Source organism: Pithys albifrons, chromosome 5 (assembly GCF_047495875.1).
Source record: "Pithys albifrons albifrons isolate INPA30051 chromosome 5, PitAlb_v1, whole genome shotgun sequence".
Taxonomy (NCBI): domain Eukaryota; kingdom Metazoa; phylum Chordata; class Aves; order Passeriformes; family Thamnophilidae; genus Pithys; species Pithys albifrons.
In genome coordinates this window covers 1,677,682-2,806,259 of record NC_092462.1, presented here as the reverse complement: position 1 = coordinate 2,806,259, position 1,128,578 = coordinate 1,677,682, and the positions used below count along the sequence as shown (strand labels likewise).

Here is a 1,128,578-nt window from a genome sequence, read left to right as displayed (position 1 = left end):
TTCTCACTCAATGTGAGTTCCTGGCCAGTCTGGTCCCCATGGCTAGAAATTACCCAGAATTTGGGATCCATGAGACTCCCAGTTTGCCTTGTTATCCTCTAACTCTGCTTTCCTCTTGTCCTCAGACCTGCTGTGAGACTGATTCACTTCCCCACCAGTTCATCCCTCTGTGCCAGAGCATTTGCAGGCACACAAATGAAGGTTCTGACAGGGCTGCCTTATGAGTAGTTCTGTGGTTTCCCACTTGATCATCTCAACAGTCTGTCATTAAGGTATTTCAGTTGTTTAGGAACCATTTATCACTGAAATGCTTATAATAACAATGCTCTTGGGGGGTTATTTGCACCAGCTCTGACAGATGATTTTCAAAAGCTACAGAGAGGGGTGATTTTGGTGGTGCACCAAAACCTCCACCCAAGGCTTGTTGTGCTCCTTCAGAACTCCACGTGGGATGTTCACTGTAAAACCTACTGCGACTCCTTTAATGGTCTCAAACCCAGTCTTGTATCAGCTCTCCTGTTGCTTCCTGGTGTTGTAATCAAGACTTGGGGATGTTCTTCCTTAGGCTTCTGTCCTTGTGATAAAACAACTTGTCTTTGAGGGTCAGTTTGTCTCTGCATGTTTTATAACCATGTCTGTGGCTCAGCTAAATAGACTTGCTCTCTTATCCACTCTCTTTAAGGCTTCAAATCAAACAATTATCTGAACACATTTGATTTGTAACAGTGTTCTGGGTGGCAAAAATGAAAGGTTGCCTTGTAGGATTATTTCCACCTAAATAACTGCTTTGTTCTTGTTGTTCTGTTACACTCTAGACAAGCTGTCAGGTGTCTCAGTAGAAATAAGCCCTTTTAAAGGACAGCCACAAATTCCACAGATCAGCTTGGAGAGTCCCCCCCTGCACATTTCTGGGATCTGCAAATCCTCTCTCAGGGAACACAAATGACTTTCCCCTGCTGTGTTTGCTTGAGTTTTTATGTCCTTTGTTCACCTGCCCAGCTCTGCAGGGACACACCTTAAAATAATCACACCCAAATGCACCAGCTGGTGTCCCACATCATCTTTGGTTCCTTGCCCAGCAAGAATCACACACTGGGTGTTCTGTTCCTGGCACTGACAGGGTTTGGGGGATTGTTTTGTGTCCTGTGGTGAGGCTGTTTGTGGAGCACTTGTTCACCAAGACCTTCTGGCTTAACCATCTAATCTTCTCTCTATGGTACAACAACCTTCCTCTCCTCCCCCTGGAGTGTTCTAATTCCATTGGGTGACCTTACAAGTCAACTCACACTATCTATTATTCTTATTGACTTGAAAAACTGTTCTTTCTTCATTAGCTGGGTAGGTTTAATTCATACCTTTATTCTGCCACCTCATTTATTGTCCTCCACCATCTGAACATCACACCCTGTTCCCCAGCAGCACCACAGCCATCCAGGCCCCACAGTGGTGTCTCAGGTGGCATCATTAATAGTTCTTAGCTATATATACACCTTTGGGAAAGTTGCCACTCTGTGTATGAGCAAACTTCAAAACTAAAGAGTTAAATTCTTCATACTGGGTCTCACCTGATGTGCTGTTATTGGAAGTGTGGAGTGTGAGCAGGAAATGGAAGGTCAGAAGAGGTAATTTAGATACTCTAAACTGATCTTGCTTAACTCAGCACAGATTTCTGCCCAGTGATTCCTGCTGTATGTGATCCTTCCTCCTGGGTGAGGAAACCACAGCAGTCCCCAACTGGCTTTAAGATGCCTATGCTATCATTTTTATATTCAGCATTGCCATTTTCTCTTTTTCTTCTTTCTTTTCTGTATATAAGAGCAAGAAGTGTTTTTTATCAGGTGCAGATCTTCTAAGAGCAGAAGAGCTTTGGATGTGGCTTCATGCACTTCAGCTGCACAACAGCAGGGAGTTGTGCAGGATCATGGGGATCCTGCAAACTAAAGGATGCTCTGCAGGAAAACCATGGGAATGTTTGTCTTCCTGAAGGAAATTAAATCAAGCTTTAGTTTCTGTCTTGCAAGGTGGTGTTTCACTGCTTTGTTGTTTGGTTGCTGGCAGGGAAAAATGAATTGATTAAATGATCAAAGAGCTTTTATGCAGGGCCTTGTATATAAATATTAATAGAATGAACTAAGTTCAGGAGGAGCTATTGAAGTTGCAGCAAATTTTCCTGTGCTTCCATCTAAGTGACCAGAGTGAGCTTTAGGTAGGGATGTGTGTGTGGCTGAATCCCAGCCTGGAGTGTTCCTTAGTGTCCTTCCCACAGAGTGGGCCTTATGGTGTTAATTAGGCTTGATTGGTGCCCTCAGCCCCCTGTGCCAGCCCTGGGTGTGCACACACAGGGATTGGTGCCCTCGGCCCCCTGTGCCAGCCCTGGGTGTGCCCAGGGATTGGTGCCCTCAGCTCCCTGTGCCAGCCCTGGGTGTGCACACCCACAGGGATTGGTGCCCTCAGCTCCCTGTGCCAGCCCTGGGTGTGCACACACGGGGATTGGTGCCCTCAGCTCCCTGGACCAGCCCTGGGTGGGCACACACGGGGATGGGTGCCCTCAGCCCCCTGTGCCAGCCCTGGGTGTGCACACAGTGGGATTGGTGCCCTCAGCCCCCTGTGCCAGCCCTGGGTGTGCACACCCAGGGATTGGTGCCCTCAGCCCCCTGTGCCAGCCCTGGGTGTGCACACCGTGGGATTGGTGCCCTCAGCTCCCTGTGCCAGCCCTGGGTGTGCACACCCAGGGATTGGTGCCCTCGGCTCCCTGTGCCAGCCCTGGGTGTGCACACCCAGGGATTGGTGCCCTCGGCTCCCTGTGCCAGCCCTGGGTGTGCACACAGTGGGATTGGTGCCCTCAGCCCCCTGTGCCAGCCCTGGGTGTGCACACCGTGGGATTGGTGCCCTCAGCCCCCTGTGCCAGCCCTGGGTGTGCACACCGTGGGATTGGTGCCCTCAGCCCCCTGTGCCAGCCCTGGGTGTGCACACACACAGGGATTGGTGCCCTCAGCTCCCTGTGCCAGCCCTGGGTGTGCACACACACAGGGATTGGTGCCCTCAGCTCCCTGTGCCAGCCCTGGGTGTGCACACACACAGGGATTGGTGCCCTCAGCTCCCTGTGCCAGCCCTGGGTGTGCACACACACAGGGATTGGTGCCCTCAGCTCCCTGTGCCAGCCCTGGGTGTGCACACACACAGGGATTGGTGCCCTCAGCTCCCTGTGCCAGCCCTGGGTGTGCACACACAGGGATTGGTGCCCTCAGCCCCCCGTGCCAGCCCTGGGTGTGCACACACAGGGATTGGTGCCCTCAGCCCCCCGTGCCAGCCCTGGGTGTGCACACACACAGGGATTGGTGCCCTCAGCTCCCTGTGCCAGCCCTGGGTGTGCACACACGGGGATTGGTGCCCTCAGCTCCCTGTGCCAGCCCTGGGTGTGCACACACACAGGGATTGGTGCCCTCAGCTCCCTGTGCCAGCCCTGGGTGTGCACACACAGGGATTGGTGCCCTCGGCCCCCTGTGCCAGCCCTGGGTGGGCACACACAGGGATTGGTGCCCTCAGCTCCCTGTGCCAGCCCTGGGTGGGCACACCCAGGGATTGGTGCCCTCAGCTCCCTGTGCCAGCCCTGGGTGGGCACACAGTGGGATTGGTGCCCTCAGCCCCCTGTGCCAGCCCTGGGTGGGCACACACAGGGATTGGTGCCCTCAGCTCCCTGTGCCAGCCCTGGGTGGGCACACACAGGGATTGGTGCCCTCAGCTCCCTGTGCCAGCCCTGGGTGTGCCCAGGGATTGGTGCCCTCAGCTCCCTGTGCCAGCCCTGGGTGGGCACACACAGGGATTGGTGCCCTCAGCTCCCTGTGCCAGCCCTGGGTGGGCACACACAGGGATTGGTGCCCTCAGCTCCCTGTGCCAGCCCTGGGTGGGCACACAGTGGGATTGGTGCCCTCAGCCCCCTGTGCCAGCCCTGGGTGGGCACACACAGGGATTGGTGCCCTCAGCTCCCTGTGCCAGCCCTGGGTGTGCCCAGGGATTGGTGCCCTCAGCTCCCTGTGCCAGCCCTGGGTGTGCACACACAGGGATTGGTGCCCTCAGCCCCCTGTGCCAGCCCTGGGTGTGCCCAGGGATTCCAGTTCTGCTGTTCACACCAATCTCAACCCTCCTCAAGGCCAATATGCAAAGCAGGGCTTTGAAATGTAGATATTTAGGAACAGTTTAGGTAAAAATTGCTTGTGGGACCAATTGAGTAGTTTGGAAAATTTGTCAATTAATGGTAAAAACCTGAGAACTCTCATGACTTTTCTTTAAACTGTGACAGATCTGATAATTGTTCTAGCAAAACATTAGGTTGAATCTCCCTACAAATGAGCAGAAATAATTCTGTATAAAATGCTCAGCTGGCAGTGCAGGCACAAGGGCAGTTCCTGGGGTGGCTGAGCAGTGACCCTGCACAGGACATTAAGGGGCTTATTCCCAGGTATGGAGCTACTGAAGCCAAGTGTTTAAAAGGTCTGATCTGATATGTTTAAATGAAGGAGGAGCTGCAGCATTGTGAATAAATCAGCATGGGGAGCAAAGGGGAAAGGAAAACTGAGTGTACAGAGCTCCTGTATCAGCTGCTGGAAATCCTTGATCTCACACAGACCCTTATTCTTGGTTAGGGCCAAATAATTCTGAGGTTTAATAGACTGTTTTTGCTAATGCAGGACATTGAAAGGTGTAGTTTAGTGGAGTCAAAGCTGTGCTGCTTGTCTGGGCATCCTCAGTATTGCAGGAGTTGTGTGTAAAAAACTGAGGGATTGAGCTGATGTTGAATTGTCACAAAGTAGCAAAGTTATTAAAAATAAAAGACTGGGCCAAGGACTAAGGTGTGAGGCTTCCTTACAGTCTGTCTTGTTTCCATTCCGTTGTAGTTGCAGGACAGAGACCATAGAACACTTCAGGGACTGCAAACCTGAATTTTGGAGCTGTGCAAGAACAGAGTGGCTTTCAGGGGATGTTTTAGAAATTTGAAGTCTGGTTTCACTGGAGAGTCGAGCCAACTGTTGGCATTTCAAAACTCTTCATGAGGAAGAAATGTTTGGTCTTCAAAACAGAAATAGTTTTGGTTTTAGTGATGTACATTTGAAGTTTTTTTCTGCTGCCTCCTGAAACAAAAGATAAAATCCATGTGTGTTCACTTCTGACTTGAACAGAGTTGCACATTCAGATGAAATAAGCTCCCAGTGCTGTTCCAACCAGCTGTATGAGCTGAGCTTTCCTTTTCAGATGGCTCAACCCCACCCAGTGAGATGGATATTCAAAGAGGAATGAACTCCCATATATTGCACATGTTCCTATTGCAGACTTAGGGCCCAGGTTTTCCAGGAGGAGGTTGGAGTCAGTTTTCCCTCATGGCAAGCTTGAATAGCTGGGCCTTCCACAGGGAGGTCCAAACCTCACCCCAGAGGGAGGTGGGTCATCCATCAGGGTGTGAGATGGGAAACTCTGCAGTGGTCTTGGAATTGTGACATCTGTGGCTGCATTTCCCTGTGGAATTGTGTGTGTGGGTCCCACCCCAAGGCACCAGAGGGGCTGCTTTGGCTCTCAGCCCTTTCTCTCTCTGGTTCTGTGCATCTTTGGCCTTGGTCTCCGTTCCCCTTGGAGCAGGCCCTGGCCAGCTGGAAGCACAGGGAGGAACTGGAATGGAGCTCAGCCAGCAGGGGTTGGGGTTGGGATTGAACAGCTCTCCAAATCCCACGTCAGAGTTACTGGGAAGAATCTTTCTCTCAGGTTATAGTGCAGGTTTCTCAAGCAGGAGCCCAGTCTAACATCTTCATTTAAGACCAGATTTATTGCTTTATACTTGAGAAGGACTTGCGTGGCTGGAAATGGGAGGTGAATTTGGGCCATTATGTGGCATGTGGTGTTTTATTTGGTAAATATTGGCACTCAGGTTCCAAGTCCTGTGAAAAGAATCCTTCATACCCCTGTAAGACATTAATCCTTTACAAGGATGTGACCATTTTTTCCTTCATTTTTAAAGAATTTGTATAATTCCATATTTGTAATGGTGTGTTATAAATGAGACAAGTTTGATTTTGTATTTAATCCAATTACTGATTAACAATTCCCTATCTGCTACCCCTCTTGGAAGACCCAAAAGAACAGTAGGTCAGACTAATCACAGCCTGTGTGTATGAAGCATAGCATGTCTACCTTCTAAGGGTCTTAAAAATGCTAAAAAATAGGGAGTTAAACCAAAGTCAGAGACGAAAATCCCTCTCAGGGCAGATCTATCTATACCAATATATTTAAGCATCAGAGCTGGAGTTCTTTTCCCAGCATTGCCAGAGAGTTTTCACCTTGGAGCTGCTTGGGCAGCAACCAAATCCCCACCCCCAAGAGGAATGGGCAGAGTGGCCCCAATGTTGGTGTTGTGACACGTGGGAGCCCCGGGATTGGCTGCACAGCTTGGGGACAGGAGGCTGCTGGGGCAAAGTGGGTTTCAATTTAAAGCATGACAGGTATTTTTAGCAGGGAGAGAAGCACTTTTTGCAAGGTCTCCTCTTCCCCACTTTGCTGCTCTGTGTGGTTCTGTCGAGTTTTTATGCTTTGGTGCTTGCCAGGAGTAGGAATATGAACTAGAGACTCTGTTAATATAAATAATTGAGTTGTATGAACTGCTGCCTTTTACACCCACGGAGAATCTGGTCCATTTTTTGAAGATACATATGGGCATATTAAAGTGACTAATCTGTAAAAAATGTTCAGCACCACCATTGCCCACTCCTTCACTGCTTGGCTGCACTTTTGCACTTCTAAGCCTTGTTTGCAGTTTATTTGGGGATAATAAATAAACTGAATGTGCAAATCCATTCTGTCTTCCTACCCTATCCCAGCTGCAAAGATGGTGTTCATTCCTTCCCCCTTTCTGAGCTCTGATTTAATTGTTGGGATGTTGGTTTTTGTAATTCACATCCTTTTTGCTATCCGGTTCCCAGCTGCAAATTCCCAACATCCATCCAGCCTTTTCACCATGTGTTTAGAATAAAGGGCCCTCCTTTCCCAGCCCTTTGGGGAACTGATCCCTCCAACTCAGCCAATCAGGCTGTGCTAAATACCGACAGGAGGAGGGGAAAGGCAGCATTAAATTCACAAAGACCCTCCTGTTCTTTCTCTCCAGCAGCACCTCCTCGCTGCAGCTGAGCAGGGGAGGGAGTTCTTCCTTCCCCCAGGGCTGTGCTTTCAGCACACTCCAAATGTACGTTCTGCTGGCCCGTTCCTTGCCACATGTGCACACACAGGGGTGGGTTTATCTCCTCCATCTCCATACAGACATTAACAGCTTGTCTGAGCAAGTACAGAGAGGACAGTTCTTGGCAGGCAGCGCTTTTCTGTGTAGAACAAGTGAAAAATCACTGCATTTCCTCAGAGCTGCTCTCCCTCTCAGCATATGGACACTACTCCACACAGGCCACACCTTGAGTGTTGTGTTCAGTTCTGGGCCCCTCAGTTCAGGAAAGAGATTGAGGGGCTGGAGCGGGGCCAGAGAAGAGCAACAAGGCTGGAGAAGGGACTGGAGCACAAGTGCTGTGGGGAGAGGCTGAGGGAGCTGGGGGTGTTTAGCCTGGAGAAGAGGAGGCTCAGGGGAGACCTTGTCACTCTCTACAACTCGCTGAAAGGAGGTTGTAGCCAGGTGGAGGTTGGTCTCTTCTCCCAGGCACTCAGCAATAGGACAAGGGGGCACGATGGGCTCAAGCTCTGCCAGGGGAAATTGAAGTTGGAGAGCAGAAAATAATTCTTTGCAGAGAGAGTGCTCAGGGATTGGAATGGGCTGCCCAGAGAGGGGGTGGATTCACCATCCCTGGAGGTTTTTCAACTGAGCTTGGCTGTGGCACTGAGTGCCATGATCTGGTAAAGGGACTGGAGTTGGACCAAAGGTTGGACTGGATGATCTCAGAGGTCTTTTCCAACCCAGTTCATTCTGTTATTCTGTGAACTGGAACCAAACATCCCATTTCCAAGGGGCTGGGAAGCCTCAGGGATGGTGATGTCACTGGGAGATGTGGTTCTTGGCTGCTTGTTGAGACTCCCATGTTTAAGATAGCTCAGCTGCTGGCTCTGCTCCCACCCTCATCTATCAGAGCTCTTTCAGCTTTGTATTCTGCTCCAGAGAACCATCAGGCAGAAGGAATTCGGGACTCATGAATGAGAGCAGCCCCAGGAGCAGAATGGTGCACCTTGTCCAGGATGGTCAGCCAGACACGACCTATCCAAGGAACTCCAGCAGTCCCTTGGCTTGGCTTCCTGCTGTTCCTGGGAATTCAGATTATCCAGCCAGCTCCATGCCTTGCTTGGAACTCCTCCCTTCAGAAGGAAACCCCCACACTGGCTATGGGCATGTGCAGCAAACCCAGGATGTGTTTCAGAGGGCTGGTTTTCCCCACCAAAATCCCAAGGTCTTTTCAGCCCATGAGCATTGCAGCAGACACCTCAGGCTTTTAGCACTCTGTGCCTTCATGCCTTTGGAGCCCTTGAGTGAAATAAATCCCATAACTGTCCTTCAAAAAGATACATCCCACTCTTCTTTCAGGTTTATTATTTGCTGCCCGACTTCAGATGCAGCTGCTCTGGTCCTGAATCAGAGATGGCCCTGCTGACTTGCTGGCAAGAACCACTTATCTGGACACTTCTTGGACTCTTGCCAAGCTTCCTTTCCCTGATGGAAGAGAATTCCTTGTGTCCAAGCCTGAGTCCATAAATGCAGCACAACTCCTGCTGCTCAGGGATACAGAGCAGTGACACAGCACCAACTGCTGGCCTGGCTGCAATCCACAGAGATGTTTGATTCCAAGTTGGATTGTTGGGAAAGGCTCTCTTGGAAAGGGCCATGCCCCTCTGGAACTCTCTGCCCTTTGTTCAGTTTGTGAGGCTTCCCATTGAGTTTTGCTTCCTCCTCTGCAGGCTGGGCAGAGCAGAGCTCAGCTGAGGGAGGGGCTGGGAGTGCTTTACAAGTCCAGCTGTTCCAAACCCACTTGGGGCAATGCTCTGACTCAGGCAGTGTCTGGGCAAGGCATATTTTCAAGAGCTTGTCAAAGGCATCTGGAGGGGGGAACAGGCTTTATTTGCAGCTCTAAAAAAGTAATGGCCTTATCAGCAGGGCACCAGGATATTTACTTCAGAGCAAGCAATCTCTGGGAAAAGCCAATCTTCACATGCTGTAGCTCTTTGCTGCTTTACAGCTTGTTTATAACAAGCTGCTGCTCTTGTGCAGAGCTGAAAGATGTGTTATTGAAATAGAAATTCCTTGGGTTTGGAAAATGAGGGCTTGAAAATGATGTTGGTAATTAAGAATGCTTAAGGCAGTGCTACAGCAGGGACCATTCATCCAAGCCCTCGTGCTTATGGCAGTGTCATTTGGGCCAAAAATAACCAATTCATCTCTCATGGAGTAGTAATTAACAAGAAAAATATGGCAGATAGGGATTGTTGTGAGCAGAAATATGTGCTATACCTCTCTAGTCCCTCTGGGGTTTTAATCCAAGAAAGAGCAAAGTCAACCTTGTAAAATCCATGGTTTCCATGAGGCTGAAGTGGGATTTGAAGTGAGGGGAGTGGAAGTGATCCATTAGTGTTTCTCAGCTAAAAGGAACTGATAAGGGATGTTGGTATCCAAAACACAGCAATATTTTTCTGGGTTTAAAATGTATTTACTTGGCAAGTGTAATTCCTAAAACTCTTCCTCCAAAATGCTGAGAATTAACCCTTTGGGGTGACTCGGTAGGTAAAAGAAAGTCTGTTCCTGAGTGTTTTAATTTGGGCCTCTTGTGGAAGAGTTACCCACCCACATGTGGCTCTGGAACCTCTAATCTATCTGGGGGGTGTTTTCCTGGAGGTAATGCAGCAGCCAAGTGTGGTACAAGTAGTGTAATGGTGCCTTCTGCTCTTCCCCAACTCCTTCAAACGTGTATCATCAGCTCTTGAAGGTTGTCTGCAGGGTGACACCTTGCCTTGGTTTCAGGGCTCTGTAAAAGAAATGCAGGAACAAGTTCACAGTTTGGTCACTGCTGTGCCAAAATTCTGGGCAGCAGTTCTGACCCTTGCCAAAAATAACATGAAATAAAGGGCTGGCTGCTGGATACAAGATTTGCTTTCCTTTCATACAGCCTTTTTTGAGTTTTATGACCCCACATCTCTTCTTGAGTGAGGTGCTCTGACTTCTTCATAGACCTGTTGCCTTCACCTAAGGAATAAAAGGATTATTTTGTATTTCAGTGGAAACAGAATTTAGATCAAGAGATGTGCAGAAAACCCCCAAGTCACCAGAGGGTGGTTTGGTGACTGAGGGTACACACTGACCTCATGCAATCCTTAGTGTGCCAGCCTCGCACTCCACTAATGTCCCCGAGCTTTCTGCCAGGGCCATTTAGTTATTTTTTATTGAAACAGTGGCAGAATCAACCACTCCTGTGGTTTCCCCACAGCCCAGCTCAGCAATCCCCATTCCAGCAGGCACAGGGAGCAAATAGGGTTGGGTTATTGGAGAGCAGGCCCAGGCAGTTGGGAAGCCAAGGAGCATTCCCAAGGGAAGAGCAGCCTTTGGCCTCCTGCCAGGGACTCCATCCATCAGCAGGGTCAGAATGGGTAAAACCAGTGCATTTTTGCATTAAAGATCTGCACGAGGGAGGTGCAGCCGAACAGGAGCCGGGTCGGGGCTGAGGCAGCTCTGGCCACTGGAGGGCTCCGGGATTTTTGGGCTGTGCACAAGGATGGGCTGCCGAGCTGCCTCCTGTCCTGGAGAAAACAGAGCGTTCAGCTCCAAAGTGTTAACCCTTGCTCTGCCTGCGCTCCTAACTCTGCCTTTCCATCCTCAGGATCCACTGGGATCCTGTGCCCTGCCCTGGAGGCTGAAGGAGCAGCAGCCCCTCTGCTCCCACCGTGGTGGGGCTGGGATTGCCTGAAATGGCCTTTCATGCCACATCTTCTAAGGAGAAGGGTGAGGAACTGACTTGTGGCCTCTGAGTATTGGTGTTAATGAGGCAACCAGGTGTAATTACGAAGAAAAGCACCCACAGGATTATTATGGGAGTCTCTGAAGAGCTTTGGTGACAGACAACACTGAATATGGAAATAATATGCATTTTCTAAATCTGATTGAGACTGTTTCCTATGATCATGAATTTGCATTTCTTGCCCTCAGGAGCTGCATCTCAGGGTCAGTGATGTCACCCAGTGCAGAGACTGACAAGAGAAATACCTTTACAGAGCATTCTGCTGTCCAGTTAGGAGATAATTAAATGTGAGGTTCAAAATGAAGAACTAGCAAGGCATTGCTGACATGGATACATTAGAAACTCCTTCACACAGGCTCTCAAAATACAACTGCACAGCTTTTCTCTTGCTCCTCAGAGAGTCTGGTAATTCTGAGGCCTCAGCACTGACTGGATGCTCAAGTGTAAGTGGGGATTTGATTTGAACTCTTCATCTTATCGTGGCTCTTCTGCTCACATTTTGCCAAGGGCTTGTCATGTGGAATTTGTCAGCACTTCCCCAAAAGGCTGAGGGAAGAATGTGTTGTGTTCTGCAGTATGTCCTTTCTTGAGATGATTTTAGCAGCCTCTTGCTCTGCTGGAGCTGTGCTGGGTCCAGGATGACTGTACATGCTCTCTGTAATCTCTTCTCCCTCAGGAGGTTCTTATTCTTAATGTTATAAATATCAGGGTAATGACTCAATGGCCTATTAGGTTTTCTTAAATGTTCTACAGCACAGCATGGTTGGAAGTGTCTTTCAACTTAGCAGTTCACTGATTTTTATTCTTTTTAAATGTACCAAAGCTGCCCTTCACTCTGAAATGCATCAGAGAAGCACCAGAGAGGCAGCTGAGGAAAATCACAAGGTCTAAACTCACATGGAGTCTGTCTTTGCCCCTGTGGGTGGTACAAGGACAGGCTCAGAGAGCATCTCCTGGCAGAGCAAACAGGCAACATCCTCAGTGCTCCTCTGCCTGAGTCCATTCTCCAGAACAGACACTGATTTCTCATGGCTCAGGTGTTTATTCCATCTTGGTTTGCAGCATCTTTGTGCAGAGCCACAAAAGAACTTGCTCCTGGGAGGAGAGGATTTTAGGGCAAATGTATAGAAATGTGCACCTCGGATCTACCCATTCCCATTCAGACACCAAGGCCTAAAATCCACTAAAATACTTCTGCTTTTCTGCCACAGTGCTGTGAAACCCCTGAGCCTTCAACTGACATTTTGGACATAAACATTCACTTTTAGAACAGGTCTGTAAAAGGCTCCATTTTGACAGCAAAACTGCTTGTGCTTCTGTGAGTCCCTGGGCCAGCTGAGATGGGTGATAAAGGGCTTATTCTAAAATTCAGGGGTGACAAAGGGTTCATTATGGAATTCAAGTCATCTTCCCAGTGTTTGGGTTAAACCTCAGACAACTTAAAAGCATCAAATCAGTCACTTCTCTTCCTACCTTTAAAAGAAAGGTCAAAATCCTTTCCTGGTTTTAAGCTCTGAGCTCTCTTAGGGCAGAGGAAGAGAATGAACAAGTCTGCAAATGTTGGCATCATTATAAGTGGTATTTTATCTGTGTTTTTTTCCAAAGAAACAGGGAATCCATTTGGGTTTAGAGGGGAAGAAATGTTCAGAAAGACAGTGGAGAACAGGGACTTTCAGCTCCTTATTGAGATGCCCTGCAGTGGGGACTGGTCAGGGTTTCTCCTTGAAAACTCCAAGGAAAAAGGAACAGCTGAGATGAAGCAGCCCAGTCAAATAAGAGTATGTGGTATTTCAGTGTAAAGGGTAAATGTAACAGGATTTCCATGTCTATAACCAGGAGAATTCCTCTGTTAATGATCCCCACCCCAGCTCTGCTTCTGCTGAGCCTCATTTATTGTGGCTGTGATGCTTTATTGAAGGGGGTGTTTCACAGAGGGAAGAGTTTAATGAAATAAAAACTCAAGGAGGAGAGGAGAGGGTGGTGTTACAATATTTATACTGAATGTGGACTGAAAGGGCTATAATAAGGGTAAATAATAAAAGAAAATTATATAATTCCTGAGAGAAATGCTCCAAATGGTCAAATGTTAAACATGTAGCTCTGTATAAAGGAATGGACTATGAAATTAGTGAATCACAAGGCTGGCAGCAGCTTCAAGAGATGGTTTAGTCCGTTGCCTTCCCCCCAACAAATGTATTTGTCACTCCTGACACAGCTGTAGAGCTCTTGCTTAATCTTCCAGTGGAGGGATCCCCAAACCTCCTGAACCAATCTTGCCATTGCAGGGCTTTTTACACTGTGAAGATTTTCATAAATCTTCCTTGATCCAATTCAATCCTTTTTTTCCTTGTGTTATTCAACGTGCACATGAAGAAAGAGAATCACTCTCTTCCATTTCACAGCCCTCAGTTGAATCAGGAGTGCAGGAAGGCACCAACATTTGCATAATCCTAATCCAGCATTTATTTTCTTTCTGCCAGATCTGGGCCAATTTCTTCTGATTTCCTTTGAGCTTCATCCCATGTTCCAAGTTTTTATTGAAGCACAGAATCCAAGCTGCCCACACTGTTCTAGTGAAGGTCTAATCAGGGTTCACTTCCAAGATTTATTTTTATTTATCTCATGAATACTGTGGGAAATTCAAGGCTAACTTGTCTCCTCTTCATGGTCCCAGGGCCTCTTTGCTCTACAAGTGAATTGAATTGGCTTGGCATGATTTCTCCTTCAACTCCTGCTGGCTTTTATCACTCCTTTCTCTTGGCCAGTGCCCCTGGTTATCCATCCTGAGGTCTGGGGTTCTTTCTCCTCACAAAGTACCCCATTCATTTGTCATTTGAAAGTTCTGCTTGTTTGGCTTGTTCTGTAGTCCTGCAATAAACAGCAGTGCTGTTTGTTTGCATCAGTGTAGGGGCAAAGGGAGACTTGGACCTCTGTGTGCCCTGACAAAAGGCCTGGGTGGCCTTGCAGGGCTGTTCCATGGAAAGGAAAGAGGGAGAGAATTAACAGTCAGGTCTGATGCGATGTAGAGGCTTTTTAAAGAAGAAAAGAATCTTGTCCTGTGGGACATTAGAATTAAAAAAGAAGCCTGGAATGTCATGTGCAGTTTAGTTGTGCACAGACCAAAAAGAGCCAAGGCTGTCAAAATTCATCCTTTGGGAGACTTCCCACACTTAGGCCAAAGCAGAAATTAGGAACTGAAGCCACCCATCAAAGAGATGACAATAATAATAATAGTAATAATAGTAATAGTAGAATAGTAGGAATAGGAATAGTGGCAATAATAGGGAATGGGAGGAGTGGCAATAATAGGGAATGGGAGGAGTGGCAATAATAGGGAATGGGAGGAGTGGCAATAATAGGGAATGGGAGGAGTGGCAATAATAGGGAATGGGAGGAGTGGCAATAATAGGGAATGGGAGGAGTGGCAATAATAGGGAATGGGAGGAGTGGCAATAATAGGGAATGGGAGGAGTGGCAATAATAGGGAATGGGGGGAGTGGGAATAATAGGGAATGGGGGGAATGGGAATAATAGGGAATGGGGGGAATGGGAATAATAGGGAATGGGGGGAATGGGAATAATAGGGAATGGGGGGAATGGGAATAATAGGGAATGGGGGGAATGGGAATAATAGGGAATGGGGGGAATGGGAATAATAGGGAATGGGGGGAATGGGAATAATAGGGAATGGGGGGAATGGGAATAATAGGGAATGGGGGGAATGGGAATAATAGGGAATGGGGGGAATGGGAATAATAGGGAATGGGGGGAATGGGAATAATAGGGAATGGGGGGAATGGGAATAATAGGGAATGGGGGGAATGAGAATAATAGGGAATGGGGGGAATGAGAATAATAGGGAATGGGGGGAATGGGAATAATAGGGAATGGGGGGAATGGGAATAATAGGGAATGGGGGGAATGGGAATAATAGGGAATGGGGGGAATGGGAATAATAGGGAATGGGGGGAATGGGAATAATAGGGAATGGGGGGAATGGGAATAATAGGGAATGGGGGGAATGGGAATAATAGGGAATGGGGGGAATGGGAATAATAGGGAATGGGGGGAATGGGAATAATAGGGAATGGGGGGAATGGGAATAATAGGGAATGGGGGGAATGGGAATAATAGGGAATGGGGGGAATGGGAATAATAGGGAATGGGGGGAATGGGAATAATAGGGAATGGGGGGAATGGGAATAATAGGGAATGGGGGGAATGGGAATAATAGGGAATGGGGGGAATGGGAATAATAGGGAATGGGGGGAATGGGAATAATAGGGAATGGGGGGAATGGGAATAATAGGGAATGGGGGGAATGGGAATAATAGGGAATGGGGGGAATGGGAATAAATCAGAACTTGCTGAAGTATTTAACTTTTGAGGACCCAGAAAGAAGACACTTAAGTTGATGTATTATCAGTAATGGCACTTTTGTTCTTATTATTAAGTTTGGAGATGAGTTTTGAACAGTCAATTCAAATGAACAAAGGCAACAGATAAACATTCAGTTTTAGTTTTATTCATGGCAGTGGTGGTTCCAAAGCAGGTTTTTCACTTGGAAGCCTTTTCTTTTCCTTTCAACATTTTAATGAACTCCCTTCCAGACAAACTGCAGCCTTTATTCAGTCCAGAGGTTGTCTGAGGATGAGTTGGGTGATCTCTTCATATAACCTGTACATTATTTGGCCTTGTTCTGCCAAACCCCACTGGCAGAAGGTTGGGCTTTTCCATCCCCATATTTTCTGACCCTCTGAGGATATTTTGGTGCAACAGAAATATTTACAACACTGTCAAGACTGTGCCTTTCCCCCCTCATTTCTCTCACCCTGCAAACAGAGTTCCACAGCGTGACTGGCCAGTTGTACATCCTGGTCACTCCTCTCACTCCAGCTCTGCCTTTTAATGAGAAAGGTGCTCCTGGGAGGCATCTTGGTTGTAACTACTGATCACAAATCCTGCCTGAAACCCCTGAGCTTCAAAGAAAACCTTCCTTTCATTATTATTTAGTGAGGCTGTTTTTCTCCCTAGCACACACCCCAATATTTTTCACAGTTGGATAATGTAAGAATTGGGAGTAATTTGACCCAACATCTCTCAAATTAAACACTTTTCTGATGTCCCCAGTGGCCCTGAGCTCTCCTCTCCTTGTGGGGGGTCCTGTTATCTCCCAGATAATGAGCTCTCACCCAGGGGTGCCAGAATTGCCCCAGGAGTGGCTTTATAAGCAGAGTTCTATCAAAGAACCCAGCTGGGTAACAGAACTTGGTACCTTTATAGACCCTCAACCATTTTCTCCTTTAGGGCTTGTTTTCCTGACTGGATTCCCTGGGCTTTGGCAGCTTTGGAATCTGTTCCTGCTGGGTTTTGTCTTGGAGAGATGCAAAGGGAACCTGGGCCCAACAGACAGGTGCAATGACAAGAAAGAGCTGCTGGCAGTGCCTGTCTGGCAGTTCTGACACACCTCAGGACAACACACTCACCAGGGTTATGCCCACTCCTTGTCTTGCTGGAGACCCTGACTCTGGAACTTTGAGTCTTTGCAGTGGATTGGTCTGGAAGGAAAATCTCCTTTCTGCAGGTTTTGTGTTTAGAAAAACAGCATGCAAATTGTTTGTGCATGTTGTTATAAAGTAAATAAATTACAGCTTCATTAAGAGCTGCTGTTGAGTGATTTATAGCACTTTAACTAAAGGGTTTTTATGACTTACTGTTGTATGTCAGCCTGTAATCAGTGGGTGGCAGAGGACACAGTCCTAATTAATTAGCAGGTAAAGCCATGAATATGTGCTTAGGGGTTACCACAGTAAAAAGGATTTGGTGGTTTAGGGTTTAGTAATGAGATGGTAAATTTGAAATTATTTTTCTGTAATTGATGATCTGAACCAGATGAAGTCACTCCAGGACACAAATATTTCCAGTAGTTGTCAGAAATGAGCTAAAAAGCCTGTAATAGGAAATGTTTGGTTCTGTGTGTGACTAAATACAAGAGTTTGCTGGAGCAGGTGCCTTATTTTAGTGGTATGGCCATGAAAAAAGGAGGAAGATCAGGATTGGCTTCCTGGGAGTTCTCTGGGTCACCTGGGCCCAACCTGTGCCTTGGGCTCTCTGTCTCTCAAACTGGAACAACTCTCTGTTTTTCAGATTGCCCATAAAAGCTGAGTGGGAACCAGTGGTGGGTGAGTATTTGTGACCAATTTCTGGCCCTGAAGGTTTCCCCTGATGTCACATACTCTGTCATCTAAAACTGAGGCAACATTTCCATGTGAGACCATTCTCTTTTAATGGCACTGACCTTACAAGGTCTCACCAAACTTTATAATCTCTCTGAAGACTTTTTTTTTTCTCCTGCACTGTTAGTCTTGTTAATTCTTCATTTTTCCCTCCCTGCCACTATCACAAGTTGTAGTTTTTCTTCCTTTTGCCTCTCAGTGCATTCTGATCTGTTGAAGATGCTGCTGGTAATGAAGAAGCAGCAGGTTAATATAGGAATGTTTCTGACCTGAATGCTGGACACTGAAATGTCCCTTCTGCAGAGATTCCCAAACTAGATTATGTCTCAAATGTCTGCCTTTTAATAACAATTCAATGCTTGAGTGATGAACTGGAAAATAGTTAGGGCTGAAAGGGGCATCATTTCATCCCAGTTCTGTGATGGGAACAACAACAACTCAGCAAAACCATGTTTAAAAATACAAGCAAGGGTTTGCTGTGAAGAGCACAGAAAATCCAATAAGGAATGTTTCCTAAATAGTCATTGCAATAAGGGCAGAAATTTGTCTTGCATTGTTCATTGCTTCTAGAAATGCTTTTCTGAAAATGATTAACTTGGAGTTGAATAAATGTCTGCCTGTCAGACACTGGTGGGTGTGAACAGCTTAGTTTGGTTTGATGCAACATTAAAGAATGACTGTACAACAGGCATGATTGGGCAGAAAAAAGATACTCCTTAAAAATTCTGTCAAGATTTCTGGGTTTCCAAATCTTTAATAAAGTTGCAGAAGTAACAAAACCAGGGACAATATTATTTGGCACTGGTGATCTGAGCAAAGAGCACTTTTTGCTCATCTTCTGAGGTATTTTTCCCCAGGACTACCCTGTGCTCATGAATATAGAGTTGGTAAAACAAACCAGGTCCTGTGGCTCTGACAATTTGGTGCTTGAGAAGGAGAAACCTCAAGTGTGTCATATTTTATAATTCAAATTATAAGACTGGAGCAAAATGTTTCTGCCTCCTGAATTCACTCGTTGAGCCAAAATCCCTTCCCAGTGCTCCTCCTGTTTTGTTATTTACTCACCCAGAGGTTTGGCCCAATTGCTCCAAATCCAAACAAGCCCAATTTGCTACAACCAAGTAAAAAACTTCAGACCTAATGCAAAGTGTGGTTTGTTTTTCCTTGACCATCCCTGCCATTAAGGTCTGGCTCTCTCCAGGCACAGCCCCTGCAGGAATCCAAGTGCCTGTGGGTTCACTGTGTGCTGGGCATGCCCTCTGGTAGTTCAGTGCTAAGTGTGTCTTTGCAAAGATTAAACCAACTCCACTTTTTGCCCTTCTGTCACTGTGGGAATCAGCCACCAGCTTGGATTTTCTCCTTGAGTCTTGCTGCCTATTTTGCCCTTCAGACCTGACAATGGATCTTGTGCTCAAATTATCTGTTTTGTGTGCTGGGGAGCAATCCCTGGGCCTGGATTCTGGGGGCAAGGAGAACTCCAAAGCCATTGTCCAGTTAGGAGCTAAACCTACCTGTGATGTCTCCACTGAGGGAAAGGGCTTTGCTTTTCACTGCTGGTCTTTGGTACATTGATTGGGTCTAACACTGGTTTCTGTCCTGCTACTGGAACAGGACAAAATTCCTTTCTTTGTTTAGGTCCAGCTGCTCTGACCCTCCTCCAGCAGAGCAGGGTGGCAGCTCAGAGGTGTAACAGCACTTAATTGTCTCTCTCTTGTTTCAAAATTGGACACTGGAGCTGGAGATGTTTTATTCAACTGGTCTGTAAGTCACCTCACTCCTCTGTGTGGTTTCCATGGCTGTGTGTGAGCCAGTCTGGTGTTTGAGGCACATTTTCTTCTGATTTCAGCTGTGCTTAACACTTTTGGTGGCTCTTTGGGGAACAGGAGAGGCCCAAAGCTCCTGCTCTGGGTTCTTGAGGCACACAGGCATTTCTGAGTTATTTTGGCTTAGGCAGGAGTTCTGTGGGTGGGTGGGGAGCTGAAAGGGAAATCCTTTTTCCTCACTGCTGTGCCCCCTTCCTCTTTCCCTGGCACCTGATCTAGGGGAGGTGGCACTGGGACAGCCCCCTCTGTGCTGGCCCCCTTGGAGGGCCCTTCCCTCAATCTCTTGAAGTACCACATCTAAACTCTTCCATTTGGCTCCCCATAAGCAGCAGAATCTCCTCTTTCCTTTCTTCTTTTCCGCTCCTTCAAGCAGGAGCAGCTTGGCTGAGCTTTATTTGCTTCACAACTGTCCAGGCTTTGCCCTCAGCTCTTTACCACCCAGGCAAACCCAAATCCTAAACAAGTTCCACCCAGTTGTTTTCCTGCCCTCTTTGTGTTTCCCAACAAAACCTCAGCTGGGTGCCCATTGGCAGAGTCTGAATGGGCAGAGCCCCCACCCAGCTGGTGCCACGGGGCAAGGGGGGCTCTGGGTTTACTTGCAGGTTCACTTCTAAAGATCTCACTGGGCTCAACTCACAGCAGTTATTTTCATTAGCTCATTAAACTACTCATTTCATTACCAGGGCACTTCTGGAATTTTCCAAGACAATTAAAAGCCAATTTTCAAGACAGTGGGTTTTGACTTGTTTTAAGGGATGTGCTTCCTGTTAGGGTAGGAAATAAACAGTTGTTATCAGTGTGCCCAAGCCCAGCAATCTGTGTTCTTTAGGCAGCTGGAGACTAAAAAGCCATCAATCAGTGTAATAACCAAATTAGGGCCACCAGTGTGGCCCTTCCCTATTTACTCTCTGTACTCCAGTCCTGATTCACAGGGAGAACCCAACACTGATCCCAGTTTCATTCCTTGTGCTTTCATTCCTTCTGTGCTTTGAGTGACAAAACACTTACACTTTGTTGTGCTCCTCCAGGAGTTATTTACCTCTATCAAATGGTTTACACACAAGAGCTGCTGAAATAGTGTCACAGGCAACAGCCATAACTGGGTGCCACCCAAATAACCACCTAGATGATATAAACTGGATTAAATCCTCTTGTGCTTCACCTCTTCCCTTAATAATGTACTCAAGAACTGCCTTTTGAGTTAAGGAGTCAGCAAAGTGTGAACCCTAAAAACCAGAAAATGTGACTAAAATCCAGCTTCTTAAGAACTGAAAACAAGGACAACAAGGTGAAGTCATTTATTTTTCAGCAGAAGGTCATGTCAACAAATTGAATCTGGAAAAAATTTGCTTGTTAACTGTTGAGATAGTTTAGATTGGTTTATAATTCACCTTGTCCTAGTCTGAGGATTTTTAGATTTGTATTAAAGTCGGGAAGTCTCTTACAACTCACTCATGTTGTCCTTCCCAAGCAGTTTATTCCTCCACTCTTGGCTCCAAACAAGCAGAAAGGGGATGATATAAAATGGACCTTGACTCTGGTATTGGGAAAGGAAGGAGAGGCTTTGGCAGAGACCATTGAAATGCAGGGTAGGAATGTGCAGAATAGGAATGTGCAGAATTGCAAACAGTTGCTGGACATTCAAGGTTTGGGGAGGAATGAGGGAGTTTCCTCAGCAGAAAAGCTGGAAGAGCATCACTCATAGTGGGAAAAGGAGTTCTGCTGTTGGAAGCCAAGGGATGCCAAGGTGGATATTTAGGGAATTTTGGTTTCTCTGTGTGACTGACACACTTAGGGAACAAGCTCTGCTTGGCTTGTGTCATGCAATGTCCTGATCGTTACACGACTGTGGTTTATGGTGGTCCTTTGAAGATCTGACCGAGATAAGTGACCCCCTGCTTGGGGTAACTCTGTTGTTTTTGTTTGAGCAGTGAAAACATTTGTGAGTGCTCTGCACAGGCAGCCCCAGAGCCTGAGTCACTCCAGCATCTGTCTGCGTTTGTTTTGGCACCAGTTGAGATGTTCTGCTCTGCAGCATTTGTTTATTTGCTTTGCTCTTGTCCTGAACTTCCAGAACAAACCACCGATTTCCATTCAGTCACTCACTTGGTTTGCTGCAAACCAGCACCTCTGGGGATTTGGGGAACATGGGAGCAGGGAAAATCTGTTTGCATGGATTTCTTTCAGTCCTTGTCACCATCCCGAGGCATCTCCCAGGGGCTGGGACTGGGTATCCCGAGGGATCTCCCAGGGGCTGGGACTGGGTATCCCGCGGCATCTCCCAGGGGCTGGGACTGGGACTGGGACTGGGACTGGGTGTCCCGAGGCGTCTCCCAGGGGCTGGGACTGGGACTGGGACTGGGTGTCCCGAGGCCTCTCCCAGGGGCTGGGACTGGGACTGGGTGTCCCGAGGCCTCTCCCAGGGGCTGGGACTGGGACTGGGTGTCCCGAGGCCTCTCCCAGGGGCTGGGACTGGGTGTCCCAAGTCAGCCAGAAGTTTGCACTGTAACAACCCCTACTCTGCTGTACTGAATTCCCTAAAAGAGACAAAGATGGGTTTAGAGTCCAAAATCAAAAAGGCTTATTAAAAATAAAAACAGCAATGATTTTAATTAGCCATTTGAGATGAGCTCAGTTGGTAATAATGCCAAGGTCATGGGTTCAATCCCCGGTGTGGGCCATTGACTGAAGAGTTGGACTCGATGGTCCTCATGGGTCCCTTCCAACCCAGAATAGTTTGGGATTCTGTGGTTCTATAAACTGAAAAGGAACAAGGGTAGTTTCTCCACAGGTTTGTCTCCCTTGCACAGCCCCAGACTGGAAGCTCAGAGGCAATGCCAGCTCTGCCACTGCCCTGCAGCTGCTCAGGGGCTGTAATGTCCCTGTTAAGGAACCAGAGAGGTGTTTGCTGGAATCCTGAGAGTGCTGACTGTGTCCCAGAACTCCCAGGGAACTGACTGCTTGTTGATCTCACACACCATCCTGCCCCAAAGAGGCTTCAAAGTGGCATTTCCAGCACCTGTTTCTGCTTCACTTCGGGGCAGCTTTAGTGGGTTTGAGTTCAATTTCCTTCAGGGATAAAGAAGATTCCTCCCTGCTTTTTCCCAGACATCTGTTTTATGTGCTGTTCCATAACCTGCTTTATAATCTCATCTGATTTGCCCTTCTCAACTGCCTTTTTTTTTTTCCAAGAGCTCTACTGATCATTTTTATCTCTTCTCTACCACAATTTTACTTGCAGCCATTTGTAATTTCTCCTGCAGGAGAGGAAAACCTGATGTTGTGCTTCTCCTCCCTGAAGTCAGGCTGGTGTCACCCTTTCCATTATATAAACACTTATTTTCAAGAGTTTCAAATTCAGCCATAAAAATTCAGCCTGCACTGGAAACTGGCAAATTAAATCTTTGCATGGAATGGTTCTTTCAATAAAAAGCTGTAAAAAAAAATTACATTCAGGTGCTTTTATGCTGCTCAAGTCCTTGAAAGGCCTGTCAGGCAACACTTAGAATGTTCTTTTTGTGCTTCCAAGATCAATTTTCAGAGATGCTGAGTGCTTTTATCTCTGAGTTTGCTGCAATTGCTCAACTTGAGATTTTCAATGTTTTTTCTAAAATATTTTCTTCTTCAGGTTTTTGTCTTTACTGAGTTGATCCTCTTAGAATGATTTAGAAAATGTGTTTTTTCCTCTTGGTAGCATATTTATATTAATAATGCACATTCACTTTTCATTCAATTTTCTATTTTTTAATTAAAATCTTGAATTTTCTTTGTGCTTGCTGTTCTAACTCTGCCCCTTAATTCCTACAGGGAAGTGGGACAGGAATGACTGAAGTGGCTCATTTTTGGATGAAGAGCTCTTAGTGTAGCCTTGTCTGCTGCCCCATTTTACCCAGGAATTCCTTCCCACCAAAATGTGAAGGCCCTTGTTGTGCTGGAAGATCTAAAATCACCACGGGTTGGATGTTGAGGGAGTTTTATTCTGTTATCAGGCAGCAAAATCCCTGGGGATTCATGTGGAAGAAAAGGGATTGATTAAAAAAAATATTTTTTTCTTCTGTATTGGATTTGTCAAAGTTACAAAAAGTTCTTAAAACATGACCTTTATTTTACCTTTTTTTCCCTCTACCTGAGGTCGGTATTTGCATGTCAAGAGGAGGAGATATTGGCCACAGAAAGCCACGGAATCACCTGCAGACAAAGGAAACAAACCGTGAAATTGCCGCTGCAAACGGGCCAACCCCAGCGCAGGGTAAGATTTTAATGACAAAATCTGACATTGATGTTCCCTCCATTGCAGGTCCTTCCCCCTCTGCTTTGCTGTTTCCAAGCTTGGTTTGTTTAAAGAAAAACACAGAATTGCAAGATGGTTTTGATAATGCTCCAGTTTTTATGGGAGAACTCGCTGGGCTCTGAACTTTGGGGACTGAACTCCAGAACTTTTGACCTCACAAAATACCCAAATAATTGGATTTAGATTCTTCACAGGGGACAATGAACATAAACCCCTCTCTGTGGCAGTGTAGCCATGGAGCTTTCATGTTGTTATAAATATCAGTGATAAAACTTCAATTCTTAATTGAAATCCAGTCTTTTTTTTTTCAGTGCAATGCTGGTTTTATCCTTGAAGTTTTATATTTCTTCCTCCTGCTGATCTGCATCTTCTCCCTGGCACCATCCCTACCTTCTACTGTACTTGAAACAATCTGGCAGCTACTGGAGTGTTTGAGGCTGATTTAATTCCATTAGCAGAGATGCCAATTGGGTATTTGTGGAAGGATTTTTTGTTGGATGCTGGTTCTGGACCAGCTCCTGCCAGACTGACAGAACTGCAAACTGAGCCCCTTCACATGAAGGATAAACAGGGATGTGCTTTAACTCCAGTGGCCTCTCATTGCAGTCAGTACCAAAGATAAACTCCCCAGAAATGCCCTCATTTGTTTGTGGTTTGCCTTTGTTTGTACAGAGTGACCACAGTTGGAGATGCAAATGGGATAACTTGGAGCCAAGGCCACTTTGCTTCAATTCTCTTCCAGCTCTTCACTCAGCACCGATTTATCAAAAACTGTTTATTCAAGTTAGACAGAGATAATGAGCAAGGACAGGAAGGCCAAGAGGATTGATTTCCTGCTTTATTTCTAGTTTTTATGCAAAGAGTTTCAAGAGTGAGATTGAAAGTTTGGTGTAACATCCATTCAGGCTGTCAGGTGATAATGCTGAGACCCCAATAATGGCTTTTCTCCTGGTAATTCCCACCAAATCCCACTCTGCAGCCCCAAGGGCTAAAGAACATTCAACACTTTCAGGAAACTCAACTTTTAGGAGGCAGGTTGAGTTCCTCAGACTGTCTGTGGAGATCTTTGTACCTCAGGCAATCCTGATGCTGTTATTGGAGGAACTCAGGGCAGCCTCTCTGTGGCTTCAGTTTTAAATATTGATGCAGCTCATGAGGTGCTTGGAGTCATATCAGAATTAATCAGTGAGCCTTCTGGAAACCTGGGGAAGGGGGAGACCTTCCTGTGCTGCTGCTGCTCCTTGGTCATGGTAAGTCAGTCTTTGGATTTTGCACTGCAGGAACCAAGTAATAACAACAATAAAGTTAAATGTGGGGTTTTCTCTGCATTGACTGTTTCTGTTTACAGAGCTGTGAAAACAGAGTGAGTCTTCTGATGAGAGAAGAGAAATCCTTTAAGGTATGTTGTTATTGGATTGTTACTGTGCTTTTCTCACTTGGAATCACTTCATGAGTGTTGATAATTCTCCTTTTGCTTGCCAGTTCTAGTTCTAATCCCATGTGTGTAATTAGTGCTTGCACAACCCCTGTTTGCTGCAGTTTCCATTCCCTGGGTGCAGTGCCTGGTGCTTTTGGCACAGCCAGGAGGCACCACAACCCCTCTGGCAACCCAAAATTCCCTCTGGTGTGCCATTCCACCCCCCTTGCTGTGGATCAGAGACCAACCTCTGACTTGGGAGCAGCTTCTCCAAAGCCAGGCTCACATGGTATAGAATCATAGAATTGATTGGATTGGAAATGACCTCCAGAGATCATCCAGTCCAACCCTTGGCTGTGGCTGAGAAACCTGTGCTGGTGTCACTTTGGGTTGGTGAATTTTTACCGTGAATTCCTGCCATGCTCCTGTAATTCCTCTTTCCAAAAAGAGCTGCTGGAATTTTCTCAAAACCAGGAATAACTGCCCTGTAGAGGTCACTTTGTGCTGTCATAGAGATGATTCCTGAAAACACCCCCAGAACTCCAACTAAGTTGGCAGCTGAGGGGATGAAATGAATCCAAACCATAGCAGGAACCACTTCCAAAGCAGCATCTTGGCTGGAGCCCAAGGGATCTGTCAGCAATTCTGTCCTCCCAGCACTGACTGCACACAGAAAACTGAGAGGACACTGAGGACTGGGAAGGTGAGAATTTTATCTGGGATGCCATGGCCAAATTCTGAGGACAGCAGGTAAGTGTCTGTAGAGGGAGGAAAAAGCTGCCTTCAGGATGACCTCATCCAGCAGAAATCCAAATGTTCCTTGGGTTTGGGACATGCCAGGAGAAGGGGGGGCTCCTCTGCTGGAGAGGAGGAAGCACATCATGAAGCAGCTGTAAATCTGCACCTTGATTTGTTCATGCCACTTTTAATCTGCTCCAGAAGTTTGCTGAGATGTAAAACATCCTTTTAGCTGGAAAAATGGGCATATCCCACAGCAACAGCCCCAGGCCATCCCATGGATAGCAAGGCAGGTTTGCCCTTCTGTGAGCCTGGAAAACAGTGGCCAAACCAACTAAGGATCCCACAACATTTGGGAGATTTGGGTCAAGTTGTTTCCACTGATTTTCCATCACCCTTAATGAGTTGCAGGAATATAATTTGTGCTGTCTTTTTTTTTCCCCTCGAGTTTAAATCCAATTACTATGAAAAAAATGATAAGTGGAATGCAAGATATTCCTCTAAAATGGGCAAGGCCTCTGTTCCCACTCCCTCTTGAAAATGCAATGGAACCTCGAGTTAAAACCAAGTGTACTGAGCTGTCATTGGTCCCTTCACAAGAACCAGCCCACAACACAAAGGCTGTTTTCTGTCTTGGGATGTACCAAGGCTTGTCCTGGTGTCACAGAATGTTGTCTTTGAGTTTCCTGCTTCATTTTCTTTGCTCCTGACCATTTCTTTTTTTCCTTCCCCCTCCCTGTTAAAGTCTGTGCTCTCATTTTGAGGGGTGGTTCACCTTAATTTTTTTAAAAAATTGTTTTGGTATTTCATTGACAAAATACAAATTGATAACACATGGAGTTTTCTTTTTCTTGTTTTAAAAATTGCTTTGGGCATAGGAAAGGTGCAATGAAAACCTGGTTCATACATTTAAAATATAATTGCATGTCTGGTTATATTTCATAGTTTTGAACACATGGCACTGCCAACCACTGGTGTTTTTTCTCTAGAGGCCCAGAGAACTCTACAGTTCCATATATTCATTTACTAACTCATCTGGCAAACTGAAAAGCTCTTGTTGTTTTCAGAAATTGAATCTGGATCGACTCAAAACTTCCTTTCCATCATAATTGATCCTTATGTAGTTCTTAAACCTCTTTTTTTCATCTTTAATAGCATCATAGCACCTGAGCATGTTTATGGCTCTTTTCTCTCATTAGCCATGAATTTTCCATAAATTTTTTCTGCTTGCCAAGTCATTCTTTTAGCCCACAAATAACTAGAAAAGCTCTGCCTTTTCCCCTTTCCTTTTGCTCTCCTGTTTGCCTCGTGTCACATCACAAATTTGTCACGTGTGATGATCACACATCAGAAATTTGTTCTTCTCCTGTGATGCCACTAATCGTTCCCAATCCTTATTTCATTCCTAAAATAATTTAAAACTAGGAAATAACTGAGATCTCTTCCACATGTTTGGGGGTTGTTTTTATCAGCATGTGTGTGAACAAAATGATTCCTGTGGTGCCACAGTTGTAGTGTCTAATGGCTCTCTGTGATGCAAGATCTGAGCACAGAGCTCAGAGATGAACCCCCAAACTCCAGCCCAGGTTTCTCAGCCTCTCCTTCAGTAGCCTGGAATACAGAAACTGGGAAAGAGTTAAAAAAAAAAAAGAGAAACATGCCTGCTTTATAAACTAACTCCCTCCCTTTGCACTTATTTTTGTTTTTACATTCCTTGCCTTCCTACCTTTGCCAAAGAGGGTCTCCAAGCCTATGGCTGTGTTTGGAAAAGCAGAGAGGGATCATGCTGGGGGTCTTTGGGTCTGCCAGGAAAGGGGATTACAGGGCTAAGGCTGATGATATTCCAGTATTTACCTCGGGCTGTGTTGTACAACTCTTGAATCCTTGAGGACACAGAGCAAGGTGTGACCTGACCTGTTCTAATTAGCACTGTTGGGTCTTTCCTGGTTGGACCTTTGCTCCTATTCCTTCCTTTCCTTTTTATTAAGCTGTTTCTTGAGAGGTCTTTATTGCTTAGCAAGGACAGCATGGCTGGCATTGATTTGGATGATTCCAAGCCAGATTCTGCAGTTTGTTGGTACCTCCTGTTGCTCTGTGTTGGGAAGTGGCAGCTGGGTTCAGTTCCTGCCTCACTGACAGGTCCGTGGGGATGCTCAAGGGGCACCATTTCCACTCATGACAAAAAGAACAATGTTTGTGTCTTCCTTGGCTCCCTGTTTGTGGTGGGAATTTTGAGTGGGAATGTTCATGTGTGCAGGATCAGGGCACAGTCAGTACAGGGTGAAGCAGATGGTGCAGAGCACAGCTCTGGTTTGTTTGTGCTCCCAGGGAGAAGGTGTTCCCAATGCCTGGAGGCAGCATTCCCATGCTGGAAAATCCTGATTCCACCAACAGACTCACCCCGAGGTGACATCTGGGCTGAATTACACGGAATTGCTGCATTTCTGCACATCAGAAATGTGGGGTCTGACTGCAGCCCTGTTCCTGCTTCCCTGCCTGTGGATGGGACACCAAAGGGGGGGCACGGGGGGATTATATTCCATAAAAACTGCAATGGGTTTCTGTAAGAATTCCTACAGAATTGCTTGTACAGCAGTTACAGCCTGTGTTAACGATGGCCATGAAGTTGTTTGTCTTGGTGTAATTAGATGGATCCATAAGGCATTTTCCAGCTCAGCTGTGCTGAGGCAATAAAGCAAATTCTGCTGGTGTTACTCAGGGCAGTAATTCCCAGATAATTAGTTCATAGTAGGTAATAGATGTGTGATGTGCCCAGAGTATGGACATAAAACACGGCGGAAATGCAACACCAGAAACTCAATAGCTTGAGTTCAGCGAGGAGCCACCTTTGCTTTTGTCTGTTCTCAGATCCCCTTGGGGAGCTTTTCTCCCCCTTCTAGTGCAAGGAAAAATCCAGTTTGCTTCTTTAGGCCTGCCTTAAGTGGGTTTCCCAAGTTTTTCCCTTGAATTTGTTTCTTTGTTGCCAAGGAGCAGTAATTTTGATGCAACTTGTTTTGTTTTCCTGCTCTTTACAGAGAGGAGTGTCAGTGGTTAAAAGCAGGGATTTGGGTGGGGGTTCTCCCCCAGTTTTACCTTCCCTCGTGGCATTGCCAACTTCCCAGGGTGTCGTTCAGCCTGGGGAATGTTACACATGGGGAATGTTACATAGGAAATTTACTGGGGGGGAATAAACCACCCTGAACCCCTTCCAAAAGCGTTCAGCCAATGTGAGTGTGTTTGTGCTGGGTTTGCCTGTGTGGATTTGGGGTTTGTAGCCATCGAGTCCTGCTCCATTGCCATGGCAACAGCAATACTCACACATCCCCTAAATGGGTTCAGTACACGGTATTACAGCCATTTCCATCAGGGCTCTGTTACATTTGCTTCCTGCAGAGCTTCTCAAACATATAAATAAGCCCTTAAGGAAATCTCTACCATCAGTGCAACAACAAAGGAGGGAGACAGATTGTTTGAAGCACAGCAATTTCCAGGGGGCTGATCATATTAACAGAGAAAATGCTGCTGCCAGTTTTACTTGAACCAGTAAAGTTTTATTGAGTGCTACTGTCCCTCACTGCTGCCCTCAACTTCATGTGATTGCTAAACCATCCCCAGTTTGGAACTGGTTTGTAGCTCATCCTTCTTAGAGGGGAACAGCTGGCAGAAAGAACAATCATTAAATGCCAACACTTAAAGTACAAAAAGTGGAAAAAAAGATCATAAATATAAAACCAAAATATTGGTTTTCTTAAATCTGTGCTAATGACCTCACTGAGTTCTCCAAAATGCAAAATAATCTGGATCTCTGAGGTTCCCCTGAGTGCTATGAAAGTCAGTGGAATAACCTCGGTCTCTGAAATTCCCACTGGGAAAATCATCCTTCCAGCTGATGCTGTTCTAGAGCCAGGGATAAATTGGGTTGGAGGGAGGTCCTTCCCAAACAGGCATCCTGAGGGCAGAGCTGTTCCCAAGGTGTGATTGGCTGGGATTCAGATAAACAAGGTGGGAGACAACATTTGGGGATCTCAGTTTTGTGTTGCTGCCAGACAAACCCCTGCAGGTCCCTTCCTACCCAAGGCCAGGCACTCCATGTCTCTGCCACTCTGCTTTCTGTGTCCCAGAGCCTTTCTGGGCTGAATCTCAGTGGTATTGGGCACATTACAGAGTTCCAGGAGCCTCACTGATGTCTCTCTGCAGGGTGTAGAGGGGACTCAAAGAGGACCCAAGACACACAATATTTGGGGTCCTGTCAATTGTAGTCATAAAGTGGCCTCGTGGGGAGTTTAATCCATGTAACATTCAGAGCTGCAGCTCCCTCAGAGGGCATTTTCCTGTGCATCCCTAAGCAGGCAGCTCTCTGGGTGGGATATTTTGGAATTCTGTGCAGAGCAAGTCCTGTAGTCTGGAAATCCTTGGAGTCACACCTGCCAACCCTCAGCCATGTGTGTTCAGGGATGGAGGAGTCTCCACTGACTGTGGATTACTTGGTCCTGGGAGGCAGATCCAACCTCACACACTTCAATCTTTCTGCTCCCAGATTCCACCCACAGGACTCTTTTCCATATACTCTGGAAACAGGAGAGCAGGATCAAGGTCACAGATCAAAGCCTGACCAGCATAATCCCTTCCCCTTGCATTAGTCATGAAACATGGACAGCAACCAAGTTTCCTGTTCCATCTCTCCAAGCATATCCAGGGGTCTGTATCCCTGGAATGAGGACCTTGGGATGGCTGGTTGGTGTATTTGAAATGAGCCATCTCAGAACAGAACCGAGGCATTTATTGTTGATAATTTTGAGAATTGTGCTCTACTCAAAGATTTTTCAGGGTTGCTGTCCACCAAAAAATGGAAATTAATGCCTTCCTCAGCCCAGCTGAACCCAGACAAGAGAGAAATAGAACTTGTTCTTCCTGGTTTTCTTAAAAAATTGAAAATACAACGCATTAAAACCTCAAAATTCAGAAGAGATATAAGACCCAAATGTGTTAAACAAAAGTATTCTTTAAAATCCCCTGAAAATTAGTGCCTGACTCATGATCTCCAGGCACAGAGCTTTGGTAATATTATTAAACATCCATAAATACATTTATAATTGTTTACTTTAGAGACAATATTAGAAGGAATTTTCCATGATGATAGAAAGAGAGCTTGTATTATTAGATCTCTGTTCCAGAAACTGAAAGATGGATGCAAAAAATAGAAAAAAAGGGTAACATTCATTCTCACTTGTTCTATTTCACACAGTTCTAATGCTCAAAATAAGAGTTATGTTGTGAATTTAAGGCAATTCTAGTAGAGGAAGTTTAGACCTTATGGGCTGTCACTGTGTCCAGAATCCTGAGGGTTTGTGGTAGCAATTCTTGCTCATGTAGTTGTGGGTGAAAGAACCTGTGCAATAAGTCATCAAAAATTAACAGACATAACTATAGTTTTATCCATCTTATATATAATGTATAAAAAGTGTGTATATATCTTTTATATATATACACATTGACATACCAGCAGCTGCAAATTGTTTCAGCTTTAAGAGTTAAAGTCCCATTCCCAGGGAAGAAACTGAACTTAGAGATCAAATAACCCAAGATTTGTAGGCTGATACCAAACCTTCTGACACCCAGTTGAGGCAATGAGTTTCTCAGGCCTTTTTCTTCCTCTCTTTTTTTGCATGTGGTGATAGTTTCTATTTCACAGCAGTTTTAAGGCCTATCTTTGGGGAACAGAGAGCACTGAAGAAGTAAAATCCCTTCTGAGTTCTGGCAATTATTTCAGCAACTCACAATCACAATGCTTGTCATTCCAAGGGCTTCATCCACAGCTCACTTTGAGCTTCTTCTGGACTGGTTGAACCATTCCTTGGTCAAACTGTGTTCCTTCTGTTTGTAGGCACTGTGTGAGTGTAGTTGCCCACTCCAAGAAGGTGTTTCCCCTGGGCTGGGGTTGGGAAGGTGCCTGGAGCTGTTGGCACACCTACACACAGTCACAGATCACCTTGATCTCAAGGAAAGAATCCCAGACCATTCTGAGTTGGAAGGGACCCACAAGGACCATCGAGTCCAACTCTTCAGTCAATGGCCCACACAGGGGATTGAACCCATGACCTTGACATTATTACAACCAAGTTTAACCAACACGGGGCATCCTCGCAGTGTTTCCCCTCTCCTGCAGCCTGTGCCACCAACCTGGGCATTTACTGTGAACTCAGAGCAAACAGCAGAGCAACAGGAGCAGCCTGTTCCCTCCTGAGCACTTCCAGAGGAAAAGGAAACGCTGCTCTGTAGAAACACACACACCCCTCTCACAACGTGTTCTTTGAATGCTCTGCTCGTGCCTGGGGTGGGTATTGGCTTCCCTCCGCCCTGTGCAGTGCCACAGAACTCATCAGGCAGCACAAAAATATCGCTGTTCAGTGGCTGAAGAGGTTTGTCCATGGTGGGGCTGAGCTTAATGACACTGTCAGTGGGCCAGGGCTGGCAGGGGGGATCCATCCCCAACGGGAAGGGCAGGAGACAGGACGTTTGGGAAACGTGACCCCACCCGGGAGAGCAGCTTGGCTTTATTGCAGGGCTGTGTCTGCCTGAAGGGCTGGATCCTTCAGGAGCTGTCCTGGGCACTGCTGCCTGCTTGGGAAGGGCTGGATCCTGCAGGAGCTGAGTCCTGGGCACTGCTGCCTGCTTGGGAAGGGCTGGATCCTGCAGGAGCTGAGTCCTGGGCACTGCTGCCTGCCTGGGAAGGGCTGGATCCTGCAGGAGCTGAGTCCTGGGCACTGCTGCCTGCTTGGGAAGGGCTGGATCCTGCAGGAGCTGAGTCCTGGGCACTGCTGCCTGCTTGGGAAGGGCTGGATCCTGCAGGAGCTGAGTCCTGGGCACTGCTGCCTGCCTGGGAAGGGCTGGATCCTGCAGGAGCTGAGTCCTGGGCACTGCTGCCTGCCTGGGAAGGGCTGGATCCTGCAGGAGCTGAGTCCTGGGCACTGCTGCCTGCCTGGGAAGGGCTGGATCCTGCAGGAGCTGAGTCCTGGGCACTGCTGCCTGCCTGGGAAGGGCTGGATCCTGCAGGAGCTGAGTCCTGGGCACTGCTGCCTGCCTGGGAAGGGCTGGATCCTGCAGGAGCTGAGTCCTGGGCACTGCTGCCTGCCTGGGAAGGGCTGGATCCTGCAGGAGCTGAGTCCTGGGCACTGCTGCCTGCCTGGGAAGGGCTGGATCCTGCAGGAGCTGAGTCCTGGGCACTGCTGCCTGCCTGGGAAGGGCTGGATCCTGCAGGAGCTGAGTCCTGGGCACTGCTGCCTGCCTGGGAAGGGCTGGATCCTGCAGGAGCTGAGTCCTGGGCACTGCTGCCTGCCTGGGAAGGGCTGGATCCTGCAGGAGCTGAGTCCTGGGCACTGCTGCCTGCCTGGGAAGGGCTGGAACCAGGAATTAAGAGGACCAAGTTGGGAGGGAGTGTCAACCTGCTGGAAGGCAAGAGGGCTCTGCAGAGGGATCTGGACAGACTGGAGAGATGGGCTGATTCCAATGGGATGAAGTTCAACAAGGCCAAGTGCCGGGTCCTGCCCTTTGGCCACCCCAACCCCCTGCAGTGCTCCAGGCTGGGCACAGAGTGGCTGGAGAGCAGCCAGGCAGAGGGACCTGGGGGGACTGAGGGACAGGAAGCTCAACAGGAGCCACCAGTGTGCCCAGGGGGCCAAGAAGGCCAATGGGATCCTGGCCTGGATCCAAACTAGCGTGGCCAGCAGGCCCAGGGCAGTGACCCTTCCCCTGGACTCTGCCTTGGGGAGGCCACACCTTGAGTGTTGTGTTCAGTTCTGGGCCCCTCAGTTGAGGCAAGAGATTGAGGGGCTGGAGCGGGGCCAGAGAAGAGCAACGAGGCTGGAGAAGGGACTGGAGCACAAGTGCTGTGGGGAGAGGCTGAGGGAGCTGGGGGTGTTTAGGCTGGAGAAGAGGAGGCTCAGAGGTGACCTCAGCACTGTCTGGAACTGCCTGAAGGGAAGTTCTGGCCAGGTGGGGGTTGGTCTCTTCTCCCAGGCACTCAGCAATAGGACAAGGGGGCACGATGGGCTCAAGCTCTGCCAGGGGAGGTTTAGGTTGGATATCAGGAAGAAATTCTTTGCAGAGAGAGGGGTCAGGCATTGGAATGGGCTTCCCAGAGAGGGGGTGGATTCCACATCCCTGGAGGTTTTTAAGGTGAGACTGGACATGGCACTGAGTGCCATGATCTGGCAATCAAAGTGGGGTTGGGTCAAGGGTTGGACTCGATGACCACGGAGGTCTCTTCCAACCCAACTGATTCTGTGATTCTATGGTGGGTGCTGAGATGAGAGAAGGACAACAGGGTGTGCTGAGGAGTCTCAGTGAGTTGTTGTGGTGAAGCCAAACTTTACTTTGCTGATCATCCAGCAAAAGGACTCGAGTTGCCCATTTCTCCATGGGATTTGGTTCCCAGTGGAGATGTTCCAGGAGGTTGGGGTGTAACTGAAAACAGGAATTGGGAAGGGGACTGAGCCCGGGATGGTGCCGGCGCTGCTCCTCCAGCCGCGGTTTGGTTTGTGTGAGATCACCGGAGCAGAACGTCGGGGAGGCTGCTCACAAAATTCCTCACTCATGACGTTTTCGGTTTGGGCTGGTGTTTGCACACATCCTGGCAGTCCTCCAGGCCCAGCTGAACCCCTGCATGAGTGTGGAGCTGGCGTTGGGAATGCTCTCACATTCCCAGAGGAACAAGAAACCCTCTACCTGCGGGGGGTTCACCTCGCTGTTATTGCTCACACTGTAACTCTGCCCCCAGGCTCTGATTTGTGTGACATTCCTCCTGCAGAGTGTCTGGGCTGGGACTTCTTGGCCTCTGTACAAGCCCAGAGGCTGCTTTTTAATTACCAATTGAACTTAATCAGCAGTTTTTGATTGCAGCCCTTGCATTTCTGTGCAGCTCAGTGTTCCTGTGGATTCCATTCTGGCCACCTTTTGCAGGATAATTGGATAAATGCATTCCTTCTCTTCCTTACCTTATGGTTCCTGAGTAACACTGATTTTTTGCCAAATTAGTTATCCCTTTGCCTGGCACACAAAGTACATACTGACTGCTGTGTATTTGAACACATATTTTATCTCTTAATATGCATTTTGGTTGTGTGTCAGCAGAGAGTTCAGAAATGGGTGAGCAATACCAGGAGTTGCCTCATGGACAGGACAGTATCAGAGTCAGGCTAGAAATAAAATAGACATTTCAGTGATAGTGATTAACTGGAATAGTGAATCAAGCTCTGTAACCATAACTTTTAAATGAAGTCTGTGTCCATTTCTAAAACAGTTGCTCAAATCTTCACAAGAGCTTTAATTCTGGGAACTTTTGTACTCCCCAGGGCTTGAGCTGCTACTTGATGATCATGGTGGGCTCTTCCAGCTTTGAAATCTGTAAGTAATTCCAACTCTTATTGTATTCACTAAGTGTTGTTGTCACTGCTTTGAAAATCCCCCTGTTAAACTCATTCACAGTAAAAAAAAAAGCCAAGGAAGGTTCTTGCAGCATGTGCTGGCAAAAATGGAACCTACTGGTCCTCTTGTGCTATCAAATAAAGAGTATTACAATATCTGTAGATATTAGCAGTGTAACAAGGGAATTTGTGTCCTGAAAGAAATGGGTTGAATTTTTCTATTAATACATTTTTAACAACTTAATTAGAATATGAAACTATTTCTGGGTGAGGAGAGACTAAATGTACTTGAACTTTTCAATATTCTTTAAGGCTGGGAGAGCATCCTGGGTATTCCTGCCTTGCTGCTCCTGGGTAGGAAGGTGTGTGCTGAACTGTCATGCCCAGGGAAACAGGGATGCAGAGCAATCCAGCAGGTTTCCAACAGAAAGAAGGTGATGTTCCCACAGTGCATCAGCCAAGTTGGTGCAAGATCAAAAACAAGAACAGGTTTTGTAGCAAACCATGTAATTTCCCTCTCAGTTATTGGTTGTGACACACTAAACTCAGGAAATCCCCAACCTGCTGGCTCTGGCAGGGCCCCTTTCTCAGACAGGAGGCATTTGTTAGGGCTCCAGGCAGATAAGGAATATGCTGGATCAAGCTTTATTCCTTTGCCAGAGGAATGCAGTCACTGTTTGGCTGGTGGTGTGTGCTCAGCTCCCATTGCTGAGCCACAGGGGACATTTATGAGCCATTGCCTCACACTTTGCTGCAGCAAAGGCATTCCAGCAGCTCAGAACTCTGAGCAGAAAGGAGCTCAAGGAAATGGCCCAGGCAAAGGGGAGGTGTTGGGGTGGCTTTGGGGGTGTTTTTATGGAGGGACAGACTTGATGTTTGGGGTTTCTTAGTGTGATTGTTATAAGGTATAATTAAAACTTATTACCAAAGTAATCTCTGACATTACAATCTGCAAGGTTCTATTGGCATGACCCAAAGCTTGTATGTGGTGTGGCAGTGAGTCATGTCAATGCCATTTCTAGTATTTTAGTAACTATTTGAAACACCCTGAGCCTTCCAAGCACTTCATTAGCATGGCCAAGCACCATTCCCAGTTGAAAGCATCCCTGCCCTTGAAGCTGCTCTGGAAAGGGACAGCCTTGTGTCAGCTGTGCACCCCTAACCTTGACATCAAATGCTCCACGAGGCCAAAAGAAATACTCAGAATTATTTCACCCTTTTGGCCAATGTGTATTTGCAGCTTTACTGTTGGGGAGTTCCATGCTGTTGTAGGGGAACAAGAATGTCCAGGCAGTTGGTAAAACACTTGCAGCAGGCCATGCTCCATCCCTCATCACCCAGGGAAGTTTTGTTCATAGAATCATAGAATGGATTGGGTTGGAAAAGACCTCCAAGATCATCGAGTCCAACCCTCGGTCCAACTCTAGTCCATTTACCAGATCATGGCACCCAGCACCACGTCCAATCTGTGTTTAAAAATCTCTAGGGATGGGGAATCCACCCCCTCTCTGGGCAGCCCATTCCAATCCCTGAGCACTCTCTCTGCAAAGAATTATTTTCTGATATCCAACTTCAATTTCCCCTGGCAGAGCTTGAGCCCATCGTGCCCCCTTGTCCTATTGCTGAGTGGCTGGGAGAAGAGACCAACCCCCACCTGGCCAGAACTTCCCTTCAGGCAGTTCCAGACAGTGCTGAGGTCACCTCTGAGCCTCCTCTTCTCCAGGCTGAACACCCCCAGCTCCGTCAGCCTCTCCCCACAGCACTTGTGCTCCAGTCCCTTCTCCAGCCTCGTTGCTCTTCTCTGGCCCCGCTCCAGCCCCTCAATGTCCTTCCTGAGCTGAGGGGCCCAGAACTGAACACAACACTCAAGGTGTGGCCTCCCCAAGGCAGAGTCCAGGGGAAGGGTCACTGCCCTGGTCCTGCTGGCCACGCTATTTTTCATACAGGACAGGATCCCATTGGCCTTCGTGGCCACCTGGGCACACTGTTGGCTCCTGTTGAGCTTCCTGTCAATTAGTACTCCAAGGTCCCTTTCTGCCTGGCTGCTCTCCAGCCACTCTGTGCCCAGCCTGGAGCGCTGCAGGGGGTTGTTGTGGCCAAAGTGCAGGACCCGGCACTTGGCCTTGTTGAACTTCATCCCAGTTCTGGGCAAAGAGAAAGATTTCTCTTCCAGTGTACAACCTCAGTGATAAACTTCCATCCTGTTTAAACTTTCTAGATTTATGTTGCATCATAAGCTCGTGCCTTGCCTCAGTTCTCCTGCTCTGGCCTTCCTGACTGCACTAATATAAAGACAAGTGGTAAACAAGGTGGCTTTCTTTGCAAAAACCTTTGGTTTAGGAACTAATCAAACTGTTCCTTCTGTGCAATTTGTGGCAGTGCTGGAATTGTAGCTGAGAAAGATTTAAACAGTAACATGCAAAGCTTCAAGGCTCTGTTCTGTTTGAGTTGGGGCCATAAACCTCATGGAAGTGGGAAACAGGAGCCTCCTCCAGAGGGGAACCACCAGCCCTAAAGCTGGGTTGTTCCAGTCTCTGCAGGGGCTGACATGAGAGGGATATCTGAGGTCATGTCCCACATTTCCAGAGAGATTTTCTGGCCATCAGTTGAGCGAGTGCCCATTTGCATCAGTGCAGGCAGCTGAGCTCAGAATGTGGCCCTTGGCCCGTGCAGGGCGGGAGGGAGCTGGGGAGAGTCAGTTAAATATAGAAGAAATGAACAGCAAAGCTCTGTTTATGTCATCACAAAGCAGGGAGTAAGCCAGGGTGGAATGGGAGCATTCCCAAGCAGCACAGCTGTGAGTTAATTCCCAGTGTCCACCAAGGCAGGCACAGGGAGTGATGTCAGTCCGTGACTCACCAGGCTTTAGTCGTGGGTTGGGATGCTGCTGTTCCCAGGGATGAGTGCCTGACCAGAGAGCAGCAGCCACCTGGGAAGAGAATGCAGGCATGTTCTGCCTTTCCTTTTCCCTGAGAGGGAGGTACACTGAGGACAGGGAGTGAGCCAGGGCAAAGGAAAGGTGTGGTTACAGTTCTTGGAAAAATGTGGGATATTGACTCTGTGCCTAGGCCAGAGCCTGCCTTGTTCTCACTGGGGCTGCAGCTGGGGAGCTAAAAATAGGAGTTCTCTAAGCTGTTCTTTAGGCAGGCTCAGGAATACCTGGGAAGAGCACTGAGTTGGACATCCCATCCCAGACTGAGGGCTCTGAGTCACAGGTGAGCACAGACATGCTCTCCAACCAGGAAGAAAATGACTTTTTAACACTTGCTGACCTAAGTGTAAGAAGAACAGGTTTCATGTTATCATAGAAGTGTTAGCACTTCCATCTGCCATTTCTTTCAGACTCCTCCCAAGGCCTCATTTGCTGTTATTCCTGCTTCTCTGGGACTCTGGAAGCAGGATTCCCTCTGGGATGAGCACTGGCACAAGGACTGGGTTGGCATCTTCCATCCTTGGCACACCCTCACAGGAGCTGTGTCTGGTCTCCCCCTGCCCCACAGGGCTGTTGTCCTTCTGCACCAAGGGCCACTCAGGACAGGGAAAGAAAATAGAACACGTGTTGCCATCCTTTGGAAAACATTTTCCTCTGCATTTCCAAAGTTGCTGTTCTCTTGGGATGTATTTCCAACATGGATGGCTCAGGAAAAGTGAAGTTGTGTGGCAGCCTGACCCCAAACAACCCAAAAAGGGCTCCTCTGACAGCCCCCACCTCTCCTTCAGGCCACTGCAGAGGAGCCTCCACCTGCAGCCCCCCTCCCTGCACACATTTAATTCAATTAATTTTATGGTCTCCACATGCAGAAGCTGCATAACAAGTGCTAAAAATACTCCTTTCCTAATGGTGTGCTAAATTCAATTTCAGCTGGTGTATGTTTGAATTAATGTATTCACTGCACTCAAGTTTAAATCCCTACGGATGTTCTGGATTTCTTTTTCCCTAAGGGAAAAAAAATACTTCCTGCAGCTTTCACAACTCTTCTGTTCCATTCCCTGAGCATCCTGAAGGAGCTGTCGAAACCTTGGCTGCAATTCCTGAGCATCTACAAATATTTTCTTAAGTGGAATATGAATAGCAGGTCATCTTCCAAAGCCTCTCTACTTGAAGGTCAGCAGAGCATTTTGCTGACATAAACCTACTTTTGTTCTTGCAAAAGTGGAAAGGGGAAAAAAAAAAAGGGAAGCTTTGTCAAGCCCCTCAAGAGAGAAGGTCAAGTTTATAGATGTCTGGCAGAGATTGCCCTTGGATGTTTTCATTTGCAGCTGGGTGGTGACTAACAGGGTGCTGGGAAGCTGCAGGCTCTGCTCTCTCCTGGATCCAGATAACACCACTCTGCTGCATCTGATTCATAATAGAGATTTTTTATTCTTACTTAGCAAACAAACTGAATTCCATGCTCAGTTCTAAATGATTCTGTTGTTTTGCTCACTGAGTACTTTGGGTGTGCTGGAACCATTTGGATTCTATAAGCTGAAGATCACTGTATGTGGATTCCATAATTCATGGACTTTATAATAACTATACCATGATAGTTGGCATTTGATGTTTTAAAAACAAACAGAAGAATTAGTGAAAAATGTCTTTATCTGCTACAGAATATATATATACATGTGATCAGATATTTAGCAAGATACTCTGATGCTTGACTGGGCCCAGGGTTCTTCTGGAGGTTGTATTAAAAGGGCATCATAATTTGTGTTGTTAAAAGAAAAATAGCATCACTAATCTGATTTGCACTTCACCTTTTATAGGTTGAGGTTTCTACACATAATTCTTTTGGTCGTGGGAATGTGGGGAACAGCAAGAGTAAAAAATGGAATAGAGAATTCTTTTCAAGTGAATGTAATTTCGAGGAATAATAGAATGGTTTGGGTGGGAATGGACCTCTAATTCCAATGGACCTACCATGGGCAGGGATAGTATTTGAAAAGGTTTCTTCAGTTTAAGATTCCAGTTTGTTGGGGTTTTTTTAAGAGTTTGTGCTGTCAAGTTCCTCTGATTTCAGAACATGTTCTGCCTCAGGAGTTAAACTCTGTAGGTTGTCCAGTGCAGGTGTAATTTTGTTGTATTACTTTTCAGTGTGGACAAGCCCTTACATAGCAGACTAAAATCCACTTTTTACTTCCACATTTCCCTGCATTTCACTGCAAACTTCAGCACAACGCTGAGATATTTCTGAATAGCTCTTTCTTAGTGGAAATACTAGAGGGGGGACACTTTTGTACCACCTGATATGAACAGAAACAGTTAAATTCGACCCAAATTAAAGTTTTCTCTAGACAGCACTGATTTTTAATCCAGGAGGGATCCCAGAGGGATGCAGGGACCAGCCCAAGCTTAGCACAGAGGTGCAGGAATTATAGAGGATTTGGTCCAAGTGGCTGTTTAAGAGTTAATGCTTTAGAAAACCCAGTTTGAGTAGAAGTTGTTCCTGTCATGCTGACTCATGTTAGACAAGTCAGACCTGCAGATTTACTTCGGTTCAGCCTAATTGTGTGTGATTAAGTTTCTGTTTGACTCGGTGTCTTCCAGGACGGGGTAAAGTCGTATTTTGCAACTGCAGCACATTCGTTCTTTAACCCAAATTCTTACAAGTTATTGTACTCCGTAAAGGCGCATTCCTGGCGTTTGCCACAGCCTGGCCAGAATTGGAGGGTTTGGGATTTGGGGCTGTTTCGCGGCTGGAAACAAATCCGGTCCGTTCATACCTTCCAGATGTTTGTGGCCATGTCAGAAACACTTGGAACAATGGAAGTCTGGGGGGTGTGAGACCACCTCGCTCCGGGGCGGGGGGTTCTCCCGCGGGATGCGGAGGGGCGGGCGGGGAGGAGGAGGAGGAGGAGGGCAGAGGGAGCGGCTCGGCCCGGCAGTGCCGGCGGGGGCGGGCGGGGGGCGGCACGTCCCGTCCCATCCCATCGCGTCCCGTCCCATCCCGCTGCCGTCCCGGGCCGTGCCGGGCGCCCCGGCTCGCCCCGCCATGGGCACCACCGGCCCCGGGACGGGCTGGCAACGGGGCCGGGGGCGGGCCGAGGGTGCTGTGACCCCCGGCGGGGCCCTGCCCACCCGCCCGGCTCCGGCCCCAGCGCCGGCTCCGGCGGCCGAACTTGCCCCGGTTGGGGTGCCCGCGATGTCCCCCCCCTGACGGGCGCCGCCCGCCCCCGGGGCCGCCCGGCTTTGTTGGGATTCGGGCGGTGTTCGCTCTCCGTGTGCTTCGCTCCCGTCCCGCCGCCGTGGATGGCCCGCGGGCCGCGCCGCCCCTGCCCGGGCGGGATCGGGATGGTGGCGGCGGGGCTGGCCGGGCTGGCCCTACTCAGCCTCCTCACCTGCGGGTACCTGGCGTGGGGAGGCGGCCCCGGGGACACCCCGCGGGCACAGCAGCCCCGGCCCGGCGCCCGCCGCTCGCAGCCGCACATCATCTTCATCCTGGCGGACGATCAGGGCTTCAGGGACGTGGGGTACCACGGCTCCGAGATCCGGACGCCCACGCTGGACAGGTTGGCTGCCGAGGGGGTCAAACTGGAGAACTACTACGTGCAGCCCATGTGCACACCATCCAGGAGCCAGCTGATCACCGGCAAGTAAGTTTGTTGCTGCTCCATCCTTCACTTCTCCAGCCTGAACGCTGTGCCTGGCGGAAGGAGGATGGATGGGTGACCATGGGCCGTTCACCTCGGGGTACCCTGTGGGCAGAGAGGCGCCGCTCTGGTTCATTTTGAAACCCCGAATGAAACGGACTTGTAATACGTTGGAAACAGCGAAATGAAGCTGTGTGAGCGAGGCAGAAGGGGAGGGTTCAGCACTGCGAGTGCTGGGCACGGCCATGGGTGCAGCAGGGCTAACATACGTGCTGCTTGGCGAGTGATGTTGCTATTGCTGGGGAGCGATCAGGGACTTGGCAGTGCCATTCCCGAGGCTCTTAGAGGAGGAGTCGTCTCGGAGAACTGCCAGCCCTACGTTTTCTCCTCTGTGTTCACTGCAGCTGCATCACTGACTCAGGGACAGTGACTTAATGTGAGTTCTCTCCAATGGTTATCCTGAATTTATGAGGTGGTTCCCCAGTTTGTCACACGTGGATGAGCGCAGGGAACCCAGATTCTCTCTCAGCATCCTCGTAGCAGCAGCATCGCTCTGGTCACTTCACAAACAATTAGCAACTTCTCTCTTAGAAACTTCTCTCTCAAGCCACTGAAAGAGGTGCCTCACCCAAATGGGGAAAGCTGTGGATTGGTATCGGTAAAATTGTGTTGATTGTGGTCTGTTAACTAAATAATCAATTACCCAGCCTCGGGGCCTTCTTGCACTGAAGGTTAATGAGGATTAAGGGAGGGACTTTATGCATTTGAACTGTAGGAACAGTTTCCAGATGGCTCCAAGTGTGGACCCATTTACTGTGCAACAAAACTGCCTTGTTTCTGTTTAGCTTAACTCCTTTTGACAGGAACAGCGAACTCTTAAAAGAGCAGAACATAATGAGAGGGGAAAAGTTTCTTTTCTCCTTTCCTGGAGCATAAACAGGAACAAGGCGATGTCAATATTGCTGGTAAAAGAAACACATGTTAAATAAAACCAGCAACTGGCCTGGTGTCTCCCATCTCCGTATGGGAGAGCTGGAGGCAATTCCCAGTCTCGGTCTAGTTCCCAGACTCTCTGGACCAGAGAGATTTGTGTGAAGTTATCTAGAGCAAGAATTCCACACAGGGTTTTGTGTTGCTTTGGGGTTTTTCTTCCCTTTCTGCGGGCCGTGGCTCGGAAGTTGCTTTGAGGCACCTCGTGGCTTATTCACAAGAACACCTTGCCCGGGGCTGCTCCAGCAGGAGCTTCCAAGGGAACGTGTCTCAGGGCAGCGGTTGGCGTGTCCCGGGTGCCTTTAGGGCGTGCAGCCGTCGGGAGGCAGGAGCCCCGCCAGCAGCTCGGATCCAGCCAGCTTGGGAGCAGCGCGGTTTGGGAGCCCGAGCTTTCCAAAGGGAATGTCAGGCTGCTCTGCAGTGACTCATCCCGCAGCTGGAGCGAGGGGTGAGCGGCAGCCAGGGCGCTGCTCCGGCCCTGGGAGCTGCACAGGGGTCTGAGCTTGGAAAAGGATGAAAGTCAAGAGTAACAACAAGTCACTTCAACTGTTTTGATCCTTCTTTAAATACAGTGAAAGGTCGGCAAGGCCTGAGGAACCCTGTGCCTTTCTTTGGAAGTGCTGCAGCTCTGCCTGCTTTGGGTTTGGAACCTTTATAGGAAAAAAGAAATTTGCTTATACTTCATTCTGATTTTCTTAGTCTGCTGGTCTAAAGCCTTTTTTATGTTGTTGTTCTACTTTAGGGGAAAAAGGATCTGCAGAGAGAAAGAAGTGCCTCATCTGACTGAGAAATCAGGGATTGGTGAGGGGTTAAAGGCTAGGGAGAGTATTCACAGGGCAGACTCAGAGAATACAGTTTCCATTCTGTCTGGAGATCAATGCTTGTGATAACTGCTTTTAATGCCTTCTTAGCACAGGCACCTTAATTAACATTCCAGGACTTAGAAACTTCAAACCAGGACAAGTGCTGTCATTTCTGGAGTTCCCAAATGTGTCAGTTCAAGGCTAGAATCCCATGCTTAGTGTGGAATCATAGAATAGGTTCGGCAGGAAGGGACCTTTAAAGGTCATCTCCAAACCCCTGCCGTGGGTAGGGACACCTTAAACTAGAGCATCTTCCAGACTTTTCCTGATGGATGGGTCGAACCAGAGGGACTTGTGTAAAACGGAGTCATTAAGGAGCCCTGGCTGACACTGCCAAGTGCAAGTTAAACTTTGAACAGCCCAATTTCTTCCCAGGCCTCCAGGCAGTTCCTCTGGGGCTTGTGTAGGTGAAGAGACTCTTCTGTTGGTGACTGTCCTGTGTGTGAAGGAGGCCGTGGGTGGGATTTGGAGGCTCCTCCCTAGTGCTGGTCTGAGCAGGGCAGTGCCCTCTGTGTGTAAACTCAGGAGGTTGTTGCCCTCTGAGAAATTCCAGGCAGGCTCTAGGCATGTTTGGCTCTTTTATTTTTATTTCTTTATCTCTGAGTGTGTGATTGAGCATAAATTGTCATCCAGAGGAATTGTTTGTGGTTACAGTATTTGTTGTGGTTGTTTTCTCCGTGAAAGTAACAGGTGTGCCTGAAAAGCAGAGCCATTTAAGCAGAGCACAACTAAACTCTGACTGCCTTTAGCTCATCCATGAAAGAAATGAAAAAAATAAACACATCTGTGTTGTTTATGTTACTGTAATTTACAGAGAACAGCATAAAAAGCAGTGCCTGAGACTTCAAATCTCAGCTTCTCCCTGCTGGGGAAAGGGAGGGGGGACACCCAACCTGCCCAGAGAGCCATCTCCTTTTTGACTGAACAATTACTGAAGTGGAGTCAGGGAGTTTTAAGGAATTTTGTAGGTTTGTGACCAACAGAACAAGGATTGCTTTGGGACACAGGCTGTAAGCTCAGAGGAAGGTGTTGGGGTGGCTGCTCCAATTCCATGGGAGCATTTTGAAACATGGAGCAACACTTAATTTAGCAGAGGAATTTGAGAACTAATCCTGGCTGATAAGGAGGAATCGAGATGGAATATGCCAGAAATATTCTTGGCATTTTGTAGGCAGCACAATGCCAAAAATCTCCTTCCTCCTCCAGGCTCCCAGTTTTCTGCTGACCATCAGACTGGTGGCCTTGGGGCCATTCCATGCACTGGAATCCTTTGGGCCACGGGAATGTTCCTCACCTCTTCAGGAGCAGGATCTGTCCTTGTGGAGCCCAGCACAGGTCACTGAGGAGCCTGATCTCCCTTTTCCGAGTCCTGGAAACCCACACTGGTCTGAGGAGTGAGCTTTGCACAGTGCATGGAATGTGGAGATGGAAGGTGTGGAGAAATACTGGAAGTCTGGGGAAATAAAGCCTTTTTTTCCCTGGAATAAAAGGGAATTTGGAGAATTTGCTCCTCCAAAGCAGACAAATAGATTGTATGATCAGTAAGCATAATCTGAGCATTGTTTTAATGTAATTAATGATGTAAATAGTCATAGAAATGTGACACATTTATAGATGTGTGTGGGTATGTGTGTTAGGCATGTGGCTGTAGGGACTGCAGTGACACTGAAATTCCTCTTGGCAAATTAGAGAAAGGATCTGGACAAAAAAAAAGCAGAGTTCAGGCCAGCAGTGATAAACAGAAGATCCTCTGCTGAGGCAGGAATAGCTTTACAAGCAGAGTGTGGTGAGCACCTCCTTACACAGCACTTTGTTAGAAAAGTGGCTGGAATTCCAGTGACTCATGACTGAATATGAGGCCAAACATGTCATGGAGTTACAAAAAAGGCCAACAGGATAGGAGATTGTGGGAACTGGGGAGCCTGGAACACTCATGCCCAAACTTGGGCATCATTCCCCAAGAGCATCATTGGAGAGCATCCAGAGATGGGGGATCTGATATCTCAGAGAGATGACTGGGCAGAGATCAGAAGGAAGGGAGTTGTTTAGTCTAAAGAAGAGAAAAATGAGAGGGGATGTGGTAAATCTGCAGTGTGCAAAGAGAAAGGGCATCCTGTGTGTTCAGTGCCACGATGGGTGGCACAGGGAAGGAGTGAAGGGCTTTGTGGAGAAGGAAAAACTGCAGGTCAGATTACAAGGAAAACTTTCAAGTCTAAAGGCTGGGAAACAGTGCAATAACTGGCTTGGGAAATTGCTGAGTTTCTCCATCAGCAGTCATTAGGAACAGGCCAGAGAAATATGTCAGGAATGACAGAATGTAGTTGGATCAGTCTCAGGGAAGGGGAGGAACTGGATGGCGGCGCTTCCAGCTCGGATCCGGATCCATCTGTGGCTCGTTTGAAGTCCACATGAACTCCTCTGTGCATGGAGCAGCATTCCATGCTGGAAGGGATTGCAGCATCCACTCTCAGGAAACACTGTGTGAGTGTTGCTGTTCAGCTTTCTCCCTGAAATTCCTGTTTTCCGGATCCTCCTCTCTGGAATTTTCAAGATTTTCCCCCCCAGGCCCCACAACTCTTGCAGTGTCTCATGGTTTGATTCTGCTGACAAGGCAAGAACTTCCTTTCCTTGTGCTGTTCTCCCTCTGCTCTCCACTGGTCCTTCAGCAGAAAATCAGCTCCAGGTGTAAGGAGAATATCCCTGCATTTGTGTCCATATCTCTGGAATTATTAATGCACAAAGAGGAGAGTGGAAAGGAAACTGTTGGCAAACAAACCCAGCATGGAGGGAGCTGCAAAGTGTAGGACAGGTTGGAGTAACTTTTTCTACATCTCTTTCTGAATTTCAGCATTTAAGGATCTTGTTTGATAGTTGAGGGCCACTGCAGAGGAGAACATTCATAACTACATGGTGGGAATGGGCTCTTGGCTTTCACTGGCCTCTTTATACTCAGTGCAGTAAGTTAAAGAAACAGTTGGGAATCAATTTAGAAAATCTGATGGTGAATTAACCCTGAGGAGTTGAACTGACAGACTTGTATGGTTTGGTTTTGTTGAGGTTTCTTGTTAACTGTAAAATAAATTATATTCCATGGAAAAGTTGGGCTTAAATATTGGAGGAATTCAGCTCACCCAGCTTCGTTCCTCAGGGGTTTGTGTTGTCATTGATGGTGCATTTGCTGCCTGTAAGAATAATTTGAATATTTTATTTGAATGAGAGGTACCCTTGGACTCCTGTTCCACTCTCACTTTTCATTCTTCCTTCCTGAGACCCTTAAGTGAACCAGGATGGGAAACTGAGATGGGTGTCTGAAAATAAAACAGGAAATAAAAAAATGGGCTTGGCTTTCACATCAAAAGATTTAGACCAAATTAAATTCATGTTTTCACAACACTTTACATTTCACAGGAAGACTTTCCAGATTTATGAACTAAGAAGGGGAAAATCTCTCTCCTGTCTTTGTCTCTGGGACACTTGTGTGGGTGATCCCAAACCCAGGGGGTTGTTTTCATCATTTTCTGTATCTTAGCTCTGGGTTTGAGCATTTCTGCCCTTTGGGTTTAAAATCAGTCCGTGGGATTTCCTCTTTGCCTTGTTTTGTGTTGATTCCCAGTCAGATTGTTCTGTCCTGAGACCAAGGAGGTAATTTCTTTTATTCATATAAATAGCACAAGGCAAAGCAGGAGTGCTCCTGTGTGGGATGTGTTTGCTCTCCCTCTGTCTCTGATCTTTTTAGCAAAGCTGCCCAATTTCTTGGTTTTCTCCCCTAAAAGGCTGAGAGGAAATATGGAGAGTTCAGACACAAACCCAGACAACCCTAATGGGGAACAAATTGAAAGGATTAATCTAAGGGATGTTTTAACCATTGAGGTTTGACTAAAATAGCTTTGTGGTCTGTGATGAGAGAAATTTGAAGCAGGGAAGTTTCTTGTACCTGCTGGCCCTTAATGAGAGAGGAATTCAATCAGTCTCAGCATTCCAGTTCACCTGCATTGTGATGTGTTAATTAGTGGTGTCAGCTCTCACCTGCTTATTAATTCAGGCTCTTATCAAGGTGTTATCAAGCTCTGGGCTGGAGGGACAGGATGTTGCTGGGGCTGGAAAACAAATCTGGGATAATTACACGTGTTTTAATAGGCCTCAAATAGCAAATTGCCTTCCTAAGTGCAGGGACTGTGTTAGGTGAGCCTTAAAATAGACATTATTAATATTAGAGCCATATTGTGGCCCCAGAATGATTTTATTATTATTTTTTTCAACCTTGGGGCAGAAAATCCGTGTATGGAAAGCAAACTTAGCCCTTCTTTCACTTCACCACCTGATTGATGTGAGGACATTTGTGCCATTAATGTTGTGTGAGTGCAGGAGTTTATCTGCACTGCTCTGGCTTTTATTTTACTTCTATTTTTAAAAACTGAAATGTTAGTTCAGCTTCTCAGAGTACATTTTCAGTCCCATACTTGCATTTATCAGAATATTTGCTGTTTTCTAGATCAGTCCCCTGTGTCCATTCTCTGGCTCACGCTGCTTTTATCTTCATTTATGCATTTTGGAGCATTTTTCCTCCCTGAAAGGGAGTTTTGTGCCCTTCTGAGGTAACATGATGTGATTTTTCTTAGCATTTACAGAACCCAAGTGGGTCCCAAGGTGCTGCTGCAGAGACAATCTCTGCTAATCAGCTCTCGGGAGAAATGAGTTCCCTTCTGTTTTGAAGAGGGAGAAAATTAGAGATGAAGCAACGCTGTAATTTGGGGAAAACGTGGAGAAAATGAGTCTCAGGGTAGGGGGGAGCAGTGAGGGATCTGCAGACTAAATATCCTCTAATAGACATCCTGGTGCCTCACAAATTGTGCCTCTCCAACTTCAATCAACTTTGTCAAAACAGCATTTACCGTCACATTCATCTCCCTAATTCTGGTTGTCCTATCACAGTGGATAAGGCACAGAGAAGTGGCTTGGAGGGGCCCTCTGGAGCTTCCCAAATTCCCTTTAATTGTTTCCTCCTGGAAATGAAAAAAAAAAAAAACATTGCCAAGTGTCCAAGAAATTCAGGGAATTCCCAAACCTTCCCAGAGTGTCCATTTTACTCAAGGAAACTGTTCCATCAGCTTTTTAAATAGAATATTTAAATGTTCTTCCTTTTCCAGGGCCAGCTGATGTAATTAGTGACTTTGTTAATGACCACAGTGTTATGGCAGCTCCTCCCTTAAGTGTTACATGGGATTTCTTTTTCTTTTCAAGTCCCTGAAGTGCTTTTGAGCTTGAAAAGCTGTAATGTGGAGATGATTCTTATTATTCAACCTGTGTAACTTCAGAGCTGAGTCACCCCCTCTCCCTTCAGGACCAAAATCGTGTATTTTGCTGCCATACCCAGGGTGAGTCAGCTCAGGGAAGGCAGAGTTGAGCTTGTGCTTTGTTTTTCTCAATAAACAAGGTGCAGCCTGAGACATCTTAGAGGGAAAAAGCAGAGGGATGAGTTTCTGGATGGAGTTATTTCATGTCATGGGGGATTTGGGGGGAATTGCTGCTCTTCACCAAATTGCTGAGCTTCATAATAAATATATTTAGGATCAGAGGCAGCAGGAAAAACTTAATTTCTGCCCTTGGGCTGGCTGTGGACCCCCTCCCTGTGCCACAAGGGGAGAGGGGTGGGCAATACTCTCCTCCCCAGGTGCCAGAGCTGTGGCCTGGCTCGTGTTTCCCCTCATTGAGCAAACGAGGCCATTTCAGCAGTTCCTTCCCCAGCTTCCTTCCAGGGGAAAACCACAGGAAGTTGTTCTGGCCATAGGAATAGTGGCTCTCTGTGCAGCACTTCCCTCCCAGCCCTCAGGATGCCTTTCTGACCTTTCTCCCGCTATCCCAGAAAACATTCCAGCCTTTCAGGTCATTCCAGAGTGAGTTTGCAGCCTCCCAAAGCTCTTCCAGGCCTTCCTGGATCCCAGCCCACCAGGATGGCCTTTTGGAGTCCCCTCTCTGCTTCCAGTCACTTGGGCTGCCCAGACTTCAATCTCTTCATTTTCCTTCTTATCTCTGGCACCAGCAGAGGAAGAGCCAAACCAAGTCTTGTCCTTGTCTTCCCCTGTCCTTTAGTTCTCTAATTGCTCAGGTAGTTTCTGGCTCAGCAGCCTCGATGTCTCTTCCAGGTGCTACAAGAATTTATGTTCTGTTAATCACTTACTGATGTGCATGAGAAAAGAATGTTTATACTGATCTTATCAGTATTTAAACCTGGATTAATTCTAGTTGATCACAGTAGTAAATACACTTGGGAGGGTTTCGTGGATACCACTCTGGTTGCAGTTCTGACAGTGTTTTAAAGCAGTTTCCAAGCCTGTTGTCCAAAGACATTTTCTAACCAATACTTGATTTGTACCCTGTAGCTTCCCATCAGTGTTAAAACTGGAAGCAGAAGAGTGATACCAACAGGGAGAAGAAGGAACTCAAAGTTGGTGCTGCTCCCAAGAGCGTTTGGAAAAGAAAACAAGCCTGAACTTTGTAATGCTCCAAGTTCCATCTTTATTAGTTTGAGCCTCTGTTCTCTTGGCAGTTTTCAAGGGAAGAACCAACTTTGCTCCCAAAAGGGGATAAATCTCCTGTCCATGTGAGTCTGTTGTCTCTGCTCTTCCCTCCTCCAGCCTGAGGGAAATCAGTTCTGTCCATCTTTCCACACAGCTCTTGGTTCAGCCACCTCTGGCAGGAGACCCAGATCTTTCTGCTGGGAGAAAATAACTTTGTGCTGTTGGTTATTCCTCCCCCAAAGAATTGCTTTGTGGGGTTTGTACCTGGATTGCCTCCTGTTTGGGTCAGGATATTCCTCTAATTCAATTTGCTTTGGGATTTTTTTGGAATTTCTCCTCTCCAAATGCAGTTCAAGGAGTGCAAGTTCAGTCTGAGCAGGTTCGAATCTGCATAAACTTCACCTCAAAATTACATTCATAACCCCTATGAAAATAACCACTAAAAATGCCAATTAGCCCAATTGCTTTTACTAATTGCTCCCAGATGTGTTTTAAGAATGAGAGAGCCTGGAGCTTAAATACATTTATTCCAAATTCATCATCTTACAACTTGAATTTGCCAAAAATCTTTTCAGGATTAGTTGGAGAAATTATATGGGCATATCATAGAAGAGCAGCTGATAAACTGTGTCCAAACATCCTTCCCTCTTGGAATTGACTCATGTTGGAAGGAAACGCTGCAAATATTCCCACAGAGGTGTCTGCAGCAGGAATGGCAGGAAAATATTCCCCCTGCACCGTCTGCTGGTGCCACAGACACTCTGCCTGCTCCAAACTGGGCAGCTTGTCCTGCTTTGCAACAGTTTTCAGGGCAACCTTTCAGCACTTTGGGCTGTGACAACGAGGCTTTAATTGCAGGCACTTTGTTTTGCCCCACCCCCTCCAGTGCATCAGCCCTGCTGCCCTTCCTAATTAATTAATTAACAGCATCCCGTCAGTGGCCTTGGCTTGAATTGCTCCAGGTTTGCAGTGGTGGTGGCTTTGTCTTGGAAAATCTTCATCTTCTGGGTGTAAATGCAGGAGGCACAGAAAATAAATTTAACTGGGCATCCTTTCAAAGTATTTATAAACCACTTTTTAATGCAAATCTCGTGGCATAAATCTCACTGATTTGTTTTAGGGAACCTTGGCAGAGGAAAGGGATGGCTTGGAAATGAACTGGAGAGAAGTTGACTGTAAATATAACTCAGCATAAACAAAGAGTTATTTCAGTGGTTCTTGCAGTTCAAAAGCACAATTTTAGAAATTTATTTTATGGGGGTTTTTTATTTTGTTCTTTTATGGGTTTTTTATTGAATTGTTTTTTTATTCCCCCAAAGTCATCTCGCAGAGTCAACCCATAAAAACCATAAAAGCCCAGTGGTTTTTCCTCTGCCTTCCCATCCTGTGCAGCAAGGGGTGCTCAGCCAGCAGCAGGAATTTACTTAAAACAAGTTGCTTAGTTCAGTAAGTCCAAATAAACCCAAACAACCCCCTTAGGTGGCAGGCATAGTATATTTTTTTTAATTTCTCTTCAAGAAATTAAGTTACCTGCAGGTGGTGAAAGGCCATCAGATGGTTTTCAAACCAGCAGCTGAAAACTTGGTGAGTTCTGGAGTAGGAATTATCAGGGTGGGATTTTCTAAGCACATTCCTGAGTGGGAGAAACCCTCCTGTCTGGTGAGGTCATGGCATGGTGTGTCTGCATTTTGGGGGTTGTGGCAGCTCCAGAGGAATCAGGCACTTGAAACCTTAAACCCTGTCAGGTTGTGTTGTTTTATTTTCCTCTCTCAGCAACAAACTGGAAGTTGCACATTCAGAAAGAGAATGAGAATTTTCCTTTTTTTCCCACCCTGAGACAAGACAGCAAAAAAAGCAAAGGAAAACAGATGGATGAGCAAAAGAGAGAGATTTTCTTTTGTTTGCTGCAGTATTTTGTGTTTCTTGCCAGCAGAATATCTGCAGCTGGATTAGGGCTCTGTAAATAAGGCTGATAATTGGGATTGGATGGGCTTGGAGCAGCCTGGGAAGTTCCTCAAGGGATTGGAACTGGAGGAGCTTTCAAGTCTCTTCCAACCCAAACCATTCCATGGTTTCAGTGAGGAGCTGCAGTGACCCAGAGAGGGTTTTATTCCAGCACATGAATCCTTCAGTGCAGCTGCTGCAAAGGGTTTATATGCTCAGGAGGAACACTGAGGAGAGATTTTTCCGGAGCAAATGAAATATAAAGGAGGTTTGTTGATGCTCTAAATCAATGTCTTAATTTTGGGAAGGGGTTGGAGCAGCTCCTTCAGATCCTGCACAGGGAATGCAGGTGATCTCAACAGAAAAGTGGGAATTTCCTTGTCCACCCCAACCCTTCCAGTTCAGATCCCAGAAGTGCAGTTGGCTCTTTTCAGGCATGGGGTTTTTTTCCTTCATCCCACAGGAATGGGAATGAAGACAGATGGGAAGAAGTGAAGGGGGGAAGAAGCAAACCAAGACTGTTCTCCTGAACTGGAAGAGTTTGGAGGATTCCAGAAATCATATTTAGTGCTGAGCTGTTCAGTTATGTTGCCCTGGGACACTCCATGGGCTCTGTTAAATGCCTTACATGGGATAATTTATTTTAATACTAGAAAATTGTGTAATTTATGAAGCACCAACTGCCAGCCTGGGTTTGCCTTGGAGCAGCCTGGGCATCACTGGCAGCTCAAATCCCAGATACACCACAAGATCCATAGACATGCACAGCCAGAATTTGGGTTTTCTGGTAGAAATCAGGATTTTCATTGTCTCTGGGCAACCTCAGAATTAACATTAAATGGGAATTTATTGTCCTTTGAGTTTACTCATAGCACTGGCAACTCTTGTAAAAACCAAGTGGAAAGAGAGCTTATGGAACACACCAAATAATGAAGAGCCAGCAGAAAACTTCCTGCATGGTTTGAGCTGGAATGGTGTTCCAAAAGGAACCAACCCCTGAACTTCCAGGCTTTGGGAATCTGAGAGGAAATTACATTGTCTGGCTCGTGGTGTCCTTTCCACTCTTGTTGCAAACTGGCATCTGGATTAGGTGGGTTTCAAATGTGTTTGTTTTTAAATATTCTCCTTACATAACAATACCTACTATTGACTCTCTGTCCAAAATATTGTGTAGTGGAGTTTCTAAAGGAAAATGTACCAAAAATAATGAAAGGCTTTGGGTAATGTTAATAACTGGATCAAGCCCTAAGGAGACCATGAATTTCCACTCTGATTCTATTGAGGGTTTGTGGATTTTTCATCCTCACTCTTCTTTTCTCATCTCCTTTATCCTTAATAGAGGGCAACAAATGTGTGGGAGCTGCTTTTCTGTGATGATTTGGGTTTGGTTTGGCACCTGTGAGAAAACACAACATGCCCTTTTCATCTCAAAGGATGGGATTTCTTTTAGAGGAAGTTTCATGTTGCAGGTTGGGAATCTGTTTTTGGTTAGTTGCTGTAGCTTGTACTGATTTCATGGAGATTTTGGGACATGTTTTTGGGAATCCCTATTGGTGTAAAAACACAGACTGGTTTCTAAAATTGTTGTGGAAATGCACTTGAGCATCAGTTGTTTAAATCCATCCCTTTCAGGAAAGCTCTTCAGTCTCCAAGCAATTTATGCAAGTGTGGAATGTCTGTCCATACAAAGGGATCTCCTCAAGGAAGAGCTCTGTAGTTGTTTAATGAAAACAACACTTTGAATGATAAATACATTTCCATTTTTCCTCAACAACTAATGTTTGTTAAAGCATCACTACCTCTACCTTTTATTTTTAATCTTTCAGTGGGTACCTGTCCTTCCATCACTTATCACAGAGTATTTGATGCCAGTATCACTCTTAAATCAGTTTCCAGACAGGGGTCAGACAGGCATTTAGTGCTGGTGTCACTGGACAGAGGTTCTGTGCATGGAATTGCTGGGAATGTTGGATGGACACTGCCAGAAGTTCCTGCCTGTCCCATTTACACCTCACTTACCCTTCCCCAGCTCACTCCATTAATGAGTCACTGCTGGTGTTGTGTCTGGGATCAACATCACCTGCTGACACCTGAAATCAGGCACAGCTTCATTAATGCATTAACATTTCAGAGCACATATTTCATGTGTGCTTTGTTTGGTTTAGGCAGCAGTAAGAGATGTGGTTTCTGGATGTTTGTTGGCCCCACAAGGCCAAGGCAGCACCCGCTGCCACCCCCCTGTGCTGTGCTCCATTTCATTCCCAGGGATATTGCACCGTGGCTGCAGTTCCTGTGAGGCTCTTGGGCACTCCTGCACAGCCAGAAGTGAGTGAGGAGCAGCAGAAATGAGACATCACTGGTGGTTAGCAGGGATTAGGGAGTGCAGCAGCATCCAAGAGAGCACTCCTTGTTTTGCTGAGCCGGCCTTAGGGGGAAATCAAGAAGCATTTCCCCAAATCCCGTTGTTCCTGGTGGCCTAGGAGCAGCTGTGCTGTTCCCCTCTGTCCTGGGTCAGCTCCAGGCTGTGCTCTGTGGGGCAGGAGGCTCAGGGCAGGGAGGGTGTGCCAGGATGGTGCCCATGCCAAGGCACCCAGTGCCACAGAGCCTCACCCAGTGCCATCAGTGACAGGACAAGAGGGAGCGGCCTCAGGTGGCACCAGGGCAGGGTTGGGGTGGATATCAGGGAAAATCTCTGCACCAAAAGGGTGGTTAAACCCTGGAATAGCTGCAGCTCAAGTCACCACCCCTGAGGGATCTAAAAGACTTGTGGAGGTGGCACTTCAGGGACACAGCTCAGTGCTGGAACTGGCATTGTTAGGCCAGTGGTTGGACTGGATCTTGAAGGTCTTTTCCAGCCACGATGAGCTCAAGTTGCTTTGAAGCTCCAAACCACACAAACAGACTGACAAGCTCAGCATTTAAGGATAGATGGGGAAAGAGTTGACTTAGTCTTCATGGGGCAAGAATTCCCTCTGTCTTCATGGGGCAAGAATTCCCTCTGTCTTCATGTTCCTGCTGCTTTACAGAAATCCCTAAAGCAAGGAGAACGTGGTGCTGTGAGTACAGACATTTTCCTTCCCTTTTCAAGCTGCAGTCTGAGATAAGTCTGATGTGGTGGTTAGAAGTTGTCACAGGAGTGAGTGACAGCCCTGGAACGCTGCTCCCCACTCCTCCTGCCTGTGCCACAACAGCACACCCACCTCCCCTCCCACAGTGGCACTGGAAGCAGTTCCTTTCCGTGTGGGATCTGCCGTGTGAATAAACAAAGCTGTTCCATTTCCCCGAGTTGTCAATCAGGAACCCGAGTTAATGCAACACTTCTCACCTTCACTCATCATTTCTCTGGGAGTTGCTCACAGTGCCTTTGCCTGGATCCAAAATGCACTTCCCTGTTGTGGTCAGTGCTGAAAGAGGGATTTTAATGCAATATTTCTCAGGAATTGGGACTGGGGTAGTTTTTCCATCAGTCCAGATAAAGCTGTTCCTGATCTTACCAGGGCTGCGGGTTTGCCTGGAAAGGCTCTGCCCCATTTCCCTGTCCCTGCTCTCTTGGATTGCTGTGTGACCACAGGGGGGAAGGGAGAGAGAATAAAATTGCCTTTGGATCCCCATGTCCATGTTTTACAGTGATATGATGGGATAGGCTGCAATAAGGGGAACAAACAGAATAGCCAAGTTGAGATGAACAGAAATAATAATAATGATGACGTGTGATAGGCTGGAATAGTGAGAACAAATAGAATAGCAATGTTGAGATGAACAGAAATAATAATTAATATTTCTTAATTAATCAGCATTCCCAATGAGCCTCCACACCAGAAAAGGAGTTTGATGCATTAATTCATAGAAGTGTTTGAGCAAAAATTTATCTAGAAGAGTATTCAAGTGAAATTAATGGAATTATCCTTTTATTTAAATAGTTGCATGTTGATTATGGGGCCCAGAGTCTGTTCTGTGATAGATCCTTGGAGACAGCTGAGCTTGAGACACCTCACAGAGCAGGATAACAGGAATATTATAAACACTCCAGAGAGATTGTGGCCATTGCCACTTGATTCCCTGCTCTCACAATAATAATTTATCTCTAATTTCAAGTTGGTGTCTTTAGGACTAATCCAAGGTTTCCAAAGAGCCTTAAAGGCCTGTGGTGCACTCGAGCTCAATGAAGCCACGGAACTGGGACATTCTGCAGTGTCATCCCAGGACTGGGTGTTTATGGAGCTGTTCAGTGGTTGATAAGAAATTCCAGCTGCCCCAAAGTCTGGCTGTGCTGTGACAGTGTCTGAAACACCTGAGGTGTCTCTGAAGGGCCTCACAACCCTCATTTTTCCCAGTGTCATAATGTCCTTTAATTAGGAAGCAGTTACCTCTCTGCAGTGACACCACGTAAACCCCCGGGGTGGTGGTTGTTGACCCGTGTTTTACATCTCATTTTGCCCTCAGCCATCCTTGCTGTCAGTTCAAGGACAGGAACTGTTTGGCTGCTGCCTGAAGGTGTCATTTTGATGAGAGGTGTGTTCTTAGTCAAGGCAATCATGTAACAGATGCCCTTCATGTCCCTCGGGGGCAGTCACTGAATAAAGGCTTCCTAAAGAAAAGTGAGTTGATTTTCCTAAACTGCTGCAGGGTTGGGAGTTTCAGCCTTGAGGTTTTTTAGCTGAAAAATATTCCACACATGTGCATGACAGGTTGGGTTTTTTGGTCATGTAAAAATGCCCATTATCACCAATTAATGTATTTATTTTAGGCAGAATGAGACACGTTGAAGTTTGCCCTGTCTGGGTTGGTAGCAGAGGAGCTGCCAGTTGAATAATGTTTTATGAAAACCCAGAATTAGTGTATCACAGCACTAATTGCAGCTTAATTTGAGGGGTTATTCAAAGCTGAAATTCAAAGCTGACACTTTGGAGTTTCATTGGGGGATTTTTCACTTTCCCTGCACTGAACACCCCTTGGGACCAGGGAGGGTGACCTGGAGGAGACACAGATGCAGGTTCCTGTTCCCTCCCAGCTTGGTCCCATGGTCACATATTTTCCTTTAAAGTTCACCCACAGCTCTGGACACAACAGATTCTTTCCTGCTCTGCCTCTCTCCTGGGGTTCCAGTTGTGTCCACAGGAGCTGGGAAGGGAAAAGAGAGGAGATGGTTGGAATATAGAGCCATGAAGAGCAACATTTTGTGTCTTGCTTTCCTGGTTTTCAAGCATTTCCTTGGACAAGGATCCCTCCTTGGTGGAACAGGGTAATTCCTGCAGGTCCTTGGGAAAAGGGCATTGGAACAAAACTGCTAATTATTAGTCCATGAGGAAATTGCTACTTTATTTTTCTTCTGGAAAATTGGATGGAAGAGCCTTAACTGATCAAAAACCTGAGACAGCAAATAGCCTGAGTGAGGGTTTTCTGTCCACACTGGGCTTAGAAGTGGATATAAAAGCACATATAAATTCAGGGAGTACAGCTGAGGATGGACTGAATGTGTGTGTGTGATTTCTGTGGGATGGCACAGACTGTGAAGGTGTTTGGGGGTTGCATTTAGGCTTTAATGTTGCATTTCCTTCTGTGCTCATAACCCACTTCCCCCCCAAATCTTACAGATAAAAATGGCTGCATGATGGGTTAAATAAAGCCAGTTCTGTTTCTCTGGCTTACATTTAGCAGTGACAGAAGACTTGAGCACAGAAAACCTTCCAAGGGACGTGTTTGGATTCACGAGGGAGATTTTCCTGTTTAAGTCACCCCCCCACCATCTCCCAGGTGCAGGACCCTTTGCACACACCAGTAAAAGTATTTCTTGTCTAATTCAAACAACTGGGACAATGGTTGTTGTATTTGATTCTTTTTCACAAGGAAATGCCCAATTATCATTAATGATGCCTTTAATTCATGCAGCCCTCAGTGCAGTTGCTCTGTTTGCAACTCCTGGTGTTTGTTTTTTGGTTTGTTTTTTTAATCTAAAATATTCTGACTCCTCGGCTCGAGTTTATTACTTCAAACCTTGTCATTTTTTTCCCAGCATATCCTGAGCTCTGCAAGCACAATAAAAACACATTTTCCATATGCACTAGTGGCTAGAGCTCTGCTAGCACAAGTTACTGAAATCAGAAACTTCCAGCTGAGCTTCTCTGTTAATCCTCAGTGAGCCTTAGAAGAAGCTCCGTTTGAAGACAATTAATGCAGCGTTTGAACATTGGGGAGCCTGAAATCAATAGTGTTGTACATGCTCATTATTCCAGAATGAGGAACATCCCAGCTTCTCCCTCAGGGCTGGAGTGAAACCTCCCATTGGAAAGGGCAATCATGAGCTCACGCTCAGGATGGAGGTTCATTTGCTTGTTTATTGATTTGGAGAAGCCTCTGAAACATTTCTCATGGCACCCACCAGGCATCAGGATACTCCCTGTGGGATCTCCACTCCAACCAAGCCAAGCAGCTGCCCTGGCAGGGCTGAGACTCCAGATATCTCCAGGAGAATGAAAAGGAGAGTGGGACATGCACAGAGACAGCCCGTGGAGTGAGGATAAATTAATTTTTAATCATTGAAATGTGTCTTGTTAGTGGAACATTTTGCAGGAGTTTGACTCAGTTCCTTAGTTTTGGATTTCAGGTGTGTAATGGATCCAGAAACTTGGAGGGGTGGGGAAAAGGAGAGCACAGCACAGGCATAGGAAGCATTCCTGAGTCTATTATCCCTTTATTACCTTTATGGAAATAATGTCCCAAAAGGTCAAAGTCTATAAAACAATGCAAATAGATCTGTGGCCCATCAGCATTTCCTTGTGTTTCACTGGTTGCTACTGCAATGGGAATAATGAACTCCAGGCTGCTCCTCGTCCCAACTTCCTTTTAGGGATTAAATTCAACCCATCTATTCGAAAGAATTTGCTAAACTTGTGGTAGAAGGTGATGAAATCCACAGGATGTATCTCACAGATGTTCTATGGCACTTGTGAGATGGTGATTTTATCTTCCAGCCAACTCCCCAAATCAGCATCTGCCTCTTGTTCCCTTTATGCTTTCTCTTGTTCAGATTTTTTTCTCTTGTTCAGATTTTTTCTCTTGTTCAGATTTTTTCTCTTGTTCAGATTTTTTTCTCTTGTTCAGATTTTTTCCCTTGTTCACATTTTTTTTCCCTTGTTCACATTTTTTTTCCCTTGTTCACATTTTTTTCCCTTGTTCACATTTTTTTCCCTTGTTCACATTTTTTTCCCCTGTTCACATTTTTTTCCCCTGTTCACATTTTTTCCCTTGTTCACATTTTCTTCTTGTTCAGATTTTCTTCTCTTGTTCAGATTTTTTCCCCTGTTCAGATTTTTTTCTCCCTGTTCAGATTTTCTCCCTGTTCAGATTTTTTCCCTTGTTCAGATTTTTTCCCTTGTTCAGATTTTTTTCCCTTGTTCAGATTTTTTTCCCTTGTTCAGATTTTTTTCCCTTGTTCAGATTTTTTTCCCTTGTTCAGATTTTTTTTCCCCTGTTCAGATTTTTTTTCCCTTGTTCAGATTTTTTTTCCCCCTGTTCAGATTTTTTTCCCCCTGTTCAGATTTTTTTCCCCCTGTTCAGATTTTTTTCCCCCTGTTCAGATTTTTTTCCCCTTGTTCAGATTTTTTTCCCCTTGTTCAGATTTTTTTCCCCTGTTCAGATTTTTTTCCCTTGCAGAGTCTAAACACAGTTTCAAAATAGTCGTGTTGAGACACCTTCCCTGTTGCTCTTGATGCCATTTGCTTCCATGTCATCGCTGTCTCTTGCTCAGATTCCTTTGCTTTCCCGAGAGTGCTCTGCAAGTCCTTTGGAAGTGAAATCCTTTCCCTGAGCAGCACTATTGGCACATCCTGGATCAATTAGGAAGGCACGTGGCACAGAGGAGTGAGCAAATCTCAGCCGGTTCTGTAGCAGTGACAAATATTCTCATCATCAGGTTGATGTTTCTTTGAAGCCTTTCTGCACTTGAAATATTTTGACTTAGAATTGATTGTTTGAATTGATTATTTTGTGGATCCCTTTATATAATATATATATATGATATAAAGATGCATATCTCTTGTCTGTGTGCCTATAGGTATGTCCAGCTGTGCCAAAACCAGCACACACATATGGCAAACATACCAAAGTCTGATGCAAACAGGCAGCAGCAGAGAATATATCTGCATATATATTGATTTATATTTATATTTGTGCATCATTGCCAGCGTTTTGGATAACTGGGGGCACCACCCACCCAAGATGCAGAGCTGTGTCTGACTGAGGCTGATTCCTGCTGGGTTTGGGGTCAGTGTTTGCCCGATCAGCAGTGTAGGAATGCCATGCTTGGCTCTGTCAGTTGGGGAATCTCTGTGGTGTTCCAGGAATTCCATGTGGGAATGAGCTCTGTGTGACTCTCATCTCGCTGTGCAGGCATTGGCAGGAGGCAAAGTGGCTGCCAATGTGGCACAAATTCTGTTGGCTCAGCTCATGTGCTGGGAAGGGTGGAAGGGTCTGTAACTACATCCCCCCCAGAGGGGATCCAGCAGAATTAGCCTGGGGGAGAAACTGCCCCTCTGGAATCAGGGGCTGATCTGGAGGTGGAGGAGGCTGTCAGTGCTGTGAAAGCAGGGTGGGGTAAGGGCTTTTCCAGCTGGATCAGAAAATGGGAATTTACTGAAAGGATTTAACAAGGCAGAGCAAAGAAAAGGGGAAGGAAATGAAGTGCCCTGGGGACAAAGTTCCCTGAGGACTCTCAAAGGCAGAATGAACTGGAGTGTGAAGCACTGTGTGTTTCCTGGTGGTTCTCTGCCTGTTTTAGGAGAACTTTGCAGAGGAATCATGGGATGGACGTGGGGATTTGGTATTTCTTTTTAAAAAGTGTAGATGCCAGAAACCCATCATTTTGCAACGTGCTTTAACTGCTGCAGTGTCTCCTGTGTCAGCACCAGCCATGAGTTTGGGGACATTTGTCTGGGGACTGTTGGGTGGCCGGGCTCCAGGTCCCCAGGGTGGCCACAGACAATGCTGGGAGCAGGGCCAGGGAGGCAGAGCAAAGCAGCAGCACTTTGAGTCCAGCACAACACCCAAGCTTCTGCAAGGAATTAGTCAGACCAGAGTTCCTGCTTCCATGGAAATTGGTTCAGGAATCAAGTGGGAGTCACAGAATTCTGAATACTGAAGACAGCTATGGAGCCTTCTGAGGCCTTGGCCAGGAAGCCACCACACAAAAGCAGGCTCTGAGTTATTTATGGGCAGGCAGAGCCCGATGTTTCTGATTTTCTGGGTAGTCAGATTGGCAGCACCAGCAGAATGTGTCAGGAAGGCCCAACTCCTGCTACCAGAAATGAATCAAAAGTGGGTTTGGGGAAGATCCACAGCATTGGTGGACCTGGCTGGGAATTGAATTTATTTTCAAACTCAGGGAGGAGTTGTCTTTGGTTTACAATCTGCTCTTACATTCTCTTCTTTTGGTGTTGAACTGATATATTTGTCCTGGGTTTTTGGTACTTGCTGCTGCCCATGCTGGGTTCATTTTCTAATCATATGGAGGCCATATGTATTCTTTACACATAGACTGTGCTGCACTGCAGAATTTATTGTCCCATCCTTTAAACTGCTCTTACATGCTCAGAGTGCAGCATTTTTATATGCTGTAGATGCATTTACTGCTGGCAAGTTATGAGGCATTGTAAAAACTGTGTTTATCCTCATAGTTTTCTGTCATCATTGTTAAAGGGAGACATGAAAGCTTTCTGAGGAGGAAACAGCACCTGTAAACACCTGTGCTCCTGGATGTGTAGCTGTTCTGACTGGCTCAGTGCGTGGAAGGAGCTGTTTTGTGCAGCAGGTGACTGATGAGGAGATCAGTGCTGAAATTATCCCTTCCTTTGGAGTGACCACTCAGAAACCTCTTTGCTTGAGGCTTGGCCAGGATCTTACTCAGGAAAATAAATGCAGAGTCACAGCCCATGTGCACAGTGTGTGATGGATGGGCAGAAATCAGAGCCTTGGACTCTCAGTATGGTGGTGGCAGCTGGTGCTGAGTGCTGTGGTGCTTGGGCTGGTTCCCAGGGCTGGGTGTCAGGGTTGCCATGGGGGCCTGGGAGTCTGAGTGCTGGCTTGAAAATAGTAGTGACCAAATCATTGGTCAGAGCCAGCATGTTGCCACTGAGCTCCTTCAGCTTTGCCCACAGCTACAAGGGAATTAAAGCATTAAAAATGAGGCTGGCAGGGAGAGTCACGTTTCTGTTAGTGGTGGTGCCCACGGGCTGAAGGAGATGGGGGGACCACTCGTTGTAAACAGACTGTTCTGAGTTGGAAGGGTCTCACAAGGATCATCGAGTCCAGCTCTTCAGTCAATGGCCCACACAGGGAATTGAACCCATGACCTTGGCATTATTACAACCAGGTTTTAACCAACTGAGCTAATCTCAGGGTATTGAAGCAAAGCAGATGCCATTGTCCTGTTAGATGTGACAGCATGACCAAGCTGGTTTTTGCTGTACCCACACCGAAATGCTTCCTGAGGAGGTTGCTGCATGCGTGGGGATATCTCCTGTTAGGGTTGTGCACACAGCTGAGCGTTTCCTGACCCTGTCCCGTCCTGCCTCCAGGTACCAGATCCACACGGGCCTCCAGCACTCCATCATCCGGCCGACGCAGCCCAACTGCCTCCCTCTGGATAACGTCACGCTACCTCAGAAGCTGAAGGAGGTCGGGTACTCGACGCACATGGTGGGCAAGTGGCACCTGGGCTTTTACCGCAGGGAGTGCATGCCCACGCAGAGGGGCTTCGACTCCTTCTTCGGCTCCCTGCTGGGCAGCGGCGACTACTACACGCACTTCAAGTGCGACAGCCCCGGCATCTGCGGCTACGACCTGTACGAGAACGACAACGCCGCCTGGGACCACGACACCGGCATCTACTCCACGCAGATGTACACGCAGAAGGTGCAGCACATCTTGGCCTCTCACGACCCCGGGAAACCCATCTTCTTGTACATCGCTTACCAGGCTGTGCATTCGCCTCTGCAGGCGCCGGGCAGGTACTTTGAGCACTATCGGTCCATCAATAACATCAACAGGCGGCGCTACGCGGCCATGCTGGCCTGCCTGGATGAAGCCATAAACAACGTGACCCTCGCCCTAAAGAGGTATGGCTACTATGAGAACAGCATTATCATATACTCCTCGGATAACGGGGGGCAGCCCATGGCCGGAGGGAGCAACTGGCCCCTCCGAGGAAGCAAAGGCACCTACTGGGAAGGAGGGATCCGCGCTGTTGGGTTCGTTCACAGCCCCCTTCTGAAGAACAAGGGCTCTGTGTGCAAGGAGCTGGTGCACATCACGGACTGGTTCCCCACCCTGATCACGCTGGCGGAAGGGCAGATCGACGAGGACATCCAGCTGGACGGGTACGACATCTGGGAGACCATCAGCGAGGGCAGGCGCTCCCCGCGGGTGGACATCCTGCACAACATCGACCCCATCTACACCAAAGCCAAGAACGGGTCCTGGGCCGCCGGCTACGGCATCTGGAACACCGCCATCCAGTCGGCCATCCGGGTGAACCACTGGAAGCTGCTGACGGGGAACCCGGGCTACAGCGACTGGGTGCCCCCCCAGGCCTTCAGCAACGCGGGGCCCAACCGCTGGCACAACGAGCGCGTGTCCTGGTCTGCCGGGAAAACCGTGTGGCTCTTCAACATCTCTGCCGACCCCTACGAGCGCGTGGACCTCTCGGCCAGGTACCCCGAGGTGGTGAAGCAGCTCCTGCGCAGGCTCTCGCAGTTCAACAGGACGGCGGTGCCGGTGCGGTACCCGCCCAAGGACCCTCGCAGCAATCCCAAGCTCAACGGAGGGGTCTGGGGACCCTGGTTTAAGGAGGATGACAAGAAAAAGAAGTCAGATAAAAGTAAAGGTGTGAATAAGCAGAAGAAGAAGAAGAACAAGAAAAAAGCCAGTCGGAAAAAGGGGCATTTGTTCCCTTGCCGGTCGCGTCTTGCCGGTGGGTAGACTCCGAGCACCTGCCTTGGCCAAGGCTGAGTCAGCCTGGGCCAACTGTGTTGAACTTCTGACAAGAATAGACTGGAAATGCCAGTTCTGCACTATGGATGAACCTTGTCATCTTGGAATTTTTTTCTCTGATTTCACCAGCACAAGGTATCGCAGCACTCTGAGTGTGCACGGGACAGACTTTCTCCTCCACGGGATGAATGGTCCTCACCCACCACTGCCACATTCCAGACAACTGTAACACCTCATTTCAGGAAACTCAGCTGTGATGGACAAATGGTGCTTCCTTGCCTTAATTAGTTGGAGTCATTGGAGAGGAGAGAGATGTTAGTGGTGGATGTTCTCAGACTGAGAGATGATTCAGAGAGAGGAAAAGCAAAGCCCGAGAACCTCAGTGGGTCAGTGTTAGTCACCAACCCATGATACACCAGAGCAGAGATGTGAAACCATCAGTGTAACTTCTTAGAGGTGCTGGGAAGGGGGGCATGACAGGAGGAAAGCTGCTTTGAATTAGATTTTGTCTGTCCCAAACAAATCTGAAATAGTTTGAACATTTCCTAGATGTGCTAAGCCCCCCCTTTGCAGTAAAACACATGACCAGCCAGCACACACCATGTATAATTTATTACAGGCACAGACAAAAACACCCTGCCAAGGTGAATGTAATATTTAAACACTTTAACATAACTATACAGCCATATGTAAAAGACATAATTTATTTTGCAGCACAGCCCTTATTTCTCTCCCATTAAAACTTCCTGGCTGATGCAAGGTACCCTTTTGGATGCCAGGGTTGTTTGGGGGAGGGTTTAACTTTGCTGTTTTAATTTTATTTCCACCCTGTCATTCAGAGTTTTATTTAACAGATCCGTGTCCTCAGAGTACTGTAAAACAAGGCAGTGCTGTACACACTGCTGGGATGAGAAGGAGAAGGATTTGGGTGGGTCTCTGCATTGTGCATTTGCCTCCAGTGGTTTTGAATGTAACACAGGGTTTATTTAATTTAGGAGTCATGTGAATGCTGTTCAGTTTCTGTACAGAAGCTCAGCCATCTTGATGTTTGGGGGGGGAAAAGTCTACTTTAAACCTTTTATTTATGTACCTGTTAAAATAGTTTATTTTTATGGCATTCATAAAAGTAGTTGTGCTGGTTTAAAGGTAAACCAGAAGAGAAATGAACCCAGCTCAAGAGAGATTATAAGTCAGAGTTACAATTTAATAAAAATATTACAATAAATGCAATGACACAGAGAGAAATTGATTTTTGACCCCCAAGCCCCAGCAGTGTAACCCACCCCCTGGGGCACAAACACAGGGGGGTTTGGTGGCCCCTGTGCTGAGCCCCACGTGGTTCCTCCTAGTCCAAAGGAAAAGGAAGGAACAAACCTGTTGGTGCAGATGATGGCACAGTCTGGTCTAGAGTGGTGGTTTCCTCTTGTTGAGGTTCTGCTCCTCCTCTGGACCTGACAAGTGATTCCCTGAGTTCTCCAAACTCCAAGATTCCATCCCCTCAGGTCCAGGTGGGAGCCCCCAGTGCCTCCCCCAGGGCAGGGAGTTCCACACTGGGAGATCTGACTCTGGTAGTCAGGGGGGATTTTGGAATCGTTGCTGGCCCCTGAGCAGAGCTGAGCCCTCAGGTGGGTGTGGAGGTGCCAAGGACTCCCTGGAGGGAAGTTCTCCCAGCTCCTCTGCCAGGCTTCTTTCCCAGCCTGAGGGCTCAGGTGTGCCCTGGGCAGCTGCTGCAAATGGACCACTGGGAACAGTTCCTGGGAAATGAACAGAGGGTGGAGAATCCACAGCTTTGGTCACACCCACCCAGGGATAAACTGGGACAGCAGTCTGACTCTTTTTTGCATCCAAGGTGGCAATCCTGGCCTAACCTACTTGAAACAGAAGTAAGACTTGTTTTATTACTATTATTTTTGGTGCAGGAATGTTTTATGACTTTTTGCTTCTGAAACAGAATTTCTTCCTCCAGTGTGTGGATCATTTGAGACAAGCTTCAAAGTTTGCCCTTTCCCAAGGGGTCTGCATGGATGATGGATGCACCTTCTTGGTGATCTGTGGTAACTGAGATGATAAATACACACATAGAAGCTTCAAGATGAATTATGTTAAGTGAAATTGATGGTTCATTTGTTGCATTTTTTGGTAGAATTTCAAACAAGCCTGCTTTTCAATGACTCAGAAATCACATTTTGTAGATGGATTGCAGCTGAAACATTCCTAAAAATCAGTGCACATGGAAATCTGAAGGATGTCCAAGCCCCCAACACCCCCTGCCCTCTGGAGAAGGAAACTGAGTGCAGGTATGTACTACCAACCCCCAGCAAATTGCTTATTTCCAGCCATAAAGCAGCAGAAAGTGTCACCAACCACACACAGAGACAAGTCAGGCAGATTTGGAGTCACTCCTGCAATGAGCAGACTGGGGGGGACGACTCAGAAACCACTTCTTGAATAGCTGCATATAAATAATAATCATAAAAGGGTGATGTCATCTGTGTAAGTGTTTACCATTGTCACTAATTTTTCGTACTCTGTGGCCCTAATTAATTTCTTAGAAATGTGTTTAGCTTTGCTGTTCACTGAGCAATCAGGAACTCGGATCTTCTCTAATTTCTCACCTTTTTCTTTTTTAATTGTGCCATTTGATGTCCTTAAGAGAAATGAGAGTAACGTCTTGAGATGTTATACTGGAAAATGTCATAGAAGTCATGCCTGTGAGAAAATGCACTTCATTCTCCAAGGTCATTAAAAAGCCCCCAGAATTAGGTGTGTGAACTAAGCTATGTTAGAGGTAGACCAAGTTATTTTAATTTATTTTGGCATAATAGCAACAAGGCAGTGTGATAAAGTGTTACCCTCACAGACTCAGTTATTGCCCTGTGCCATCAAAGTTTGATGGTGGCTTTGGCTTTTCTGGGACTGAAGCGAGCAGAGAGAATTAGTCCATAATTATTGAGATTTGTTCTCTCTCAGGCAAAAGGGAGCCCCTGGAAGTGCCTGGTACAAGTGCAAATGAAAGAGGGAAGGGAAGGGAAGGGAAGGGAAGGGAAGGGAAGGGAAGGGAAGGGAAGGGAAGGGAAGGGAAGGGAAGGGAAGGGAAGGGAAGGGAAGGGAAGGGAAGGGAAGGGAAGGGAAGGGAAGGGAAGGGAAGGGAAGGGAAGGGAAGGGAAGGGAAGGGAAGGGAAGGGAAGGGAAGGGAAGGGAAGGGAAGGGAAGGGAAGGGAAGGGAAGGGAAGGGAAGGGAAGGGAAGGGAAGGGAAGGGAAGGGAGGAGGGGAAGGGAAGGGAAGGGAGGAGGGGAAGGGAAGGGAAGGGAGGAGGGGAAGGGAAGGGAAGGGAGGAGGGGAAGGGAAGGGAAGGGAGGAGGGGAAGGGAAGGGAAGGGAGGAGGGGAAGGGAAGGGAAGGGAGGAGGGGAAGGGAAGGGAAGGGAGGAGGGGAAGGGAAGGGAAGGGAGGAGGGGAAGGGAAGGGAAGGGAGGAGGGGAAGGGAAGGGAAGGGAGGAGGGGAAGGGAAGGGAAGGGAGGAGGGGAAGGGAAGGGAAGGGAGGAGGGGAAGGGAAGGGAAGGGAGGAGGGGAAGGGAAGGGAAGGGAGGAGGGGAAGGGAAGGGAAGGGAGGAGGGGAAGGGAAGGGAAGGGAGGAGGGGAAGGGAAGGGAAGGGAGGAGGGGAAGGGAAGGGAAGGGAGGAGGGGAAGGGAAGGGAAGGGAGGAGGGGAAGGGAAGGGAAGGGAGGAGGGGAAGGGAAGGGAAAGGAGGAGGGGAAGGGAAGGGAAAGGAGGAGGGGAAGGAAGGAAAGGAAGAGGGGAAGGAAGGAGGGGAAGGAAGGAAAGGGAGAGGGGAAGGAAGGAAAGGGAGAGGGGAAGGAAGGAAAGGGAGAGGGGAAGGAAGGAGGGGAAGGAAGGAAAGGGAGAGGGGAAGGAAAGGAAGAGGGGAAGGAAGGAGGGAAAGGAAGGAAAGGAAGAGGGGAAGGAAGGAGGGGAAGGAAGGAGGGGAAGGAAGGAGGGGAAGGAAGGAGGGGAAGGAAGGAAAGGAAGAGGGGAAGGAAGGAGGGAAAGGAAGGAAAGGAAGGAGGGGAAGGAAGGAGGGGAAGGAAGGAGGGGAAGGAAGGAAAGGAAGGAGGGGAAGGAAGGAGGGGAAGGAAGGAAAGGAAGAGGGGAAGGAAGGAGGGGAAGGAAGGAAAGGAAGAGGGGAAGGAAGGAGGGAAAGGAAGGAAAGGAAGAGGGGAAGGAAGGAGGGAAAGGAAGGAAAGGAAGAGGGGAAGGAAGGAGGGAAAGGAAGGAAAGGAAGAGGGGAAGGAAGGAGGGAAAGGAAGGAAAGGAAGAGGGGAAGGAAGGAGGGAAAGGAAGGAAAGGAGGAGGGGAAGGAAGGAGGGAAAGGAAGGAAAGGAGGAGGGGAAGGAAGGAGGGAAAGGAAGGAAAGGAGGAGGGGAAGGAAGGAAAGGAAGAGGGGAGGGAAGGAGGGAAAGGAAGGAAAGGAAGAGGGGAGGGAAGGAGGGAAAGGAATCTGTCTCAACTCCCCGCCATGGCCGAGGAGGCCCCACACGGGCCCTGCTCCTGCCGTGGGGACACCAGGCCTGGGGGGACCTTGTGTTTTATTTTAAAGCCTCCTGAGTTCATTTCTAATAGTGAGATCATTTTCCCTGGGGGTGAGGGGGTAATTGTACCTGGAGGAGGGTCGGCTGCTGCGCTGGGGGTGGGAGGAACAGCAGAGCCCTCGGGAGGGTCCGTGACAAACTGTGAGGGTGGAATAAGGCAAATTAAAGCAATGGCCAAACAAAGTGAGGGCTCCTCACAAAGGTTGGCTTAGAGAACATCGTCCTGTGCAGGCACAGCAAGGCCCTTACCCAGGCACAGACTGCAATCTTTTACTCTGCTTGGCAATGTACTTATGGGGCCGCCATTTTGCGTGAGGCCCTGAGGGCCAGGCCGACATTTTGTGTGAGGCCGTGAGGGCCAGGCCGCCATTTTGTGTGAGGCCGTGAGGGCCAGGCCGCCATTTTGTGTGAGGCCGTGAGGGCCAGGCCGACATTTTGTGTGAGGCCGTGAGGGCCAGGCCGACATTTTGTGTGAGGCCTTGAGGGCCAGGCCACCATTTTGTGTGAGGCTATGAGGGCCAGGCTGCCATTTTGTGATGCCCTGTGAGGGCCAGGCCACCATTTTGTGATGCCCTGTGAGGGCCAGGCCACCATTTTGTGATGCCCTGTGAGGGCCAGGCCACCATTTTGTGTGAGGCCATGAAGGCCAGGCTGCCATTTTGTGTCAAGCAAGGGAGTCACGCTGCCATTTTGTGACAGGCCATGGATCACACCACCAGTTTGGGTAAGAACATGGGGTCAGCCCACCATTGTGGGTCATTCATGGGGTCACTCTGCCACTGTGGCATTTTGTGACATTTTGTGACAGCCTGTAGAGGCCAGGCCGCCATTTTGTGATTGCCTTGAGGGTCAGGCTGCCATTTTGTGACAATCTGTGAGGGCCAGGCCGACATTTTGTGTGAGGCCCTGAGGGCCAGGCTGCCATTTTGTGTGAGTCCATGAGGGCCAGGCTGCCATTTTGTGTGAGGCTGTGGTGACCAAACCACCATTTTGTGTCAGGCAAGGAAGTCACTTTGCCATTTTGTGACAGGCCATGGATCACTCCACTGTTTTGGGTAAGGACATGGGGTCACTCTGTCATTGTGGGTCACTCTGCTGTTGTGTGGCATCCATGGGGTCACTGCCATTGTGGGGCATTCCTGGGTCACTCTGCCCTTTGGGGCATCCATGGGGTCACTGCCATTGTGGGGTCATTCAGCTCCTACTTCAAAGCTGGTTCAGGAAATCTCTGAAGAAAGGAAGGAAGAAAATATCTTTTAGTATATTCTATAGAATTTTTTTTTTTTCAGATAAGGAGATGCATGAACAAAGGACTGTTCCTTCTCTGATTATTGGTGTGCATTTTACACAAGCCCTGGAAAAAATACATGTTGATTTTTAATATGGATTATTCCCAGACTATCAACAGGTTCGTTTTATCATCTCAGTTTAAACCCAGTGAATATTCAGCAATGGTCCAAGTGAGTAAAATCCAGTTTACTTCATAGTACAGATATTATAAAATAAACTCTGTGTTAGATCTGCTTGTCCAAAGGATAATGCTGGCCCAGAGAAAGGCACTGGAACATACACTGTGCCTGCTGACTTAATAACTTGTACTCTCAGGGCAGCAGTAACTTTTCTCTGGCTGCTCTCAGCCTTTCATTTTCTCCTTTCCTGGAATGTGTATTCCAAAGAATGTGTGTTCCCAAGGGGGAAAAAAGAGCACAAGATTTAATGTAGCAGTTAAATTACACAAGCTGCACTTCAGCATCCCGTTCCTGTTCAGAGGAGCACTCAATAATACACTTGATTTCCTTTCTGTGGAGCATCAATCAGGTCTTGATGAAGTGGAGGATTTGTGTCAAAGACAGTGTGAAAATACAAAATACAAAAATATTCTCTTTCCCTGAGTTGTGCTTGTTTTCACCTCCCCCAAACAAGTTAATAAGAATAAATGCAAATATAGATAACAGCAAGAAGATACAATTGAGTGCCTGGACTTGCATTAATGTTGCAAGAAAGGTATAATATATGGTATGATTAAGAGTTATTTGATGAATTCCACTGGTTGCAGGTGGAGTCAGGGCAGCTTTGCCCAAGTTTCACCTGTGACTGAAGCAACAGATCCAATTAATGGCTGTGATTGTGAATTTCCATAACGAGGGGAGAACAGGCCTGAAATGTCATCCCAGCACAGCCTGAGGAGGCATTTTTGGAATTCCTTATAGACATCAGTCTCAGGAAAAGTCAAGTATTTAATCACCTGAAATTAGTGCAGGCTGTGAGGTTTGTTTTGTTCTCTAGATTTGCTTTAAAAGATCATTTTTGAGCACTGCTTGGCAAGGGCATTAGACTAATTAATCCCTTTGGGGTAACCAAGATGTGTTTGTGTTTTTGGGGAAGGAGGGGAATTGTGGCTCTGTGGGGAGATGAGCTGTGCCCAGTGTCATACTTGGAGTGAGGAAATTGCTTAAAAGGAACATTTGGGGAGAGTGAACTGCATGTCACTAAAGAAATATTTCATCTCTCATCATCTGGTTTTTTTTCCTATAAAACCCAACCTTCAAGGCTCTGAATATTGGCAAAACTTGAAGGTCAAGGGTGGGACTAGTAATTTTTACCTCTGGGCAACACTTCTGAAAGTCTTTTCTCTGACAAAATACCTTATTGATAGTAATTGGTTCCAGTTTTATTTGGGTTTTCATTAGCAAATTCCAGTACATTTTGCCACTCTGGATGGAGGGAATACAGTCAGTGCTGATAAAGAGCAGACTGGAGCTTTTGGGCCAGTGGAATTTCTCTCTACCAAATCATTTGGACTCTCAAGTGATCCCTAAACAACCTCTTAGCAAGACCTTTTCTAATAGCCTTAAATAATTCATCTCTAATGACTGTGGAGGGTTTGAAAGAAACCCACAGAAGGGTTTGAAGAAGTGCAGAGGGAACACCCAGCCCTGGTGACTTGAGCCACTCAACCTTTTGCCTCTAAACGTGATTCCTGTGTGATTTTTAGTGCTACCAGATAATTTTCCCCCTCTTTCCTTTGCAATTAAAAAGGCTGCATGATTAATTCTGCTTTCAGCATGGGATGTGACAGTGTGCTCAGCACCCCCTGTGTGGAGTGGCTGCCAAGAAGAAGAGCCTGGTTTGTGTCAGGAGGAACAGGCTGTGCTGCTTCCAGCGCTCTCCTTGGCCTCCCCCAGCCCTCATTAACCTTCCTGAGGTGTCAGCATGCCAAGATCCAACGGGAATCCCAGAGAAGGAGGAGTTTGGGTGCCCTTTGTGCTTCCCATCCTGCTCTCCCGCCGCCTCCTGACTCCCACACAGGCTGAACTGGGGGGTGCTTGTACTGACACCAGTGGGAGATGCTGGAAGACAACTGTTTCTTGAACTGACACCAATGAAAACAGCCAGTCCTGAGTTAAATCAGAAAAAATAGAAAAATGTGTTACTTCCCACTGAAAACCTCTTGGAGTGGTAAATATCTGAGTTAATACTGAGTTAATATTCTTTTGAATTACCCTTTTTGTCTGGCTTTTGTTATTTTTATCCCCAGGAAAAAGAGTCTTTTGGCACCTGCAGTTTTCCTCTTGTGATTGTACATCTGTATTCCCACATTCATTTTTTCAGGAGATGAACAGGTTGGCTCCACAGTGTCTGATCATTGTGTGGCACTTTCTCCAGCCCCCAGGTCAAAACTGAGGCTTTTTTGCACAAATTCTCAGTAGGCTGAGAAAAATGTGGCCTTCAGGAGGGACTCAAACACCCAATGAGTGTCCCTGGAACTGTGCAGGGATGTCCATGTCCCTGTCCCTGTCCCTGTCCCTGTGCCCCGTGGCTGCTCTGAGCCTGCAGCATCCCCTGCTGCCCCGGGCTCGGGATGGCACCCCCGGCACGGACCTGCCTCTGGTAATGGTTCTTACACAGAAAGAAAACAAACCCTCCAGTTTGTCCCAGGAGAAGGGTCTGATGTTTTCTCTCCAGTCTGTCCCAGAAGAAGGATCTGATGTTTTCTCACCAGTCTGTCCCAGGAGAAGGATCTGATGTTTTCTCACCAGTCTGTCCCAGGAGAAGGATCTGATGTTTTCTCACCAGTCTGTCCCAGGAGAAGGATCTGATGTTTTCTCACCAGTCTGTCCCACGAGAAGGATCTGATGTTTTCTCACCAGTCTGTCCCAGGAGAAGGGTCTGATGTTTTCTCACCAGTCTGTCCCAGGAGAAGGATCTGATGTTTTCTCACCAGTTTGTCCCAGAAGAAGGATCTGATGTTTTCTCTCCAGTCTGTCCCAGGAGAAGGATCTGATGTTTTCTCACCAGTTTGTCCCAGAAGAAGGATCTGATGTTTTCTCACCAGTCTGTCCCAGAAGAAGGATCTGATGTTTTCTCACCAGCTTGTCCCAGAAGAAGGATCTGATGTTTTCTCTCCAGTCTGTCCCAGAAGAAGGATCTGATGTTTTCTCACCAGTCTGTCCCAGGAGAAGGATCTGATGTTTTCTCACCAGTCTGTCCCAGAAGAAGGATCTGATGTTTTCTCACCAGTCTGTCCCAGGAGAAGGATCTGATGTTTTCTCACCAGTCTGTCCCAGGAGAAGGGTCTGATGTTTTCTCACCAGTCTGTCCCAGGAGAAGGGTCTGATGTTTTCTCTCCAGTCTGTCCCAGGAGAAGGATCTGATGTTTTCTCACCAGTTTGTCCCAGAAGAAGGATCTGATGTTTTCTCTCCAGTCTGTCCCAGAAGAAGGATCTGATGTTTTCTCTCCAGTCTGTCCCAGAAGAAGGATCTGATGTTTTCTCTCCAGTCTGTCCCAGAAGAAGGATCTGATGTTTTCTGACCAGTCTGTCCCAGAAGAGGGATCTGATGTTTTCTCTCCAGTCTGTCCCAGAAGAAGGATCTGATGTTTTCTGACCAGTCTGTCCCAGAAGAGGGATCTGATGTTTTCTCTCCAGTCTGTCCCAGAAGAAGGATCTGATGTTTTCTGACCAGTCTGTCCCAGAAGAGGGATCTGATGTTTTCTCACCAGTCTGTCCCAGAACAGGGATCTGATGTTTTCTCACCAGTCTGTCCCAGGAGAAGGATCTGATGTTTTCTCACCAGTCTGTCCCAGGAGAAGGATCTGATGTTTTCTCACCAGTCTGTCCCAGGAGAAGGATCTGATGTTTTCTCACCAGTCTGTCCCAGGAGAAGGATCTGATGTTTTCTCACCAGTTTGTCCCAGAAGAAGGATCTGATGTTTTCTCACCAGTCTGTCCCAGAAGAAGGATCTGATGTTTTCTCACCAGCTTGTCCCAGAAGAAGGATCTGATGTTTTCTCACCAGTCTGTCCCAGAACAGGGATCTGATGTTTTCTCACCAGTCTGTCCCAGAACAGGGATCTGATGTTTTCTCACCAGTCTGTCCCAGGAGAAGGATCTGATGTTTTCTCACCAGTCTGTCCCAGGAGAAGGATCTGATGTTTTCTCACCAGTTTGTCCCAGAAGAAGGATCTGATGTTTTCTCACCAGTCTGTCCCAGAAGAAGGATCTGATGTTTTCTCACCAGCTTGTCCCAGAAGAAGGATCTGATGTTTTCTCACCAGTCTGTCCCAGAAGAAGGATCTGATGTTTTCTCACCAGCTTGTCCCAGAAGAAGGATCTGATGTTTTCTCACCAGTCTGTCCCAGAAGAAGGATCTGATGTTTTCTCACCAGTCTGTCCCAGAAGAAGGATCTGATGTTTTCTCACCAGCTTGTCCCAGAAGAAGGATCTGATGTTTTCTCACCAGTCTGTCCCAGAAGAAGGATCTGATGTTTTCTCACCAGTCTGTCCCAGAAGAAGGATCTGATGTTTTCTCACCAGTCTGTCCCACGAGAAGGATCTGATGTTTTCTCACCAGTCTGTCCCACGAGAAGGATCTGATGTTTTCTCACCAGTCTGTCCCACGAGAAGGATCTGATGTTTTCTCACCAGTCTGTCCCAGGAGAAGGATCTGATGTTTTCTCACCAGTCTGTCCCAGGAGAAGGATCTGATGTTTTCTCACCAGTCTGTCCCAGGAGAAGGATCTGATGTTTTCTCACCAGTCTGTCCCAGGAGAAGGATCTGATGTTTTCTCACCAGCTTGTCCCAGGAGAAGGATCTGATGTTTTCTCACCAGTCTGTCCCAGAAGAAGGATCTGATGTTTTCTCACCAGTCTGTCCCAGAAGAAGGATCTGATGTTTTCTCACCAGTCTGTCCCAGAAGAAGGATCTGATGTTTTCTCACCAGTCTGTCCCAGAAGAAGGATCTGATGTTTTCTCACCAGTCTGTCCCAGAAGAAGGATCTGATGTTTTCTCACCAGTCTGTCCCAGAAGAAGGATCTGATGTTTTCTCACCAGTCTGTCCCAGAAGAGGGATCTGATGTTTTCTCCCCAGTCTGTCCCAGAAGAAGGATCTGATGTTTTCTCGCAGCATTTTTTTGTCTCATCTCCTACAGCCATTTTTTAAAAGCCCCAGTGCTAAACACAAGGTGAAAATGCAGACAAGAAAAAGGATGCAGAATAAACTCTCTTACTCTATTTTATATTCCAGAATATCCCAACAGCAGCCATGCCTGTAATGGCCAATCCAGGCCATCCATGCCTGTAATGTCCAATCCAGGACATCCATGCCTTTAATGTCCAATCCTATAATGTCCATCCAGATGTCCTTCTCTAAGGAGTCAATTTCCAAAGTCACTTCTTCCTGATTCCTCTGTTAACTCTCACTTATTTAAATCACAGTTATCATATTTATTCTGATACAGCCCCCAGGGTCTGGTGCATGGCTCAAGTGTTTCAGTGGTTGCATTTCCCAGCAAACACAGTGAAGATCTTGTAGGGGAGTATCAGCTCCATTAACAGCTGCTCCATTTCCAAGGCTGTGGACAAACCCTCACTCCATTTTTTTTTCTGGTTCTGAATGTAATAAGTGGTTTATTGCTGTTGAATGAGGAAATTCACTCCATCTGCCTTCTGATTCCAGAATTATTCAGTCTCTAATTGCCTAGTGATACTATTTCCCCAAAGAGCATCTATTTTATCCTTTTTTTTTCAGCAAGAATTTGAGAAAATACGAACAGGAGTGGAGTTGTCCTGCAAGGGTGTTGGTACTGCTGGAAACATGAACTGCTCTAGCAAGGAGAAGGGGGCAGGTTGGAGGGGAGATGCCTCAGGTGCAGGGAGATACACTCTGGATTGAAGGGGCATTTGGGCATTTCTGAGGTGGGTGTGACAGCAGTGAGCCAAAATGGTTCATTCCAAGGAGAGGAGGTGAAAGGAAACCAGTGCAGATGTGAAATTCCCAACCCTTGTGCTTCATTCCCAGGGGAGAAGACACCTCAGTGACTCTCCTGTGTTGTCTCCTGGGACAGAAGACTTCCTGAGGTATGGAATTGTTTCTGGTGCTGTCACTGGATCTGTCCCTGCAGTGCTGCACCTGCTGCCTTAGCTCACCTTAAGGACACAAATTAAACCCACCTTTTTATTGTCCCTCTGCATTTCCCACCCCCCCAGCTCAGTGATCCCTTGGGGGTGCCCCCATCACCACCCACCCCTCACCTCTCCTGCTCCCCTGGAGTCTGTTCTTCCCTTCACTTGCACTTTAATTCATGGAGAGCAGAAGGGCTGGGTTTTCACTGGGGTGGGGCTCTCCTGACCCTCAGTGGACAGTAAACAGGTTGCCACTGGGTGGGGGATTAAATCCATGCTTTTGTTAGCAACTTGGAGCTCAGGCTTTAGCTAAATTATCCCGAGTGCCTGTGCCTGACCATCTGTTTCCAACGGAAATGAAGCTCTGCCTTTAATTATAAATCTCTTATGAATATTATTTTTCTTTTCTAACCCAATCTGCCCTTTAGGAGATGGGTTGAACTCTCCCTGTGTTGTCTGAAAGGTGGGTGGGATCACCAGCATGGCTGAAACTGTGATTCATTTTTTTTAATTAGCCCTCCTGTTAATGATTTTCAATCTATTTATGCACTTGCTGCAAGTTGAAGCAAAAATCTGTGTTAGCAAACTGTGTTTATAAATTTGCTACAGATACTGTTCTATGAGAGGCACTCCAAGTACAAACATGTTGAGCCATATGGAAAATCCACCCCAATCTTGCTAAATTTTCCCAATGTTTAATTACCCAGATCATTAGAAATGTGTGCCCTCATTCTAATTGTTTCTTCAATTCTAACTTTCTGCTCTAACCCTCAGATCATATTGTAATTTTTTATGGTTGAGCCCAAACACAAAACACATTCTACTCCAGGTGCTTTTCTCCAACAAGGAATTACTCATCCCTGTGAGGATTTGTCATGAAAATGCTTTGTAGTTCATTAATGTTTTCCAAAGAAAAGGTGAAGTAATTCTTTCTATTTTAAATTAAACGGGGATGGGGGTGTCAGGGGAATCCTCACAGTTCCAGAGCTCTTCCCTTGTACCTGGTTAAGGGCTGGGAAGGGAGGTGCTCACATCTGCTGGGCAGGGCAGCAGCTCCTTCTATGACCAAGGAAGAAAAGAGACACCAGGTTATGCTTCTGGCACCTTTTGCAGCCCCACTGGAGAGCTTGGCCCCTGCCAGTCAGCAAGAAGACCCTGAGCAAGAGAGGAGAGGAGTCCTTTCCTGCCAAGCTTTGCTCCTGAGCAGAGGCCAACTGGTAGTGAGGCCGTGTGGGGATGAGTCAGTGCAGAATGGCTGGGCAAACACTGCTCCCCTCTGTCTCCAGCTGCAGTTATTGCTCCATCCCAGAGCCCTGAGGGCACAGGCACTGAGCTCTCCTCGCTGAAATCCTGCCCTTGTGCTGCTCTTCTCCTCCTGACTTTACCCCTGCAAATTTCAGTTCCCATCCCTCTCCTCAGCTCTTCAGCAGCTCCTCATCAACTGAGCTCGTTCTCTTCAAAGCAGTTCCAGTTCAGAAGGTGCCAGATTGCTTTGGATCTTCTTGAAGGTGTTTTCTCTCCAGAATGACCACAGTGACTTGGATCAAAGTACCTTGTCTTGGAATGTTTTCATCATCACAGCTTCATTTGAGTCACTGCAGGGATTTAAAGGACATGTGGATGTGGCACTCTGGGGACATGGGTGAGTGGTGGCCTTGGCAGTGCTGGGGGGACAGTTGGACTCACTAATCCTAGAGAGCTATTCCATAGTTCTATGAAGTTCCTCAATCCCAGATTCTGCCATCCCAGCACTCCCTGCCACTGTCAAATCAGCCTGTGGGTTTTCTTGCTCTGTCATTTCACTCTCCAAAGTGCTTGTCCAAAACTGTGTCTGCACCAAATGTTCACACAGCCTTCAAAGGGGTCCTGAGATGGTTGGGCTGTTCCTCTATAGAATGAGAGAGGGAATGTCTTCACACTCACCCCTTCCCCCATCTCTGTACCAAGTTCAGTGAGTGAAAATGATTCCCTGGGATTCATTCTCATCCCTCCCAAACTCTGTTCTGCCCTGAAAAGCACAATATCTCTGTTCATGTTCTCTCTGAGTGCTGTGGCTGTGACTTTTCTCCATGTTTCTCATGTTTAGCAGCAGCATTTCCTGGGAAGAACAGGCCCCTGAGGAGCAGGAGAGAAAAGCTGGGATTGTATCTGGAACCAGCTCTTGGAGTAAGGGACGATGCTCAGCTGGACCTACAAGTTACCAGGCTGTGAAATGTCAAATTAGAGGAAATGTAGGATTAGAGAAGCAGGGATGGAAGGAATCTACAGAGTTCCCTGCAAATGGAGGCTCTGGCTTTACACACTCAGCCTCTGGGAAAAGATACAGATGGAACTGGCTTGTAAAGCAGAGATCATGTTGATTCTTCATCCAGTTTTGAAACAATAAAACCCCAAACAGCAGAAGCATTCATCTGGATTTTCACACCAGCAGATGCCTGTGTAAAACTTGTATCCTCAGTCACTGTGTATGTTTAGTACACACACAGATATTTATGCAGCAAAAGATAAGCCAAGAGACTTGGAAGTGTTATCATGATAACAGTGATATGATAGCTGTGCCCGTGGTGCCACCACAGAGAAGGTTCTGTGTGAGATTCCCAAGCCCTGGAACTCCCTGGCATCAGGCACAGCACGTGGGAGAGCTCAGGAGCAGCTCCAGAGCCAACTCCAACACATCTCCTTGTTTTCCAGCTGCTGACAAAGAGGTGGGTTTTACACAGAAAGTCAGAAATGAAGCAGATGTCCTTGGGGAAGCTGAGATGGAACCATTTCTTGTGTGAGCCATGGCACTCACACGGACTGGAGGCTCCTTTGGGAGGGTTCTCCACAGACCACAGACCTTTCCTGCAGGTCAGAGGGGGCAGAGCTTTTCCCCAAGTTTTGTGGGTTAAACATAATTCAGTGCTTAATGTGCAATCCTCCAGCACACAGAGGGTGAGGTCCCACAGGTCTGTATTCCCCAGGCTGAGAGAGGACAGTGTTTTTTAAAAACATGGCTAAGCCAGCCATGCTCCTGTGTCACTTCAGTTGTTTCCAGCCACAGGCAGAGATCCAGAGACATCCTGCATCCAAAAGATCCATTCTGCATTCCAACAGAAGGAATCTTTCCCCTTAAGCCTGCTCCTTTCTTCACTTTCACACAGCTAACCTGAAATCCTCTGTTTCTCTTAAACTCTGTTTGCTTTTGAAGTGCTTTCATCCAGAGTGTGAGATTCCAAGGTGCTGTGGAAAGGCTGCCTTAGGAATATTCTTGGCAATGCTGCCAGCAGAGAGGAGAGAGGACCTCACCACAGAGTTTGTTCCTTGTGATACAGGTCATGCAGCCAAGGGCACACACTCACATCTGGGCTGGAATAATTGCTCTTCTGTTGGGGTTTAATCCCTGCTTTCCTCCAGGTTTGCAATGCAACAGTTTTTCACCCTGTTACTGTCAGAATTATTTTGCTTTTAGGCAGTAGAGGTGTCCTGTCTCCTTCTTTCCTTCCTTTCTCTCTTTCCCCTTCTTTCTTTCCTTCCCCTTCTTTCTTTCTTTCCTTCCCCTTCTTTCTTTCTTTCCTTCCCCTTCTTTCTTTCTTTCCTTCCCCTTCTTTCTTTCTTTCCTTCCCCTTCTTTCTTTCTTTCCTTCCCCTTCTTTCTTTCTTTCCTTCCCCTTCTTTCTTTCTTTCCTTCCCCTTCTTTCTTTCTTTCCTTCCCCTTCTTTCTTTCTTTCCTTCCCTTTCTTTCTTTCTTTCTTTCTTTCTTTCTTTCTTTCTTTCTTTCTTTCTTTCTTTCTTTCTTTCTTTCTTTCTTTCTTTCTTTCTTTCTTTCTTTCTTTCTTTCTTTCCTTCTTTCCTTCTTTCCTTCTTTCCTTCTTTCCTTCTTTCCTTCTTTCCTTCTTTCCTTCTTTCCTTTCCTTCTTTCCTTCTTTCCTTCTTTCCTTCTTTCCTTCTTTCCTTCTTTCCTTCTTTCCTTCTTTCCTTCTTTCCTTCCTTCTTTCCTTCTTTCCTTCTTTCTTTCCTTCTTTCCTTCTTTCTTTCTTTCCCTCCCTCCCTTCCTTCCTTCACTGAATTTTCTCATTTCTGTATTGGAAGTGGCAAATATTTTTTCCTAATCCTGGCAACTGTAATAGTCACATGACCTTAAACTTGCCATTTAATCCACTGTGGTTTATTTAGGAAAAGCCATCAGAGAAGTCTCATACAGTTTAAAAAACACCTGTGATTGTGGATATGTGTGAACAGTGGGCTATGTCAGCAAACCAGCAGTAATTGTGTAGAAGTCTGACTTAATATTTTCTAAAATATAAGATATAATATTGGAATAATGTGGATTTCGCAAGGCAAATTAAGTGGTAAAACTCCTGTGAAAATGCAGAGATTTGGCTCAGTAGCTTAGAATGGTTTATACCAGCCCAAACCCTGCAGTAACTGGGCAAAGGCACCAGGTGGTGGATTTACTGCAGGTCAGGTGTAATCTCTGGGTGAGAGTGAGTGGTGAAGTGAGTGGTGAGATGTGAGGTCTGACTGGCACAGGGCTCAGGAATTAAGAGCTGGCCTCAGCTGTGAGAATAAATCACATGCAGAAATAGAATTTTGATACAGTTCTGTTCCAGTTTGTGAGGATTGTTCCAGTTTTTGACTCCCAAAAGGCATCCTGGAGCCTGCCTTTATTTTGGGATGCCTCAGCTCCAGCTGCATTCAGACAGAAGTTAATTAATAGCCTTTAATTACAGCCATGCCAAAGGCTTGTGTCAAACAGTGCAGGTAAGCCAAAAAGTAAAAATCAACTAATGAGCTTCTGAGACAGTTTCCCCAAACATATTAAACCTGAGGAAATATCTAAATGCATTCTTAAGGTATTTCAGGAATAAGAGATAACATTTTCTTGCAACCAATGCTTTCAAACCAGAAAATAATAATCATGTGGAAGGGCAAAGTATTAACAAATACTTGATTGCACTAAATAGTCCTCTCTAAACATTTTCCTGATTGTCCTGACCTTTTCTCTTTCTCACTTGGCTGATCTGCATGTTCTGAGTTACTGGTTGAATTGGGTGTAAAAACAATTAAAGAACAACTCCCAAGTTTTCCAGGATGAGTCAAGTAACACCAGGTGCAGTTAGAAGATAATATAATATAATATAATATAATATAATATAATATAATATAATAAATATAATATAATAAATACAATATAATAAATATAATATAATAAATATAATATAATAAATATAATATAATAAATATAATATAATAAATATAATATAATATAATATAATATAATATAATATAATAAATATAATATAACATAATGTAATGGATAAAATATAATATAATATAATAAATATAATATAATATAATATAATATAATGTAATGGATAAAATATAATATAATATAATAAATATAATATAATATAATATAATGTAATGGATAAAATATAATAAAATATAATAAATATAATATAATATAATGTAATGGATAAAATATAATATAATATAATAAATATAATATAATATAATGTAATGGATAAAATATAATAAAATATAATAAATATAATATAATATAATGTAATGGATAAAATATAATAAAATATAATAAATATAATATAATATAATGTAATGGATAAAATATAATAAAATATAATAAATATAATATAATATAATATAATGGATAAAATATAATAAAATATAATAAATATAATATAATGTAATGGATAAAATATAATAAAATATAATAAATATAATATAATATAATGTAATGGATAAAATATAATAAAATATAATAAATATAATATAATATAATATAATGTAATGGATAAAATATAATAAAATATAATAAATATAATATAATATAATATATAGAGCCTATAGGGGAAAACACTGGGAAGAGGCAGAACAGTTTTTTCCTAGTTATTCTATTATCTTCCTTGGGGAGTATCAGTGGAGTATGAAAATCACTTAACTGATCAGACAGAGATACAATTTACTAAATATATTCAATATAGGAGAGACTTGATAACTTCTTTTCCTCCCCGAGTGGGTGTAACATCACAAAGAGGCAACGTATGTTTTAAAAGCTTGGCTGGAATGGCTGTCATGACTCTCAGCATGCAATAATATTTTCCCCTTGGAGTCTGGAGAGTAAGAGTGAGGAGAGCTCAAATCCTGTGTTATTCTGGGCAGCTGCAAAGGAAAGTATTTTGTGTTTGCTCAAGAGGAATTGCTGGAGTGTGTGTTTCAAATTGAAAGTGTTCACCAAACTGCAGTGGTCTAAATTGAAACTATCATAGTTGTTCACAAGCTTTAGTATTTCGTTTACTTTGATCAAGGAGAGGGGAAATTAGTGCTAAAAAGGAAAAGAACAACACACACAGAGTGTACTGTCTTTGCACTGCTTTAGGAAAGTGATTATTGTAGGTTTTATCTGGAGGAATTGAGTCAAGACTTGTTCAATCCCTGTAGTGATGTGAATATTGCAACAGTTTCTATCAAATTTCAGTGGAACTGCTCTTGGGTTTATGTGGCCTGTCAGGGGTTCTTTGGCTTTCTCCTTCTCACTGTATTGGGGACTAACTCATTGAAGCCCAAAGGGAATTTCTGCTTGTAGGGGTAGAGACAACACTGAAAAATACTTAGAGTCAAGAATAAAAAGGTATTGTATAATATCGAGAGTGTAAGAAACTTGCTGCCTTTATAGAAAGGGAAAGAGAGAATGAATATACAAGTAGTGCCTTAAATGCTCTTTTATTGCTTTGACTTCTCAGTTTCAGCAGCTGGTATGGCTGTTAGAATCCTTCTATTGTTTACATTAGAAGGAGAGGAGAGAAGGAAGAGGAGGATATCTGGGCGAAAATAACACAAGAGAAACCCACACTGAAGTTGTGGGGGAAGTGACTTTGCCTTCTGAGTCCAGCCCTTCAAATGGATCACAAATGGGGTCAGATAAATGTGGAGACCCCCACCCAGTGCAGTGTGTGCTTGTTGTGCTGTGAGTTCCTGCTTTAATCCCTCTGTCTGTGCCTGGGAAGTGCCCTCCATGCCCTGGTTATTGCTGGTCACAGCTGCCACTTGGTGGTGGTGGCTCCAGGCCATCCCATAGCCAAGCCTGCTCTCCTGCCATTCCCAGCTCTTCCCTGGGGCAGAACTTCCCTCTGTGTCAGGCAGGGAACAGCCACAGCCCTCCTTATCCACCCACTCTGCAGAGGGAAAGTGGTAATGCTTCATCTTCTGTTTCATTACCCATCATAAATCTGTCACTTTGAGAAATAAGGAGAAAGAGTTAAATTAATTACTCTCATATTGATTCCCCTTGGCCACATTCATTAGAGGATCCTGGCCCGGCATAAACCCCCCAAACACCACTCTGGGTGAGACCTGGCACAGAAATGCATCGCCTCCACCACAGGACTCATTCATATTTCATTGTTTTAAGTGGTTTCCTCTGTAAATATTTCATAGGTGATGTACATGGAGGGATATCAAAGCAGAAACCTTAAAGAAACCCTGACTGCAAAATTTCAGGGGTCCTGATGAACATTTTTGGGTCAGCAAAGTACTAACATCTCCCTCCTAGCACAGGCTGATTGGGTTTGTACAAAGGGTGAGTAGTTGCCTAAATACCAACATCTGTCCAAATCCTTGCCATTAACGAGCTGCATTAATTAGCAAATGCTTGCACACAGGACTGGAGCAGTGGCTCACCTGCACACAGCTCTTACTGTTCACATCAACATCTCCTACTTGAATCAAAACTGCACCTGGATCTCAGGTGTGGAGCAGAGGAGGTGCCCATTGATACCCTTCTAATACCTGACAGCACAGCCCTTGAGTGGCTCTTTATTTATTTGTTTGTTTGTTTGTTTATTATTATTGCTGTTCTTTACACTCCAGCTGGTTCAGACAGACCCGTGTGCTCCCAGGTGATTATTTACTGGGAGGATGGAGTGGCTACACAGAGTAGTGACCCAGGAAGATTCAGTTGTGGTAATTGAGAGCAAACCTCCCCATCAGGCTTGTAATGGTGCAGGGGCCACCCAAACTCATTGTACTTGAGCACAAAGTGTTGAAAAGCTGAATCTCCTCAGGGAGGGATTTGTGGAAGTGCAGCATTCCTGGGGGAACTGTGCAAATCCACGTTGCCTGTTTCCTGAGCTTTCCTCAGGGATCACAGGGAATTGATAGGAAGGCTGGAGGTTTCTGTAGTCCCACTGCCTTCACCAGCTGCACTAAATTCCTCCTTGAGTAACTACATTCCACAAAAGCAATTCCAGAAAGAGCTGGGGTGCACGGTTTCCTTTCTTTTAGTGTTGCTACAGGCACAGCTTCTCCCCAGGAAGCACCAGGAGCACCCACATGCCATGGTGGGGGAGAGCCTGCACCTTACAGTCATAGAATGGATTGGGTTGGAAAAGCCCTCTGAGATCATCAAGTCCAACCCTTGGTCCAACTCCAGTCCCTTTACCAGATCATGGCACTCAGTGCCACGGCCAAGCTCAGCTGAAAAACCTCCAGGGATGGGGAATCCACCCCTCTCTGGGCAGGCCTTAATCCTTTGCTCTGAGGAGACTGGGAAAATGATACAATATTCTCAGGATGTCTGGAAAATGCTGTCTTGTTTGCATGCACTTTGTATGCAGCTGAACTGGAACAATGGTTTTATAAGAAGTGTTACAAAGAGCCTGGACTTGTGCCTGAGTTTGGACTGGACACCCAAGGCCACACAGATTTAATTCCTGCTCTTATCTTTTCCAGTGTTGCTGCCTGGGAATTCACTCCCCATCAATACAGACAAAAAAAAAGCTCTTTTCTTTTAAAGCAACAGCACCTAAAGAAAGCAAGCCCTGACCTCGTTTGCTGGTGGCAGTGCTGAGATGAACTGCAGCTCTGACCTATTTCTCCAGAGTTCCAATTATCTGCTGTAATGGTACCATTTTGCTTCTTAAATCCTGGATTATCATCATTGGAGATTTACACAAGTTTCTCTCTCTCTGCTTACAGGCCTTGGTCCTTCAGAGACAAGCCAGTGGGAAGGGAGGAGGAACAAGGCATGGGATCAAGCCATAAGGAATTGGTAATTTTTATGTTAATATTTTTATAAATATTTAATAAGTTATCAGTGTAATCTCTGTAGTTTTGCTTATTTTCATGTCTATATAAAATATATTTTTATTTATATTTTTATATGTATATTACAAAAGTACTTCTATATCCCTCCATGGAATGATCTAAGCCAAGGTCACAGGTGAGGGATCTGGGTTTTGTTCAGTCTCTGGCAGACTCACATGGGAATGATAAATATAAAGACTTAAAGAAATCAAGTTCTTACATATTCAGAACCAAACCCCTCAGAGACAGAGCTGCCTTTAAATCAATTTAATACTTGTTTAAATCTGGAAGGAAAGGGAATTACACTGTGTGAGGATCTGGCATTTATAATCTGATTTCATTTTTTATTTATTAGCAGTGCATCCAACCTCACAGAGCAAACTGGTTTTCTCCCCTGAGCTTTATATTCATCTGTATCACCAAAATGAACAGAAAATGTGTTCTTATGTTTTCCTCAACTCAAATTTCCTTGGTAAACTTTCAGTCTTCAGAAGATTCAGTGGCCGTGGTTGGGTTTTGTCCGAGGTTGGACTTGGTGATCCTGGAGGACTTTTCCAACCTTGGTGATTCCATGATCCTGGGATTTTTGGTACCAAACACTGAGTCCTGCCAGCCCAGTCACTCAGAAATTGTGAGTTGGGTTCTCACCAAGCACAGGATCAGCTCCAAAACTTGAGTTTGCAGGGAGGAAAACCCCAATAAACCAGACAAACAGAACCAACTCATATCTTTTTATTTACCCTCCAGCACATCCTGAGCTCTGCCCAGCCCAGAAACACTGACAAAACATTTCTTTGGAATTTTCTTCTTCTTTTTGTCTACACACAGGTGTGGGGGTTTTGTGGGTTTTTCTTTTTTTTTTTTTTTTGTTTGGTTTGAGTTGGTTTTTTTGTTTTTTTTTTTTTTGTTTTCAGTGTTTGGTTTTGTTTGGTTGGGGTTTTTTTGTGATAGCAAATTATGTACCTCAAGATGTCATCTGGTATAAAATCAATCACTGGTTATGCTTATTATCATAATCAATTACTTTGCTTCCCTATAAAAGACATAGTATTTTATAATTCAAGGTCAAGAAAATGTGTAGATGTCCAATATTTAACCATTACTTGTTATGCATTCAATTAAAATTGAATTTCAGCAGAGGTCTTGATAAAGACTGAAAGTTGAGGACTGGATATAAGGATTCCACAGTGGATGGGAATCACCAGCCATGGAATGACCTAATGCAGCCAGACACAAATATTATGTGTCCCTCTGTGCAGTTGTAAGTACTGATTGTCTCTTACAATGGTCATATTAGTTAATAATTTAAATTTTACACCAAATTCTGGGCTGTGAAGTCCATCCCCCAGGCATTTTTTCAGCTGTTGATCTCCACGTTGCTCCAGTTGTAGCAACAGTAATTCCTTGCTAAGAAAAATCTAAACCCATTTGTTGCAATGTGGCTTAATCTTTGTTTGCAGTTGTTTTGTTATTAGAACTTCGAGCAACTGACTAATTGTGTGGTGACATCACTGCATCTGACAAAAACAAAACCATGGATGAACTTTAAAGTGGTAAACAGTTTGTCAGGTTTGAGTCACATTTCAAAGCACAAAGTTCTGACCAAAATAGGAAAGAAATTGTGATCAACTATAGAACTGGTCGGGTTTTAAATGCTGATGAAAAGCAAATATGTTTAAAATCTGTGTCCAGCTCTCCCCTCTCCTCACTTTTTCCCTGCTAGCTCAAGTGGAAGTCTGGGAAGAAGAGGAGAGAAAATGTCTCTTCACCATCTGCAATCTGACATTTAAGAAAAGTCCTTGTTTGACCAGTAATGAGAGAATTAGCAGCATTTGGGCTATAAATCATTGCCCTGAGAGTTACAAAGCTGGTACATGTTTCAAGGCAAAGCAGAGAATGTCCCATGTGGAAATGGCCACATCTCCCAGGAAGCAGAGCCTCATCCCAGTGTTAAAATGCCAAACAGATGGAGGGACCTTCCAAGGGGAAAAATGGCTGAGAAATAGAAGGTAAGAAACCCTGCCAAGCCCAGCAGGGCCACAGAAAGTGTTAAGGACTCAAGGATTATCTTTTCCAAAACTACATGAAAAACACAGCTATGAAGAAAGATATTCCCTGAATATTCCTCACATCCAGTGAGGAAATAGCATATCCCAGCATGGGATTAGCCCCCAGAAGATGGGATTGGGAAGGATTTCCCATCCTAATTACATCGACCTTCTAAGGATCAACCTTAGACAAAACATGCGAGACAACTTCACAGAATAAGGGAGAAATAAAGAGCAGACCCAGATGTTCTGTGTTACAGACTTCATATTAATGAATGATTTGTATTTTAGAAGCAAAAGACAGGGGAAAAGGACCCTGGGAAGGTCACCCAAGGGCTGCTGCTGTGCTGGGCACTGGGAAAATGTGGAGTGTGGAATGGCTCCTGCCTCCAGGAGTTCAGCTCTGAGCAGAAGTTGGGTGAGGAACCACCCCCTGGTGTTGTTGTTGTGCTAATCCAGTGCTGGTTGTGGGGATTTGTGGTGCTGTGACACACCTGAACACCATGGATGGATGGGTGGGTGGATGGGTGGATGGATGGATGGATGGATGGGCAGACCAAGAAATATATACTCTCTTTTTTTGGCAGAAAGAGAGAAGGTACATCTTGCTGAGTGCAGCAGATTGTGCTCTCAACAAGTGTAAACAGCAGTTGGGTAAGAAAGCTGTGAACAGTTTTTGTGCCTGTTTCTGCATCCTGTGTCATTTGCTCATGAAGATGATTAAATGCCTCAACACTGTCACATCTGAAGGTGACATGTGAAGGTCCCCTCTACATTCCCACTTCCCACACACCTAAGGCATGGATGGATGGATGGATGGATGGATGGATGGATGGATGGATGGATGGATGGATGGATGGATGGATGGATGCATCCTGGTGTTCCTGCCTGCTCTGCCCTGGGGGTGCAAACACACCTTCTGGCATTGCCAGATTTGCAGGTCACTGATTGTCAGCACCTCATGAAGAGACTTCCACAGGGAAGGAACACTTGCTTTACACACACCATGGGAATTTCTGTGTGTGGGAGTGGAATGGGCACCTTGGCCATAAGAACTGACTGTGTCTTCCTGTTACTGAACATGAGGTACACTCTGTGCCCCTCTGGAGTGAAAATGGAAGGGGTTTCTGCTCCAGACATCCAAAGGGAACATTCCCCATCCCTGGAGGTTTTTAACCTGAGATTGGCTGTGGCACTGAGTGCCATGATCTGGTAAAGGGACTGGAGTTGGACCAAGGGTTGGACTGGATGATCTCGGAGGTCCTTTCCAACCCAGTCAATTCTGTGATTCTGCCCTGGCTCTCCTCTTTCCATCCTTCCTCTGGATTTTATTTTCTTGCTCATAGGGGGAAAAGCCATAGGTAAGAAAAGCCTAATTGAGGCAAGATTAATGCAGTTCCTCTGAGAGTAAGGGAGAGATTTATTCTCTCCCTCCCTTCCACAGATGTCTTGTTAGGAACTCAGCCTGGCCTCACATGTGTACCTTTATTCATTGACTTCCTCCTGGTCCTCTGGGAGGAGCTTTTCTCCTGGAATTTACTGCTTTGGCTGCCTTGTTTCTGTCCATGTTAGTAGTAAGACGTACTGAAGGGCCATGTATTCGTGCTGTTCTCAGATGTGAGGGGAAGGGATTTATCTCTGCTGAAAAATATGTGCCCTTGGCTTGGTGCAGCCTGGAGTTACCGTAAGGAAAAGGCTGAAATTGGAGCCTCTGAGCTGGCCAGGAATGTGAGCCTTGGACAGAGTGGGACCCAGCAGAGCTGCTCCAAAGGAATGGGCAGCCTTGGGATGCTGCTCCCTCATTTGCTCTCACCTTGGGCTGACAACAAGCGAGGGAGGAAGGAAACACTTATTGTCAAGAGCTGTTTGGGGAAAGGCTGTGAGAGGAGAAGAGGAGAGCAGAGAGGCCTCGTTGGATTTGTGTCTGATTGACTCGGGCAAGAGGGAGGAGCTCAGGCCAAGCCCTGGGTGTGCTGTGCTCTTGCTAACCTTGTCCTTGGGGCTGGTGTATCCCAGTGTCCTTCCCAGCTCTTTGTGGAGAGAAGAGCTTTGAAGGGCACTCTGTGGCATCACTGCAACATTTTACCCAGAAAAGGAGTGTCTTTACCCCGTGCCAGACTCCAAAACCTGCCACTGGCATTAATAAGCTCAAAACAGGCCCTGGGCCCTTTTCCCAGACAGCTGCATTTACTGAAATTGCCCATACTTTTCTGTATTCAAAATGTCATTTTCATTTTTCCTTTCCAGCTGCTGTCCTTTGCTTTCCCATGTACAACCTGCCCTTGGCATTTCACGACTTCTCATCTTTCTGAAGAGACAACCCCTGAAACCAAGAGCTTGTGGGGAGCTGTGTGTGATGCTCCTGCTTCCCAGACTGGTCCCAGACTGCCATGGACAGCCCAGGAGGCCAAGGTACATTTCCCAAGCTCTCAGTGTATCAGCTCTGCTTCCATGGTCACCTTTTCATGCTCTTTGCTTCCCTTTCTTTCAAGTGCAAGTTTTCCCTTGGATTCAGTGCTAGCACCTTTTCCTCCTCCTGTTCCATGGCTTAGCCCTGCCTGGGAATGAAGGGAATGCTGTTGAACAGAGCAAGGAAATGAAAACAGCAATATTTATCTTGCTTTATTGGGACTTTCATTTCCTCCAAAGCCAGGCTGCTTTTTAACCTGCAGTTTTCTTTTTTTAGCCCAGCCTTGTGGGTTTGGGGGCATCCACTCAGAGCACTTTTATTAAGTCCTCAGTTGTCACTTCCTGCAGTTTAATTCTTTTTTCTCTCACACCTCATGTTGCTTAAAATTGCTTTTGGCTTGTGGAACTGTCTCTTAAACACCAACTAAAAATACAGTTATTCAGGGCTGGAAATGGCTCCCTGAGTGTGGGGACTCTTCTGTAGTTTGTAGAAATCAAACTACAGGCAGGTACTTCCTCCTGCTCTTGGGGCTCAGGGATGTTCTTGCTGAAGAAACTACAGGTGTATTCCTCTTTGTTCTTCACTCTGTTCAAGACACTGAGTGTCCAGTTTGTTTTCATCATCATTACCTGCATTTTTTTATATTTACTGATATTATTTCTCTCTTACCCACTTGATTCTGGCTCCAAGCAGTGATGTAACAGTTAATTTATAAAGAAAAAACCCCAAACAAACCAACCCCCAAACTCCACCAGGTGCAAGTGCTGGTAGCTGCAATGGATTCATGCTAACTAATAAAAGATTCCAATTGTTTTTTATTCATCCCCTGCTATAGATTTAAATTACATCTTCCCTTTTGCCAAGCAACTCCCTGATATTTTGCCTGTCATCCTGACTGCTGAGTGATTTTTTTTCTCTCTGTTTCTTGTTTCAGCTCTTCCATTCTGTGCTGGTTTCAGGGTCTCTCTCCCAGTGTCCCCTTGGCTCGACATGAGAACTGCCCAACATGCCTTGAATTACCCAGCCAAGGGGGCACTTATGGCTTTTCTCTTCTCCTGTGGGGCAGGGAGGAAAATGAGATGGTAATTCGGGAGTTAGGGTTGTTTTCAGCTCAGGAATAATCAGCAGTATTTGCAAATCATTTCCAAATGAAAAAGGGACATTTCTCCTCTCAGCCTGAGAACAAAGCAGAGAATTTATCTTAATCTTCCTAAAGCTTCCGCCCTCCCAACCTCACAGTCAGGGAGCTGGCAGGTCACACACAGCAGCCCTGGTGGGGCTGGGACTGTGAGTAAGCAATTTTACAGCGATTTTACATCAACACAGGTCACCCAGAGGCATTTTAACTTCAGCAATTATTTTTCCCGATGTCAATGACATCATGAGAGGAGCGAAAAATGTATTTTTTGGACAATTATAAGCAGAGATTGCTCTTGCCCTTGATATTTATGGGGTCCCAACCATCCTGCAGCAAGAGGTTATATGAGTCTCCAGAGCAAAGCTGCCAAAAGTTGGGAAAAATTCCAAAATAGCAATAATCCATGATTTCATTGTGCATGGCTAATTGTTTTTCCTGAAAGCAAAGCCCAGGTTTGGCAGGTTCCTTTGTAACAACGAGATAGCAAAGTTGTGAATCCCTGGACAGCAATTCCTGCACCATCAGACTTGGTAACTCATAATATCTCCCCTGGAAATACAGCAATGCAGTGCTGAAGTCAGAAAAAAGGGGGATTTGGGGCCTTGGGAGTTCATTATGAGCTGTACAGAGAGAGCTGGGGCTGGTTTTAGGGAATGGTTAGTGAGGAAATGCATCAGTATGAGATGTGTCCGTGTGTGTATATGTACACATGGAGTGCTCCACCAGCCCTCTGATGGGAAAACATCTTGTTTAACATCTTGTTTAATGTTTTGTTAAACGTTTTTTTTAAACAAGGTGGGGCCAGAAACACAACTGTGTCCCACAGAATCAATTTATTTCTCTCACTCCTTGTGAATGAACAGAGAACACACACTGATGAATCAAAAATCTGGCCTGCTCTGTTCATGCCCCAGTCCAAACTTTCTCTTCTCTGGTGGAGAGGGAGGGGAGTCTCCTCCCTTGGACTAAATCCCTGGGGAGTCTTGGCTGGCTCTGGCTGGGGGTCTGAGCATCCAATTCCCTTCATCACTTGGGAACAGCTATTTGGAGACAGGCTTGGCTTTGTCTCACTCAGAGGAGGCTTCTGTGGGATTTGTGGTGCCAGAATTTATCAGAGTGGATATAAATATGGTTTCATATTTTAGGCAGAAGTAGAGAATGGCTAGAGAGATATCCCCTCTCAAACTGGAACTCTGATGAGACTTAGACATGTAATTATAAATAATACGTAGAATTTGGCTTTCCCATATCTGAGAAAGAGAAAATCCAATCTGAACAGCTGCCAGGGGAGGGAACAGCCTGCTCTGAGCAGCTCTGAACAGCCATCCCAGGATGACAGGGACAAGGGAAACCTGTCTCCTGATCAGAGCCTGAAACCCAGGGCTGAGAGAGGCTGCAAGTGCTCCCTGAACACAGGAATGGCATTAACAGCATGTGGGGACAGCTAATGGCAGTGAGAGGACAGCACTGGAGCAGAACAAATGGCTCCAGGCTGGAAATGGATGTGTGGGGGCTGGTTGTTCAGCAGAGTTTTCTAACTGATAATGCTGGGCTGGCTTGGAGCTGGATTTGAGTCTGATTAGTGGAGGAAGAAGAGAGGTGAGTCCTGTCCCTTCTGTAAGAGTCTGGTGTGGCCCACAAGTGTTCCTCAGGTGCTGTGTGGTCAATGCCTGCAGCCTGGAGCAAGGACAAGGCCTGCAGGCAGAATGGCTGTGGGGGAATCAGGGGAGAAAAACTGGACAGAAAACCAGGGAGCTCAGAAATTCCCTGCTGAGATTTCCCATGGCCTCCAATGTTGCCATCCATGCTGCAATTTCCTGCATTCAACCCATTCTGTTCTTATGGATCTGGTTAAAAAGAACTGGACTAGCAAATAGTTCTAAATTAATTCAAGATGGGATGGTGAGCAAAGCCAATTTCTGTGAGCCAGGACCAAGTCCAGGAGTCCTTCCATTCCCTGCTGCCATCTTGCCACATGCCCTCCTCAGTTTAATGCTCACCAGGCAGTTTCCAGGCTGATACCTGGAGGGAAAGGTGGATGTTAATTCCAGCAGGACTGAGCCCAGGCTGCCCCAGCACCACCTGCTGAGTGATGAACTCCCCCCCTGCTGGCAGCACCTCAGTCCCTGTCAGAGACATCAGCACATCCCTGTGCCTGTCACTGGGCAAACTGGGAGCCACTTCCACCTGCCATCTCCCTGCTTCCTTGTTATTCCATTCACTTTGCATAACCTGAATTTTCAAGTTGATAAAGATTTCAGCTGACAGGCATTATTCATAATGCCCAGAACTTCAACTGTGGCTTATAAATAATTCCAATAAAAGCATATGCTTTCCTTTTATAGAGACACAGGAGATAATTCCATTACCGTTATTAAACATTTATTAAACTCTTATTACCATTACAGTTATTAAACTTATTCATCCACCTTCAAAAAAAACCAGTCTGGAAGGCAAAGCAGTTGTGATGGTTGGGAAAAGTCCTAAGGATTGATGCTCAACCCTGCCTGTTAACAAGAACACACTGTGGCAAAGTGGCTCAGCCAAAGGCCTCTTGTTATTATCATGTTTCTTTTTCACACCAGAAACTTGAAATGTTTCCATGAGCTTCCCAAAATGGCCTAATTGGTGCAGCCAGTGCATTGCTGGGACTTGATGGTTTGAATGGCTTTGAAAAGAAATAAGTAAACCTTGATAATCACTGCAGGGAAGGCAGAGAACTGCATAGAACTGCTTTGCTTTAATCATCTGGGAAATACCTTTTCCTCAAATCAGAAGTCTCAAGGTCAAATAGCTGTTATTTTTCAGGTAGTGAAAGAAATGCTGCAGTCCTGTCTCCACATCCTGAAGTGAAGAGGAAATCTGACATCCTGGATATACAATCCTCCTTCTGCAGGTGATGGGTGGGTTTATGCACATATATTTATTCTTCTAGAGATGTGAAATACAAGTGCTGATGGGGGCTGTATTTTAGCACTGGGGAAGCAGCTTCCTGAACCCTTGGGCAGGCTGTTGAACTCAACACAAAGCTTTTGTCTCTCTGAGTCTCCCAGGGCAGATTAATCCTTCACTTGTAGGTTTGTCAGATGAAAAGCAGCTCGAATGGTTTGATATTTTTTAATTGTGGCTAAAATACCATTGCACCTGTTTACAAATCACACAAAGCCAAGAGTAAGGACTTCTAAAAAAGCAGGGACACCTCCCACTATCCCAGGCTGCTCCAAGCCCCATCCAGCCTGCCCTTGGACACCCAGGGATGGGTCAGCCTGTGCCAGGGCCTGCCCACCCTCCCAGGGAGGAATTCCATCCTGCCTGGCATTTCCTGTGCTGCTCCAGAGACACAGCCAGGGCTGGAGAGCTTTGTCGCAGCCCAGTTGTGTTTCTTATGCTCGTCAGCTCCTGCAAATCCTTCCTCACAGAGCAATCTCCTCTCTTGTAAGTAGCTTTGAGCACTCAGGCAATGGATGATTCTTTATCTGAGCCGCATTTTCGTGACACAAAATGGGTCACAGCCATTTTTCTGGAAGTCTTTCACCCCACAGAGCTACCCCAAAGATGAGCTGGTTGGCTGGGTTTGAGGGGGAAGCCTCTTCCTCCCTGCCAAGTTACTTTGCCAGCCATTCCTAAAGCTGCTCTTACCCAGTTGTTCTACACAGAAATGACACTCATTTTCTGAGCAAAGTGGGAGAATAGCAGCCTAATTTAATGCAATCCCTGCAATGTCTCTTTTGAAGCTCAGACAGGATTCAGAGTTGTTCAGCCTGTTCCAGTTCTGAAAAACTATTTTTCAAATCTTTCTTAGCTTTTAACTTAGTTTTTCCCCCCCTTTTTTACATGAATCACAGAATCCCAGACTATTCTGGGTTGGAAGGGACCCACAAGGACCATCGAGTCCAACTCTTCAGTCAGTGGCCCACACAGGGGATTGAACCCATGACCTTGGCATTGTTACAACCAGGTCTTAACCAACTGAGCTAATGAAATTTATCCAAATCAAGGTGATACCTTTTAAAGTATTTTCAGAAAGAAAACTTGATTGCTGTTTTCTACCTGGCCAGGTACATTTCACATTCTTGCATTCCAATTTTACATTTTATGTTGATTATTAACTGTAAATAGTTTATGGTAAGAAAGAGATAAGTGAGAACATGGGTAAGAGGAAGAAATGAAATGAAATTAAATGACAAACCAAAGAGAAAACATTGCTTGGGTTTTATACTGCATGGGTTCATTAAGCCTGTGGAAGAATATGCCTGTTCTTTGTGTTTTAACTAACCCATGTAGGTGGCTCTGGAATTCTCTCTCCTTTTGTTTCCCTTATTCTTTCCCCAGGGAGGACACACATCTGTAGGTCAAGCACAGAGGTCTGAGGAACAGCTACACCAACAAGGAAGTGACACACAAACAGAAACCTGAATCAACATCCCCTCAAGCCCTTTAATTATGCAGCTCATTTCATTCTGATGTAAGTAGATCCTTAATTCTATATCTGTGTATCTATATCTGGACTTGACCCATCTTTGTGTCAAATGAAAGGCCTGGTATAAAAGGAAGATTCTGTGATGAAGAGTGGAAGGTTGTCATCAGGGCACAAGAAATCTCTTCACAAATGCTTTATTTCCACATTGGAATTCAGGAACAGAGGGATGTAAGATCAAACTAGCTCACAGGCTGCAACCTTAAAAGTAGCTTATTTTAAAAACAGAAATCGGATCTGATCTCTCCTTTAGGAATAAAAGAAGTGTTGTACAGAGTTACAGCAGGTTCAGGATCAGATGCTGTGGTGAGCAGCTCAGAGTGATCAAAACTGCGGTGGAGTTCTCTGAAAGGACAGAGCAGATTCCTCTGGGGGTGTGTCTGTGCTGAGTGGTCACAGCAGGACAAACATCCACCCAAAATTCGCTGTCCCTGGAGGTCTTTAAGGTGAGACTGGACTTGGCACTGAGTGCCATGATCTGGCAATCACAGTGGGGTTGGATTAAGGGTTGGACTTGGTGATCTCAGAGGTCTCTTCCAGCCCAACTGATTCTGTGGTTCTAAAACAGCTGGAATGGAGGACTGTAACCACCAGCTTTGGGGTGGAACTCCAGCGAGACCACAGGAAAACATCTCTGTCACTGCAGAATTCCTTCCACCATGCCAGGCAATGTGAGAACATGAGAGGTAACCCCGAATTAGAGATCCTGTGCCAAAGAAACACTTCGGGGAGTTCCTGGCTTGAGACCCCCTTGGTCCGAGCTGTGTCTCTGTGTGAGGTGCACAGATCTATGTACACACAGGGTTTGGGGAGCATCCACGGGGCTGAGGGTTTCCTGGGAGTCGGGAAAAGCGAGGAGCACTGGGAGAGGCAGCAGCCTGGCAGCTCACACACAGCTCACGCTGAGCATCTCATCAATCTCCATGAAGTTCGTCTATTCTCCTCCGAGGAGGAATAACGCGAGGCCTCTCCTCGCCAGTTGTTGTAGCGCTACTCGGAGCGGGCAGGATGCAGAGGCTGCTATTAATAGCAGCGAACGAGCTGCTAATTGGACAGTTATGTAATGGCTTTGTTATGAAACCTAGTTTGGGTTTGACACCTTCTGTTTGCTCAAAACAGCAGCAGCAACCCCAGACAAATCCAGGGATAGCAGGATGGGACTTGAAATAAAGGCTGAAAAATCACCAGCGTTTCGGAACTCAAATAGAATTAAGAAGAAGGGGGGAAAGATCAATTCACTTCTCTGAATTCCAACAGAAGCGAGCTGGAGGTGAATCAATCCACTGATCTGCTGTTCAAAGGGATAGTTTAAAGGAACTTTCTTTAATACCTGCCCTGAAAATACTGGCCAAAAAAAAAATTCCAAGCAGCCTCTTTCTGTGACTTGTCTCAGAAAGTGCTTTTTTCATTTAAAAAAATGGAGAAAGGAAGGAAGGGAAGGAGGGGAAGGGAAGGAGGGGAAGGGAAGGAGGGGAAGGGAAGGAGGGGAAGGGAAGGAGGGGAAGGGAAGGAGGGGAAGGGAAGGAGGGGAAGGGAAGGAGGGGAAGGGAAGGAGGGGAAGGGAAGGAGGGGAAGGGAAGGAGGGGAAGGGAAGGAGGGGAAGGGAAGGAGGGGAAGGGAAGGAGGGGAAGGGAAGGAGGGGAAGGGAAGGAGGGGAAGGGAAGGAGGGGAAGGGAAGGAGGGGAAGGGAAGGAGGGGAAGGGAAGGAGGGGAAGGGAAGGAGGGGAAGGGAAGGGAAGGGAGGAAGGGAGGAAGGAAGGGAGGAAGGAAGGGAGGAAGGAAGGGAGGAAGGAAGGGAGGAAGGAAGGGAGGAAGGAAGGGAGGAAGGAAGGGAGGAAGGAAGGGAGGAAGGAAGGGAGGAAGGAAGGGAGGAAGGAAGGGAGGAAGGAAGGGAGGAAGGAAGGAAGGAAGGAAGGAAGGAAGGAAGGAAGGAAGGAAGGAAGGAAGGAAGGAAGGAAGGAAGGAAGGAAGGAAGGAAGGAAGGAAGGAAGGAAGGAAGGAAGGAAGGAAGGAAGGAAGGAAGGAAGGAAGGAAGGAAGGAAGGAAGGAAGGAAGGAAGGAAGGAAGGAAGGAAGGAAGGAAGGAAGGAAGGAAGGAAGGAAGGAAGGAAGGAAGGAAGGAAGGAAGGAAGGAAGGAAGGAAGGAAGGAAGGAAGGAAGGAAGGAAGGAAGGAAGGAAGGAGAAAAACAAATGTCTGTGTGAGACACACTGATCCAAATCCCGCAGAAGGATGAGGCCCTGCTCTCTACCCCTGTAAAGGGTAACAGACAGCCCAGGCAGTTTGACATTTTTTAAGTAACTTAAAGAAAAAAACCCCAAACACCAAAAAGAGAGAAACAGATGGGGATGACATTCTGTTCCATGCCACACAGAAGGAGAGAAAATGGCACTCCATTAGGAGAGAAGCTTTTATCCGGGGTGGCCCCTTGCAGTGACTGTTCCTGGGCATCCAGAAGGCATCACTGGTGCCATGTGCAGCACTGGGAGCTTCTCCTCCTGCTGCAACCCAACTGCTGCCCTCCAGTTGTGAGCTGCTGTTCCTTTGGAGGCATCAAACAGCAGCACACAGAGCTTGGAAGAAGAAGAAGAATCCCTGTGGAGGTTTGTAGTTGTATGCATATGATAATATATAAATATTGTAAATATAAATTTCAGAAAACTGGTCACAGGTTCTACACTCAGCCCTGTTGAGTGTGTCTTTTTTTCCACTTCTTGTCATCTGACATTGTCCAGGTGATGATAAACCCCTGATTTATCCAGCACTGTATGTTAGGAAGGGTTTATTCTAATAAAGGACAACTTGACTTAATTTCTTTATTATTAAACCCCCCAGAGGAGGCAGCCAAAGGCCTCACAGAGATTGGATGCACAGTGTCCCAGCACCACACTAATTACAGCCAACATGCCTAAAAAGCTGTGATAATTCAGGGTTCAGCAAGTGTTGAAAGGAGTAAGACACCAGAGAATCCAAGCAGGAAGTTGGGTGGTCCAGATGGTTTCCACATGGATTCAGTTAATTATCAGGAGCTGGGATCTCTCACCCATTATGTGTGTGCACATATATATCAGTAAGCAGAATAATATATATATTTATAGCCTATTCACTTCATTAGGCTATTCTGGAATAACCATGTGGCAAATAATAGAATAACTGGCTCCTAAAATAAAACACAGACAAGCTTTGCTACTCCTACACATCAGCTGAAAGGAGTTTTCCCTTTGATGCACATTTTCACTATGAGCAGAGCCTGTGCTGTTCCTGCTCCTCTGTGACCTCACTGGTGTGAGGAGGGAGGGGATGGAGTAATAATTCCATATCTAATATGTAGTACCTATTTCCTAGTTCTTTTGTTGTGTTTCAATAAGATACAAGATCTGTCACCCATTTACTGTAGGAGAGAGCTCAGAATTCATTCAATCCTATAATTCCTTAATTCTCAATTACTCCAATTTTATACTGGGATAAATTTATATTTTTACATGACTTCAAAAACTTCTAAAACACTTTTGCACCTTTAACTGCTGTTTAAATTTTAAATACCTGAAGGTTGCCTTGAAATGATGTTTAAATGTGGGAATTTATTTCCTGTATCTGTTGCAATTTTTTTTCCCTCTGCAATAGTGGTTTTCCACCCTTTGCATGGCCTGCCTGCAGTGTTAGTGCATCTGCTCATCCTTGCTTTTCCCAGGATAAGGCAACCCAACCTTTCTCTCTGGTGAGTGTGTCTATTGTCTACTAATATCTGTTAATTACCATTTTCTGCTGGATTTATATATATTTAATTTCATGTGTCCATCATCTTTTAATTGATTTCTGGCAAATGGTTTGCTGATGGAGAAACTGAGAAGCTACTCAGGAAATCATCCAGGAAATTCCATTTCTTGTTTTCCTTTGGGTTTTACCAGGTCTTTTTTATTTTTCTTTTGAGTAAATGGAAAGACCTCCCTGTAATTCTGACTCAGAAGGATTTCTAGTTGGAAGTCAGGATGGGGAAGGAGCTTCTGGAGGTGGTGGGGTTGAATGTTCACATAAAATGTTCACATAAAATGTTCACATAAAATGTTCACCATAAAATCAGGGAGAACCAAAGACAGGAGAAGAGGAAACAACCTCAAGTTGCACCAGAGGAGGTTTAGGTTGTTTTAGGAAGTGCCTGGAAATATTTCCCAAACAATCCCCCTCTCAGAAGATTCAGCTCAGTTAAACTGGTTGCTGTGCCAGTGCCTCACCACCCTCACAGGGAAGAATTCATTCACAGCTTCCAGTTTCTCCTTTTTAATAATATCCATCCCTCCAGTGGCAAAAGGTCTTATTCTTGGAGTGTTACTGACTCTCATAATTGCTTGTGAGAAGAGCTGTGTAAATAATGGAATATTTTGTTTGCTGGGAAACCATTAAAATTACTCAGCTCAAAATAACCAGGACAAGTGCATTAAAAAGAAATCACTCTCTTCAGAAGCATTATTTTAAAGGAGCCTTCTTAATTAAAAATACTTCAATTAAAAAAAAAAAAAAGAAGAAAAATGTGTTCTTTAAAATTCTGAGATGAAACCTGGATCCCGTTGGAGCATTCCTGTGGCCTTTCCAATGCTAACAAATGAAAACATCTCCATCTTTCCCAGCCTGTATTTTTCTCCTTGCCCCATGCAGAAAGATGAAAAAAAGGCATTTATTTTTCACCTATTTCTCCCTGTGGTACTTCCAGAAGCAGGAGTTAAGTGGCCAGCAGTGCCTGCCAGCCTGTCAGGAGTGATGCATTTTCAGGCCAGAGAGAACCTTTGGTGTTCTGCATACCAGGAGTGTGACAGAACCACTGAGCTGTCAAATCAGCTCCTCTGCCAACGTCTCTGTGGTTCTCTGAGGAGCAAATGAGTCCTCCCTGGGAGTGCTGAGGCAGCACACACTGCCCTGGCTGGGCAGGAGTGGGAGTAATGCAGAAATAATTCATTTTCCTCAGGGAACCTTCATGGATCTGCTTTGCCATCCCCCAGAGACCTGGGGTGTCTGGGGCTGGGGCCAGTTTGTGGAGCTGGGACTGCAGGAGGTGTGGGTGGGGGAGCTGCTCCAGCAGGAGTCACAGACAGGCCTTGGGCCACCAGCACCTCCAGGAGAGGGTACAGTGATCTCTGGCACTTTATTTTGCCAAGTCCAACAGCTCCAGTGAGAAAATAGGAGAGATACAACACGTGGTACAACAGAGAATTCCATCCTGGCCTGACATCTGGTGCCTCCAGTTCAAACTGAAACAGTGCCCTGCAATCCCATGTATTTTCTGTGTGATTTCTCCTTTTTTTTTTACCCTGTTCTTACACCTTTCTGGTTCCCACACACCTGTTTGATGTCTTCATTGCTTTACTGAGGTGATGTTCCTGTAACTGCTCTGGTGTTTTCCATCACTTGCCCTCAGGCAGTAAGTGCTTTGCCACAGGAACCTGCACAGCCTTGGGAAGGAGCAGAGATTCCTGTTCAAGGCCATCTGGTCATAAAGCAGAATTTATCTAAACCCCAGATCACTCAGGTTTTCAGGGCAATTCTGTCTAGATCTCTGCTGTAAAGGGCTGTTGCATTTGTTCAGGAACTAAACATACAATGCTCCTGGCAGCCCTCATAATGAGCAATCTACACAAATGACCTTTGGAGGGCTCTCTGACTCCTTCAACACGTAAGCAAATTGAAAATCTGTGTTTGCAAGGTCAGAAATAAAATGAAAACCTCACTTGGGCTGTCTAAAAACAAAGCCACGCAAAGCAAAGGCCTGGCTGAATAACAAACCCTTGAAATAAATACAATTTCCTTTGCCACAGTAAATGTTTTGGTATAAAGGCGAATGTATAATTATTAGAACTCTGAAGTTCTACCCAGTTTTTAGAACTTCACTCTGTGGGCCAGATCCTTGGCTTCCATCCTGCCTGCTTTGGGCAGCTCAGGAGGAATTTGGGAATGTATGGAGTGCTTAAACACCTACAAATTATGGTTTTCTTTCAGCTCAAGGGTGAACTTAAGAGAAAAAACCCTCTGAACTCAAGTGTTTTCAAGCTACTCATCACTTCCTTAGTATCTCTCCTAAAGGAAATCAAATGCTGTGATACTGATCCTGTAAACAATTATTTTCTTTCCTTAGCTCCTGTGGTGAAACTCTCACTTGGTATTTCTGTAGGAACATCTTGTCCTATTCTTGGATCTGTTTTTTCCAGATTGGGAAACAGGAAAAAAAGGGCATTTTCTTCTTCAGTTGTTTTAAATCTCAGGTTTGATCACTTTTCCTTTTAATGTCTTTTAAAAAGCCATGAAAATATCAACAAGAAAAGAAAGTGAATGGAAATGGGCTTTAATGTCTTTGGACTTTTTTATTAAGTAATAACTGTATGGCACAGTAATAGCAGATACTTTGGGCAAATGTTTGTTGTCAGAATACACTATTAAGGGAAAAATCACATAGGCCAGGGGAATATGCTTAATTTTTTCATGTCTCTTGTATGGATAAGGTATCTGGCAGGTAAGTGCCCAAAGATAGAGTCATACCTTGGGGTTTATGCAGATTGTATACAAAATTATGCACAACTTGCATGTTCTGCTTCTCTTAGAGGGGACTCAGGAACGTGCTGCTGTTCTGAGCACTTTGTAAATCACATTCCCTGCACGGGTGTGGGAATAGAGCCGTTCTCACTGCTCTAAATTGAAACATCCTGCACTCTCTCTGTCCTGACACTGCTGCGCAGAGCGTTTCCCTGGAGAGGGACTGATGGAGGAAATGCTTTGTACTTGCTCACGAATTCCAAAGGCTCCCTTTGGTGCCTCCTTTGTGCCGTGAATTCAGTGTATTGTACGAGGCAGAGCTGCCTCACCCAGAGGAAAGGTACCCTCAGCATTCCTGTTGAACATTCACGTTCCTTTCCTGACGAGCTTACAGGTTTTAACTCTTCCTACAGGATCACAGCTCTGGATCCGCATTCTGGAAGCTCCAGAGTGTCAGTGTAAGGGAAACATTTGTTGGGTTTATTTTGTCTTCATCTTCTCACGCATCCAAACAAGGATGGAGACACTTGAGGCTGCCTTTTGTTGTGGATCTCCAGTTGTACCCAAGTTCTAAATGATCAAAGCACGGTGCAGGTGTTAATTTAACTCGTTAAGTGTCTCACCACCGCTGAGTTCATCAGAAAGGAGCAAAAGTAATTCAAGTTTATCAGAAAGGAACGAAAGTAATTCAAGTTCATCAGAAAGGAACAAAAGTAATTCAAGTTTATCAGAAAGGAACAAAAATAATTCAAGTTCATCAGAAAGGAACAAAAATAATTCAAGTTTATCAGAAAGGACTAAAAGCACTTCAGGTGCCCTGATAACGTCCCGTTCTGTGTTGAAGCATCACGGCCCCGAGGCTGCCCGAGCTCCAGGAGCGTTCGGACAACGCCGTCAGGCACTAGGTGGGATTTGGGGGACCCTCCTTTGCAGGATCGGGATCTGGGCTCGGTGGTGCTTGTGGGTGCCCCCCAGCTCAGGCTATTCAGTGATGCACGGGGGCCTTTGATGGTGCGGTGTGCCCTGTTTGTGTGTTTGTCACAGCGGAGCCCGAGCCGAGCGGGACAGCGGCTCGCTGTGCCATCCCGTGTTCCCCGCCCGTCCCGGCTGGGTCCGGACAGGGCTGCATTCCCAAGGCTGTGCCGTGTCCCGCCGGTGCCCGGGCAGTGATTGCACGGGCAGGGATGCATTCCCAAGGCTGTGCCGTGTCCCGTCAGTGCCCGGGCAGGGATCCACTGGCAGGGATGCACTGGCAGGGCTGCATTCCCAAGGCTGTGCCGTGTCCCGGCGGTGCCCGGGCAGGGATGCATTCCCAAGGCTGCATTCCCAAGGCTGTGCCGTGTCCTGTCAGTGCCCGGGCAGGGATCCACTGGCAGGGATGCACTGGCAGGGATGCATTCCCAAGGCTGTGCCGTGTCCCGGCGGTGCCCGGGCAGGGATGCACTGGCAGGGATGCATTCCCAAGGCTGTGCCGTGTCCCGGCGGTGCCCGGGCAGGGATGCACTGGCAGGGCTGCATTCCCAAGGCTGTGCCGTGTCCCGGCGGTGCCCGGGCAGGGATGCATTCACAGGGATGCATTCCCAAGGCTGTGCCGTGTCCCGCCGGTGCCCGGGCAGGGATGCATTCACAGGGATGCATTCTCAGCGCTGTGCGGGGTTCGGTGACAGCCGCGACCCAGCGCACGCGCCGTGTATGTGCCCCCCCCAACCCCCCCCGCCTTCCCGTGGCCGCTGTGACGTCATGATGCTCCTGCTGTGTGTGTGTGTCCCCCGCTGCCCCCTCCCCGCGCCCCGGCGGGGTGTGACGTCACGAGGTGCCCGGTGTGTGTCCCCCCCCCCCCTCTCCCTCCCCGCGCGAGCAGGGGCCGCCGTGACGTCACGGCCCGCTTGCCCGCGAGCGCGCCCGCACGCGCTTCCCGCCGCCGCCGCGTGCCCTCCCCGCGCCCCCTCCGTCCCTTCAGCCGCAGGTGCCGCCGCTCCCCTCGGGGCCAGGAGCGCCCGGGCGGCCCCTTCCCCCCCCTTCTCCCTCCTTCTCCCCCTTTCTCCCCTTCTCCCCTTCTCCTCAGTCCGCCCCTTCTCCGCGGTTCGCCCCGCTCCGACGGCAGCGGGCCGGGGTCGCTAGGGGGAGGCACGGCACCGGCGGACGGGCTGCCTCGCTGAGGGGAGGGGAGGTGACGGAACGCCGCGCCCCCCGCCCCGGTTTTGCTTTCCGTTTCGCCGCCGCCTCTCTCTGCGCGGCGGGCGCGGCGGAGCGCGGAGGACGCGTGTTTGTGTAGTTATTTAGTTATTTGTTTGTTTGCTTCCCTAAAGGGCGAGGGGAGGGGAGAGGGAAGACCGGAGGAGGGCGCGGAGGCAGCGCCGTCACCACAGGAGGAGGAGGCGGCGGGGAGGAGGAGGAGAAGCCGGAGCCTCGCCTCGCCTCGCAGCCCCTCCGCCGTCACCGACTCGCCGTCCCCGGCCGCCGGAGCCACCGGCGGCCGCCCGTCCTCATGATGGCCTCGACCACCTGCACCCGCTTCACCGACGAGTACCAGCTCTTCGAGGAGCTTGGGAAGTAAGGAGCGGCCCAGGGAGGGAGGGCACCGTGGGCTGCGGGGTCGGTGCGTGAGCCGCGCCCGGGGCTCCGTCACCGCTGCCGACAGCCCCGCGGGAGCGCCGGGGCTCCAGCCATACGGCCCCGGGGCGGCGAGAGGCTGCGGGCGGGCGGTGGGCAGCTCGTGACTCTGTTTGTTATTTTTATTTATCCTTATTATTATTTATGCCTATAAACTGTTCGGTTGGGGGGTGCCGGTCCGTGAGGGGGCGCGGCCCGAGAGGGGCGCCCCCTAGCGGCGGGGCGGGAGGCGCAGCCCCGAGCGCCATGTTGGGTGTCACCCCCCGTGTCACCGCCCGGGGGGACACGAACCATGGCCACGACCGAGGGGGACACGGGCTCTGACCACCGCCGGGGGGGTCACGAACCATGGCCACGGCCAAGGGGGACACGGGCTGTGACCATCGCCGGGGGGGGATAGTCACGAACCATGGCCACGACCGAGGGGGACACGGGCTGTGACCACCGCCGAGGGGGACACGAGCCATGCCATGACCGAGGGGGACACGGGCTGTGACCACCGCCGAGGGGGACACGAGCCATGCCATGACCGAGGGGGACGCGGGCTGTGGCCACAGCCGGGGGTGTCACGACCCATGGCCACGACCGAGGGGAACCCGAGCCATGGCCACCGCCGAGGGGGACACGGGCCGTGGCCACCGCCGAGAGGGACCCGAGCCATGGTCACCACTGAGGGGGACATGGGCCGTGGCCACCGCCGAGGAGGACACGAACCATGGCCATTGCCGAGGGGGACACGGGCCGTGGCTGCCGCCGCCCTGTGTCTCCCCGGGCTGTGCACACCCGCCTGCCCTCGCCCAGCAGGATCGGTCACACGGCTTCTGCTCCAGACTTCCCTGTTCTGCTGGACAGAATCAATGCTGGCCGTCACTGCCAGAAATTCAGAAAATCCCTTTTATTTCCTCTGATTCTGCCCACATCACGCCCCTCCGTGCAGCCCCTTAGCCGGTAAATGGCAGTGGATGGTTCGGTGCGACTGACACTTTGCCCGGTTCTTGGTTTGCAGAGGGGCGTTCTCCGTCGTGAGGAGGTGTATGAAAATCACCACAGGACAAGAGTATGCTGCCAAAATCATCAACACCAAAAAGCTTTCGGCGAGGGGTGGGTATATTTTAACCTGGTGTTCATGGTGCCCCCTTCCCATTTCTTGCATTCATGTGCTAAGTGTTGAAAATATCATAAATATGGCTGAATTACTTAATAGGTTTTTAATACATTTTTAATTATTTCCTTGATTTTTTTTTTATTCTTTTGCTTGATGCTTTTTTTTTTGGTTAAATGTTTCGTGGATTGACTTCATGGAGGTCTGAGGTTCAAGGAGAGATGTATAAAACCAATTTAACATAATGCAGTCTCTTCATTTTTCTATCTAAATAATTTGACTGTCAGCATTTTGAGTGTCACCAAGCATTTTGAAAGCTGCTGTTTTTGGGGAAAGGTTGGTAAATGATAAGTTTCCATTACAGATTTATTTTAAATATTACAGTTTTACTGAGTTCTCTGTTTCTGTTGCATCTAAACATGAACATCAAGGCCTATCTGATTATGAATGCAGGAGGAAAAGTGTACTTTTATCTCATAGTAAACTTTTTACTAAGGTGAAAATTATGCTAAGGAAGAAAAGGATAATTTTTGAACTAACATTGTGAGGAAGGTAATTCTGGCAAAGTGCTGAACAGTGTTACTGTTCCAACCCTGCTTGTTGCTGCCTTCCCTGGGCTGCGTGTGTTTCCAGGAGCTCGTGAGTATCAATGGCCGGGTTGTTGTGATACATTGTGGGTAAATACACACGCGGTGTGGGTTGTTGTTGTGGAAAGGGAGCCCTAATGGTGCTGTGGGAATCGCTTGTTAATTCCCAGTCCCAGAGTTGGGACCCACCCCAGTGTTGGGATATCTGGGATTAGGGAGCGTCGGCCCTCGAGGTTATCTGTGTTTTGATGCCAATCTGTGGCGTGGCCAAGACCATGGGAGTGAATGAGCCAAGAGTGTCAGTGTGAGCCTGTTCAGGGCCTGCTTTGCTCCTGACCCCAGGGAATCACTGCAGGTAAACACCAGCTTGAAGGCATTAAATTTAAACATAAAAGGGAATTATGGCATGTTCTGATAATGTGCTCCTCTCTGATAAAGATCTTTTAACGTTGTGTCAATACTGTTATTTGCAGTTGATGAAAGCTGTGTGAAAATTTACTTCTTGCTGAATTTTAGTCTTCACTCTCCCACTATGAGTTTTGTTTTCCTTTATTTTTTAAAGGGTACTTAAATTTAAAATACTGCTTTGTAGAGTTAAGGGCTTAAAGGAAGAGAGACTAAGAAAATTACAATTCCTGAGGTAAAATTCTGTCACAATTTTTTAAAAAAAATTTTTAGAACAATAAGATGATCTGCTGAATTTTAATTGTTAAAATAAAGCACCACATCCTGTGTGATTTCATGTATCAGTAAATTTGAGTGTGAGAAGCTGTAGCAAGATCAGCACCAGGTGACCCAGTGCTATGGGTATATGTATGATGGGATAAATCCTGCAGTGCTAGGCTTAATTAATAAAATCTCAGCCTTTCTAATTATTGTACTGTATTGTACTTTGTCCATGCAGGGCCAGGTTGGTCCTTGGTGTGGTCCAGTAATAGATGGAAACATATTTGGGAGAAATTGGCTCCTAAAATGGACTGAGGCAAATTGCACACAGAGTTTTCTGTAGGGTTAGCACATAAAGCCCACCAAGGAAGGGGCTACACTTCAAATTGGGCTGGGAAACATCCTTTCTTATCAGAACACCTGTGATGCCATGTCTGTGAATGCAGGGAGTGCCTTTCCATCTCTGCCTTCAGACATCCCAGAAATGCTGGTGGGTTTTTACTTCCTTGGTTGTTTTTCTGTGCAGGTTGTTTTGGTTTTTAGTGTTTTGACTTCTACTGAACAGCTTCTGAAGAGCAAAAAAATCTTCAGATTCTTGTTAGGCAGTTCCTTAATTGCAGAAAGATGTGCTTGAATGGTACTTACGGTGCAAAGAACTGAACCTTAAAAAGCCTCAAACTGTGACACTTTCTCCTGGCTGATAATAGAGAGGTGCAGTTCATAAGTAAGGTGCTGGTTTTTAAATCTGAGTTGTGTTTCACTGCATCTGAACTGCTCCATGAGGAGGTACCAGTTCAGTTCTGTGTTTCATTCTTACTTGAAATACCAATTCCAGGGTAAGTCATTGGGTCCCCACCATCTGTGAGGGAGTTAAGAGGCTGTTCTTGGCTCTCCCTTGCAGAGTGCTTGGCCCTTTTAAACAAAATGTCAGATTTGGGCCTTCTTGTTTGTCAGGTTGAAGAAGAGCAGTGTCAGTGTATGATACAGCAGAGTCAAGGCTACCTCCTAAAGTAGCTCTGAAATGAAAAGTTATTTACTGCATTCAGCCCAGTCATAACAACACTTGTCTCCCCATCCCTCCTTCACCTCAGCCATAAATGTTCTTAGAGATTTATCCAGACCCTACTTTAGTAGTCCTAAACTGAGGAACTGATGCACTCCCAGGCTAATGCCAGTGAAATGTGTTCCCATCTGTTGCCTTGTATAGTTCCAGGGAGGTTTCAGGCTAATGGGGTGTGTGCAGAGGCATCAGCTTGGGCTGCAATTTGGAGGGGAAAGGAAGCTGGGTCCCCTTTTCCAACAGGAGTAACCTTTGTACTTCCAAGTTGGTGGTCAGTTATTTATATTGATATCATTCTGATTCCATCCTTTTCTGATTTCTGTCATAGAAATAAGGCATATTTGCAATTTAAACCTATTCCAGTGTAGCAAAACTGCTCTTGCTTCTTACAACATATATTCTCTTCTCGAGGTACCCTTAGGCTGCACTTCCAAGTTCTGAGCTTTGACTTGGCATTTTCTGAGTCAGCTGGAGCATTAATTTGATACTAGACTGTTAACAGCTAGTTCTGTATCAGTGGAGTTTGTTGTAGACAGGCTTGCACGGGGTGATTATGCTGCTGATTTTAAAAAAGGGAAGGAAAGAAAAGCTGTATTACCACTCTAATATTAAGTGCAACAGTGAACAAGGACAGAGAAAGCAAAGAATAAAGTGAAGAAGGTGTTTGCTGGTTCTGGGTTCTGTGTTGTTTGATATGGTGAAGTTGGTGGTATTTCCTTACTACTCATTGTGCTTTTTGGGCTTCTCTGTGTGGTTTTAATTGTCTTGAGAACCAGGCAGATAAAAGTGAACTTCTCTGGGGTGACTTTCCCCCAGTCTGTTCCAAATACCAGATAATGAGCAAATAGTCTGTTTCCTTTTGTCATTATCTGTACATCTTTTATCTTCTCTTTTGAGAGTCTTCTGGCTTTAATCCAAATTGATTTCATATAAACAGATCCATTTTCTTAAAAGGCTTGGCTCTCATTTTCTGTCTTAAAAAAAAAGAATTAGACAAGTGTTTGCCTCTCTGATTGTACTTGAAATACTGATGTGTTGTCACTGGGTGTAATTCTTGCCAGTAGCTCGTTTAGAGAGTTTCTCTGGTAGCCAAAAGCCTCAGGTGGTGGTTTGATGGCATCTCTGTGAGGAGGATCGTGTTCTAGTCCTCCTCCTTTTCTAGGGAGCCTTTGTAAAAGGGCTGGACACACCTCTGCCTGCCTTGGATTTCTGCAGCAGAACTCGGAGCACTTTGTTTATGGCTGTGGTTGTTTTCAGGAGTAATGAAACAATCAGCCGGAGGTTATCAGGGCTTGGGAGCGTTCAGGGACCAGCCATTCCATCAGCTTTGAGCTTTGAGCCTTGCAAGTGTCACTGGGTATTTATTTTCCTTCTTAGCAGCAGATTTCCCAAGTCTTTGTCAGCAGCTTTGCGATTCTTCCAAGAAGAGAGTATTTCCTGTGAGAGCAGCTGTGCGGCACAGCCAGAGGAGACAGAGCATCGCACTCACCTGCACCCGGCTCGATGGGTGCGGGGCTGCAAACCCGCAAACCCGCAAACCCCACCCTTCGGGAACAGCGTTCTGTGGCAGCGCTGAGCGATCAGGCTGTGGGAAGAGCACGCGGGGTCTGAAGCTGGCCAAGTAGGGCACCTCATGATCCCTAAAGTGATTTAAAATACATTAGGGAGATGAATGAAACGTGGAGCACACAGGGTAGGATTTTTCAGCGCAGCTTTTCATGACACAGAGATCAACGTTTTTGATGTGTCACTAGACTAACATTTCCTTTAGTCAGGTAGCCTGTGCCAACCAGTGCCAGATGTTCTGCAGGAAGGCAAGCTATTAGCAGGCTTCCTGTGCTCCACAGGAGGAGAAAATAATTCTTTCTAATCTAGCTAAAGATGTTAATCCCTGAAGTGCACATTTACCTGTGCTAGTTTATTACAACACATGTGTTTGGAATGCTCCTTTCTGTTCCGGCGTACACGTGACGTTGTTCCCGCACAGAGAGCACCGTCCTTAAGGGCATTTAGCTGTCAGTGAGGCAGAGTCTGGCTTTGTGAAGACAAGAATTAAGCTGGGGATTTTAGCTGTTTTCTTCCCTGTCTTGCTGTAGTCTGTTTCTCTGTTAATTACCTGTCATTAAGAATGTTTTAAAACTGTTTCTCCCTGGAATGTAGGAAGGCTCACCTGCCAACACGTGGTTGCCCTTTTTTGACGTTTGTGCTCGATGTTTGTGTTTGGCTTAGTCACAGCATTCTTTTCACTTTGACATAGTTGTGACACAACACGCTGGTTTGCACATTTATCTGCAAGTATTTCTCAGCTGCAAATTACTGTAATTTAGCAGGCTATTGGTTCTGTTAAATCAGCTGCATGTGCAAAGCTCAGGATAGTAGAGAGGAAAGAGTGCTGGAAAAAAAAGGTGTTTTGGTTGGGTGGTGGGTCAGGTGTTCTGTTTTGTGAAGTTTTGGAGCTTTTGTTGCTTTTAGTGAAAATCTGAAGAGCTTTCAAATACCAGTGAGAATGAAAACTGAATCTCTGTGATGGGTGTTGTTTGGTAGTAATTTATTTTAAATAGATTTGAAATGGAATGTCCTGGCAGTTCATAGTTAAATTATTCATAGCAAATATTATGTGATTTTCATAATGTCACTTCTGGGGTTTTTGCAAAGGGGTTATTTCCTCTCTCCATTGTGACTGGTGTTTCTCTTAGAAAGGGAGATTATAACTCGTACACTGATGGCCTTGGATTGTATCAGAATTTGAACATACATGTATTGCTCTTGCTACTATTAAGGCTTGTTGCTGGTGGTGTTACTGGGAGGAATGTTCTAGAAAGAGTTAAAGTTGTAACATATCCATTATGTTTGCACATGGAGGGCAGGGGAAAGGAGTTCTGGTACACTCTGCTGCTGTGCTTGTCACATGATTCAGCAAAATGTCCTTGATGTGTAGCTACAAAGTTTGGAGAGACACTCTTAAAACAGGCCTTATAAATTGTCCTTAAAGTGGAATTTGTGGAAGTGTAGCCGTGGGGTGCAATGGACACATGACCAAAATGTGGTGTGTAAAGTAACCTGGGGAGGCTTGGAGAGTTCCAGAGGTGTTTGCATCATCTCAGTCTGAGCGAGCTCCCTGGGGAAGGGAAATGCACCTAAGAGAGGATTCTTGGGGACTTCTTTGTCTAATCCTTTCCAAGTTGAAAATTTTGGCACTGATAAGCTCTGTTTTGTGTGTTAACTTACTGCCAGCTGAAGATTTAGCTGCACATCTGAACAGCTCCACTGCCAGGATTGCCTTTGGTGGGAGAGAAGGGAGAACTAGACAGGGGAAAGGACAAACTGAACACTTTCACTGAGCTCCCACATCCTGGTGCTGAAATGTGGATGTGTTCTGTTCCTGCTGCTCTGGGAGAAGTTGTGTTCCCTGCTCATGTTTTAATAAGCCCAGGATATTGTACTTCCAAATGAAATGTTTGGGCAAATATGAAAACAAGGAAATGAGCAACACTTTGCCTTTGCTGTGGATCTGTTCTGTTTGTTTGTGCATAGAAAGCATTGGTGGAACCACAGGCTGGCTGGTTTGTTTGGGACTTGCATCTGACCTCACTGACAGCAGGGCACAAATGCACTTGTTCCTGGAAGGACCAGAGCTGGATTCCTGGGGGCTTGTTTTGCACTTCTTTCCAAACCTCTCACAGGCTTCAAACCAAACTAAAATAACAGTGGTATTAAAATGTGCAAGTCCTGCCATATGCAGGAGTGTATTGATCCATATTCTACATGTTATTTATGCACTTCTCTGGTTATTATTGGGGTATGTGAAGTCATCTCTGCTGCAGTTATTCACACTTCTGCTCTGGTTGGGGTTTGAAGTTTTTTTTTTTAATTTTAAAATTTATTTATTTAATTGGAAAATGTCTGATCTGAGAGACTGAGATAGAAGTCAGTGAAATATTATGCTTTACAAGTGCATGTACTGCCAAAATGGTGCTTTTCATGTATCTGTCCTTCATTTGACCTCCTGAGAAATGTAGGCCAGGGTGTTTCATATGTCAGGGTCCAACTTCCTCCTTCACACACATTTATTGCACGTTTGTCAGATGCTTGGTAAGGATATTGTGGGGACTTTTAGAAGGTTATGTGAGAAACACAACTTCCTTTCTGCACTAAACAGAGAACAAACCCCTCACTTAACAGTGGTAGCTCCTCCTGTTTAATTTCTTATTAAAAATAATGATGCCCTGAATTTGCAGAAACATCTGCTGTGTTTTGAAGAGGCACAGGAATCCAATCTGTCTGTTTATTCCTTGGATGTATTGAGCTCTGTGTATATCTTTGAGCACATGTTTGTGCAAACTCCCCTTTTTAATCCTTGTGTTATGAGACATGTCTTGGCATCAGAGAGGGGGGGAGAATTTGTGTGACATGAGGTTGGTATTTTCTTCCAGAGGAGACAGTTGTGCTGTTCCCAACATCATTTTCTGGACTGTTGTCAGCTTGGTCTGAAATTCATTGAATTTCAGTTGTTTGAATGAGAGAACTCGTTAATTTCTGTTAATTTCTGAGGCATCTGACTGAAAGCTGCTGGATCTATTCAGCTGAACTGAGTTTTCACTGAATTTCCCTTCAGTCTGTTGCTTCTGGGTGCCACTGGATAGAGTCAGTAGCGATAGATGAGAGTCAGAAAAGACGGGGAGGGGCAACTTGTGCAAATTTGCAAACGTGTCTTATCCCTGATTGAGCTTTTCTTTCAATCCAGGGCCCCTTTAGTGGAAACTAAGAAGTGCAAATTGTGCTACAGCATATATTTGTTTTTACTAATTAGCTCTTTAAGTCTAGAGGGTGATAGTTAATGTGCTGAGCCAGCTATTACAGATAAGTCTGTGCAACTGTTGGTTTGAGTTGGTTGTATTTGGTAGAAAGGACCTTTGCCTACCTGGTGGTTTGAGGAAACTTCTGTTACCTGAATTTCTGACCTCTCATAAGCAGCAAGTGCGTTGGAAGTTTGGAGAGTAAAACATGCAGGTTTAATTTAAAAAACCAACGCCCTGAGCCCCTCAAATGTAACAAAGTAGATTTAAAAATGGAAATGTGGTGCTGTGGATATTTGCTGGTTGAAAATGAAACGTTTCATCTTGTGGTGGGAGGTTTTATTTTTTTAATTTTTACCAATAACCCAGAAGGTATCACTGCTAAAGGTATCGAGTTAATATCCTGGTGATGCTTTCCAGGAGAGCTCTCTGGCATCCAGAAAACCAGAATTAATTTAGCTTTTGGCAGTTGCTTTCCCCTTGAATACAGAGTGTGCTTGTTTAAAAGTTCACAGCTGTGTGTGGGGCTTTTTTTGCTCACCTACAGCCGAATCCATCATTTTGGGTGGTTGATTGGACACTCTCTCCCACGTGCTGGGTAGGGAGATGGTTCTTTTTATTGTGCCAACACAGAGCTGTCAGTGCCACGGGAAGCACTGGCTGCAGTGGCTGCAGTCACCTTCCCCTGGATGGAGAGTTGGCCCTAAACCCCCCTTCAACCAGAGGGTGTGATGTGCAGAGTTACAAACTGCAGAATAGAACCCAAGGAAAAGGAATGAACGGAGTTTTCTGGCTGCAGGAATTCTGGCAGCTCCCTCTGGAGGGAGGGGGGAGTCTCAGGCTCTGGCAGTCACACACAGCGGGGTGTGTGGTGTGCAGGCAGGTTCACAGCCCTGCAGAGCAGCTCACCAGCCTCGTGGCCTCCAGCTGGCAGCTCTCTCCAATTAATGGTAGCTAATTAGTCCGGCGGGGGGCACCTTCCCTGCGCTCCAGCCAGCGCTGCCCCTCGCCCAGCAGGGAGGGCAGCACATCTCTGCTGGAAATTACCTCATCCCAGCACGTGAGAGGAAGAGAAACATGAACCTGGAGCATCCCAGCTCCTATCCGTGGGCAGCAACCTCCTGCGTGTGCCTCCAGAACTGTGTTCCTCAGGTAATTGTGGGCAGGAACTGCTTCCTTGTCAATTTTCCACAGTGGGAATGCAAGTGTTGCAGCAACAGTCACGTTGCATGTTCATGTTGCTGCAGGAACAGATGGGGTTCCTAAATAATATCCATATTTGACAATCTGATGGGATTTGCCAAGCCTAAGCTTTCATTTAAATTTGAACCTCTTGGAGAGATAGGTTTGTGATTTAATCAGTCAAGGGAGGCCTTGAAGTTATTTGTGCTGCATAGCAGGTTTCAGGCTGGTGCTTAGGTGTGATTTTGGTTTGGGAGACTTCCTGTAGGAATGGTTTTAATAGGATATCACTCAGAGTAAGTGCTTGCCCAGGTCAAAGATTTCTCTTGGAACCTTATTCCTTTGGTTGATTTTACTCATACCCTGCAGAAAGTGAAGATGTATATTCAGTTATGACATGGACAGAGTGCTGTGGGGCTGCCCTGCAGGGAGGGGTTTGTTCTGTAGGGCAGATGACCTTCCGTTTCCCTCAGGGCAGCTCCAGGTGCTGCTGAACTTTGGTTATTAAACCTCCTTTCAAGACCTATTTACGTCCTTCTTTATAGAAAGATGTCATATTGTTAAGTGTCTCCAAGATGCAAATAAATACCAGTACAGAAACCTTCAAAAACTACATTTTCCCATTATTTATGAAACTCTACAGCTATGAAAATAGAAAGCTCATCTTGGTGCTTTTTATACTGCATGTACTGCTTTTAAAATAACCCCCCTTGGGTGTGAGGTGGATTGTTCACTCTTGGCTTTATGCAGCGTGGACAGCCAGGAAATGGTGCTGGGCTTGCACTGGTAGGAGCTCCTGGGACTAAATGTCTTGCTGATCATGCCATGTTCTTTTTGAAGGACTTTTTAGCATCACCATTCCAAAAGGGAGAGGTTAAAATAAGGGCCTCTGTCATATTTTTATATCTTTTTGTGCTCCTCTTGCTGACATTCATCATTAATACTCAGTAAATTTTAGTGTGTTAAAAACCTTCTGAGTTCCTTTCAATTGAAGTCTTTCATAGCTGTTGCATTTTTGGGGCTGAGAAGAGGAAGAAAAGGCCACTGGTTCAGTGTTCTGTGTGTGTTTGGACATATTAGATGCAGGAAAAGGTCTGGCCTGGTCTGTGTGTGCCCAGCCAGCCTGTGTGCTGGGGCAGAGTAATTCATGCTAAAAGAGCTGTTAACTAAAGTGGTTTTACTTGTAATGAGGGCAGGAATTGGTGTCTTTATATTTTTGTTTATTTGTGTTAAACATGATTTATCTTTCAAAATTAAGCAGTAAATTGCTTTCAAAGCCTTGCAAATCACAACATGTAATGAGATTAATTTTCCCAGAGCAGAAGTTGCTTACGTGTGGTCCATCCCTTCCCTTAGGAGCTGTGTGTTAATACTACAGAAATTTGTTCCATCTTGACAAAGTTCACACTCCCTAAAGTAAAAAACATTTGAAAAAATATTTAAATAGAATTAATTCCCTTCCATTCCATTGACAGGGGATTGATTTCTGGGATATCTTGCCTAAGTAGTTGTGAGTGGTAAGACTTGGTCATTTACAAATACTGGAAGTCAAATTTAGTGATCTGTTTTAGTCAGCTCTTGGTTTTGCTGTTTGGTATAACACAGTCTGGCTGAAAGTGATCCCTTCCACTTGCAGATCCCATTTATCCACTGCCAAACTCCTGTAGGATAAGAGAATATTTGAGCCTGTGTTACTGGGGCTGGCCTTAGGTGAAAAATAGGAAATGGAATTAAAGTGTGGCCAAGGTGAAGCCGAGTCCTTCAACACAACAAATAATCTGATTCAGTGATCAAGATCCATCTTAAAGTTAACTGGGGAGGTGAGAGGGTTGGTTATTTTGGGTGTAATGAAGACAGAATGCAGTAGTGCCCTCTCTCCCATCAAAGACTTCCCTGATTTGCAGCCCACATTTGGTGATGGGCAGTGTTTGTTGTGTGTGCCTGGGGTGTCCTTCAGAGAATGTTTCATCTTTGATCAGTGTATTTGTGAAGGACAGTCTTGTGCACGTTGTTTTCTTTCACATCCATCTGCTTGAGCTTCCCCTTGAGTGACAGACTTGCCATTGTTATGTCCATTCTTCCTTATGCATGCTCTAAACTAATTTATATACTTAAATATGGGGATGTTTGGGATGGGGCATTGGAATTCACCACAAAAAATAGGTGAGGTTGTCAGAGTGTCTTCAGTAATCACTGTTGTCTGCAGGGGAGGATCTTGTGTGGTGAATTCCAGTGTTTATTTACAGGGTCATTTGGCTGATTTTGAGACTGATACTGAAGCAACTTGTTTAGTGATTTCACTTTGGGTTTCCCATTCACCACGAAGTTTCCTGTCACCTCTTACCAGTGGCCCACCACTTTCAAACCCAGTTTGGTAATCCCCATTTTCACTAATCCCAAAATGCCTCATTTTCTTTGTTTCTGCATCGTAACAGCAGAGCCTGGCAGGAGGTTTTGATCCCTGTCTGGAAAATTCCCCAGAGTCCTGTTTTAGAGGCCTTGCTGTACCCAACCAGCAGCAGATCTGCAGAGGTGTAGCTTCAGCTGCAGGTTTTTTGTACAGTTTCTCGAGATCATGTAGATTAAGACCAAAGTCCAAACCCATTTCTTTCCATCAAGGCGCGTTGTGCAGCTCCCCATACGTGTCTCTCTGTCGCCTGCTGTTACTGTTGCCTCTGTGCAAGGTGGAGTGGGAACTGCTGGGAAAACAGCTCCACGAAACCAAGCTAAATTGGGAATAGTTTCTGTTCAGTGTTGACTTGTTTCTACAACCACAGATGCTCCTCCAGACAACAAAAGGGCTCAAGAAAAAGCAACCTGTGCAAATGCACTGGGAGCAGCACAGGTCGTTGTTTGTCCAAAGTTGTATTGAGCTGAAACACTTTCAAAACGTTGCTAATTGTTGGTGAGGGGTTTGGTCAATAAGATACAGTGTGTGGAAATGCCTGACTAGCTCAGCAGGGATTTAGAGGGTTTTTCCTGAATTACATTTAATTTTTTTTTCCCCTCCTTAGAGGTCCCTTCCCTTCCTGTTCCTTGAGCTGTAGTTTATAGACAGCTGATGTTTTATCAAATTCTGACAGTGGACAGCAGAAACTTCCTCAACAGGGAAAATGCACATTCTGGTGAAGCAAATCGTGCTTTTTTCTCTCACTGGTTTGTATTTTTGGGGTTTTGAGAGCAAATTGTGGCAGTTACTGGGGAATAGGTTGGTCTGAGGGGTTGGGCAAGAGGCCAAAGTTGTATTGACTCACGGGCTACAAGAGCTGAAACACCTTCAAAACGTTGCTAATTGTTGGTGAGGGGTTTGGTCAGTAAGATACAGTGTGTGGAAATGCCTGACTAGCTCATCAGGGATTTAGAGGGTTTTTCCTGAATTACATTTCCTTTTTTTTTTTCCCTCCTTAGAGGTCCCTTCCCTTCCTGTCCCTCGAGCTGTAATTTATAGACAGCTGATGTTTTATCAAATTCTGACAGTGGACAGCAGAAACTTCCTCAACAGGGAAAATGCACATTCTGGTGAAGCAAATCGTGCTTTTTTCTCTCACTGGTTTGTGTTATGGGGGGTTTTGAGAGCAAATTGTGGCAGTTACTGGGGAATAGGTTGGTCTGAGGGGTTGGGCAAGAGGCCTTGGGTGCTGCCTGTCCCAGGTGACAGTGCTGGTGCTCCCTGGCACTGCCTGTTGGAGTTTTCCCTGGGAGAGGGAACACCTCCCTTCCCTGAGCTTCCCAGGGGAGCTGGGCACTGGGTGCCACACCAGTTCCATGGCCAAGTGCATCTGGAACTCCTGGAAATAAGGGATAAGAAGGCAGGGTTAAAGTCTTGGATGCTGGGAATGTGTCTTCTGGGAACAGAAAAGTTCATTGTGACAGTATCAAATCTCTTCAATCTGATCTTGAAAACGAGGGGATTGATGTTGGGTTTTTTACTTAGTCTTAATAATGAACAATGAGAAACTGATGCTACACAGATTATAAACCAAAACAACAAACAAAATTCCTATTATTTTTACTCAAATGTCTTGGGTGAGATTTTCCATGTGCTCTCCCTGCCCTGGATCCTCCTCATTTAGGAGGAAGAAGAGAAGGAAATCTCTGCCAGGAGAGGAATCCTCCCCTGAAGGACATTTTCCCAACTGGAAGAGTTATTTTTACAGAAAGGGGGAAAAAAGATAACAGTTTATTTCTGGTGTTGAAATACAAACTGGAGGTATGAAACAAACCTCTGGTAATTCAGAATCAGCACTGCCTCCATCAGTAAATAAGAGAATTCTGCAATCATGCCTCATTAATAGTGATATTATCACTTAAACAGCAAGAGTCAGTGGAACCAGAAGCATATTCTTGGCATCTCTCTGATATTCAGCAGACCATGCAAGTTCTGGATAGAAAATGTGATTATGGGAATGAGCACAGAGCTATATACCTAAAGCTACCATGGCATTCCACTCAGATCTTAGCATGTCAAAGCTCAGTACCCAAAGCTGACCCACCTGAATCTGTTTCATAGCACAGAGTTAATGGGATTGGGGAAAAAAATTAAAATGGCTCTAATTTTAATACAAAAATGCATTTTAGTGTGAGAATGACATAGACAACACCAAGCTGAATTAGTCAGAGTGGCTCCAAAATAAGAGGTGGAAACCCTGATAATTGTCTTGTTTAATGGAGATTTCAGCTGCTTTGAGGGTTTTATGACATCATCATGTGTGGCTACATGAAGTGATCACTGTGAATTCTGAGTATTGGCAGACATACCTGTCCTTGGATTTCCGTGCTGGGATGCCCAGAAAGCAGCTATTTGCATTTGATGGTTTATGTTTTTGAAGGATTTCTAACACATGGATTATTTCTTTGCCAAGAGAAGAGTCTGTGAAGGAGCCACCAAACCCCTGAGCACGTAGGTTGGGTCTCAGAACCTCTGCATGGGGTGTTTGAGCTTGGGCTTTGTTTTGCAGCTGTGGTGGCCTTAACTGTGCCCTCAGGAAATGCCACTCTTGGGCAGTCATTTTCCTCCACTGCTCTAACTTGATCATGTTTAACCTGGTACCTGAATCCTCAGCAACTTCTGGTGGATAACAGAAGGATAAGGGTGGTGGCTGAGTCTGGGCTCTTCCTGTGTGTTTTCATCCACACTTATCCCACTAATTTTGTTAAGATATTAATTAAATGGCTCCTGCTTTGAGAACTGTCATTCTCAGCCTGATGCTTGAGAAGGTTGATAAAATAGACAGCTGAGTCTGTAGGTCTGGTGGTGTGTTTTTGGCTTTGTTTTGGTGGGCTTTGTGTTTGTTTTTCTTTGGGAATTGTTACATCCCGTGTCTGAGATGGGGCCCTTGTAACCTCATTGCAAGGTAGTCTCTTTAAATGCTGTGTCTTTCATGTTGTTTGTTTTGCTTGAAACCTGCTTGGTTTTCTTTGCTGTGTTTTGTGAATATTCAATGTAAAAAGGTGCTATAGTTAAAATGGTAACTCTTATATAAAAATGCCTGTCTAGCTCAGCAGAGATTCTGAGGGTTTTGCAGTGTGTTCCATGACTTCTTTTGCCTTTTTTTTTTCTCTTTTTCCTTAGAAGTCACTTCCTCTGTTTCTCAAACTGTATTTATAGACACCTGGTGTTTCCTAAAGCTCTGACAGCAGAAACTTCCTGAGGAGGGAGAATGCAGGAGCCTCTGGTGATGGGAATTGTGCTTTTTTCTCTCAGCTGGTTGGTATTTGGGGTGTTTTGTGAGGAAGTTGTGGCAGTTACTGGTGGATAAGAAGGAAAAAAGCTGGTTATCTTATGGGGAAATTGTGATGTTTTTTAACTTGTTTTTTTTTTGTAATTTTGCCTTATCAAGAAGGGAAAATACTCTCCTGGCATCCCATTGCTCTGTCCTTGTAGCATAAGTGCTAAAGAAAGTGCATGAAGAAAATCACTGTTCAGCAATAAACTATAAAGGTGTAGCTTGATCTTGCATCAGAATATAAATCAGAATAAGAATTTCCAGCCTAGTTCATTTTTAATTGGATGTGTTTACCTCACTAGTGTGGGAAGATTCTTCACATTTCCACGGGACTTTCTGTGGCACAATTGAATAAAATGCTCAGCCTCTCCTTCAGCCTGATCTCATGGAATATGCTGGTTTTCCGGGGTGGATTGTTGAGTGACAAGCACTGCAAATGTGCTTGAAGCTTCCCTTAGTGACTAAGCTTTCTTGCCTAATATAAAAGCCAACGGCTGTGCAGGAGGGAGCAATGTTGTCAAACCTGTCAGCGAGTTCTCAGGGTTGCTTTGAGCACTTGTAATGTTCCTCCTTTAATTGACTTGGAAGTTGGCAAGGGTTGAGTGTAAAAGGGGAAAAGCAACTTTTAAAGGTGGTGGGAAAATTCAGCTTGAGAGTGAACTGTGCAAAGGCCTAAATAATTAGCTGCAGTTAAATTGCCTGCTTTCCTCATCTTGGGGGGAGGTTATCTTTTTTTTTTGAGTAGGATGAAAAATTATGGAAGAATCTACAGTCCTTTGAGAGCATTTGGAGGTTGAACTACAAAAATATGTGAAAAATCATCTTTTCATTTGTTGGGTGTGAGTCTGTTGTCATCACCTGAATGTCACTGAAAAAAACTCTCCCTTACTTCTCAGGAGGTCTAAAATGGACACTTAGTGTTTTGAGAAATGACAGACAGTAGTCATGGTACCAGCTGGGTGAAAACAGGTTAAAATTTTTTTAAAATTCAGTTTATTTCTGCTCTGCTGCAGAGGTGGTGGATAGAAAGCTGGAGCGTGCACAGCTTCTCAAGAAATCCTTTTCATGTCCCAGCAATCACCCACAGCAAAAGCCTGTAAGCTTTGGGAGCACGGCAAGGTGGGGATCTGGGAAGAATCCACGATGAACTCTCCTTTATCTGATCTTTGCTCTAAGCTGCAGCCTAATCCCCTGTGTCTGTGGGAGCCACAGGTAGGGCAGTGGAGTTGAGGTGAGTGAGAGGTGAGAGGTCTTGGCTGCCTTTGGCCCAGTGCCAGGGCCCACACCCGGCACTGCTGGGTTCTTAATGTGATCCTGGTCACAATTCCTCCTCTGAACTGAGTTTTCTGAGTCGTCATCTCAACAGGATGAAATAGGAACTTGTGAAACTGTGGGATTTGTACAATTCCACAGTGCCAAGGACAGATGGGAGGCAACGATATTAAAATGGCAGATGGCTCTCTGGTACCCTCTGCCAGAGAAATTGCAATAAAAGACCAAGACTTTCCTTAAACTTTTAGTTTCTGATGTTTCTTTTAGGAAATAGCATATTATATTTTTCACTCGTGCTTGGCTGATGATTTGCCTTGAACATCAGGAACCACAAAATTGCCCTTGGGAAGATGGTACAAATTCATAGTATGGAGGGCAATTTCAGAGTTGTCTTTTGTCTGTGAAAAATGAGCAAAAGATTGGGGTGGTGTCAGGAATTCTGTCCACTGTGCCCTGTGTCAGTCCAAGCACAGGATCCTTCCCCAGCTCTGCTCAATCCAAGGAGAGTTTAAACTGATCAGAACGTGTGGGTGAAATCTGTACTGTAATTCTGACAGGTGACAGTGTGCAAAATTGCAATTTCCATTACTCCTGTCTGGAGCCACGCAGGTAACTTTGCCAGTCCCATGTGCATTCCCTGTGGAGTGAGGCTGCACAGGCAGTGCCCCTGGAAGGGATCTGGCCGGGGTTATCCCACGGGCACCGGAGCCGACAGGAAAATTGCAGGGCGTGTCATCCCCATCCGATGTGTGCGCGGCTCTGCTGCCACTCAGCCCGGCAGGGCCGAGCTAATGAGGGGAGCGGGAACTGCCCTGCTTAGCAGAGCGTGTGCTGCTCCCAGGAAAGGGGCTGTGCAGGGAATGATCAAACAGTCTGTCCCAGACTCCTGTTTCCTTCTCCAGATGCTCCCTGCTTGTCTCACGGGCTGCTGTGGGTGTGTCTGACGTGGGCTAGGACAGAATTGTACACGTGGTCCTGTCAGAAAATTGATTGCTACATAACCCAGAGACAGATTTCACACAGCACCTGGAGCTGCAGTGAAGGTTTTGCTGCTTACATCTTGTTTACACTTCAGTACAGATATTTATTTATTTTTAAGTCAGTTGACTTTTCCTTGGGGAGAAGTTTTTGCCAGTGTAAGCTCTCTTTTTATGAGGGCTACTCTTTGATTAAATCTGAGATGTTGCTTTCTAAGTGGAAATCATGCTGCTCTGTTAGGTGGAAGTATTTTGGGTTTTTTAATTGCTGAGATCATGTTGATAGGTTTGAAATGAAATGTCTGATTTATTTTAGGTATTAATGAAATTTAAAATAATTGTCCTGAGTGACAATTCTCCACCAAAATCTGGTCTATATCCAGCCACTTGTTCTTAGACCACAGAATTACTATACACTTGCTCTTCTTGAGCTGTGCTGGGGTTTAGATTTTTGAAATGTATTCTGCCAGGTTATTTGATTAATGATTTGCATGGAGGATTTCAATGAAGAGTTTTAATCTTGAAGTGAAGAACCAGAGCTAATATATTCCCATCTCTAGAATACTCATAAGAGACATCTTCAGTATTATCTGGGGCAGTTGGTAGTAGCTTGGAAGGAAGGGTTGCTGCAACACAAAGGTACACAGTGACAGTCATTTTACCCTCTCTTTGGTGGTAGTACTTTTAGTATCAGTGAAATTTGATTGGCATAAAGTTAAAAATCAAATTGTCAGGTGGTGAAACTGTGTCACTTAGGAAGCTTTAGATCCTGGTTCAGCATGACAGATAATTAATTAATTACGTTGTAGCCTGTGAACAAGCCTAGGACTAAACACACCTGAAGTGTGCTGGTGTTTACATGCATTGCAAACCCGGGATAGGGATCACCTTGCTTTGCTCAGGGATGGCCTGGCTCCAGCAGAACCCCCTGTGTGAGCAGCACAGCTGATCAGTGCATGTGAGAGATCTGGCAGCTAAAGCCAGCTGGGAGTTTGGCTAATTTGAAACGTGACATTTTATGTATTTATGTCTCTGTAGCACATGGAACCATTACCAGGGCCATTCAGACACAGTGGGTATTATTGATGTTTGCTGGAGGAATCCAGAGGCAGGGAAGGCAGTGTGGGATTGGAGGGTGGAAGGGGCACCCTGTGTGTGCCTGGGCAGCCCCGGCAGCTGCTGCAGCCCCAGGTGTGGTGGCTCTGAGTGATGAGGCCTCTCTGCAGTGAGCGGGGGCTGCTCCCGCTGCTGAGGCAGCACCAACACGACAGGCCCTGTCAGCTTCACTTCTAAACTCTGTTATGTAAAAGCCATCAAAAATTTGGAAGGGCTGAGGTCAGAACGGCTTGGTTTGGATTAGCATCTCGGAGTTTTAACGAGGGAGGGAAGTGGAGGCTTCTGTTTTGCTCCTCTAAGATGTTTCACAACACAGTGATAAGCATTTTTATCTTCAGAAATAAACTGCTGCTGGTGTCCAGTACTGTTTAACTTGTGTCACTTATTGGTCTTTATTGTCATGCCACAATAAAACAGTATTTAAATGGAAGAATTTTTATGCTGTTAGTTGACTGAAATAGCCTAGAGCAATATTTGACATCTTAAGACTCAGAGGGTGAACTGCTTTGATGAATATTAAACACTGTAGAAAAACTAGGAGAATTGATGTTGAAAATACTAAGTATTCTTTTCTTTTTTCCTGGGGGGGAAGGGTAGTGGTGATGAAAGGTGTAAGGCTGTGTAGCTTTTTGTCCTAATTTGGTTCAGCTTTGGCACAATGTATTCAAAATGACTGTTGGATCATACGAGCGTGTTCTTGAAACAATGTAATTTCTGACAGAATTTTTCATGAGAGCCAGCGAATAATGTGCTGCTTAATTGCTGCAAAATACTTGTAGGAGAAACAAGAGGTGCTGGTGCCTGGGAGGGTGAGTTGCCACGTGCAGTGAGGTTGGGATGTGGCACAGTCGCTCCTGGAGCAGGAGGTGCCAAGCTGAGATTACCCCATGGATGGAATTGTTACCCCCTTCATGGAAGTCTGACCCAGGATGCCTGCAGTGGTTCCTGGTGCTCAGATCTGCAGAGATGCCACATGTTGTCCATGAAATACAGATCTTGTAATGCCTGTTCACCTTCCTCAATGCCTGTGCGTGTTCCTGGAGGGGATTATCTCTGTCTGATAAGCTCCTTAGCAGCTCTGCACAGGCCTCTTCCTTCACAACTCTTCCCTCGAGATATTTATAGGTAAAGCATTAACAACAGACATGGGTTTTATATGGGCTTCTATGGGCTAAGGAGATTCAGCCTTTGGCTCTTTAAATTTTGCAAGGTGTAGAATTCCATTCATAAGGAATATTTGTGAGCCATGGCCCTACTAGTGTTTTTCACCCTCCTTCCCACATCTCAGTGGTCTCCATGAGACAGAGGTGGCTTGTGAACATGCAGGAGGAGAAAAGAGCAAAGAGAGGAGGCGAGGATGGAAAGAGAGGGTGGTTTTTTCACTTAAATGTTGGAAAGCTGTGAAAGCAGAATGGCTGTTTCTCTTTGCTTGTGATGCTTTGCCATGACACTATGGAATCTACCTTCAAGGGATAGAAAATGTCCTTGTGCTGCACAGAAGTACTCACAAGAACCCATTCATTCCAGGAGGCAGATTGTAATGTGGGAAGGATGTTTTTCTGCTGTAATTACTTGGTATATGTTTATACATACCAGCTCTTCACAAGAAACTCTTTGGAGAGATGACTGTTTGCCTTCAAATCAAATTATGCTTTTTGAATGGTCAGTAAAAAGCACATGGAAAAGATAACAACAATCTCTGAAAAGGCCACTTAGCTGCAAAGCAGAAATTATCACTTTGCATTGAGAAGTCTCTCATTTCCACATCAAATATTCAGGCTACTTTTCTTTCCACACTTAAGTGTGCCTGAAAGCCATCATTAGTTACTGCATGGTGGTACAAATCCGTGGGGGATGTTCCTCAGCTGGTATTTCTGTGCATAAACTCTTCTTCAAGGAATTGCTAAGCCATTAACACCAGGCTGCTTCAAAGGAATGGATCCAAACTGCTCTCACCTGGCTGGCAAAACTAGGAAAAAACACATCTTGTCTTTTTGCCCCAAGCAAAAACATCATTGCTGTTAAATTGGTTTAAAAGCAGGAATGTAAGAAAGGCTTGAGTGGTGCTACCTGCTAAATGATTTCAGACTTTACAGTTTGCAGAATGTTTCTGACTGTTCCAGAAGCAGCCTTGGCTCTCAGTTATTTCTTTTGGAATGACAGAACAGCACTGAGTAGCAGCACAATTTCAAGGAATGAGTAGTGAGCCTGGATGAAATCATGCTGTGGGTTTTATACTTGGAGATGAAGGTGGGTATCTCTGGATGGGATGTGTTATCCTGATAGATTTTGACGTGGTTCTGACAGAAAAGCTTATTTGAGGATAATTAGGTGATGTAGAATGTCTTTCTGAGCAAGGCAAGTGGTCAAGAGGTTGGAAAAGTTGTGAAAATTCCAGAAGTGCAATGAAACATGCTGAGCAAGCTCTTCTGGTACAAAGGGGAAGAAACGGGTTCCCCTTTGTAGGCAGGAAAAACACCAAAACCAAAAATGCAACCAAAAATCCGAGCTCATCTAGAGAAAAATGGGCAATTGAGGAACTTTCTCAAGACCCTCAGATTGCTTTTGCCCACATGGTGAAACCAGAGCTTTGTGAGCTGCTCATGGGGGAAGAGTGAATTGGATTAACATTCTGGGGAATATTCCAGAAGAAATTTTCCTTAGCCTGAGGGAACTGGATGGTATTCCTTCCTGGGCTGTGCTTGGCTCCAAGCTAGGGATTGTCTTCTGCTGCTTCCCTTTGGACAGGTGATGTTTATAGGTCATAAAGCAGCACCAGCCAAATATAAAACAAACTTGTAAAGCAGAGCAGAAGAGAAAAAAATATTGAAAAGAATATAAATACTTCTAAATTGTCAGTGTAAATATTGAACTGTGTGATTCTCATATCCAGTGACAGAAAATTGTCACTATATTCTGTATAGCTGACGAGGTAGAAGTTTTTAAATAGGTGGATTTCAAGTGTGTTTAATTGCCATCAGAATACAGATTTGATTTTTTAATGAAAAAATCAGATTTTTATTTTGTGTGTTTAGAATCATTAAAAAGAGATAAAGGAGCAAAATTTCGTTGTTACTGATGAATGGACAATTATGTTCAGTCTGGAATCACTTTTGCATGGCCATTAAACCTTTTGAACTGCCTAATTTGATCTCTAAGCAGAAATATTGACACTTGACCCTTAACTGCAGATATGTTAAACTGAGATAAGAGTGGGCAATTAAAAATGTATCTTTAAATAGAAGTGCAATCTACACAGGATCCAGCCCATTAAGCAAACTGTCAGACTGTAGCCTCTCCTTGCTGAGAGAAATTGGAAATTAAAGGTCTTGAGGTAGTGAAGAAAAGAAAAATGGAGTGTGAGAAAGGTGAAATGTTTGTTACACGTGGTTTTCTTTGAGATAATGTACAAGTGAAGGGCTGAACTTGGAATCTGCTGTGAGAGACGGTGGATATCTCACTTTATCACACTCTGAACAAACAATTGAGGGTGGGGAACAATAATTTTCAACTTTGCACGAGCTGAACCATGGACAGTGAACTCACATCACTGAGATGCTGCACCTGATTTGCAGCTTCAGCGTCCCCTGCGTTCTCAGCTCTGTAACTCACTCAGGATATTTCTTGGTTTTGGGTAACTCCGTGATCCTCGTGGGTCCCTTCCAGCTCAGGATTTTCTGTGATCCTTTGAATTCGTTGTAGCACTGTGTGAAAGTCATGAGAAAAGGTGGCGATGAGCTCTGTGGGCTGCCACGTGTTTGCTGATAAGTCGGTACAATGGGTTCCTGTTAAAGCAAACAAACCCTGGTTCCTGCTCTGCTTCCCTGAGCTGTCCAGCCATGGCTCTTGCCACTCTGTGTGTAACCAAGAGAAAGCAAAGCTCCCTGAGCTGTCCCTCGGGGCTGTCCCGCACTCACAGGGACACACAGCGCTCCTGCCTGTGCCGGGACTGGCTCGGGGGTTCCTGGGGGTGTGCTCTACCCTGGCATGGGGGCACCACAGCTGACCCACTCCACACGGGCTCCCGCTCTCCCTGAGGATCTGCTGAGGGATTCCTGCACTGCAGGAGCTCAGATGGTCCTGCTGGCCCATGTTTCTTCACTGAAAAGCTGAAGTACAAATGCAGAGGGGTTTTCTTGTCTGTTTTGTTTTCCCCGTGGGAGTTACCAGGGCTCTCCTCGGGAGCAGCAAGCAAAGCTTTATGTGCAGAGCTTAAAGCTCTTGGAGGGTTCGACCCACTGATCTTGCTTTCTGAGTTAGAATGAACAATTAATTGGTGGTAGAAACCTGATAAACCCGCAGTTGCTTAACAACGGCAAAGCAAACAATACTGCCATGTGTTTTCTCTGAGCTTGTTTGTATTTAAAATAGCCGTGAACGTGTCAAGTGGGGACATGAATAAAATGCTGTCCACATAAACGACCTGTATAATTAAATTAAATTGAGTTTTAAGTACCTGCTCGTTTCATTCGATGATGTTGCATTGTGTGCCCCTATTACTTAGGGGTTTTTAGAGCTGTTCTGCTTACTCTGGGCCCTAAAGGTCAGCTCGTGTTTCTTTGTGACAGGCTCCTGTTTCTGTGCAGCAAACAGCAGGTGGATGTTAAACAGTGGTGCAGTGCCAAAGGTGCCCAAAATTCTGTGCTTTTGGGGGTCTCCAGATAGACTGAAAACAAAAATGAGTGTTTAACAATGCCTGGTTACATACATACTTTGGAGTTAACTGACAGTGTGTGATCAAACCACAGAGCATTTGGCTTCATGAATTACTATTTGCCTTAGTAAATAAGGCAAATTCATTAGCAAATAAGGCAAATAGGGATGGGTGCAGTGGGATTAGTGGGTTGTGGACATTTTTGCATGAAGGTTGCCAAATTTACTGGGAAACCTTGACTTTGCTACTTCAATAAATGAAAATACTCTTAAAAACAGATACAGAGCCTGCGTGGCTGAAAACTTATACAAGAATTGAAATTCCTGTAAGGTAGTTGATTCCCTCCCTTGTCTCTGAACTGCTGCATGCAAAAGTAATGCAATTTCTGCCCTTCAGGGCAGGAACTGTGCACCAGAATGAGCCCCAGGAAGGTTTTGGCAGGTGGGCAGCTCCAGACTGGCCAGTTGTTGTTTTCACTTCCACAAGTCTTGGGTGGCCTGGTGGACAAAAGTTATGAACCTCCAAAGTGATAGCCCTTCAAATTCCTGAAGTTTGTTGCACCATGAATAGTTAAGCAAAATAAATTTTGTGGCCTTGGAAGGTGTAAGCTTTTAAACTCTGCTGTTTAGATGGGATGAATGAGCCCAGAGAATCAAATATTGACAAGGAGTGGTTAAGATCTTCCTTGCAGTGGTGTGTGCACACAGGAGTGTTTGAGTTAATGAGCAAAGACTCGTTAGTTGTGTGAACTTGGAGAAGCTGCAGGTGGGAGTTCAGAACTGCACAGGATTGTTCAGGGGAGCTGAGCAGCCTTTACAGCCCCAGCTTGGGACTGAGTTATCCCTGGGGACAGCAGTCTGGAGGGAGGAAAAATGGGAAATCACTGAATTCACCGAGTTGTGTGGTATTTCTTTGCTTTCACTGAAAGCAGATCAGAATGTTATTCATTCTGCTTGTAGCCAAAGTAGAGTTAAAAAAATTAAATAGATGAAGAAAACAAAGTTGGATGAGAGTCAAAGCCAGAGCACTTTACCTGCTGTTGAGGTGTGTAATTTGTGAACAGTTGTGAAGAGGTTTGTATTTCACACAGGGTTTTTTTTTAATTTTTGTTTCTTTTTTTTTTTTTAAGTTGCTTTTCTGCTGTGGGTCACCAGCTGGAATTCTGGATCTTACACTTGCACCCTTTGTAAATTTCTGTAAAGTCTATAAAGCAATAGAATTATATTTATGGCATTTATCCAAATCTATTCTAAAATTAGAAGCTTTGAACAAATTAATTATCAAGGGTCCTTTGTAGGAGACTTGATAATTGAAACCTGTACAAACTGCTGCATTTTAGTCCAAACAAATCAATTTCTTTAATTCTCCCTTTAGTTTTTGTTAGTGATTGTAATGATTAATTTATCAAATAGCCTGAAAGTATGCTCAGATAATGAGAAGAGGATCAACAGTGTTATCTTTCTGTGTGAGTTTAAGAGGGCTTCCCACAGGAAAGGCAGATCTCGGGCCCTTTGCAGTTAACACAGGCAGCAACTGCACACTTGTCTTCTTTTCAGCCCCTCTTACTGAGGTGCTGCTGCCAGATGTCAAACAGAGCCTGCTGGACATCCTCCTGAGGAAGAAAATCCATGCAGCTCAGTCAGCCAGGGATGGAGCTATGCAGTGAGGGAAGAGGGCTTTTTATGGCTGTATGGCCTTTGTCTGGAAGGTGTCAGTGGTGAAGGTTTGTTGGCGTGCCTGGCCAGCTGTGCCTGTGTCCATGTGCTGCTTCCATGGCTCTTGTCCCTGCCTGTGTCCGTGTGCTGCTTCCATGGCTCTTGTCCCTGCCTGTGTCCGTGTGCTGCTTCCATGGCTCTTGTCCCTGCCTGTGTCCGTGTGCTGCTTCCATGGCTCTTGTCCCTGCCTGTGTCCGTGTGCTGCTTCCATGGCTCTTGTCCCTGCCTGTGTCCGTGTGCTGCTTCCATGGCTCTTGTCCCTGCCTGTGTCCGTGTGCTGCTTCCATGGCTCTTGTCCCTGCCTGTGTCCGTGTGCTGCTTCCATGGCTCTTGTCCCTGCCTGTGTCCGTGTGCTGCTTCCATGGCTCTTGTCCCTGCCTGTGTCCGTGTGCTGCTTCCATGGCTCTTGTCCCTGCCTGTGTCCGTGTGCTGCTTCCATGGCTCTTGTCCCTGCCTGTGTCCGTGTGCTGCTTCCATGGCTCTTGTCCCTGCCTGTGTCCGTGTGCTGCTTCCATGGCTCTTGTCCCTGCCTGTGTCCGTGTGCTGCTTCCATGGCTCTTGTCCCTGCCTGTGTCCATGTGTGACTTCCATGGCTCTTGTCCCTGCCTGTGTCCATGTGCTGCTTCCATGGCTCTTGTCCCTGCCTGTGTCCATGTGCTGCTTCCATGGCTCTTGTCTCTGCCTGTGTCCATGTGCTGCTTCCATGGCTCTTGTCCCTGCCTGTGTCCATGTGCTGCTTCCATGGCTCTTGTCTCTGCCTGTGTCCATGTGCTGCTTCCATGGCTCTTGTCTCTGCCTGTGTCCATGTGCTGCTTCCATGGCTCTTGTCTCTGCCTGTGTCCGTGTGCTGCTTCCATGGCTCTTGTCCCTGCCTGTGTCCGTGTGTGCTGCTTCCATGGCTCTTGTCCCTGCCTGTGTCCGTGTGCTGCTTCCATGGCTCTTGTCTCTGCCTGTGTCCGTGTGTGACTTCCATGGCTCTTGTCTCTGCCTGTGTCCGTGTGTGACTTCCATGGCTCTTGCCTCTGCCTGTGTCCGTGTGTGACTTCCATGGCTCTTGTCTCTGCCTGTGTCCGTGTGTGCCTTCCATGGCTCTTGTCTCTGCCTGTGTCCGTGTGTGACTTCCATGGCTCTTGTCTCTGCCTGTGTCCGTGTGTGCTGCTTCCATGGCTCTTGTCCCTGCCTGTGTCCGTGTGTGCCTTCCATGGCTCTTGTCCCTGCCTGTGTCCGTGTGCTGCTTCCATGGCTCTTGTCTCTGCCTGTGTCCGTGTGTGACTTCCATGGCTCTTGTCTCTGCCTGTGTCCGTGTGCTGCTTCCATGGCTCTTGTCCCTGCCTGTGTCCGTGTGTGACTTCCATGGCTCTTGTCTCTGCCTGTGTCCGTGTGCTGCTTCCATGGCTCTTGTCCCTGCCTGTGTCCGTGTGTGACTTCCATGGCTCTTGTCCCTGCCTGTGTCCGTGTGTGACTTCCATGGCTCTTGTCCCTGCCTGTGTCCGTGTGCTGCTTCCATGGCTCTTGTCCCTGCCTGTGTCCGTGTGCTGCTTCCATGGCTCTTGTCCCTGCCTGTGTCCGTGTGCTGCTTCCATGGCTCTTGTCCCTGCCTGTGTCCGTGTGCTGCTTCCATGGCTCTTGTCCCTGCCTGTGTCCGTGTGCTGCTTCCATGGCTCTTGTCCCTGCCTGTGTCCGTGTGCTGCTTCCATGGCTCTTGTCCCTGCCTGTGTCCGTGTGCTGCTTCCATGGCTCTTGTCCCTGCCTGTGTCCGTGTGCTGCTTCCATGGCTCTTGTCCCTGCCTGTGTCCGTGTGCTGCTTCCATGGCTCTTGTCCCTGCCTGTGTCCGTGTGCTGCTTCCATGGCTCTTGTCCCTGCCTGTGTCCGTGTGCTGCTTCCATGGCTCTTGTCCCTGCCTGTGTCCGTGTGCTGCTTCCATGGCTCTTGTCCCTGCCTGTGTCCGTGTGCTGCTTCCATGGCTCTTGTCCCTGCCTGTGTCCGTGTGCTGCTTCCATGGCTCTTGTCCCTGCCTGTGTCCGTGTGCTGCTTCCATGGCTCTTGTCCCTGCCTGTGTCCGTGTGCTGCTTCCATGGCTCTTGTCCCTGCCTGTGTCCGTGTGCTGCTTCCATGGCTCTTGTCCCTGCCTGTGTCCGTGTGCTGCTTCCATGGCTCTTGTCCCTGCCTGTGTCCGTGTGCTGCTTCCATGGCTCTTGTCCCTGCCTGTGTCCGTGTGCTGCTTCCATGGCTCTTGTCCCTGCCTGTGTCCGTGTGCTGCTTCCATGGCTCTTGTCCCTGCCTGTGTCCGTGTGCTGCTTCCATGGCTCTTGTCCCTGCCTGTGTCCGTGTGCTGCTTCCATGGCTCTTGTCCCTGCCTGTGTCCGTGTGCTGCTTCCATGGCTCTTGTCCCTGCCTGTGTCCGTGTGCTGCTTCCATGGCTCTTGTCCCTGCCTGTGTCCGTGTGCTGCTTCCATGGCTCTTGTCCCTGCCTGTGTCCGTGTGCTGCTTCCATGGCTCTTGTCCCTGCCTGTGTCCGTGTGCTGCTTCCATGGCTCTTGTCCCTGCCTGTGTCCGTGTGCTGCTTCCATGGCTCTTGTCCCTGCCTGTGTCCGTGTGCTGCTTCCATGGCTCTTGTCCCTGCCTGTGTCCGTGTGCTGCTTCCATGGCTCTTGTCTCTGTCTGTGTCCGTGTGCTGCTTCCATGGCTCTTGTCTCTGCCTGTGTCCGTGTGCTGCTTCCATGGCTCTTGTCCCTGCCTGTGTCCGTGTGCTGCTTCCATGGCTCTTGTCCCTGCCTGTGTCCGTGTGCTGCTTCCATGGCTCTTGTCTCACAGGGTTTGCTGCCAACACCACACAGCACTCGGCTCTATCGCTCCTTTGTTAGCAGGGGAGGTTCATTTGGGAGCTGTAGTTTATCTTCTCAGCCCTGGTAGTGGTTCTTTCTCATCCCTCTTCAGGAGCTCATTTTCATCTTCTGCCAGAGTCAAGTGGCTTGAATAATATGTTTGATTGCATAGAAATATAAAATAAATCTGTAACTAAATTGGCCACATCAGCAGATTGTACCTCCCTGGTGGGGTTTGCCTCTCACTTTGGTGCTGATACCTCCAGTGACAGCCTTTCTGGGAGCTGTAATTGCCTGGCCTTGTGGCTTTGCTATTAGCAGTACCTCATTTTCCCAGAAACAAATTAATAAAAATATGTTTTGTTTCAGCTCTGTGTTGGTCTTGTTGCTTTATAAATGAAAATGGACCTCACTGTGTGAGTTACTTTATGCCTTTACATGAGGAGTTACTGAGGTGGCTGGATTTGGATTCAGATACTCAGCACAGGTCAGCTGTACATGATTTTTTCAGCATAATGGTTTAAAATTAGTTTGTGGCAGTTAAAATTTGTTTTCTAGTGATAATATTATTGTATGGTGTCAAAATAAACATCTCATCTTCTATACCAGTCTTCCAGGTCTGAATAGCAGAGTTGCTGTTCATAGTTTAGAGCTGATGGCTGTGCCAGTTTCCTGTCAATCCTCTCTCTCACACCCCTGAAATCTGGATATCAGTTCAAATATGCAGAATTTGGTTAGGAAGGTCATCACAATAAATAACTTGCGTCAATCTGCATCTTTTAAGGGGGCTTCTTAAGAGCAGCTACAAACTTGCAATATTTAGTAGTTGAATTACTGAAGTTTCAGGGTTTATTATCCCCAAGACAGTCCAGAAGGGCTGTTTCAGTTCTCTCTGAAGCCAAGTGTAATGATGACTGAGATGGTGTTACTGTGGTGCAGTGACAGCATGCAAGGTGTGCTCAGCCATTTACACACTAAATAAGCTTGTTTTGTATCTCAACTTGAGACCTTCAGGGCACACCTGGTCATAAATTTGCTGGTGGTGTTAATTTTCTTCTGAGAAAGTGCTTGTCAGTTGGAAAATACAACCCAGGAAGTTTCTGGTTGATGAAAATGTTTTCCTTTGCAAGGCAGCTGAGGTGCTCTGTGCATCTGAGGGATGGTGGTCTCTGTCCTGGCACCTGGTGTGGTGCTCTCAGGGGTCAGTCCTGGTGGGTTTGAAGGTTGGTGGGGCAAGGCAGCTGAGGAGAAAGAATCCCTTCCTCTTCCTTCTGACAAAAAGCCCAAGTTCCTCTTGGTTGTGAAACAAAGCACTTGGAAGTGCTGCAAACTACCTGCTCTTCCTGAAGATGAGAGATGGGAACAGGGATGGAAAGAGAGGAGCAGGAGCTGCACAAAGGCAGTGACACCTTGGAGTTTGTACCAGGAATAAAAATCCTTGAGAAACCCTGTTTTAGACAGTACATGACAACACAGAGGTGTGACAGCCCCCTTGGAGAGGGGGATGTTTGAGGAATGAACGTACTTGAGAGTTTCATTGGCTTTGATACCACAGCATTGCAAACTTTATTTATTGCACATTTACTGAAGGAAGCCAGACACGTGATACTGAAGTAATTCAACATCCTGGTGCAGGACTGCTGTTAGGCATTGGGTTAGTCTATAAATAATTGTTGGATTTGATTGCTTAGAGCTGATCATTAATCCCCAAGAAGCACTGTAATTTTTTTTTTGTCAACTGTCTTCTGAGCTTACCAGTCATACCAAACTAGGAATGTATTTAGTCAATAGTGGGGCTGGGCAGAGGGCAGTGTCGGGCACGGGCACTGCAGGAAGTTCCCCCTGCACGTGTGGGCAGCGGGAATTCTGGGCAGGAGGAGCAGCTGCCCCGGGCACAGACACCTGCTTGGTTTCCTGGGAATATTTGCTCGGCACTCGTGACCAGCCTTGGTGCAGTGAGTCAGGCAGGGCTCTGTCAGGAAGTCTGCGGGTCACACCTGGGTCATTAACGTGGTCAGCTGATGAGAGGAGCGTTATTTGCTAATTGCAGACAGCTCTGAGTGGTTCTTTTTCAACTGGAGTGCCCTAAGTGAAGGAGGTTGCTTTTAAAATGACATCTTTGTGGAGCTGATGTCACCTTCCAGTATTTAAAAAATAAAGAGAGTAACTGTTCTTAGTGGTTCACCAGTTACATCACTCCACGGGGGGTTTGGGGTTCATAACCCACTCTGAGCACGTCTGAAGTTGGTGAATTTGATTAATATTACTCACATTTGAATGTGGCATATTCATCAGGAACGCTATTTCAAGGGCCAGTAATGCCTCTCTGCTGCTTTTTGCTCCTGCTTTTACTGCAGGGAATTACATTCACCATTTCTTAGTGCATCAGCAGTGGCCTGATTTCTGCACTGTAAGGAGGCAGTTGCACAGAGAATGTTCTTTGCAGACAGCAACAGAAACGAAGACACATTTTTGTTTGCCCAAGTTTGGTTGTCGGTGATAACACAACTTGATTTTTGAGTTCTAGGTCCTGATTTCTTTCCAGAAAAATGTTAATTCTGCTACAGGCTCTGTGTGGATTTAAGAGCCAAGGGAATGCAAGTTTTTTTCTTCCATTATTTTTATAAAGCTCTTCCAGATGTAGGATCAAAACAATAAAATAAAATGTGCAATAATATCCGTGTTGTTCTGCTACCAAGTGCCACCGGGTCCTGCCCGGGCTCTCCTTTGTGGCTCAGCAGGGTTTGCCCACCCACCTCCCCGGGCTCTTCTTTGCTTCCATTTGCTCGACACTTCAAGCTGTGAGCCCTCACAAGTCCTGCTTAAGTATTTCAGCGTTTCTGTCTCAGGCTTCAGTGTTTCCAAATGCCCCTCTGGGTATGTACTGAAAACACCAGCCTCGTTAACACACTTTTGTTTTGCTTTCTGACACAGCCATCGCACATTTAAGGAATTTGCTACTCACACCAAGCTGGTAATTTTCATAATCTATCCAAGGCACCGAGTTGATAAAAATAAACACGTCTTAGTCTTCAAAGATGGGTTGCCAAAACTGCTCGAGGTGGGTGGCAGCTCCTTAAAACACTTTTTGCTTCCACCTGAAGCTGTCAAACAGCTCTTTTCAGGAGCACCGTTTGTGAATCCAGGTTTATAAATCTCTGGAGTTGGGAAATTTTGTATTTTGCTGCAGAATTGACATTCCTGAGTGCTGCAATCAGATGCTTTTAGTGTGGAAACTCCAGTGTTAAGAGTGGTGCAGCTTTATTTAAAATATATACCAAAAGTTACTGCTTAGGGACATTTATTTTATTGTAAAACAATGAAAAAAAGGAGGAAAGAAATGACAGTACTACCAAAATCCCATTTCTGCCAGCGTTGCTGAAAATGCCTGTGAATTCATGTATTTTTAAAAAACATTTAGTGCTGCCATAGTAATTTGTGTCAGTGTCACTGTAATAATTTAGCTTTGCAATTTTCTTTCTATTTTAAGTTTTTACCTGAGTTTTTGTGCATTAATTTTCGTAAGAGAAAAATCTTAGTTAAATTCATGATGGCCAGACCTGTGAAAAGAGGGATGTGAGGGTGGGGAGAATGTTTGTGTGTTAGTCTGTGTGTCCCTCCTTTTTGTTTTTTATATACCTACATAATCCCAGGATTTTCCCCTCACATTTTTTATGATTTATATGCACTTTTTACACTTGTTAGTGAGTTAAAAACTGTTGCAGATCTTTGCAAAAGTAGCAAATGTTGGGGTATTTCCCTGGATACTGTGCATGAAGGACAGTGATCATTGCCTGTGTTTGTAAATTCCTGCAGTTCCTTTTAATGCCTCTCAAAAGCTGCTTGTCTAAAGCGATTTTAAAGTTTAAAGAAATAGTCTGGAGTTTATTATCAATAATTAATTCTGGGCAAATCTGCAACATCTGCAGAGGAAACTCCTTCCTTGCTGGTACTTGCATGTTAGCACTGACTCCAAGAGGTTGTTCAGCACTATTGGCTGGGACAACAAGAAGCCCCATTTTACTAAAGCTGCAAAACTTGCAGTACCAGATGGTCAGAACAGACTTAGGTTGTTCTTTAGCCCAGCTAAGTGGATTTGTGGAATTTGCTATCAGTGAACTCTTAAGTTGTGGGATGGGCTTAGCAGAGAGTTGTCAGCGGTGCTGGCCGAGTGGGGACTGTCCCTGCAGGCACTGGGGGACACACAGTGACAAGAAATCCTCCAGGTGCCCAGGTGAAGTGGGAGCCACTCAGTGCTTGCTGCTTCAGCACTGCAGTCGAGTGCTTTGCTGGTTTGTTCACAGTCCCCGTGCTCTGAGCACGGCTGTGCTTTGCTTTTCCCTTCTTTGCTTCTGACCTGCGAGTTGGCACCTCAGCCCTGCTCAGTCAGTTCACATTTGCCAATTCCACCTCTGGAGCTGCTGTGCACCTGTGTCAGTGGGATGTGCTAAGCACACTTCAGCAGCAGAGCACCTTCAAGGCTGACTTCTTTGTGTATGTTTCTTAAACCTGTGTGTAGGATTGTTTATGAACGTCTGTCAGGCATTTCTAAATACCCCAAAGTGAATCTGGAGGCCCAAAGCCTGTAGCTGGGAAAGGGCTGCTCCAGTAATGAGATAAGAGGGAATGCAAATCTTGCATCTGTAATCTGTCTAGCTGTAATTCTTTCTATTAGCTCACTGTTGATAATGAAATCTTTTCACATTTTGTCTTCAGAAATTGGGATCCACATAAGAAATCCCTTTGTCCTTTTGAGAGAGATGTTTTCCCCAGCTTTGTTTTGTAGAGAAGGTATAAAGTCAGTTGATTGTGACTCCTTCCTCACACAGGACATCAGGCTGTTCACACAGGTACAGAGAGCAAGGAGATTTGGGTGCAAGGAGCTTGTACAGCCAAGTGTTCTGAGGTGGATCTACAGGGGAGCTTGCAGGGCTCACACTGGGACCCAGGGCAGTGGAGCTGCACCTCTGGGTGCTTAAACCTCCTTTGCTGTGAAACTGCACAGTGAATTTTGGTGGTCTTTTCACCAGACTTTATGCTCCTGTCCTTTATGGACTGTGTTTTTCTTGGCCTGTCACGATTAATGAGCAGCGATAGAAAAGGAAACAGGATCTCTGAAAGGCTGGCAAAAGTATTTCTGCTGTTGTGGGTGCCCTGCAAAGGTGCAGCCTTAATGTTTGTATTAGTGGTGTCAAAACCTAAATACTTTTGCCTGCTGACCGAGCTCACACTGGGACCATTTCAGTGCCAGCCTGACGGGGCACAGCCTGGGGTCAGGAGAGAGGGCAACTGTGCCCACAACCTTGAAGGAAATACACCAATCTCTAATAACTTAGAATTCAATTAGTAGCATAATTTGGACATCACAAATGATGAGAAACGTTTATATCCCAGAGTGAGATCCTTGCTAGTAATAGAAGAGTCAAGTTCCTGCCTCTGATTTTAAAAGGTCTCAAGAACAGCATGTAGAGTTGAGTAAAAGTGGGGATTAAAGGTGGGGATTTTGCTCCTTGTAAGTCTTTTGTACTTTGACTATAATATAGACAAAAGGATTGGGTTAGTTTTTTATTCTTAATAGGAATGTAATTTTTACTTTTTATGTATTTCTGATGATTGGATTCTGTTTCCTTCAAAGCCCAAGACAGTACTAATAAGTATTCTCACTCATTTTTCAGTGGTCAGTTTGTGCTTAAGAAACTTCTAAGTGCAGGTTCCTTTTTCCAGCCACCTGAGAATGTTCTGTGACACTGACACAGTCTTTGGTTGTAGCTTGATCCACAAGAGACAAAATCGTGAGATTTTTTTAGAAGAGAAAATTCTTAATGTAGCATTTGCCTTATTCCTGTATGTCTGATAGTTGCAGAGCTCACCAAATCTTGGCTGGTATCTTTGGACTACATTTTAAGAAGAGAAGTAGCAATTGAGGAAATTCTCCAGAGAGTTCCAGCAGGAATAAAACCAATAAAGATAAATGAGCTTAAACGTTGCTTCAAAACATCCAATTAAAAATAAAAGGCAACAGAAGGGTTTGTGCAAACCCGGTGGGAGGATCAAGTGAAGCAAGACACATTCAATAAATCTTTTAGGCTTGGCTAAAATATATGGAAACAGTTCACTTTGTGCATGTGTGTTTCTTTTACACTGCACCACTGCTGCTTCAATGGGAGCTTAAAAGAAAAGCCCCAGCCAGGCAGCAGCTTAAGATTTGTGAGTGCCTGTAACAGCCCTTGAGGAGAGAGGCAACAGGCCAGATCCTTTCCGTGTCCCTCAGTGTGAGGTGTCTGTGCTGCCTCTGGAGCCAGAGTGTGGTGCTGAGCAGGCTTTGGCTGCAGACACTGATATTGATATTGTTATGGTAAAAGCAGCATTGTAGGATGTTTGAGTGAATTTTAATTAGATGAGAAGCAGCTACAGGAGCCAAGTTTTTGTAGCATGAGTCACGATTTGCGTGCTGTGGAGCACTTCCCTCAGTGAGAGTTCTCCCAGAGTAATGACTGCAGGGACTGGCCCGGGGCCAAGGAAGGGTGCTAGTTTCTGCCTTTGCTTACTGAAGTGCTTAGTAGTTCTTCCATGAGTAACAGCTCCTCCATACTCTTAATTTAAAAAAACCCCGACCTTTTCAAAAGTGTTAAGTCTGGGAATGTGCAGAGGTAATTGCGCCAGTGGTATCTGCAGTGGTAATCAAGGTTTTGGTGCTCTGTTGTCCCTCCAGACCGAGGTTGTGTTCACCTGGCAGAGCAGAGGGTTTACCTGCAGTGTTCAGGTGTGGGAGCTGGATGGGCGAAGGCTGGAGGTGACAGTGTCCATACAAGATGCATAATACCCTTGTACACAGTTCAGCAGCAGTGCAGGTTGTGAATCAGACTGTAAGAATGTGAAAGTTGGGCAATTCAGAGTAATGTTTTCCATGGCACCCCCGCTCAGTCCTGCTGCGCAGCGTCAGGGAGTTTGTCACGCTCATTATGCACAAGTTGAAGTTGCCTGAGGAGCAAAGAGGGGGCAGATTCCAAGGGCAAATCTGACCAGCTGGATTTGTGGTGTTATTGCACGTTCTGTTCAGTAGGTGCAACAATGAGTGCCAGAAACCAAGCCCTGTCCACCCCTAGTGTGGGGAATTAAAGGAATTTCTGCTGGTTGCCTTGCCAGCGAGGTTCTGTCGTGATGGATGTTCTGCTCAGCTCACAGATAGCTCTGCTCTGTGGGTGGTCACCTGAGCAATCAGGAAATGGTACCATGTGCACAGGTGTGGAGTGGCTACAGTTATTTTGGGTATCTGGGAGCAGGAAGTTCACGGCAGATTAGTCATGGTGTTGCTAATAAAATAACACTTACCTAAGGAGCAAACCTCTTTGCATTCCTGACATGGGAAATGTCTGCTGGGTTGCACAAGTGGAATCTTGATGGACCAGGAGGTGAGAGGGCTTGAGGAATGCTGTGCTCTTACTGGTTCCTGTGGTGGCATGAAACAGGTAATTCTCTTATGAAATGGCTATTGAGGAGCTTGGTTTAACATCAGTCTGGAGTTTGGAGCCCTCTCTGGGGAGCGCCTACAAGTGTTCTCTGGGGAGCGCCTACAAGTGTTCCCTGGGGAGCGCCTCCAACTGTTCTCTGGGGAGCGCCTCCAACTGTTCTCTGGGGAGCACCTACAGGCGTTCTCTGGGGAGCGCCTCCAACTGTTCTCTGGGGAGCGCCTCCAACTGTTCTCTGGGGAGCGCCTCCAACTGTTCTCTGGGGAGCACCTACAGGCGTTCTCTGGGGAGCGCCTACAAGTGTTCTCTGGGGAGCGCCTACAAGTGTTCTCTGGGGAGCGCCTACAAGTGTTCTCTGGGGAGTGCCTACAAGTGTTCTCTGGGGAGCGCCTACAGCTGTTCTCTGGGGAGCGCCTACAGCTGTTCTCTGGGGAGTGCCTACAACCATTCCCTGGGGAGCGCCTACAAGTGTTCTCTGGGGAGTGCCTACAACTGTTCTCTGGGGAGCGCCTACAAGTGTTCCCTGGGGAGCGCCTACAACTGTTCTCTGGGGAGCGCCTACAACTGTTCCCTGGGGAGCGCCTACAGGCGTTCCCTGGGGAGCGCCTACAAGTGTTCTCTGGGGAGCGCCTACAAGTGTTCTCTGGGGAGCGCCTACAAGTGTTCTCTGGGGAGCGCCTACAAGTGTTCTCTGGGGAGCGCCTACAAGTGTTCTCTGGGGAGCGCCTACAGTGTTCTCTGGGGAGCGCCTACAGTGTTCTCTGGGGAGCGCCTACAAGTGTTCTCTGGGGAGCGCCTACAGTGTTCTCTGGGGAGCGCCTACAGTGTTCTCTGGGGAGCGCCTACAGTGTTCTCTGGGGAGCGCCTACAAGTGTTCTCTGGGGAGCGCCTACAGCGTTCTCTGGGGAGCGCCTACAGCGTTCTCTGGGGAGTGCCTACAAGTGTTCTCTGGGGAGCGCCTACAACCGTTCTCTGGGGAGCTCCTACAAGTGTTCTCTGGGGAGCTCCTACAAGTGTTCTCTGGGGAGCTCCTACAAGTGTTCTCTGGGGAGCACCTACAGGTGTTCCCTGGGGAGCGCCTACAACCGTTCTCTCAAGGAATGAGGATTGTGATCTCCATTTGAAACACTTGAGTGTGAAGGCACTGAAGCCAAATGCCGTGACACGGAGCTGGTGTGGGATATCCATGTGGGATTCCTCCACACCCAGGGCTCATGGAATCACTGAGTGGCTGGGGTTGGAAGGGACCTCTGGAGTTGTGTGGTCCAGCCTCCTGCTCAAGCAGGTCATCCCAGCAGGCTGCACAGGACCTTGTCCAGGTGGCTTTCAGCTCCAAGGTTGGAGACCTGGTAACCTGCCTCCCTGGGATAGAAACCCGGGCCTGTCTCAGTCACCCTTCCCAAAAACTGGTGAGCTGCTCTGGGAAGGAGCTGAGGTTTGCTTTGTGCATTATCAGACCTTTCTGTGCCAGCTCTCTGGGGTGTTTTAGGAGAGAAAGTGCTGTGCTCCTTTTCTGTGCCGAACTGACAAGTCCTTTCATCTTTCCAATACACATACTGGCTGTGAGCTCTTGGAACCAGCTGAAAGGGCTGTGGGCAAATACAGTATATGAGCAGTGAATTTCTGATTTAGAAATCTGGTGTAACAGTGGTACTATTTCCCCAGTGCTTTGCCAGCAAATTAATTAACAGTGGCAGTTTTAATTAAATAACACAACTGGAGGCTGGGTTATTTCTCTCCTTCAGTTCCCTCTCAGTTTCAGGAGAGGGTTTTTCAGCAGTAGTTTCAGTTAGTGCAAAAGTGTGTGTGGTAAGTGGAATATTCAGCTGTACCATGGAAACCTCATGATATGTGGCTGTTTAATAATAGTGGTGCATAACATTCATAATTTAAAGCATTTCCACTAAATAACTTTTTCAGTTATTCAGCAGGTTCTAGAAAAGCAATGACAATACCAGAGGCTAAGAGGGAACAGGAACTGAATAAAACACTTTGTTTTTGTGTTGGAAATAACCTCTACCTAGTTGAGAGGTCTTCTGCTGAGTGAATTGAAATTCTGCCCTTTAGCTCTGAATTACATTTCATTCTTGTGGTTTGGTTGTGGTTTGGGCTGGTTTTTGGGGGGATGTGTTGTCAGGAGTGTTTGCTGGGGTTTGCTGTGATGTTTCAAAGCCTCACTCACCTCAGGGGTCGGGGTTTGGCAGTAACACCTCTACCATCTCCAGCTGCAGGAGTAAAATTCCTGACTTCAAGTGACAGCAAGGATATTTAGAACAAATCATGTTGATGTACATGTGTTCTTACACACTCATCTCCCTAAATCATCAGGCTAACTAAATTCAATAATTTCCCAATTAATATTGATTACTGTCTTGTTTTCTTTTCTAACATCAGTAAAATGCTGTGCAATGATTACCATTGAAAATGTTCCAATTTTACCCTCTAAGACAGGTAATCTCAATGATGCTCCAGTTTTTTGCCTTTTAGATTGCTAATATTAACCACAGTGCCAGATTTTGGAGTCTCTGGAATATTAGAATGTCTTCCCTGGGTCTTTATTTAGAAAAACAGGGGATAAACATTGATTATCTGTATGGGCTGTTGACTGGGTTTGTTGTATCCCTGAAAGTGTGTGGGTTTAGAAGGTTGGGCATATCCTTAGTGCTGTGTAAGAGGCAGCAGGAATGAACCTGACACCGTGAGAAACTGGAATGCATCGAGTGTTCTTTTACATGAGTGGGATTGTCGGGTGGTTCTTTTATTTTCCTGTTTGTTTTGGCAACAGAGAGATAACCCAGTTTTGTGGCGTTTCCCAAGAAGTTCAGGAGCTTGGGAACTGACTCTACACGTGCAAATACACAGTGGTGATTCCCTTGAGTGAGGAAAACGCTGAAATCCCCTCAGGCAGGTTTTGTGCAGCCACTGTCCATTCAGGAGGGCAGCTCAGCTCCCGGGCCTTGGCAGCACCTTTATTCCCTGTCTGTAGCACAAGGGAGATGGTGCAGCTGTGGAACCAGACAAGCTGTTGAGGCATGTCTGACTGAAATAAGACCAACTGGGGATTACCAGGCAAAACACATCCTAGAATGACTTGGGTTGGAAGGGCCCTTGAAGACCATCTAGTTCCAAGCCCCTGCCAAGGTCAGGGACACCTCCCACTATCCCAGGTTGCTCCAAGCCCTGTCCAACCTGGCCTTGGACACTTCCAGAGCTGGGGCAACCACAGCTTCTCAGGGCAGCCCCTGCCAGGGCCTGCCCACCCTCATAGGGAAGAATTTAGTCCTTATATGTGGTCTAAGTCTCCTATTTCTAAGCCCTTCCCTTTGTTCTGTCACTCCTTGCCCTTGTCACAAGTCCCTCTCTGGCTTTCTCATACTGGAAGGTGCTCTCAGGTCTCCTCAGAGCCTTCTCTTCCCCAGGCTGAACAGCCCCAGCTCTCTCAGCCTGGCCTCCTAGCAGAGATTCTCCAGCCCTCTGAGCACCTTCATGGCCTCCTCTGGACTCACCCCAACAGGTTGTTCTTATTTTGGGAGCCCCAGACCTGATGCAGGACTGCAGAGGGGTGTCCTGAGAGTGGAGCAGAAAAGCCACCTTCCTTGACCTGCTTCCCAGGGTGCTTGGGCTGCAGCCCAGGACAGGGTTGGCTTTCTGGGCTGCAGGTGCACCTGGCCAGGTCATGCTGAGCTTGCATTGGGCCTTGTTGGACCTTCATGGGGTTCCCATGGGCCCTCTCCAGCCTGTCATGGTCCCTCTGGATGCCATCCCTTCCTTCCAGCGTGGCAGCCACACCACACAGCTCGGGGGTGTTGGCAGACCTGCTGAGTGAGGGGCACTCAGTGCCACTGCCCACATCTCCCACAAAGTGCCAGTTCCAATGCCAGCCCCCAGGGAATGCCACTCATCACTGCTGTCCACTTGGACATCAGCTCTCCTTTTTGGCATTTATTTTTTAATGAAAACACTCCTTTTGGGTACTCTCTCTCAGTAGTGTCTTTGCAAGATGAGTAATTTTTCTTTTTTTTTTTTTCAAAAATTGCTTTTACAAACCAAGTGAATTTCGAGTTACATAAAAGTGATTTTAAAAATGATGTCAAGACAATCCTCTTTCAGAATAAGATCATACCCATGTAGCTTAGAGGTCATGGCATCAGCACCCTGGTAGCAAAGAGTGCTGTGATATAAAGCCTCAGATGGTTAAAAGCTATTCATGCACGTGGTGTTTGAGGAGGAGATTTGTTGTTATTATGAGCAAAGACTTAGCAACTTGGCAGAGCAGAAAAAAAATAATGCAGTGGGTTAGTCATAATCCACTTCTTTGTTTTAAAACAAGGTAATGGACAGAAGACAATCAAATTACAACTTAATGGGGAGCTCCTTTTTGAGTTTATTATTTTTACCTGTTTAGCTTTTTATGGGCCATGTAGAAATAAATACTGGCTTTACTTATGACCCACTATTTTGTAAAGACTGAGGTTTAGCCATTGGGATATTTTTATTAATGTAATAGTATCCTTAGTCCTATAATACTAGTCCAGTTTCCTGTTATTTTTGAAGAAATATTCCTGTAGGCCTGTGCTTATGTATTCTTAGCCTTTCTTTTTGTTATGAAAAGCTTTGGCTTTGATGTGCTGCTTAAATTTCCTCTGAGTCATAATGGTAGTTGCCAGACCATTGTTTTTGTTCTGTTTGGACTTGGTTCTCCTTCTACAGTCGTTTCCTCCTCGGGAGTTGAAGTCTCTGAGCTTTATTAAGATAAATGTCAGTGATTTCAAGTGGATTTGCATAGAAGAAGCCCTTACTCTCTGGTGGGACAAGTCATGTGTAATGTTTAGTTTTAAAGTAACAGTGGTTACAGGAAATATTGGAAATACAAGTCGTTGACCTTTTCTGCACAATGGAATTTCCCTTTCTATTACCTCTGGAATACTCATTTATCCGTAGCTGTCAGCGGACTGAGCATCCTCACTGGTCATCTGCTTAAAAACAGGAGAGTTTCTGCCCCCAAACAATTAATGCAGCATCTCGTTCTAGACATGACATCAAGGCAAAAGATGGTGATCATTGATATCCATTCTAAAAATAAGCATTGCCAAAGTGAAAAACTTGCAGTCAGAGTTCAGAATTTGCTCTTTGCAGCAGCTCCAAAATCAGCAACTTTACTCATGTCTGTCCCAGCCAAGTGGCTGTCCTGGGTCAGGACTTTGCTACCAGCCTTACATGTAGTAATTACTCGTTTTTATCAAAATTAGCTGGTGTCAGTCAGCAGGTCATGATTTATTTCAACTTAAAAAAATCCCTTACTACTGTAGTTTGCTGTAGCTCACAGAGATTTTTGGCTTTATAGCCATTTGTGGGGCTTTTTTCTTTAACTGTTAGACAAGGCTGTTTTAACAAGGTTTGCAAGGGGAGTGTTTCTTTTGTGTGTCTCACAGCATTATTTCAGAACTCAAGGTACCTGAAGATGCCCTCAAAATTTTAGTTGCCAAACAAAAACCTGTTGAGAGTTGATAATGCTCTTCATGGATTTAGCAGAGTTAGGGTGGGGTCTGTAGCACTGGAGTTCTGCAGGGCAGTCAGGGATGTCCTGCAGCCCATCCTTCCCCAGGGAGGGACTTGAGATGCTTTAGTGGTCCCCAGTGCTGAGTCAATGCCTCAGATCAGGCATCTCACAGATGATGTGCTATTCTGAACTGGAAAAAGGATCTTAGGAATTGAATGTAAGAAGAATTGGTATTGACTCTGCACTAACACTAAGGCAAAGTCACTTCGACATTCAGTAGTTAAGAAACAAAAATATTTCCCTAATAAAGATTTAGAGCTCTTTGTGTCATGAACAGGTCCCTGAAAACAGGTAGTTGCAAGGCTGCAGGGGTTTAGTGCTTGGCTGACTGACTCCAGTGCACCAGGGGAGAGGTGGGAAGGCTTTTAAGACAGATGGAACTCAAGTGTTGATTCAGCAGCATTTGGGGATGGCAGATATTTCAGTCCCAGTTTCAGAAGGTCGTTTATGATGCATTTAGGGGGTTTCTTCCAACAGCTGTCAAAACGTATGATGCCAAAAGGTGGTGAGCACCCTGCAAGCCCAGTTGTTGCATAATCCTCTCAAATCTGGGCAGAGGGAGCTGGGAAGAGTGTGCTGTGCTAGAGCAGTCCCTGGGGCGGAAGGGGAGCGGCTGAAGAAGATCTGGCTGATCATCAGCTGTAAGAAATGGCACGTGTGAGGCACGAAGGACAATGTAGGGACTGGTGTAGGGACAGGAAGGGGAAGATACAGGGGGAAAGTGCATCAAGCTCTGCTGCTAAGGTAAATATAACAGCTGCACAAAGATCTCTGAGGGAGGTGGTTCAAGGTGCAGCACTGGACAGATGAGATTCTGAGAGGTGACAGAAGATGGGACTCGGTACCCAGAGTTAAATGGCAGGAGCAGGTGTAGGTGACCAGGTGATCAAACTGGCACTTGTGCCTCTCAGGGCCTCTCTGTTTACTTTGGCACTGAGGAGTTTCACAGCACATCACTCAGTTTCAGTGGATGTGCTGTTTAAATGATATCTGAAATCTGTAATAGATATAAAACTACCACACAGTTTATATAGAAAACATCAATTTATATTTATGTATAACTTGAAAAAGTGATTTCTCTCCTCTAACCTGATGAGGGTATTTAGCTCAGAAATAGGCAAATGCATATAAACCATAACTGCTCTCTGTTCTCTGGGGATTGTTGTTTAAAGTTGTTGTTTTCACCTGTACTGGTGTGGTTTGCTGGACAGTGCAGCAGTTCCAGACTTTGACCAGTACTTTTCTTAGTTTTCTAAGTCGGGAGGGTGAAGGGAGTGAACTGCCCGCTGGCTGTTTCAGCCCACAGCAAATTAAAATATAAAAAGGTCAAAAATAGGATTTATTGGCTCAAACTCAGCACCATATGCTTTTAGGAACTGTTTAAGGGTTCCCAACATTGGAGTAAAATCCAGTTTCCATTCTTACCATTCTGTTGGTCTCTCTTCTCTGTTCATTATGGACATCATTAAACACAAATCAGAGACAAAAGTCAAATCGTGGGCTCGGTGCTTTCCTGTGAGCATCACACATTGTCTTTACTCCTTCTGTCACCTCCTTTGGAGTCACGTGCTCCTCCATGTCTTCAGGAACAGACGAAACTCAGAGTGCCCTGCCCCTTTGGGTCACAGGTGTCACAGAAATCAGGGCTAAAGTGTCTGGATAGAGTGGCCTGAAGGCACTTGCACCATCCCTGCCTCTCTAATCTGTGCTTTTTAGGTAGGAATGAGGGCTCTGTGTCCATTTATCAATTTGTCACCCGCTGTGAAGGGTGAAATATTAACCCAGAAAGCCGCGGGAAGGGGCAGAAAGCCCTGCAGGAGCATCGGCCAGCTGAGAACTGCTATTGTTGGAGGCCTCTGCCGCTGAGCACAAATGTGCCTTTTGTTTTCTCTGGGCCCTGGGGCAGAATTTGAAGCTCTACAGGTGTGGCTTTTATTCATTATTTTACAAAGCATCCTCAATTAATATATTTTGCTTTTCCTTGATATTCCGAGGCCTGATTGAAGAGAAGTGTGTGCCTCAGAAATAACTGGAGGCATCCTCAGTGCCCTGATTTCTGCTCTGTGAGGCTTCTGAGCAGTGGCCTGATGAAAGGATTGGCTCTGCTATTGTTGTTGCAAGCCCCTGCCCATCCCAGAGCCGGCTGTCCATGGAAGAGATGTCTTTATAACAGCGAGCACCTGGCGTGTGATGCCGCTCGGGGAACATCGCGGGGGGGTCAGACGAGTCCTCGCACTGTCTGCAACTGTTTATTGTAAGAATGCCCCACTTTGCGAGCTATAAATACCTGCAAGAGAACAGTAAGTGAGGGCTGTTTGCAGCTGTGTCCCCAGGAGCAGGTAGTGAATGCTGGAACATTAATTTTCAAAATGTGCTTTTGGGAATTGAAGGCACTGAAGGTTCCTTAGCATTTACCTTTAGGAATAGTGGAGGGGGTAGGAGGGGTTTGTCTGTGAGCATTGCTGCAGCATGAGCTCAGGGATGGAAAATTCAAAGGGCTGTGTGAGGTTGTTACATGAATCAATGTGGGTCTTGTTTTATCCTACAGGCTGAAAATGAATGGCTTGCAAATTGCTGAGGGTCCATAACTTGTCTCGCATAAGAACCAGCTCAAGCAGGGGCTTGGTAATACTGTTGGTCCCCACTGAACCCTCACAACCATTCACTCACTCCTCCCACACCCTGCAGGAGGATGGGGGAGAGAACAGGAAAAAATAAAATAATTCGTGGGTTGTGTTTAAGATTCTTGAATAGGACAGAAAAGGAAGGGAAAATAATAATAAGTTTGATGATGAGCTGGAGAGCTTGGGGGTGTTTAGCCTGGAGAAGAGGAGGCTCAGAGGTGACCTCAGCACTGTCTGGAACTGCCTGAAGGGAAGTTCTGGCCAGGTGGGGGTTGGTCTCTTCTCCCAGGCACTCAGCAATAGGACAAGGGGGCACGATGGGCTCAAGCTCTGCCAGGGGAAATTGAAGTTGGAGATCAGAAAAAAATTCTTTGCAGAGAGAGTGCTCAGGGATTGGAATGGGCTGCCCAGAGAGGGGGTGGATTCCCCATCCCTGGAGGTTTTTCAGCTGAGCTTGGCCGTGGCACTGAGTGCCATGATCTGGTAAAGGGACTGGAGTTGGACCAAGGGTTGGACTTGATGATCTCAGAGGTCTTTTCCAACCCAATCCATTCTATGATTCTGTGATTCTATGAAAAGAGTTAAAATATGCAAAACAAGTGATGCATGATGCAACTGCTCACTGAGCAGTGCCCACCCAGTTCCTGAGCAGCAGCCCCCAGCCAGCTTTCCCCCAAGTTTATCACAGAGTGTTTGGGGCTGGAAGGGACCTCTGGAGATGATCTGGTCCAACCCCCTGCTAAAGCAGGTTCCCCTGGAGCAGTTTGCTCAGGATGTGGCCAGGCAGGTGTTGAGTATCTCCAGAGAAGGAAACTCCAGAGTCCCTCTGGCAGCCTGTTCTGGTGCTCAGTCACCCTCACAGTAAAGAAATGTTTCCTCCTAGTCAAGCAATATATATTTTACTTTACATATTTATGCTGAGCATGACACCCTGTGGAGTGGAATATTGCTCTCCTTGGGCTGTCCCAGGTCAGCTGTCCTGGCTGTGTCCCTCTCCCAGCCTCATGTGCCTCCCACCATTCTCACTGGTGGGGTGCTGGGAGAGGCTGATCAGTGTAAAATCAGTGTGGTATCACCATTCTTCTCATCCTGAATCCAAAGTGCAGCACTGTGCCAGCAACTGGGAAGGAAAAATTGTCCCAGCTGAAACCAGGACACCAAATAACGACTTCAACCTACAGAAATGGTCAGGTCTGAGAACTGGACTGTTTCCAGAGCCTTAATGCCTCCTCAGAGAGAGCTTAGAAAGTGCGTTTGATGCAGTCAGCTTGTGTACAAACCACATTCCTGGGCTTACAGCAAGTCCCTGCTGCAGCCCTGTTCCTATACACAGAATACCCTTAAAGCCCAAATATTTACATTCCGTGAGACCCGGGACACCACAGGGCTCCCTGCAGTTGTCAGGGGTGATGGGGGTGGGTTTGTGCTCTGTTAACCTGTTTGTCTCCCTCTCTGACTTCCAAAGATGGGTTTGCCAGGGAAAAATGCATGGAAAGAACATGGCTGCAGTTTCAGTCACTGAAGCTTCACGTTTGACGTTTTGATACTACTGAAATTTAAATTTTGATGCCTTTTGGTTTCCTCCCTTGCAGCAGATTTTGCAGCTCTGTGGGTTTTTTTGGACACATGGAAGGGCTTAGCGTTGTCTTCACGTTTCAGTTTTATATATTTTTCCTATAAGCAGCATGTTTATTTCTCGAGGGAGAGTTCCATTAACTTTGTGCCACTGCATTGTGGCAACATCATCCCCAGGCTGGTTCCAACCAGCCTTTTTGTTCCTCAGAAGTGAGAGGGCAAAGTTTGTTTGGACAGCCTGTTCCCATCAGGAAGTGTGTCTGCCTGCTGTTCCTGCACAGAATCGGTGCACACCTGCCCTGTTTGGTGCCTCAGTGGTGTCAGTGCAGCCTGGGGACTGGCCCCACAGCTCCTCTTGCAGGGTTTAATAAAAAATAAGAATCCAGGGAATCAGGAGCTGCCTGCCCAAATATTCCCAGGAGTTCCACATCTCCTTGCACACCCCAAACTCCTCCAAGCTCACATGGTGAGATTCTCCCTGGCCCCTGAGCTGCCTGGAAATTATGTGGAACAGGGCTTAAGTTTTTCGGGAAGGGCTTCATCTCCTTAGCAGGCTCAAAGCTCTAAGACCTTAAACACCTTTTGTCTCAGGGAACAGTCTCTTGATCTCTGGTGTTAACATAGAAGAGCTTATTCTGGTGAGATTTTAGGTGCCCAGAGGTTACATCCTGCAACAATAGAGGTTTAAATTCTAATAGAAACAAAAAGGCGTAAAGAGAGATTTTAATGCTCCACAGGGTTTCCTTTTAAAGGAAGCTTTAGGGTTTTTTTTGTGAAGAGTGAGCAAAAGAAAATCTTTTTAGTCAGTCTAAAGTAAGAAAAGAGTACAGCTGTGCCCTAGTACATCCTGTTGGCAGAACTGGTGCATTTTGGTCCCTGTGTTGGTAGGTGGTGAGCAGTGGGGATGGGCTCATGTGGGTGCTCATGCAGGATCAGCACTTTGGGAAAGAATAGTGACATCTTAGTGGAAGAGATTTGTGCTGAAAACATCAATTATATACTTTTTAAATGATGAAATACGATGTAATCCAAGAAATGGGTATAGTCTATGTTTGTGAGTTTTGGTAAGAAAGTAAATACACAAACAGTTTGTTGCTTTCTTTGCCTACCCAACAGCAACTTCATGCAGGCAGTCTGATTTTTGGTGCAGATGTCATAAACTGTAGTGTTAGATTTTGGTCTGTCAGAAGAGTGTCATTTGCATCAGGATTAGTTCAAGTCTTTGCTTTCCCACAGTCTGTCAGTACCCCAAGTTTTACACATCTATATTCTCTTCCAGGTTTCACATCATTTCATTAGCTATTGCCAAGGCTGAGTTTTTTGTGGTTCAGTGCATTAAATCTTTTTGTCCCCCTTTTTCTTGGCTCCATGTCAGAATCAAGTTATTTGCAGGTGGCTGCAAGGATTTTTCCATTAATAAACCCGTGTTATTCTCATTGCTGCCTTCTTTCCAATTGTATCAGTGATGTTTTTCCAGCCCTGATAACTGGCTGTTGCTGTTGCTTTGTTCACAAATGGAGACTGGCTTTCATAAAAGAACCTGGAATTTATAAAGCCTTCCTTCCTCTGTGTTTGCTTTGCTGCTTCTTGAGCTTCTTACTTGTATTTTTCGTTTAATTACAGTTTCTGATGTAGGCCATGTAGGAGGCCTGTTTGTAATTTAGTCCAGGTAATTAAAAGAGCAAAGGAAGCAAGTGTATTATATAAATGTACTTGTGTGTTCCCTTTTTATTATCTGTGTGGCTTTAAAGCTTGGCTTCCTCTTCCTCATAATAATTTTTCCCATTTCTGGGTAAATTGGCAGGTAAAGACAATTTTAGCTATGAATTCTGTGCTGTCAGAATTGAGAGGAATTAACTTTTTGATTTTAATAAGTGACCTGTTACTGGATTTCTTTTTTCTAGAGCTTTTCCCCTGATACTGTTATAACATAAACATATTATGCCAGAAGCCACCATGGGCTTCCTCAAGACTCGAGGGGCTTTGCTGCCTGCTGGGCAGTTGCTCTGGCTGTTCTTTCCCCAGGAACTCGGTCCATGGCACCCCTTTCACTTGGGATGTTTGGGAGCTGAGCACTCCAAGTATTTCAGCTTGCCCTGCCCTTTGACATTCCCCTTGAGCTCCCCAGTAACTGAGCCCTGGCAGAAACCAGGGGCACAGAAATAGATATTTATGTACAGCAGTTGCAGGGAGTTGTAAATAAGCTGAGAGCAGAGAGGAAGGAACACACTATTTCCTGAAGCTCGTAGGAGAAACGTGCAGATTTTAGAGCAGAGTTGTCTTCTCGGGTACCCCACAAAGGTAAACTCACAGTTGGTTCCTCTCCACAAGAACCTACATATTGCAGACTTACTCAGAGGGTTTCTGACACTCCTCCAGTAACCCTAAGGGATACTTTAATTCTTTGGAAGTGCAGCTGTCACCTTCTGGACCTCCATGTCCACTTAAATCCTTGACTCAGAGATATCAGTGCTCCTTGTGCTGCCTGATGGCACGGTGGGCATGGGTGAGGTGCCTCCAGTCAGGGCATTTCAGTCAGTAGCACAAGCTCCTGATTGAGTTAAATGCAGAGAGCTCATTATTCTGATTCCCGTGGCACCAGAGACCACCTCGTTGGCTCCTGTCCATATCCCAGTGCAGTTTGGAGGGAAAATCTGGGAATATCATAGTGATGCTGATGATGATGGTGCAACCTTTATACATTGCAGCACACGCAGCAGCGTTTCTGAGCAAGATGTTTTTGTGGTGACTTGCAAAATATCAGGTGTGCTTTTTTAATCCATACAGTTATTATTCTTATATCACACAACAGCAGTTTGGCTTCTCCCCATACCTGAGAGTGCTCAGCTGCAGTGTCTGTTATCTGAGCCACTGCCATGTCTGCAAGGGAGAGCTGAGTGTTAATCCCAGCATGGTGTGCTGTTGGCCTTTGACTAGAACATGATCATCACTTGTCCTGTGGTTTTATGGCACAGCCTGGAGCACCTCCACAGGCACAGCCTCCTCGGGCTGGATATTGTGGCCACATGACACTGGGGCATGTCCTTGCTTTGACATGTGAGTAATGATTGTATGTGCTGGATGCCTTTAATTGGGAGGTCCTACAGCATAGAGCTTTGTCTCTAAGAAAAGATATTCATTTATGAGCAAAATGTATTTTTTTCAGAGAAATTAAATGCCAGTAACATCAGTTAGCATGATGAACTTCCATAGGCAAGAATAATTTCTGTAATTGCATAGATGATGTTGTTCAGTCAGTTACAGTGGGTGTCATTTCAGTGCTCAGTACTTCAGTCAGTATTTTAGTACATGAACATGTGCAGATACTCTTTAGTTTTTGTGCAGTTGATGCCAAAATGTGATGTCACAGTGATGTCAGAGAGAGCCAGGGGCTGCCAGAATCTTGCAGGTTTAGACTTGTTTTCAGTTAAATGAAAGAGCTCCATCTGGTTTGTGCTCCCTCAGTTGACAGTTGATTCCACCTAGTCAATTGTGAAGTCACATTTACTTGTCTGTTTGTTTCACCTTGTTTAATTTACTGTCTGTCCCCAGCAGCAGCTGTACCATGTTTGCCATGGTTTGTGTGTGTTCACCCTCACCCAGCTCGTACCTTCCTGCTCAGAGGGCTGTGATGATCTTTAGAGTCCCTTTGAACCCAAACCCTTCTGGGATTCCATAAAAACTGTTAAATGACCAATGAAACTGTTCAGTGTATGTGAGGAATTCATCACATGCAGAGTCAGTTCAGAAGCTGTGGTACAGCAGTTAATAGCACAGAAATCTCAAATGTTTAGACTTTATACTCAGAGTTGGAGATGAAGTTCTTTATCATATCCGTGTTATTCCTGAAGAGTCAACACAGGGTGTTTTTAGCACTTCATAGAAAACCCTCAGACACCTTCCAGGTTTTTGGCTGTGCTGATGCTGCAAATACAGATGGAGGTGGTGCAGAACTGCCTTCCCAAGCAGAGATACAGCTCTGATGCCAAACAACCAACAGTCCCTGGATTGTCTTTTCTCCTGAGACACTGATCACACATTCCTGCCTCTCCCAGCCCAGCCTGGTTCCCTTGGCCTGCAGCTCCTCTCCCTGGGGAAGGGCCCGACCCACGGTTCGGTTACAGGCAGGGCCGAGTGACACCGAGGGGCTGTAACTCAATATGGCTGTGCTTGTGTTTCTCAGTTCCTCAGCCCGAAACCCCAGAGCAAGAGCTGAAGCTCCTGAAAGAACTTCAGGCTTAGTCTTGAAGGGTTAGGTTTCCTTCTTTGATATTTTTACTGTCTGAAATTGAATTTGTTTTTTATTAGCACAAAAGTAAACCTGAAAAAGAGTTAAGCTGACCAGTTTCCTCATGCAAGTGGGGTAGGCTCTGAGGCCTCACAGAATGTGGTGGTTCAGTTGGCTCAAGAACTATCCCAGCTCTTAAAACAGTATAAAAATAATCTGAGCTGTTAATTGATTCCATTTGTTCTTATTGTTAAGAGTTGTCTGCAAATATTGGGAAGTACAAATTACAGAAAAATGAAGTTTTTCCTTCTTGTTTTTTCCTCCAGATTTAAAGTTTCATTTTACACACTTGAAGTACTAACTGTTTTAAGGATGGTGTTTGCTTTCTCCATTTTATTTTAAATCTGGTTTTAAAGATGGTGTTTGCTTTCTCCATTTTATTTTAAATCTGTTTTTCTAGTTCTTTTAATCCTACATATCTGAACCCTCTAACTGAGCACTTTGCAGTAAGGGTTGAGCTTTTTTACTTTCTTTTAACATCTGATGGTAAATCATTGACTCTTCAGAGCTGTCACCCCCAGCAACTTTTTCTGAACTTGTTTGTTTCACATCACAAACAAACATGTTTGTATTTTTGTTGCTTCTCTAAAGCAAATACCCTGAGCAATGTTAATCTCCATACTAAAAGCAGTTGTTTTGCTTCCCTTTGTTGCAGATCACCAGAAACTGGAAAGAGAAGCCAGAATCTGTCGTCTCCTGAAGCACCCCAATATTGGTAGGAACATTTCCTTGTTTCATACAGGTTGTATCAGTTTATTAAATGGAGGGGGATGCAAAATAATGAATACAAATCACAGCTCAGAGGAGCCACCTGCACAGACCTGCAGGCAGGGCTGTTTCCTCATGGGCTGAGCTGTGGGGTGCCAGGTCCTGACAGGTCACTGTTCCCATCCTGCACCTCCTGCTCTGTGTGCCAGGTCCTGACAGGTCACTGTTCCCATCCTGCACCTACTGCTGTCTGTGCCAGGTCCTGACAGGTCACTGTTCCCATCCTGCACCTACTGCTGTGTGTGCCAGGTCCTGACAGGTCACTGTTCCCATCCTGCACCTACTGCTGTCTGTGCCAGGTCCTGCCAGGTCACTGTTCCCATCCTGCACCTGCTGCTCTCTGCAGAAGAACTGCAGGTACCAGTGTGTGCTGCAGGCTGAGGCAGAGCAGTGAGGACAGTGAGTGCTGGTTCACTGAGGTGCTTATTTTCTGTGGCATTCTGATAGGTGGATGCAGCAAGCTCTGCTCCTTTTGTTTCCACAACCTGGTTTTCTACTCATGCAAAGCAAAAAGGTTATTTGGGAGGGTGGGGTGTGTCTGTGTCCTTGCTTCAGAAAAGGTATTACCAGGTAAGTACCTTGATCTTGAAGCATCTGTATCTGGGTTTTTCAGTTTTTCACACACCAAATTGTATGCCAAGAATGTTGCTCACAAGAACATTTGCTGTACCCAAGACTTGTGCACGAGAGTGGGAGCTTCTGTCCATCTTGTTCCTCTGTCCCCACGTGTGTTCTTGAAAGCTGTCCTCTGAAAAACCAGTAATCTCAGTGAATGTTTAATCAAACATGTGTGCTTGGAACTCCAAAAGCCCTTGCCAGTGTGCTTGATCTTTCTTCTGGTCAGTTCAAAGACTGAGATCAGCTCAGTTGGTTAAACTTGGTTCTAGTAATGCCAAGGTCAAGGGTTCAATCCCCGGTGTGGGCCATTGGCTGAAGAGTTGGACTCGATGATCCTTGTGGGTCCTTCCAGCTCAGAATAGTCTGGGATTCTTCTCCTTTTCATTTTCAACTAACAGGTATTGGTCTTTGGGACATTTTTAGACATTTTGTGCCTGAGATAAAATCAGCTCCTTCCTTTTAGTAATAGACATGACCTGGAATTGATATCCCAGAGTTTGGCAGCAGACATTGTGTTCTGTCATGGTCCAGCTTCTGCTGTCACTGTTCTGCCAGTCCTGCCCGTGTATGGAAAAGGAACTTGTCAACGATAAGTATAATTTAAGAAAACAAAATAAAAAACTTATAAAGAATACTTTTTTAACGTGATGTCTGGAGGAGAGCAGACATCTGGTTTAATTGGTTGGGCAGTTTCTCAAAGATGATGTCCCTGGTTTTCTGCACTTTCCTCCATGCAGCTTTCTCTTGGTTCCTTGTCCTTTTGAATTACACATTCATTGCAGGGCAGCAGAGTTCTGAAATTAGAATTCACTAATCCTTCCTCTTCTCTTTCAGGCTCATTCTTCTTTCTTCTCCCTGGTTAGCTTGATTCAGTCTCCCTTCCAGAAGTGACTTAGTGTGAAGGTGTCACTTCCAGGTTACCTTTAATTCTGAAATAATACACCCATGACAATAGAACTGTTTTGTGCAGTGTTTCATGGTCTCTTCTGCTCATTACCCTCCAGGTCTCAGGCTGTCCCAGAGCTGCAGGGAGCAAACCCCTTGTTCTCCCCCTGTGCCTCCAGTCAGGGAGGCAGCACAGCTGTGCTGAGTCACTTTTGTCCTTTTAGCCTGTGAGTAAACACATTGTGCTTTTCATATGAGCCAGAGTTTCTGCTCCAGAGAAACAGAGCTTCAAAAAATTCTAAACACTGGAGGTACTTTCCAATTACCTTTCCAGAGAAAACAGAGAATTACCAAAAGCTTTTACACATCACTGGTTTCAGATTTCCAAGTGAGGCCCTAACTAGAAAAAACATCTAGTTTTTAGTCATTTCATCAGCATAAGGAAGATTTCAGGCCTAAACTTCCTAGCAATTGAAATATCTCTTTTTAGCCTCCCCAAAATGCCATTTTTATATCCACTTCATATCTGATGGGGTGATGGTTTCATTTCCTGAGTGCTGTGATACAGTTGGGAAATCTCAGGATGCCTTTTAAAAAAGACTGTCCACAACATCTGTAGTTACAGGCTCGAAGTTTTCCAAGTTCCTCTGGTGTTGGCAGAGGAGTTTTAAAGTTGGACATGAGTGTTTGCATTCCTTTTAAATACAGAATTTCAGCAAATGCTTTGAAAAAGCATGTTGGGAAAATAGAAGACTGAATCAGAATTCTTTCTTTCCAAGGGATAAAACTGAAATTTAGAAAATAAGGAGATAGACATGGTAGTGTTTTGGCTTCAGCTCCTGATTGGAATCTTCCCAAGTAGTAAACAAAACAACTGTGAGGAAACAAACATTTTTTTTGGAATTATTCATGACATCAGATTACTATTTCAGGAATCAACATGTCTGCCAAATGTTCACAAATAGGGTATTTAATTATGTGTGCAGGGAGATTAATTGTTATTACACATTTCTGCTGAGGGAGTGATTCTGAACTAGGGTAAGATCCCTTGAAGTGGTTGGTCCCACTTCATGTGCAAGCAGAGCTGCAGCATCTCCCTGGAGGATGAACTTCTCTGCCCAGACACTTGCTTTGCACATAACTCATTCAGTTAATTTTTCAGCCTCTCTTTATTTTATTCCTTCTTTCAATGAATCCATGATTTCTGCTCTATCCAGCTCTGTAGTCACAATGCCTAATGAACAATCTCAGAAAAACAAGGAGAGTGGATTGAGAACAGTATTTCCTCTTGTCCTTTTTTCAAATCTCTATTTCCCACTCCAGTAATGTGCATCAGAAATTTGTTTCAACTGCACAGAATTTCCTCCTCCTTTCCACCTACGTTTATTCCTTCCCAATACTCATTGCTTGTGTTGTGATCTCTGCCTTTTCTCACCTCACCATAGCGAGTCCTGCCGAATTTTGGGTGGGGATTAAAATGAGGCAAAAGCCATTAGCTGAACTTCCAGGCCTTGGGGAAGAAGCTGTGGGGGCTCAGAGTCCTCTCTTTCCAGTCAGTCCTTGGCAATACTGGTGTTCTCTGCTCTTCCAGCATTTCCTGAGTAATCTGGCTGGTGTTACACCGTGGTAGGAAACTTCTGGGCAGGCACAGCTCGTGTTCCTGCAGCCACAGAGCTGCTGGGCTGCAGTGCCTTGTGCTTGAGCACTGAGGGGACTGAGCACTCAGCACTGCACTGAAACATCAGTGTGTGCAACAGAGTTGAAAATGAATGATGCAAATGTAGGTGAAGCCTTTCTCTTTGGAGAACTTGGTGCTTGTTCTTTGTAAGATGCACATCAAGTCACATTAAAAGCTTATTTCCTTTGCTGAACAAGTACCCAGAAAGGATTTGTCATCTTGTGTAACTATTACTTTTCCAGCAGTTATGTGTACTAATGCTTCCAATTTTTAATTTTTTTTAATTTAAAAAATTGGAAAGAAAATTGCTGAGGGAGGTAATTTCACCAAGATAACATCTTGTCTCTTCACCCGTAAATCCAGTGTCATGGGCCATTGACTTGAGTTGCACTCGATGATCCTTGTGGGTCCCTCCCAACTCAGAATAGTCAGGGATTCACACCACACAGGTGAAATTTTCCTGTTTGCTGTTCTTTATCTTCCTTTGGTAAACCTTGACTTCTTCTTCATCTTTTAACTGTGTGATTTCTAGTCCTTCAATCCACGGATTTTCAGTGGTGTAACAGTATTGCTTTTGGTGTTGATTTACAGGACACTTTGCTGATTTTGCTTTATGAGATCCCAAATGAGGAGAAAACCCAAACTGGCCCGATGATACAAGCTCTGACCCAGTCTGGAAAACTGCTGGGTTTGAGTGGGGTGCTTTTCCCAAGCTGAATTAGCACATCCCTCCCTGCCTGCTGCCCCCTCCTCCCTGTGCCTCACACGTCAGTCAAGGCTGACTGGGATGAGTATTCATCCCTTCCCCAAGGGCAAGAGCAGATTTTACTGACATGTGGCAGCCCTTCAGGTGATAAATGAAGCCCTTTTGGCACCAGGACAGGCTGTCCCTGGATGGCTCTGTAAGTCAGGGTACTTAGGGTAAGTAGGGCTGCCAAGCAGGGACTCCACTGGGCCTGAGCCTGTCCCTGCAGCTCTGCCTGCCCAGCCTGGGGTGTTCCATCAGTTCCTCCTGGGGGGGAAAAGCACAAATTGAATATTGCCTTGTGCTTCTGGACAGAAGCATTTGTGTCTTTGTGCACCACCACAATGTGTCCTTTATGTTCTGTGTTCACCAAGTATGTGCTTGGGACTCCATAAAGGCACAGGAATGTGGGGAGAAACGCCAGCAACACACAGAAAATGTGGCTGCAGTAAATCCCTCCTGAATTTCCTTTGACTTACAGTTGTGAGTAGCTCAGCTGGTACCAGTTAAGGTACTCCATAAACCAAGCACAGAGTGAAAGTCAGGCCTGTTCAGGTTTGGTGGGTGCAGTTCTTTAGCACAGTATGTTTTTTCTGAGCTTATTTTCAGGTTTTGCATCAAAAATACCCAGTTTTTTCCTGATGCAGTGAAGATCATACAAATCCCCAACTATAGAAATTGATGCCTGATAAACATGGTCCTCAGGGGTATTCAAATAAATAAACAAATATAGCTCTTCATGTCAGTGTGAAGCTTTTGTTTTGTGGGACTGATGTGGTAGAGGCTCTCACTTCCTTTAATCATTTTTATTGCTCAGATGAGCTGATCATTTCAACAATTTTAAATCTCATCCATTCTGTTGAATTAATGACATTTGCAATTTCCACCATGATTAAGGTGAACCACAGTCCTTGAGTGAATTAAAATAAAATATCCAGAAGCCAAATAAAGCAGGGGTATAACCTGATTTCATATTAATGTAAAAGCCAACTTAATGAGTGTTACAAAACAGCAGAGTCAGTGTTGGGGCTCAGCTGTGGCTGCAGCAATAGCTGACCAGTCAAGTGCAACAACAGAATACAGAAGGTGGTTTTGCAGTTGCTATTTGTGAAATTAAATGTACTGTAACGAGGCTGAACCAGGCAAGAACACACAGGGAGGGCATCGTGGGGGGTTTCTGCAGCTCTCTCACTCTCAGCCCTTTTTGTTACTACTGTGCATTTCAACCCTTTTAGCTGGTGAAGTTGTGAATACTTGGTTGATATTTAAGGGGAAGAGGCTGGAAGTTTTAATTTGTAGGAATTTGTGGGGAACAGCTTTCTGTAGAGTTGTTGACAGCCCTAAAAGTGAGTGGAATATCAAAAAAACCCCCAGCAGTTCCAAGACTGTAAGTTATTTAGTGCTAATCAATGTGTCAGTAATTTTCAACGTGGAACTCATGGAGCAGTTAATGTGGTCTGAGAGTGCCAGCAAAGAAGGGTGGAGGCAGCTTTACTGGCTGTTGCAGCTTTTGTCTCTGTTTCCCTTGCAGCACAATCCTTTTACTCTGGTAAAAGTGGCATTGCATCTTTAGGTTTTACTCTTCTGGAGCATAAAAATGCCTTTGAGTGTAGACAGTGACGCTGCTCTTTGCCGTGCTGTGTTAATTCCCTTCCCTTTTAATGGGGCACGAGGTTATTGCAGCTCAGGTGAGGCTCTGCTGGTTCTAATAGCCCTGAAAGCTGGAGCAGCATCCATAATACACTGAGGAAATGAGGTCTGGCTAAGATGTGCCACAAATTCTGTCATTTTCTTTCCTCAGAAAGTGTATGCCTAATTTGCACCAAAATAGGTAATGATAAATCAAGTGTGAACCAGACCTTGAAGCATTTTCCATGCTGGCTTATTGCTGGTTTGTGCATTCTCTTAAATGCATGAACAAATTGTCACAGTGTGTCCAGATCCTTTTAAACATTTATTCTTTCATAAAGTCCGTTCTGCTTTTGCAGCCACTCATCTGAAATGTAAAACAGAGTAATCCCCAGGAGCAGGGAAGTGGGATTTAAACACCTCTCTTGAGGAACCTGCCCTGGTGGCTGCCACACTTCCCATTTGTATTTTGATCTCTTGTTCTGTTTTCCTTTCTGAATGTGCTTTCTGGAAGGCAGAGTTTCATAATTGCATTGCTGACTTCAAGTAAATGAGCTGGCTTGAAATGAATTGCTCTCTCTGTGCACACACAAGATGGATCTTTGAGAACTTGCTCTCTTTTTTTTTTTGTTTGAAAGCTTTGTTTGTTATGAATCTGCAACCACGTGTTGTGCATACGGAGAGACACCACGACTCCCAGCTAAACCACAAATATGTAATTTTCCTCTGGACCCTTTCCTCCAAAAACACAGATCTCTACTACCTCAGCTAAACTGAGCTTTTTCTTTCAGTAAAGCCAGCACAGACAATTTAGAGCATTTTTAGGGGATATTGTAAGGTCTGTTCCCTTTGCTTTACAGACAGTGGTGCCGATGGTCTAATTGGTGAATTGATATGCAAATATTGTGAACCTTTACTTGAGTTTGGGGCAAAAATAACCCCAAAGCCAAAGTGGGAAATGGTTGCAGTATGTTCAGTGGCAGGGATGGCCTTAGTGCAGCCCCTGCATGGCTGGTAAAGCTGCTGTGGGTGCTTTCCACGGCAGCCCAGCTCCAGCCCTGGCATCCTTGGCTCTGGGCTGAGCTGTGGGACAATCCTGTCTCAGCCTGCTCCCTTTCCCAAGAGAAAATAGGGAGTTGTCACTGGCACAGCATTTGCTTCTCCTGCAGCCTAAATGTGCCCCTGTGGAGTGTCCTGCCTCCTGGTGTGTCCCTCCTTCTGGAGAAACCTGCTCCAAGGGGGAAGTATTGGGCTGTGTGTGCCACCCCAGAGCTGCATCCCAGCCTTGCCCTCCTCATCTCTGCGTGAAAAGGGTAAATTCAGGCATGGGCAGAGAGAGGGGAAGGAGGAAGGAGAGCACAGCTGGTGAGGAGGAGGAGGAGGTGAGGGGCAGTGCTGGGGATGTGAGCTGGGAGCAGCATGAGGCAGAAGGAAGATGTCCTGACTTTGGACCATGGATCATGTTTTGACATAGGTGGTCATAAATCAGGAATATTGCTCTGGGAGCTCAGCTCAGGAGTGTCTTTGCTCCTTTTCCAAAGCCAGGAAGCTCATTAGGAGAGGGAGTTTGTGGGGCTGCTCCCCTCTGCCCAGACATCTTCCCTTACTTACATATCCTGTCCCCTGAAAAAAATCATGGAATCACCTGGATTGGAAGGGAGCTCTGCAATTTATCCAGGCCCAACCTGCTGCTCAGGCCACATCCAGGAAAATTAGGTTACTCAGGGCTCATCCTGCTGAGTTTGGAGTCTCTCCAGGGAAGGAGATTGCACAGCCTCTCCAAGTGCCACTTCAGTGTTTGACCACCTTCCTGTCTACAGAAATAAATCAATAACTACAAGTGTCTGTCTGCCTGGCTGGGATTTTCCATACTCCACCATGTGTCTGTGGCCTCTAGTCTCGGAATCTGCCCCCCAGAGAAGACTCTTTCATTCTCCAAAGTCTTTCCTGCTGATCAGCAAATGGTGCTGGAAGGAAAAGTGGGTGTTCCCAGAGACAGCTCCATCCCTGTTAGGATGGTTTGGTTTTTTTTCTTAAAATCTGCTTTCATGTTTAACTACTGTGACATAAAACAGGGCCAGACTCTTTGGGATACAGTTGTTCTTTGGTTGCAAGCTGTGCCTTTGGAAGTGCATTTCATGGGCTGACCTTGTCCTTGTTGTGCCACTTGCAGAAATCCCTTTCCCTCTTGCCTTTTGCACTTCATCCCCATCTTCTGCGTTCTTCTAGCAAGTGTTTCAGGTGGCCTTTAGGATTTCCCTCACTCCCGTGAACCTTAAAACGTCCCAGATTCACTGTTCTCCTGGTTGTGTTGCTGGGAGCATCTGTGGCATTCCAAGGGATGCGATCTGGAATTGGCTTCCCACGTGCTGCACCCTGGCACACGGTGACTGCTCTGACCCTGCAAATGCAGTGGATAAATAGCTCCTAATTGCCCCATTCAGGCTGGGTTTGTTCTGATCTCCAAAGACTTTCCTACTCCTCCAAAACTGCTGATCCGGCTTTTTTTCTTTCAGTTGAGAGGGGTTTAATGATACCTCTCTCCTCCCAGTCACCTTCCAAATTTGAAAGTTCTTTTTTTAGTGGCTTCACCAGAGTGTTCGTATTCTCATGGACTGCCCATGGGAATGTGCTTCTAATTTTAGTTTGTCCTCTGCGTGTCTGTCTCCTTTAAATACATCCAGCTTCTCATTCCAGCCACACTGGGCCAGGCATGACACTCTGCTCCTGATACTCGTGTTTTGGAGGTGTCCTGGGATTGGATTGTAATCAAATCCACAGCTCCTCCTTCTGCTGCACAGCAGCGAGCAGCACTCGTGTGTCAGCAATTCAGCCATCCAAGTGGTGCTTTTTAATTACTTTATTTGCCAGGTGACCTTGAGAGTATCCCATCAATTTATCCTTGGTGTTATTGCTGGGATTATGTTGAATTTGACTGGGCAGCCTTGCCGGGAAGGATTTGGTTGATGAGCTCAAACCATAATTGCAGCTGAGTGGCTTGCAGCTATCTGCTGTAGGAGATATATTTTGGGAGTTCCTGGATGTGCTAAATGAGAGGAATATTTAGAAAGAGATTTCAACAGCAGCCAGTGGTCTGGTTTGGTGAATGCAGCCTGGCTTCAGCTGTCCCTTGCAGCTCTTCCACCCGAGCTTATGTGGGTTGTCACTGAGTTAATTACGATCTTACAATCGGTCCCACGGGGACGGGGCAAACTCTCTAATTCCCATTATTGTGAGGCTGTGATTAAAAGATTAAAAGACAATGGCGGTTTCTCATCGTAAGCCTCAAGTTTGTCATCTCTAAAGTCAATGTGCATTCCCTGCTTTTGGTAAAACAAACCCCTTGAATCATTTGGGATCATCAGTCACTTGTAAACTTGCTCGTTAGGAAAATGACAGTAATTTAGAGCTGCCTTCAGCTGAGGGAGCGTGACTTGCTGTGATGGGTAATTGATAGAGGGGGCAGGCACATTCCCTCAGAAAATAATCCAGATGGTTTTGGGCCCAGCCCAGCCGGGCTGTGATGGGAACACTCTGTGTGGGCACAGAACTTGGCATTGCTCAGCCCCAGGCTCTGCTAAAGGAGCTGAGAGCTCCTGGGAATGGAGCTGCTCTCTGGGATCGTCCTGGTGCTCCCACTCAGGGTGTTCAGGATTGGTGTTGATGAAAGAGGGCACGAGGGACAGAGGGGTCACTGTAATCGTGCTGGGGGTCTGTGCCAGGCATTTTAGGTAACATAAAATTTGGGACCCCGTCCTGAGGAAGTGGCTCAGCCTCGTTCTCGTGCACAGACGCAAAGAGCTGGTCAGATAAAGGAAATTACAGCTAAATTACAGTGGTAACATCAGAAAGTAAGAGGTTAATTCTGCAAAATACAGAGTTTTCTATCAAGTTGACTTTATTCTTCTAGAACTAACTTGGCTGTGGGGCAGGTCCAGGGCCTGCCAAGCTGCCATCACTTCAGGGTAAAGCCTTTCCTGGTGTCTGAGGTCTCCTCTGTGTTGGAATAATTCACACATAACCATGAAGTGCTGCAGAGACTGTGGCACGTCACTCAGAGGTGTGACTGCATTTATCCTGTCACTTGTGGGTTTAAACTCCTGTCTGACAGAGAAGATGATACAGAGCCTGATCTCTGCAGATCTGGGTGTTGGAAGCTCACACCGACTGCTGTGCCCCACAAAGATAATGATTAAATGAGGGGCTGGCAGTAGGGGGTACATTTGATGGAGCTCTTCCAGCACAGTGGGAATTAATGTTCGACTTATCACGTAGGAAGCACAATTTTAGGTCTGGCTGCATTTAATCAACAGCTGATTTATTTTTAAACTGATGTAGTTGCTTTTTTGTGGCCATCTACTGCTCTCCAAACTGGAAAATTGGTTCAGTTTAAATTAGCTGATGGTTTGTTTTAAGCTGAATTAAGGGAGCATAAACTTTGTTTTTATGGCAGGGTAATAACATCAACCAGAGCATTTTTCTCTTCTATGCAAAGGTCTTAACAAGTGGTATTTTTAATGCTCACTCCACAGTCTGCAGTAAAAAATAAGGGCAAATAAAGTTCCTTTGTGTGTTCTGTTGTTGTCTTCCCACAGGGGAAGGATGGCAAGAATTCCCTGAGAGAACTTCGCTTGAAAATAAATTCAAATTTCCATTTTAAAGGTTATTTATTGCAGATTGAGGTAGAATGAACTCTATGGCTTTATAGTTACTTAGTGTTGACAAGGAGTTAAGTGTCATTTTGGGGAAAAAACCAAAGCCCAGGAGCAGCTTTTTCTGACTTTCTGTTTCTGCAGGAGTTGAGCAGGACAATAGTGATAATTTTGACACGTGTCCATTGAAAGGCCACGTTCAGCCTATTTTATGCAGAGTCTGACATGTATTTAAGGGCAGAGCCTCCAAGAGAGGGTTTTTATCCTCTGCTCCCCACTCCCCATTGGCAGTGGGACCATCCTGGGAGCTGAATGAGGCAATTCCAGTGTACTTGTGTTTTCTGTCTCCCAGCACAGGAACAGTGGAAGTTGTTGCTTTGGATTTCTCTCCAAATGCATGTTCTTGTTTGGAAAGGATTGTAGGAAATGCAAAGTTCAGCCTCGTGGAAACCCAGTTTTGGTTCTTTTGTAGCTGGAAATGCAGACAGTGGGTCGGCCTGGGGTGGTGGGAATGCTCTGCCCAACAGATGGGGCCCATATGGAGGGGCCTTGCAAATGTTTGCACGTGTTTGGGAGCAGGAGCACGTTTGGTACTGACTCTTGCTGGGCTCCTGGAGTGGTTCAGGGCCTTGGAACAGCCAGGTGGAATTCTCTCCGTGGCCATTTGTGTCACAGCTGGGGGAAATGAAATCCTTAATAATTAAGGATCTCAGTCCATTAAATAGCAGACAAGCAGCTTGTTCTGTGACATTACATGATCATTTATTAAATTCCTCATTAACAGAGGTCATTTACAAACATCTTCTTCACCATCATTTAATGATCATGTGCCACCAAAGTGACTGGGACACTCTTCTAAATGGGTTCCAGAAGCAGCTTCAGTTTTGTTTTCTCTCTAATGTATTTTCTTCACAACAGAAAATGCCTATTTAGTCACCAATTTGAAAGTACTTCCTTTGACAAATCAATATTTGTGTTTTAAATCAGTGTTGGATGTGGGTTTGGATTTCTTCATTTTTGTAGGCTGAAAATTATTTTTTAGTGTCATTATTAAAATTAAAAATTCTGTGTATCTTGAGGGGAAGAAATGGGCAGAAATGTCAGGTGTTCAGTCAGGCATCAGAGAGAGGGAGGAGAACATGATTATTGGAGGGTCACTGATGGAATGAGGGTCAGGGTATCATCTCTCTGACCACAGAGCTGGTTCTTCAGCCCTGCTGCTTTAATACCTTGTTCTGAAGGATAATTCTGGGGAGGAGGGTTTGGTGCTTTGGTTGTCTCCAGCTGCCAAAGAGACCTGTTGTCAAACTTTAAGGTCCTTGTTGTCCTAAAGCAAGAGACCAAACCCCAGAGACTGTGCATTAAATACTGTGCTTTCAGTATTACCCTTGGTTAAATCAGTATTTCAGGTTAATTACAGATGTGCTTTGTTAGGATAGTTAGGAGTGGTCACTGAAGTCAAACTGTATACAAGAATTGGAGTATCACTCAGTTATTAAAATTCTTTGAATATCCAACATAAACATCAGTAAAGACAATCTTTTATCTTTTCTTTTTTTCTTGAAATTACCACAGTTCTAATCCACTTTCAAATGAAAAACTTTAAGTTCTCTTGAACACCACGATCCTTCTCTTTTGGTTTTACTTGATGGTCTTTAATAAACTAATGAATCAGCTTTTAAAATTGGAAAAAATGAAATGTTTTAGGAACTTTAATTAATGAATGTCTGTCTGTCTATCTGTCTGTCTATCTATCTATCTATCTGTCTATCTATCTATCTATCTATCTATCTATCTATCTATCTATCTATCTATTTTATATATATCTTATCTATCTATTCCTGGGGTTGGCCAGCCCAGTATTAAAAGGGACAAAATCTAATTTTGCCACTTACATTCCCACCATTAAAGCACAATGTGTAGCTTTCTAAGCCTGTTAATTTTAATTGATGTAACACCTCTATGTTACAGCTTGCCCTTTTGTTAGTTAACACTCATCAAATTCTTGTGCCTTTATAATTCTTGTACCTTTATAATTCTTGTGTCTTTATAATTCTTGTGCCTTTATAATTCTTGTGCCTTTATAATTCTTGTGCCTTTATAATTCTTGTGTCTTTATAATTCTTGTACCTTTATAATTCTTATGCCTTTATAATTCTTATGCCTTTATAATTCTTATGCCTTTATAATTCTTGTGTCTTTATTCTCCTTCTTACACGTTCTGATGAATGTGAAAATGGTTAAAAAATGTTAGTGCTTAAAGCATCCACACTGGCAGCTGAGACATCAGTTTGCTCTTAGCAAGAATTTGTGCTTTTAATCCATGCAGTTATCCTCATAAGGCTTAATCTGATGGCATTTGTAAGGCTTTTTGTTGCATTGTAAAAAATCTTGTTAAACTGACAAAATCAGGGCTTTGGCTGCAAAGAGGGATTGGCTCAACCTGAGGTACAGGATTCCCAGGAAATGACATGAACTGTGTGTTACATGGAGACACAAAGATACAGGTGTGCATTTTAGTCCCCTGCTCTTCTTTTCAGCAGCTCTCTGCAATTTTGCTGATTTCAGACATGAATAACCAAAGGGGTGCAAGTCCAGCTGTTCCTTTTAACTCCAGGGGTGTGGGATGTGATTCCCCAGGGCTGTTCTGGGGTGTGTGCACACCCTGTTCTGGCCACTGGAAACCAACAAAGACCTGTTGGTTAAAGAAATAAGTGCCAGCTATTACAACTGCTGTCTCAGCACAGATGTGTGGGTTGCAGTGCCTGGTGGGTTTGTGTTCTTTCTTCAATTAGTTCATTTTATTTGGGGTGTTTTGTTTTTAAAGACTGTCAGTCCTCACCCAGCAGGAATGGAACCAGGGTCTCATCATCAGGAGCTGGGGATTTGGGGCCACCTGCTTTGCCAGCAGCACCTGCAGTTGCTCAGCCTCACTGCAGAGTTTGGGCTTTATCCACTTCAACAAAAACCTCAAATTTTCTGTGGAGCAAGAATCTTTCACCAGCTTGAACAGTTTGGCAAAGCAACTTCTGCATGTGCAGGAGAGTCAAGGGCTTTTGGGGAAGGCAGTGAATGTAAATATTGCTGGCATTTAATCACAATACAGACCAATTAGTGAGCAAACCCCTTGCTCACTAATGAGTATTTTTGCAATATATGGCATTTTGCTCAAAGTGGTCAACACTTGCTCTTACAGTGCCTTGGGAACAGTCTTTCCAAATATTAAATTCCCTAATTACTTTCCCTATCATTTTTTATTACACCAATTCAGATGCAGATGAACAGGAATTTTTTCTCAAGTTGTTGGCCCAAAATAACTGAGAATTTGCACTGTAATAGAAAAGTTGTGTGTCTTTTGAATGAACTTGGAATCTCTGTAGTGTTGATTCCCAGTTCATGGCACACACAGCCCTGCATTTAATGTCAGCCTTGCAGGATGCCTCTGGTGTATTTAACAGCATGGAGAGGGTTGTTGTCTCAGACATGCAAAGTACCACTCCATGTGTAATGTTGTTCCCAAACAACTGGTGCCAAGTCCCTGAGTACTTACCCAGCTTTCTCTCTGGCTGGGACTGATACAATTCATAGAATCATAGAATCATAGAATGGATTGGGTTGGAAAAGACCTCCAAGATCATCGAGTCCAACCCTTGGTCCAACTCTAGTTCATTTACTAGATCATGGCACCCAGCGCCACGTCCAATCTGCATTTAAAGATCTCCAGGGATGGTGAATCCACCACCTCTCCGGGCAGCCCATTCCAATGCCTGATTACTCTCTCTGTAAAAAATTTTTTTCTGATATCCAACTTCAATTTCCCCTGGCAGAGCTTGAGCCCATTGTGCCCCCTTGTCCTATTGCTGAGTGCCTGGGAGAAGAGACCAACCCCCACCTGGCTATAACTTCCCTTCAGGGAGTTATAGACAGTGCTGAGGTCACCTCTGAGCCTCCTCTTCTCCAGGCTAAACACCCCCAGCTCCCTCAGCCTCTCCCCACAGCACTTGTGCTCCAGTCCCTTCTCCAGCCTCGTTGCTCTTCTCTGGACCCGCTCCAGCATCTCAATATCCTTTCTGAACTGAGGGGCCCAGAACTGAACACAGTACTCAAGGTGTGCCCTCACCAATGCAGAGTACAGGGGAAGGGTCACTGCCCTGGGCCTGCTGGTCACGCTATTTTTGATACAGGACAGGATCCCATTGGCCTTCTTGGCCACCTGGGCACACTGTTGGCTCCTGCTGAGCTTCCTGTCAATTAGTACTCCAAGGTCCCTCTGCCTGGCTGCTCTCCAGCCACTCTGTGCCCAGCCTGGAGCGCTGCAGGGGGTTGGGGTGGCCAAAGGGCAGGACCTGCACTTGGCCATGTTGAACTCCATCCCATTGCAATCAGCCCATCTCTCGAGTCTCTCCAGATCCCTCTGCAGAGCCCTCCTGCCTTCCAGCAGGTCGACACTCCCTCCCAGCTTGGTGTCATCAGCAAATTTACTGCTGATGGACTCAATCCCCTCATCTAAATCATCAATAAAGATGTTAAACAGGACTGGACCCAACACAGACCCCTGGGGAACACCACTGGTGACCAGCTGGATGCAGCTCCATTCACCAGCACCCTCTGGGCCTGACCCTCCAGCCAGCTCTTAATCCGCTGTGTTCAGAGAAGGATCTCAGTGCACAGAACTGGGGCTTACAGAGGAGTGTCTGAAAGAGAAAATGGAGTGGCTCAAATATTAGTAAAAAAAAATCTGGTTATTGTTTGACATATCTGGTTATTGTTTTATCAGGTTTTGTTCTACCTTTTCATTTTCAAATGTAGCAGTTTATCCCATGCTGGCAGGCAGGCAGCAATTCATAGAAAACACAAAGTTAAATTAAGTCATTCCATTCAGCTCCTTCCATTGACTGATTAAGTTAATTTTGGAAAGTTTTGGGTTTTTCTCCTAAGTGATCTGTGTAAGATCTGCATAAATACTGTAATACACATTTGGAGTGTGCCCCTTCCTCACTCTCCTTGCAGGTAGGCAGGAACTTAAAGAAATAATTTGTGTATTTCAGCAAATGTAACAAACACTTTTGTGGCTTTCCAACCCATTTTAAGCCTCTCCTGCTGACGACTGACCCCTGTAACTTCCCAAGACATGAGACTTCCCAGAGTTACAGGGTTGGTGCACAGAGCTCAGTCTTTATACCCAAGGGCAAAGGAGTCCCTTTGCCATCACCTGCTGTTAACCATTATCCTGGCAGAGTCTGCCCCTGGAACGGGGTCTGGCACAGTGATCACTGCAGCAGTTTCACACAAATAAATAGTTTACACAACAGTTGGATATGGTTAAATACCTTATCCTGGAGGATTTCTCTCTGACTTTACATACAGTTTGACCTGACTCCTTACCTGGAGGATTTTGATTTTCATTGAAAGTATGTGGAATACTATTATTTAGTTGTTTTGGTTTTTTTTTTAATTGGCAGAAATTCAGAAAGGAGATAACAAGGTTGCTTGGCCATTATATCAAGAGACACAAGATATTACAATTCAGCACAAAAAGTCAAATAATGGAGATCATTTTACTTTGGTTCAGTCAGATTAGAGCTTGCCCACACTAATGGCTGAATGCAAAGCTAATAAGGTTAATGGGAGTTCTCCCTAAAATTATTATAATGACTTTTGCAGAGTGATTGGAAAGTGTTTGAGAGGAAAATCAGTGCTGAAGCCACAGGGATATTCCTGATGTTCCCTGAGCTTACAGTATTTCTCCAGCAGAAAGAGCTGTGTGCTCCCTGGATTCCTGTCAGGCATTTCAGGTGGTTTGCTGAAGAACAACTTTGTTGTTGTCTGAGGTGGTTAAACACCTTCTCTGGGAGGGGAGTGACCACAGGGCTACAGCAGGGGAAGGAATTACCCCGATGTCCTTCCTGCCCTGCCTGTGTTTGTTCATAGCAGCTCTGGTGGAACCACTGCAGTGAATAATGATCAGGTCTAACTTTTCAGAAAAGATAAATAGAACTGTTCTACTGATGGATGCCTTGTGACTGTGATGTTGCTGATGGGAGTTCTTGTATTGGATGAATAATCTCTGTAATTGCTGCAGCCTTTTGGTTTGTCCCTGGGTGCTGCCTGGTGGGTGTGTGAGGAACAGGGTCTGCCTGCAGGGACTGCACCACTGCCCGTGCCCTGCAGCTTTGGGATGGCTCCTCAGCATCCTCCTCATCATCATCCCCAGGGCTGCAGGCACAGTGCAGTGCCAGGCTGGGCTGGGCTGGTGGCCCCTGTGCTGCTGTGCCCCCTCTCTGGGTTCTCTGCCTCTTCTGCCCCAGGGATTCTTCTCCTCTGCCCTCCATCATTCGGGATTCTCACCTCTCAGACTCACTGGCATAACCCTGTGTCTGAACCCACCCAAGAGCCAACACAGGCACTTGCCAAAAGGCAGTTCTGCTCTTCCCTGGCTGCCTCAGCCTGTTTGCCTTTCCAGAAACAATCAGGGGCATGTGATCTTGATTCAGAGATGGATTTGTTCCATCTCACTTGTGTGATTCAGGCATTTGGGAGGAAAAGAAAAGGCAGAATGTGATCCTTGAAGGAGATATCCCCATGGAGATACCAGACTGGAGTTTGGCTGGTGAGGAGTTAGCCCCACTGGCTGAGAAAAACATCGCCCATCATCTCAAAGCACAGCCCTTTTCCAATCAGAGGGGCAGATCCACAGTTCTGTGGGGACACTGAACCAAGAGCCCTCTAGAAAAGGATGTGACAAAGCAAGTTGTGCTCCAGAAAACCCCTTCCCATGGTGCCATCCCGGTCTGCTTAGTAACAGGGATATGACAGATGCCCCTGTCCAAGACAAAATTTGTCCTCTTGGCCCTAGTTTTGTTATGCAAGCTCAGGCTAAGACTGTCTGGTTTAATACCAAAGTTTAAAGTGGATTTTGTTTCCAAATTTTAAGATGTAATAGTTTGATTCAGTTTGCCAAAGCCATTTCAAAACTCTGGGTTGTTTTGCACACTCTTTAGGTCTCTGAAAGCCGTGGGCAGCAAGTGCTGTGAGCCAGCAGGGCTATTTGGGAGTTCTCAATATCCATCCCTGGAATGGGAAGTTAAAGATCATATTGGATTCTACCTGTGTGAATGGAATGTGTTAGTGAGCAATGAGGAGCAGAGCTCTGCTGTCTCAGTGTTCACAGAGAGCCATGAGTTGAGTCCTTATGAATCTGTTTCAGGAACAGGAATTGCCTGTCAAAAGGTATCATTTGCTGTGTATTAAAGTTTTAAACTCTCTTGGAGAGGTGTATGTAGACAAATGTGTGTCAGGTGAATGTGAGGAGCTGCTCTCCACATTTTCCTGCTCTAGGGTTGTGTTGCACCTGTGAAATACCCCGGGGTCTGCACTGCACCCATTTCATGGGCAGGGTCTTTGCTGCTGCTCTCACAGGCAGAGGGTTGAGGGGTCTCAGCTCTGAGTTCTGATGGGCCCTGCTGGCTCAGCTCACGTTTGGTTTGCTGCAAACACCAGACATTTGTGGGTATTGAAATCTCAACTCTTAGGGTGCAACCAGAAAGAAAATGGATTTGGGGATGGGATTTTTTAAATGTTTTTTAGGGGGTGAGAAGGGGGAAAGAGTTGGCTTGCACTTCCTACAAACACAGACTAATCTAGACTAGTGAACCAGCCAAAACCACAAATTGTGATTTAGACCTACTTGGCTCTTCTGAATCATCACGAGCTCTGGGCACTGAGTCAGGCAAGAGCTGCTTTTCTCTTCAGTGTTGTGTAAACACAAGATGTTTCCCTGGGCTAAATATTATTAAGTTTAAAAGTCATGTTTATTTCATCATATTTTTTAAAAATGTCATGTATTGTATAAAAAATTATTAATACACAGAGTTGCCATCTGGGGAATCTGAAAGTCCTTTTCTTTTACACTTTGTTCATCAGGTAAGTTTTGAACACATATCAGTTTTACATTAACCTGACTTTTTGATTTGGTTCTATAAGTGATAATTATTTGGATCAAACTGCTGACAAAGTTTCCTGTATTTGCTCTGGAAATTGCAATTTCATTTCAAGTAATTAAGGAAAGCTGCAGGACTTAATTCATAGTTGTACCACAATGTCATGTGGATTCTTAAAAAAACAAATCTGCATTTCAGGTGTATGGAAACATGACACGGAGCTTGAGTAGAGTTCTAATCCTCCTTTCTCTCCCCAAACCAACCACACACATCCAAGACAAGCAAAAGGTGACGGGTGTTTCTCTTTTTCCCCCTTTCCGCAGTGCGGCTTCACGACAGCATATCAGAAGAAGGATTCCATTACTTAGTCTTTGACTTGTAAGTATGTGCTTTGCATGTCTGTAGCATGTCTTTAGCATGTGGCATCATCTAAACTTGGAGAGGCAAATACCAGGTCACAGGAGAATTCATGGTTCTGTGCAAGGAGTTGGACACACAGCTGGGAGGACAGTAACATTTGGTCATTGCATGTGCAAGAACTCACTTGTGAGTGTCACTGTGAGGATTCTGTATAAAAAGCTATTAAAAATACACTGCTGAAGTGGGTTTTAGTGTAAAATCTAGGGATATATGTAAAAGTTGCATGATACCTGCCCAAACTAAGCAGACACTCAGAAAATAGGCTTTGCTGTGAACTGGTTGTCTGTAAAGGAAACATTAAAAACCCCCATGTGGAACAACAGTTTCTCTACAGAAAATCTGCTGCTGGACTGACAGGTAAGCCTGAGTTTAGAGAGGGAAAGGTTCTTTCAGTGTTTTATTCCTGATTCGTGTCTCACTGCTCTGTGGAATGTTTCTGTTAGAACCTGCATCTTCCATTCAGGTTACATTCTGGTTTATTTCCTGACTTAATTTTTTTAGAAGAATTCTGTAAAGGCTTCCTCAAGACTAGATTTCAGAGTAGAAATACAGAAATAATAAATAGTCTGTCTGAAGGCATTCAGGAGTCAGGACTCCAGCCCTCACTGTGCTCACCAGGAGCTTACACCTGACCTGTGTGTGTCCCAGGTAAGTGCTGAGGTTCCTGGCTTGGAAATGGCTCCAGGGCACAACTCAAGTGCTTGTTCTCTGACATGCACTGGGCTTTGTTGTGGTGGGGTGTTTTGTCCTTAAGGGCTACAAAGGGCATCTTTCCGTGTGCACTTGGAAAAATCTTCTTAGTAAAAAAATCTTCTTAGTCCTGAACATTTCCAAGAAGTTCATGGAGAATTCTTAGTTCTGGGGACAGTATCCCTCAGTTCAGAAAGGATATTGAGGGGCTGGAGGGAGTCCAGAGAAGAGCAACGAGGCTGGAGAAGGGACTGGAGCACAAGTGCTGTGGGGAGAGGCTGAGGGAGCTGGGGGTGTTCAGCCTGGAGAAGAGGAGGCTCAGAGGTGACCTCAGCACTGTCTGGAACTGCCTGAAGGGAAGTTCTGGCCAGGTGGGGGTTGGTCTCTTCTCCCAGGCACTCAGCAATAGGACAAGGGGGCATGATGGGCTCAAGCTCTGCCAGGGGAAATTGAAGTTGGAGATCAGGAAAAAGTTCTTTGCAGAGAGAGTGCTCAGGCATTGGAATGGGCTGCCCAGAGAGGGGGTGGATTCCCCATCCCTGGAGGTTTTTCAGCTGAGCTTGGCCGTGGCACTGAGTGCCATGATCTGGTAAAGGGACTGGAGTTGGCCCAAGGGTTGGACTTGATGATCTGGGAGGTCTTTTCCAACCCAATCCATTCTATGATTCTATTCTATATCCCTTTTATAAACTGGTGGATTTGTAGCTTTTCTGTTGCACTGCTGTGCTGGTGGGAACTGTGGCCTCTGCAACTGCAGTTAGTCCATGTCTGCCTTAAATTGGCCATACAATGGCACACTCAGGAGATTATGATTGCCATGTGGACTGGAACATGTCAACAACCTCAGGGCTGCAGACAGCAGTATCTGTATCTTGATAGCAACAGGACAAATAGGAGCCCTTATTCTGCAATAAAAAATTAATGCCTAACCCAAAGATACTGTCTTGGCAGATTCCTGGATTCCTGCAGGAAGCATTTTGCACTGCCTGGAACTTCCTTTGCTTCCCTGTCAGGACAAACACAGGGACAGACCCAAACATTCAGACACAGCCTTTGTGTCTTGATCATGTGTTTTGGTTGTAAAAATTATTTCTTTTTCAACTAAAGGGTAAAGGCAGTGGCTTTGCTGACTCATTTTTGTCTTTGGAGAAGCAACAGGTGGCATTCCTGAAGGACCTTTGCTAAATGGTAAAGAATGCCTGTTCACAGTGAATTTTTCACATTCAGACTAAGACATTGTTGCTTTAATGCTCATTGATACTGTTGATTAATGAAACTTCATCTTCTGCTGCTGTTACAAATATGTGGGTTGGAAAGGTGCCGTTTGCACTCCTTGAACATGAAGGCCAAGTTGCTGCTTTGCTTTTCTCAATTTTCACTCAACAGGAGCCTGACTGTGGTGCAACACTGTCACTCCACCCACACACGCCATCATGTCATTTTCTTAATGATTTCCTTCAGACTGTGTGGGATTCAGTGCCACTGTGCCTTGAGAAATTTCTGTGAGACTGCAGCCCACGGAAGAAAGTGGAGGAGGAGGAGACTGCCTTTTCTGTGGATGGAAAAACCAGTTATTGTCACATTCTGTTTTGAATTTCTAATCATCTCCCTGGCATAAATGCCACGGACCTGTCTGCAGCCTGGAGGAGAAGCCTCTTGCCTCACTTGTGTTCCTTAGCTGTGCTTGTGTCTGGATAAAAACAGTGTTTCAGGTGTCCTGTCACAGGCCTGCAGTTGTGTGAACAGTTGTGGTGTCCAGTGGAAAGGTGGAAGTCTGAAAATCCAGGAGGCAAATGGACGTTGAACAATGAACCTCCTGAATTTAATAATGGACTGGATGAGGTTTGTGCTCCTCTTCCCTTATTGGTTAAGGCCATTGCAGTCAGGATTTACATCTGTCAGACCACTCCAGTTGCTAAGCACGAGTGAGACTGTCTTCAGCCTTAATGATGTTAGATGAGTTCAAATCCAATCAATTCTGTCAGTATTAATTGCTCTATCTGAATGGAAACAGCTGTAGCACTTGAAGACTCTCTTGTGCAAGTCAATGAGATTCTCTATTTTCAGTGTCTCCCATTTTAATGCACTTGATGAGATGAAACAATTGGCACATTAAGAATCCTGGCATGGCTTTTGGATTGCAAGTGGAGGGACTGTACAGTGTAGAATAAACAAAAAATCCAAAAAAATAGCCTAATTGCAACGTAGTGCTTGCCTGAACCTCTCTTTGTCAGAGGTAGGAGGGCCCCAGATAAATGTAGTTTTGTAGGACCTGCCTCCTTGCACCTGCATTTTGGAAGCAGTTTAAGAAATAAGGAGGAAACCACACCAGTGTGATCATCAGCAGAGCCTGTTTTAGCTGTCTTTGTTAATTTTTGTGTTACTTTTCAGTCATCTCTTCCATTTGTCACTGTAAAACTCTGCAGTTTTTCTGAAGACACGCCTGGTGCTGAGGGCCTTGGTGTTTCTACAGCTGCTTGTACCTCTTCTCTTAAAACAAACCCACGTGCTTTGTTTGTTGCTCTTCAGAAAATCACAGGACAACCACAGCAATTTGTGAGAACCAGTGGATCACCCTGAAAGTTCCTAGAGCTCTTCTCAGGGATGTCCTGTCATGAAATGCACCCTCACTGGAGTCAGTGATATATATTTGGAAATTCTGCAGCCTCTTAGAGCAACAAGTGCTTAGTAAATAGTTATGGTAAGAGTAGAGGAAGAAAACCCCTTGTATCTAATCAGTGTGCTCCAGCTCTACCCATCTTGGTGGCCCTGCATTGGTCTCTGTGCATTATTCCCTCCTTCCTTCTGCCCCTCTTGCTGGGAGTTATTCCTCAGGTGTCCTCCAGAGTGCCAGAGCACGAGAATTGTTGGCTGCCTCTTTGGTTGTCACTGGGATTCGCCCGCTCTGTTCTTGCCTTCATCTTTTCATCGTTTAACAATGGTTATGAATACCAAGCAAATGTTTAGTGTCAGCAAGTGAGATTTCATGTCCCCTTCTTTCTTCTGTGCTGGAGAAAAACAAGCATCAGTTTGGGATTCTCTCCCACTGAAAGCACTTTGATGACTGAAGCTTTTTGTTTTCGTATTCGGCTTGGATCAAAAATGAGTGTTTGAGGAAAGAGTAAGATCAAAGGATGCTTTGTTTTTTCATTCATCACAAAGTGAGAGTTATTCCTCCTTACCAGAACTGGCACACAAATACATATGCAAAAAGGAGATATGAGAGACTGTCAAAACATGCATCAATCAAACATTCTGTGTTACAGCAACCAAAGCCTGTTTCTGGAAGGCAAAAGACAAAAAGAAAGAGAACACAAATTAGGCAACAAGGTATTTTACCTCCTCCAGATTTCACTGCAGACTTTTGTACAAAATAGCATTCTGGTACCTGAAAGTCTCTACCTTCAAAGTCAGTAGGGTGTAAACTCAGAGAAGGAGTGGTGTAACCCAGATGTGACTGGAAATATGAAAATAAAACTCTTGAACTGGCCTTCTCAAAGCAAGGGGTGATGCTGCTGGTTGAGCAGGTCATTCTGTCATCATCTGGTGGGACTGAACACTGGGATCCTCCCCAAAGTGTTTGCAAGGGAATGTCACAGTTCTGCACACTCCAAACATGCTCATTTTTAACTCTTAATACTATTCAACTTCTCTGTATTCAGTAGTGATTGTGCTCATTGCAGTGTAGATTTTTAAACATCTTGAAGTTTCTTGTAGCCCACTCGAGCTTTTATGTTTGGGACTGTGTTGAGAATATAATGTGCTGGTATCTGCATTCCCAGCCAGTAATGAAATACAAACATGGCCTCAGGTTTGCCAAGCCACACTGGCTTTGCCTCTCTGAGAACTGATGCAGAGTAAGTGACTGCAGGGCATAGCAGTGATTTTTCTGCTCCTCCTGCTGTTCCAGTTTCCTTTTCCAAGCAAGAGTGACCAGAAGTGATGGGATCTTAGGAGGGATTTTACTGCTTTCTGTGAGGACAGTTTCAGATGCATCCCAAGCCTGTGGCAGCATCCTGCTTGGGACTTATTCTGGACTTCTGCTTGGGACTTATTCTGGACTTCTGCTTGGGACTTATTCTGGACTCCTGCTTGGGACTTATTCTGGACTCCTGCTTGGGACTTAGTCTGGACTTCTGCTTGGGACTTATTCTGGACTTCTGCTTGGGACTTAATCTGGACTCCTGCTTGGGACTTAATCTGGACTCCTGCTTGGGACTTAGTCTGGACTCCTGCTTGGGACTTAATCTGGACTCCTGCTTGGGACTTAGTCTGGACTCCTGCTTGGGACTTATTCTGGACTCCTGCTTGGGACTTATTCTGGACTCCTGCTTGGGACTTAATCTGGACTTCTGCTTGGGACTTAGTCTGGACTCCTGCTTGGGACTTAGTCTGGACTTCTGCTCATCTTCAGGCCATAACAACACACTTATATTCCTTCTTAATCACTTCCTGCCATTAATCCACTGGTTGTGCAGTGAAATCCCGTGCAATGCACAGTTGCTTCTGTTCCTGGTCCTCTGGATCATACAGTTGTTCCCTGTTACTATGAGAGAGTTGCACTTGGACTAAAGTTTCTGACTTTCTAGACAAAGAGAAGTGAAAATTTTGCAGGAAAGAATCTGCCATTAAACTGATTAAGGAACTCTGCTTGTACTGATACTTTCCTTCCAACTCAGTAATCCTCTTTCCAGGCATGGCACAAAAGGCAGCCCCTCTGGCACCAGAGGACTCCTCTGTGAGCTCCGAGCTCCACTCAGTTCCTGCACTGTGCTGCAAGGTCTCTGGCACTGCTGTGCCAAGATTTTGGTCATTCCTCTCTGATTTCTCCCTGTCAAGTTCAGTTTCATTTCTGAAATCTCTGTTTTCCCATCTTGCTTTTTGTAACAGAGTCACTGGAGGTGAATTGTTTGAAGATATAGTTGCAAGAGAATATTATAGTGAAGCAGATGCCAGGTAAGTAATTTGTTTTTCTAATGTCCCCTTGGATAGTTCTGGATAGTTCCTTGAATATCTCCTGGTGTTTGGCATCAGTTTCCCTGGCACAGTCTGGGAGACTCTGGGATTTCTCCTGGAGTTCTCCTAGACCTGGCGGGGCCCAGTTTGGCATTTTGAGCTCACGACTGTAGGATGGAGAACTCTTGTGAAGCCAAAATTGCACCTCAGTTTGTTAAAATCTTAGTATAGTTGTGAAGTAGTTAAAATATTACCCATTTTTCTCTTCTGCAAACTGGATGTGACAGTTCAACTCTCTCATCCATGGATTTGTACATTGGCAGTTCCCAGTTTGAAATACAGGAATTTTACATTAAATATCATTTTTGTTCGCAGTCCAGAAGTGCCAATTTCCTTTTGCTGCTTGAACATTTTTGTTGTGTTTCATCAATAACCAATTGCTGTGCATCTCATAGTCTGAGCTCAAATATGAAATCTCTGGCAATTTTCTGCAAGTGCTTGTTGAAAAACTCAAAGAATAAGTTGGCAATTATCATAATTTCCATGCTGACATAAAGTATCAGGGCCACTGTCCCATGTCAGAATCTGTTTGCCCTCACAGAATAATGAACCTTAAACATTCTGATACAATGATGAATCTTAAACATTGTGGTCAGTGACTTCAAAGCAACAGGTGCTGCCACTACACACCTCCCAGACACTGATCTCAGAGTGAATTTAAAGAATCCTCCCATTTTTGTGTGTGTGTAGTCACACCCCACCACTGATACGTTTTAATTCCATTAATTCTAAATTAGGCCTTGACATTTGGAATTCATTGGCAGATGACAAGAAAGGATTAAGTGTTCCCAACAACAGTGGTGGGATAATAATGAACAGACAAGAAATTGTTCTGAATATTAGGAAGATTTCACTGGTTTTGCCCTCACTAAATCTAGCAATAGTAGAAACATCTTTGCTTTAAACATTTAAATACAGAACAACACATAGCAAGTCCCACTGGAGAAAACACAGTTAGTGGTGTAGGTGAGGCTAAAGGAGAGGAGATATGTTTGAAAAATTTCCAAATTATTTTCTCCTGCCGGGATGGAAGTAAAATTTCTAATGCTGATGCCAAAGGCCAGTATTTGGTGTCCTTGTGTGTTGTTAAGGTACTGGGCAAGTAAAAGGAAAAATTGCAGTGATGATTTTTTCTGTTGTAGATTTATGAAATATTGAAAGGGGCTGTGCATATATATATATATATATAGGATATATATATGCATTTTAAATATGCAGTAAAAACTTGGCCAAACAAACGAAATATCAGTTATGGTGCATCTCTGTATTTTGTACATATATATATATATATATTTGTATGTATATATATATCTACCTATATATATTTGTGTGTATGTCCCTCTGTATCTCTCCAGTGTGTGTGTGACCCTGTAGAAGTAGCTGATGTCCCCAGGGATGCACATCCTGGGGTGTAGCTCTGCTCTGCTCCTGCAGGCCCTTCCTCTCGCCAGTGCTGTGGCCTCTGACACAGCCCAGGTCACTGACTGGCAACTCCTGGCCTAAGGAAGGGTTTCCAGGCTTGGGCTCCAGTTACTGATTTATGACCATTCCTTCTGAATTCCATGGTCAAAACGTTTTGGATGAGCAGCATCAAATCGTTGGCTCTTGACTAATATATATCACTTGTCATCACTCAGCTGCACCACAAGGATGTCCTAAAAAATTATAAGTTCTTGTGGTGCCAAAAAAACCACCTGGAAAAACTCCAGTGCTCTGAGAGATGAATACTTGAGTTGTGCTTTTTGGCATTGTAGGCTGGCCAAAACTTGCAAACCTGGGCATGGAGAAATAGGTGCTGGTTAAATTATTGAAAGCACCAAAAGAAAACATTTGTCTAAATTTTTAATGTGGATTTTCATTTCCAGTGCCTCCTAACCACACTAAAGCTTGAAGCTGTTTTAAATGAAAATGCATGCCACCTTTTGGAATTACTTGGCTTTATTCTACTGATAATTTTAAAGAAACCATTCTGTTCAAAATGGAAAATGTTTTGCTTTTCCTTAGCTTTTGACATTTTTTGTTTCATTTGTTTTCTGTACATCATCTCATTTCTGGGCATTTTCTTGTTTCAGTACTCGTTGTAATGTTAAACTTCACCACAAAAAATTAAGAAAACCAAAACATGCCACCAATTGTTTTATTGCCTCCACTTTGTTTTTCCTGTAGCAGTTTTTGGAAACTGGAAAAAGATTCCATACTGCTGAATGAAAATACAGTCTAATGATTCTGTCTTGCAGGTGTCATATGTTCCATGTTAAATGTCTTTTTTGGTTTGGGTTTTTTGTTTTGCTTTGTTTTTTGGATGTGTTGGAGCTGGAGATAATCCAGTTCAAAGTGCAATCAAGACTTGTCAAGTGGTGTAAAATTGTTTCTGTTCTTTACCTTTTGGTTTTTTTTAAGTTTTGTTTTATTTTGTATTTAATGTGATTATGTGCCTTTAAAATGTTCTCCCTTCCATTCTGCCCTTGTATCTTTGCAGTCATTGTATACAGCAGATTCTAGAAAGTGTTAATCATTGTCATCTAAATGGCATAGTTCACAGAGACCTGAAGGTCAGTATCTGGTGCCCATCAATTGGATATAAGAATTTGGGTTTTTTTTCCTCTGGGTCTGGGCAGAGGGTGGGTTGTCTGCGATGTTCCCTTGCCTGTCCCGCTCGCCCTCCACACAGCCAGTCCCACCAATACTGCATGACGCCTCTTTCCAGTTTGCAAGTCTACAGGCCTAATATACATCATGGCAAAGGGGGAATGGTTGCCCGGAGAGCCGTGGCGTTCAAGGCGCTGGATCCCCCGTGCTGTCCGACTGTCCGGTGCTGTGTTGGGGCTGTCCGTGTCTCGCTGTGGGCACAGCTCTGCCAGGTGCCCCCGGCTGTGATGTATGTCAGCTTGCAGATGTGAACGCCGCTCTGTGCGAGGCCGTGGCGGGCCCTCAGGCCAGGGGTGCTCATGAGGCTCAATTGGTGATCATTGACCTAAAACTCCTGGCTCGCAGCGGGTTTGGCCTCACCGCCATGCCCGCTGCGCCTGCCAACCATTTCTCCAAATTTTTAATGCCTCTGCAAAGACTGAGTGAGGAAAAAGCGCAGAGGATGTCAAATATTTAATCCAACCTTGTCAGTGAATTAGTGGCACAACTTTTTGCCTCTAAAAATGGTCGTTGAGCTAAAAATCTGTACTAAATTCCACCCAACGCCAAGGCAGTGTCACCAAGGACGGCCCCTCGCTGCCAGGAGCCTGAGGCCATCGTGCCCCGAGCGGGGCAGGGCCGGGCAGGATGGGCAGGGTGGGGCGTGGAGAGCGGCCACGCCCAGCCAGCCACGCCCGGCCACACCCGGCCACGCCCCGCTCGGCCTCGCGCCGCCGCCCCACGTGCGTACGGGCGGGCAGGCGCGCGGCGGCAACTAACGGGCGCCCCTGGCGTTTGCATGCAGTCATTGCATTCAGCAGATCCTGGAGGCCGTGCTGCACTGCCATCAGCTGGGCGTGGTCCATCGCGACCTCAAGGTGAGTGCTGTGCCCGCCGCCCGCCCCGGAGCTGCAGCCCCTCCCGACACCGGGCCTCTTCTGCGCTTGGCCCCTTGGGTGGTTGAGTCTTAGCTTGGCATCGCCGGAGGAGACGTGCTGGAGGCTGGGCCATCCCTGCCTGGGCAGTGCGGGGTCTGCCCGCACCTCTCGGCAGTGCCAGGGAGAACAGGAGGTGCTGTCAAGTGTTGGGTGTATGCCTTGAATACATGGTCTTCCTCTGTGCCATCCAGAGCTTTCGGGGCAGGGTGTGGTGGGAATTCTCCATCTCTCGTCAGCATAACTTGGAGTGCTTCTGGGAAGCACAGCAGCCTTTGCATGCCACCCATCTGGGTGCTCTGGGACTGCTGGCACAAGACCTCTCTCTGCTCCCAATGCTGGCTGGGCTGCAGAACATCTGTAGGACACAGGAATTACTCCAGGAGTGCAGCTCCTTCCAGACAAACTTCAGCGCTGGGATAGAAACTTCAGAAAGGAAACTCGTGCTGAGAAGAGCATTCCCTCTTTTTCAATCTCTTTTTTTTGTGGGCTTATCCAAATGGCTGGAGGCGGCTGCTGCAGGAGTGCTCTCTGCATTTCAACCATGTTGACATGGAGAGAAACAAGTCAAGATGATTTTCTGTTCCTGGGAGGCTCAGAGACTGTCCCACAGCTGGCAGTAACCTCGCCTTGTGGATGAGGGAGAGGACTTAATTTGGGCACTTGGGCTTCATGATCCTCGAGGAAAAGAAGATTGTTTATCTTGGAATCAAATGGAAGTGAAGTGTCTGAGCTATCAGATCCTTTACGAAGGCAGAGAAAAAATGGTGTGTGGGCTAAGGCAGCACAACACACTAATCCCTTCTGGCACGGCTTCTCGGGCTCTTGTTTTCCTTTCTTAATGAGTTCTGGGGAGCAGGAATTTCCTTACATCATAGGAATTTTCTAGTGGTTATCATTAGCAATAATGTTGGAATCAGAATGGTGTCATCTTCCTTGCCATCCTTCACTCCCAGATAAACAACTGTTATTACCTGAGTGTATGAAGCCTCTGCTGTCTGTGCTCCTCTGGGAACACAAAGGGTTATGCTCCAAAAGCTCAGAGAGCAGGATGGATTGCAAAGATGCAGACCCAAAATTCTCTACTGGTGTTGCCCTTTGGATTCTCCTGTGTTACGGTTGTACAACAGGAGACTGACAAGTCTCTGTCTGATCCATGAATCTTGCATGGCAGGTGGATAACGTGGAATGAATTAAATGGAAGGATTTAGAATGTGTCCAGCTGCTCCAGCGATTCCTGTCCTCACCATACGTGCAGGACTCTGCTTCCAGCATCAGAAGGAATTTTAAAAACAAGGTTGTTGCCATGAAAGCTGACAGAATTAGGAATGTTTTCTAGTACTTTTCATACATTCACATAAAAGAACTTTTACTTTGGAAGTGCATTAAATCCAGCTGTTCCCTGTTCCAAACCATGTGTGGAATTTTTATTCTCTCAAATCCAGGATGAATTGAAAAAACAGTGAGAAAAAGTGTTTGTGCCAAGCTGTGGTGCCCAGTTTCATTTCTGAAAGTGAAAACTTGAGGAAGCAGAAAACCATCCTTCTTCAGTTACTACTTTGTGGCAAAAGCCAAAAAAACCCAAGGACTGAAATGACAGACTGTGGTGAAATCCCAGCAGAACTTGGTTTGCCAAAAAGAAAATGCCAAGGCCAAAGACCAGAACTGCAAGACATGTAGAAAGTGGTTATGGGCTGGCATGGATCCTTAAGCTGCAAAACTTGATGGATGTTTTTTCCAATAACTCAGTCTACAATTTGATGGCATGTTTGAGGGTGAGGAAGGCAATGAGAGGAGTTTGGATTATCTCATTTTACTTGCTTTTCCTTTGAGTGGAGTTGAGTAGCAAATGGAGAGCAGCGTTTGCAGCCCCTCATGGGCTGTGATAGTGCTCCTTGCTGCTCTGTTTGTGATCACTGGTGTCAGTCAGAATGGTGGTGGATCCCAGACCCAGGAAAAACCCAGCCTGCCTTTAACAGCCAAGTAAAAGGTGCACTTCCAGGTAGGAATTGCAGTTCTTGTCAGGCAGCAGCGTTGCAGCTTTTGTGAAACTGCCATTATGGCCCTCCTGCCTTCCCCCAAAAGCGGCTGCTCTAGTTGTATTCAAGGACAAACACAGAGCCATTAGGTACTTGATGTCTTAAGCATTAAAGACCTTTGGAAAAACGTGACATAAATCACATTAATTTATTAGTAAGTAATTTTAGCAGTTAATGCTGCCATTCTGCATGCTTGACTGCAGCCCATCCCCTGGGAGCACAAGGTGACACCCTGAGTGCAGAGTTCGAGTCCTGCGTGGCCCAGCCCGGCTGTTAATGTTTCCCAAGTAATTGCAGTCATTCCAAGTTAATGCATGCTAATTAGCCAGCGTGCCTCTCTCAGCCTCAAATGACAGCTGCATGTTGGTTAAGAGCACAGTCCCACTCGGCATTGTCTTTGGCTTGGGAGTAAGTTGGGAATTCTGGTGGAACGGACTCACCTCTGCCAGGGGTGTTTCTGCAGAGCAAAGGCACACGGGGGAATTAGAAAAACATCCCAAGGGGAAAAAAAGAGGCCAACAAAAACCTGCCAGCTGTGGAAAACACAAAGCTCCTGTTTGGAAGGAAATCCCTTTTTGGGAAGTGTTGTGTGCTCAGTGGGGCAGTGCTTGTGTTTGATCCAAGAGGGTGAGTGAGGCTTTCCACCGCTTTTGGCTTGCCTGAAGGTCACGGCCAAACAGGATCATCCATTGCTTTAAGAGGTTTATGTAAGAACAGCGTTCCAGGAATTAATTACTGTGAACTTCTCTCACTCTGAGGGGAATCCTTCCAGAACTGTGGGACTGTGTGCTGAAATTAGTGCCATTAAATGGCAGGGAGCGTGACATTGCTTAAATCAGTGTTGATGAAGCTAGAGAAGAGTCCTCAGCATGTCATATAATGTACTTGAGGTGTTCACTGGAAATGTAACTGAATATAAACACTATTACCTTATTCTCAGTTTTGAAAAATGGGGAAATAGGAGATTCCTCATGTAACTGGTAATGAAAGGTTTTTAATGCTGCCTCTTCTATGGCAGAGCAACAGAGGGATAAATGAGAGAAAGGTGTTTCTAAATTGCTGAAAAAGTGTTCATTTACAGTTTGGTGAGAGGGGAAAAAATGCCTTTAGACTAAAGAGTTTGTCAGGGCCAGGCATGTGGTTAATTAATACAAGTATCACAGTGGCTGAGGTCTTAATTAGGCTCAAGCATATTTTGCTGGATAGCTGACCTGTATTAAAGATAGCCTCTGCTGAAAGAAGCTTATGCTCTTAATTGTTTCCAAACTCAGTACCTGCTTGGGATTAACTGTAATCGCATAAATAGCCCCTTGGAAGTGATATGATTGCTGCTGGATTTACATGGAATATGCACTGAAGAGTTGGCAGGATTGGGGCCCCAGTGCCAGGCTGGATATGGTGAAGTCCTTTCTCATAGACCACTGCAAAAATCACTTCTGAAGAGCCACAGCCAGAGCCTTGCAAGTGAGGTTTTGTCACTCTGTAAATGTAGAACAAAACCTTTTCTAAAAATCATGGAGATAGGAAAGAAAGGAATGGCAAGAAAACACTATCAGGTCACAGTTCCCTGAACTAGTCTGTTGAATTTCACAGTAAGTTACTTGGCTTTTCCAAAGTAAACATTCCTCCAATAAAGTTGCGTTTGGACAATTTGATGTATTTGCTGACTGAAGATAAAAGGACACATTATGAACAGCAGAGTGAACACCATTGTTATTTTCATGTTTTTACATTCCCTTTAATTGTGCTGTGTGCACATTTGATTTCAGAGGTGACCAACATGCCCTGCAAAACAAGCAAAGTGGGCACTTGCACCGACTACCCCTGTTTTTTTCAGGCTCCCCCAGGCACAGCCGTGGGTGTGCTGGCAGAGCTGCCCTGTAAATACACCTGCCCTCTAAATAGAAACATAATCATGGGCTGGTATTGTTGAGCTGTTGTGCAGAACGTTTGTGTTTGACAGCTACAGATCCCTGATCCTGCAAACTGCATCAGTTAGGCTGCTCCTTAAAGAATCCCTGTCTTTGGGGGCCTTTCTGCCACATTTTCCAGTAGGGGATCTGGATTGTCCTCTCACAGGACCAGTTCCACCTGCCCATCCTGGCTGACTCCTCCTCTCCACGCTGTCCTTACTCTTGCTGTCCTGAGCTCAGGAAGGCTCTTTACAGGCCTGCTGGTTCTTTCCAAGTAGGAATGGGAAGTGCAGGTTTTACAATTTCATGGAAAAAACTCACGGGTTTTTACTCTTTTTCACTCCTCTTAAATAGCTGATCTTTTCCAGACTACCATAACTAAAAAAAAAAGTGAAAACCTGTCCAAAATGTATTTACTTACCTTCTCATCTCAATTTTTTTCTCTCTCTGAATAAAGCCTGAGAACTTACTCCTAGCTAGCAAATCTAAGGGAGCAGCAGTAAAACTGGCAGACTTTGGATTGGCTATAGAAGTCCAGGGAGAGCAGCAAGCTTGGTTTGGTAAGTAAACATTATTTTTTCTCACCATTTACTCAGCACAGCTGTTAAACCTCCTAAACTGCCCAGTCTCACCCCGTGTCAAACATGGGTGTAGAGCCTGGGAGGGACATGGCTGGTTTCTGTCTGAGTTTCCCATCAGGTGCTCAGAGGGGTGAGACAGGAGGTTGTTGTTACTGCTGAGTGTTCCTGCCCGTTCATCAGAACGTTTTGTCTGAACGATTCTCTGGCAGCTGCAAACACCTGAAAATTTTCTTCTGAAGCACTTTAGAATGTGAGTTGAATGGAAAAAGATAAGAGGGTTGAGTACCTGAGGCTGTATGGACAGACACTAATTACAGACTGCTTGTTACAGTTACCAGCTGTCCAAAGGAAAATATTGGGAAATATTAATGCTGGTCATTGAAATAATGGGGTTGCAGTGCAGGCTGAAACTCCCTGTAGAGGCACAGGCAGTGCTGTTGGACATATGTTGGCAGCTTTATAAGCCAGGCTGTTGTTTTAAATCCCAGCCTTTATATAAATGGATTTCAGTAATCCACAAAAGACAGAGGAGATTGCTCTTGCAAATAGACCAGAACAAAAGGAGGGGAATACAAACAGCACAAAACACAAGTGGTCTGTTCAAATCACAAAAACATCAGGTAAGCAGGAAGCAGCTCAATTACAAAACAGCAGATTGAACTTGGCTTCAGGGATATTTTCTCTACATAATGTGGCTGCAGATGATGCAGAGGAGGTTGCAGTTCCCTGTAAAATCTTGCACTTTATTTTTCAGTCATTTGGTTCTGGTGAATTGCTTGGTTTAGACTGGTAGGATCATGAGAACTTGGCAGAAAGGAACAGGATGTCTTCAAAATATATCTGTGAGGGAGAGTCAGCAAGGTAATAAAAAGAGAGTAGTCTAATGTGGCACTTCTTTTTTTATAAAAATGTGGACTCAGTAAGACCAGTGGGTTCTGTACCTTTTTTGGCACTTCCTCTGCAAAACAGAATCACAGAATCCCAGACTGTTCTGGGTTGGAAGGGACCCACCAGACCATCGAGTCCAGCTCTCAAGTCAATGGCCCACACAGGGGATTGAACCTTGGCATTATTACACCCAAGTTTGAACCAACTGAGCTAATGCCCCTTTCCATAGTGGCCCAAGTGCCTTCCTGCAGCTCCAGGGCTGCATTAACAGGGCAGAACATGAACTCCAGTGTACATTTTGAACTTTTTCTCACTTTCAGTGGGTTTTTCTGCTTTCCACTGGATTCTGCAGCACTTAGTGACTCATGGCATGCTCTGATCTAACTATAGCTCTGCATCTCTGTGTTTTACTTTCCTTTTCCTTTTTATACCTTTTCTCTTTTTTTTGGGTGTAGCCCTCTGGTGTGATGGTCCCTTTTCTGCTTGAACCAGCAGGAAACTGGCTGGAGCTGTGTCTTTGGATAGAACAGAATTCTTTCCTGCTTTGCATGTTTGCAAAACAATCCTGTTCCTTGCCTGTTTGTAGAAAGTGTTACAGGGCTGGGTGAAGCCTCCCACCCTCTTGGCAGGTGTCTGAAGGTGTGAGGGAGCTGAACTCACCAAAGCCAGGGTTTGTCCTGGGCCTCTGGACACCTCTTTAAATCACACAGTGACAGGAGAGTCTTCAAGGCCCTTCCACCCCAAACCATCCTGTGATTCTGTGTCCTGAAACCCTGCCAGTTATTTGTGTTCAGTCCCATTCTGTGTCCTCATCAGGACATAAATTTAGCCAACTCCTATTTATTTTCTCTTTAAAGTTTATTTCCAAACGATGCATAGGAATGTTCAGTGAGCTGTGCTAAGTTTTAAAGTCAGGACAACATTATTTCCCCTTTAAAATGAGCAAAAATATTAATGTAGAGCACTGCACCCTAGAAGGGCTATGAAGCAGCACTCTGTTTAAAGCTACTTAGAACATCCATATTTCAGCTTCTCCAAGGAGCTTAAGATGTGTTTCCTGTGTGATAGTGCTCCTTAACAATTCATAGCTCTCCTATCAGGAGGCTGCAAACAACAAGCTTGTTTCTCAGGACCATATTTTAGCTCTTTTCTCAGTAGAATATACAGAATGTGTTCCTTCATTTCCTGCTCCCACTCCAAAATAATTCCCAACTGCAGAGCAAGGGCCTCTTCTTTCCTGTAGCTGTGCACTTTGCATGTTATCACTGTCTCTCATGAGCTTTGTGGAATCCAGGGTGGTGAAAAGCCTCCAAATTCTCACCTTTCAGGAATTCCCAAGCATTTATTTTAGGCAAAGATGCTGGAAAGAACAGACGTGCTCACTGAAATGGTGTGCACTGTTAATGGTCATTAAGTTTTTATCCTTTCCAGCATCCTAAGAAAAGTAACTTTTGTACCTACATTTTGCATTTCTGCTGAGAGAAAGCAGCTCTGCTGGTCATGAATAAAGGATGAGGAATGGATAAATTTGAAAGGCTACATTGCTGCAGAGGTGCTTTCTGGAAGCTTTTATATGGAGCTCCAGAAGGGGAATGACTTTAGGGCAGTGGGGTTGCAGTGGAAGGATTGTATAAGGTGAGACGTGGCCAGCAAAGGCAGGGCAGGCTGAGCCTGGGCTGGTGAACTTCATCCTGAGGGATCCCCAGCGGTGCCCTTGGGAAAGCCAAGCCTGAGTGTCTGAACATTTCCTTTGCCACCATCTGGCTTTGCCTGAATTGGGTTTCCACTGCTGTGTGAAGAGTTTTGAATAGTGTTTTGACTCTCTTTTTCCCTCCTAAATGATTTCTTTGCTTTTCCTCAATCTACCCCTATGTGTTGTTTGCTCCCATCCCACTGAGTGGAACTCTTGAAACACTCCTTGTATTTACAAACATCACTTCGTTTTTGCAGAACCTGTTCAGCTATTGACAACAGTTGCCTTGCCTTTTGACAGGCTTTGCTGGTACCCCAGGATACCTCTCTCCAGAAGTGTTACGGAAAGATCCTTATGGAAAACCTGTGGATATGTGGGCATGTGGTAAGGAATTGCTCTGAAAGATGTGGGGTGTTTTAAGGGTGAGAAATGATGTCCAGAATACAATGTATTCTGCATGAGAAAATAGGTGTTTAATACAATTCAGCATTCATTGGATTTATTGTTATTCTCTCAGCTTCTTTTTTTTAAAAATATTATTTATGAAGATGTGTTGTCATGATATCCTTGGCCATGTCCACACAACACACTGTCCAAGGAGTGGTGCAGGTGTGTAATGCTTAAGTAGTTAGAAAATGCCACAGTTCATGCTGTGAGCTGGGCCTTAGTTTTGGTTCACAGGCAGCCTAGAATTTGATCTGACCAATACACCACAACTGCAGGCACGAAGTGCAAAAGGAGATGTTTTGTGAGCAATTACTGCATCATCCAGCTCCTGCCACAGTGTGGTCTGAGGCACTGGCCAGTGGCAGCTCCCCAGCTGAGAACTGTGCCTGCTTTCCTTATTTCACTTCTACCCACACTTTTTATTTGGTTGTATTTGTGACAGTGCTTTTCTTTAGCCTCAGTGAATCATCTCTGTAAGGCTGGCAGGGGATCTTTTTCATTTCCTATTGACTGTGTACAGATAAACTGCGTTGCCCAAACTTTCTTTGCATGAGATCAATTAAAACACAATCTCGCAGACACCAGTAGGAGCCATGATAAAACCAGAAGTAAAAAAGGCATTTCCCTAGAACATAGAGAATCATGGACTGTTATTTCTGCATCTGTTCAGTGTTTTCAAGGTTCCTGACCTGATGTTGTGTCAGATGCTCATTATTGCCTGTGCTTCCTATAGAAAGTTATTTCACAAGATCACAAACCCCACTTTTTCCCCAGTCTGAACAGGCAGCATTTTTCAGTGCCTGGGGTAATGCTCCTGAGCCTTTTGTTTTCAGTGGGTTTAGGTGCAAAATTCCCAGAGGTTGCTTCTTGAAATCCTTAATCCTGGTATGAATCTTTGCAGGAGTCATTCTGTACATCCTCCTGGTGGGATACCCTCCGTTCTGGGACGAAGACCAGCACAGGCTTTACCAACAGATCAAGGCTGGGGCCTACGATGTATGTGCCACACTCTGTCTACTCTATTGTTTATAATTGTGCCAAAAAAGAGGAGTTTTCTAGAGTGAGAAGTGAAATTATACTTTTTCCTAATTGTATTGGTTATCCTTGAGTCACTCAAAGTAGTAAATGTTGCTTTAGAAACATGAACCTTACTGGAATGTGCCAATTTAAGTCTTATTTCCCTGTGGCTCCAAGCCCTCATTGTCTGGTCCTTGTGTGAATCCTACCAGCTTGTGTTACCCTGGCAAGCCTATTCTGACCTCTGTGAACTCCCAGGGATCTGTGTTTTCCTTTGTGATTTATCAGTTCAATCAATCAGTTACTCTTAATTGTTTTTAACAAGTCTTAAATGTCCTAAATATACACCTGGATGCTGCTGTATTGCCCACTTTTGGAAAAGGTTTGCAAAAGGTTCCCTTAAATACAGGTAATCCAACCAAAACCATCACAGCTGTTGGTAAATATGAACTGGGGATTTGATGGCCTATGAATTTTGCAACATCATCTATTTATCTGATATTAAACAGACAAAAGGCTGTTGGTCCTGGGAATTAAGCAATTTGTGAAGGATGAAAAGGCAGAGCCTTGTAATTGTGAAGCTCTGACTCAAATCCAGGAGTGGGTCCTTAGGTAGAATTATGCCAAGATTGCACAGGATCATGTACACTTGCTCTTTTTTCCCCTAGTTCCCCTCCCCAGAATGGGACACGGTGACTCCCGAAGCAAAAGACCTTATCAATAAAATGCTCACCATCAACCCAGCGAAACGGATCACGGCGTCAGAAGCACTAAAGCACCCCTGGATCTGTGTAAGTGATTCCCACAGCCTCAGCAGGATGACTGGGCAGGCAAACCACACACAGGGAAAGTGTTGAGGGAGTCACTTGTGTCCTTCCTCGTGCAGCTCTGGAACTAGAAATGGTACAACTGTAATTGCACAGATACAGCCAATAGTGGGGTGTATCGAGATCTCAGCCTGGGCTGAGACTTGTGCAGAAATGAACTCCTTGGCCTTGACTTTGTGGTGCAAAAGTTCACTGCAAAAATCAGAGTGTTATTTTAAATTCTCAGTGAAAAAACCATACAGGAAAGTGAGTTAGATAATAACACTTTGCACCTTCATTTCCCTGTAGCCATTATGATAGGCAGGAAATTAAGGGACTTCTTGCAAGTCAATTTGCAGGTTGTTCCTGGATCCAGGACTGCTTTCCAATTCTCAGTGTATTCCACACTGTGACTTTTCAAGGGGACTTTACACATAGAAAAGGCAGAGCAAAATGAGCACAACAGGATAGTCAGACAAGGCAGAAACTCAAGGCCCAAGTTTTGCACCATCTGGGTTGTCATATTGTACTGGAGAGTAACTGAAGTGCTAAACAGCTGGCTGGGTGCCCTGAAATAATTCTTTTCTTCTTCTCTCAGCAACGTTCTACTGTTGCCTCTATGATGCACAGACAAGAGACTGTAGATTGCTTGAAGAAATTCAATGCAAGAAGGAAACTAAAGGTAAGAATGAAAACTTGGGCTTATGTTCCTTGTGTCAAACAAATGGTCTCCAAGTACATTTTTTCTTCAATATTATGCTTAAATGAACTATTGTCAGCTTTTGGCATGAGGATCTTCAAAGGTTATTCTTTTGGGTTATCCTTTGTTTTCCCCTGGCCAGACAGGATAACTCTGTAGATGTGAATTTTTCTAATGTGCACTTTACAAATAAACTGCTATTCCAAAAAAAGAATCTAAAGGTTGCTTCATATTCAGACATGTGTTTTGGCAATAATTGCTGTGCCTGTGAGGGCTCACGGCTTGTGCATCACACACTCAGAACTGACAAATACCTGAGGTGACCAAGGCTGCTGATGGGCGTGTGGTGAAGATTGATGGCAGCTGATGCTCTCATGGCTTGGCCTGTGAGGGGTGATGCACAGACAGTCCTTTCAGGGCTAAGCCAGTAATTGCTGTAATTGGTGCATGTTTTCCTTTCTGTTGTGTCATGTCACATTCAGAACTTTACCCAAGTGTGATGCTAATTTGAGGAAATGTGTGTGTACACAGGGGGCCATTCTGACAACAATGCTGGCTACCAGAAATTTCTCAGGTATGTTCATTGAGCTCCACATTAATGCTCTCTTCATGTCGTGATGTCTGTGAAGGGCAGGGTCTAATTAGGATTCATTAGTACAGAAAGATCAGTTATTCAGGAACAGCTGATTATGGTATATCTGAAGTTGTTTCCTTTGCAGAAGCAAAGAGAATTTAAACTGTTTGGGCCAAAGGGATTCTCTTGTTGGTGACAGTCTGATTTTTCTGTAGAAGTTGAGCTCCTTCCCTGCTTTTTGATTGTTACCTGTCAAACCACAGTGTTTGCCTGTCTGTTTGGGTGGAGGGAATTGCAAGTTCTGCACACAGCTCCAGCAAGTCTCAGCAAACAGCATTTAAAACTGACTTCTTTTTATGTGTTAAATGCCATCCCCTGGTTCTGTTACACCTTGTATTAAAATCAAAATCATTACATGTTCATTTCTTTATTGTTTTGCTAAGAAATAAGGAGTGTGGTAAAAAGAATCCCCCTTTCCTTATCTTCTAATACCCAACTGGATAAAACAAGAGTTGTTTCCTCTTCAGGAAATCATTTTGTAGTGATGTCCTGAGATTGCAATCTTTGTGCTAACGGAATTTGAACAGCCAAAGCTGAAATACTTGTGCTGTCAGTGGAGTTGGAATTGTCTCAGTGGTGGCATTGCCAAAATCTTTCAAATTTTTCATTTTGCCATTCGAGCTTTCGAGTGAATAGAGAAACAGAGCACCAGATTTAACATCTTTATTGATGATTTAGATGAGGGGATTGAGTCCATCAGCAGCAAATTTGCTGATGACACCAAGCTGGGAGGGAGTGTCGACCTGCTGGAAGGCAGGAGGGCTCTGCAGAGGGATCTGGAGAGACTGGAGAGATGGGCTGATTCCAATGGGATGGAGTTCAACAAGGCCAAGTGCAGGTCCTGCCCTTTGGCCACCCCAACCCCCTGCAGCTCCAGGCTGGGCACAGAGTGGCTGGAGAGCAGCCAGGCAGAGGGACCTGGGGGGACTGAGGGACAGGAAGCTCAACAGGAGCCACCAGTGTGCCCAGGTGGCCAAGAAGGCCAATGGGATCCTGGCCTGGATCCAAACTAGCGTGGCCAGCAGGCCCAGGGCAGTGACCCTTCCCCTGGACTCTGCACTGGGGAGGCCACACCTTGAGTGTTGTGTTCAGTTCTGGGCCCCTCAGTTGAGGAAAGAGATTGAGGGGCTGGAGCGGGGCCAGAGAAGAGCAACGAGGCTGGAGAAGGGACTGGAGCACAAGTGCTGTGGGGAGAGGCTGAGGGAGCTGGGGGTGTTTAGCCTGGAGAAGAGGAGGCTCAGAGGTGACCTCAGCACTGTCTGGAACTGCCTGAAGGGAAGTTCTGGCCAGGTGGGGGTTGGTCTCTTCTCCCAGGCACTCAGCAATAGGACAAGGGGGCACGATGGGCTCAAGCTCTGCCAGGGAAAATTGGAGAGCAGAAAAAACTTCTTTGCAGAGAGAGTGCTCAGGGATTGGAATGGGCTGCCCAGAGAGGGGGTGGATTCCCCATCCCTGGAGGTTTTTAACCTGAGCTTGGCCGTGGCACTGAGTGCCATGATCTGGTAAAGGGACTGGAGTTGGACCAAGGGTTGGACTTGATGATCTGGGAGGTCTTTTCCAACCTAATCCATTCTATGATTCTATGATTTAAAAGTCAGTGCTTCTACATATCCTCCTACTCTGTGAGGGAACTCTTGGAGTGTAACATAAATTACTGTACAGACAAAAACATGGCAGTGCTTTGGGCATGTTTGGAATAATAATAAGCACTGACTCATCCCCAAAAAATTACATAATCATGAAAGCAAGAACAACTTGTTCAATTTGCATAGTACTTGAAATACAATTTCTTTCTTAGTAAGTGCCTTTATTTAATACACACCTAATCACACAAGATTACATTAATTTAAATTACCTTGAGTTAGTGCTTAATGAATTGCCAGTGTCTGCCAATTCCCTTTAAAGGTGGGAAGGCTGTAGGCTGCACATCTTGTACAAATGAATTACTGTTAAATATCAAACAAATAAATCATTCCTCATCCCTTTTCATAACTGTCACTGTCTCCATGTGTAAGGATCAAGTTCAGCTGCCATGAACCAAAAATGCTGAAATAGTTTTAGAGCAGGATTTCGGCATGAAAAGCAAACAGGGTTTGGGATTTCTTTTTATTTTATTTTTTTTCCCTTATCATCTCATGTTTTACACCATGATGACCATGTTTTTTCCTGATACCACTTTATTTTTTCAATTTATTTATTCATTGTATTTCATTGCAAAGCATGCTTTTGAAGGTCATTTGTCCATGGTGATGTGGTTATAAAAGTGTTTTATTTTCCTTTTTTTTTCTTCCTTTTATGTGGAATGTGTATTTCTTGTGAGGTAAGACCCTCAGCACGTGAAAGGAACATCCTTTATCTCTTCTGAATCCAAACTGCTGTTTGCCCTCAGTCACTATTTTCTCCATGTTGTCACAACACCACTTCCTTTCAGTCTGCTTTGCTGCCTTGGGTTTTATTTAGAGCTCTTGCTTGTAGTTGCAAGAAATCTCTCATTGTGAGCTTAATTTAGAACACGCTGATTGCTTTGCTCCTGTGAATTCTTTAAATATTTCATTTGTGTGCAGTATCTGTGATTAAAGAAAGAGGAACCAAAATACTGTTAAAACCCATTCCCAGTGTGTCCCATCCCACCCTGGGCAGTGCCACACACCCAACACTTTGCTTTTGGTGCCCTCCTGTTACTGCCCTTCATTGACTTGTCTACACAGAATGTGTGTTAAGCATTAATGAAAAACTCACAAGTTCCATGCAGAAGGACCTCCAGCAGGTTCTAAGAATGAATTGGTGTTTTCCCATGGTTTTGTGAGGGCTGAGGGTATAAAAAGAGGCTTTGACTGCAGGTCACTTCTGGCTGTTTAGGTTTCCAAACAGCTCCTCCCTTTTGCCTTCCCCGAGTGAATTCCTGAAGTTAATGCAGTGCCCACAGTATTTTTGGTAGTGTGAAGTCTCAGGCCCTGGTGCATCAGGTTCTGGAAGCACACATGGCAGCAGGGAGTGTCCTAGTCAGAAATACATGGAAAACAATTTGTTTTCAATGTTGTCATACTTGTTTCTGTAAATAAAAATGTGCAGAGGTCCAGCTGTGTAATACACACAAATTTATTTGTGCTCATTTGAGTTGCAAATCGTGGCCTTGTGGGAGTTTCAGTGGTACTGTTGGCTGATGCCCATAATTACTACACTGAGTTTGGAGGGCTGATATATTAATGAAATTATGAACATTTGCCTGGATTGACTTTCCAGGGGTTTTTCATGTAAACAACACAATAATGGGCATAAGTAATTTCTGGATGGTTGCTGAGGTGATCCTACATTTTCTGAGTCCTAAAATGAGCACTTAATGCAGATGTAGCTGGAAAATAAGCCACAATGCCAAGAATTAACTTCAAGGGTAAATCACCTTCTCAGTAACTGTGATAGCCTCAGCCTGTCTGAGCAGCCTTAGGCTTGCAAGGTCCCATTGCCTGGGGGTTCCTTTTAAAGACAAGGCTGGCAGAAACGATGGCAGCTCCATGTCAGGACTGTCCCTTACATACAGAACAGCAATTTCCTAACATCCTGAGCTGTGGAACACTGGCTGATGGGAGGACTGGGCCATAAACAACAGTAAAACCCCAACTTGTTGTGCAGTTTATTATTCCTCAGGTCTCTGGCAGTGAGTCCTGAAGCATTCACACTTCAGGGAACAGTTGTTTGGGTTTGGTGGGTCAGCCAGCCTGCATTTCTGCCAGAGAAGTTTTCAGGTTCCCAGTTCACAATGGTGTGGTGCCAGTTGCCAGGGGGGAAGTTTAAAGCCTAACACCTTAATGACATTAAAACAAATTAAATTGTGCCCATCAGACTCCACTGCTTTGAAGGAATTTGGTCAGTGTGCAACACAGTTCAGGAAATAGCAGGTTTTCTTCACTAGAAGCTGAGGGAAAGCCTGGGATTTGTTATGCCCTCCAGAACAACACTTGGCCAACACGTCCTCCCTCCTCTCCTGTTTGTGCTGCCCTTTCACACAAGGACACTGATGAGAAACCCCCAGAGGAGGAACAGGCAGTGTTGCACCTCCCTACACTCTCTGGGTACCTTGTATTGACCACTTGGTTGTCACTGTCCTATTAATAAACACCAGTAAGATCCCAGTGGGCTCTGCAACACCTGGTCTGAGTCCCTGCCCTCAGAACAGTCCTTTATCATAGTCATATGGAACTATCCCATCAACAAATACAAATATATTGCTGTTGAAAAAGTGAATATATCCAGAGCTGCTGCCTCTACACTCCCCTTGCTTCCATTTCCTCTCTGCCCCCTTGTACGAGCACAGTGAGCCTGTGGCTGTAACAGTGGAAAAAGAGATGTGATCTAAAGCACTGCTAGTTTCCTAAGGATTTAACTCCTCAGAGCAACAGGAGGAGGAAATAAAAGCTGAGCACATCTCTGGAGCTGGGGGGCAGTGGGGGGGTTGCTGGGGGACCTCAGGGGGAGCCACCTGACCTTGCAATTCTTTGTCTCCTTTTACAGCAGCCAAGAGTTTACTGAAAAAGCCGGACGGAGTTAAGGTAAGTGCAACACGCCCTTCCAAATGTGTCCTCTTAGTCACCACCTGTCTGGAACCTCTGCCAGGTTTTAGAATTGATTGTTGCTCTTCCTTTCCTCTGTAGAATTTATTAATAAGTGCTTCTCACTGTGGTTAAAGTTAGTAGGTGAAGCTTAAAAATGAAATAAAAGAAACGCTTGCAAAACAAGCGTTAAGTAAGTGGAAGGTAGAAAACTACTGAGAAAATGCTTTTCTTGCCATTCTAATGAAGGATGATTGTGTAATTGTTGACTCAAAGTTGTTAATTAGCTGGTAATAAAGGTTTGGTGGTGGGCACGTTGCCTTTGTAGGCAGCAGGGTTTATCTGCAGCTCCATTGCCTCTGTGTTCCCCCTTGACTTTGCATTAGATTTCATGGAAGACCAAAAGTTTTCGGGTAGGTTTGGCTCCACATGAGGTGTATTCTGCCAGATGTACTTGCTATACTTGGCAGAACTTGAGGGGTTTACTATCTCAACAGATCAGCTCATCCTGACTAAGAGGCCTTGCTAAGAAGGGAACATTTTGGCAGCTTTCGTACATGATTTAGAGCTCCTATTCCCACATCCCCAGATCCTGCAGGAGGAGAGATGCTTCACAAAGGAATGTTCTGGATAAAGACTTGGAAAAAAAGCCAGGGGAAAAAAATCACTGGGCAGAAAAGACACTTTATCTCTTTTCTCAGAGGATTCCTGAAGACTCTATAAGATAATGTAATGCCTCAAGCTTTCATTATAAGATTTAAAATATATTCTTCTGTGCCCTGTGTGTTTACCCAGAAGGGTGTCTTTGAAATGAAATTTAATTTTCTATTTAATCTTAACGTCACTTTAACAAAGCATTATAAATGCTTGGTGAAATACCAGATTCACAGTGCATTTGTGCCTATTCTCAGAGTATTGCACACTTTTCTCATCCAAAAAATCAGGAGCCTGGCCTAAAATGGAATGAGTATGGTCAGATTCCAGTGCTTCTCACTGCCAAGCAGTAGATACCCTGTTCCACAGAGAAGCACATGTTGAGTGCTGTTCTGTCTCTCCTCTGGAAAATCCCTACCTTGGTTCATTGTGGAATATATAAATTTCATGCACTCTTCTCTGACCACCTTTTCCTTTTTCAATATCGTTCCTCCTACAGGTCTATGATGGTATTTGTTCTATCTCAATTCCCATGATAATATGGGAAACAATTGTTGCCAAAATTTTGCCTCAATTGCACTGGTTGGGGTTTGATCCTTTGGATTTCAGCACATGTTATGTGTCTGCTGTTTGTCTGCACGGTCATGTGGAGCAGAGGGAGTGAATTTACAGCTGGGGAAGTGTATTTTTGTTGTTTCTGTTACAGGGAGTAAATTTACATCTGGGGAAGTCTGTTGTTGTTGTTTCTGTTACTGAGCTACTGTAAACTCCATAGTGTTTTTCCACCCCTTCCTACAGCCTAAGCTGCCTTTTTCTTATTAAAAAAAAAGGAAAAAAAAGAAAAAAAAAAGAGAAATATACTGTACTCCATGCATTGATACTGCAAATCCAACCAGTCACGTTTTTTTCTTTTCCTTTCTCTCTGACTGGTCAATTCAGAAAAGGAAGTCCAGTTCGAGTGTTCAGATGATGGTGAGGATCTTTATCGACAGATTTTTTTCCTCCTGTGAAACGTTCACACTTAGAAACCAACCAGTTGCATTTAGCTTTGTTAACTTACTGTGAGAAGCTGCGAGATTTAAACTACAGCCTTGTGAGTTCCAAGCCTGCAGTTGCTCTATTCCATCCACAGGGAATCCTGCTGCAAATCCTGAATTTTTTGGTAACCTGGGGACATACAAAACAAAAAAAAAAAAAGTAGATGTAACATCAGCCAATGCAGCTGTCCGTAGTAAATAAGAATAGTAACAAACAGTAATCTTGTAACATCCTTCTGTTCAGTTTTCAAGCCTCCTTGTTTCACCAGCTAATGGTATTAATGTCACAGACTGTAACCCCAGTGCAGTGTGTTAATTGAGCCACGATGCCATGCTGAATGCTCAGGGGTGACAAAGCCAATCCCCACCCTTCCCACACCACAGTGTCCCAGCCAGCTCCCCTCACAGCTCAGGGCTGTCACAGCAATTTCAAGATGTCCTCACTGACTTCTCTTCCTCCTCAACCTGCTCTCCAGTCCTGTGTTCATTTGCCCTCTGTGACCCCACAGGAGCTGCCCCTGTTGCTGTTCATTGTGGGTTTCAGTCTGACCCAAGATGATGGGCTGTGCCACCAGCAGAGAGAAGGCAAATTCCCCCATCCACACCTTCCTGTGGGAAGCACAGCTCCTTGGAAAGCATCAGCTGCTGTGCAGTTATGTGGGCAAATCCTCTGTCCTTTGGGTGAACACGGAATTGCAGGGACGGGATCGGCAGTATCCAAAGGGGGGTCACTGGGAAGGCCCAGTGTGGTTGTTTCCAGGATCCCAAACCAAAGGAGGGTCACTGGGAAGGCACAGTGTGGATGTTTCCAGGATCCCAAAGCAAAGGAGGGTCACTGGGAAGGCACAGTGTGGCTCTTTCCAGGATCCCAAACCAAAGGAGGGTCACTGGGAAGGCACAGTGTGGATGTTTCCAGGATCCCAAAGCAAAGGAGGGTCACTGGGAAGGCACAGTGTGGATGTTTCCAGGATCCCAAACCAAAGGAGGGTCACTGGGAAGGCCCAGTGTGGCTGTTTCCAGGATCCCAAACCAAAGGAGGGTCACTGGGAAGGCACAGTGTGGATGTTTCCAGGATCCCAAACCAAAGGAGGGTCACTGGGAAGGCACAGTGTGGTTGTTTCCAGGATCCCAAAGCAAAGGAGGGTCACTGGGAAGGCACAGTGTGGCTGTTTCCAGGATCCCAAAGCAAAGGAGGGTCACTGGGAAGGCCCAGTGTGGCTCTTTCCAGGATCCCAAACCAAAGGAGGGTCACTGGGAAGGCACAGTGTGGATGTTTCCAGGATCCCAAACCAAAGGAGGGTCACTGGGAAGGCACAGTGTGGTTGTTTCCAGGATCCCAAACCAAAGGAGGGTCACTGGGAAGGCACAGTGTGGCTGTTTCCAGGATCCCAAAGCAAAGGAGGGTCACTGGGAAGGCCCAGTGTGGCTCTTTCCAGGATCCCAAAGCAAAGGAGGGTCACTGGGAAGGCACAGTGTGGATGTTTCCAGGATCCCAAAGCAAAGGAGGGTCACTGGGAAGGCACAGTGTGGATGTTTCCAGGATCCCAAACCTAAAGCCTGGCATTAACTTTTTGTACCATGTGAAAGACCCTGAGATGAGCTCAGTTGGTTAAACTTGGTTTTAATAATGCCAAGGTCATGGGTTCAATCCCCTGTGTGGGCCACTGACTGAAGAGTTGGACTCAGTGTTCCTTGTGGGTCCCTTCCAACTCAGAATAGCCTGGGATTCTGTGATTCCTTAAGATAAGGCCCCAAGACACACCTTTTTTTCTCAAAAATACATTTATAATATATGACAAAAGACCATAATGGTCCCAGCTGCTTGGAGTGTGTCTGTGTGTCTGTCCTGGGTTTTACCTGCTCTGGTTACACGGACAAAGTAACTGGATTTTGAATCCCACCCTCTCTCTCTGCTGTTACTAATGAATGCTGGATTCTCCATACCTTACTGAAGAAGGTCTGAATGTGCTCCCTGCAGTTCTCAGCAGGAGCTGTAATGGGTATTGTTTATTTTTGTAGGGCTTTCTCCAAGGGAGTGTGGGCCCAGCCTGCTCTCCTTACTCAGGCTAAATTGGAGTTGAAGTTTGATTTTGCTTTCATTATGTATCAGCAACAGGCATTCATTTGGCACATCACTTGAGTTGTTGCATTAAGCTGCTACTGAATAAGACTGTATGAAATCTGGTGAAATCTTAATGTTTTTCTTCCTATTTGCCTTTTGTTAGGGCCTTTTTATTTGCAGTCCCTCTGACTCCACTGTCATAAAAATATGACTTTGTAGTTATACCACGTGGTATGTGATTTTCCCCTTGTTTTGTAGGTTTAGTTTGCTGTCAAACAGCATTGTTTGGGGTCTCACTATTCCCCATTCTGCAGAACTTTCATTTACTGAAGTGCATGGGGTTCTTTTACAGTTTTTTTCCTGGGTAAGGAGTTCAGGTCCTGCCCATCTCAGAATCCCATAAATATCAAAGCAAGTGAAATACTTGCCAATAATTGTGTCTCCCCATGAAAGACTTTCTGCACAAAGGTGTTTATTTCTCCCTGTCTTGCCCTCAGACACCCCTGCAGCTTAGGCTTGCAATTGTGTCTGGATAAATGAAATTTATTTGGCAGTAACCAGGCCAAGTTGGGGCATAAACACTCAGAACTCAATAATGACTCATATTTTCTCGTAATGACAATTTCTGTAGACAGACCATTGTTTAAAGTGACTCTTTCTCATCCTCCTGCTGTAGAGCACCATGAACTTTGATTTTAAATCCAAGAACATTATTTTATTCTGTATGGGGGACTGGTTCCTATCACAGGTATTATCAAGTAACATTTAGTGTCGACATAATATTCCCTGATTAACTAAAGAAACAGCTTTATGTTCTTCAAAACCTGGGAAATGCTGGATAAGATAAGGAAATTCATAATCTGTGATTAATTACTGCAAATCCTGTTGACATTGCCATAATCTGGACATATCCTAAGGAAGCTCCAGCCTTAATTCCTGCAATCCACAAATCAGCTGCCACGCCTGGCCCAAAGTGAAATAATCACCCAAATCTGCTGAGGGCATCAAGTTCCATGAATTTGCATTCCTAGAAAAATCCATGTCAGACTTTTTTTCCTTTGCTTTGCACATTTGTTGCTAAGAATTGGGACTAGAAGGTTCAGTAGAACTCTCTGTTTGGATCAAAGCCTTTGCAGACAACATAAATATTTTGCCAGCCAGTTCTGCATGCTGCTTTGGACTGCTCTGTTAAATCAGACATGACCCAAATGTGCATAGTATTTTTTCCTAATTATTGTTAGAGGGAAAAAATGACATCTTTCAAACCAGTTTGACTGTACTCAAATCTTGCTTTTTAGTGCATGTGGAAAGTGGCTTATTCCATTGGGTTTGGCATTTCTGTTCTTCCCATACCATGGTGTTAATGAAAGCTAAATCTGAAAGAATGGATTTAAAGAATCAGATACTTTAAACTTACTGCTAAATTGTTTAGTTTGAGTTAACCTGGTGTATAGGTAAGAGCCAGAAGTCATGTAAAGGTGTAGTCCTGTGGTGTGATGGCCTGGATGGAAAGTTAAACAGGTATATACTGATGGATGGAGTAGGAATTACAAGTACTGTAGTGTCAGACCTCACACTTCAGGTTATAGCCCCAAAATGGAAGGGCTGGTCACAGCTGCCAATTCTTTTTGTTGAGAATAGCACCAAAAAAGCTGAAGGGGCTCCAGCCTCTTTCTAGCATCAGTCTTATTTATTCAGATATGGATTCAGAAGCCATATTTATTCAGATATGGATTCAGAAGCCATATTTATTCAGATATGGATTCAGAAGCCATATTTATTCAGATATGGATTCAGAAGCCATATTTATTCAGATATGGATTCAGAAGAGCCAGCAGAACAAAACAGATTCCTGGAGAGCCACGAATGATAAACAATCAAATATTATTTATGGTAGTGATGCTGAATTAGAGATACAGAACTACATGGTGCAAGTGCTTAATACTGTTACACATCACAAACCAGCTGTTTAGCCCTTCCTTCAGACCAGTATTAATTCTTTGCTCTTCTCACATGTGATTAGCTGCTGCTTAAGGGCTCTCTGCTCTGTTCAGTGTCTCTGGAGTCCTCTGTGCCTCACACAGACCTGGGAGTGGTGGCTCTGCAGGGCCGTGGGGAGGAGCTGCCAGGAGCTCCCAGAGCTGCTGCCACTGCTCTGCCAGCTCCTGAGTCCATCTTTCTGTGATTCTTTATTTCCATATCTATATCTGCACATAGATATCTATGCCTGCCTATAGATGTTCTATACAGAGATATAGATACGGTGCCTCTGCGAGTTCTAAGGCCTGTCTGTTTCTATTTTCTGCACACCTACAGATAAACAACAAAACCAACGTGGTAACCAGCCCCAAGGAAAATATTCCTACCCCAGCGCTGGTATACCTGGAATTTTCCTTCTCATGCTATCTTGAAGTTTTTGACTGTCTTCTGTTTGTTCTTCCTTTTTTTTTTTTTTGTTTTTGCTTTTTCATGCATTTACTCTGTTTGCTTTCTAAAAACAGGTTTTGGAAAAGCTTTTTGTTTGAATTTTGCTGTCTTATTTTTTGTGAGGAAGTCCATTAGAGCGTGTTTATTGACAGAAAATATTAAATGGAAGCTGGATGGCTGGTAGAGTTGTAGTGTTTGTAACTGTAGCTGGGTTTTTTTGCATGCTGTGCCAGAAAGTGAGGAGAATGCGCTTGGTGTTGCTCTCAGCTCTTTGCCTGATGACTGTTCCCACCTTTAAATGTTAACCTTTTGCACCAAAAAAATAAAATTTTAAAAAGAGCATCTCTAATACTTTCTCTGCTGCCTTAGTAGAAGGCTTGATGTCCAGGAGAGCTAACAGGAGTACTGCTAGGCTGCCATAAAACAGACCTTATTCAGATTCTCATTCCTTGTTTCCTAAAACTCAGCAGGACTTTGCAAGTCTCCTCTGGGATCAAGAGCCACCTCGAGCTAAACATTTTTGCTCGTGTCTCTTCCATTGAAATCAGCAGGAGACATTAATAAGCTCTGTTAGGGATGTATTACTAATCAAAGTGATGTTCATGAGTGTTTCTTGCAGTCTTGCCTTTATTAGTAGCTCTGAGGCATCTGTGTGTCACAGGGCTCACAAATGTAAATGTGACATATCATCTCCCATATGCATAAATAGCTTGGAAAGTGTGGGTAATTCACACCCATTGGGAGAGATTTTTCCTCTGGAATTTTTTGGCACAGCTGGCACTGCCACGTGCACCAAGTAACTCCCAAGGACCTGCAAGAAGGTTTCACCCAAGAGTATGTGGCACTCTGTTCCCAGACAGAGCTGTGCCCAGTGGTCCATGCCTGCCATGTCAAAGATCATTGAGTCTTTTCTCAAGGGAAAAGCATTTGGAGAAATTACACTTTGAAATGACATCAAGATCTCTCTGTCTCTGCCAAGGCAGCACTTGGGAGTGATGCACACCTTCCAAACCATGGGAGTGTTTAGATATAGAAACCTCATCCTGAATCCTTATCAATTCCTCTGTATTTTGATTTGATCTGTTAATACTAATACAAGCAAACATGATTGAAGGAAGGAGGTGATCTGTGGCCTGGCCTGGCTCAGACAGAAAGCACAGGAAGCATTTTGCCTGCCCTGCTGCAGAAGAGCCTCTGCAGGTCTCCAGAGCTTCAAAGCCCTGCACACATCAGTCCTGAATAAGGTCTCTGCATGCTGCTGCTTTAGGTGAGATGGCCTTTTTTGCTGCCTTGCTGTTGAGGAAATCTGTGTTAGAGACATCCAGTTTCACCCTCTGGCGACAGTTAACGTTTGTTTTAACTCTTGTCAGTGTTTACCATTTGTGGGCTGGCTCTTCTTGCACTCCCTCACACCAGTGAAATTGTATTTACCAATGGGAACTCTTTCTCTCTTTATTTTGTTCTCGCTCAGGAGCCCCAAACTACAGTAATCCACAACCCTGATGGAAATAAGGTATTCAGAAAGAATCAACTCCATCCTGCTTTTCCACACCACACATTCCATCCACCACTGTCCCACAGCAAAACAGGGCCATTCCAGGGATTGGTGACGGAGAAATCTCCTTGCTGTGTTTGTTGTGCCCTGGGCCTGTTCCATCTGTGCCCAGCGCTGGGTGCTGAGCTGCTGGAGCTCTGGGGGCAGTGGGAGCCACTGGCACAGCTCAGTGCCCGGGCCTGATGGGTTCTGTGTGCAGTTGTGCCCTCAGGCAAAGCTGTGGCCGTGGTATCTCCCATTGCTGTTCCCCAGCATGCTCACACACCCTGTCGTGGCGTGTTTCTTGCCCAGGGCTTTGATTTCCTTCCATAACATCACTGAGCAGTCTCAAAACAGTTTGCACATTTCCAGTGACCAAGAGGTCTTTTGGTTTTCCCATGTTTTCTTCACGCTCCTTTCTCTTTCTTGTGTACTGTGATGTTTGCGTCTGGCAGCTGGTCCCTAAAACGTGTTTTGTTTTGTTTTTTTCATGCATGGACTTGAAAAGGGGCAGGAAATACCATCCTTTACATATAACACATGTTCCTAAGTTTCCTGGAAAGAGTTTGCTGTCCAGCAAGAATGTCACTGTTTGCAGTGTTGGCTTAAAGAACTGCCATGTCATTTGTCTAGTCTGAGCTGCCCGCAGTTGTTTGATGGGAGGAGGGCTGGGTCTGAGTGACAGAGTCACGCATGCAGACAGACATTCCTCAAGCATGGAAGTGCTGATGGTGTGTGTTGTGTCCCTGTATCCCGTTCCTTTACATCCCTGCCTCTGTCCAACACAGAACTTCTGTTTCCATGTTACTACTTTTTCAGCTGCCCAAGTTTAAACTCATAGGCAACGAGCAGCCTGTGTTGGAACACCAGGCTGAGCTTTACTGCTGAGGTCCCCTAAACCCCAGATGAATATTGGCATGACTACATCTACTGCACTGCACTGTGTAATCCCAGCAATTCAGATCCTCAGTGTCCCTAAAGGTCACAGCAAACAAAGGAACCACTCAATGCAGAGTTCCTCCTAAATTTGTGTGTGAGACCCATCCATAGTGTGGCACCTGGAGTGGATGCTTCAGTGTCAGAGGCCACATCTGCCCCCTGAGCTTTGCATGGTGTTCACAGCTCCTGTTTGGGGGGGTTGTCCACTCATAAGTACTTTGCCTAATGCTGTAAGTGACAGAGCATGACAGTCCGTGTGGAGTGACACGTCTAACACAGGGCCAGCATGGGGACTCTGTTTTGTTTGTGTGTGAATTAATTCCTGTGGGTCTACTCATGAATGCACTTATGTCTTGGTTTTATTAAGGTCTGAGTAGTGCATTAGCCTTTTGAACATTCCTTTGGCTCAGCCTTGTGAGGATGCAGTAAATGAAGGGCACTGGCAAATCTCCCTTTTATCATTTATTTCTAAGATCCTTTAAAGAATTAAATACAGTACCAGTCCTGTCTTCTCTCTCCGATTAAAACACATCAGTTAATCCTTTTTGTTACTGAGCTGTGAATTTTAAAAAGAATAATTTATATTCTACTTCTCAAGAAAACACACAGTTAAAAAAAGTCAAGCTTAAGAACTTTCCAGCTCTCTGAAGCTGCCAGATTTGACAGTGCCCTGTGGAATTTGCCTGTAATGTTTCATGTTTCTGGTAATTCATGAAGGACTGAGATACAACATCCTTGCCTTTTTAACAGTGTGATGGCTTAAGAATGAACTGTCTGATAGATGAGTCATTCCACTACACCACTGACTGATTGAAGAATATTCTGCAGAGATGCCTTAGTTTGTCAAAGTTGTTATCAGATATTTATCAATTCTCCATCTCCTTCAAAGATAAAAAAAAAATTATCACAAACCAGTATAAAAATGAGAGAATGTGATCCCATGTGCTTGAAATCCCTGTGAGACTCTATTTAAAGTCAGGTGGGCAGAAAATGGGCTGTAAATTGTGGCACGCAGAACTCTGCCTCTTTAGAAGGTGAAATTGGAATGGAATGACTTATTTTGCACAGTTGGTTTGATCACTAAGCTTAAAATGGCAAGTTCTCCTCCTTGGCTGAGGTAATTCATGTGACATTTCAGATGGACTTTGTACAGTTGGATGTTAAAGGAAAAAAGTTTCCTGTACATTCATTGCTGTGAAGTGAAAGCATCGGAGAGCAGGAGATGTGTTTGTGTCCCCCACCGCAGAGAATGGCGATGTTTGCCACCCCTTTCAGGTGGAAATGCCTTAATCGGTGTGTGCCCCGTGTTTGTGAATGACACCCCACCCGCTTGGAGGCTTTGCATGAGCCCTGCCACTAATCCCAGCCTTTACAAGGCTCGGCTTGTTCCACACATTCTACTCATATTTGCTTCTCAACAGGAATCAACGGAGAGCTCCAACACAACCATCGAAGATGAGGATGTCAAAGGTAGGATTTGAAGCTTGGCACATTTGGAGAAGCAGTAACATGAGTTTTGTGATTGTATTTCAGCACAGAAACCCCTAAAGAATCCTACCAGAGAATATTATTTTTCCTTCTTTAAAGGAAACTCCTTTCGATACGTTTCAGACTTTGACTTTTCAATTCCCATATCACCATTTTCCCTTCTTTTGAGTTAAGAATATAAAGTTACTGCTTTTTAACTAAGATATTAGTTCCAGTAATAATAGAAGTAGATTAAAATGTGCAAGTCAGTGTTTTGTAACTCTTAGTTTATGTTTAGCATGCATTTGTGGTTTTTGGGAGGGGTTGTTTGTATGATTTTTGGTTCTGGGTTTTTTTTAGTTTTGTTTTTTTTTTTAGTTTTTTTTTTTTTTTTTTTTTTAGTTTTGGGGGTTTTTTAGTTTTTGGGTTTTTTTAGTTTTTTTGTCTTTTTTTTTTAGTTTTGTTTTTTTTTATGTCACCATTTTCATTTTTATTCTGTTCAGATGCCAGTGTATTTTTGTGGGTTTTCTTTTGTTCTATCCATACACTTTTTTTAATCTTCTTTTATTCTTTAAAAAGCTAAAATCAAATTTTTTTAAACAAACTCAGTTTTTTAACTTCACATTTTTGTTTCCATCTTTTTCTCCCTCTAAATATTACTCTGTGATGTTCCTCATACCTACTTTAGTAGCATTATGTTGTAAAACAAAGGGTTTGGCAAAGAGAACATTAGGTTGGTGTATCTCTGACTCTTAGAAAATATTGGGGTTTGGCCTCAAGGAACTACGAGATGCTGCAGGTGAGAATGGTGGTGATGGTTTGAGTTAATGTGAAAGGAGAGAACAATTACAGGGCTCTGCAGCTGATGCTTAGGAAAATACAGTGTAATTTACCTGTATTCACAGCACTCTGTATTTCTGCCTTCAAACTCTTACTTATAGTTCAGCACCCGAGCTCATTAAATGAAAAATTTAATTATAGGGCCTCTGTGTGAGGATATAATGTGGTGTTGTTACAGTAGGAGTTCTTAGAAACTCCTGTTGAAGCTCAGAGATACAATAGAGACAGACCAACAACGGAAATGATTTGCCTGATTGTGCATTTTAGGACAGTGAAGAGCAGGCTGGACGGTCGTGATACATGTGGTATCACGACAGAGAGGTCCTGCAGCCAGCCCAGGGCTGAGGGAGGCACAGGGTCCTGGCTGTGGCTCTCCATGCAGCGGGTTCCATTGCTGCTCATTTAAAGGACAACTGTTGTAATCTCCCCGTTATTAATTGCTCGGGAGCTTGCCTGGTTTTCACTATTCCTCTCACACTTCCCACCTTCCCACTGGAGGCTGCTGTTCACATTGTTTTATTGTAAATTAAAGCTAACAGTGCCCCCAGGGTCTAATTTGTAGAGTGATTCAGGGACTAGGCAGGCCTGCAACCCTGACAGCTGTTATAAGCTCAGGCTTCCTGCTTTAGCAAGGCACTTAGGAAAGATTATTCCCCTCCCTACACTAATCTGGATTCCTGGGTGGAGATTTTTCTGGTAGAACAGTGAGAGAGCTGTGCCTGTGTCAGGAACAGCCACTGGAGATGGAATACCGATAGGGACCAGTGGATTTCAGAGGAAGGGGAGAGAATTCTCCCAGCTGACTGACTGTCCAGGTCCTTGTGGGCATGTTCAAGAGGTGTTTGCCACCACATTTGAGACCTCAAAGGAGCGTTTTCCACCTTAGCTGATAAAGAACCGTAAAATCACTTTGATTTTCTTTGCAGTGTGGAGAACAACATGGGGAGAGGGTCTGTCCTTCCCACAAAGGAGAGGGGGAATGAGGGGGCCACTCTGTGACTGAAGAGTGGTATTAACATGTTTTGTAGCATTGCAGTACCATCCACAGCTCCCAGGGAGTGGCTCTGCCAAGGGATGGCATCCAGGCACTGGATTCCTGCCCCGTTATCCAAACCAGTGCATGGGCTGCACAGACAGGTACAGGTTCCTCCCTGGGTACAGACCACCAGCCCTCACGTACCAGAAACATCCAGTGCTACTTTTCTTCTTTGCTGATCCAACCCCCAAGGGCAGTGTGGATTGGAGGTGTGTGGGACACACCGTGCCCAGCAGGGCTGTGTTTCCTGTGCCCATATGTCTGGACAAGGTATTGGGAATGCTGTGATACACTGGGAAAGGGAGCCACTAAAACTGTCTTTTACCACCTGCCCCAAACCTGGCTTTAGGAACAGATTCTGCTCTTCTGTCTGCCAAGGAATGCACACAGCACTCGCCTCTCATATCAGGATCTCTCCCTGTTTTCACTTTTAAAGGCAGGTATTTAACTGAAAGGCAGTAAAGTCAGGCTTGCTTTTCATTTTTTATTTACTGAAAATCTTAGTGCCTGTAACTTTGCCTTGCTTATGTTTGGATTTACATCTTATAGGACTGGAACATATTTCTTCTACCAGAAACAGCGTTTGGCAAACAACAGTGAGCTTTCACAGTTCAAGGAATAAGCTAAGTCTGTAATTGGAGTCTGAAATGGCTTGGAGCTGTAGTTCAGGTTCCTTGCTAACACAAATTTCTGACATTAACCATTGATCATTGGCTTGTCTGCATGACAGTGATTCCTCCTAAATATGACAGGAGGGGGCAGAAAGAACATGCTGAGGCCTGGACTGTGGGCAGTGCCTCCTTCTGGGGTTGCCTGTGGGATTTCTCCTTCCTGTAGTAATGAGCCTGGAACTATTGAGCAGCATCTCTGTGATGGGAGATTGAGATTTTTGTAAGTAGGGCTGTAGAATACCACTGTTATTTTTGTCCAGCAGTGCCCACAGGCTTCCAGACAGGTGAGTTGTTAAATTTATCTGGATTTCTCATGGTATCTTTTTGCCCCTGGAAATGAATTAATGAAAGCATTGGTAAGAATGATGATTCCCAGTGGGAAAGTCTGCAGAGAGCTGTAGGGCACTTATGGATTAGGTAAATTGTGGCTAATCTTGCTACTTAATACATCTGTGAGGTACATTGCTTCGAAATATTGCATATATTCATATTTTATTTTGTCCCTGTTGGGTTTATTTTATTTAACAGTGGAAAGAAAGCAATTTAAACTATTTCTTTTCGAACATACACTCCTAAAAAACCCATTCAAATTTCTAAGCAAAGCTCTTTCAAAGCCCTGTGTATCCCAGCACTGGACACAGGGTAAATCTGCGCTGGCATCTGAACAGAGTCACTCATGCCCACGACCTTTACAACTGTCCTTTGGCACCCACACTGCCCTCTGACAGCCCATCATTAACATTGTTTGTGTGCTCGAAGATTTTCTAAGTTCTTGTTGCTTGTAATTAAATTATCGTTATTTTTCTTTTGGCCTTCTTTTTTTCTTCCTCCACATGTACTTGACCCTCACACAGCTCTCCCAAAGGAGGGGGACATGGAGAGGTTGAGTTCCACCCACCACTCCTCCTCTTCCATTGCTTCTTCATCCCACTGGTCACCACCCTTGCCGTGCCCCAGCGGCCGCTCCTGCTGCCAGTGCCTGCTGCGGACTCTGGTCACACTCTACCTCTTCATCTTTGTTTGTTCATATGTTGTGTTTCTTTCCATCAATTCAGCGGGCAAGTCCATGAGAAATGCAAACTCAGAGAGTCAATCGCTCGAGTCTGAGCTCTCCCACTCCACTCCTTCCTCTGTGCTATGTAAGTTGAGAGACTCGTCTGTCCACATGGGCTCCTTTGCCTCTCCTCCTCCTCCCTCCCCACCATCTGAGCAGCACAGAGAGGTCACTGAGCTAGGAATGACCTGCTCTTAGGGCTCACAAAAGAATGGAGTGTATTTCTTCAGATATTTATTTCTTGGTGAGGTGTTAATAATTATAAAAATATTTCCGTTGGCTGGAACAGCAGGATAAGTAGGTGTGTGCTTCAGGAAGCTGTGTCTTGCAGAGAGTCTTTGCAGTGGTTTTCAGCTTAGAGAGAGATTTGAGTCTCACCTCTGGCTTGGACCCTGGATGGGTTCCCATGATTAATTACCTGTGCATGACTGTTGGCAAAGCAACCTTAAAGCTGCTGTGACAGCTGTGGGTGTGCAGCGTTGATCCGACAGCTGAGAGGTGCCATGGGGGGATCTGTGCTCATCAGTGCCCATCTGACTGCAGAGGAAATCTCCAGTGTCAGTAGGCTCTGTCTGAGCACTGAAAACATGAGAGGGAAAAGCCTGGTAGGATGGAAAAGACCCAAGTAGATAATTTCTTGTTTATAAATTAACTCAGGAATTCTTTAGGGAGAGGGACCTTGTGGGTCGGAACATTGGCCTGAAGTTTATTTTAAATCTGAGTGGAATTTTTGGTGGGTGCAGCCAGTGCAGGTGAGGGGCATTGCCTCCCAGATGATGGGCTGCCTCCAGTCACAGCTGTGGCCAGGGAATGCTGCAAGGGAATTCCATTCCAAGGCAGGAGCAGGATGGTCTCTACTGATACATGGATGACTGTGCATCAAATCGGAACTGCTAATTCCAACAGTGCAAACTGCTCAGAGCCTTAAAAAGGAGAGGAATTAACAGGAGGGACTTGGATTTGTGCAACACTGAGAGCTGACACAGCAGCCACATGTGCTGTAAGGCATTTAGTGCACCCACAGGAGTGTCCCCAGAATATCCATCATGTGCCCAGCAGTGTCAGGTCTGAGTGCTGCAGCCTCACATTTCCCGCTCCACTGGGTAGGGAACAGAGGGCTGTTCATATTTAAACATAGCTGGTCATTGCTCATTTCATTACCAAATTTAGGGACTGTGCACTATTAAAGGTAATGCAGTTTTCCTCAGTAAAACAGGCAAATGCTGCAGCTCTTAGAATTGTTATTTGGGGAGGTTGTTGTTTCTATTAACACATCTCGTTGCTTTTGAAAGCTTATTTACAAAAGAGGAGATACAGAATTGAGAGTTGTTATTGATTTTCACAGCAGTGGACAGCAAGATTTCTCTGAACAGGCAGAGTGATTATTCAGGAGCACAGCTGAACCAAAAGCATGCACAGCAGCAAACCCTGTTAATGTGTTGGGTATCAGCCTTCCAGCATCCTCAGTGGAGACAGCAGCCACATTCCATGATCAAAGGAACCTGTGGGGAAACCATAGTGGGGTATCTTGGAAGTGCAGTGACCATGAGACAGCTTTGATCTGAGACTGGAGGTGCTTTGTCATCAACAAATAAACATTTGCCATCATTTGCTATGCTGTGTGAATATTAGTGTCATCTTTCAGTCTGGTCATATAAAGGGAGAGCATCTCTAGACATAATTGATTTCATATAAATAAAAATTACTGAGTAGGGCGTGTGACAAGTAGCTTAACATCAATCTGTGATGAAGGTTTAAATAGAAGGTACATTCATTTTGTTGGGTCTGTTTTGTCAGTGCAGGGTGGAAAAGTGCTGGGATAATTTTTCAGATCCTTGCCTGAATAGCTGATGAATTGATTTTTTTCACTGGGGCAGGAGCAGGCTTAGTGGTGTTCAGAGAGGTGAAAGGAGGCCAATAACCTAAATAAAATGCTGCAAATCATCCATCCATATCATAATGTGGTGAATCAGAATGAATCTTGGCAATCAGCAGGCTCTGGGAACAAGATGTTACATGTGAGGTGACAACTCAGATGTCTTAGTCCATATCAAAGGTTAAGTGGTGGGGTGAGAGATAAGCTCTGGCCTTACATACACTGAATCTTGATGAACTTCTTCCAGAGCAGTCCCCTGGAGCACACCCTGTCATCTGGGGCTCTGCTCAGGCCATATGTACATCTGACACCCCACCAGTTCTTTATTAATGCAGCAGCTTCTTTTATTTTCTTCACAGAAATTACTTACCTGGAATATTTGCAGCATAAGCAGTAAGAGAAATGATCAGCAGAGAACTTTCTAATACTGGTGTGTTGAGAATCCTTTGGAAGAACACTCTGTGATGTTCAGCAGTCCGTGCTGTAAAGCTGAATGAAATCTGGTGCATCCACACAGCCAGAGCTTGTTATGTAACAGGAGATGACATTTCTAGTCTCTTCCTTTTCAGACTTTGGTTATTTTCAGAGTGTAGGAGTAACATCAGGGGCCGTGTGCTGTCCATCTCAGTGTTTGTTTTGGTCAGAAGGCCAGTGCCACCTTGGCATGGACTGCTCTGTGTTAGAACAACAGCTCAATGGGTAAGATTTGTCCCCTAGACTGAGCCACCCTCCCCAGTGTGGATATCTGTATTTGAGCTACTTGTCTAGACTCCCTTTAGTCCATGCAAATAGGTCAGATGAGTCACACTTGTCTCAAGTATCTATTTTAGGATATGATGAATTGTGCCCTGAAAGTGCTTATTTCTCTCCATTGACTGTGAGGGAAGGGAGCTGAGAGAACAAACTCACTTGTCTGTACTTATACATGTCCAGGATGTTGGGAGATTAATCCACTCTGAGGTGTACCAAGATGTGGAGCTGAGATTACTGAGCTGAAAAGTTTTAAGGGGTTTTGCCTTCAGAAACAACATGTGAGCAAGTCAGAGGCAAAATCATTTTAATCACCTTGCAGTGCATGAGCAGATCAGGATACCTTGTTCTTCTGGACAGGTGCTGTAGTGCTTAACCAGGGCACTGATGACAGCAGAGAGATGCTCCAATATCTGAATGAAGCATAAGGAGGTTTAAATTATTGTTTTCAGAAGTAAATTACTGGTCTCAGTTCCTCATTGGGGAGTATGGTGGTTGGTGAGTTACCAAGGGTTCTCTTGTTGTGTTTCACAAAAAGTGAAGTTTCTGGTGCCTGTATTTCTGAAGGCTTCATTTTCACATCTCTGCAGCTCCTTTTAGTCCTGCACCTTCTCTCTGCAACTAAAACATCAAAATATCCATAGTTTCTCTGTGATTCTTATAGATGGAGTTTACAAACTGAGGCTGCAGGAGGGGAAGAAAAGCCCCAGAGTTCCCTCCTGGAACAGTTTTTGCTGTTGTTTTGTACCTTTTTTTTTCCTGTGTTGGTGGATTTCACTGGGTGGGAGATTGCTCATTGTAGGTTTAAAGTATTGATATAGTGTTAGGTGCTTTTTGCTTAAATGATGTTCTACTCATTTTGTGTTCTTTAGTTATGAGTGTTAATGGTGTTCTTGAGTTGTGGAAGGTTATTCCCCACCCTGGAGCTGAGCAGGGAGAAGGTAGAGAAATACAGGTAGAGGTTAATGACTCCTTTGGAGTTAACATTTGTGCTATAGCAGGGCTGCAGAAATCATTTCAGCCAGTGTTAGAAAGTGTTCCTGTTTGTTCTCTTCTTTTTGTTTGGTCTTTTTATAGCTCTAATTCATAATATTTTTGCTCCAATTGCCTTTGTATTAGTCATAAACCTTCTTGCTTGCCAAAGCAGGGATTGTATGTTTTTGAACTGCTAAAACCTTACTAATTAATTAACTCACTGAGCCTGTGGGGGTGCAGGTTCTATTTAGAGAGTAGGTCCATGGTCTTTTTCTCAGTGTTTTTACTCCATGGATATTCTGAGCAAAGGATGGAAAAGCCACTGCCTTTCCCACACGGGTTTGCCTTGTCTACAGAGTGTTTCATTATCAGTTGGCTCAGCACCTCAGGCTTCTTTTAACAATGTTCTTGCTTCACATCTCAGTTGTTTTAAACACACCAGATGTATTTCTGCTCAGTCATCCTCTGCTTACAGAGAGCAGCCAATGCCATGCCCTGGCAAGCCATTGCCATGTTCTGAGAAACTATGGATGTGTCAGGCTTTAATTGTTGAATTGACTTGCACCACACTCCATAGAGAAAGCCACTGAACCAGTTTTATCAGAATCTCATTACAGTTGTCAGTTTTCTTTAGGAAATTTAGTTCCTCTGGTTTTATTTAGGAAGTCCTTGCTGCACATCAAATGAGAAGTATAATAGCATGAAATTGCCACTGTACATCAAACAGCATCACTGTCCTAGAATTCAATACAAGCCAAGTTTACTATTGGAAAAAAAAATAAATAATGAACAAATCAAATGAGAATGGTGATCACAAGTGACAGTTATCTGGCAGATGGGAACTGGCCAGATGCCTCTTCCCTAATGCCTTGTGTGTTTGTTTGTTGGCCTTGTATAGATTGTAATGTCTATTTAGATGGGGAAAATTGGATGTTTGGAAGAGCATACGTGGAGTCCATCAAATTTATAATGAAAAGTTGCTCATCTTTTTTCCTCTCTAAGAACTGCCAATTATTTCTGTCAGATGTCTGCAATGGCATGACCCTGTTCCTACTTTTACCAACAGCCTCTTCACCAGAGCCCTCCCTGTTTCTTCCTTTGCCCTAAGGATAAGCACAAGGGTTTGACTTGGGCCACCAACTCATGGCTGCCTTTTCCTTCTTCTGCTTTCCAGTCTGCTTCCAATGCTCTGCTTGTTGTGTTTCAGCTTTCCCATCTCCTTCCTCTTCCTCCCTCCCTTCCTCCAGGTTAAACCTCTGCTCCCAAGACAGTGGAGCAGAAATCCCTTTGGTACCTACTTTGCAGTCTGTCTCCCTGCACACCTGCTCAAGAAGGTGCAAAAACTGAGGCAGAAACAAGGCCCCCAAACAGTCAGGGGGAGGTTTGTGTGAAACCACAGTGGCTACTGAGATTTTTAATTAGCCTTTGATACCTGCTATTATTTCATACTGCCTTGTCCTTGACCACTTTTGCCTTGCAATGAGTAAGGGCTGAGAATGAGGCAAAGGGTTTTGCACATAGGATAAATCATTTCTGGAACTCCACTTCCTAAATTATGCTCCACCTCTGCCTTTGGCTCTCTGCAAGGGGACTGCACATCAGATCACTAAATAGGAAAAAATCTCAATTTCTAATATGTGTGTAATTGTGTGTTGCTGAAAGGTAAGAGTTACGTAGTTGCTTTCATAGAGTTTCTTGTGGTGCTTGTGATTTTGTACAAAAATTGAGAGCCGAGTGGAAAGGCAGATGATTTGCCAACATGTTCCTCTTCCTGGCAGTCCACGTGGTGAGCTGAGAAATCTTTCCACAAGCAGGGGAAGAGCTGGCAGTAGTGCTGGAGTGGGATGCAGGGTGGTTGGAGCCAGTGCTAACTGCTGGGATCTCCTTCCCTGGCTTTGCTGGCCTGGAGAGCTTGCTGGTGGATGTGTGTGACACACACAGCTCGAGTGGGTGTTAGCACAGCCCTGAGGAACTGTGCTGGAGCCACAGCCTGCAGTATCAGGTGGCTTCTGTCAGAGAGCTCCATGAAAACATACGTTCCACTGCAGCTTCAGTGTGGAACTCAACCCAGGAAAAACAACTGTTTGGCAACACAGTTCAGTGTCTCCCTTCTGGGGCTGGTGTTGAATTGTATCTTTTGTATCTCAACATCAAAGGTACGATGGTAAGACTTGGGAAATAAATGACTGACATGAGTGGAAAAGGGAATATTGCCAATTGCCTCGAGCCAAAATTACGTGTCCATGTGGTTTTGTGTCTCCTGCATGTGGAAACTGCAGTACCTTAGACATAGTCATTGCTTGCATTGTTAGCCAGTAACATGATCTCATGATCCTGCAGCAGCTGATCAAAGATTTTTCCCTCATTTCCCACTGTCTGATTTAATAGTCTGTAATTTCCTAGTCTCTGATTGAAATGTGTTGCTGGGTTATTTAATCAAATCCTTTAGCTCCATTATATTTATGTGAGATGTTGCATGCAAAGCTGGTAATTTCTTCACTGCACGAGGTCAGCATATTCTGGGGGTTTTTTGCCAGCCTTCAGTAACACTGCAGCTTTATTTCTTACCCAGCCTCCTACCACTTGGCTGGTGCTGCCAATGCCATACAGAGTCCAGGCAGTCTGGGCTGTGGTGTTCAAACATACTGCAGGAGAGGCATTGCTGCCTCTTCATTAAAAGCCTTTGTTCTTTCTTTGGGAAAAATAAGGCAATTCATACTTGAAATACTCTTAGCCCTCATGCTGTCCAGGAGACAAGAGCTGCTCACAAGAAGTCTCACTAGACTTTTATATCCACTTTTTTCTCCATCACATCTTTCCTTGCTGGTTTCTTTGGGCTGTTTTTGTTTGAATGTGTTAGGTGTGCACTTGGGAAAAGGTCAACACCACCATGCCAGTCCTTGAGCACAGCACTGGAGGCTTTCTGTGTGTGCTCCCCAACCTGTTCTTTTTCAAGAACAATGGGATCTCTCTCATTGCTTTTGTTTTAGCATTCCAGGCACGTTTTTGTGGGTGTGCTAATGGTCAAACCCACGTGTAGGAGTGTGCAGCACAGTTACAGCTATTGCTTGCACAGGAGAGCAACTGCAGCATTTAATTTTCTGCTTGGGTCTTCCAAATTAATTCTCTGATGTTTAAGGAGTAGACCCTGTTGTAAACAGACCTACATGGATACACGTGCATTTTATAGAATCTGTGAGTTTTGTGCCAGAGGATCTTCATCACAGGCTTAAGGTTCAAATTCACTTCTGTTTAAATGTTCACATTTGGCCAAAGCAAACAGCAAGTGTTGAAAAGATTCCTGAAAATCAGCATGAGACACAGAAAAGGTGAAGGCCTCCTGTGTATATGAAACACAGAGCACTGTTTGTAAAGCAATAATCAGTTTGCTGGAGTTTGAAGTTCAGAGTAGTGGGGCCTTGGTTTGCTCTGCCTTTTAAACAGCAGACCCTTCAGTGAAGATGATTAGAAGTATGAAAGGGAAGTGGATTGGTGTCAATGTGTTTAATTTCCTCATGGATACAGGAGTGCACTAAAGCAGCAATACACCCTTCTGTCTGTGGCCATAGAGAGGCAGAGAGGCGGCTGCTGTGCCAGCTGAGGGGTGACAGGACACCTGCCAGCTGTGCCCTTCCACCCTGCCTTCCTCCTGACACTGCTCTGTCTCTCTCCAGCTCGTAAGCAGGAGATTATCAAGGTGACCGAGCAGTTGATTGAAGCCATCAACAATGGGGACTTCGAAGCCTACACGTGAGTGTTTCATAGAGTCAGCTGGGTGGGAAGAGGCCTCCGAGGTCATCAAGTCTCACTTCAGAGGGAGGGAGGGTTTCTGATGTGTTTGACACACTGTGTGCACGTGTGTGTTGTCACAGCAGTGCCTGTGCTTGTATTTATGTGTTGTGGGGATTCCTCCTCCTGAACACAGAGCACCTTCATGGCAGCTTTGCCCTGGCTCACACATGGCCAGATTCAGAGGAGCTGCCTCTGTAAACCCACTGTAGTTAAACCCAAGGAATTAAATCTCACTTAAATACTGATGTGAGACATAAACAAATGCGTTGGATTGCACAGCAGCAATTGTCAGAGTCACACGTGGCAATTCCTACCTGTGAATGTAATACCCACCACTGGCATGTGGGGCTGACCTTGGTGGTGAAAAGATGATTTATGTGAAATTTAGTCCACCTGAAGTGAGCTGCCAACTCGGTGAAACCAGAATGTCATTCCTTCTCCTCATTTAAATTGTGTTTTTTCGGGTGTGATGGCATGGTTAAGTGACATGTGTGATTGGAGTTAAGGAAACTTATAAAAATTATCTCTCCAAAGTTGTGTTCCATAACCACTCATCACGAAATTCCCTCTTTTCCACAGAAAAATCTGTGATCCAGGCCTTACATCTTTCGAACCTGAAGCTTTGGGCAATCTGGTGGAGGGGATGGACTTTCACCGGTTTTACTTTGAAAATGGTAAACATTCCCTTTGCACTTCCAAACCCTCCTCTGTTCCCTGGGGCTGTGTTTGAGCACTTTGGTTTGGGAGTGCCCTGATTTGGGCAGGGCAAGGAGGTGAGTTCTTTTTGCCAGAGTTCTGTGATATGTTTCTGCTGTGCTCACTCACACGTCACCTCGGGTAGTGCAGGAAAGTTTCAGGTATTTCTCATGTATTTGTTTTTCTCCTGGGGAAATAGAGGTGCTTGTACTTAAAATAAAGGTCACTAAATTATTTGGTGACAGGGGTTGCAAGCAGCAATCAGAATTTGCAGTCAATGTGTGACTGTTGTCATTGCAGTCAGTCTGTGCTGCTGAGGAGCTGCTCAGCTGTCTCTGTATTGCTGTAGATATGAAAACATCAATTTATATTTCATTACACATATGTATATAATACAATCATGTCATCTGTAAGAGAGAAAAATTACCCACAGAATGGATTTAACAAAGTTTTGGAGGATCATGTAATGTAAGTAACCATTTTAGAGCAGCCTTGACATAAAAAGAAATACAATATTGTAAATTAAGGTCTCAGTTTATCCAGTAATTTCTGAGCAATGTCTGAGCATAAAATGGGATTATGGTATTCCTAAATCTAAATATCCCAAATCTCAGTGGGATTATCATATTCCTAAATTCTCTTCCATCTCCAAAAGAGCATTTTCCATATTTTCCTTATAATTTCTCCTTTCTTTACCACTGCTTTTTAGTTTTCATACATATCAGCATTTAATAAAATGGGATACAAGAATAAGTTAAAAGGTGAATCATTTTGGCTGAAAATATTAAGCACAAATGTTATTAGACATGAGTGAAACTGAAATATTAGAAAAGTCAAGACAGTGGCCTCCACTTTATTTAATCCATGTAGATATATATTAAATAATGTGTAATATAGACTGTTACACATTTGACTTTAAGCTGTGCCATTTCCACACTGTACCTGAGCTATGGATAAACAATAATTACTAATTTATACCCACTCAGCTCGGTGGTTTTGATGCCATGAGAGACCCCAGCAAAGCAGGACTCTGAGCCAGTTTAGTGTGGGATAAGATAAAAAGTGCAAGTCCTTTAATATCAGGCCTGGGGCCCACAGGAATACACATTGATGTGCACCCTGAGCTCTGATTTCTATGGTTTTTATAACATTGTCCACCCAATCCCCAGTTCACACATCTCTCAGTCCAGCCCCATCCTGCCCCCTGGTCACACCTCCTCAGAATTTGATTTAGGGGTCAGTGGGACCCCCTCTTCGTCATTCTCTTCTTCCTCAGCACACATAGGGCTCTTGGAGCTTTTCCATTGTTCTTAGACCCAAGGTTGCTGGCTCATGTTTATGTCTCATTCTGCAGGCCTTTCTGATATTCTTCAGCTTTCTGCCTTGAAGAGAGTTGTCCTGGGTTGAGCTGGCAAAACGCCAACTGTCCAGGACAGAGAAAAAGTGTTCCTCCCCCCCACAACCAGCCAAGGGATGAGAAGAGGGAGAAAGGGAAAAAAAAAACTTCCAAAAGCAGGTTTATGCTGGAACTAACTACATGTATTTATACAGAAAGGAGAAAATTAAGAGGAAACTACAATATAACACACACTTACACAAGTTACATATATATATAACAAGGAATAACTCCCCACTCCCCAATTAATACATTACTCTAAATTCATAAGCACTCCAAAAGACACTCAGCAAGAAAGAGAAAGTATAACAACAAAATATTGCTGCTTCCCTGAATGCAAACAAAATGCAAGCACAGGCAACAGGAGCAGGGCCCAGCATAGTAGAGGAGCTGCTGGATGTCCTCCTCTTAGTGCAGCCATGATGGAACTGAACCAAGCCACTCCCACACACTGGATTTTACACCCTTTGAGATGATGTAGTATGGTATGGAATACAATATTATTGGCTGGAAGAAGTCAGCTGTTAGCTAGCTCAGTCCAGCTTAAATCAGCTGACAATCCTAGGCCTAGCTGAACTTTAAAACCTAAGTTTAGGCCCACCTGCCTAAACCCATAACAAGAGTCTAAACAACTAAAAGAATTTGAGTTACTGATACGTGGCAGAGGTTGGCATGGATAAACATTGAACTTAAGCTGTTAGAAATATTAGCACACTAACTCTACATTTTGCTACAGCTACAAGTACTTCTAAAATCTATTAAATGTGAAAATCAAAAATCAAAACCAGTCTGATGTTGCTTTGGCTCACCCAGAGAACATTTCCTTTCCTTCTCTGTGTGTGTTTGGTTGGTTGGCAGCCCTGTCCAAGAGCAACAAGCCGATCCACACGATCATCCTGAACCCGCACGTGCACCTGGTGGGGGAGGACGCGGCGTGCATCGCCTACATCCGCCTCACGCAGTACATGGACGGCGCCGGCATGCCCAAGACCATGCAGTCCGAGGAGACGCGCGTGTGGCACCGCCGCGACGGCAAGTGGCAGAACGTGCACTTCCACCGCTCCGGCTCGCCCACCGTGCCCATCAAGTAAGAGCCGGGCTTGGGGTTCACACCACGCGGCCTCACAAACTGCCGGCGCCGTGTCTTGGGGTGCTCTGTCATGTGGTGTGTTCACATATGGTGTTGGGCAAGTGTTTTGGAATCGTGCTTTGTTTGGCTGTTGTTTCAACTGTGGTGCCCATTAGTTTAGTTGGTTAAAACGTGGTTGTAATAACGCCAAGGTCGTGGGTTCAATCCCCTGTGTGGGCCATTGACTGAAGAGTTGGACTTGATGGTCCTTGTGGGTCCCTTTCATTTCAGAACAGTCTGGGATTCTGTGATTGATCTGACTCAGCTTGAAGGGCAGGAAAATGTTTTAATTAAGGTAAGGCGTGATAGAAATCACGCAGAACAGGATTAGGAAACCCAGCCCTGAGATGAGCTCAGTTGGTCAAAACTTGGTTGTAATAATGCCAAGGTCATGGGTTCAACCCCCTGTGTGGGCCATTGAAGAGTTGAACTTGATGATCCTTGTGGGTCCCTTCCAACTCAGAACAGTCTGGGATTCTGTGATTGATCTGACCCAGCTTGAAGGGCAGGAAAATGTTTTAATGGGGATAAGGTGTGATAGAAGTCACACAGAACAGGATTAGGAAACCCAACCCTGAGATGAGCTCAGTTGGTTAAAACTTGGTTGTAATAATGCCAAGGTCATGGGTTCAATCCCCTGTGTGGTCCATTGACTGAAGAGTTGGACTTGATGGTCCTTGTGGGTCCCTTCCAACTCAGAATAGTCTGGGATTCTGAGTTAGAATTTCTGGAGTATCTGGGAAAAAAAGCAAGAGGATACATAGAGTTGTTAGAGCTGACCAGAAAGTTTCAAGGAAAAAGTATCACTATCATGAAAAACTGACATTTGACTAATGTTTATTGTGGTTTCCAGCCACATGTGCTTACTCAGGCCTAGGTGTGTTCACTGAAGGTTGTTTTTGAGCCAGTTTACTTATTTAATTTGTCAATTAAGTCACCCCAGTAGCTCCCACATTGTTATCTCTTTCCCCACGCTCTCCTTGCTTAACCTGCTGAGCAGTGTCTGTCTCACAGCTCTGACACTGTGTGGGTCAGCCTCGTGTCTCTGCTGTCATCATTCCTCTCTCTTGGTCCCCCAGGCCCTCCCACACCCTGAGTCATTCAGGGCCCCCAGTTCCTTGAGCCACACTCTCACTGGGGTTAATTACAGCACACTCACAGAGGCAGTGACAAGATAAAGAGTCTCAGCTCCCTCAGCAGGTTCAGCTCAGGCCCTTGGCTTCCCTCCCCCTGCAGCCTCTCTGATGAGCCCAGCCCTCACTGACTGCTGCCTTAGGCTGGGCTCTTTCCAGATCAGGCAGCACTGGCACAGGCCTTGCTTTGCTCAGTTGTGAGCCCTCTGTATGGGATATAATTACATCTGTCTTAATGTTGGCAGTGGCTGAATTTCCTGTGGTGGATGTGAAGGGCTTAGATTTCATCCTTCAACTTCACCATGTCCCGTGTTTTACTTCTTGCACCACTGTTGCCAGTATGAAATAATACTTGATAAATTAAGGGACATGGTAGAATGAAGTGTTGAACTTCCTTGGTAGAATGAAATGTTAAACTTCCATGGGGATAAATTTTCTTTAGGAATAAAGGAATTTGATTACTTAGTGGTAACTATTTCAAAATGTGAAACCAATGGCAACAGGAACCACATAATCCTCAGTTTCTCACATTCCAGCTGCACTGCTGATGTTCAAACAGATAATATTGAAAGAGTAGCTACATTTACATGAAATACAGTGTTAGGTAGATTTTTGGTGTTTTCCTAAAGGAGGGTTTTGTCAAGGGATCTGACCTGGGTGTGTGTAGAGCCAGAAAGCCCAAGTGAAGCAGGTCCAGTGCACCCAAGACAGTGTGTGTTTGCAGCAGAGTGGCATGAACTGGACTAGAGGGTTATGTAATCTTTTCCTTTGGGGATTTTTAGCCCCTCTGTGTTCTGGGAAGAGGCTGTTTTTTGTGGCTGCTCATGCTAATAAAGATAAGGATTTCTGGGACTGCCAAGGATGGGAGGAGCAGCAGCCTCCAGGTGATTTTTTTGAGGCTGCAGGTTTTGTCTGTGCCAGTGGATGTTCAGGCCTGTGGGGTCAGACAGAGCAGATTCAGGACTGCAGGAGGGTGTCCAGGCTGAAAGGGTCACAGAGGAGGAGCCTTAGAACAGGACTCAGGGGTAAGGAGAGATTCCCTGAGACAGCAGCACTGGCATCAATACCACATAAATGCCATACCTAACCCTCATCTTGAACTCAGAGGGGTTTTGGACTTGCTGATATCTCTGTTCTCAAACACCCTGGCCTGATGGTTAGAAGCCCTACTTGTCAGTGTAAAGTTCAGTTGTATTCCATGTCCCCTTGGTAATTCTTACTTTGCCCCTGTCCTCCTGTGCTGGGGGTGGCTTTGCAGACACGAGCTGGTTCATAGGAAGGCTGATCAGATCACTTCTATTTTCATGGGGTGAATAACCAGCACTAACTCAGCTGGCTTTTCTTGATGGGATCTCCATTTTCCTGGCTACCTTAATAGCTCTTCACTGTCCTTTTCCTTTGAGGTTTATATTTATCTTGGATTCTTCAGAAATACTCTGTCCAGTTGTGGGCAGGGCTTTATTTAACTCCACAATGTGTTTCTTTTCCCTGCTATGTCCTGGCATGGTTTTGCACTTCTCTCAAATGCATCTTATCAGCAGCTCATCTGAGCCAGCCCTGTATTTTTGCTCCACTCTCATTCCCAAACCCTGAGCAGGAAGGACCTTTGGCTGAGCATGCAGCTCTGCACTTCCTATTATTCCACGTGACATTTCTGGATTACCCAGCCCTTGAGGTGATTTGGTTCTTCTTGCACAATGCTCCTGTTTTCCTTTCTTTTCATAGTGCCTTCTACTAAGTGTAAATGTCCTACATGAGCTCAGTCCTCCTGCTTGTGCTCAGGACCAGTGAGTCTCCTCTAGGCTGATGGTTCCCCTTTCAGCCCAAATATTGCCATTTTCCATTAGTTATTTTACAAATCCTTTCTTTATTCCCCATCTTCTCAAGGCTGAGTGGAACATTCCCAGGTAGCACCATGCTAAAATCTCCTTCTATAACAACCCATCCTGACCCACCTTAAAGCTGCCCTGACCTTCACCTGCACTTTTGCCAGTCAGAGCAGCAATAACTCCATTTTGGAAAACTACAAAAGAAATCTATTTAAAATATTATTCTAGTTTATCCTTCCTTTATTTGATATGTATACAGTCCACAGCTACTTATTTAATTATTACCAATGCACAGTAGTTAATAATGGAATTGCCATTATGAAAAAGGATCTTACACATCATGTCTGAAGAGAAATTTCAGATCTAATAAAGTCCCAAAAGCAATTATAGCTGTGATCTGCTTTTGGAAACATCATATCCCAGATAATGTCAAATCACTTGCAAGCACTGTAGCTGCTTTGTTTTCTTGACTGCAGGAAGGAGTCTGCATAAATCTTGGGATATATCTGAGGTTTTTGGTAGCTGTAGGTGTAGAGAAATGTTTCCTTATGGCAGAGAATCTGTTTGCAAACAGATTTGAGCACAAATGTGTACCTAGTTTATAAATAAATTTTATTTGTAGTTTTGCTGGGAGTCAGACAACTTAAACATGGGTTTCTCTCTTGTCCATTTTCTCTCTGAGTGATCTGAGTGATGGTAGGAAATCCTCCTCTGTATCCATGTTCTTAAGAACCTGTGCCAGGGTGGACCTGCCTGGCACGGGCAGTCCAAGGGGCTGTGGGAGCCAACACTGACTGAGAGAGGCTTGTGTTGGCTGGTTTATCCCAGCTGCCAGCCCCTTGCCCTGGCTGAGCCCCCTGGCAGCAGCAGGGGCTGAGGCAGGTGTGTGTTGTGTTTGTGCAGTGCCTAGCGAGAGGGACGCCCGCCCGCCCGCCCGGCGCTCCGTGCTACGGTAATGCCAGTGCTGGACAGCCTGATTAGTGAAACCCTCCCCTGTGCCTCCTGCTCCTCCTCTGCTCTCTGCATGTCTTGCATGTTCATCACCCCAGACTCCTCCTTGCTCCTCAGTTCCATCTGTGCACGAGGCCCTCAGCCCATGGCACTGCCTGTGATGTCCATGCTGAGCAAATGAAGTTGCCCTTCACTCTTAATTTTACTCTCCCTCCTTTAAGGAATCCCTTAAGGCACTTTGACTTCCTGCCTCAGTTTCTTTTTTCATTCTAACATCCTCTCTGACATCTTGTAAAGATGGAAAATGTCTGTAAAGTGGTTTGAAAAATAAAAGAATGCTTTGCCTGAGCGTTTGGGGTTTTTTTTTCCCAATACCATGTTAGATGACCCTGAGATTAGCTCAGTTGGTTAGAAGTTGGTTGTAACAATGCCAAGGTCATGGGTTCAATCCCCGGTGTGGGCCATTGACTTAAGAGTTGGACTCGATGATCCTTGTGGGTCCATCCAACTCAGAATAGTCTGGGATTCTGTGAGGAAATGATCTTGAGAAGCTTTTGGTTTTTTTCAGTAGCATTGGCTAACACTTGAGCATGTATTGTTGTTACCAGTGATGTTACCAGTGATGTACCAGTAATGGAAATCTCTTTTCTTTCTCTCCTTCCTCCCAGCTAAAAATATCAGCGGTGCCGCTCTTGCATTTCTGTACCCAACGCCCCGGGGGATTTACCATCTTGGCCATCCCGTTCTCTTCATGCATGTTTCTGAGTGCATGGAGTTGTGAAGGTTCTTCATGTAACACATTTGTGATGCACCACCTTGCTGTATATTCCATCTGTACACTGTTAGCATTTCAATGAAGGCGATGTTCCATGCAAATAGAGAATAACAAGGAGAAAAAGGCAAAAAAAAAATAATATTGGATGGACAGCAGTAGATACACAACACATCTGTCACTTCCTCCATTTATGCCAAGTTTTGACAGACAACTTTAAAAACTATCCTGTTTATTAAAAAAAAAAAAGGAAAAAAAAAGACAAAATATATTTTACCTTCTTTTTTTAAGAACTGTTTTTTGACTCCTCCTTTTCTCCCGAGTCCCAGGATTTTGCTTTGGTTCTGGTAGGAATGGTTAGGATTTCTGCTGGCAGCTCCGTTACCGTAAAACAGATCTTGGTTCCGGCACGTAGATGGACAAAATCACTGATAACTGTGGAGGGGATGTTGGCTTTGGACCAGCTGAAGCCTTCTGAGTTTAGTAGTCTGTGCAAACTGGAAAAATCTCCTCTCTTGCTGGCTTGGCCACTTCAGAATTAACTGTCGGTGTTCTGGTGAGTCAGCAGCTTCTGCTTCCCCTTGGAGTCCTTTTTGCTTCTTATTTTGCTTAAATTTCTATTGGATGATTAAGCAAAATGAAAAATTGTAACGAATTAAGAGATAATTGAGAGGCAGTTTTTGAGGATTAAAATGGAAGGAGAGAGAAAGATTTTTATCACTTTTGGGATGTACTGTAAATTTTTCAAGGAGGCTTTAAAAAAATGTAAAATAATATGTTGGTTAATCTATAGACCAGTTGTGTGGTTAATATAATCAAGAAATATTAGGCCTTAAAGCTGAGTATGAAGAGTTTACTTCCATTCCACCGCTGCTGTTGCTTCTCTGGAAATGGATGTTGGATGCACCGGTTCCACCACAGCTCTGTCTGCCCCTCTCCACCCTCACTGTGGTTTCTGGGCAGCGCAGTGTCCAGCCCAGCCATTCCCACTGCCATTCCCACTGCCATTCCCAAGGTTTGGCCGGCTCCAGGCCCAGGAGGGACGCTCTGCTGCCCCTGCAGAACACAGACCTTGTCCCAGGGACTGGTTTGCCCTCCCAGACGCTGCTGTGAAACATCCTGGCTGGAATTGGGGTTCGCTCCCCTCCAGTGCCCACAGCAGCGCCCAGGGCTGGGCTGTTCCCGTGTTCCCCTGGGCAGTGGGTCCTGCAGGCTCCCTGCTCTGCTCAGCCTGTGCAGGGCGTGGGCTCTGCATCTCCAGCACACTCCTCTGCAGCCCATCAAAACCTCCAGCTCGGCAGCCTGAGGTTTTTCAAATGGGAAAGCTTCCTAATTTGTACCATTTCACCCTCCTGTGTTGGTCACTAATCAAAAGCAGTTCTTAAACATGTCGATGTTGTTACTAGTGGATGTATGGTAGATGGATTTAAGCTTCTCTGATAATTACTACATGATTTTAAACAATATATATTTAAAAAAAGCATCTACAATAAATGTGTTGAGCCATATTAACCTGCCAATGGGATCTGTGAAAAAAGTAATGGCCTCATTTTTTCTCATTAATTTCTTTACTTTTTTTTTTTTTGTGAAGCGGCTATAAGTGGCATAACTGTATTTAAAATTAACAAATTAGGTGTAGGGTGGTTTTTTTTTATATTTCTAACATAGCATGTGGTGTTGATGTATTACTGTAGACCAAGTTTGTCTTCCACACCGAGACGTGAGGAAATTGTGATTTGTTCTCTCCACCACAACTGAATTCTACACTTCTGTCATTTTGGAACACTGCAGTTTACCATGGGACACAGTGTACATATTTCTTGCCATAATGGTAAATGATTGATATATTTAAGGATTAATAAATTTGTGATTTCTGCTGACATGGTGCTTGTGTTTTAATTTCCCAAGTAACTGTGACCTGTTGCATGTTACATAACACCATAAAATAGGTATGGTATTATAATACCATGAAATACATTAAAGTCCATAAATAATTAGCATTTAATCTAATGTACCAGTTTAAAAGCTTTCACATATTCCTGTAGTTGGAATTTTTCAGTAAAGCCCAGCAGAAGCAAAAGCAGTTTGGTCTGTTGGGAGGTTTTACAGTTTGTTGTATCACCACTTTTTTTGCTCATTTTTTCCAGTCAGTGCTATCCCAGAAATCATCCTGATTTCCATTGTAACTGTGCCCCTGCAGAAAGCTGTTTGGCAGAGCAGAGTTGCTACTGATTTCAGGTATGCAGGGCAGAGAGCTCAGTGTGTGTGAAGCAAACTGTGGGGTGGGGGAATATATTTCCTAAATATCAGGTTGGAGATGTGGGAGAGGGGCAGGGGCTTGTGGTGTTTTTTTTAATGGTTGTGAGTGCCCTTTTGTAGCACAAGTATTTTAATCTGCTGCCTCCTGGTGGCTTTTGTGGTGCTGTTTTCTGTTCAGGAAGGCACAGGAAGATGCTGTTTGTTCTGAGCAGGAAGGAACCAAGTGCTTTCAGGCATTCACTTTTGAATGTGAGTAAGGGACACAGAACATTTCAGAGCCTGGCAAGGAGCATTTCCTGAGCTGTGAATATGCCCTTCACACGTACCTGCAGGAATCACATGAATGCTGTTCCCTAAAAACGGGCTCCCAGGACACAGTTAAGAAAAGTAACATCTCCTGGAGTTGGGTGTTCAATCCAGAGTGTCAAAGATGAACTTAACTGTTTCTTCAGTGAGTTATTAATCTTTGGTAATTTATCATCTCCTTGGGCTGTGTGCTCACAGGAAACAGAATTGCTTTGCTCTTCTCAGGGCTTTCCTTTCTTCTTAAATTTGTAGTCTTACTTTAGACATTACCCATCTTGAGAAAATACCATTATTCCAAAAAATAACTGTATTAGTTGACAAACTGATCCAAATTGCTTCAGGAGTTTCAGCTTCTTTCTTTTGGACAGATAAGGAGTAAAATACAGATTGAATAGATAAGGAGTAAAATACAGACAGATTGAAAAATAAGGAGTAAAATACAGACAGATTGAAAAATAAGGAGTAAAATACAGACAGATTGAAAAATAAGGAGTAAAATACAGATTGAACAGATAAGGAGTAAAATACAGATTGACTAGATAAGGAGTAAAATACAGACAGATGTGGGTGAATGGGAGTTGAGAAGCTGATAAAAAATAGGGTTTACAAGGGGAAGAGAAAGAGAACAGTATTTCTGTCTTACAGAAATGTCACGTTCTTTCTTTAAAGGTGTTGCCAGAACTCAGCTGTGGGGCTGGACCATCTTAAGAAATAAGTGGAGAATGTTTTTCCTCACAATGACCTCTAAGCAGTTAACAAAGTTAAGTAGCCTGAATGTGGCAAATGGCTGGGACAGGGTTGGTTCCTTAAAATAGCAAGGGCTGGGCCTCAGTCACACAGTCACTCCCTTCTGGTATTCCCTGAAGTCATCCCAAATGGAAGGATGCTGTCCCATGGCAGTGCCTGTCACTGCTGGGGAGTTCCCAGAGTCCAGCAAGCTGGGGCAGGAGGAGAGGGGACTATTAATACACAGCCCAGTGCACTGAGAGAGAATTCATGGCAGATGGAGCAGCCTGGACTGGGAAGGAGGCCACCACTGTGCTCTTTGACCACTCCTTTTCCCACCCTTCCCAGGCATTCAGTGCTGGCTCCCAGGGGTGACAGGTGCCTGGGGGGAGGCAGGGACAGCCACAGGGCTGTGCCAGCAACAACCAGCCTGACAGGGGAGGGAAGAGCCAGGCAGCTCATTTTATAAATGTCATTGCTCGACGTTGGGACCTACAGAGAAGTCAAGGCAGGAGGGGAAGTACTGCCAAGCACATCCCTTAATGAAACATCACATCAACCTGTTGCTGTGTCCTGTGCACCAGAGGGTGGGTAAGTACCAGAGCAAGAAGCAACAGTTCAGCTTAACTCACCTGGTTAAGTTCCTCAGAGAAAATGGGCACCTCAACATCTAGTCCCTAACTAAAAGTGCTGGTCTCTGGGGATTTTTTCTCAACAAAACTTTGTAGAGAGTAAAGCACAGAGTTGGCCCTGCCAAAACCTGCCTGCCTTTTTCATTGTAGCAAATCTCATCAAAGAGAGCTCTAAATCAAAGTCTAATCTTGCTGAAAAGTGACTCTAAACAGGATTTGGAGTACAGCAGAGCACCTTTACACATGGAAGAGTGATTGGTAGCATGCCCAGCCTTCTGTTTGCAGGCCTTACTTCTGCTCCTCTGGTTGGCCCTGGGCTGCCTGGAAGGTGTGCAGTTCCAACTGATGTGGCAATTCCCATTTCCAGCCCTTCATTGCTGTTCTTTGTACTGGTCATGTTCACACCATCTCTGAACCCTGCAGAACCCGTGGATTCAAGGCTTCTGTGAAAGGGAACAAAAATACCCTTCAGTTAAATACATTTTGAAGAGCCTGGGAATATTAACTAACTGGGAATATTACTTTGCAGCCTCTGAGAGGAGCCAGGTGTTGGCACATCCTTCTGAGATCTGGTTTTGGAGCCTCTGTTTCAGTGTCCTGTGTATAAATAGTTAAACTGTGTGTGATGGAGACAGGCACAGCAGCAGCAGGAGGCTGATTTCAGGGTCTGGGTGCAGAGCATTGACAGGGGTTTGGGAGACATTCTTCAGGGTTTTTATCTTTGTCATTCAGGCCAGGAATCTGAGTGTGTGTCCCTTGTACAAGGGCAGTGCCATAACCACTGAATGAATATCTGAGACAGTTTTTCTGTTTTCCCACTGAGAAATAAGTAGGGAAGGATCTCATTTGTGTTCTATGTGGTTTTAAAAAAATAGTCAAAACCTGCCTAGTGACAACAGCAGAAAGGATCCCTTTCCTGGGGCATCTGGCAAGTGCAGGTGCCACAAAGGCACTAATTAACTAATTAACACAAAGCTCAGGGCAAGAAACATTGCAAGTCTCTTTGCTTAATTCAGTGGATGTGTTTGATGGTTTCAGTAGGTGAGCAGATAGAAAGGCTCGAAAGTCTTCAGTTGGTGCTTTTCTGATCCCCTCTTTGCACTGGGTTCCCAAGAGGTGCTCTCTGAGTATTTCCCCTGTAGCTGAATGGGGATCTGGGTGTGTGAGTCCCTCCACATTCACACCTCTCTATAAACAGCTTCCCAGCTCAGACCAGCCTTTCACACATGACAAGGCAGAGCCACTTCACATCCCACCAGTCTTGCACTGCCTGCCAAAAGGATGCAGGGGGGGTGTTTGGTTGAGTGCAAGAGCCAGGGGAGGAGGAGGATGCTGTTTGCATTAGGAGGCCACAGCAGCTCACACTGCTCAGCTCTGAGGAGGAGTGGCGGGCACAGACATCCAAACATTGTGATGAGGAGAGGAGAAAGCACACTGAGGCTTCAGTGCTGTTGCATCCCCACTGCCTAGTGCTCATGCCCTGCCTTCCTCCCCTTCCCAAACCTCCTCATCCTCCCCTACAACAAACCCCGGGTTCTTATCACGTGCCATGTATCCTGTTAAAAGCAGTGACAACACGTGCCACTCCTCAAAAGGAATCATTTACTCCTGGGTCTGGAACTCTACTCCCTCCAGCCTCCTTTTTTCCCCACGTAGCTGTTGTGTCCCCCCTTTATGAGCCCCATTGCTGGGGCAGAGCTGGGAGAACAGGCAGCATTACTGGGAGTAGTGCCCTGGGAGCTGATATTTAGATGGCAGATGAATCTTTCTGGGTGGCAGTTAGACAAATGGAGGAGGTTTGAGATGGTGATGACTGATGGAGGAGATGGAATTCCAAGGTTTTGGGTTTGCAGTGTCTTGGTTAAAGTGCAGTGCTGCAGAGCAAGGTCTGAAGCACAACAGTTGCATATTTTTGCACAGGTGACTTTTTTTAAGCTAAGATCTGACTAAGGATTAAGAGCAATTTAATCACCAGCCCAAGAGAGCTCCACTGCCTCTACTTAGGAGATGATTCCAAATTTTCTGGGTCCTACTCCAGGTCCCTGAGCCAAAGGAATCTGTATTGTTCGTAGAATCACAGAATGGTTTGTGTTGGAAGGGACACCTTCCACTATCCCGGTTTGAGATGTCCACAGCACAGCTTGTAGGGCTGCAGTGAAGCCATTTGAGCTGTGCACAGATGGATTTGACCAGAACTGCTCGTTTTTGTCAAATAATACAGACTTTTTTAAGTTACACTCTGTGACAAGAGTCTGGTGTGATCAGCTGTGCCACCACCACATGGAGGAATTCATCATTTCTGCAGCATTTATTGGAGTAGCCACTTTTTATTGGCAGCAGCAATTATGATGATGAAAAATTAGAGCCCAGCCTGGATAAATGAATGCATAGTTTTATCTATGAGAAATGCACAGTTGTATCCACAACATCCATTGTGCCTCTCTGCTGCCAGCCAGTCTGTCTCCCCTCAGGAGTCAGCACAGGTCAGAGGAGGGAGGAATGAGATGCTTTTGATTCATAACTCGGGATAACACTTGAGAAGTTTCAGGAATGCTTCTTACAGACAAGCTGCAACTTCTCCTGAGAGTTTGGTTTCAGGGAATGAAGCAGCAGTTTTGGAGAGAGAAAAGGGAAGCCATGAGGGAGGGAAATAATGTGTCTTTAGACTGTCATTTTCCCCTTCCTTCTCCTTTGCAGTCAAATAAAAAGGTGTGAATTCAGTGGCAGGTGACAGTGTAGGGATGATACAGCATAGGCTTTCTCATCCCCCTCTGCCTCACACACCTTCTTGGAACTGCACTATCACAGATCCTGAGGAGCAGAGGAAAGCTCCAGAATAACACAGGCATTTTATAGGCATTGTAAATAAAAGAAACCCAGCTTTCATTTGGAAAGAGAAAGCCATTTTCAGTAATGTACAATGAGCCTGGAAATGTTTCTAGTGAAAGTATAGGACTCATTTTCATAAGCTGGTATGAAAGTCTGACTATTTTTCTCACTCATGTATCCTAAAAAATTCCAGCTGGTGGTACAAGATTTCTTTTCATGGCTGTTGTTCAGCTCTATTCCTAATTCAAGGGTCTGTGGCAGACTAAGGGACACATCCCCACCTCCTGTCAGAGACCTTCCTCACCCATCCAACAAGAAACTGGTTACCCCTGACAGACCCTGGGAGGAGCACCTTTGGTTTGGAGCCCATCCCAAACTGCCCAAGGGAATTTTGAGCATTACCATCTCTATAGGCCGTGTTGGTGACTTTGGTGCTTCTGCAAAGAGGGTTTTTCATGTCCCTGAGCCAGTGCCTCAAGGTGTGCTTGGAATGCTTCGTGTGCCAGCCAGTGGCAACCCCCAGTGTCCAGTGAGGGGTGGCACAGCAGCAGAGACCAGAACACACCAATCCAGTGCTGTAACTGATGGAACAGGGGCTTGGGGGAGTGCTGAGCATGAGAGGTGTAAAGGCTGAGAACAGGCTGAGTATAGTCAGAGACTCAGACAGTCCCTGCTGCTCATTTGGGGCTGTAATCAGTGATTTGTACTGAGAGGAAATTCTGTTGAGTGTAATTCAAGCCTAACAGCAAAATGATGCTGAAGGTGCTCATAGACATGAGCTGGGAGCTAAACATTTGCAAGGGATTTAGAGTTCCTGTTGCCATCAAACTGGCTCTGAAGTCCCATGCTCAGCTTTACCCGTCTCCTCCCACACGAGTGTTTCCACTTCCCACAGGATCAGGCCTTCTGCTGGTCCTGCAATGTATTTGCTTCTAAGTGTTGTCCCTCCAAGGGGCTTTCTCTTCCATGCTGAAATACTGTCTGTCCAGGAGAGCAGCCAGAAAACCTGAACATTGTTCAAAATTCGAGTGACTTCATGTCCAGAGTCTGCAACAGCTTTTCTGGGGCCTTCCAATTGTCAGGCAAGGCCATAAATGCCAACCTATAAAAAGTGTAATTCAGAGCCTCTGCTGCAAAGACCTCAGAGAAATGGCACTTATTTTTTCAGCATGTTTGGAGTAAATGCACAAAACCTGCTCTGTGCTGTTCAGTTGTGACACTTGGATAATAAAACAAGCGGGCCAGGGAAATTTAGAGCAGAAGCAAAGACCTCTAGGCAACAATGTAATATAATACAGCAAAGATATAACTCAATTGGAAATAGCCAGCTGGCACTAATGGCTCATTCGTTTAGACTCATATTTCTGAGCTGTCTGGCTTGTGGTGAGATGGGAGCAAGGAAAATCAGGCCTGCCTGCCAATGGCCATCAATAAAAGCACTGTTAGATGGAGCCATGGCTCTGCAAACCTCCTGCAGAATTGGAAATGCTTCGAGGAAGCTGCCAAGGGCCTGAGCTTGGGCTTCTCAGCTGCTTGACAGTCTCCTAAAACCATCTCTGCCAGGGCACTGCTGGTGATGGGGGGGACAGACACACCCCAAGGTGCAGAGCTCTGCTGGACACGCAGGGGAGGCCTCAGCTGTGGCTGGGCTGCATCAAAGAACCTGCTTTGGAGGAGAACAGGAGCCCTGCTGTGCCTGAGAACACGACTTTAACCTTGGTACAGCTGTTAGTGCAGTGCTGTTGGGTGTAATTACTTCAAACGATCAATAACAAAGAATGAGACAAAAACCACCCAAACAAACAAACACATAAAACCACCCAGGACTGTTTTTCCACAGGTTCAATGCCAGTGTTCTCCTGCAAAATAAACAGAACACTGCTAAAGCTGCCAAACCCAACTCCAGAGCCATGAGATGTGCTAGTGGAAGGTGAGAGCAGTGGGAAGGGGTGGGAAGTTCCCATCATCAGGCCAGGAACAGGACACAGGACAGTGTGATCCATCTGTCTGGACACTGTCACTTTGGGATGGAACATTCCTGTCTCCCTCCCTTGCTCCCCTCTGGTCCTCCCAGCTGCAGGAGCAGGCTTGACTCTTCTGGGAGGGTCAGGAGCACAGGTTTTGTTTCAGGCCCCTGTATTATCCCTTCTCCCATTTTTTAACCCTCCTTTCTGCCATCCTTGTACTTCCCTTGCTCTGCCTCAGTCCCCTCCTGAATAAACAGTTCCTGATTCCTTTCTCCTGGATGATCCCAGTGTGAGTAGCTCCACACCCACCCTTTGTATTTCTGGGGGAGCAGTAACAGCCATGGCAGTACTGGTGTCACTCTCTGGGGTGCCAGGGTGAGGATGGCACTGTCTCTGGCTGGCACACACCTGTCTGTGGCACTGTGGCTGCACCTGTGCCTGGGGAGCAGCAGGGACACAAACCTGGCCAAGGGGGACTCTCTTACTGAGTGTTGTGGGAGTGAATGACCCAAAGCTCTTGTTAACAAAACACAAAGAGGAAGTAAATATGTCCTGTGGCTTCCTGTTAGAAGTTACTTAAAAAGAACCATGGACTCCCAGGATTTTGGGTTGGAAGGGGCCTTGAAGACCATCTGGTTCCAAGGCCTTGCCCTGGGCAGGGACACCTTCCACTGCCCCAGGTTGCTCCAAGCCCTGTCCAGCCTGGCCTTGGACACTTCCAGGGATGGCACAGCCACAGCTGCTCTATCCCAGGGTCTCTCCGCTGTCACAGGGGGCAATTTCTTCCCAATATCCCATCTAACTCTGCCCTGTGGAAGTTTGAAGGTGTTCTCCCTTGTCCAGTCACTCCCCAGCTCTCCTGTACCTCCCTCAGCTGCAGTTTCTTCACACACACACATGTTCATTTGACAGAGGTTTTTTATTATAAGTGCATTCATTTTCCTTTGCATTTCCAAAGAGCAAGTCTCACCACACCTTGGGGTGAGTTATCAAACAATTTTGTAGTGATTAAAGGTCAGTTTAGCCCTTCCCCTGGATTTGGGAATTGCCTGCACCTGGGAGAGGCAGAGCTGGGTGAGGTGCCAGGTGTTCCCCATTCCCCATCAGGACAGAGCTCGGGCTGGCTTGGCAGGCAAATGGAATAGGTTTGTGGAGAGAGTGTCCCACCTTCTGTGGTGTCTGAAGAGAAGCTTTGCAGTGAGCACAGGGGGACTCTTCAGGAATTCCTGGTGGAACTGGGACAGATTCAGCTTTGGATTGTCCCGGGAGCTGCCTGCAAACCATGAGTTCTGTCCTTAGGGCCTCGTTGTACACTGGGGGGTGGTGGGGCTGGGAAGTGGAATATCTGGGGAGGGGAGGGGGCTGGAGCAGCAGGTGAAGCTCTGAGGATGTGTTTTCAAGAGCTGTTTTGCTGCTGTGAGCTCCTGGTAGGAAAGCAGTGCCTGGTCCTGCTTTAAGGCATTGCTCTGGTGTAAGAACTCGGATAAAAGACTATTTTGTGGCCCTGGTGTGTGTATGTGTGGCCTTAAATCTTACACAGCAAAGAAAACCATTTGGAAGTAATTCCACCAGCCAGTGTGGTTTGGTTTGTTTTACCTCTGGGGCTGTGAGGAAGAGGCTTTAATTTTATAAGTTGTCTTTTAAACCTGGAAGCTGGAGAATCAGTTGGCCAGGCAGGCACACACAGCTGCTCTCCACATCCAGCTGCAGTTTGGGGGAAATGCTGGGTGTCATTCTGGGGGAGCTTTCAGCTCTGTACAGGCCACAGTGTGAGGGCAGCTACTTAAATGTGCTGCTTTATTTTCCAAGACTTGGAGTTAAATGCCCTTTTGGGACAAATGTGCTGCTGCTCATGGTCCTTATGCATGAAAATGTTGTTTCATTTGCACTGGTGACCTTAATTTGATTTTTTCATTGATTGATAAATGATGAAATAATTAACTGTATTGGGATGATTTTAAAGTTGTGACATTCACTGGCAATGGGATGTCAGACACTGTTACTCTGGTGCCCCTGGGGAGAGATGGAGCCACAGTTTGGCTTGGGTTGTCACAACAAAATGATCTCTGAGTGGTTTGAACTGGTTTTTTTTTCAGATGAACATATGACTGAGATGTATTTACATGGATTTCATTGCTTGAACAAAGAATTGCTTGTGCAAATACACTTGAGGTGCTGATGTCAAATTCTGGGTGCACGAGGCAGTTTCCACCAGAAATCCTATCTGTGAGTAAGCAAAAAAGCTTGGCAGGGTTTCAGTTGTGCTGGGCTCATTTCAGCCTTGTAACTAAGAATCTGATCTTGGGCTTGCAATCTGGGAATCACTGAACAAAGATGTCACTTGTCAAACAGGATGTTAACCTGTAACTGTGGAGTTTGGGGGCAGAAACATCACTGTACTCGGGTATGTGCTGGTCAGAGAAACCTTTCACTTGCACTTGAATTGGATTTTCTCTGTGGAAATGGCTTGTGGGTGAATGTTTTTCTTGTCTTGGACACGAGTTAAGAATTCAGGAGGGCAATTCTCGATGCTTTGAGCTTGACAACAATTTTGCAGTGCTTTTGCCTTACTGTGGGTTTAAAGAAATTCCACTGGACCTTTCTGGAACATTGAGATGGGATGTACTACAGAGGTGTATGAGGAAAAAGGGGAATTTCTGAGGGATTTTCAGTGGATTTTTTATCAGCCAATCATTGGTTATGTAATGCTTAGTTGTGATTTTTTTTTTAATGAATTTATATATACATGAAAGATGGATTTGTGAAAAAGGAAATTAATAATTTTGTCCTCAGTCTCCACTGACAATTATGAAGCTGTTGATTTCTGTTGGAAAGGTATCAAATCTCTGGAATCATAACCTGGTCTCCCAAAAATAACCACAGTTTTCCTTGCCGTGTATTACTCATTCCATGTAACTGTATAAACTTTATTACTGTTGTAGAAAGCCATAGGAAAAGCAGCAACAGAAACATCTTTGGCATATATTGGAACTGTAGAATAACTGAAGGTTTTCAGTACAGGGCTGTTAGGAAGTGACTATAACTCCCATTTCCCAGTGTGGTGAGTGAAACACTGCACTGTTTAAGTGCAGCCCTTTTGGTTTGGTGTGAAAACCTTCTGAAGGCTCAGGTTGGACCCAGTGGGCTCGGGATGTGCCTGTTATTCTGAGAATCAGGTCCCAGGGAGCATCTGAGTCTAAATAAATACACGTGTACTTCAGTCTGAAAACTTGCAATAACAGATGGGAAGGTTTGTGCTGATTCTCGACTATCTGACTGCAAAAAATTTGTGGGCCTTGGGTTGTTCTCTTCCATTAAACACTGGTGATGTGCTGCACTCTGGTGGCTGCTGAGCAAGAGCCTTGTGCAAGCTCAGAGTGCTCAGAGAAAGCTGAGCTTATTTCTGCCTCACCTCAGAAAGGTTCAACCAGCTCTTTTAAGTCCTCTTTGAGTTGCCCCCATTTTCTTGCTGTATAAATTAGTTTGCTGAGTGGGAGGCTGGGACTGATCCCCCTTCTTTGCCTTTTTCCAAGAACAGTCTTTTCAGTGTCTTGAATTCCTGTCTGCTTTTCCCTGATGTTCTCCATCTCAGCACTAAGCCAGGATACTGCAGAGTCAGGAGCACTGGGAGGAACTCATGGGATGGATGGATGGAAAATGATGTTACTGCATTGTCAGCAAACCACTGACTGACCCCAGAGGGGCTCTGCACTCACAGCATTTGTTTCTATAACCTTTTAAGATATACCTTGGCTGTCTCCAAGGTGACACTTCTCCCTTGTCATCTCCAAGACATTGGCTAAGGTTGGAGTGTCTGATGTAACTGAGACTTTCTTTGGGGCTTTATAGAGTGGGAGGTGAGACCAAGTTCCTTAGAGAAGCTCCTGTTGAGTCCTGAGGTGCAGAAGGACCTCCTGGCATTCTGAACATCTCAGAAAGGGGTCTGGGTGTGGCTGCATCTCATCTTAGCCCCACACTTGGTCAATGGTTTAAGGGGTTATACAGGTGTAAGTGAACCCCTACACAACTTAGTCCTGCAGGATTAAGGATGGCAAACCAAATAAAGGAGTTGTTTTAGTCATATTAATATATTTAAGTAGATGGTCATGATGGTTAGTCTGAAGAATAAAATGTCTTCACTATGAATCTCACAGGTTTGGTGTGTGAAGTCCTTTCTCTCCACAGTATGTTGTTTACTTTAGACATGCAGAGAAGGATGGATACTGTGATTGGTGAGCAGCATCCCCACAGCACTGGAACTCTGGTGCTCAGAGCATTGCAGCTCTGCCTGTATGTCAGCAGGGGGATGACTGGTGGTGGCAGCAACATTCTTAATATTTGGGGGGTGTGGTGGGGGTTTTTTCTAGGTAAGCAATAAAGTTTGCAGGGTGAAAATGTGGTTTCTTTCTGAGGGACTGAGTTGTTTGTGGTTGATTTATTTTTGGAGCCCGTGCCCCGTCTTGTGCCCTACTGAGCCCTTGTAACCCCATCGAGCAGTGACAGTGGGAGCAATGAGAGGCACTGCCCCCCCTGAGTGCAGCCCCCCCGGCTGCTGCTGCTGCAGGAGCTGCCAGGGGCTCACAGAACAACCAGTCACACACTCAGGGAAGGGGAAACAATCAGTGCTCACTGAACAGAATGTTCTGCCATCAACCAGTAAATTCCCAATCCAGGGGCTGTACCCTGGGAGGGCCCAGGTCAGCCCTCCCAACACGGTGACAGTGAGGACCCTCCAGGCATCTCTCAGGGGCAGGGCCAGACTCAGCCCAGGGCTGAGCACAGTTATGGGGGGGCTGCACATCTTTCCTGGCTCCTTGGGCTGCATTTTACTGCTCTGCCTTAGGGGGGCAAAGGACAGCAGGGAAAGGACACCTTTGGTGTCCAAAGCCACATTCCTTTTGTGCTGAGTAGGAAACAGTCCATCTGTTGGGGGGACATAATTGTAATTTAAGTAACAGAGTATGTCTGTTTGTCTGGGCTCCTCAACAGACAGATGAGTTTGGGAATATGCAATCACAGGACCATTTGGGTTGGAAAACATCCTTAAGATCATCAGTCCAATCATTAAATAATTAATGGGTTTGGGGCTGCCCACAAAGAAAACACTGTCTTGGGTCTGGGGAGTGCTGAGCACTTCAGGCTGTTCAAAGTTTAGGCCAGTTTGTTGCCTAAAATTGAAGAACTTTCTGAGACAGTAAAGGTAGAAAACAGTTTTTCACTGAAAAGCTTTTCAGGTCTAGAAGATACTGTCACTTGCTACAGCATAGAAATGTTACCATTTGTAGCACTGCTTAATTATCATAACCAAAGGGTTTATCCAGTCTAAGTGTTGTCTGCTCTCAGGTTACCTTGGTGTTACTCTCTGAATTTCCCCTGCTCTGCTGCTGGACACACCATCCTAGAATTGAGTCTGGGGTCTCCAGACCCCTTACTCCATGATCATCTTCATTATCAGGCTTCTTTTCCTTCTCTGGAGCTCTTCCAAGGTCCTGGGTCCTCTCTCTTGTTTTGACTAAAATGGTCTCTTACTATCCTGGTGTTGGTACCTGAGTTTCAGGCAAGATATTCTTATCTGACCCTTAGGAGAGAATCCAAGAATGCAGCACAGGGCTTAGAACCTGCCAGCTAATATTGTAAATATAAGAAACTACATAGCTATATAAAATATACAAATACATAAAATCCTAAGGCAACATTTCCCCCCTTAAGGACTTGGCAAAACAGACAGAATTTGGCCTGGTCCCTCTACTTGTATTTAACATTGTAGCATAAAGATAAGCAATAACTATAGCACTTAATTATGCAGAAAGCTATTAAGGAAAAACTAAATACAGTTTCATCCAAGTTCAGTTTGGCAGCTGAGAGATGCAACACACCACTCTGTAAAGAAAGAAAGGAATCTCACTCTGTAAAGCTCAGTCTAAAACTGATACACAAAAAAAATTAACTGTGACTCTTCATAAATAATGTTAAAGGAAACAAACAGTAAATTGAAATAATTCTTCCCCAATGCAGTTCAGAAACACTGTCAGAGCAGGACTCTCCTGTCCAAACCAGCCAGTGCAGATGCTCTGAAAATGCTGAGTGCAATTTGTAGGTTCATTTTCATGCTGAGAGGGCACTGACACAGCCCCCTGATTATTAATTAGAGCACTGCACAAACTCTGTGCCTTGGCCTCTCTGTGCTGATGGCCAAGCTGTGCTGAGGCTCCAGCAGGGGCTGAGCAGGGTCATTCCCACTGTGTCCCTCCAGCTCAGCCGCTGGAATGCCACATTCCAGCAGTGGGGATGGGAAGGGCCAGGGGGTCAGTGCTCTGCCCTCCTCCCCCCAGCACTGGGGCAGGGACAGGAGCAGCAGCAGGGCCTTTGCAGAGAGAGGGGCAGAGGGGAGAGGGGGCAGAGCAGCTGCTGAGCAAAGGGGCTCCACTGAGCAGCACAACTGAAGCCCAATTGAAAGGTGTGAGCTTGGGGAGACCCAACAGCTCCTGCAGGTGCCACTGAGCATTAGAAGGGCCAGTGGGGGTGGGCCAAGTCACCCTCTAATTGGGGCTAATTGGGCAGGACTGACAGTCTGAAGGGAATTGCTGCCCTTGTCTAAGTCAGTTCCAATGGATTGCAGAGGGAATGAATTCCCCCTCCAAGTTCTGTTCCCTGCAGTCCCTCCCAGTCTGTGTTTCATGTTGCTCAGGGAAGGGCCAGAGCCAAACCTTGAGGAGCAGACCTTACTCAGACCTTAAATAACTTTGGGAATCTCATCCTGAAGTTTTTTTCAGAGAAAATCCTAATTGATTTTGGTTTTACATAACCAGAGCTAATCCAAATTATGTCTCTTGATGCTGAAAAACCCGAGAATAAAAGTTGCTGCTAAGAGACTTTTGGACCTTTTAGCAGCAAGGTGTTTATTGGCAGCATTGGAGGCCAAGCCAGTTCACACAGGTCAGACTTACCTGACAGGAGTGGTGCAAAACAAGCCAATTTATACCCTTCAGGTATCCAATTCCTTCTTCTCACATGCATAGTGATAATTAGGTGGAGTCCAGGTGTGGCTTAGGCAGAGCTTTCTTCTTTCAGGATGTCTTCTCCTCTTCCTTCATCCCCTGCTGGACATCCACCAGCAGCTTCATTTTCACCCTTTACCTTTCTTTGTTTCATGACCTGGACCTTCTCAGGCATATCAAGTCCTGTCTCTAAGCCTCTTGTGTCCCATTTAAACATCCACTTTGCCTGATTTATTCCCCAGTGGTCCTTTGTGCACCATTCCCTAGTCCATTCTTTCTACCATGAGATTCCTTGGGCTGCTGATCAGTGCAAAGCACTCAAGAGACTTTGGGCAGGGCAGGACAGGAGTGGGAGTTCTTGCAATGGCCAGGGACAAACATTGCTGCCATTCTCTGCTCCCAGCACTTAGTCCTACAAGTTAAGATGCTTTTCCCAACTAAGTTCACTCTTCTTGTGTCTTTTTGCTGCCGATTTCCCCCCTTTTCTTTATGATCTCTGAATTCTTTTGTGAAGCTTGAGAGATGGGTCATCTTGGTGAATATTTTCCATTGCTGAGATTATTTGCATTCTTTCAGCCATGACACTTAATTTGCACCATAACCACACATTAATCAAAGATACTAAAATTATTGTTTCCAGCAGAATTATGATGGGATGTACAAGAGAATGAAACACTTGTGTGGATGTGGGAGAATGTCTTAGGAAAATTTCTCACCAGTGATGTTCATGTTCCCCTACTTTGGTCAGAGTAGTTTTTATACTTTGTGTCTCATCCTTCTTCTGCCAAAGCAGACACTGGGTGGTTGTATTTTCTTTTTATACTGTTTTCTCTATTCTGGGGTGCTTAAGTATTTTCCAGAACAGGTTCATGTCCGTGCCCATGGGCAGTTTGGTTACATTATAATGCAGGAATCCTTTTCAATTAACTGTGTAGTAGTTACTCATCAAAATCACAACCACACAACTTGGTACCATTTCCTATCTCTATTCCTGCAGCCAGGGATTGTATCTACCATTCCATTTTTCTTGCAGAATATTCTTAACATGCACCTAATCACCAGGAGTAAAAGGATGCAGTTGATAATCAAGTTGTTTAGTCTGGTGTTCCAACACCCAGTAGAATTCTTACCTAATTATTTTGTGCTGCTTTACTTATTGCTTGTACAATCTGTGCACAAAAGTTGGATCCTCTGTGCAAGGAGATACTTCTTGGTACCCCAAAAATGTGGTATTATTTCATTTAACAAGATCTTACCCACTTCTCTCAGCTGGTTAGTTCTGCAAGGCATTGCCTCTGGCCATGCAGAAAAGGGATCTGTCAAACAGAAAGATAATGGAACCCCACCCTTTTCTGGGAAGTGTAGGATAGTTCATTTGCCAAATTTCACCTAGGAAGTGCCTTTTACTTACTGCACACTGAGATGTTATTTCATTGTGGGAAACAGCTTGGCCTTGCTACCCAAGTTTTCAGCTGCTGATATAAAGAGTCTCGTGCCCAGTGTGCTTTATCACATTCAATTTTCACAAAATGCCATGCTAGCTTTTCTAGGAACAGTAATAACCTGTTTTAATTGCCCTCCTCCCTTTTCTAAACAGCTCTCTTTTGTTCTCATGTGTCCATCTGTAATCTGGTTCCTGGTGCTCTGATTTAGCTCTTCTGGCACTGGAGCTGCCACTTGCACTTGTTGGTTTTCTCAGCAGCTGCCTGGCCTCAGTGCCAGCTTTTCTGTCCCCACCCCTGGGCCAGCTTCACCTTTCAGGTGTCCCCAGCAGTGCACAGTGGCCACTTGTGCTGGGAGCTGTGCAGCTTCTAACCAGGGCAGGATTCCTTCAGCACATTTCACAGCTTTGCCTTGAGCAGGGGAGAGTCCTCACTCTTCTTAACTCTCTCCATGAGCCTGCACGATGCCAGAGGCATGGCAGAGTCAGTCCAAACGTGAATTCCTTCTCCTTTTGCCAGTTCTAGAGCTCTGATGAGAGCTCTCAGTTGTGCTTTCTGGGCTGCACTTCCCCTGGGCAGGAGGTTTGATTTGCTTACCTGAGTGGCAGTGGTTGCAGCACACCCAGCCATCCTCACACCTGTCACCAAACCCCTTCTCTGCTCTCAGGAGAGCTCTGCACAGTGGGATATCCTGCAGGCACTCAGGCACAGCAGCTTCAGCTGGGGGTTTGCCTTCTAGAAAAGAAGATGGTTGGCAGCTTTAGTTACTTGAATGTTTGTGTCACCTGATTCACCCAAACTAGCCTGGTAGTTGAGAAATCCAGAGGGTGACACCCAGTGGATTTGCAGCAACTGGATGTGTGGTTTCACCTCATTCATTTGCTGTTCTTAAATCTTGAACTGACCTGTAGGTTCCATTTGGCTTCTTGAGTGGTAAAATTGGGGTGTTAAAGTCTGATTCCCATTCTGTTAAAAGCCATAACTGCCAAAACTTTTCAATTCTTGGTCTAATTCTTTCTCTATCTTTTGAGTTCCAGTGGATATTGTTTCTTAATTACTGAGTTTGCTCCTGGCTGTAATTCTGTTTGGATGGGAGTTGCTCACTCTGACCTACCTGGTGTATCAACAGTCCAGACTCTGGGGTAGCCTTGATCTAAAATTTAATTGATATTTTGATTATTCAACCCAACTTATAGCTAAGCTCAAAGCCATTATTAATTGTTCTTCTTTTACTTGGAATTCAATTTTACCTTGTTTAAATTCAATTACAGTTTCCAGATTTTCAGCAAATCCCTCCCCAACAGGGGTTTGGGTGAATTTGGTAAATATAAAAATTGATGCACTCCTGTTTGTCTTTCAATTTTAACCTGGAGGGGTTTCAAAGAGAAGCTTTTTCTGTTTGACCAGTTGCATTTGTGACTTGAACAAATTGATCACTTTTAGGTACTAATTCTTGATTTAAAACAGAGAAGTGTAGCCCCAGTGTCAATAAAAAAGAACATCTAATTCTTTCTGTTCTTCCCCTGGGTTCATTTCAGCCAGTGTGTCCCTCCCTTTGATATTCTAACTTGTTTTTTCTTAACTTTTACATTCTTCTGGCATTTCCAAAGGATCCACTAGATGTCATTCCTTACCATAAAAAGTGTCTGGGCTCTCCAGCCACTCAGGGCAAATCTGTATAAATACAAGTTATCTACAGGGTGAATTTATATAAAACCCACTCTGTCTGTGCTGCAAACACAAGATTTGATCCACAGAGCACCTCCCAGTGTTTGATTAGAGCCACCCTGTGCACACCACAAACTGGAAACTTCCCCTTATTTCCTGAGTTCCCCTGGGCCCCAGAGTGTGTTCACCACCTCTTGCACGAGGCTCTTCCACACAGAGAACAGTCACAAAAGGGACACATTCTAATGCTGGGGGTTCTCCAGTGTGGGTGCTTATAGTTAATCCCTCAGCATCACCTGCCAGGTACCCATTCTGGGCACAGTCTCACCTTTAGCAGCTCCTGGGGGTTTGCAGGAGAACAAGGGGATTTCAGGCCACAGCAACTGTTCTGACAACAGACAGCACAAAATGCCAATAATGGCACACAATAAAAGCACCCAGGCCCCAATTCATGGGGTAAAACACAAGGGACCAGTCCTCTATATTAAAGACAAGAAATCCAGGCAAATATTTGCCTTTCAGAAGTTATACCTCTCTCATACTGACCTGCAGTGCTACACCTTGCAGGGAGTGTCCTCCTCTGACTTACAGGAACCCAAAATCAAGCAGGAACCAAGTAAAATATAAATACCTTTTTATTAACATGCAGCAAGTCCTTGTCCACCTCTTCTTCTTGGCACAGATTTTAGGTGGTTTTCTCTTCCTTCCTCCCCTGCTGGGCATCCCCCAGCACCTTCCTCACTTGCACTTCTACCTTGTTTTGTTTGATGACCTGGACCTTTTCAAGCATACCAAGTCCTGCCTCTAAGCCTCTTGTGTCCTATTTAATCATCTAGTTTGCCTTATTTATTCCTTAGGGGTCTGTTCTTTCTGCAAGGAGACTCCTGGGGCTGGTGATCTGTCCAAAGTCTCTGAGTGCTTTGCACTGAATAGAAGTGAGAGTTCTTGCTGACAGACATTCCTGCCATTCTCTTCTCCCAGCACTTAGTCCTACAAGTTAAGATGCTTTTCCCAACTAAGTTCACTCTTCTTGTGTCTTTTTGCTCTCACTCTTCAGGCCATTTTCTGGCCTTGCACAGATTATAACACCCCCTTGTTTTTTTTCCTTTAATTTTTCTCCTTGCTGGCAAAGAAATGAGAGATATTGTGAGTGAAGGTCAATTGTAAAGTTTGTCTCTCACTTGGGAAATAATGAGGGGGAACAGAGCCCAGCAGGCAGGGGATGGAGCTGATGAAGGTGCCTTGTGAGGGTGTTTAAGGAATTATCTGTAGAAACCAAGTGAGTGTTGAGGGTGTAACTTGGAGATTCACTATGGACATTTTTCCCAAAATTCAAGAAGCATTTTCTAATATTACTGAAGAATATTTAGTGTTGCTATTCCTGCTGTTACCATTTTACCTTTCACCCCAGGGCTCAGCAACAACAATTTCTACAGGGTTATCAGGATTGCTGAGTGTTTCCTTTGCTGCTCAGTGAGGCTCAACACTCTTATTTCTGATCAGAATCATTTCAGTGGGAACTGGGAAGCATAAAAATAATGAGATGAGTTTTCCTAAGGACATCTTGCCCTGGTGAATGCCACGTGCAATCCCAGCAGGGCAGGGGCAGCAAAGCACTGTCTGTGCTTTCTCTCAGGGCCCCTCAATGAGCCTCAGCTTGAGCAGAAAAGGGGTTCCAATGGACAGTGTCCTGTCTGCCCTTATTGGATTCCCAGCTGTAGGAAGAGTTAAGCAATGAGGGGAAATAATTGTTTGAAATTACTGAAAATGAATCTTGATGCCAACCTCCAAAGTGAGACTCAGGATCATTCTCTTTGCATTCTTATGAAAGGACATGAAGTTATTGTTGTGCACCAGAGGATGTGTTTGTGTGTTACCTTTATCCTGTTTAGTGTTTGTGGTATCTCAGTGAGCACAAACTGGGGGCACTTGGGTGCTCCTGTTCACACTCACTGGACTCAGAGTTCAAGACTGATTTTTTCCTAACCACGTGCATGAGCAGAGATCATTAGAACAGGCTAATTAGAAACTGGCTCATCTGGGGCCCAGCAAGGCTCAGACCCATCTCCAGGATATTGTCTGATGGCTTTTACTGAAAAGGGGACAGTCAGAAGATTGCTAAGTGTGACCATCCTGGAGTTACTCAGAATATCTAATAGAATGGTTAACAGACACTTCTGTATGGAGGAAGCTCTAGAAATTGCAAAAATACTTAAAAATCAATCATAGAATCAGCTGAATTGGAAAAGACCTTTGAGATCATCAAGTCCAACCCTTGGTCCACTACCACTGTGATTACCAGACCATGGCACTCAGTGCCACATCCAGTATTGTCTTAAAATCCTCCAGGGATGGGGAATCCACCCCCTCTCTGGGCAGTCCATTCCAATGCCTGAGCACTCTCTCTGGAAACAATTTCTTTCCAATATCCAACCCAAACCTCCCCTGGTAGAGCTTGAGCCTACACCCTCTTGTTCTCCTGTATTTGGGGAATAGAATATTCCGTTATTAGGATTAGTCCAGGATTCAGACAGGCTGCATTGCATGGCTTTGATCCAGTTCCCACCTGGAATCTGTTGGTGCCTCTGGGACAGGAGATCCAAGGACCTGCCCCAGCACAGCAAACCTGCCCATTTGGGGCAGAGGATTCCCCAAGCCCCCCTCACCTGTGCTTAACCAACAAACCTTTCCCAGGTGTGAGCTGGAGCTGCTGGAGCCAAGCAGGGTCTGCAGTGGGAATCCTGTAGAGTAACATCTGCACCTGTTTAGGGAGACAAACCGAGGCTCAGCCAGGCAGTTGCAGGCCTGGAACAGAGAGCCCCAACCCTGCGGTTTGGGGGTCCGGAACAGCCCCCCAGCCCTGCCCGTGCCGGGCACACGGAGCACGGCCCCGGCTGGCAGGGCTGGGCCCGGCTCTGAGGGGCAGGGGCTGAGAGCGCGGGGCGAGCCTGACCTGGGTGAGTCCCGCAGCCCCGATAACGGCCCCGGGAGGCTCCCGGAGAGGCTCCGACTCATCCCCGGTGCTGCTGCAGCTCTGCAGTCCCCGCGGCTGCTCCCGGCACGGGCAGGGCCCCTCCGGCGCGGTCCTGAAGCAGGAGGCGGGTCTGGAGCCGGGATGTGCCTTCCCGGGAGGTTCGCGGCCGGTGCCGCTCCAGGGCTGTGCCCGCAGTGCCGGGCGGGGCAGCCCCGGCACTACAGGTGGGTTCCAGCCTTTATTCGGTACCTGCGGGGAGAGACCGCGGGACCGGACCGAGAGCCGCGACCGACCCCCGCCCGGCACCGCACCGAGAGCCGCGGCGGGGCCGTACCGGGAGTGCGGACGGGAGCGGGGAAGGACCGCGGGGCTCGGGCACCTCCAGCCCCGGACAGGGCTCCGCGGGCTCGGGAAGCGCCGGCTCCGGGGCTGCGGCTCCGCGGGCTCGGCCGAATCCTGGGACGGGACCCGCGGGGGCAGCAAGACCGGCCGGTCCTTCCTTCCATCTCCGAGCGTCGGTGGGAACTGCCCCGGGCGCGGCGCGGCGGGGAAAAAGGGGGCGAGGGCGGGGCTGGGCCGGCACAGGTGAGCGGGGCGGGGTCAGCACAGGTGAGCGGGGCGAGAGAGCGCATGCGCGGGGCGGGGCCAGGTAAGTAGGGCGGGGCCAGGACAGGTGAGCGGGTCCCCAGAGCGCCTGCGCGGGGCGGGGGTGGGTCCCACCTTTAAAGTGTCTTTTTCCTTGAGCACAACCAACTCTGCGTTAGCCACAAAGGGAGTAAGAACTTGCTCAAGTCTGTCGATGTTTTCTATTGCTGTAGTATGAGACAGGCTGTCCCAGTGTGCCCCAAGGGCAGCCGGAGGGGAAGACGGCCAGCTTGGTTAAATAGGGAGATTCTGCAAGAAATCAGGGATAAAAAGAAAGTTTACAGACTATGGAAAAAAGGGCTGGCTACTTACGAAGAATTTACAGATAGAGCTGGGTCATGCAAGAAAAAATTAGGGAAAGAAAAGTGGAATTTGAAGTAAATTTGGCTATTTCAGTTAGGGATAACAAAAAGTCCTTTCATAAATACATTAGTAACAAAAGGAGGGGCAAGGAAAACCTCCATTCTCTGTTGGACTTGGAGGGAAATACAGTTAAGGAAGATGAGGAGAAGGCTGAGGTACTTAACACCTACTTTGCCTCAGTTTTCACCAGTAAGACAGGTGGCCCTCAAGACAACTGGCCTCTGGAGCTGGTGGACAGGGAGAGGGAGCTGAATACCCCTCCTGTATTCCAGGAGGAAATAGTGACCGACTTACTGAGCCAGCTGGATCCTAACAAGTCTATGGGACCAGATGGGATCCATCCCAGGGTGATGAAGGAGCTGGCAGAAGAGCTTGCCAAGCCACTCTTCATCATCTTCCAACAGTCCTGGCTCTCTGGGGAGGTCCCAGATGATTGGAGGTTGGCCAATGTCAGCCCAATCCACAAAAAGGGCTGCAAGCAGGACCCTGGCAACTCCAGGCCTGTCAGCCTGACCTCTGTGCCTGGCAGGGTTATGGAGCAGTTCATCCTGAGTGCAATCACACAGCACCTTCAGGATGGACAAGGGATCAGACCCAGCCAGCAGGGGTTTAGGAGGGGCAGGTCCTGTCTGACCAACCTGATCTCTTTTTACAATCAGGTGACCCACCTGGTGGATGAGGGGAAGGCTGTGGATGTGTCTATCTGGACTTCAGCAAGGCCTTTGACACTGTCTCCCATAATACACTCCTGGAAAAGCTGGTAGCCCATGGCTTGGACAGGTGTACCCTCTGCTGGGTTAGGAGCTGGCTGGAGGGTCGGGCCCAGAGTGCTGGTGAATGGAGCTGCATCCAGCTGGTCACCAGTGGTGTTCCCCAGGGGTCTGTGTTGGGTCCAGTCCTGTTTAACATCTTTATTGATGATTTAGATGAGGGGATTGAGTCCATCAGCAGCAAATTTGCTGATGACACCAAGCTGTGAGGGAGGGAGTGTCGACCTGCTGGAAGGCAGGAGGGCTCTGCAGAGGGATCTGGAGAGACTGGAGAGATGGGCTGATTGCAATGGGATGGAGTTCAACAAGGCCAAGTGCAGGTCCTGCCCTTTGGCCACCCCAACCCCCTGCAGGGCTCCAGGCTGGGCACAGAGTGGCTGGAGAGCAGCCAGGCAGAGGGACCTGGGGGGACTGAGGGACAGGAAGCTCAAGAGGAGCCACCAGTGTGCCCAGGGGGCCAAGGCGGCCAATGGGATCCTCTTCTGGATCCAAACTAGCGTGGCCAGCAGGCTCAGGGCAGTGACCCTTCCCCTGGACTCTGCCTTGGGGAGGCCACACCTTGAGTGTTGTGTTCAGTTCTGGGCCCCTCAGTTGAGGAAAGAGATTGAGGGGCTGGAGCGGGGCCAGAGAAGAGCAACGAGGCTGGAGAAGGGACTGGAGCACAAGTGCTGTGGGGAGAGGCTGAGGGAGCTGGGGGTGTTCAGCCTGGAGAAGAGGAGGCTCAGAGGTGACCTCAGCACTGTCTGGAACTCCCTGAAGGGAAGTTGTGGCCAGGTGGGGGTTGGTCTCTTCTCCCAGGCACTCAGCAATAGGACAAGGGGGCACGATGGGCTCAAGCTCTGCCAGGGGAGGTTTAGGTTGGAGATCACAAAAAAATTCTCTGCAGAGAGAGTGCTCAGGGATTGGAATGGGCTGCCCAGAGAGGGGGTGGATTCCCCATCCCTGGAGGTTTTTCAGCTGAGCTTGGCCGTGGCACTGAGTGCCATGATCTGGTAAAGGGACTGGAGTTGGACCAAAGTTTGGACTCGATGATCTTGGAGGTCTTTTCCAACCCAATCGATTCTATGATTCTATGATTTACCCACCAGTTGGAGCTCAGTGCAGTTTCCAAAACCTTTCTTGATTACACCTTCTACTCTTCACTCCAAACCCCTGCAGGAGCACAATGCAAGCTGAAGGACTTACTCTTTAATAAAAAAAAAACAAACTAAAAAAAAATCCAAACAAACTAAAAAACATTAGTCACTCCCTTTCTTCTTAGCCCAGGAATTTCCCCTGCCCCACAAGTCCCCTTTTATAGACTTCTCCCAGGTGGACTCTGTCAGGAATCACCTGCTCCCCTCTCACCGCCCCGACTCCTGTGGCGCCTCTGGGAGGAGGCAGAGGAGGAGGCAGAGGAGGAGGCAGAGCGTGTCTGGGGACAGGGACAGCGAGGGAACCTCTCCCCGATCCCCACAGTGGCCACAGCTCCCCATCCCCACCTTCTCAGAATTCCAACCAGGATTGCGGGAACAGATACAGATCCGGCAGCGCCGCCGGGAATTCCAGTCGGGGCTGCAGGAACGAACCGCCTGTCCCAAGCCCCAGATCACGATTGAAGTTTGGCAATCAAAGCCTTAACCTGCCTCGTTTGGCACTCTCGAAACAGGACTGGGGTCTCTCTTTCTCTGCCCTAAGACTGCCCAGCTGGGAGTGGGTCTAAAAGCACCCCCAGAAAAACACAGGACTTTGTCTCCATTTTTGAGCCCCTCAAAATGCCCCATTTATTGGTTTCAGGACCCTAAACCTGGCCAAAGGAGCCTGGTGCCCCCCAACACACGGTGCTCGGGGTGTGTTTGTCAGGCACGAACACGCGGGACCCTCCCTGAGCCCCAGACACGCCACTCGGGGTGTGTTTCCAAAGCACGAACACGCGGGACCCTCCCTGAGCCCCAGACACGCCACTCGGGGTGTGTTTCCAAAGCACGAACACGCGGGACCCTCCCTGAGCCCCAGACACGCCACTCGGGGTGTGTTTCCAAAGCACGAACACGCGGGACCCTCCCTGAGCCCCAGACACGCCACTCGGGGTGTGTTTCCAAAGCACGAACACGCGGGACCCTCCCTGAGCCCCAGACACGCCACTCGGGGTGTGTTTCCAAAGCACGAACACGCGGGACCCTCCCTGAGCCCCAGACACGCCACTCGGGGTCTGCTCCCAGGACGCGAAGGTGCCGGCTCAGCCTCACCCCGCGGCGCCGCTTTTGGAGCCCCCAAACCCCAACAGGGCTCGGTCTCTCCTCTCCCGGCCTGGCCTGGAGCCCCCACCGCTGCTACGAGCTGGAAACGGGAAATTCGTTCCCTGATCCCCAGTCCGGACCCCCGGACCAGCCGCGGTCCCGCAGCGCCCCCGGTCCCGCAGCGCCCCCGCCCCACAGGGCGCCCTCCGGTGGACACGGCCGGTACTGCAGCCCCCTCACCCCACGTGGGGCTTTCGGAGCCCCCCACTCAGTCAACCCCGAGGTGGGAATATCGTTCGCCTCCCCCTTCCCCGTGGCCACAGACCCGTGGGGTTCCTGCCCGCCGTGCCCCTGGGGATCGGGGGATCTAATAATTCATATTCTCCTTTCAGGCATAAAGCAGCGAGAACAGGACTCTGGCAGCTCCTATGCTGGCAGGATTCGGTCCCAGGCTCCAGCTCACTGGGAACCAGCTGCACACCCGCACCCACCTCTGCACCAGCTGCTGGAGAAACCATGGTTTTCCTGGTCTTTCATCCCAGCTCTCCTTCCCTCTGCAGCCACATGCAGCATCTGGAGCAGATTTTCACCACTGTCAATTAAAACTCCACGCTTGAAAGTGAAAGGGGGAAAAAAAAGGTGGTTTCTGCCTTAAAAAACACTTCTGCCTTTAGCCCAGGGGATCTGGTCTGAGAGGGGACATCTGGTCCAAATGGGCACAGCTGGTTTCAAGGGGAGCACAAGGTGCATGGGGAGGCTGGGCAGATTTGTGGCCCAGAGCTCACCACAGTGGTTGGGTTTCCATTCCTCCATCCCTCAGTGTTTGCTTCCCTCTCATGAATTCCACAGGCAGGACTGCTGAGAATCATTTCAGCTGGATCTTCTCCTCTTCCCAGGCTTGGCTTTGGACCCTAGAAGATGACAACATGTATTTTCATTTTTCTAGGGACCAAGGGAAAGCTTCACCCTTAAGGAGACTTCACAGAGCTCTACGATGCTCCCAGCAGAAGTTTGGGATGAGGCTACATCCTCCAAAACCTTTTCCATGGCTTCCCCTTTCTGGCACAACCCAGCAGCTGCAGGGGCAGGAATGGAGCACCCTGTACACACTTGGCTGAGCTGTACTGCAGGGCTGAGCTTCCCAGGATAACACCTGGCATTTCCCAGCAGCATCAGACACTGCCAATCAGGGGAGGGCAAACAGGGGTGGTCCTTGATGCTCCCCACAGTCATGGGATGGCTCCTCAGGGAAGGAGCCCTGGAGACACAGCCCAGCACTGGGGAGTGCTGGCTGCTCTCAGCCCAACACACCACCAGCTTTCCCAATTTTCCAGTGTCACATAGAGCACCTACTGCCCCTTCTGCTGTGGCTCTGGGGGGCTCTGCTGCCAGCTCCAGGAGGGGAAAACACAGCACAGGCTCTCCCAAAAACCCTTGGGCACACGTGGGTGCAACACCTGGCTGTCAGTCATTCCAGGTGGGAGTCACCCTGACCCAGCAGCAGTGCCCCATGGTCAGGGCACTCATTGGGCCACCATCACCTCATGGAGCTGCTGCCCCCACCGAGTCACTGCCCCAGGCAGGTTTGCTGTGCTGCCATCCCAGCCAATGGCATCCCTGCAATGCTTTCCCTGGCACTTTTCCTTGTGCTGTTGTGCCTCCCATCCAGCATGGATGTCGCTGTCCTAAAGCCCCACATCCCTGTTTTCCTGAGTTAATGATTAGAGCCTGTTGGACAGCAGAAGTGTCTGCCCCCAGACCCCGGCAGACAGGCCAAGGATATTCACCCTCTGGGATTAATCATTCTCCTGGCTCTTGACACTGCCCCCATATAAACACTGGGATGGCATTCCCAGCGCCACTTCCCGGCAGGAGGAGGGAAGGCAGCTCACCATGAGGGCAGCTCTGGCTCTGCTGCTGCTCCTGGGCACTGCATATGCATTATACCGAGGTAAGGGCCTGGGGCTTTGCTGTCCTCTGGGATGAGGGGTATGGGGCTGGGGTCCTCATTTCTGGTGGGTTTTGGGGGCCTCCCCTCTCCCCAGCCCACTGCCAAACCCCTGGGCAGGATCAGAGAGAAAAGGGAAGGGGTGGGGTGATGGTTTGGTACCCAGGATGCCTCTTTGGGGTGATGTTGAAGGAGACTGGAGAGGGAGAAACTGGGCTAGAGTGGGAGAAGGAGAGAACAGAGCCACAGGAATCAGCTCCTTCCCTTTCCAAGGCAAAGAGGGATCTCCTGATGCCCTCACAAGCACCATTTCCCTGTAAAATTCACCTCTCAGTGGAAATTATGCTCTGTGCCACCCCTTGCTGCCTTCTCAGCTCCTCAGGGAATCACCCACCTGCCAAAAAAAAACCCTAATACTTACTTCTCATATGCAGCTTTATGAAGTGAACAGAAAGGCAAGGACGTGGGACCTGCCAGGAAAGAGACCTGCCTTTTCCATGGCTTCCCTGTCCTGGCAAACCCCCCTCAGCCTTCCCTTCCCACCAGAGTGTTGTGACCCTCAGTGTCACGGCCCATGACCCCTGGGTTCTGTGGGGATGACCTCACTCTGCACTGTAATTCCAGGAAACTCTGGTATCAGTGTTTACCCTGGCTGTGCCAAAGTCTGACCCAGGGTCTGTAGCACAAATGGATTGGGTTTTTCCCCAGGTGAGAGGTTATCCCTGCTGGCTGCTCCATGGCCTGGCTCCAGAGCTCCCAGCTCTTGTGGTTTCCAAACCCTGCCACAAAAACCAACCCCACATATTCCAAACTCAGAAACTGCCACATGTTTTACCTGTAGCTCTCCCAGTTCCAGGGAGGGTTTTCTCCCTGCCCCTTTCCTTGCCTGCAGAGCTGGAGCAGCAACTTGGGTGCCAGGAATGAGTAGCAACTTGGATACAAGGAATGCTTCTCCCAGATCAGCTGTGCCAACATCTCCTCAGGGACAACCAAATCCTACCTGGGAGAAGAAGCAACAGAATGAAAAAAATAAACAATCCTTAAGAGAATAAAGCACTGTGTTCCATGGTGGTGGAGCATCCCTCATTCCCTGCTCACAATTCCCCTTTTTCCTGCACTTCCAGGTAAACCTTATGTCCGGGAGAAAGTCTGCCAGGAGTACAGAACGCTGGGGAAGGAGAACTTCCGAACCCTGTAGGTACCTCCTGCTGTTGGTTCCCTCCCAGGACACTCAGCACCTGAGCCAAGAACAAAGAAACATTAATTAACAATAATCCTGGAAAATGCATTCACTCCTTTCAAACAGGCAATTGCTCTTAGCAGGAGGAGATGAGCTCAGCTGGTGAAAACTTGGTTGTAACAATGCCAAGGCCATGGGTTCAATCCCCTGTGTGGGCCATTGACTGAAGAGTTGGACTCGATGATCCTTGTGGGTTCCTTCCAACTCGGAACAGTCTGGAATTCTGAAAATTTACTTCATTGTTGAGCTCCACAAAGCCAATTAGGTGCCTAAATAATTAGGAATTCTAGTGGAGCTGGCACATCATCTCCTGGAAGAGGCAGCCCATTCTTTCCTGGCTGTTTTCCAAGGAATACTCTGCTACTTCTCGCAGCACCAGAGCCCATTTAGGCACATCAGTGCTGTGACATGAGAGAGGACTGTGCCACCAGCTCACCTTGTGCTCCCTCCTCCCAGGACCATCATCGCCAACAGCCGCAAATACTCCAACGCCACCTTCGAGGAGATCGGCCACCTGGTGCAGGAGATGGTGTCCCTGGCTGAGACCTGCTGTGCCGACGGTGCCGCCCCTTCCTGCTACGATGCCAGGGTGAGGCTCCTCAAAACTGGGCCAGAGACCCCAAACCCGGGGCTGGGATGAGGTGGGTTGGGGTGGCCATAACCCCTTGTCCCTCCCGCAGTCCTCGGCCCTGTCTGCCAAGTCCTGCAGCGCCAACTCGCCCTTCCCGGACCATCCTGACACGGCCAAGTGCTGTGCCCAGGAGGGGCTGGAGCGGAAGCTGTGCCAGGCAGCCCTGCAGCACCCACCCCAGCCAGTGCCCCGCTACGTCCAGCCCTCGGACGAGGAGCTCTGCCAGGCCTTCAAGAAGGACCCCAAGGAATTTGCAGACAGGTAAGCCGGGGTGGGGATGGCACCTGGTTGAGCCCAGGTGGGTGCTGGCACCGGCTGGTGCGATGATCCAGGATCTTGGGGTGATACCTGGAGAGGGCTCCCATCCCCGGGCACCCCAACACCCTAAAATCCCACAACTCCTGCTCTTTGGGGCGATACCTGGAGAGAGCTCCCATCTCTGGGCAACTCAACATCCTAAAATCCCACATCTGATCCTTGGGGTGATACCTGGAGGGGGCTCCCATCTCTGGGCACCCCAACACCCTAAAATCCCACAACTCCTGCTCCTTGGAGCAATACCTGGAGAGGGCTCCCATCTCTGGGCAACTCAACACCCTAAAATCCCACATCTGATCCTTGGGGTGATACCTGAAGGGGGCTCCCACCTCTGGGCAACTCAACAGCCTAAAATTCCACATCTGATCCTTGGGGCGATACCTGGGGAGGGCTCCCAACCCCAGGAACCACAACACCCTAAAATCCCACATCTGATCCTTGGGGTGATACCTGGAGGGGGCTCCCATCTCTGGGCACCCCAACACCCTAAAATCCCACAACTCCTGCTCTTTGGGGTGATACCTGGCGAGGGCTCCCATCTCTGGGCAACTCAACACCCTAAAATCCCACATCTGATCCTTGGGGCGATACCTGGGGAGGGCTCCCAACCCCAGGAACCCCAACACCCTAAAATCCCACATCTGATCCTTGGGGTGATACCTGGAGGGGACTCCCATCTCTGGGCACCCCAACACCCTAAAATCCCACAACTCCTGCTCCTTGGAGCGATACCTGGAGAGGGCTCCCATCTCTGGGCAACTCAACACCCTAAAATCCCACAACTCCTGCTCTTTGGGGTGATACCTGGAGAGGGCTCCCATCCCCGGGCACACCAACACCCTAAAATCCCTCATCTCCCACTCCTGATCCCGTTGTGCTGGGTCTCCTCATCCCACCCTTCTGCAGGTTTCTCTATGAGTACTCCAGCAGCTACAGCCAGGCACCCCTGCCTGTGCTCCTGGGCTCCACCAAGACCTTCCTCTCCATGGTCTCCACCTGCTGCATCTCTCCTACACCCACTGCCTGCTTCCTGAAGGAGGTGAGACCCTTCAGATCACCAGACTCAACCCTTCCCTCAGCTGGGAAGCCAGGCAAGCCCTGGCTTGGGGAGAGGAGGTCACCTCCATCTTCTTTTTGTGGCAGAAACTGCAAAGAAAAACCATCTCCCTCCTCACCCTGATTTCAAACCGGGTTTGCACCCGTTTCTCGGCATATGGGAAGGACAAAGTCACTGCCAGGTATGGGGGGAAATAGCCTTTTTTCCCCTGGAAGAGAAGCTGAGCTGGGCTGGGAGTGCAGTCCTAATTTCCCACTGCTGATCCTGTTTGTGGGCAGCATTCACAAAGACAAGTTTTAGCTCTGGTGTAAATCCCTGGAGATGCTCTGTGCACAGCATAGCCACAGAGTGAGCCCTGTGCCCCCCATCAGCTCCTTCCCACATCCCTACTTGGAGCTGATATCTGGGAAGGGATATACAAGCCCCCTGTGCCCCCCATCACCTCCATCCCACACCCCTGTTCGAAACTGTTACCTGGGAATGGATATCCAAGCCCTCTGAGCTCCCCGTCACACCCTGTGCTCCCCATCTCCTCCCTTCCCCAGACCTGCTTGGAGCTGATACCTGGGAAGGGTTATCCAAGTCCCCTGAGCTCCCCATCATCTCCCTCCCACATCCCTGCTTGGAGCTGTTACCTGGGAATGGTTATTATCCAAGTCCCCTGAGCTCCCCATCACCTCCCTCCCACACTCCTTCTTGGAGCTGTTACCTGGGAATGGTTATCCAAGTCCCCTGAGCTCCTCATCACCTCCCTCCCACATCCCTTCTTGGAGCTGTTACTGGGAATGGTTATCCAAGCCCCTGAGCTCCCCATCACCTCCCTCCCACACCCCTGTTCAAAACTGTTACCTGGGAATGGATACCCAAGCCCCCCTGAGCTCCCTCACCCCCTGTGCTCCCCACCACCTCCCTCCCACAGCCCTGCTTAGAGCTGTTACCTGGGAATGGATATCCAAGCCGGATATCCAAGCCCCCTGTGCCTCCCATCATGTTCCTCCCACACTCCTGCTTGGAGCTGATACCTGGGAATGGTTATCCAAGCCCCCTGAGCTCCCCCACACCCTGAGCTCCCCTTCACCTCCCTCCCACACCCCTGTTAAAACTGTTACTTGAGAAGGGAAAACCATGCCCTCTGAGCCCTTCCCCATGCCCTGTGCTCCCCATCACATCCCTCCAACAGCCCTGCTTGGAGCTGACACCTGGGAATGGATATCCAAGCCCCCTGAGCTCCCCATCACATCCCTCCAACAGCCCTGCTTGGAGCTGATACCTGGGAATGGATATCCAAGCCCCCTGAGCTCCCCATCACATCCCTCCCACAGCCCTGCTTGGAGCTGATACCTGGGAATGGATATCCAAGCCCCCTGAGCTCCCTCACACCCTGAGCTCCCCATCACCTCCCTCCCACACTCCTGTTCAAAACTGTTACCTGGGAATGGATACCCAAGCCCCCTGAGCTTCCTCACCCCCTGTGCTCCCCATCACCTCCCTTCCCCAGCCCTGCTTGGAGCTATTACCTGGGAAGGGGGATCCACACCCCTGAGCCCCCCATGCCCTGTGCCCCCCAGCTACCTGTCCTCACTGGCTCAGAAGGTGCCCACTGCCACCTTCGAGGACCTTTTCCCCCTGGCTGAAGAGGCTGCCGAGGCGTTTTCCCAGTGCTGCGAGGCGGAGGCTGAGGACTGCATGCAGGAGAAGGTAGGGGGGAGCCCCAAGCCCACCCCAAAACCACCTCCCAAGGCCCAGGAGGGGCTCAGAGAAGGCACCCCATCCCAGTGGGGGCACCCACAGAGGCTCTGCTGCCCTCCCTGCAGCTGTCAGAGCACACGACCAAAGCCTGCGCCGCGCTGTCCGCCCGGGATGAACGCATTGCCGACTGCTGCAAGGGGGGAAACCTCGTGCAAAACTATTTCTGCATCCTGAACTTGCCCCCAGTGCCTTCTCCCAGCCTGCCACTGGCACCAGAGCTGACCAACAAGGAGCTGTGCAGCAAGGAGGGGCCTCTCAAGGCCACCAGGCGAGTGCTACCCATGACAACCAGGTTGCAGTCAAGGAATAGAACCATTTAGGTGGGACAAGACCCCCAAGGTCATCAAGTCTAAGCACTTCCTGACTCTTCCTTCTCCCCGTGGTTATATCGTTTGGTATTTATGGGGTTAATTCTCAGTTCCTTCAGGGGCACCACCCCCAGGGGCTGCACAAAGATGCCAAAAGCAGCGCCCATCCCATTATGAGCAGCGCCCTTAATAAAACCTCCCGTGGCCGCTCGTTTTGCCACTCCAGGGGCCTGTTTGAGACGGCACGGAGGGACCCCAACCTCCCTGATGCTGCCCTTGCCAAGCTCTACGACGCCTTGAAGAAAGTGCGGGAGCAATGCTGCTCGGCCAAGGACCCCTCTGCCTGCCTGGACACCGAGGTGAGTGGGAGGAGGGAGCTCCAGGAGCTCACCCTGCTCTCCCCAAATCCCACCCCCCCGAGGCTTTTCCCAGCCTGGTGACACACCCACCCTCTGCCTCCAGCGCGAGCAGGTGGGAAAGGAGCTGACCCCCATCCTGACGGCCAGCCACCTCTGCTGGCTGTACAACAAGCACGAATTCCTTGATTTCAAGAAGAGGTAAGACTTCCCCTCACTCCACCTCCCAAAAAAAACCCGTCCCTGGATCAGAAGGTGCAAACAAATCCGTCCAGGATGTCGAGGATGCACAAAAGGAGGGTTTGAGCCTAAACCGCAGCAAAATAGCAGGCAGCACATACCCCATAACACCCCTCGTGCCATCCACGGTGCATCCCCCCTCCCCAAATGCCACGTGGCTGTGGAATGCTGCTGGATGCCCACCAACACCCCGTTCCCCACGCTGCAGCCTGCAGAAGCGCCTGGCACAGACGGTGCCCGAGGACAGACCGGCGCTGCTGGAACACGTCCTGGAGCAACGAGCCTCCTTCGCCTCCACCTGCTGCACCCCGGGTGCTCCCCCGCTCCTCTGTGCTGCCAAGGTACAGCCACGGCCCCCTCCCCGCACCCTGTGCTGCCCCAGCAGCCACACCCCACAGCCCCGCGGCTGCCCCTTGGCTCTTTTCCTCCTTTTCCAGGTGAACTCGGAGCTGGGAGAGGTGTGCCAGCAGGAGCCCTGCCCACAGGCATAAGGTGGGGGGTCCAGCGCCAGCAGCAGGGATCACATCCCCAGGGATGCTCTGTGGACACGCAGGAATGTGGCACATCAGAAGGGAGCTGGGCTGGAGGGTGCCCGGCAGACAAAAAGGGCCACCGAGCCCGCAGGTCCCTGCCCACCCACCAGCAGCACCAGCCTTGTATTCCCGCAGCCAAAATAAAGATGAAAACAGTCCCCTCACTGCTGCTGGAAAGGTTTTCTGCATCCCCGGGGCGGTGGGAAGGGCTGGGAAGGGGCACAGCTGCGCCTCTGCAGGCAGGAAAAGGTCCCAGCTCTTGTCCTGGGAGCTGCTGCTTCAAAAAATGAAGTAAAACCAGCAAAAACACTCATCAAGTGCCCCCGAAGGCAGCACTCTGTGGGTATTGGGATGTTCAGCTCCCTGGGGGCAACAGCTCTTCCCCTGAGAGTGGGATTTTGAGCACCCCAAACTCCCCCACAGCCTCCCCATCTGCTCAGCACCACCGGGGGTTTAGGGGTGCTCCAGGTGGAGCAGCTCTGGATTAGGAGGGAGAAGGATGGAAAATTCACCTAGGAAAATGATGGGAAAATCCCCCAAGCCTAAATATGGCAGCTTTTTGTACAACAACCACACCAAGGGGATCAAATAAGGACACCCGAGGTGTGCAGAGAGAAACTGGGGAGTTAAACCAGAGCAATAAAACAGGGATGAGCTGAAAACAAGGAAACCCCCCCCATTGACACTGGCTCCTCCCTATGCTGAGGAGCACCAGCTGCTTCTGGATCCCTGCTGGGTTTCCCTTCCCTGTGAGAAACGAGATGGGTTGGTTTGGCATGGTCAGTCCCTGCCTGAGCCCCTCTTATTTTGGGGGACAGAACTAAACAGAAAGGGCAGCTTGGTGGGGTTTTTTTGTCTAAAGGTCCCACTGACCTGGGATCAAATCTGTTGTACTGGAGCAGCAAAACCACTGGCACCCAGACAGTGGTTCCATCCACCATCCCTGTTGTTCCAGCCTGCCTTTGGCATTTGTTTTCCAAAATATTAATTTAAAATTATTCACATGTTTATTAATAATAATTTTCTATTTCTTCCCAATTAATAAGTTGGGATGAGCAACCCACATCTGCACTTGGCAAATGCTCCTCTGGTCAGAGCCGGGCACTGGAGCCCGCCACGTGCGGAGTTATCCCTGTTCTCACCTGTTTTCGCTCTGTTTTGCCTGGTTTCCCTCGCCCTGGGTCTCCGAGACCGCCAGCTGGGACCGGAGCCGCTCGGTAGGACCCCAGGGAACCGGGAGGACCGGGGGGCGCTGAGCTCGGCTCGGTCCCTGCGAGGAGACGCGGCTGCGACGGCACCGGGAGCAGCTCCAGCACGAACCGGAGCCCGAGCCCGGCAGAGCTTCTGGTAGCCGGGAGCGGGAGCAGGAGAAGGGAGCGGGACGGGGCGGGGGGACCCAACGGGGCCGCCCCCGTTCTGGCGCCCTCCGGTGGCCACAGCGCGTTTGGCACCCGGGGCCGCACCTGCCCCGCACGCCGCAGTGTCGCCGTCTGGCGGACGCGACGAGGCAGTGCAGCCCCCCGCCCATACCGGCAGCGGCGCCCCTCAAAGGACAGTGGCGACACGCAGACACCTTTCCGTCACCCCTTTATTCAAGCCGCTGCATGTTCTAGCCCTCGCCCATCGAGCCAGCCGGTGCTGCCGTCCGGGACCCGCCCGCAGGTACCGGGAGCTCCTGCGGAGAGAGCAGAGCCCGTGGGCATCAGCACCTGCCCCAGTGCGGGGGTCCAGTCACACCGACTCAGTCACTGCCCGGCCCTGTGCACCTTCATGCGATGCCCGTCTCGTGCACGTCCTCGCTTCGGGAAGGGGAATTCTTGTTCAGCGTCTCCATCTCTTCTGCCTTTCTCTTCCTACGCTGCCTCCGACAGTGACTTGACGGGGCAGGAAAATAATTAAAAAAAAAAAAGAGGCAGAATGAGGCATGGCAGGGATGCTGCTCCATGTCCCTCTGCTTTCACTCTGCAAAAGCTCCAGATGTGATCACATCTGGTTTCCAGCCGCAAAGGAATGTCCCAAGCACCTCCCAGCACCCACAGAGCTATGTCCCACCCGGCTAGGGCAGCTCAAATTCAACCTGTCTGGAGCCAGCAGAGCTGGGCAGGATTTGCTCCCAGTCCAGGGCTTTCCCTTCCTTCTTCCTCTTCCCTCCTTCCCTTTCTTTCTTCTTTTCCCTCCCGCCTTCCCTCCCTTCCCTCTTTCTACCCCCTCTCTCGTTTTCTTCCCTCCTTTCTTTCCCTCCTTCTTTCTCTTCCCTCTTTCCCTCCCCTGTTTCTGTTCCTTCCCTCCTTCTTTCCCTTCCCTCTTTCCCCTCCCTCTTTCCCTCCCCACCCCGTCCCCGCACATACTGACTGCAGAGGCAGATGCCGACAATGAGGATGATGAGGGTGACGATGGCGGCAATCAGGGAGATGATGACAATCTGGCTCCCGTCCCCTCGCAGGTAGAACAGATCCACCCTTTCGCAGCGAGCCCCAGTGTAGCCTCGCTCACACCTACTCCGCGGCACAGGGAAGGCAAAAGGGGGGGTCCCAAAATCTGCTGTGGTGCCCGTGCCCCCCTCATCCCGCTCTCCAGGGGAGGATGGGCACGGCATCCCCCCCGTGCCGGCGTGTCCCCACTTACACACAAGCCGGCGCCTGCTCGGCCACGAGGAAGCGGCACCTGCCTTTGACACAGTAGTGCTTGTACTCCTCCGGGCACCGGGAGAAGTGGCCCTGCCGCCTCAGCTGCGTCCCGTTCCCTGAGGGTGGCAAGGACAAAGAATCCCCCCCAGGGGTTACAGTTCTGCCCTGAGGCTGCAGCATCCCGGGGCTGGTCTGTCCCCACAGCGCGTCCGAGCCTGGCCAGCTGCAAACAGCCACCGACACGCGTGTCCTTGGCTTCCCAGTCACACGGCTGTGCCAGACAAAACACCTGCTCATGTGCCATCCCGGCCCGGTCCCCACCGCCTCCGGCTCCCCCGAGCATCCTGGCACCCCCGCCTTACCTGTGCATCCCTTGGCCGTGTCACAGGTGAGCCCTTCGGTGCCGTGGCCAGCGGTGACATTGGCGTCGGCACCCACGCAGCTGAAGAATGCCAAGCCTGGAAAGCAGCGCGGGTGGCTCGAAGGGGGAGGCCGAGCAGAGCCCTGGCAACCCCACCAGCGCCCCGCCGAAGCTACAGGGAGGGGACCGGCAGTGGGCTCTGCAGCCGCGCCCACGGCCCCCCTTCCCTGGCAGCAGCAGCTTGTCCCCAGGGCGAGGAGAAGGGAAAGCCGGTCCCCGCCTGTCACCTCCACCCACCAACGCCCCAGCACAAGAGTCTGGGAACCAGCGGGGCAGGTTTTGGGGCACACAGCCCTGACTGCAGGCAGCCAGCTGCTCCTCTGCCCTGGGAGGATGCAGGGACTGATGCCCAGGGAGACATGGAGTCACAGATTGGTTTGGGTTTGAACAGACTGTGTAAAGTGCATCTTGTTCCAACCCCCCTGTCTTGGGCAGGGACACCTCCCACTATCCCAGGTTGCTCCAAGCCCCGTCCAACCTTGGACACTTTCAGGGATGCCGCAGTCACGGTTTCTCTGGGCAACCTGTGCCAGGGAAGGATTACTCCCCGGTATCCAATCTAAACTTGCTCTCCGTCAGTGTGAAGCCATTCGCCCCGTCCTGTGACTCCAAGCCCTTGTGACAAGTCCGTCCCCAGCTCTCTTGGAGCCCCTTTAGGCACTGGAGGGTGCTCTAAGGTCTCCCTGGAGTCCAGCACGAGCCGAGCCAGGAAAGAGGCCACGGCGGTCTCCGTGGCCACGGGCCGAAACCGAGAGGCGGCTGAGCACGTCACGGTAACCGGATCGCTGGTATACCAGCACTGACTCAGCACGGCCCCGCTCCCAGCCCGGCCCTCCGCAGGGATTCACCCCGCCGCGGTGGCACCCAGGGGAGCGGGGACAGGTCCTGCCTGACGGGGCAGGGTGCTGGGCGGCTCCCGCGGGGTGACACGGAGAGGCGAGGGGTGTTCCCACGCCGAGTGGGTGCAACGTTGAGGCCTCCCAGAGAGAGGAAAGTTTGCACATCCAAATCCTGGCAGCCTCATCTCCTGCTACCTGTTGTCTCATCCGGCCTTTCAGCACCCTGGAAACAGCGGTGGGAGTGCCCAGCCGAGCCTGCAAGTCCCCCTGTGCCACAGCAGGGACATTCTCAGCACACACGTCCCTCCTGCCTATATATAGGCACTGCCGCGCTAATGACGGGTAACAGAGCTCCCAAAGAGCCGGGCGGGGAGGAGAGGGAGCCCACCGCCCCACGCAGCCCAGCGGCAGGGTGGGAGCTGCCTGGCGGGAGCCAGGGATGAGCCACGGGGCGGCTTCCCCCGCGGGAAGCAGCTGCGGGCGGCGTGGGCACGCGGCGGAGGAGAGAGGGAGGGAGGCTGACTTCACTCCCGGTGACCGAGTTCACAGCTCGACATGGAAAGATCCCCACCAAGATGAGCTTCCCGCCCTTATTGCAACCAGATGCGGAGCTGTGGCATCCTCCGGGCTGGCAGCCCCTTGGCAGGACCGCCCTGGTGGCAGCGCCAGCTCCGGAGGGAGGAGGCTGTGCCTCCCGGCACTGGGATCGCAGCACCAGGAGCTGCGGGTGCAAACTCCCTCATCTCTTTGATGCACAGAGAGCCCGGCTCCACTATCTAAGGCTGCACCCTTTTCTGAGCAGCCACAGATAACTCAGGAAAGCATCCCAAACATCGGGTTATTGTGCTGTAACACCCCCACGCTCCCACCGGGAAAGCCCTAAGTGCAGGACAGCAACAACCAGGCCATTGCCTTGGTGTGGTGGGGCACCCAGCTCCAAAACAGGTCGGCCACCCTTGGTTTCCTCCTGTCAGCACAGGTTTGGAAGGTTCTGCCAAGTGCCATCACCAGCTCTGCCAAAAGGCCAAACCCAAACTGTTCCCAGCAGAGAGGAAAGCTCCCCCGACATTCCAGCCCTGACGCTCTGCCAGGGGGACATCAGCTGTCCAGCCCTACCTGTGGTTACCTCCTGCCAGTCCCGAGCAGGCAACTGCCTGCAGCTTCCTGCTTCCCAAACGCTTAGGAGCTAACATGGGAAGGCTCACACACTTGTTGAGTAGGTACTGGCCCACCCCGGCATTCCCCCTCCCCAGCGCTGCCAAGGATGGCAGCAGGTGCTCAGGCACCGTGAGCAGTGTCCCATCAACAGGTGGGAAAAGCATCCCAGTCCTGCTCCAGGATCCAAACACGGTACCCTGGCCCCAAAGGATTTGAGGATTCAGAGCCAAGAGGGGCATTTGAATGGAGTGGTGGGGAGTTCCAGGATGGGACATGGGGGAGCCCAGAGACAGGACTGGGTAAACACCAGGCTGGGCATGGGGTCAGGACTGGGATGGGATTGTCCAGGGGAACAGGGAGTCACCGGGATGGGACTGGGGAAACACCAGGGTGACAAGATGAACACCGGGATGGGACAGGGTCAGCATCGGGATGGGGTGGGACAGAGAAGGGTACAGGAGTTCGGCAGAATGAGACCGGACGAGAAGCAGGATGGGACGGGGAAGCACCGGGGTGGGACCAGGAGGCAGGTGGAGGATCACCAGCCTGGGACCGAGAAGCAGCAGGATGGGACAGGGGCAGCACCGGCACCGGAGAGAAGACGGGGCCGGGCTAGAGGGTGACACCGGGCTGGGACAGTGGGGGTGGCGCCGTGCAGGGGCGGGGGGCACCGGGCCGGGACAGCGGGGAACACCGTCTGTCGGTATCTGGGTATCCCGGGCCCGGGACAGTGGCGGGCCAGGGGACCCCCGTGCTTACCGGAGGCGAGGGCCAGGCACAGCAGCAGGGTACCGGGGCCGCCGCCCGGGGCCGGGGCCGCCGCCGCCGCCTCCATACGCGCCGCCGCCGCCTGCCCGGTGCCCGGTGCCCGGCGGCTGCGGCGGGGCGGGACGGGGGCGGCCGCTCCGGCACCACCGCCCTCCTCCTCCTCCTCCTCCGCCTCCTCCTCTTCCAGCTGCGCGGTTCCCACCCCGCTGGAGACATCCCTTGGCGGTCTGGGGGTGCCCCTCCAGGCGTGTCCCCTCCCGTGTGTCCCACCCACGCGTGTCCCACCGACGTGTGTCCCACCTCGCACCAGCCACGCCTGGCCCTGTCCTGCCAGGAGGTGTCAAGCAAATGCCTCAGCACAGCATCCCTGGGGGATTTGGGCAGCGTGAGGAACCCCCAACCCACCCTCCCGAGTTCCAAGCAGTGCTCCAGGGCTCCCCTCCTCAGAGGGTGTGCACCCAGGCCCAGCCTCACTCCCCCAAAGCCGTTTATCCCTGGCCAGCTTGTTATGAAAAGGGAGATTTATTCATAGCAAGCAGCTATAAAACACCCTCCCAAAGGCCTTGGCAGGGAATGACGGCAGCTCCAAATCATCCTGTGAGGGGCTGTGCCTTGGCACAAGCCCTCTGCACACTGGCCTTGGGGTGGTTTTTTTGCCTCAGGGTGTGTGGGAGGATGTTTCTGGCCCCCTGAGTGAAGCCTTGAGGAATAGGGGTGAAGGTGTCCCCAAGGGATGCTGGTGGGTCCCCTCCTGGCATCTGGGGATGCTCAGCAAGGATGTGATGTCACAGGCTGTGATGCTGTTCTGGCTCCAAGGAAAGCAGAAGATCTTTGTCCAGCTCCGAGGGGTGCAGGCAGGGAGGGGTGGTGGAGCTGCTCCCTGCTCTGTGTCGTTACAGGCGTGAAATAAGGTGGAAATGAAAGACTGGAAAGAACGGGTGACCTCAAACCGCAAGCTGGCAGCTATTAATGCAAGTGCTGGCAGCCACCCAGCCATGCCATTTGGCTGCTGGCCAGGGGGTGAGCGAGCTCCCTTAGCCCTGGCCAGCCAAAAAATCCTGCTGCAAGCTCCAGCACCCTGGTACCGCCGGCCCCTCGGCTCGTGGCCACGCTGGCTCCCTGCCAGCAGCCCCCCAGAAACAGGCAGGGGATGATAAACCACCAGAGAAACATTGCAAAGCTCCAGTGGGGACACATGACCAGCAAAAATGGCACCTGGATGTGGCACAGGGCCACCCAAGAGAACCTGGCTTCATCCCAGTGGCCAGCCAAAGGCAGGGAGCAGGCAGCAGAAAACCCTTGTGCCCACCAGAAAAAACCAGTCTGCCTTCAGCATCCTTCATATCTAGATAAAACTGGGGAGAAAAAACATTTTAAAGTGATTTGAAAAGAGATGGAGCCCCAAGGCAGTTGTTGCCAGAGGCAACAACTGTTTCCAGTCTTTGACAGCAATGGGAAAGGGCAGGCAGAAGGTATCCCCAAACTGGGACATCTCTCTGGCCATCCCTCTGCTCTGCTGAGGTGACCATGCTGAGGGGACCAGGCAGAGGTGACCAGCAGATGGCAGCTGGAGCCCAAGCCTGGCAACCAGCAGAGACACTCCAGGCCTCCCACAGCCCAACCCTCGGCACCCCAACACCCAGATCAGGTGTGGGGTTTTCCATCCAAGACTATGGTGGGAAGTGGCAGCTGTGCCCTCTTCTCCTGCCCATGAAAGCATGAAACGCCCTCACAAAGGAAAATAAAAAAGGATGGGAGACAAGCAACAGGGAGATTATCACACTGTTCCCACGGCACCGAGCTCCTGCAGCAATAACAGCATTATTTTTCCTCCTCCCAGGCAGAGGAAAGGTTTCAAGGAGAGCTGAGGTGCTGATATCTCCCAACACCCATCTGCTTCAGCAACACCAGCTCACTTGGATTTTGTGTCCTGCTGGTTTAGGCCCAGAGCCAGGATCCATCCTGAGAAAATGCCACACAATGCAACAGAATAGAGGGCTGCATAACCCTAGATAAAGATAGCTTGGCCACAGCCTGAGTTCCATGACATCCTTTTCCATAGTGAGCATGCAAAAGCCCAGAGAAGATGAGTTCAGCCTGCAAACATTTCACCCACAGCAAAGCACTTTCCAGAAAGAAACACATAAAAAATGGTCCTTGTACCTCCTGCTGTGCCACAGGTGTCTCCTGGCTGGGTCCTTTGGGCACTGGGAGGTGCATTTTGGGAGCTGTTCATGCTGTGAAAAGGCAGGGACACATTCCACTATCCCAGGTTGCTCCAAGCCCCATCCAGCCTGGCCTTGGACACTTCCAGGGATGGGGCAGCCACAGCTTCCCTGGGCAACCCATGCCAGGGCTGCACCGTCAAGCAGGAGCTGGCATGGCCCTGAGGATGAAGAGGGACAAGTGGCAGTGCCACAGGGCACCCTGAGCACCCACCTGGAGCCAGTGGCTGAGACAAGAGCACCCCATGCCCAGTCCTCAGTGCATGATGCCCACTGCCAGCATGTGGTGCTCAGCATTCAGTCCCAGTGCCTCATCCCAGGGGCAGGGCGACTGGTCCCACCACACAGCCCTGTGCTGAGTGCCCATTGCACCAGGGCAGGGCGACTGGTCCCAGTGCCTGCACCCGGTATGATCTGCCTGGCGCTTGGTACCCTGCAGCCAGATCCTGGTACCCACGGATGCTGCAGTGCCATACGCAGTTCCCAGTGCCCCACATCCTCTACCCGGCCCTCCACATCCTATGTCGGTGTCCCGCACCACCCTCTCAGAGCTCCGCCTCCCGTGTCGGTGTCCTGCACCTCCTTCCCGGTGCCCCGCATCCCCCTTCTGGTGCCTCGCATCCGTCTCCCGTTATCCCACATCCCCCTCTCGGTGCCCCGCATCCCCCTCTAGGTGCCCCGCATCCTCCTTCTGGTGCCCCACATCCCCCTCCCGTTATCCCGCATCCCCCTCTAGGTGCCCCGCATCCTCCTTCTGGTGCCCCACATCCCCCTCCCGTTATCCCGCATCCCCCTCTAGATGCCCCCCATCCTCCTTCTGGTGCCCCACATCCCCCTCCCGTTATCCCACATCCCCCTCTCTGTGACCCGCATCCCCCTCTAGGTGCCCTGTATCCTCCTCCAGATGCCCCGCATCCTCCTTCTGGTCCCCCGCATCCTCCAGCCGCTGTCCTGCATCCCCCTCCCGTTGCCCTGCAACCCCTTCCCGCTGCCCCGCATCCCCCTTCCCGCTGCCCCGCATCCCCCTTCCCGCTGTCCCGCATCCCCCGGCCGCTGTCCCGCATCCCCCTCCCGTTGCCCCGCATCCCCCTCTCGGTGCCCTGCATCCGTCTCTCGCTGCCCCGCATCCCCTTCCCGGTGCCCCGCATTCCGCTTCCCGCTGCCCCGCATCCCCCTCTCGGTGCCCCTCATCCTTCTCCTGGTGCCCCGCATTCCTCTCTCTGTGACCCGCATCCCCTTGCCCTCTGTCCCGCATCTCCCTCTCGCTGCCCCGCACAACCCGCCAGTGCCCCGCACTCCCCTCCCGGTGCCCCTCTCGGTGCTCCGCATCCTTCTCCTGGTGCCCCGCATCCTCCTCTTGGTGCCCCGCATACCCCTCCCGTTGCCCCGCATCCCCCTCTCGGTGTCCCAAATCCCCCTTCCCGGTGCCCCGCATCCCCCTCCCGTTGCCCCGCATCCCCCTGCCGGTGCCCCGCACGCCCCACCGGTGCGAGTCCCGCAGCCCCGCCGCGGTGCCCGGGGCCGGCAGGTGCCGCTGTGGGCCGGGCACGGGCGGGGGGCGGTGGCGGCGGCGGCGGGGGCCGGACCGGGGCGGGGGCAGTGGCGGGACCGGTCGGTGCGTCCCTCCCGCCGCGGCTGCCAGCGCCGCCGGCACCATGGGCTGCTGCTGCCGCCTCCTCCTCCTCGCCCTCCTCCTCCTCCCGGCAGGTAAGCGCCCGCCGCCGCACGGGGATGGGGACACGGGGGGGACACACCGGGGAGCCCCCGGTGCCGGGATGGGGGCGATGCGGTGGGGACGGGGGAAAGGCAGTCCCCCTTTGGCGGGGACAGCCCGGCTCCTTCCCAGCAGGGTGCTCCGCAGAGCAACACACTACCAGTGGTCCCACTCACGTCCCACAGGGATGCCCCAGTGGCCCCGGTGGGGTTGGGCAAGAGGTGTTTCACCCCTCTTTTCCTCATCCCCTGCCCCGCAGGGGGGTCCGCAGCCGGTTTCCCGGCTGCTCTGAAAGAGGACAACTTCGGGGGACCACCAGCATCTCCTCACGGGGTGTCCACCTGCCCGGGCTGAGCTCACCCCCAGCCCCGCACGTCCCTTCTCAGCACGGTCACTGCTCTGAAGGAGCTTTCATGTCTCTCCCTGGCCTTGAGCGGAGGCTCCTGCACCCCCAGAACCCGATATTTCCCCCACCAGCTCCAGGCAGCTCCTCCCGGCAGCCCCAGCCTCCCCATTCCACAGAAACACGCAGTTTGACATCCTTCCCCCCGAGACGGAGAGAGGAGACAGTTCTGTCCCCAGCGATGCGACAGCGAGCGCAGGTCACCCCTCCAGGCAGCCAGGCTGCGTTTTTAATAAACAACACGAGGAGCTGCTCGCTCAGAAACATGGAAAACACACTTGCATAACCGGGGACGCTGGCGAGGAGAAATCCATCGGGCAAAGCTGTCATTATCAAATCGCTGCCGGCAGAGCAGAGCGGGGGGATGAGGCAGCCCAAAACAGCAGCTGGGGAGGAGGTCGTGGCTGCAGGACCCCAAACCACCTCTCTGGAAAACCTTCCGCTGATAAGTGACCCCAGTGGTGTGAGGGGAGGGAGAGCCGCATGAATCCATCTCTCAGTAAAGAGGGAATTTGCTAACAAGCTCCTCTTTCTGTGCTTTCCACCCCCTCTGGGAGGGATGGGGCTGAACATTTTGCTCCACGGGGATGCTGGAGATGCTGCTCTCCTCCTTCACGGGCTCCTGCCTGTCCCGAATTTGCCCCAAAAGCAGCCAGCCTCTGCTGGGAGTCAACCTTTGGGGTTAGGAGGCGGGTTTTTCCCAGCGCCCGGGCCAAACCCAAAGCTGTTCCCACGACCATCCCTCTCTTAAGCACCAACGCCAGCGAGGCTTGGCAGGAAAGCCAGGAAAGATTTCCCTGGGCTGTGGTCCCCATGGCTCTCGGGCTGCTCCCAAACACCCCCAGGGCATCTTTCAGATGCTTCCTACGACTATTTTGTCCCCAGAGAAATAATTCTTAAATGTATATATATCTATCACTTGGGAGGAAGCACAAACCACGATTTAAATATGCTTCGAGCTCATTCTTCAGGACTTAGTGACAGCAAGGACGTCACAGGGCAGGAGGAAAATTAGTCTGGGCTTTGCCTGGCCACGTAATGAAATAACAGCGTCTCGCACAAGGAAGTTTGTTATCCTGTTATTATTCCTTACTCTGGATGTAAATTCAAACCTGCTTGGCTTTCCTGACATGATGCCCAGCCCTGAGCCTGCTTTCCCCTTCAGCAATTTACCCTGTGCCACAGCTGAGACATTTTAAAGCACCTGCAAGAGGCAGCTCTTGGCTTTAAAGATTTTCTGAGCCCTTTTTTGTGGAAACCTGGAGTGGACAGGCTGCTTTTGGGGATCTTGGAGCCTCACGGGCTGTTTTAGGCTGCCAATGGAGGAGGCAAAGTTTTGAGCATTCCTGGCTCTGCTCCCCAGTGAGGGACAGGAGAAATGGGTAGTTATTTATCCCCTCTCCCAACCCAAAGGAGCAATCAGCCTCCAATACCAGAGGATGCTCCAAAATTCCTCCACCTAGCCCAGCTGCTTCTCCTTCTGGGAAGGGCTGGAATGGGACTGTTGCACTTTGAAAGCTGCATCCAGAGGCAGTAATTAGCAGCTAGCCAGGAAAATTAAGGAGCTGTTACGTTGTCACTTGGGCAGAGCTGCTGCTTGCAACACTCCTGGCTGGCTCCAGAGTCATATCTAAGATATCTGCTGGGAAAAAGTATTGTCAGGTGTCCCAGGCAGGCAGGTCCATCTGCCATCCCCCCAGCCATCTAAAGACTCCTCTTCACCCTCTTTTCTGCTATAATTCCATTGCAGCTTCAGGATTAAGGGCTTCAGGAGTTGAATAGTTAAGGAACACTTTGTTCTTGGGGGGAAACACCACATTTTCTTTGTGTGGAGGGTGGGTTTGTTATGCCACCAACAGTACTCACCTCCAGGTTGGGATCATCAGGCAGGTGGTACCTGAGGAGAACAGGGACACCCACTCCAGGCAAGGAAGGAGATGGTCACAGGGACCACACAGCATGCAGGCTTTAAAAGTTATTTTCATCTGGGAAGAGCAGACTGCCAGATTCCCCAAATCCCCACCTTTATTTAGCCATGCAGATTTTGGAAAAGCCAGGCCATGCATCTCCAAGAGATGCTGGTCCATCCAGGGAAGGGGACGGTGGTGGGGTGGCTCAGCAGCAACCCCATCCACGAGGTGGGACATCCCTGGGGTGCCCTGGCCAGCTGCATGTTTGGGACAGAGCCTTGGGATGGTGAGGGACACAGGGATGCAGCACATGGATTTATTTCTGTTGTGTAGCTGTTTCTCTTAGCTACAGAAAGCTTCAGAGCAATTAGGCCTAAACCACTTAACGACCATGCAGCAGAATAAAACTAATCATGCAGGAAGCCGGCTCGGCTCGCCAGTAAATCAGAGCAACTGCAGATTTATTTGATCTGACGGCCTTGGCTTCTTTGCACGGTCAGGGAATAGCTTTGCCTTTTACCTGTTGGTGTTTCTGGCCCCTGGTTTTCTCCCTTTGGCTTCTTCCTCCTCTCAGAACAGGTTTTATACCGTCACCAACAGAACCTGGCACTGAAAACAGAGGTGATGGAGTAGGAAGCCAGGGAGCAGCACATCCCCCAGGGGTCCTGCTGCCCACATTATGAGCCACCAGCACACCGGAGCTTTGCTTCAGACCTCAGCAGCCTCCACATTGGCTCTGGTTCACTAATTGAAGACCAACAGCAAACCAGATACCCTCAGGAGTTACCATTTGCCATTACCAATCCAGCTGAGTGTTCCCTCTGCAATGGCATGGAAAGCTTGGCGGGGGTGAGACAGAGCTTAGAGCCTGCAGAGCTGCTCCCAGACCTCCCCATCATCTGTATTTTGGGGGGATAACGAGGCAGAGCTCCACAGGAGTGCCCTAGAGAAAGAGAGACACGAATTAAGAGCCCAAACAACCACCACATCCTCTGTGTTCCTTCCCCCATGTCAGCACAGAGATCAGTCAGACCTCTGTGTACTGCAGATGGGCATCCAACCAGCAAGGAGAGAAGTGACCATCACCAAATCCCAAACTGTGTGGTGACAGGGAAGGTGGGGCAGTGCAGGGCTGAGCAGCTGGAAAAACTAGTTGAACTCAAAGCAAAAATGGGTTTTGTTTAGTTCCAGCCACCATAAGGAGAGTTTTTGCCATCCACAGCCAGATGGTACCAGTTTTCCAGCTAAAAGCCACAATGAAAGTTGTAACTGAGCACAAACAAAGGGGAAGGGAACTGCAAAGAAACCAACACAAGGTGTGGGGCTCCTGAGCCACAGAAACCAAAGCCAAGCCAGTGAGGTCATGAACAGGAAATCCTTATATTTAAATATAGATTGTTTTATTGCTCTGCATCACTTAACCTGGTTATAAACCAACACACACTGCAGGACCAGGGTTCTGTCATCAGTGCTTGGTGAGGTCCTTTTTGGCTTACTCTGGATAGGTGTTGTGTTTAAAAAGTGAGATTACTGTAGACTTTTGCTTTAAAGATTAAGTCTGGTGCTTAGGTATGGTCCTGGTTACGTGGGATTTTTTAGTGTTTGCCCCAAAAACAGCAGCTGGGCACAGTGCACAGGCACTGTATGATGTGGGTGCTCAGCAGATCTCCATGTTCCAGTGGCTTGTTTTGATCCTGTTGTTTTCTTTCTCCTTCAGAACAGGTGGCTGGATTCCTTGTTTAAGTACAGTCAGGATACACTGCTGGCAGGAGGAATGAATAATATTCATGTTATGGAAACTTTCATTATCCCTGTGGCCCTGGCTGCTGGAGGAGCACCCCTGAGTGCAGCTGGGCTTTGGGTGCCTTGGTTAATTTGGGCTGAGAGCAGGGGTGTGGGTTAGACCCTGTGGATCTTCTGGTGGTGATGCCAAATATGATAAATTCTGAAGGGAAGCTTGTTAAAAGCTCCATCTCTGCCTTATCAGTGGCTGTTTGTTTGCTCCAGCGTGCCTGCTCCATCTGATGTCATTCACTCAGGCTGGAGATGTTCTCCAGTGGCTTTTATGCTGCTTTTCAGCTGGCAGAGCAATTCAGGATTTGCTGCAATGGCTTTTGGAGTGCCTGGGAAATGCATTGCTGGAGAGGCTGCCAGCCCAGGTCAGGCAGCTCCTTCCCAAACTGAGCACAAGAAGTGCTCAGCTCCTGCAAGGGCCAGATCTGCCCCTTTGTGTGGCTCCCAGAAGCCAGGAGAGCAGCATGGAGAGGGAAATAATCCATTATAGGGATGGCTCCTTCCTTAGGTTGACAGGTCATTCGGGTTAATATTCCCCAAAAGCAGAATATTTGAATTATTGGGCTTCGGGTTGTTCTTTCCTTGCCTGTTTTCAGTATCACTAGTGAAGAAAATTGAGAAAAAGGACTTTCCAAAGCTCCTGTGGAGCTCTTAAGTGTGGCCCTGCTGCTTTCCCAGGTGGTTCCCTTGTCCTGCAGTCCCCTGCCTGGGCTCTGCTGGATTCCAGCAGGGTGGTCAACTGCCTTAAGTGAATTAGATGGCAAATTCCTCAGGGCTGAGCTATGCTCGGCATCCTTTGGGAGCTCACATCCCTCAATCCCTCTGACAGCCCCTGCTCGAGTTTTTTCAGCCTTTGGATGTGGTCCTAAAAGGAGTTTTGCCATTGTTTATTTTGCCCCTTATTGCAGTGCACTGCTCTGCTCCTGCTCCCAGCAGCAGCTCCTCCAGACCAGGTGTTGGGGGAAACAAGCAACACCTCCCTTGGCTTTTCTTTCCCCTTTGATTTCCCCTTTCAGATGTGTTGGTAGAAGAAAGGACTTGCAAACATGCTGGGTGTTCTCCTGACCTTGGGGACAGTCAGCACCCATCTGTGGGACAGGTTGTCCCTGAGCTGGGTGCAGTGACATGGGGGACACGTGGAGCATCCCAAGGGCACCCTCAACCAGGTCCTTTTAGTCTTTTCATCCTGACTCCATCCAGAAGCAGCCTGCCTTGCCTCCTCAAGGAGCATGGCTGGGATTTCCTGGGATCACGTGCTGTAGGTGAGAGCTGGACACCAAGGCTGGGGAGCTGAAGGCTTGGAGGAGGAAGAGGAGGATAGCAGTGCTGGCACAGGCAGGGAATGCCAGTAGGGAGAGCCAGGGAGAACCAGGCCTGGGCTGAGCACTTGCTGCCTCTGCTCGTGCTCTCTCCTGGGAAGTGTCCCTGGGACTTGTGACCTTCTTGGCCAGGAGCACTCAGCCAGCAGCCAAGGATTGTTCCTGCATCCACTTCTGGCTCACCCTCTGAATTTACACCCCTCAGATATTATCAGAAACTTCCTGACTCATCCAGGCTAGCAGCACTGCCAGCTTTCCCAGCTCCCTCCAAAGCTCAAGCAGATCATGGGAGCTCTGCTGACCCCAAGCAGTTTGGGACATCAGGGTGGCTTTGCCTGGAGATGGAAGGTTGTCCCTGAGAGCCTGGGAGCATCTATATTTACAGAGGTGCCAAACTTTCAAACTGCTCCCAGCCCTGGGGGGATCCTGATGGGCATGTTGGGCTGCAGAGGCTGCCTGGTACCTGTTGAAGAAATCTGGAATGTCCAGGTATGTTGGAGCAAGGAGTATTGGAATACAGATGGATGCTGAACCTTGATCCTGCTGCTGTGGTGGTCTGGAAGCCACAGAGCTGGCTTATTCAGTAACCAGATTCCAGCCTGTCATCCATCTCCTCTCTTATCCTAAAGGTTTATTATCCTTGTGTCCTCAGCCTGAGGAAGGTGAAAGCTCAGACATCTCCAAGTGCCTGTCCCTGGGAGAGAGGAGCAGCCATGGCATCAGTCCCACCTCCAAGACCCTTTTCCTTGGGAAATGGGGTCCTTCACTTGGTATCCACACTAGCAATAAAAAAAATTTTGGCTGGATTCCTGAGTCCCTGCTCACCAGTGCCACATCCCACCATTCCTACACAAAGGCACTGGATGTTTTTGTCCTCCACACTCATATAATTAGTTCATTGCAGCTGGAGTGAGTCCTTGCTCTTCCCAGTGCTGGGTTTGGGATGCTCTGGGGGGGTGTAAATAAATGAATAGATGGAACAAAAGTGCCTCCCAATGTCACGTAGTGTTGGCACCCTCTTCCCTCATCCCAACCATACTGAGGGATCCAGCTGCCAGTGCTGGACCAGTGCTGAGCTCAGGCCTAGAAAGGGGGAGAAAAAAGCCCCAGCAGTCAGCTGGTGGGGCCAGAGGAGAAAATGACTCATCTTCATGCTAAGAAATGGAGACAAACGAATGAATGCACAAGGAAATGTGGGGAGAGGAGAAAGAGGCATCTTGTGTTATCATTCCCAGCTGCACTGTGAGGAGGAGCTTCCTCCCCTGCTGCTGGGGGGAGATGCTGGGAAGATGGAGAGGATGTTTGAGGATGGGGAGATTCCAGACTTGGGGGGGAAATGGGGTTGATTTATGCCAGGGAAATGGGTCTGGTTTAAACCTCACCTCGTGGTACACAACTGTGTTTTCCATCTCTTATTTTAGATGCTTCTCAGTGTTTTAAAAATGAACTTATTTATGGCTTAATTCCCCAAACCTTCGGTGCTTCCTCACACCCCAGGTGACCCCAGGGATTTTCCTGTTTTTAACCTTCCTTTGTCTCCCTCCTAGGACTGGGTGATGACTCCCCAGAATCTCCCCTCAAGCCCATCAGCCCCCCCTTGCTCTGGCAGGGGATCCCAGTGCCACCAGACTCCAGGGATGTGGATGTCCCCACACCAGCTCCTGGCCAGCCCTCCCTGCCCGTGCCCACAGCACCTTCTGGAGATGGGGTGTCCTCTGGGCCTTTGGAAGAGGATGGCCACAATGCCACCCCTGTGGCAGAGCTGTCACCTGCTCCTGTCTCTGCCACCATCGCCGTAACAGAGACCTCCAACCCCAGCTCGGTGCCACCGACCTTGGAGACAGCCCCAGCTCCTCGGACAGCAAACCCTGCTGGCTTGGCAAGAAGCACCACAGATTTGGGGGCAGCTTCCCCTGGCCCCACGGGCACAGCTGCATCAGCATCACCCTCCACTTCCATTCCCACCGATGATCCGGACTCAGTCCTGTCCCCAACGCCTGTCCTGGCGAGCCCTGGCACCACCCAACCACCACTGCTGAGCAAGGATGTCCCCTCCCTGGGGACACTGGCCATGGCATCGAGCCTGGCCATGGAGCCAACACCCCCTGCAGTGACTGTGATGAGCCCCAGCACAGCCGAGGCCGCGGCCTCCGACAAAACCACCGGAGTCACCATGGAGGAGGTGCCACGTGCCTTGAGTGCAGGTGAGCTCCACGCTCCTCACAGGCATCCCCAGACATGGTGTCAACCTTGGGGAGCTCACACAGGAGGGGCAGAGTCCCCAGGCTGGAAGGGAAGGGGTGGTCAGCCTCCTGGGAGCATCACTCAGCAACATTCCTGGAGGGGCCTGTGGCATCTGCTCCACTGGGAGGTGTAGGCAACAAATCTTGGTTGCCTGGAGACAGGAATAAAATCCTTAGGTTTGCAAATTTGACTTGGAGCACTTAAGGATGAGAGGAAACAAGTGGCTGGATGGTGGGTGCAGCCTGAGTTAGGGTGGTGTAGGCTTTTCTCCTCCCTCCTGGACACCTCACTAAATTGGTCCTGGCCTTGCCCTGTCCCCTTCTGTGAGCTCAGGTAGCTTAAAAGTGCTCCAGGAGGCCAGAAAAGAGAGGGATGTGGAGTATTTTCCAGCCTTGGCTGCCTGGTGCTGGGAGGAGCTTCAAGGAGTGAGTCCATACCCCCCCAAGCAAAGCCCAGCTGTGCTTTATCCCCAGTCCGCCTGACTTTATGGGAATGGGATCATTGCAACAACACAGGCATGTCCTGCATCCTCTTTGGGAAGCAGGGAGGGGATATTCCCCCAGCAGAGACAGCTGGTGTGGGTGCATTGGGAGCAGCTGGGGTGTGGGGTGAGTGCTACAGAGCTGGGATTTGGGGGGCTGAACTCTGCCCAACTTTCTGATGGCTCATCCCCAGGGAGCATCGTGGCCATAACCGTGACTGTCATCGTGGTGGTGGTGCTGGTTTTCGGGGCAGCAGCTTACCTCAAGATCAGGTAAGGCTGTTTTTGGGGTGGCCCCTTCTCCCTGAGGCTTCAGCCCCTCTCACCATCACAAAGCTGATGCTCAAGGGCAAAGCCCTGAGGAGATGCTGCTCCCAAGCCCTGGGGAGGGGGTGTAGACTCTGGTCCTGGCACAGCTGCATTTCCAACCACTTTTATACTGAAAAGCAGAGTTTTAATTCCTCGTTTTACAAGAGCCTTGCTCAAATGCCAGAGCCACTGCTCAGCATAGCCATAACCAGTAATTATCCCTTGGGAAAGCTGCTGCTGTGGGTCTGGCTGTGACTGGGACAATAAACAGCAGCACAGCCCAGTGCTGAGCATCCCTAATGAGGCTTTGCTGACAGCTGAGAAGAGCAAAGGTCTTGTTTTAATTCCCTGCCCTGTCTAGTCTGGTTCAACAGGGGCAAAATCCAGCCTGGCCTTATCTTCTGTCCTGCTGCCTCCTCTTAAAATATCCCAAAGCTTGACCCCTTGCACGAATATTTCTCCACCTCATGGTAGAATAACTAATAAATCCCCAAATCAACTGGTTTGCTTTTCCTGGCAGGCACTCCTCCTATGGAAGGCTTTTGGATGACCATGACTATGGCTCCTGGGGCAACTACAACAACCCTCTCTACGATGACTCCTAGCAGGGATGAAGCAAAGCCAACCCCATCAATCCTTAATTTATAAGCTTTTCTGCAGCAGAGCATCCGCTGGCGAGGAGATGCCGAGCAGGGAGCCCCTGCCCTGGGCAGGATTCCGGTGTGTCTGGTGGATGGCAGGAACTGCAGGGCGGGTGTGCAGTGCCAACAATAAACCTGAATTTTGGCCTATAGTCCTGGGGCATGTCAGCCACTTGTTGTAGGCAAGGGAACCCAAATTCCTCAGGGGAAGGGGTGGGGAGGCCAAAGGAGAGGATGGAGGTGCAGCCAGTGCCGTGGCATCCTTTGAAATGCTGCTGCTCTGTGATTTGGGGGGGCATGGGGGGCTGCTGAGCCAGCAGTGTGCAGGGCTCTCCTGTGCTTTCACTTGTCCCTTTGCCCAAAATCACTTCCCTGTGTTGCCCTGCTGTGAAATCCTTTGCCCTGTCTCACCATGAGCAGTTACAGGGCTGCTCAGTGACTCCTCCCTTCCTTGCTTTTCCTGCAGGTGCTTCTCTGCAGAAGCTCCTAATTTCCTTTTTTACTACTTTATTTGGGTTTTTTTTGCCCCAAACACAGCCTGGGAGCCCCCAAAAAGGTGCACTGCCCACCCATTTCACACCTGTGGCTGCTTGCTCCACAGCTTTGTTTTTAATCCCTAAAAAACCTGGCTGCTAAACTAGAGCAGAGTGTTCCTTCAATCCCCAGTTTGTGTTCAGCTTTCAGTGTGTGAGGATGGTGGGTGGCTGATGGCAGGGCTGGTTTGGGAAGGGGATGCTTCACCACTTCTCCCTCTGGCTAAATTCCCTGGCAGTGGAAAGCAAAGCCCTCATGTGTGACCTTAATAAATAAACCAGCACTAAATGACCCTGCAAACTTTTGGGATGTCCCAGCACAGGTTGGGGAACAGGCTCTGCTGTTGGCCCTGCCTCCTAAATGGGGCATCCCAGGAAACATCAAAGCTTGGGGCGTTCCCATGAGTGCTTCCTGCAGCAGATGCATCATCTCCTGATTTCCATCCAGAGACTGGAATGTGTCTGGCACCACAACAGCCACCTGGAAGGGTCAGGAGAAAGGAGGGCAGCTCTTCCAGCTCCGCTTCCCAAAGGGAAGTGCAATTATCAAGCATTTTCCTTTTCCTTCTGAGCCTTTTTTAGCCTATTCACTGGCTTGTCCTTTCACCTCTACTGTGAATACTGAGTGTTCCTCAACCTCTCTAGTTCCAGCTTGGGAGAAACAGGAAATAAACCTGTGAGTGGTTGTTGCACCTTCCAGCCTGGAAAACTTGGAGTTGGGAGCATACACAGGGCAGTGCAGGCTCTGAGGATGCTCAGGATGAACAAAATCCCCTTTCACTTTTTGGGCACCCAAGAAGGAAAGCAATGAATGAGGCCACCTTGGTTAAAAAAAAACACAAACTGAGTCAAAAAACCACCACCCTTCTGCTCTTGGGTGTCGTGGTGCTGCAATTGCCTTCCCAAAACCACACAGAAAAGGTTCTCCCTTGCTCCTGATCTACAGCTCATTATTGTCCAGCAACAGCAAACAGCTAAAATTAAAAAAAAAAGTCAAGTCCAAAGTATTAAAAAAATCACTCACTTTGCTCAAATGCTACTGTTAAAATACATGAAGGAATAAAAGGAGAGGCAAAGCCACCACCTTCACTTAAAAATATATAACCCCCAAGGGAATAAATTCCTTTTTCCTGAAAGAGAACAGACATGGGGTGTCAGCTTTCCTGATCAACCCTGTGCCTGGATGGTAGAAAAGAATGACTCTCTTGCCTACAGTGCAAGGAAGGGGCTGTACATATTTTTGGGGATGTCCTGGGGTGAAAATAGTTTCCTTTGCCTCCCCCAAGTGCCTGGGACCAGAAACCATCCCCAGTGCCTTTATCCACAATGCAGCTGCCCTGTGACATGGATAATGTGGACATGGAAAACGTGTTTACATCTGCAGGACTGTTTGCCAGCACGGGCCAAGGCACGGGACAGCCTAAAGAGTAACAGATGTCTCTGCCAAGTGGAAAAAGCACTTTATTTTGGGGGATGATGCCCTCAGAGGGAGGATGCCTGTGTTCCAGGCCATGGCTGCAAACAGCCCTCTCACATTCCCACCTCAGACCTCCAGCTCACCCAGGGGTTTCTGGGGAAGAAGGGGAAAAAACAACCATAAAAAAGGCATTTTTCCTTCTCTTTTTAAAAATAATGCTGCTCACTCTGCCACTGGCTTGTTTTATTTACAAAAATAGCAAACCCCCGTTTTTCCCAAAGGCCCCCTCAACTTTGGCTCAATTCCACCTCCTCTCAACTCCCCCCATCTTTGGCACTGTTTCATCCCAGAGATATTTTATTTATATAGGAAAAAAATAGTTCACATAGCTGGGTGCAGAACATCCCATTCCCCGAGTCTGGCAGCAGCGCCGCAGATGACGTGATCCCTCTCCAGGTCTCCTGCCTTGCCCTCCTCACCAGAGAGCTGCAGGCTGCTTTATCACTGCTTCCAGACTCCCTCTGGCCTCCCTAATTATGCCCTTGTTTTGCTCATTTGTGAATATTCCCATATATCATCCACATGCTTCCCAGAGTCATCTCCTCAGACTCTTGGTGGAATTGCTGGAGTCAGGATTGAGTTGTCAGCAAGGACACCCCTGGTTGCAGCCCCCAGGAGCAAGAAATGCTCATTAGATACAGGAATAGGCTCAGGTTTCACAGACCCAACTCCTGGTGGGACCATCAAGGAGCAGAAACCAGGGAACTGCCCTGTTTGCAGCACGGAGGTCCCGGCACACCCCTGGGCTGAGCTTGGAGCTGCAGACACAGATGCTCGTCTGCCCCTCTGAGATATAAATAGCACCACATGACCAGCCTTTCCCTAACTGCGTTCCTTCCACTTGGAAATTTAAAAACAGATGGTTTCTCTGCAGCAGGGCAGGGGCAAGACATCAGCCTGGGCACTGGGAAAGCCACAGGAGGGGATGGCTGTTCTGGAGGTTTCATGTCAAACACCCCTAATTCCTCCCCAAATGATGCTGTTGGAGCAACACAAAACCACACCTGAGTCATGAAACCAGACCAGAACTGGGGATCTGCTTTCACAGAGTTCCTGAGCCATCTTCCTGCCACATTCCCATGGGATGGAGGGTTCAGTTGAGCCCCCCGATCCTGGATTGCTCCCCTCACTGCCTTCATGAATCCCTCTCCCAAGTTTCACATACTCCAGCAGGCCCTGGCTTTATTAAAAGCTCCGTGACCTTGTGTGTGCTGTGGCCCTTGTGCCTGCTGGAACATCCCATTTTTCCCACAGGGCAGTGATGATCCCATGTGCTCCTGATTCTGCCCTAGCCTGGTGAGGCAGGCTGGATTCCAGGTGGCAGGCAGAGTGGGAGCTTCCCAACAGCTCCCAGAGCCAGCTGGGAAGCTCTGGCCAAGCTGTCTCCATCCTGGGATCATCACACCACTCTGATCCAAGCTGCCTCCATCCTGGGATCATCACACCACTCTGATCCAAGCTGCCTCCATCCTGGGATCATCACACCACTCTGATCCAAGCTGTCTCCATCCTGGGATCATCACACCACTCTGATCCAAGCTGCCTTCACCCTGGGATCATCACACCACTCTGATCCAAGCTGCCTTCACGCTGGGATCATCACACCACTCTGATCCAAGCTGCCTCCATCCTGGGATCATCACACCACTCTGATCCAAGCTGTCTCCATCCTGGGATCATCACACCACTCTGATCCAAGCTGTCTCCATCCTGGGATCATCACACCACTCTGATCCAAGCTGCCTTCACCCTGGGATCATCACACCACTCTGATCCAAGCTGCCTTCATGCTGGGATCATCACACCAGTCTGATCCAAGCTGCCTCCATCCTGGGATCATCACACCACTCTGGCCAAGCTGCCTCCATCCTGGGATCATCACACCACTCTGATCCAAGCTGTCTCCATACTGGGATCATCACACCACTCTGATCCAAGCTGTCTCCATGCTGGGATCATCACACCACTCTGATCCAAGCTGCCTCCATCCTGGCATCATCACACCTCTCTGGCCAAGCTGCCTCCATCCTGGGATCATCACACCACTCTGATCCAAGCTGCCTCCATCCTGGGATCATCACACCACTCTGATCCAAGCTGTCTCCATCCTGGGATCATCACACCACTCTGATCCGAGTTGTCTCCATCCTGGGATCATCACACCACTCTGATCCAAGCTGCCTCCATCCTGGGATTATCACACCACCCTGATCCAAGCTGCCTCCATGCTGGGATCATCACACCACTCTGATCCAAGCTGTCTCCATCCTGGGATCATCACAGCACTGTGATCTGAGCATCTTTCCCATCCCATCTCCGTGGGACAGGGCAGCAAAGCTCCCTGGGGCACCTTCCTTCCCATGAGGCAGCTCCTTGCCTGTACCAGCTCCATTTATCTTTATCCCCTCAAAATGCCATTCCTTTTTCTGCTGTGCCATTTATTCCCTGGCAGAGGCAGTGAAGGGCTCAGTGCCAAGACAGAACAGTGGTAAGGCTGGTGGCATCAGGTTCCCTCCTGCACTTTCCAGAGGCAAACACCAAAAACAGGAGAGCAAAAGGTCAAAATCACCTGGATCCCACCCCCAAGAACCACTTTCTTTCCCAATACCAAAGCCCAGCTGTGGAGGCAGCTGCTTTTCCAAAGCTCAACTTGACTTTATGTTTTCTTTCAGCCTCCTCTTGTGGCTGGAACCCAAACAGGAATATTTCCAGCTGGGATAAAATTAGCTTCCAACATAACATCAAACTTGCTTGGCTGTGGACTTGCCCAGCACAGTTTTACCATTAGCAACACACTCAAAAGCTACTTGGCCACAGAGTTTTCTGGAATGACAACTCCTACAGGCTGGTAGGAGCCCCACCAGCACTCTGGGCTTACCTGGTAGCAGGTCTCCATCCCAGGAAGGTGGTGGAGTCACCAGGTGCCAGCAGAGCCATTCAGAGGGTGCTCCAAAGCAGCAGGAGTCTTGCTCCTACCACAGAAACAGGGAAACACAGGAGGTGCTAAACCCACTGATTTTCCTACCAGCGTTTCAGGCCTCACACATCCAACCATTTTTCAGCACTGAATCATGGTTTAAACTCAGCTGGGAATTTCCAGGGAGTGTGTGTGTAAGGAGAGCACATCACACACAGTGTAATTTGTTTATTTTAATAGAGATGTTATTTTATATTTATAGCAGTGAGAAAAGTGCTCTAGAAAAAGATCCTCCAGTCAAGGCAAGTTACAATAGCTATCATCCAAATCCTAAATATTCCACACAGAAAGAGGTACTGCTGGATTAAGAAAAGCTTTTGTTTTACAACAGAAAAAGTTAAAAATGAGTAGTTGGACCATGAAGAGTAACTGAGCTTTTTTTATATTCTATTACTGTAAATTATTGGAACGTGAAATGCACAGAAATCAAGAACTGTCTGCAACATTTAAGACTACAAAACACGTTGGGTAGGATATTAGATGCAGAAGGGTGGGTTTGGGGATTTTATTTGATTGGTTTTTTAAAAGGGAATCATCCACCCTCCATTCTCTCTCCACAATGGAATTATAGCATTAAAATCCCCCAAACCACAGAAATTTGTATCCTGTACTCCTCAAGTGCCTCTGAACTGCTGTTACTTCAGTGACTGTCTCAGGCTCAGCCTGAGGTCAAGGATGTGCTTCAAATCAGGTACTTACCAATCAAAATATCAAGCCATGTACATGCCTAAAACCCTACACCTTGGCCTTTCCCAGTGAATGAAGCAAAGTGAGGAAGAAATGGAGGTAAAAGTGACTGCAGCTGGAAAAGGAATGTGGGTGAAGGGACAGCAGCAGGTCAGGATGGGTGTCCAAGGGAAAATGGGGGCTTTGCACCTTGATTTTTGGGCCCTTTGTCACAGCAGGCAGGGCAGCCTTGTTTTGATGGCATTCTGCACATGCAGGTGTCAACACAAGAAGCCAAAGGATGCCATTCCTGCAAGCTCCTGCTCTCCAGCTGCTCACAGAGACAGCTCCGAGGCCCCGAACAAAGATGTCATTCCAAAGGAACACCATGTCCTGGCACACAACTCTGGGCACATCAGCTCTATCCAGAAGAGCTGCTCTCAAAGTGACCCATTTTCCCTGGCAGCTGCAGCCCCAAGAGCTGCTCCTCCACCTCCCCTCACCTTCAGCTGCCCCAAAACATCTTCTGCTGCGTCAGCTGCTCATCGTGCTGCTCTTGTAAGCTCTCCCTGCCCTGACTCAGCAAAGGGCTCCTTGAACTTGGGCCACATTTTTACTGACAAGTGTTGGGGTTTTCTGCAAATAGTCTGTTCCATGGTGGAGTCTTCCTGGTCCAGCTGGATGCAGCCACTGATCCCGGTCACTGCTCCTCCAAGGGCAGCCGGCACCGTCCGTCCTGGGCAGTGTTGTAGGACTCACAGTTCTTGCACTTCATGCCCAGGAGATGGAACTGCACTGTGGAGCGGGCATTGCAGTCATTGCACAGGATCTGCACACAGAAGAGAGAGGGAGACGCTTTGGCACCAGGAGTGTGTGTATATAAACAGGAATTGTGAACACCACAAACCCACACGTGACTCCCAGGCACTCAGCAATAGGACAAGGGGGCACGATGGGCTCAAGCTCTGCCAGGTGAAATTTAAGTTGGAGAGCAGAAAAAAATTCTTTGCAGAGAGAGTGCTCAGGGATTGGAATGGGCTGTCCAGAGAGGGGGTGGATTCCCCATCTCTGGAGGTTTTTAAACTGAGCTTGGCCGTGGCACTGAGTGCCATGATCTGGTAAAGGGACTGGAGTTGGACCAAGGGTTGGACTTGATGATCTCGGAGGTCCTTTCCAACCCAATCAATACTATGATTCTATGATTTCATCTTCATTCCCTAACCCTCAGGTTGGTATCTGATCCAGGACAGCTTCCTAGTGCCCTCTACTGCCAGGAGCTCCAAGGCAAAGCTCCAGGAAAACCAGACACATGGTGTAAGGCTGATCTCTTACCTCCACCATCATGTTCTGGTACTCTGTGGGCATGGGAGTCTGTGCCACTTCGTTGTCCAGCTGACGCCAGTACCTGCTCATGTCCAGCGCCGAGTGCATGCACAAAGGACACCTGTAACCTCTGGCAGGAAGGGAAAAAGAAGTTAAAACCAAAGATGCAGTGAGGCCATGAAACAAATCCACTCAAAAGGACAAGTTTCATATCATGCCAGTGAATGAAACACCATGAAACAAGAAGTTCTTGCAAAGTGAATTGAAAATTCAAAGTCCCTTACCCCTTTAAGAGTTGGCTTTAAATTACCTGGTACAGAATTGGCATTATGATCTTTGCCTTTTGGAGTAGTATGTTTGGACTATGATAACACTAAAAGATGTTTAGAAATACTTACTCCTTCAGCATCTCCTCGTAACATGTTCTGAAAGGAAAACACAGCGAGCAGATCAGTAATAAGAATGTAATTAATGCCTGGTAACACTGACTTGGACTGCACAAAGGCACACAAGCTATCCCCAGACTAGAGGTTAAAAACATCCTTAGGCCAACTGAGAGGAAAACTTCCATCATCAAAATTAACTGAGGAAGGAAGACAACCCTTCTAAAGATAGTATTTCCTAGTGAAACAGGCTGTCCCCACCACATGGGTCCCTTAGAAACCAGTTTTGAGCAGCTGATACAGACCAAGTGTTGCTGAATAAACACCCCACAGAAGGCAGCAGCTTTTCCTATCTCACTATCTGCTTTACCTGTGAAGAAGGTGACCACATGGCATAACATGAGCTCCAACACGAGACGTGTGAATATCCTGTTTCCAGGCAAATATCAGAGAAAACACAAGAAAATTAATTCAAACACAGTCAGAAATAGGGCCACATGGTAATCCAAGAGATGAAAAGAAGCAGCTCACCTCCAAACATATCGGGCAGTCCTGCCTGGAGACATTTTCAATGCACTTTGCAAATGGAAGAGAGAAGAAAAAGTTATTCTGCTGTATAGATATCTGTGTTTTTCTGAAGTGTAAAGTTCCTGTCTGGAAAACTTCTTACAGCTTCACCTGGAGGCCTCTGTGATGCTGTTAACTGAATTTAGAGAAGCAGAACCCACTGCTCCCACTGTTCCTGTGGCCTCAAGGTGTTATTTCTTAAGATATGGAGCTAAGGTGGTGTGTTCTCACCTTGTGCTTCCCTCGGAGACTCAGGCTCAGGCACAAATTGCATTTGGAACAGTGGAAGAAATCCTCCTTGGGGCCAATCCTGAGGAGAGAGGTGTCAGGGCAGGGCCAGCTCCCCAGGGAGCCAGAGCCCAGCTGCCCCCACGCACCTGCAGATGCCGCAGTCCCTGCAGTGGTACTGCTTCTTGTCGCGATCGAAGAGGTGGCAGATATCGCAATAGTACTCGCCAAAGAGGCTGTCACAGCCCTCGCAGCGCTGCTGGGCCTGAGGGGAGAGGAACAGCTGCAGTGCCCTGTGCAGGACTGGGAGCCTCAGGGCAAGAGAGACATGGAGCTCCTGGAGCGGGTCCAGAGGAGTTGATTCAGGGACTGCCTGGAGTATCATTCTTAGGAGGAAAGGCTGAGGGAGCTGGGCCTGTTCAGCCTTGATAAGGGTCTATCAGTGTCTGTCATACCTGAAAAGAGCATGCCAAGAAGATGGACCAGGCTCTGTTCAGTGGTGCTGAGCAATAGGACAAGAGGCAACAGGCACAGAGTGATCCACAGGAAGTTCCACCTGAGCACCAGGAAGAACTTCTTTCCCATGCACTGTGCACTTGGAACATGCCCAGAGAGGGTGTGGAGTCTCCCTCACAGGAAATATTCCAGAAGTGCCTGGATACAATCCTGTGCCACGTGCTCCAGGGTCACAGAATATCCTGAGTTGGAAGGGGCCCACAAGGGTCAGTGAGTTGGACTCCAGGCCCTGCACAGGACACCCCAAGAGTCCTTTATTGCCTTTATCATGTCCCCAAACAGCCTGGGACAGCCTTAATTGAAGGTGGGAGCCCTGATGGTGAATGCAAGGCTACACGTGTGCTTTTTCTTTGTGAATAAGACAATCTATATCTTGGCATAGAACCACAGAGTCACAGAATATCCTGAGCTGGAAGGCAACAGCAAGGATTATCCAGTCCAACTACTGCCCATTGAGATTATCTCAGTTAGTTAAAACATGGTTGTAATAACGCCAAGGTCACGGGTTCAATCCCCTGTGTGGGCCATTGACTGAAGAGTTGGACTCGATGATCCTTGTGAGTCCCTTCCAACTCAGAATAGTCTGTGATTCTGTGACATGTTCCATTCCTGCCTTTAAAGAGTCTTTTTAAGACTTTAAACAGGCATTTCAATGAAACAAACCCCAAGAATTCCACCATGTGACTGAGAGCATTGTCCAAAGGCTCCTGGAGCTCTGGCAGCCTTGGAGCTGCGAGCACTTCCCTGGGCAGCCTGTTCAGTGCCCACCACCCCCTGGGGGAAGAACCTTTCCCTGTTATCCAACCCAGCCCGCCCCTGACACAACTTCAGTCCATAATCCTGCTGGAGGATGGAGGTGGCACCTGATGAGCCATTGTGGTCCCTTCCAACCCGGCTCATCCCGTGATGCCGCTCTCATCCCTCCCTCCCTCCCAGGAGCACCCACCCACCTTCTGCAGGAGGCGGCAGCGGATGCACTGCACCTCGGACACTCGGAACCGGTCCAGCTGGTGCTCCTCGGCAGCGTCGTGGCACAGCCGGCACGGGTACAGCTTCCCGCAGCACGGCGCCTGGCAACGGAGGGGCACGGCAAGGATCAGGGCAGGGAGCGGGGCAGGGATGGAGCGGGGCAGGGCAAGGATCGGGGCAGGGATGGCGCGGGGCACGGCAAGGACCTGGGCACGGCAAGGACCGGGGCACGGCAAGGACCGGGGCAAGGATCAGCGCCCGCCCCAGCCACGGTAAGAGGGGGCCCAGGTTCACCCACCCGCAGCCGGCAGCCCCGCCGGTAGTGTTCGCATCCCTGCTCGCCGCATCCCTTCTCGCTGCATCCTTGTTCGCCGCATCCCTGTTCGCCGCATCCCTGTTCGTCGCATCCTTGCTCGCCGCATCCCTCTTCGCCGCGTCCCCCTCCCTTCGCCGTGGCCATGGCGGCAGCGCTGGCTCCAATCCCGCCCTTTCCGCTTCCTCACCACCGGTTCCGGGGGTGGAGCCGCCTGGAGCTTGCGGTGTGGCTGCCCCAGATCTTAAACTTCTGTAGTATTATCCTTCCCACGGAATCCCCGCTCGGGGTGGGAGGGAGCTCTGGAGGTCCCCGCGCCGCCCAGGCAGGGGCAGCTGGAACAGGTGGCACAGGGATGCGTCCAGGTGGGTCCGGAATGTCTCCAAAGAGGTTGACACCACCACGAATCAGAATATTCTGAGCTGGAAAGGACCTCCGAAGCCTGACGGAGCTCACAGAGCATTTGGACAATGCTCTCAGGCACGTGGTGGGATTTTTGGGGCTGTCCTCTGCAGGGCCAGGAGCTGGACTCGATAATCCTTGTGGGTCCCCTCCAACTCGGGATATTCTGTGATTCTTCCAGATGTTAAGGTGGAACTTCATGTAGGTTTTTTTATGCTCACTGGTCCTCGTCCTGTTGTTGGGCTCCACTGAGAAGAGTCTGGCCCCATCCTCTTGACACCTGCCTTTGAGATCATTGTATGGATTGATGAGATCACTTCAGTCTTCTCCAGACTAAACATTCCCAGTTCCTGCAGTCTCTCCTCATCATCTTTGTGGCTTCTGCTGGATCCACTCCCATAGCTCCTTATTTTCCTTGGACTGTCAGAATTGGACACAGCATTCCAGATGTGACCTCACTAGGACAGAATGGAGGGGGAGGATCACCTCCCTCAACCTGCAGGCCACACTCTTCCTACTGCAAAACTTCCTCTTAAACCTGTCTTTCTTTCTCCCCAGTCCTCCCACAACCATCCCCCCTAAAATCCCCACTCTCCCTCCCCCAAACCTTCTTTTCCCCCCCTGCATTTGCCCGTGGCTACCTGACTGAGTGCTTTGGCCAGCTGGGAGCATCCGCTTTAGGCAGAACCAGGCCTGGAATTGGAACATCCTTTTATTTACAAAAGAAATGTACATGGTCAAGACACACCACAGCCACAAATCCCAAAATTCCATGAGTTCAGATCATATTCTACCATGATTCATCAATGGGAAAGGCTATATTTTTGTGGAAAAATAATTTCCAAAGTTAATGACACCATGTGAGTTGTGACAGCTGATGGAAAACAGAGTTGTGAGCAACACAGAGACAGCACAGAACTGACCACAGACAAATTGAGGGCAGATAAGCAAAAAATGGTTTCCAAACAGTCACGAGATAAAACCAGTCAAGTTCTACACATCCCATTCCCCCAGGGACCTAAAAGGAATGATGACTTCAGTTACTGAGCCTGCTTAGTGTTCCACACTGATATTCCTTCCTGCCACATGAACAACAGCCAGACAAGAGGCTCAGTCAAACACCCCAAAGACAACCACCTGAACAGGGTCAAAGGTGGGAAGGGAAAAGGAATCTAACACAAAGTGACATGTGCATTAGCAAGGGTTTCAAAGGAACAGCTGGGAAGATTTGCACATTCAAATGTTGCATTTCCTGCACAGACATTTTTTTGCCTGTCAAGGCAAAAGTGCTTTCCAAACTAGATCAGGCAACCCACCAAAACAGAGTCATTTCAGAGGCTGCTCTTGTCACTATTCATTTAAAAATAAACTCCTCGTGTGGGCAGCAGTTAGGGAAGAGAAAGCTCAGCTTCCTCCAAACCCCTCCAAACCAGCTTCTGCCCTTGTCACACACCAACAACTGTGAGTTTTCTCAGACAAGGCCTGGCCCTGGGCCAGAAAGTCAACATTTCAGGGGCTCTTTGCATGCAAGAAATCCAGCAGCGTTGGCAGTGCCAGCTGTCCTCAGCCTGGACCTGAGCCACTTCCATGGCAGTGCCAACAGAGTAAGGGATCCTCCTCTCCCCTGCAGAGACCTGGCAGCTTCAGCCCCTGGAAACTCAGCTGGGTTGTTCCCACTATTCAGTCACCTGTATCAAGAGGAGAAAAGCAGAATGATGCTCAAGACAGGGTAACAAAAACACAGAGGTGCTCCTTGTGACAGGCTTTGTTTTGATTTATTACACATCCTTACCTTGCTGAAGCTGTGTACTTACATCTCTGTGTTTCATAAAGCAGATAACTGGAGTTCTTTTTCCCCCTCCTCACATGCAGGCAGCCAGTTTCCCCTTTTTTTGTTGTTCTATCAACTTGCCCAACCCCAGCTTTGTGAGCTGCTCCATTTCCAACACCCACTGCCCAGCCCCTCAGCTTAGAAAATTGATTTACCAGAGTCTGTCATAGCTACATGTCCTGACCAAGGATGTGAAGCATAAAAGAATTTTCCCCTTGTACTTCCCAACTAGGCAAGTGTTCATGGAACTATCTGTCAGAAGGCTGCATAGCAGGAATTCAAGCCCACCTTTTACAGGTAGGATCTTCTCCCCAAGGCTAATGTTCAGCTCTGGGGAAACTGGCTTCTGATGCCTCTGGCATCAAGGGCCCTGACAGCTGGAAATTGGAAAAGAAAGACACAGGATCAATATCCAAGCATAGGATCAATGGAAAGAACCATCACAAGCCACCTGGTAGGGATGCATGCAATGGCAACTTAAAACAAAGCTGTTCTGTGGTCAAAAAATGCTCCCCCAGCATAAGACAGTTAAGATCCCAAGGCAAATTCTGCTCCTGGTAAGAGTCACACTGGAAATGTGTGGGCTGTGCTGTTGAAAGTCACAAAGCAAACAAGTGCAGAGCAGCACAAACCAGTTTATTGCTTGGATACCTGCTGTGAGGACAGGCTTGAGTTATGAAGGTCGATAGTGGCCAGGGAGGGGACTCGGGACTCTGGAATTGTTCTGTTCTCCTTCTTCAGGAATCTGGGATGCCACTCTGCAAAACACAGCCAAGGCATGCAGGGTTAAGGAAATAAGAGCTGCTTGCCCCTTATTTTGGTACCAGGTTTTATTTAGAGGACATCAAGGCTCTCACCTTCCACTCCTCTCAGCTCGGGGCGATGATTTAGTTCTGGCAAATGCACATTTGGCTTGGAGAATTCCCATTTTTTCCTACTTGCCTGAAGGGTGGTTTTTTCATTAGTAACCTGTAATCATAAGGATCAGCTCATGAAAATACAGAAAAAATAAACCTATTTTCAAGCTTAAAAAAAGCATCAACAGTGTTTTGCTGTAGTTGGAATCTGTACAAGAAAAGACTCTGATGTGTGTGAAGGAATTCAACCTGCTCAGGGGTCATTTACACACTAATAAAAATGAAAAAGCAACAGCAAAATAAAAGCAATCATCTAAGTGAGGCTGGTTTTGGAGAGATAAAACACACCACTTGGAGAATGGCTGGGATTAGTTATCTGGAAAAAAGCAAATGTTCCTTGTGGCACAGGAAGAATCGTGCCCAGGTAGTGAGAGCAGTGGAAAATTTCCATTTCACTTGTTTTCCTTATCAATTTTTAATGCCTTCATGGCATGACTAGAGAAGGCCCTAACCACATTAAATCCAAACCCTCAGTTCTGCTGCAGTAGCACAGCTACATGGTCTGCTTTTCCTGGCCAGGCAGGAGGCCATGGATATATTCCAAATCTCAGATATCCTGTGCTGCACTGCTCCCATCATTTAAATTTGTTTCCTGACATTAAATGTGTTTTATAGAACTATTAGCAAAGGAAAACAAACAACAAGCCTGTAGGAAAAAAATGGGGTAAAGAAAACAGTATTTCTAGTTGGGAGCTATGGTGAGGGATGGAACAGATGGAATTCTTGACAATAAAACACATAATTGAGTTCAGAGTTTTATTTCTGCTTTGCCAAGGGACAAAGACAGATGACTCACCGGAGTCAAGCTGACACTGCAAGGGCCCACTGGAGAAAGCCTCCCTTGCTTTAGCAGTGGATTCCAGTATTTTTTACTCTTCTCATCCAGTCTGTGATCAAAAACACCCCAAACTTTGTATTAATTGAGGTAACATGGGGAATATAACAACAACAAATGCAAGATATCCCAAGGTCCCATCTTGTGCTCCCCCATCATCACCCTGCAGTGCTCAGGACAAGGCAGTCCCTCAGCAACAGGGATGATGGACACAAACTCTCCCAGCTCTGCTCCCATACCTGTAGTTCAGGCTCCCAGGCATAGGACCCATCCCAAAGGTCGGAGAAAAGCTCTGGTTGATGGGAAGGATAACTCTGCCCGTGTTCTTGGTGTAGTCCAGGCTGCTGCTGGAATCCTTCAGGCTGGTCTGAGGGCTGATTTTAAACGGGTTGATGGCGCTGTCGTAGAGGAAGCTCAGGGTGGAGGATCGATCTGCTTGCTCTGCATCAGCTTTAGAGTACCTCGTCTTCAGTAACTTTGCATCTCTGTTCCTTGGGCCAAAATCCTGTTGGGAAGATCAGCATCATCTTTCTCTGCCAGGCATGGTAAAAAAGCAGCCAACAGCAGTGCATACAGGGGAAAAAAAATCAAAAGCCAAAACATGCAGGATTCTGCAAGGATCTGATGGAGATGGAATTGTTCCTATTAGAAAACCTGTTTTCCATCAAATGGGAGGAAACTTTGGGCAGAGTTCAGCACCCTCTGTAAACAAGTCACTTCAGAACAGAACCAGAAATGATGGAGGAAGAACAGCCTTATCCTGTGCCACTTCCAAAGGCATTAAATAAAAACTGAGCCCAATGTCATCTCAAAGTCATTGCAAAGCCTCCTTAGTACCCAACTGAAAGCAAAATGTTTTATTTCTAATTTTTTTATTTTTTAATTTTTTTTATTTTTACTGTAGAGACAAGGCTTTAAAACAGGTAAAGAGCAGCATAAAGCATGTTCCCATGATTCAACATGACTTATGCTTCCCAGTTTTTTCTCCCTTCAGCTCTGTATTTGCAGGAACTGCATCACCATGTAGTTCACCTGCAAGGGACTGGCCAAAGAGCCACATGAAGACCCCTGAGCTATTTCCCAGGTATTTAAACTCCTGCATGAATTTATATTTTTATAAACTTTGAAACATGAAAAAAAAATGAAAAACAGGTATGGAAAAAAAATGGACTAACCTGGACACTGAACAATTTTCTTTCTTCCAAAACATTGTCTTTGTCCTTTTTGCTGATTTTGGATTTTTTTTGTAACTGATGGTCTCTGGCATCTTTCTGGATCTTTAATTTAAGCTCCTGAGTAAATCTACATTCCAAATAAGGAGAAAGGGGGAAAAAAAACAGTAATCTTAACATCATCATCAATTGTTCAGCCCAGGCTTCTACAGACTTTTAAGTAATCAAACAAACCATGCTTTTTAACTAATGGGAAGTCAAATATGATGGATACAATAAAATAAACAAAATCTTGAGCACACATTTTTCACATCACAGCAATAAAGCTGTTTGTATTCCAGACTGGTGCAGAGAGTGACCAGTATTAAGACTGTACTACCCAAAATGGTGTGACACTGAGTGCACACACTGATGAATTAATGTCACAACAAGCTGAACGTGCCACTCCAACGTGTTCCCTTCCAACTGCTCTCCTGTTTCCAGCAAGGCTAAACCCAAAGAAACCCAAGACACTGAGCAGCTGTCAGCTCTGCAAACCCAGTGTGCCAGCTAAAAGCACAACTGCTTCACTTCTTTATAATCTGAGGCTGCTCTGAGCAAGAAATGAGCTGCTTTACCTCTCAGCAAACCCATCCTTGGTAAAGAAATCACGCTGCAAGAGTTCGGCGCAGGACGGTCTGTCGTCGGGGTCAATCTGCAAACACTCCTGTCAAACCCATGTGAAAATGGGAAATTAGAAATGAAACCAAGGCTTTGGCATGTCTGAGTGAAGGCAGGAACAAGGCTCCTCCCTGGAGGATGTGCAGCAATCCCTTTGGCTCTGGAGGTGACTGGCTGAGTCCTCCCTGTCACGCAGGACTGTTGCAGTTCTCTCTAAGCTGCCAATCCAGGCAGTTGCTCACTCCATGGGGAGCTGAGACAAAGGCACTCTAATAGCCCTGTTCTCAGCTGCACAAGGTGAACAACAAGCAAGCAGAGAAATGTTCATAGGAAACAATCTGTTAATTACCTTGGCTAAATCCAGCACGGCAGCAGAGAGCTTGGGATAGCGTTTGTCCAGGGATTCGACCTCCTTCACCTCAGGCAACCTCATGCCAGCAAAGAGGGGATTTTTATAGAATAACTCTTGGTGTCTTGGAATTAAATTACCTGGAATCACACAAACCAAGCAACCACATGGAAAAAATATACAGGACAGTGAAATACTTGAGAGGCTGAAATACTGGGTCAGCATTACTGTGAGGTTGTTCCTTTCCCACTCATCAAAAAAACTTTGATCCCTTCTTTGGGTTGGTCTCTTCTCCCAGGCACTCAGCAATAGGACAAGGGGGCATGATGGGCTCAAGCTCTGCCAGGGGAAATTTAAGTTGGATATAGGAAAAAATTCTTTCCAGAGAGAGTAATCAGACATTGGAATGGGCTTCCCAGAGAGGGGGTGGATTCCCCATCCCTGGAGGTTTTGAAACTGAGCTTGGCCGTGGCACTGAGTGCCATGATCTGGTAAAGGGACTGGAGTTGGAACAAGGGTTGGACTTGATGATCTCAGAGGTCTTTTCCAACCCAATTGATTCTGTGATTCCTGAGCAGGCACCAGGAGTCCCACAGGCTCTTACCGAGGCACTTGGTGATATGGTAGAGCTGGTCAATGTCTGAATCTCCAGGGAAAAGGGGCTCTCCTGTAAGCATTTCTGTTATCACCGTGCCAATAGCCCAGATGTCCACAGCCCTGGAAATAAAAACAACACCATCCCAGCTCAGCACGGCTTCATTTGCCCCTTTGCTCCAAAGGCTGAGCAATGCAGAGGATGGAGCCTTCCACAACCCTCCAGAGGCCACACTCACTTGCCATACTTGCTGTCTCCCACCAGCAGCTCCGGGGCTCGGTACCACCGGGTGGCCACATAGTCCGTGTAAACTTCCCCGGAAGCCGCCAAGGGACGGGCGAATCCGAAGTCACAAAGTTTCACAACTCCCGACTGGGAAACCAGGATGTTCTCTGGTTTAATATCCCGATGGATTATCTGCACAGAGGAGAGCAAGTCAAGACAAACTCCCCATTGGTACAGAGCAAACTTGCTGGCTCGGCAAAAATTGTAGCTTTCTTAAGTAGAAAATTAGAGAACGCCTAATTTCAGAAACATTTATTTTATCTCTTTTCAGCCAAAGGTTTATTTCTTTATATATATACATGACTATGTGCTTCTGTATCTACTAATTCTAACTGCAGAGCTGATTTCTTGCACATACTTACATTATGACTGTGACAAAAGGCAACTCCTCTCATAATCTGAAATAAGTATTTCCGAACCCTCTCGTTGTCCAGTCCCTTGGGAGACGCCTCGAGGTCGTCGAGCACCGTGTGATCCACAAACTCAAACACCAGATACCACCGTTTCTTCCTTTTACACACTTCCAGCAGGTTCACCAGATTCTCATGTCTGAGTTGCTGTTATAAAGCAGGGAGTATTTAGTGAGAGATGGATGGTCTATAACAGGAAAACTGTTATAATAATGGATATTTTTAACTGCAGCCCAGCTGGGACATTGCCAAAAAATGCAATTTGAATAAAAATTGGGGAGGGAAAAAAGGCAATTTTATATTTTAGCTATTTTGCCATCATGCTCTGACCAGACAAGAATCCACCCTCAATTTGTTACACATTTATCCCACACCAACACAACAGGCCATGCTACAGTGCACAGTTATTTATTAGCTGGAGTCTGGCAGGGAAATATCACCTGGAGGCAGCACCAGAGCCTAGGGATGTGACTGAGGGAAATGCAACAGGGAATTGTAGGGGAAGCTCTGCCAGTCCAGAGGCAGTGCCAGCCAACCTGCATCTGGGTCTGCCCAGATTTCTTGAAGGCCTGAAAAGAGAAGAATTTTTTAAGGACAATCGATTAGAGGAAAAGCTCTTTCCTCAAGAATTGTTTGTGCCCAGCCCAGGAGATCTGAAGAGGTTTTGCTGTTTTCAGCTACAGTTAAATTTCTACCCAAACTCCAGAACAGGAGTAAAGAAAAGATAAATAAATAAAATGAGGTTCACAAGGAGCAAGGGAAGAAACTGCAAACAGACTAAATCTGCAGGTGTTTGCTTTCACTGAGAGAGGCCACCCTTACTGAGCTATATAAGGAAACGTTCCCCTTGCTAAGATTCCACTTACCCAGGAAAACAAGTTAATTCCCAACACACCTGGGAGGTGCTGCAGGCTCTGACTCAGTAACACAGGGAGCCTGACCAAGGGATCAGATACAATCCAGGCTCACAGATACACCTTAAAAGTGTTTGAGGGGATAATGCCTGGAGCTGCTGGATGTGTCTCAAGCTCCAGCACACACATTTCTATTAACTCTAACATTCTACAGTTCTGGCAGTAATGGCAAATATAATTTTTTTTCCCTTCACAGCACAGGGACTGTCATCTGCCAGACTTAGGAAGAGACACTTGTGGCAGCCAAGGGGCCAGGACACAGGTTTGGACACAGGTTTGCTGGTATTCCCACCACTGCAAGACCCCACAGGAGAGAAAAAGCCTGGATGCACTCCAAGTGGAATAAGGCTCTCCTTCATTTCTTCACCAGACACATGTATGTTCCAAACTCCCACCTTTTACTATCCCAGGTTGCTCAGAGCTCCATCCCACCTGGCCTTGAGCACTCCCAGGAACGGAGCAGCCACAGCTTCTCTGCCCAACCAGTGCCAGGGCCTGCCCACCCTCACAGGGAACAATTTCTTCCAAATATCCAAACTAAAGCTGCTCTCTTCCAGTTTTACTCCGTTCCCCTCATCCTGTCACTGCAATAATGATACCAGGCAACTCCCACACTCCAACAGCAAAGGACTCCCAATGGACTGCTGAGGTTCAGGGAATGTGACACCTCCAGCCTTCCCTCCGCCAGGGAAGTGCCATGAATAAAAGAAAATAAAATAAAACTTTCCTAGAAGCACTTTCCCGGATCAGGTAACACCGAGATCCCCCAGCTTGGTTACTGTCACACTCAGGTCACCATTCATCCGCAGGTGTTAAAAGTTCAGCGTTTCTTTCATTATCGGCTAATTCACAGCAGCGGGGACAAGAATTCGGGACAAAACAGGGGCCCGGTGACCACCAGGAGGCAACAGAGTTCTCGTATTTTCTCTGCTGTCACAGGGCACATAAACACACTTTTCTAACGCAGGTTTCGCCAGGTGACTCCAGCAGGGGAACAGCAGGGCAACAAAAGGCTAAATTAACCCATGGAAATACAGACAGGGCCAAATGGAGCTTCTTTCGCCTTGGATTTCCTCAGTTATACCTTGTAAATGGAGCTGACAAGACGCTGTGCTGCGACACAACCCCATGGAGCCTGAATGGGGAGCTGAGCGAGGCGCCGCGAGTTTAAAACACAAACCTGCCCAAAGTGAGACACCAAACCATCCCGGAGGGTCCCCCCCGGCTCACCTTGAGCAGTTTGATCTCCCTGGCGGCGATCTTCCTCACCGCCGCGTCCTCCTCGCTCTCCAGGAACTTCTTGACGGCCACGATCTGGCCGCTCTCCTTGTTCCTGCACTTGGTCACCACCCCGTAGCTGCCTTCCCCCACCAGCCCCAGCACCTGGTACTTCTCCATGGCCGGACAGACCCGGCTGGAGCGGCCGGACAGGGATGCGGGGTCTGGACCGGGATGCGGGGACTGGACCAGGATGGAAACACCGGGGATGGCGGCGGCGGCGGCGGCGTCGCCAAAGCAACGGTCCGCCGTAAAGCGCAGCCGCGCCCCGCCTGTCGCAAAAGCCTGCGTGGAAACCTGCTTTGCTTATTAAAAAAATTGTTACAAGTATAAAACGTGATAAAGATTGATTTCTTGAAACCGCTGGGGCACGTAAAGGGGACACGGCTAAGCGGCCTTGTGGCTTGAGCGCAGTGTGAAGACATCCAGGCTGAATCCGTGTAATGGCTATTCCCTGTGGGCTGTTGGGATGCTGCTGGTGTTGCCAAGGATGTGGCCGTGAAAAAGGCGAAAATAATTCGCTTTTAGGTGTCTGTCCCAGTGCTCTTGCTGTGCATTTTGTCTTGAAAAGCTATCCTGCATCCCTGTGTATTTATTTAGTGATGGAGACTCCATCCAATGTAGTCTTCATCCAACATCCTCTTGTTCTTTCCATCCAGTGATGGATGCAGCACCCAGAGATGGTTTTCTGCTCACCCCGACCTGGCTTGCATGGCTGGACACGTGTAGGAAAACACAACCAGAAGCTGCAGAAACAAGGACATTCCATGTGGATATTCCCAGTATTCTCTCCTCGGTTCAGTGCCCTCCATTGCACAGCTGAGGGTCCTGTAGGAAATGAGGTGTCCAATCTGTCTGAAGAAGTTTATGGGCACCTGTCAGGTTGGGACTAATGCAACATTCCTCTTTGGGAGAGGAGCAGTCTATGCCTTGCCAAATTGCCAATTCCCTGGAAAACAGCGTCAGGAGTCATCATATATCCCAATAATACTTTCTGGAAGCTTTACTCTATTTCTCTTGAGTCACGTTGATATGAGTCACCCTCTGTAATTAATTCCTGGTTGTTTTTATGTCTCCTTCACCCTCATCCTCACTCCCTGCACGCCATCCCTGCAATGCACCTTTCCAGGCTGACCTCACATTATCAGGAGGGAAAAAATCAGGTCTGGGTTGGCATTGATTTATGACATTCCTCCTACCTTCTCCTGTTCATCACTAGCAAGTGCCTTCTCTGGGGCCTGGCATCTGTCCCGTGCTGTTAATGGAGAGCTCTCCTGGAATGCAATTAACTCTTCCCCTCCTGAGACACTTTTGGATCCATCAAATGAAGGAACAAACCACATGGGTACAATGTACACCATTAACTTATCATGGACAAAGGGGATTGGATTCAAACTGAAAAAGGGCAGAGTTAGATTAGATATTAGGAAGAAATCGTTCCCTGGGAGGGTGGGCAGGCCCTGGCACAGGTTGGGCAGAGAAGCTGTGGCTGCCCCATCCCTGGGAGTGTCCAAGGCCAGGTTGGACAGGGCTTGGAGCAATCTGGGATAGTGGGAGGTGTCCCTGCAGGGAGGGACAATAGAACGGGATGGGCTTTAAGGTCCCTCCCCACCCAAACCACTCCAGGATTCTGTGCCTCCACTGTCAGCGTGGTGCTGTAATTCAAAGCCAGAGAGCCTGAAGAATGATGGGCCACCTTGCTAAACCTTACAGTGCCTTCATTCCAGGTGTGTTTGCAGCCTGCTGGTACCTCAATGGCACTGACCGAGCCCGGGCTTGATGAATGGGGGAGAAACCCTTTTCCTCTCTTAATAACAGAGACTTTGACTGAAATCCTTTTCTCCAGAGCGTCATTACTGGCGATGCTTTCCCATCCCCACCGTGGGAACTCTGTAATATTTTTTTCCCTTTTAAAACACAGGCTACGGTGATCCCATCCCTGCTCCCAGGGGCATGGGATGATCTGGGATAGGGGCGGGGTTCTGCCCGGCTGGGCCGGCCCCGGGGCGGGCTGATGTGATGCTGATGGTGCTGATGGTGCTGCCGGAGCCGGGGGCGGTGCCGTCGCTCGGGCCGAGCCCCGCCCGCCCCTGCGCAGCCACCATGAGGCTGTGCCGGCGCTTTGTTCCCGGGGGTCCGCGGCCGCCCATCCCGATGCCAGGAGCGGCCTGATCCCGCTGGAAGGGAGGAGGAGGCGGCGCTGTTCCCACCAGGATGCCATGGGGAACTGCTGGGCGCAGTGGTGCTGCGGGCTGTTCTTCCGGAGGGATGCGGGCCGGCTCCAGCGCGGCGGAGGGTGAGCGAGCGGCAGCCGCGGCTGTCCCTTCCTTCCTTTCCCCTCCCCGGGGCGGGGAGGTGCCGGCTCCGCCTTCCCGGGGGCACCGAGGGGTGGCAGGGGGTCACAGGGCTGCGGGGGCCGTGCGGGGTCTGGGTGCGCCCCTTCCAGCGGCATCCCGGGGGGATGGAGGCGGATGGAGCCGCCGGGAGCGCGCCGGGCTCCGTGCGGTTTGTGCGGTCGGGGCTAATGCACTTCCAGGGTAAGCGGCTCCTCCTCACCCGTTCCAGCGGTGTTGTTTTTCCGGCAGGAGATGCTTAGGAAGGTTTTTCAGGTCAGTTGGCAAAAACTGGGCAGGCGGCCGTGTTTGTGCGGAAAAAAGCCCGGTTTTTTGCAATGTGAGCTCGGCTTCTCCGTGAGTCAGAGGCTGAGACGCTTTTGGGGTGAATTGGGAGCAGAATGGCTCAGATGAACTCATACCTCTTGCAGAATGGTTCTGATGAACTCACATCTCTTGCAGAATGGTTCTGATGAACTCACATCTCTCGCAGAATGGTTCTGATGAACTCATACCTCTTGCAGAATGGTTCTGATGAACTCACATCTCTCGCAGAATGGTTCGAGTGAACTCATTCCTGCTCAGATCTCTTGTAAATGTGTAACCCCAGTTTCATTCTGCAACAACCGGTTCGTGGAAGAGCCAACAGGGGAAGAAAATGCCACCTGTAAAAAAAACTTGAGGTGTTTTTTTCCATATGCTGAGTCGTCTTTGATGCTTATATCACTAATTTTTGATGTATTAGGATAGAATTAGTTCTGGACAGACACACTGAGCATTTTACATGTTGCAAACTCGTGGCCTCTTATTTCACATCAGCTCTGGCAGGCAAGTCTCCCCTTCTCCTAAAAGGGCTTCAAGACAAGCTGCTTCCCAGATAACTGGGTGAAAAACCAGGGCAGTGTGTGTAGAGGATACCTGCTTGTATTTTTAGGACTCTGGCAGAGGGTAGGAGAGCATCTGAAATGCCTTGACAGCAGGCAGCAGTCTCTTGTGCTCTGAAAAAAAACAGAGAATAGTTGAAAGGTTCTTCCTCCACCTGTGTTTTTTGCTCAGTCTCCACTCATAGGCCAATACCTCAAGTTTGCAAATTAGATTGCTACCAAATTATGCACATTTTGCTACTTCTGAAACAGCATAATGTTATCAACTTAAAGATTATTTCATTCACTTATCAATTTAAAGATTATTTCATCACTTAGCAACTTAAAGATTATTTCAATCACTCAGAGCCCTCCCCCCACACACTTCATTATTTTTAGATGCTCCAAGATTTGACTGCAAGAAATAAACTCTCAATTAAATAATTAAGTACAGAGATTTTAACAAGTGTTTTGATAACCTGCAAGATCATAAATTGCCTTGCTTGGAACTGTGCTTAAAATATATATATATATGTACAGAGTGCTGAAAAGTTGGTCTGTAATACTTTGAAGGTTGAAACTTGTGTGTTGGTGAAGTTGGAAATAATTCACCTCATGCCTGGTGCTGTAAACTGGAATTATACTGGTGTTAACAGCACAGATAGTCCTGAAACAATTTCCTGGGGCTTAGATTCTTAATGGTGTTGGCTCCTGCACACCAAAAACCACACAAGGCCAGCAGGGAAATTGCTCTAAGTGTTCATGCCACGTGTCCCGATTGCACCTGCCATGTAGTGCAGGAATTCAAGTGGCCTTTCCCCCCTGGTTTCACAGCAGGGAATCCACTGCAAACGGTTCCTTGGTGGCAGGAAAGGTTGTGCAAGGAGGAACAAGTGGGTTGTGCAACAAGTTGCCAGGGGAGACATTCCCTAAACAGACTTCCAAAGAAAAATGAGTTGGAGCTGCAATGGGGTGTGATTAAAATAATTCAGGCTTTGGCTGATGTGTGGCTTTTATTATTGTGGAAGTCGGTGTTGGTTGCAAGTGCTGAACGATCTTTTGTGCAAGTGGAGAAACCCCTGAGGCCCTGGGTTTGTTCCTGGGGCCAGTCAGCACCTGCAGCTGGAAACCCGAAACTGGAAACAGTTCGATGAAATGGATGTTGGACTGAGGCGTGTTTACATTTGAGTGTAAATCTTGGATGGTGGCCAGACCTCTTTGGCTGCTGAAAATGTACTCAGGTAACTTCATGCTGGGTTGGGTTTTGTAGAGGACAATGTTTACTGTCCTCTGTAAAAGAATTAAAATAAACCAGGGAGAATTCTGATTAAAGAGGAGGAGATGATTCCCTGTACAAAATTAGACCATGATTATTTTTCTTTTTTTTTTTGTGGTTGAAAAGTTTTGTCTTAACCTCTTCATAGACATTTTTCTGAGGTTCAACCTTGTGTCTGTGCCACGGGATCAAAATAAAACGTGCTGTTGAACACTGATGTTGTACAAGGTGCCAGGAAAGAGTTAAGTACCATGATGAGCAACAATGTTTTCATACATTGCCTGGAATCGTGGTGTTTGAGAGAGAATTGTATTGAAGAGATTGCAGAACACGCTGATAGTCTGTAAATGTCAAGTCCAGCATCCTGATAAGTGATTTCATCTCTTGAGGGTTTTGTGATTTCATCTCTTGAGGGTTTTATTTTTTTTCTCCATTTGTACAGAAAATGTTCACATGCTTTTGCCTCTTCCCACTGTGGCAGCGAGGCAGAGCTCAGGTCAACAACTCGGTGTGTTGAATACATGAAGGTTTTATGGTTATTTTATACTTACTTAACATATTTTAAAAGCTATTTTAAATTCTTGGGCTCGTTTTCCTTCTGCTGTGTTTTGAAGACTCTTCTGTAGTGTAACTGTGGGCTTATTTTTCCAGATCCAAGTATTTTAGAACATGTTCAACAGGAGAACACTTCACTATAGAGGTGAGTGCTTACATTTATAGGGATTTAAGCACAAGTGGGAAAAGCTGAATCTCAGCAATGCCTTTAACACTTTTTGCAGCTGATGGACAGTGAAATACTCTGGGTTATTCCAGACCAAATTGATGCTGCAGGGGGTGAATTACAGTCTTCTTACAGCACCTCAGAACATTAATACATCATCTCACTGGAATATGTGATTTGGGAGGAAGAGAAGAACCTGTTGTGATCTGATACTCATCACCAGAGCATTCCACAGTCTGCCTGTTGCATCTGTCATCTCTTCTGTGCTGGGAGTGATTTGTCTGCTTGTCTAAGTGCAGAATATTTAGTTCTTGGTGGCAGGATCATGACTCAGATTGTACAGGAAGAATCTGACGAGGTTCCCTTGGAGTTTGTTCACTCCAGGGGTCCTTCCTCAGCCTCCAAATCTCACTCCTTTAAGCCAAGGGTAGTGGAAGGTTAATTTGCACAAGCTGAAATTCTTGGAATAACCTGGTTTACTTTCTCTGAGTGTTTCTTATGGTCTGGAAGTCCTAGACCACTGAGATTGCCCCTGGTAATGAAATTAATTACTGTAATGAGTGCTTTGGCTTTCAAGAATGGGCACAGATACACATGGTGGAGGAATTCTGGTTTGGTGCACAACTTCCAGTTAGGAGAAGGTTTTCCTTCCACAGAAATGTGATAGGGAAAAGAGGGTTTTATTCTCCTCCCAAATTTTTAGGTCAATAAGGAGTCCTGCTGTAAGTACTGACCTCTGTATCATGGACTGACTAAATTTAGGGTGACTGTACTGAAAATAGTACAGATAATTTTTATTATCTTTTTTTTTATGTGATAGTTGAGCTTCTGCTGGACAAGTTTGTGCAGCTTAGAATGCTTTGGGTTTTAACTTGGACTCTTCTCCTTTTAGGAGAATGTAATATTTGAGCAAAGAAACATTGGTAAGAAGGCAGGTCCTCCTCTAAAAGTAATAATTCCTCTAAAAGTAGAGACTTTCATAAATGCTGTTACAGTCTCATTCGCCATCAGTGTTTTTAAAAGACAAATGAAATATATATTAAATCTATGCCTTTAGTGACTTATATATTAAATTGCAAATATTATTTACTTCTTTTTCTATACAGTTTGAGAACCTGGTGGAGAGTGATGAGGTGGGTACCTGGGGCATCGTGTGAACCTGCTCCTACAACCCTGAAAACTGGTCCCAAGATCTGTATTTTCCTCCCACTTTAGCTGTGTTGTTGACTTACCTCACAGGGGGGGTTCTACTTTAAGTTTTCCTTGCTCTAGGAATGAGTATTTAACAGTTTGGATGGAGATCTAAGAGGTTGGTTTTGGGGAGTATGGGAAGTAAACTGTTTCAGGAAGGGAGGGGGGGAAAAGTGTGTTTTGGAAGATTTACACGAGGAGCAAATTCTGCTTTAACTTGTGCAAAACTCAGCAAGTTCTGACAACACAAATGGGCCTGGGTTGGTTTGCTAAGAAAATGTGTGGGAATGCTCTGTCTTCCCAATTACAGGTTGCACAGGACATCAGAAAAATAGAAATTGGCCTTAAAACTTCAGTCTTAAATTAAGCACAGCTTGTTAATGGGCAGGACACACATCACGTTTTTCAGTGTATTTAAAAAGATGAGGACTAATAGTTTAGTTCCTGAAATACACCACTAGAATATTTATTTTCAGTTGGATGTGCTTGTTTTCCTTAGTCAGCCACTTCAGCTGATTGCATAACAAAATTTATTTTTGTTTTAATTTCAAATTAAAACAGTGTATTTCCCCCCCCTAATTTTAAAAGTAATATATGGGAGAAACTGTGATTTCATGTTGGTTTTTCTTTTAATGGATTGATTGCTGGAATTCTCAAAGAAATCACTTTTGTTTATTATTATTTCAACAGGGAGAAAGCCCAGGAAGCAGTCACAGGTAAGACTGGGAGATTCAGGGCCTCTCCTTCCCTCTGTGATAAGCAAAATGAAGTGAGGGACAAACAAGGGATGTGGATGTGTCTATCTGGACTTCAGCAAGGCCTTTGACACTGTCTCCCATAATACACTCCTGGAAAAGCTGGTAGCCCATGGCCTGGACAGGTGTACCCTCTGCTGGGTCAGGAGCTGGCTGGAGGGTCAGGCCCAGAGGGTGCTGGTGAATGGAGCTGCATCCAGCTGGTCACCAGTGGTGTTCCCCAGGGGTCTGTGTTGGGTCCAGTCCTGTTTAACATCTTTAGTGATGATTTAGATGAGGGGATTGAGTCTATCATCAGTAAATTTGCTGATGACACCAAGTTGGGAGGGAGTGTCGACCTGCTGGAAGGCAGGAGGGCTCTGCAGAGGGATCTGGATAGACTGGAGAGATGGGCTGATTCCAGTGGGATGGAGTTCAACAAGGCCAAGTGCAGGTCCTGCCCTTTGGCCACCCCAAGCCCTGCAGCGCTCCAGGCTGGGCACAGAGTGGCTGGAGAGCAGCCAGGCAGAGGGACCTGGGGGGACTGAGGGACAGGAAGCTCAACAGGAGCCAACAGTGTGCCCAGGTGGCCAAGAAGGCCAATGGGATCCTGGCCTGGATCCAAACTAGCGTGGCCAGCAGGCCCAGGGCAGTGACCCTTCCCCTGGACTCTGCACTGGGGAGGCCACACCTTGAGTGTTGTGTTCAGTTCTGGGCCCCTCAGTTGAGGAAAGAGATTGAGGGGCTGGAGCGGGGCCAGAGAAGAGCAACGAGGCTGGAGAAGGGACTGGAGCACAAGTGCTGTGGGGAGAGGCTGAGGGAGCTGGGGGTGTTCAGCCTGGAGAAGAGGAGGCTCAGAGGTGACCTCAGCACTGTCTGGAACTGCCTGAAGGGAAGTTCTGGCCAGGTGGGGGTTGGTCTCTTCTCCCAGGCACTCAGCAATAGGACAAGGGGGCACGATGGGCTCAAGCTCTGCCAGGGGAAATTGAAGTTGGAGATCACAAAAAAATTCTTTGCAGAGAGAGTGCTCAGGGATTGGAATGGGCTGCCCAGAGAGGGGGTGGATTCCCCATCCCTGGAGGTTTTTAAGGTGAGCTTGGCTGTGGCACTGAGTGCCATGATCTGGTAAAGGGACTGGAGTTGGACCCAGGGTTGGACTTGATGATCTCAGAGGTCTTTTCCAACCCAATCCATTCTATGATTCTATGATTCTAAAACAAGCAAAAAAGTGAGATTTAGGCTGCAATGATAATAATCATTCTGTTCCAGTGGGTCTGTCAGCAAGCCATGTGTTGACAATATGTTTTCTATAAAGATATAAATAATATATATAGTACTAATGAGGAGACAGCATTACCCTGAGTGAAGTGGAACTTTGGAACTCTGCTCTCAGGGGGAGCAGCTTGTGGGATCTGCACTAAAGGAAAGACCACATGGGTGTGTTCAAGTGCAAATGAGGGTTGTCAGGCATGAATAATAGATGGCTGGAGCCTTTCTGTGTTTCTCCCCTGCTTTTAGACCTCTGACTGAGGAAGAAATTGCTGACTTGAAGGAGAGACACTACGACTCCATTGCTGAAAAGCAGAGAGTTGTTGACCTGAAGCTTCAGACAGAGGTAAGTGGTTACAATGACCAGTCCAGTATGGGTGGGTTTTCTTTTTGAAAAGTTAAAATCAACCCTGAGCAACAGGAGAGTCCATAAAACAATTGGATTATTTTGTTAATCAGTGGGTATTTTTTAGTGTCCAAGAAACACAGATTACTTCTTAGCTGAAAAATGGAATTAATAGGCTGGGTCTCTGCTTAGGGTCTGTTAAATTTGAGGAATAGTCTTGATTTTTTATTTCTTTTATGAGGAATATTCTTGATTCAGCTTTTCTTGTGCACAGTTTTTCCCACAACTTTTCTTAAGGAAATAAACCCACATAATTTATTGCTTTGTTTTAGTGTTGCAGCACTTAATTCAATACAATGTGGAATACAGTGTAGAACTGGAATGATTGTGGAAGTGAAAAGATTTAAATCTTTGTGCAGTTCATATTAAGTTCAGTAATAATGATGTTTGTTAAATAGCTGCCTAAATTTCTCGGGGTATTTGGTGGGGGGAAAGCTGTCACATTAACTTAATGTTTTAGCTGGAGTCAATTTTATTTTATTTTTATTTTCTAGCTGCTTTTCTTTTCTTTTCTTGCACTTATGGCTTTGCTGATAGGAAGATAGACAGGTTCTGCTTTTGTTAACCATTACTGTTTTGTTCATACACAGTTAGCCTTACAAGAGGAGAAGTTAAGACTAGAAGAGGAGGCTTTATATGCTGCACAACGTGAAGCAGCCAGGGCAGCAAAGCAGAAAAAGCTCTTGGAGGTGAGGGGAAAAAGACCCCAATACATATCAGAGCCTCTGTTCTCTTCCCCTGTGTGCAGAACTTCCCTGATTCCCTTCCCATCTGAGGGCTTTGGCTTGTGAAGTGGAGAAGGAAATACAAGATTCAAAAGTGCAGCTGGTTGGAGCAGCTGAAAATCACCATAATTGTTTGAAACAGCTTCTGTCGCCAAGTATAGAGTGGAACGAGCTGTAATTTTAATCTATAATTAGCTGAACACACTCCTTACATAACATGGAGAAGTTGCTGATCTTAAATGTAAAATGATCTGTGATGGTTAAAAACCCCCTGAAATTAAGCCCATGTTATGGTGTCAATGAGACTTGTAAAATGTGCTTTATGTATTTGTGCACTTAATTGTTCCTTATCTCTCTGGTTTGAGTGGACTCTGCTGTAGAATTTTAATATAATATTTATGTCACCAAGTCACATTTCACATTTCTCTTTCTCTCCTCTTGCCTTTTGGTGTGGGAGGGTTAATTCTTTCTGACCTTTTTGCCTGCCTTTTTTTTTTTTTTAGTGACACTTCTGGGCTATATAAAGCCAGCAAAAGTAGATTAATTTTTTTTAATAGTATTAACTGGTTTTTGTAGAAGTTCTGTGCAAGAAATGCTACTTTTCTTGACTTTCAGTGTTTTTAATATTCACTTCCCTTAGTCAGGACATAAGATAGAGTGGATTATAGAGACTGTCATTTCCTTTTTATGTAAAATTAGTACCACTTATCTCCTGTACAAACCAACCCCTCAAACCCCCTAAGGATTATTTGGATTTCTAAGGAAGCATTTTTGATATGCACCATAAACCAGAGCCTATTTTTGAGTGCATCACTCAGCTCATCTTGTGGGCAAAGTGGCTTTTTCCTTGGAAGTTTGGCCTCCTTTAAAACTCATCTGTCCTGCTGATGTTGCCCTACTAAAAGTCAGGGTTTGTAAGAGCAGAGAATTTTAATATATGTGTGTCCTGGAGCTGACAGTGCTGGATATTGGTGTGTGACCTGGCAAAATGGGGAGATAATTTAACTTGGATATTATGTGGGTATCTGAATCTTAAATAAAAGTTGTTGCATCTGTCAGTAATTGATTTTGACAACTTGCTGACTATGTTGGTGCCAAATTTCTGTCTTTTTCTCCATGAGGACTGAAGTCTTCTCATCTAAAACCCACCATAATGTGATATTTCTACTTCTGCACTTCTCAGTTCCTCACTGGTTTCAACCCACTATTATTATTATTATTATTATTATTATTATTATTATTATTATTATTATTATTATTATTATTATTATTATTATTATATCCAAGATGGAAAGTAGGACAAAAACCCAAAGCCATCATCATCTTTGGACTGCAAAATTCTATTTCCAGTGCAATTATCTCAACACACCATTTACCCAGCAAAGAGCAACTCTTAGATGAAGTTGACATGAAAAATTCTGGTTTCTTTAGCCCTGCTTTTCTTCAGCAGAGACAGATCCATTAAGGCTGAGAATGGATTTTTCACTAAGTGGATACATCAGACCTGTCTCTAAAACCAGTTTTATCTTAGTCTTTGTCATAACCAGTGAACAGTTACTGTTTCTAAGTCTTTTACCTTTATTCTGAGAGTTCATGTGCCTGGTTTTTATGCTCCCATTTTTTCAAGGCAGGAAAAAGAAACTTGAGACAACATAAGTTTTTTAAATCCCAAAACTTAAGGACAACCCTATTTCCATGTCTGCTGTTCCTGTAATAACAAAAGAAATGCATTGATGGCTTGTCTTGCATTTTTTCTTCTGCTGTTGCCCAGTGATGCCATGAAAGCTGTAAGAGTGTAGAGTCATTAATCCTTTTAAAGCTGTTATTATAAAGCACTCAGTGCTGAGGAATGGGATAAAAGGATTTGTAGGGAATATTTCTTTTTAGGGTGACTGTTCCTGTGCATGGAGCAAAACAAATCAAACACCACCCAGGTGTCAGCTGTGAGTTGAAAATACCTGAGGGCTTAAGAAGACAGTAATAAAAAAATAATAAAAATAGGCAGGTGCAGTCATGGCTGAAGTGGTTCTAAAAACTGGATTTTGGGGGGGATGAATTTGAAATAGGTTTATTGAGAGCTGTGTTTGAGTATGTAACTCTTGAGGGTTTGCATTCAGCTTTTTCAACAATGTACTTCTCTTGATAGCAACGTAGGCAGCAAAGGATAACTCAGAGAGCAGCACATGCTGTAAACAATGGAGACTTTCAGAGGTAAGAGATGATGTTTTATTCCTGACAACTGTTTGTACTCCTGTTCCTCATCTGCAAAGTTAAGGGGGTGGTTTGCACTCCTTGTGGTTTGCACTGGAGTTATTATAAACTGAACCTACTCCCAGCCACTGATAAATACACACACACCAAATCCAGGATTTTAAATTTAAAAGGTGTATATAAAATCTCAGTTAACAGAAAAATATTATTCAGGACCCTTCTTGAAATACCCATTAAAAATGCACTAATTGAATGGGTTATATAGTCTGCCTGATTCTTTGTTAATATTTTTAATTTAATTTTCTTCACTGCCACCTTCGGTGTTGGGGAGGGAAAAGACCAAACAACAACAAAAAAACCCAAATAAATACAGTGTAGAATGGTCTTTAAGTTTAGAAAAAACTATTAAAATACACCTATTTTTGCATGGAAGAGAAGGGGGAAGAAAGGGGTTTTCAGTTAGTTAGAAAAGGAGCTGTGAAAACTGAGGTTTAATGTGAGTAGGAACAAGCCAGATTTTAGAAACAAAGGCCTGCAGGAGCAGGATGTGAATTCATCAGCAAAAAAAGAAATAGAAAATCAAGAAGATTTTATCTAAAGGGATGAAGAGAGGGGAAGAGCTTTTGAGACAAAAGTTAATTCATTTTTAACTGAAAATATTACTAAAAATTGAGCAGAAGCACAGGCTGGGGGAGGATGTGATGAACAGGAACAGAAGGGGATTTTCTAGATCATTTTATAAAGAATTTAGTTTGAGGTCTTTGTAGCACAGAGCTGGGGGGCATTAACATTTTTTAGGTCACCCTCAGAGGTTTAGAAAGCTGAAAAATTGTGCCTTGCTCTTGCAGTGCTGTGGCAGAGGAAGATCTGGATCCTTTCTTAAGGAATGCAAAATTCCAGTATGAAGCTTTTCGAAGCAGTAGTAAGTCCCTTTCCTTAGGCCTGTCTTTAAGTGTTGAGGGGCACAGAGTTTATTTTTCTAAATAAACATTATTTATATTTTTATCTCTACACAGATGTATAAAATAATTTTTTAATATCTGTATTAAAAAATCTGAAAGTTCTTTTTATGTGATGGATAGAAGATAGTGGTGAATTTTTCCTGTAAAACCTGACTCTGTATTAAAGATGCAGATGTGTGTTTAGAGCCTCTTGTTATCATCTCTTAGCAAAATAATCAGAATATTTATAACCTCTTGTTATCATCTCTTAGCAAAATAATCAGAATCATATTTACAACCTCTTGTTATCATCTCTTAGCAGAATAATTAGAATCATAGTAATGGTTATTTTTTTCTTAACAAAGCACAGGAGGGAATTTGGCTGCCTGTATTCAGAAATTCCAGTTTAAAGGAAAACAATTCTATGAATTTTATCCATAAGTCTTGATGACAGCACATGATAATCAGTAAGAAATTGGAGGATTGATGGCAGTTCTTGAGGAAATACTGCCAGTAGTTTGTTTGCTTGGAGGGTTGATTTTTTGTTTGTTTGGGGTTTTTTTAACAAGTCCAGCTTAATAAATTCCTTTATAGTTCTAACTAGATAATATCTTAGTGATATTGACTGTTAATAAACTTATTCAATCCCTTTATAGTTCTAATTAATATCTTAGTGATGTTGACTATTAAAAACTACTGATAATGCTTTGAAATGATAAAGTGCCTTTTCCAATATCCCTGAGGTTTAAAGTGCCTCAAAAAAAGGCACAATAAAAGCTTAATTGAAAATTCTACTTTTGCCTGTTCAGCCTCAAGTTCAAGTATGATTATGGATTAAAAAGGCATTTTATTTTTCATGCAGGGCTTTCATCTGATGCCACAGTGCTGACACCCAACACAGAGAGCAGCTGTGACTTAATGACCAAAACCAAATCAGTGAGTGGGAACGACGACAGCACCTCGTTGGATTTAGAGTGGGAAGATGAAGAAGGTATTTATTCTGCATTCCAGTTGCTCTCTGAACTCACAAATGTTGGCAGTTTGAACTGTGGTGTTTGGAAATAAGTCATTTTCCAGGTGATTTAAACATTAATTCTGATGGAATTTCTGGCAAGTCTGTAAGGATTAAACTGTAAATGAATTAATTTATTTGGATCCTGCAGTCAGTGCCTCCCTCCCTGCATTTTGTGGAACTGACTTGTAAACTCCCAACAAAACAAAGGGCAGGGAAGTGCTGCCCTCCTCTGAGCCAGGCCCAGAAGGAACAGCTTGTTCTTCCTTTTAATATGTGGACATTGGTCAGGAGTCTGAACTATTTTGGGAAAAACCCCAATTACTATAACTTTTAGTGGGAACTTAGATCTGTATTCCAATGAACATCCCCCTCCTTGCTGCTGCTGTGTGATACAGATATTTTCTTTCATTTAGTAAATAGTTTTATTTACTAAATCTGCAAAAGCTCTTGTCCTGTTTCAAAGTTTATCCAAAATTTTGAGACCTTGACTCCTGAAAAGCTCACCAAAAATCAAGATTTCTTTCAGCCAATGCAGAGCTGATTTTATTTTTGCTTTAATGCCCTGGTTTTGACAGTTTGCAGGTTAAATGTTTAGCACTGTGTATTATATTATTATTTAGCTGTTTGGAAACACGTGTGGAACATTAACATAAAATCTGTAATTTGACTCTGATAAAGGGAAAAATTCATCCCTTGGATATTTTTTTCCTGTGCTCCCCTACCCCAAGTTGTGTGTTTCAGTTGCAATATGCACCTTTTTAATTATAATTAATTAGTTCCTCTGGATTTAAAAGGGGAGTTTATTTAGGAATGTACAAGGAGTCCAGTGAATAAGGGGAGGATTTATGGTGCCTTTTTCCCTTTCCAGTGGTTTGGGAGGGTTTTGGTACACCATGAGAAAGTCTATAATTACTGGCAAAATTAATAGAACCTTGGGCAGTTTTAATAGAACCTTGGGCAGTTTTCAGAGCAATCTTTTGCCTTATTTTATGTGAAACTAAATACACCCTTCCAGACAAACTGAAGACCTTTCCTAGACCTAGAACCAGAAGCACAAATCATAGAATCAACTGGGTTGATTCCAGACCTCCGAGATCATCCAGTCCAACCCTTGGTCCAACTCCAGTCCCTTTACCAGATCATGGCACTCAGTGCCACGGCCAAACTCAGCTGAAAAACCTCCAGGGATGGGGAATCCACCCCCTCTCTGGGCAGCCCATTCCAATCCCTGAGCACTCTCTCTGCAAAGAATTTTTTTCTGATCTCCAACTTCAATTTCCCCTGGCAGAGCTTGAGCCCATCGTGCCCCCTTGTCCTATTGCTGAGTGCCTGGGAGAAGAGACCAACCCCCACCTGGCCACGACTTCCCTTCAGGCAGTTCCAGACAGTGCTGAGGTCACCTCTGAGCCTCCTCTTCTCCAGGCTGAACACCCCCAGCTCCCTCAGCCTCTCCCCACAGCACTTGTGCTCCAGTCCCTTCTCCAGCCTCGTTGCTCTTCTCTGGCCCCGCTCCAGCCCCAAAGATGCTTCCCTCAAAATGACATATTTTCACGAGCATCTCTTAAATCCCAGGCATGACCAGGATGATCCCGATGCGGGAACGCTCCAAAACAGAGGAGGACATCCTGAAGGCAGCCCTGAAGTTCAACAGCAGGAGGACAGGGAGCCACCCAGCGTCGGCCTCCGACGATTCCAACGGCCTGGAGTGGGAGAACGACTTTGTCAGCGCCGAGATGGACGACAACGGCAACTCGGAGTACGCGGGGTTCGTGAATCCCGTGCTGGAATTGTGCGCTCCAGAGGGCAGGCTCTCGGATTCCGACCCCCAGGACAGATAGTGACGCTGCTGCCTCTGGCCAAAGGGAATGTACAAAACCAACCTTTGCTCTTTTGGAACTGCTTCCCCTTTTTTTATAAATGGATGGGCAAGGAACGGGAATGACTTGCTGTCTGAATGAGTTCAGAATTAAGTGCAATTTTATCATCTACCTTCTCAACTTTTGTGGAAACTTGTGTATATTTCTGGATATCTGGATTTAATATGAAATTATCTGCACTAATTGAAGCTTCATGGCTTGACATATCTCTATTTTAACTTGCCTTTTTTTTCTCAGTGTTTGTACTGATTTTGTTTTTAAAATTCATCATTGGCCTAATATTTATGTCAGAAAGTCTTATATAATTTATGTAATACTTGAATATAGAAAAATAATTTAAAAAAAATTTATTTCCAGTCTGTGCTTTTTGACTTGCTCTTCAGCTGTTTAGAGGGTGCAGTAAGAGCAGCAAAACAAATCTGACACGTGGCAATTTGCAGATTTTTCCCTGGCAGGTTTAAAGTCTTCCTAGCCTTGAGTTGTCCTTTATTTTATTTTTATTTTATTTTTTTTTTAATTCCTTTATGCTAAGCATGGTTAACCTCAAATGAACACAGTATAAATCAGGTTAGGTAAGATTATGTCTTGTATAATATGCCAGACTTAGTAAAAGTGTGTGCTAGATAGAAAAACAAAAATAAAATTAAAATATAAATTCTTTATGTGTCAGTAAAATGGAAATTTTAACCAGTATCTAGTAGAGAACTGGGAGGACCAAAGTCTTGACTTCCCTGCCCCTCCCCTACAGACCAACATCTGTAGGTGCAGGGCCCTTAAAATTCTTTAGTTGTGGAAAATTTATAATTCAGCTGGACTGGAACAATTATAGAGATCAACGTTCTGTGATTGAGATCAATGTTCTGTGAGCAAAGTGGGGGAGGGATGATTGCTCTGCTGCTGGGGGTGGGAAGAACAAGGACCTAAAGACTGCATTTCTATTAAAAAGAAAAAGGTTCATGTTTTAGGAGTGTGTTTAAGTGCTCTGCCTTTCCTGTGCCTCTAAACTGGATGGTCAGTCCTGTCAGTACAGGCTGAAATTCAAGGACCTGTTCAGTGATGGCACATCTGGTGTCACGTGCTGTGTGGTCTCCCCTGATACTTCATGTAAATTACACTTTTTTTTTAAAAAAAAAGATGACCTGCAAAACACTTGTAGATCTCAAGCTTTCCCCAAAGTTTCCAGTTTCAAAGTAAAGCCATTCTACTGTACTGTTGTTTTGTGTTGCTGTTTTGGTTTTCCTTGGGTAAAAAAAAAGGGCAACGGGGTGTAACTTCACCATGATGGAATAAAAGGAACATGCTGTGAGAAGGAATAAAACTTCATTATCAGAACTGAATTTGTTGGTAAAAGTTGTGTTGCTGCTTTAAATCATCTGAGACTCTGTAGAATATTTGGGACATGAGTGTGGATAGGGAACAAAATACTGCACACTGGATTGAATATGTACAAATAACATGAAATAACAGATAAATCTGCTGGTAACATCCCATCTCTTGATTTCAGTTGCAGCCATGTCACTGAAAATACTTTATTGCCATTATTTATGTCTGCAATGCCTGTAATAAGCTTTAAAAATTTGTACACATCAACTGTATATTTTGGGTTTGGCATAAGCTACAGCCCTGTGACTTCCCCTGGATGTTTATTTGTATAATATATTCCTGCTGGGAATGAAGGCAACTTCCTCAACATGTAAATAATGAGGTTTTTTTACCTGCTGAAACTCACCTTCCCTGCACTGGTCACTCCTTTTCCTGGCCAGTGACCATGAGGTGAGCTGGTCCTGAGCATGCCTTGAGGAAGTCGATTTGCTGATGGTCCTGCTCTTGGGATGAACAAAAATGTAGGAAGAAGGAAGCTGATTCCAGCTGACTGAAGGCTTTTTCTGTGATGGGCACACAGTAACCATGGTTAGTAACATTGTCAGAGCTCAGTGCACCACACTCAGCAACTGTGGAAATGCTGCTCAGTATTTGTGGGTATTTAAGAAATGGAGAGAGTCTACAAACAGTTCCTGTGAAAATGGTGGAATGATACTGTAAAATGCATATCTGTACAAAATTAAAAGTCATTAAAATTTTCAGTCAGTCTTAATGTTTGGCAGTGTTCTCTCTCTTGCTGGCTTTTGGGCTGCCAAAAAAAATAAGGCACTGTGTGAAGATGAATTGTTAAAATCTTATCTAAAATTACCTGTGCATCAGCTAAGGAAGGTTTAAAAATATAATTATCCACATCCTTAACTCCTGAATCCCACAACATCCCTTCTCAAGACCTGTTGCTTTAGAAAAGAAGCTCTAAACAAGTTGCATTAACAGAGGACCTGAGGAATTCTGGAGCATGGAGCCCTTTTCCTATTGGAAATGAGCAGCTATGCCTTCATACTTCAAAGGTAAAATAACCTTCCTTGTGTAAATTAACTTCTTCTCATCAAATTGACATTCTGATAGGAAAGGATTCATTTTTTAGTGCATATTTTACTATGTGGTTGAATATTACTCCAGGTAAATATAGTAGAAATTATTGTTGCTTGGAAGCCAATAAATTGCTGGGGATTTCTTTCCACCTCCAAGATGTTCTCCTGGTTCCTAAGGAATGTTCTGCTCTGGTTCTAAACTGAGACTCTGTGCTCTCAACTCTGCAGACCAGATTTTTCTTTGCTAAGTGCTGTTTGTAAATACTTCTGTTAATATATTGCCTTGAGAATTTCAGATTGGGGCTGTCACTTCTTGGTTAGGTAACAAAAATGGTAAGCAATTAACATGATCAGTGCTATAGGTTAATGTCCTCTGTGACAGAGCCAGTGAATAGAAACAGAGTAACAACAGTGCTTAGTGATACTGGGAGCAACCTGTTCTTTAAGCCCAGAGAAGTAAAAAACAAGATCTTGCACGTCATCCATAATTTAGGAGCACTAATAGGAACAGAGCTGTTTACTGGGAGTGCAAAGCATTGAATTGGACATCAAGGCCAAAGACTGTAGAAGTTAAAGTATGATCATTGTTCCAAGAGTGGAAAAGATGGAGCGTGGTATTTTTGGCAGGGATGAGATGAAGAGGCAAATCCTACATAAGCCTGTGTTTGAGTTTCATTGCCTGTCCCATGACTTTTTCTTGCTTGTGGTTGGTTGCTTTAATCTCAGCTGTTCCTCCCCTCAGTTATAATTATGGTTTTCTTGGAATGATTAATGCTGAAATGCAGCCTAATATTTAGGCATGGTAAGATGGGTAACTCCTATGTATGATCTGATTCTTTCCAGTGTGTCAAGCAAACTGAAATACTTGGTGGGAAAAAAACCCAAACAAGTAATGAAAAGCTGAGCCCCTGGCAAAGAAAAACTTCCCTGAAACAACCTGAGAAATACCTAAAATACTTTGGGTGGGTGGTGGTAGAGGCAGAAAACTTACTGAATGTATTTCAGTCAGCTCTTATCTTGGTGCAATGGCACTTTTGGAAAGCCCAGAGTAGTGGCAGTGAAAGATTCTTATCTGGACTGTCCTGGAAATAGTTTTACTCACCATATGGATGTAGTTGTAGAAGACAGCAGATCCCTACTGAGCAACCAAATGCTTTTATTAATAAATTTATCTGGATTTTTATATACCATGATCACTGACACTGCTTTGTTTACACCTCAAGCAAAGGTAGTTAACCTGCAAAAAATACAGATTTTATTTAATTTTAAAAAAAACAAGAGGAAAAAACTCTGGCTGCAAAGTTAATAAACACATAAACTTCCAAGGACTTTGCTGACAAAGTGTTTGTAGTTTGCAACCTAGGCTTGCAAATCCTGTTTGGAATTCCATGTCGAAAGCAAAGCACAAAGTATAACAAAAGCAATGAGACATTATGTCCCTCCTCAGCTGGGACCAAAGCCCTGTTGTGCTTGCTCTGTGTTAATAATGCCTGTTCAATATGCCCTCATGGCACGTGGTCACAGTTCTGGACTGGGACCTGCTGCCAGGGAGTTGAGTGGCCCCCCGGTGAAGGCAGGGCCAGGGATCTGTTTCTGTGGAACAAAGTATGTCCTGGAATGCCCATGCTGAAAACACCAAGTAGGAAGACCGATGTGCAACGGTGAGAACCACCAAGAACACTGGACTGAGGTGACAGCCTTCCACGTTGGGAAGTTATGCAGGCTGCAAAATCTGATCCAGGCTCCTTCTCCCTGCTAGCATGGCTCGTTTTCATCCATCTCTGTGGGGCTTTTGTCTTGGGATAGAAAAATGGAGGAAGAAATGCCATTCTCTGGCACAGGCTGCAGCAGAGATGGCAGGGATCTTTCCTGCAGGATTGGTGCCTCAGCCAAGTGTAGGCAAGTCTCAAAATAATCCACAGACTCCCCTTCCTGAACCTCTGCTAAGATCTGGTAGTCCCCAAAACAAATGATGCACTTCCAAGGTAGGTCAATTTTGTTTAAGTACCCCAGTTCTGTTTGGTTCACAGTCAGTTTTGTTCTCTTGCTGAAGTTCTTTAACTCAAAAATGTACTCAGAGCTGTTGAGTTTTCTGTAGAACTGCAGCGAGAACTGGATGCGGGAGACACGAGTATCCATTAAGTTGTAATGGCAGATGTTGGAATCGCGGCCAAACTTGGCCATTTCATCTGCCCTGACCTGTTCTCGCTTCCCGAAATTCAGACAACGAAACATCATCTTCTCCTCTTGGCAAGGGTGGTAAAAGGTCATGTGGAGGCACGTTACTGTTTCTTCTGTCTCGGCTTCTTCAAAGGAGGTCATGATGAAAAGAGTCCTCAGAACAAGAAAGAAGGAAAATCACAGCATGGAATCACTGTGGAAGCAAAGAAATCGGGTTCAGTGTGGCATTAAAAACTTCACGTGCTGTTGTGTAGAGACTGTATAGAATTTATGGCAAATTGGCCAACAGTAAATGTGATGAAAGCACTGGAGCAAAGAAGTGGGAGTTCAGAACTCCGACCGTCGCTGCCAACAAGCTCTTCCTGAGGATCTCACAGGTAGAAAGATGCCATTTATCAGTAAGATTTACTTTATGGACTTAAAATGTCCAAGCACTGTCTGGGCACGTGTGCTCTGCTGTCCTTGTAGTCCTGTTACTGGAAGGTATCCAATTATTTTTACAACCAGGCTGTCTGTAGGCAGTAATATTTCAAATATGTATAAAGCTCTCCTTTGGCTCTTGAGGCAGAACGTGCCTCTTGCATGAAAGAAAACAGTGTTTAGAGTGCTGTGATAGAATGTAAAGTGACTGCAACAGCTGGAGTATCCATGAGATTAAAATGAGGAATTGTCACCAGCTGTAGGTACTTCCCCATTGCCTGTTGGGAAATCCCAGCTAGATAACTAAAAATGCTGCATAACTAAAAATAAATAACTTTTCCTGGGTTTGGTCATGCTTGATTCTGACTTAACTTCTGTTTCAAAGTCTAAGTGACTGCAGTGCATCCTAATAAAATCTGAGACATCTAAGGAAACACTGAGGAGTCCCTAAATGCACAGTGTTGTCCTGCACTGAAACTGAGTCTCAAGAAAGAAAAGTCTTGGTATTTTAAGTAGGAACCAGAGAATGAGTTCCCAGTTACTCACCAGCAAAACATGTGAGCAGCCATTTAATTGGTTTCGTACAGTGCAGATGTTTGTCATGTTTCTCCTGCAGGATTGCAGTAAATTTCCAGTGTGTCCTACACAGATCTTGAGCTGCCTCATCAGCTCCATTCAGTGCTTACAATTTAATCAGGGTTTTTTATGAGTAGGTGAATCACCACTACAATTAAACGTTTTGTGATGATGGAGATGACTTGTGGTTTTTAAGGCTCATTTACACCACTGTACATAAACACCAAGCACAGTGAATGGTGGTGTGTTGGTGCATCATTTTCTGTGTGAAAGCTCAAACCCACTTCCTTCTTACACCTTTAACACAAAACCAGCAGCAGTTCTGACACAGCAGCTCAGCAACCTCAGCTTGCTTACTGAAGTAGGCTACAACAGTGCATATGAGAGAAACAGAAAAATTCCAGCAAAGCTCATGTTAAAATGAACTAGGAAATATCATCTGTGCTTTTGGCAGGAATACAGAGACACCCTGATGGCAGGTTATTCCTTTGCCATCTGTGAGACAAGCTGCAGTGGCACCAGCATCCATCCCTCCTCCTGGTGGATTCCTCAGCTCTGGGATGCTGGAAGCAGCTCTGTCAGCAGGATGGACAGTGTCTGTGTCTAGTTCTGCCCTTTCCTGGTTTGCATCAGTAAGGGGATGTTACATGAGGTCATTTTTGATGAAAGGGGAAAACCACAGAGTGGAGGTTTGGTCTCTTCTCCCAGGCATTCAGCAATAGGACAAGGGGGCACGATGGGCTCAAGCTCTGCCAGGGGAAAGTGAAGTGGGAGAGCAGAAAAAAATTCTTTGCAGAGAGAGTGCTCAGGCATTGGAATGGGCTGCCCAGAGAGGGGGTGGATTCCCCATCCCTGGAGGTTTTTAAAGTGAGCTTGGCCGTGGCACTGAGTGCCATGATCTGGTAAAGGGACTGGAGTTGGACCAAGGGTTGGACTCGATGGTCTCGGAGGTCTTTTCCAACTCAATCGATTCCTTAATTCCATGATTCTTTCACTTAGTTTGCAGATCAGCCCACTGAGTCAGTTTTCTGCCTCAAGACTTCAGGTGAATTTAATACCAACTTAAAAGCACGTTCTGCTTCAGTTTTAATCTTTGTTAATTGGTTTCCGAGATGCAAAACACCACAATATAAAGATACATTTTGAGAAATCCAAAGTGTATACAGGGGTGTATCAGACCAGTGCAAAACACTGGCTTTATTAACGTGTTAATGACTTTTACAAGTGGCTACATTTACTAAGGAAGAACAGCCACCAATTGCTTCAGCAGACCCTGCTATCCATCCTCATGTACCACCTCAGGCATCTCCACCCCACCTGGCCAATCCTGCCCTAAAGGTTTACCAGGGTTGAAGACCATACTTTATGTACCATCATGTAAATGCTGAAGGAGCTTCTACTTACTAGAGCGTGTTGGGCAGGAGAAGGAAACTTATTGACTCCAGACTTCTCCCTGCTCTTGTCTGCACCTTCATTTGAAACAACAAAACCGTGCCCTCACCTCATCCTCTCCTTCGCCGAGGCGTCACTATCCCCATTTCCAGAGGCAGCAGAACGACGCGGAGCACTAAAAACAAAGGCGGCACCTGCCCAGCGCTCGGTGCCGCCTGCCCAGCCCGAGCTCTCCCGACCGAACACGGGAACATGAACAAACCCATGTTTGCCAGGCGATCTATCCCTCCTCCTTCCTTCCCCTCGCTCCACACGGCCCGGGTGTCTCCTCACCTGAGGGGAGCGGGGCTCCGGTTCGGCCGGGGGGGTCCAGCGGTTCTGCCGGGACGATCCAGCGGGGGGATCCAGCGGTTCTGCCGGGGCGATCCAGCGGCTACTCACGCCCGGGAACTCCGCCTGGAGCCGGCGGAGAGAAGTCCTGAGGCGCTGAGGGGAGAACGGGAGAGGCGGGAACGGGACAACAGGAGAGGCGGGAACGGGAGAGGGGAGAGGCGGGAACGGCCGAGGCGGGAAGGGCTGAGGGGAGAGGCGGGAAAGGCTGAGGCGGGCGGTGCTGAGGGCAGGGGAGGGCCGGAAGTTGGGCTTATTTTTCCTCAAAATCCCCCCACAATTTAATTATTTATTGTAGTGAATAAACCCAATTAAATACCTACAGCTCTGCCCAGGGTTTTACGTGGGCATCTGAAAGTGTCTTGCTCTCACAAGCCAGGTCAGGATTCAGATCCAGAGTCCTCAGGCCCTGGTGTGAGGTAAAGTGATTTTAACCCCGAAATGAACACTTTGAAGAATGAAATTCACGAGTAAGAGTCACATCACAAGCATAACTGTTGACCTGGTGGTGCTCTCTTAGGTGATTGTTTGAAAATCTGTGGTTGTTTGCTTTAAATGATTATTTGAAAACATCTGTTTGTTTGCTTTAAGCAACCGCAGTTCAGCCTCATTTGCACCGACTTGGGAAATAACCTAATCTTTCCCTGGACGCTGATCTAATCTGAGCTGAAAACTTTCCCTTTCCTTTTTTTTTTTTCTTCTTTACAAATCCTGAGGCAGCTTTGCCATCTGGTAGGAGGAAAGGAGCAATTCTTTCTCATCAAACATTTTTCTTAATAACCAATATTACTCCCCAGCACAGAACAAGAGGCAGAACGGAGGAAAAACCTGTTTCTTTTCAATTAAGATTCCAAATATTACTGTCCTCCCTTCTCCACACAGCATTTGGTTTGGCAAGGATTGTGCCTTAATAAACATTGAATATTTGCTTTGGCAGGGCTGCTGAAATACCGTGTGGGTTCTTGTAAACTATTTTTCACTTGTGGGTTCTTTTTATATATTCCACAAACAGGTGAATGACTCGTGGGTTGATAAGCTGCTTTACAGTTCTTGTGGAGTAACTTTTATTTGTATGCAGGTTAATTCATCTGTTCCATGTGCTCTTCTCCCATGATGTCCTAAAGGAAAATGAATTAAACTGTGTTTTGCAAGAAGTCACGTTGAAAAGCAGAGAAGGAAAACAGATTATTCCAAGTTTCTCCCACAGCAGAATGCACCAGACAGGGCTGGGCCTGTGTGCTCACAAACAGAAACAAAAAGGCACTTCACTGCCTCCTGGAAAAGCCAGAATTGTGCAATCCTGCTTTTTATTGCATCTGTTGAGGGTTATAATTCCTGTCAGCCCTTTGGTTCCGGGTAACATCCTGATTCTCAGGCCACCAGAGAGTTCTTCTGCTAGGATTCTTTTAATACTTTTACCTCCTGAGGTATGTATTTTATGATTTAAGTATAGCTCTGTGTGATTTCATGCAGGGGAGGGGAGGGCAGGAACTGGATTTACGGCTCCTCTCCAGTTAAAACTCTGCCAACTTCAGGAAAACAACTCCAGGTTTGCCCTTTATGAGAAAAAAAAACAAACACAGGCACTCTGTGCTTCTCGGGTGACCTTCCTGCTCAAATGCTTTAATAGAGTTCATTTCTGTATGACAATGACTTCCTTTGTTAGCTGGAATTTCTTGGGTCAAAAGTGAAACTGCAAATAAACACTTTGTTTGGACTAATTAAGTATTTGTGACACAAAGACTGGAAGACTTGACATAGTTTTGGCTTGGCTGTGTTGGTTCCTTATTTTTCCACCAACTGGTTGCTGTAACTCCAGAGCCTAAATAGGCAAAATCTGGAAAACAGACAAGTACTAAGGACTCTTACATTTCTTTCAGTCATGATTGACCTAGAAAATCTGAGTCAGTGAGGGGAAATATGTTTCTTTTGCTTTCTGGGAAGTTCATGGTAGGTCAGAAGAGTTATAGAAAATCTATTCTGTTAATGATCTGCTGGGCTGGTGATGAGTTGGGAATGCTGGGATAATATTTAAGGCAGAAATGGTGTGGAAATCTGAAGAAATGGTGCAGAAATCTGCAGAAATGGTGCAGAAATCTGAAGAAATGGTGCAGACTGAGGTTAGCTCAGTTGGTTAAACTTGGTTATAATAATGCCAAGGTCATGGGTTCGATCCCCTGTGTGGGCCATTGACTTAAGAGTTGGACTCGATGATCCCTGTGGGTCCCTTCCAGCTCAGAATAGTCTGGGATTCTGAGAAATCTGCAGAAATGGTGCAGAAATCTGCAGAAATGGTGCAGAAAGCTGCAGAAATGGTGCTTTTCTGCAGGGCTGGCTCTTGCCACAAGGGGACACAAGCCATGCACTCACATTTCCGTGTCCTGCATGTGACAGATGTGGCGTGGTGAGCTCAGCAGAAAGCTTGAGAAGGTGCAATACCTGAGTAGTTGCCCCACCCAGCCCTCTGCATATTCCCAACACCTTTCCCGAGGGATGTGCCCCCTGTTTGCCCATTTTTCCCAGCATTAAATGCCTCGCTCGTGTCTTGCTGTGCTGTGGGCCTGGGCACCATTGTAGTTCCCCTATCCCAGGGCTTGCTCTGCTGGGGTGGCACAGGAGTGATCTGAAATCATCCCTCGGGGACATTCAGAGACCCAGAGGAGGTGGTTGTTGGAAGCTGATTGATTTAGAGCCATAAAATCCAGGCTGGTTTTCCTTGGCTTGTGCATGGGCGATTCTGGGGTACAACTCACTGCCTTACCTGTTGTGTTCCTGTGTCACCCTGTTCCCTCCTGCTGCTCTTCCTCTCTGCTCCACAGCCCTTTTCTAATTCCAAACCACCTTAGCACAGGAGTGGAAGCCACCAGGTGGCAATGTGTGACCACACATGGAAAGCCACCATTTCTCTGGAGGTTTTTGGTATTTTCTGAGTATTTGTGGTTGATTTGTGGGGCTTTTACTCTCTTTTTTCTCTACTTTTCCGGTTGATCTCAGAGCGCCACCAGTTGGCACTGTTTGACCACACATGGAAAGCCACCATTTTTCCGGAGTTTTTTGGTGTTCTCTGAGTATTTGTGGGGTTTTTCCTCTTTCCCCCCCTTTTTTGGGGGAGCTTTCTGAGTATTTGTGGTTGATTTGTGGGGGTTTTCCCTCTTTTTTCCTTACTTTTCCGGTTGAAGTCAGGTCGCCAATAGGTGGCAATGTTGGCCCACATATGCAAAACTACCATTTCTCTAGTGGGTTTTGCTGGTTTCTGAGTATTTGTGGGTTTTTTCATCTTTTTTCCCTTACTATTGGTGTTTTCTGAGTACTTGTTGATGATTTATGTTGTTTTATCCCCTCTTTTCCCCCTTACTTTTTCAGTTGATCTCAGAGCGCCACTAGGCGGCAATGTTTGAGCACACATGGAAAGCCACCACTGGTCTGGAGGTTTTCTGTGTTTTCTTAGTATTTGTGGGGCTTTTTTCCTCTTTTCCCCCTTCCTTTTGGCGCTTCTGAGTATTTGTGGTTGATTTGTGGGGGGTTTCCCCTTTTTACCTTATTTTTTCAGTTGAAGTCAGAGCGCCACTAAGTGACACAGTTTGACCACATATGGAAAGCCACCATTTGTCTGGAGGTTTTTGATGTTTTCTGAGTATTTGTGATGGGAGTTTCCTCTTTCTTTCCCTTACTTTTGGTGTTTTCTGAGTATTTGTGGTTGATTTGTGGGGTTTTTCCTTAATTTTTCGATTGAACTCAGAGCGCCACTAAGTGGCACTGTTTGACCACACATGGAAAGCCACCATTAGTCTGGAGGTTTGTGGTGTTTTCTGAGTGGTGTTTCTGATTTGTGGGGGTCATTTTCTTTCTTTTTTTTTTTCTTACTTTTTCAGTTGAAGTCAGAAATTTTGTTTTGATATTGCAAGAGCTGTTGAGCTGCATGTAAGTTAGTGGTAATAATGGCAGTGGTAACTTCCAAGAGTTTTAGTTTGGGAAAGGCATCATGGAGTCCATAATTGCTTGTTCTGCAATGAGTTATTGTTACTGCACATCAAACAAGTGTCTCGTGTTCAAACAGAAAAGAAATAGGCCTTTCTCAAAGACAGGGGCACTCCAAAGTTATCCCAGTGTATTCCATGGAATCTCAATGGGAGAGGGAAAAGATGCTTGAGGAGGAGGTGTGTTCACTGCCAAGAACAGCTCCCCTCCATGAAGCAGAGGGGAGATCTTCCAAAGGAGGAAGAGGGTGCACTGTTTATTTATTTCTTTGTTCCTTGTTTACTCAGGAAAAAGAAGTTTTCCATTTCCCAAGTCGTCTGACCCGAATACACTGATGAGGAAGCTCACTTTGGACTTTGTTTATGCCACTCTCCAAGTTGTCATTTGCTTTCTACATCACAATCTGCCCTTGGTCCTCCTTTGGAGCCCCTCTGCCTTCTTCCCTTCTCTTCCTTTTTGCCTGTCTTCTGTCTCAGTTTCTCTTCCATCTTCCCGCTCTGCCTGCTGGTTCTTCCCTCTTGCCATCCTCCTGATTGTTCTTCCTACACCCTCTCTTGCTCCATCCACCCTTTGATTATTTTCTTTCTGTGGACTCTTTCTCCCTCCCTCTGGATTCTCTCCCTTTTGCCCATCCCACCACCTTTATTTCCACAGGGACACTGAGGAAAGAGGTGGAGGTGTTGTCACTTTAGAGTCCATTCATATTGACAGCTGTTTTGGGAGGAAGGTTTGTGCAGCTTGGTGGGAGAGAAGCTCCTGTAATTCCACTCCACACCAAGTGGAAAAGGAAGAGTAAGGGAGGTTCAGTGCCATGAAGCAGGTGCTTGTTTCTTGCTCAAAATTAGATCATCTTTAAGGCCTGACACAGAAGAAAAATTGTCAGCTCTTCCCTGTTGTCCTTTTTTGAAGCTTGGAGTCCTGGGGGTGTTGGAGCATCACGTTTCTCAGAGGAGATTGTCTTAATGAAGAAAGCAAAGAAGTAATTTGTGCAACTATTCTGAAAGCAAGGAGGTTAAACATTGCTTTTATCAGGACCCATATTTTACCACAGAGGCTGAATCTGCTCTCTCTGGCTGGTTTGACACCAGGTAGATGGAGATAATTTCAGGCTGAACACAACCAGCATTTCCAGCTCCCTTCACTGAACAAGGAAAGCTAAAAGGGCTAAAAATAAGCACTAATATAAACGGTATTTTCCTGATATGTAGCAGAACCAGGGAATATAGAGGAGGTTTCTGTTGTTTTGGGCTGGTTTTCTCTTTGAATTTGTGTAAATGTGAAGGTGTTCAGGATTCCATGTTGTGTGGCACTGAGAACTCTATTCCACTATAACACTGAAGGGCACCCAACTGTGAACATGGGGTCAGCCTTGGAACTCACCCTTGTTCTCTTTTTTTCTTTAAAGTTATGTATCTTTAAAGAAATATAAATATATATATGATAGCTCAAGTAGCTACTCAGGGAAGCAGGTGCCTGGTTCATCTTTAGCTTTGATTGTTCTGGAAACCCTCCCTTGGAGCAGTTGCTCTTTAGAAAAAAGGATTTTTTTCTCACTGTAGGCACATAAATTGGCACTGAGGGGAGGTGAAGGCAGTGGGTATCTCTTCCCTCTTTGCAGCCCCTCACTTGGGACTCAAGCCTGTCCCTTCCAGAAACTCCTGGTGGTGCAAACAGCAGGATTTCACAGCACAGGGAGCAGAGTTTATGGCTCTGTGGATGGTCTCACAAGGGAACACTGTTCAATAGGCTTCAAAGTGATCCAGCCCTGGCATAACCGTGGCTGTGGCCACATGTAATATCGCCTGTAGCTCTTTAAAGAGGATTAGCCTTAGATCAGGGACAGCATTCATTGCTGGGTCTCATGTAAAGCAGAATATGCTAATGAAATGGAAATGTCTACAGCAAACATTGCATAATACTGGAAACCTCAAAACTGGGCATTGTGTCTTGATATCTCTGCTGGAAGGCCAACTTTCATATTGTTTGTTGTTTCAAGAAAAAGGGAAGTTTATAATATCACCACAAACTCTGTAATAATAAATTAAGATCCAGTTTGCTGTTTTACTGATAAAATTAAAGAGATAACAACAAACATCTAAATGTTACTTTTCAAACACTGCTCAAAGCTTCAGTGATGTCGTAGCTTTCCAAGAGAGACAAACCCCACCACATCTTAAAATATCTTCATCTGGGTTTTCTGCAACAGGTATGGGCTTGGTTCAATCCTGCCTTCTCTTCCCAGCTGCCCTTCCATGACTTTAAACACCATTTTTGGGCTTACAAGTGTTTCAGCATCAGTCCTGCAGGCACGGTGTTTCTGACATGCATTTCTGAGCTATTTCACCTTTTTGAGGCACTTTCTGTCTGTACATCTGGCAGTCCAATAGGCTTCACTTGGCTCTCCTGTTTCAGATTTATGCCAGTCTTTGAAATGATTGAGGTTTGATATTATATAGTGTATAAAAAAACCCCAAACTTCAATGTGACCCATGATTCCCACTGTCTGACTTGAGACACTGAAGGATTTTAAGCTCCAGAGGAAATTTGTCACCTTGATAAGAAGCTGCCTCAGTGCCTGGATTGAAACCTTTGCCAATGGAAGTGTTTAGGTCTGTTCCAGGTGCTTTCCTCCTGGCACAAGTGGGCAGGAATTCATGTCTCACCAGCCTGGGTGTTGGTGCTGGGACAGCACGTTCAGAAACACAAAATACAAACCACAGTGATGGACATTAAATACCCCAATGGACCGTTTTGCTTTTGTGCACTTGAAGTGCCTCATCCTGGTCTGCTGGGCAATAAAAGTGCACAGAAACTCTTTGGGAAGAAGCTCCTTCTGGCTCCACTTCCCAAACATGCACTGCCATTGCTTAGTAGTATTTTCCTCTCAGGATTGTTTTGTTCTGGGATTTATTTCTTATGGTGGTAGATAAGTTTAGGTTGGCCTTTTTTTTTTTAATTTTGCAGTTTGGGAGGAGGTTTTTTTTCCTTCAGACGTGGAGGGTGGTGATACATATTCATGAAAGAGAAGTCTTTGCAGCCCCTGCCCACGTTGACAAAGACTTAGCTGTTTCACACAGCAAGCTGACTGGAATTGTGTGGGGCCTGCCTGACCAGATTAGAGCAAACAGCCAGCTTATTCCTCCAGTAGTCAGGCCTCCCCTTCCTAACAATTTCCCCAATTGTCATTTTGACAAGGCTGTCATTAGGTGATGGCTTCTTTTGGCCATTTTCAGATAAAGATAATTTCCTTAACTTCCATTTTATTTGACAACAAGTAGTTTGGGAGAGAAAGGAAGTACTTCAGTGGTTTATGGATTAAGGGTTTGTCACTTCAAAGGCATCTTTGATCTAAAAATATGTGCTGTACCAAATTCATTATGTCTTTTTTTTTCCTTTTTTCTCTTTCTTTTTTTTTAGAACTTTTTAATTTATTGATCTTCCCCTCAATTATTCCTTTTTTTCTTTTTTTTTTTTATCCCCTAGTAGTCCTTGGGATAGCAGTGGAGAGGAGAAAGCACCCAAATGGCCTCTCTGAAAAGTCATGACCAGGGCAAAACAACAGGTGCTTTTGTTCAGCACCCAGCACCAATCTGCTTTTAGCCAGAGGTCCTGCCTGCTCCTGCTGTGGCAGATCCATTAACAACTGGGAGACAGAGAATATGTTTCATAGGGAATGGCTTATTGCACATCTTCTATTGGTCTGGGTCACTCCTCTGCTACAACTGGCCTAGAAACAGATCTGGTGTGGTTTGGTGATGGGTTTTGGCTCCCTGGTACCCCTTTGTGCAGCTCCATGTGGTGGCAGTTGCTCTGGGGTTGTGGCTCTGTTTTGTGTCTGTCTGCACTAAGAAATCCCAAATCTCATTCCAAACTCTTTTCCTGGTCTGTTTGCAACTGAAATGCTCCTCCACAGAGCACTAAGCTTTGGAGGAGGCAGGTGCAGGGCCCAGTGAGGGTGTTGCTTCTCAAACCCCATCCAGCTTGATGATCTTTGTGTGTCCCTTCCAACTGGAGATATTCCATGATTCCCAAGTGCAGGTCTGCATGAGCAGAGCTTCTCTTTGGGCACTTCTGCAGGGCATGGTGGGGGTTTGAATATGGATCTGGAGCTGGGCATTTCCAGCACCTGTCAGGCCCTGGGCTTCACTTTCACCCTTGAAAAAACCATCCTTGGCTACAGGAGTGTAAATCCATCAGGGTAGCCCATTATTCTCGCCTTACACAGACTTAGCTGGGGCTGGGATTTGTCCTGTATTAATATTAATATCTGTTCTCCCTCATTACTTCAGCTTTTGCTGTAATGTTCCCTCTGCATTATACCAGCAGGCAAAGCACCTCCTTGCTGCTGGAGGCTGTTCTTGATCCCATTTCCAAACAGAAGCACTTCTGCTCCGGCTCTGGCTGGGCTGGCTGTGCAGAGGCCGCCTTTTTTTCTTCCCTTTTGCCTGCTAATTGGCTGAGACCACCAGAATTTGGAGGACACAGATGTCACTGATAGTTTGCCTAGGGAGCACATTCATGCCCATCTGTTGCAGTCTAGAAGGCTGTTCATATATCCACAAGGCCTTCATTTAATTCTTGTCAGAAAGTAATGTAAATCCAGTTTACCTCAGAGGTCACAGCCAAGATTTATGCCAATGAGCCCCCTGCAATTTACACACACTGTAGTTGTATAGGATGAAAAGAAACCCTTTCATGTTGGTGCATATTAACAAGAAAGCTTGCCTTAGGAGAGGCTTTTTGATTGAGCTTCTTCCTTATTTTAATACAGCCAGTTGGGATATCCAGCTTTACCAAAAGAAAACATCTAAGCTTTAAGCCAGAGAAGTAAACTAACTAACTAACTAAAGACCCTAGAAAATCCATTTTCTTAAACCATCTTTTCACAAAGAAAGGTAAATGCTCTAGGAAAACACAAGCATGTGTGCACTGAAATATTCAGGAAACTGAATTTGCATTCTGTGGAAGGTGGTGTTAAGTCAGTTATGGAAACTTTGCTAAATTAATATAAGCATGTTTTGGGTTTTTTTCTGTTTTATTTTTCATTCCCTCAAACTGCCAGATCTGAAAATAGAGCAGAGCCTGTTGTTTTTGACAGAGGTGATGGGAAGGATCCAGAAGGTTTGTGCACAAATGCACAGGAGGGAGAGCAGTCGAGGGTCCTGTGTGATGTTCATGCTCCCTGTCACCTGCTGCAGGTAAAAATACCAGTCTCGGTGTTCCACTGCTTTTCTAGGAACAATATTTTGTAATTTTTTTCAGTGTCCCTACAGAAATGAAGGGAAGATAAAATATCATGTTATGCAGCTAAGAGGAGACTGTAACACAACCAGCTACAATAGATCCAACACTGCCTCTGTGTCATGATTTCACCCCTGTCTTTATTCACCAAGAGACTCTTGCAGCCCAAAGAGCTTCCCTAAAAATGAGTGTGGCTTCATTAACCTGAGGGAAGCCCCATGTGGAAGGGCCACAGTGCACCAAATTAGTCTGGAGGGAAAAACTGGCAGTGCAAGTGGTGCAGGTACTTGAATTGAAAATGAGCTGTTAGGAAAGAAACACTCTTAAGTACCTTGGTTATTAAAATTGCTTGTAGGAGCAGGCAGAGAAAAGTGGGACACAAAGATGGATCAGGATGTGCCAGCATGATTACAGAGGGGTTTCAGAGCTGGACACCTCTGCTTCTTTAGGCTCAGTGTGGATTGAGGGTGTTCCTTTCACTTATACTGACTCCACTCAGAGGGATCCTCCTCCTTTTCCTTCTTCCTTTCCCTGGTTTGTCTGGCCTGTGGATTTTACCTTAGCAAACACTTTCAGATGTTACAGGCACGAAAATCAGAATGATTTGCACAGTATCATAATGACCAGAGAGGTTTGGGATTAGGAGGCAGGAGAGCGAGGCACCAAAATGAAACCAGAGTCTTAAGTTCCAGTGTAGCACTTAAAATAATTAAAATGTTTATTTGAAAGTCAAAACAGCCTCAGTCATAAATAACTATCCATTCCTCGATTGATTGTGTCGAGTCCCAACAGAGAGCTCTGGGAATAAGGTTTATTTGCTCCCTGTTGGGATTAATCCATAAATGTAATCTCCACATGGAACTCATCAGGTCTTTGCTTCCTCTTCATTAGTCTTCCTGGAACTGGAGGGGTAGCCTGAATAAGATGAAAATTAGGATAATATATTTTCAGAGAGAAAAGGTCTGGTGATCTCTAATTTGTGTTTCAGGGCCGTAATGCTGTGGAAAATTTCCCAAATGGTGTTGTCTGAGAAACCAGGGCTTGTTATCCTTGCTGCATTTGAAGTTTGAATGCAGCAATTACATCTTCTTTTTCTTAGAGCCTCCAGAGCTAATTGCAGTCTTAAACTGGCCAGATTGACTCCCAGGCTTCCTTCCATCCACAGCAGAACTTAAAATTCCTTTCTCTTGACAGATCTTTTGGTCTTCTAGCCCAAGGGCTCTGAAATGTCACAGTAAGGCCCATTTCTTATTAAAGAGATCATTTCACTGTAGCCCACCCAACCCTTCCCTCCATCCCTCTTGTTCTGAACCCCAGCTCCAATTAGAGGGCAACCACAGAAATGTATTTTCTCATCCCCTTAGACCTTTGTAATTTTTTTTTCATCAGATTTGATGAAAAAATCATATTTTAACCCAGGCTCCAATCAGAAATGCCACAGATTTTTTTTCTCATAATTTTTATTTTAAAGTATCTTAACAATTCCATCAAGCATTTAAAAACTGCCTGTGCCCAAAGGTGGAATAAAGGAGCTTTCCTGGCACCAAAAAAATGCTTAAATCCTCAACCTCATGCAAAATTGTTTTTATTATGTGTTTTCAAAGAGCATTTTTAAGTGCATCCTTAGAAAGCATTTTAGTCCAGTCAGTTCTGCAGCACATCAAGCTGCAAATTTTGTCACTTCAAAACCCAATCTCCTTAAAGCACCACTTGTTAGGCTTTAAGGGAACTTTGGGAAAGCTGATTAGTAACCATTGAGAGGGTTCTAAAGGCCTCCAGAAGTTTTTGCTGCTCTGCTGTTCAGCTTTAGTCTCGGGGCCTGCATTGCCACAGGTCCATAAGCTGCGTGCTTGGTTATTCCCCTCTCCCAGCTGTCACTCAAGGCCACAGCTGTCACAGAACACAACTTTACAAAGTGGCATCTGTGTAAAGGATCCTGCTGCAGTTTAAAGCTCTTTGCTGCATTTTAAGCTGATTTTATGATGCGGGTCATTGTCCCTAGTGATGGGTCTCAAAAGACTCTCCACCTTCTGAGTACTAATGTACAGTTTATTGTGCTTTTCTCTATGGATCCAGCACTCTGGTGTTGCTGCTGTTGTAAATCATTGTTCATTACTCCAAGTGTTCTTGCTGTTTATACAATTCTTTGGGGGAAAAAAATGTACTTGAAGAAAAATTCCTCGCTTGCTGCCACTCCTATATCAATGTTATGGACCTGGCAGTTTCCTGGTGAGTTAAATCCTGCCAGCCCAAGGAATCCAAGCACTGCACTTCCACACTAATCTGAGCTTCCCTGCTAAGCCCTGACAGTGCTTTGTGAGACTGGCAGCCTGTGTGGCTCACAAAGCCATGAGGCCCTCCTGCTTACTGTAAAGACCAACGGGATCTTACAGGTTGTGCCACTGCACCAGCTGGGCTTAAAAGTCTAAATCTGGGCTCCATTGGATACTCTTAACACCCTGTTACTCTTTGTAAAGAGAAATATCCCATTAGTCATTTGCTTTAGTGCATCTTCATGAACCAACAGTGTGCCCAGGTGGCCAAGAAGGCCAATGGGATCCTGGCCTGGATCCAAACTAGCGTGGCCAGCAGGCCCAGGGCAGTGACCCTTCCCCTGGACTCTGCCTTGGGGAGGCCACACCTTGAGTGTTGTGTTCAGTTCTGGGCCCCCCAGTTCAGGAAAGAGATTGAGGGGCTGGAGCGGGGCCAGAGAAGAGCAACGAGGCTGGAGAAGGGACTGGAGCACAAGTGCTGTGGGGAGAGGCTGAGGGAGCTGGGGGTGTTTAGCCTGGAGAAGAGGAGGCTCAGAGGTGACCTCAGCACTGTCTGGAACTGCCTGAAGGGAAGTTCTGGCCAGCTGGGGGTTGGTCTCTTCTCCCAGGCACTCAGCAATAGGACAAGGGGGCACGATGGGCTCAAGCTCTGCCAGGGGAAATTGAAGTTGGAGAGCAGAAAAAACTTCTTTGCAGAGAGAGTGCTCAGGCATTGGAATGGGCTGCCCAGAGAGGGGGTGGATTCCCCATCCCTGGAGGTTTTTCAGGTGAGCTTGGCCGTGGCACTGAGTGCCATGATCTGGTAAAGGGACTGGAGTTGGACCAAGGGTTGGACTCGATGGTCTCGGAGGTCTTTTCCAACCCAATCCGTTTTATGATTCATAGCAAATTGTGCTTATGGACATGTATTTACCAGGGCTGTGAGGTGATAGCTGAACACAGGCCTTCTCCAACATGCTTCTGCATATTCTGGAAGCAGTTCCCAGTTTCCAGTTCCCGGTTTTATCCACAGTGGATCTGAAACAGGTGTATGTCTGCTCAGTAGTCACTCGGGTGAACTCCCTAGAAAATGAGGTTTTTGAGAAATCAATTACACAAAGGAATGGAGTCGGGGCCAGATGGTCAGGATGCTTCATCCCAACCTGGGAGGCACTCCTGGGATGGCCACACACTCCTTCCCACGGGGCTGGGGAATCAGATAACTCAGTTAGCAGATGGCAGTGCAGTTAGTGGAGCAGGCAGTGCTGCCATAGGTGTGTTACTGGGACAGCAGAAAAAGCTGCCTGTCTTTTTTTCCCTGATGGATAACCAGAAACTCGATCAGCTTTCCTAGACCTGTCAGGGTAGGGGGAGAGATCTTTACTTTCTGGCTGTTGTCACCAGGTTCAGATGTCTGTCCCTGCTGTCCTGGCAGTCCTTAGGGAGAAAGGACCTTTGTGAACCAGGATGTGGACTAGGACCTTGTGCCATGAGCAAATCCCATCAGTGTGGTGGCCTTTTTTCAGACTGATCTTTGCCAGTGACAGGTAGTTCAGCCCCATCTCCTGGGTGAACTTTGGACCACACTGTAGCTGTGTCTCCAGCCCGTCTCTGGCCCCATCTCCTTTTTCTCCTGATGGGAGCCCCTAAATGGGCCCTGTTCCTGTTCTATCCACAGGGATGTGATCCTAGTGCAAACCTTGTGTCCTTCATGGAGTGGCCCTGGTGACTCTTACTTGAAGCTAAAAAGATGGGGAACCCTTTCTGGGTTTTCCTTCTGTTTTAATCCATGGCTCTGCATCTAGCCAATCTTTTTTACTTGCTCTCCAGCTGCTCTTACATGTGAAAAGGTCTCCTTTTTTACAGCTACTTTTTAAATTTCTTCTGTCTCTGACATTTGCCTGCCGAGTCCCACTGACTGGCTCCTGCCTCCAGGCTCTTTGCTGATGAATCCTATCTTTAGCCCTGCTCCACCTGCCCTTCCTCTGCAGGCTCTCTGATCCTCTCTGCTTTCACATGAGTGCATCTCTTTGCCCTCTGCTTTTCAATCTGGCAGCTTGCTCTCACTGGGTGCAGTTGAGAACACAGGATATCTTCCACCAGCTCCAGGATCCAGTGATCCCAGAGCTGCAACAGAAAGGGAAAAAACTCCCTGGAAGTTTAGCTACAATATGAGTCATTTCTAGATGGCAGAACAAACTATGTCTGAATGTGTGTTCCTTTGCACTCCCCTTGTCTTTTGCTGGACTGTTTCCCTAATTTTAGAATTGTTTTTAGAGAGGCTGTTTCTGACTTTATTGCTTCAAACTGTGAGAACAGTTTTATAAGTTAAACTGGGGGAAAAAGAAAAACAAACTCCAAATATATATTTTTGTGCATAATTTTTGAAAGCAGCTCAACTGTTTTGGCAGATGCTGAGCTGGATATGTGGGATGGAAATGTATTTTTGCTGCATCACCACTGGCAATGTCCTAAGCACCTGAAGGACTTGCAGTGGTACATACACGGAGCACTCCTACATGGGATGGCATTCCAGGGTAAAAGAGATGGTCCCGATGGTCTGGAAAACACAGCCAGCATCCTCCATGAGTTCTGCCATTCAATCCCAGCTAACTGTGTGCGACAGCCCGAGCCTCCGAGGTGCAAAGGGCTCCGGTGCATCCTGGATAGTCACTTCCCTGCTTGGGGTTCCCGAGCCCGCCCTGTCTCCCTGGCACCTCGGGGCTGTCCGCCTTGCACGCTGTCACCGGGACCCTGCAGTCATTTCACACACTCCTCTAATAAAGTCCTCCGAGGCTGTCATGTATTTTCATGTATTTCCCCTATTATTTCTCCCTGCTTGAGCCTTTCGGATAATTGATGATACTTTAGTTAATCATCTTCCCCCTCCTTTGTCTGCCAGGTACCTCAGGCTTGAAGGGATCCTTTTCATTTAGAATCCGTGTCTTCTCTTAAGTAATTGATCACCGCGCACCCGGGGACACCCAATTCACAGCCGAGTGGGATCAGCCTTCATGAATAATCAAAACGCCGTGGCCGCGCTTCTGCAGGAGTGCGAGCGAGCTCTGGGCGCGCTCCTGTCGCCAAAGGCTGGCACGGGCGAGGAAGCCGAGCGGGAATACCGGCGGTGCCAAGGTGAGCTCTCCCCAGGAGAGGCGGCCGGACCCCGCCGGTCCTCAGCCCTGCCCTATTTTTCTTCTCCGGGCAGATGAGTGTCAAGAGACGCCTGGATTTCGAGGCCATGAATGGGATGCGGGCTACAGGCAGGCAGGGAAAGAAGTCCACTTTGTTGCAGTGAATTGCTGTCAGTTCTAATTTTAGGCTTCACTAAACATGAGGCTGTAAGGAACAGTTTAGTTTGGGAAGAACAATGCCCAAAAGTTTGCTGATGCACATAAATTTCAGTTATTAAAAAAAAGAGGGGAAAAAAGGATGCAACTTCTGAATAAGGGCACATATTTCCTCTCTTTTCATAGGAACTGGGTGAGGGCCCTCTCTGTTTGTCAGCTTCTCCTCATATATTAAAGAGCTCATTGCCCGAATCTTTATCTTGTAAAATGTGTGTGACCTCTATAAGTGGTGTACAAGGAAAAAAAAAAGAAACTAGCACTATCCCTCTTGAAAGGAAAATCCATGCTGGCTAAAGCCTGGAATAAATAACCAGGAAAGGAAGCAGTGTTTAGCGAGAGCTGTAATGAAAGAGTTACCTGCTGGAAACCAGCATTTATTTTGGTATTGCTGTGATGCTTTGGAAATAAAAAAAAAAATTAATTATTTCTTCATTTCAGTGGAATTAAGGTTTTCCTTTGCGTGACACATCTGCGGCACTGCCCGTTTTCCAGTTTAGTGTTAATAATGTTTAGTTTTGCTTTGCTTGAGTGACTCGGCCATAACGTTAATTTGATCTTTAAAGCCCTTTGTTTGTCCCGGGGCGCAGAGCCGTTGAGAATATGTTTTTCCGACCATCCTTGCTCTTGCTGGGAGGTCAGCTGCCTTTTTCTGAAGCACCTAAGTCTGTTTGTGCTGGAGGGTGCCGTGTAGGTTTCTGTTATGGATACTGGAAGGGTTTTCTCTCCTCTTTTTTTGTTTTCAACAAAGAGTACTTTGTTTCCTCGTCGCAAATTCTTTTACGTTTTATTATGGCTCTGTGGAATAGGCTCTTGAACTCCTAATCAGGTAGCGCTTTTTCCCCCTCATCCTCCTCCCTCCTTTTCTCCTATTAAATGCCACAAAGTATGAGAAATAATCAGTTTAGTTCCAGATAAGGTAAATCAGTGCCCTTATAATCACTCGATTAGACACGGCCCTTCAGGTAAACTGCTTCAGGAAATGGGCGATCAGAGCCTGTAGTGATGCTCGGGCTTTTCCAGGGACCGTGTTCCCATCAGCTGAAAGAAAAATACCCAGCAGCGGGGTGGTGACAGCGACATTAATAACTGCTGGGGCTCTCTGCCCGGGGAGGGCAGGGCCTCGCAGCTCGGCGGCTCTGGGTTTCGGGGGGACCCTCCCAGCGCAGGGACAGAGGGGGTTTCTTTGCCTCCCTCTCCTCCCGGAGCTGCCTTTGTTCCCCCCGGCTTTCTCAGATCGGGTGCTGGAGATACTGAAAGCCAAATCCATATAAATAGAGGGGAGAGGAGGAGCAGATCCTTGTCTCGCTTTAGTTGAGGTGTTAGAATGGGTGTTAGGTGGGTCTGGATTGCTTTTTTATCGCTTTTTAGGCTAGAAATCATTCCAGTCAACTTCTGTGCCGGTTCAGCCTCCGTTAATTAATAAGTTTATTTTGCCAGTGGTGGGAACAGCTCTCTGTTGCAAAGGTAAACTCTTGTCCTGAGAGCTGGATTTGAGCTGAAAGCTGCAGGACTGTTCACATGAGCTCCCCAACTGGTTGCTGAGGTTCTGGTGGATGTTCTTTTGATAAAACATCATTTGATTGTCACTGCCTGGCTAAGTGTGTGTCATTGCCACGTGGTGACAGCTGGACATCCCAGCAAGGTTCAAAGCAGGATTCTTCTAGGCCTGCATGAATGTCCAACCCCAGAGATGGCTGAAGGCTCCAAGTTTGCCAAATCCTCCTGAAAATGTAGCCCTGGTTTCCTCTCCTAACCAGCTCAGCAGCAGTGACTGCTGAGGATGTCTCTTTAAAAATCCAAGTTCAATATGAAATCGTTTGGCTTTACTCTTTGTTCTTCAGTGCATCAGGCAGGAGGAGGATCCAAGTTTAACTAAGGATATCATGGAAAACAGGAACAAGAGGACAGCAATAATACCTTTAGAGAAGATACCAACATGTTGGTATCTTCATGATACATGAGGAGAAGCTGACAAACATGTTCTACCATGTTGTCCCAGTGACTGTTTTTCATGGTTGCTGACACTATTTTTTTCCCATTTTAGTGTTATTTAATTAAGCCTAAGTTTGTGTGGGGAAGACAGAAGGAGAAGGTAGAGAAGAAGACAAAAGGGCTGTCTGTGAGAGCATCCTGTTTCTTTTCGGGTGGATCCATCCCCAAAATGTCAGTCCTGTGGGAACACATGGGGAAACACATGCTTGCTGTGACTCTCTTCAGTCCTCTCCACCATCTTCCTTTGGAAAAGATTTTGGGAAGCTCAGTTTTGCCCCTTCTACATGGGGAATTAAACCCCTCTGGTGGCTATTTTGTATTCCTTGTGATGAGATGGGTATCCCTGCTCCTGTTTTCCAGTGGGAGGTGTGAGAGTGAGAGCACAACGTCCTCTCCCCACCAGCTCTGCTGCTTGGTCACTTTGCCATGGCATGGAGGGCTGAGCCCCTTCCAGGCACCACTTGAGGTGTGAAGGGAAACAGCTCCATGTTAAGCCAGGATGTGTAATGGGAAGGTTTTCAAGCCCCATGTTTCCTTGGGACAGCAACAAGTGAGAAAATATTGGCTGGAAAAAACAGTATCTCTTTAAACGTGGCTTTTTGGAAAAGGGCCCTAAATATCCATCTGCCTGCTTTTTCCTAGGAAAACCAAATTGCTGATTGCACTGTAATATGAGCACAAAACAGACTTTTTTGGTAGTGCATTTTCTACAGTCTGTCTGTAAAGGATTGATTAAAAAAATTTTAGTAATACATTTATTGCATTCCCTTGTTAAAGCAATGATGGTCACTGAGCAGGGGTTTTGTGGGGGATTAATGGCCAGAAGGGGCCAGATCTGCAGCTGATGATCACCATTAACCCCATCTGGTCAATAATCCTTGTTAATCCACTTTTATTGGCCAGAGAGGCTGCCTGGACCAGTGGTTAGCACAGCACAGCACAGCCAGGCTGCAGCTTCAACCCTGTTGCAAGGAAAATTAAATGTGGGCTGCAGCTGAGGGGAAGGGACAAATCCAAAGCCCAAATCTCTAGCTGCGTGCTCCTGGCAGTTGCATCCTTAGCTGGGTCAGGTTGGTTCACAATGGAGTGGTGAAGGGCCAGCGTGGGGAGGGAGCAGGGCATGGACCAAACTCTGGTCAAGAGCATGTTCGTAATCCTCATTACATCCCTTTAGATCTCTCTCCAATTCCTTTCAGTGCTCCGGGTTTGTCTCCCAGTTTGGATGTGGCTTTCCAGGCTGGCTGTGCCACTGTCACCTGAGCACGGGACACAGCTCTGTGTGCTGCTGACCCCCTTGTCCTCTCCTCACACGGGCGAGCAGGTTTCCTCCTGTCTCTTTTGGAGCAGCTCCTCACGCCCCGGCAGCCTCCAGCCGGCAGGACTTCCTGCTAAAAGCCTCTTTAATGGCTCAGGGCTCCCATTTACCTGGAGGGCAGAGCAGCCAAGGGGAACGGATGGCAGCGAGCCTTCCCTCCCCACCAGGAGGTTAGTGACGGGAGCCGAGGGCTGGTGGCAGCCGGGAGAAGGCCTTTTAGAAGGATTGGTGTTACAAGTGCTGCAGCTGAACCTGCTGCAATATCTTTACCTGCTCTTTGACCCTTTCAGCGCTGCTTCCTGAGGACTTGAGGACCCTTCTGGAGGAGGCAAAGGAAATGAAGTGGCCCTTTGTGCCGGAGAAGTGGCAATACAAACAAGACCTCGGCCCAGAAGACAAAACAAACCTGCAAGATATGATCAGTGCGAGGCTCCCTGACTTACTGGTATGAAGTTCAACACACCTGTTGTGTAAAACTGTCCCACTGAGGTGCTGGGGGGTTTCCACAGGGCAGTTTTGTTTCTCTTTCCACGAAGGTAGTGGTTCCTTCTTCCCTGAAGAACTGGCATTATAAGAAAAGTAAAATGCCATATGTTTCCACAATGTTTTTTGAAAAATCACCACCAACTTGACAAGAATGCTGTCCCTCCTTTAATTCCACAATGCAAGGAGGCCATGGGGATTACTCACCTGCAAAATTCATCACCTGTATTTCTCTTTTCAATAAAATTACATGACAGAACCCCTTTGAGGACCAAAGCTGGCCAAACCCAGGCAGGAAAGGCAAGAACTTAATGTGATATTCCTGTGATTAAAGCACACTCAGGTGTGTAGGATGCTGTGAGAGCTGCAGGATCCAGAGGTGCTTGAGGATCCCATCCTGTAAGGGGATGAGTTTGAGCTTAACGATTAGAAAGTGGCAAGAAATGTGGATTGCTTTTTGCTTTTCTGATCTCCCCAGAGGCATGACCTGAAGTAAATAAGGACACCCTTTTCCATGGTAAATGTCTTATCTGGGCTAAGGAGTATCCCTTTGTCACAATAGCCATAAAAATGAGGTTTGTGAAGTTTTGGGGGGTTTATTTTTTTGCTCCTGTGGTGCATGTCTGAAGCCAGCACTGTCTCATTGCTGCCTGTTGTTAACTCCAAGGTGGCCAGGAGATCTCACCTGCCCTGGAGATCCCTGCCCTAGTGAGGCCAGCCAGTTTTCTTTGGGAACAATGATTACTTGGAACAGCATGGAGTGATGGGGAGCTCAGCAAAGCCAACTGCAGGGTTGGGAGATGGGAGCCCCAGCATCCCGTGGCTCCTGAATTTCCTCGGGGAGGGCGGGGAGTGGCTGTTCTTGGGTATTTATTTTCTTTCTCTCTTTGGTGTGTGTGGCCTCAGACAGAAATTTATGGTGGAGGTTGACCTCCTTTACAATCCTGGCGTGGCTCCCTCACTCTGGAGCGTTTGTGTGCTCTCTCCAGGGATAAACACCTGCAGTAAACTCCCCGAGAGACCTGGCTAGATGGGAGATTAATGTGGCTGTAATAGTGCAGCAGTGTTTGCAGCATTATGCCCTCTCCCCAGGTAGATGGATCTTTTCTGAGATGATACCAATTATTTATTGCTGAAACATCTGTTGATAACTGCAGCTGCCCTTGTTAAACAAAGCCTATCGTGGGGTCATAGACTATAGGGACCTAAAATCCCCCTCCATGCTAGTTTTGGACTATTCACCAACACCCCCTGAAGTCCATTGGTCGCTGTTGTCTCCAATGTTTCATCCTGTGGTGGAAAATACTTTGTAAACGTTGTGCTGCCTTTCCCCATGTGCTTTGAAGTATTATTTCATCTTCATTGGTAATTTATATTCCAGTGCCATTGTACCATGGGAAAAAGGGAAAACCTTTTTTGTTTTCCATTTAATTGTAGATAGACTGACATTTTGACCTGTATTATTAGTATTAGTCAGGAAAAGGGATTTTTTTCCCCTTCATCCATTCCTCCTCTCCCTCTGCTTTTTTTATTTTAAATAAAATTTCAAGGCAGAGCAAAGGCTGCTTCAGTTCTTTGAATAAAAAGCTGGGGGGGAAATGAGGCTGAAGGGAAATGATTACAGTGTGATGAGGAAAGATAAAAGTTTGAGCAACTTTTTTTCTTCTTTTTTTTTTCTTCCATGAGAGACAGAAGGATAATTTAATTCCCTGGAGGACCAAAAAAAAATTAAGTCGTTGTGGATTTATTGTTGAGGAAAAAAACCTTTAAAATTTCTCCCTCTCTGTTTATTTTAATTTGCCATGCTTAGAATAAGCTCATAAACCGTAATTCATTACATTTAAAAAGTGCTTTGAGATCCATGAATGAAAGGCACTTCATTACCATAACACACTGGTGGTGTGTGGAGGAGGCAGCGCTGGCTACCGGGGCTCTCCATGAGCATGTTTCACTCTGGGACTGGGCTGAAAAGCTCCATGAGACCAGCACAGGGAGTAAGAGGATTAGGCTTTGCCTTCAAGGGTTTGCCTTAGTGTGGCTGCACTTTAAAAAAAGTGGGAGACGCGTTGCCGGCGGCTCCTTTGGCACATCAACGAGGCAAAGCCACCTGCACCTGCAGCTTTCTGAAGTGCTCTGCTTCGTCTGCTGTGGGATGCTCAGTGCTTCTTTGCATCCTGTAGAAAGTTTGGGGGTGGAATTTTGGAGATTTTTCTTATTCCTGCTGGGATTCACCACCCGAAGGCCACCCCAGTTCAACAAGCTCAGCATCTGGTTTTCCACGTTTTGCTGACAAAGCAAGCCCATCCTGCAGCCCCTTGGTGGGAATCTGCACTGAGACTTCAAGGGTGAAACCCAACATCCCTATCCAAAGCCTAAACTGGGAAGCACTGGGATGTTTGCTTTTAACAAATCCAAGCAAAATCAGAATTGCCCTTAGTGGCAAGGATAAATAAGGAGGGATTACTTTTCCTCTCTAAATGCCACATGTGCTGTGGGGTTTGGAGTGGTGCTGCAGATCCAGAAGGGAGGCTGCCAGCAGTGTCCTTCCTGCAGATCTTTGCTATCCCAAGGGATGGAATTAGCTCTATGCTCGGTAAGCAGCCAATAGAGGGCAACATGCCCATATCCACATAGGCTTTGATCCCAAAAACCCTGCTGTGGGTTTAGCTGAAGGACAACTCACAGTTCTGCTGTGGGATGATTCATGCCATTTAATATTTTAATTTTTTTTGCAATTTCCTTTGCCTATTTGCAAATCCATTGTAATTATGTGGCCTTTTATGTCATTTCTATTGTATCTATCCTGCATCCAGGCTTGAGCACTCAGCCATGGACCAGGAACTGCTTATTGGATCTATCAGTAATTCCCACATCCAGGCTTGAACACTCAGCCATGGACCAGGAACTGCTTATTGGATCTATCAGTAATTCCCACATCCAGGCTTGAACACTCAGCCATGGACCAGGATCTGCTTATTGGATCTATCAGTAATTCCTGAATCCAGACTTGAACACTCAGCCATGGACCAGGATCTGCTTATTGGATCTATCAGTAATTCCTGAATCCAGGCTTGAACACTCAGCCATGGACCAGGATCTGCTTATTGTATCTATCAGTAATTCCTGAATCCAGGCTTGAACACTCAGCCATGGACCAGGATCTGCTTATTGGATCTAACAGTACTTCCTGAATCCAGGCTTGAACACTCAGCCATGGAACAGGAACTGCTTATTGTATCTATCAGTAATTCCTGAATCCAGGCTTGAACACTCAGCCATGGACCAGGATCTGCTTATTGTATCTATCAGTAATTCCTGAATCCAGGCTTGAGCACTCAGCCATGGACCAGGATCTGCTTATTGTATCTATCAGTAATTCCTGAATCCAGGCTTGAACACTCAGCCATGGCCCAGGATCTGCTGGGATAGGTATACTGGGAATAGGAAAGGAAAGAGTGGGTCTACTCTGGTCTCTCTGCACTCTCTAGGGAGAGCTCCATGCTCCCTGCTGTGGATAGAGGAGTGTGGATCTCAGCCTTGCTGGCAAGAAATCTCATGAGATTTCATGGGAATATGGAAAAGGCTGGAAAATAAGGCCCTGCAGCCTTGGCTGGGCCTTGGCTAATTAGATGCTGATGGATTGCCATTCCAAAGGACATGCCCTAACTGCTGTAGGTGTGTGTGTGGCACTTAAGAGAGGGAGCCTTTGAAAAAGAACTAAAGAGGGGGCTGAGGATTTAGTTGTCTCCTCCTTCTAACTGTGGTAACAGGAGAACTAAAGCCCTAAATCGTAGCCCTGGGATCTTGCTTGTTCAGGCTGACCTTTTGCTACCTGCCTCCTAAAGCCCCTCTTGGGTGATCCCGGTGAAACAGAGAGGGATGTAGGGGATGGATTCAAACCAGGAGGGAACCTGTGGCACCCCAGCCTCCCTGAGGCTTTGTAAGTGAGAAGTATCAGCGATTAGGTGGAGGCAGGAGAGTTTTAGCTGCCCAGGGTGACAGCCCTGGTGCTGCAGATTGCTCCATTTTCTGCTGCCTGTCTGGGAAAACTACAGCAGAATTTATATGAAGCACCAAATGAAATAAAAAAATAGGAAGCCTGATCCTGGGTTCCTGTAGGGCTGCCACTTCACTTGGCTCATGGGTAGGATTTCCTCTTCTCAGATGCAACTTCATGGAGCATTTCCTCCCCGAAAAAACTTTAAATGTTGTATTCCTGAGATCGTTATGTTGTGTTTTTCTTTTTCAAAAGAAACTGCTTCTGAGGTGGATTGTTGTTTTGAGGACACAGATTTAGGGAAGAGATTCTTGGATTTTTAGCTGTTGATGATGGTGTTGGTGCTACTCTGTTCTGTCACTGGCATTTTGATATTTTTAGGTATTAAAATATCCCTTTCAATATAGTATTTTATCGTGCCTCAATAGTTTATAAGTGCTCTAGAAGCAGGGCCACAAAATGATCGTGGCACTTCTCTATGCTCTGTGCTAATCAAGAACGGGAACACCTGCAGATGACTGTGGACCCCCAAGCCTCCAGGAAACCCCCTTGAAGGAGCTTTCTTGGCACTTTAAAGGATTCTGCTTCAGTTCTTGCCCCAATGTGCTGCTGTTCTCTTTTCCTGAGGAAAGCAGGAGTTATTCCCACTCCAGGACTTCCTCAGCTGGTGAGACAAGATGTGGTTGGTTGCATAAAACCACATAACGGACCTAATGCTGCTGCCATTGAATAAACACCCAACTCTCCATTGCCTTCGACATGAATAACTTGAGCTAATTAACAACTTCAGGAGGCATTCAATGAGCTGCTTGGTGCAAGAGGGAAGTGTCCGGGAGCTGCTGATTCCTCGGTCTGCAGCAATTCCCTGTCCCGTGTCCCAGGCGTATCCGTCTGCTCCTCACAGCCACACTTTCTCCTGCCCGTCCCCGAGCTGGTAGGAGGTTTAACTCCCTGCTATTTGTGGAGTGGGCTCTGATTGCCAGCTGAAAGGCAGGGGTTGATAGAGAAGTCCCGTGTGGTGACAGCAGCTTTGGTCTCTGGGAAAGGCAGGCTTTGCTGTCGGCGCGTGGGGTAAGAGCGTGAAAGGCTTCAGCCGCATCCATCGCTGTCGTGGCTCTGTGTTTAATCTGACAGGGGGAAAGAAAACCGGGCAATTTGTTAGGGTTCAGTGGAGTGCTAACGAGGAGCAGTGCGCGGGAGGGAAATAAGGCACCTGGAAGTACGTGCATGCCTCTGGAGCTCCTGCCCTGTGCATGGAATTAGGAATTCTTTGCCGACTGCTCTTGGTTTTGTGGCTTTTTAAAAAGATTTTTAAACCTCAGCTGCAGTTACAAATGAAGCCAGGACTGCAACAGCCTGAGACAAATGGATATAGGCACGCACAGAAGTCCAGAGTGTTGGCAAAACTGTGGGGACACTGAAAAAGAAATGATTCCTGCCCTTGCTTTCTAACCATGCTGTTTGCAGAGGCGTTTTTCCAAAGAGGATCCTCCTGAGCCCACAGGCTGGGGAGGAGGGCTTGCCTCTGGGATCTTGGCTTTATAAAGAGGGCCGAGAGAGCGGATTAAATCAATATTTCATTTATTTGGGCTTGTAATTCCTCTTACATCAGCTGCCACATAAAGATTTTCCCCTATTTCCTTCCCCTCCTCCTCATCCTCATTTACTATGCACCAATAATTTCCCTTTGACGCTCTCCTGCCCGTCCTAGTGCCAGATGGCCTCAGTTCTGAGCTTCTCCCCTCTCTCGGGAGCGGCCCCCATTGTCAATGCAAAGGAGGCGTCGTGGCTTTGAACCCAAAGCTGGGACCCAAACTTCGGCCCCGGCGTGAGGAGGAGCTAAGCCCGCTAATGCAGGGAGCCATGCGAACCGCACACCCTCCCACTCAGCGCCATTAAGGCGAGACCCCTTCACTAAAGGCTGCTTTGCATTTTCCCCAATGGTCCGTGTATAGAAATCTGGTGCAAATTTAATTCTCCCACCACCTGATTCCACTTCCCAGGCGCGAGGTTGCCTTTGTGTCCCAAACTCAATTAGACGGATCCATTTCACGTCGTGGGCACAGATGTGAAAACAAAGTGCGCGCGTACCTCGCTCTTTCTCTCTCTTTCTCTGGCTTTCTCTGTGTGGGTGCGCCTAAAGCGATAAAGAAAGTGAGTAAATCTGTTTAAGGCGCCGGTTCCTGACTGAGCAGGAGCAGGCTGTGACATCCTGGGAGCCACGGCGGTTTCCCTGGCTCTGGGCTGGGTGACAGGGAGGCGCTCCCCGGCTCATTTCAGAGTGGCGTTTTGGGGAGGGTCTCCGTGCGTGGCTTGGGTGCGTGCCCGGCCTCGGGCTGGAGGTGCTGAGGAATTTTCCAGCCACACGAGTTGGCAGGGAATGAAAGGAGCGGGTATTAATTTCTCGGTGTCCTGCTCGGAACAGGGGGGACGTCGTCGCAAGGGCTGACACGGAACCGTGTCGCTGTGTGCCACACAGCATGCAGCCCTGCCTCCTAAAAAAAATTGCTGAGTTTCTCCCCCTGGCTTGACTTTTCTACATTTTGTGTCCATTTGGGTTTGGAGAGGGACACAAGAGGTTTCGGCATTGAGCGGCCGAGTTAAATTATGCAGCTGCAAGACTGCCAAGCCCTTCAGAATAGGATGCTTCGTTTAGATTTTCCACAATGCTATTGAAGTGCTTATTTTCCTCCTGAAGAGACACAAACAGATGCAAACTTCTGTAAACACTTTAGAAATGAATTCAGTGAGTTTGGCCTCTCAGCAGTGCTCAATAGCTGACAGAAAAATGTCTAATTAGTGCAAGTGGAAATAATAGGGCCACTTGGATTCCTTCCATCCTCCTCCAAGTCTACTTTTCCTAGGAACTCAAAGGCCCTTTTGTTTGGTAGGTCACCCTCTCTCAGGCTTTTGTGCTCCGATCTATTAAAGGAAGAAGGGGAGGAAAAAAAATAGATTAGGCGATGCTCTGTGCTTAAATATATGGCCTGTTGATGAGCATTTGGAATGGCTGGTTTGCAGTGTCAGTTTACAGGTGCTTGGAGAGGGGGATTCCTCCATTGTTGGCCGGCACAAGCGGAGTTGTGCCTGCCGGGCTCCAGGAATCCTTTTCAAGTGCCATCCTCTTAGAAAATCCAACTCGGACTCAGGGAAAAAAAAAAAAAAAGAAAATTGTACAAATCCTCCTCGTTGCTTAAGTGCAAACAGGTTGGGGAATGCTTGCCATGGATCAGTGCTGCAAGCCAGCCTTCGTGCCGTGCTCCGTAGGCTCTTATCCAAACTGTCTGTTGTGGCCTTCCTCCTGCACACCTCAGAGGATGGCACGCCATGTTTTAGTGAGGATTTGAACAAAGATGTCTTGGAAGTGTCTGGAGAAGTAATTGCCTGGATGTCAGTGTGTGGAGCACCTCCTCGCTCCGCTGGGCAGGAACACCAATCCCTGCCCACCATGGGAAGGGGCCGGTGTTTGGTAAATATCCCCAGGTCCATGTGAACTCCTGCAGCCACAGTGAGGCTGAGTGTGCCCATGGCTGCCTTTGCTGGCCTCCTAACAGCAGGCACCTCAGGAATTCTGGCTGCTCCTCTTGTCAGTGTGAGTGCTCAGCCACTGTGGGAATCCAGGAGAGTTCATAGAGACTTATTAAAGATGGCCTGCGGGTAAAGACATTGGATTCCTGACCTGTTTGACTGTTTGTGGTGTACAAAGGTGTGGATGGCTTGAGCTCTGTCTGGCTGTAGTGACCATTTCCAGTCTTCCCAGTCTCACATCCATTCCCCTTTTAAACTAATTGCTATTGCTGGTAGGAACCTGTTGGGTATGACTTAAATTCATTAGCAGACCACCAAATGTTGTGGTTCCAGTTAGTAAACAATTGGAAAAACCAAAAAATAAAAAATCAGGAATGGTATGTATGGTTCAATCAAAATAAACAGCTGGCACCTTCCTATCCTAAAAATGAAAATATGGTGAGGAATGGGGTGACTGAAGGTGAGTATTTTCCACAGTCAGCTCACTGAGCCTCTGAGGGTGTGTGTTCATGCTGTCTGTGTTCTTCCCAGGTTTATCTGAAGGCCTCCATCATGGTCAAGGACTGCACCACAGCAACTGCTGTCGTGTTCCTGATCGACCGCTTCCTGTATTGGCTCGATGCCTCCAGCAGCCTCCTGCGGATCGCCCGGCGCCTGCACAGGCTGCATCCCACCGCTCCCATCAGCCCCCAGGTGCTCATCCGCCAGGCTCGCCTCGCCGTCAACACCGGTACGGCTCCCTCGGCTCCAGGGAGGAGCTGCTGGCTCTGGAGAAGACACTTCATCCCTCGCTGGGATCACATTGTCACAGCCCTTGGTGCCATCTTTCCGAGCGCACTTCCCGCTCCCGGCCCCCTTGAGCCCTCCCAGCTCCTCTCAGTAGCACAAAGGGGCCGGTATAAAGGGTTTCAGAGCCAAAAGCAGGAGAGAAAATTGTGAAAGGGTGTGGAAAATACTAATTGGAGCTTTTGTTCCTTAACAAATCTTCCCTGCTGGTTTCAAACGGGGATATCTGAATTGCTGTACTCCTGACCAAGGGCCTTGAAAAAAAGGAAATTGGAACCCTGGCATTTTCTCTGCACCATCCCAGCTGCTTTTTATTTTTCAGTGGGACCACTTTTCTGTGCAAACAAGGCAGCTTACAACCCCTCCAGGATGAAAAAAGTAAAATTCCATCATTCCTATAACATGGACAACACCTGAAGGATTTATAAAACATCTTCCTGTGGCTATGCTTGCTGTGGTGGGATGTGAAGTCACTCCTCAGTCAGACCAAAATGGGTTTCCAAACCCCACATTTCCTTGGGACAGCAGCTCTGCTGCTGAAGGGAGCAGGCCAGACTGTTTTCTTCTGGGAGGGGAATCAGAGCTGGGAATCCCAGAACTCTTCCAGGAATGTACTATGTGTACAATAAAATTATATATACATAATTTCATCTTACTGTACAACCACATATTACAAAGCTTAAGGCATGTGCATTCTGCCTGTTGACAGCAGCAAATCCATGTGCTGGTGTTATGAATATTTGTGTTCACTTTATACCACACAATACATTTCTATATTCATTTTCTACCCTTTTTTTCTTTACTTTTCCATCAGGTAAGCTTTTAAAAGCTGAATATATCCTAAGCAGCCTGATAAATGATAATGGAGCAACAGGTACATATAGATTTCTTTTCTAATTTCACACTTGCTATTTTGGTGGGATTTTTCATGCTAATTTTAACAGTTACACAAGCTTTAAATACAGTAAAACCACCCTCACTAATGACTCATGCTTGTTTTTCCTTCACCACTCTTTGCTAAAATGTGGAAACACAGCTTTGTTTTTGAAATTTCCATAATTTGTCTGCAAGGCTGAATTTGGGTGGGAAAGTGTTTCACTTGGGTGGGAAAGTGTTTCAGGTGGGAAGTTTAAAATGTGGACCCATTTCAAGCAATTGAGTGATCTAGAAAACTAGGACAACTCTATCCTCTCAAAAATGGAGATTGTTGGATTGTTGCTTCTCCTTCAGATTCCCACTGATCTTACAGACTGAATTAATACTGTCAAAATTAATACTTTATTCTATACTTGTTATTTTCCTTTCTGTCCAATGACTCTACTGCTGATCACGTGTCTTGTCTTGGATTTGGAGGGATGTGTAGTATTTCTACTAATAAGAATTCATTAATTCTGACAGACATGCATCATTATTATTTAGTTATGGTTTTGAGACAAGCTATTTTAGTGGGTTATGTCTGTTCTCCATCTTCTTAAGCTTTCAGGGTTTATTTAGCCAATATATTCAGGTTTCCCTGCAACTTAGAAAATATAGGAAGCCTGTTCTGGGGTTTCCTTTCACGTGAAACTGAGATTCTCATACAAGAAGGGCCGCCATGCAAAGGGGAGAGTCCTGGCAGTTTGCTGGGATCCAGGTTCCCCTTGGAGGTTTGAAATGACAGCAACATTTTCCATTCTACACCGAGTTTTCCTGCTCTTCCTGCAGGTACCTGGCGATACACTCAGGACAGCGATCGGATTCTCGTTCAGGCAGTCTGCTTGCAAATCAGGGGGCAGATCCTGCAAAAGCTTGGTAAGGCTCCTTCCCATGAACATCCACTCGAGGTTTTCCCCGTTTCTTTTTCTTTAAAATGTTACATTGGACATATGTCAGAGTTTTGGCTTGTGGTGAACACCTCCTGTGCATGAAACAGCTTGATGGGCTTCTGTATTCCGGGTTTGACGCTTGAGGCAACAGCCTTAATTTTGTGGGTTTGGTTTGAAACACCAAAGTCTCCCATGAGTGTTGATCTGAAGTCTTTTATGAGGATAAAACACATGTTTATGAACAGCCAAAAGGTAAAGGAAACTGATAAATGGTCAGTGTCATTGAAGCCAGACATGCCATGGTATGGTTTTATCCCATGGAAATCCTTAGCTGCCACCTGCTCAGTGATTGTTTTCTGATTTATTTCAGGGATGTGGTATGAGGCAGCAGAGTTGATTTGGGCTTCACTCGTGGGATACTTCAAACTTCCTCAGCCAGACAAAAAGGTAGTGTTTCCTCTCCCCTCTGGACGTGCTTGCCAACCCAATAATCACTCCAGATGAACTTTTGTTTCCTTCAGCAGAGTCCCTGAGCAGCAGTTTCAGTGACACCCCTCAGGCAGGGTTAACAGGCAGGACAAAGTCTGTGCTCCGCGTTGTTTCCGCGTGCATGCACGGACCTACAGACACCTTTCCTCCTGCAGGGGCAACAAAGTAATAGTTCTCATTAAGCAGAGCCATCCAAAGTGAGCCATCTCCCACAGCCTCACAGGTGCCTCCAACAAGGACAGATTAATCCCAGAATGCAGCCATAAATTTCTGTTATTTATTAGGATTGGAACAGATTTTTTTCCTCCAGTATCCAAGCATGTCTATTTGCGGAGCTGCTCCATGTTATCTGTGGTGGGTGATGGGTTTGCCTGGCACTGCAGGGCCTGAACATCTCACAACAGGCACTGTGTGTCTGTCTCTAGCACCTTTGAGAGGCTTTCCAGCACTAATTGTCCCACTGAACATGCAGCAGCAGTTGCACCATTTGTCCGTAGCTAAACAGGAATGTGAACCTCAGCCTGGCGAGTCCTGGGGTGATGCTGGAAGAGGTTTTGTAATTGGAGCCCAGCACCAGATATCCCACAAACTCAGACCTCATCACCTCTCCTCTGCCATGCCTTAAAGCTTGAGCTCAAGCTCAGGACATGTGTATGTTCTCCATTCCAGTGGGAACAAAGTTCTGTAGTGAATTTTTGTGGTAAGAATACAGTTACTTCTTGGCTTTCTTAACTGTTTAGCTGGGCAGACCCTTAGGTGGCATTAAATCTTCCAGATTACACTTCCTATGAGCTGAAATTAATAAAACCTTACCAAGGTGACATCTCTGAATTTCTTAGAAATGCTTCTCTTTCAGTCTTTTTCATGTGCTTTGTTGCATTTTTTTCCCTGGGTTCTACACAGAACTGACTTTATTCAGAGCAGTAAAATTCAAAACACAGGAAGAAAACCTCAACAAAAACCCATTCTGATATTTTTCCATTTTTTTTTCAGGGAATTGCCACTTCCTTGGGTATTATGGCAGACATCTTTGCTTCCATGAATGAGCAGGATTATGCACGTTTTAAAACCAATGCTGATGTTGACCTGGTAAGACTTGGCTTGGGATTTGTGTGTTCAGATTCTTCAGGTGGTCTGCATGTTGTTGTCCCAAATTCACCCACAATTTATTCTTCCTCCAGCTCCTCTCTTGTGCTGAGAGGGCTGAAGAAACTTCTATTGTTCCTGATGAAAAAGTTCATTAGGAAAAAAGAAAACACTGAGAGTATTTTATAGAATGTATGTCTGTAATATATAGAATATTTATAGGCTCAAAAAGTGACATATGGAGCAAAAATACACCTGCAGAAACTGACTGGCTGTTGTTTAGGATATGATGTCCCTGCCTACCAGGTCACATCTCCTTGGAAATAAAACCTTTGAGATGGGGTGTTCCCTCATGTTTTTCTTTCTTTTCTCTAGAGCCTCCTCCGGGAGTGCAGCCATCGCTTGTTATCTGCTGCTGAGGCCTGCAGGCTGGCAGCTGCCTACAGCCAGTACACACCCCTGTTTGTCCTCACAGCCGTGGTAAGTGTCAGCCTTCACTCTGGAACTGGGATTTGTGTAGGGGAAGAGCCCTGGCTGTTAAATTTGGCTCCAGTCTGGCTTTCAAACACTGTCACGCAGGGTATCGTGTGTGTGCTGTGGGTGTGGTTGGTTATGTGTGATGTGTGTTGCTCTGAACTGCAACCAGCAGCTAAGCAGGTGGGTGGAAAGCTGTGCACAGAGTGAGGAAGGGCTTGCAAGCCCTGGGAATGCTGCTCCTCCTACACCTACAGTTATATTTCAAAGGAAAAGAGGAAGATTATGTCCTCCAGGAAACACAGCAGCAGAGAGTTAAAGCCAGTGTTTGCCTCAAATTGTATAAGTGAAAAAACCATGTTTTCAATTCCTTCATTCCTTCTTTGCCTCCCAGAACATCCGTGGGATGTGTCTGTTGTCCTACAGTCACTCCAAGGACTGTCCCCTGGGAAAGAGAGAGCTCTACTTGTCCGAAGCCAAAGAATCCTTCGAGATTGGGCTCCTCACCAAGACAGACCAGAGTACCATCACCAGCAAGCAGGAGCTCCATAGTTTCATTAAAGCTGCCTTCTGCCTCACCACAGTGCACCGATGGCTCCACGGGGAGAGTGGGGGGCTCCATGAGGTCACCCAGCTCTGCAGGGAAGCCTTGGAAAAACTGTACTCATACAGCACTTCATTCCCAGAGGAGGAAGAGAAAGGAATGCTTGCCAAGGAGATCATGTCTCTGATCACATCCGTGAAGAAGCGCCTGCGAGTGGAAAACTTCCCTAATTCTGATGCCAGGTCTTACATCCCAGACAGTTATAAAGGCACAGCAGAAAAACCTGTCCTGAGAGGGGAAACCAGCTTTGAGAAAATCCTTGCCAGGCATTCTCAGCACCACCTGTCAGTGTGCCAAGTGTTTAAAAACACCTGCAGGGCTCATGGAACCACTCCAGGAGAAATCTGTGCAGGACCTTGTATCACGACCTTAAGGACAGAGACCAAAAGCACAGACACTGTGTGTGCTACTGAAGAAATAGTGCAGCACAGGAGAGGTGCTGTGAAAATCCTGTACTTACCAAGAGCAGGAAGCAGCTCAGAGAGACTCAGTGGCCAGAAAAATCAAGGCATTCATTCTGGTGTGATGAAAATTTCCCTGGAAGGAGAGACTGAGTCATTCGGAATGGAAATAAATGATGAAAATGGGGATTTCAGCAGAGGGCAAAGCAGGAGTCAAAGCACGACTTCTGAGAGGTCTTGGTGCAAGCTGTCAAAATCGAGTTACTCTTCCAGCTGGGAGGAGCTAAACTGTAATAGCAGCAGAGAGTCTCCCAGGGAAGGGCAGCAGCAGGAGAAGGGCTTGTCAGAGGAGCAGTGCTGCACCACAGAATCTGATGCAAACAGCCAAGCCCTGTCCTTGCACCCATTGCCCCCCAGGGCCTGGCATCCTGCTCCTCAGGAGCCTCTCCATAGCTGTGGGGGAGCATCTCAGCCTTGCTTTGAGGGAGGGCCACCTCGAGCTGGCAGGAGTGGGGAAAGGGCATCTCTTTGTGGAAATGAACTGCAGGAGGGAAGGCACCATTCAAAGAGACCTCCCAAAAAGGAAGCAAAGGACCTGAGCAATGCATTTCCTTCCCTCTCCAGCTCTTACTGCATTCATACCAAGCTGGAGGTTGAACAGGAGTCCTCCTCCTGTGCAGAGCTGGGCTGCAGGACCAAGGACAGCGGCAGGGAGGGAGGCGTTGGCCGTGTTGGGTGGTTCCACCCAGGAGAACCTGCAGGAAGCACAGAGGATCCTTCATGTGAGGCACAGCCCCTCCAAAACGGGGGTCATTCTGTGCTGTCAATGAGCTTGGAGTCCAAAACAGGCAGCAGCTCCTCTGTGTGTGACTGGGTGAGGAAATCTGCCATGGTGGGGGACAGATCTCTGCCTGAAGTTGACACCCAAGCAGAAACAATTGATGACACAGAATTTGATTTCATCAGTGTTGAAGACTTAGTGAACAGTTATCCTGTGCCATCTGCTCCAAAGCATGAAGCAGCTCCCAGTGTGCCAACAGCTTTGCCCTCACAGGGAAAGGTATCCATAAGCAAGCACTTTGACTGTGCCACTACGGAAGAAGATGAGGAAAAGTCTCAGGATGTTGTGAGCAGCAAGAGACAATCCAATTCATCTCTGAGTTCGTGGATCAAGTCAGCACAGATGCCCACGAGTTCTCCTGAAGGTCCATTGCTGATCCCAAGGGGAAGTGGTTTTGCCTTCACACCTGGGAGAACAAAGGAAGAAATCTTGAATGCTCGATTTCTGACAGATGATGATTACAAGCAGCTTCTGGCAGGGGTGGAACAAAATTGGCTTGTCCAGAGACTGATGCCTACTGGGATTTTTAGGACCAAAGAACTTCATAAGGCATACTGTAAGTTGCCACACAGCAACAGGTACCCCCACTGGGAACAGGCTTGGGCTTTTTTTTTTAATAGGATTTAATTTTTTCTTGCTTTCTACCCCATTACTTAATTTTCTGGTCTTACTGCCCATTTAGATCCCAGGACCAAAAAAATCTTGTGATGTTTTCTTTTTGTAGCTGCTCTTCTTTTAAAATACTCCAAGAAATCAGGCCTGTGGACAGGCCAAGAGACAGCCGTGTTCATCGGGGACTACCTGAACGTGGCAAAGGAAGGCAAGCAGAGAAATGCCTTCTGGATACACTTCCTGCACCAAGAAGAAAGCCTGGGAAGGTATGGAGCAAACAAATTTCCAGAACAAAATGGTTATCACTGCTGCTTCTGTGTAACTATGACTGAAAACTGCCTGGTGAGATTTTCTGTAGTAAGAAAGTTTTATGGGTTTCCTAAATGTCTTGAGCATTTGGTCAATCTTTCCCATCCCTCCTTTTAACTCTATTTTTTATTTTTGGGGAAGAAAAAGCCACTTCATTGTTGTCTTCTAACAGCTAATTGCAGAGTAAACTCTTCTCATTAGTTAGAAGCATCATTATCAGAAGTAGTTAGGAATTACTGTGGGTTGAGAACAGTATTTCAATACCTCTGAGCTGAGTCTCCCCTCAAGAGTCAAGAACAGTTGAGTTTAAACATTCCAGTGTTACAAAACACCCATCCCAGGATTTGACTGATAATTTTTCACCAGTATGAGACATAAAAGGAAAAAAACCCCATTTATTGGCCACCATTTAGAATGTTTCACCCACAGCTGGATTTGCTTGTGAACAGCCACGCTCTGCTTTGCAGTGACCTTTTTGTGTCACGAGATACAGAATAAACACTTCTACAAACACTTTTCCTTCTGTTTAGGTATGTTGGGAAGGAATATAAAGAAGAAAAAGGGCTCCTGCATCATTTCAGTGACGTGGAGCGACAAATGACCGCCCAGTACTACGTGACAGAGTTCAACAAGAGGCTGTATGAACAACAGATCCCTACCCAAATATTTTATATCCCATCTGCAGTACTCTTGGTAAGAACTGGCTTCTGAGCAATTCCCAGGAGCTGTTGGGAAGGGTGTTTTGAGTCCATTTTGGTTTTAAAACACCAGCAGTGATCCTGCCTCTTTTCAGATCCTGGAAGACAGAGCTATAAAAGGGTGTGTGAGTGTGGAGCCCTACATCCTTGGGGACTTTGTGAAGCTGTCCAACAACACCAAGGTAGTAAAGAATGAGTACAAAGCCACGGAGTATGGTCTGGCTTATGGCCACTTCTGCTACGAGTTCTCCAGTGGAACAGACGTCGTTGTAGACCTGCAAGGTGTGTATTACAGTGAACTTCATGCCTTTCAGGCTCAACCTTTAGCCCACAGGTATCCTTGGGATATTCATTTCATTAAATATTCAGCAAGTGCCTCTTAAGGTTCAGCTTTTGCTGACATGGGTGGACAGTGGGAATCATTGAAGTGGCATTGGCAGAACTTGGGCCATGCCAAGCAGAGAGTCCTGAGTACGGTAATACAAACCCTGTGATGTTTGATACCAAAATGTATTGTTTCTCCCACAGGCTGGGTGACAGGAAATGGGAAAGGCCTCATCTACCTCACAGACCCCCAGATTCATTCTCTTAACAGCAAAGATGTCTCCCGCTCCAACTTTGGCAAGAAAGGAATTTATTACTTCTTTAATGATCAGCACATGGAGTGCAACGAGATCTGTCGCAGCCTGTCTTTGACAAGACCCTCAGTCGAGCTGCCAGTGTAGACCCACACAGGTCAGTCACACCAAGAATGACCCATCAGCTGGACTCTGGTTTATCCTACACATCTTCAGGAGCAAGGGTGCCCATCAGCAGCAAAAACCTGCCTTCATTTCCCATTCTCCTCCTCCCCTTCTCAAAGCCCCATTGCCCCTGAGTGCAAAGCTGGAGGGAGATTTTCTCGATGAGAAAGAGAACACAGCATCAAACTTGCAGGAAAAGATGGGTCCCCAACAGACTTTGCTTTAACAAAACCACCCCCTTTTGTTTTTGCAGCCAGCAGAGATTTTTAGGCTTTTGTCCTCGCGTTTTAGCAGTGCTATTGTTTTCTAGGTGATGTTTGTGCTGAGTCGTTTGGAAAGATGCCCTATCCCTGCGCCGACCGATTAGAACTAGGTGTAAAGAGGGAGAAGCAAGAGAAGGAAGAAAAAAAATTAAATCTCTTTATTATGGTGCATAAACCTTCAGTGTTGGGGAGCTGCGCAGCTGCGCGGGGAGAAAAATGCATTCAAAAATATAATGCTAGTGTGAATAATCCTTTCTCGGGCGCTGCTCGCAGACTGCTCCAGCTTTGTCAGGTGAACTTGAACCGGGCCATCAGATTTGCGGCCGTTCCCATTGCACACTGTCTGTCACCCGGGGGCATTCACCATCTTGCCTGTTGTTAAGAGCCCGCGAACAATCCATCATTGAGCCGCGCAGTCGCTCGCTCACACAGCAGTGAAATCGGCATGTGACGGTACACTCGGCCCCAGTGTCTCGCAGATTAAAGTGATACATGAAAACTCACGTGTTACTGGGAAGATTAAGCCCGTTATCTTGTTGTGCAGCCAATAAAGGCTGGCCTTGTCCTCACCAGTGGGGAAATGCTGGCTTTAACCAAGTGGCAAACATAGCTCCGTGCTCCGGCCGGCGAGCTCCGAGGGGGAAACAAAGCTAGTTAGTGAGATCCCGGGAATTAATGGGCGGCAGAGATGCTGTGTTAAAGCCCCTCTGCAGAGGCTTTCCCTGCTCTGTAGAGACAATTAAAAGCAAAACAAAACCTCCCCGACAATCTCTGCAGAACAAAGTGTCCTAATACGCTGCCAGCAGCCGGCCCCGCCGGGTCTGCTCCAACAGCACACAAGTCGTGCCTTTTCCAGCTTCTTCCTGTTCTAAGGGAGAAAAATATTCATTTAGATGAGCTCAATCTGTGTGAAATTTTAATATCTCACTTTCTTCCTAATGTTTGCTGTTAGCAGCTTGATTTGTTGGTTTTGGGAGAGGTTTTTTGCCATCTCAAAGTTATGGCTTCTTACAGGTAGAAATGTCAAGAATCATTCTGGCAAATTCCCTGTTAAAACAGACATGGAATCGTATTCAGCTGCTCTTACTCTTTACAGGCTTGGGCACAATTTCAGAGGTATCGAGCACTCTGTCTTTATCCAGGGTTTGGATACTGAAAATCATGGATTGATGTACCCCATAACCTCATCACCTGAAGAGCAGGGACACACACATGGCCCCAAACACACAGAGCTTACATTACTGATTCATATCTGTGGTATAAATAAGGGGACATTGGGGGAAATAAATAGTTGATTCTGATGACTGGAGAATTTAATATTTTGGCTGGAAGTTTCATCTTAGAGCTTCTGACTAAAAAAATTACTGGTTTGTTATTTTCTCTGGTTTCAGAATAAAGTAATTTGAACTTAGGGAATAGTTTTCATTTTTTTAGAAAGTAGAAATTTTCATTACAAATTGAGTGGTTTGCATTAAATAACTTGCTACCAACGTGTTTTTCGGACTTAAGTGGATTGTAACACACTCCAAATTCCAACTCGAGTGTTTGGTATGACCATTAAGGGTCAGTTTTACAAAATGAGTGGAACTGTGTCATGCTGGGACGATGAAACATTAACTCTAGGGACCTCAAGTATGAGGAAACATGGAACATCTCCTCCCCTCAGCTCAACTCAAGGACTTGAGTTTACACCCTGTGTGAGTGCTGTGCTAAGGAACATTTCTTCCTCTCAGCTCCACTCAAGGACTTGCGTTTAAACCCTGTGTAAACTGTGCTGCACTAAGTCAGGCACAGAACTGCCCTGCTCTTAGCAAGGTGGTGACACACATTCCTGTTTTTCAGGGAAGGTATTTGTTTAAAGGTTTTTCCCACTTCCCTTCCTGCAGGTGCCCATGTGAAAGGCAGAGTCTCGCTGGCTGTGTGCTCATGCATCAAAGTCAGTAAATTTGTATCGAGGGAACAACCGAAGGCTGCAAACCGCAGGTAGAATGGTTTTCTCACTCTTCTGCCAGTAACTCGTGGCTCTGTGGAGCACTTTGGGGAATTTCTCTTAGAAAAGATGCAGTGCAAAGGGAGCCCCTCAGTTATTATCCCAACAATACCGCGCTGAGCCAGGCCCGCCTCCCTCCCTCTCCCTGCGAGCCGCAGCATCCCGGACCATTCCGGCCGGCGGAGCGGGCGCGGTGACCCCTCCAGCTGTGAGGCAGCCCCTGCACGCGAGGCAGCACGTCCCTGCTGCCATAACCCCGGCATCAGCTGCCCCTGGAGCCCAGCTGCTGGATGAGGCACCGCTCCTTTACCACACGCAGCTTTTCATGGGGACCGAGGGCAAAGCCTCGCGTCAGCAGGCGCAGAACCGCAGCCCGCGCTGCCCGATCTCTTCTGCTTGGGAAGGCACGGGCAGCACCAGCCTCCGCGGCGTCTCCTTCCCGCTGCCCAAATGGGAATACTTGCAGCAAAGCAAAGGAATATTTGATAACTGCTGTTGTCACCGGCTGCTGTCACCTGCTGCCCCCAGGGAAGTCCCCCCACTGGCACCTGGGTGCCCTCCCTGGCCCTGCAGGGAAACTGGCATCAGCGTGCAGCTCTCACCCTCTCCCGGGAGCGACACACGCCACCCTCCTTTTTTCCGCTTGGATGAAATCCTGTCCCCTGTCCCCTGGCAGAGTGGGAGCAGATGGGGCTGTTGGCCTCTGCAGCCTCCCGCCACTCCAGCTCGTGTGAGGCAGTGATGCCTCCAGCCCCCCCAGCCTGCCCACTGTCCCCCTCCAAACAGAACTTAATCCCATTCTCTGATCCCAAACTTCTCTGCCAAGCTGTTTTTGAGGCGGAGCGTGTCTTTAATCAAAAGATACCAAGTTATGAATAATTTGGTTAATGAGAGGTACTGCTAAGAGGGCTGGAGCACCCGCAGCACCGAGGGGGAGCACAGATTCCGTAGGGGCGGGTCCAGCAATCCGCTTCCCCCCGCACCCAGGGGGTGCTCGGGTGGCACAGCCAGCACCCAGGGGTGCAGGATGAGCGCAGGATCCCCCCTGGCAGGCAGCAGGTGCCTTTCCTCCCTCGGTAAAGCCCAAACTGCCGTGCAGGCTACCGGGGCTGCCGTCCCCTCCAAGCAGGACATCACGTTAATAGAGGTTGATTTGCAAACGGCGTCGCCCCCCCAGTGCCCCCCTTTGCCTGACTCCCGCTTTTCTGCTCAATGGCACAGATGCTGCTTTGTGCTGCCCAGGACCAGGCAGCTATTAGCAGCAAATCCAGCGAGGGAAATTAATGAAGGCGACTACTAATAAAAGACAGCTCAGGACAGCCCGACCAACTTGCTCCGAGCGGTAATTAACTTTTTTTAAAACTCATGAAGGTAAATATGCCATCAGCTTTGGGCTGGGCTCTCTGCTTTTTAATAAAAGGAGGAGGAGGGGAGGCGAGGGAGAGGGGCTGGCTGTGTCACAGCCGCCCCAGCACCATCCCTGTTCCCTCCTGGTCGCTGCAAAGTGACCCTCCAAGGAGTTCTCTTTTCTCCAAAGTTTCTAAAGGCTTTGTTTAAAGTCTGAGCATTGCAAGAGTTCTACCTCTCCTTGATCTGAGTTCTGTACAAGAGGTCACAGGGATGAGCAGGCTGCCAGAATTTTGCTGGACATGCACAGCTGTTGCAGCATTGTAGGCAGAAGGCAGGATATCCTAATATCCCGATATCCTTACATTGTCAGCCTTTCAGAGCAAAAGAATGTCTTAGACTGTAAAACACAAGATTTAGCCCTGTGGTAAGACAAGAGCCTACACCAGGTTACAAGAAAACTCCTCACCGGGATTTCTGGTTATGCCAGAGGATTGACTATATAATAGATAAATGAGATTTTTTCTGCCCCTGGGGAATGGCAATTGGGGCCGCATGGGCCAAATCCACGAGGGGAAAGCCCAACCTGAGGCACCTGAACAAGGCTTTAGGAAAAGTAGGGTTAGGATCTGCCAGCCAGATGAGGGTCGTGTCTGGAACGCTCTGTAATGATGGCACTGCGTGGAAAGATTTATGTGTGACATGAAAGGGAGCCTGCAGCAGCCCTTGGGGTGTGGCTGGGACTGCTTTGGCTTCTCGGCACTATTCTTATGCCAAGGATGGGCTGTAAACCCCCTCGGGGGCTTTCGTGCTGCCCCTCCAGCCCTGACAGTGTGGAGGAGCTTTTATACCGAAATACAATACACAGAAGGATCATAAACACGTGTTCTGGGGCACGGGGCTGCTTTGGAAAACACCCCCAGGTTCGTCTTCTCAGCCAAGAAGGTGCTTTGCCATCTTCCATCTCCTGGTCCGCTTCCAGGTTGACTGCAACTGGCTGTGGGGACCTGCCACCACCTCCAAAAATCAGTCCTCTGAGAGAAACGAGGGAAATACAAGTAAGAAAAAGGAAAGGGAGGAATAAACTCCAGAAAGAAAAAAGAAGCAAGTAAATTATTTTGGCGACGTTCAAATGAAAAACTGGGGTGAGGGTGACTGGGGTATGTGACAAATCCAGTCTCTCTGCCTCAGCCTTTCCCTGCCTTGTCCCTCCTCGGGTCTGTCTCTTCCAAGGGCATCTCTAGCCGAGCCCAGCCTTCCACAGGGAGCAGGGAAGGTTTGACTGGCATGACTCCCACGCCAAACCCTTCCCCAAACCCACCCTCCAACCTCTGACACAACATGTGTTTTTTCCCACGGTAGTTCCCCCTGCCAACGCCCCAGCGGGATAGGGCTGCTCCTGCTCCTGTCTGTACCTGCGATGGAGGGAAATCCCTCCAGGATGACGCACCTGGCAAGCAGCAGCATCCCTCTCCGAGGACAAGTGGAGGGAGCATCCCAGTGCTGAGCCACCCGGGATGTCCCTCACGCTCCTGCTTGGCTCCACCACTGAAAGAGAAGTGCATCCCATCCACCCTAGTTTTTTGAAGAGCCAAAGGCACCTACTCCAGCGCCTCTTAAAAGCGGGAGAGAAACTGGGAAGGACAATGAGCCCCGACCAGAAAAGACGGAGAGGGCGAGTGAGGCTCTCGGCTTCTTTTTGGCATTCCTGGAGTTTAATCATTAAAAGGGGTCGTTAAAAGAGAGTGAGAGTGAAAAACCCGCTCCCGACGGGCTGCCCCACACACCGCCCGCGCCGTCAAAGGCTCCCTCTTGTTTTGTTCCTCCTGGCCCGTGGCAGATTTGGGGGGACACAGCTTCATCTTGCTGGCCACATCAAAGCAGTGATTATGCAAATGTCCCCACTTTTTTTTTTTAGGGAATTATTTATCACACAATAACCCCCCTGCCAGGAGGGGAAACAATAGATCAGGCTAGATAGCGCTGCTCGCCCGAGGCTGCGGGGCTGGGGGACCCCCGCGTGGTTTATTGGCCTAACCTAATTTCACTAATTCTCTTTTCACACATTTTGGGCTTTTTTTTTCTCTATTTCTTCCCCCCTCTCTTGGCGGACGTCGCTCCGAGGGCCGAGTTTCACGCTCCCAGGATCCCGAGGGCACCGGGCGGGATTCACGAGCTGAGCATTTTATTTAATTAATACATTCAGACGCCTCTGCTGGTTTTTAATGATTTCCAGGTGTTTGTACCCAGAAGTCACAAAGTGCTCCCGGGTGCATGGGGACGATGATTGAAGGGTCCAGGCGGCCTCCAGCATCCCCCTCCATGATGACATCCCTGGCCATGTGCTGTGCACACTGAACCAAACCCCTTGGAATTGCAAGAGCCCTGGGATTCATCCATCCCTCAGAGAGGCAGAGAAAGGAAATTCGTCCTCTTTAAACTCACACAATTTTTCCTCGGTAACATTTATTTCCTATGGCCTTCTTGGTGAAATCCATCAGCCTGAAAAAGCGTGATAACTGTTTATCCATCCATCCATCCATCCATCCATCCATCCATCCATCCATCCATCCATCCATCCCACGTTTGCTGTCAGCATCTTCTGTGCCCAGAGGCAAAGGTAAAGGCTCAGTTAACTTCCAATGACAGTATACACATCTAAATATATATATGTACATGTATATACACATGTGTAATGTGTTTCTTGCAGTTTCCTGACGAAGCTGTTGCCCATGGACCCGGTGTAAGTGGCATCAGCTGCCACCAGACCCCGGTTTCACCAGAGACACGACAGGCCCAATCCCGTAATTCCCGATCGCTGTCATGTAAAGCAGAAAAAGCAGCAACCCCAAAGGTACGAAAATTAGAGCTTTTTATTTATATTTTATCACAAGGACAATCCCTTTGCTCTTCAGCTGTAAATACATACTAGAATAAACTCTGTAAATTATACAAAAAAATACATATTTTCCATGAAATCTGTCTTTATAATAAATAAATGTGAACACGTGTGTGGCTGATCGTTGTAATGTTCCGTGTCTGTTGAGGTTTTCAGTCTGTTGATTTATTTTTAATCTCCTGAAAGAAGGGGGGAGTTCCTTGTCCCCTAAAGGTCGAAATAAATAATGTATGAGGAGATCCTTCCCCATTCCCCCCCTCCTGACTTTTTTTTTCCCTTTTGATAGAGAGTTCAGCCTAAATTTCCACGCTTGCATTCAGCCCTCACAAAGCCTACAAATTATACAATGACTTCTAACCTGGACCCCTAACAAAACAATTTACTTTTTTTTCTCGCTTTCCACCCCCCCTCCCGCCTATAAATCATAAGGGACAGATGGCAAAGGGGGGAGCAGGGAAAGGGGGGGGACACACAAAAGCCCCGCGGTGACAGATCTGGGAAAACTGGACAAAGTGCACATCGGAGAGAGAGAGAAAGACGGAAAGTTTGGTTTGGCAGGTGCCGTTCCCACAGCCCTCCCTGCCCTGGGAATGGGGCAGATGCCGCGGCCACGGCCGCTGCCGCCCCAGGGGGAGCCCCGGGCCCGGCGGGCCGTGCTAGAGGCAGCGCCGGGGCAGCGGCGGCGCCGGGGCGAAGCGGCCCGGCCAGTGCTCGGGGTCCGAGGCGGATCCGGCGGGGCTGGCGGGCGATAAAGTGCAGGCGTACGGGGAGGCGGAGGGCGCGGGGCTGGCGGCGCCGCCGCTCCAGGAGGAGGCGGGCGAGGGGCTGCCCTCGGCGGGGACCCCCACGCCCGCCGCCCCGTCGGGGCCGAGCCGCGCCGCCCCGGCCAGCCGCAGGGTCTCGGTGAGCGCCCAGATGTAGTTGTGGGCGAAGCGCAGCGTCTCGATCTTGGTGAGCTTGGCGTCCTCGGGGAAGGTGGGCAGCACGTCGCGCAGGGCGTCCAGCGCCGCGTTCAGGTTGTGCATGCGGTTGCGCTCCCGGTTGTTGGCCTTGAGTCGCCGGCTCCGCTTGATGCGCTGCGCCGTCTCCGCCGTTCGCGCCGCCCGCGGGGCGCCCCGGGACCGCCCCGGCCGCCGCTTCCCCTCCGCCCGCCGCAGCCCGCGGCCGCACGGAGCCTCCACGGGGCGCGCCGGCGGGGCGGCGCGCAGCTCCTCCTCCTCCTCTTCCTCCTCCTCCTCCTCCTCCTCGGCGCTGGACGGCAGCGAGGGCGAGGGGGCGGGCGAGCTCAGCCCCAGCAGCAGCAGCTCGTCCTCGGCGGGCGGCGCCAGGACCTCCGCCTTCACCAGCATCCTTCGGGGCGGCTGCACGGGGCAGCACCGGGCAAAGCACCGGCGCTTTGACGGTTCGCCGGTTTGACGGAGCGGGGCGGGGGTCGTGGGGGCCGAAGCGCGGGGGATTGGGGAGGGGCGGGTTTGGGGGGCGCGTCGCTGGCACGCGCCCCGGGGCCGTGCGGGCGTGCGGCGGGAGCGGCGCCCGGGGCCCGTCGGGGCTGCGTGTCTGGCACACGACCCTCCTTAACACCCCTTATATACCCCGCGGGGAACAATCAAACCTACCCCCGGGGTCCCCCCTCCCCACTTCGCCCCGCCCGCGACTCTTGTCGGGGGCGCCGCCGCCGCCGCTCCCCCCTTCCCCGGGCCGTCCCCTCCCGTTGGGGCCCCAGCGGCGCCTCGCGCTCGGCTGGAGCGTGCCGCTAATTTATTAATGAATGGGGGGGAGCGGCGCAGCGAGGCGGGGGGGCCGCGGGGCGCGGGCGGCCAATCCCCGCGCCACGCGTGCGACCGCAGCCCGGCTGCCCTGTCAGCCGCTTGGCTTGGCCCCGCCGGCAGCCGGGATGGGATGGAGGGGATAGGATGGAGCATCTCCCCGTTCCCGGGCGGATTGCGCCTTCTGGGGAGACGCGGGCGCGGTGTAAAGGTGTACAGTTCATACGCGGCTTGCTGTGGGGAGAGATGCTGTCGGGCTACCCCCGGATGCGGCTACTCCGTGCTGTCAAATAACAACTAACAGAGACAGGAGAATTTATGAAAAAAAAACCAAAACCCCCCAAAAACAAAAAACCAAATCAACTTCTCAATTCACTTGGAAAAATCTTGATTTCTCTCACTCCTGTTCCAGCCCTCCCTGGGAGGAATCACGGGATGGTTTGTCTTGGAAGGGATTTTTAAGGATCATCTTGTTCCAACTCCCCCACTACCCCAGGTTGCTTCAAGCCCCATCCAGACTAGCCTTGAACACTTGCAGGGTTGGGGCAGACACAGCTTCTCTGGGCAACCTGTGCCAGGGCATCACCACCTTCACAGGGTAGAATTTCTCCTAAAATCCGATCTAACCCTGCCTTTTGTCAGTGTGAAGCCATTCCCCCTTGTCACTCCATTCCCTTGTCAAAGAAGTGATGATGAGGACTTAGAAAACTAAAACCCTGGTGCAGTGTCCTCCCCTTGCAGAAATACCTTCACCAAGGCACTTTAGGGGAGTCAGGCTTTGGAACAGGATTTTATTTGCAACTGGTAGAAAAGCCCCAAACCGGTGAGAGAGCCACAGTCCCCACAAACACCTCACTGAGCACACCGGGAACTCGCACGCAAATGAGTCTCTCGCTCTCGCTGCCCACTGAGTTGGTGGCCCCCGTGTCAGTCCCTGCGGGAGCGGTGGCAGCCGGGCGGCTGCCTCAATTAAAGCATCTCCGTGACTCCATGAGACATTTTAGCACTGCCATCGCCTCCTTGTGAAAAACGGGAGACGCGCAGGTCCCCTCGGCATCCCGGGACAGTGACACAAAAGGACTTAATTTCTTTCTCAGCCCCTTAAAGCGCAAAGTGGAGTCACCTGTGACAGGGCCAGCCCTTCCCTCCGTCACCATCCCTTTTGCCAAGATTTCTGCCCTCCAACTGCCGAGGGAGAGCGATGGAGAGGCGAGGCAAAGGGATGGAGAGGCGAGGCAGAGGGGTGGAGAGGTGAAGCAGAGGGATGGAGAGGTGTGGCAGAGGGATGGAGAGGTGAGGCAGAGGGATGGAGAGGTGAAGCAGAGGGATGGAGAGGTGAGGCAGAGGGATGGAGAGGTGAGGCAGAGGGATGGAGAGGTGTGGCAGAGGGATGGAGAGGTGAGGCAGAGGGATGGAGAGGTGAGGCAGAAGGATGGAGAGGTGTGGCAAAGGGATGGAGAGGCGAGGCAGAGGGATGGAGCGGTGAGGCAGAGGCGATGCTGGAGATGCACAACCCATTGTGGTGCCCTTTTGGGGTTCAGCCCAACTCTTGCTGCCAGCCCCAGCGACGCAGCAGTTTTCTCCTCAGGACTGAGCACGAGGTGACCGAGTCCTCAAACCCTCCAGAGGTGCTTGTGTGGTCTGTGGGCAGAGCAAGGGCTGAGCTGCTGGGCTGAGAGCATGGGGAGAGTGGGCGGCGGGGGGAGAGGGAGTGGGATCAGGAGCGGGAACGCTGCTGCCACTGCTGCCCACCGCCTGAACTGTCCTCCAAGGGTCAAACTGTTCAACTTCAGCCCCTTTGCCAGACTCAATCCTACTTTAGGGGAACAAAAGCCCGAAGTAGGCAACGATCAAGAAATGGGAGCACAATGATTTAAGCTTATCACACAGCCCAGAAATAAAGGACGCTGAGCTCGTGTGGGGGAGAGGGGGGGACCTTCAGAAAGGCTTTGTTTGCTATAAGAAGATTGAACTCTGAGGCGACCCGATAGCCCTAAAAGTTTAGGGTCTGTGTTGCTGAGAGACCTTTGGGCACAGCCCATCCACACGTCGACCTCACAAGTTGAGAGCCGGCGTTAATGGCCGGCCTTCCCCAGGTGAACGGGGGCACGACATCCCGGGAGGACAAAACTCTGAGGACAGGGTGGGCTGACCCCTCCCAGCTTTGCCTCCCTCACGCCCACCCGGCCTGAGGCATCCCAAGGGTTTGGGGTACCCCAGGTTTGGGGTATCAGGTACCCTGAATCCTGGGGTGCTCAGCCCTATGCGGCACCCACAAACCCTGCAAGCGGGATGATTCTGTTCTTAAACGGGGGGGACGTGGTATATCCAAATCCAGCAGGGTTACCAGGATGCTCTTTGGAGGGCAGAAATCAAAACTGCAGTGCGTGTCCCCCGTATTTCCCCGTATTCCCCCAAGAGTATCGACTGGCTGTGATATTTCTCCTTGGAAAATGGCTCTTCAGAGTTCAGCCGATTCAGGTCCTTCCCGAACCTTCTGTGCACGCAGCCAGAAGTGCTGCAGAGAGGGGCGGGAGGAGGACCCAGATCCCCAGGGGCACCAACCCTTTGGGGGTTTGGGATCAAGGCGAGGAGGGATTCCCCCAGAGGCGCTGCCCGGCTCGCCCCAGCGCGGGCAGACGAGCCCCTCGTTGGGGGCCGATTGTTCCCGGCAGATTTGCATGGCAGGTGCAGGACTGCGGAGCGATTTTGCCGTCCTGGGCTTCCCCCCCAAGAGGGTTTGCCTCCCTCCCTTGTGAAAAAAGGCCGCCGGTGCCTTCCTTTCCCATGAAGAAGAGAAGAAGCTTGAGGATCGCGTGAACACGCTTCAGTTTTCTTATTCTTTTCTATAGATGTGGGGAAAAGAACAGCCGATTGTGTGAAAAACCCAGTGCCTGCAAAAAGGGACATTGGCCATCCAGGCGAAGGTGCGCGAGGGAGAGCACTAATCGCTGAACCAGGAGACAAATACGATTACCAGCTCCGAGCCTTGAGTCAGAAAGTCTCATAGACTTTAAGATGTTAATCCCCAACATAATCCTTCCTTTGGCGTGTAGGAATAGTGCAGCCACAAGAGTTGTTTTGTTATTTATATTGGCGTTTAATAAAACTCAGCCAGTGGTGAATGGGCTGCCCACTCTCCAATGGTAATTAATTCCCTATTTCAGTGACCCAATTGTGCTGGGATAGAGCAGTGGGACAGTCCCACTGCCCCAACCCGCCTTTGTGCAGCTACACGGCTCTCGTGCTTCAACAGCTATGGAAACTCATTCTTTTGATGTCATTCAATGAGTTTTCCTTGGGCATCTTCTAAACTTCAAGGACCCTTTTCTTTCTCCAGCGCCTGAAAAGCAGGACTAGCTTGACCACCTCTGTAGAATTTAATGATTTGGTGAAAGGGCCTTTTTTTTTTTTTAAGGAGTAGAGGGGAGGGGGGTGTTAGGAAAGAGAGAAAGAAAATTTGGCAGGCTCGGTATCAACCAGGGGGGTTATATCCAAACTGGGGTGTGCCCAACTCATTCAGCTCCTCATTTAGACAGGTCTTAAAAGCCACTTTTCTTTGCTCAAAATACTTGGGGGCTTCTTCAGTCCAGGCATTTCTAGAATGGATTTGCTAGGGAGCAATAACTCTGAGTAAAGGGAAAAACACCTTGGTGTTTTTGCTCAGAAAAAGGGAAAATTACCTGAGTGTTTTGGTCCAGAAAAAGGGAATAACACCTGGGTGGTTTTGCTCAGAAAAAGGGAAAAGCCCCTGAGTGTTTTGCCCAGAAAAAGGGAAAACCACCTGAGTGTTTTTGCCCCCCAAAAGGGAAAACCACCTGGATGTTTTTGCCCCAAAAAAAGGGAATAACACCTGGATGGTTTTTCTAAGAAAAAGGGAAAACCACCTGAGTGTTTTTGCCCCAAAAAAGGGAAAACCACCTGGGTGTTTTTGCCCCCAAAAAGGGAATAACACCTGGATGTTTTTGCTTAGAAAAAGGGAATAACACCTGGATGTTTTTGCCCAGAAAAAAACACTGGATAGCTGGAAAGGGTTATTGGTATGTAGGGTGTCTGTGGGTTTATGGTTTTTGGCTGTGTGGTGAGGAGTGTGTGAAGGGAACACGGGAAGAACATGGAATTATCCTGGAGCCGCCTTGGTCCCGGCAGCCTCTTCTATGTCTTTATACACACTTCCAAAAAAAAACAAAAAAAAAGAGAACCAACCCTAAAAAAAACCCCCTCGCAAGTCACAAACAATTCAGGATTCAACTAAGAAAACACAGAGTGAACCATATGGCCGGGGTGGCTCGAGTTGGCTGCATTTTCCCGCAGACAAAGAAGGGATTGAGAGTTGAAGGAAAGGAGAAAAAAACCCAACTTTCCGGCTGATGAAGCTGTTGTCTGGAGGCAATGATCCCAAATCTCAAGGCTTTATTCCAGGCTCCGACTGAGACGTGATATGTCATATGATTAGCATCTTTCATATTTACAAGAGTAGTGCGGGCTGCCAGTCTTTAGAGAAAGGCGAGAGAAAGAAGGGGCATATGCTGAAATGGATTTAGCATTTGAAAGAGAGAAAAGAGAGCGGATAAATACACTTAAACGAGGATTTAGTTTTACTCCCGTCGAGTTCTAATGGCTTGTTGATTGAGATTTTAGGGAGCCGGGACAGAGGTGTCAGGAGTAATTTGAAGGCGCTATTCAGCGCGGAGGGAGCCGCGGGTCCCCCTCAGGGCGGGCGGTGCTGCGGCCCCTCAGCCCAGCGGCGGTGGCGGCGCGCGGGGCGGATCACCGGGCCAGGCTCCCTCCGCCGGGCGGGCGGGCGTGCGGCGCCACCTGGCGGCGGCGGTGGGGGGAGATCCACAGGGAAAAAGTGTCCGGGATCGGGAAAAGGGGCAGGAAAAATGGGAATTCTCCGTGGGTTGGGAGCCTGGCAGCGGCGACAGCACCTGCTGGTACGGGAGGGTGTGCACAGCCCCGTGCAAGCTGGGCTTGGGCACCGCCAGGGGTGCGGCAGGCGGGGCTTCTGTGGGGAACCTGTGCCAGGGCCTCGCTGCCCTCACGGGGAAGGATTTCTCCCAAATATCCCATCTAAAACCCACTCCCTGTCGTTTCAAGCAATTCCACTTTGTCCTGGCAGTCCATGCCCTTAGACAAGTCTCTGTCCAGCTCTCTGGGGTGCTCTGGGGTTTGCCCCAGAGCTTGGTAAAGGGATCTTTTAATTATTGTGACCCAGCTCCTTCCTTGGATGTGACAAGTCTCTTAACTGTGCAAGGTGAGGGAACTGTTCTAAAACACGTTACTTAATCTCAAGAATAATGAAATTAATTAGATATATTGTCTAACAATGCAAGGTGAGGGAACTGTTCTAAAATATGTTACTTATTCTGAAGAATCATGAAATAATGCTAATTAGATACTTTGTCTCTAATTATGCAAGGTGAAAGAACCATTCTAAAATATGTTACTTAATGTCAAGAATCATGAAATAACACTAATTAGATACTTTAACTATGCAAGGTGAGAAAACTGTTCTAAAATATATTACTCAATCTCAAGAATCATGAAATAACACTAATCAGGTACTTTGAGACCATAACAGGGTTTCAACTTGTTAAGCAGATAAAGTCACTTCACTTTCTGTTATCAAGCAAATAAAGTCACTTTATTCAGTTTTACTCAGATAAACACGGTCAAACAGAAGTATCAGTACATGAGATACAAACAAACACACCACATTAAATAAATAATAATTTATGATAATTTTTATAGTCAAACAATATGCATAAAATAGGCACACATTTATTTTTCTTTTTTTTTCCTCTGTTCCTCGTCCTTCCGTTCCTCCAAGTAGCACTTCAGGATGTCATTGAGCTGCTGCTCGCACTGGTTTGCATTTTGTAATCCATTCTCCCTTCCTAAAAACAGCAATAAACAGGAGAATGACATCTCTCTTTACAGCATCCATGATGGAATCAGCCCTGGCAATGCCAACATCTATTTCCCCCAGAGTATCCACTGGCTGGGATATTTCTCCTTGGAAAATGGCTCGTCAGGGTTCAGCCACTAACACAAGATGCTTTCTTTGATGTCAACCAAGTAGGTAAAGTCCAATTAATGCATAAAAAAATAAGCTTTGAGTGTAAAAAGTTTGTAGGTAAAGCTGCAAATGTGCAACTTGGATTTTCCTGTCATATATTTGATATGTAATAATTATTAATAATTAGATTTTATATGTAGTAAACATACTGGTTTATATAGTATGCATACCACATACTTTATGTATTTTATGGACATATTATACACACACACTCTGAGCTGGAAGGACCCACAAGGACCATCGAGTCCAACTCTTCAGTCAGTGGCCCACACAGGGGACTGAACCCATGACCTTGGCATTGTTACAACCAAGTTTGAACCAACTGAGCTCATCTCAGGGTATGAAGTGTATTATGCAGAGCTTAATTAAAGATGAGCTGCACAGTTTCCCAAACCCTGGAAAAGAAGCTCTTACCTTTGCAGTGGTGAATTACCCTTCCCCACAGCCTGTTCCTGCTCAGACAGGGCAGGTTTCCCACAATCAGCAGGTGCCTCCTGGCCCTGGTCAGTGCCACGTTCATCCTCCTGTGCGAGTCGATGAACCCGAAATGCCTCGTCCTGACACACGACAGGACTATGATCTCCTTCTCAGCACCTTGGAAAGCATCCACGGTGGACACCTGGACAGCCTTCACCTCAAAGGCCTCGGAGGGAACCCCACTGAGCAACGTCTGAATCTGTGGGCAAAGGAACAGGGAAGGGACTACTCAAAGTCAGCCCTTTGCCTTGAGGAAGCACCCAACAAATCTGAGCCTGCACATGAACTCAGACACTGGGGAGTTCAGCGTGGAGGGAAAACAAATTGAAAGTATATTTCCTAATAATTCTTTGATGTAATATTTTTATTAATTTTATAGGGAAAAATGCTTTTAAATACCAAAGAACAAAATGGCTTTAATACCAAAGAACAATTATGGCCAACCACCCACCCAGCATTTGTTTCTCACTTCTAGTTCATTCTTCCTAGTTGAAATGAAACCTGTGTTTAGAACAAATACATTTAGAGAAACTTCTTTATTGATGATGCACTGCACAAACCTTATACATCTGTGATCTATAAAGAGTAATCACACCAATAGCAGCTCCTTCTATTCCACTGGCAATGAGAGACTGGATGAGCTTGACTGTAAAATGAGCCTCTGCCATGTTATAGAAGCTGTTGTCTCTTTCGATCTGGAAAGAGGGAAAAACATTTCCAAACTGAGTCTCACAAACAGAATGGAGAAAGGAATAGAATGGAGGGAGAAGTACAATATTGAGTTTCTTTATATAAGAAATATATTTAAGAAATGTCCAAGAACTTGCCTGCTCCATGCCATTAACACTATAAAAGCACAGTGTTGGGAGCCAGTGCAGCAAGGGAGTTCTGTCCTCCTCAGAAACGCCATCGATGAGGTTCCCCCCGTAGAAGAGCTCGTTGGCGATGGCGCTGAGGGCGGGGTGACAGCGGTACTGTGTGCGCAGCAGGATCGCTCTGTGGCCCTGAAGGTAAGGACAAAGGGTGAGCAGGAGTGTTCAGGGCCAGTTTGGATGGAGCTCAGAGCAACCTGGCCCAGTGCAAGGTGTCCCCGCCCACAGAATGGATTGGGCTGGGAAGGACCTCCGAGATCATCAAGTCCAACCCTTGGTCCAACTCCAGTCCCTTTACCAGATCATGGCACTCAGTGCCACGGCCAATCTCAGGTTAAAAACCTCCAGGGATGGGGAATCCACCCCCTCTCTGGGCAGCCCATTCCAATGCCTGATTATTCTCTCTGGAATTGGCTATTCCTGTGCAGGGATTGTGTCATTATACATGGAATCATAGAATGGATTGGGTTGGGAAAGACCTCTGAGATCAGCAAGTCCAACCCTTGGTCCAACTCCAGTCCCTTGACCAGATCATGGCACTCAGTGCCACGGCCAATCTCAGGTTAAAAACCTCCATCCGATGGTGAATCCACCATGGCAGGGATTGGGTGATCTTTAAAGTCCCTCCAACCCAAACCACTCTATGATTCCATGATAATTAGCAATCTGAAACTCTGGTCCAGAATTTTCCCAGTGACTTCAATGGACCTGCAGTTCCCCCTCCTTCAAAGGTGTGGTTGGCAGTACCCACCATCAAGCACAGCCTGTCAAACAGAGTCTGCTCCAATCCCTGCTCGTGAACACTCTCAGACCCTTGAATAGTTGGTGGCAATTGCTTGGGGTCTCCAACAAGGACAAGCTTTTCACACTGAAACCTGAATGAAAAAACAAGTAAAAAGTTCTAAAAACCATGTTAAACTGTTGATAACCAACCCCCGTGTGTGTGCTGTGTTTATGTCACATTGTTTCCATCAGCCTCCCTTCTCCATCTTCCCAGAGTGTAACAACATCTGAGGCTGGACCTCAATTTAAAATTGCTCTTCCTGCTCTCTAAGGTGAGACCTTGGGGTTCATGTGCTTAAAAGGATGTGGAGTTTGGCACTTTTGGGAGGTGTGTCCCTGCTGAGTCACCACAGGGGGGCTGTACCTGGCGATGGGAAGGAGAGAAGCAGGTTCAGTCATCTGGCTGCACTCGTCCAGCATCACCACAGGAAACCTGAGGGCATTCAGGCAGGGGAAGGGGCAGGCAGCACAGGTCACTCCAACCACTTTGACCTTCACAGGGAGGGGGAAATGGGGACACAAAAGGTTAAGATCCTTTCACAGTTCATCTCTGTGCAGTACATAACCACAGCAGTGAGTACACCTCAATTTATCTTTAGTCCTCTACACACTGTCTCCTGCTCACTGGTGCTCAACAAACTGCTCAGATCTGCTTTGTTACAATTCCTCCACAACAAGCTGTGACTTTCCTTGTCTAGGACTGAGGAAAAATCACTGGAAAGACCAGAAATTGAAATCATTTTTATACAGAAAGTAGTAATCTTAAAAGGCAATACTTTGATGAAAAGTTGCTGGGAATATATTTGAAATCCCCTTGGCAGTTGACACACAACTCCAGGATAGATTTAGCTTAGTCTTTATCTTTTAAACCTTTATGACTACATAAATTTTAGTCCCAAGGTGACAGTGCAGACTGGCTGTGCTCAGAACTTTTTCTCTCTTCACCTTGCAAACTAGATTAGTAATATTGAATAAAACTGAAATCAAGGTCAAAAAGGGTTTCTGTCTCACACCACTAAAAAACAACTGCAAGTTCAACTCAGAGAAGTCCTACACAGGTAAGACACTAAGCTCTCCCTGTGGAATCAAACCTAACACTTCATTTTCCAAAACCAGGAGCTTGGCAGGTGTGAGAGGGAATTCCCAGTTTCCATGTGCTGCATTTTGTGGATGAGACACAAGGAATCCCCACTTTGCCATCCCATCTCTTGGACTGTACCTGTTGCAGGATGGTTTTATTGGTGCCCAGTTTGTGCTGCTCAATACTCTTCCTGACATATATTTTTTCAGCTGGAGTTAAATCTTCTTTCAGGAGAGCAAGCAGCTCTTTCAGCTGCTCGTTGTCATTCCCTGAGCCTGCATGTAAACTTCAAAAAAGGTGTTGTAACAGGCATTACAGTGACTGAAAATAACAGTGTTCAGAAAGATAAAGAACAAGTTTCTTACCTATGGGGAAGAATTGCTTTGGTGATTTTCCTAATACTTCCCACCCTGATAAAATCCTCAAATCCAAGATCAAGCAGGCTTCAAAGAAAAAGAGATGATAGAGAGGTTACAGAAATGGAAAAAGACATTTTGAAAACTTGAAAAGGGGTTTTAAAAGACACATCAAGAACACTTAAGGACACAAATCCCTGCCATTAACCAGATGAAGTAACTCGGGCCACAGTCTTGTAATACCAACACATTGATCTTAACCATGTTTATTATTATTTTTGGAGGAGAGTCTAAAAGCCTCAGGAACCCACCCCAGCAGGATCCTGTCAACAGCAACATTGGTGGAAGAAGCAATCAGGAGTTTCCACGGGGTTGGCCTTGGGCCCTCTGTAGCTTCACTGCTTTCAAAGAGCTGCACCAGGAACAAGATCACCACAGACAGCAGGTAGCTCTTCCCAGCTCCAAAAACACCTGGTGGTATTTTGGAAGAAAAAGCCAAAGTTACAAGTTGAAAATTCCTAGAGAATTTTAGTCAGTTGTTATAAATTCAGTTATTTTGTGATTGCTGTAAAAACATTGCCTGGGCTTCCTTCAGCAGCTCTGAGTGACCAGGGGCAACCAGTTACCTTACACTGAGCACTTACTGCCTGCAAGAAGTTGATAAAAGGTTAGAGAAGAGGGGAAGCTGAAGTATTTTTCCTGAATTTTCCAACAGAATACATACATTACTTGCTAAGGACTCTCATCCATACATTAAATAATATATACTTTTTAACCCACATCCCTCAACCATGTGCTCAGAATAAGGAATTGAAGAGATGGTTGTTTGGCAATAATTAATTTTAACTAGATTAACAGGCCTGACTGCCTGACAAAAGCTCAGGTAGGAAGGTCTGTACTGGGAATGTCATTATTGTCAATGTGTTTACTTTGTCAGGATCTGAAAACTTAGTGTTGGAAAGCAGCTGCCATAAAGCTGATTTTAAAAAACCTTTGAACTGAGATGTTATTGGCTTTTTATACATATTGTAGAGGGATAAAACAAAGACAGGAGGAAGTACAAACCAGCAAGGAATAACATTAATAGAAAAAAATTACATAATGATTAAGCATATTTTAATGTCAAAGGAAATAGGCAGGAGATACTGATCACAGAGTCACACACTATTCTGGGTTGGAAGGACCCACAAGGACCATCGAGTCCAACTCTTCAGTCAGTGGCCCACACAGGGGATTGAACCCATGACCTTGGCATTGTTACAACCAAGTTTTAACCAACTGAGCTACTAAATCACTCTGTGTACAGATATTTCTAGGAAAAAACTTGGTACTTGTGTGAAATCCTGCAAAAGGCAGGATGGAAATTCAGGGATGAAAAGCTCTATGCTGACAGAATAGATGTGTCATGCCAAGGCCATTATCAGAAATTAATTTTCAGGAAATACGTGAAGGAGGTGAGGAGAACACTGTTATAAAGGAGTTTATAAGGATATTCCACACACAGAGGATGTTTGTTCAAGCTCATCTTTGGGGCTAAATTTAAAGTAAGTCAACACTGAATGTGCCTTTAAGTTGATGAAGTAAACAAGTCTACTCTTCTATCCCGGGGATATTCCCTTAACCCTGGCATTCCACATCAATCAGCCTCTTGGCCAGGATGGAGTGGCAGCACATTTCCCAGCAGTTTGGTGTATACCTTGGATGATGGTGATGGGGCAGGGGTGCTGCCCCTCCCCTGGTGTGGGGCCCCCACTCGAGCCCACCATGTGGGCGATGTCGGTCAGCGCCGCCGCCTGGTCCGCGTTCAGGGAGAACCTTTGGATCAGCTCCCCAGCCAGTCCCAGCGCCACCTCAGCGCTGACGGGGCCAGACAGCACCGAGCTCCTCAGGCTCATGGCAGGAGGAGTGAACTTCCTTCTGTTCACTCTTTTAGCAGCATTTTCAGAGTGAAAATCCCTGCAGAAAACAACAGTTGAAAGCTGTGATATAACACAGTTTGTATCTCTTGGTTCTGATGGTCTCAGTGAGCCAACACTGAACCGCTGAGGATTCACCATCTCCTCACTGAACAGAAACTTACATTTTCAGTAGGTGTGGGATTAGGGGTAATGTGGATGGATTGAAGTGCTCCTCCATGTTCCTTAAGGATGCCAGCTCACCACTGGCATTACAAACCAGCAAGGCATGAACACACACTGAGAAGGCCACAAAAAAACAAAATTAGAGGGAAATTAAATGAACCAAGACTTCAAATCAGCTAAATAGATGAATTCTAAAATGCCAAGAGTAATTACCTGACTTTATCTCTTTCATTTAAGAAACAAAACAACCCCCAAACTTTTGCTCAATTCAACAGCAAAACAAAAAAACTTTTGCAAAATCACAGATTTAATACATGGGTATCTATTTATCTGTCTGTCTTTTCTCTCCTCTCCTGCCTCCTCTCCAGCCTCCTCTCCTCCCTCCTCTCCTGCCTCCTCTCTCCTCCCCTCTCTCCTCCCCTCTCTCCTGCCTCCTCTCTCCTCCCCTCTCTCCTGCCTCCTCTCTCCTCCCCTCTCCTGCCTCCTCTCTCCTCCCCTCTCCTCCCCTCTCCTGCCTCCCCTCTCCTGCCTCCTCTCTCCTCCCCTCTCCTGCCTCCTCTCTCCTCCCCTCTCCTGCCTCCTCTCTCCTCCCCTCTCCTGCCTCCTCTCTCCTCCCCTCTCCTGCCTCCTCTCTCCTCCCCTCTCCTGCCTCCTCTCTCCTCCCCTCTCCTGCCTCCTCTCTCCTCCCCTCTCCTGCCTCCTCTCTCCTCCCCTCTCCTGCCTCCCCTCTCTTTCTTCCTTTCTTTCTTTTCCATAGTGAGTTGTTTGGGGTTTCTGTATTTTGTTTTTCAAGAACAGTAACAAGATATTCCTGTTACTTACATTCTGACAGTCAAACTTGCATTCTATATTATATTATTTTCCACATTCTTTAGATTATGTTCCTTTTTAGAATGTACCAAGTACTCTCCAGGTGTAATTGCATTAAGTTCTGTACTCAAAATACATATTCAAAGATACAAGGGAAAAAACTACTGTGAATGAAACCATGTCTGGCATTTGAGAAATTCTAATCTCATTCTTCACTGCTGGCTGGATTTTTCCATAGTTGATTCCCACAATTCTGAATTATTTGGTGTCCAACTCACTGTTTGCTCTCCAGTTGGAGGGACTGTAGCCTTTCAGTGGCAGCAATTCTATTTCATTGTTGGAGGATGGTCCAAAGAAAGCACTGCTTGCAATGAAAGTATCCAAGGGCTCAAAGTTCAGAGTCTTGGAAACAACCCAAATATCATCTGTAATAATAAAAAAATAGAGTTCTCATAAGCTGCTTCTACTGCCACCTTTGAAATCTGATGCTTAAGGAGTGCTTACCTTTGCTATAGAAAGAGGAATGCTCCTTTTTGCTTAATTTGAGGTATAATTTGGGTTTGGAGTCACCATCTAAGCTGGCAGGACTACTCATAAATTTCTTGAACTTACTGTACCTCTGGGTTTGAATTTCAAAGGCTTTCCTGTGAAATTGTAATTAGAAGGAAAAGCATGTAAACAATTGGCATGTTTTGGATTCAGCACCAAAAATAGGAAAACTCCACAGATTGGACCAAATTATACAGATCATGGTGGTTACTCATCATCTTGTACATTAACAAGTTTTAAACACATTTCTCTTGACTGCAAAATACTTCTCATATTCAACCATAATTGTTTCCTCTACAGTGATGCAGAACAGAATAAAACTGATACAACTTCTAATGTTAAAATTAGAATCCTGAAGAAAATAAATCAAATTCTCTTAGTAAAGTTTAAATGAACAAGAATTCAAAGGCAGAATTCAAAGGCAACAAGAATTCAAAGGGACTTAAGTTGCTGGTAAGCAGCTTTGATTCTTGCTAAAAAGAAATGCCATTGCTACAAATATTGTTGCTTCTCTAAGTGGGCTCTCAGATGTGTTTGCAGAACTGCAGCCTCTTGAAACAGAGAGAAGATGTCTGTGAAATGCTGTGAAATCCTGAGCTAATGGAGCATTTCTAAACCCTGAATTCACAGAGCACTCCAGCCAAGTGCACAGGGTTTCAGGAATACCTCACCAAAAGCTGGCATTCCTCATAGAGAGCAATCTTTTGGCTTCTGAGGTATGTCCCAATGCTTTTGATGTCATGGAGCACTGCACTGGCTCTGGCTTTGGTCTGGGTGGGGCTCACATCTTCCATCCACTTGAAGAACGAGCACTGCTCAGCTTTGGGGGCGTCACAGGCATAGAACAAACGGCCCTGGAGGGGAGGGGGGAAAGAAAAGACCATGAGCACTAAAGCAAATAGAAAAGGAAAGCAGGGGGCCAGCACTCTCTCCCAAAACTGGGAACACACAGGGAATGAACAGCACCTTGTTTTGACCTTCTTTTTTAACCATGACAAGCTTAGCAGGGTGCATGTGGCTGCAGAGTGGGACGCAGCTCCCCTGGCTCTGGCTCTGCCCATCCTGCACTGAGGTGTAAAAGGATATATCCACTTTGGAGAGAGCACTGTGCAACCTTTGGGACAGCTCAAACAGCAGGATGTTCAATTGCTCTTGGGAGAGAAAGGAGAATAAAGGAACAATTAGTGCAGCCTTGAAATGTTTACACAGGCACAGGACATTCAGACAAATATATTTTCATTTGAAGATTTCAGTCCTAAATCAAAATAGTTAATCTGAGGCCTAAAAGAAACCATAGAACCTGCTGTGGTATTCACATATTGTAGGAAAAAACCCTTAGGAATCTTAAGACTGTAAAACAGGCATGAGGTTACACAGTTGTGTGCTGTTCTTTTGGTTTGTCTTTGCAATTTTGGGCATAGACCGAATGTATTTCAGTTTATATATAAAAAAATGCACCCAGTTGTTCAAATAGTTGATGTTAAGGATTTTTGTCCCTCTTATCCTGCTTTGTGAAGGTTCAGAAATACACTGTTGAAAAATGACAGCATTTTCCATAACATGGTGTCAGACTTACCTGTCAGAGCAGCCTTAAAAACCTGTTTGTAGTGAATGTGAGACTGGAACACAGCTGGGATGGAAACCTTCCTTTTAGGAAGATTAGCACATTTCACTTTGTCCACATTAGGAAAGGACAACTCAGAAATTGTTATGTCCTAAAACAACCCAGAAAAGCAAAGCATTAAAACTTGCAAGACCCTGAGTGAGAAAAACAGCCTTAGAGCTGGGGCTGCCATTCAGGATTTACCCTGAGGTTAAAATTTGCCCTTTGACAAACAGCCTGCATTTATAATAGGAATTCCAAAGGCTGCAGAGTGAATTATGTAATTGAGAATTATGTTTTGCATCACTGGGCACAGGGAAGGAGCACACAAACTCCTTTTTAACAGCATTTTTGTACAGAATTAACCAGGTGAAAATGGAGCAAAGGTAGTACAAGGCTGGGGAGCCAGTACCACACACATACATATATATATTATTTTTTAATCAGTACTTATTCAATGCCATGACTTACCTTTCCACAAATAAAACTGAAGAAATTTGTAATATTTTCAAGTCAGAGACTATGCTTTGAAGCAACTGTGTTGACTAAAACCATGCTGATACCAGAATTAAGGAAAACCCTCCGTGCAAACACTTCTTTACCAATTACAGATGACAAAACAGCCCAACAGCTTTTATTTCATCTAAATTTATTTTACCTCAGTCTGTCACCGGGTGTGCCTGGAATTACCTTGACAAATGACTAGTCCCAGCACTTCAAAAAACACACCAGCAGCTGAGACTCTTTTGTGTTGCTACGTGGGGAGAACCATTTCACCCCATCTCACTGATAATATCTCGCAGGAAATCAGAGAAATGCAGTTACTTTGGTTGGAAAAATGTGCTCCTGCCACTTCTAACAACCCCATTTGCTGGCACAGTTACACACCTGGCCCTCTCCTGTTCCAGCGTGGCAGCTCAGGTGACTCAACACCTTTTGTGTCGCCGCAGCCAAAGGGGCCCGAGGGAAGTGCAGAGAAAGTCCCTTCCCGTCTGGACTCCGTTCCAGGGCGGTGCTGTTCGCACAGCATTCCCCAGGGACAATCCCGGCTGGCAGCAGAGGGGCAGAGCCCGCAGCACGTGGATCCCCAGCTCCGCTCTCTCCAGTGGCATCCAGCAGCATTCCAAGGATGCTCTGGGCACAGATGTCACCGGTCTCTTCCCCGTCCTCGCTGTTTGCAGGGATCAAGTCACACCCAGCACTGTTTTGATACTTGAGCCACTTGCTTTGTCTGCACTGGGAAGTCCCATCAGGGAGCACAGGTTCCCTTTGTTCATCCTCGGTGTCCTCCCAAAACACTGAGGGCTCAGAATTCCTGTCCTCAGGGCCAGGACCACTCACGGGAAATTCCAGGGGTTCGAGGCATAAATTGCCTCCCGAAGAGCCCAAGGATTGCTGCACCTCCTCCCTGTCAGTGGGATAAAACACACCAGGAATCTCCTGGGCAGCAGGAAGGGTGACAAACGGAGTCCGTGCTTTCCTCGGGGGTTTGAATCCTGGGAAGCTGCATTCCTCTGGACAGCTGGATTTCTCCCCTCCTGAAGGGCAAACACATCTTATAAACAACCTGCAGCACTTAAGGATGGCACTTCAGATGGACAGAAAGATAAGAATTCTGAGTTCTTCCTTTGACATCCTGCCCTCTGCTCTCTGCATCATCCTTGTGCAGTGCCACACTCAATCTGCACACACCAGGATTGTTAATTAATTAATTAATTCTGTTAATGAATTTTAATTCTTTTAAATCCCTGTATTTAAATCCCTGTATTATGCAGACACTCCACTTGTATAAAAGACAATAAATTAAAAATGACTGAGTTTTGGAGGCCATTACTTTGATAGTTTTGGTGGATCACTGACAGCTGGAAAACACCCAGCTGGAAAACATTTGCTCCTTTTTCCAGAAAGATCATCCCCCAAACTTGGGAATTAATGCTAAACAACACAGATAAATCAGCTTTTAGTACCAAAAAGCATCATTTTGACTAAATTCATGATCAACAGTGACAGTCATTGACAGGTGTCACCTGGAAGTCAGTCAGTGGCCAGCTGAGATTGGATGAAAACTAAGAGCAGGTAAATAAAAACATAAATATGACTCAGAAGCTTTAGCTTATGGCCTTTATTTTCCCCAAACTAGAAACTGATTTTTCTTTATAAAATAAAATTCCTCTACTGAAGTCTCTTTCAGGAGAACAGAATTGGCAGAGTAACTGTCTATGAAGGCACAACTCACTGTGCTTCAGAAATCCTGAGATTTTCCAGCTAAAATACAGTAAAAGTGCACTTATAACCTGTGATTTCTTACTGAAAAAACAATCTGGAAGTTCTGGTTCACTTGGTAAGATCCCATGGATCAGGGGCTCCTGGATGGCTCCAAAAGTTTCCTCATTTCCTGAGGCTGGAGAAATTGGAGAGTCTGGATCAAATAAGGGAGTCAGTTCTGATGAAACCTAAAGATGAAGAATTAACCTGTTAAGTCAATGACTAGAAAAGAAAAAGCTTGATTATGGCTCTTCTGTCCCTGCTCTCTCTCTCCTAACTCTAAATAATTGAAGGGTCTCTCAGAGTTGAGATAAAGCAGCCTCAAAAATAAGAAATTGCCAGGAACACTCAGGAAATAAAGCCCAAAATCCATGGAAGAGCCAGTGAATCCACACCTTGCCAGGTTCCCAGGAAGTCCACTGTGCTCGTCTCGGGTCACAATGGGGAGGTGAGCCTGACACTGTCCATGGTGGCATTTCAGGATACACATGGAATGCCAAAGCTGGGAAAGACACAGGAAGGACAGAAGTCATGCAGAAATTTGGAGGCCAATTGCTGCCCTTTAACTTTGACTTCCACTTACGGGACTGGTTTATTCCTGACTCTTGGCTAACATCAGATTTCACTGGAAAATTCCCTTCTCTGATAACATCAACCTCATCCTCATGAAGACTCCTGGAACCTGGAGACTTGACCAAAAAAAAAGTATGAGCAAGAACTTGCTAGAAATGAAACTGCTTCTCCTCTGTTTTTCAGAGTGAAACTCATCACAGAAGGCAAAACCAAGTTAATGTTTTACCTGTCTGAAGTCAGAAAGGCCAGAATTGCTTGAAAACAGGGGTGAGAAAAATGTCTCAGCTGCCAAGTCCATGTTTTCTGGGTGCTGCTGCCATTCCAGCTGGGAGCAGGGAGCTCTCAGCATCACCTCACCAACTGCTGATCCCCTGACTTGGCGGCCTTGGAATGTCACAGGCTACACAACACACTGGAATTAGCACTGACTGGAAATAAATATTGCTCTGGAATTATCTACTGTGCTCTTCATACATGCAACAGAAATAACCTGCTGAAAGTTGCAGAGCAGAAACAAAAAACTCTGGTTTTTTATCTTGTAATTTGAGTAAAACTCCCTGGAAAAGTTCCCACAGAGAAATGTGATAAAAAAGGTGAGAAACCCATTATGAGACTGGTTAAAACTTTATTAGGACTTACTGTAATATATTACAAACAGCAAACTACTGAAATGTAAGACACTATTCAGGACACCTCACACAGTACCTTGGGTTGCCAGTCAGGTGTCCCAGGGGCTCCTTGGGCTGCTGCCACTGGGAGAATATTTGGCTCTGCCTTCTGAAATAAACTGTCCACGTGGTTGGGCTGCATAGAAAAGGATAAAAAAACCAATCAGTATAACCATTTAACAACCATTTCAAATGACAACTTAAGCCAGGAAGTCTCTTGTATTTATGCAAAAGAATAATTTCAATTACAGCCTTTTTATTTGGAAGGCAGGACAATCCATGACAGGATAAAAAACTGTGTTTGCCCAAAAATCTTTAAGCTTTGGATAGATTGAAAGAGAAAGAATATTAACAGCATTAGACAAAAATCAATGTGGAATATCAACCAAAACCACATTTCCCAGGATATTTCAACCCAAATGCTAAGATTCCTAGGAATGGAATGGCAGGGAAGGACATACTAATGTGATACTAAACATAACTAAATATTACAATTTGCATTAAGATTCTTGTCAGACATGAGCCCTCCTGAATGTTTATTGGCCAGAGGGTCCTGTGTTTGTTGCTTCATAACCAATGCCTCTAACCAAGGATTTTCTTCCTGGTAGGAAACAAATTTCTCTGGTACAGATAAACAGATGTAGTCAAAAATGGGTTACCATAAGGCCAGAAGACTCAAAGTATGAACAGGAAGATTCCTGTACACTTTCTGGGTAAGGCATTTCTGTAAACTCTGTTACAGCTACAAGAGATGGAAAAGCAAAATGAGTTACAGTCAAAAGCTGGTTTTTTTTTAACGTGAAAACATCTGAATATTTACTGGGCTTACCAACCTCACCCATGTAATGAATTGCACAGTTAGGATTGAAGTGAACTAAAGAGCCTGGAGCTCACAATGTCACTTGAAACACTAAAAACTGCATGAGGCAACCTCCATAACACATCACTCAAGAAATATGATTTCTGAATATGGATTGTCCAAGAGAGAGAAGTACCAAAGTCAAACAGGTACACACAGAATTCACTTTAAAACAGAAGCTGCCCTAACCTTCATCTTTCACAAGGGGTTCAAATGTCTCCTTGGAAGTCTCTGTTTCACAGAGCAGGCTGTTATTTTCCTCCATCTTTTGCAAGCTTTCTAAGGCTGTGCTGTGTTGAGTCAGAGCTCTCAGCAGAGCCATATCATTCACCAGGTCAGGGAGAACTGAGGAACTTTCAGCCACTGCTGAGTGTTTCAGGCAATCCAGCCCTACTCCTTCACCTCTGCAGGCTTCAGGAGAGGCATTTCTGCCCTCTGCATTCTCCAACTCTGTTTCAGCTCTTGTTGGCTCTGGAGTTGAATGGCCTGTTCCTAAAGGATGCACAGAACTCATGGAATTGAGAGCATCTTCCTTATGTGAAAGGCCAAATACCTTTAGATGGCCTTCTGCAACACACTGGGATGAGCCACTGCTGAGATCTGATTTTTGGGACAGAGCCAGCAAAGGACTGCCTGGTTGAATGTCATCATTCCCAGGAGCCCAGAAGTGTCCTGAGGCAGCACGTGGGGACTCCCTGCATCCAGGCTGGGCCACCCCTTCTGCAGTGTTTGTGTCCATGGCAGGAATGATTCTGCTGGGAGAAACACCTGAAATACTTCCAGTTGTCTCCAACATACCAATTTCAGGGTGACATTCCTTAACATTTGTGTCACCAGGCAAAAGATCAGAGTGCTGGATTCTCAGCCATGGTGTGCCATCAGGGGTCAGTGCTGCACAGCCATCCAGATCCTCTTTATTGCTTGTGGCTTCAAGACTTAATTGACCTGCATTAATCTCTCTTATGTTGTGTCCATCACCCACAAGTTCCACCTCAGCTCTGGTCTGGTTTGCAGAGTCTTCTGCATTTCTCCTGTTCTCACAAAGCTCAGACAAAACACCCCCAGTGCAGCCATTTCCATCATTCTCTTTGCCAAGTGTTGAACACTTGACTTCATTTTGGCTGTTTGTCACCCCTTCACAGCAGGAATGAGGTCTCTGAGCAGCACTTTGTGCTGCATCTTCTCCCTCTGAGCAGTCTGGGCTCTGTGGAACCTCCTCTCCCTCAGTGAGCTCCTCCACACCTCTCTCACACACATCTTCACTGTCTGTGTCATTAAAATCAAAAGTCTCCATCAGATTGAAGTTCACCTCCATCAGTTCTGCACCAGGACTACAGTCCTTGCCATGCAAACTTAATTCCTCCTGCAGGATTCCAGCCTCAGTCAGTGTTGGATCCACACAGAGCTCTGGGTCACTGAGCACTCCCTCTGGATTCTGTTGTGGCTGGAGCTCACTCTGCATCCTCACAGCTGAATTCTCCCTAAGATCCTGAGTCCCTGAATGCTCCCTGTATCCACAGGGATTGTTTTCCAAGGTGATGGGGCTTGCTGAAGGTGAAATGTCACCTGAGGATGGGGCAAACTGACTGTCACTCACTCTGCTTAGGGTGGACTCAGGTAGGAAGCAGCTATTTGTGTTGCAATGCTCTTGTAAATCCTGACTTAAATTATTTACCTTTTTGTGCTGTCTCTGTCCTGTGGCTTCTTCACCACAAGGCTCTTCAGCTGAATTTAGAGGCATTTCAGCATTCCAGTCCTTCCCATCCTTTACAGTTCCCTCTCCAAAAGGCAGGGGCTGAATATTTGGAACAAGTCCCTTGGCAGGGTTGCCTGACAAAGCAGGTAGGGCTGTGCTTTTCTGGCCACAGAAATCTGCATTTCTTGATGCCTGGAAGCTGGAGAGACTTGGTGTGGCTGCAGAGGTTTGTTCTGTGTGTCCCTGTGCTGGTTTAGCCTTCAGAAGGGCAATGATCTGTGCTGTGCTCCTGATGTTGTGGGACACTGCCCTGGGACCAGTTTGCCCAGTAACGTGGGGAGATTGGGGCTTCACAGCCAGCTGAGCAGAGTTTGGCTTGTCTGTCCCCTCACACCTGCCAAGGAATGGAGCTGGAAGCAGTGAGGACACAGCCAGGTGTTCCCTGTCCTTTTCCCCACATCCACCTTCCCGAAACTCTGCAGAGAGAGTTGTGTCTGCATCCCTCTTGTGAATGGTGGGAAACAGGGGGGAGCTGATGTAGAACTGGGCTGGCAGAGTCCCCTGGCCCTGCCTGGATAAAGGCCTTTGCTCCTCATCTTCCAGGCCTGGGGTTTTCTTTTCCACTTGGCGTGGCACTTGGAACCCCTAGGAGAGACATTTCATATTGAAATTAATCCACATTTGGTTGAAATCCAATGCTGAACATCAGACACAAACACTGGAACAAAACCACACCGTGAACTTCCTTTTCAGGCCCACAGGGAGATGTCTGGGAGGCAGAAGAGCAGGTTTGACACCATTTCTGTCAACAGCTGCAGGCTCTGCTTTCCTTGGCTGAGCTTCAAGAGGTTCTTCACTCACTTTTACTGCTTCAATGGTGATCAAATACCTTTCACTTTCCAAATTGTCTCCAGCAGCCACCTGGAAAGGAGGGAGCAGCAGAGTGTACAGAACAGTGATAGAGAAGGAACAGTAATATAGAAATTGCAAATAAATACAGCCTCTTAAGCAAATATTCCATATATTTATAGCAAGTGCATCACAGATGCCATATAAATAAATACAAATCCCAGAAAGGATCAGCACTCAGCTCCACCTGATACTTATTTAATATATCACTGCAATAACACTGCTATTGCCCCAAAGGAATAACATTCCATAAAAACAGCAAAACTTATCAATAAAGGAGCTGTTTTCCCTTTCCCTTATTTTTGCACTGCAGCAGAGCTTTGTATCCACGAGAAAAATGACTATTTTAGTCACCAAACAAGTGCTGACTGAAACACAAAGCACAGTCAGGCATAAAAACAGCAACTCCAAACAAACCATACCTGAGATTTTATAAAAATGCTCTCCAGGCACTGCCCTTTGTCATCAAACAAAGTGCCCTGCAATGGAAAAAGGGGATTTCAAATAACCATTTGTTCCACAGAGTAACTGCACTGCCCTGGCAGCCCAGCAGGAGCAGCTGGGATTAAACCCAGGAGTATCAAATCTGAGTTTTCACCTGATTCCTGCCAGTTCTAATCTTCAGAACTCCATCTTGCCAAGTCTTTGCTTTTTTTGTCTTTTGGTGAGTGTATAACACCTGTTCAAACGTGCAAAATGTTGAAAAATACAAGAAAGAAAACACTTAAATTACAAAACAGCTACAGGATTTTAATGCTAAGAATTGCACAGAGTGTTAAAAATCACTTACAGTAAATTCCTGAGAGGCCATTGCTCTGTCAACAGTCACCAAGAGTTGGTTTCACCAACATCCACATCCTCCCAGGGCCTGGGAGATGGGAAATGGCCACAAAACTCACCAGAGCTGTGAAAGAAACGAATGGACAAAAAACTGAAAGAGGTTCAGTTCTGCTTTCCCTTCAAAAGACGTTTTCCTGCAGTTAAAAACCAGGCCCAGAGTTCCCAGAATAGTTTTGTGACAGGTGTGGAGCTGGCCATGCATGTGCAGTTCATGTAAAACAGGAAGGAAATGCAGAGGGGCCACCCCTGAGCCCAAACCTGCGGGCGGTGAACGTTACACCTCAAAAACATCATAAGGTGTGTCTGAAAATAGTCTGGGGGAAAGGAGGAACAGTAAATGTGAACAAGGGGGGAGGAGAGAGGGAAGGGAGGGAAGGGGGGAGAGAGGGAAGGGAGGGAAGGGGGGAGGAGAGAGGGAAGGGAGGGAAGGGGGGAAAGAGAGAGGGAAGGGAAGGGGGGAAAGAGAGAGGGAAGGGAAGGGAAGGGGGGAAGAAAGAGGGAAGGAAGGGAAGGGGGGAAGAGAGAGGAAAGGAAGGGAAGGGGGGAAGAGAGAGGAAAGGAAGGGAAGGGGGGAAGAGAGAGGGAAGGGAAGGGGGGAAGAGAGAGGGAAGGGAGAAAGAAAGGGAGGGAAGGGGGGAAGGAGAGAGGGAAGGAAAGGGGGGAAGAGAGGGAAAGAAAGGGGGGAAGACAGAGAGGGAAGGAAAGGGGGGAAGAGAGAGAGAGAAGGGAATGGGGGAAAGAGAGAGAAGGAAAAGGGGGAAAGAGAGAGGGAAGGGGGGAAAAGAGAGAGGTAAGGAAAAGGGGAAAGAGAGAGGGAAGGAAAAGGGGAAAGAGAAAAAAAGAAGGAAGGGAGGGTGGAAAGAGAGAGGGCAGGGGGGAAGGTTGGCGCTGTTTCCTGTGGGTGCCACCTCCCTGGGTGCTGAACAGGGTGAAAACCCTCGGGAATGGGCACCCTTGGAGGACATGGAGCTCCTCCTTCAGAGCAGCCGGCTCAAGTGAAGCCTTTACTCCTGACTCCTGGCGGGACGCCACAGGCTCAGCGGTGCCGCCAAACCCGCGGCCTCCAGCCCCTCATCCCGCCGCATTCCCTGCAGGAAGGGCCGAGGAACCCTGAGGGACCGCGACAGCACCCCGACGGTAACACCCCGCTCCTACCGAGCGCTCCCGCGACCGGGGTCAGAGTCAGAGTCAGGACGGAGATAAGGACTGTAACAAGGCTCCGGGCCGGGCCGAGCAAGGCGGGACCGGGGAGCGAAAGCCGAGCGGCGGCCGCCGCTTCCCTTTCAACCTTCCCGCCGCGGCGCCCACGCGTGACGTCACCGCGCCGCGCCGCCCGCCGGGGGAGAGGAAGTCACGTGTGCCCCCCCCCCTCCCCCGCCCCTCCCGCGCGCACGCGCAGGGGCCGCCGCGGGGCTCCCCATCCCTTTACACTGAGCGGGGGCAGCAACAACAGCGCGTCCCGCCGGGGCTGCCCGGGGCGACAGCCACAGCGGAGGAGCCGCGGACGGGCGGGCCGAGCCGAGCTGGTGTCTCCGCGGCGACAGGTCGGTGTGACCGGGGACGGGGGCGGGGGGGGGCGGGTCTGGCGGGGGCGGCGCCGCCAGGGGGCGCTGTGGGGCCTTTCCCGCCGCTCGCTCTCCCCCCCCACCCCTCACGGGCCGTCCCCCCCACCCCTCACGGGCCGTCCCCTCAGGCCATGGCGCCACCTCGGGCTCGTCAGAGTTGGGCTGTTCTTAGCTGACACCTGTATGCCCCTCAGAGTGACCGCCCGTGTGCCCCTCAGAGTGTCCCCTTGAGTGACCCCCCCGAGTGACCCCCCCGTGTGCCCTTCAGAGTCCCCTCGTGCCCCCGAGTGACCCCCCGTGTGCCCCCTCAGAGTGACTCCCCGAGTGCCCCTCGGAGTGTCCCCCTGAGTGACCCCCCGTGTGCCCCTCAGAGTCCCCTCGTGCCCCCGAGTGACCCCCCGTGTGCCCCCTCAGAGTGACCCTCAGAGTGTCCCCCTGAGTGACCGACCCCCTGTGTGCCCCTCAGAGTGACCCCCCGTGTGCCCCCCTGAGTGACCCCCAGTGTGCTCCCTCAGTGACCTCCCTGTGTGCCCCCCTGAGTGACCGCCCGTGCCCGTCAGAGTGACCGCCCGTGTGCCCTCCTGAGTGACCCCCTGAGTGAACGACCCCCCATGTGCCCCTCGGAGTGTCCCCCTGAGTGACCCCCCATGTGCTCCCTCAGAATGACCGCCCGTGTGTCCCTCAGTGTCCCCCTGAGTGACCCCCCGTGTGCCCCTCAGAGTCCCCGAGTGACCCCCCGTGTGCCCCTCAGAGTGACCGCCCGTGTGTCCCCCTGAGTGACCCCCCATGTGCCCCTCAGAGTCCCCCCGTGCCCCCGAGTGACCGCCCGTGTGCCTCTCAGAGTCCCCGAGTGTCCATCCCGTGTGCCCCTCTGAGTGACCCCCCCGTGTGCCCCTCAGAGTGACCCTCCCGTGTGCCCCTCAGAGTGTCCCCCTGAGTGACCCCCCCGTGTGCCCCTCAGAGTGTCCCCCTGAGTGACCCCCCGTGTGCCCCTCAGAGTGTCCGCCCCGTGTGCCTCTCAGAGTGTCCCCCCCGTGTGCCCCTCAGAGTGTCCCCCTGAGTGACCCCCCGTGTGCCCCTCAGAGTGTCCCCCTGAGTGACCCCCTGTGTGCCCCTCAGAGTCCCTGAGGGACCCCACCGTGTGCCCCTCAGAGTGACCGCCCGTGTGTCCCCCTGAGTGACCCCCATGTGCCCCTCAGAGTCCCCGAGTGACCCCTCCGTGTGCCCCTCAGGGCCCCCCGTCCCTGCCCTCACCGGCGCCCTCCTTTGCCCTGCTCACCCCCCCCCCCCCCCGTTCCCTCCCCGGTGCGCTGAGGGGCCTTTTCATGGAATCATAGAATTAATTGCGTTGGAAAAGATCTCTAAGATCAGCAAGTCCAACCCTTGATCCAACCCCACTGTGATCACCAGCCCAGGGCACGGAGTGCCCTGGGCTGGTGATCACAGTGAGGTTGGATCAAGACATGGTGGATTCTCACTCAGTGGCACATCCATAGAGTCAGAGAATCATAGAATGGATTGGGTTGGAAAAGACCTCCGAGATCATCAAGTCCAACCCTTGGTCCAACTCCAGTCCCTTTACCAGATCATGGCACTCAGTGCCACATCCAAGCTCAGTTTAAAAACCTCCAGGGATGGGGAATCCACCCCCTCTCTGGGCAGCCCATTCCAATGCCTGAGCACTCTCTCTGCAAAGGATTTTTTTCTTATCTCCAACTTCAATTTCCCCTGGCAGAGCTTGAGCCCATCGTGCCCCCTTGTCCTGTTGCTGAGTGCCTGGGAGAAGAGACCAACCCCCAGCTGGCCAGAACTTCCCTTCAGGCAGTTCCAGACAGTGCTGAGGTCACCTCTGAGCCTCCTCTTCTCCAGGCTGAACACCCCCAGCTCCCTCAGCCTCTCCCGGTGTTGAGGTGGGCCATGATCAGTAACACACCTTAAGGCTTGTTTTTTTCAGTATTTCATCCATCAGTATTTACAGCAGCAGCACCTGCAGTGCTGCTACATTTATGATGCTCAGACTTCAGGACAAGCAGAGTTTAGCCAGTTGCTGTGCAAGTCTGGGCCATAAAAATCTGTGTGTTTTCCCTCTGGGTTGAAAGGTGAAGAAAAAGTTTCTCCTGCAGTTTCCACTGTTTCTGCTCCAGTGCAGGTGCCAACAGGGCAGCCTGGCTTTGGCACCCTCCTCCATCCTGCTCCCAGCTGCTTGTTGCTGCTGTTTCCCTTCATCAGCTCCTTAATAAGTTGGTTTTCCCCACAGGGGAAGGACAGGAAAGTGGTTTTCAGGTCACAGAATTTACCTGAGGTACCTGAGTCACCACAGTCCTCCCTCAGGGTGAGGGAAGCTGGGCTGCCCTTTTGGTGTCACAGGTGAATCCAGCTAATCACAGTCTGGTGCTGGGGGCAGATATTTTAATTATAATCACAGAATCTGTTAGGTTGGGAAAGCCCTCTGAGATCACAGAGTCCAACCTTTGACCAATCACCACGTTGTCAATGAGACCAGAGCACTGAATGCAGCATCCAGTCACTTCCTGAACACAAATAAATCCATTTTTTCACAGACTGGGACAATGTAACAACCGTAGAACTGTCACAGAGGGGTCTGTCTATGTCTGGAAACATCCCTGTGAGGTGAAGGCAAAGCTTTTGCTGTTAGTGAGCACTCAGAAATCTATTAAATGCCTTTAATGTAGTTTTAAAATGATGTATTTGCCTTGTTGCTTCAAATGGGAGACAAGCAGGAGCTTCTCTGGTTTTAGGTGAAGGAATTTGTTCCGCTCCACGTGTGTGTTTATCTCTTGACTTTCTTACCTCAGGGAAGTGAAAAAACAAGGCAGAAACTTCATTGCTGCAGCTCTGTGTGGATATTGCTGTGAAAATATTACAGGATGTGTCTGAGTAGTTTCAGGTTTGCTGAACATTTGCATTTATTCTGCAGAAAATGCCCACAGGGCCAAGTGTTGCCACTGGCTCTATTAAGACATTTTCATAGTCTAAGAGTATTTTGAATTAACCTCTGTCCTCCTTCATTTTGCTATTTAAAAAGCCCAAAGCAAACAGGCATTTATATCAATATTTAAAAGAATAAAGTGTATTTTATATTTCCATTCTGTTTCTTCCAGACCTCGGATTACAGTTAAATTTTATTATATTTTCTAGATGTTTATAAACATATGTTGGGTTTGGGTACAGGTTAGCACTGACATGTTCATTGCTTGCTTTTTAAAGAGCATGAATAAGTTTCTATAGATGTGTGGAGTTGTATTATTTTGTTTTATATTATTTTTTCTTCCCTGAAGTTCCTCCCTTATGCTTCATTTCCTCTCATTTTCCTGCTTTCACTCTGGCACTGAGATTTTGTTTCATTTGAGGAGATGTTTGGCTTGATGAGAGTGAAGTTTTGATACAGGTTTGCTTTTTTCTGACTTTGATTGTTTGTCAGAATCTGTTTATCAGAGTCAGTTTGTCTGGGCTGGCACTGGAAGGGGTGACAAGTGAGAAATGGAGACTACATTTTACCTGAAAATCGAGACTCCATCATACCTTGGCACGTGGTGATTGCTGCATTAATTACTGGAATTTCTGTGCACATATTCAGAGGTTGCATTTGCTCTTGATTCTGTGGGTTAAGTCTATTTGAAGGTTTGAAGTTGAGATGTGATTTTCTCAAAGCTTCACTTCTAAAGCACCGAGCGAGGGGAAAGTCCAGACTGTGGCTTGAGCTGGTTTGCTTTAAACTTGAGTGACAACCTCCCTCCTGGGAAGGGACTCTCAGCGCTGAGGGACTTAAAATGCCTCTTCAAACAAATCTCTGCTGTCCACGAGCCACTTTGGGGTCATTTCATGCTGTTCAGCCACTACAAATGTCCCATAGTGATGCTTTGCCTTCCTGGGGCAGCTCAACCAAGCAATGCATTGTCTGCTGATTATTAATATCAAAAACCTGTTGAAGGACTTGAATGATAGAATGGATTGGGTTGGAAAAGACCTCCAAGATCATCGAGTCCAACCCTTGGTCCAACTCCAGTCCCTTTACCAGATCATGGCACTCAGTGCCACGGCCAAGCTCAGTTTAAAAACCTCCAGGGATGGGGAATCCACCCCCTCTCTGGGCAGCCCATTCCAAGGCCTGAGCACTCTCTCTGCAAAGAATTTTTTTCTGCTCTCCAACTTCAATTTCCCCTGGCAGAGCTTGAGCCCATCGTGCCCCCTTGTCCTATTGCTGAGTGCCTGGGAGAAGAGACCAACCCCCAGCTGGCCAGAACTTCCCTTCAGGCAGTTCCAGACAGTGCTGAGGTCACCTCTGAGCCTCCTCTTCTCCAGGCTGAACACCCCCAGCTCCCTCAGCCTCTCCCCACAGGGCTTGTGCTCCAGTCCCTTCTCCAGCCTCGTTGCTCTTCTCTGGCCCCGCTCCAGCCCCTCAATCTCTTTCCTGAACTGAGGGGCCCAGAACTGAACACAACACTCAAGGTGTGGCCTCCCCAAGGCAGAGTCCAGGGGAAGGGTCACTGCCCTGGGCCTGCTGGCCACGCTAGTTTGGATCCAGGCCAGGATCCCCTTGGCCTTCTTGGCCACCTGGGCACACTGGTGGCTCCTGTTGAGCTTCCTGTCCCTCAGTCCCCCCAGGTCCCTCTGCCTGGCTGCTCTCCAGCCACTCTGTGCCCAGCCTGGAGCGCTGCAGGGGGTTGTTGTGGCCAAAGGGCAGGACCTGCACTTGGCCTTGTTGAACTCCATCCCATTGGAATCAGCCCATCTCTCCAGTCTCTCCAGATCCCTCTGCAGAGCCCTCCTGCCTTCCAGCAGGTCGACACTCCCTCCCAGCTTGGTGTCATCAGCAAATTTGCTGCTGATGGACTCAATCCCCTCATCTAAATCATCAATAAAGATGTTAAACAGGACTGGACCCAACACAGACCCCTGGGAGCCCCTGAGCGGAGCTTGAACTTGCCCAGCCGGGAGTTTCCCCTTATCGTTCCAAGGGAACCGCTGCCCTTTCCCTGGGCTGAGTCCGCCGCGGGGAGGGGACTGATCTCCGGCTGAGGAAGCCTCATTTGCACAAGAATTTGGGGCCCATTTCCATTTGCCATCCTGTTGTCGGGCTGGGCTTCCTCTCTGATGGCTCCTCTCGCTGTGTCCTTCTGGGCCGCCTGGGCAGAGAGCTGAGAACTCTTTCATATGGTGATTGCGACATTAATTGCTTTAATTTTTGTGTTAATTTGATTTTCTGGCGGCTTTTGGCTTTTTTCACTTGTGAAATGAGGTGCTGAAGTGGTGACTGGCAGTTTTTAGCACAGGGATTGAAATGTGAACAAAAAAGATTAACAAACGAATTAAAAAGGTTTTATATTTTCAAAAGTGAATCTGTACATGAAGTCACTTCCTTCTAGTTAATCCTGAATTTCCAGGGGCTGATTCTGAGCTTCTGACAGACTTTGGTTTGCCATTAAATCAAAGACAATTTGCTGAATTCCCACCCTTGGGTTTGCACTTGGCAGCTGAGTGAGAGCTTTGTGTTTTTGACATAATAAAACCAATATTTTAAAACAAACCTTACTATTACCAGACCTGCTTTTTAGAGTTAGTTTTAGTAAGTTCTTTGTAGCAAATAGTTTGTTTTTCTGCCCTCAGGGCAGAATATAAACCCAAAATGTCCACACCTTGAAATAAAACAACTGTGACTTTTATTGAAGGTCTTATTTACCTTTCACTTGACAGAATGACAGGAATGGAGACAGAAACAGCGAGGGACAAAGCCAGGGAAGAAGAAAACACTGAACAGAAGAAGGAGAGAGAGAAGAAGAAGAGGTCGAGGGTGAAACAGGTGTTGGCAGACATAGCCAAGCAAGTGGATTTCTGGTTTGGGGATGTCAACCTGCACAAAGACAGATTTCTGCGGGAGCAAATAGAGAAGTCCAGAGATGGGTGTAAGTTGATTTTTTCAGTAAACATTTGTGTTTCCCTTTCTTCTTCCCTAAAAGTTGTTTTGAGGTGCAGAGATGCTGGAAATCAGCAGCTCAGGAGTCAGATTGTGGTCCTGGATTTTAGGAATTATGTTTAGTGTTTGTCTTTTCCTTTCCTTTAGTATCAGCCATAATTTAGAGGCATCTGCCAGGGTGGAAATGACTCTTTGGGAGGCCTCATTTTCTTTTGGATAACGTTATATTATTTCAAGAATAAACAAATTATGAAGGGTCATTTTGCCCTTGTCCTGTGGGGTAGATAATGTGCAGAAATTAAAATGTCACTTGGATTTTTATTTCCTGTTTGATACCTAAGAAATGGTGCATTTGTGTGTGAGTCTCTTTCCTTTACAGACAATTTTTCATGGGGTTTATTTGTGACTTCAGAGTAGGAAATTGAGGTTGGATCTGAAATATCTTCAGAAATCAAAACATAAGGGGGTTCTGGGAGTGTTTACTTATTTTCCTTAAGGAGTCCATATTAAATTGAAATGTAAATCATTAATCCAGTTGCGTTGTGTGGAGAATGTGCTTGGTATAGTCCTCAATTCTATTGACCTTGAAGCCAGTTTGGGGTGTTTTTTTTCCAAAAAACCTTCAAACTTTGAGATAAATTTTATTCCTTGTAAGGCCCTTTTTTAAAGGTCCTCCTTAAATAATAAATGCATCTTATCCTACATTTTTGGAGGTAGTAGAGATTGGATGTTTAAGTTTTTATTAAGCCTAATACTGGTTAATTTTCTGTCCGGGTTTAGCAGCAGGACTCGTTGGAACTGAAGTGCAGGCTCTTTGTGTTGCAAACCCTGCCTTAAACACTCCACTGAGTGCTTGAAACAGAGGCACTTTTCAATGCAAATTGGTTTTTTTTTCTTGTAAAACTGCATCAGAAAGCAGGAATTTCTTCCTTTCTTTTCAGAGGCAACTTATCAGTGGGGAGGGAAAAGGACGAAATTCCTTTGATAAAGGTTGGCACAAAGGAAAATGAAATATAGGAGTGCTGGAAACTTGAATTTTGATGGTAAAAACTACCTGTGAATCCTTGGCAGCAGAGCTGTGTCCTGCACTGTCGACTTCCATGCTAAAGGAGTTTTAATATCAGAGTAGAACACCTTCCCCTGATTCCATAATTCCCACCTGCTTTGTTTCCTTTCCCAGATGTTGACATATCCCTCCTTATTTCTTTCAACAAAATGAAAAAATTAACCACCGATGGGAAGCTGATCGCTCGGGCCGTTAAAAGCTCCTCCGTTGTAGAGGTACTTCCCATTTCCCTCTGCTGTAGCCACAGTCCTGGGGTGCTGAAGGAGGCAAAAATCTCATGGAAAATGCTTTTTTCCTCCCTGCTTTTAGCTGGACCTGGAAGGGACGAGGATCAGGAGGCGCCAACCGCTGGGAGAGCGCCCCAAGGACGTGGACAGTCGCACTGTCTATGTGGTAAGGCTGGGCTTGGGAGTGCCTCAAATCTCTCTTTGAAACTCCCTGAACTTCTTAAGGGGGCAAAAATATATCTGTGGTGCTGCTCAAATCAAGGTGGGCAAGGCAGGGTGAGTTTGGTCCGTGGGTTTCTTGTGCCAGCTGAAATAATTTCCAGAGCAGAGCCAGGAGCTGCTGGGGAGAGAAGGTGCAATTTGATTCAGCTGTTCCTGCATTCTCTGGGCTTTTCTTCTAAATGCCATTAGTGGTACCAGGAAAGATTTACTAATTGCATTAGCATAGTTAAAGCTTTCTAAGGACAACTTAATTAGTTTGGTCAAACAAACTCTGGCTGAGCTTGCAAATTCATCGGGGGTACTTTAAAAAGTGCAATCTGTTTGTAAGATGTTATTGCAAGTGCCTCTGGTTTTGTAACACACAAACATCACTCTCTTAAAGACACAATATAACTATTTTTAACTTAACAATCCTCCTAATTAACAAAGTGTTTTAAAAATCCTCCTAATAGCGTGTTATCCTATGGCTACTTTGTGACTCCTTAATTTAAACAAAAACAGCTTGTGCTGGTGGCAAAATTCTGCATCTCCTCATGGCATTTCATGTGTCAGCTCTATCAGATTGTGGAGCAGCTTCACTGGCAGCTTGGAGAGAGATCTGATGGCTGAGCTGTTGCATATTTAAATCTTGGGCCATTTTTTAACGTTGAACCATTTTTTTTCACATATTTTTCTTTAATATTGGTATTGAAGCCAATGTGCAACCCCATTTGCCTCAAAATAAAGCATTTTTATGACTCCTGCCAGTTTGGCTGAACCCCTGTGGCTGTTAGAGCTGAGTTAGTCATTTCTAGCAGGCACCAGAGTTTCTGTGATAAGGAATCATGATAATCGTGGCCAAAATGCCAGCCCAGATAAGGAGAAACTGAATTACTCTGATCATCCCATCTTTCCAAAAGCCCAGGAAAGGTGCTGGGTTTTGTTGCTGTAAATACACTGTGCCAGACATAATATTTTCCTGATTGCAGGGACTGCTTTGAACTCCTAAATTAATTAGTTTGTATCATTTTGGATAAGATCCTATAAATGCCAGGAGCTGCAATGTCTGTACATGTGGCTGAATGTTTTGTAAATAGCTGGTGTGTGGCAATGGGAAGTTAAATAATAAATAATCTGCTTTTTTTTGTCTGCTTTACCATAAACATGCACTATTATTTTGTATTCATCCCATAATAGTTTTAAAGCTTCAAGAAACTTTTCAAAGTCAGACCAAACTGCAGTGAAATGTTTCTCAAAGTTAATGCAAAACCAGCTTCCTACCTGAGTGTGATTAAATCATGTTCCTCTGCAAGGAAAGCCTTTTAGGGCAGGAACTTGCTGTGGAAAAAAATGAAGTCTTGCTGTTATTTTGTTGTTGGTTAGACATGAATTTGACAGTGGGATTTTAAAGTGTTCACTTGGGTCTGGTTAGAAATTGGGTTTCTCTTTGGAGAGTGGAAATGCTGAGGGACTCAGACAGGATTTGTGCAAGCTGCTAAAATGTGTTGCTGTATTAAGGACTTGGTAGAAACAGAAATCAGACAGTTCTGCCATCCAAGAAGCTGCCTCAAAGTTTGTTACAAGTGCTGACTGTTATGCTTGAAAATGTCACCCAGCAGCAGGGGTTGATCAGGAGTAACTCCACTGACCTAGAAAATCCTTTCTGTGATACCTGCATTACCAACAATTAAAAAAATACAAGTGAAACATTCCTTGGGCTTTGCATGGGTAGTTTGAGGCAGTGCAGACTGGCTCAAGGCTCCAAGGTGTTGGATTTTCCAGGATGTTTCCAGCTGCAGGCCAGGGCTTGGTGTCTGCCACGGGAAGAAGATAAACATCTAAATTATGTCATGTATTTGTTACAGGGATGTGAACGATTAGAGATCACTTCTTACTGCCTGAATTTCTGACCTCCAGACAAGAAAACTTACTGAAACAACTCAATTTCTCTACTTTGCCACATCAAACCTTCATCTCTGTTCTTTTTCAGGAGCTGCTTCCCAAGAATGTGAACCACAGCTGGATCGAGCGGGTGTTTGGGAAGTGTGGCAACGTGGTCTATGTCAGTATCCCCCGGTACAAGAGCACTGGGGATCCAAAGGGCTTTGCCTTTGTGGAGTTTGAGACTAAAGAGCAAGCAGAGAAAGCAATTGAGGTGAGTGCTGGTGGTACCCTTGGGATGTTCTCTTCCTGGCTCCTACCCCCAGACTTCCCAGCAGTTCCACAATTCCATAAAAACTAATTCTATTCACAACCTGGGGGCTTAGTAGAAGCATCATGGATAGTTCTGGAATAATTTGCTTGGCCACACTTGGAATCTTTTGCAGAGCCAGAGCTCAGTGTGTAACAATACAATGGCTGTTGGACTTTCATGGCCTAACTTTGTGTTTCAATGTCATTAGAAAGTATTTCTGTGTTGAAGTGTTTGGATGGAGTCTCTTTAAGAAAGGATGATTAATGATGACTTTGATTTTCCTTTTTTTGAAGTTTTTGAATAATCCCCCAGAAGAAGCACCACGGAAACCTGGGATTTTCCCCAAAACAGTGAAGAACAAGCCTGTTCCTACACTGAACACAAGTAACAGCACTGTAGTAGGTGAGTGTTACCAAGTGATAGGGATCAAGAAAGGATTATTAGGTTGTTTGTGTCAGTTTTGTACCTCAGATTTTGAGGAGAATTTCACACAATCCCAGACTATTCTGAGTTGGAAGGACCCACAGGGATCATCGAGTCCAACTCTTCAGTCAATGGCCCACACAGGGGATTGAACCAATGACCTTGGCATTGTTACAACCAAGTTTTAATTTGAAACTCTTCCTCTTTCAGCAGAACACTCTGTAGGGAAATTAACATCTTACACCATCTTTACACTTCCACTTTGCATGATTAATAATTACTGGGAAAAAACCTGGATATTGAGAAGAATCCTGAATGGATCTTCTCTAACTTACAAAGCAGCATCACAGAATGATGTTGCAACTTAATCACTGAAACATCTTCCCTTCCTTCTGGTGGTGTAATAGAATTTCACAGCCTGCAGACATTGCCCATCTTTATTATTGATAAGTCTTAATGTACCTCACAGTTATTACTAATTCTGTGTTAAATACCTGTTAGTTGTGGAGGGGAGAAATAAAAAATATCCATGATGTTCAAATGGTGCTTTACACCAATTTTTTCCCCCAAAATGCCCAGGAAAAGCTTTGAGCAAAGTGTTGCATCCTTCCCATAGAGGCAAGAGTCTCATTAACACCCCAATTATCCTGACATGTTGTATCGTGGTTGATTAACTTAGTTAAGTTAATCTAGTCCTGGGCAGTTACATTGTATTTTTAACACAGAAGAGAAGAAAAAGAAGAAAAAAAAGAAATCCAAAATGAAGAAAGAGAGCAATGCCCAGGCAGCTGCAGAGCCAAAGGAATCCAACTCCAACACTGCAACAGAGCCAGGAGCAAAGTCAAAGCGACTCAGGAGTCCATCTGAGAGCTCTGAGATGGAGGGAACTGAGAGCCACAGGCAGCCCAAGAGGGAGAAGAGGAAATGGGAGAGAACAGAAAGCTCCGAGGTCTCCTGTGAGAGCAGGCCAGGCAAGAGGAAAAGAACCAGCTCGGCAGAAGGGGAGGCAGCAGCTCCAAAAGTCAGGAAAACTGTGGAAAAGGAGGAGATTGAAACAGTAAAAGAAGAAACGGCAGAAGCTCCAAAAGATTCCAGTGGTAAAGTTTTTTTCTCTTTGTTGTCATGGTTTATATGCATAAATTGTAGTGGATATCGTGGAGTTACTGGGTGAGTTTGGGAATGTGGGGAGTTAATTTCAGCCTGGGAAGGAGAGCAAGGAAAGCAGCACTGCAAGGAGAGCAGGGAGGAGCTGGCAACACCCAGGCAGGTAAATCTAATCAAAAATAAGAATAGTTCAAAGAGCTCATGTCAACAGAGCTTGAAGGAAGTGAAATGAGGGTTTAACAGCCTTGGCAATTGGAGCCAGCACAGGAATCTTGATAAATAAATTAAAATACAAAAGGAAGATAAGAAAAGGTACACGGTAACAAGGTAGATGTGACAAAAGTAAAACTCATGTAAACTAGTAATGGTTAATACAAAAAACCCCAGAATTTTTTAATGATTTTATTGCAATCTGTCAACTGTATCGTAATCAATATTTTTTTATTTTGTAGATTTTAATGTAGAAGTGTCTGCAGAAGAAGACAAAGATAAAAAAGACACTTCTCTTTCCAAATCTAAAAGGAAACACAAGAAAAAACATAAGGAAAGGCACAAAATGGGGGAAGAAGTCATCCCACTCAGAGTGCTCTCCAAGTAGGTGACATAATTTTTCCTTTCATGTACTGGGGTAGGGGTGAGACCAAACCAACAAACCATTTTCCCCTCACCTCATTTTCTGAGATGTTTATTAACGGATTATGTAATGAATTTATTGGTTCAGTCAGTGCTGGGGACTCCTGGCAAGTTTGGATTTTATTTTTTCTCAGAGATTTAGTGAATGCTGCTGTTTGTAGTACCACATTTAGTGATTTTTGCATACTTTTTATTTGAATGTTCCCAAGCTTTGAAATCTTTTTCGATTTGAATATTTTTCGATTTGAATCTTTTTCGATTTGAATATTTTTCGATTCTTTGCATGTCTGACAGTCCATCACCATTGCTAAAGTGCAATTCCAGTTTTATTCCACAGAGTTGCATATTAGCAACAGTATTAGCCTGTAGATTGAAAATTCCACCGTTCCAGTTCCTGCAAATGACAACTTTAATTCCAAAGTGTTGGGCTTTTAGGAGTCACCACAACTAAAACATGGAAGCACTTACTTTTTAGGCATCCAGCAAGTACCTCCATGTTAAAGTCGAGGGGGTTCCCACCTTGTGCTTTATGTAGAAACACTGATTTTTTTTAACAGTTTTGCCATATTTCTCAGGGGGAAGTTTTAGGGAGAAAAGGATTCACCACCACGAAAACATGGAAGCACTTACTGTTGAGGAGCAAAGCAAGTCCATCCACATTTAAGTTGTGGGGGTCCTTTACGAAAAAACTCAATTAAAAACCCACCCCGAAGTATATATAAAATTTTGGTCAGTGCAATAAAAAACATCCAGACGTGAATTAGTTGGGAATCCTTGGAAGATCAGGATCCACCGCCACTGAAACATGGAAGCACTTACTTTTTTAGGCAGCAGGTACCTCCATGTTAAAGCAAAGGGAGTCCTTTAAAATAAAGCATCGCTTCACATGAGCTTTGGCCACTTCTATTTTAGCTCATCAGGAAGATTTGGTGCCGTCGAAAAATCTTGTAAAAATCTTGCAGCTGAAGCGTAGCCCAAAACCAAAGGGAAAATCCCGGGAGGAATTTCGTGCCTGCGATCAGGATTCACCTCTACTAAAACATGGAAGCACTTACTTTTTGTATTTCACAGAAAGCACCTCCATGTTAAAGTAAAAGGGGTCCACACACCAAAAAAGATTTAAGTTCTTGACGGCGCTTGTCCAATTCCCCCGGGATTCTGGTCAACCTGCAAGAAATAAGAGTTTTCGTTAAGTTTTATGTAACTGTTGAAAAGAGAGTTAAAAAATAACAACTTGACTAAGAGCACAAGCTTTGGAGGTACTTGCCTGAGTCGTTGTGCGTGGTCTCCTCTTCTTGGAGGCAAAGTACCAAGTCCCAGCTTGGGGTTGTATTTATACCAACCCTTGCCATGGGCTGGTGTTGCCTTTTTATCTCCAAGAATCCTTACGTGGGTCTTTTGTTATTTTAATGCCCCTGCTCTGCTGAGCGGGTCCGATGCTGGGTGAGCCTGGGTGCTTTTTTTGAAGTATCCAGTTGTCACTGTTAACAGCTAAAAGCATCACCACCAGATATCCTCCTCTTTAACCCCTCTATCAGCTCGTTTGATAGCACAGATTAGGGTAACAATGAGTCGTTCTCACAGTGCCACTGCGGGCATTGTGTGGCTGGGGAGCAAAAGCTGGGGCTGTTTGCAGGAACATCTCCATGTTAAATGTATGTAAATACATAAACTGCTTCCACGGGCAGGGGGGGATTTTTTTAACCAAAATGCATGTGAATGGTGAGGAATGTCCTTATCTCGGTGGGTTTCTGGTGAGTTTAACCAGTTGTTGATTTTCCAGCAATGATTTTTCCAGAAAATAAAAGAGCGATTCTTAATACAGTGACACAGTGAAGGAATTCAGTGAATTCCGAGTTCCCTGGCTCTGAAGTAACTCTGAGTTCAGTGCCTGAGCTCTGAGGAACACACAAGTTCACCAAACTCTTTATATGCTCTTTAAATAAACTCGGGAGTCACTCCATTTGAATTACAGGTTGGTCCTGGGGCTTCTTAAGGTCTGAAGCAAAATAAATAATAAATTCGGATATGGACAAGGCTAATTTTATCCAAGTGCAGGAAGATCTCTGATGGTTTGCACTGTTCACCAAGTCGACCTTAAGCTGTTTGTAAAACTCTTAAATCATCATTAAGCTTCTAAACATCATTTTCTTGTTTGCTGCTGACATGCTGTGCCTGTGTTGCCTCTTCCAGAACCGAATGGATGGGTTTGAAGCAGGAATATCTGGCCCTGCAGAAAGCCAGCATGGCCTCCTTAAAGAAAACCATGTCCCAAATCAAGCCCGAGCCCGCGGGAGAGATGGAAACAGAGTCCTGTGCACAGAAATCTGAGAATGGCAAAAGTAATCTCGGGTTCTCTCTTGGGTTTTTTCACGTTTCTGATACACAGAAGTCATCTCGGAGACTGATCTTGCAGAAATGCTGCCACGTGGTTTCATTTTCTAAAATGCTGCTGCTCCCTCTGAGTGCCAAATACTAAAAGCAACATCCCCCCAAATTTAGACAGATTTGGGACTGAGGTGTTTTATAAATAAAGCCCAAACAAGCCATTTCAGCACATTCCAGTAGCCCAGCTTAAGCTTAAGGATATTTTTAGGTAAATGTAATTTTAAAAGCCTCAGAGAGGTAAATGAGGAATCAGCTTTTCTGATGGTACAACTTGGGCACGATTTGCTTTGGCTTAACTGGACCTGCAACAATTCACAAAATATTTCATCTGAGGCATTAAAAACAAACAAACAAACAAAAACACACAGAAAAAAACCAAACCAACCTCCCCCCTCCCACTTGCAATTGGGGTTTATCAGCCTTGTGGTTAAAAGGAGCTTTTAATTGTGTCCTTATAGTTAAATTTCTGCTCTTTTTGGATACAGAATTGTTGGGGGGTTTGTTTTTTGAGTTTTTTTTTGTTCTGACTCTCTGTGCTTCTATCACTCATTTCCACACTGCTGTTCCACTGCCAGCCTGCATGTTTTTGATTGCTCTAAAACTGGGGGTTCAGCTCTTAACTATAACCAACAGAATAAAAAATAAGCTTATAAGAAAACTTCGTGGGGTGTAAAAACCTCTCTAAGACTTTTTTTTAAAGCAGTTTTTCTTTTCTTACTTCCATCAACTTTACCTGTGGGCAGCCTTGACCTTGGTTGTTAAAAACCCACCTCAATCCACAGTACCAACATTTGCTGCCTGTTTACGTTTTGTGCTTTCATAACTCAGTTTCTCAGTATAATAAATATAAAACTTGGGGTTTTTTTTCCCGTTTTTCCCTCTCTCAGCCACCAGTGAGAACAAGGCCAACACAATGGGCCCTCAGTTCATCAGCGGGGTAATTGTGAAGATCGTCAGCCCCGAGCCCCTGCCGGGCAGGAAGCACATCAAGGTAATGCCTTTGCAACCCAGAGCTTTGAATATGGAACACCAGTTCACCCACTCCCACCGACTTTTTGCTTTTCCTTTATTTTTTTGGATTATTTCACCAGTACCTGAGTGCAGATTCTTCCCTGCTCCCTGTTAATGGCAGATTTTACAAGGGCAAAATAGATTTTCAGGTCAATCAAACCTTTGAGTGCCCTGCCAGCAATGTCAAGTTTATAATGAGAATATGGACAAAAATAAGGAATGTTTTGGTGCTTCCCAGTGTAAAAACAGGGGTTGGACTGATGCAGTGTTGTGTGTTTATCAACGGGCCAATTATCCTGACAGGAAATCTCTAAGAGTATATATTCTATAATATAAATTTTAATTCCATTACCAGGAGTTTAAGGCCAGGAAAATGCTCTCTCTAAAAAAAAAAAAATCCATTTTTTTCTTTTTCAATAATAACTTTGCAATGACAAATTCCATTTCAGGGAGAGTGACTTCTACTGCTGTCCACTTTGGTCACTTTTTGTATTTTCCTGTGCCAAGTGCTCTTTTTTCTCTTTAAAAGTGTTTAGGATACTTTCCATTATGATATCAAAATTACACATAAATAGAGTAATGCCTTTTAAGAAAATGCCAATTTTAAGCTGCATCCTTTTGAAATGGAAATATTAGAAGTTTTCCAAAGGAAATAACCGGCTGAATTTTCCATGAAAGTGACACAGGACACTTTATTTCACCAATTGCACTTTGGGGTGAGTAACAACTGGAAAGAATTTGACCAACTTGATATCCAGACAATGGTTCAGATGGTTTTCCATGCAGTGACTTTGGGATACCAAAGCAACGCTTTTTTCTTTTTTTTTGGCGGCTCTGAAATGATCTCAACAGCGTCGTCGCTTAATTTTTGTTTTGTTTTGAGGCTGCCCTTGGCAGGGGAGGGTTAAAAGCAGCTGAATAGAAGCACCTTCCTTGAGCTGCCCGCTGTGAGCCAAATTGACTGGGAATGTGTGGCCGCGCTTCATTTCCCTAACAGCGGGAATTCCCAGGGAAGAACTTCAGCTGCCTGGACATTTGTGACGCTTCTTCCTTCGGCTCTCAGCGACAACCATCAGGCAGAGGTCACTCCATAAAGATAGAGCTGCTTTGCGACTCATTTCTCAAAAAATTTGTGTGTTTAATGTGTTTTATCTTCCTGTGGGGTCAACATCGGTCAGTGTTGTAGCACCTTTTTAAGAAAAGTTGAAATAAATGGATACTTTTGGTAGCTGTGCAAGAAGCTTTTTCAGAAATTGCTGCTCCAAGTTGTTGTCGGAGGGCAGGATGAGATGGGCAGGTGGTGTAGGCTCATAAATTAAAGCCAGTGATAACCTTCTAAGGAGAAGATATTAATTCCAAACTATTTGACAAGGGGTTGATGGATTCGATGCCAATGTTCACTTCCTGCCTCCTACTGCATGGCCTGTTTGAAGATGTTAATGACCTCCAAAGGGAAGGGTGAAAAGTCAGTGTTTCCATGTTCTGCTGTGCTGATTTATGGTGTGTGCCCTCCCTGCCCTGACAGGATGCCCTGGCAGTGCTGGCTGAGGTGGCCTATGTGGACATGCTGGAGGGGGACACCGAGTGCCACGTCCGATTCCAGACCCCTGAGGATGCCCAGACTGTCGTGACATCACACAAAGAAATACAGATGAAAAACAACTGGAAATTCGAGGTTCTCACTGGTAAGACTTCAGGTTTTTTTCAAGTGCAGGACAAGACTTAAGTGTCATTTCACAGGGTGACTTTAGGGATGTGTTTGGATATCTTGGTCTGGGGAAAATCTGCTTGGTTTCTTTAAATCTTCTCATTTTCCAGTTACACTGAAATTGGTAAAACTCTAAGGGGTTTTATGTCACTGTTGAGAGAAAAACAACGATTTTTGCTTGCTCTTATGTACTTAATTCTGTTCTTTTTAGCTTCACTTCCCGTGGCAATGGACTACAGAACTTAATTCACGTGTCAACTTTAGGGATAGAACATTCTGATGATGCAGAAGAATTTTAAAGAGACTTAAGTACTGAAGTGATGTGTGAAATGACAGGACAAGGATCTAACAGCATGGATGCACTTAGAGGGGGTTTAGCACTTACCTACTAATTGATCTTTATTTTTCAGGAAGTTGAATAACTTAGGCCAGAATAAGCCTTTTCTTTTAATTGTATTTACACAAAAAGTTTTACTGGCTTTAGTTTGGAAATTCATTTTAATGTGTGTTACCACTTTGTAAAATCAGTTCATATCTTGTGTTGTGTTGGATTAGTTTTCCAAGTGTAGAAAAATCTATGGAATTAAGGGGTAGAAAGGAGTGCAAGTCTCAGAGTATATTCACAAAGCTTTTAAATTCCAGACATGGAGTAAAAATTCTTAAGGTGCAAAAAGAAAAAAAAATCCAGATGAGATTTTGAGATAATTTCCCCCACTCCTGCACAGATCCTCACCTAAAGTCCAGTTTCATGAATGTAGGGATATAAACTCCCAAGGATATCAATTAAGGAAAAAACTTCATTATAGTATCAAAGTTAATTCAAGTTTGAGACTCAGTGAATGCTGTTAATGTAATTTGGAGATAGATTTGTCTGCACTGTTTCAGAAATCCAGAAACAACTTCAAATTTAGCCCCTTGCCAGCTGAGTGCTCTGTGTGTGTGTCTCTGGGTTTGAATCCTTGCATAAAAGAGCAGAGCAGTAGATTAGGAGTAAGTACTGCATTGTAGGAACATTCCATTCATGGTAGGAAGACTTATTTTGTGTCTAACTGGCTCATTGAAATGAGAATGGAAAAGCTTCCCAGGAATTTTGGTTTTCCTGGGTGGCATCAGAGAGAATAAGGAGGGAATCTCTCAAGTTCCCCACTGCAGGGACTGAAGTTTTCCCAGTAATATTTTACTTTTCAGGACTCGACTACTAAAGATTTTCAGCTTTTCATCTGCCAAGGTGGTAACAGCTAAACGTGAGCAGAGATGCAGGAATATTTTTGGGGATCACCAGGAAAATTCCCTGTATCTGAACCGTGAGACCAGGCACACAAAGTTCCCATTGTGATGGGGACATCACAGACCAGAGGGAGGAGTGGAAAACTGCAACTTAACTGCAAAGTTGCTGGGAAAAGCTGCTCCATTATTTGCTGCCCCTGCTCAAATATTCCTGACTGCTCAAGGGGTCCCCAGGCAATGGTTTGATGAAATAAAATAGTCTCAGCCATTCTTACAGTAATTACTTTTTCTTGTTGTTTAAAATGAGTCAGAGGGTGAGTACATCAGTAAATCAAAGGGCCTTCATTTGCTGTGGTGAAATTTCACCTAAAACTGAGCTCCTTTTGCTGGTGACATGTAGAGAGCAGTTCAGTGACCAGGAAATACTTGTGGGGTGTCCCTTACAGGTATTTTCAGGTGTTTACCTTAGGAAAGATTCCTCCTCCTCACAGCTGAACACACCACATGTGCTTATCTCCTGCTTTCATTCACGTGCCTCCCTGTTCATTCCTTCCTCAAGGTGACCACGAGCAACGTTACTGGCAGAAGATTTTAGTGGACAGACAAGCCAAACTGAACCAGCCCCGAGAAAAGAAGAGGGGTACAGAGAAGGTAACATGCAAACCAGGTGTCTTTGTTGTACAGCCATGGTTGGACAACGTGACTCTTCCTGCACAAATCCACAATTTTTTATGCTTGGACTGTGTATTTAATTCAGTGAAATAATTTTCTACTGACTTCGCAGCAGTTTTAGAGCCCCAAAGTAGAGAACGTGTGGCTGTGCTGATCCAGTTGACCAGTGCAAGCCTTGCCTTTTTGGAGACAATCAGAGAAAATTAGGTCTGTCTGAGGGCCTGAGGGTAATTTGTAAGCTGCATTTCTTTCCAAACCCTGCCTGGATGAGCTCAGGAAAAAGTTAAGCAGCCTTGATGTGCTCCAGTAAAATCACATCCAGTGCTATACTCTTAATTCTCTGGTTCTCTTGAGAATTCATGTCCTTTTCCTCACCATTCACACAGTTTTGTGCTGGGGTGATGCATCCCTGGCTGTGCAGCTTCCACATCCAAACTGGGAATTCCCTGCCAGCCCTGCCCTGGCAGGCCCAGGGTTGAGGAGGTGCTGCCATGAACTTGCAGGCTCTGCAGCCTCCTCTCCTGCCCCACAAGATCCTTCCAGGCATGAGGAGCTCCTTGATTAAGCCAGGCAGATCCTTGATCTGACAGAGAGGAGCCAGAGAGTGTTTCACAGACTTTTATTGCCAGGTTTGCTTCACACAACCTGCAGATAAGCTCTCTGAGTCGGCTTTAACCTGAACTTTTCTGCTGTCTCTTGCAAAACTTCAGCATCATCTGACCTTCGTTATTTGTTGGTGGCTTTGGAGACTCTTTGTTTCCTGGATGCTGGGGGGAAAAATTATTACAGAGATAATTGAAAATAAATATTTTATTGACTTTCAGGAACAGGGGCTGTACAGGTCAAACCCTTCTCTTGCACGAGGCACATTTTGCATGTTCTTTCAGAGATCCCTTGGAATGATGAGTCAAGTTCTTTTAGACAAAGGTGTGCATAAACAACTTGCCCAAAGGTCTGATTTAATTTGCTTAAAAGGATCAAAATGGCTTTGACTTGAGCCATTTTTCTTTAATACAAGAGAACGTGAAAGGTCTACAACTTCAGAGCATTTTAGCAAATGCTGCCAGGGCTTTTTTTTAATGTACTTTTTTAAAATCAAAGTTGCCACTGGGACCTTAGACTTCAGTTTGGACTGTGGGAGCCTTTGCTCTCAAGGTTCTGCTCTTTATCTTTTGAAGATTTGTTGACCAAACCGGTGTAAATTGGGCAGTAAATGTCCCTCCTCTGGGCCAGCAAATCCCAGGAGTGTCTGTTCTGCCTAACAATGGCAGCGAGGGATGCCAAGGCCTCTCCTCCCCTGCCCATCACCTTGCCCGCTCCGGGAGGGTGAACTTCAAAGCTGCTCAGTTCTATTTAAATGCTAACGCTGGTGAGCAAAACATCAGGACAGGAATGCCCCGGTGCTGTCAGTAACTCTTAACCCTTCCCTTGCTTGGATTCCCAAAATACCGACTCGGAACCAAGTGTTTCATATTAGACAATTCTCCCTTAGGTACTTACAAGGTGACTTGTTTAGGTCACAATAAAAGAAAGAAAAAAATTCATAATGACAGAACTACAGTAAAATATGCCATTAGTGCATCTGTCTTGTAAACTCCTTTTGTTAAAACTGTTTTGAAATACCTTACAAGACTTTGAAGATGGGTGTTTTCCTATTAATTGGAATTAACAAAACATCTTCTACTTAATTTCATGGACTGCATCCCATCACAGGCAGGACACAGCAACAGAAATGCTTTTGGGTCTCACTTTTGGCAGATTGAGGTTCCTCTTTTCCTGTTCTAAAAAGCATAAACCTGCTTGTCTTTCCGGTGCCCCGCCAGGATAAGGGTTAAGGATCGTTTCAGCAGGACTGGAGTGATTTGCACCTCCAAAACCAGGAGTTCTTCCTTTGCTAAGGGTTAAGGATCGTTTCAGCACATGACTGGAGTGATGCTCACCTCCAAAACCAGGAGTTCTTCCTTTGCTAAGGGTTAAGGATCGTTTCAGCACATGACTGGAGTGATGCTCACCTCCAAAACCAGGAGTTCTTCCTTTGCTAAGGGTTAAGGATCGTTTCAGCAGGACTGGAGTGATTTGCACCTCCAAAACCAGGAGTTCTTCCTTTGCTAAGGGTTAAGGATCGTTTCAGCACATGACTGGAGTGATGCTCACCTCCAAAACCAGGAGTTCTTCCTTTGCTAAGGGTTAAGGATCGTTTCAGCACATGACTGGAGTGATGCTCACCTCCAAAACCAGGAGTTCTTCCTTTGCTAAGGGTTAAGGATCGTTTCAGCGCATGACTGGAGTGATGCTCACCTCCAAAACCAGGAGTTTCTCCTTTCTCTGGCCTAGTTCTTGTATTAAACTAAATGTCCAAAAGATACAGGGTATCCCAAAGTTCCCCAGGACTTGATTAAGGCCTGAAGTGGAAAAGGTGTTCAGTGTCAACCTTTCCCCCGGCCTGATCCTTCATTGTCACTCCTCTGCTGCCCCTTCCAAATCCAAATCCATCTTGCCTTTGTCTGTTGTTTACCTGCCTGATAAACCCCCCTCCGTGATTTACTGATACAGATGGAAACCTTTCCTGCCAGAGCTGCTTTTTTAGGGCAGTGCCAGTTTATTCAGACCTCCAGCAATTAATTCATCAGTCTGTGGCCTTCAACTCCAGACTGATTGGAGTCTCCCGATCCCAAAGCCAAGGCGGGAGTGCCTGCAGGTTTTCCTCTTGGATCTTGTGTCTTGGGGCGGTGCTGCTGGAGCTCCTTTGCACCTCGTACCCCGCAGGGGGAAGGAAGGGGCAAGTTAAGAGGGTGGGAGGGGTGGCGGCAGCGAAAGGCATTTGGTGAGGAAGTGCCAATTGGGTGTTTGGGAAGGGTGGAATAATTTACTGGATATATGGAAACGGGGGACAGGGGGAATGTCTGGGAACTGCCCACGCTGTTCCCTTCTGGTGCTGCCTGGGGGTCGGGGGCTGGCAGTTCCCTGGGTCTGGGGACAGGCCATGGAATCATAGCAGGATGTGCTCATATTGCACTGAGCTGAAAACGGGACTTCTTGAGGCCTCCTGTGAGCTCTGAGGACTGGAATGGAACCACTCACTGGTCCTGGAGCTTCCCTTCCCATCTTTGGCACCCTCCATCCCAAATGCTGAAGGAGTGAACCACTGTGCTCCTCATTTCCTCTCTTAGTCAATTTTTTTAGAAACCCAAGAGTAAAAGCAACTCTTGGTTACATCTTTAAATCAGTTTTATTGCTGAAATCCTGCCTGCCACAGGGAGTGCAGCAGCACCCTGTGCACTCCCAGCTGTCTGCAGGACACACCAGAGACCACAGTCACACACAGAAGTGATAAATAATTTGATTTATGTGTGTAACTGTTCAAATCCAGCCACGTGGGCTGCCCAGTGAGCAAATGCCCCTTCCCTACAGCACCAGCTGATATGTTTGAGGAGTCCCTAGCAGAGAAGTGATTGTGGGGTTTTTGTTTGGTTTTTTCTCTTTTTTTTTTTTGGTGTGTGTGTTTTTTTATGTTTTGGTTTTTTGGTTTTTTCTCTTTTTTTAATGTGGTTTTGTGTGTGTTTCTCTGGTGTGTGCCTGCATTTCTGTGTGGTGTCTTGTGTTGTCTGTGGTTTTCTTTCTGTGTGGATTCTTGGTCTGGGTTTTATAGCTTTTAAATTCGGTTTTTTTGTATGGTTTTTGGGGTTTTGTATGTGCCTTTGACTATATTCATGTACTGGGGTTTTTGGGGTGTCCCAGGAGTGTCAGGAAACTTTGTGTAATTTTTTTTCTTGCATATTCTTTTTTCTGACTTGGGTATTTTTTATATTGTTTGGGTTTCGTGGCATTTATGGCTTTTTTTTCCTGTTAATTTTAGGAATTGGTGGGTTTTTTTGAGGGAAGTTGAGGGTTCTGTGTGTGCCTTTGAGTGTGTTCATGTGTTGGATTTGTTGAGGTTTTTATGTGCCCTTAGGCTTGTTCTTGTGTTGGTTTCTGAGGTTTCTCCCTGAGTGTTTTTCTGTGGATTCCTGAGTTGATTTGTGGGGTTTGTGGTTTGTGCAGGTGTGGATTTGGGTGGATTCTTGTGGTGGTTTGTGGGGTTTGTGGTTTCTCTGTGTCCTTGGGTGTGTTTTATGGGTGTTCTCAGTGAGTTTGTGGTTTCAGTGCAGTTTGTTTTTGTGTGTGAGTTTGGGTTTTGTTGTGTCTCGTGGGTTTTGCTGGATTTGTGTGTTTGGTTTTGTTCATGTGTGGGGTTTCTGTGGCGTTTTAAGTTTTCTGTGTGTTTTTTCTCTGCTTTTCCATTTGTTCTTCAGTGCTGTCTGTGGCTTTGTGGGGCTTTTTTCCTGCTTAAAATGCCCCAATATTCCTAAAGCACTTTGTGTTCTCACCTTGTTTTTCCTAAATCTACAACCAAATAAATCCAATGACAAAGGAGAGTTCTTTAACTGACTGTAAGATATTGTGGTTTTAAAATTATTATTTTGGTCTCTTCTACCCTATTGAGAGGAAGAAGGAATGGAATGAAAGCAACTGAAGAGATCCTTTATTATTTTGGATGGTTTTGAGGCAATACTGAATTTATATAATATATATTTATTTTTTATGATATCCACGTTAGCTCAGCTGTTCAGCTGAGCTTTTTCTCTGGAAGTTTGCTAAATCAAGGAAAAATAAATATAAATAATCAATCCAGCAATATAATTTTCCTTAAATTTTCCCCCATATTTCCCCTGTTTGCAGCTGATTGCTAAAGCTGAGAGGATGAGGCTTGAGAAGACTCAACAAACAAGCCAACACATTCGCTTCACTGATGACAACTAACCAGGACTGATGGTATTTAAATCAAACCGAGCCCTCACAGCAACTAAACCTGGCCCTTGGATCCAAAACTCTGCAGTGTCAAGATGGTTCTGAACCCCATTTTCAGTGGTTCTGAACCCCCTTTTCCATAGGCTGAATGTTTTCTGCTTCTGAGCCTTTAGGTAAAGCTTTCTGAAAAATGTGTATTATGAAATTTTGCTTTAGTTCACTTCTGGGATTGTTTTTTTATTCTGGTTTTTTTTTCCCCTTTTTTTTTTGTTCTGGTTTTTTTTCCCCTTTTTTTTGTTGTGTTTTTTTCCCCTTTTTTTTTGTTTGTTTTTTTTCTATGTTGAAGTTTTATACACTAGATTATAAAATAAAATGCTTGAGAAAATTCCAGTCGTGTATCTCTAATTCTTCCATTTGCTTTATTTATTACACCATAAATAATAAAAGTGGTTAAAGCTGCACAAACCTCTCTAGGCTTTTCTTTACCCCATCAAACTGTTTCAAAGGACAAGAGAAAAACCTTCCATATATTTTCAATTCTCTAAGGAAATCTGTCATGGAGAAAATTTACTTGTGTAAATACACCCTAAACTGAATTAAATTTTTTTTTTGTTTTAGAAGAATCTTCACTGGAAGAAAAGAGAAAATCTTTGTTTGATGCGAGTGGTTTCTGTAGCTGCAGGAGTAGTTCTCACTTGCAGATAAGTGTGAAAGTTGAGTAGTTCACAACGTTGAGTAGTTCACAAGTTAAGGTGGTGACTTGAATGGTTTTAAAGTATTTCAAGGGGCACTGGCGATATTTTAAATAAAACCCGAGGGTAAAATCGGAATTCCATAGAAGGTGGCCCTTGTGGGAGGGGGTGAATGGAGAGGAGTCAATGGGGAGGGAATGGCCGAGATCAGGCTGGAGATAACGGGAATACAGAGGGGAAAAGGGCAAGATAAGGGACAGGCTGGAGGGGAAGAGCTGCTGATGGTTCTTGGAAATGGTGTGTGGGGTGAGGAGGGGGAAGGCACCGCTCTGTGGGCTTCTGTTTAGTCCCACTGCAGCGTTTTTGCTTATTTAATCTCAAACTCTTTTCCTAGGTGGGTAAGATATTATGACACGCTAAAGAGTAGTTTTCATCCCTACGAAAAAACTGATCCGTGAATGTTTTCCAGGCATCCTGCCTGAAAGGCAAAGCAGGAGGGTTTTTTTTCTCTTTCCATTTTTGTGATGTGAAGGGAAAAAAATAACCCAAAAGCCAACCCTGGGCAAAATGTTTGGTATTTTGCTGCTGAAGTTCTTTTGAGTCAAAAATATATCCAGGATGTAAATAATTCAGATCATAAATGATTCAGACTTTCTGAGTGGTGGAGAGTGGAACCAAACTGCAAAAGCATCAGTTTGGGATTTATTGGCCTTTTTTTTTTTAATAATTACTGACCTGAACAGCTCGAAGTCATTCTTCTCTTCCTTTCCATATTTGTGCAGGTTATTTCCTTACACTGAAACAGGAATTTCTCCTTTTCCAAGCTAGTGCAGGATCTGCTTCAGAGGGAAGGGCACTCTGTGTTCAATACTTCCTGAAGAAGTTCATAACAGAATTTTTGCTCTCAGTTCAGAAGTCAGGAATGGAGAGGGTGCCCTGGATGCTTTTAGAAAAGCAGCTTGGATTCTCAAGTATGGTTTGTGTGTTTTTTGTCTTTAAATAGATGTGACAGTTCATTTCTGCTGCTGTTATCCCTCCCCATCACACTCTGAGAGTCCAGCTCTTGAGTTTTACCATCCCAAGAGCTGCATCCCTAAAGGCACTTCATGTTTGCCCTCCAGAAACTTCCAACATGACTTTTCCCCTTTTTTATTCCCCCAAGAAATATTCTTTATTTAAAAATTCGGGATGATCCTGTCAAGTTGCAGGAATTCCTAACCTTGGAGTCGTTTGGTTTTGCTGATTTTTCTGTCTCCCCTGCCTGAGTGTTTGGAACTAACACCACTCCACATCCCTCTGCCTGGAGCAGAACCAGCATCGATTTTGCTCTCTGTGACCCAGCACAGGACTGAATCTGAAATTATTTTTAGCACTCATATTTTTGCCTCTGTCTCATGAGTTGCAGGCTCTGAGTGGCAGCAGCAGGACTGGTTTTTCCCCCCTAACATGTAGTCAGTACACAGTTTAACCAGACTTTAAGACATCCTTGAAAGGCAGCAGGTAAGTTAATTATCTTTTTGTAGAGAAGCTCTAAATCAAATTGGAGAATTACCCTGTGACAGATGACACAGGTCCCTGCAAACAGAGGTCAGTGTCATAATTGCTTTCCTGAGGGTACTGTGGTGTCTGATGATCTCAGGCAGGATTAAATCATGGCAATAATGCTGCACAGTGCTGGGAAAATAATTAGATAAGGTCTGTTTGGGTGACTTTGAGCTGTACCTGAGTGAGGGGGAAATGCACTTATCTCACCTACAAGGGATGTGGGATGGGGATGGTGTGAGGAAGTTGCCAGATCTCCAGTTTCTTGGCAGCACTGGAATCATAGAATCACAGAATGGATTGGGTTGGAAAAGCCCTCCGAGATCATCAAGTCCAACCCTTGGTCCAACTCCAGTCCCTTTACCAGATCATGGCACTCAGTGCCACGGCCAAGCTCAGCTGAAAAACCTCCAGGGATGGGGAATCCACCCCCTCTCTGGGCAGCCCATTCCAATGCCTGAGCACTCTCTATGCAAAGAATTTTTTTCTGCTCTCCAACTTCAATTTCCCCTGGCAGAGCTTGAGCCCATCGTGCCCCCTTGTCCTATTGCTGAGTGCCTGGGAGAAGAGACCAACCCCCACCTGGCCAGAACTTCCCTTCAGGGAGTTCCAGACAGTGCTGAGGTCACCTCTGAGCCTCCTCTTCTCCAGGCTAAACACCCCCAGCTCCCTCAGCCTCTCCCCACAGCACTTGTGCTCCAGTCCCTTCTCCAGCCTCGTTGCTCTTCCCTGGCCCCGCTCCAGCCCCTCAATGTCTTTCCTCAACTGAGGGGCCCAGAACTGAACACAACACTCAAGGTGTGGCCTCCCCAGTGCAGAGTCCAGGGGAAGGGTCACTGCCCTGGGCCTGCTGGAGCTGTTGGTTTGCAGCAGAGCTCTCCTATTCAGCCTCGCTTTGCCGGGCCGGTGCTGACGGCATACTTGGCACATGTAGCCATCACCCAAGCCACAGCAATCCCTGCAAAACCAGGGGAAAACCGAGCAGGAGAATCTGGGAAAGCTTTGCTTGCCGTTGCCAAGGTGACTGGCTTTGTGCGGGACAAACACTGGCTCATCTCTGCTTTTATCGCCTTTGTGGCGCGTGGAGTGGAACCAAACAAACACCCGAGGGGGAAAAGGAGTGGGAGAGAGGTCGAGGGGTGGGACAAGCCAGCCCTGGCACTTGGGAGCGCCAGGAGTCTCCATGGGCAGAGGGGCTGGAGTGTCCCGCGGTGGGGATTCTCTTCCCTGGCCCCGGGCACCCCTCGGCGGAGCTGCCTGCCAGGAATGCTGTTTCCAAATGTTTCCTTGCAGTGTGCAATCCCGGTGCTTTGTGCGAAAGAAAGGACTTGGAATGCACTCAGGAGTCGTGAGTGGGATGGGAAAAGCCTTCCAGTCTGGTGTGATTTAATTAAGGTCGCTTAATTGCCCCTTTTATTCCTCTGGGCTGGGGCAAGGGCTACGGCTCCATCATATTCAGAGGGTTGTTTTTACTCTTTTTCCAGACTTTTTACTAGGGCTGTTTCCTGATTAAGGCACTGCTGTGTCGAATCCTCGTTCTGCCAGCCCAGGGAAGGCTGGGGGTGAGGTGGCAGCCCCAGGGGTGTCCATGGGACGGTGAAACTCCTGCCTGGGATGGGCTGAGGGCCCTCCCGGGACCAGCAGAGGGCAAAGCTGCTCCAGCTGTTCTGGGCTGCAGGCACAGCTCAAAGCCTGGGGCAGTTCCAGAGTTTGGGTGTGTTACACCCTGGCTGATCACATGGATGGAGCTGTATTCATATTTCTGGGGGGAAAAGAATGGTCCAGTTCTCCCACCCCATGGAGGTTGAATACCTTTTTGCCTCAGTGCTTTGTGCAATTTTCTTTGGTTTTGGTTTTTCCCCTCACCATGGCTGATGGTTGTTTCCTTTCCCACATAGTGAAATGTGGCTCTGATATGAGAAGTGGTTCTTTGTTGTCTATTGCCTGGTGTATTTGGAGAGTGTTTTGGGAATCCAGCTGCTCCCTCAGACCTTGCCCATCTGTAGGTAACTCCTTACCAGGCTTAGCCTAGAAAACCTTCTCCATAGGCACAAAGTGTACTTGGCCCATTGGTTCAGGTCTACTTTTGCACCAGAAGTGATTTTTGGTGTAAAAGCAGAACTGTTGAAAAATTTAGGCAAGAGGGAATTAATTTTTGTTCTTATTGGTTCACATAGTCTCCATTTTCCTTCCTTGAACTTTGTATGCCCATTCCTTCTCTCTTTGCTGTCAGGATTGAAGGTGAACCCTTTTCCCTCCACCTCTCATCACCTCCTTATCACGATCATTTCCAAACCCCCCCTGCTCTTATCCAGGTCCTTTGCCACACTGTTACTCTGATGGAAACACCAGAATAATAGGGTTAGGATCAGGACAAAATATTTAAAATTATTTGGGTGTTGAAACATGCAGCTGTGTAGCCTCTTTGGGTTCAGACCACATTTATAGATGTATTTCTGTAGCCAAATCTCTGTTACAACTATTTATAGGTACAGCTGCAGTGGCAGAGCAGGTCATCTGCAGCTTCCAGCAGAGCTGTTTTGCAGCTTTGGAGCCTGAATTTGGCACTATCCCCTGTTCCAGGTGTCCTCATTACAGCTCCTGGGCTGTATTTTGTATTCCATTTGTTATCCAAGTGTTGTGCCACAGCTGGGGACATGTTGCTTGTGGCTGGCTTGGAATCTTGCCTTTAGAGAAACAGGACAGTGTCTCCCACTTCTCAGCTCTTCTTGCTTTGTTGGTTTGGGACTCAGTGTTGTCCTAAATTGTATTTATAATTATTTATATGTATCATTGTCCTTTGTGCAAACCCAACAATTTAAAGGAATATTCAAACACATTAAAGCAACTTGTAGCTGAATGGTGTGTGCAGAAGAGAGAGCCCTTCCCTGAGGAGCTTCCTGAGGAGTTTTTATTGGAAAGGAAAGGCTGGAGCTTCCATGATGTGGAGCTATGACTGTGAGAGCTAAATGCTGAGTGTGGTCACATGGTATGTGGAGACAAGGACTTTGGAGGTGAGGTGGCAGTTTATGGAGGGAAATGGAGGTGTTCCTGCTGAAGTTGGTGCTGGACAAGGCTGGGGGGAAGGGAGTGTTTTCTGTAACATTCTCCTGGCATCCCATGCTGGAAAAAATCAGCTTGCTTGCCCAGAAAATGCCCTTTCTCTCCACTAGCCCAATGTGAAGGCAGCTGGACAGCAGACAGTGTGTCCTGCTGTGTGGGCAGATGTTAATTAATCATATCCACCATCACCCCTTTCCAAATCTCCACGGCCACCTCATCCAGAGAGGTCCTGACCCAGGTTCAAAGGGTTAATTTTAGATACAATTTTTTCCCTCATGTCTCACACTGTCTGGTTGTAGCTGTGATGGGGATTGGAAGTGACAGGGGAGCTGTTCCTGTGGGGTTTGCATCGTGCCTAAAGCCAGACCCAGAACATCCTGGGAGAGGCTGATCTGCCAGACCCCTCAGGTGACAACCAACTCAGCCTCCCAGTGAGAGGAACTTGCCAGGTTTGTGGCACTCACCACGATGCTTCCTGAGCCAGGTGTGTGGAGAGGGTGAGCTCTGGGCAAAGGGGACTGCACCTGTGGGTCATGGACAATCTGACTGATGTTCTTGGCCTCAGCAAGCTGGCTCTGTTGTGTGGAACATCCCTTGTCTGCTGTGGAAAAGGGGAGGAGCAATTATGCCAGAAAGAAAAGATGTTATTTTTCAGTGACATGGCTCTGCTGTGGATCCTCGCAGAAGAGCTCTTGGGGATCTCTCAGACTGAACAGACAAGTCAGATGTGTTGCCATGGCCAAATAAAGGTATTTCCAAATCCATGTGGCTATTAAACAATTCCATGTGAGGTAACAGCAATCTGAGAAGCAAGCGTGACAAAAGTCTGGTGAGACCAAATACTTGGTTTGGACCTAATTAGGAGGTTTTGGGTCTGATTTTTAAATGCAGCAGTTCAAAAGGCCTCTTCACACAGTAGAAAAGCCTCTTCTACTGTTTCAAAGCTTAGCACAGAAAGGGAGACACAGCTTCTTAAATGTATCTTTTATGCAAAATCAAAATGAGGATCCTGACATTGGGACAGGACAAGATCTAAGATTAAAGCCACTGTGCAGCTTTCAATATCAAAACACAAAGCCCAGCATTGCATGACACTGATCTGTGCAGCAGCACGGGCAGCTGGGGGCCCATCAGGTCCATCTGATGAGGCTCTGCCACCATCCCATCTGTTTTACATTCATCTGTCACCGAGACTCGGAGCCACCGGGGAGGAAACAGAACTGGCAATGTCATGCCGTGGCTTTTCGACATCATTACAGGCAGTGTGGGAATTGCTGGAGGTTGTTTCCTGGTGCTGACCAGGGACATCACAATGTAAGGAGGACGGAAATCCCTCGAGTTTTCTGAATACCACTTCATCTCCCACTGAGGAGTAAACACTGTTGTTATCCATCGGAATTTCCACACCAAAATCTACTATTACATGGTGTTCCAACTGTTCCTGAACACAACAGTCTGAATCCTGCTGTAGGTTCCCCTTCTGCCACTAAGGAAAAGGGTACAGTATGGGCTCTCTTAGCTGGAATGTATCACCCCATGCCTTTGTCTTAGCCAAATTGTCATCTAATTTGCTTTAACAGCAGATGTTGAAATGAAGAACAAGTGAGAGCAGCCGTGTATCCAGTGGGACTGAGGTTTCCTTGAGCTCGGCACTCATCTCCAGCAGTAGCAGCAGCAGTTGGCACCCAGGGAAGAGGGAAAAAACGGATAAACAGACACTGAAAGTTCCCTAAAACAGCCCCTGGAGTGCAAAGTATGTCTTTTAACTCCTACTTATTATCCCTTCTAGTAGGCTCTTTTCCAGTCCTTGCTGAAGAGTAAATGCTTTTTCTATGTATTCCCCGCAGGCTGCCCTACTTTACACCATCACCTTGGAGATGGAAAACGCAGTTCCCTGCAAAATCTGCTTGTCACGATTCCCAATTTTCTTTGTCAGAGGTGAGGAAGCCAAACCCTGCCCCCGCTGAAATCCCTGGGCAGTCACAGAGATGGCAATGCCTGGGCAGTCGGCGCGGTGGGGGCTGCGGCTCCGGGAGGTGCAGAGAAGCATTTCGGACATTCCTCGCAGGTCCCGGCACAGCTCACACACAGTGTGTGTGTGTGGCCTTTGTTCTCGGGCAGTTTCCATGGTGCTCCCGCTTTGTGTGCAGACCTGGGATGGGTTTGCGGGGCGGCGCCGCATCGCTCTGCGTGTCCTGCAGGCTGGTCTGGGGGGAGCCTCGGGGCAGCACGGATTGGCCTGTCCCAAAGGAATGGAGCCAGGTGAAACATTCCACCCGGGAATCCAGCTCAGCCTGTCGCCGGTTGTGTGTGGCAAAGTAAGAGGAGGGCTCTTACCCGAAGGGATTGTTGCTGTAAAATGAAAAGAAGGGAGCAGCCATGCTGTTTGCTGCAGCACTCTGCGAATTTGCTCTGCAGATGATGTGTAGATGTGACACAGCATCATTCCCCTCACACAGACACTGACAAGGATGAGGTCGAGCTCATTTACCCTCATTCTCTGCTAATCATTCTGATACCGGAGCGCTCACCTCCTGAATGGAGGGAGGAACTCGTGGTGCTCAGCAGGGAGAACTCCTGGTGCTCCCCTACAGAGTCAGAATAACCTGCCCCCGCGTCTTTATGGCCAGGGATAATATCCCTCAAGAAACCCTGAGCTTTGAGCCTGCTCACAGGATCGCAGTGCAGTGCTTAGAGCCTGAGACTGGAAATATTTCAGCAGGAAAACCGGTTCTATGCATCTTACAGGCTGTTCATCCAAAAGGAACTGGAGTGTAAAATCACTGCCCAAGTGAAAAAAAGCAGGGGAAAGGGCAACGCTGTGCCAAGGGGGATTGTGACTCCCAGGCACAGCAGAGAGTACATTAAGTGGTGGGAAAAAGGCTGGAGGTCTTGTTAGCAGGCTGTGTATGGCAACTCAGTTTAATCCAACACTGCAGATATCAATAAGAAATGGAACAATGTTAATATCAAAATATAGAGAGAATATCACTGGGGACACAAGGGTGGCTTAGAAAGACGTATCCTCATCACAGAAGCTCAATATTTTGGACAGAAAATGGGTTTTCTTCACTAAGGTGAAGCTTGTAGTGTGTGTTGGGATAGAGGACGCTGCTCCCCAGAGCTGGACATGGAAATGAACTGTTTGTTAAGTCTTGGCAGAGGTTTTCAAGGATGCCTAGAAAATTATAATGCCCAATTAAGTAGGAACTGCTCATCCAAGCCCCTTTGGCGGTCCTGAAAATCTCAGCCACTCTGCACTGCATCTGATTTTCAGTCAGATTTTTCCCTTCTGCTTCTCTCTGCACTCCTCTTCCAGCACCATCCGCAGCTCCTGCTGGCACAGAGCTCAGGCTGAAGGAGCCCAGGAGCAGGGCTTGGAAACATGGCATTCACCAGGCTCACTGGGGACAGGAGAGGGGTTAGTCTGTCCTTGTTGAGGCCATTCAGAGCTGGGACTTCTCTGCACTGGATTAACTGCTTAGGAATCCCTGGGAATTTCACTGTGTCCTTGGTTTTCTTCAGCAGCTCCACGCTTGGAACAGGCTGTGCCCAAGCACAGAGGTGAGGGATGACCTTGATCTGGCACAGGTTTGGGAGATAAGAAAGAAGTGAAAAAGCCTCCCCATTATTTTGGAGGCAAGTGGTAAAATAGATTTGCAAGCAACCAGGAGGGAACCACAGTTCTGAGTGTGAGCAGGAACAGCATTCCAGGGTTATCTGGGAGCCACCCTCCAACAAAATCTTTAAATACAGGAGAGTTGGTTATGGCCAAAGCACCTCTTCCCTCTCACCTGGGTCTTGGTCTTCCACTAGTTCCCTTCACTCCACCCTTTGCAATGACTAAGTCTGCATTTCCCAAAACCTGCTATGAGGTGTTATTCCTCCTCAGCCCTTCTCCTCATCCAGATCCATCCAGTCTATCCATGGCACTCAAGTTCCTGGGCTGCACTGCCAGCCTGCAGCAGGCTGGAATTGTGTTGGTACTTCCCAGGAATAAACCTGTTGGTTGTGCACAAGGGATTGTGATGGCATCCAAGGAAGGGAAGTGCCCTTGTGTGACAGAGGTGACCTGGACAGACGTTCCTTCAGGAGATGGGGAGTGGCAGTGGAGCAAATACAGGTAAGCAGAATGGAAGCTTTCTCTTTGTATGGATTTGGAGAAATGTCCTCTGCACCTGCAGCATTCCACAAGTGAGGAATGGCCGTGCTTTCCCATCCAACAGCCGGTGGCTCATGTTCAACAAAAGACATGCCAGGTGTTGCAAAGAGCTGCCAAAAGTGTCAGCAGGGGAGGGATGTGGGAATACAGAGCCGGGGGTGGGGCTAAAGGTATTGGCTAAATCCCGGCGCAAACGCAGCTAAGTAGTTTCTAAATTAATTAGCAGGTAGGACTAAATTTAGCATCTCCCTAATGCACTGGAAATGGTCGTGACTTTGCAGCGTGTGCTTCCCGAGGCTGGTTTTGACTGATGGCACTTGGATGCGGGAGGGCTGATGTGGGGACACAGACTGGGACAGGCGTCAGTCGGAGTTTTGCAGAGCAATAATGTTGATTAACAGCTTTCCTACACCTCGTGTTAAAGAACAGAACTATTTTTGGAAAGGAACTTGAGTGAAGCAGCGAATTCGTTCTCTGCTGAATAAGAGGATCATTTGTTTTAATAGCAGATTGCTGTGTAAGGAGACAGGGATTTTGGTGAGGATTTGTGATACGGTGCCACACTTGAACATGCGTGAGGGAAGATTTTCTTAGGCAGGAAGGCAAGGAATGGTGTACTGAGCTCCTGTGGCTAAAATCTGGGGGTAAATGAGTGTAATGAACCAGGGGAACCCCTTGCCTAGGAATAGAATGGATTCATTTTAACTTGGTGATGTCAAATCGCCTTCCTGATGTGTATATTGTAGCTCCACCAGCTGTTTGGGCTTTGTTTCCAAGGGAAATGGTATTCCCAGAAATTCTTGTCTTACGTGGGAGATCAGGCTCTGATTATAGGGTTCCCCGTGGCCTTAAAATACATGGATGTGGGCAGCGGGGAAGACCCGTGTTCCACCCTGACGGTGGCCAGGAGGTGCTCGAGGATGCCAAACCCTGCGTAGGGGTGTGAGCACAGGGTGGGAGATGAAGGCAATCCCACCCGAAAATCTCCTTCTTTCTCCACAACCCTAAACTGCGGGTTTATCTCCGAGTATTCTTGCACTTGGGAGCCGAAGGGGAAGGTGCGAAAACCAAACACCCCGCGGGCTCAGCAGCAGGGGATGCTCCGGCTGGGGCTGTGCGGGGGGTGTGTGGGGAAGGGTCGTGGCCACGGCGCGCAGGGGTGGGGGGAATGAGCGCGGGGGGGATGTACCGAGGGTGTGCGGGGCAGGACGAGGCGGGTGGGATGTACCGGGTGTGTGCGGGGCAGGACGAGGCGGGTGGGACGTACCGGGTGTTTCTGCCTGTGCGGGGCAGGACGAGGTGGGTGGGATATGCCGGGTGTGTGTGTGCGGGGTGGGATGTACCGGGTGTGTGTGTGTGTGTGCGGGGTGGGATGTACCGGGTGTGTGTGTGTGTGTGCGGGGTGGGATGTACCGGGTGTGTGTGTGTGTGCGTGTGCGGGGCAGGACGAGGCGGGTGGGATGTACCGGGGGTGTGTGTGCGTGTGCGGGGGAGGACGAGGCGGGTCCTCCGCCCGCGCCGCCCGCCGGCAGCAGCCGCGGCTCTGCCCGTGTGAGCTCATCGGGAGCGCGGCGGCTCCGCCCGCACCCACCACACCGCACACCCACCCCCGGCAAGGTCACCTGCGGGTCCCCGGCATGGTGGCGGCCGCGGGGGGCTGAGAGGAGGAGGCGGGCGGCGGCGGGAAGGAGCCCGCCATGGCTTCGCCCGCGCCCCCCGCGCCGGGAGGCGGCCCCTCGCCCCCCGCCGGCCCGCCGCGCCTTCGCCAGGTGGGTGCTGCAGGTGCGGGGGGATCCCCGCGCGGGGCTGGGATGGGGCGGCCCGCGGGGCCCACCCCCCGGAGAGCGGGGATGCGGAGAGGGGCGGGATACAGGGATGAGAGGGGCGGGATACAGGGATGCGAGCGGCATCGCTGGGCAGGTGGATGATGGAGCGGTGGGTGGATGGTTTCTATCCTATTGAATAAAAAAACCCCCAAACTCCGTGAAATAACCCAAAATCCCGTTCCCACCTCCAGATCACTGCGGGCTGCACCTGTGCAGGTGTGCCGGGCGGCCCCACGCAGAGGGCAGTGTGAGCACACGCGTGTGTGAGTTCCCAGTGGTGCAGCGCCGTGCGTGCCGTGCTGCAGCACCGCGGGGCCCAAGGCATGAATAAAATCTTAATTAACGTAATGCAGCAATTTCCAGGAGGCTCCTGCTGCATGCAACGCTTTTCCGCTCTCTCGTGTCTGTCTCCCCGAGTAAGGAGAGAGCTCGGGGTTTTGCGGCGGCTGCTGCATTAATTTACATTTGCAATGGGCAAGTTGGTCGCAGGAGTTGTTGGATGTTCCTGAGCTGCTGCGTATCCGTGGGGTTCATTCCATGGGCACTTGGTGCCTCCTGAAAATGGGAGAGAGGCAGAAATGAAGGGACGTGGTTGCTTGTGGGTTCAGCTTGCTCTTTTCTGTTAAGGCTGTAATGTTGTGGCTATTAATAAAGAAAAAAAAAAGATTAATAAAGGAAAAGCTGTTGTAAAGGAGGATTCCCGGTGAGTAATCAGATTAGCATAGCGTGTATGTAGTCAAACATAAATCCAAATATATATCCCATCCTGCTCTTTTTTTTCCTTCTATTTTCATTAGTTGTACCTTTGATGAGGGAATCCCAGGGGTCTGGAGTTGGGACAGACATCTGAGAGTTTGGGAGAATATTTAAACTTGTCAGTGCTTTTCCATGCCAGAAATTTGGGCTGGGCAGCCTCAGCAAAAAGACCTTTGTGTGGGTTTGCTTCTGTCCCCGGCTGGAAATGGCACAAGAACAGCTGCCCCCTCACCCCAAAGTATTTTGGCACTTCCTGTTCCCTTTCCTGCTGGAAGCCAGAGGAAAAGGTGTCTGGTTTTGGGAGGGAGAACAGCCAACAGGAATCTCTCCAGTTTGTTGCAACCTTCAGTAGGTGTGATCAGCAGAACAGAGTTTGGGGTATGGACAAGAAGTTCCAGGCAGTGGAGGAAAGGCTGGGGATGGAGACCCCCAAGCACTGAGGATCCTCATCAAACCTGGCTTCTCTCTGCCTGTAACTCATTCCATGTGCTTCCTGGAACCAGGTGGGCAATATCCTTCCAAGCAGTGACACCTCCCTGCCATGATCCTGCTGGTTCCAGGCCTTGGGTTCACTCCTCGGGATCTGGGAAACACGAGGCCACAGGTTATTGATTGCTGCACATGCAGCTCTCTGGAGTGTTCTGAATTGACTTCTCACAGGGTTATTCATTTTACATGAGAAAGAGAAATGACAGTGTAATATCCTGAATTAGTAGGCAGAAATCCCTCATAAAAACTTGACTACTACAGTTGTTGTACTGCCTTGCTCTGCATTTTGTCCACTCTATATTTAGAATTATTGTTAATTGGGTTTGGAAAGGAATGACTCACTGGGCATGTTTCTGAACTGTGGCTGGGACAGAGTGTGGGGTTTATTTGGATTTATTTATTCAAATGTTTGCTGCCCTTCAAGAAGACATCATACACACAACTTATTGGGTGACCTTCACAGGAGTGGAAAACTCTGTGAATAAATTCCTAAAAAGCAACTCCAGACCAAGGCAGGGAACACAACACTGGTTGAAGTCAATCTGTTTTCCCATAAATCACTACTAAGCATCTCTGGCATCCTTAGGAGGGAAGAAGAGTACAAATCAAAAGGGAAGTGAACACATTTGCCTGAAACTGTTGTACTGACTCCTGTTATCACATTGTTGGGATCAGGCTCAGTGAAAACAGCTCAGCAACACTGGAACCTTTGGGAGATCCTTGAGGTCAGTCCTGTCTTGCAGCTTGGGAGCAAAACTCATTGAGGGAGGTGCTTGAACCAAGATTTTATTTGTGGAGTTTGCACTATGTCTTTTATTTAGGAGATCTCTGAACTTGTTCTTTGTCTTAAATACATATTTGGGGGAGCCTGCAGAACCGAGGCTCTTATTTACATCTGTGAACCTGTTTCAGCAAGAGCTCTGTTTTCCCTTAAACACCTGCGTTGTTCCATCTAAGCTGTGCTTAAGGTACTGCAGTCGAGAGACCAGTGGCATTTGTTATGTAAAGCTTAAGAATACACCAAACAAAAAGCCAAGCTGGTGTAAATTACCCCATGGAGACCATTGTGTTTGGGATAGGATGGAGCTTGTTTCTCTTATTTCCTTTTTTTTTCTTCTAGTTGCAGATGCTGCACTTGTCAAAAGGAAATTTAAACACTTCTCCTCACATTAAAAAATACAACCACTGTAATCAAACTTGCAAACTAAGCAGGCAAGTGTTTTCCACTGGAACATCATGGCACTCAGGTATTGCCACTGCACCTCTGAGCATGCAGGAATAAATCAAAGATCCCAATCCATCATCTGATATGGAGACAGAGTGTGCAGGAGTGTCTTTAACAGCCATTTAACTGATCTCAGTTCCAGTTCCTTATCAGAGGGCAGTGTACAGCACTCACACGGTGATTTTGCTGCTGTCATGGCACTATTGATCCCCCTGCAATCCCTTTATCCCTTCTCATTTTCTTTGGGTAAGACACCTGTCTGCAATGATGCCTTACATGTTGATATCCTCCTTTTCCCATTCAAGCTTGCTTTTTTTTTTTCCCCTTTCCTTAAATATGCTTGGATGTATTTGGAAACCCAAAAGGATTCCAAACTCATGGCTTGGACTGAGAACCAACACTGGAGAGAGGACACCATGGAGCTTCAGGTGGAGAGTCCTGGTGTGGATGTGGGGAGATGCAGGCCAGAGCTCCTGACATCCTCCTGCTTCTCCAGGGATGTTTCTGTGGCAGAGGAGTTGGGTATTGTGAATCCATCTCCTTCCTCTCACATCCTACAGTTTTCCTGCCACTCAGCTTGGGTTGGTCGGTATGGGATCTGTTCCTAGGGCTTGACAAAAACCTGTTCTGGAGTCACTTCAGTTCTGTGTGTGGGGCCACAGGAGCCAGTTTTCTTCTTGTGTTTTACTTTTCTCATGGAGTTTCCCTGTAACTCTGCTGGATTTTGCCTCTTTTTTATGCTGTTTTATACTTTTTTTCCATAAAACTTGTATCCCACTGCAGTGTTAGGCATTACCTTCTGGACAATTCCTACCACCCACTCTTCATATGCTCCTCTTGTGCTTTGGTCCTGCTTTTTCTAACCCACTGTCCAGGTTTTTCCTGCTGCAGGACACTCTTTGTCTCCTGCTGTGTCCCCAGGATCTGAGGATGTTTTAAGCTTCTCCTCCATGGATGATTTAGGCTGTTGCATGTTGTCCACCTCTTTGCCTGCACACATTATAGTTCCATAATTTCATAAATTGGATTGGCTTCAATTCCTCATTTTCAAGGTTTCTTTGAACTTTAATTTGATTCAAGCTTATTTTTAATTTTACCTTCTGCTCCTCTAAAGGATTAGAAGTAATTTGTTCAGAACTAGAATGACTTGAGAAGTCATTGAGAAGTCATTTTACTCACTGAGTAAATCCAACATCCATCAAAGTGAACATTTCTGTTCCACTGAGCTCTGTCTGTCATATCAAAGGGTGCTGGAAATGCCTTCTCACTGAATGGAAATGAAGAAATATAAAACATAATGAACCTGCTGCATAATAGATGGAGGAAAGAGTAATTACAGTCAGTGCATAAACCACTATGTGTGTCTAGATGGCATATAATAAAAATTGCTGTGTTATTTGGGCTGCAAAATCGAGCACTGAGTAGTTATAACTAATGGAATTAAGGACTATAATCTTAATTTTGCCCCTTTCTGTGTCTGCCCATTGCACAGAATTGGGTTCTGGAAAATAAACACTGAGGTGATCATATAATTAGGAATGGAATTGCAATATATGATAACACTCTGTGGGATAACAAATACACTTCTGCCACACTGCCAGGTTTTTTTTTTTATTTTATTTTAGGCCCAAGATTAACAAAAGGGAAGTGGTAATTTCAAACATAAGGGAAACTTACAGGCAGAGATTAAAGGTGCAGTTTTGGGTCTTTTCCTGGGGACATAAAGGGGCTTTTTTTAAAAGAAGCAAAATTTCTCCATAATACAAATCTGATGTTCACAACATTAAAGCCAATCCTTGGTATCCCATCATGGCACTTGCAGAGTCTGTGGGCTGACATTTATTCCAAGGGGCACTTGGAACTTTTGGAATAAGTCACACACTAAAATGAAGGAACCACCATGGGTTGTCTTTATTTACCCAGAAAAAAACATGTCAAGATTTACCAACTCCATCAGGAAGTTTCCAAAGGAGTTTCCAAATTGCTGTTTGTAGCTTGAAGTGGAGGGGAAGAATTAAAGTCTCAAGTTCATTTTCCATTTGGGTCTTTTCTTGGTTTGCAGAAAAAGCAAAATTAAAAAAAAAAAGGGGAAAAATAATTGTCTGTCCGAGGGCACCAAAGGCATTCCCAGAATGAGTTAATTTGGTAAATAGCTCCCGTTGTACTGGATTTGTGGAATATTTGTGGAATATTGGAGTGGCTAAACCATGTGGAAAGGGAAAGAGACATGACCCTGTGAAAAATAATAATAATAATAATAATAATAATAATAATAATAATAATAATAATAATAATAATAATAATAATAATAATAAATTATTGTGTTAATAATGAATATATTATTACTATATTATTATTTACACGAGTGTGTGAAAACAGAAATCAATGCAATAATAATAATAATAAATTGATAATATTTAATATATTATTATTGTGTTAATAATATATTATTACTATATTATTATTTACACGAGTGTATGAAAACAGAAATCATGCAATAATAATAATAATAATAATAATAATATATGCTCTGGAGTATAATAATAATAACAACAATAATAATATAATATTAACAGCATGTTATTAATTATTAAATTATTATTATATAATTTAAGTTTTGATACACTCGTGTAAATAATAATATAGTAATAATATATTATTAACACATTAATAATATATTAAATATTAACACATTAATATTATATTAAATATTAACTTTATTATTATTGTTGTTATTATTATTATTATTATTTAACTCCAGAGTGTATGAAAACAGAAATCAATGTATTTATACCTCTCAAGGGGATGGTGCTCCCTCAGGGAATTCTTCCAGAACTTTCCATGTTTCCCGGCAGCCAAGGGAGGGAAGGCCTGTGCTAATTAACCAGCTGGGGCTAATTGGGCAGGAGCTGCAGCTGCTCTGGAAGGTGCTGGAGGGAGGAGCTGTCTCTGAGGGACTGCTCCAGGCACACAGGTAAGGGCTGGTTTAATTGTAATATTTATTTTTTATGTTTATTTGTAATGGGAGTGCTTAGGAAATGGGGGTTTAGTCGGTGCTGATTTCTGTGGTAGTTCTACTGCATTTTTGTTCTTGTGGAGTTTCTTTGAGGGCTCGAGGGTTGGCTTTTTGTGGGGTTATTTTTTGTGTGGTGCTTTTAGTCTGCCGTGCGGGGTTGTGGGGTTCGGGGTCTTTTCTTTCTTTATTTCAAATTTTAAATTTAAAATAAAAAATTTTTCTGTTTTTTAGTCTTATTTTTTTCCCCTGGCTTTTTTTCACTTCAGTTTTTTCCCACTTTTTCTTTTTTCCTTCACGTTTTAAATTTTTTTCTTTTTCCTTTACTTTTTCCCTCTTTTTCCTTTTTCCCTCTTTTTCCTTTTTCCCTCTTTTTCCTTTTTCCCCCTTTTTCCCCCTTTTTCCCCCTTTTTCCCCCTTTTTCCCCCTTTTTCCCCCTTTTTTCCCCCTTTTTTCCCCCTTTTTTCCCCCTTTTTCCCCCTTTTTTCCCCCTTTTTTCCCCCTTTTTCCCCCTTTTTCCCCCTTTTTCCCTCTTTTTCCTTTTTCCCTCTTTTTCTTCTTGTCCTTTTTTCTCCTTTTTCCTTTACTTTTTTCCTTTACTTTTTTTACTTTTTCTTCTTTTTTCTCTACTTTCTTCTTTTTTCTCTACCTTTTTCTTTTTTCTCTTTTTTCTTTTTCTCTACTTTTTTCTTTTTTTACTCCTCTTTTTTCTCTACTTTTTTCCTTTTTCTCCACTTTTTTCTTCTGTTTTCCTTTACTTTTTTATTTTTATTTTCAAGTTTTTCCTACTCTTTACCTTTCCTTTTTTCTTTTTTCCCCTCCCTTAGAAGGCTTCTACTTGACCCTGTTATTGCAGGCTGAGTTTTGATTAGTTTGATAACAACATTTTGCCCTTTATAGACTAAAACTTTGTGGGTTTTTTTAAAGAAGTCCCAGCTGGGGCTGCCACTTGCCTGAGGGGGAGCCGCCATTTTGTGTGTGGGGAGGGATTGGCGGCCATGTCGTGGTGTGGGGAGGGATTGGCCGCCATTTTATGTGTGGGGAGGGATTGGCGACCATGTCGTGGTGTGGGGAAGGGATTGGCCGCCATGTCGTGGTGTGGGGAGGGATTGGCGGCCATGTCGTGGTGTGGGGAGGGATTGGCGGCCATGTCGTGGTGTGGGGAGGGATTGGCGGCCATGTCGTGGTGTGGGGAGGGATTGGCGGCCATGTCGTGGTGTGGGGAGGGATTGGCGGCCATGTCGTGGTGTGGGGAGGGATTGGCGGCCATGTCGTGGTGTGGGGAGGGATTGGCGGCCATGTCGTGGTGTGGGGAGGGATTGGCGGCCATGTCGTGGTGTGGGGAGGGATTGGCGGCCATGTCGTGGTGTGGGGAGGGATTGGCGGCCATGTCGTGGTGTGGGGTGGGCGCTGCCCCTGTGTGTGGTGTGGTGAAGGGCTGGCCACCATGTTCTGTGGTGAGGATTTGCCTGCCTTGGGGTTGTGGGGAGGGATTGCCCAATACGGGTTGTGTGGTGAGGCTCTGCCTGCTTTGAGCGGTGAGGGGCTCCCGCCATGTTGTGTGGGGAGGGGTTGCCTGCTCTGGGTGCTGAGTGACTCCTGCCATGTTGTGTGGAGGGCTGCCCACCATCTGTTGTGTGGTGAGGGGGCTCCCAACCATGTTGTGTGGGCACGGATCATCTGCCTTGAGTGGTGGGGGTCTCCTGTCACATTGTGTGGGGAGGAATTGCCCACCATGGCCTGTGTGGTGAGGGGCTGCCTGCTTTGGGTGGGGAAGGGCTCCTGCCATGTTGTGTGGGGGGAGGGATTGGCTGCCCGCCATTTTGTGGTGTGGTGAGGGGCTGGCCATCGTGTTCTGTGGCGGGGGATTGCCTGCTTTGGGCTTGTGGTAAGGGATTGCCCAGTATGGGTTGTGTGGTGAGGCTCTGCCTGCCTTGAGTGGTGAGGGGCTCCTTCCATGTTGTGTGGGGAGGGAATACCTGCCTTGGGGTTGTGGTGAGGGACTCCTACCATGTTGTGTTGGGAGGAATTGCCCACCATGGGTTGTGTGGTGAGGGGGCTCCTGCCATGTTGTGTGGGAAGGAATTGCCTGCCTTGGGGTTGTGGTGAGGGGCTGCCTGCTTCAGGTGGTGAGGGTGCTGCCTGCCATGTTGTGTGGTGAGGGGCTCCTGCCACATTGTGTGGGGAGGAATTGCCCACCATGGGTTGTGTGTTGAGTGGCTGCCTGCTTTGGGTGGGGAAGGGGCTCCTGCCATATTGTGCGAGGGGCTGCCAACTATGAGTTGCGTGGTGAGGGCACTTCTGCCGTGTTGTAGTGTGGGGAGGGATTGGCCACCATGTTCTGTGTTGAGGGATTGCCTGCCTTGGGCTTTTGGTAAGGGATTGCCCAATATGGGTTGTGTGGTGAGGCTCTGCCTGCCTTGAGTGGTGAGTGGGCTCCCACCATGTTGTGTGGGGGTCTGCCCACCATGGGTTGTGCGGTGCGTGGGGTTCCCTCCATGTTGTGTGCAGTGAGGAGGCTCCCTCCATGTTGTGTGCAGTGAGGAGGCTCCCTCCATGTTGTGTGCAGTGAGGAGGCTCCCTCCATGTTGTGTGCAGTGAGGAGGCTCCCTCCATGTTGTGTGCAGTGAGGAGGCTCCCTCCATGTTGTGTGCAGTGAGGGGGCTCCCTCCATGTTGTGTGGTGAGGGCACTCCTGCCGTGTTGTGGTGTGGGGAAGGGGCTGACTGCCATTTTGTGGTGTGGTGAAGGGCTGGCCACCATGTTCTGTGGTGAGGGATTGCCTGCCTTGAATGGTGAGGGGCCTCCCGCCATTTTGTGTTGGTGAGGGGCCTCCCGCCATTTTGTGTTGGGGAGGGGGCTCCCGCCATATTGTGTGGGGAGGGGGCTCCCGCCATATTGTGTGGGGAGGGGGCTCCCGCCATATTGTGTGGGGAGGGGGCTCCCGCCATATTGTGTGGGGAGGGGGCTGCCCACCATGTTCTGGGGGCTGCGGTGAGGCTGCAGCCACTTCTGATCCAGGTACACTGGGATGGGAAGGGGGGGAAAAAAGCAGTGACTGCCTGCCTTGTGTCCTGGAGGATTTGTTTCTCAACCTATGTGTTAAATATCAAAAGTATTATGTTTCTTCCTGTTAAGTAAAACCCCTGAAACAACAGCAAAACACCCTAAGCCCCTAAAACCCGTCAGCACGCTTACTAAGCTTTTCTGTGCTAAATACTTGTCACTACCTAACACTATCACTTGCTGTGGGACATCAAAGCAGTCATGGTCAAAGTGCTGTATTTAAGTCTTTATTATGAGTATTTATTGGGAGTTTTCTTCATAGAAGACTTGAGGCTTTATTTTGGGGTGCCCTGCTGTGTGAGGCTGCCTCAGAAACCCAAATGACGGGGTATTCTCCTCACAGTTTATAAACACTAACTGGGAAATGGGCTGTAAAGCCTCCTGGTTAAATGTTAAAAAGGAATTGACTAACGGAGTGGGGAAAATACTCGACTAAACACAATATGTTCTGTTCTGATGGCCGTCCTTTCTTTGCCTCTTCTCCTTCTTTCTGAAGTGCCTGATTGTCCTCACTGGGCTGGTGAGTCAGCTGGGAACACAGAAACAACTGTGGGATCCAGCAGGATGCAGACATCAAGAGTAACTGCATTCCAATAATAGAAGTATTTAGGGAAAGGGGAGGCGATGTGAGCTAGAAATTGCTGCTCATTACCCTGTGGAGGTTTATGAACTCTGCTGGGCAAAGCGAGCTGTGTTCTGGATCTGCTGCTGATGCACAGAGATTTTTAGAGCGTTGCAAGCAGGAATCTGACTGAAACAATCCAATAAAATTTCTGCTGGGGAGCCTCAGAGCCAAAAGCTGTGCCTTGCTCACTAGATGTGTCAGGAGCAATTTTGGACAGAAAATGGGTTACAGCCATATTATTTTGTTGGGTTTGCTTCTACAGTTCAGTTATTTATTTTACTGCATTATTTGGTTTGTTTTGGCTGTCCGGTCCTGAAATATTTTGGTTTATCTGCAGAACTTGTCTGCTCCTATAGAGCATTAAGAACAGTATGTTATGGGGCAGTTACTCCAGACTTCCTATATTAAAGGAATCTTTGTTTATGCAACAAGGATTCATTCAGCAACAACCCCCTGCAAAACATTTGGGAGAAGTGTTTGCCCTGTTAACTCTTTGCTTTCAGTTCTGCTGGTGTAAATAAAGGTACAGCTACAGGAATGAAGTTGCTGACCAGTTCCTTCCAGGGGTTCTCTTGGAATTGTGCTCTGACCACTGATAACCAAGGGGAGTTCCCACAAATTACGTGTTGCCTTTGGCACTGAAGTTCTTGCTGAAAACGGTAAGAAGCTTTATAAAATACCTCCCTTGCTTAATTTGAGCTTTATTTATTAAGATAATCTGTGTGGTTTAAGGTGATGTATCTGAGGTAGAAAGAAGAATATATACCATGAGCAGCACGGCCTCGTGTGTGAGGCACCGATGCAGGTGAGGCAATTTGGTGTCAATCTTACAAAAGGTGTGAGAGGTCTTGACATAAGTTATAACTCCTCTTAGGGAACTTGAATCTCGTGGGATGGTTCCAGGTGTCTGATGGATGGGAATGTATTTCAGGCATTCAGACTGGCTGGACTCAAGTGAGTGACACAGTGCTGTAAATATCCTTGTCGTTTGTGTTAGGTCAGATGGTGAAGTGCTGTTTTATGAGCTTACCTCTGAAGAGGTCCAGACCTAATTCATCTTCTCCTGCAGTGTTTCTAAAAGTTGTGGTTCTTTTTTATTTAAGGGAAAAAAAAGTAATTCCAGATTATTTATGTACCTAAATATATGTGTTCAGAAAATAGAAAACTGGGGGCAGTTTCCATTTTAACAACTCCTCTGCACCACCACAAATAGCATGTACTCAAACCCCTGGAGTTAAAAACAACACAAACACCCCCTCTCTCAAATGCAGCCCCCACACACAGCTCCAAGAGTTAAAAATAAACTTTGTGATTAATTATGGAGTGTTTTGTATGTGATCTGAGCTGGTAACTGGCTGCTGGATCCCGCCAGCAGAGCGCTTATGAAGTATCCTTTGTGAGCTCTTTGAGTGTACTCAGAGACGTTTTTATTTGTTATTTTGCCTTTCTCAGACGCAGCTTTCCCCTGCTCCGGGAGCAGAGTGGCTGCCAGCAGTGGGTGACCCGTGCCCGGGAGCTGCCGCTGCTGCCTCCGGAATGTGCGCGGGGCTCCAGCGGCCGTGGGTGCCGGAGCCGCGGCTCCCTCTGATGTGCGCCCGGCGTGGGTGGGGGGAGCTGGCAGGGACAGGGGCACCACTTGGGCAGGAGTGGGGCTCTCTCTCCTGACAACACAGGAGTTTTCTGGGAACTTGAACATGCTGGCCTGGCCTCGGTTCAAGACAGTTTTAGTTCCTGCCGGGAGCAGCAGCTGGTCGGTGCACGGAGGCCAAAGCCTGTTGGTTTGCCCGGCATAGCAGTCAGGGGCGTCACATGCTGCATGGACAGCTCTTGTAGCACTGTAAACTTCGGGAATTTTTAGATCCAGAGCATGTCACTAATCATTTAGTCTTAGTTTTCCTATAAATAGCTTCTTGTGTCTGAACCTGCCCTCTAATGAGGCTATTTCTGTCGCAGTCAGAGGCTTGTACTGGAAATGCTCTACCTGGAGTTCCTGCTGGGTTCTTTGTTGTCTTGGTATGTGTATTCTCTGCTGTCTCCTGGCTGGCTGGTATTTAACAAGGTGGATGTTCCAAATTGTTTTAAGACTCTGATATGGACAGTGTTGGAATATATCTGAAAACTGTAAAATAGAGCTGGTGCCCCTCTGTCTGGTTTGAGTTTTTCTAACTTTGTTCACTTTTCAGGGAGCAGGAGCACACATGATTTGTCAGGTGACAACAATTGATGAAAAGATGCCATTGCAGTCCTATTTTTACCCCCATCCCACGTGAGTGTCAGCACAACCTTCTTCTGACTTCAGTGAGAGCAAGGACAGGCTGTTCCCAAGGGCCACAATGTGCTGGAAGCAACGGGAGTTTGACTGTTCTCCCTGCTGGTTCCAAACCTTTTGTGAGTGATGTGCAGTTCTGAGGCTGCAAGTTTGAGTTGCCAGATCAGATCTTGTGTGTTTGTTTGCAAACAGTCAGTGTGGTTTTAGGAAAGTCTTTGGAGCAAGAGCCAACATTCCTGATATTCAAGCACTTGTCTCATTCCTGTTACAGGAATACTAAACTGTTATATGTGGCACTTCACCATTAAAGGGGAAACTTTATGTTCAGCAAACCTTTGCTGTGGATCACTTAGTGAAATAACCAAACCCCCCAAATAATAATTGATTTTCAGTGATTATTTTATGTGAATTATGAAGTTCTGATGATGCAATTGGAGAAATTGTCTTGTTCATTCAAAGGAGGACAAGAAGAACAGATGATTTTAAGTTTCAGTGGCACTAAGATGACACAGGGCAGGAGCCTTATGGTTCTCAAAGCAGTGGTTGAGTAAGTCAGAGGAAGCTGAGCCAGAAGAGTTGGGTCTAAATATTTAGAAGTAAAAGTACCTCTGCAAAACTCCTGTTGAGTTGAGTGGCTACTGGTTCCCCTTCCATTTGTTCAGCTCGAAGAACAGAGTCTGTATTTAGTGAAGCAAATGTGTATGAAATCTATAAAAAGCATTTTGTCTGACACATTTTGGATGTGTGGTAAGATTTGCATGATGCTCTGGCACTGCAGAAAATTGATTGGTGCTCTGTTTTTATAATATGAAATTACTTAATCGATTACTTGCTCAGCATGGGCTAATGAGTGATAACCTCGTGTTGCCCAGACTAACCCTGCTCCTGGCAGGTAATTTAGTTGTCTCTGGTCTTTGCACATGTGTTTGAACTAAACTATTGCAGCTCCCTGGATGAAACTCTTCATCACTTTACAGAACTGGGGTCTCCTTTGGAATGGTGTTTTTAAAAACACTGGATTACTTATGATTTGGCACAGATTTTGAGGGCAAACCTTGGCATCTCCCAGTCACTGGGGGTGGCTCAAAGCTGTGGTTTTCTGTAGTGTGACCTGATCCTGCCTTTGCTGCTACTAAACATGGTTTGGTGTTCTCTGCACCTGCCATTCTGCTGCTTGCTGTGCCTGTTCTGGAGAGGTGCACATAGACCTAGACCTTTACCTGGATGTGGCTTCCACATCTGTGAAGGGCAGTTACTTACTTTTTTATATTTTCCTAAGGTAAAGTTATTTAACCTGCTCAAAAGATCAGTCCTGGAAGCTGTTTGGAAACTGAGGAGAGAGCCAACCTCTATTCCTGCTGTCTCATGGAGTAGTACCTGTGGGAGCTTTGGCACTGAGCCCCCACAGGCAGCAATGATGCAACATGCTCAGCTCTTCCCTGTAACACTTTCCCCTGAAAGTCTGGGTGTGTTGCATCTGTGGTTTGGTTTTCTTTCTTTCCCCTTTTCATCAAGGCTTTGCAGATCACACATTCATTTTGCTCACAGAAAATTGCTGAGCAACAGCATCATGAGGGTTTTGAGGTTAATAAGAGAATGTCAGGATGACTGTGATCCTAATTATGATTGATCAGTTTGAAATACTGGAAATGCCACGTTCTGAAAAACAAGCTCCTCGTGAAGTCTTCAGCTTCGTACAACACTTGCTGTGACAAACCAACCCTTAGAGCATAAAACAATTATCTGCCCAGTCTTGCTGCAATTCAACAAGGAATTGAGGGAGCTGGTCACCTTCATTTCAGCTTAAATTCCCTTATTAGTCTGTCTTGCTTCTGCAAAAGCCACAAAATCTGCATTCATTTAAGGGCAGTGAGTTTCAGTCTGCATAAAGAACAGGTTGTTAATCCTTTTCAGTGAAGTTCTACTTGTGGAATGCACAGCCAACAGTTATTTAGAACGAGTGGTGTTGAGTTTATGTTGCAACATGTATTTTGATGTGAGCTAAATGTGTGTTCAGAGGTTGGAGAGATAATACTGTGCTGTACCAATACCCATTTTGGCTTGGCTTGTAACTCAGCTGGATTTTAAATGGAATTTCTGAGGCTTGTGCTTGGAACCAAAAGAATTAATTTGTAAGTGCATGGAGCAGCTTGTTGTTGCTGAACAGGCAGTGTCCTTGTTAAACAATTCCCAAGAGAAATTATTTTGTAGCAATAAATGTTCTGAAGCCACCTACTTAAAGCAGATACTCACCTGTAGAATACACCCTGTTATAAAAAAGGTTGTATCAACCTTGTTCCAAAGAGCACAATGCTCTTTGTTGAAAGGTAATTGAAGGTTTACACGATGTCTGTTCTTTTGCTTTGTTTTCAAACATCTGACAGGCAGCTTATCTACCAAAGAATTCATACCAAGAAATTGCAGTGAACCCTCTAGACTCATTTTCCAGTGAAGTGGAAAGAGTAGCACACTCATCTGGAAGAAAAAATACAGGAAAATACTGGCTTAAGAAACATTCTAAAGAGACTTCTTCACATTGTAGAAAGCTGAAAGGATTAGAGCAGGAAAAGTAAGTACTGAGAAATCAAAGACAGTGAAAATTTCTTACTATGAATGGGTGGTTTCTAAAATCCTTGCCTTCGTATCTGTAGTTGGCATATTAGTCATAAGTTGTCACAAAACAATCCTGGCCTAAACACAGTTACCAAGATAAATGTATTTTCTTTGATATAGGAGTGAAAAATTGAATCTTGGGCTTTAGAGATGACACAAATCTGTATTTTTGGTCCCTGTTTGTAGGCAGATGGAATTCTGTATGGCAGAACACTCACCATGGTAACATAGATTATGACAGCTGAGCCAGTGACTTTTTTATACTTAAGATCCAGTGGAAGCCACAGAATAACTATAAAAGGTAACATTTCTATTGCATTTTTAATTATCTTAATGATTACATATTTCACTCAGGGCCCATTTAATATATAATTAAAATAGTCATTTTTATGCAGTGTGAGCACCACATTTAGAAGAACATACCCACATGTATAGAAATCAGTTTGAATTTGAAGAAATCCTTCTCTTCTAACATCTAAATACTGAACAAGGGTTTGCACTTGGCATTTTGTGTTGGTTTTCTGCCCCTCCTGTGGATGGAAAACCTGTGCAAACCTGACTGGAGATGCAGTGTAGCCCTTGATTGTGGGTAAATGTCCCTGTGGGGGATTATATCCTGCCAAAAGTGAAAATAGTCCTGCAGTAGATGTGGATTGTTTACATCACACCAGGCATTAGAATGAAGAGTTTTTCTCTCTACTGTGAAGCTGGAAAACTGATGGAGAAATTTTACACTGGTGAGCAGAACAGCTGGAAAGAAGGAACCAGTAAGGATGGGAATCTTCTCTTCTTTAAGCCTAAATAAAACATTGCAGGTCACAGGTGAAATCAACTTTTGTCTGGTTTAGGCAGCTTTTTATTTTTATCACTCACAACAGAGGGTACAATAAAGGTAAGTTTTTAAAGGCCAAGATCAGCATCTAAGCCAGTTGAAGGAAAAAAAGTGTTTTAGAAGTCTCAGGGTTTTGCTATGAGTTGCCATCAATCCTGATTCCCTGCCTGGTGAACACTCATGTCTCACCTCCTTGAGGAAGGAACATTCAGTAATCATGTTTTACCTGACACCAGCTCTGCTCAGCTGGCACCAACTGCTGCTCCAAAGAGAGGAGTGTCAAACCAGCTCTGAAACGTGGTGGGGAGCACCAGCTCTGTCATCTGGGACCCCAAATGTAAGTTCCACAGAGCTGTGTTGGTTTGGTTTACTGCATTTTGAAACTGCAGAGAATAAAGACAATTAATGTTACTCTGAATATAGGAAAAAAAAATAAAAATACTCCCCCAAGCTTGGTGTTACCACCAGAGCCCAATGTCTGACTGTGTTGCCAGACACAGACACTACTGGCAAGGGGTTACTGGTGCATGTGAGGTGACAAGACAAATATGTCACTTCTGATCCCAAATGTACATTGCTGGGATAGTGCACGAGGAACTTGGACAGCAGCAGACATGGGAAATGCTTGTGTTTACCCAGATGTGCTTGAACTTGAGCAGAGAAGTCATAGAACAAGCCAGATATTGGAACAGTGCACACATTGCAGATATCCTGTGTACAGCTGTGTTTGGGTGTCATGGACTGCCCTCTGTGCCTTCCTGAGGTTTTTCCATGCCCTTGCAAAGGCAGGACTGGAGTTAAACAGCTCCAGTGGGTGAAGAACCCTCCAGGCACAAGTGTAAGATACCCTTATTTGTGTAGCTGGACAGTCTCTGAAGAGATGGCTCAGCCTGAAAAAACCCACCATGTTCAGCTACCCATCTGCAGAATTATTACATTTGCCCCTAAGTGCTTTTTAATTTGATTTTTGGTTTGTATTTCCAAAGCTTTTTCATATACTGGCTATCCCTGTAGGAAGACAAGTGTTTGTTTGCTGTAGCTAAACAAAGCCTGGACCTATTAAACCTGTAGGAGAAAACTACTCAGATAATGAGATCTTGAAATTAGCAGCATGTTCTTCAGTGTCGTTACTTTTTTAATCTTGAGAGAGGTTGAATTTACAGCTGTTGGAGACCAGATATTGATTTCACATCCCCCTGCAGAAACTTGTCAGGTGGGCTCTGTTTGCTCCCACTGAGGAAAATTGCTGGAGCTGAGGTAAGGATACATCTTTGGCTGTCCAACATCTACACCCAGGCATGCCAGTTTGTATCCTGCCCTCTGGAATTGCCCTGCTGGATTATCAGCAGTTTGCAGGCACAGTTGTGTCAGAAGTAACTTCAGTGTGCTGCTTGTGAGATGGAAGGGTATGAGCTTTTCATCCTGGTATCGTGTGAATTAATGCACAAATAACTGAGGTACAGGAGTAGCTTTAAGCTGCTAATTTATAGTTTCAGGATAAAACTAAATATGCAGCTTTCAAGCCATCAGTAGCACCATTTTCATGTCAGTCACCCTGTGGGAACATTTGTTGTTCTACATTCTGCCTTCTTATTTTGTGTTTGCTGGACATAGCTGTGCTCTTGGCTGAATTGCTCCATGATTGCAAAACCTGAACATCCAAACACTCCTAAGAAGCAAAGTTAGACAGTGATTGAGCAGCAAATCCCAAGCATTGCTGTTTTGAATGACTGGTCTCTCCTACAGAGGGGGAAACAAACAGAATGCTTGGCTGAAAGGGCCTTAAACCCAAACCTGGCTGGCTCAGCTCTTGAGCCTCATGGTTGGAGTAGCTGTGGTTGCCTGGTGGTTCTGTTTACTGCTTATGGTAGGCCAGTGTTAGTGCTTGTTATGTAAATGTGTCGAGAGGTTGAGCTTTATTTAAAAGACACTTCCAGTAATAGTGTTGTTTTCTTGGAAGTGCCTGCCTGACTGTTTTTAATAGGCTGGCTCTTAAATGGCTTATCAGATAAATCAGAACAGTTTTGGAAAAATGCACTTGAACTGTGGGCCAGGGCTCTGTATGTGCATCCCTCCTTTCAGTCAGGATACCAGCAGAGAGCCTGATCAAAGCATTTTCCTCTGGAAACACTCAATACTGTCAAAGATGAAAGATAAAATTTCTGAAAGTGGATTCCTATCAACTAGGGAGAATTGTTGGGAGAACAGAGCAGATCTGTAACTCCCAGCCTTGGTCTGATGGGAATCCCTGGGAACAAGAGTCTCTGGGAGCACTTATTGTGGGAAACAGTTGGCTTTGAGCTTCCTCTTTATTAAGACACCTAAGAATTCATTTCAGACAGTGTTTTTCCCCTACGGATTCTCTAAAGACTTGACTCATGTTGCAACTTTAATGTAGTTCAAAGAATTCAGGCATCTCCTCGAGCCATTCTGGTGGCTGCAAAGCTGCATTTCTTCCTCTCATTTCCTTCTAATGCTTCAGCAGTGCAGACTGGGAGGTGTTTTCTGTCGGGGCACAGCCTCGAGTCATGCCAGGCCAAGATGCTGATGGATTCAGACAATCCAGTTTGATAAAACAGTTGTTCTTTAAAACTGATACTAGAACAAACCTTTTTTATTTTTTATTTTTTTGTGAGCATCAGCATAGGAAGCTTCAGTTGAACTGTTAGGGCTTTAAGAAAAATGGGACTTGTGATGGGACAGTCTGTTCACTTGTTCACCACCATAAGACAGAAATGTGGGACTTGAGGTTCTTTGAGAACCATTTTGGTGGTATTTGTCATGTATCTTTTATTTCAAGTCCAAAACCTATGAAATGCTCCTTTAAAAACTAAGTGGTAAACTTTTTTCCCCCTAAAGTAGATGTTTTCTGGTTTGTTTTTTCCACAACCCATGTGAGTTAAGAGGTAAATTACAAGCATTGAGGAAGGCAATACTTTTCACAGAGGGAGCCACTGTAAAAACTGCATTTAACTGAGAGGAGAAGTTTTGTACAGGGAACTGAGGGAAGGCCCTTGTTCATGGGAATTGAAAGATACACGGGGGAGAGAGAGGAGGTAAACAAAGCTGAGAGTGGGAAAGAAGCAGAGGCAAAACAATGGGAGACATCAAAGAAATGGGAAATGAAAGCAGAGCACTGAGCTTTGTCCCACAGTTTACAAAATACAGCCCAGAATATCCTTCTCATACATGAAATTATAAACATTTAAAATATGCTGTTCTTTTATAAAACAAGTATGTGAAGGTGATATTTTTTTACATGAACAAATACATGAGAAACAGAGTTTGTGATTTCAGTCACCAAAAAAAATTCCTTTAATTATTTTTTCACTGGTGAAAAACAAATGAAGCTGTGCTTTTATGGGTATTTTTTTTTGAGGTCTTGGGATGAGTTGGAGAGTGAAAATGTCAGAGAGAAAAGAATCCACTGCAATTGACTGGCCATCGTCTTTCTGGTGGTGATGGTACCTGAGAAGCAGCCGCAGGGCATGGGCTGTTTTGGCTGAGATTGCCAGCTCAGCATCTCTGCAGTGCACCCGACTCCTGGGGAAGGATTTTGGTATCAAATAACCCCACAAACAGGAATTCCCAATGTTGTTTCTCCTCGGGTATTGCTTCTGACTAGAAATACTGAATTTCTCATTCAGTGTAAAATCTGTACTCTCAATATGTGTTGTAGCATGAAGTTTGGAGCCCCAAAGCAGTGGTGTTGGATCTGGTGGGAAATCTTTCTCCTGAGCCCATCCTGCTGCACCTCCAAATGACACCCTGGAGGGAGTTTGCTCCTCCAGCCCACACTGTGTGTGTTCCCACTGCTCTGCTCCACGCCCTGGAACAGTCACAGCCCAACACCGTGTGCAGTGGAGTAGGGAGAAATCCGAGATTTATTGTGGAGTCTGGGTTTCTGCTTTCCCAAAACAGGAGCTTTCTTTTGGTGGTATTCAGCAAGCTCCTTTCTCACAGGAACTGTGCCAGAAGATGGCATTGCTGCACGCAGAGCACTCATCTCCATTGCAACAAGTCATTAAGAGCAGTGGAAAAACTGCAGCCTCTGAGTCCATTAGACTGAGTCAGGCTGACAGGAAAGGAATTTGCCTTCATATTGCATGTCAAGGATGGTTCCATTAGAATATATAGTGTTCTAGGGAGGGGTTTTTGTTGTTTTCTTAATTGTTGGTGCTTAACAAGAAGCTTGTGTTTAAAAGTACACATTGATCTGTAGGCTGGGGGTGTGTGTGTGTATCTCAATACTGGGAATTGTTTTTATTCTCAAATTGAGAAAGAAGACACTAAAAAAATCCACCCCTGTTCACACCACCTCCTGCCAGCATCTTAATCTTCTGCTTCAGGATCTGCTCGTTTCCTCCAGACACTGTCCCTAACCCTAACCCTAACCTCAATACTGGGAATTGTTTTTATTCTCAATTTGAAAAAGAAGACACTAAAAAAATCCACCCCTGTTCACACCACCTCCTGCCAGCATCTTAATCTTCTGCTTCAGGATCTGCTCATTTTCCTCCAAACATTGTCTCCCAGCCATCCTTTAGGTGTGGTGGGAAAAGCATTCTCAATAAATTCTGACAGTTTTGGAATGGTCTATGTGCAAGGGCAAGTAGCTCTTGGCAGACTCCAGAGGCTTCTCCAGTGAGTTTAATCCCAGAAGATAAAAAGCATCCCTTGTGGGTAGGTCAAAGCCTGAGGAAAAGTTGTACTGAATTAGCAGAAAGGTGATTTTTTTTCCAACTTTGTGCTTTAGAGCAAATTTTGTTATCTCAGAGAATGAACACTGTAGCTGTGATGGCCACAGACTGTAGGATGAACTGATGTGATAACAGACTACAGATTTTCTTGGGGGTGAAATCAGATTCTAAAATCTGCTGACTGTTCCATCCTGTAGCTGTGTGTGTGTGTAAGGATTACCATGTAGTCATCTCTAGGGATGCTGCTGGAAGCTCCCTGCCATGGTTCTCATTCCTCAGGGAATCGTTAGGCTTGTTTGAAGCTGCTTTTTCCTCTGTGAGCTTTGGAACAACCCTTAGGTTGGCTCATGCTGGTGGCTGAACTGTAGGGGCCACCTCCTTCAGTTGTGGCCCAAACACTGAGCAGAGATGCACAGAAATCTAATTAGGAAGACATAATGCTGGAAATGAACAAATACCAGAGAACTTCCTCTTGCCTACACTGTAAATAAAGTTACATTCCCTTACCAGTAAGGCTTTGAGGGTGAGGAAAAGGGAAGGCAAACAACAGTGAGGAAAAATGGACAGAGTGTAGAATAATTGTTGCAAGTTTAGCCTTTTAAGCAAAAGAGTGACTCCCCAGCACCTCTCACTTGTTGATTTGGCCTTGTTAGGTTTCCTGATTCTCTTCCCTTCAAAACCACAGGGCTTTGGAAGTGAAAGCCAAGGATTTAAGGGCCCTTTGCATTGCTTTTCCCATTACTTGGTGAGAGGGATTCTGTGGATTTGGTTTGGGATTAGCAGTGCATAGGTAAGGACAGGACCTAAATGGGCAGGTAGATTTCATCTTGCCCTTGCTGCAAGTAGAGACTCCCCAGGGAGGAATATGGATCTGCTTCTCTTGTACAACTTCTGACCCATCCATTTAGCAGCAGTTCCTTTTGAGAGGCATCTCCAGGCTCAGTGATGGTGTCACCTCCACAAAGTCCCTGTTTTGGGGACTAGAACTTGAAGAACCCCAAACCAAGTACCTCACCTTTGAAGTACATCAGGCTGTGATCTCCAGTAATCCAAAGCTGATGTGTAGACATGGGCTAATGTGCTTTTGGCAGCTGCTGCTCTGTGGCTTGTTGGGCCCAGATGGTGGAAATTGTCCTTCCTTCACTGGTTTAGGCTCTTCTCACAGGTGGCCTTTGTGAGCTTCTGTCTGAAGGGAAATATTTTGCTTTGCTTTAGTAGCCTGTAGCTATGCAGAAAAGTTGTTTAATGCTGAAACCCTCAAAGCCTTCCTAGCAGGAGAAAACTCCTTGTTCTGCTGGTTGGTGGCAGGTTGTTTTGGCCCCTTCTTTTTGTTATTTTCATTGTGATGTAAGAAAGATGGTTTAACTTCCTGTTTGAAAAGACATTCAGGAGGTCAGTGAATGTGAGTGTCCTCCTTGAAATGCATTTTTGGGTAGTAACCTGTCAGTGTAGTTTTTATTTGTGTTTTTTAATTTGAGCTGAGTCACAAGTGATCAGCTTCTGGCTTGAGCTCAACAGCATGTTCTGTTCTGCCCATGGCAAGGCAACTGCTCAAATGTCAGAAAATCAAGCATGGAAGAACAGCTTTAATTGGTGAAATGACCTGCTCCCCCCAGAGAGATGACTCTCCTGCTTAAGCTGCTCTGACACCCAGTGCACTGAGCAGCACTGAGACATGGCTGCTTCCTCCATCAGAGCCCCAGTGTGTGTGTATCTATGTATTTACTTATAAACCTCCACACCCTGTGGCTGTGCTGGGCCTGCTCCAGCACTTCTGGTACTCTTGGGGTTTGCTGCTGCTCAGTTCCAGGTTGGGTTGGGTTTGAAATGGGTGCAGCACTGTGCTCAACTCTTGATGCTCTCGGAGCTAAAAGCATTATCGATTCCATTTGCTATGAATGAAGCAACTTAGATGTCTCTGGAAAATAAGAGAAGGAGAAATGGGGGAAAACAAATGAATGTTTCATGCCTCATATTTCAATGCAGCAATTTCCTAGCTCTCCTTATTCCTGGCTTCCTTCATCTTGTACTCTGTGCATGTTTGTGCTGCAGGATTCGGAGTACCCTGCCCCGTCAGGCTGCACAAAGTGTCCCCCTGCTCCCTTTGGTCTCAGAACAATGCTGTAGGTGACAGAGTCATTTTATGGCAGTGATGTGGAAGCATAATGCAATTAATTTAGAGAGGGAGGGAAAGTACAGAAAGAGCTACCTTAAAAAAAATCCAGCATAACTATCTTAGCTTCATTTACAGTTTTAATGGGAGCATTGAGAACTATTAAGGCTTTTGCAAAATTGGTCTCAGACAGCCCTGACCAGAGCTAATGTGTACAGCACCACAGAATAGCTTCTTTCTACTTTTGCATTTCTTCCTGTTTCCTGTTCTCTGCAACCCTTGCTCCAGTCTCTTGATTTTTGGAGCACATCAAAGCATATCTTTTCTTTCTTGATGTGTGGGTTAATATTTCCTTACTAAAATTACTGAAGCTTATGTGGCTGAAACAATTTGGACTTTAAAATCCACGTGCTTGCAGTAGAAGATTTTCTATGCTTAATATAGGGCTTTTTTTCTTAGAAAAGTGCACAGCTATGGGAATACCTGGTACCCTTCACTGTCAGTTCCTCCTGTTGCACTGAAGAAGCCCTAAAATTGTAAAAGCACCAAACTTTGTCCATTCTATGATGAAGTGATACTATAATAGATGAGAGGTGTTACCCATCATCTTCAAACCAGACCATAAATGATGGTATTTCTGTGCTTTGCACAGCCTGTGCAGCTGCAGATCTCTCTTCAGACCCTTTGAGTCAGTGTGTGGGGCAATGCCATGTGGAGCTGTTGAATCAGGGGCCTGTGTTGTGCTGTGTTTCACTGGAGGTGGTGACACACATTATTTGCTTCCTCACAACCCCATTCTGTGATGTGCCTTTGCTTCTGTCCTTGGTTCTCCCAGTCTGTCCTGTTCCAGGGCTTTGCCTTCAGATGCTGCTCTAAGTTCTGGCTTAGATTTACTTTCTCACTCCATCTTTGCATGTCCAACAGGTTGTTCAGCCTGGAGAAGTGTCCAGGGGAACCTTATAGCACTTTCCAGTACCTAAAGGGGCTCCAAGAGAGCTGGAGAGGGACTTTGGACAAGGGCACAGAGTGCCAGGACAAGGAGGGATGGCTTCCAAGTGATAGCAGGCAGGGTTAGATTAAAAATTAGGAAGAAATCCTTCCCTGTGAGGGTGGGCAGGCCCTGGCACAGGTTGCCCAGAGAAGCTGTGGCTGCTCCATCCCTGAAAGTGTCCAAGGCCAGGCTGGATGGAGCTCTGAGCAAGCTGGAATAGTGGAAGGTGTCCCTGCCCACAGCAGGAGGATTGGAATGAGATGATCTTTAAGATCTCTTCCATCCCAAACCATTTGGTTGGCTCCATGACTGTTTTAACATAGCTGTAGTCTCAGTACTGTGTTATAATGCAGCAGTAAAGCAAAATCAGATGTCTTTGAACAAAACTAGCACCGTTTGACTGCTGGCTCCACTGTGGCTCAGCAGAACTGGCCAGAAGCAGGTGCTTTCCTTAGTTCCCCCTTTTCCCCCTTGACAGCACAGCTCCTGCTCGTGGCGTGTCCGTGCCGACACGGCCGTACCCCTGCCCATGGCTGGGGCACGAACCACAGAGGGGTGTGCCTGCCCGGTGAGCACCGAGCCCAGCGGTGCCCGCGCGGGTTGGAGCGGAGAAGCGGCAGGGAGGCGGTGCGGGGCAGGGGCCGCCCCCACGGGTGTCACGGCGGGACGGGGGCGGACGGAACCTCCGCCCCGCCGCTGCCCGCGAGTGGCCGGGGGTCCGGCTGTCCCCAGCGCCCGGCGGGGGCAGCAGCGGGCTCCGTGCCGTCCTCCTTGGACATAGCGGGAGAAGAGGGAGGGGAGAGGGAGAGGGAGGGCTCCCTGCTCGGAGCTGTCACAGCCGGGGGGCGGCTGGCAGCGCCCGCGGCTTGCGGCAGCACCGGCGCGGTGACAGGAGGCTCGCAGGACCCGCCGCTGAGGAGGGAACACACCCGTGAGTTGCCCAGAGGGGTCCTTGCCCCTCCATCAGCCATTGGGAAGGGTGTTGGGTTTCGTGGCTGTGGCTTGACTGGTGGGGGTTTGTGGTTTTTCTTTTTTTCCCGTTGGTGTTTGTCAGTGCCGAACGCAGAGCTTGTCCTGGGTAAGAAACTGTTGAAACACAAGTATCAGGCAGGGATAATAGGAATTTATTTTTTCCAGCAGAAACAGGAAGTCTGGATTCTGCCAAAGTAGCACGTCAGGCAGCCCGGGGGGATCGGGTAGGAAGCCCCCACTGGCATCGCTCGGTGCAGAGAGAATTTTCCATGCCACCCTGCAGCCTTGGAGGGCGGGTAGGCACAGGTGCTCCTGCTGCATCTTTGGAAGAGCTGCATGGAAGGGGGATTGCCTCAGCTCTGCCAAACTGCATTTCTGCAGCCCTCGGGTGAGAATCATCAATGTGCTGAGTGGGAAGAGGCAGAGTGAGATTTGTCAATAATTCCTGTATCCTCTGTAAAGAGCTGTCCAAAAGAATTTTCCCTTTGATGTGATGGGAGGGGGCTGCTGCAGGAGGTTGTCAGGGTTTCTGATTCTTCTCTTGGAATGAGAGCTCAGGGGAAGCAAAATGTCCTCAGTTCCTGAGGTTTTCCTCCTTCCCTTTTTCTCCTCGAGAAGCCCAAATAGCAGACACACATGTCAAATCCTTGCTTCCTATTTAATTTCCTACTTGATATGACCAAGCAACACTAGTTAGTTAGAATGTAGAGACTGTTCACCTGTGGTGCCTCCCCAAATGCTTTCCAGGCTCGGGGCTCCACTGGCAGCACTGCATGGATTCTGACTCTGCAGGACACCAGGATGGAGCCTTGCATGAGGCCCTTGGGTGTGTCAGCTGCTTGAAATACAAACTGGTTTTAGCCTTTGCTTTTCCTCCTAGCTTCCTATCTTTTTGTACAGGTGAGGGAAAAAAGGAGATGATAGAGATATAAATTCATCTTTTCAATTTTAGTCTCAGTTCTTTTGCTGTATTTTGATTCGTGGTAGAGTTTTGAAGAGAGAAAATCCATTCTTAGAACATGCCTGAGCTGCTATGAGTGACTTAACATGGATGGGGTCGTGTCTGTGAAATCCTCCTGTTGCCATTTGCTTCTCCCATTTTTCTGCAAAATGTGCTTGATCTTTGTGGAGGTGTTACTGGAGAGTAGGATGGTGTAGCTGCTGGAAAATCTGTCTGTGAATCTGTTGCACTTTTCACTCACAAACCTCCTGTTTTTTTTGCTAACACAAAGCGAAGGAGTTGGTTAGTACAGAAAAACAAGAAAACATATTTTAATAAGCTCTTTTACCATTCTGTTTCTATGCCATGTTGGTTTTGCATTTTATATCACTTATTTCCACATGTCTGTCCTTTCAGAAGGGCAGAGCCACCAAGGGTTGGCACTCAGTGGTGACCATTGCTTAAGTTAAAGGCTAAACCAGTCCCAGTCAGGTCAGCACTGGGATTCCAGGGTTTGATCTGCAGGCTGCTGCAGTTGATAAAAAGCACTCTGCAGACCTGGGAAAAGGGTTTTGGATCAGCTCCTGAGCTGCCCATCTGGGTAATTAGTGACTCTGGATGCTGGCAGGGTGTTTGGTAACCATCCTGAACTTCTGTTTCAAGGTTTAAAAATAAAAACAATCTCTCACCTTTCTCTTATTCCACTAAACCCCAGTAAAGCCAAGTATGGTTTTATTATAAACCTTGCCTATGGTTTTGCCAGACTGCTTTCTTGGCTTGCCCCAATCTGCCTACCCTGGCAGGCTGTGGGCATTTCAGCTGCCTGGATACAATCCTTGACTTCTCTTTTCACTCTGAGCACTAAACTACACTGATATGGTCAATAAATTATCACTTCCAATGCTGCTTGGGTGTTCTGAGGGTAATTAGCCCCCTCCTGTCCCTGCTACATTTGTACCTCTAAGGAAATAAGAAAAGCCTCTTGTTACTGAGTGGTGTCCTCTCCCCCAGAGTGATTTACTCCTGTACCTACCTGGCCCTGTGGACTCCATAATGAATGGGTTTGAGGAGCCCAAAGAGCAGAATTCTTGGTGATTTTCTTGTTGTGCTCTCTGACAGCTCAAATCAAGGGTGGCTTCACTGTAATTTGTGGTCGTGTGCATCCCAGACTGCAGCCATGTTAATCCATTTCAGAAGCAGTGGGAGGGGAGCCAGTTCCTAATGCTTTCTGCATCACTTTTTGGGGAAGGTTCTGAAGGTAAATCATGACACGTCCATGACTGGAAAACAAGAAGGTGATTGTCAGACCATAATGCTTTGGAGAAGTAAAGACCAGCTAAAATGCACTAAATTTTGGGACATGAGGAGCTTTAGTCTTCTGGTCTCCTGTGAGCTCTGTGTTTGGGTCTCTTTCATTGGTGTCATTTGGGCATAGAGCACTAGCAGATATCTCGCATAGTAAACAAAGCAGCAGCTTTAAGTTAATGCTAATGTGTTTGCAGGCTGAGCCAAAAGCTTTTCAGGGTTATTACAACGTGCTGGGCACACAGCCCATCGATCTAAGTGACTGCAGGAGACAAAAGTTATGGATTGACTCATTGTACAAATCAGCTCATCTGAAAGTCAGATCGTGCTGTTTGTTGCCATCAGTAATTCAGCCGTATTAAGTGTGGCTGAGGACGGGTGGCACTGTGGGCAGGATATTGAGGTGGGATTTCAGAGATCCCAGGAGCCATTCCCTGCATCCCCTCCGCAGATTTCCTCTGTGACCTGGGGCAACTCATTAAATGTTCTGGTTCAGTAGAGTCAGTGGCACCTCCTTCTTTTTCACAGGGTGCTGTGGGGATCAGCGAGTTAGAACTGTTTGTGAGGGGATGATGTAAATAAATATACAATATCAAAGTGCACATTTGAAGAGCACGTGCCCTGTGCATAACTAGATAATACTTGGCTTTGTAAGCCTGTCTGTGTGTGTGCTTCCCACCATAATATGCTTACATGGAAGCATGCACAGCTCAAGGGGCTAAGTTTTAATTTTGGCAATAAATCCTGGAGATTGGTTTGGGGCAGCTGTGAGAAGAGCCTTTGTTCATTGTCAGTTCCTAACCAGTATTCCGAGACTGTTCCAGTTGTTAAACACGACGTTGAAGTTGGTTGTGGATTAACAATGACAAGATAATGCAGACTGTGACAAGGACTTAAATATGTAATTCCCATGTGCTGGGGATAATGGCCTGCAAACCTCTCCTCCAGCAACTGCTGCTGTTGTAATCTGAAATTATTGAGGTGTTTAAATTTGGCAGATTTAATCCCAAAACTGGTTCAGTCCCATTCATTGGGAGTGCTCGACCGAGTGGGAAGAGTCTGGTTGTCTGGAATTGTGTAAACTCTGATATTCACATTAACACATCTATGCAAAGGTGTGTTTTAAGCTCCATAACTTTATGAATAAAGTAATAAGATAGTGTGGATCTCTGGGACATCTGGCTGCTTGGAAGCAAAATATTTGTGTTTCACAGAAGAACTTCATCCAGGCTGGTTTATTACACAGAACAGAAAATCCTTAAACTCACTGCAGCAGCTTTAATTACGTTAGGCCTCCTAAAATGGGTTGCAATGTGCAGCAATTAGTCAGCAATTAGTCAAGGTAATTTTTATTATCTAACATCTAATTACAAATTAGAGTTTATATTAGTTTATATTTCCATAGGTTCTATCTGAAAATGTATCAGTGAGGTGCATTTGGCACTCCATGTTTTCCCTTGGCTGGTTATGCCATCTTGGTTTTCCAGCAGGAACTGTTCCACCTCCAGGGACATCCTTTTGCCTTCCCACGCCCCAGCATCTCTTCTCCATCCCATCTCCAACCCTGCAGTGAAACTGGAACCTGACAGTTGTCACTTGGCCTCCCTCTGTGCCCTGTCACTGACCTTCATCTGGCCCATAGGTTAGATTCCAAAGGGCACTTAGATCATTTGTTTCATTTGAGGTTGAAGAAGTTTTTTCTTATCAAACTACTGGCCTGAAAATGCTTTTCAAGTTCTTTCCAAAACTTCATTTCAACTTGTTTTGGAATATCTTCATCCTTTCCTACTCTTTTTTTTTTTCCTGACAAAGGCTTTCACTTTACATTTTTCCCCAACTCTGCCATAAGGTTTGGAGAGAAGAAGCAAATAAGATTTAAAAATATGTATTTATATGTATATTTATATACATGCACATGTACACATATCAGTAAAACAGACAATTTGACTCACCACCTCTTAGCTCACTCTGAAAATTCATTTTGGAAAGTAAGGGGGAGAGAACTTTTTAAAGCAAACAACATCATTATAAAGAAAAAGGGCAGTTAATTTTAAATGTTTTCTACATACTTCAGGAGTCTTGAAAATGTTGGTTATTAAGATGAGTATTTTGAATCCAAAGGCATTTTTCGTGTTTTAAGAAAAGCAAAAGATGATGATCCCCTGGGTTTATTTTGATCTACAATGCACTGATTCACCACTCACTTTTAAAAGCAGTTGAGCTTTATTGGGATTTGGGTTTTGTGGCTCAGCACAGGTTGGAGGTTGTAGCAGTCCTGCAGTCCTGTTCCAGTTCTTGAGCACATGGATGGCAGCATGTTTTTTACCTGCTTAAAAAGCATCTCCACTGGGTATTTCCCCATCTGCTCCTTGTAGTTCTGGAGAGAAAACCTAATGCTGTCTCTTCTTGGGTTCTATGGGAAAAGATGTAGGACAGTGATGAAATGACTTAAACCAGTAACAGCTGCACAATTATCACCTACCTAGAGAGAAACTACAGAATTAGCTGCACAGGAATTGTGCAGTTGTGCCTTATACAGAAAGTGCAGTTTTCAGGATGGTTTTGATGTTAATCAGGAAGGCCCTATTTATAAGAGCTCCTATTTCTATTTATTTCTTGAACAGAAAGTTGATGACTACTAGAAATGAGTATTTATCAATTTTTAAAAAGATGAATTGATTCAAGCATTGGTTTGTAAGCAGAGAAATCAACGTTATGCTTGAGCTGAAGCAAACATGGCATTTATGGGCTCTCTTAATTTCTCAGTCTTTTTAAATAGTGACACTGCCTTCAAATCTTAATTGCCTGCAGTCAGAGAGAGCTGTGCCTGACACATCTGTGCTCTGACCAGCAGAACAGCTGAGCTCCTTTCCTACCATGATTTACTCTGTGGCTCTGGTGATCATAAAGGCAGAGAGGTACAGCAGGTCCCCCCAGCTGCTGCCTCTTTCCTCTCTGTGTGGAAATCTCCAGCCACCTCTGGATCTTCCATGTGCTGCCTCACTGGCACTCTGGGAGTTCAGTGTGTGGGATGAGACCACTGAGACTGTGCTGCAGGGACGGGTGTGGGTGTGGCTTAGGCTTCCTTCCGGGATGCTTCTCAGTTTTATGGGCACACTGCTTTGATCAGAGAGACAGCAGAAATCTTTATAAATACAATTAAATCCATTAATCAAAGTGCTTCTTGCATTGTGAGGCCTGTTTTGGTCAGGTACCTTCACTGGCTGCTTCCCTGCCCCAGGTGCTCCCAGGTGTTCTCACACTCATGGCCTTCCTGCAGTTGGCACAGCAGCTTCTGGACTGTATATTGTTTAGGAAGATAAACATTTAATGTCTTTATTCCCCCCAAAATACATTTTGAACAATCAATTGAAAGGCAATAGAGGGAGTGCACACACTGATGAAACAAAATCATTATGTACTATGCAAGAAATTATTTGTGTTATTTTGAAAAAGTTTTTTTCTGCCTGGGGGATGAGCAGTGTTGAGCTGTCAGTGTTCTGTGACAATACTGGGTAATGGTGTACAAGCACTTAAAAAGGTTTCTATTTCTAGTCTTTGCAATGACTCACTAATAATGTAGAGCTGCAGGTACTGGAATTCCTATCCTGGTGTGTGCTGCTGCAGGAGGTGGCTCCATTTGTCCCAAGGGTTAGGAAGACATGCTCTCTTCCACTGTGCTTTCTGTACAGCTCTGTACTATGAGGGAGAGTACAATGAGTGATCCTCCCTGCAATGCCCCCCAAGCCTCTGCTCTCAGCCCAGCAGAAAGCACTTGGAGCATGGGGGGCATTTGACATTGACATTTGTGCAAGGCAGGAGTGGTTTTCAGGGTCCCCCTCTTGTTCCTTGCCTGTTTTTGTCATTCCAAGGGAAGGGTCATGGAGCAGTAAATAAAAAGCTTTTGCATGTATTCCATTTCACAAATTGAATTTGCTCTTTGTGGCATGTCTTTGCATTGCCAATTAGCACAAGCTGTAAAAGTGTTCCTGGAGGATGAAACAGTGGAGGGATCAAGTGCCCAAGGCCCTTCCTTCTGAAGGAAGGGGAAGAGGTATGAAATGGGTGGTGAAGCTCCCAGTGTGTCAGATTAATGACTCCAGCAGCTGTCTGCTCTAATGGTGGTCAAAACATTTTAGATAAATGCCTTGGCTTGAAAACCAGCCATTTCCAGTGGCTGTCTGGAGTTAAAAGCAAGTTTTTGAAGTCCAGGATGAAAGGCGAGTCAAAATCCCTCAGTCGTGATTCTCTTGACCTCCATTTATTTTATGGAAGCAAAACTTGATTATATCTGTGTGTAGTTGCTGTCTGAAGGGTTTCAGATCTGCTCAACTCCCCTTTGTCCTCCTGGGGCTGAGAACAGCTCGTGTCTCTCTCCTGTACCTGGAGTCACAGTTGCTGCAGCCTCAGCAAAAGCAAGAGTGGCTGCAAAAAATTATTTTTTTTTTAAATTGTGTAGTTTGACTGTTTTCCTGGTTGGTTAAAGCCATGGTTTAATTTTGTTTTCATTTGTCCAAAAATACATGTGGGTGGTTTGATTATTAAATCCTAATGAAATAAAACTGACTTCAAGAATTATGTACTTGCAAACCAGTTGGAAGCTGAGTTCTTTCACTACTTGTAGGATGGTAAGCAGAGAGAGAGGGGAGAAGGGACAAACCTGTTCTGGGAGAACTTCCAGGGTTTCAAAATTTGGGTTTATTTTGCTTTTACTTCCTGCTGATAACTCAGCACTGACTTAGGCTTGATGGCAAAGGTGATTTGCTGTTACCCCTTGAGGGGTTTAACTGCAGTGTCTCTACTTGTTTCTCAAGAGGGAGGAATATATTTACACATCTAGATACAGATAAAACATTTATAGTAATAAATAAATTATGTAGAACATATTAATAAGATATATTTATGTAAGACTATATACATATATACATAGACATGTTACATATTTATATACATATTTATATACATATTTATAAAAATATTTTTGTGTATATACAGAGATGCAAGATGCAAAGATACTTTATTATAAATGTTTATTATGTAGTATATTCTTTATTTTCTTCTTGCTCTTTTTTCCTTATCTTCTCATCATAAGTTCTGCTAACAGGCTCTGTACACAGCTGATGTTTTTGTTGCTAAACCAGATCCCACCAGCAGCTCTGGAGTTGCCCCTCTCTTCCCCAGAGGTGTTGGTGCCCCCTGCTCCCCTGGGACCTGCTGTTTGGGACTCCCAGCAGCTCTGGGTGTGCAGTCTGTGAGCTGTGGCCAGACACTGATCTGTGCTGTGGCTGCACCTACTGAATATTTATCACAAGTGCACTTGTGTTAAAAAATGGCATTATCGTGGCAGCCTTTTGAGGAAATGAGGGAGAGAAGAGATGGATATAACATGGAATGATAGAGTGGTATCAGCCCATCTTCTTCCAAGGGACAGTCAGCCACTGACGTGCCCTCCTTTGTCACCTCAGCTTATTGTCATTATTGCCACCTGCCTGCTCTGAGCAGCCTTTGGGGTGGGTGCTGGGGTGGCCCCAAACCCAGGGCAGGCTTCATTTCACTCAATATCCCTCCCTGCATGAGGAGGATGTGCAGAATTTCAAATCACCCTGAAATATCTGGATGTGCTGCAAACTGTGTGTGCTGAAATGGGTTTGATCCTAAGGCTGTGCTCACTTGGGCAGAGAACACTGAAAGGAAACCTCAAAGAACTTGGTAAATATTGTAATTCACATCTTCAGGGAAAAGAGGAAAGAGCTAATGGAAAATAATTTCAGTAGAAATAATTTAAAATTAGAATTACTTGTGTAAGACTGAGTCTAGTCTTGAGATTAAATTGCTGTCTGGATTTTATCACTGATGTAATTGATGTCCAGCACAAGCAGTACCAAATCAAAGGCAAATGTGAAATTGTAATTTTTTTTTGTTTTCTTTAATCAATTTTAGTTAAAAAACAACACATAAACCACTAAGATAATATTGGACATTATGGATGATAAACAGAATTTGCTTTTGTTGGTTTAATTATGGGCAAATGACAGTAATTTCTTAGGATTTTACAGCATAGTCTGTTGTTTATCTTGATATCTGATGTCCTTGTTAATTTAATTCTAATGGGCACGTTGGTAATGGTGATTGTAGCACAGCTCTTTTATTTTAACCACATTTTTTACTTTCTGAAACCCCCCCAACATTGTTTTCTGTGCTTATTCCACCCCTGTGCTTGTCATTTGCTGTTTGAACCATTTGATGCCTCTACAGCAGGTGAAGATTTTAATTCTGATTCCATATTTCCTCACTCTGGTAAGAATCAGCACAGGAACCACTAAAGTCTGGAATCTCTACATCCTGATTCAAACCTTTTGTCAAGGGGCAATGTATTTGCAAGGCAATTTAAAAATCAGATTTAGTTTCTAATTGTGCTAATCTGCTGTTACAGCTTTGCTATTTTGGGTTTTTTTTAGTGTAAATTTATTCTTTTTAGAGTGTCTGTTCTCTGTCTCACCTGGCTGCTGAAAAATACAAATACTTAGAACCATCTACCTCAATAGGAAGGATTATTTTAAATGAAATATTTGAACAGGTGGGTGTTTTTCAATATCCAGAGCTGTTTGTGTGCAAACAACCAACACTGGCTGCACAAATTGTTTTAACATCAAGGAAAGAACTTGTGCCTGCCTTGCCCTCTCTGTCTCAGCTGCTGATGGACCCAACTTCCCCCAGTCAGGATGAGCCACCACTCTGGTGCATCTCTAGCAGCTTTAAAAGACTTTTTTTAATATAAAAAAGGTGGAAAATGGTAAGTAGAAATGGAAGTCAGGTGGTTGAGTGTTAGAGCTCATGCAGAAATGAGGCAGTTGGTTTTAAATTTTATTCTTTGTAGAGTTTTGGTCAATTTTAGCTGCTCCAATCAATTCTGCTATGAGGATTCTTTCCATTGTACATCAGAGATAGTATTTTATCAATTTATTACTCTCAACTTACTACTCCTAACTGGGAAAATCTTTTATAGAGCAATGAAGTTTCAAAATTGCTAAGAAGAGTCAGACAGGCTGTTGTTATTATTTAAATATGAGCTTTGAGGGCTCTGTAATCACTTCAGTAGCTCTGAAAAAACCTCACCCTTGATGTCTTATTTCTGTGCAGTAGCCAGTGTGTATAGTCTGGCAAAAAATTCCTTTTCATTGTACTGGGAGTGTAGAATTGCCTTTTTGTATTAACAACAGAAACATTGTGAAAAAGTAACATGTTCTTTAAAATCAGCATGAAATATTCACCTAAAATGCCAATAAAAATTTAAAGGCAACGTGACATTTCCATGCATTTTAAAGAGTGAGATTAATGCAAAGGTTGTGAGAACTAAATTATTAGAAGACTTGTGCTTGTATCTGTGGAATTTGGATCAGATTTTTGGTGCAAAAAGCAGAAAAACATGATGGCAAGATTAGTCCAAAGTACTCTGTGTGCTTTTATTGCCTGCTGGAGTCGGGCAGGTTTGGGGATCAGAAGGAGGGCAGTGCTCAGGACTTCTGATGAAGCTCCCCCAAGCTGCTCCTTCCTTCCTTCATATCAGAGTTAGCAAACAAAGAGAAATTATGTCTGAATTAACATTATATTGTGATTAAGAAAACAATTTAAAGAAAGAGATGTGTCTGATGAGGCAGAGGAACAGCCATTCTTGGGTTTCTTTTGACTGGATAAAGATGAGATTTGATTATTTGGATGGGTTTCCATGACAGTGGAAACTCAGTTTCTGAAACACTTGCAGAAAGCAGCTGTTCTTCAAGGTCTCAGTTGTTTTCTCAGGGCTGAAAAAAGTATGAAAAGAGATGTGAAGAGTAAATACTGGGGAAACAGGGAACAAATCACAGAGGAACATTCCCCCTTCTCACTCTTTAAAAGCTGCTCTGAAATGATGAGGTCTCAGCTGTATTTTTGTCTGCAGTGTTGTGAGTTTAAGAGGAGATCCTTTCAGATTGACTCTGTGTGGGTATGAAAGATTTTCAAAGCATGAAGGGAATGGTGTAAATTCTCCTTTTTGGGAGGGGGGAGCAGAAAATAAAACACCTGCCATGAGTTTGTAGGTGGCTCATGCCAGTGAACCTGCTCCATTTTGGGGTGTTGATGCCAATTTACTGGTGACATCTGCAAGAAATCCAGCTTGCAGTTTATTTTTCTTCCTGCTGGTCTGGTCATTGTTGCCTTGTAGAAAAAACTCACTTTCCGGAGCATAAAAACCCTCTACTAATTTAAGATCTTTGTACAGTTTTACCAAGTTGAAAGAGGTTTACAAATTGGTTACCACTGTAGCAGAACTGAAATCTACTGTTCAAGTGCCAGTTCAGGCAACCAAGCCATGAAAACTAATACGGTTTAAAATGGTTTGTTTTAATGTTCTGTATATTCTGGAAAAATTGACAGTGCTAATTTTATTGACCACTTATTGGTTTTCTGTGTTTTAAAATGCAGCTGTAAGAAATTACTATTCAGATAAAGCATAACATTTTAACTTAGAGAACATCAGTGCAAAGCAACAGAGAAACTTCGTTTTAAGCCCTTGTTATAATGTGTGTTTTTGTTGCTGGTGCTTTCTGGCCTTTCAGGATAGATTAAACACAAGGCATTTTTGAAGCAGCTGTGATAGATCTTAAAATTTTCTCCAGGATAAATGTGTAAGAGTTGCTGAGCCTGGTGGGTCTGGGTTCAGAAGCTGCACAGTCTGCAGGGGCAGTGAGACTCCAGACCCCTGAGTGCTGCATTGAGGCTTTATAGCAGCTTTTTAGGTGCTTGTTTTCTGCCAGTCACTTTAGAGGAGTTGCTTTGGGAATTGTGTTGTGCCTCAGTGCCCCTGGAGATGTGTCCTGTGAGACATGGCCAGGCAGGGCAGGTGTGCACAGGAATGAGTGACCTGCACCTTCACAGCTCCAGTTGCTGCTGCATCCCCTGGATTGAGGACTAGAAATGTAAATAAATAGTGGTGCCTGTAGGGTGTTGTAAATGTATCTAACATTTATAACTACCATCCTGCTTGGGGAAGGTGAGTGTTGTCTTCTGAGTGGATCCAAATACCCTGTACTCTCCTGCCTGAGCAGAACTTGGGGCTCTCTGCACCTCTCACAGGGCCATGCTGAGTCCCACTGGCTCTCTAATTAGTGGAAAAAAGCAATTCCTTTAGCACAGTTGGAGGGAATGTGGAAACACTTCACGCAGGGCTGAACTCCAATTCATTAATGTACCATAGGCAGCTTTCAGCTTAGTGATGCCAAAGCCAGGGCTGTGTCATGCCAAGGAACTGGCCATACCAGCACAGCCCACAGGGAATGCAGGCACCTCCTTCCCTGACCTTGGGCAGCCCACTGACCTCACCTTGGGGAGATTTGAGCTGTCTCTTGAAAATAATGCCAGAGAATATCAAGGCAGCACCATCAGTGTCCTCTTGTGGTAACGAAGCATTTGGTTTCCTGGCCTCTCTGTTGCTGATGTAAAGCAAAGATTAGAATATTCTCAGGTTTGGGTGCTTTGTTTCTTGAGTTGTATCTCACACTACAGTTTTTAAGAATAGCTGTGTTTGTAGTCCTTCCCCTCACCCCAATTTGTAGCAGGTCAGAACCACAATATGACTTTGTAAATCATCCTCTTCACAAGGCACAACATGCTGAGGCCGTTCTAGACTGATATAAATCAGCAAAGCTCCTTAGGTGGAGGGGGTTGGAACACTGCAAGCCTCTAATTTGACTCTTGCATATGTGGCTTCATTATTTTTCTTCTGAGCTCAACTTTTGTAAATCCTGTGGAAAGACTTGGTCATCCTAAGGGATACAAAGACTGTGAAATACTCTGTTGGTGACCATGTAAAATGGTGACTTTTCTACTTTCAGTGCTGTGTTGGTTTGTTGTTTGTTGGTTGTTTTTTTTTACTGTGGTCTCTGACATTGGCTAGAAGAGGCACAACATGTTTTGTTATGGCTTGTAAGGAATTTGAAGTCCTAATGGAATAATTTGGAGGATTGTCCCTACAACTTGGGGACTGTCATCCCCTTGAATTAATTTTTGCAGGTTGATTGCTGACTGTGACCAGATATCAGGTTATTATTCTGGAAATAGAGTTATGTAGGGATAGGGGGATAGTCCTCTGTCTTAGTGGCATTTGAAAGAGGGACATGGAGGTTCACTTTGCTGTCACAGCTCTGAAAAAGGTGCTGTTGCCTGGCTGGTCACTTAAGAACAGTTTAATCTTCTGGTTTAACTGCACTGCAAATATTCTCTTGCTTTCATTTTCTCCTCCTCTCGAGATTGCCCCTCGTGCACTCCCAAAGATACACTTGCTGCTCCCTGCCAGGCTCCCAGAGAGATAAATCCAGCTTTTGTTCCACAGGATCCTTTGAGCCCGGCACAGACAACGCCAGTGGCCTCATCTGATTCAATCTCCTTCACTGCAACATGACAAATGCTTTGGGTTCAAGTTGAATGGTAAAGCTTTTGCAAACAGCACAAACAGTTGTCAGCTGTCACTGTTGTGGGCCCAAACACACACTGTGCTACAGAGCAGACAAAAAGCCTCAGAGCCCAACAGCAGATCCAATGGGAACCCACTCAGGGTACAGCCAGTTCTGTAAAGACACGAGTGTATTTTTATCAAGGCTTGTTTAACAACAGAGGGGAAAACATCTGTCAGCAGTTGGTAATAGGGAAAAATACTGCCTCTTGCTCTCAAGAAAGCCCAGAAATTGAGTGATTACATGATACTGTCTCATTTTCAAGATAGGAGGTTTTGAAATCTTAATTTGTTTTGCTTGCAAATTTAGCTTTTCACTTAATTTTTTGGAAAAAAATATTATTAGGAGTCTTTGAAAGAAAAGCTGCTTTGAGGAGCTTTGGAGAAAGCTCTTTGGCTGCAGTGGCTCTGCCTTAGAAATAAAGATATGAGACTGAACTGGGGTTGAAAATGATAGCTGGGTGTTTGCCATGGTCCTGGCTGTTGTGTGTCCTGTGCAAGAGCATACACATGTTCTTAAGATTACAGACTTATCTAAACAGATGTATTTTTTCTGGCTAATGCAAAATGTCTTTCTCCAGTGTAACTAGTGCTTAGTCACATGTTTTCTCACACTTCTGCTGTGGTAGTTAGTTGTGCTTTTGGCAAAGCAAAGGTCTCTGGGAGTATTTCTTACTGTTCCAGAACTCTGCACCAAATCTTTATTCTCCCACTCCCCCAGCTCTCCTGAAGAAAAAACTACAGAAATTTAATTTATTACAGGACACAGGAGAAACTGGGATATTTCTGAGTTACATTTCTCTGTGTGTGTTCTCCACTCTCTTCCTTGTTTTCTTTAATTAGATAAAAAAGAAGCAAATACCAGCTTTTTTGTTTTTCTTAAATGACTAAGAATATGTAGCTTTTGAATTGGAGCTCCTTTTGAGCTCTGGAATATTACAGGTCAGACTCAAAGCTGTGCCACATTTATACTTAGGCTGAGCTTGAACCATCTGGCTGGCTGAGCTTGAACCATTGCTGCTTCTTCTGGAAGCCAAACCCATAATGACTGTAATTGGTGTTTCTGCCCTATGGCTCTTGTCCTTTGCACTCCCTCTGACCATCAGGGAACTCTCCTTCCTTAGGCTGTTCATGCTGCACAGGGAAACATTGGCCTGAAGGTCATAAGTGGCTTAATCCTCTGACTGTGTGCAGAGCCCTCCTCATGGATGTATTTTTGTAATGTGCTGATGGCTCAGTGGTCAGTGAGAGGAGTGGAAATACTTGGGCCTGTCAGTTAAAGGGCACTAAAAGTCCTCTTTGGTCCTTAATATAGTAAGGACGTGTCTTAACGACTGGCATTCCTTCCCTCTCAGCTTTGTAACCTTCCATGCAGTTTATTTTATATTTCAGCCATTCAGGAATTGTTGGAGCTTGGAGGGAATCGTGCAACAGAAATGCAACAGTAATTTCTGCCTTTGCTCCCTCCCTGCTCTCCTGGAATCTCTCAGTAACTCACAAGTCTAGCAAGACTCAGTAAGGAAGATGATTTTTTTTCCCCCAAGCTACATTTACAATATGCTTCCTTTTAAAAACTTAGATCAGCATCCTCATTTTAATTAAATAAAAGACTGCTAGCTAAAGCCTCTTGAACGTGTAGCATGAAAAACAGGAAGGAAGCCAAAGAGAAATGACTGCAGAGATAATTTCATCTTGCAGGTTGGGTCCTTCAGCTGAGTTTCCCGAACCATCTCTTGACGTCGGGAGCTGCCTGGCACCCAGGGAATGTCACGGCCAGCCGTGCTGTCACCCTGGGCTCGGGGGTCACTTGTGCTTATCCAAGGACACCTGGCCTGGGGGAGAGGCAGTCAGAAGGTCTCCTTGGGTCAGGTAGCAAAGAAGCTGGGAGGTGTCTCAGGAAATGTGTCAAAATACATTAATGCTGCAAAGTATGTTATCAACAATTAGGAAGTGAATTAGCAGTGAATTCACTCCTGCTCGAGCTGTTTCAGGTGCTCTCAGCATTAATCTCTGTGCTCTCAGTGGAAGCAGTGGTGTTTATTTACAGGAGACAATTGTCTAATTACTGGCCATTAATGAGTATCTGTAGTCTCTGACCCTACGTGAGGAATATCAGATTGATTGCTTGCTCCCCCTGTTCTTCATCTCTCCTTTCTCCCTTGTTCAATATCACAGGCCAAGTTGTGTGTCATAGGCCAGGGAGGAGCATTGTTGATGAATCTTCTCTGTGTGGGGTTTGTGCTCTGCCCTGACAGGTTGGGTGCTGAGCTGGCCCTGTGCCAGCTGCTGCTTCCCTCTCCAGGATGGAAGTCAGCACCTTGGATTGGGACTTCAGCAGGTGCAGTTCTTCAGTGTGATCCGTTTTTACTGCCCTTTGCTTTGTGAAGATCCTCCTCTGCCTTCATTTCCATCTCCCTTTTCCTAAGGGATTAAATAGATCACTTTGCTATTAACACACAGGTTGACTTCAGAGGTCCATTGGATCCAGATATTGGACTCTGGCACTTCAGTGCTTGGAAGGTGATTGATGTTGTGACAGCAAATTAAGCCAAATAATGCATTATAGCTTTATATTCTTAGTGTGTATATACACAAATATACATTTTTTGTTGCCACTCCACCCTCAAGATTTAACTGGAATGTGCAAGACTATTAATTTGCTCTTAATACAGAATTTAGTCTCTGTCTAAGGTAGCTGTAAGCACACAGTAGATTTAAATAGTTCAAAATCTATTAAAATACTTTTGGTGATCCTTAGGCTTAGAAGGAAGAGAGAATAAATTACTATTTTGACAGAGTTGCTGGTCTTATAAACAGCACCTCTGGATTCAAAGAGTTTGCAGAACTGGGCTCTGAAATGTTAAAGGTCGAGTTAAACACAAAAGCAATTTTATGGAGGATTTTTTGAACTGATAATAGTGATAAGGGCTTTGGAGTTTGCAACTTTGTGTCCCAGTGAAGGAGCCCATGCTGTGGGTGCTGTGAATATCGAGCACGCAGTGCAACTGGCACTGTCCCTGCTGGGGTCGCATCTGTGACCGAGCTCTGAGTCCACACAAAGGCAGCCTTTGTTCCCTCCTCCCTGACCCCGGTGCCCTGCCAGGCTGCCCAGACCATTGGCTGCAGAAGAAAAGAACCTGCTGCAGAGCTCCTGAAAGAGGAGGGTACAGGGGCAGTCGGTCTGAAAGTGTTTAATCAGAAAAATAGGAGCATTTCTTTCAATGCCTCACTTTTAACATTTTAAGCAATGTATAATGGTCCCAGGATACAAATTAATATTTGTACTCAATGTTTACCTGCTCTGTAGGGCTTAATATTTTGCTTTTTATGTTAGGAATTGTAACCAAGTGTGAGTTTGAACCACTACAAATGGGCTGAAAACTGAACCTCACTGAGTTAATGTCCTTGGCTATGGTTGTGTTTGGAAATACAAAGCAAAGGTTCTGTCAGCGAATGCTCCTCCACTCCGATGCCTGTAAGAAAAGTCCCACACACAGGAATTCCAAGGATCATCCATTTAGTCTCAAAATAAATGAGGATGACTCTTTCTTCTTGTAGGCTGTTGTTTTGGCTTGCAACTTGCTCTGTGTTAATGGCTCACTGGAGTGAGTTTTAACAGCTGAACCAAACCAGTGCTGGCTTCTTGCCTAAGATGCTCTGAGCAGGTGTAAGAACCTGGTGTGGCAATCAAGGAACACAGTTATTTAATGGATGTAGGATGAGGCAAAGCATTTAACAGGGATGGCTGTAAGGCAGTAGTTCTTGACAGCCTCTGCTGACTCTGGGAATGAGTATTTCAAAGGTAAGGCAGCTTCTTTCTAATCTAATTTGGTGGCCACAGATCCTGAAGGAAGGAGATTTGTCAGCGTTTGGCGGAGCAGATGGTTGGATACGGATTTGGACTGAACTATTTCCATTTTGAGTCCTCTGCAGCAGTAGGAAAAATATGATTTCAGTCTCATAGCTATATTTATATCTGTAATTGTAATTGCTGGTTAATACAGTTCTGGTTAGAGAGTTTGGAGGATCATTTCTTTTGTCAGGCAGACAAGAGGCAGCTCATCCATCAGCACTAATCCTATTTCCCGGGAAGTGTCTGAGGGTTAGACTGATTTGCACCTTTGTCCTCCTCTCACACTGCAGGAAGAGCTGCATGGATAAAGGTTGGTGTGCTGACACCTGCCACCAGGTGTTCCTTGAAGGAATTGGTTGGGATGCCAGAGGAAGTCTAACAGCTTTTCCTTCATGTTTCCTGAGTCAGTACAGCCTGAGATGCCTTGGGTGGTGAAGGTGTGAAATGAAGGGTGTTACATGGAATAAATGGAATGGGATTCATTATCTGCTCATGAGTCCCCTCAGCTGGGATCTGTCTGGTCATTGTTTTCCCCAATAAAGAGAAGTGTACACTTCATTTGAGTGGAATCCCAGCTAGAATGGATGAATGACAAGCTCTGCCAGGGAATATTTAAGTTGGAGAGCAGAAAAAAATTCTTTGCAGAGAGAGTGCTCAGGGATTGGAATGGCCTGCCCAGAGAGGGGGTGGATTCCCCATCCCTGGAGGTTTTTAACCTGAGCTTGGCTGTGGCACGGAGTGCCATGATCTGGTAAAGGGACTGGAGTTGGACCAAGGGGTGGACTGGATGATCTCGGAGGTCCTTTCCAACCCAATCCATTCTATGATCCTATGAAATATGCACATTCCTGTTGGTTTCTCTTAAAGCACAACAGGGGCTGCTTGTCTTGATTTTGGCTTTTCTGGTGTGAGCCCCAGGCAAATGAATCAGTGCAACCAAAGGGCAAAGGTATTTTTTCCTCTGAAATAAGCTTGAAATAGCACTTGAAGTTCAACATGCACTTTTTGTGTGGGGCCCTCCCAACTTTTCAAACTACAAAGTAGGCAGTGTAAGAAGTTAAGTTTTTATTATACTCCAAATTCCCTGTGAAATGGGTATGTGGGAATCATGGCAAACAACAGTAGGAAAACCAGCCATGAGAGTGCCTGTGATCAACAGAATCAACTTCCTTTGTCTTGAACCTGGAGAATTATCCTTCCCTTTAAAATGGAAGGGGGAAAATAAACCAAAGCTAAAAACTGGGGGGAAAAATAAACCAAAGCTAAAAACTGGGGGAAAAATAAACCAAAGCTAAAAACTGGGGGAAAAATAAACCAAAGCTAAAAACTGGGGGGAAAATAAGCTAAAAACTGGGGGAAAAATAAACCAAAGCTAAAAACTGGGGGAAAAATAAACCAAAGCTAAAAACTGGGGGAAAAATAAACCAAAGCTAAAAACTGGGGGAAAAATAAACCAAACCTAAAAACTGGGGGGAAAATAAACTCAACCTAAAAACTGGGGGAAAAATAAACCAAAGCTAAAAACTGGGGGAAAATAAACTGAAGCTAAAAACTGGGGGAAAATAAAGTGAAGCTAAAAACTGGCATGTTTCTTGTTCTAGTCAGATGGCAATAATACAAGGAGTTGTCATTTTAAGGCCAAAAATATACAGTAGTATGTGTTAAATCCAGCTAAGTACCTCCTGTTAAAGCACAGTATATTCTGAAATGGGCTGAAAGCCTGGAGAAGTCTGAACTGGAGCTGGCAGCTCCATTGCTCTTGGAAAAGCCTAAACATGTGCACACATGTGGGCAGGAGGTCCCAAATTTGCTGCTTTGGAAAGGGTGGTGATATGAGTTCTGCCAGGGAAAAAAAGAAGTGTTCATTCAGAGGCATCACAGAGTGGGCTGACAGGGGGTGGAGGCAGCAGAGCTTGAGCAGGAGATGTCTGGATTTGGCAGGAATTTGAGATGGAGTCTAAAATAAAGTCGGGTGCAGGAGGAATGTTGAGCCTGCACACTCTGCTCAGTGTGAGCACATCATGGAATGAGCGGCTCTGCCTTCTGAATCTGTCAGAAAGCTTGGCCTGATGCTGGCAAGGGTGGGGCTGTGCTTGCAGAAATTCAGATGAGGTTTTTACTGAATATGAAAGCTCTTTAACTGTCAAGGGTTTCACCAACGTTTCTTATCATTTTTAACTTGTATCTGTTAAGAAAACATGTGAAAATCTGACACGTGGCAGAGGGTGGTATGGGTGCAATGTGGAATGGTTTTCTTCCCAGAGTCCTTGTAAGGTTGTGAAGGACCATCTGAGACAATCATACCTTTTATAGGCTTTAAAAAGTATTTTGAGCATAGAAAAGCAACAATAATCAATGAAATTCAGTCACAGGAGAGTGATGGGTGTTATGTGGGTGGGAGAAACAAGGGTTAAGATTCAATTAAGAAAACCCAAATTACTGAGGGCATCGTGTAGCTTTTATTTAGAACTCATTTACTATGGAGAAATAGAGCAATAATAAGAAAAAAATATCTTAAATTCAATTACTGAGTGCCTAGTGGAGGCAAAGTGGGAACATGTAATCTAAACTAATCTAACAACCAAACCCCATTACCCCAATTGTCTTACCTCATTTATAACCACTGAGAACTTACTGGGGAGCAGGGTATGTGTTCATGGCAGATTGGAGAACGTGGAAAATTAATGTGTTTTTCCTTCTTTTTTAGGTAAGTAACTGAAGTGGACATGAAGAATTGACATTTAAATGGCCAGCATGTTGCAAAAGGTATTTCAATTTAGATTTGACAAGAAAGGTGTGAATAATTAATTTAAGCAATATTTAATGACTATTTTCCTGTTCTTAAAAAAATTGGATATTTCTTTGTTCACTGAATGATTGAAAGGGGTAAAAATCATCAAGTTTTGGTTCTTAAAAAATCTGAATCTTTCTTTGTTCACTGAATGATTGAAAGGGGTAAAAATCAGCAAGTTTTGGTTCTTAAAAAAATCTGAATCTTTCTTTGTTCACTGAATGATTGAAAGGGGTAAAAATCAGCAAGTTTTGGTTCTTAAAAAAATCTGAATCTTTCTTTGTTCACTGAATGCTTGAAAGGGGTAAAAATCAGCAAGTTTTGGTTCTTAAAAAAATCTGAATCTTTCTTTGTTCACTGAATGCTTGAAAGGGGTAAAAATCAGCAAGTTTTGGTTCTTAAAAAATCTGAATCTTTCTTTGTTCACTGAATGATTGAAAGGGGTAAAAATCAGCAAGTTTTCTTCTTCTGTAATAATAATAATGATAATAATGATGATGATGATGATGATAATAATAGATTATCATGTGTTAGATGTTTGTTGTCACATGTGGTTGTCAGTGAGATCCTTCAGGGGGGTGGAGGGTGATGGGACAGCGATGGACACAGACAGCAATTCCAGTTAATACCAATTAGGGATGGGAATGCAAAGCTGTTTGGAAGGATCTTCAGAAAGGTGGGTTAAAGCAAGAGAATTCTGTCTCAGAAAAATGTCAGTGCTTCCTAATGATTTCCATTAAAGGGAAAGAAATACTTCTTAATGTTTTTGACAGCAGGGTGGAAAGAGGCTGATAGACCTATTGATTAGGAAGTGTCTGGGGTACAGAGGGTAGACTCAATTTCTGCTCTCAGTGAGGCAGAACCAAAGTTTATCTCTGAATTTCCTACTTCTGAAAAGATTATGGAGCCTCATGGGCTGTTGTCTGTCTCTAGAGTTTGAGTTAAACCCCAAACTATATTGGACACAAATATTCAGTATTCTCTGGCAAGATTTTCAGCTGAAAAATTCTGGTTTTGCCTTTTATAGACTTCCCAGTATTGGTTGCATGTAACCACTTCATCTTTTTCTGCTGTTCTTTCTGATTTTCCCTTTTCTCCACTGGGGTTTTACTGACACAGAAATATCAGTGCACAAAGTCTCACCTGAAGCTGATTAAGTGAGCTGAGTTTGGGAATATTTCAGCTTAAAAAAAATGCCTGTCCAGTTGCAACTTTGGTTGCTCTTGATTATTCTGATTTGCATTTTAAGCAAGAAGTCTTTTGAAAGATGTGATATAAATGTGTGGCAGCCAAGCAAGAAGACAAATCACTTTGTTTCTCTCCTGAAAGTTGCTGTAGTTTCACTGGCTCAGAGGTCCTTGTGAACAGAAGCACAAACATATCAATGTGTACAAGTTCTGCTTATTATCACTGAATAAATGCCTTTGTGGGAACCAACAGGTCTTTTAAGTTCCCAGAAAATGCCACAACATCCTTTTAGCCTTTGAGAAGAGAAAGCACTTGGCTACCCTTAAAACAAAATGCTGCTATTTGTGCCTGCTTTTGATTTTTTTTTTCAATTTGAGGAGCCAAACATTGCAAAAGCCTCCAGTTCCAAAGGAGAGGCAAAACTTCCAGTAATTTGGGTATGGAGGTGGAACCTGCAATGGAATAAAATTGTCAGTGAATAAAGTGAGGTCCTGAGCACCAAAATAACCCCTAGTGATTTGGAACTGATAAAGCAATATAAAATCAGCATTAATTGCTAATTAATTTCTAGCAAACAACAGTATTAGATCTGGTGCAAAGCTTTCTGAATGCCTCATGTATTTACTGAGTGCAAAATTAACACAAGATGGTCCTGCACAGATTTATGTCTCGTGGGCTACATGAGGATACATTGTGGGGAAACAGATATAAGGGTACAAAAAGATGAAATTAGAATGATTTGTTTCAAGCAATTTGGTTTATTACCTTTGACATCTTATCAGGTCTCTGAACTGTAACTAGAAGCTTTTTCCTGGAAACATGTCGTGCCCTGTCTGTCTTAATGATCATCAGCAGTGGGTTGTTATTCCTTTGCTGTAATTATGTGCCTTCTATCAGAAGCCAGCAGAGACTCTGCAGCTGAGGAATACAAAATTCCTTTAATTTTTATGGCATTAATAAGAATGTAATTTTATATTATGCCTTTGAAAGCTTTCAGAGGTCATCTCAATAAACCAGACGTTTCTCTGTGAGCTACTTCATCACAGTTCAAAGCCAAAGTGTAGATGCACTTTTCTCCTCCCCCATTTTTCTCTGTTCCATGATATTTTTGTCTGTTGAGCCATATGAGCAAGTTTGGTCTCTCAGTTACAGGACTTTAGTGCAATGTTCAGAGTTCATTCAGGTAAATGCTGAACAACATGCCAAGGTCAGGGATTCTCACGTCAGTCACAATCCTGCAGGATTTCAGTTCTCTGGGAGTTTTACCTTGCCTTTTAAAATCACCTTTTTGTAGCCTGTGTGATCACAGAGGTACCAGTGGAAACATGAGCTGTGCTCACATGGATCCCTCCAGAGGTAGGTGCTGTCTCAGGACTCTGCAATCAAACTCTGTGTGTATCAAAATGTGTTTGTCTGCCATCAGTGGGTAACGAGGTGCCCAGTGTTGTGCTGTGCCCCAGGGAAACGCTGCCACGCCTTGTATCCCTCAGGCTTTTGATACAAGACACTCACTGCGTTTTTGGCAGATGCTTCCCTGGCTTTCTCTGGAGCTGGGCAGCAGCACAGGCAGAATCCTTTCTTCCCTTTCTTGTCTCTGGCTCAGCTCTGGAGAGCCACATTTCTCCTTGCTGGTGATCCTGAACTGAGGCATTGCTACAGCACCCGATAAAGTGCTGAGAGAAGCACTTGGTTTTCTTTGGAAACCTGAGGCAGCTGGTGGGGGGTTCAACATCCACCTTCTCAAGGGAATTTTCCTGGAGTCTCTTACTGATCATCCTGATGGTTTTTCAAAACTGGAGAACCCAAATCCTCTGTAAAGAGTAACTGACTGGCAAAATCTGCTAGAATTTCTAACTTGGAGACATTAATTTTATCTTATTACATCTGTGTGTGTTTGCTGTGTCTTTGTTCTTGAAACATGTGGCAAATCCTGTAGTTTCAGAGTGCCATGTTTGTATTGATGCCAATAAGCTTTTAAAGGGTGATTTGATTTTTTGGGAGAAAACTTTGTGTTTAATGCAAAGGATACTCAAGAATATGAAGTTAACACAACAGCAGTAAGTATTGAGAACTGTAAGAATATACTGTCATTTTGGGGAAAACCCCCCCATGCTTTTCATATTCAGCTTCTGTGGAACTAAAGGAGGGTGTCAACCAACATCAGTAGAGAGGAATCAAATTTTGAAATTGAAGCAAAGGAAGGACATAATTTTGTTTTCTCATATGTGTCTACCTGACTTGGAAGAGTTAGGAAAGAGCTACATAATGCCTAATTAGTTTATAACTGACTCACTGGTTAATCCTGATTATAAACTTGGAAGCAGTGGGAAAGATTTACTGAACTGAATCCACAATTGGATCCTCCACTTTGGTTTGGAAAGCTGGGAATTAGCTGTGCTCTGCAGCCTGGGCTCACCTGGGGAATTGTGTGGATTTGCTGTAATCTGTAGTTGGACACTGCCATATTTTTGTTTGTAGATGTTGAAAGGTGCTCAGTAATGACACATTCCTTTTCCCTGCAGTAAGTAAGGATGGTTTGAAGATCCCTGTTGTGCTCTGCTGGGTTATTCCCAGGAATGGTGTTCCATAAGGTAATGGTGACCTGTAGGGAAAGAAGTTGTCTGAGGGAAGGAAACTCTTTTTTCCCCAGGATGAACAGTTGATTTTCTTAACAGGTGTTTTTGAGCCTGAGATGCCCTTTAATCCAAGCTGAGTCTCAGTACTTGGCTATTTGCCTGTGTCCCACACTCTGGTGGAGTTTTCCTTTGGATAACTTCATTGTCATAGTGGTGGAAAGGGCTGGAAGTGGAGGACAAGTGAGTTTGAATTAATATTTTTACAGTGAGCAATGGAAATCAGGAATTGACAGAAGGATCTGATGTCTGCACCTTTGTTTTAAAATATTTTCCTTCTTAAAAAATGGATGCAGCACTTGAGGATTTCTTCTGTTTGTACAGTCAAGGTTAAGCTGCATCTCTGGAGATCAGTGCCCAAAGTGCTTGTATGCACAAACACATGCATGCATTCAAATTCTCTCTAGATATATAAGGATGTCAAGCTGTGGCTGTAACTGCCTGTTTGGGCTTTCTAAGGAACAGATCTGAACATCTGAAAAAAGCAGGGTAGCATTTCCTATTAAATGCTATTTTTGTTGGCAGCTTCAGGGCACATGGAAGTTTAAATGGGCATAATGAATAAATTGCTCTTTGACTTCAGACTGTTCCTTCAAAACAAGAATGGACTGGTGTGTGCTGAGTTTGTTCTGCTTTTTGCCTCCATGCACTTCTTTGTGGGTATGTAAGAGGCTCATTTTCTTCATGATTAATTTAATCCATCATGATCTCCCCTGTATTACAAAAAGCAGGGAAAAGCATTTTTAGGGTGACCAAAATGAGCATGGAGAACTCATAGGTCTTTTCTTCTGATCTGCTTGAGATCTGAGAGTGCAACATGGGAGAAATTCCAGAATCTCTGTGAAGACTTAAAAGTACTTCCCATTTCCTATCGATTTTCACGTGGAACACTTTCAGCTGCCGGGACAATCAGCAACTGAGCTGAATCCAAGTGCAGACTCCCTCAGAAACTGCAGCTAATGGGCCGTAAAGGCACACGGGATAATTCCAGTGCCCAGCACGGGGCTGAGCCCAGACTGCCACCAGGAGGAGCGGGAGGTGGGACACACTGGCCAGGGGCTGAGCGCTGTGCTGGGACTCGGTAAGAGCTGCTTTGAGATGGTGTAGCCAGGCTTGAAACCAGCTTCCAGTGCAGGGGCTGCGAAGGAGATGTGTGTGGGAAGCAGCTCGAGCTGGGAGCAGTGCCGGGTTAAGAAGCAGATTGTACGTGGCCCTTCAGTGACTTGTTCTCTCCTGATCTGGAGTTTTCCCTTTCCTTTTTCCCTGGGCATAAAAACAGAACAAAGAAGCCACTTCAAATAGGCTCAGATCTCCCAAAGTCACTTTGCTTTCTTTAAAAAAAATCCCAAGTGCAAATCCTGAGGAAGTGTCTCCTATGGTCCTAAATTTTTCCACAGTTTATTTTTTGGACAAAAAGCAAACCTGAGATGTGAAACATTGACTGCAAAGAGCAACAGGTTGGCTGCCAGTGTTTTTTTTTTTTACCCTTTCTGCCAAGATGTTATTTATTTTGTTATACCACAAGCATGGCAGACAAAAGGACATTATGGTTCTCCAGTGAGAGAATGGGTACTTGTTATCAGCCAGAGAAATCTCTTACATTCTGCTTATAAACATATGTTGAGAAAACACTTCATTCTAATGCAGCTTTTGCAGTTTCTTTATTGAGCCAGAAGAGATGAAGACAGGTCTGGCCACTCTGCAGAGCTGCTTTGAAAGATGCTCTGCTTGTTTTTAATGTTTCACACAATCTCAGATACCATGTAAATGCACAATATTTTTATTTTTGCTTTTCTCCATCCATGTTTCAGTGCTATTTCTGGCACAGGTGGAGTTTGAAGATGGGCCAAGGTACCATCCTTGCCAGGGTTTCAAACACCACCAGAGCCTGGGGAGTGTCAAGTGTCCTCCTTTTGAGCCCGTGCCCACCTCTAAGTGTGTTTGTACTGCAGGAATATCACTCTCTTAAGTCTTTAAGTGCCACTTAAAACCGGCCATCTAATCTCGTGTCGATCTGAGTGTTTCATGTGCGTTCTCCTCCCTCTGAAGGTTATTGTTTGGTTGGCTCCATTTCAGGAGTCAATGGGAAATCCATTGGAAGTGAGTGAGGTTTGTGTTGGGTACAAGTGTTAATGGTAGAAGGTTTTCCACTGAGGGCACACCAGGTCAGCCTCATCCCTCTTGGTGCTGTAATGGAGAGGCTTGGAGATTTTTCCTTCCTAAACTATCAGTGGCCTGTAGGTAATACATCTGTTTTTATACATCATTTTCTTCCCTAGGCAGTTTTACAATGGCCTTAAAGAATACTTAAAACTTTATAATACCCCAAATTCTTGCACCTTTTAAAAGTGAACAAGCTGGAAGAACAAAATATTGCCCCCAACACAGACCTCGGGTTAGGAACACTGAGCTTCTAATGAACTTTTAATGAAACAATCTGTGAACTCCCACACAAACCCTTCCTGCAGGTTTCTCTGGCAAAGAGGGAAAGGCTGACATGTATTTTAAAGTGACTGCAAACCCAGTCTGTAGTTTTACAGCCACTCATGGCTGTAACATCTCTGGTGCAGAGTCTGACACTGCAGAGGTGGGAGCCCAGAGGCAGAAGGAGTAATTTTGGTTTCCTTTCTCTACCTGGGGCCTTTTGCCTGAAGAAGGTGGTGGAAGCTGGGCTGTCTCATTGTCTGCCCCTGTTTGACTCAGACTGGAACATCACAGCAATTTGTCTCCTGAATTTGTAGCTTTGATAACAAATTATGGTCTGCTGTAATGGTAATTACATTAACTAAAAAGGTCATAAAATGCTAGGGAGAAAGCTGCATGTACCAAAGCTTTGCAATCAGTTTCCTTTCCTGACATTTTCAATGAACAGAAATGAATATCAAAGTGTGTATATATATATATATATATATATAAGTAAGTGGTTGTGGAGTGTACAAATATGTTAAACAAAACAAAGCCCATATTCATGGTTTGAGAGGATCAAACGTTAATGAAGCTATAAATTCTCTGAGGGGAGTCATCTGATTTAAAAACTCAAAGCCCTTGGATAAAATCCTGCCCAGTAGTAAGTAATAGTCACTTTCTGCTACATTAAGCTCTTTTCATTAGAACTTACACATAAACACCCATTTTTCAGATGGGAATTGGGTGCTTTCTAAAGAGTCTCTTTGCAGTTTGTAAGGGAAGTGATTTGTAAGTGAATGCAAACAGTGGATTTAAAACAAAACCACTAAGCAAGGCCTTTGGAATGGTGCAAAACTTGTTGGTGTTGTGGAGTTGCAGAGAACGTTGAGCTGCCCCTTCTGGCAGGAGGAGCTGCTGGGGGTGAGTGTGGGGACACGTGCAGGGGAAGGAGTTGCTGGGATCCACATTTAGCAGCTATTCAAGGAAAGCAGTTAATGGTTTCTGGGCTGAGCCGTTAGTCTTTCAAAACATAAAATGGACTTTATAAATACAAAATGGAGCAGCAGCTGGAAAACCTGAATTTTGCAAAAGAATTGGGCAAATACGGAAGCAAAAGTCTGATGTAGGACCCTCTATAAATAATGTCCAGGGTTGGACACCTGTCCTGAAATGTGCTGGGAACAGAATTAGCTGGGACTGCCCAGGACAGCACAGGTGGTGCTTGGAGGAGGGGGAGGAAGAGCTGCTCCTCCCATTTGGGAAAAGGTTCATGTGAGACGACGTGACAGCTTTATTTATATCCCCCTGTTAGGAGGGTTCTCTGGGAGCTGCCACTCGCTCCCTTCTGCTCAGAACTGCACACCAGGAGCTGGTCTGGCTGAAGGGTATGACCTCTGAGGTGGCCACTTCAGAAACGACTTTAATAATCATCTTGCAGCTGTAAATACACTGTTAATTAATGAAGTGTTGCTTGCCTTACTCCTCACACAGCTTGAAAATGTGCAATGAAATAAACTTTGTCTGGGCATTTGGATCTGAAACACATTTGTCAGCTGTAAAAGCTGCATTTCAGCAGGACCTGAGGGGCTCTTGCTCAGGGCTTTCTCCTCAGCAGCAGCTCCAGCCTGGGGTTTGGGGAAGAGCAGGAACTGGTGCTTCCCTGAATAATCTCCTGGCCTCCAGCTGTTTCCAGCTCGGGATTTCCTGAGCTGGATATTGTCTCTCTGAGTTAATAACCCTCAGTAGTTTTCTCTTTCATAAACTGGTCCCTCCTTGAGCTGAGCTCACTCCTTCTCTGCTGCTAAATTAAGGGAAATTCCTGCCACCCCCTCTGCTCCAGACACTCTGCTGGGACACACAAAGCTGCTCTCCTGCCATGTGGGATGTGCTCTTACATTCAGGAGGGGGGAAAATAATGATAATAATGCTATTACAGGACATGGGGAGTTAGTGCAGCAGTGCTGAATTGCACTGAATAGGGGCTTATGGTCAAGCAAACCCCAAAACACTGAAAAAAAGAGAATACCCTTTTGCAAAGACAGAAATCCTTTTGCAAAGACAGAAATCCTTTTCCAAAGGCAGAAATCCTTTTCCAAAGGCAGAAATCCTTTTCCAAAGACAGAATTCCTTCCCCAAGTGACGAGGCGTTCAGGTCTTGGCAGTGGCTGACTGTTTGTCTTGTCAGTGCTCTTGCTTTCCTAAGTATGGCTTTATTTATAAAATATTAGCTTTCTAAAGGAAGCCATCAGGAAATGAATAACTGTAGTCACAGCTGGGTTTAAAAGGGAAGATAAAATATGAAGCTCCATCCATTTTGTGTGTGGAATGATGCAGGAGTTCTGTGAAAAAGCCTCTATTGATTCTGTAATACAAGAAATTAATGCACTTGTTTTTCTTATTTTTGTCATTACACATTGTTCCCATCTTTCCTTCCAAACACTGAACACGAATTTTACTTTTTTATCGGTGCCTTCCTGATTTTAAACTTTGTTAAAGTGTAGAAACTTAGAAAAGGCATGAGAATAAGGGGCAGAGCCTTATCCCATGGAGGCAAAGCAGTTCCTGTCCCAGCTTTGCTCCATCCTCCCAGCACACCTGGGACAGCTGGGACACTTGGAGATGCTGTAACATTAAATGCAAGCCGTGGGTTTGGAGGCTTCTGACTTGTTCTGTTATGAATTAATTTTCCTGGGAATGGCAGAAAGCTGATTTATCCCTGACATGGCAGCCAGATTTTCAAGGCTGTGCTCCAAAGCATGAATATTTTAGAGGTTTTCAGCAAAAGGGTGCTAGGAACTTTCTGAAAATAAGCTGCTCTGCAGACACGAGTTTTTTATAGGCTGAGACTGTCAGGCTGAGAGAGCCCCCAAGCACTGAGAGGGTTTTAAATTTGGTATATTAAATTTGGTATATTATGCTGTAGATTGTTGAGCATTGCCCTCTGCACCACAGCAGGAACATCTGTAGGTGTCAGAATTCAGTCTGGTTTGTTTAGTTCCTACTCAGGGACTTGTATGAAAATATTTTGCTGCTCTTTAAACAATTTCTGCTTTAATTGCAAGTGGGTGGAATTGTAAAAATGCTGAGAGGTGAATTGATGTTTAAATAGTTATGGTATTAGCAGTAGTTTGTTGCTATTAAAATAAATATTGCCAATAGTTTATTGCTCTGAAAATAAATATTGCCAGAACAATATCAGGAATTGAATTTATGTCATATTGTGACAGCACCTTTCAGTAAAACACAGGTCAGGTATTTATGGAGGTACCACAGGGATGTGAAAATACCCACACAGCTAAAATGAAGTTTCTTTTACTTTCACACACATATTGAGTATAAATATGATACTCCTCCCATAACTGTTCCCTTAAAACTCGTACTGTCAGTCTTTGGGATGTGCTTTCAAAGGTGAGCTAATCTCTCCAAACACATATACCAATTGAGGTTTTTTGTTACATTATTGAGATACAATCAGCTTGAAAATTATATTTTTCCAAGGTTTGGGTGTGGAGGTTGATGATATGAAGTTTATTTTTGAGTGTGTGATGGTGTTTTCATGACCTGTAAGTCACTTTTAGCTTACTATGAGATATGAACACAGAGAATTAAGAAAAATAACGTTTAGGAGTTAGGAGTTCTTTTAGTTTTTTTAAAGGAGTGTCATTCATACCTTTCTCAAAACAAGATAGAAAAGGGTAATTGGTTTGTGCTGTTTAACCTACTTTATAGTTCCAACCACCCAAGAACAAACTGCATCTCACTCACCATTCACCTTAAGGCAGTTAGAGCAGGTGAGAAGCAGTTAAAGCCCAAACTTCCCAAATCCCGGTTTCCAGGGGAGGCAAAGTTATTTACATGGGACTGAAGCACAACATTTCTCCGACAAAGGGCAGAGCTCTGGAACGGAGTTTAAGTGGCAATGCTGGTCCCTGCCAGCCTGGGGAAGAGCAGGATCGTGTCCTGTCCCTGTGCCAGACAACGAGCCAGGGCAAGGAATAGCTTTGGAATCACTCTCTGTCTCTGTGAGCCACTCAGGAAGCCGTAGCTGGGGCAGCAGGGGAGTTATTTAAAAACACTGATAATTAAGAGATTACAAGTGTTGCTTGCTCTGTTATGTAGCTTACCCTTTAAAGATGTTTTTTTTAGAACAATGTCCAATATTCAGTGAATTGTTTCCTGTTTTACACTTTTTGCTCAGTACTAAAAAGTTGCTAATATTTAAGCAAACCAGACTCTTCCAATCAGAAAGTGTCTACTAATAATTTTATTATTTTCTGCTGAGGGGATCATTGTGCCATGATTTAATTTTTAAACCCTTAATCTCAATGAAACAAGTGTGTTTATCAGACAGTTGCTATGCTGATAAAACTGGAATTATAACTGCTGAGAGAGATTTCTTTACAATGATAGGAGAACATGTGAATACCCAACTACAGCTTTTCCAGATGTTCATTTTCCCTCAGCTGCTTCTTCTGGCTTATCATGGCATTTAAATGGTCAGCTGATAATCAATATTAAAGTCCTGCTTTACAGGCAGCTTTCAGGTCCATGGGGCAGCTGGACATGATGCACCTGAATGTTTAGTCATTTGAAAGCTCAGTCTTGTTCTCTTTGCCACTTGAGAGCCTTTTGCTGACTTTAAGTCAGACAAGCTTTTTAGGATGTCAGATATTTCGATTATTTCCATTTGCTTCATGTTGTTGGTGTTTTAAAGTCTGACCTTTCGCAGTGGGAGAGCAAATGCAGTGTCTGCCCACGGGTTTGCTCCCAGGCTCCCTGTTGTGGTGGGTGAGCAGAGACCAAAGCCGGGGCTGTATTTATAGCTCGGTGTTCCCAGCTCTCCAAGTGGCCGTGCTGGTGCTGATCCCCTCCCAGGCCACCGGGGCTGATGCCAGGAATGTTTCCTTAGCACGTTCTAATCACTGTACAGACGGGAAGGGCGACTCGTTGCTGCCCCTGTGGACCAGTTTCCACCCTCAGGTGATTGATGGCAGGACAGAGACCTGCCAGTCCTGGCTGTAATCACTGCTAATTGAGCCGGGCAGCTTTGCCTCCCAGTTCTCCTCTCTGTTGCTCAGGGGGAGGCTCAGGCTCTGCCCCTTTTTAATCAGGCTGCTTTCACATGTATAGTAATACCCATGTTGTATGTTGAAGGGGGAATATGTAATGCATGTACCTTACCTGGGGGTTCAGCTTTAGGTGCTCTTAAACTCAAATAACTCTGTTGGGTTTAACTTTGCAGGGTAGATTTGGGTCTTTGCAGACCCTGAAGGGCTGTGGCTGCTGTCCAGCTCTGGGCAGGTACTGCTGCTCGCCAGGTCTGGCTGGGGAAAGAGGGGCAGGAAAAAATCTGTTTAATTTCCATGCTCATATTAAAAAGAACCTTTATTTTGTGAGATTTGAACCCAGGGAACCTATGCAGAGCTTCAAAATAATGTCACGTGTAACTTGCGCAAAATAGTTTTCCGTGGTGCATAAAGATCAATGTTTGCTTGTGGTGTCACATTTGGCAACTTGGAAATGTTGCACATGAGACAGCGGTAAAAATTATTTTTTTTTCCCCCCTTCGTTTTATTTCCCTGTTCTGTTTGTCTCCAAGCAGAAACCCACCACTAGTTGCCTTCTCTTGGAAGTCAGTGTGTGCCTGCTTCGCCTCCCTTTGGCCGAAAGAGGGAGGTCTCTGCCTTCCTGCCTCCCTCCCTCTAATGGAAAAGGGAGTTTCGGATAATCTTTACGCTTTAGGGAAGTCTCTCCGAGATGGGATGAAACGTCACTTTGTGACTGAAGTTCACAAACCTGAGATGAGCTGGGTTTGTGTGTGTTTACCTGATTAACAGTGAAGTGTTCAATCCAGTATTTTTAATCTTGGAAATAATAACATATTTTCTGTGTATTTTCCACCAGTACTCAAGAGATGACTTCTTAGACATGAAGGGGAATGTTATTGTATAAAACATAATAAGACTTTTCAGATCTAACTTTAAGATAGGTGCCTGTAATTTGGCTTTTCAGCTGCAGTTACATGGGTTTATAATAATATTTTTTAATTGACAAACTGTGGAAATCCCCCTATTTTCTGCCTTTTTCTGGTAAATCAGGGAACCCCCAGGCAGCAACTGCAGTGGGTAGGGAGGTCTGGAGGAGCAAGGGAGACTTCCCACATTTCCTTTGACCCAGGAGTGATGCAGCCACAAGGACTCACACCTCAGCCCTGCTGTGTTTTGTTTGTGTGCCACCCACACGTGTGTGAGACAAGAGTTAATTATGAATCAGATGGATCTGGATTTGGATCCAGTGCTCTGTTGCCACCTCCTGCTCATCCCTCTCCCCACCACTCTCGCTGCAGCTCCGTCTGCAGGGACCTGAATTAGGGATGGCATTTGGTTTTACAGCCTTTGAGGGAAGCGATGCCAAAAGGAAATGTCAGGTCTGCTCCTGAATTCCTGAATGCAAAGCCCTGTTTAAATAATACAAGAAAATGTTTTCCAGAGGAAAATGAATGATAGTTTTGGTCCTTTGGGAAAATAAGCTGTAAACCCTTTCTCTGACACAGCATGACTCAGTCTGGCTTCGATTACCTTGAGAGCTCACAAATCACAACCTGAAGCATCAATATTTGTGTCTTGCATTGTGGATTGCAGAATTTGGGGCTCATTTAAACCTTTGACTACTTTAATAGGGAATAGAAGCAATTGTAGAATTGATTACTTTAAGTGCATTGATTTGTTCCAAAGGTTTCTAGTTGGTGGTCTCTGGGAAGTGTGTCCCTGTCAGCATTTATGACTTATTCCATGGCCCAAACACTCCTTTAGCTCCTGCTGCTTCAGGAGGAACTCAGGCAAAAGGAAATAAGAAATATCAGCTCCCTTGGGGTACCACTAGTAAAACTTGGTCCTTTTTAAAATGCTGGAAATAATGTGCAATTTAAATTATAGCTGGGAGGCATATTAATTCTCTGGTAAAATTCAAGATAGAGAGGGAACAGGGGGAACTCAGTGCTGTTCCTGACAGGTGCTTTAACCAGGAGAATTGGACAGGGAGAGAAGCAGCCTTGAAATTGAATGGATTGAGATCCATAGGAAGAAGGAGGTGTGTCATTATATACAGGTTTCTTTTTTGCAGCTTTTGGCTTGGCTTAGAAGCAACAAATAGCAAGTTCTTTTTGTCTGCTCAGCACCCGCAGCTTGTGAGGGTAAAAATTCAGAGTTTTAGGAGAAGTAAATCTGACCAGTTAACAGGGGGTGTGCTATGGAGGGGAGGGTGTACCTGTGTTTACCTGTATTTATAGACAGTACAGAATAACACTCATTTTGCACAACTTGTAGGATTACCTGTCTGACTGTTGGGGTTATTGCATTAGTTGTCAAACTGTGACAGTAGCATTTTTTCAGGGGTTCCTGTTTTATCTTTCAGTGCGTTCCTGATGGGAAATAGAAGTTTGGCACTTCTTGGATTTCAGCTTCTGTTTCTTTATTTTGATTTCTGTTTCACTAGACAAACAATCTCATCAACATCTGGTCTGTAATTTGAAATGCTGTTCTTAACTCTTAAGAATTGCAAATTAGATTGAGGCTGTCACGAAATGTCAGATAACTGGGGAATCACCAAGTGTCATTTCAGTTTCTGTCTGAGGATGCAGCTTAGTCACACTATGGTTTTGTTTAATATTTTTGTTGGTTTTTAGTGTAGTATCAATAAATGTCTTTAAAAATTGGCTCTGACTTGCAGCAATTTTTCAGGGCATTGTTTCAGAGTGTACTGAAGTCTTGACATTTAGTCAAGCTTTGACATTTTGTGTTGGAGCAGATTAAACCTTGCTCTGTGAGGGTGCATTTCAATAGACCAGAGCAGGACACTCCCAGGGTCACCTTTGCTGCTGATGTAACGTCTGACTTTTAGGCAAGAAAACACCAGGACTGAACTTGAGCTCTGTCTGGAGCTGCAGGATGTGTCATGTGTTTCCATGCACTGAAACTCCAAATCACCCTTTCATATTTTGCTTTGAGTACAAAACTAAATTCCAAGTGAGCCAATTGAATAGAAACAGAAGAGCCTTTCTAATCATCATCTGCTCGATGCACTGGTGATTTCTGTAGGCACATTGTCTTCTGTTGTCCTCCTGCAAGCACAATGTTCATGTCAAATTCTTTCATCCAAGCTGTCAGAAAACTGGATGACACCTCCTGGCTTGGATTGGCTGCTTGGACACTTCCATAGGGCATTTCTGGAAAACTCCCTTATGACCATCTAAGCAGAACAAACAGGGATTTCAAGTTACAGAATCTTTTTGCACCATAGAAAAAAAGCCAAACCTGTATTAAAGTGAAATTGTACAAACTGTTTCAGGGTGAGGTTTAGTTTAGGAAGCAGAGGAGGTAGGAGAAGTATTGAAGAGCTTTGATGCTGTGCCTCTGGGAACCTGAGTGCCAGCTGATGTACAGAAAATTTGCATTTAACTTGCCTGTCTCGATGAGTAGGACACTGTTGTGCATTCTGTGTTTGCTGTACAGATACTCAGAACTGGGTTCTGCTCTCTCATTCCCTTGAGAAGCAGAAGGAGCTCAGTGCATCTGATGGGGATGTTTTCTTTCCCTCTTTTGTCACAGAGAGGCTGGGTCACAGATGCATTTTTGTGCTCAGAAAACCAAAAGGTCAGAGCAGCTGTTTTTGCCAAAGAACTGCCTGTGGCCTGCAAAACAAGGGGGTTGCTTTTAGTGGGAACTGAAGTGAGGAGGTGCTGGGAAGGAAGGAAGGCTGTTCAGTGTCCTGGTATTGACACTGAGGAGTCAGGCTCTAAAAGGAGGAACAGGAATGTTGTGGGGTGGCTCTTGCTGAGGCTCTTGGAGAAGGCAACAAAGGGAAAGGCAGACAAGTAGAGGATTTGGCATGTTCAGGGGCTGAAATTTCCTGGAATTCTACACTGTCTTAATCCACTTGTTTCTCAAATTCCCAGGGTTAAAACTGAAGAGGGATGTCAAAGTGCCTGCTAAGATTAAATAATCGATGTTGATGTTCAAAATGATTTAACCTGCATGGAGAGTCTGCCTTGAGCTCTGTGTGTAGCTCTGTCTTCCCCCTGGTTTCCTTCTGGGCACTCTCTACCCCAGGCACCCACAGCCACACGTGTTGCTTCCTGTGCTGGTTTACCCTGGGGGATGCTCCTCCACTGTGGCTTGAAAAGATGTTTTTTTTCTTACTTGGTCTCACAATCTTAACTTTGAGCCCGTCCAACAGGAAAGAAAATTCCCCCAGGATACTGGACAGGGAGAGGATCCTGTCCCTGGGATAATTATGTACCTTAAATGAAAAAGTCTCTCTAATTTATACTTTAGAATCATTGAAAATTTGGATTATGTTTTGAATCTTTACCACTCAAAGGTTTCTTTGAGTGTAGGCTGGTGCATCCAAGTTAAACCTGTGTTTGTTGTAGTGATAAACAGTAAACTTCCAATGTAATCTGTATCCTTGGGAAATGTGCACTGTGGATTATAAATGAAAGAAGGTCAATGGGAAAGTGTCCACAGCAAGCACAGCTGTCATCAGCTGTTAGAGCACAAAGCTATTCCCTGATGCTTTAGTTCAAGCACTCCTCTTTTCCTTCTGTGGGAGGGAAGGTCAAGGAAATGGCTCCCTGTGTTCCCAGATGTGGCTCCTGGGCTGAGTGGCAGGGTGGAAAATGATGTCGTGTGCTCTTTGGGGCAGGTCCATCCATTAGCAGGCCTTGTGTGTAATGGGGCTGTGTGTGAGTGCTCCTCTTTGGATGGTGTCCCAGTGGTCATTCCAGGTCTGTACCTGTGACCTTGGCATGTTTTCCAGAGTCCCAGATACCACAGCTGATGGAAGTCGTGGCCTCTCTTTGAAATAAGGCAGTGTGTGCTATTGCAGAGATCCTGTGTCTCTTCAGCCACAGGGGTGGGATGGCTCAGCACAGCATTCCAAGCCCTCCATGGATTCCCGTGTGGTGGGTTCCCGTGTGGTGGGTTCCCGTGTGGTGGGTTCCCGTGTGGTGGGTTCCCGTGTGGTGGATTCCCGTGTCGTGGTTTCCCGTGTGGTGGGTTCCCATGTGGTGGATTCCCATGTCATGGATTCCCACGTCGTGGATTCCCACATTGTGGATTCCCATGTTGTAGTGCAGCTGTCAGAAGTGGCAGTAATGAGTCTGCAGGATCTGCTGACAGCAGGGGAAGAGAAGAGCTGCATAATTTCATTATCCTTTTTGCTCACAGAGAGCAAACCCTTTGTAACCTCCCCCTTCATGGATACTAATGCCTCTGGAATCCCTTTGTTCCATTAAACCCCAGCCAGTTGAGGATCCCCCTTTGAGGCTGCAGTAGCTCCACTCAGAGCCTGGCATTAAGATGTACATAATTTCAGGGGTCACAATCCCAACATATCTCTTCTTTTCAATTTCTGTTCAGTTCTGGTGTTTAATTGAAAAGGAAACATTTTATCCCTAATTGTGTCATTGCTGTTTCTATCCTGTGCAAACCCAGCACGATTCTTTCTTAGCAGCCTCAGCTTTTGGAATGGAAAATGCTGAACTTCTCATTCCAGCAACTTAATTTTTAATGATTCAGGAGTTGTTCCTCACCTGATCACTTCAGTTGTGTGAGCCAAGAATGTTGTTTTCTGGGAAGTCTTTGGCTTCCCATTCCTGACTCTGCAACACCACTCAGGGTGCCAGGAGGAATCTGGTGAGGTGGTGCCTTTCTGTGTCCTGGGGAGCCTTTTCCACAAACAATGTGGGGTTTGGGCCCACTCTGGTCAGGTTGGCAGTACAACTGTGATAACTCCAAGAGCCAGGGAAGCTCCCTGGAATTATGTGACTGGTGAATAACCCACTGTACAGTGTGAGAAACAAGTCTGTGGGAGGAAGTGGTGCCATCCCAAAACATGGCATTTTCCCTTGCTTTTTTATTGGATTTCAACAGGAGCCTTCATGAATATATTTAATTGAAGATACCAGAGGCTTACAGAAGTGCAGAACATCCTATATATGTTAATTTGTAATTAATTCATTATTAATGAAATACTTACATTAACAAACCACATCTTTATAATTTTTTAATGAAGATTGTTATTGGAAGTTTATGAATTTCTGAGTAGACCTTGTGATCAGGAGCTTGATGCCTTGCTTTGAGATCTTTATTAAAGTAAATTTCCTCTAATATTTTTCTTCCCCCTCCAGGAATGTCTGAAGTCTTTCTGGGTAAGGAAAGATCTGCTTGTTTGGGTTATTCCAGGGCAACATAGACCTCATTTTTCCTGGTTTCTGGATGGCTGAGTCATTTTTCAAGGGGAGCCCTTTGTGTGTATAAACCCTGACCCTTGATGATGCTGTCAGCCCTTTGATAGAAGCATTAATTTACTTGTAATGGTTTGCACTATTAAGGCTCCTGACACATTTTCCAAACCTTATCTTGGTGTTGTTCTGCTCGTGTCTCCAGTTAGCAGGGAAGGAAAGAAGGATGAGCAGATGGGTCTGTACAGAGTGAGGATATCAGGCAAAAAGGCAGGAGTTTTATCTTGTAGAATTGGATTTATCACAACAGTAATGCCAGTCTTTTTCTCTCTATATACACATGCACAAATCTAAACTTTAATTATGTATTTTTCCCTCTGTTTCCCAACACGTGGCACAACATGATTAAAACTAACATGCAAATTATGGGTTGGTGCATCATTTTATTTGCATTCAGAAGTGTTTTGCTGGTCAGATTTCACATGGGTAAGAGGAGCATCCTAAACCCAGATATCATTTTCTCTCTGAATGCACACAGGACATCCTCTGAAGGGACATTTTTAATAAAGTGCTGGATTTCATTGGTCCCACTCACTGTTTGTCAGGCTGTACCCAGATCTCTGAAAATTATTTGAACATGTGGCCACAGGAATAGTTTTTTTGTTTTGTTTGGTTTGGGGTTTTTGTTTTGTTTGAGGTTTTTTTTGTTGTTGTTGTTGTTTTGTTTTGTTTTTTTTTGTAGTTAGGTGATATTTTTGCAAGGTGTAAGTGTATCTCTAATATATGAGAATGTTCCAGTTGTGTTCAGTACCTGCCAGGAAGAAAAACAGCTGCTCTTTTTTCTGTGGCAGCTGAGCTGAAGTCAGTGCTGACGTTCTTGTTTACAGCACAGCAGCCTAGAAACAGACTATTCAGAAGATTCCTTGTTTTCCTTCAAGTCATTTGAAGTCTTAATTGTCGTATTCTCCTGACTTTCTTGTCTTGAGATAATGGAATTTAATACTGAAGTTGGGGATCACAACCCCAAGATGCTAATGAAGCCACACACTGTAATTACTGCTTGGAGAATTATCTGCAAAGTACTCGCTGACCAGAAAGGTCTGATGTATCCCTTGTTCGAAGAGGGGTTGGTTTTGCTGCTTTGTTTCAGCTGTCGGTGTGTGCTTTTCACCCCCTCTCAGTCTGGACCGAGACACCCACTGTGGGCGGGGGTGATGAGAGGAGACAAAGCATCTGCGCTCCTGGCTAATTTTATCCTCCAGCTCTTCCCTCTCAGGATGCTCCTGCACACACAGGAGCTGGTAGGCGAGCAGGGAGCAAATGCTGTCCCCGAGTAAACTAATTACATGCCAGACAGAAGCGGTTCTGCCAAAATGACTGATCTTCCTCCAAAATCATCCCAGAAGAGTTTTGTTTCTTTCTTTTTTTTTTTTTTCCCCAGCTTCCAAGAGAGAGTAGGAGTCTGGTAGGTAGTAGTTGTGTTAGTGGAAGCCATGGCTGAATCCAGATAAATACGACTCTTTAGTGGGTGTGTGCTGTGTTAGACTGTGCAGAATATTCTGTGAGTCTCTGCTGAAGTTCATCACTAAAGATTCCACGTTTTGTGGCACTCACTGCACGTGCAAAGTCACTGAATTAAATGTGCATTTTGGTACAAGCAGATAACACCAGGAGTCGGGGCAGGACTCTCACACCTGTTTCCACGTGCCCTGGCTACGTGAGTGGTTAGAGCTGCAGGAGACAATTCCCAGCAACAATTTCCTTGATTAATGAACCTCCTTTCTTGATTGCAGATTGTCTGCAAACAGATTGCAATTTTAACTAACTTGTTTGTTATTTATCACAGTTTTGTGTGCAATAATTCGTTCCCCCCCTGGAAATTGCTGGTGGTAGTAAGATTTACTCTGTGGTCCTGAGAGGATGCTGAGAGCAAACTCTTCCCTTCAAATGTCTGTGATAATCAAATAGAGAATGTGGGAACACAGTTGGAGCAGAATCCTGCAGAAGTCAGGGGGATGTTTGCATATCATTTTTCTCATTATTTGTTCAGCTGTAGCAGCGAGGGAAAACTGACACCATTTAATAGCTATGCAGTAGCCCGTGTAAAATGAGTCTGATGGGCCCTGGGGAGCTCCCAGCAGACCCATCCCAATCTCTTGGATCACCTCCACGGCTCACAGGGATTGACAACCTGTGTTGGCTGCAGAGCCCAAGCAGCTCGTGGCTCTGGAGTCTGAACTGTGTTTTCATGCAGGATTTGGTTCCTGCCAGAGCTCACTGGGGAGATGCTGCTGAAACAGCACAGGAAGGTTTATGGTACCACTTCTCCTGCTGTGCCTGCTATTATGTTCCTAAAAATGTCCTGGTCCTGATGAATATTGATATTATATCTTTCCTTCTTAGCCATTCCTCCAGAGGCACGGGGATTCTATTTCACTGTTGAGCTGTTTTCTAGCCAGAACTCAACCACTCTCTTTTCTGTTGGGTTTGTTTGGTGTGGCTGCGGGAGAAAATACCACAGCCCTGAGGGTTTCTGTGCACTGGGACAGCTTTGGTACCAATCCCAGGCTGGCTTTGACTTGGTGAAGCTGTTAAAGAAGTGAACAGCCCGTCAGTTCTCTCTGATCTTCCTGCTGAGGCTGCCAACAAAGGCTCTGTTTGTACTTGTGTTTCTTGTGACAGCTCCTTGTCTTGGAGGAATTGGAAAGAGATCACCAGCTTGTCACAGAATAATGACCCTGTCCCTGCCGTGCTGAAGGAGCTTTGATCCAGCTATGCTGGTGTGGGTGATCCTACAGCAATTTATTAGCAATTTATTGAGCCTTTGTGCCTCTTTTTAAAAAATAATTAAAATACCGTATATTCACATCTGAGAGTTGGTTCTGTCCAAAGGTAGACAAGGAAACACTTTGCCTTCCTTCCCTCCTTCCTTCCCTCCTTCCTTCCCTCCTTCCTTCCCTCCTTCCTTCCCTCCTTCCTTCCCTCCTTCCTTCCCTCCTTCCTTCCCTCCTTCCTTCCCTCCTTCCTTCCCTCCTTCCTTCCCTCCTTCCTTCCTTCCTTCCTTCCTTCCTTCCTTCCTTCCTTCCTTCCTTCCTTCCTTCCTTCCTTCCTTCCTTCCTTCCTTCCTTCCTTCCTTCCTTCCTTCCTTCCTTCCTTCCTTCCTTCCTTCCTTCCTTCCTTCCTTCCTTCCTTCCTTCCTTCCTTCCTTCCTTCCTTCCTTCCTTCCTTCCTTCCTTCCTTCCTTCCTTCCTTCCTTCCTTCCTTCCTTCCTTCCTTCCTTCCTTCCTTCCTTCCTTCCTTCCTTCCTTCCTTCCTTCCTTCCTTCCTTCCTTCCTTCCTTCCTTCCTTCCTCCCTTCCTTCCTCCCTCCCTCCCTCCCTCCCTCCCTCCCTTCCTCCCTCCCTTCCTTCCTCCCTTCCTCCCTCCCTTCCTCCCTCCCTTCCTCCCTCCCTTCCTCCCTCCCTTCCTCCCTCCCTTCCTCCCTCCCTCCCTTCCTCCCTCCCTTCCTCCCTCCCTTCCCTCCCTCCCTTCCCTCCCTCCTTCCTTCACTCCCAGTTTGGGTTGCCACAACAGACAACATGAAGCACAGACTGGAAAGAGGCCAGGAGACCCATCTGCTAAAAAAGAGGGATCTTCCTAATTACAGCCTCGTCACAGGGCCTGAGGATAATGACAAACCTTTCCTCCTGTGAATATTTTCATGAACTTTGCCTGTCTCAGGAGATTCCCTCAGTGCTGTGCTAAATTGGGTTCTTCGTGTGGACACAAAGGAGAGGACAAAAGATGTATGGTCCAGTCTTAGCATGGAACCTTCTATCTGCTCACCAATTAAAGAGTAAAAGGATTCTGCCCCAGTTTATGAACAAAACAGTTGCTGAAGGTCAGGGCATTTTCTTGTTGTATGCAAATGTGTGTTTTAGTGCTCTGCAAATTGGGTTTGAGAAAGGAAGTTTCTTGCTTTGGTTGCTGTTTCAAAGTTTCCAGTAATGGTACACAGCATCAAAATTGTATTAAAAGTGTTCCAGGAGTGACTACCATTGTGTCCATCCACCTGCTCATGCATTTCTAATATGCTCAGCTCAGTATGATCCCTTTGTTCTCCTTCAGTTTTGATTTTTAGCTTCAAGCAGTTTCATGGTTAAAAATGAGGTGCATTTGAGCAGTGGGGTCTTAGTGCAGGTTGGTGAACTGCAGATAGTTATGGAAATAAATACAAATTGCCATTGCAGTGTGTGTGTCCAGGTCATCTCCAGACAAACTCACAACAATCCTTTATTTGTTCAGGACAGTAAGAATATCTGTGAAGGTGCCTGGTTGCAGCCAGAGAGAAAGCCCCACCCTCTGTGACCTCCAGTCCTCGTAATTCCGACTGCCCCGATTCCCAACGCTCATAAATATTCCATGACCTCAGTGGCACAAAGAAATTCCCTTGTAGCATTTCACATAAAGACCAAGATTCTTATTAATTTTGCATAAGTGATCTCTCTCCTGATGCTGAAACCTGAATGCAGTGACTCCTGAGCAGTGTTAGGGTTGGCTCTGCTGGTTTTCTTAACCTGCAACAGCACCAAGGGCTCTGTTAACTCCAGTGCATCCTCCTGGTATTCCTGTGCTGTGAGAGCAGTTTTCTTTTTAATGCTTTGCAGCTGAACACTCAGGGGTCACTCAGAACTCAACTCAAAGTTTAAGAATAATAATTAAAAAAAAAGGGGACAGGGATAGAGCCACAGCTGGAGCAGAACAATTCCTAATCTGCCTGTGCTAATGGACCACATCCTCTCCATACAGAACCCCAAAGCCAATCAGCCCCCCTTGTGTCCTCCCGACCCTTGCTGTGTCTCAGGGCTCTTTTGTGTTCATCTCTGGTCCTGCAAGGGTGCTCAGGAGAAGGTTCTGACAGCTCTCTGCTGCTTCTCGTGTCATGTGGAGAATAATTATACTATTAGAGTAGGAATAAAATAAGCAAGCAATTAAAAACCCATTTCACTTTCTATGACTTGAATATTTGATAGAACAATTGAAGGAGTTTCCCTTTCAGCCCTAACTGTCTGATTCTGTTTTCATCTTAGTTCTTTGTGTGATAGAATGCTGTCACTTTATGTTCTTTTAGCTAATGTTTGCTTTGGTATTTTATGATACTGGATTTCCCCTTGAGTTTTTGTCTCATTTCATCATCTTGTTGCAAGTCAATGTAGAAAAGAGCAGCTGTTCATTGGGAGGGGTTCTGAACTATTTTTAGCTCTTGGATATTTTGAGAAAGATGTTTCAAAACTTGTGTTATGATTGCACTTGCAGAAATGATTGAAGGTGTTTTTTAAGCTACACGTGAGTGATGAAGGTGGGTAAGGTGCATAAATCAAGTAATTGTCTGGGGTAATATAATTAGCAGGATTCACCTACATGAAGCCACTGACCTTAAAGGATTAAGTTGTTTTAGCCAATCATATTCCACAACCTTTACTCAAGTAAGTAATTCTACTGAAGCTTTTTTTCCCCCCACTTTTGTTTGTGTAGAAGACAAATGAGTAGAAATAACAACTTTGGGTGACTCATTCCTTATATATCACCATTTTCTACCAGCTGTGGTGAGCAGACATGGAGCAAAGTTTGAATGTGGAGTAGATTTGTCCTGAATTACCAAAAAGTGACAATGAAGATGGCATTGGGTTGAATTCCCTGTTCTGTCACTTTGGCAGAGTTGTGGGTTTTTTAAAAAAATAAGTGTATGTATTGAAATGGAAACACAGAACAAACAACTGCACATTTGGGAGAATCTCCTTACCCCTTCCTGCCCACCCTGTGAGCTTTTCAGATGCTTAAATATTATGATACTTTTTAAATGCCCAGTGTCAACAGACAAAATCAGCTCTGTTAAACAATCTGTCCACCCTAGGAAAAATTCCATCAGTACAGAGCACTTGGCTTTGCTCAGTTTAGCTGGACTTTAATGAGCCACTTCACACTGTACACTGAGCTGTGCCACGGGGTGATTAGAGGAAAGCACATACAGGGGCAGGGAGCTCCTGATTTGTGTTAGTTTGGAATAGTAACTCAGTCCAATATCTGAAAATTGAGCCCAAGTCTGACACCTGAGAGAAACAGGTTGTGTTAAAAGCCACATGGAATAACCAGGCTGAAGTTTCTCAGCTCTGACCACTCCACAACATACCAGGGCTTTCTGCTGAACTTCACCTGAATTCATGTGTGACATGAAGTTCTAGCACATGCCCCAATAGTCCTGCATAAAGCAGACATAAAACTGCTTTTTGGTGTTCTGTCTTTACCCTTTGGTCAGAGAAATGAAGAATTTGAGACAAAACCTTAATAAATGTGCCTTTCTATTAGAGTTTTCCAGCTCAGTGTATCATAAAGGATCTCACTGTGGCACTTGAGTCAGGGCTGGGAGGGTGTTTAAGCTCCTGACTGCCATTCATTCCAGCTGCCAATGCAGAATGGGCACTGGCACATGCCCAGGGCACTGAATTGCAGCCCAGCAGTTTCTGGTGATTTTGGATGAATCTCTTACCTGCTCTGAGGGATTTATAGCAGGGCCCCACCTAAGCATTAGGTCTGACATGTGGAATAGATGGAATATTGACTGTGAAAAATAGGGATATCTTTGAATTCCAATAGTGGCATGTTGTTTGATTAACACGATCCCATGTTGTTAGTGTTAATTACAATTAAAGAAATAGCACATTCTGAGGACAGTTATCTGAGTGTGTTAACTCTGCAAAGCTTTGTGTACAGGCTGCCTCAACCCACCAATGTAAAACATTGGAAAACCAGAAGGAAGTTTCAGTGAGTATGGAGCAGGATCACACAATCCCAGACTATTCTGAGTTGGAAGGACCCACAGGGGTCATCGAGTCCAACTCTTCAGTCAATGGCCCACACAGGGGATTGAACCCATGACCTTGGCATTGTTACAGCCAGGTTTTGAAAGGTAATACAGTGTGAGGCCTGTCCAGGATCATTCCAGGGGGCTTCAAAGGGCTTCACCTGCTGAGTTTTTCCTCACAGATGTGGGAGGTTGGAGTCCAGGCTTCCAGCCTTACCCTTGTTGGATAACCCCCTCCACACACAGAGCACACCCTGTTCCTGCATGGAAGAACAGCTGCTTTGTGAGGTTTGCTGCTCAGATCTTCCCAGAGCTGGGCAGAAGGAGGTTGAGTTCACCTCTCTGGTCCCCTCCAGCACATCCAAGCTGTGCCCAGGGGTGCTGCCACCAGGAGGACTTGGGTGATTCACCCCCACAGCAGCCCCTGAATCCTTTTCCTCTGCTGTGTCCATGGCCCCACTCAGGAGCATTAAATAATACATTGTGGCCTTGCATAAAAACTTCTTTCCTTGTTGTTTGCTGTTTGAAATACTGTTCATCTATTTAGTTTTTCCATTGCTGTAGCTTTTTATTTTGTGTGTTGCTCTTTTATGGGTTTATTGTCACTACAAACAAGCCTGCTGTTATTCTCACTTTATTGTCTCTGCAGTAACATCTCTGCAAAATTAACTCAGCCTTGCATGGTTTCTGACAGGCCTTTGAACTCTGGTATTGGCTGTGCATTATTGATACCCCCAAGGCTTTTATTGTTCTGAACATGACCTTACTCACTTTATAGTGATGTTCATCACTTCATTTTTTATTTTTTTTTGTCCTTTTGAGAGTTCTTAGGGTTGTGAACTTCTTGAAATGAGGATGGTGGAAGAGAAAGGTATCTCTTCATACTTGCAGAATAGTAATATTATTGTTTCATATATATAATTAAATAGCAAGTTATAAATCTCCAATAACATAATGTCTATTAAAGTTATAAAGATGTGGTTTGTTACTGTAAGCATTTAATTAATCATGAAGTCATCATAAATTAACACACATAGGATGTTCTGTGTTTCTCACTCTCCTGTCAATGACCAGAGAAAGAGCAGAATGAGATTTAATGAATTTGAGGAATTTGTTGGAATTTTTGTGTTTTTTCTCCATTTCTTAGGGTCTGCTTTTAGCATGAATAAAAAATACTCACAACTTGCACTCTGTGAGCTCCTTAGGGAGCAAAGAGTTACAGCAAAGCTTTGCTGAGCATCTTGGCTTGGGACTTGGGAGGCAACTAATTGAGCTTATATGGCAGAGATGGCAGAGATGATGTTACTCCTATATATGCATTTCAAGGCAAAAGTTTTGCAGGAAGGTTGTTTACCAATTTAACAGACTAATTATAAGTAAGTAAATTAGATCCTTGACCTATTTCCGTGGAGCAATGCAGAGTTTAGTTACACAGAACATGCCAGAAAACTTTAATTGGCAAGTTTTAGCTGAAAACTTTAGGGAAATATCATGTTCCATGTTATTCCCATGTAACAAAAGGAGCCATCCTCTGACAGCTGGCATGGCTCAGATCAGTTTGGTTTGCAGTGGGGAGAGTGCTGGAGAATTCCAGCCTTTTTTTTCTCAGGAGTTACTCTGTGTTTCTGTGATAGCAAAATTTTACCCTGTTTTTTAAACAAAATTTTCTCCCCTGAGTTCCCTGCAGCAACTCAGTGGAAAGAATACATCAAAAATGAAAGGAATAACATTAATGGGAACCTCTCTCATCTTAGAAAACACCAGGAGTTCCCCATTAGTATGGAGATCTCATTCCAAGGGAAATGAAAATTTCCTGAAGAAATCTTTTGACCCAGTCAAATCTCATGTGAACCAAACCTGAATATACCATTTCACCCACTCAGCTGTATTTGCAACAACCCCTTTCAACGTCCTGAGAGAAATTAGAGAGGGAAAAGGAAGCTGGGGGAAGGGAGAAGAGGGTCCTACACATGTCCTGAATTTCCTTTTTTCTGCTTAGTTCCTTCATCTTAGGGCAGTGTGGGAAGGGAGTTGTGCCCTGTGGCAGAACTGTGGTACCTTAATCACAATTAATGCCTACAAATAAAATACCTTTACCTTTATTGACTTACTCCTTTGAGTAATTAGAGTGAGTGTGCTCTGCAAAGTCAACTGGTGCAATCAGGTGATTTGGGGAGCCTCTGGTTTCACTGTTAATGTGTGTCCAGGAGCAAAGGAGGTGTGAAGTGCTGGGACAGGAGGTCCCAGATCCCCCCTGCTTCCTGGGAATGCCACAGTGGGGGCTTTGCTGGGACAGGAGGTCCCAGATCCCCCCTGCTTCCTGGGAATGCCACAATGGGGGCTTTGCTGGGACAGGAGGTCCCAGATCCCCCCTCCTCCTGGGGATGCCACAGTGGGGGCTTTGCTGGGACAGGAGGTCCCAGATCCCCCCTCCTCCTGGGGATGCCACAGTGGGGGCTTTGCTGGGACAGGAGGTCCCAGATCCTCCCTCCTCCTGGGGATGCCACAGTGGGGGCTTTGCTGGGACAGGAGGTCCCAGATCCCCCCTCCTCCTGGGAATGCCACAGTGGGGGCTTTGCTGGGACAGGAGGTCCCAGATCCTCCCTCCTCCTGGGAATGCCACAGTGGGGGCTTTGCTGGGACAGGAGGTCCCAGATCCTCCCTCTGTCCTGGGGATGCCACAGTGGGGGCTTTGCTGGGACAGGAGGTCCCAGATCCCCCCTCCTCCTGGGGATGCCACAGTGGGGGCTTTGCTGGGACAGGAGGTCCCAGATCCTCCCTCCTCCTGGGGATGCCACAGTGGGGGCTTTGCTGGGACAGGAGGTCCCAGATCCTCCCTCCTCCTGGGGATGCCACAGTGGGGGCTTTGCTGGGCCAGGAGGTCCCAGATCCTCCCTCCTCCTGGGAATGCCACAGTGGGGGCTTTGCTGGCCCAGCCTGCCCATCATTCCGCTCTTCTCTCCTCCACAGTTCCCTGCCCTGCGCTGACATCCCAGCAGGACAGCCCCATCCACTGGTGACAGATTGGATTTGTTTCCTCCTGCAGCCCCGGGCAGTTCGCTGGGCACAGCAACATGACGTTTATATGATCCATGTGACCACATCATTAGCTTTGTAATTTATTGCCTAATTTCCCTGAGTACAGCAGCAACCAATTAAAATAATCAGAAACAGCAGCCTGGTGTGGAGAAACAACAAATCCATCATGAGGGTTCAGTTGCTGGTGGGTTTTTAGGCAGTTTGAGTTACAGCTTGCTGATGTTGATAATAGTACTATTGAATATTCTCATTACAGAGTATTTTATGGCAGAGCAGTCCTGTGGCTTTTGCTTTCCTGGTGGGATTTTCCATGTGAAGAAAACCAAAGGCAATCCACTCTTTTTCCCTTTAGAGTATTTTCCTAATAGTTGGAAATCTAAAAAGATTGCTGAAGTGCTGAGTTGTCATTTGAGTGTTTATATAGAGTTTAATGAGAGTGCAGCCAGTGCCCTGAGAGTACTGTCTGCGTTGTCATTTCATAGCTGCTCCCTTCAGGGTGAGTCTTCAAACTTCTCTTTTTGCTTTGTAAACATCTCGTTGTTCCACAATTATTGTTGTTGTCGGATTTTCTTTGTTCTTCTAACAGGTCTTCCCATTCTTATCTCTTTGTCTCTCCCCTCCTCCTGTCATGGCCTTGAAGCTTTGGCTGCTCCTTGGACTCAGCCTGATCTATCTGACCATGGCCACGGTTCCCAGGCCAGCATCTCATCTGTTAGCCAGGAATTTTTAGTATAACTCAGCTGAATATGCATAAAATCTTCTCCTCTCTCAGCTATATAGGGCATATCCCAAATGAGTTTTTACAAACCCTGTGTTTGTCTATTTATTTATTCACTTTGGGTTAGAGCTCAAGGCTTCACAGCCACTGAAATGGGTAGAAACCCCCCCCCATTTAAAAATCTGGAGAGAGCCCTATCTCCTCCTTTTAGTTCTATGACAAGTCTAGTCTGAAAAGAAGTGTGAGTCCAGCACTGTGGGACAGGGTTTTATTTGCTTCTCTTTTTTTTTAAACTCAAGCACTCCAGACTAACACCACCATCCCCTGTTGGCTCCCAAAGCTCCAGTAAGTAGGTCATTTCCTGTCTTTGTGCAGACACAGGGAATACACCTCAGGCTTCTGTCCAGTTTAAAAATATTTATTCCAAGTTATAAGTCTATGGAGAAATTTATATGAGCTTGATAGATTTGGGATTTTTTCCTGCCACTGATTTTCTCTGCTGTGCAGTGTTCAGTGTGAAGGTGCAGAAGGAGCTGAGCTTGTTGGGTTCTTACTCAAAGAATTGCCAAATAACCTTTAACAGGAACAGCCCCACAGTGTCAGGTGTGAATGGCTGAAGGTTTGAGGACTTCCCTCAGTAATTTAAGCAAGTTCTTTTCTTTCTGTATGAATAAGACATGCCTTGAAACCCCTTCAGTGGTAGGGCTGATTTTGCCACTGATAAACAGGAATTCCTTTCAATGAATTTCAAGGCTGTCTTGGACACCCTGAGTGTGTGACCCTCTTGTGCTTGCTCAGAGGGTTCCAGAAATCAGGTTACTCTTCCTTAAATCTCTGAACTTCTTCGTTACAGTGACCTAAAATTAAAGAACAGTTGCAAATTCTTTGTCTTGCATCTGTGAAAACCAGCAGATATTATAGATTAGAAGAAGTAACTTCTTGCATTGGGAGAATGTTTGTGAAAATAACCCTTCTGGAGTTGGTGCAGGCCTTTCACAGGCCAGGAACTTGTGCCATAGATTGATTTATTATTTTTTAACATAGGGTGCATTCAAACTGGTAAAAAAATCCACGGGTGAGGAGCAATAACAGCTCTGATGCTGGACAAAGACACTCTGTTTAAAAAAAAACCAACAAAACCCAACAGATAAATAGCAAGAATAGGGCCAAAAATGGGGATTGGATGAGGCATCCCCTAATTACTATTGAATCCTAGAGAAAAAAAGACTCCATTCTATAGTGCTGTGATAAACAATGGTGATATGTACAAAAGGGCAGATTTCATCTGTGTAATTCTGGCTTGAGTTTATGGAGTTGCAAACATGATGTTCTTTTAGCACCATTTTCTTCAGTGTGACATGAACAAGTTTGTTTAATGCACCATATGCTGCTGGTGGAGAGCTCCTGATGTTTTCTCACCTTGGAAAACAGAGCTTTGTAAGGAGATTATTGAAAGTAAGAGGATAAAATGCATTGGGTGGAAAGTGGCATCCTCAGTTTTCTTTGCATTTACTAAAAGCACTTTTGGAAGCTTAAAAAAGGAAAATTTGCCATGTTTAAGATGGAATCTTTAAAATAAATCTTTTCACCTCTTCAGAATGAAAATGACCTGAATAAATTATGTAAGGGTTCCTCACATGGGGGTTCTGGCTCAGCTCCATCAAAGTGACATCACTGTCAAAGGTTGTCAATTGGCATTTCTTTGGTCTCAGGGAAAAAAAAAAGAGTCAAAAGCTTGTGTGTATAAATTGGATACTGCAATTTCTGCAGCCTTAGCTTTGATTGCAGAATACATTAAGCCCAACAGTTAATATGATATGCTCTGTGGAATCTGCTTTATGGCTGGGTTAAATTGCAAATACAATCAGCTGGTAACTGACCCAAGGCATTGATATTTCTGTCATTTCCCATTTGTTATCTCAATTTGGGGACAGAAAACAACACAAGTGGATGTCCAGTGTTGGGTCAGAGCACCTGCAGGACTCTGTGCTGTGGGAGGATCTGCAGCCAGGGCTCACAGGCAACTGCTGAGCAGAAATCTGTGTCAGCTGTGATTTTCCTTTTCTGGGCTGGAAAGCAAAATAATCAGCTATATATAGCACACTTGAAAGGGACCACAAAATCTGCCCAAGTAAATGCAATGCTGGTGCTTCACAACGCCATGTCTTGCATCTTCCCAGGATCTCTCTGAGGAGGAATACGCAGGAAATGGAGAGGTAAAGCACAGGCTGACACTTAGTGAGTCCTCTGCTTGTTAGCTGAGCAGCTGGCAGAATTCTGCTTAGTTTGTAATTGATAAACTGTAGTAAAACTGAAATGTCAAACCTAATCTCCATTTCATTCATGTATGTTGAGGTCAGGCCAGTGTGATTCTGGTAAGGGGATGAAAGTTGCCCTTGGTACGTCTCGGTGTGGGGTCAAGATCAGGATCTTTGCCAAGTACCTCTTGTCCTCCTGCAACATTTCTTGAAAACTGCAGATTTCACGGTGTCAGACTGGGGGTGCTTGTTATTACAGCAGAGAACTGCCAGAGGATTCTGTTCAGGAAGGGAGCCAGAGATTTATCAGGAGCTTTCAGGTCTAGGAACACTGAATAACCCCCTGAGTGACAGTCTCATTCCACACTCATAGTGTGAGTGCATTTTGGTCCCTGATCTTTGCTGAAACTTGTAATTTACTGTAGCAATAGGAAAAATGTGCCCTGACACTGAGAACATACTTACCTGAAAATTGCCATTCTCTGGCTTTTGGAAACAGAGCCAAGAACACCTTCTACTTACATTTCTTTTGTTCCCTTACTTCAGAATGTTTGGCAGTGCTTTCTGTTTGTTTGCCTGCATCTTGCAAACTTTCCCTTGGAAAAGACCTCCCTGAGTGTCTATTCTGTAGAAACACTTAGGTTGGAAAAGACCTTTAAGATCAGAGTCCAACCATTGACACATGTATTAACACCTGCAAAATATTTAGTCTGATTTCTTGGGCAGTAGTTTATGCTTTGTAATGTCTTATTTGTTTTGAGCAGTGCTTTGTTAACTTACAGTCTTGTGAGTGGTGGGTTGAGTGAGCACCAATCCAGAGCAGAGCAGTTGGTCCATGAGGCTTTGTGGTGCAGGTGTCCAATTTCTTGGCACTATCAAGTACTTCACATCACAGAATCCCAGACAGAATCCCAGACTATTCTCAGTTGGAAGGGACACACAAGGATCATCGAGTCCAACTCTTCAGTCAATGGCCCACACAGGGGATTGAACCCATGACCTTGACATTATTACAACCAAGTTTTAACCAACTGAGCTGATCTCAGGGTTGGGTTTCCTAATCCTGTTCTATTTGACTTCTATCACACCTTATCCCCGTTAAAACATTTTCCTGCCCTTCAAGCTGGGTCAGATCAATCACAGAATCCCAGACTATTCTGAGTTGGAAGGAACCACAAGGATCATCAAGTCCAACTCTTCAGTCAATGGCCCACACAGGGGATTGAACCCATGACCTTGGCATTATGACAACCAAGTTTGAACCAGCTGAGCTGATCTCAGGGTCCAGGCTGGGTACTGGGTACTGGTTAGCAGCTCTAAACCTGTGTTTGAGCAGCAGCCACTCCCTCCATTTCACCCCCATCTCTGCTGTGAGAACCAGTTTATTCCGTGCCTGTTTTCATTCCCAGGTCAAGTCCACAAAGCTCCACCTGCATGAAGAGCTCTGAGTCACTTGGTGTCTCGGTTTGAGGGGAAAAACCAAAATGTTTTACCCACAAGCAGGGGAGGGGCCTCCTCCTCAATAATCACACCACTCTTTATCAAATTTAAGAAAAGGAATTTTAATACAAGAAGGATAACTGCTATATATATATATATATATATATATATATATATATATGTAAACAGACTAGTGCAACCCACTTCCCCAACACCATAAGAGGAAAAAAAAAAAACAACAACAACAAAACCCAGCAGGTTTTCCTCCGGGAGAAAAGGTTATACTTAAGTGTCCTTGTCACAGCCCGCTGGCTGCAGAGTGAGTTTCAGTCCCTCTCCAGCGAAACAGACGAGCAGTGGGCTTTCAGATGGACTCAGTCTCTTTCCCTTGTGTTCCCCGTCCAAGAAGCAGAAAAGATACGAGCGACCAGCAGCAAATCCAAGGCAGGTAGCAGCACGGCAGGAAAAAGTAATCCGAAGTAGGCAGCGGCAAGACAGCCAGGGAAAACCCCAGCAGTAACCAGCAGGGCAGCCTGCCTCCTTGGAGCCCCCACTCCCCCGTTCCGCCGAGCCAAGACTGAGGAGAATATCAAAAAAAAAACCAAAAGAGACAAACCTGCCCCCACCCCAGCGATCACAGTTAACTACTTCTTTTGTCAACCGCTGGCCTGGGCAGTTAAGTGGCAGGGGAGAGAATTTACATAATAATCCCAAACTACAACACTTGGCCATAGCTGGAATCAGCATGAGAAGTCCCACTTTATCCTGGGGCTGGTGGAGGGAAGCCCAGCCAGGAGCAGCAGGGCAGTCACAGCCTCCAACAGCACCTGGAGGTGGTTGCCAAACACAGTGTGTGTAGTTGGAGTAACAGGTATTGTGGTTTCCCAGTTCCTGGTTTATCTTCCACTGGCTCAGAACCCTGCTTGGATTTACAGTGTGCCTCATTCTGTGTGAGAGGCAATTAATAATAGTGCTAATAATTAACTCCTCTGTTGCTGTGTGGTCTGAAACTTGAGATATGTTTTGCATCTTGCTGTGGTTTCAGTGATGCACCTTTAGGTTGACTGTATCTAATACTACTTTAGGCCAGAGGAAGGATGTGTGTGAAAGAATAAGGTGCATTTTCATGGTGGTGGAGCATCACAGACCATCCCTGCTCTCCTGTTCGTGTCCTGAGGATCTGAAAGCAGTGGCTGGGTAGGTCCAGAGGCCAAGCTTACTTTCCATGTCCTCCCAGTTGCATACTGCACTTTGTACTGGTGTGGCAGCAGGAGGCAGCCCAGTTGCAGCTCCTGCTGCCCCAGTGGTTCTGTGGGTGGTCAGTGGGGTTTGGAAATGAGGTTGTGCAGCTTAGCCTTGGAGAAAACCAGGGAGCTGGGAGTGGTTGCTAAGGATGTGGGATCAGCCGGGATCTCTATGGCAACAGCGTTGCCAGGAGGAGAAACTTTGCCTGCAATCACTCGGAATCCATAACTACTGATCTCCACCTGTGTCTCATTGCAAAGCCAACCTCAGTGTTCTGATCCAAAGCACATCCTTTGTTAAATCCTTAAGGATTTGTGTGCTCTGTTTGCTCAGTAGTCTGGTACAGAGGGGAAAGAAACGTCTGTGTGAAGTCAGGGAGTGCTTGAGGGGCCAGGTCAGAGAGAGACATTTGCACAGACAACCATATGAATAATCAGGTTGCATTTGGGTTATCCCTTGACGTTTAAGTTTTTCATTTCAGGTGATGAGATGAATTAAGTCTCTTATGGTTTTGTCCAAGGCTTGTTTCTAGTGCAGATTCCTTCGGGTGCCTTTTATGTTCAGTCTCCTTTATTAGTTTTACATTGAGAGATTTGGGTTGTGGTCGTTGGTGGGGATTATTTAATGGCAATAAGCACAGAAAATGTAAGTCCTGCTATTTTACTACTCACCTCAGTTAACTGTTCTTACTGCAATTCATTTCACAGCCAAAGTACCTTTCAGAATGTCTAAATCTGTGTCTGCCAAAGTTGATTTGCTTTTTCTGGGATCTGATGTTCCACTTTGCAGGCCAAAGTCAGCCAGAGCTGATATTTAGTGGTGTCTTGTAGATTAAACAATTTTATCACTGGGAGAGCATTTCACATCTTGTGTGCTCTGCTGTGGCAGTGCCCACAAATGTACTGACACTTTGACAGAAATACATTGACATTAAAATGATCCTCTGATGGCTTTAGCTGGGGGATGAGTGCACAGATTGAAAAGGCTCTTTCAGGTCAGGAGTTGACTTGGCTTGTGACATCCATGACATGGATAATAGAAGATCTTAGTTTAAAATGAATGCCTTCATTTTGCACAGAGTTTTAATATTTGCCTACCATGAATCCCCCTCTGAGCTTCCAGCTCTGCTCTGCTCCCCATTTAAGACTGTCATTGTTTTGGAAAAGGGCTCTCAGCTGGCTTGAAACTTACACTTTGCATCACCTGAGAAATTCTAATGTATTATCATTTATTGTTATCATAAATTGGCAAAAAATTGGTTTTAAAACAAACTGAAAAAGATAGATCTGGCCTGTTTTGATTGAAAAAAAAAAGCTACTGTGATTTTATTTTTGATTCTTAATATAATCTTGCCACAGATATTATATGTACAATTGTATATGTATTATATAAATACATGTTATATATACAAGCATGATATACATTGTAAAGCTGATAAAATCTAGAATGTTCTCTGCTGGTGGCATTCTGCCTGAATGCTGTTAATATTGAAATTCAGTTACCACAATTCCTAAACACAGGTTTTGTTTCAACAGATTAGAATTTTCTAAAAAAAACCAAAAAAAACAAAAACAAAACCCCCACAAAACAAAAAACCTTTTAATCACAGACCCTCAAAGCAATGGGATGAGTGAACTCCTCAGCCACACTTGCATAGGATGTGTGTCTAGTTCTGCCTCACACACAGCAGAAATTTTCATTTCCCAAGTAAATTATTTTCTAGAAATACCCTTTTCAACTTCTACATTAGGAATGTGTTGGTGGAAATCTTATGGGCAACTCCAGTCTCTGACTGCTCCAGTTTCTCTCTTTGCTTACTGGTGCATATTCTCCCAACAGAGGATGCAGATACATCTCTGACTTGTCATTTGTGGACACTTCTGGTTTCTGTGGTGCTGTTTGCCCATTGGGTGGTCACCTTTCCAAGGTTGGTCAGTCAGGTCTGGTCAGTGCTGCTGTTCTGCCCTGAGGAGCAGAGGCCTGAGAGCCACCCCCTGCCTTGTCTCTGTGGTGCTTCCCTTCTGTGCTGTGGGCCTGGCTGTCACCTCGTGTCACCCACCAAGAACTGGCACTTGTTTAGTCTCAGGAAGTGGCTCAGGGTTTGCAGTGGGTCACACTGAAAGCTCCATAGTAAAGCACCCTGAGATGAGCTCAGTTGGTTCAAACTTGGTTGTAACAACACCAAGGTCATGGGTTCAATCCCCTGTGTGGGCCATTGACTGAAGAGTTGGACTCGATGGTCCTTGTGGGTCCTTCCAGCTCAGGACAGTCTGGGATTCTGTGATTTGTAAGCCCAGCTGAGTGTGTTGCCCCCTCTGGTCAGGAGGTGCTCCCAGGCAGTTCTGCTGAATGCTCAGGCCAACCCCAAGCCTGACTGCAGGCCCAGTGCTGGCTGTAGCAAAGCCTTCCCTGAGATCAGCTTATTTCCAGGTGACAGATGAAAAGTGCTGCCCAGCCCTGGGGAGGGGTTGGTGTGATTCCCTCTCGGGTTTCAGTGTAATCACAACTCAAAGCACAGCGTTGAGCCTGAAATTCCAAACTGCTTTTGTTGCTGCTCTAAAGGCCCCTGTGTTGTTTGAGGTCTGAAAAATAGCTCTTTGCTTTTAGGTTTTCTCAGCCTGCTGACAGGGAGTGTAGGTGAAATAATGACTTTGCCTTGACTTGGTGCTGTTGGGTACATTTAGCTGTTCCAAGCAGCTTGTGCTGTAGAAATAGTAAAACAAAGGTGGAAGGACTCGTGGGAGGAATCACATTTAGAGCCTTCTGTTGAAAAATCACTACCACAGTTTATTTGTTCCTGTAAAACACAAGTTTTCCTTAATTTGGAGCTTCCCTCAGTCTGCAGTATAGGATTTCCCTGCTGCAAACTGAATGTGTGCTCACATTCTTGAGCCTGCATTGCTGTTGGGTTCCTCAACAAGGAATGGATCACAGGCACATGCATGGAGAGATCTTTGGGGGAAAAAATTATTGCTTAATTGTGAGAGGTAAAATCCCACAGGGTTGATGGGACTACATTTTCCTTTATTAATTCTATTCCTGTTCACAAATAATTCATGTCTTCACATTCAAGGCAGCTGCTGGACACAAAACTGATGATGAAATTGTCTTTTTATGTGCATGATGAAAGGGCAGTGTTAAAATATTTTCTCTGCAGTATATAAAGCTCATGGTGGTTTTGCCTTGGAAGTCTTGGGGCTAATTAAGGGATAGGGGGAAAAAAAAAAAAGGTACAGTGACTTGTTTGGTGGAGACATGCCCAGTTCTTTGTAACCAAAACTGCAGGAGCAGGGAGGGTTTCTGCTGTGGTTTTGTTTCTTCATTAGATGAGTCATTATTAGAAGGTGCCCTAATGATAAATTAATAGAGAGTGTGGATTTAAACACTCCCAGGAATTCTTAGTTACCAGTCATTTGACCAGCCCTGCAGAAAGCTTGTTTTCCCTGAAATTCTGAAACTGAAGAGGGGATGATGTCAGCCCTTCAAAGGCTGGAGAATAAAAGGGATTTTTTTTCCACCCTTTAATGAAAAGAAGCTTTTGTTGGGGAGGGCAGAGCTCGGAGTGTCCTACAATCTGGGAGCAGGAACATGTCATTCCCTCCTCTCCCTGCTGCCCCTCTGCCAGGGTTTGGATTTTAGGGAATATTAGGGAAGTGAAGGCACACAAAGCCAGCACCCAGCATTCCAGCAGTGAGGAGAGCAAGCACATTGCTGGAGTTATTACAATAACTGAGAATGGGGCTGGGTGTGCCAGGCACTGTATGGATTTAGAACAACAGGCAGAGCTTTTCCTGGAGAGTTTGCTGCCTAAAGGGATGATTCACACAGGCCAACAGAAGGCCTGGAACAAACAAGCTGTGGGAGGGTGGGTAAACACTCCCTGTGGGTTACTGCTAAACACACAAGTGTATGTTTGGGTTCAGTTCAGCTAAAAGGCAAATTCAGAAAGGGAAACCTGGGGAGGTGGAATGGGAGCAAGAAGGGAAGAGTTTGTAGGGGATAAAATTATCCCCAGGACTGGGGGCATTAGGCAAAAGTCAGAAGACTTCAAATGGCAAAAGTCAGAAGACTTCAAATGACAAACCTTGGGAGGAGTTGCAGCAAACAGCAGGATACCATCCCTGTGGAAGCCCCTAGAGCTGCCTCTGTGGCCTGTTCTCCAAGAGAATTTGCTTGGCATGAGCTTCCCACTCTTTCCTGCAGTCCCTGCTTTCAGGATTCCTGGGGCTCATGGAAACGTGGTGGGGACACCACCAGATCTAGACTGGCCCTTCTGAGTCTCTGCGTGTTGGTGTGAACTGGAGCTGTCCTGAGCCCCTTGGCTTTTCCCTGCCTTTAGGGGAGTGATCCCTGCTGGAAGTGTTTCCTGTCAGGAGTTCCTACAGTTCCTGAATTTCCAAATGCCTGGATCCATCCTTGAAACAGTGATCCTCTGATCAGCTGGACCTTTGCAGCTGTGGGCAGAGGGAGGCAGAGCTGGTTTGTGTTCTGAAGGGCTGTTGGCTGGGGAGAACAACAGAAACCACCTCTGGAGGGAAGGGATGGATGTGGGACAAATGACTTGTCACTGTTTGCTATGGGAATTCAGTCCAGGCCTCTATTAATAGCAGCAGTAACTCAGCCTTTGATGTGGTTAAACTAATGTGTATCAGGATGAGAGAGAAATATCTAAGGGTGAGACTTTTATCTGGATTTAAGATCCTTCTCCTTGAGGTGTTTTCTTAATGAAGGGACTCAAAGCTTAATTTTCCTCTTGTGTTGAACACCAGTCCTTGACTTTGCTGAGCTCATGTAGCTTAAGAAATCATGTACAACAGTATGAAAATGCAGAGGTGCCTTTATCTGTGGTAGATTCACCAGACTGCACTCAGCTGTAGGAATTGTTAAAATTAAACCCAAAAACCAAATAAAAGCCTTCACCAGGGCAATGTTTAGTGTTGTTATGCCCCCAAGGGAACCTTATATTCAAATACACACTTTGTAAAGTGAGGACTTTTAGTCCTATATTATAAACCCTGTGTGAGATTACTGGATTTTACCTCTTGATGTTCCAACTGGAGTATTGGGTTAAACCCCAAGCTGCTTTTATGGTTTTACAATTAAATAAGCCAAATTCTGTATCAGGAAATGGTGGCTACCAGCTGCTTTTCACCATTTTTCACCATCCCTTTATTCCATTCAGGTTTCATGCCAATGCCAGTGCTGGAAACCTTCCCACGAAACTGAGAAACAAAGAGTTACAAAATTGACTCTCTGCATTTCTCAAGTGTTTTTTTTCTAATATTACAAATACTGCAGGGAAGAAACAAAATCTCATTATCAAGTGAGAAATTAGTGAAAGCTTTTCTGCTGGAACAAAATCTGCATGTTTGAATTAACCTTTTCAGTTTCTTCTTTTCATATTTCAGCTATAATTCTCCACCCCTGTACTTGGAATCTGAAAACAGTTGTGGGCATTGACATCTCAATAATGTTTGTCTTCTTGCTTAGGAAACAAATCATTTGACAGCTGCTGAGGTTTGTTTGTTTGTGCAGAATTGAGAGCCATTTTCTTGTACCAGATTTGGGTTCTCAGCCAGTGTAGTAAAAATCAAGGATGTTTGTTGAAACAAAGAGTGGAAACCCTGTGTGAGATGAGATGCACGTTTGCTGCAGTGAGGAATTCACCTCCTGGATGAATAAACTGGTCCTGCCTCGCTGCTGGAACCAGAACCCAGTGAGTGAGGGATGCCTGGGGTGGGTGTTGTGGCTGTGGGTCCAGCCTGGCCCTCCCTCAGTGCCTTTTTCTGCTTCTACATGACTAAGGATCCTTTTCATCCCTGGCACGATGGTTTTCATGGTGTGTTGACTCTTGGGCTTTCAAGTCTCTTTTAGTCCCTTCAAACAAGAACTTATGAAATTCAGAGTAGGTTTCAAAGTATGGCAGGGAGAAATCCTGCTGAGTTTCCTCCCTGGGACAGGCTTATCACAGAGGAAATGAAAACCTGTGGGTGCCACTGTGTGCAAAAAGGGCTGCAAGCCCTGCTGGTTCTCCTGGAGATAACTGTTCCCAGCTGTTGGATCACATTCCACATTTTATGAGTATTTTTGCTGGCAACAGGAAATATTTTCAAGTCTTTGCAGGATAAGGCATCCATTTATTTTACATAAAATGTTTTGTTTATCTTCTGTGATTATTCTGCATGTGGAAATTTTGTGTGTGTTTCCAGAATGAAAATTAGCAATTATGGTTACAGAGAGTTCAAAATCACCATTTCCTTAAGTGTTCTATTAGCTCTGATGTTTAAATCAGATTGAGTTTCAAAATTATCTTTGCTATTGTAGCTGCTTTTTCCAGGAAAAAAAATGCTAAAGCCACTTGTGACTCCTTCTGTTCCCATGTAGGATCCTGACTTTGGTGTAAAAGGAAAAGAAGCCTTTATTAATATATCTCAGTCATAAGAAGCCTTTATTAATATATCTCAGTCATAAGAAGCCTTTATTAATATATCTCAGTCATGCAAATGCAACTAAACATATATTAAATGTATACTGCTTATTACAATTCAAGTTACTCTTTCATATTATAATCCAAATTTGTTTGCTCCCTGTGCCCTCCTTTGGTTCAACTCAAATATTTCAGGCATTTTCTCACCTAATTGCACATGTTGATTATGATCTGCAAGAACTCAGTTTATAGATAAAAGGTCTTTCTTCAGAGTTTAAATTCACTCCAAAATTGGGTCCAACTCATTTATTTCATGACAGTACTTCACAATATATAATTTGACTAAGATATAGACCCTTTACCAAAATAGTTTTGGTGATGAATCGTGTGTGTGTTACCCAAAAATGTGGAATTTTTCTTTTTTTTTGACTTGAAAGAATTCATAATGCATTGAGTTTAGCAAACAGTTTTGGGGGCAGAGGGAAAAAATTGGGATATGATACAAAAAAGCAGGGAAAGGAGGTCACCTTGCCTGCTCTTGAAGTAACAAAAGTTTCAACAGGAAGATGCTTCTTTTATTTAATATAATTTTTTAAACTGGGGTGAGCTCCTGGTGCACACAGAGGTGTCTCCCCCCCCTCTGCAGCCCATTCCTCTTTCACTCAAGAAGGAAATATTTCTGCCACTTCCCACCACGAGTAGTGAGTTGTGTTTGACTGGAGTGTCTCTGTGGGCAGCACTCACATCATCACAGCTCTTGAAGGGGCATTTCTTGAGGAAGATGATGGGAAACCACCTCCAGTTGCTGTGTGTGGTGGCTCTGCACCCCACTGTGTCCCAAATCCAGCTGTGGGGTGTCCCTTTTTCCCCCTCAGCCCTGGCTCTGGATCAGCAGCCCTTCCTCCTCACTGCCAGAGTTTCCCTCTGTTATAAATAAATGCATTCCCTGCTCTGTGTACTTTGGCTTAGGATACTGTAAACAGCAGAATTATTCCAGGGTCAAATGCCTTTGGGCTGTTCACAGCACAGCATGGCAAGGAAAGACCTGTTTTAAGGCAGAAGAATAGACAGTGGAGCCATTTTCCTTGCAGAATTTGGGGGTTTTGCTGTTGCAGGGATGATTCATCCTGTTACTCACCGTGGGAGTGTTAATTGTCAGACGGTAAGAGAAGTGGCTCCTCCTTAAGGTGACTCCAAGAGAGTAGGGCTGGGCCATGGAAGGTGCCAGGAGTTTCTTTGGAGGAAGTGTCAGCTGTGAAAGATGGTCTCTCACAGGGTGTTTGCCAAGTGCAGCTCTGTGTTGGGCAGCATGTTGTGATCTGAAACTAGTGGGTTTATTTAAGACTCATCATTGGTTTGGTTATTAAATATAATTTAGTTGTAAATTGTGGTATTTCCTGAGCAAGTCCTGCCTATCCTGTGCAACTCAGAAAGCAGGAGCAGCATTTGTTTCCTGCACCTGTAAGAATTCTGAGCTGAAAATGTTTATACCTTCAGGATGGTTATATCAGGGTAAACCAATAGGCAGAAATGACTTTTCCTTGTTTTCCACTGTCATTTGCAGGATGGGCAAACCTGCAGGCTGCTCTAGGAGGTTCTTTTATAATTACCCCCTTCCAGCTTGCATTTCAAGATCATCACGATACAGAAAAGCACTAAAATGAGATTATACACTGAAAGTGGTTCTTGGCCAGGAACAGAGGAAAAGGTTCATCTGAAACTGTTCCTTCCACATAATTTGCCAGCTCAGAGACCTGGGGGGTCTCCTGGTGACTGTGGATGACCAAGGCATATCCACAAAAATCCCACCACTCTGGGCCTGAGCTTGTCTCCAGTCCAGCCCTGAGGACCCAAACACCTCTGTGCACTCTGTCCTATCTCCACACAGAGAACATCTCATAACTCCTAATTTTATTCCTAATATTGTGAAAGTGGTTATTTTAATTTTTTTTTCAAAGTGCACTACCTGTGGGTGAAAGTAAAAAGGAAGCCCTTTTGATTTTTTAAATGTGTATTTCATTAAGTACATATTATTAGTACAGTTCCAAAGAGAATATTTCCTAACGAGATGGGTTTTCACGAGAAGAATGTCAGCCTGACGTGCCAGAGTGCTCTTTTACAGTAAGGGAAGAACAAATTCTTTGTTAAATGTTACTCCAGTTTTTGTTGCTAAATATATAGACACGCACTTTGTCTCTGGAAGTTGGAGGAAGTGGGTTTTTTTCACTCAAGGCAAGGAACTGTCCCAGATATTTGACTTGAAAATGGAACACTGTGGCAGGAAAAAATGGGGTGCAGGGAGATGCCAGTTTAGGCAGGCAGAGAATGGGAAGCCTTATAGGGGATTGGCAGCATTCAAGGTCAGGGTGTTTTGTGGTGCCTCCCTGGGTTATCCTGCGGAATAGCTTGAAGGATTCTGTCATGGAATGACAGTGCTAATAATCCCTGAGAATAAAACCCCTCCTGGGGTGTCAGGGACTGGCTCTGTGATGTCTGATGAAAGCCAGAGGAGCTGGTGTCAGTGTTGGGTTTAAGTCAGAAGAGCTCACACAGTTGCTCATCTTGTCCATGGAATATGTATTTTCAGCTAATTAACCTTTCCCTTCTGAAGTGATTCTTGCCAGCCCTTTCCAGTTTTCAGCAAGTTTCTAATGAGGGGTTTGGTGTCATGTACCTGAGAGACAAGATCTCTGAAAATGGCAGTGACTGTCAGACCAGAACATCTGGCTCTCTGACCCTCTGTTATTGAGTCCTTGCTCATTTTATATATATATATGTACTTAAAAGCTACACTGAGAGGAGCTAACGGGGAGTGCAGGGTGAGGAGATGCCTTTGCAGCCTCTGTGTGACCCAGCCATGCCTGTGCATCACTGCCCAGGCTCCCATTACACATGGCCCTAATGCTTTTTCCACCAGCTCCTGCTGGATTGGGTGCACACAATAATGATACAGGTTTAATGAACAGCCACTCCATGGCCTGTTTCCTGCTCACTGCTCCATTTGTGCCCCAGGCCTTACGTACAACACACACTGTTTAAACACCCTTTGAAGGCAGAATTATTAGTCCCTTGGGGGCTCATCTATCCTGTTCATCAAAGTCATAGCCAGTGTGTGGAAAATAATTAATTAATGTTCATTATGTTTCTGGTTAAGTAAAGAGACACAGTTATTCCTGTTCAATGGGTGGGATGCTGAAAGACAGGGATATAAAGGATATCCAGAAGTTTGACTAAGTTTGGACCCTTAACTGAGGAAAACAAGAGAGGTTTGTTTTTCCAAGTGAGCTTATTCCATCTCAGTGACTCCCTCCTGACCTTGACTGTCCCTGGGAGTTGTTAACCCTTGGAAGGAAAGATCCCAAGGTGTCTGAGGAGAAACCCCAGAAACTTTGCAGTGAACAGCTTGTTTTTAAGCACCTGTCTGGCATGAAGCATGATGAGGGGACAGATGGAGCAGCAGCAACGTTGGTGCCTGGTGTGATGATTGGCTGCCCTGGCTGTGAGAACACTGCTTGTTCCTTGTCCTACACTCTGTCTCCCAATTTCTGCAAATCCAGCTGCAAATCCAGTACCAGATGCCCTGGCTCTGTATGTGCTGCTGATGCCTCGGTGTGTCCTGAGAGAATCAGGTGGTTCCAGTGAAATAACAAAGTGTTATGGCTGGGCCATTGATAGAGGTAGAATTTACTTTGCATGAGTTTCTTTGCTCTTGGCTTTTCCTTTCTGCTGGAACACTAAACCATCTGCTCTTCTTGAGCTTTCCCCCTGCTTGTGGAGGACACAAAGCTTTAGGAAGCACTGACTCTTCTGTCCATCTCCCCTCTTTCCCCCTCCACTGGAATTTCTCTCCTGCCACACCAGAGCCATTCCTGCATTCGGTCCTGGCTCTGCCTCCCTGGTCTTGACCATCTCTTTGCCCTTCCTGTGCACTGATCCCCAGCATGGAGATGCAAAACCTTTAATAATTGAACTGTTTCAGGAGAACATTTCAAGCTCATCTTGAGACAGTATCAAAAACACCAAATCCAAGAGGTGGAAGTTGGATCAGGATGTTTTCCAGGAAAAAGAAAAGGTTGTGTAAAACAATACCTAACAGCTACATCTGTAGTAATTTCAACCTTAGAGGCTCATTGGAGTATCTGGCAAGAAAAATATACATTGTTTTCTTTATTTTCTTGCATTCTGCTGGAAATATGACACATTTCTCTTGCAGTTTGCTCATGCTAAACGATACAAATGCTGCATTTTATAAACCCCATGGCACAAACCTTTATTCTAATTTTCCTTTCTGTTATGACTGATTTCAATTTTAATTTCTGGTAGTCTTTGCTTTCCCAGATGAACACTAAAAACCCTTCAACTCCTTTTGCTCCAAAACAAACCCTAAATTACCAGTTATCTGAAGAATAATAATTGAAGGCATAGGAGGAGAATGCTTTGAGCTCAGAAGTCTCCCTGGCAAGTGTCTGGTTTCTATGGCAATGGCCGTGGAGCACGTGACCAGCATGATAATTGCACAGGACTCCAGAGCCTTTTCTCTTGCCTAAGTTTGATGTCTTCTCAGCAGAGGTGTTGGGTGAGGTCACCTCCCCTCAGTCCTCACTCCCACGTGGATGGATAACGCAAACAACCAATTTGCAGCTCCCACTGGGCAGAAAATGGCACGTTCAGCTCATGGATTTCAATTTGTTTGATCTACACACGCCACAAGCGCAGGCAGGAATTCCTTCTCCCCTCTCTAACATGCTTGAAATCTGTATTTGGACTGTCAGTTTGCATGGGAGTGGTGGCTGTGTGTGTGTTTTGTGGAGCACTGAGAGCCAGGCAGGCAACCGGCACAACTTGGCTGATGTTTTAACGCAGAAATCCAGGAAAATCGCAGCAACCAGGAGGTGTTAATGAGGGACTTAGTGTTGTATTAAGTGACCCACTGTTTTAATTCTTTCCTTAGGCATTTACTTTAATTGTCTAGTGAGTGTGGTAGGTTGACTTCAATGAGCTAAAAACAGAAAAATCTCTTTCTAGAAAGATAAAGAATGTCAAATTTGCATTCTGCAGCACTTCATTTTAGTGGATATTTGGATAGTCTGCCATCCATTCCAGCGTATGGCACTGCTGATTGACTGTCATCAGTGTTGAAAGACTGCTGAGAATCCTTTCTAAAAATCTTAAACATTGATAGTTCCTTGCTACTTCCATGGAATGACCCTTTTCCAGAGGACAGAAGCAACAAGGAGTAGAGCCAAGTGATTAAATATATATATTTGAAACACATATACAAGTTGCTGACAGTATCAAACTCAGACGTTAAATTTTCATGATTTGGAGATATTTCCCTTTGAAAGGAGAACCTTTCCTGGGGTACACATTTTTGGCATGACTGTGCATCATCAGCCGTGTCAGGCTTGACAGATGATGAGGGGGTACTTACTACCTATTGCTGCTTCACTCCAAGGACACACAGAGAGGCATCCTCTTTGTTTTGAGGTTGCCACCAGCAACAGATCCTCCTCCTCCAGGATGAGTCACCCAAGTGTGTTTGCCACAGAGATGTTTGCTCTCTTTCTGCTGGGTGCAAACCACTGCTGGGAGGTGTTTGTGCAGTGCAGGTGCTGGGGGTCCATGCCCAGAGCCCCCCTCGGGCCTGGCTCCTCCTGCTTTCCCTGGCCCAGGTGCTGAACTCAGAAATCAGGAGCTGGGTTCCTTATTTAACGTATTCTCATTGGTTTTCCTTTTCAAATGTGATCTATTAAGAGTGGAGGGACACATCAGATGTGTTCCTTGGAAGGTGGTTATGTGTTTCTCAGCTATCCTCCCATCCTGAGAAGACCAATTACCAGGTGAATCCTGACTGTGTAACAGAAACCCAGATTAAAGAACGATTGCTTGTGTGTTTTAGATGCAAACTCTGTGACATTCCAGCACTTAAACACAGCAGGTTATTTGTCTACAAGGACATGCAGTGCTAGGGCAGGTTTTAGGAAGGAATCCTTCCCTGGGAGGGTGGGCACAGGGTGCCCAGAGCAGCTGTGGCTGCTCCATCCCTGGGAGTGTCCAAGGCCAGGTTGGAGCAACCTGGGACAGTGGAAGGTGTCCCTGGATGATCTTTGAGGTCCTTTCCAACCCAAACCATTCTGTGATTCAGTGATTTTTAGTGGAAAGCTCTGATATGTGGTCAGAGGAATCTGCTTATTAGGAGTTTGTGTTTGTCCTTTATACACTGAGGAGGGAATAAAGAGGGAACACTTATATAACAGCATGTAAAAAATGCTCATTTTTAATATATTATTTAACTTTATCATCATAAAAATAATTTATTCAGATTTTTTGATAGAAGTAATAAATAGTTTAACTCTCTGCTATTACAGCTTGGTTTAATAACTCAATGGCAAACCACAGACAGCTTTTTTGCCCCCCTCTGCTTGGCTCTTTTGTTCCTCTCTTATCAGGGTGGGCCAGATGGAAGCTGAGGGTTCAGCTCAAGGTAACCAGCAGCAAGTCCTGCAGTGCTGGGTCGATAAAATCCCAGCTGATTATCTGTGGCCACTGAGAGACACAGAGCACTGCCCACACCTGATACTCACAGGGGGGTTATTATAAGCATTGAAGTGACTGACAGAGTCTAAGTGTCACCATTTCCAGAATGACAATATTTGCAATTACTCAGCTAGAATAGCTGAGCATTTTAATGCCTTTAATAACTACTGTGATGCAGAAATACAGAGGGTTTGCTTTTGGAACAGGCAAGGTGGAGAGGGGTCTCTGGAGGTCATCCAGTCCAATCCCTGTCTCAGATCATGGTCAGGCAGGGCAGGTTGCTTGGGGCCATGCCCAGTCATGTTTGGAATGTATCTACAGATTTGGAGTTCACAGTCTGTGAACTTTACTGTTCCTTTATTTTAAAGGGGCTCCTTTACTTTTAAAGGGGTTCCTTTACTTTTAAAGGGGTTTTTCTTAAGTGTAAATAGAATTCTCTCATTTCAGCTTGTGCCCATTGTCTGCACTGGGTAGCACTGAGAAGATCCTGACTCAGCTTCTTTACTCTCTCCCATTTCTATTTGACATATTGATAAGATCCCCCTGAGCCTTCAGTGTCCAAACTGTGGAATGTGGAAGTGATCTGACCTGCTGACAAGGTTGTTCTAAATTATTATTTAAAAAAAACCCCCAAACATAAGTAGTGCAGGTGCAAAATATGAAATAAGGTCATGGTGTGGAAAGAAGTTCTAATTCAACTAGAAGGTAAGGTTCTAATTTCTGTGCTTTGTGCAATGGTGGGAATTAACACATCTTACATTCCGTGGGAATAGGGCTGGCTTTGTTGGATTAAATTTTTTAATTGTGGAAGTAACTGGGAATTATACCATCATCACTCTGGGAAAGCCTGTGACAGAGTGACAGTATAGACATGCCTGAGGTGGTGATAAACCTGGGATCTTGCCCAGCAGCTGGGACCCAACTGCAGTGTCCCAGTGCAGGCTGCTGACATCTGCCAGCACCTGTAACAAGGACATTCTCCTTTGGCCTGGGTTTCCATGCCCATGTGAATGAATTTGGGACTGAGGGTCCTGGGGCTGGAAAACACCCAAGCAGAACTCAGTGAGGAAGCCCTTCCCACTGTCCACACTTGGCAAACTAAAGGGACTCCTGTACTGCTGCTGATGTGCTGCAGGAGCTTCTGGCAGTGCTTGTGAGAGGAAGGGCCAGCACGCTGATGAAGGGCTCTCAGGGAGCTGCTTCACTTCTGCATCATTTGTTTTCAGCTCCATAAAGAAAATTTAGGCCTGGGTGCAATCCCCTGCATCAAAGGGAGGTAATTGTACATCTGTTCACCTGACAGGCTGGTACACTGCAATGTGTTCAGGTGTTGGGTGGATTAAGGCACTTGAGTTAAGCACCTGGATTTAGGGGTAATGGAAACAGCCTGGAAACAGCATAACTGACAGGAGATACCTGTGGGAAGTGCACACACACTGATCTGCCCCTTCCCCTGAACACTCACCCATGGCAGTTGCCTGATCACCAATTACCAGCTGTAAACCTGGATCTGGGGGGGATCAGGTGGGGTTTGGAGTCCTGATACCCCCCTTGTAAAGTGCTGAGGGCTGAGCAGGTGTGTCCCTGCAGGCTTGGTCTAAGAGAGTTCAAAATTACTGCCTGTACAATTCCCCATGTTTGAAGTTTATGTCTACTTACTTTTTCAGCTCATAAATCTTGTGAAGGAAATGCAGTGCACATCCTTTAATATTTTTCCCTAACTGTTTTAAGTGGTGAAGAATGCCTTCTGGAGTTTGGAATATTTAGGACTTACTGGAGTGTTTGGGCATTTCCGAGGCAGCTCCTGTGGTTATTAGGCCTGAATTTTGCTGTTATTGGTCCTACTGTCAGTTCACACCAGCTGTGATTCCCTGGCTGGCTGGGGCAGGTGTCCTGCTGGATTTCTGGGATCATGGGAAGTGAGGAGTACCGATGTGGTGTTGTTGAGCAAGAGCATTTGTTGTGTTTGGCTACACCTGAAACTTATTGCCAAAGGTGAACGCCCAGGATCTGGGGACAGGAGCTGAGAGCAGTTAAGATTAATGAGCTTGTCATCCTTCAGTGAATTTATGAGGGGTTTATAGTTGAAATACTTGTCAGAATAGGCTTTTCCAGTGGTTTGTTTGACTTCCCAGGGAGTGGTGTGGAAGTGCAAGCCTCGTGTACTGATAGAAAAGAGGGAAAGATCAGGTGAGAAACTGAAAATCCTCAACTGTCTTTCTCTCTGACTCCTCCCTCACACCTTCCAGCCTGCCCTTTTAGCACTGGCTGCCCCCCTGGGTGCTGCCCTTTTGCTCCTCAGGGTGACCCCCAGAGATTCTTCCTTTCACCAGACATCAAGCCTTTCATCATCACAGTCTCTCAGGAGAATCTGCTCATTTCCTGACTATCATGGATGTCTCCTGCAATCTTGTTTCCTATTCTTTTCCAGCTTGAAGACCAAAAGAGAGTTAAATATGTAATGTCAGGTCCCACCTCTTTTAGGGACAGAGGAATGAGTGATACTGTGTTTTCTTCATCCCATTTACGTCACTGCACCATCACCTCTGAGTCTGCAGAACCATCATGTGTGATTTGTAGTTTCCAGAACCATCTTGTGTGATTGGAGTTTTGTTCATATTCACGTTCAGAAATGTAAGTGATTTAATTCTTTTAATTGTGCAAGAAACATTGTAGGAATTAAACACACAATACATCATCACAACCTGCCTTAATCCAAGGATTCATTATTGGGAATAAACAAATATCAGACTGTCCAAAGACTGTACAAGGCTTAGTTTTCTGTAAGAAAGGGCTGTGGGAGGGGATGAATTTGTGCCAAATTGGACTGAAATGAGAAAGGGGAGATGACCTCTGTTTAAAATCAGCATCTGTGGCTTGTTAGTAAATTAAAAGAATAACCACATCTCTCCAGGTTGCACAAATGAATTCATGGATATCTGATGCTGATGAGAAATGACTGCTGTATGTCTTCCCCCAATCCTTGCTGTGACTGTGATTGCAGCTCTAATTATGGCAGAACAGATGCAGTGTTGTATAGCACCCGCCTCCTCCAAGGTCTGTAGCTCCCCTTACTTTTACATGAGTTATTTCTCCTTTTAGTCTAGAATTTACTACTGCTTGCAGTAACAAAGAAGTCACTCTTAAAGTAAGAGGAGGGGAAAAAAGGTTTCAGATTGTTACACTGCTCACATTGTTGTGCTGCAGATGTTCGTTGTGATCGTGGGGGAGCCAATTCACGCCTCGCTGGGTCCTTTGCACTTTCTCCAGCCTCTCCTCTGCTGAGTAAGCAGTTCAAGGGAGTTTTCTCTTTTGTTCCCCACCCTTCGCCGCTGTTTGAGAAGGAGGGCAAGTTGCTTGGCTGTTTTGTTCAGTTGTAAGTGGAACAGTGAAGTTTTTTTCCCTTTCTCAAGTGCTCACCAGAAGAATGCATTTGCAATTCTCACGTGCATTTACATGTGAATGTCGCTGTGTTGTTCTTCCAAACCAAGGAGGAGGTGATTTATTTTAGTAGTACAAACCAACGCCTTGTGCTGTGCCAATCACGCTGCCATTGTCTGCTTTGATGCTGGCGGTGAATCATCCCTTGGATGTTACAGTTGTGGCCAAACACCTCCCTCACGGGTAGGCTTTGGGGACAGGGAGGGGGTGTCACCTCGTGGTTGTGTCATCGCCGGGAGTGTTCAAGGCCAGGCTGGAGCAACCTGCTCTAGTGAAAGATGTTCCTGCCCATGGAAGTGGTGTTGCAATGAGTTGATCATTCAGGTCCCTTCCAACCCAAATTATTCTGTGATCCTGCGATGTGGGATGCCCAGGAAGTGCAGGGTGTTCCTTCCTTGAGCACAGCCAGGCACAGAGGAGTACTGGTGACATTTCAGGGGCTGTTCCATTTTTGAGGAAGGAGAACACAACCCTATCTTGACCAAAATACTCTGTTCTGAGCCTCTTGCATCCACAAACCTCTTTGCTTCTTGGTTTATTTGTTTCTTGGTTTGCCAGCTCAAACCAAGACATAAAAGAAAGTCAGTAATCATAGAATCGATTGGGTTGGAAAAGAGCTCCGAGATCATCAGGTCCAACCCTTAAATAATAAACCTCTGCTCAACATGCACTTGGCCAGGGACAATCTAATGCTGTCCCTGCATTTTTCTGGCTAGTGAAGTGCATACTGTGCATTTTCCAGTGTGACTTTTGCCTTTGAGAGCACATTTTGGGTGGAGAGAAGCTGCTGGGACACAGGTAGCCCAGAGAAGCTGTGGCTGCCCCATCCCTGAGTGTCCAGGGCCAGGTTGGACGGGGCTTGGAGCACCTTGGAATAGTGGCAGGTGTGTCGGAGGCAGGAGACGAGCCTTAGGGATCTTTTCCACCCTTTCCACTGAGATGAACTCGGTTAAAACTTGGTCGTAATAATGCCAAGGTCATGGGTTCAATCCCCTGTGTGGGCCATTGACTGAAGAGTTGGACTCGATGATCCTTGTTGGGTCCCTTCCAACTCAGAACAGTCTGTGATTCTGTGATTCCAGCAGCGTTTCCCCTGCGGAGCATCATCACCCCCAGCCCCGCAGCCGGGCGTGTGCCATCCCCGGTCCCGCCCGTCCCCGCCCCGCCGCCGCCGCCGCCGCCACGGCAACGCTGTCGCTGTGTCTGTGGCTGTCACTGTGGCTGTGCCCGCCCCCGGCAGCGCCGGTGCCACCCTCGGCTGGGGCTGGGCGCCCAGCCTGCATGGCACGGCAGTGCCGCTCGCCAGCATGAACGAGGAGGCGGCCCAGAGGAGCGACGGCGGCGAGAAGTGCAACGGAGGCAGCCAGAGGAGAAAGAGACCCAAGAAGGTGGGAGCGGGACGGGAGCGCGGGTTGGGAGCGCGGAGCCCGGGGATGCTCCTGCCCCCCGGTGTGTGTGTCCATGTGGAAGCGCCGGGATAACCGAGCGGAGGGTGGTTCTGCGGGCTGTGTGCCGTGGGAGTGGGTACTGTGGATGCTCCTGGGCGCGGGTCTCCCTGCTCTGCCCTGAGGAAAGCGGGCGGTTCGTGTTGGCAGAAGGTGGTATTGACTCGTGTGCTGCCATCCCTTTTCCTGCAAGCTGCACAGATGCGGGTTTAGAGACCGCGGGTTTGGAGACCTCGGGTGTATTTTTACGGAGGTGTTTCTTAAATCGTGTTATAAGCAACGCTAGAGACACACGTTGCTGGGTGTTGTACCATCCGCGGTAATTCAGGGATGTTAATGACAAATAACGGGGTAAACCCGTGAATTGTCCAGCCACACCCAGTTCCCAGGGCACTTTCCCTGTGTGTCCAGTCTCGCAGGCACAAACGGTTGGTTTGCAAGGTACAGTGTGCAGTGCCCACTGCTTCAACCCCCTGCTTGAGGTAATCTCCTTTTAATGGCTTTAATTGCAGGCAGCTATTTATTTCTGTTTGGGCTTTCTCTCCCCTTTAGGAGCAAAGATGTCTGTGGTGCTGCATAATTATGACATAAACGGCTTTACAGTTATTCTCCCCCTCCCCTTTTTTATGTCAGTTGGTATAACATTGGTTACCCCAATGAAATTTGGGGAACTGCTTGTGGGATGAAGAATTTAATCCACATGAAGTATATTCACTGATGAATTCTTCAGTCCCTTATTTTGCATAGAATTTGCATTTTAACCAACACTGTACACGAGCAAGACAAATTGCTACAAATTGAAAGAACACCCAGACACGTTCTCAGGGACTTGTGCAAAGGCTTTGCCCTGCTGAGCAAAAGCTCCTTTGCAGTAGGTGACACTGTTGGGCCCTTTTATATCACAGAGGGCAGATCCTGTACCAATAACCATAAAGGCATGAGGGAATCCAGTGTAAGCGAGACTTGGAACAAAACCATCCTCACCCCACCCCATTGTGCCTGGAATATTGCCTGGATCTCCACACAGTGGGGGATTTTATATAGCACCTTGGCCTTTGGTTTAAGCAGAACCAAGAAGGAGAGGGGACATCTGCTTCGTCTGCCCTCTGAATTTCAAAGGTGTATTTGTGTGGGTATGGAATTCTGCATGAGGAAGCAAAATTCAAATGATTAAGTGCATACCCAATGTTTTAATTTGACTTTTAGATAACCTGGGAGCAATATCATACTAGGAGAGATGTTTTGAAGATCCAAGGAATCAAAGTGGGTGTTTCTATCACTTCTTTTGTAATTATGTATTTTTTGTTTCTTGTTTTCCTGTTGTTTTCCAAGTGAAGTGACCCAGAGCCTTTCAAGGTTGAAACAATTGTCAAAGGAATGCTTGGAAAGCACCTCTTACATTGAGTCTCCATATCAGGGTCTTACCACAGCTGATCCATCTTAATTTTTCAAGAGCATAATAAATGGATATCTTATTAAAGTTATCTTTTACAACTGGAAAATATTAATTGGGCACTTTCAATTTACAAATATCAAGCAAAACGTTGTTAATCCCTTAGTTTGGATGCAATAGATGTTGGTGGCTCAGTTCTGGTATTAGATAAGATGTCTGAGTCTTTGCCCTTAGTGACTTGAGGCAGAAATACAGCTCCAGGCCTTAATATTCATTCCAAAATTCTATGCATTAATTTCTGAAATCCTCAAACCAGGTAATTTTCTTGATGGAAAAGTTACACCTTGGAGAAGCCAAGAGTACAAGAATTCCAAACTGAATTCCTCTGTGTTTTGACTAGGTAGGCACAATTTATTTTGGGAGCAGAGACAAAAGTGCCATGTGCAGGAGCTCCAAAATCCCAAGTAATGTAGCCTGTTTTCAGGTCCTGAACTACTTTTGCTGAGCAGAGCTGCATTGCACCAGCCAACGTGCCCTCTATCTGTTCTGTGGAAGTTGATCCCTTTTGTGTGGGTAATTAAATATTAATTGAGCTGGATGAGTCTGATTATGGATTGGGAGGAGGCTTATCTTGGATCCATCATCCAGCTGGATCTTCTGTTTTCCAGGATGGTGTCCTAGCCTGGAAGCCTTGTGGGTTTTTCTCTGATTTTCAGCAGTACCCCAATTTTTTTTTAATGCATCCACAGCTTAAGATAAGAAGGCTTCAGTTTTGTCCTAATACAGAAAGGGAATTTTCATAAAATGGAGAAAATTATTACCCACACCAAGCCAAATTTAATCCTCATGGTGATGGTTGTGGCTTTGTGCATTCTGGTGGGTCACTGGGTTGCCTTAATAGGTTTGGGAACGCATCCAGTTTTCCTGTGGTACTTGTACTGTGTGTGATAGTTGGGATGTGATGGAATTTGTGTTCCTGGGGGTGAAAAACCCAAACCTGTGTTCATCCAGTTCTGGTATTGGAGAGCACAGGATGCAGAAATGAACAAAACAGGGTCGTTCTGCTGCTGGTGTAACTTCATGGAAACCTGGAGTTGCTCCTCTCATCTTGGGAGCCAACACTGGTGTTAAAGGAATAGTACAGCAAGTCACCATGAATTTATAATATATTAGTTTTTTGAGGTCTCCTCCTGTGTTTTACCAAACATTTACTGTGATGGGTCCAAGTACTAAATTCCTATAATTCCTTTCAAGGATGTTTTTTCCATTCTCCAGTGTTTGAGATGAAACCCAACTACTGTACATCATGTGGAAAATCGGGCCTGTTTCCATATTTAGCACTTGAAGATGACAAAGGGGTTTCCAGAAGCCACAGGTTCTTGTAAATTTAGGGGTTCTTCATAAATCCTGCACCACTGATGATTTAGTGCAAAAATAATCCATTTTAACTTACTGCAGAATTCCAGTCTTGTTGCTTGTATTGCTCTCTCATTAAGAGAAATTAAAAACTTGGAGTCAGACTCATACTGGAAAAGACTTGGAGGAAGTTGTAATGAGGTTTATTTTCCTTACCTAGGTGTGATCTATTTTAAATAAAATTGGATGCATTAGGTGAGGTACTTCCAGTGGGAGTTGTATCCTTGCTATTGGACTCATTACAGTGTACAAGTGAATGCTTTTAATTAGTTTTGATTACTTGAGATTGTTTATTCCACGCATAAGGTACTTGAGACCCATTTTGGAACACGAGCATAGTGGTGGTCACTGAACAGGAACAAGAATCCAAATGTGCACAAACATGTGGAGAGGGATTGCTGGGAGAGGGAGCAAAATCCAGAGGAGCTTGGCTTTGGTGTGCTCAAGAAAAGGCTGTCTGAGGGGACAAGGAAATGATCCTCTTCTGCAGCCTCCTAATGGGTTTAATCAGATAAAGAGCCAAGAGAAAGTTAATTATAAATGAGATGTGATTTTTCTAACGTATCACTGGACTGGATTCAACTCCTTCGAGGAGGTCCCTCTTGCTCCCATTTTCTGTGCCTTCACCTACGGCATCTACAGTGCCATAATAATATTACACAGCTGTTTAATTGATGGTAATTATGCTATTTAAGTATTTTAAACCAGTGTCCATCTCTCCTGGGGTGGTGTGTCCCTGAATTGCCATCACTCCCTGCTGGCTGAGGCCCACTCTGCCTTCTCTGGGAGCTGCTGTTCCCCCAGCTCTGCTGTCATTGCTGCTCACAGACAAGGGGCTGTGGCCACACTGCTCTTGGGTGATCCAACCAGGGTGAAAACAGAGCCTGCCACCTCTTCTGAGAGAGATCACATCCTCTGCTTTTAGAGGAAAGGTTTTCCCTCAGTCAATACACAGCAAATTGAACAGGCAGTGGGATATCTAAAAGGCTTTATCACAGAGGAAAAGTGGTAGTTCCAAGTTAACCTGACTCACTGGTGTTCAATGTTGTTAACTTTGCTGGTAATGCAGCTTCTGTAGGGCTGGAAGGTCTTACTCTATCAGCTGAACCAGTGGGAGAGAGCTGGAACTGCCTTGCTTTGGGCAGAGCTAAGCCAATTTCCATGTCAGTAAACAGGCAGAGAAATGGCACTGGAATTTGCTCTGCAAAGGAAACAGAGAAAAAGATACACTTGGGTTTAAGTCATGGAGGTGAGAGACAGGTTTGCTAAGACACTAAAGGGTCAAATCAGTTGTATTCCTAAATGTCTGCCCTCTGCTTTCATATGGTTTGCACTGTTGTGGATCTGATGCAACCCCACTGATGTTATTGCACTCCTGAGATCAGGATTTGCTTGTTCTCTTTGCCTTTTCATCCTATCCCGAAGCTCCCAGCACATTCTGTACCAGGTGTAAAACCAGCGTCGGAGCTGCAACTGCTGGGATGTGTTTAGCTTTAGTTGCTGTGTGACAAACCACAAATGGTGTGGATTTGTCCCACTGGGGGGTAGAATGTGTCACCTCTGCATCCCAAGGTGCCACAGAGCATCAGCAAACGCCCCGTGCCTCCCTCTCAGCAGCCCCGTGGTGACTGGCACTCTGGGGAAATAATTTCCATTTGCTTACAGCATCGAGGCAGGGAAATCGTGTCGGGTGAAGAGCTGAACATCTGGACTAGAGCAGTTTGTGGTGGTGGTGTGTTTTCTGGCAGCCCAGGTGTGTAAGAGGGAGAGGGCACAAGGTCTCAGCCACACAGCTGAGCTTGGCTTTTCTAGGTCTGCATGTTCTGGTGGAACAGGGTCACTCCAAACATTCCTGTGCTCTCTTGTATTGCTGGAATGAGCAATGAACAATCTTAGAGCTCACACAGCTACTTAGAAGGCCACTTTTCTTCATTGTGGGCTTTAAAGTTCATACCTACATTGCTTTTAAAATGTTAGTTTTTTTAAACAGAGTAATAGGAATCTGCAGAGGGGTGGAGTGGCTTTAGTGTATTAGCAGATTTGTGGCAGTGCTGCATTTCACAGATTAAATACTGAGAAGATAGTGAGGAGGAAATGATGTGGATCAGAGTGGGGACCGTCACACAGAGCAGTGTGAGCCTGAATCCTCCTGCCGCGAGTTCTGGGCTCCTGATTTATCCTTTGCAGTTCTTGCTCATTTTCACCGGTGTTTGGCAAACATCAGCTGAGTCAGAGCAGCGAGTCCCTTTTTCCCCAGCCAGCTCCCCCTTCCCCCTGCAGGACGCCTGGGGCTGTCGAGTATCGCACATATTGTCTTGCCTTCACACATCTCGCAGCCTTGTCACGCCTTCCTGCAGCGACAGAGCCTGAGCTGCGATTAAATCCTCCTGTCCCTGCTCTCTGGGGACACCGGGGCCACGCTGGAGGCACCACGTGCTGGGTCTGTGCCTCCTCTCCCTGTCACACATCCCGTGTTCCTGTGGCTCTGTGTCCCTGTCCCCACTGGCGCCCTTGTGCTGATGCTTTGGATGAGGATGAGGATGAGGATGAAGATGAGGATGAGGATGCTTCTGGCTGGGGAAGTTGTGTCACTCCACAAATCGAGACTGACACATGCAACACGGAGATATTCAGGAGCCCTGGAGCTCTGAAATACCAGGGACAGAGGGAGGCCAAAAAAACATAATAGTATCGCTAGGGGCTCTTCTCTCCTCATTTATTTGCAGGAATTAATTATTGCAGAATCTTTCCTAGCTGATTAAGTAGGCTGCTTTTGTCTTGGTGGCAGAAATTGCTGAGCTGAAAGTTTGAACTTATTGTTCTTACACTATATAGGAATAATCCAGTATTTCCTAAGTGCATTTTCAGTAGAAATGTGCTGCACTGTTAGTCTTCCAGGGGGATCCTTCTAATTTTGCTATTTCTCATTTATTTCTGCTTGATTTCATTGTTCCCTGGCACCAAATAGAGGAGAGAGAAATATTTAAAAAGTAGATGGGGATGGGCCAACGTTTAAGGCTCTCTCACAGGAGTTTCTAAAATTACATTAGAGAAGCAGTGAATTGCTTCAGGTCACTTTTTGGCAAAAAATTCACAGTTGAAAAGACATGTAATTGATTTTCAAATTATCTTCCTCTCTTTTAAATGTGATTTTGGAGGATGGAAATATAGTATCATATCTTTGCCTTTTGAACAAAAAGGCCCCGTGTCCTTGTGGGCACTGCAGATCAAACCTGTGGGCATTGACTCATCTTCTCCAAACCTGCTTGAAACAGAAGAAAGTTCCTTGAGCACACAGCAATTTAGGGATAGAGGCAGACACCACCTCGCCGTGTCTCACCTCTCCTGGTTCCTTCCAGCTGCCTGCACTCGTGTTCCAGCAGGTGCACAATTTGTAACCTACTTCTGCTTTCCTCTCGGTTTAGCTCTCACACACACACGGATTTAGCCATGAATGAACCTCTCTGGAGAACAGGATCAGCTCCTGAGGAAAGGGCAGAGCAAACTAATTGCAGCTGGAAGTGATTTTTCCAGCCTAAACAGCACACAGGGTTCTGCCACTCAGTAGTTCAGAAGGGATTGGTTGCTTTTATTTGTTTCATCCACCCGTGAGTTTGTATCACGCTCTGGTGCTGGATCTGAGCAAACAGAGGGTATGGATTTCAGTTGGCACTAGGAATGCACAGATTCCTGCAATGATTGAGCTTCATGATCAATTAAATCTGCTAATTGTTGCACTCCTCAGGTTCCTTTGCAAGGCAGGGCTTGAAGAGTGTGTTGGCATAGCTGAGGCCTTGAAGAACGTGGGGAATAGGTGCATTAATGAAAGTGGAAACTGATAAACATTTTAATTTCATAAACAATTTACCATCTTTTTATAGACTATACTGTTCTGAACCTTGTTTGTCTCCTGCTGTATTCAAATTTGTGCTGTTTTCCTGTGACCAAAAGGCTCTTTTTAAACATGGTAAATATCTAATACATCTGGCAGCTTTCAGTACCAGAGAGCAGATGTCAATGTATAAATGTCAAGCAACAGTGGCAGCTATTCATGGTGCAAACCCTTGGAAACCTCAGCCGACCCTCCTGGTGGAGACACTGGGATGATCTAATCAAAAAATGAATGAACAGGCAGAACCAGCAGGAGGAGCAGGCTCTGGGCTGTGTGTGTGTGCACTGTGGGGTGTGCTGTATTCCATGTTTTTCCCTGGAGCACGGGATGTGGGTGTAGGTTTGGTCCAGCCAGGGGCTGTGCCAGCTCCCAGCACCTCCAACAGGGCAGAGCGGGGTGAACATCGGGAACAGGAGCGCTGGGATGGGCACAGATTTTCCAATCAATCCGTGATTCATGCTGGTTAGCTGGGAAACACTGAAGAAAGGCGCTTTATGAGCTGGAATTGCCATTTGTGCTTTAGCTGCTCTGCTCACGCTGCAGGCAGAAGGGTGACGGCAGCATTCCCGAAAACAAGGGGGAGAGAAGGCTGGGGGAGAGAAGGCTGGGGGAGAGAAGGCTGGGGAGCACGTTCCCAGCCTTGTCTAAAGGTCACTGCCCTGGCCAAGCCCCCTGCTCGGGGCAGAGATCGCTCTCACCTCCCTCTTGGCCCCTGGAACTGCTGATGGGATCTGTTTGGTGAGAAAAACAGGTTAAACGGTCTCCTTTGCTGCTCTTCGGAGCTGGGGAGAAAAGGTGTAAATATCCCCCCTGTCTGACAGACAAGCCCAGCTTTTGTTGCTGCATTTATTTTTAATTACCCTCTTCTAACGGTGCCTTTTCCAAGGAAACCATGGCGCTTGCAGCCGCTGTAATTGTGTTTGGAGGTTAATTATAGGTGGTGCCCTGGATTTGTACACGCCTCTCCCCCTGCTCCTCAGCAGCGCCGCTTTTTCCACAGCCACATCCCCAACAGAAGCAGCAGGAGATGGATTTGAGTCGGGAAACAGCTGCCAGGATCTCAGTGTGCATTAATGGACACTTTAAGATTCCAGATTGCTCCTTTGCAGAGGGAGCTCAGGAGTGTGGCCCGCTGGAAATGTGGCTGACAGCAGTTAGGGGAGTGATGTACAACACGCCTTTCCTAGAAATCATTGTTACAAACCCATTGTTACAAACCCATTGTTACCTCTGAACAGAAATAACACACTCTGGCTCGTAGCTGTGCAGCAGTTCCGTGAATGGTGTCCCAATTTTTTTTGAGTGAATGAGCGAAAAAATCCTGCTGGAAGTCTCTGCTGCTCAATGTAGCTTCATCCAAATGGAAACCAGATGGATTTAATTTAAAAAAAACCCAACCCAGTCACTGACTGAAGGTGGTGCATACCATTAATGGGAGGCACGTTATTAATTGGTGTAATTGAAGTGACAGAGATGTGGTTACAAACCAGCTGAGTACGAGCTGGAGTCAGGGAAGCTTCTTGTGCTGGGTGTGATGCTGGAGACCAGAGCTGGTGGATCATTCTCGTGGGCAGGTGACACTGGAACTGGAAACTCTGTTTGTTTTCTCCCATCTGCCCTCTTGGGAGGAGAATGTGATGATGAACTTGATGGCTTTTTTCCCAAACCTTTTGCTGAAACTTTCTGAAAATTAAGTAGTTTAACTGCCCAGTTAATCCAGAAGGAAACCAAATGCCTCAGGTTCCAGTCTGAAAAGTCTCCTAAGTCCTTCCAGTCACCAAAGTCTATAGTGCAGCAGTGGCATTTGTAATCAGGTTTAGAAATAAGTCCTGGAACTGATGGAGTTATGGGTTTGAATCTCTCTGCTGTCCTTCCTGGGAACCAGAGTAAGGACCCCATCGGGATTTGAGCTCCCTTTCTCCTCCCTGTGGAGGAGACAGGATGGGAAGGGATGGGAATGAGCAGCTGGGAGGGGAAAGAAGGTGAGGCTGGTTCTCTGTGTGGCAGTTTCAGAGCCTGACTAGAACATGAGAGAGGTGTTTTTCACTACTGTGTATTACAAAACCCCTTTATTGGGACAGTGTGAAAAGCAGGTGATTCTTTGGTTCTTTTATTCTGTCTCAAACCACAAGTGAGATGACAGTGTGGTTTTGTTGCTGTAATGCTTGGCTCGAGCAGCTGGGATTGGGCTGCCATTGCAATAGTGGTGATATTAATACACACTCATCTTCTCAAACAGCATTTTCATCCTTTGCAGCTGATGTGCTTTATAGGAGAAATCTGTATCACTGCTCCAGGGGCTTTGCAGTGGTTTCCTCAGCCAGCAGGGGTTTAGGAGGGTCAGGTCCTGTCTGACCAACCTGATCTCTTTTTACAATCAGGTGACCCACCTGGTGGATGAGGGGAAGGCTGTGGATGTGTCTATCTGGACTTCAGCAAGGCCTTTGACACTGTCTCCCATAATACACTCCTGGAAAAGCTGGTAGCCCATGGCTTGGACAGGTGGACCCTCTGCTGGATTAGGAGCTGGCTGGAGGGTCGGGCCCAGAGGGTGCTGGTGAATGGAGCTGCATCCAGCTGGCCACCAGTGGTGTTCCCCAGGGGTCTGTGTTGGGTCCAGACCTGTTTAACATCTTTAGTGATGATTTAGATGAGGGGATTGAGTCCATCAGCAGCAAATTTGCTGATGACACCAAGTTGGGAGGGAGTGTCGACCTGCTGGAAGGCAGGAGGGCTCTGCAGAGGGACCTGGATAGACTTGAGAGATGGGCTGATTCCAGTGGGATGAAGTTCAACAAGGCCAAGTGCAGGTCCTGCCCTTTGGCCACCCCAACCCCCTGCAGCGCTCCAGGCTGGGCACAGAGTGGCTGGAGAGCAGCCAGGCAGAGGGACCTGGGGGGACTGAGGGACAGGAAGCTCAACAGGAGCCACCAGTGTGCCCAGGTGGCCAAGAAGGCCAATGGGATCCTGTCCTGGATCCAAACTAGCGTGGCCAGCAGGCCCAGGGCAGTGACCCTTGACCTGGACTCTGCCTTGGGGAGGCCACACCTTGAGTGTTGTGTTCAGTTCTGGGCCCCTCAGTTGAGGAAAGAGATTGAGGGGCTGGAGCGGGGCCAGAGAAGAGCAACGAGGCTGGAGAAGGGACTGGAGCACAAGTGCTGTGGGGAGAGGCTGAGGGAGCTGGGGGTGTTCAGCCTGGAGAAGAGGAGGCTCAGAGGTGACCTCAGCACTGTCTGGAACTGCCTGAAGGGAAGTTCTGGCCAGGTGGGGGTTGGTCTCTTCTCCCAGGCACTCAGCAATAGGACAAGGGGGCACGATGGGCTCAAGCTCTGCCAGGGGAAATTGAAGTTGGATATAGGAAAAAATTCTTTCCAGAGAGAGTGCTCAGGCATTGGAATGGGCTGCCCAGAGAGGGGGTGGATTCCCCATCCCTGGAGGTTTTTCAGCTGAGCTTGGCCGTGGCACTGAGTGCCATGATCTGGTAAAGGGACTGGAGTTGGACCAAGGGTTGGACTCGATGATCTTGGAGGTCTTTTCCAACCCAATGGATTCTATGATTCTGTGATTCTGTAAGTGCCAAACCAAGGCTGAGTCCTGCAGTCCTCAGCTCTCCTGCCTCCCTCCCAGTGCCAGGAGCAGCTCCAAGGGCTCTTATTTCCCACACCCCCCTTTTTAAAACCCTCTTCTCTCCCCTCTCCTCACCCTTTGCTTTTCCCTCCTGAGCCCAAATTCAGAGGTTACACAAAATGTTCAGGTTGGATGTGCTGTGGGAAGCAGACCCTCAGCCACCTTCAAACAAACCCACAACTCACTTTTACAGCCTGAGTGAAAGCTTGCTGAAATTTATGGAAGGATTTTCATGGGCTTGAGGAATTTTTACTTCCTTTTAATGGCTTTGGGATTCCTCCCACAGGAATGAGTTGGATATTTCCTTGTTTACCCTTGACGTTTATGGCATGTAGATACATAAATAGCAGAGTTAGGATTGATAAATTTGGGGGCCAGGTATTTAATCCCTCTCTGGAAAATTTTTCCTTGTTACCTAATGAAATTACTGGATGGTTTTATTGCAGGAGTAATGAGAACCATTAGTCCATATTGATGTCTGTGGAAAACATAATGCCATCCCTCCATTTCCCAGCTTGTGCCATAAAATCCAGCAGATACCTTTAGAAACAGCTCCTTGTCCTCCTGAACCACGTGAATTCCTTTCAAATATAAAAGCAGTGCTCAGCTGTGACCTCCTGATCTCAGCAGCAGGGTTGGGTGAGCCCATCACACAAATGCACAGGTAGGTTATTTATTCCAGAGGACATTACAACAATTTCTTCTGGGGACAGTTATTTTCACTGCTTTTTAAAATTATTTCTTTTTGTAACCATCAGACTTGTGCTTCACTAGTTTCCTCCACGAGCTGGTGGAGATCAGGAGGAGTTTTTGGCAAATTCCAGGTGTGGAAAACCCTTTGCAAATAATGGCAGGGATTATTTGGGGTTTATTCTTTTTTATGTATCTGTCTGCTCAGACACAGAACCATTTCCTCAGCTGCTCCAAATGAAGGAATGTTTCTGTAGCCTCTGGGAACTTCCTATCTGCAGGGGTTTCACAATTGCATTGCTGGCACAAAATACAATTTCAGTGAAATAAAATGGAGACTCACAGAGGATAAAGTTATGGAAAGGTTTTTAGCAAAATAAATTGGAAGCCAAAAAGGAGCAACCTTGGAAAAGAATTCCATTTTGATTTTAAAAAATATAGAGATTTTATCAGCATCTCTCTGTTCCTTAGATATAACTTTTAAAATATGATTTATCATCCCCTTTCCTCCATTTCTTTTCTTGGTATTTTATTAAGAATATGCCTAAAATGTCTGTGTCACCGGCCTCGGCTGCCAGCCAAGCCCTGAGCTCAGGGCTGATTCCAGCTCTTGTCCTTTGCCAGTGGCATTGTCACCCTGTGCAGGTGCTGGGCTCCCTGAGGGGCTGTCACAGTGGGTGGTGACAGCCTGGACACTGGCCATGCTTCCTGAGCAGCAGCTTCACTGCTCCCCTTTCCAGGCTTCGGTAGCAGAGCTGCCTTCCCACCCCTTGTCTGCTCTGTGGGGTCACAGAATGGGCTGGGTTTGGAAGGGACCTCAAAGTTCATCCAGTTCTGCCCCTGCCATAGGCAGGGACACCTCCCATTATCCCATATTGCTCCAGGCCCCATCCAACCTGGCCTTGGGCACTCCCAGGATGGGGCATCCTGTGCCAGGGCCTGCCCGCCCTCACAGGGAAGGATTCTCTCCTAATATCCAATCTAACCATGGTCTCTGTCAGTTTGAAGCCATTCCCCCTTTTCCTGTCTCCATCTTTTTGTCACCTCCCTTCAGGCCACAATCAGCTCACCCCAAAGCTTCTCCTCTGCAGGCTGAACAATCCCAGCTCTCCCAGCCTTTGCTCCCAGCAGAGCTGCTCCATCCTCTGCCCATCCTGGTGCCTCCCCATGTCCTTGCTGTGCTGGGGACCCCCAGGCTGGATGCAGCATTCCAGGTGGGCTCTCACTGACTCCCACATATTGGATGCTGTGTGTCCATGGATGCATCTTCAGGCAGGTCATCAACCTTCGTGTGCTTCATACAAAGCACAGTAATTGTGAAGCATCCAGCAGGGAATGAAAGGGTTCCCAGATTTCAGGGGCAGGAGCAAATGTGAGCTTAAAGATGCACATGTGGTTTCTCTCACCTTCTATGCTGACTTTCATACAGGATAATTCCAATCATGCTTAATTAAGCCAGGTGGTGCTTTAGTTGATGATGTGCCAAAAAGGGCAAAGAGCATTTGAATTAATCTGGGCTGCTGAAAAATGAGGAAGACCATAAGCCAGCATGTTATTTTTGTTCTTCTGGTGGTTAATGAGTAGATGGTTTAAAATGTACTTAATTATCCTTCAGGTTCACTAATTTTTTGGGTTTCTGTGTTGCAGCTTGCAAAGTGTTACTGCTCAGAGTGGCTTGGACATCACACTTGAGCTTTGTGTCATCTACCCTGGATTTACATTTGTGTATTAAACTGAAACCTTTACATATTTATTTCTCATGGTTTAGATTTAAAAAAATAGTAATTGATAGTTAAAAGCCTGAGGAGAGTTTTTAGGAGTGTTTGCATCAGTTTGGCTGCATTTATTTCAGTATTGCCAGGCCAATATGCATTTGTGTGTTCGTGTCACCTCGTGAAGGTGCTGAGCAAGTTCAGGGGAACCTGCTCATCACACCCAGTTAAAAGGACATTCTGCCACTGAGACCTTCTTAAATTCCAGGCTGAAGTCTCTCAGTTCCCTTTGGCAAATGGATATTCCAGTGATTTTACCCTGCCATTTTAGCTCTTGAAGGGAATCTTGGAGGGAAACTCAATTCTCTGATAATTCCCTTCATAGTGAAGGATGAACCTGCTGGTTTGTGCTGTTATTTGCAGACAAGAAGTGGAGGGATTGACTTTGACATGAACAGAATTAGCAAGGAAGAATTTTATATAATTTGATTCAAGCAAACTCCAGGCTTTTTAAAATGTAAATTAATGAACCTCTGCTGCTGACTTTGATTTTTAAGGTCCCTTCCAACCTGTGTGACTTTGTCACACCCTCTGTGTGTCAGCAAAAGAGCCAGAGTATGTTAACAAAGTAATGATCTATTTTTATGCTGCAGGACAAAGGCCACTTGAGAAGGTTCCAAAATCCACCTGCCCAAAGTGTGAGGGGGGTGTATGAAAGGCACAGACCCCTTTTGCAACCCAAGGAACACAGAGCTTTAAATGTTCTGACTGGAAGGAAAGAAGGAGGGAAAAAAGACAGAAATGTTAAAATTCATTTCATCCTTTGTCTTATCTGTGATAATTTCTGGTTTGTGTGTTAAATTTCTTGAAGCAAGTGCCCAAATCAAAGGCAAATTGTGAGCTGCACACTGGAATTAGTGTGGCTGCAGCAGGCTTGGGATTTTTCCTGTGATTATTTTCCAAGGAAGGCTTGTTATGCACAAGCAGGCAATGCTTTTGAAGAGACAAATGGGGTAAGGAGGTATCTGTGCTCTGGGCTTGTGTTGGAAATACCAACTCATGCAATTAGTAGAATGCATGGACACCACCAATTAGAGCTGAGGAATGTATGAAATCTGTCAGTGTGATATTTCTGTATCATCTGTTCTGGCAGAAAAACCTCCACTGAGATGGGCAGAGTTGTTGGTTGATGTGAGCCTGTTATAAACTTTTTTTTTGTTGAATTTTTCCCAGTTCTGATTTTTGAAGTTGAAACCAAGTTTGGGGCAGTGTGATGAGTAGGGTGAGATTCCAACTCTTCCTCTTCTACATGAGGGATCTCCCCCTCTGCGTTTTACTCTCCAAGCTGCTGAAATTCTTACAAATCCAGTATCTCATCTCCAGCACTCACAGGTCAGATACCCACCAAAGAATGGTTTTCTCTGTTTTATTAGGAAATAATCTATTTTTCAAATGTTACCTCCATTGCTTCCATTCAGGTTTGCTTATTCAGCTCCATTTGAAAGGCTTATTAAAATAAAACCACCCCCAAAACTGTAATTTATTTGACATGATGAGTTCTTCCCAGATTCACTTTGGCTGCTCCTCTGGTCATTATTCCCTTTATGTCAGGGCTGCTCCATTGTCCTGGAAGTCCTGTGGGAGCATGACTGGCACTGTGAGCTTGGGATTTCAAAGGGGAAAAGTGTCCCTGGGTAGGTCAGCAGAGCCCTGCTCAAAACCCTTACAATTTCACTGTGTGAATAGATTTTCAGGGGTTTTTCTGTGCATCAAAGTTTTGGCTGAGCAGTCAAGAGCTGTTCTTGCTCTGCTGTTGTCTGCACTTGGTGTGAAGGCCACAGGATCATGGAATCATTTAGGATGGAAAAGCCCTCTGAGATCAGAGTCTGACCATTCCCCCAGCACTGCCAAGTGAGCCGAGTGCCACAGTGAGCCGAGTGCCCGAGTGCCACAGTGAGCCGAGTGCCCGAGTGCCACAGGGAGCCGAGTGCCCGAGTGCCACAGGGAGCCGAGTGCCCGAGTGCCACAGTGAGCCGAGTGCCCGAGTGCCACAGTGAGCCGAGTGCCCGAGTGCCACAGTGAGCCGAGTGCCCGAGTGCCACAGTGTGCCGAGTGCCACAGTGAGCCGAGTGCCCGAGTGCCACAGTGAGCCGAGTGCCCGAGTGCCACAGGGAGCCGAGTGCCCGAGTGCCACAGGGAGCCGAGTGCCCGAGTGCCACAGGGAGCCGAGTGCCACAGGGAGCCGAGTGCCACAGGGAGCCGAGTGCCACAGTGAGCCGAGTGCCCGAGTGCCACAGTGAGCCGAGTCCCCGAGTCCCCGAGTGCCAGAGTGAGCCGAGTCCCCGAGTGCCAGAGTGAGCCGAGTGCCACAGTGAGCCGAGTGCCCGAGTGCCACAGTGAGCCGAGTGCCCGAGTGCCACAGTGAGCCGAGTGCCCAAGTGCCACACTGAGCCGAGTCCCCAAGTGCCACAGCTGCACATCTTGTAAATCCCTCCAGGGAGAGGCTGCCCAGAGCAGCTGGGGCTGCCCCATCCCTGGAAGTGCCCAAGGCCAGGTTGGGCAGGGCTTGGAGAAACCTTGGATATGGTGGAAGGTGTCCCTGCCCATGGCAGGGGTGGCACTGGATGGTCCCTTCCAACCCAAAGCATTCCACAAATCTGTGGTGACTCCATCACTTCCCTTGTTGTAGAACTTGACTTTTTCCTTATTTTCCCTCTCCCTTTTTCCTCAGTTCCAGAGCTTTGGTGCAAATCACTGCTGCACACAGGGCAGAAGAGCAGATCACCAATTTTCCAGGTGTGTTAACACAAAGCTCAACCTTTGCTGCATTTTGTTGCTTTTGAATTGTAACTGTGTTTTCTGTGGCTTGCTTAGCAACCTATTTGACTGCTGCTGGTGTTTATAGCATGGGAACATAAGGAAAAGAAGGCAAAGCAAAGGGAATAAATATTAGTTCCAGCTGCTGGTACTGAGCACACCCAGTTTATCATTATAAAGAGACTCTGTCCCCAAACCTATTGTCACTCCATGGTCACCCCTTCCAGTCTGGAGATTTTGCCACCTCAGTAACTGCTGGGGATTATAATAATTAGCCCAGTCTTTCAGGGAAAGCTGTTCAGCCTCCTGGAACTGCTTGGACAAATTTGGGATCAGGGATGTACCACCCTGGGATGGGAGAAAATTGCCAAGGTGGTTTGTCATAAATGACCAAATAGGCCTGACAGAGGAATGAAATTGTAAACTCTCCTAATTACCACATTCCTCTTCCTGCAGGACCAGGCCCAAGGGCAGGTCCTCACCAGGTTCTAGTCAGCAGGATTCCTTTGGCTTGTCCAGCAGATCCACATCAGGTGATAACTCAGGGCTGACCTTCTGTGCAATGTGACTTTAAAATAAAGCAAACCCACGTCACAACACTGACAGTTTCTCAGGCTGTGACATGGACAAGCCTGGTCCTACTCCAGAGCTACCTGAAGGTGCATCTTCACCTTGGGATTTGAATTGGAATGTTAGATAGATCTGTGGGAATCACACATAGATATTTCAAGATGTTAATTGTGGGATGAATCCAATAAATAGGTGTATTTTCACCCCAGGATGTCTGGGCAGGTTTCAAGCATCGTTGGCCACAGTGTGTGTTCCTTGCACGGTAATTCCTTGGAAGGGTGTGGGAAGAGCCTTATTTATAGGGATGTCCTGAGGCAAAGCATCAAACCAGGTAACCTGGAGCAGGTAATCAGCCTGCAGATAAACTGCCTCCAGGTTGTGTGGCTGTTTATAGTGCTGAGCAGCCCTGGGGAGTGCTGGAGATTTGCATCCAAACACAGTTTGATTTTCCCCCATTGTTCCCCATCCCCAGACTCCTCATTAATTTTGAGTCCTGACAGGCAGTGATTGCTGTTGTTGAAAGTGATAGTTTCAGGGGCATGGAAGGTATTTTTTGTGCTGTTCTCTCTCTTTTTTTCCCTCTCCTCATCTATAAGTAAAAAAACTTCCAGTCAAAAATAGATACTTTTGTGATCTGCTAAGATGCCTCATTAAGTGTGTTGTATTGGCAAGCCATTATCCAGCTGGAAAAGTTGACTAGGAATTTTTTATAACCACAGAGAGATGTTTTGCACTGAAAGTTCTCTAAAACACTCCCGAGTTTCCATGGGAGGTGACTTGATGGTCTCACAGGATGCAAATCCCCATCTCAAGCACGGGCAGTTTCCTTCTCCCCAAGCACCAGAAGCCTCCGGCTCCGATTGCTTTTGTGGCTTCCCTGGCAGTGTCAGACTGGAGGCAATTATTGTGGGATCTGTTCTGAGAAGTGCTGATTTATTGTCTGCACTGGATATGGAGTTGTCAGTTGTGATGCCTTGAACAAGCAGCAGTGGGTTGTTTAGTGTAATGAATTATTAGTATTTTATGTATATTTACCCTTGATGTTGGGCAGTCAGTATGTTTGATTTTTGCTAAATGGAATAAATTATTTGAGCACAATTCAGAGGAAAAACTTAGGCAAGTTCTAAAGGTATCTGAGTTTGCATTAGAGTAAATTATGCTCCTTGCAGAGGAATTGGAGTGAATGGTCTTTAAAATCCTTTTCAACCCAGACTATGCAATGATTTTATGATTTCTGTAGGAGCTTTTGACTACTGAGAGAAGAGCCCAGGAGGGAATTGTGTCCCCAGAGAGGGACATTTATTTTGATCATCCCACATGCTCTTCACCTCCATGGCCCTGAGAGCTCAGTATCCTACTTCAAAATATTCCTGTAAATCAGGGTTTTTATGAATTAACTCAAGTGTTATCACACCTCTTGCTAGAGATACAACACAGAATTAATGTGGAGTACTGTTATACTTAAAAAGAATATGAGAGATATCTGGAACAGTTATTTTTAAAAGGTATTTTAAGTCTCTGAGTGGTCCTTTCAAAAGGCATAAAGTAAGAAGAATGCACAGAGCAGGCATTTAGTTTTTCATCTTTTTTAATTCTCAATACTGTATGTTTTTCTGAGATTTTCTAAAAAATATTCCATTATTGACTCTAACACAGAAGTAAAACGACTTGTGTCCAACCACAAGGCAGAAATGCACAGCAACCCTGCAGACACAGCACTGGCACTGGTGCTGGAGCCTCATTAGCTGTCACACTGCAGTCTATCACAGTTAGGAAAAATTGTTGTCATGGGGAAATGATGAATTTACTTCCATTTGCCAAATTTAAGTCTTGGTTTTGTGTTTGGGTTTTTTTTTTCTTGCCCTGAAGAATTAGGCCATGAGCCACTGAGGTCACTGGGGGTGTGTGGGTGTCCCTGCATTAGTTTCAGGTAAACAGGCTCAGGGAATGTGTGTGTGATGAGGATCACCCACCACAGGCCAACTGTTGTGGGCAGGTGCTTCGGATCAGGTGGGTGATGTGGCTGTGGCTGCTTTGGGATTGATCCCTGAGAGCTCCTGTGTCACTCAGCACTGGCAAACAGGGATTTCTCCTCACCTTTGGCTGTGAGACAAAGCTTTCTTCCACCTCTTCTCCTGCTGTCCAAAATGATGTTCACCAACACCTCCCCACACCTTGTTTGTGGGTTTTCTCCTTGGTGAAACATCAGCTTTTTGTTTTTCCTTTACAAACACAATCCCTGTCAGCATCAGTGAAAATTATAGGGATGTTCTCCAAAGCCTTCGGAGTCAATGGAAGCCTTTCTTTGACTTAGTTGGATTTTAATTTGTAAAGCATGTAAAAGAGATAAGAAATCCCTAATTATAATTTACTAATGCCTTTTAAGACTCTTGTTACCACAGGCTTCTGTAGGAATAGAGTTTAATAGAGCTGGGAAAGCTGCAAGAACTCATTTTCCTATGGATTGAGTGGTGGGTCAATTAGAACTAAGCTGACTTATCTATTGTCCTTTCCAGCAGCCCTGCAGCCCAACTGGCCTGCTCTTGACACCTCTGCAGGATTGGGTATTCCAGTCTTTTGTTCTTTTCTTATTCTCTTCAGCGATTATTTAGCAGAGGCTTTAAGTAAAAATACATATACAGGTGTCTGTGTGTGGGTACAGAGAGACAGAAACTTCTGTGGGTAAAGAACCAAAATAATTCACATGTTATTTAAGGCAAGAGAATTCACACTGCAACAACATTTTGAATCAATATGTATTTATGCAGGAAGCTTTTTAGGAATTGCTTTCCCTGGCTTTTGTCAGGGAAAAAAGAAAAGTTGTGTTGTTATTCAGTGTCAAAGAAACAATTTGTTTTGTGGGATTTCAATAGTACAGGTACGTGGAACTCAAGCAAAGCCAAGGGAGAGAGGAAATGCAGCCAGTTTGTTACACTGTGTAAATGTTGCAGTAAGTGCTGTGGTGTCCTGGATGGTGTGGGTGGAAGGGAAACCCATTTTCTTCCCCCAGTTTGGAGAGTATGGAGGGGAAAAAAGTGATGGAAAGTGGGGGTTTGTGCAAAAAAAAGTTAATCTGCATCGTTGGTAGGTTTGTGGAGCTTTGGGTTTCCATTTTTATCTGTGTGCATTGTTATAATCACACATCTGCTGTCAGAGGTCTGTTGCTTTTGTGGACATGTTCCTCTGCTGAGGTTCTCAGGGTGCTTGGCAGAACCACAGGGAGTGTTGCACTCTACACATTTTTACAGCATTTCAGTACATTTTGCCTGGAGAAAAAGTTAGAAAAAAAATTAGGAAATCAGCAAATGAGCCAGAAACACCCTGCCAGTGTCTGCCCCCTCTCCAGCCTGGGGACCACCACATAACAAGAAATAACTCCCCACTCCCCATCGAACACAAATCCCACTATTTTAGCTACAGATCACTTCAGAGAACTCAATCCCCAGAGGGTCCCTCCCTGCCCTGGTTATTCCTCACACCACGACCGCGTTTGCTGCCAGAGGCGGATTAGCCAAATTTACTGGCACATTGAGGCAGCAGCAAAGCGTTTGTGAGGCAACAAAGCGTTTGGGAGGCAGCAGCAAAGCGTTTGTGAGGCGGCAACAAAGCGTTTGTGAGGCAGCAGCAAATGGTTTGTGAGGCAGCAGCAAATGGTTTGTGAGGCAGCAGCAAAGCGTTTGTGAGGGAGCAGCAAAGCGTTTGTGAGGCAGCAGCAAAGCGTTTGTGAGGCAGCAGCAAAGCGTTTGTGAGGCAGCAGCAAAGCGTTTGTGAGGCAGCAGCGGGTTTGTGAGGCAGCAGCAAAGCGTTTGTGAGGCAGCAGCGGGTTTGTGAGGTGGCAGCAAATGGTTTGTGATGCAGCAAAGCGTTTGTGATGTAGCAAATGGTTTGTGATGTAGGTCCTTTGGGTCTGGGGAGGTGCAAACGCCATCGGCTCATGCTGTGTCGCTCCCGCAGCTGTGTCGCGATGCTCGGCCCAGCCCGTGCAGAGCCGCAGCCTCTGTTGCCATGGGGACCGGCACTCCCGCAGGAACGATGCTGTGGGACCAGGGGCAGGGAATGCCCACCGGGCCGCCCCTGGCACCCGGCACTGGGCTCTGCCGAGCTGGGATCGACCGCAGTGAGGGAGCCGTGTCCTTGGCTCACGTGCTCCTGCTTTTTCCCGATGTGTTGGCGTCCCCAGGACCTGCCACCGGGAGCAGGGAAGGTGTGGAATGCAGGAAGGATGAGCCTGAGCAGCCTCGCTGCTGAGCTTTGTGGTTTGCTGCAAAACACCACACGCTGCCTGGAGGTGGATCCAGCAAAAATCCCATGGGGAGGACAGGACAGGGACACTCTGGGTGGAGATGAGCTCAGTTGGTTCAAACTTGGCTGTAACAATGCCAAGGTCGTGGGTTCAATCCCCTGTGTGGGCCACTGACTGAAGAGTTGGACTCGATGGTCCTTGTGGGTCCCTTCCAACTCAGAATAGTCTGGGATTCTGTGAGTGGGGCTGGGAGAAGGGATGTGGGGAATAATCTGTGATTCTGTGAGTGGGACTGGGAGAAGGGATGTGGGGAATAATCTGTGATTCTGTGAGTGGGGCTGGGAGAAGGGATGTGGGGAATAATCTGTGATTCTGTGAGTGGGGCTGGGAGAAGGGATGTGGGGAATAATCTGTGATTCTGTGAGTGGGACTGGGAGAAGGGATGTGGGGAATAATCTGTGATTCTGTGAGTGGGACTGGGAGAAGGGATGTGGGGAATAATCTGTGATTCTGTGAGTGGGGCTGGGAGAAGGGATGTGAGGAATAATCTGTGAGTGGGGCTGGGAGAAGGGATGTGGGGAATAATCTGTGATTCTGTGAGTGGGGCTGGGAGAAGGGCTGTGGGGAAATACTGCTGTGTGGCAAGGATAAGGCATGGTAGAAGAGAGCACATGACTCTGGCTGCCAAAAGGAGTGAGGAGATGTCAAAAGGTGACCCTTTAGTCCAAGGGCTTGTTTGGGAGGCAGTGACAAGCTGGCATTGTGTGCAGTGCTTGTTGATGGGAGGTGATTCCCTTTCCATGTGGAATTTACAGCTGTCTCATCCCAGTCTGTGTTTCAGCAGTGCTTGGGTGCAGTCTGTGTGCAGGGACAGAGGGTGACACAGTAGCCTGACCCTTCTGTGTCACGTGTGAGTGTTACTGAGCATCCAGACATTGCCAGGAGCAAATCTGAGGACAACTGTGCATAAGGGTTGGGAAGTGCCAGCAATGCCATGTGTGCTCTCCAATGCAGACCTCTGGTAATGGAATTGTGCTTTATTTTCCATGATAGACATGACTTTTACACCTGTCACTTTAACAACCAGGGGAGGGCAGTGATCTTGCTTGGACTGTTTTGGAAATGGGATGTCCAAGATGTGGGATCATGGGAAAAGGAGCAGAGCTGCCCATTTAGGAAATGAGCCTTGCCCTGGAGATGTGGGCTCTGACTTTGTTCTCCTTAAAGGTTCCTGTGTGGTGCTGCTCACCTGGGAAAACTCAGGTTTTCAAGGACGTGTTTCCTCCTTTGACAGATGGCTTGGTCTACCCATACAAATACTGAGCACTACAGCAAATGGAGCCAATAGAAATGCCATTTTTGAAATACAAATGTTACATGTAACGTAGATATCCTGAAAAATAAGATTCAAAGTGTTTCTGGTTGGTGCAGCCCAAATTAGAGGATATGTTTGGCCTTGTGAATTGAAGATTAAGTGCCTTTCACAGAGCTGTTCTTGGACATAAATGCATTAGTATTTATTACATATACACATTTATATATATATGTTTATATGTATAACAGAGAGAACTACAGAGAGGCCTGTGAGGGAATTAATAATTTAATCTTCAGAAATCAGGTTTATTGTGCAGAATGAAGGTCCTTCTGCCACCCTCTGAGTATCAAGGAGAAAATAAGTGCTCAAAGCTCTGTTTCTTCAGTGTGTGCTGCCTGGCCCTGCCCACTGGAGGGGACAGAGGTCTCATGAATATATAGTATGGGATCCTTAATTACAGACTATCTCACAGTACATGTGTGTAACAGGGCTGAATAAAGATTATGGTCTTAATTAGGATTTTTTTAGTTTTAAGTGGGAGCCTCATCGCTCTCATTTTTCCCTGTGAGCACTCAGTAATCAGCTGCCAGATCTCAGGGGTTAATTTCCTATCTGAGCTTCTAATGTTGGAAAGATCACAGAATAAAAATGGCTGTAGATGTGCCTCTCTCTGCTCCTAAAAATGCAAAGGGTTTTGCATCCTTTCCTGTCTGGTACCAAATTCTTGCACAGCCCCCTCGCTCTTCCCCCAGGCCACCAACTGCATCTCCCCCCACACATCTCACCTTGGCTGCATTTCTGTGACCTGCAAGGTTAAGTGCATTTCTCACAGTCTGAGGTGTTGCAGGAGGTGAGGCCACACAGAGAGTCCTGCCAAGTGTGTTTTTGTTGCAGAAATTCCTTTTCCCAGCACAGGAACTGGTTAAAAAGCAACAGTAAATGTGTCAGGGAAGAGAAACCAAAGGGGAAAACAGCAATAATCAGATTTTTTTGTGCTCTCCTGTACAAAACAGCAGCTGGAGCAACTATTCCTGCACACAGATGCAGTTTGATGTGTGATTAATTCAGAAATAGTGCCCTTGCACATGAGAGATCATACACAGCCAAAGCCAGCAGGGGACTTGCAGAGGTTACATCTCTGTCCTCTCCAGGCACAGTTTTCTTTCTGCCTCAGGGACATGATGAGGTTGTGGAAAACACCATTCCCCAAGGCACCTGTGTTAGTGGCTAAAAAGAATATGTTTTGCTTTTGAGAGTGGAAGATTTGCCCTTCCTGTGTGTTGAGAGGGAGCATTAAATCCCAAGGGCATTTCTGTTGATGGCAGGTGGGAAACCACACGCTGTTCTGTCTCCTGGGGAACTGAACATTGTGTGCAGTTACAGGGCAGGTTGTATGATGTAACCTCCTCAGTGAGTTAAACCATGACACAGGAACAAATCTGGAGGAATGGGAAAGGGAGTGTGGTGCAAAAAATCAGGAGGCAGCTGCTTTTATCCCCCAAGGTGGGAGAAAGCACGTGGAGAGCCTTTGCTGGGAGCAAGGAGTGTGGTAGGAGAGGGATGGGATCAGGGTGGTTGTAGCAGAATTGCCACTTTGCTGCTCTGGAACAGTCAATCTAGAGAGGACCTTCCTCAGGAGAAGGTTAAAATTAGTGGCAAACTACTTTACTTTTTATTTCAAGCAGTAAAAGCCAATCACCCAGCAGATAACGTTTTGTTCCCTAAACTGTATTAAGCTATTAGGAGTATTCGCTGTATCAGAGCCTGTGAGTGCAGCTCAAGGCAGGCTGAAATGTTGGCACCCCGAGATCAGAGCCCTGCTGTCCCTTAGGCTGTGCCAGCGTGGGGATGGGGACAGCTGGGGACAGCCGGGGCTGCAGTGCCACCCTGTGGTGCTCACCCACAGCACCGGCGTTGGCAGCACACTGTTGGGGGAAAATAATCCTTTTATTCGTGGGAAATAACAGGACAGCATTAAACAGACTGTTCTTCCCCCTTCCCAGGCTCAGCTTTGCTGCTTTATCCTCATAGGGGGATGCTGTGGTGGTCCATTCAGCACATCCCAGCTCTCTCTGCCACTCCTTTCCTCTCCAGATGTTTGACTGAAGGCTGGTTTTCATTGGGAAAACCCTCTGCTCTGCATCCTTGTGTCCTCAAAGGAAAGACAGGACACCTAAAGGAGTGGTAGGTCCTGGCTGTGGTCAGGGAGATGTGAATCCACTGTGCTCTTTAGGATTTTTGAGAAGTTTGCAAATATTTCCCTTCGTATGGAAAAGGTGATACCTCAGGATGTCTCTGCATTGTGGAGTGGTGACAATGCAGTGACCTTCAGGCCAGCACCAGCAGACACCAGGCAGGCATGAGAGCACCAGGCTGCAAATTAGCCCAGGTAGAGGATGTGGCTCAGGGTGCTGAGGTGCCTTTCCCACTTTTCCACCCGAGCAGCACTGGCTGAGTCAGGACTTGGACAGCCTGCTCCATTCCACGGGGTCAGAGCTCTGTCAAAAGCCTGGTGGTTAAGGCTTCACTTGGGGATTTTGGGTTCAGAGACCTTCCTGAAGTCCCTAATGACTATATTAGTGCCAGACTAGGTTGTTCCTCCTTTTTTTAGAGTTGTTCTACTTTACATAAATAATAGTGTTTTAATTGGGCCATTCATTCACTGAGGTGATAGGGCACCTGGGAGTTTAAATCCAGGTTTCTCACATCCCCAGTGATGTGCTGAAGTGTTTGTCTTCATTATCCCTCAGTGGAAAGTCCAGCTTCTGCCTTTCCCAGACAGGCCAGTTAACTCCTGCTGTGCAGCTCATCCTGTGGCATTGTCAGTGCCATCAGAGGATCCTGTGTGTCTTAAAAGGAGTTCTCTGTCTTGAGAGGAGCTCTCCTTCTGGCAGCTCTGAGCAGCAGGAAGGATTACTCTGTTCCACACTCTCCTCACGGGCTCCAGGAGCAGGAACAGGGCAGAGAGGAATTAAAGCACTCCCTGTAATCCCGTGCTGGCTGTCATGGAGATACAAGCTTGTTTTGCTCTTTGCAAGAGCTTAAGGGTGATAAATTGAGGGAAAGCCTGGTGTAGACTGAGACATTTACAGTTCTTTTTGTCTTCCTTTTTAATATTAAGTCTGTATTTGCTGCCTTTATCCCTTCCCAGTGCAGAGCACAGCCTTAACCCCCGGGAGTGAATCACCTGCCCTTTTGCTGATCTGTCCTTACTTCCACAGTGAGGGCGAGGAAATGGGTAAATTCCCCGAGTCTTTATTCATTGGTTTTGATGCTGTTGTCTTGGTGGAATGTTAAATCACTAACTGTGGAGTGACAGTCCAGGGGGATCATTAGATGGACTCCCAGTTCCATCAGGCACAAGAGGTTACAGGGCACTTTTGCAAGGGTGTGTTTTTGGTACTGATCTCTGCAATGCATTTCCAAATCTCCATAACAGCAAGAGGGGAAAGTGGTTCAGACAGTTCCCTTTTTGTAAGGGCTTTATTCCCAAGGCTCCCAAGAAGTCACAAAGTGTTTTTCAGAAGTTATTCCTGTTAGAAAGATACTGCCTTTAAAGTGAAGATGATGATTAATGTGGACAGAGCCCTGCCTTTGTTCCAGGAGTTTGGGACCCCTTCTTGTGAGTTGTTTGAGAAGGCAAATTCATCATCCTCATCCTCCACAGGAATTAATGGAAACTGAGGGCACTGGAGGAACAAATCCATAGTAAATATATGCCTTTCTGTGTGTCAGACCCATCTCTTGATTCTGGAGAAGGCTTTGTTTCACTTAACTAAAGGTGTACTGGTGTGGGTGAGCTTTTTACCTGGTGAGTTCACAGTGAAAGAAAATGCTGTGCATCAAACATCCCTTTTTTGTGTGTCTGTGAGGAGTTTTTCATTAGATGGTTCCTAAACTAGAAGCTAACAAATAAAAACTATGCTACAGTCCTACTTTTTGGAAGGACAAGGACAGAGCTGGTGTTTTGAAAGTGAGATCTACATGATTTTTTAAGTTATAAAAGGACACCAAGCTGCATCCCCTGTGGCTTCCAAGAAATCTGTGTATTTAACTGACTCAAAAATGACTTTTAAAATGGATATGACTGAGCAAAGGTGTTTGTAATAGGTTATGAAATGCTTCCAAAAGGTCACCTGGCAGATGTTTACTGAAGAATGTAGACAATTAATCCAAGACCAGGGAGGGGGGACCCTTTGGCAGGACCCCCATACCCTGATCAGAGGCCCGTGGGCTGTTGCTGGGTTTGGTGTTCAGGCCTGGCTTTTTGGCTTTTATCTGTCACATAAGGAGAATGTTTCTTTATTTGTGCTGCCTCAGGGGTGTTTGGATCTTCTCAGGTGCTTCCTGTAGAATTCCCTGGCAGTCTGTATCCAGGGATTTCTCAGTGTGTGATACAGGGAGCATCCTGTTGTGTCTGACCCCAGAGCAGGGCTGTGCTTTAGCTTGGGCTGCTTTGGTGCTGCAGTAACTGCCATGGGCTGTATCAGAACTGTGGCCAGCAGGTCAAGGCAGGTGATTCTCCCCCTCTGCTCCACTCAGGTGAGACCCCACCTGGACCAGAGTCCAGCTCTGAGGATCCCAGCACAGGAGGGACCTGGACCTGTTGGACAGGCACTTAGGAGGGCCATGAAGATGTTCAGAGTGGTGGAGCATCTCTGCTATGGGGACAGACTGAGAGGGCTGGGGTAGTTCAGCCTGGGGAAGAGAAGGCTCCAGGGAGACTCTCTAGCCCTTTCCAGTACATAAAGGGGCTATAGGAGAGCTGGAGAGGGACTTGGGATAAGGAACAGAATATGGGTTAATGGCTTTAAACTGATAGAAGGGAATATTTGGATTAGATGTTAGGAAGAAATCCTTCCCTGTGAGGGTGGGGAGGCCCTGGCACAGTTTGGGCAGAGAAGCTGTGGCTGCCCCATCCCTGGGAGTGTCCAAGGCCAGGCTGGACAGGGCTTGGAGCAACCTGGGATAGTGGGAGGTGTCCCTGCCATGGCAGGAGGTTTGGAAGTAAATGGTCTTTAAAGTCCCTTCCAAACCCAAACCATCCTGTGATTCTGTTGAAGTGAATCCATGGCTGCCGTAGCACTTTTTGACCAGGAGAGGGGGATCATTTCCCATCCATTCCCCAGGCACTCCCGGTGGGAAACACCTCACTGACTGCGCTTCCTTTGCATCCATGTTTCTCGCCTGGATTTCAGAACCTCCTTTCAAGTGGCTGCAGGGACGCACCAGGACGTGTCCCCAGCTGTTCCCGACCCCCCTCGGATTCGCACTGGGGATGTTCCCTGCGCTCCCGGTGCTTCCCCGGCCGCGGGAGCTCTCCAGGGTGATGGATGGACGGATGGGCGCTCTCCAGGGTGATGGAGGGGTGGGCGCTCTCCATGGTCCTGCGCTCCTGCCGCTGCTCGGGGGCTCCCCAGAGGCACCGAGACCCCTCTGCCCGCGGGGGGCACAGACCTCTCGTCCTTGGGGTTCACTCTGCAGCAAATTCCTTACACCCTTTGGCTGTCCTTGCCAAATAACCCCCCGCTAAAGGCACTGCTTGGCTGTGGTATGGAATTCAGCATTCCATAGGGTTGGTTTGGTCAGGCATTGGCACTGCTGGAGTTACTCAGGTGGGGAGAGAGAATCCAGAAGTATCCTCATCATCCCTGATGAGGAAACGGTGGGAAACACCCAGCTTAGGGTTTAATATGTTAATGTGCTTAACATGGTTGCTAATTTGGGGAGTATCTAAAAATAGTCTCTGAGAGCTCTTCAGGAATCCTTACTATAAAATTTTATCCTCTGTTTTTATACACAAGTAGCAGCCAGGTCTTCCCTTGTTATAAGCAGTGGGAAAATGTGCATGAAAGGCATAATAAGTGATACACCTCTTTGCCACAGGTATTCCATGAAGCAATGCACTCTAACTATGTTTTTATTACAACAAGCAGTAAAAAAAAAGGAAATAGCAGCATTTACTTTATAGCAACAAACTAGACTAATGTGTGCTGGTACTCGATGTATTTTAGACATTGTGTAGTTAAAATCTTTGTTATGGTTGGTTATTTTTGGTATCCACTATTGTGGCCTGAAGATTGAGGCTCTGAGCCTGCTTACAGGTGCATGGGTGAAATCAAACCATGTCACTGGTGTGGTAGAAATGCCATTTAGGCATATATATATATTATATATAGGTATATATGTCATTTAGGGGGATATATATTGTATATAATATATCCAATTTATATCCCTAGATAGTATATAGTATATTTTTGTAAATTATGTAAATATAAAGCTGCATGACTTGGGCATATTTTTCTTCTTCTGTGCTTCCCAAACTGAAACCAACTGTGAAATACAATTGTTTATTTTCTAGGTAATCTGTAATCTTGGGGGGCTCATAATGTTTGTATTAATGGCAATCCCTCCAGCCTTTGTTGGGGATCCCTCTGGACATGTGAACTTGGATTGAGGGTAGATCAGGCCTGTTCAGTGTGAACCTGCATGACCTGGTGCTGCTCTGAGATGCAGGGACACTTTTACACGTAACAGAGGATGCTTAAGCAGAGCTGATTATGTGCAGCATCCAGGTTGCAACTGAAGGGATTTGAAGTGGCTGAGATCTGGGTCACACTGGTTTACAGGCAGAAAAATCAGTTTTCCTGTGATGAGCTCCTGCTGCCCAGGCATAATTATTTTTCCTACCAGTGTAATTTGTGAAGTTATTTTTGTTCACGTCACGCTGTTGGCTTTGAGAGAACAGAACTGTGTTTCCAGATCAACAGATGCTCCTGTGACATGGGTTACACACCACACAACTCTGCAGTCCAGCCCCATTGTTGGAACAGGGTAATTTCTGAGTGGAATGAACTTGTACAGCAGGTGGGGTTAGAGTGAAGAGCCCTCCTTTTGGCTCCTCAGGCAGCTCATTGGCAAGGCCCCCTGGCTTTTGGGACAACGAGTAACAGGACTTTTAAATCACAAGTGATAGGATTGACCTCTCAGGGACACAGGTGAGATGTGTGGCAGTGCCTTTCAGCACATAACTGGCTTTTTGTGACTTTTCCCCAGACAATTATTACCCTTAAACTTGAAATATGCTCTGTCTCAGGATTAGAGGAGGGGCCAGGATTAGAGGAGGAGTGTTGGACCACTTGTCCATGTCACCAGGTGGCAGCTGGGGAGCAGCAGGTGAGTGCAGACCCCAACAAGCTCTTGGCTGGGGGGGACCCTCCCTGTGCTGTCAGCAGAGCAGGGACCAGGTGGACAAGCTGCACGTGCAGAAGGTGGGCCCTGCCCCTCCTCAGCAGGTCCAGCAGATGTCAGGGCAGGGATGAGGGAGCCTGAGGAACACCATGTGCACCTTGGGAATCAGCCCTGGCAGGTCTGCAGCACCTTCAGAATTATCCCGTGGCTCCTTCTTTGCTTTAACAGCTTCCCAAGATCAGAACACGATAATCAAAGATGAAAGCTGGTAGGGCAGGAAGGGAGAAAGATGAGAAGGCCCATTTCAGTGCTGGATGAAATGATCAAGGTCCTGTTCTGAAGTCCACTGAAATCAATAAAATGTCTGCTCTTGCCCTTAATGAGCTCTTGTGAGAGGCCCTGTTTGACTCAGTTAAATACCATGTGAGGTCAATATTGCCAGTCAATATGGAAACTCACATAAGTGGAGCAATACTGGGAGTTAATGCCACTTAGTGGGCACTGGAAAACCACAGGATGTGGGGGCTGTTGCCAGAAATACCCATCTCCAGTTTATTTAGGATTCTGATGAAACAGATGCTTCTTGAATTGCCAGCCTGGCCTCAGCTGGGATGTCTTTACCTCATAACTGGGGTATTTATTTGAACTGAAGCATCACTGTCTGAGGGGCCTTTCTCCATCCTGTTGTTGGTGTTTGGAAAGTTGTGGGCATGTGGGAAGACTTTCTTTCCCATGGCACAGCTTGGAAAACCTTATAAAGCTTATAAAGTCATGGATGGCCTTATACAAGCAGATGAGTATCTTCAGTAAGTCTCCCAAGATGAAGCATCTTCCTCTTTTTCCTGGGATAATTAAGAATTGCATTTACAGTTTGTCTGTTCCTGCACACCTTGGGGACAGAAACCTGCTGTGCAAGGGAGGGTGTGGTACTGAAGTCTTGCTGCATCTGCAGGATGGTTTTAGTGCTGACCACTGAGGTGTCACTGCTGTGATTTATATCCAGCAGAAAAGAAAGGGAACATGGGAAGACTGGGCTGATTTAGGTCTATCTGCACCTCAACTTCCCCCTTTTAGTTTCTTGGTTTGCATTGCTGCTTTCTAATTAGTAAAATAAATATACTCAAGGTACAAAGAAAAGCCAGAGCACAGTTTTATGTATTCTCTTCTCAGTTCCAGTTCAGTGACACTAATTTCCAGGCTCCAACTTTTGGGAACACGTTGTCCTCACATAAGAATGAGAGAGTGTAGAGCTCTTTTTTTTTAACCTTAGTATTTTTTCTCTTGGGAAATATAAAATAAAACCTACCCATTATTGGGTAGTCACTTCCAGGGTTATTGTACCTCTAGAATTAGGACAATTGCTACTGTGTGACTAATAAATAAGAGTATGGATTAAACAATGAGTGAGACAGGAGGCAATTTGTAACTGCAGCCTGTGCTTCCATTGTTGGCTTTGTGCTTTGACTTTCCACAAGGATTACTCTCCTTCTTTTCCAGGACTGTGTAATTCTGTAGCTACTGAAATGGCTGAATATGTTAAAAAGCACAATCCATCTGAATAATTCCAAATAGTTGAATTAAGTACTTTGTACCCTGCTCTGGCATTCCACATATTTTTGTGCCTATCAGAAATACCTGTTGGGTGTCACACACAAGTGTGGCTGTTCATCACTTTGGAGGGAGCCTCATTCCCCCCTGGAATTGTGATCTGCCTTCTCCAGAAGGGGTTTCCATAACAGGAGACAAAAAGCTGGACTGCCCAGCTTTAATCCTGGCCAAACTATTGCCTGGGACAGCCCTTTCTCCTTTTTATGTCTCTGAAACCAGTTTGGATTTCCAGGCTATTTCCTGAACGTGCAAGAGCTTTGAGCTGGAAAGAAGAGTCTCCTTTCTGGCTTCCAAGCATGAAGGGCTTTTCCCCCTCCATCCCTGCCTCCCTTTTTTTGTATCTTTGGGAAGAGATTGGAGAGTCACACTTCCTTGGCATGGTTTCCAGCCTTGGTTTTAACTTTGTTTTGCACTGTCCACTTGATTTATGTGAGCTGGACCCCTGTTAGTGGATACACCTCAGGGAAGACAATCCCTTGTTTACATCCTCTCCTCTTGTACTCAATTACTCCTGGTTTTCACCCAGTAGGTTTTTACAGACTGGAAGTGCTGATGAGCTGAGGAAAGGGTGTGTGTCTGCCAGTGCTGGTGCCAGCTGTGGCTGTGGCAGGGAGCTCTCTGTGCTGCAGGGGGAGGTCACACAGCAGCACCTGCAGGCTCAACCCTTCCCAGCCTTATTATCATTACCCTGAGCGGGAATTTGCTGCATCTCATGAGTTCTGCATTTCTGCCTTCAGGGCTGCTGGTGACACAGACTTTTGAGAGAAACCCCCCCTTTTTCTGGAGCTGTTCTCCTGTGTTGCTGTGCCCACTCTCCCACTCTGCTCCCACACACGGTTTGTGGCAGCACCGCTCTGTGTTCTGCCTCCCTCACGGAGCAGCCACACAATACATTTTCTGTGTTTAGGGGGAAAATGCTCAGGCTCCATTTTTCCTTGAAATTGTAATCTTCAGACTGCTGTCTGCAAAGGATTTCTTTTGTTAGGATCTAAATACACAATGACAAGCCCTTTTCTACTTTTTTTAGGAAAATCTGTCTTAAAACAGAACACTTCCTTTCTGCAGGGATGTAACTGTGCCAAACATTAAGTGATGCATACTTTGTTCTTCTCCCCAGACTGGATATGTTCTTTCCAAAATAATCTATTGGAATTCACCTTTTTTTTTTTTACATCACTCACTGAGGAATTATTTTTATATCTCTTTGAGGTCAAGCAGGAAATGTCTATTGGATATAACACTGAACTCACAGAGCTGACCTGCAGTTCTTCTTTACCAGAAATCTTACAAAGAGTATTTGCTCTTTCATTTTGTCTCACTTGGCACCAGTTGTTCAATTCCAGTGTCTGGTGGTTTTCTCTTGAGTAACCTGGGCTACAAAGTACATCAAGTCCTTTCTAAAGTGAGTTTTCTGAAAGAATAATTATTTGATCCTGAGCTGATGAGCCTGCACATGTCAATCATTAGAGGATAACCAATTGTTTAATAATCATGACTGCTGTAAACCCTCCTGTGTATCAAACCCTGCTGTGTGCACCTTGTATCAGGACTTAAGCATTTAGTCCCTTAAGGAGTCCTTGAACTGTGATTTGGGGAAATCCTAAGATGAGGATTTTTCAAGTGTGGTGACCTGTGATTTGGTCTTATTTTCATATTTCCTGTGTGAGATCCCACAAAAAGGTTGGGAAGGCATTAGGCAGGTTGAGTTCTAGACCACCAGCTGTTCATTTCTGGTTTCCAAGTGAGGCTCATGCAACCTTAAGAGAACAAGCCACACCACAGTCCTACTAAATATTCCAGTTTTCCCCTTTATTTTATTCCTATAACTGCCTGTGCTTATCTCACTTTGCTGGTGCTGGTGCTGCAGTTACTGCTTGTTTTATCCATTGGTGTAGTCTGGTTTCTCACAAATGGGAACAACTGGGAAGAATTCAGCCTGTACCTATGGAGGAGCCAGAGAAAGCTTGGCTGGCACTCCCTATCCTGCTTCTTCCCATGCCCCCTTCCAGTAGAGGATGCACTTTTAATGGAATGCACAGATCAGTGGTGCAAACACAAAGCAGATCCCTGTTTTGAAAATGCTTTTTAGTGTTCTGTAGTTTCCATATATATTCCCTTGTGAAGATTTGGTCTGTGAGGTTCCCAGAGTGAAACCCAACAGTACCAGCAGGAGTCATCAGTGAGGATTAATGGTGGTAGCAAATGGTCCTGGTCCATGTGAGCTGTGACACCACGTCCTGTGGGGACCACAGTGGTGGGAGGTGGGTTTTAGGGCTGGTCTGTGAGCTGCTGTCACATGAAGAGGTCCCAGCATGTCTGTCACTGGGCAATAGGTTTGGGGACAGAGTCTCTTTATAATGATAAACTGGGTGTGCTCAGTACCAGCAGTTGTAATTAATATTTATTCCCTTTGCTTTGCCTTCTTTTCCTTATGTTCCCATGCTATAAACACCACCAGCAGTCAAATAGGTTGCTAAGCAAGCCACAGAAAACACAGTTACAATTCAAAAGCAACAAAATGCAGCAAAGGTTGAGCTTTGTGTTAACACACCTGGAAAATTGGTGATCTGCTCTTCTGCCCTGTGTGCAGCAGTGATTTGCACCAAAGCTCTGGAACTGAGGAAAAAGGGAGGGGGGGAAACAGGAAAAAGTCAAGTTCTGCAACAAGGGAAGTGATGGAGTCACCACAGATTTGTGGAATGCTTTGGGTTGGAAGGGACCATCCAGTGCCACCCCCTGCCATGGGCAGGGACACCTTCCACCATATCCAAGGTTTCTCCAAGCCCTGTCCAACCTGGCCTTGGGCACTTCCAGGGATGGGGCAGCCCCAGCTGCTCTGGGCAGCCTCTCCCTGGAGGGATTTACAAGATGTGCAGCTGTGGCACTTGGGGACTCAGCTCAGTGGTGGTTCTGTGTTACACAGGAATCCAAGGGGCTCCCTTTAGGGCCCATCCAGGAAAGCTGGGTCTGAAGTCAAGGGATATATCGCAGAGGGAAACCTGTAAGGGACTTGTGGCTCTGGTTTGGTGGGTTTTGGTTCTGCTGTCAGTGAGGTCCCATGTCCCTGTGTCTCTGGGGTGGCCAAGCCAGGGGTGCAGACAGCTCTGCTCCCTCAGGACCTGCCTGGAGGAGGCCAGAGCAGTGGTGTTGGGGGGAGTGCAATGTGCTATCAGCTGCCTGCCAGTGACATGGCAAAGGCTCTTTTTACCTGCCCACAGCCTATTTTGGTGAATTAGTGCTTGATGATAATAGTGATAAGTTACCCAGCGGGGAGGGAGTAGAACTTTGATGTAGCAGGGGGATAAGCCATGAGGGAACAACAGACCCATCTGTCTCTGATATTAAGGCTAGAAATTAGTATCCCAAACCCAAATGATGTTTGGGAAGGGCGGGAGACTAAGTAACAACATATTGTTGCTGTCTCTCTTGATCTCTGTTGGTCCACAGCTATAGTTGTTCTCCATCTTTAACGCAGGCCTTTGTAAGTTGTCTTAGAAGCGGCTGAAAGCATCTTTGGGGGTTGAAGAATAACGAACAGCACCCTCGGTGGTGCTATTTTGTCTCGGGTGGAGTTGAGCCGAGCGGAGCCGGCCGAGCTGGTGCTTCCCCCTCCTCGCTGCGCTTTCGTGTCTCCTGATGCAGCTCACGTGGCTGCGGGAGGCACAATGAGGACCTGAGCGCTGCCAGCCCTTCCTTCCCAGCGGCTCTGCCAGGTGAGCGGGGGCTCTGCCAGCCCTGCCCCTCTCCCTGCTGCCTTCCTGCCCACCCAGCCCGTGAGGAGCAGCAGGCAGGAAGGCACAGCGCTCTCGGCAGCAGCAGCAGCAGCATCAAGTCACCAAGACTGCACCATTTTCTCCTCACCCTGCGTAAAGGCGATGTGAGAAGCTGACGGGAGCTGCGCCCTCCCCCAGCTGGTGATGCTGAAGCCGAGCCTTCCTCCCAGCCAGAAGACGCAGCCTCTCTGGAGGAATCCCGAAAGACCTTCCCACTCCGGTGATGGGTGTTTGAAAGCCGATTTTTCTTTTCCTGGGTTTTTTGCCTCCCCCTCCCCAGCTAAGAGTGACGCTCCCCTTCCCTCGCAGCCGAGCTGAGGGAAGGATTCCCAGGCTGCTCGGAGGTGATTCCAGCCGCTCCCTGCCCGCAGTGGGTGGCACTGGGCACACATTGCCCCCCTCGCTGCCCACCCATGGGTGCTGCAGAGCCTGGAGCGCAGCCCTGACCTTTCCTAGGGGGCCGGAGGAGGAGGAAGAGTGGATTACGGCGTGAAGTTCTGGCTCGCAGCCAGTGCCCTTGCGGGGAAAAATAAACCACCTGGCTCTCGGAGCGTGGCTTCCTTGGAGCTGCGCTTTGCCTCGCCAAAATGGCTCACGCAGCCGCTTCCATTAAAAAAGTTCGAGAGTCTGAACTCGAGGAGAGGGAGAGAAACCTTGAGAAGGAAAGGAAAAGGCAGCGGAAAATCTCTCGGGCTGATCGGAAACGCAAGGTATGAGGGGAAAAGCGGCTCCTTTCTCCTTTTCTCCCCCACCCGTCCTCCCTCTCTGCAGCGCTTCACAGGTGCTCATTGCCATGTGAAGTGCTCTCCCCTTCATTCTCCCAACCTTTCCCATCACATTCCGCTTTGGAATCCCTCCCCATCCATCCCTGCTGTGCCCTCAGTGGGCTCAGTCCCTCTGCAGTGACTCCAGCGCTGCCGGCCATGGCAGCCCCACAGCCAGGCAGGATCGCTGCCCGCAGAGATGGCACTGCCACCTCCCCTGCACCCCCAGCAGGGTGGCCCTGCCTGCCACCCCCAGCCAGGTGTCCCAGGTGTCCCAGTGCCCAGCTGAGCTCAGGGAGTTGGCACGGAGGGAGGTGGCCGTGCTTGGCAGCCTAAAGGTGCATTTCTCTCCTTCACCACGTCAGCATTTCCCCCCATCTCTCATTTCCAGTGCCCCCTGGCAGTGCCCCGTGTCGGGTGGAGCCCCCTGCAGCTTTTGGGTGGCACTGGGGGGCTCTGGCGCCGACACTCAGTGCCCTGACCCGCACACTGCAGGTGGATGTGCCGGGGCAGGGCCTGGCACGGGCTCTGCAATCTGTCGGCTTGGCACTCTCTGAGTCTCTCAAGGCATCTCTGTTTAGGTGGTGCAGATTTTGGGGAGGCTCCTTCTGATTTACGGTTCGCTGTTGTTTTCCTGCTGGGCTAGAAACAAGGAATGGCAACTCCCATTGCCATAGGGTAAATAAAAAATAAATAAATAAGAATTAAAAAATCAATAGAGATGATTTGTTTGCCAGATCCCTCTGTAGTTTCCAAGGGCACAAAAAATATACAATAGTGGAGGAAATACTAAAAAACTGGAGGGTCTGTCAAGCTTGTCTTTAGGACTGTGTTCTATTGGGAGTGCCTGTGTTAATGCCTCCTCATTGCTGTTCCTTTCCTCCCATCTCTGGAATCTCTGTCTTGTCATATGCATTTACTCATTCCCTGACACCATGTTTTTATCCATTCCTGAGGAATTTCTCTGGAGAGAATAATATCAAAAGACATAATCTTTTTTTTCTTCTTCCCCCTTATTCTGCTCCATTGCATGTAAATACAGATCTCTGTAAAAAGAAAAGCACAGAATCCAGCCATGTAACATTTGAATTTACAGATCCTTTTGGCAGATCTCTAGGATTCAGAAGCCATCTGCTCCCTTGACATACCTGGAAATTTGGAATTCTTTTGACAGTCGATTTTATGGATTTTTATATTTTGAACTGCACAGTTTGTGTAAAATGACTGAGGCCTTTTGATGCCTTTGGGTGTGATCTCAGTGACTTTCCAAAGGCTCGCTTTGCAGAGTTCATTAAGTCACATCCAAATTCTCTTTCCCAAAGCAGGAATGTCATTTCCAATGTATGCAGTGCCTGGATGTTGGGCAGAGCTGCTGGGGCAGATTGTGATTATTCTCCTAATCCCTTAAATGGGACACTGCAGCAGAAGGGAGTTTTTGTGATTACATTTTTGGTTGTGGAATCCTCTGCAAAACAGCCTTTTTAAAAAAGATGCATTTCATGTGTGGATGTCCTTGCTGGAAGGGCTTTTTCCACGTTTGCCCAGCACCCACCTCAGTTACTTCATCACAGTGTTTTTCCTGATTTTCACCAGTCCTATTTCAGCACCGTGTTTGATTCCTGTGCCTCCTTGACTACTTTAATTAAAGCTGGATGGAATTAATGCTGCCCTTCTGCTCTCTGTGTTTCAGAGAGCTCCTATCCCTGACTGCAGGCAGCAGGCTGGGGCCACATCCTTGTCAGTAATCATGTGGTGCTGCTGCAGGCTCCTAATCAGATTGTCAGATCCGGGGATCTCCATGGCTTGGGAAACATGGAGAACAACTCAACATTGTGTGTGTTTCTTCCTTGTTGATATTCAGCCCTGCTCCTGGCTCCCTCCTACTGCGGCTGTACCTTCTGTTACATAAACAAGGGCCTGGCTGCACCCTGAACTCGCCTTCCCACGGCTGGGGGTGGCTGGGGAGGGGCTTTTCCCTCCTGCTCCTGCTGCAGGAGAGGCACAGCAGCAGCACAGGGGTGTGTGTTTGTGTCTGGGTGTGGACGTGCTGCTGCTGGGCACAGCAGAGCAGACAGGGATGTGTGTGCACACCCATCATTTATACACAGGATAACCCAAATGCAGGATAGATATTGTATATAGTATAACATTTTTAGTCATTCATCAATCTAAGTGAGAGATATATCTGTGAGATAAATACCCTTACAAATATGTCACAAGTTCCTGAAGAACAACCAGTTGTTCTACTGTGAAATGGGATTATCTCCTGGTAGGTGCAGAGCCCTCCCAGATTTTGTTGCCTTCCTTGGAAAACAGAGCCCAGGACCAAGTTGTAGGTGCAGGTTCATGAGAGGCAAAATGCAAATGGATATTTTTAGTTTGCTCTCAACACTTGAACTCTTTCTGCAGGGGGGGAATATGGTCCTGACTTTGTGATTTGTTTGAAAGCTCTGGCATTGCAGTGAATGGATTTTCAGAGCAAGGGAGGTGCATTTTGTTTGTGAGAGTGGGAATATGTCAGGTGTTGTGGAGTGTCTCTTCAAATCCTCATTTGGACACGTGCCATGCACCAGTACGTGCTGTGTGCATGAAATGCTGCTTTGGCCTTGGGATGGAAACTCCTTCCGTGTCCCTGGAACATCCTGATTATGCAAAAGAGGATCATCAAGGGCCATGGATTTAGGTTTCCACTCTGCCAGGGTGTTTGGGCACCCATTGCCACCATCCCATGGTTCCCTGAGCTCCCAGGGATGCTGCAGGGTGTGGGCTCTTTGTGGCTCTGCCTCTTCTCCAGAGTGTTTTCCTTCCTGGTGTTTTGCAGCGGGATCATCACCTGTCCTGGCAGCGGCACCACAAACCGTGGCTGCAGCTCCTGTGCTGCTTGGGCAGGACCAGAATGTTCCTAAATGCCATCCCTGCTGCCTGGTGCAGCTCCCTGGTCATCAGCAGGGCTGGGAACAGACCCTGCACCAGCAGCAATCTGGCTCTGATGATCTCTTTGCCATCCTTGATAGTTCCTTGTGGATGAACAGAATTATTGCACACCCAAAAACCGAGAGGAGGAGTTTGCAGGCTGAAGACCTTCCTTTTGAGATTGTCAGCTGACAAGAGGCAGCTCTGCTCACTTTGCATCCAAAGGGGGAGTTTTCCCTTTCCTGCAGGAAATCTTTCCTTGCAATGTGGGAAGATGGGCTGATGCAAACACGTGTGTGTAAACAAAAAGTCCCCCAACCATCTGAATAGTTCCATGGATACCAAATGTACCAAGAGCATGAACAGCCAGGTGCAAACAGAGGCACTGAGCAGTTAAATATGTAAATTTGAGTGACCTTTAGGCATGATTAATGCCATTGTACCTAAATGCAGCATAGGTAAGGCCCAGCTCCACTTGCTCTTGGTGTCCTTTTGGAGCTGAGTGTGGCTCATCCTTTGCAGAGGGAGGAGAGGGGACTGGTGTGATTTCCCGAGGGTCATTCCCTGAGTCAGCAGCAGGGCTGGAATTACAGCCTGGGAATGCAGCTGCCTCGCCCCTGGCTCTGTGTAACACTCACTTGCTTGGCCCTGTCCAAAGTACTTCTCCAAGCAGACAGAGCTTCCTCTCTCTGCTTGTGACAAGTGTTGGAAAGACTTTAGAAAACCCACATCAAATAAAATCCCAAAGAAAAAAAAGCTGTTATAAAAATGGATTTTGCTGCCAAGGAAAACTGTCTTTTGAGTGTTGCTGATCTGGGAAGCTGATGGTTGTTACCTTTTTACCATCAGTGATGAGGACAGAGTTTGAGCTCTGGTCTCTACTAGGAGTGAGTATTTATTTAGTATTTTAAAGCAGTGAGGAAGGAGGATGTGGAGGAATTGATGAGTTTGGGCAAGCTGGAAAAAGGCATCCCAAGGAGGAGGAGGTCACATGGAACCACAGCTCTTCCCTCTTGGTCCCTGCTGTGTTAGTTCATGGATGCCAAACTGTCTCACCTGGTGTGAGCCTGCAGGATCACCACAGGGTTTATGTGGGGCTGAGGGAGGCACAGCAGTTCTCTCACTGTTTGACCCGTGTGTGTTGAAGCTTTCAGGGGTCACTGCAGCTTTAACCCACAGCTCTTTCTTTAGCTCTGAGAGCATCTGAGCCATTCAGGGTTGTGTTCGTTGCCTTGGCAAACCTCCCTGTGATTCACTGGGATTTCTGGGTGTTTCAAACGTCTCTCCAGCCACGAAAGAAAAGTCCTTTTGGTGTTTTGGAACGGAGTGTTTGTGTAGGAGGTGCCTATTCCTGATGCCCTTTGAGCATTTACCTCCCGTATCTCAAACTGGTGTTTCGCTCATGTGGGTATTTCTGGGCATGGAAAGGATATCCTGCTGTTTGCTCCTGAAATGGAGCTTCTTCAGATGACTCTGCATTTCAGGATGGAGTGGGACTTGCTGCCTCATTTTATCCATGCCCTGTGTGAGGGGTGATGTGCCTGGGAACAAACACAACGTTCTGGAATGCAACAAGCCAGGGATTGTAGTAAAGAATTTATTGTAGTAAAGATTGATGACCTCCAATTCCCTTCCTTCTGATGGGAAAGGAGCAATTTTCCACTATTAGTTTGAATTTGCTTACCTTGATCTTGTTGTCTAATCATACTGTGATTTATATGTGGTATTTAAGTTTAATTGCCTTGGTAATTTTTGAAGGACAAGATTTATTCAGTCTGAATAAATCACATGTGGGCAGTATTTCAAAACACAGATGGCTCTCCTCAGTGTGGTTTGGGGTTTGAGGGTGAATATGCCTCTTCATGGGTTTAAACTGAATTATTCCATTTCTGGAATACTGGAGAAAATGCTGACAGGGTCTCCCAGCTCCACTGTGTGAGATTGAGGAGCAGGAAACTCTGTCCCTGGAATGCCCAATCCCTTTGCAAGGCAAAGCTTGCTTGGTACAATCCACTGTAATGCTGTGCCCTTTGGATTTTATGCCTGGATTGACTCATTGTGTGATTCTTTCCACAAAGTGTCCAAAATGCCAAAGTTTCCATCTCTCACTCTTGTCTAATTGAGTAAAAAGAACTTTAAAAAGAGCAGCCATGGGAGAGGAGAAATGTCAGCACCTGCCTAGGGTGACTGTCCACCTCTCCTGTCCCTGCAAATTTACCTTATCAGGATCCATGAATGAGGAAAAGAATTGAGAGTTCATTTACCCATTGAAGGAGATTATCCCTGATAAACTTTTGTGGCTTTTGGGATGGTTTTGTTTACCTCCTCCTAAAGTGTTTTATGTCCTTCAGATTCCTGCCCCACTGGAGGAATTCTTAGGTGATGTTTGGGCAGCTTTGTGTTAAGCAATTAAAAACCCCACTTAATGTAGATGTCAGATGTTAACTGGGGAATGTCAAGCTTTTAGCAATCTGCCTTGTGTGATCCAGTCCCTCAGGCTCTTCCATGGAACTCCTGGGGAAAGGTTGGCACTGCAGCAGCCCTGCCATGTGAGCCCTGAGGGTTCACAGTTTAATGGTGAAACCTGGAGCCGTGCCCTGGGGTTTGTGTCTGCCAACATGCAGGGCATCCAGAGTGGGAACAGCCAGTGTGTCCCCAGGGGCAGCAGGAGCATTGCCATTCACCCCCTGGGATGGTGCATGTCCTGCAGCTGCAGTCCCAGGGCACTCCCACACCTTTAGTGACTCCACTGTCTGCTCACAAAGTGGGGTTTGTGTTACTTTTTGGGAATGTAATTCCTGTTCCCTGCACTAATCCCAGGCAATTCCTTTTGTGGCTGTGGCACTGGTAGTTCTGTTGGAATGTCTGATGAGCTCCTTTGTACTTAACCACATCTTGATGTCTGTGCCTGTTGACAACCTGTTAGTAATCATGTGGGTTTGGTTTTCTTCCTGTTCAGTCCATGGAGCTGTCCAGGAAGGAGCAGATATTCCCCACTCTTCCACAATTATACACAATTATATTACTGAAATCTGACCAATAAATGAAGTTTGGATGGTTCACAATCAGCCCTGCACCAGGTGCTGACATGTTGGACTGTTCAAAGGTTTGCCCTTGATAATTTTTTATAAAATACCCAAATGTTGTAGGTAGATTTAGTGTTTTGTTTGTAGCTTTGCAGTCTGAGCACTCTGTGCTGAGACCTTCCCACACAGGGATCAATATGGATTCATTGGTAGCTGCCCTTTTACAGGCAACTGCAAACAAAGGCTGCAATTAAAAAAATGCCTGTAATTGCCATCAATTTGTTGATGCCAAAAAGGAATTTAGCATGTTGACCTCTCCAAAATCTTGCAGGTTTATTAGTTCCTTCAGGCTTCAAAAAGAGATGTTTTTAAGGGAACTGAGTCTGGGTATATTTGAGAGTGAACTTTTGGGAACCCTCCTATTTAAGGTCAGCTGTTTGTCCTGCAGCAAAGTCCTGATGGAGAGAGAGAGGATAAGAATGAACAGCAAGAGAAAGGGGAGGGAAATAACACCAGATTTAAGAAGTTATCCTGTTTTCATGTGCTCTGAAACAGTCCAGTGAGACTAATTGCCTGGATCAGGTCAGGAAAACTGCCAGTGTTTCCTGTTTAGAGAAGTGATGCTGTTCTTGTCTGTGACCTGAGGAAAGGTGTGGGATCCTTTTTGCCTCCCAGTTCAGCCCTTCTCTTCATTCCTGCCTGTAGCACACAGGCAGCACTGAGGAGTGTTGTTCCCCCAGAATGGTGCACCTCTCATTCCCCCAGGCTGGGAGAAAATGATTTCACCCATCCAGCCATAATTACAAGCCTTTCCAGGCTGGTTCAGGTTGAATAATTTAAGCTCAGCTTTAATTATTTACTAACTGTGGCCTGTGCTGTGCCAGGCTGTGTGACAGGGACATGTCACTGCTCAGAGCCAGTGAAGGTGCCACAGGAGAGTGGAGCAGACACAAGTTTGTGCCTCACTGCTCACACCAGGGTTTCTGGGCAGTGCCTGCACCCACCTCAGCCTCCCTGCTGCTCCTCTGCTTCATTTCTTTTGAAGGAAGGAGGAGAGGAACCTCATGGCCCATGTTGGTGATGTCTCACTGCTGGGGCAGGGAGAGGCAGCGACTGAGATTTCCCAGTTATGCTCAGCAAGCGTTTTCTTTCTGGTTTTGCTGATGAATGTGGTGCTGGACATCAGAGCAGCCTGGGGGAAAGGAATCTTTGCAGTCATCCACATTTCCAGGCCAGGGAGACTCAATTCCACTTAATTGCAACAGCCTAAGTTAGCTCTGAGCTCACACAATCCCAGACTATTCTGGGTTGGAAGGGACCCACAAGGATCATCGAGTCCAACTCTTCAGTCAGTGGCCCACACAGGGGATTGAACCCATGACCTTGGCATTGTTACAACCAAGTTTGAACCAACTGAGTCACTGCTTTGGGCTCTCCACAGATTGAATGTTATCCTTGTTTAGTTCCTGTTGGAAATCACAGACTCACAGGATGGTTTGGGGTGGAAAGGACCTTAAAGCTCATCCAGTTCCCACCCCTGCCCTGGCAGGGACACCTTCCCCTATCCCAGGTTGCTCCATGGGATGGACATGGGATGGCCTTGGACACTTCAGGGATGGGGCAGCCACAGGTCCTCTGGGAAACCCATCCCCATCCTCACATTGAAGAATCTCTTCCCAATATCCCACCTAACCCTGCAGTGTGAAGCGGTTACCCCTTCTTGCTGAAATAATGAAATAACATTCTTGCACCAAATAAAAGCTCAAAACTTTATGTAACTTTATGTAACAGCCTTTTTCCAAATGGTGCCTGTTTCTCTTTGCATTTCTTGTGGAAAAGATGCATTTCCAATGTGTTTTGGCAGAGTGACATGACTTTGCAGGAGGAATTGAGAGGAATTTAAGATGCTGCTGTGAGCCTTGCACTGCCATGCCAGGCTGTGGGCAGGGCAGGGTGGCTTTCATGGATTCCTCCTGCAAAATGGCATTTGCTGGAGAAAAAAAGGAGATATTTGGAATGGTCAGTGGCCCTGAGAACTGCTGCATCCCAGCAATATTTCCCTGAAGGAAAGCACAGGGACTCCATAGCAACTGGATGCGGCGTTGTCTCAGAGGTACCTACACCACTCAGCCCCTCCTTTGGTAATAATTTATTTACCTCCTCCTTTCCTGGGATACAGGCACCAGGAAGGTGCTTTTGGAGAGCTGGGTCCCTCCAGTGGTGCAGGGCATTATCCTGCTGAATGCTGAGGCCCTGGAAAAGCTTTCCCAAAGCAGTGAAATCAGGAATAATTAATGTCTGTGCCCAGAGCCAGCTCTGCATTGCAGCAGCAGCAATCCCAGGCTGGAGGCAGGACGTGCCTGGCTGCCATCCCTGGGCTTCCAAGGAGGCCTGGCACTCACCCTGAGACGTGGTGGTGCCCCTGTGGGTGGCACTGACTCCGTTTGGTTTGGGATCTGGAGGTGCCCCCGTGGGTGGCACTGACTCTGGTTTGGGATCTGGTGGTGCCCCTGTGGGTGGCACTGACTCTGGTTTGGGATCTGGTGGTGCCCCTGTGGGTGGCACTGCCCCTGTTTGGTTTGGGATCTGGAGGTGTCCCTGTGGGTGGCACTGCCCCTGTTTGGTTTGGGATCTGGTGGTGCCCCTGTGGGTGGCGCTGCCCCTGTTTGGTTTGGGATCTGGTGGTGCCCCGGTGGGTGGCACTGACTCTGGTTTGGGATCTGGTGGTGCCCCTGTGGGTGGCACTGCCCCTGTTTGGTTTGGGATCTGGTGGTGCCCCTGTGGGTGGCACTGCCCCTGTTTGGTTTGGGATCTGGTGGTGCCCCTGTGGGTGGCACTGCCCCTGTTTGGTTTGGGATCTGGTGGTGCCCCTGTGGGTGGCACTGCCCCTGTTTGGTTTGGTTTGGGATCTGGTGGTGCCCCTGTGGGTGGCACTGACTCTGGTTTGGGATCTGGTGGTGCCCCTGTGGGTGGCGCTGCCCCTGTTTGGTTTGGGATCTGGTGGTGCCCCTGTGGGTGGCACTGCCCCTGTTTGGTTTGGGATCTGGTGGTGCCCCTGTGGGTGGCACTGACTCTGGTTTGGGATCTGGTGGTGCCCTGTGGGTGGCACTGCCCCTGTTTGGTTTGGGATCTGGTGGTGCCCCTGTGGGTGGCACTGCCCCTGTTTGGTTTGGGATCTGGAGGTGCCCCTGTGGGTGGCACTGACCCTGTTTTGTTTGGTTTGGGATCTGGTGGTGCCCTGTGGGTGGCACTGCCCCTGTTTGGTTTGGGATCTGGTGGTGCCCCTGTGGGTGGCACTGCCCCTGTTTGGTTTGGGATCTGGTGGTGCCCCTGTGGGTGGCACTGACTCCATTTGGTTTGGGATCTGGAGGTGTCCCCATGCCTGTGGAAATGCATGAAAACAGGGGAATGAAGGGAATTCTCTGGGGGCAGCTTGGGAAGAGCCCAGGTTTGCTGCAGCTGATTAATTTACAGGGAGTAAAAGTGGTTAATGAACGTCAGTTTTCCCTTTGTTTTGGTTCTGCCCCTTTCTAAGTCACCTGGCTGGATTTAGCAGCTCATATTGCTTTATTTTAAGCAATAAACCTTCACTGTTTTATATTCTCTATGTAGTTGTACTAATGATTATTGGCCCACAAGCCTGGAATACAGGAAGGGATGTTGGATCCTGGAATACAGGAAGGGATGTTGGATCCTGGAATACAGGAAGGGATGTTCGATTCTGGAATACAGGAAGGGGTGTTGGATCCTGGAATGCAGGAAGGGGTGTTGGATCCTGGAATGCAGGAAGGAGTGTTGGATCCTGGAATAGAGGAAGAGGTGTTGGATCCTGGAATAGAGGAAGGGATGCTGGATCCTGGAATAGAGGAAGGGGTGTTGGATCCTGGAATACAGGAAGGGGTGTTGGATCCTGGAATACAGGAAGGGGTGTTGGATCCTGGAATAGAGGAAGGAGTATTGGATCCTGGAATAGAGGAAGGGGTGTTGGATCCTGGAATGCAGGAAAGGGTGTTGGATCCTGGAAGAGAGGAAGGGATATTGGATCCTTTTTTAACCAACTTCATTATGAAAAATTAATGTTACAAAACCAGAAAGCTCAAGAGGAACCCCATTCCTTCTGGGAAAGGTGTTTGAGATGGACAAGGATAGTTGGCAGCTGTAATTAAAGGTTGTAAAAGAACACTTGGGTTTATAACAGTTTATATTATAATCTGAACTCATTGAAATCCCTGAATGATTTGCTAATGATTCCCAGAGATTTAGGATTTTTTCCACATGATTTCAGGCAGGAGATAATTCACCTCCTCTTGCATGACCATCTTAGTGCTTTATGTTTTCCAATGCAGTTTTTGCCCATGTGTCCAGTGCCTGTGAGATTATTTAGGGTGGAAAAGAATGTCATGCAAATGTCCCTCTAGTTCCAAAATGTTCTTTGCACGAGTCTCATGTTCTGTGGCCATTCATGTTGTTGGCACAAGGAGAGCTTTGGTGTTCTGAACTATTTATAAATTTAATACCTTTCTAAAAATAATGATTCAAATAATTAGAGAAGCTGAAAGAGGTGGAAAATCACCAGTGGAATCGGAGGGGAAACTTGATACAAAATACAGATTCAAGTGGGAATTGTGGTCAGGCTGATGGAGACCTGAGGGTTGGGGCTTTGTCAGTGATCTGCATCTTCTCAGGCTGAAATACTTAAATCTGCCATTTCACTGTTGAATGAAATTATCCCACCAGTGATTTACAGCCATTTACATCTCAAATAAAGAACATATTTTAAAAGGTCACCTGGATTGGGCTCCTGAAGGTACAAGTCTCCTAGGAAAGAGAAAGTGCAGTGTTCCACTAACAGGGAGTTGTTTCCAGTGAGATGGGAATCTGGGTGGCTCTTCTCCATTTATTTTAATTCTTTATTTACTCTAGTGCAGATTTAGAGGCAGTTCAGCAGCACCTTTACTGTTGGTGAGCACTTGAATAAAGAAGCCTGAGGGAATTCCCTGCTCAGGCTGGTTGTGGGAGGAAATGGAAGGAAGGACAGCAGGTGGTGGGGATCTATTTCTGACCCTGCCTATGACCTAATTGGGCAGATAGGAATTTGTTGTTGCATGTCATTGGAGTTTTCTGTGTCTATCCCAGTTGGTTGTTCCTCCACAGTTGGGGGGCTTTGTTGGGAATGGTCATGGCTGAGGGTTCCTCAGTTCTTGGGGGCCCTGCAGGATATACAGGATCATTCCTCAACACAATTTATTTGGTAATAGTCAAATATTCCAGTTATAATATAACATAAAATTTCAAATGCTGCAGCGCTTTCCTTGCCATAAAAATCTTTGACTTTAAAAGAAAAAAACAGGCTTTGTGTGAGGTTATTTAGTAAATTTTTCTGTTTATTGCTGGCAGTGAACCTGTGGGTTTGTGCATGTTTGGGGGTTTGCTGGTTTAATTATTTAAATTGACCTTAATAGAGTTTCCTGACTCTTCATTTGGTTCTGTTGTCATTATGCTTTTCCTGAAATGCCACCCTTGGGTGTTGAGTGGATCCAGTTTTTGTGTGGATCCTTCAGGAACAAGAGGCTGAGTGTTCCTTTAGGGCTTCCAGAGAGGGCAATGCCTGTTTGTCCCTAATTATTGGGATCTTTAGAGGTGTCACACAGAAAAGGAGTCCCCTGTGTTTGCAGTACCATTAAATTTGGGGTTGTGCTGCTGCCTGAGGGCAGTTTCTGTGTCAGTTCCACCCTTTGGGTGCTCCTGAGAACTGCAGAGAACTTGCAAGTTTGTCCTTTTATTAGTTCACAATTTTGTGGGCTTGGCTTTCAGCAGGTTGGTCTTTGGTATTTTTTTTTTAATAAAAGGCATTGTCCTGTTCTATTCTTCCTGAATCTGCTGATGTGTTATCTACAAAACTAATATTTCTCCAATTATCTCTTTCTTATGTGTTTATTTCCCCTAAGAAAACTCAATGTTAAGCCTTGGTGGTTTGGCCTCTTGTTTGACAGCCACAGGATGTGCCCCATCAGTTGTGAGGCAGCTGAGCAAAGTTTTACAGCATTTTTGGGGTTTATCTGGAAATAAACTCCTCAGCTTTGTCATCAGGCCTTCTTTGGCTCTCTTTAATTACAGATGCTGCTGGTTTGAGTAGCCCTGAGAGACCACAGTGCCCAAACTCTGCTTTGCCTCCTGGCAGTTGTTCCTGATCTCCCAAACTCTAATTTATACCTAGTTCACAATTCCCCCAGGAAGGCTTTGGCCAGAGCTGTTGTGCTCCTCACTGTGCTTTTATTCACTGCATGGAAGTGGTTTGTTTTCCCCCGGGTGACCAAGTCCTGACTGGCTGATCAACGATGTGAAGATGCATTTTCAGCACTCAGAATATCCATTTGGAAGGTGTGTGTGATGCAATAATGAGAGTTCAGCCCCTTGCTCTGCAGACTTTGCTTTTCATGCTGCTCTGGCTGATTTATGTCACCCTTTCAGTGCCACTGATATTCCCTTTATTATTCCCAATTAACTAAAACAAACAGCTTAATATTCAAGATATAGAAGTGTTTTCTTATGCAGATTAACAGCAACTCTTGTTTCTAAGAGGGGTATTTAGTGGGCCCTGAGATAACAAACAGGACAAAATAAAAGGGAAAGGGAGCAAATGAACTCTGGGTTTTCACTTCAGAACCTGTGATGTACCATTTTGGATTAATTACCATTAATGGTGTACCATTGCCACTAATACACCATTAATTACCATTAATGGTGTACCATTGCCACTAATACACCATTCATTACCATTAATGGTGTACCATTGCCACTAATACACCATTAATTACCATTAATGGTGTACCATTGCCACTAATACACCATTAATTACCATTAATAGTGTACCAGTACCACTAATACACCATTAATTGCCATTAATAGTGTACCATTGCCACTAATACACCATTAATTACCATTAATAGTGTACCTTTACCACTAATACACCATTAATTACCATTAATAGTGTACCATTGCCACTAATACACCATTAATTACCATTAATGGTGTACCATCACCACTAATACACCATTAATTACCATTAATAGTGTACCTTTACCACTAATACACCATTAATTACCATTAATAGTGTACCATTGCCACTAATACACCATTAATTACCATTAATGGTGTACCATCACCACTAATACACCATTAATTACCATTAATAGTGTACCTTTACCACTAATACACCATTAATTACCATTAATAGTGTACCATTGCCACTAATACACCATTAATTACCATTAATGGTGTACCAGTACCACTAATACAATGGGAAAAGAAAAGCCAGAATCAGGGTACAATTAACCAAAATTTCACCATTCTTTGAGGCTCCTTTAATATATATATATATATATATATATATATATATATATATATATATGTATGAAATATATATTCCCTCCCAACAGATTTTATATAAAAATAAGCAATTTTTGCCTTTGAAAGTTGTACCAAATTTATAAGGGATCAAACAGAAGCAAGAACTTCAGAAACTTGGGTATTCCAGCAACAAGGATTTAGGAGATTTGGGATTCTTGGAGTCACCAGGGAGCTCCTGCTGGTGTGTCCAAAGGGAAGATGGGATGGTGAGCTTGGAGAAGAGCATTGAGGCCTTACTTGCTATTCCAATTTATTTTTTTTTATTTATTTATACCTATGTTGGCACGGGTGGGTCTAAACTTCACCTTACCCATAAAAGTGTTGTGGGAAATGACTCTTTGGGAAAAGATTTGACAACAATAACTTTGAGTGTTCTTGTCACTATGAACTGAGTTGTCTTGACGGTTGGAACTCTTTCTCTCTTTCTTCATCTTTTCCCTTCTGTGTTTATTTTTCAGCACTAAGTGCAATTACAGGGGCTCCTGAGTTGTTATTTTAGCTGCAGTAGAGCATCAATGAAACATCTCTGGCCAAGCTGAGCTTTCATAGTAACGGCAGAGAAGGATCCAGAAGCATTTTTGTGCAAACAGCTTTGGCTGGTGCCTACCTGGAGGTGTGTGACTGTCTCTGGTCCTGGCTCAGGAATTCCTGGAGTGTGGAATGGGATCCCATAAAATGAAATCTGTGTGGAGACCAACTTACAGCTTTGCTTTCTCTGCGTCTCACGTGGAGTCCTTGAGGTCTGGGTGGGACGTTGCAAACCAGTGGGTTTGAGCCACACTGGGGTTATTTTGGTGAACAGGAGTGGCAAACTCGGAGTATTTAACCCCGGTGCCATTTGCTACCTTTGGGAAAGATGCAATTCCCAGGAGTCTCTGTGGGCTTGCCTGGGGTTGAGCTGGCAGAGTGCCACAGAGAGAAAAGGAAAAAGGAGGGAGAGGAAAAAACCCCAAACCTGAAGTAGCAAACTTCTTATATTAAACAAAAGAAAAACAGTTAAAAACAGAATATGATGTAATACGTATATATACAAATGTGAGAAAAAAAATGGAATAACAACAATAACTACCGAGTCACCCAACCAAATAATACAGATTCCAACCACCCAAACCTCCCAAAAACTCTTCCAGAGAAAACTCCCAGCAAGAGAGGAGAAAACTGAACAAGAAAATGTTCCCCTCCCTGGATAACAGAGCGGGGATGGCAGCAAGGCCTGATCAGGGCAGGGCAGGGCAGGGCAGGACAGGGCAGGGCAGGGCAGGGCAGGGCAGGGCAGGGCGTCTTTACAGGGCTGAGGCAAACCCAAAAGAGAAAGAAGCTCCTCCTCTCTCTCTCTCTCTTTATACCTCTTGGCACTTCTTGATGATGTCAGATGATATGAAATCCCTCCTTGGTTGCTTAAGTCAGGTGATGAAAGCAGAATGTTTCCTGTTTGGGGGACAAGAGGGACCCTTTCTAACATTAATACAAGACACTCTGTGTCTGACAGGCCATGAACGTGTTTACTTGCTGAGTAATTGGAGCCCTTTGGGCAAACAACATCACCATTGTTGGAAGGCTCTGGCAGGGAGAGTTCCCCCAGTGCTTTCCCTCTGCTGGCTGCACAGATTGCTGCTTTCTGCAGGAATTATTTCCCAGGAATGTGTGTTACCCACCCTTTCCCTCGTCCCACTGCTGTTTTCCAGTGAGTTCATTCCACCTTAAACAGCTTGTTCTGTGCAGGAATTTGCAGTTCCAGTGCTGGGACTTTGGTTGAGTCAAGCATTTGGTGGGATTCCTTTTTTGCTTCCTTTTATTTTTTTAACTACCTGGAGGAGCTGTGGGAGTGTGGACACCCCTTCCCTCTGCCACAGGGGAACACCTTGGGAGAGCTGAGGGAAATCAGTGTCAGGTCAGTCTGAAACATTTGCCAATCGTTGGGAAAAAGGGGAAAAAAGCTAAAAATGGCAATGAACTGAAGTGTTTTGTGCATGTGTGTGTTGGGCATTTCTCCGTGCTGGTTCCACAGGCACTGAGTGATCCCAACCCACCAGGGAGGGAATGACAGAGCCAGTTTAAATAATTAACACCAGAGAGAGCCCTGTGCCCATCAATAATCGTTGCCAGGGGGCTGGGGAGGGCTCAGCCTGCTGGCTCTGCACTGGTGCTGCTGGGCAGGGGAACTGGGGGCAGCTCAATAGGCTGCCCTGGGCACCTCCCTGCTGACTGTGTGGCTGTGTTGAAACCCAGAGAGGAAAATGTTGGGGAGCTGGTGCAATGTTCTGAGAATCTCTCTGTTTCTGAGGAATTTCAGGCTTAAATTTTCAACCCAATACACACCCTGCTCCCCTTGGGGGTTTGCTGAGCATTGTGGTGTGTTCTGCAGGACTCTGGTACCTGTGGTGTGTCCCCATGGCCACCTCCAGCTGGTGCTGGATTGGGAAACTGCTGATTAGTTCTTAATTCTTTTTGCTTTGGAGTTTTTCAATTCTGCAGTGAGCCTCTCCTAGGATAATGAGTGGATTCCAACATGCAGTCCTCAGAATTATTTTTGTCCTGATAACTAATTCCAGCCTAGAGGGAATATCTGTATTTTCAGGTTTGATGGGAGTTTTCCTTGTTGCTTTTGTTTTGGTTTTTTAATTACTATTCCAGTTAAAAAAATAAGACCAACCCTAAACCAAACCAACAATAAAACCCCAAAACAAGATCAAACATGGCACAGACAAGAGTAAAAGTGATCTAGCATCAGATTTTGTCCTTTTTGGACACATTTGAGCTCATCTGAACTCATACCCCAGGGACATATCAATCCAAACCCAGCTCATCACAGTTACCAGCTCCATGAACATGAACCACCGTGTGAATCCCAGGGATGAAATCTGTGCTCATCCATTTTCCTGTGCTTTGTGAGTAACCAGGAGATGGAATTAATGATATTTTGGCTTTAGGAGCTCTGCAGGCATTATCAACATCCTGAAACGCTTCGTGTAAACCCGGCAGGGAAAAAAATCAAAGGCATGCACTGGGTAACTCAATAAGCTGGGAGTGCAGAGCATTCCAGGCAGTGGGACTTTAACTTTCCGTGCTGGAGAGCCGTGCCCAGCCCACCCCACGCCATGGCCATGCATAGCTGGCCTGGGAGGTGTAAAAATAGCCAGGCAGAGCCCGGATCGGGAATGGTCCCCGAGCGCCGCCCGCAGTTGCTGCGGCTTCGGGTTCTCCCTGGCTCGGGGACCCTCCTCCTGGGACCCTCCTCCTGGGACCCTCCTCCTGGGACTCTCCTCCGGGGACCCTCCTCCTGGGACCCTCCTCCTGGGACTCTCCTCCTGGGACCCTCCTCCTGGGACTCTCCTCCTGGGACTCTCCTCCTGGGACCCTCCTCCTGGGACTCTCCTCCTGAGACCCTCCTCCTGGGACCCTCCTGGCACCCCCCTCCTGGAATCCTGCTCCTGGGATCCTCCTGGGACCCCCCTCCTGGAATCCTGCTCCTGGGATCGTCCTGGGACTCTCCTCCTGGGATCCCGCTCCTGGGATCCTCCTGAGATCCTTCTCCTGGGACCCTCTTGGGACCCCCCTCCTGGAATCCTGCTCCTGGGATCCTCCTGGGACTCTCCTCCTGGAATCCTGCTCCTGGGATCCTCCTGGGACTCTCCTCCTGGGATCCTGCTCCTGGGATCCTCCTGAGATCCTTCTCCTGGGACCTTCCTGGGACCCCCCTCTTAGGATCCTCCTCCTGGGGAGCGCTGGGCCCGGCCAGGGTGATCCCCCCACCAGGCTGGGCACGGGAGCTGCCATGGGCAACGCTCCAATCTGCCAGTCCTGTCACTCAGAGAAGGGCATGAGAGCTCAAGGGAACATACAGGAGTTGGATAAAACCCCTGATTATTATGGATTCAACAGCGAAGCAAGCAAAGATCCTGCAGCCCTGGTAAGTGCTGGCTGAGGAACTCAGGGAGCAAAGTGAGGGATGAGTGTGGTGATTGTTGGGCTGGGAGAGGATCTCTGTGCTCAGAACCCCTTTGGAGGGTTTGCAGTGCTGGGAGCTGCTGACACAGCCATGCTGGGGCTTTGGTTAAAAAGCTGCTGTCACTGAGCTGTGCAGCCACTTCAGAGCCTTGTCAGCCACCCAAAGGTTTAGGGATGTGGACAGAGAGCCCCGTGGGTGAGGTGAGCCCTTCAGTCAGTGGGTGTGAGCTTTTATCTGGGTTTAACTGCTGGGCATCACCTTGTATTGTATTGATCACTCTCCAAACTTGAGCTCAGTAACTTATTTTTAAGCTGTTTTCTGCCCAGTACACTCATTATTTTCTGTGTGTGCAGCTGAGGCAGAGCCTCACAGATCCCAGTGCAGATGAGGGTTACAGAGAGTGGGACCAGGCACAGGCAAGGGGGTCGTGCTGATGGGGGTACTGTCAGCATTTGCTCTGCAAGCCACAAGAAAATCATCAAGATGAATACTTGTATTGTGTCTGTGGCAGTTGAAGTGCCTCTTTATCCTTTTTTCATTTCCCCCCCTCCTTCCTCTGTGTGGGAAATAAGTTGTTCAGTGGTTACCTCATGCAAAATTGGCAATGAAAGGATGTGGTGTCAGAGGCTCTGGCAGAATGGGAAGATCAGAAAACCTTCAGTGTCAATATAACCAAATATTATGTTCTTTGCTTTGTATCTGTAACAAAACTGTTCTCAGGTTGACACAAATGTAGGTGAGCTGAGTTCCAGCCTTCACAGAGGGCAGAGGAGACCTGAGGCATTCCCAGCAGCAGCTCCCAGGGAGTTCTGCATTGTCCTACAAAACAATTCAAATGCTGTCCTGGTAGGAAATTGGTTTGGATGGATTTTTCTGACCAGTTTGTCTGACAGCACAGCTGGACCTGCTCTTTGTAGAATCCCAGAATGGCTTGGGTTGGAAGGGACCTTAAAGATCCTCCAGTTCCACCCCCTCTGAAATGAAACTTTCTGTGAGCTAAGCCATGGAATGAAACCCTGGCAGTGCCTGTGCCAGCAGTGAGTGAGTTCTGAGCAGCTCTCCCTGCCCATGCAGTGTCTGAGCTGCCCTTTGGCACAAGGTTGGGGTTTTAAGGAGGCAGGACTGAGCAGCATGTGATCTTTGAGGGGGTTTTTTCCTGCTTTTTTTTTTTCTGGATACTTTTCATTCAGCCTACACAGCTTTTCACAGCAGGCAGAGAACAGGCACTTTGATAATGCCTTTGATGTGTTTAATCATAAGATCTTGGCTTTATGTGGCCACATTTCTTTGGAGTGTCTGTCTTGATTCAGATGTTACAATGCTGGTGGATTACAAAGCAAAATTCCTCTTTTTCCCTAAAAAGAGGCTCTCAGCCTCTCATCATACCTATGATTCCACACCAACAAAAGGTACAGGATGATTCATTTACAGAATTGTTCATTGACTCCTTCAGTGCCCATTTTCCCTTTCTGTACAAGAGCTCTGGGGTTAGTGTTGCTGGCCCTGAACTACAAAGTGCTGTGGTTCAGCAGCTCCCATTTGTTTGCTTCTCTCTCACTCCATCCCAGAGCAGCAGGAAATCATTTTTCCCTGTTCCATGGGAGCAGCAATCAATGGGTGATGTGTTAATGGTGTTGAGGGCACTAAAGCTCCTCAGCACGAATCACATTTGCACATTCCTGTTGTTGGGAAGCGGCACTCGGAGCACAGATAGAATTGTCTGTCAACAGCCTGTCAGGAACTTCACTCACAGGCTGGATTTTTGTTAAGCCTGGTTATTATCCTGCTGGATATGCCTGGAATGGCATCCTGATTCCTCCAGAGGTGTCCTGGCATTATTACCTCTGTTTGGGAACACCACCAGTGATGGAAACTTGCCATGGAAACCCCTGAGCTGCCTGCCAAGCTCTGCAGTTGTTACACCACCTCAGCACCTCGATAGTTGGTGTCCAGAGGAGCCTGAATGTTTGTCCTTCCTTGTATATTATTGGTTCTGCAGTGGAAATCTTGGTGCCATGTCAGTGTTTAGGAGACCAGTAAATGTGTGTGTCAAGTAGGACCCAAGACTGATCCTGTGGCTCCCCAGAACACACCCCAAATCCTTGCTGTGTCAGGGAATGACTAAATGATACTTTCACCCAAATTCCAGCACAGGAAATGCTCCCATTTAACAACAGGAGTGGGTATCCATTGCTGTTTTTAGAGTATTTTATAAGTCTTAGAAAAGACATGAAGATTAACTGAGAGGATGGTATAATCTTTTGGTCTTCAAATCCAAATCCTTTGGGGTTTGGTTTGTTTTCAGATTGGTAGGGTTTGGTTTGTTGGTTTGGTTTGTTGTTTGTTGGGTTTGGTTTGTTGGTTTGGTTTGTTGGTTTGGTTTGTTGGTTTGGTTTGTTGGGTTTGGTTTGTTGGGTTTGGTTTGTTGGTTTGGTTTGTTGGGTTTGGTTTGTTGGGTTTGATTTGTTGGGTTTAGTTTGTTGGGTTTGATTTGTTGGGTTTGGTTTGTTGGGTTTGGTTTATTGGGTTTGGTTTGTTGGTTTGGTTTGTTGGGTTTGATTTGTTGGTTTGGTTTGTTGGGTTTGGTTTGTTGGTTTGGTTTGTTGGGTTTGATTTGTTGGTTTGGTTTGTTGGGTTTGGTTTGTTGGGTTTGGTTTGTTGGGTTTGGTTTGTTGGGTTTGATTTGTTGGGTTTGGTTTGTTGGTTTGGTTTGTTGGGTTTGATTTGTTGGTTTGATTTGTTGGGTTTGGTTTGTTGGGTTTGGTTTGTTGGGTTTGGTTTGTTGGGTTTGGTTTGTTGGGTTTGGTTTGTTGGTTTGATTTGTTGGGTTTGGTTTGTTGGTTTGGTTTGTTGGGTTTGGTTTGTTGGGTTTGGTTTGTTGGGTTTGGTTTGTTGGGTTTGATTTGTTGGGTTTGGTTTCCTGGTTTGGTTTGTTGGGTTTGGTTTGTTGGGTTTGTTGTTTGTTGATTTGGTTTCCTGGTTTGATTTGTGGGTTTGCTTTCCTGGTTTGCTTTCCTGGATGGGTTTCCTGGTTTCATTTCTTGGTTTGGTTTCAGGTTTTTGGTGAGTTTTTTCTTTCTTCTTCTCTTTTAAATGCCCAGGTTATGCTTTCCAGGCCCTTTTGAGCTTCCTTTTTTCAGCCTCACACTGATGAGAATTCACACTCCCACCTGTTGTTTCCAACCTGGGACTTGTAGAAAATGTTTGTTTTTGAGAACATGAACAGGCCCCGAGTTGAGCTGCTCCTGGATTAGAACCCCATTACTGGGGTTGCTTTGTATTCTAAGATCAGTACAGATTTAAGGAACTGTAATTTCAAACACTGCCCTTGAAGGGACGTGCAGGTGGGCAAAAAGCTTTTAGTCTGCTTATATTTCATGGAAAACTGTGGAGTTTTGCCTCAGTTCTCCCCAACCCTTCAATCACCAGTCTGGTGTTCCCTGAGTTTCCTCCTCCTCCTGTTGCTCCAGACTCTGTTTGCTGGCAACAGGAAACTCTGGATTGCAAATGCAGCTTCCTGAGGACAGTGTTTGTAGCAAAGGTATGAACCTACCCCAAGCTGTTACATCCAGATTCAAAACTTCCTGGCAGAAGATTTTCAATTCAGGTTAATGAAACTACGTTGGGATTACGATGCATTTGTTATTCAGAATGTGCATAAATCATAAATCACTCAACCCAGTTTTATTTTCTGAGCTCCTCTCCTGCAGTGGCTCTTTCCAAATGAATTTCTCCTGGATTCTCTACATCCTGACTCTTGTCCAGGCTGCAGCTCTTTGTCTGACACGAGAAAGCTTTTACTGGCATGTATAATAAATGCCAACAACATTCACTCTTCCCACCTGCTCTGGCTCCTCAGGTGCAGAATATATATTTAAAAGAATATTTTTGTTATTCTGATTTATAACCATCATCATCAACCCAGAGAGACAGACCCCTGGGATTCAGAATAATTAATTGCTGGGTGCTGTTAGCCCCATTTTGGCAGAGAATATTTAAATATTTAGTGATCTCCTGAAATCTCATCTTCCTCTTCACACCCCACAGGTCTGTGTTGGTCCTTCTCCTTCTTAAATATCAGTTCATTGTAGGGCCAGTTGTGAATTTTCCCTGGATGAGAAGCTGCTGGAGGTTCTGAGCACAAGATGTTTGTTTGTTCAGCACTGTGGGCTTTTCACTTCCACTGTTTCTGAATTAATTCTGTACACCCAGAGGTACAGCCAGGATGAATCAGATCTGGAGTGGCTGCACGTCATGAATGGGAAAAGCTGAGTGACAAAAATGCTTGTTTTGATATTGAAATAAGAAAATTGGGCCTGTTGTTTATCCAGGAATTTGGATAGTGGGATTTCTTTAAGGTCTGTGATTTAATCTGTCTCCCTTCGGTGCTTCCAGTAAATGAATAGAAGGAAAACACACATTTTTCTGGGCAAAGGAAGTGGCTTTATAAGCAAAGCACTGTTAGAATGGATTGGGTTGGAAAAACCTCCAAGACCATCGAGTCCAACCCTTGGTCCAACTCCAGTCCCTTTACCAGATCATGGCACTCAGTGCCACGGCCAAGCTCAGGTTAAAAACCTCCAGGGATGGGGAATCCACCCCCTCTCTGGGCAGCCCATTCCAATGCCTGAGCACTCTCTCTGCAAAGAATTTTTTCCTGCTCTCCAACTTCAATTTCCCCTGGCAGAGCTTGAGCCCATCGTGCCCCCTTGTCCTATTGCTGAGTGCCTGGGAGAAGAGACCAACCCCCAGCTGGCCAGAACTTCCCTTCAGGCAGTTCCAGACAGTGCTGAGGTCACCTCTGAGCCTCCTCTTCTCCAGGCTGAACACCCCCAGCTCCCTCAGCCTCTCCCCACAGCACTTGTGCTCCAGTCCCTTCTCCAGCCTCGTTGCTCTTCTCAGTTGGGTTGGAAGAGACCTCTGAGATCATCAACTCTGTGCCCTGGGCTGGTGATCACAGTGGGGTTGGATCAAGACATGTTGGATTCTCTCTCCCTGGAGGTGTTTCAGAGGACACTCAGTGCCACATCCAGTCCCTTCTCCAGCCTCGTTGCTCTTCTCTGGCCCTGCTCCAGCCCCTCAATCTCTTTCCTGAACTGAGGGGCCCAGAACTGAACACAACACTCAAGGTGTGGCCTCCCCAAGGCAGAGTCCAGGGGAAGGGTCACTGCCCTGGGCCTGCTGGCCACGCTAGTTTGGATCCAGGCCAGGATCCCATTGGCCTTCTTGGCCACCTGGGCACACTGTTGGCTCCTGTTGAGCTTCCTGTCCCTCAGTCCCCCCAGGTCCCTCTGCCTGGCTGCTCTCCAGCCACTCTGTGCCCAGCCTGGAGCTCCAGGGGTTGGGGTGGCCAAAGGGCAGGACCTGCACTTGGCCTTGTTGAACTTCATCCCATTGGAATCAGCCCATCTCTCCAGTCTCTCCAGATCCCTCTGCAGAGCCCTCCTGCCTTCCAGCAGGTCGACACTCCCTCCCAACTTGGTGTCATCAGCAAATTTGCTGCTGATGGACTCAATCCCCTCATCTAAATCATCAATAAAGATGTTAAACAGGACTGGACCCAACACAGACCCCTGGGGACACCACTGGTGACCAGCTGGATGCAGCTCCATTCACCAGCACGCTCTGGGCCCGACCCTCCAGCCAGCTCCTGACCCAGCAGAGGGTACACCTGTCCAGGCCATGGGCTACCAGCTTTTCCAGGAGTGTATTATGGGAGACAGTGTCAAAGGCCTTGCTGAAGTCCAGATAGACACATCCACAGCCTTCCCCTCATCCACCAGGTGGGTCACCTGATTGTAAAAAGAGATCAGGTTGGTCAGACAGGACCTGCCCCTCCTAGACCCCTGCTGGCTGGGTCTGATCCCTTGTCCACCCTGAAGGTGCTGTGTGATTGCACTCAGGATGAACTGCTCCATAACCCTGCCAGGCACGGAGGTCAGGCTGACAGGCCTGGAGTTGCCAGGGTCCTGCTTGCAGCCCTTTTTGTGGGTTGGGGTGACATTGGCCAACCTCCAATCACCTGGGACCTTTTCTTTCTGAAGATGAATGTTATTTCATTAAAGGCTGGGAAAATCTGTTCCTATTATAGCTGTTTTTATCTCATTTAAGTCATTATCAGTGTCAGATTCCTGTGCCAGATTGAGCCCACCTTGTGGGCTGTGGGTCAGAGCTGCAAACTCTGCTCTGGGAGTTTAATTAACAACAAAAAAATTAAACCCCAGTTGCCTGTTTGCAGCCACTGCTGTGATGCCCTTTGGGGATCAGCAGCACTTTCAGCTCAGCAATGCAATAATTCAGTGTACAGAGGATGAAATGGGAGCTGCTGATAAACTCCCTGCCAAGCTCTAAGGAACTATTCCCAGAGGAAAAGCATTGCTGGTGAATTCCCATCTATTTTGGATTCCCTTCTGGAATGGAAGGATTCCAAATACCTGTGTGACAAGTGATGGCAACCCCTGGGCTGCAGTGCTAGTACAGGACTCACTTTAGCACCAAATTTTCTCATTCTTGGTTTATACAGAGCAGGTTTTGCTCAACTCACAATCAGGGACATCTTCCAAAGTTACAGTTAAATAGATTTTTTTCTCCATAAATTCAAAGCAAGATCTCCCAGTGCTTGAAAGGTAAGTCTGAAAGGGCTGTTGCTACTTAAGTAGACATTTTAATAGACATGCAACCCAAATATTAAGGTGCAAACCTACTGTGGGGTTGTTAGAGTTGAGTTTTAATTGTGTTTTTGCTGTCATTCAGTTAATGAACCCTTTAACAGCTGAGAGTTGTTCAGAGCCCTTGTTGCTGCACTCTCTTCTCCCACAGTGCTGGTTAAGGAGATTCAACTTACTGGGAGTGGAAAACCCCCCAATCCAACCTGCAGGAATAGTTTTTCCACAGACATGATTTCAAACAAGTATTTGGATGCTTTGGATAATGTTTTGGTGGAAGTGGATTCCTCCTCTCCCCCAGCCTTTCCTCCTTTTGCATGGAGCAGATTGGAGTGTGTGGAGAAATTCCCTTGGGTTTGGAACAGCATCTGAATTCAGGGTTGGTTTTTGCTGCTCTCTCAAAGCTGCTTTTGAGAACAGGCACGTGATGTGGTACCTGAGGGGACAGGAAGGGCAACCAGAGCAACCAGAAGGGAAAGGTTCTGACTATTTGATTAAAATGCTCATTTCCTTCTATGATTTAATTACTGAGGGTCCCTGAGATACTTGTTTCAAACTCAGGCTAAATTCCAGCTTTGCAATTAGCAGGGAAGAAGTTCAACCCACAGCCTCTCAGTCATTTAAAAAGTAAATCCTGTATTCCCTTGATCATTTCTTGTGTTTCCCTATGCAGTGTCTGACACCCAGGTATTTATAAAGACATATTTATATTCATGTTGTGAGTGTCCTTCAGGCTATATTGATTGTTTTTCCATTGTTTTGTTCTGTTTCTGTAAACCTTTCCTTTCCCCTCTGGTAGAGTGTTTGTTTCAGAACATGATCTGCTTAAATGTGTAAAACTCCTCAAAGAAATTCTACTTAAATGTGTAAAAGTCCTCAAAGAAATTCTGCTTAAATGTGTAAAACTCCTCAAAGAAATTCTGCTTAAATGTGTAAAACTCCTCAAAGAAATTCTGCTTAAATGTGTAAAACTCCTCAAAGAAATTTCCCTGAGGAAGAGGAGATGTGATAAACATCATATGGTGCAAGAGGACCTTGGCTCTGTGTTCTGTCTTCTCTCCTGCAAGGAAATTTTCTCCAAGTGGCAGTTTGGTGACAGTTTGTCTTCAGTTCCACCTCATGAATTCAACTAAAAATCTACATGTAAGGAAACAAAATATTCCAGGGAGTTACTGAATCCCTTGGAAAAGCCCTAAGATGCCAAGGGATTATTTAAAAATAAAGCTGCAGGAAACAGGATTTTGTCAAGCTGGATTTGAATTTGTAATGTGATAAAAGGGAGTAAATGGCTGGGACAGGAGACTTAAAAGACTTTCAAAGACTTAAAAGAAAAGGGTAAAAGACAAACCAGTGACAACCTCCTGAAAAATTAGAGTTGACAAACCAGGAAAGAAATACTGCTCTGAGTGCTCCCAACTTGTGGGATTTCTGAGCTATAAAATACAGTGCTGAATATTTTGAGTATTTCATGGAAGTAGTGCCTGGTATTTGGATGGGAACTTGTATTTTCTGGAGCTGAATTGCTCCCCGTGTAGGCAAGAAGTTCCTGTTCTGCACTGAGATGGATATTCAGTGTATGGGAATTGGCTCCAAGTGATGTGCAGGGTTGCAGTTTAATGTTGAGGCAAACAAAATGGTCAATCAAAGAAATGAGAATCTATTTGGAAAGCACTGCCTGTGTCTCCTTAGCCAGAAACAAATGGAATGTCATCATGATTTGAGCTTCCAGCAGTAATGGACATTCTTAGTGTCCCATGGAGGGCAAAGCTGCTTTTCCCAACCACAGTGTCCAGATTTATCCCTCATGTGCTCAAGTATTTGTGTTTTACCGTGTTGGATTCTTTTTTCAAGGACATTTAAACATAAAAAATATAATTTATGGGCACATCCACATCCTGGAGAGGGTGCAGTGCCCGTGGTGATCCTTCAGTGTTCAAAGGGACCTCTCTGGTGCCTGTCGGGGTCTGTGCTGGAGTCAGAGCTGCTCCTGGAGCTGTCCAAGGGTTCTGTGGGTTCCTGTGCTGCCTGTTCAGAGAGAGGAAGGTCCCTTTTCCCAGCAGCCCAAGCCGTGGGCAACGTGCTGAATGTGCTGACAGGAATTCAAGGGAATATTTGTGTGCTGGCACACGGCGCCGGTGTGAGGAGCACCAGAACCATCTGCTGGGGATGAAAATAGGCTCAGCCTGGGGGCAGGGGGTGGTGCTGCTGTCTCTGAGCCTTCCCAAGGCTTATTCTGTGCCATCAGTGCTGCTCCTGCACAGCTTTGGGGTTTCTCAGGAGCCTGAGGAGCCAATCCCTGGGTGTGGTTCCACCAACCCGTGCAATCCCACGGCACCATCACACACCAAGGCAAGAGGCTGAGCCACTTCACCCCCCTTGTTCAGCAGCACATCCCACAACCCAAAAGGAAAATATTGTTTTTTGTAGGGTTTTTAACCTTTTTTCAGTATCTGAGTGCCATGTCTACGTGGTCCTGGGTTTGGGTGCTCAACCTGCTGTGCTTCATCCTCTTTGCTCTCAGCTTGGCCACACCTGCACTGCCACCCACTCTGAGCATTTCTGTCTGAAAATAACAGAGAAAGAAAGACAGAGAAAAATATATATACAGATCAATGCCTAACATAATATATAAATAATATATGAAAATTATTTATATCTATAAATAATATATCTATAAATAATCTATAGATTATTTAGAAATCTATAAATAATATATGAAAATTGTATATATAGAGATGGAATGTATATAGATACAAGTATAGATATATATACATTATATAGATATATGTATATACACACACATATATATATAAGTAACCCCCAGAAAAGTGGCTGGCAAGTTGCTGCATTTATTTTCTCCTTATTGACATTATCACTCACCACAGTTCATGGTGAGGTGTTTCTTTTGGTCCTTGCCAAGATCTGAATTTCAGCAATTCTTGCACTGTTTTGCTCACTCCAGCAGGTCTGCAGTTCTCTCGTGCCCTCGTTGCCTAATTTGAGTGTGTTAATTAATGCAGATATAATTGCAGTTCAGTTTTTTTTCAGCACAAAACGTGGAAACCTTTCAGCAGTGCTGAAGGTGTGCTCTCCTTTCATCAGGAGCTAACAGAGCTTTGTTTGTTCCCTCTGCAGTCTGACAGCAATGCCAGTTTCCTCCGAGCTGCCCGGGCTGGCAACCTGGACAAGGTGGTGGAGTACCTGAAAAGTGGCATCGACATCAACACCTGCAACCAGGTAAGGCATTGCAAGCTCACAGGTTGTCAGGCACCTCACCATCCAAACCTGCTTTTCCCAGAATGGATTCCTTCATATTACTCTTTTGGTTCCCTCCAAGCCATGTTTGCAGTCTTGGTGTCTTGTTTAATTTATTTTTTTTTACATAATTGGTGTATTATGTTTTAGGGAACATTTTGGAGTCAAATCCAGTTCAAGATGTACATCCACATTTCTGCTAAACATTCCACCTCTCCTCTCAGGGAAGTTATTCCTGCTGTAGAAATGCCCTGCTGAGGTTTCCCCAGGGATCTGACCGGAATGGGATGGAATGTCCTATCCTGGCTCTTCTGGAGCAAACAGAAAGGTCCCTCTCTTACTGTCCAGGAGACAGTTCCCACCCAAAGACTTCAACTTCAGTGGGCCATGACCTGGCAAACTTCAAGGAGAGAGGAAATCAGGCTCAAGTTCCTTTGTTCAGATTTTCCATCTTTATTATAAGCACCAATATTAACAGAGAGATTCACCCCCAGGACACAGCACAGTTAATATGATAATTACTTGGGATTATTATTAGAGTTTTTTCCAGTGTTGCTCTTATTTTGCTGGTTATGAGAGGAAGATGTTACCTGACATTCCAGCTGAGGTAATCAGGAATTCTCTACACTGTCTGAAGTGTTTGGAGCTCTTTAATTGCCAAAATAACCCCTTCAGGTGCTGAATAAAAAATAATGTCACAGCACTGTGTGTGCAAAAGCAGGGGGGGTGTTGAGTTTTAAGGCTGAGATATCTCCATTCTCTTTCAAAGCAGGTTATTTTAAACCAGTATAATGCTATTTTTAGACCGGATCCCATCTGGGCAAACCACACATAATGGTAAGAAGGAGCTTTCCTGAGCAGAGAGAACACCAGGAGGGGCTTTCTCAAGTGTGTTTCTCAGATCCTGAGTTTTAAGGGAGGTCTGAGTGGATAATCCAAGTGTTTTCCCTGTGTGTCTGTCTCTAAAATCTGATGGAACAAAACAATTTTGGATAAACTGAATACAGGGAGTAGTTCCTAATATGGCTATGCAGTTAATTAGACATTATTTCAAAGTTCAGTTATTAGGGGATTGCACCCTCATTTCTTTTACAAATCATAAATTGATTCTCTTTCTTTGTTGTTACTGAGGAGAGGTAGAAGTGTCAGGGGACAAAATTCCCCTGTTTTAAGAACAATCCTTGAAAATAATCCAATTCCTGGTACTTTAGAGGCTGGATCACTGGTGGCCATTGGAAATCTGTGATCCCTTTAAAACTGTTTTCCTTGTGTTACAAATGCAGGTTTTTAGGATGTGGATGTTGTTTTTCTTGTAATGAAGAAAGAGAAAACAACTTGCTGATGCTTCATGTTCAAAAGAAACTTGAATTTTCCACCCAAGAGTTGAACCCCAAATTCTGACCAGTCTGAGGGTTCACCAGTGGAGTTTTGCATCAGAGTTGGAGATCCAAAGGCAACAGAATTATCATTTCTCCAAACCTGTGGGGATTTGTGGTGATAGAGTTGCTTTCTTGGAAGGACAGTTGGATGGGTTTTGTCATTATGAGGTCACCAAGATGACTTGGATGTCACTCAGGAGGTTAATTCATTTTCTCCACTTTGCAGACTATAAAGCAACACAAAGGGAGAGTTTTCATCATCTGAAATGATTGTTCTTTTCTCAATGATCCACTTCATTTCTTTGTGATATTTTTAGGAAAAGCTTCACCAAACCTTTGGACTTGAGAGAGCCATTCCCAGCTCTCTAAAATGCCCTTTCCCAAATCTTCCTTGAAAAGAGTTTGACCACATGAGCTTTTTACTTCTCTGAGAGGTTTATTCAGGGCAGACACTTTGCAGCAACCTTAGACTGACATCTGTTAAAGAGACAGAGCAAAGTATTTGGCTCTAACAAAGACTCTGATGTTGCTTTTGAGTCTCTGCCTCTGCTGGTGACTTAATTTTCATGGTGTTTTTTAAGTTATCATAGTTATCTTTATCATAGAATCATGGAATAGTTAAAGCTGGAAAATACTTGACATGGATATAAGGCCATAAAAAATACTTGAGATATATATAAGATCATATGGAAAATACTTGACATGGATATAAAACATATAAAATACTTGATAGATACAGAAAAATGTATAAAAAGTACTTGACATGTATATAAGACCGTATAAATGTGTGTGCCCACTGCTGGCAAATCTTCCTCCACACTGTTTTATCCCAACTTGTAACTCACTGGGAGTTCCCAGGGCTCAGACTCTTCACAGGAGGAAAGATGGGAGTTAATTTTGAGATATTAAGTCCTTAATGAACCCCTTGAAAGGGAAGCAAACTTCGGGAAGGAAGAGTCCTTATAAGTCATTATAAGGCTCTGCAGAGAGACCCTTGGAGAGCCAGTTGTGGAAGCTCAGCCTGGTGTTCTTTTATGAGAGTTGAAATTCCCCAGGGGCCTCCAGGGGAATGGCACTTCTGGAATATGTGTGCCCTGTACAGCCTTGCTCAGCACACAACTGATTCCCCCTCCCCAACTTTGTGGTGGGCCTGGGGGAGCAGCAAGGGCTGTGCCAGAAGCCTCTGTTGCCCTGAGCTGCAGGAATCCCTTTGACAGGAACAGAGGAGTTGCATGGATGGAATCTGAGATTCCATCAGGGATCAGCCACGTGGGCTGGGGCATAATTGCAGCCTTGGCTCTGATTAGGGAGGACCAGAACAAAGGTGGCTTTAAGGCTTTAGTTGTGCTGGCCCTCAGCATTTAAGATGCAGAGCTTGCTACTGCTTACCCAGCTTGCTTTATTTAAGGAATTATGGAGTTGGAATGTGCATGGCAGGAACTGTATTTGAGCTGGAGTTGGTTCCTGTGACCTTTTTACTGGACCTCAAGTGTTCATGGAATTACAAAGTCCTCTGTTGTGAAGAAACTCATGTATCCCATGCGGGAATATCAGCAGCTGTGTGTGCATCAGAGGCAGGAATACAGGAATTCTGGGAGATTCCCACAGCTTAAGCAACAAGAAGAACACTCTGTGTCCCCACAAACACCATCCCAAAGCTCTCAGCCACTCCAGGTAGCAATTATGGTTAGTTAATACTCAGCTGAGATTAAACCCCAGGGCAGATTAGAGGTGTCTGAAACATTCCCAGCCTGCAGGATATTCCCTGACATGGGCAGCATTCCTTGGTGGTTGTGGTGAACCTCACCACATGTTTTGGGCCAAGGATTCATCCTTGATCAGGGCATTACTGGCACCCCCTGGGCTCTGCAGCTCTGTGGTTGGGAGTGTTCCCCTGGATTAAGGAGGATCTGGGATTTAAAATCCCACTGGGATTTCCAGGCTTGAACTGCCCCTGTGGATGGACAAAGAAAATGCAGAAAGCTGCTTGTTTGGTTCACAACTGGAGTGACTCTGAACTGCTCAGAGATGAGGGAAGTGGTAAAAGTCACACAGAGCTGCACTTGCTGCAGGTTTCTGGAACAGCTGGGGATTGCTCCTCATGCCTGCAGTGTGGAAAACAGGAGTGTGTCCCTGTCCCTGCCTGATGGAGCATGACAGTTACTGGAATTCAGCCACAATAGACTGTCACTTTATTTTCCCTTTGGATGGAATGGGGATCCTGGGAAGAAGAAGGTCAAGTTTCCATGGCTGGGGTTTGTAGGAGATAAAGTATCCTGTTCCTGTTTAATGTGGAAAGGATTCAGATGCTTTAGACCTTCTTAGGTGGCTTTTCTTGACAATCTTAGCTTCAGTTTTATTAATTTTCTTTTCCTGTTTGACTGAGGTGGCAAAACATCAAAATTTAGTGACGACTTGGCCAGAAACCAGCAGAGGTACCAGATCAAGGGGCAGTGTGAGAGCCACAAGTAACCAAGAACCAGTTTGGTCTGTTTGTGCTTTTGGGTGTCTGTCTGATGCCAGTTATCCCAGAGGAGAGGCCAGGGATCAGCTACATCAGCATGGAGTAATCCTGATGGAACAGACACATCCTGTGTGAATTTGGCTGTGATCAGTCCTGAGGTTTCTCAGTGCTGATAATTCCTCAGTGGGGCTGGATGAGGTTACAGCAAAGGCAGAAATGGAGATGCCCAAGGTAGGGGGAAATGGGAAACCCTTAGAAAGGCAGGAATCTCTCCTGGATCCTCACAAAATCCACTTTGTTTTGAGGTGTTTGTTGCCATGAGAAAAACTTCACAGGAGAAGTTTGTCACTCAGGGCCACATCCCAAATATGTGATTCATGCAGACAGGCAGGTGGGAGCTGTAACAGCACTCCAGCCCTGCTCCTGCTGTGATCCCAGGAATGTGTGTGGGCTCCCTGTGATGGTCTGTCCCTGTGCTTGCAGAATGGACTCAATGCCCTGCACCTGGCAGCCAAGGAGGGCCACGTGGGGCTGGTGCAGGAGCTGCTGGAGAGAGGCTCGGCCGTGGATTCTGCCACCAAGGTAAGCCCTGCCTGTCTGCAAGGCTGGCACACACAGAAACAGCCAAATCATGGGGAAAAGAGAGGAAAAATAGAAATACCTCACTGCTGGTTAAACTGTTCTTTCTGTTATGGCCTGGGAGTTTTCTTTGCTGAAGCCCATTGGGAGTAAATAAAGAGGAAAGTATCTGTACAATAATACAGCTTTTAATACATTAAAAGCTTTTAGCAATGCCAGATTTTTCCTTATTTCCAGTGACAGAGCCCTGTTAGAGAGTAAGATGAGCACAGTTGGTTAAAACCTGGTTGTAACAACACCAAGGTCATGGGTTCAATCCCCTGTGTGGGCCACTGACTGTAGAGTTGGACTCGATGGTCCTTGTGGGTCCTTCCAGCTCAGAATAGTCTGGGATTGTGTGAGTGGAGGAAATAGCAGCTTTTTTTCAATCTCTCAAAATTAGTAAGTGATTTGGTCATACCCAGACCCTTTTCTCTCCTGGGTTGTTTTGCCTTCAGCCTTCCCACAGGCAGGTGCATGATGGTTACAAAGAGCTGCTGGTTGAAATAATTCCTGCAAAAAGAAGGCACTAACCTGTTTGGTTTCCCCCTGCCTCCCCAGAAGGGGAACACAGCCCTGCACATTGCATCCCTGGCAGGACAGGCTGAGGTGGTCAAGGTGCTGGTGAAGGAAGGAGCCAACATCAATGCACAGTCCCAGGTAGGACTCTCTTTGCCCTCCTCTCTCCCGGAAATTACTTGGTGAGGCTTTGTAAGACTCATCTGAGATTGTAGGCACTGATTCCAAAGGTCCCAGCCTGACAAGTCAAGCAAACTGAGGCTTTCACTGGTAAGTGGAATGAGAGGAAACAGCAAATTGAAGTCATTGTGTGATACAGGAACTCGTGTTGTTGGTGATGGAAATCTTTAGGAATTCCCAGTGTGCTCTAATATTGTTCCAGGAATTTTCCCAAGCATATAAATGTATTTGAGTGGAATTGATGAGCAGTAACAAAGAAGAGAATTCCTCAATGACTTTATTTATACAATTGCTTTCCATGGTTATTTTTTGGCTGAAAATTTGCAGATAACTCACTCCAGGCTTCTGAACTCCTTCTTTGTGTGATCAGGAAGAATTTCAGTCCAAGGTTTGTGATGTCCTTTTGAACTGGGGAAATTCACCTTGTCCTGGACCAGACCTGGAGGGTTTGGTTTGTTGTTTGGTGTTACAAACTCCTGGTGGTCAGTTCAGGAGGTGAACAGAGAACTCTACAAAATACATAGTTTTGTCTGGATTGAAAAGATCTTTAGTCTACATGACTTGAAGGTTTTAAAAATATTTTCTTTATTATTCCTTTTGCCCCCAAATGACTCCTGAAGAGCATTCCCAGTACAGCTGATGGTCAATTATTCCCCATGCTCTACTCTCATTAAAGATAAGAAATGTTGTATCTCCATTGCTCAAAAATTCAGCAAACTCCATTTGTAATGAGCAAACTGGGTGATTTCTTGTCAGCTTTTTCATGTGTACTGGAAGACAAAATATGTCTTTAATGTTAAGGGTTTGAGTGTGGTAAGAGAAATAATTGTAAAAAATGATACTCTGACAAGCCTTATCCCTCAAAAAGTCTTCCTAAAGAATCACACGTGTCATGGAAAGTAAATGTTAGCAAAAAAACACAGAGAAGAAAAGCAGAAACTTCAAAATTAATGAAGAGGAGACATGTGATTTATGATAAAAGGTTAAAAATTTCAAACACACATAACTGCGGCTGGTGAAAAAAAATATGAAGTTATGTAGAAAAAGGAGAAAAGAATGAACAGAATATACCCAAATATTCAAGTACTGAGTGACAGAATTTCTTCTCTGCTGATGAACTGACAGCTGAAAGAGCAGTCCCAGCTCCAGCTTGTTCAGTTCCTTGGGTTTGCCTTCCTTTTCTCCAGGAAACTGCATAAACCCACTGGCCTTCATCAGAACTTGTGAGCAGTGACAACTGCACCACCACACCCATTTTCCAGGTCCCTGCAGCAAGGAAATAACAGAATTATCTCAGAAAATGCCATTAAAACCACTGTAACCACTGGGATTACAGAGCCCATCTGTGCCATCTGAGGCTGTTAAGCACTCAGGGCTCTGATTTTATGGATTTGGGGTTTCTATGAGATTACTTTGCTTTGCCCTTCAGTTTCCTGGTGGCCTTCAGAGCTGTTGTTTTGCTCATCTTCCTCTTTTCAGAAAGCCTGTTCCTTTGGAGCTGACATGTCATCACTGCTATTCTTAGAGGAGTCCTTTCTCTTTTGATAGGAAGCCTAATTGCACAGTGATTACTAATTGAGTGACTCCACTTTCACCTGCATCTGAGTCCTTTGGGAGCTCAGATCTCCCTCCAGTGTGTCAGGGAAGGGCTCAAACAAGGGCAGGCCAGAGTGGCCAGAGTTGCTGGTTCTTTTTTGGGAAATTTCCACCCAGAACTGCCCAAGTGTGCAGAGTTTGGGCTCAGGTAGAATGGCCTTTTCCTACAGGTATTGCTGGAGTAAATCTATTTATATAATGAGGATCTCTAAACCCTTCTCTTGGCTGACTCTGCTCGTAGTTCCATGAGCAGATCTGAGTGGGCATCACCATCAAGTGAAAAAGCAATTTCTGCAATTCCTCTTCTTGATCTGACCATCATTTTGGTCCTGTGTAGGTGTGCCCAGGCTGCTCTCACTGATAACAGAGGACCTGGTCAGGGCAGTGGGTGGTGCAAAGCAGAATGCAGAGAGGCTGGGACATGTGCTGGGAGTGACATCAGGACAGTGACCTCTGCTGGGAGTGACATCAGGACAGTGACATCTGCTGGGAGTGACATCAGGGCAGTGACCTCTGCTGGGAGTGACATCAGGACAGTGACCTCTGCTGGGATGGACATCAGGGCAGTGACATCTGCTGGGATGGACATCAGGGCAGTGACATCTGCTGGGATGGGCCAGACTGGGATGGACATCAGGGCAGTGACATCTGCTGGGATGGACATCAGGGCAGTGACATCTGCTGGGAGTGACATCAGGGCAGTGACATCTGCTGGGATGGGCCAGGCTGGATGGACATCAGGGCAGTGACATCTGCTGGGATGGACATCAGGGCAGTGACATCTGCTGGGATGGACATCAGGGCAGTGACATCTGCTGGGAGTGACATCAGGGCAGTGACATCTGCTGGGATGGGCCAGGCTGGATGGACATCAGGGCAGTGACATCTGCTGGGATGGACATCAGGGCAGTGACATCTGCTGAGGTGGGCCAGGCTGGATGGACATCAGGGCAGTGACATCTGCTGGGAGTGACATCAGGGCAGTGACATCTGCTGGGATGGTCCAGGCTGCTCTTTCAGGCTCGGCATTCCCTTGCAAAGCAGAATTAGGTCCATGGAGAAATGTCCTTCTTTGTACTTGGGTGGGGGATCCTTGAGGTGCTCCTGAATTTCACTTAAAGAATATTCAGATAAAGGCTCCGGGGAGCTTTGGGATGTTTCATCAGGCAGACCAAGGAGGAAGGATTGGCCCCTCATCTCTCCCAAACCCACCCACATCCCTGTTAGACACTCCCACTGAGCCCAGGGCCGTCCTGCTTTCACAGCAGGAGCACCTCTTTACCCCAGACCTGTTCTTAGTGTTGCTTGTGCTTTAGAAAAGCAATTATTTCTGTGCTCTTCCTCCCAGTGAGTGTCTGCTCTTGTGGCATATTGGGAATATGTGACATATTAGGAATAATGTGGCATATTAGGAATATGTGGCATATTAGGAATAGGTTCTTGATCTTTCTCTCCTGGTGGAAGCAACATCAGCAGAGTCAGCCAGTCCAGCCCTTCCCTTTGACCAGTCAGTGTTTGTTGCTTTCTCCTGTGCTCAGAATGTACAATCTTGTACATCTGAGATATCCCACAGCAGGAATATCAACCTGCCAGTGTGCTGATACTCCAAAGCAATAACCTCAATAACTGAGTCTGTCTGTGACTGTCCCTGAGCTGTCCTGACTGTGCATTCCTTGGGGGATGGATCCACTGGGGATTCCTTGGGGAATGGATCCACTGGGGATTCCTTGGGGGATGGATCCACTGGGGATTCCTTGGGGAATGGATCCATTGGGGAGTCCTTAGGGAATGGATCCATTGGGGACTCCTTGGGGAATGGATCCACTGGGGATTCCTTGGGGAATGGATCCACTGAGGAGCCCTTGGGGAATGGATCCATTGGGGACTCCTTGGGGAATGGATCCACTGAGGAGCCCTTGGGGAATGGATCCACTGAGGAGTCCTTGGGGAATGGATCCACTGAGGAGTCCTTGGGGAATGGATCCACTGGTGATTCTCTGGGGAATAGATCCATTGGGGACTCCTTGGGGAATGGATCCATTGAACTCCTTGGGGAATGGATCCATTGGGGACTCCTTGGGGAATGGATCCACTGGCGAGTCCTTGGGGAATGGATCCACTGAGGATGCCCTGGGGAATGGATCCACTGGGGAGTCCTTGGGGAATGGATCCACTGGCGAGTCCTTGGGGAATGGATCCATTGGGGACTCCTTGGGGAATGGATCCATTGGGGATTCCTTGGAGAATGGATCCACTGGCAAGTCCTTGGGGAATGGATCCACTGGGGATGCCCTGGGGAATGGATCCACTGGGGACTCCTTGGGGAATGGATCCACTGAGGATGCCCTGGGGAATGGATCCACTGTGCATTCCTTGGGGAATGGATCCATCCTTGTTCCAAGCAAAGCCTCACGTGGGGAGTGGCACCTCTTAGGATGAGGTGATTTGACAAATGCCAAGTGGTTGAGGTACCAAGAACTGAAAAGTAAAAGGCAAAGTGAGGAAATGCAACCTCCTTTTACCAGTTTGGGAACTGTAAGGGAACTGTCATGTCCTGGAGCCACCTAAGGAAGGAGCAATTCCCTTCAGTTTTAGAAGTCCCACAGCTGAGTTTGGGCTGGGGTGTGTTCCCCATTGGCTGTGTGTGAGCCCTGATTTATTCATGAGAGAAGGAGCTCCCTTTTAATCAGCAGATTATTTAAAGTGACCCAGATACAGAGAGCAAGGATTAGATCAATCAGTCCTCCCCCAAGCTGATTTGGTTATTTAAAAGCCCTGCATTTCCTTTCCTCGACATCCTGCCCTGAGTGCTTTGTGAATAGATTGGCCAGGAAAGATTTTTGGTTGGAATTTGCCCCATTATGGTCACCCCCAACCCGTGGGAGATGCTGTTGTGGCTGCTCTGGCATTCCATGGGATTGCAGAATCCTTGGAGCAGCATCTCCAGCCCCAATGCACCTTCCCCAAAAGGAGCCATAAGAGCTCATGGAGTGCCCACATTTCTGTTGCCACAAAAGCAGAGGGAGGATTTGGGTGACTCCAGAGAAGGGATCAGTTGTCCCTCTCAGGATGCCCAAGGATTTGCTTCTCCAGGGATTGCTCTGCCTGTGGCTGGTGAGGATAATCTCACCTTTGGAATGGAGAGTACTTTGTGGAGTATTTGCTACTCCATTATGACAAAAGGTTTTAATTCCACCAACTGGGCTTTGCTGCTTTTATGTCAGTGTATTTAGAGAGGCAGATTTTTAGCTGCTGTGTGTCAGGAGGGGTCACTGAGCTGCAGCTCATCATGGCTAATGTAATAAAGGATCAGGCCCTTTATCTGCTCACTGGAGGGGGAAAAAAAGCAAGAAATGCCTTCTGGAGGATTATGTGGATTTTGAGAGATGTAAACAAAAGGAATACATTAAGAGCAATGAAAAAAAAACCAAATATCTCAACCAACAAACACTGACAACCAACTGAAAATGTTTACAGTATTTGTCTTAGTCTGTTTGGTGAATTTACTTTGAGAGTGCCACAAAGGGATGAATTGAATGATTTTAATAGTTTTTTCAGTCCATAATGTTTATTCTTGAAAAGAATAAGCTTTGTGAGGCTGCAGTTATAAAAATGCCATTGCCAAGGCCTGGAACATCCTGATTTCTGCCTGGGTGTGTTTCAGGCTTTGCTGTTCTTGAGGAGAGAATTGTGACACTTGAAGCTGCTGAAGAGTATTTTAATGGCAAAGAAATAGGAAGGTGAACAATTGGTAAAGTCACTGCTATGGAAAACTTCTGGGTTTTGATGAAAGCCAACAGCAACCCAAAAGAGAGCTGTAAAAACTGCAGTGGGTACCTTGATCTATCCTGAATTCACCCTTTTATACAGAGAATCTCTCCTGCTCAGATCCAATCCTCTTACGTGGGGTTTATTTATAGACTGGCTGAAAATAATGCTCTGAGCATCACACCCAGCCAAGTCCCAGAGCTGTGACACTGGGGCTGCTGCAGGGCAGGAGCTCTGCCTTGGGCACTCTCACATTTCATTGATTACAATTCATTGATTGCTTGGACTCTTGGAGGGTGTTTCACTGAGTCCCAGCAGGGCTGAGGTTGGAAGGAACCTCTGGGGATCTTCACTGGATAAAGATTTGGATCAGGAACTCACTGTTGTTGAGAGTAGGAACAATCCTGGAGCAGTTCCTGAAGGTGAAGGCCCCCCAAATGATCCTGATCTTACTGCATATTTCCCCACATGACCATGAGTCACACGGATTTGATAGTGTGGGGATGAGTAATCCAAGTTTGTCTCACTCCTTGTGCCACTTCTGTTCTTACTGAGTGAGTAGAAATGAGCCCTGGTGTGTCACCAGGTTTGCTTGTCCTTCCTGGTAATCTCAGGGATCTTCCAATACCCTTTTAAGCAGTTCCTGGAGACCTTTCTAATAAAATAAGTTTGTCCATTTGGGTTTATATGAACAGTTTAAATTTAATCTAAGGATGTGTTGCTAATCCTCTTCAAAGGGGCAAAATGTAGAGATGCTACATCTTTATTTTCTTTCTTCTCCTTGCCAGTATGAATATATATATATATATTCCTTATCAATATGAGTATATTTATATTCCTTATCAGTATGGAGATAGATAGATAGATAGATAGATAGATAGATAGATAGATAGATAGATAGATAGATAGATAGATAGATGGATGGATGGATGGATGGATAGATGGATGGATGGATAGATAGATTGATGATAGATAGATTGATGATAGATGATGGATGGATGGATGGATGGATGGATGGATGGATGGATGGATGGATGGATGGATGGATGGATGGATGGGTGGATGGGTGGATGGAGGGAGGGATAGATGGATGGATGGATAGATAGATAGATAGATAGATAGATAGATAGATGGATGGATGGAGGGAGGGATAGATGGATGGATGGAGGGAGGGATAGATGGATGGATGGAGGGAGGGATAGATGGATGGATGGAGGGAGGGATAGATGGATGGATGGAGGGAGGGATAGATGGATGGATGGAGGGAGGGATAGATGGATGGATGGAGGGAGGGATAGATGGATGGATGGAGGGAGGGATAGATGGATGGATGGAGGGAGGGATAGATGGATGGATGGAGGGAGGGATAGATGGATGGATGGAGGGAGGGATAGATGGATGGATGGAGGGAGGGATAGATGGATGGATGGAGGGAGGGATAGATGGATGGATGGAGGGAGGGATGGATAGATAGATAGATGGATGGATAGATGGATGAATAGATGGATGAATAGATGGATGAATAGATGGATGAATAGATGGATGGATAGATGGATGGATAGATGGATAGATAGATTGATGATAGATAGATTGATAGATGGATGGATGGGTGGGTGGATGGAGGGAGGGAGGGATAGATGGATGGATAGATGGATGGATAGATGGATGGATAGATGGATGGATAGATGGATGGATAGATGGATGGATAGATGGATGGATAGATGGATGGATAGATGGATGGATAGATGGATGGATAGATGGATGGATAGATAGATAGATAGATAGATAGATAGATAGATAGATAGATAGATAGATAGAAAGAAAGAAGGTGGATGGATGGATAGATAGATGGATGGATGGAGGGATAGATGGATGGATGGATGGAGGGATAGATGGATGGATGGATGGAGGGATGGATAGATGGATGGAGGGATAGATGGATGGAGGGATAGATGGATGGATAGATGGATGGACGGACGGACGGATGGACGGACGGAGGGATAGATGGATGGAGGGATGGATGGAGGGATGGATGGATGGAGGGATGGATAGATGGATGGAGGGATAGATGGATGGAGGGATAGATGGATGGACGGACGGACGGATGGACGGACGGACGGATGGACGGATGGAGGGATAGATGGATGGAGGGATAGATGGATGGATGGATGGATGGATGGATAGATAGATAGATTAAAATTACATATATATGAATATCTGGTGTATGGATATTACAGGGATATGGACACACAAGTCCACACCTGGTAATTCAGCACTGCCTGCAGGGGGGAACCCAATTCCCTGGCAAGCCCATGAAAGCTCCCCCAAGCTCCAGGACTGGAGGGTTTTCCCAGTGCTCCCAAAATCCCTGTGCTGCTCCAGCCTGTGCTCTTCACTGGGGCTCGGGCACAAATTAATGATACACATTCTGAGTCATGGATAGACTTGCCAATTTGCATTAATAGCTTGAAGAATCATTGAGAGCTCCTCATTTTCTCCAATTAGCCAGTAAATCAGTGAGTGTATAGAAAGAATGGAGTATGAAATATACTCTGTTTAGTGATAATTTCTCATTCTGGCTTTATGTTGTAGCAGCAAACATCTTGCAGTTCCCATTTGTGAGGGTGATGAAATGGGAGTTCTGTGTCCCCACCACAAACACTCTGATGAAACCACTGCTTGGGAATGAATGTTCCATATCATTACACAATTAATTCCCATTTTTCAGCTGATGCACAGAATTCAAGCACACAAAAGGAACATGATTACACATTATAGTTCACTTCTCCTTTCCCAGGTCACAGGCAGGAGTTTTGCTTTAATTCTGGGCTGTGGCTGTGCAGTTACAGGGCTGTGAACTGAAGGGAAATATTGGAATAATCATTCCCACCCCGTGCCCAATAAATGTATTGGAATAATGATTCCCACCCCGTGCCCAATCAACTCTCTGTCCCATTCCATGTGCTGAGGGGAGAGCTCAGTCTCCCTTGCAGTGGAGAATCCCTGGGCACAGCTCTGCCAGGAGGGCAGGCATTTTGGGAATCCTAAAATAGGAATTCTCTGGCCAAGGGCCAGCAGCCTTGAGGTCAGGGATGCTGCAATTGGAAGCTCTGAAACCAAAGCTCCCCTGAAAGCAGCCTGGAAAAGTCAGGCTTGACCTTGCCAGGGGCAGAAATTCCATGGAATCTTTTCCAAAGCTCCTCTGAAAGCAGCCTGGAAAAGTCAGGCTTGACCTTGCCAGGGGCAGAAATTCCATGGAATCTTTTCCAAAGCTCCACTGAAAGCAGCCTGGAAAAGTCAGGCTTGACCTTGCCAGGGGCAGAAATTCCATGGAATCTTTTCCAAAGCTCCCCTGAAAGCAGCCTGGAAAAGTCAGGCTTGACCTTGCCAGGGGCAGAAATTCCATGGAATCTTTTCCAAAGCTCCCCTGAAAGCAGCCTGGAAAAGTCAGGCTTGACCTTGCCAGGGGCAGAAATTCCATGGAATCTTTTCCAAAGCTCCTCTGAAAGCAGCCTGGAAAAGTCAGGCTTGACCTTGCCAGGGGCAGAAATTCCATGGAATCTTTTCCCAGCTCCCCAGGATGGGCAGTTTTTCATACAGATCCTGGCATGCTGTTGCAATTCCCCAGATAAACCAGATTGCAAGAAAATATATGCAGTGGTTTTAGACTGTTCCCTCCAGCAGCCTTGTGGACTCTGTGCCTTATTTAAGTCACTGTGATCAAGCAGCACAGACCTTTACCCTTCTCTTTAAGGGCTCTTATCTTGTTTTCCCTGTTTGCCCTTGGCAGACAGAACACCCCCAATTATGAGTCTTTTCTCAAAGCCAAATTGCTTCCTTGGGGAGGTGCATTTTTGTGCCAGTGCAAGGATTCCTTTTTTCCAGCAGAATGAGCTCCCTGACCCTCTGGAATACCACAGTGACCTTCAGGTCCTTCTCTATCTCCTCATTCCCTGTGTGTGCACAGTTTGTTTTTCCTGCAGAAACTTATATTTGTCCTACTAAATTAATTTCCAGCTTTTTCCTCCAGGGTTGCAGTTCCAAGTGATGCTCCTGTGGTGTGTTGGACTTGCAGAACACGCTGTCTGTGACTATAAAAAGAGTATATTTTATTATGCAAAGGAGTATTGAAAGACTTGCTACAATATCTGGCATTTATCTCATAACATCCACAACATAAATGGTGTTTATTGCCTGAACAATCTTCTGCATTGGTGAACACAGAGGGGGGTTATAAAGATACCAACTCTACAATCCCTGTGTGATCTTGGCACTGAAAAATGAGATTTCATTTCATCAGGAAGTGACTGGAATGTTTGCACAGCAGGTTTGGTAGAAGGGGTAATATTGGCATCTCTGAAAAGAAGATTTTTGGTTATCTTTGCATGAATTCTGACCCCTTGTGTGAGTGCACAGGCCTGTCATTCAATGTAACACCACACAAGATAACAAAAACCCAAATAAATTGCACATTTGAAGGCTGCTTTGGGGTTTCTTTTCTATCTCAAAGTGCCATTCTAAGCCAGAAGAATGTTCTCAGCAGTACAGGTGATCGTGTCCTCTTACATTAAACAATATGCAGAATATTCAACAGTTTTCTGAGGTCATTTTAGCAATCCCCAAAGCTCTTAAAAGGGAGTTATTAATCAGGCAGACAGCTCACTGCCTTGCTTTTGTTTCAGTGGGATTTGTAGGTAAGGATTTAAAATTTTTAGCATTAAATTATTGAATGGGAAGAATTTATATTTCTAATGAATCTGCCTGTAGGTTGCTTTTGTTTTGAAATCACTGTTTTATTATTTCAGTAATTCTTGATCATTTTAATGCATGTTTTAATTGAATGATGGATGCCCCTGTGTATGGTGAGTTGTTCCTTTGCAAGGCTGAGTTCCTTCGTGCTGGATGATGTTTTATGTGTTCCCAAACCTGATGTGGATTTCAGGCTTTGCCTTCTGTGCTGAGCCTGCCAGGGGGAAAGGACTTGGTGCTCTCCAGGGGATGATGTTTCTGCTTAAGTAAATGTAATAAGTGGGGGAAACTCTTGCTTTGCTGTCTGCTTTCATAAAGCCTCCTTGCCAGCTTCCCTATCAGCAAGGAATAGCTGGATTAATAATTACTGTGTCCCCTGCTGTCTTAAAATGTGTGTCAGAGGAAAGTGAGTGTGAGAGCACGGAGAGTTCTGTGGGTTTAAATGGCACTGAACATTACCAGGTTAAATTAAAAACTCAGAGCTCTCCTGCTCACACACTCACAGCATTTCAGTTAAAAACCCACAAATGCATTTTGAGCCGTGGATTTATCTGTGGTTTGTTGTTGTTGTTGGGTTGTTCCCTTCCCTTAACAGACCATTTTCTCCTCCCCAGAATGGCTTTACTCCGTTGTACATGGCAGCTCAGGAGAACCACATTGAGGTGGTCAAATACCTGCTGGAGAATGGAGCCAACCAAAGCACAGCTACAGAGGTGAGGGGTTTGCCTCTTCTTTGCCTTTACATTCAGCTTGTTTAGTCAGGACTGGGTGGGCTGTGTCCAGAGGGGTGTCTGTCTGTCTGTGTGGTGTAAAATGGCATAAAACACAAAGAGTATCAACAGGTGGTTGTTAAGGAGCTTCCTTTTAGAACCATGGAATCCTTTGGGCTGGAAAAGGCCTCTCAGACCATGGAGTCCAACCCTAAACCCAGCACTGGGTGTTGGGGTTGTGGGTAAGCTCAGAAGGGATGTGTGGAGGGGGCTCTGTGGGGTTGGGCTCACAGAACTGTTTGGTGTCCCACAGGACAGACACCAAAGCTGGAGAGATGGGGCTCCACCTCAGGAGCAACTGAAGCACAATAATTACAGGGGGATTTAAGGGCAGTGGGGACAACTCCTCAGTCGTGAGGACTGGGCTCCTTCTCTTCCCTCCTCTTGCTCTCTCTGTGCCAAATGTTCTTTCATTGCAAGGCAGGGGGATGAGCAAACAGGCTGTGCTGCAAAGTGTGTCACCTCCCTGTTTGGGCCATGGGAAGGAGCAATAGCAAAGTTCCTTTCCAGTCACAGGTTTTCCTCATGTTTATTCCTTTCCCTGGTCTGTGCAGAAACATTCCCATTCTGGATTACCTCCATGGGTGGATAAGCTGGAAATGCTGGTGCCTTTCTGCTCCCTTTCCTTCCCTTCAGGGCGAGCTGTCAGCATTGGCAGCTGTTCCACTGTCCCCTCCCTCAGTGGATCCTGCACCATGTGCTGACAGCTCCTGAAATAATCCTCCTGTCTGTGGGGATCATGTTTCATGGCAGCTTTGAGAGCTCTGGGATCCCGTGGGACTGCCTGGCACGGTGGGGAAACAGCCCTGGGAGGGAGGGAGCCCACGGGCACCTCCTGGCAGCCTCTCTCCCTCTGACTTCCTCTGGGTGGGCACTGGGAATTGAGGCAGTTGACAGGAATTGTGAGGCTGGGATGGTTGTCATTCATGTGAAGAAGTCACACTAAAGTCTGATTTTTATAAAAAAGAAGGCAAAGGGGAAGAAAAGAATAAAATATGCCCACTCTGAGCCTGATTCCAGGTGTGTCTGGTGCCATCAGAAAGGGCAGTTCTCACCTCTGTGCTTGGAAGGTAAAGGCTGTCGAGCTCCTCGTTGCACACCCAGGTCAGTTTTAGGCTCAGGCCTTGCTGAGGGGATGGTTTCCCTGAGTCTGTGTGTGTTCCTGGGCCACTGCCCATTCCCACATTCCCAGAGTTCATCTTGAGCACAGGATGAGGAAATGGTGCTTTCAGTAAGGTGTGCTGGACTGTGGATGCCACTGGAATTCATGGAGAAGGACCTCCAGCTTGGCATCACAGGCTGGCCCTCCTCAGGGGAGGTCAGGAATGAAAAGCCTTCCCCAAACTCCAGTCAGCTGTGCTTGGAATGCACAGAGAGTGGAGTCCTTTCAGGGAAAGGTGGAAGATGAAATGGTGCAAATCAAATGGGTGATCTTGTCTCTGAAGCTTTGGAACTGGCACTGCCCCTGGCTGTGTGTGCTTTGCTCTCAGGCTTTACACACACACGGGTGGTACCAAAGGAGGGGCAGGATGAGCTCAGTTTCAGGGGCCTCTAATCCAGGATCTGTTCTCATGTTCCCACAGGCGAAAGGCAAATGCATTAAGCCATTTCAACACCTTCTGTAGCCCCAATCTCAGAATTATCTTTACAGTTCAGCTGTTTCATCAGCTGTTCACCCCTTTTTAATTCACTGCCCAGAGTTTAATCTCTGTGACAGGCAGAAACCTCAGCAGTATCACTGTTACAACACACCTACCCTCGTCCAGGCCAAAGGGAGCCAAAGTTATTCCATTACTAAGGGGAAAAACCACTCTGGCAATTCCTCAGATGTTTCTCTCAGCATGTGCCAGCTCTCATTCCTTCCCAGCTTGGCCTTTGTTATTCACTCAGCTTTCCATAGTCCTGTTCCAGAGCAATCCTGTCCCACCTCTCGTGGTCCCAGCACACCTGTGACCAGAGGGAGCTTCAGTTCCAAACTGGAATGAAACCCTGGGGAGCAGGCAGTGCTTCAGCCAGGAGAGCAAGCTGTGACCTTGGGGTGGGTTCTAAAGCACTGCCCAGCCCAGGTGTGTGTGGACAGTTTGAAACTCATTCTAAAACTATTAATGGCAAGCAGAGACAGTTTTCTTTCTTTTCCAAAAACTACAGATAACCTGATGTTTTCCTCCTTCAAATTAGAATGAATTCCTAAAGATGGTCAGACTTTCTTGCCTTTCCCTGTGCAGCCTGGGATGGGAGCAGCAGCAAATGCATCCAGAAATACGGTTTCCTTTGCACAGAGACATGAGAGACTCAGAAATGGGTTCCCTGGACATTTTTGACATCTTCATTCAGTGCTCATCAAACTTACCAAACAATTGCTAAAAAAATGCTTTGTGTCCTGTTTTAAGATGGGAGGCAGTTAAGAGAGATGGTGTAGAATAATTCTTTGCTTGTACTCAAAGAGTTGAGGTGAAAGAAGATGTTTGAGAACATCTGAGATGTTTGAAAGCCTTTTGAAGGTGTTTGAGATGTTTGAAGGTTTTGAACATGTTTGAGATGTTCATTGAAAGCCTTTTGAAGGTGTTTGAGATGTCTGAAAGTTTTGAAGGTGTTTAAAAACCTTTTGAAGGTCTTGGAAAGATTTTCAGAGGTGTTTGAGATGTTTGAAGGTTTCAGAGATGTGTGAAGGTTTCTAAGGTGTTTGAAAGCCTTTTGAAAGTCTTTGAAAGCCTTTTGAATGTGTTTGAGATGTTTGAAGGTTTTGGAGATGTTTTAAGGTTTTGAAGGTCTTTGAAAGCCTTTCAAAGGTGTTTGAGATGTTTGAAGGTTTCAGAGATGTCTGAAGGTTTCAAAATGTTTGAGTTGTTCATTGAAAGCCTTTTGAGGGTGTTTGAGATGTTTGAAGGTTTCGAAATGTTTGAGATGTTCGTTGAAAGCCTCTCGAAGGTGTTTGAGATGTTTGATGGTTTTGGAGATGTTTGAAGGTTTTGATGGTGTTTGAGATGTTTGAAGGAGATGTTTGAGATGTGTGAAGGTTTCTGAGGTGTTCGAGATGTTTGAAAGCCTTTCAAAGGTCTTTGAAAGTCTTTCAGAGGTGTTCGAAAGTCTTTTGAAGGTATTTGAGATGTTGAAGGTTTTGAAGATGTTTGAGATGTTTGAAGATTTCAAACATGTTTGAGGTGTTCATTGAGCCTTTCTAAGGTGTTTGAGATGTTTGAAGGTTTCTAAGGTGTTTGAAAGCCCTTCCAAGGTCTTTGAAAGCCTTTTGAAGGTCTTTGAGATGTTTGAAGGTTTTGAAATGTTTGAGGTGTTCATTGAAAGCCTTTGGAGGGTGTTTGAGATGTTTGAAGGTTTTGGAGATGTTTGAAGGTTTTAAAGGTGTCTGAAAGCCTTTTGAAGGTGTCTGAGATGTTTGAAGGTTTCAAAATGTTTGAGAAGTTCATTGAGAGCCTTTCAGAGGTGTTTGAGATGTTTGAAGGTTTTGGAGATGTTTGAGATGTGTGAAGGTTTCTGAGATGTTTGAGATGTTTGAAGGTTTTGAAATGTTTGAGATGTTCATTGATGTTCACCTTTCTAAGGTGTTTGAGATGTTTGAAGTTTTCAAAATGTTTGAGATGTTCATTGAAAGCCTTTTGAAGGCGTTTGAGATGTTTGAAGGTTTTGGAGATGTCTGAAGGTTTCGAAGGTGTTTGAGATGTTTGAAGGTTTTGGAGATGTCTGAAGGTTTCGAAGGTGTTTGAGATGTTTGAAGGCTTCGGAGATGTTTGAGATGTTCATTGATATTCACCTTTCGAAGGCATTTGAGATGTTTGAAGGCTTTGGAGGTGTCTGGGATGTCTCGGCGGTGCTTTCAGGGGTTACACTGCTGTGCTGCAGAGGTGTGGAGCCCCTGGCCCCTGAGCGTGTTTGCTGTCCCCAGGACGGGTTCACGCCGCTGGCCGTGGCGCTGCAGCAGGGCCACAACCAGGCGGTGGCCATCCTGCTGGAGAACGACACCAAGGGCAAGGTGCGGCTGCCGGCGCTGCACATCGCCGCGCGCAAGGACGACACCAAATCCGCCGCGCTGCTGCTGCAGAACGACCACAACGCCGACGTGCAGTCCAAGGTAACGCCCCCTGCGCCGGGGGTGCTCCTGCTCCTCCACCACTGCGGGGCTCCATTTCCAGCCTTAATTCACGCAGTAACTCCCACCTGCTGGTTTGTTGCTGTTTGGTTGCACCTCCCGTTCCTTTGGTGAGCAGCTTTTCCCACGTTATCTGTATCTTCCCTACTAAACAGGGTACTGGGTTATGCCCACCTTAATGCATGTGGAGTGGCTTCCCCCATAATTAACGGCATAATAACTCATTGCAATTAAAAGCAACATAGTTCTTGGGTTTGAGGCGAGTCTTTAACATTGTTCCTCTTTTTCCCAACCAAACCATGCTGCATCAGATGATGGTGAATAGGACGACTGAGGTACCGAGACGAACCATTTTTCATTACTCTTTCTGCTACTTATGATTATTTTCTCTGCTCTGTGGTGATGTTTGTTTATTATTTAAAACTGAAAGTGAAGATATGGCTCTTTTTCTACAATTTGTGACTCTGAAAAGCTGTTTTTATCCAGCCTTTGTCTCAGGGTTTCTCTTTATTTGTGTCACTAGAGGAGGGAGCTTTTGAGAATTCACATCAGTTCAAAGAAGCAAGTAATGGAGCTAAGAGGATAAAGATGCTTTTTTCGCTCAATTTCATTAATTATGAAAATGCACTCACTTGGCATAACTAAATTAAGGTGTCTGGCCCAGCCAGAGTAATGGTAAAATTAATTTTCCATCTTTTACAATGCTAAATGTAATCAAATCCCCCCAGGTAAAACCTGTTTTTCCCCACTGTTCTTATCACAGTCTTTTCCATGGAGTTTTGCAAAGCCCTGAGGGGTAGCAGAGGATCAGAATTTACCTGCAGTAAATAACACATTTCTCATACAAATTCTGGACAAACCAACTCTCCCCACAGTTCCTCTCAAAGTCACAGCTCTGATTGGCTCAAACTGGGATTTCTCCCCCAAAAATGGTTGTTGTGTTGAGGAGAAGGAATGACTTCCAAGAAGTATTTCCAACTGGTGTTTGAGTGCCTGCTGTGGATAATGGCGTTGTGCTGGCAGAGGAGGGAATGAATCAGGGGTGGGTGTCCCATGGGAAGGCACTTGCCCCTCGCTGTGTGCTCACACCTCAGCAGGCTGGGGTGGCAACTGGGGGGGGGCAGCTCCTCTTGGCATCTCCCACCCCTGGGAATGCTCCTCCCTCTGGTGAACAACCCATGCCCACATTCCTTTGTTCCACGAGTGCTTTAAATGGTGGTTTGTGCACTGAAGGAATAAAACCCGGTTGAGAACACGCTGCAGTCGAGAAGCCAAAAGTATTTCTTGTCTTTCTGTAACTATCAGTGAGATCCAATCCAATCAGTGTAAAGCTCTTCAGGGAAACCTCAAAAGCAAGGCCCTTTCTGCTTGAATTACTTATGAGGCTAAAAGCTTGCTCTGTGTCCTACTTTCTCAGAATTTAATCTTTTCTTATGTTGTTGTCAAGCAATTCTATGTCTTGTATCTGGAGCAGGTTTCACCTTCCAGTGTTCACAACAAAGTAAATCATGAAGTTTTCTCACTTACAGATGGCAAAGTTTCTTCAGATCCTTTGCAATCCAAATTGCGAATAAACATAAATAATGATGATTCTTTTGCTATTCTGCTAAGTAGTTTCTCATGTAAACCAAATTCTTAGATTACATTTTTGCTTTAAAATTAAAAAAAAAACAGAAGGAAATGTGTTGTCCCTGTTTCTAAGAGCAGTAAAATAGAAGTCCAGCAACTTCGTGGTGATTTATCCAAACCCAGAAAACAGATACAGCCCACGAGATCCATGTTGCTTCCAAATTGTTATAAGGAAAATTCCTGTATTTGCTTTAAGAATGGCTAATATATTAATACTTTCTGTGATGAAAACTACATTTATTGGCCGCTGATCCTGAAGGCTGAGTTGGAGAATGAAAGGCTGAAGCACTTTTGGTAACCTCCATCAGAAAGCTGCACTGAAAGGTTGTGCTCCAACATGAGTGCACTGCATAGAATGGCACCACTCATTTGTTTGGCAGCAGGTTTCAAATGGAGTTGTAATTAAGTTGATTACCTGGTGTGAGCTGATTTCCCTCACAGGAGCTGCTTCCCTTTGCAGAGTGGCTTTACCCCGTTGCACATCGCCGCCCACTACGGCAACGTCAACGTGGCGACGCTGCTGCTCAACCGCGGGGCCGCCGTCGACTTCACCGCCAGGGTAGGGCCCCTCCCTTTGTCCTCTCCCTTGGCACAGCCTGGAAGTGGCACTGGGGTGGGTGTATCTCTTAGTCAAGGGGTGAGTGAAGCGAGGAGCGTGGCAGTGCTGGAATTCTGGATTGGTCAGAGATGTCTTTGTTTGCTGTAATTCCGAAGGGTTGTCTCTGTGCGAGGCACTGGAGGCCCTGGGAGTTGTGTGGTGACCAGTGATCCCAGCTGGAGGAAGCTTTGGCCAGCTCCAGAAAGCTCATACTCTCATAATGTGTCAACTCTCAGTTGGTTAAATCTTGGTTGTAATAATGCCAAGGTCATGGGTTCAATCCCCTGTGTGGGCCATGGACTGAGGAGTTGGACTCGATGGTCCTTGTGGGTCCTTCCAACTCAGAACAGTCTGGGGTTCTGTGATTCTTACAAGCCAACTCACTTCAGCTTTGCTGCCTGTTAGACATGCTCCAGAAATCAGTGTAGGATTGATTGGCCTTTGCAGTATTCACTGTACCACTTAATTTGCTGTTTTCACATATAAACATATTTTGAACACTGAGAGCAATGTATGTTGCCACTATATAAACTCTGGCATGGTAAACACCTGCAGAGCCAAGAACTTGGATATTATGTTTGGGGTACAACATCTGGTGCCCTGAAAACCTCTGGTAACTCAATCTCATTCCTGGATCACCTGTTTGCTGTTTAATTTTGCCAGATACACTTTGAATTCCTTCAAGGTTCTGCCTTGCAGACTGTCTCCCTCCCACACCCAACCTGATCCAACCTCCTGCCTCACACAGAGCATTTTCCAGGCCTCCAGCCTGGGCAGGGCCCTGCTCCTGGCACATCTGTGTGCTCTGTGTCCGTGGCAGTGACTGGAAGGTGTCAGTGTTTGTTGGCTCCCCGGGGCTCTGGTGTGTGTGTGTGTGTGTGTGTGTGTGTGTGCCTGCCTTTGTCTGGCCCTGGCACTGCCGTGTTTGCTGCTTGGGCAGCTGCTCTGCTTTGCTCACTCAGCACCCCAAAGCAGAGGAGGGAGAGTCTTGCTTAGGCAGGAATTACTAACTCAGCTTCTCTGCTGTGTGCCCAGCTCTGATGCTCCAGTACACTTTTGTTTCTCCTCTGCGACGTGACGGTCTCATTCTCTGTGATCCCACCCCAGACTCGCCCCCATCCCACACCTTCCAGTCCATCTGGCTCATTGTTTGTTCTTTCCATGGTGTAGAATGGAATCACCCCCCTGCATGTGGCTTCCAAAAGGGGAAACACAAACATGGTGAAGCTCTTGTTGGATCGCGGAGGGCAGATCGATGCCAAAACCAGGGTGAGTCTTCCTGTTCCCTGAATTTTCCCTCCTTGGGAATGGACTGGGATTTTTTCCTTGCTTGCTTTTGGGGTTTTCTTGTGTGTTTGTTTTGTGTAGAGTGGTTTTTATGGTATCAGACTAAAGAACAGCAGGTGTTGGGGACAGTAGGAGGGAGAAGTACTATTTCCTTTAGTTTCCTGAGTAATCTGCCTGTATCCTACAGAAAAAAGCTGATGGAACTGCTATTTTTTAGGGAATAAGCCTGTTAGTTGGTCCAGCTTCACTCAACACAAGGCCACGTGTGATGCACAGCCATGGGACATGGAGAGGCTGGACTCAGCTAAGCCTTTCAGTCCCCTGACCCCCAAATGTCCATGCCAGTCACAACCATTCCCTATGGAATCTGCTGGGGGGGCTCAGACCCTTTTTATGGGAGAGCCAACAGTGGGCACAGGGAACTTGCCCTGTGCCAGCAGCCACTTCCCTCCTCCCAGACAAACCAAGGACAATTAGGGGACTCTCACTGGCTTCCTCCTCCCAGCTGTGCCGTTGAAATGCCACATCATCACTCTGCTCTTTATTTATGGGTGATTTCACAGTCATTCAGGACAAAAGGAAAACCCATCATTTTCTATGGGCAGGATTAATTGTTTTAAGTGGGGAAACCTGGTTTTTATTCAGACTGAACTGCACAGGGCTCATTCTTGAGAGCTGCTGGGTTTTTAGCACTGGTCTGCAAAGTTATGTGATAGAGGGTGTTTTAGAATAGAGTCTAGATCTGGATATGAGAGTTTTTATTTAGTAAGGCAGAGGATATTGCAGACAGCTCTCCTTGGGGCTGGTACAACCTCTGTAGTTACTTTGATGTTAATTAAATCAACCATGTGCTGCTTCATAAGCTCAGAAGACAATCATTATTGTCGTTTATGTGTGATTATGACTTAGATTTCTGATTATTTGTGAACTGATGTCTTTCTTGCTATTTTTTTATTTTATTTTTTAAAAACAACTGCTGATAGAAAAGGCTTCCTCTCATGTTTATGTGCAATAAATCATCCCTGGCCAAATTTTCCACCATAAGTGCTTAAAATCTCCTGGTAAAGAGGCCTAAAATGGTAATAATACACTGCAGTCAGAATATTCCACATGCTCCTAACGTGCCATACAGGAATTGTCCTTCTGGCCTGGGGAATAATAACTTTGAATTCACCCAATTTCCAGTTCAGGATTTAGGTTCTTGTTTCAGACAAGTTGACAGAGGTGATTCTAAAGGATATTTTGTGTTTTAAGAGGTCAGAGTGTGTTCCTTTCCCTGCTCACCCACAAAGGCCATGAATGAATCTGAAAGAACAGGATTTGCCCAATGTAGGTGGAAGGGGCTCATTTTAGAGTCTTCTCCTTGTCTTGGCCCCCTGCTCAGAGTGTCAGCCCAAAGGTACCTGTGGGAACCCATCCAGGTATCCCTCCTGGTTCCTGCTCAGGATGTCAGCCCAAAGGTACCTGTGGGAACCCATCCAGGTATCCCTCTTGGCCCCCTGCTCAGAGTGTCAGCCCAGAGATACCCATGGGAGCCCATCCAGGTATCCCTCCTGGTTCCTGCTCAGGATGTCAGCACAGAGATACCCATGGGAACCCATCCAGGTATCCCTCTTGGTTCCTGCTCAGAGTGTCAGTCCAGAGATACCCATGGGAACCCATCCAGGTATCCCTCTTGGTTCCTGCTCAGGATGTCAGCCCAGAGATACCCATGGGAGCCCATCCAGGTATCCCTCTTGGTTCCTGCTCAGAGTGTCAGCACAGAGATACCCATGGGAACCCATCCAGGTATCCCTCTTGGTTCCTGCTCAGGATGTCAGCACAGAGATACCCATGGGAACCCATCCAGGTATCCCTCTTGGTTCCTCCTCAGGATGTCAGCCCAAAGGAACCCATGGGAACCCATCCAGTTATCCCTCTTGGTTCCTGCTCAGAGTGTCAGCCCAAAGGTACCTGTGGGAACCCATCCAGGTATCCCTCCTGGTTCCTGCTCAGAGTGTCAGCCCAGAGATACCCATGGAAACACATCCAGGTATCCCTCTTGGTTCCTGCTCAGAATGTCAGCCCAGAGATACCCATGGGAACCCATCCAGGTATCCCTCTTGGTTCCTCCTCAGGATGTCAGCCCAAAGGTACCCATGGGAGCCCATCCAGGTATCCCAAAGCACCATCCCCAGTTCTCAGAGGCTCCACAGCCTCCTCCTGCTCCGAGGCACCGTGTGCTGCTCCGTGGGGAAGATTCCAGAGCTTTGGTGTTGCTGCCCCTGTCCCTGTGCCAGCTGTTGGCATTGTCTGGGTGCCTCTGTGTGGCCTGTGCTGTGTCCCTGTGCCAGGTGATGTGCTGCATGTTCCATGTGTGTGGAAGGACAGACCACCTGTACTAACACTCTTTGCCTTCCCCGCCGCCTTTCCCCTTTTCCCAGAACCCCAGCACTGCTCCAGCAGGTCAGAATCCCTGGAAAACAGTGCCATTAAATACAGTAGAGTGTATCCTTGCCAAGCTCTCAGTCTCTGCACCACATCAAACCAGGCTCTGTGGTTAAAAGCATCTTCCACTGTGTTTATCTTTAGCCTGCTTTGTTCCCTGACATGGGATGCTGCAGGAATTGGGATGCACAGAGTTACTGTAACAGATCTCACACCAGCCTCAGTTCTGCAAGGTTGATCCAGGGAAGCTTTTGTGGCTTTGAAAATCCCTGCAGTGATTCATTAGGAGCCCCTGTGTTGTCTAAAATATGAATTAAAATGTGTGTTCTTCAGAGGGAGTAAATGATGTTCTTATCCTGCTGTTCATAGTCAATGTGGTGTGTCAATCCCTTCTTTCTGCAGGAATTAATATTTTTATTTTCTATACATTCCACAGTGCACTTACTGACATTTTATGTTCTCATTAGAATATTAAGTTGTTCCTTGCCACAATTACATATTTTAAAATAATATTTTAATTAATTTTTTGGCAAGCTTCACTATTTTTTTCTCAACTAACTACTAAGTTTTTATAATGGAATTTAATTTCTTTTTTAAATTGTATCCAAAGCAAAACTGCAAATTCCATTCCCAGTTATACCATTAGGATACTTTAATTATTACTGTTAGAGACAGTAATTGGTATTATATAATATTAAAGTATATTCTTACAGCAGTAGGTAATTATTATATGACAATAAGTTGTTATTATTATATCACATATTTATATATCTGGTTGGTGCTACTATTTGCAAATATCTATTTGTGCTACTTCTACTTACATACAAGCCTTATCTGGAGTTTTGTGTGCTCAGTAATGGGAAAAATTTCCTATACTGAAATATTTAATATTTAAAATCTTACTCAAACCACTGTTCTCTATTTCTTTTCCTGAGTAAGAACTTCCATGGCATATTTTTCTTTAAAATCTTAAGATTGGCCTAAACTTCTGAGCTGTGCAGGTAGGTCAGTGGAGCTGGGGGGGCAGAAGGACTTGGTGTGTAGAAACTTGTTCTCTAAAAGATGGTGAGAATCTCAATTTGTGATTAATTTGATGTCAATTTGATGGTCAGGAGTAACGTGGCAATTCCCAGTCCCCACTTGGAGCATTTTCAGCCTTCCTGGAGCACAGTGAGGTTGTTACAGGGAGAATTGGTGCTGTTTGAAAACAGCCATTCCAGCATGGCCCAAATATGTGTATTTGTATTAAATAAAGAATCCTTAATTAGTGGCATAGTAATAATAAGGACATTTGGGGTATTGAGATATTCCTGGCCATTAAAGGATTTTAGGAATATTCTTTCTGAGTGCAGGTTTTGTAACACCTCTATTTTTATTATCTCTCTCCTTAAACTGTATAGGAAAAAGAAAGAACAAGAAAGGATTTTTTAGGTTTGGTGTGGGTTTTTTTTTACTCCTAAAATACAGTGTTATTCCCAGGCTTTTGTCACCAGCTGGAATTTCCTGCACTAAAGCTGCTCTGACATTTTCTCCTCCCCTCCACACACACACAGAGCACTAATAATTCATTGGCAGTTTCTGCTGCTCCTAAAGCAGTGTCAGATTATAAATATCTCATCACAATGCAGATATTTGCTATAAAAAATTCAGTGACTTCATAGAAGGGTGAGTAGGAAGGGCTGTTGTGCAGGTTGTCTGAGCAAGTGGCACAGATAATGACTTTTATTTCGAGTTGTTTATTTTGATATCTGATTACTCAAGCCAATGGATGGTGTGTTTTTGCTGTGGTTTTCAAATTTGTCCTTTGGATGGCAGACCTGGAGGAATATTTTCCAGCATGTTTAATTATGCCAAGAGCTTGGAGCAAGAGGGACACTCAGCCTCGTTCATTTTTAAAGAGATGGGGTTTAGTTGTAATGAAAAATGAGCAAATTAAAAGCCCTTTATTTGTCGAGGAAATTCAGACAACTTGGCATGTTTGGCACATGGAATGCTGAAATTTTGCTTCATCCTTATAAAAATAAGAACATGCAGCTGCAGTTTGGAATCACTCTGGTAATTTGGCCTCTGACTTTCATGTCTGTTACCAGTCTGTGGTGGAATGAGCACAGAATGTGAGCAGCAACCCTGTGAAGGTGCTGCCCACATCATTTCCCAGGAAAAGCCCCTCCAAAGCTCAGCTGTTTTTGTCTCAGTCTCTGGGAAGCTGAAGGAAAGCCCTTGGGAAACCACCCAGCCTTTGATCTCCCCGAGCCCTCCAGTTGGGAGTCATGCTTGGAATTCAGAATTAATTGTGCAGGTTAAAAAGTGGCCAGTGGTTGATGTTTGGGTTAAACCCCCCCAAAGTTTCCCTTCTATTTTGAGAAGAAATGAGGCCTGATGGACTCTCATGGTGTCATTTCTAATGATGGCACCTCAAAGTGGGAGCCAGGAGAGCCCCAGGTGTGGGAACAGCAGAACAGGAGCAGGGCATCACCTGGGGGATGGAAAGAGAAATATTGGACTTGCCAAAAGACAGAGTTGCTGAATTTCTTGTGTCTGTGCATGGTGGCCTTGGTGTTTCTGGGCTGTCCATTCTCTGTGCCAGTCTGTGTCCCTCTCCCCCAGCACTGCGTGTCCTGCCCAGTGATGTGCTTGTTGTTGTCACTGGGTGTTCTTCAATTAGCAAAGGAATGATTGAAAAAGCCCTTGGGCAAACTCCTGCCACCCCCCTCAGGGCTCTGAGGCTCGTTGCAAATGTGTAATGGCACTGAAAGGATTGGTTTGGTACCCCCTGTGTCTCCTGGTGTTGACCCGTGTCAGCTTATCCTTGTTGTATTCTGTACTAATCCTACTGCAGTTTCCCTCAGCTTGGAGAAAACATGGAAGCAAAGTGGAATTTCAAGTGTTAAATATGCAGTAATTTTAAAACACACATGCAGTTTTCCCTGGGGTACAAAGAGGGAAGAGTCTCCTGTGGGGAGTCTGCAAAGAAGCTGTGCCAGGATAGAACAGGATAGGTAACAAATTTTTATCTCTGCTTTTCAGGGGAATTGTAGCTAAGAACAGAGAAGAAATCATGGGTTTTAATGATTCAGTTCTTATTTTTGTTTTATTCAGACTTTCTTGCAGAGTTGTTGTATTTCTTAGCTTGTGTTTTTCTTCTTTTTCTGCCTGTGGGGATTCCTCTTGCTTTTCTCAAGGATTCACACAATTCCACTTTTCTTTTGCTGTTTTATTAAGTAGAATAACATCAAAGCCACCATGCAGAGAAGGAAAATGAACCTCCCACATGGAGCACAAGGGACTAAAAACTGAGAAGAAACACCAAATAAATACCTTCCCTGGAAGTGCTTTTGGGATGTGTCCTCCCCTCAGTAATGCCAGTGGGAATTACCTGTGGGAATCCCTCTGGCAGAGAGATGTTGCTGTGCCTCAGCTGTGCATACAAAGACTTGATTTAGAGGACTCTGAAGTTTCAGTGCATGAAACCCCAAGCAAGTTGCTTACAGCCAATTCTTTGCCCCAGCCCCACCTGGCAGGTGCTGAAAGCTCTGAGTTCTGTTTCCTCAAAGGGGGGAGCCTTTTCTTGGCATTAAGAACTAATCCCATTTCCCCTTTACAAACCCATCTCTTGAGTGAGTTTTGATGATGTCTCTGAGTTCATGCTTGAACAATACCATGGGCTACTGAGATACAAACTTGCCTTTCCATATCCTCCACATCATCTTTTTTTCTTGTCCTTCAGCACTAATATTCTTTTGCATCCGCTTTTCTTGCCTCATGTTTACTCTGTTTTTCTGCATGAAGTCCAAACTCTAGCCCAGAATTCATTCTTCCATTTAAATATTTCATCAACACATCTTCTGCTCCCACTGCTGTCATCATTACTGGTACCCTGGGCAAGTCTTCTGGTGCAAGCTGGTTTTCTGCAGTGGAAAAAAAGTCCTGTGGTCTCACAGTGATTTTAGCAAAGAATTGTTAGCTCTCTGTTCACCCCTCAATCCCAGAAATTAAGGTTTTAGTTCTGTTTGTTTCTCTCTTTTTTCTGTTTTAAAATTTGCTTTCTCCTGAAAACAGGAGAAAATTGTAGAGCAGATTTTTTCAGTGAGAGAAAAGTGAGAAATGGTTCATTCCTGCATCCAAGGCACTCCAAAGGACCTGGGTTGATTAATGGAGCATCCTTGGCCCAGCAGGAATTACTCAGGGAGAGGGAGAGGAGGTGGCAGGGCACACTCACATTGTCCTGTGTGATAAAGGACCCCAACCCACAGCAGGCTTGTCCTCAGAGTGTCCTTGGCTGGTGCAGGGAAGAGCAGGGCTGAGCCCTGGTGTGGTGGAGCCGGGTGTTCCCTCGTGTGTGGGGCTGCATCCCTGGGCATGTGCTCACTTGTGTTCCCTGCTTTTCCTTGAAGGATGGACTCACCCCACTGCACTGCGCCGCCAGGAGTGGCCATGACCAGGTTGTGGAGCTGCTCCTGGAGCGAGGAGCTCCTCTGCTGGCACGGACCAAGGTGGGTGTGGGGGTTAGTGCAGTCTGGGAACAGCTCCTTGTGTCCTGCTGGAACGTGGGAACACCCCTGGGGAACTTGCCCCGGAATTATTGGTGTCTCTGGAAGGACAAGGAGCAAGGCAGGAACATTTCTGTCCTCCCAAAGGAAATGTGTTAGTGGCTAGAATGATCCAAAATAAGGTTTTCTTGCATAATGAGGGACTATCCTTTCTAAATCCATAAAAAATGTGCACTTCTTTGTCTGCCTTCTGGTACCAGCCTAAACACATGCCATGGAGTGCCACTGGCAGCACTTCCTGAGCCCATGGGACACAGAGATTGGTCCTTCCTAAGAGGTGACTCCTGGTACATCTTTTCTGATCCTTGATGTAAGATAACAAGGACCTCTGACTTGGCAGCTTCTCTAATTGTTTTGCTTTAAAACTTGTAAAATTATTTCAGTGTGTTCTTACTCATTCCTGGCAAACACAGGTGTAAGATCAGTGAATTTCCTACAACTTCTGTCCCTTTGGTTATAAATTAATGACAGGAAGGTACTTGTTGTAGGGGTGAGTTGATTAGTTATTCAGTTAGTTAGTTGGTTAGTGAGGGAGGGAGGGAGGGAGTCAGTCAGTCAGTCAGTCAATTAGTAGTTAGTTATGGTGGTCAGAAGAGGCTGATACAGGTTCAGGCAGCAGCAGGAACTGAAGGCTTTGCACAGAAGGTTAAGAAATTTATTTTTAGTCACAGGTTTACTTTTATCTCCCCTCTTCTGCATCGTGTCATCACATGAGTGGTCAGTCAGTTCAACTAAGCATAGATGGACACATTGCATTGGCTGCAAGGTCTGTAACATTCTCCAGGTGACTCCTTCCTCCTTAAGGGTGCACTCCAAAGGATACACTCTGAACTCCCCAAGATCAATTCCCTCATCTATTCCTCAGACATCAGGAACTGAGAGTGAAGGAGTGAATGATGGATGAAGGGAGCTAAACAAATTGCTTCAAAGGTGGGGTATAACTGGATGGTGAAGATTGGATTGTTGATTTTTGTGATCATGGTAGTTGTGCTGCTGATAATATCATACTCAGTTAGTCCTCTGCTAAGGGCCCTGCAGAAAACTGCAGCTGCCATGTTTGTGGCACAGTTACACAGAGAGGGTGACAGTGTGTTTGTGGATCCCCTGACATAGCTGATGAAGGAGTTGATCTTGGGGAGTTCAGGGTTTATCCTTGAGAGAAAAGCAGTTTGGAATGTACCCTTGAGGAGGAGAGAGCCACCTGTAGAATGTGGGATGTCTTGTAGCAAGGAGAATGTTTCCATGTGTCCTTGGTGAAGTGACTAAACAACAGTGTGATGACATGCTGTATACAAGAGTAGATAAAAGGTGAAGTGTGGGAGATGACAGTGGGTGGAACTCCTAATAATGTCTGAGGTAATTAATGAACACACCCTTAAGGACCAGAGAGCCACCTGTAGAATGTGGGACACCTTGTAGCCAGTAAAATGTTTCCATGTATGTTTGGACTAACCAAGAGTAGCATGACATGTTGGATAAAAGAGTATATAAAAAGTGAAGCTGTAACTAAAAAAAAACCCTCTAAGCCTTCTGGTCAAGCCTTTGATGCTGCTGTGCCTGAACCTCTTCTTGCTGGCCATAGCTCAGACCCCACCGAGCAGTTCCTCCCAACTCTCTGTCACGTGTGCCACGAACTGAGAGTCAGAGCGGTCCCTGTTGTGTGTCCTGTGCCACAGAACGGGCTGTCCCCCCTGCACATGGCGGCCCAGGGCGACCACGTGGAGTGTGTGAAGCACCTGCTGCAGCACAAGGCGCCGGTGGACGACGTGACGCTGGACTACCTGACAGCTCTGCACGTGGCCGCGCACTGCGGGCACTACCGCGTCACCAAACTGCTGCTGGACAAGAGGGCCAACCCCAACGCCCGCGCCCTGGTAAGCACAGCCCTCTGGAGGGGTCCCACTGGCACAGCCCTCCTGGGGGGCTCCCACCAGCACAGCCCTCCTGGGGGGCTCCCACCAGCACAGCCCTCTGGGGGGTCCCACCGGCACAGCCCTCCTGGGGGGGTCCCACCGGCACAGCCCTCCTGGGGGGGTCCCACCAGCACAGCCCTCTGGGGGGGTCCCACCAGCACAGCCCTCCTGGGGGGGTCCCACCAGCACAGCCCTCTGGGGGGGTCCCGCATGCACAGCCCTCCTGGGGGGTCCCACCAGCACAGCCCTCTGGGGGGCTTCCACCAGCACAGCCCTCCTGGAGGGGTCCCACCAGCACAGCCCTCCTGGGGGGCTCCCACCAGCACAGCCCTCCTGGGGGGCTCCCACCAGCACAGCCCTCTGGGGGGGTCCCGCATGCACAGCCCTCCTGGGGGGTCCCAGCAGCACAGCCCTCTGGGGGGGTCCCAGCAGCACAGCCGTCCTGGGGGGGGTCCCAGCAGCACAGCCCTCCTGGGGGGGGTCCCACCAGCACAGCCCTCTGGGGGGGTCCCGCAGGCACAGCCCTTTGGGGGGGGTCCCACTGGCACAGCCCTCCTGGGGGGCTCCCACTGGCACAGCCCTCCTGGGGGGGTCCCGCATGCACAGCCCTCCTGGGGGGCTCCCACCAGCACAGCCCCTCCTGGGGGGTCCCACCAGCACAGCCCTTTGGGGGGGTCCCACCAGCACAGCCCTCTGGGGGGGTCCCACCAGCACAGCCCCTCCTGGGGGGGTCCCACCAGCACAGCCCCTCCTGGGGGGTCCCGCATGCACAGCCCTCCTGGGGGGGTCCCGCAGGCACAGCCCTCCTGGGGGGTTCCCACCGGCACAGCCCTCCTGGGGGGATCCCACCGGCACAGCCCTCCTGGGGGGATCCCACCGGCACAGCCCTTTGGGGGGGTCCCACTGGCACAGCCCTCCTGGGGGGCTCCCACCGGCACAGCCCTTTGGGGGGGTCCCACTGGCACAGCCCTCCTGGGGGGCTCCCACCGGCACAGCCCTTTGGGGGGGTCCCACCGGCACAGCCCTCCTGGGGGGCTCCCACCAGCACAGCCCTTTGGGGGGGTCCCACTGGCACAGCCCTCCTGGGGGGCTCCCACCAGCACAGTCCTCTGGGGGGGTCCCACTGGCACAGCCCTCCTGGGGGCTCCCACCAGCACAGCCGTCTGGGCAGCTCCCACCAGCACAGCCCCTCCTGGGGGGCTCCCACCAGCACAGCCCTCTGGGAGGGTCCCACCGGCACAGCCCTTCTGGGGAGGATCCCACCAGCACAGCCTTTTTTGGGGCTCTCACCGGCACAGCCCTCTGGGGGGGTCCCATCAGCACAGCCCTCCTGGGGGGGTCCCACCAGCACAACCCCTCCTGGGGAGGTCCCACCAGCACAGCCCTCTAGGCAGCTCCCACCAGCACAGCCCCTCCTGGGGGGCTCCCACCAGCACAGCCCTCCTGGGGGGGCTCCCACCAGCACAGCCCTCCTGGGGGGGGTCCCGCATGCACAGCCCTCCTGGGGGTCCCACCAGCACAGCCCCTCCTGGGGAGGTCCCACCAGCACAGCCCTCTGGGCAGCTCCCACCAGCACAGCCCTCCTGGGGGGGTCCCACCAGCACAGCCCTCCTGGGGGGTCCCACTGGCACAGTCCTCCTGGGGGGCTCCCACCAGCACAGCCCCTCCTGGGGGGCTCCCACCAGCACAGCCCCTCCTGGGGGGCTCCCACCAGCACAGCCCTCCTGGGGGGCTCCCACCAGCACAGCCCTCCTGGGGGGCTCCCACCAGCACAGCCCTCCTGGAGGCTCCCACCAGCACAGCCCTCCTGGAGGCTCCCACCAGCACAGCCCTCCTGGGGGGCTCCCACCAGCACAGCCCCTCCTGGGGGGCTCCCACCAGCACAGCCCCTCCTGGGGGGCTGCCACCAGCACAGCCCCTCCTGGGGGGGTCCCACCAGCACAGCCCCTCCTGGGGGGCTCCCACCAGCACAGCCCCTCCTGGGGGGCTCCCACCAGCACAGCCCATGGAAATGCTGCTGGCACCAAACCCCACCAGCCTGGAATAGGGGCAGGAGTGACAGGGGTGTCACACCTGGTGGTGGGCTGTGCTTGTGGCATTAGGGTTGGTCATGGAGTGCATTCCATGGGAAGGGATGTGGAGTCAGGTTGGGAGCTCTGCAGGGTTCCTGAAGTCAGAGGGGCACCCAGGTCCTGGGAATTCACCTGTTATCTGAAGGGGATGTGCTCCCCCTTTGTTCCCCACCATGTGGCCCCCAGGATGCCCCAGGAGAGACACAGGGAGGCACCAGGGAGGAACCAGAGAGAGCTTTATTACCGTGGGGAGAGGTATTTAAAGGTTCTGGTGGGATTCAAGTTACAACCAACAAGAAATCAGGGATTACAACCAATGGGAGAGGGTGAAATAGGGGCCAATAAGGAAAACTTATACAAACTTTTTCAAGACCTACTCAGGCTATCCTGGTTGGTGAGATAAGGGGGTTTCAGGGGATTTGGGGAAGAAGGCAGTGACTCAGGGAAAAAAAGAACAAGGAATCCATTTTGGAACATATATTTACACAACCATAAAAATTTCTATTTTCAGGACATTTGGGCTTGCTGCTTCATCATCTTCACAAGCCCATTTCCTACAAGATTCTTTCCATTTTTGATACTGCATGTCCTCTGCCACAAGAGACAGTTCTAGCTGATATTAATACACACATTGGTGTTTTGCTGCCTTCATTCTTCAGTTTTCCATACTGTGTGATACGATGCCCAACTCATTTATAAGCTTCCAGTTGAAGTTAATTGGCATAGAGATAACGTATTTAAAAGCTAATATTTCTACATTTATGAAATGCTGGCATTCCCCTCTATTAGATGCCATTTTCCTTTTGTTTCAAAAGCAATTCTGATGCTTACAGGAACCCAGATATGATTCCTCTCACTCACTGATCTGACCATCACCCCTAAAGGAGAGAAAAACACCACATTAGGCTCTGACAACATTTCATGAGACTTTAATCTATCCAAAGCCTGTCAGGGTTTCAATTTTCTGTCATACAGGACTTGGTAGCTGGATGGGAGGTAAAGTACCAAGATATTGCACTCTGTGGTGGAAATCAGGTCTGTGAACCCTTGAGGTTCTGCATGGCCAGGACTCTGCCACTGCCTGCGCTGTTCAGGCCTCCACAGACTCCCCCTCAGGCCACTGGGATGCCTTCTCCAGCTCCTTGTCCCCAGCAGGACCCAGTGTTTTCCTGGGAAGGCTCTCCCTATTCCTTATTCCTTGGAACTGACTTTACTGACACCATTTTCTTCTGCCCTCTGATTTCTCTTGGCCTTTCCATACCCACTGATCCTGTGACCCCTCTTGCTTCCTTTTCTTATGCTCTTCTTGGTTTGTCTTTCTCACTGGCATATTCACTTGGCTGGTCTTTTTTGATGCTGTTTTCATCCTTTTTTCTTGCCACTCTTCTGATTATCTTTAGCTGTACTTTCCTCAGCCACCCACACATACATGTCCTATGCCACCCCCCACATCTTTCTTTCTTTACCTGACCAAGAAATAAACCTTCTCTTCCCCTTCCTCCTTCCCTGGGATACACCTGAAATGAAATGAGAGCACCCTCAGGCTGCTGCCTCATTGCTCTCTTCCCATCACAATTTTTTCCCCCTCTCTCTTGTTTCCTCTCCCATCAGGGGCTTGTCACCTCTGGCTTGTTTAGAGTGTTTAACATATTAAATGAAGCTCATAATTTCTGTTACTGATTCAATTTTTTCTTACCTTCTCCTCTCCCCCATCAAAGTGTTCCTGACTTAAATAGAAGTGGCAAAATTAAATCAACTCAGTCAGTAAAATTCAGTGCAAATACAGAAAGTTCTGTAACAGTGAAACTCCCTATGAAATACATGAGAGATGTTGTGTGGGTGGTAAAATATCAAATGGTTTTGATTCCTTCTTTAGAAACTGGAGAAGCAGTAACAATATTCAGCAGAGTCCTGTGATGGAATAAATACTACAAATAATTCATTTTCAGCTAGATTTTTAAAAAAATAGTAGTTAATGTTTGCAAAATGCTTTGGGGATACAAGCACTGTGTGAGTTCTTAGCTTTGGCAATTTGTATGTGCTTTAGAGCACCTTCAAACCAACCAGTAATTAACATTTCCCTTAACAGAAGCTGCCTGTAGAATAATCTGTCACGTGCCCCTTCCCATGGGCTGAGAGTTCCCTGCTGGGTTCTGGTTACTGCTGGTTCACTGTTTAGCAATTCTGATGCTCCTCATTAGAAAATACAGCCATTTTTCAGCAGCATCTAGAAAAAATTACCTGTGCTTTTCACTAAGCTGCTCACGTGTGGTGGGTGATGTGTTTGCTTATTTAGGCACACCCTTAACCTGCATTAACTCCAGTAGTTCCTGGTGGCCCCACAGCTGAAGTGGGGGGTTCTTTATTTTAGGCACCTCACAGAACACACACACACACTCAGACCTCAATGTTATGCCTTAGCTTGATGAATAACTCTAAAAATTAATACATGCAGGTGCTTGGATTACAAATTGAACAACCAAGTAGGGTGGAATCTGGAAGAAGTGCTCTGTTGTCTCAGTTTAAATGACTTTAAAGTGAAAGAGAGGAGGTTTAGGTTAGATATTAGGAAATAAAAACCATTACTGTGAGGGTGGGCAGACCCTGGCACAGGGTGCCCAGACAAGCTGTGGCTGCCCCATCCCTGGAAGTGTCCAAGGCCAGGTTGGACAGGGCTTGGAGCAACCTGGGATAGTGGAAGGTGATCCTGCCATGGCAGGGGGTGGAACAAGATGAGCTTTCAGGTCCCTTCCAACCCAAATGATTTGGAGATTCTCCTAGAGAGGTATAGAAAATGCTTTGCAAAGGCACTGGGTCCAAGGTGATCCCTATAATTTCTTATATTCCCCTTTTGTTGGGCACTCCTGGGACCCACTGTAAGCCCTCCTTGGCAGCCACATGTGACCCACGTGCAGACATGCCCACACACACCTCAGTCAGGGTGGGCATGTCTGTGTTTGGGGTTTGGAGGTGCAAGTTGGGTTTCTCTCCATTGCCTGGGGAGAACAGCACTGCTCTGTCCTGCCTCAGGCCCTGGAGACCTCTCTGATTAGACCCTGAGATGAGCTCACCTGGTTAAAACTTGGCTGTAACAATGCCAAGGTCATGGGTTCAATCCCCTGTGTGGGCCATTGACTGAAGAGTTGGACTCGGTGGTCCTTGTGGGTCCCTTCCAGCCCAGAATAGTTTGGGATTTCTAACCTGTTGCTGCTGCTGCTCTAACCCTGGTGCTCCCAGAGCTGCGTGGGGAGTGGAGCTGCATGTTCCCAACTAACATGACTGTCTTTTGCACAGAATGGTTTTACTCCACTGCACATTGCCTGCAAGAAAAACCGCATCAAAGTCATGGAACTCCTGGTGAAATATGGGGCTTCAATCCAGGCTATAACAGAGGTAGAAAACCATTTCATGTCCTGAAGAAACATTCCTTCTCTCTCTCCCTCTTTGCTTCCTCTTTTCTCTCTTTCCTGTCACACCTCACTTCCACCTGATGTTTAATGAAACAGAGAAGCCCCTTCCCTACGTGCAGGGGAGTAAAACTGCTCTTGCTTTGTTTCGCAGTCGGGCCTCACCCCGATCCACGTGGCTGCATTTATGGGCCACTTGAACATAGTCCTGCTGCTGCTGCAGAACGGAGCCTCCCCCGATGTCACTAACATTGTGAGTATGGCTTGCACTAGAACCACCTGCTGAACCTCCAGGAGGTCTCTGCCCCACCCTGGAGCCCAACCAAAGGTCACATTTTAATGGGGCTGTAGGACTTTGGTGCAGTTTAGGACAAACTGTTCAGGCAGCTTTAGTGAGGAAGGGAAAATGGTGAGTGTCTATGGCTTTATAAGCCATCTGTGGTTTCGTGGACTCCCCAACAACACTCAAGTAGGTCAAGTTTTCCTTAGAAACAGACAAAGCTCACCAAATACACCCAAAATGGATTCTAAGCCAAAGCCCACAAAGTCTGTGTTTCCACTCCAAAGGATGAAATTCAACTCCCAATGGCTCTGATTTCTGCCTGAGGAACTTCACTGGCTGCCTTGAAGTTGTGTCATTTTTGTCACTGAAAGGGCACAAAGTGCTTAAACCCCAACAATTAAACAAAAAGTAAAACTGTGAAACCCAAGATGTTCCTCTTGGACAGGAAATTCCAGGAACTGGTGATTAAATCTAGAAAATGTGACCCTTGGGAGGTAACACAAAATGCAGACCCCGACTTACCCTAGAAATAAGTATTTGTATACCAACAGCCTTGTTACCAAGAATAACAATTAAAAAAATTATAGTTTTCTGAGCTGTATTTTGTAGATATTTTACTGTTTGAGTTTGTCAGTACAAACAAATACTCAGCTTGGGACCATGTGCACTCTGAGAGCAGCCTTTTAGCAGTAAATAAGGTTGTAGATAAGTGTTCCCACCACAAACCCAACAGCAATCAGACTCTATTAGTTTTTCTCAGAAAAATCTTACATGGAATGCAGTAAAAATGTTGAGCACACAGAGCTGTTTATGTGACTCAGTAGAACAGACTTTCATGCTTTTTCATAGAAACAATCTTTATATAATAACTTTATTGGTGATATGAAAGCCAACAAGCAGTTCTTGTGGATGCAATTAAAAGTGTTGGGTTGCTGGTCATTTGAGTGCAAAGTTTAACACTTTCCAATTTCTGCTGCACAGGTGTCTTGGCTTTTGCTTGGTAAGCTGAGATTCCCTGCTGAATTCCTGTTTCCAAAAACTAAATTGCTTTGCTAATTCAAGCTCAAAAGAGTTGTTGTAGAAATTTGATTGTTAGAGTGTGCAAAATGTAAACCTTATTCAGTTTTAAACAGCTCATTCCTCATGTAATAATATTTATACAGATGAAATTATTCAGATTTGTAACTGGGGCCGTGGGATTTTGTTTGTTGCCTACTTACTAATGAAAGCTGGTAGTACAAAGTTAATTTAAAAGTTACAAGATAAATCAGCTCCTGCTCAACAGGGCTTGCTGTAATTACAAGTCCATAATAGCAGGCAAGCTCTGGCTGCTTCTTTCCCTACATCTAATCCAAGGACAGGAAGACATAATTCCCTTTCTGATGTAAAAGGTCTTGACCAGAGTGTTCATTTTGGCACTTAAATTGGTAGCCAAGGGGCTAAAGGCCTTACAGGATAGTCTCCAGCTTGAGTCTAAAAAAAATGAACAATTAGCACAAAGGAAGGATCTGTCCTGCTGTTCTGATGTTCTCATGACATAAGAGATAAATACAGAGCTCCTGGTTGTGGAACTGTCCCAATACCTGATGTACCAGATACTGGGGAGCTGCACCAGGACTGTTCTAGTTCCCTTTAGGGCTCTGCACTCAAAGAACAGCCTAATTAAGCTGGAAATGCCATCACCAAGGAATACTCATTTTCAGTGTTGCTTTGCAAACCTCTTCAAAAAGATGCTTTGAAAGTTCCTGACCTGAAATTCCATATCACTTCACTCAGCTTTCTGAAATTTCCTATTCCCCTTCAAATTCTGTGAGCTACAAAAGACTTGAGACCAGACTGATGGCACAGCCTGGAGACACAGCCATGCTGCAGAGCCCAGATTTTACACATTTCATATGCTGGCTCAGTTGTGCTCAGCCATTGCAAGGCCTCTGAGTGCTGCCAGCTCCACACAGCGTGCAGGAAGGGACCATCTGGAGAAACATCCCCTCCCATCTTGAGGCTCACATGCCTTGCAGTCCCTGGAGAGGGAAAGGCTCAATGTGCTCTTATCTCCTGTGCAGCCCACGAGCTGATGCACTGCAGTGTAGGGAGCTGAGGAACAGACGTGGCCAGGGCAGAATTTTCCATGAGCAGGGTTGTGGTTCTGCCCCTCTGCAGTTGTGATGTTTGTCTGGGATCTGCCAGCTTGCAATCCAGAGCAAACCCAGGCCCACCACCACATACCCACACCCTGTCCTGAGCTGCCCCTGCTGAACCAGAGCCTCAGCTGGCACAAAGGCAGCTCTGCACGAGTTCTCATGGGTGGGGAGGGCTCTGTCAGAGCTCTGTTTCTTCACTGAGGACACTGAGATGCTTTTGTTTTCCCACAGCGTGGGGAGACTGCGCTGCACATGGCGGCGCGAGCCGGGCAGGTGGAAGTGGTGCGCTGCCTCCTGAGGAACGGGGCCCTGGTGGATGCCAGAGCCAGGGTAGGTGTTCTGCTCCCAGTGCTTCTGCTCCCTCTGGCTGAGGCAGAAGAGATGAGGCAGTCACTCATCTTGGGAGGTGATGAGTTACTGCTGGGTTTTGTGCTCCCCCTTCCTCTTGTTGTCTGTTGCCTGAATTCCTGTGGAAAGAGACACTCAGAAACAATATTATTGGAAAAAGATAGATGGTATACTAAAGAAAACAATCTTATGGCAGAGGAAAAGGACTTCACTCAACAAGCCTTTAAGGTTTATGGTGAAAGACCCTTTATTACACAGAGCACACGGTTTATATATTGTTAAGACTACATTCTATTGGCTAAATTGAACTTCACACCATCAAACTAGAAACTCTAATTGGTTATAATCCTTATCTCACAAATCCAATGTTTAGATGAACTCATCCTGGATGTTTTCAGGTACGTCTCCAGGTTCATGTGTGAAAGTCGAAGTGTTCTCATGAGAAGCTTCTGGGGAGTTGTTGAGAACTCATAGGGAGTGATGTCTCCTTTACTGGTCAACAGCAGCTCTGGCCTTGTTGATTCGTAGCTTGCAGCTGCTTCAGTCTCACAAGGTCCACATAGATCTGAATTGCTCACCTTTCATTTTTCTGTACCAAGAATATGCCTTTAATGAAAGCTTTCAAGGTGCACACCCGAGGTCTGCACACACACATGTACAGGCCCACTCATGTGCAGGCCCACACATGCACACACATGACCAGGGATGTCACGGCTTTTATAACCTCTCCAGCAATTAACATAAGAGATATCCATGGTTCTCATTTCTCCTGGTGCCCCACCCATAGAGGTCTTCAGAACTGCCCCTTGGAGAAGCTCAGGACCTGCAGGGCTTCTGCTTGTGTTTTGTCTCCAAGCTATCTTGCAGGTGGCTTCTTCAAAGCAGCGTGTCCTTGAGAGAGCTTGAGAATGTATGAGAAAATGTTTTAGTAACTTCCAATACCACCTCATACATGAGCAACCCAGGAAAATCCATGTAACCTGTATAATCCCAAAATCCATTAAAATCCTTAGGCATCACTGTGATCCTGTGAACGAAATGCATGGCTGAGCGTGGGGGCATCACCAGGATATCATGCCCGGGGTGGCTCTGCCCGGGGTGGCTCTGCCCTCCTAATTCTCTGCTTGCTTTGAGCTGTAGGAAGAACAGACCCCTCTGCACATCGCCTCCCGCCTGGGCAAGACGGAGATCGTGCAGCTGCTGCTGCAGCACATGGCACACCCCGACGCCGCCACCACCAACGGGTACACCCCGCTGCACATCTCGGCGCGCGAGGGACAGGTGGACGTGGCCTCCGTGCTCCTCGAGGCGGGCGCCTCGCACTCCATGGCCACCAAGGTGAGGCAGGACACTCCCCATCCCTGTGCCAGGAGCACAGCACGGGTTCTGCTCCGGGTTCTGCTCCAGGAGGCATGTGCTGTCACCCTGAGATCAGCTCAGCTGGTTAAAACTTGGTTGTAATAACGCCAAGGTCATGGGTTCAATCCCCTGTGTGGGCCATTGACTGAAGAGTTGGGCTCGATGATCCTTGTGGGTCCCTTCCAACCCAGAATAGTCTGGGATTCTGTGATTCTGCTGGGAGATGCTTTGTTCTTAATGCACCCAATAGACTGGAGCGATGTATCGACTTAATCACATTTCAACTCGTTTTGCTGATGTCTAAATTGGGTTTGGTTCCTACCAGAGCCAAATGCAGATCGTGATAAACACACAGTCCCAACAGGTTTAAAAATGCCCTTGTTTTTCTCCTTCTCACTGTCTTTTGTGGGTAGGGATTTTTGAAATGCCCTTTTTTTTCTCTTTCCCACTGTCTATGGGTAGGGATTTTTGGACAAAATTACCAGAAAACAAAAGTGGTGGCAATGACACACTTTTTATGAACAGGCCTCCTTATTCTTCAATACCATGTTTATTTAAACAGTAAAGTAATTTTGCTCTGCTGCTTTAATTCTCCTAAAACATGCAGGTCAGCATCTGGCCAGTTGCATCGAATGCTGAATCTATTTTCAGTGGTTCTATAAATAAGGTGTCTTGTGACACAACAGGCCATTTTGTCCAGGGTTGTAAAATACTCTGCAGAATCATTATTGGGTTTTTTAGCCACAAATGTTTACAGTATGTTCCTATAACAGAGCAACGAGTATGTAAGCAAATAGATAGCTCTGAAGAGAATTATATACCAAGATATCTTTTCCAAATTTCAAGCATGGGATAAGCAAGAATCGTGCCATTCTCCCTGTTATTGAAGTACCCTTGGTTTTACAGCTGGAGCTTAACACATGTTGTTGAACAACAGGATGTCTTCCAGGGTTTAGAAGACTAAACCAGCAATTTTCATATTATGATCCCCGGATTATTGGGAGTGCTGGCTGTTCTCCTTTTCTCCAGCTGTTAGATCACATTAGAATGGCTAAAAATACACTAAATACTTTCCTAATTTCCCATATTGCTTGATGGCAATCACTATTGCAGGAACATTCTGTAATTATCAGTAGGAGAAGACGTAGCCCACTAGATAATATCTCTGCAGACCTGTGATTACTGAAAATGTTTGAGATTCCCTGATACAAACTCTTTCTGAGGTGGGATTAATGGAGCTAAATGATAACAAAAATTAAACACCACTTTTGTTCCAGGCAAATAGGTCATTGTAGCTTCCCAAAATTCCTGTTGGGTGGCAGTGCAGACTGCCACCTACTGTCACACATCCAGGAGTTTTTCTCATCACTTTTTAAATTAAAATAGGCAAAGAGCAGGGCTTTTTTTAGCTGCAGCAGAACTTAGTGACTGTAGGGATAACACAGGTCCAAATAGAAATAATTTTTCACCCAACCCTAATGGTGGAATATGAAGTTTGGAGCTTTTCTCCCTGAATTTAGTTGGTGTCTCATTGTTACTGGGAACAATTGATAACAGGAAATGTTTCTAAAGCTGTCATCATGAAACAGAAAAAGTGCAGCTGCTTTGGGGTGTAAATTTGAAGCAGTGCCTTCATTGTCCCCACGCAGGGTGTGTATCAGATAAAAGTCTGCCAGCCTGACAGGATAATAAAGGGGGAAGTATTTTCCTGTGTTTCTGTTGAGAGATGCTGCTCTTTCGAGGATCCTGAGAGCTGGAAACAGGCTGAGGAATAAGAGCTTAGTACACAGTTCTTAAAAGTGAGATGTCAGCGTGGCCTTTGACTCAAACACCTGTGTTTTGTCTCCTGGAATTTTGCAGAAGGGATTCACACCGTTGCACGTGGCAGCCAAATACGGGAGCCTGGAGGTGGCCAAGCTGCTGCTGCAGCGCCGGGCCTGCCCCGATTCCGCTGGCAAGGTACGGAGGGAAGTTATTCCCAGGGAAGAGCTGGTGAAATGTGCACACCCAGAGGGCTGTGGCTGCTTTTGGCCTTGCTGGGGTCGCATTGCCCTGTGCTCATACCCTGGGGGTTGGGTTTGGCTCCGTGGCAGGAGGGTGCTCTGCGGGCACATTGTTTCTGTGGCTTGGGAATCGCTGGTTCCGCCCAGCTGCCACATTCCTGAGGGGCAAACACAGGGGTGGGAATTGCCTGCACCTGCCACCCTGCCTCACCTGCTCCCTGGCTTCTCCCTGCTGATGGCCAGCCATGGCCTTGCCCTCCATCCCATCCTGTTTCCCCTCCATCCCCCATCCCATTTCCCCTCCATCCTATCCCATTTCCCCCCCATCCCATTTCCCTTCCATCACCATCTCGTTTCCCCCTGTCCCATCCTGTCCCGTCCCATCCTGTCCCATCCCATCCCATCCCATCCCATCTCATTTCCCCCATCCCACCCAGTTTCCCCCCCATGCCATGCCATGCCATGCCATCCCATCCCGTTTCCCCCATCCCATCCCATCCCATCCCATCTCATCCCACCCCACTCCGTTTCCCCCCCATCCCGCCCCGTTTCCCCCCCCATCCCGCCCCGTTTCCCCCCCCATCCCGCCCCGTTTCCCCCCCATCCCATCCCATTTCCCCCCCATCCCATCCCATCCCATCCCATTCGATCCCATCCCATCCCATCGCCTTTCCCCTCATCCCATCCCACCCCGTTTCCCCCCCCCCATCCCACCCCGTTTCCCCCCCCCATCCCACCCCGTTTCCCCCCCCCCATCCCACCCCGTTTCCCCCCCCCCATCCCACCCCGTTTCCCCCCCCCCATCCCACCCCGTTTCCCCCCCCCCATCCCACCCCGTTTCCCCCCCCATCCCACCCCGTTGCCCCCCCCCCATCCCACCCCGTTGCCCCCCCCCATCCCACCCCGTTGCCCCCCCCCCATCCCACCCCGTTTCCCCCCATCCCACCCCGTTTCCCCCCATCCCGTTTCCCACCCCGCCGTGCCTCACGCGCGCTCCCGTTGCAGAACGGGCTGACCCCGCTGCACGTGGCCGCGCACTACGACAACCAGAAGGTGGCGCTGCTGCTGCTGGAGAAGGGCGCGTCGCCGCACGGCACGGCCAAGGTGAGCGGGGCGGGCCCGGCCCGGGGGCGCGGAAATATCTGTGCTGACCGACCGACCATACGGGGGGACCTTAGGAATGTCTGTTCTGGCCGGGCACGTGGGGTTAGGAGTGGAGTGGCCTCGTCTCGCTGTGTAGGTGAGAGGAGTGATGATGGGACACTGAGGGGAACAATGAGGGGACCCTGAGGGCAGCCATGAGGGGTCTCTGAGGGGACACTGAGGGGGGGAACCTTGAGGGGACTCTGAGGGGAGCCATGAAGGGACCCTGAGGGGAGTCATGAGGGGACTCTGAGGGAAGCCATGAGGCAGACACTGAAGGGAGCTGTGAGGGGAGTCGTGAGGGGAGTCATGAGGGGACTCTGAGGGGACTCGGAGAGGAACCATGAAGGGAAGCTGTGAAAGGACCCTGACAGGAAGCCTCACAGCCATGAGGGGACCCTGAGGGGAGCCATGAGGGGAAGCTGTGAGAGGACCCTGAGGGGAAGCCTCACAGTCATGAGGGGACCATGAGGGTACCCTGCCCCACCATGGCTTTGGTCACAGCTGGAAGTCACTTCAATGTTGTGCAGTATTAACACTGATTTCAGAAATGTCTATTCTGACCAGACACACAGGGAATTTATTCCAGGGTTAGGAGTGGGATGTCCAGGTATCACTGTGAAGGTGAGGGGACCCCTGAGGGGCCCCTGCCCCACCACAGCTTTTGTCAAAACTGGAAGTCACTTCACTGTTGTGCAATATTAGCAATGACATTAGCAATGTAAGCTCTGACCACACACTCAGGGAAGCCATTCTGGGGTAGGATCTGTGTCAGTGTCCTGGTATCACTGTGTAGTCAGGGGGAGCTCTGAGGGGACCCAGCTTTGGTCACTGCTGGAAGTCACCTCATTATTGCAATATTAGTAAATTATATGGTGAGCATGCACGCAAGGAATTCATTCCAGGGTTAGGAGCAGTGTCTTGGTATCACTGTGTAAGGGGAAAATAGTGACCAAATCAGTGCAACTTCAGAATGTCCTACCCTGTGCAAAGCTGCTGCTGTACAGGCTGCCAAAGTGCAGCCACTTGGCTCAGGGATGGCACTGAGGCTGTGGTTTCCATGACAGTACATGGAGAGCAGGCTAGTTGGGTACATCTCCCATTTAAATAAAAAAAAAAAAACAACAAACCACAGCCCAACCCAACTGAACACCTCCAGAGGACTTGTCTGCAGTCATCCAGGCACTCAGCAATAGACAAGGGGGCACAGGCTTAAGCTCTGCCATGGGAAATTTAAGTTGAAGATCAGGAAAAAATTCTTTGCAGAGAGAGTGCTCAGGCATTGGAATGGGCTGCCCAGAGAGGGGGTGGATTCCCCATCCCTGGAGGTTTTTCAACTGAGCTTGGCCGTGGCACTGAGTGCCATGATCTGGTAAAGGGACTGGAGTTGGACCAAGGGTTGGACTTGATGATCTCGGAGGGCTTTTCCAACCCAATCCATTCTGTGATCCAGGATTTTCCCCCATGGTGTGTTACAAAGCATTTAGGAAGTTTTCTTATTGACAGAAAATGCTGTTCTGCTGTGCTTAAATGGTTAATTCAATCACAAAAACATTCCTTCCCCATTGCTGTTTCAAGCCAGTGACTGACACATGCATCAAAATTCCAACTGCAAAAACTCATCTCTACCCACCTGCCCTGAAAGAGCATAATGTGTGCCCCCATCACTCACCAGGGAGGGTGTCACTCATCAGTCAGAAGGGATTGTTTGCAACGTGGGTTATACAAAATGTAGGTGCCAAACTCGGGATAATTTGAAGGTATCAGTGGAACAGTCCTGCCCACCCTGGCAAGGGCTGGCTTTGTTCTAGTCTAGGCAGTGAAAGTAACAGATGGACAAAGCAGCACAACAGCAGGGCTATGTGGGACATGTCTGGCCTTGCAAATTTAATGAACTCTCCTCTCTAATAGTAGGGTAGCATCACATAATGCTGCTTTATGGTGCCTGACTTCTTAGGGCTTACATGGCTGTTGTGTTAACTTCATTCTCCTTTTGTTTGCTGGCTGGTGTCAGAATGGATACACCCCTCTGCATATTGCTGCCAAGAAGAATCAGATGCAGATAGCTACCACTCTGCTGGACTACGGGGCTGAGACCAACATTCTCACCAAGCAGGGGGTCACCCCGCTGCATCTGGCCTCGCAGGAGGGGCACACTGACATGGTGACCTTGCTCTTGGAGAAGGGTTCCAACATCCACGTGGCAACGAAGGTAACTCACAGCCAGGGGCAAAGTCCTGTGGGTGGGAACATCCTCTGAGATCCTCAGTGTAGTGTGGGAATGATGATACGTTGTCAGGAATTCTCTCTGTTTGTGAGTCTGCAGGAGTGACAACAGGTGGGTGAACAGTAAAAATGAGGAGGGGATATCTAGGACTGGAAAATAATGAGTTAACTTGTATCATGTAATTAATATCTATGGTGGGTAATGCACAGGAGGAGCTGTGGCTGTTTGCTGTGTCCAGAGGAAACCTCTGTAACACCTGGCTCGGGTGGAAATGCAGACCAAGAGAATGTTGTTTCTGAGCATTCAGGAAGGCAGGACTGCAGTATTTTTGTTGTGCCACATCCTTGCCATCTCTCAGGTGTTTTCCATGTGCTCCTGCAGTTCTGCATTAGATGGAAAGGAAGAGGAATGTAAAATCCTGGAGTTGGTGGGCCCATGGGTGGCTTTAACAACATGTTTCAAAACCTGAGAGCTGCAGTCTGAAGGAGTGGAGTGCTCTCACCAGCAAAGGCTCTTTTCCTCATGTGTTTGTCCTTCAGTTTTTTTTCCAGCTGAAGAAATTGGCAGCATCTGGCAAATAACATTATTGTTGTAATGGAGACTGAGAAAAATCCTATGTGGGACCTTTCCAATTTTTTTTCTCTTTCTTTTTAATGATTGTACATGACAGCTTTTCCATAGAAAACAAGTCCCTCAAAAAAATCCCAATTATTGTAGGTCTCCATAGGTCACTGAATTTATCCAGGGATGTATGGAAATCTTATTTATTTAAGGTGAAAAGCCTGCAGCTTTCTCTTATACAAATCAGAGTAGAAGGCTCAGGTCTCTTCTTGTCTGGAATTCATGTTTTCTCCTAAGAGAAACAAGGTGATTTTATTTTCTTACACAAAATTTGTTCAGTGACTCGTTCATGTGAAGGTGCTGTGTGTGTGATCACTGAGCCTTCAGTTAAAGGCTGCATCCTTTTCCTTGCCACCTTTGAATGGGATCTATTTCTGGAGTTCATGTCTTCATTCTGACTCGTGCCTGCAGCTGTCAGGGTTCCCTTTCCTGTCTGAGGAGTGAGAAGCACAGTGAATGTGCTTCCCCAAGTTATTAGTGGGCTCCTCAGCTTCCCAAGGGACATTATTGCAGAAAGTCCAAGCACCAGCATTGATGCCTGAAGGTTTTGCTCTATGGTTGTGGTGATGGAATTGCTTTGGAGCTGTTTGTCAGCTGGAACAGGAGCAACATCAGCTCCACTTGGTTTAAACACTGCCCAGACTCAGAACCTATAGTTAGGATCTGTTCATGTTTTAAAGATGAGAAAGTGGGACAGGCTGGGTTTCATTCCTCATGTCAAGTAGGAGTTTATTCTTATTTCTGTTTATTTATTTTGTATATCCCACCTCCAGGCTGGACTGACATCCTTACACCTTGCAGCCCAAGAGGATAAAGTGAATGTAGCTGAAATCCTAACCAAACATGGTGCAAACCAGGATGCTCAGACAAAGGTAAACCAGGGAGAAGCTGCTGTCCCCAGCATGCCAGAGGATGCTGCCCTTTTCCAAGGAATGTTCCACTGAGCTTGCAGTTTTACTTCTTTGTTCTCTTGTTGTAGCTTGGTTATACACCTTTAATTGTGGCCTGTCACTATGGAAACATCAAAATGGTGAATTTTCTCCTCAAGCATGGAGCAAATGTCAATGCTAAAACGAAGGTAAAGAGTTCTTCCTTTCCTTGGTTTTGCTCTTTGTTATGAACAGGGTACCCCAGCACTCTGAGTACGTGCCGTGGGTGCCTTTTCACTTGGAAGCTGCAGTCATGGCCTGGGAGGTGCCAGCATATCTGGGGCTGTAGTGGGATGGCTTCTCTCTGCTCCATCTCATTGTCTGGAGTTCAGGAAAATAAAATCAGGGGTGTAGAGAACCCATTTCATTGGAGGGGGGGGGGTGTCTTTTTAATTTGCAAGTTTGCAAGTTTGCTTCTGATCTCACTTTCACCTGGATTGCACCAGTGTAATCCCAGAGTGCTGCCAAACTAGTAAGTAGCAATTTAGGCACTTGGAGGGCCATGCCTGGTTCCCTCCAATCTGCTGGGAGAGGAGTGGGAAGAATTGCTGCTGTTCAGCGTGTGGGTGGTACGAGTCTGGGAGAGGAAGCAGCTGTGGTGAGGGAATGCAGTTTCCTGAAGGAGGATTTGGGGTTTTTTGAGGGAAATCTGGATATGCTGGTACTGACCAGTTGCACTGAAGTGGACCTGACTGCAAAGCCTGAACAAAGCTCACTGACTTCAGCAGTTTCTCCTTGGATAAATAGGTGGGCACAGCAGCTGAATGGGATGCATTTTGTTGCAAACATTGTGTATCTCCTGAGAATATACAGAGAGGTTCTGGTGCCACCCATGGTGTGTGGCATCCCACATACCATCACATCACCCTTACCAGAAAAAGAAGGGTAACTCAAGCTCTGGGGATTCAGCTTTGTTAAAGCTGGCTGTAGGCAGTAGCTGGCTGCCAGCTTTGGCCTGGATGTCCTGAGACTGACAGGAAGCAGCTCCCTGATAGTTTTCTTAATATCCTATGGAAATCACTGGCTTGAGGCCTGCTGGTCCCTCTGCCCAGCTCCCCTGTCCCCAGCTGTCACCTGTGGGAGGGACTCCTTTCTCAAAGTAGCACTTAATTCATCACCCTGGTCAGAAACAGCCAAGCAAACAAAGATTCTGGCCCATCCCTCATGGGATCACCCAAAATTGATGGACAAAACCCAGGTGTTTCAAAAAGACAGCAACACTGCTAGAAAAACAGCTGATGAGAATTAATAAAACAGACACTAGAAGGATCCAAACTATAGCTGGCAAGACATTCAGCTGAGGTATTTGGAGACTAGCACAAGGGACAGGCAAAACTGCATCTTTAGCACTAGGTCTCTCTCTGTGCCTAAGGGGCCACTGGGACAGATTCTGTTTCCATTTACCCAGGTATTTCACTTATTTAGAATCATTTCATTAAAGTCAGCAAGTTAGTATGAGGCAGCAGTGCTCCAAAACCTCACACCTGGGGACCAGTAACAATGCTGGCAATCTGTCAGCTGGCACTGTGGACTGTGTTTGAAGAGTAAATCTGTCCTGGCTGCACTCAGGAGAGGCACGTTAAAGACTAAGTAACCTCTGTTGCAGCTTGGGCTTTAACTGGAGATGCTTTGTGAAAAATGATATGGCTGAACTCCAGCTTGGAAGGCCTGCACTAATATTTAAGTGGAGTCAGTGAATTTACTTTGCAGTAGAACCTACAGTAAAGGCTCCTTCAATTCCTAGCAGTGCATGCACTCCTACTGTGGATGTAAGAACTGTAGCAGTTCTGAACTGTTGGCAGAGCAAGGCATTACTTGCATCTATTCCTCTGCAGCAGAGATAACTCTTGAGTGTGTGTTTCAGAGCCTGCCCCCAGGCTTTACCTAAGTGTGCAGTGAGATCAACTCGGTGTTTTCTTCCAGTTTCTTCTCTGCCTGCATTCAAAGCCAATTGCAAATAATTTTGTAAATTAATTGCCTGACTGGACTTACTCAATAGCATCTCAGATCAGCCAGCTGCAGCTCTCATGTCTCATTTCTCCAAGCACTCAGAGCTGCTTTAGTTGTGTTCCTGTGTTGTGTGACAGTAGCACGAATCACTGGAGCAGGTGTGTACATGGATTAGGGGTGTTCATTAACACACACTGGGGACAGGTTTAAGTGTAATTACAGCTTGGCCCAGCCTTCTGAAGGCAAAGTAAAGCTAAAATTGATTGACTTTTTTAATAGGTATATGTTGTTAGCCTTTTAAAAAGCAAATAGACTCTAACCAGTGCTGGTAAATATTATGTATTTTTTTTAGTTGGCTCAGATATTTTAATGGCAAATCATGGGGCTTCCATTGAAAACCAAGATGTGAGACAAGGTGAATGTTCCTGCCTCAGCTGTCATTCTATGCCCTTAACTTGCCACTTTTAACTTTGCTGTTCCTCATTGTCCCTACTTCTGATTCAGGAAATGAGGGAGAAATGTCTTCTCAGAGATTTGTTATATTGTGAGATAAAGATGATTTCTGAATAAAAATATTATCTTCCTTTATATTTTCATTAATCTGGGGAAGGAAGGTCACTACTACTGAAGGTTTATTATCTTTGGGTCGATTGATGACATAACTGAAATGTCTCAAAAGGAGCAGAAAGAAGCAAAGTGAAGTTTCTAACCTAATTCCTGGCCCTTGTTCTTTGTTTGCTCCTCTTGTTGCCACCATGGACCCCAGAATGGGTACACCCCTCTTCACCAGGCTGCTCAGCAGGGCCACACTCACATCATCAACGTCCTGCTCCAGCACGGGGCCAAGCCCAACGCCATCACCACGGTAAGCCTGTCACCTGCCACTGGGATCCTATTTCCCTGGACAGTTCTTTCCCTTTCCCTTTCCCTTTCCCTTTCCCTTTCCCTTTCCCTTTCCCTTTCCCTTTCCCTTTCCCTTTCCCTTTCCCTTTCCCTTTCCCTTTCCCTTTCCCTTTCCCTTTCCCTTTCCCTTTCCCTTTCCCTTTCCCTTTCCCTTTCCCTTTCCCTTTCCCTTTCCCTTTCCCTTTCCCTTTCCCTTTCCCTTTCCCTTTCCCTTTCCCTTCCCAGGGCTGTTGTTTTGCTCACAGCTGGTTGTCAGATGTGTAAATGTCACTTCCTCTGCTTCTCCTTATCCTCTTAAGGTAGTTCACATCTGGTCTAACCGTGCACTGAGCGGAATGTGAGGGGGAGAACAGCTTTCTGAGCCACAGTTGGCTGTGCTGGGCTTGGTCAGTTCCCCTCTGCCTCAACACCTCTGTCTGAACATTGATACCTCCATAAGGAATTTCCCATAGAAATTGAGGGCAATTCAGAACCTGGGCTTTTTTTGAAAACTTAGGCCCAAATTTCTGTACCTCTATCCACTGGATCTGTTTCAGGTTCTTACTGAGTTCACAGATGTGAAAGGCTCCTCAAAGGCCGTCAGTAACTTCTGGCACAGCTCCTTCTCTGCAGTCAGCCAGGAATGCGACTGTCCTATTTCACGTTCATGTTGTTATTAGTCACCCCTAATTGGGTAATCATTAAAATGCAGCCAGAGTGTCCAAAACTCGTGTCATTCCCCAGAGTGGATCAGCTTTCCTTATGAGTGTGGTGTGCGTGCTTAAATCAGCACTGGTGCCATGTTTGGTCCTGGAACCCTCACGCTGAATAATCTGGTGTCAAGTTATCCAAAATACCAGTTTGTGTACCAGATCATCAAGGGACAGACAACTGCAGTCACCACCTGGGGCTGTGGCACTCCTTGGCATGTTCAAGTGAAGCTCTTTTGATTTCAGGCCTCACACTGGGGCTGTCATGCCCAAATCTAACCCAAGGCCAAGCAGAGTCTTAAGGATGTGTGTCTTTGTTACACCATTTCCGTGCTTCCTCAGGTACTGGATCTGTCCTTGTCCACACACAGCAGCCTCTGGCTTAAGAGAAGGGAATTTAAACCTGTGGAATATGGGAGTTAATGTGCAAGTGATGGTAGCAATCGAATTATTTGTGCTGTGAGGGTGCTAATCTGTTCATTTTGTGCTGCTAATCCACAAACCCCACATTGCTTCAGGGTTACTGAGCCAGACTAATACAGCAGAATTGAAATTATAGATAACCAAAGCCAGTACTGAAGAAGAGAGCAGCCCTCAGGCTGATACCCTGCACACTGCAGTGGGGCCACAAGAGAAATCTTTTCAGTGCAAACAGCAGTACAGTGACTTTCCATGATTCCCCAGCATGCTGTCCCTTGGCTCAGTGCAAACCAGCATGGGACAGTTCTGTGGCAGCTCTATACAGAGAACCAGGGAACACATCCCTTCCTCCCCTCTCCAGGCTGAGTGAATGGGGACCATGGACTGCCAGTGTTCCCAGTGATGAAATGGGGATAAATAGGCCAAAACTACCATTTTAATGTGCATTTGATGAATGACACGTCTGTATATTATGAGCCTTCACACTGCAAATAAGTGTATTGAAATGGAAATTAATTCCTTTCCCCCAAGCCTTTTGTGTTTGTTAAATCATCAGCTTTTGTGTACTTTTATTGGAGACAAATTTTTGTTGTATGAAAGAATAGAAGTGTGTGTGGACAGCACAGATGTAATATTTTATTCCTCTGGGAAGGAATTGTGTCTGTTATAGATTTAACAGTTTCAGCTGGGAGTGAAACTGTAATATTTTAAAATACTTTGGTTTTTTAGAAGAGTCTGATGTTTATGCAAAATAAAGCACAGGCAAGACACGTGCTGTGTAGTGAGGTTTGAGCAGTGAGGGGTTAAACCATACAGTGCTTTAGTATTTGGACTATCTGGCAGATGTAAGTGTGTTGTGTTACCATGGCAACCGGGGCTATAGTCTTAAAGAAGTTCCAAAGCCAGAGTCAGATGTAGGGGTGAAAAAGCAGTGATTTTCCTAGGCTGTGCCTTGTTTTGGATGGAAATGCTGGCTCATGCAGCGTGGAGAGTGATCTCATTGGTTCACATCCCAGTCCTCCCTCTGAGCGCTCTCCCCCCTCTGCTTTCCCGTAGAATGGTAACACTGCCTTAGCCATCGCCAGGCGCCTGGGATACATCTCGGTGGTGGATACGCTGAAGGTTGTAACGGAGGAGATCACCACCACCACAACTGTGAGTTGCACAGCATTGCACTGTCTCTCTGCTCTGGTCAGAATGTTGTCTTTCCCCTCGTCCCTCAGGCTCTCCGTGTACCTCCTTTTCTGTTGGGTTTTCCTTTTTCCTTTCTGTTGGATTTTGCTACAGTGCTTGCAGGGTATCTTTAAGCATGTGGAAGTGTGTGCAGCACCACAGGCTGCACTGAACTTGGGACAAAACCTGTGTGCACACTGATGGAAAACAGTCATTGAAAAGCAGAGTAAAACTTTGTCTAGATCTGGGTCTGAGCTGCAAACCCAAACTTTCCACAAGTTTGTGTGGTGGTGTTTAGGTCTGTGCTGCTTCTCTGTTTCTCTTTTCACTCTCCTTTTCCACCTGGCCTTACATGTCCTCACTTTTGACACCTGCTGAGGCTCAGCCCTTGCTACATCACAGTGTCCTCACGTTTGGGCTGCACAGCCATGGCCTGGTGCCAAGCCTGGTGATGCTCACTGGGTGGCTGTGCATCTCATCCATCATCTTCTTCCTCAAGTCACTTCCAGTTCAACCAGATCCTGTTTTTCCAAATACAGAGCAATCTTTCCTCATGTGCTCAGTCCTCCACACTCCTGGAGTGTGTGTTTTGATGCCAGGTTTGTGAGTGGTGTGTGCTGAACGTCAGCAAGGTGGTACTACAGCTTTAAACCAGGAAAAACTGATCTATTTGGACACCCTGGGAAGGGGAGGCTTTTCTCTTCTTGGACTTTTACCTCCCATCTACACGTACCTTAGCAGGCAGGAAGGGAGAACATGAGAAAAAGTGCACAATTTAAGATATTAAATTCAATTTAAATTTCAATTACTGCATTTATCTTGAAACACTCTTGTAAGGTCATGCTTTTTTACTGTATTTTAATATTATTTTTTTAATGCAAGAAGGATTAGCAGTCTAGAAAACCTGCCAGTTCTACATGTCATTTAGGAGCTCAGAAGTTTAAAAATCCACAGATTAATTCAAAGATGCCACTGTTCAGTCAGGGGGAGGATTAGAAGAAGGGGAGAAATACAGACTCTCTGGTAAAGAAATGGTAAAATAATTTTAATTTTGTTGCATGCTGACAGCAAGCCCCACTGATGTGAACCAAGGAAGATGGAATAAGGTTACAAATAGAGTGAGTCATAATTTATTAATGACCTGCACAGATCAGGCTGACTCAGGTTTGGACAAGAAATTCCAGAGTAATTCCAGAAGTCTCTAATAAGGACTGTATGTTTCTTTTGTTATTGTTCTTGTTTAATCATGTGGCACATCTCACATGTACAGCATAAACACTTATGTCTCTAATCAGAGATTTAGAAAAATAAAACCTTGGTAACAGTTTTTGAGTATTTTTTAGCCCCCAAGCACACCTTTGCTGTTCTCTGTGCTGTGTCCTGGCACACATTTTTCCTTTATTGTCTGATCTAAGTTGTAACTTCCTTTCTGTTGCACACTGCATTGCCTTGTGCCTTGTCTTATGTAAGTGTTAGATCTTTGTAGTAACAGGATTACACTGTGAAAAGACACCTGTGAGTTATTTACTTTGGATAAATATTGCTCTAAACTTGGAGGGTAATGGATTTTTCTACCACATACCTGATGCCTGGGCTTTAGGACTGAGTCAAATCCTGAACCTTCCTTGCAGAGTTAACCTTTTATACATGCACATAAGAGAAATCTGAAATCATGATCTGTGTCTGTGTGCTTTAAAAGTCAGGTGGGAACCCTCAATAAACTCAGCAGATTCTCCAACTGTGAGTTCATCTGAACCTTGCACCATAGGGATATCTGGAGTATATACTCTGGTGGGGGTGTTCATGGTGGGGAATGCTGATTAAACATAATTTACAACAAGCCCTAAAAAGGAGGAGTAAATCCAGGCCCTCCCTGCAGTGAAGTTCTCCAGATGGTGGGGCTGGTGTTGCCAAACCTGCACAAGCTCTGAAAGGAAGATGCTGTCACCATGGCTACCCCGTTCTCTGAGGCTGTGGCTGAGCCCTGCCTGGGGGATCTCAGGCAGCCCGAGGCTTTATTGATATTCCAGTCACTGCCATTGGAGATGAGGAAAAGATCTCCAGTGCCAGAGCCTTTCTTTGCTCTAACTTGGAACACATTTTTCTGTTACATGCATTAGTGGTGTTATTAGTGGAGCCACAGGGATATAAAGCAATAGAGAGAATAAAGTGCACTTTTTTTTTACTGAAAGATTAGAGATGAGTAGGAAATAAATTGGAATAAACTGGACTTGGAGAGGTTTGCTGAGCAATTAAGTTATGGGGCATTTATACAAACAAGCATAGACTTCCTGTGGACAAATGAATATATGAGGAGCCTTGAGGTTGTTTACAGTGTGGTGCTGTTCAGAAAGTCACTGCTGAAGGTACAGATGGGTTTATGTGCCTGAATTATTCTGTGCCACCAGATGGAAGTCTGGCCTTACAGGGGAAGGCTCAAATACAGAAGCCTGAAGTAGAATCCATAATGGAATTCTCAGTGGCACTAACAGTAGGGAGTTAGAGAAGCACACACTGAGCAGTTTTCCAAGTTTCATGGGGCTAGATAGGGATTTTAAATTTTGAGAGTATTTCATGTGCCTATCAATTAAAAAAATTACATTAAAAGTTCCTTTAAAAGCATCAATTCTCAACAGAAGTTGTTGGGATTAGAATAGCCCTCAGTTACCAGGGTAATAGAAAAATACACAGTCATCCTCTACACCTGTGGTTAACCCTGTGGTTTAACTTGGCTTTTGTGCAACTTGTCAGTTAACTGTTGTTGAGGACACAAGGTCAGTGTCACCTGAATGCCAGTGCCCTCCCCATCTGTCACCACTGGCCTTGTCACCCCACGCCTGCCTGACCTTTCTGTCCAAGGAAAGCCATGGGAATTCGGGGGAAACTCAGACATACTGGTGGAGGCACTGGCTGAATCTAAACTCCTTTTCAGCACTGCTGCCACAGAAATAATCAGTTGTCTTTACTCATGGGTAAGAGTGAGTTTAGGGGGCCTAATTGGGATTGCCAGTTGAGGCCAAGGGCATTGTTCTTTCCCTGTTCCTCGGGAGGGTGAACTGCAAACTGCTGTCACAGTTAAATAGATTGCAAAAATGTAAAGCAGACTTTGAAAACCAAGTTGCAAAGTAATTACACGGTTGGTAACTTAGTTATTTGTGAAAGAGCAGAGTGTTACAATAACCAAGAATGACGCCTTTGTCGGTTTGTTAAGTAGAGAATAAACAACGGGATCAGGAAACAACTAGGAAATTTTGTGCAACAAAAGCTGCTATTGACTTCACTGCTTGCTATCAGTGGGCATTTTCCCAAAAGAATATTGCACAAGGGGCTTGGGTTTGGCTGACTTTAATTATCCCTCCCATTTTCTGCTCTTTCACTGCTTTTGCACGTGCTGGTAATTGATGCAGGATAGATACTATCTACAACAGGGAGTGAGGGGCTGCCTGGGGGGAGTTTTCCTGGCACTCCTCTCGGTGCCAGAGGGGCACATCTGCTCCCACATCCCCTAAAGGCTCATGTGCACTGCCCTCCACACTCCCCAGTTCAGCTGGCTGGCTGCACATCTGGGTGGAGCCAGGAAATAGTTATTTTTTGGTTGTGACTAATGCAGTTCTGATCACTGCTCTTCTTTAAGCCCTTGGCATTGTCTCCTGTACCACAACACGCTGGAGTTTCCTGCAGGCAACTTCTTCACACCTCGCACTTCCTACGATTTCTCTCATCATGTTCTTCTGCATGTCCTTCCCCAGACTGTATCTTGATGCTGCAAGGGTGTCTCCATCCCTGGTTCAGCACCCCTGAACATCTTGTTTCCTCCCAGAAGTCATTCATGAAGATAAAATTCTATCAAAAGTATCTTCCAATGTTCTCCTGCTCTGTGCTCTCCTGTTTGACCAGTGTTCCCCCATTATTCCTCAGCCCATACTTGCCTTGATGCACAGTATGTTAAGTTTTTAGATGCACAAAACATATAAGAATCTTCAAATAACCTTCTTTCCTCTCTGATGTGTGTGTGCTTTGGGAGAATATACATGATTTATGAAAAGGATATCATTAATATGCAGTGTAATCACTTTTTTCCTTGGGGGTGGAGAAATGCTTCAAGTGGTCTGTGTAAATCCTTCACATCTTTTTTCAGTTTAGGAATTTCACATCATTCATAACTTCATTTCCAAATGCTTTACCATTTAATAATTTCCATATGCCACATACAACTTTCTGAAGCTCTTCTGTAGACATTACCTAATTCACTTGAAAATCATCTTGGAAACCTTGAGCTGAATTGTTCTACATGCACCATTTATAAGTAAATTTTATTCCTCTGACCAGCTCATGATGTTTTTGTTCTTTTCTGCCAGTAGAAATGGTACCTTGTACAGCACTGAGCACAGGAACTTGTGGAGTAAGGATGAGAAAGAAAGTTATGGGGAGGGAAACATGTCAGTGCTGTCAGTGTTGAAAATATCCTGCTGTAACCTTTGCTGCTCCCTTTGGTGTTTATTTGAGGACTGATGGTTCTGTCTTTGCAGACTGTAACAGAGAAGCACAAGCTGAATGTACCCGAGACAATGACCGAGGTCCTGGATGTGTCAGATGAGGAAGGTGAGCACCTTTGCTAAATTCCACATCACTTCTGTCACCTGTGACAGGCTCCAGAAGCTGCCTGAGTACTCTGACATCTTCATTTTACAGTGCTTGAAGTGTCCTTTTTAAATGATATAATTGTTGTGGCATTTGGGTAAAGATGCCAGAATTTGACCTGAGGCAAAATTCTGGACCCCTACATCTTTTTCAGAAAAAGCTTATTTGAACCAAACCAACAAATGAGAACATTTCCCAGCTCCAGATTTTCCAATTTCACTGTAGAGCTTTCCCAGAGCTGACTTTGACCCTCCCCTGAAGAGGAATCTGAGCAGTAACTTTTTTGGCTCTGAGCCACCTGTATCACATACACATATCTAGGAATTCTGCCTAATTGGAAACATTTGTGTGAGAAGATGCAAAAGGGGGAAGGTGAGGAGACTGTTCCCTCCAGGGAGCTTTTGGCACACTCAGCCAAGGCGTGACATAAAGTAACAACACACTAATCAGTTGGGCACTTTGGTTTCAGGGTCCACTGCATGCACAGACAGGAGACATGTATTCTATTGCTTAGCTGTGTCCCATGAAAGATCCTGTGAATTTCTGGAAGGATTGATAAAGTATTGCAGCTTTACACAGCACAGAATTAGGGAAAAGGCTTAAAAACAGCCCTTTCTGCTTAGAAATCTCAGTCACAGTGGCATCTGATACATATAAACTCATTTGCAAGAATTTTCTGTCTTGTTCTTTGCTCTGGGCAGTGTTAATTAACAATGTAGTATCTTATAAATGCTGTTTTATTGTTGTTACTATTTCGTGCCAATGATTTGTGGAGTGACTGATTTCCAGAAAGTCCTGGGGGTTTAGGAACAGGTTACAGGGTTGGATATTTTCTTGTACAAAGAATGTAGATGCACTTGTGGTTCTGAGGGATGCAGGAAGTTAATGGCACTCATTAGTGCCAATAGAACTGCTTGTGTTGCTTTTAGAAATGGGATTTATGCTGATTAATGAGCAAATACTTGAGGCTCCAGATGGAACTTTTTGTTTTAAAATATGAAAGCAAACAAGTCTGATTCAAAATCAATTATTTTCTGCTGCATCATGACCATTGAGATTATTTTGTTGTGGAATGTTTTTGCTGCTTTGTGTCTGAGAAACAATTCACCCACTTGTGTAATTATTATTAATTTGCTTATAGCTTTATGTTCACCTTGTTGAGTTTACTCCCAGTCTTTTGATCTGCCCTTGAACCATCTTTAAATCCACACAGCCTGGGATGTGTTTCTGCTTCTACAGGATTAAAGCAGAGCATTCATTCCTTTTCCTCAAACCACTTTGTGTGTTGTGCAGCCTTTAAGCACTCTGATGATGAGCCCTTCAGTGATGGGGGAGCCTGTAATGGCACAGGTGCTGGGAGCAGGAGTTCCTGGAGTAAGACCTACAAACTTTCTCTTTTTGCTTAACTCGGGCTGTTTGGTTTAGTTCCTGTGTTGAAACCACACAGATTTGCATCCTCTGGGTGTCTAACACTGCTCCCCTCTGTTGTTACTTTTGAAGTGTGGCTGAGTGTGTGTTTCTGAAAGGTGGGAGGAAGAAGGGAGGCCAGGAAAGCTCAGATTTATTACCTGTATCTTGAATATGTTGGCAGAACTCAAAGGGGCCGTCCAGCATGACTAATGCTCTGCAGTGCTTTGAATTAACATTCCCTGCAAACAGGCCTGGTGTGGATGGTGCTTGTGGCAGCAACTTAAAGGAGCTGGGGACAGGAAGACTGCAAAACTTTTCTAATGGAGGGGATGAACCTTTCAAGGGTGGTGTAGCTTTAGAAGAGGCCAGCAATAGGATGTCTAAGGCTGTGTTCTTTCAAGTGACACAGTCTGTTCTGCAATAAAGTGATCTAACACTGTAAACCTGCCAGCCCAGGCTGTGTAATTACCAAGAGCAAGACGAGTTCTGGAGCAAGGAAGCACTTCTGGTCCTGTTGTGGAGCATGTTCACCACTGGTGATCAGTATCTTGTGTTTTGCCTGGGAAATGGTTATATTGCATAATTGCTGTTATGTTGGTAATGCAGTGATGCTATTCCTAAAACACACCAAAGGATAACATCCAATATTAGCAGTATAAAAAAAGGACTCAAGAATATATCAAACAGCTTGATGTGGAAGGTCCTGATCTGTGTAGCCTATTTTAAATGGACTGAGAGTCCCACTGATTCTTCCTCAGTTTTCATGCAGCATTTTTCTGTTTCTCCACTCTATTATTCACAATTCTTTGCCTGTTACGGTACCTGATTTTTTTTTAACAGAAATCATTTGTATTTTTTCCAATAGCCTTTGATCCAACCATTGATGGGGATTGCACCACAGATTCCCGTAGGCAGAGCTGTGAAGTGCTGTGGTTTGACCAACACATACCCGTGCCTGCAGCTGTGCTCGGTGTGGATACAGTTGCACTAAAACCCTGTGCCTTTTATCATTGTATCTGCTGGGCTGTGAGAATTGCTGCAGAGTTCAGTTCCTTTAAAGCTGCAAAAAGGAGCACTTTGCACCCAGGGGACCCTTAGAGTAGTAGAGGGCAATTACTGCAAAGCATCTTGTGAAATGTATTTTAGTGATCTCTACAGAATTGGTGGAGTTAAGCACAAGCAGATGTTTTTGTTAGGCCTGAGTCAATGTAGACTCACGGGAAAATCGAGAAAAGGCAGGAACATGGGGGAGTTTTGCTCCCCCATGTATAAATTTGCTCCTCAGAACTCCTTCCATTCATTATTTTTGTGGCCAAAGAACTGTGCAAACCAGCAGTGGTTTATCTTTGTGACTCTCATCTGAGATGGGTGTTGAAGAGCTCTCATTTGTTTCTCTTTGAGCCTCCTGATCTCCAGTTAATTTTCAAAAGTTGTGGTTCCACTGTCTGTTCAGGACTAAGTTCTGGCTGCTGCTGAAGCAGTCAGGCTCTGACCAGGCTTTCCCACATCCTCCATTCTGGCAGCACAAACATTTCACCATGTGGTGAACCAGCCCAGAGAATTGATCTGTCTGAAAATTCATCCCTTTGTTTGTACTGACAAGTTCTTTTCCAGGCAGACAACTTTTGCAGGCAGAAGGGAATGGATAGAAAGGCTGAGGTACAAGACACCCCTGTCAGCAGCAGCATGGCCTGCCATGGCCCAGAATTCCTCTGAAGGAGCACCTGGATTAGTGGGAACACCTTATTTCTTTAATTAAACCTGGAAGTTAAACTTGCAGCCAGGAACTGTTCAGTGTATCAATATCTGAAACCCTGCAGGAAACTGCACATGAATCCCTGTTTTCCTGACTGACTGCAAATAAAGAGAGTTACAGCATGAGCCAAACTGTAATCCAGGGAAACTTCTGGAGTGGGCCACTAAATACGGGATTGCCTTTAGGGAAATGAAGGTGTCCAGGGACAGTGTCAGAGAAACTCTGGAGTAAACATGCTCCAAAAAAATTGTTCTTGCCATAGCTGTCCTTTCTCCATCTGTTACTTCTAAGGAGCAGCACTTCTGGGGTGAGCTGCAGACTTATCTACGTGCTGCAGAGAAAACAGTAATTTTGGCAACTCTCATAACTGTATCTGGCTTTAAAACATCTATTAGAAGCAATTTCTGGCAGTTTGACACAACCCCCTTTCTTTCTTTTTGTTTGGGTTTTTTTTTAAACTTTTGCTTACATTTCCTCTGTGTTTTATGAGAAACAATTCCAGAGCAATTCTCACACAGCAATTGTATTTTGCAATTAATTTCTGTGCAGAAGAGCTGTAGGAATGGTGGGATCTGCCTTTGTTGAGCCTTCCCTAAAGGAGTTAACTCTGCAGATGTAAGTACAGCACTGTCAGTTCTGATGGTTCAGGGAAATCCTGTGTGTCCAGCAGGAGCAGAAGGATCTCAGCATGCATCCTGTGTCTCTCACTGATCTGTTTGGGGTTTAAATGCTCAATACTGTGTTCAAACATGTGACAGCAGCAGCAAGTGCAGTGACTCAGCTGGGAAGCAAATGGAAGATAAATCCCTAAGCAGGTAACTCATCAAAATCCACCTGTGAATTCATAGGTGGCCTCTCCAAACCACAGAGCATCACGGGGGGATTTTTCTCCCAAGCTGCTTAGTGAGTGGTGCAAACGTTTTCCTGACTTTAATTTGATGGGAAATGTGATGGCTGATGAATCGTTTGTGGCACAATTAAAAAGGATGATTTCTTGGGAGGGTCTGCAGTGTAAGCAAGGCCTTGGGCAGCTGAACATGCAGTTGTTGAGACTTCAGTACACAGTTGTCCCCTTCAGGTACTGTGAGGAACTACTTGGGAGTTCATCTCCTTAGGGAAAGCTGGAGGGACAGGAGGGGCTGGCAGGGAGTGGGGTTACCTTCTGGTGCCCTCAGGACTGGTCTGCTGTTGGAGGATATCCATGGGCACTCTGGTTACTGTTTGCAGATGTTCCCATCACATCAGAGGTACTTAGCCCTGGGATTGACAACCCTGAGATGAAAGGCCAAAGCTGGAATGAGGGGAGACTTTGGAGGTTTTTTTTTAAAGGATGTGGGTGTGATGAAAGTGGTGAAGATTTTGCCTTTGTTTCTTTTCTAGATGGAATGTCTGGCGTGATTATAATTATCTAGTTTATTTGAGATATAACTTGGAATTTATTTTACTGTTTGATTAACAGCATTGCCTTAATATCTTCCAAGTTTTCACTGAGCCCTGTGCTTTATAATGTGACATTCCCAGGAAACAGGAGGCATCATCTATCAGAAGACAGGAAACATGAAATGATTAAATGCATTTTATTGTTTTCTGTGAAACCGTGCCCAGTTTCTCCCTCTTAATGTGGGCAGATGGAATTTTCAAGAGCTCTTGTTGTTACACTGAAAAGATTCAAGCCTCATTTTAAAATACAATATTAGTGTATACAAAAAATATCTTAAACACTCCAAAGTTTACTTAGTTTTAGGTGACAAGTAATAGATTAGTTATTTCTTAGCTGAAACATCAAGCTAGAAAAAGTAGTTTGATTTGCTTTGTGAAAGCAAATATCCAGATGACCTTCAGTTTGCCCACACAGCTTAGAAAATGAGAAGGTTTGAAGCAATCCATGGCTTAAGGTCTGGCAGGCTCATTCAGCAGGAATTAACCACCAGGAAAATGAGGGAAATATCCAGGAAGAAACTGCAGAGAGAAAGCATCTTGCAAATGGGAATGTAAAGAAACATCTTCATGTTGCTTGGCAATGGAATCTGTTTTGTCAGTCTGCTGGGGAAAAGCAAACTGTGACTTCATATAGACAGAATTTCCTGGGGAAACTAATTTTGGACCTAAAATAAGATTAAACCCTGTAATTCAGAGGATATGCATAAAGGCTACTGCAGATAACCAATGGTCACTTAGGCTGTGATTCATTAGGAATTACTTTGCTGATTAATGATCCTTCCCATCCATGCAAGTGAGCTGATTTCCAGGTTCTGGATGCTGCTGTGTTTTAGAAATAAGAATTTTGGTGCTGATCACAGAGGGATGTTGTAACCTGGGTGAGAGAGTCTCATGATGTGGAGGTTGGACAGTGGAGAGTTTAAATTAAATTGCAACTATAAGGCATGAGGCCACAGAAAACATGTTTTCATCTCAAAACACATGGATTACAGTTGAATGAGTGGGGGTATTTAGCCATGAACTGTCAGGCTGGGATACAGCATAGCTGTGACCAGAGAGCTAAAATGGATTAAGGAACAGAGACACTTGAGAGAAAGCCAAAGTGTTGTGTCCCTTGCCACTATGTACAACAGCAAAAAATAGATTAAATCTCATTGATTAAACACCTTGATTTCAATTATCTTGCTTGATGTGCCAGTTTCATCCAGTGCATTAATTGCTTGTGGTTTGCAGTGTCTCCTGAGTGGGAAATGCCTTCCTGCTGATTGTGCTGTCCCGCTGTGAGGTCCCAACGTGCAGACAGAATCAAACCCGTGTGTGTGCTGAGCTCTGTCCCCTCTGTGATTGCTTTGCAGGTGATGACACAATGACAGGAGATGGGGGAGAGTACCTTAGGCCAGAAGACCTGCGAGAACTGGGAGATGACTCTCTGCCCAGCAGCCAGTTCTTGGATGGAATGAACTACCTGAGGTACAGCTTGGAGGGAGGACGATCAGACAGGTATTGGCCCAGATTCGTAACTTGCCTTGTGATAATTCTGCACTCACTTTGTTACAAACGTTTGCAATGCCCTTTTCAGGCTCTCTCCATGAGCACCCACAGGCCTAGTTCTGAACAGCTCCCCAGGCATCCCTGAGTATGGGATGACTGGTGTGAAGCAGCACTGCTTCCAAACTTACTGCCTTTAGAACTGGGGAGCACTAAAGGAAATAAAAGAAAAAAGTCGAAATCTTGGCAACAGGATTTTTAACCTCCCTCATTTTTCAGCCTTGATTGTTATTCTGGCAGCATTTCCCAAGCCCACTGGAATGGGTAGGATCCGTTCTGTTTTCTTCAGTGTGCTGTGAACAAAAGATGCCAGGAAACAGTTGGGTTTGCCTCACAGCATGTGTAAATCCCACCATTCAGGTCTCACAAGCCTGGTCTTCAGGCAGTTCCAGTGAGTCCACTGAAAACAAAGTGGCTGTGTGGCTTTTTAACTCTTGGAGGAAGTTTATGGACTACAGCAGAATGCCTGAAATCAAAACATTTTGTTCTTTCTGTGGTGACAAGGTTGTTACTGTTTTACTTTTAAGATGATGTGTACAAATGATTGTGCACACAAGTGTTAATCCACTTTAAGCTCCCATTTAGGATGACTATAGTGAAATGAAGCAAAACTATGCAGGGAGAAAGAATGGAAGAAGAAGGACATTTTTGTAGCTCCATGGTCTCATTTTCTGACACCTCCAGGTTACAGGTTTTCAGAATTTTCACATTGTTTTGCTTTTGCTTTGTTGTGATTTTCATGGCATTACACTCACTTTGGTTTTCCAAGAAATTCCCTAAAGCAGAACAGCATTAGCAGTCTAGACTCATGTAATCTTGTGCATTGATCAGTTTTCTTTAAAAACATGTCTTTTTCATTTGTAACCACCTTCCCTATTTATTTTACTTCTCTCTCTCCTTCACTTTTCTTTCTTTTCCATATGCTTTCATTAGCATCATGCCCAGGTAGGTATTACACAGCATGACCACCTGTTGTCTCTATCCCCTTCTGTGGCTCCTGTCTCTGTTCATCCACTTTGGAGGCCTGCTCTATGCCAGACAGTTGGTTTTGAGGACCAAATGAGTGATGCTGCTGTTGAGAAACATTCTCAAGGTTGATTTATCCAGTTTTCAATGATACCAGGTTTTTTCTCAGCTTGGGAAACAACATGTACTTGAACAGGAATTACGCTCAGCTGCACTAGAGCTCGTAGGATCTCTGTGCACTGCAACATGGTCTCCCTGTCATCCAGACTAGAGTTTGGCTGGGGAGTGCTGCTCCTGTTTTCTGGGTACCACATGGGTCTTGCTGAGGGCTTAAAGAGGAGGGTGAGACTTGCCCGTGCATTGCCTAACATGGGCAAGACACTGTCATGGTCAGGAGCATGGTAATGCCAAGGTCATGGGTTCAATCCCCTGTGTGGGCCACTGACTGAAGAGTTGGACTCGATGGTCCTTTTGGGTCCTTCCAACTCAGAACAGTCTGGGATTCTGTATTGCAGCATTCTTGGGTTCCACAGTTCCATTACAGGGGCTGAGTGATCTTTGCTCCACAACTCTCTGATTTCAGATGACCAGATTTTGAAAGAATCTGTATTTAGACAGTATTTTTTCTCTGAGTTAGGTAGACATTTTTTATTTAGTAAGATTCCTGAAGTACCTTTCTTTCTGAGTCTTTAACTACTAGTTTGCTCTTCATTTAGCTGGTTCAGCACACAGAGAGGGGCAGTGCCATCTAAACATTAGTTTGGAAATTGAATTTAACAGGAAATTCAAACCTCTAATTAACTGCAAATCTCAGTCATGTGTGTGCATGACTTGCCTGTAAATAAAGTCCATGCCCTCAGTGTGTTTATTGGAGCTGTACAGGTGGATATTTACTGGGCTGCTTGTAGTGGTGGTGGCAGCAGTGCCAGAGGACATGGACAGAATCACCATGGAGATAACCAGCCTACTGTAGTTCAGACTTCCTTTCATTCAGTGTGTGCCCAGGACCCAACATTACCTGAATAGCAGAACCTACAACTTGGATGGTGACTCTCACGAGCATTGCATGGCACAGCAAAGCAGTTCTGGAAGTGTCAGCTGTGGAAATGCACACAGGATAATGGTGGCAAATGGGGTCTGCTACTGAGCTCATTCTTAACCAAAGGAAAAATACTCATTGTTGGTTTGTTTTTTTCCTCAAGGCTTTCTAAAAGCTGAGCCTGGTGTAATGCCTGTCTTTGCTTCCAGTTTTGTACAATCCATCTAGGGTGCTAAACAGGCCTTTGGGATAAGTCAGTCATCCCAAGCATTGATTGTTTTTAATGTCATGTATTTCTAATAAAAATAAGGTAACCATTTGCTTCTAAAAATGGATCAAACCCCTCAAACCTGCGTGAATGTAGCTATTGCTAAAAAAGGCTGAGTGGTCTGAATCAGATGGTATTAATCTGCACTGAAAGCCCTTGACACTCGTGTCCATAGTGAATGCATGACTTGCTAACTGCTGGAAACAAATTATCCTTTAAAAATTCAGATAAGTGGCCTATTGTTCTGATCCAGCATATTAGTCATTCTGAGTACTGCTCATGGATGTGTAAGGCAGGAAAACAGAACTGCTTCCTTCAGTTCTATGTACTGTATTCCTCAAGACCTACATCAGAGAGTACGTGTACAACACCTGAAGGTGGCTCATCTCTTTTTAAAAATCACTCTCATAAAACTGCACCCAGTGAATAGTGAAGGGATAAAATTAGTGCTCTTTGGTAGCAGAAACCCCATTTACCTCAGTATGTCCTTCTGTGGCGTCTTAACTTGTCTTTGGTTTTGCTTTTTGCTGGTGGATGCTGCAGTCACATTCTGAGCCAGTGCTTGGAAGCAGCTTCTTTACTGCCTGGCCCCCCTCATTGCTACAGCAACCAGTGTTGGCAGAGCTGTGCACCCTTGCAGCGAGGTCCCTGCTCACACTGGCACTGCCTCCCCAGAGATGCTGTTGGCACTCAGAGGAGCAGTTCTGTTCCCACAGGAGCTTGTGGCTGGCCACACTTCACCTCGCTGTGTGTACCTTCCAGGGGACAACACCAAGCTTACTTACAGTTCTAAGTAGTTCAGAGAGAAGGAGTCATTTGGTTCCAGTAGCAGCGTTCTGGTTTTCCGTAGTGGTTTGGTTGCGTGACGTAGCAGAGAACTTCTCCAAGGAGCCCTGCTTCAAAGAAATGACTGCTCTTTGTTGTAAAGAAGCTTTCATGCCACAAAGCCCAGTCTGAAGTGTTTGTGAGTATAAAATAAGCTGCTGTCTAGGTGAAGCAAAGAGGTCAGAAGGCTTTGTGGCTCAGACGTGTTCCCCGGGACTGTGATCTGCTCCCCCTGGAAGCTGCATCCTGTTGCTAATGGCACGCTTTTCTCATTCTCCCACTCGCTCTGTCATGACACCTTCCCAACATCATCTGTGCTGCTGGTGCTTTGCTCTGGCACCTCCCAACCTCCCAGCCTGCGGTCCTTCAGTTCAGACAGGTCCCACACGCTGAGCCACGCCTCCTACCTGCGGGACAGCGCCATGATCGACGACACCGTGGTGATCCCCAGCCAGCAGGTGAGAACCCCTGAGCCCCCTCATTCCTGCATAAATCAGGGAACAGGGAATTCCCACAGGGTAAATTGCACTGATGAGACCACGAGCTGCTTTGTTCATTTTAATGCAAATCTCTCTGGTTTTGTTGATACCTAAGGGCATATTGTGCTGTGCAGTATTAAATTGTATCCTAAATAAATGGATAATCTGTGTGAATACAGTACAGGGGCTGTGTTCCTAATGCTCTCCTTTTTAACTGATTTTTCAGTGCTGCTACCAGCCATTGGCTAAACATTCTAATGAACCCACAGCCATTGTCCTCAAAGATACTCTCCTGAAACGTTCTTGTAGTTAGAAAAAGGAGATTTAGGAAATGCCCCTGTGGTAAATCACAGCATTGATTTCATTAACACCATTGACATAGGATTACTTAAGCAAAAACAGTGTTACAATAACGGGTTTCTAATAGCTTAATGCTATTATTACTCCTTTGTTTTCTTTTTTAAAACAGTTTATACTTTAGGCACTGCTATGCAAATACATCTTCTTATTGTGTGATTGATTAATTGATTTCATTGTAGTAAAAGGGGTTTGGTTTTTTTGCTTCCTTAGGTAACTCTGGCCAAAGAAGCTGAAAGGAATTCCTACCGCCTAAGCTGGGGCCCTGACAACTTGGACAACGTGGCTCTTTCTTCCAGCCCCATCCACTCAGGGTGAGTGTTATCAGCATTATACCTAAAAATGAGAACCAGAGCACCTGCAGTGGCAGCAGCTTCCACTAAAGCTTAACTACAAGCTGTGTTTTAGTTCACTGCCTCCTGGAGCTGTCAGTAAATTGTCAGGATCTCTTAAGCTCTGACAATCAAACAAACCTGAGGACTAAGACTGTTCACTGAAATTGCTGCAAGCCAGTGAGCTCTGAGTCAAGTTCAAGAGGAGTGAATGAGATAATTGACACAGGCATTTGTGGGGATTTTATGGAGAAATAAATACACTGTCCTTTCATAGGGAGCAATAGTTGAGATGAAGGGCCTAATCATTGCAGATGGTGAGTACTTACCATGGCAGAGGAGTAGGTTAGGTGAGCACTGCCTCTGGTGTTTGCCTTTCAAATTACAGGAATAGACAAGCAATCTGAACATCATGTGCTTTGCACATGTTTGGCCACTCTCTTCATGTGTTCTCACCACTGACTCTTCACAAGCATTTGCATTGAGGCAAGCCCATTGTCATGGCATAGGGCAGGTCAACATGCAGGCCTAGGCAAGTTCATACTTACCTTATCCTGTCTGGCCTTTTAAATGCTCCTTCTTACTGTGTTTTAAGTGATTTTATTCTTAACCTAATTCTCCACTTGTGTCCTGCCATCAGATTTGGTTAGATGTGCAGATGAGTTCATAAGAAACTGATGTCATTAAAAAGCATTTAATTGCTGGGACATTACACTGTACACAGCATGGCTGGACATCACAAGGGGAAGGATGAGTTTTGTTAATCTCACATGACTTTGCAGCTGTCTTACAGTCCATGTCTTTCAAAAAGCAGCACTGGAATCCCAACTGAAGTGACAGGTCTAGAGGAGGAACAATATTGTCATAACTGTGACTGCAAACTGCTCAGTGTGACATAGATCAGAAGTCTTGTGGTTGGCTGATAGCAGGATATTTTGGCTGTGATGGGGGGTGTTTGGATTTGCTGTTCCTGAGCTCTAAAACTAACAGATGAAATGAAAACACTTAGTATGTAGAGTATGTTTGTGTTTATAAATATGCTGATAAGCTTTGAAATTGCTTTGGGGCTTTCTTCTAAGCCTGAATAGATTCCAGACTTTTTCCAAAGGATGTATCAGCCTTCCCTTTCAGAAAGGTAGGTCTGCCCTGTGGTTGCAGAGGATGAACTGAAGACTTTCTAGGAGAGTGGCATTTATTTCTTGGATGTGCAGTCATTTTGTGGTTTTCTTTAAATTATATTAGTGATATTTTGGGTGGCCAGGATGGTAAGTGGTAGGTAAGGTGTCTGATTTGAAATGGAGCAACACTCTCTGCAGCCTTATATTAAATAATGACATTTAACATGACACAAATTATGTTCTTCTTTCTACACATACCAACTAACTTGCCACTAAATATTGTATTAAAGAAACCTATAAAAATATTTCCTCAGCCCTTGGAAAAGACAGTACCCCACTTCATTTTTATCTTGTTCAGATTTGTCCAAGTCATGAAGTTACCATAAACTGTTGGGATTACATCTCTTTTTTACAGGAAAATACATCACCTACTGGAGTTTTGCTTTGGCAGGGAAGCAGTGGAGTGGTATTTACCTGTCATGAAAGAAAACTCCTAGAATTTTCAAAGAAATCCTCTTAGTGGCCTTGGGCATAGGCATGGCCTTGGTTTTGGCCAAGACACTGCAAATGTGTTGAATTCAGACTGTGAAATATCAGCAAAGTATTTCATTAGTCACAGGGGATTTTAAATTTGTATTCTGTGCAGTCTAAGGGGAAAAATTACACCCTTCTCTGCCTGCACTGCCTCAGTGGCAAACCCCAAGTTGTTGTTGGGTTCTTGCTGATGTCCCACTGCAGGGAAGTGTTTGTGTGGATCACAGGGTAACACCCCCAGGGAAAAGGATAAATCCATGGAGAGCTGTTCTCTGGAATTTCACAGGCACAAACCTCAGCCTTTGCACAATTAACCAAAACTCCTTCCAAGTCTGAAATTTCAAGATGGGAAAATGTTTAACCATCCACTTAAAAAGTGAATGTAATTCTTGTTTCAATATGTTGGTAATTCCATCAGTAAGGAAGGAAAAGCACAATCTTTGATCAGAGTCTCTGGCAACAATTTCAAAACCCAGAGAATATTTCTCTCTTCAGAGGTGACACTCTGGTGGTGCTCAAAATCTCAACATAAACATCTCCTGGTTGTTTTACACAGCTGAGAGTTTCACACATTGTCTGAAGGTAAAAATAATTTAAACTCCCTTCCAGCAAATTGGATTTGCTTCTCCTCATAAAACAATCTGACCTTACATATTGAGCAAAATTAAGGATCTCTCAATATGGCAGAAAGTTTGGGGTGCTAAATGACCAATAAAATAAGATTTTATCACTTTGTTGTGGTAATAGTAGGAAATATTATTTATAATTTCTTGCTGAAGTGTTGTGAGAGACAGAACTACTGCCTTCATAATGCAGATGTGTTTCACAGTCTTACTCTCATACCTCACCATATCCTGTTGTGGAAGAACAAATTTTCTGGAAGTTGAAAGGCAAAAAATCACTGAACTGGAAGATTTCTTTTGACTTGCAGCATTTAGCTTTGGGTCCATGCTTTGACTTTCACTGGATTTTGTGTTCTGGCAGCTCTGACTCACTCACAGTAAAACTATTAATGAAAGATATTGATATAAATAATTTGATAGAGAAGCCCCCATTAGAGTATTTGATGATCTGAGTGTGTCACTACCTGTATCTTGAAAAAATTAAACAGTTGGGATATTATTAATGAGTTTGCCTTTCTGGGAGTTGTTCCTTCCATCAGTGGAAGAAGGTGAAGGGAGTGGGCAGTTGTACTGTGACAAATAATATGAATTATCATTCTTAGCTGCATGTCTACAAAAAAGGAGGCTGGATCCATGCTAACCAGGTAAACAAAACCTACTTCAAGTGTTGTGTTTTCAATCCATAACATTGCTTTTCCCAATGTGAGATTGATTTCCTGGAAATCGTTCTGGAAACAGGACCTGGCAGCCACCAGCTGATAGTCATGGCTGAAATCTGAAAGTCTGAATGATTTCAAATTCTGCTGTAGCTTTATGACCTTTGTTCAGAAAGTTACAACAAGGAAAAACAGCAGGTGTGTTTCATGAATAGCAAATCAGTGTTCAATGGAAGAAAATGGCAATGGAGATCCACAGAATAAAAAGGGACATGGAAAACTACCTGTCCATGTGACATGAAGTGATTCCTGAGAGCCTAAACAGGTCAAACTGAAAGTTTGGGACTGCTCATTCTGTAGAACAAAAGGAGGACAAGAAACATGTTGAAATGAGGCAAGTGGAGGACAGAAGGTAGAGACAGGGAAATGGAAGACAAGAAATAATGATTTCTTGTGTAATCAGGAGCACTGCCTGGAATTACTTTAGATTCCTTACCCTCTGATGCACTGCAGCCCACAGTTCAGATGTGGAGGCCCAAACCAAGCAGCACCTCCCCAAGCTGTGTCTCAGAGGTTTCCTTGGAACCCAGCTGTGGTTTAGGCACTCGACTTCAGTGGGAGAGTGTCTGTAGAGCACCCAGCTCACTGGAGTTGTGCTGCTGCAGCAACCAAGGGTGTTTGCACAGGCTTCTTTTCCATGCTCACTCTGACCTTCTCACATGGAATGAATATGCACTTATATGTATTATGTTCATGTGTTTGATTTAGAGATCTGTTTCATTTTTCCAGTATTTCAGTATTTCATTTAACTCATTCTTTTTTTTCCCCTTTCTTTTCCTTTTTGATGTTAAATCATCTATTCTATTGCAGATGCTCTTCTCCATGTCTTGATCTTGACAACAGCAGGTGAACTTCTGCATAATTTCTTTCTTTAATACATTGCACTTCTCACCCGCCCTGTTTATCCTCCCCTCTTACCTCACTTCAGGATGCTTTAGTGTTTGGATAGTGCATGTTAGCCAAGAGAAAAAATCAGTGTAACTACCAGGGATAGTTACACATGGCCCTGTTTCTCTTCTCATGCAGTAAATGCCCATTTTCTTCTGTCTGCTTTGTCACCTGTAACAAAGGAGTCCTGGAAACATCTTAAGTCCACTGCAAAAAAACTTTAAAAAGCTTCTTATACATTCCTAGATTGTTTTAGCCACTGATATATTTAACAACACCTTTTCTTGGTTGGTGGCATGGTTTAATATTAATATTTAAAGGAAGGTAGAAACCCTCCACAAATAATCCAGCACAAACCCACTGTAATTGTTACGTTTCTGAGTGGCCCCTTTACCTCACCTGTCCATATAAAGAATATTGCAGAGCTTTTCCCTAGGCCATACTTGCCAAATTGAGCCATTGTATTTGAACCAGACTCAGTATGTCTTATTTTTCATGCCACACATACCTTTTGGAGTGACAGTTCATCAGTGCTTGCACCCTGTACAGAGCACCTGAGGCTGAACATTCCCAGAGGAGATTGTCATCTTCCCATTGGCACAGTATCTCCTCAGCACTTTGGACATAACTGTAGCAAGGTGAAAATCCCCTTAAATATTCAGCTGTGCAAGATGATAAGCTAATAAAATACATATAAACTAAGGCCCCAGACTACAAGCCCCTATTTTTAGGCCGTGCCACTGGATCCCTCCCAGCTGGCCAATGCAGTGGGTGTTACCTGAAGTTAGTGCTGTAGCAGTTTCCTGTGCAGGATCATGTTTTTTGTCCTCCTGGAATGTGTCTCTTGCCTGTTTCTGTATGGCACAGTTGCAGCCTGCTGGAAAGCACACCGAGGGAGTTGGATGACTTGCTGGTGGCTTCAGCAGGAGCTGGATCAAGGCCCTGGTTGGGAATTTGAGCCCCTGTGGCCTCTCCTGCTCCTGCTGAACAGCTGACGATGGCTGAAGCACCCTGAGTGTCTGGTTCTGCTTCCTCACACCGCGACTAACACTGAATGCTGCTATCTCCTTGTTTCCCAGTTTGCTGTAAATCAGAGAACCCTTCCTGGGGAGAGGAGGTGGTTGCTGTGTCTCCAGAGGGTGTGCTCTCCCTGGAGCTTTGTGTCCTGCTGCCCCATGAGCGCATGTGTGGCTGCCCAGTCTGAGAGAAACCCGCCCTGAGCCGAATGTGTGAAGGTCGTGGTGCAGATTCTGCCTATTTTGTGTGTCCCAAGAACTGTTGCCTGCCCCAGGAAGACCCTTCCTTGCCCTGCTGGGTTTTGCATGGCTGTCCCAGTGACTCTGCAGAATGAGACGTGTGTCTGAGTGCCCACACCTGGGGCTGTGCCTCTGCAAAGCTCTTCACACAACAGGGACTCTCACAAAGCACACCACGAGGATCTTCCTTCACCCCCTCCAGCACTGACACATCTGGTTTTTCATTCATTTGTTCATCCTGCTGTTATCTTTCAAAAGAGGATAAATACAGAGTAAAACTCTATGTGAATAAAACCAGGAAAGGGAACAACTGAGGCTCAGATCTGAAATACACCCCAACTTTTTGCCGTTCTATCCAATGCATAGAATGGTCTGTGTCTTGTTCAAGTGAAGCCATTAGAAATCCCCATGAGGTTTGCTCTGCTCTCTGTAGAAGGCACAGAAACAGCCTGAAAGCTTTAGGGGCCTTCTGTGTGTGTCCTCACCCAGAGGGACACTGTAGCCAGTGTTATTTGATATAGTTACCTGTCCTATGGAAAGTATGTAGTTTGAAATTGTTCTAAAGTGGGAGAGAACGAAATGACCTCTCTGATTTTTGAGTAAGTATTGCTGAATTAGAAGGGAATGGATGATGCTCAAGGTTAACTTCTGTGTGGTTAACAGAAGCATGTACAAACTCCCCTGCAGTCTGTAACATTCCTGGAAAATAATTGCTTTTGTACTTTATTTTTAGTTTAGAAAAATAATCTTGATTTCCCCTTTGCTCTCTCTAAAAGAGAGAAGGCACTGCTTTCCCCAGACCTGATTTGTTTCATCGATTTGGCTGCTCTATTGCACTGCCACCTCTCTAAATCCCAGGAAAGCTCAGTATTGATCCTATTTGCAAGACTCTCAGGGCCACATGTTTGTGTCATGCTTTATTTCTACCAGAGCCTGTAAAACTGGAAATGAAACTTACTCAAAAGCTGTCTTAGTACTGAGAAAGATGTACCTTTACCCATAATCTGCTTCAACTTTGAATCATCACTTCACTGAAATTTAAGTTAAAATTCCTTTAATCCTCTTTATTTACCCTTTTTTTCTTTACTTTTTTTGCCCTCTTGAACCCTCCACAGCTGTTTCTGTTTCTCTTTAATGGTCCCTCTCCTCTTCATGCTCTGTACACAGATGTAGGAATGCTCCATGCAGCTGGCACATGGAGTAAACTCTGAGCTTCCTGCTCAGCTCCAGGGAGTATATATATGTTAGAGTTATTTATATGCCAGTATTACACATTATTTTCTTTCTGACCATGGGAATTTATCACAGTAAGGTATCACTTCCCAGAGTGATGGCCTCACCTGCCAATTATTGCTGCCAGTTGTATTTGTTGAGTGCAATCTCTTCCTATCTCAGTCTTGCCATGTAACAACACCTGCTAAAAGGAGCATTGGGGAGAGGAAAATCAAGGTGTGTCTGCACAGGCAGCAAAATAATTAGCATGCAGTTTGCATTTCCTTTCTATTAGTCATACAATTGTTTCACTTTCCTAAATGCACATTTCAGAAAGCATGTTTTGTATCATGCATTACTTCTGTATGAATTATTGGTGTATTGGTAGCCATACCCCTTCAAAAGGGAAAAGCTTTTCTTTCTGGTCCTGGAACAGTAATGGCACCATCCAGATGCCATATTATGTAACAAATGAGCAGAAAAAGAGGCTGCTGTGATCAGAAAATGCTTTCTTATCAGTTATTCACTCTCTTGCATATCCCAAAATATGTGAAATGTGCTGATCAAAGAGACATGAAAAGACATTGGATTAAGTAAGTGGATAAACAAATAAGCACAGCAAAAAGGTGGGAAATAAGCAGGGTGGTATGGTGAAAAAGGATGTGTTTTTACACTCTGTGCCAGCCCTACAAATCCTGTGTCAGGATCTTTCAGGTCTAGAGCTGAGAAATTTTGCCCTTCAGTTTCTTTCCTGTGCACTGTATTCGTGGTAGTTCCCCAAAACCTGTTTTCCAGGAATTCAGAGTGTGTAGCTGGGTCTGTGAACTGGCTCCTCCATACTGTGATAATTGGCACTAATCTTGCAGTGCTGTCCTCACCCTGTTCTGTGCTTCTCTGGATAACTACCTTAGATCTTCCTTAGGATGGAAACAGCTGCTTTTACAGTGAATAATAATAATAATAATAACAACGTCCTACTGGTTTTATCCTAACCATTGTTACCTGTGTCCACCTTCCAATGAGACTTCTCTTTGCCTGTTTTTCTGCTCTTTGGAGTTGGTTTTGGTGTGAGGTGACTGATAGACTTTGTGATAGATTTACTGACCCACCAGGCACATTCAGTAAACTTAAACTGAGAGAAAGGATTGCACTATGTTAAAAGAGGGGAGAGGATTTGGTTTGGGGTATCACCTTTTGTGTGTATTTTCCTGGCCCTGATCAGTGGGGGGTTGGTGTTGCTGAGGCACATGGGGAGATGCCCTGAGGAGGACACAGGCCAGCCACAATATTTCAGAGATTGGCAGTGAAAGAAGGTGATCCTGTTGATAAAGTTCACAATGTGGAGTACTGTGTCAATAATGAGAATAACCGAATTCTAAAAGTTGTGTTCATGACAGCTGACACAATGAAAACTGTGAATGCTGCTTGAATTCTGTCAGAGCACTCATCGGCTCTGGTAATCGTGGGGGAGTGTTTGTGTTGCTCACAATGTTATCTTTCAAATGTGAAACTTCTTCCAGCAGTGTCAGTGGCTGCCTCTAACAACACCCTTTGTACTGAAGGCTCTACCAATTCCCTGAAACAGACCCACTCTGATAACCCTCCTTGGTGCACTTACAGGGCAGTTGCAGTGCAAGCCAAGAGCATTAGTGCAACAATTGAGCACCGAGTGTCTCTTAAGCTCTTCTTTCATCTGTGCTTTACCGTGTATAAAGAATGTATTTTGTGAAGGAAGCTCCCATTTTTCTCAACTAATCCCCAGACAATGGAAGCTGTAAAATGTTTTCATTTTCTTTTTTTCCCCCTTGTTAAAACCACAGAAACACCAAGCTCTAAGGAATGAGATAATGGTTGTACTGCCCCGAGTTTTACACTAAGCAAAGCCTAGAGGTATCTGAATGGCAGTAGACTAGGAGACTGCATGTGTGAGACCGACTGGCATCCGTGGTGCATGGTGTGCTTCGACTGGCGCTTGTGCTCCGCCCCATCCTCCATCCCTCTGACTTGCACGGTGTGTCGGGTGTTGTGTTCTTACAGCATGTGGAATTCCTTGTGTGGACAGTGAATGGGCGCAATGTTTGTTGCACAGAACGGTCAAGGGGACAGTGGAAAAATCCCTGGGTTTGTTGCTCCTGTTATAAGGGAGTATATTTTCTCTATTGCAGGTCCTTCAGTAGCATTTCTGCGACTGCCCATGAGATGGTTCTATGTTAGTGACTAGAACTAGGCCTGACACCCTTCTGTCTCCTCTACTCTTACTTTCACTTCCAGCAGCCTGACATTCCCATCCCACATCAGGCATGATCCCAAGCCATAAAAAAAAAATTAAAATTGGAAGTAGTTCTACACCTGTTCTGAGAATGTCCCCAGTCTGTCAAAATCTACCAGTTGGGCATATGTGGAACTACAAAAATTCCACACAAAAGAAATTGCAAACAAAATGAAATGTTTTTCTCCCTCTTAAAGAAAAAGAAATAATTTACCTCGTGCTAGAAGAGGTCTCCCTGTAGATGGCTTTTCTCCACATCTAAGTTTTCCAGTGGGGCGTTGCATTGGTGTGCAAAGTGACACAGAAAAACTAAAATCCATAAGTAAACCTCTTATAGAGTTTATACACCTCTTACACAGTGACTGTGGCTATTGTTGTCTGACCAAACCCCCAAATTTGGCTGCAAACACTAATGACAGGCTGGGGTTTGTTTAATATAGACAGGTGATAACCCCACTAATGGAGTATAAATTGTATCTATATGTTCCAGAATGAAATTTGATTTTTTTAAATCCAAACCTATTTTTTGTGAGAAATCATAGTCTATCAAATAGCTAAATAATTGTATTGATAACCTAAAAAACCCCAAGCCATCCTATCAGAATTGGCTTTATATTTTTGAGTAATTTGCCTGTGAATTATTTAGAGAGTGCCCACTTTAGTTGTTTGCAGGTACAGAGTGGTGATATTTGCACACTGCAATAGGTTTGTCACTGTCTGCTGGTGCTTTACCACCAGCAGCGCTGTACAAGAACCTTTCTGTGAAGAACTCTCAGGTAGCAGCTGCCAGGGGAATCACTCAACAACCTCAGCATGATTTGGTGCTTCCCACGGGAGAAAGGCTTTTTCTGATTGTACCTCTTGAGCAAGAGCCGCGTTTCCATGTGCAGAACACCCCCCAGCACTTTGCCTCCCGCTCCGTGTCTAACTGTTCTCCCGCTTTTGCAGCTTCCTGGTGAGTTTCATGGTGGACGCCCGCGGCGGTGCCATGCGGGGCTGTCGGCACAACGGGCTGCGCATCATCATCCCCCCGCGCAAGTGCACGGCGCCCACGCGCGTGACGTGCCGGCTGGTGAAGCGCCACCGGCTCGCCACCATGCCGCCCATGGTGGAAGGGGAAGGGCTGGCCAGCCGCCTCATCGAAGTGGGACCCTCCGGGGCGCAGTTCCTTGGGTAAGGGCGGCCACGCGGCCCGCAGGGGAGTGCCCAGCCTTGGGGTGGCACTGACACGGTTCCCTTGCGCAGACTCCGACCGAGAAAAGAGCTTTGTGATGTGAGGTGGTGGCAGAGAGGTCGTGAAAGACAGATCAGTTGCCATTTAACAAGTCATGGAGCTTTTACAGCTTTTCCTTTCAAAATGGGTGTTTTAACCACTGGCTTTATGGTCAGTGTGCTTCCCTGGATAGAATTGCTACTCAGTGTTGTGATACTGTAGTGGGGAAAGGCTCCTTTGCAGCCAGAAAAGGCAGTTGAAACTGTGTTTAAAAAACAAATAGCACAGCACTGACCTAAACCCCAAAACTGAAGCACAGCACAAGTCTCAGTGGCTTATTTTAGAGACTTGTGCTGTGTTATCAGTAATTTGGACTATCAGGGAAGCACAGTGCCTTAGATTTTTCTGGGGTTGACATTGCTAAACTATGCAATTGGACAACCCTGAAATTTTCTGGCCATTTCTTTTGTCCTATGCTGTAAAACCTGTAGAAAGATCAGATTTGGGTCTGCTGCTGAGCTCATTTTAGCAATTTTTCAGCTGAAAGCAGCAGTTATTTGCTCTTTCTGAAATTTGTTTTGCCAGCTGTTTTCCCTATCAACTGTGGCATCCAAAAGGGGATGATTGGAGGGACCCCTTCTGCTACATTCAGAAACTATAAAAGAAGTTACTCTGTAAACAGCAATGGTTTAAATCCACTTGGAAACAACTCAATTGCTTTAAAGTCCTATTACAACAGGCAGTCATCAGAGCCACCATCTTCATTCAGTGCTACCACTTATTCTTTTCACATCTTGGTCACTTTAAAGAGAAGCAGAAAGAAATCTAAAGAGCAAAAGAAATACTGTGCTGTCATATTCAGTCTTCCCATTATCTCTGTCACACACAAATGGATTTTAAGTATGTCTCCCATTTTTTCAATGGTTTCCCAATGAGAATGTCTCCCTGGAAATGCAAGATATAGCAGAGTTTATTCAGTCTCAGATTTGTGCCCTTCCTGCGAGTGTTTTTCTGGGTGTTGTGCTGGCAGTGAAATCAGAAAATGACTGTACTGTTTGCAGAGGTGCATTCTAAGGTCCAGATCCTGTTCCCATTGGGTTCATGGCCAAAGTCCCCACAAGCAAGAAAACTCCTAAATTGCTGAAACTGATTTTGCTGATTTTGGTCACCAAATTGTCATGGCTAGGACGGAACCTTGTTCAGTGTACAGCCTAATTCCACTCTGTGGACCAGACAGTGGCACTGGCGTTCTGGCACAAAAATACATAAAGTTTATTTATGTTCTTTCTTTCACTGCTGCTTTGGATGTACTCAGTAAACTTCATCTGCCTACGGCTCCTCCCCCACTTAATGAGGGAGAAAGCTTGGTCAGCCGAATCCTTCAGCTGGGGCCTCCTGGGACCAAATTCCTTGGGTAGGAGAGACTTGAAACAAATTGATGGATGCTGACCTCCCCATTCTTCTCCTCCTTCTGCAATATGATTTTTTTATGTCATTATGCCCATGATATTGTCCCTCTCTATCATTTGAAATTTTGTACACTTAACCCTTAGTGGACCATTTTTCAACCTTTGTGGTATGTGGTTTTGTTTTGGTGGTATGTTTGTATCTTTTTCTTCGAGTACTGTGGCCTTCATTTTTGTTTTGGCATGAAATCTTCCTAGTTATGTGCTTGATGTCTGTAGCAAAGCAACCTGGATTGGGACAAAACAAACAAAAAAGGAATCTACTGTAAATTTTAAGCTGTTTTTTTGTATCAAGGACTTATCAATCAATATGTCGGATACCACCAGTGTGATAGAACACATGGCATTTACTGTGTACATGGTAACCTCTGTGAGTCCTCTAATTAGAGAAGTGTATATACAAATATATTAATATCTTCTCTCTTATTTCTAAGAGTATGTATGTATATGTATATCTGAATATAGATATATTATATGTACACATATGTGTTGTGTGTATATATATATATATATATATGGGTGCTTATGCTGATACATATATTGACATCTGCTTGTAAGGCAGCAAGGCAAATTCTTATCTCCTATACTGCAGTAGCAACCCAGACAATCTCCTCAGACCTGCTGTATCTCCCCCAGGTGTAAATCAGGAATAAATTCATTGGAATATATAGAATTACAAATGAGTGAAATTGGTGCAGGACACAACTGCCCCCTGAGAGCAATGAAATTATTCTGATTTGCACTAGTATAAGTGAGATCAGAATTTGTCCCTCTACTCCTGTACGTTACAGTAGATTCTCTTTGAAATGAAGTTGCACAGGTTAACCCAGACAGTAGTGACAACTAAATCGAGCATGAGTTTTTGCTGGATTTGCAAAACAATCACCAAATTTCCAGATGAGCACTATTATTATCTTACCAAATCTCATTCACACTGTGGAAAGAGGTGAATGCACTTTTTCATCTGTCCTTCAGCACTTACTGGGTCCCTGTAAAAATGTAGTTTGTGTTAGTGGCCTACTAGCTTAGGATTGTGCCAAAGTATTCCAGCCAAATAGGTAGAACTCCAGGTCACTTTGTGGCAGACTGAATAGAGTTGCTGTTAATCCTGTCTCTTCCTCTCTCCCGTGTGCATTTAATGCGCTGTGTTGCCGTGCCAGGCCTGTGATTGTGGAGATCCCCCACTTTGCCGCCCTGCGTGGGAAGGAGAGGGAGCTGGTGATCCTGCGCAGCGAGAACGGGGACAGCTGGAAGGAGCATTTCTGTGAATACACCGAGGATGAGCTCAACGAGATCCTCAATGGCATGGACGAAGGTATCCCGGGGCACGTGGGGTTCCATCCTGCTCCTGGGTCACTGCCCCAAGTGGGGGGGAATAGCTCCCACCGTTTCCTGGCTTCCCTGTCACGACACCTGAACTCCACAGACACAATTCCAGTGCCTTCAATAAGGCTTTCAGAGGCCTGTATGGTTAAATAAATCACTCAACTCCATCTAGTTCTGTGGGTTTTTCTGGTGGTTTATTTCATGCTCCTCTTTGTCGTAGGTTACAGTTACTAGAGGAGTGGTGCAACAAGGGCAGAAGAGCTTAACTCTGTTTGCATTAACACTTTGTAACCATTCCTTGGCTGTAATAATTCCAAGGTCATGGGTTCAATCCCCTGTACGGGCCATTGACTTAAGAGTTGGACTCGATGATCCTTGTGGGTCCCTTCCAACTCAGAATAGTCTGTGAAAACTATTTTTTCACACAGTTACAATTCTAAAACCTACACACACCATGCAAACTATCTAACATCACACAGCTATAGCTAATTATTAAGTAATATATATCTCAGAAAATTGCTGGATCTAAGCAGTCCTTATGCAACTTATTTTAACTTTACACAAGAGCTCTTAAGATGTGTTCTTCCATGGAGCTTCTGCAGGCTTCTTCTCTCACTTCTGCACTAGCTCAAGGTCTCGAGACAGATTCCATTTATATCTTAGAAGCTGGCCCCTGCAAATTTGTCTTTGGTTTGCTAGCCTGAAAATTCCTGAATCCCAACACTTCCCGTGCTGAAGTCGTGGACAAAATATCTCCCATCACAAAGCTGGGAATAGGTGCTAGACTTGTGTTTGCTGCTGCTTGTTTCTATAGTGTTGGATGACAAGCTCCCATAGCAAACATCTTTCCAAAACAAGGCAATTATCATACTAATCTGTTCCAAGCAGCCCCATGTGTGGGAGGAAATGTCAGTCATGGGTACTCTTGCTTTTGAGAGAACAGAATGGCCTTGGGCTGTCTTGGAGCTGCAGGATTTATTTATTTTGAATTTTTTTTACAAAAAATTCCAAACAAACCCTGAACTAAACAAAACGACTCACAGAATTAAAGCTGAACTCATACTTTGATAATTTTTGTTTTGAAGTTTTGTTTTCTTTGTGCTACTTTAGGATGTTGTAAATAACGTGAAGTAGAAGAGGGTTTGCACCAATCCATTGGCTTGTTTGGCCACTTCTTTTGGAGATGTCAACATATTCTGTTTGCTGAGATGAGCTCAGTTGGTTAAAACTTGGTTGTAATAATGCCAAGGTCATGGGTTCAGTCCCCTATGTGGGCCATTGACTTAAGAGCTGGACTCGATGATCCTTGTGTGTCCCTTCCAACTGAGAATAGTCTGTCTGTGATTCTGTCTTAAGCTCCCTTCAGTTGGTTGTTCTGTCTCTGTGTCTGTCCTTGTCCAGATTTCTCTGGTTTAACTGGACACTGGGATGTGTTTCCTTTTCCCCTCTGATTTCTAGAGCAAAAACTTTGTTCAAGCTGCAGCCAAACCATGAAAAAAGCTTAAATGCATTTTGAAGGTTCCCCAAAACTCGTCTTCTGACCATGCCCTGTTTTGCCCTCAGTACTGGACACTCCGGAGGAGCTGGAGAAGAAGCGGATCTGCCGCATCATCACGCGGGATTTCCCGCAGTACTTCGCGGTGGTGTCGCGGATCAAGCAGGACAGCAACCTGATCGGGCCCGAGGGAGGGGTGCTGAGCAGCACCGTGGTGCCCCAGGTGCAGGCCGTCTTCCCAGAGGGGGCTCTGACCAAACGCATCCGCGTGGGCCTCCAGGTACAGCCCAGCACTCACCGGGGCTTGGGGTACAGTCACCTTCCCTGGTGTCCTGGGTTGAGCTGGCAAAACACCAACTGTCCAGGACAGGGTGAAAAGGGTTCCTCCTCCCCCCAGCCAGCTAAGGGGAAAAGAAGAGGGAGAGGAAAGAAAAACCCTCAAAACCAGGTTTATGCTGAAACTAACTACATGTATTTATAAGGAAAGGAGAAAATTAAGAGGAAACTACAATATAACACACACTTACACAAGTTATGCATATATAACAAGGAATAACTCCCCACTCCCCAGTTAATACAAAGCCCATTACTCTAAATTCATAAGCACTCCAAAAGACATTCAGCAAGAAAGAGAAAGTATAACAACAAAATATTGCTACTTCCCTGAATGCAAACAAAATGCAAGCACAGGCAACAGGAGCAGGGCCCAGCATAGTAGAGGAGCTGCTGGATGTCCTCCTCTTAGTGCAGCCATGATGGAACTAACTAAGCCACTCCCACACACTGGATTTTACACCCTTTGAGATGATGTAGTATGGTATGGAATACAATATTATTGGCTGGAAGAAGTCAGCTGTTAGCTGACAAATCAGCTGACAATCCTAGGCCTAGCTGAACTTTAAAACCTAAGTTTAGGCCCACCTAGAGAGCAGCGTGTTCAGTGTATGGTGTTGGATCTGACCCACAGTGCTGCTAGTGAAAATAATGATATAATAAAAAAGGTCCTTGCAAAAGTCAAAGCAAGTGGTGAAGCTTTGAGTTTTCCAGTTCAGTCACATTCCTGTCTGTTAACTGTCCGTATAGTCTTGGGAAAAGCACCTATGTTTGGTGATGCTTGTAATATTAGTGTAGGATATAGAACAAGTTCTTAAATACTTCTTATGAAAGGCACCAGAGAAGTAAAAAGTGCTGCAATAATTAGGTCAAAGGTGCTGATCCTCAGCACAAAGGAATCACCCTAACAATTGGTTCAAACTTGATTGTAACAATGCCAAGGTCATGGGTTCAATCCCCTGTGAGGGCCACTGACTGAAGAGTTGGACTCGATGGTCCTTGTGGGTCCCTCCAACTCAGAATAGTCTGGGATTCTGTAATTCACTCCTGAAAGAGAGGGAAGTCTCTCCCCTGTCTCCATCCCATCCTGCTGCCTGCATCCCCAGCTTGGCCAGGAGACTGTGCTTGTTCATATCCCCTGGGACTGGCTGAACAGCACACTGAAATAGCTCAGAGCCTGTTCTAAGGAGAAAAAATACACAATATACAGACCCAGTTCTTTACAAACTCATCAAACTCTTTTCAAGTAACTGTTGTGTTCTTTTCTGCTGCTCTGGAAAGGCTCAACCTATGCACACTGAACTTACCAAGAAGATTTTAGGCAACAAGGCCACCTTCAGCCCCATAGTGACGCTGGAGCCCCGGAGGAGGAAGTTCCACAAACCCATCACGATGACGATTCCCGTGCCCAAGGCCTCCAGCGACGGGCTCATGAATGGCTATGGAGGCGACACGCCCACGCTGAGGTTACTATGCAGCATCACAGGTAGGGGGCAGGCCTGGAGCTTTCCATGTGCCTCCTGACACTGCCCCTCCTCGTGGGCTGGGACTGTTAAACTCATCACACACGTGGGGAGCGCAGAGGAAACCTGAGTGGGATGAGAAGCTGCTAAAATAAACCACTTTCCAAACAATTGCTTTATGGCAGAACTAACATTTGTTGTTTGGACTAACAAAAGATGTGTAATGTAATCATACACTTCAGGTTTGGTTTGGTGGGTTTTTTTGCATTTTCCTTACAGTTTGTTTCCTGAGAACAACCTGCTCTGCCTGGCAGAGTAAGTGTAGTACAGACTTAATGTTGTGATATCCTTAAGAGGAAAATACTGGAGTTAAACTCTTTGTGCTTGCTGTAACTCCAGAGTGACCAGGGCCTCATTCAGTCCCTCTTAAAAGGCAGAAATGAACTGCATGCACTTAATTTAATAAATTAATTTAATCATGTTTAATTTAACCCGTCCAACCTTACTAACATTAGTGGAATAACATGGACCCAAGGAGAAGGCATGTCTGGGATTATTACTGATTTCATAGCAATTAAAAACTCAAAGTAAAATATTTATTAGAAGCTAAAAAGTTGCAGACTTGCTTGGTTTTAATTTTCTTTTAAATCTCTGTCACTTCAGGAGGAACCACCCCTGCCCAATGGGAAGACATCACAGGGACAACACCCCTGACCTTTGTTAATGAATGTGTTTCCTTCACCACAAATGTGTCTGCCAGGTACCTACACAACCACCATGAGTTTCATAGTGATACTTTCAAGTACATGTCTTTTTCCAACAACTATTTCCTTTCAACAATTTTAGTTTATACAGTAGAAGGAACAGAGATATTTATTATTATGCAAGTTTCCATAGAAATCCCCTGTTTGGGTACCTCGTTGTACATCTTACAAGAGATATTACTTCTGGAATATCCAAAAACTGGGAAGTCAGGCAGGAAGACCTGTAGGTGTACCAAACTGGGATCTAGAAGCATCTCTTCTAACCATTTGTTCCTGGGTTGACATTCAATGGCTGTCTTTCTGAAAAGAGAATTTCATATCAAAATAATAATAATAATATGTATGTCTGTATGTATTTTAGTTTGTACACTGGTCATGATTTATGTCACAGAAATGCACAAAAATCCCCCCTATAACAGGAGATGTCATCCATGGCCTGGAAAGTGTTCCATTTGGGGTGTGTAGTCTGGCAGTTACAGGAAAATCTTGGATAACTTACCCATGAAATTCAGTGAATTCAGTGCAAACAGTGTCAGACAGTTATTACTATGAGATTAGGTTTGTTATTGAATGAAATAATGTATTCCATGTGGAAATGAGATCAGCTTCAGCAGTCCAACCTCCAGCTGAACATCAGGTGAAATAAAGTGTTGGTTCAGAAAGGCTCTTTCTTCCCCATTAAGTGGATGCTCTGCTGATGGACATTTCTTCTGGTTCAGCTGAACACTTTTCTCTAACAGCAGCGGCCACGAGAGGGAGATCTTACCGTGTGTTTGGCCTCAGCTGCTGCTGCTGCAGCCCGTGTGAAGGGAGAAATTAAAGCTTCATTTAATTGGGAACCAGATGCAGAGTTTGAGAAGTCCAAGTCTCTAAAATTGTGAAGTCCCCAGCAGGGCTACACATGAAATACAGCCAGGATGAGGGTGACAGTTAATCTGCAATCCAAATTTGTAATGGATCTTTCCTAATCCTGACCAAAATGAATATTCAACTGACTCCTTTCACCCAAATATGACTTTAAATGGTGCTGAAGTTAAAAATGGGATATTTCATGTATTTTCAGCCAGAGAGATAATTACTTTCTTTGCCAAAGGACAAGCTAATCTTAATTGTTTCACTTGTGCCCTGTGCCTCTGTCCTTTTGCCTTGCCAAGAATCAGCAAATTTCTGACTCTTTGCTATTCACAGTAATTTTTTATGTCCAGTAAAATCATTAATGAGAAACAATTTTCCCATTCAAAAGACTTATTCTGTCCAAAATGAGCATGGGAAAAGAGATACATTTGTCCTGTGATTTACACTGCAGACTTGGAGGCATAGCTGTGGATTTCCATTTCCTGAGCTGCAGCTTTTAAAAAAAATGGTCTGTTTGGGCTTTTAAGCCCCTGGTGTGTGACAGCAAATCACTGAGGCATCTGGTGGTTTCTCAGAGGATGTGGCCTCTCCAGTCTGAGTCCAGCACAGCAGAATTCTCCCACGCAGGAAAAGGAAAGGATCAGTGTGCAGAGCCTTTATGTCCCACACATTCTGTCTCTCCTTCAAATGTCACCAGCCTGGTTTTGACCAGTGTGTTTGGTAGATGTTCTGAAGATCAGCACAGCAGGAAACCTGCTGTTCCTCAGCTGCAGGTGAGTAAGCCCAGAGTAGTCACACTCAAGAGGTGTGCTTGCTTTGGGGGTCAGAATGCCTTGCAATCCACAGTGAGGAACAAACCCCTGTGGATTATATCAGCCTTGAGCTGTCTTTGACCCCTCCTGATTTCCGTCTCCATCCTACGGGGGTGAAACTTGAGCGTGAGTTCCACCCACACAGTGGATTTTATGTGAAGGAAATGTCAGCAGCTCTGCAGAGAAACCAAAGTGATGGCTGGGAAAGAAGGCAGGAAAACACGAAATCCACATAAGAATATGTGACTCAATTCACATAGGAATAATTCCTGACTTAGTGTGTGGTGTTACACAGTGGGCAAAACCATTTGCATTCACCTGAAGACCCCCAGGTCTTGCTGTTGTATTTAAGGGATGTGTTCCTATCCTTCAGGTTAAATGACAGACAAGAAACAGGCACGATAATTCTTTTTTTCCAACTTGTTGTCTCCAGTTGCTGTGGTTACCACCTTATACTGCCAGGATGGGGAGACATACAATTTCCTTTCTCAGATCTGTCTGTGCTGATCACACAACTCCTCGTTTTCTGTTACAGATTTTGGTTGATAGACTGTCGGCAGACACAAGAGTCTGTTACTTTTGCTTCCCAAGTGTACAGAGAGATTATCTGTGTCCCCTACATGGCCAAATTCGTGGTGTTTGCCAAATCCCACGACCCCATCGAAGCAAGGCTGAGGTGTTTCTGCATGACGGACGACAAGGTGGATAAAACCCTGGAGCAGCAAGAAAACTTTGCTGAAGTTGCCAGAAGCAGGGATGTGGAGGTACAAGGCTCTGTTCCCTCCATTTTTGGTGTCTGCTTTTAAACCAATATTTTGTGCCTTCTGTCTGCCACAAATACTGAGAAGTAACAGCTGCTGTCACGATGCAGTGTCAACTATCATGATAAGATGGGAACTTGGATTTTTGTCAGATATATGGGAAAAGTAGTGATGAAACCCTATTCCCAGTGGGAACTCTTAGTCCACAGGGAGTCAGAGCCAAACAGGTCAGGTAAATCCCAACTTCCAGTAACTCCCAAATGCATTTCACTAACCAGAAAAGGCAGTGACAGCAGCCATGTTTTGTCAGCACCTTTACACACCAAGGAGCTAAACTAGCAGGTTTGATTAATGTTCTGCTTTACCAAAACAAAATTAACTCTGTTGCTGAACAGGCAAGAGCTTTCCTATGTGGAATTCAGCAAACTTCCTGATAAATGCAGTTTTTCTGGCTCTGTCAGCTGCCTCAGAGGGGATGACAAATTGGAAGTGCTTTAACTTACATGCACAGCATAGTCTTGTGCTTAGCTCAGCCTCTTTTCCATGAGAATCCCACCTTGGAAATTCTTGTTCCTGAAACTCTGACAGGCATTTCTGGAGCACAGCAGACAGATAATGAAAGGGTTATCAAGCTGACCAGGCTGATTGCTGGAAAGTGAGGATGAGACATTAATGAATTGTCACTTTGAAGGAAATATCTCCAAAATTGCTAATCTGATATTTAAACATGTGGAGGGACCTTAACAACAGCAATCTGAAGATACAAGCAGTGCCATTATACAGGGATCTCAGAGAGGTATTTAACTGAGGCCTGGCTCTCAGAAGCTCCAGGCCTTTACAAATCCAGCTGCAATACACAGAATCTACTGATACACATTGGCTTTTGCTTGTGATTTGAGTGCTGAAGAAAATATTTCTTTGTGTGTGATGATGAAAATTATCCTTTAAAGAAATCCCAACCACCTCGCTGTCATTAATTGCTGCTTTGCTGCTCTTTCCTTTCCAACAGGTGTTAGAAGGAAAGCCCATCTATGTAGACTGCTTTGGCAATTTGGTGCCACTCACAAAGAGTGGGCAACATCATATATTCAGCTTTTTTGCCTTCAAAGAAAACAGACTTCCTCTGTTTGTTAAGGTAATGTCCATGACTCCTTTTGGATATTTCAGGTTATAGTATCACCATATTTTTGCAAACAAAAGAAAAAAATGAATGTAGCTGAATTGCCAACCATAACTTAATTTTCTCCCTGTGCTATTCCATTAAAAGGTGTTTTTGCTCTGGCAGGTGCGAGACACCACCCAAGAGCCCTGTGGGCGATTATCCTTCATGAAGGAGCCCAAATCTACCAGAGGCCTCGTTCACCAAGCCATATGTAATTTAAACATCACTTTACCCATTTACACAAAGGTACTGTGAGATTCTCCTCACCTGCAGCCATCAGCATGAGCACACAAACAAGCAAATATTGCTGAGGTGCTGAGGTCAGGGATTTTAAACAAGAATAAATTCCACTGAAGGGCTTTCAGTGTCTTGGGTTTGGTACTTGTAGGGCCAGTGTTTGAAGATGTTACCAGGTATTTCTGAGGACTCAGAAGAGATGAGTGGGAGTGCCCTTGATTTCTGTTTAAGCAAGATCAGATACTGAGCACTTGTTTTCTTAGAAAGAGTCAGTTTATGTTCAATCTGTGCAAGCACATTTTTTTCCATCCTGGTCAGATTAGAAGCTGCCTGTCTTTTAGAAATGTGTTCAAAATCCTGCCCTGTTGGTGTTCATTTTTCTCTTTATTATAGCATTTTGGTGCAATTTTAGAACTGCACATCTCAGCATATTTTAACTTTAAATGGTTAATGTTCTTAACTGTTTTAAATATTAATTCATGCTAATTTATGGGGGGAAAGCATGTTTATATTTAAAGTGTTGGCACAAATAAGGATCTCCAGAAGTCTGACACCCAGAAGCACCTTTTCTCTTTATATTTTGCTCTATTCTGTAGTGTTTTGTGTTTTAAACTGACCATTCAGTTTTGCTGCTTCTTGACATAAGAAATCAATTGCAGAAACATTCTGCATTTTCGTCTTTTCTGTTAAATGTTGTCAGAAGTTACTTTTTCCTACTCTCTTCTAAAAAACCTGCATTTTGCCTGCTCTCTTTTCCCCTTCTCTTTTTGCATGGCAATTTGGAACTGAAAGGAATCAGATTCAGACCAAGAACCAGAAGAGGTAATGTTGCTAAATCAGCATGTTCTTGCCTACCCACACCACCCAAACACAACTCACAGACAATTTGGAAGGTGAAATCTGTAGTAAAACAGGCACATTATTCCTTAGCTCAGTGCTACAAACACAACAAAGAGGAGTGCAATTAAAAGCCTCTTGTGCAAGCTCCCTTTTGGAATTTACAGATTTTAACTCCCTCTATGTTACAATTGCAAATCTTCTCCATTTGTAACGTGAAATACACTGGAGGTTTCTGCCACCCTGTAGAGTCAGTGCTAACCCAGAAGTCACAAATGAGTTTACCTCATGTAAAAGGTTTAGAATTTTCATCAGTAGCATAAACTGAGTGGCACCAACTCCACCCAGCCCTGTGCTTGTTGGGTGTTCCATGCCTTGTGGATGTTCCCCGAGGTCTGAGCCCTGCATGGATGGGGAACATTAGAAAAGCATCCCCACATTTTGATGGTGCTCAGCTGTTGGAAAGCAGAGAGAGCCAGCACTGTGAGAACTGCCAGCTCCCCACAGAGGATGGACATCTTTTCCATGGATGCAGAACAGAGTGCAGCAGTTCTGGGGCATGGATTGCAGTTTCCTATTATTGTTACAGAAATATTTACCACTCCTGTGGTAAACATGACTTCTATTTTTATATACAAAAATAAAGCACAAAAGAGCAAGCTCTTTGATGGCTAAAACCTCCTCCCATTTTAAATTGGTTTTTGTTGATTCTGTTGGGTTTTTATGTTAATAATCAGTGTTCTGACACAATGCTGATCTGAAAGAACATGAAGTAAGGGGAACTAAAGGATCCTGGGGATCTCAGGTTACCCTGGAGGGCAATCTGTGCATCAGAGGAACTCAGACTATGATGGATCTGGAACACACACTGCTGAGTGTGATGTTTCGTGGTGTGAGCCTAAAGCACTGCAAGGCCTGTACAGCCAGTGATTTACTTCTGTTCATTGTCAGGCTGGGGACAAGCAAGGATTTACTGACACCTTAACTGAGACAGTGTGTTGCATTTATCTCCATAAAGAATACTTTCAAACAAGTAAAACCTTTCCAACACTCACTAAAACACCACAACACAACACACACAGTGTCTTGTACCAGCAGTACAAGATTTGCATTCCCCACAGTCATCCTGCCCCCTCCACGAGTTTGTATAGGAAATTTAATGTTTAATTGCTACTTCACAGCCAAATTTATACAGTATGTGCTTGTGTGGGCAAATGGTAGCAGAACTGAAATAAATTCAAATTACAAGGCAGCCTCCAAGATTTGCTCTTGAATTTTCATATCTGACATTGCATTTTGCCTAAAGTGGTTTTTTTTTGGCAAGGACTGTGTTTTCTTTCACTAAAGAAATCAAGCCATGCTTTTACTGTTATTTTAAATACATCCTTAGTTCCATGTAAGTCCATGAATTTGTCTCTCTTCACACCTCTAGTAGATTTAACTTCACTGGTGACTTCTGTGTATCAGTTATATTTGAGCTTTTAAATTTCCCCCTTTTTTTCTCTTCCAGGTTGACATGACTTCAGAAAAAAGTAAGATTTTCTTTTTTTACCCTTGGAAGTGTTATAATGCAGTTTGTATGAAAGTTGGTTAAGAGTAAAGATAAGCATGAAAGAGAGCTGTTTTTAACTGCTATTGCTAATAACATCAATTAAAATGCAATAGAAAGCAATTTAATATCAAAGCAGCTATCCAATTAAATTCATTTTGATGTATAAATTAACAAGTGCTACAGTTTAAAACCGTTCATCTAAGCATTTACTTTCCTTTGACATCCCTGGTGATCCTGCTGTTGCTATTTTGCTTGTATGGATGCTCATCCCTCCATTTCTTTGTTTTCCCCATTTGTTGACACCCATTCTTGCCTTGTATTTGAGACAGGGGACAGTATCACTTTTAATGAGACCTAATGGAGACTCCAATGTATTTCATGGCTCTCATGAATGCAGCCATGCTAAAAAGTGATACTGTCCAAAGTAACCAGGCTGTTTAACCCTGCCCCTGCTCCCTGCCCTGTACTGTGGTGAAATATGGCTGGAAATAGGACAGGGAAGTTTGGCACAGCACCCTTTGGGCTGCAGAATCAGGCCGTGCCTGCTGGAACCCGAGGGCCAGGGGTTCACTGAGATCTCCCTCAGGGAAGAGGCAAATCAAACCAATTCCTGCACAGACTGAAGAGAGGCTCTAATGAGAGCTGCTTCCAAATGAGAGATTTCTTGGATCTGTTCAGGGAGGGAGTGACATCTGTCTTGTTTCCAGTTAAAGTGCCACGCCTTGCATTGTTCCACCACTGCTTCCTCCCCACCAGCTGCCCAGGCCACACAGAACTCCTTGATTTCCCACTGGAGCTGCTTTGCTTCAGGCTAATTACATTGCTTCTTTGGCCAGTGGGAGAGTCAGACATGGATAGTTATGAAAATATGTATTGTAAATCCATGAAGTTCCTGCCCAGCATTTCAGTGTGCACTGGGCAGCTCACACCAGAACAGCAGCACCAAAAGGCCACGTGTTCAGCACCAAAATACCCTGCTTCAGTCTGGCTGTAATTAGTGCACAGCACAGACTTCAGCATTTGTTACATCCAGGAGAACAGCCTAGCAAAATTGTACAGATAAACACAGCTACTTTTGTATTGCTTGGGTTCTCCTTGGTTGCTTTAGTGCTTTGGCTGTAAGACTGTGGTGTCCAAATGTGCAGTTCCATGTGATGTGCTGCCTTTAAAGGGAGAATGTCCAACTGTAATTCCTGAGCATTGTGTTCTGCTTGTAACTTGCTTCAGTCCTCCACTGCTTCATATTCTGTTCAATATCCATTTTCAACTGGTCCTTGCTGAACTGAAACATTCCCAGCAGGCAGTTATGGCATAATGGGAATTACCTGCAGCCGCCTTCCTGTGTCTCGATTGCCAGATTAGACAAATATTTCACCACAGTATGTTTTACAAGGTTTTCATGTACCTTTAATTTATATGATTAATTTTTAGAGCTCTTGTTTTATTAACTGAAGCTCCAGCATCCCCAGCAGCATTTGCAACACCTTTGCTTTGCATGGAAATAACTTGCCTTACATGAATTGTACGTATGTGTCTAGTGTGACTGTCTCTGATTTTGGGTTGCCATACATTACATTTTTTAAAACTCTGAAATCACTTCTAAGTTGATTCACAGTTTTTTTCTTACTCTCTCTCCTTTTCCTCTCTGTCTTCTCTTTCCTCGGTCAGTTCATTAGTTGTCAATGAGGATGTTCCAAGGAAAGGACCATACCTCTAAAACAAAAGACTGTTTGTTTCATTGTGTAGGTGTGAAATCCCCTTAGATGAAATGCCGGTTTGCAGCTGATTCAGATCTCTACGTATTTGATCACACTTTAGATTACTGCAGAAACACTTCTCACCTTTTATTTTGGTCATTAATTAAAACAAAACTGCTAACCCGATGTTATTCTGACAGTTTGCTAACACTGGCTTTCTCTTAGAGGAAATCGACTTTCAATCAGTTCTAATGCTTTCCCCCTTTTTTCTTGTTTTTCTTTTTATTTGAACATTGATCTGTAACATCTGAACAATCTTGAGATGCCTCTCTTTGTGTAACTTCACTGTGTTTCTTCTGGTTTTGGTTTTAAATTTTGTTGTTGTTGTTTTGGTTTCTTTTTAGTGGTGTCCTGATTTGGTTTGTTCCAGCTTGGATACTGTATGTGTGGTTGTGCTCTAGCGATAAAGTGAAGCAAGTTATTTCCTGCCATCTTCCTTTTCAGTTGGTTTTTTTTCCCCCACCCCGTTAGCTTTGCTTTGCTCTTGTGCCCTCAGACTTTGTGGATCCACCATTCCCGGCCCATTTCGTTGACCTTCCTACCACCACAACCAAAGACTGTCATTTTCAGTCCTGATTACATTTTCCAATCTCTATTTTTGATTTCCACTTTACTTTCAATGTTTTTCATTCGCATCAAAGATGACGAGACAGAGTCTACAGAAACATCTATCCTGAAAAGCCATCTGGTTAATGAAGTCCCTGTACTAGCCAGCCCAGACCTGTTGTCTGAAGTTTCTGAGATGAAACAAGACTTGATCAAAATGACTGCCATCCTGACAACTGACCCTTCTGATAAGTCAGGCTCCATTAAAGTGAAAGATCTTGGAAAAGCCGCTGAAGAAGAGCCAGGAGAGCCTTTCGAAATAGTTGAAAGAGTGAAAGAGGACTTAGAAAAAGTAAACGAAATTCTGAGAGGTGGATCCTATACCAGAGAAGAACATGCTTTGCACAAGTCCCTTTCCAAACAGGAACCCATAGAAGAAGAATGGGTCATTGTCAGCGATGAAGAAATTGAGGAGGCCAGAAGAAATGCCCCTTCAGAAGTCACGGAGCCAACCAGTGTCAAAGTCAGGGGAGACAAAGGGACGACAAAGAAGAAGGAGCCAGGTGTGAAAGGAAAGGCAGAGGATTTAAAAACACGCGTTTCTCCTCATGAGGTACAGCCAAAGGCCTTACAAGAGAACTCAGTAGAAGAGAAGGTTGAAGCTGTAGTAATAAGCAGGGATTCTGAAAAAGGAGGAAAAGAATCGCCCAAAACTGGAAAGGAGCAACAGAAGGCAGCCTCAGAAGTTAAAAAGCCTCTTAGGGCAAAATTAAGAGAAAAGCCAAAGCCCAAGGAAGGCAAGGCTCAGAGCAGTGGAGAAAAACTGAGACTCCCAAAGCTCACTGCAGATGAGTCTGCAGGTGGGGAACCTGGCCTGAAGGTGACAGCTGCTCCAGAGGCCAAAGCCGTGTCCCCTGTCATAGAGGAAACTCCCATTGGCTCCATAAAAGACAAAGTGAAAGCTCTTCAGAAACGAGTGGAAGACGAGCAAAAAGTGCGGTCCAAACTCCCCGTCAGAGTTCAAGCCAAAGAAAGCCCTGCTGAAAAGACACCTAAAAAACCAGCACAGGTCAAAAAACCGGCAGCACACAAAGCCCAACCGCCCGTCTCGCCTTCTTCTAAGACTGAGAGGCTGGAAGAGACCATGTCAGTTCGTGAGCTGATGAAAGCCTTCCAGTCAGGGCAGGACCCGTCCAAGAACATATCCGGGCTGTTCGAGCACAAGTCTGTCAAACAGAAGCAACAGGCCCCCGAGAAGGAAACGACCCGGAGGAAAACAACTCCCTCGCAGAGCGAGACGAGGCGAGTAACAGCCCTCAAGACAGACAAACAGAAGGACAAACCGAGCACGGTCCCAAAAGCAGAGAAAGAACCACAATCCAAAAAAGGAAAAACACAAAGTTCCACCACTGAAACCACCAAGAAAGCTGGTGGTAAAGACCAGGTGAAAGAGCAGAGCAGCAAAAAGCCAACTGAACCTCTCCCTCCTGTCATAGTTGATGCAAGTGCCAAAGAAACAGGGTCTGGGAAGGGCAGGACTTCTGATGACCAAGGAGATCCTGACTTCCAGATTAGCCCTGACAGGAAAACCTCAACAGACTTTTCTGATGTCATCAAAGAAGAGCTGGAGGATAATGACAAATACCAACAGTTCCGACACCTCTCAGTGACAGAGGAGGGAGAACTTAACTTGGAGCAAGTCTTGACCAGTCCTTTTGGTGTTACATTTCCCACAGAGTACGGGAAAGATGAATTCCTTCCTGCTCTTTCTCTGCAAAGTGGTGCTTTTGATGGGAGCTCAGAAAGCCTTAAGCACGAAGGTGTGGCTGACTCTCCAGGCAGTCTGCTCGATGGAACGCCTCAGGTCAGCTCTGAGGAAAGCTACAAGCATGAGGGTCTGGCAGAGACTCCAGAAACGAGCCCAGAAAGCCTTTCATTCTCACCAAAGAAAACTGATGGGCAAATGGAAGAAGCTAAAGGAGCGGCCAGAGCACACACAACAGCTGAAACGGGCTCTCCCAAGGAACTCTCCTCAAAGGAAGATGAAAAAGGTATTACTGAGACACAGCTAGATGCTGGTACTGAGACTAGTAAGTCTCATTCTGACCATGTATCAGAAGAGCGTGTACCTACAGCCTCTGAAGAAGAGGCTGATAAACTTAAAGGAAGTAGCTCAACTTCCATTATGAAAGATATTAGCAGGGATAACGAATCCAGAACCACTGCACATTTCACTAAGTCTTCTGAAACACATGACACTGCTTTAGAGAAAGAAAAAGATATAACCTGTGAACGCCGTGTTGCGGTTAGAAGTCCCCAGAAATTGGAACTTTCACTTGCTAGCCATGATAGTGAAAGCTTTAGCCCAGTTGCAGATGACTCTTTGACCATAAGTCATAAAGACTCCCTGGAAGCAAGCCCAGTGCTAGAAGATAACTCATCACACAAAACACCCGACTCTTTGGAGCCCAGTCCTATGAAAGAGTCTCCCTGCCGTGATTCCCTTGAAAGCAGCCCCGTAGAACCAACAGTGAAGGCTTGTATTTTGGGGCAGGGTCCTCTGCAGTCTGCTCTTAGCAAAGGAGAAGGCTGCCCAGAGCTGGCGTCGGTGCGTTCCAGGATTCTCCGTGACCCCGAGGGGAGTGCCGATGATGACAGTCTAGAGCAAACATCCCTCATGGAGAGTTCGGGGAAAAGTCCCGTTTCACCCGAAACTCCTAGTTCAGAAGAAATTAGCTATGAGATCACACCTAAAACAGCAGACTTGCAGTCCCTGTCAAACATACCAAAGTCGGCCACGATCCCCGAAGTCAATGAAGAGCCAGAGGATGATTCGGAAAGCGAACCAAAGAAGAGATTGACCCCCGAGGAGGAGATGTTTAAAATGGTGACCAAAATCAAAATGTTCGATGAATTGGAACAAGAAGCAAAACAGAAGAGAGATTACAAAAAGAGTCGTAAGCAGGATGAATCTTCTGCATCTGCCAACTCAGAAGCAGCATGTGAAACTGAAGCAGCAGAGCCAACAGCTGCAGTAGAAAAAGATATACCTACAGTGGTTACACTTGCAGCTGAATCTAGGAAAAGCTCTTCCTCTTCGGAAAGTGAGCCAGAATTGACTCGGCTCAAAAAAGAAGCTGACTCGGGCCTCTTAATGGAGCCTGTGATCCGAGTGCAGCCACCCTCGCCTTTACCATCCAGTATGGAGTCCAGCTCGAGCCCCGACGAAGCAGGTTTCCAGCCCATTGATTCCCAGCAGTGCTCTGTGGGGATAGGTGTGGGTACAGCAGAAGGCAAAGGTGACAAAGAGGAGCCGCTTATCCCTGGGCGCAGCTGTGAGGCTTCCACGGGAGAGTCAGGCACTTGTCATGCTGATGGTTGTGCTGAATCTCAGTGTTGTGACAGTACAGGTGACTGTGAGACAGTCAGTCCTCACAGCCTGGTCACACAGCCTGGGGGCACTCTCTGTCACTCCCTTGGTGACTGTCCTCCAAAAGAAGTTCACACTGAGTCTTCATTAACACTTGAGCAATTTGATGCTCCTGATGAGGTTGTCAAACCCACGGCATCATTAACAGACAGAGATCCCATTCCTGCAGGAGCTGTGTCAGAGAAGGCAGATGGCCCTTCCTGTGGACACAGTACCACTGAGGGCTCAGTGCCACGAGACTGCAAACTGGCTGAAGATGATGCCACTCACCATTCTGCTTTGGGAAGGGATTTGGGAAAAGCAGAGACAGGTTCCAAAACAACTCAAAGAGATAGTCCTGCTGAGGAGCCCTTGCCAGAGTATTCATCCCTTACCACTGAAACAGTGGAGCTTGACAGTGTAGCAGATGCCAGTGACAGCAGTGCTCCATATATAGTGAGCCCTTATGAAAATGTGTCTTCTGGGCATTTCTTTATTGACTCAGAAAGTGAGGTGGGGACTGGTAGAAGTCTGCTCTCTAGGGAAACCTATTCTGCTGCAGAAGGGAAAGATCAGACTGGTGAAGCTTTACTGAGCAGAGACACAGGTAGTGAATGTCACTCCTCAGAGGAAGTGTATATGGAAATAGAGCCCAAAGCAGAGGATGGATTTCAGACAATGTCACAAGGGTCTTTGTCCTCAGATTCCACACAATTAGCAGAATCTGCCCTTGAGGACGTAAGAGATGAAACGGAGAAACTGATGGGTCAAGTTGTCATCACTAGAACTGATGTGGATTCTGACATGTGGAGCGAAATACGTGAAGACGACGAAGCTTTTGAAGCTCGGGTGAAAGAAGAGGAACAAAAGATATTTGGGTTGATGGTAGACAGGCGATCACAAGGCACAACCCCTGACACGACACCGGCCAGGACACCTACCGAAGAAGGGACACCACTCAGTGAACAAAATCCTTTCCTTTTTCAGGAAGGCAAGTTGTTTGAGATGACTAGAAGTGGAGCCATTGACATGACCAAAAGGAACTACCCGGATGAAAGCTTTCACTTCTTCCAGGGTGGGCAGGAGCCTCAGGAAGAAGTTTCATTGTCTGAAGAAGTGAAAGAAGGAGCAGAGGAAGAACCTTCGAAGCTGGAGGGCTCACTGGACCCATTTGCACCTTCAGAATCAGAGGAGTCAGATCTACAAGAAAAGGACACATTGAAATATTCACCCCCATCACCCGAGTCCAGTGATAAATCAGAAGAAATGGCAGGTGAAGGTGTCAGCACAGGCACCTCAAAAGCAGATCTTAAATCCAGAATTCCAATTAAAATGGGTATTTCAGCTTCTTCAAAATCACCAAAGAAAGAAACTGCTGCCTCTGAAGCTGAGCCCCCCTCCAGAACAGAGACCGACCCGGTCGACAGCAGTCAGGTGCCTTGCCCCATCTCTCCTGAGCAGTGTGCGGTAGAAGAGGAATTAGATTTTTCCAGAGTCACTAGATCAGCTAGTTCCGAACAGGGTGAGGAGTCCCCGGACTCTTCCCCGGAGGAACAGAGATCTGTGATTGAAATCCCCACTGCTCTAATGGAGAGTGTGCCTTCTTGTGAAAGCAAATCCAAAATCCCTGTCAGAACAGCTGCCGCCGCATCGCAGCCCTCCCAACAGTCGGAAAACGAGAGCCTTTCCCCAGACGACTTCCTGGACAGTTCACGGTGTGAAGGAAAAGATGAGCAAGCAAAACCAAAGTCTAAAATTCCCATCAAAACCGCTTCCCAAAAAGCTGAGCCACAGTACACATATGTGGACAAGGTGGAGCCGCCCCAGGCGCTCGCCGTGACGGGCGCTGTGCCCACGAAACAAGAGAACCGCAGCAAATCGGAGTCTGATGCGAGCAGCCTCGTGGAGCCACAGGCTAAGCGTTCAGTCAGAGCTAGGAGTTGTGCTGAGGCAGAAGCAGAGCCCAGAGACAGGGAGATGAAGTGGGAGCTAGACCCAGATGAGGCAGCAGCAGCAGCAAGATCGAAGGTATTCTCATCACGGTTGCCAGTTAAAAGCAGAAGCACTTCAGGCTCCCACGGTGCTTTTAGTCCCACAAAAGAAAGTAAGGACCATTTCTTTGATCTTTACAAAAACTCCATAGAGTTCTTTGAAGAAATTAGTGATGAAGCTTCTAAATTAGTGGAAAGACTCACGCAGTCAGAGAGAGAACAAGAATTAGTTTCAGATGATGAAAGCAGTAGCGCCCTAGAAGTTTCAGTTATTGAAAATGTGCCATCCAGTGAGACTCAGCAGTCAGTTCCTGAAGACATCTTTGACACCAGACCCATTTGGGATGAGTCTGTAGAGACTCAGATTGAACGTATCCCTGACGAAAATGTCCATGACCATGCTGAAGGTATTTGCCAACGACTGGGATTCCCTGTGCGACGCATGTCATGATTAAACTTTTCTGTTCTTTGTTTCCTTTGGTGTGCGTGTGTGTGTGTGTTTGTGTGAGTTTGTGTGCAGGTGTAACGCCTGTGGCACTTTCTTTTCAGCTTTTGGTGGTTAGTTGTGCTTTTTTTTTCCCCCTGTGAGCCGTGTTTGGGTTTTTTTGTGTTGTGTCTGTCTGTTCTTGTCTGTGAACCAATCTCAAGATTGCAAACCATAAATGCTTATGGGAAGTGTTACCTTAAGAAACAAAAACACTTCTAAAAGTGTGTGTTGTTTTCCCATTAAACCAATTGCTTGGGTCATGCACGTTTTGGCTTTTGACTTTCCCTGGCCCTATTACTAACTATTAACTTTTACTAATAACAAAACATTTGGACATCAATTGAAAGCGAGACAGGCAAATTTATATTCTTTCCAGTTGTTAGACAAAGAGATCTGCAGAAGTTTTAAAGAATTAACCTTTTTATGTTTCTTTTTTTGTCCATCTGTGTCTCAAGGAAACTCTGAGCCACCAGTAATTTTAGTGCAGGTTTTCTGGTGTTTGGTTTTCCTCTCTCCTCCTTGTGCACTCCTACCGAGTGGCCATAATGGAAACTGGGGAGCTGAAATGACCCGTGCATGTATCATGAACCCTAAGCAATGTCCTGAATCAGAGGTATCACAAGCTGTCTGTGCATTCAGGGAAAATCAAAACTCCTACTCTGCCATCCTCAAGTTGGCTTTGGGGATGGGAGGAGCCGTCAGTCTCACTGTTAGCAAATAAATGGAGACTGGCAATGACCATCTGATTTTTCCTTGCCTTCATTATGAGTATTTTATCTGAAGGATCAAAGACACTTAAATTGACAATGTCTCAGATACAGACCATAATCCAAAGTGCTGTATGGACTGTTTGAACTAAACTTTCCCTACTGCAGAAAGAGTGTAATCAGAAGCACCAATCCTGGTGAATTCTTCAACCCTGGCATTTGCTAAGGAGGCATGGAAAATTCTGGCTCTTGACTTAGTTAAAGTCTTCAATTTAGTGGTAGAATGAAGTTTTAGAATAAAATGCTTGGCCCAAGTAGACACAGCAGGTGCTTCAGTCCTGGCTTAGATTTTCACTGGAAAGCCTGATTTTCAAATGGAAAATGTAGGTAGTCCTGTGCTTTTTGAAAAATCAAGCTTTTTGGTTTTATTTTTTAGCCTGGGGATTTACAGTCCTCACTTTAGTCACGCAGCCTGTCCACTTTTAGACACAGCAGTTAGAAAAAACCAGCACCTTCCCCTCTTGGGCTGGATCACCTGTGGTGTTTAACTTGTAAAAGGCAACTTGTGGCTCTCTTTGACCTTCAGATCAGCAGGATGATCAGGAAAGGACAGAGGAGAGACTGGCCCACATCGCTGATCATCTGGGATTCAGCTGGACAGGTAAAATGCATGTTCTCTGCTCCAGAGAAGAGGCAGGGGAGTGATCCACACTCTTTCAGTGTTTCTTTTGCATCATTTCCTGATGATCTAAAGATGTGTTACAGAACTATTCAATCCCTTCACTGTCTTGGGGTTATTAAGTTTCTTAAAATGAGTAACAAGGAACCTATTCCTAAAAATCACTTTACTATTGAGGATTTAGTAGATCTGAGGCAGTGAATGGCCTGGGGACCAGTGAAAGCAACACTGAGATGCAGATGTCACTGAAAGTCAGCTCAGACCCTTCCAAAGACAAAGCTGTGCAGAAATCTCTGTGCTGTGTCACACTGCACAGTCTGCACAGCAAAGAATTGCTGCAAAAATTTAAGTCAGGTCTACACTTTTTTGTGTCTCTCAATAGAACAGCATCATGCTCCTGAAAACAAGCCAGGCTCTGGGAGTTAAGGAAGAGCTGTGTACCAGGGAAAGCATTTTAATGTCTTGATGGTGAAGATTGTAGTGTTTTTATAAGTGTCCTCAGGGTACATGCAAAAAATTACTGATCCTTTTTGGCTTGTGTTGCTCACCTCTCCCTTTCCTGTCCTCTGCCTCAATGCACAGAGTAACTGGGAGTGTGTGTCACTCATCCCAGCACGGGTTATCTTGAAATCAGTAGGACTTGTGCAATGTCACAGATTAGGAATATACTGACAATGTAATAGAAGTGAATATCAGCTCTGAAAACAAAATCAGAATAAATGGATGCTCATGAAAATAGACATTAATGTTCTGTAGCATTTTAGGGAGGGCAGGGTAACAGACCTCCATAAACATTCCTGTTCTTATTATGCTAAAGATTGCTTATATTAAAGAGTACTTTCTCAAATATTACTTTGGAGGGTGAAATAGTGGTTGGGTTTTATTTATTTCAGGTTTTGGTGTTCAACTGTAAGTCATAGGCCTTTTATTTCCTTTAAATGAAATGAGCTCAGGGGAGCAAGAGATGAGCTCTGTACAGAGCTGGATTTCTTTTTCAGAGCTGGATTTCTTTTTCAGAGCTAGCAAGAGAACTGGATTTCACAGAAGAACAAATCCACCAGATCCGAATTGAAAATCCCAATTCCCTTCAGGACCAGAGCCACGCCCTCCTCAAATACTGGCTTGAGAGGGACGGGAAACACGCAACAGGTTCGTTCCCAGTGATCATGTAACTGTCTCCTGTTTGCTGCTTGAGGGGACAGGGGAGTGTGTTACAGTCACAAAGAGAAAAATTGGCTATAGAAAGAATGACCATGGATTGTACTCAATGTTATTTCTGGTCTTGTCTATATAACATGCAGAAGTTGTTAAAGGGAAAATCCAAGAGTGCTGCTTTTTATAGGCAGCCATTCAATTATTCTTAGATTTTACATTACAGCACTCCTAAATGCACATGTCACTTATATCTGACATTATATGGGTCAGTATCCCAGCTGTGTCCTTCACGTGGGAAACAGAGGTTACATTACAGCACTCCTAAATGCACATGTCACTTATATCTGACATTATATGGGTCAGCATCCCAGCTGTGTCCTTCACGTGGGAAACAGAGGGGTGAGGTCCTGTGTAACCCCTAACTCAGCTGTGTGGTGTCGTTCCAACGCCACAGATACAAACCTTACCCAGTGTCTGACCAAAATCAACCGGATGGACATCGTGCACCTCATGGAGAGCAGCGGCGTGGACTCCACGCAGCCCCACGGGCGCAGCTACGCCGACGTGGAGCACTCCCTGGGGCTGGACCACAGCGAGGGTGAGTGGCTGCTCACCAGCTGCAGGAGCTCCTGCTCTGGGGTGCTTGGGCACTGCACTCCCATGCTGAGAGCACAGACACTGGGTGTGAATGCAGGTGTGGCATCACTGTCTCACCAGGCTACGGGCTGTGCTTCAGCTGATTCTTGGCAGGTGATAAGTGAAAACGCTGCAAAAAATAACTGCTAAGAGAAGGTTTTGTATTCTAATAGCAGCAAGGTATTTATTGGCAACGTTGGAGGCACAGCCAGTTCATACTGGGCAAAAACTTGCCTAACTTTTTTGTGTAAAATAAGCCATTTATAGCCTTAATACATAGTTAACACCTTCTAATTTCCATATTAATTACTGGGCGAAATCTTGGGTGGAGCTTTTCTTTTGGCTTTGAATTTGGGTATTGGTCTCTTGACTTCATCCCTTGGGGTGTTCTTGAAGCGTCTTCATCACTGCTGGACTTCTGCCTTTTCTTTGTTCAGTGACATGACCTGTCAAACTTGTAAAACCTTGGCTTTAACTCTCTAAAATCTTGAATCTTTACCATTTCATCTTATTGAAGTGTCTAGCTTAGTTTAATGTATGACTTCTAACCCATGGTACACTGGTTTCTATAATTACTAGATGGTACATACCAGGAAAAAGTGACTCTATTGCTTCATGCTATTAAGAGGCCTTGCTGTGCAAACAACATTTTGCAAAGCAGAGATAGAAATTTCACAAAACTGGGGTTTTTTGGTCTCTTCTCTTTCAGCAGGAAATAAAGTGCCCAGAGAGTTTTGCCTCATTTGTTGGGGTGGTTTTGCTTATACAAGTCCTTCTGACTGGGATTTGTAAAAGCAACACTGCTCCATGCTTTGATAAAAGCTTTGAATTCAAGTATCCAGGGTGTTGTAATTCTGCTAGGATGTGGTTCTGTTTCTGAAGTTTAAAAGTTTGGTGGATCAGGTGCTGAGGAAGCTCTTGCAAATGTGTGAATCCAGCAGTGATACCTCTATGTGCTTAACTCAACACTGCTTTGTGATTAGGGGTTGAGGTGGGTGGATGTGTTTATGTGCTTTGAAGCACTTAAATGCTTCCTAATGAGCTCATTCTTGTACCAAACCCTGTTGTGAACTTTTAATACTTTACATGTTTCAAGATTTCTTACTCTAGGTACATTTTTGGGTATATTTTATTTTGTCTGTTACTGTCCAAATGTGGCCATAGTAGTGATAATCCAGTGTTGGTTCAGCTACTTAGAGAGGTTATGTCATTGTCCCACTCAAGATGTTTAAGAATCCCAGGTAATGTGTTCCATGCAGGGATTTTAAATGCACATGGAGCACAGGAAGGACTTCCTGCATTCTTGTAATGGCCTTTCTCCTCTGTCTGTTTTTTGAAGGGTTTTCTGCACTGCAGGAAGAAGTGTACAGCTCCAGACACAAGCAAGAACACCACAGAATATCCAAGGACAGTGAGCCAACCGAGCACCCTCCTCTCGTCTCCGAGGAAGAAGTGTCTGCCAGCTATTCTCCTTTTCAGGACAGCACCCCCAGGAGTGAGGCAGAGGTATCCATGGCTGAGCTCCTGAGGCAAGCACATAAGGAACAAGTGGAAACCGAATTCTCAGGGAAACCCCAAGACGTGCCAGGAAAACCATCTGCTTCACAACAGGAATATTTGTAAGTGTCAAACGAGCAGGGTGAAACCTTTGTGGAGCAGATCCTCTCTTCTTGGTGCAATCAGAGGACTTCTGCAGTTTTCTTTGAAACATGAATGCTGCTTAATTTCCCTCCAGTTGTGCCCAGGCTTGATTTTTGAATCCATGTGGAGGAAGCCTTAAGGCTCAGGAGGGAAAGTCAGTTTGTCACTGTGAACAGAAAGCAATGATCAAGTGTAAGGCATATGAAAGAAAAGAGGGTTAATGTAGACATGGAGTTAGGTTTTTTTCCAAACTATGTGTGATTTTTTGTGTGTTAGATGGGAAGTAATGTCAAACTTTGTGGAATAACCCTGAATTCTTATGTGGGGCTGGTTTCATTTGACAAGGAACTTGAAATGGATCGTGTTTCTTTCTCCACACTGTCCCTCATCCTGTGAGCTTGCTGAGACCTCTCCATGGGTTTGATCAGTGATCAGTGATCAGCTTTGATGTGGAGATGCAGCTCCAAACAGTCAAAGGGCAGTTGAGTCCAGCAAAGGGTCTTTGGGGATTCTTTTGCTTAGGATGTTCTTTACAGCCAGGAGAGGGTGTGGGAGAGAGAAAACAGCATCTAAATAGAAGATGTCTGGTGCACTGATAGGCAAAGATACCAGTGGATGAGGAAATGAACGTTTTTGAGTAGAGAACACACGTGAGACAACATTGCCAACAGTACACGAGGGGAGTGATGACAGGGAGTATCACTGCAGGTCTAAAAATGGGAGGAAAATTAGGCTAGATTTAATTAGCTGGTAAGCAAGATGTTTTAAGAGGAATTATACAATAATATTGCATATGCATATGCTTGAATTAGATGTATTACCTTAATATGTATGTAATATGTAATAACAGGTTTAAGTAACTTGGAACAGTGATTAAATCTAGCAATGTTCAACCATGAAAATAGCAATACAAACATCATCAGATTCTCTACTGTTTCTGTTTGATAAGACTTTGGATTTGTCCATAGCAGTTGGTCTTTGCTCCCCTGCAGCTTTATAGATTGTAATTAATGCAGTGGTTGCTTCTCATCCATCTGTAGTGATCCAGTCTCTTTGCCTGAAATAAGCACTGCATGGTGGTGGCTCACTGGGCCTGTCATTCACAGTGTCACGACAGAGCAGTCTGCGACACCAGCCACTGGGAGAGCAGCCAGGGGAGAGCCAGAACAGACCCCCCCAGGCTCTGCACAGAGAGGGGACTCTCCCATCATCCAGGAGCCCGAGGAGCCCCAGCTGCACCAGGATGACCTCTCCCCAAGGAGAACTAGTCTTGTGATAGTGGAGTCAACTGATGAGCAGGCAGAGAAGTCTCCAAGGGACTATGAAGAGGAATCTTTAGAAAAGGTAAGTAACAATTTTGTTTCAAAATAATAGACACAAAACATTTTTATGTCTGACTTGTTCTTTTTAATTAATCCCCATCTGCCACTGAGTCTTTTCTCTTTCCTGCTGGTTAGAAGGGTTAGTTATAGGCATTTCTGTAGGGATTTGCAAAACTGAAGCAATCCCAAGATCCTGAAGTCCAGGCTGTAGCTCTGGTTCTGCTCTGCCCTCATTTGTCCTTTGGTCTGTGGCAGTGACATCTGTGCCTGTGAGAAAGAATTGGTGTCAGTAACAGGTGCAAAAACAAACTGTGTGCAAGCAAAAGCTGAAACACATGTAGTGGAAAATAAAGTAGTAACATTAAAAGGCAAGACTAGCCTAAAGCAGCATGAAAAAATAGCATGAATGATCCTTAAAGTTAGTGAGGTGGAAAGGAGGCAGCAGGCTGTGCTGGAAAAATGGTGTTTGTGTATTATGCAGACAGTAAAAGAGGGATGCAGATGGGAGAGGGAAGAGAACATCACAAACTGAGGCAGGTCTTTGGCTGTGTGAGACAAAAGGACTTTGCTGCAGTGTGCTTAGAGGGGAAGACATCAAGAGGCAAGGAAAGAAAGTGGGTTTCAGTGGGGAATTAAAATTTCTTGGCAGATCAGAGTTTAAGAATAAACAGCTTGTTTTGCCTGTTCTAAGAGAAAGGCAAGGAGAAGGCATCCTTGGGCAGGAAATCAGTTTTATTAGTTAAGTTAGAGCAGAGAAGGCACAATTGTACTGCAGCAGAAATTGCTTTATGTCTGACAATTCACCTTGACATTCATTACAAACAGGCTCTTCTGTCTCTGCTGTTTGTGTGTCTGTTTGTGTGCACCTGCAGAATGGAGGGTTTCAGAGCAGCTCTGCCTCTGGATCTCAGAAAAAGGTGGAATTTCAAATGTGTCAGATGATTGAAAGAGAAGCTACAGCAGGGCCTGTCCCAGGGCAGCTGTAGGAGAGGCTGCCCTCAAAGAAATGTACTGCTTTTTTCCTCCAGTTCTTTTATTAAAGTAAAACAGCACTGGCACCACCAAAAAGAAACACACCCCCTGGTTTATTTTCCCCTTTGTGCTTTCATACTGCTGCTGTTTCCCAAGTCATTCTTTTCAGCCTCTCTTTGCCTTCTGACCTCTTCATTTAGGTTTTTAATTCTTCCCCATGCAGCAGAGAACTTCAGCACCTGTGACTCATTTTTCTTGATCTTTCTAGTGTTGAGGCCACTGCTGCACTGTCCTCTGGTGTTAGAAGTGTTTAGCCCTGCTGTGTGTGTGCTGCACTCTGTTCTCCCAGTGTGGAGGATTAAAAGGCTTTCATGTACTTGTCTGTGTACTGAGCACAGAAAGCGTGTGCAGTATGTGGCAGTTCCAGAGCTGGTGCAGTGAGCCAGCAGCTGTAAGTCCTGCTGGCCCCAGGCACTCCAGAGCACTGCTCCCATGCTTCCCCCAGGAGCTGGCAGAGGAGCTGGGGGGGCTGGAGCTGAGCTCGGAGGAGGACGAGGTGGTCACCACCAGGGTGGTTCGGCGCCGGGTCATCATTCAGGTACCGCGTGACTGCACGAGCCTGTGGGGCCGCAGGGCCTGCAACACAGAGACAGCCACTGTGTGCTGGCACAGCTCCTGCTGGGGTGCTCCCAAATAATGCATGGGCCTTGGAGAAGCCATTCCAGCACCTCTGGATTACAGTAGTCCTGCTAACCCAACCCCAAACCCCGTTAGATGCCACGGTAGGAGGAGAATGAAGACTTCTCAGCCCCATACACAACACACTCAACTAACATATCTTTGCCTGTCTGCTGTGGCATAACTTTTCTTTGCATGCCTTTCTAAGGATTTATTTGCAGAACAGATTTTTTTATAACATTTCTCAAATTTTTTTCCCATTCTATAACCAATTAACCAATTTTAAAACTGCTTCTTTCCCCCATGAAAGCCTCTCTTCACACCCCTCTGTTCTTTGTCATACAGGCTGATAGTATGCCTGACATGCCACCAGAAACAGTCACAGAAGAGCAGTACACAGATGAACATGGCCACACAGTGGTAAAGAAGGTATTGTCAGTTCTGCCCCTTCCCACCTCCCTCCTGTCCTATAAAAGGGAGGATGAGACCATTCACATACATTACAAACTTCCTGCTGTGAAGGGGCATAATTTGCAGAGTAGAGTGGAAGGAACAAGAATTTCTGTTCATGAGAGATACCAAAGTTTGAACAATTATTTTCCTTCTCAAGATCATTCTATGTTGCAACATACAACCTAAGAGGACATACTTAATTAATTTTCCCCTGTAAAGCCAGTGAAAATTCTGCATAGATCCACATGTTTTACAAGCAAATTGTTTGTTTCTTTTTAAAAAGGACGTGCTTGAATTCATGTTAGAATAAACCACCCCAGCCAAATATTCCTGGGTTTTGTTCACAGGAGTTAGCATGACCCTATTCCTATGGATAGGTCCATGCCTTGGACATGCCATGTAGAGCTCCAGGTCATCCATGGAAAGATGCAGACCCAGATTTCTCAGGAGGATATCTCATCCTGAACCCTGTAATTGTCTTCTCCTTCTCTTCCTTTGCTTGCCAGTGCCCTGAGAGCTTGAGCACCAGATGAGTCTCTTCAGTAGGTTCATTCAGGCTCACTAGAGCAGCATTGCTTAGTACCATGAATCTATTCCTGGGCATTTGATAAGCTGCTCATCCCTTACTTCCCAAAGCCTCTTGGAAATGGCAGTCTGAAAATGTTTTCTAGTGGTTGTGCAGTTGTAAAGGGTATTTTCTCTCTGAAATGCTACAGTCACTGCTTTAGGGAGTCACTGTTGTGCCCACTTCCCAAGTAAGTTCCTGGAATCTTTGATGTGTGGAAACCTAAGCAGGACAAAAGCATCAATTGGCAGCGTCACTGCGTGTCCTTGTGAGTGTGTGTGGGGGGGAGTGAAACACTAAACCATCTGTGCAGGTTCTTCCATGGAGGAAAAAGTGCCCTCTGAGTGGAAAATGCCAGAGAGAGAGCAAGGAGAACTGTGTCTCTGCTGATTCCTTTGGGATAAGCCGCGTTCCCTCCCCGCAGGTCACTCGGAAGATCATTCGTCGGTGCGTTTCCCCGGCCGGCACGGAGAGGGAGGAGGTCCTGCTGCAGGGAACGCCCCAGCCGCCTGTCACCATCGAGGAGGGAGATGGCTACTCCAAGGTCCTGAAGCGGGTCGTGCTCAAGAGCGACACCGAGCAGTCAGAGGTGGGTGGTGCTTCCCTTGTCAAGAACACCACAACAGCTTGTTATCCTCTGCATCTTTTCCTGCTCTTTGTGCCACTGAGTCCCAAACCTCTACAGGTAGATGAGGTTTGACTTACTGGCGTGTCCTTTGCTTGACAAACACCTCTGGCTTTCATGCAAACTGTTTGAGAGCCAGGTGTACAAACAACCTGAGAAGGTGGGCACTTTTCAGTGTAGCTTTTCCTGACATCCTACACTGTGTGACCGTGCAGACATTTGGAGCAGCAAAACCAGAGGGCCAGGAGCTGGGAATGGGGTGTGCTGTAGCAGTCCTGGGGTCGAGAGCAACACAAGTGGTTATTAGGAATGTGAAATTGATATTTTTTTCTTGCCAGAATTCCTCATCAGAATTAATCCTCTAGGAGGAAGGTACTGAGAGAAGGGTTTTATATTTTGTTAGCTGACCCTAACAGAGCTACACTTTACAATATGGAGCCCACAGGCATGAAAGTCACATCTTGCCAGAGCAAATCATGCAGTCTGGGATTCATCTCCAGCGTTCTTCTGCTGTGTGACCTCCCAGGTGACCCTGTCTGAGCCTGCCATCATACCCAGTGCCTCCAGGTTCCAGTCAGAGCCCGTGGAAGGCAGAAAGGTCAGCAAAGTCATCAAGACCACGGTGGTGCACGGAGAGAGGACGGAGAAGCACCTGGGGGATGCCAGCCTGGCCTCCGACCTGCCATCAGCCAAAGAGGACTTCGAAGAGGTACGAGGGGCTTCCATATAAGCATTAAAAACTCTGTTCCAGCATCCCTGGGAACAAATTCCACTCTAGTGAAAGGTTCTGTTGGTGGAGCGCCAGGCTCAGCAGCAGAGCCTGAGGCTGTGTTGTTAAACTCAGCCATGTTATAAAGATCATTTAAAGATGTTGTTAAACTCAGCCATGTTATAAAGATCATTTAAAGATCTTCTTAAACTCAGCCATGTTATAAAGATCATTTAAAGATCTTCTTAAACTCAGCCATGTTATAAAGATCATTTAAAGATCTGGCACTGCAGAATTAACCTGTTAAGATCCCAAGAAAAACACATTGTAGAGGCTTTATGTGAAGCTGTTGGAAATCTTTCTTGGGTGTGGATGCTGGTAAAGAAAAAGACTATTCATAAGTTACCATTGCTGGAGATAATTTTAGCAATGGGTCCAGTTAGGTGCACTCACTGGGTAAACAGTCTGTGATGTGATTGTCCTCAAAAGGATAAAGTAGCTACTAAGCCCCAATGAGCACTTCTCTGGTTTTATCCTTTTTCTGGTGGGTTTAGACATTTTAGTTAAGAGAAAAGCAATATTGAATTAATACAGTTGTGGGGTTTTTCCAACAGTGCTTCCTTGTGAATCCAGTGTATGGTCCCTTTGAATAGCGTGTCTGACAGGCTGAAACAGATAAACAGATTGGTAACATACAGAGATAAAAGCAGATAAAAGGATAAAAGCTGTATGGCATTAGATGAAATGTATGTTTGGGGTTTGTTTTTTAATGTGGGAAAGTAATAGCACCCAAAACCACAGATGCCTTGGCCTGGATGTTACCTGCCCTCTTTGCTCCACTGCAGTCACAGCAGGACATGGAGCACAAACCTACTGGACTGTGGTGCCAAATTTCCCACTGGGGATCTAGGCCAGGATCCAGATTCCCCATTCCTCACCAGAGCCAAACAGTGAGAGAGAACTTTCAGGGAGAGGTCCAAAGAGACAGCTTGGGATTTACCACTTCGTTCCCAGCTTTCACCTCACTAAATCCAGAAGTCTGAATGTGCAGAAGAGGGAGAAAGTACTGACATGCCTTGGTACAGTTATCACTGAAATGAAAGTGGATCTGGTCTCTGGAGGGCAGGGATGTCAGAAGGGATGCACATGGATGCAGCTGCTTCTTTTAGCTGCCTACTCAGTTTCCTCAGCACTGAACTGCAAGGACCAAGGTGGGAACAGCCATTATCTTCTGCTCTAGGTGTTATTCTGCTCTAGGTGTTTGGTTTGGTTTTAATTTGAAGTTTATGTTTTCATTGGAGGCTTTGAGCTATGCAGGTAACCATGTGAAACTCCAACTGCCTGTTTTAGTAGAGAAAGAAATCAAGCAAGAAGATGGATCAATAATTAAAAGGTTTGGCTTGGCACGTCATTAAAGGATTGCTGGAAAAGAATTAACAGACTCACAGTAAATGAGTGGATTCAGCTTGACTTGCAAAGTACTAAAGAAAGCTACTAACATGATGTCAGTGAAGAGTTCTGCACTGGGCAGGTATAACTCACTTGGAAAGACTCATGGTAAGGGCATGTTGCCCAAAATGGAAGGAAAGAACATTCCAGGCAATATCAGTGTAGATAGAATAGAGAGCAGGTCCGTGACTGAAAGTGCATTCAGGGGCAGTGAAACACAGAGGTGCACGATGCTGTAGGAGTTTCTGACAGATTGGTAGCTCCAGTTCATCATCATATCCAATAGATACATCCAGTCTGAAAACTCTCCACCCCTGGAGCCATCCTCGAGGCTGCCCCTTGGCACAGCCCCCTGGAATTGAGTCGGGGGTCTCAAGACCTCTTATATCTTCTCATCATCATATTCACATCACGTGCCTTCTTTGCAGCTTCCTCAAAGCTTCTGGGCCTTCTGCTTTGACTGCAGTGATACCTTAATCTGTCCTATGTCTGTGTCCCAAACAAGAAGTCCTTGCTAAAATATCATCCTAGAAAACCATGACAAACAGGATTTCGAGAACATGGCACAAACTGTGATGCCCTGGGACACTGAGGGTGACAAACCACACAGCTGTGTTAGAATCTACAAATTCAGGCAGAAACCTTAAGGATCTTAAGGCATCAGGGACAGCTGGGAATCACCACTGGTGCACAGCTGAGGAGTGATGGCTCCAAAAACAGAGCAACCACAACGGACGAAGTTAGTGCACCTCCTGACCTTCCTTCCTTTACTCAGCCCCCCATGACAGGTCCCCCCTCCCCAGAAAGAAAACCCAACCACAACGAACTGAGTCCCTCACAAAGGAAGCACACAGACACCCTGCAAACTTTATTGAAAAAAACAAGAACAGACACCAGATCTTAGCAATTTTAGTGACAGCAGCACAAGACTTTTATTTTCACCACCAGTCATCCCCCTGTTCTCATAACTGGGCTGACATACAGGCAGAGCTGCAATGCTCTGAGCTCCAGAGTTCCAGTGCTGTGGGGATGCTGCTCATCAGTCACAGTATCCATCCTTCTCTGCATGTCCATGTGTCTTGCAGCATGGGGATCCAGGAATCCCTGCCCACAGCTCTAACCTACAGGTAGTGAGTCCTTCCTCAGAGCTGATGTGATGGAATCCTGGGAATACCCTGCTGTGCTGTGCATCCAGCATGTGCAGCTCTGCCTCAGGAGCTGAAAACTGGAGCTGAAGAAGCAAATGTCTCACCCCCTGAGGGTCTGTGGGCTTTCTAAGCCACTACTCTGCTTTGTTCTGTTGCAGGACAACCCTAAGTAAAGGCAGCACTCAGAAGAGGACCGTGATGAAGGATCGGTGTGGAAAACACGTTCACATAGAAGAGCTGGAAGACACCCCAGGAGCACTCCCCAGGGATGGCCTCCAGCATGACCTGCAGCAGCTTCTTCGGCACTTGTGCCAAGAGGACTGGAAAGGGGAGGCCAAGTGAGAAGCTGCTGCCCCTCCACAGCTCCACGTCCCCTCCGTCCCGTCCGCAGCCGTCACTTCCCCGCGGCGCTGCCGTCGTGTCCGACACCATCGCTCCAGGCACTGCCACTTCTGCTCCTGCAGCTGCAGTGAATTCAGTTCCTCCCCACCCCACCATTCATGTTGTGTTTTTATTCTTTTTTACCCTGTCAGCTAATTTGTGACCAAAGATAGCATCCTTCAGGCAGGATGGTTTATCCCCCGCCGCGCCTCCTCCTTGTCGGCACCGCCGCTTCTCTCTGTCCCTTCGCTCCGGCGCTCCTCGAGCCGACTTCATCCACAGGCCTCTTCCAGTGACTTTGTACAAGGGAGTGCACTTGTAAACTGTAAATAGCCAGAGTATTTGGACTTAGGAGACTGCAGGAAACACACTGCCCGTGGCTACCGCTGTGCAGCGACGCTGCGGGACGGCGACCGATGGCGTGACGTGACCCCGTGACTGCAAACACACTGACCGAGGAGGGCGCGCCGCGGAGCTACCGAGCCCCGACACTGACGGGTTGGGGGTCTCTTGTAGTTTAAAGGCTCTAAGAGTCAGGCCATGAACCTGGAAACTCAGCTGTTCACATGAACAACAGCTGCCTGTGGCCACGAATACTGTTAAGCCACTGAAAGATTTCCAGAACAAAAATCCAAGAAATAATCCCCAGTTAGGTACCAGTTGCTCCAAGCTATAGCTACGGCACAGCCCCATAGGGCATGGCAGCCTCTTAGATCCGGACCTGGGGCAGGGCATATTAAACAATTCCAACTCCGGTAGTTTCCCGTTTCCGGCACCGCTTTGCCAACCTCACCGACCCTCCGGTGGTACTTCCTGCTGGCCACTGCACTGTAGATAACTATGGGAAAAGGACTTACCCACTATACAGGGAGAATAACTAACTCACCGTGTTTTATCGAGATTGCCTCTTAGCTGATCCGTGCATGTGGCATTCCAAGGTCAGAACCAAACCCTCCTAGACCCATGTCAGCTTCTTGGCCCTCTTAGCACTGAGCGAGCAGTTTTTACCTTCCGATGGAGTGTTTTTTAAAGACCAAGCGCTCACGACCCTCGGCAGCCACTTTCTGTTCATATTTTGTTATGTAACTATATATAATATATATATTTCTAAACCAACCCTCTGGAAACCACGATAGCATGTCTGCACTTTTCTTTTCCGGAAAGGGAACATAGGGATCGAAGTTTTGGGTGTTCTATACCTTAATATTTAATGGAGGGAGCTCTGTAGGGTTTTAGCATCACACACATACACACAAACACACTAACTTAATGTTTTTAAACAGCTGTTAGTTCATTTTTTTAATAGTAGACTCGACACCAGAGTAAAAGCAACCCTCTCACCAAGGAGCAATCCTTTGTCTGAGCTTATCTGGCCTTCTGCAGTTCTAGGGTTCTTTGTTTTTTTAGCGACTCACTCAGTGCTCAGAACAAGGGCACTTCCTCATTAAGGTAATGATGCCAAAAGCATGGAGACATCTCTGCAGTTCTGGCTTCCTGCGGGCAGAACCACCTGAGGTGCCGTGCTGACACTTTTTGGGCAGGCAAGAAAAATCAGAAGCTACAAGAGAAAAGTGTTTTGGCAGCCAAAGCGAAGGAGCCCCGCGATGGCCCAGCTGGCAGCGCCTCGGGGCTGCCCCGCCCCTGGCGGCGCCGGAGGCTCCTCCGGGACGGGGCTCTCAAGAAATGCATTTCTGTTGTGTTCTTTGCGGTGCAGATGATGTTCTGTGTAACAGCATAATGGTTATTCACCTCTTATTTTGATTTTTTGCTGTGTTATCGGAGAACTTGAATACTGTGAGAAGAAGTGAATTTTAAGTTGACGAATCAGCATCTTGTTCCCATGGTGATAACACTAATTGAATATATCTATGAGGGCATGTATTAGTTAAAAATTAAAAAGATACAACACTAACAATACATAGCTGCAATGTGTACAATGGCTGATTTAACTAAATAAAAATGTACAAGTGTTAAATGTAGAAATGGTGGCTCACTTGCTTTTACTGCTGGTACAGCAGGCTGAGGGAATTACAACTCCTCTGTGCCCAGCTCCCTTCAACATACATTTAGTTCTGCCATTCAGCAGATGACAGATGTCAGTCTGTTCTAAGTCATATACAATTTTTATTAAGAGTTACTGTGATTAATTTCTCAAGGGGAATCCAGCCTTGTTTTCTAGTTATTTTACTGGGCACGAACTGACAGAGTTTCCTTCCAATGTGCCCCAGGCTGTCAAACAACCAAACAACAAATTCAACTCAAACCCCCAACCAGCAGCCAAACAACCCCCCTTAAAAACTCCCCCCCACACCACACTGCCATCCCGCTGGCCTGAGGACAAGTGGGCAATGACAGACAGGAATCACAGGGAATAACTCCATGCAAGTGCCAGGGGAGCCTCAGTGCAGTGCTGTGTTGTCATGGACTGTGGGAGGCCAGCAGGGAACTGGGACACCTTACAGGTAGGCTACTGCTGTTTGTGACAGGCTTTTAAACCCCAGCCTGATCAGTCTGAGCCACAAATGGGATAGACACTGTAATGCTCACACAGTTTCTCCCTCAGTCTTTGTAACCTCTGTAAACCAATTGAGAAAGGCTATTCATTATTCAATATCCCTGAGCAATGTAGCGCTCGGTCAGGACGATCAAGCTGTTCCTTGTCTGTTTGTTAATGTTACAGGAAATACCACACTTCCTTCCTATTGTGGCAAAGGCACAGCTACTAAAGGGTTAACCCAAAAATGTAATAAAGATGGCAGCTCTACCCTGGAGAAAAATCCCTAAACAGGGGTCAGGGTGGTACTGGATCTGGGAAAATGAAGCCTGGAAAGCTTTACCCCTCAATAAAGATCGGGGTCTGTGCCTTGGGAACTGCGATACCAAACAGAACAATCCTCGACCGAATTGATGAACAGGAGGAATGGGAAAGAATCTATCCCAGAAGGGTAGAAAGAACCTTATAGATCGTCCCACACTTTCCCACAGCATAGTCAGGGCTGCGATTCCATCTCTAGGAGTGAGTTAGAAAAGGCCCCGCCCTGGCCCCGCCCCACGCCGGGTCCGGCCCCGCCCGAAGGTGCCGCCCGCGGGAGCCGCCCCAGGTGAGCGGGGCGGGGCCGCCCAGGTGAGCGGGGCCCCGGGGCGGCTGCGCGGGGCGGGGCCGAGGATGATTTAAGTCCCGGGAAGGGCCGCCGCCGCCATTTGCTCGCTCAGTGCGCGCTCGAGGCGGCAGTTCGAGCTCTTCAGGCTCCCCTTCTCTCTCCCCTCTACTTCTCTTTCCTTCTTCCCTGCTACCCCCTCTCCTTTCCCCCCAGCCCTTCCCCTCCCTGACGCCCCTACGCACCCCAACCCCCCATTCTGCCTCTGCTTCCCCCTCGCTCCTTCCCCACTCCCCAACCCAACCTCCCTTCTATTCCCCTCTGCCTTTCCTTCCTCCTGCCCCTTCTCCCTTGGCCCCCCCTACACCTGCCCAGCTCCCCTGCACACCCTGACCCCTCCGTACCCCTCTGTCCCCTACACCTCTGTCTGCCCTATAGCCTTCTCCCCCATACCCTTCTCTCCCCTATACATCGCTCTCCCCTATAGCTTTCTCTCCCCCATAGTCTTCTCTCTCCTATATCCCTGCCCTCTCCCATAGCTTTCTCTGCCCTATACTCTTTTGTCCCCCATAGTCCTCTCTTCTGTACTCTTGTTTTACACCCTTCTCTCCCCTATACCCTTCTCTTCCCTATACATCGCTCTCTCCCACAGCCTTCTGTCCCCTGTAGCTTTGTCTTCCCTCTGGCCTTCTCTACCCTATGCACCTCTCTCTCCCACAGCCTTCCCTCTGCCATACCCTTCTCTGCCCTATACCACTCTCTGTCCCACAGCCTTCTCTCTCCTATAACGTTCTCCCTCCTATACCATTCTCTGCCCTATACATCGTTCTCCCCTGCACCCTCCTCTCCCCATCCCCTGTGTCCCCTGTCCCCGTCTCTGTGTCCCCTGTCCCCGTCTCTGTCCCCGCAGCCGCGGGTTGGGGGCGCCGGTTTAATAAAGCCCCGAGGGCCGGACCCGGCGTCCCCCCAGAGCCCCCCACGGGGTCGATCCCGCTCGACGGGTCCCCCCTTGCAGTTCACAAGCACCGCCCGACACCGCCGGGGCTCCGGCCCGTCCCGACATCACCCCGGGGGCTCCGCGGGAGGGAGCGGTGGGCAGGTGGGCTGGGGCAGGTCCTTGGATCTCACTGTCCCACAGGCCCCAACAGATTCCAGGTGGGAACTGAGCAATTCCCAGCCTGCCCTGGATCGCAGCCATGCAGTGCAGCCTGTCTGAATCCTGGATTGATCCTAAGAAGGGAATATTCTATTCCCCACACACAGGTTTGCTGTGGTGCCTCCAGCGGTGCCGGTCAGCGCTGCGGGCACAGCGGAGGCACCGGGAACACCCCCGGGGCGGCTCGGGGGGGGATCCCAACCAAAGGGCTGGAAGATGCCAGCGCTGAGCAGTGCCCAGCAGGGGATGGGCCGGGTGTTCCTTGCCGTGTCCTGCAGCTCCGGGTGAGGGAGCTCTGCCTGCTGCTGCCAGGGAGAACCTGCTGCCCGAGGGCGATGCCGCCCGGGGGCTCCCCAAGGACAGTGTCCCCCGTGGGGCTCCCCCAGGCCGTGCCTCCCACCGTGGGCTCCCCCAGGATTGCTGCATTCCCATTCCAAGGAGCTGCCTGGCTCTTCAGGGTAGGTGTGTGTTTGGAAAGAATAAACCCCTCAGCAGTCAGGGCTGGGACAGCCTCCAGTGCACAGGATGGTACCCCAGGAATGCCACCTGGGCCTGGAAGTCACATCCTGCACAGGGACTCAGTGTCAGGGGGTTTGTTCTCGGGCACAGGGGGCTTTGCAGGAGGAAGATGTGGGTGCCCAAGGGGGGCCTGGCACTGGCTGTTCAGCAGCACCACAGGGGCAGCTGGAGGGAGGGGGAGAACTGACCCTGTGCTCCTGAGCACTACTGAGATAATGGCCATAAACATTCAATACTCATTTTAGGTTTAAAAACCCCCCACACCAGCTGACCCCAATATGCATCATGCCAAATAGCCCCAATATCTGCAGGCTTCAAAAAAAAGATAAAAAGGTTGTTTTCCTTTACTTCTATACAATTACATATAAGTGAGATTAAGAAGGCCTGAGGACATTTTCTTCCTTAAATCTCTAGGTCACTGTTATGACGAGATTTCAAAGCACAAAGAGGTGAAAGGGATAAATGAAACCCAATCCCCCTGTTTGCATATTCAGCTTTCCATTCCAGAAATCCCTGTATTGATCCCCGTGCTCTCCTGTTTCTGTTCTCTTCTGTCTCACTCTGATCTCATTCCAACACCCTCAGTCTAACCTGCTCTGCCCTTTGTGCTGGAGACTTCTGTCCTCTCTCCTGACACCAGCATGGGACACATTTTTACCAACTAGACAATGACAAACCAAACTGCATTTAGTTCTTTCTGCAATAAAGAGCATGATTTGGGGAGCTGAGGCTGTGAAATGAGGTGACACAACTCATGAGTGGCTTTCAGGGTGCTGAACATGAAATCAGAGGCAAGTTGAGCCTCCAAACTTGTGAGTTTGCAGAATTTATGGTCAGGAAATGGCTGTGCTCTCTAAGAAAATTTATCTTGCCAGTCCTTCTCTTTCTGTGAGCCAGAACTGTAGTTAGTGAGGGACAAAAACCCAGAGCACCTGTTTGGGTGCTCTCAGTGCTGCTCATTCTGTGTAGTGACTGCTCTGGCTAAGGGGAAGTCACATTTCAGCAGGGGAATGAGTAACAAAAACCTCTTTGCCCAGGTAAAGATCAATTGGTTATTAAAATTAGTTAAATTTCTAGAGCTTCCTCCATGCCCAAGTCTGACAACCATTGCATGAGACACCCTGAGTAACCCCAGCATGGCCACACTGAGCAATCAGATTGTCCCCACCTTTGGGCAGTTACTGCCACCCCAACCCCTGCAGTGATGGGGAATAAGGAACAGGAGAACAGGAACAGTTTCACCAGGCACTGCAATAGCCTGAGCTCCCAAGAACAGACAGCTGGGGTTTAAGGAGGGGTTTCAGTGGGACAGAACAGGCTGTGAGTCACAGAGTGCTGTGGCCCCTCCACAGGGAGGGCTGTGACACTTCCCAGCTCCAGCAGCTCATCCAACCCAGGATGCTGCTCCTGGGAGCTCAGACAGGGCTCTGATTGGGCTCCAAACATTCCAGGATGAGGACACATAAGCTCAGGGATAAACAAAGGTCTCTCAGAAGACAAAATATCTGTTTCATTGCTACAGGGCAAACGGAATAATCTTTCTAACTTCCTGGATTATATTTTACATTTTCCTTTCCTTGCTTGGGTTTCTGCCCTTTGACTTTTGCCAGTCTTGGCACATGTAACTTCCACCATTTTGCCCCTCTGCCTTTTCCAGGCTGCCTCTGGTGCAGCTCACCTGACAGCAGTTGGTGTTATCCTGCTCTTTACCTTCAGACAGTGTCCCTTTCCACTGCCCCTCATTCCCAATCCTGCAGGAAGGTGAATCCCCCTGTGACCAAGCAGGGGTTTCCTGCCCTGCCCTGGAGCAGCACCCCCTGTGCCTGCAGTGCCAGTGCCAGCTGCTGTTCTCTAACCCTTGGTGTTCCCAGAGCTCCCAGATCACTTGCAGGGCAGCTTTGGGGGCTGGAAGCCTGTCCTGGTGATCTCTGCTCATGCACAGGGTCAGCACAAACTCAGTCCTGAATTCTGAGCCCAGTGAGTGGGAACAGGAGCCACCAAGTGCCCCCAGTTTGTGCTCACTGAGATACCCCAAACACTCAGTTGGATAAAGTGAACACACAAATGTATCCTCTGCTACACAACAACAACTTCAGTTACATTCCAGAATAATGCAAATAAAATGCTCCTGAGTCTCAGTTTGGAGGTTGTGACCAAGATACATTTTCAGTAATTTGAAACAATTATTTCATCTCATTGCTTGAGTGGGAATCCAGTAAGGGGGAAAGCACACCCAGGTCATTGGAACCCCTTTCCTGCTCAAGCTGAGGCTCACTGAGGTGCCCTGAGAGAAAGCACAGACAGTGCTTTGCTGCCCCTGCCCTGCTGGGATTGCACTTGGCATTCACCAGGCAAGATGTCTTTAGGAAAACTGATCTAACTATTTTTGTGCTTCCCAGTTCCCACTGAAATGATTCTGATCAGAAATAAGAGTGTTGAGCATCCCTGAGCAGCAAAGGAAACACTCAGCAAACCTGATAACCCTGTAGAAATTGTTGTTGCTGAGCCCTGGGGTGAAAGGTAAAATGGTAACAGCAGGAATAGCAACACTGATATTGTTCAGTAATATTAGAAATGCCTCTTCCAGTGTCTCCAGTGAATCCCCAAGTTACACCCTCAACACTCACTTGGTTTCTACAGACAATTCCTTAAACATCCCAAGGCATCCTCAGCAGCTCCATCCCCTGCCTGCTGGGCTCTGTTCCCCCTCATGATTTCCCAAGTGACAGACAGGAATTTGCAATTGGCCTTCCCTGAGCTCCACTCACAATCTCTCTCATTTCTCTGCCAGGAAGGAGAAAGATTAAAGCAAAACCCAAAGTGTGTTCTGAGCTGTGCAAGGCCAGAAAGGGGCCTGAAGAGACACAGTTTGGACTAACTGTGGTTGTGTGAACCCAAAGGCAATTGGGATTTTCTCTGAAAACCCTTTAGGGTGAGATCCCCAAAGCTGTTTCCATAGTCTGAGTCAGGTCTCCTCCTGCTGCTGCCCAAGGTTTGGCTCTGGCCCTTCCCTGAGCCAAGTGAAACACAGACTGGGAGGGACTGCAGGGACCAGAACTTGGAGGGGGAATTCATTCCCCTCCAGCTCCATTGAACTGCCTTAGACAAGGGCAGCAATTCCCTTCAGACTGTCAGTCCTGCCCAATTAGCCCCAATTAGAGGGTGACTTGGCCCACCCCCACTGGCCCTTCTAATGCTCAGAGGCACCTGCAGGAGCTGTTGGGCCACCCCAGGCTCACTCCTTTGAAATTAGGATTTAATTATGCTTTAAAATGAAGCATCTTTGCTTAGGAGCAGGTCTGTACATTAACTATTTTTTGGCAATTAGATGTTTCTAATAGGCACAGGTAAACATAAATGTTATTACAAAGCCTGGCCATGAGTTTAAACAGTTTCTGTTGTTTGAAATGTGCTTTAAAATCACTCATAGCCCTGCTGAGATTTGTGTGGGCCCCAGATCAGCAAACACCAGGTGACACCTGTCCAGCAAAACCCACAGGGAAGGGGAGTCTGAGGCCACCTCTGGGCCACAGGAACACTTGGGAACAAAGTCTGTGTTTGAATCCTTTAAACTGAGCTTGGGAAGGGAATGTGTTTGTGTTCTTACAGGTTTTCCTCAGAGCAGCATTCAAGGAGCAAACAAACAGGTGGTTAAAATTGCCTATTTAGAGGTAAGAAGAATCATAATTTCTCTTTTTCTTTGCTTCTAAAAAGCAATTTAGGAGTTTTCCCAACTGTTCTTATTTCCTCTCTCTCTGCACTCTTTAGCAATTAGTTGATCAATAAATAATAAATCGGTTTTTAGAAGTAACAGATAACTTGTTTGAGCTTTAATTTTGTTGGGGAAAATATTTTGCACCCGAGTTCTTCCTGCACTATTTCATCAGAGAGTGAGACATGTCAGTGTGTGTGAGTGTGTGAACATTGAGAATGTGCCCTCTGGGGCACCCTCAGAGAAAAGACACAAACCCTGCATTGATTCAAGTCACTCATTTGCAGAGAGAGATGAATAAAGGTTTTTAGGAACACCCCCTGGACTGAAACCACCCTCAGATAAAGGTCTGCCACAATCCCCCTTGGCTGCACATTCAGCATCAGAGAAAAGATGCAGGAGCAGAGACCCTGAATTAATTATTACCTGTTCATTAGAGTTCCCTGTCCATAAAAGGGGGTTGTTTCAATACAGGTTTTTAGGTTCAGCCCATGGGCTGCAGAGCCAGTTATGAGAAGGTTGTTTTATGCTAAGAGAAGTTTTCAGGTTGGATTGTTGTGCTCCTGGGGATGTTCCTCAGTGAGAGTTCTGGGCCCTTTGGTTCTCCTGTTCCTTCTCCCACTCAACCCTGTTCTCAGCCTTTGTATCCATATTAATTTGTGTGCCAACCCCACCAGCTAAACCTGCAGTGCCACTGTGGGCATGCAAATAACACACTAAGCTGGTTCAGGGTTTGTAAAAATACTTTAAAATCCCTTTTTCTGTTATTCAGCTCCCCAAACAAGTACTACAAAAATACAATGTGCTTTCCTTTGGGCCCCTTTGCCAGTGAGGCCCTTTAGAACTGCCCTGTCTGAGGGCCCCTGTGCAGATTCAGCTCTGCAGCCCAGGGCACTGATGGAGCAGTCCTGAGGGGCTGGAATTGGCCCCTGCCTTGGCCCCCAGGATTGCTCAGGTCTGACACCCATCAGTTTTACAGCCTGGTGTGGGGACAGCTCAGGCTGAGCCTTCCACAGCCTCAGAAATGCTCCTGGGGAACATCCCAAGAGCATCCCATGCAGGGGGTGAGAAAGGGGAGATGAAAGGGGAGGGCATTTTCCTCAGGCACTGCTCTTCTCCTTTGTCAGCTGTCCCTGGCAAGAAGCAGTTTGACCTTTAAGGCAGGGATGTGTAAGATGATGCCCAAATGAAGCAGAACATCAAATCCAGGAGGGGTGATCAGCATTGCCCAGCCTGGAGTGAGAGTTCCCTCCCTGTGCCTGCCCAGAGGAGCCCCTTGGACACAGCAGGGCCAGCCCCACCAACTCCCTGCCCCCCTGCAACATGTTGGGGGGAATTTTACCAGGCTGCAAGGGAGGGGTGAACAAGAAACACTGGCTGGGGCAGCCCAAGCTCTCTGCAGGGGCACGGGGGGGGGGACCTGCAGCTGTGCCCCTTTGCCCTGGCAGAGTGTGGGGCTGAGCACTGGGAGTGTGCAAAGGGAGTGCCAGGGGCTGCCATGGCACAGCTGTGCCCCTTGGTCAGTGAGTGTGAAAGGGAGTGCCAGGAGCTGCCATGGCACAGCTGTGCCCAGGGGGACTCTGTGCCCACCCTGCAGGCTGTGCTGTGCCCAGGGGGACTCTGTGCCCACCCTGCAGGCTGTGCTGTGCCCAGGGGGACTCTGTGCCCACCCTGCAGGCTGTGCTGTGCCCAGGGGGACTCTGTGCCCACCCTGCAGGCACTGATGCTGTCTCTGCTCTGGGCAGACTCTGCTGTGCCCAGGGGGACTCTGTGCCCTCCCTGCAGCCACTGGTGCTGTCTCTGCTCTGGGCAGACTCTGCTGTGCCCAGGGGGACTCTCACAGATGCACAGACACTGCACTAACCACATCCCCAAGGGGCCCACAGTGCATTACTCAGTCAAAGCAGCAGCAGGAGGCAACACATCACCCAAGTTATGACACCCAGAGAGGAGCCTCAGGGCTCTCAGCAGCACTGAGAGTGCCCAGCTGGGCTCTGCTCCTGCTTTCCTGGTTCCTCCTTTGTGCCAGCACAGTGTGGGGCCCACCAATCACACAAGATTTGCAAAGAAGAAACAAAAAGAAACAACAAGTGCTTTACTCTGTTGCCAAGGGCAGCTTGACACCACCAGTGACCCTGCTGGAAAACCTCAATCCCTGCCAATACATCCCCCAGTGATGCTGAAGGCAAATCAGAGAGAACAGAAGCAGCTTTGAACTCTGAACTCCTCACAGTGGTCATTACATGAAATGGATAAATGGAGCTGGATTCAGTGATGACCCTGACCAGGTTCCAAAGGGGGCATTTGCTGCACCAACAGTGAGCAAAAGGGATCAGAAATGAGGCCAACCTGTCAGGAAAATGCTGCTCATCTTCCCTGACATTTCAGGTAGTTTTGTGCTCTAGAGATCATTACCATTTTTCATTTCCCACCCTGTTGCTGAGGCCTCCAAACTGCACAGGAGCTTTCCATGGTGCCACCTGCCCTCTGTCCCTGCTCAGGGCCCCTCTGGACCCACTGAGGGGCTGGGAAGGAGGGAGGAGGCCCAGGAGCCTTCAAATGGTGCACAGAGAGGGCAAAGGGGCTTTGTCAGAGCACTTTGTCAGGTGCTTGTGGCACTATTGCTGCAGTGAGGCCAGGCCTGAAAGGGCAGAGAGCTCTCCAGAAATCACATCATAATAATAAATAAATAAACAAACCTCTCAGAGGTGCACAGAGAGATGGACCTTAAACAAATGTCGTGGTTTAACCCCAGCCAGCAACCAAACCTCCCACAGCCACTCACTCATTGCCCCCAGGGGGATGGGGGAAAGAATCAGAGGGGAAAAGTGAGTGCACTGCTCAGCAGGAACAAACCCACCCTGATTTACCAACAGTGTCCAGCACAAATCCAAAGCACAGCCCTGTGCCAGCTACTGTGAGGGAAAGGAACCAGCCCAAAGCAGCACACAGACCAAAAGCATCACATCTTCACCCTGAGCCACACATTTGGTGTGTCCAGACCAAGGATTTGATGGTGACTTACAGAAAAACATCACCCAAGAAATCTGTGGCTTCACAAATCCCCTTCCCCACCTCCCTCTGCAGGGCACTGTATTAGATGTGAATTCATCCATAAATATTCCACTTGCTGAGCTTTTAACTCCTCCTCCCCCTCTCAGTGTGATGCAACTTGAGCATCCACTTCAGCTTCAGGAGATTTGTAACATCTGGGAAGTCTTAACACAAAGTTTACTATGAGGAGGGACTCTCAGATTGTCTGTGCCCTTTGGGAATTCTCTCCCCCACAGTCAGACTGTTGGTGCCATGTGTGTTCCTGCCCCTTTCTGACGTGTCCACACGGAGCTGTCAGGGGGTTCAGTCACTAAACCACACTCAGGGCAAGAGACACTTCAATGCACTGCAAGAATTCTGTGCAGAGCACAAGAACAAATGCCTGTGCCAACTCCTTCAAGTCACTGCCAGCCCCAGGAGCACTGCCAGCTCTGCCCAACTCCTCCCAGTCCCTGCAAGCACCAAAAGCACTGCCAGCTCTGCCCCATTGCCACAGGAAGGCTCTCCCACCCCCCAGAGGGGTTGGCATCCCTGCAGGGGGCACTGCCCAAGGGCCCCAGGGGAGCTGCCACCAGCAGGGTCCCTGATCTGCCTCTCTCAGTGTCTCTGGTGGCTTTAAATCAGGGACACGGTGCCAAAAGCCCCCTGAGATGGGCAAACACATGGGGGTGATGTGGGGCTGTTCTTGTTGTCAGAGTGAGCTCAGCAGCACCCACAAAGCACACCCTGGTTTCTCTCCAGAAGCCAAGCAGTTCTTCCTCATGGACAAAACAAACCAAAAACCAACTGAAACATTCCACAGTCTTTGTCCCTCTCAGAAATCCCTTGATTTCTCACTTCTACCCACAGTTTCTCCCTCTCATTTTCCACCTTATATAGCCTGGATTCAAACCCTCTCCCAGCAAACACAACCAAACCAGTGACAGCTCTTTCAGAACAAACACTGCCTGCCAGGTCTGTCCAGAGCCTGCTCTGCATTCCTGCCCCATCCTGAGTGCCACCACTCCTGCCAGGTGTGTCCAGAGCCTGCTCTGCATTCCTGCCCCACCCTGCAGTGCCACCACTCCTGCCAGGTCTGTCCAGAGCCTGCTCTGCATTCCTGCCCCACCCTGCAGTGCCACCACTCCTGCCAGGTGTGTCCAGAGCCTGCTCTGCATTCCTGCCCCACCCTGCAGTGCCACCACTCCTGCCAGGTCTGTCCAGAGCCTGTTCTGCATTCCTGCCCCATCCTGCAGTGCCACCACTCCTGCCAGGTCTGTCCAGAGCCTGCTCTGCATTCCTGCCCCATCCTGCAGTGCCACCACTCCTGCCAGGTCTGTCCAGAGCCTTCAGGACAGAACTGGCAGCCTCTTTTTTCTGTTAAATATCAGGAGCTGTTTTAGTTCACTACATTTCCCATGCAGGTGGAAGTTGTTTTCTCAGCCACACCAGGAAAACCCCCAAATTTCCCTGAATTCCACAGTAAAATCTGTTTAAAGTTCCTCAGCACCAAATATCACAAAGTTACAACATGGGCAGGTAAGTGAGAGTGTGAGACTTGTTGAAAAAGCTGCTCTGACCTTCCAGAGAAACTGCAAGCACATGGGCAATACCTTCCCCCTAACTTTGTTGGGCTTCCCCAAATGCTACACAAACACATCTTTAAAGACAAAAACCAGCAGCAGCACCTACCCCAGTGCCAGGAGCTGCTCCTGCCTCTGCTGTTCCTCCTTCCTGCTGCTCTTCCTCCTTCCTCTGCAAACCTCAGGCTGTGCCACTGCTCCAGCTGGGGAAGAGCCAAAGTGAAGGCAGCTGGTTCCTGGGGCTATCAGAGCCCACTCTCACAGCTGCTCTGGGCAACCAGAGGGAAAAGCTGAGAGGAAAGAGAAATCCACTGCTATCAGAGCATGCAACAAGAACCAAGGCCTTCCTTGGGCCTGGCTGTTTTACTGCAGTGAAATATTTACAGCAAAAAGAAATCCTTCAGTACAACCATCCAGAATATATTTCAGAGCATGGTTGGCTTTATTCAAGCCTGCATATTCCCAGTTCTAACCAAAAAAAGGGTTCATAGCAGGTACCCTGTGTGGAAACACAACTGCTGCAAATATTCCAACACTTGTAGAAGCAAAGATTCCAACTAAGCAAAAGCACATTCTCACAGTGTCATAATATCCCTAAACAGTTGCCTATGGATTAACTGTGCCAGTTCACTTTTCTCAAGCTGTAAATGAGGTTTTTCTAAGACAAAAGGGATCAGTGGCTCACCTGTGTGCTTGGTGGGAAGGTTCCACTGCTGCAGGTGGGTGGATGTGCAGAGATTGCACCAGAGCTGCACGTGTAGGGTGAAAGGAGAAATAACCAAATGTGCCTCAGGGACATGGAGTTTCCCTTGGGATGGTGAAGGCACTGACATTCCTGAAAGCAAAAATAATTCATTTTCTTGTTAATTCAATCTGAGCAAAAGAAACCAAGTCTGTGCTGTTTCCCACCTTTCACCCTTCACTGCTAAGCCATAATGTGCCAAGGTTTGTGATTCCCCACAGCCCACTCACTCTCTCTTTTGCTGTGGAAGGGATCCCTCGCTATAGGACAATTCCAAAGCACTGGAAATACAGTGAGCAGACCCCTGTTTTCTCTCCCCAGGCTCTGTAACAGTGGCTGCAGCTGTGCTGTACCAGGATGGAGAGGATGGTCCAAGTGCCTGCATGGCAGAGGCTTCCACAGGAAGGGGTGTCGCTGCTCTGGGGCTGAAAGAATCAGACCCGGGTTTGGTACAACCAGAAGGAAACACAATTTCTGGCCCCCTGCTATTCTGAGACCCTCACAGAGCTAATCCAGATAATGACAACCTGCCCCAAAATCACTGGGTTTTAGGCCTTGTACTGCAGAGGCACTCCTGGGTTTGCTCTAATCCAATCCCACAGAATAAATGGACACTGCTCTGCATGGCAGAGCATTCTCAGTGTGCCCAGTTACCTCTGACTGTTTAATGGGATGGATTAAACCCTCCCCAGAGCCGTGTCAGTGCCTGTGTCCAGATATCTGCGCATTCCCAGGGCACACCAGACTTCCCCTGAATAAATCCTGGGATCTCTCCTGGCTCAGGAGCCCCTGGAGCCCCTTCATTCCCACAGTGCCAGTGACTCCCACTGTGCTGGGCAGGGAGCTGTGCAGCACAGCCTGTCAGGGCCTCCTGTGCTCACTGTGCCCATCAAGTCAGCCCAGTGGTCACTGCTGGGTGTCCCAGTCTGTCTTGGTTTGAGACGGTGCCAGTTGTGGGCAGGGCAGCAATTCTGTGTCCTTCCAGCAGGTCCCAGCTGGCACCAGCCCTGCCCTGCCCTGCAGGGGTGCCCCAGCCAGCCCTCCAGCAGCTCTGCCCCGGTGGGCAGGCACGGGAAAGGGGCAGGACAGAGCCCTCCAGCAGCTCTGCCCCAGGGGCAGGCACGGGAAAGGGGCAGGACAGAGCCCTCCAGCAGCTCTGCCCCGGGGGGCAGGCACGGGAAAGGGGCAGGACAGAGCCCTCCAGCAGCTCTGCCCCGGGGGGCAGGCACGGGAAAGGGGCAGGACAGAGCCCTCCAGCAGCTCTGTCCCGGGGAGCAGGCATGGAAAAGGGGCAGGACAGAGCCCTCCAGCAGCTCTGCCCCGGGGGGCAGGCACGGGAAAGGGGCAGGACAGAGCCCTCCAGCAGCTCTGCCCCGGGGAGCAGGCACCGGAAAGGGGCAGGACAGAGCCCTCCAGCAGCTCTGCCCCAGGGGCAGGCACCGGAAAGGGGCAGGACAGAGCCCTCCAGCAGCTCTGCCCCGGGGGGCAGGCACGGGAAAGGGGCAGGACAGAGCCCTCCAGCAGCTCTGCCCCAGGGGCAGGCACCGGAAAGGGGCAGGACAGAGCTGATGGAGGAGTTGTGTTTGCAGGAGAAGGGTTTGCCTGGACAGAGGGGTCAGAGCCTGCCCAATACCCAACTCCAGTTCTGGGCTGTTCACAGCCTCAGCCTCTGCCAGTGCCAGTCACAGGAGCACTGCTCAGGAAAAGGGACACGTGCTGAGCTGAAAAACCAGCCTAGAGACACTGGAGAGATGTTTCTTCTTTCCTCTGATTGCAACCCCTGCAGCTCCATCCAGCCCATGGTCACCCTGGCCCTGGCACATGGATTTCCCTGCTCTGGGGACAGACTGGAATGGCCTCACAGCCCTCTCCACCCACTGCCTGGGGGACCCAGTGAGGAGGAAAAATGATAGGAGAGCAGCCAGGTTTGGTTTTAAGGGGGCAAATTAGTCCTTGAATAGGAGAACAAGCCAGGTACAGACTGCAGTGGGGGCTTGGGGGTGAGTGTGAGGGGATGGGGTGTGTCTTCAGAGGGTGGTTCCAAAATCACCACCATTAATGTGTCTCTCTCACAACAACCAAACCCACCCTGGGTTGCCTCGGGAAGAGGGGGCTTGTTTTGTGCTGAATGGCTTCTTTTGGGAGGTGTCACTGCTAAATTAAACCCAGGAGCTTCCACAGGGAGCAAAGCCCTTCTCTGGCCATAACCTGACAGGGTATCTTTAGAAATAAATAGCTTTGGAACAGACATCAGACCCTCTGAAATGAACTGTAACATACTTAACACTAATTAGTTCCACTTTAAAGACTACCTATTTGTTCTGCATGTCAGCAGTTCCTGTAGAATATTCCTAATACTAGATCAGTATGGATAATGTGGAAAAATTGGGTTACTTTATTAGAATATCTGAGGTTGCCTTTTCTGTAGACAAAAGACTCATCAAGCTTTCTTTGAAGACAGACCTGCTCTACTGAGTAACACAAAAGCCTCTCAACAGGTCCCTCACAGACATGGTAACCTTTCATTTTCTAAAGGAAAGGATGCCCCATGGAAAGTGCAGCAGGAATTGCTCATCTCCTGTCCATTACCCAGGCAGCTCTTTACCCATCACACTACACAATCATTCCATACCATTACAGAGCTCATTTTCCCCAGGTGCTCTCCAGGGTGCATGATATTAATTATTTGGGGTAGGCAATAATTACCCAAAGGTATGGGAATATCCCTCCAAGGCACTGGGAAAGGAGCCAATGCCTCAGGTAAACAGAGAGAAATAAAAATCAAGACATTTTCTCAAAAAATATTTGCTCATTCTTTCATCAAAACTTTCAAAACTTTTCCCAGCCTCCTTACAATCCTTGTGTTTCTGTCTCTTGGGATTGCTTGCTCTGGGAGATGTGAGAGGGACTTGGACAGGAAAAAGGCTCCAGTCCTGCTCCTGTGAGCACAAGAAGGGCTGTCCTAAGTCACAGCCCAAATCTGTGCAGGGCCCTGTCTCTGGGAAGAGGAGCAGGGAATTGGGATGGAGGAGATGGGAATGCTCTCCAAAGGAGTGTGTCATTTGTCACTTCTTTTATTCTGTTGGTGGTAGAGAGAGGATGGGCCCAAGTCAGTCCCTGCAGGGGAACAGGGTAACAAGAGTGCTGGGCTGCTGTTTATAAGCAATTCCTTCAGCTGGGCTTGTTTGCAAATTGTAAAGAAGTTTATTAAGATGTGACTTCTGTGTTGTTCCCAATGCCCTCCAGTGTCTCTGCAGGAGGGCACAAGTTATTTCCAGAGCAGGCAGAGTTTAACCCAGGTATGTCATCAAGGCAGTTTAACCCCAGGTCTGTAATCAAGGAGTAAGCACTAAGATATAAACTCACACTTTATCCTGGATTAAGCATCATGAACTAGCTGAGCACAGCACACTGCAATGTTCTTCAGGGAGAGAATTCTCTTGGCATTTGGTTCACTGCACTTGGCTGGATTGAAAAACACACTTGGTTATCATCCTGGCAATGCTGCCCAGCATGTAAGTACCTGAAAAATAAATTCCCTAAACTTCAGTAATTTTAATCTGCTTACATACTTAATTTCACAATAGAGTTATTTTTAAAATACTCCAACACTGATACCATTTTCATGTGAAATTCCCCAGTCATTCCCCTCAGACAGGAAGGGGTCTCTTCGTGGAGTGTAATAAAGGAAGCCCCTGCTGTTCTGTGCTTGCCTTGTGCTTTTCCAGGACTCAAATCATGTACTCAAACCTTCTGTCTCCATTTGCTTCCTGCACCCAACCAGGGATTGGTGGAATGGTGTTTATTTTGCCTTAACAACATCTAAACAGCTCATAAATGAAAGTATTCACAAATAATTCAAGTATGTCACTGCAAAAGGAGGTCAATTATGAACTAAAACAACTTATCAGTACCAGTTCCTTACCTGTGCCACAGCTCTGTTAGCCCAGAGTCACTTGGGCATCCCCCTCTTCCTCTCTACTATTTCCCAGCAGACACAGGTTGGACCAGACCAGAGTGTTAAAACATCATTTCCATGGGATTTAATCCCAACAGGAAGGGAAAGGGCATTTTTATCCCTACTTGCTTTATATGTAAAAAGGATGCCCATCTTTTCTTGTTGTATTCTCTGCCTAATTTTAACAGAGTCATTTAATTCCAGACCCTACTTGTGAGTTATTCAATCCTTTGCCATCAGACTTGAGACAAACCAAGGTATATCCAGGATGCTGGACCAGAAGAAATCATGAAAACAAACAGATAAAAAAGCTGACAGAGAAAGCTCTTCAGGCACTCCAAAACACTGAAATAAGTTCCTGCCTTGTCAGGCCACTCCAATTCAGTCACATCCACCTGAGCTGGGCCAGGTGAGGCCAACACTCACCTTCCTCCTGGGCAAACACTCTTTGAGCACAGGGATGCTCATCCTGGGCTGCACCTACAAAGGACATGGAAAAGGAAAAATTAAAATAGTGTTTCCTGTTAGAAAGCAGGTGTCTAAAACCAGAAACTTCTGGACCAATTTAGCAACATCACTTTGATATGATAACAGGCCATGGCCATCACACCTCTCCAGCCCAGGTGAGAACAGCAAGGAGAACCACAGGGAATGCAGACACACAGCCTGGTACTTGCACCTATGCCATAAAGACTGCCCTGCAGGTGGATGCTTTTGGTACTTGGCTTTCTTTATACAAACAGATTGTTGCTAAAAAACCTTCAGGCCTGTATTTTATCAGCTGCAGCCAGGACAGGGTGGGATACACAGGAAGGGCTGGACAGGCAACAGCCAGGTGGATGCAAGGACTTGGCACATGCAGCATAATGTGAGGCAATATGGGAGGGGAGAGATGATCAGGGATCTTTTTCTTGTTTAGATCCCTCAGTTATGTCGACTTGGAAAGCACCAAGTGCTGAGCAGACCCACAGCATGAGCACTACCCTGGGTATGATTTATTCCTTTCCTTTACTCATGGACCTCAGGACCATCCTCTCTTGAGAGCAGGAGAAATGCTCCAGGATAAGAGGTCATGGATCACAGTACAGGGATAAATGAGTTCAAGTAGAGGAATTGTTCAGAGAAACTGGCCCAGAATGTTTATTGCACACAAAGATCACACACAATAAACACTGAAAGGGACTGCATTGAGCTAAAACATAAATACATTCCCGCCAGGCAATACAAAGAGGAACAAAGGACCATGAAAACAGCATCAGGGAATACAATCTTAGCCAGTAATGGAGGCAGGGGATGCCCCTGGGGAACAATCCTTGCTGACTGGAGAGGACTCGCCCATCAGGGCTGTCTGCAGCACCAAGCCCTGCTCAGGCACTCACCCACAGCAGCAATGCCCTTCTCAGCCTCTTACTGCACATTTTCCATGACTGAAGAGCAAGGAACAGGCCCTGAGCAGGCAGTGCAGGACCAGCACTTCACAGAATAAACACCAGGCAGCAACCTCTGTGCTTGGCAGAGACCTGGGGCATCCCAGTCTGGGTTATTGGCTCCATTTGTCCTCTTCCACTGCAGTTATCCTGGTATGGGAACTTGAAATCAGTCCATGCAATTGGTTTCCTGAAAAGAAAACAAAATCCTCCAAATTAATTCCAGCTACAGAAAAAGCTCATTTTCACATTCAGAAAACCTTCAGGAAAGATCCTGGAAAAGCCAAGGTGATGTGTGACAACCTGGAGTCCCACAGAACTGAGAGGAAGGTGCAGCAAAGAGGTTCAAGGGCTCCTCACCCCAAACAAGACAGTGCAGCTTCTCTGCCATTTTGTGTCCAGTGTGGCTCTTTCCAGGTCAACAGGTAATCAAAAAAATTCTTTGTACTTCAGGAGCACAGACCCACCAAGAGGAACTGGAATCCAAGGGCTCATCTCAAAGCCATATTCCCACTTGCTGCTCTCTCCACATTTTCTTCTTCCAGTGGGATGCAGGTCCTACTTCACAAAAGCAAGAAAAGTGCCTTTGAATTCAACACAAAACATGCCAGAGAAGAGCAAGACACCAGGAACCAGCAGCAACTTAAATTACTTTTTCTGCTTACACACATTTTAATTCTGCTTTGCTTCACAAGGGCTTTTCTAACAAGGTTATTTTTATCTTGTTCTATCTTGACAATCACTTCACAAAAGTTGAGCTTCACAATAACTGGTTCCTCTTTTGATCACTCCTGAGTTCTCCAGTGCTGCACTGGCCTTGATCCTTCGGGCACACAGAACCTTCCAGACTGTCCCAAGCCTTCACATCCCACTGACTGTTTGATGCCTATTGGACCAGTGTCCTGTGCATTCAGAAACAACAACAGATCAACTGGGGTGAGCCCCATGGCCTGCTGTGCCAGCTCAGCACGTGGCATGGGAAGGGTCACTGAATTCTGTTTGAAGCCTGAACATCCCCAGCCCAGCTTTCCCATTAAGTATTTCACTCTCTAAACCAAAATGCCTTGTTACTGTGAGCTAACAAAAAAACTCCAATAACTCACCAAGGATCAAGGTCTCTGTGCCACAGGAAGAACATTCCATCCTGACCTTACCCCCAGAAGGTTTTCTGTAATGACAAGAAGCATTTGCACAGTTCACTAGGTGCACACCCCAAAAATGCTGTCTTGGAACACAAAGCTCCACACATACATTTTACACTCCAATTGCTACTCCCAGCACCTTTAAAGACAGCTGGAATCAGAAACAATAACATGGTGACAGCACAGCTTTAGATCAGGGACATGAGAAGACTCACCAGACAACACTCACTATGGACTCACCATTCCCATCACTCCTCACCATCCTCATTTCCCACAGAGCTCAGGCCTGTTTCAAGGACTCCCAGCAGGAAATTAATGGCTTTCCCCAGAAGCAAAGCCACAATGTGATGTTTGCCACCTGAAAACAGTAAGAACAACCAAGCACAGCTACTGACAGAACAAACAAACTGGATGATGGTGATCACACACCTTGAGCTGCAAAGGTTCAGTTCTCCCCTGCCATCCCACGGCAGCTCTGCCCTGGCACTGCCCATCTCATCCAAACTGTTTGTAACAGTTTGACTTGGATACATGTCCAGAATAAAGCTAATCAGTCTTAAAATATCTAAAGCAGCATTTATTGCAATAACAACTAGCAAAAAAGAATTAAAATAGAATACTTAACACTCAATACTAAATAGAATAAAAAGAATACTTAAAACTTAACTAAAGGGTACAAAAGGACACAGTACAGGTGAAATCCAGTCGATGCTGCAGCAGTTGCTCCCTGTCCCTGATGCCCCCTGGAGCAGATGGGGCAGCACTCCCAGGATGCAGCAGCTGCACGGCCCCCATGCTGAGCGGGCGTCCCCGCGGAGCCAACACGGGCTCGGGGCAGGATGGGGGTGGCTCAGCTGCCCCACTCCTGGGTCCCCATTGATCAGCCATCCCTTACACTGCGCAGGGCCAGGACGCAGCACAAGGGCATGCCCGGGGGGCAGCCAAACACCGCCTGGGCATTACAGAAGGGGCAACAGTCTGGGCATGGCACCTGGTGGGGAGTGGGAGAACAGCCCCTCCCCACATGATCTTCCTCCCATCATCAGCTTCCTCACCCCCCTGTACTGACCTTCCCCATTGTGGTCCCAAAGTATTTGTATCTCTCAAGGCGTGCAGCCAAGTCAGAGAGGAACACAGCCTTGACAATAGAGAACATCCAGTGTCAGACAGTTACTGTGCACACTACTTCACCTGGTTTTCCAGAAGGTTATAACTACTTTCTCACCCTTCTATGCCCCATTGATTATCTAAATTAAAAGTACATACTTTGTGTTTTTCTATGACTTAGCAAGGGGCAAGGCCAGACACAGACCAAAATAATAACATTTAATCACACTCTAACACACATGTGAATTAGGAGCACCTGTTCATCTGACAGCAGCTCCAATAAAGGCACTGAGCCAACACCTCACAAAACAGAGTACAAGAAATCCCAACACCCTTAGAAGCACTTTCTTTTGTTGTTAGTTTTTTTTTTTAAACAGAAACAAAAACACATCTCAGATTGTTGAGAAAAATCCACTGCATTTTATTTTAGACAACTACTGGGACTTGTTTCCAGTCTCCTGATGTTCATCTCCCAGCTCACATGAAGCTGCATTAGAGCTGGTTCTACACACCCAGACAAGGCACTGCTACAACTTGTGCATAAGAACCACTGAAGGGACACAAACACAACACACAAGGGTTCCCAAGGGTGCAGCCAAGTAAGAGAAAAACACAGCTTTGATAATGAAGAACATTTAGTCTTACACAGTTACTTTGTACACTACTCTGCCTGGTTTCCCAGCACGTCCTTTCTCACCCTTCTATGCCCCATTGATCATCTGAATTACATTTATCCCCTTACACTCCTCCATGGGATTGAACTCCCCCTGTTTGGAGCTGCCCCTCCCCTGCTCCCACAGCAACACCAACCCCTCAGCAGGTGGCACAGGGACAGCAGGGGCACACCGAGGCCCCAGGGCTGGCAGCACAGCCCAGGGTGTGCCAGGGATGCACTTGCTCATTGAGAATTCACTGCAAATTCAGCTAATTACAATCACCTGGTAACAATTAGCAATCCACAAGTTCCAAAGCATCACCTGTGTCTTCCCAGTATGTTCCATTGGGTTTTTACAGGAAAATAAAAAGCTTGAAACAAAAAAAAGTCTAATTATTTGAATTAGCAAGAAAGATCAAAAGACTTAAATCAGAATTATTTAACTTGCAATACAGGATGTAGCTTTTAAAGAAATATTACAGCAAGAACATGGAAAGCAGCACACAGATTTTTCTGGTACTGAAGCTGAGGGAGAGGAGGGTTTGCTGCAAGGAGAAATGGTGTTTTCACAAGGGCCTTGCCAGCTAAAGCAGGCAGGGATAAATCAGTGGGACAGGTACAAAGACAGAAACATAAATGACCTGAGGAAAGGGAAAGACCAGCAGGATACCCAAATATTGCAGGATGATAAATAACAGTGATCTGCTTCCATGAGGGAATTTGATAGGGGCAAGGCCTATTTTCATTTAATATAGCAGAGAAAATGTGCAAAGCAGTGAAGTGAGAGTGTCCCCAGGTGAAAACCTGCCCAGTCCCAGCCTGGGTTTCCAAGCACAGCAGCCTCATTCCCTGCAGAAATCCCAGTCACAGCCCCCACACACAAACAGGCACTTTAAGGTCTCACATCCTGACCAGGCCCATCTCTTACCTCTGGATTTGGCCAATCAGTTCTCTGATGTTACAGCAACAGTTCAAGGTGATTCTGCAGGGATGGAATTGTTTTGATGTTGGGCACATGGAGAGAATCCCCTGGAGCAGCCAAGACTGTGCCCAACCTCAGGGTTTGGGATGGGGACTTGCTTTAGTGACATCTCCTCATGAATCCTGAGGCTGGAACAAGGAGAAGGAACCTTCAGAGATGGGAGGAACAGGAGTGTGTTGGCACAGAAAAAGACAATTTCATGTGGTAAGTGCTAAAAAAATTGTTGTTCTTTTGTCCTGAGCTCAGTAATGAGTCAACTCCAGAAGATTTTTTGGGACCTTGGAAAATGTCCCCTGGTCTACTGGACAGTGGGAAAGCTCCTGAGAGTGGCAAAAAGAGCAGGATTTTGCACTGTGGATGTCTGAGAAATCAGGAAGAGACAAGTGCATGGATTGTCCTGTGCCTCAGTGAACCAGGACAAGCCATGGAATGAAAATTGGATTGATGTTGCACAGGGAGCCCCTGCCCAGGCCTGGGCCATCAGGGCTCCTCTTCCCTCTCTTGCAGAGCATGAGGGTCCTGCAGCCACACCAAACCCCTGTTCCTGTTCCTGGGGCTCTGGCACAGGACAGGGAGTGGGGCAGGGACTGTCAGTCCCAGCCTGGAGCACCTGCACTAACCAAGACCCATCCACAGGCAGGACACCCTTGTCCCAGGCTGGGATTTCACTGCAGTGTCACCAACTCCTTGGAATTGCTGCAAGGTGGGATTGAACTTTGTTCTGCACTGTCTGTTTGGCACAGGAGCAGGTGTGGGGTCTGGGTCAGGCAGGATTTGAGCTGCCAAATACAAGCTCTGAGGGTATTTATTAATTAAGGTGGTAGAATTCACTCCTCAAGTGTTTTCTTTGTCTTTTCATCCATCAGAATTTCCATGCTATTTTCCATGAAACAGCTCAGAGGGGTTTGTCTCTAGATAAGCTGAATATCCCAGTAGGTTTCAGCTACTGTGAGCTGTGCAAGAAAACCATCCTAAAAATAACCCATTGCAATGAAGCAATTTGTTCTTCCTGACCTTTAATTGCATGAAGAGAATCAAGTGCACACTGAGAAGCCAATTTCTCACTTTGAAATGGGCAATCCCAGGGAGATGTGCCAGTTTGGAAGTTGTACACAGAGCTCTTCTGAATGGGCTAAACTGCTTATCCTCCCCTCAGAGTCATTTATGTGCCCAGTCTGAGCTGGGACCAAAGCAAATAGTTTGTCAAGGTATTTTTTGAAAGGATCTTAAACTTCTCTCCTGTACAATTATGAAGAACGAGGCTGACAGCAGGATGGCTGTAACAAGCAAGACAGGACTGAGTTGCAGATTATTCATCCACTTGAGCTGGGAATATAAAACATGTCACAGCAAAGCCAAACTCTAATGTAAATCAGCAGATGAAAAAGGGAGGTGAGGCTTTCACAGCAAGTTTGTTATAGCTCTTCATACATATATATGTATATAATATAGTTTTTTCATCTTGCTTAATTAGAGCTGAGGCTCCTCACCTATTCCCTGTGATTATATTCTTCTTTCCCTTCCCTTCATACTTAGTCAACTTTTAAGCTTCTGAATATATTTATTTCTTTTTGATGTGTCACAGGTTGGTTGAAATTTAAACCAAAATCTCAGTCAACTGTTCCCTGAGAACAGACAGGCAGAGTATTATCCCAGTATGAATTCAAACCTGTATCTTTTTCAGCATAACTCTGTATGGAATTGTAACAACTGTGTATGGAATTATGCTGTGCTAGAAATGGAGGATAAGCAAGTCCAGCCATGCACAGACATTGTATTAAGTGCAGTTTTCCCACATGGAATTGCAGATGGAATTCCAGGATCCCAGAATGTTGGGGGCCCAGAGCTGGGCACAGGAAACAACCACAGTTAGAGAAAGCTCTGACCAAGAGAGGATCCTGAAGGCCCTGCTGCATCCAGGTGGGAGGGATTTGTGTAAGAATCCCAGCCCAGCTCTCCCTGCACACACACACACTTAACTCAGTGAGCAGCAGGGCTGGGCCCTGTCCCAGAACACTTCCGTCTTTTTTGCAGGCTGGCAGCTCCATCTGCTGGAAACAGAGAGAAGGAAATGGTGAAAATTCCGTGCAGGGAGAGATCCTAGAATAATCATGGAATGTCAGAATGGTTTGGATTGGGAGGGACCTGGGGTGTCCTCTGCCACCAGACCCCCTGGATGCAGCAGGCAAGGGGATGCCCAGAGAGATCCAGAATCATGGAATCACAGACCAGTGTGAGTTGGAACAGATCTTAAAGCTCATCTCCTTCCACCCCTGCCATGGGCAAGGACTCCTTCCATTAGCCCAGGTTGCTCCAGCCTTGCCTTGGACACTCCCAGGGCTGGGGCAGCCACAGCCTCTCTGGGCACCCTGTGCCAGGGCCTGCCCACCCTCCCAGGGAAGAACTCTCTCCTAATGCCCAGCCTTTCCCTTTTCCTGCAGGAAGTGGGCTGTGACAAGGCAATTGGCTCCCCCAAGGCCGAGGCTCAGTGCGGGGTCTGAGGTGGGGACGACTCCCAGTGCCGGACCGTGACGGGACCTTCACCCGCACCCCCAAACAGCTGGGTAGGAGGAACATCTGCCTGCAGCTGGAGCTGCTGGTGCCTCTGGGGCTTGTGCCACACTCGTGGGTTTGCCCAGGATCATTCACACTTGGGCAGTAATGGGCTTACCAGCACCCTGTGAGCCCCATCTGTGAGCCTGTTCAGGGCAGGCTCCTGTCCATTGGTCCCTGACTGCAGATGGTGATGAAGTTGTTCAGGGAATGCTGGTTGTTTTTCCCTAACTTGGGTGTCCTGGGCATTAAAAAGACGAATGGATCTCTTCCAACAGGGAAAACATTTAAGCAGGAGGTGCCCAAAAGAGCTGGAGTTTGTGGGAAATGAAATCTGCAGTGTCTGATTTTTGAGTCAGATTGTCACTGTTTGGATTTCCCTGGACTGGTCACCTGGGCCAGATGTGCCAGGCTCAGCTGTCAGTATTTGTCCCTGAGGTCATGTGTATTTTATGCTGGTCAAGACCATCTGGGGGACACCCAGTCCATGGAACTGGGCTCTTGGGACACTAATTCCAGGTGTTCTGCAGTTCCCATGTCCCTGCACACACAGACAGGTAAAGCCAAACCAGGCCCAAGCTGGGCTGTTCCTTGTGCTCCAAAGGTGATGTGTGGAAAGACTGGAGATGTTGCTGGTGCAGGCACTGCTCAGCCAGGACAGGGATTGTGCCTCTTCCCAGCTCTTGTGTCCCTTCCCTTGGATTTTCCCAGAAGCCATGAGGTGCCAGGGGCAGCAGAGAGGGCCAGTGCCTTCCTTAGTGCCAGAATATCTGGAATGAAATACAGAGAAAATAACAAGATTATGGAAATGGAAAGAGGATTTTTGTGGTACTTTTGTTCGAATCTTGAGTGTCTAATAGAGCAGGAGAGGGTGGGGTGAGAGGTGGGGACTGAGGAGTGACAGATATGAGGGGAGGGGTCTGGGTGGGGCAATGGCTGTGAAAGGAGTGGGTGGGAGGAGGGATGGGGTGGGTCAATGGCTGTAACTGTTGTGGGTGGGAATTGAAGAGAGGAGTGACAGAGATCGGGGTGGGGTCTGGGAGGGGCCATGGGTAAAAAAGGAGTGGGTGGGAGGAGGGATGGGTGGGTCAATGGCTATAAAAGGAGTGGGAGGGCCAGGGGTGGGCACTGAGGAGTGACAGCAATAAGAGGTGGGGTCTGGGAGGGGCCATGGCTATAAAAGGAGTGGGAGGGTCAAGGGGTGGGCACTGAGTGACAGAAATCAGGGGTGGGGTCTGGGTGGGACCATGGCTATAAAAGGAGTGGGAGGGCCAGGGGTGGGCACTGAGGAGTGACAGCAATCAGGGGTGGGGTCTGGGTGGGACCATGGCTATAAAAGGAGTGGGAGGGCCAAGGGTGGGCACTGAGGAGTGACAGCAATAAGGGGTGGGGTCTGGGAGGGGCCATGGCTATAAGAGGAGTGGGAGGGCCAGGGGTGGGCACTGAGGTGTGGCATTGGAAGGGTGGGATCTGGGGCGCGGCCACAGCTAAAAACGGAGTGGGTGGGGTAAGAGGGTGGAGATAGAGAGGTAGAGAGCTGGGTTTAGGTGTTTGTAATAGGGATCGAATCCTGCCAATTTGGGCTCAGAAGCACAAAGCAGTTCTGTGTTTTGGGGGCTCAAAATCAGGCTAGACCTTAAAAACAGAGAATAAATCCTGCATTTTGGAGTCCTTAAACCAGGCTCATGTGGGCAATTCTGGGGCTCAGATACAGCACTTGAGTCTTGAGTTTTGGAGGCTTGAGGCAGTGACAAGGTCCTGTGTGTTTGGGCTCTTCGGAGTGACCAAGTGGTGCATTTTGGGCGCTCAAAACCAGATAATGAGTCCTGTGATTTGGGGTCCTGATAAGAGGGTCACTCAGCTTTTGGGTTCACAGAGACCAAGTGCTGCGTTTTGGGAGTGTGAGGCAGAGCCTGAGTGCTTTGTGTTTGGGCTCCGAGCTTAAAACCAGAGAATAAGTCCCGCATTGATGGCGCCTTAAAGGCCGTAAGGCCAATTTCTGGACTCCTAAACAGTGACCAAGCGCTGTGCAGTGTTTGGGCTCAAGGAAGGGACAGATGCTGCAGTTTGGGGGCTCAAACCCGGCCTCAGGTGGCCAAGGTGAGAGCTCCGAAGCAGCGCGGGCGCCGGGCCGGGGCGGCGCCGCTGGGCTGCAGTACCGGCCGTGCCCACCGGAGGGCGCCACCGCCCCTCCCGGCCCGCCCCGGCACCTGCGCGGGCTCTGTCGGAGCCCCAAATCGCGACTGGGCTTTGCGATCAAAGCCTTAACCTGCCTCGTTTGGCACTCCCGCAATACGGCTGGGGTGTCCCTTTCGCTGCCCTAAGGCTGCCCAGCTGGGACTGGTTCTAACAGTACCAGCAAGGCGGGACTTTGAGCCGCCCCGAGAAACACAGGACTTTGCCTCAATTTCTGAGCCCCGCAAAATGCCCCATTTATTGGTTTCAGGACCCTAAAACTGGCCAAAGGAGCCTGGTGCCCCCCAAAACACGGTGCCTGGGGTGCGTTTGTCAGACACGAACACGCGAGACCCTCTCTCAGCCCCAGACACGCCGCTCGAGGGGTGTTTCTCGTGCACGAACATGGCGGACCCTCTCTGAGCCCCAGACACTGCGCTCGGGGTGTGTTTCTCGAGCACGAACACGCAGAACCCTCTCCAGTCCCGCTGTTTCGAGCGCTCCCCCTGCGAGCGATCGCGACAGGCAGTGTCGCAATCGTGGCCGGACCCGCCCCTCGTGGCCCGGTCCCCGCCCCGCGCAGGCGCCGCCGGAGCGGCCATGGCGGAGAAGGCGCAGAAAAGGTGAGCCCCGATCCCGGCTCCGTCCCCCCGCAGCACCCTCGGGATGCCCCGTCCCCTGCCCGCACCTCCTTCCCATCCCCTCGGCGGGTCCCCCCGGGTGACCGCCCCGTCTCTCCCCGCAGCGTGAAGATCGCGCCGGGGGCCGTGGTGTGCGTGGAGAGCGAGATCCGCGGGGATGTGACCATCGGTAAGCGCCGTGTCCCGCGCCCCGGCCCTTGTCCCCACCCCGAGTGCTGGCGCGGGGTGACGCGGCGCTGTTCCCGCAGGGCCCAGGACCGTCATCCATCCCAAGGCCCGCATCATCGCCGAGGCGGGGCCCATCGTCATCGGCGAAGGGAACCTCATCGAGGAGCAGGCGCTCATCATCAACGGGTCCGTGCGACACCGGGCGGGGGGCACCGGGCTCGCCCAGGGGGTCGCTGAACTTAAAAACCCCGCGGAAGTAGAGGTTATTTGGGGAAAAAAAAAGCGCCACACTTCGTGCTTTTGTGTGTGTCTGTGGCAGTGTGGCTTGGGTAGAAGCTACAGAATCCTATTGGTCATCGAATGTTATGGGTTGGACGGGAGTTTAAAGCTCATCTCATTCCACACTCCTGCCATAGGCACTTCCACTAGACCAGGTTGCTCCAAGCCCCATCCAGCCTGGCCTTGAACGTTTCCAGGGTTGGGGCAGCCACAACTACCCTGGGAAACCTGTTTTGGTGTCTCACCACCCTCACAGGGAAGAATTTCTTCCCTGTATCTAATCTAAATTTTCCCTCTTTCAGTCTGAACCCAGTTCTCATTGTCCTCGCACTACAGTTCCTAATGAAGAATCCCCTCTCCAGCTTCCCTGTAGGCCCCTTTCAGACACTGGCATGTTGCTAAGTTTCCCTATGATTCCTTCTCCAACCTGACAGAGGAAAAGGATCCTAATCCTAAAATGTCTCACAACTCCAACAGTCCAGCTGGATTGGGTGGGATATACATGGCTTCAGTCTGTCAGGACATTGTGCTGCCAAACAGGACACTGTTGTTGTGACCTCTGATGTGGAAACGTGTTCTCTCTTCTTGCAGATACCCTGAAAATATTACCCCCGAGACTGAAGATGTGGAGCCCAAACCCATGGTGATTGGCACCAACAATGTTTTTGAGGTTGGGTGTTGTATCCTTGCTGTGCAGTGACGGACACACTGCACTTCCAGATCGATACAGGAGGGGCTCTGAGTTCAAACACCCCAGGGTTGGCTGTTGGTTTGAAAATGGCATCAGGGTATTTTTACCTGGTGAAGTAAAAGCATTTTACAGTTTTTCTTAACACAGACCTGTAGATTCCCAAGCAATGAAAGTGGGAGACAACAACGTGATTGAATCCAAGGGTAAGTCTTGGCTCATCATCTCCGGCCCTGGTGAGATTTTGCTCCTGTAGATGCTGCAGGGGATGGCTCTCACAGGGATTTCTCCCTCTCTCTCTGGCAGCATTTGTTGGCAGGAATGTGATCCTGACAAGTGGCTGCATCATTGGGGCCTGCTGTAACATCAACACCTCTGAGGTGATTCCCGAAAACACCGTCATCTATGGGGCTGACTGTCTCCGGCGTGTGCAGACCGAGCGGCCACAGGTGGGTGTGTGACACAGGGGACACTCAGGCACCTCCTGTCTCCCTCAGCCTGCTGCCTGACCTCCCCTGCCTCCCTTTCCAGCCCCAAACACTTCAGCTGGATTTCCTAATGAAGATCTTGCCCAACTACCACCACCTGAAGAAGACCATGAAGGCCACGTCCACCCCTGTCAAGAGCTGAGCACCCACGTGCTGCTTCCTGTGCTTGGCTGGGTGTTTGGTCCTGGGAAGCACTACACACTCCGGGAAGTATCCAGTCTCTACGATCCTCATTCCATCAATTTATTGCTTCTTTGTGTCCTTTATTTATCTTCCACCAGGAATCTTGGTCCAGTTTAGGGTCTCTTGTCTCTTTTCCACCAACTATTGTTCGTGCTTTACTTTGGGAATAAAATGTCAACTGCTCTGCTGTCCGAGGGGGCCACAGCCCGTTGGCGCCGCGGGGAGCGGTGCCTGGGGCACACAGGCGCTGTCAGGGCGGGTGTCACCGGGTCACACTCGGGAATAAGCGGGGGACAGCCCCGATGCCACCTCCTCGCGCTTCGCTAGTGTCGCCGCCAGATGGCGATGTGCCCCCGCACTTGGATGTCCCGGCCCTGCATCCCGGCTCCATGCGGGTCCTGGGGTGGGAAAGGTTCCGGGGACGCGGTGCCACCCTCTGTCCCTGCCCTCGAGGGCTGCTCCTGCTTGGCTTCCCTCCCAAAGAGCCCAGAGCGAAGCTGAACGTTCTCCGCTAACTATCAAGCCACTCCACTGAAGCCTTGGGAATAGCCAGGCTTTCCAGCTGGCCCCCCAGATTCCCCAGGGATGTTCACAAGTTCCCCCTTCCATCTCTGTATGACACAGCCTGGTGTTGTGTCCCGGCACAAGCAGACATTGATGCTGCAGCAGAAATTCCTGTAGGAAAGAGCAAGAGATGGGAAAGCATCAGCAACCACTGCAGGGGAACTCCAAATTCTGCAGGTGGGGTTTGGGCTGGAACCAGAAGTTTCAAAGCATGGAAGTAGTGCAGCATTCACCAGAGCTGATCAGATTTTCTCCCTGAGTTCCATTTCATGGCTACCAAAAATCCAAATCCACCAGTTTTTTTGGTTTGTGATTCCAGCAGGTGCTCCTGTGCCAGTGGGGAACTGCCACTCTTCCCCAAAGCTGAGTCCAAATAAGGGTTGTGAGTATTGTCCTGTCTACTGTCCAGACAAAGCTGGTTGTGGAGATGCCTGTGGAGGGGAAAACACATTTGTCCAACTTCTCCCCTTGCTCAAAAGACTCTTGCTGGGAATCCACCCCAAAATCAAGAGGCTCCAAGAGATTTGGGTTGACCAGATCAGTCCCCATGCTCTAGATTCCCTTTGCCCTTGTGGCCAGACACTTCCTGCCCCCCCAGATCCAGCTGGCACAGCTCATTTTCATCTCCCTCCTGGCACGAGAGGTTCTGCTCTGTAAATTGCCCCTGTGGGGAGGCTGCAAACCCGCTGGTGTCTGAGCTGGGTCCCCTGGGCAGGCAGCAGGACATGCAAGCAGCTGCCCCCAGGTCTCTTTTGGCTCTGAGCTATACAAAGGCAAGCTGTGACCTTAAATGCCCGTTGGGAACAAGCCCTGTGCCATCGACAGGATGTCCTGGCGTCACCTCCGGTCCCTGTGCATTGTGCGTGGGCGGCACCTGCTCTGGACACAGCTGCTGGTCTTCACCCCATGGGTCTCTGTCACGCTGCTCCAGAGCTGAGTGCAACCTTGTGGGACTACAGCCCCATCCGTGCGGATGCACAGGGCTGGGACAACCCAAATCCAAGGTCTAGGATGAAGGGAGCAGGGTGCCAGGCCTAGCACAGGCTCAGCTAAAGCCTAGTCTAAGCAGGGAGCCCAAAAGCAGCCCTGGAACCAAGGGGGGAGGGATTGACCACCCCCCCCACACCCCACACCGCCCCCAGGTGGGTCTGGTTGGGGCGACGAGCCCCCAGTGCTCTCCCACTGCTCCCAGTCCAGCATCTGCTGTCCCCAACATTGTCCCCTTCTCTGCCTCACAGCCCTGATGCAGCCATTTCCCTGGGACTGTGTCCTGTGACCCCAGGGCTGTGTCTCATGTGCCCAGCCTTGTCCTGTGTCCCCAGCCTGTGTCCAATGACCCGGGGGCTGTGCCCCATGTCCCCAAGCCTCGTACCATGTCCATCTCCCCATCCTTGTATCCTGTGTCCCCAGCCTTGTGTCCTGTATCCCCAACCCCAGGTCTTAGACCGTTTCCCATGTCTCTAGTCTTGTCCTGTATCCCCGACTCTGCGTCCCGTGTCTCCAGCTTTCTGTCCCATATTCCCAACCCTGTGTCCCCAGTCCTGTGTCCAGCCTGTGTTTTATATTCCTGGGACTGAGTCTTACGTTCCTGAGACTGTCAATCTCCCTTGCTCTGTGTCCCGCGCTCCCAATCCCGCATCACGCGTCCCATCGCCCACCTCCTGTGCCCTTGCATCTCCCTGCGTCCCCGTCCCCAGCCGCCGCTCCGCCGCGCCCCCGCCCCGTCCCTCCCCGGCCCCGCCGCCCCGCCCCGGCCCCCCCCCGCCGCCGGGACCAGCCTCCAGCACCGCCCGCCCGGACGCGGCTGCCGCCGGCGGGACGAGGAGCCGGGCCGGTCGCACCATGAGCAACGTCCCCGCTGACAGGGAGGGCGGCCCCGCCGACACCGGCCTGCCCGAGGAGGAGGTACCGGGGGGACACACGTGGGGAGTTTAGGGTGGGGGGGTCCGGCATCTCCCTCCGCACCCGCTATCCTCGGGGGCTGCGCCCCGCGGGTGCCCACGCACCCACGCGGGATGGGGAGGGTCCTCGCCGGGGGGGTCTCGGCGGCTTCCGCGGCTCCAGGTGCCCGGGGCTGTTGCGGGGGGACGGGGATGAGCGGCGGGGAGCGCATCCCCGCTCCCGGGGGCGCCCCTATCGCCGCCCGCATCCCCTCGGACACCCCGCATACGCCCCTCCGCCTTCTCCGCGGGGTCCTGCGGGCGCGGGGAGCCACAGTCGAGACACGCAGCTGGCCGAGGCGGTAGGGGGCAAAACAGACTCCTCGCGGGGCTAAGGCCGGTGCGTGGTGCTGCCGGTGCCGGTGGGTACCGCGCATCCAGCGGCCGCGCGTCTCTTCCCGTGGGTCTCACCCCAAAGATGTCCGAAACGCGCCCGTTCCCACGGGAGACCAACCTCACGCTCCGCCGCGGTGAGAGCTGGTTTTCTGCGTTCCAGACGCAAAGTTCCTGGTTTTGCTCGTGACCTTGAGATAGGAATTTGGACTTTGGGAGGGTGAGAGCGGACAGATTTCTATCGGGGATCTCCTCTTCCTCCTCGCCCTCCACCCGCCGGGCTGCTCCAGCAGGTCCTCGCCGGCTCGTACTGGGGTCCCTGGTTGATGGCCAGCGCTGGAGTCACCGCAACTCCATTTGCCCACCTTCATTTGTTTGTTCCAGAGGCGGCTCTGGCCTCGAACTTGCCAAAGTTTCCTAAATAATGGGGAGTTTTTCCACTGGTGACCTCACAGGGTGTGTGGGAGATGATGCTGCCGGTTCCTGCGGCTATGGCTCGGCCGGACCTGGCAGTGGGAGACATCCATGGAGGCCTGTTGCCTTTCCCAGCGGCACGGCATGTGCCCCCACGGCTGGCTCCGGGAAGCCAGGGCCCGGCTGGCGCACTGCTGGCCCTTGGGGACCCCCTGACCTTGCGATGCTGGACATAGGGAGCGCCTGGAGGGGACGGCTGCGAGGTGCGAGGGACACCCGCTGTGCCGGGGACACATTAGGAGGGCGATGGCCAAGCTGGGCACCTCCGATGCCAGGCCAGTATTTTCCCTGCAGTTCTTCCCAGCCCGGGCTGGAAGAGCCGGTGCTGTCGAGTATTTGCTTAAGTATTGGGGAAGGGGGTTGCTCAGCTACTGCGCCGCACCTCTCCCCTCCCAGGGCTTGCCTTTCAGCCTCCTGCCCCTCTAGAAAAGGGGGGGAAAGCAAGCCCCCACTTCAGCCCCGCTCCTCCTGCCTGCTCCTGGCACCCCGGGTGGCCTCCCCATCTCTCTCGCCTCACACGGGGGAGCTGAGGGCCAGGGGGTTCCCCACGGAGGAGCCAGAACAATTTGGGAAGGCGGTCACGTCACTTTGGCCGGGCGAGAACGGCATGTAAAAGGCTCGGCGGAGGCCTTATTTGGTAGCGGAGCGGCTGCCGAGCGCCCGGCTTGTAGCCCTCGTCCCCATCCCATGCCAGATCCCTCATCCCGGGGGACCGTGGCATGGGGAGGGAACCCCGAGGGTAGTTCCTGGAGGGGAATATTCCCAGAGAGTGGATAAAATTTTGCCCTGCGGCCCCTGTGTCGCATCCCTCTGGGCTGCTGCTTCCTTTCCCCCTGGAACTGTGGGGTCCAGAGGGTTTGGGAGCAAAGTCCGGGCGGGACAGGGCCGTGTGTGACCCCTGACTGATCCCGCCGCTCCTCCGCTCTGTTGCAATTCCCCATCTGCTCCCTTGGCTTCTCGCTGCCTTTTCCTCCGTCGCTTCCTCGTTCCAGCCCCGGCAGCTCTGGACTCGCTTTTCCCCAAGGGCTGTTCCTGCCCTCCTGTTCGTCACCGGACGTTTGTCTGTCCGTCTCCGGGGTGGCGAGGCCGGAGGCTGCTCCCGGTCCTCCCGCATCCCCAGCGCGGAGGAGCCAGCATCCCTCGGCCTCAGCCTTGTTTATGTCGGGGAGTTTTGCGGGCTGAAGGCATGCGTACACACAGCCCGGCAATCTAAACCCAGCCGAGGAAGACGCTCCATTAGCCAAGAGAGTATTTACGCCAGGACTAATCCCGGCGGGGCCGGACTGCACCCCGGCGCGGGGGGAGGCAGAACCCCGCTTTGCCGGGAATGGGGCGGGAGGGGGAAGTTCTGCTCGCCCTGTTCCACGGCTCGATGTGGCAGCCCCCGTGCCATCGCTCCCGCCGGGATCCGCCTGCCCGGCGGTGCCTCTCGGGCGGCGGGCAGTCAAGCAGATAATCGGCTGGTGGAGAATTAAAGCGAGCCCCGCTGGAAGGGGCGGACGGACGGACGGGAGCTGGGGCTGAAGGAGGCGATTAAATGCCTCGTGGATGAATCACCCGGATGCCTCCCGCCTCCCCCCGCGGCCTGTTAACGTTTACCGGGGCTGGTTTGGGCAGGGGCAGGGGACCGTGACCGTGCTCGTGGGTCGCCCAGGTGGGACACCCGGCGTCCCTCAGGACACCGCCATCTGATGGGGGCCCAAGGAAGGGAGATGCCTCCCTGGTGCTTCCTTTTACCTTAAGGAGACAAACCTTACTCGGCTTGGAGAGGAGGAGGAGGACTGCCAGTGCTCTGTCATAGATCTCTCCATGCTGGGGCCATCCTCAATCAATGCTCCTCTCCTCGACCCCAGCCACCTCTTGGCCCAGGGCCTGCCTCTCTTTGCATGTCCCCAGCCCTGACCGTCCCAGCAAACCCCCCCTAAAGCCTTTTCCATCATTCCTTAAATGCCCCAGATGGGATATGGAATGTAAGGGACAATAGAAAGGGATAGTGGGATGCAGAGGTGAGAGGGCTGGCCCACAAGTGGGATGGAAATGGCTTCTTAGGGAGAGGAGAGTAGCAGAGATGAAAAGATTTCCTGCAGGGACAATAAAAGCCAGGAAGGGACAAACCAGGAGCAAGGTGACAGAGGTGGAATTCAGCAGGCCTGGCAAATCTGGGAGCTGTGGCCTGCAGTGGCAGGAGCAGAGGAGGGACTTGGAGTGTTCCTTTTGCTGTCCCATACCTGCCATCCACATGGAAGGAAATCAAGGTGGTCACCTTTAGGATCCTGCACCCGTGGCCAACAGCTTCCTGGAGCAAACAGGGTCCTGTACCCGTGGCCAGCAGCTTCCTGGAGCAAACATCAGCACTTCTGACCTGGAAAAAAAACTTTGGTGTCACCTTAGAGTGTAAGGAGAATGGGAGACAGAGAAATGCTCCACCGAGAAGCAACTTAAAAATTGTCTCTGTACAGCAGAACTGAAACAAAACAGCTTGGGCTGTCCCAAAAAAGTGGGGGGAGTTGAGCTGCAGGAATCCCATGCTCCAGGGCCCTTCACTAATCCTTGCTTGGGAGCTGTAGGTCTGGCCCCATCCCATGAGACACCTGGGAGCAGGCGCCTTGCCTGATCCACCTTCCAGAAGAGTCATTTTTCCCTATGGAAGAGCATGTATTTGTCTGCTTGCTGGCAGTTTCTCTGATAAGGCTTTTTTAATCCCACTCCAGGGCAGGAGTTTGCCCTGAGAGTGCTTCTGGTGGAGGATGGAGACAGAATCCCTGGGATCTCTCAGCACAGGAAAACCTGAAGCATCTCCTTGCAAGCCGAAGGTCCCCTTCAATTTAAGGGCAGGAGTAATATTTCCACCTAAAATTCTTCCTTTGTCAAAAGGATATCTGTCCAGCCTGCTGGAAACTCCCTTACTCTGCCAGTTCCACCTGTTTGTTACCCAGCGAAACGATGCTGTTTGCATAGGGCCTACTCAAACATCCCTGTGGCTGGGTGCACCCCAGACCCCCTTGTGGGATGCAGAGGGGGAGCACCTATGAGCTGGTATCCTTTTGGGGCTGGAAACCCGCTGGGGGATCCTTTGGAGCCCTTCTCCCTCTCACCACTGTATCATTTTAGATTTAAACTTGGCCGACCCGCGTTTGAACTTCCAAAGAAAACAAATCATTAAGGAAGAGAAGTGCTGCTTCTGCGGGACTGAATTTCGAAGGGTTCCTTGGGGTCTTTTATCTCTCCCGTGTCTCTCCCACGTGGCTTTGGGGATAAATGACCTGACAGGCTTGGGCTTGTAGGGTTTGGATTTCAGGGATGTGGCAAACTGGCAGCGGGTTTCCCCCGGAGCTGTCACCAACACCTCTGGTGTTTCATGCAGCTCCCCAGGGAGAGGAGAAGTGGGAAGCCAGCGTGCCAGGATGGCTCCAGGGATGATGGAGACAGGGGACACCACGCAGGGATGCTCGGCCTCCTTGCTCGGCCTCTTCGGGAGGCAAACCCAGCTGTGAGGGTGGATGTGTCCAGAGAGCCGATTCCCTGGATAGCAGTCACGCTTAGGCAGACCTGTCTGAAAGGGAGTAGTTTTTCCCCTGGGAAAGGGTAAATTCACTTTCTTTACACTGAATTCCATGGACACAAGGGGAGCTCCTCCTCCCTCCCCAGCCTCTGCCGGGAGAAATTTGGGCACTGTCTCCATTGGAGACAGAGCAATAGTGAACACCTTGGGATGCTCCATCAGCCTCTGGTCTCAGGAGACAGCAGAAATCTGCCAGAGATCCCCCAAGGTGCTTGGGGGGGCTTCCAGCCCACCGTGGATAGCCCCAAGAGAGGGGACAAGCCTCTCAGGCTGTGCCTGCCTGCAGCCCTGGTGAGGACATCCCTGTGCCCATCCCATCCAGCTTGGATGCTGGTACCTGCAGGGATGGTGATGATGATGATGATAAGGTGGTACGCAGGATGGGTATCACCAGGGCTATGTGCAAACAGCTCAAGTACCTTTTGTTATTTAACAGACACAGGTCAGCCAGAGGTTTTGTTCCTCAAAGCAGGAATGTTTGCTGCTCCCAGGCTGGGAGATGGGGGAGATAGCTTATCTGCAAGAGAAAGAAGAAATGTCAGCAGAAGAATAGGCCTGGGCTGGCTGTTTCTGGCTGTTTCCCATGTCTCTTTCCCAGGGAATGGGGCAGGCAGGGTGCCTGGCCGAAAAAATAAAATAAATCAAAGTTTTCCCCTCTTCCAGCCCAAAGTGTTTGGATGAGATTTCGTGGATGAGGAGAGGGCGAACTGGCAGCAGATCCAGTTCCCAACACTGCTCCACCAGTTATGAGCTAGTTGTAAAGCAAAACCATCCCAGCACAGGGTTTGCCTATCCCTGAGGACCCCCACATTCCCCCCTGGGCTTGGTGGGAGTGGGATTTCTGCCAAACACACCAATTTTGAGGATGCTGCACCACCACAAATGTTACATCCACTGAAAAAGGGTTAAAGCCCCTTAAAAGGTGACTTTTACAAACCAGGGACAAGCTGCTTAAATCCAGCCCTCTCCAAACCAGGAGGAATAGTTGGGGTTTACTTCTCCCAGTCCTTAATGAGCTGCTGCAATTCAACTGAGACAATAGGCATTGTCTGTGGACTCCAGGATCTGGTAGGGATGCTGGGAGAAATCCTGTTTGCCAGAGTGGGGTAGGAAGGTGCTGAGATGCTGGAAGTACTCAGTGGGGTGAGGACAGGTCTCAGTTGCTTTTCCTTGATGCCTCAGCAGCTTCCTCTATGGCGACCTGAAGGATAGGGACAGCCCACCCAAAAATTGTGCATCGCTCAAGTGTGGCTTAAGGCTTTTGGCTGCCCAGGAGGTTCCCTTTGGGCTGGCATCATCCCTCTGGCTGCAGGAAGCATGGTGTTATCCTCAAGTTGGGGATGAGAGAGGCTCCCCAGGAACCTCCTTTCTTCTTTTCCAGGTGAGGACACTTTTTGTCAGTGGGTTGCCTCTGGACATCAAGCCCCGGGAACTTTACCTGCTCTTCAGGCCCTTTAAGGTACCAAACTGGGGAGGAAAAGGGGGGCTGGAAAACTGGGGCTAGCCCCTGCCCCAGCCCTGTGGCCCCCAACAACTTGCTGGGATCTGGGAGCCCACCAGTTTCCCTCAAAAGCACTGATTCAGTCAGCTTATTTAGTTATTATTATTAAATCATGGGGATGTCCACTGAATACCCTTTTTTATTCTTTCCTTGCAGGGGTACGAAGGGTCTCTCATCAAACTCACCTCCAAGCAGGTAGGAGCCACTCCAAACAGAGCAAGCATCCCACCATTCCCTGGCACCACCAGTCCCTGGGGAGAGGGGGCCCCCCCTGCTCCCCACCTGACTGATGGCTCCTCTCTTTCCTCCACAGCCCGTGGGCTTTGTCAGCTTTGACAGCCGCTCTGAGGCGGAGGCAGCGAAGAACGCACTGAACGTGAGTGTGCCCAGTCCAGCCACTTCATTGTTCCCCTTGTTTCCCTGTCCCCAGATATCCCTGAAATCCTCCATGCCAGGGATGTGCAGCTCCCATGCTGCTGGCCCCATGGCATCCCCATCCCTCTGGATGATCCCATAGTTTTTTTTTTCATCTGCATCCTCCCTTCCAGAGGGCTGCAACCCTCTCATCTTTCTCAGGGTCAATCCAGGAGGGCTTGAACCCTCAGGATTCAAGCCCTAGATACAAGTGAGAGCCACCATTCCCAACCTCTCCTGCTTATTCAGATGAAAAACCCCAGCTAAATCTGCCAAAGAAAAGGCAAATTTCAGGTTTTTTTAGAGGCTCCCTTCTACCTCTGTGGAGTTACCTGGGAATAGTCAGAGGCAGAATCATGTGGAGCTGGTTCTCTGATTCCTCACCACGGGTTTTAGTTTGGGGTTGTTTTTCTTCCTTGTCTTCGTTTTCAACTTAAAACTCTTTTTTTTTTTGGCTCTGCTAATCCCTCTGGATAAGAGCTCGGCCTTGCGGGATGCCGACTGCCAAATATGGTGCCGATGCTAAAGATGCCGGAGGAATGTGAGCTGCCCGGGGCCCGGCAAATTAGCTCATTTCAAGGCTGGAAGTTGAAAAAACCCATAAATAACGGGGAGTTATTTTTGCTGCAGGGCCGGCACGCGGCTGGGCTCGCCCACCCGCCGTGCTTCCTTCCCTCCTTCCCTCCCACAGGGCATCCGCTTCGACCCCGAGATCCCCCAGACGCTGCGGCTGGAGTTCGCCAAGGCCAACACCAAGATGGCCAAGAACAAGCTGGTGGGCACCCCAAATCCCAGCACCCCTCTCCCCACCGCCGTACCTCAGTTCATCGCCCGGGAGCCCTGTGAGTACCAGGCCTGGCTCTCCCGAGGGAGCCTCAGGTTGTCCCCCCCAGCTGGCAGTGCCAGTAGGGTTTGGGGTGGCAGGCACTGGGGGCTGCCCCCATCCTTGGGAAAACACCTTATTCAGGGATTGTAATGCCATGCAGAGATCATGGGTGGATGCAGCATGCCAGGCCTCTGGTGCAGGGTGCTGGAAGGAGCAGGGATACCGTGGGGGGCAGGTGGCAATGAGGAACGACAGGTCCAAGTGGAAGCAGTGGCACCTGCTCGCTGCTGGGAGTCCCCCAAGGATAGGACCCCGGGAGAGGCGACAGCCAGCCTGGCAAGCACCTGGGAGCAGGACAAGCTCATGATGCTGCTTCACTGTGCTGGGAAGTTCCCCTGTCACGTCTGGGGGTCTCGGCAGAGGCCTCAGCAGTGCCCTTCTGTGAGTGCTTCATACCCAGTTCCACCTCTGGAAGTGCTTTTCTTGCATGGACGCTGCTTCCTCACCTCACTGTTGCGCACAGGCTTGAGCCACATGCTCTCCTCTGCTGGATCCCTGGGATCATTAAACATTTTGGTGACAACTAGTCCATTTCCGTGTTGGCTTTGCGGGTCGGTTCTCAGCGGTGCATCCTGCACTTCTCCAGGGGAAGATCCGCTCCTGCTTTGGGGGCAGGACGGACATGGAGGGGGTGGCAGCCTCGTGGTCACCGTTAACTCTCCCTCTTCTTCTCTTGCAGATGAGCTCACAGTGCCTGCACTTTACCCCAGTAGCCCTGAAGTGTGGGGGCCGTACCCCCTGTACCCAGCGGAATTAGCACCTGCTCTACCTCCTCCTGCTTTCACCTATCCCGCTTCGCTGCACGCCCAGGTAATTCCGTCCCATCCGCCACCACCGCTCACCTTCCCACCTGCCCTGGACCCCCTTTCTTCTCGGTGCCCACCGCACCGCTAACCTCTGCCCGGCTAACAGGCACTCACTCCCCACTCCCTGAGATTTAAGGATGTCTCCCAAATGGAGCTGAGCGCTGACAGGGGTCCTGCCTCTCCCCAAACACCTCTCTCTGCCTTCTTACCTTTGCTGCCACCCATGGCAGGGCAGGCGGGGAAGGAAGGAGGGATGGATGGGGATGCTCTCCGGGTCTGGATGTTCCCCATCTCATGTGGCACTGAATCACCCATCCTGCGACTGGCATGGTGTCAAATGGGGGCTCCAGAGCCCCTGGAGCATTGTTGGGATGCGTGTGCTGGACACGGGGTTTGAAGCCAAGCGGCTCTGATGGGAAGAAGAGGGAAGTGAAGCGCAAATGGAGGATCCATCTTTTATTGATGAGGTGCTGCCTTGTCACAAGTGCTTTCTGCCGGCTGCCAACGCCGGTGGCCCCCAATGGCAGCACGTGGCTGTTAAAAATTAACCATCCGCCTGGGAGAGGAGCTGAGAAAACAAGAGAAGTGGAAGTGGAGGAGAAAGAGCATCTCTTCACAGTGCCAGCCTTGCAGTATCGTGGGGCTGTTCAGAAAAGACCCCTGCCACAAAGGGGGAATGGGCAGCTGCCTCCCCAGCATCCGTGCCAGACATCATCCCACCTTTTGCTCCTTGTTGCTGGCTCCAACTCTGTGATGAGCAGGAGGAAACAAGTGCATGGAAACAGATCAGCTGGATAAACTCCTTCCAAAAGGCTTTTGGCCCTGGCCTGCCAGGATTGAGCCAGGTTATCCAGAGCTGCCATTGCTGGGAGCTGAAGCAGACAGGGCTGATTGGAGCAGGAGGGTGTGGAAAAGTGCTCAGCGTACAAACCATCCACAGCCCTTGGATGAAGCTCCAGCTTTTCATGCCCTGCTGCTCAAAGGAAGAGTGACGGTAAATATTATTGCAGCTACGTACTTGCCTTGTCAAATAACTGCTAACAGGCAGCACCTGCCCTGCCTGGGGAAGCAGACAGCGAAGGAAATGGAGGTGTACGGAAGCTCCGAGGGTCCCTCGGGAAAACCTAGGCTGTGGACTGATGTTAGACAGAAGAAAGACTACCTGATGTGAAATATCAGTGCAACAAAGAGTGTGGTGGTGGCACCTTGCCTGCCAGTGTTGCAGGTTTGCTGGGGGGCACTGGAGACTGGTGCCACTGTCCAAACTGGAGCTGCTTGGCTGGATCCTGCAGAGACTGGTGGGACCAGGAACCTTGGGATGGATGGTGGAGGCTGACTTGGTGTTATCTGGCAGGCACTGTGCAGTTCTGTGCTGGGTTTTGGCATCTGGTTTTCTGCCCTGGTTCAAGCTGGCTTTTGAGAAGCAAAGAGGGATGAGCTCACTCCTGCTCGGTGGGATTGTTGTGCTGCTGTCCCAGCTCCATCCTGCTGGAAGCAGCAATGCCAGGGGCTGTGCTTGGCGTCAGTGTCACTGTCCAAATGGGAGCTGGGATGGGTGTATTGCTGGTGCTCCGACCTCCCTATGCCCTGTGCCTGGGGAAGGCCGGGAAAGGGGATCCCAGAGGCAGCTGGATCTTGCCAGGTGGGCAGCCACCACCCTTCTCACCCTGCGTCCCCCTTGTCTTCGCAGATGCGCTGGCTCCCTCCCTCCGAGGCTGGTTCTCAGGGCTGGAAGTCCCGTCAGTTCTGCTGAATGCCGGGTGAGTGCCACCATCCCTGTCCCATCCTGCTGCACTGGCTGGAATCCACCTCCACCCCTACCCAGGGCTTCCCCCACCCTCCATGACTCCTGTGGTTTCTGGCAGCTCAGAGTGGGTGGCCAGACCATTGGTGAGGCCACTTTCCAGCACTGCAAGTCCAGCTGCCCTCCTTGTCCCCAGGGAGGGGATGTCCCTGTCACAATTCACCCCAACACTTTCCCATATGTCCCAGGGCAGGATAGAAAGGCATTGTGTTGAGGAGGGGGTGTAGTGATGGAAAAGAGGCAGCCCCAACACAACCATCTCATTAAACCTTAATGAAAACCCTCCTGGCAGCCCAGGGTGGTGGGGCGACCAAAACAAGAAGCGCAGCCTTACTGAGCTGCCCAGCTGCAAGGAGGGACTGATCCGATTCCATCTGGGACCTCTTCAGATGGAAAAGCTTTGCAAGATATACTCTGCAAATAACTCAGCCTTTTGTGGATAAATAAACAAAGGGGACCCAAGTGGAAGAGGGGAAAGAGGCTTGGTGAACACTGAGCACTGCACCCTGTGATCCCAGCCTGCCCTGACAATCCTAGTTGGGAATCCTCCCTGCACGCTGCTGGTGCCTGCTGGGAAGCCTCCTGCTTCCATACCCACCTGTGGGGAAACCCCAGTGGATCCAAAACTCTGGCATCAGCTCCCCATGCTCCTGCCCATCCACCTGGCATCCCTGTGCCATGGCCACAAGGTCACTCATCCAGGAGGGCAGGAGGCCCAGCCTCAGCTGCAGCTGGACACAGACTTGGATCACTAAGAACTTACCAGCTATTTTAGGTCCAGCTGATAAAAATAGGGAGCAGCGAGGCTTTGGGAACCAGTGGTTCTTCCAAACTATGCAACATGCCAATGTTTCCAGATAAAATGTAAGCAGAGCCATATTTGGGAAGGGGAGATGAACGAATCCTTTGGAATAGGTCCACCAGCCCACAGCAATGCCAGTAGCCACTGGGCAGTGAGGATGGAGGGTTGGGGACCTCCTGGCTCCCTGCCAGGCTTCTCCAACCAGGAAGGGCACAGCCCAGTGAAGGGTTTTGCTGCCAGCCTGGCTCTGTCCTGTATTTGCTGCCTGGACTCATCAGGGCAGGGCTAAGGTGAAAACTCCCCCTAGGAAGCACCACCTCTGACCACTGAAATCACCTCTCCCCACAGCACACCAACCTCATTTGCAGTGCCAGCATCCCTCACCCTCCGCTGTGTCCTCCCGCAGGTCTCAGGTGTGTGATGGTGGCCTACAGTCAGTCTTGTGGGTATTAGTGGAGTCTTCCAAGGTGGCTACTGGGGTGACATTCTCTCCGCAAGACCACAGTGTGCTGGTAAGGCTGGAATGGCATCAGGCTGTCCTGTGGGCTTGGCTGCTTTGGGGAGGGGGTAGAAGGTGAGGAAGGGTGAGGATGTCCCTGAGGGAATAGGCAGAAAGGTGGGCATGACCCAGGGGTTATCCCTGCAGGGTGGCATCGCTGCTCCCACTGCTGTTCCCGCTACTGCCTGGCTGGCACCATGGCCCTGCCATTCCCAACTTTATCATTGTTATCTGGGGCGAGGGTTTCCACAGCCAAGGAATGCCTCTCGGCTTTGAATTACCCCCGGTAATCTCATCTCCGTCCTTGCTTCCTGCCTTGGATCAACAGAGGCTGAATTCCTCTTAAGTGCAAAATTCAACTCAAACTTAACTCTCAGCTTCCCAGTTCAAACCCCAGGGGCTACAGCCACTGGGAGGAGCAAACTGGGACCAGTGGAGTCCTTTACAGTGACAGTCTCTCCGCACAGGCATCTCCCACCTTGCCTTTCCCCTGTTAAACTGTCCTTGGAGATTTCCAAAACAAGTCCCCCTCTCACCTACACTGCAGCACAGGAGCTTCCCCGTGAAGGAAGAGAGATGAACTACAGGCTCTTTTTCCTCCATCATGGATGCACTTTTTTTTAAACACCTCTCTCTGTTGTTACAGGCTTGAAAAAAAACCCCTCACACAAGTTTGGATTCCTCCAAGACTTTCCCACAGCCTCTATCACACATCTGCTTTCCTAGAAGAAAAAAGAAAAACGTTACCTAGTAATAATATTTTCCTCTTTTACACTGTATATTTGTAAGGAAGAGTGTGTTACTCCTGAAAGCATGGTTTGACAGGCATTGTTGTAGTGTTTGAACTTTTCAAACAGAACCATAAGAAAGCAGACTACAAAAAAGAAAAAAAAAAAACAACAAAAAAAAAAGCAAAATGAGAGCAAGTATTTTTGTACCAAAGCTCCTCAACAGGACAGTCTCACACCGGGTCGGACCACAGGCTTTGTGCTTGACTTTGGAATTAAGAGTCTTATTATCCCCTGGCCCCATCAGCTGCATGTCGAAGGCACGATGTTCACATGCCTGTGGATGTCGAGACACACGATGCAGGTCCATAGGAATTGTGCTCCCTCTGGCACAGGAATTGTGCTCCGGCCGTGTTGGCAAGACACCTGCAGGCACTACAGTATTACTGTCTTCTTCCCAGTTGTACCAAGTGACAACCAGGCAGGACAATCAGGAACTTTCTTCCAGTGTTTTTTGTACCTTAGGGCTGTGTTCGTGGCTGCTGTGCAAAGCTTCTGCGGGGTACAACGGCTCGGATCAGGGATGGGCAGACAGCCCACACATGTAGCAAGGTGACAATTTGCCTCTTCCTCCTCCTCTTCTTCCTCCTGCCATGACTGCTTCAAGCTGTTACAGGCAACGTAAACTGCTGTATAAAAAAAAAATTCCTCCTGTTATGCTGAAGTGCTGGACTGGGGTTTTAGCACCGAGGTTATGCTGGTCCAGCTGCTGTCTCCATGGCATTCCTGTGCTTCCAAGTGCAAAGACAAGAAGGGAAGCTGCCAACACAGTTTTTACAAAGGAAGCATACCAGCAAAGAGACCGCTTGACATACTTGTTCCTCCTTCTCCTTGCTCTGGGAGAAATTTGGAAAAAGAAAGAAGAGAGCAAACCAACCCAAAACCTCCAAGCAGGTTTCAAGTTTCTTGCAAAAGGAGGCACAAAACTTCTCCTTCCATTGCCTTCCCCCATCCTCATCCCAGCTGCAGGGAATGCTGAGCTCAGCCACTGCCCAGGCCTCGCCGTAGCCAGTTTCCCAGCTGTCCGTGGCCTCGTTCAACATCATCACCTTTTCCTTCCTCTTTCCTCTTGTCCTCTGGGTGGGCCAAAATAAGACAGCTGAGATTTGGGCTATTGGGGTGGGGCAGGAAGATGAGAAAATGGGATTTTTCACGATGGGAAGTCATCCCATTGGAGTCTTCTGTAAAAATGGGACTGATAAAAGTGATGTGAGAAGAAATCAATTCCAAGACAAACCTCAGAGCGGCTCTAAAAGGAACGATGCCGGCGTTCCAAGCGACCGACTAACTCTTTTAGCAAACTATTTCCTGTACTTTGTCTCGTGGAGAGGAGAGAAGCTTCCACATTGTCTACTCCGCTTTTGGAAATATGTTTAAAGGTACTTTTCTATTGTAATTTTTTAAAAATAAAACCGGTGATTATTATAAGTTATGTGCAGAGCGTCGTTGTGTGCGTGTATCTGCTTAGAGGAAGAAGGATCCAACACACCCTCAGGGCTCGGGGGAACAGCAGCCTCATTCCTCCCTTGGGGTATCTGAAGACAGTGTGACACTCCAGGGTGATTTTTCATGGCAGATACCATCATCCTGCTTGGCTCTCTTGGATCTCTAGGAAAGCTCCAAAATCCAGGCTGGAAGGATCAGCAGGCCTTAGAGAAATGACTCTAAGTTTACAAAGATGTTATCAGTTAGTTCTTAAACCTACTAATCTTGGCAGGGAGCACAGGAGTTAAGCTGCAATTTTCCATGAGCTCAGCCTCGGCCGAGGAAAACGTAACCTAGAGACAAAGGGCCAGATTAGCGTTGTATTTTTTTTAACACGCTGGGAATTTTGAAAAACTTGGGTTCAGCAGCCCAACCTAGAAATTCCTTCTCCTTTCTCCACTCTGCCCCTGCCCTGATAAATGCCACCAGCGTCCCCAAGAGCCTCAGCTAACAGGCCAGGCTCTCAAAACAAAGTGCCAGGAGCAAGCTCCAGCTTAGCCAAGGCAGCAACAAACTCCAGGGTGGAAGGGAAAGGCAAAAGGCACGGCAGTTATTTGGAACTCCTGGCTGGCAGGGACGAGTTAAGCCCTTAATGTTGGATGTTAATCCTGCTGTGGCCATCACCACCGCAAGTCACAGCTTTCCTTCCGAATTGCATCCAGGAGAGAGGTTTGCTGGCAGGCAGAGGGTAGGAAGGGAAGGGAGCCACAACATGCTGCTCAGTCCAAGGGCTGCTCCGAGCAGCAGTAACTGGCCCAAACCTCTGTCCCAGGCAGTGCTTTAGCAGACACACAGATGTTTTCGGGAGCGGATTCAGCAGCAAACATCCTCCAGCTAAGAGAGTGATGGAACACACACACATCCTCCTGGCCTTGGCCTGGGCACTGCATCTGCTCCGAGATGTGCCCTGTGAAAGGAAGCGGGGCCTTTCCCAAAACATTTAACCTCTTGAAATGTGGTTTTTTTTACCATTTCCCCTGTAAGCCAGAATGTTTTCGGCTCCGTGCTGGTCGGCGCTGCCCTCATCAGCTCGGTCCCAGTGTCCCCTTTGCCCATGGTGACCTTTCCCCATGCGGTCGGGGGAACATTCCTTCCCTGTGACCATCAGGGCACTTACAGGAAGGCCTGAGCTGCTGGCTGAGAGTTGGGGATTGCAAAACGGGATCAGGGACTCCCAGACCAGTGCTGACATCCAATACCAGGGATATGTCTCAGGGGATATGAACATGCAGAACTGGAAAAACCAAACTGAGAAGATTTCGCATTTTCATTGTTTCCACTTTCCCAAGTCTTGCTCTCCCCATTCCCTTAATGCCAGGGCTGAGCTCAGGGAGGAAGGGATGCAGGCAGCTCCTTCCTGTGCATCCCTGTGCAGGTTTGCTGAGTGGCAGCAGGCTGGAAGCAGAGGGGAAGGCAGGGAATAGCCTGGCAGAAAAACACCGGGCTAACAGCCCACACCACAGTGGTGGAGGAATGGGAACAAGGCGGGAGAAGGAGAGCTGTAGCTCCCAGAGGATTGGTGGGGGGTCAGGCAGCAGTGAAGGCAGTCGGGCAGCAGTGACAGCACTGGGGGATCCTGCTGTGGGAATGGAGATGGGCCAGCCAGGCCAGGGAGAGCAAAGGGCAGGCAGAGCCAGTGCCGAGGCCAGCAGTGCCCACAGCCCGGATGGGGCAGGGAGGAGGAGCAAGCCCAGCGTCTGCTCCTGTGGTCTCCTCGGGACAGGGGGAGAAGGGATAACAAGTCCAAGAGAGGAAAGGTGTCTCGGTTTGAGGGGAAAAAACCAAAAGCCAAGCCGAGCCAAGACTGGGGAGAATATCCAAAAAAAAACCAAAAGAGACAAACCTGCCCCCACCCCAGCAATCAACAGTTAACTGCTTCTTTTGTTAACCGCTGGCCTGGGCAGTTAAGTGGCAGGGGAGAGAATTTACATAATAATCCCAAACTACAACAAAAGGTGAGATAGTACTGAGGATTGGGCAGGGCTCGGTGCAGTGCTCACCATGGATTTGCTCCACGATTCCTAAAGCTTGGGGAAATTGAGAGGCATCACCCACAGCAAGGATAACTGCACTGCCTGGATGCTGCCAGCACAAAAAGCACATTTCAACCCAGGGAGATGAGCAGAGTGCTGCAGATGTGATGTGCCCAGAGAGCCAGGCTCCAGCCAACACTTAAACACTGTTACCCATCTCGCTCAGGGCAGAAACCAAGATGATGGTGGAGCTTAAAATAGCAAAGCGAAGAAATACCATTAGCAAGTCCCTGAAACTCTGCTTCCAAAACACGGGGAAGTCAACCATTAGCAGAGTTTGGACTTCATCTCTGCAGTCTCCATAATTAATAATCAGCTCAGGAGGGAATAAAGAACACAACCAAAGTGATGGAGGCAGGAAGAAACCGCACAAGTACTTCAGGCATTGGATGTAAGCCCAGAAGTGCAGGTATAGTCAAAAAATTAGCTTAATGGCAGGACTCCCTCCTGCCTTAACCATCTTTTCCCCTGCTGTGCTTGCACTCTGCACAACGTCCAACCCACGAGGCTGGCGCAGCCTGACACGTGGTTCCAGCCACAGCAGCACTGACAGGTTTTCAGTGTCATGGCTGTTTTTCCTGAGCTGTTAAGTAACACAGAGGCCACTGCAAGCCAAGGCAGCAGAAAGCAAGGCAGAGAGAAGAACTGCTCTTACAGCACTGCGGAAAGCCCTGAAGGAACCAGGGCTCAGACCCACAGGAGTATGTGGTTAAAAGGAGCTGCAGGAGGTCTCTGATTCAACCTCCCTCTTGCAACAGGACTTGTCAGTAAAACACCCAGGCAGTCTGGTCTTGTCTTGGTGATGCTTGAAACTTCCATGGATAGAGACATCTCCCCAGCAGCTGTTTTTTTCCTAATATCCAAGCCAAACTTCCCACATTCTCCTATTATGTCATCTGTCATGGCTGCCAAAAGAGCTTGACCACATCCTTCTCCTCACTGCCCGTCCCATGTCGCTGTACCTGTGACTCCTCAAGCACCTCCTCACCACACCAAGCTCTCCCAGCTCCCCCCTCCTCCTCCTCCCAGGCCCTCTGCCCCCAGCCCTGACCAGCCCAGGAGCTCCAACCAGACCCTCCCCAGCATCCCTGGGGGATGGAGGAGGGACTGAGTAGAGGGACAGGCTTAAACTGGACACACTGTCCAGGTGTGACAGTGGTGAGCAGAGAGCCAAACGCTTCCCTTGTAGAGGGAGGGCAAGAGGACTCATTTGGGAAGAGAACAGCTCCAGCTATGCAATGCCAGCGTGACGGAGAAGCCGCCTTCCTGTCGGGAGCCCTGCTGTGTCCAGGCAAGCCCTCTCTTCTGGGGAGCTGCCAATCTTCCTTGGAGATGTGTCCAGAGAGCCTGCGCAGGGCTGACAACACCGACACAGTCAGGAACGCGTCGATGGAGCTGGAATGACAGACCTGAGCAGCAGTGCCAAAGCAGACCCTCTCTCCCCAGGAGGAGATCGAGTCCCAAACCACCTGGTGTGCCATATCCCTGACTTCGCCAGCAGCAGAAAGCCAGCACCAGACTGGGATCTGAGCCCTCCTCTCCCTGATGGCTGTTCCTGGTTAGCCTTGCCAGTCTCTACTGGACATCCTCCCCCAGAAGCAGGAGCTGCCAGAGACCCCCGAGGCAGGAACACACAAAGGAATTTGGGCCTGGTACATTAGCAGCGACCGGAAAGCGAACAACGAAGCTGGAAATAATGAGATGTCAGTACTGTGGCTGCTTCTAGTCATCTGCTGAGGCAGCCCCTCCTCAGCAGCAGGTACCAGGAGCACAGCTCTCCCTGGTGGCCTGGCACCGCCCGCCCGTGCTCATCGGAAGTGACAGCCCTCGCTGGCTGCAGCCACGTGCAGGGGCTTCATACCCTTTCCAGGGCTCCCTGGCCTCGCTCTCCTCCGCTTTCTAAAAGCCCTGAACGATCACCATGAATTATAGATTAGCTCTAGTACACATCGCCTTATGTCAGTTTTCTCATTCAACCATACAGAATCCTGCTGTTTTTCATCCCCTTCCAGAATGATCATCATAATGGAGGAGGAGGTGGAATAACTCTGTAGGTAGAGCAACTTTTAGGAGAGGAGCCAGTAGAGCTCCATGTTTAGAGGTGTGACACACCTGGGCTGCTCAGCTGGACCCCTTCAAAAAAGGAGAGCTCTGTCAGGATCAACACACCAAATCCCAGAGCTGAGGGAGCAAAGTCCTTGCTGCACAGGAACTTCAGGAGAGTGGAAGAGGCAAGTCCTCCCCTCGCAGGGACAGGTTAAAATGGCATTGGGAAGGGTTTGCCAAAGAACTTTCCTGAAATGTAGAAGACCAAGGTGCCTGCCATGAACTAGATGGTCATTTTAAGTCACTTTCATTTGAAATATTCTACTCTATGTTCTCAGGCCAAGTCCCATCATCTTCCTGGATGTGTCCAGGGAAGGAGGAGAAAAATGGGGGCTCCCAGGAGAGAACACGATGCCTCTCAGCAGCCCTTTGCAATGCCTGACTGAGGGAAGAAGGTTTTGCCAAAGAAAGCAACCAAAGGGCATGGTGGGTTTGGCCTCTGGGAGAACCATTTTGTGAGATTGAGAATACAAGACAACATCCTGAAGGAAGAAGGATGTTTAAGTTTTTAACAGCTGAACTTCAGTGAAAAGCCTGATCTGGACATGAACAATGTGAAGAGACTGAAGTGGACTGGAGTGGTACTAAAATCTTTTCAGCAGACAGTCTCACGTTGATGTAGTGTGAGACGTTTTCAAGTTGCACAATTTAATTTTTAAAAGGTCTTAGAAAAAAAATGAAGGACCACTGGAAGCACCTTTGACTGGGAAACAAAACTCAGTTCCTCAAAACCACATAAAAGAGAGAAGCTCGTGCTTCTCTTTTCTTTGACAGGCTAAGGAAGTTGGGACTGTTCAGCCTGGAGAAGAGAAGGTTGTGTGGAGACGTCACAGTCCCTTCCAGTATCTGGAGCTGGAGAGGAACTGTAGTGATAGGACAAGAAGTAATGGGTACAAACTGAAAGAGAAATTTAGGTTAGATATACGGAAGAAATTCTTCCTTGGGAGGGAGGGCAGGCCCTGGCACAGGCTGCCCAGAGAGGCTGTGGCTGCCCCATCCCTGGAAGTGTCCCAGGCTGGGTTGGATGGGGCTTGGAGCAACCCGGGCTGGTTGGAGGTGTCCCTGTTCATGGCAGGGGGTTGGAACAAGATGATCTTTGAGGTCCTTTCCAATCCAAACCTTTCTGTGATTCCATGCTTATAGTCTGAACTCCTTTTCTTCACCACTCCTTGTCTGTACTCCATGCCACCTTCTAACAGGCCAAGGGGAGCTTCCCTTCAGCTACTTTTGAGATTTTACCTAACAAAATTTATTATACCCTCTCTGCTACTATAGCAGAGGGGAGGACATCCTCCAGTGAGACAGAGCATCTAATCCAGGCTTTCCAAATGGACACCACCTGGACTGCTTTGTTCCTTGGAACACTGGAGCCTGAGGATCCCAGCACAGAGCTCACAGTCAGCCTTGCTTTCCTGCTCTCCCATTTTTTGACCTAACATATTTTTAATCTTTGAAAGTAGCTGGAGGCATTTTCTTTAGACTCCTCTATTATCTTAATCACTTGAGCAGAGAAACAAAGCAGGTAGCCTGCCCTACAGCCTGCCTTGGTTCAGAGAGAAAGGGCAATGCTGTGTAAGATCACTGGGAAGTTACTCCATAAAACATCCCAAAGGTGGAAAAGACAACTCAGAGCTCTCCTTTTGTCCAAGCACCACCACCACCAAAAAATCACTGCTCAAAAATGCAGTAGATGGAACTTTTTTAATTCCAGTAAAGATGACAGAAGAGGGGTGAACAATTTTGCAAGTGTGGTACTTGAAGCAGAGCTGTAATGGAAAACTAAAAAGCTCCAAGAGGAATTGTTTGTGCTGACCTGGAAAAAAAACTGCTTCAAAACCAGCTGGAGCAGCATGCTTTGATATATATTATTTGAAAAGCATGAAAGATATATATATATATGTAAAAAATAATAGAAGAAAGCTCCTAACGGCATTTAGCAGCTCTATAAGCAGGGCTGATGTGCAATGCTGGGAGCACTGTCTGCTTCTCAAAAGAGCAGCCTTGAAAACCAGGAGGATAAATGCTGCACTTCCACAAGCACATTTCCCCAGGCTGACAGAACTTGTTCAGTGTGACAGCAACAAAGCCTCATTCTTCATCTGCTCACGTGCCCAGCCCCGACGGCCTCTGCTTCAAGCCCGGGTGCATCAAGCAAGACAAGAGCTCGAGCACGAGCTCTGCCACCGGTGCAGTGCTGCAGTCACCTCTCTTATCTCTGATCCTAACCCTGGAAGAGCAGGGAAACAGCTCCTCTCCCACAGCGCCACGAAAACAGGATCAGCATTGACCGACTCTGGTGCAGAACATAAAAATAAGTTGTCAAAAGGACATAATTTGGCTGTGCTCCACGTTAGGCTGTGCTGCACAGAACACCAGGCACCCTCAAGGAGCTTTCATTTAAGGTGGTTCCTCCCCTCTCCCCAGCCAAGACTGATAAAAGGATGACAGCATTAGCCCAGAACAAGAAGTCACTGAGAAGATAAAAATATAGCAAAGATGCTTTTACCTCCTTGAAAAGGAAAACCCAACAAGCACAAAAGATGCTGATTCTCTCATTCTTTTAGGAAGCAACACTGGAAACCAGCATTGTAAGTTTGTTACAAATATATTTGTAAATCTAACTGTGGAAGTAGTTATGCTAAGGTTTACGGGGTTTAACTGGGCCTGTGGTGAGGTAACTTGAAACAGTAGTGGGGGCCCAGAAACTATTGGGAACTTGCTAGGAACAGCAGGACAATAATTAAAGCGATTAGTGAAGTAAATAGAACCTGAGGAAGAAAACAAACTGTTGCTTAAAGATAAGATTAGAATCAACATATGTAAAAGGTTTGGTGATGGGGGCCTAATTAACCAGAATCCTGTGTTAGACGAGCGTGGTAGATTTTTAACCCTTGGAGACGGACATCAATTGTATACATATAACCTATGTAACTGATTTATGAACGAGACCGTGTGTCTTTGTGCACGTACAACGCTGTAGAAAAAGTATAAAAGCTGTCTTCAAGAATGGCTCGTTGGAATCCTGGCTTAGGACAATAGTCCCCAGGTTTCCCGGGCCCAGCAAATAAAGCACCGCATAAACTGATACTCTGTCGGTTTGTGTTTCTGTGAACGGGCAACAAGTTTATTACTTAAAAAAAAAGGTTCAGTATTACACCGTTGTTTTAGTTCCCTCCTGTCCATAGAGCAGAATGTGCAACATACTTGCACCGCCAACAGAGAGGGGAAATTGCCAAGGGCAATTCCTGATAAGCACTGGGAAGCTCTGGCTGCATCCCATCCTGCAGCCTGGTGGGATTTTGGGAGACGGAGTTTTCTGAGTCTCGGATATGACTGACACTCAGTACAGCTCAGTTCCATGGCAAGGAAGAAGCACAAACCGTGGGTGTATCTGACTGTGAACGAAACTTTGCCTGCAGTGATTTTAGGAAAAGGTTTTCCCGAAACAGGTAAAACAAATGCTGTATTCAATCCCACAAGAAAGCCCCTTGTAAGTAATTCCAGGTAAATACCCATTAAGCAATGTAAAAGCAGAGTTAAGCACTGAGCAGGAATTCCTGCATTACATGCTGAGCACCATTTACCACGCTATGCCAAGAGGCAACTAGTGAGAACCTCTTACTTAAAGAAACGTTTCCCAACAGCTAATTAAATTAACCTCTAAATTTAATAGCTCACACTTGCTCTCAAACTGACCTGTTTCACCTCGGCAGTTGCTGGGGTGGGGGAAACACATCACATTATTATATACAGTCCTTTTGTGAGCAGACACCGAGCCCCAGCGTCAAAAAGCCCCGTCTGAAAACGCGAGTTTGCTCCAGAATTCAATCGCTCACGGCTTGCCAGGAACCACATCAGAGTAATCTTTTAATACTCCAACCAAGTGGTCATTGTGAGTCTTAAACCGACGTTTCTTCTGAGAAGCAGGTTTCTTCCTCCTCTGAATGGGAGCCTGCAAGAACAAACGAACAGTTCAGAGGATGTGTGACACCTGACCCGGTGTGTGACGCTGGGCTGGTCATCGCTGCTGTGAAAGACGAGCCCTGCCTGAACCAGGGGTGGGCAGGGGAGGGAGGGGATGGCTTGTTTTGGCAAGAACCAACAGCATCCAGTTCCAATCCAGGCAGGGAGAGGACCCTGAGCACTGAGCACGGTATCCCAGGCACAGTAGTAAAGCTGGTGTTTGTGAGTGAAGTTTCCAAACACTCCCATGCAGCTACAGGAGGTACATACCCCACAGTTGTATCCACAATCCCATCAGGATTTCACAGCTATTTAGCAGAAAAGTTAAAAAAAAAAAAACAGCTTTCCCCCAGAGTAATTCTACTCGTAATGTTTTGCACAGCTTCAAGCAGAAGCTTTCACTTTGGAGCTCACAGGGATTTCTGGTGTTCGCCCTCTTGCTGATGCTGCTTGGATTAACTGCACTGTCTCAAAGAAGTTATAAAAATCACTGACTGCTGGCTGCAGCACTGGGTTTTCCAACTTTTTAAAACTGGACACACTTCCCCGAGCTACCAAAAGCTGTGCACAGGCTCCCCAACGTGTTCTGGGACTAACACTGAGGGAGCAGGAAGGGGGAATCTCCCAGGAAGATGTGCAATTTTTATTTCTTACTATTTTCTTTGGTCCTGTTTCTTGCATGGAAGAAATACCCTGTCGTTTCAGATATTCTTCTATCTTCTCCTCATCCATAGAATCCACGGGAATGCTCCTCCACAGCTTCTGAAATTCTGAAAGACCAAACAAACCCTGGTTTTATATCCCAGTGAACAAATCCTTGATTTCAAACACTGCAGCGCTGTCAGTCTGTCACCGCCAGCAGGCACCCACTTAGCACAGCCTTTACCCACTCCAAAGGCTGGAAGCACTTCCAAAAAATACCCAAAAGCCACAAAAGACCGAGCCCCAACCAACAAAACAACGAAACACCCTCAAGCTAAACTGCACTGCAGCATCAGGAGCACCCGCAGGCAACCTGTGCTCTTCATGTTTATTTGGTACGGAGTCTCTTTTTGCCTGGCATCTCTAGAGCTGCGAATGAGCTTCACAGATCTTGGTGATGGGCGAAAACTAACCGGAAATGGCAACTTCGTTTACACATCTTCATCTGCCATTGTCTTGGGAGACTTGTCATCCCATTGCCCAATTTACTGAGGATTCTACAGTGGGTCTGAGCTTGTGTATCCTTGTAATATAATGCATACCATGCCGTACAGATAACAAATTACTCAAATTCCTATGGTGTTAAAAAGCAGAGAGACACCTTAAAAACCACAGCAGCAAGAAAAGAGACAGAGACAGTAAGTCTTAATTAGAGCAGCTGCCATCTGCCTGCACACTCTCTGCCTCCCGTAAAGTTTCGCAGAGCCTCTGGAATGCCTTCTCCAGGCAGCGGCTGGTACGATCCCACCTCCCTTCATTCCCCAGGCAGGAGTTAAGATACATCCTGTCAGCAGGTCTGGCTAACAAACTATAAATAAAACACGAGGCACACATAGCAACGCAAGATTAATTTTTTCCCCTTTATTTCCAGATGAATTTAGTATACAGTTGTCAAAACAACCACAACTCCTGCATGCTTAAGGATCTGTCCTGCCCAGCAGGGAATGAGATGCTCCAGAGATGGTTTGCCACGGATACACCAGCTCTGGGCAGTGTAAAGGGGCACATAACCACCTTGGTTCCTGCACTTGGACCAGTTCCCTTCCTAATGCCCATTGTTTTTCTATAGAAGCACATGCTTCAAGTCTCAAGTGTTTCTTTCTTTCCTGTTGCCAACAGTAAAGGGGCTTTTTTGAGCCTTGCAGGAAATCAAAGAAAGGGATTTCACCAGTGAAGAAGAAGAATGATCATTTTTGGGAATGAAGCATTTATGAAGAGAACCAAATCTTGTCAAAGCATCACTTTTGGTTAGAGGGAGATGGTGCTCAGCCTGTTTCTCACAGAGGCTCTACAGAACCCTGGGATCAGTGTGCACACCCATCAATGCAATGACTGACACTGTAGTCAAGACATTGTCTGCTCCTCCATTTTGAGAGAGATTCCAGGCTTTTGGCATAGCTGGCAGTGCCTCCTATCACAGATCATCCCTCACCTCATCCTGCTGTGGGAGGTGGATAAGGTTTGTACTCTTATTTATAATACCCTGCTACAAACACAGATTATGTGTTTCCTCATTGGAGTTCAGGATATATGGACAAATATGCCCTGGTGCTAAAAAGAAAAAAAAAAAAGCTGAGGATAGGTGCTTAAGGTTAAACTGGTCTGCATTCTTCTGGGGAACAGAAGTGAAAAATTAAACACTAGAAAATAAATGCTCAGCTCTTCAAGGATCAGCATGCACACAAGTGCAGATCACAGTTAATATCTAACTACAGGGTTCTACATTTCTTGTAATGCAGAAGTTATGCTGTCATTCCACCTTCACATCCACCCTTTGAACCCGGCCAAGAAATATGAATGGAAGAGTCACCAAGAGCCAAAACAGCAAAGCTAAAATGGACTTTACATACAGATAGTTTAATCCACTAATTGGCCCCACTAGAATCACTGTATCCTATTCTGCAACTCCATTTTAAAATTCCTTCATAAATCAGGCTTCTTTCAGCACTACTGCTTTGATTGCAGTAATTGCAAAAGAATCTTATTCCCATGCTGGAGCTCCTTGTAGGGCTTTAAAACACCTCATTGCTTAGGAAAGGGGGAGTCACAACCACACAGATACTGTGCTGAGGGACTGATTTGGAATTAAAGCACAGGATAAAGGTGGAGAAGCACAGGGAGCTGCCACCCTTCAGTGCATAAGAGCTGTCTGCATTTAGGGTGCCATGGAAAAGGGAAGGGAGAGCCATCCATCATCTCATCACTAAACCCACTCGGTGTAACACCAGCCACGGGGCTAAATGCAAGGCTTGAAGAAAGAGAGCAGCTGGATGGCTGGCACTGACCCATTTCCACATTACCTGTCAGATTTAAGTCTCCAAGGACTATGCTCCTATCAGCCAGGGAAAGCTTAGACCTTGGGAATACACTCTCTGAATTATTGTGACATCCTCTCTGAAATATGAGAGCCTGTGGGAAAAGCAGGCAATAACTGCAGCTCTCAAGAAACAACCCTCTGCATTTGTAGCTGTGGTACTTCTGCACCTCAAAAATTATACCCTTGACCTGAGATAGGAAGAGATTTCTCCCATCTCCTTGATGAGAATCTGAAATGCTGTCACCCTGGCCCTTGCTGTGTGTCTGAAGAGCAGACAACAGTGACAGAGGCAGCTCCTAGGGAAGGTTTCAATACACAGGATCCATTTTTTACATCTCTCTTTTCTCTGTGGACAGGGAACAGGGAGATCAGTGCTGGAGTGAGCAGTGGGAAGGGGATTGTTGGAGCAGAAAGCTCCCCACATGCTGGGCTGCTCCAGCCAGGCATGGAGAACAGGTTGGGATGCACACATTCCTGTGGAGAGTGAGGCCATTGTGATCACAGAGCACAGTCACTTGTCCTTCTCCCTGTCCTGTTAACTCCTGGTGACTTTTACACTGTCACAGCACGGCAAAGGTGAGGGGGTTTCTGTCAGAGTCACTGAATTATCTTACAGATCAGCCAGAGTAAGTGTAAAATGGCTATGGCAGGAAAAAAGCAAGGCTTCACCTGTCCACAGCCAGCTGCACAATCTCTCCTATGGCTTAGGCTGCTCTGACAAGACAGAGCTCAGAAAAAATCCCCTGGGGAGAAATTTCTCGAGAGTTCCTGGCCAAAGCTGTGAACCCTCAAGGAGATTTGCATTTTCCAGAGAACTTTTAAGTCCTGATTCCAATGCAGATCTTGCTGTGAGGAGGCAGAAAGCTGTGATCCCAGTACTGAGGTAAGTGTTAGGAACAAATCCTATATGCAGTATCCTGCAATTTGATCACTAAAATATTTTAACTCAGAAGCTTTGACAGAATAAACACGACTCGCAGCCTTCACCCCTGCTCCTCCACAGAGCTAAATCCTGGTCTTGCACATAGTGAGAGGAGGGAATGAGACCAGGAGCTGACTGAAAAGCCAGTTAGATGTTTACTGACATCTCCAGCAACATGTCTGCACGAACAGACTCAAAACAAAGAGTTCTGACCAGCAGGAACAAACACACAGCTAAGGAGAGGGCAGCATAACAAAGATTTTGCAAACACCTTCTCTTTCTGAAATTTCCAAGGGGAAAGTATTCAGTTACCTCAATTTTACTGCATCACAAGGTGCCTCCTAAAGGAAAACAATTTGCAGTGACATTCCCTGAGTGATTATACTCTAAGACACTTCCTTCCTATAAATGCTTACATTTGGGGAATGGAGTCATGGGTAAATGACTGCGTGGTGACTTTGGAGCAGCTTATCCTGCACTTCTCACTGCCTCACCTGCTCTTGCAGAAAGGTTGAGATGGCTTTGGAGATAAACTGACTTATCACACTGCTCATAAAAGCTGCCAGAGACTAAAACCAGCTTAAAAATCTCCATGGAGCTGAGTGAAAAGCTGAAGTGCAGGACAAGAACAGGCAATAACGGGGTAGAAGGGAAGAAACAACTGAGCAGAGGGGAAGATGGAGTCCTGCTTCCTAATAATCCCAGGGAATGCAGCACTGGATTTATACCAGACAGAAAAGGTGCTTGATGCTAAATCTGTGCTGTCCCTGGACCACCACAGCCATAAGTCAGCACTGATTCTAAGCAATTTTTATACTGTTAAATTTAAGAGGCTTTGGCCATTCTCTAAATCTCTTCAAAGGTGCTTAGGAAGAATTTAAAAAAGGCCTATAAAAACCCGGTATAATTAAGTATCCGAATTTTTTAGCATTCAAATACTCCCTATAGTGCATTCAGCTGGGGAAGATACCATCTCTAGCAGTCAGGCAATCAGACTGGCCTTTCAGCATTCAGCACGGGGGTGAAAGCCTGGTTGGTTCACATGCAAAGTGCTTCGCCCCTGCACAAAAAGGCAGCGCTTGACTTGGCTGAAGCACCTGAAATCTGGCCTGGCTTTTACAAACGCTTTCAGCTCCACACCACTGACAGAAGATTAATTAGCCAGGAAGTCCAGAAGGAACACATGCAATCTGAACCTTCCTTGGCTAATCACATAAAAGGAAGAACAAAAGCCGTTCCTTACTGCTAAAACCCTCTCCAGTACCCTTGAGATGACGATATACAGGCACCGCTCTGCTGTGGTGCGTTGGGATTTACTTGCACAGGGGGAGAAAGAAAAGCTCGTTCAGCCATCAAGGGGCAGGGGCAGCACTGCCAGAAAGCAGAAAGTTCCTCCCACTGCTCCGGGCAACGAGACCCGAATTGCCCAGCAGCTCCTCTTTCTCTGCTGATGGAGCTCAGAGAATGCCCAACCTGCCGAGGATGGTAATCCCAGCCCAGACGTTCCGAACTGGAGAGTCAAACGGCAGCACCAGGCACCGAGGAGCACAGAGCCCTTATTTCCAAGGATAAACATTAAACTAGAAACATATTTTGAACTGTCATCGGCTGCTGGATCAAAGAGTCTTGCCAACACTTCAAGGCTTATTTTGCAGCCTTCTAAAACCCTCATTTTAACGTTGCCAGAGATAATGAGCTGCAGCAGCACTGCTGACACAGAGACGTGTCATAACTCATCCTGCACACAGGCAATTCTGCCAGTGACTCCCCTGGATTGGAGACACCCTTTGGCTGCTCTGGAAAGAATCCTAAAGCACAACTGCTCGGGAAGGATGGGCTTTGTTCCTCACTAGGTAACACCTTGGGAAAAAGGAGCTGTTCCAGCTGCAGTAAGTGAACCTACTGAGGGATGTTTTAAGCATTGTGGTGTACCCGGGGGGGGATCACAATATTCACAAAAGAGAAAGTGCTCCTGCCCCCTCTCCGAACAAAGCATCAAAAGAAAAACCAAAACCAGTAGGAAGGGAACAACAAAAACAGAACAGCAGTTCTGGATCAGATGGGAAGCTGCTGCCACCTGCGGATAAAAGGAAGCAGAGCCACCTTGAACTACAAACGCTGCACGCTCGATCCCTTCGGGACACACACTGCGGGCTTAAATGTCTTCCTTCAGCGGGAGGTCGAGACGAACGGCTTAAATACTTTGTTTCAAGGAGTTTTAAAGGTTTTTTTAACCGTTTCCTCCCTCTCATAGAAACAGCCTGCACTGCCTGTCCCTAAACAAGGACGGTTGTGTGCCAATTATCTGGAAAAAACTGCACAAGAAGAAACATTCAGCAATCCTGACTGTGAGAAAACCAGTGGCTGCTAAAAACTTAAAAGCTTAGTCTTAACAATTACTGCAAGAGCACTGATTTCTAAATGTTCTGACCTCCTTCAGATTGATCCCCAGATCTGTGGGCTGATGGACTGAACAGGCACTACCTGAACAGGATGAGTGTCCATGGTAAACTCCTAAGCATGTGGGAGGCAGAAATCCCCCAGTGCACACTCTGCATTTCACATATAGTTCCACTGCTGCTACCAAGAAATGGCAGAAATTACCATTTAAAGAGATTCAGTTCAGTGTTTTGAAACATTTTTTAATATTTAAATGCTGGAGATGTCACATCTACTTAATTATCTTTGTGGTAAAAAGCTGTTATGACTGAGACTACAAATATGCTACATAACAAGTTAATGATACACATCTCCAGCTGCTTAAATCCACTGAAAATAAGGATTCTCTCAGAACTAGCCAAAGAAATAAAGAGCTTTTTTGCTTTCTCCTATGGTGCTGTAAGTAGAGCAGTTCTAGTTTGTCTCAAAACTCTTTTTTCTACCATAATGGGATGTTACATGATGCAATGGCTTCATGTGGTATGTTACAAGAACAATATATTAACAAAAGAAAATGTCCAGTGTTGTTGTGTCATTTAAAATAAGATCTTCTGGCACAGATTGCCTTTTCCTTTCTGCACTTATAGGCACTTCATTTTGGATCATTATTGGAACAAACCCTGATTTCTGTAATTAATTTATGTGCATAAAATTGCACCAGATGATTTTACCACTATTTGTGGCACAGAAAACTCACACTGAACTTGTAAAGTCCCAAATCCACTCCAGCTCTGGGCAGAAACACCATCCCACATCTGTGCTCCCCTCCCAGTTGTAAACTATCCCTTTTCAGGAATTTGGCTCATATTTTCTCCCTCTGTTCCATTAGTTGCCTCTCCCCACATTCACCAATAAAAGGCACATGGTTAATAAAATAGAAAAAAAAACAACAAAAATTTGCATCCACAAGCCATTCTTTTGGGTTTTTTGGCTGCCCTTCATACAGCAAAATGTGAGATGCCATTTTAGTCACAGTCAGGTGGTTTTCAGTCTCAGGTACCACTTGAAGACAACTGCTGGATTCCAAATGTCATGTTCCAATATATCCATCATAAGCCAGAGGATGCCACCCCTGGACTCTCTGCTGGTTTTGTTGGCCTTGTGATAATATAAACATTCTCCTGACCTCTGGATACACCCAATATTTCATTAGCACCTTAAGAGACACTGCTTATACACAGAGGTGCTTCAGATGAGTTCAAATCACCCATCCTGGAGACCTGTGTGAAACAACACCCACCTTCATCCACAGCAAAGTGACAGCTCTTGTCGTTGTAGAAAAGAATTTTCTTCTTATCAGGGCGATTAACAAAGATGATCTGGTCCCCTAAAGCCTCGAAAACAAATGCAAAGGAGCAGCTCAAAACCATTTCCAAGCATAAGGTCTCCAGTTCTAACAACAGCTGGAGATCTTGTGCCACAAAAAGCACAACGAACTAGGTAAGATGCAAGATAACTGGCTGGGAGGGGAAGTGGGATGTGTTGGCTGAACTGCACGTGCTCCTCACCTTTATGGCTTTCTGGGCATTGGGCAGCCCTTCCTCGATGTCTTCCAAAAGGATCCCTCCCAGCCCTCGCTGGTCATGCTTGTCCAGGAGCCTGAGCAGAGCCTTTTTGTCTTTCAAGTTGTACTTGGGTTTGAAAGCATACTTCCCATCCACAACTTCTATCTTTGGATTGTTGACCAGAGCCTGGAACAGGGACAGGGATTTTAAACTCTGAAAAAGTGAACCTGCTTATTACTTTTTTAAAATTTTATATTCATTTCTTGGGAGCAGCTTTTTCGTTCCATTTTGATATCCTGGTTCATTTTGGAAGCAACCTGGAGCTGCCTTTTGAAAGACTTCAGCAAAGTCAAGCTTCCCCCACAAACAACACTGCCAGAGTGGAGGTTTCTGTTTCCCAGAACAAAGGAATGCTACAGCCTGTATTGGTTAAAACCAACCTAGTTTTACTCTGCAGAGAGGTACAAGACCCCTCAGTTCAGGAAAGATCTTGAGGGGCTGGAGCGGGGCCAGGGAAGAGCAACGAGGCTGGAGAAGGGACTGGAGCACAAGTGCTGTGGGGAGAGGCTGAGGGAGCTGGGGGTGTTCAGCCTGGAGAAGAGGAGGCTCAGAGGTGACCTCAGCACTGTCTGGAACTTCCTGAAGGGAAGTTCTGGCCAGGTGGGGGTTGGTCTCTTCTCCCAGGCACTCAGCAATAGGACAAGGGGGCACGATGGGCTCAAGCTCTGCCAGGGGAAATTGAAGTTGGAGATCAGAAAGAAATTCTTTGCAGAGAGAGTGCTCAGGGATTGGAATGGGCTGCCCAGAGAGGGGATGGATTCCCCATCCCTGGAGGTTTTTCAGCTGAGCTTGGCCGTGGCACTGAGTGCCATGATCTGGTAAAGGGACTGGAGTTGGACCAAGGGTTGGACTTGATGATCTCGGAGGTCTTTTCCAACCCAATCCATTCCATGATTTTATGATTCTAAGACAGACAAACATGTGAATCAATTTAGTTCCTTAAGGAGGGATTCCATATTTATAGAGCTTAAAATGAAATAAATATGTGTAATTGGGGTTTATCATAACCCTTGAATGAAAATCTAAAGAGATGTTTGCTTTACCTCGCTCATTAACCATTGTTTCTGCTTGAGTCCAATATCTAAATGCTGAGTTTCATCCAAAATCTCTTCCAGGGTTAAGGGGTGTGTGTCACCCCGCTGGTGCCGAGTCTGCAGAGACAAACAGCAGCCATTACAGCTCAGGACTAGTTTTACTCAGCAACTCAATTGTCAGAAAGTAACTAAAACTGGCAACAAATTACATGCTCATCTTGATCAATAGGTCATGAATCCTAAAAGCTGACAGCAGCTTGCAATGCCTGCAAATCAAACTCATTACCTTGACTGTAAAGTGACCTGGGACAATTAGGATTTCAGTAATGGAACAATATGCCAACAGTTTTGTTTACTGACAGCATTTTGAATTCATCAAACAGTTCCTTGAAATTCTCACTCTTGCAGTAAAACAATTTTGGAGTTTGAAATATTCAGCATCTTTCAGCTACCACAGGAGAATAAATAATCAAAGTATTTAAAAACATGATAATTTTACACCAAAACACCATTACCTTCATATAATTCACTATTTTAGCAAGGACTCCAAACTTGTAGCCAGAGCCTCCTGAAAGGGCTTTCAAGTTAAATGATCCATTGCTGTGATCTACAAAAGGAGAAAACACACAATTTAATGATGGTTCAAACCCACCCTCTTGGCTCTGAGCTCCATCTCTACTGCCAGAAGGTTTCAGAAGGTGTCCTGGACAGAAAGGTGCGTGGCAGGAGGAGACACCCTCAGGACTCTGTCCCAGCAGAGGGGGTGGACACGGCTCTGGAACATTTCTGAGCAGAGCCCCACAAATAAAAAGTTACTGGGACTTGACCTTTAAGAAAGCAGTAAGTGACTGCAGTTTTCTGACCATAAGAGAACACGTTTAATTCAGTGGGTTAACATCCCATAATCACTTACACTACATTAATCCAGGCTGAAATAATGCACAGCATTTGCTCTACCAATAGCTGAGATTGGGCACAAAGTTTCTCTTCTTCCCAGAAGGCATTCAATGGTTACAAAGCAGGTAAAGGAGGGCTGGGATTTTTACTTTTTATTTATTGTTCAAAGTAGCTCTACTTGAGAAATTTATTAAACAGACCCCTATAAATTCAAAACAATTCAACCTGGTGTGTTGCACCACTCAAACATGGACACAGAATCCTCTCTGTTTTCAAATCTGGTTCTGTCTTTTTTCAAATTGTTTCAAAAATTCTTGCAAGGTTGTTACTGGCCATTTCATTAATTTCAGTTCATAGCACAGCAAATTAAACACAAATATCCACAATCCAAAGGCCCATAAACAGCACAAGGTTGCTCAAATCTAATGGCAGCAGCTTTTTGGAATTTCAGCCACTCCAGGAAAACTCTTTGTCACCCCAGGGATTTTTTAATCCGCCGGTGATTTCTAAGCCCATTTGACAGGACAACAGATATCTCAAAGATAATGAGCTCCTGTTATTTCTGTGGAAAAATCAGTGGAGGGTGAGGAAAAACCCCGAATCCTGAAGCTGGTACATGACATAGTCTCAGAGGCTTTACACAGCACAACAATTCTAAAACTCATGTAGAAGAATCAGTGTAACTCCAGCTGCTGAAGAACATTTTATTCTGGTTACTAAATTAAGACTGAAAAAAGGGAGAAAGACAAGTCAGCTCCCCCTGAAAATGCAGCCTGTAGGGATTTTCCCCTACAGGGTTCCCTTTGAACATTAAAATTTAATGTCTATGCAGGGCATTTTACAAATAAATAAAAAAATCCTATGTGCAACTTGAGACAAAGAAGTGACTAAAATACATTCAGAGGCACCACAAACAGTTAAGGCAATTTCTCATATTTTCATTCTGCCATTTGAATCAGGAAGATTATTTCGTTTAATCTGCCTGGCTACAGCCTGCTACAGTCCCTGACAGGGGAGGCTGGAGATCTGCAGATATTAACACTTCAAACGTCAGGGGCTGATGGCTGATTCCAGCACAAAGCAACGCAGGGTCGCGGCCAGCGCTGCACTCCCAGCGGCTCCTCTGCTAACGAGCTCATCACGTCCCAAAAACGAGGGCAGGGAGGGGTTTGTTTCTTATTCCAGACAGTAAGAGTCATATTTATGAATGATTTACTCCTGGGGTAGAGGGCTCGATGCAAATGAGCACAAAGGAAGTTGTCAGCAGCATCGTGCTCTGGCCAATGGTAGCAAAGCTCCATCTTAGCTGTGCCATAGGCTGCACTAAAAAAAGGGACCAGAACGGCGCTCTCGCAGCATCCTTTCACACAAGAGGTAGGTGTGTATCATTTTATAACCTTCTCTTAGGTTTATCTTAATGTTGCCTGTATGCCACCAACCCGTAGAAGCTCCTCGGAATCAGGATGATTTTTCTCTGGGCTGAGCAGGGTCTGTCCCGCTGGAGGCGGAGGGGCTTGTCTTGCACGATCAGACAAGCACTTTCACCATCTGTGCACTAATGGCAAATTGATGGCCACTCCATCTTACAGCAGAGCCAACACCACAAGCCAAGATTCAGCAAACAAAATGGATTTCATCCTTGCAGGGGAGGGGGCTTCTTTCCTGCAGCCTCCCGATCGTTCCCGGGGATTGATTCTATACCTTTTTACAGAAAGGGTTTTCCTTGAAACAAAGACAGCTCAGCCTGAAATGTAGCAATGTTACCTCGCAGGGGGTGTTCCAGAAATGAGGCTGCCTGAAAGAGATCCGTGTGCGTGGATGGGTGAGAAACCTGTTCTAGAAATGTGGCGAGTGGGGCAGGGAGCAAATCCCGTTGCATGGTGATGTCTTTGGAATATGGGAGCAGCCACGGGCACAAGGCACAGGGACAGGTCAGGAGCCAGCTGAGATTTGTAGATGCTCTTACCCCAAGATGTCTCTTCAGTCCTTGCTTAAACAGGACTTCCCCAGTACTGCATTAAAAGGATTTTTTGCCAGTCATTTCCCTCTGCTCCATGAATATGGTTTCAAATAAAGCTGCTCCTCTGCAGTGCCTAAAGATGGCAATGCTTTTAAACTAAAACCTAGCAGAGATATTACAGCAGCCAGTTCATTAAATATTTAACTCACTGCATTTTGGATACATGTAATAGCTGACTGGATTTCAAATCAGACTGGCTGGTGTTAGGAATTTCAATTGTGCTGTTAGAAAATTAGTAAAACTGCAGGAAAACAGCCTGTTTTGACAGCTGGCAAGGGCATGAACCTCAGTGCTGTGGCAATTCTGAACACCCAGCAATGGCTACTTCAGCCTTTTAATAATTAGAGCTACGAGCAGCTGATCTTTATCTGCCTTGCTTGATTCAAATCTAAGGAAATCCTCACCCTCAAGGAGTACAAAACAGCAAGGCATTCAATTCCACCTCCTGGAATAAAGATGAGTGTGTCCTAATGGTGGCTTGTGGAGTGGGAAGGGGCTGGATGCTGCTTTGTGCCTGGCCAGCCATTCCGTGCTCAAGATGGAAAAAATCCCCACTAAAAATACTAAAATTTGCATCACAGAACAGTTAATTTTTGTGCCTTTGTGTTTAGAGAGTGAGCAAACTTCCATGTAACAGACTCCAGCAAAACCCTCAGTCTTAGAAATCTGTTTACAAAGCTGCTTTCTTTCCCAAGGATATCCTCTTGCCATTTAAAATACACAATTAAATCCTGCTTATATTAATTACTCCTCAAAGGGGACTTCAAATGTTTTTATTCAGCCTGCCCTCTCTCTCAAAGATTTTCAGATAAGTCTTCAGGCCACCCCTTCAAAAACCCTCCTGACTTTTAGCCCCACACAAGTTGGCTGAGTTTCCTTCCCAGACTGTGACCAAACCAAGCCATGCTCTCAATGCCAGGACCTGACTCAACTCAGGAGTATTTTTAGCTTGGATTTGCTCTGTAAACTTCTGTTTAAGAAAAAAACACCACCAAACAGCTTAATTAATCCTACCCATCCCAGTGATACTTCGTGTATTCAGTTACTAATTTGTGTATTCAGTTACAGACTTAACAGAGGAAACAGTAAGTTACTGCAACCCCTGCAGTAAATGTCTGCTAATGCCAGGTATGTTCCCAGCCACAAAGGTGTTGTGTTTCAATTTAAATCCATTAGAGGCAGAAGGATAAAGAACAAAATGCAAGATATTTGAATGATAAAAATTAGTTCAGCTGCACCATCCTGGTTTTCACTATATCCTTTAATAATTTCACAGAAATGAGGCCAGGGGCTTAGCCTGCTTTAAGTCAGCTGCTTTAGCACACACCATCACCACCACTTCCACCTAAAACTCCTCACTATTTCCTCAAGGAAACACGGAGATCTGACACCTTCTCCCACACCCAGGTTTAAATTGCCAAAGGTTATGATGTGACTGGGAACCAGGAGTCACTGTGGTTCCTTGGACCATTTTTATAACACAAGACTATAAACCAAAGGCAGATTTATAAAACAAAGCCAACTTTTGCTTCGTCTCTCCCCACACCCCAAAGCAGCTTCTAATGCTGGGTGCAAACAGCACTGGAGCCAGGGAGACATTCCCTTCCCAGCTGCTAAACAGAGCTGAAAATAAGAAATCGGAACTCCTCAGAAAGGCCTGGGGTTTTGTTGGTATAAATCCCAATGACCACAGCACCCCAAACAGGATTTCCAGTGGCTGAAACCATTGTACACCTTGAAAAGTGTCTGTGTGACCACTCTGTCTGTGCACAGAGCTGAAATAAAGCAGCCAAGCTCTCTCATTCCTGAAGAACTTACACCATGTGATGCCTGCACAGACCAGACACTGTGGAAACAAATGTTCCAGACCAATCCCAAAGCTGCACATTTGGAGTTTTACACTTTTGTGAGCAAATATGAGCATGCAACAACCCGTGGCTGTAGGAGGTGTGAGAGCACTTAGTCTGAGCTGAAGTTCTTGCAGCTTGTGATAAAAATCACAGCATGCTCCTGATCGACAGAGTCCTTAACAGCTTTGTTTGTGTTTCAGCCCCCAAGACTGTGACAGGGAGCTCCTTGAGACAACTCTTCAAGAATGGCAAACCTCAACAGCACTCACTGGAACGAGACTACATCCATTTCCCAATACCTGGGCTTTCAAGTGCAAAAGATTTACCCTTTCCATGACAACTGGAACACTGCCTGCTTTGTTATCCTGATCATATTCATCTTCACTGTGGTTTCTCTGGTGGTGCTGGCTTTCCTCTACGAACTGCTGGACTGTTGCTGCTGTGTGAAAAACAAAACTGTGAAAGACCTGGAGAACGAGCCCAACCCCGTCAGAGCCATGATGAACAGCTTCAGGAAGCGGGACACAGAGGTGGTGTAGGGAGGACTGAGCAGCAGCACTTGGAGAACGTCTGACACCCTGAATGAATGAAGCCTCTTGTACCTTACAAATGAGCAAGTCACGTGCTTTTCTGTTGTGGTCTTAAATGTAACACCAACGGTTGTAATTTTATCTCTGGATGTGATCTGGAACAATCGGCAAAGGCTTTCCAAGTGTTCAGCAGAAGGACAATCTGTTGCAGCGTTGTGGGGGAAGAAAAGATTTTTGTTTTTAAATGAACTTTTGCTGTTTATATTGAGTGACTAGCATAGAATTTTGTCTACCTGATGGAACAGACGTTGCCTAATGTGCATAAAACTGTGTTGCTTAACGGGAGGAAATGTTTATAAAAAGGCTCAACAATCTGATCACGCACAGAGCAAAGACACAGCAGTGTCGTCCCACAGGGGCAACTGCACAGACAGAGGACAGACAGACAAGGGGTGAGAAGAGGGGGGAGAGAAGGGCTGAATGGCAAGAGACCCCCCCAGGTCTCTGGGTGAATTCTTGCCTTTGGCTGCACTTTTTATTATGGGTTTCTCACTTTTAGAAGAGACAGTGGTGGGAGGAAAATTAAACCAACATGAAATGTATCCCTAAAACTGTCTTTTCTAACCTCCTGTGGTAGCTTGACCCTTTCTCCCTCCTCTTCTCCAGTTCCAGAGAACTGCTCTCCCCTTATTTCATATTCAGCCTGGTCAAGAATTTCTGGGTGTCACAACCTGAGTAATCCACCACCTTCAGAATATCTGCCCCTTTCCACAAAATCCCACTGCAGTGGTACCAGTGCTGAGGAGAGACAGGGACACTTCTCTGCCCCAGCACTGCTGCCTCTGTGGCAACCACAGCATGGGGTCTGACACCAAGAACATTCCTGGCATGAGGGAAACAAAATCTACCTAAATGCCTCCCCAAAAAATGACCTCACAGTCTGTCCATGTCTGAAATCCCTTTGTGCTATGGCCAGTACCTGTAATTATCTTTTTTTTTGTTAATATATCAACTCCCTCTCTCAGGCTGAGTTATGTCCAAGCTCCAGAAAAGCTTGACACAACTGAAGACTTGCCAATTGGCTTGTGCTGCTCCTGGTTGGTGAGATGGAGTCACAAGACACCCAGGGCACTTCAAACCAGCACAGCTAGTCCAGTGATTCACCTGGAGAAGCAAACTCCCTTCTGCAGTCACAAACCAACACAGTGACCATTGCTCTCAGATATGCTGCTCACAGTGAAGCTTGGCCAGAACCAGCTCCACGTGCAGAGAATGCTCTGAGCTAAAACTCAAACTATAAGCACAATTAATGGAAGCTGATGCCCCAAGAACAAGATAGTTTAGGATTCACACCAAGACATAAAGTGAAGATAATGCCAGTGGTGGTAACGATGACATGTGACAGCACCAGCCTGAAAAGACCATGTCCTGCTCAAGAGAAGCCAGAGTAGCCATCAGGATACACTGAATTAATTAATTAGTATGTCTCTTTCTTGAAGGAAAAAGCTGTGGACACTTGCAGCATTCCCACAGGATGCCCATCATGGCTACACACAAGGAGGCAGCGTGCAGGAAGCAACAAGGTGGGCCCCTGCTGCACTGGCACCACGTTCTTACACCTGCTGGAGAAGCACAGGGAATGACAAACCTTGGCACTCATTCCAGCTGTTCATTTCACAGGTCTGCAAAGGTGAATGGGGGTCTGCACAAGGAACAGAAGACAAAGGTCTCCCCTTGCACAGCCCCAGAGACTCAGGATGACTCCCACGAAGCAGCCCCTGGAGATTTCAGCTCTTCACTACTACTGGCAAAGACCATCAGGACAAAGGTCTTAAGATAAAGACTAAGCCCACAGCCATGACTTACTGTCCATTAATAAAAATAAACAAAGAGATTTGATCCATTTCATTTATTTTTCCAGTTACTATTCTGAAGGGAGTAAACAAGGCAGTGGTGAATTTTTTCAAGTAACTTGTTGGAATAATGACTTGAAATAATGACAGTAATCACTATACAGTAATCACTGCAGTAACAGTGGGAGGTTTACAGCCAGTCCTCACAAAGGGGACAGATTTAGCTACTGTCATTTGAAGAACAGCATGATCTCCACACCTCTCCTCCCCCAAAAGTGCTAAGGGCAGGTTCTCTGAGTCACAGATGAGGCAGGACCTGTGGGCCTTACATTTCACTGCCAACACACAAACACACACTTATCATCTTTGTGGTCACTACACAACAAGACTAGAGCTGATCATCTTAATTTTCTTTTTTGGGGGGCTGTGGGACAGGGATTCTTCAACATCAGGTATTTACTCCACCTCTGACACCCACATATCCCAACAGGCACCTGCCAGTCTGACAATTCAAATAAAAAGTGGGTTTTGAGGCACAGAATTTTGACTGTGCAGCATAAAACTCTGTTAGAAAGCCTGAACCTTTCTGATGCTGTCTGGAAGGAAGCCAGCAGCAAAAAGATCAAGTGTATCTCCTCACAGCCACACTGTGTCCCTGTTTGTGTCAGCTCATTGTCTCACGGCCGCAAAAGCCCTTCGAGAAACTCTCAGCCCACAAAACCACAGAAACGAAATTAAACCTTTTTCATCTGCTAAATCCTCCAGATCACACTCACATCTGAACCTTCCACCCTCCTCAGGCCTCCCCATCCCCTTTCCCTGCTAACTGCTCTCATGCAGGAGACACAGCTTAGGACATTCCACATAGAATTTTATGTTATTTGGAGAGGAGAGTGTGGCAAAGGGATGGATGGAAAATTGGCCTCCCTCAATTTATTTCAGAATGTCTGGCTGATAATTTTATTTGGTGCTTGAGAAGCTGCACATCCAACTCCCTGCTCTTCCCCTCACACAGAAGACACTTCACTCCTCCCACTTATCCTTGACTTTTTTCTCTGTTGTTTTCAGCTCTGTCTTTTCTTTTGGAGTTCAGGCAAGAGCCACATGTGGCATTATTTGAAACACGAGCCTGGAGTGAGTTTGCAAACCAGGGTACTTTGTGTTTTCAGTAACTCCTCACATTTGATCTGACCTTTGGAGTGCACTCAAGAACTGCCACTGCTTTCAGAGCAAATCCCCTCCCCAGTGCTGCACTTTCCATGTGCTCCCACTGTTTTGGTGCTGCTTTATCAACTGCTTATTTGATACTGAGAGATGTGTCATCAGTGTCAGCACCCCAAGGACTCCACACAACTCCTGAGCAAGGCAGGCAGAAAGCTCTGGAAGCCCCGGTGCTCATGGAGCAAAGTTTAGCTCCCAAGTAAATCAAGGACACTGCTAATTACAACAGGCAAGCCAGACAAGATCCACCTTGTGTATAGATATCCCTCCACTTACTGTTCACTAAAGGTTTTAGCCAGAAATAATCAGAGAATCATGGAACAATTTGGGCACGAGGGGACCTTAAAGACCATCTAGTTCCAACCCCCTGCCATGGGCAGAGACATTTTCGACTAGACCAGGTTGCTCCAGGCCCCGTCCAACATGGCAAAGACAGAGAAAAGGAATTAAATCACTGTCACTGCTTGCCCAGTAAGTACCAAAATCACAGAATCCCAGACTGTTCTGAGCTGGAAGGGACCCACAAGGATCATCGAGTCCAACTCTTCAGTCAATGGCCCACACAGGGGATTGAACCCATTTAACCAACTGAGCCAATCTCAGGATCTCTACAAACCAAAGCCCAGCTCCACATTAATTATTTTGGCAGCAGCAATTCATCCAACAGAATATCAGCAAACAAGTCCCAGGATCAGGCTTCACACACATGCAGGGTAGGGAAGGTGTTTTTTCACATTGTGCAAGGGAATCTCCTAACAAAAAGCACTCACTTAAGAGAAAAATGACAACATCCACCAGCAAAACTCATGGACAGAGTTATACATATTTATAAGCCATGGCTTAGAGGCAGGGTGGGAAACACCGAGCAGCTGCCGGACAGGAGATTCACCCACCTGAGTTCTGTTTGGAGCTGGAGGAGCCCCCTTGTTCTGCCTTGGCTTTCTTCTTTTTGGAGGCGGAGGAGTCCGAGGACAGCGCTGGGCGTTTCTCTACGGCCGGCGTGGAGAGGGCTCGCTTTTTGAAGAGCTCCCGCTCCCTCAGCAGGCTGGGATCCATGGCTCTGCCACGGGGAAAGGGCCACGCACAGGGGGCCGGGGCAGCGAGGTATTAAACAGCGGAGCGGTGTTTGTCACACAACGCGCCGAGCTCCGAAGGCCGCACAAGGATCGCCGGGTCCAACTCGCAGCCCTGCACAGCGTTAGAAATTAATTACCCCTCAACTATTCTCTTACAGTTCTTTCAGCTTCAGCAAAACCCTAATTATATTCCTAACAATAGGACATTCCAAGAATCCCCCCCTGTGCCTCAGAGCGCTGTCCAAGCGCTCCTCGAACCGGGCCAGGCTCCCCGGGGAGCCTTGGGGACCTCTTTATTTCTCTTTTGCACGCTCCTCTCCCTGTGTGAGGACTTAAAACACAGGGCCGAGGTGCCAGAGCATTCCGCGGACCGCAGAGACGGAAAACGGGATTGTTGAACTCGCCCACACGGTCACAGCGGGCTGGCAGCGCCAGGCCCCACGCGAGAGGACAATGTGGCAGCCACGGGGAGGCAGCGGGCCGAGGCGAGGGCCGCCCACCCGCGGGCGGGAGGCCGGGGGAGCCCTCCCGGTGCCCGTCCCCGTCCCGGTCGGTGTCCCCGTCCCGCTCCCGCCGCGCTCCCCTCACGGAGCTCACCCGCCGCCGCCGCCGCCTAGCGGGCCATGCCGCTCCCGGCAGCCCCCGCGCCAACCCGGAAGCGGGCGGGGCGTGGCCATGGCAACGGGGCCTGCCCGCCGTTAACCCCCTCACACCCACACGGGGGTTTTTATTTGTATTTCTTTTTAATTAATATCGCATTTCACATAGTGAAAAAAGGATAAAAGTGCTGCTTGAGGGAAAGGGTGGAACAGGGGTATTCAAAGCCCTCGTAAGGCAGCAGTTGGTCCAGATAATGCTCTGGGGTGGAGGGAGGGAGACAAACATTTTCCCATTCAGCTGAAAAGTCCTTTTCTGCTTTCGGTTTTGCATTTCTTGGTGTGGGTTGCAGGTAAAAGTGTTGCTGCTGAGGTTCCAAACCATTCTGGCACCTTCCTCTTAGGAGGGGGATGAGAGGTCTGGATGGAAATGCATAAAGAGGGAAGGAAACACAGTTAGAGGTTGGCTCATTTATATGACTCAAGTTCAGGCTCATGGGGAGACATTCTAAGTGGTTTCTGAAGAGTTATGTCTCACTTGAATCCAACACATTCAAGAAAGTGAAGGACTAAGAATCCTGTTCTAAGAGTGGGGACAGAAATTTGCACTCACAGCAACATCCAGCTTCAAACTGGATTCTATGATTCTAAATAGTAAAGTGGTGCTGGGCAGAAACATGAGCTCCATTTTCAATAAAACCACCCCTGTCTGCCCACAGAGCTTGGGTTGCTATAGACACCAGTGCAAAAATCCTAAGTGTGACCAGCACAACCTGCACCTGAAAGAGAAAAAAAGGGACCAAATGTCCTTTTGCCACGTTGGAAGCATCTGCTTTGAGATGTACTGGGGAAAAAATGCTTCCTGGAGCAGGCTGGTGATGTCCAAGTGGGATATTCAGGCACAGGCAGGGCAATAAAAGCAACATGGCAGCACAGCAGCCATGGGAGAAGGGGCTGGAAAACCAGGCTGAGCTTTAATGCAGTCAAAAAACACCCAGGAGGTGGGAATTTGGTTTGTTGGAGATCCACAGCCACAGGTGTGGAGTGGGCTCCAGGCAGGCTCACCTTGGGCTGAGAGTCAGCAAACAGTTCCTCCTCCTCCTCAGGATGGAGGGCAGGCTCCTTCCCGGTGGGCTCTGGTGCCCCTCTGCTCCCTGCAGCCTGCCCAGGGCACACACAGCAAGCACTGGGGTCACTGCTGTCACAGCACTTGGAGGAAATCTACATAACCAGAGTTCCAACACCTCTGTTTCATTAACTCACTGACTCTTTCTTATCCATTTCCCCACAATAAAATTTGAGCAAGTGAAGTTCATCCTCTTCACATACCCAGGAACTGGAACTTGAGGACTTGAAGTATTTGCTTCTGGGTTGTGTTTTCCAATGTGTTTTTACAGGAAAAGTGTCAGTTTAAAAAAGCATTAACACTTTTCTGACACAATCCTGCTGGTCAGAAGGTTGGAACAGCCATACTGAGATTTCTGCATCAGCTACACCTTCCTCTGTTACCAAAAACTCCCACCAAGTCTATCACATTCTTTATTAGAGTGAGCACATCTGTTTACTGAAGCCAAAGGCACCACATGCAGATGGTTTCCTCTGCTCCTTCCTTGGGTGCTGGATTGATCCAATCATCCAGTAAAAGCAGCAATGTCAGGCTGCTCAAATCCAAGAACATCCATTAACAGATTTAAAAGCTGCTTGTGGCAGGGAATTATCAGAATCAGAGTATCTTCTGAAGGAGAAGTAAATAAAGACTGTTTGGATTTAGCTTCAGGATTTGCACTCTACTCATTTTTATAATATTAATTTGATTACTAATGGCATGTCACTCCTGGTTTCAGCTCCAGGAGATAACAGGAGCAGGAAAAAGTGGGATTAGAGCTCAGGCAAGTGGACTGCCAAGAGTTCAAGTGCAGGCAAGAGTGGTCTGTCAGACACAGACATTGCAGGAACAAAACAGCACTCAGGGATGCAAGAAAATAAATTTGGCAAAATGGCAAGGCTTGAAAAATTGCTTGAGTCAGTCAGCCCAAAAACCTGTAAGGAACAGAGATCCCAGCACAGGCAGCAGTAGGATTGAGGAGTTGGCTGTTTTTTTCTACCATTCCCACCAGGAGCCACTCAGGGCAGGGGATGCCCTTTGTACAAGGTGCTGAACTGGGACTTGGGGGACACAGAGGTCAGTGGAGAGCTCAGACGATCCTGGACTTTCTTAAACAGCAACAAAAAGTTCTTTATTTCCCAAGATTTGTCCCCAGGGAATCAGGATTATGGCAAGACACTTATCAGCACTTTTAAGCAACAGAGTAATCTAAAGAGTGAGACATTCCTGGCTGGCATTGCCTTTGGCTTCTTTATCCTCTCAACTTTCCTGCTTTCTGCATAGCAGGAGAATCTCTTTTCCCACACCAGGCTGGTGATCAGGTACTAATGTACAGAACCAAGGCAAGGGCACAGCCTGGATTTGGTGGCTGTGAGGAATCCACCTTATCCAAATTTCCATACTGGGGCTAACTTGGAGTGTGTGACCAATCACAGCTAAGCTGCACAGGTCTGACCTCTTCCTAGGTCAATACTTTGCCAAAAAGAACCCTCTGTTTCTGTTCTGAGCATTCCTGGGAGGAGAAAGAGGCAGTTCTACTCAAAAGTAAGGGAGAGATGGATTGGGAAAATGAGATACTAAGCACTGCTGGAAAGAGCAACAACCCAAGAGGGCAGTTAGTCTGCTCCTACAAGGAAAACACATTTCACACAAGAACAGTTTTATAACTTTTTACCAACCTGTGTTGTATTCCACAAGGCACCTTCCCTGCTTGCTTGAGGTGCTCCTGTTTTTTCCTGTTGCACTTCTGGCCACACCAACCTCCTTTTGATGCCTAAGCCATCCTGAGACTTAGTTCTATCCTCTTTCTCCAATAGTGCAATCACCATCTTGATGAGATACAGCTCAATATTTGCAGGGACAAGTTTCCTAATTACCTGAATTTTGGTAGTGTCTTGAAAAAAGAAAATAAATACAACATTGATTAGTTTTTAAGCTTCTTGGCCCTTATTCAGTTCTGCTGAATAACACATTGGTCATCCCTCATTAAAGCACAGGATGGATTAAGGCATGGAAAAGGTAAGAGAATAAAACACTGTATGGGTTTGACTCATAAGATCATGGGATAAATTCCCAGTGTGGTTTCTGAGGATGCTGGTACATACAGGAATACTTTGTCAGGCTGATCTTTTCCCACCAAACATTTGAGTAAATGCAGATTTAAGAGGGATGCCTCAGCCTTTCCCACCTGACTCACCTGAGTTAACTGGAGGATTACGGATAACATCAGTAACGATCTGCTGAACCTCAGGAGTCAATCCTGCTCTCTCCAGGCTGACAGGGAGCCCAGCTTTCACAGCCTGCAGCAGCTGAGTGCCAACCACAGCAAGGGACAGAGACCTGGACTCACTTATAGCCCTCTGGGGAAACAAAGGCAGAAGGCACTGACACGGTGGAAGGGTCTCAAGTGCAACTGAAAACTGGAAACCTGTTCCCAAAAAGCAATCAGTGCCACAAAGCTCCCAAAAACACTGAATTGCTCCTAACAGTTAACTCATTTCTTTTCCAGCTTGCAAGGAAAGTTTTTCTCTTGAAACTATTTCACAGCTTCAGCACAGCATCTTCCCTTGAACTTGAGAGAAGCAGCTGTGGTGGCTCTGACCTTCCCGGGGCCCACACAGCACCCAACACTCATGCAGAACATGGGAAACAGCACCAAACAAATCCCCCTCATTTTCACATGATGGATGAAATTTAAGCTGGAGATCAGAAAAAAAGTTCTTTGCAGAGAGAGTGCTCAGGCATTGGAATGGGCTGCCCAGAGAGGGGGTGGATTCCCCATCCCTGGAGGTTTTTAACCTGAGCTTGGCCGTGGCACTGAGTGCCATGATCTGGTAAAGGGACTGGAGTTGGACCAAGGGTTGGACTTGATGATCTGGGAGGTCTTTTCCAACCTAATCCATTCTATGATTCTGTGGATGTGGCACTGAGTGAGAATCAACCACGTCTTGATCCAACCCCACTGTGATCACCAGCACTCTGTGCCCTGGGCTGGTGATCACAGTGGGGTTGGATCAAGGGTTGGACTTGCTGATCTCAGAGGTCTTTCCCAACCCAATCCATTCTATGATTCCATGTATAATGACACAATCCCTGCACAGGAATAGCCAATTCCAGAGAGAGTGCTCAGGCATTGGAATGGGCTGCCCAGATAAGGGGTGGATTCCCCATCCCTGGAGGTTTTTCAGCTGAGCTTGGCCGTGGCACTGAGTGCCATGATCTGGTAAAGGGACTGGAGTTGGACCAAGGGTTGGACTTGATGATCTCAGAGGGCTTTTCCAACCCAAACTTGTACTTCTTGAGGAGAGATTTCCAGCTGGTGTCTTGTCCTCAAAAAAACAGGTTTTAAACTCATATTCATTTCTCCCCAGGGAATACACACACTGCATTAGGGGATACAGAGCATCAAATTGCCCATTAATAGTTGCACAAGTATTTGTTGTTAATTTGTCCTTAGGAACACTTAAATGAGGGACCATCTGACAAGGTTTACCCTTGGGAGAGGCAAAGCAAAGCTGTTGGTTTTCACAGTAAAAGGCATCCCCAGGGAAGAGCTTACCACAGAGAGGTTTTTCTCTTGAAACAGGATGTATGTGACCTGCTCTGAGGGAGGAAGGACTCTAGCACACTTCCAGGGAGATGCTTCTTTCTGATCTTTAGGTGCAGATGAAGTGAATGTATCAGTCTAAGTGAGATAAAGCAGAATTAAAACAATTATACTGCAGTGACAACTGAGTCACCCTCCCACTGTTTGAAATCATCTGAGTAAGTATCATAAACAGAATCATTCACCTCTCTGGAGTTTGGTTTTGACCCCAACGCCATGTTCTACAGAGCAAAGAGAGAATCCAGATGGACACCCACATATCCCCATCTTAAAACAAGCCTGGGGCTGTCCAAGGGACATGGCAAAGAAAACCAGACAGGAAAACAACGTCCAGGTCATCTTAGGCATAGCTCATTCCCTGTGGAAGTATTTCATGAGAACAAATAGTGGCATTCAGTCTGTTGCTTAGCAGGGGATACTCCCCTATTTGAGCTGAACTTTTTCTCAATGCAGATTTCTTGAAAACAACTGAAAAAACATGAATGTCTTTGGTTCCCACTCCTACATTTCAGGGGTTTTTTTTTGTGAAGCAGAAAGATGATTTGATGGAGTCCAATAGCTGCAGACCAAATCCCACCCTTTAGGCTCCTGCAAAATATCAGATACTTTAAGTTTGTCCTACCTGCAAACCATTTACTTGGCAGAAGTCCTTAATTTCAGCCAGCAGAGGGATCAGCATGGTGGACTTGGCCACAGACACACCATCAATTTTCTTCACATTCTCAACACTTGTAGGCCTGGTTTGGGATGAATAAAGAAACATGAAAATGTCCTATGCCAACACTTGGAAACATCAAGTGTCTGTGAAGGACACACACTTGGAGCACAGACCTATTAATAAGCACTTGAAAATATGATTACTGTACCATCATCTCTGCAACTAATGAAGTTGACTGTTTGCACTTCTGAATCATCAAGCTTGAACAGAGTTAAAGGCTCAAGTTTGCTGCTTAATACTTTGGAGGATGAGCTTACCACAAAACATGTTTATTGGCCTCTGTCTCCCACATAAGCCCCCATCTCTCCCATGCAACAACATCCACATTCCCAAAATATTGTCCAATGCCTTTCAGTAGCTGAGGAAAGCACTTGGGACACTTGATCCACTCTCCCAAGAGCAGCAGAAGGGGATTTGTGACTTGGCTTGCAACCTCCCCAGTTTGTCCAACATATCTGCATGCTGGTTTTACCTTATCCGGGCCATCTCCACCAGGACTTTATTGGTTGCCAGGACAGCTGGAGGAATTTCCTTCTCATTAGCCACCTTCTGTCTGGCAGTCAGCAGCTTGCCATACAGAGCAGTCTGCAGAGAAGGGAGCCAAATTCTCATGAAGCAGCTCTACATCACTCATGGGTATAATTAATACAAGAGGAAAAATTACCACTTCCCTGATCCTTCCATTAATACACAAAAAACCCCTGCAATCCTTTAATTCATCCTAACACATTTCAATTTCTCTTCTAGGACTTGTATTCAAAACAACTCAGTCATTTCAAGAGCTGTCCAAGCCAGCTGCTCCAACACAGGACAACTGTGGTTTGCAGGTTGTCTCAGAGATATTCTTCCTATCCCCACAAAGTTTACCTCTAATTCTTTCTCTCGAGATGAAGCAGCTGCTTCTTGGGGCTTCAGAGGAGATTTCAGTGGTGAACGCCCTGGAACACTAACAAAAAACAGACAAGTGTGAAGGAAGCCTTGCATTAGATCAGTTGATTCATGGACAAAACAAGCTCCACAAAGCACTTGTCTACTCATGACTTGATTCTGAAATGCCAACCCACCCTCCATTTTTGCCCCTGGAGAACATTAGCCCTGGCAAACAGCACTGATAGCCCAAAACCCATCAGTGACAGGGACAGCTGCTCAGCTCCAAGTGGAATCTGCACAGCTCCCAGACTCAGGAACATTTGCCCTTGATTAGACTGCCATGATTACATTGCTGTGAGCAGACAAGCTGGACTATGAGCATCCTCTCCTAAGCACAGTGCACAATTACACCTCATTTGGATTTTAGCTGTCCCCAAAACAATTTATCTTCACATGGCTGCAGTGACAATGATTCATTTAAGTGACACAGCCTCTTTTCCTGTCATCTGCCAGCATCAGAAGAGTGGCCTGAAGGAGGGATCCACTCCAATACAAGGTGCATTTAATCTGAAGCAGCACCATGAGCCAGGAAAACAAATTACTTGCTCAGTTTTTTGCAAAGGGTCATTTGATTTCTTTTGACCTGAGGGAGCCTCAACTTCACCTCAATCTTCTCTAGGCCAGTGCAGAAAGGCAGAGCCCTTAACTGATGGTAAGTATTAAATGGGGTAATAGCTCAAGGTTTTGAAATATCACACAAGTTTTAGGCACTTGTCTTTTTTCAACCCATTAAACATTTTCACAGCCACTTCACAGGCCAATGCTCATTTTAAGGACCACCCTACACGCAGCACTCCCTCCTCACACAGTCAGAATTAGGGAATTCCACTTAAAATTAAGGTACTGTACCTGTTAAGCATGTTATTGCTTCTTGGAGGAGTTTTACCTTGTCTCTCACAGGCAAACATCTCATACAGAGACATCTACAAAAGACCCAGAAGAACAAGACAAATGCTGATTTACCATCTTCTCACTGAGGTTGCTGTTAGCATTAAAATATTAATTCATGACACCTTGATACATTTGCAGGGTTTTTATAGTATCAGCAAGGCTGGATGACAGTGCAGGAGGGCTGTGCTGGTACAGACCTGCTTGCCTGGGGACTGTGTTGCTCCTTTGGTGACTGGGGAGCGCTGCATGGACACCACAGCTGAAGGTTTACTGCTGTAATAGAAATAATTACATTTCATCAAACCAGACCAAGGCATTCCTACAGTCACAATGCCCTTAAAAAACTACCATTTTGCTAAGCAGACTAATTGGAAGTTTTTGGACAAAAACATATTTCATGACAACACTTGCAAGGAAAAAGCCATTAACTCTTTTCTGGTTTGCAGTGAGCACAGAGTTTTCACCATCACTTACTGGTGAAATAAGCTATTTTTTGAATTCTAGAAGACAGAAGCTGAAAGAGCCACAAGTGTGTTAGAAGGCAAAAGAAAACTCGTCCTTTATCATTACCTGATTCATTTCCTAATTAGCAACACTAAGACAATGTAGGAACCAGAAGTGGCTCCTACAGACAGAACTCAAGAGCTGTGTTCTAATATTATTTCTTGTCACAGCAAAGCCCCTGCAACCTCCAGTTCATTACTTCTTCATTTCAAAAGGGCTGATCAGAATCAGCTTTTGCAAGAGGCCAACCCAGCATTGTTTATTCAATTTAACCAGAAGCAAAAGCAAAACTACAGCTTCACATGCTGCCCTGTCCAACCCTGCCATCTCCAAAAGCAGCTTCCAGAGACAGATCTGGTGTTAGTAAGGAAGTGCTCAGGTGCCATAATGACCTTCTGGAAGGTTTCTGCAGATTGAGATCTTCACTGGATTGTAACAGAAGACTTGGCTTGGAGGCAGATCCAGTTTGTGACAGCCAATTTCTCCCCTGTAAGACAAACTGTGTGATTTAGCTACGGATTACTCACAGGAGCACTCAGAGGGTCATTTCACACCCCAAAGTACCTTCTGGGTGAGGGCACAAGTGGTTGCAAACTTGTTGCTAAGCCCTGAGACTTCTCTGAGGAATCCTTCCATGATCAGCTGCTGGCAGAGCAGTTTCCACCAGTTCTCTGGCCATTCTTTCCCACTGCCAAAGAGAGGGTGCCTTCGGAATCGCTCTGGCAGCCGTTGAGAGTTCTGGAATGTTTGGGAGAGTCAGTCAGATTTGCCCAGTCCTTCTGGAATAAAGCTTCCAAAATAACCACCAAACCAAAAACCTGACAAGTGAGGGGCCTCCTCTAACATTCCTGCACTTTCTGCCAAGGCTGTGACAAGATTATGGCTTCCTTGTGCAATAAAACCCCACACCAGCCTACACTTGGGTCCCAGAACTGTTAAAACATCTCCCTTCATCTACGAGGTGGTTACAGGAATGGCCCAGCCATCCACAGCAAAGAATTCAAGTCATCCAGTGCAGTTTGTGTTCAGCCACTTGGGGTCAATCTAACGTTGCAGGAGTTCAAACAGAAGCTGCTACCTATTGTAGTTTTCATTAAAAACAAGCCTATACAGCAGTAAAAACAACTTAACAAGTCTTGTTTAAATCCCAGGACATGAGTACTAAGCCAGAAGCAAGTTCATTTCAGATGTCTGCTCTATTCCTCTTCCTCCAGCCTTCATTGCAAAGTGATTTTTCTGTTTGCTTTTTAAAACATTCATCTCTCAGCAAGAAGTCAGGCTCTCAAAAAAGCTGATTAGTTGCTGTCTGATGCCTTTTCATACCCCTGAACTCAGGGTTCAAATAATATTTCAGCCCAGAAAAGGCTATTCTTTTTTTTAGGCAGTAAAAGGCTATTCTGGATTTCCAGAGTAAATTTGGCATAAGCTTCACTTATCCAGTGATTTAAATGAACAATCAAGACCACATTCAAATATGTTACAGAATACTCTCCTAGACACTTCAGTGCCAGTAAGTAACTTAAATTTCTTACTAGAAAGCTAAAAACAGGACATAATTTACACAGTTTTATGAAGTATTACAGACCATTCTTTTTCTCCTCAGTTTGTGAACATAAGTGATTCTGCTCTCATTCTTTCTCCAGTGAGTTCCTTACTTAGTATATCAAACAAATTTTCAGCAAACATATACAGAAATGCTTTATATTCATTCTAGTATCCTACTTCTCACCTCACTGCTCCCAGTCAGCCAGCAGCACAAAGCCACAGTGCAGGCAATCATTTGCTTTACTCAACCATAAGCCAGCTATTTTTAAGCTGTTAAGATGATTATTCTTCATTCTGAAAAGGCTGTTTCTCTCAAGATAATGAAAATTATGCACTTCCATAAAAAACTTAGAGGACTATCATGTTGTTTGTTGCATGGGAAGTGGTGCTGAGCAGCTCCACAGAGTCTCTCTCTCTAAACATCCATTTCTCCAAGAAAAAGGGGATAGACACATGGATTGTATCCATGTATTGTTTGGTGTATCAAGAGGGACACTGTAACAGCCCCTCCACTCTCAGGGCACACCCAAGGAGCTGGTCTGGCACTTACAGAGCCTCGGAGAAGCAGAATGGGCATTCTGGTCCCAAACTTCTCTTCCAGGGCACTCACTGCAGACAGCAGCTGGTGAGCTTGCTCCCCAAAATCCTGCAAGCCACCTTCAGAGTCACTGGGGGCTGTAAGACAGGAGCCTCTGAAGGAACAAAGACAGACAAGTTAATACATATATCAAGTCCCCTTTCCCTTGTTCCAAATATTACTGATAACTAAAGGAAATAGTGATGGACTTAGTCTGACACATTCAGTCCTAGTACTCTACACTTAGGCATGATTTATATCAATGTAGCTTGAAGTGCCTCAGCTGCCCAGCCCAACAACAAGCAGCTCTTCGTGGTACCTGCTGTGACAGAGCAGTCTCAGCAATCTTCTGAATTGAGTATTTAAATATTTGGACTGTTTCAGGCATGCACAACATACTGCACCTAATAGCAAATAGATTTTTGTCTGTTGCTTTAAGAAAACAAAAGGAAAAAAATTAATGCCTTTATTAGTGACTGGAAGAACCCATTGAAAAATTACTGGCACAAATCACTTCCAAGGAGACCAAGCAAAGTGATCTATTTCAAGTGATTGCAGTTCTGCAGCACAAATTCACCATCTGGCTCATTATTGGCACAGCAACACGACTGCAAAGATGGAAATGATGATCTCTTCAATTCTCCTTTAGTTACAGCAGAGGCCAAGCAAAGATATCCTAATCCTTGACACACTGAAGCACAGCTGAATTGATAGCAATTTTCCAGAAGGCAACACAGCACATCTTGTCTTAGATCAAAAAGCATCAGGCTACCAGGAAGAACAAGGAATCCTTGACTACAACTTGAGGGAAAGCTTTGTTGTAACTACAGAAGAAATTGAGAAACGTGTTTCTGCTCATAACTCTGGGACTACTGACCCCCTGAATTCCCTTCAGCACTTCCATGAGATAATTATCAAGGCTAAAAGAACACAAGTCAGCACGTGCTGTAACAGGAGAGCAGCTCCCTCGACACTGGGGCAATTTAGCCTTAGACACACTGGTACCACACACCATTTGCAAATGTTTTGTTTTGGGATTAATTACCTAATAGGGCTTAAACTGATTAATAAAAGTGTCTCAGTTTCAGAGCATTGCTCTATATCCTTATAGGAACTGCCATCCTGCTCCCTTTCCAGGCTTTCCCCCAGCCTGACTTGGAGCTTACAGCTTGCTCAACTCATTAGCAAAAGGTGAGAGTTGTTCCAAAATACACCTCGGGCTGAACATCTGCAAGATCAGATGCATAAAAGCCAATTCTTTTAGATAATTTGCCTTGCAAGTCAGTCTGAGAGAACACAACCTCTGGTATCAGTGTTCAGGGAGGAAAGCTTACCTGGCCCTGCAATTATCACAGCATTCTTCTGTGCCCATGATGCCAGAGGAAGCCTTTCGGAGCTGTTTGTCTTCAAAATGAGACAGGATGATTCTACCCAAGGGAATGGAAGGAATTCAATAAAGACCAAGAATTTACACATGAAATTTACTGCAGAAAACAGAGTCGAAATCAGCATCATTAATTAATTCACCAGGGAACTAATTATTTGGCTTTGATTCCTCTGAAGAAAAAGTTTGGGTTTTTTGAAGTAAATCAGGAAACACTTGATGGATGGCTGTAAGTGTGCTGAAGGTTGTACTTTTGATACTACTTTATTAATAGAGAACAGAGTGTTCTGTGCTTGTAGAACACACGGAGTGTAAGATGCCTTCCGGCTCCAGGCTCCAGCTGTGCCCCAGTCCCAGCAGCTCCTCTCAGAGCTGCCTGAAGTGCCCAAGCCTTGAACAGGAGCCAGCACTCACTTCCTCCTGCAGCTGTTGGACGTGAGGTACTTCTCCATTTTGGCCAACATCTTCAGTTTGTACAACCGGAACGTCTCGTTGTGGATCTCGTTCAGGAGGCGCCTGTTGGGAGAAGTGAAGGGCCTTAAATACTCACCACCACTCACACCAAAAATGAAATAACCAGGAACAGTTAGAAAATACCCTCCACAAAAACCAGCCCCAAGCTGCCTGCCTGCTTCTCCACAGCCCTGATCCTGCTCAGAAAAGCACTTTTTTCACATTCTTCTAAGTGTTATTCTATCAGAATATCAACTTCTTCCAACCACACAGGCTACTGAACTTTGGAGATCCACACCAAAAGGCACCAAGGAGGGGTCAAAGGGCAGAGGGCACTGAGAGCCTTTTAACTGTCCAATCTCTGGCAATTAGTCATCAGTTCCACTTCCACATTCCAACACATGCTGGGATATTGTCACTCTTAAGACCCTCAGAGGTGGCATCTTAGGACACATCTACCTGCTGCCTCATTTAATATCCTTCACAGTAACCACTGGAAGCATCCAAGTGAGACAGTAACATGGGACTGTGGGATGGGAATATGGAGCACTCTTTCTGGCCATGCCCTGAGCTGCTGCACGAGCCAAACCCAAACCACCCGCCCCAATGGCATCCCAACCTGTCCTGTTGTGCCAAATGACCTGCCTGCAGTGCTTTACCTGTTACAAGCCAGGTCTGTGGCAGCCCACAGCACGTGGCAGGAGGCGGGCAGCCCATCCCTGCCAGCTCTGCCAATCTCCTGGTAATAGGATTCCATCTCCTTGGGCGCACCGTAGTGGATCACCAGCCGGATATCTGCCTTGTTGATGCCCATCCCAAAGGCCACCGTGGCCACAACGCACTGCAAAACAAGAGGCCTCGTGCTGAAGGTTAAGGGAGCACAAAGAACATGCCTGGATTAGTGTTCACACTCTTGGAGACAACGTGTTGCTGCAGACTCAAAATTCAGATTAAATTACAGACTCACAAGTGGCCACCTTAAGTCTGATCTTGGCCAGAGCACAGCCATGGGATTATAAACATGAAGGGTGAAGTTCTGGGGCAAATGCAGGACTGTTTTCAAGTAGCTGTTCTCAAAAGGTACAGAATGTACTGTGAGAAAATGCAACAGATCTCAGGATAAAAGCTAGGAAAAAAGCAGATCACAGATGATACAGTTCCAGCTACCACTACTTTCCTTACATGTCATGCAATTTTTAAGGGAATTACTACAGAAATTTCCAAGATAAGCCAGGAATGTTATTACTGTCAGCATAAGCCAGCAACTTCTTTGACAAGAATTGGAGATGGGATGTAGCAACAGATGCTGAAACTCCAAAATTGTTTCTACCACCAGAAACTCTGCAATTATAAGCAGAATCAAGTTTTCTACCACCAGAAACCCTGCAATTCTGAGTAGAACCAAGTGGATTTTGTTGGCTCCATACCTGAATTTCATCCCTCATGAACTGGTGGTGGGTGTCTCTCCTTTGTTTGTTCCCCATTCCTGCGTGGTAGGAACCACAGGCCACGTTGAGTTTATTCAGTTGAGACACCACCTGCTCTGTGGCCTTCCTTGTGGGGCAGTAGATGATAGTGGGGCCTTCAAATTCATACACAGAACTGCTTAAAATAACAACAACATGTAAAGAGACAGAACAGAGCAAGTCATCCACCTGCAAAACTGAGGGATCAACAAAACCAGGCTTACCTTCCTTTCCTAGTTAGGAACTGCTTCAAATCCCTGCAGATATCTCCACTTTGTTGTCCAACTTCCAGGTACAGGTTGGGTCTGTCAAAGCTGGTACAGGTCACCTGGGGACCCCTCAGGTTCAGACACTTCACTATGTCCTCTCTAATGGAGGGACTTGCAGTTGCAGTTAAAGCAACAATGGGAACCTACAAGGAGAGGCAGAAAAACATCCATGACCTCTCATTACTGTTTGGGTTTTTTTTAAAACTAAAAAACAGTAAACTGAAACAAATGTAAGCAGGCACTTGAATGTGTTTATGATCACTGGATCAGTTCAGTTTATTTGAAAAATGTAGCTAATATTCAGCTTCCTGAGCCATTTTAAACCAAGGCTCTAAGAGATCACAGAAGGCCAGAACCCTTGAAATATGAAGTTTCATGTTGAATGTGTCTTTCCCAAGTCCACAGTGGCTTTCTGATGTCATTAGCTTAATTTAGGGAGCATGGGATGAAATTTCCAATAAAAGCACATCAAGTTCAGGTCTAAATTTTTGACCTTACACAATAAATGCATGAGGAATGTCTAGAAATCAGTTGCCACTCAAGTCAGCTAAAACAAAACCCCTCAGTGTTAAACCAGAAGTTTAGGGACATCACATTGCACAGCAGTTTACATTTCAGAAGTTTCTGGTAGCCCAAGTTGAGAATATCCTTCCTTTAAGCATTTGGGGAAAACCACAAAGCCCAGTCACTGACAGGGACTGGTCAAACTCTAAACCAGCATGGCCAGTACACCCAGAGCACAGCATTAAACCCCCTGATGTTTCCAAACTATCACACCAAATCCTTCTCTTGCCTCAGAAATCCATCATATCCAAAGCTCACCTGTGGCAGAGCCTTCTTGAGCGAGCCCAAAGTTCTGAAGGAGTTTCTGAAGTCGTGGCCCCACTCAGAGATGCAGTGAGCTTCATCCACAGCTATGAGGGTGATACCTGGTGGGCACAGAACCACAGCACACACACATGAACAGCACTAGAAACTCAGTTCTTTGGTAAAACAGCTCTTGGAGTCTCCGTGCCTTGATTTCACTCAGTGATCTGTCCAGGAGCTGCATCACCTTTGATAAAAAGCATTTTTAGGAGGCTTTACAGTGTTTGACAACACCACTTTGCTGTTACATTCTGCTGAAGGTCAGAGAAATAAGAACACTAAAAGGCTAAAATATTTAGTGTCACAGATTTCAGTCCTGTGATTCAACAATCACAGGTGTATTAGCACCTCTGTTCCCAGTGAACTGCCCAACATTCCCAGGCCAAGATCAGGCTGAAGACACCACTCACATAGAATCTTTTTATTTAGTCACCACACTACCCACACCAAGAAACTGGTGAAAAATCTTCAAATATTCCAAATTTTTAAGTTCTCAATTTAGGCTGCCTGCCAACTCAGCCATCACCTTACCCTCAACTTACCAAGAGTTTGGTCAAGATCCTGAAGTAACTGTAAATTCCCTGAACAAAACTCTGGAGTCATGTAGATGATTCTGTACTGACCCCTGAAAGAACAAAAACACTGTCAGAGAAGAGAAAACCCCAGACGAGTAAATGCAACAAAGTCATGATTGTCTTGAAGAGGGAAATGAGAACAAGACCAGATTTCTGATGGAGAACAAGAGGAATTCAGTGAAGACCACAGCAAACATTCCAGAAAAGCCACACCCCAACCCAGACAGCTTGGCTAAGACTCACCCTCTGATGGATTCCTTGACCCCTTTTGACTGAGCTGAACCAAGGAAACAAGCTGAAATCCCTGACATTCTGCAAAAATAAAAAAAGGCACAGTCATAAACAGATTCACTCTCCAAGCTTCAGCTTCCAGCCTGTGCCAGCATTTCCAAGGGAAGTTTGAACTGTGAGGTCAGAGACTACTTTCTTCAAGGACCTGAGTGGGAAAAATCCTTTTTGAAATAGCAAGTCCATGGCTCTTCTGCCTCCCAAATCCTCTTCCCCTCCAGCTCTCTCCACAAGACACACACTGGATTAGTACAATTAGGAATCAGAAAGAGCAAGACCATTTTCCTGGTTCACTAATAACACACTAAAAATTTTCTTGAACTATTCTCTTAAACAGGGCATCACATTTGGATTTTAGCATTACAACCTCACCATTGCTTTGCCCTGACATTTAATCTTTTGTGAGCTACTTGTGCTGCATCTGCTAATTTTCCATCAGGTGGCTGCTTCTTAATGACAGACTCCAAAATTACCAGCTCAACCAATTCAAATTTTAGCTCTTAACTTAGTTATTTATTGTGTTTTCTTCCAGCCCTTGGTTTCCACAGCTGCTCAGTCCTTGGCAGCCAGACTGATGACAAATTACTGAGTGGCAGCAGATTGGAGAAATTCAGTCTCTCCTCAGCCTTCAAAATGCATGACCCACTGGGAATGTGGTGAATCAACCCTTTCCACTGAGGAAAACAGTGGAAAAGTCAAAGCAGCAGCTGAACACACAGACACCCTGCTGGGTGCCACTCAGTGGAGGAGCTCAGGCTGTCCAGCCATTCATCCCCTCACAATCAGGAAAATACCACACATAATTGATGTCCCTCACTTCAAAACATCTTCATATCCCCCCTTTCACAAAAGGGCCTTTCTTCCCAAGGTGGACAAGGCAGGAATGAACTAGAGAACTCAGCAGGATTCCCACAGCTTCAATGAGGAAGTGTCAGAAGTGAATAGGCCTTACAATAGGAAGCAAGAACATGTGGAGAAAGCATTATCAGATATTAAATTTGTTTGATTTTTTTATCTTGACAACACCTGACTGCTCAAGTAAAGGCAATTTGGTGTCACCCACAAGTTTCCCCCCTCAGATCTTTTCAGAAGTGAAGAGGCCAGGATTTAGGAAACTACTACACTGTCCCTCTTGAAAGCCTGTGCTCTAACTCTGATCTGAATTGCCTGCAGCTTCCAGCTGTTCCTTGTCCACAAGTCACTTCTCAGACCCAAAGGAAGCCCCACCCAACTTGGACAGAACTCCCACAGGCTGAAACAGCCCAGGAAGCTCCTCCATCCCTTCAGTCTGGGCAAGAAAGGCCCATGAGCCCAGAAATACTTTGTGCCTTCAGAAACCCCTCAGAGATCCTTGGGGAATTCAGCCTACATGTCAAACCCAGAGCTTTGAGACTGTTGGCACAGCTGGTGTGTGCTCCTGGGGAAACACAAGCCCTGCAGCTTCCCCTTGAAACCCCCAGAAATGCCCCAGGCACAACCTGTGTTTGCACAAGCAATGGAGCAGCAGCTTCTCACCCCCACAGGACTCACGTCAACTGCAGCACCTGGTCCTCCATCAAGGAGATCAGAGGGCAGATGACAATTCCTGTGTGTCCAGTATAAACAGGAGGAAACTGGTAGCACAAGCTTTTCCCATAGCCTTGAAGGAAAAGGAGGCAGAAGTGAGACATCATGTTTCCTATGCACCTATAGGAGACACTTTAAAACCATGGTGAGCACAAAAACAAACAAACAAAAAAACCCACAAAAAAAAGCCCCCCATGCCTTTTCTGCTACTCTCCCCAAAAAGGCAATGATTTTTTTGGTGTTTCTCAGGATGTAAAGGTAACTTACCAGTTGCCATGACAACAAGATTATCTCTTTTGTCTTCTATAAGAGAATTGATCACTTTCCACTGGACCCTTGAAATTAAACAAAGGGGAATATTTGGATTTTTGCCATCACACAGAACAAGTGAATTTTATGAAACTGCATATTCTGTTGAATTGTGGGTTAAAGAAAGCCTTGAGGCTGCCTTAGAGTGTTGTTTTTGCACAGGGCAGCCACTCAGGCTACTGCAGGTAGGGCCATGAGTGTCACAGTGGGGATCTCCAACAGGCCTAAGGCAAACAGCATTTGATGTAGATATTCACAGGAAATCACAAGTAATAACTGTAGTTCTTGTGGGTCACTTATTGTCAACACAAGAGACTGCAAACAGGGCCCTTGATTTGTTTGTCAGTGGTTTGGGTTTTTTTCAAAGTATGTATTAATAAAAGCATCATCCAGGTTGAAAAAAGGGAGAGAAAATGAGAGTGTCCATTTGAACAAAAGATATACCCACGGTTTGAAGGAGGAATGCCCAAAGTAGGTCTTCAGACACGTGATGTGGCTTTCCCCAGGCTCTGGCAGCAGTGGATCTTTAGGGGGAGAGAGCAGAAAACACTCATCTGGGATTCAGTTTTACAGAGAGAAAGCACTGCCTCGACAAACAACAGTCTGCTCCTGGTTAGTGATGCCCAGGGCTGAGAGTTTGGGCAATTCCAGTGAAAAGAGACATCAAACTCAAGATATTTACAGCCTAGAAGGAAGGATTCAAAACAGCAAACAGGCTCCTCAGAGACCTTGCATGAGAGCAGAACATATGGTTGATTAATGAGATACAGCAACAGGACTGTAATGCATAACTGCAGCATTTAGAGCAGGTTAATCCAAACAAGTCAAAGTGTGTTTCTCCTCACATTCCACTCTCTTTTCCCCACTGGGTTTGTCTCCACAGGGACAGCCCCAAGGCATCAGTTGCAGATCTCCAAGGCAGAATTTCCCAAGGATTCTGCCATGAAGCAGCAATGGAAGAACAGAACAGAGGCAGCTATGAGAGGTACCATCTTTACATTTGCATCTTTACACAGGCCAAATTCTCCCTCAGAAACCCAGGTGAGCTTCATCTTTCTGCTTGAAGAAACCAAATCTTGCTGTGCTTCCACAGCTGCTTCTAGAAGACAGTCAGTTTGTTTATTTATTTATTTATGCACTGAAAAAAACCCCCACCACCAAAAATAAACCCTCCAAAACAACAAATACACACACACAAAAAAACCCCAAACAAAAACCCCAAACCCAAACAAACAAAAAAACACCTACCAAAATATTCCTCCTCCTCTTCCTCAATTCCTTCATCTTCATCACCATCTGGTGCTACAGTCACTTCTGTGTCAGGAGTTTTCCTGGCTTTGGTGGACTCACTTTCAGGTACAACTCCTTCAGAATCATCTACATCATGTAAAGACTGAGAAATTAGGAGGGAAAAGTTATTTTGGAGCATGAACAGGTAGATAAAATGCATATCTGAGGTAATATGATAGAGGGACACACAAGTTCTAATGTAGTTAAAACAGATCTAGGAAGGGGATGAAATCTAAGCTGGTATAGCAAAGATTGCAAAATGCTGGGGATATTGTAACACCAATAAATGGAATTCTTTAAGTGTCCACAAATTCATCTTCTGTAAGCAACACTGTTTTACTTAATATCCCCTCCCCTTAACTATGCTCCACTGCATGTGATGCAAGAGCATCATCATCAGAGAAAGACTGATAAATAAACCCTGAGGCACTCACTTTCAGCATCTCCATTTCCAGTTCTTCATCACTCTCAATGACACAGGAAACATTTTGTTCATTGTCAGTGGAAGATTCCTCCTGAAAAACCAAAACCACAATTTTCTTCTTAGCAGCAAAGTCATTTCTGTTTTACCCACAATGCTCTAAACCTCTGATCATGTACATGTTATAAACCATTTCTCTGTAGGCTTTTGCTTTTTACCAAAAATAGTTAAGGTCAACATTCAGCTCTGAAGCCTCTCCACTAAAAATGAAATATTTGAAAGAAATATTGGACCTTAACAAGGCCCTGTAGTAAGACAGAAAACAGCAGTATCACAACAGTTAGAACATAAGGTAATATGAGTCTGATTTAGGAGGCATCAATCCACAGCCACTGGGAGGACTGTTCATTTTTGGATCCCTTGCAAACAGAGCTGCTTTTTCTCATGCTCAAGCTGAAGATGCTCCAGTGCAGAACTGGTCCCCACACTGCAAGGAATTCTTTGGTAACAGACTAAGAAGTGAAAGACAAAAACTACTGAGACTACCTAGAGCTCCTGGGTACCAACCCTTCCAAACACAAGACTGAAGAGCAGCTCTGGGCTGAACTACCCCCACAGGCACTTCCCAGAGTGAGCCCTTCTTCCAAAACACCTGAATATTCTCTCAGTGATAAAAAATTTTCAAAATCTTGTGGGAAATAATTACCTCAGGTGCAGCTTCGTTGACCAGCTCTTCTGCAGCCTGACATTCCAAGACCTGAAGCTCTTGCTCAGTAATGTCCAGTGACATGAAGTCATCTCTCTCTGCTTTGTCCACAGGTGTGGCTGCTGAAGCCCTGTTTTCCACAGTGTTCCCTCTCTCTGCCTCCTCTCCATGACTCTCTCCCTCCCAGAGGGCAGCCAGTGTGGCATCAGAGCAGATGTTGAAGTCACCTTCAAGTGGTTTGGCACAGTCAGCATTTTGTGCTTCAACACCTGCTGACTTGGCCTCAGAATTTGTTGCAGTTGCACCACAGCTCCTCTCCTGTCCAGAAGGGGAACCTGAACCCAACAATGTGCTTCTTAAGGCATTCACATTCCCTGATATCTCAGCCAGTATTTCTGCAGCCCTAAGAGGTAAAGCAAAGCAGTTACTACATCCACCCAAGCTACAATCAGAACAGAGGATTCTGCAGTTACCTGTCTTTCCAGACTGAGTTTGTCCAAAACTTGACACAGAAACCCTCCCTCAAATGCAACTGAGATGACAATTTTATGAGAAGAAAATTAAATTTACTTACAGTGAAAAAACCCAACCTATAAAAACCCTCCAAAACCACTTTGGTATTTATTGCTCCCCTGCTCATATCAAGTCCCCAGATTTCCAGTGGGCAGTCACAAGAGTCCTGAGTAGTTACAAAATAAGGTTCAGCAAGAACTAAAACTCAGCCAAGATATCAGTGTCCAACCCATTGCAATTTGACCAGTGAAAACACATTCCCACAAGTCAAGGCAATGTTTTCTTGGAAAAGGACCCACAGGCAACAGATGGCTCCTCACTCAGGTGTCTTTTGTTTCATGGGACCTCATATCCAAACACTGATTTTTAGAGGCCAAGTGGAGATAAGTTGGCAAAAACCTGACCTCTGGAAGTTTTCCAGTTGTCCAGAGGAGTCAGGGATGTGGGAAGCCAGGGCTGTTATCTCTTCAGCCAGTGAAGTCAAACGCTCCTTCACACACTCAGACGTGGCCACTGCAAGAAAGGCCAGGAGTTATTCCACAGTAATTGGGGTCTAATATCTATATAAAGAAATCCCATTCCAGGAACTGCATTCCTACAAGATCTACAGCTGACAAGGCAGCTTTTTCAAGGGCTTAAAATCCAAGTACTCAGGGAATCAGGCCAAGCTTCTGCTCTGCATCTCCTCCATTACACACACTCAGGGAAAACAGACACACAACAGGAGCACTCCAAGTGATCCCTCCCTGCTTCCCTCCAGCTCCCAGGAAAGAGCTGCTAACATGGACATGCTGTCTAAACCAAGACCAAAAACCTGCAGCTCTCATTAAGGGGACAGTAAGGCCATTCCTGTCTTGATAGGAAGGCAAAAAGGCTCTTTTTCAGTCCCAAGCTACTTGTCATACTTCCCTTATGAAACATGGAACTGGACAGAAACTAAGATATTAAAATCAATTCTCTAATTAAGTAAATAATGCTAAGCTGCTCTAAAACATTTAGGTCGTATTTATATGTCTCAAGGAAAGCACTACTTGATAACATGGTTTGTTTTGTGGCCTCATTTCTTCTTAAATTCTTGTCCCTGCATCAGCAGAATTGAAATTAACTCACTGAAGTGTTTCCATAAACTGGAATGACACCAGGAATTGTTCCCACCTCTGTGCACAGCAGAGACAGACACAAACAGCATCCCAAGACTGGTTTCCTACATCTCTGTGGGAAATGGTCACAGGGCACAGTAACTCTGAGCTACCAGAGTTTTTACTGTCTGCTCCCTCTGGGAGTGATCTCTCCTCACACAGAAAAGCCAAACAATCCTGGTATAAAAAAACCTGTTGAGAAATGGAATATTCACTTGTACATTGAATAAATTCCTTATGCTTGATTACATAACTCACCTTTCCTTGCATAAAATTGGGTTTGGTCTCTGTTAGTCATGTTTTTCAGTTTTTCATACACCATGTAGCCAGCCTGCAAGAGAAAGGACATAATTAATACTCAGCAGCAGAAAACTCACCAAGACCATAAAACCCTCAAATTTCTGCTGGTCCACAAGGCTACAAGAAACACCTCTCAAAACTGAACTTACTTGATGGCAAATAGTGTATTAGTCATAAATAATTCCAGTTTGTGGATTGACAAGACAAGGAGAGAGCACTCACCAATTACCATCCCAGGTAAAACAGACACATCAAAATTAACTAATTTATTACCAATGAAATCAGATTAGGATAATGGAAAATAAAACTCAAGCTTGAAAATATCTTCCCTCCACCCCTCCCTTCTTCCCTGGCTCAAATCCTAAATTCCCACCTCTCCCCTCTCAGGGGGACAAGGCCTTTAATCCCCAGCACCAAAACCTTGCCACATAACCCTCAAGGACAGCCAGACACAGGAGATGATAAAATAGTTCATATTCCTCTCAAATACTGTTTATTTATCCCATGTTCCTTGCAAAGATTGTTCCTCATTTATCCCACAGCACTGCAAGTTTTGTAGTCATTTTTCCCCACTAACATGAGATCTGCTGCACAAAAAAAGGGAAACAATTATTGATTTGCACCATAAATTGACCCATCTTTTTTTTCAAACATCTTAAGAGACTAAACTACAAAAGAAAACAACCAAGCAAACTGCAAGTTATTGGCCCACACCGTCCCATCCTGACTCCATCATCCACCAGGTCCAGGTCACAGAATGCTGAACAAAAGGCTAAATCCTGACGTGGGATCCCCTTTGGATTGGGATGCTCTGACACAGATCCCAGAATGAGCATCTTGGCAAGTTGGCAGCACACAGAAAGCTCCCAGTCCCACCACCTGCTCCCCTCATTCAGATTTCATGTCATGCTGCAGGAAAGAGCCACAAACCTTCCAAGGTGGATCCAGTGTGTTTAATATTTCCCTTGACATGAATAATCAGTTCTAACAGAAAAACAGAGCCTAAAGCCAGGAATGTGCTAATTAGGCTGCACGTGTTAACCAGAGCATCTCAGAGGAGAAAAAGGAACAAGTCACTCCCTCATGTTTTCCTGGGGGGCTCCAGAAGGGCAATCCAGGTGAACAGATAGTGGGAAAGATGCATTGCCTGGAAAATGCTACAAAAGCTGAGCCAGGCACAAAAAAAGCCTCTTGTCTTTACTGGTTTGGGTCTTCCCAGGTGCTAAACCCTCCACAACTGAACACTTAACTGGACTAGAAAATGTGCAATGTTTCCCTGAGTCACTACAGGGACCACTGTCCCACTTCCCCTCCTCTAATCCCAGAAACAAAAGCCAGAAGGGGCTTTTTTATGCTGTCATAAGGAATGATTTTCTCCCAGGGAGCAGCACCCAGTAACATTTTGGTAAAACCCTGCACAGAACTGCAGGAAAGCCACAATGCTTGCAAAGTAATGAAAAACCAAGTCACAAAAACCCCTCAAAAAATCCCCAAAACCCCCACATGCAACTGAATAACTCATCCTGAGAATCCACACTGTGGTTCTCCTGCATTATCCACTGGAGAAGGTTTTGGTTTTTTCTAAGTTGCTTTTGAATTTTATCTCACATCCTACATTCAGCAGGATTTTGGTTCATAAGCAGCTAAGAAAAAGGACAAAAAAAGTAGCAAACACATCCAAAAGTGGTAACAAGCTACAGTGAACACTTGCAGACAGGGGAATACCAATGATGACCCTCTCTTGACTTCTATAAGCAATTAATGCACTTAAATACACACCAGCCAAGCTGCACCTGCATGGGATGATCACACTGCAAGAATTCAGCTTTTCTCCACACAAACCCCCCTGATTGCTCCATGAAAACTCATTGCCCTGAGGTGACAACTTGAAGTGACAGACACTGAAAGGAAGTTCTGGCCAGGTGGGGGTTGGTCTCTTCTCCCAGGCACTCAGCAATAGGACAAGGGGGCACGATGGGCTCAAGCTCTGCCAGGGGAAATTGAAGTTGGAGAGCAGAAAAAAATTCTTTGCAGAGAGAGTGCTCAGGGATTGGAATGGGCTGCCCAGAGAGGGGGTGGATTCCCCATCCCTGGAGGTTTTGAAACTGAGCTTGGCCCTGGCACTGAGTGCCATGATCTGGTAAAGGGACTGGAGTTGGACCAAGGGTTGGACTTGATCTCAGAGGGCTTTTCCAACCCAATCCATTCTATGATTCTGTCATTCTGTGGATGTGGCACTGAGAAGCCACCATGTCTTGATCCAACCCCACTGTGATCACCAGCCCAGGGCACTCCGTGCCCTGGGCTGGTGATCACAGTAGGGTTGGATCAAGGGTTGGACTTGATGATCTCGGAGGTCTTTTCCAACCCAATCCATTCCATGATTCTGTCATTCTATGGATGTGGCACTGAGAAGCCACCACATCTTGATCCAACCCCGTGCCCTGGGTTGGTGATCACAGTAGGGTTGGATCAAGGGTTGGACTTGATGATCTCGGAGGTCTTTTCCAACCCAATCCATTCCATGATTCTGTCATTCTATGGATGTGGCACTGAGAAGCCACCACATCTTGATCCAACCCCGTGCCCTGGGTTGGTGATCACAGTAGGGTTGGATCAAGGGTTGGACTTGATGATCTTGGAGGTCTTTTCCAACCCAATCCATTCTGTGATTCTGACACTCCTCAGACAATACTTGGTGCCCACATTACTGGGCACATCCAAGCCCAAGGAACACCCTATGAAACTCTGGATGAACACTGAGGTTTAAAGACTCCAGACACACAAGGAATTGGGGTAACAATCCCCTTGGTGGCATTGCCACCCTGAAGCACCCCAGGGATCTCAGGTAGCAGAAAGGCATCAAAAGCATCAGCCAGCAGCAGATTAGAGATGGAATTCAGTGCCAGAGTGGGATGGTGGTACCTACATAGGCATCTGTGGCTGCATAGAGTCTCTGCTCCTCACTGAGGGGGAACTTCTCCCAGTTGCTGCAACGCACAGACTTGTCCTTCAGCAGCTGCTTCCCCAGGAGGTGTTTCACCAGCCCATTCAGGCTCCATGTCTCTTTGCACTTCAGCTGGGGAAAACAACACAACCCAGGACCTGGTTAAAAGGAAAAGCAGCTGGACCTGGCAGAATGTACCCCCAGAAAGAGTGAGTTGTAATTCATCCCCCATGAGAAGCAAAGAGCTCTGGGTTAGGCAAAATACATTTGGTTTTTCAAAGCATTAGCTGTTCTCACCATTGTCACACTATAAAAAATAGGAAGTATCTGTACAAAGCAGTCTCTGGTTGATAAACTAAAAGCCCTGGACTTAAATAGCACCCCCCCTCTCCTTCAGGACTTTACTTTTATTTGCTTTTCTAATTAGGAAAACTCAGTATCAAACACGGGGGATTTATTTACTAAAAACACAGGAATAGTCAGGTCTGACATCTTTTGTGAGTCTGAAATCAAGCACAGAGCAGAAGAGCAGAGCTGTACCCACACCAACCACTGCTCCAAGGGCTGGAAAGCAGCTTTCCCAAGTCCCCACCACTGCTGCTCCCAATGGCTCCTGCAATCACTTGTCAATCACAGTTGCTACACAGAACCCCAGACTGTTCTGAGCTGGAAGGACCCACAAGGACCATCGAGTCCAACTCTTCAGTCAGTGGCCCACACAGGGGATTGAACCCATGACCTTGGCATTGTTACAACCAAGTTTGAACCAACTGAGCTAAGCCACTTTGGGGAGCTTCCCTTCAGAGCCCAAGGAGCTTTCCTGCTGAACCTGCTGCTCTTCCCACTTGGAAAACGTGGCCCCCTATGGAGCCCAAGAGCAGCAGTGCAGCATTATCAGCTCTTCCACCCAGATCTGGTATAAAAAAACTTGCCAACTGTTCCTTTTAGGCTCTCCCAGCCTCCCCCATTATATAGAACCCTGTTCTTTGTTCTCTCCTGCTTCACTTTCAAGTTCATTTTTGGTTTGTTTTCTCTTTAGCAAAAGACTTTTGAGCTGCTGAGATCACATTGTTCATCTTCATAACAAATTATCCCGAGTTAAAACAAAAGGGGGTGACTGAGGAAGCTCCAAATGTGAGAAGTAACAGCTCCTTTTACTTCCTGAACAAAACAGTTAAATTTGTACAATCCCCAATCCACCAGGAACTGGAATTTTAAGGTGGTTTATGTGGAAAGCACTGCCCCAAATGCTGCTGGAGCATCACAGAAGGAATGAGAAGGGCATAGAGAGACAGAGCACAGGAAGGAAAAGCCTTGCACATACAGTGAGCAGAGTTTTAAGGGACATGCTAGAAATAAGGCAGGATGTGCTGGAAGGAAATGAACCTTTTGCTCTCTTTCCTAACGAGACAGCACAGGTCACCCCACATTAAAAGCCATCCCTGGAAGTGAACTGAAATTCAGGGTGTGCCAAATGCAGCATGACTGCACCAACTGCAGAATTGTGGGAGTCAAGATACTTTCACAGCTCCAGACTGTGGGAAACACCTCCAAAGGAAGAGTTTGAGGCTTCCCTGCAGCACCCAGCAGGCCATGGCAGGAAGGTTTCCCTCTTGTACCCTATTTACAGGGTTCAGTCAGAGCTGGGACAGTGACACCAGGGTCAGCAGAACCCTGACTGGACTCCACCTGGCAATTCCCAGCACTAAGAATGAAAGGAAAAGCATCTGCAGTTGAATTCAAAAGCCACACCTTGTGAATACTGAAGGTGAACAGACCTCAAAGGGAACAAATGGTTATTAAAAACTGGCTCACTGGAAGACAGTACTGAGTTGTGCAGGTTGTGAAAGGGGTTTTTAAACTGCTTTAACAGATCTCTGCTTTATTCCAACAGACACCTCTGCTACTGGAATTGAACAGTTATCAAGACAAGGAAAGACTCCTTTTGTACAGCACAATAAGAAGATTCCCTCCCACAACAAAAAGGTTGTAAGTGTTACTTTCTCATTAGCAACGTCAGCCAGTTCCACAAAGCTCTTCAGTTTGATTTCAAAGTCACTCAGCAGCTTCCATTGATCTCCCTCAATTCCTACGCCAACCTTTTTAATTGTTTCATCTTCCAGCAGCCTTTTGAGTCCCTTGGGAAAACCTAAAATAGATTAAGCCCAAACATGAGAAACTCAATACTGGAAGATGCCAGAAAGTCCAGTGGAAATGTCAAAATCCAAGCACAAAGTCCTCCTGCAACACCCTTTGCTTGGGAAGGAAAAGCCCCCAAAGTTCTTCTGCTTATGTGACTTGAGTCTGGAATGACTGAAAACATCAACTGGTTGTGAGGGATCATTTGAGGACAACAGGAAGGAAACATTTGAAACACAAATTCATCCTGCACCTTTAACAAACCAAACACAACCCACTGAAACAACCTTATTTAATTTGCCTGTTACATCACATAAAAAGGCAACCTCTAATTGTAAGAATGTTTAATTCTTAAAATAGGATGTTCATGAAACCAAATGGTATATTTTATTATTTTCCACATAATTTCTTTCCAGTTTTTGCTATTTACAATCTGTGGGCAGGAGTTTAAGCAGGGGACATCAGCAGGGGCACAGGTTCTGTGGGGACACTCAGAGCCAGTGCTGGGCTGCTCCAGCTACCTTTGGAAAACAGAATTCACCAACCAGATCCTCAACCAAGCCCAAAAACTCATCAAGAAAACCCCACAATATTCAAGCATGTACTCAGTATTGTATTTAGATTTATCCCCAACTGATGGCCCAGAAATTCTGAATCAAAGGGTATTTTCAAGCTTCCAGGACTGAGTTAAAGCAGCTTTCTCAGCTCATTTCCTACAGGAGGGAACAGCCACAAACACTTCAGCTTCAACAGTCACAGCCTTTTCCTCCCCTCTGTGTTCACTCCCAATTAAAACTCAGAGCATCTCATTTAAATCCACCCCTTCAGGACCCCACAGGTGGATACCCTGAGTTGGTCTGAAGTGCAATTCCAGTGCCCACAACCACAGCACTGCACAAACACACAGCACTCAGCACCTGCCTTGGTTCTGAGTTCCCATTTCACCTTTTCCAGCCCTGCAATTTGTGGTTATGTCCTCAACAAACACTTGGCATGGCTGGGTTTGTTTCTGCCTGATTTCCACAGCCCTCTGCCTGCCACTGACACTCTACAGGCACTTTGGCAGCTCTGTGGTGGACTCAGAAGTTGCAGGTCCAATCCAAAGACTTACAAAATAAATGGTAAAAAAAAAAAACAAAAAAAACCAGAACTGCAGCAACCTGGTGCTGTCCAGTGCAGAGAGTTCATCTCCAAAGCAGCTCAGCCACAAAAAAGATGAAAAGTCCTCCACAAAGGAGACAAAACTCAGCCAAATAACCCCCTGCAATATGCAGCTGACTTAGTGAATAAGGGATTTTCACTTGAGAAAATCATCATTAAAACCCTGAAGGATGGGCACTTCCCAGTGGAGAACTTGTGTCCCTTTTCCACCACCTCCTTCCTAGAAAAGTGACTCACAAAAACCAAAAATAGGGATCTGAGTTCAAGGCTACACAAGCACATTGAGAAGTCTGTATGGAAATTAAAAAAAAAGACTAAAAAGGGAAAAATTATGAACAATCTTCCCAATAAGTATTTTTGTCCTTTATACACAATCCAAGAACTCTGTTGCTCCTGCAAAGAAAGCTGAGGGTTTTTTTGCTAAGACTCACTGCTTTTTGTTGTGAGGGGGTAATTAGCCAATATCTGTATTTCTGCAGGTCAAATATATTGGCATAATGAGCAAAAACTGGCTGTGGATCCTGCAAAATGGTTGGCACCTCCATCAGTTCCAGGTGCAATTCCCACTGGCAGGAACAGGAATTCTGGCAAACAGTGCAGGAGGAAACACCCTCTCCTGCTGTGGCAGCTCTGACACTCAAACATCTCCCCTTCCAGAATCATTTCAGCTCTTTATGACTCTTCTTCCCTCAGCTTCCTCTCCTCACAGTTATTTTTTTGTGCTCCTGATGGAATAGCCTCCAGCAATTAAATTTTCCACCCCATTTGCTCTAAATGACAAAGGATTGAACACCAACATTAAAATTACTGCTATTACAGCTCAGTGTGAGGCCCCCCAGGGAAATCAGAAACCTCTCCCAGGCAGAGTTTCAATCTAACATTTTAAGCCAAAGGTTATAAAATTGCAGCCTCCTTCCCTCATTGCTGTTTTCCCCTATTTGGAAGCTTTTATTCACATCCATAATGAATTCAGACTCTGTTTTTCAGCCCTCCTCCTCTCCCCACAGCTGCATCACACCAGGTAGCCAGTGTTGTTTCCCCAACTGGTGTCATCAAATGCAGGTACTGGGAGGAAACAGCACAAGACACAGCATTTTTCAGGGGTTTGTTGAAGCCAAATTAAAAAAAAAAATCACAAAAATATAACGTGTTCTACTCATGCTCATTGTTTTTCTTGGCACTGAACAGAAAGCTCATCACAGGAGCAGGGAGTTAAATCTTTAAAACTGGAATAAAAGAGGCAGAAAATGGAACCTCAAGTAGGACTTTTACCCTGTTCAGAACCCAATGTGCTGTTTTCAAGCACACAGGGGGCTGAGATGGCCTTGATGAGCATCACTCTTGGATGAAATCCCTTCATTTCAGGTGGGGAAAGGGGAGAAAAAGGATGGAAATTTGCCATCCAGTGTGGTGGGAATTCTCAGCCACTGCTCAAGGCCAAGTTCAAACTTCACCACAAGAACCAAGGGGCAGTTCATGCCCTAAATGAGAAGGGAGAGAGCTGAGTACCTGCCATGGAGGAGATGTGAAACAAGTAACACTTGTCCTCAGTGACACAGAGCTGGATCACAGCAATTCTGGCTGTTTTCCCTCTCGTGTACAACGGGGGCCACTCAACATCAAATCCAACAGCAGCTCCACCTGCCAAGCTCTGCCTGGAAAGAACAGACACCCCACATTTAGCAGCTCTTCTCCAGTACTGAAAACACCCACCTTGAATCATCTGTAAAGATGAGGAGACTCCCAGCCCATTCCTCTCACACTGGCAGGGCACAAACCACCTTAACAGCAGGACCATAAAAACCTCAAATTCCTGCTGGCCCACAAGAAACACCTCTCAACACTCCCCTGATTTGATGGCAAATAGTGTATTATTTTTAATTAACTTAAGTTTGTGGATTGACAAGTCAAGGAGAGACCACTCACCAATTACCATCAGAGGCAAAACAAACATGAAAATTTACTAATTTATTACCAATGAAAGGAAAATAAAACTCAAGCTTGAAAATATCTTCCCTCCACCCCTCCCTTCTTCCCTGGCTCAAATCCTAAATTCCCACCTCTCCCCTCTCAGGGGGACAAGGCCTTTAATCCCCAGCACCCAAACCTTGCCACATAACCCTCAAGGACAGCCAGACACAGGAGATGATAAAATAGTTTATATTCCTCTCAAATACTGTTTATTTATCCCAAATTCCTTGCAAAGATTGTTCTCTATTTATCCCACAGCACTGGGAGTTTTGTATCCATTTTTCCCCCACTAACATGAAATCTGCTGCTTAAAAAAGGGGAAATAATTATTGATTTGCACCATAAATTGACCCATCTTTTTTTCCAAGTCCCCCAGTTAGGAATGAACATTTGTCCTTGATTTCTTACAGCTTTTATTTGTCCATGAAGTCACTGAAGCTCATGTGGAAGGCAAAGAACCTGCAGCAGGACCTTCACTGTTTGTGCTCAGAGGGACTGTGAGTTCAGCAATGGCACCACCCATTAAAAAAAACTAAATGGGAAACCATTCCCAGGAGCCAAAAAGAGAAAAAGCACCCAAAAAAAAAAGGGAAAACAGGCTGAGAGTTGTTACCTGATATCCTCTGAGAGAAGGGAGCAGTCCTTGGCCTCATAGCTGTAAACAACAGAGCCAGAGAACTGCAGGAAGGGCAGCCCATCCTCCAGAACACTCCTCTGCACACCAGGATCCTGCCAAACAACAGCAGGGACTGAAAGGCCACCACAGACACCCAGCCAGGCTGACACACCCCCCTTATCAAAATATTCCTGCCCCAGTTTCCCTCCTGAACTTGGATTATGGTGGTTTCACCTGATATTTCATAATATCCAAGCCATTAATTATTTACTCCCCCTTCCCAGAAGAAAAACTGCTGAACTGAGTGCTTTGTTTTTTCTGTCATTAATGAATTTGCTAATTTTTAAAGCTGTTTCAGGTGTTGGGGAAGGATCCCTTTATTGAACATGCAGAAAAAACCCTCAAGGACACACAAACATTCTGAGACATCAACAAATTGATGAACAATTATTTTTTCTGCCCCATCTGAGCCACAAAACCTCCTGGAATATCAAACATGTGCAAATGCACAAAGGGCATTCTCAGAACCCCACAAGTCAAAGTTATTCCCTCTGGAGCTCCCACATGCCATGGATGAGGAACCCCCAGTCCTTGGGGATGCACAGCCCACATTCCTGGGACAGCAGCTCATCCAAACTGCCTCACATTTGGATGGTTGGAAATTCCAGGCTGTCAGGAGGAAATTTTAATGGAGATAATGGCAAAAAAAAAAAAGATGTTCCAGCAGCACAAGAGATTTTAATGTAGAAAAAGAGATCAACAAGCTGCTTTAACCAGAAATAACACAAAAGAAACTACATTTAATTACAATTTACAGCTGAAAACACCAACAAAGACCAGAGGCACAGGCTCCCAAATTGGTTTTTATGCCCCCCAAACCATGACCTACCTTTTTATCCCCCCAACTTCCCTCCTGGCTCTGTGTGAGCATCCACTTGGGATATTTATCCTGCAGAGCAGCAGTTACCACATCCATATTTCCCACATTTCAGTTCCCTCTGCATTAAAAACAACCAAAACAAGACATTAGAAGTCAGTCTGTACAGAGAGGAGCAGTCACTGCAGTCAGGCCTGAACAAAACTATGGAAAACTTCAAGTTAAAATATTAATTAAGGCTTTGCCAGGATAGGGATTAACCAGGAGCAGCTCCCAAGAACAGACAGCCCAGGCACCAGGGCACATTCCCTGGAATGGGAAGGCACTCCAAGGACAGGTTAGAAGAAATGGAAGTCAGGACATGCTGTCCCAAACAGCCCTGAGGACTGGGGGCTTCTCCCAGGGAAAAGGAACAGGAATTCCCAGCTGTGACCGGATGGGAGCTGTTCCAGCCTCTCCCTGGTGGGATTTACTGCACTGGAAATGGAGCAAAACACTTCAAAAAGAAGAATTTTCTCATCCTGCTTCTTCCCACTAATCCCCACGTGCTCAGAACACTCCAAAAACCAAAACTGGGCCACTGCTGCCTGAAAGGACACTCTCTCCTCACAAAAAGAGTAGAAATCCCAGGAAATTCCCATTTCTCAGCACTCAAAACCACCTTTTCCTGTTCTAACTTGTCCCCCCCTGCAGCACCACCAGTTAAGCCACCAATGGGGACTCAGGAACGCTCAGCATGGCATGGGAGGCTCCCACCCAGCACAGGAACCCTCGGGATAACCAGCAGCACACGTGGAGCCCCAGCCGAGCCCTCACACCAGGGGTAAAATGCTTTATTTCTCCACTGCAAAGAGGCTCCCACCAGCTCTGGGCAGGCAGGACCTCCTGCCCTCCCCTCCAACCCAGCATGGCCTCCCAGTGTCCCCAGAGCTCCAGCCATTGCCCCCCAGTACCCCCAGAGCTCCAGCCATTGCCCCCCAGTACCCCCAGAGCTCCAGCCATTGCCCCCCGGTGCCCCCAGAGCTCCAGCCATTGCCCCCCCGGTGCCCCCAGAGCTCCAGCCATTGCCCCCCCGGTGCCCCCAGAGCTCCAGCCATTGCCCCCCCGGTGCCCCCGGAGCTGCACCCCCCGCTGCCCCCCCGGTGCCCCCGGAGCTGCACCCCCCGGTGCCACCCCCGGTGCCCCCGGAGCTCCACCCGGTGCCACCCCCGGTGCCCCCGGAGCTCCACCCGGTGCCACCCCCGGTGCCCCCGGAGCTCCACCCGGTGCCACCCCCGGTGCCCCCGGAGCTCCACCCGGTGCCACCCCCGGTGCCCCCGGAGCTCCACCCGGTGCCACCCCCCGGTGCCCCCGGAGCTCCACCCGGTGCCACCCCCGGTGCCCCCGGAGCTCCACCCGGTGCCACCCCCGGTGCCCCCGGAGCTCCACCCGGTGCCACCCCCGGTGCCCCCGGAGCTCCACCCGGTGCCACCCCCGGTGCCCCCGGAGCTCCACCCGGTGCCCCCCATCACTACAACTCCCGTCCCAGTCCCCGCAGATCTTCCTCTCCTGCTCCCCAGTGCTCCCAGTACCGCCCTCCCAGCGCTGCCAGACCCCAGTACTGCCCCCTCCAGCATTCCCACCACTCCACCTCCTGCCCGTGTCCCCAGTGCTTCACCTCTTGGCCCCCAGTGGCCCAAACCCGCCCCCCCAGGGCCCCAAACCCGCCCCCCCCCCCCCCAGGGCCCCAAACCCGCCCCCCCCCCCCCCCCCCCAGGGCCCCAATCCCGCCCCCCCCCCCCCCCCCCAGGGCCCCAATCCCGCCCCCCCCCCCCCCCCCCCCAGGGCCCCAATCCCGCCCCCCCCCCCCCCCCCCCAGGGCCCCAATCCCGCCCCCCCCCCCCCCCCCCCCAGGGCCCCAATCCCGCCCCCCCCCCCCCCAGGGCCCCAATCCCGCCCCCCCCAGTGCTCCCAGCACCAGCATTCCAGTACCCCCCTCACTACACCTCAGAGCTTCACCCACTGCCTTCCAGCACCCCCAAACTGTCTCCCAATGTCCCCCCCAATGTCCCCCCCAGTGTCCTCCCAGTGCCTCCCATCGCTGCACCTCCCACTACAGCGCCCCCAGACCCTCACCTCCTGTCGCCAGTGCTCCCACCACAACCGGCCTCGGCGCGTTTTCCCCGCAGCCCGCAGTGCCGCCGTCCCCGCAGGATGCCGGGTGGGGCCGCGGGCGCTGCCCAGAGGGCTCTGACGGGGCCGGTTTGGGGGTCGCGGCCTGTCCGTGCCCGGTCCGGGAGCGCCGGCCCTGCCGCCTCACGGAGTGCCCGCCGCGCAGTCGTTACGCGTCACTCCGCGTCGCGCCTTAAAGACGTCACCGGCGCCCCCGCCCCCGTCTCCGTTCGGGTTACTCGAGGTGACGCGCATGCGCAGTGCGGCGGCGGCCGCGGGGCACTGTGGGAGTTGTAGTCCCTGGGCCGTGAGGGCCGCGCTCCCCCCGGCGCCCCCCGCGCTGCCGCCGCCGCCGCTCTCGGCCGGGCGGGGCCGGGGCGGGCCGGGGAGGGCCGGGGCGGGGCGGAGCGGGCGGTGGGGGAGCTCCAGCCCGTGGCTCTGCGCGGCTGGGGGCGGGCGGCGGGGCCGCCGGCTGCGGGCGGTGGCGGCGGCGGTGGCGGCGGCGGCGGCGGCTGAAGGACAGCGGCGGCAATGGGCGCTGCGGGGTGAGTGACCGGGTGGGGAGGGAAGCGGAGATCGGGGGAGCGGAGGGGTCGAGGGGGCAGCGATGGGGCGGGAGATGCTGAGGTGGGGGGCGCTGGGGGGGGCGATAGTGGAGTACTGGGGGTCAGTACTGGGAGCACTGGGGGGTACTGGGGGAGGTACTGGGAGCACTGGGGAGCACTGTTGGGGCACTGGGGGCAGTATTGGGGCACTGGGGGTCAGTACTGGGAGCACTGGAGGCTGCTGGGGGATGTACTGGGAGCACTTGGGGCAGTACTGGAAGCACTGGGGAGCAGTGGGGGATGTACTGGGGAAGGTACTGGGAGCACTGGGGGGCACTGTTGGGGCACTGGGGGCAGTACTAGGGCACTGGGGATCAGTACTGGGAGCATTGGGGGATGTACTGGGAGCACGGGGGGCACTGTTGGGGCACTGGGGGCGGTACTGGGGCACTGGGGGGCAGTACTGGAAGCACTGGGGGACACTGGAGGATGTACTGGGGGACACTGGAGGATGTACTGGGGGAGGTACTGGGAGCTCTGGGGGGCACTGTTGGGGCACTGTGGGCAGTACTGGGGCATTCCGGGTGGTACTGGGAGTACTGGGAGGCGATACTGGGACACTGGGCCAAAGTGCTGGGAGCACTGTGGGGCACTGGAGAATGTACTGGGAGCGCTGGGAGACACTGCTGTGGCACTGGAAGCGATACTGGGAGCACGGGGGGGCAGTTTTTGGTCACCGGGGGGCAAGAGGTGAAGCTCTGGGGCAGGAGGGGTAGTGATGGGGGGCACTGGGGAGGCAATACTGGGGCCTGGGGGGCAGTACTGGGGACACTGGGAGGGCAGGGGTGTGGTATTGGGGGCACTGGGGAGCAGGAGGGCAGCGCTGGGGGACCAGGGGGACAGTGGGACAGAACTTGGGGGGAAGGAGGTGAAGCCCTGGGGGGGGCTTGGGCAGGAGATGCAGCGTTGGGGTGCACTGGGGGGCTCTGGGGGTACTGGGGAGACAGGAGGGCAGTGCTGGGGGGTTCCCAGTGCCCTCCCAGTGCCCTCCCAGTGCCCTGGGGAGGAAAAGCAGAGGGAGGTGACGGAGGGGGAACTCAGTGCCACGGGGATGGATCGTGCAGTGGGGAGCAGGAGCCGGAGGGGGGTGAGTGCCCCCCAAAACAGGAGCCCCAAAACCCACGGCCCTGGGGCAGCTGGAGTGTCTGTAGTGCCACAGGGGAGCTGAGGGGGCTGCAGGGCAGAGAGAGCCGTCGAGTGCCGCTGGAATTAGGACTCCCTTCTCCGGGAGGATGTGGGAGCCCAGCACGGGAGGGGAAGAGTGTCTGGGATGCTCCAGCTGCGACGCTGCGTGCTGTGGCAGCGAGAGGGATGCAGGAGCCTTTGTGGGGAGAGCAGCGCCGAGCAGAGCGGCGGCCGAGGAGCCAGGCAGGCCCCTGCTGCTGATGTTGTCATCTGTGCCTCTGTTGTGTATTATTTCCAGCTGATTGGTAAAGATGGAAAGAGGGAGAGGAGGAGGAGGAGGAGGAGGAAGGAACCTGGGAGGCTCTGGCCTGCACAGGAGCATTTATTCCCAGTCCCAGCAGCAGTACCACTACCCGTCCTCCTCCCAGGGGAGCTGCATGGAGATCCAGGAGCTGGCCTCCAAGAGGGTGGACATCCAGAAAAAGCGCTTTTACCTGGATGTGAAGCAGAGCTCCCGCGGTCGCTTCCTGAAGATCGCCGAGGTCTGGATAGGAAGAGGCAGGCAGGACAACATCAGGAAAAGCAAGCTGACCCTCTCGCTGTCCGTGGCTGCCGAGCTGAAGGACTGCCTGGGGGACTTCATCGAGCACTACGCCCACCTGGGCCTGAAGGGCGGCCACGGCCAGCGGGTGCACGAGCACAGCAATGACAAGGAGCAGCATCCCCGGAGGAGGCAGCAGCACCCGCCGCCTTCGCCCCCGGTGTCCGTGGGCTCCGAAGAGCCCCCTCACAGCGTCCTCAAAACGGAGTACATCGAAAGGGACAACAGGAAGTACTACCTGGACCTGAAGGAGAACCAGCGCGGGCGCTTCTTGCGGATTAGGCAAACCATGAGCAGGGGACCTGGCATGATGGGGTATTTTGGCCACAGCTTGGGACAGGAGCAGACGATCGTCCTCCCGGCGCAAGGGATGATCGAGTTCAGGGATGCCTTGGTGCAGCTGATTGAAGAGTATGGCGAGGGGGACATAGAGGACCGCCGGGGGGCAGGCGACGAGCCCCCCGAGCTCCCCGAGGGCACCTCCTTCCGAGTGGACAACAAGCGCTTCTACTTCGACGTGGGATCCAACAGGTACGGCATTTTCCTGAAGGTAAGTGAGGTGAGGCCGCCCTACCGTAACACCATCACAGTTCCCTACAAAGCGTGGACACGGTTCGGGGAAAATTTTATCAAGTACGAAGAAGAGATGAGGAGAATTTACAACAGCCATAAAGAAAAAAGAATGGATGCCAGAGGGGACAGTGGTGAAGAGCAAGAGGGTCTGGAATAGAGTGCATTGGACAATTAACGAAACAAAACAAGCAGAAATTGGTGAGAGGGACTGACCTATAGTAATTCCAAGTTGCCCCAGTTTTTTGTAAAGTCCTTTTCTGGTAGTTCTTGGTAACTCCAGTACGTAATGTTATAGGAGTCTGGTTATCATGTTAAATTACACCCAAAACATCTCTGTATGTCTTAGGAAAGGACCAGCCTCCCAAGTCTGTATGAGTCAGCTGCTTCGAGTGTTGAAGACTATGGAAGTTCGTGTATCAGCACAAACGAAATCCGGCACTCTGACCTTTAAATAGTCTAGATAAGGCTTGTGTTGCACTTCAACATGATACAAAAGTACCCCCACTCCAAACCTTGTGATGAAATGTATCAGTTTCTGCTTATCACGGGTTTTCCTGGACTGACTTTTCTGGCCATACTCGGTCCAAAGGCCGAGCGGTGTCATGGCCTAAATCAACACCACGTGAATTGCTGGTCGATGTGAGGAGGGAGAGAGGTTTTTAAATTGGCATCTGCTGGTTATTGGGTGGCAAACAGTAGTCTGTGTGGGTAAAACCTTGATAACTGGTCAGACTTTGGTCTCGTGCTGGTGAAGGGCAGAGGATTTGTTCCTCATTCCATAGTTTTGTGCTGACCGGATAAGCCGAGTATCCCAGGATAGCAGAGCTCTGCTCAAGTGCTAAGCCTTCTGAATTAGTGGAAATGAGTAATAACCCACTCCTCATCTCCGTGTTCTGCCCGTGCAAGGCTGGTGATTTTTTTTTTTATTTTTAATGCATTTTGCCCAAAATTTCAGAAGGTATTTTTGTATTAGGTGTGTTACGGGTTCCAGCAGGCGACTGTGGAGCGGGAGTTGGGGGTGGAGGGAACGCTGCGGCCGAGGCTCACGGCTTCTCTCCCAAACATGAGATTAATGTGGGCGTGATGGAAAACATCAGGAAAACAACCTGGGCGTGAGAAAGGCCTCTGGGGGGGTTGGTGCACCATTGGATTCAGATGGAAAGGCATCTTTGTCATGCTTGCCCATGGTGCTTTTCAGAAGCCGTAGTGGACGCTGTGTTGCGTTTTCTGTCATGTTGATTTTACAGGTGTTGTCTTTAGGAGATAAAATCCATGCCCTGCCATCATCCCATTCCCACCTGCTTGGAGCTGGGACTGGCATTAGGCAGTTCCATCCCAATCTCCCACGCCTGGGTGTCGGTGTCATCCCGCTGGAGTCTTTGTGACGTAAATTTTACATCTCATGGTATAAACCCCCTGCCTGGAGGGGAAATGTGTGCAATTACCTGGCTGGGAGGTTGAGGAGAGATTTTGTAATTTCTTACAATGTGAATATTTGCAGCGTAAGGGGCTTGTCCAGCATTTGGGCGACCAGCTCCTTCCCCCGGAACCAGCGGGAGTTTGATTGAGCCCCAGGTACTTCCAGTAGTGTGTTGCTCACCTATAAGCTTGTTTTAAACAGGCATTACCATGTCTAATGAGATATTTATAATCATTCAGAGTGGCCCAGTGTGCATGGGACCAGCTATTTTTCCATGCAACCATTACATGTTTTGTTTTTTAATCTTTTGAGTAACATATTTATCTCTTCAACCAGACCGTTCACGGCTCCAGGTCTGGACCCACCTGCACGGCCACACTCAATCCAAATGCTGTTGCCTGTTAATGTCATAATGAGAAAGGTTGGGGAGGCAGGGTTGGGAACCAAGAGGATAATCTGGACTTTAGTTTGGGTACTAAAACTAGTCAATCTGTTTTAACTTAAAAAAAAAAATTAAAAATAAAAAAAAAAATAAAAGCTTGCACCAAAGTCACCAAAGAACCTTTAGGAAAATGTTACAGTTGTGACAAGAGGTAAGAAATTTAATTTCACTGTTTTAGGTGATTCCCCCTTTAAAACCGCATATAGCAGTTACAGCAACCAAGACCTTGGCTTGCTGTCAAAAACTCCCATCCCTTTCTCCATAGATTGCTCTTTCAGGTCCTTTCTCAAACCTGGAGGAATGTTTGAACCGCCTGCGGACCGTGATGAATCAGCAGGAGTTGTTGGAGGTACTGGTTCATCATCGCTCTCATGGCTTTGGTCCTAATGGTTTTAACAGGTCAATTAAAAAAAAACAAAAACAAACCACAAACCCCAACATTAAAAACACTCTACATCCTGCTATTGGTGTGAAACCAGAATTTAGTGAATGAGTTGTTAGCGTATTGCTGACTGCTGCTGCCCGTCACAGTGCCTGAGGTAAAAAATTCACTTCTAGTCCAACAAGCCGGAGCGATGAATGTACAAACTTTTTATGCTCTCCTTCCCATTTCTACGTGGCGTTCCTCCCCTGCAAGCTCAACATCTCCCCATCCCTGCCTACCTTTGCCTCAAGGGATCGTAAAAGCTCCTACGTTGGAATGAGCCTGAGTGATCCCACGTGTTGTAAGTGATCATGCCTTCCCTGTGTTCCTGTAGTGTTGGTGAGGAAATTACTCGTGATTGGAAAGGGTTGTTTTCTTCACCGTTTGAAAAGGGAAAAGGATGCAAAATGGCTTTCCTTATATCTGCCCATTTAAAAAAAATATTTATCTTTTGTTAGTTAATTGGCCTTCTGATGCCATGAGTTTGTTGTAAATATCACCCAGGAATGCGGCATTGCTGGCTACCAGGCCGGGCTTGGTTCTGGCATGCAGGTATCCCACAGGATCCACTAATGCATTTACTCCCCTGGCAGGGGATGCACTTTAGTATCCAAACCTGGATCGGGATCTTCATGTTCATTGCCGATCACCCATAGGTAGACCAGTAGCTACGGGTTTCCACCGTGATGGAAAGCACTGGTGTTTTCACATGTTGGGTTGGAGAGTATTGGATTTCCACATGATGGAAAGCACCGGTGTTTGCAGATGTTGGGTTGGAGAGTACTGGATTTCCACATGAAGGACAGCACCGGTGTTTGCAGATGTTGGGTTGGAGAGTATTGGATTTCCACATGAAGGACAGCACCGGTGTTTGCAGATGTTGGGTTGGAGAGTATTGGATTTCCACATGAAGGAAAGCACCGGTGTTTGCAGATGTTGGGTTGGAGAGTACTGGATTTCCACGTGATGAAAAGCATTAGTGTTTGCAGATGTTGAGTTGGAGAGTAATGAATTTCCATGTGAGGGAAAGCACCGGTGTTTGCAGATGTTGAGTTGGAGAGTACTGGATTTTCACATGAAGGAAAGCATTAGTGTTGGAGAGTATTGGATTTCCACATGATGGAAAGCATTAGTGTTTGCAGATGTTGGGTTGGAGAGTAATGGATTTCCACGTGATGGAAAGCATTAGTGTTTGCAGATGTTGAGTTGGAGAGTAATGGATTTCCATGTGAGGGAAAGCACCAGTGTTTGCAGATGTTGGGTTGGAGAGTATTGGATTTCCACATGATGGAAAGCACCGGTGTTTGCAGATGTTGGGTTGGAGAGTATTGGATTTCCACATGATGGAAAGCACCGGTGTTTGCAGATGTTGGGTTGGAGAGTATTGGATTTCCACATGAAGGAAAGCAGTGGTGTTTGCAGATGTTGGGTTGGAGAGTTTTGGATTTCCACATGATGGAAAGCACTGGTGTTTGCAGATGCTGGGCTGGAGGGTAATACAGATGCACTCGAAGTGCAGCAATGCAAGTCTTGAACGGTGAGATTCGAAAACGGGTTCCTTTGTATTGTTGGCAGTGCGTCTCCAGCTTCTGAGCGTGGTGTAACACGGGCTGCTGGTGCCCAGCAAGATGCTCGGGAGCACCAAATCCCTGATGCATTTTAAATGTTTGTTCCTGGCACCCTGAAACTGCCATGTCCCTTAAACTTGAGAAAACACAAGCTTATTTGCACTAGAAAGAACGGCCAAAAACAATCCTTAGGAGGACAGGGTGAAGAGCACCAGTCTGAACCTCTTTTTCTCATGAGAGAATTTCCTATTCAAGCCCTCACCTCTGTTTCAAAATTGTATGGTCCCGGCAGAAAGTCTGTCATTTGAATGATTAAATCCTAATGCACTTTATATTGTGTAAATAATATTAGGAGCACATTTCTGCTCCCACTCTGGTAAGGGGATGCTTTGGTAACCTAGTCCAATGCTGAGAGAAGCTGTCTCCTGCATGCACGTGTCTATTAGAGACCTGTAGTACCTGCTTGGTCCAGCTCCACTCATATGTTAGAGGAGGACAGGCACTATATTGAGGATCTCTCAAGCCACCACGAGTGGGATGATTTGGTTTTTTAAGTTGCAATGTGCAGAGCTCCTGAGCATCCTCAGCTCTGCCGTTGCGGCGGCTCCTTGCCCCTTCTTCAAATCGGGCCCCCCTTGTTGCTGTCGAGGCTTGAAACTGGGCTTTTCACATGTAGTCTTGACAAAGCCAACTCCAGCAGCTCCCTCATTCCTGGCTTTCCCTGCTGCTGCCACAGAAGGTGGGACGCTCCCTGAAAAGCTTATTCCAGGTGGAATGGGCTGAGGGGGCTTCCCCTGCCTTGCAGCTGGGAGGATGTTGTGTTGAGTCCAGCCCACTGCGCTGTGGCTTCCTTGGTAAAGGCCAGAGCTGTGGAAGGCTTGGGAAGCGTTTGGCACTGGTGTGGTGAGGGTGGCCCGCCGGGTGCTCCGAGGGGATGGCAGTGCCCACCCTCACGGGTTCCTGCATGGAGCCTGGACAATGGACTTTACCCAGCGAGAAGCTGCAGCGGTTATTGGTTATCGGTTATCGGTTATCGGTTATCGGTTATCGGTTATCGGTATCTACTCGTCGTCGTCGTGTTTCTTATCTGTATCCGATGTATACCAATCCATATCCACATATAGGCATTACTATATTTATGTGAGTATATTGTAGCCTGTAGTAGCTTGTAGCGAAATAATCTTATTTATCTGAAGCGCACAGTCCAGGAGGGGACGTCTGCTCCTGCCACCGGTCTGGATAAACGTGTTAGTTCACCCAGAGCTGGTTGTGAGCTCTTGGCCACGGCCCTCGTGAGCTTCCCTTAGGTTTCAGCGAGGCTGAAAGGGAAAACATAGTTACAAGAAGGCAAAACTCTTCCTTGGAGGCATCACTGAGGTGAGGTGAGAGCTGTAAGGAAGAGGCAGCTGCAGGTACTCCCGGCCACGTCATGTTTCCATGCCATTTTACAAGCCCTGGCTCTGCAGGTCTGTACTACCATGTTCATAAAATCCCCAGCAGAAGTATTAAAATCCCATCCTTTACACAAAAAAAAGCCCCAAGCAATTACCAAAATCAATGTCAGCACATTTGTTTTTTCAGCTACAGATGTCATAGTCTGGTAATTGCATCATTTTTTTTTCCCTTTGGCCTATTGAAGTGACCTAAACTCCCAGGGAAGGGTGTTGGTGGTGCTTAGGAAGCCTTGTGCTTACGTGACTTGCAGTCCTGTTATCCAATCCTAGTAATTTTTATAGCAGAAAAAGGTTTATTAATGTGTATTTTTATTGGGCAGATTTTGCACTAGGTCAAAAATTACATAATAAGTGGTTTCAGTTCCATGGCATTCCCACTTTTGCTGTAGCTACAGTAGGTTTATGAAAGAGTTCCTAAAGAAGATTAGACTTTCTGTTTAATTTTCTATGCTGCTTCCTCCAAAATTAAATTGCCCTTTATTTTTAATTACTTAATGTGTTGTGATGTTTGAAATTCAGCTCTCCCCTCCTACTCCTCCATTCCTTCCAAGTAAAGGTAGGTTGTGTTTGAAATGAAGAGTTTATTCAAGTAAGAGTGCAATGAAAGGCTACATCATAAGCTGTACCCGAGTGGGGCTGTCACCTTAGAGCCTTTGCCAAAATGGGTTGTTTTGGGGTGATCCAGCCTTGCCTAAAAATGGCTAAATTCTGTTAGGACCACAGGAATGAAGCCCGGGCCAGGGGACAAGGTGCTTCTGGATTTGGGTGCTTTGGAAAAAGCTAAAGCCAGATCTTCTGCTGCTTTGTTTCTCCAAAATCTGCAGAAGCTTTCATGGGCTGACACCAATTTTTCTTCCTAATATTTTGTCAGCCTGTGTTCAAGTTCCCCACCTGCACCTCCATAAAGGCAACAATATTCTAAAGCATTGAGGTGAAATCAAATACCAAGAACTCCTGATAGATGACATGGATTAAAAATTGGTTTTCCAGAAATGTCAGGGCATAAATTGAGGTTTTATAAGCCGGATGTCGTTCTGGCATTTCTGTGATGGATGTAATTAGATTGTTCCCTCCACATGCCGAGGGAGGCATCACGCAGAACCCAAACCTGCAGCCCCGGGGCTCTCTCATGTACATGATCTGGAAAGGTGGATGTACCTGCTGGTGTTCTTGTGCGTGTGGAATGTGGTGGGGCTCATACTGGCCTGCCCTCGAGGGGCCTGGCTGCCACCCCAGTAAAACCATCATTAATGACTTGCTAATTCATCTTCTTAATTGCTGGGCTGCCTCAAAACGCTTGGAGTGGCACGTGGAAAATTGCTGGCTCTGTACAGAGTAGCCACTGTAGATTAGAAAAGACATATTCCATCTTTTAGCTGTTTCAGACCCACCCTACATACATTCAACAGGGCAGGATGAGGGCTCCTACCTTGGCTGTGCACACAGTCAGGTGGATTTCAGAGCCACAGGGGGGGAAATCCATCCTGCAGGCACAAGTTTGTGTTGGTTCCTTCCTTGTTGATGGTTTGTCACGTGGAGATTAATTGGAGGCAGGGATTGCCCTCGGTGCTGGGCGCTGGCAGTCGGCTGGAGCTGAGGCCCTGTGCCCAGCCCTGCTCAGCACCACGCTGACAGAACATCTGGGAACTGATGTGTGGGCACAAAGGAACGTGGGGGCAAGGCTGAGAGGGATATTATACATAGGCATATTACAAGTAGTCATTTCGTAGAATCACAGAATGGATTGGGTTGGAAAAGACCTCCGAGATCATCAAGTCCAACCCTTGGTCCAACTCCAGTCCCTTTACCAGATCATGGCACTCAGTGCCACGGCCAAGCTCAGCTGAAAAACCTCCAGGGATGGGGAATCCACCCCCTCTTTGGGCAGCCCATTCCAATGCCTGAGCACTCTCTCTGCAAAGAATTTTTTCTGGTCTCCAATTTCCCCTGGCAGAACTTGAGCCTGTGCCCCCTTGTCCTGTTGTTAACTGCCTGTTTCTGGTAGGTCCTTCCCTTTGAGATGTTAAGACGTTTCCTGTTGTGTTTTCTGCTTCCCATGTCAGGGACATTCAACGTGCAATAGGAGCAAGGAGGTGGATTTCTCAAGCAATATCAACATTCTCTACTACTAACCTTAAATCTTTACACTGCAAATCGTGTGCAATAGAATCTGCATTTCAAAACAGCAGAGACTATGTGGGATAAAAGACACGGGTTAACCCCAGGCTCTTACAAGTATTCCCATCTGGTCCTTGTTCAGAGCACATGTTGTTGGCACAAGGCTGAAGGAGAGGGGGAGTAAGAGCTTCCCACCAAGGCAGAGGAATGAAAAGGCAGGAGGAGGTGGAGGGAAGCGAGGACACGATCTGTGTTCCAGGGAATCACAGAGCATGACGATGGGTTTGTGCTAGGAGGAACAGGTGGCACCGTCAGCACTGGAGTCCCCTGGAGCTGGGGAAGGAGGCAGGGAGCCTGGAGGCTCCACTCAGACACCAGAGTGGTTCTCTTGGCCTGGTTCTCCTTCCTCCTGGGGAACAGCAGCACACTCTGCAACTGTCTAATCTTGCCAACAAGCCCATCGGGGCCAAGCGTGTCCGATGAATGGAGTGACTGTTTTTACACCTTGCTTTGTAAGACTCGAGGGGCTTGGCTCTTACTGAGGTGGGAGGCTTGTCCAGGAACACCTGCAGAGGCTTAGGGGAGCACACAAGTGCTGGTGCCCTGTAAGGGTTGGTGGTGCCATCCTGTGTGACACCCGTGTGTGCTTTTCTCAGGAGCCTTGCTCTGTGAACCAGCTGAGTGATGGAGTGTTGTGTTACCGATGGGGCAGCTGCTCTTTTCCATTGCAAAGGAAAGGTGTTGGCGAAGGCTGGAGGGGATCAGAGGGAAAGAAAGCGGCTTTCAAGAAGCAATTTCCGTGTGCCTGTCTTTGCAAAAGGGGCTGTGTCATTTCTAACAAGACTCTGCAGATGATCACCACTTGTATTGCCTTTGTTTTCCGGAGCCCAGCACGGTGTTAACAGCTGTTGAAAGCTGTGCTTTGAACCAGTGAAGTGCTGGAATAATTGCGAGGACTCTGGAAAAACTGTCAGTATCTCAAGCTGGGCCTCCTGATAATGGAGGCAGGATCACTTTGGCTTTATCCTGCCTGTGCCTGTGTTCCCCACCACTAAAACGGGGTGAATGATACTTCCCTACCTCAACAGAGTGTGAGAAAGATGAGCTCGTTCAGCATTAGAGTTTTTGTGATGATCTGATGCTGATCAATACCGATGATATCCAAAAGCAAAAAGAGGAGAAATTTTGTGTGAAATGTCATGTTTGGAACGTTTGGAACCTACCTGACTCTAAACCTAAATTTGCAACTGTGGGGGTGCCTCTAATGGTGCCTTTCAGGGCCCCCACAGCAAAAAGCAACCATATTTTTCCCAAGCTGAACAACCTGGCAAAAATGTGCTCTTTCAAATCTCCCCTGATGGATATTCCCAGCTTCATTGTCCAAGCTGTTTCTCCCTTCTTCCTCTCAGCTACTTTTCCTGCTGCCCAGTCCATGCGTCCCTTCCTTCCATCTCATTCTCTTGCTTTTTGCCTTACAGGCCGTGTATTCCAGAGGACTTATGGGAACAGTTTATTTTCTTCCCTGCTGCAGCTTTTACACATAATTAAAGACTGTTGTCAGGTCTCTTCTGCATCCTTTCCTAAGGAAATACAAAGCTTTCCACCAAGGGTAATTTTTAACTCTCATCATGTTCTTGTTGCTTTCTGATCAGTCCATTTAAACACAATTGTGAGCAAAGCACCAAGTGACAATATAAGCTCCCTGTGCCATCCTGTTTGGAAATACAGGTTTTCCCTTGTGTTTCCAGCTCCCCAAGGATTGTGGATTCTTATTATATGAACAATTCACAGAAATATTTATATGAACTTTTCCTTAGTAACACTTTTATTGCAAGGAGATCTGAGAGTTTTGTATAGGTCTAACCGGAGAGAATTCCCTCCAGGTTCTCACTCCACTCTGTCTCCACTCAACACATACATCCCAGTGCCTTCCAGAGGGCATTTAAGCATATGACCAACATCTGTCAAGCAGCAATTCCTTCCCTCCTCTTCCTAGGGAAAAGACGGAATGTGCCAATGCAGCTCTGGTTTTTTAACATAAATTAATTATCCCTGCTGCTGCGTGTCAGTGCTGTAAAGGGTGAGCTGGAGCACGTTGTGTGCTGGCAGCAGCACACCCCAACAGCTTCACAGCAGGGAAGCAAACCAGAGGGCTCACAGGGAGCAAAGCCTGGCTTTGGCATGGCTCCCACTGCTTCCCTCGGCAACTGGTGTTGAACAGGAGCTGTTTTGTCTCTGCAAGTTCCCCTTGGACCTACTGCTGCTTTGCAAATTATCATTTTTGCTTGGAGGATGGAGGAGTTTCCTGTGCTGCTCCCTGGCTGAGAAGTACCTGATGTTAAAAAGAGAGTCTGTCCTCTGGGAAGCTGGCAGGGGGAATCTGAGGCCAGAGACCTTATGTTCAGGCAGAGAGGTGATGGAGCAGTGCTCTGGAGTAAGTGAAACTCAGTGTGCAGTCAACAGATGTATTTCTGTTTGGGTTGTCTCCACCATCGCTGCTTTTTCTTTTCTTCCAGATGTTTGAACTCTCCAAGATCTCCATAGCACTGTTCAGAGCAGATATTTCCGAGGGAACTGAGCTGCCTCTGAGGTCAGTCTCTTTGCTGAGACTCCAATAAACACTGCAAAGTGTTTGGAAAGTGGAGCATTGTGCTGGTGGCACTTTTTAAAAGAGTTTTTCCAGGTAGATATCTCAGCAGGGACGAGCAGAGGCCACTGACAGCCAAGAACAAAGGGCAAGGATTTGCTTCAGTTCTGGGCAGAGGTTCCACCAACTCAGTTACTGTGTACATCGCTGTAGTAAGTGATGAAGTTTTTTAATTTAAACATCTTTAATAATACCCCCATTCTGGTAAAATTAGAGGAAGAGTTTCTTGGCTTAAATGTTTTACTCATAAGCTGCAAATAGGCACCATGTTTCACAAGGTGAGCCAAACCTCTACACCTCTTGCCTCAGAGCATATCCTTTAAACTGGCATTTTATTTCTTGCTCCATCTGGTTGCTCCATCAAGGTCACTAAAGCAACAACTCCTGTAGGTGTTTATATGGCTCAGTGCATAGGGACATTTTCCTCTCACTTTGCTGGCAGGGCCCAGTCCTGGTTGTGCTTTTCCTTTTCCCTTTTGGACCACTAAGCGTATTTATCAGTCCTATTCATGTCCTGTGGGTGACCTGGCTTAAGAATCCTAAATTTGTTTTTCTTCTTGGAAGTTCAGCACTCTTTTTAAGCCTTGCTTATGAATCCCTCTGGAAGTGTTGTGCAAAGCCCAAACATGCCTCGGTTCCCTCTCTGCCCACACATTTCCCAACTGCTGCTGCTGATGTAGGACAAAGGGATGGGGAGCTGGTTATATTTCTCCCAGGCTACTGTTTTCTTCTGCATCTGTTTTGGTATGTTTTGGCCTTAACCATTCCAGGGATCCTGTTCTCCAGGGATCCTGTTCTCCAGGAATCCTGTTCTCCAGGGATCCCATTCTCCAGCTCTCACCTGTTTTTGCAGCCATTGCATGGACGGTGGGACTCTGGCCAATGTTACCTCTAGGGCGGGGCAGGTTCTTGGGGTGATGCTGCAGCAAAGGGGGAGTTACTAAACCATTCCCTCTGTGATGGTTCCCATGTCGAGTAGGGAAGCAGTTCCCTGGGGCAGATTTGATCATGTGCTGATGGCAGACTCGCTGCTCCCCGTGAGCAGCCGGCACGCACCATCTCGCTTGTAGACAGTGTCTGACAGCTTCCCCAGGGATGAGCTTTACTGCATCTGCTGCAAGTGTTGCTCTGGGCTTAGGCTCTTCCTTCTCTCCACAGCTCGATACTGTGCCTGGATCCTTTGTTTTGTGCAACCTTAATTCTGTTTCTTGAACATTGCCAGGATTTTTTGTCCTGCCTGGACATTTAAATGGGGTGCAGAGTAATTTGAGTCACTTTTCTCAGCACGTGTAACAGCAAGGTGCTTCCATAGCAGTTTGGCAATTCACTCAAGGGTTTGATGTGGGTTAGTAAATTCAGGCATGTGGGATGAGCATGCCCACAGCAAAGTGGGTATGGAGATGTGGAGATAAGAGCTGTGCTTCTGCCAAGCTCCTGTCTACTCTCTTACAGCCCTGTACTGACTCTGGTTGCTACAGATGCCACTTCGGCATCACCACCAAGAGCAGGGACCACCAGAGCCTGCCTGTGGGACCTGGGTCAAAGTGGCAGCAGAGACTTGAGCTAGGCAAGGGACCACCACCCACAGGTATAGTGTGTCACAGTGTAACTCAAAGGGAAGGCATCCACAGCTTTATCCTGGATGCTGCAGCAGCCCAACTATTTCATCCTTCCTTTCCTGCCTCGTGGGACTTCCAGCTCTTGCCTGGTGCATCCGCTCTGGAGAGCATATGGACATGTCTGTCCTGGGATCGGCGTGTGCCAGCACAGTCTGCACGTAATCCTGCTGCATCCCTGACAGCATTTACTGCTTATGTCAGCACAGTCAGCCCTCAGTGCTGCCAGGGGTAACCCTTTGAGGTAGCCAGGGATAAGTTCCTTCTAGCTGTCTCATTAAAAAAAAAAATTAAAAAAAATTTAAAAAAAGAAGAGGGAGGTGCTGGAGTCGCCTGCTGAACATTTTCATGGATGCTGCCAGCTTTTAACTGTGGGTTACCTTGGTGAAGGCATCTTACAGAGACTTTTCTTTATACAACAGCTTAAAAGTGTCTGTTTGGCAGAGCATGCTTTGTGGTGATATGTGTGAAACTGCAAGAAAACCCCCAATCCAGAGTGTGAGGCAGAGGTGGTGCCTACTTACTCCTCTCTGCAGCACCAAACTGCAGTTTAACCTGTTGCTTTCCTCACCTCTTTCATACTCTTAGGACATACCCTCTAAAGTTGGGATAACCTCCCCAAACCTCCCTTCTCAGGCTCCTCACAGAGGGAAGTTCATCCTCCCCCTCCTCATTGCAGCCCTTGAGCTGCTGCAATAAGTCCTTGAGGTGCTCTCAGAACCCATGCTGGCCTCTTCCCCTTGGCGGGGCCGAAGATTCTGTGCAAAACAGAACTAGCAAGAGGCCAAGTAATGGGGAGTTTTCACTCGTCTCAGCCTAAACACCAGCCTCCTCCAGGCTTTCAGTCTTCCAAGAGCTTCCCACCTTTCTAGCCAAGTGGTTTGTTTGCTAGAAGAAGAAAAATTGGTAGTTTTGTGCTAGCAATAGCTGGAGTCCTCTTTCACTAGTGAAGGCATTTTCTCCTTTGAATTTTGTTTGAATGCAGAAACTATTGTGAAAGGAGAGCTGTAATATTGGGAAAGGGGAGATCAGAGCATTCCTCTGGATAGGCTTTGATGCAATTTGAAGCTGCTTGTGGAAGATTGGCTGGAAGGTAAACTGATTTGTGCTAAAAAAGCTGGTTCTGTTACACTGTGTGAGTGACTCTTTAGTGGATGGTCCAAAATAGCTTTTTTATGGCCTCTGACCTCTAGGAAAGATAACTGGATTTTGGATCTTAGATTGAAGGGGCAATTTCTGCTGGAAGAAACTTGTGTTCTTTAGAAACCATCTCAGGCTGGCATTTACTGTCAAAAACACTGCATGGAAACAGACAGAAAACAACCCAAAAATCAGACATGTGAGTCAAGCCCAGGCATGCCTTGCATTGTCGCTGAGGTAACCAAACACCCTGAATTCAGGATAGATCCCAGTTGTCATCCACCTTTCTGCCTTCATGGCCATCAGGATTTCCCATGGACAGCTGCATGGGTGTGATTAGACAGGAGCTCCTGGTTTTGCAGCATCCTGCTTTGCACCTGGGCTCAATCCCCTGACTCTAGAGGTGTTGTGCCCCCCAGGGAAAAGCGGCCCCCTCCGATGTTCCCGTCTCGTGTCGGAGCTGCAGCACCCATAGCAGGTGGGAGATGCTGAGGTGGGTCTTGACTTGGCTTTGTGAGCAGTGCTTGGTCACCAGCTGTTGTCTAGGACGCTGTGGCTTTTGGTATAGCTGGAAAAAAAAAAGGCTCTCTCGTTGAATTTCAAGTCAGGGGCCTGTTTTCTGCCAAGCTACCCCCTGCTGTTTCAAATGTATTTTATTCTCCCTTTCTTTCCACTGGTCCTGTTCCGCTTCGCTCAACAGCTGCTGCATTTAATCCCAGAAGCTGCAGTTGGTAGGGAGCAAAGTGATCTCCATATAACCTCTCTCTTACTCATAAGTGTGCATTATGAAGCTTAACCGACGGTAATAAAATGTTTTGCTTTCAACATGCCGTCCCTGTGGTCCAATGTTCCCGTCCTCAGGCTCCATCATTGCACAGGGCGATGTATCCGAGCTGTTCTGCGGCTCCCCAGGAACGTGCTGGTAATGCTGGACACGGGCAACTTGGATACCCAGCGAGGAGAGATGGAGAACAGGGAGCAGAGCCCTTTCTGTGGGTAGCAAGCTGGCAGTGGTGGCATTCCCAGGTGGAAGCAGCTCTTTGAGGAAGACAGTCAAGGAAAAAGGCACCCGGGGTCTTGCTTGGCTGTGGCCCAAAGTGCAGGTTCCCATCTCCATGAGATAGTCTGGCAGTGCAGTCTGCTGTTGGAGCCTCTTCAGGGAATACAGTGGGATGTGGGGGAGCAGGAACAGACTGCAGTCATAGATCACAGAGTCATAGCATCGACTGGGCTGGAAAAGACCTCCCAGATCATCAAGTCCAACCCTTGGTCCAACTCCAGCCACTCAGTGCCATGGCCAAGATCAGGTTAAAAACCTCCAGGGATGGGGAATCCACCCCCTCTCTGGGCAGCCCATTCCAATGCCTGAGCACTCTCTCTGCAGAGAACTTTTTCCTGATCTCCAACTTCAATTTCCCCTGGCAGAGCTTGAGCCCATCGTGCCCCCTTGTCCTATTGCTGAGTGCCTGGGAGAAGAGACCAACCCCCACCTGGCTGGAACTTCCCTTCAGTCCTGCTACTTGGTTGGAGGTTTTTCACCCCTTTCACAACTACTCAGCAGGTTCATGTTTGGGGTTCTGGTTTTTTTGTTTCCTGCATATAAAAGCGGGCATGTTCATGTCATCCTGCACAATGGAAATTTTTGTCCAGGTGGGAAAAAAGATGCTCCTCATCAACCTTTAAGTAACCATACAAAGTGCAGAAATTCTGCTTTAGGAATTTCATTTTTGCTTGCACACCATCGATGCTTTTATTGAAAGCATCTTTTCACATATAAATAATTGAGAGGTCATACGGTTTTCCTGCTCTAAACTGAAAGCAGATATTTCAAAGCAGGGATCTCCCAGCATCATTTTTGTGGTACAGGGGGTTGCATCAGCCCCACAGCTGGTTGTTGTTGGACAGGATGTCGTTTTTCCATATTTGAGGTTTACAGCATTTGGATTCAAAGCGGAATTTCCCAGGCAGAGCCCCCCCAGACGGTACCAGAATATATGGCTTTGTCAGGCAGCGATAACAGCCTTTTTCTGGAGATTGCCATTTTGTAAATAAGCTTCTCCTCCAGCAGCACAGCTCCAGCTACAAAAGATGGATGATTATTTCCTCCCGGAATCGTCCTTCCGCTGCGGGATCTGGTTTTTATTGCGATAATTAGCATAGAATTAAAAATGGCCCCTCATCTCCAGCTCTGCCTGTGGTTCCTCTGGCAGGGAGCGGTGCAGGATGGCCCTTTCCTCGGCATGGCTTGTGCCTGGGAATCGCTTCATTCACCGCGGAAAAGCAGCGCGCGGGTCTCCGCAGGCCTTGGCGCAGCACAAGCCTCCGCCTCCAGAAATAAATCATTGCTCCTAATCAACTTTCAAAGGAGTGTTTTTTTGGAGACTGGACAAGTTGCCAAGGATATTTAGGTAAAAATCCAAAGCGGGGTTTTACAAACGGCTTTAAATTCCAGAGCTTGGGTTGGAGGTGAGGTCACGGGCAAGCTGGCAGCTTTTTCTCCCAAAAAACATGTAATAGTTTTTCTTCTTAAGAATTTAACAGGGTTGCCAGTCCAGGCAGAGGCAACACTGTAAGGAGTGTCAGACGTGGCCACCGATGTGTCTGTAGGAGAAGCCAAAGCAAAAATGTGTAAATTTCCTTGTGAGAGCAGTGCAGGAAATTACTGTGCAATTGGACACAGTGTCCTAGCATTAGATTTATTACCCACTTCCAAATCATCTGCCAAAAATCCTTTCAGTGGGAAGACAGGAAAGAACGTGTTATAAAAAGACCTGGAAAAGGAGTAATTTTGGCATGGGAGTTTCCAGGCTGGTAATTGTCCATGTGTACAGTGTTTGGGTTTGGTCTCAGCGTTGAAGTCAGTGGTACTTAAACCAAATGTTATCCCAGTGCCTACATGTGGCAAATGGTGAAGTGTGCCAGTCCTGCAGGATCACAGCCACATCCACACTCTTGCATACATTCCCCAGACCTTGCTGCTGTGGCAACAAGACTGGATATTTCATTCCAGGAGTTTCTTATCTGGATGTGGACTCAGATGGTCATGTTTCCCCACTGTACACCTCGTTGCCCTTCCTGCTGTGGGGCACTGCCAGTCTCACACTGCTCAGCTCCAGCTCCCATGTCTTTTCCAGGTTTCTTTCTTTCCATTTGTATGCCTACAAAGGTGGATCTACATCCATATCCCCTGTATGCAACACCTTGCTTTTGGCTTGTTTAAGTCCAGCTCCTTCTGGCACTTGTGGAAAGAAGTGACCTGGCTTTGTAGCTCTGTTTTAGTGTTCCCTGCTTCTGGAAAACCATCTCCCTAGTGCTTGGTGTCAGATGAGGAGCACATCTGCAGCTGTACCTGCAGCATCCCCAACATATCCTGCCAGCTCCAGCAAGTCAATACTTCTGATGGAAAAAGAGCTTTCTCCAGAAAAAAGATCCATACCCACCTCAGACACACCAGATGTTGCACAGCCAGATGTTGCCTTGTACAACCCCTTGGAGATTTGGCAGCAATGTTTGTGGGGTCTGGGGAACCACTTTGCTATTCCATGACCTTTTCTTGGAGTGCCTGCTGGGATGTAGTGAGAACTGAAGATCTGGTTTCCCCCTTTTCCTGTGGCACTTCTGGCAGGAAACACCCCGTGTTAGTGAGCGCTGAGCTCCTGAGGTGAGGGGATGGGAGGGCACTGCTGGAGCTGCCTCAGCTTGTGAGGAGCCACTTCCAGTCCGGGCTGAGGACTGGGACCAGCACAGTCCTTAGCAGGGACATTTCCTGCACTGTTTCCAACAAGCAGAACTGTTGCTTTTCCAGCATGACTGTAAAGGTAGGGTTGGATTTGCAGCTTGTAAAAAAGCAGATGGAAGCAGCTGGAACAGGCAAGGGAAGTGTGTGTTTAAAGAGAGAAAGGAGAAGTGTCTGCCATCCGTTGGGACGAATCCTCGTTTCCCAGCAAATTTCCAGGAGTATGCTGATCCTTCTCTGGGGTGTTTTCCTTCATGAAAATGAAGCCAGGCTGTTGGTGGTGTCAGTGTTTCCCAGACCGCCTTTGTTGTCTTGTTCTTGCATTCATTGTCCTTTGACTGGTAGGGTGGTCATGAGAAAAAAATCCAGCTTAGTGCATAGTCAGAAAGCTACAAGTAATGAAGCAAACCACAAATAAATAGGTAAATAGGCTAAACTGTAAGATAGGTGTAAAAGGAGGCAGTCGGCTGCACGGCTCCTCTGTAAACGTGCATGATAAGCAAAGCTTGTGCAGACACTGGGCAGGGCTGCTTTTGCTAGACTTTGAGTATCCTAGTTGCAAAGACTCGTAAATGTTCCAAAAGGCTCATGGTTTTGGAGTGGGGTTGTTTTTTGTCTTCTGTACGCTGTGACCACTTGCTTTCCGAGCGGGTTCGTAGTGATGGAGTTAATGGAGCTGTTCTTTATAGTAACCTAAAAGGTGTCCGTCGTTTGCTCGTGTGTGTTCACAGGCTGGGCCGTGGCGTTCCGCATCCCTCCGCAGTGGTGTGGTTTGAAGCACTTTTGGTGTGGCATGTGCAGTTGCAGTGCTGTCTGTTTTTAATTTCCCCCCGGATGGAAATGCCCCTGTCACGTTCTCCCCGTGTTTCGGACACTGAACCAAACCAAGGTCAGAACTAGCACTTTAAGTACTAGTAGTCACTTTGCTTCGGACTATTTGAGCACTGCACTTTTGTACGTACTGTTAGCACTGAGTTCTGAACTCTTTTCTTTTCCCCATCTATTTACCCTCTTAGGCGCAGTGTTAATTACGTAGGGGCCAGCAGAAGATAATTTTGGGGTGGGCTGGACCACTGTCTGGTGCCTGACTTCCATTGCATGTCCATTAGCAACTTTATGGTAGGGAATTTAACCCATCCAAGCTTATTTTACACAACAGAACAAACACCTGAATCACTGATGTCCAGGCAGACGTGGTTGTGGAAACCTTCGAGGTCCTTTGGAGACCCGAGCGCATGGCTTTGAAAAACACCAAAGATACAGGAGAAGTCTCAGAAGGGATTGGGGTGGGACTGGAATTGAGTGGAGTGAGAGGTGTAGGGCAGACACTCCTGTGTTCAGTACGAGACCCCAGTAAGTCCACGGGACAACCCAGTTCAAACCAGTCTGAGACACTGGTACCAATAAAGACTGCGCTCAAGCCATTGCAATAAAAGCCATCATTGTGCCTGCACTGAAAGTGCTGTTGGAATTGGTCGTTGTCTTCAACTGCAAAAAGGGATATTTGAGTAAAAAAGAGATGATTTAGAAGATGGAGCATAATAACCCTGGGGTTTGCTGTTGATTTGGAAAGCATTGTTAGATGGGCTCTGGTGTTCAGAGGCAGTTCAGATGTGCATTGCTATTCCTGGTAAACTCCTGTGGTATTTCCCTAAGCAAGGTTGGGGATCAGAGCTCCCTTGCCAGTGAGAAATCAGCAGGGCAGGGTTTGTAGCAAACATAGTCAGAAATCTCTAGGATTTGAAATGGGGTGGTGATCCCTGGAATGCTGAATAATCCAAATTTTGATGCTCCAAACTATCCTCTCTCAACCAACTGGGGGTGTTTTGCTTCTTTAAAAGTCCCCTTGGGTTTTCCACAGCAGCAAATAAATCCTGGTGGGTGTTACAGTGCTCCACTTCCTCCTCACTGGGGTATCCACACTTGGGACTGCTGCTCAGCCTCCTTGATGAGCCCACAGTCAATCCAAATCCTTCTCTGGCAATCCTCCTTGGTGGGAGTTTCTCCCTGGTGAAACTTTATGGATAAACCCTGCTGTTACAGCACAACCACTTTGAATGGAGGGAAGGGAATTAGCTCTTCTCCTTCACTGCTAGCAAAGGGCCAAGATGGAAATAACCTTCAGCAACAAAAAGAAATAGGTGTGTTGGGTTTTCTTGTTGCAGCAGATGAAGGATATTTTCCTAAACAACTCCAGTTTTAGTGGCTGGGTTTCTTGTGTTCCTTCTTCAATAGACCTTCAGGGGTTCGGATATTCAGTGGGAACTGAAGATGGTTTAAAACCACAAATCTTGAGCAACCCAAAGTATTATGCTCTTGCATCCTCTGTCATTGGATTTAAAAATAGGATCCAGATTTTGGTGGGTTTTTTTCTTTCTCACCCCAGCCAAATTATCCCTGCAAATGTAGCTTTAAAAAAATAGCAGTAGCCAATACTGCTGCTCTACCTGAGCCCCCAAAAGTGTAGCAGCCCAGGGGACAACCTCAGTGACTCAGAGCCCACATTCCACTTGCTGTCACAAGGATATAGGCAAACCCTTTGGAAAATTCACCCCCAGCAAGCCCACCAGTCCCCCTGTGTTCCTTGGAAATGAAGCTCGGGAGAAGGGGAATGTGGAACAGGTCTTTTTGTCTTTATTTTCCCCTCAGGTGTAGTTTTTTGCCCCTTGGAGTTGGCGTGTCATCCTTTGGGAAGGTGGAATGAAGCGTGGCCCACTTGAGGCCTGAATGCAAATCTCAGCATTGCTTGTCTCGCTTTGGAAGGGCCTTTTAGGTGGGAAAAAAAAGCTCTTGTAGGGATTTTTAGCTGTTTGGCTTTTCAGATGGCTCATGGGAAGTGCATTGTAACAGCACACAGGCAATGTTTTACCAACCTTTTCTGTTCCTCCAAAAGAGACTTTTTAATTTGCTTTGGTAGTTTAGAGTTGATTTCCTTGAAAGTCTTTTTGGACCCATGAAAATGCCCCTGAAATGAGTCAAGTTTATTGAAATAAATTGTGCACACACCCATGCACCAGCCCAAGTGTACGTGCATATCTCCCTGGGTGTGTATACAGACAGAGAAATATATTATTTCCCCAAACATTCCTGGTTTTTTTTTAGTTTGATTTGTTTTTTTTTCTTTTGGGTTTGTTCCCCCCACCCCCCAGGATATTAACCAAAAGGTGTTTTAAAAGTCATGGCATGAAAACTCCTAAATGTAAACCTGAGTACCTTGTGATGCTGATTAACAGGTTTTTCCTGAAACTTTATGTGATGCTTAATATTTTCCTTAGGAAGTTTTGTTTAATGTTAGATCATTGTTCTGGAGGATGTTGGTCCTACTGGCATTAAACTAATGGAAATAAAATGCATGTGTTACAAGTGTAGAAACGGTGAAGAATTAAGTGTGAACTTACTGTACGATACTGATTCTGTTTTCAAACAATCTGTTTTGCTGTTCAATAGTTGACATATGGAAATGCCAATGTACTGTAATTTAGCACTTTTCCAATGGACCCTGTTCTCACTGTGCCCAAGGGAAGAAGTGGGTTTGGTTTGGGGCTCTGGGCTCAACCTCTGCACCTTTTCTGTGTGTTTTGGCACCAGAATTGGCCAAGGGGAACTTCAGTTGGGGGTTTTCTCGTTGGTTCAGCGACTGGCACGGGGTGGAGGGGGGTGAGTCTCCATTTCCATGGCCAAACCAGGGCCATTCTGCAAATTGGTCTGGTGAAAGGGATCCCTGCCCATGGCAGGGCAGTTGGAACTAGATGATCTTGAAGGTCCCTTCCAACCCAAACCATCCTGGGATTCTGGGATTCTGGGATTTGGGTGCAGACCTCGGTGCGGGTGGATGGACTGGTGGTTCCACCAGTGCATCCCCCTGGGAGCCAGGCTGGGGATGGACAGAGTCCCTGAAATTCAAAGGCAGAAGGGATAACCCACCAGCCACCCCCCTGCAGCCCAAACCCCTCCTTTCCCAGTGTTAACAGGGTGCAAAGTGTTACTTGTCATGTACTGTACTGAAAGGGTTAATTGATCAGTGACTGTATTGTACTGTATGAAAACTCATGAATTGCCTTGTATTGTTTCTAATGGACTGTTCCATGTCTCCCCACTGCCCATTCCCAACGTGTCCCACGTGTTCCAAAGGACGCATGTTCTCAGTTAGGTCCTCCAAACTCTCTGGTGCTAAACTCTTCCGTATCCGATGGTGCTTCTGCGGACACTAACTGACCACATGCCGACCCCGAGCTTGAAGTTCACCACGTCTTTATGTCTGTTTGTATGAAGTCACACACACACATGAGAAAAATTAAAGATAAACTTGAATTTGTTTCAAAGCCTCATTGACAATCTAATGTTTTCTATGTCTGCTTTTATTTGGGATGGCTTTTCTAGAAAGCAGCGCGCCAGCACCTTCGCTCCGGGAGGGGATTTCATCTGTTGGCTCCTCTGGCATCCGAGGTGAGCTGCTCCCTCGCTGGCTTTTCAGGCTCAGCCACAGGAGGTTGGTGCATCAGGAGCCAGCGAGGATCAGGAGGTGCAGGTGCCTTCAGAGATGCCCAGCCTTAAAAAGCAGCCGGGATCCCTGTGACTGCCCCATCCATGTGTAGGTAGGTGGGCACTGAGGGTCTCAGAGGGGATGAACCTGTCCCTTGCTTTGGGGCAAAAATTGGCTTTTAAAGGAGAATGGAGGCAGAAAAATGGAGTTCCAAGGCACCTTCATCTGCTCCTGGTATCACTCAGCTGTGCTGGCCTCCTGAGCCTGAGGTTTTGCAGGTGCCACACACCTCGGATGGCATGAACGGAGCCATCCCCTCCCAAGCCCCCCACCCCGATGCGAGCTGCTTTTTGGACAAAAGAAAATCTGACTATATTTTATATCGATTTGAAAACAAAGTCTGATATTTACCCCTGTTCTCAACTGAATTTGCATATTGTTGTTTGCCACGATATTTGTTCTGTCTTCAAATAAATTTGCTTACTTGTGTAGTCTTAACTGTCTGCTCCAATTCTTACACTTATCCCTGCTCTGAGGTGCCTGCACTGTGGCTCTCCTTTGGATGCTTCCCATGGGGGAGAGAAGGAAATCTGCCTGGGAAGGGGAATCATTTCAGCCTGTAAATGTTTCTCTCTGTTATCTCCCATTCATATCCCCGGGGCTTTTCAATTTGATGCCCTTTTCCCCCCCTGTCTTCCATCATCAGATCCTTCTATCCGGGTAAGTGCGTGGCTTCTCCCTGCTTAATTTAAGAGCTGGAATTGTTGCTAACGCATTGTTTTGCAGATGAGGCATTTCCGACGGCAGCGTTTTGCGTCTGGGAATGAAGGGATTTATGGCTGCGAGCAGCCGAAGGCTCCGGGCATCGGCGTCGGCAGCCAGCGCCGCCCCGTCCTGCACATCGCATTAGCGAGCACTTGGCATCAGTCACCGGAGACGTCTCGGCGGAAGGCAGTGCCCTCAAACGGCTGCAAAACTGATTTGCACATGCGTTTCCAGGGCAGTAATCAAATCAGCCAGCAGGTTCAATAAAAGGAGTAAGCAAATCTTCCACATTTGCCTGCGTTTGCAAACAAAACCTGTTGCAAGACTCGCAGGTTTTGAAGTTCCTTCCCCTCCCCCTAAAAAAAGAAGCTATTTTGGGATTGAAATTGTTGCAGGAGGACATTTTATATTCCCAAGAAGATGTAGCTGTATGTGAGAGGAACATTTCAGGGGGATCCATGCAAAGGTTTGTGCTGTCACCCTCCTGTGCACGTTATGGCCATTTTCAGAGATTTATCCCCTTCTCCTGGCACTGTCCCCCCCCCTCTTTGCCTCCTTCACCCCCTCTGACCTCTCTCCAGCTTTTTTTCCCAGTTTATCAAGGTTCTGTAGGTGTTTCCTGCTGCTCCTTGCAGTATGAGCAGTGATGGATGCCAGCATGGGAAGGAGGGACAGAGCTGAATCCTGTGGGAAAATGCTGGGAACAAGAAGCCAGACTTCATGGATGGTGCTGCCAGGTGTGTCTGCCTTCCATCCTCAGCAAAAATGTGGGGTCTGCATCCCAAAATGTGGTGTAGGGATCCCCATCCTGGTGTACCTGGCACCCCCCAGGGGCATCAGGTGCCCTGTGAGGGCCACCTGGAGCAGCTCCCACTGGATTTGTGCACCCTCAGCTTCTGGCAGAAGGAAGAACTTCACTGATTTATTTTTTCACTGTCGGGCGGGGTGTTTGTCCTCTCTAACACACAGGAATACCTTTAGGGATCCAGCACTCTTTGGGAAGCAGGGAATAAACCCCAGCAATGGTGCGGGCCATGAGTAATTATTTTCTGATTATTTTCTGATTTTGTTTCTCTTGTGTTTTGTATCACACTCTAAAAGACCAAGTTACAGTGTAAAAATCACAAAAATAAGAAAGCAAGATTGGACCCCTCAGTTCAGGAAAGAGACTGAGGGGCTGGAGTGGGGCCAGAGAAGAGCAACGAGGCTGGAGAAGGGACTGGAGCACAAGTGCTGTGGGGAGAGGCTGAGGGAGCTGGGGGTGTTCAGCCTGGAGAAGAGGAGGCTCAGAGGTGACCTCAGCACTGTCTGGAACTGCCTGAAGGGAAGTTCTGGCCAGGTGGGGGTTGGTCTCTTCTCCCAGGCACTCAGCAATAGGACAAGGGGGCACGATGGGCTCAAGCTCTACCAGGGGAAATTGAAGTTGGAGATCAGGAAAAAATTGCTTGCAGAGAGAGTGCTCAGGGATTGGAATGGGCTGCCCAGAGAGGGGGTGGATTCCCCATCCCTGGAGGTTTTTCAGGTGAGCTTGGCCGTGGCACTGAGTGCCATGATCTGGTAAAGGGACTGGAGTTGGACCAAGGGTTGGACTTGATGATCTCGGAGGTCTTTTCCCACCCAATCCATTCTATGATTCTGTGACTTCTATACCCTGTGAGGGGTTTAATGTAACACAACCAGCATTTATTTATTTTTTCATGGCCTTTTACACCACTTTTACCAGCATTCCCTGTTTAGAAGGTTCTAGCACAGAAATGATGAGATTTTAAAGAAGGTGGTGGAAAAGCCACACACCAAGAGCTGGAAAGCACCATGGCTTGGGGCCTGTTGCCAGGGAGATCTCTGGGCAAATTATCCCAAAAGAAGAGAGAAAAGCAACCCAGCACCACAAGCCAGTCCCATTTTTGGACATGGGGGTGGGAGCCCAAATTTCAGAGGCTGGAGCTCAGGAAGCTGTAGGGGTGGGAAGATTTATTGTCCACTGCCATGCTGGAGCTTTGCCTTGTCCCAGGGCCACTCTCTGCTGCAGTGACACAAACATGGGCAATATGGTTAAAAATAATCTGAAAACAAAGCAGCAAATAAAACATCCAGAGGTGTGTGGATGGTTCCTGGCAGGTGTCTTTCCTGGGAATGGCAAATGATGGGCATGTATAGGAGTAGCTACAAATACTTCCTAAGTGTATTTTTACTTGGAAAGTTCACTTTGGGCATGTAATATTTTGAATCCTTTCATTTTCTCCCTCACCCCAGGGTGAAGTCCACAAGTCCAGCTGCATCACCCAGCAGGGATTAAGGAAATTGTGATTGCCATCAGCATTCCTGGTGGAAGAACAACCTGAGCAGGTCCTCAGCAAGTCTCATCTTTAATATCTGACATGAAAAAAAAATACCAAATGAACTTGATTTATGTTACTCTGCTAAAAATCCCAGAAAAGTTTCCCACCAGTGACCTCCTGAAATCCCAGTCCTTGGTTTGGAGCTCCAGGCAGTGTCACAACCTGAATTATTGCATCATTGTCACGATATTACCATTCCATTTTGGTGTAGAGGAGCTAGGAAAGGAAGTGCAAAACTGCAGAGAAGATAAAGAAAGAGCACTGGGAGAAATTTGTGCAGGTCAGTGACAATTTAGGGCTGAGGGTGAGATGAACTGAGTACCAGACTGTAAAATATATTGGCTTTTATTGCTTATATCCATTGCTCATGTGCTATGCTTGGTACATCATGGCACGAGTGCTCCAAGATATTTCACAGGAACACAGTGCAGGGAATCAGCAACTGAAAGGCAGAGAGTTTTATACATGTAGAACAGGAGGGCAGGGCTCAGGCTCTGCCAGGGGAGGTGTAGGTTGGATATCAGGAAGAAATTCCTTACAGAGAGTGGTCAGGCACTGGACTGGCCTGCCCAGAGAAGTGGTGGATTCTCCGACCCCGGAGGTTTTTAGGACGAGACTGGATGTGGCACTGAGTGCCATGGTCTGGTGATCACAGTGGGGTTGGATCGAGGGTTGGACTCGATGCGTTCATTCCATGATTCTGTAATTCCACATTCCCGGGTGAACAACTGGGACTTGACACCCAGGGAAGTTTGTGATTTTACCCTTTTTCCTTGGAGAGAATGGAGCATTTTACTAATTTTCCCTTAGGACAGCGCGGGAGGGGCGGGGCAGAGGTGGGCGTGGCCGAAGGTGGGCGTGGCCATAAGGGGCGTGGCCTCTGACCGGGAGCTGTCAGGGGCGTGGCTCTGAGTTGGGGCCGCGGCGCGCCGGAAGCGCGCGCTCGGCGCACGCGTGGTGGGCGTGGCCGGAAGTGCGCAGCAGCAGCGGCGGCAGGCGGGGGGCGCCGCCATTACGCGCAGCGGAGCCGATCGGAGCGGGCCGCGCGTCCCCGGCCGCCGCCGCCGCCACACACAGGCGGGCCCGGGCCGCGGGGGGCCCGCCCGGCCCCCGCCATGGAGGAGAAGGGCTTCGCCAAGGAGCTGGACCAGTGGATCGAGCAGCTGAACGAGTGCCGGCAGCTGAGCGAGAGCCAGGTCCGCAGCCTCTGCGAGAAGGTGAGTGCGGGGCCCGGGCCTTGGGAGAGCGGAGTGGGGCCTGAGGGGTGGCGGGCACCGGGACACCGGCGTGCGGCCGGGGGGAGTCGGGGGCTGGGAGAGCGGGGTGGGGCCTGGGCGGTATCCAAGGCTGGGATGGTGCCTGGGGGATTGCGGGCACTGGGATGCAGGGATGGTGCCAGGGGGATAACGGGCACTGGAAGAGAGGGCTGGTGCCAGTGGGATCACAGGCACTGGGATGCCGGGATGGTGCCAGTGGGATAACGGGCACTGGGAGACAGGGATGGTGCCTGGGGGATAACGGGCACTTGGGAGAGAGGGGTGGTGCCAGTGGGATAACGGGCACTGGGATGCCGGGATGGTGCCAGTGGGATAACGGGCACTGGGATGCCGGGATGGTGCCAGTGGAATAGCGGGCACTGGGATGCAGGGATGGTGCCAGTGGGATATTGGAAACTGGGAGGCAGGGATGATGCGAATGGAATATCGGGCACTGGGAGACAGGGATGGTGCCAGGGGGATATTGGGCACTGGGAGACAGGGATGGTGCCAGGGGGATATCGGGCACTGGGAGACAGGGATGGTGCCTGGGGGATACTGGGCACTGGGATGCAGGGGTGGTGCCAATGGGATATCGGGCACTGAGAGACAAGGATGGTGCCAGGGGGATATTGGAAACTGGGAAGGAGGAATGATGCGAATGGGATATCGGGCACTGGGAGAGAGGGGTGGTGCCAGTGGGATATTGGAAGCTGGGAGACAGGGATGGTGCAAGTGGGATATTGGGAACTGGGAGACAGGGATGGTGCCAGTGGGATATTGGGAACTGAGATTCAGGGATGGTGGCAGGGGGATAACGGGCACTGGGATGCCGGGATGGTGGCAGGGGGATATCGGGCACTGGGATGCCGGGATGGTGCCAGTGGGACAGCAGGCACTGGGATGCCGGGATGGTGGCAGGGGGATATCGGGCACTGGGATTCAGGGATGGTGCCAGTGGGGACTGTGTCATCCCGATATCCTACATGACGTGTCGTAGCCCCGTGTGGAAAACTCATGGCCAGGTCAGTGAGGAAGCTCTCCAAGGTGCCATCCAGGGTGCCCTGTGCCATCCAGGGTGGGATGTAGGGAGGCAGAGCAGGTCAGAGGTGAGACCTGAACAGGCTCAGAGCCCGCTGAGGGGAACCAAAATAGAAAGGGGAGTGGTTGGATAAAGGGCACCACCTGCACTTCCCGACTGTGGTTTGGACAGCCCTTGGCAAATGCCTGCTTGGATTGGTTTAGTGGAGTCTGGAAAAGAATTTTTTTTTTCAGTCAGGAGAAGGATCCTTAGACTGGTGTTGGGTTTTGTCTGACCAGTCCAATAGCTCTGTGGGAACATTCCCTCCACACTGCAGACTGTGACCAAGGGAAGATTTGCCTTGGCAGATCCTGACTCCAGCCTCACCCTACTCAGCCTCTGTTTTCTTCCCTCCTTCCCTTTTTTAATCCCACATTGGCAGCTCCGTCAGTTGAGGGGGAGCTGTGGCTGCTGTTTTGGGAAGCTGGAGAACAATTCCAGCAGTAAATAGAGTGGGGAGGGTGTGTGTCCTCCAGGTGACAGGTGGGTGTGTCATCTGTCACCTCATTCTTCCAGGGTGCTGGAAACCGATGGACATGAAGGAAATACTGTGCTGTGCTCTGACTTGGCCTGTTTAAGTTTTGGGGAGTGGTTGTGTCACTTGGGAGAGGAGCTTACAGAAACCTTTGTGTGTGCAGCCCTGCCACAGAGCTGGTTTAGTTGGTTTCCTTAAAATAACCTTTGGAGAAACCCTTTTGTCACTTTTTAGCATTCCCTTTTTTGGGGCTGATTCCGGAGAGGCCAAGTAGTTCCTCTTGGGGTAATTTTGTGGAAGAGCTCAGTACTAAACAAAAAAATCAAAATGAGATGCAAGGAAAAAAAGCAAAATCCCAGTTACCATGTGGATCATTTGTGTTTTTAATTACTGGCTTAGTAGACAGTCATGAGGGAGGGATTGGACATGGTGGGGGAGTTGAGAGCTGTCCTGCTTAATCCAGGGAAAAGGATTTTTCACTAAAATATGGAAATGGCATGTGAAAGAAGGGAAGGAAAAGTCTTTCTCCTGAATTAAACAAGGAGTCTTCCATACCCACCCCTCTTGGGGCTTCTCTTTCCTACCCTTGTTCTTTGGAGGTGTGAGAAGGGCCACAGTCTGGCTGCAGGAAATTCCCAGTGTTGTGTTGAGTCATGGCCAGGAATGTTCCATCTCTCCATCTCTGCTCTCCAAGGATCTTGTACACAAACCACACGAGGAGTTGGGATGATGGGCAAGCTCACAGCCAGCCAAGAGCCTGCTCTCCAAAGTCACTTGGAGCACAGACATGGCAACTGTTGTTTAGGCTTATTTAGTAAAAACGAGGTTTATTTAATAAAAACACCTGAAGCTGCTTCTTTTCATCCTGACCTGGATATGGTTTTCATGCAGAACAAGTGGGACAGAGATGCTCAGGAAGCTGATAACATTAGTCACTGCTTTCTACAGCAAAGGTAGCTAAAATTTGCCTTTAAGTCATTGTTATTTATCAGCCTTCTGAAGTCAGTAAGTGATGATGATGCCAGGCAGCCTTGCCTGAATCAGAGATGTTTTTATTCTTGTTTTTACTGGTGCTGTTTGTTATTTTAAATCATTTGATTTCAGTGCCCACTCCACACAGTGCAGGCAAAAGCAGGGGTTAGTTACTGCTTTTCTGGGGTGTTTCAATTCATGGTGAAGATTCTGTAGAGCTTGAAAATAATCACGTGAGGGCAAACTTGGGCTCCTGAGCCTGCCTTAACCCAGCTCTGCAGAGTTAAAATGCCAGGCTGGCTCTGGCCACGTGCACGGATGTGTGTCCACAGGGCGAGCTAAAATGGGCTGCATGGGAACAGCTGGTTGGCAGCGTAAGGAGCTGCTGCTCATCTGCTGCCAGCTCCTCCCTTCTCATGAGGGGAACCTTCTGGATCCTCCTAGTACCAAAATTTCAGCACCTGGGATGGATTTAAGGGGAGGATAGTTGCCCTGTTGGTGTGGAAAGGGAGCTCTGCTGAGCCCCAGCTTCAGACCAAACGCCAGCCTGTTGCTCTGTGCTGCAGTCAGAACACACAGAGCAGCTGCTTTGTGGGTTTATATTTGTCTCTCCCTGAGGGTGGAAGCTCTCCAAAGGCACTATAAATGCTTTTAGAGATGTGTGAGCAGAATCTGAGTGCTACTATTGCACTCCAGTACAACACATTCAGCAGTTCCCAGGTGGGTCAGAAGTGCAAGGCAGACCCCACATCATCGAGTCCACTTGCAGGATGTGCCTTCAAGGATCAAGGTCACATCCCTTGGTTTATGTTCCATACAGAGGGACACTCTGGATGCTGTCCAAGCTGTCCAGACTGCTTGGGGTTTAGTTATTCCTTCCAAATACATGCTTTCCCTGGAAGAGGCAAGGCAGCAAACATTGGAATGGGAACTCTGTCATCCCTGGGGGGCCTGCTGAAGGTATCCTTGGGAAGCAGCTCCTTCCTGGCAGCGGCAGGTGGCAGCTGCCTCATCCTGATGTGGCAAAGAACACCCAGACTGTCACCTGCTGGTGACTGCTCAGCGCTGGTGATCTTCCACCCCTTTTGTTGGGATCAGGCCAAGCCAACCCGTGGGTGTTCCCTGTGCCTCCGATGTGCCTGGAGCGCTGATCGGCATCAGTCGGGGAGCTGGAGGCAGCACAACAAGCCTGGTATTTGATAAGGATAATAAGGTGGTGCAGATAGGCTGCATTACATGGCTGTAATTAGCAGAGGAACTGCTGGGTGTGGAAGAAGAGATAACTAAATCCAGGGATGCCATCCCTCCATCTGTGGCTGTTTTGTTGCCAGCTGGGCATTGCCAGGGAAGCTGATCGGGGCTCCATATTTTTCACTTGCCTCTGACTTTACTTTTCTAGTTGTATGTCACTTGCTTTTAGAGGTTGCTAAACTGTTGTGCTTGGAAAAGGATTGGAATTCCATCAGGGAAAAAGTGCCCTGGGCAAAGGAACCTGGCCTTACCATAGCAAAGCTGCTTGTCTTTGTGCACAGGGATTTGTGAAACACACCTTGTCTGTCCTCATCCACAAAACTGTTTTTCCAGTGGTCAGCTTGAGCCATGTGGATGAATCCGGGTTTCCAGCAGGAATGCAGTGGGATAACATCTGCACCTGCTTCTGCAAGAGTTTCCTACCTTTTTGTCCTAAATGTGTTTTTCTTGCCAGGCTAAAGAAATCCTTACAAAGGAATCCAACGTGCAAGAGGTACGATGCCCCGTCACCGTCTGCGGGGATGTCCACGGGCAGTTCCACGACCTCATGGAGCTCTTCCGGATCGGCGGGAAATCCCCAGACACAAACTACCTGTTCATGGGAGACTACGTGGACAGAGGCTATTACTCCGTGGAGACAGTCACCCTCCTAGTAGCGTTGAAGGTATGGCTTGATATTTTTGGGGTAAAACCCTGTGTTTCTGGGGAGTTTGGAATTATTTTCTCGGGAATGATACGCTCCAGAGACTGTGGAATTGACTTGAGCTCAGCGGATGTAACTTGATAGGCATCCATGGCCACGTGCTGAGCGCAGAGCTGAGCGCTTGGCTGCTGTTGGCAGGATTCCATTTCTGTTTCTTTCCATGCCCCTGGTGCAGTTCCTGTGCTAAGGAAGCGTTTCCTTCGTCCCCAGGTGCGCTACCCGGAACGCATCACGATCCTGAGGGGCAACCACGAGAGCAGGCAAATCACACAAGTCTACGGCTTCTACGACGAGTGCCTGCGCAAGTACGGCAACGCCAACGTCTGGAAGTACTTCACAGACCTCTTTGATTATCTCCCACTCACAGCTCTAGTAGATGGCCAGGTAAGCCTTGGCTAAGGAAAACGCTCTGTTTGCTGGAGTTCTGCAGGCTGGATTGTCCCACAGCCACATGAGCTGCCCCCAAACAAGCTCCTTAAAGTCACGATTGAGGGCTGTCACTGTGAACAGAGCTCAAAGCTGCTGTTTTGGAAATCATTCTTAACATGATGCACTGAATGGATTGCTGTGGGTTTTTTTCCTGGAACAGATATTCTGCCTCCACGGTGGCCTCTCTCCATCCATAGATACACTGGATCATATCAGGGCTCTGGATCGCCTGCAGGAAGTTCCACACGAGGTAATATGGAAGGAAATGTCTCAAGCAGTTAAATAAGGGAAATGTATCCTCAGGTTGAAATCCATTTAAACATGGTTGCACATGGATTATGGCCTTCCCAAAAGCCAGGGCAGATGGGCATTTGGGCAAAACACACCCAAGTCAGTCTGCTTTGATTACAGCAGCCTACCAAAGAGGCTTGGGGGGGGGGGGGGTTGACAGCTGTTTCCCACAGAATTGTGGGGTTTTTGGACTGGCTGACTCAAAGGGCAGTATTTGGCAGGGGAAGGTGTTTACCACCTTCAGCCTCATCACAGCCATGGTTGTGAACTGACAGCCACCCTGTGAAGCCACATTGTGTCACCATCCTTCCTCCCCAGCCAGTTCCTCCTTTGGTCGTGTTTCACCCTTTTTTCATCACTTTCAGGGGGCCTGAAACCAGGAATGAAAAACCACCTTTGGAGTTCCCAGCACAGCTGGAAGTTGTGGTGGAGTGTTTGGAGCTCGTGTGAATGTTGAATAAACTCCTTGTGCTGAGAGGGACGTGCTGGCAGTCTTGTTACTGTAAACAAACCCCATTTAACCATCTTGGCAGTGAGCTAACAGCAGTGACTCTTTCCCAAGGGCCCGATGTGTGATCTGTTGTGGTCGGATCCGGATGACCGCGGCGGCTGGGGAATATCTCCACGTGGTGCTGGCTACACCTTTGGGCAGGATATCTCCGAAACATTTAACCACGCCAATGGGCTCACACTGGTCTCCCGTGCTCACCAGCTGGTCATGGAGGTAGGGCAAGCACTCTGCTAGCCAGGGCTAACCAAACATGGGCCAGGTGGTGTCACCTCCCTGACACCTTCCACCGCTGGGTTTGTTGACACCCAAATCTTACACAGGTAAGGACCAAAGAGAGGCTTTAGTCATGTGAAAACAACAAGCAACATAAAATTATGTGTTCTGACCTGCAGTGTAAATAAGGGGATGTCCTGCCCTTTCCAAGTAAATTTCCACCTGCAAGTAAATTGCCAAAGGGACCCTGTCACACCCTGTTTGTGGCAGGAATAACCTCTTTCCATGCTGACAGATCTACTTGGACTGCTGCTGCATCCAACAGTAATACTCAGTGGTCAGATGTGACAGGGATTAAGCCATTTTTGGCTGTCTGCAGGCTATTCTTGGATGTCTTGCTGGAAAACTGCCAGGCGGGTCAATGGAGTAGATGTATTTTTAAAATCTGGTGCAGGTAAATGTCTGAAGTCACCCACATCCAGCAGGCAAATTGTCTTTTGTGGTAGATGAAAGCTGAAGGCATCCTTAAAAATCTCAAGGTGTTTTTTGTTGTACAATCCATAATTTTTACATAAAACTGATACAACACATGAGTGAGGAATGGATAATCTCCCGTGGAGTGCTTGAAGTTGGTTTTACCAGGTACCTACTGCTGCTTCGTGCAGTAGATCACATGTTTTGAAATGAAACTAAGTCAGTTGGAAATACTTGAGGAAATCTCCAGTTTCACAAGTGCCTTGGAGCATTTCAGGCCTGAAGAGGAACTTTAGGCAGGCTGAGGTTTAACCAGAGCCCTTTTCTTTTCCTCTCTCTCCCTGGCAGGGTTATAACTGGTGCCACGACCGGAATGTGGTTACCATTTTCAGTGCCCCCAATTACTGTTACCGCTGTGGGAACCAGGCTGCTATCATGGAACTAGATGACACTTTAAAATATTCCTTGTGAGTATCCTGGCTTGGGCTGTTTTTATTTCCTGACAGGTCTGTGAGGAATGTCTGATCCTTTCCATAGGGATTCTCCATGAAAAGCCAGCTCAGACTACTCCAGAATTAACATTGTTTGCTCTACCCTAAAAATGAGTAGTGAGTTAAGCTCCTAAAAGCTCCTCTTCTGGCGCTCTGGAGAATTGGAGCTTCTGCACTTAAATCCCACTATTGCCCAAGCTTGATGAAAAGGGTAAAAATAGATTTATGTATTTAATTTTTTGTAGCACTGAGCTTTGTAAAGGTGGGTGAGAGGGTCTAAATGTTGTGTTCAGCTGTGCTGACATGGAAGTGGGGATGGACTGTGGGCAGCTGACCAACTGAGTTTTAACTCCCATGGGAGACTTGTTTTGGGACCTGGAATCATTTATGTAGAAGCAGCTAGGTTGAGTAAATCAATAGCAGTGGGAGAACAGGTCTGGTATTTATTGTGGCATTGGAAAATGACTTGTGGAGGGAGGGTATTTGATCCCTTTCTCTTCCCTGCAGCCTCCAGTTTGACCCAGCACCTCGTCGTGGAGAGCCTCATGTTACCCGTCGTACCCCAGACTACTTCCTATAAACCTCTCCCAGCCTTTGTAGAAGGAAGTACACCTGGCATTTAAAAAAAAAGCAACAATATTTACACGTTTCTGTAAGAAATCAGGGTTCGTCTCAACTTCAAATGCCCATCATGGACCAAAATGTGCCATACAAAGGACGAAGAGCGTTTAGCACAACTTGAGACTGAATTCCTTACAACACTCTGTCCCGTGCCCATCAGCCCGAAAAGTCAGTTTGCCTGCTGTATTTGTAGTCATTGTTTTCCTTCTGGACTGTTCAGAGAGGAAAAGGTAACTCTAACAAACACTTCATCTCCTTTGACGCTTCTTTGTACATTTTTAGTTCTAGTGTTTAACTGGCATGAATTAGAGTTTGTTTTCCAGGGAAATACACACTAACTCCATCCCCCACCACTCTTTATTTTATCGGAAAGACCGCTCGATTTAACTGGAGAAAGGAAGTGATTCCTGCTTGGGAGTACGTTGTCATAACCTGAATAAAAGTGTTCCCTTTTTAGCTCTATTCCCATTCTGTGCTTATCCTGCCTTTTTTTTTTTGGGGGGGGGGTTTATTTTATCTCCTTTTTTTGTCATTTCCCCCCTCTCCACCTCCCCTCTGTATATTTGTCCTGGAAGTGCTTGCAGATCCTCCTGGCTGTACCCGAACCAATAAACTCGCCTTTGTCAGCCCCAGCCCGTGGTGTCGTGCGGGACCGGGGCGGGACCGGGCGGGCCGGGGGCGGCCCCGGGGCGGGGCGGGGCGGGGCGGGGCGGCGGGGTCAGACCGAGCCCGGAGCGATGGCGGCGGCCGCGTACGAGCTGCTGGTGCTGGGCGGGGGTTCCGGGGGACTGGCGGGGGCCCGGCGAGCGGCGGAGCTCGGGGCGAGAGTGGCGCTGGTGGAGCCGCGGCGCCTCGGCGGCACCTGCGTGAGTCACTTGCGGGGGGACCCGCCGTGGGGATGGGGACAGCAGGAAGTGGGTGTCGCGGCTCGGGGTCCCCCACGCTGGCCCCGGTGCCCTCGGGGGTGGTCGCGGTGCGGGGAGTCCGCGGGAAGGAATCGCCCTGCTGGGGTCGCAGCGTTGCGCAAGGGCCTGGCTTGTCACGCTGGGGGAGGACGGATCCCAATCCCCCTCTCCCCGCTGCTTCTTCCCGGCCGTTTCCAAGCTGTTTCCAAGCCGCTGACGGGCTGCTGATGGATCCTGGGTCTGTGCAGCAGAACTGCAAGGAGGCAAAGCAGAGCTTGTGGGCACGGCGAGCCGGTAACACACCCCAAAACCAAACTTGTTCCTCAAACAAGCCAAGACAGCCTCTAGTTTTATTCCTTAAGTGCATTCAGCTGGAAAAATTGTCATAGAGGATCAGAAATACAGGAAGGGGATGGCAAAGACCTTTCTCCTAGTAAATCGCTTTTAAATGATCAGTGTTAAAAAACCCCTTGTGTTTGAAGGCTCCACCTTCTATATTCTCTTTCAAGGAAGTGAAGGAAAACTCAAACCGCAAGACCTTGAGCCGCCCAGGGCAGTTACACCCCTCTTTTGCCAGGAATCTGTAACCCCGCCTTTATTTCCCGGACAGAGAGCTGAGATGCAGCACCAGCCTGCTGTGGGATGCTCTCCTGAGAGCTGCCTTTGGAAAACTGAGCCTTAACACTGAGACTTGCTCTTATTCCCCCCCAGGTCAATGTTGGGTGTGTGCCAAAGAAGGTAAGGGTGTTTTGCCACCACCACTGGTGGCATCTCTGGTGGCTTGGGTTGGGTCTGGGGTTGGGTGGCTGCCTAACTGCAGGGAGGTGCTGGCACAGGCTGTGGGGAGGAAGGAGTGGGAAGGTTGCAGGGCTTTGGAATGTATTGTGTCCCATGGGCTGCTCTGGGCAGGTGTGAGGCACGGGGAAGCGTGGTGGGGGCTTTCCCAAAATCCAACTGGTCTTCCCAAGCCAACTTGTATTTTGTGTGAGCAGGTGATGTGGAACACAGCTGTCCACGCCGAGTTTATCCATGATCATGCTGACTATGGCTTTGAAACAGCCGGTGTCAAGTTCAGCTGGAGGTAAGAATGGAAAAAGCTGGTTGGAAATGAGCATCTCACAGTGAGTATCCCACGTGGAGCAGCCACAGGTCAGCACTGTGGCCCTGTGGCTCATTGTCCACCTCCAAGGGGTCCCTGCCTGCCTTGAGGCTTCCCGTGGGTGGGTGCAGAGCTGGATATATGGCTGTATTTCAGAAAAGAAGGGTAGCACACCGGCTGTGGGAAGAGACTTCAGAAAGGACAAATGCAGGGAAGGCAGGCACAAAAACCTCACATTGGTGGGGAAGGGATCACAGGGGCCTGTTTCATTTTGTGACATGGATGCCATGTACCAAAGGGATGGAGTTCACAGAATCATCTAGGTTGGAAAAGACCTCAGAGATTATAGAGTCCAACCCTTGACTGATCACCACCTTGTGAAGCAGACCATGACACTAAGTGCCACGTTGTTTTCCCTGAGCTCTGGAGGTTCATTTGCTGGCAGTGATGGTATTTCCTGCTCTGTTCCAGAACCATCAAGGAGAAGCGTGACGCGTACGTGCGGCGGCTCAACGACATCTATGAGAACAACGTAAAGAAGGTGAGCCTGGGATGTGTTTCTGCTGTGGGCCTAGTGGGAAAGTAGGCTCTGGTGGATTTTGGCCACTTTCCCAGCCTTAACATGTCTCCTCCAGCTGTGGGAGCCCTGGCTCCATTAGCTGTCTCTTGCACCCCATCCTGCTGTTAATCCTGTAACTGTTACCCCCCCTAAGGCTCAGATTGACATCATTCGGGGCTATGGGAAGTTCACCGCTGATCCTGAGCCAACCATTGAAGTGAATGGGAAAAAGTACACGGCCCCTCACATCCTCATAGCCACGGGTGGGCGCCCGGCTGTCCCTTCCGACAGGGAAATTCCTGGTGAGCCTACTGAAATTGCCCAGGAGAGGGGTCTGCCAGACCAAAGAGGGCTTGGGGAGGGGAAGTGGGACAGGTAAGGGGTGTGAAAGGGGCTCTGCTTTGCAGGTGCCAGTCTGGGGATGACCAGTGATGGCTTCTTCGACCTGGAGGAGCTTCCCAGGTAAAGTGGGGCTCACCCCCTGTATCCGCTGGATGCAGCTCCACGTGCCTGGCCACGGCATCGTCACTTCTCCGCAGGCGCAGCGTTATCGTCGGGGCCGGCTACATCGCGGTGGAAATTGCAGGGATCCTTTCCACACTGGGCTCCAAGTCATCCCTGCTGATCCGCCAGGACAAGGTGGTGCCACCGTCTGTCCCCAGGGGTGCTTCCCACCTGGCAGTCACATCCCAGCCCCTGGGGATTTCTGCCTGTCAGCTCCTTGTAAAGAAGGGTCTGAGCTGGCACGGGAATGAGGATGCAGAGGGTGTTGGCATTGGGCTGATGGGTGTAAGGAGGGGCAGGGGGGAGCGTGTTTTGGCAGCACCAGCCTGTGTGTTCGGCATTTCTATAGCTGTGCATGCCACTGCACCCATTCTCTTAAGCTTTATTTCAAGTCACAACTTGAAAAGAGGATAAAAGGAAAAGAAAATAATGGGAAAACAAACAGAGAGGTTTAAGCAGAAGTGCCCCAAACCTCTCGGATCCCAGGAGCAGGGACGTGCTGGTGGAGAGACTGCCAGGCAGTGCCTTTGCCTGCAGACCCTCATCTGACAGGGCTGGGGGTTCCCTGCCCAGGTCCTGCGGACCTTCGACTCCATGATCAGCTCAAACTGCACCCAGGAGCTGGAGAACAGTGGGGTGGATGTCTGGAAGCACACACAGGTACAAACATGCAGAGCAGCCCTGCAGCTTGTCCCATCCCTCCTGGAGGGGCAGGGCTGGGGGAAACCTGCCATTTTGGGTGCTGCTTGTTGAGCCACCATTCTGGTGACATCCCTGGTTCTGTGGCACACCTGCAAAGCAAAAGCCATCAGCACCTTCTTGCCCTGCAGCTTCTGCTATTCCCCACAGGTCAAGACTGTCACTAAGTCCCCTCAGGGGCTACTGGATGTGACGGTGACCTCCTCGGTGCCCGGCCACAAGCCGACACAGGGAGTGATCCGGGATGTGGACTGCCTGCTGTGGGCTGTGGGGCGGGAGCCCAACACGGAGCAGCTGTGCCTGGACCAAGTGGTGAGGTGGCAGCACATCCCTTCTGTCACAGGATGGTGTTCCCACCACTTGCCCCCCACCCCCACGGGCACAGGTCCCCCCATGGGCATGGCCTGTCCAATCCCTCCTGGAATGCAAGCCACCATGGCTGCTGTTTCCCATGGCAGGGCGTGCAGGTGGACGCCAAGGGCCACGTGGTGGTGGATGAGTACCAGAACACCACCCGGAGAGGGGTCTATGCCATCGGGGATGTCTGTGGGAAAGCCCTCCTCACCCCAGGTACTGTGGCCGTGCCCCCTCCCCTGCACAGCCCCTCAGTGCCAGGCTGTGGCTCAGGCTCCCTGCCCCTCCCCGCAGTGGCCATTGCAGCTGGAAGGAAGCTGGCCCACAGGCTCTTCGAGGGCAAGCAGGATTCCAAGCTGGACTACACCAACATCCCCACCGTCGTCTTCAGCCACCCACCCATTGGCACTGTGGGACTCACCGAAGGTGGGGACAGGCAGGGCATGGAGGGGGGTGTTGAAGGGGCTGGGGGCACTGTGGCTCACTGCTGCTGCTCTGATGCTCAAGGGGAATGTTTGATCTTCTGCAAATGCTCTGAGCTTTAAAAAATGGGCTTTGAGTCCCTGTTTGGGAATGCTTTGTGTGGATGCTGCATCCTCTCAGCCCACATGCTGTGCTTTCTGCTGCAGAGGAAGCTGTGGCTGCACATGGGAGGGAGAATGTGAAGATCTACAGCACATCCTTCAACCCCTTGTACCACGCTGTCACCCAGAGGAAGGTGAAGTGTGTCATGAAGCTGGTGTGTGTTGGCAAGGAGGAGAAGGTGAGTGGAGGGGACCAGAGGGGTCAGCAAAGGGGTGGTGCAGACCACAGCGGGCTGTCCTCTTACCCCATGTGGTCAGCTCCGACCTGCTCAGCCTGGGCCTTGGGCTGGGATCAAAGTTCACACCTGGATTTTGAATGGTGTTGGGTCCCAACTGGCCTCCCACTTCTTCCCCAAAGGTGGTGGGATTGCACATGCAAGGGATGGGGTGTGACGAGATCCTGCAGGGCTTTGCCGTGGCCATCAAAATGGGGGCCACCAAGGCCGACCTGGACAACACCGTCGCCATCCACCCCACTTCTGCTGAAGAGCTGGTGACATTGCGCTGAGGCTCTGGGCACAGGCACCCCCAGGGTGGCAGCTGCAGCTGGGAAAAGTGTTTCATATGTTTTAAAAAGTGCCTTAGTACCAGATGGGCACTTGGAGAGCGTGTCTGCAAAGTTGTCACAGTATGCTCTGGGGTAGGAAATAAATACGATGATGCTGGTGAGTCTCTGCCTTTTGCTCTATGGTGCCTGTCTCCAGAGGTGGCACTGTCCCTGCATGTGGTCTGGGGGAAGGCTGGCAGTGGCCAGACTCCTCCTGTACCATCCCTGACACGGGGGCTGTGCAGGGAGTAGCAAAGCAAGGCAGGACAGATCAGTGCTTAGGGCACTTGTGGGTGCTGGGGTATCCCTGGTGGGCTCCCTCCTCCTCTTTATCTCTGGAGGGGTGCACCAGGGATGCATCAGCATCACTGTTGGATGTAGGTCAAAAGCTCCCTGAAACCTAAGGGCAAACAGCCAAAGGAAGGGAATGCTCATGCTGAGCCCAAGTGTGGAGCTCCAGCCTTTGCTGAGGTGTTTCCACCCAGTTTGACAAAACTGTAGGAGGAAGGAAAATCCCACCCAGCCCCCTTGACGTCATCAGCATGTGTTAAAAGAGTATATAGGACTGCAAGGGGCTGAAGTGCAGGCAAAAGCCCAAATGTGAGTGGTATCCTCAGTTATCCGTGTCAGTCTTTGGAAAAATAACCATTTGCAAAGTATATTGTTGACTGAAGCACAGGCAATTCCCTCTGAGCTTGCTGCAGGCACATGAGAGGGATGACTTTGAGTTAATTCATAATTAATTACCTACTTTGAACCATGGGGACTTTACTCTCTAAGTCAATGGCATTTTGTCAGTATTTTTATTTTCTTTTAGCTGACAAGTGTGGTGCCTTGATTTTAAGGGATATTTTTAAGTGTTTCCAAGGTACGTCCTGTGCCTCACAGCCTGAGCACGGATCAAAGTGTTTGAAAAAAAAAAAGGTGGGGATGCACAGACTCAGAGAGGGCCGTGCGTTTCCGTGCCTGACAAACACACCTCGAGCGCCGTGTTTTGGGGGGCACCAGGCTCCTTTGGGAGCTTTAGAGTCCTGAAACCAATGGGGCATTTTGCGGGGCTCAGAAATTGAGGCAAAGTCCTGTGTATCTCGGGGCGGCTCAAAGTCCCGCCTTGCTGGTACTGTTAGAACCAGTCCCAGCTGGGCAGCCTTAGGGCAGCGAAAGGGACACCCCAGCCGTATTGCGGGAGTGCCAAACGAGGCAGGTTAAGGCTTTGATCGCAAAGCCCAGTCGCGATTTGGGGCTCCGACAGAGCCCGCGCAGGTGCCGGGGCGGGCCGGGAGGGGCGGTGGCGCCCTCCGGTGGGCACGGCCGGTACTGCAGCCCAGCGGCGCCGCCCCGGCCCGGCGCCAGCGCTGCTTCGGAGCTCTCACCTTGGCCACCTGAGGCCGGGTTTGAGCCCCCAGACTGCAGCATCTGTCCCTTCCTTGAGCCCAAACACTGCACAGCGCTTGGTCACTGTTTAGGAGTCCAGAAATTGACCTTACGGCCTTTAAGGCGCCATCAATGCGGGACTTAATCTCTGGTTTTAAGCTCGGAGCCCAAACACAAAGCACTCAGGCTCTGCCTCACACTCCCAAAACGCAGCACTTGGTCTCTGTGAACCCAAAAGCTGAGTGACCCTCTTATCAGGACCCCAAATCACAGGACTCATTATTGGGTTTGAGCCCCCAAAATGCACCACTTGGTCACTCCTGGTGAGCCCAAACGCACAGGACCTTGACTCTGCCTCAAACCTCCAAAACTCAGGACTCAATTGCTGTATCTGAGTCCCAAAATTGCCCACATGAGCCTGGTTTAAGGACTCCAAAATGCAGGATTTATTCTCTGTTTTTAAGGTCTAGCCTGATTTTGAGCCCCCAAAACACAGAACTGCTTTGTGCTTCTGAGCCCAAATTGGCAGAATTCGATCCCTATTCCAAACACCTCAACCCAGCTCTCTACGTCTCTTATCTCCACCCTCGTACCCCACCCACTCCGTGTTTAGCTGTGGCCGCGTCCCAGATCCCACCCTTCCAATGCCACACCTCATTGCCCACCCCTGGCCCTCCCACTCCTCTTATAGCCATGGCCCCTCCCAGACCCCACCCCTTATCGCTGTCACTGCTCAGTGCCCACCCCTGGCCCTCCCACTCCTTTTATAGCCATGGCCCCTCCCAGACCCCACCCCTGATTGCTGTCACTGCTCAGTGCCCACCCCTGGCCCTCCCACTCCTTTTATAGCCATGGTCCCACCCAGACCCCACCCCTGATTGCTGTCACTCCTCAGTGCCCACCCCTGGCCCTCCCACTCCTTTTATAGCCATTGACCCACCCATCCCTCCTCCCACCCACTCCTTTTTTACTCATGGCCCCTCCCAGACCCCACCCCGATCTCTGTCACTCCTCTCTTCAATTCCCACCCACAACAGTTACAGCCATTGACCCACCCCATCCCTCCTCCCACCCACTCCTTTCACAGCCATTGCCCCACCCAGACCCCTCCCCTCATATCTGTCACTCCTCAGTCCCCACCTCTCACCCCACCCTCTCCTGCTCTATTAGACACTCAAGATTTGAAAAAAAGTACCACAAAAATCCTCTTTCCATTTCCATAATCTTGTTATTTTCTCTGTATTTCATTCCAGATATTCTGGCACTAAGGAAGGCACTGGCCCTCTCTGCTGCCCCTGGCACCTCATGGCTTCTGGGAAAATCCAAGGGAAGGGACACAAGAGCTGGGAAGAGGCACAATCCCTGTCCTGGCTGAGCAGTGCCCGCACCAGCAACATCTCCAGTCTTTCCACACATCACCTTTGGAGCACAAGGAACAGCCCAGCCTGGGCCCGGTTTGGCTTTACCTGTCTGTGTGTGCAGGGACATGGGAACTGCAGAACACCTGGAATTAGTGTCCTGGGAGCCCAGTTCCATGGACTGGGTGTCCCCCAGATGGTCTTTACCAGCATAAAATACACATGACCTCAGGGACAAATACTGACAGCTGAGCTGGCACATCTGGCCCAGGTGACCCGTCCAGGGAAAACAAACCAGTGACAATCTGACTCAAACATCAGACACTGCAGATTTCATTTCCCACAAACTCCAGCTCTTTTGGGCACCTCTTGCTTAAATGTTTTCCCTGTTGGAAGAGATCCATTCGTCTTTTTAATGCCCAGGACACCCAAGTTAGGGAAAAACAACCAGCATTCCCTGAACAACTTCATCACCATCTGCAGTCAGGGACCAATGGACAGGAGCCTGCCCTGAACAGGCTCACAGATGGGGCTCCCAGGGTGCTGGTAAGCCCATTACTGCCCAAGTGTGAATGATCCTGGGCAAACCCACGAGTGTGGCACAAGCCCCAGAGCCACCAGCAGCTCCAGCTGCAGGCAGATGTTCCTCCTACCCAGCTGTTTGGGGGTGCGGGTGAAGGTCCCGTCACGGTCCGGCACTGGGAGTCGTCCCCACCTCAGACCCCGCACTGAGCCTTGGCCTTGGGGGAGCCAATTGCCTTGTCACAGCCCACTTCCTGCAGGAAAAGGGAAAGGCTGGGCATTAGGAGAGAGTTCTTCCCTGGGAGGGTGGGCAGGCCCTGGCACAGGGTGCCCAGAGAGGCTGTGGCTGCCCCAGCCCTGGGAGTGTCCAAGGCCAGGCTGGAGCAACCTGGGCTAATGGAAGGAGTCCTTGCCCATGGCAGGGGTGGAAGGAGATGAGCTTTAAGATCTATTCCAACTCACACTGGTCTGTGATTCCATGATTCTGGATCTCTCTGGGCATCCCCTTGCCTGCTGCATCCAGGGGGTCTGGTGGCAGAGGACACCCCAGGTCCCTCCCAACCCAAACCATTCTGACATTCCATGATTATTCTAGGATCTTTTCCTGCATGGAATTTGCACTATTTCCTTCTCTCTGTTTCCAGCAGATGGAGCTGCCAGCCGGCAAAAAAGACGGAAGTGTTCTGGGACAGGGCCCAGCCCTGCTGCTCACTGAGTTAAGTGTGTGTGTGTGTGCAGGGAGAGCTGGGCTGGGATTCTTACACAAATCCCTCCCACCTGGATGCAGCAGGGCCTTCAGCATCCTCTCTTGGTCAGAGCTTTCTCTAACTGTGGTTCTTTCCTGTGCCCAGCTCTGGGCCCCCAACATTCTGGGATCCTGGAATTCCATCTGCAATTCCATGTGGGAAAACTGCACTTAATACAATGTCTGTGCATGGCTGGACTTGCTTATCCTCCATTTCTAGCACAGCATAATTCCATACACAGTTGTTACAATTCCATACAGAGTTATGCTGAAAAAGATACAGGTTTGAATTCATACTGGGATAATACTCTGCCTGTCTGTTCTCAGGGAACAGTTGACAGAGATTTTGGTTTAAATTTAAACCAGCCTGTGACACATCAAAAAGAAATAAATATATTCAGAAGCTTAAAAGTTGACTAAGCATGAAGGGAAGGGAAAGAAGAATATAATCACAGGGAATAGGTGAGGAGCTTCAGCTCTAATTAAGCAAGGCAGAAATACTATAAATATATATATAAAAAAATATATTTTAAGATCTATAACAAACTTGCTGTGAATCCCTCACTCCCCTTTTTCATCTGCTGATTTACATTAGAGTTTGGCTTTGCTGTGATATGTTTTATATTCCCAGCTCAAGTGGATGAATAATCTGCAACTCAGTCCTGTCTTGCTTGTTACAGCCATCCTGCTGTCAGCCTCATTCTTCATAATTGTACAGGAGAGGAGAAGTTTAAGATCCTTTCAAAAAATACCTTGACAAACTATTTGCTTTGGTCCCAGCTCAGACTGGGCACATAAATGACTCTGAGGGGAGGATAAGCAGTTTAGCCCATTCAGAAGAGCTCTGTGTACAACTTCCAAACTGGCACATCTCCCTGGGATTGCCCATTTCAAAGTGAGAAATTGGCTTCTCAGTGTGCACTTGATTCTCCTCATGCAATTAAATGTCAGGAAGAACAAACTATTCATTGCAATGGGTTATTTTTAGGATGGTTTTCTTGCACAGCTCACAGTAGCTGAAACCTACTGGGATATTCAGCTTATCTAGAGACAAACCCCTCTGAGCTGTTTCATGGAAAATAGCATGGAAAGTCTGACAGATGAAAAGACAAAGAAAACACTTGAGGAGTGAATTCTACCACCTTAATTCATAAATACCCTCAGAGCTTGTACTTGGCAGCTCAAATCCTGCCTGACCCAGACCCCACACCTGCTCCTGTGCCAAACAGACAGTGCAGGACAAAGTTCAATCCCACCTTGCAGCAATTCCAAGGAGTTGGTGACACTGCAGTGAAATCCCAGCCTGGGACAAGGGTGTCCTGCCTGTGGATGGGTCTTGGTTAGTGCAGGTGCTCCAGGCTGGGACTGACAGTCCCTGCCCCACTCCCTGTCCTGTGCCAGAGCCCCAGGAACAGGAACAGGGGTTTGGTGAGGCTGCAGGACCCTCATGCTCTGCAAGAGAGGGAAGAGGAGCCCTGATGGCCCAGGCCTGGGCAGGGGCTCCCTGTGCAACATCAATCCAATTTTCATTCCATGGCTTGTCCTGGTTCACTGAGGCACAGGACAAGCCATGCACTTGTCTCTTCCTGATTTCTCAGACATCCACAGAGCAAAGTCCTGCTCTTTTTGCCACCCTCAGGAGCTTTCCCACTGTCCAGTAGACCAGGGGACATTTTCCAAGGTCCTCAGAAATCTTCTGGAGTTGACTCATTACTGAGCTCAGGACAAAAGAACAACTAATTTTTTAGCACTTACTACATGAAATTGTCTTTTTCTGTGCCAACACACTCCTGTTCCTCCCATCTCTGAAGGTTCCTTCTCCTTATTCCAGCCTCAGGATTCATGAGGAGATGTCACACATGCAAGTCCCCATCCCAAACCCTGAGGTTGGGCACAGTCTTGGCTGCTCCAGGGGATTCTCTCCATGTGCCCAACATCAAAACAATTCCATCCCTGCAGAATCACCTTGAACTGTTGCTGTAACATCAGAGAACTGATTGGCCAAATCCAGAGGTAAGAGATGGGCCTGGTCAGGATGTGAGACCTTAAAGTGCCTGTTTGTGTGTGGGGGCTGTGACTGGGATTTCTGCAGGGAATGAGGCTGCTGTGCTTGGAAACCCAGGCTGGGACTGGGCAGGTTTTCACCTGGGGACACTCTCACTTCACTGCTTTGCACATTTTCTCTGCTATATTAAATGAAAATAGGCCTTGCCCTTATCAAATTCCCTCATGGAAGCAGATCACTGTTATTTATCATCCTGCAATATTTGGGTATCCTGCTGGTCTTTCCCTTTCCTCAGGTCATTTATGTTTCTGTCTTTGTGCCTGTCCCACTGATTTATCCCTGCCCCAAAAGCAACATCTTCCCTGCCACACTGAGTGCTGACCCACCCTCTTGCTCTGCTGCTCCAGCTTGCTGAGTCCACTGGACATCTTGTCCACTTGGCTCTGAGCAAACACAGCATTAATGTGCTCACCCAGATGCTCAGTGACACCTTCACCTTCTCAAGGTTCCTATGTCCCCTCAGGAAATCCAGAGTTCAACTGCAGCCCACATTAGGACACCCCAGAACAACCCCCCAAAGTCAAGGCTCGGCCATGCAGCTCCCACCATCCCCACAAACCCTGCTCTGGGGACTGCACTCACACTGCCCACGGCTGCTCCAAGGGCTCAGCCACCACCGCATCCCCCTGAGGGGACCAAACTTGTGTTAATGGGAGACTCCTCTGGCTGCTCCACCCGCTCCCCCAGCCTGCACAGCAGGGCAGAACAGCTCCGGGCCAAACACACCCACACCAGAGACATTACACTACAAACAGGCAGAGTGATGGTGAGAGAAAGTTCTCAGGGAGAAGAACAACTCCAAGAACCGAGACCCTGCTGAGCAGCGAGACCTACGTGTGAGTGAGCTGAGAATGCTCTGAGGAAGCCTCTCAACAGGCTCAAAGGAAAGGACCTTCAACAAGAGCCCATCAAAGCCACTGGAGCAGCTCGTTTTAGACGCTTCCCGGGACTTAAATCATCCTCGGCCCCGCCCCGCGCAGCCGCCCCGGGGCCCCGCTCACCTGGGCGGCCCCGCCCCGCTCACCTGGAGCAGCTCAGTGCAGTGACCAGGGCTTTTCCAAAACCTTTCTCGAGTACACCTTCTACTCTTCACTCCAAACCCCTGCAGGAGCACAATGCAAGCTAAGACATTTACTCTATACATATATATAAATATATTTTTATGTATTTATATATATTTATTTATATATCTATATAACAAAAAAAATCCGAACGAACTAAAAAGCATCAGTCACTCCCTTTCTTCTTAGCCCAGGAATTTCCCCTGCCCCACAAGTCCCCTTTTATAGGACAGGTGGACTCTCTCAGAAACCACCTGCTCCCCTCTCACCGCCCCGACTCCTGCGGGGCCTCTGGGAGGCAGGAGGCGGAGGAGAAGGCAGAGCGTGTTTGGGGACAGGGACAGCGAGGGAACCTCTCCCCGATCCCCGCGGTGGCCGCACCTCCCCGGCCCCGCCAGGGGGCGCTGTTCGGGGAGGGCACAGCGCGGTGGCGCCGCCCGGTGGGCACGGCCGGTACTGCAGCCTCCGCACCGCCCGGTGGGCACGGCCGGTACCGCCGCCCCCGCACCCCACGCGGGGCTATCGGAGCCCCCCGCCCGGTCACCCCCGAGGCCACCACACCACTCCTCGAGGTGAGGACATCGCCTCATCGCCTGCCTCTTCCCCTTCCCCGTGGTGTTCCTACCTGGCAAGCTCCTTGAAAAGGAGGAGAGCGGGAGGAGGCAGTGCAGGAAAGGACACACTGTGACACCAGGTGAGGTTTATGTTCCAGCTTTATTCTCTGTCAGACAGGCCCTGCTGTTCCCCTGGGCTGGCACCGAGCCCAGGCCAGATGGGGATGGTGTCCCCACCCTGCCTGCCCCAGGGTCCCCTCCCACGGACATGGTGGGAGGTGCTGGAGGCCCTTGGGCACCTTAAGGGCAGTGGAGAGCTGGAACTGGAGCACCATAGATGGAGAAGGCCAGTGGTGCCACGTGGCAAGGCCATGGCCCAGGGAGCAGAGGGGAGTGACAGCCCCTCCTCCTCCCCACAGTACAAAAATACCAGTGTGACTTTATTTGGCTTTTCAGTTTTGGGCTATGTTCATTGTACAGTTCATAAAAAGCTTTTCCCAAAGCCTGTGCCCTGTTACACTTCCGTGCCGTCGTGCAAATTGCTGTGGACTTTGACCTCCAAGTTCACCTGCTTCCCCTTCCTGCCCTTGCCCTGGCACACGCTGCCGCTTTCCTGCCGCGGATGAACGTTCCTCACGGTGCAGCACCGGCTGCCCGCGGCCCGTGGGACGCCCCTGGGCAGCTCCACCTTGGTGTTCAGGGGGTGCTCCTCGGGGGCAGCCCTGGCCGCCTGGCACTTCCTGCGGAGCCTCCGGCACCTCCTGGCGAGGAGGCAAAGCCCGGCCAGCACCAGCAGCAGCAGCGTGAGGGCAGCGCAGGCGCTGCCCAGGGAGGCGCCCGTCTGGGACAGGGAGGCTGCGACGGCGCCTTCCTCCCTCTCCAGGAGCAGCGACTTCATGTTGGTGCCGTTCTTGACCTGGTCGCCCTCGTTGTCGTAGACCAAGGAGTCGTCCAGCGCCGGCCTGGCGGCACCCTCGGCCACGTCTCTGCGGCCCCGCGGGCAGCGGCGAGCAAGGGAGCGCTGCACACGCGGCCCTGCCACACTCTCGGGACCGATCACGTAGATCACCTGGAGGTACCACTGGTGTCCAGCTTCCACCTTGCCAAAGGGGCAGAGGAGCACACGGGACGTGTTAACAACGGCTTTTATATCACGTGATCAAGAGCTGGTGCATTTTGTGTCCTTTTCCTGACAAAGCAGCTCAGTGGGTTTTTCCGAGCACCTGCACTAATGCTGAGCACCAGGGGAGGTGTTCAGCCTTTGCCAGCTGCAATAATTCATGTAGGGATGTGAAGAATATGGTTTTAAAGAGCTTTTTCCTGAGTGCTTTAAGGAAAAAGACTAAGTTACCATTCTGGTCATCTTAAGATTTATGTTCATTTTCTGTGTCAGAGTTGGCTTCTGAAGGCCCAGAGCCTACACTTCACAAAGCATTTGGGAGATCCTGGACAGAGAAGTTACTCTGGGGCTACCAGAAGTACATACCTTGTAGAGAGCATCCACCTTGAGAGTAAATCCATCGACTCCAGGCATGCTGCTTACCGAGTGGAACTCGGACAGTTCAGAAGCAAAGTGGGCGTCAAAAGGCACATCATGGAAATACTTATCTGTCACTTCTGGTTGGTTTCGGTCCTGCAAATCAGAGAGGTGTTCTGAAGAGGAGGGCAGGCCCTCTGCTTTCCAAGCACTACACACTCCTCATCCCTTCACACTCAGCATCTGCCTGTTGTCAGAGAACTTCCCAAAGAGGGAGCAGGAGCAGAGGACTCACCAAGAGGAGGAATCGGTGTTTCAGGTACTTGTTGGGTTGGATGCAGCCATACTGGGGCCCCTCGTTGTACACAGTGCCCGTGGGGTCGAAGTAAGGCACGTAGCCATCCTTGCCCGTGCACAGGTAGACCTTTTCCAGCTGCAGCTTGTAAGCAGCGTTGAGGTTTTGTTCTGGGTGCCAGAGCACGCGGCCGTACAGGACTTGCCCTGGGGAGGTGGGCAGAAAGATGGACAGGTGAGACAAACTGCTAGAGACAGACACACATCTTTGTGTTACAGGGCTGTAACACACTCAAAATGCCATTTATTGCTGTAAAAGAGGCTAAGCCAAGGCTGGGGTTTACACTTTTCCCCCTGAAAAATGGTAGCTGTGAAGGCAGAAACGTTGGGTAAGAGCAGAACAAGTAAGGAGAAGAAAATAAATCCTACCCTTGGAAAAAGCCCCTTTGTAATCCATTTCTGCCAGGGACATTTCAGATTTGGTGGGGTCCATCAGAAACACCTTCTCATTGTTACAGAGCTGGAACTCCGTGTTTAGGGAGTAGACAACGGGAACTGGGCGGTTTGTCTGCTGGAAGGCGATGGGGATCAAAAACCTGCAGTTGGGACAAGGAAGGGAACAAAGGACAGGTGAGGTCTGGACACACGTGCACCCCAAGCCCAGCAATGCTCCCATGCCCTGAGCACAGACACTTCTGGTTGCAGGGAGGCTCCTGAGACAAAGAGGAGGTCCCAGCCCTCCTCCTCTCCATTCCTGCTGCTGTTGTGTGACCCCAAAAACACCCCAAAGGGGCAGACACTGTCCTGCTGCCATGAAGATGAGGCCTCCTTACCGCTCTGGAGCGTGAGCCGTGCAGGGCAGGGGCTTGTCTCCAGGCTCTGCCCATGGCTGTGTGGGCTGGACAGTGCAGGGGATTAAGAAGATGGTGTACTCTCCAGAGTAGTCCTTCCTGGAAACAGACAGGAGACCCTGCAGTCACCAAACAGAGCTCAGAGCTGTTCACCCACAGCAGCACCTCTCCCTTGTCCCAGAAATGACCACCCAGCAGATGCCCAAGGGACAAATGGGACCTGGGGTGCTCAGTGTGGCCTCTGAAATACATGGTCACCTCTGGGACCTACCTACCCATGGCTACACTGCTGGAAAAATGCCTTTACAAGCAGCTGAGCTGATTTTTCCCTCAGCAGAGCATTTCCAGCTCTAAGCCCTTGACCAAGACTGGCTCCTGAGCATTCCACACTATCCCTGTGGCTGCTGGAGGGGCACCAGGGAGAACTGTGGGAAGCTGCTGGAGGGGACTGACCCCACAGCCCTCACCTGTTGTAGGAGCTGGTTGCTCTCCAGAGCTGGTAGGGCGAGTCGAAAGTCTGAGCGCTCCACAGCAGCTGCAGGTCAAACTCGATCCCTCCCAGGTGCTCAGGAGTCACTAAAGAAGACCTGACATCTGGCAGGCTGTGGTGCTCCATGACAAAAAGCCCTGGAGGGGAGGACAGGGAGGTGACAGGTAAGGCAGAGCACGGAGAGACCCCGTGCCTTGCACCTCAGCACAGAGGGGCTCCTGGTGGGAAGAGGGACTCATCAGGCTGCCTGTGTTCCCATTGACTTCACTGCTTCCTGCCTCTGCCAGGGTCACTGCTCTCACCTCTGAACTTGGCCTGTGTCTTGAACTCGATGACCAGGCGGCCGTCGTCGCGGATGTAGATCCGGATGATCTGCAGCCGGGCCGAGAGCACGCTGTCCGTCTGGATCCCTGCAGGGCACAGGCACTGGGGAGCACACACGGCACACCCCTCCCTGGGTGGGCCCTGCCAGCCCCAGGAGCACTGGGGAGAGCTCCAGAAGGTGTGGTTTGATTGGGGTCATCCTCCAGTGAGCCATAGAGACACTTCCTCCATTATCCACGTGCCTCCTAAGCCTCCCCCAAGCATAAAGCAAGTCAGTGTTCCAAGTTTCTCCCATCTGTGACAGCCGAAGGAATGTGACTGCAGCTGCCACATGGGAACCCTGAAAAGTGTCCAAGAAATCACTCCAAATATCCCACAGAACACCAAGGAAGAGAGAGCTCTTTTTCTGCAGTGCCAACTGTGCCCATGAACAGAGGGGCTGGCTAAGCTGGCACATGCCTGGACTCCGCCTGCACACTCTTCCTCACGGATCAGGGCTCTGGTGTCAGTGCAGAAACTCAGGACAAAACAAGGAGCCAACCCTCCTGCAGCCTTTGGAATGTCTCAGGCTTACCTGTCCTCCACAGAACAGTGTCATAGAAGAAGGAGAACTCCATCTCTGTGTGATGCTCCAGGGAAGCCCAGCCCCTTGGCGCCGTCACGTAGATGTAGGACACGTAGAGAGGGACATGGACCGTCAGGAAGGACTGAGCAGAGTCCCGTACCTGGCAACAGGACCCAAGAAAGGGGGTTATGCACCTTCCAAATGAAGTCAGAGGTGACTGTCTGAATGTTCTTTATTGTAGGTACTTTACACAAACCTGTGTTTAAATCAGGGTCAGGGCTCACTGGTGCCGTGGGACAAAGGAGCTGTGGGTACAATTTCACCTCTAAACCCCCCAGTTTCCAAGTTGTGAATTAAAATTCAGCAATTCTGCTTGCTCAGGCCTCCCCCAGCTCTCCATTTAGTATCTGCAGAGTGCAGCTGTACTCTGAAAGCCCCAGAGAGCTCAGGCAGACATGCCAGCCTGGCTCCACAGGCTCCACTGGGCAGTTGTTCAGGCCAAGTAGCTCCTCTGGATTTGTGCAAATAATTGGAGCTATAAAAGGAAAGTCAGCAAAGTATCCCAGGCTGGCAGGAATTAAAAGGGATTATGCTGGCCATAACATTCTGACTGGGAATTTAATGCAAGAACCTAAGTATGATGAGATACTCACTGGGGTGGGATGTACATGGCTAATCCAGCCATGAGAGGGCAGTGAGACACTGAATAGTGAAAGCTACTGATTTATAGAGCACTTCTGGCTTTTGCTCTGCCAGTCTGTTAATTAAGAAATGAGTTAAAAAATCCCACGACCCCACTATGTTGTGGATCACACACTGATCTGCCTCTGCTCTGTCCTTTGCTTATTCCTTTGGGGTGAAAACATGGTCAGAATTGTAAAAGAATAGAGCCCAGCTGAGAATGTTTTGTGTTTTCAGTGTGGCTTGATATTTAAAAAAATACTTTGCTGATGCTTTGAAGATTATGAGAATAAAATCTAAGTTAATTAAGGAAATAAATGAATTAAGTGCACAAGGTACTTTTCTTTTCCAGGTGAAAGGGGGGAAAATCCAGGATCCAGTTGCAGCACAGGGCAGCAACTACACGTAAGTGAGAAAGCTCTGGGTGATGTGGGATGGCTTTGGATGGGCCTCTCACCTGGAAGTCAGCAGTGACAGAGCCCCCACAGACATCAATCAGCTCAGTCATGTCATAGTAGGCATCAAAGGTCCAAATGCAGCTCTTGAGGTTGAGGTGCTGGTAGAGCTGGATGGTCTTGGGCTCCCTCACGGTGGGGTCCAGCTGGTAAGGGCGGTCATAGCCCGGGCCCAGCACGAGGCTGTCGGGGGTCACTCCGTCCAGGAACCCTCCCTCTGGATGGAGACACAGCAGCACACTGAGCCTCTGCATCTGAAACAGCCTGAGGTCTCCTCTGCACTCCTGAGCCATGGGAGCTCCTCTCCCTTGGCTGTGCTGGAGGTCAAACTGAATATACACAAGTCTTCACAGGGGAAAGATATTATAGGAGTGGGGTAAGAAGCCTAAAAATCCAACTTATGGACTTATTCATCCAAGGCTGAAATTAACCTTTAAGGTTGAGTTATGGAATTATTAGAATGAAGCACAACCCACTGCCCACCATGGAACAAGCATGGATTTCATTCCCTGGGGTGCCAGACACACAAACTGCCTGGTTTTTTTCAGGCAGTGAATGTATTTTGCTGCTTCTTGTTGCCTCATGTCCCATCCCCTCAGTGACCCAGACACAGCAATCCAACCCTGAAGCTCCTTCTCTAACCACATGGATATCACAAAAGAGATCTGAAAAGCAGAAAATCACAGTCTCCTCCAACAGAGGAATGTTTAAACATTCCCATGCATGGAATTGTCTCTTGTTGCTGCTGTTAGTACAACGAGATTTATTATCATTTACATCACGTCAAGAAAGCCCAGAGGAAGACAAAGTCACCTTCTCTGCATTTCCTTCCTGGCTTCCACACTCAGGAAGCAAAGTTCAAGGTTACCTGAGATGCCTCTGAGGTCTCTGACGGTGAACAGGTTGGAGCAGACGTGCTGGTGCCTGTAGATGGACTCAGAGAGGAGGAAATGCAGGTTGTGCAGTGGCAGGGTGGAGATGAGGGGCAGCATCCCATCCTGGTGGGGAATCTGCACCGAGATGTGGATCCTGCAACAAGCAGCACATGAGACAGCAGAAGACAGCAGCCCTGGCAGGGGTGGGAGCCTCATGCATCCCTCCCAGGCCCAACAGCAGCACAGCCCAGCCCAGCCCAGCCAGGTTAGCCTGAGGTTTTAGTTTCACCTGGAATTCCCCAGCTACACATCTTCTCCTTAAGCTGTCCCACCAACTCCCAGTTCCTGGGGGGAATGGAGAGTGGGAGCTCTACCCTGAGGACCCCACAGTGCATGGAGGGATGTGGTTTCACACACATGTTGTCCTCAGAACCCCAGGGGGCTGGTGAAGAGCTGCACTCGCCACTGCTCCAGGCTCATACCTGTTGGGATGCTCCTTGTGCTTGACATCCAGGTACTTGAGCGTGGCAATGAAAGACTGTGCCTGGAACCCTCTGGCTGTCCCTGCAACCACAGGAGTGTGACAAATGGCACTGTCTGTGCCTATGGTCACCACGTTGCTCCTCAGGGGAGTCCCCACATGGCCAGCCTTGTCCACAGCCTTGGCCACACAGCGCACATGGAACCGCCGGCTGAAGTAAATGCTGTCCAGCACCTGGGGGAGTGAGGAGGGAGAAATAAGTGCTGCTTTCAGCAGGCTCAGGGAAGAAGAGTGCTAAAAAATACCCCCAAAAATCCCCAAGGAAGCACTAGGCCAAGTCCCTCATCCAAGGAAAGTTTAGCCTTTGATGCCTGTGCTCCTGCAGCTCCACTGGGCTGGTACCTGGTGGTTGACGCTCGTGAAAGGGGTGTTGTCAGTGATGGTCTCGAAAGGCGACCTGGCTCCGTTCCCATCCGTGGGAGCTGCCACTTCCCAGCTGAACTGGATGGAGGACTGGTTGATCCCAGCCTCGCTGCAGCGTTCCCTCATGACAGTGTGCTTGGGGAAGTGAGGGTCACAGGGGGTGACACAGATCAGGGGGTAGCCCGGGGAAGGGGATCTCTTAGCACCGTCCCTGGTCACTTCTTCCACCCGGTCGTAGTCAGCCAGGGTGACAACCTGCAGGGATGGCAGCACTCACCTGAGGCTGAGGGAAGGGGTGGAAAAAGCCATCCTTCCCTCCTTCCCTCCCAGTCATTGCAGCTCTTCACTCTATTTCATTTCAGTCTGTACTCGAAGGGCACCAAATCACATCAGCTGCAATGAGCAACTCACCACGGGAGGTGCTGGGAGAATCAGGCTCCCTGCTGCCTCCTGATCCAAAATAGTCACTGTTGCAGTGCTGGTGTCTCCAAGAACTGCTTCCACTGGATCATCTGGGCCCAGCACCAGAGAAAAGGACTCATGCCATTCCCGGTCTTCATTGGACATGATCTCCACCTTAAACACGATGTGGGTCACACCTGGGCGAGGCAATGCCAGAAAAACAGAGAGAACTTGATTCATCATCAGAGACTTGCCCTGAAGTTCTTGTGAAAACCCTGCAAGTTGCTGCTCCAGGCTGTGACCATGGAGACATTCATGATAAAATACACATTATAAATTTTATTGCCACTCATTGCTGCTAATAATTTAGCTCTGTCTCCACAGGAGTCTGCTCTAGACATAAAACTCCAGCTATGACAACTGATCCAATCGATCCAGTGACAGATTTACTAGCAGATGTCACCTGAGGATTAATAATGGCTGTCTTGTAGCTGTCTGGACTAAAAATTTAGGATGCAAAGCACATTCCCACCCCTGCTCTCTCTCACACCCATGTGCAGAGCTGTTTGGTGAAGGCCTCTTGGTCCAGCAACACGGTCTGAGCTGTTCCACTGGATCCTGACAACTCTCTGTTGAGGCTCACATCCTCTGAGGATGACTCCACTCCTGCCTGCCAGCTGCCAGTGCTTCCTCCTCTGGTCTCATCACCCTTTGCTTAACACATCGCTTTTTTGTATAACAAAATTACAGCAGCCAGAAGAGGAGGGGGAAAAGGACACATTTAATGTGAGGAATAGGGAAAAGTCTTGCCACCCACCTGTAACACAGTAAAGAGCTGGATAGGTCATACTTCCTACAAAGACTGTGCTGAGCCCTAGAGCAAACCCCAAATCAAACCTAAGCTCCCAAATCTAAGGGTATGTTCTGCCTTCTGAAAGTCACTGGGAGCAGTTAGATCAGTGTTGTGTTGTAAACCTCATGCAACAAGTGGCTTTTTCCAAATCTCCTGAATGCTCTGATTGGGTTGGGCTGGCAAAATGCCAACTGCTTAATACAGTGTCAGTCTGAGAAAAGGGAGAAAGGAAAAAACACCTGGAAACTCAAAACAAGTTTAAACTTAAACTAATTATATATATTTCAACAGAAAAGAGAAAATTAAAAGAAAACTACAATATGACACACACTTACACCAGTTAGATATAACAACAATTTTCGACTTCCCACTGAAGACAGATCTCATCACTCTGCATCTATAAAGCACCCCAAAAGACACTTAGAATCATAGAATTGATTGGGTTGGAAAAGACCTCTGAGATCATCGAGTCCAACCCTTGGTCCAACTCCAGTCCCTTTACCAGATCATGGCACTCAGCGCCACATCCAATCTGCATTTAAAAATCTCAAGGGATGGGGAATCCACCCCCTCTCTGGGCAGCCCATTCCAATCCCTGAGCACTCTCTCTGCAAAGAATTTTTTTCTGATCTCCAACTTCAATTTCCCCTGGCAGAGCTTGAGCCCATCATGCCCCCTTGTCCTATTGCTCAGTGCCTGGGAGAAGAGACCAGCCCCCACCTGGCCAGAACTTCCCTTCAGGTAGTTACAGACAGTGAGCAACAGAAAGAATAAAACCAAATTAAAACAAAATGGGATGTAGTGGCAGCAGCAGCAAGGCCCAGCACAGCGGGACAGCAGCCGTGTGTCCTGTCTCTTCTGCAGACATGATGCTAACTGAGGAACTCTTCTTACTCTGCTGTATTTATATCTCAGTTTGATGCTAACTGAGAAATTCTTCTTACTCTGCTGTATTTATATCTCAGTTTGGCACTAAACGAGAAACTTTTCTTACTCTGCTGTATTTATATCTCAGTTTGGTGTCATCTGGTATGAAATATCTCTTTGGTTGCTCAAGTCAGGTCAAGCTTGTCCCCTCTGATCTATGTCAGATTTATCAGGGTTTACTAAACCAGGCCTGGCTAAAACCACCACACATGCAGAGAGTGCCCCTGGTCATGGCCCCACTCCAGCCCTCCCTCCCAGGCCCCCTCACCTGGGCTGAACTTGAGCACGCGGCTCTTGGGGTAGTAATCGAGCCCGGCCTGCGCGGAGCCGTCGCGGGTGCTGCAGCGCACTCGGGCCGTCCTGTTCTGGTCCCCTCTGCGCACCACCCTGATGGGCAGCACCGCAACCCCCTCGGGGCCGGGCGGCTCCCGCACCTGGTACGCGGCTTCCTCGAACTCGATGGTGGGCGCTGAAGGGAGAGCAGGGAACAACGGACCCTGAGATGAGCTCAGGTGGTTAAAACTTGGTTGTAATAATGCCAAGGTCATGGGTTCAATCCCCTGTGTGGGCCACTGACTTAAGAGTTGGACTTGATGATGCTTGTGGGTCCCTTCCAACTCAGAATAGTCTGGGATTCTGTGTGATGAAAGAGCCCCAGGTTTGCACACCTGGCTGCTTCCAGGTGGAGGACACTCAGCAGCTGAGGTGAGAGCTCAGCTCCTTTTAGACTCATCTACACTCCTTCAGAGCAACTCAGAGCAGGGGTCACAATGGGTTGGGTGTGAATTAGGGCCAAATCCAACAAGTGTACTGGGCTACAGAGGATGGCAAATGATTCTCCCGTCCCTGCCTCCCACAGATCCATGCCATGTGCTGGTGCTGCAGTCACAAACAAGGGACCTGACAACCCCTTTTCCACACAGATCTCTCCAGGCTATGATGCTGTGGAGGGAAAGCACAACAACTCCCCTTGGAACTGCAGGGGAATGGGAAACAGGACAAGTTCAAGGACTGTTACTGACCCCTCCCTTCAGCCCAGCCCAAGCACACCAGTGACCTGCACACAGAGCTGTGACTGGCACTGAAGGTGTCTCTGTGTACTAAGCTGAACCCAAAACTGCTGCTGGGACTGTGTTGACTCCCTGTGAACCACAACAACATCCTTGCTAAGCATCCTCACTTACCATCTTCATCATTGGTGACAGTTATGGTGGTCACATCTATCTTCCCAATCCTAGCTCCACTCCAATGGTTTCCAAGCGGGCTACCAAGATAGATCTGGAACTGCTCTTCTGGTTCAAAGGCAGAGTCATCACTGATAGAAACACTGCAGTTCTTCACCTAAAGCCAAGTAAAGGGGAGAAAACAGCAAATACTGATAAATCTGAGGAAGCCACGAAAGGCCAGGCTGTACTTCCTGACCCAGGGTTTCATGGCTGAGTGCTGTCCATCCTGGAAGAAACACTTTGATTTTTAGGGCTGCTGTTTCAGTGTGGACAAACCACACCAACGCATGACGAGACACAGCAGCAAAGGCCTCTCTTTCCACAAACCTTCAGCTCCCTGTTACAACAACCCCAAGTCCTCCTGACACACAGGATTTGCATTTCATGATTTAACCAGTTTAATCATGAAACACACAACCCCTTCACAGTCAGGTCATACTGCCAGGACAAGAATTTGTGACAGCTATGAAAGCAGTTTGGACAGCCTCTGCCAGCTCCTTCTGACCACACAGAGTCAAGGAGGAGATCTGAGCCCCTCTGAGCCGTGTTTTCTCATTCCCCCAGGTTCAGCTGACCTTCTCCCCTTTCAGGAAAGTGATGCGAGACTCCTCGGTGTTCCTCCTCTCCGTGAAATCCTCCATGACCTGTGCTGTCTGGCTCCGGGTGTAGCATCTGACAGAGGACTCATAGCTCAGGTCCCCGGTGCGGAATATGGGGATGTGCAGAGTCCCCTCTTTCTCCTTCGCTGTGTAGGTGTCCTTGATGAACTGCATGCTGGGCACTGCAGGGGGTCATATAAAGAGTCAAGCAGTGCTGAAGCTTCACAGAGAGCCAAGAGGCTGGGATGGAGCTGCCAGGGGTAACTCACCATCTTGAGAGATGTCATTGATGGCCACGATGGCTTGGAATGGTTTTGCCAGCTCAGCTCCGTGGGGTGAGCTGAGATAAACAACAAATGTCTCCAGCCCTTCTATCACCGGGTACTGAGCGTCGTCCAGGATTGTCAGGGAGCAGAACTGGGAGGAAGGCAGAAGTCCTGCTCTTAGAGATGCAAAGATTCCATCCTTCCCAGAATCCGCATTTGGGGGCTCTAATGTCAAGCCTTTATGCCAAGCATATCATGGCAGATATGCACAGAAACACAGGAGAAGTGTCACCAGACAGAGCAGACTCATCAGGAGTCCACGTGGCTCCTCACCTCTTCAGTCTTGCCTGGCCTGAACTCTATTTTCCTGGAGCTGGGGACATAATCAACTCCTGGGCTGGCAGACGGAGGGTCTGACGTTCGGGTGGAGCACCACACCGAGGTGGGGGTTGAGAGATCAGGGCCCTGGCGCAGGACTGGAATCTCAATGTTTCCTGCATCACCAGTGGCACACGAGAGAGAACAACATGAGAAAGCAGCCAGATACACACCACAAACCCACCCCTTTCCTTTCAGCAACCCCTTCTCCCTTCCCCACTTCTCCTGCCCCCAGCCTTCCCCACAGGGGCAGAGGGATCCCAGAGCCCCTCTGCACACCTTGGACAGTTGTGCTCCTGAGGGAGCTCCCCCTGCTCCTCACCTGCAGCCTCACTGACAGTGAAGGTGGCATTGCCCAGGAACACTGTGGAGGCATCGTTGGGCCCAGCGATGAAGACGTTGGCGGACGCGCGGCTGCCGACACGGGCGTTGTCTGAGGCGTCAGCCAGAACGATCTCGAACTCCTCCTCCTCTTCATATTCACTGTCATCGATCAGCATCACGTCACAGGTCACCAGGGTGACGCCTGGCCCGAAAACGAGCCGGTTCTCATCTGCCATCCCCCGGGACTTGAAGTCGGAGCCGGATTCCAGCATATAAAGGCTGCTCCCCGTGGCGGATTTGGGGACGGTGTAGCAGATGGCAGACACGGTGCTGCTGGTATCCCCTGGGAAGCAACAGAAAAGCCCCTTAATTCTATGGAAATAATTTCACTCTATTTGGTGGAGACCTCTGCCCTCTGCCACTGTTCCTCCTATGGGGCTCCTTCCTGGCTCAACCCACCTTTCCTTTCAACAGGAGCCGAGAGGAACCCGGCGCTCTCGCTGATGTGGAAGGTCCTTCTGTCGAACTGCAGGGTGGGCTCATCCTCAGGGTCCACAATGGTGACAGTGGCCCGGGTGACGTTCCCCAGCAGAGCATAGGCTGGCATGCTGAGCTCCACAGAAAAGCTCTCCGTGCCCTCAAAGACATCATCGTCGTTGATGGTGATGGTGCAGGCCTTGGTGTCCTCCTGCTCCTCGAACTGCACCTGGAAGGCAGGACACCAGCTGCTCTCCTTGGATTGGGTCTGGAGCTTCCTTGGTGTTTGTATCACCTTCCATCACTCCAGAGCAGAGGGTGGGTATGGTCAGGCTGTCCCTTTCCCGGCGTCCCCAGCCTACCTGCCCCGCGTACTCCACGTAGTCCTGCTGTCCCGGCTGTGCCCCGGGGCCGGCGGTGGCTGCTCCCTGCTCCGTGCGGCACAGCACAATGGCGTACTGGTTGAGGTTCCCGACCCGCCTCACGCTGACACTCACAGAGCCGGAGCTCTCCTTGACCTTGTAGCTGGAAAGGGATCAAGCAGGTACAGGTAACGGGCTGGAGAGCAAGCCCTGTGTGTTTGTTTAGGTGATACTGAGCACTCTGGACTCTGGGTGAGTGTGCTCTCCATGGAAAATCTAAGGACACTGATAGCCAGGGACTTGGGCAGAGGGCAGCTGCTCCACAGTTTAGCCTGGCAGGCCCCTCTCCTCACTGACAGAATTTCATTCCTGTGCTGTAGGGCCCAATCACCCTCACCTGGTGTGTGTAAAGCTGAGGAGGGACCACTGGACATGGAAGACGTTGCCACTGACCACGTTGGGTTTGCTGTCCTTCACTAGGAACTGAAAGCTGTCCGTGGTCTCCTGAGCCTTCTCCTCGTGCATCACATACCGAATGAGGCCTTGGTTCACATCCTCTGCCAGGAGGAGACATCCAGTGAGGCAACACAGCAATCCAAGGGCATTTCTACAAACACTGCAGGGACTGGGGGCTCCACAGTGCCACAGGAAGCAGCTACCCCCTCACTTCCCCTTCCTCATGGAGAGCCCTTCAGCCCTGTAAGAGTGATCTTCCCACACAATGCGGACTCTGCAGTGCTGGCTACACATCTCCCAGACCTTGTGGTGATCTACAACTTCTCTTTACTGCCCCAAGTCAAATCTCCAGCTCTAACAAGTCTGGAGAACCTGAGTGTGCTACAGGACACAGGCTGGCATCTATTAAGAAATTAAAAGATTTCTGCAAGGGAGAGCAAAGTCCAAGGCTTATTTCCTACACACTTTGAAGACTTGCCCTTGTCTTCTCCGCTCCCATCTTTTTTTTCCTTATCTTAACAAACTGAAGGAAAAAAGCAGCCCAGCTCCATACCCTGTGTAAAGGTGGTCACAGCTGTCCCTGGTTTCAGCTTGTTCTCCAAATGACCATTTCTGGGACCAGTTGTTATCTCGTAGATGAGCTGTTTGTCATCTGTGTCAGGATCTGTCGTCAGTAATTCCTTCTTAGTGATGAGGTTGGTTGCCTGGATTAAAGCCAAACCAACAGAGTAAAACCCTGGAGCTCCAGCAGTGCAAGTCTGATTGACTATTCACACAAAAAGCCCAACCATCCCTCTGTCAAACAGAGATAGCCACTTTTTAGTACAATTTCTTTCTACAGTGTGTTCCAATCCTTTTTTCCTGGGAAGAACTGAAGTGTTTCTTTGCAGTTAATGCTGAGTCCTCAAAAACAAGCCGAGAGAGGGGGTTTTGTTTGGACTTTGGTGGAACAAAGGCATGTCACAGCAAGAAATCCTACACCCTATCCTTGGAAAGCCATGTATCCCTGCCATGGCTGCTGCAGAACATCATCAAGACTTCTCCATTATCAGCCAAGTTGAAAATATACCCTGGGGCAGAGGGATTTGCTCTATCACAGAAATAAAAATGCTGAAGGAACAGGATGTTTTTCCCCGAAGCTCCTTCTCCTGGAAGAGCCTGAGAAACAACCCCAGCAGAGGCCAGGCAGGTGGTTACCTGTCCATCCATGTGCTCCAGCCACTGCAAACCCAGGTTGGTGACCACCCTGGGTGTCCCATCATCCACGGGGAGAATGTCCACTCGGAAGGGCTGCGGTGCTGCTGTCACCACCTGGCACAAGTTCAGGGAGACAGATGTGACTTTGGGAGTCTCAGCCTCACCCACCACTGGCTGGGCTGAGTTCAAGGTGTCCCTCACAGCCCTTCTCCTGCCCTCACCTGCTTCCCACCATCCTGCACGAGGAAGAAGGGGTTGGTGCCGTCGGACACGGTGAAGGTGAAGCGGTCGCTGAGGGAGCTGCTGCCGTCGTGGCTGTAGCTGACGCGGCTCTGGTAGATGTCCCCCATGGTGAAGGTGGTGGCGCGGTGCTGGCGCTGCCCGTTGCCGCTGCTGCGCTCCAGCAGGCCGTGCCGCGGCGGCTGCACCACCGTGAACGTCACCGACTCCACCTGCGCCGAGGACACGGATGGCAAAGCTCTGGACACGGCCTCAGGAATGGGACAGGAGTGTCCCTCCAGCCCTGAGAGGGACCCTCTGCCCACACAGCTCCTCCAGCACGGGGTTCCCAACCAGAACTAATGCAGCCCCCCCCACAGAACTGGTTGCCCCCACCCCTCTGCTAAGGTGGCTTGTTGGGGTGACAGTGTGTGTGTGGATTTCCTAATGTCTGAGGTAACTGATGAATGCACCCTTGAGGAGCAGAGAGCCACCTGTAGAACGTGTGACACCTTGTAACCAGTAGGATCTTTCCATGTATGCTTAGTGAACTACCAACCAATAGTGTGCTAGCATGTTACAAACAAGAGGAGAGAAAAGTAAGGCTGTAAATGAAAATAAAGTTCTTTGTCTTTGGGGTAAGTCCTCTGATCAGACTGCAACCTGAGTTTGTCTCTGCCTCCTCTGACCTCCACAAATCCACCTTACCCTGACAGTGGCTCATTACAAAACATCCTCCCAAACTGCAGGTTTGGCTGGTCTGAGGCAGCTCCCAGCCCCGTGACAGCTCTGTGAGCACAAGAGCAGCCCCCTCATCCTGCAGCCATTCCAGGCAATGTGTCCCCTGCCACTTCCCACCACAGCAAAAACCCTTGGGGCAGGATTTGGGCTCAGGGACAGGCAGCCAGGCACTCTCTTGCTGCAGGGAAGTGGCAGTGAGTTAGAGCCAATCCTCCAGCCAGACCCAGGAGGTGGCAATGTCATTTCCATCCATGCTAGGCAGAAACTCAGTGTAAAGGCCAGGCCTAAGTCTTTAAGAAGAAGCCCATTTTCCTGAGAGCCCAGATGTGCAGCAGAAGAGGGGAGGGAGGAGGCACAAGGGAGTGCTGCCTTACCTCTGTGTCAGCATCTGTTGCTTTAAGCTCAAACTCGGTGATGGTTTTCCTCACTCCCTCCTGAACGGTCATTCCGAGGCTTTGCACTATGGGTAAGGAGTCATCCACGGGGTTTATGGTGATGTCAAACGTCTGGCTCACCTGGAACAGGAGGAAAAGCCTGTGATGGACTCAGCCTTCCATGAGTGCAACTCCACTGCAAGACCACAGTGACCCTCAGTTTGGGTCACTTCATTTCAGCCTTGTCTGGTGACCAAATCTGAGCTTCTAAGCCCAGATCATGTGACCATGACCTTTTCTATCCCTCCCCACGAATTAGTTCTCCCTCTTTCTGTGGTATTTATAGGCATCCACTTTCCCTCCCTCTCTCATTCCACTTTGCCCCTCTCTCTCTGTGTGCAGCTATGATTTTCCTCTTTCAGAAGGCAGGCAGGAGACATTTCCCAAGGGTCTGACTGTCGTCACTGCACCGTCAGTGCACTGGATCAAAGCTGAGCTCCAGAAGCACTTGGCAAGCAAGGGAAAACCAGACACTCAGATCCTGGTAAACCACTCTCATAAGGCCACAGCACAGGATCCTGTTCCCCACACAGGGCTCGTTCCTCTCCCTGTGGGATGGAGGAATGCTCACAGCAGGAGAAGCAGCAGCAGCCACCTCTGCCCACAACAAGTTCTGACTTGGGCAAAAGCCACGCTGGGACTCACCTCGTTCACCCCATCAGACACAGAAAAGGTGAAGGCATCCATGTGCTTTTCCATGTCACTGGTGTGGACATACTGGATGCTGCGAGAGGCCAAGTCTGCCTGGCTGAAGGAGTCAATTCTCATCCCTAGAAAAAGAACAATAGGGGAAAATAAAGAAAGAACAAGGCAGGGAAAAACTACAGGAAGCTGGATGTATCTGTCCCATGAACCTCAGCTGGCACAGAGCTTCCTAGAAACTCCTTCTGCAAAATTAAGTCCAGGCTTCTTCCCAAACTCAGTCTTACAAAGGCACCTCACGCTGTCAGGACACCCTGGTGGGGATGGGCCTCTGGGGGCTGAGGGGGAGAAAAATGATTCATGAAACACTTGGTTTGTCACTGCTGGGCAGGACTAACCCAACCATGGCATCACTGGGTATGAGCTAAAGGGCTCCTGGCCTCATAGCAGTTTCCCAAAATGCCTTCCAAGTCTGCTCTCTCTGCCCTTCCTTGTACCCCTGCATTTAGAACAGACCAAGTCCCACTGCCAGCAGTGATTTATAGTGACAACTTTCCAGGTCATTGGGTGTGACACAGCCACAGAAAGGGAGCTGACAAGCATTCTAAAAAGCACTCCAGCTTTTTAACTCTCACTGCTGTGTTTGACAGTTTTACTGCTGTGAACAACAAACATCCTGACAAAAAGTTTGCCACCAATATATCACCCAAAATGGCTACTGACAAGTATTGGCCACACAACAAAAGACACCAGATCTGGTATAAATAACTGAGCCAAAAGGGAATGACCAGCCAAGATTTCCCCAGAGCTCATTAGCTTGAAAGGTTTGGGTCCTCTTTTGAACACTCCAGTACTCCCTCCTTAGGTGTAGGTCATTTAAATCACAAGAATAATTTCTTTCCAGTCTGTGACTCTTAGTCCACCATAGACAGGAAAAAGCACAGAAATCAGAACCATCACATTTTAAACAACAGAAGGAATTAAATCCTTAACCCAGGTCTCCGAAGTACAAGATTCACTGTTTAGTTTGCAATTCAGACAAAAAATATTGCAAGTTTTTAATTTACTCTCAGCAGGGGGTTTGCTTTTTATAACTTTCATTCATTATTCCTGCCCTTTCAACATGAGAGGATGAGGCAAATCACACACTAAATCTTAGCTGCACAGGGACTGTCTGCATCTTGAAAATACACACAGCAGATACTTCCACTTTAATCTCATGTTAATGAGAAATCTAATGGTAAGAAGAAATATAATCTTAGATGAGTATAATTAAATCAGAAGAGCATACGATATGACAGCAGAGATTTAGATTAATTCATCAGAGAGGGGCAGCACACTCACACTGTCAGCAGGCAGCTCTAAAATTCAGATCACATTTGCAGGAGTTGCACAGGATTGACCAACCCCCCCTCCCTGAAGGACCAGAATTCATTATCCAGCATATCCATCACACCCTGATGTAGATTCCTTTTAAACTAACTCAGTGGATAGTTCCCTTCCTCTCTCTAAGGCACAGCTAAGGAAAGAGGCTGGATTTTAGGGATCAAGGGACACACTGGGCACGAGGGGGACAGAAAGCAAGTTGTCTGTTCCCCAAGGTGGGCTCTGTTTCCATGGACATCGAGGGATGGATTCTTTGGGGCACTGTGCTATTCACAGCAAAGGCTGAAGGTCTTGCAGAAGCAGCAAAAAGGGCATAAATTGGCACAGAGGCTGAATATCTCCCCACCTGTGATTCTCAGGCTGCCTTGCTCCACTCACTTTATTCTCCAGCTCTCTGGGCTAATGACCATTTGATTCCCAACAGGGAACAGAATTCTGTGCTGCAGCCTCCAAGCACATTGTTGCTGCAGCGAATCTTTAGGGGTCAGAAGCCTTGCTGCTCCAAGGACCCAATGGAGGGACACACTCCCCTGCTCACCTGGGGAGGCCACGTGCTCCAGGTGCCCCAGCTGTGGCTGCTGGGTGACCCTGTACTGGAGCTGGGCAGGCTCACTGTCCGGGTCGGTGGCCGAGAGCTGCAGGGTTGTGATTGTCTTCGCCGAGTTCTCATCCAACACCAGCCCTTTGTTGGTGATGATGGAGGGGGGAAATCTGTCCTCTGGAAGGGTTAAGTACAAAGCTGAGTTAGGAGACAGTCACCCTCCCTCCCTTGGTGTTATTCACATCAGGTGCTTGTGCTCACACAAAAGACAACATATACACACACAAACGTTTTGGTAATTCTGAAACAGGAACTTTGGGGTTTGGCATTGAGGGGATGGAAACATTAGAATGTCTTAAAAGATAATTTAAACTGTATGATGGTATTAAGGGGATTTTTTTCTACCTTTTCAGTGAATTTGTCAGAAGATAAAGAACTAATTCTTACACCCACAAACTCTCCCCACACCCCTCATTTCAAAGGCCTTTGAACTGACAGCTCATCAAAACCACACCTCAAGAACTAGATCTTCACTAGCAGTACATGTGGGATGGGAACCTGTGAAGGCCTGGGCTCTGCAGCAAAGCAAACACAACTCCAGCACTCTCTTTTACCTAACACACGGATATGGAAAACCTGGTCCATCAGTTTGTTGCCATCTGCATCGATCACATCAAAGGTGAAGGGGAAATTTCCACCGGGATCCCCTTTCCTGTGGCTGTAAAACACTCGCCCTGGAGAGAGGGACAGGAGAAAAGAGGTGTTTTATTAGAGGCTGCATCACTTCATTCATAGTTTGGAAGCAAGCACCACCAGCTGAGGGGCTTGGGGCTTGACAGAGCCCCTGGATCTGGGGTTCACTGCTTTATTTATTCTTTTTGTCCTGCTGAGAGAGACTTTTTAACATTTGCTTAATGATTGTTTTCTTTGCTCTGATATAACAATCTTACTGTACTTCTTTCCCTTGTCTGTTTCAGGTCATCCTCCCCCTCTCACAAGGATCAGAGAATCATGGCCTATCTCCAGTTGGAAGGGACCCATAAAGGTCCAACTCCCTGCTCCTTGCAGGGCTGCCTAAACCAGCCACATATATTTGCACTGACTATCTAAAATCCAGCCTCTCACCTTTGTTTATATCAGCCTGGGTGAAACTTTTGATGGGTCCTTTGGCAGAGAGCTGGACTGGGCTCTCAGTTTTGGCCAGCTGCAGATGGCCCCTGCTGGGATCCCTCCTCAGCACAAACCTGAGCGTGGAGTCCCCGGAATAACCTGCTGCTGCTTTCAAGTGCTGAGCTGTGAGTGGGGCTGCAGAGCCTGGACCAGGGAAAGAAGTTCACAATCAGCTTCAGCAGTAACTGGTTCAGACTGGCCCACCCAGCAGCACCAAGCAATGCCATTCCCATACCAGCTGGGAGCTGCAGGTCCCTGTTGACAGCCAGTGTGGGAGGCTGCTGCTTGGGCAGCTCCATGGAGAACTGCAGCCTCCCTGCCTGGGTGTAGAGCCCATCTGTGACGGAGAAGCCGAACTCATCGGAGTGTGCTGCTGCCCCGCTCCGAGTGTACACGATCAGCTCCTCCAGAATGTCCTGGTAGGTGAAGGAGGAGCCCCTGGACAGCACCTGGCCACGCTCTGGGGGCTCTGCTGCGCTCTGCCTCCTGCGGAGCTGACCTGGCAAACAACAGAGGGATCACAGGGATGGCAATGACACAGCCTGCTGGGGACATGGGCCCTGCTCTGGCACCCTGCCTGGCTCTGGCACCTGACAGGAGATGCCATCAGACAACAGGAAAAGGGGAACACAACAGGGGACTCCCCAGGGGAACGTGTGCAGCACCCCTTTCTCCACTCCCACAAAGAGCAAGGGACAACTCTCAAAGAATAGGGCTGTTCTGAAGCACAGTCCTGTGGCTGCTGGTCCAAATGTGTTTTATCCAACATGCCAGGCTCCTCTCCCACGCTGGGGGCTGCTACACACACACAGGTATGAAGACACACAGACACTGACACAAAGTCTCCTCCCTCACCCCCTCAGCTTGCCAGGACTTACCCTGCTCAGGACTTTTGCTCACCACGATGACCAGCTCACTGCTCTGGGTGTCCAAGTCCTGCAGGCTGAGGGAGGAGTTGGAAACCACCACCCCAGAGCCCCCCTGCACTCGGACAGGCTCCAGTACCATCTTTGGGGGCTCATCATTCTGCCTCTGCACAAAGGAACACAGTGAAAAAAGGGAAATGAGCACGGGGAAAAGACCCACCTGCATGAAACACAAGCTCCCAAATGACAATAGTGGTGCTGACATCACCACACTCTCCAAATCTATCCAGCATCATGCCTGCTTCCAAGAGGGAGGAGACATCAGAATAATATGCCTTGGGGAAGAGGCTGCAATGCACAGCTTTCCTCGGGCATCACAGGCAAATTATCTGCCTGTAGCAGTGGAAGGAAACTCCCTTTAATCTCCTTCCAACACATTACAAAGGGAAGAGCAAACTGGCACTTGAGCAGTGTGTGTGTGGAAGGAAAGGACACAGGTGTACCTGGATGGTGATGTTGATGCTCTGCACCTCAGACTGGCTGAAGCCATCGCTCACATAGAAGCTGAAAACATCACTCGTGGGCTCAATGCTTTCGTGGACACTCTGGAAGTAGTAAATGCTGTTCTCCAGAACATCTTGAAGGGAAAAGGATGCATCTGTGGTCCCAGCAGACTCACTCTGTGGGCCAAAACTCTCACCTGCAAACCAAAATACCCCGAGTGAAAGGCTGTTCAGGTCACTGATTAACTAAACATAAAAGCAGCAGGATTAGGAGAAGAATGGCACATTGTGAAGGCTGCAGAAGGATGGATATTACTGCCTACAATGTGGATTTCCACGTCTACGAGGAAAGCCAACTGCTGCATTAGAGTTGGCATTTGTAAAGCTGCAGTTCCAGGCATAGCACAAGTGATGCCATTCGTGGGATATGACAGATATGATGCTGTCAGGAGCACAAACCAGCCAGAGGGGACCGGAGAGAGCCAAGCAGTTTACCTGTCTTGGTGTTTTGGATGTAGCCATACATAGGCAGAGTGACAACTGTGACCCTCAGGTCCTCCCTGGCAGCAGTATCATAGTCAGCAGTCAAGTGGTGACGAGCCAGCAGCGGGATCCTGCCCCCCTCATCCACCTGGACAGCAGGAGCAGACAACACAAACCCTCACTGAACATGCCTGCCTCATGGAAGAGGCTTGCCCGGGTTCTGGAGTGCTGCCCCATCCTCCCCTAGGTCTGTTGGGCAGGAAATCAGGTGGGAGGTGAGGAGGGATGGGACAAACAAAGTCTGCTTGGCCCCCAAGAGGAACTGTGAGGGCTTTATCAGGGCAGGAAGGGAACTGGCAGAGTCACTCTGACCTCCTGGGAGGCAAGACCTGCATTTCTGGCTGTGGAGAGCCTTTTGAAGGCAAGGGAGGGGGAATGCAAAGCTGGAAAGGAGGGATGTGGCTTCAAAAGGCTTTGATAAGGAGTGTGAAGTGCTGTATGTCAGTCCAAAGCACCAGGTGTTTTCAAACTTCACACACAAGCTGGTGAAATAAGGGATGAAATATTGGACAGGGATAAGTCAGGCTTGTTCCACTGATGTCAACCCTAGGGAGAACCAGCTCCTGCCTAGGCACAAGCAGAGGAGGTTCAGGGATGCAGGTGGAGTGCCAGCCTCCTCTGGCCTCCAAGTGATTTGTTAACCCTCTGCACACACAGCATCTCATGTGCAACCCCGTGTTTTTTCAGTGATTTCCCCTCGGTCCAGGAATACTGCCCAATGGCTCACTTTCCTCACTGTTCCCAGGATCCTGGGCAGCCACTTACAGTGATGTGGTCAGCAAAGGCAATGAGTGCTGGCAGGGTGTGGGCAGGTGTGATGGTGATGGTGAACATCTGCCTGTCCAGCCGGTTGCCGTCGCCATCGAGGACAGCGAAGTGGAAGAGGTCCGTGACCGGCTGGTTGCTGGTCTCAAACGTGGTGGAGTAGCTGTGCAATCAAACATTGCCTGGCTTAGGGAGTCCCACTGACAGTCAGGAAAATGCCCCCTGTCCCTGCAGTCAGAGCTGAGCACACACCTCTTGGAAGAGAAATGGTGTCTCTGTTCCCAACCCTCCCTCATGTTCATTCCCTGAACTCTTTTACATCACTTCAGGTTTTACATCAGTTTAGGTGTCACCATGACATCACAAACACAGAAAAAATCCCCATAATTTGAAGCTACACCAACTGCTGGCATTTCAGACACACTGAAATACCCAATTCTGCACACAGGAAATGTTCTGATCCATAATCCCAGAGGATACAAGAGCCAAGAAAGGAAAAAATGTCTTTGAAACATTTCACTAACAAAACATAGTCCAGAGATGTCTGGGGAAAGCCCACTGAGCTTTTAACTGGCATGGCTTGAAGAAGAACAGCTCTCTCTGCTACCTGATCCTCTGGCTGTTGATGTCTTCCATGGTGAAATTATAAACCTTGGAAAGCTCTTCATCCCGGGAGCCTGCCAGCCATAAGAGGGTTCCATATGCAGGCAGAGAGATCAACTGGATCCTTATCTCTGAGTCAGGAGAACTGTTGTCCTGAACAAGAAGAAACAAACCGAGTCAAAACAGGACAAACTTAGCCATTGTCTTCCTCCACTAAAAATGCAAGGAGGAATAAGTGTTTCATAGGGAAGTGTATCTGCCCAGCTGGGTCAGATCCATGGATGATGAACATTAAATGAAGATCTATTGATGAGAGGAGAGTTGAATGGGTTGACATTTTCAAAATCTACCAGAGTGTATTTTCATTTTCTCTCAGCCCAGAGAGGTTTTCTTTGTTCCCTTGTATCACATCAACACAGTCTCCCAGACATAAACCTGGCATTTTCATTTTCAAATTACTTCACACTAAACTACAAGCTGGTTTTGGCTCTTTCCAACTACATTAAGTAGTCAGATGTCATCTTTCTTAGAAGAGTTTTGGTTGGTTGGCTGAAAAATGAGACCCAAGTAGAAATCTCCACATCCTCAGCATACAGGTCAGGAATGAAGTCTCCTTTCCCCAGCTGTCCTTTTACTGAGATTAAACCTGAACAACTCCCTTGTCAGCCTTCCTCTCTAAGAGCAGAACAACACAGACCTCAGACTTTTCTCCAGACTGATCCCTTGGAAAAAACATCCCCAGTCATCTCTCTGACAGCCACCACCTCAGGTCTCTCCAGCCTCACACCTGCCCTGCAGTGTCAGACCCAAACCCCACTGCTAATGCACTGGCTGCCAAACTACCTGCAAGGAGTAAAGCATCCTTCTTGGGAATGTCCCCAGCAGGATAGCTCTTGTACAGCACACAACCCCTGGGACCAACTCAAGCCACCAAGCACTGCAGCATCTTGGCTTGCTTAACCCTTTCCCCCTCCAAATCTGTCCTGAAAAAGAACCAGGCAATCTTGGAAGGTGGGTGAGGGGGCTGAAATTCTCAAGGGATTAACACTTAGCAAATCCATGTGCTTTATTAACAAGTCTGTTTGATGGAAACATCTGGGATTAACTCTGTTCTCATGCTCACCATGGCAGTTCACCCCTGTTCCAGTCAAACGGGGACAGCCTGAAATCCCTGTGGGATGGAGGAGCCTGTTATCCCCGTTTTGGCAGCAGTGAAACTCGAGCTCTCTACACAGAACCCAGGCTGAGAACAGAGAGGTGCGTGGCAAAGGGGCAGTGGGGGACAAGGGAAGGGAGGCTGGCAGCATTCCAGGGGCTTGGGAAGAGAGGGAAACTCACAGTGTAAGCGAGGTGCAGCCGTGAGAGAGTCACAGAGCCCTTACTGGCCACGGTGACGGCCAACAAGCAGCCTGGCACCAGCTGGGGGCCGTTGGTGTCCAGCAGGGACACTTCCACCCTCAGCACGGTGGTGACCGTGGTGACACCGTCGGTGACAGAGATCTCCATGCTGTCCTCTGCTGCCCCCGAGCCATCGTGCACGTACTGCAGAGCATTGCGAGTGACGTCCTCGTAGGTGAAGGTGTCACCTTCCCAAAAGCAAACAGCACAAGTCAGGGGGGGTCTGTTCAGAGCAGGAACCCAGTCTGAATGACCTGAGGCCCCAGTTTAGCAAAAGGCTTAATCCAGTACCAAACTGGCATTTAATCCCGTCCTTGAAGGGCTGTGAGTTATGAGGACAGTTATAGGCCATTGACTTAAGAGTTGGACTCGATGATGCTTGTGGGTCCCTTCCAACTCAGAATAGTCTGGAATTCTGATTCTTATTAAGAGCTGGCAAAGCAGAGGAAAAGCTGCAAACTTCCCAGCTCCACAGACACAGTGACTCCTCCGGATTCTCAGAGAGGGCACTGATCCTCCTTTCTTCCCAGCTGCTTTTGAGCTCACAGCTACATACAGCTTCCCTATGGATGCATCCATATCTGCCAGGGGCATCTGTCTCTACTCCTGGTCAACTAAACCAGGCACACGGATGGCCACAGACTTGCACCGAGGCAAACTGCTATCAACTCACCTGCTCTCATGAGCTCCTGCACTCCTGCACTGTACTTGAGCACAAGGCCATGATGGGGAGGCTTCACCAGCTCAAAGAAAAGACCCTCGGGAGCTGTATCTGTGTCACTCACGGCCAACTGGATCCCTGTGCCAGGGAAAGAGAGGGTGGCTTCAGCTTCCTCAGACACTAGGCTGGGAATATCCCTCAGGCTTTGTGATGTGCTCTTGTGAATGGAGCCACAAAACACATAATTTAGTCAGTACATAACAAGTAAAGTAACTCTGGAGCTGCCCAAGAGCTGCTGCTTTCATGGAAATAATTAGTCCTCTGATGATGCCCAGGTCAGAGAACTTACCACCAGTGTGGCTCACAAGTGACCCCTGTGCAAACCCTCTGCTCAGGAGAGAGACATGCACATGTTCTCAGAGCAGGGGGGTACCTACAACCCCCCCAAGAAGCTCCTGACACGAGCAGGAAGTGGCTCATCCCAAAGAACCTTGTTCCACACTCACCGATGGCAGCTCTGCCCCCCTGGCTGACCTCCAGGAACGGAGCTGTGATCTGGAAAACTGGAGGCTGCTGCTCTGCAGAGAGCAGGTGAATGACAAACACCATCTCTGGGGTTGTGTGTTCTCCACCAGACACTGCACAGACAGAAACCAGGCCTGAGTGTTTTAGGGATGGGTTTTCAGGGACTGCCAGCCAGGAAATTCACCTTTCTGTACAAAAATCACCACCTGACATTGCTGACTTCTCTCCCACCTTTCCAAGCCACATAAGGCACATGTACCAACAGCATTTATCTTTGCCCCTAACTCAACTCTTCTAAACCTTCTAACTCTGTGTGTTTACATCCTGTCTTCCAGGTGCACTGCCAAGTCAGAACATGGACTTCTCCTTGCTGGAGAAAGCACATGGAAAGGGAAGGATGTGTTAAACAAACAAGCAGCTTATCTGTGGCAATTTAATTGCAGAAATGTCTCCCTGCTGTATTAAAATAAAACAACAGCATAAAACTCCTTGCTCATATTCACAGGAATCAATCAGGCTTTTAGGACAGATTCCAGGGAACCACTGGAAGGAGGTGTCTCTACTAAAGTGCAGCTCAGCTTCTATAAAACATTGCTGGGACTCAGATGAATTACTATTCCCCAAGCATAGTGTTTTTCCAGAAATTCCTACTGAGCCCCACAGATGTGCCTGCAGCAGAAGAAAGCCCAGGGAGTAAGAGACAACAGGAAGGGTAGAGGGATAAGAATTGCTCAGCCAGGAAAGAGCAAGTGGTTCACTCACCTGTGAATCGGAAGTTCACGGACTCTGGGAGACCTGGTGGGACAAACACAAGCACAGAGTCATTGTGGTGAGCACATGCTGAGGTGGATTTGGAGACTTTGAGAGAAAGCAAGTGCTGCCATTCAGCCAGACAGGAGTCTTTCCTCCCTGCTGCAGCCTGGCAAGGCCCTGCCAGGAGCAGGGGGGCCTCACCTGCGAAGGAGAAGGCGATGATCTCCCTGAGGTGCGGCGCCGCGGCGGGCGGGCGGTACACAATCCTGCCCTGGTTTATATCTGCCTGGGTGAAGTACCTGACAGGGGACAGAGGCCTGTCCCTGTGCTCCACCACACCTACAGAGGCAGAGACACCACATCAAGGGCAGGAATCCACCTGACCCCCACAGGGGTTAAGGAGCAAAGGGTCTGGAAGCTCAGGAAGGAGGCGGGATGGGTTAAGAGGTGCCTCCACAGAATGATACCCCCGGGGAAGAATGAGCTGTGCCCAGAAAACAGGGTTTCCTGCCATGTTCTGGACAGGTTCACTTGCCTTGGCCAGGAAGGAGAGGGACAGTCACGTTGAACAGGATTTTCTCACTGGGAACCTCCGGGTCTACAAAGGAGAGGTGATGGGGCTCAATCACTGTCACACGGTCCTCCAGCACCTCAACAAACACATCAGACCATGAGCATCAAGGCCACAGACAGGGGAAGGTTCACCCAAATATGCACTGAAAGAGAATTTGCTTTGCTGAAGTTCAATAGAAGGCAGTCTTTGACTGTAAAGGCCCAGTTCTTAAACCTAAACCTGACTCTCTGTCCCCTGCAGGTGCACAACCTCCACACTCACAGGTGGACAGTTTCTCTTCTGACCTACAGCAACTGAAAAAAGAGAGAAAGGAAGATCTACCTTGATCAAAACACCCCTGAATGAAGATATAATTCATTGCCTATGTAGTTTTCTGGTATAGTGTGATGTGACTGGACTGGCTTTTCTTTTCAAAGTAATCCTGAAAATTACTCAGCCCTTTCCATTGGAATATAGAGGAAGCAAAGCTTTTCCCTTTTGTTTTAAACCTGTCTACAATCACTCTGATCCTCCCATAACAGGATTATTATGAGCCAAAGGCAGGCAGGACGTTACAGGAATTAGGGAGCTCCATGAACAGACTTAAGAGCCCAAAAGTTAATTTGCACGTGTTCATCAGCCTTAATCCTGCAGAATTAACAGCTCCAAGAAGTCACTGAATTAAACAGCTCAGCTGGGTATGAAAAGAATCCAGCTCATTTCATAGTCCTGAGCAAAACAGGGAGAGAACAAGCTAAATTAAGGATATGAGCAATTAATTAATCTGCTTTGGAAATGAAAAGGTTCAGGAACAGGAATAAGCTACAGGCTCCTTTACCAATACAGGGGAAACAGTTAACTTGAAGAATAAATAGTGTCTATGTTATGTCCAGTTTAACCACCAAAGAGTCACCAAACTTTCTCTGTCCTTTCCCAGCAGGACAAGTCAAAGACAAGACTAGAGGGATGGGAACACTTAACATATTGAAAGTCTTACTCTGAAGGAGTCTGAAGACAAATGAACAGAACTCCATCACATTGAGGCAAGGAAGTGCAACTTCATGATGGAAAGATTTAAAGTTATGGCGACTTCCCAGTTGCCTCCAAGGCCTATTTGTCTCTCCCAAAGGCAGGACTCGCAGGTGGGGAGGTAAAATGTGTTTTATGGCCCTACTGAATTTTGTGGTGTGTAATTAGCTATAAAATCCAGCACCTCGTGGCTCTGCCAGACACCTCTCCCATCAATTTTGTCAATAATGACAACAACAGAAAGTCAGGAGCAGAAAGATACATTGCTCCAAGTAGCAGTCTGAGCATGTTTGATCATCATGGGAAAGGTCACCACTATTTTAAACCTTGACAAGGCTGTTGTGCCATGGACTTTTCACTCATCCCTCTCCCACTGCTTCCTTTGGCCTTTGCTGGTCCTGCCCTGGCAGGCAGGAGACAGCAGGAGTGGAGGGGAGAGCTGAACTTCATCCATGTGATGGGGACACATGGAGAAGGCTTGCCCTAAAGCCTGAGAGCCCACAAAACCAGCTTGAAACTTCAAGATCACCTTTGCCATCAACACAGTCTACACATCCATCATTTCCAATACTGAATTTTTCAACGTTTCATGAATATTTTGTCCCCCCTCCCCACCATTTACTCCTCTAACTTGCCCTTCTTTCCCATCCCTCCTCCAGCTGCTGCTGCAGCACTTACAGCCATGTGCAAAGAGGAGCCAAAGGACAGCTGAGGTGCTCTGGGGGTCTGGGGCAGAACAGCAACATTGAACACGTGGCTTTCCAAGGTGGGCTGTGGACTGGCAGAGCTGGACACCTGGGAAGGAAAGGTCATGGGAATGGATACCTGACAAGACACCCCTAATTTCTGCTGCATTTCATCCCCTCCCTCTCTCCTCCTGCTCTGGGAAGGCAAAGACACACCTTTCCATCCCTGCTTCCCCCAGTCCCTGCCACAGGTTGGCTGAATTTTACTCCCACTGTCTGTGCAGCTTAGTGGAACTTTTCAGGTGAGGAGCAGCAAAAAGAGTTGGATTTGAAACTTTCCTCCCCTCCTCAAAATAAGATTGTGCTGACAAGGTGAAAAAAACTGGTCTTTTAATAATGGCACTGCCTTGGCAGTGGCTCCCTGTGATCCCAGCAGCCTCCAAGACAGGTTGTGTTTCACAGGCCCATAAATATTGTCCATCCACCACTATAAAAGCAGAAATAAGGCAAGGGTATCCAAGTCAAAACTGCAGGTCTGCAGTGAGGACACATGAAGCAAAGGCTATTAAATTGCTAAAAATTCAGAGGACCAAAACCATTCCCTAGGAATGAGCTTGCCAATGCTCCCAGCAATCCTGAGGTGAGGTGGACACCCAACGAAATACAACTCCCTTCATGATGCCTAATTTCAAGAAAATGCATAAAAATACATAAAATTCTGACAAAATGAATGACATGACCTCAGCCCTTTGCTGTGTGTGATGCAAACAACGTGCTGGCCCCCTCTGAGCTGCCCCAGCCCAGGCCCCCAGGCTGGGGCAGGTGTGCCACAGTGTCCCAGTGCGATCCCAGTAATCCCAGCTCCCTTCCTTGGCTCAATTATTCCTCCTGCTCCCAGATACTAAACCCAAACATCCAACTCATGCAAAATGCATAGTGAGTAAGAGGAACGCAGCAATTAAGCTAAAGATTAGCTTGTGCAACACTGGCACTCACAAATTCCTCATTATCACTTATGTTAATTACTTCAGAAATTACCTTAATTGCCTCTCCGGTGCTACAGTAATTGCTTCTGCCTTGTAAACCAGATGTAACAAACACTGAGTGCAAGTGTTTGTGTGGGCTGAGCATTAGGGGAGGTTCTAAAACCTTCCCAGCAAACAGCAAGGACCTGTCTGAGGAATTTTGTGGCTTTTAAACCTGTGGGGAGGTGGGATTTATTTCAGTTTTCCAGCTGCTGGGGAGTGTTTCGACCTTTCTGCCTGTTTACAAGACAAAGGACTCTCTAGCCAGAATAAAATTATTAGCTTAGAGGAGGAAGTAGGAGAGTTGTGTGGCTTTGGGGCTCACAAAACCATTTTTAAAAAGGCACTTGGAACACTTGGTGTAAACATTACGGGTTTTATGAGAGAGTGATGTATTTGCCAGGCAGCATCAAGGGGTCAAACCTCCTGTCTGAGCTGCAAATGGGGCATCCAAACATGCAGGGAATGAGTTGCAGGTCATCTGCAGGCACCCAGAGACACACCAGTCTGTGTGCAAACAATACTGATTGGCACACACTTGTGTCAATTTAAAACTCAGAATCACGAGACCCAGGGGGTGGCAAGAGGAGTAAGCTGAGAGAAGTGCTGTGTGAGCCCTCCAGGAGCACGGCGAGGAATACCTGGAACTGGAAGGAGTCGCTCTCCACTTCAGCCCCAGAGTGCCTGTACCACACAATGCCCTCGTTGATGTCCTGCTGGGTGAAGGAGGCTGTGGGAGAGGCTGCTCTGCCATCGGGGAGCCGCTGCCACGAGTGTGCGGGGCCGTCCGCGGGCATCGGGCCCAGGAGCACCACCTGGCCTGGGCAAAGAGAGGGGTGTGAGCCAGGGCAGGGGGTCTGCAGTGCACCAGAGGGGTGTGAGACAGGGCAGGGGTTCTGCAGTGCACCAGAGGGGTGTGAGACAGGGCAGGGGTTCTGCAGTGCACCAGAGGGGTGTGAGCCAGGGCAGGGGGTCTGCAGTGCACCAGAGGGGTGTGAGACAGGGCAGGGGTTCTGCAGTGCACCAGAGGGGTGTGAGACAGGGCAGGGGTTCTGCAGTGCACCAGAGGGGTGTGAGCCAGGGCAGGGGGTCTGCAGTGCACCAGAGGGGTGTGAGACAGGGCAGGGGTTCTGCAGTGCACCAGAGGGGTGTGAGACAGGGCAGGGGCACCAGAGGGGTGTGAGACAGGGCAGGGGGTCTGCAGTGCACCAGAGGGGTGTGAGCCAGGGCAGGGGGTCTGCAGTGCACCAGAGGGGTGTGAGACAGGGCAGGGGGGCTGCAGTGCACCAGAGGGGTGTGAGCCAGGGCAGGGGGTCTGCAGTGCACCAGAGGGGTGTGAGCCAGGGCAGGGGGGCTGCAGTGCACCAGAGGGGTGTGAGCCAGGGCAGGGGGTCTGCAGTGCACCAGAGGGGTGTGAGACAGGGCAGGGGGGCTGCAGTGCACCAGAGGGGTGTGAGCCAGGGCAGGGGGTCTGCAGTGCACCAGAGGGGTGTGAGACAGGGCAGGGGCACCAGAGGGGTGTGAGCCAGGGCAGGGAGGGGTGTGAGCCAGGGCAGGGGGTCTGCAGTGCACCAGAGGGGTGTGAGACAGGGCAGGGGGTCTGCAGTGCACCAGAGGGGTGTGAGACAGGGCAGGGGGTCTGCACTGCACCAGAGGGGTGTGAGCCAGGGCAGGGGGTCTGCAGTGCACCAGAGGGGTGTGAGACAGGGCAGGGGCACCAGAGGGGTGTGAGACAGGGCAGGGGTTCTGCAGTGCACCAGAGGGGTGTGAGCCAGGGCAGGGGGTCTGCAGTGCACCAGAGGGGTGTGAGCCAGGGCAGGGGGGCTGCAGTGCACCAGAGGGGTGTGAGCCAGGGCAGGGGGGCTGCAGTGCACCAGAGGGGTGTGAGACAGGGCAGGGGCACCAGAGGGGTGTGAGCCAGGGCAGGGGGTCTGCAGTGCACCAGAGGGGTGTGAGACAGGGCAGGGGCACCAGAGGGGTGTGAGACAGGGCAGGGGGTCTGCAGTGCACCAGAGGGGTGTGAGACAGGGCAGGGGGGCTGCAGTGCACCAGAGGGGTGTGAGCCAGGGCAGGGGGTCTGCAGTGCACCAGAGGGGTGTGAGCCAGGGCAGGGGGCACCAGAGGGGTGTGAGCCAGGGCAGGGGGTCTGCAGTGCACCAGAGGGATGTGAGCCAGGGCAGTGCACCAGAGGGGTGTGAGCCAGGGCAGGGGGTCTGCAGTGCACCAGAGGGATGTGAGCCAGGGCAGTGCACCAGAGGGGTGTGAGACAGGGCAGGGGCACCAGAGGGGTGCGAGCCAGGGCAGGGGCACCAGAGGGGTGTGAGACAGAGCAGGGAGGGCTGCACTGCACCAGAGGGGTGTAAGACAGGGCAGGGAGGGGTGTGAGACAGGGCAGGGAGTCTCCAGTGCACCAGAGGGGTGTGAGACAGGGCAGGGGCACCAGAGGGGTGTGAGACAGGGCAGGGGGCACCAGACGGGTGTGAGACAGGGCAGGGGGCACCAGACGGGTGTGAGACAGGGCAGGGGGCACCAGATGGGTGTGAGACAGGGCACGGGGCACCAGACGGGTGTGAGACAGGGCAGGGGGCACCAGACGGGTGTGAGACAGGGCAGGGGGCACCAGATGGGTGTGAGACAGGGCACGGGGCACCAGACGGGTGTGAGACAGGGCAGGGGCACCAGAGGGGTGTGAGACAGGGCAGGGAAGGCTGCACTGCACCAGAGGGGCTCTGAGACAGGGCATAGGCACCAGAGGGGGGTGAGACAGGGCAGGGGGCACCAGAGGGGTGTGAGCCAGGGCAGGGAGGGGTGTGAGCCAGGGCAGGGGGCTGCAGTGCACCAGAGGGGTGTGAGCCAGGGCAGGGGGCACCAGAGAGGGGTGAGACAGGGCAGGGAGTCTGCACTGCACCAGAGGGGGATGAGACAGGGCAGGGGGCACTAGAGGGGTGTGAGACAGGGCAAGAAGGGGTGTGAGACAGGGCAAGAAGGGGTGTGAGACAGGGCAGGGGAGGCTGTACTGCAGCAGGACCCCACCCTCCCCTCCAGGGCACAGCCTCGGGGCACAGCACAGCAGATTCCCTTTTTCAAGGCCTTTTCTAGCTCTTCTGGGAACTTACTACGCCAAAAAGTCCACCCAATGAATTTCTCTGAACAGAAATCTCCAATTGCACTTGGTCTTTCTGAACTTCATGACGTTCACATCAGAATTAATGTTTTGTTAATTAATTCTGCTAAACAGATTGATAATTCTGCTGGTTAATTAATCATTCCATTATACCAAATACCCATCCCCATTTGTTTTTCTCTAAACCACCTTCAAACAGTTGGAGCAACAAGAAGATAACTCAGCCAGCTGAAATACCCCACTTGGACTTGACCATCAAGCTCTGTGCCAATATTCCCTTGTCAGTGCCCTAATTATATTCCAAATCCTACAGGTTTGCTCATGGGAGTGCCCCTAAAAATGTCAAGCAAATGATGTATTTTCTGCAGGTATGAATATCTTTTCCATCACTCACAGACTAAGTTAGGCAGATAAGCTCTCTCGGATTCAGGACCCACTTTCCATATTTCTCTCTGTTATTTTTTCCCTCCCTTTCTGCAAAACAGTATTTTAGATAAAATTTTGAAGATCATTGATTGCTGCTGCTTATTCCTCACCTGCAGCTACGAGCCCGTTTGTGTTCTTGCAATTAATCACAGCAGAGACAATTATGGTGATAGAAACCCAGGGTTATAAATTTTAGTTAGGGTTAGGCAGCAGGAGACAAGCTCCTCAGGGAAAAATTCCTGTTTTCATGTAAATGCTTATTAAAAATGAGAAGACAGAGTTTCTGCAGAAAACCAAAGGGGGAATACAAATTAATTATTTCTCTTCTAACCTGCAGAACTCACATAATCTCTGTTTCCATCAGGTGCTGGCAGCAGTTATGGAAAACAGCCTGTCCTCACAGCAATAGGCAGAAAATCCCATGGATGTTGCTAGAGGGATCCTCTAATTATCTCTGGCTCAGAAAACTAAATGCAGTATCACTTCTTAGAAATGCAAAATATGCTATTTAAGGACACGGTTTTAGTAAAGAAAATGGTGATGCTGAGTGGGAAAAGAACATTATTCTTTTCCCTCCATGTTTCCTTTCTCCACATATACAACTCCTTCTCTTTTCCATCCTGTCTCTCTCCATTTACAGCTCAGCCACAAATCCCAGAACCTTCCACGCTCCTCCTTAGTCTGTTCCCAGAAGATGCTTTCTAAGCAGGGGGAAAGTCACTGCTCTGAGAGATGAGCTCAGAGCCTCCCAAAAGCAATCTGGGGACAAGAATTATCTCCAGATGCAAATGTCACCAACTCCTGTTCCAGGCAGCAACCCCTTCCATTGGTATAAATTAAATCCAATGTCACGGAATGTAGGGAATTCTTCAAGGTAAACTTTTGCTCAGTGGTTTCTAGAGGCAGATATTACCCTGAGCTCCTCTTAAATTAGGAGTTCATTATAGAATAGTCTCTTTTGGCAGTCAGATTCATAGAATCACAGAATCATAGAGTTGATTGGGTTGGAAAAGACCTCCGAGATCATCAAGTCCAACCCTTGGTCCAACTCCAGTCCCTTTACCAGATCATGGCACTCAGTGCCACGGCCAAGCTCAGCTGAAAAACCTCCAGGGATGGGGAATCCACCCCCTCTCTGGGCAGCCCATTCCAATCCCTGAGCACTCTCTCTGCAAAGAATTTCTTTCTGCTCTCCAACTTCAATTTCCCCTGGCAGAGCTTGAGCCCATCGTGCCCCCTTGTCCTATTGCTGAGTGCCTGGGAGAAGAGACCAACCCCCAGCTGGCCAGAACTTCCCTTCAGGCAGTTCCAGACAGTGCTGAGGTCACCTCTGAGCCTCCTCTTCTCCAGGCTAAACACCCCCAGCTCTCTCAGCCTCTCCCCACAACACTTATGCTCCAGTCCCTTCATTCTGCTCTCCCAGGGGTGTAAATCCACCAGGATTTCACTCCCACTGGACAAACACACGGGATCAGATGCCCAGGCAGGACAAAAGCACTTTGTTACTTTGCGTGGACAAAGATGAGCTTGGCAGCTCTTACCCATTGTAGTATTACAAGGAATATTCCCCCAAATGCTACTGGATGGGACCAAACACCATGGAAGAGGGGTGGCAAAGCTGCCCTTGGACCAGAGAATTCCAAAGAGGTTTACCATGTCTGGGCTGGTCCTTGCTGATGGTGTAGGTGATCTGGGAGTCGCGGGCACCAGGCAGCTCTGCGTGCAGGATGGTCCTGGAGATCTGGAGCATGCCCCCCTGGGGCACCCACACCAGGGCATTGGCCACCAGCCTGGGGCTCCTGGGTCCCTGCAGGCAGGGGGACAGCAGGGAAAAGCTTACTGGAATGTCAGGGAAAAGGAGCAGGAATTTCTTCTGCATCCCACCCTGGGCGTCTGCTTCAAAAGCACTTGTGCACCCTTCACCCGTATCCCTCAGACCCAATTCTCAGCCTGGAGAACTGACCCTGTCCTCTGATTCCTAATTTCCTGTTGCTGACCCTAAACCTTCCTGACCTGAGTCTCCCTCCATACTTTTGTTCTTTACCACCATCCTCATTCTCTCTGAGCATCCACCAAAATCTTTTGCTACTTGGTGGGCTTTCTAACCTCCAGATTATTCCTGTGGCTTTTTTCCCCCCATTTGAGTACTCATTCCTTATTAATTCAAGCTACCCTGAGATTAGTTCAGCTGGTTAAAACTTGATTGTAACAATGCCAAGGTCATGGGTTCAATCCCCTGTGTGGGCCATTGACTGAAGAGTTGGACTCGATGGTCCTTGTGGGTCCTTCCAACTCAGAATAGTCTGGGATTGTGTGAAATGTGGATGTTGGGACTGGATGCAGGAGTGTTTTCAGAGTTTTAACTTGCCTGCCAGGGCTCCTATCCCAGCACATACCTGGGCAGCAATGCTGATGAGGAACAGCACGTTCTGGAAGTGGTGCCCGTCGCTCACTTGCAGGAGCAGAGCGTCATCGTGGGAGGCAGAGCCGTCGTGAGCGTATCGCAGCTGCCCCCCAGCCAGGTCCCCCAGGGGGAAGGAGTGCACAGGAGAGTCCCCAGGGGCTCTGAGCAGCTGCCCATGCCGTGGAGGCTCCACAACCACGAGCACAACGTCCTGAGGATTGTCACTGTCCCTCACCCCCAGCAGCTCCTCTGTTATCCTGCCCATCTCCCCCCTGCCGACGAGGAGGGGCTCGTTCCTGAACACAGATGGGGCCTGGAACACAAAAGCAGCTCTGAGGTGGTTGCTAAAGTTTGGAGATGGGGTCAGGATTGAGGCCTGGAATGAGAAGTTTGGGGTTAAGGAAACCAGCTCGCTTCATCCCTGGAAATCTCCTACTTCTGAGCAGCAGAAAATCACTCTCCACACCTTCTCCCCCAGCGGGCACACCTAAGAATATTTAGTATTTAGACTGAATTAGTCACATTAAAAGAAGATTCTCAGGCCACAGCAAGCTTAGGAAAGGAAAAAACTTAGGATATTTATAGAGAAAGCATTTGATTTTTGTTAGCCTTTTTGAGATGACAGTACAACTTGGTATCATCAGCACCAGTAGTTACTTAATTCCTAAGTTCACCCACAGCCTTATTCAGCCTACATCAAAGATCAGCTAGAAGCCACATTTCTGCTGGTTTAAATTAGTCCTTTCCTTCTCTGTTGAGAAGAAAGTTTCAGTCTGCAGTGTCTATTGATCCCAACAAACATCCTTTGCCATTGGGAGGGAGATCCCACAGAGACAAGTCAAAGCCCTGGGGATGTTGATGCTGCCACATCACCTGGGCACGACTCCTGAGGGCCATTAGGGATCGACAGGCACAACCCCTGCCATTAAACCTCACTCCTGCATTCTGGGGCAGCCACTGCAGCTCTCACTTGGGGGAACATCCTGCTGGGGCAAACAGGAGCTCAGTCTGAGCAGAGATGGCAGTGCCAGCCACAATCAATGCACACACGGCAGGATCACACCCCACAGTTTGTCTCACACTTAAGGACAAACTAGAACACTTCTCATTTCCAGAAGCTGTGGGAGTGACTAATATGGAATATAAATTGCTCATGGTGGGGATGGAGGCTGAGCCAGGCTTGCAGGCAGGAGGAAGTCAGCACTAAAAGAGTTCTTTTAAAGACATTTAATGCCTCTCTGAGGATGTAAATGGGCCTTAAGAGGAGCAGATTCTCTTTTGCACCTCTATTTGTTAAAATAAGCCAAGTAGCCACAACTTCTGACGGAGCTTTCCACTCTGGGAAAAGCTCAGAGCAAGCTGAAAAGGCTCCCTGGAAACCTGGACTCTGTTAAGGTGCCTGTGCCACCTCTGGGGTGAAGCTCCCCCACAATATCATTCCACAGAATTTAAATACCCAAAATACAAGACAGGGACACTTGGCAGTGCCATGAGCATTTGAGAGACACACTTTAAATAGCTCCTGCTGATTTAATTCCCAGCTGGGCTAGAATAGAGCATTCAGCTTGAGTGTCAAAGCATCCCTGCCATGGGGATCAATCCTGCCTCAATTACCCTGCACTAAGAGGCTGCCCTGCAGCATCCACAGATCCAAGGGATAATCACAGCAGCAGGAACTCCTTAGCCCTCCCTGATAATTCTTCTATGATTGCACAGCTGCAATTCCCTGCACAAGCAAAATGAGACAGGTCAGCTTCTTCAGGCAGTTCCTCAAGTCCCTTCTTCCATGTGAGTCTTGGCTGCCCCTCCTAAGGGAGAGCTGAGTCTAATTTGCCTGACCTGGAATTCCAGCTCCTTTGTTATCCCTGCAAGAAACCAGGACTCCAAATGGTACAAAATCAGGGGCTGTTTCCAAGCTTTGTTACGTTACCTGTGTTGAAAATGCTTGAATGTTGATCACCTCAGAGTGGGAGAAGGATTGTTCATCACTGACCTTCAAGGAAAACTCTCCTTTCCTAAAACAGTCCCCAGAAAGTCAAAATACAGGATAATATAATTAATAAAGTGCTTTTGCAGCATTCTATAATGAGAAACATATTATATATTCAGTAAAAATGACTGGCTCAATGACAGAAGCTTTAACTCAAGTTCTTTCAATTCTGTTTTTATAGTATTCTTTTCCTGAGGATTCACAACAGTCACAACATGTAATGAAATACCTTTAGCTATGTAATAACACACCCTCATTTCCCTTTAATTAATGTTATCCACATAGGATGGCATCTCCAAGATAAAGTGCCAATTCTAAATGTCAGCTCAAGAAAAATGTCACTGATCTGGCCTTGGAACAGAAGCTCCCACTTGCCAGGATTTTTCCTTCCCATTTACTTTTCAGTGATGCCACCCAAACCCAAGCCTTGAAGTTTTAAGTATGAATAATAAATAAAGCAATATTTAGTCATAAAGTAACTCTGTTTCTCAAGACAAGACTCTGAAATTTCATAGTGACTTCCAGGCAGACAAAAACAAAGCAGGATACAGCAACACATGCCTGCAGTCCAGGGAACACCAGCCAGCCCTTGGCATCAGCACACCTGCAAGTTTCCTCACACCAGAGGCAAATGATGCCAGAGAGCTTAGTGGTGGCACCCCTTGAGCATCTTCCTAACCAGAATTTGTTGTAAGGATCAGGCTAACAGGCCAGTTTTACCCCACAGCAGCACAGCCTGAAGATGGCACAGATTCCTGCACCCCCAAAACACAGCAGGTTTGTTGTCACAGTGGCCTCTTATCCCATAAACTGGGAAGTTTTGCACCATCAGTTACACCATGAGAGCACAACAGAGATAGAGAATTAAGGGGTGAGCTTTCCCCAGAGGAAAGCTTCCAAGGGAGGAGGGAATACCTGTTCCAACTGTTTCTAAGGCAAGAGCTGAGAGCAAAGCCTCACCTGGCTCTGTCTGCGCTGTGCACAAAGCGCACCCTCCTCTCCTGCACATCCCTGCAGCTGAAGTGGTCGCCGGGGCTCAGGGGCCGCTCCTGCCCGCCCAGCACCAGCACCAGCCTGCCGTTGGAGGGCACACTGCCCACGTGGAGCAGGAGCTGCCCCGGGGCACTGCCCGCATCGCACGCCCGCAGCGCCAGCGGCTCCACCCCGCCGATCCCCACGGAGAGGGCGCTGCTCGCACGGAGCCTCCAGGGTTGCTCCCTGGCTGCAAGGAAACAAGGAAGAAGCATCACTTGTGGAGTCATCACGGGCGGTGTGGGCATCCTGCCTGGCAGCACCACTGCTGTGGGAGCAGAGCAGACCCTTACAATGCCCTACTCATCCCTGACCCAGGTGGAAAAACAGGATCTTCAGGAATTGCAATCCATCCCAAACCCCACCATGTCCGTGGCAAATCACTTCCCATCTTGATTTCCCCCACACAAAACAACGTACTCTGGCTTGCACTGCAGACAGATTTCACAGAATCACTTGGGTTGGAAGAGACCTCCGAGATCATCAAGTCCAACCCTTGATCCAACCCCACTGTGATCACCAGATCATGGCACTCAGTGCCACGGCCAATCTCACCTTAAAAACCTCCAGGGTCAGAGAATCCACCCCCTCTCTGGGCAGACCATTCCAATGCCTGATCACACTCTCTGTAAAGAATTTCTTCCTGATATCCAACCTAAACCTCCCCTGGCAGAGCTTAAGCCCCTGCCTGCCCTCTTGTCCTACTGTTGGTTGTAACTCCTCATTTAGAATAAGGAGAGAATAAGTAACAACTACAGTTGATTTAGGAGGGGAATTTCCCCCAAGATATTTTGTCATTTGGTTCACAGTGATGATAAATGATGCTGCTGGAAAGATGTGGCTCCACACTTAGCCAGGTAACCTCAGGTAGAAAACCACGTACCTGCACATCTTATGAAACCAAAAAGCTGGAGAAAAACAGCTGCTGAGTTCCAAGAGGAAAAGACAGAAAACTCATTTGCAAAAATGAACTGAATGAACACTTCTTCTGGCTTCAGCATCTGCTGGACAACTGCCAGCTCAGCCTCTTTCTCCTGACAGACACTCACCTTCTTCACACTGCCTGCTCCGGGCATTGCCATAGAAACCCTGGCCACAGGCAGAAACACAGATGTGGTTCTTCAGAAACGTGGTGCTGTCACAGAGGTGGCACAGGCTGTCACTGTCACACTCCAGGCACCCAGGAGGACAAGCTGAAGCAGATGGAAAGCACAACCCCACTGAGACACTGCAAAACCTCTGCACCCACTGGTACACTGAACAGAAACACTGCTATTTGTCTTTCCCACCTGACAGAAATAGTCAAAAAAGGGGCAAAGCATGGAGGAGATAAGAGCTGCCTCATTTGACCACTGCCATCACATCACACTTACCTGTGCACTTGTGCTTGGCATGGTCTGCATAATACCTGTCCCCACACTTGGGAACACAGTGAGTGCCCAGGAGGAAGAAGGGGGCTTGGCACAGGCTGCACTCGCCTGCTTGGTGACACTGAAGGCAGTGCTGCTCACACCCTGAAAAAAAGCAAAGGGTTCAGCCCCACACCACGTTGGGGACAAGCAGGGGAACATTTCAGAGCCCAGCAGAACTCACTCTGGCACGTGTCTGCCTCCAGGTAGAAAGCTGCAGGGCACTGCTCCACACAAGCCCCTTGGTGGAGGACGTGGCCCTCCATGCACTGCAGGCAGTCGGTGCTCTGGGGCCCTTTGCAGGCATTGCAGCTCCAGTCACACTCTGCAAGGAAACAAAAGCCACTGCAGGGCAGCCCTTTCTGGGTGCTTGCCCTGCACAAGGGGCACACTGTGGCAAAATCAGCCCCAGGAGTGAAGAACACAGTAAAACCTGTTAAAACACTAAAAAAAGAGAAAGCAAGATTTGTACTGAGTGGATTTATCCCTGAAGGAGCAGTGCTCCCTCTTTGGCAACGTGGAGTTTGTGGCTCATTACCAATTATTCATCCAGCTCATGCTTTCAAAGGACTCTGAAACAAGATGGTATCCCTGTCCCTCACAGCCTAAAAGTGCCTCTGGAAATTCCACTGGCTGGGAACACACCAGACCCAGCTGGGATCAGACCTGCCTTCACTTCCCTTGTACTATCCCCCCTCCAGTCTTCAGCAGGGTCCCAACCACTCCCACGTGCCCAAGGACTCCTCAGGCTGCCACCACCTTTTCCTCACTTCATTCCACTATGGAACACTCTGCTGGGGAGTTCTGCAAATCTTTCAAGCCACGTGTCTGTGACCAAGGACTCCTCAGGCTGCCACCACCTTTTCCTCACTTCATTCCACTATGGAACACTCTGCTGGGGAGTTCTGCAAATCTTTCAAGCCACGTGTCTGTGACCAAGGACTCCTCAGGCTGCCACCACCTTTTCCTCACTTCATTCCACTATGGAACACTCTGCTGGGGAGTTCTGCAAATCTTTCAAGCCACGTGTCTGTGACCAAGGACTCATCAGGCTGCCACCACCTTTTCCTCACTTCATTCCACTATGGAACACTCTGCTGGGGAGTTCTGCAAACCTTTCAAGCCACGTGTCTGTGAAATGATTCCAACCTGCTGTTGCTGCAGCCACCCAGTGACGCAGGATTTCCTAAGACAGAGGGAGGCAGGTAAGCAAGCACAGGAGGCCTGACAGACACACACCCTCCAAGAGCCTTCTCCTGGCAAGCTCCCTCTTTCCTCAGCTGACCCGTGACTAAAGGAATTGCTGGGCCTGACCCCTGCAAGCTTGGCTGGCTCAGTTACCACATCATTTACAGCAGAGCGATTTGCAGCAATCTTCTTCCACTGAACAGGCTCAAGTATGTGACAGCTCACAAAGAGAGGAAAACTGCAACACCCTGCAAGGAACCTGCCACTGAACAATTTCCCCCTCTTCAAAGCAGCCACCTGCCATGTAACGGATTCCCAGCCAAGGCACTTCAAGTCTTTAAGCTTTTTTCTTTCTGGAAAGCAGCAATGTGTTTTTCACCTCTGCAAGTCTTGCTGGAGAAATCCAGGTAATACTGCTGAGCACAGGTCTCATCCTGGCACTCTCCAAAGAGCAGGACCTTGGCTGGATCCCTGCAGGACGTGCAGCTGGAGGCCGAGTCGCAGCTCCAGCACTGGCTGCTGCAGGCTGGGGGAACACAAACACAGCCAGGGTCATTCCTGAGGCACCAGGAAAAATCCTGCTATCCTGCAGCCCTGCTCCTTCTCTTGGCCTCTCTGAGAAACACCTGCAAAGGTTTGGGAGTTTGGGCTTGTTATGTTCCTTTTTACAGCCTCCAAAATGTCTCTTTCTATTTGGAGTATCTGCTTCTTACTCTCCTCTGGACAGGTGAAGGTAAAACTTTGATCCTGAGTCCAAATCCCCAAAGAAGAGCTTTGCCTGCTCCTGGTTTTCTAATTTCCTTTAATCAATCTGTGTTTCATACAATTTTTTACCCAGAAACACAGAAATTTGGAGAGCAGAGCAAACTGCAGCAAAGCTTGGTGGGACCAAAGGCCCATTTAGTTTCACTTACCATTTCCACCTTTTTATCTGAAATTCTGGAGCTGCAGGGAGCAACAAAGATGCCAGGAAAAAAATAACTCAGGGAATGACTGAATCTCAGATCAAAGTCCAGAGGTTGAGAATATTTCAACTCACCTCTTTGATGTCCAGGAACCAAACTTCTCAGGAGGCTGCACTAACAGCCCAGGTGCTAAATACTGACATGTTAATTCAAGACACAGTTTTATAACCAAAAAACCTCCAAAGACCAAAGTAAAAGGGAAAATACCCACGTGGTTCTCATCGAGGCAAGAACTCAGTGATCTTCCATAGAGTTAATTGTTTTAGTTCATCTAAAAGTGTCACAGAAGGCTTGTGTTTTCCTGAGGTACAAATGATTTCCAGCAAAATGTGCACCTGAGGAACCCAGTAGCTGTTTGTAGGTGCCAGTCTCATTCCACATCACTTAAGAACACATAAAAAAAATCACTATTTCTAAGTGCTACAAAGAACTAACTAATAAAAATACTGTAAAACATTCCACATGAGGTCTAAATCCATGGAAATGAGGTTACCCAGGGGGGCATGCCAGAACAGAAAGCAAAAGCTATCTGAAAGCAACCTTGCCTGCTTGTTTTATCAGCACGACCCCATATCTGCATTTTCAAACCCATGAAGGACTTGTTAAGCTTTGTGCTGTTCCTGGGCCAGGATGTTGTTGAGTTTAAAAATATCTCCCAGAGTGCAAAGGTGCACTCAGCATCTCCCTGAACTTCATTCCAACCCCGAGTTCCTCAAAGGTGCAATGAGACCAAAATAAACGTGGAGGAGAGACCCAATTTTCTCAGCCTAACAACCAAGCTCTGATTAAACAGCTTTCATTGCCTCCAAGTGGCAGCTTCCCAGCAGCCTGGGACAGTTTAGATCTCCATGGCTTATCAGCAGCACTTGAAAAGGCACAAGGGACACTTGGAATGACAAAAATCCAACGCACTTGGCTTTGAGCCTCCTGCTCCAAGGATTACAAACACTTCTCAAAAAGCCATTTGCAGTAAGGAGATTAGAGAGGCTGAATTTGCTTGCAAAAAAAATCTATTTGCATTTGAGCCCCTGAACCAAATTCAGAGAGGGTGAAGGTCTGGGGAAAATTCCACATCTACCTTGATATCAGTCCTGAGGTCTCAGGAAAGTTCCACATCTACCTTGGTATCAGTCCCGAGGCAGCAGCTCTCAATAGGAAAGGTTTCATTAGAAAAGGGCAGGTTAATTTGTTAATTGGGAAGGGAGACATTGTGGTGCAGTGAGCAATAAGAGAACCCAGACTGCAGGGGAAAACAGGGAGTATTTTGAAGAGCTTGTAGGAAACTAGTCAGGACAGTGAGAATCCTTTTTTTTCATTCCTATTTTTTATTACTTTCCTTTTTTCATTATTATTGAGTAGCCTTTTTTTATCCCCTGCCAACAGAATAATGGTAAAAAATCTTGCAGCTATTTCCCTGAACTTATGTGAGGCATCTCCATTTCTGCTGATCAGATGGAAATAATAGTTCCAGGAGAACCATCTGTTTCACCAAAAGGCAGGTAAGGCTGACAACCACATTGGTTTCCTCCTTCAGGACCTCATCAGTGGAAAAACTGGGGCTGGATAGGAAGACACTGATACCTTTGCTCAGTGCAACAGAGTTGTTTTATCATAAATCAGGAGCACTTAAATCAGGACTTCTCTCATCTGAGGGTTCACTCATTTTTAGGTGTGTGTATTACAGTGGGACAAATCAAGCAGGGCTTTTTCCTAATTTTTATGTCTCTGGGCCACCATCATTTTGCATTTTGGAACATCAAGCCCAGTAATTATCCAGGAGCCACCCAGGGCCAGAGTGAACACAGAATAATAAAGGAAAAGAGAAGCCCCAAGAGACTCACAAGGGATCACAGAATAAAACTTAACTGGACTTACCAGCAGGTCAATTCCACCAGATCATAAGGAGGCAACAAAATCAGCAGCTCAGCTCAGCTCAGCCAGGGCTGTGCCTACCAAGCTGTACCTTGTTTCTACTGAGGTTTCCCATGTGGAAAAACAGACATAAATGCTCCAGCACAGCTCTCATAGCATGTACTGGCAAGTGGTGCAGTGGGAAAGGGGTTTGTCTTAGAAAAGATTAATCAAAACTGGCCTCAACTTGTCAACTTTTCACAAAGCCCAGAGTCCACCCCACACAAACTCTCCTGCAGATTTTCCCAGTGGGACCCAAACCCTCTTGTCTTTGGGGTCAAGAACAAAGCTGCAACTGTTTCCAAGCCTCAGCCCTGCTGCAGGCTCTGCTCATCACCTCTGTCAACTCACATCGGGCCTTCAGGCACTTGAAATCTCTCCTTTCCAGGCAGCAGGAGCAGCGAGCAAAGGGACAAGCAAAGGCATGTGGGGAGAGGAGGCAGGAGGGGTGGCTGGGAGGGGCACTCACGTCTGCAGGTGCCACTGTGGTCCCTGTAGTGCCCTGGGGCACAGCCCGGGGCGCAGGAGCCGCGGTGGGACAGGACCAGGTTGCTGGGGCAGGAGGAGCAGGCCAAGGGGCCCTCGCCGGTGCAGGTTCCACACGAGGGGTGACACCCTGCAGGGACAGCAAGAACAAGGAAAAGCAGGGCTTGGGATGGTTTCACGAGGCTCAGAGTGGTGATGTCAAGCACTGGGAGCCCTTGGTGGGGCTCAGTGCTCCTTCCTGAAGACTCATATCCAATGGGCACAGCTGCTGCCTGTCCCAAAAACCAACACAGACACCAGAACCTCCAGGCACCCCCTCCCCGTTTCCCTCATGCCTTTGCAGCCTCACCTCATAGAATCATAGAATCCATTGGGTTGGAAAAGACGTCGGAGATCATCGAGTTCAACCCTTGGTCCAACTCCAGTCCCTTTACCAGATCATGGCACTCAGTGCCACGGCCAAGCTCAGCTGAAAAACCTCCAGGCATGGGGAATCCACCCCCTCTCTGGGCAGCCCATTCCAATGCCTGAGCACTCTCTCTGCAAAGAATTTCTTTCTGCTCTCCAACTTCAATTTCCCCTGGCAGAGCTTGAGCCCATCGTGCCCCCTTGTCCTATTGCTGAGTGTCTGGGAGAAGAGACCAACCCCCACCTGGCCAGAACTTCCCTTCTCTTGTGCTTCTTCCTCTGACTGAAGAGATTTAAAATATCACAGTGCACGAGGCCAAGGCACCCTATTAATTTCTCCAAAGAGGGTAAATACAGAATTATTAGTCTGTTTTCTTTCTTGACAGGCCTTTACCTAAAGATCAATGCCATTATTACAGCTATCAGGTCAAATTAATCATGAGTGAGGGTGGGCAGAGGAATCAGAGAAGAGACTGCACTGAGCTGAGCTGGGGATCTTAAAAGCCAGCACAGAATGTCACACGAGCTCTGACACAGCCTGAATAATGCAAAACTCCTTTGAAATGAAACCTTTAAGCCAAAAGGAAGAAATGTTATCCCAAGGTTTAAATTTCCAGGAAGGCAACATCTGTCTCTCAGGGGGCCTTTCCAATGAAGTGACACAGAGAATATTTCATGGAGCTCCGAGATCTCATTTGTCAAAAGCACGTAAATAAACACACAGCTCTTGGAATGCTGCAGAGAAGCTTTGAAATATTACCCATCAGTTGTTAGACTGGATGAGGAAATGCCACTTCCTGCAAAGGGAACATCTATATCTTAATTCTTAATGCACTGGATTTCTTGTCTTGATTACTTTGTCTGAAACTGCAATGCCCTTTGCTCAGCTTTGGGCTTAACCACGTCTGTGTCAGCCACAGAACAAGAGAAGCAGCCTCCTTGCTTCCTCTGAGCATCCAGGGAATATAAAGCAGCTCAGACAACGACTGGAACACGAAACCACACCACCAACAGAAAGTGGAGGAGCTGCAGGGATGGGTTATAAAATAAAATGTGCCACCGGTGCAGCTGAGGGAAATTGGCTTTTTGTTTTTGAAGCTGCTACAAACGATCACCTCTTGGGCCATTACTGGAGCAAGACAATCCCCAGTGAGAGCTCGGCTGATGTTCCATCTCAGGGCGCAAAATACCCTGAGAAATTCCTATCCGTGTCCTGCCAGCCGGACAAAGCCTCCCCATTAAACAGGAGCCACTTCATGGAACATCTCTGAATTAAGAGACAATCAAATCCAACAGAATAGAACAAAACTCTTCCTTTTATTCAGCGCTGGGAACATGGGGATAATTCCACCATAGACATGTTCAACCAGACTTTTGTGTTTCCAGGTTTATATACTTAGTTACAACTGAAAACTCTCCCCAAAGTTAAGGAGAATATTTTGGGTGACTTTTAACAGATCTAATGGGCTGCTCTAATCTCTGCAGCTTTATATTTCCTTTTAACTAAACAATGTTAGAGCTTCAAGCTTCTAACCTAGACAGGTTTTCTGATTTATTTCTTACTGCTCAGCTTCTAATCTAAACAAGGTTTTGGTTTATTTCTTAAAGTTCAGCTTACAGCTCCAGGGTTAAATTCCTCTTTGCCTAAAGCTCTGCCTGGTTAAGAGAACTGACAGACTTGGCTACAAGCTAAAATCAAAAATTAATATAAAACACAAAGTTAGTACAGGTCTGATTAAAAATTAGTAAAGACCATTATGGTTTTGAGGAGAAGGGATGGCACCTATTTTATTTTCCTGAGGGGTCCCTGTACCCTCTCCCAGAGGTGCAGTTGGTCTCTGCAGCCCCCGGGGCAGTGCAGGGGGCACTTCCCAGTAAAGACCATTATGGTTTTATGGAGAAGGGATGGCATCTATTTTATTTTCCTGAAAAGGGATGGCATCTCTTTTTCTGAGGGGTCCCTGTACCCTCTCCCAGGAGTGCAAGTGGTTCCTCACAGCTCCTGAGGCACTGCAGAAGGTACTCACTAGCAAAGACCATTATGATTTTATGGAGAAGGGATGGCACCCGTTTTCCTGAGGGGTCCCTGTACCCTCTCCCAAGGGTGCAGGTGGTCCCTGCAGCCCCTGGGGCAGTGCAGGAGGTACTTACCAGTAAAGACCATTATGGTTTTATGGAAAAGGGATGGCACCCATTTTTCTGAGGGGTCCCTGTACCCTCTCCCAGGGGTGCAGGTGGTCACTGCAGCCCCCCAGGGCAGGGCAGGAGGTACTCACTGGTAAAGACTATTATGGTTTTATAGAGAAGGGATGGCACCTATATTATTTTCCTGAGGGGTCCCTGTACCCTCTCCCAGAGGTGCAGGTGGTCCCTGTAGTCCCCAGGGCACTGCAGGAGGTACTTACCAGTAAAGACCATTATGATTTTATGGAGAAGGGATGGCACCCGTTTTCCTGAGGGGTCCCTGTACCCTCTCCCAGGGGTGCAGGTGACTCCCTGCAGCTCCCGGGGCAGTGCAGGAGGTACTCACTGGTAAAGACCATTATGGTTTTATAGAGAAAGGATGGCACCTATTTCATTTTCCTGAGGGGTCCCTGTACCCTCTCCCAGGGGTGCAGATGGTCCCTGTAGTCCCCAGGGCACTGCAGGAGGTACTTACCAGTAAAGACCATTATGATTTAATGGAGAAGGGATGGCACCCGTTTTCCTGAGGGGTCCCTGTACCCTCTCCCAGGGGTGCAGGTGGTCCCTGCAGCCCCCCCGGGGCAGTGCAGGGGGTACTCACGTTGGCAGGCGCCGCGCCGTGCGAAGTGCCCCGCGGGGCAGTCGGGCACGCAGCGATCCCCCAGCAGCAGGTGCCGCACGTTCTGGCACTCCAGGCACACGCTGCCCGTGTCCCGCAGGTTGGCCACGCACCGGTGGCACGAAGGGTGGCAGTCTGAGGGGAGCAGGGAACAACAGGCAACTGTGAGCATGGAGGGAGCTCAAGGCAAACAACAGAGATGGAATTTTCAGAGTCTCATCCTGCTATCTGGGGAGCAAGGGCCAAACACTGCAATTCCAAGTGTCTGCAGGAGAAGGGACCAGAAATTCCCACAGCCAAGGAAGATTCCTTTCCTCTTGCCTCATTCCCATAGAATCATAGAATCATAGAATGGATTGGGTTGGAAAAGACCTCCGAGATCATCCAGTCCAACCCTTGGTCCAACTCCAGTCCCAGATCATGGCACTCAGTGCCACGGCCAAGCTCAGTTGAAAAACCTCCAGGGATGGGGAATCCACCCCCTCTCTGGGCAGCCCATTCCAATGCCTGAGCACTCTCTCTGCAAAGAATTTTTTCCTGCTCTCCAACTTCAATTTCCCCTGGCAGAGCTTGAGCCCATCGTGCCCCCTTGTCCTATTGCTGAGTGCCTGGGAGAAGAGACCAACCCCCACCTGGCTATAACTTCCCTTCAGGGAGTTATAGACAGTGCTGAGGTCACCTCTGAGCCTCCTCTTCTCCAGGCTGAACACCCCCAGCTCCCTCAGCCTCTCCTCATCTTGTGCTCTTCCTGAGCATCACAACGTTTTCACTTTGCCTCCCTCCTGCCTCATTCAAGCATCCTCTTCCCCATCCTTAAGAGAGCTCGGGAAAGCTTTGCACAAAGCCAGCTCCAACCTCTTAGCTTCCCAAAACCCCTCTCTGATTTTAGGTGTCTCTGCCTCTTCACTTCCCAAAACCCTTCTCTGAATTTAGGTGCCTCTGCCTGCAGGTTTACCTTGAACTCCACTGGCAACCCTTGGAATTCACCTCCCTCTGCTCTCACTGTGGAATAACCACGAGCACAACCTGTACAGCTCCAGGACCTTCTCCCTCATTCCTGCTGTTCAGACTTTCCCACACAGAGGAGACATCCACACCCTGAGGAGGCCACTGCAGCCCTCAAAGCCAAGCCAAGAGCTGCCTCTCAGTGCCTCAAAACCTTTTCCTTTTCCCAGTTTTCTGGGCAGCACACGAGCTCGTGTCTCCTGACCCCTGCCTGAACTCAGGTGCTTCAAAAGGTTTGACAACAAGCCTTTTGTGAGCACAAAGGTGCAGTGTAAGGCAACCTGGAAGCCAAATTAATCCTCATTATGGTAATTCAGGAAATTATAAAGGAAATGACGACTGTCTTGAAAGAAATGTAATAATGAGGCTTGATTTGAGTACCTGGCCTCTTGTCAGGTCTGTTGTTGAAGGTTCAACTTTCTGTCTTTTGTCTCTGGTGACAGCAGCACTGCAGATTGGGAGGCAATCTGATTTTACAAGCTGAAGACAGGGAGCCTGGGGGAACTGTGCATCCACCCCTGCAGGTACCACAGGGACTGGGGTCTGACCCCACAAACAGCACAAAACTGAGACAGATTAAAATTAGGGTGTCCAAACAACCTGCTGTCAATAACCAGATTCTTCCAAACTAACACTGCAAATCTAAGTATTTACCAAACTACATGGTGCTGCTGCAGCAGAGTTTTCTCTTCACAGCCTCTATTTTTGCTCCTGTGTAAGGAAAGGGTTTTCTCAGTTACTGCTTTGGGACGAATCAGCCCCATCACTCTCCTGTTCCTTTGCAAGCCTGGAGATCAAAAGCACACAGCACCAAGTGAAAACCCAGAGCTGAGGCTCGTGGTGTAGCTGAGGGACATCGGGGAGCGAGTGGGAGAGGGAGGGAAGAACTGAGGTGCTTTGTTTGGGAAAAGATGATTTCAATTTTTCACAGCAGGCTCCCTTTGAAGCCAGGACTAACAGAAGGGGGGTGTTTTCTCTGTGCTTCTCATGAACACCACACAGCTCCATTTGTTTCCTGCTTCTGCCTGTCAATCCCCTCTCCAGCTCAGCCAGTAGGCACCTCACTGCCTGTGGGGTTTGGGGGTTTGGAGGCTTCACATCCCCCAAGTAGTTAATTCCTTCAGACTTCTTCCAGTATTCCAGCTGGACTCTTCACCACCTTGCCCAGTCCCAGTGCCTGCCACTGCCCAAACAAAGTATTCTCCTGCTTCCCTTTCATCTGGCTCTGATTTCCTCCTTGTCAATTCACCTCTATGCCAAAACAACCCCAATCACCTTCCCTGTCACTGATCTCCCTATAAAGCAATTTTCACTGTTAAGGAAAATGGAACTATTTACACAGATTTCCAGAGTTACTTTGACTTCCACACACTCTTTAGCTTTCTCTTAGCAAATAAACCAGGAAAACAGTGCCCTTCCTATATGGAAAGTATCTATTACAGATTGTTCCAAGACACAGAAGGCTGTCTGGGGAGACAAAATCATCCCTGAAGTGTTTGTGAATGGTTATAAAGGAAACAAGAGGCATATCTCCCTCTCAGCTCCAGCACTTGCTAAGCAATCACCCACTTATGTTATTTAAACACACCTCCCTCCCCTCTCAGGGGCTCTTCAGAAAAGCATTTCCTGATGCCAGTTGTGTGCTGTACTCTGAGATCCACAGCAGAGCACGACTCCAAATCAGGGCTGAAAACACCACCCACCTTACAGGCAAAAAGCCTCTGGTACCTCACAGCAAATCCAGAGGGAAAATCAGTTTGGTTGGGCCAGAGGGACACCCAGCACTGAGCAGGATTTTTGGAAGGGGTTTCTTGCCTCTGTTTTCCAAGAGTTTTGCCTCAAACCAGCCAGGGGAATTATGGAATAGATTGGGCTGCAAAAGACCTCCGAGATCATCAAGTCCAACTCTTGGTCCAACTCCAGTCCCTTTACCAGATCATGGCACTCAGTGCCACGGCCAAGCTCAGTTGAAAACCTCCAGAGTTGGGGAATCCACCCCCTCTCTGGGCAGCCCATTCCAATGCCTGATTATTCTCTCTGGAATTGGCTATTCCTGTGCAGAGATTGTGTCAATATACATGGAATCATAGAATGGATTGGGTTGGGAAAGACCTCTGAGGTCAGCAAGTCCAACCCTTGATCCAACCCCACTGTGATCACCAGCCCAGGGCAGACTGCCCTGGGCTGGTGATCACAGTGGGGTTGGATCAAGATGTGGTTGATTCTCAGTCAGTGCCACATCCATAGAATCATAGAATGGATTGGGTTGGAAAAGACCTCCCAGATCACCAAGTCCAACCCTTGGTCCAACTCCAGTCCCTTTACCAGATCATGGCACTCAGTGCCACGGCCAAGCTCAGCTGAAAAAGCTCCAGGGATGGGGAATCCACCCCCTCTCTGGGCAGCCCATTCCAATCCCTGAGCACTCTCTCTGCAAAGAATTTTTTTCTGATCTCCACCTTAAACTTCCCTTGGCAGAGCTTGAGCCCCGGGGAAGTGCAACCATGGCTGCAGGGATCTGCCTGCATCCCATGGAAGGGTGGGAGCTTCTCCAGGCAGGAGAGGGAGGGCAACCCAGCTGGATGGTGCCTGGCACACAGGAGCCTGGATCAAAGCAGGGAGATGAGCCTCCCTTTTCCTGCCCTGGCAGCTCAGCTGCAAACTCCTGCAGGAGGCTGCAGCAGGGACCAAGGGGAGCTCAGCCCCCCGTTCCCCTCCTGCTCTGCTCAGCCAAACTCCAGCTGTCTGTGAGGAAATCACTGTCTCTATAACAGGACAGCAACAGCTCATTAATTTTACAAGCAACTTGTTGTCAGAGTGTTCCTCCTGGAATTTTAAGAGCAAGGCAGCAAAGCTTGTTACAGGCACCCTCCTGGGTGAGCTCTTCTGGTTCAGCTTTGAACATTTCCCCTCTGCACACAGCCTAGGAAAGCCCAGCCTGTGCAACATGGGGACTGGGAGTTCCCTTGCAAGGAAGATGCAGCTGGAAGTTTAGGCAGGACCTTGGGGAATGCTGTACCAGTGGGTGTTTGCAGTTTTCTTTCACACCAGTCCCCCTGGATTTTACTAATTGCTTTCCATGCAATCAGGAAAAGATCCATGGGGAAGCTTCAAGATCAACAAGGAAACTTGAGGACAGGCCTCTGATTTATCCAAATTAAAGCAAGGGCAGGGGGTGAGGAGCAGGTCAACACTTTGAGCAGTGGTGCTGTGGGGTGAGGAGCAGGACAACACTTTGAGCAGTGGTGCTGTGGGGTGAGGAGCAGGACAACACTTGCAGCAGTGGTGCTGTGGGGTGAGGAGCAGGACAACACTTTGAGCAGTGGTGCTGTGGGGTGAGGAGCAGGACAACACTTTGAGCAGTGGTGCTGTGGGGTGAGGAGCAGGACAACACTTGCAGCAGTGGTGCTGTGGGGTGAGGAGCAGGACAACACTTGCAGCAGTGGTGCTGTGGGGTGAGGAGCAGGACAACACTTGCAGCAGTGGTGCTGTGGGGTGAGGAGCAGGACAACACTTTGAGCAGTGGTGCTGTGGGGTGAGGAGCAGGACAACACTTGCAGCAGTGGTGCTGTGGGGTGAGGAGCAGGACAACACTTTGAGCAGTGGTGCTGTGGGGTGAGGAGCAGGACAACACTTGCAGCAGTGGTGCTGTGGGGTGAGGAGCAGGACAACACTTGCAGCAGTGGTGCTGTGGGGTGAGGAGCAGGACAACACTTGCAGCAGTGGTGCTGTTTTTCAGACTGGGGACTGCAATGTTTCCTGAAGTCAACTTGGATGAGAGGGACAGGAAAACCAGACTGTTTTCAAACTGGGAAAGCAAACCCCACACAAGCTCTGAGACTCAACAGGGCTTGGCTAAAGCCTCAAACACATTCCTGTACAGACACTTTAGCTGTAAAATAAAATGAATCCACGGAGCACTCTCAGAGAAGACTGGCACAGATTCCTCGTGCCCAAAACGGAGCTGAGAAACTCATTGATCTCTCAGAACTCGAGGACATGATGTCTTTCTTCTGCTTACACCTGAAATGCTTATTTGATTAACTGCTGCAAACAAGACCTTGTTTTCTATTCTATTAACTAGGCAAATGTTCCAGTCCTCCTTCAGGTAACATGTACAACAACACCATTAATTCCCAGGCAATGGTTTCAAGAGACAGGAGGTTTTCTCCAGCCTGTGTGAAAGATATTCCCCTCCAGGTCCATAAAATATGGCAGGAGGCTCCAATGCCCAGCAGGCCCTTGGAGATGTAACACAATTCTTGCTGGAGGGTCGGGAATTAAAGAGAAATGGGAAGATAATTGTAAAAATATATTGCTTTGGGAGGCAAAGGAAAAAGCTTTGCTAGATTCTGATGCAAATCATATCTTATGAGAGTGTCAGGGGTTTTAATGTTCTCTTTTATGGGACAGCTGCTCTTTAACTGGTAATTAATAACTTGCAAGGGCAAATTTAGCATTTCAATCAGTGCTGAATGAGAAGAATGAGGGAAACTTAACAACCTGGATGTGGAGCTCTTTATCTCCATCCTTTGCTTAAACACCAGACATAAATTAAGCCTTCTCTCCTGTTCTGAGGACACAGACCCAAACCACTCAACACTGACACATTTCTGCTTTGAGAAGACAAGTCTCCAGAGAGTGGCATCTTTTTTTCACTGAAATACTGAATCATTTCCAGATTGTAATTATTTCACTGTAGGAAACATCTTGATTCCCCAACTGATTTCCTAAAGATATGTACAATACTTTTAGGGTATTTTCCTACTCCTCACACACTTTCTTTCCCCTCTTCTCTTTGTCTGTGCAGACAGAACAATCATTGCCATTTAAAGGGAAGATGAAGAAATGGTTCATGGAATTAATGTGCAGAGAGCAAAGAAACGAGTCTTTCATTAAAAAACCCACCCAAGACATAGAGGTAAACAAAGAGAGGTCTCTGTGAAGGGGAATCATATTAAACTGGGAACAATACCCTCTCAATGGATATATTTATTACTTCTAATGCATTTTTCCCTTTCCTTAGGGCTCCTTATCTCATTTGGAACTGTTAAGCCTAGATTAAGTCTCACACACCACAGCTTTTCTTGAGAAAGCAAAAAACCAGCTTGATAAAGCTCAGAAACTGCTGGAGCAGTTCCCAGGATATGTTTATACATGTCCGTGTGACGGATTAGAAGAGATTTTTCTTTTTAAACAGATAAAATGCAATCAGTGGTTTCAGATGATGGGCTTAAGTGCAGGCACCAAGCACCCACCCCACAGAAATCCTATTACCTCCCAAAAATGCACACAGCAATGGAAAAAACTGCCAGTTTTCCTTCAGGGCAAATCCTGAACTGCTCCTCTGGATCACAGATGTTCCCTCTGCTGAAGCTGGGAGCTGTGGAGCAGCAGGTTAGTGCCCCAGATAGACAATCCCAGGCCAGCTGCTCTTACTCACCCACACAGTATCCCACCAGGTTGAGGTACTGCTCTTGCTGGCAGCTGGTCCTGCAGCTCCCACGGGCCAGGCTGGCGTGGGGATGGCAGGACAAACACTCCCCGTCAGAGGGGCCGCCGCACGTCCTGCAGGATGGGTGACAGGCTGCACAAGGAAAGCAGCTCCTGTTACACTCTTGGGTTGCCCCCCTTGCCCTCTCCCCTCCCCAGAACACCAGCTCCTATAGCCACTTACTCCTACAAAACATGGACATAAAATATTCCAGTGTCATCAGGGGCTGTGGTTTGGAAGGCTCTTATATCCTCATTTCGAACAAACAAGATGAGGAATGAGTTGTCAGTTTCAAAAATGTGATTTGTTCCCTGCATTAATCAAGGTATAGATCCACACACAATATAAAATAGAGAGAGACTGGCCCTGCCATTCCTCCCTCCAGCATGTGCTTGTGCCTGTAAGAAAGAGAGTGGGATGCACAGGAGAATTTAATTTATATTAAACTTCTCTTGGGACTGTGGCAAGAGTTTGATATACAAGAGAGGAAAACTGAGGACTGATTTCTCCACAATGCCCTCCATGCCAGTCTGTCTGCTAAAAGCCCAACAAAAAGGTGGCAGAGGAAGTGGCTAAGAGTGCTGCTCAAAAATATCACACAGACTGCTTCTGTATCCTTCCACCTTTAAACACAGATGCCAGATTTCCATTCCACACATCTGAGGGAGATAAAAATACTACAGCTAAGAATCAGCAAAAATTCTTAAAAAACACCTTTAAAGCTCTTTATGATTAAAAGCACAGGGCTTGAAAGGTGCCACTGAAATTGTGTTTCCAAGACATTTACATAAGGCTGAAGCAGCACTCAGCAGGTACCTCAGCTCTGTGGTGGCAGTTCCCAACCTCACAACTGATGATTCCTTACAATGCCTTGCCAAATAAATCCATTTAGAGAGCTGCTCCTGGGCTGAACAAACTGAATAAATAGAGCAAAGGACTACAGAAGAGGTTTCTCTCTCCAAACTTGAGACTTTGCCTAATAAAAGCATTTTATTTTTTGGTGTTGTCCAGTAAAGAATTTTGTTCCAGAGCACATTGGCTACAAACACCATCACAAAATCGATTGGGTTGGAAAATACCTCTGAGATCATCAAGTCCAACCCTTGGTCCAACTCCAGTCCCTTTACCAGATCATGGCACTCAGTGCCACGGCCAAGCTCAGCTGAAAAACCTCCAGGGATGGGGAATCCACCCCCTCTCTGGGCAGCCCATTCCAATCCCTGAGCACTCTCTCTGCAGAGAATTTTTTTCTGCTCTCCAAGTTAAATTTCCCCTGGCAGAGCTTGAGCCCATCGTGCCCCCTTGTCCTATTGCTGAGTGCCTGGGAGAAGAGACCAACCCCCTCCTGGCCAGAACTTCCCTTCAGGCAGTTCCAGACAGTGCTGAGGTCACCTCTGAGCCTCCTCTTCTCCAGGCTAAACACCCCCAGCTCCCTCAGCCTCTCCCCACAGCACTTGTGCTCCAGTCCCTTCTCCAGCCTCGTTGCTCTTCTCACTTGGGTTGGAAGAGACCTCGGAGATCATCAATCCTTGATCCAACCCTACTGTGATCACCAGCCCAGGGCACTCCGTGCCCTGGGCTGGTGATCACAGTGGGGTTGGATCAAGACATGGTGGATTCTCTGTCCCTGGAGGTGTTTAAGAGGACACTCAGTGACACATCCAGTCCCTTCTCCAGCCTCGTTGCTCTTCTCTGGAATCAAAAGCCAAGTACCTTCAGGGAAACAGTCCAGAGGAGCAAAACTGATGATGATTTATAATTCCAGGTGTACATCTCTCTCTCCCATTAGGAGGAGGTTCCATTTCCTGCAATTGGACTACCCTGTTCTTCCCTGGAAATACTTAACCAGCCCTACAGAAATCCTAAGGACGCTGAGGAGCGGCCCCAGCAGGAGCAGGGAAGGAATGAGATCCCCGCGGGCAAAGGAAACGCAGCCAACTCACCGGAGCAGCGACCCCTGCGGCCGAACAGCCCCGGGGGGCACTCGGACAGACACGTGCCTTCCAGCAGGACGTGGGAATCCAGGCAAGCCGTGCAGTCCCGGGAGGAATTCCCCACGCAGCTGGCGCAGGAGGAGTGGCACTCTGCGGGGAAGGGGGAAATGAAGGCACAAATTCAAATCAGGGCTGGCTGAGTTTGGCTGTTGCTGTCCCAGAGCACGGCCAGAGTGGTGCCTCCTAAAGGGTGACAGGAAGGCACAGGGCACAGCCCTTGGAGACAGGGAACAAGCACAGAAAGCTGCAGGCTGACCCTTTCTTTGCACCCCCACAATTCATTACTGAAATGCAAAGCTGAGATCACAATGCCACAGGATGCTCTTGTCCTCCCTGGGAGAGCTCTGGGGGTTCTACAAACTTACCAGATGCTGAAATCCCCTCTTGTTATCACCCTGCAGTTACTCCAGGAAGGATTTTCTAACCATCATGGTTATCAGGAGCCATTCTGGAGCAAACAGCCACACAGAGGGGGACTGGCCACCCAAAGCAAATGCTCATCCAGCAAGAATGAAGAGTGCAGTTCAAAACTGCACTTCTTCACCTTTTCTGGTACTGACCCTACTTCAAACCATCTTAAACTGAGCAATCTGACTAAATAAATATATAAACTCATTAGCTAAAAACCTCCTATTTATTAGAGCAGTGACTGGAGGCCTCAGGTTCCACCTCATGAGCTGAACACAGAGACAGATTTCTGGGCTCCAGGGAGACAAGACACAGGGCTGGAGAAAAGAGATGAAATTAAATAAATTGATTTATACAACCTATCTGTCTGCCAGAGAGACCTTTAAGGTCCCTTCCATGACTGTGTGAAACCAGCCCTTTACCCTGCATATGAACATGCCTCTGTCCTGCACAGGTAACTCAGTGGGTTTGCTTTTTCCAAGGGGTGCACCTACAAACTCTGCCTGAGTATTTCACAGTGAGGGCTCCAAAGTTCAACATCTTCAATGTTCACCCCTTTCTGCAATAAACCAACCCCCCATTCTAATGCCATCATTAACACAGCAGAGCTGTGCTGGAATTCTTGTCATGATTCAGAGCTGTCAGCTCTGCTCAGGCCTGTCCACCCACCTGAGGTAGGGATATATATATGGGTTCCTTCACTCAGTGTCTGCACCATGACCTGCACTCAGCCAGAAAAACCCACTTCCCACCAAGGAACAGCCACTGTCTGGACTGGAGGCTCTACACCAATGTCTTCAGGAACCAGCCCAAAGCACTGGACACTTTATGGTCACTGTTAAAAGACAGAACTGTTCCACCAAAAAAAAGTGCCACTTCTTTTGCAATATCTCCTAAGGCAAAACATGAGCTTGTGCAGATTCTTTCCACAGAGCTGAGGTGAAGAGATAAAATCAAAACAAATGGATTTTGAAGCATGTCCACTTTTAGAAAATGGGGGGGTTTTTTCAACAGGAAGAAACAGTCACAGTAATGTTGATACTATTTGATACTACTGCTTTACTTAAGGGCTGTAGAGTCACTGTCTTTGTGACTGGTGGGAAACCCATGATAGAGACCAGTCATATGTCACATGTCCAGTCCTTTATCCATATATCCACAGAGACCAGTCATATGTCACATGTCCAGTCCTTTATCCATATATCCACAGAGACCAGTCATATGTCACATGTCCAGTCCTTTATCCATATATCCACAGAGACCAGTCATATGTCACATGTCCAGTCCTTTATCCATATATCCACAGAGACCAGTCATATATCCCCAAAGGGCATCACATCACCCTCTTTCCAATCTCCAGCCTCCATGGAAATGCCTCCTGCTTGGCATTTCAGGAGCAGTGATGGCACATGTGCTGCAGGGCATGTAGCAGAAGAGCTTCCTCAAAAGCAAAGAGTGCTCTGGGATGTCTTGACCTGCTCCAAGGACTAAGAAGGAGACAGCTCTGGCTTTTTTGAAAAGGATTTAAGCATTGATCTTGCTTCAAAGTAAGTCAGTGCTAAAAACCCCGTGCCCAGCTTCCAGGAAAAGAAAGCAAAGCTGAGCTGAGCTGTGCAGGTTTGAACACAGTGATTTAAAAAAAAAATACCTGGATCCTTTAGTCACAAGTTGCATGTGGCCTGTTTTCCCTCAAACAGCCTAGTGTGTGGCACTCTGTAAGTCACAGTTCAAACGCTCCTGGCAGGCACGAGGCAGACACAGGAGCTCACAGGATCAGACATGGCACAGCTCCCCCTGCACAGCTCCGAGCTGTCCCCACCCATGCTCACCTCTGCAGACTCCTGTGCTGTCCACATGGAAGTGGGGTTGGCAGTGGGAGAGGCACAGGCCGTGGGGGGCTCCCTCCATGGGCAGGGCAGGCTGCAGGACGTCCTCGGGCGTGCGGCACTGCAGGCAGCGAGTGGGGCCGGGACCGGAGCAGGAGCGGCACGAGGGGTGGCAACCTGGGCACGGGGAGAGCCATCAGAGACACGGCCTGCACAGGGAGCAGGGCAGGGCAGGGCTTCCCTGGGAAACAGGGCAAGGCAGGGCCTGCCCAGGGAGCAGGGCAAGGCAGGGCTTCCCCAGGCAGCGGGGCAAGGCAGGGCTTCCCTGGGAAACAGGGCAAGGCAGGGCTTCCCCAGGGAGCAGGGCAAGGCAGGGCTTCCCCAGGGGAAATTTAAACTGGAGATCAGAAAAAATTCTTTGCAGAGAGAGTGCTCAGGGATTGGAATGGGCTGCCCAGAGAGGGGGTGGATTCCCCATCCCTGGAGGTTTTTAACCTGAGCTTGGCCGTGGCACTGAGTGCCATGATCTGGTAAAGGGACTGGAGTTGGACCAAGGGTTGGACTTGATGATCTCAGAGGTCCTTTCCAACCCAATCAATTCTATGATTCTATGGCTTTCCCAGGGAGCAGGGCAAGGCAGGGCTTCTTCCCCAGGGAGAAGGACCAGGCTCAACCACCCAACCATCTGCTTTCTGTAAGTGAACAGAGATTGGAGAAAAGTACTTGGAGGTCGCTGCTCCTCAGCCCCAATAACAGCTCTTTTCCTGAGAAAAGGTGGTGAACAGATCAAAAACTGCAGCACTGTGCCACAGGCAGCCAAGCTGCCTTGCATTTCTGGAAGTGCAACAGTGAGCACCTCTCCAGGAGGGACAGCAAGAAATGACAGTCTGAAGGGGTCACAGGAAGCATAAATTCATCTTCCAGTATCTCAGGTTTTCCATGCAACAAAGACCCCAAATCCACCAGGTGTCTGCAGAACTTCATACCAGGTGTATGTGGAATTTCATACACCTCTTAACTCAAGAAAAACTTGGAAGAAGAGGTACATTGGAAGCACCCTGAGATTAGCTCAGTTGGTTGAAACTTGGTTGTAACAATGCCAAGGTCATGGGTTCAATCCCCTGTGTGGGCCACTGACTGAAGAGTTGGACTCGATGATCCTTGTGGGTCCCTTCCAACTCAGAATAGTCTGGGATTCTGTGATTTATTTCAGCAGCATACACAGAGAAGAGGAAAAAAAAAGTCCTTGAGATCACTAAATCATGAGGGTGTGAGGGCAGAAAGCAAGTGGGAAAAATCATTTCTCCTCTAAGTAAAATCATAGAAAGGCAGGAATTACTCATTGACAAGTTCAGCATGGGATAAAAGATCAACAAAACCCAGTTTACAGCAGCCAAGGAACTTATTCCAAGCACACAACTTACCCTTGCAGACATTGTGATGCTGGTAGAAACCCTCTCCACAGCCCTGCAGGCACTGGCCCTGCTGCAGGGCCAGGGGGAAGGAGCAGGAGGTGCACTGAGTGGCCAGAGGTCCCTCACACGTGGAGCACGAAGAGTGACAATCTGGGAAAGAAAGAAGAGCACACAGAACTGAAACACCCCATTTCTGCTCCCTGAGAGTGGTGTTGCTGACTACAGCCTCCTCCAGCTGTGGCAAACTCCCAGCTGGAATGATACTCAGCTAAGTGAACTAATGAGAGCAGAAGTGCACATGTATTAATAACCAGTAAGAGCAATAACTCTCACTCACACAGGTTCTCACTGTGTGTTTCAGCGTGTCTGAATGTGCTCCACAAGGCAAAGAGGTTATTTTAAACAACCCATCACAAAGAGAACCAAAGAGAACAAAAAAACCCATCCAATTCCCTGTCCCTGCTGGCACTTCTGTGCTCTCAACACTCCCTCCCCACACCTGGGAAAAGCAGACAACCTGTGGAGGGTGCTCTGAGAGCTTTAGAAAAGGTCAGGCAAATATGCCCCTCACCTCTGCATCTTCCAGTGCTGCTTGGGAAATATCCAGCTGGGCATTCCAGAAGGCACTTCCCATCGTGCAGCAGCTTCCCTGCAGCACAGGCCACACACCTGGCTGGGTCTGAAGGGCACTGGTCACAGAACTGGCCACAAGCTGCCAAAGGAGGAGGGATAATTACTGAGGGAGCAACAACGGAGCTATCAGCCTCTTTCCATGCATGGAGACCATGGTGTAAATCTCTACAGGTCAGTGTACAACAAGCATCAGTTACCAGACTGTTCAGGAAGGGAGGGGGGAAAGGGGATTTAAAAAAAGGTTATTTCCCCTCTCCTCTTCCCTTCCTTCAAGTCAAATGTTAAGTGTCAAAAAGCACATGAAAGTGGTTCTTCTCAATTGCTGTGGGCTGGAGTGAACTGACCTGAAGTGAACAGACCTGTTGTGTGGGAGCATCACGGAACTCTGGGTTCCACAAGGCAAGTGCTTATTCCCCAAGATTCACAGACTAGTGAGAGATTCACAGACTATTCTGAGTTGGAAGGACCCACAGGGACCATCCAGTCCAACCCTTCAGTCAATGGCCCACACAGGGGATTGAACCCATGACCTTGGCATTGTTACAACCAAGTTTCAACCAACTGAGCTGATCTCAGGGTCAATGCTGTGGGATGTTTAGAAGGGCCAAGAGTTTTACTCAACCAATTTTTGTTTCTTTCACCAGTCAAACCAGCTCACAGCTGGGTCTCAAAATGCCTGGTTTTGGTAGAAGATGGAAGGTGTGAATCCTGAAGGTTCCCAGGAACAGCTCTGGGGTTTTGAGAATCCCCTTCTTGAGCTGTTTGACTGAGGTGTTTTAATTCCCTCTGGCCACCTCTTCCCCTTTTCCCAGCAAACCTTCCCAGCTCCCAAGGCACATCTGCTCTGCAGGTATTAGTTACTGTGATGCTGAATCATAATTAAATTTACAGGAACCTGCTGGCAAAGGCCATTTTTCTTTCCGCAGACAAATGGATTTGTCAAGCCCTCAGAAACAACTCGGGCTTTCAAGCTGTTCAGAGAGGAAAAAAGCCCTTAAACCTTTCATTATCTGATTAACTTAAATGAATTAATAATCATACAAACAAACAGCAGCTCTCCTCACCCTGTATTAATGCACAAGGTGCAGCTGCCTTGTCAGACATGAATAAAATCCCAGCTGCTGCACAGCTAAATGAAATATTGATTCCTGGTTTGTTTTTTTTTTGGCAGAGCATTTCTCAAAGAGGTATTTACCAGTGCAGGTTCCATCCTTTGGGTAAAACCCCTGGCCACAGCTGGCCACGCAGAGCCCTTCCTTCAGCACCTGGGACGTGTCTCTGCAGGACAGACAGTTGTTCTCAGCTGCCCCCCAGCACGAGGAACAGGACTCGTGACAAGCTGCAGGGAGGAAAAGGGCAGGATTACCAACAATCCACGGATCATGGCTGGGACACAGCAATGGTTTGGATCTTCCTGAAGGTTATCCCATTCCTCCAGTGCAGGCAGAGTAAAAGCCCTCCCTGTGGCACCTGGGCACAGGGGCAGAACGCAGCAAGCTCAAGCATGATGGCACCCTAATTAAACTAAATAACTGTATGGAGAGCAACTCTGCCTCCCAAACCAGCTGCTGAATGAGTCCCCTTATGCAAAATTGTACAAAAGTTCAGCTGGGAGGGAAATCCAGCCCACTGTGGTTACTGTTTATAGAATCTGGGACACAGGCTCCTGTCAGATCTTGTGCTACCAGTGCTTGCAGCAGCTGTGCAAATTACAGTTCTTCTGGCTGTTAAGAGGTTTGTACCTTGATTACACCCAACTATGTTCCAAAGCTGTTCTCCAATTTATTATTTCACAATAAGGCAGGTACCCACTTGTGCTCCCAGTCCATATTCCAATGAGAGGAGTGTCTTATAAGGACACTGGGCATCCTGTACCAGATGGGATCTTCCTAAGTGTGCATCTAACTCTGGCTGAATCCCAACACAATGAGCACCAGCCATCCCATCCCATGGTAAAGCTTGTGCACAGTTCTCTTCTCCAGCTGATAATTTCCCTTGCTGACAAAAGCCCTGCATCTCCTTCCAGGCTGGGTGATTCTCAGGGCACGTCTGCACTCCAAAGTTAACTGCAGAGTGTGAGTTCGTGCTGTAAATGTCTAAGTGCTGAAATGTCCTCACTTCACCTTCCAGACCTGAGTGTTTTGCTCCTGTCTGAGCTCACTCAGCATGTTTTTGGAAGAGGGGGCTCCAGGACTGGGGTCCTTCCATGTGCCAGCTGGGACCCCTCACTCTTAACCTGCCTCACTGTCACCACATCTGAACATACCCAGCGGTTTGCCAAGTTCTCAGGACCTCTCTGGAGCTGCTGCTCCTTTCCAATTGACACTTTTCCCTCCTGGATCTGTTTTTAAAATGTGCAGCCCTGCCTACAGCTGTATTAAAAACACACTCTTGATAAAAGCCATGGCTTTGTCTCCCACCACACACCGTTTGCTGCCTGCACTAAAACCAAGTGCTGCAGTTCCCAGTTGGCTCTCACCGGCCCTTGGCAAAGAGCTGCAAACCCACAGCAGCTTCCAAGCCTTCTAGTTAAGCAGCTGTTGTGTTAAAATTGCTTTTCTTCCTAGCTGGGCATACCAGAGAGGTCATCAGATCTTCTGAAGAAGGTGCAGTGAAGCTGGCAGGACCTGGGTGGATGTGGATGGAAGAGCAGCCCCAACCTATTCATGTCCTGGGAGGGTGGGCAAACCCTGGCACAGGTTGCCCTGAGGAGCTGGGGATGTCCCATCCCTGGAAGAAGTGCCCAAGGCCAGGTTGGATGGAGCTCTGAACAAGCTGAGATAGTGGAAGGTGTCCCTTCCCAGGGCAGGGCAGCTGGGGCTGGATAATCTTTACAGTCTCTTCCAACCCAAGCCAGCCTGTGATTCCACAATCCTGTGATTCCACACCCTCACACACGCCCTGCCTGCAGAAGCTTTGGCTCTTGCAGCACTGGGTTGCTGCCAGGCTCAACAGCTGCTCCTCACCCAAACAGCCAGGCACCAACTGCCCTGAAAGAGCAGGGGCAAAAATGGAAGCATCCAATGAGCCACTGTCAGCTCAAACATCTTTGCCTACAGCAACTAAGTGGTGTGTGAAAATAAACCAACAGAAGTGACTGCACTGCCAGGAAACTGTTTCCCCCCTCCCTGGCTATTTCCAGTCTGGGTTTGTGGGGGCTGTTTTGCAGCCCATCAAACTGTCTCTCCTGCAAAGCATTCCCAGCAGGAGGGCCAGTGCCAATGGAATCCCAGCAAGAGCACAGAGAGAAGTCACTGCTCAGCTTTGGGAAGGCACAGATGGGTCCGACTGCTCTGTGCCACACGGTGCCATCACCCATCTCTCCCTGCCTTCCTCACCAGGAGCTGGGCAAGCTCAGCTCAGCCCTGCTCAGCCCTGGGTGAGCCTCCACAGCCAGGAATGGCAGGGGAAAGCAACAGGCAGGGAGTGCAAACCCAAGTGCTCTGCTGCTCCAGAGGGACCTGAGTCTGTAGCATCAAGTTACACATCCCAACATTCCCATTTTGGGAGATCAAAGCAGGAACACTCAAGTTCTGCCTGGGCTTTTGAATAATCCTGAAAACATAAATAATTCAATTAGAAAAATGCAGTGAGAGCATGGAACAGTGCAGGTCCTTTGAGCCCTTCTGTTCTACCAGGCAGACATCACTAAGTTTTGCTTCCCTTTGGAGGGAGGGTCTGAGCTGTTTCCAGGGCCTGGTTCTGCCAAGGGAAAACCCACCACTCTGCTACGACACCAACTGATCCATGATCTTTAAATCCACTGCTACATTCTTGACCTTACACCTTCTATTCTCAAATTTACTTTCTTTTAATGGTTTAAATACTTCACAGAAGAGGGTGGAGGGATGGGGAAGGAAACAAGCCTGGTATAGGATTAAAATAGGGCAGAGATCAAACAACTATAATCAGGAATTCAAAAGAGATTCAATTAGAGCAGATGTCATAACACAATAACAAAAGGAAAGGCTAATTCACTGTGTTCTGCTACAATGCAGACACCACTGCTCCAACAAGAGGATGGAGGAGCAAACCTGGTTTAAGTCTCTTTTAACTCCAGAGCAAATTCCTCAAGAGGGAGTTTACAGCAATTAACACAGTCTAGTTCATCCTCTCTGTGATTTTGGAACACACTTATTGTAGATGTTAAAAACATAATGAAAAAAAAATCTTCCTGAGCAGTCTGAGCCTCATCTCAACATTCTGATTAGAGATTTGTAAAAACAAAGAGGATTCAAGGAAAGAGTGAATGGCAATGAATTACAGAGCATATCCAAAACCTAAGACTGGCCTGACTTCATGCAGAAAATGCAGCCAGGCAGAACTAAAGCAAATTGGTTTAATTCCCTTGAGGAAAGAGGAACAAATTTTCCCAGCAACTTTCAGCTGCAAGCCTGTGTGACTGCACATTTGGATGGAGTGCCCAATCAGTGATCTACAAACCAGCACTAATATGAAACATTACCCTTCCCACTGCCACAGCAGCACATGGGCACTGCCAATTAAAACACCAGCAGCAGGTGGAAAGGAAATGGCAAAATAAACCCAAATGAACTAGAAGATTATTTGATACTTAAGTCTATAAATTCTTCTGGACTGGGTCTCTCTTGCCTATTTATACACTCACAGTGGTGGCTGTTGGAGGACAGAGGTTTCCCAGACTTTCAAAACCTGGAACAAGTGGTCAGCTCTTCAAGGAAAGGCACTTCAGAAAAGGAAGCTGGACTTACTATGTAAAGTCCTTTCCCCTGAAAGCTGCCAAAAGCCCTAAGCCTGTATTTAATTTGAAGCAGGAGGGTTAGTGCCAAGGAAATCAAAGCAATGGCTCAAGAAGTTAAGCATGTGCTCCACCCCTTTGCTGAATCAGAGCTGCAGAAATAACCAGGAGCCCTCTAAAAAGGCAAAAACTAATAGGGCAAAAGTGCTAATTTCAGAGAAAACAATTAAACTGTCATGATAAAAAAGGAGCTGCTTCACAGTTTGGGAGAAGGTCATAAAAGCACTGTCACAGTTCCACCAAAGAGAAAACCAACTTCCCAGTCTAATTGTCAGTCTTTCCAATTGCTAAGATAAAGGATTTAGACACATTTCAGTGTTTTATAGAATTCCTAATGTACTTTGCAAATATGCCCCCTGAGAACAGTGAGCCCAATGAACTTTCAAGAAGAGCTCACAGTATGAAATGAATGAATGGCAAAACAAAGCAGAAAACGTCCCCAAAAAGTATTTTCTGAGTCCTGTCAATCCCCCACCACTCCAAGCTATTTCATACACACCCCAAAGCAATATCTCCTGAAAGTTCTGGCATGAGCAGGCACAGCTGGTCTGCACTGAAGCCAAAGAAACACACACACCACACTCCCAGGGTGTTCTGCCCTGAGCACACCTCGTGCCCTGCCCTGTGCCCTCAACACCACAAACCCCCCAGTCACATTTCCCAAGGAAAAGGCAACTGGAAGGAGGAATTGAAAAGAGGACAGTGATGGAAAATGATATCAGTGTTCAAAAGCAGCAAGTTTTAGCCTCCCAGAACTGCTGCACTGGACTCTGCGTTGGTGAGGCCACACCTTGAGTGTTGTGTTCAGTTCTGGGCCCCTCAGTTGAGGAAAGAGATTGAGGGGCTGGAGCGGGGCCAGAGAAGAGCAATGAGGCTGGAGAAGGGACTGGATGTGTCACTGAGTCTCCTCTTAAACACCTCCAGGGACAGAGAATCCAACATCTCTTGATCCAACCCCACTGTGATCACCAGCCCAGGGCACAGAGTGCCACGGGCTGGTGATCACAGTGGGGTTGGATCAAGGGTTGGACTTGATGATCTCAGAGGTCTCGTCCAACCCAACTGAGAAGAGAAGAGCAACAAGGCTGGAGAAGGGACTGGAGCACAAGCCCTATGGGGAGAGGCTGAGGGAGCTGGGGGTGTTCACCCTGGAGAAGAGGAGGCTCAGAGGTGACCTCAGCACTGTCTGGAACTCCCTGAAGGGAAGTTCTGGCCAGGTGGGGGTTGGTCTCTTCTCCCAGGCACTCAGCAATAGGACAAGGGGGCACGATGGGCTCAAGCTCTGCCAGGGGAAATTTAACTTGGAGATCAGAAAAAAATTGTTTGCAGAGAGAGTGCTCAGGGATTGGAATGAGCTGCCCAGAGAGGGGGTGGATTCCCCATCCCTGGAGGTTTTCAAACTGAGCTTGGCCATGGCACTGAGTGCCATGATCTGGTAAAGGGAGTGGAGTTGGACCAAGGGTTGGACATGATGATCTCTGAGGTCTTTTCCAACCCAACCCATTCTATGATTCTATGATTCAAATATCTCCCCAAGCAGGAATCAATTTTACTTTCCATGGCTTTTTCCCTTTACTGCAGGGCAGAGATTCCCACCTCTTTCAACAGCAGATGCCTCAGCAGGGAGGGCTCTCCCAGCTCAGGCACAGCTTTTGTCTGCTCTTTGCTGTCACCAAGTGCTGCAGCCCCTTCTGCCCTGAGGTACCTGTGCAGAGTTGCTGCTGCTGGAAGAATCCCTGCCCACAGGAAGGCACACACTGCCCATTCTCCATCAGCAGGGCTGGCTGGCACGAGGAGCACTCGAATCCACTGGCACAGGCAGAGCAGGTTTCGTTGCAGGCTGGCAAGGGAGAGAAGAGAGGAGAAAGGTGCATCAACCCCAAAGGTCTTGGTGCAGCCAGACCAGCCCTGCTCTGGGAAAATGAGATCATTTCACCTCATTTTGGCTAAAGAGCTTGAGAATTTGCATTTTTCAGGGGCTTCCACCAGAAAACTCCTGAAGTCTCATGGTTACAACTCAGCGTGAGCCTGAATCCTTTTCCAAACACAGCCTGGCAACCTGTGGAGCACAAACCCCCAGGACCCTACAGCCACAAGCACAGCATTGAGCTAAGAAACAATCCAATCCAACAGAATAGAACAAAACTCTTCCTTTTATTCAGCACTGGGAACATGGGGGTAATTCCACCACAGACATGTTCAACCAGACTTTTGTGTTTCCAGGTTTATAGACTTAGTTACAACTGAAAACTCTCCCCAAATTAAGCAGGATATTTTGGGTGACTTCTAACAGATCTCATGGGCTGCTCTTATCTCTGCAGCTTCATTTTTCCTTTTAACTAAACAATGTTGCAGCTTCAAGCCTCGACCTGGACAGGTTTTCTGATTTATTTCTTACAGCTTAGCCTTTATCTAAACAAGGTTTTGGTTTATTTCTTACAGGGTTAAATTCCTCTTTGTCTAAAGCTCTGCATGGTTAAGATCACTGACAAACTAAGGTACAAGCTAAAACAAAAAATTAAAAAATAAAAAATTAATATAAAATACAAATTTAGTACAGTTTTGGATAAAAAATTAGTAAAGACCATATGATTTTATTGAGAAGGGATGACATCTATTTTTTTGAGTGGTCCCTGAATCAGGTCTTCAAGCAGCAAGACCAGCCCTGCTCTGGGAAAATGAGATCATTTCACCTCATTTTGGCTAAAGAGCTTGAGAATTTGCATTTTTCAGGGGCTTCCACCAGAAACCTCCAGAAGTCTCATGGTTACCACTCAGCAGGAGCCTGAATCCTTTTCCAAACACAGCCTGGCAACCTGTGGAGCACAAACCCCCACAGCCCCAAGCAGAGCTTGCAGCAGGGCAGGGGTTTGTGGAAAAAAGACTCTCTATCCAATAAGGCCATAGAGAGGTATGTTTATTCCAGGCCTGGGTGCAAGTGGGGGGATGGCTCCTCCAAAAACATGCACTCCTGGTCGAGTTAACAACTGGTGTATATGCAAGTCAGTTATACATACTTATTATTGCTTCATGCATAAACATTATTTTCTTAGAGAGGGCAGGGTTACTATAATAAGTTTCAATAACTGATTACTATTTTCTCCACCTCGTGCCACTCCTTCCTGTGCCTGTGCCTTTCCTCCTGGGAATTTGGGCCAGGGGTCTCTGGTGGTCTTTGGGGATGAAATTAATACTCTTCCTCCCGTGAACTTTTTTGGCTCAAAACTGCTTCAGACTGGATCTGTTGGCAACTGTAACTGGTCTAATTGGTGGATTTCTCTACTTATCTTGTTCTTTTGACATATCTTCTGATTTATCTTCGTTTCATGGGGTGTGCTGGCTGTTTTAATTAGTCCAAGAGGCTCTGGGGCCTCGTGGTGTGGCATCTTCAAGGCCAGGTCTGTACCTTGTGATTTTTGCCACACGCTATACAATGAATTTTACAATAACTACTAAGCAAAATCTATGATAGGTATAATGATTAATAACATGATCAATTAACAAGCATAATAAGCTCATCCCAATCAGCAGGGGGAGCAGCCCTGGCAGGGGTTACCTCGGCAGGTGCCCCCGTGCTGGTAGAAGCCCAGCTCACACATCTCCACACAATGCCCGTCCTGCAGCAGCTTCCTCGGGTCCTGGCACGTGTCACAGTGGTCAGAGGCCCCCGAGCAGGTCACACAGTCTGGGTGGCACCCACCTGGCACAGGGAAAGGGCACACAGGGAAGAATCAGTGCAGGGGTTGAGGTCAGGAAGGCACAAAACAAAGCGCCAGAACCAAAGTCAAGTTCAGGGCTTGTTTCCGTTTCCAAGGTGTGTCAGTTCAGGTGTGAGGGGTTTTTATACATAAATACATCCATATTAGGCTAAATATTTTACTGCTGTAGTCAGCATGTGAGAGGTTGTTATAGGGACTCAGATTTTCCAGGCTATTGATTAAAAGGATAGTCATTGTCCACATGGTTTCTCAGCACTAAAAACCCTCAGTCATCAGGAATTAATGGCCTGAAACAACCTGAATTTCAGTTTCCTTCAGTCAAACCCTGCAGAAGTCAAGAGTGCAGAATACAGGTGGCACACCATTCCCCCTCTTAGCAAAACCTTGATGTCACAGCACCACAGCAGCATTTCCTGACCACAGGTACTTGGAGAGGTACAGAATGGCACAATTATTCCCCTAAGGAGAAAAAAAATGCCCTCTTCTCCAAGGCAAAAGTTGTCAGTGAGAGGGAGGATCTGCTGCACATCTCTGAGAGGCAGCAACCATTTATTTCTGTGCTGGCTGTATAGGAGCACATGTGTCTGTCAGGGGCTCCTGTTCTGGGCTCACACACTGAACTGCTGCAGGCTGTTTTTTCCATTTGTTTCTCATCCCCTGCACTGCAAGACAGAAGGACACAGAGGGGAAACAGCAGCCTTGGGCAAAGGAAATTGCCAGTTACCTATTAGGACACACCAAAAAATGTGAGTTTGGCTCTGTGTGTTCAATGCCATGATTTCAAAGCCTGGGTATTCCCAAATGATACCATTATGGAAGCTGAATTTTCAGGGGTCAGATTTGAAGGGGAACAAGCAGCACTTCTGGATAAGAAGAACAGAGGGGTGCTGAGAGCCCTGTATCATCTGTCCTCTCTTCAGCAGCCTGTGCAGATGCTGTTCCCTTTCCAAAAACCCAAGACAACTTCATCTGAATTATCCAAACTCTGCTTTCCTCCCTTTCCAATCTGCAGTGCTTTGCATTTTCATTAGCAGTAAATAACAAGCTCTAAAACACGAGGATGGCACATGTGCCCAGGCACTCCAGCACAATTAAACTGGGAAGCTATTTTCCTTTTACTGAGATAAAACATTAACTGGAGCACTCTGATAAACCCCAAAGTTATATGAATGCAAGCAGAAGAGATAACAACATGAAAAACTAGCAACCCACAGCTACAGCCTCCCCACTAAGAAATGTAAATCCAGGGGAACGACATCCTGGAGAAAAAGGAATTTATATGCAAAATTAACATATGAGCTAAGGCTATCCTAATCTTTCCCAACAATTATTAACTGGCAGTCATTCAGCCTCAGGTGAGCTTGTGGCATAACAGTGCAGGCAGATTCTTTCTGCCTTCCACTCCCAAGAAATAATTAGGAGCCCATAAACTCCGTGTTAGGATTCCGAAAGGAGTGGCTGAGGAAAAAGGAAGACAAAACATTTCCAAACCTCCCAAACCCCAAGGAGAAACTCCTTTGGCAAAAGAAAGCTGTGATTTAAACCAGGGCAAGTCAGGGGGAGCCTTTGGGTGGGCACTAAAGCTCCCCAAGAACTAAAAGTGGTTAATTAGCAACTGAAAGCTGGACAAGCTACAATTGCCAGGGGAGTGAGGGCTGCAGGATGCCACAACCAAGGGCTTCCCTGGGTGTGTGTAACAAGGGGGGCTCTACAGTTGCTGGCAAAGTGAGGCTGAGCACCGTGGAGAGTTCACAAAACAGCATCTTTATTAATAGGAATGACCCAATAGCGAGAAGAGAGAGAAGGAGAGAGACTAAACCAATAAGCCCAAACATGTAAGCACCTCAGTCACCAAAGAGTTACTCACCTAAAGGTTGTCTTACCAACTCAGGACACTGCCCCAAGGGCAGGGGCTGCATCTTCTAAGCACTTTTTGGGGAAAGAACCACCAATGCCAAGAGCACAAGCCTTCTCACCTTTACTGAGCCTGCTGGAGACTCTGCTTAGGGAGACAAGGTCACCACCCCCAAGGAAGAGGTCACAGACCCTCCTGCTCTCTGTCTCTCTCTCCCTTCTTGCTCTCCCCCCTCAGCTCTCCTCCAAAGGCTGTCAACCAATAGGAGAGATTATCACAGTTAGTTAAAACTTGGTTGTAATAATGCCAAGGTCATGGGTTCAATTCCCTATGTGGGCCCTTGACTTAAGAGCTGGACTCCTGATAATCCTTGTGGGTCCCTTCCAACTCAGAATAGTCTGTGAATCTCTGTGAGAGACTCAAGTAACTGCAGTTAATGCCAACTCTGTCTTCAAGGATGAAGCCTTTGCTCTATCAGCTTTTGTTCCCTAGAACCTGGCAGGGAAAGGATCAATCTTTTCACAGGTGGCATTGGCAAAAACACAGACCCAAATGTGAACAGTTTTAACTCCCACCACGGTGTGTACCTGGCTGGCAGCGCGGGCAGCAGTCCCCCTTCACCTCCAGGGCCAGGCTGCCCCGCGGGCAGGGCGGGCAGGAGCGCTGGAAGCAGGTGACAACCCTGGCCTGGCACTCGCACTGCCGGCACGGCCCCTCCGCCCACAACGCTCCATCCTGCACAGGAAACACGGCACGGGCAGCACAGAATCACAGAATCAACTGGGTTGGAAAAGACCTCTGAGATCATCAAGTCCAACCCTTGGTCCAACTCCACTCCCTTTACCAGATCATGGCACTCAGTGCCACGGCCAAGCTCAGCTGAAAAACCTCCAGGGATGGGGAATCCACCCCCTCTCTGGGCACCCCATTCCAATCCCTGAGCACTCTCTCTGCAAAGAATTTTTTTCTCATCTCCAACTTCAACTTCCCCTGGCAGAGCTTGAGCCCCCCTTGTCCTATTGGTGAATGCCTGGGAGAAGAGACCAACCCCCACCTGGCCAGAACTTCCCCCTTCAGGGAGTTCCAGACAGTGCTGAGGTCACCTCTGAGCCTCCTCTTCTCCAGCCTAAACACCCCCAGCTCCCTCAGCCTCTTCCCACTGCACTTGTGTTCCAGTCCCTTCTCCAGCCTCACTGCTCTTCTCTGGACCAGCAGCCAAGGGCAGCCCTGGCACACTGTGGGTTTGCCATGCATGGAAACCTCTGGGTGAAACAACACAAGGATGGTGGGGTGGGTAGAAAAGAGACAATAAGCATCTTCAAAAGTCCTCATCTGTCAGAGCAATGGAAAGTCCATTTTTGGTGTATTTAAACCAAGGTTCTTAATGATTCCCTTCTCTTCAGCTTCAGAGGAAAGTTCCTTGAGAATATTAATAATGGCCTGCTGTGGCAGTAAAGATTATGATCAGTGGGATACAGAGGCAGAAAGACACACGTGGCCCCAGCTCTGTAGCTTCTACTTTACAGGATTAAAATCATACATCTTTATCTCTGTGAAATGTGCAGGAACTCATGAGTAGGGATATTAAATATTAAAGAGAAATGATTGATTGTACTGCACAAAGGAGAGCAGGGAAAACTGGAATTCTGCAGCAGATGCCCACTAGAGTTTCTGTAAATTGCAAAAGCAATCTGCAGGCAGTATCAATGGATTATTTTTCTGCTACACTTGCAAACAATATCCTTCTCAGAACTGGAGAGAGAGGCAATTCCTGCAGGCCTTTAGGAGCAGAACTCACTATTCAGTGCTCCAGAGCAGCAGGATACTCACAGCTTTGGTATGGCCTTTGTACACACAGTAACCACGAGGTGAGCGACATTCGGGACAGCACTTCCCATCCACCTCAATTAACTCTTCACCCTGCACAGAGAGAAAGGGCTGCAGCAGTTCAAACAGAACCAACACCACCCAAACCCTGTGGAATGCAGGGGCAGAACAGCTCTTGCCCTGGAATGCCATCTCCAGTATCTAATTTCACCTTATCTTCTCTCTATCCCACTTCATCTCTGTAGGTATAGCTTGAAAAATGTGCTTAGTGAATATTGCAGAACAAACCTCAGAGCGGGCTGTGGAATTCAGAGATAAAGCCATTACTTCATCCCTAAATCCCCCAGAGAAAGACACCCCCTGCTCCTTTCACTGTGGATCACTAGGATTTTACTGGCCCACTGTCAAGATTTCAAGGCACAGAAGTTTACCTTGACTTGCAATGTTCTACTTTTTTCCCCCAAGAGAATTTCAAAGCACATGCTCTATTTATCCCAGATGGAAAAAGCCTGTTCTTTGTCACAACTCCACGGATTCCACTTAAATAACTTCAGTTTGAAGATAAGAATTTAGCAGCAGGAGAAAGGAATAAAGTGCCCCAATTCACCCCAACTCTTTGTGTCCAAGTGGAGGCTGAATATTTAGGAAAGAGAGAGAGACTTTGTCCCCAGGGAACGAGGACATAGCTCAAAAGAAACAGCTTCAAATTCCAAGATTACCAAGCAGCTTTTTTTGATTTATGCCAACTGGGTGGCTGTTCCAGCAGGAACAGCTTTCCAGGAGAGTTTTCCCTGTGCCACACTGGCACACTCAATTTTTGCATGGGAATTAGGTTCCCTAAGGGAGAACACCTAAGCTCTGGCACCTCCAGTGCATTCCTGAGGAGGAGAAGAGAGGAGAAACCATCCGGTTCTTGGTTCCCGAAGACCACACGCAGCCTGAACCTCTCTCTGCTGCTCCTGCACATTTCTGCTCCTCAATCTTTGCTCCAAAATGCTGCTGGCAGTGGTTGGATGTGTCACCACCCCACTGTAAACTCTCCCAGCCCCATCCCTGTCCACACCCCCACCACATCCATAAACACACAGTGTAGGGAAACTGAGAGCAACTAACCCTGGAACAACACAAAAAAAATGCAACCACACTGCTCTGCCAAGACTGCAAAAAGGAGAGGCTGTGGGGGATAACCTGTGCCTTGGCTGCACAGAGACTGATCTCATTCCAGGTTGGGAACACGTACTCTTGGCTCAAAACCTGCTGAAAATGGCTTTTTGAGGATTGGGTCAGAATCACCACAGACACTTTGTTGGACATGTTTGTTTGAAAGGGTTTGGAGCTAAATCTCTCCCATAGCCTCCTTTCATGTGGAGCTGTCCAGGATTTGCAGTTCATATCTGTGAACTCATTACACTTTCAACAGGATGATGTGACCAGAAAACAAATGGTGCCTTAATAAAGAGATGAATCCAAATGCTCCTGGCTTCCCACCAGCTCTGATTTATTGAGGCAGGTGCCTAAAAAACAGACCTGCAACTCCGGAAGGAAAACAAAAACCAAAGAGAAAATATGGCCTTTGCTTTTTGAGGAAATATTTGCTTGTAATTAATTAATGCACACCTTGTACTGTTGAGGTAAACTGAACATGACTCGAGGAGTTTTGAACTCCACATGCTCCCATCTCCAGCTGTTGTTCTGGAAAACATGCCTGGCCTTCCTGAATACTGGGGCTTTTTTGTCAGTACCCAAGGTGTGAGCATGAATATTAACCAGCCCTCTCCAGTGAGCCATGACAGCACCATCATCATTAGTGGAAATGATCCAATTCACAGCCAGGAGCACGCAGGAACCTCACCCCAACAGCTGCAAGGGCACAGAGTTTTATGGCAAACACGACTTCTCAGGCAGCAGAACCTCTGTGGTTTTATATCCCTGCAGTCTGAGAGCAGGTGACCAGCAGCAGGGCTGACTCGGGGTCACACCTTGTGCTTTTTGGCTGTTTCAAAGGCACAATCTCAGATGAACTTATTCCTTGGAACACTCTGCCTCATCTGGGGCTCCAGGTGTGGATTCTCACTTGTCTGAACACTCATTAAACCAACTTAACCCAGTCCAACTGTCCTGGCCAGGTCTGGGTTGGATTTCAGACACACCACAAGGGTGCTGCTGCTTTAGCACACAGGCAGAGTCATCAGAAAAACATCACCACTGAGACAGAAAACCCAGAAAGCCACAATTCCTTCCCTTTTCCTCACTCACACTATAGAGCAGTAGATATAAAACTAATAAGAGTCTACCAATTAAAACAGATCACAGAGGCACAGAATGGTTTGGGTGGGAAGGGACCTCAAAGATCATCCAGTGCCACCCCCTGCCATGGGCAGGGACATCTCCCACTATCCCAGGTTGCTCCAAGCCCCGTCCAACCTGGCCTTGGGCACTGCCAGGGGTGGGGCAGCCACAGCTTCTCTGCCCAACCTGTGCCAGGGCCTGCCCACCCTCACAGCCAAGGATTTGTTCCCAATATCCAATCTAAATCTGCCCTCTGTCAGTCTGAAGCCATTCCCTGTGTCCTGTCACTCCACACTGTAAATAGTCTCTCTCCATCTTCCTTGCGGGCTCCTTTCAGGTTCTGGAAGGCCACAATTAGGTCACCCCAAAGCTTCTCCTCCCCAGGCTGATGTCTTGGTTTGAGATAAGCAACTGCCAACCCCCCCAAGCACAGAGAGAAAAGCCTCCCTCCTAACACCAGGGAAAGGGAGGAAAAGAGAGGGGAAAGGAAAAAACCTTCAAACCACGTTTATACTAAAACTACATATATCTTTACAGAAAGGAAGAGACAATTAGAAGAGAGTCCAAATATACACTCACACAAGTCTGCAACACACAACAAATTCCTCACTTCTTAACGAACACACAAACTTTACTGTCTTAACTACACATTACTTAAGAAGAAGCTTATTCCCCAGGGAGACAACCCCAGTTCTCCCACATTTTGCAGTGACAACACACAAGTCTCATCCCCCTGCAAAAACAGGCAATTCAAACCATATTTGTACAGGTGTGGGTGAAGCATCCAACCCCATCTAATGTATTTTGCACAGCCACTACAGAGCACAGGTAATATCCTGGCTGGGGAAATATGAGATTTGGAGTAACCAGCACTGGGAACAAAATACCTTGCCAGCTTCACTTCCACACCAGGAATGGCAGGGAAAAAATGGAGAAAAGTACAACAACGATTTCCATACCCAAATACCTCACTGTGGCACGGAGAATGAAGAGATACAAGGAATTTTTCTTACACTTCTATGCTGAGCCCTGCACCACAGCCAGCCAGGAGTCACTCTGGGAACTGCCTGGTTACCTGCACCAATGGAGCAGTCTGAAGAGTCACTAAACTTTATGAATTAACCAGTCTTTAATGACTAGATTAGATACTTTCTTTTCTCCTACCACAGATTCTTATTGTCACTTTGGTCTGTAAAAGATTCATTATACACAAAACAGTTCTTTTCAAGAAAAGTTGTATTTATTAGACTGTCACCACATGATTTGCATGATGCCTTCAGCTCAAAAGCATGACTTAATAAAACCCTGAAACACTGACATCTATTTTCCTAAAACCCAGAAACTGAAATATTGTCCTGTGGATACCAAGACCCATTGGGAATATCTGATCTCACAAAGCAGTCTGAAAGAAACTTGACAAGAATGAGAGACAAGTAACTAATAATTGTTCCTGGTAAAGTCACTGAATCCTCTGGGTGCCTGACCCTGCACTACAGCACAGCATGGGGGGCAATCCAAGCTGAACCTGCCACTGATTCACTCTGCTTTGCCTCCCACTGTGCAAAGCTGCATGGAAAACCCCAAGGCCTCCCTCCTTCCCTGGGAAATGCTTTCCAGGCAGTTCCACCACACAAGCCCTGAGAGAAGGGCCAGTACCTGGAGGGTCTGAAGTGGAGAAAAAATGAACAGGGAGGGGAAACAAAGAATCTGAAGGCTGGAGAGACACAGGTGGGGAGAAGCACAACCTTTCTCACCTTGGCACAGCGCAGGGTGGCACACTGTGCCCTGTGGCAGGTGACCTGCCCTCCCTGGCAGGCGCAGAAGTCGCAGCGGGAGCTGTTCCACATGTCCCCGTGGTGCCTGACGGTGCCACCGTGCCAGCAGCTCCCCTGGGAGGGCACACACTCCTCACAGCACCTCCCAGGGCGCTGCACCGGGCTCTGCCCCTGCAGGAGAGCAGCAGGCAGTGAGCAGGGCTGTGTGAGCACACAGGGGGGCACCCAAGGGGCAGAGGGGTGGGGGTTCTCTACCTGCTCACAGGTAACAGGGCCACAGGGCTCCCTCAGGCATCTCACTTCTCCTCTGTGACAGGCACAGGCAGTGCAGGCATTTTCTTTCCACTGTTCCCCATGCTGTTCAAAAAGGACACGGAGACAATTGTTAAACACTCTTGGAAAACAGCCAAATTCCTTCTGGAAACCTGCTTATGGAATATGATGGCTCCTTCTGCATGTCTGTATCAGATAACAAAGTTTGCTTTAAAAATGCTTATCTATCTCTACATCACCAGCCAACGGGAAGAAGAGGGATGAGGTCTAGAGGACACTGTGGTGTGTATTTCTCATTAATTGCAAACTAGTGGCATTGGGGAGGCCTTAACTGCTGTTATTAGCAAAAAATAATCATTAACAGAAAATCCCCATTAAATAATGCATTACATTAATGCCAGATGATACAATGAAAGCTATAAATACTTTGACCCCCAGTGCTTTCTGCTTTCCTCCTCCAAAAGAGTGGGAAGAAAATAAAGTGCCTTATGTGCTTCACCTTGCAAAACTCCCTTCTGCTGGCCAGCAAATTCTTGCTAGTCCTGATTTCTTTCATCCCTCCTGGCTTTCCAGGAAGGAAAAAAGCCATGGTGGTACTATCAGTGCTGGCAGGAAGTCAGAAGTCGGGGAGAAGGGAAAGGGAGACATGCCAAAAACTGTGAGCCACAACTGCCTTTTGGTGTGGTTTGTCCCAAGTCACCTGGAATGCTCTTCCTGACACCAAGCAGGGCTTCGGAGCACATTCTGGGCAGCACTTCCCAGGGGACAGAGCCACAACTTCATCCTGAGCAGAGACAAGGGAAATAAGAGCATAACAGTGCTTGGAATCCCAGGCATTGCGTATCCCTGGAACAACCCATTGTCACTCCAGGCTTGGCTTTGGCCCCAAAAGCAGCACGAGATCAGTGTCCAAGGCTGGAAAGGTGTTTCCCTCAGCTCATTTTCTGGCCTTCCCTGGATGGCAGCTGAGGTTTGAACACATGGACAGATGCAGATTATCACACACACAGGATGAAGTGCTTATAACCAGGCACACAAACATACAGAGGAAAAAACAGACATAGAGCTATGCAGGGAAGAACAATAAAGCAGGAGATGGATGAGAGGAGTTTTTCTTCCTGGTATTGCCACATTTTGAGGTTTTGAATGTGTGATTTACACTCATCACCTCTGAGGCATCTGCACTGTTTTAGTTAAATCCATCCATCCTGTCTGAGCAGGTGTTAAATTATGCTTAAAAACTGGATTTTCCTAATTTAAATTTTTTTATGACTGATTTAAATCATGCTGGGATAGACTGGGGTTCACATCAGAATAACACTTCCTGCAGACCTCAATCCCATCCATCCAAAATGTGTCTGTAACTCCACTGCTACAAATCTGCATACACCCAAAAACTTGGGAGAGCACAGGCACATCAGGATGACCAGCAGGTTGACTGGGGGACTGGAATTGGTGTGGAAAAGCCAAGCAGGATCATCTCCTCCTTGTTAGCCAAACCCTTGGCTTTCTAAGAGAGAGTGGGAGACTTTTGTACAGATTTCCCTGCAGAGTTAGAAGAACCCTTCTGTGGATTTTGGTGGGATATGTAGTGGACACTCAGGTGTTACAGGAAATTTTGGAGTTCCTCTCCCTCAGTGCCTAAGGGAGAGCACAGTTAGCTGAAAGATGGAAGTTCAATCCTTTATCTGAAAGATGGAAGTTTAACCCTTTATCTGAAAGATGGAAGTTTAACCCTTTATCTGAAAGATGGAAGTTCAATCCTTTATCTGAAAGATGGAAGTTGAATCCTGGAAGAATTTACATCTTGGCCTTTGACAGAGAGTGGAAAATGAAGGAAGGGACAGAAATAAAGACAAAGTGCTTGGTGTGACTGAATCAGAACAGGCGCCTGCACATCCTGCCCAATATCTCTTCTGCTGGGAAACATCCTTGGTAGGAAATACCTGGAAGACCACCAGGATCAGCTTTCTGCTGCATTAACTGGGATGAACTCAAAGCACACCACAGCAACAACAGTGTTGCTGTTCCCACAGATGAAACCCTAATGAGTAGCTGTTAAACATTAGTGCAAAGCCTCACCTGGAGTGGGAAAGGAGGAATCCAAAGCTGGCATAAATCTGTTTTAATGCAGAGTGCTTAGCAAATTAATACTAATTGAGTATCTCAGGACAAAGCCAAACACAATTAGCACACACACAAACAGGTGGGCATTCCTTCTACCCAGAAACAGTGTTAATTGCCCAAACATCTGGTTCAGTAACAGAAATCTGGAAAAGGACCAACAGGAAAAGAAAAAGAAGGATTTCCAGGGATGCTGTTGGAATGGAGTACACTAAGGGGCCAAAACAAAAGTAAAATGAAAAGGATTTAAAGAGCACAGTCACACCCTTCAGCACTGTCAATACAATAACAAAAATTCTAGAAACTGAGGGATTTGCCCAGTCTGGAGTGCTCTGTGAGGTTTGCTGCCTTTTCCAACCCTGTGTTAACACTGCATAGGATCCCACAGGGGTTTGGCTGGATTGATCCCTGCACAAATGCTAAAAAATCTCCTCCTTTGTCCACAGCAAAGACACAGGAATGTCCCAGTTCTCCCAAATGGACTAAACCTACAAGCTTGCCCAACTTCTCTTCCTGGTTTTGTTGGTTTCTAAACACAAGCACACGGCAGGAACAGTGCCCTGAGACTTTTCTTTCAGCTGAAGCTGCCTTGCTTTTATGAACTTGTGAAGTCAAAAGAGGAATTCCATCCAGATCTGAACGCTCTCAACTGTAGTTCTTGTAAAAAAAAAGGTTTAAACAAGGCCCACAAATCAAACTTTTCAGCTGCAAAGCAAACACTGAAATCTGCAAAGATAAACTCCATGAAAAATCTTGTGTTTTCATTCCTTGGTGAAAGGGAAATAAAGCCATTTCCTGATCAACCCTTGATAATTTCTTAGTATCAAACAGAAAGCTGACCCTGAGATTATCTCAGCTGGTTAAAACTTGGCTGTAATAATGCCAAGGTCATGGGTTCAATCCCCTGTGTGGGCCACTGACTGAAGAGTTGAACTTGATGGTCCTTGTGGGTCCTTCCAACTCAGAATAGTCTGAGATTCTGTGAGTCTGTTCCTTTGGCCAGAATTTGTGCTTAACTACCCAGCAAAGGGATGATGAAAGCAAAATGGTGGGGGGAAAAGGTATTATGGAAGAGCTTCACCATCTCCCCACACCACCCATGGAACATCCCTTTTCCCAACAACCACTGGTCACCCAGAAGCTCTACAGGGGAGGGTGCTGAGGGGTGTCCCCAGGGCTGGGGGGCCTGACCTGGCTGCACAGCAGGGGCTGGCAGGAAGCTGTGGAGCACTGAGTGGTGCCATCCCTGCAGACACATCTGGAGCAGCGACCCAGGTGCCAGCTCTCCCCGTCCTGGAACACGTGGCCATCAAAGGAACAAGGCTCTAAGAGAGAGGAAAACAGGGGGAGATTTTATTTTCCAATGCCCTTTAATCCCCTCCCACCAGACATAATTAAAGCACAAATTCTGGTTTGTCAAAGCAGGTAAAGGCAGTAACAATTCTGCCAGTTTCCAAGGGGTTTAGACTGGCTAATTAAATGCTCTGGGTGCTCTTGTCCCGCTGGACTTCGATGAGAAAAGGTATCCAATAGCACAAGAACTTTTGGAACTTGCAGTCCAAGTGTGCAGGAAATACCTGCATTTTTTCTCCCAGATTTTTTCAATCTCCAAAATAAGGACATGTAGGGCAGATCCGCCCACTGCTTAAAGTTCATCCCTCCCGTGGGTGAAGCCATTAAACATGTGACCATGGCAGCAGGACAGAAAGGCTGTCCAGAGCCACACTGGCATCTTCCCAATGAAAATGATAAAAGCTTCCCAGATTTGGGACCACAAGGAGGTTTCCAGCTTGGATCAGAGGAGCAGGCAGTGCCCCATACTCACCCCCTGGGCCCACACAGGTGGGGCAGCAGGAGCCCTGGGCAGTGTGCTGCTGCTGCTCTGGTGCACAGGTGAGTGCTGGGCAGGTCCTGGGGGTGCAGCTCACCTTCCCGTGGGCACAGGAGCACTGGGCACATCCCGAGCTGGCCCACTGCGTGCCATGCTGCAGCACAGGAGACACAGTGAGACCAGGAACAGAGCTCCTCTCCCTCCCCAAGCCTCCCTGCAGCAGTGCCACCCTCCCAGTGCCACTCCCAGACAGCTCCTGTGGGGCCAACAAAACATTCAGACACCTCTTTTCTTCAGAGAAACATTCAACATAGGCCCCAACACGCAGCAGAGCACAAGGTGGGCAGGTGAGCCCACCCACCCCACATACCTGACACACTTGGCAGCGATTCACACCTAATTAGGTTTGCTTACTCATTACTGCAGGAACAAACACCCCCACCCCGAGGCACGGGGAGGAAAACCTGGCCCCAAGAAGCAACAAAAGTGTTGCAACACTTTTCCAACAAAGAGAGAATGTTCATTTTCACAGAGGTGCAATATGGAATTAGGCAGGCAGTGGAAAAGCTCTTTCCAGACAGAGGATGTGTATCTTCCTCACTAGAGTTGCCAGGTGGATACTTGCAGAAGGGAGGGCAGGTCCCAAAGCATGTAAGTGGCTGGCTGCCAAAAGTTCTTCCTTCAGGAAATCTGTGCTGACCACTAGGATGAGTCTTTGCACTGTCAAAAAGCTGCTTTAGGATCCCCTGGCAGTGCAATAGGACTGGAGGCACCAACATGTCCATATCCTTGGGGGGATACCCACCCAAAGAATGGGCTCACAGAGAGCCAAAGACAAAAGGAAGAGAGCACAGGAAAATGTGGCAAAGAAAAAGAATGTAAAATGATGTATCACCCAAATCACAGGCACAAAGAAGGAGAGGAGGATGGATGTGCTACCCCTGCCATTCCAGTTTTTATCTGGCTCAGAGCAGATTCATGCTGCCCATGCCTCATGCTGGAATAGAGGCTGACAACATCCATCTCAGGTGCAGAGTGCACAGCCCAGACATGCAAATGTGCCTGGGAATTTTAGCATATTTCTGGAGCTCTGGGCCTGCCTTGCCTCTTGTCCAACAGAGAAGTCTGTAAGAGCCCAGACACAGGACTGGGTTTGCTGTGCAGCCACTGTGCTCCATTTGCCTAATGCTTGACATGATTCATTAACTGCTACCCACCAATCTTTATTTTTTTCTTATCTGCAGACACTTATTCTGATTGTTTTGGCCTTTCAGCCCCCTCTGGGTTAAACCACATCCTGGAACCTGCCTCTTGAATAATTCAGCCTCACAAAACACAGAGCCCAGGTCACACAGCAGCAATCAATCTCTGGAGCAGAGATGGCTGCTCAGAGAAAAGCCCTCTGTAACACAGTTAAATGTCAAGTCCACTGTGCTCTGGTCCCCTCCTAATGCTGCTGAACTGTCTCAGTCACCCACAGAAACAGGAAAAGGAAGGAACAGGTGGGAAAGTGTCCCCCCTTAGCCACGCTGGACACAGTGACACATTCCCTTCCTGCAAACCCCATTGTCTGATAGTGGCAGAATAGAAAGCTCATGGCCTATCCTTGCCCTGCTCAGCATCCTTCACTGACTGAGCCAGCCAGAGCTGCAGAGGGGTAAGGACTGGCCCTGCAGAGGAAGAGGAGGGAGCACTCACACTGTGGATCTGTCCCTCGTGCTGGCAGAATCCTTCCTGTCCAGAGGCACACTCGGGGCAGCACCTGTTGGGGGCTATTTGGAGCACTTCTCCCTAAGAACAGACAAGAATCCAATGAACACCCGACATCAAACAGAGACTCATCATGAAGGTAAAGCACCCTGTGCCCTCAGTTTAGAAAGGAAAGGTCTCCAGTTAAATATATAACACATCCCTCTGCTGAGAGGTGGCACTATCACTTTGGGTATTTGACATCTTACCCTCCAAACAACAGCAGGGTATTTATACCCCAACAGTACAACCAAAAATCCTCCAGTCAGACCAGTTTGCAACAGAAAACATTTGTTCAATACAAACCCCAAGACTATTCACTGACAGATCTCTGAGAAGGGACTGAAGTAGTTTTGTCAATAGTTTTCTGCATGCACAGGATGGATCTCAGTGGTTAAAACTTGGTTGTAACAATGCCAAGGTCATGGGTTCAATCCCCTGTGTGGGCCATTGACTGAAGAGTTGGACTCGATGACCCCTGTGGGTTCCTTCCAACTCAGAATAGTCTGGGATTCTGTGATTCTGATTCTGTGATTTCACCACACCACAAGTGCAGAACGAACTTGAACCATCAACTGCACTTGTTTGGTTTAATCTCCTGGTTCAGGCTACAAAACTGATGGTGGTTGATTTTCCACCTACTGAAAGCACCCCCTAAGCACAGCAGTAGGTCTCACACACAAAGGTTTAGAGACTGCCTGGGTTTGTTTATGCCTTGTTGCTGTAACAAGATCAGCAATATTTGCATACATAAGTAGGTAAGAAATAAACCATGGGGAGGGATGGGGATTTAGCCCTGAGGGAGGGATGACCACATGTTTTTTTCTTCTGAGATCCTTGGCAATACTTTTCAAAGTTTAAGTGACCAGATGTTTATGGAACACTGACACTTTTTGTCTTGAAGACTGCCCTGTCAAGGAGTCACACAGACTCACTGCACACCATAAATCTATTTCCCTTTATAAGCTTTAAAGTTTTCATTTATCTAATTTTGATCATCTTACCCAGCACACTCATTATTAGGTGTGCCATGACAGCACTCCTTTTTATTTCTCTCCTCTTCAGCACAAAAATTCCTAATATTTCAGTCCTGCTCAAATCAATACACAGTGGCAACAACAGGGAAAACCAGTAAGAATCAAAATGATTTCCTCATTAGTGCTGTCATATTGGAAAACATCTTAACCTGCTCCACAAAGCCACGTAATTATACTGGCAGTGCTTCTTTAAAACACTCATTGTCATTGTCATTTATGAATCCTGCCCCAGTAATCCAGATGTTAATGCAAGACCAATTCCATGGCCAATTAATGAAGGCCCAGACAAAGACAAACGGAGACAACGAGAGCTCAACGAGCACCACGAGGAAGAAGAAGCTGCAGACAAACAAGCCCAGCTCTGTTGTTGCTCAGCAGAGTGGAAAGTGTCCATCTGCATCTTTGAGGGGGGCTCAGCTCCACCTTCAAACGAAGGGGGACTGCAAGCTGGGCTCCTGCTGGGAGGTTGGACCCCAGTTCAGAGCCTTCCTTTGGGATCAAGCTGTTCCAACACCAAGCCTCTGGCTGGAGAGGGGCCAAGGAGACAAAGGCTTCCCACACCACGAGGAGGAGTGAAAGGGCCTGTGCCTGACCCTGGGCAGCCACATACAGTTGTTGCAGAGTCCTCTCTTACCTTCTGGAAGTCACACTGAGGGGCTCTGCAGACTGAGGGCTCACAGGTGACAACAGTGCTCTGACAGCGGCAGTCCTGGCAGGAATCCGGCTCCCACACCGTGCCATTCTGCAAATCAAAACAGAAATGGAATGAAACCCACAGGGCACAAGCCTGTGCTGCTTTACTCACCAGCAAGTGCCCAAATAGCTGAGTACAAACAGGGTGGAACAGGGCAGCCCTCCCTGTCACGGGCTCAGCAGGCCCAGCTTTGGCACCACTCACTCAACACCTTCACACACGGAGCTGAAAGACAAGGCCATGCCCGGCAAATAATCAGCTCCAGCAGCAGGATAATCCCCAGGGCACAACCTCCAGGAATCTCAAGGTGATTGCAGAATCACAGAGTCACAGACTATTCTGAGTTGGAAGGAGCCACAAGGATCATCAAGTCCAACTCTTCAGTCAATGGCCCACACAGGGGATTGAACCCATGACCTTGGCATTGTTACAACCAAGTTTGAACCAACTGAGCTGAGCATCTCTGGGCAACTTCCCTGTACTCAGGCTCAGCCTGTGCACACTGCAGTGCTGGATGAACACAGGCTGTGCTGAGGCAGCAGGGCCTGCCCCAGACACACAGCCAGGCATGGACAGGCTCTACCCGGGCACATTTAGTCCAAAATGTCACCAGGGACACTGTGGCCAAGCAGAGAGTCAGAACAGCTGTCGTCACCACTTGCTCAGTGCACCCAGCTGGAACACCCACTGCTAATTCCCAAGGGTTTTCACCAGCCATGCCTGACCCCTGCCAGCCCCTCCATGCTGAGGTCAGGATCCCACACTGCCACCAAAGCAAACAGGCAGAGCAGTTTGTCATGTGAAAAACTCTTTTCCATCAGACAATCCACTGGGCTAAGCTCACACCCCACAGACAGCCCCTGTCCGAGCCACTGAGCCTCATTTGGGAGGGATTTGAACACAGACCAGACACTGCTACTCATTTCCACCATGTAGTGATTTACCCCAGTAAGTCAATTTGCTCACAGTGTAAAGTAGGACTTGGGCAAATTAAGACACAGAAAGATGATTAACAGTTGACTACTATGAGCACATTTGGAGCCAACTACTGAAACTGTTAAGCATAATGATAAAATACTGAAATGTGCCTTAAAGGCCCATTAAGCCACTTAATGAGAGGAAAAAAACCCTGAAAACTCTGGCCACTTGCTCAGGCACTTCTGCACAAGCTGTTGGGTGCTGGAATGTCAATCTGCAGCACCCAGAAGAAACATTGCTCAAAAATCCTTGTGTCTCTTCCCTGCTTTACAAAAGCATTTCATCCCCATCAATCCGTGCTCCTCTCCTGTGGTAAAGGTTCCAAACTCTCTGGCAGCATCAGATATTTAGGGAGGTTCTCTGCTGAAGGAATGATGGTGGCAGTGCTGACCTCAGAACGGGCACAGCCCTTTGGGATAAGACACCAAGAGGGCAAAGAGGGGTGGAAATTCCTGCTCTGGAATTCAGCTGGTTCTCTGCTTGCTGACACAAGGCTGTGGAACAGAAACCTTGACATCAGCCCTGCCAGCAGATTTATGGTACAGTTAGAGAAGAAATTCAAGTTAAGTCATGTGTGTGCCAAGCCTTAGCTAAAACACACACTGGAGTTAATTCATCCCACTGGCTGTAGCAGCAGTCTCTGTTTTACCACTGGCAGCTCCCTGCAGGGAAACCAGGAGTGGGAAAGGAAGGGGCAGATTTAGTGCCTCATCTCTTGGCTCTCCTAAACCTTCTCCCACGGCCAGTCTCACTTACTAAAAAATAAAACCAAAAATTTCTACAGTGGGATAACGGCCAAAGGACTCACATGGCACGAGGTCAGCACAGAGCCATCCTTACCCACATCCTGAGACTTAAGTGCTCAGATTTCTGGTAAGAAAACCCTCTCCTTTGCTCTTCTCCCTTTGGGCTCAGATCACCTGCTCCTGAATCCACAGGGTAGCCCTGGAAGCATCCACACACATCAGTGAATTCCCTTTGCCAGGCACCAGATCAAACCCGACAGGTCTCTGCAGTCCTTTCAAAATTCAGAACCCAGTTAATAGTCAGGAAACTACTACCTGATCTTTTGGGGTATGAGAGTCTCCCACACAGCTCCTGGGGCTCAGTGTGCAGGTCTTTGGACAGTTCAACATGTACCTTAAGATTCTTTGCCCCAGACCCAGACTCCAGTCTGGACAGTGTGGATCCCACCCACCTGTCCTGCACGTTGGGAGGCTTTGTTAGTCCTCACCCCACACTTACAAGGACACTTTAAAGCTCTTTTTTAAACATAAAGCAAGACTTGTCAGCAGACACAGAAAGAACTGCTGGAAATCCACCTGACAGCTCCTCCAGGGCCCTGCACCTCAGTGGACAAATTACCTGCTGCCATTTAAGCACTGAATTCCAATCCTGTTGAGAGTGTATTTTCATCAATAACAATTCAAGGGGCTTTTTCCTTACGAGTACTAATAGAATTAACAGTATAAATAATGAAATACTGTGCACTTTGAAGACAGAAAGCACTCCTTAAAAGCCAAATAGTGCCATTATAATTTATTAATTCTTTGGATTTCCCTACATCAAAAGAAAAAATGATACCACATTCAACTGAATATTAAAACACCAAGATAAGGATTTAGAAAAAGGCAGGAAAATGGTGTGAAAAGGAGGCAAGAAGAGAACCAGCAGCAAAAGCAAAGAAGGGATGAAGCAGAGAACAAGCTAAAGAGACAAAGAGCAGAGCAGCAGGGAGGGAGCCCAGAGCAGCTGTGAGAGCTCATGTCTGGCTGCTGTCACACTGACACATTAACCAGAGCACAGAAACACCTAAACCTTCACTGCCTCTCATCACTTCAGACAGCTGCACCTGTTCCTCCTCTACCTCAGCAAACAAACAAACCCACCCAACAAATCAAAAACAACCAGAGCCTGCTATTAATATGCAAAAACCCTCAGTAGATTAATCAGATGCTGCTTGAAATGGGGTATCACCGTGCCAGATAACAGTCTGAGTGCTGTTCTGGTGCACTGACTGGGGAAATCACAGGCACACAGCAGCTGCTTTGTGCCCCCTTTCTGGCTTCCTGAAAACATCCCTCGGTCCCTGCAATGTCACAGGTGCTGGGACACTTCATGTCAGCCAGGAGCCAAGCTGCAAATCTGCACTGCCACACCAGACCCCGGGGGGAGGCTGTTGCTTATCAGGCACCCCACTAATTACCCCCCTGCTTTGATGAGGAGCCAGTAAAACCCACAGCTCAAGAGACAAGGAGCTGCAGGGGAGGGTCCAGTGGAGGCCACAAAGATGGTGAGGGGTCTGGAGCATCTCTCCTATGAGGAGACTGCAGGAGCTGGGCCTGGTTAGTGTGGAGAAGATTGAGGGGGGATCTCACCAACCCATACAAATATCTCCAACAGGATGATGCCAGACTTCTCCATGGACATGAACTTAAGAGGCTCTGCCTCAACACCAGGAAGAACTTCTTTCCATGAGGGTGGCAGAGCTGCCCAGGGACCCTGAGATGAGCTCAGTTGGTTCAAACTTGGTTGCAATAATGCCAAGGTCATGGGTTCAATCCCCTGTGTGGGCCACTGACTGAAGAGTTGGACTCGATGGTCCTTGTGAGTCCTTCCAACTCAGAATAGTCTGGGATTGTGTGAGGGCACAGAGTCTCCCTCTTTGAACACATTCCAAACCCACCTGGATGTGTCCCTGTGCCACCTGCCCCAGGTGCCCCTGCCTTGGCAGGGGGGTTTAACCAGGTGATCCCCAGAGCTCCCTTGCACCCCAGCTGGGTTGGGTTGGGGCCATGAACTCTGGGGACAGGGTGGCCGGGCTGGACTCCCCTCCCAATTCCCTCCCTGCGCTCAGGAAAGGCAGGGATGGGGACAGGAAAGGCAGGGATGGGGACAGGAAAGGCAGGGATGGGGTGAGGAAAGGCAGGGATGGGGTGAGGAAAGGCAGGGATGGGGTGAGGAAAGGCAGGGATGGGGTGAGGAAAGGCAGGGATGGGGACGGGAAAGGCAGGGATGGGGTCGGGAAAGGCAGGGATGGGGTCGGGAAAGGCAGGGACGGGGTCGGGAAAGGCAGGGACCGGGTCGGGAAAGCCAGGGACCGGGTCGGGAAAGGCAGGGACCGGGTCGGGAAAGGCAGGGACCGGGTCGGGAAAGGCAGGGACCGGGTCGGGAAAGGCAGGGACCGGGTCGGGAAAGGCAGGGACCGGGTCGGGAAAGGCAGGGACCGGGTCGGGAAAGGCAGGGACCGGGTCGGGAAAGGCAGGGACCGGGTCGGGAAAGGCAGGGATCGTGTGTCCTGGAGCAGGAATGCCAGGCTGCTTCGTGGCCCTGGCAGGCAGAGCCCAGAGCAATTACACGGTGGTAACAATTACCAGCATCACCCCGGGGCTGCCAAGCGAGGAGCCTTGGCAGCATTTCCCATTCCCAGTGCAGGCACCTGGCACTGGCAGGCACTTGGCAGGACAAACCCGAGCCAGGGCTGCGCTCCAGGGCTGTGGGACAGCCAGGAACGGCGCCGGGAAGAGAGGAAAGCAGTTCAGAGCCACCCCAAGGTGTCCCCTCAGGCTGGGCTCGATGGATCTTGGGCAATGGGCAGCTGTTCCTGCTGCAGAGCAGGATTTCAGATCTGATTTGCACTGGAATAGAATAGAAACTCCCTGACAATGGGCTTTTAAAGGGCTTATTCCAGCACAACATAGGAATGCATCAGCCTCACAAATCAAATGGAAAGGCAGCTTCTCTCAGTGGAAAGCTTTGGCCCTACACTCCTAGGAGAGAAAAGAGGAGGGTTTGATTAACAACCCAGTACCAGGAACACGCTGCTTCAGGAACTGGGAGCTCCGCTCATCTTCCCCTCCTTCCAACCAAGGAATTAAAAAGTTACACGACTAAAACAAAGTCCTGTTTTCACAGTTCACTCATCTGCTGGTTTTCTGCATCTTGTAATTGTCAAGTCAACCAGTTGTACCAGCCTTGTAAAAATCAGGAGTCTAAAAACAACATTTCCCAGTAGTCCTAAGCTATTGCAGGGATGGGAGGAATATTCCAAGCTATTCTTCCAACACTGAGGTGCTGCTGTAACATTTATCCTAGAAAAGGGCCTAAAAAGAATCAAATGCACTGAGCAAACAGGGTAGAGAAATTAAAGCCATGCTTTAAAATCATTTGTTCTAATCAGGATTCCAATCAGGACACAGGAATCTTTGTTTAGACCAACAGGTGCCATTTTTGGGGAGCAGTTCCTTTAGGAAGGTTCATGCCTTTTGGTTGGCACACTCCAGCAATGCTCCTCAGCATCCAGAAAAAACACTTTGGGGTCCCCCTGCTGTTTTTTTTTCCCCTTTTACTCAAATATTTCCTGGCAAAGTGCAAACATCCTCCCCAAAAATGACTTCTGAATGGATATCAAACTTTTACCCCATTCCTAACAAAAAACCCCACGAGACCATGGAAATCATTGCAGCTCAGCCAGCTGATCCAGCAGGGAAAGGGAATCTCCTCCAGTACCAGCCACAAACCCTCAGAAGCACCACCCTGGGTCAAACACAACTTTAATTCTCCTTCTTGAAGGCAGCAATTCACTCCAGAGCAATTTTGCAAGCCACTTCAGCAGATACACAGGAAACTCCAATTCCAGGCTGGATATTTAGGGGGTATCCTTGCAAAGCAAGGAATTACACACCCTCCCCAAGCCTATTATTGTCACTGTGGATCCAAGCACAGTGATCTCCCAGAAAGTACAACCCTTTGTGTCCTTATCTTCCATCTCAGCGCCCTGTGCAGCAGATTAATACAGTCGTTCTCTCTTTCCTTAAAAAGGGAAAGAGGATCCCTGCACAGTCATTAATCTTGGTGCACAAAGACTACAGTACTGACCAAAAATGATGAGGAAAAGCCTGGAGAATAAGGAATTTTGCTGACTGTCTTCATTTCCTCTGTTCCAGGAGTCTCTGACTTCCAACACCAAGCCAGGGAGGTGACAGGAGTTGCTCCGAAAGGAATCCCCACCCGTACCTTGCCCACCTCTCAATTTGCTCCCTTTACTACAGTTTTTCTTCCACAGAAAAACCAACCTTACAAAATATCACTGTCCAGAAGAGAAGCAAGTTGAGAGCCAGAGGGCACCACAACCTCTACAGCTCCTGAACGTGAATTCCTCTCTCTCCCCCCCTTCTCAGAGGAAGGGAATAAATCTCCGGTAAAAGCCTGGGAACAGTTTCTATGGCAAGCCCATAATGGGGACAGGAGAAGGAAGGGTAAGTGAGAGCACATGCATAAACACTTATTTAGACTCTTGAAAACAGACTGGGTGCTTCTTAAATCTCTCCAGTGCTCATCGTTTAGCAAAGGGACAGTTTTACATCAAAGCACTTGGCTCCCTCACTGTGGTGCTGCCTCCATCTCCACAAGCTGCTCCATGAAATATTGAGCACAGGCAAAGCATATGCAGCCCTTAAGGAGAGGCTGGGGGAGAAAAGGTCTCTTCCCTCCACCCTCAGGCAGCAAGAACGGGCTGAATATTACAGAAAACAACACCTGAGGATGTGCTTTTGTTAACCATTTGAATTCTGCTCCCTTAATAAGCTGAGGGGAGTGGCTGTCAGTAGGTTCCTCCAAGCACATCCCTGGGCTGTGGGAGGCCCCAGGCAGCAGTGCCTGCTCTCCCCCAGCCACAGGAGGAGCACAGAGTTTTCCTCCAAGCCCTCTCTGTGCTCCTGGGGATGTTTGCCAGCCTGGAGTTTGCTCACTCACACGCTGGGAGCTGATTCCTCTCGTGCTATTCACGCCTGGTTAGAAATAATTGCTGCCTAATTACGAATTTAATAATGACACCGTCATACCGTGGGATCCTTCCTTGCAATCTTCCCTTACTTCTTGAGGAAGGTAGGAAGCACATTAATTGTCACAAAGCCCAGGCATTTTCAATTATTTTTTTCCCCCTCAAAGAAGGAAATCCCACCTTCCAAGATCTTGCTCAGGTAGTTTTTACAGGGTTTAAGAAACATTTCACAATGCTTTTAACGCTGGTCCTGGAGGATCCTACAATCATAGAAGGGATTGGGTTGGGAAAGACCTCTGAGATCATCAAGTCCAACCCTTGGGCCACCTCCAGTCCCTTTACCAGATCATGGCACTCAGTGCCATGGCCAAGCTCAGCTGAAAAACCTCCAGGGATGGGGAATCCACCCCCTCTCTGGGCAGCCCATTCCAATGCCTGAGCACTCTCTCTGCAAAGAATTTTTTCCTGCTCTCCAACTTCAATTTCCCCTGGCAGAGCTTGAGCCCATCGTGCCCCCTTGTCCTATTGCTGAGTGCCTGGGAGAAGAGACCAACCCCCACCTGGCCAGAACTTCCCTTCAGGCAGTTCCAGACAGTGCTGAGGTCACCTCTACACCTGATAAGGCTTTTGAGGAAGTCTGGGGAGAATCCCACACCTGGGGGCTGCCTGTACCCTGAAGGATTCACAGCTCCCCTGAAGAATAAAGAGGTTTAGGAAACAAAGAAACACTCCTGAGGGAAGTGCTCTCTGTCCTGAATGGGCTGGGAGTGGCAAGTCCAGGATGGAGAGGGAGGAGAGGTTCCCCCATCTCATTTCTAAGAACACCACAGCAAAGCACAAAGGAATATGCCCAGAACTACAAGTACTCGAACCACAAGCCTTGTTTCAGTGCAACCATCTCTCCTGAAGATCCTGGTGATGGGAATTCCCAGCAGTAAGGCCTTGGTGCTTCCAATACTTCCATGTGTCTGTCTGCTTGTTACTCCCCATGCTTTTTACAGTCAGCAGCACTTAAATTAAATAAAGCACAACTTGTGATAACAAAAAAAATGAGGGAATTTAGAAAAACATTCTGGGGAATTTAGAAAACCATTCTGCTGTATTTTTCCTTCCTCTCCCTTATTTTTCCCCCCCAGCAAAGGAAAAAGCTGAGCTGGGAGATGCAAGACTCCTGAATCCAGTTTCTTTCCTGCACTCTTCCAAGAGCATGGATGGATGGATGGATTTGCCAAACACCTGCATCCATCATTTGGTTTGACCCCCAGAGGCCACATTCCTCCCTGCATCTTTAGTTACTTTTATCTTAAACAGAAAAAAGAAAGCAATGTGGGTCACCAGAGAGAAGCTGCAGCCAGGCTGCCTCCCCTCCTGCCTGCAGGGAAACAATTCCCTGCTTCAGGAGTGCCTGGATGAGCCCCAGCAGCTCCTGGGCTGCACCATCCCAAGGCAAAGCACATCCCAAATCCCAGCAAGGCACATCCCAAATCCCAGCAAAGCACATCCCAAATCCCAGCAAAGCACATCCCAAATCCCAGCAAAGCACATCCCAAATCACAGCCCTCAGCTTGTGCCGGCTGTTTCCAGCTCAGGAATGTTGTTTAAGGCTCAGGAAGGAAAGGGCCATAATGTGCAGTCCTGGTAAGACAGTCTGTTTTTCAGGAGCTTGGGAAAAACCCAGTGGGAATTGCAGCCATCCAGCATCTTCCCCTCCAAACACGCACCAGGGAGCTTCAGAGGGATGAGAGACTCCTAAAAACACAGAGCAAAGCAAACCTGGAACTCTGTTTAAGGCAGCACACTAAAAATTCCCCAGCTCCCCAATGGAAGATGCCTGATGAAACCTGCACAAAGCCAGGGCTCTCCCTGCCAAAGATTGCCCCAGGGAAATCCCAAATTCCCCAGGCCCCACGGGCTGAGATACTCAGGCAGCCAAGACACTGGTCTTGGAAATGGGGGGAAGCACCAAGGGATAAAAAATTGCTTCTTATCCCCTTATCAATCTGCAGAGCTCTCCCAACCCCTGGCGAGGAAGAGGGAGAGGCAGAATCCTGGAGCCGAGCTCAGAGCTCCCTGCCTTGAAAACGAGCCAATCCACGGAGGATTTTCCTGCCTTTCCCTGTGTGATTAACCTGGGCACCACTCCCCTGTCTGCCTGCAGACACCACACACCGTGCCTGAAGTGCCCATGAGCCACGTGACAAGTCCTGTCGTGTTCCACCCCTCCCTGGAAAGCAGAGGGTTATAAAACCAAAGACTCGGCTCTGGCAGAGGATCAGCCACCCCAGGGTAACTTTTGTAGCAGGCAGAAGTTGTTTCCAACAGCTTTGGGCAGAGGGAAGCATCCCTCCTCTCTTCCTGCAATGCTCTTTGCTGTCATTGCTCCTTTCTTCTCCCTGACACTTTTCCATTTCTTATTGCCATCGTGCCCCATTAAATTCTTAATATTCAGCCCATTTTACATCCCTTGTTTTGGGTTCTGCTACTTGCTGTCCCTTTTCAAAAGCTTATCAGCTTTGGGAGGTCACACTGTGAGAAAAAGAAAATCCCAATTTTGCCATTGTGGTGCCATCTCATTACTGGAATCTCTATTTTCAGATTACAAAACCTCCTTATCTTTTAATATCTAAGTTTTTCACCTTTCCCAGAATGTAAGGAGATGACAAGGACTGCAGGTAGTTACTGCACTCAACAAAGAGCCACAGCAGCCAGTGTGACACCAGAAGAAAATCTAAAGCTCAAACACACTTAGGGGAAAAAATAATATCACATTTTCTCTCCCAAATGTCTCCCTTGGACACTGTGCCCTAAATTTTAGCAAGTCACACATCCCATCCCAAGAGCTGAGATGCTGATTTGGGCAATGCCAATGTAATGTAAAACAACCTGAATATTTCAGCTGGATGGGCCTGGGGAGTCCCTTCCTTCCAGATGTCATTTAAATTTTATAGAGAGGCATAAGAGAAGTGATTTCTGCAGGCTGGGAGCCCCAGAGGAGCTGCCTGTCACACACAGTGCTGGTGCTTGGGTGCTGCTCCGGTGTGACAGCAAATTGCCCGAATTCCAAGGAAGGACACAGCAGGGAACCTCTGAAAAACTGGGAGAAAAGCAGAGCTTTCCACTCCTGTTCCAGCAAGCTGGTAATGGGTGATGGTCACTGCTGCTTGGTGGCCTTCACAAACCCACCCTGCAGGGTCACAGGGCTAAAGCCCCCCGGGAAATAAGCAGCAATTCCAGCAAAACACACAAAAGCCAAAGGAGACAAAGTGATGTTTGACAAAGTGTTGCCCTCCAAAAACACTGAATTCAGGTGACTCTTCACAAGGCTTGGGCAGCCCCTGTGCAGCTAAAACAGCACAGAATCAAACCACTATCAGGACCCTAAATCAAATCCACAGTCTACAATTAGGTTCCTGATCTTGAGAGAGCTACACAAGTCCTGTCCACAGACAAGGATCTGGGAGAGGATGGAGAGACAGCAGGGTTATTTTGAGGGAAAATAATAAAAAAAGGTACTCCCTTGGGTATTGGATCTCCTGTAGTTTCCTTTAGGACAATCTCTCCACTCCCTTGCTCAGCCAGGCCAAGGGACTCCCTGTGTGTTGTCAGAAATGTCCAACATAGCCTCGGCTTTCCAATCCCAAACAGGCAACTGAACTAACCAAGCACATTCTCACTGGCCACCAAGAACTGCTTCAAAGCAGCAGTTTGGCTTTTCCTCCTTGGTTAACTCTCCCTGGCTGGGAAGTAAAAACTCAGTTCATTTAATTGGCCTTTCAGTTCCTCCCTCGGTCAGTACCTGAGGTGCTCAGGGTGAAATTACAAAGTTGCAGAGGAGTTAATCCCACTGTGAACTCCCAACCCGGACGGGTCCTCCTTGGGGCTCTCATTCCCAGAGCTCTTTGATCAGACAGGCGGCAGCTGCCAAACCTGTGGAACGTTTTTTCCCACTCTCAGATTGCTGCCAGCAGAACACCCTTCCCGCCGGTGCTCACCCAGCCAAGATCTCCTTCCTCCCTCCGCGTCCTGCCAATGATCCAAACCCACCCCGGGCCCTGCTTGGATTGCCCAGCAGGGCAAGAAAGCCGAACAGGGCTCTGCTCTGCACTCCCCCGTTCCATCCTCTCCCCCAGGGCAAGAAAGCCGAACAGGGCTCTCTGCTCTGCCCTCCCCCGTTCCATCCTCTCCTCCAGAGCAAGAAAGCCGAACAGGGCTCTCTGCTCTGCCCTCCCCCGTTCCATCCTCTCCCCCAGGGCAAGAAAGCCAAACAAGGCTCTGCTCTGCCCTCCCCCGTTCCATCCTCTCCCCCAGGGCAAGAAAGCCGAACAGGGCTCTCTGCTCTGCACTCCCCCGTTCCATCCTCTCCCCCAGGGCAAGAAAGCCGAACAAGGCTCTGCTCTGCCCTCCCCCGTTCCATCCTCTCCTCCAGGGCAAGAAAGCCGAACAGGGCTCTCTGCTCTGCCCTCCCCCGTTCCATCCTCTCCCCCAGGGCAAGAAAGCCGAACAGGGCTCTGCTCTGCCCTCCCCCGTTCCATCCTCTTCCCCAGGGCAAGAAAGCCGAACAGGGCTCTGCTCTGCACTCCCCCGTTCCATCCTCTCCCCCAGGGCAAGAAAGCCGAACAGGGCTCTGCTCTGCCCTCCCCCGTTCCATCCTCTCCCCCAGGGCAAGAAAGCCAAACAAGGCTCTGCTCTGCACTCCCCCGTTCCATCCTCTCCCCCATGCGAGATGAACTTCAGTCCCACCAAGGCTGGGGCCGCTGGAAATGCCCTTGTACAAACACTGGGCTTGTCTCAATTACCTGATCTTTGTGTGTTCAGCACTTTACAGACACATGAGCCAGGACAGGCGGCCTCTCTCCTTTTCCTCTCCTTGCTGCTCTGGATCTGGCTGAATTCAGGGCAACCAGTCCTTCAATTACAAGGGAGTTAAGCACAAGTTGCAGAGAAAATGGTGTGTGAAGTGCCTGTTTACATGTCCAGTGACCGAGGGGACCATTACCATCCATCCAGCTGTCACAGGCCTTTGTATCATCTGCTCAGGCCATTAGGATTTAATTCTTTTACACGATCCCCACCAGCCATTTACGTGTAGCAACTCGCAATTAAAAGCATCGCATCAAGCCGTGCAGAGCTGGGGAGAAATAACCCCGAGCCAACAGGAATTGCACTGGTGCCCAAAGCAGGAAAATGTTCCGGTGGCTAAGCCGGATCCATCCAACCCTTCCAGCTATTCCACCCCAGGAGGATGGAGTAACACCCACACTTCCTTCCCTCCTCCTTGAAGATCACACTCCCAGCACGAGGCTGGTGTCAAGACCTCATCAGAAACAACCCTTCTTTAATTGCTTTACACGGCAACGCTCTGCCTAATTAGAGACGTTTTGGAGCTTCCCACAGTCCAAGGCAGGTAAGAGGGATGCAAATTAGGGAAAGGTTTCCCCAGAAGGCCAGAAAATCTAATTTAGCCTTAAAGCAAGACAAACCCACCTGACTCTAAAGCACCCAACTGTCTTGACAGGAGATTTTTTGGAAAGCCTCCCAAAAAAATCCATGCTTTACAGTTTTCCAGGAGCAGTGAACTGAACTGGACATTTGGGATCAGAGCCTGCATGTGCAGAGTCCCATTTCTCCTCTGGGAATCCAAAGGAACTCCAGAGACAAACCCAGCACCCAGCAGTGCATCACAACTGGATCATCTGCTCTAAAAAGATTGGAAAAATAACACTAAAAAAAAAAACAAAATAAGGCACTTAACAGACACCTCAAGAAGAATCAAATAAAATATTTGTGCTGCTTTCAGGGTATCTACAGAAAAGCACTGGCTGGGCTGTGTTGCTACAAACCCCACATGGAAAATAAATACCTTGGTCAATGGAAACGCACCAGTGTCTAAAGTAGCTTTTAATTCCTATTTCCCCCTAATCCTTCCAGCCCTTCTCTCCTTTTGGGTATGAAGACACAAAACAGGACACCAGATGTTTGTACACATCAGTCATAGAATCATAAAATGGATTGGGTTGGAAAAGACCTCCCAGATCATCAAGTCCAACCCTTGGTCCAACTCCAGTCCCTTTACCAGATCATGGCACTCAGTGCCACGGCCAAGCTCAGCTGAAAAACCTCCAGGGATGGGGAATCCACCCCCTCTCTGGGCAGCCCATTCCAATGCCTGAGGACTCTCTCTGCAAAGAAGTTTTTTCTGATCTCCAATTTCCCCTGGCAGAGCTTGAGCCCATCGTGCCCCCTTGTCCTATTGCTGAGTGCCTGGGAGAAGAGACCAAGCCCCACCTGGCCAGAACTTCCCTTCAGACAGTTCCAGACAGTGCTGAGGTCACCTCTGAGCCTCCTCTTCTCCAGGCTGAACACCCCCAGCTCCCTCAGCCTCTCCCCACAGCACTTGTGCTCCAGTCCCTTCTCCAGCCTCGTTGCTCTTCTCTGGACTCACTCCAGCCCCTCAATCTCTTTCCTCAACTGAGGGGCCCAGAACTGAACACAACACTCAAGGTGTGGCCTCCCCAAGGCAGAGTCCAGGGGAAGGGTCACTGCCCTGGGCCTGCTGGCCACGCTAGTTTGGATCCAGGCCAGGATCCCATTGGCCTTCTTGGCCACCTGGGCACACTGGTGGCTCCTGTTGAGCTTCCTGTCCCTCAGTCCCCCCAGGTCCCTCTGCCTGGCTGCTCTCCAGCCACTCTGTGCCCAGCCTGGAGCTGTAGGGGGTTGGGGTGGCCAAAGGGCAGGACCTGCACTTGGCCTTGTTGAACTCCATCCCATTGGAATCAGCCCATCTCTCCAGTCTCTCCAGATCCCTCTGCAGAGCCCTCCTGCCTTCCAGCAGGTCGACACTCCCTCCCAACTTGGTGCCATCAGCAAATTTGCTGCTGATGGACTCAATCCCCTCATCTAAATCATCAATAAAGATGTTAAACAGGACTGGACCCAACACAGACCCCTGGGGACACCACTGGTGACCAGCTGGATGCAGCTCCATTCACCAGCACTCTCTGGGCCCGACCCTCCAGCCAGACTCAGTAAGTCTGTCAGTCCTTCCTCCCTGTCCATGGGCACTTCTGGACTGTCACTATTGGATCCCTCTACCCTGCAGTTTGACCACTCCACCTTCCATCAGCTCCCTTGTGTTCACACATCTGTTTCCTAAAATAAAACTCAGAGCTACACACGAACAGAAAGACATATTTCTTTTTAAAATATGCAATTAAGGCCTTTCCATCATTATGGCTTCTGTAGAAACCACTTAGGATTTGAAAGCAGCTCTGTTGGTTAAACCACTCAGCACTCCAGTCGTGCAGAAACAGCAGCCACAGTTTAAAAAGTATTTCCTGCAGCAGGAACTGTGCTCAGAAAACTTGCACTCTCCTGTAATTTGTGATTTTAGAGCCATTTGTAATTATTTTTCTCACATAAAAGAGCCTCTGCCCTTGATGTTTATTGAAGCCAAGTGCTGGGTAGTGGTTGGAGGGAAGAGGCAACAGTTCAAACCGTAATTACCCCCTGCACTTGCAAACAAGGATTTGTTTTCTAACCTCAGTAATTTCATTTAGGAGGCTCTGCAAACCTGGAGAACAGCGAGAGAGCCAGGAGGGAGGTGCAATCCCTCCTTCCCTGGGGAAAAGAGCCACAAACCAATTTATCATTTGGTGCACGCAGGCACAGGAACGACAGAGCCATAAAAACCCGAGTGGAAAAGTTCAAGGCAAAGGGTGTGAAGGCTGCAGGGTGGGCCAGGAGCTGCAGGAGGTGGGGTTGCAGCTCTGTCATGCCTGCAAAGTGGCCTTGGGCCCCTGGAAACCTCCCCACCAGGGCTGCCAGTGGAACAGGGAACACGGGGGGACAGGATTTGGGAGGCAGTGCTCCCCTCTGAGCTGCCTGTCTCACCCAGCAGCAAATCCTCCTTTGGAAACACAAGCCCTGTCCCAAACCAGGGGCTGCACAGAGTGATAAGGAGGGAAAAAGGGATAAAACCCCCAAGGAAACCAACCCATCTTCCCACTGGCTCAAGCTCAGCCCCATTCCAAGCCATCTGCAGTTGGGCTGGGTTTGGACTCGCAGGGTTTTGTTATTTTTGGTACTCCAGTGGCTTGGCCAGCTTGGGATTTGAGGAAAGCCACGTCCCTCCTGCCTGAAAAACAAGCCAAGAGAGATCCCGTTGATACTCCACTCCTCAGCTTCCTAAAACTGCTCAGGGTGAATCCCAGAGAGCACAAAACACACGAGCCCTTCCCGAGGAGAAGGGAGAGAGGGAGGGGAGAACAGGCAGTGTCTGGTTGTGTGTTGGGTTTCCTACTGCAAGAAGCATTTCCAGAGCAGCACTGAGGTCTGCCTTAGGGGAAGAGCTTGGAAAGGAAAAGGAAAAGGAATTTTGCAGCATTTTATGACAAATTCTAAGAATTCCAACACTTCCCCTATGAACACACATTTTCCAAAAGAGATAATAGTAAAGTCAAGCTCCTGGGTGTAAATTTATGCATCAAATTGTTCAGTGTTGCCCTCCAAAAACACTGAATTCAGGTGACTCTTCACAAGGCTTGGGCAGCCCCTGTGCAGCTAAAACAGCACAGAATCAAACCACTATCAGGACCCTAAATCAAATCCACAGTCTACAATTAGGTTCCTGATCTTGAGAGAGCTACACAAGTCCTGTCCACAGACAAGGATCTGGGAGAGGATGGAGAGACAGCAGGGTTATTATGAGGGAAAATAATAAAAAAAGGTACTCCCTTGGGTATTGGATCTCCTGTAGTTTCCTTTAGGACAATCTCTCCACTCCCTTGCTCAGCCAGGCCAAGGGACACCCTGTGTGTTGTCAGAAATGTCCAACACAGCCTCGGCTTTCCAATCCCAAACAGGCAACTGAACTAACCAAGCACATTCTCACAGGCCACCAAGAACTGCCTCAAAGCAGCAGTTTGGCTTTTCCTCCTTGGTTAACTCTCCCTGGCTGGGAAGTAAAAGGTCAGTTCATTTAATTGGCCGTTCAGTTCCTCCCTCGGTCAGTAACTGAGGTGCTCAGGGTGAAATTACAAAGTTGCAGAGGAGTTAATCCCACTGTGAACTCCCTCCTTGGGGCTCTCATTCCCAGCCCCAGGGGACTCTCTGCTGAGCAGATTTAACTTGCTAAAGCAGCAGAGGACAGTCCCTTTTCCCTGACTGTGCCTCTGAGGGAGGCAGGAGAACATGAGCACCCCTTTCTGCACCAGCACACGGTACCCACGACTCACTGAGAGGTGAAACAACACCCTCAGGTTACCAGGGCATGAACTTGCATTTCTTGGGCTTTGCTTTAAATTAGAAAATCCCACTCGTGACAGCAGCAAACAGAAATGCTTAACTTTTGGATTCAAAGAGCAGCCCAAGTTGGAACCTAACCCAGCACCACAATCACGTTGATTGTGTTCCTTCCCCTCTGGTTTCCACAGGTGAAAAAGAAATGATCAAACACCAGGAAGGGTTTAGCATATCAGATAAACCAGGATTTGCTGACAGAGGGGACTCCAGCAGACATGAGCAGAAAGTTGTCATTAATTCAGGCTACCAGGGCTTTACCAGATAATAAGTTTAAAAGCTCATGGTTTAAAATTCCACCATTAAAGCATGAGAGGTAGAAGAAATTGCTTCAGTGGATTTAGAAACTGAAGATTTATTTTTTTTAACTTCCTGCAGAGTATTTCCTTTCCTACCCTCGTCATCCTATCCCATTTCTCATAGATCACAGCCCTGCCACAGCATTTGTCTAATGAAGTTCACACAACATTAGAGGCCCTTGATTGAGCTGCCACAGCCCCATCTGTAATTAATCCTCCCAGCGTTCTGATGTGCTATGAGCTCAGCACCTCCATCATTCTGATTTCCCACCTCCATCATTCTCATTTCCCACAGTTTTTGTGCCATCCCAACTCCTCTGCACCCACCTGGTGGGGAACGAGACCCACAGGGAAAGGGTGGAAATCAGCTGGATGTTACCAGGAGCCACTTTCCTTTCCTCCTTTTTCTCTCTCCCCTTTGCCCAGAGCACACAAATCATTTGGCCCTTCAGTGCTGGGGCAGGTGTGGGTTTACCTTCTACTGACTTAGATACAGGAATGCCAGTGGAGTAGAGACAAAATCACCTCCCCTTCAGTGTGACCTGAGAAGGCAAATCCCACACCAGGGTAATTCCACAGGCTCCACATCCAAAGGGAGCCTGCCTGTTTTGGAATGCAAGGATGCCTGTGCTGGTTGACTTTGCTGAATAAATTAGTGAATTCCTGATTCTGCTCCAAAAGCTGCAATTTAAGGAAAGTATAACTTTCAGAGGAGAAAAAAAAAGCCAACCATGATTTAAAGATTTCCAGTGAACTGGAATAATTCACAGCACCCCACAGGAAATTGTTCCAATGATTTCCTATCTTCTCAGGAAAAGCCTACCTAGTTCCTAAGCTGGATTTATCTACGTTTCATTTTCTGGCTACTCCATTTTCCTACAGACAGAACAGGTTTATTTGTAATAATTTCTGCTCCCTCTGCAGCCTTCTACACATTACCCCTTAACTTTCCATTGGAGAGCTGATGCTGAGAGAGCTCAAGTCTTTAGGAATGAGGAGTCACAGACTCCCTCCTGGTGCATCCTGCCACATCCCTCTGCCAAATGAACAGTGAGAAATCAGATTAATGTCCCCACAGCTGTCCCAGGGATGCCAAACCCCCAGCTAATGTGACATTGCTCCTTCTGAACTGCAAGCCCCCAGTATTAGGAATTATGTCCTGCCTTACCATGCCAGTGTTAACACACCAGGAGCTTTACACAATCTCAGAATCACAGAATCCTTTAGGCTGGGAAAGACCTTTAAGACCATTGAGTCCAACTATTTCCCCAGCACTGCCAAGGCCACCAGCAAACAATGTCCCCAAGTGCCACATGTACAGAGCTTTTAAATTCCTCCCCTTGTTTCCTGGGAGAAGGGACTGATCCCCACCTGGCTCCACCCTCCAGGAGCAATAAAGTCCCTGCTGAGTCTCCCCTTCCTCCTCCAGGCCGAGCCCTCCCAGCTCCCTGAGCTGCCCCTCACTGGGCTGGTGTTCCAGACCCATTCCCAGCTCTGTCCCCTTCCCTGGACAGAGCTCCCCTTCCCCTCAATGCAGTGACTGCCCCAGGACTGGAGATGTTGCACAGGGGAAGGTCCCTGCCCTGCTCCTGCTCCCACACAATTCCCAATAAAAGCCAGGATGTTTGCCCCTCCTGTACTCACACACAAGTATATATGAACTGTTTTGTTTTTTTAAAATAATACTGAAGTGTATCTTTTTTTTCCCCTGGGTCTGAAGACCCTGAGAGTTTCTGCTCTACCCCATCCCTGCCTGCAGCCAGTTCTTTGGGAACAGGACCAAAAACGTGCCAGTGGCCCCGGGCTCTGGGGCAGGATAAGAAGGAATGAGAGTTTTTGTGGCAGGTTCCCCAGCTCAACTGTTGTGCATTCCCAAAGGAGTCATGTGCAGACATGTTTACTGACTCCACACCATAAATCACTGCTTGCCAAAGCAAACCCAGCTTGGCATTTCTAGTGCTCCACTTTGGCCCAGACAAACAGGGAGGAACAAGCCCTGAGCTCCTGAACCCCTCCATGGTGTTCACTTAATGAGATTTCCTCTGCCTGGGGCTGGAATGTGTGTCCTGCTCTGAGGAAATCACGACAGAGTTAAAAAGAAACTTCCAAAGTGAGAAGAACAAAATGAAGCATCTCTGCCCTCAGCAGCTTTTACAAATAATTATTGACGAGTGTCACAGAGTTTGGGACACCCAAAGGACACACTCAGGGTCCTCTCAGCCTAAATCTCTGCACAAACAAGTGCCAGCTCGTGACTGTCACTGAGATAACCTAAAGCTGGGAGAAAAAAGGCCAGTTCAGCTGCAAGAGGAGCTGGGAATTCTCTCCAGAAGGGAGTGGGAGGGGAGTGTCAGTGACAGATCCATTTGCTTCTCTCCCACACACCATCACCTACAACCCCAGCAAAGGTAACAGGTTTATCAGAGCTGGCCTAAAAACTGAACCAAAAACATTCAGATATACAACATTTTGAAAACAAAATGCACAGCCTCATTTGTTTGATAAATTCTGCAGGGTTTGGGGAGTTTTTTTAGTGCTGTTCCAAAGAACTAACCAGAATAACCAACACCTGCAGTTCAGACTCAGTGTGAACAAAATAAACCAAGTATGATGCCTGCAGGAACTTTCATTTATTGATATACATGCTCACATTAAAATGGAAAAAAGGAAGAAGAGAAAGAAAAAAGGAAAAACAGTAAAAAAGAGAAGAAGGGAAAGATCCCAGGAACTTCCCTATAGAAAAGAAAAACCTTTGTCACTGATGATTCTCACTTTTTGTGTAAAGGATAGGAAGAGATTCCAGCACAGCAGTCCCACTGCACTGGACATCTCAAGGTCCCCATACACACAACGTGGTCTATAAAGTACCAGCTGGAACACCAGGAGGCCAAAAGCTCCAAGAAAATCCTCTGGAAGTCTCTATAAAATGATGACTAAGAGAAAGGGGAAATGAAGGGGAGGGAAGGGGTTTTCTCTGGATTCCTAAACCACCATTTTCCAGCCCCTTGGGGCACGTGGGGATCATCACCTGCCCAGTGACTGAGCCAAGTGAAAAATAAAGCCCAGCCAAGCCCCTCGTTGGAGTTCTCAGCAGCCACAGCACCCACCTGGCCAGGAACAGAGACAGGAGGGTGGGAGCTGCTCCCAGGGAAGGCAGGGCACACCATGGATGGATTTCCAGCACTCCAAGTGCCTGGGGAGGCACAGATAAGGATGTTTGATCAGTAAGGGTAACCCCTCTGAGGCTGCTGCTCTGGCACTAATGCAGAATGGGGTAACTCACACCCCAACATGCACCTGGAGCTCAGGGATGGTCCCAGAACAGGCAGAGGGAGAGAGAACACCAAAAGCATCTCCTGAGGGAATCCAGCCCACAAGTCTCCATCTACACACAACTCCCAACACATCTAATCTAAGCCAAGTTTTGGTGCTGCTGCTGCATCTGGTTTACCCTCAGCCTTCAGACACGCTGGAAAACAAATATCCCAGAGAGTCACCACACCCCTCACCTCACACTGGCCCACAACAATGGGTAACAAGCACAAGAGTAACACAGGGAACTGCCCTTCCCAACAGGACAGCTGAGGAATAACGTGTCTGAGGATGGCCAAGGGAAGGGAATCTCAGCTGCTTCACCACGTTCCCCAAAGCCAGATCCCTCTGAGAACACTCAGATCCAAAGCCAGGTTGTTTCCTTCTATATGTCTATGTGGGAGTTTGGGTCACAGGAGCCAAAACTTCAGGTGTAGGACCCAGATGGGGTAAGAGAACGAGACAGAGCAGTGGCTGGGTTTGCTCCAAATCTCTTCCAAGGGGAGTTAAAGGTAAATCCACACTCCCTCTGGAAAACAAGAGGCAAACCAGTGTCTGCAGCCCTGCTGTGTACTGAGTGAGCTCAGGGACTGACCCAGCACCAGGTCAAGTGCTCAGCTGGTAACACACCCAGCTCCACTGACCTCAAAGCACTTACAGTAGCTCAGGACTGCAGGAATGAGGGCTCCCCAAATAGAAATGTGCTGCTCACGTTTCCATAAGTGGCTCTGGCCTCACTGGAGACTGGCAGGGCTACAAACCCCACCCAAATGCCCCGGGCATCACTTCCCAGAGACTGACAGATTAAGCACGAGGTCAGCTCTCCGTGCCAGCACAGGGAGGATATTCCTCGTTTTTGTGGCCTGCCCAACAGTCCTCACACAACCCTGCCCTGTCACTGCACACAGATGCTGCTGTCAACACCACCCCAGGCAGGTTTCCCAGCATGGATCCCAGGAAATCACAGCTTTCCTGCTTCCACATCCTCAGAGCCGAGGAGGGGCTGAGCCTGAGCCGAGACGTGGCTCTGTTGTCTCAGATGCCACTGCTGACTGATGTGGTTGCAGTGACACTCATGGCATTCTAATGGCATTAAATATCTAAAGCCTTCAAAATACTGGTGTAATCATCTAAAGGGGGAGAGGCTCAATTACCAAGGTTATTTTCCCCCCATTTCATCAAACAGCCGCTCGGAGGTTGTTGTACAAGCTGTGATGGATTTAACCAGATGCTCCCATCACTTTTACTGCAGTGCCTGAAAAAGCAGCTTCTATAAATACACTGAAACCCCAAAGAACTACAGAGGCATGAAATGACTTCAGTGGAGGTTAAAAACACTCTGGCAGCACACAGAATGCATGAAAAATATCAAGTCCAGAGGCCTCCCTGTGCCTCTTCTATGATTCTGTGGTTCTTCCACGGCCCTGCTGCTGATTTTAGCAAGGGGGTTACTCAGAGAAGCTGCCAGATGAGGAATTACCATCTCCCCAGCCTGAACATGTGGATTTAGCAGCTATTTGTAGAGGCTAATGAAGGCATCTGTGTAAGCAGGATGCTGAGGAAAAGGTATGACCTTGAAGATGGGCTCAGCCCCCTGGGTGGGACCTGCAGAACCAAATCCACGCTCCTATTCGAGCCCATAAGGAGGGGAATGACCAGATATTAACAAAGATTGTAATCCTGCACATCCTTAACAGAGCCACAGGCTCAAAAGCATCAAGCCCTGCTTGCTGATGTGACACCTATTTTTGTCAGGGAAATCAGCATCACAGGAATAACTTAAAAATAGCTCTGAGAGGGCTTAACATCCCAAATCAATGCTCCTGACAGCCTGGACAGGTACAAGCAGAAGCACACACCAGGCACCCACAGCCAGCTTTTACCAGACAGAAATGCCATGCCAAGTGGGTTAAAGGACAAGGAGAAGCATCAGAACTGCACAGCCCACTCCCAGGATGCAAAACACCAGGGATGGTGCCACCTCTTAGGGATTGCAAGAGGCTTGTCTCTGATCTCACAGATATTCCTCTGCCTGAAGCAAAAAGAACTGACTTAGATCTTAGATGTTCCCCCACAAACTGAGGCCAGAGGGGATGGATGGATCTGTGGTAACTCCAGCACACTCCTGCCCAAGGAGTGAGGAGATCCAGAGGTCTCACCACTCTCCCAAAGCCAGCAAATCCCTCTGAAACTCCCTGGAAAGGATCCTAAGAAAGCCAGAGTATACACAGGGTTGTTAAGCCACATCCTCTTCCCAAAGAAACTGTGGGATTGGTGTTGTCTTAACGAAGTCTGCTCAGAATGATCAAAGTATTGAGGGAAATACACAGAAAAGGGACTTAAAAATTACTCTTTATGTTACCACTCAGTGGAAGCACAGGATTCATTTTTGGTTTGAAAGGTTTCCACAAAACTGCAGATGTTTCCCTTTCCATCAGCATGATGGCCAAACATTTTCACTGGAAAACTGAGACAGAAAGGAGCAGATGCAATTTTGAAAGTGCTTCCTATCTAAAACCAAACCTGTGGAATGCTTAAAATTCTGACTCTCAAAATAATGACAAATTACTCTGCAGTACTGAGGATTCAACAGTAAATTAATCCCTTATGCACTGCAGAAAATGGAGCTTTTTACATATAAAGAATAATCCATAAAGCTGCCAAAAAATGTGGGAAAGAGACTGCTAACAAGTTTGCTCATGTCTGCCCCTGCAACCACTTTTCCAGGCTCAGTGCATGGAAGGATTTACTGCAGCCACTAACTCAGAGCTGCCTCTCAGCCTGTCAGCAACGACAGCTCTGTCTCCATCCACCCAGAGTTCCTTATCTTTGCATCTCCCTGCCAGACCCCCACCCCAAAATTTATTGTACTTAAATTACAATTTCCCACTCCTGAGCCTGCAAGGAGTTTCATTCTGATCTCCATAAAAAACATGAAAGCAGGTTGGGAAACTACTTAATTTTTTTTTTTTTTGAGGAATGGAAACATCTGGCTTAAAATCATTCAAATTAATCCCAGAAGGAATCATGTTCAGGATTTATCATCTGGGGGAGGAGGGAGAGGGTTTTTCCCCCTCACTGATCCTCAGGAGCACAGGAATTTCCTTTAGCTGCAGCATGGCAGCTGGTAATCCAAAGATCCTTTGGATGCTGAGCTCCCAGGGTTCGTTAGAGGATTCATTACGGGATGATCTGCAGTAGCTGCAATGATTAAAAAATTGAGTATTTTATCTTAACGAGTCTCCTTAACCTACAGCTCAGCAATAAACCACCTCTCCAGAATTCCAGCAGTGTCCCAATGGAAGTCCTGCTGCCTGTATTCCCACTGGGAGCTGTTTGATGTGCCTGGCAGAAACACTGACATTCCAGCAGCATAAACTTCCCAGCATCACGTGGCTCCCAAGGCTGACAGCTCTGAGGGGAGACACAAATCAGTGCTCCCACCTGGAAAAGCTTCACAGTTGGGATGTTTTGTGTCCCTGAAAGGAATATCTTGGGCTCCTTGTGAGTTCAGTGGTTGCAACAGCACCAACTGGAGAGCTGATGTTTGCTGAAAAGGCTCAGGGAATGATTTATCCTGGACAACAGTGAGTCAATTAATTTAACTATAATGGCATTTCTGATGGAGACAAAGAAACACAACGAAACCAACCTGGAAGACAAAAAATTCCACATGGGACCACGGTCCAGACACAGTAGTTCAATTTTGCCCCAGGTTTATGATGGATTAAAACAGTAATAATCTATCTCAAAAGCCTGAGCAGACATTCAGTCCCTCGGAATTTCTTCACCCAAGATGTTTTCAGGATGAAGAAGAGAGTCCCAAACACTTCCTGGGCTGGCAAATGTGAAGTGTCCAATTTGCAATCAATGCCAACAAGAGCTGGGGATCCACTTTCTGCAGTTATCCATTCTCCTCTTCCTCATATCATCTCTGGTTTTACCTGTTAGATCCAATCCAACAGTCCCAAAGAAGGTGGATTCTCCACTAGGAGGTACCAGCAACACAACCCTCCTGAATCCATAACCAAGGAATAATCCATGTGTAGAGAACCTGCCATCCCCCAGGGACTGGAAGCACAGTAGAGACTTTTTCCACCAGGAAAACCTGATTTCTATCATTTCTCTTATCAGTTAATCAGACATGGCAGCCCCTTCTCTAAAGAGAAAATGCAAATGGAAATCCTGATCAAGGTTTGGAGAGGGAAGGAATGAGGAAGTGCCCAAGCAAGGGAAAAAAGGCATTTTGCAGGATGGGGATTTACAAAGGAAAAGCAAATGACAAATTACAAGGTATTATTTCCTAACAAAGCTCTCCCAGTGCATCTGGAAAGGTGGAAGGCACAATAGCCTGTGAAATCTCTAAAGGCTGAGTAATTGTTCAGTTGTCCTGGTGAATGAATCCAAGGGAAACCCAACACCTCCTGCCAAGGCTCTGGCTCGCAGCTCCTCTCACTACCTCTGTTATTAAATGTTAATTATTGCCCTGAGTCAGTGCTGGTGGATGGACAGCCACCATCTGGGAAGCCACTGGAATGGAAATGTGGAACAGGGCAGCTCTTGTAAAGACCCTGATCTCCAAACAAAGCCAGTGCCAGATCCCCTCCCACAGCACAGGGAGGATGAAAACATGAGCCTGTCCCCAGCCAGGAGGGAGGACAAGCAGGGAAGGCCCTGGAGCAGCAACCACAGCCAGCAGACATTCCCAGCTCCAAGGGAAATCCCTGGGGACAGCACTGAGTCTCTGTTACACCTCAAAGGCCCCACAGCCCCCACCCAGAGTGCTCTCTGGGAGTTTGTGAGTCTTCCCATGTTTCTTTTGTCCTATTCACAGCAAACAGGAGCTGTTTCCAAAGCTCTTCTCGCCACAAACACCTGGGAAGAGCATCCCATGGATTCCAGGACCAAAGGCTGTCCTTAAACATGCCCAGACAACTGAGGAGGGCCATGATGGGCCCTGCACAGCTGGAATATGAGATCCAAAATAAACAAAAAAGAGGGAAAAAGAGTAACTTGTGTCCTCATGGGAAGTGTGGCAAGGAAGAGCCCTTCTGCAGGGCATGTGCTGTGACAAACCAACCTGAGCAAGTCCTGCAGTTTTCACTCTGTCCCTTGGTGCTCAGAACCAGGGCCAGGCTGCCTCAAAGCAACACAAGCCTGGTAATTCCAGAACATTCCCACTCCCAGCTGTGCTCTGCTCTGTGTCCCTGGAATGTCAGGGCTCCTTTTCTCCAACCAGAAAGTGACATTTAGAACCACTAAGATAAAACAGAAAAATTACTTCATATGCAAACCTGTGCTTTGGTCCACAAACTGATCAAGGGACAGGAATTCACTTCACCCTCGGGAAAAAAATTATCTGACAGCTCAGCTGCTTTTCCCTACCCCCTTTCCTCCCCATAGGGAAGGGAAAAGGGAAGGGGAAAGGGAAGAGGGAAGAGGGAAGAGGGAAGAGGGAAGAGGGAAGAGGGAAGAGGGAAGAGGGAAGAGGGAAGAGGGAAGAGGGAAGAGGGAAGAGGGAAGAGGGAAGAGGGAAGAGGGAAGAGGGAAGAGGGAAGAGGGAAGAGGGAAGAGGGAAGAGGGAAGAGGGAAGAGGGAAGAGGGAAAAGGGAAGAGGGAAGAGGGAAGAGGGAAGAGGGAAGAGGGAAAAGGGAAGAGGGAAGAGGGAAGAGGGAAAAGGGAAGAGGGAAAAGGGAAGAGGGAAAAGGGAAGAGGGAAAAGGGAAGAGGGAAAAGGGAAGAGGGAAGAGGGAAGAGGGAAAAGGGAAAAGGGAAAAGGGAAAAGGGAAAAGGGAAAAGGGAAAAGGGAAAAGGGAAAAGGGAAAAGGGAAAAGGGAAAAGGGAAAAGGGAAAAGGGAAAAGGGAAAAGGGAAAAGGGAAAGGGAAAAGGGAAAGGGAAAAGGGAAAAGGGAAAAGGGAAAGGGAAAAGGGAAAGGGAAAAGGGAAAGGGGAAAGGGAAAGGGGAAAGGGAAAGGGGAAAGGGAAAGGGGAAAGGGAAAGGGGAAAGGGAAAGGGGAAAGGGAAAGGGGAAAGGGAAAGGGGAAAGGGAAAGGGGAAAGGGAAGGGAAGAAAGAACACACATGCAGCACCCACTTGATTCACAGAGCACTCTTATTTTTGATCCTCAGTTGATCCCAGAGTTCTGAAACCCAGAGATTTGCCACCTGAGAAGCATCTGGTTATTATATTAACAAACCTTAACTGCATAACACTCATGTACATGCAGGGGCTGCAGCCCCAGGCTAAACAGCAGCACTTAAACCACATCTTTTAAAAACAACACCACCTTGACCATTTTAAGAGTTAACAACCAAACCTTTCAACTGAAATCTTCACTTCTGATCTCATTTTTCAGTAGTAACTTGCTATCATTCTAAAGGAATTGACATTAGGATCATTTTCCTCTGCTAATTTGAAATATTCCCTATCCAGAAGGGCTCTGCACCTGCCAACATTTATCTTAGATAGTCACTAAATTTATTCAGAGTAGAAGTTAGCTGGAGTGGAAGATTTAAAAATTTAGGAAAAAACCCATCATTTTTTATTTATTACCTTTCCCCTCTCATTTCTGTCCAGCACAAGCTCCAGATAGAAATGGAAATCTGGTTTAAAAAGCAGCAAAAGAGTCTTTCTTTAAACTTCTGACAAGTAAATGTTCACAGTAACTACAAGAAGTTACTGAATTTATCAGATTTAAAGGGATGCTTGAACAAACAAACATGTGCAGTTGGTCACATCAGGGTGGTTTATTGTCACTGATATGAGCTAAATAAGCCAAATGACTTAAAAACCAGCTCTGAAACTGAGCAAGCAGCTGCCTCACTCTTGGTGGATTAAATTAGGGCTTTTTATTCTGTTCATAATTCTCATTCAAACTCCAAGATTAAAAACATTTCCTTCCAAAAGAAAGCTTCTTTAGAGCTTCACAGTATTAAAAAAATAAAGAAAAAGAAGGAAAATATTTATTTGTGGCTCAGGAAACTTCCAAAAGGACCTGCCAGCCCAGAAATTTATCCTGAGGTGGCACCATCCATGTTTCAGCAGGGACAAAATGGGAATGTCCTGGAGGTGGCTCAGCTGGACTTTCTGAAGTGTCTACCAGACAGGAGGACATTTATCAAGCCACACTTGGCATTTCAAACACCTTCATTTACACTCCTGTGCTTCCCCTCCCCTTTTCCCAGGGCTGAAAGCTCCTGTTGGCTCCAGCCAGAGGTGGGTTTGATCAACACACCCCACACACACTGAGGTTCAGTGGCACCTCCAGCTAAGACAAAACACTGTGTATTTTCTTCTGTGCTGGTTGTGTGGAGCTGAGAACTCCCTCAAAGGTGAGGCCAGAGGGAGGAACAGCAACACAGCTGGAAATCACACCCAGAGGGTGGTTTTCCTCAGGGGGAAGCCACGAGCTGAGCCTGGATGTGCAGGGAGCCAAGTCAGCCAAGCAAGATGCAGAACTTTTGCAGCATGAACAATTTCAGCAACTCTGCAGGGCCTGAATCACTGCACTGAAATGTCTGGGTTATGCACCAAGGATTTTCCAAGTGAGCTCAGAGACCTCTGTGGCACATGGCATTCCTACCAAACCCAGCAGGAAAAGGATGGCCTGGGTGGGAAGGGACCTTAAAGCCCATCCAGTGCCATCCCTGCAATGGGCAGGGACACTTCCCACTATCCAGGTTGCTCCAAGCCCTGTCCAGCCTGGCCCTGGACACTCCCAGGGATGGGGCAGCCACAGCTGCTCTGGGCACCTGTGCCAGGGCCTGCCCACTCTCCCAGGGAAGGATTCCTTCCCAATATCCCATCTAGCCCTGCCCTGGCAATGGGAAGACATTCCTCATTGTCCTGTCACTCCTTGTAGAATGTCCCTGCCCACCTTTCTTTAGGCTTCCATCAGGTCCTGGAAGGCCAACACTGGGTCACCCCTAAGCCTTTTCTCCCCCAGGCTGAACAATCCCAGTTCTCCCAGCTCTTCCTCCCAGGGGATGTTCTCCATCCCTCCTCTCACCTTGGTGGCTTTCTCTGCATGGAACATGGAGACAAACCCTGGCTAACAGCAGACACTGAAAGGAAGCTTAAAACACCCAAAAAATTGCTATGGGTTTCCTTTGGAGGCTGTGACAGCTCTGGGAGTGCCTCAGGTATCCTGTGCCCTGCACCAGCTTTGGGTTTGCCCCCAGTTCCACTGCAGAGCACCCCATTTGGGGCAGCTCATGACAACTATTAAAGCCAATTATCAATAAAAACATAATAATCTCAGTGAACAACACGAGAAAGGCCAACTCCAGGATAATGGGAGTGAGCCTTTTAAACAGGAATGATCTAAGCTAGAATATCCCTCAGTCCTTATGTACAAAGGTACACACAACTCCCTGAGGGGAAGTTCTGGCCAGGTGGGGGTTGGTCTCTTCTCCCAGGCACTCAGCAATAGGACAAGGGGGCACGATGGGCTCAAGCTCTGCCAGGGGAAATTGAAGTTGGAGATGAGAAAAAACTTCTTTGCAGAGAGAGTGCTCAGGCATTGGAATGGGCTGCCCAGAGAGGGGGTGGGTTCCCCATCCCTGGAGGTTTTTCAACTGAGCTTGGCCGTGGCACTGAGTGCCATGATCTGGTAAAGGGACTGGAGTTGGACCAAGGGTTGGACTTGCTGATCTCAGAGGTCTTTTCCAACCCAATCCATTCCATGATTCTATTCTATGATATGATACTACAAATGGCATGTACAGCTGATACCACAGACACCCCCAGCAACACTTGAAACACACAGTGTAACATTTCAAGTAGCAGTGAAACAAAGAGCAGAGAAAAAATTCCAAAATAGCAGAATAACAGGAAAACACAAAAGGAAAAATAAAAACACATATGACTGACATGTCAGCAATCATCAGGGATATGAAGCCCTCTCTTGCCAGCCCTGCAGCTCTGGTGCTGCCCTGGAGAGCTGCAGGAAGAGTCCTGCCATCCAGCTCACTCCAGCTGGAATCTTTCAACATTCCACTGGCTGTCAAGACCCTCCACAGTGCATGAGATGAGCTCAGTTGGTTAAAACTTGGTTGTAATAACACCAAGGTCATGGGTTCAATCCCCTGTGTGGGCCCTTGACTTCAGAGTTGGGCTTGATGATCCTTGTGGGTCCTTCCAACCCAGAATAGTCTGGGATTCTGTAACTAAGAGGAGCAAACACATTTAGCCTGCTCCAACTTTCTCCCAAGCCACCCACCAGCAACACCAGCAATTCCCCTACACTCCCTTCTTGGAGCAGAAAGAACTTCCAAGCCCCTGAATCCAGGGTGGAAGGCCCAAGGCACCACCTGCCACCAGCTGTTTCCACAATGCCCAGTGTCACCCAGACAGAGCACACACCCAGCTTTGCTCCAAGAGAAATGACACCCCAGGCAGCTGCTGCCTCCCTGTGCCAACAAATCCCTGAGCCAGCCTGCCCTGGGATGGAGGCAGCTCCACAGGCACTCCAGACACACGAAGCTGCTCAGCTGTTTCCTTTTAGCCCAGAGAACCAGAGCAAGGCAGGAGAGTGTTATGGAGCAAAACACTGGCCATAAATTCTTTAAAACTTGTACAAAATCATTCCTGGGTTATGTACACGCAAAGAGAGACACCAGAAAAGGAAGTATGTTGGGTTTGTAAAGGACAGAGAGGTTACACAGGACTCACCACCATCAGCTGAGAGGAAAAGGTGTTAAGCTGTTGTCATTAATTCAGGGAAACACACACACATCCTGGCATTACAGTGACATTTATAAAAGCATCACCTCCATTCTGCTTAGGACTGGATATCTGTGACTCACGTGGCTTCCAACAACCTGGAAATCTCTCTCATTGAATCTTTTCACATGCTGGCCAAAGGATTCCCAGTTAGACACAGGCAGTAGGTTCTAAGACCCAGAGAGAATTCCAAACCTCTCTGAGGGCAGGATTTACCCCAGTGCTGTTCCCCAGAAGGTTGAAGGCTGACAGCCCTGTGACCTGCACCCCAGCTCCAGGCATGACAAAAAGCAGCAGCCAGAGCCAAGTCCAAGAGCACCTTCTCAAACCCTTCCCCAGCATAACATGGTAGAGCTTTTACCTACCTCAAATACCTCACCGTGGTAGACACAGGCACCTGAGGGACCAAAAGGACAAGAAAACAGGTTAGAAGTGAGTTGTCACATTCTCCAGTGAGCCTGCTGTGGTGCAGCTCAAACAACCCTGAGCAGCCACCTCTGGCTGTGCACTCACCAGTCACAAAGAAAAGCAGTTTTGGGCCAGCTGGGCAATCCCTGGGTAAGCAACACAGACTCTGGTCTAGTGGGGTTCAAGAGAGGCACAAACAAAGCAGGCACAAAGGGGAGACCTGCCCAAGAATGTTGAGAAGATCCAGCCTGAATTCCCACTCCCAAATCACTCCATGGACAACAGGACAGCTCAGAGGGCTCCTCCTGCTTCAGCCTTCCTTGTCCTCCCTCCTGGCTGAGGGAAAGGTCCTCCAAGCCAGGGAGAGACAGACACCCATCCCAGCACACTTTACATATTCTGCTTCAATAATCACATAAAAGGTTAGGAAATAAAACCAGGAGTGAGCTGAATGACAGCTCCCTCATTGATTTTCTGGGAAAACGGTTGTTCTTGAACAACTCCACATATCTGCCTCCTGAAAACGTGACGGGAATGTGTAACCAGAACCAGCCCAAGAAACCCAGAGATGAAAAGGAAAGAGACTGTGGGAAAGGCTGCCCTGAGGGACCACCCGGAGAAGGAAGAATTTCCTTGTCAAAGAGTGTTATTTCCCAAGAAATGCATATGAGACAAATCTGTACAGAAAACCTGGGAGCCAACACTGCTGGAATCAAAAGCTCCTCCTTCGAGCTCTGCTACAAGAGGCACCACTGGGAATTATTTTCCCGTGCCGAGACGAGCCACAAGAGCCCAATCGTGTGTGTGTCTCAAATCCAGCAGGCAGCTTTTCTTCTGGCAAGAGGGGACAACTTCACTTCGGGGTTCAGCCTCTGGTGCACCTCAAAATCCAGCACAAAACACAAGGTCTCGTATTCTTGGAAGGCACATGGGGAAAAAAAGCCACAAAAGCTTAATATCAGTTAGCCAAAGTCAGCACAACTCCCGTGGCTTAATCCTCATCGGGAATTTCAGCTCACTGACAGATAAAAGGTATCTGTGTGCTCATCCCCTGCAGGGCCAGAGCACAGAATAAGGACCACGGAGGACCAGGGAGTCACACACACTAATCCTTTTCCAGAGAGGGCAAACTCTTATTTCCCTCCCTCACAAGTTACCAGGGGGGATACTGTGATACAAAGCAACTTTGCACAGCTTGGAAAATCCGTGAAGACCTTTGATTTTTATTCACAACTGCGAGCCAAGGACATCCCACACACATCACACACACACACAACAGCATCGCTCTGTTATCGTGACCACCCTTTCCATGCAACACCTCTTGCAAAGCACACCTGGAGCAGCTTCAGAATGGCAGCATCGCACAACCCCGTCCCAGCCCGGGACACCGTGAGGAAAACAGCGCCTGGAGCCTTCCCGAGCCCCCTCACGGCCACAAGCTGCCTTCAGGCGGGCTCAGCTGAGCCGGGCTGGGATAAACTCCCCCAAATCCCGGGAATGCGGCGCCCAGCTCACCACAGGGCATTCCCGAGCCCTCCCCGCGGGCACCACAGCGGGGCTGGCTCTGTGCGCCCTCACACACGGGCACGGCGCGTTCGCTGCGTGTACCCACAGCAAAAAAACCCCGCTCTGGGTTAACAACCTCCCTCACACCTGCTCCCTGCCGTGCTGGGCTGCTCCTTGCCCGGCATGAGGGACACAATCCGTCCTGGGGTGCTCCTTGCCCGGCAAGAGGGACACGCTCCGTTCTGGTTTCCTCCCCGCCCGGCATAAGGGACACGCTCTGTCCTGGGGTGCTCCTTGCCCGGCATGAGGGACGCGCTGTGTCCTGGGGGGCCACGCTCTGTCCTGGTTCCCTCCCCGCCCCGCATGAGGGACACGCTCGGTCCCGGTTCCCTCCCTCCTCGGCATGAGGGACACGCTCTGTCCCGGTTCCCTCCCCGCCCGGCATGAGGGACACGCTCGGTCCCGGTTCTCTCCCTCCTCGGCATGAGGGACACGCTCCGTTCTGGTTCCCTCCCTCCTCGGCATGAGGGACACGCTCTGCCCCGGCTCCCTCCCTCCTCGGCATGAGGGACACGCTCCGTTCTGGTTCCCTCCCCGCCCGGCATAAGGGACACGTTCTGTCCTGGGGTGCTCCTTGCCCAGCATGAGGGACGCGCTGTGTCCTGGGGGGACACGCTCTGTCCTGGTTCCCTCCCCGCCCCGCATGAGGGACACGCTCTGTCCCGGTTCCCTCCCCGCCCGGCATGAGGGACACGCTCGGTCCCGGTTCTCTCCCTCCTCGGCATGAGGGACACGCTCCGTTCTGGTTCCCTCCCTCCTCGGCATGAGGGACACGCTCTGCCCCGGCTCCCTCCCTCCTCGGCATGAGGGACACGCTCGGTCCCGGCTCCCTCCCTCCTCGGCATGAGGGACACGCTTCTCCATCCCAGCCGGGCTCGCCTCGCCCCGGCCCCCTCAGCTCTCCCAAGGAGAGGCCGCCAAAATGGCGGGGGGCGGGCGCGGACCCCCATCCCCGGGGCAGGGGAAGGACGGAGGGAGGCACAGCCGAGGCGAACCCCGCGGGGAAGGGCGGCGGGAGAACCAGCGCTACGACACTCACCTGAGGCAGCGGCGGCGAGCGCGGCGCTGGGGAGGAGGAGGAAGGTGAAGAGGAGGAGGGTGAGCGCGGCCCGGGCGGCGCTCGGGGCGCTCATGGCCCCGCTGTGCCCGCGGCAGGTGCCGGGGCACTGTCTCAGCCCCGACCGCCGCCAAACTTTGCCCGCAGACAAAGCGGTGGCTCCTGCGCCGCAGCCCGCCCGCCCCCCGCCCCGCCCCGGGCAGCGCCGGCCCGCCTTCCTCCTCCTCCTCCTCCTCCTCCTCCTCCTCCTCCTCCTCTTCGGCCTTCCTCCTGCCGGCACCGCCGGAGCTGCTTCTCCTCACCGTCCTTCCTCCTCCCGACACTGAGGGAACCTCTTCTCCTCCTGCTCCTCTTCCTCAACACCTTGCGCAGAGGGACCCGGGGAGCCTCTCCTCCCCTACTCCTCCTCCTCCTTCTTCCCCTTCTCCTCCTTCTCTTCTCTCCGTCCTTCTCATCCTTCTCTTCTCCCCGTCCTTCTCATCCTTCCCTTCTCCCCGTCCTTCTCATCCTTCTCTTCTCCCCGTCCTTCTCATCCTTCTCTTCCCCCCGTCCTTCTCATCCTTCTCTTCTCCCCGTCCTTCTCATCCTTCTCTTCTCCCCGTCCTTCCCCTCTTCTCCCCATCATCCCTGATGCTCCCTGGGGATGAAGGAGCCGCAGCAGTGCCAGGATCAGGCACAGCACCTGGATCTGACCCCACTCCTCCATCCTGCTCTCCAGGCGATGGCTGGCAGAGGCCACCCTGTGCCTCGGGTGTGAGGCTGTTTCTTGGTAGTTTCTGGGTGTCAGCTTTGTTTATATTAATGTGACAACAAGGCTAACAAAGGAGCAGGGTCTGTATCCTTGTCACTGTGTTGTCCCTTTCTTCCTGCCGTGTCACCTCCTTTGCTCTGCCTTTCTAGAGCAAATCCACATGAAGAGTCCAACATCAGAAATCACAAATCAAGCACTAAGAAAAACAACCTAAGCCCAAGTTAAACTGTTCCCCTGACCTGTTTCCTTGCTTTAAGCACCTCAACACACACACAGTGCCGTGTCCACTCACAAAAAACTCCATATCTTGCCCCTCCAGCACTGCACATTCCACAGAAGAAACTGGAGCCAACTTTTCCAAATGAAAACTGGGCTCCTTTTAAGTCAGAGGAGGAAAAAAAACCAGCCCCACAGTGGAAGTCACAGCCATTAAATTGCTACAAGCCAAAGACTCAAACTAAAGGGAACTAGAAAAGTGAGCTTAATTTGACCAGTCCATGAATGAAACCTTTTTTTCCCCCACCTACTGTCAGTGTTCCTGCTCCACAACAGTACCTCAATTCCCAGTTGGGTTTACAGGGCTGGGCTGCTGCTGCCTTCAGCTCTTGATTAAATGCAACAATGGCAGCTTAACTTGGTAATAATTCCTCGTGGTAATTCCATCTGCTGGGTTCTGATTCACTTCCTGATGAACACAACTCCAAGCTGGAGCTCAGGGTTTTTCTGTGTTTCAGGACTGTGTGCCTGTAATCACCGTGCTGGAATTCCAGCAGCAAATGCAGGAGGCAGAACGTGCAGCCTGGAGGCGCTCCAAGATCCCGGCAGCGATTTGCATGATGAGCTGCTCAGGTTAATACTCATTAGCTATTAGCAGGAGGTCGTTTTTTATAGAAGTAGGAGCAGGGAGACATAACAACCACCTCACCAGCACGATGCAAACCAGTATTTCATGTTCCTTTCAGGTATGGGAGAAAGGATCAAAGGAAGAAATGCACAGGACCTTATTCCCTGCTAATTCCTCAGGGGAAACTTGACCAAACTCAAAGGAGCACCAGCAAGGAAGAACAAGTGGAAAGAGTAAAAGCCAAGCAAAGAGAGGGTTCATTAACTTAATAAATGTGCAAAGTCCATCTTTTCATCACTGATGTTGTTCTTGGTCAGAATTCACACCATTCTGGACTTACCAGACCCCAAAAACCAGATTTTCTATCAAATGGGAGAGAAAAGGTATCTCACCACTGTCACAGGTCTTAAATGAAAAGAATTACTGCAAAAGTAACTTGCATTGACAGTGCTCCAAAGAAGGTGTTAGAAGTCAGAAGAACTCCAGATCCATAACTTACATCATTTTGCAAATTTACCCATTCCACAATACGAAGGAAGAGCTTTTCCCTCTGGAAAAGAAAACACTAATTTTAAAAACACTTCTCAAGTTTTGCACTTGGTGCTAAAGACTTTGGATTTTCAGAAGTTCCAACTGCAGTAAAGTTCTGCCCTTCACATCCTTTTGGGGTTTTAGATCCTATTTAACACCAAAGCAGCACTTCTGTGTGGAGTCTATTTACAGGTTAACAGCAGATGAAATTACAGAATAAACCTCAGATTCTCTAGAGAAATATGACAATGTTCTGAGACTGCAAGCCTGGAATTTCTTCCTTGTGGGCCACACTCAGAAATCTGTGGGTTAAAACATTCCAGAGAAGTCTGAGACCTTCACACAGGAACTTGTCAGCTACAAGTGGCCTCAGATGCAGTAGCATCAAGCCAGTTGTTTTCTGGGATTATTAAAAAAAATGGCAAGAGGAGAGATTTTCCTGTGAATTCCCCACTTGCAGAATCCCTGATTTTCACTTCTGACAGTTAAATACTTTCCCAAGTTTGACCTGATATAAATAGGCACTCTTAAGGCTGTTAAACTAGAAAATTACTCCTGTAAGTTATTTTTACATCTAATTTCTATGTGTACATGTGATTAAATGCATTAGTTACATTTAATCACTTAGAATTTCTGAATTCTGGCCAAAAATTGGTTCCAAGTCCCTGAGTTACTGCCTACCCTGTTAGCACAAGGCTCAGGAAAAGACCTGCTATCCCACCACTGATCCCACCAAAGCTCCCAAGTGCCACAGCCCTGCCAGTGTCCCAAAAAATCTGTCATTGCAGTGTCACCACGTGCAGGAATATTTTATCTCAACACAGCACTGCCAGTACCTGGGAATTTGGGAAGATTGGGGGTTTCCTCTTGTTTTCCAAGCAGTCTTGGAGCTGACACTGACAACTCTCCCTTCATGGATGGAGGCTCCAGTCACCTGCAAGCTGAGGTACTGACAGAAATAACACTTGGAAAAGAATTATGTTTATCCCTAACAGTATTTCCAGTCAGTCTCAGGAGCTTTTCCCCCTCTCTGTCCCATTTCAGTCAATCCAAGTTTTACCACATGGACAGAATTCCTCACCCAGAGTTTGGGAGCTGCCAAGGCCAATGGTACTGCAGAATATAAATAGAACAATCTTTATTCTCTCAGAATGCCCATCTCAGCACTAAAAACACCTCACTCCTGGGAGTGTTTGATGTGGCATTTGTACCATCCCTGCCCTGCTCTTCCAACCTCCCCTCCTTGGCAGAACTCACAGCAAAAGCCTCGTGAACTCATTTTAACCCACAGAAACTCTGAGGTTTTGGAAGGGCAATGAATTCCTGTGCAAGCCCAGGTTGAGGTTGTGTCAGCCTAAACCCTCCATTCCCCACAACTGCACACCCTGAGATCAGCTCAGTTGGTTCAAACTTGGCTGTAACAATGCCAAGGTCATGGGTTAAATCCCCTGTGTGGGCCACTGACTGAAGAGTTGGACTCGATGGTCCTTGTGGGTCCTTCCAGCTCAGAATAGTCTGGGATTGTGTGATTTTTTTTAATTGTGCTTCCAGGACAATCCCTTCCTTGTCTGGGCAAATGTTTCTGTGTGTTCTCATCAGGAATCCCACTCTTTACTTAAAGACCAACAGCAGCTCCAGACAAAACAGATTTAGAAGCCACCACACATCGTGTTCATTGCAAAGGTCCTGCAGCACTGCCTTTGCCCCACACCTGCCAGGATTTCCATAACCCAGCAAGGCCCAGCACCATCCCAGCACCACACACACCATCATTCCAGCATTATTCCTTCAGCAATCAGGAGCACAGGAACCACAGAACCACAGCCACAAACCTGCAGAGTTCATGAGCTCCTTCTCTTGCTCCCCCAACTCCTGCAGGTCCAGATTTACAGTATTTGAATTTTCCAAGTCCAGAACTTGGTTATTCCACACATTCATTCTCTGAGAGCACACTCAGCAGTCTGAGAGCTCCTGATTTAAGCATCTTTATGCTTAAGCACCACGTTTTTAAAATCCACCCAGGTGTTTTTCCTCCATGGATAGCAAAGTCCTGGAAATGAGCCACGTGAGCAGAGAAGAAACCAAGAACACAAATGATAGCACAGGCTTTGCTTCTCTGCACCAACTCACCTTCATGTTGCTCCTTTTGGGTCACAAACAGCACAGGACTGTTGGAATGTCTCCTAATATCCCTTATAAATGCAATTCCTTGGAAATCCAGACACTCCTGTCCTACACACAGGCACCAACTGTGCCCTTCAGGGGGAAACAAAGGTCCTGTAAAATTGCCAAAATTCAGAGTGTCAATCACCTGCTGGGGATCCAAGAGCACATCCCTGTGGCTTCCTGCTCGTCCTCAGCACCAATTCCAGTGGGGAAAAGGTGGCAGCACCAGGGATGTGCTTGCAGAGGATGCTGTACAGGAGCTAATGAAGGGAGACAGGCTGCAGGTGAGGAGTTTATGCAATGTGATTAATTTTTTTTTTCACCAGAAAAAACATCCAGATAAAACTTGTCAGAAGTAATCAAGTTGTACAGACTGATTTAAGTGACTCCCCCTGGTCAGGGACCAGATTTGCCAGCACACAACCATTAGTTACCAATACAACCAACTCCCTGAGGCACAGGGTGGGGGGAAAAAGACCCAAAAACAAATAATTGAAAAATCCCACCTGCTTCTTCTTCCTTACCCTCAACCATCTTCTCAAACTGGTGCTCCAGACCAGAAACTCCCAGACATCAGTATTAGGGAGCTCACAAAGATCCACCCCACAACTTAAACTTGTGCAGAATAAAGGGAGGAGGGGGAAAAATGTGTTCACATGGACATTCAAGGGCACTGGCATCACATTTTTTGATCCAACTCCAAGCAGAGCACTCCACATAATCTCAAATGTATCCCCATGGCCTACCAGGAACATTCCAAGCCCTCTGAGTGACAGGAGCCAAATGCTGCAGATGGGACTCAAAGAATTCCCATGCACACACATCTGAGCAACCTCTTGGAAAAACAAGCTCTGCCTCCAAGAAAAGGAAGGATTTAAAGCCACAAACCTTTCCAGGCTGGGATCAGCTCATCCCTATTGTAAACAGCCAATCCTTTTGGGAACCATCTTACGTTTGGGAGTGAAGTTTTACCAACAAAAACCCCAAACAATACCCAAGGAGAAATTCTTTTCTCACCACCTACAAAGGCGGGAAGAGCAGGAGCGCCACCTCCTGGAAAGAACGGGGAAAAAACCCGGGAAAGATTCTTTAAAAAGAAAAGAAAAATGAGCAATCACAGCAATTTCCACAGACTGAATGAAATCTGTTCACGTTCCAAGCACACCCAAGACTGGCTGATCCACTCAACCCAAGTGGTTCTTCACAAGCCCTTCAAGAACCACCTCTATGATGGAAAACAGACATGGAATAAGAGTTGGAGCTTCAGTCAGGATTCATCCTGGTATTTTAAGCACAGTTCTGCCTGGGATAGTGCAAGGAACTGCCTGGATTCCCTGAGGGGCATCCCATCAGTCACACAGACAGGAACCTGCATCGTTTGAGGGAGAAGGTGCATGTTCTCCCCTCCCACAGAACACATCCAGTTTTATCTGAGAAAAAAGTATAATTCTTTGCTTCTGACAACAGGCTCCTGCTGTTTGTGACACAGTCACACAGAATTTATGGGTGAAATTCAAAAGTTCCATTTATTTTTTGTTCCCACAGAGCATGATTTGAATGACACCATTTGCCTGCCCAGCTTGATTGTCAGACCTACAAGGAAAAGACATCAGGTACCAACAGGTTCTTGGACACGTTTTTCTTCTTTTTCTTCTTCATCCTCATCATCTGCAACTGTTTCTTCTTCTTTTTCTTCTTCTACTTTCTCCACCTGAGGTAAAATTCCATCGAGGTTCAGTTTCAAACCTTCACTGGTTGAAGATCTGATAACCAACTTCCGCACAATGGGATCTGGAAAACCAACAACACCACACATGTGTCTGGCCCTTTCCGTGTCTCCAGGATGAGGCAGCTCAGAACTAATCCCTGCTGTGTCCAGAATCCCAACAAGAACATCCCTTCAGCCCGTGGTTTCCCTGGCAGACACCTATGGAAAGCCTGAAGGGAACTAATTAACAGTTACAGATAACGAGTTGCTCTCAGTGACTGATAGTAAAGCACACCCAGACTCCACTGTTGTAAATGTGTTAATTATCAAGTTTGCCTCCTGTAAACAGCAAATATTTGTCATCAAGACCCTCCCAAAGAACCAACACCAATCAGCAGAAATGCTGCCCAGACCAGGTGACTGATCTAGGCTGGTGTAACTCACATTTCAACTCAAGAACAAAAATACCCCTCCCCTTTCTGCATCCATTCGTTGTATTTCAAGTCAACCAACACCTTTCACTTTTTATTTGGGCCCCTCAAGGCATGGCCTGGTCTCTGTGCACAGTAACAGCATCCCTGGGAGAGGTGCAGGATGATCCTTTTGGCACACATGAGGCAAGTATGAACAGAGAAAGGTGTTCAAGGCTATTCTTCCCCAAAATTCTGTTCAGGAATCACCCCTTTCCCTCCAGCTAAGCAGAAATTTTAGAAATACCTTGAGAACAGGAAGGTGATTTAATGACAATCCAGTTAAAAGCACTCAGCTCTTATTTTTGGGTTAGAGCAACAGCTCCTTACCATAAGGTGGTGGCTTGAAGGTGCAGATGTCATGGATGACTGTCTTTAGATTGGCAATGATGTGCTCAGTGGGCATATCCAGCTGCAAAAGGGCAGTGCCAGGTTAGTCATGGGGAGAACTGAGGCCTGGATGAGTCAATCTGAAAGCTTTGGGTGTTTGTTTATCCTGCAGTTGGGTGGATTTTCCTTCCCCATGTTCCCAGTAAGGAGTGAAAACCCCATGAAGAGCCCCACAGGGAAGCAGGGAATGCTCAGAGGGTTTCAAGCATTACCCTCCATATCCAAATAAACATCCCACAGCAAATCCTGGTGCATCCACTGCTTGAAGTTTGGAACAGCTCCCTCTAGAGCAGCACAAGGGGCTGTAAAAGCTTCAGGGGAAGTTGTGAGTTTATAGATCTGATTTCCAAGCAGGTGCCTTTGGTCTCCTCATGGTGATGAAGAGATTTCTCTTTTTTTCATCAATTTTCCCTTTTCACAGTGGCAAGGCATTTTTGGAACACAAGAAACTGCCAAGAAATGGTGATTTGAGCATCCCTGAAAATGTACAGCTGTGCCAGAACCAGATCTCCTCTTCAACTGCAACACAAAATGCTTGATCCCACCAAACTCTGAGAACTTGTGCTTTTCTTTACCATCCATGAAGAAACTTCACATTAAGTTTAACTTGCAGGTGTTTTTAGGCTGATGTACAGGATAAAATTATGAAGGTTTAAAAGCAAAAATTAAAGACTAAAGTCACAATGCTTGAAACCAGGACTGATCTTATGGATTCAAGGAGTTTCACACAATCCAAGATCCTTCCTGCCTGGATCCCAGTGCCACGTAGGACACACCCCAGAAACCTCAGCTTTGAGTAAGCCTTTGGGATTCACATGCACAACTCGGAGCAATTAACAGAATTAATGAACTTATTCATCTCCAACAGTGCCAAGCAAAGCTTCAGGGCTCTGGGGGTTTGTTCCCTTCCTTCCTGTGCCACCATCAGTTAGAGGAAAACCAAACATCAAGAGGGATTAAAAAGAGACAAACAAGAGGGAAAACGAAGAACACACAGTTTGGGGCAGATAAAATAAATCAAAAAGCAGAGATTAATGTTGTGCTTCAGGTGCAACACAGTCCCTCCTGCTCCAGTCCAATCAAAATTCAAGTCTTTAATTATTTGGTAAGGCTTTTTGATCCTCCTGTGCATATTGACCATGGACTTACAGACATGTAGTTTATTTACTTAAAAAACAAAAATAAAAGGGGTTCAAACCAGCTGAAGGTGCCACACAACAAAGAGTTCCATTTCCTTCCCAGGTCAGTAAAGAGCATGGTTAAATATCTTGGGCTACAGACCAAAAACATGGAGGTTTTCAGCTCTTTTAACACCAAATTGAGTTCTGCTCAGGAGAGCAAACTGTGGCTGTGGAGAAAACTGTCCACACAACTTACTCTGGCTATCCTGGTCTTGATCAGACACTCATCCTGCACTGCATACTGGTGGCATTCTCTGAAGAGCTTCACCATGTTGGGGATATCTGTGCCCAGGGAATCTATGGAAAAAAGCATAAAACAAAAGGTAAAAAGTTGTGTGAGTGAAGCTTATTAGCACAGACAAGTGTGGTGTCAGTGAAGATATAATTCCATCTGTTAACTGAGGCAGTTTCACAAACAGGACAGTGGTGTCCTTATGGATATTGTACAAACAGGTTCATATTCCCTCCTTCCTCACTCATCAGGACTAATTAAGGGCAATTAGTAGGCAAATTTATTTTGGTTCTAACTCCAGATCTGCCTGTTGTAGGAGAAAACCACAAACCTGCATTCCTAAAATCAACTTTACCTGAGACAGAACAAGTGGTTCAGTCAAATACACTCCAATACTGAACATAATTACACATCCTCATCAAAAAAACCCTTCAGTGGCACCTCCAGAGTTAAATCTGCTTCAGGAACTGGGAGCTGCCAGAAGGAATTGCTCCTTACTTCTCCTGGTGGTGGGGAATTTCTGCTTCAGTTTGTTCCTCAGGGGTATCAGCTTGGATATTATGGCAGGAACAGCCACGTAGAAATCTGCTTCAACTTCACCCTCCAAGATCTGCAACAAAACCAACCCAATCCATTTGGCACACGGGGCACCCACAGAGGTGTCTGAGCACAGAAACCCCCCTCCCACCCTCCACTCTGCCTTCAAGCTGGGAGCCCATCAGCTCCCTCCCACTCCCCAGGCCCAGAGAGTGTTTAAATGAGGGTGTTTAGATAATTCTTAAACAAAAATGAAAACAAAAAATCAATACCCATTTGATTAATTCAACTCCTCCCACGACAGCAGCTCCGCTCTCTCGAGCTACTTCAGCCTCCTGTGGGTTCTGTTGGGAGAAAAGAACAGCCACAAACAGCTGTGCCACCCACCAGTCTCACCAAAACCACCACGGCTTGGCCAAAACTTTGGCTCAAGCTTTGGCTCCAAGACACAGATGGGCTTTTCCTCACAAGAACCAATGGAATAGCTCCACAACTGCAAGCCAAAGAAGCTGCTCAGCCTGTTTGCAGGGAACACCTTCCCAAGGCATGGGATCTCTTATCCCACCTGGATGGGAGTGAAGACAGAAGGGTGGGAGATGCACACTCAGGGCTTCTGTCAACCCTCCCTTCTCTGGTGGGACTCCCACCCTGGAGCTCAAGGGGAGAAGTTTAAAACAATTAAAGGCCAAAGGATGATCAGATAAATCCATGACAGCTCTTTTGGATCATCTCATACAGATCCAGGGAAGCCTGTTCTGTTGGAATGATTAACTGGCCAAGGACAGCCACAGGAGTCTTCCAGCCACACAAAACACATGGAAGCAAAGCTAATCCAGGCTCACCCACCTCTGTGAAAACCAAAACCTTGTTCACTTCATCTGTAAAGCGATGGGGAAGGGCCACAGCACTGGAGAAAGGATCCAAGTTTTTCTAGAAAGTGAAGAAAAAACCCAATAAAACAAGGAGAAATCATGGCTGAGAACACACTCAAGGTGAGGAACTGAGGCTTGTCTTTCCCCTCCTCCCCACCCCAATGACCACAGAACAAAGCACACACAGGGGTGTTGGGAAAACCAGGTGAGTGGCAAGCCTTGAAAAAAAGGGGGTTAAAACCACACTCTCCCAAACCTGACCTTCTTGAGGGCCATGTCCAGGAACACATTGATGTAGACAAACTGGCGGGGGTGGGTGAAGTCCAGCTCCTGGAATTTCTTCAGCATGGCCAGGGCCTGCTCGGGGCTGTGGACGGGGCGCCGGTACAGCCAGGTCAGGTACACGTCGTCCACAGGCTTGGTCATCAGGGGCCTGCGCCGAGGGCAGGGCTTGGCCTCGGCCTTCTCCTTTGGCCTGGGCCTCTGGGCACCTTTACTGGCAGGTCTAAAGCCAAAAAACCCTCTGTTGTGATGCCATTACTGGAAGGGTTTGCTGCTGGTGCTGCTGCGCCACAGCAGATCCAGGGGGTGGTCACAGGCACTGGGGTGGCCTTCTGGTCCCAGTCCTGCTTCTGAACTGGGAAAATCCCACCCAGAAGGAGTAACTGCAAGGCTTTCCTTCTTCCTCTTGCAGCAGACCATGGCAGTTTCACCCTGCAAGGAAGGTTTCTCCTACCTTCTCTGCAGCTAAACACTAGTCCCAGTTTTCACTCTCCTCCCTGATTCCAAAGGGTCTCAAGGCAGGGAAAAAATACTGGAATATTAATAAAAATTAATAACTATATACTCCACTCCTCTCTCACCACGGTGAGAAAGTCTGCAGCACTCCAGAACACTCAGTGTACAACACACACCACTCTCCTGTCCAGTGAGGCCGTTTTCACTTCTCCTAATTGTGCTCCATTATTGAAGAGATGATAAATCAAACAATTAAACTGAAAACGAGTCCGTGCTCGGGACCGAGCCCACGAGCTCAGCAGCTGCACCGCAAACATCTCTCCAAACCAGCCCCTCAGTCCCTGCCCGCAGTCCTGACACTCTCTGGACCCGTCTGTGCTCCGGGAGCAGCTGGGGGTCCCCGGGGCACCTCGGCAACACCCGCAAGCCCCGCTCACACCCCCCACCGCACCCCCGCGGCCAGGGGAGTCCCCCGGGCTGCCGACCCGCACTCACTTGGCTGCCGCGGCGAAGGGCCGGGCGGTCGCGGCGCTCACCACGGCGGGGGTTGCGAGCTGCGGGGCCGGCCCGGGGCGGGCCCACCCGCGCCGCGGGGCCAGAGCTGCGGGGGAAGAGCAAACATCGCCTCAGACACCGCCGCGGCCTCCCGGTCCCCCCGCCCCGGCGCCGGGGCCCGGCCCGGCCCGCTCACCTCTCCACAGCCAGCGGGCACTGGGCGCCGCCATCTTGCCGAGCCGCCGCAGTGCGGCGCCCAAAGCGCTCCCCGCGGAACCCGCTCCCCGGCGCCGAGGAGAAACGTTCCGCCCGCGCGGTGTCTCACTCACCGCCGCCCCTCCGCGCGCCGTGCCCCGGGCCTGGCGTTCCGCGGGTGCGCCGGTCCCACCCCCCCAGTGTGTGGCTGCTGCTTGCCGGGGGCGGGTTAAAAGCTCCCAGTTCGCTCCTTAACTGGCCTGAGGTTGCAAAGACTTTGGTTTTTTGTCTCCTAAGCTTATCAGGCTGTAATGAGCAAGGGGGGGGGGGCTTTATTCCACACTTTATCCCACCCCGATCCTCATCAATCCACGTCCAAGACTCTTTAAACCAGACACGTGTGGCTGTGTAAAATTAGTGGCAAGCAAAGTGATCCACGTGGATCCCATGGAACGCCATGCTCAGCATCCTGGGAAAGGACGAAGATGGGGAATCACGAGGGTGACAGGAGGAAAAGGAACCCTCCCTGGCCAGAAAGCCCCAGTGGGGAGTGACAAGGCATGAGTTTAAAACACCGGGGGGAAATGGCATTATTTCGGTCGGGCACTGGGCACGTTTGGCTCTGCAGTGGTGGCAGAGGCAACAGGCTGTTTAGGGTGTACCTGTGGCCAGGGAGTGACCTGGATCCTTCACGGTGGCTCTGGAGCCTCCTCACGAGCCTCTGTGTTCATCCCCACTGTGTATCGTGGCTTTGGGGAGCGACGTTCCCTGTGCCCATTCCCAATTCTGCCCTTGCTCCAAAGCCTCTTTCCCACCAACGCACTTCCTGCTCTCTGGGCATCCCTGAGTTCTGCGAGTCCAGCACGAAGCAGCTGCTGTGGGAGGCAAATTGCAGTGAGAAGTCCCCGGGCCTGCCCTCCTGTGCCCCCCAGACACCTCCCTCCACCTCCCTGACGCTTTTATTTCCAGCACTGCTCTCCCACCTGGGCACACATCCCTCCTTTACCTTCCCGGGCCTCGCTGCTGTGCCAGGGGGCGATGGGGCACCTTCACCTGCGCTGCCTGTGCAGAAACAAAGGCTCAGACACCGGGCAGGAGATGTCAAATCCCCTCCAACACGTGGGCTCTTCTCTCTGCCAGCGCGGTGACAGCCCTAGAACCGGGGGGTAAACCCGGGGAGGGTAAACCCGGGGAGGGTAAAACCAGTGGGTAAAACCGAGGGGTAAAACTGGAGGGTAAAACCAGTGGGTAAAACAGGGGGGTAGAATCGAGGGGGTAAAACCAAGGGGGTTAAAACTGAGGGGTAAAACCGGGGGGTAAAACCAGGGGTTAAAACCGAGGGGTAAAACTGGAGGGTAAAATCGAGGGGGTAAAACCGAGGGGTAAAACCGGGGGGTAGAATCGAGGGGGTAAAACCAAGGGGGGTAAAACCGGGGGGTAAAACCAGGGGTTAAAACCAAGGCGGTTAAAACTGAGGGGTAAAACTGAGGGGTAAAACCGGGGGGTAAAATCAGGGGGTAAAACCAAGGCGGTTAAACCTGAGGGGTAAAACGGGGGGAGTAAAATCAAGGGCGTAAAAAAACCAAGAAAGTTAAAACTGAGGGGTAAAACCGGGGGGTAAAACCAAGGCGGATAAAACTGAGGGGTAAAACTGAGGGGTAAAACCGGGGGGTAAAACCAGGGGTTAAAACCAAGGCGGTTAAAACTGAGGGGTAAAACTGGAGGCGTAAAACTGAGGGGTAAAAACAAAGGGGGTAAAACCGAGGGGCTCTCCCGGTCCTTCGGGGGTACCAGGGCCCGGCCCGGCCCGGCCGCGATCACCGCCACGGCCCCGCGAGTGCCCGCGGAGCCCCCGCCGCGGCCCCGGCACCGCCCGCCGCTCCCGAGCCCGCCCCCGGCTCCTCCGCCCTCCGCTCCGCGCCCGCCGCCGCCGCTGCTCCTCCTCCTCCTTCCTCCTCGTCGTCGTCGTCGTCCTCCTCCTCCTCCTCGCCGCCGCCGCCGCCCGGGCCCCGCGGCTCCGTCCCCGCAGCCCGCGGGCCACCGCCCGCATGCCGTGGGTGCCCGACCCGCCGCGCCGCATGCAGGTGAGGGAGACCGGGAGAGCCCCGCCGCCATGTCGGGCCCCGCCGGCCGGCCCTGCGAGGGAGCGGGGCCGGAGCCGTGTGAGGGGAGCGGGGCCGGAGCCGTGTGAGGGGAGCGGGGCCGGAGCCGAGGGAGGGGAGCGGGGCCGGAGCCGTGTGAGGGGAGCGGGGCCGGAGCCGTGTGAGGGGAGCGGGGCCGGAGTCGTGTGAGGGGAGCGGGCATGGCCCCGTGTGAGGGGAGCGGGGCCGGAGCCGTGTGAGGGGAGCGGGGCCGGAGCTGTGGGAGTGGAGTGCGGGCACGGCCCTGGCCCGGTGTGAGGGGAGAGCGGGCGCGGCCCCATGTGAGGGGAGCGGGCATGGAGCCCGGTGTGAGGGGAGAGCGGGAATGGCCCCGTGTGAGGGGAGAGCGGGCACAGCCCGGTGTGAGGGGAGAGCGGGAATGGCTCAGTGCGACGGGAGAGCGGACATGGAGCCATGTGAGGGGAGATCGGACACGACCCCCGTGTGAGGGGAGAGCGGGCACGGCTCCCTGTGAGGGGTGAGCAGGCACGGCCCGGTGTGAGGGGTGAGCGGGCACGGCCCCGTGTGAGGGGAGAGCGGGAACGGAGCTGTGTGAGGGAAAGCGGGCACGGCCCGGTGTGAGGGGTGAGCGGGCACGGCCCCGTGTGAGGGGAGAGCGGGAACGGAGCTGTGTGAGGGAGAGCGGGCACGGCCCCGTGTGAGGGGAGAGTGGGCACGGCCCGGTGTGAGGGGAGAGTGGGCACGGCCCGATGTGAGGGGAGATCATCGGGCACAGCCCCGCGGGCAGCCCCGGGGGCCGCGGGTGCCGCAGCCCATCCCCGAGAGCACAGAGGGGATCCCGCGGATGAGGGGCCAGGGCTGGCCCTGGCTGAAGCTGAGCCAGGGGGAGAATCCCAACTGTGAGGAGAATCCCGGCCCTGGGGTGAATCCTGGCCACGGAGTGAATGCCACCTGTGGGGGAAATCCCAGCCATGAAGGGAATCCTGGCCATGGGGCAAATCGCAGTCATGAGGGGAATTTTAGCCATAGGGTAAATCCCATTTATGGCATCAATCCATGGGGGAACTCCTGGCCATGGTGTGAATCCCAGTGATTGGGGAAATCCTGGCCATGGTGTGAATCCCAATGACTGGGGAAATCCTGGCCATGGGATGAATCCCAGTGACTGGGGAAATCCTGGCCATGGGGTGAATCCCAGTGACTGGGGAAATCCTGGCCATGGGGTGAATCCCAGTGACTGGGGAAATCCTGGCCATGGGATGAATCCCAGTGACTGGGGAAATCCTGGTCATGGGATGAATCCCAGTGACTGGGGAAATCCTGGCCATGGTGTGAATCCCAGTGACTGGGGAAATCCTGGCCATGGGGTGAATCCCAGTGACTGGGGAAATCCTGGCCATGGGGTGAATCTTGGCCATGGCAAGAACCTCAATCGTGGCACGACTCCTGCCCGTGGGATGAATCCCAGCCAAGGGTGAACCCCAGCAATGGGTGAACCTCAGCTGTGGGACCAATCCCTGCCCTGGGACAAATCCCAGCCATGGGGTGAAGCTCAGCCTTGGGACAAGCAGCTGGCCCCAGTTTCCTCTGTGCAAGCCCACGTCCCATAATGGGACCTTTGCCTGGCACCGTGGGTGACCCCAGCAGGTTGGTGAGGGTGGTTTTAGGCTAAGGATGTTTTTGGGGACATGCTGGTCTCTCCACCTTTTCCTAGTGGTTTCCCAGTGGTCCACAGCTTAGGAGGAGGATGACAGCAACGTCACCTGTAATAAAACCTGCACTGCCAGCCCAGGCCACGCTGCTTGCAAAAATAGTAGAATGCACCTGAACACCGAGTTCTTGTCACAGTTTGGGACTTGCTTTTTAAACTCAAGTGCTTGTGGTAAATATGGCGAAGGGTTCTGGTCCTCCCAGCCACGCACCAGGTTTGATGTGACCTTCTGGAAATCTTTAGACCAGTGGCTTTTATCGGGCCATTTTGGAAACTTTGAATAGCCTGGCTATTTGTTTTGGGGACGTGCAACTTCTCAGGACCCAGCCTGCTGATCAGGATTTTAGGTGGCCTTGGTTAAGTGGGGAATTTCCTAAATTAAGTTCATACCTGAGCTCCTCCACAACCCAAAACTAACCTGGAGAGAACACCCCTCCTTGAAGTCACTCACGGTGCACAGACAGGACTGAGAATGAAAGTGATGCTCGTGTGTTTATTTTTAACAAACAAAAAATAGTACATTATTTCTAACAATGTGACACAACCCAAGGAATTCCTAGAAGCTGTGTCCTGCTTTGGAGAGCCAGAAAGCTCTGAGGAGGGCAGAGCATGGCCTTTACAAACACAGGACTGCCAGCGGCTTTACTTCTGTGTTCTCCCTGTGAAAAACAGGGAAATTTGCACTGCCAGACATCCCTTTCCCACGTGCTGGGGGTGCCTCACAAAAGATCCAGGCAGGCTGGACGGCTGAGGTTTGCTCTGTGCCGTCTGCCTCGGCCTGACCCCAATTCCTGGACGTGGCCCTTCTCCGTGGCTTCCTTTCCCCTTCTTCGTAGCTTTCCCTCGCCCCTTCTCCGCGGCTCCCCTCGCCCCTTCTCCCGGGCTCCCCTCGCCCCTTCTCCCGGGCTCCCCTCGCCCCTTCTCCCGGGCTCCCCTCGCCCCTTCTCCCGGGCTCCCCTCGCCCCTTCTCCCGGGCTCCCCTCGCCCCTTCTCCCGGGCTCCCCTCGCCCCTTCTCCCGGGCTCCCCTCGCCCCTTCTCCGCGCCTTCCCTCGCCCCTTCTCCGCGCCTTCCCTCGCCCCTTCTCCGCGCCTCCCCTCGCCCTCCAGAGGGTGGTGGGAGGTTATTTCCAGCTTCATTCGGTGATTCTTCTCCGGAGCAGATGGGCAGCGTGTGCTTCTGACATCTTCCTGCTCTGTGCTCTGGAATGATGATCTGCACTGTCGTGTAGGCTCACCCAAAACAGAGCTTGTGTCTGAGCTCCAGCTCGGGCGTTCAGTCTCCTCCAGGGATTTCTGAAGATGCCCAAAGTCCTGTTGCAGTTCAGCTGTTGGGTTGTGGGAATTCTGCAGTGCTGTCTGCTAAACGAATCCCGTTAAACACTTTCAGTTTTGTTCCCTTCCTTACCGTTAAAGGCGAGGGCGGGCTGCTCCGAGGGCTGAACTACAGCACAATTTAATTTGTTCCCTTTCATCTTCCCTTCTTACGGGGGCTCTTCCTCAGTTTGTGTGTTTAATTGGAGGACAAAGCACAGTGTAAATGGCTCACAGGTCTCCGTGTTCCTCTGTGAAGTCCGTTTTTCTTCTGCCCTTGGAAGCAAGGGATTCCTGTGCCAGGGGTAAGACAGACTCCCCATCATGGGGCTGCTGGATAAACACAGGACTTTGCAGCTCATTTCAGTGGCTGCCGAGTTTCCCCCCAGCTCTGTACGGCAAACTTGTGCTGGCCCAGCCGTGTGTGCCCCGTGACTGACAGAGCTGTGCCAGCAGAAGTCCCGGCTGCAGGAGCACTTTATCTGCAGGAGTGCACTTTTACTGATAGAGCTTGTTTGCGTTTTTTAAAGGCTGTTTTTCCCCGTGTTTCCAGGGATTTATGTGGTCAGGTGTTTATCTGCCCAGCTGGGAAGGGAAGGGTTGGCTGCTCCAGGTGTATTTGCTGTGTGTGGCTCTTCTCTTCCCATCCTGTAGGATTGCAGTGGGAATTCTCCCGTGGAAGTAAGTGATGTTGTGGCTGCTTGTTTTCTTTCCATCCAGAGGTTTTGGTGAGACTTCCACTTGGGATTATCTTTTTATCACGTGGGCTGGGGTTGTTTTCCATTAAGACCCTTGGCTTTGCAAAAAAGCCAGTCAGGCTTTTGACCAAGTTCAGCTTTCACACCAGTCTTGGGAGAAATAAGCCAGAAGGTGATCCCAAGGTGTGTGTGGACTCCTGTAGGACAATAAAAAGGCAGAAGGTGATCCCAAGGTGTGTGTGGACTCCTGTAGGAAAATAAAAAGGCAGAAGGTGATCCCAAGGTGTGTGTGGACTCCTGTAGGAAAACAAAAAGGCAGAAGGTGATCCCAAGGTGTGTGTGGACTCCTGTAGGACAATAAAAAGGCAGAAGGTGATCCCAAGGTGTGTGTGGACTCCTGTAGGAAAATAAAAAGGTAGAAGGTGATCCCAAGGTGTGTGTGGACTCCTGTAGGAAAATAAAAAGGCAGAAAGTGATCCCAAGGTGTGTGTGGACTCCTGTAGGACAATAAAAAGGCAGAAGGTGATCCCCAAGGTGTGTGTGGACTCCTGTAGGACAATAAAAAGGCAGAAGGTGATCCCAAGGTGTGTGTGGACTCCTGTAGGAAAATAAAAAGGCAGAAGGTGATCCCCAAGGTGTGTGTGGACCCCTGTAGGAAAATAAAAAGGCAGAAGGTGATCCCAAGGTGTGTGTGGACTCCTGTAGGAAAATAAAAAGGCAGCAGTGGAGAAAAATTAATTAATTTCCACACTGGGTAAGTCTCTACTTCATTTAAATCTAAAGCACCAAGAATTAAAACTTACATTTAGGTAGATCACAGCAGCTGCTGCCTTTTTTGTTCAATGTGCACAAGTGAGGAGGTGTTTCTTTTTTCTTCTTACAGCCTGCCCGAGGTCATTCTGCTTTTAGGGGTAAAATTATCCCTCTGTAGCTGCATAATTTCTAAGCAAACCTTTTTGAACAGCCTCCCAAAAATTCTAAAAAATTACGAGGAGACACTTCTGGGTTATTTGAGTTTAAACAGGGAGATAAATCCAAATAAATGGCTTGCTTACAATTCATTGGAAAGAGCTTTTGGGATGCCAGAAGGGCACTGGAGGCATGGGATGTAACCTGATTTCCATACTACTGTGGCAGCAAAAGTAACAGTGGAGCTCAGTTTGGGAGCATAAGATGGCATTTGAGAAAACTTTAAAAAAATAAGTTAAAATATGTCTTAGGCATATTTAGATTCAGGAGGATTTGCTGTGGATTTACTACTTTGGAGCATTAAATGCTAAGCCTCTTGTAATATTTTTTTTGTCCAGATTCTGTGGTTCCCTTGATGAGGGGCTGTAATCAAGGCTTGGGTGCTGCTCACAGTGTCACCTCCCCTTCTGCTTCATTCTTTGGGTTTCAGTGATTTGCCTCTGCAGCTTCTCCCTCTCACCTGTAATGAGAAAAAGAGGCTGTCTTAGGATGATTCTTTGTCAGGATCTTTAGGTGGTGACAGCATTTCTGGAATTCTGCTGCTCTTCCCTGTCTTAACAGGCTTATGTGCACCTCAGAGGAGTTAAGAATAAGAAAAAAAGTCCATTCCCCCCAAAAATCCCACTCTCAACCCAAGCTGAAGTCACTCTGAAATGAGAGAGAGCTCTGGAAGAAAATCTCTCTGGAGCCCCATTTAGAAGAGCAACTTTTGCAGGTTTTTGGGCATCTCCCAAAAGGCAATTTAGGAGTGTTGAGACACCCCCAGAGAGCAGTTTGACAGGTGGTCATTGAAAACAGGATCAAAGACAGGCAGAAATGCACTGTGGGGTGTCCTACAAGACACACTTTCTACCCCTTCAAGGGGAAGTGTTGGACCAGCAACTGGAGAAATGCACCAAGGTGGAGAAAAAGCAGCTCCAAGCAGCTGTAGCTGCAAGTCAGGCCCAGGGAACAAGCACAGGGATTTTGGAACAGGAAAGAGGACAGAGCCCCACTGAGCTGTGTCTGTCACAGGAGCACTTGAACTACAGCTTGTAACCTGCTCCTGGAAACAAGGAGCAGACAAGGCTGTGTGTTCACCCCTGCTTTGGCATTTCCTGATGGAAATGATGAACAGCATTTATGATTTACCTGGGGGGCCTTTCCCCTTGCCCAGCTTTGCTCCCAGCTGTGCTCTCCAAGGCTGGGTTGGACACAGGAGCACGATCCAAAGCTCCCAGTAAGTGTCCTTTATCCTGGGCACCCCTTGCTGCTGCAAGTCACCAGCTCCCCACACTGCTGCTTCCAACTGCCTGCAGGGAAAGACCCAATTAAACATCAGAAATGCTTTTTTTAAGGGCAAAAACTATTCCTGGGCTGAGGCAGCTCCACAAAGAACAGGAGAGGGAGGAATGTTTAGCCTGGTGTTGCTGCAGAGGGACCCCCCTCTTTGCTCGTTATTTTTCATCCATCACATTTCACAAGTGCAAAGAGAACTACAAACCCCATAAGCTTTTGGTCAAGCTGTTAATGATAACCAGGATTTGTGGATGGTGCTCAAGTTTGCTGTTCACCCTTTAGGGCAGCTGAATGAACTGCTGGGGTAGTTTTCCCCTGTCTTTTCAGGAATTCTTCCAACTGAGTGAGCATCTTTGTGCCTTCTAATCACAAATTAGTTTTGCTTTGTTTTTTTTTTTCCCCCTTCCTAAGAAATCAATCCAAAGGTCCTATCAAAAGGCTCTGGCTTGGGTTTAAATACCAGAGTGCTGAAGATTTGCTTCTGCAGATTTTTAGCTCTTTTTTTCCACGGGGAGAATATCCTTTGCTCTTCTCCCTGCTCCAGGCTGGGAGCTGGAGCAGAATTTAAACTCTCAGAGGGAAATGTGGAGGTGTCACCCAGCCATCCGTGGGGAGCAGCACAGACAGGAACCACTGCCAGCCTTTCCTGGCCTTTCCAAAGGGCTGCTTCACTCCCTCCTTGTCGGAGCACGTAGTGGAATGCACTGCTCAGCCAGGCAGAAGGAAACACTTCTCTCCACATTTTCTCAGCCTCATGGAACTTGCAGCTCCGGGCAGGAAAAGGCCTCTTAGGGCAGTGCTGAGAGTAGTCCCATCAAACTCCTGCTTCCTCCAGAGCTTCAGGTCCAGCTGCTGTTTGTCCTGCCCCGTTAATTCACAGCTGGCCCTGCGGGGGGAGCCGGCACAGGAGGAATTCACCACCCCGCTGAAATTTCCACTCGTGAACGCCTTTCCTCTGAATCCCTTTGTGTTTTGGAAAGTTAAGAAAGCAGAAGGCAGGCAGGGCCAGATGAGTTCTCACATCCCAGAGCACAATCCCAGGTGCCAGGAAGAGCCGGGCTCCCACTGTCAGCCGGCCCTTGGCTTGCAGTTCTTGCTCCAGCCAAATGACATTTACCTCTGGGAGCAGTTCAGTTCACATGTTTGTACCTGTGCAAGGAGCCTCCTGCTGCTCCTCCTTAGTCAGGAGCAAATTGTGAAGGAGTGGAGCTCACCAGAGAAATTCTGAGTGTGGGAGAGAAGCACATCTAGGAAGTATTTTGAGACTGGGAGGTTTGAGACTAGTCCTGTGCTGAACTCCAAGGTGTTTTTCTGTCTGCAGGTAAAGGTGGAATAGTTGTGTTTTAAATCATTGGCCATTTATTTCGTGGCAGGTCTGGACAAAACAACCCTGGATGGGTACGTGGGGACGTGAGTATAACTCTCAAGTATTTTCTGCTTGGAAAATTATGTGGTTTAAAACCTCAAGCTGTCAACAAGGCTTCAGCATTCCTGAATCCATCCCTGCCTCCTGCACGTACCCACTGGGTCTGTGCTCTTCTTTCACACTCCTTTTCTGTAAAGCAGGATAGGTGGGACCAGGGCTTTGGACTGTGTTTATCTTCTTTAACTTCCTTTCAGGGAGAACTCTGTAATTAACATCTCCTGTGCCAGTATATTAAGAAATATCAGAAAACTTGTTAGAAAAACTTCAGCAAAACTTGCCAAAGGTATTCCCTGGCTTTAGGTGAAATCCCTTAGGGTGGCTGGACAGAGGGACCCCACACAAGTTCAGCCTCTTTTCTGGCACAGGTTGGGCAGAGAAGCTGTGGCTGCCCCATCCCTGGGAGTGTCCAAGGCCAGGTTGGACGGGGCTTGGAGCACCCTGGGATAGTGGGAGGTGTCCCTGGTGGCACAGGGTGGGATTTAAGGTCCCTTCCAGCCCAAACCAGTCTGGGATGCTATTTGGAAGTTTATGGTGTAAATGCTCATGGGAAAGATTGGGATAATCAGATACAGGAGCAGCTGAACTATCTTTCACTATCCAAATAATGTGCTTTGCTCAGGCCATCAGACAAGCTTTTTTACTTCCTGAATTTAAAAAGCAAATTCATTTAAATGCACCCTATGCAGAACAGGGTTTATGCCTATAAACTGCTTTATTTTAAACAGATCCCTTCTCTCTCCTGATCATACAAGCCCGGCCTGTTCAAACTCGGCTCATTTATTGTGCCAGCAATTGCAAAACAGTTTCCACTATTGGTGTGTACTTTTTCCTTTGGCTTTTTCCCCCCTCCTTGTTTTCTTTTTCCCCTTCTCCTTTGTTTGAAAATCTTGACTCATCCAAAGCTACCTGTAGCTGAACAGGGCCGGCCTTGTGACTTTAAAGCTGTCTGCAGTGAGTTTTGTGGTGGCAGGCTGTTAATTATTGCTGTGAAGAACAGATTGTGGGGGATAAGCCGGGCCTTATCTCTCCATCGCGGAGGGAGAGTAGCTGAAGTGTTGCTGGGCTTTGCCTATTGTGTGAAAGTGCTGGCAGCCTCCCACTGAAAGGGGACGATAACATCGTGGCCCTGCAATAATCTCACGTCTTTTCTCCCAGCACAAACTTTTCTGTGAGCGATGAAAGGCTGTTGATGATTCCAGCTGGATTGGAGAGAAAGGTTCATTGAGGAGGCCAATCCCAACGCACTGATTCACCATTCCCGGGTGGTTTTCCCCCCAAAACAGGTCGATGGCTGACTGCTCTCCAGTTATCGATCCCGAGGAGTTGAATGAGACGAGGTGTTGGCTCCCAGCAGCCTGGGCAGTGTCTCTGCCGTTTCTGAGCACTGACTGACCGGGTGGTTTGTCAATAAAACAGTTCCTTCCCAGGGACTGTCACACACCACAGCACTTGGAGCTTACTCCGTTCCTGCTGCTGGGAGTTTTCTGTCTCCCCAGTCCAACGGCTGTCAGAGCAGTCCTGGGAAAACCTGCTGGAAGTTGTGGCCTGTCCAGGCAGCCCAGCCCGGCGTTTTGGCTCGATCTGGCACTGCCTCTTTGCCCACACTCCTGTGCCTTCAGTTCCAAATCCTTTAAGCCACTCTGTCCTGGATCTCATTAGGAGCCCAGCACTCCCAGGGGATGGAGCAGCACCGCAAATGGGTCATTGCTCTCAAACGCTGCGAGACACTCGCATGAATAAATAAATATACTATTTAAACCAGCCCTTTGGGGGCTTCTGATTGGGTTTATTTACGGGCTGTTCAAACTCTCCTTGCTCTGTAATAGCCCCTTGTAAGTGTTTCTGTTTAACAGAGCCTGACTTTTTGGGAGTGAGCTGCCCTGTTTGCATGTGAACCAGCCCCAACAGCTCCTCTGAAAGCATAAAATATAAAAGGCAGCTGCAGACAAAGGCAGGGATCACTCTGTGACTCGATGCAGATGGCCAGGAGTTGCCATGCACACACTGAGAGGTAACAGGCTCCTTCCAACAGAGCAGGAACTGTTCTTTTGGAGCAAAACCTGAATGTTAACTAAGTACAGAAATAACAAATACCTGCGTAATGCTGTGTAGTATTTCCATGCTGTAAATAGTTCTGTGTTCCTGCAAGTGGGGGCGTGACAGGGAGGAAAAGGAAGGGTGGAAACCTGCACATTCTTCTGTCACCTGTGATTTAAGAAAAGGCTCCGTGCTTCATTTAGAGGAGAAAAGGGAAGGGGGGATAACTGGTGGGTGTATGTCAGAAGGACAATTAGCATTTCCATCAAGTGTGTGCCAGTTGGCTCTAGAATTAATCAAATACAGCTCATTCTCTCCCTTCCCACTCCTCCCCTTGGCTTTTGCTGGTTTTCTCCAGGGTTTTCTTCTATCACTTGTCGGTTTCTCTGGCCTTTTATGGTCTTTGTCAGAGTGACAACACGAAGCCCTCTGAGATCCCACCACTGCTGAATTCACTACCAGCTGCACGTTCATGGTTATCTCCTCCTGTTCCTTATTTCCACCCCCAACTTTTGTTTCCTCGTGCTCTGTGTTAGGCAGGATTTAGTCTGTTCCTTTCTCCTTCCCAGCACAAACATCCTGGCCAGTTACACCTTAGGGGAACAGCTCCCCACCCTCTCAGCACCTGCACAGAGATCCCCAAATGTTTAATCTCAAGGAACTGAAATACTGAACCAAAGAGTTGCAAGGAAGTTTAACTCTCCTCCTGTTAGTAGGATACTCATGCCCAAGTAGCTCTATTTTAATTAAAACCCCACAATGAGGCCTTTGTATTTTTTGCCCTGCTAATCTATACTCCCAAATAGGTTACTTGGAGTAAGAAATTGAAAATCCACAGTACCTGGGATGGCACACTCGGGGTGCTCTGAACTCCTGGTAGAGACAGAAGTGATTGGACACATTCCTGTAAGGGACAACCATGAGGAAAGCTCAGATCCAGGCAAAAGGCTTTCAAAAATTCCCCACTCCCCAATATTTTCCTGCTGGTGTACACACACTATATATATGGATATCACAAACAGTTTACCTTACCTAACACATCTATACCTATCCCACTATTGGCTGGGTTCTTTGAAATCCCCTTAACACACCCTTAAAAAAACACCTTATTTTCCTGATTTTTCCTTCCCTCCAGGGTACACTAAGCACGTTTTTGTATTTGTGAGTGGCCAGAATGGGGAGACTTTTTCCATCCACCAAAAAGCAGAGCACACTTGGTGCAGACAAGAGCCTTGCTCTCCCCTCCCTTTGCAGCCTGCTTACAAAAGACACAAATAGAGTGTGTAGAATCATAGAATGGATTGGGTTGGAAAAGACCTCCCAGATCATCAAGTCCAACCCTTGGGCCAACTCCAGTCCCTTTACCAGATCATGGCACTCAGTGCCACGGCCAAGCTCAGCTGAAAAACCTCCAGGGATGGGGAACCCACCCCCTCTCTGGGCAGCCCATTCCAATCCCTGAGCACTCTCTCTGCAAACAATTTTTTCCTGCTCTCCAACTTCAATTTCCCCTGGCAGAGCTGGAGCCCATCGTGCCCCCTTGTCCTATTGCTGAGTGCCTGGGAGAAGAGACCAACCCCCACCTGGCCAGAACTTCCCTTCAGGCAGTTCCAGACAGTGCTGAGGTCACCTCTGAGCCTCCTCTTCTCCAGGCTGAACACCCCCAGCTCCCTCAGCCTCTCCCCACAGCACTTGTGCTCCAGTCCCTTCTCCAGCCTCGTTGCTCTTCTCTGGCCCCGCTCCAGCCCCTCGATCTCTTTCCTCAACTGAGGGGCCCAGAACTGAACACAACACTTAAGGTGTGGCCTCCCCAAGGCAGAGTCCAGGGGAAGGGTCACTGCCCTGGGCCTGCTGGCCACGCTAGTTTGGATCCAGGCCAGGATCCCATTGGCCTTCTTGGCCACCTGGGCACACTGTTGGCTCCTGTTGAGCTTCCTGTCCCTCAGTCCCCCCAGGTCCCTCTGCCTGGCTGCTCTCCAGCCATTCTGTGCCCAGCCTGGAGCTGCAGGGGGTTGGGGTGGCCAAAGGGCAGGACCTGCACTTGGCCTTGTTGAACTCCATCCCATTGCAATCAGCCCATCTCTCAAGTCTATCCAGATCCCCCAGCAGAGCCCTCCAGCCTTCCAGCAGGTCGACACTCCCTCCCAGCTTGGTGTCATCAGCAAATTTGCTGATGGTGGACTCAATCCCCTCATCTAAATCATCAATAAAGATACAGATAAACAGATCAGAACAGTTCTGTTTCCCAGCGCCAAACAACACGTGCCTGTGTGTACACACTCAGCCGGCAGGATCGTTAATTCCTGGGAGGGATCCCCACGTGGAAGGGGCCGGACGCCGCGGAGGAAGGAGCGGTGAGTGAGTCAGGGCTGCCTGGGTTTCAGAGCGCCTCGGAGCTTTGACTCATCCCTGTACAGAGAGGCTGCAAAGGAAAAAGAAAACTGATCGCAAAGAATGTCACTCTGCTGGAGGGAGGGAGGACTTGGAGCTGCTCCAGACTGAGCACGGGGAGAGGCAGCTCTTTGCCATTTGCTCCCTCGTTAGAGACGGGCAATTCATTAACGCATTGAGGTGTGAAAGAGCTTAAACAAAACGCTGCACTCGCTGTAATTTAAGAAAGGCATCTCTGCCCTCCCTGGGGAAGGGACTGCTTGTCTGAAAGGCAGGAGCTTCTGCTGCTTGTTGCCCAAAAAACAAACCTTCAGAGCAAACGGCTGTGGTGCAGCCTCGTAGCTCAGCCTTTCTTCTTTGACACTCTGCACCTTCAGGACTGCTCCATTACTCCTTTTCTCCCCAGGGTTTAAATGACAGTCACTGTGGGCCAGACACAAAAAAACAGCCAACAAAACACGATAAAAAGTCCAAAAAACAGACAGGCACAGGAGTACTGCTGGCAAACCCAGTACCTGCCTTAGCCCTTCTTAGATACACCTGAGCCAGAGCTGCTGAAGCTCACCTGGGACCACAGTTAGTAACCCTGCTATGCCACTCAACTCCAGCTTTTTGGGCATGGGCTTGGACCCAAAGAGTCATTCCAGGAACCCCCAGAGTTTAAATATTGTTCTTAACAATCCACTGATGTTCCCATCCTCAGGCTTTCTTCGACTTACACAAAATCAGGAAGAGATTTGGTGTTTGGTTGGCACAAAATCAGGGTCACGCTGTAAGTTTATGTGGTTGCACCTGTAGCAGAGAGCAAGTTTCAGTAGTGTGAGGTTTTCCAAAGGGAGCAGTTGCACTGATATCTGTGTGATTTTGGGATTAACTGATTCAGGGAACTCAGTGGAGCTCCCTAAAGACTGAGCGAAAACAGGTTGGGACTTCTGGATATTGTATCAGTTCCAGGACAAGCAGGGTGGGAGATGGGCACGAGAGGAGTTTGGAACCAGGCAAAATTTGGCTTTTGCCTAAAGAAAGTACACATGGTGGCTTTCAAGTCTTGCTCAAAGTTGCTGTTACATAGAAGGGAAAAAAAGCATACTGAGTTAGGTTTGTTTTCCCTTTTCTGTAACTGTGGCAATGACACTGCTGCCTGTTTGACTCACTACTGTTTCAAAGCAGTGTTCAAGTGAGTAACAGCTGAAAAATGTGCGTGTCTTTGCCTCACAGCTCAGGGCTCATTTCTTTGGAAGGCCTCTGGCAGCCACAAATCACTCTGAATTGGCAGAGCACTTCTCTTAATGAGTGATATTTCAGCATAATTTATTTGGGTGCCCTGCCAGGGAGGAAACTGCAGTTCTGGAGCTCTTGGATGGTGTCACCTGGGCAATGGTCATCTCTGGGCTTCTGTGGATGTGACTCAGGTGGTGTTTTGACTTCCTCAGGCAGCGCTCACACCAATCCTGGCAGCTGGACAGCAAAATCTGACACGTCCTGGGTCCAGATCTGGTAAAGGGCAGACTGTTTTAAGATACAACAAACAGCAAAATGAACACCCACCTGGGGTAGCTCAAATATTTGATGACCAAGACTTAAATTAGATCCTAAAAGCTCCCTTCTGTCCTAAACCCTCTGTTGACTTTCTGCTCCGTTTTCCCCCTCAGAGCTTTTAGGTTCCCCCTGAGGAATCTGTTCAAGTGCTCCCCACATCTGCACACACACCTGTTGGACAGTGGAGATAAATCCAGCAAAGCCCAAGCACCAAAGGCTGAGCACTCCCCAGGCACAGCCTGTTTGGGTTGGGAAAGGCCCTTCCCCATTTGGGGGTCCTGGGACAAGGCCTGAAGGATTTCAGGTCTAATCCCTTGTCCTTAAGTGACCTGTTTGATTCCCGGCCCTGCTCCGGGCACTGTGAGCACTGAATCCTCTTATCCCGTGGCTCTCCTCGCCGTGTGACTTCACCTGGAAATAGCAGGGGGCTATAATTAGACGAGGGGCTCACGTTTGCCCCTGAAATTGCCTTGGGCATTGGGGAAGGAAGCAGCAGACCTGTAACAGACCCTTCTTGGGGACAGCCCCGCCAGCTCCTGCTCCTGTGTGATGCTGGAACGCTGCTTTGACTGGCTGGAAAAACTTCAGTGCTTTACACTCACAAAGGGTCTGTGTGAGGTCTCTTGAGTTGGACTTGCTGGAAAAAACGCCTCAACTTGTTTCCTCAAACTGCAGTTAGAGTTGTTTTAAGAGTTTCACAGCTATTGCAGCCTGCTGGAGGAGAGACATAGGTGTGAGGGAAAAGCTGCATCCTGTGGAGCAGCTGCTTTGGATGTTTATAAAATCAAGGCTTTGGGATTTTGTTGTGTCTGGGAAGGAGAAGACCAGAGAACAGCAAACTCTCCTTGCCTTGTGTTTTTTAACCAAATGCACAGAACAGTCTGGGGAGGTATGGAAGAAAATCCCTCTGATGTTTTTTGAATGGGACATTGGAGCTCCCTTCTGACTAGAAGCAGGACAGTGTGATGGGATGAATTGGGTGCACCCTTAGGACAGGAGTGCCTCTGATACTCAGTTTTTGCACTGGGGTGGAGCCTGGGGTGCTCAGAACTAGTGAGAACTTTGCCTGAGCTCCTCTTAGTGCTCGTGGGCCATTAGGCATGAAAAGGTCTTGGCTGATCCCGAGCACAAAAAACCACAAAGAGCAAAGCTGGATAGTTAATGGGCAGATGGAGCTAATTAACAGGAGGCATGAACTCCAGTTCTGGGCCCCTCAGTTGAGGAAAGAGATTGAGGGGCTGGAGCGGGGCCAGAGAAGAGCAACGAGGCTGGAGAAGGGACTGGAGCACAAGTGCTGTGGGGAGAGGCTGAGGGAGCTGGGGGTGTTCAGCCTGGAGAAGAGGAGGCTCAGAGGTGACCTCAGCACTGTCTGGAACTGCCTGAAGGGAAGTTGTGGCCAGGTGGGGGTTGGTCTCTTCTCCCAGGCACTCAGCAATAGGACAAGGGGGCACGATGGGCTCAAGCTCTGCCAGGGGAAATTGAAGTTGGAGACGAGAAAAAAATCCTTTGCAGAGAGAGTGCTCAGGGATTGGAATGGGCTGCCCAGAGAGGGGGTGGATTCCCCATCCCTGGAGGTTTTTCAGCTGAGCTTGGCCGTGGCACTGAGTGCCATGATCTGGTAAAGGGACTGGAGTTGGCCCAAGGGTTGGACTTGATGATCTGGGAGGGCTTTTCCAACCCAACCCATTCTATGATTCTGTGAACTCCAGGAGGGGCTATTTCAGATCGTCCCTGGGGAAGGCAAAGGAAGGAGTGCTGTCTAGGGACAGAGGGTAATAATGGTCGTGATGGTCTTTCAGACTAACAGGGATGCCAAAGGAAAAATATGATCCTCCAGATCCTCGCAGAATTTACACCATCATGTCAGCAGAAGAGGTAGCCAACGGGAAGAAGTCACACTGGGCTGAGCTGGAGATCTCAGGTGAGTCGGTTTGGCTTTGAATGCCGGTTGTTGCTGCCCCAGATCACACCAGACGTTTCCAGACAGGGCATCCTGTTGTGAGCACAGTTTTTCTCAGGGAGGAGGAGGGGCATGAGACTTCCACAGCAGAACTCTCATCCTTCTGCCATGCCCCAGTGGTTCCAGAGTGAAGGGACGGTTCCTTGCTTGTCTCCTTTAGGCAGAGTGCGCAGCTTAAGTTCGTCGCTGTGGTCGCTGACGCACCTGACGGCTCTGCACCTCAACGACAACCACCTTACCCGCATTCCACCTGACATTGCCAAGCTCCACAACCTGGTTTACCTGGATCTGTCATCCAACAAACTCAGAAGTTTACCAGCAGAACTAGGAAACATGGTATCTCTCAGGTGAGAGGAGCTGTTCTGGTTGACTTCTCAGAATTTCCTATCGTGGGATCGGAAGCAGGGATTTCAGTTTGCTTTCTGTTCCTGTGTTCCAAATAATCCTGAAAAATTCCAAATTGGTGCAGAGCTCCAGTTCTAAGAATTACTTTTGGGTTCACTGCCCTTCTTTTCTGATCTCTGTAAGTCTTCTATATCACTCAAAGTCTTCTGCCCTGAAACATTCTTTTGAGACTTGGTGATGGGCTTCTGTTTAAATTCTCCCTGGCTTTAATTTGTGTTTTGGAGGGTTTGTGCCTTTTTTTCTGTCCCTAGTGAATGTATTTCATTCATTCTTTGACACAGGAGGGTTGGCACATCTTTCCATAATAAAATTCAGGGTGAAAAGTGTCCTCTTTGAAGAAGAGCAGCACACAGTGCATGAGGAGTTTTCTTTTGCAGTGATACTCACCCAAAGTGTTTTTGCATTTGCTGCAGGGAATTGCTTTTAAATAACAATCTGTTACGGGTTTTGCCTTATGAACTTGGACGGCTCTTCCAGCTCCAAACCCTGGGTTTGAAAGGTGAGCTCCTTCCAGTTCCATATTCCTGTGAGAGCTCAGGAATTCCTGAGGGGGCTGTGTCTGTCACCTCTGGGGTTTGTTACAGTCTGTGGGAGACACTGAGCTCATCGTGCCACTGTTGTTCTCTCCTGTTGGCAGGCAATCCTTTATCCCAAGACATTCTCAGCCTCTACCAGGATCCAGATGGAACCCGAAAGCTACTGAACTACATGCTTGACAATCTAGCAGGTACAGCCCTACTGACCTGATGGAAAAAGGGGTTCAAAAGAAGTGTTTGCTGCTAAAACAAGACTCTGAAGCACTGGAGGGAGGGTATTTCTGACCTGCTGTAGCACTTCTGTCAGGTGGCTCTGGTTGTACCCACAAACACACCCTCTGGAAGGGGCTGACATGGATTATCCAAGCTTTTCTCATGTTACAACCCGTTTGAAACCCGTCAATTACCAACCAAACACAAAGTTTTCTTGGCTGAAGCCATTTTGGTACTTGCCATTAAAAATGGTCACCTGACTGCACAGAGAATGTCAAATTGAGATGGAGAAACACCCAAACCATTAAGAACATCCAGTACCTGACTTAAATCTTGCTTTGTGGTTCTGTAACTGAGCCTTGTGCTTTGCCACTCGGTGTCTCCCAAGCTGGGGCGCTGCAGGAATGGTGGATATAGGGCAAGGTTCTTGGAGAAGGGCTGTCTGAAGCACACCAGGATTCACCCCTCCTTCTTCAGCAGATTATTCAAGGTGCAGGAGTGGTTCAGGGGTGCTTCTAAATCAGAAAATGAGACAAAAATAGTCATGAATGTTACAACTGACAATTTTTGTATTACTAGAGTCATTTAAATGATTTTTGCCTCCCCTGGAGCATCAAAAGACTTGGGGAGTCAGGGTTACAAAGCACATTATTGTTCAGTCATTATTTAGAGTTAGAAATTACAACTTACAAATAGAAACTCTGAATTAATCACTGGTTTAATTTTTTTTGTAGTTCATCCAGAGCAGCTGCCTCCAAGGCCATGGATTACTTTAAAAGAACGAGACCAAATTCTGCCCTCAGGTAACTCTGTGGTTCTTTTCCCTGTGCTCACATCACAGTGTGCTGAAAAACTTGTCTTGGGCTTCATTTTCCTGGAGCAGAGTGAAAAGAGCAATTTGTGTTCATTTGCACTGGAACAATTAACATATGGCTGTGCTGTAAATACAGTTTTTGTCATTTGAATGGGATGCTGGTTATTTCTTGTCCATCTTAGGCTTTGTTATAACTCTTCCAGCCACTCTTGCACAAGCACAAGAGTTCATAATCTGTTATCTTCAGAGACTGATAACCTTTCCCTTTCTTTCTTTCTTTCCTTCTTTCTTTCTTCCCTCCTCTCCCTCCAGCTTCATTCACAGTCATGTGTTACAATGTGTTGTGTGATAAATATGCCACCAGGCAGCTCTATGGCTACTGCCCATCCTGGGCACTCAACTGGGAGTACAGGAAAAAGGGAATCATGGAAGAAATCGTCAACTGTGATGCAGATATCATTAGTCTTCAGGTAACTGGAAAAGAACTGTGTTTTTCAGCAGCATTAGAAAACATGAACCTTTGCTTTTAGAAGAGAAAGTTCCCTCGAGAACACCATAGTCACCTGCTGGGTACCAGATTCCAGAGCTTCCCAATACAAGCTGTGTGCTTGTGGGATTGACCTCAAATCCTGTGGGAGCTCAAATGTTGTCACAACTAAAAGGTCTTGCTCCAGGGCAGTGAGACACCCTTGTGCCAAAGGGCCCCCAGGTGAAATATTAATCCCTGCTGGATGTCTGTCAGCCCCTGCCAAGTTTTAACCTAGGACAGTATCCTCATTCCAGTGTCAAAAATACCAGGTGTAATCTCCTGCTATTCCAAACACACCTGTCCACCTTACCTCTGGGAGGGATTCCAGGGATGGGGATCAGTTCCCAGCAGGGTCGTGGTGTAGGGAGTGACGTGGTTTGTGCAAACAGCCGCTCTCTGCTCCGGTGGGAGCTGCTGACTGTGAGCCAAGGGAAGAGTCTCCTTCACTTCCCAGCCTGAAGGTGTTTGTGTTCAATCCCAGGAAGTGGAAACGGAGCAATACTTCACCCTTTTTCTGCCAGCCTTGAAGGAACGGGGATACGACGGATTCTTTTCTCCAAAGTCACGTGCCAAAATCATGTCTGAGCAGGAGAAGAAGCACGTGGATGGCTGCGCCATATTCTTCAAAACCGAAAAGTAAGGGGCAGGAGCAGCTTTGTGAAAACACATTCAGCCCTCAGCACACTTCTCAGTAACTAGGATGGAAGTTTCCCAAAACCTGAGCTCCCTTTTGGAGCTCTCGCTGCTTCCAGAAACAAAAACACACTTTGCACATCATGTGTGAAAACGCCTGGAGCGGTTTGGGGCGGAGGGAAGGCTGTGGGAAGAGGCAGGGGGTGGTTCTGCCCCCTGGGCACTGTGGAGCCGTGGGTCAGCCCTGCTGACAGAGGGTTCTCTGTGTTGGCTCAGGTTTACGCTGGTGCAGAAGCACACGGTGGAGTTCAACCAGGTGGCCATGGCCAACTCTGAGGGCTCGGAGGCCATGCTGAACAGGGTGATGACCAAGGACAACATCGGCGTCGCCGTCGTGCTGGAGGTGCACAAGGAGCTGTTTGGAGCAAGTGAGTATTCCCTGGGGTTCCCTCTGGTGTTCCCTCTAGTTACTCAGTTCCACAGAACGACATGAGTTCCACATAATCCACCTCCTATAATACCATTCCCAAGCTTTTTGCCCAGCTTACTATTCTGTTACATTCTGGAACAACGCAACTTTGCCAAGGCCTCTGTGTTTACACACATCTGTGCTTACCAAGAGTAGACAAAAATATTCAACTTCTATTTTCAACTCTGTTCTTCTCCCCTTGATTGACTCCTTCCACCCTCCCCCAGTGATTAGATGTCAGTGCTAACATACCAGTGTGGAAGGAGGAGATTATCAGTTATCTTTTCCTGCCTCTTGATTGACTGACTGTCACATTTTCATTAAGTTTGATCAAGATGCAGCAGACAATTCCAACACAGATAAAATTGCCACCCTGCTCTGTCTGCGTGGCTGGGGTTTTGATGGCTTCAGAGAAGGAGAATGGCTCAATTCCAGGGCTGGAAGGAGCTGCCTGGGCCTTTCTGCCCCACCTTGCAGCTCAGAAAAACAGTAAAAGCAGTGACAGCGTTTTGCAGCAGCCAGGGACATTCCACAGGCATTTGAGCAGTGAACACACATCCATCTGCTGGTGTGTCTGACTCTGAGCCCTGAGTAGCTACACCCTGAGTACCAACAGGTGGGAACAGCCTTTCACTGCTGGAATTGTACCTGTTTATCCAGGTATGAAGTCGCTTCACGTGGACAAGCAGCTGCTCATCGTGGCCAATGCCCACATGCACTGGGACCCCGAGTACTCGGATGTGAAACTCATCCAGACTATGATGTTTGTCTCGGAACTGAAGAACATCCTGGAGAAAGCCTCCAGCAGGCCCAGTAGCCCGACAGCAGATCCCAACTCCATCCCTCTGGTGCTGTGTGCGGATCTCAACTCGCTGCCTGATTCAGGTGACACTCGGCTTAATTTTTAACTTACCTTCCTTAGAGTGTTTTGAGTCCTCTTTTTCCTCTGAGGGCAATGGGGTGGTTTGTGCTTCCCTGGGGAGGTATGGATGAAAACTTCCCTAGGAATTTGGAAATCTGGATGGACAGTCTGCAGTCCTCTGGTTGAGTCGCCTGCTTTTTGTGGTCTGCTCTACACTCCATGAAGGCTGGTGGTACCTACAGAAGTGCAGGAAAGCACAAACAGATCTTAACTAAATCATTAAATAAATACCCATACCTGCAGCAGCAATAAGAAGTAGGAAAGGTGCGAGTTCCTCAGGAAAACTTACTGAGTAGATGAGTTTGCTTTGCTAATTTACATATTTTTTTAATCTCCTGGCCTATCTTGGTGCTTTGGTTTTAACCCCAAGGCCAACATTCCCCGAGTCCTGACCCCTGAATCCCTCTGCCAACAGGTGTAGTGGAATACCTGAGCAATGGCATAGTGGCTGACAACCACAAGGACTTCAAGGAGCTGCGTTACAACGAGTGTCTGATGAACTTCAGCGGGAACGGGAAGAACGGAGCGTCCGAAGGGAGGATCACACACGGCTTCCAGCTCAAGAGCGCCTACGAAAACAACCTGATGCCTTACACCAATTACACTTTTGATTTCAAAGTAAGCAGCAGCTTGTCTGAATTCCCTGCCCCTTGGCTGTCTCTCCCTCTGCTACTGGAAGTGCTTCTTTGCTGCTTCCTGCTCCTGTTCCTGTCGCTCAGGAGTTACGGTTTGCTGGAGTTTTTACTGGAATTTTTAACCTTCCAGCCTGGCTGTGGCCAGTGGTGTAATGGGAATGGGTGTCTGTCATGTGAAAGGGAGGAGGGAGACAGAAATGCAACATTTCTAGTCTTAACTGTATTAATAAAAGTTATTAGGTATAAGTGTCCTCGGAGTAATCAAAGCTTTATGAACCCAGCACTGCCTGCCAGACTCTGGACAGAACACAGGCTGGAAAGGTTTCTGACTCCCCCATGAGGGCCACACTTAAGCCAGGGAGAAATTATTAGCAATAAGCACTTCTAGACAATCAGAGCCTTATGTCCCCAACACTGTCTGTTGACTAACAGACAGCCCACAGGTTGGAAGAGTTCTGACCTCTAATATGAAGCCACACTTAGCCAGAAAAGAACTTTCCCCACAACAGCTCCTGAAATAACTTTTATTAATACAAATATGTGGCAGTTATTGTGGGTTCTGCTTTGCTGGTGAGAACCTTCAGCTGCAAGATTGTATTTAATTGATAATAAAAGAGTCCAAAAGAAACCAGCACAAAACACATTTTACAAACACACTAAACTCAAGTTACAATACAGCAATGTATCCCATTTTCCCAACAGACAGAAACCAGCAACAAAGAACTACTAACTAAAAGCACAGCCACCTAAAACACTTATCCAGACACTCTCTCAATAACACAGGACAATAAAATATCTTGCACATCACTCTCTCTTTAACACAAAATAAAAAGAAAGAGCAGAGCTGCTTTTTATCAACACACATGTTGAAAAAGAAACTGCATATTGAAAGTAAAGCAAGTTACTGTAGTTGCAAAACAGCTGGTCTTATAAAGTAAGAATAGCAAAAAAAGCAATAACCAATATAAAGTAGCAAAGTGTGAAGCAAGTTACTGTTATTAGTATTATGGTAGCAAAACACAGTTAGTAAAGGAAATGATTATAAAGTAAGAATCAAAGTAGCTGTTAGCATAAGATGTAAGATAAAATGTATAAAGGAATAAGCTTTGTAAGAAAGTAAAGTTAAGAAAGGAAAGTATGGAAAAATAGAAAGCACATGGTCTTCTCCCCCCTACATTGTTCCAGGAGGTAGGAGGAGGCAGGACAAGCTGCAGCAGTTACCCTTACAAAGACACTGGCATTTCTCCCTCCTCTCTGCTGGAGTTTAAACTCCACACTTTTTATACCTTTCTTTTCCTTCATGTGGTTTTGTGACTAATAGTCAATCTGTTGGGGGGGTGATGGTGATGCCTGAGGGGAGGTGGCTCCCAGAGTGGTTATAGAAGATATGGCAAAGGGGGGCCATATCATTCCTTAAACAACACTCCACCCTATGTTCATCTTAGCAGTTTGAGAGCCTTTATCCTCTGCTTGGAGCATCCTTCCAGGGGGCTGAGGCCTCTGCTCGGGGCATCCCTCCAGGGGGCTGAGGCCTCTGCTCGGGGCATCCCTCCAGGGGGCTGAGGCCTCTGCTCGGGGCATCCCTCCAGGGGGCTGAGGCCTCTGCTCGGGGCATCCCTCCAGGGGGCTGAGGCCTCTGCTTGGGGCATCCCTCCAGGGGGCTGAGGCCTCTGCTTGGAGCATCCCTCCAGGGGGCTGAGGCCTCTGCTCGGGGCATCCCTCCAGGGGGCTGAGGCCTCTGCTTGGGGCATCCCTCCAGGGGGCTGAGGCCTCTGCTCAGGGCATCCCTCCACGGGGCTGAGGCCTCTGCTCGGAGCATCCCTCCAGGGGGCTGAGGCCTCTGCTCGGAGCATCCCTCCAGGGGGCTGAGGCCTCTGCTTGGAGCATCCCTCCAGGGGGCTGAGGCCTCTGCTTGGAGCATCCCTCCAGGGGGCTGAGGCCTCTGCTCGGGGCATCCCTCCAGGGGGCTGAGGCCTCTGCTCGGGGCATCCCTCCAGGGGGCTGAGGCCTCTGCTCGGGGCATCCCTCCAGGGGGCTGAGGCCTCTGCTCGGGGCATCCCTCCAGGGGGCTGAGGCCTCTGCTCGGGGCATCCCTCCAGGGGGCTGAGGCCTCTGCTCGAGGCATCCCTCCAGGGGGCTGAGGCCTCTGCTCGGGGCATCCCTCCAGGGGGCTGAGGCCTCTGCTCGGGGCATCCCTCCAGGGGGCTGAGGCCTCTGCTCGGGGCATCCCTCCAGGGGGCTGAGGCCTCTGCTCGGGGCATCCCTCCAGGGGGCTGAGGCCTCTGCTCGGGGCATCCCTCCAGGGGGCTGAGGCCTCTGCTCGGGGCATCCCTCCAGGGGGCTGAGGCCTCTGCTTGGGGCATCCCTCCAGGGGGCTGAGGCCTCTGCTTGGGGCATCCCTCCAGGGGGCTGAGGCATCTCCCTCAACCCACCAGGGCTGATCAGGGGCCATCACCCCACAGGTGTCTTACCCCAGTGCCTGTTGCCAGTCCCTGTTCTCACCCCCTGCGTCCCTCCCTCTCTCCACAGGGTGTGATTGACTACATTTTCTACTCCAACACCCACATGAACGTGCTGGGAGTGCTGGGGCCTTTGGACCCTCAGTGGCTGGTGGACAACAACATCACAGGGTGCCCACACCCCCACATCCCTTCCGACCACTTCTCCCTGCTGACCCAGCTGGAGCTGCACCCTCCTCTCCTGCCTCTCGTCAACGGGGTGCACCTCCCGGGCCGGAGGTAGTGGGGCCTGCCCTGGGAGGGCACGGACCTGTTCCCACGGACCTGTACACTTGTAAATCCACCCACATAGGAGTGAAGTATGGCCCACCTGCAGCTGCTTCTCCAAGCTCCTCTTCCTTATTAAGTGTTTGATATGACATTTTGCACATTTTGGTGCATATTGGTATCATTTGGCACTAGGGCTGGAACCAAAGTATTATTCCCCTTTTCAGGTTTTTAATTTAATTTTTGTTCGGTTACTTTTTTTTTAATTATTTTATTTTATTTTAAACTGGCTTTTTCTTTTCAGTAGGAAGCTGCACTTCTAAATGGAGAAATGAGATTAAAAACTTGGCATTTGACATATTTCAAGGTAATGCTTTTTTCCCAAATGTGGAGAAAGGAGCCAGCCTTTTAAAAGAAAGAAGAGCAAAACTAGAGATACTTGTTTTGTAGGAAGAATATTAGAAATAATGTTTGTTTGAACCCACAATGGAGACTGAACTCTGCATCCAACATAAAATTTGCACATTAGTGAAGCACTTAATACCTGACCATAAATGACTGACAGCCTGGCCCTGCCCCCTCATCTCACTACCATCAGAAAACCAAAGATCTGTGATCAAATTCGAGCTCTAAATCCTCCTGATGCCAATTTATGTGGGAGCTGTTGTTGGTCAGGGTTCAATTCAAAAGCTGCTGGTTCCTTCCCAACTCTTAATGCTCTTTGGATGTGTTGGAAATCCCTTTTTCCTTCCTTTTAATGCTCTGGGTGGCCAGTTCAAAACCTTGTGCCTCAAGAGGCATTAAATATGATGCAATTTTCTGAGAAAAAAAAAATACACAAACCTGTTTGGCTGCTTAATGTTAAAAAAAAAAAGGCACAGTGATAGGAAAAGGTCGTGTCTGTGTTTTTAAGTTTTTCTTTATTCTGCTTTTTTGCTGCTATAAGATTTTCTTGAATTTCTATTTGAAACTTTTCATGCACTTTACTGTTTCTAGTCTCCAAATGTGATATTTTTAATAAATGAAAAACATTTTCCATGATGTGAATGAAATTTTTAAGCAGATTGCTAAGCCTATATTTATGTCTCATTCATATACTTTAAAAAAAAGTCCAATTTAAATTGTGAAATTAGTTTTAAATACTAAGGAGCCACGTTCTGTCTTGCAAAACTGCCAGGTCAGGCTGTTTCTCTTCAGTTAAACATTCTCTTTGTTGTGGGTATTATCCATAGGGGATAAAAACCCCAAACAATTGGATTTAGAGGAGAAACTATTCCCTGACTCTGGTTGGGGTTGGGGAGAGGGTGGGATGGGCCAGAATGCAAAAATGGGCTCAACACAATGACAACTTTTCCTTTGGAAAAGAAGTGCCTAAAAACTGGAGGCCTCACCAGTGGTCTGTGAGCAATTGGAAGTGATGGGAGCTGGGGGAAATTCCTGCTTTGGGCAAAAATACTCCAACCAACCAACTCCAAAAGCCAAAAAAAAAAGCCCTTTCCAGAGATGGGGTTTCCTCTGGGTGCAGCTATCTCTGAATATACCTCAGCCTTGCCCACCTGGCTGTGGCACATGGATTTGAGAGTACTGGAAAGTAGAATAGCATGAAAAACTTAATTTTGTGGACATTACCTTTCCATAACCAGCTGCTGTGTGGTTTTTTGGGAAGGGGGGATGCTCCTCTCAGGAGGTGTGCACTGACCTGCTCCTCCAGGCACAGCAGCTCCCAATGTGAGCAGCACTTCCCACTATACTTCACTCCAGGATTTTTTTTGAGCTGTTTGTATAAAATGGAATTCCCAAGTCACCCGTGGTTGTCTGTGGACTGCAGAGGAGCCCACTCAGTGGTAAAACCCAGACCCCAACAGCAAAGTTTTGTAACCAGAGGGGTGGGAGAGGGTGGGGATGGAACCAAACCCCAAGCCTGGCAAGCTCTGTGAGGATGGGGATGGAACCAAACCTTGGCAAACTCTGGGAGCTGCTCAGGTTTGGTTCCGTTGCAGGAAGGTGTTCCATTGGATTTTCTCTGCTGCCAAATGCACTTCCCAACACCCACCCATCACACCGTGTGGTTTTTAACTCAAAAACGTTATTGGAACAGACACTGCACAAAAAAGAGCCCCAGTTTTGGTGATGTTTCAGTCAATGCACTTGTTTACCTGCCTCTCCTCTCCGGCTCTCTCCTGTTTTCCCTTCCTGGCAGGAGCAGTGAGGGGATTGGTGCTTTTTTTTTCTCTCCATCATCACCACGCCCTCAGTTCCCAGCGTGTGGCAGCCAATGCCTGGGAGAAAAGGCTCCAAGCCCTTCCCTGCTCCTCCTTCCCAAAACACGGTGCCTGGTGTCCACTTCCCAGCGACAGCACTGCCCAGAGCAAGCAGAGAAAACAAAATCCAACACTCTTCTACAAGCAACTTTTTAAAACTCTCAGCCTGGTCAATCTGTTCCATGCAGGGGTTTTGTGTGTGTAAATATATACATATATACATATATATATATAAAAAGAGAATTTTGTACAATGCAGCTGAATATTTTTGTTTCCTTCTTTCACCCCAAGGAGCGGGAACAAGTGTGAGCAGTCAGGGATGGCCCAGTGAGGTCCCAGACCACCTTTCCTTCTCCAGGTATGGCCTAGTGGGGTCCCAGACAAGTTTTCCTTCCCAAATGTTCCAGCTGTTCTGGGTTTATGGACTAAAAAGCCAAAATCTTGGACTCTTCCCCTTCCCAGAACACAACTTTGCTGTGATCTCCAGTGTTTGGATAACCCTGTGAGGGCTCCCACCTTGGTGACTCCTGAATCCACGTTCACACTCTCAGGCTTCACTTTACAAAGGTGATGAGCATCTGCAGCTCCCACTTTATCCCAAATACTGGGCTTTTAGGGACCAGCTTTCCACACCCAGGCTTGGAGATGGCAGCTACAAATTGTGAGATATTGAGACCCCCATGGTTCAGATCCCTTTCTTAATCTGGGCTTGGTTTTGGCCAGGGTTGTGGAAATTCAGAGTTAATTCAGAAGGGGATTTAGGGAAGGAGTTGAAGGATTAAAGAACATCCTTACCTGGCATGCTGGGACATGAGAGCAGCAGGAGGTTCAGCTAAAATCAGGCATCACAGAGCAGCAGGTCCTGTCCAGCTTGGTCACCACAGAGGTGGGATGTTCTTCTGGGAGCTCTTCCCAAAGTGCCCACAGTTTTTGGATAAGATAACACCATTTTAGTCACAGACCCACCCTCCCTCTCTCCCTTTGGTATTCCAAGGCAACGCAAATCCCAAGAGAACCTGGTGGGAGCTGCTCATGTCTTAATCCTCTCTGCCAAGCATCACTTTAAAAACAATTTCAGGAGATTAAAAAGCTCTGGAGGATCCAGGTATGATGCAATCCCTCCCTGTGGGAGTGGTAAAGGTGAGAGCAGTCCCAGAGTAGTCCCCTTCATCCTCCCTGGAGGCTCCCACCCCATCCCACAGTAGTTATTTTGGGAGTTGGGGATTTTTTTTTCTGTCACATTTCTTGGTTGTCTTTGGACTCATGAGGTCCCATCCCTGAAGAGATGGAAGTACACGAGGAAGCTGCAGAGTCACTCCTGGACATGCTTACACCACAATTTTAGGGGGATTTACGCCTTGTTTTATGGAAAAAGCAGCTTTGCTTTAAACTGAGAGTGCCCCAGGCTCTGGGAAGGGAAATGCTGCTTGCCCTGGACCTGGAGTCACCTTGCCAGCTCCATCCCCATGCTGGGGACCCTCGGAGGCTGCTGTTCCCACCTGACCCAGGGACAAGGACAGGTGTCCCAGGGTTTGACACCAGCTCTCAGCACCAAACATGCAAGAGCCACAGCCTTCAACTGAGACCTGAGCAAAAAAAACAGAGAAACTTGCTTGTATTCCATGAATTCCCATTGAGTTTGGACAGCAGAAACCCTGGCAGGGGACAACCTGCTCCCCTCACAGACCTGGCCTAGGGAAAGTCCTGATGCTGCCTGAGCTGAGCAGCCCAACCTTTCGATAACTTCTGGGCAGCTGGGAAAAGGGAGGTTGTCAAAACCCCAAACTGCAACTCTTTTATTCCCTTTTCAAATTTCTTTTTTTAAATGTAACCCCTGTGGAGATGGGATATTGGTTGCCTGTGGTGGATAGGGCTAAATACCCCCTGGTTTCTTCCCACCTGTGCACTTCCATGTCCTCCTATAGGCAACAAAGAGCCCTTTGGCAACCAGCTCCTGTTTCTGCTGCCATTCCTGAGGAGCACAGGGTAAAAAGGAGAGGGATACAGGGACCTGCTGGCTGTTTCCCAGCTTGCCATTAACCTGGGATGCACTTTTGGCATCCAGGGTGTGGGTGGACAAGGCAATTTGATTCCTACAGACCTCAGACACCTTCTCCCAGCATAGCCAAGCCAGACTGTAAACAGATAATCCTGTGCAGGGTGACAAGTCACACCTGTGTCACCTCGGTCCGTGTGGCCAAGGACATTCCTGTGCCATGCCAGGTGCCCATCCCAGAAAGATGAGCCCACAGAGAGTCACTGGGAAATTTCCCAGTGTCTCCCATTTCTCCTGTGCTTCCACAAGCACCAGACCCTGTCCAGGTCCTGCATGGGCAGCTCCTCCCAGGAGCAAAGGGAAGGGAACAGCTCTCTGTGGCAGAGCAGCCCAGGGCTTGGCAGTGCCACAGTGCAGCCCAACTCACCATCCCAAACCCTTCAGTTTTCAGACAGAGCCATGCAGAGAGAGCTGCCACAGCTAAGGGGGGAAGCACATTCATCCTTTTATTGATGGAGCCCGGGATGGGCTGCGATGGCGTGCGGGAACAGCGCGGGCACCTGACCCGGAGCAAGACGCACGTGCCAAGGGGGGAAAGCAGGGAAAGGTTCCCACCAGGACCCCGGGAGCAGGGCAAGTAGCAGTTGTGTGCCATGGGACCCGGCGTGGCTCAGGGCAGAGCGGCCGTGCCACTGCTGCCCCACGAGGACTGCCCAGCCGGGGCTGGGGTGGATCCGGACAGCGGGAAGGACGGAGCGGTGGATCCACGAGGGGCCTCCCGCCGCAGCCGGGCCGCCACGTCTTTCCCGGTGGCATTCCTGCATGTTTCGTGGGAGGGAAGGAATGGAAACGGAGAGGTGAGGAGGAGGAAGGGATGGTCCTGCCCCGGCGCCGGAGGGACTGCGCGTTCCACCTACCTCTGCGTCAGCCTGTGGATGAGCAGCTGGATCCAGGGCGCCTCGGGGGACACACACACCCTCTTGTTTCTCTTCAGGGTGAGGCTGCAAGGCCACAAAACCCTCACACACCCTGTGTGCACGCTCCCTGGCATGGGCATGAGCACACCCTGGGAGATGGGATTTTTGGGCCTTGACCCAAAAGAGCCACACTGGGGGGAACCCGCTTTAAAACAGGCAGCAGCATCCCTGTGCCTTGCAAGTGCCACCCCACCATCTGTGGGCTTCAGAGAGGGCACAGCACCCACAGCTTGCAGGAATTGGTTCCCAGGCTTTCCACTTACATGATCTCCTTCCTCCGGCAGTGCAGACCCGGCGCTGTAACGTCGATGGTGAGGATCAGCCCCAAGTTGATGACGTGGGCGGTGGATTTGATGCACTTGCACCTCATGTTGGTCAGAAGGCTCTCCAGTGACAGACCTGTGCCCCAGAGCAGCCCACACCAGGTCGTGGACCCCCAAAGGGCAGGCATATGTGGGGGGACATCCTACTCCCTGCTATCCCATCCCATCCCAGACACTCATGGGGCCGCTTGCAGGGACAGGCTGGTGTTAATGGGGTTTGCAGCAAGACTAATCCATCCCAGCACAGCCTCTTTTCCTGCATGTGGAGGGGGTTTATCTGCAGGGTTTGAAAACTTAACCAATATTTTATGAATTAAACCCACTGCCCACCCACCAAGCACTCAAGTTTCAGAGGGGTCTGGAAAAGAAGTAACTTAAACCCATGACACAAATCCCCCAGTCCCAGTGCCAGACATCCCCCTGCAGCTTAGCCACAGGATTTAAAAGATAAACTCGAGCTCAAAGGCAGGCGAGAGACAAATTTGAAAGCTTAGCAGAGCCCACACTCAGCCCCATCTGGGACACCCAATGCTGCTCTCCAGGGATTTAGAGGGGAACACAGACAGACCCCCCAGAGCCACTCACCGCCCGCAGGCACCAAGCTGCTGAGGAGCAGGAGCAGGGCCAGCGCCGCCGGGAGCAGCTGCATCCTGGCTGCCCACCCTGCGCCAGCACGGGGGCTGCTTTATAGCCAGCCCTGAGGGGGATTTCACAGCCTGGGAAGGGCCGGGGAACGGAGCTGCCCTCACGCTCCAACTTCCCTGCCGTCGCTTCCCCCCGTCACACGTGGCCCATGAAAATGGTGGAAACCGCCACGGCCACCTCTAAAAGCCTCCTGCTTGCCCCACTTTTTTGGGAAAGGCTGGTGCCCCCATGCCCCTGGTGCCACCCCTGAGCCCCCCAGAATGCCACAGGAAGGGATGCAAGGGATGGTAACCTCAGCCTGCCACCTTTATTGGGCCTGGTGGGTTGTGCCCAAAAAGGACACCCAGTGCATGGCCACAGGGTGGGAGGGGAGGGAAGAAGGGATTGGCATGTTCAAGGGTGTAAAGGCATAAGATGCAAAGAAAAACTGGCTCAGAGGATAAGGTGGGAGGATGGTCCCTCCAGACTGAGGTAGAGTGGCAGAAGGATGGGGAGGAAGGACAGTTTTGGGCCCAGCACATCTGGCTGTCCCTCTGGTGGCAGCTTCCTCAGCGGGGACGCTCTTTCTTCCTCCTGCCAAAAGCAGAAGGGGGGAGGAACGTGTGAACACAGGTCCCCACAGGATCCCCCCTGGTCCCACGGGGAGCCCCTTGTGCTCAGGAGGAGGGAGGAGGGTCTTACAGGTGAGGGAGGTGCTGCAGGAGTTTCTTCACCCAAGGGCTGTTGGGATCCACGCAGACCCTCTCCAGGGTTTTTAGCTGAATCCTAGAAAACACACAGGCTTTCAACACCAGCACTTCCCTTTCCTGCTCAATCTCCCCATCCTCCCCATGAAGAAAACGAGCAGGAACTGAGGTCATTGAGGGAATATGTGGGGAGCAGAGGGGTTGGATCGCCAGGGCAGGGCACACTTACACCACCTCGAGGCGTCGGCAGCTGCTCCCCACGGGCCAGACCTCGATGCTGCTGAACTTCCCCGGGGAGATGAAGGCTCTAGTGGTTTTGCGGCAGCGGCAGCTCAGGTTGCCATTGGCTTCCAGGAGAGCTGGAAGGGCACACGCCCGTGGCTCGCCCACCACCCAAAATGCTACTGCCATCCCCAAAACCCTCCCTGTGCAACACACCTGTCTCCACATCCCACCAGCACCACCCTCTATAACCCTGGAGACGGCAGGATAACACCCCTGAAAGCCTCCCATCCCTCCCCTGCATCCCCCAAGCCCACCCTGGGGGCCCGGGGAGCCTCACCTGCATCCCCAGGGTGGTGTGTGGCCAGCAGCAGCCCCAGCAGCAGAGCCTCCCACACAGCCATGCCGGCCCCAGCCCCGGCAGCATCCCCCTATTTGAGCTGGAAAATAGGAGAAGTGAGGTGGCCCGGGCGGCCCCGGGGTCGGGCGGTTTCTCCCAGCCCAGCGCTCGCTGAGCTTGCAGTGCTGCTGGTAAGATGTGGCTCAGGGCTTGGCAGGGGCCCAGGCTTCCTGAAACGACTCCGTTTTCCCCTTCCTACAATGCTGAGTCTTGCAAAGGGATCAGTTGTTTCCCCCAGGTTTGTTCACAGCCCACACAGCCCCACCAGCCCAGAGGTTTTGCTGTCCTGCATGATCAGATATTACTCATTTCTCCTGCAACCACCTTGTCCCCCCACCAGGCACAGACCAGCAGAGCTCTGGTGACGTTTGCACTCGGTCTTTTTAGCCCCCCAGACTCGGCCACACGACCTTGCATTCATTCCCAACATTCTTCCTTTCTGGTCAGGATTGATTTTCACAGCCTGCAAAGCCCAGCACTTGGATGTGGGATGCACTGCCTGGATCCAGCTCCCTGATGGGAACATCATGCCCTCAAGTTGGCACTGAGGGAGACAACAGGTTATGGTGGGAAGGGGGAATGGCTTCCCACCGACACAGAGCAGAGTTAGGGGGGATATTGGGAAGAAATTCTTCCCTGTGAGGGTAGTGAAGCCCTGGCACAGGTTAGGGTTCATCCCTGGAAGTGTCCCATGCCAGACTGGACAAGGCTTGGAGCAACCTGGGATGGTGGAAGGTGTCCCTGGCCATGGCAGGGGAGTGGAACAAGATAAACTTAAAGGTACCTTGCAACCCAAACTGCCCTATGATTCTATGTCCCATATTCCTTCAAAGCTAGGAGATCCAGGGAAAGTACAACAGAAGGAAAACCCCCGAATTTTATTGGACTTGAGCTCTCAGGACAGGACACACCACACTGTGCCACACAAACAAACCCCTGGCACACTCTCTGTCACTGAGCACTTGGCACAGAAAGAGTCACAAAGCCACTCCTGAAGAAGCAGGAGCAGCCCTGAGAGAGAACAGCTTTGCAGTCCACGGGCAAGTAAATGAATGGAGTATTCAGATTCACGCTGATCCATCCAGGGAGCAGATGCAGGGGGAACAAACACCCCCAGGAACCCGCCGTGGGGCTGGGGCCAGCAACGAGCCACCCTCCCTGCAGCCACTGCCACCGGGCACGGGGGGAGCGAGGGCAAAGTGAGGAGCAGCCAGGTCTGCCAGCCTGCCTCGGGGCTCTGGCCATCAACTTCCTTAGCAGGAAACTTATTTTTTCTTCCTGCAAAAAGCAGAAGGAGGAGAATTATGTGAACAGCAGAGAAAAGCAGGTTCTGGGGGAGGAAGCCCCTGCCCCGACCGAGGGAAGTCACTGCCGTTTCCCCAGCACGGGAATCGCTCACCGGGACGGCCACAAACCCGGCACGGGCACGGAGGAGGGTGGTTTGGCAGCCCAGCACCCACACACTGCTGCACCTGCTACGAGCAAACCCTGCTCCTGCCCTGGCTCCCACCATTTTGTCCCCAAAAATGTTTTTGGAGGCACAGCACTCTGCATATAAACCAGGCAGAGCACAACTCATGGATGGGTCGCGTTGAACTTGCAGAGCAAAGAGTTGCCCCTCATCGCCCTGTGAGCGGGTCCCTTGGGCCCCAGGAGCACCTCAAGAACCCCCCAGATCCACAAGCACTTCCTGGGAGCACAGATGTGCTGGAATGTTGTCCAGGGCCACCTGAGCCAAAGGGGTTTCCATCAAAGCAACTTACGTGCTAGCGATGCGCTTCAGCAGCTTCTTCACCCAAGGGGCCTCGGGATTCACACACACCTTCCCTGCTGCTCTCAGCTTAATTCTGAAACGCAAGGAGAGCTCCTGAGCATTCCCACCCCCTCCAAAAAGCAGGATTGGAGCAGCCAGGGGTGACAGGCAAGACTCAACTTTCACTCACAGCACCAGAGAAAGTAGATAGAGGCAGAGGGAGCCACAGGATGGCTGGGAACAAGGAAAATTGCAACACAGCCCTGTGTGAAGCAGAGACTTGAAGCCCAGAACGTTGTTCAAAGATATTTTTCTAGAGATTTACAAATGTTAAAGAATTCTGAGAAAATGACTTATAGCTCAGTGTCTAAGGATGTGCTCCCCCCAAGCTGTGAACACCCCACACTCCAGCACGACGCAATCACGCTTCCCCTGGCTGGAAAGGTTCCTTTGGGTGCCCTGGAGTGCATTTCCACACTTGATATTCCTCAGGGAGTGAGCCAGCAGCAGTTTTGGATAGGTTAGTTTCGCAGCAAGGCAGCAGAGAGAAGCAGAGCACTTACATGATCTCCGTGCGCCTGCAGGTGCTGCCCACAGGCCTTATCTCAATGCTCTCGTATTTCTTAGGACTGATGTATTCCGAGGTTGTCTTGGCACACCTGCAGCTCAGGTTCCCGTTCACCTCCAGGATGGCTGCGAGACAGAGAAGGGGGCGCTGTGAGAGGCGCAGCAACTCCGAGCGCCAAAGGAAGTTTCCCTTTCCATGTTTTCACTGCCGGGACCACAGTGGGAGCTGTGCCTCTGCCTTGGTTCGCTGCTCCCACACAGCCCCTGAAAGCCGAACCCGACCCAGCCAAAGGAAACTCACCCTTCTCCCGTGGCCACAGGGCAAACCCTGGGCTAAACAGACAGGAAGATCCCGGTCTGCTCCACGCCCTGGGTGCAGGTGATGCCCACCCGCGGCAGGGAGCCAACAGCAGAGCCACCCCGAGCTCACCTGCGTGGGCTGAGTGGGACAGCACGGCCACCCCGAGCTCACCTGCGTGGGACAACACGGCCCCCCCCGAGCTCACCTGCGTGGGCTGAGTGGGACAGCACGGCCACCCCGAGCTCACCTGCGTGGGACAACACGGCCCCCCCCCGAGCTCACCTGCGTGGGCTGAGTGGGACAGCACGGCTTCCCCCGAGCTCACCTGCGTGGGACAGCACGGCCACCCCGAGCTCACCTGCGTGGGACAGCACGGCCACCCCGAGCTCACCTGCGTAGGCTGAGTGGGACAACACGGCCCCCCCCGAGCTCACCTGCGTGGGACAACACGGCCCCCCCCCGAGCTCACCTGCGTGGGACAACACGGCCCCCCCCCGAGCTCACCTGCGTGGGACAACACGGCCCCCCCCCGAGCTCACCTGCGTGGGACAGCACGGCCCCCCCCGAGCTCACCTGCGTGGGACAGCACGGCCCCCCCCGAGCTCACCTGCGTGGGACAGCACGGCCACCCCGAGCTCACCTGCGTGGGACAGCACGGCCACCCTGAGCTCACCTGCGTAGGCTGAGTGGGACAACACGGCCCCCCCCCGAGCTCACCTGCGTGGGACAACACGGCCCCCCCCGAGCTCACCTGCGTGGGACAACACGGCCCCCCCCCCGAGCTCACCTGCGTGGGACAGCACGGCCCCCCCCGAGCTCACCTGCGTGGGACAGCACGGCCCCCCCGAGCTCACCTGCGTGGGCTGAATGGGACATCACCAGCAGCAGCAGCAGCAGCCAGGGCAGCCCAGGCAGTCCCATCCCTATCCCAGCCGGCACTCGCATCCCCGCGGCGGGATCGCGATCGGGATCGGCGCCGGAGCCGCTCTGGGGAGCCAGGGGACAAACACCCCTATTTATCCTCAGGGTCACGCTCCGGCAGAGGCACAACAGTCACACTTGAGCAGCCACCACTCGAAGGGAAGGGTGACATCATTTCTCAGGACCTGGACTGGCAATATTATTGATCAAACACACCCACCGGGGCGATTCCCCGCACCCCGTTCCTGTTGGGGCTGTGCTCACATCACCCTTCACTCCCTTGAGCATTGACCCAAAAAAGCCCAGAATAAAACCAGAGCACAGGCCCTGACTGAGCAGGTTTTTTTTTAATGCATTCAGATATTTACATATTTCTTTCTTGGGGCTGTATTTCCCCCACACTATTTTTGCTGCCTCTTAAATCAGCAGAAACGCCTCACTGCAGAAAAATAGCCAAGATCTCTGCTCTGTTTCCACTCAGACCCTCTCAGATCTCATGCTTGGCTGGACCAGTAACACACCCAGGATGGCCAACACCACCATCCCAAGTCCTTGGATGTCAATGGAGCAGGGGCTGCCCTGAATAAAGTCAGCAAAGTCACCAGCCAGGAAGCAAAAGGGGAAGGGGACAGGCGAGGAGGAAGGAAGAGGGCAGAAAAAAAGTGATGTGGTTTCTGTGATAATGTTGTAATTTGGAGCTTTCAAATTGCATCAGCATTTTATATAGTAGCAAAACAGTAAATGTAAAAAAAAAAAGTCTTCCACTCAAGCTACTCATGTCTCTGAAAATCTGGTTTTAACTCTGAGATAGGTCCAAAAGTCTTGTGAAGACCTTGTTCAAGAGATTGAGGTCAAAAAAAGATGATTGAGTTTAACTCCCTGAACACCAGGGTCATGGAGAGGCCAGGGAAAATTTCCATGAGCTATTCAAGTCCTACAGAGGGAATGAGCACCTTGCTGTCACAGCACTGAAACAGGACATGGCCTTGGAGCTGGTTTTTGTTAATCTTTTCAGATTTAAATTTCCTTACAGCCCAGGACTGGTTTTGTTGGGCTGTGGAAAGGCTCTCCTGGGGAAATATGGTGGGGAAGGCAGCGATTTCCAGGGAACCATGACCATCACCTACACAGACTGATGTTCCTGCACTCCAGTGGGAGGTTTGAAAAGGCAGAAGGACGGGGAGAACCTGACCCACAACTGTATTTAACCCAACCTCTTCCTGACGCCAGGAATTCCAAAGAGTGGCCCTCACACTGATGTGTGGCCCCATCCAGGCCAGCATCAACTCAGACATGTACAAAACATCCTCACAGCTTCTCTATTTTCTGCAGCAGCTGCACCTTTGCAGTCAAGACTTTTATTTGAGTCATTTTTTTATCTTATTTTTATCGACTATTTTACCCCTCAGCTGAATCCATCCCGTGGCACTTCAATCACAGCCAAAATTTTTCAGCCTACAACTCACCCAGGGCTCCTTGAAGGAGAAAGAAAAAAAAACCTGTGGGGTTTTTGCTTTTTTTTTTTTTTAATTATCCCTCCAAAACCCCCAACCACAGTGAATCTTCACCGCTGTGGTTTGTGGTCTATCACCTGCCTCAAACACAGAGACACCTCCTGCTGAAACCTGAAACCCACACCGATTTCAGCCTCAGTGTGAGAGCACCAGAATTAGCCAAAACCTAACTGAAATCAGTCCAAAATTAGGCTGGCTGAGCGACCTATCGAGCTCACTGTCACTTATTGCCCTCAGGCAAAGGCAGACAGACGTGCTGGTGATGCAGCACGAGGACAAAAATCTCCTTTTGGGCTCATTTTTGGAGGCAGCAGAGCTGTGACACCTCTGCAAGCAGGTGAGGAACCTGCTATGGGCACCTTGAAAACTATTTGGTCTAGTTGAGAGCCAAGCACAGGGAATATGGAAAGCTCTGAGAGCTGGGATACAGGAGAAAGGCTCACAGGAAGAACAAGACAAACTGAGGATCATTTTGAGAACTGAGTGTGGCATTCCTGCCTCCCCAGCCCACCCAGGACCTCTGTGGAGCAGCTTTGGGTGGAGGCAAAGCCGCACAGCAGCACGAGCAGGGGCAGTTTTTGGGACAGCCCAGCCACCCCAGAGATGCAAATGGCACAGGAGAAAACCCCCAGAGTGCTGTGCCAACGTGCACCAAAAAGCACCGCGGAGAACCCCCCGGCACCCCCAGCCCTGCCGGGCTCTCCGGCTGCTCCGGCCCGAGTCAACCCGCAACGCCGAGCCCAGGAGCGCCGTGTCCCTCCAAGGGTGAGGTGGGGCAGGAATGAGACCCGAGGGCTTTCCCAGAAAGTGCCCCCGAGCCCGTGGGCCCCGGCTCCCTGCCCGCACATTTGCATGTGGGCACAGGAACCGGTCTAGACGCCGCAGGTGCCGCGGAGCTCGCGGGCGCCGTTGGGGATTTGCATCGTGGCGACGGTGAGTGGTGGCTCAACCCTTTGCCATGGGAGCAGTGGGACGGTGAGGGACAGGATCCCGGGAGCCAAGGGACAGCACGTGGGGGCACTGCGAGCCAGCTGGGCTGTGCACAGGACCTTGCTGCTCTCGGGGCCGCCTCAGCCCGGTGTTCTCTGCATCACCTCCACCTCTCCAGCTTTTGCCACTTCCTTCTCAGGGTAGTCAAGAAGCAATCCAGGTCTGTTCAAGGGCTGGACATGCTCCTGGAAACTCCTCCAGCTACACCTTGCTTCACAAGGTGGGAAGTTCCCACCAAACCCAGAGGCAGCCACCCCCAAGGACCCCCAGCTCCTTCCCCTGGAACACAAAGAGGATGCAGCAAGCCCGTGGCTGGAAACAGGAATTAGACCCTGGCACTGCCAGGATACAGGAGGAATCATACAAGCTTTCACAGCTGGACCCCTCTGAGCATGACAAGGATAAAAGAGATGCCACAAGTGCCACAAATACAACAAAGATGGCCTGGAGGTTCATCTTCCCTCCATACTCCAGAGGGAGGGATCTCCTATGGCCACACTGATTTCTGGAGCTGAATTTTAACCTATTTGGGCAACCTATTCAGGCAAACACTTCCCAAAAGTCCCAACACCAATCTCCCAGCAGTTATGGCAGAGTCTCCTCCCCTGCTCCTTGGAGTTTGACATCTTGATAAATGGAGCCACAAGTTTGGCTGAACATTTTCTACTTTTCCAATTATTAGTGGCTTCTATTTTAGTTGAGCCTGTAATTAACCAGTCTCCACATTACTTGGCTTGCAGAATAACCCAGAGTCCTCAATTTAATCAACATCCACTTAATGCTTCCAGGCCTTTCCTTATCCTCTCTTTGCCAGGTATCTCCCCACTTGTTTTTTCCTTGGGCAAGATGCTTTCCCCACATTTCTCCCACAAGCCACCATAGGAGTAGCTGCATTAAAAAAATAAACCCAAGCCAAGGGCAACTATTCTCCAGCAGTGGGTAGAAGTGCACATGGTAAGGGTAAGGAGGGGAAATCCAGGTCGTCACTGAGAAGGAAGCTGCAATCCAAATGTCTTTTGGGGAAATGAGCAGCCCTCCCACCCCCTGGAAAGCCCCTTCTCAAGCTTTTCTCTTGAACACACCAGCCCTTGAGTCAGCACTTTGGGCCCAGAGATGCTCTCAAAGGAGACAGAGAAACTCGAGCCCAGCTTCTGCAAAGGACATCAGTCTCAGCAGGAATTGATACTGAAAGGAGGTGCCTTGGGGTAAAATAATCCAGTTCAGGTTTGGGGGGAGTGAAAGGAAGGGAGGAGGAGCACACACATCGTGTGAGGCTGAGGGGTCAGCAAGCTCTGGCCTGCAGGGTGGAAATGGGGAGGGAGATGAAAGGGCAGCATGCAGGGAGAGAAGAAAGGCTTTGGGAGACACATGAAAGTGAAACCAAGAAGCACAAAGCCATAAACCCCATGAAATGTGCTTTGATCTTTCCTCAGCTTTTATCTCACCTGTCGCTTTATGACGCACACCCTGAAAACTAATAAGGCCTAAACTGGAGGCAAATCTGTCGCAGGGCACAGCCTTGGGGTGGGTCCACAATGCCCCTGAAGCTCTTTGGGCATCTCCCCTCCCTTCCAGCCTCCAAGCACAGACCAGAGCATCCCCTGGCTTGAGGTTTCGTTGTGTGAGAAGGGTCTTCCATCCCATCCCCGAAGCTTCCCACCCCACGGGAATGGGAAAGGAGGGAAAAGCAGTTCTTTGAGCTAACAGATGATTTTTTTCAGGGTTATGCATCGAGGAAGTTGATCCAGCGAGTGCAGACCAGAGCGGGGACCACTAGAGAGCAGCAGACACCGGTGTTGCTGCCGAGGAAAAACAAGAGTAGGAAGAGAGACTTACAGACAGCCCGGGATCTGCCCAAGTGTCCAAAGGATCACAGTCCAAGGTGAGTGACTGCACAGAAAACAAGTTAAGTCTTGGCAGGTGTTCCACGTGCCTGCTCCCATCACAGAGGTGGGGGTTTTTTTCCCTGAAAAAGCAGCTCCCAGGAATATTTCTCAGCCACCAACTTCAAGGTTTTCTCCCAGTATGTCAGTTTTGCTCATGACTGTGGTGCCAGAGTGCACAGAGAGTGGGGTGCCCAAGGAACAGGGGAGGGGATGGGATGCAGCCAAGCAGGACCACGAGAGCAGGTGTTGGGCTGGGAATGAACAGAGGAAATGGGCAAGGACAGAGGAGGCAGGAGATGAGATGAAAGGAGTGCTTCCATCTCTCCCCAAACACACAGGCTGGTGCTCTTTGCTCAATTCCCAGGCAAGAGCAGCAGCAGCAGAACTGGCTTGTCTTGCTGTTCCGCAGCAAAGCAGAGTCTGGGGGAGGTTTTTGGGTGGGGAGAGGCACAGAGGCATCCTGGAAATCTAGAAATGCAGGTTGGACCCTGCAGCCAAGTCAAGGGACCTTTGTCTGAGGGAAGATGGAGGAAGATGCTGCACAGACCACCCTGAAAGATGAGGAGGAGGAGAGGGAGATGCCTACTTTGCCCTGCACATCCAGTCTCCAGGGGACTGGATGAAGCCCACATGACTCCTGTTTTTCCACCCCCAGAGATTGCCAAAGGCCTGAAGGTGCAATGTCTTTTCAGCATGAGTGCCCTGGCTCTACTCCCAGCCAGAAAGCTGGGAGGTTAAGGATCCTTGGGCTGAGACAGGAGCCCTGTTGTTGGAGCTGCACACCTGGAACCAGCTGGAAGCTGGTAGTGTCACAGGAAGCCAGTGGAGAAACACAAGGGCTGAGGATTCCCACTGGGAGCAGCAGAAGGAGAACTGGAGAGCCACTGGCTGCTTCCACCACTCCCCTGTTCCTGGGGAACTTCTGGGAGGGCACACTCTTGAGATCTCTTTCTTGAATCCCCAGGAGGAGCAATGGTGGGATCCAAACTTAGGGGAGCTTAAGGCCAACTTTCCTCCTCATTTCTCCTGGGAGTTTGAGTGCCACAGATACACTTCCCCCAAGAAAGCTTGTTTGGATGCCTGTTTGCTGAAAGGTAACACAGGGGCCAGCCTGCAGTGGCAGAATTCCAGAGAGGAAAGATGAAGGAGGGGAGGGACTGTGGAATGGGGCAGCATTTTCTCCAGGGTTTGGGCAAACTCTTCCCCAGGAAGCCTCAGCCCTGGGGACTGATATAACCCTCCTGCCTGACAGTTATGCCCAGGCCTGGCTTTTCCTGTCTGGTACAGCTGTTTCTCATTCCAGCTGGAGGGGAGCCATCCTGGTAAAGCCACCCCATGGGACTGGAGGGCATTCAGCTGCTCCTGGATTGTTCCTCCACAGCTTGGCAGGGAGTGGGGGAGAAATGCATTTCCACACCAAACATCTTGGAAAACTGGGATTTTTAACACTTGGGCAGTAACAGCCAACACAAACCAAGGCTTGGAGTCCACCCTACTGCTTCAGTGCTCACCCAGCACTGGCAGGAACAGCAGGGGACCCTCCCTGGTTCAGCTGTCACACCAAAGGGAAGGATGTTTATCTGCCCCAAACTCACAGGGATGGGACTGAGAGACCAACAGCAACACAGGAATGTGACTCAGCACAGCAGCACCAAGCCCTGCCTCACCCACAGTGTCCTGTGCTGTGGGATCAGCCTGGGGCAGTGTTCAAAGGGCACAGTGCTAAAGGCCAGCCAAGGATTTCTGCTACTCCAGCTGTGTCAGCCCTGCCCCATCCTGCAGGGATCTCTGAGGGTGGGCACACAGCCCCTGCCCCATCCTGCAGGGATCTCTGAGGGTGGGCACACAGCCCCCGCCCCATCCTGCAGGGATCTCTGAGGATGGGCAGGTGGGCACACGGCCCCTGCCCCATCCTGCAGGGATCTCTGAGGGTGGGCACACAGCCCCTGCCCCATCCTGCAGGGATCTCTGAGGGTGGGCACACAGCCCCTGCCCCATCCTGCAGGGATCTCTGAGGGTGGGCACACAGCCCCTGCCCCATCCTGCAGGGATCTCTGAGGGTGGGCACACAGCCCCTGTCCCATCCTGCAGGGATCTCTGAGGATGGGCAGGTGGGCACACGGCCCCTGCCCCATCCTGCAGGGATCTCTGAGGGTGGGCAGGTGGGCACACGGCCCCTGCCCCAGCTCTGGGGTGAGGCAGTCCTGTCCCAAGTCCAGTCACAGCTCTGTGTCACCTCCCACCCCCTCACAGGTAATGCCACAGCTATTTGCCCTACCCAGGTGATATTTCCTCAGTTTCTGAGCTGTTTTCTGCCTTGCTCGAGCTGTCAGGGTGTTTGCACAAGCAGCAGCACACTCACCCCTTCCCTCCCCAGCCTCTCCTGGGTTAGTCACCCTTCTGCCCAGCCTCAGACCAGCCTGCAGGCAGGGAGCCCACGTCCCACCACACCCACTGCAAAAACCTTCTTTGGAGGTGCCCGTAACCACAGCGAGTTCCTGCATTTCAGGGTCACAACACAAGCCCAAACAGCCACTTGTACACACACTCACAGCATGGTTTGGTTTGGAAGGACCTCAAGGTCCATCCAGTCCCACCCCTGCATGGGCAGGGACACCTTCCACTATCCCAGGTCGCTCCAAGCCCCATCCAACCCGTCCTTGGGCACTGCCAGGGGTGAGGCAGCCACAGCTTGAAGTTACAAGTAATTTAAATGGAAGGAAAAACACCATCCTAACCCCAAACCTGTGTTCTGTAGACAGTGTTTTCACTGAGGAAAAGGTAGAACCCTGACTCTGCTCCTTCCTCCACTCATTCTCTCCTTAGTCCTCTACTTCCAACACGACAAAACTGGTCAGGCAAGAATAGTCATACCCCTCTCCCCAGAAAGAACAAACAAGCAACATCATACCCCCTCTCCCCAGAAAGAACAAACAAGCAACATCATACCCCCTCTCCCCAGAAAGAACAAACAAGCAACATCATACCCCCTCTCCCCAGAAAGAACAAACAAGCAACATCATACCCCTCTCCCCAGGAAGAACAAAGAAGCAACATCATACCCCCTCTCCCCAGAAAGAACAAACAAGCAACATCATACCCCTCTCCCCAGGAAGCACAACCCAGACGAAACAAGACACAAGCAGCCCCCAAGGCTGTTGCAACAGGTTAACCAACAGAGTAACAGCTGCTCTCCCCATCCCAACTTCATCAGGGAAAACACTCCCTTAAGATCACCTTTTCCACCACTTAGAAAACTGCTGTTGGCACAGAACTCTCTAATAAATAATAAACTTCAACTCAGTTGCTTCCAAGACAAGTTGCACTGACACCAGGCACTGCCTGACAACACCCTGGCAAGAGAAAGGCTCCCCACTGTGCAAACACAGACTGCTGGAGGGGAGGAGAAGGCATATTTTTGTGAAATAAAAAGCTCCAGTTCAGTAGGAGCCACCAGCATAAACCATTAGTGAAACAACTGGAAAAGCCACGTGTACTTACACAGGGAGGTCTGACTGCTGGAGCAGCAATGGAGCAGCAATGAAGCAGCAGCTCTGCCAGCTCTGCAGCCACACTGCTGCTTCCCAGGCTGCTGAGAAATGTGGCACTGGGGGTCCTGCCACAGCAGGAAGCTGCAGGGGAGTCCCTACACCTGAGCTCAGGGAGGGACTGCCCAGGTCCCTCTAAACATTCCCACCTGGAGAGGCTGAGGGCAGCCTGTTTGGGTGCCTTGCTCAGCTGCCTGGTGATGGGCAGCAGGGGGAGATGGGAAAAAGGCAAAAATTAAGGATATTTTACCCTCTGAGTCCTTTCCCAAAGGCTTCTGTCATCCCCTACCTGTTGTTATCCTTGAGGCCTCTGTCTGGGAAACTGCTTGTGGCTCTTCTGTTTGAAAACCTGTGTGTTCCCTGACAATGCCCCACTCCAAATGTCCCAGGAAAATCACCAAATCACTGTGGCTGCCTGCACAGGCACAGGAGCTCCCTGGCATTCCTGTCCTGCTGCTCTCCCCCTTTTTGTAGCAAAGCTTTTTACTACGTGCCAATCCCTCAAGTCAGAGAGTGGCTTCACATTAAATTTGTGCCCAAGGAACCAAAAAATCCAGGATTAATGAGCTCTCCTCTCTCCTTTGCTTCTGTTTCCACACTCCAGTGACCCACTTTACCCAGCCCTGGGGCTGCAGGGGCTCTGCAGCCACCCTGCTCCCAGTTGCTGCTGTTTCCACAGAGCCTCTGAGCCTGTTTATCCTGATAAGGAGGATGCAGACTGCACAAGGGGCAGTTTCTGACTGTTCCAGCTGCCTTAGAATCACAGAATGGATTGGGTTGGAAAAGACCTCCCAGATCATCAAGTCCAACCCTTGGTCCAACTCCAGTCCCTTTACCAGATCATGGCACTCAGTGCCATGGCCAAGCTCAGCTGAAAAACCTCCAGGGATGGGGAATCCACCCCCTCTCTGGGCAGCCCATTCCAAGGCCTGATTATTCTCTCTGGAAAGAATTTTTTCCTGATCTCCAACTTCAATTTCCCCTGGCAGAGCTTGAGCCCATCGTGTCCCTTTGTCCTGTTGCTGACCTGCCTTGTGGCAGGTTACCCAGAAACAGATACAGGAGTTCAGAAAGGTGATTAAACCCACCAGTAAGCACTGAAAAAAATTCCAACTGCCCTTTTGGACACCTAGAGAAAGGTGCAGGAGGGGAAAAGTGCTCCTGCAGGATTGCTCCTGCTCCCAGTTTCCAACAGTGGGCTCAGGGCTCTTCCCTCCTCAGTGCAGCAAATACCCCAGAGAGGTTTCAAACAACCCCCTCCAGGCTGCACAGAGAGCCCTGGGCAGCCTCAAGCACCCTGCAGGCTGCCTTCCAAACCTCTGTCCTGGATCATTTATCCCTCAGGAAGGTTCTTTTTCCCCCCACCCCAATCCCCTTATTTGCAGGTTGTTTCCATCTGTGGAATTTCCTCTCTGCTGGTGCTACTGAAGCCCCAGGAAGAGGCTGAGTTCCATCAAGTGCCCCCCAAACCCATTTCTCTTGGCATCTACTGCCTTCCTGCGATTTCTTCTCAACATGGGAGCATTTCCCTGCCATTGCCCATCAGTTCCACACAAAAAAGCCTCGTTGCCCTGAGCTTTCTCTCACCTCTTTACTCTTCCACCCAGACTTGGTGTCCCCCTCGATTTATATCCCTTTTTATTCTTTATAGCCCTCTTTGTATTCTATAGAATATCTGTGGGGTTTGTAAGGCACTCCAAGCAGTTTGAGAGTTCCAGAGCACTTGTAGGGATATTAATTGTCCTGAGTTCTTCCTCAGAAGGGGATGGAAATGCTATCACAAGGTTTAAATAAGCCAGCACACTGAGATACCTTTCCAAATGTCTCTGGAATAGTTTATTTTCAGGCCCTTAATGAGAAAATCAGATACACAGAATCTGACTTTGTTTCTCTGGCCTTGGCAGGGTGTGGGAAATGGATTCTCCTAAGCCCCATTCCCTGGAAATCGTGCTCCAGCCTGGATCCTCCCCCCTGCAGGTACAATCAGCATCTCTAACCAGCTTTAGAGCTGCCTGTGGCTAAAGATAACACGGTCAGAGATTCTCAGTCTCACACTTGGTGATCTCTCCTTCCATCTGTCTGCTCACAACTTCCTGTTAAGACACAAGGCCTGGCCAGTTACTCCTGGCTCAGAATTCTGCAGGGTTATTTCCACTTCTGAAATGGAAATTAAGGGGCTGGCCCAGGATCCAAGTGTGGATTTGAATTTCAGACTTCCTGAAGTTCAGGAGCGTCCTGACTTTGTTCTCATTTAGCCCACAGTGACGTGGGACAACTTTGCCTGCTGGTTTTCAGAAACCTGAGGCTGCAGATAAGAACATTTGTAAAACTCAGGGGTTGATTTAGGTATTTCATATCCCAGGATAATCCCAAGGATGTACAAGACCTGAGTTTCAGAGCTCATAACCCTCTCTCAACTCCTTCAGAAAGCAGATGGAGATGTTCAGCTCCTGGAAAAATCACCCTCTCTGGACACAGAGCTGGAAAAATCATCCTCCCTGGATCTCCTCTGCCTCGGGGTTGTGTTTGAGGCACAGGCAGGAGGGAGGACAGCAAAGGGGGTGCTGGTGTCAGCTACTTGAGAGCTACTTGAGAGAGGACTTTGATCCCCAGGGCTGACGACTGAACACCTTCTTGGAGGAGCCAAGCACTTCACAGAGCGTTTTATTTGCCTCTTATGTAACATAAGGCACAGAGGGCAGTGCTGGAGGGATGGCAGAGCACAGCCATGCACTGCTGCTTGCTGAAAACTAAGATATTCCCTGCTCCCAGCTCAAGAAATGATGCCTGAAGGTGCTGAGTGATCACAGAGCAGGCTGAAGTGCCCCCCAGGCTGCAGAGTCTCAAAGATGGGCCTGGAAGGATCTAAAGGAAGCAACAGGATAAAAGCTTTGACCTCAGCAAAGCAGAAAATGATTTGTGACCAGAGCCAGCACAGCTTTAACCCTCTGAGGACTCAAGGCTGTATGGAAAAGAGCCCAGCCCTGTGGCTGCAGGTGGACCTCTTGTTGAGAGGTGGTTCCCAGGGGCATTCCAAGGGCAGGCATCCATGGGAACTGTGGGAAGAGCCCCTTAAACAGAGCAGGAGAGTGAGTCAATTCCCCACTGCACAGCCTCGTTCCAACAATGTGGCAGTGCTGAAAACCTTCCAGATAAACTCTGCCTAAAATGCCCATCAGCAGAGCGTAAATGGGAGTTTATTTTCCAGTCAAGCCTTCAGCTGCTTCCTACAGAAATCCAAAGCCATCCCAACCTTTTGTGTGGAGAGCTGCAAACCAGTGGGAGCTGTGACAGCTGCCCAGCACTCTGCTGAGCATGAATAAACATGTGCCTCGTTATCTGACTGTGCCTTCCTGGCTGCTGGGCGGGATAAGGAGCGCAGGTTTTTCCCCCCTGAAGCAGAAATCCGTGTTTCCACAGAAATCCATGTTTCCACTGAAATCCATGTTTCCACAGAAATCCGTGTTTCCACTGAAATCCATGCATCCCTCCTCATGGATCACAAAGGGACACATCATCACCTGCTTGGTGTAAAAGGAAACACCCTGAGAACTGATGGGGAGTTACAGAGAGCAAGAGGGAATTCCCAACAGGCTTGTGAGACTATTCCAGGAGCTATTCCCGTGGCAATGGGAGGCTGTGGAGGGAACCGATCCAAGGGCACGTCCTGAGAACAGGACAAAGCCAAATCCCTTCAAAGCAGCCACGTTTGAAACCCCAGCTGATAGAGGGAGCTCATGTTGCACTGGCAGCACAGAGTGGGGGTTTCCTGATCACACAGGCAGGATCAGCGGGGCAGGAGATCATTTAAGGGAAGAGTAAAAGCACAAGGAAAAGCACAAGGCGTGAGAGGGATGACTTCTGGGTGTCCTGGGCCAACATCTTGGGCAAAGAGCTGGCACAAAACCACACCCAGCTTTGGATCACCTGCAGCACAAACCATCAGGCTGTTGTCACCCTGCCAGGACAAAGGCAGGGATCACTCCAGACCTTTGGCTCCCTGGCAGAGTTGATAATTGAGCTCTGCATGGAAAAGGCTTCCTGGATCCCTGACTCAGCCACTGCTATCCAGACCAGTCATGTTTTCCCAGACTTGGGATTGGAAATTGCACTCTAACCTTGGGAACACCTTCCCCACAGCTACATGAAGAACAAGCCTGGAGGCCCTTGGAAATCCAGCAGTGTGCAAGCCCTGCAGACTTCCACACATCCCACCTTTCCACAGGGGTGCAGCTGATTTATCCCTGACAACCCAGAGCTGCAGCAAGGAGATGTTCCTGGCTTTGTTCTGCCAAGGGGGAGCAACGGAAGGGAGAGGTTCTGGAACACACAGGAGGGCAGGAACTGTGACAGAGGAAGGAGCTGCTTTTGCCTTTCTAGGCCCAGGACAAAGTTTCCCACCACAGGCTAATCCTTGACTTCATGGGGTGGGAGTAAAGCCAGAGCTGAGCGCTCTGCAAATCCCATCACAACGTTCCCTCCACTTGGATGTTTAATGGTGTTCACGTCCCCAGTGAAGATGTGCTTGGTACAGCCAAAGAAAACCCCACCAGCACCCTTTGAAGGAGAAATTAAATGCTTCATTAATTCAGAAATGGTTGGGATTGCAAATCAGAACCAGAACGTACAGGTCTACAGGCAAGATTAGTAATAATTCATGAGCAAAACGTTGTGTTTATGCAACACTAAGGATGAGATTTTAATTGCTTATTACTCTAATTGATTTCATTCAGTTGTTATGGCAACTTTCTCCTTTTAGTGGGTGCACTACAGGGGCTTAGGCCACAAAGCACAGCCACAGCTGCAATGTGCATTTGAAAACAAATAATTCTCATTAGCCACCCAGTATTCACTGATCCACATTTTGCTGGGCTTCAAAGCTGTGACAGCCAAGTGGGATCCAGAGAATAACTCACTCACCTGTTAGTCCAAGAAAAGATGATGAGGCAGCCCTGATGTTCCCAGCAGCTGCTCCCTTTGCTCTGTGCTTCAGCCTGTCATGCCACAGCCAAGCACAGAGTGCTGACAGGAACATCCTTCTTATTCCATCAGAAAAAAGAGGGGAGCTGTTAAAGACCAGGGTCTGAGCACACTGACTGATCTGTTCTGAGTGGTTTAGTGCTCTGTGTCACTTGTTATATGTCATGGAGCTGTGGGGAAGTCAAGCTCCCTGTTTAAAAGGCCATTACCATTATTTAATTATGGAATGACAATTTGCCAGGAGCAGAAGTGGCTGCGCTGCTGATCCCCTGTGGCCACTCCAGCCACAGGAGAGCTGGAGGATTACATACCAAGATCCTCTCAGAAAGCCATCTGAACCCTCAGCTCCACACTTCCAACAGGGAATCCCATCCCAGAACCAGACACATCCCAGGGCATGGCCTCCCCACAGCAACAGGCACTCTGAGCCCCCCAAACCAGACTTACTGACAAGGCACTTGTGAAAACGAGCCCGTAGTCCAGCTCTGGAGACTGCAAAGATTTCCAAGCCCCACCACGTGGTACATGCAAGCCCCAAAGAGCATTTCAAAGCTGGGCACTCCTCTGCTACCAGAGACAAGCAAAACAACCCCCCAAAGCCCCGTTCTTTGAAGGAAATCAGGCAAACCCTCCTGGGAGGGACCCACAGCCATCCCACCCCGCAAAATCAAAGCCAAGCCTAAATCATCAAACCACATGACGAAACCTAAATTATCACCACAGAAGTGGAGCCTGACAACATTCTGCCAAGCCAGGAAGAACTTAAAAAGGGGCTGAATGGCACACCTCATGCTCTATTGATGTCCCAAGCTGTGCAAGCCCAAGGGTGTTGTTGCCCAGGGCTCCCCACCCCGAGCCCACCCACGCAGCGCACGCGCCCCGAGCCCGGTGGGCAGCTTTGAAGTGGGGGCTGAGCACATCTTTCATGTTCAAAGCACTCACAGCACACAGAGAGCAACCAGCACTCTGCAAACCTGGAGCTCTGCAAGCACCGGCAAGGGGAGCAGCTCCATCCCATACACAGCTCTCTGTTTTCAACCAGGAGGGATCATAGAATCATAGAACAGAATCACAGAATGGATTGGGTTGGAAAAGCCCTCCGAGATCATCAAGTCCAACCCTTGGTCCAACTCCAGTCCCTTTACCAGATCATGGCACTCAGTGCCACGGCCAAGCTCAGCTGAAAAACCTCCAGGGATGGGGAATCCACCCCCTCTCTGGGCAGCCCATTCCAATCCCTGAGCACTCTCTCTGCAAAGAATTTTTTTCTGATCTCCAACTTCAATTTCCCCTGGCAGAGCTAGAGCCCATCATGCCCCCTTGTCCTATTGCTGAGTGCCTGGGAGAAGAGACCAACCCCCACCTGGCCAGAACTTCCCTTCAGGCAGTTCCAGACAGTGCTGAGGTCACCTCTGAGCCTCCTCTTCTCCAGGCTGAACACCCCCAGCTCCCTCAGCCTCTCCCCACAGCACTTGTGCTCCAGTCCCTTCTCCAGCCTCACTGAGCTCTCACACAGCTCCTCGTGCTGTAACCTGCTGCACGTGGCAATGAGAACTCCTGCAGTGTGCCCCTGTATTTAAAATAAATTAAAAAAACAGCTATGCAAGGCCAGGAAGAAAACAAAAGTAAATGTTGTTACACTCAGATATCCTGTGTGATAGGACAAGGGGGCACGATGGGCTCAAGCTCTGCCAGGGGAAACTGAAGTTGGAGATCAGAAAAAACTTCTTTGCAGAGAGAGTGCTCAGGGATTGGAATGGGCTGCCCAGAGAGGGGGTGGATTCCTCATCCCTGGAGGTTTTTAAACTGAGCTTGGCCGTGGCACTGAGTGCCATGATCTGGTAAAGGGACTGGAGTTGGACCAAGGGTTGGACTTGATGATCTGGGAGGTCTTTTCCAACCCAATCCATTCTATGAATCTCTGATCCCTCGGAACATCCAGGGCAGGATTTCCCTTGGCAGACGGGACTCCCATCAGTGCTGCCGTGTCTCCTGCTTTGCCAGCACTCCTGGGGAAGCTGGAATGCAGCTGCAGGATCTGACACCCTGCACAGCCCTGAAAAAGGAAGCCAAAAGCCTCAAGGAACCAGCCACCACTCAGCAGATAACAAATACAGCACGTGGTTTATTTTTGTTCTCAACTGAAACAAGACTCGGTAGGTTCCTCACCCAAGGACTCCTGAAGGGAGCAGAGACTTGCAGCAAGAAGTCTTCAGAGGTACAGTATTTATATCATACAGAGTACACAATAAATTACTATCTACATGCCACAGACCTACAAAAAGTTACATACAATGTAAAAAAATACAGTATTTTCTGCTCGTTTTTTTCGTTTTAAATTTTTTTTCTGTACATTTTTTAAATTTACATTTTCATATACATTTTTTGTAAACTATTTTTTTGTGTGTGTGTGAGTTTTTAGAAAACTGAAATCACATAACAGTTATGGACTTACACAGCATCACTCTCACCTTTCTAAAGCAACACTTGCACCTACGGAACAGCTTTTAAGCTTGTTTGCTCCTTCATTTCTACTTTGGCACCACCACAACCTCACAGTTTTATTCTGGGCTCATTGAATCTGCTCCTGCCACATTCTCCCCGTGAAGAAACACCATCAACACTTCACTTTGTGCTTTGATCACAAGATCCAGAGGAGAAACCGTTCCATGAACTACTTCACCATCACACTGAGCTGCTATCACTGCATAATACCAAGTTCTCCTGCACTAACTGCTTCACATCAGCATGCAAACAAGTCTGAGTCTGACTCAATCAATAACATGAATATACTGAAAAACAACTACAAGGTTAAATATTCAAAGGAATGTAGACTTAGCAAGGGTTACCATGTTAAGAAGCCTAAGCTAAGAGCATGGACTGGCATGGGAGGATTTGAAACACACTGAAGTGTACAAGGTGAATTCAGTGTAAAAACAGCTGTAGCAAAGGAAACATGAAGTTACTCCTGGCCACACACTTGGGACTGTCTCTTAGTGAGGACTGTGTTGACCAGAAACCTCCTGCTTACCACACATACTCCTGGTGTGAAATAGGGATCCCTGAAGTTTATAAAAAAGCCAAGCTTCAAAAATTGCTACTTGCAGTACACAACTCAAGACCCTGCTGAAAAGGAAAAGCTGCTTCAGTGTTTGGCCCATTGGAGAGTAAACCACTCCAGCCTGGCCCCAGGTACACACACCATTCCACAAAACCTCCTCAGCCAGCTGGATCTAATCCCAAACCAACAGCAAGGAGTGGAGGTGCCCTCAGGAGGGACTCCAGCCCAGCCTCCTGCTCAAAGCAGGGTCAAAGCTGAACTCCAGCCAAGCTTGGGGGTTTGTCATGTCCAATCCCGGGAACGTCCCAGGACAAGGACTGCACAGCCCTCCTGGGCCACTCCCAGGCCTGGCTGTCCCCATGGAGCACATCCTGCTGTTAACCCAGAGCTCCACACTGGAATTTCAGGCAGGCCTCTCACTCTTGCTCCCCAACTTCTCAGTCAAGACCCTGAAGGAACTCACATGTCAAGCTGCTGGGAGTTTTGGGCCACCAGGTACAGGACTACATTCATGGCTACTGACAAGAGAACTATACAAGAACTACATTTTTTTTTGCTGATCTGGGGACCTGAAAGTATTTTTTTTAATTCCTTAAAATTACAAGAAGAAAAACCAAGGCAGGCATTCAAAGCATTGATACACCACAGCACCTCTTTGCCTTAATACAGTTTACAGATTACCACCTCATTTTTATTGCCAAAAGACTACGGTGCATTGAAAACCTCAACCTAAGACAGTCCAGACTTAATGCTAAGACAGACAGCCCTGAGTCTGCCACTTGGGTTTCTGTTTGAGCTCGAAGAAGAAGGTGCCTTCCAGATCACTGAGGGGAGAACTGCTCAGGCTTTCCTCTCCACTGCTCATGTCCTCACAGGAGTCTCCACTGGAAGGAACACAGTGGGAAAGGTCATTGTAACACAGCCTACTGAGACAGGGCTGCCATGCACACCCCAGGGAAAGGAGAACCCCCAGCTGGTTATGCAGGTGGTGTGATATTACCAACCTCTCATTGCCATTGAAACACCCCCCCTCAGGAATGGTTGGCAGCTCAGGAACGCTGTAGTAGCTGTTCTGGAGGGTCTGGGCCGTCCGTCTGGACACAATCCACACCAGCTTGGTGTGGTCAGGCTTGCAGCACTCGGGGGAGGAGTAATCTGCCAGGCATTTGGAGACCAGCTCCCTCCAGTAGAGCAGGTCACTGTCACTGATCTGGAAAGAGGAAAGCAAAGGAGTGACTGTTACACAGGGCTCCAAAGATAACCCCTCCCTCCAGCTCCCCTCCTTGGAAACAGCACCAGTCGAGAGGGTGAGTCATAACTGCGATACCTTCGTCAAAGTTGCTTTTGAAGGTGAACTCCTACCAACTCCTACACACCTCACAGACAAGGCCATGCTCAAGTCTGAGTGACAGTTTGCCTGTCAGTTGTTAACACTTTCCTTATCACTTCCAAAGAAATGACACTGAGATTATTCCATCTTATAATGGAGTGAAAAAATCTTAAGATTCTTTTTAAAATGGAATAATACTGTACCGTAAGAAACTACTTCCATCCCTGGAGAAACTGAGGTTGTTCAGTTGTTGTTCACACCCAAGCACCCTCTGGATGAAAAACCTCTCCCCAGTATCCATCCTAAACCTCCCTGACAGCTCCATGCTGTTCCCTCAGGTCCAGTTATTCAGGCAAAAAGAATAACCCCCCCAGCAGCCCCACAAACAGACTGGAAGGTTCTCCACAACACACAGCCAGAGCTGTGCAGGTTCAGTCAGCTGCCTGTCAAAGCACTGGCTCAGCAGTTCTCCTGGGTTTATACATTTAAGCCCTTTTTTTAGTTACTTCCTTCAGCTGATGCCAAACTGAAGCTGTAAAGACACATTTAGGGACCCTTTTAATGGGTCCCTTGAATGTGCCTTCATCCCTCACTAAGTGCCAGCCCCAACAGCTGAGAAACAATGCCCTGAAAATACTGACCTTGGAATGCTTCTGAACACGCAGAAGGATCTCCAGCAGCTCAACAGATTTCAGCATCTGAACTTCCAGAGTGAGAAGGCACAAGGCCAGGACAGATGGCTACAAGGACAAGAGAACAGCACTCAGTGGAACAGCAATCACAAACCTACCCAGGAGTTCAGCAAAGCTCCTTGTGCTTACTTTTGCTTTAGAGAAGACTAGACGGCAGTTGCAAGCTTTCAACTGTGCTTCCAACTTGTCCAGATTCAACACTTCTTTCCTGGGAGACACCCAAGAGGAGAAGGAGGTGGATCAACAGGGATTCCCTCGTCAGGATGTAAAAACAAAGGAGCTGCCTCCTCGCAGCCAGCGCTGCGATCATTTAGGAGGGAACTGAGGGAGCAAAAGGGCTCAGCCAGCCCCCACAGCACTCACCTTTCTGAGGTATGACAGAGTACAATAGTATGGTACAAGTGCAAGAAGGTTAAGGCAGTAGTAGCTTTAAATTCAAAGTGCAACTTTTCTGAAATTATCTTTTCCATCCGTTTCAGGTCGGACACAGTGCATTTACATTGGCTGATGCGGATCATCTCGTGAGCAGGGGGGACATTGCACTCCTCTTCCACCACACGGGCAGCCAGCTGGATACAGCAAACCCCAATGCAGGACAAGTGCTTTGGCTTCACCTGCAAGAGCAGAGCAGCACTGGGAACACTCCTCCCCACTGACATGGTGAGCAAACAGCACCAGTGCCTGCAATCTTCACACAGAGAGCAGCACTGGGAACACTCCCCACTGACACTGTGAGTGAACAGCACCAGTGCCTGCAATCTTCACACAGAGAGCAGAGCAGCACTAGGAACACTCCTCCCCACTGACATGGTGAGTGAACAGCACCAGTGCCTGCAATCTTCACACAGAGAGCAGAGCAGCACTGGGAACACTCCTCCCCACTGACACTGTGAGTGAACAGCACCAGTGCCTGCAATCTTCACACAGAGAGCAGAGCAGCACTAGGAACACTCCTCCCCACTGACATGGTGAGTGAACAGCACCAGTGCCTGCAATCTTCACACAGATTTGCTTATCTCCACCAAACCCGGTGTCAGGCAGCTCCTCCACCTCCCCCAGTCAGCCCCAGTTCCCCCAGTGCAGCTGGAGCACGGCCCAGCTGGCAGAGCCCACCGACCTGCCCGGGCACAGGAGGTGCAGTCCGGCAGCTGAGCGGCCTCTGCTCGGGCTGTTGCGCATCACCAGGCACAGGAAGGCGGTGAGAGCTGTAACTCCTCCCGCCTCCGAGGGGCAGCGCTCACCCACCCGCACCGACAGCCCTCACAGATCCAGTCTGAGCCTGTTCCAGGCAGCCCCAGCCCTCCCAACTCGCTCCTGCCTCTGCTCTGCTCTCCCATCTGTCTGAAGCCACCTGGACGGACCACAAACCAGTCGCAACTTCGGTTGTTCTGCCCATTTAACAAAGGGAAGCTGCTTTAGGCTCAGATTTCCTGCCTTAAAGCAGCACCAACATGACAAAAACAACCAGGAAATCATCCCTTGGTATCAGTTCCAGAGCTAAGCTCAGCTTTAGCACAGCACCCAGAGACAAACAGCTCTGCTCTTCTTAATTCCTCCTTTCTCAGACAGCTCCGTGGTGCAGGTCACAGGCTTATCAGAGGCCTTGGAGGTAACAACTGATCTCCAGGGCTCCAAAGGAGGCTGCAGAACTGCTGCTAGCACAGAATGCATCAACACCCACACTTCTACCTTCATAAGAGCCAGGAATCTGTCCAGGATGTTGACAGCCAAAACAAACGTTTCGGTTGCAAACCCAAAGAAGTTGGTCAGACTCCAAAGATCTTCCACCTTGGCGTTCCTTTGTCTTGGACACAGAGTGTTTTCATTCTAGGGCAAGAGAGACAAAGTCAGGATTATTCTGTGCCAGCTGCAAAGACTCTGAGCACTCACTCCCTAAGTCATCTTTTAGTTAGATCAAGCTATTTTTTCCTTAAATACTTAACTTAAAAAATATTTAGGCACTTGAGATCCAACTCAGACCCAAGGTACAGAGGTCGCAGCCAGGTCCTGAGTCTCACCCAGCACAACCACATTTCCAACTCTTATTTAAAGACATTTACGACTTATTTACCAAGTGCAGGCATACACAGTGGCTCCTGACCTTAGAGATGACCACACAGCTCTCTGCCTGCATGTCAATATTTAAGCAACAACAGCTCTGCTTTCACAACAAACAGGCAGACTCGTTCCAGCCATTTGTTTTTGTTAAACATTAAGGCCCGTCCCAAAAAAACCCCTCCCAAGCACCCGAAGGAACAAAAGCCTGCCCTGAACCGGGTAAGGAACTTTGGTCGTTAATGTGGAGATGTTTATGGGCAATTCACATTTTGCTGTTAAAGCACTGAGCGTTCCTGGCCTCCTTTCCCCAGATCTCGGTGATGAAGAGCTGCTGGACATAAAACCTGCCCTGCAGCGGCAGAAGAAACCCTGATGAAAACAATACAGAACCTCTTGCCTCCGTGCTCGCTCTGAACTTAAAACAATAAATATTAACCGCCTAAATATTCGGCTTGCCCTGTAGGTCCCAGCCCTTGGACCACGCAACGTTGACACCTACAAATTAAAGCAGAGTTAAAACAAAAGGCGAGCGGCTTACAAAGTGAAAAGAATTAACTTCGCGCAGTTAACGCACGTCCACTACTGGATCGAATTTTCTTTAAAAACACGCGTTTTCTGCCCTGAGGCGTCGCCCCCCCCCGCTCCCAGCCCACCTGCCCGGGCCCCTCACGCACCTCGGCGGCGGCCTCGATGAGGCTGAGCCCCTTCTCGCGGGGCTGGAACCGCCCCTCCAGCTCCAGGTGGAGGTTCAGCTGCTTGAACAGCCACAGCGCCTCGCTGCTCATCTTCCCCTTCCCCCGCACCCGGCAAACAAAAGCGACCCCGCGGGCCAGGGGGCACCGGGCCCCCCCCGCGGCCCTTCAGCGCTCGGGGAGGGCGAGGCGAGCCCGGCGCCCGTCACCGCGCGGACGGGGTTGGGCTCGGCCGCTGGCCCCGCATCCAGGCAGGGCGGCCTGGACTCCCGCGGGGAGTCACGGCACCGTCACCACCGCACCATCACCACGGCAGCCCCCGAGCAGTCCCGCCCGCCGCCGCCCGGCCCCGCTCCAAGATGGCGGCGCCGCGGTCCCGCCCACGCCTTTTGTTGTCCCGCGCGGAGCGATCCCCGCTGGTGAGGCGGCGCACGGAGAACAAATAGTCCGCCTGCAGCCGCAGGGCCCGGCGCTGCCCCGAGGGCGCCCGGTGGCCCGGGAAGGGCGCGGCAGCCCCGCGGCGCTGCGGGTCGGCGGGGAGCGGGCCGGCACCGCGCTGCTCCGCGGCCACGGGGGGGCCGCGCGGAGGGACACGGGGACAGGACGCGTCACGCCTTTAAAGGGACGCCAGCGGCGCCTCACCCGGTTTGAAAAGACCGCCCAAACCCTCGCGCGCTCTGATTGGTCCGCGCTGCCCCCTGCGGAGGGGGGCGTGTTGTTTACCGACGGTGATTGGCCGCCGGACGAGGTCGGGTCTCTCCTGATTGGTCAGCCGAGCTCTGCCTCTGCCCCGCCCACAGCTCCGGGCCCTGGCAACCGTGAGGCGATGGGGGGGACGGCGGACCTGCCCGTCCCACGGCGCTCCCGTGTCGCGACAGGCCCGGACCCTCCTTCCCACGGCGCTCCCGTGTCGCGACAGACCCGGACACGCCTGTCCCATGGCGCTCCCGTGTCGCGACAGGCCCGGACCCTCCTTCCCACGGCGCTCGTGTGTCGCGACAGGCCCGGACACGCCCGTCTACGGCGCTTCCGTGTCGCGACAGGCCCGGACCCTCCTTCCCACGACGCTCCCGTGTCGCGACAGACCCGGACACGCCTGTCCCATGGCGCTCCCGTGTCGCGACAGGCCCGGACCCTCCTTCCCACGGCGCTCGTGTGTCGCGACAAACACGGACCCGCACGTCCCACGGCGTTTGTGTGTCGCGACGTACCCGGACACACCTTCCCACAGCACGCCCCTGTCGCGACAGCAGCGAAGGGAACGTCTGTGGGCCCCTCCTCATGCTGTTCCTGGAGGGTTCCAAGCACCACTCTGGAACTGAGCCCCGCCGTGCTCTGCTCCAATGGCCGGGGCTGTGCAGGGCCTGCTGTTCCCGAGGCCCTCGGGATGAGCGCCCCAAGCGCCGCTTCCCGCGGGGGGCACGCACGGCTCGATGTGCCGGGAAGGAGAGGCTGGACCGACCCCTGAGCCAGAGGCTGCAGCAAAGCCCACCCAGATGGACGCGAACCAACCACGGTCTGGAGGGTTTGTGGGGCGGCCCTGCCGTGCTCGGGCCCAAAGAGGGGTGAGTGTCCCAGCACAGACCCAAAGCTCAGCCATGGGTGGGTCTGTGCACACCAGGGACACAAGGCTGGGGAGGTGACTCTGACAGACTGGCATTGGGTTTGATCGGGGAAGCTTCCGCAGCTCTAACAAAGTGTTTAGGAAATGTCGCCGTCTGGAGAAGCAAATCCGCCTTCTCCTCCTGCGAGCCGTCGGCAACGCTGCTCTGCCAAGCTCTATTTCGAGGCACAGGCGCTGTCTGCGCTGCCAGCGATCGTGGCCAACACTTCCTCCAGGTTTATTTGCATGCCAAGCGCTCCGAGATTCCTGCAAACACGCACGACTTTTCCTCAGGGTGTTCCTGACAGGGCCAGCGCTCCTGGAGGTGCCACCAGCTCCACTGAGCGTCCCTCCCCTCACACAACAAATGAACAGACACACTGGATGATTTGGGGGACACAAAAGCCTTTTCAGCTCCTGTGGATGTGCTCCAGTTTGAGCAATTGTTAATTGTTAACCATTATTAATGGAACTGACTTCCAGCCCGTTCTGTGGAGTGACATCATCCAGGTGAGGTTTACAGGACGAGGCTCTTGGCTCCAGGCTTTGTTATCCAACTGCCCTGGGCAGTCTCTCCATTTTTCCCCCCTCACGTTCTGAAGTGTATGTTGCCACCACAGAGATGGAGTACAGATGTTCTTCCTCCTCTGACTGCTGTAGGAAGGTCCCAGTTTACCTAAAGGACAGAAAAGGTTCATTTTGCAAGCACAGAGCATGACAGCTCTAAAAATATCAATTCCAACACCTACCTGAACACACAGATTGCTTTGCCTTTACTAATTTAAACCTAACAGAACACACTGAAAAATTATCCTTTAATACATCATGTAACCTGAGGGGGGAAATCTCTTCCCAGAGAGGTAAGGTAGGAGGCAAGGATCCCTGCCCCATCTTTGTTCCTCAGGAATTAACTCAATTGTTGCAAACAGGTGAGGAGAAACCCACCCCTCAGCAAGGATCCTTCCTGGGAGTGATGGACTCCAGCTTGGGGATTAAAACCAGGGATCAAAACCAGCTCCCTGTGCTGTCTGGACCTGGCACAACAATGGAGTGTTGTGGGCAAAGGAGGAGCCGTGGTAAGGTCAGGAAACAAAACCTATTGTTGTTTTCTTTTCTTCCCTTATGCAAGAAATAATTTCCCTTCACTGTGACGTTTATTTGGGATCCAGGGCAGTGTGAAGGAGAGGGGGAAATGAGAAGTGTTTCCACTATTCCAAGGAAACACAATTGAACTGTTCTCTCACATGCTGTGCTTTACAGAGCAGCAAGTCCTTCCTGCCATTCCTTGGGAACCTAAAGATCCATGTCCCATTAATTTGGGATTATTTAACCAGCTAAACTATCCTGCAGTGTCGCTTGGCAAAACTAGTCCTGCCATGTCTGCAGGGCAGTTCCTTGGGAATGTTTCTGGCTGGCTGAGAGCTGTGGATTGAGTGACAGGGGAGGGTACAGGGGTGCTGATTGGGCCTTGTGGCACGTGGATTTCCACACCAGACCAGGATTGCAGCCTTCCTGATTAAGGGACACAGAGTAATTAACGCTCCAGACACAAGCAGTCTGTCCACTCTGGACACCCACGGAAGGAAAACAGGGGGCACTTGGAGCAACAATTCCTGTGAGCCACTTAACCAAAGAGCTCCACACAATTAACAGCCACTAATTAATGCAAGTGCTCCACTGCTGTCCCCTTATTCCAGTAGGAAGGGCAGCACCAGTGCTGGGAACTGGAAGGCAGGAGTCACAAAGTAGCATTTTTATACCAAAATGCACATATTAGAAAACACACACAAAGGCTGCATGGGTTTGTACATGTACACACAACTCTATACCTGTATCTGAGAAACAGTTTGCAGATTCTGTTGCTTTTAGAAGCAGTGAGACCAGTGCCTGGGGGTAAAAACTACCAAAAGCCTTTGCATGGGCTTCCCCTCTCCAGGCCCTTTGGGAGGGAACAAATCTGGGAGCTGAAACAATCCAGAAACCTGTCAGAACTTCAAACCTTGTTCCCCAGGCAGCAGCCCCCAGGGGAAAGTGGCATTTGATCCTCTAGGAGCAATGTCCTCACTGGAACAGCTCCTGGCTGGCCACAGGAGTGTAATTCCACACCCCTCACCTCGAGCTCAGCCAGCATAAATAAAGGAATTTATTCAGATTTATTACATGCTGCCCACAAGACTAAAGGAGAGCCAGGCTCCCCTGTAAAGAAATAATATAAATAGGAGGTTGGTGTTGGGAAGAGGTTCACTGGCCACAGGGACAATGAAGAGTCTGTCGCTCCCACAGACCACGCCCTGAGTTCCAAACAGCTCTGGGAATAAGGAAGGGAGAGGGCAGAAAAGAGAAACTCAGCTTGCTTGCTCAGGAAACTTAGAGCAGAAAGTATTTTGAGCTGACAAGACCCAAACACAAATCAATGGATGCTTAAGAAGTTTAGGATGGACTGTAGGTTTTAATTTAAATAAATGGGCCACATACTTTGCTTACTGAAAATAAAAGTGCCTTTTTCCATAAGTACAGCTGCACCACAGTCCTGGGGCAAGGTCCCAAGGGGAGAGAAATCCCAAAACCTACCAGATAATGTTTTTATTCCCAGTAGCTGTCAGAGAAGTTGTAAAACACAGCTAAAAATCAAACTGCAAGTCATGAAGGAAATTCCAAGTCTCCCCTGACACAAAAGGATTCTGTTCCAGAAATAACACCAAGGACAGGCCCCTGTCTATTATTTCCTGTCTCTGAGCGAGCCCATGTAGGGAAGCACAGAATTCCATGATCCCTGACACTAACAGAGAGCAAGGAAAAGGCTGGAAAACACCAGCTGGCTCTTTGGTGAGCCTGTGCTGGCATGAAGGCCTCTCTCTACACAGAGCTGGAAGGATCTAGAGCAAACAGCCAAGAGACCAGTGCAACCCATTCTCTCACCATCATCAGATCTGGTTTTGGAGGCTTTGAGAAGGGGAAGGGAAGGAGGAGTCTCCCCCCAGAGCAGTGCAAACCCTCACGTACAGACGGGCCAAGGGGAGGGGACTCGTGGTGACCTCAGCAGGGCCACGGCAAGAACACAATACCTGCAGTCTCCTCGCTCATGAGTGGCTGTTGCTGCCCCACCTGGCTCCAACTCCACTCTCGGGGCACTGAGGAAAAGGGAGGAAGCAGCAAAGACTCCAAAGCTGTGACACATTTCAGAACTCACCCAGTGACTGCAGTTATTATTCATGATTTCCACAGGGGGTGGGTGGGTTTAGGTGCCCCTTTGTCTCAGTCCTCCTGGATTCCCATCCCAGCTATTGCCACAAACCCATATTGCTCCTCCAAGCCTCTTCCAGCACCCCCTCTGCCTGTTTTTGGCCAACAATGCCCATTTCTGCAGGAGGACGTTGCAGGAGCCTTTGCTGGGCAGCTGGAGCTGCAGCCCCAGCCGGTCCTGCTGCCCCTGACACTGCTGGGCAGCAAAGGGAACCTTTCAGAAGCCAAGAGAGTGACGTGAAATGGCCACAATTTGCCTTCAGTGCAAGTTAAATTGTCTGAAAGGCAGCTGAGTGTTTCAATAGCCTCGTGCCTGCCCAAGCATGACCACAGAACCAGCACTTGGCTCCTTTAATCACCATTTGTTTCTGGAAGGTGCATTTAATTCACTGTGTATTTTTGTCACTTATTTTAAGTGGGTTCTTTTATTTAATTGACAGGATAATTCTAGGCAGGGTTGTGCTGAAGGCTTTGGAAAGGGTTTTTTTGGTGTGTTTTTTTCTTTAGAAAGGTGGTTGTGCATAATGTCAGGAGGTGTTTTCAAAATCACAGGGATTGTGCATAAATGGAATTTAAATTAGTTATTAAAAGTTAAACCAAGGGAAAAAAAAAAGCAAAGCAGTCACCTCTCTGACTGTAGAACCAGGCAGCTGCTGAGTGAAGTGATTTCCTAGGAAGAACTCAGTTATGAGGACTGGAAATGGATATAGTAAATTTATTTTATGATTTAACACATTCTCCAATTTAACATTCCATTCTCTGTAATTGGGATTCAGCTCTAAGAGGCCCAAAGTCCCACTGCATGAAGCATCCATGAGACAATATAAAGATACTTAGGGAACAAAACACTCCTTTTTCTCCTTTACCAGAGTTTCTGAAATCCTTGTATGTCTTGACTTCTTTGTGACAAAGTCCTTTACACTTTGCACAGGGAAAATCACTAATGAGAAATAAGAAATCATGTAAAGCTGTATATTCCTCCCTTTATCAGATTGTCACAGGTTTTCCCAACTGGAAATGGGAATAATTGAGCCCAGAGAAGTGGTTATTCCTACTCAAACACTGGAAGCTGAACTTGTGGAATTCTCATGGAGTCTGCTGGTCTTATTCCTGTGCCTGTAAGGAATATTCCAGCTTCCCTTGGCTTCCAAATGGCTGCCTTAGGCATTTCATGTCCATTGGTCCATTCCTGATTTCCCAATAATTTATACTTTGTTTCACAGATGAAAATGGCTCTGCCAACAGAGATGGACCAATTTCCACGCCCAGTCCCGCAGATGTTTCCCAAGGAGCAGCTGCAAGAACATTTCCAGCACAGTTCTGTCTCAAGCTACTGTATCCAGGCACGTTTCACTGACATTCCCTTGCCTCTTGCCAGAAGAAATAATTCAGATATTTATTCTCAGATGTACCAAACATGATCCTGAGCCACGGGGAAAAGCAAAAATCACTGTTGGAGGGCCATGAATGAGCCAAGGGAAAAGGCAGCTCTGGAGGTGGCACAGCAACCCCACACACTGTGCAAGGTGAGAAACCTTTTCAACTCACCCCCAGGACACAAAACACCCAGTTATTAATGATGTCTCCAGTGAAAGATAACTAACATGTCAGATAATTAACATGAGCAGAGAAAAGGAAGCAATTCTGATGTTCTGGAAGGGACAAGTGGAAGAAAACCTCTTTTAGGTGACCATAGAATCACAGAATGGATTGGGTTGGAAAAGACCTCCCAGATCATCAAGTCCAGCCCTTGATCCAACCCCACTGTGATCGGAGTGCCCTGGGTTGGTGATCACAGTGGGGTTGGATCAAAACGTGGTGGCTTCTCAGTGCCACATCCATAGAATGACAGAATCATAGAACGGGTTGGGTTGGAAAAGACCTCCGAGATCATCCAGTCCAACCCTTGGTCCAACTCCAGTCCCTTTACCAGATCATGGCACTCAGTGCCACGGCCAAGCTCAGCTGAAAAACCTCCAGGGATGGGGAATCCACCCCCTCTCTGGGCAGCCCATTCCAATCCCTGAGCACTCTCTCTGCAAACAATTTGTTTCTGATCTCCAACTTCAATTTCCCCTGGCAGAGCTTGAGCCCATCGTGCCCCCTTGTCCTATTGCTGAGTGCCTGGGAGAAGAGACCAACCCCCACCTGGCCACAACTTCCCTTCAGGCAGTTCCAGACAGTGCTGAGGTCACCTCTGAGCCTCCTCTTCTCCAGGCTGAACACCCCCAGCTCCCTCAGCCTCTCCCCACAGCACTTGTGCTCCAGTCCCTTCTCCAGCCTCGTTGCTCTTCTCTGGACCAGCCTATCATTGACACTGCCAGTCCTGAAAGGGTGGAACTGGGAATGCTGCTGAGGGGCAGGCACATTCCTCTCTGCTGGGGGTGTTCCTGTTGTGACAGGCATTCCTGACTAATCATCTGTTTTCTAGGAAGAATGATGGACTTACAGGAGCAACCCCTCAGGTGAAGGGACCCAGTCTGAGGTAACACTGTCACTAAATTAAATACATCTGGACTAGAACACGTTCCAGACAGTCACACAAACCAAAGGAAACAGCTGTTCTGGTTGAGAAAATTACATTATGGGGCTGTTTATACAGTCAAACTAAATCAGGTAAAAAGGTTAATTTAGTGCCTGCAGTTCTCCTCTCTGAATTAATCACTGAGGGAGGTGAGAGAGGTGCTTCACTTGCTAAATGTGAGCACGTATTCCCCAGCTCAGGATGAAAGCAGAACTGTGAGAAGCTCCGTGCTGGGAACAGATAGCCAGGGAATCTTGTGCAGCTCCAGCAGAAGGGGTTGTTTTCCTACTAAATAATTTAGATTCCTGCTGGTAGGAAGAGCAGGGTGGGAAGGGCTGCAAAGTCCTCGGAGGCCATGGAGAGGTTCCACTGGAGGTGACACTCCTGTAATTCTGCTGCTGCTGGTTTGAGGTCACAGCCTTTAAAAGCTGCAGTGGGAATCTACATTTCAGCTCAAAGAAATGAAGGAGTCTGCCTCTAGTTTCTTTTTTCCCTTTGCCACATATTCTTCAGAAAGACTGGATTATTTTTTTCCCAAGGGCAGCTAATTATTGCCTGTAAGAACAAGCACAGCCAATGTGCTCCTAAGGCAGAGCAGCCTGATAATTTGTATATTCTGATTTCCACACTTGGAAAGTCAACTTTCCATTGATTCATTCCTTTCACAAAGAAGGGTAAGATCTTTCAAAACTAACTAGTGATTTTGGATAGTTCATTTCTCACAGAGATCAGACAGTTCAGTGCTCAAACCCATTCCATTCCTTTGGGAGAGTTCCTGTGTGCTAATGATTTTTCTTCCTCCCTGGAAGCTGAGCAGAGCCTTGTCAAGTAATTCCACCATAAACCACATTTTTAGGATTCTCCTTGTTTCCTTCTGCTGCTTCTCCCAACATTCCACACTTGCAAACAAAGAAAATGGAGTTAAACTTTCTTTGCAACTTTTGGAAAACCAAGAAATCCTGAGACTCAGTTTCCTCTATTTTTTAAAGGTTTTGTCCTTTAGCCCAACATCAATATTGCTTCTCAAAGCCTGCTTGGATCATAGGTTAGCAATAAATATGGATAAGTTATGTAATGATTGGAGCCAAAGCACAAACACAGGGAAAACTCCAGGGAGAACTGTCACAGAGTGAACCCGACCAGCTAAACCCAAACAGGGGTTATTTTTACAACCCTGCCCCTTGGGATATTCAAATCCTTTACAAGCTATTTGAATGTGGCCTCCCACCCTGCCTGACAGGAGGGCAAAGCTCTCCTGGCTCTGAGGCTGCTCTCTCTGCACAGAGATTTGAGCCTTGTGCTGAACTCTGAGCACACCTGAGCTGGGTGGGAGTGAAAATCAGCCTTAACCTTTGCAGTCCTGGGTTTAACTGACTGGCCAAAAGTCACCCAGGGAGCAGCACTTGGGTCCCCAAAGCACCACAACACACCATCTGTTCTGTCCTCTGAAGGGTGTCCAAAGGTGGATAGAAATATCTCCTGCAAGGGTCCAACACAAACCATTCCATGATTCTGTCTAAGAATCACAGAATCATAGAATGGATTGGGTTGGAAAAGCCCTCTGAGATCATCAAGTCCAACCCTTGGTCCAACTCCAGTCCCTTTACCAGATCATGGCACTCAGTGCCACGGCCAAGCTCAGGTTAAAATTCTCTAGGGATGGGGAATCCACCCCCTCTCAGGGCAGCCCATTCCAATCCCTGAGACCTTCAAGCCCATCCAGTTCCATCCCTGCCACAGGCAGGGACACCTCCCACTGTCCCAGGGTGTTCACATCCCTGTCCAGCCTGGCCTGGGACACTCCCAGGGATGATGGGGCAGCCACAGCCTCTCTGGGCACCTGTGCCAGGGGTGGATTCCTTCCCAATATCCAAACTAAACCCACTACCTTGCACTTTGAAGCCATTACCCCTAATCCTGACACTGCAGGCCCTTCTAAACAGTCTCTCCACATTTCTTACACACTTTCTGGTGCTGAGGGGCCACAATTAGGTCACTCAAGCCTTTTCTTTTCCAGCTCCAACAACCCCAATGCACATGGACAGCTCATGTCCAGCCTCTCGTGCACAACCACCCCCAAGTCCTTCTTGTCAGGGCAAGATCCCTTTTCCACATATTGGGGTTTGGCTGTGAATCCCACGGCATCTCTTCTCCCTGCAACCAAAGTGTTCTTTCCCTTGGCTGACACAGCATTTGGAGACTTGCTCTGCTCCAAGACATCCACCTTTTGTCCAGGGCATCAATTCCCTTCACTCCAAACACCTGTGCATTGTTGGACAGTGGCTCTACTCCAGGTGTGCCTCATTCAAGGTCAGTTCTTGTTTCCAGGTTTAATATTCCCTCTTTCTGTCTCTCCCTGGACAAGCACACGGAATTCTCTCAGTCTCTTTCCCAGCAGTCTCCCTAAATCCTTTGGTTGTGGTCACTGCCACAAACTCCCAGTGGGAATTTGGAAAACCACCCCAGCTTCACAGACAAGACCCACAAGGATTGGAATGGAATTGTGCAAGGCAGATAAAATTCCAGCAGGACTTGCCCTTCTCTGCTCCTTCTCAGTTCTGAAAGTCATACTCTGTTCCAAGATGAAAATGGATAAAAAGGGGAGGGAGCAGCACAGGGCAGGCTTGGATTGCAAGAGGAAAAGTTGCTGCAGGAAAACCAGCCTTTCATTTCACTCCTATAATTTACTAGAGAAAGGGTTAAAAAAAGCTTGTGACAGATGAACTTTCAGCAAACTGATTCAGAGCTAATTTGTCAGGAAAGAAACAGAAAAAAAGAAATCTATGCTCCCTCCATGCTTGATTTATGTCACTTATTATCTGTAGAGGAAATCCTCCTTTGTGTGCTGTCAGAACAGCCAATAATTACAGGCACTGGAAGGAGTTTAAAGAAAACGAGTTGCCTTTGCTCTGAACTTCTTGCTTTTATCTGCTCGCTTCAACCTCTGGTGGTGTGGCAAGATGCTGACACTCATCACCGAGCCAGCATTTGCATGCCAAGTATTTATTCTGTTCCTGGTCTCTGTGCTGTAACACAGCCCCAGATCCCCTCAATAAAACAAAACCAAAGCATCTCGACGTTCACAAGTTCAGCTGTCCAGTTCTTACAGAATAAACGGCAGCTGAAAGGCAACACCTCATCTTCCCTTCCCCTTGTGCCGGGGAACGGCCTGAGGAAGTAAACAAAGCCCAGCCTGAATCGCTGTTTACGTTTGGCAGGGCAGTAAACACGGAGCGCACAGACGGGCTGGGAGACACGAACGGCCACACGGCTGGGTGCTCGTGCTGAGCGTCTGCAGGAGAAGGGGTTTAATCTCAAATAAACTGCAAATAAACGCCTTTTCTTTACATCTTCGCGAGCGTTTCAGACGCAACTCCAACCACCGCCCGGCCCTTCCCGGAGCGCCCTGAGCGCCCTCGCGCACCGCGCACGCGCAGAGTCCTCCGCGCGATCCCTCCGCCAGCCTAAAGAGTCCCTGTCCCCCCAGCTCCCCTCACAGCCGCCACCGCCGGGACCGCACCGGGAAAGGACAACCGGGAGGGACAACCGGGAGCGGAGAACCTCCCGCGGCCTCCGCCCCGCCTTGTTGTTCCGTGCGGGCGGCGCTGAGGAACCCGCGGTGATGCGATCGGGCTTGAGGGAGGCTCGGCCCGCCCGGCCGGCGCTTCTTTCCCCCCTTCCCTCACCCCCTCCCCGATCCCCCCGGGAAGCGGCTGGCTGCGGGCTGCCTCTCGCTCCCCCTCCCCTTCCCTTTTCATTTTTATTTTATTTTATTTTATTTTAACCCCCTCCCTCCCGGGCGGCGGCGGCGGCCCGTCTGCCCCCTTCCCACCCCCCCACCCCGCAAACCTCCCCTCACAGCCTTCCCTCGCCCGTCATGGCGACATGAGGAGCCCGCCGGCCGCCGCCGCCGCCGCCCCGGGCATGGGCCCCGCTCGGTGCTGAAGCGCCGCGGAGCAGCCCCGGCGCCGCCACCCCGCCATGGGGTGCTGATGGCCGGGCCCCGCCGGGCACCCCGCGGCCGCGCAGGGGAGGTGAGAGCCGGGGGGCACGGTTGAGGGACGGGACGGGAGGGGAGTGAGAGCCGGGGAGCAGCGCGGGGGGCACGGCTGAGGGACGGGAGGGAGAAGAGAGCCGGGGAGCAGCGCGGGGATCGCGGCTGACGGACGGGATGGGGAGGACCGGTGGGCACGGCTGAGGGATGGGAAGGGAGGTGAGAGCCGGGGGGCAGCAACTGAGGGACGGGAAGGGCAGAGCCGGGGGGGCAGCTCAGGGATCGCGGCTGAGGGACGGGAGGGGAGGGGAGAACCGGGGGGCAGCGGCTGAGGGACGGGAGGGGAGAACCGGGGGGCAGCGGCTGAGGGACGGGAGGGGAGAACCGGGGGGCAGCGGCTGAGGGACGGGAGGGGAGGGGAGAACCGGGGGGCAGCGGCTGAGGGACGGGAGGGGAGGGGAGAACCGGGGGGCAGCGGCTGAGGGACGGGAGGGGAGGGGAGAACCGGGGGGGCAGCGGCTGAGGGACGGGAGGGAAGGGGAGAACCGGGGGGGCAGCGGCTGAGGGACGGGAGGGAAGGGAGAGCCGGGGGATCGCGGCTGAGGGACGGGAGGGAAGGGAGAGCCGGGGGATCGCGGCTGAGGGACGGGAGGGTGTGAGGGGCCCGCGCACCGCATCGCTGTGCGGTCATAAACGCGCAAAATAAACGCGCGCGGAGCATCCTGCCAGCCTTGCTTTGTGTGTCCCTGCCCGGCCGTCCCCCATCTGTGACTTGCTGCTCGCAGGGATTTAGAATCACAGTGTTAAGAGGTTGGAATAGATCCTAAAGATCTTCTGGATCCACCCCCCCTGCCATGGGCCGGACACCTCCACTAGAACCAGTTGCTCCAAGCCCCGACCAGCCTGGCTTTGGACAGTGCCAGGGATGGGAGATCCACAACCTTCCTTGCACACCCTATTCCAGTGCCTCATCACGCTCACAGGAAAGGATTTCTTCCCAATATTAACTTAAATTACCCCTCTTTTCATCTGTACCCATTACTTCTTGTCCTGTCACAACAGTACCTGATGAAGAGTCTCTCTCTGGCACCCCTGTAGGCCCCCTGGTTTTGTTCAGTTGCTTTCATGTACTTCATTTTCGGAGAGAGATGAAGTTTCCTTGAAGGAAGAGCAGCGTTGCATTCCATAAATCCATCTCCAAAGGGGTGTTCCACAAATCCATCTCCAAAGGGGTGAACTAAAAGGAGCCAGGTTACCATGGGTTGTTTTGTGCCTGTGGTAAAAATAAAGGCTGGCAAAAGAAAATACTCCTGAAAACTGAACACAACCCCCCCCATTTCTATATTCTCCCCTTTTCACCCTGTGAGGGAGGGAAAAAGGGACAATCCCTCATTTTCCTGCTCTTAAAAATAAGGCTGTTAGAAGGCAAACTGTTTCAAGCCTGAACTTAAAAATGCTTTTCAGCATCAGCCTTTGTCTGCTCTGAAACATTCTTTCCCTGGTGTGCTGCTACAGCCTGTACATGGCACAGCCTCCTTTTGAGACAGAAAGGGGAGATTTTTTTATTAACTGTATTTAAACTGAGCAAGATGCACATGGTCATGGCACACTCTGGGACAGGAAAGGGGGGCACCTCCCCTTTTCCGTGGCTGTGCCCCCCAACTCTGCCCCACTGCAGGTGCACATGGAGCCCAGGTTAGCCAAGGTGAGCCTGGGGAGGAGTTTGCCTCCCAAAAAGCAAATCACGGCATCTTTTCCTTGTCTTCAGGGTTTGCTTTTGGATGCTGCAAATGAATCAGTTTTGTTTGTCAAGTAGCTTGGCTGCCTCTCCTCTGTGCCTACACAGACCTTGGCGTGGGGTGTGGGAAGCCCATCCTTTGGCTTCTCCCCAGCAGGAACTGAACTTTCACATGGTGTACATGTAGATTTACTTTTAATTACCCTTCACCCTGATGCACAGCCTGTGTCTGGTTTGATGTGGCAGAACTGACCTTAGATGCTCCTTTTACTGTGCCCATTCTGTACTCCCAAACCCTGGGCTTTATTTGCTCTGCCACCTTACTTGAAACTACTGATATTAATTCCTTGCTGTGATGGGACCCTCTGGAAAAATAATTCTCCTTGGGGGTGCCTGCTGAGGCCAGGCTTTCCCCTGTTCATGTCTGGGGTGTCATGGGTGGGACTGCAGCTCATGTTACACACATTTATCAGTCTGAGCTCGAGGCTTTTCACTGCCTTTGCTTGTGTCACTGCCTCAGGAGAAACGTTTTGGTGCTTTGGAGAGCTTGGAGCATCTCCCCTGTAATTACAGTCTCCTACACTGTCCACTCCCAGCTCCTCTGTGCTCACCTGCTGCTCAGAGCAGCTCCTGCACGGACAGAAGTGACACCTGGAGCAGCATCCTGTGCTGGGAGGTGCCTTCCCTCAGGGCCTGGTGGGAGCTGCTTCCCTTGCACACCTGCAGCCATTCAGGGGTAAAGCTGAAATTAGTTTTGACCTCGTGCTGAACTGGATATTTAGGAGGACTTACATTCATAGCTCTTGGTGTTGTTACACAGAGAGGTTCAGCACAGCTGTCATGCTCATGGAAAGGATCCATCTGACCTGGGTGATGGAAGGGAGAGGCAAACAACCTGCAGTTTGTTTCACACAGATTTTAAAGAGGCTGGGAAGGACCTGGGGAAAGCTACACCAGTATTGTGACTGCCAAGTTATAACTCTCCCACTGCCCAAGCAGGGAGCAGTCAGTGAAGCAGAGCTGGAGCTCCACATGGAGCCAGATGTGGTACCTGAACTCCTGCAAAATGTGGGATGGATGTCTGAGCTAACCCACCCAGCAACCTGCCAGTTTGGGCCTTTTCCCCTTTGCTCCTGTGACTCTGGGGGTGCAGAGAGGGGGGACTGACCAAAGAACCACCAGGACACTCCAGTGAAGGAGCAGGAAATCCAGGCTTGCCATCAAGGAGGTGGATTTCAGGGGGGATTCTGGTTCTTTGAGAATTCAGCACAATAGTTGCTGTTTTCAAAGGCCAAAACAGCCCAGTGAAGTCACAGAGATGGAAGGAAATGTCAGGTGTCTCCTGTCTCAGTACAAAGCAGATGTGGTCTGACATTTTCCCTTCCTGTGTGTTTGCTCACTGCAAGTACTATCAACACTGATTTATTAACCATAACAGTGTTTGCACTGGCTATGCCATAAACTCCTCTAGAAGCTCACTCAGGAATGACATGTTGCTGCACATACTGTCTATTGCTCATTAGCCCAGACAGCAAACATTGTCTTTACCAGGTTGATGGGAGGTGCTGCAAGAACCCATCCATCTGCCAGGGGCTTTTGTGCCTTTTTGGGGGATTTTCCTGTACACCCCGAGGTCCTGGTGCTTGGCTGGGGTAGCTCCTGACTACAGTGGTCTGTTGGACAAGAACTGGGCTCTTAAAAGCCTCAGCCCTGACTTGTTAACAATTATAACTTGTGCTCCCAAGGCAGGAGAGGTGAATACACAGGGAAGAGCCAGCACTGTGCCATCCTATTCACAGACAATTGGAATTATATCCTTCTCTGTATTGTCTCAACAAGAGGCTAATTAGTCAGAAAGCTTGAGCTTCTGGAGGATAATTAAGCTTTATAACTGTGGGTTCTCTTTGGTTGCTGAGAAAGAGGAGACAGTACCCTCAGAGCCCAAGAATGCTGCTCTGCAGCTCGTGTGCTGCACCTCATAATTGATCTATTGTTTCAACAGCAGATAATTCCTCATTTCCTCATAATTATCTCTTTTTACTGCTGCACATTGTGTCCTGATATTAGCTGTAATCACTGATAATTTACCCCAAAGCCAATCAGAAGCTGCAAAGCAAAATATTGGCCTTGGTGAACACTGAGGCTTTCAGACAAAATTCCCTTTTGTTGTTGTCAGGAGGAATCAAGGCATTGTAGTCAGACATTTTTTGGAAGTGGGTGTTGAACTGGGTATAAACTTGTTTGGTTTTATTGCTGTTAATGAGTGACTACTGCTGAAAGACAGAAAGAGCTGCTGCTGAGTCCTGTCTCTGTTTTTGCCCACAGAGGCATTGTGTTTATTTGGTTTCAGGGGATTATATTACTCAAAAGGTGGTGCATGGTGCTTGCAGCTCTGAATGCCTGTTGGCCCTTGCCTGTAGAGAGTTAGCTTTTATAACCATGAAAGCCTCTGGCCCTATTTTATGAAATTACTGCTCACTCTCATGCTTTGTGGGCTTTCTTTTCCTTGGAGTGGCTTCCTTCAGGGTCCTGTTGATTTATCCCAAGTTATATTGGCAGTGGCAGATGTGAATCATGCTCTGCATGGGTTGCTTTTAGGAGAGGAGCAGTGAGACATTACATAATGCCAGCTTTGCTTTGCCCCTTTTTTTCTCCTTTTAAAGCCTTCCTGCTCTGCCTGAAGAGCAGATGAGCTGCTCTGGGTTTCCATGTCACCCCCAGCCCTTTATTCCTCAGCCCTGTCACTCCCTTGAGGCTCCCTGTGTGCCATCCCTACTCTGAGGGCTCCTTAGAACAGCCCCTCTTGCTGCTGGCAGGTACACCTGGCTTGGCAGGGGGGATCCCATCCCTCCCCAGCAGGGCCCTGTGCTTGTAGAACCTCAGACCCTTTCCCCAAGAGCAGTTTTGCAGCCAACTCATGGCCTGTACTGCAGAGAGCATCACCTAAGAAACCTCTGCCTGCCACCCCTGGGTCCTCACAGTCACTTGAGTCACCACTGCAGTCACAAACCTTCCTCCTAGAGGTCTGGCCTGGTTTAGGGGCAGGCAGCCCATACTTTTTTGCTTAAAAGCACCACTAGCTCCTCTTTAACAAGAGCAGTGAACCTGTTTTGTAGTGAGAAGCTTTTAGGTGGGACAGGCACCTTGCTTTCAATGCCAGAAACCACCTCCCTCCACCCCGTCCCCTCACCAGTTGCTTACACCCACCTTGCTGGTGCAGGTGGGCACTGCCTGCTCCTCTGGTGCCCAGGGGGTTGAGGCCCTCCAGGCTGCTGAGTCCCACACTGGTTCCTGTCCATCTTGCACCAAACTCCTCTGATGTTGTTGTGCAGCCTGCCCACTTCTGCCTAAAACTCCTTCACTTTGGCACCACAGCTCCTGCAAGACAGCAAAGCTCCTGCAGGAGAGAGGCCAAACCTCTCCCCGGGCAGGGGTAGCTCCTCCAACACCTACCCCATGGTGTGCCACTCCAGACCTGAGACTGGTTATACTGGGACAGGCCTACCTGAATCCCTCTTCATGGCACCCTCCTTCTTTCATCAGATTCTGCCTCGAGTTGCCTCTTATATAGACCTTGCCCAGGCACTGCTAAAGTGGGTGCTTGGCCCTCCCTCATTGGGGACAGCTGGGGATGCTCATCAGAAGCTGCTACAGGTGCCTCAGGCCCATGGCCTGGTGGTTCTACAAAGGAGCACCCCCAAATTGTTCAGAAGGTTCCCAGGTGTTCTTGGGTGTTGTCCCCAAAGTATCCAGAGGGTTCCAAAGCTGCCCCCCAAACGCTGGTTGGTCAGCTCTGGGAGCTGCACTCATTTCCTTGCCTATGGTGTACAGAGAATTTGGTGCAGGGCTCAGCTGGGGCTGTCTTGGATTTATTTAGGTTGGAAAAAGCATAAAAATAACGGGCATCATTTCAGCCAAGGGTTGGTTGTGTTTGCTTTCTCCCTCTCTGGTGCTCCAGTTCTGGGCACGGAGGTGGCACCGTCTTTAGGGCAGGTGACATGAATTGTCCCCACCCCTGTTGTGACACCCCAGTGCCCACAGTCCAGGCTCCCATTCCTGACCTGGCAGCACAGCTCTTCCCAAGCCTTGGATCTGCTGCCCAGCAACAGCAGGGCCCTTTCCTCCCCAAACCCAAGATTCTAATAAACATTGTGACGAGTTTACATCTTCCTTTGATTTTAGGTTCAAATAAACCGAATTCTCAAAGCAGGACTCATTAGAATACGTGGAGTTTCAGCTCCTCTTTGCATCAAACACCTCCCTGATGCAGCTGGGGCTGCTCTCCTGGGCTGCATTCCGAGTTCAGCTTTTATCCAGTGTGCTTGATATGCTGCCACATGGGAAGGGAGCTGTGATTAAACAGCTTGTTTGCATCACTCGGGGGCTGTGGCACTGAATATTTCAGCCATTACTGACCAAAGGCCTTTCTGGGCAAAGGCTGCCTGAGTGGACTCATCTTGGCACTCCTTAGACAAAAATGAAATGCAAACCTCTGGCCTTCCCAAACAGAGCCATTAGAACAGGAGCACGGCGGGCATGGGGCTGGAATCATGCCCGTGTTGCCAGGAGGGAAGAATGGGCACATTGTCTGAAAGTTCAGGCAGGAGTTCATCCTCTACCTTGTTTTTCACAAACCCCTCCTTTGGAAAATACCCTTTAAGCTTCCCTTAAACAGCAAACCCCTGGTGTCAGTCATGGGGCTGGGGGAATGCAGTGAAGCAAAGAGTGCTTAGAACTAGTCCAGTTTATGGTGCAGCCCTTTCCAGAGGGCTCCTGTTCTCCTTCCCAGGTGCTAAATGGACCCTGGGAGTTCTGTTTCAAAACAGACTTAAAACTCCTCCCTTCCCTCCCATCAAAACATGGCTCTGCCTTTTGCTGTTGCCGACCCGTGGTTTCAGCTGGCAGGTTCCTTTAAGATGTTTGGAAAAATTCATCCCTTTGGAAAAGCAGCAGCACTAGAATGAGGTCAGCTTTATTTGCACTCCCAGGAAAACTCTGGTTGGAGGAAGAGCAGTGGCGAGTGTGTGATGTGCGTGAGCGCCGCTGCCGGAGGATCTCACAGACTTGCCTTTGTGGCAGGTTGTGGGAGTGAGCTCGGGGTGAGTCACTCAGCCGAGTGGCAAGGGCCTCTTCATCTCCCAGCCCCCATGGAATTACCTCCTTTGGAATTTCGGCTTCCACACAGCTCAGACAGGCTGCTGGCTAAAGGTGCAGTGTCACTGGGGTTTGGTATTGATCTGTTCCTTATGGGGAAAATCTGTGTTTTACTCTGTATTTGACCACAAGTCAGTTGTTCTTCAAATACCCCAAACATCTTTTGCCCCAGTCATTTAGCTTGAGAAATCATGTCTTGTCTCACAGCACTGTCAGGTGTTTGCACTGGCCAGGATTTATTTTGTACAGCCCAGACTGGGTGATTTTATAAACCCCTCTGGGTGTCTGCCCATCACTGCCACCCCAGGCTGTGCTCTGCCAGGCTGGAGAGGCAGAGAAAACGAGGCATTCCTGGGAAATTCCACTCCCTAAGGCACAGAAACATTGTCCTCTTACAGCTGTGATGGGCAGATATGGGTGTAGAATTCCAGGCTGCTTCCCTGGCGTGGTGAGGAAAGAGTTAAGTTGAGAGAAAGCCCCGGGGACTAAAATTAACATCCATCCCAGCCCCCCGCCCACAGCTCTGAAATTTCTAATCACAACTTGCAGTCAGAGGATTTCTTCTAGCAGCAGGTTTGGATGCTTTGAAATCACAGATGGCTGGCTGGAGCTCCGAGGAATTCAGTCTCCTCCCCTCTTCCTTCTGCTTTGCCTTCCCCCCACCGCCCAGAAAAATCTGTTTGCAGGTCATCTGGTAAGGTTTTATTGTTGCACTTTGGGCTGCTGGTCGCTGAAAATACTCACAAGGTTTGCAGGAATTGGTGCTGGAATTACCCCTCGTGTTCAGGATCCCCCCCCGGATCCATGTGCAGAACAAAGACTGGGGTTTGGGCTGGCTCTAGTCCTGGAAATCTTGTTAATTGTTTAAGAAATGAAAAAAGCAAGCAAAGGAAAAAACCCCAAAGCAAACAAAGAACAACCAAAGAGGTTTTTCTGACTGCCCTGGATGTATCGGCAGAGTTGAGTTGCAAGTGGAGGCAGAAACATCAGGAACTGTGTTAGGAGCTTGTTCTGCCAGTAGATAATCTATTCCTGTAAAGGCATCTTTTGTCTGCAGGAGACACTTTGTATTGTCAGTGCAAGTGATTACACAGCCTAAAAAGTAAAAAAAGATCTCCTATTTTGCATCCTACAGAAATGCATCCCCCCAACCACGGAGTGTTTCTGGCCAGGGAGCCACTGCCCCAGTTCCTGCAGAAACTGCTGTGGAAGGCACAGCCTGCAGCACTTCACAGCCTAAAATTGCTCCAGGGAAAGTGAAAAGTGTTTCTTTGAGGCAAGTGAAAAGTGTTTCTTTGAGGCAAGTTAGCCATAAACTTGGACAAGGAGAGGTCTTTATGGGAAGGGTTACATTTTCTGGACCAGGTCCCGGTGTTTTTAATGGATAAGCAGGTGATTTTTAATGCCCCTCTCAAGTGAAAACCTCACATCAAAGTTCTGACTCTCTAATTTCAGTGCAAGATCCGACCTGCAGCTTGTGTGACCTCACAGGAGATGTCAAAGCCAGTGCCTCGACTTGGCTCACTTCTCCTTTGTTAACTGCCAGGCTGTTCTTTCAGAAGTTTCAGCACAGCAAATTGACCTTCCAGTGAAGATTAAGGAACTGTAGGAACTGTTGGAGCAGTGGTTTAAACACTCCCAAGTGACCACAGGGGAAAAAAAAAACAAACAAAAAGCCTGCACCTTGTAACTGAAGTTTAATATTCAATCAGGGAAACAGAATCAGAAAGCTGGGGTGAGTTAGTTCGTGGTGACTGCCCCAGCTTGGGCACCTCCTCCTGCTGTGGGTGCCTGAAACACAGGGAAGGTTTTAATTGGAGGGAGTGTTTGCTGTCAGGGGGGCTCAGCCCTCCTGCTGTTCTCTGAGAGGTGCTGCTGGCCTTGCTTTGTGCACTTTTTACTTTGTCAGGTGTTATCCTGACCTGAGCTGAGGGGACTCCAGTGCCTCAGTGATGCTCACACAGCATCCCTGTGCTGGGTTTGGGGCAGCTGGCTGTCCCTGCCCTGCCCTGGCTCTGCCCTGGCTCCTGTTTTGGGAAGCCTGCATCCATGTGCTGGCATTTTTTCCAACTGGCATGCCTTTATCTGATGGGGAGTTATGTAAATGTCGATGCAAAGCTGGTTCAGCCCGGGGTGCTTGGCCGGGTGCCTGGCCCTGCTCTCTGTGCTGAACAGTCTCTGCGCTGCTGTTGCTCCAAGGGAAACTTTCAAGCGCGTCATTCCACTTCTTTTTTCCCCTTATAAAGGTTACAAGGCCTCAGCCCTCTACTGAATTATGTCCCTGGTTTGGATAGGGAAGGTTGTTTCCCCCTCTGTTTTCCCCTTGGCAGCTCCAGGGGAGCTGCTCACTGACAAGGTCCCTTGCAGGGCCGATGGTGTGTCAGGTGAGCCGCCCAGGTAGCACAGGGACAATCTCTGAAGGGATCAGTGTGACTGAAAGTTCTTTGCTGGGCTCAGAGGGAATGTTTGCCAGTCACAGCAGGAAAAAACAGTGCCTGAAGACTCTCTCTTTGGTCTGAAATTTCTCCTCAGTTTTCCCCAGCAGTGGTTAATTACTCTCTTCCCTACAAAACCAGGAAAGGACCATCAATATTTCATACTTGGAGAGGTGGCTGGGCTAAATACAGCTGCTGGTTTTCCCTCCTGGGCATGCAGTGAGGGGCTCTCAGTGCTCAGCTTGGCTGAGCTGTGGCTCTGGTCCCAACCCAGTCCTAACCCCACTGGGTGTCTCCAGCCACATTTCACCTGATGCAGCTGTCACATCTTCCCCAGGTGTGGCCTGAGAGGCTGTAGCTGATGTGACCCAGGTAGCATTACCTGTGACACAGCAGCTGGCAACCTGCTCAGTTAATAACAAATAAACCACTCACCCTTGTTCTGCTCTGCACAGGCCTGCACAAACCCCTTCCCAGGGCTTGCAGGGTGGGGAGGGGTCTCAGCTCAGCCCCTCTCTGCTGAAGGGAACAGAATATTTCACCTATTCCTTGCAGTCTGAACTGCTCTGGGATCTGCCCTGTGGGAATCTGGGCTTTGGGAACCTGCCCAGCCCACAGGGAAACCTGTGGTGCCTGGTGGGAGGATAATGAGACATTAATGAGGCCCCCGAGGGAGGTTGTGGATGTACATCCCTGTTTCCCCTTCAGCCCCACTTACAGTGAGTGTCCCTGGGACCAGCCCCAGGTTTAGAAAAGAAGTGCAAAAATGACTAAATGCATGTAAATAATGTGTGGTCAGAGGTTCTGGAGTTTCACTTCCCAGTCTGAGTCTCCCTCTGGGCGAGTGAGGAACTTTTAACAGGGATTTTTCAGCCCACACAGGCCCTTTGGGGGCTGGTGGGAAGTGCCTGTGAGACACTGCCCAGCTTTTGGAGCCCCGTTCAGGAATCCTGCATTTCCCTCTGGCTGGAAAACCTGGAGCCCTCGTGTAGGGGTGTGCCAGGCCAGCACAGCCTCTCCCTTGTTCATGGAGAAGCATTTGTTTTATAAAAATGTGCTATAAAAGGAGTTCCTGTTCAGGACTGGGGGCTGTGACATTTATTTGCCACTTAAAACTCGATGGGCTCTAAGTGGGACTGGAGTGTGGCTTCATAGCTGGTGCAGGATGTGTGAATAAAGAACAGTATTTGTTCTTTATCAGTCTTGATCTTCAAGGTTTCCCTTAGCCCTGGGAAAGCACCTTAAATCTTCATTTCTTCAGAGCTGCTGGTGGTATTATTTCTAATGTCAGGTTGTTTTCCCTGTGGATTTTTTTATTTTCTCAGAGTCAGCACCTTGCCTTATTTCCTGTCAAACAGCCTGAACTGTTGGACCCTCAGAGGAGCCTTGAGGAAAGTGCCTGGTTAGCATTTGGCCAATGTCCACCTGCTGAGGATTGTACAAGAGCTCATGCAAGGAGCTGAAAGTTTCAGTAACTTTCCCATGGATTTACCCTTCAGAGCTGAATTGTTTTGCTTAACAGATGTAACACTGCCAAGAAATTTATTTGTGGGCAGAGTCATGGTAGGCAGTCTTAATCTGAATAACCTTTTCCACCACATCATCTCCTCCATTTGAGAGCAGGTGGTGGAATCTGTTGTCTTTAAAGAAAAAAATAAAAATCTTGCCTCTGCCTTGTTTTCCATTTCTAATTTAAAAGTTTCTTGGCACACTCTTACTGCTGAGTGGGGCTGCAGTAGGGCCAGGGGAACCCCTGTTTTCTGTTCTGTGTGTAGCAAAGTGTTTTGCTTTAAATCACACCTTTTTTGTCTTTGCTTCTCTCTTTGAGGACTGAAGGCCTTGCACGAAGTGTCTCCATCACTTCCCTGGCTCATAATCCCTTTGTGCTCTGCCACAGGGTTTGCTGACCTTTCCCCCCTCTCAAACCAGTTTTCTGTCTGAGATCAGAGCTGAGCCTGCAGATTTGTGGCTCTCCTGTCCTTTCAGGGTGGTTGGCCCGAGAGGGGCCTTGCAGACCTCGCTGGTACTTGTGTGTGGCACATGAACCACGTCCTGCTGCAACCCCCTTGGTACTGGCCGTGCGGCTCCTCCCTGGCTCACGTGTTCCCATCAGCCTCTCCCACCTCTGCCTGCTGAGCTGGGACAGCCTTCAGCAACCTCAGTGTGGCAGGAATCTCCAGCCCATGGAGGAGCTGGAGACCTGTGGGTCCAACTCTGAGCTGCCTGGGTTGGGTTTCCCTGGGCAGGTTTGCCAGGACCGATCCCTGCGTGTCCCAGATGAGCCCGTTCATTTCCTGCAGCTTTATCCTGCTTTGTGCTGCCTTTGGCTCAGTGTCTCATCAGGCTGTCTTTGGTTTTGCAGGTAGCTGTATCCAGCTGGGTGGCAGGAGGATCCAAGGGTTACCATGAAGTTTTCAGGACCCCTGGAGAGCCAGAGGTTGTCTCTCCTTCTGGAGACGGCAATCTCTAGGGAGGCTCAGATGTGGAAAGCACATGTGCCGAAAATTCAGCCCAATCAGGTAACGGCCCTTCTTCCCATCACTGGTCTCAGCAAAGGCAGGAGACTGTCCTGGGTGTGTTGGTCTGGGAACACCTGGGGCTGTTCAGGGGGAATTGGCCTCTGGAGGAAAGGATTCTTCCTCCTTTGAGGGGCACAGCACACGGTGGGACATCTCTGCTTGTGAAAGCACATGCATACATTGTCTTAATTAATTTTACCAAGTGTGTGGATTATTAGTGCCCATTTCTACTGGGCACCAACTCTGCAACAGTTCTTAAAAGCAGCTTCATTTCTTGGACTAATCACTAATAACAGTGCTGATCTGTCTTGGGAAAGGCCGTGCCTGCTGCAGGAAGAGCCCCTCTGGCTCTAGCAGGACTATTTATGGAGCAGGGGGCAGGCTCCTGTCAGGGGAACCAGAGCCAGGCGCTGGCCTGTTCCAGTGAGGAATGTGCTCGTAGGACTGGAGGAAAATTCGGAGTGGGAGGGACCAGAGGGGCTCCACAGTCCAGCCCCCTGCTCGGCCTGTGCAGCAGGGAGGTGGGATCAGGCTGCCCACAGCCTCACCCAGCCCCAGCTGGGCTCGTGCTCCCCTGGCAGGAGCTGTCTGGCTCACATGTGCACTCAGAAACACCCGTGCACTCCACAGAGTGCTGCTCCAAACAAACTGGGAAATATGAGCATGGTTGTCACAGAGTTTCTGCTCCTTTGCTGCTGGGTTGGGCTGCAATAACCACACCGAGGACTCGCACCCCGTCACACTGTTGTTGCACCACATGAAACGCTCACACAGGTAGGTCACCTGTTGTCAGAGCTAATCCCTGGGCTGTTTGGTTTTGCTCTCTGGCAGACAAGAAACTGCTGCTGATGAGTAGGATCAAACTCACTGTTAAGGGCCTCAGTGATAGTTTTGTTAATCCACACTGTGGTTTCCAGTGAGTGACGTTGTTGTCAGAGGAGAGGAGTGTGTTCTAGCTGTGGCTGTCTTGGGGCACACACAGTTTAAGCCTCTGGCTTATGGTAAACCAGGCTGTCACTCCCTCTGGCAGTATTCCTGGGGAGATTATACCTTAGGGAGATAAGATTACAGGATAACAAGATAGGTTAGGGACTAGCAGAGTGTAACCACACCAGATTCATGGGGCAGGATTTCACGGGACAAGGCGCTTGCGTTTTTGCCTTGGTGAGGCTGGCTCAGAAACCACCACCTGCCTCAGGCAGACATCCCAGCAGTCCCTCCTCTCTGCTTGTCCTGAGGGTTTCTGCTCCGGGAATTGCCCCCAAAACTCCGTTGTCTTGGTGTCACCTTTTTCTTTGTATTTTCCTGCCTGTCAGTTCAGACCCTGGTGCTGTCAGTGCTGTGCTGCTCAGTGTTCTCTGGCAGTAAATAATCCCCACACTGGGGCGAGAGCTCTGTGCGTGTGAGATGTGGGAAGGTCAGTTGGAGAGGAGGGCACAGACTCAGCTGCTGCTCCGGGGAAATCCGGACCTGTGAGGCCACGGAGCAGCCCGGGCTGTAATCACAGATTGCTCTCTGTTCCTGCAGTTCAGACACCCAACTCTTCCAGCTATCCCGTGTGCCCCCAGTGTTCCTTTTGGCCATGGTGCTCAGTGTGAATTACCTGATTTTCTGTAAAATCTGGGAGAAGGTCAGATTCCCTACCACCCACTGCCTCCTGCAAACAGCTGCAGCAGCCCCAAACCTCACTGGTTTATTTCCCAGGGCAGTGGGGACATGTACAGCCCCCTGGGGCTCAGAGCGTGTGGAACTGTCCCTTCCTGCTGCCAGGGGGGGACTGCACAGAGGTTTGATGAGCTCCCCTGCTCTGCCAGGGACAGCACAGGAGTGTCTGCAGAAACCTCAGCCCTCTGAGTGCAGACACACTTGGGGGTGTTTTGCAGAAGTAAACTTTCAGTTTTGCCTTTTCAGGAGACATTTTTGGCTCTGGTGTGTAAAGCTGGAACAAATGCAGTTTCTAAATATGTGCCAGTTGAGGTCTTTGAAAGGAGGAAGCAAACCTGTAGTTACAGAAACAGGAAGACTTTCCATTTTTAGGACAGGGTGCAGAGTCTGTTGGGGACTTTGTTCCTCGTAAATTAATGTATGTGATTTTTGTGTTTCTTTGGTACTTTTTGTCTGAAAATTCCCATTCTCTCCTTTAAGTGCAGGCCAGTGCTCCGGGTATGTGCAACATACCAAAACCAGATCTCACAAGGGCTTTTCAGCCTGCAAAAACAGATGGGCTGAGCCTGGAACTTCCTCCTGCTTCTGAATGGATTTTGTCTTTTCTTCTTTTTTTCCCTTCTGGTTTTCCCCCCCTTGGGTTATAAGGAGATGCAGGTGACATTCAGAAGTTTTAAAGGGCTTAAGACTTGAGACATGGAGCTGTAAAGACTGGTCAGAGGTTGATTTTTGCATGTGACCCAGTAACTTGGCAGCAGAGAGATGTGTGAGCCCAGAATTCTGGGGCTTTCCTTTACAGAAACAGAAACGTGTCCCTTGTGTCATGTCTCCTTCCCTCCCTCTTCTGGCTCATTCTTTGTGTCTTCCCGTTTGTTCTCTGTACCTTTGAGCAGTCAGAATACCTCAGTTTATTTCCAGTCCTAATAAAGGTCCCTCCCCAGGAGCCCACGCAGAAACAAACAGGTGAAAGAGCAAAACAGCCCTGGGCCAGCAGACGTTAAAGATTGTCAGGTGAGGTGTTTTTCCTGGATGGGGCAGCAATGAAACCGAGTCCTGTCTGAGTTCACAGACAGTCCTTATTTTAGCCTGCATATTGCAGAAGTCCCAGGGTATTCCTGGAGATGATTTGTGCCCGAGTCATGTCCTCTGGCCCCCCTGCCTGGTGCACAGGGGACACACATGAAGGTACCTCTGCCCCAGGGAGGAACCTGCGCTCTCCAGCCCAGGGGGACTGTCTCACTTTCAGCCACCGGAGTGTCTCGTTACTCCTTTTAGTTTCAATTAACTGAGGAACAGTGACCTGGCTGCTTAATTAACACTACGGTGATGCATTTATTTGAGTTCTGAGGGTGGCACAGGGACACCTCCAAGGAGAGGGATAAAGCCCAGTACATTGTGTGGGAACCTCCTTGCCCTGTGTGGAGGTGAAAGCAGCAGTGGGTTTGTGTGTGCACAGGAGGGAGGGACCAGTTCTCATTCCTGCCTGTCTCTTAAAGAAACTGGGCTCCATCAGCCTTTCCCAGTGCCCCTGGGAGGAGGCTGAAACTCACCTGGTGTGCCTTTGGATATGAGGGAGTTCCCCCCACCGCTGCTCTTCCATTTGCAGGTGGGGGCTGGAGGAGAACCCTTTCTGCAGGATGGTATTACCAGAAAGAGCTGGAGACTCACCTCCTTTCTTTTGCTTCCCCTCAGAGTTCTCGAGGAGCCAGTTTTGTTCTTGGGCCACGTTGTGCTGCACATGCAGGAGCTGAGGGTGTTTGCAGTTGTTCCATCCAATCACAGGGCCTGGGCTGGGCTTGTTTGGTTTAGTTTTACACCTTACATACACTGTGGGTTTGGGCCAAACACCATTTCCCTTCACACAGCAAGGATGGGCCTTACGGGCACTGAGTGGGTGGTTGTTGCTGCTCTCTGTGTTCCAGCCTTGCTCTTACAGATCCCCCTGGGTGTGCAAGGGGCCTCCTGCTGCCCATGAAGGGCCAGAGGATCCAAGGACAGGATGTCAGGAGGGCTGAGGATGAGAGGCAGCACAGAAAGACAGTCTTACCCTTCCTGCCCGAGCTGTTTTTAGGAGAATGCCTGCCTAACCTTTTGGCAGGCACAGGGAAAACAGTGCCAAGCCAGGGCAGGCACTGCCAGGAGCCACGGAGGCTGATGCCCACCTCGGCCAGGATCTAGCAGGAATGGGATTTTCCAGGGATGGCAGGGACAGGGCTGTGGTGGTGTTGAAATGCCCCCATGCTGCTGAGGCAGGGCCTGCCCTCCCCAGCCAGGAGTGCCACAGGTGCCATTTTCACTCCCCCCTCAGGTGTTCCCTGTTTTTCCCCACAGGTGCACCCTCAGTCCCTGCTGTGGTGTGTCACTGTGCCCCTGCACGGCCTGGCACCAGCATTCCCAGGAGTGCAGGGCACTGCGGGCAGCGGATGTGCCGCCCCTGGGGATCACCTTTCACCCTGAAATGGCATCGACAATTGTAGAAAAAACAGGTTTCTTGGAACTGAGCAAACAGCAGCTACTTTGTATTAGAGAGTTGAGTGGCAGCAGAGAGCAGAGGCCCATCTTGGCAGTTCTGGTGGCACCAGGGCACTGTCGGGGCTCAGGACAGAACGCCAGGCAGGACTGTGTGCTCCTGGGGGCACGCTGGGGACAGCAGTGCTGGTACCAGTGTCCTGTCCCCAGGGGATCAAGGGACACGTGTGACAGCAGTAACTGGCTGTGCCCTCACTGTCCCCAGCCCAGAATCCAGCCCTGTGGCTGCAGCCCTGCCACCCTCCCCGCCCCTTCTGTCCCACCGGGAAGGGAGTTCAGCGCAGAGGAAAGATGTCACTCTGCCAGAAACATGGCAAGGGTGGCACGTGTCCCCAGAGAGGCCCTGCTGGGATTACAGCTCTGCCTTCTCCTGGGCTGGACTCCAGGGCAGGAGGGGCAAAAGCAAGTTCCTGTCCATGGAAGATACACAGGAGGTGTTTGTGTGGTAGGCACAGCCTGAGGTATCGATTTTGCATCTGTATGGGCTGGTTTTATTGTACATTTCTGCTGCTTCACCTTCCTGGTGTTGCTGGGAGGACAGAAACAGCCCAGATGTTTGTGCTTGTGGACACATCCTTGCCAATCATCCCCCATAATCCCCACTGGAGTGAGACCAGACAGCCACTTGGTTGATGTGAAAGGCTCCGGAAAAGCTGTAAATACCTCTGAACTAGGTCCCAGAGAGGGATTTTATGGCAGTGACTGAGCTGTACATGTGGTTGAAATTTAGCTGTTGTCCAAACAGATCAATGGGGAGAGCATGGGCCAAAAACCCAACACCAAACCCAAAGCACAGGTGAAATTGTACCTGCTGCAGGCCAGTTCCCAGGAAACTGAGCCACTAACTGTTGGTAATTTCATTTATTTTAACATACACAGAGCTAAAAAAAGCCCCATAATTTGAAGAAAAAATAAACATTTCCTCCCAAAACCCCGACTGGGTCCCTCCCCTCTGCTGCTGGCAGGGCTGGTTTTGTTCCAGCTGGGCATTCCTGTGCTTCCAAATGGTTCTGAGGAGGTTAAAAAAATAAATCTCTGGGAGCAAAGCTGGAGCTGAGCCTGTCACTGTGTGAGAAACTATGAGACATCCCTCTTGTTATCCCACTGTACAGTGACACTGGAGGGAGGTTTGGGGTTGCTGTAAGGAAACCTTCCTTTTCCAGGGCAGGGTTTGGGATGAGGTAGGTACCTGCAGGAACACAGCAGTGACTGAGGCTGGCTCGAGGCTCCCCTTCCCACAGGAGGAGGCTCTGTTCCCGTGCTGAGTGACTCCTGCAGAGGGAGGGAACACCTTTGGGCTTTGGGGACGAGCTCAGCCCGTGTATAGGATGGTTTGTTTCTCTTCTGCAGGATGCAGCCATTTCTCCAAGGCAGAGGGATGAGGTCATCCAGTGGCTGGCCAAGCTCAAGTACCAGTTCCACCTTTACCCAGAAACGCTCGCCCTGGCCATCAGCCTCTTGGACAGGTTTTTAGCTGCAGTAAAGGTAAATATTTGTGGATCCTTAGGCTGGAATAGCTTCCCACCCCTGGCTCAGCTGTGTGTGTGTGTGCAGTGCACATGGTGCTGCCAGATGGTCACCCTTCCTCTGTCACCGTGGCTGGGCTGCCACGTGCTGCTCCACAGCCCCACGGGGGCTCACCCTGAACCTGCTGAGCTGCTCGGGAAGGCAAGGGCAGTGCCCACAGACTGCTGGAACAGTTGCAACCTGAGGCCCAGCGCCCTCGGACAGAAGTGCTGGCAAAGTCTCTGCTTGTTTCTGTGGTGTTGTAATTGCATTCACCTCATTTGTACCACCTGGACTGCCAGGAGCACCTGCTAGCAGGAAACTAGCTGGGAAAAAAGTTTGAGAGGTTTGGGCCTGGCAGACTGGGCTGGTACAGGGAAACGGAAAAAAATGGGGAAGGAAGACAGTGCCAGAGGCCACTGTTCCCATGGGAGCAGTTCCTGCCAGCTCTGCAGCATCAGTCTGAGGGACTTGCAGCTCCAGGCCCATGTCCAACAGGTGAGAAGGACCCAGGGCAGCACACACAGGTGCAGGCTGTCCCATCCTGCTGTGCTGAACCCACAGCATATTCCCAGTGGGGGAACAGGTGAGCTCCTGTGTTTGTAAGGCTGTTCCACCACAGAAACTGCTTAAACAGGGGGGGGAAAGGGCTCCCTGCAGGTGAGACCTGCTGCTCCTCTGGCCCTGGGACTGGCTGGGCTGTGCCTGGGCCGTGGTTTGGTACCTGCCACGTGCCTGGCCTGGAGCTGTGCAGTCAGGCTTGGGGAAGCTCATCTCTTACCATACTGCTCATCTCCATTCTGTGCCTGGCACATCCACAGCCTTGTGCAGGTGTGTGATCTCAGCACCACCACGCTGGGTAAGGGGGGTGCACGCCCAGCTGTGCCCCAGCAGTCCCGTGTGACCAAGTTTGGTACAACACAAGGACATCATTCATTAACAACCCAGCCTTTAAATATTAATAAATATTAATCATGTTTTCGTACAACCCATGGAGGCTTTTCTTTTTAAGGAGCTCCCAGAGTAGCTGATTTACTGAAATGCTAACATGGGAGAGCTTTAAATCCATCAGCAGCCAATGCCCTCAAGGAGAGTTTCTTTCAGTCACAACCAAGGAGTGTGTACAGAAAGCACAGGAATGCAGGTCAGGAGCCCTGTCTGTGCTTGGGGCAGTGAGCAGGAATGGGGAAAGGTGCTTTGCCTGGATGAACATCAGGGCTCTGGGCTCCTTCTCCCAGTTTTCCTCTCCCATAAAGCTGTCATTGCTCTCATGTAGCACAACTGGTTTTTTACCAGGTGCTGCAATGTGGGATTTTATTACAAAAACCACCAGTGCCTTCCCATGCCCAGGAACGCAGTTTGGGATTGCTGGGACTGGCTGAGCCCCACCGCCAGCAGTGTTGGTGTGTCTCACTGCCCAGCACTCCTCAAGCCTCAGCAGGGCCCAGATCAGTCCTGCCCGGGGAGAATTCACTCTCTTGGACACCTGAATGCACAAGTGCAGGCTGTGTGTGGGTGTTGAGGTCTGGCGCGGGATGTTCACTTACCTTTGCTTTGGTATCTCCCAACCGTGGGCAGGAGGCCCAGCTGCCAAGAGCTGCTGGGGTGGGTGGGGGCACAGCCCTGCAGCTGTGCCAAGGTTTAGGAATGGCCTCTACCTTTCCCAGCCCCTTTCCTGGCCCCTGTGGAGGAGGGAGCCACGTCCAGTGGTTGTCACACTGACAGTCAAGACAGTCACACAGACAAAGCTCACAACTGAACACCTTTCCCATCCAAATTTCATTTACCTTACCTAAACCATCTCCCCATGGAAGGGACCAGCTCTCCCCCACTAATCCCTGGGCCACAGTTTTGGGAACTGTAGTGCAAAACTACTGAGGGGTGTTTGGGTTTCTCCTCCCCATTTGTGCTGCAGTGCCTGAGCCCGAGCTCTCCCCACTCCAGTGCTGCCTGTTCTGATCATGGGGCTGGCACGTTGCTGCTCTGCCTGATGTCACCGAGCATGGATCTGTGCTTGGCACAGCCTGCCACCGCCAGGGCGTAGTTAGGAGGTCAGCCTGCTGATCCAGAAGGATACCCTGGGGCTCAGCACATCCAGCCAGAAGGATCAGGGCATTGTTTCTGCAGCACACTGACACAGGGACTTCTCTGCTCTTCTGTCCCCCAGGCCCGTCCAAAGTACCTCAACTGTATTGCAATCAGCTGCTTCTTCCTCGCTGCAAAGACCATCGAGGAAGATGAGGTAACTGCTCTTCCCACCCTGGCATTGCTGGAATATCTGTCCTTCCAGTCCTGCCTTGCTGACACAGGGGGGCTGACACTGGGCAGGACAGGAATGAAGCATTTGATGTGATCTCTCTAACAACTGGGAATTGTTTCTTCTTTTTGCCTTGGTTTTGCAGAGGATTCCAGTACTGAAGGTGTTGGCTCGGGACAGCTTTTGTGGTTGTTCTCCAGCTGAAATTCGCAGAATGGAGAAGATCATCCTGGATAAACTGAACTGGGATCTTCACATGGCAACGCCCCTGGATTTCCTTCATATTGTAAGTAAGGGGCTACTGATGGTCTTTCAGGTGCCTGTCCACACAGATAACATGTTGAGAAGCACCTCAGCAAAAACTCCACCCATAGGGGAGCAAAGACCTTGCGATCCATTTGTAATTCCTCTGTCCAAGTACTTTTCTGAAAGAAAAAGCCTTGCCAGAGAAGCCAGGCAGTCCCACTAGAAGGGCTGCCCCAAGCCTCGGTGGGTTCAGTGGCACGGAAACTGCCTCCCACGTTAAGCTGGAGGATCCCAGCCTGTCAGAGCGAGCCGTCTCTGTGCCGTTCCCGCCGCTGCCTCCTGTGCTTGTGTCCCCGCAGTTCCACGCCGTGGCAGTGTCCAGCAGGCCGCAGCTCCTGGCCCTCCTGCCCACGCTGAGCCCATCGCAGCACGTGGTAGTGCTCACCAAGCAGCTGCTGCACTGCATGGCCTGTTTCCAGCTGCTGCAGTTCAAGGGCTCCATGCTGGCGCTGGCCATCGTCAGCCTGGAGCTGGAGAAGCTGCTCCCCGACTGGCTGGCTCTCATCATCGAGCTGCTCCAGAAGGCACAGGTGAGGGGTGGCACTGAGCATGCTGCTCGCTCAGAGCTCCGGCCATCTTGGAGCCCTGGCTGCCCACGGCTGCCTGCTGGTACCCTTGTGTGGGGAGGGCTCAGCTGCAGCCTGGGGGGACAGTCCTTGGGACAGCACTGCCAGGCCTCCATCCTGACCACAGCCATGGGTGACCGAGGTGGGAGCTCTTGCTGCACCAGGGAGAAAGTAACACCAGGGCAGAATTCCTAGTTAGCAGCTGGGGCATTCATTGCCAGCATACTGACCAATACTGGAAAGGCACTCTGGCACTGAAGCCTTACAGAATGTTTTAAGTTTTCTCCTCACCGCTATTCCCGTGAGGTGTAAGGAATCGGGGCTGTATCCTGGGAAGTCATCGTGGTCACCACCTCCTGCATGCAGCCTGTCTCTGGCAGTGAGGTGCACGGTGGGCGGTGCTGCCGCAGCCCACGCCCTCTCCTCACCGTGGCAGTGATCCCACAGCGCCGGTACCTTTGCTTGTGTCCCCCTCCAGATGGACAGCTCGCAGCTGATCCACTGCCGGGAGCTCGTGGCACATCACCTTTCCACCGCGCAGCCTTCTCTGCTGCCCAACCCTGTATATGTCTACAGTCCCCTCCAGCAGACCCTGGTGACCTGTAACAGAGGAGCGTTCCACCGCCAGCCCTCCTCTGTCCCAGGGCCGGGTCTCTCCACGGACAACGGCCGGCCAGAAGCGCCAGTCACAGGTACAGCCGCGCTCCACCCGCGCCTGCCCGGCCCCGCCAAACAGGCCTCCGCCAAGCGCAAGGTGGAAGAGATGGAAGTGGACGACTTCTACGACGGGATCAAGCGTCTCTACAACGAGGACCTCGCCCCGGAGGTCGTGGCCCTGGAGACCGTGGGCTCTGCGTGCGGCGCCGACGTGTCGCGGCAGGAGGGCAGCGTGTCCCCTTGCCCGCCCCTGCAGCCCGTGTCTGTCATGTAGCCCCGAGGGCCCTGGCAGCCCGTGCCCTCAGCGGGGGGACAAGGGGCCGTACCTCGTCAGGCTGAACTGAAGGGAGCCAAAAAAAAAAAAACAGGAAAAAAAATCCCAACCCCTTTTTGAATTTTATTTCTTGTGCGGCTAATTATGGTTCCACTATTTAAGCACTTAAAAACACAAAAAAGTATAAAAATCTAAAAAAAAGACCCAAAAACCAACCAAAAAAAAAGTAGCAAAAACCTGTTCCTTTCTAGTGTTGTCAGTTCCACTGTTCTTCTGCTCCTGTGTGTTGTAACCCATTCTCTGTGGCAGAGCTCTCATCAGCCCTGCAGAGCTGTTCCAGGTTTCCCAGCCGACCAACACCTCTCTGATCCCATTCCCACCTGCTCCTTGCTCCCTTTCTGCTTGCTCCTCTTTAATTCTCAGCCAGTCTTGTACTCAGCGTTCTGTCCCGCCCTACCTGCACCACAGCTTTCTTTTGTCCTTCTAAACAGAAAACCTCTTTTCTTTTGTTAACACTTGGGTGTTTCAATGTGACAATATCGAAAAACTGGATTTAAACAAGGTTAGGCAGGAAAAAACCCAGACCAATTCTTGCAAGCTGCTCCACACTTCAGTAATACCCACAGGAGTGTGAGGGTGCGCTGGAAACACCGGGGCAGTCAGCCCCAGTGCTCTGTGCCTCGCACAGAGACCTCTCCAGTTACACCAGTTTGCCTCTCCCAACATAGAAAGCAGTTCCTGGATTTTGTATCACTAGAACCAAAACGGTAGTTTTTGTTTGTTTGCACCGAGAAATGTTGCACTCTGTAAATTTTCACCAAGGCCTGACACTCTCCATGAAGTGTAAACCCTCCATTGTGCCAAGCCTGGTTTTCCCGGCACTTTTCCCAGCACTGCTGGGGGAGGTGCTGGGGAGGCTGGGGCTGGCTGAGGTTTGGAATGTGTGTCCTTGTCAGCCACAAAACCAAAAGAGAAGACCCCAGTCCTCGAGTTTTGTGTTCATGTAACTTCTAACCGAGAGTCAGACCTCTGACCCCGTCTCCTCCATGTGACCCCTGTTCTCAGAACGCCCCGTCCCGACTGTCAGCTCTCTCCGCAGCCCTGAGGAAGGTATCGTATCCGGAGCCATTGTACTGATGAAAGCCTTCTGGTAGCAATAAAGAAAGTTGTCCTGGATTCCCAGTCTGGTGCTGTGCTTTCCGCCCGAGACCTGGATCAGTTTTGCCCGGAGGCTGCCAGGGAGCTGCTCCGTGCCAGAGCCCTGACAAAGTGCCTTCAGGGGTGCTGGGCAGCCCTTGGGGTGCCGGGGGAGTCACCCAACATGAACTCGGTACCTCCAGTTCTGGCTTTAGCCCCAGCTCTGGTGCTCCTCACTCCTGTGTGTTCCCTTCCCAGACCAAGTGCGTGGCTGGAATGCTGCTCCATCTCCTGTCCCAGAGCCCGTCCTGCCCTGTGCCTTCCAAGGTGCCATCCTGTTGTCATGCACAGTCCACCACGACAGCCTTCCCACAGGTTCCAACTCTTCCTGCCTGTGTCCTGAACAAGCCCTCCCCAGGCCATATTTCTCAGAGGGGTGTGTGTCTTCCAGCCCTTCCTGCCATCCTTATGCCCTTTCCAGTCCCTGACCTCATGCAGTGGCTCAGTGTTGTCCAGCCAGGCTGCTGTGCAGTCTCAGGGTGTCAGCAGCACATCCCCAGCCTGGTTCTCGCTGCTCACAGCATGTTACCCACCTTTCCCTGTTAAATTACATGGGCTTCTCCCCTCCACACTCCTCCCCTCCCGGGTTTAGGGGCACATTCCCCCTTTACCCCACTCAGCACACAGGCACTGGTGAGGATCACAGCCCAGTCCCACCACGAGGTCACTGCCCAGAGCCCTTCCCAGCCCCCTGTGCCACCCAGAGCTGGACAAGCTCAGCACTGACTGGGCAAAACCCTGCAGAGGCAGAGCTCAGTCTCCCTGGCTGCCCAGGGAGAGCTTTTCTGCTTCCCAGCCCCAAGCACGGGCATCGCCCAGCCCCGAACACGGGCGTCCCCCAGCCCCAAACAATGGGCGTCCCCCAGCCCCAAGCACGGGCGTCCCCCAGCCCCAAGCACGGGCGTCCCCCAGCCCCAAGCACGGGCATCCCCCAAGCCCCAGTGGGTTGGCAGAGAGAGGCAGACAGTTTTATTTCATTGGCTCTATGCACAGACCCACACCGATTACCAACTCCCAAAGAAAAGGCTCAGACACAAAACCTGTCCCTGGTGTGTGTGACCCACCTGTGCCATGTCCTGCTGTCCTGGCACAGGCCCTGGACAGGTGTGGGACAGCTCCCAGGCTGTGGTGTCCTGTTCCTGCCTGCACTGGGGAACAGTTCACGGTGCTCTGTGGCTCAAGAGCTGACCTTCAGACAGCCTTACCTTGGGAAATGAGTTGTCCCAGCCACACCAGCTCCCCCACGAGGCAGGGTCCAGCTGACTGGGAAATAACCCCCACAGCCAGAGGCAAAAGCCATTTCCCACATTTCTTCCCCCAAACCCCCAGGCAGTGCCATCTCCTGCAGCTGCCTCTCCACACCCCCTTCAGCAGCAACTTGCCTTGTACACAGCTGCCCCATCCCAACACAGGGCAGTCCTGGAGCACTGCCAGGGCTCCCCATTTCCCACAGGAAAACATTCCCTGAGTCCCCTTCACTCCTCATATTCATGTGACCTTCCCTAAAAGCTTCACAGCACCCCAGTGCTTCCACCACAGGCCTGCCCAGGACCTGCCCAGGGTGTGCCCACACCAGTGGGGCCCAAGGCAGGAGTCCAGCCCAGCACACAGAGCAGGTGAATTGTCAGCTGGGGAGGACACCAGCTCCCTGCTGCAGGCTCAGTTCGCTGCTGCCCCCTCTCGCCTGTGGACACGGGGATAACACCAGTGCACTCACAAGCTCAGTCCCCAAGCCCAGGGACTCCCCCGGGCACGGCAGGGACGTGCCAGCAGCACTGCTGCTTCTCCAACGCCTCCAGCCACAGTCCCGCCCCAGTGCTGCCCTCAGCCCCCAGGGCTTTGCTCTGAGGACACGAGAGCACAGAGTCCCTCCAGCAGCTACACGAGGGCTAAGCCCAAAGCAGGATTTTGAACTCAGACACCCACCCACTCCACTGGAAGAAGTGGCTTTCCCAGCTGTGCTGGGGACAACTAACGTCTCTGAGCTGTGCACGGCAGCTGTCACACTGCTGCCCTTCCTCCCCAGCAGCTGCAGCCGTGCAGGAAGCACCAGAAGGGCACGTTGCCATCCCTTCCCCAGCCCCAGGATGTGGGGAAGCCTCCACCACCCTCCTGCAGCTCAGTCTCACTGGGGGCACCACTGGCAGTACCTTCTGCTCCCTTCCCTCTGCCCCAGGATCCTCCACCAGGTTATGGCTGTCAGATGTCTCATCTTATTTTCCTTATGGATCTGTTATCCCTGAATTTGCCTTAAAAAAACCCCACCAACCAACCCCAAAACCTTCTGCTCACACCATCTGACTCAACATCCCGAGGCAACCAATTCCAGAAGTTTACTACCTGCTCCTTAAAAGTTACTCCTCTGGTTTAGTTGTTACGATTTGCTGACTCAGCAGGTCGGCACTCCCCACCATCACAACTTGGAGCGCTCTGCAACAAGAGTCACCAATAAATTTGAGCTGCAAGGGCCCTCTAGAGGGCCTGTGCTGCCACCTCCCGCTCACAGCGGGGCTGGCCCTTCCTCACCTCTGCCTTTCCCTCGCCAAACGGAGCCATCTCACCTGGCAGCTGCTGCTCCAGCCCATTTACCCTCAGTGCCCCTCTCTAACTCCACTGTGTCCTTCTGGAGACACGAAGTCCAGAGCTGCAAGCAGGACCCAAGGCACCAGCACAGCCAAACTCTTAGAGAGCTGCAAAATAAAGGCAGTCTGTGTAAGTGTCACTATTTGGTTGTGCTTCTCTTTAAATTAAGCCCTGAAAAAGTTTCCATTTGGGGTTCAGAAGTCACAGGGAATACAGGGTTTCCCTCCTCTCCTAACCTTGCCCCAGCAGCACTGCAGGTGGGTCACAGAGCTGAGCCCTGCAGGGATGAGCCCCCACCTCCCCCAGGCCAGCCCGGCACCTGCCAAGGGCAGAACAAGTGCCCCAAGGTCATGTCTTGAGAGCAACTTGCAGACTCCAACTCCCAGATAAAACCCACCCTACAGTTGTTAAATACAACAGAAAGGCCAAGGAGTGAGAGAAATGGAACTGCCGCAGAGTTGAACAGCTTTCTAGATGTGGCCATCTGGTGGGAAGCCCTGGTGGCTGCAGGGCAGGAGGCACCTGAGAGCACAGCCTGCAGAGCAGGGCAGGAGGCACCCGAGAGCACAGCCTGCAGAGCAGGGCAGGAGGCACCCGAGAGCACAGCCTGCAGAGCAGGGCAGGAGGCACCCGAGAGCACAGCCTGCAGAGCAGGGCAGGAGGCACCTGAGAGCACAGCCTGCAGAGCAGGGCAGGAGGCACCCGAGAGCACAGCCTGCAGAGCAGGGCAGGAGGCACCTGAGAGCACAGCCTGCAGAGCAGGGCAGGAGGCACCTGAGAGCACAGCCTGCAGAGCAGGGCAGGAGGCACCCGAGAGCACAGCCTGCAGAGCAGGGCAGGAGGCACCCGAGAGCACAGCCTGCAGAGCGGGGCAGGAGGCACCCGAGAGCACAGCCTGCAGAGCAGGGCAGGAGGCACCCGAGAGCACAGCCTGCAGAGCAGGGCAGGAGGCACCCGAGAGCACAGCCTGCAGAGCAGGGCAGGAGCCACCCGAGAGCACAGCCTGCAGAGCAGGGCAGGAGGCACCTGAGAGCACAGCCTGCAGAGCAGGGCAGGCTCTGGGGTTGGTACTAATGCAAATGCTGTCCTGAGCTACACTAGTGCAAATATTGATAGTCCTGCAGTCTGTGCAATGGTCAGCAAGTGCATCACACAGCAGGCAAATCAGCACAGCACACACACAGGGCCAAACACCAATTAACCTTTCTGAGTGGGTCTATTAAGGTCATGTGGTTGGTTGCAAAGGGATCCAGGACAAGCAGTTTTCCTTCCATCTGGGTGGAGGGAGCCGACCCTTGTCACTGGGAAGTGCTGCAAAATATTGTGCTTCTGAAAACCCCCAGGAGACTTGAGCAGAGCCCCCTGGCAGCCCACACATCACACACAGACTGGGAGAGGCCAAACCTCGACCATCCCACGGCTACAGGAAGGGAATTCCTTGATTAAGGTTCACAGATGCAAAGAATAAATCACTAGTATTCGGTTAAAAGTGAATCACCCCACACGAAAAAACATCCCACGAGGCTCAGGCTGCCTCATTCCCTCCATCCCAAACCAGCTGGAGGTCACTACACACCACAGTTACAGGCTTTGCTTTTACCTTCAGACAATCCTTTGGCACTTCTCAAGCCTTTTGACTGAATTCAATTCCAAAGTAAACAAGGTACAAAGTTTAACAACTCACCCACGTTCAGGACTGCTAAAAAAATAATTGCTAATGAGGCTCCATGAAAAGAAAGGGAAGCCCTCGACCTAAGTCAGTGCAGTTCAGCTGTACAAGAATATCCTGCTTTGCTACATCAGTCAGAAAATAAGGCCTTGGCTGTGCAGAACAGGCTCCAGCAGCACCACAGGACGTGACACCCACCGTGCCCACTGCACACAGAGACATACTGAGAACATTCCCGGGTGTGGGGACGGATTTCCAGCCGTGCCAGAGGCGCAGGGGAGCCCTTGGGATGCAGCTGTGGTGTCCAAAGCAGGCGGAGTTGAGGCAAAAGGGACATCCTGCAGCCACCACACTCCCCCGGGCTGTCCCTCCCTCTCAGTGTGCTCAGCACGGCCTGAGGGAGGGAGGAGCAATCCCAGCTCCCTCCTCTGGCGGCTCAGCGAGCCCAGCCGGGGCCGGAGCCGCAGCTCCCGCACAGACACACAGCACGGGCACGGTGGGGACAACAGGGGACAGAAGAGGGCAGGAGTGATGAGGAATGAGATGGCTCTTCTCCCGGCAGGTGCCGCGGCCACAGGCTCCTCCAGCGCCCGCTGGGACAGGGGTGTGGGGCTGGGACAGCAGGGTGACAGCTACATAAAGAAGAAGCTACAGAGAAAGAGAAAAACAGAAAAGAAACAGAGGTTCAGAATTGAAATGAAGGAGTGAGAGAGGGGGGAAATAAAGGAGGAACATTGTAAAGTAAGTCATGAAGGGGGGAGTGTGCTGGGGAGGTGTCACAGTGTCACACACCCCAAGGCACTGGGGAGGTGTCACAGTGTCACACACACACACCAATGCACTGGGGAGGTGTCACAGTGTCACACACACACACCAAGGCACTGGGGAGGTGTCACAGTGTCACACACACACACCAAGGCACTGGGGAGGTGTCACAGTGTCACACACACCAAGGCACTGGGGAGGTGTCACAGTGTCACACACACCCCCCAATGCACTGGGGAGGTGTCACAGTGTCACACACACCTCAATGCACTGGGGAGGTGTCACAGTGTCACACACACCCCAATGCACTGGGGAGGTGTCACAGTGTCACACACACCCCAAGGCACTGGGGAGGTGTCACACACCCCAAGGCACTGGGGAGGTGTCACAGTGTCACACACCCCAAGGCACTGGGGAGGTGTCACAGTGTCACACACACACCAAGGCACTGGGGAGGTGTCACAGTGTCACACACACCCCAAGGCACTGGGGAGGTGTCACAGTGTCACACACACCCCAATGCACTGGGGAGGTGTCACAGTGTCACACACACACCAAGGCACTGGGGAGGTGTCACACACACCAAGGCACTGGGGAGGTGTCACACACACCAAGGCACTGGGGAGGTGTCACAGTGTCACACACACCCCCCAATGTGCTGGGAAGGTGTCACAGTGTCACACACACCCCAAGGCACTGGGGAGGTGTCACAGTGTCACACACACCCCCCAATGCACTGGGGAGGTGTCACAGGGTCACACAGACCAATGCACTGGGGAGGTGTCACAGTGTCACACACCCCAATGCACTGGGGAGGTGTCACAGTGTCACACACACCAAGGCACTGGGGAGGTGTCACAGTGTCACACACACCCCCCAATGCACTGGGGAGGTGTCACAGTGTCACACACACCCCAATGCACTGGGGAGGTGTCACAGTGTCACACACACCCCAATGCACTGGGGAGGTGTCACAGTGTCACACCCCCCCCCCAATGTGCAGGGGAGGTGTCACAGTGTCACACACCCCAATGCACTGGGGAGGTGTCACAGTGTCACACACACCAAGGCACTGGGGAGGTGTCACAGTGTCACACACACCAAGGCACTGGGGAGGTGTCACAGTGTCACACACACACCAAGGCACTGGGGAGGTGTCACAGTGTCACACACACACCAAGGCACTGGGGAGGTGTCACAGTGTCACACACACACCAAGGCACTGGGGAGGTGTCACAGTGTCACACACACACCAAGGCACTGGGGAGGTGTCACAGTGTCACACACACACCAAGGCACTGGGGAGGTGTCACAGTGTCACACACACCCCAAGGCACTGGGGAGGTGTCACAGTGTCACACACACACCAAGGCACTGGGGAGGTGTCACAGTGTCACACACACCCCAAGGCACTGGGGAGGTGTCACAGTGTCACACACACCCCAAGGCACTGGGGAGGTGTCACAGTGTCACACACACCCCAAGGCACTGGGGAGGTGTCACAGTGTCACACATCCCAATGCACTGGGGAGGTGTCACAGTGTCACACACCCCCCAAGGCACTGGGGAGGTGTCACAGTGTCACACACACCCCAAGGCACTGGGGAGGTGTCACAGTGTCACACACACCCCAAGGCACTGTGGAGGTGTCACAGTGTCACACACACCCCAAGGCACTGGGGAGGTGTCACAGTGTCACACACACCAATGCACTGGGGAGGTGTCACAGTGTCACACACCCCCCAAGGCACTGGGGAGGTGTCACAGTGTCACACACACCAAGGCACTGGGGAGGTGTCACAGGGTCACACAGACCAAGGCGCTGGGGAGGCCCCCCAGACACCACCTGAGGTGAGGAACAAGCTCACAACCACCACAAAAAGCGACTGACAAACACCAGGACGAGCCTGCAGAGGCACCTCAAGGCACAGAACAACCTGGTGGGCAGGCAGAGCTGACAGGTGACCCTCCTGTCACACAGGAAGGCACAGCAAACATCACAAAGGCCACGCAAAGACCAAAGCTTTGGGTAAAAATATATTTCCTCTCCCCACTTCAAGTGTTGGCACTATTTGGATCTGTAACCTGAAGCATATACAGGAAATAACTCGAGCTTATGCTATAAGGTTATTATTCCATCTGTAATTCCACAACTGAAACACTTTCACATCAAATAAAGTGACAATATCTAACAGATGCATACACAGCACTGCATTAACACTGTATGTTGGTTACACAATTATTTAGTTACAAACACGGGTTATTTTCCAACAGCAAGGTAATAAACTCCTACATCTATGGTTTAAGGCAATCAGGATATTAAAAATGTATACAAATACAAGATTTCTACTGCTGTTCACAGCTTTATTTTCCATTAATTAAAAAAACCCCTTCATATTTGTACAGCTCCTTGCTGGGTATCACACACTGCAAATGCAACCTGGAGAAGGGACACACCCCCTCCCTCTTGCAGCACCTTCAAAGGGCAAAAGGGAACTGCAGCAAGTGGACAGGTCTGATGTGGGCACACCCAAAAAGACACTTCCAGCCACACTTCAGGAGCAGCAGAAGGAGAGCTGCCTGGGCAAACCCTGGTGGGGTCACACACTGACACGCTGCCAACCACCCCAGTGGCACTGCAGGCTGGCTGTGACAAGGAGGAGCCCAAGGAGGGGCCAGGCACTGCTGTCCCCCTCCCCAGAGAGTTCCATGCCCCAGGAGATGCCGGACAATGCCCTGCATGGCCACCAGCTGAAAGGGACCCTTCCCACGTCTCTGCTCTCCCAGAAAGCCACTGTGCAACCCCTGGGTGGGTCTGGGGGAGCAAACCCTCACCACCTGCCCCTTCCTGGCTGCCTGCAGGGCCCACCTGTGCCAACCTGTGCAGGGCACTCACAGCCTCTCTCAGCGACCTGATCCTCTCTCTTTTTCCGTCCTGGGGGTTTGTTCCATGCCCAGGAACACCACAGCCCCACAACAAGCACAGTGCAGTGTGCTTTCCTGCTGCTTGCCATTAGACTGAGGTGGGAAATCCAGTCAGGAACAGGCAGCACCACCAGCTTTGCTGGTGCCAGTGCTGTCCAAGCACGGCCAAGGCTTTGCCCAGCCATGTGCCCAGGTCCTGGCAGGCAGGGAAGCTGCCCAGGGCTGCTTTAGGCGCCCCACAGGAGCTGCATGTTGTGCTGCCAGGGGCTCCTTCACAACAGCTCAGCAAAAGCAGCCTGCAGACAGCTCTAAAGGGGGTTCAGCCACAGCACTGGCACAAAACTGGACCTGGAGCATCCCCCAGAAAAGCGTGACTGGTTTCCTGGCAGAGCAAGGCAGGAGGGTGAGTCTCTGGCTGCTGTACCTGCATGCAGAGGGGAAAGCACATCCAGCCACACCTGAGTGTACCACTCACTCCACACACTCCAGGGGTACTGGGAAAAAAGGCTGAAGGAAAGAAAGAAAAGCAAGAAGTGCAGTAGTGACAAGCTAAACATGGCCCAGGGGTTCAAGGTGGGGAAAAAGTTATTAACATCTCCTTAGGTGATAAACAAAACAGTACCTTGGACATGTGCAAGTTTGTGCTTCACTCCCCGTTTCTCCAACACAACTTGCTTTTTGGCTGGAGAAAGAAACTCAGCCAAGAAGACATTAATGCACTTGGCCACTGCTTTCTGTCAAGAAGGCAAAGCTCAACTCAGCTGATTTCCCTGCTAAACATCCCTTGAAGGGCTGTTAAATGAAGCAGGACAAATAAATGTTAAAATTAAGTTTTCAACTTGGCACAAGACACTGGTAATTAAAAAGAGGACATGCACAGAGCCAGCTGAGGCAAAGCACCTTGCCACGAGCACTGGGTGATGGGCATGGGATGGGACTGCAAAAAACTCATGCAAACAACCCAAACTCCTTCCTTCAGAACTCAAGGTTTTAAAGCTGGGTTTGCCAGAAGCCACAAGAACCAGAATTTCCTTTTTCCAAACAACCCTGCAGAAAACCTATTTAACATGACAAAAGTGCATTGTTGGCAAGACCTGGAGGTCAAAAAAAAAAAAAAAAGAAAAAAGGATAAAAAGGTCAACTATTTTATTTCCAGCTTATTTACCCACTTTTCCATTTAGATATCCCCTTCCCAAAGCCATGTTTATTTAAGCAGTGAGGGTTAAAAGCAAGACAACCCATAAGCCAATCCCCAGCACACTTCTCAACAGCAACACTTGAGGAACAAGTGATTAAAAAAGCAAAAATTCTGCCATGTCTTTCCCTGGAGAAGTTCCACCCAGAAACAAGCAAAGGCTGCAGTGTGTGACACTCAGGTGGGAAGGGTGAGGTGTGAGGGTGGTTTAAGGAAAGGAACAGAAGAGTCCCCAGCCAGGAGCAGAGGAGGGGCTGGCTGTGCATCAGCAGGAGGGAAACAAAGCCAGGAGCTGTGGGATAATCATGGGATAACCATGGCTCACCACCCCTTGGGAAGGAAGGGAGGCTCTGAACAAAAGCAATGGCATAGAAAATGCTCATTAAACAGACCCACTCCCACCCTGCACTGCCCCAAAGCAAGGCCTGGCTTATCCAGAAGTCCCTGCCACGTTCAGGGGACACCTGAGTGGGACACTGTCTGTGGTGCAGGAGGGCTGGTGGGGAGCACAGAGTGTGTCCAGGAACCTTCCCTGCCTTCACCTGGACTTGTGGGCCCCACAGCTTTGCCCTGTGTGTTTCAGTGAGTGCAGGAATGCTCCTGGAGGCTCTAAGAGGATGCTGGAGTGTCCCCCCTGCCCAGGCACTTGGTTCCACAGGGGCTGCTGAGCCTGGCTGAGACTGGGCCTGTTGGAAACCAGGCAGAATTTGAAGGAGGTTCCAAAGGTTCCAGGCCAGCACAGCAGGGACAGCTGTGCTGGGAATGTCCCTGCTGGAAGGGTGGCTGTGACAGCTGTGACAACAGGCCAGCACAGGGACACAAACCCAGCCATGGGCAGGTGAGACAACACACTCAGGAGCTCAGACAAATTATCATGCAAATGTCATGGCATGCAGGGTGAGTTACACTTGGTTATCCACACACCCCCCCTGTCCCCAGCAGGGACACACCAGCTGCTCCAGGAACTGGGGCAGGCTCAGCTCCAGGTCTGGGACATTCCCACAGCAGGGATGGTTTCTGCACATCCAGGGGCTCCCCCAGCACTGAGGGCACCAGGGCCAGTCCACAGTGCTCACCTGACACCCAGCCCTGCCCCTGGTGCAAACTGGGGACCAAAAATGATTTACAGATGATGGTTTTGGTGACAGAAACATGGGGTGTCGTCACCTTGTCCCTCCACCCACCCCTGAACTTCCAGTTGCATACAGTCCTGTACCCAATCCCTCTTCCTTCTTGTTCCCCCTATGGTATTAGATGAGTTAATAGTTATTCATGTTAAAAAATGAAAAAAACAAAAAAGAAAACAGATGGCAGAGACACATTACTGCAAAAGCAGGTGAATGCAGGAACATCCTTGGCTCGACAGGCTTTATGTGAAGCTTGCACTGCAAGTTAAAAAAAGAACAAAAAACAAAAAAGTTAGCACTAATTGAACTCAAAATGCAAAAAAAAATAAAAGAAAGCCAGGAGAGCCAACACCAGCAACTCGCTCCGGTGGGTGGGCATGCAGATGGATCATGGAATTACAAAGAAATCCAACCTCAAGGCCAGGCTCTACTCCAGCCTGTGACAAGCAAACATGGAAAGAAAAACCAAGGGGAGCAGCCCAGCCACAGTGGACTGAAAACTTACATAGAAAGGAAACCAAAAAATAAAAAACACAAAAAGAGTTTGACATTTGGCTTTCAGAAGCAGGTTGAAATGAACCCAACCAGCCCCAGAGAGATGGTCCCAGCCCTGGGGGTGAGGGTGAGCAGGTGCCCAGGGGCACACGCTGGGGCTCGTGGCCACCCACCAAAGAGCAGGCAGGCACCAAAGGGCTGTTGGCTGCTCTGACTGGGCCCAGTGCCAGCAACTCTCCCCAGAGTGTGCAGGTTTGGAGCACAGCCCCATGCCAGGATTCCAGCAGGGGCTTAGGGAGTGGGAGGATGCTCAGCCCCACGCTCAGCTGACCCCTCCAGGCACCCCTGAGGTGTGTGAGGGGCACAGGAGTGCTGTCCCCACCAGCCCACAGCCCCAGCAGCCTCAGATAAACACTGAGGAGGATGAGCTGAGGATTGCTGGAGGAACAGGCTGGAAATGGAAGGTCAAGCTCTCTCTGTGCAGTCAGGCCAGCAGCAAGTTTCACCCTGAGCCTTCCCTCCAGCATGCACAGCACAGGGAAAGCCTCTGCTGTCCAAGGGGGAGAAATCTGATCCCACCTTGAGGAAAGAAAGCATTCCCATGATTTACTTTCTGGGGAGGCTGCAGGGGTGAGGCATGGCAAGGATTTCCTCTGGCAACTGCACAAGAAGCAGCACAGGGCACATGAGCAGAGAGAGAGGATGGAAGCCTTGAACTGTACACACTGCAGCTGCTCATGAGAGTGCAAGGAGAACCTCAAAGCCTCCAGAAACCCAAGGTGTGCCACAGGGCAGAAGCAGCAGCGTTTCCCTTTAGAGCCTCCATTAGTAACTCCAACACTACAGAACAACTGAGCAGGTACAGCACCTGGTGTGGAGCACAAAGGACACACTAAAACACAGGGATGTTCCTCGTGGCTGGATTTCTGTGAATGCAGCAGCAAAGCAGAGCCTGTGTTGGTCACGGTCACTGGAAACATCCCTGTCTCACCCACAGCACTGTGCATGTGCCAGCCAACCCCACAGGAGCCAAGAGGAGCTACACCAGGAGACAAAACTCCCCAGAACATTCTACACTGCACTGGTCTCGACCTAAGATGAAAAATCTGACTGCAGAGTTCTTAAAAATAGTAAGCTACCAACTCTGTTTAAGAGATAAGAAAAAGGGTCCTCAAAACTTGCTATTCTTTTTAGAAAACACATCAGCACGTGTGAATGCTCAGGTGAGAGAGGGCAGGGCTCTCAGCCCATGGTGCCCACAGCCATGGCTGCAGGGGGTGTTTCAGGGTGCCTGTGAGGGGCCCTGGCCACGCAGCTCTCAGCTCTGCAGGCTCTCAGCAGCACCCAGTGCACGGCTCCATGGGAGCTACATCACCTCAGCTGAAGAACCTGCCCCAGGCCCTGTCACCTCCCCAGGGACAGGAGCCACCAACGCTGGCACCGACCCAGCAGCAGGGACAGGGACATGCAGCCAGTGGCAATGCCAAGCTGAACCAGCAGAGCTGCAGCACAGCTGCCCCCCTGGGCTCACACAGCTGGGGGCAGGCTCAGGCTGCCAGGTTTGCCAGGCAGACAAGTGCCCTGGGCTCACACAGCTGGGGGCAGGCTCAGGCTGCCAGGTTTGCCAGGCAGACAAGTGCCCTGGGCTCACACAGCTGGGGGCAGGCTCAGGCTGCCAGGTTTGCCAGGCAGACAAGTGCCCTGGGCTCACACAGCTGGGGGCAGGCTCAGGCTGCCAGGACAGCCAGGCAGAAAGTGCCTGTGCCACAGCCCTACTGGCATTTGGTTCTTCCAGCAGTACCTGGGTGGGTCACTCTAAGAACACCCTCCCCTTCTCTCGGGGCAGTGACAGCAGTGGGGAACTGTCCTGCTGGTGTGTGGGGGTTAACCAAGTGCCTCCCAGATCTGCTCCATGCCCTCCACAGCTTTGCCAGGGGCACGGGTCACCCAGCACCATCAGCACACCTGACCCAGGAGGGGCTTGAGGAGCACCCTCTGACTGGGAACAGACCAAGCCAAGGGAGGGCACAGGATTACACTCCTAGGATAGGAATATAAAACAGTAAAAAACAGTGCCATGATCTTGTCTGACAGGGAAGGGTTTCTTAGCTTATTATGACAACTCCACACACCCACAAATGCCATTTAACTGCAATTACGGTACCGTAGTAGTTTGGTTTTTTTTAAAAAACTAACCAAAGCTTCCTGTATTTAAAGCAAGCTTCCAACTATCACTTTTGGCACTAGCACTTCCCATGTCACAGTAACATGGTGGGTTTGGTTTCTAAGCTACTTCTACTTACAACTACAACCTTAAGGAATGGGAACTGGAGACCACCAGTGAAAGAAAGGACAGGTAGTGACTCCCTTAATAATTTTGGCTCAGGCAGATAAATCTGAGTCCAGAACATCCCATGGCTGTTCCAGAAGATGCTGGACAGATCACAAGTCAAACCTCCATGGTCCGATTGCTCTCCCATACCAGTCAGACTTCAACTTAAAACTTGAAGGTATTCTTCTAGAGAAAAATTAAGATCATGTCCCTGGCCCACCCTTTAGAAAAAATATTTTATTTGATCAGGCTGATAAAAGCCCTGTTTCCAGTCTGGTAATGGGGAAAAGCAAATACAGACATGCAGCAAAAAAGAAAAAACCAACCTCCCAAACTGTAACAAACCCTACAAAGGATGTGGGTGACATCCGCTTACTTTTTCTTGTCCTTGTCTTTCTTGGTCTGTTGAGAACCTGCCTGCTGAGCCTGTGACTGTAATAGCTGAGCTGCTGCCTTCTTCTTTTGAAAGTTGTTCAGCTCTTCCTCAAGTTCCTTCTTTTTGTCTTCCACTTTTTTCTTCTCTTCTTGGTGAGTCCTCTTTAGATGGTCAAACTTTTCGTGGAGCTGTCGAGACAGAGACAGTGAGAACTGGATGGGCAAAGACAGCAGGTACCAGGCCTGTCCCAAGCCTGCCTGATTTGTGCTCCAGTGAACACACACTTGCACACACAGCTGGGGGGAATTTCCACTGCTGCAGGAATACACCAGGTCTGGGGACACTTCCAAACCTGCACATTTTACCCCACTCTGCTTTGTACCTACTGGACTCCACAGTGCTTGTGCCAAGCAAGCAAACACAGGCACTGAGGGCCATGCTCCCCTCTGTACCACCCACCCTCCTGTGGGTGGAGCAGTTCCTTCCCCCAGAGGGCTTGTTCTGGAAATGCCCATACCCCCCCAGAGCCCTCTGAGTTCCAACAGACTCACATCTTTCTCTGCCTCCTTCAGCTCTGCTTCCTTCTCCTTCACTCGCATGACAAACATCTGCCTCATCTCGTCCTCCTTCTTCTGCAGCTCGCCCAGGAATTCGTTCCTCTTTGCTTCGTAGGTCTCCTGGAGGCTGTGAACAACACCCAAAGCCCGTCAGAGCCGTGTCCCGCGCACAGCCACGCGCTGCCAGGCTGTGGCGATTGTCACCAAACACCCCAGAGGTCCCCGAGCACAGCAGAGGCAGAGCCCTCACTAGGTGGCAGTCGCGGGTGACAAACGGACAGGGACAATGCCAGCTCCCTGCTCAGACCCCACGGAGCAGCCAGGATGTCTGTCTGTCTCCAGCAGGGCTTGTCACCCCTCTGAGCCACACCCCGGCCCTTCTCCCACCGCTTGCCGAGCCCCTGCATTCCAAGGGCAGGGACTGAGGAGCAGGCACAGCAGATGTGGCTTCCTGCGGTTCTTTAGGCACGACACTGACACGCAGCAAAACTCCTTTACACTCCTCCTTCCTAAGGGGTTCAGATCATGTTGAGCGGGATGCCCAACATGAGCCAACAGTGTGCCCAGGTGGCCAAGAAGGCCAATGGGATCCTGGCAGGGCAGTGACCCTTCCCCTGGACTCTGCCTTGGGGAGGCCACACCTTGAGTGTTGTGTTCAGTTCTGGACCCCTCAGTTCAGGAAAGAGCTTGAGGGGCTGGAGCGGGGCCAGAGAAGAGCAACGAGGCTGGAGAAGGGACTGGATGTGTCACTGAGTCTCCTCTCAAACACCTCCAGGGACAGAGCATCCAAAATCTCTTGATCCAACCCCACTGTGATCACCAGCCCAGGGCACGGAGTGCCCTGGGCTGGTGATCACAGTGGGGTTGGATCAAGGGTTGGACTTGATGATCTCAGAGGACTCTTTCAAACCAACTGAGAAGAGCAACAAGGCTGGTGAAGGGACTGGAGCACAAGTGCTGTGGGGAGAGGCTGAGGGAGCTGGGGGTGTTTAGCCTGGAGAAGAGGAGGCTCAGAGGTGACCTCAGCACTGTCTGGAACTGCCTGAAGGGAAGTTCTGGCCAGGTGGGGGTTGGTCTCTTCTCCCAGGCACTCAGCAATAGGACAAGGGGGCACGATGGGCTCAAGCTCTGCCAGGGGAAATTGAAGTTGGAGAGCAGAAAAAATTTTTTGCAGAGAGAGTGCTCAGGCATTGGAATGGGCTGCCCAGAGAGGGGGTGGATTCCCTATCCCTGGAGGTTTTTCAGCTGAGCTTGGCCGTGGCACTGAGTGCCATGATCTGGTAAAGGGACTGGAGTTGGACCAAGGGTTGGACTTGATGATCTGGGAAGTCTTTCCCAACCCAATCCATTCTATGATTCTGTGAGTCTATGATCAAGGGTTTGAATACGTAAAGTCACCTTGGGAGACCTCTCCTTCTCCTTTGGCCTTTCTGAACCAGCATCAGCCCCCCTCCTTCAGATAACCACGTAACTGGACTCCTCCTTCCTTCATCCCCCTCTGCTCCTTGGCATTCCTTCATTTCCCCAGCACTGAGATATGCAGAGCAGATTTGGGACCTTAAATATGTTGTCCACACACCTCTGAGACTTTCAGAGCCTGTCAGGATCTCTGAACACCAAATGCCTCTTTATTTTATTCCTTACATGGATCTGGATAGCCCAGCCACAGCGATAGTGTGGGAATGATAACTATTTCCCCCAAGAGGCTTTTGAGAAAAGGCATTTTTTTCATGCAAACACCAGTGATATCACCCAGCCACGTTGCATCCATGTGCCCAGGGAACACACCAACCACCGGGCCAGTGGAACATCCCAATCCCAGTAAAGTCAAGCTTTTGCCTTTCCTGGCAGTGTTGGTTTTTTTGGTGCTTTTTGTTGGTTGATTTGGGGGGGAGGGAGGGGATATTGTACTGGGGAAAAAAACTCGACAGATTATCCCAAGTCTTGTGTTTAATTCTAATTAACAGGCACTTCTGTTGCCTTCTAAAATCCTCTCCAGACAGGATGCCCAGAGCAGTTCTGGCAGAGCACTGACTGCCCTGGAGGAATCACACCATTCCAGATGACCACAGCAGCTTCCCACACATGGAAGTAAAAATACTGGTTCTAAAAATGACAAAAATCCTTCCATGGGAGAGGAGGCCAAGAGCCATCTTTGGTTCTTACCTAAATCCAGAACCAGACCTCTCACAGCAGAAGGAGATGAGGAGACTTGAGTAAAAACCTCCCTAAAACTCAGTCCTGGATTTAGTACTCCAACTGTGGACACAAATTCCTAAACCCTTGTGAAGGATCTGGCTGGAGCCTTGGAAAACCCCAAGGGCAGATGAGCCTTTGCAGCTCAGTGAGCACAAACTGCATCTGCAATTAGTGACACGCTGTTCTAGGGAGCAGCAGAGCTTTACACACCAAACCAGACAGCTCTGCACACTGTTCATCCTACCCTGTGCTGAAAACCATTCCTTGCAGAGCTCACTCCCAACAACACAATGCCAGGTGATGGGAAGCAGGAAAAGGCTGGCAGGAGCCAGGGGTGAAGGGGCTTCCTGTTCATCTGTCCCAGGTTCCAAGCCCAAATCTCTGCTGCAGTGACTCCGAGTTCCAGAGGAGGCAAGTTCTCAGAGAAACTGGCCTGGCAGCTCCCAGGCTGCATGTGAGAAAAACAATTACAGCCCTAAGGAATAACAGTCCAAACCAACAGGGCTCCCTGCAGCTTCTCACAGACAAAGATGACAAGGGAATTGGCTTTTTAAGTGCACAAACATATGAGCCCTGATTGCAAGAGTAACCTGATTCCCCAGCACACCCACACACACTGAAGGATGCCCTGGCAAATAATATTCTTTGAGAAAAGAAGTGCTTTGGAAAGGTTAAGCAGAGCAGCAGAGAAACCAGCCCACAGCAGGAGGATCTCTGTGCAGAGGTCCCCATTTCAAGGAGCAGATGCCTGTGGGGATCCTGGTGCTCCCTCCTCATCTCCTGCAGCTTGGCCAAGCAGGGAGGCTCTGCCAGCAAGGTGGGGGTCTCAACCATCACCAATCCCCCTTTTTCACACCTCACACAAGCACCTACACAGCACCAGTGGTTTGGTGGGGTCTGTGGCCCTGCTCTCTCCAAGATCTCCCAAAGGCTCCCCGCTCCTGGCTGAGGAGCAGCAGCCCCTGTGGCTCCCTGGGCCCCAGAGCAGGGAAAGGCATCCTTTTGATCCCTGAGAGAACTTCTTCCTCGCCTCAGATGCACATCAGCCTTGGCCAAACAGCTTGGGATCATGGGGTTTGTTTGTTTACTGGAGGGAAAAGGCACCCAGAGCGAACTGCTCTGAACTAGCACGTACCAGATGGAGAAATTCTGTACATTTTCATTTCCTTTCTACTTATAGCTTGGTCAAAAAGAGGCCTCATGTGCAGGAAGCAATGGAAATTCCTCAGATTCCTCAAAAAGAAGGGCTGAGCCCATCTTAAGCCCTTGCTCTCCAGAAAGGAAATCCAATAAAGCTTCACACTTGGGCTTAGTAACAGAACTGGGCTTGACTGATTCCAGCAGAGTTTGTGCTGCAGAGGAGATGCAGCTGCATCAACTCAGCCTGTCAAATAACCCCAACCCAGAGCCAACCCCTGGCACTCAGGTGTGTTATGGGGGTAAAAAGCCCCACTGATACTCCTGAATTCTGACTGGGGCAGAGAGGAACGTGGGATGCTGCTAAGGCAGAGGGTGCAATTATTGGGGAAAAGGAGGGGAGGAATGGGAAACAGGAAACGAAAGGAGAAAACAAACACTCCCTCCCCAGTTCCCACACAGCTGTTGTCCCTGGCTGATGACTTGGGCTCCGGACCAATAAAGCTGTCTGACAGAACAAACTGTGTGCCAAGCCTCAGGCCTGAGACCAGGGCTCCCTGCTCACAGCTCACCTTGGAGCAGCCTGGAAAAGCTCCAGGAGGGTCAGAAGAACATCAATGCCAGGATGTCCCCTTTGGTAACCCGGGACATCCCCAGGCAGGGGCGCCCTTTCTCTGCCCAGGGAGTGCCCAGCCCGGGGTGCAGCAGGGCAGGGCTGGCTGCCAGGCCCAGCAGGTGGTCCAGGGCTGGAGCTGCCCCTCCCTCCCTCCCTACCTGAAGGGCTTGCTGTCTGGGTCAGTGTCCTTGAAGCCCATCTCCTCCAGCTTGCAGCGCCGGTACAGCTCGTAGTGCCGCGTGTGCGTCTGCTCCCGCAGGTCCTCCATGTTCACCCGGATCAGCATCTCCCGCAGCTTCACAAAGTCACAGTGGTTTTCGTTCTCAACTGCAGGGACAACAGGCCACCCACACAGAGGGGGTCACACCCAGGAGCTGGGCCCCCCCTCTCCCAGCTCAGGAAGCCTCAGAGTTCTTCAGGCACACAGCAGAACTCCAGGCTGGCCTGCAGCAAAACGCCTCGCTGAGCTGGGGGTGAAACCACCCCCAGCCAACACGGGCATGAGCTCAAGGCCTTCCCCTGCATTTGACAGATCTCTCTGCTGCACATCTCTCCATGCATTTCTGCACCAGCAGGGAGATGATCCACTTGCACACAGCATTTCACTTCCCACTCAAACACACTCTAAATCCCAGCACTGACAGGGGCTCGGGCAGGCAAAGTCTAAACTAAATCCCTTAAACTATTTGGTCCTGGGAACAGCCAGAACCCAGCAGGATGTGTTGAGCCCAAGATTTCCCAAACACATCAACTTCTTCCCAGTACTATCCTCTGGTGCACACACAGATGAAGGGCCAGCTTGTATGATTAAGAAGCTGGAGAGTTTTGCAGAACTGCCCTGTGAATGTTCCCCTGCAGCTCCCTGGCCCATTATCCAATGGGATGCACAGCTGAAGCCACAAGCAGACTGTCCCCATCTCAACCCTGTCCTCCTCAGTGCTGGCTGGGAAGCAAGATCAGCCCTGTGTCTCTGCAAGCCAGGCTGCACTGGAGCTGCCAAACAGTGCCCTGCCAAACTCTGCTCTCCTGTAGGAAGGCCCCTGTGCCTCCATGTCCAGATCTGGGCTGTGCTTTCTCAAGCCAGGTTTTGGCAGAGACCATGCAGAGACCAGTGTGTCTGTGATCACAATGGGACAGGATGACAAGGGGGTTTTGTGACATACCCTGCACGACACCCCAGGGGTACTGCCTGGCTTTTGCCATCTTGTTGCCAATCTTCACTTCTTCGGTGCTGCCAACAACAGCAAAAGGAAGGTGGACCTACAAAAGGAAAGGGACAGTGAGGTTGGGGACTTCCTTTGCTGCCTTGCCAGGGATTGTTTCTCAAGAAAACTGTTCACTGTGCCAGCTCTGCTACATCTAAGTTGCTTAAATGGCTTTGCAACTCGTCTGGTGTTATAGGAAAAGCAACAGGACAATTTGGATGAGAAATCTGATCAGACTTAAAGCCCAAAATTCTGATGTCCTAAAAATACTAAACACATACATATTTTCCATATAATTACAAAGCACGAGTATCTTAAGCCCAGAACAAGTCTAAAAAACTGGAAGCAACTTGAACACTGAGGAGACACTACTGTGAAACAATAAAACAAGAAAATAAAGTACATTCTCCCAAGGAAAAATTCAGGGGGCTCTGCTGCTACAAAGAACTGCTAATGCTTCCTCTTGCAAAGGGCAAAGCTGAGAGCAAGGGGAAGAGCAGAGTCAGCCCAGCCCTGGGCCGACATGTCTGAGTCATGGAGCTCTGCTCCCCACTCACCCTGTGGGTGTGGTGGTGACACTCTGGGATCTGCTCCCAGATGTGTGGCTGCTGCCAGGGGGGAGCTGGCCAGCCCAGCCCTGTGGAGCTCTCCCTGCCTTCACATCACCCAGGAGGGCTGGGCACAAGCTCTGGGAGCTGTGTCGGCCAAGCCGTGGTCACAGGCTGGGTGGGTGGGTGGGGAGGAGGTCAGGGCACAGGAGATGGGATTAACTGGCAAAGGAGCTTCCCAGCACCCAGGCTGCACCAGAGGGAGGCAAAACACTGCACACAATGCCCCTGGCACAGCCACATCCCATCTTTGTGTCAGCTTCTCCCTGCTCAGAACACAACACAGACAGGGAAGACAGGCAATAGGCAGATTTGGAGAAGGTCTAATATCCAGCTGGATGGGAGAAGTGCCCACCTACAAGCAATGTAAAAGCCTTCAAGCAGCAAGGACATGGCTTAATCTGAGTGTACTTGCTTTAGGGCTGGCATGTCCTCTTGGGGGATATGTGGCCCTCTGAAGCCACACAAGGGCCCAGACAGTGCACGTCACTGCAAGCAACCTCAGGCTCAGGCTCTTCCCCTCACACCCCAAGTGGTTTCCCTCTGTAAGCACCACTAAAATGTCTGGTCTACCCTAGCCCTGTGTGCCCTCAAATCCCACCCCATGCTAGAGGAAGGGGAAGGAGGTGAAAGCCAAGCCACCCATGGCCACCAGCCCTGTGGAGGGCTGGGACAGTGCTGACGGTGCCCAGAGCTCTCCGGAAACCAACACAAAGGCAGCAGTGAATCACCCCCCTCTGAACAACAAGGGGTGGTTTGGGACAGGAAAGCCAGAGCTCAGCTCTGTGCCCTGACCATGCTGGGGCCCTGCCTCCCATCCTCTTCCTTCCCTGAGACAGGAATGCTGCAGCTGGGGAAGGATGTGAGAGAGTGCTCAGAGGAGAACCATCTGTCACACCAAACAGATATCAGGCCAGGTACCTCCAGCCCCAAAACCCTTCTGGCCAGCCTGATGTCTGTGCTTAGACTGCAGCTGTAAAGCCAAGTACAATATGGCACAGCCATCAAGGACAGGCCCACACCAACCAAGGCGAGGACCCCCAGGTCACATACGCTCATCGTGGCATTGATCTCGGCCACCGTCTCCTCGTCCGTGGGGAACTGGTAGATCTGCACACCGTTGCTGACCAGCTCACTCATGATCTTGCTCTTGAACTTGTGCAGCTCGTTTTTGGCAATGGTGTCAGCCTTGGCAATGATGGGGATGATGTTCACCTGCAGGACAGAGACCCACATACAGCACTGCACAGGTTGTGTCACTGGGAGAGGACAGAGCAGGACATGCAGGGACAGCCCTGCAGGTGCCACAAGCCAGCACCCCCCAGCAGATGACCCTCCCTGGGGCTGCTGCTGCTGCCACCATCCCCTCAGACAGGATTTCCAGGCAGCAGTGATGATGGCCTTAAAAAGAAGTCAAATGCAATTTGGCAACATGCTATTTCCTGTCCTGTCCTATTCCCCTCCTCATCCCAACTGGCTGGACAGGAAATGCTGTCACAGATTACTACAAACTGTTCCAAAAAAGAAAAGAAGGAAACCACCATCTCGGCAGATGTCACAGCCCAGCAGGCTGGATTCCTGCGGGAGCCCCCTGGCACAACAGCCTGGCACAGGTGTTTGCTTGGGGCTGCCCTCGGGGACACCGGGGTGTGCAGCAGTGCTGTGTCACCCCAGGGGGGCAGAGGCAGGGGGTCCCTCCCCAACCCTGACACACAGCACAGGGGTGGCAGCAGCACAGCCACCTCCCCACCTGAGTGCCCTCACACGGCCCCAGACACGGCTGTGCTGCAGCCCCAGGGCTCAGCCTCCCTGCACAGCTCCCAGAGCAAAGAGCAGTTTCTGACTCTCTCCCCTGGACAGGCTGTTGGCAAGGATAAGGATCCTGCCTCCTTTCCCTTTCTCCTCCTGCCAGAGGGACAGTTTCTGCTTTTGATCATGCAGGATTTGCTTTCCTCTGCAACAGCAGACAGAAATCATAGGGAGGACAACAGCACCAACGACCTATATGAAGGGATTTTACCTACAGCACTTCAAAATCCCCTTCTATTACATCATTTAGTTCTGTTTGGAAGATGGCCTGGAGTTACGAAATCCTCCTGGGCCAAAAGATGAAACAGGAACGCCAAACAGCTCACTTGGGGTCCATCTCCAGAACCCTATTTTCAGTTGAATAGGGCAGGGAACCTTCTCCATCACCACATAAAAAACAACTGACAGGCCCCTCTAGGAAATAAAGAGCCACTGCCACCACTGATCTCCTGCAGAATCAGTGCCCAGTGAGCCAAGGGTGCACAATGGACTGATTGAAATTGCTTAATCATGATGTAAAGAAGCACAGAGAAAGCTTCGTTTAACTACTCGGGCTTAGCATTTGTACCTTGGTTATTTTTCCTAGAAGAGGTGAAACCTTTAAACCAAGTCTGTGAGGGTAACTGGAAAAGCAGATGCCAAGTAACATATTTATTCCCATTCTTATTTAGATCTCATTAGTCAGACCCCAGTTGGAACACCACCACAAGTGCCAGAGAGGATCAGATCCCTGTGTGTAGCTGGATGTGGTCAGAGCAAACAGACACAGCACTTCCACTTGGTTTTCACTGATTGGTAAGTCAACCTGAATTGTCTTTATTGATATTATAGCTTAGCTGGGGAGCACAGGGCCAAGCTCCCTACCCGAGGCAGGGCTGGGAGAGGGGAGGAGCCCAAACTTACTCAATCTCTGCAGCATGTGAAGCAGAGCAATGACCCCCTGCAGCAGCCTGCACAAGGCACGGTTTTCACGCAGCACCTCTGCAACCCTCCACTACTAAGAACACACATCAGAGACACTGAAAACAAGCAGGGTGGTAACACAGGCAGCAAGTACCTTACTGTCGAGCTTCTTCATGGTGACCAGGTCCAGGGACTTGAGGGAGTGGCCGGTGGGGGCAATGAAGTAGAGGCAGGCGTGGATCCGCGTGTCGTGGTAGTTGAACAGCGAGCGCTTGATCTTCAGCTCCTCCTGCAGGTAGGCTTCGAACTGGGCATCGATGTATTCCACGATGGGCTTGTAGCTGCAGGGGCCAAGGGAAAAACTGGGAGGGCAGCAGGCACTGAGGGACACTCAGGCAGCCTTGGGGTGATCTACAGGACAGGCTCTGCTCTTACAACCCTCCCCACCAACCTACAGCACTGAGGGACACTCAGGCAGCTTTGGGATGATCTACAGGACAAGCTCTGCTCTGACAACCCTCCCCACCAACCTACAGCACTGAGGGACACTCAGGCAGCCTTGGGGTGCTCTGCAGGAGGAGCTCTGCTCTTACAACCCTCCCCACCAACCTACAGCACTGAGGGACACTCAGGCAGCCCTGGGATGATCTACAGGACAGGCTCTGCTCTTACAATCCTCCCCACCAACCTACAGCACTGAGGGACACTCAGGCAGCCCTGGGATGATCTACAGGACAAGCTCTGCTCTGACAACCCTCCCCAACAACCTACAGCACTGAGGGACACTCAGGCAGCTTTGGGATGATCTACAGGACAAGCTCTGCTCTGACAACCCTCCCCACCAACGTACAGCACTGAGGGACACTCAGGCAGCCTTGGGGTGATCTACAGGACAGGCTCTGCTCTTACAATCCTCCCCACCAACCTACAGTCCCTCTTTAACAAGTGTGTGTCTCCATCAGTGTCCAGGGAACGTATAATGGACATAAGAGGAAGATAAAGTGGGAGAGACCCTGGATTTGCTGTCTCTCCAGTTAAAGACTGAGCTGTTGCTCTGCCAATCTCACTAAAAATGATCCAATATAACAAAATTCAAACATGAAACCATCAGCTACCCCCCAGCTGGTCCAAAATCTCATCATCTTAAGAGAGGGAAGGGAGATTCACAAGAGCATAAAAGGGACTTTTCAGGAATTGAAGCATGTGAGCAATGCCCAGAAGACAACTGCACTGTTTGTGGACTTCAAGGGGGTCACTTTGCTGGAGAAAAAACCCTTGTGCATTTTAACATACTCTCTGGAAAGGACCAGCCTGGCAAGAAAAAAACCATACAGCTCTGCATCCTAGTTACAAGTCATTTCCACTTTCTCCCAAAAAAGGTAGCTGTGCTTCTGGCAAAAAATAACTTTTCCATTTGTCCCTCCTCCACCAAGGGCAGCCTGATGGATACCAGTAGGTGGGTACACGTGACACGATTCTTGGCTTCTGAACATTTTGTCTCTGACCATGAAAGCCCAAAAACCTCAGACTGAGCCATGTTGCACAGAAAGCAGTAAGGCCTTACACTGGGAGAAATAGTAGAGAAAGCACTGCACAAAAAGGGGAGCAAAAAAGGACTGGGAAGACAAAGGGAAAACACGGAGCAGCAGCATGGAAAGACCCCCAGGAAGAGCAAGGCCCAGCCCAGCCAGGCCCTGCTGAGCTGTCAGCACGTTGCTGCTCCTGCAGAGCCCAGCCCACCTGTCATCCTTGTTGATCTGGTCCCCGAAGCCCACGGTGTCGACGATGGTGAGCTTGAGGCGCACGTTGCTCTCCTGCAGCTCGTAGCTCCTGGCTTTCAACCTCACCCCGGGCTCGTTGTGTGTGGCTGGCTCGCTCTCGAACTTGGTGTTGAACAGGGTGTCCATCAGCGTGGACTTGCCAATGCCAGTTTCACCTGAGCACACACAGGCAGCTCGGTATGGCCTGGCTGCTGTGGCTCCCCTTCCCAGGCACATTCCCCAGGTTAGGGAGTCAAGCACCTGGGCAGCAGTGGAATTAGGCTACATGCACAAGGCTAAGGAAGATAATCCCTGCAGGAACAGATGTCCCAGGAGACAGTCACCCTCTTGAGCAACCCCCCAGGACTGAACCAGGAACTTTCCTCAAAGAAGCAAGTTGTAAATTCTCTTTGATTCTCTGTTTGATTCCCAAGGAGATACCTGATTTGATTTTGTTTTGCCTTAAGGCAGTTGTGTTTCTGTTTCAAGAACGTTGCTCAAAACCCACAGTGCAACTTAGGCAATAAAAATATGAGACAGAAAAACACATTAATGAGTTTTTTAACAAATGAAAACAGCAGGCTGCTTAAATACCTTTTAAAAACTTTTTAAACTATTGCATGTTCACTAATCCCCAGTGCAATTAGTGACATGGATGAAAGCATCAGCCCAAATCCCATTTCTAAGTCAACAGTGTTTGTTTAGCAATTATCCTCTCACACAGCTACTGCTGCCCATGCTGTGAGCAGGGGTGGGCTGAGGCAACTCACAGGGAAAGCCAAGCCCTAAACTGATGGCACAGCATGTTCATCTCTGGAGCTGCAGGTCTGAGGGAGCTCCTCACACAAACTGCTGTGCTGGGTGGCTTTGCAGCCCTTCACATCCCAGTTACAGGTCTCGCTCTTCACAACGCCAAAGTTCACCATGTCTTGCCTCAAATCACCACCAGAAAAAATAATTTGTTCCCAAGGGAAGGTTTGTGTTCCTTGGACAGCTACAGCAGCTTGTGTGAGATTTTAACATGGGGTGAAAATTGGGGGATCGACACATTCCACAGGAAAAAAAGAAGAGGTGGATCAAACTGCTAATGGAGACATATTAAGTCATGCTAAGAAAGGAATATTTACTGCAGGAGAGAAAGGCAATTAATTGATGCCAATTAGATCAAAGAGCTGCCAGCTAATCAGGTTGCTCCCTGCTGAACTGGAGTGGTTTCCTGCTGCTCCCTGAGTCACGTGAGGGCTGGGAGCTCCAGTGAGCACAACTGCAACTCTGCTCTTATCTCCTCCCTCCACATGCAAAGCTGAAGAGGAGTCGAGTCTGTGTGCCAGATTTCTGTTCAAACAGCTCACAGAAATCCTCAGTTCACTGTGCAAAAATCACAGTCAGAGAGCATGGCGGGGGGAGTGTTCCAGCTAATTAAAGGAACTAATTAGGAGGGACAATACTCCCTTCTTGCAGGCTTGAAAGGACAGTGAATGGAGATGGTGTTTGTAGCCTGCTCTGCCAAGCTAAGGGAAAACCCAGCACTTTTGTCCATTTACAGAACCACATTCTGGGTCCACTGACAAGTCCAAGCTGGTTTGGCTGCCAGGGGCTGAGCAGTGGATTTCCAGCTGTGTGGTATCCACAGAGCACCAACACAGGGCAAAGAGAGGATGTTGCCTCCCTGAATTCACCCTCTCAGCAAGCTGGGAAAAGTAACTGAGGCTGTAAAAGCACCCAGGTTAAATACAGCAGGGGCAGGGAACAGGCTTTGTTCTCAGAACACCTCTTGGAGACTAAAAATGGCATCGGTTCCAGCTGGAGAAACTGAGAATGGAACGACACAGGCAAAGCCTGGAAGGGAAGGAAGGTAATTTGGTGAGAAACAGCCTCTGCACCCAACCCAGAGCAGGGCAGATTTAACTTAACTTGCTTTTAAAAAGTTAAGTTAAATTTAAGTTAAATTTAGCTCCCAAGTTAGCTGAGTTTCCTTACAGGCAGCCTTGGGGGAAAGCAGAACCACAGGATGATCAAAGGCATAGATTCCAACAGCTAAAAATTTCCACGTTTCGACTCGGGGGACAAGGCAGAGAAAGGGAACAGAGGGAGACCAGATTTTACCCTGGAGCAGCTCTGGGAAGGAAACTGTCACTTCCCTGCCCCTGTGGGCAGGTGGCTCAGCTCTCCCCTGGCAGAGGGACATGGTGTGGCTCTGTGGAGGGTGCCCCGAGTAGCAGGTGACTTACCCACACAGAGGATGTTGAAGCAGAAGCCCTGGGACGTTGACTTGTTGACCAGCTGGTCAGGGAGGCTGTCAAAGCCCACATGGCCGGACAGGGACAGGTTCCTGAGGTCATCATTCTGTAAGGCCCAGAAGAAAAGCATTTAACAGGGTTGCAACACCCCTGTCAGGGTAGAGTCCTGTCAGAACTGTGTCAACAACACAGCAGGTTTTGGGACACAGGGTCTCTGTCTTAGGTTTGCCTCTCAAACACACCCTCTTAGCTCTCCCAGCTCTCTGCTGTGGGCCTGAGGAGCTAAAATGTCCCTAAGTCTGAGGCACACAAACACCACCAGACTTTCTCTGTGCCTGGCACTACCAAACCACACTTCTGTACTGATGTGCAACCCCCAAAGTTGTTTCTGAGGCCTCAGTACCCCTTTGGCACGGCCACAGCAGGACACAGCTCAGATAGCAACACTCCTCTGGAGCCACCTAAACCTCCCTGCAGCTTTTCCAGCCCAACCTGGCAGACCTAGAGCAGCTCTGCTGTTCTTTCCCATGTGTCTGCCCAAGTCTGTTGTCCTTAACTCAGGAAATATAACCTTCCTCCAAACCCAAACACTCCCAGCACAGTCACTGCACCAAGGCCATACTAAATTACAGTTGTGGGCAGCCTAAGCCTGGTTTCAAGTTGCTGGAACCACCAGCTTCTCTTCCACACAATCAGTGGGCTTGGGACCAGTCATGGCAAAAGACACTCTTTGGTTGATAAAATAAGAATCAAAAGCAGAGGAGGACTTCCCACTCTCTGCACAATTGCTGAGCAGCTCCACTTCCCCCCTCAAAACACATGGACCAGCCACCAATTGCAGGAAAAAACAAGTTACATTTGGGCTGAGTGTTGATGAAAATAGACTTGGATTTAAAGAAACATAAAAATTCTCTGAGAAAGAGAATGTCAAGTGAAAATGCCTCTGTCTGTGCCATCACCTTGTTGCACAAAGGGGCAAAGGGCTGTTTCCTGCCACGCTGACAGGCAGCCTGACACCTGTATGAGATACCTGAGCCTGCTCTTAGCACCTAAGGCAGGTTTGTCTGAAGGATTAACACCAATCCATCAAACTGTGCCCTCCATCCCTCTGTGGACTAACAGCTCCTCACCAGCACCACATCACAGGAGCCTGAGGTGAACGAGAGGTGCCACTTCCCTGGCTCAGGCTGGGTACAGACAAACCACACAGAAGAGACCATTTACCCACCACAGGGGTTTTCCTGCAAAAGCCTCAGGCAATGGAAGGAGACCCTGGGATTTATAAGTTATGTGAATGGGTTAAATTAAATATTTGTAGCATTAGTATTTTTAAAACACCAGTGGGCTTGGGTTTGGATGAAGTGAAGGGAGCTGGGAGCAGATCCCAGTAAGTGCCCATGACTCAGAGGCTTCACAGAAAGTGGTGGGTGTTGAGCATCTTTCAGCACCAGTATCTCTTGCCCTGATATATTTTGGGAAAGCAAGTACTGCCTCATCACCAGTTACTCAGCAGGAACAGGAGTCAGACTCATCCCCTGCATCTGTGTCAGTTATTTTTTGCTGCAGACCTTCTCTGCTTTATTTCCCTCCCTGCTTTGTTTCCCTGCAAGTGGCAAACATCAACAGTGGAACAAACAAGAACTCCCCCTGCACTTTGCAATGCCAAGGATTGTTCACAAGCTGTGCTGCACAACGGGAGGCAGAAACCCAGTCTGGTATCTGCCCCAAACACCAGAGAGCTCCTGCCAAGCTCCAAGGCCCGAGGCACAGCCAGAGATGAAACACAAAGCCCTCAGAGTTCCCAGGATGCTGCCCCTCTGCCCGAGTGCAGCACACACAGAAACAGGGGCAATTCTGCACAGGGAGCACAGACAGGCATGTTGGAGAAGGCAGGAGAGCCAAAGGAACTACATTTCTAAACCTTTCTCTCTACACACATCATGCAATCCAGCAGCCAGTTCTGCAGCACACAGATAGATGGGCTTGGAAAGCTGACACATCTCTGGGGGAGCTGCAGAGGAATCCAATTCAAGGATCCAAGGGCTGCACAACCTCTTCCCATTGCAGCCAGGCCTCTGCTCCTGCTTCACCCTCTTCAGGAGGGCAGCTACATCCACATGGAAAGGAGAGCAACCAGCCTGATGGCTCAGGGTATCCTCAGCAGAACAGGCAAGTGATTCACACACTCAGTCTGGCAGAACAGAAGTGTTGTAACAACAAGGGGATGCTAAGTCAGATGGGCCTGCTGCTCCAGCTGTGCATCACCACGACAGGCTCCTGAGCACAGTCGGTGGGATGGGGGGATCCCAGCTGAGTCACCCCAGTGAGAACTGGGCAACTCCAGCTGCAGAGCAGGCAAAGGCTCCTGCCCCACAGAGACAGGCCCAGGGCCCCAACAAGCCATGGAAATGCTACAGGCATTGATTTGTTCCTCTTGCCACACTGCTCTTCTTCCAGAGGAAGCCAGCAGTGCTGCTCATCACCTGACCCCAGGTGCAAAGGCACATCATCACCCTGCCTCGCTGCCTCCTGCCCAAGGGCATTCCTCATTTTCCCTCGGAGGATGAGCAGAGCTCAGCACAACCCCTCTCCCTGGTGCTGCAGCTGAACACACTCCTGGGCTACAGCCCCCCTCAGCTGTCACTCACACAAACACAGCCCCAGGAGGTGCCTCAGTGACCACAGACAAGGTGCTGTCTCTGGAATCACTACCCTCTTACAGGCACCCTGGAAGAGTAACTGTTGGCCAAGCAGCTCTCCCTGCTCCCAGCTCCAGGATCCCTGTCCGTGGGTAAAACTGCAGCTCCACACACTCCTCGAGGGACAGACAGCTCACTCCAGACTCTCTGCTCCATTTGGGTGTCTGCATGTTCTCAGATGTCAGTGAGCTTCAACCACCTCAAAAACAGTCTTTATTTTTAAATCCTTCACTAAGACAGCCACATCCCCTTCACTGAACACCACAGTGTGGGGCAGATATTCCCTCCCTCGCCCCACACCGTCCAGGAGCAGGAAGCAATCCTGAACCTCCAGAGCTGTGTGCCCACCCCTATAGAAACTGCAGAGTTACATGAACAAATAAATGCTTGTTTCTTGAGAAAGATGCTGATCTCCAGACTTCTCCTTCCAGAGAGCATCCCACAGTCGATATTTCTTGGGTCAACAACAATATCTGAGCTGCTGTTATCACAGCTGCTGGTTTTAACTCCAGCAGGGGAAGGGGTGAGTTAAGCAGAGACAGGCCCCCCAGAGGCACAACATCTACTACCCACCATCACTATAAAGAGATTTACCTTCAGGAACTCATGTCCCAGTGCTCTGAATTTTAAAGGATGGGGGGGGGGATTGCCTTGCAAAAGGCAGAAAAGGGTTTGCCACCTCAGAACCCTGTCAAGGCTATTTTGCATCTGCTGTTCTTCATACACAGCTCGTGGTGGCAAAGGTTGTGCAGGTCAAGCAACACTGCACTGGATGCTCTGTGGCCAAGAGTGTGTTTGCCTGGATGGAGATCAGTGAGGGCATATGAAACAACTCAGCTGATGAGGCACGTGCAAGGAGAGGCAGCTCATTCCTCCTCAGCCACAGAGGCTTAGCAGAGCTGGCAGGAATAAGGGGGAGGTTATTCCTGTGATTGAGTCAGGAACAGGACAGGTCTGTGTGTGGACAGGGAGGTGGACATGAAGGTGATGAGAAATGCACCCCTGCTCAGAGGCAGCACCAAGCAGAGCAGTGCCCTGGCAGCTCAGAAGTGTCTGGTAGCTGAGCAAAGGTAAAGCAAAGTTGTTCTTCTCCTGGCTAGGAAAAAAGCACCACTCCCAGAAGGATGAGGAGGGAAGATCCACAGGGATCCTGGTGCCCTGCCTGCTCTCCTAGCTCAGGACTGACCCATAGTGTCCAGAGTTCCCCCAGCCCAGCCAGCCCCTGGCTGAGCCCCTTTTGCTTTAAGGCTGTGGGCAAACTCCCCCCCTCGGGCCCCTGCAGATCCAGGGCTGGGGGTCACATTCACACGGCCTCCCAAGAGTTAAAGAAAACAGAGTGAGCCTCCAGTTCGAGAGGGGGGGAAATGCTGGTATGCAAAATATTGAGCTCAACCACAAATATGAAGCAAGTGTTTAGTTATTTGAGGCCACACGACTCAGGAGGCACCTCGAAGAAATTCTGAAAGCTTCTACTGTTGTCAGCAGCTCAGGGCAGCACCATTTTTGACCCGTTACCAGGCACACGTTCCTGCCTTTCTGAAGTCATCTTAGATGCTACATCCAAAGCCAGCCAGGGATAGCTGAGTCTGCTCACACAAAACAGCGGCTCAGGGAAGAGCAGAGAGCACAGAAGCAAAGAGGAGTCAGCAAGAGACACAGCTACTGCACCCTCTCCATGTTAAACTGGAGAGCAGGACACCAAGGACTCCCAGTGTCTGTGCCACAGCCAAGCTCTCTGGGCCTTGAAACAGCACCCACAGCCCCCTCCCCTTCCTTACACAGGCTCAAGGGATGGACAAACCCACAACTGTTGGACAAGGGAACTGATGAATAACAGTACGAGGAGAACATGAAAAGCAGGAACAACTCCCCTCCCCTCCTTGCCAGGCAGTGATGCCACAAGGAAAGGGCCCGTAGCAATTAATCAGCCATTCAGCTCATTGAGAGCAAGGACTTCGTGGTTGCAGCTTTAGGCTTCAATAACCATCCATGTCACCAGCAGAGGAGGGGGAGTTCTGTCTCCATGCTGCTGCAGGCCTGGACAGATGTCTCACAAGACAGCAGGAAATCTGGGAGGTCCTTAGTTGGTTCCCTCTCCTCCCTGCCCTTTCCTCCCTTCTGTCTCAGCCGGGAGAGCAGATCCCTGTGGAAGGCACATTCTCATACTCTACATTAATGTGTCCATCAAGCCATGAAGATTTGTGCCTCCTGCCCTGCCACCAGCCCACCAGGGACTCACTGCTGCAGCCACTGTCCCTGAGGGATGGACTGCAGGAAACCAGCTCCTTCTCCCTGGATAAAAGCTGGCACCAGCTGCAGCTGCCTGGGGGCACACAGCTTCTCACTAGTCCCTTGCCTCGGCCCTCCAGCAGTGCCTGGAACAACAGCAAGGAACCAGTTCTCCACTCCCAGTTACTCAGCACACCATCAGGAGTGCCATGCCACAGCTGGCTCCCTCCCTCAGTAACCAGGGAGGTCACAGGGAACACAACAAGGCTCTCTCTCCTTTGAACATGGTGGATTTTCCCTCTAATCCCCGAGAATCAGGAGAGCAGAAAAGGTTATTTTGTGGGAGGAAAACTGGAAGCACCTTGTCCACCAAAGCAGGGGCAGAGCAGATGGGAAGGGCAGGTGAGGGCCCAGTGCTGTGTCCCCTTGCACAGAAGCTGCTCCCAGATAAAGTGCCATGGCCCTGTGGCATCACCAGCCAAAGGGGCTGAGCCCAAAGCCAGGGAGACCTCCCAGGGACTGGGACACGCTCCCACTGGCAATAAGACAGGAGTGCTGCTCCCCCCAAGGCTGCTCCCCAAATGCAGGGCAGGGTGACACAGGGCATGCTGTGACACATCCCAGGCTGGCCCCACACAGCCCAACAGCCACCCTGCCCCAGCCCCAGCTCCCCCAGCACACAGCAAGGCCAGGGCAGCCAGGGCACTGCTGACATTGGCAGGCGGCAGCAACTCGGCAGGAGGATGGAGGAAAGAGGATATGGTTGCATTCTTCTGGAAAGAGGGAAGTCAGCAAAATCTGACAACTCAGGAGAGGCTGGAGAGAGTGGGAACCAACATTTGTCTTCGGGCAAAATGTTTGGCTAAAGGTCAGCACAAGCTCGGAGCACTCACAGTTGTGTTTGTGCCAAGAACTGACATAAAAGACATTTTCCTCCATAGGTTTCCAAAAACCACGGACCTTTCTATTTGGAGTAAAGTGACTAATGCTTCTAACAGCCCCTGATGTCACTAACTGCTAACCAGCAAAAAAAAAAGAAAAAGCTGCACTTGGGGGATGATAAGGACCATATGTGCATTCCAGCAAGGCTTGTAAACTCACTGGAGGGAAAAAAAGCAAAAAGGAGAGAGGAAGGAAGGGAGGGAAAAGGAGACATAATGTGACAAACAAGAATGAAGAGCATCCAAAGGCAGAGCCCAATGAGAACCAGATGCTCTTGGCTTCTCTGGCCAATGTCTCTCCTGACAGCAGCAGGAAGGCAAGTTGCCATAGGCACATTAGAAACACTTCTCTTTCTTTCTTTCAGTTCTTTTACCATTTTCTAGCACTTCTGGCTACACAGTCCCACTCCAGCACAGATACAGGTCCAGCCCAGCAAGGCAGCAGGGAGGAAAAAGCCAACAACAGCCATTTCCTTCTGTATTTCACTGTCATGCACTTAAAATAGCCCTGAAACAGCTGCCCCCCAGGCCGTTAAATAAGTGGATTTGTACTTTGCTAAAAGCCTTTAGCTGGAGGCACAGCCCAACCTGGGACCCAACACAGAGGGAAGGGTGACACACAAACCCCACAGGACTCCCAGTTACACCCCCACAGAGGCCAGGAGCCACCTGGGATGCTGCTCCTGGGCACAAGGGGCTACAACTAACACAAACCTGGCAGCAGAGCATCTGATGCCACTGCCAAGGTTCCCTCCAACCTTCCCCAGGCTCCCACCAGCTCCCCTCCAGCTCGGGGCGTGAACACAACCAGAGCACAGGAGGGATTTTGAAAGAGAAAAGCAGCCCAAAGGCCTTGCTCAGGAAGCTGTAACAAGGCAGCACTGTTCCAACACCTGACTGAGAGCAAGGGCTGCTCTGGGACACAAAAAGCAGCACTTTTCCTTGAGGTGGTGCAGGCACAGCAGGGCTGCCTTGCAGTTTTAACCCTGTGTGTTCTCTCCTGAAAAGCAGCAGCCACACAGCCAGGGCATGTTCTGTCAGCTCCTATTCAGCAGCTCCAGGGCTGAAAGGTGCCCCACGTCGTGCTCTGGGTAATTAATTAGCACTGGGGCTTGCAGCCAGCAGCCATGTTAATACAGCTTCAGGCCAGCTATTTATGAGTTCTCTTGAGTCTGGACTGAAGAGTTCAGACTTATCACAGCAACTGTCACCATATCAAAATCCTGAGATAACACTGATATGCACAAACACATGGCTGGCTTATCCAATGCTCAGGTACTACAGCAGTGCATGGAAACAGGTCCTGATTTCAAAATAACCATCACCCACTTCCTTGGAAAATCCCTACCAGGGCTTGCAGGGCCTGAACAAGTGCTGGAATCGCACTGGAATTCCCCAGGGAAACTTTACTGGTCCAGCACCCTCAAGGAAGGATAAATCCAGTACCAACTGGATTGAAAGAGCTGGCTCAGACCAAACTGATACCTGCCTGTGTATGTTGCACATGACACTAAAGTTACTAAACAGAAGGCCAGAGAAAACATTTCAGGTTTAGCCAAGTCCAGTGTTACTGCTCTCACCAGCAATGGGTACACTTGAGTGTGGTTCTGATCAACTAACCAGAAAACAAGAACAAAGCAACCAAACCAGCTTTTAATGAGCTCATGGCATGCTCTAATACTCTGAGTGTTGAGTCACAGCCCTCACATCTGCTTTGAAAAGGAAAACAGAACACACACAGCCCCTCAGGGCACACAAGCCCTTCTGGGCACCAGAGAAGTCATTCAACATGAATGAGAAAATGTCAGCAATCAAAGAATATCGAAGACTACAAATATTGTTGTTTGCCTTAGTGTGCAGTTTTCCATCTCCTGCAAGAAGAGCAGTAGAATTATGCTGAACTGAATCTGCACTCAGAGGAAAAGGTGAAGGTTTACTCAGTTATTTAGCTGACAGTTCTGAATCACCAGCCCGTAGACTTCAAGCTCTCAACTGACTGAACAGCAACAACATCCCCCACTGGCCTTCAGCAAGTCTGAGTTTTTCTGCCTTGAACAGGGAAAGCCAATACTCAGATTTTTATAAACTGGAGCACATCCCCATTTCAACTGAACTACTTCCTTCCCTTCACCTCATTAATTCCAAATTTTTGTGGTTGCCTTGAAAGACTGTTTTTGTCTTTCCAAAAAACTGAACTGGCCAGAGCTCCTCCGGAGGAAAGCACATCTGATCCAAGTCCTCAGCACAGCCATAACACTGGCCTGTTGGGAGATGGGACTAGAAGGCCACTCCACACCAGGGGTTTTATCCTCCTCCAGCTTTGCTGCACTGATAACTGCTACAGAGACCTTGCATTACAGTGCAAGACAAAACATTCCTCTCCCCACAGACAGGAATGTTCCCACAGTCCTCTCATGTCACATCCCCTGCTTGCTGAGGGCAGGATCACAACAGCGTTTGATGGCAACTGCAATCCTGGGGATGCTCCAAGTCCTAAAGAACCCCTGGACAGGACACTGGTAATTGCCCAACACACACTCCAAACCAGGTGAACTCCACAAATGTGCAGCTAAATACACATTTACAGCTCCAGAAGAAAGGATTAACTCTCCAGCCACAGGGGAGCCAAGGATGAGCCTTTACACCTCCAGTTTTTGGATTGTGTCAGAGATAAACCTTTTATTCTAGAGATTTAACCCAACTCCCAGGACCATGAAGAGCCCCACACTGCCCATTTTCTGCACTCAGGTTTATCTTCAGCTGTCCTCCCCTCCCACACCCCAGAAGGGAAAAGGCTTCGCTTGCACACGAGCCACTCTTGAGAAAGCAACACAGAAGGACAAGTTCCCCCACAGCACAGGCCACCAAGGGCTCTCACACAGCACAGCCAGACCTCTCTGTCCTCCCCAAAACACCCAAACACATCGGCAAGGAAATCCAGAGCCCGTGGTGGCCTCCAGAGGTGGCTCAGCAACACCATCACCCTACAACGAGACAGGGTTTTTTTATGGAAATTTGTGCAAACTCCCCAACAAGTGCCATTCTACACCAGGCACTGCACACCAGGAATCTCTCAAGCCCATAAGAAAGGCAAGAGCAAAGTCACAGGTGATAACTCACCAGGGAAGCAGTGACAGAGCACAGGTGTGCTGTGGTACAAGCTCTGTAATCTGTCATGCAGACCAGACACAGCCTGAGAGAGCCTCTCCCTGGACACTGAGCACTGGGAAATGGCAATTTCACATCAACAAGGATTTCAAGCGAGTTGAAAGCAGATTTATGAGTTAAATCCTAATAATGCAAATAAAGTCAGATGCAAAACTTGTGGTGTAAGTCACCACATATAGAAAGGTCTGCCCACGCCCCCCCCTTCATGAATGGCTGTTACCAAAGCACAGGCCTGCAGAGTCACCCTTTTCCTCCTTCCCCAGCCCCAGGAAACTGCCTGTGTGAGGAGGACAAGGCTGGCTCAGCTGCCATTTTGGTGACCAATTTCTCTCCCAGTAAAGGTCCTTCTGCCATGTTTGGCCAAAGCAACCTTCAGGGGTTGGAACTGCTTCCCTTTTAAAAGTCAGCCCCTTACAAAGAGGCTGCAAGTCCCTTTGTTCACAGCAAGGACTTGGGAGGCTCCAGTGACACCCCCAAGTGCCAACTGCACACTCCCCCTCATGGAAACAGCTGCAGGTGCTTAAAGACCTGCTCTCTACCTTAACGATACTAAAACTGTCCAGAGAATTTTCTTGGACTTCAGGCAACACTTGGGAGTCCCTGAACCTTCAGCCAACTGGTATGTTTTCATAAGCCAAGCTTTTCTTGGTGAACCACTTCCATTTTTGCTCAAGAGAAAGGGACATTCATCCCCCCAAAACAGAAAGACCCCAGTGGAAACTGTGTATAAATGTACAGCACAAAGAAATAAGCAGCAGAAAAATATTTTTCTTTTTGGCTGTTGCTACATTTTATTAACATCAAGTATTGTTTGAACACCTACATGTAGAAAGCAGCAAGTACTAAAGGAAAATACTATGAGTCTTTCTACACAAACCTACATTAGTGGCTGCATTCCAGACACTAATTAAATGCATCCTGTAATAATAAAATCCTCTTCTGACTTACAAATAAGGACTTGAACCAAAATGTCCTATCGACTTTGTGTTTGGTGTGTCCAACAACAATTCCAGAACTTGCCCTCCTGGAACTCCTTTTTCCCAAGTACCCAAAGTACCAAGGTGCCAAAACGTGCCAGGGAACACAAACAAACCAGAGCAACCCCCCGTGGGGCCTTCTGTAAGTACCTCAAGTGCACGAAGATCCCCACAGGTAAATGGAGCACGGGAACTTTTGCAGTGGGGTTGCAAAGGTCTAAGGTGCCCTTCCTTCAGGTGTGATGATATGCTTGGTTATCACAACCAGACTTGAGTGGTGTTCCCAGCCCTGGCACTGAGCAGCTGGATGAGCCAAGAGCAAGTCAACCACAATTAGTGGGAGGCAGGCACTGATCCTGCTGTCCAGGGCTTCCCATCCGCATTCCAAGGCTCCCAAACACCTCCTTGAGCGGGACCTTTGGCTCCTGGGATGTCAGTGCTGCTCCGCCTGCAGTGTCGCGACAGGTTAATTAAAAGCAGGAGGCTGCAAAGCTGGGAAGAGGCCTGGGAATGCTGCTGGGATGGATCACAGCCGGCTCTGCAGTGTGGGGACAAGGCAAGGCTCCCATTCTCCAGGTCAAGGGGCCAGGCTGCCCTGGAGCTGGGAGATCAAGTGTCCTGGCATGTGCCCAGACAGCCTGAAACAAGGAAACTCTCTTCCCAAATGACAACGATACTTCCACAGGTGCTTGGGAAAACCAGAAGCTAAAAAACATCTCCCTGTGTTTTTCCCCACATCTTGTCTGGCACATGCAGAATTTGTGTGTTTCAGAAATTCCTGCAACTTCTGAGGATCCTGCCTAGAGCCCAGTGCAGCTCTGCAGAAAGGCCAGGCTTTAGGAGCTAAGTGGGACACTTCCCAATGCTACCCTGAGCTAATCCAAGGTTACTTTTCCTGCTGCTCACAGCACCACTGGCAGAGATCTGCAAACCACTGGCATTCACCCACATTCTCTGCAACTCTGTTTTTCCAAATTCATAAATTATTCCGTACTCAGGCTGCTGCAACAGCCATTAGCTCAGTGGAGCCCTGCTAGAAAAAGGTTAAACCAGAGCCAGTACCCACCCCCGTGGATTAATTACTGTTGGCCACCATTCTGCTTGCACTGCCCACCCCAGTCATGATTGCCCTTTAAAGGGAAGGCAAGAGCAGAGGGGTACAGGCAATACTCATTTCTGCCCTCCTGGCAAGACTTGTGCTGTAACACCCCACGCCACTGCATTTAACAGGGCAGTGTTACATGAAACCCACACTTCCAATGCTTTTGTCCCATAGACCCCAAAAGTGAGTAGAATGAAGTCTCTGCTGTATTCGGCTCCTGGACAGTCCAGCTGCTCAGAGTTGTCCTGGTCAAGCTAAACTCAGACCTGGAATCATTCAGGAGCCTCCTCAGACTGTCCTGGTCAGGCTGAACTCAGACCTGGAATCATTCAGGAGCCTGCTCAGACTGTCCTGGTCAAGCTAAACTCAGACCTGCAATAATTCAGGAGCACTCCAGCTGCTCAGACTTGTCCTGGTCAAGCTAAACTCAGACCTGGCAGAATTCAGGAGCCTCCTCAGATCATCCTGGTCAAGCTAAACTCAGACCTGGAATCATTCAGGAGCCGGCTCAGACTGTCCTGGTCAAGCTAAACTCAGACCTGGAATCATTCAGGAGCACTCCAGCTGCTCAGACTTGTCCTGGTCAAACTAAACTCAGACCTGGAACAATTCAGGAGCAGTCCAGCTGCTCAGACTTGTCCTGGTCAAACTAAACTCAGACCTGGAATAATTCAGGAGCAGTCCAGCTGCTCAGACTTGTCCTGGTCAGGCTAAACTCAGACCTGGCAGAATTCAGGAGCCTCCTCAGATCATCCTGGTCAAGCTAAACTCAGACCTGGAATCATTCAGGAGCCTCCTCAGACTGTCCTGGTCAGGCTGAACTCAGACCTGGAATCATTCAGGAGCCTGCTCAGACTGTCCTGGTCAAGCTAAACTCAGACCTGCAATAATTCAGGAGCACTCCAGCTGCTCAGACTTGTCCTGGTCAAGCTAAACTCAGACCTGGCAGAATTCAGGAGCCTCCTCAGATCATCCTGGTCAAGCTAAACTCAGACCTGGAATCATTCAGGAGCCGGCTCAGACTGTCCTGGTCAAGCTAAACTCAGACCTGGAATCATTCAGGAGCCGGCTCAGACTGTCCTGGTCAAGCTAAACTCAGACCTGGAATCATTCAGGAGCACTCCAGCTGCTCAGACTTGTCCTGGTCAAACTAAACTCAGACCTGGAATAATTCAGGAGCAGTCCAGCTGCTCAGACTTGTCCTGGTCAAACTAAACTCAGTCAGACCTGGCAGAATTCAGGAGCAGTCCAGCTGCTCAGACTTGTCCTGGTCAAGCTAAACTCAGACCTGGCAGAATTCAGGAGCAGTCCAGCTGCTCAGACTGTCCTAATCAAGCTAAACTCAGACCTGTCAGAATTCAAGAGCCTGCTCAGACTGTCCTGGTCAAGCTAAACTCAGACCTGGAATCATTCAGGAGCAGTCTAGCTGCTCAGACTGTCCTAGTCAAGCTAAACTCAGACCTGGCAGAATTCAGGAGCCTCCTCAGATCATCCTGGTCAAGCTAAACTCAGACCTGGAATAATTCAGGAGCACTCCAGCTGCTCAGACTGTCCTGGTCAAGCTGAACTCAGATCTGGCAGAATTCAAAGTCTTGCTGCCTTATGAGTACAGACAATACATCCAGCACTCCACTTGGTTAAACCCATTGCTCAAGGGCAGCTTCTGGAACGGAACATTTTGCAGGGCTGTTTGTCTGAGTAACAACAACAAGCCAGAGGATTTGCCGTTCGCTTGCACCTCCCACCGTAACTTTACGCCGTGGCTCGGTGTGCTCCCAGCACTCGGATTTCTCCTCCTGGAAGCCCCGGGATAGGCAGGAGGGCACGTGAGGGATCCATCTGTAAGCCAAGCACTGAGCTGCTCAGCCCACCCCACACGGCAGCTGAGCACGAGTCCTGCACGGAGCAGGAACCACCGTGACAGATGAGCAGCTCCACTGCACCAGGCTCTGGCTCCCTGCAAGGCTTTAGAGACCTGACAGAGCAGGTAAGGCCTGTCACAAATTCACGGAGCCAAACCTAAGGATTCGGGAAGACAAACATACCCCAAGGCAAACAAAGTCTGCCTCGAGCGAGCGCTCCCTGCAGAGGTCTAGGGAGGATTAGTTCTCATGAAGGAGCTCCCTGCTCTGACATGCTCTAAGACTCCAAGTGCTGCAGAACTGCCTATCCCAAATCTGGGGCACAATTCCCATGTGCACTGCACGTTTTTGCCCTTGGCTCCAGTTATTTAATGAGAAATAGCAAAGCAAGGGATGTGCTGCTGGATACTCCTTATTAACACTGCAGCCTCCACACTGGTGGGGTCTGACAGGGAAGTAACTGCTCCAGGAACTTGAGAAGCCTTCCAGGAGGAAGGCTCATGCCCAGCTCTTCCTTCAGGGCTGCCCAGGAGGAGAAGCTGGGTTTGCCCGTGGTTAAGGCTCCCACTTGCACCACACACAGCAACACAGCACAAGGCTGTGCCAGCAGTGCGTGCCGACCCCAGGGCAGTCAGCACAGGGCACTTCCCTGGGCACAGGAGGGTTTAATTCCTGTTCTCTCAGGTCACTGAGCAGCCTCTAAGGCTGCAAACCAGAGCAATACCTCAAGAGTGGACTTGCCCAGTCTTCCTACTTATACATCCTCCTACTTGCACAGGACCCTGGAGGATGGCACACATCCATCCAGCCACTTCCACCCTCCGTCCTCCCATCCAGCACCACTCAACTCCAGACACTGGGCCATGACCCGTCCCTGCAAGGCACAGCACCAAACCAGGACCACCAGGCCCCTGCCCTGCACAGCTTCCCACTGCCAGGATGCTGCAGCACACACACTCCAGGAGTCATAGAACCATAGAATCAATTGGGTTGGAAAAGACCTCCCAGATTATCAAGTCCAACCCTTGGTCCAACTCCAGTCCCTTTACCAGATCATGGCACTCAGTGCCACGGCCAAGCTCAGCTGAAAAACCTCCAGGGATGGGGAATCCACCCCCTCTCTGGGCAGCCCATTCCAATCCCTGAGCACTCTCTCTGCAAACAATTTTTTTCTGATCTCCAACTTAAATTTCCCCTGGCAGAGCTTAAGCCCATCGTGCCCCCTTGTCCTATTGCTGAGTCCCACTGACCACAGCTGTTGTGGGTACAGACAACACCCACACACTTCTCTCCTGGGACTCCTCACTGGGGATTCTAATCCACCACCCACCTCATGCCAGGACACTGATCCTTTTCTAGCCTGTATGAAGTTTATACCTTGAAACCAGGGCAGCATGTGAGCTGTACCACAGCTAGCCTGGATTTAAACTTGTGGCTTCCTGGCTCACCTCACTGCAAGAAACCATTGGTTAGGCTAAGAAAAAAATAGTGCTTTCCTCAGGTTATATCACAATCCAGTAATGCACATCCCATAGGAAAAACACTCTCCTGAGCTGCATTCCTGGCAAGACCAAACCTGGAGGAAATGTAGCCATGCACAGAAACAGACAGGAGTCACAGCAGACTACAATTTCAAATAATGTTTTGTTTAAACAACAAAACACCTCAGGCTTTCATGTTTAAACAGTTCTGGGCTACAACAGAGAAATTAACTATGACTTAGGAATGCTCTGTGTGAAAATTGCCCTCAGTTGCATTAAACCCAGAGGAACAAGGTCAGAGTTACTCACCCTGCTCACTTTTAAACCTTTCCTCCTTATTGTTGTATCTCCTTGAAAACATAACTCGCCTATTACCTTATTTGAATAGTTATTCTCTTGGAAGTGGTTTTAATTAAAAGCATCAGTCTGGCAATGCCTCTGTGCCACAAGGTCTCACTCCATGTGGTGCAGCAGGGCAAGGTCTGCAAAGGTGACTATGGCTGTGCTATTAATTGCCTGGTCACAGCTTGGCATCTCCCAAAGCAAGGGAGGGAATGACCCTCTGCTTTACACGGTGAAAACAAAGGCACCACCAAGACAAAGGGAGTTGCCCAAGACCACCCACCAAAGCAGAAGCTGAAACACCCACAGCATGCCAGCCACACAAGCCCTGATCCCAAGTGGCTGTTGCAATTAATGCTCTAATAATTAATAATTGCTTCTCTCCAAATGGTGGATAGCAAGAGTGCTTTCCAGCAGGGTGAATGCCCAGCTACCTGGAAACACACAGCCCAAGGTCCCCTGACAGCACTGCTCAACCACAGAGACCAAAGTGGCTCGTGCTAATTGTTCAGTGACCATCAAGTGTGCAGCCCAGCAGGAGAGGCACTTCTCCCAGGAGCTGTTTGTTTCCCACTTTCACACAGCTCCCCTGGAACTCGGAGCACCAGGAGGGTTCAGCACGGCCCCCTGGCCCAGGCAGACACTCCCATGCAGGTCCTCCTGGGCCTGGTGCCACTTTCCTCCTCCACTGGACACCAGTGCCTTGCGTTGCAAGGACCAAACCCTTCCCTTCCCCACAAGACAAGACAAGGGGAGGAAAAAAAAACAAATTAGGTCAAATACTCCTGAAAAACACCAATTCCTTTGTATATAGTGATTGCACTGCAGTGTCATTTAATCTCAGCTTGCCACTGTCAGATATCAGCTGAAACTCCCTGCTTTGCTCTTGCTGCCATAATAAAGCACCAGGTATTTAATATTAACGAGGCAGATGAAACAGAAAGAGACCAGGCTGGCACTTTCTGTGATAAAAGACACTTTGTGGCAGAAAAGCATTCATTTAAAAGCACTAGGGATTTTCCTTGGCTTGCAAGTTACACACAATATACAGGAAACCAATAAAACCCTTTTCAAATGTAATTTAAAAAGTCTTAATCTTCTGATTCTGTAATTCATTGCTATGGAAAGCTATGGGAAGCTTCACAGAGAAAACAGGATTTGAACAACTACTTTTATCCTCCTCCAGTGTCCATACCCTTGTACTCACACTCAGGTAAAAATTCTAAGAGCTCAGAACTCTGACTGCCCAAAAAACAAAAGGCACAAGGAGGGCCTGCCAGAGCCCAAGCTGGACATGAACCAGATCTGAAGGAGGAAAAAGCAGCAGCCAACAGAGGTGGTGGTGGTGTGATTTATCACCAGTACAAGTCCCCAGACGATCTGGCAGAGTCCCTGCTCCTCTGGGGGTCCTGCCATGAAGCTTTGAGGGCTGTGCATATGTTGGGTCCCAGATGGCTGCATTAAGCCTCCTAATCACTCCTGGCAGTACCTGCTCCCACGATGACAATCTAATCTCTTGGCTGTAAAAGCTGACAAGAAATGAGCACTGTCTCCAATTATTTAATTCAACAGTTCCTGACAATACCAGTCTTCACACCTCAAACTAGGAACAAAGCAACAACAGACTATTGCAATACCATTGGCTGTGCTGTTTCCACTTTCACTGCAGATACACAAGAAATGTAATTCTACCAATTAAAACAAAAGGAGGCAGAGGAAAGAGAAGTCTTGAATCATAAAAAGAAACAAATCCAACTGCATTTATGCACCACTTCTTTACTGGCTTTTCCTACTGCACATTTCCCACACACATCTGGAGAATGTGGCAAAACTCCTGTAACTGCAGAGAGATGCCAAGAACGAGTGTCAGTGATAACCTGACACCTTCACCTTTCCAGGATGAAAATTTCTCATCCCCAGGATGTCCCAGAAGAACTAAGCCAGGACCATCAGCCTGACATTTTCCCTCACCTGAAAGCAGTCAGAAGCTGACTCAGACTGGAGGAGATGGGTTTTCACAGGGCTGGAAGGAGAGGATTTGTGCAAAACGCGAAGACTTGGCCATGGGTACAGGTGGGAACCTCTGTCTGGAGGGCAAAAGCAGCACTTGGTGCATTCACCACCTGCCTGCCAAACAGTTTCTGTTGAACTTCTTGCTCACACAGGACACTGTAATTCACTCTGTACCCAGTGATCCCACCACAAAAACACCCAGACTCGGCAAAACACCTTCACAGCCACGGACTGCCCTCAACAGTCCTGCAAGTCATTCCCAAGAGATCCCCCTCAGGATTCAAAACGCTTTCTTGTTTCCACACCCATCACGTGGGAGAGGTTACAATAATTTCTGAATGAAATACATAATATCCATGCAGACCCCCAGAACTGCTGCTGTGCACAGGAATCCATCCTCAGCAGCCACTGGCAAAGCAGGCAACAACCGTGGCGAGACCAAAGTGTTTCTAAAACAAGTCTTTTTCTATCAGCTTGTGCCAAGTATTCATGACCAGATCTGGTAAAGAAATAACCCACAATTACAGTACTTTAAGAACGTATTTCCAGCAGCTAAATCCCATCTGAAAATAAATCTGGGATGCACAAGTGGCGACAAAATATGCAGTTAGACAATAGAAAGATCTAAAGAAGCTGAGATGGAAGAAAAAAAAACCAACTCCCCAAAACAGCAGCAGTCTGTGCTTTGACAACACCCTCTGTAGGATGCTGCTACAGAAAACAGAAAGCTTAAGCCTGCAAGAAAAGATTCAGCTCCTTCCTATTCTGAGCAGCTTCAAAAGCTCTAAGTGCAAATTCAGATCCTGAGGCTGCTTTGCCACTTCCCCAAACACAGGCACGGAGTGTATTTTCAAGTAAGGAGTCCCAAAGATAGCTCAAGTCTTGTAAATCAGAGCTCAGGAAAATACCTGGACTCGCAGGGAAATGGCAATAACGGGCTCTGGGCAACAGGACATCACTTAAAACAGACAAGCAGAACACTCCACAGGATTTGGAAAGCTCACAGAAAAGCTAAAGGGAAACTACAGGGAGCTGCTTCTGCTTCTCCCCACTGCCTCATGCCTGGTCAAGTGGACCTTGCCTAACCCACATTAATCACCCCTGCCTGAGCTGGGGACAAGAAGAGCTCTGGCAACTGCTGCAAGTCCTGCCCACACACCTAAACCAGGCACCACAGTGCAGAGGACAAGGAAAGGCATCCAGACGGGAGAAGCAGCCAAGGAGCATCTCCCATTCCCATCACACAGCAGCAGGCAAGCCAGCAATCAAAAACAACATTTGGGGTTACTTTTTGTTACCACTGCTCTTAGCCAGGAGAGCAAGAGCCCGGTCTTGGTTTTCTGGCTGTGCTCTGAGCGCTCTCCAGCAGAACTAACACTGAGCTCTCCCCACGCCGTGGTGTTTGTCTGAGCCATTATTCTGCATCACTTACTACAGCAGCCTGCAGAGCTGCTCACAGAGCTGGAAGCAAAGGCAGCTACAGAGTGTGCCTAAAAAAAGCTTCAAGTACTACTGGGAGGCTTTTTTGTTTATTTTTAAATCACCTGGTTGCATCCAACAGTTCTACGCTGAAGCTGCTCCTGTATCTTTTCCAGCAAGAGCCACTGTGGCTTTCAGGACTGCAGCCCAGAGCCAAACCACACCGAGGAGGGGCTGGGAAAGGCAGGAGCACTTGCCAAGCCAACAGAAGACCCCATTCCCCTGGCACTGCTCCTGCAAAGCAAGCCACAAGCTACTGAGGTCCTGACCATGCTCTTGGAATTACCTCAGGAGGAAGAACCATAGAAAGAGAACCAACAGTCCCCAAATGGCTCGAGAGTAGGCAGCCAGCCAGTCAAGCCTCCTCTCTCCCAGGGGCTGCAGGGATGGGAAGAGGACATACAAAACATGCCTCAGCTCTGAGTAAGTATTTCACTTCTCAGATTCTTACTTAATCAATCCCCAGCATTATTTTAGGGGCTCTGCTCAGACACTAAAATTGATTCCACATCATCTCATCTACACAAAGTAAAGACTCTCCAAGTATCTCCATCAAATCCTGACTCCAGACCAGCTCTCTTTGTGCTGGAAGAGCTAGAGGCCCTGAGCATGTGGTGGGCTGGGCACATAACCTGTCCCATAACTGTGCTGGAAAAAGGCAAGAAGTAGGCAGGTTCCCACCATTGTTAACATCAACAGGAGCAGCAAGAATTGTCTGAAAGAATTTCCTACTGCAAACAAGGCACCGAGGTGAATAAGGAAACTGAAGAGGTCACAAACTAAAATACAGTCCTGTGTGCACCACCCAGGTCTGCCTCCCTGGGGCAGAGAGCTGAGCCAGGCCAGGCCCAAGAAACCCCACTCAGCAGCTGAAAGCTGGCAAGGAAGCCTAACCCTGTGCCCTGGCCACCTCAGCAGCCCCACCCACGCCCACAGCACCACAGTCACAGTGAGAAGAGCCTGCACTGCTCCCTGGAGCACGCCCAGCAGCAGGGACAGCTCAGCCTGGAAGTTAACTTGGAAGAGGACAAGCTGCAGAGTAGCCAGGGCACTGCTGACCCATGCCTGGAGCACAACAGTCCCCTCCCTGACCTACTGCTGTCCTAACCACTCTGTCAGCTCCACACCAGCACCAGCTCCTCTCCCACCCAGTCACACCTTTGGCAGTGGAGATGACCAGACACTGGGTTACCAAGAGCACAGAAACACTCAGAGACAAGGGGCACCCCCTTTCTTTGTGCTCATCCCACTCTCTACCTTCCCATCACTCTCTCCTTCCTCCCCTCCATGGAAACCAGCAGTCAGTCTCTCATTATCAAGTACTTTTAAAACAGATGGAAGAATACACTGTGCTGTTTTAATCTCCCAGATAACGTTTTTATGGTTCCCATGTAAAATTTGCATTCCAGCTCCATTTTCCCTCAGTTTTTGTTTGACTTGGAGAGGGGTGCACATCAGTGTCTATGTTTGAGTAAATACAAGCTTCATTCCTTTCACACAATCAAGCTCTGATTCTATAAACACTCAGGATAAACACATAAAGAGAAGAGTAGGGAGGACAGAGCCCTATTTCACTCTCTGACCTACTAAGAAACCATCCCACACTGGTCAGGATGCTGGGAATTAACCCAGGAGGAAGAAAGGGGTCCCATAATTAGCACCCCTCAACAGTTTCCATACTGCAAGTGGCTTCTGTCACCCTGGGCCCAGACGGCCACATGCAGCTCCCAGCCTGGTGCATGTTTAAGCACACACATGGTTTCCATCAGCTGAGAGCTCCCGGGGCAGCTCCCAGCACCAATCCTGCCCGAGCTGGGCTTATGCACGCCTTTACATTTACATTTACATACCCAGAGCAGCCTCCATGAAGCCAAATGGAATTACAGGCAGCACATGACACATGTGCCCTCACATCTGTGGGATCAGGGCCCGAAAATGAAAGCCGCCCATCCCTCCACAACACGCCCTGCTCGGCTACAATTAAACACAGACGCTTCAGAGCAGTTTGCTCAAGTTATCTTTTATGCATGCTTTTACAATTAACATAATGTCATATCCTGCCAGGACCTAAAAGGTTGTGACTCAGGAATGTTATCATCGTTTTAAGTCCAACTGACTCGCTTTTGGTTTCATTCCTTTCCTTTCCCCTGCCATTAATTCCCTTTCCAACAAGACAAGTACCACTCCGGGCTCAATCAGATTTTGTAACAAAGTTGCGAAACAAATCTTCACCAGTCCTGCCCTGCTCTAACATATAATTAACTGCTCCTTCCGACTCCCGGCCGCCCTCCCCGCAACACAACAGCAGCACGCCAAGTGCGGGCACAGAGGGTTAGATAAGAAGGTACACGAGACAGAACACCCCCAACATCTCCTGACTGTCAGCCCGCTGTCCTTTCTTCTCTTATCACGCCAAGATAAAACAAATCTTCTGCAAAAAGCACCGGCTCCCGAGGGTGAAGGGTCTGCCCCCGAGCTGCCTGCGAGGAAGCTGAGTGCCCTCATCCTTCCCTCTCCCACACACACACACACTTCTCAGGCCGAAGGATGCTTTTTCCTGCAGTCAGTCCCATTGGACTGGACTCAGCAGCACACAGAGAGGAATTTGGTTTAACTGGTGCAAAACCCTCTGTGGAGGCTGTTTTGGGATTGCTCATGGGCTTGGAGAGGCTGAGTAGCTGAGTAGCAACATGAGTTTAACATAATGACAAAAAAATAAAGCAAAACACATACTCAGGAACAACCAGCAATCTCATCTTGCAACAAGCCACGTTCCTGAGCCTATTCATGTTGAGAGGTTACTGCTCCACACAAAGCCAGAAGACTCTGCTTGGCAATACCCTTCAGCCTGCCCTAAAAACCAGCTGAAGCCATAATTTCAATGCATCTTCTAACACTGAGGGACAAACTTCAATTTCCAAGCGTGCTTTAGACCTTAAGATCAAGGAACCATTTCAGAAGAAGCTTTACAAATCGCTGGTATAATTTACAGGTATTCTGTTAATAAACATCAGCTCTTATTTTGCTTAGTAGCATAACTTCCCCACCTCCAGTAACACCATTAACCCCATCTCCATACATTTCTTTGCCACATCAGAGGAACCACACAGCCTCGCAGATCCATAAGCACATCATAAACGCCAGAATAAACTGTCTCATTCTGATCACATCTTGAACGCAGACCATTTTCTGGTTGTGAGAAGGAGCCACATTCAAGTCCTCGGCTCATGGGCAACATCTGTGTGACTCGCGAGCACTGAAAAAGTTGCCGGGAAGTCGGTCAAGTCTCTCCCTCCCGCGGCCGACGATGCACAAAAGTGCATTCAGTCTGGTCACGGTAGAGTTTCATTCACGTTTCTTCAAGCTGGATGCAAGAGAGATTTGCCTTTTTTTCCTTTTTTTTTTCCATGAACAGCATCTGTTAGTTTTTGTGGCTTTGGGCTCTTTTTTCCCCTCTCTGTAAAGGGGAAATCTTTTGTCTTTCTCAACATGGACGTAAAAATAACTCCATGCCACCACATCCCGAGAAAAACGATCACGCTGGAAAACGCAAGACACGCGTGTCCCTCGGGAGGCTTCCACTGCGGGACTGCCGAGCCTGTCCCGCCGCAGCCCAGCGCCCCTCCCCAAGGGATGCCGGCACGGCCCGTCCGCCCACCCCGCCCGCAGCTTTTCCCATCCATGGCAAGCGGCGGGGCAGGAACACTCGCGGCCAAGCACCACCACCTCAGCCCGGGGGCCACCGCCTGCCCGTGGGCTCGGAGCGCGGGGCTGCGGGACCAGCTGCCCGCCGCCAGCCCGGCCCGGCCCCGCCAAAATCCCGAGTCGCGGCCCCAAAACGCGGACAAAAAGTTTTGCGCGGGCCCCCCCGGCCCCAGGAACGGGCAGAGGCGGCGGCGCCGCGGCGAGCCCGCCGTGCCCTCCGGCCCCGCGAACTCCGCAACCCGCCGCGGGCACCGCACCCCTACAACCTCCGGCAGGGCATCGCACCCCTACAACAACACCAGGCTTGCCATCGCACCCCTACAACCCCTGGCTAGGTACGGCGCCCCTACAAAAACCCCGGCTCGCCATCGCACCCCTACAACAACACCAGGCTTGCCATCGCACCCCTGCAACCCCCGGCTCGGCATCGCGCCCCAACAATCCCCTGCTCGGCATCGCGTCCCTACACTTCCCCTGCCCGGCATCACATTCCTACAACCTCGGCTGGGCATCCCGCCCCTACAAAAACCCCGGCTTGCCATCGCACCCCTACAACAACACCAGGCTTGCCACTGCACCCCTACAACCCCCGGCTGGGCATCGCTCCCCTACAAACCCTGCTCGGCATAGCGCCCCTACAACCCCCGGCTTGGCATCCCGCCCCTACAACCCCCGGCTCGGCATCCCGAGCCTACAACCCCCGGCTCGGCATCCCGAGCCTACAACCCCCGGCTCGGCATCCCGCCCCTACAACCCCTGCCCGCCATCGCGCCCCCGCAGCCCCAGCCCCGCGCACCGCCGGTCTGCCCACGGCCACGGCCATCGCGGTGCTGTGCGCTGTGCTCTGCGCTGCCGTCCCGCCGCTCTGCGCCGCCTGCTAGCACTGCAACATGGCCACCCGGCGGGGAGGGCCCATGCGCAATGCAAAGGGGCCGGGCGGCGAGGCGGGACCCCCCCGGCCCTGCCCCGGCACCGCCCCGCCGCTCGGGGAGCCCCGCGGTGCTGCGAGCGAGCCCCGGCCACCCTGCGCTAATCCCGGCCCTGCCCGCGCCCCGCCAAGCCGGGCCGCGCGTATCGTCCCCTTCACCCGAAAGAGTCGCTGCCTCCCTCCCTGGCAGCCCCACAGCTGAGAGCACAGACCCCTCTGCTCCTGGGACCTTGGCAAAGCGTGGCCGTGGGTTCGGCAATGAGATACTCAAAACAGGGAGGCACACAGGAGCCCCTGACTCACCCGTGTAACAACACAGAGGGCAAAACCTGACACCTCGCTCCTCTCGTTTCTATGAGCTCTTCTCTCCTGTCAAAACACTCCATTTTTCAGCAAACTGGGTGTACCAAACAACAGCCATGGTGGCCAGTCACCCTCCCACTTGACAAGTGATTTCCAGGGGCGAAGTGAAGCACAGCATAGCTGGCTCCTTGCCGCTCCAACTGACAAAACACTTAACATCCCGGTGATAAGCATGACATCCCTTTACCTGCAAAGGTGGGAGTCTTAGGGCTAAACTCAACACGTCTGCTTGCAAATCTTCAACCAAGATAGCGATGAAGCCCTGCAGTGCTTTGTGAGGCATAAAACCACACAAGGCTCCAGAAGACAGAGACACAATTTGCTGCATGCATGAAGGATACACTGAATTACACACAAATCAGAGCTACCCCCATATGTGAACATCCCCAGAATCGCAACAAAAAAACCAGCAGGATAAAAGCTAAGAGACCTCCTACAAGCAAGCAAGCCAAGGTAGTGGTAGAGCAAACAGACCTCAGCAATGCACTTACCATTTGTATGCTCTTTGATCTCAAGCTCATTCCTTTTCCCTCCAAACCCCATTTTTGTACGGCTATGAAGAAGCACAAGTCTGTTTGCAAAGGGCTACAGAGTCCATGTATCTCCCTCCTGCAGCTTTTTTAGTCACATTTCAAAGAACTCGGGAGCTGATCTTTCAGAATGGTCACCCAAACCAAGCCCCTGAGCCCCCAAACTGAGCCAGAGCCAATGGAAGTGCAGGACAGTTCCTGGCCCTGCTGCCCATCAGGGGTGAGGATCTGCACCTGGACAGTGCACTTAACCAGGCACAGCTGCTACACCAACGGACACTGGACACGGGGAGGTTTCTACCAGGAACATCTTGCAAGCATAGTTGATGCAGTGCTTTTATGACAGTAACATCTTAGGTGTTAATGCTAAAATGTGAGGGAGGCTTCGATATTAACCTCATTATTGCTCCTGTGGCAAATTCCTCCTGCACACACGGCTCCAGTGAGGAGGTGCCGAGCGTGCCTGCGCTGGGAAATGCGCCCGGACCAGTGCAGCCTCTAGTGGAAACCTGACGATCAGATCTAAAGAGCTGCCCTCGTTGCACCTGTGGGTGAGGCAGACTCTGCTTCCCCTCCTCTGAATTAGAGGCATGCATGATACTCCTGCATCAGCATAACTTAACAAACATGAAAATCTTCCACGCTCGCAAAACCTTCATGTGACTCACCGTGTCCTTCCTTGGCCCGGAGCTGGGAGAGCTGTGGCCGAGGTGTCTCCACGATACTCAGGCATACACACACCTTCCTGGGTATGGCTGTTCGTGCTGAAAGAGCAGAGGGGGGGAAAAACATCAACACCAAGATATGTTCTGCAATCTTCTCAGATCTCAGCTAGTGCAGTTCCTTGCATTCCTAGTGCTCAGTGGGAAGAAGCAGACCCCCAGCTCCTGAAAGTTTCGTAACTGCTGCTAACAAATGTGTACCCGAGCAAAGGGAATTGCCAGTCCCTCATCCTAGACACTCTGTGGGAGTTGTTTCCATGTTTCCAAAGCTGGTAGGCATCATTTTGCAGACACAGCGAGTTAATGCTTTAATGCCCCTTTGTGTCAGTCGCAGGCCATTTGTCAGTTAAAGGGGAAGAGAAGGTACACAGCAGAGACACAAGTTTGGTAACTCTCACCTCCTGTTTATAAACAAACAAGGGTACACAGCTCTCTAAAGGCAACATCTTATCGCATAACAACAGAAAGCTGCCAGACTGTGTTGATGGGCTTTTTTTTTTCTTTCATGTTGAATTAGGCTTGGTCCTGCCTCCCTTTTGTGATTAGCACTACTCAGAGCTCACTCCAATTTCACCCAAAGAATCAAGAGATCTGCTGCGTCCAGAACCCCCAAAGAGGGTGAGACAGGGGTGAAAACCCCAGCTGAAATCAGGGCAATGTGGTATCATGGAAAGCTTCCTGCTTATGCCTCAGTTCATGAAGCCAAAGCAACACTTTCATAGTTGCATTGTCATGTGCCAGTGTTTTATCTTCACAATTTATTCTCCTTTCTTATTTGTGATCACAGCTACACCACAATGCTCCATTCATTTCATCTCAGACACTTCCACTGAGAGCATGCTGCTAACAAATGCTGTTTTGACTGCAATCCAGGGCTCATCAGAAGAGCAGGGAGAAACAATTTTATGACTGGAAGAACTGCACCAAAACACGTACAAAGTGATAAAATACGAACATGAGCCCTTATCCTCCTCCCAGCACCTGTGCCCTACCCACTGATGGGATGTAGCTTGCACACATCACCTATTGCAATCTCTGCCCGTGGTTTGTGAGGGTTGCAGCAGGCTGGAGGATATTCCAGCTGCTTACATGACAGGCAGCTAAAAATATTTATGGATAGCTGGGAGCCTGCAGCAGAGATGGTTTCTGGAGCGTGACTTAGGGCCTGATCCAGACCTCTTTAAAGCCAGCGAGCCTACACTGAGCTCAGTCCCTCCACGCCTGTGTTCCCTGATTGTAAGAAGGAAAATCCACCACAGCCCCTCTTCCCACACTTTCCACCCACTATCCACTCCCCAAACTCCTTGGGGCAGGGGCTTTCAGTTGTTTAGTGCTTACAGGGCACACTGTCCGATGGGTGCTCTGATCTTGTCCATCCCTCTCAGCTGTTACAGACACACTGTGATAACAGACTTAGCAATACCTGAGATCCCCACGCTGGTAAAATGTGTGTCCAACCTATCTGAGCCACACAGCAAATACAGAGATGAGATGAGATATGATTTGACTACAGGCACTCTTGGTATTTGTGTGTGGTTGTTGTACATGGGTACAATCCCACACACTTGTAATATCAGTTAACTGGAACCACAGCACATTTGTGAATCTTTATTGCCAGTTTTCCTAAGGAGCTGAATCACAGGGCAGGTCAGGTTGGAAGGCACCCCTGGACATGGCCTCTGGCACAGCTGAAAGGCACCTCTGGCACAGCCCCTGCCCAGGAGTCCCACGGAGCATCTCCTGAGTATGGAGACCACAACCTCTCTGCGCAAACTGTTCCAGTACTTGACCACCCTCACTGTAAAATGGCTTTTCCTCACAGGATTTCTTGCATTTCAATTTGCGTGTATTCTCTCCTGTCCGTTCACTGCCACGACTGATAAACCACTGTCTCCTCACTGCCAGTCAGCACATGACCCTCGCACTTCTCAGCTCCTCCAGCCCCCGTATCCTGCTTTCCTCCTTCGCTGTCACCCCGGCTCGCCGCCCCACGGGCCACCACCCCGGGCAAAGGCGACCGGGCGGTGGCGGCCCGGCTGCGGAGGAGGAGGCGGAGAGGCCGGCGCGGCAGGAGGCGGGTTTCGCCGTCACACCTGGATTGAGCACGGCGGCACCGCACGGAGCACTGAGAGCCGGCCGGCCCGGAGCATGGCGCGGGAGCTGAGCCAGGAGGCTGTGCTGGACTTTCTCTGGGCTGCCGGGGGGCGAGCCCCCAACACGGCGCTGCTCCGCCACTTCCAGCGCTTCCTCCGCGACCCGGCGCTGACGGAGCAGCAGCGGCGGGAGCGCCGCGAGTACTTCAAGAGTCTTGTCAACTCCCTGGCCACCGTCCACCCCGCCGCCGCCCCCGGCGCCTCCAAGGACATCGTACTCCGCCGCAGGTACCGCGACCTCCTCGATGAGGACCTGTCGCCGCCAGAGGAACAGCGGGAGGAGGAAAATAAGGAGCCCGAGCCGCCGCCGCCGCCGCCGCCGCCGCCCCGACGCGACCCCGCCGGGCGGCGCGGCCCCCGCGGCGAGGCGGCGGGGCAAGGGCGGCCGTGCGGGGGGCAGCCCCCGGGGGCGGCGGTGTCGGGGGGCTGCTCCGCGCGGGGTCGCGGCGGGCCCTGCTGCGAGTGCCGCCGGGCGCTCCGCGCTGCCGCCGCCGCCGTCCCCGCGCCGGGCCCCGCCGGGGCGCCCCGCGCCCGCTGCCCGCCGCCCCCCAGGCAGCCGCCCCCGTACCGGACCCAGCCGCTGTCCGCGGGGCCCGGGCCGCTTCCCCCCGGCGGCACACGGCTCTCCCGGCCGCCGGTGCTGCCCCCGGGTCCTGGGGCGCTGGCCCCCGCTGTGCCGCCCCGGTCCCTGTCGCCGCCGCTGCCTGCCGCCGGGCAGCCCTCTGTCCGGCCGTCCCGGTCCCGGTCCCCACCGCTGCCGTCGGGCCCGGAGCTGCTGCCCCGCGACAGGCCGCCTCAGCCCCCGACCGGGATGCCCCTACTGAAGGCTCCACCGCCCTCAGCAAACCCGAGGGGCCGACCACCCGCCGGACCCTCCCAGTCCCCGCTGCTGTCATCGGGCCCCAGGGCGCTGTCCCTCACCGAGTTGTCCCCATCCCGGTCCCTGCCGTTGCTGTCTGCCCCCGTGGAGCTGCCCCCATCCCAGTCCCTGTCGTTGCTGTCCCCCACCGAGCTGCCCCCATCCCGGTCCCTGCCGTTGCTGTCTGCCCCCGTGGAGCTGCCCCCATCCCAGTCCCTGTCGTTGCTGTCCCCCACCGAGCTGCCCCCATCCCGGTCCCTGCCGTTGCTGTCCCCCACCGAGCTGCCCCCATCCCGGTCCCTGCCGTTGCTGTCTGCCCCGGGGGTGCTGCCCCTGTCCCGGTCCCTGCAGACACTCCCTGCCAGCCCTTCCTCATCCCCACGGCTTTTACCAGACCCAGAGGTGCTCCCCTCCACCAGGCTGCCCCCATCACAGTCCAGGTCCCTGCAGCAGCTCCCCACCAGGCCATCGCCAGCCCTGCCGAGGGGACCCAGGGGGCTGACCTCCAACGGACCAACCCATCCTCAAGTCTTGTTGCTTTACCCATGCCAGACCCTCACACTGCCGGCAGGTCCTGGGGTCGTGCCCCGCACCACGCCATCCCAGTCCCTGCCGCAGTCCCCGACTCAGCCAGCCCCATCCCGCTTCTTGCAGCCACGCCCTGCCGGGTCACCTCCATCCCAGTCCTTGCAGCCAGCCCAGGGCCCCGCAGAGCCCCAAGCCCCAGAGAGCTGTCCCCCAGCACCGCTGCCCGTCTTCAGGAGCATCAGGTGCCAGCTAGCTCTGTCAGAGGTGCAGGACACACCCGCCCCGCTGCCCGAGGACTGTGAGCGGCAGCCCCGCACCACGTTCACCAAGGGCTCCCCTAGGAAAGCCCTAAGCCGGGGGCCAGCGGTGCCCCTGGGCCAGCGGGAGCACGCCTGGCTAGTGGCGATGTCAGCGGGCTGCTGGGCACGGGTGCGGGGGCTGTTCCTGGAAGAGCCGGAGCTGGCCCTGCAGCGGGACTTCATGTCGGGCTTCACGGTGCTGCACTGGCTGGCCAAGCACGGCGACGGGCCCGGCCTGCAGGAGCTGGCGGCGGCGGCGCAGCGGGTCGGGCTGGCCCTGGACGTGGACGCCCGCTCGGGCTGCGGGTACACGCCGCTGCACCTGGCTGCCATACACGGCCACCAGTTTGTCATCAAGGTGCTGGTGCTGCAGCTGGGCTGCCAGGTGCAGGTGCGGGACAGCAGCGGGCGCCGGCCCTGGGAATACCTGCGCGGCTCCAACTCGGGGGAGATCTGGCAGCTCCTGGAGGCACCCCGGGGCACAATTATGTTCCCCACGCAGCCCTTGGCCCGCAGCGTGTCCTCTGCCAGCAAGGACTCGCTGTCCACTGGCAGGGCAGCACTGCCGTCCTGCCTCAGGGTGCAGCATGGCCGTGGGGCAGCATCCCGCCGAGCCAGCAGTGAGAGTGACTGAGGGACAGCTCCCTGGCATCCCCTGCCAGCGGAGATGGGACCTTGGTGGCCATCCTGCGACAGGAAGCCATGCAGGCAGAACAAAGCTGTGAAACAGACTGAACCCATCCAAGAATGTACTTTTAAATTATTCTAATGAACAGTTGTCCGAGCCTCTCTGCCTTCCCTCCCATGTCTTGCTTTACTACCAGTGAGAGGATGGAAGCTGGCAGAACCCTTGGGAGTCAAGCCCTCTGCAGCCCACAGGGTTGGCACCAGCTGCTGGGTGCAGCCACGATCCCCAGCATCAGTGGGACCGTGGGTCTGGGCTGAAGCTCAAAGCTGGCCCCAAGCAGGGTGGAGTGCTTGCTTTTGCTGACAGTGACAGATTATTGCTGGTCCTGGTGTTTGCAAAACACTTGTTTACACCACCTAAATTCTGGGGAGTAGTAAAACTGCATCCCTTTTTAATCCCAGCAGATTAAGGATGAGTCCTGCTTTTAAAAATGCAGCTGATCAAGATCCAGCCTTCCAGCAAGAGTCCTCAGAGAGCCACTGGCTGGGGCAGAGGGTGGCAGTGGGACAGCCAGGAGTAGGGAAGGGTGTTTCCCAGGCCACCTTGCCCACCAGCCCATGCCCAAAGGAATGCAGGGCAGCACCACAGCCCTGCTCCCTTCCACACCTGCCTGGGGCTGCCCAGCAGCAGCGATGCCACTCCCTCATTCCTGCATCTCCAGCCGCTCTCCTCACACCGCAGGACTAGGAAGTGGTACCCATGTTGTGGCTAGAGCCCCATTCCCACGCCTGGGGATGGAAAGCCTTGCAGCAGGAGTCTGTGCTGGGCACTAAAGGAGCTGTGCTGTGCTATGGGTTCCAAGCTTGCAGGGGGAAGGCAGCTTCATAAGCAGAGCTCCATTTCCTCAGAGATTCCAGCACTAAATTGCCTGTTAGGTATTCATGTGATGGGAGTGGGTGGGATTGAGGGGCCAAGTGCAGTGAAGAGATGTCCAGTGCAGTCATTCCTCAGAGCTTACAAATAATGAGCTGTCTTTAGGAATTACATGGGTCCTGTAATGTACTCTGCTCTCTGATTTAGCCTAAAGGAGCTTCTAAAGCATCAGAAAGGCAGTAAATTAATCTTGCATCTAATCTGGCTCTCCTGTAGATCCCTTTTGAAGGCAGGAAGAGAGCTGAGATACACGAGGCAGAGGTCCATCACTGCCTGGGTGATGCTCCTGCAGCTGTAGGACCAGTGAAACTGGGGCTGCTGGCTCTGTCCCAGTGGGAGGTTTTGGGACAGACCACAGCAGTAGGTGGGACTGCTCCTGGATTTGAGGCATGTGCCTAAATGGCTGCAGTTTCGGGGAGGAACGGGAATGAGGGCAGCAGAACCTGACCCTTGCATAACACGCGTGCCAGGGAATGCCTCGAGTCCTTGCTCAAGCACTAATTGAGGTCTCTGCTCTGCCCTGGCTTTATTTGAGGGAGGAACTCTTTCCTGCAGAAGGGAAGCTACTCTGCCTGATTCTGTGACCACAAAAGGCTGGAGCCTTTTCCTGGCTTGGTTTTCTTTTTTAACAGGGGAATGAGCTCACTAAACCGAGGCAGAGTCCTGTCAATGATCATCCCTCTCTGAGAGGACAACACAAACTTGAACTCATATAAGAAATTCAACTCTGAAGTGCCCTCTGAGCCATTGGTGTGGGCACCTCCAGGACTCCCCCACAGCAGGAGGAATCCTGTCTATCTCCTTTCCTCTGACAGAGCCTTCCTGTGCAGGGAGGTTCATGGAAGGAACCCCAAATGAAAGAAGTGAGCTGACTGAAGCATATCTTTTCTCCACAGCTTCCAAAGGGAGGGTTTTCCCCTTCCGTGCTGCTAAGGCAGCACTACCTTGGGATTCTCATCTTACAGCCTTTCCATGACCTTTCTCTGTGACGCAAACCAAAGTGGCACTTTGTTTTTCTGCACACTGTTGCAGACCTCACCTCTCATCTTTTCCAGAGCCCTTTTCTCTCCCTAGCAGTGTTGTTAGACTGAACTAAATAAGTTGTGACCCAATTTCGTGACCACTGATTGCTTGCCTGTTGAGATGACACAGATAAGAAGCTGCTTTCTCCAATTTTCAAATTATAAGGCAGGAGGTTTGAAAGTGAGAAACACCTTCCCATGCTGGATTCAGTGTGCATTCACTCTGGTTTATCACCTTAGTGATATCAGGAGTGTTAATATTGGTAATAGTGCACAGCTCCTACACCACACTTTAAAAGCAGCCCATCACTGCTTGTGGGAATCACCATTCTTTTAACCCACAGGAAGCCTCATGCTCCAAGTTTTCTGCTCATGAAATAAGCAGTGGACAGGAGGAAACCCATCTCCAGCCCATTGTGGAAGGCAGGGCCAGATCTTTTATCAGCCATGCCTGGAGGAATCACATAGATCCAAACAGTCAGGAATGATCCACCACTGGGTATACACAGAGCAGTCTGAGCATCTCAGTTTCAAAGCTCTCCTGACCTCCTTACTACTTACCTGTCAGCCTGCCTGGCCCCTTCCACACCTGTGCACTCTGCTGTTTCCTCCTTTCAGCTGGACGTGGCTCCTGGCTCCACACCCAGTCCAGGCATCTGATTTTGCACCACCCTGAAACACAGGACATGTCATAGATTAATGCACAGCAGGACTCTGCCCTCTCCTCTCACTGCTTTTGAAAACACACCTCCCACTTGACAGCTGCTGATGATAAAGTCCACCCCTCTGCTCTCTAATGCTTATCTCTGACCAACTGCTTTGTACTCCAAAACCCACGTCCTGCAGAGGAAAGGGGGTGTTTTTTCACAGGGTGGCCTTTGCCCATCACATACTGTCAAGCCTGAGGACTCAGGGCCTCACAAAATTATGGTGAAGGTAACCCTGAGGTCACAGTGCCCCCCTGTCACCACCTCCCTGCTCCTGGGGCACACATTTTGCACACACTCATCAGATTGCTGAGGGCAGACAGCACAGCAGAGCTGGGTGTGCATCTTGTGAAGGTCTCAGTGACGTTCCCAGACTGTGGTTCTGGTGAGACTCATGCCACAGCCTTCCCTCAGGAGTTGCCCAGGTGATCTCCTAATGAAGTCTATTTGTTCCTTGCCAGCTGGCCTGTGCCTGTAGGGTCCTTGTCACTCAAACCCACCAGAATGGCTTCTGAAACCAGCACTCGGCAGTGCTGAATGGGGTAACCCAGCACAGAACAGGGAGCACCTCAGCTCGAGTCCCACTTTGGGGCAGGGATGTTTAATGGAGATACGAAGCTCCTCCCACTCAGCAAATCGAGCGGAGCTTCCCATCTGCAGACACACCAAACGGACACTGAGCTTCCCACTCCGAGAGCAGAAAGCTGGAAACAACTTGCTGTGCTTCAGTTCTGGCTTTTGTACAAGCCTCTGGACAAGGCCCAAAGGGTGGAGCAATGGTGGGAGCCCAGCTCAAACAACCCAAGAGGCTTTCATGCAGTTGCAAAAGTGTTCCTGGGCAAAGCAGATGAGCAGTAGCACAGAATGCTGCTAACCCGAGCTAAAGGCCAGGGCACCCTTGGTATCACTGCACTTCATGAAGCAACAAGAAAGAGAACTCACAGAATGGGGAAAAAAAACACATTGAAAAGTGCATCATACAAAAGGCAATTTTTTTTCTCTTGTGACAAACGCCATTTGAATTAAAGACTTTGTGTACAACTCCAGGGTGGGAAGAAAGTCTTGCACACTTTTAGGAAGTAATGAGGCAACCCCAATTGCTACCAAATCCTGCTAAAGTTAGAATTTCTCATGACTACATTTCCTGCAAGTAGCACCAGATGGCAGCTTAGCAGAGTGGGACTTACAATAAGAACCCTCTCCCCAGTTAACAGTACAGTTTCTCCAACCCAAGTTTCCCCATTAAATGAGAATTGTTAGCCTTTCAGGGAAAAACAAATTTTGTCTTTGGAAACTGAGTCACACTGGAAAGCACTAAAAGTAGAATTCTTAGTTTAGTTAAATTAACACCCCTCATCCCCAACATGAGGCTATTTAAGCCAAGAAAATGTGTTTTCCCATTGATTTAAAGGAATATATTTTAAGATACCAAGAAGGGCTTGGTGGTGAGGCAGTATTGTGTTAAATACTTAACTGAGTACATAGTTAGACACTTAACTGAGCCTGCCTGGGAAGAATAGAGGGGTGATCTTGTGTTGGTTATATTTTTTTCATTAGAGCCATTACTTTGATCTGGTAGAGCAAACTTCTCTCTGGATGGTTTAAAGAAGACTAAGGCTCATGGTACTTTAAATCTGGATTTGATTTTGGCAAAGGCATTTTAGCTCCTGATGTCTATCAGGGCTTTCTTACTGTACAGTCTCTCCATAAAATATAAGCAAACTGTTTAAGGAGCAAATTGTTGAAGAAGTCAGAGTTTCTGTTGTGAAGGGAACACCCACCACTGGCAAGGTCCTCCACACATCATGTCAGTCAGTGTGGACTGGCCTCAGGTGGCATTTCTGAAGTTGCCATGGGAAGCAAGGACTAAAATCCTTTGGGCTTCCCCCTTGCTGCAGAGCCTCTGTGGAAAGAGGTCCTGGTTTAAATATTTCCTTTTGGCTTTCCTGTGACACACCTCTAGACTGAAGGAATGTTCTGATAAATTTGATACAAGAGGAGGTGGTTTATGGCCTTTAGTGCAGCTTGGAATACTCCAGGGAAAGTGGGAATTAGAAGAATTTGAGTTGGGTGTCTCTGGAGTGCCACAGTAACTCTGAAGGGAACAAATAGCTTTGCACAGCCAAGCACAGGGCAGGCCTTGTCTGGGGTTGTCCAAAGTCCTCGAGGGAGCTGCATGTCACTGGGAACTAGAAGAGACTGTTTAAGGGCAATGGGAAGGTCTCACAGAGAGGACAAGAAGGGCCTCTCAGGCCTTACTGGGGAGCGGTGTTGCCACAGGGGTGCAGAGCTGTGCTCCCCAACAACCAGCACTGCCCCCTCCTTATCTCCCCGTGGTTCTCACACTGCCTGCTGATGGTATCTGAAGTGGCCCTAGAACCAAATGGGGAGCTGATAAGGCAGGGTTTGTCCCCAGTGCCAGGCTGTTTGCAAGGACAGTGGGGCCTGAGGGAAAAGCAAACCCTGCCACTCACTTGCAGCTGTTGTGCTTTGGGAG

At 48.0% G+C, this 1,128,578-nt stretch overlaps 32 protein-coding genes and 4 long non-coding RNA genes across 104 annotated transcripts; 18 read left to right on the top strand and 18 right to left on the bottom strand.

Annotated features, from left to right (window-relative positions):
- The first annotated feature begins 40,844 nt into the window (after positions 1-40,844).
- On the top strand, positions 40,845-64,997 carry ARSJ (arylsulfatase family member J). Its single transcript, XM_071555065.1, has 2 exons — positions 40,845-41,479; positions 62,363-64,997. Exons 1-2 carry the CDS (start codon positions 41,136-41,138, stop codon positions 63,762-63,764), a joined length of 1,746 nt encoding a protein of 581 aa, XP_071411166.1. The 5' UTR covers positions 40,845-41,135; the 3' UTR covers positions 63,765-64,997.
- A 38,643-nt stretch (positions 64,998-103,640) lies between these two features.
- CAMK2D (calcium/calmodulin dependent protein kinase II delta) lies at positions 103,641-228,020 on the top strand. 14 transcript variants are annotated; one of them, XM_071555454.1, is made up of 22 exons: positions 103,641-103,996; positions 105,063-105,157; positions 153,907-153,966; positions 172,490-172,544; positions 178,167-178,232; positions 181,726-181,798; positions 186,265-186,367; positions 189,270-189,353; positions 190,318-190,412; positions 191,102-191,224; positions 191,838-191,921; positions 192,471-192,513; positions 197,083-197,120; positions 198,714-198,746; positions 203,190-203,249; positions 204,772-204,813; positions 207,195-207,243; positions 218,117-218,192; positions 218,814-218,908; positions 221,185-221,413; positions 225,321-225,369; positions 226,037-228,020. In XM_071555454.1, the coding sequence occupies exons 1-21, from the start codon at positions 103,932-103,934 to the stop codon at positions 225,325-225,327; spliced, it is 1,575 nt and encodes a 524-aa protein (XP_071411555.1). In that variant the 5' UTR covers positions 103,641-103,931; the 3' UTR covers positions 225,328-225,369; positions 226,037-228,020. The 14 variants fall into 14 exon arrangements, with proteins under 14 accessions (XP_071411555.1, XP_071411554.1, XP_071411553.1 ...); XM_071555445.1 differs by lacking the exon at positions 181,726-181,798 and adding an exon at positions 180,772-180,844 and having other exon boundaries at positions 103,642-103,996; positions 197,086-197,120; XM_071555443.1 differs by lacking the exon at positions 181,726-181,798 and adding an exon at positions 180,772-180,844 and having other exon boundaries at positions 103,642-103,996.
- Positions 228,021-249,636: 21,616 nt separating this feature from the next.
- Positions 249,637-253,063, bottom strand: LOC139672040 (uncharacterized). The gene is made up of 5 exons (XR_011697848.1): positions 252,977-253,063; positions 252,724-252,849; positions 252,430-252,511; positions 250,805-250,871; positions 249,637-249,847 (listed from the first exon to the last, which is right to left on the bottom strand). It is a non-coding gene; the product is annotated as an uncharacterized lncRNA (long non-coding RNA).
- A 719-nt stretch (positions 253,064-253,782) lies between these two features.
- On the top strand, positions 253,783-260,482 carry GC (GC vitamin D binding protein). Its single transcript, XM_071555441.1, has 12 exons — positions 253,783-253,889; positions 255,011-255,080; positions 255,583-255,715; positions 255,807-256,018; positions 256,982-257,114; positions 257,219-257,313; positions 258,701-258,830; positions 258,947-259,149; positions 259,416-259,548; positions 259,652-259,746; positions 259,994-260,126; positions 260,223-260,482. The coding sequence occupies exons 1-12, from the start codon at positions 253,832-253,834 to the stop codon at positions 260,274-260,276; spliced, it is 1,449 nt and encodes a 482-aa protein (XP_071411542.1). The 5' UTR covers positions 253,783-253,831; the 3' UTR covers positions 260,277-260,482.
- A 1,388-nt stretch (positions 260,483-261,870) lies between these two features.
- BTC (betacellulin) lies at positions 261,871-268,415 on the bottom strand. Of its 2 annotated transcripts, none has more exons than XM_071555440.1 (6): positions 268,295-268,415; positions 263,308-263,403; positions 262,944-263,061; positions 262,667-262,813; positions 262,085-262,192; positions 261,871-261,993 (listed from the first exon to the last, which is right to left on the bottom strand). In XM_071555440.1, the coding sequence occupies exons 1-5, from the start codon at positions 268,365-268,367 to the stop codon at positions 262,087-262,089; spliced, it is 540 nt and encodes a 179-aa protein (XP_071411541.1). In that variant the 5' UTR covers positions 268,368-268,415; the 3' UTR covers positions 261,871-261,993; positions 262,085-262,086. The 2 variants fall into 2 exon arrangements, with proteins under 2 accessions (XP_071411541.1, XP_071411540.1); XM_071555439.1 differs by lacking the exon at positions 268,295-268,415 and adding an exon at positions 266,123-266,241 and having other exon boundaries at positions 261,872-261,993.
- A 1,541-nt stretch (positions 268,416-269,956) lies between these two features.
- Positions 269,957-280,397, top strand: PARM1 (prostate androgen-regulated mucin-like protein 1). The gene is made up of 4 exons (XM_071555438.1): positions 269,957-270,063; positions 277,044-277,700; positions 278,416-278,494; positions 279,051-280,397. The coding sequence occupies exons 1-4, from the start codon at positions 270,012-270,014 to the stop codon at positions 279,133-279,135; spliced, it is 873 nt and encodes a 290-aa protein (XP_071411539.1). The 5' UTR covers positions 269,957-270,011; the 3' UTR covers positions 279,136-280,397.
- LOC139672038 (uncharacterized) lies at positions 272,308-284,149 on the bottom strand. Its single transcript, XR_011697847.1, has 3 exons — positions 284,060-284,149; positions 272,904-273,326; positions 272,308-272,370 (listed from the first exon to the last, which is right to left on the bottom strand). It is a non-coding gene; the product is annotated as an uncharacterized lncRNA (long non-coding RNA).
- Positions 284,150-284,316: 167 nt separating this feature from the next.
- Positions 284,317-289,317, bottom strand: RCHY1 (ring finger and CHY zinc finger domain containing 1). Its single transcript, XM_071555437.1, has 9 exons — positions 289,109-289,317; positions 288,792-288,911; positions 287,475-287,590; positions 287,329-287,407; positions 287,062-287,106; positions 286,901-286,959; positions 286,546-286,572; positions 286,157-286,277; positions 284,317-285,653 (listed from the first exon to the last, which is right to left on the bottom strand). Exons 1-9 carry the CDS (start codon positions 289,268-289,270, stop codon positions 285,525-285,527), a joined length of 858 nt encoding a protein of 285 aa, XP_071411538.1. The 5' UTR covers positions 289,271-289,317; the 3' UTR covers positions 284,317-285,524.
- An 855-nt stretch (positions 289,318-290,172) lies between these two features.
- CDKL2 (cyclin dependent kinase like 2) lies at positions 290,173-298,994 on the bottom strand. 2 transcript variants are annotated; one of them, XM_071555435.1, is made up of 13 exons: positions 298,724-298,994; positions 296,532-296,726; positions 296,123-296,301; positions 295,894-296,006; positions 295,290-295,429; positions 294,898-294,986; positions 294,284-294,410; positions 293,348-293,613; positions 293,070-293,160; positions 292,214-292,325; positions 292,008-292,114; positions 291,645-291,733; positions 290,174-291,213 (listed from the first exon to the last, which is right to left on the bottom strand). In XM_071555435.1, exons 1-12 carry the CDS (start codon positions 298,889-298,891, stop codon positions 291,674-291,676), a joined length of 1,647 nt encoding a protein of 548 aa, XP_071411536.1. In that variant the 5' UTR covers positions 298,892-298,994; the 3' UTR covers positions 290,174-291,213; positions 291,645-291,673. The 2 variants fall into 2 exon arrangements, with proteins under 2 accessions (XP_071411537.1, XP_071411536.1); XM_071555436.1 differs by lacking the exon at positions 291,645-291,733 and having other exon boundaries at positions 290,173-291,213.
- Positions 298,995-300,831: 1,837 nt separating this feature from the next.
- AP1AR (adaptor related protein complex 1 associated regulatory protein) lies at positions 300,832-316,442 on the top strand. Of its 2 annotated transcripts, XM_071555431.1 has the most exons (10): positions 300,832-301,067; positions 303,895-303,943; positions 305,071-305,097; positions 305,846-305,871; positions 307,408-307,504; positions 308,155-308,253; positions 310,436-310,500; positions 311,349-311,422; positions 312,304-312,432; positions 314,029-316,442. In XM_071555431.1, the coding sequence occupies exons 1-10, from the start codon at positions 300,991-300,993 to the stop codon at positions 314,292-314,294; spliced, it is 909 nt and encodes a 302-aa protein (XP_071411532.1). In that variant the 5' UTR covers positions 300,832-300,990; the 3' UTR covers positions 314,295-316,442. The 2 variants fall into 2 exon arrangements, with proteins under 2 accessions (XP_071411532.1, XP_071411533.1); XM_071555432.1 differs by lacking the exon at positions 308,155-308,253.
- A 1,407-nt stretch (positions 316,443-317,849) lies between these two features.
- Positions 317,850-321,876, bottom strand: TIFA (TRAF interacting protein with forkhead associated domain). Of its 2 annotated transcripts, none has more exons than XM_071555433.1 (2): positions 321,650-321,876; positions 317,850-319,121 (listed from the first exon to the last, which is right to left on the bottom strand). In XM_071555433.1, the coding sequence occupies exon 2, from the start codon at positions 319,067-319,069 to the stop codon at positions 318,503-318,505; it is 567 nt and encodes a 188-aa protein (XP_071411534.1). In that variant the 5' UTR covers positions 319,070-319,121; positions 321,650-321,876; the 3' UTR covers positions 317,850-318,502. The 2 variants fall into 2 exon arrangements, with proteins under 2 accessions (XP_071411534.1, XP_071411535.1); XM_071555434.1 differs by lacking the exon at positions 321,650-321,876 and adding an exon at positions 321,426-321,628.
- Positions 321,877-323,060: 1,184 nt separating this feature from the next.
- On the top strand, positions 323,061-358,447 carry ALPK1 (alpha kinase 1). 3 transcript variants are annotated; one of them, XM_071555427.1, is made up of 14 exons: positions 323,061-323,133; positions 336,080-336,312; positions 340,125-340,279; positions 348,374-348,572; positions 349,443-349,502; positions 350,333-350,419; positions 350,804-350,880; positions 351,916-352,011; positions 352,384-352,488; positions 352,877-354,884; positions 355,053-355,206; positions 355,780-355,942; positions 356,043-356,229; positions 356,476-358,447. In XM_071555427.1, exons 2-14 carry the CDS (start codon positions 336,192-336,194, stop codon positions 356,670-356,672), a joined length of 3,609 nt encoding a protein of 1,202 aa, XP_071411528.1. In that variant the 5' UTR covers positions 323,061-323,133; positions 336,080-336,191; the 3' UTR covers positions 356,673-358,447. The 3 variants fall into 3 exon arrangements, with proteins under 3 accessions (XP_071411528.1, XP_071411530.1, XP_071411529.1); XM_071555428.1 differs by lacking the exon at positions 323,061-323,133 and adding an exon at positions 330,851-330,882; XM_071555429.1 differs by lacking the exon at positions 336,080-336,312 and having other exon boundaries at positions 323,063-323,133.
- Positions 358,448-363,830: 5,383 nt separating this feature from the next.
- NEUROG2 (neurogenin 2) lies at positions 363,831-364,538 on the bottom strand. The gene has a single exon (XM_071555064.1). It carries the CDS (start codon positions 364,536-364,538, stop codon positions 363,846-363,848), a length of 693 nt encoding a protein of 230 aa, XP_071411165.1. The 3' UTR covers positions 363,831-363,845.
- A 6,055-nt stretch (positions 364,539-370,593) lies between these two features.
- On the bottom strand, positions 370,594-388,746 carry ZGRF1 (zinc finger GRF-type containing 1). The gene is made up of 25 exons (XM_071555424.1): positions 388,615-388,746; positions 387,410-387,523; positions 387,218-387,298; positions 387,042-387,098; positions 386,446-386,631; positions 385,690-386,355; positions 383,193-383,291; positions 381,958-382,102; positions 380,538-381,187; positions 379,623-379,761; positions 379,013-379,197; positions 378,713-378,900; positions 378,002-378,141; positions 377,776-377,922; positions 376,687-376,801; positions 376,303-376,562; positions 374,918-375,077; positions 374,616-374,693; positions 374,389-374,536; positions 373,534-373,661; positions 373,138-373,261; positions 372,342-372,518; positions 372,075-372,209; positions 371,452-371,713; positions 370,594-370,855 (listed from the first exon to the last, which is right to left on the bottom strand). Exons 2-25 carry the CDS (start codon positions 387,428-387,430, stop codon positions 370,740-370,742), a joined length of 4,407 nt encoding a protein of 1,468 aa, XP_071411525.1. The 5' UTR covers positions 387,431-387,523; positions 388,615-388,746; the 3' UTR covers positions 370,594-370,739.
- A 97-nt stretch (positions 388,747-388,843) lies between these two features.
- LARP7 (La ribonucleoprotein 7, transcriptional regulator) lies at positions 388,844-413,044 on the top strand. 2 transcript variants are annotated; one of them, XM_071555426.1, is made up of 14 exons: positions 388,844-389,003; positions 390,760-390,934; positions 394,740-394,948; positions 396,140-396,240; positions 396,335-396,418; positions 398,444-398,608; positions 398,941-399,049; positions 399,796-400,167; positions 400,627-400,768; positions 403,001-403,149; positions 404,083-404,186; positions 405,732-405,891; positions 407,701-407,792; positions 412,533-413,044. In XM_071555426.1, exons 3-14 carry the CDS (start codon positions 394,741-394,743, stop codon positions 412,611-412,613), a joined length of 1,767 nt encoding a protein of 588 aa, XP_071411527.1. In that variant the 5' UTR covers positions 388,844-389,003; positions 390,760-390,934; position 394,740; the 3' UTR covers positions 412,614-413,044. The 2 variants fall into 2 exon arrangements, with proteins under 2 accessions (XP_071411527.1, XP_071411526.1); XM_071555425.1 differs by lacking the exon at positions 390,760-390,934.
- Positions 413,045-423,559: 10,515 nt separating this feature from the next.
- ANK2 (ankyrin 2) lies at positions 423,560-695,475 on the top strand. Of its 37 annotated transcripts, XM_071555418.1 has the most exons (51): positions 517,590-517,729; positions 518,993-519,049; positions 579,896-579,997; positions 584,342-584,440; positions 585,038-585,136; positions 595,903-596,001; positions 599,960-600,145; positions 600,475-600,498; positions 602,253-602,351; positions 603,561-603,659; positions 610,499-610,597; positions 612,331-612,528; positions 617,934-618,032; positions 618,201-618,299; positions 620,702-620,800; positions 621,959-622,156; positions 624,038-624,136; positions 625,186-625,284; positions 627,338-627,535; positions 628,945-629,043; positions 629,151-629,249; positions 631,817-631,915; positions 634,119-634,217; positions 638,765-638,837; positions 644,838-644,982; positions 648,484-648,586; positions 649,178-649,278; positions 653,098-653,133; positions 658,861-659,085; positions 660,441-660,539; positions 661,752-661,906; positions 663,481-663,692; positions 665,027-665,231; positions 665,872-665,968; positions 668,175-668,403; positions 669,410-669,535; positions 669,686-669,808; positions 670,592-670,621; positions 672,147-672,168; positions 674,587-680,298; positions 681,672-681,746; positions 682,782-682,913; positions 683,374-683,517; positions 684,895-685,174; positions 686,303-686,540; positions 687,996-688,088; positions 688,514-688,597; positions 689,611-689,775; positions 690,338-690,520; positions 691,822-691,913; positions 693,276-695,475. In XM_071555418.1, the coding sequence occupies exons 1-51, from the start codon at positions 517,649-517,651 to the stop codon at positions 693,457-693,459; spliced, it is 11,892 nt and encodes a 3,963-aa protein (XP_071411519.1). In that variant the 5' UTR covers positions 517,590-517,648; the 3' UTR covers positions 693,460-695,475. The 37 variants fall into 37 exon arrangements, with proteins under 37 accessions (XP_071411493.1, XP_071411498.1, XP_071411497.1 ...); XM_071555397.1 differs by lacking the exons at positions 517,590-517,729; positions 518,993-519,049; positions 687,996-688,088; positions 691,822-691,913 and adding exons at positions 423,811-423,829; positions 466,844-466,902; positions 652,174-652,215 and having other exon boundaries at positions 693,276-693,379; XM_071555396.1 differs by lacking the exons at positions 517,590-517,729; positions 518,993-519,049; positions 687,996-688,088; positions 691,822-691,913 and adding exons at positions 447,408-447,508; positions 466,844-466,902; positions 652,174-652,215 and having other exon boundaries at positions 693,276-693,379.
- Positions 686,594-718,578, bottom strand: LOC139672027 (uncharacterized). Of its 2 annotated transcripts, none has more exons than XR_011697846.1 (10): positions 716,559-718,578; positions 714,109-714,226; positions 713,830-713,894; positions 713,087-713,284; positions 712,679-712,916; positions 711,726-711,779; positions 710,708-710,864; positions 707,285-707,434; positions 706,709-706,889; positions 686,594-686,785 (listed from the first exon to the last, which is right to left on the bottom strand). It is a non-coding gene; the product is annotated as an uncharacterized lncRNA (long non-coding RNA). The 2 variants fall into 2 exon arrangements; XR_011697845.1 differs by lacking the exon at positions 716,559-718,578 and adding an exon at positions 714,938-715,008.
- A 3,330-nt stretch (positions 718,579-721,908) lies between these two features.
- On the top strand, positions 721,909-723,978 carry DCTN6 (dynactin subunit 6). Its single transcript, XM_071555383.1, has 7 exons — positions 721,909-721,963; positions 722,086-722,150; positions 722,230-722,335; positions 723,020-723,108; positions 723,275-723,322; positions 723,423-723,565; positions 723,648-723,978. The coding sequence occupies exons 1-7, from the start codon at positions 721,941-721,943 to the stop codon at positions 723,744-723,746; spliced, it is 573 nt and encodes a 190-aa protein (XP_071411484.1). The 5' UTR covers positions 721,909-721,940; the 3' UTR covers positions 723,747-723,978.
- A 2,168-nt stretch (positions 723,979-726,146) lies between these two features.
- RBPMS (RNA binding protein, mRNA processing factor) lies at positions 726,147-739,592 on the top strand. Of its 4 annotated transcripts, none has more exons than XM_071555381.1 (8): positions 726,147-726,256; positions 732,042-732,119; positions 732,318-732,356; positions 732,475-732,537; positions 733,267-733,417; positions 735,958-736,027; positions 737,280-737,385; positions 738,019-739,592. In XM_071555381.1, exons 1-8 carry the CDS (start codon positions 726,194-726,196, stop codon positions 738,022-738,024), a joined length of 576 nt encoding a protein of 191 aa, XP_071411482.1. In that variant the 5' UTR covers positions 726,147-726,193; the 3' UTR covers positions 738,025-739,592. The 4 variants fall into 4 exon arrangements, with proteins under 4 accessions (XP_071411482.1, XP_071411479.1, XP_071411480.1 ...); XM_071555378.1 differs by lacking the exon at positions 738,019-739,592 and adding an exon at positions 734,141-734,271 and having other exon boundaries at positions 737,280-737,371; XM_071555379.1 differs by lacking the exon at positions 738,019-739,592 and adding an exon at positions 734,141-734,271 and having other exon boundaries at positions 737,222-737,295.
- Positions 739,593-746,876: 7,284 nt separating this feature from the next.
- On the bottom strand, positions 746,877-766,167 carry GTF2E2 (general transcription factor IIE subunit 2). Its single transcript, XM_071555377.1, has 7 exons — positions 765,991-766,167; positions 757,242-757,333; positions 756,736-756,843; positions 755,636-755,818; positions 755,368-755,461; positions 748,402-748,517; positions 746,877-747,736 (listed from the first exon to the last, which is right to left on the bottom strand). Exons 1-7 carry the CDS (start codon positions 766,151-766,153, stop codon positions 747,617-747,619), a joined length of 876 nt encoding a protein of 291 aa, XP_071411478.1. The 5' UTR covers positions 766,154-766,167; the 3' UTR covers positions 746,877-747,616.
- SMIM18 (small integral membrane protein 18) lies at positions 758,696-763,909 on the top strand. Of its 3 annotated transcripts, XR_011697783.1 has the most exons (3): positions 758,699-758,997; positions 761,694-763,606; positions 763,704-763,909. XR_011697783.1 is itself a non-coding variant. In XM_071555063.1 (2 exons), the coding sequence occupies exon 2, from the start codon at positions 761,739-761,741 to the stop codon at positions 762,030-762,032; it is 294 nt and encodes a 97-aa protein (XP_071411164.1). In that variant the 5' UTR covers positions 758,696-759,001; positions 761,694-761,738; the 3' UTR covers positions 762,033-763,909. The 3 variants fall into 3 exon arrangements, 2 of the variants coding, with proteins under 2 accessions (XP_071411164.1, XP_071411162.1); XM_071555063.1 differs by having other exon boundaries at positions 758,696-759,001; positions 761,694-763,909; XM_071555061.1 differs by having other exon boundaries at positions 761,694-763,909.
- Positions 766,168-766,918: 751 nt separating the features above from the next.
- On the bottom strand, positions 766,919-800,224 carry WRN (WRN RecQ like helicase). Of its 2 annotated transcripts, XM_071555375.1 has the most exons (35): positions 800,019-800,224; positions 797,916-798,024; positions 797,024-797,139; positions 795,949-796,094; positions 793,140-793,288; positions 791,122-791,271; positions 788,151-788,223; positions 787,158-787,266; positions 786,241-786,643; positions 785,548-785,628; positions 785,072-785,216; positions 784,272-784,347; positions 783,782-783,849; positions 783,479-783,587; positions 781,904-781,972; positions 781,628-781,710; positions 781,041-781,147; positions 780,174-780,361; positions 779,911-780,088; positions 779,143-779,324; positions 778,445-778,546; positions 777,981-778,073; positions 776,620-776,761; positions 775,089-775,262; positions 774,917-775,011; positions 774,218-774,293; positions 773,979-774,052; positions 773,067-773,145; positions 772,672-772,784; positions 772,104-772,218; positions 771,434-771,559; positions 770,072-770,234; positions 769,554-769,768; positions 767,835-767,930; positions 766,919-767,189 (listed from the first exon to the last, which is right to left on the bottom strand). In XM_071555375.1, exons 2-35 carry the CDS (start codon positions 798,000-798,002, stop codon positions 767,067-767,069), a joined length of 4,305 nt encoding a protein of 1,434 aa, XP_071411476.1. In that variant the 5' UTR covers positions 798,003-798,024; positions 800,019-800,224; the 3' UTR covers positions 766,919-767,066. The 2 variants fall into 2 exon arrangements, with proteins under 2 accessions (XP_071411476.1, XP_071411477.1); XM_071555376.1 differs by lacking the exon at positions 767,835-767,930.
- A 301-nt stretch (positions 800,225-800,525) lies between these two features.
- On the top strand, positions 800,526-827,824 carry PURG (purine rich element binding protein G). 3 transcript variants are annotated; one of them, XR_011697844.1, is made up of 5 exons: positions 800,526-800,599; positions 802,083-802,935; positions 823,904-825,237; positions 825,353-825,508; positions 827,025-827,824. XR_011697844.1 is itself a non-coding variant. In XM_071555374.1 (3 exons), the coding sequence occupies exons 2-3, from the start codon at positions 802,096-802,098 to the stop codon at positions 823,971-823,973; spliced, it is 891 nt and encodes a 296-aa protein (XP_071411475.1). In that variant the 5' UTR covers positions 800,526-800,599; positions 802,083-802,095; the 3' UTR covers positions 823,974-824,066. The 3 variants fall into 3 exon arrangements, 2 of the variants coding, with proteins under 2 accessions (XP_071411475.1, XP_071411474.1); XM_071555374.1 differs by lacking the exons at positions 825,353-825,508; positions 827,025-827,824 and having other exon boundaries at positions 802,083-802,916; positions 823,904-824,066; XM_071555373.1 differs by lacking the exons at positions 825,353-825,508; positions 827,025-827,824 and having other exon boundaries at positions 802,083-823,995.
- Positions 827,825-828,065: 241 nt separating this feature from the next.
- PPP2CB (protein phosphatase 2 catalytic subunit beta) lies at positions 828,066-836,510 on the top strand. Its single transcript, XM_071555371.1, has 7 exons — positions 828,066-828,327; positions 832,600-832,809; positions 833,059-833,232; positions 833,438-833,527; positions 834,131-834,292; positions 835,115-835,233; positions 835,765-836,510. Exons 1-7 carry the CDS (start codon positions 828,226-828,228, stop codon positions 835,835-835,837), a joined length of 930 nt encoding a protein of 309 aa, XP_071411472.1. The 5' UTR covers positions 828,066-828,225; the 3' UTR covers positions 835,838-836,510.
- Positions 836,511-836,606: 96 nt separating this feature from the next.
- Positions 836,607-844,409, top strand: GSR (glutathione-disulfide reductase). 2 transcript variants are annotated; one of them, XM_071555060.1, is made up of 13 exons: positions 836,607-836,744; positions 837,495-837,521; positions 837,776-837,864; positions 838,354-838,423; positions 838,596-838,743; positions 838,849-838,903; positions 838,981-839,080; positions 839,519-839,605; positions 839,795-839,956; positions 840,103-840,214; positions 840,293-840,424; positions 840,628-840,761; positions 843,757-844,409. In XM_071555060.1, exons 1-13 carry the CDS (start codon positions 836,616-836,618, stop codon positions 843,769-843,771), a joined length of 1,260 nt encoding a protein of 419 aa, XP_071411161.1. In that variant the 5' UTR covers positions 836,607-836,615; the 3' UTR covers positions 843,772-844,409. The 2 variants fall into 2 exon arrangements, with proteins under 2 accessions (XP_071411161.1, XP_071411160.1); XM_071555059.1 differs by lacking the exon at positions 843,757-844,409 and adding an exon at positions 840,941-841,251.
- Positions 844,410-848,955: 4,546 nt separating this feature from the next.
- On the bottom strand, positions 848,956-965,616 carry FRAS1 (Fraser extracellular matrix complex subunit 1). Its single transcript, XM_071555370.1, has 73 exons — positions 965,509-965,616; positions 962,861-962,892; positions 933,046-933,153; positions 931,324-931,416; positions 929,620-929,779; positions 928,986-929,119; positions 926,371-926,454; positions 925,653-925,754; positions 925,377-925,568; positions 921,337-921,426; positions 920,094-920,241; positions 917,489-917,632; positions 915,638-915,772; positions 910,351-910,494; positions 909,094-909,234; positions 908,532-908,672; positions 907,111-907,284; positions 904,823-904,963; positions 902,829-902,972; positions 896,363-896,515; positions 893,153-893,299; positions 890,187-890,333; positions 888,804-888,944; positions 888,584-888,724; positions 888,260-888,403; positions 887,139-887,400; positions 886,119-886,203; positions 884,181-884,501; positions 883,438-883,591; positions 878,876-879,054; positions 877,202-877,318; positions 875,477-875,591; positions 875,143-875,280; positions 874,951-874,983; positions 874,170-874,301; positions 873,676-873,801; positions 872,943-873,190; positions 871,609-871,757; positions 871,002-871,164; positions 870,189-870,324; positions 869,694-869,890; positions 869,203-869,356; positions 868,560-868,823; positions 868,280-868,468; positions 867,769-867,888; positions 867,152-867,331; positions 865,231-865,355; positions 864,526-864,666; positions 863,413-863,643; positions 863,192-863,305; positions 862,548-862,698; positions 861,936-862,095; positions 861,539-861,701; positions 861,159-861,405; positions 860,698-861,042; positions 860,331-860,491; positions 860,001-860,148; positions 859,708-859,913; positions 859,091-859,247; positions 858,175-858,375; positions 856,136-856,323; positions 855,704-855,979; positions 855,303-855,535; positions 854,814-854,974; positions 853,948-854,162; positions 852,819-852,969; positions 852,223-852,330; positions 851,898-852,057; positions 851,413-851,529; positions 851,009-851,175; positions 850,581-850,786; positions 850,295-850,441; positions 848,956-849,907 (listed from the first exon to the last, which is right to left on the bottom strand). Exons 1-73 carry the CDS (start codon positions 965,600-965,602, stop codon positions 849,323-849,325), a joined length of 12,000 nt encoding a protein of 3,999 aa, XP_071411471.1. The 5' UTR covers positions 965,603-965,616; the 3' UTR covers positions 848,956-849,322.
- On the top strand, positions 849,739-852,319 carry LOC139672017 (uncharacterized). Its single transcript, XR_011697843.1, has 3 exons — positions 849,739-850,604; positions 851,098-851,209; positions 852,208-852,319. It is a non-coding gene; the product is annotated as an uncharacterized lncRNA (long non-coding RNA).
- Positions 965,617-971,325: 5,709 nt separating the features above from the next.
- Positions 971,326-976,746, bottom strand: MRPL1 (mitochondrial ribosomal protein L1). Its single transcript, XM_071555369.1, has 9 exons — positions 976,638-976,746; positions 976,442-976,547; positions 975,470-975,713; positions 975,183-975,266; positions 974,609-974,680; positions 974,298-974,409; positions 973,764-973,864; positions 972,327-972,408; positions 971,326-971,609 (listed from the first exon to the last, which is right to left on the bottom strand). The coding sequence occupies exons 1-9, from the start codon at positions 976,669-976,671 to the stop codon at positions 971,428-971,430; spliced, it is 1,017 nt and encodes a 338-aa protein (XP_071411470.1). The 5' UTR covers positions 976,672-976,746; the 3' UTR covers positions 971,326-971,427.
- A 1,797-nt stretch (positions 976,747-978,543) lies between these two features.
- CNOT6L (CCR4-NOT transcription complex subunit 6 like) lies at positions 978,544-1,002,981 on the top strand. Its single transcript, XM_071555368.1, has 12 exons — positions 978,544-978,720; positions 993,898-994,019; positions 994,219-994,405; positions 994,877-994,962; positions 995,101-995,190; positions 995,947-996,015; positions 996,339-996,496; positions 997,037-997,191; positions 997,465-997,616; positions 998,318-998,542; positions 998,995-999,197; positions 1,001,744-1,002,981. Exons 2-12 carry the CDS (start codon positions 993,908-993,910, stop codon positions 1,001,954-1,001,956), a joined length of 1,650 nt encoding a protein of 549 aa, XP_071411469.1. The 5' UTR covers positions 978,544-978,720; positions 993,898-993,907; the 3' UTR covers positions 1,001,957-1,002,981.
- Positions 1,002,982-1,006,678: 3,697 nt separating this feature from the next.
- Positions 1,006,679-1,008,186, bottom strand: LOC139671796 (C-X-C motif chemokine 2-like). Its single transcript, XM_071555057.1, has 4 exons — positions 1,008,083-1,008,186; positions 1,007,438-1,007,573; positions 1,007,115-1,007,198; positions 1,006,679-1,007,015 (listed from the first exon to the last, which is right to left on the bottom strand). The coding sequence occupies exons 1-4, from the start codon at positions 1,008,144-1,008,146 to the stop codon at positions 1,006,868-1,006,870; spliced, it is 432 nt and encodes a 143-aa protein (XP_071411158.1). The 5' UTR covers positions 1,008,147-1,008,186; the 3' UTR covers positions 1,006,679-1,006,867.
- Positions 1,008,187-1,008,412: 226 nt separating this feature from the next.
- LOC139671797 (alveolar macrophage chemotactic factor-like) lies at positions 1,008,413-1,009,469 on the bottom strand. Its single transcript, XM_071555058.1, has 4 exons — positions 1,009,391-1,009,469; positions 1,009,058-1,009,187; positions 1,008,824-1,008,907; positions 1,008,413-1,008,715 (listed from the first exon to the last, which is right to left on the bottom strand). Exons 1-4 carry the CDS (start codon positions 1,009,452-1,009,454, stop codon positions 1,008,691-1,008,693), a joined length of 303 nt encoding a protein of 100 aa, XP_071411159.1. The 5' UTR covers positions 1,009,455-1,009,469; the 3' UTR covers positions 1,008,413-1,008,690.
- An 858-nt stretch (positions 1,009,470-1,010,327) lies between these two features.
- LOC139671795 (C-X-C motif chemokine 2-like) lies at positions 1,010,328-1,020,930 on the bottom strand. Its single transcript, XM_071555056.1, has 5 exons — positions 1,020,884-1,020,930; positions 1,012,926-1,013,058; positions 1,011,767-1,011,896; positions 1,011,214-1,011,297; positions 1,010,328-1,010,728 (listed from the first exon to the last, which is right to left on the bottom strand). Exons 2-5 carry the CDS (start codon positions 1,013,014-1,013,016, stop codon positions 1,010,716-1,010,718), a joined length of 318 nt encoding a protein of 105 aa, XP_071411157.1. The 5' UTR covers positions 1,013,017-1,013,058; positions 1,020,884-1,020,930; the 3' UTR covers positions 1,010,328-1,010,715.
- Positions 1,020,931-1,028,015: 7,085 nt separating this feature from the next.
- Positions 1,028,016-1,034,114, bottom strand: CCNG2 (cyclin G2). Its single transcript, XM_071555367.1, has 7 exons — positions 1,033,726-1,034,114; positions 1,032,683-1,032,820; positions 1,031,357-1,031,607; positions 1,031,123-1,031,201; positions 1,030,943-1,031,041; positions 1,029,976-1,030,181; positions 1,028,016-1,029,855 (listed from the first exon to the last, which is right to left on the bottom strand). Exons 1-7 carry the CDS (start codon positions 1,033,834-1,033,836, stop codon positions 1,029,723-1,029,725), a joined length of 1,017 nt encoding a protein of 338 aa, XP_071411468.1. The 5' UTR covers positions 1,033,837-1,034,114; the 3' UTR covers positions 1,028,016-1,029,722.
- Positions 1,034,115-1,044,771: 10,657 nt separating this feature from the next.
- CCNI (cyclin I) lies at positions 1,044,772-1,067,889 on the top strand. Its single transcript, XM_071555366.1, has 7 exons — positions 1,044,772-1,045,147; positions 1,056,797-1,056,953; positions 1,062,498-1,062,632; positions 1,064,821-1,064,895; positions 1,065,056-1,065,196; positions 1,065,516-1,065,746; positions 1,066,261-1,067,889. The coding sequence occupies exons 2-7, from the start codon at positions 1,056,840-1,056,842 to the stop codon at positions 1,066,711-1,066,713; spliced, it is 1,149 nt and encodes a 382-aa protein (XP_071411467.1). The 5' UTR covers positions 1,044,772-1,045,147; positions 1,056,797-1,056,839; the 3' UTR covers positions 1,066,714-1,067,889.
- Positions 1,067,890-1,069,280: 1,391 nt separating this feature from the next.
- Positions 1,069,281-1,117,318, bottom strand: SEPTIN11 (septin 11). Of its 3 annotated transcripts, none has more exons than XM_071555361.1 (11): positions 1,117,206-1,117,318; positions 1,094,403-1,094,517; positions 1,092,152-1,092,347; positions 1,090,566-1,090,752; positions 1,088,753-1,088,914; positions 1,087,050-1,087,146; positions 1,086,045-1,086,213; positions 1,081,929-1,082,061; positions 1,081,378-1,081,565; positions 1,070,472-1,070,600; positions 1,069,281-1,070,340 (listed from the first exon to the last, which is right to left on the bottom strand). In XM_071555361.1, the coding sequence occupies exons 1-11, from the start codon at positions 1,117,230-1,117,232 to the stop codon at positions 1,070,265-1,070,267; spliced, it is 1,479 nt and encodes a 492-aa protein (XP_071411462.1). In that variant the 5' UTR covers positions 1,117,233-1,117,318; the 3' UTR covers positions 1,069,281-1,070,264. The 3 variants fall into 3 exon arrangements, with proteins under 3 accessions (XP_071411462.1, XP_071411463.1, XP_071411464.1); XM_071555362.1 differs by lacking the exons at positions 1,069,281-1,070,340; positions 1,070,472-1,070,600 and adding exons at positions 1,074,959-1,078,432; positions 1,079,538-1,079,595; XM_071555363.1 differs by lacking the exons at positions 1,069,281-1,070,340; positions 1,070,472-1,070,600 and adding an exon at positions 1,074,959-1,078,432.
- A 3,740-nt stretch (positions 1,117,319-1,121,058) lies between these two features.
- On the top strand, positions 1,121,059-1,123,564 carry SOWAHB (sosondowah ankyrin repeat domain family member B). The gene has a single exon (XM_071555360.1). It carries the CDS (start codon positions 1,121,101-1,121,103, stop codon positions 1,123,423-1,123,425), a length of 2,325 nt encoding a protein of 774 aa, XP_071411461.1. The 5' UTR covers positions 1,121,059-1,121,100; the 3' UTR covers positions 1,123,426-1,123,564.
- The last annotated feature ends 5,014 nt before the right edge of the window (positions 1,123,565-1,128,578 follow it).

What these genes read in the sequence shown, in the direction of transcription:
- LARP7 (XM_071555425.1), top strand. Translation starts at nt 394,741, where the DNA reads ATGACAGGAATGGAGACAGAAACAGCGAGGGACAAAGCCAGGGAAGAA. An exon ending in AGAGAAGTCCAGAGATGGGT is followed by an intron (nt 394,949 to 396,139) that starts GTAAGTTGATTT and finishes TTCCTTTCCCAG; the next exon opens with ATGTTGACATATCCCTCCTT. An exon ending in ACAGTCGCACTGTCTATGTG is followed by an intron (nt 396,419 to 398,443) that starts GTAAGGCTGGGC and finishes GTTCTTTTTCAG; the next exon opens with GAGCTGCTTCCCAAGAATGT.
- CNOT6L (XM_071555368.1), top strand. Translation starts at nt 993,908, where the DNA reads ATGCCAAAGGAAAAATATGATCCTCCAGATCCTCGCAGAATTTACACC. An exon ending in CAGATATCATTAGTCTTCAG is followed by an intron (nt 996,497 to 997,036) that starts GTAACTGGAAAA and finishes GTTCAATCCCAG; the next exon opens with GAAGTGGAAACGGAGCAATA. An exon ending in ATTACACTTTTGATTTCAAA is followed by an intron (nt 999,198 to 1,001,743) that starts GTAAGCAGCAGC and finishes CTCTCTCCACAG; the next exon opens with GGTGTGATTGACTACATTTT.
- ANK2 (XM_071555418.1), top strand. Translation starts at nt 517,649, where the DNA reads ATGAACGAGGAGGCGGCCCAGAGGAGCGACGGCGGCGAGAAGTGCAAC. An exon ending in TGGTGATCCCCAGCCAGCAG is followed by an intron (nt 648,587 to 649,177) that starts GTGAGAACCCCT and finishes TTGCTTCCTTAG; the next exon opens with GTAACTCTGGCCAAAGAAGC. An exon ending in GCCACACAGTGGTAAAGAAG is followed by an intron (nt 688,598 to 689,610) that starts GTATTGTCAGTT and finishes CCCTCCCCGCAG; the next exon opens with GTCACTCGGAAGATCATTCG.
- GSR (XM_071555059.1), top strand. Translation starts at nt 836,616, where the DNA reads ATGGCGGCGGCCGCGTACGAGCTGCTGGTGCTGGGCGGGGGTTCCGGG. An exon ending in TTCCGACAGGGAAATTCCTG is followed by an intron (nt 838,744 to 838,848) that starts GTGAGCCTACTG and finishes TCTGCTTTGCAG; the next exon opens with GTGCCAGTCTGGGGATGACC. An exon ending in CACTGTGGGACTCACCGAAG is followed by an intron (nt 840,425 to 840,627) that starts GTGGGGACAGGC and finishes TTTCTGCTGCAG; the next exon opens with AGGAAGCTGTGGCTGCACAT.
- ALPK1 (XM_071555427.1), top strand. Translation starts at nt 336,192, where the DNA reads ATGAATAATCAAAACGCCGTGGCCGCGCTTCTGCAGGAGTGCGAGCGA. An exon ending in GGAATACCGGCGGTGCCAAG is followed by an intron (nt 336,313 to 340,124) that starts GTGAGCTCTCCC and finishes TGACCCTTTCAG; the next exon opens with CGCTGCTTCCTGAGGACTTG. An exon ending in TCCCATCTGCAGTACTCTTG is followed by an intron (nt 355,943 to 356,042) that starts GTAAGAACTGGC and finishes GCCTCTTTTCAG; the next exon opens with ATCCTGGAAGACAGAGCTAT.
- PURG (XM_071555373.1), top strand. Translation starts at nt 802,096, where the DNA reads ATGGAAAGAGGGAGAGGAGGAGGAGGAGGAGGAGGAAGGAACCTGGGA.
- GTF2E2 (XM_071555377.1), bottom strand. Translation starts at nt 766,153, where the DNA reads ATGGATCCCAGCCTGCTGAGGGAGCGGGAGCTCTTCAAAAAGCGAGCC. An exon ending in AACAATGGTTAATGAGCGAG is followed by an intron (nt 755,819 to 756,735) that starts GTAAAGCAAACA and finishes TCCCTGTTCCAG; the next exon opens with GCTCTGGTCAACAATCCAAA. An exon ending in TCACTTTGCTGTGGATGAAG is followed by an intron (nt 748,518 to 755,367) that starts GTGGGTGTTGTT and finishes TTGGTCTTTCAG; the next exon opens with AATTTCAGAAGCTGTGGAGG.
- ZGRF1 (XM_071555424.1), bottom strand. Translation starts at nt 387,430, where the DNA reads ATGGCCTCTCAGGAATTTACT. An exon ending in ACTTCCAGATTGTTTTTTCA is followed by an intron (nt 381,188 to 381,957) that starts GTAAGAAATCAC and finishes TTTGCCCTTCAG; the next exon opens with GAGGGGAGAAATCCAGCTGT. An exon ending in AAAGCAATTCTTCCCCATAG is followed by an intron (nt 374,537 to 374,615) that starts GTAAGAAACTTG and finishes CCTTTTTTGAAG; the next exon opens with TTTACATGCAGGCTCAGGGA.
- PARM1 (XM_071555438.1), top strand. Translation starts at nt 270,012, where the DNA reads ATGGGCTGCTGCTGCCGCCTCCTCCTCCTCGCCCTCCTCCTCCTCCCG. An exon ending in CCTCCTCCTCCTCCCGGCAG is followed by an intron (nt 270,064 to 277,043) that starts GTAAGCGCCCGC and finishes TCTCCCTCCTAG; the next exon opens with GACTGGGTGATGACTCCCCA. An exon ending in GCCACGTGCCTTGAGTGCAG is followed by an intron (nt 277,701 to 278,415) that starts GTGAGCTCCACG and finishes GCTCATCCCCAG; the next exon opens with GGAGCATCGTGGCCATAACC.
- SEPTIN11 (XM_071555361.1), bottom strand. Translation starts at nt 1,117,232, where the DNA reads ATGGCCGTGGCCGTGGGCAGACCGGCG. An exon ending in TGGCCGTGGGCAGACCGGCG is followed by an intron (nt 1,094,518 to 1,117,205) that starts GTGCGCGGGGCT and finishes TGGGCCTTACAG; the next exon opens with AATGATGACCTCAGGAACCT. An exon ending in CTTCAACATCCTCTGTGTGG is followed by an intron (nt 1,092,348 to 1,094,402) that starts GTAAGTCACCTG and finishes GTGTGTGCTCAG; the next exon opens with GTGAAACTGGCATTGGCAAG.
- AP1AR (XM_071555431.1), top strand. Translation starts at nt 300,991, where the DNA reads ATGGGGAACTGCTGGGCGCAGTGGTGCTGCGGGCTGTTCTTCCGGAGG. An exon ending in CGGCTCCAGCGCGGCGGAGG is followed by an intron (nt 301,068 to 303,894) that starts GTGAGCGAGCGG and finishes TTATTTTTCCAG; the next exon opens with ATCCAAGTATTTTAGAACAT. An exon ending in ACCTGAAGCTTCAGACAGAG is followed by an intron (nt 307,505 to 308,154) that starts GTAAGTGGTTAC and finishes GTTCATACACAG; the next exon opens with TTAGCCTTACAAGAGGAGAA.
- TIFA (XM_071555433.1), bottom strand. Translation starts at nt 319,069, where the DNA reads ATGACCTCCTTTGAAGAAGCCGAGACAGAAGAAACAGTAACGTGCCTC.
- FRAS1 (XM_071555370.1), bottom strand. Translation starts at nt 965,602, where the DNA reads ATGAGCGCCCCGAGCGCCGCCCGGGCCGCGCTCACCCTCCTCCTCTTC. An exon ending in GGCTGCACCTCGCTTACACT is followed by an intron (nt 871,758 to 872,942) that starts GTGAGTTTCCCT and finishes CTTCTTGTTCAG; the next exon opens with GACAACAGTTCTCCTGACTC. An exon ending in GGCTCCTGTTGAAAGGAAAG is followed by an intron (nt 861,043 to 861,158) that starts GTGGGTTGAGCC and finishes GTTGCTTCCCAG; the next exon opens with GGGATACCAGCAGCACCGTG.
- WRN (XM_071555375.1), bottom strand. Translation starts at nt 798,002, where the DNA reads ATGGATGTGGTAACTGCTGCTCTGCAGGATAAATATCCCAAGTGGATG. An exon ending in CTTCTCTCAGAGGATATCAG is followed by an intron (nt 796,095 to 797,023) that starts GTAACAACTCTC and finishes TGTTCTTTCCAG; the next exon opens with GCAGAGCTTGGCAGGTGGAG. An exon ending in ATGCAGCCACAGATGCCTAT is followed by an intron (nt 788,224 to 791,121) that starts GTAGGTACCACC and finishes TTTCTCTTGCAG; the next exon opens with GCTGGCTACATGGTGTATGA.
- LOC139671796 (XM_071555057.1), bottom strand. Translation starts at nt 1,008,146, where the DNA reads ATGCAGCTGCTCCCGGCGGCGCTGGCCCTGCTCCTGCTCCTCAGCAGC. An exon ending in CAGCTTGGTGCCTGCGGGCG is followed by an intron (nt 1,007,574 to 1,008,082) that starts GTGAGTGGCTCT and finishes TCTGGGGCACAG; the next exon opens with GTCTGTCACTGGAGAGCCTT. An exon ending in TGCCGGAGGAAGGAGATCAT is followed by an intron (nt 1,007,199 to 1,007,437) that starts GTAAGTGGAAAG and finishes GTGGCCTTGCAG; the next exon opens with CCTCACCCTGAAGAGAAACA.
- SMIM18 (XM_071555063.1), top strand. Translation starts at nt 761,739, where the DNA reads ATGGCAAACCTCAACAGCACTCACTGGAACGAGACTACATCCATTTCC.
- CCNG2 (XM_071555367.1), bottom strand. Translation starts at nt 1,033,836, where the DNA reads ATGAGCAGCGAGGCGCTGTGGCTGTTCAAGCAGCTGAACCTCCACCTG. An exon ending in TCATCGAGGCCGCCGCCGAG is followed by an intron (nt 1,032,821 to 1,033,725) that starts GTGCGTGAGGGG and finishes CTCTTGCCCTAG; the next exon opens with AATGAAAACACTCTGTGTCC. An exon ending in TGTTTCAATGGCAATGAGAG is followed by an intron (nt 1,029,856 to 1,029,975) that starts GTTGGTAATATC and finishes TGTTCCTTCCAG; the next exon opens with TGGAGACTCCTGTGAGGACA.
- RBPMS (XM_071555378.1), top strand. Translation starts at nt 726,194, where the DNA reads ATGAGCAACGTCCCCGCTGACAGGGAGGGCGGCCCCGCCGACACCGGC. An exon ending in TCAAACTCACCTCCAAGCAG is followed by an intron (nt 732,357 to 732,474) that starts GTAGGAGCCACT and finishes TTTCCTCCACAG; the next exon opens with CCCGTGGGCTTTGTCAGCTT. An exon ending in CCGCTTCGCTGCACGCCCAG is followed by an intron (nt 734,272 to 735,957) that starts GTAATTCCGTCC and finishes TTGTCTTCGCAG; the next exon opens with ATGCGCTGGCTCCCTCCCTC.
- ARSJ (XM_071555065.1), top strand. Translation starts at nt 41,136, where the DNA reads ATGGCCCGCGGGCCGCGCCGCCCCTGCCCGGGCGGGATCGGGATGGTG. An exon ending in AGCCAGCTGATCACCGGCAA is followed by an intron (nt 41,480 to 62,362) that starts GTAAGTTTGTTG and finishes TCCTGCCTCCAG; the next exon opens with GTACCAGATCCACACGGGCC.
- PPP2CB (XM_071555371.1), top strand. Translation starts at nt 828,226, where the DNA reads ATGGAGGAGAAGGGCTTCGCCAAGGAGCTGGACCAGTGGATCGAGCAG. An exon ending in TGCAGGAAGTTCCACACGAG is followed by an intron (nt 833,528 to 834,130) that starts GTAATATGGAAG and finishes CTCTTTCCCAAG; the next exon opens with GGCCCGATGTGTGATCTGTT. An exon ending in GACACTTTAAAATATTCCTT is followed by an intron (nt 835,234 to 835,764) that starts GTGAGTATCCTG and finishes TCTTCCCTGCAG; the next exon opens with CCTCCAGTTTGACCCAGCAC.
- LOC139671797 (XM_071555058.1), bottom strand. Translation starts at nt 1,009,454, where the DNA reads ATGGCTGTGTGGGAGGCTCTGCTGCTGGGGCTGCTGCTGGCCACACAC. An exon ending in ACACCACCCTGGGGATGCAG is followed by an intron (nt 1,009,188 to 1,009,390) that starts GTGAGGCTCCCC and finishes GTGCCCTTCCAG; the next exon opens with CTCTCCTGGAAGCCAATGGC. An exon ending in CTGCAGCACCTCCCTCACCT is followed by an intron (nt 1,008,716 to 1,008,823) that starts GTAAGACCCTCC and finishes TGCTTTTGGCAG; the next exon opens with GAGGAAGAAAGAGCGTCCCC.
- GC (XM_071555441.1), top strand. Translation starts at nt 253,832, where the DNA reads ATGAGGGCAGCTCTGGCTCTGCTGCTGCTCCTGGGCACTGCATATGCA. An exon ending in AAGGACAAAGTCACTGCCAG is followed by an intron (nt 257,314 to 258,700) that starts GTATGGGGGGAA and finishes TGTGCCCCCCAG; the next exon opens with CTACCTGTCCTCACTGGCTC. An exon ending in AGGACTGCATGCAGGAGAAG is followed by an intron (nt 258,831 to 258,946) that starts GTAGGGGGGAGC and finishes CCCTCCCTGCAG; the next exon opens with CTGTCAGAGCACACGACCAA.
- CCNI (XM_071555366.1), top strand. Translation starts at nt 1,056,840, where the DNA reads ATGAAGTTTTCAGGACCCCTGGAGAGCCAGAGGTTGTCTCTCCTTCTG. An exon ending in CCCTGGATTTCCTTCATATT is followed by an intron (nt 1,065,197 to 1,065,515) that starts GTAAGTAAGGGG and finishes GTGTCCCCGCAG; the next exon opens with TTCCACGCCGTGGCAGTGTC. An exon ending in AGCTGCTCCAGAAGGCACAG is followed by an intron (nt 1,065,747 to 1,066,260) that starts GTGAGGGGTGGC and finishes GTCCCCCTCCAG; the next exon opens with ATGGACAGCTCGCAGCTGAT.
- MRPL1 (XM_071555369.1), bottom strand. Translation starts at nt 976,671, where the DNA reads ATGGCGGCGCCCAGTGCCCGCTGGCTGTGGAGAG. An exon ending in CCCTTCGCCGCGGCAGCCAA is followed by an intron (nt 975,714 to 976,441) that starts GTGAGTGCGGGT and finishes TTTTGGCTTTAG; the next exon opens with ACCTGCCAGTAAAGGTGCCC. An exon ending in TGGACATGGCCCTCAAGAAG is followed by an intron (nt 975,267 to 975,469) that starts GTCAGGTTTGGG and finishes TTCACTTTCTAG; the next exon opens with AAAAACTTGGATCCTTTCTC.
- DCTN6 (XM_071555383.1), top strand. Translation starts at nt 721,941, where the DNA reads ATGGCGGAGAAGGCGCAGAAAAG. An exon ending in CCGCGGGGATGTGACCATCG is followed by an intron (nt 722,151 to 722,229) that starts GTAAGCGCCGTG and finishes CTGTTCCCGCAG; the next exon opens with GGCCCAGGACCGTCATCCAT. An exon ending in CAACGTGATTGAATCCAAGG is followed by an intron (nt 723,323 to 723,422) that starts GTAAGTCTTGGC and finishes TCTCTCTGGCAG; the next exon opens with CATTTGTTGGCAGGAATGTG.
- BTC (XM_071555439.1), bottom strand. Translation starts at nt 266,198, where the DNA reads ATGGAGGCGGCGGCGGCGGCCCCGGCCCCGGGCGGCGGCCCCGGTACC. An exon ending in CACGGCCAAGGGATGCACAG is followed by an intron (nt 263,062 to 263,307) that starts GTAAGGCGGGGG and finishes TGCCACCCTCAG; the next exon opens with GGAACGGGACGCAGCTGAGG. An exon ending in GGCATCTGCCTCTGCAGTCA is followed by an intron (nt 262,193 to 262,666) that starts GTATGTGCGGGG and finishes TGCCCCGTCAAG; the next exon opens with TCACTGTCGGAGGCAGCGTA.
- LOC139671795 (XM_071555056.1), bottom strand. Translation starts at nt 1,013,016, where the DNA reads ATGCGAGTGCCGGCTGGGATAGGGATGGGACTGCCTGGGCTGCCCTGG. An exon ending in GTCCCATTCAGCCCACGCAG is followed by an intron (nt 1,011,897 to 1,012,925) that starts GTGAGCTCGGGG and finishes TCTGTCTCGCAG; the next exon opens with CCATCCTGGAGGTGAACGGG. An exon ending in TGCAGGCGCACGGAGATCAT is followed by an intron (nt 1,011,298 to 1,011,766) that starts GTAAGTGCTCTG and finishes CTTGCGTTTCAG; the next exon opens with AATTAAGCTGAGAGCAGCAG.
- SOWAHB (XM_071555360.1), top strand. Translation starts at nt 1,121,101, where the DNA reads ATGGCGCGGGAGCTGAGCCAGGAGGCTGTGCTGGACTTTCTCTGGGCT.
- CDKL2 (XM_071555435.1), bottom strand. Translation starts at nt 298,891, where the DNA reads ATGGAGAAGTACCAGGTGCTGGGGCTGGTGGGGGAAGGCAGCTACGGG. An exon ending in GGAGACAGCAAGTATGGCAA is followed by an intron (nt 296,007 to 296,122) that starts GTGAGTGTGGCC and finishes TTTTATTTCCAG; the next exon opens with GGCTGTGGACATCTGGGCTA. An exon ending in AAGGATGGGTTTGCTGAGAG is followed by an intron (nt 294,411 to 294,897) that starts GTAAAGCAGCTC and finishes TTTGGAATGTAG; the next exon opens with ATTTACTCAGGAGCTTAAAT.
- NEUROG2 (XM_071555064.1), bottom strand. Translation starts at nt 364,538, where the DNA reads ATGCTGGTGAAGGCGGAGGTCCTGGCGCCGCCCGCCGAGGACGAGCTG.
- RCHY1 (XM_071555437.1), bottom strand. Translation starts at nt 289,270, where the DNA reads ATGGCCACGGCGAAGGGAGGGGGACGCGGCGAAGAGGGATGCGGCGAG. An exon ending in ACTGCCCGATATGTTTGGAG is followed by an intron (nt 286,960 to 287,061) that starts GTGAGCTGCTTC and finishes GCCTGGAAACAG; the next exon opens with GATATTCACACGTCTCGTGT. An exon ending in ACCAGAACATGATGGTGGAG is followed by an intron (nt 285,654 to 286,156) that starts GTAAGAGATCAG and finishes TTCTGTGTGCAG; the next exon opens with ATCCTGTGCAATGACTGCAA.
- CAMK2D (XM_071555454.1), top strand. Translation starts at nt 103,932, where the DNA reads ATGATGGCCTCGACCACCTGCACCCGCTTCACCGACGAGTACCAGCTC. An exon ending in AGAGCAGCAAGCTTGGTTTG is followed by an intron (nt 186,368 to 189,269) that starts GTAAGTAAACAT and finishes GCCTTTTGACAG; the next exon opens with GCTTTGCTGGTACCCCAGGA. An exon ending in ATATTCCTACCCCAGCGCTG is followed by an intron (nt 203,250 to 204,771) that starts GTATACCTGGAA and finishes GTTCTCGCTCAG; the next exon opens with GAGCCCCAAACTACAGTAAT.